We start from the raw sequence: 1153433 nt of genomic DNA on the forward strand, positions 1-1153433 counted from the left end.
TGCTTGGACAGAGGGACCTGACACGGGTTATGCTGTATGTTCAGTATTTTGTCTGCGGATGCCTATGGGCTGCGTTGTTTTCTCAGTATTCTTTGTTGAACCATTGTGACTCCTGAGACAGGTGTTTTCATTATGCCGAAACACGGACCCTGTTGGGTCCCTCTGTCCAAGCAGCAAATAAAGCGTCTTTCAAGCATTATCGCCTGTGTTGGGTCGTCCTTTGGCCAGCCTCTACTTTTTTGTGGTTGTATTGGCGACATAGAGGTTTTTTTCAGCATTGCATATCCAGTCTGCCCAGAAAGGCAGCCAGGGTTGTATCTGCGACTCTTGTGTGTAGTACCCTCCCCCTTTGGGTTTGTAACTGATGCCTGGTGCAATCTAGCCCCCTCTTTGCCTCTTTTTTTTTTTTCTTTAAAGTATGAAAGTTATCTAAAATTTATTGCGTGGAAATGCTCAATACGGTTTATTCCATTTTCATGCCATGTAGGGAATCTCTGTGTTTATCCCATGCCTTTTCAAATTCCATCAGTTTTTGGCCCCACCACTTCCCGTGGAAGACCATTCCAGGCACCTGTCACCCTCTCTATGAAAATGTTTTGTAAGGAGGGAAAATTAAAAGCAACATCAGGTAATTTCATTTCATGTCCTCTAGCTCTGTTGCTTCTCTGTTTTTGGAAAAGGTTGTTCTGTTCTTTACTATCTTTCCAGAATTTAAATGTCTGTTTCATATTTGCCCTGTCCTTCCACTCCTCCAGGGTATTCATTTTCATGTCTTCTTCATACGTCTTCTGATGCACACCCATACTATTTCAGTTGCTTTCCTCTGAATGGCTTTGAGTCTTATGTTCTTGGTAACATACGACCTACAAAACTTAACACAGTAATCCAAGGGCATTATCACCTCCTTTTTTTTCCTGCTGATTATGCCTCTCTCAGTGCAGCCAAGCATCCTTCTGGCCTTGACCACTGCCATATCACACTGTTTTGCAACCTTAAGATCCTCAGACTCTAACACCCTGGGTTCCTTTTCCTGGCCTGTGCACTTCAGCCTCTCACATCTTATCATATACAGCTCCTTTGGATTTCTGGACCCTAGATTCATCACCCTACTTTTTTTTCACATTAAAGCTTAACTTCCAAGTATTGGTCCAAGCGTCTAATTTTTGGATATCAGTTCTCATATATTCCTCTCTGGGGTGTCCACTCTGTTGCCAATCTTCATGTCACCTGCAAAAAAAGTACATTTTTCCTTCAAAAACTTCAGCAATATTGCTGACAAATATATTGAACTGAATCAGTTGCAGAATGGACTCCTGAGGCACTCCACTACTCACTCTTCTTTCTTTTAAGCAAATTCCATTTATCACCACCCTCTGCCACTTCTTAGCCAATTTCTGATCCAGTTTGCCTCCTCAAGTCCCATCCTCAAGCTGCTTAGTTTTTGTTTATTTATAACTAGTAAAACAGGCAAGTTTCTGACACAAATGAAACGGGCACTAGCAAGGTTTTCCTCGGAGTGTGTATGTTTGAGAGAGTATGTGTAAGATTGACTGTGACAGAGAGAGAGTGAGACTGCTGGGTGCAAGTGTGTCTCCTCTGTTCCCCCTCCAGCCACCCAGTGATTCTCCTCTCTCCCCTGTTTCCCCTCCAGCCACCCAGCGATTCTACTTTTTCCTTTGCCCCCCTCCAGCCACCCATCGATGGTCTTCTCTCCCCTGCCCCCCCCCTCCAGCCACCCAGTGAGTCTCCTCTGTCCCCTGCTCCCCCTCCAGCCACCCAGCGATTCTCCTGTGTCCCCTGCTCCCCCTCCAGCCACCCAGCGATTCTCCTGTGTCCCCTGCCCCCGCTCGAGCCACCCAGCAATTCTCCTTTTTCCCTTGCCCCCCCCAGCCACCCAGTGAATCTCTTCTCTCCCCTGCCCCCCTCCAGCCACCCAGCGAGTCTCCTCTGTCCCCTGCTCCCCCTCCAGCCACCCAGCGATTCTCCTGTGTCCCCTGCTCCCCCTCCAGCCACCCAGCGATTCTCCTGTGTCCCCTGCCCCCGCTCGAGCCACCCAGCAATTCTCCTTTTTCCCTTGCCCCCCCTCCAACGACCCAGCGATTCTCCTTTTTCCCTTGCCCCCCCCCAGCCACCCAGTGAATCTCTTCTCTCCCCTGCCCCCCTCCAGCCACCCAGCAATTCTCCTATGGCCCCTGCCCCCCCTCCAGGCACCCAGCAATTCTGCTTTCTCCCCTAACCCCCCTCCAGCCACCCAGCGATTCTCCTTCCCCTTACAGCACCACACCGCACAAATCTCTGCCCCTCCGCCAACCACCCAACCTCCGCTGCCGTGCACAGATCAGCGTGCACACCCACTGAACGGTAGAGCCAATCACTGCCGTGCGCCCGCCCTCCCACCTGTGGTTGGTCAGTGCTGCGTGTGACGTATCCAGAAGTAAGCTGACGTCACTTCAGAAGATGGATACAGCTTTAAAGAGAGCACGAATGCTTCAAGGCTTCACTTTCTCAGCTTCAGAAAGTTGGAGGTGCGTTTTATTATATAGGATATTTAATATATTATACATTCAATAATCCAAATTGAATGACAACAAGTAGAATTAAAACAGGAAATATATGTGTGTGTGTGTGTATGTAAAAACTTAATATCATAGAGGCAATGGAGTAAATATAGCAAACTAGTTAAGAATTAACTATGGGAACTGCCAAAACATTAAAGGGATCTTTTACTAAGCAGCGGTAATCCCAATGCGGGCTTACCACTCACTAATCTGGAACTATCGCTGGGCTACCGCAGGAGCCCAGTGGTAGTTCCCACCCCCAGCGTGCACCATTTCTGGTGGTAATTGGGCAGTGCCACATACTTCCTGGTTACCACTGGGTTAGTGTAGGAGCCCTTACCACCATCACAATGAATGGCAGTAAATGCTCCCCACTTACTGCACAGCCATTTCTTTTGGGGAAAAAAAGACAGCCGTTTACCTGCTGCGGTAAAAAAGGACCTCAGTTCTTTTCAAAAGCAAGGCCCCCTTTTACTGCAGCTTAATAAAAGGGGCCCTTAGCGAGCCTTCTCCATAATTAAAAAATGAATCCTGAAGCTGTTTAGGGCCGAGGGAAAGAGAACATTATCCACCATATAATACAAAACTGAAACAAGGAAATTAAAAAAGTAATAATAACAATAATAATAATTATCCCACCAGGACACAAGGTTTTAAGGCCAATATGTCATTTCTTCTGAGTTGGGTCCAAAAAAGGAATCGGGAAAAAGCACTGAACAACTTTCCCATAAACAAATCCCTGACATATCCAAGGCATAATTCAAACATCATAATTCACTCAGGTTCCAGCAGAAAGGTTAGCAATAAGGTCACTGATGCCATGGAATTCTCCAGAAGAACCATCAAATCCAAAAAGTCATATTATGCTGACCATCATCCAGGCGTACAAACTCTGAGAGCTCCCCCAGATCAAGGTTTGCAGTAATACCATAAATAAGAAGTAAATAAATGATGTCACCTGTAGAGAGAGTTCACTTTTTGAAAGGCAACTCATTGTCAGTCCAACATGACCTCAGATCTTCCCGCATCTAGATTCCGCTAACCGTCAGAGGGAAAAGGTGACCCCAGGTCAATGACACTGTTTATTCCACTCAAGCACTCCTCCCATTCCCCTTATCCGGGGAAGAGGCCGCCAGGATGTACCCCTCAATGGGAGCAGGAAACCATACTCTTTCTCGGACAGTGAGCCCTCCCGAATTCCCCGCCAGAGTGATTCTGGTTTCGTAGGTGCACTTCACACAGTCAGTCTAGCCAACGTATTATTCCAAGCTCTGCCCCACCTTTTGGGTCTGCCTACAGCCACACTTCTCTCCATTACTGTATGGACACCGTGATTCTCAAAGGCTGGCAGGACAATGTGGGGAGGGTCCTCCAGCATGGAAGGGTAAGTCGGGGGTTTTCCTTTCTCTTCCCCAACTCAGAACCAGAAGAACTCTGATGATCATGGAACTCTGTCCAACACAACCTCTTCTAGCACTAATCCTGGTCCTTCATCAGGTTTGGTTCGCATTTCATGTGGTTTCTCCTCAGAGGCCTGTCTAATATGGGTGACCCTACAGCATAGCTCTCTGAGTCATGGAAATACACAACCCCCTCCACCACAACAAGGTGGTGTCCCTTCGGAAGATCAAGCTGTTTAGTTTATTTATGAGTCTCCTATGACGAACAGTTCATAGACCTTGCTGAAATCTAAGTAGACAACATCTAGCAGATGACCTCAATCCAGTTCTTTTGTCACCTAGTCAAAGAAATAAACTGGATTCATTTGGCATGATTTGCCTTTGGTAAGACCGTGTAACTCATTGGCCTGTAGGAAGTTGACTATCCTTTCCTTCAGCAGCATCTCCATTACCCTTTGCAAGTTATTCATAAATACTTTCTTCCATATATAATGTGGTATTTACACCACCTCTATATATACACCATTGTCAATCCTCCATAGACCTTCACTGGATTTTTCTTCCATGAATACCAAACAGAAGTAACTGATGGAAGAAAAACCCGGCAAAGGCCATGAAAGATTGACATTGGGGATGTCATAGATTACACAACCATTCATAGAAGAGTTTATCAACAACTTACAAAACTGAATGTGTACAAAGCCATTGGCCAAATGTGATATATCCTAGGATACTGAGATAGCTTAGAGAGCTTTTGGCATGCCCTCTAAAGAATGCATTTAATAGATTCTTGAAGACTAGAAAAGTACAAAAAGTTTAGAGAATGGCTGAGATGGTCCTTCTAGTTGCATAGTAGAGTGTGGTTTGTTCTGTCATGTCTCTCATCACTCCTAGATTTGGTTTCCATTTTTTTTTCATGTCCCTAATTCAAGATTGAATGTAAACAGCAACCTACAGTGCCAACCAGAAGACCTAAATTTGGTTTGTCTCTTCCATTCTGAGGCTTCGAGACTTTTCAATGATTACACCCAGATCTGGAGTCACTAGCTATGCAAGCTTTATAATTGCACAGGGCAATAATTTCTGGAATGCTGGAAGAGAACAGCAGTAAAACAGATTCCGATAATAACAAATGTAGGGGTATATTTACTAAGGTGTGTTAGCGTTTCTAACACGCCTTTAAATTTAAGGCACATTAAATGCTAATGTGCCTATACATTTGTATGGGTATGTTAGCGTTTAATGCGCTATGGGGTGATAGTATCTGAGGATCTGAAGGCAACGAAACTGTGTAACAAGGCGGTGACCGTAGCTAGAAGGTTGCTAGGCTGTATAGAGAGAGGTGTGACCAGCAGAAGAAAGGAGGTGTTGATGCCCCTATATAAGTCGTTGGTGGGGCCCCACCTGGAGTATTGTGTTCAGTTTTGGAGGCCGTATCTTGCTAAGGATGTAAAAAGAATTGAAGTGGTGCAAAGAAAAGCTACAAGAATGGTATGGGATTTGCGTTACAAGATGTATAAGGAGAGACTTGCTGACCTGAACATGTATAACCTGGAGGAAAGGAGAAACAGGGGTGATATGATACAGACGTTCAAATATTTGAAAGGTATTAATCCGCAAATGAACCTTTTCCGTAGATGGGAAGGCGGTAGAACTAGAGGACATGAAATGAGATTGAAGGGGGGCAGACTCAAGAAAAATGTCAGGAAGTATTTTTTCATGGAGTGGTGGATACTTGGAATGCCCTCCCGCGGGAGGTGGTGGAGATGAAAACGGTAACGGAATTCAAAAATGCGTGGGATAATCATAAAGGAATCCTATTCAGAAGGAAGGGATCCTCAGAAGCTTAGCGGAGATTGGGTGGCAGCACCAGTGGTGGGAGGCAGGGCTAGTGCTGGGTAGACTTCTACGGTCTGTGCCCTGAAAATGGCAGATACAAATCAAGGTCAGGTATACACATAAAGTAGCACATATGAGTTTATCTGGTTGGGCAGACTGGATGGACCGTGCGGGTCTTTCTCTGCCGTCCATTTACACGCGTTAAAAATGCTAACGCGCCTATAGCGCACCTTAGTAAACATAGTGCTTAGAACTGTTCAAACTTCAAATTAATTCATTACATCTGTCGTGTGTACAAATTAATAATCATGCCATTTATTGCTCCTCGCCTTGGCTATTTATTCTTATGGTATAGGCTTTATTTTTTAACTGTTAGATTAACTTTGTGTCTGTGCCTCTGACAAGACCCCAAGTTGTTGACTTTCAGTTCTGTGCTTTTATCATGGACATATAGAGTAAGGTTACATTTCTTCAAAAAGGGAAAACATGGAAGAGTTATCGCTGCTAATCAATGGACTCTTCTCTCTACCAGCAACAGTCATTTGAAAGGAAGTGTTTAATAAACAATAGTACTACTCTTATTAAATCTCTCCTTTATTCTTTAGTACCCCCATAACCTTTTGTATTGATTTTTTCCCCACCTGCAGTGATCTCAGACACTTCCCAGGAGAATGATACACTTAAGAGTCCTTCCCCCATCCCTTTCTGTTCTGTAATAAAGTTACAATAGCCTTGTAAAAGAACTGCACTGCTTGTTTTCAGATTCATTGGGGCTTGTTGATAATGACATATCTGGCAACCCAGGAGGAAAGGAGAGAGAAAGAGATACAAGGGTGGGAACAAAGACATATAATGAAGGAAAGAAAGGGAAATATAGACAAAAGGAGTGGTCACAAAGAGTGGTCACAAAGGAGGGAAAAGGGCAAGGGATGCAAAAGAATATTATGTCTCTGTATTGCTTCATGGGGTGACCTCACCTTGAGTATTGTGTTCAATTCTGGTCACCGTATCTCAGTGGACCTTTTACAATGGTGCACTAGCATTTTGGGGGCATGCTATAAACAAGTGTGTACTAAACGCTTGAGATACCCATATATTCCTTTCTAAAAGACCCCCTCAAAAAAGATATAGCGGAAATCAAAAAGGTTCAAAGAAGAGCGACCAAAATGATAAAGGGGATAGAACTCCTCCCATATGCAGAAAGGCTAAAGAGGTTAGGGCTGTTCAGCTTGGAAAAGAGACAGATGAGGGGGGGGGTGGGTATGATTGAGGTCTATAAAATCCTGAGTGGTGTAGAACGGGTAGAAGTGAATCGATTTTTCACTTTCAAAAAATACGAAGACCAGGGGCCACTCAAATTACATGGAAATATTTTTAAAACAAATAGGAGGAAATATTTTTTTCACTCGAAGAATAGTTAAGCTCTGGAACTCGCTGTGTGAGAATGTGTTAACAGCGGTTAGCGTATCTGGGTTTAAAAAGGTTTGGACAAGTTCCTGTTGTTGAGATGGACATGGGGGAAGCACTGCTTGCCCCGGGATTTGTAGCATGGAATGTTGCTACTAATTGGGGTTTATGCCAAGTACTTGACCTGGATTGGCCCCTGTTGCAAGTAGGATAGTGGGCTAGATGGACCATTGGTCTGACCCAGTATGGCTATTCTTATGTTCTTATGAGCAATATGAAGAAGGAAGCTGAAATGGTCAGAGGGATAAAACACAGGAGAATGACAGGAAAGTGTATAGAAGCTGCCAAAAAGTAGGGAGAGGAGAGAGGTGAGTAAGATAAGAAAGGAGCGAAAATCCATATGTGAGCTGTAAAATAGGGAATGGAGAGGCAGATGGAAAGTATAGAAGAGAAGAAAGGGGGAAATGACTTAAGAAATATAAGAATGAGGAGGAGTACAAGGAAGGGAAGAGATAAAAACTCACATGGGACATATAAAGAAGGAAAGAGGAAGTTTGAAGGGAAATGGAAACAGGGCACATGAGAAACAGAAAGATGGAAGGTTACAAGAAAATAAGGGAAACGGGGACAGAAACTGATTTTGCAAGTAGAAAAGGATAGGTGGGTGGGAATGAGAAACCAAAGAAAGAGGTCCGGGATGGCATGATGGAAGAATAAGATATGGATGGAGGGGTGAGAAGTAAAAACATGTTTTAGATGCAAAGGTATCGGAGTTGTGAATTTGTGATGAATGGAAGAAACAGAGAAGGGAGTTAGGGAAAAGTAACATGAAAGGGTGGAAGGAGAGTTAGATTATCTACGAGAGTCAGACAGAAACAGTAGTAAGGACAGCAAAACAGGGAGAGGAGTCAGGATAAGCCAGGTGGTCTAAACAGTTGGGAAAAAAAACAGTATGTGAGGAAAAAAGCAAGAAGTGAATTTTTTTTATTTAAATATCTCATAATGTGACTCAGCAAAGACAATACAATACAATACAGTGCATACTTCTAACCTGCAAGATCCCATACGAGCCCCATGTGGCTCACAATATTACAAGAAGCTGGAAAATACAATGAAAAAAACAAATAAAACCATTAAAATATAAACAACAATTTAAGAAAAAAAATCATTCCATCAACTTATAAGAAGATGTGTATAAATGAGTTTTAAGCGCCCTTCTAAATGAAAAAGAATAAGACGTTTGATTAATACTTGTAGGAAGTGAATTCCACCAGCGATGAGATTGATAAGTAAATATACCATTATAATCACATTTTTGGGGTTTGGAAGTCAAGAGTATTGGTAATCTGTCATTTAAAGCACAGTTTCCATGTGTTAGCTGAATTAATTGTGACATATACCATGGTGACAGAACATAAAGAGTAAGAAAAGTCATGGTACATATTTTGATAATACTGTGCGCCCTAACAGGTACATACTTAGAAGAACTGAAAATCAAATGTGCAGCCGTATTTTGCAACATTTGAAGTTTTTTAATCAGATTCTCATTTAAGCCTGTATAGATGGCGTTACAGTAGTCAATTTGAGACAAAATAAGTGATTCAATGAGCAAGTGTTCTCTCCCCCTCCCCTCCCAACCACCAAAAATATATCTCAGCTGGTAGGAAAATGCTTCTTTCCACCTTGGCAGTCTGAAGTAGGCATGCGCTGAAAACTGAGCATGCAACAGGTGCCGGTATCATGGAGAGTAGCGTTTTCGTTACTATTAGGGGGAAGTCTTCAGCTGGCAGAGCTTGAGATCCCCACCAGCTATCGTTAAACGTGTGCTACTGTTGGGTGGACCAGGCCCACCTGTACCTACGCCACTGATCTAAAAGCTGTTAGATCAAAACGGGACCTGATCCTTCTCAAGATCATAATTATATATGTATTTTTGTATACTAGCTGTAATATCCAACATCTGACATTGGCTTACCAATGTAGACATAGAATATAATATTCCTGAAGTCTTTGGTATTTGTAGTATGTTTACCAGAGGCAGCTGTATGTGTACAACGCGTTGTACACATGTAGATGGTCTGGAATTAAATGTTTGAATGCAAGAAAGTAGAAACACAACTGTGAATGGAACTTAAACATGAATGACATACATACTATGGGGTCCGTTTACTAAGGTGTGTTGAAAAGTGGCCTGTGCTAGTGTAGGCGTGTGTTTTGGATGCACGCAGATTTATTTTTCAGCGCACCTATAAAAAATGCCTTTTTTGGGGGGGCAGAAAATGGACATGTGGCAAAATGAAAATTGGCGCGTCCATTTTTGGTCTGAGACCTTACCACCACCCATTCACTTAGCGGTAAGGTCTCACGTGTTAACTGGGCAGTAATGGTAAGCGTGCGTTCAAATGCTGATTACCGACCAACTCGCCAGAAAATAAAAATATTTTCAAGCAAGCATAGTGGACACGTGTAAAATATGAAATTACCGCCCAGGCCACTTGGTAGCTGGGTGGTAATTCCAAATTGACGTGTGTTGGGTGTGTGTAGGTGCGTACGCGGCTTAGTGAAAGGGCCCATCTATATGTTTTAAGGGCTAATATGGGTATCTGTATGTGAAAGTGATTTTTAAAGGTGGGTGCTATGATCCCTGGTAAGGGAAACTTCAGCCAGTGCTTGAAATTAGTTGTTAAAATCAGAGGTACTATCTGCTAGAGCATAAACAGAGGATTTGTTGATATCCTGTTTTTACTTAAGTGTAAAAAGTGCCAAACACATTAAATTCACTCTTACAGATAAAAATGAACACCCTGCAACTATAGACCTGCTCCGGTCCAATTTCAGCTTTCCTTGAGCTGCAGGAAATATATTTTTATGACTGTAAATCGCTTAGATGTTTTTAACTATTTGCGGTATAGCAAATAAATTGAATTTTGAACTATGGATCTGATGGCAGCTGGAAACAAACAAAAGAGCTCATTGGCATAAATTCTGACCAAGCAGCCCCCAAAGGGAGGAGCCCAAGAACAATGAGGACTCAACAATCCTCCATCCTGGAGCTGCAGATCAGGTCCATCTCCCCACAATGACCTTTCAGCAACATTGGGAAAAAATAAGCAAGCACAGGCTCTGAGCTGACATGCTGACTCAAGGCCCAGTCCCTACATGGGTTTCCCTGGTAACAGGAAGCCAGAACAAGAAAAGGGGATGGGGCAGCTGGGCTTGTGAGCATGTGCAGGGTCGCCGAGAGACTGAACCGGGCCTGGGGCAGGGACACCGCTGCCCCCCCCCCCCAAGTCACTGATCGCTGCCGCCCCCCCATCGCTGCCTCTGCTGCCCCTGATCGCTGCCATTGCTGAAAAACCTTGACTGGCGGGGATCCCAGGCCCCGCCAGCAGAAGACGTCTTCTTCCTCCAGCGCTGACTGCCTGCCCCTGTGGCTGCTTTTCCTCTCAGGGCATGCTCGGTTTCAAAACCGAGGATGCGCACCTGAGAGGAAAAGCAGCCACTCAGCAATGGGCAGAAGAGCAGCGCTGAAGAAATCTCCGGGTCCTCCCCAGCCTCCAAGGGGGTCCCAGCGCTGGAGTTTTCTTTCTCTTGCTCCTGTCGGGATGTGATCACTCGGGTTCCGCCAGGAGCAGGAGAGAGAGAGAGAGATCCCGGTGCCGGGCCCCCCTTGGGGGCCTGGGCTCGGGAAGTTTCCTCCCCCTGCCCCCCCTCTTGGCGGCCCTCAGCATGTGTGCCAGCTCACAAGCCCCAAATGGCCTTTTTCTTTTCACTGCTGCTGAAATATTCTTGTGGGTGGGTGCCCTGGTTCGCAGCTCTAGGTCAGAGGATTGTCAAGCTCTTTTTGTGCTTGGTCAAGGAGCATCCAGGTGAGGGAAGTACCAGAGAAGAATAGAATAGGGTATGGGAAGACTTGGTGGGGGCTACAGGGAAAGGGAAGGACGACCCCCAGAACATAGTAACATAGTAGATGACGGCAGAAAAAGACCTGCATGGTCCAACCAGTCTGCCCAACAAGATAAACTCATATGTGCTACATTTTGTGTGTATCTTACCTTGATTTGTAATTGTCATTTTCAGGGCACAGACCATATAAGTCTGCCCAGCACTATCCCTGATTCCCAACCACCGGCTCTGGCACAGACCGTATAAGTCTGCCCAGCACTATCCCCGCCTCCCAACCACCAGCCCCACCTCCCACCACTGGCTCTGGCACAGACAGTATAAGTCTGCCCAGCACTATCCCTGCCTCCCAACCACCGGCTCTGGCACAGACCTTATAAGTCTGCCCAGCACTATCCCCGTCTCCCAACCACCAGCCTCACCTCCCACCACTGGCTCTGGCACAGACCGAATAAGTCTGCCCAGCACTATCCCCGCCTCCCATCCACTGAAAGCGAATACTGAGGTACTGCTCATTGATATTGATCCAGCAGGATTCACCAAGAAATCCTGAAAAGAAGGCTTTGTTGGGAGGCTTCTAAGATATAATGAAAACTCATGAAGCCTGATGCCAAAAATTATATTGCAGTCCAGCCATGCTCTATTTTCTTTGTTTTTCTAATTAGCAAAACAAGGGAGGGTATTGGTTCACTGCTTTTTCAAACTATGGATATTCATGCCAGATAAGATATTTGTGCTGTATTCATTTTGATAAATGAGGCCGGTGGAAAAGGCAGATGAGAAAAGCATTCACTAATCAGACCAATACTGTAGCCATCTTTGATGAATACTCAGTATCAACAGGTCTACAGAACAAGCACAGGTCATGTAATGGTCTCAATTTTACTAATGTGGATGGGCTGATTCAGTCCTGGTTTTGCCCTGTTATATTTAAAGACTTGTGGTCCAGCTTTTGTTACAGAAATCGAAACTTAGAGCACAGAGAAGTTAATGGGGCAAAACTTGGACCGGCTCAGTTTATCAAGGATAATCCAGGTCAGGTATCAACTCCAAATCATAGAAATGATGAAAGGGACATGGAAAAACTCTTCAGGCAGAGAGGAAGAGCACATGCTTCCCAATTCAGGTCAATGAAAGCAATTGCAGCATGATTGAAATGTTTATGATGGAAAAGAAATGAAGAAAAGAAAAGAAGTTGCATGGAGATGGTTAAAGGTATCTGTGAAAGAGAAACTCTTCCCCCTTCCCTCACTCTGAATGTGAACAGGGACCCATCTATTCCCCACTCTGGGAGCCCCCCCCCCCCCCCCCCCCCCCCCTTGGTACGCCACTGGGTATAGAACAAGTGCAAGTATAGCAATGTGAACTGAATGGTTAATTTCCTGCATGCTTTAATGCTCCCCATTAAAACACCTTACTTTCAATTTAAACTATACTTATCCAGTTTTCCCAAAGGGAAATATTTGACTGCAGACCAAGGCCTTCGGAATCTGCTTTTTGCAGCATCAGCTCCTCAGCTGAACCATTGTAAGATCATGGAAGAAAGGGAAATCCTTTCAATTCTCATGAAAAAGCGGACAGCGCTTATATATTGCCATTTCTCTTTCTTTGCTGAGTTTTGAGTCCTTAAGATTTCCACAAACATGTCCTCATTTAAGTCTCTGCACTAGAACAGGGGTGGGCAATCTTTGGGGTCCTTTTACAAAGGCGCCCTGAAAAATGGCTTGCGGTAGCGTAGGCATAGGTTTTGGGCGCGCGCTGATCCATTTTTTAGCACGCCTGTAAAAAAGGCCTTTAAAAAATTTTTGTTGACAATGGACGTGCGGCAAAATTAAAATTGCCGTTCGTCCATTTTGGGTCTGAGACCTTACCGCCAGCCATTGACCTAGTGGTAAAGACTCATGCGGTAACCGGGCAGTAATGACCTACACGTGCATAACGCCACTTGGCGCGTCCTTTACACTTGCCCAAAAATAATAAAAATATTTTTCAGATGCGCATATCAAACATGCAGAAAAAATGAAATTACCGCAAGAGCCACACAGTAGTTGGGCAGTAACTCCATTTTGGCATGCGTTTGTCGCGCTTAGACACTTACGTGGCTTAGTAAAAGGGCCATAGAGGGTCACATGATCATCAATATTATCCCTTACAGGCCACAACATTATATAATGTCAGAACTGTAAATCTGAAGGGCTCCACAGACCTGTGATAAGTAAGTAAAAATTTAACTAAAAACAATGGAAACAAACTGCTACAGTGGCTATTCTGGTATATCTTTGGCCGGTTTAAAAATACTGACTTAGCTGGTTAGCTTTAAACCAGCCAAAAATAAACCAGATATTCAATGCAGATCACCAGAAACAGCTCAGCATTGAATATCCAGGCTTAGCACTGACCACACGAGTTAGCTGGTGTTAACTCCCATGGTCTGAATATCGGCCCCTAGGTATCTGATCATCTGTTTATTTATTGGGATTTATTAACCACCTTTATGAAGAGATTCACCCAAGGTGGTGTACAGCAGATACAGTTTAACATAAAACTTACAATTTTGTTAACAGCATAACATAACCAAGAATAAACATAAGTACAATAAATGAGGTAAACTTGAAAACAGTAAATTAAAACCTAATAGAACTACCATGTATCAAAAATATACACATTTAACAGCACTGGAATTCAAAAACCACAGATATAATACAATGTTATCATAATACCAATGATACACGTAATAAGCATATATTAGAACATTCAACTAATATAGATATCTAAAGATTGTCTACAATACTGCTTACCATATAGCTGAGGGACCAAGAGCTGATATATGATGGGAACAAGATGCATGGTGCAGAGTCAGTTGGGATAGTTTGGTGGTTAGCTAAAATCAAGGCACATTCTTTGTATAGTTAAACAAAATATAAGGAACTGATCTAAGTTACAGTGTGTGTGGCAAGCTAGTCCAGGTGTAGAATGGATGTATAGTCAGTCACCCTATGTACTAAAGGCTTGAAAGAAGAGCCAGGCTTTCACCTGCTTCCTGAAGTCGAGGTAGTCTCGAGTTATATGTAGCCCCTCTGGGAGTAAATTCCAGAGTGTGGGGGCTACTCCTGAGAAGGCTCATTGGCGGGTATCACATTGTACAATTTCTTTTGACAAGGGTACAGATAGTGATGATCCTTGAGAGGAACTTAGAGGTCTTAAAGGTGTGTAAAGGGTTAACTTATTCTTTTAGTACTCTGGCCCATTTTGTCCAAGGACTTTGAAAATCAAACAGAGTTTTAAATTTAGCTCTGTAAAAATGGCTATTTGCACATAGGGAGCTTTCTAAAATAAGGGCCTATGGGGCAGGGGCGTAGCCAGACTTCGGTGGGAGGGGGTCCAGAGCCCGAGGTGAGGGGGCAAATTTTAGCCCCCCCCCCTCCCCGCCACAAGCACCACCACCAACAACTTTGCCCCCCCCCCCCTGCCGCCGACCCTCTCAACCCCCCCCCCCCCCCCCGCCTGCTGTCGCCTACCTTTGCTGGTGGGGGGCCCCAACCTCCGCCAGCCGAAGTCTTCTTCCTTTGTTTGGTTTCTGAGTCTGACGTCCTGCACATACAACTTGCAGGACGTCAGACTCACAGAAACAGAACGAAGTGTTGCGATCTGCAGGGCTTCCTTCTGTTTCTGTGAGTCTGACGTCCTGCCCGTACAGAAACCAAATGAAGGAAGAAGACTTCGGCTGGCGGGGGTTGGGGTCGTCTCAGTGGTGTGCTGGAGCAGGCTCTCACAGGCTCACAAGAGCCAGTTGTTTTTAAGAATTTTGGGAGCCGGTTGTTAAAGTAGGGCCCTCCATGGCTACTTTAACAACTGGCTCCCAAAATGTGGGCTTGGGCCCCCTGCTGAATTCTCTTTTACTTTGCTGGTGGGGATGCTGAGCCCTGCCAGCCAAGTAAATAGACTACTGCTGCTCCCCGCTCCTTGTTTCCAGCTCTGGGCAGCAGGCTGGGACTTCTCGAGCATATGAGAGAAGTTCCAGCATGCTGCTCAGAGCAAGACGTTGGGAGTGGTGGCAGTCCATTTATTGGCTGCCAGCAAAGGTATGCCTAGTGTGCCACACGAAGGGAGGGAGGAGAGAGAGAGGCAAGTGTTGCTCCCCCCCCCCCCCCTCCCGGCAGCCCCTGGCCCTTCCAACTGCAGAGCTGGCTACGTCCGGAGAAAGAGCCTGTTGTTAAAAATTTACCAGCACACCCCTGGGTCCTCTGCCAGCAAAGGTAGAAGACGGCGACGGCAGGTTGATGGCAGGTTGGCGGCGGAAGGGGGGTTGAGAGGGTCGTCCGCAGGGGAGTCCAGGGCCAAATCTACGGGGGTCCAGGCCCCTGTGGCCCCATAGTAGCTACACCCCTGCTATGGGGTCTTTTACTAAGCCGCGGTAGCCTTTTTAACATGCACTAAATGCTAGAGACGCCCATAGGAATATATGCGGCTTTCTAAGATGACCTATTATGGCTACATTATGCTGATATGCGGGCTTTGGCCTTTGTTCCGTCAGTGATTTCAGCTCCTTCACCGTAGTAGTTTTGCACAGTTTAAAAAATTATTCAAGACTCGGCGTTGACTGACTGTGGTATTCTTAGAAGAAAATTGTTATACTTTTATAAGTATTGTATGTATTTTGTGATGTTTGGTTTATTGTGAATGTTTCTTAGAAACCACCTAGTTCTAGGTGGTATATGTGGACATCTCTAGTGTTTAGCGCACACTTATTTTTGGTATGCACCAAAAACGCTACTGCAGCTTAATAAAAGGCCCTATATGTGTTTTACATGTAAGAATTGGAAAGCTATACTGTTCAGTTGCTTCTCTCAGATCTTCCTCTCGTTCAATCCTGTGTTACTCGGGATTTCGTAGGCACATTGTACAGATATGTACAGATTAACCAGGTCTACACTAACAGAGGAAAGGAAAAGGTGTGTCACCTCATCATATTCAATAGCAGGCTTAAATACCATTTATATTTCTTCTCAACAATATCTCTTATAAGAACAAATAAAGTGGATTATTACTAAGGCGCACTGACAGATTTAGCGCATACTACCTGTCGCATAGTCAATTGTATACCTATAGACTGCTTGGCACTTAACACACATTAATTTATTAGCGTGCGCTAAATCCAGTAGGACCCATTAGTAAAAGGACCTCTTAAGTGTGTTAATGTTGTCACTCAAGATCTATAATAATCTTAAAAATGCCAAACAATTTAACAAAGACTAAGACTAGGTTCTCGGCTAGTAAACCAAGCTACTTCTCCAACCCAAGGGTAGGTTATGGCGGTATGCCACAGTGGGAGCCTGATAAGAGCCAATTCTGTAAAGTAGGGAGTCTTATCTCAGGATACACCCAACCAGTTAGATTTTCAGGATATTCATAATGAATTTGCATGAGACAGATCCGCATGCATTACCTTCATTACATACACATCTCTGTCATGAATATTCATTGTGGATATCCATTAGCGCTCGGCACTTGCCAAACAAATTCAGGAGCAGTTACGGCCTCCTATTTTAAAGGCCCCAAATGCTCCCACATTAACCCTGTGTTATCCAGTTAGCATGTGGTAATCCTAATGTGCTAACTGGATAACACAAGAATGCCCGCTCTCCACCCATGCCATGCCCCCTCCCAAAACGTTTTTAAAAATAAGTAGCTTGTGGATTACCGCATGCGAACAGGCAAAATACCACAAAACGCATTTCTCATAAAAGGGCCCCAACCTTATCAAATTATATGAAGATATCCACAAGTTTAGGATATTCTATTTAGAATACAATGCCAATTAATCTAGAAATTAACTAATATCCTTTGAGTTATTAATAAAAGGAAGGAATAAAAAAAAGAAATAAGTGCCAGAATTTTCAAATGAGTAAGAAAAAAAAAAGCACAAAAGGACATATGCAAAGTCATTTTTAAACTTACCTTCATTGTGGATGCAGTCAGAGATAAACCACTCCCCTGGGAATGAACCTTCTCCACTAGGAATCAATCCAGCATGATTAATTAATCGTATACTGCAGCAGAGCAGGATTTTAGTCACCTGTGTGTAGAATTATATCTGGATGGTTATTTAGCATGCAAAATTGATCATTCTGACTCAATATACAAGAATAGAAACTCTAGATTAAACAAAAAGGGAATATTGACTTAAACGTCATAACAGAAACCACAAAAAGGAATTTTTAGCCGACAACTACAATAGTAAATAGTAGCTTATGTTAAAACTACACAATCAGATGATTAATTATTGTAAGATCATTGTGGCAGCAAGGCATGCTCTACAAATCAGTCACACATACTTGGAATTGTAGATGGAAAGTGATGACCACAAATGCTCACTGTCTAAGCAATAACGTTCATGACCTTCATGCCCTAATGGTGGAGGCAGACTTGGACATAGTTGCAATCACAGAGACATGGCTCAATGGTTCCCATGAATGGGATGCAAACATACCAGGCTATAATCTTTTTAGGAAGGATAGAGAGGGGCGTAAAGGTGGAGGAGTAGCTCTGTATGTGAGAAATGATATCACAGCGACTGAAATGACAGGGAACTGGGGAAAGGAAGAAGCGATATGGATCACCTTAAAAAGAGAGGATAAAACCTCTGTCCATGTGGGTGTTGTCTACAGACCTCCGACACAATTGGAGGACCTAGATAAAGATCTGATCGCTGATATTCAAAAGTTGGGGAAGAAAAGAGAGGTGCTGTTGGGAGATTTCAATCTGCCGGACGTAGATTGGACGGTTCCGTCTGCGAAATTGGAAAGAAGTAGAGAGATCGTGGATGCTTTTCAAAGTGCTTTGCTCAGACAAATGGTGTCAGAACCCACGAGGGAGGGAGCGACGCTAGATCTGGTACTCACAAATGGGGATAATGTGTCAAATGTCCGAGTGGGTGCCCACCTGGGCAGCAGTGACCATCAAACAGTTTGGTTTGATATGACGGCTGAAGAGGAGGGTGGCCACTCAAAACTCAAAGTCCTGGATTTCAAACATGCTGACTTTAGTAAAATGGGGGAATACCTGAGGAAGGAGCTGATGGGATGGGAGGAAATACAAGAAGTGGAAGGACAGTGGTCCAGACTGAAAGAAGCTATAAATAGGGCCACAAACCTTTATGTAAGGAAAGTAAATAAAAGCAAGAGAAAAAGGAAACCGATATGGTTCTCCAAGCAAGTGGCTGAGAAAATAAAGGCTAAAGAGTTGGCATTCCAGAAATACAAAAAAACTCATGAAAAGGGACACGAGGAGGAATACCGGATGAAACTGAAAGAAGTCAAGAGAGAGATACGTCTGGCGAAAGCGCAAACGGAAGAACAAATGGCTAGAAATGTAAGAAGGGGTGGCAAAATTTTCTTCAGGTATATTAGTGAAAGGAGAATGACTAAAAAGGGAATTGTGAGACTAAAAGATACTGCGAACCGCTATGTGGATAATGATGAAGAAAAAGCAAATTTGCTAAATAGATACTTCTGTTCTGTTTTCACAGAAGAAAATCCTGGAGAAGGACCGCGATGGACTGCAAAAAGTACAAATGAGATTGAAGTGGATAGAGCACCGTTCACGGAAGAGAGTGTGTATGAACAACTTGAAAAGCTAAAGGTGGACAAAGCCATGGGACCGGATGGGATCCACCCTAGGATATTGAGGGAGCTCAGAGAGGTTCTGGCGGGTCCTCTTAAAGATTTGTATAATAAATCCTTGGAGACGGGAGAGGTTCCGAGGGATTGGAGAACAGCGGATGTGGTCCCTCTTCACAAAAGTGGTGATAGGGAAGAAGCTATAAACTACAGGCCGGTAAGCCTCACTTCGGTTATTGGAAAAGTAATGGAAGCGATGCTGAAGGAAAGGATAGTGAATTTCCTGGAAGCCAATAAGTTGCAAGATCCGAGACAACATGGATTTACCAAAGGGAAATCGTGCCAAACGAACCTCATTGAGTTCTTTGATTGGGTGACAGGAGAATTGAATCAGGGACGAGCTATGGACGTAATCTACTTAGATTTCAGCAAAGCTTTTGACACGGTTCCCCACAGGAGGCTCTTAAATAAACTGGATGGGCTGAAGATAGGACCCGAAGTGGTGAACTGGATTAGGAACTGGTTGACAGACAGACGCCAGAGGGTGGTGGTGAATGGAATTCGCTCGGAGGAGCGAAAGGTAAGTAGTGGAGTGCCTCAAGGATCGGTGCTGGGGCCGATTCTGTTCAATATATTTGTGAGTGACATTGCCGAAGGGTTAGAAGGTAAAGTTTGCCTATTTGCGGATGATACTAAGATCTGTAACAGAGTGGACACCCAGGAGGGAGTGGAAAACATGAAAAAGGACCTACAGAAGCTAGAAGAATGGTCCAAGGTTTGGCAATTAAAATTCAATGTGAAGAAATGCAAAGTGATGCACTTAGGAAGTAGAAATCCACGGGAGACGTATGTGTTAGGCGGGGAGAGTCTGATAGCTACGGACGGAGAGAGGGATCTTGGGGTGATAGTATCTGAGGATTTGAAGGTGACGAAACAGTGTGACAAGGCGGTGGCCGTAGCTAGAAGGTTGTTAGGCTGTATAAAGAGAGGTGTGACCAGCAGAAGAAAGGGGGTGTTGATGCCCCTGTATAAGTCGTTGGTGAGGCCCCACCTGGAGTATTGTGTTCAGTTTTGGAGGCCGTATCTTGTTAAGGATGTAAAAAAAATTGAAGCGGTGCAAAGAAAAGCTACGAGAATGGTATGGGATTTGCGTTACAAGACGTATGAGGAGAGACTTGCTGAACTAAACATGTATACTCTGGAGGAAAGGAGAAACAGGGGTGATATGCTACAGACGTTCAAATATTTGAAAGGTATTAATCCGCAAACGAACCTTTTCCGGAGATGGGAAGGTGGTAGAACGAGAGGACATGAAATGAGATTGAAGGGGGGCAGACTCAAGAAAAATGTCAGGAAGTATTTTTTCACGGAGAGAGTAGTGGATGCTTGGAATGCCCTCCCGCGGGAGGTGGTGGAAATGAAAACGGTAACTGAATTCAAACATGCGTGGGATAAGCATAAAGGAATCCTGTGCCGAAGGAATGGATCCTCAGGAGCTTAGTCAAGATCGGGAGGCGGGGCTGGTGGTTGGGAGGCGGGGATAGGGCTGGGCAGACTTATACGGTCTGTACCAGAGCCGGTGGTGGGAGGCGGGACTGGTGGTTGGGAGGCGGGGATGGTGCTGGACAGACTTGTACGGTCTGTGCCAGAGCCAGTGGTTGGGAGGCAGGGCTGGTGGTGGGGAGGTGAGGATAGTGCTGGGCAGACTTATACGGTCTGTGCCTGTGCCAGAGCCGGTGATTGGGAGGTGGGGCTGGTGGTTGGGAGGCGGGGATAGTGTGGGGCAGACTTATACAGTCTGTGCCCTGAAGAGCACAGGTACAAATCAAAGTAGGGTATACACAAAAAGCAGCAAATATGAGTTATCTTGTTGGGCAGACTGGATGGACCGTGCAGATCTTTTTCTGCCGTCATCTACTATGTTACTATGTTACTATGTAAGTCACATATCAGTATAATAACTCTTCCCCAGTTCACCCCACCCCCAAAGATGTGAAAGAAACAGTACATACCAGCCTCAATGACAGCTTCAGATGTTATGGCCAGCCCCATTAGAGCAGCAAGCAGGTCCCTGGAGTAGCGTAGTGGTCGGTGCAGTGGACCGTAGAGAAGGAAACCAAGGCCCATATCCCACTCTAACAGGTACACTTGTGGTGGAAAGTATGAGTCCTCCAAAACCCACCAAAAACCTACTGTACCTACTTATAGGTGACACCCACAGGCATAAGGGCTATTGTGATAATATACAGTTGGGTACAGTAGGTTTTTGGAAGGCTCATCGTACAATATAAGGGGGTAATGGTGAAATGTATACCTAGTACCTTTTATGTAAAGTCCACTGCAGTGACCCCTAGGGTGACCCACTGCTCTGCTAAGATGTCTGTGTGGGCACTCTGCTAAGAATTCTACCCCCCACCCCCACCCCCCATACATCTCAGTGGCTTGTTTTTGTGTGTTTTTCCCTTGGACTTTTCTTTTTCAACAAGGGTCCAAAAAGAGCACCAAGCACAAAAACATCTAGCAAATGGCCATTTTTGAAACAAAAAGTGAACATTTTTCTGGTTTGAAAATGGCCATGTTCACTACTGCATGTTTGGATGTTTTTTGCAAAATATCCAAAATCAGATTAGTTGTCATACTGGAAATGCCTTTCCACATCTCTGTACCATTCTACTGGTGGTCTTCCTTCCCCCAACCCCAGTTTCTCCCAAGTAGCTGCCCTTACTCTCCCCTCTTCATCTTTATCTACTCTACTGAACACAAAACACATCTGAGTATACAGTTATGATATTTTGGTATAATCTGATTCCAGGAACATCACTGAAAAGGAAATTCAATGGAGAACAAAGATACACGTAAGTTGCACAATGGCCATTAATGCTTATGTCATAAGTTGGAAACAGGATAGAATGGAATTGAATAATTCTCATAAAATGTATCACGGAGAAAACATGAATTAAATAAGCAACAGATCAATTCTCTCCACAAACTAATTCCTTCCAAATATGAAGACAGAATTCATGAAATCTACAGCACACAACTTAATTTTAGGAGAGAAGCCAAGACTACATTTGATAATGTTGTCAGAGGCATTCGGGAATATGTTCAATGGCGAGACATTGATGAACTGGCACAAAACTCTGAAATGCAGCAGAAATAAACTGGAGCTTAAGTCTAAATCCTCATGACCACTTACAAGAAATATTAGCAAACTGCCTGGTGAAACAACTTCCCGGTGGACAACAAAGAAGACTAATTTGGCAGGGAACGCAACCCTATAGGATGAGACACTGGCTGTCCTGGGCTTCTGGCCAGAGTTTTCTTCATTACAACAACATTCTGTAGTAGAATTTTAATGTAGCCATTACAAAAAAAAATGCAACATTGTTGACATTTCCAAGGTCAACTAAAAGACAACATTAGAGCAACTTGGGCAGCAATCATATTTTGAGAAAGCATGGTATATAAAAGCAGTGCCAATGGGTTATTCCATGTGATGTCCAAGTGTCCACTGTCCAATCTTTTGTAAGAATAATTGAAGGTTCAATTAGACATGCAGCAATTCAAGGTTACTGATGTCTATTTTTTTTAGCTTGGTGTTGCTGAAGATTGTATTACACATAGGGTAAATTTTCAAAAGCCTTATGCAAGCGTCAGGATGAAGCTGTGTAGCTGAGTTATCACCATGCATCGGCTAATGTGTACACGCACATTTTTATTTCCTATATTCCTGGGAACAAGTTCAGGTCAGGGGACAAAACTAGGGGACCCTTTTACTAAAGGGCGGTAGAGCTACTGTCCGGGTAGTGCGTACCAAAGCAGCACCAACGTGAGGCAAACTGAGGCATCCCACAGTACTGCTGTGATCAGTGCGCGCCGATCCCCGTGGTAGAAAATTATTTTCTAGCATGGGGGGCAGGGAGTAGGCGTGCCCTGCTCTATTTGAGTAGAGCAGACATATTACCGTGTGCAAACCAATTAGCACAGGAGTCACACAGAAGCTCTTATTGCTTCCTAAATAGGTGGCAGTAAGGGGTCCCGGCAGTGCCATGTCCTAATGGGGAAATTAGCACGTGTCCGTTTTTCAGCTGTGCTAGAAAGTGGCCAAAACACGCAGCAAACTCACACGCTAATCACAGAGCTGGCCAATTTCTAGCATGGCTTAGTAAAAGGGCCCCTAAGTGGATTGTATTTTCAAACATATATACATTTTCTCCCACCTATCCCAGAAATAGCTGGTTTAAGTTTACATGGACACTTTTATACACAAACACAATTTTGATAGATTTTCAATAAGAGGAATCTGAGCTAATGTTACACCAATACAAAAGTGTCACGTATTTCCCTACTCAGCAGCTTACTGGAGAAAGTGCAATGAAAAGTGAATATTCTTGCAATAATTATAAGGTCTGCATATTTGAAAAAAAATGTTTTCCATGTCCCTTTTAAGAGACTTTTTCTCCAACTCTAAAATAGCTGCTTTATCCAAACACCTACCAGGCTTTGTTCAACTTAAGTTAAATAATACTGAAAATTTATTCTTTTGACACTTTTATATCAAACTTTCCTCTTCCTCTTCTATGGGTACATTTTTTTTAAATATGCCAAACAAAGAAGAAAAACCAATGTGTGTGTGTAGGGGGGGGGGGGGTAGTTACTAATATGCATTAAAGAAATAATGTGTGATTTTTGCCAAATAATATGTTAAATGGAAAAATCACGATCTTTTATCTTTGTACATTATTTTACTGCAGCACAAGCTAAATAATAATGAGATGCAAAACGTTCAACTCGCCTCGTTATTATGCAAATCAAATAGTGCAGCTTACATTTAACTTTGCATGCTTCATTATTTTTCCTCCATGGAGCACTAAGCCATTTAAGGGAGCAGAGATAATGTAAATACCATGCCCAGCCACCAATACCACGAACAAAGAGCCCCCCGATCAGACCCCCATTAAATGACAACCCTGACTCCTCCCCTCCCTGACACACCCTCAGACTTATCAGGATTATTCCTAGTGTTATGCAGTGGAGGGCATGAATGATCCCCAGACAATCTTATCCCCCTAGGCTGCCACTATCAAAATGGCACTGGTCAACCCCTAGTGCTCCTTATTTGACAGCTCTGCTAAACCCCTAGCCGCAGTAGTGCAAAACTATCAATAATGGTCAATGTGTGGCATTTTGATGCTGGCTACCTAGGAGGAAGGAGTGACTAAAGATTGCTCCTTTCACCAGTGGTGTAGCCACAGGTTTTTGACTCAGGCCCACCCAAAATTGTCAAACACACAAAAGAAAGGTCCAGGAGTAGCTGAACCAAGATTCCAAGTTCCTGCCAAAGTTGATGGAAGCCCTTGATCCTGCCAGTGATAACTGAAGAACTGTTGAGAAATTTGAAGCATTACAGCTTGCAAGTATTTTGTTTTTGTTTCAGGAATATCTTGGAGGCGTACCTGTAAACGTCAGATTCAGGACCCCTGAGGAAGGCCTGTTGGCCGAAACACGGACCGTGTAGGGTCCCATTAAACTTTTCTGGCGCTCTTACTCCCTTGGTTTTTGGTCTGTTTTGGTTTATCTTCCGCCATTTTTTGTGGTTTGTTCCACCCAAAATTGTGACACTCTTGCTGGGGCTGGAGGGGATCCCCAAACCTTGCCAGCTGAAGATTTTCTTTCTTTCCAAATGTCAGCCAGCAGCACTTGTCTTGAGCTGATGCTGAGACCGGCCCTTCCACACATGCGAAAGCACTGAGCACGCACGGCCTGTCAGCAGCAGCATCAGTTTGAGGCAAGTGCTGTCGGCTGCCGTTTCGAAGAGTGCTGGCTGCTCGAGGAGGAGGAGGAAATCTTCAGCTGGCAGGGTTTGGGGATCCCCGCCAGTTCAAGTATTTAATATTTGGGGTTTGAGGGCAGGGAAGGGTGGAGAGAGGAGCAAACCGGAGGGGGCTGGGAGGACGAATTCCATGTCCGCCCACCTTGGGCTCAGGCCCACCCAAAATTTGCCATCTGGCTACCCCCTGCCTTTCACCCTCCCCCTCTCACTGGAAACCAGGGATAGCCCTGGTAGGTTTGGAGGTGGGCATGGGATTTATACAGGGGAGTGCTGGTAAATTTTTAATAACAGGCTCTTTCTCCGGACGTAGACAGCTCTGCAGTTGGAAGGGCCAGGGGTGGCCTGGGGGGTGGTGGGGTGGGGAGAAACACTTGCCTCTCTCTCCTCCCTCCCTTCGTGTGGGCCCGCTAGGCATACCTTTGCTGGCAGCCAATAAATGGACTGCCACCACTCCCAACGTCGTGCTCTGAGCAGCATGCTGGAACTTCTCTCACATGCTTGAGAAGTCCCAGCCTGCTGCCCAGAGCTGGAAACATGGAGCGAGGAGCAGCAGTAGTCTATTTACTTGGCTGGCAGGGCTCAGCATCCCCACCAGCAAAGTAAAAGATAATTCAGCAGGGGGCCCAAGCCCACATTTTGGGAGCCAGTTGTTAAGTAGCTATGGAGGGCCCTACTTTAACAACCGGCTCCCAAAATTCTTAAAAACTTAACAACCGGCTCTTGCGAGCCTGTGAGAGCCTGCTCCAGCACACCACTGGATTTATATTACCTCTGGAAACCTTAACATGGCCCCCAAGAGCATCAGGCTATATGTTAGTGGCCTCATGCTCCTGAGGAAGAAAAATAAACGCAGCATGCAAGTTGTACTGTTCACTTACTGCAGAAGTTACAAACTTCTGCTACTACACATGGATATTTTTTCAGGTAGAAGTACTTCTGCCTCCATGGTGAGGGGTAATTTTGAAAATGCATTTTTTTAATGTATTTATTTGGATTTTGCTCACACTTTTTCAATGGTTTCTCATGGTGAGTTATATTCAGGTACACTGGGTATTTTCCCTGTCCCTGGAGGGCTCACAATCTAGGCAGCCCTTTTACTAAGTCACGGCAAAAAGTGGCCTGTGGCAGTGCGAGTGCATCTTTTGGGCCAGTTTTTGCTGCGTCCTGGAAAAGGGGCCTTTTTTTTTTTTAAGGGACCGGAAAATGGATTATGTGGCAAAATAAAAACCAGCTTGCGTCCATTTTTTGCCCGAGACCCTACCACCACCCACTGACTTAGTGGTAAGGTCTCGCGCACTACCTGGACGGTAGGCACGCAGCGCACATCCACTGCCGTTTACCGCCGGGTAAGCAGCATGCGGTAGAAAATATTTTCTACTGCATGTTTTCAGTGTGCACCAGATTCAGAATTACCACCCAGGGCATGTGGTAAGCGGGTGGTAATGAAACAAACAAAAAAAGCAACACTGGGCCTTCAAGACTGAGACAACAGGAGTATTTTATTGATAAGTGACCCGACACGGGCCGTGTTTCGGCATTAAACAATGCCTGCCTCAGGGGTCAGGGTTTAGATGTAAATTATGTTTCAACATTTTTATTGGTGACATGTTGAAATTTACAAGGTCCACAGTCTGATGATACACAAGAAGAAATTCCTATATTAAAATACACTGCTCAATTATGTGTCATTGCTTATCGTCACCAATCTTTTAACTTTTTATCCCCAACCCACCCCGTTTTATTATATTCCAAACTTCTTGCAAGGACCAAATTCAAACTGCCTCCCCATCGGTATTTGCAAGGCATAACATATAGCCAACCCTTATGGAATTCCCCTCCCCCCCTTTAGGTTTAGATGTAAATTATTTACAATATAAATGGTGTCCAATGCCTCAGCCAGATCACAATTGCTGGAAATGTTCAGTAAATGCATATGCATTTCCAGCAATTGTGATTAAAGGCCCAGTGTTGCTTTTTTTTTGTTTGTGTACTTTCTATGTATGCTGTTTACCCTCTCTGTTTGGTCTGTACCAAGCGGGTGGTAATGCCAATTTGGTGTACACTGGATGCACATAGGCCCTTATGCGCCTTTGTAAAAGGGCCCCTAGGTTTGTACCTGAGGCACTGCAGGGTTAAATGATTTGCCCAAGATCACAAGGAGCAGCAGTGGGAATTGAACCAGGCACCCCTGGCTGTTAAAGACCAGTGCTTTAACCACCAGGCCACTCATCTACTGTGGAGTGGAGGAGTGGCCTAGTGGTTAGGGTGGTGGACTGGGGAACTGAGTTCGATTCCCAGCACAGGCAGCTCCTTGTGACTCTGGGCAAGTCACTTAACCCTCCATTGCCCCATGTAAGCCGCATTGAGGCTGCCATGAGTGGGAAAGCGCAGGGTACAAATGTAACAAAAATAAAATAGATACTATTGGAGATTCTTCATGGAATGTTTCTACTATTGGAGATTCTACATGAAATTTTGCTACTATTGGAGATTCTACATGGAATGTTGCTAGCAACATTCCATGTAGAAGGCTGCGCAGGCTTCTGTTTCTGTGAGTCTGACGTCCTGCACGTATGTGCAGGACGTCAGACTCACAGAAGCAGAAGCCTGCATGGCCACATAGTAGCAACAGTGGAGGAGTGGTGGTTAGGGTGGTGGACTTTGGTCCTGAGGAACTGAGTTCGATTCCCACTTCAGGCACAGGCAGCTCCTTGTGACTCTGGGCAAGTCACTTAATCCTCCATTGCCCCATGTAAGCCACATTGAGCCTGCCATGAGTGGGAAAGCGCGGGGTACAAATGTAACAAAAATAAATAAAATACTGATGTACTTAAGCATGTTACACCCAGAACAATTTTTGAATATTGCTTCCATAAAGGAAAGTTTTATAACAGTATGCACAAATTATGGGCTCCTTTTACTAAGCAGCGGTAAGCCCAATGCGGGCTTACCGCAAGCAGAACAGGAATTACCACAAGGTTACCCCCCAGTGCACCAACATTTCCAGCACTACAAAAATGTATTTATTTTTGTAGCGCCGGAGTGTACCCGGCGATAATCAGGCAGTGCCGCATGCTGCTCGGTTACGGCCAGGTTAACGTGGGAGCCCTTACCACCACCTCAATAGATGGCAATAATGGCTCCCCCCCCCCCCCCCCCCCCCAAAATGGCCATGCGGCAAGTGTTTTACTTGCTGCCTGGCCATTTCCTGTCGGAAAGCGAGCCTTCCCTTTTACCAGCTGTGGTTAAAGGGGGCCTCGGCACGCATGTAAACACGTGCCGACCCCAGCGCCAGCCCCCTTTTGCCGCAGCTTTGTGAAATGCGCCCCCTATATGCAAGTCTTTCCATGTGTCTCCTTCAGCACATCCTAAGGAGTTTATGAACTCATATTCACAGCTGTTCTTTGCCGTGCACAGATATTCGGGTTAATTTATGTGCATATATATGTACATTTTCAAAAGTATGCAAGTACTTTTCAACACTGACCCTAAGAATACCCTACTTGTCCAGGTAAAAGTAGCTGTGCACAGCGGGTAACACAAGTAACTTTACACACATATATCAGGTGTGTGTGCAGTCTTTCCAGTAGCCCATCTAGGAGTGTTACAAACTGCTTTACCCACAGAAAGGCTTCTGAAGTTACCCTGTGTGCATACGATAATATGAATACAAATTAAAATTTGTTATAAAATGTTGCCCCAGGTCCAAGAATTTCCACTTCCATTTATAGATTTTTTTTTCTACCAATAGTCATATCCTTCCATTAGTTTAATTTGCAGTATTCATCATTGCCCGGCTGGAGCACATGTACAGTCTTCTGCAGCAATTCCCCTCCATTTTATAAATCAAGCAACACCATTTGGAATCATTTATATTTTTACATGCTTTATTTTCATCCAAGAGTTACTTTCTGTTGATATTTATTTCTCATATTGCCCAAGTTAATGGCATCATACATCATCCTCGATGAATGCTATTACCGTGGCAAATCAACAAGGCAACACAGAAGAAACAACCAATTTTCTCCCTAAAATCATTTCTTCCATTTCCTGCTGCACTGTATTTTGCTCTTTGCCCACGTTCAACTGTGCACTTTGTGATCTGAAACTTCCCTCTCTTCTCCAACTACATAGAAACACATGTAGATGGCAATTAAAGACTTCCTGGCCCATCTGGTCTATTCTCTTTCTCTACGTATCGTGACATTTTAAGGATACTAATTGATCTGTGCTTGTAAAATTATTAGTTCTTACCTTTTACCATATAATAAAATCAGCAGGAACAAACAATATAGAGACGTGTTCATTGTTCATAGTTATACCATGTAAGACAGTTGCCAATCATTATTCCGCCCACAGTATTTTCTATGCACAGAGAAATTTAGTTACATACATTGAGGAGCTTTTTCAAAAGAATATCCATAAGTACATAAGTAATGCCACACTGGGAAAAGACCAAGGGTCCATCGAGCCCAGCATCCTGTCCACGACAGCGGCCAATCCAGGCCAAGGGCACCTGGCAAGCTTCCCAAACGTACAAACATTCTATACATGTTATTCCTGGAATTGTGGATTTTCCCCAAGTCCATTTAGTAGTGGTTTATGGACTTGTCCTTTAGGAAACCGTCTAACCCCTTTTTAAACTCTGCCAAGCTAACCGCCTTCACCACGTTCTCCGGCAACGAATTCCAGAGTTTAATTATGTGTTGGGTGAAGAAACATTTTCTCCGATTTGTTTTAAATTTACTACACTGTAGTTTCATCGCATGCCCCCTAGTCCTAGTATTTTTGGAAAGCGTGAACAGACGCTTCACATCCATCTGTTCCACTCCACTCATTATATTATATACCTCTATCATGTCTCCCCTCAACTGCCTCTTCTCCAAGCTGAAAAGCGCTAGCCTCCTTAGTCTTTCTTCATAGGGAAGTCGTCTCATCCCCGCTATCATTTTAGTCGCCCTTCGCTGCACCTTTTCCAGTTCCACTATATCTTTCTTGAGATGCGGCGACCAGAATTGAACACAATACTCAAGGTGCGGTCGCACCATGGAGCAATACAACGGCATTATAACATCCTCACACCTGTTTTCCATACGTTTCCTAATAACGCAAGTCAGATTTGGGACATCCCACTCATAACGTCCAAAAAATGTCCATCTCACAGTCATATTCAAACAGGAAAATGTTGTGGTTTCCTGTTTGATTATACGTGAGAACATCCAACATGAACAGCCATTTTCCAAAATAAAGCATCCAAATTATGGATGCCAAAAAAACCAGGGACAAGGATGTCTGTCTGGCAGCATGTGTATAAAAATGGCCACACAAATGTTCCTGCAGGGGAACAGCCTAGTGGTCAGTGCAGTGGATTTAATTAAAGGCACTTAGGTTCATATTCCACTGTAACTCTGTTATTTTAAATGGTGAGCCCTCCAGAGACAGAGAAATACCTACTGTACGTAAATGTGCACCATTTCAATAGCCCTCAGGCTTCCAAGTGTTTTTAATATTTATGTACAGTAGTTATATCTCTGTTTCTGGAGGGCTCACAATTTAAAGGTTAAAAAAAAAAAAAAGAGCAAGCATTGATGTGGGACTTGAATCTGGGTCCCCTGGTTTACAGTCCACTACACTGATCACTAAGCTGCTACCCTTCTGACTTGTTTGCTGCTTTGTTCACAGTGCCCACAATACCTGATGTTGTCAGGGAGCCTAGGGGTCCTTTTACTAAGGTGGGCTGAAAAATGGCCTCCACTGGTGTAGACACGTGTATTGGATGCACACAGGTCCATTTTTCAGCACGCCTGCAAAAAAAGCCTCTTTTTTTTTTTTTTTGGCCGAAAATGGACATGCGGCAAAATGAAAATTGGAGAGCGTCCATTTTTGGCCTGAAATCTTACTGCCGCCCATTGAGCTAGCGGTAAGGTCTCAGGAGTTAACCAGGCGGTAATGGTCTATGCGCATATAATGCCGATTACCGCTCGGTTAGCGCCACACACTGGAAATTTTAAAATTACTGCCCAGGCCACGTGGTAGCCGGGCGGTAGCTCAAAATCGATGCACGTAGGACACGCGTACGAGCCTATGTGGCTTAGTACAAGGACCCCCTAGTTTCCTTTTCCAGTGTCACTTCCAGGAGTGAGTGAGGGGGACAGTAACCACTAGGGGATGCATGAGGAGTCACGCCTTAATCTCTCCAGTGGTCAGCTACTCAATCAGAGCACATTTTTGTACCCTGGACATAACTGAAACAGGACTAAATACGTCATTCTTTTTTGACTTGGACATTTCTTCCCGTTCTATTATCTTTGTTGGATGTCCTAAATTTAGGCCTTCCCTTGTCCCATCCTAAACATCCCCACAACACATCCCCTTGCCATCCCCATAGGAGGGGACTATCATCCGTTGGTTTAAAAAACGGCGGCCATCTTGTAGATTGGTTCCGGACAGGACTCGGGCTGAACTCTGTTAGGTAAGCTACGTCAATTAATGCAATACCTACCCTGTATCCACTTCCACACTGTCTCTCATTATTCACAGCTTTATATGCCTTTCAGAGCGCCTAGCACGGCAGAGGATTCCGCTCCTAAAGAAGCTCATTGCGAAACAGAAGCTTGCTGGAGAGCGTTCCCAGCTAGATTTCTACTATCAGCTCAGATAAGTGCAGCTAACATTTCTGTATACATCAGAATACAAAGACGTCCCTTTATTTAGATTGTAAACTCTTTTGAGCAGGGACTGTCTCTTTGTATCAGGTGTTCAGCGCTGCGTGCGTCTGGTAGCACTATACAAATGCTAATAATAATAATAATATAGAAAGAAGGGTATAGTAGGTTTAAAACAGAGGTTTTTGACTAGTGACGAGCTAGCCCGATAGCCACTATAAGAGGAAATCTCTTTCATGTTGGACATTGAAGGCATTAACCAAATATAGTTAATCCAACCGTTAACAAAAAAGGTTAAGCATCTGAAGTCTTTTCCTCCAAAATAACCTATTACCATATCACTGAGAGAGTTATTTGCATTGTTCAACATTTAACTGAGGTTAATTGGCAATACACCATCCGTTATCGAAATTAAGCATTTAGACACACTGCAATATAGGATGTTCAAATTCTGCCTTTTGAAAACTGAAGTTTGGAGACTTTGGGATTTTGGGGGGCATTTTGAGACATCCAGCTGCTTTGAAAATGAGCACCATACTCACAAATTCATTCTGATTTTGCATTCCAATCAGGCGCACAGCATGTCAGCAAGAGTCTAAGCTTGAAAGCAATACATGGAGAGCAATTTATTTTCAAACTGATGCTGCCCAATTTGGGAATAATTTAATTCCATACTTTCTATTACAGCTGTACCAAAACATTTCCAAGCAAAATACAATAAAGCAAATATAATATAAAATATAATACAAGTACATTAGAAACATTAATTCATAATAGAAAGCTTATTATTCTCAAAAAAAAAAATCTAAATCACAATGAACCGTAAGATTATTAAAATAAATATGAGCTCTACATTCAGACTGTGGGAATTAGCCAGGCTAACTCCTGCGGTCGGCAATGAGCACAGATATTTAATGCTGGGCCATTCCTAGTGACCAGCATTGAATATCCAGTTTATTTTTGACTGGTTCAAACTTAACCGGTCAAGCCGATATTCAGCGCTGGCCAGTTAGGTTTGAACTGACCAAAGATAGGTCTGCTATTCAAGTGACCAAATATGGCCACCAAACTTGTGCTGAAAATTGATGGATAGCTGGCTATAACTCAGCTATCAGATAGCTGCGAATTTTCAGCAGGTCACGGCCAACCATGTCCTGCTGAAAATTCTCAACTGGTTATGGGACATTTAACCGGCCAGGTGCCAATCCTGACCAGTTAAATACTTTTGAATATCGGAAGGGACATTTTCAAGTTTAGGCAAATTCTCATATACTTCCTCTCTGATCGTTAAGTCAGCAGTAGATCATTCTACTCAACCACTGCTTTTATAGCATATAGCTTTATGAACAGCTGATTTGTGAAGAAATTGATTAACAGCAGGAAGACAAACTACATGACACTGACATGATCTAATCAATCTAGTGGAAGGTGATTAATGTATATGCCATCCAGATAAGCAAGCGCCATCCCATAAAGAATTTTAGAAGAAAAGTCAAAATCTTAGGATTCAGACCTCAACTGGCAATCAATGGCACCCTCTCCCGTCCTTGACCATCAGAATCGGTTTCACTGCAACATCCTTCTTATACAGCAAATGATGTATCAACTTATCAGGCAGTCTTATTTATTTATCAATTTTATAGTCCACATTATCCAAAAAATCTAAGCAGGTCAACGAAAAACTTACATAAAATGCAATAGAAACATAAAATAGAAAAATAAAACAAAATAAAATCAATTAAAAAGGTAAAAAAATTAATTTTCTAATTGTTATAACAAAACCATAAGATCAGATAATCATCTACAACCTGTAAATTCAAGCAGCATAACCATATTGATTCATCAGTAATATGCCTTTAGAAATAAATGTGTTTTAAGCTGCTTCTTGAATGACATTATTTTATTTATTTACTGCCTTTTTAAAAGAATTCACTCAAGTAAAAATAAATCAAACATAAGCAATAGACAATTACAGCTCATTGAGCCTGCAAATAGGTGGGAAATGTGGGGTACAAATGCAACAAAAAAAATAAATAATATGACATTACTGATTTGTAATATGATTTGTATACTTGATCATGGTTTTTCTTTGTTGTTTCTAGGACATAGACCGTAGAAGGCCGCCTGGCTCTGTCCTTATGTTCCAACTACTGGAGTTGCCATCAAAGCCTATCTAAATCCGTCTTGTCATATGCAGACACAGACCGTAAAAGTCTGCCCGGCACTGTCCTCAGGTCCCAAATTACTGGAATTTCCCTCAAAGCTTTCTACAGCCCATCCTAAACTGGATTGCTATATGCGGGACTCAGACCATACAAGCCAGCCCAGCACTGGCCTTAGTTAATACAGCCAGTGGAGGAGTGGCCTAGTGGTTAGAGTGGTGGACTTTGGTCCTGGGGAATTGGGTTCAATTCCCACTGCAGGCACAGGCAGCTCCTTGTGACTCTGGGCAAGTCACTTAACCCTCCATTGCCCCATGTAAGCCACATTGAGCCTGCCATGAGTGGGAAAGCACAGGGTACAAATGTAAGAAAAATATATAAGCACAACTTGGCATGCAAATACATATGCAACCCAAGTTTTGCTTTTGATACCATTAATTTCCAATTAGAGATCATCTGCATTCATCCCACACCTTTTAAAATTCTTCCAGGTTTTTCTCTCCACCACCTCCCTCGGGCGGGCATTCCAGACATCAACCACCCTCTCCGTGAAAAATAATTTTCTGACATTACTCCTAAGTCTACCACCCCACAACCTCAATTCATGTCCTCTAGTTTTACCATTTTCCCTTCTCTAGAAAATATTTGTTTCTATATTAATGCATTTCAAGTATTTAAACATCTATGTCATATCTCCCCTGTCCCTCCTCTCCTCTTTGCATATTCAAGTCATCCAGTCTCTTCTCATTTGTCTTTTGGCACAATCCCCATATCATTTCTGTCACCTTCCTCTGGATTCATTTTTTGCTCTGTTGTGAGCTGAGGATAGAAGAAGTATTACCACCAGAAAGTTAGTCAAAAATGTGTTGTTAGTCCACTTAAAATGAATATTTCCTTATCTAAATTTTGGGGTTTATTGGAGCACTGACTGAAAGAGAATTAATTTGGATTCTTTACAACGTTTTTGTCACACAGCACCAAGAAATGCAGTTTACAGCAAAGAGTGGGGTGTGGGGAAAAAACGCTCTTTACACAGCTACAATAAAAATAGCAGCAAATTCCATAGGGAGGTCCTCTCTGACCATGCAGTTAAGCAAGTCGGTGCAATATTTACAATCCAGAAATTGACAAATCCTTCCTGCCACAGTTCCTGATCCACCAGAATGCACTTATATCCCAGAGGTGCCTTCTTCAGCTGGTGTTCAAACTCAATTTTAACTAACAATTCAATCCCCAACAGCAAGCAAATAGGACTCGATGCTATCATGTCGAAGGGCTTTATTTGCGTTTCTTATTTGCAATGTACTTTCTCACACTGGAATTAGAATTCTAACTCACCAGCCTGGACTCTTTGCTGTGTTTATATTGATCTGTTGGGCTTCCCTTAATGAAATGAGCCAGCAGATTGAATATCCCCAGCGTGGGCCAATGGCTCAGATTTCTTTTTCTCTATTACAGCCCCCATGAAGTAGTAGAGGCAAGTTAAGTGGCTCAGTCATATAGACATGGGATGTGCAAGTGATCTGTGAAGAGCAAAAGATATTACTCTAACCATCTGGGAAAGAATTAGAAACAGGCTCATAGGATCTCGGTGAATCTTCGGTTTCATCATTATCTGATTTCAGTAATTAGCCTGGGTAATAATGGGATTTGATATACCATCTTTCTGTGGTACAATCAAAGCAGTCAGCAGTCTATAATATTATTATGCAGGAACTTTCTCTGTCCCTAGCGGGCTCACAATTCCTTTTTTTTTTTTGTACCTAGGGCAGTGGAGGGCTAAGAGACTTGCCCAGGATCACAAGGAGCTGCAGAAGGAATTGTACTCCATTCCTCATTAGGCTACTCCTCCACTCAATTAACCATAATGAATTACAGACTTCTTACATCTAAGATTGGAGTGGGGTTGTTTCTTTTTTTATATGTTTAAAGAATATACAATGATCTTACAGAAAAATCCTAGATGAATGACATCAGATTGATCAGTGCTTATGACTTTAACGCCCCTGTTTACTAAGCCGTGCTGACAGCTTCAGTGCGCTAATGCTGACACAGCGCATTCACTTTGAATGGGCTGTGTCGGCATTGCCACGAGGCTTAGTAAACAGAAGGGGGGAGGGGTAAGTGTTGAAATATTTTTTCACAAGTTAATATTTCACTGCATGACAATTTTAAAAGCTACTTCTGCATGTAATGCAGTTCTTTATGCACAGAAATATTTATTTATTAGTATTTATTTACCGCCTTTTTGAAGGAATTCACTCAAGGCGGTGTACAATAAGAATAAACAAGCATGAGCAATAGACAATTACAGCAGTAAAAACATTCAAATAACAATACTAAATGTGGCGTTGAGGCTTATTTTCAAAGCACTTAGCCTCCCAAAGTTCCATAGAAACCTATGGAACTTAGCCTCCCAAAGTGCTTTGAAAATATGCCTCATAGTATACTACTTACAATGTCAACACACTACGTAATATAACATTTTAATTGACAGTGTAGGGTATAAGCAAAGATGCTTGTCTAATAAATGTACAGGGGTCACATTAAGGAGTCCTTTCACCAAGCAGCACTAAAATGTGGCTGGCGCTGGTAGTGCATGGGTTTTCCATGCACTGCAGCCACTTTTAGTATGGTAGTTAAATGGCCGCCATGCCGTATTTGTTTTGTAATGGCCACATGCTAATTTCCACACTAGTACGTGGCCATTACAGCTGAAGCCCTTTCCGCCACTTATTTAGGAAGTGGTAAGGGCTCCCACACTACTTCCATGGTAATTGCGTAGCATGCACTAAGGTGCCCAAGCTATCTGATTAGTACAGGCACGCCTACTCTCCACCTATGGGCATATCTCCTGTGCTGGAAAATAAAAATATTTTCCAGTGTGGGATTAGCGCGCGCTGAGTAGGAAGTGTCTATGGGATGTCTCAACGCATCTCACAGTAGGCCCACGTTTAGGCCTACCATGTCTTAGTAAAAGGGCCCCTTAAACACATACACATACAACTTTATCTGAAATGAGCAGTGACACTCCCGGGATGGGGTTAGGGAAGAATTTGCATTAATGTGCATATGTATGAAAATACTAGTAAAAGAGGCCCGATTCCAACAGAAAGGAAACGGGCGCTAGCAAGGTTCCAGGGCCCCCTCCCTCGCTACCTCCCTCCCGCCATCCTCCGAGTTCCAGACCCCCTCCCCTCCGACTGCCACGCCCCCTACCTGCCTCCCTCCCTCTCCACCGAGTTCCAGGCACTCCTCCCCTTCGAGTTCCAGGACCCGCCCCTCCCCCCACCCCCTCTCACCCTAGAAGGCTCACAATCTAAGTTTTTGTTCCTGGGGCAATGGAGAGTTAAGTGACCCTTTTACAAAGCAACACACTGCCAAAGACACTAAGGTCCTCCCAAGGACTTTCACTAACTACACCCTCTCCAAAAGACATTACACGATGTGATATCTGCAAGCGAGCCTTCTCCGGAGTAGCCCCCACACTCTGGAATGCATTGCCTGAAAGGCTCCGCTTAACACAAGACTACCTCTACTTCAGGAACCAGGTGAAAGCTTGGCTCTTCAACCAAGCTTTTAATGGAAGAAGTAACTAACTTGTTAGTTTCACTCACACACACAAGGATTGACTTGGGCTGCACATACTGCAGCGGGACATGTTTATCCACTCCTACCCTAGCTGAGATGATATTTAACCATCTCTCTGACCTCATGTGCAACTTTCTTCAAATCAGTCACCTTACTTTCTAATTCTTTCTAGTTTCTTACTCATCTATATGTTACAACTTTGCCTTAACTTTCACTACCAATTATAATGTTCTATTACGTATTATGTAGTCATTGCAAGTAGAATACCATGCCATACTTTGTATTGTTAATTGAATATTTTTACTGCTGTAATTGCCTATTGCTCATGTTTGATCTATTCTTACTGTACACCGCCTTGAGTGAATTCCTTCAAAAAAGGCGGTAAATAAATCCTAATAAATAATAAATAAATAAAGCCACATAGGCACGTCCGTGCATTCTACGTGTGTCAATTTGGAGTTACTGCCCGACTACCACGTGGTCCGGGTGGTAATTTTGTTTTTTATGTGCACCAGAAAATCATTTTTATTTGCCTGAACGTGGGAGTAATAGTCATTCTACACACGTAGACGATTACCGCACAGTTACCGCATGGGACCTTACAACTAAGTCAATAGGTGGCGGTAAGGTCTCAGACTCAAAATGCACACGCACCCATCTTTATTTTGCCGCATGTCCATTTTTGGCAAAAATAAAAATTAGGCCTTTTTTACAGGCATGCTGAAAACGGGATCTGTGTGCGCCCAAAACACGTGCCTACACTAGCCAGTCCATTTTTCGGTGCACCTTAGTAAAAAGACCCCTAAGTGACTTGCCCAATGTCACAAGGAGCTGCAGTAGGAATTGAACCCAGGTTACCAACATCAAAGCCTGCTGTACTAACCATTAGGTCACTCCATGTGTAAAGCAAGTTTTACACATGGCTAAAGCTTTATTAAAATGACCCACCACACGTTAATTCAAAGACAAAAGCACAGGTAATTTCTCTTTGAAAGTTAAAGTTCCAGGAGCTATTTGAAAGTTGCCCTGTTAGAGCTCAATCCAAGCTTATGATAAAAAAGTTGGGTGAACACACTCACAAAGTTTGCATCTAAATTTACAGCATTTTTATGAGTCACCAATTCAGCTGCATAAGTATTTTCAGGATTTATAACATTTAAAGGAATATTAAAAGTCTGCAAAATATAATTTGTACTTTATGAAATGTAACTAGATCAGGGATAGAGATGCCTGATTTATTACTCTATGTACTAAAGACTCAAATGTACCGGAGAAAGCACAAATTCTTTAAAGTGAGTTAAGAAGGAAAAAGCCATTATACCAATATCATTGCATATTGTTTTTTTTCCTCCCTAGTATTCTGGGAGCTAAAAAGCTATTTAAATGAATTGAATTAACACAAGTTTCAAACTTGAATAGTGGTACCAATTATGAAGGTTTCAGCCTGAGCTCAGTATTCATAAACATTCATAATTCAATCTTCTTTAAAGAAATACTGTACTCAGTAAGAGAAATCAGATGTTAGCTCTGGAGTTTTAAAGAATGCACTAGGAAATTTAATACAGGAGGGAGTTTGCAGGGCAGGAGGAATTAGGAATTGTAGAAGAATCTGGGGTGGAGGGGGAGGAATATTTCTTTGCATCAGCTGAGAACTGAAAAAGCTAACTCAGGGGTCAGATCAATATTCTCCCTCTAGCCAGCTGGAGAAGTTATACACCACCAGGGCTGGCTTTTTTTTAACCACTAGGCAAAAAAAAGCAGTTGCCTAGAGTGGCAGCTTCTAGGAGCTAGAAAAAAAGCCACAGTCAGAGCAAAACAATAAATTTTGACAGAAGCAAATATTCAAAGAACCAGCAGAATGGGAATTTCCTAATAACCGATCAATCACCTACGTAAATTGCTTTTGTAAATTGCCCCTAGATATATAAATAAACACACACATAAGAACATAAGAATAGCCATACTGGAGCAGACCTATGGTCCATCTAGCCCATTATCCTGCTTCCAGCAGTGGCCAATCCAGATCACAAGTTCCTGGAAGGATCCCAAATAGTACCAAGATTTCATGGTACCAGTCCCATGGATAAGTAGCGGCTTCCTCCTTGTCTATCTTAATAGCAGGTTCTGGACTAAAAAAAATTTTCAAGCAAAATTCACATCTTATTCTCTATAAAATGGACAAGTAACCAGGGGCGTAGCCAGACAGCAAATTTTGGGTGGGCCTAGTCAAGTAGTGGGTGGGCACCAAGTGTTCGCCACCCCACCCAAAAAAATGCTTCTCTCCACCATGGCAGTCTGCAGCAGGCAGGCGCTGAAAACAGAATGTGCAGGTGTCGGTATCATGGAGAGTAGCATTTTCATTACTATCAGGGGGAAGTCTTCAGCTAGCAGAGACTGGGATCCCCACCAGCTACTGCTAAATGTGTGTTACTGTTGGGTGGGCCTGAGCCCTATGTGGGTGGGCCCTGGCCCACCCCAGTCCACCTGTGGCTACGCCACTGCAAGTAACACCTTAGAAAACAATGGTGAAAAACTAGAAAGCTCAGGAAAACTTAGAAAAAATGTTGTTGAAGAGTATTATTTTTTTATTACTACATTTTATATTATTATTTTTACTTTTTTTTTTTTTTAAGGAAGAAAAGACCTCATCAAACTGGCACTGGTAATTCTACAATAATGTAGTTCTTAAGTGTAATAACTTTTTATCTGTAACCAGTAAAAAAGTAATCATAGGTCAGAAAAACCTCCAAAATCAGTTTATTACCTTAATCATATCAAGAAAATTTCAACATTGGTGCAGTAACCAATCAAAGGCTCACTTAGCTTTGTAGTAGTTCTTTCCACCACAAAATGGCAGATAGCAGAAGCGCTTTACGCTATTGTAAATTTCACAATGTTGTAGCAGTGCTGCGGCTCACGCCACATCATTATAGACCAAGGGCCCTGTTTACTAAACCGCGCTGCAATCACGCTAGCTTTTTAGCACACACTAATGCTAGACACACCCATATATTCCTATGGGTGAGGGTTGAATGGGAAGGAAAGGAGGTAAATGATTAAAAAGGACCATTTTACTATTTTTTTTCTTAACATGGATAGCAGAAGTTCCAGCAATAATCAGGGCCCAATCCCTGTTACCATGGCAATCTTAACTCGCTGCTCATTTGCAGTTCTGTTTATGTAGAAAGGTAGCTATGGCTTTAGGGAATCATCCCCTACATATTCTGAAAATACATGACTTATCTGAGGTAAAGTGAGACTATCCTTAACAGAAAGGTCCTCACAGAGGGAGTAACTTGAATTAAATCAGATTTTCAATAAGCTACCCGCATAGCCTTAGAAGCAGATAGTTTTAATGGACTGAAATCAATTTTCTGGTAATTAAAGATCATGTAGTATAGGAAAAATAATTAGCAGCATGTGAAGAACACATCAAATATTGGCATGAACTACTTACCAGCAGGTAATTCGTTTCCAGTAGACTGCCAGAATTGTGCTTTTCATTTGCTGCAAAAATTCAACACTAGGAGATTGAATAACTAAGATTTTGTGCTGCTAGTTTAAATCATCCTGTGATAAGTAGGGTGGACATTAAACCTATCAAGTAGTATACTTTCTAAAAGGAAATCTGAGTCTGATCTAGGCTTCCTGACACTCCTTCTGCTCCATTTTGGTATCCACAGTAGAGATGTGCATGGGGGATAATCTCATCCCCCTCATATTGGTACTGTCCCCTCATCATCCCGACAGTTTTCTTTCCCATCTCCATCCTGCATATTAAAGATCTTGTTAATTCAAACAAAATGTAAAATACATCCTATAACTTGTTAAGATGTAACACATTTATGCAAAATTCCCCCCCCCCTCCTTTTTCTTTTTTAGCAGAGATGTTGATGTTTCACGTTTCTGAGACAAGTTGTGCACGGGGACATAACCTGGTCCCCATCCTCATGGTATTAATGCCTATTTTGTCAAAAACACCATGGCTATCCACAGGTTTCCCATTGTCCCCATCCCTGAGTGCAACTCTATCCCACATCTTGCTAACTTCAAATGAAAGATTCCAGGACACAGCTATCACAATGCACAATAAGACTTATACACAAGAATTTGATTTGATCAAAACTTTCCCTTCACAAGTACCTAGCAAAATCCCAGAACAGTAAAACAAATGTTTATGCTGCTTATCCTAGAAATAAGCAATAGATTTTCCACAAGTCTATCTTAATAATGGCTTATGTACTTTTTGGCAATTATCAAAACCTTTTTTAAGCCCTGTTAAGCTAACTGCTTTTACAGATTATTTGGTAATGAATTTCAGAGTTTAATTACATATTGAGTGAAGAAATATTTTCTTCTACTAGGGGACAGGCAATAAAGCTACTAAGTAATAAATTTAAAACAAACCAGAGAAATAAGCATCTTTGACAAATGCATTTTGAAGATTCGAAATGATGTTGATTTAAAATACGGCACAGCCAAGAACCAAAATGCCATCTGCTATCTTCACAGAGATGGGTGCTTTTTGTTTTTATTACAGTATAAGTAGTAGTATACATAGAACATAACACCAACAAAGATTAGTCTGTTGTCTCTGGAGAATTTGAGATTCATCCAAAAACTTAGGAATTATCCAGGCATTTTCATAAAATGTAGCTTGAACCAAACAAAACTGTTTTCTGTAATTCCACTATCAGACATGTGAAAGTTTTCTAGAAATTTGTCCAGCCTTGGGGTAATGTTGCCTAAGGCTCCTACAACAATAGGGATAACGCAACATGACTGGTTCCAGAATCTTGGCATTTCAATTGTTAGGTTTCGATACTTTGTCAATTTTTCCAGTTCTTTGTCTTTAATTCTTTTGACTCTTGTACTGCAACGTCACTGAAAATCACAGTATTGTTTTAGACTACCATGATATCAGGTATGATATGTTCCAACTGTCATTCCATTTGAATTTAAAAAGTTCCATAAAATCTTGACTTTTTCATTTTCTATTACTTTTTCTACACTATGGTTATACCAGTTTGCTGATTCTAAAGTTGTACTTCTTGAACAACTATTAATATTATTGTTCCTGTTGTTGTTTTAGGAAAGACGAGCAGACACAACCCCAAGACTGTAATCACTTCATTTATCGACAACCAATAAATCTCCTGAAAGCCCAACACAGAATCCATTAATCTAATATACTGCTTCATATTTAACAATGAATTTTACACAACGGGACCCTCTCATTCCTCTCCCTAACTTTGATGTTAAGGTGGGATCCTAAGACCACCAACCTTCTTTGTCCATAAGAGCAGATTCTCAGATCTCAACATTTACGTAATTGAGGTGGTCATCATGATGTTATCCACTTTAGATTCAGAGTCATTTCTGATTTTAGAGATCTTAGTCCCCTGGCATTGTAAGGTGACACGTGAATTAACCAAAATAGAACAAGTTATTGTGTAGCTAAAAACATCTGACATTTTCTGAGCATGGATTGGATTTCATATATTTAATGGTGATTTCATTGTGTTTGTCACAAGTTCTCTTTTGAAGACTGAACTTAGGTGCTGCAGTTCATGAATTGTGCCTCATTATAACAAATACCATAAAACTGAATTATCTAATAAAGTGATACTTTGGTATCAGTCTCTCTAAGAGTGTAGTATTTTAAGGCCTTTCCCTTCTTCTCCTCTACATTACCTGTGCCATGTATTATTTCTTCAGTGGAAGCACCAGCTAAGCTTTTGCTAATTACTGTACCAGCACCACAGTTGAAAGTCAATCAGTGTGTGCTCTTTTCTGTTCCTGCTTTTCAACACTGCTAGATAAGATCATTCTAAGATCAAAATGACGTTCACGGTACGCTGATGTACAATAAGAAAACCACAGTGTCTCACTTTCCCTCAGCAAAGCTGCTTCCATAGAACCTGGCATCAAACCCTGTTAAACTTGGGAAGCTACACACATATTACCAGAGGTAGAGTGTGGTCTGTTTTTCGCAGCCATGCAGAGTTCAGCCCACGATGGTAAGCGGCGGACAAGCCACTTCCAGCTGTGGGCTGAAACCAAACAAGCTTAATGGTGATTAGATGGTAACACCAGTAATTGAGAAACAAAGCCAGTGCTGGGCAGGCTTCTATGGTCTGTGCCCTGATCCTGGCTGGACAGATTTGGAAGGAGTGGAGTGGAGCTGTTTCAAGAGAGTCCCCTGCAGAGAGAGGGAAGGCATAAAAAAACTATCTGTACTGGCCTTACTCATACAAGAATTACCTAAGTGCAATTTCAGCGCCAGCTTCACCAGTCAATACTTTTTATACTTGGATGGTAAGATCGAAGCTGGGCAGACTTCTATGGTCTGTGTCCCAAAAATAGCAAAGACTGCTCTGTGGAGAGTGTTTTGTTGAGGATTCAAGTGCCTGCAGTTGATATGATCCTGCCATTACCCAACGCAGTTTTTCCAAACACTGGCCACTGTCTGAGGCAGAGAGAAAATGCTGCTATAGGCATATAGACCTAAGTAACTTTGAACTGAAAATTCCTTTAAAAATATAAGAATAATACATTGACACAAGAGAGGTTTTTTTTATGCCGATGATTGTGACTATATTGAAAATTTGAAGATTAAGTCCTGGCTTGCTGAGGTTTTTTCCTCCTTGTGGTTGTATAAAATCTAGTAGATATCTTCCAGCCATGAAGTGTGTGAGAAGATGGTTTCATCATAGGAAAGACAGATGATGATCAGGTATGCATATGTTACATTCATATCATATGTTATGAGCGTGGGTACTGTGTATCTGAATGAGGGAGGGAAAGTTATCGTACCGTTGACGTTAGCGAGTAAAATGATAGCAATTTTGTTGACTTGTTGGTGTAATCATGTATTGATAATGAATGTTACTATGCTGTGAATATAATAACCAGTGCAATTCTTCTAGCAAAAAAAGGTGCCAGTACTCAAATGCCAGGCCACTCTTCAGGGGTGGGGTGATCACTGAGGGACTCACCCCACAATAGCCAGGACCCCTGCAACCAGTCACAGAATCTATGACAAGGCAGAATTGGTGTGTTGAGCCTGAGCTCTTTCATTAAAGCTTGTGGTCCATGGGTCAATTTTAGCAGACACTGGAAAAGGTGCCAGTACTCAGTACCCCCGAGTACCCCCTCAAAAAAAAGCCCTGATAATAACACCACTTTTCAGACCATTGGCATGCTGTTGTAGAAACTTAGGGGACCTTTTACTAAGCCATGTAGGCGCCTACACTCCTCCCAATGCGCGTCAATTTTGAGTTACCACCAAGCTACCGCGTGGCCCTTGCGGTAACTTCATTTTTGATACACGTCCGCTACGCATGCCGTAAAAATATTTTTATTTTCCGGTGTGCAGGCGGTAATCGACATTCTACGTACGTAGACCATTACCACCCGGTTACGCGCGAGACCTTACCACTAGGTCAATGGCTGGCGGTAAGGTCTCAGACTCAAAATGGACACGCAGCAATTTTCATTTTGCCACATGTCCATTTTTGGCAACAATTTTAAAAAGACATTTTTTTTTTTTTACAGGTGCGCTGAAAAATGATTCCACACGTGCCCAAAACACACGTCTACACTACCGTAGGTCATTTCTCAGCACGCTTTTGTAAAAGGGTCCCTTAGCTTGTACGTGGTGTTGTGTTCCAAAATTCCATCATCTATAAATGCCTCCATGTGCTGACTGCTCTGTTTTGATACCAGTGTTTAATCAATAAGGAGTGTAATCTGAAGTGGTGGATGTGGCTCGCATTGCCTCCTTGGGCAGAACATGCAGGTCTTTGTGTGCTGTCATTTATTATGTTACTATCCTGCCTCTGACAGCAGCCAGGCCAGGTCACACATACCTCACAAGACCCAAAGGAGTAGATCAAATCTTTGGGTATGAATAATAAAGAAGGAGGTAACTGATACATGAGCACTTTACACTGAAACAGCAGCTAGCACAACACGTTTTAAAAAGAGCGTGCTATTGCCGCCCTGAAGCTCATACTTCACATCTGGGAACAAAAATTCTCTCTCTGGGGTCAGTGGAGTCAGGGTAGCAGGTCGACACCAAAGCCTCCCGTAAAGAATTACAGTAATTACTGGAGTTTTCCAGCTCAGTGCATTTTTCTGCTTGTAATTATTCTGCCTCATAACTGAAGGAAAAGCTGTTCATGGGAGAGTCCGTTCTTCAATTTACAGGAAAGCAAAAATACAACAGAGTCAGTAAGCTTGCTTATTTGTCTGAATACATCCACTCACCTTTAAAGCATCAGAGCACTTTGCAACATACCTCTGAGTAGCTGAAATGTTTTATTCTTGGATAAAAATAAAATGAAGTATAGTAAAGAGGGTGAGGGGCACCTTGAACTAGTGCATAACTAGAACTAATGGAAGGTCAGTCGTAGGTTTAAAAAAAATGGGACAATTTTGTAATAGCTGAAGCTCTCTGGTGTCGTCCTGGTTTCTAGGGTGTAGACCTAATGCGGGCCTTTTGTACCCCATTCTCTGAGGAAGCAGTGAAAGTCAATTATGGTTGTCACCTTACACAGCTCAACATGAAAGAGGCTGCTCCAGTCTTGATTGTGCCTTACTGTCTGCATAGACATTTATTTCTATTTTCCTCAGGGAACAAGACAAAAGCAAGACACCAGCTTGTTTGTGTCAAGCTGAATGCAGTAACAACCCTTAAGTGATTACGATGGCATAAGTAGACTGACCATAGAACTCCATGTGCAGGGAGGACAAGCTGAACAAGTCCTGTTTGCCTTGATGCATATATGGAAATGTAGGTCTGAATTTTTTTTGGAAAGGGAGGAGGGGGGACCAGGATTGACTCAGCTCATCACTATGGACCAGAGACTCTCAATCCAGTTTTCAGGATGCTTCCAGCCAAACCTGCTTTCAAGATACCCACAATGAATATGCATGAGATAAATTTGCTTGCATCTGACTGGCTGCGTGTGTCCCATGAACAGGATTGAGAAGCACTCAGGGTTTAAGTTCCAGGAGACCTGGGACATTGTTCTGCTACTTCTTCTCAGACTCAAGAATAGAAGGAGAAATTCAAAATTGACGCACGTAGCCACCTATGTGGCTTAGTAAAAGAGTCCCTTAATTTCTGGAGAAAGACTTAAAACCAAGATACTCAGAAGTATCATTAAAGACAAATGGTGAAGAAAAAAGTTCAAATTTTCTGTATACATATACACTCATTGACTTTTTTCAGCAAAGATCTGCCTAAGCGGAGAAAGGACCCATGAGAACAAGCAAAAAGGAAAATAGTGGCAAATAGACCATGGGCTCCAGAGACAGTGAGGACAATCTCAATGCTTAAGAAGATTTATTGATCATAGACTCAGAAAGCAAGTGCGCTGCGGAATCTATTACATGGAAAAAGCTCTTTCGACACCCGAAATTTCTTCCTAAGACCAACACACTGATTCAATCTGAAAAGCTTTACACATCTGGAGATTTTATGATTCTTTTGTTTAAAAGACTCCTGATGCAGGCTGTTGGGCCAAAACACAACATTGTGTCGAATCTGTGATCAATGAATCTTCTTAAGCATCAAGATTGTCCTCCCCGTCTCTGAAGCCCACGGTTTATCTCATTGACTTTTTTGCCATTATTTTGCATAAATGGTTCTCTTCTTGTGGTTCAGTGCTAGAGCACAGAACACATCTGTTCCATAAATAACACCATTTCAATCTGGTCTTCTAGTACCTGCCCAATTTTTCTTTATGGCTTACTGAAATGGAGGCATTTCCTTGTCAAATCCAGGAGCATAGCCAGACTTTGAGGTGGGAGCAGGCAAGAGCCCAAGGTAGGGGGGGCACATTTTGGTTACCACCCCGCCGCTGCACCCCTCCACCACCACCCCTATCCGCCACCCACTGACATCGCTGTACATCTTGCCTGGTGAGGGTCCCCAACCCCCACCAGCTGAAGACTTCAGCACTGGTCTCTGGTGCTGCCGCACTGCCTGCCATGTTCTCTCTTCCCTTCACGTCCAGCACGCTCCTTTTAGTGAAACTGAGCATGCTCCATTTCACTAGAAGGAGCCTGCCCCGACATGAGGGGAAGAGAGAGCAGGGCAGGCAATGCAGCGGCACTGCCACTGATCAACGCTGGAAGAAGACTTCAGATGGCAGGGGTTGGGACCACCGCCAGCCAACCAGGGGTCCAGAGCAAATTGGGGGGGGGCCCAGGCCCCATCAACTACACCACTGGTCCAATCTATTATGCAAATTACCTTTCTGGAAGAAGTTGTAAAGTCTTACCAAAACAAATTTAGAACATTAGACCAAGGTTACTAAGAGTCATTGCAGTGAACAGGCCCAGACAAGGCAGAAGTTACCTGGAAATACTAGAGCTGGATATTTGTGATCACAGGTGCATTTGGCTTATCTCCTACTTGAAAGAAAAAAAGTTTCTATCATGGTACTAACCTTCTTGTCATTTATTGTTCTTAAAAATAGGGCACCTCATTGCTTTACAGACAGCTGAAAAAAAATGACAAAAAGTGGTGGAAATGCATAATTAGAAATGATAAATCTGCCTCGGTAAATGGCCTCATTCTGTCTAGGAAAACTTTGCATCTAGTATTGTACCTTGTAAGCTAACTCTGATTAAGCCTGAATTTTACAGATGCCAAACCTAGCTTGGAGCAATTAATGTTGATTTAGGCTTCATTTCTTCTTTTAAGCTGTCTGTATATTAAACATCGTGCCTTGACAGAGAACCATGAGGCTCTTCACATAAAATTTATTTCCTAAATATTTACCTTTTTGTTCAATAGTTAAGCTGGAAAAAAATGACAAAAGACCTATCAGACACTATTGCAGCAACACCATGATAGGAAGAATCAATGGGTGGACAATTCAAGGAAAACAAGCAATGATTATTTATACTTGTTGGGAACTCCTGGATGTTCATCTTGTGTGTTACAGGCTCGATCTTGTTTTAGCTAAAGAGGCCATAATAACAAATGTAGCAGTAGCACAACTTCTCAGCTTCGGAAGCTTGGCACCAAGCATGAATGAGTTTAGACAGAAGAGATGAGATTGACTTAATGAACAGCTACGATCCACTGATTGGGCAGCTGCTTGACAAAATGGTACCCCTCCCCCCTTTTGGGCTCACATGATCGCTGATTGTCAGGCTGACAGGAGCAGGTTAGTAATTAGAGCACCCATGGGTGCCCAGTTCAAACTCCGTTGCTGCTCCTTGTGAGCTTGGTCAAGTTACTTAACCCACCATTGCCTTAGGTACAAAATCAAATTGTGAGTCCTCTATGGACAGGGAAATACCTAGTATACCTGAATCTAACTCACCTTGAGCTACTACCGAAAAGAAATGTGAGCAAAGCCGAAAACATAACTCAGAGTGACCTAGCACCTAGGGTGATCACCATTCTTGCCCATCTCTTGTAATAGCCGTAACCCATATCATCTTCTGTTTACACCGATAAGAGGACCAACAGCTGAAGTGCTGATTTATTAACTGCTTTTCACTATGCAGACTCTACCACATTTTCAGAGTAAAAGTACATTTTTTATTTGATGTATTTAAAATATATAACCCCCCCCTCCCCCTCCCCCATCAAGAGGAGAAGCAAAGTGGTTTACAAAAGAGCAAGTACACATTTTCTTTCACTTTGAAAATTACTCTGGAAAAACTACATGCCCACATCTACACCTATTTAGCTTGCACAGGTTTCTTTATCAAAATCTTACACTGGGAAATTCCAGCCCAAGACTGCCTTTACGAAGACCTCTGTTCACTGTAGGCATTGGAACCAACTTTTTACAATGACTGGGGTTGCTAAACCCAATGGAGAGTGCCCCTTCCCTGCAGAAGGAATTTGTTCAATATTGAGGATGCTCAAGCACCCACAGAGCTGGCTCCTATGACAGTAGGTGAAAGCAGGATGTACATAAGTATCTTCATATCAGGCAGGTAATTTAATAAAAGCCCGACTCTATGTGTAAAACACTGCTTTTATCTGTGCAAATTACCTTCCCTGAGACTGGAGCTAACATTCACATGGTTGCCCAAATACACAACCTTCTCAAATGCATTTATAACCCCAGCTCTGCTCCAATTCACACTCAGGCTAAGAAACTCCCAGCATTCCTTCTGTGATTAATCAAATCCCTTCCCTTCCCCTCCTCAAAGCCAACAGCTACTTATGGCACAAATTAATTTCCCTCTTGGATACCTCTTTGCTTATGATGAGTGGAAGAGTAGCCTAGTGGTTAGAACACCAGTCTTGACATCCAGACGTGCCTGGTTCAAATCCCACTGCTCCTTGTGAGCTTGGGCAAGTCACTTACCTGAATGTAACTCACCTTGAGCTACTACTGAAAAAAGGTGTGAGCAAAATAAAAATAAATAAATAAAATTGGGAAAAGCAACATTATCTACAACCAGTGAAATCATAGTACCTTAGTAAATGATGGTAGACCAGCATGGTCCACAGTGGTCCACAGCATAGCCACAGATGGGCTGGAGCCCACTCAGGGCTCAGGCCCACCCAACAATAACACACATTTAGCAGTAGCTGGTGGGGATCCCAAGCTCCGCCAGCTGAAGACTTCCTCCTGATGGTAACAAAAACACTACTCTCTACAATACCGGCGCATGCTCAGTTTTCAGCGCATGCCTGCTGCAGACTGCCAAGGTGGAAAGAAGCGTTTTCCTGTCAGATGGGATTTTCTTGGTGGGGGGGAGGAGAACACTTGGTGCCCACCCACTTCTTGCCTAGGCCCACCCAAATCTGTTCTCTGGCTATGCCCCTGGTCCATCCAGAAAGGCAGCCAGGGTTGTACCTACAATAACCCCCCCCCCCCCCCTTTGTCTTTAGGGTTGGAACTGATGCTCAGTTTAGTGTACCCTGCTCTTTGTCCTTTTGTTTAAATTCAACTTTCATGCTATATAGTCTGTGTTTAAGCAAGGCGCAGTACCCCCTCGGGTGCACGGTGCCGCCTATAACATGGCGCCTTGCCCCGACGGGCATGCGCACCAGTGTGAGGTGCGAGGCATGGCAGGCATGTTCCCGCTGTCCAAGGGCACCCGCTGGTAGGGGAAGAGCAAAAGGGGTTTTAAAAGCCCCTGGGCGGAGCCCAGACGACCTCTTCAGGCGTCCGGGCACCAGCATGCAGGATCATGGGATCGTCCAGCCGGTGAGAGGCCGGGGCCGCCCTGGACGCGAGGCCAGCCTAGCGCCTGAGTCGTGCGACGTGGAGAGCAGGCGCTTCCTCTGATCTGGCCTCGTGCCGATCGGCAACAAAGAGTTTGAATAAAAGGAAGCGTCGTCGCGCGTCTTTGGAAATCCCTTCACGGTGAGTGAGTGGGCCGGAGGGCCTCGGCTTGGCCCGTTCGCTTTTTCGGCTCCTCGGATCTGGCCTTGCTGTGAGCGAGTGAGTTTCGAGCCTGCTAAGGGGCATGGAGCGTCGGCCCCCCCCCCTCGTAGTTCGGAGGTACCATTTGTTTGGGGAGGAGATCGGGTGCGCAGCGGGGCGGCAACGTGCATCGGTGGAGCTCACTTCTTGGGCCGTATGAATAGGCCCTTCCCCCTGCAACCCGCACGCCCCAACGGCGTATAAGCGGAGGGCGGTTAATGCTGAGAGCGCCGGTCTTATAATCCAGTGGTGGCCGGTTCAGATTCCGCTGCTCAACGTGGGGAAGCTGCCTCTCACTTCCGCGAAGCGTCCAATAGGGACAGCAGCCAACATCCATCGGCCCTTATGGAGTCCCTGTCCCGGAAGTAGCGGCGGCCCAGAGAAAGATATTCCCTCCCATTTGCTGCTGCACAAGGTAAAATAAATAAATAAATAAATAAAAATAAAATAAACATATGTTTAACCCACACCCTTTTGAATGCATTCACTGTTTTTGACTCCAGCACTTCCCCTTGAAGAGCATTCCAGCCATTGATCAACTGTCTACACTAATCTGCCAATCTGTTACAACTAATTAAAAAAAACCCAGCATATTTTGAATGGCAAAAACCTAATGAGTAACTAGAGAAAAGAGATATAAAACCTCTTGATAGGAAACAATCTTTCTGTAAGACTTCAATTGGGAAAGGAATCTCAGACTAGTAAAAAAAAAAAAAGCTTTATCAAATCACTCTTCAATAAGCACAAGCATACACTGGAAAAGATGAAAATACATAGTTTCATGTGCACAAAATTGCCTCTGGAATGTCATGAGCTCTTTAAAGTGGTTTCCTGCTGAGCTCCATAAACTTCCTTCTCCTGCTGAAAGTGATCTGTCTGCATCCAGGTGAAGCACACTGGAGAATCCCACCCCTCCCCACCAATACAATAAAGACTTTAAAAATCACACAAAGCACCTGGAGTATGGCATTATTTCATGTGCAAAATACCCTTAGCAAGCTGAAGTTTCAAACAATTGTCTGATTAGGTCATGTGCTCCATAAAACAAAAACCAAATACAGGGTGGTCTAAAAAGAAAACAGTTCAACCGAGGCTTGCAGATTAAGTGCATAGAGCAGTGGTTCCCAAACCTGTCCTGGGGAAACCCCCAGCCAGTCAGGTTTTCAGGATATCCACAATTAATATTTATCAGAGATGTACATGCACCTCCTTCACTCCATGCAAATCTCTCTCATGAATATTCATTGTGGATAGCCTTAAAATCTGACTGGCTGGGGTTTGGGAACAACTAGCCTAGAGAATTAAGTCTAAGGAGGAATGGGTAAATTTATTTATTTATTTTATTTTTGTTACATTTGTACCCTGCGCTTTCCCATTCGTGGCAGGCTCAATGCGGCTTACATGGGGTAATGGAGGGTTAAGTGACTTTGAGTCATACACCACATCCCAGCATTGCTTTGCCTTTGTTGAGACTCTAAACTAATATATCAGTGTGTATAACAACTAGATTTGCAGATTTAGCCATACTGCATGGGGGTGAGGAGGATAAATCATTGCGTCCATGTAAAGCAATGGTTATCAACCCATTCCTTGGGACACACCTAGCCAGTCAGGTTTTCCCACAATGAATATGGTCATGTCCTGGCATGTGAGGGGGACCAGTGCACTGGGGCTGGTGGTTGGGAGGTGGGGATAGTGCTGGGCAGACTTGTACGGTCTGTGCCCTGAAAATGACAGTTACAAATCAAGGTAAGATATACACAAAAAGTAGCACATATGAGTTTGTCTTGTTGGGCAGACTGGATGGACCGTGCAGGTCTTTTTCTGCCGTCATCTACTATGTTACTATGTTATATTCAGGAGGATGCCCAGGTCCCAGCCCATGAATCCAACCCCCAAATTCCTTTCCCACAAAGAGCAGCAGTTCCTGAAACAGAGTACACCGGTAGACAAGGGTCATTTTAATACTGCTTTTTTTTTTTAAAGTCAGTAATCACCTTAAATGTCCCATGCTAACACACTTCGCAATTATCTTCCAGTAAAGTCTACAACCATGGGGACTATTATATGAAGCATGCAGTTTTTTTTTTTTTTTTAAATCACCAGAGGGACATTGTACAGGGATTCCTTCATCATAAGTTATATGAAACTTCCTAAGAGTTGCCAATTCAATAAGTATGATTGTATATAATCAGGAAGAGATACTGATTTTGTTTTAATAGAAAAATAAATACAGGTAAACTAAGGATAAATTACTTTTTAAAAATAACTTTCCTTTGAGAAAATATTTAATCCTTCCTTTTCACCTCTCCTTACATTCTCTGTAGGTTGAGTGTGGTTATGTCTGTCCTAACTACCGCCTATGTTTACTAAGGTGCGTTATAAGCGCGTTAGCAGTTTTAATAAGCATAAATGATCAAACTCTGTTAAATGACAGCTGTGATCATTTTACTCCATATCATCTGTCTAGAACATACAGGAGCAAATCAGTAACTATAGTATTTAAGGGATTGTAATTTAGTCATGAGAACTTAGATGAACATGTAAACTCCTGCAAGTGGGGTGGAGGGATAGCTGTCCTGATCTAAGAGACATCTCTACTTCAGGAAGCAGGTAAAAGCTTGGCTCTTTCAACCAGGCCTTTAACAGAAGTAAATGACACTAGCTGCACATTTTATAGCAGGACATGTTTATCCACTCCTACCCTAGCCAAGATAATGTTCAAGCAATTCTAACTAGTCCCTTACTTTCTTACTCCTGTTACTCTATCTTATCTATCTATCTATATGTTCCATCTTTGCTTATACTCTGTGCTGTCTATTAAAATGTTTTATTGTGTTGGCATTATAATGTAGCATACTACACCATACTTCGTATTGTTTGAATATTTTTACTGCTGTAATTGTCTATTGCTTACGTTTGACTTATACTTGCTGTACACTGTCTTCAGTGAATTCCTTCAAAAAGGCAGTAAATAAATCCTAATAAATAAATAAAACTGCACAGAGTCTCCATCCCCTACCTACCTTTCTGTGTCAGAATGCCTCCTAATCCAGCTGGGAGATAAGGATCCAGTGTGGCTGCTAGAGGTCTACAGCGCACCTCGTATGAAAACATCATCTGTACAAGAACTGCAAAATCTAGTGACTAAAGTAACCCTGAGCTACCCTAGGTTACTGCTCATGGGATAGTTTACCCTACACATTGAAACTCCAGACACCATTACTGCTGCCTTCCTTGATACAATGGCAGCTCTAAGATTCATTCAGGTGATCAAATCTCCAACCCATGACAAGGGCCATATGCTAGACTTGGTGTTCTGCGAGAGGTCGATGGGTCTACCTCTTTGAACACAAGGCTGATGGCATCGAGATAACACCCCTATCACGGACTGATCATTTTCTAATCAAATTTAAGGACTGCATAAAACAGATGGGCCTAATCAAAGTTTGGAAGTAAATCTAAGACACAAGAAATCTGACTACTGATAACTTCCTGGAGGCCTTGTCCTACCCCCATGTGGATGAAAATATGACAGTATCAGAACAGGTTGATATCTGGAATGCATGCTTAGCAATGGCATTAGAAAAAAATAACCCCTCTAAAGAAGGTCCTATACGCTACAAATAAATGCTCCCCATGGTTCTCCCTGGAACTACATGTCCTTAAACATCAAGGACATCAACTTTGTACCGTCAAGCTTTAACAACAGCCAAAAAACAATATTTCTCTTAATATATAGAACAAGCTGCAAATTCAACCAAGCAACTATTTAAAACAGTAAACCCCAAAACAGAACCAGCCTTCCAGGCAGCAAGCCTAGTGGCATGCACTAACAGCCCAGGACTTTACTTTATTTTTTATTTTATTTATTGCATTTGTATCCCACATTTTCCCACCTCTTTGCAGGCTCAATGTGGCTTACAATACATCATGAATGGTGGAAATATATAAGAAAATAGACATTTAGTATTACTGAAGAATCTTGGGTAACATTATAATAAGAAAACATGATAGTAGTATAACAAGCAGATATTATAAGACAATTCTGGATGTGTGTGGAGGAGTTCACATTTGTTGATCATTATGGTATACCTTGTTAAAGAGATGTGTCTTCAGTAGTTTGCGGAAGTTTGCTAGTTCATAAATCATTTTTAAGTTGCACGGCAGCGCATTCCAGAATTGTGTGCTCAGGTATGAAAAGGTTGACGCATGCATTAGTTTGTATTTTAGACCTTTACGGTTGGGGAAGTGAAAATTAAGGAATGTGCGGGATGATTTTTTAGCATTCCTGGGTGGTAAGTCTATCAGATCTGACATGTAGGCTGGGGCATCTCCGTGAATGATTTTGTGAACTAGGGAGCATATTTTGAACGTGATGCGTTCTTTAAGTGGGAGCCAGTGTAGCTTTTCTCCCAGGGGTTTAGCACTTTCATATTTTGTTTTACCGAATATGTCTAGCTGCAGTGTTCTGGGCTGTTTGAAGTTTGTTGATTATTTGCTCTTTGCAGCCAGCGTAGAGTGCATTGCAGTAGTCTAGATGACTGAGAACCATTGATTGTACCAGGTTGCAGAAGACGGTCCTTGGGAAGAAAGGTCTTACTCTTTTTAATTTCCATATTGAGTGGAACATCTTCTTGGTTGTGTTTTTCGAATGGTTCTCAAGTGTTAGGTGTCGATCAATGGTAACTCCTAATACTAAGATATTATGGGTAAAAGTGTACCAAGGATATCTGTTGTGTAATGCAGTTGTTGGACCTGGGCAAATAGTGAAAGCCTAGCTGAATAGTCTAAAGTGTGAGATAGGCAACCAACAGGAAAGAATGACCTGTTGCTGCTGCTGCATTCAGTAGAGGATAGAAGCTCCAGACTAGTTCAGGCTCCCATGAAACCAACATGGGTGGCTCTTTTTGCATGGAGCTATTTGAAAAATGGCTCACACTCTCTCCTCCGTAGACGGAACTGTGGAAAACATTGATCCTCCTTGCTATTAAAGAGCCTTCACACCTTCCAATTTTTTTTTTGCAGGAACCCTTCACAGTATATTGGAGGTTGTTGGGGTTTGAGGGTGGATCTGGAGCTAAAAGACTAGACGTATCTGGCACATGCTTCTAAACTACTTGCTCTTGTCTCTGATGGGGCATACAAATAGATCTCTTGCATATTCATTGAGGAAATTCTGAAAACTTGACTGCAACTCTCAAGGCTGCCCACCCCTGTGCTAGACACTACTTGAGTACTCTGCTGCCTTCATTGCTACACTCCACCAAGTGTGCCTTCCTGGCCCTGTACCATATCAGTGAAAATGGAGGCAGGTGGACACTTTTTTTCAGCTTTTCAGCCTATGGTGTATGCCCAACTTGAGGTTTTTCCCACTTACATAAATCTTGATCTTATCTGAAGGGCTACCACTGCTAATCCTTTAGCCTGCCTTACCTTAGGAGCTACTGCTAGTACTAACTACCTCAACTCTTGCAGCCTTCCTTTATTTAATCAAATTGGATTTAACTCACACCTTTTCATTAATCCGAGACAAGTTATGTTCATGCACAGTGATTCCCTGGCCCCAGGCAGTTTATAATTGTAGTTTGTACCTGAGACAACAGGTGAATGATTTGCCCAAAAGCACAAGGACTGCACGTGGGATTTAAATGTTAGCTTCCCTGGTTCTTGGCCTGTGGCTGTAACTGCTAGGCCAGTGATTTTCAACCTTTTTCATCTCGCAGCACACTTACGAAGTGCAAAAATTGTCACGGCACACCACTGGCCTCTAACCCATCCTCGCCTATCCCCACTAAGGTCCATACCATCTCCTCCATGAATCCAACAAACTACTAGTGGGGTCAACATTAAATTGAACGGGGGAAAGAGGGAAGCTCAGAGGAACGCTACAGAGGGTCAAAACGGCGACAAAAGCCCAGTCTGATTTACTTGATGTGGAGCATGACTCATCTGATACAAAATGGGGAACTGCAAAACATGTAGACAAAAATTGAAGGCAGCGATACCAGACTCTTCCTGTTGTGCAACACCAGAGAAAGAATGCAAGTGCTCCTGTACAGTGCAAAATAAAGCCAGCAGGTGTAAATTCTCCACACCGATATAATTCAATCACTAAATTGAAAATAAAATCATTTTTTCCTACCTTTGTAGTCTGATGATTTTATTATTCCAGTTATCTTGTTCCCAATCTTTGGCTCTGCTTTCCTCTGTCTGTGCTCTCAACTCAGTTTCCAGGGCCTCCTTTCACCTCCTGCCCTGTCTGTTTGGTACTGATCTTTCACATTCAGCTTTTCTTCAATTTCTCTGCCTCCTTCTCAAATCTATCTTGTGTCCCCTAATTTGAGAGTTCCGCAGATGAAAAAAATATTTTAGGGGTTCCACCACAGTAAAATGCTTGGCTGCAACCTTACAGCTACACAGTTTGCAGTGTACCAATACAGTGGTAGATAGCCGTTTCATGCAATCCTTAAAAAAATAAACTGTTCTCTCTCCCTCGGAGCTAGATGTAGCTAGATGGAACACGCAAGAAATGGACTATGGTAAAGGTTTAAAAGATAAGTTTGGCGTACGTCATAGAAAGACAGCAAATTACACTAATAGCTTAGGAAGGTAGCAGATAGCCAGCTGAATGATTTGCAGCTGTGGAATTCTTATGACTTCTATCAAGTTGATCCACATTAGGCTGTAAAACAAGTCTAGTTAAATAACACAATTCACTCTTGATTTCAAATTAAGTCCTACTGATTTCAGTGATCATATGGGCTCAAGATTTAAGCCTACAGGAGGTCTATGTCATCTTTCTCCGTAAATGATGCAGCTTGGTATTTTGTGTATAGTGCAGTGCTTTGTGTTACTGCAGTCAATAGTACAAATCTATAGCCATTTGTTAGCTTTCTTCTCTATGACAGTTTTTATCATAAAAACTTCAGAGTCATTTCGAATTCATTCACTCTTGGAAGTTTTCATTGTTTTAATTGGTTGTGTTTTAATTATGTTTTACAAACAGCCACCATGAAGCTCTTCACCATCTCTCGCCACCATGATATTTACATCTTCACCAATATTAAGTGCAGTACACAGTGTACTATAAGAAAATTTACTGATATGGTACAGAAGAACTCAGTAATTCTTCCCAGACTAACTTCTGAGGCTAGCTGAGCATCTACACTCCACAGCAAACTTAAATGAAAGCTTGATTTTGCATGCAATTCACTAATTTAGGAAGATTGATTTATTTGGATTTTGCTCACATCTTTTTCAGTGGTAGCTCAAGGTGAGTTACATTTGGCCACATGGGTGATTTTTCCCTGTCCCTTAAGTTTGTACCTTAAGTGACTTGCCCAAGATCATAAGGGGCAGCAATGGGATTTGAACCAGCCACCCCTGGAGGTCAAGACCGGTGCTCTAACCACTAGGCCACTCCTGTCTTAAGTCACCCTTACCAGTGTACCTGAATGTAACTCACCTTGAACTACTACTGAAAAAGGTGAAAGCAAAATCTAAATAAATAATTTTTTTTTAATCCTTGAAAGAACTCTCCAAAGAACTCAAAGCCACATACAACATAAGAAAATCCACTATTGCTGGGTAATTCTACTTCCTTTACCATTCTGTGGACCTACTTAGTGTCCTGAGAAAAGGAATACTCAAAATCCCACTGTCATTTATCATGTTGGGTGTTGGGCATTTCTGTGGCTCAGTGATGAAGTGTCGATTATGAATTGACACTTGATGAAATGTCCACACACCCATTTCTAACCTTTAAGAACCATGTCCCCGTTAGCTCTTTTTGGGGTTCACCTTTACTCCTTTAACCCAACTGACGTCTCTTTAGCAGGTAAAAGCAAACCATGTCTTACCAGTAACTTTAGAGACTTCATAGTTTTGTGACTTTTAAAAAATAAATCTCAGTTCAATATACACATTCCAGTCGGGTCAATGCATCTTAAACTTCCAACCTGACACGATTCTAGTCCCAATTGAAATGCTTGCTTTAGAAGTGTGCAGTGTCACAATATATTATAATTCTAAACTATTGTAGAACTTCACCTATTTAAGGGGTCCTTTTACAAAGGCGTGCTAGCAGTTTTAGTGTGCGCTGATTAGCATGTGCTAAATGCTAGAGATGCCCATAGAAATATATGTCTTTTGTTATTACCCAGCTCGCATCAACCTCTTATCTTTATCTTTACATAGTACTTATAGGGTATTGAGTATTGGATCCATCAGACCTTCATGACACCACCATTCAGGCTATATAAAGAAGGCAACGGATATGTTTTCCATCCTGTGTAGAGGAGACGTACCTTGATGCAGCACTTCGTGCGAAACATGACTTCATGTTGGATTAGTGGATGTCTCCGAGATGATTAATACAAAAGAGAAAGAAAAAAAAGAAAAAAAGCGAAATGGCACTACTTCAACTGCAATTAAGCTAAGTGTAATTTTGATTACAAAAACCTTACTGTTGGGTGAAAGTAAAAAGAAAGAATATAAAATATAAAAACTGGGAATCGATGACGAATACATGCCCACCATTGAAAAGTGCCTGGCTCACATACATATAGCCTGAATGGTGGTGTCATGAAGCTCTGATGGATCAAGTACTCAATACCCTACAAGTAGTATGTAAAGATAAAAAGAGGTTGATGCGAGCTGGGTAATAACAAGAGACATTCTTTTAAAAAAACCTTCCATTAAAGCAGTGGCGTAGCCACAGGTGGGCCTGGGTGGGCCAGGGTCCACCCACTTAGAGTAGCACATGGTAATGAAAATGCTGCTGTCCACAATACTGGCACCTTCGCATGCTCGGTTTTCAGCGCATGCCTGTTGCAGACTACCAAGGTAGAGACTGGAGAGAAGCATTTTCCCACCAGCTGAGATATTTTTTTGATGTGGGGGTGGGGGAGAGAACATTTGGTGCCCACCCACTTCGTGCCTAGGCCCACCCAAAATCTGCTATCTGGCTACGCCCCTGCATTAAAGTGATATTGATACTGGCTGAAATTGACAATTCATAGAAATATATGGGCATCTCTAACATTTAGTGCATGCTTATTTTTAGTGAGCGCTACAATGCTAGCTTGCCTTTGTAAAAGGACCCTTAAATGCTTTTGTTAAACATAAAATACGTTGTTGGTCACTTGAGTGTGCGACGTGAGTGGATCCAACACATAAGCATGTGACTTTTTAATGTGTCAGTTTGTCAAGTATAACATTTCCGTGTTCTTCACTTGAGCATCCATCATTTACGTTTGTGGCATTTAAACGTGTATCACGTGACTGAGCGTCTCTTAAGGGATCATAGATCAAGCATGGCAGTTACGCTCCACGAGGCCGTGCTGGTTGAGGCATGGAGATTTATAAGTCCTTTAAAGGAAGACATAAAATATACCTAAACAGCTTTTCTTACTGTTTCTCTCAGAAAAACAAGTCCACCTTGAACTGGAAATGCAACCAACAGTGTTACAATGGTAGTTTAACTACCTTGTTGGATTATAATACTGCCCATGCGTCTTTGCTGTCACTTACTATGTTATGTTTTCAAGAATTGAGACCTCATAACCATCCGCTTGATTCTGCCTCTGAAGAGTTTAAGGTGAAATTACAGAGAATGGCATTTGATGAATGCGTTAATAGGCTTCCTCCTCGACGTATGATAAGTTCTGCTTTGGCATCTTTTACTGAAGTTCTCGCTTCTGCTCCCTTGAAAATGTGTATGGCCCATAAAATTCAGCATGCTCAGAAGTGCCTTGATGGATTTGAGGAAGAACCGAGCCTTGCAGTGGGTTTGCATATTTCAGAGAAATATCAAACTACCATTCATCTGGGTAAGACTGTGTGGTTTCTGCTACATTGAGAAGATAAGTTGTACAAATAGTGATGAGGCAAGTTTTAAACTAATGGTTATTTATTATTCTGATGCAATGCTTGATGTCTTATGTGCTGCTAAAGTTTGGACGTGTGATGGGACTTTTAAAGCCGTTCCTTTAATATTCTGTCAGTTTTTTGCTATTCATGCAGTTTGTGGTGGCAGGTCATCCCTGCATATATGCAATCCTGCTTGATAAAACACAAGCTACCTATTCTTGCTTGTTTGCTGTATTGAAGACATTGCACTATAATTTTGCTCCAGAAACTTGTATTACAGAGTTCGAGCTTGCTTTGAGGAAGAATTCCCAGATGTCAATATTCAGGATTTTTTTTTTTTCATTTGACTCAGTCTGTATGGAGAAATGTGCAATATAATGGACTGACTGTAGCAGATACTAAGAATGAAGATTTCACAAGCTTTTAATGATACTTATTAAACCTTTAGTGTCCAATGTTCCCATCAATCTGTTCACATATGGCTTATTAAAGGAACATTGGACACTAAAAGGGTTAAATATTAAGATTTCAGATTTGTTGGACTATTTTGAAGATACATAAGTCAGAGAAATAGCAGAGGTGTCCTTAGATGTCCTCGTTTTCCTCCTAAGATGTGGATGGAGCATACCATGAACTAACAACAAGCTTGAAGCTGGCATCATGCCTTCCAAACGAAGATAGGTTATCAGCATCTATCTCTGTCTGCTCTTCAACGTGAAGGACTCCTAGTTTGCCTTGTGTTCCTGAGTTTCCAGCCAAAAGTCAAAGAAATATAAAAATGTGAATTCTCAGATTATTTAATTCAAGAGTACTCTAATAATAATATTGATTGAAAAACTTTGTCTAGCATTGCTTATAAAATCAATTTGAATTTAAAGGGAACAGCATCTATTTGTAAAACCATGGTGTTATATTTGTTTAATTTTTACAATTTTTTAAATGTTTTTATTTTTGGGCCCTTTAAACGTTATGGATTTGTATGCTTTCAGTGAACGAATGTCTTTGCATTTTGAGATGAATTTTATTAATAAACTTTTCATTAATGTTATACATTCTATTTCTGTTGGTATGGTTCACTTTACTAAGTGTTGCTCGCTTACAAATTAAAATTCAGTAACTGACATGTGATAGACTATCACGTGTTAATGTATTGCACTTTACAATGTGTCACTGGTCCACGTGTCGATCAAGTGGCGCTTGCTCCTCAATCATACAATCATAAAATACACCATCTGGTATGGCCATACAGCATAATTGTCATTGAACATGATCATATTTTCCTGAATGCATAAATTTAAACAAAAGTGATCACATTTCTGAAATGTAGGCAATTCTATATAGTACAATTAAAAAAATTATTTAATTCTTGGCTGACAAACCCAGCTGTATTTACCACAGGAAAAAAAAATACGTAAGTGAAGCCATTGGTTGCATAGAAAGCTATCATTACCGTCTATAATGAATGTCTGTCTGCCATAGTTTATGTTCTTGCAATTTACAAATCTGAAACTTACCAGGCACGTTAATGGAACTCTGATGCACAGCCCTAATCAGGCAGTTTGGCTGCATTTGTGCTTTGTTCCCTGGAATGCCCAGATTACTGCTGTACTCTATGCATGCATGGTCCAGGAGCTGTGTTTGCCCATGTGCATAGATGCAAGGTCTTGCCAGCCTGCTAGATGTCAGTAAATGAAAGCAGTAGCCTGAATAAGGCAGAAAATGGATTATACTGCTCTGAAGACATCCACAGCCTGCCTGCACCATCCTGAAGGAAGATTCAAGCAGGTACACCCTCACTTATCACCCCTACCACTGCAATTTCCCCACCCTTAGCTGTCTGTTCGTCTGTCCAATTTAGATTGTAAGCTCTGTTGAGCAGGGACTGTCTTTTCATGTTAATTTGTACAGCGCTGCGTAAGTCTAGTAGCGCTGTAGAAATGTTTAATAGTAGTAGTAGTAGTATCAGTGGGGGAACATACCCTTGCATAAATCTGCATCATGAACACAGAATATAGATCAGGGAAAGGAAAGAGTCAGGGACTGAAGCCAGATGTAGACAGAATACCTGATGAGTTTGCCAGGAAATCTGAAGGGCTTGACAAACAATTAGCACTACAACAACCTGTGCAGGGTCAAAGACAGATGTACAAGTAGGTGGTGGTAAGAGTACAGGACAGAAATGAGTAGGATGTTTAGGCTATCCATTGTAATGGGCACTTTCTGCTAGCTTTCAATACAGTAACATTTCTAACCATATTTTCAAAGGATTTTCCTTAAGGAAGAATGGAGAAAACCCATAAAGGTCATTCATGTCTAATAAAACTATGCCCAATAATAAATGCTACAAAACAGAAAAGTCTGCAGATCTGCTCACCTGGCCCCCGTAATCTTTCCTGCAGGTCCATCCTGATGACCAGCAACTGGTACCTGCATTAGCACAATCCTCTACATATCCTGCTGACTGGTCTGAGTCTTCTACCTGTGCAGGTGCTAGCAACATCCTTCCTACCCATATGTGAAGGTCTCAAGTCACCTTTCAGACTACCTTAGCATATTATATGCAGATTTCAAAAGCTGGAGGAAAACCACGTGGGAAAAATTTGCAACAATCCTTTTATTACCCTCTATAATGAAAAGGGGCCATAAGGACTAGGGAGTATGCAATGAAGCTACAAAGTAGTAAATTTAAAATGAAACTGAGAAAAATGTTCTCTCAATGAGTAATTAAACTCTGGAATTCATTGCCAGAGAATGTAGTAAAAGCAGTTAGCTTAACAGGGTTTAAAAAAAGGTTTGGATGGCTTCCTAAAGGAAAAGTCCATAGACCATTATTAAAATGGACTATGAAAATCCACTGCTTATTTCTAGTTTAAGCAGTATAAAACGTATTGTACTTTTTTGGGATCTTGCCAGATACTTGTGACTGGATTGGCCACTGTTGGAAACAGGATACTAGGCTAGATGGACCACTGGACTGACCCAGTATGACTATTTTTATGTTCTTATACTTGTGCTCCATTTAGTAATCATAATGCCCCATTGATTACATGCTCTCTGAATTTAATATTTTAACTTCATCTACTAAGTAATATTTTGGAAAATATAAAAAAAATTGTATGGTTTATAATTTACTGCTGATACTCAGATTAAACACACACAGTGTCAGGAGAAATTAGTTAGCTGTGACCTTTATTGTTCCTGCATATCATATATTGGTGAACTGACTTTCCCTGGCTGTCAAATGCATAGGTTGTCATCCTGAGAACAAATCTGCAGTTACCTGGTGTTTCCATTCAGCTTCTATAGTACAGGCTGGCCTTAGAAGATCAAGGCTCACCCATTACCAAAATTTAGTCAAGGGACTGAACAACTTCTTAAGTACTTCCCACACTTGCTCAGGTCAGCGATTCCCAGCATCCCGACAGTGGCCAGTCTGAGTCACTTAAAATACTTAGGGCCTGATATTCAAAGCAATTTAAGCAAGAGTCTCCTGACCACTTAAATTGCGATCAGTGGGCTGGCTCTAGATAGTCAGTGGTGCCTAACTGATGATTACCTAACTTTTAGAAGTCTTCTAAAAACACATTTCTTGTCTGGCCTTTCTGAATACAAAGAACTCTATTTGAATTTTACCCACACCGTTTTCTTAATCTCGTTTCCCATCTAGTCCTGCCTAATTGTGCTCTCACCTAGCCACCCTTAATTATTTGCTTGTCCTCGAGATAGTCTAAATCCCTGGTTACTTACTGCATTTGCTTCTTGAACTTATTGTAATTTGTGTTATATTCTGTACATTATTATGTTTTATTCACTTTATTGTTTGTTTATAAGCCACATTGAACTTGAGTCTATTTTGGGCTAATGTGGGGTATAAATGTAATGAATAAAAAAACATCAGCACTTACCAACCAAGTCAAAATCGGTAGGAGTGATGTTCCAGGGGTGGAGTCATGGAGGAGCCAAAAGTAGTAGCCAATAAAGTTATTTATCTTCTCTTTCTCCCGACCCCCAACCACAAATGGTCGCCCCACGTGGTATCTATCCTCCCCCTATTCCTCGAGAACAGACCCTCTCGTGCAGCACCCCCCACCTCATCCTCAGGGCCTACCATATGCTCCCTGGTAGTCCAGCAAGGTAGGCTGGGCAGACGTGAACCCCACTCATTCCTGCCCCTAGCAGCTCATCTAGACAATAGCCACTATGAGCTCTGGCAGTAATCTCACAGTACTACCACTAGATGTCAGCCTTCACATGGAAAAAAAATATGTTTCCTGAGTCTACCTTTCTGGAGCTTCACATTATTAAGCACTAAAGAATCAACAATGTATAAGCAATAAAATACTTTCTTAACAAGAAGATCTAAAAATCATTTAAAAAAAGTCAAGCAGTGGAACAAGCAAATTGGTACATTTTAAAAAGATTGCAGCTGGCACAACATACTTTAGTACTATTTCAGGCTTATTTTCAAAAGAGGAGGACGCCCATCTTCTGACACAAATCAGGAGATGGGCATCCTTCTCTCAGGGTCGCTCAAATCGGCATAACCGAAAGTTGAATTTGGGCGTCCTCAACTGCTTTCCATCGCGGGGATGACCAAAATTCACAGGGGTGTGTCAGCACCGTACCGAAGGCGGGACTGGGGCGGGATTTAGAGATGGGCGTCCTCGTCCGATAATGGAAAAAAAGAAGGGCGACCCTGACGAGCAATTGGACTTTACTTGGTCCATTTATTTTTCATGACCAAGCCTCGAAAAGGTGCCCGAACTGACCAGATGACCACCGGAGGGAATTGGGGATCACCTCCCCTTACTCCCACCCCCCCCCAAAAAAATTTTTTTTAAACATTTTTTGCCAGCTTCAAATGTCATACCCAGCTCCATGACAGCAGTAGGCAGGTCCCTGGAGCAGTTTTTAGTGGGTGCAGTGCACTTCAGGCAGGCGGACCCAGGCCTATCCCCCCCCCCTACCTGTTACACTTGTGGTGGTAAATGTTGAGCCCTCCAAACCCCCCCAAAACCGACTGTACCCACATGTAGGTGCCCCCCTTCGCCCCTTAGGGCTATGGTAGTGGTGTACAGTTGTGGGGAGTGGGTTTTTGGGGGATCAGCACCGAAGGTAAGGGAGCTATGCACCTTGGAGCAATTTCTGAAGTCCACTGCAGTGCCCCCTAGGGTGCCCGGTTGGTGTCCTCGCATGTGAGGGGGGACCAGTGCACTATGAATGCTGGCTCCTCCCATAACCAAATAGCTTGGATTTGGTCGGTTTTGAGATGGGCGTTCTCGGTTTCCATTATTGCCGAAAACCGGGGACGACCATCTCAAAAACGACCTAAGGACGCCCATCTTGTTTCGATAATACGGGTTGCCCCGCCCCTTTATGGGGCAGTCCTGCGAGGACACCCTCATGACAACTTGGGCGCCCATTCGATTATGCCCCTCCACATTTTATTACTATCTTTAGTCTACCAGTTTTCTCTTGCTGCTTTGGGCTTCTGGCTCCATCGAACCAGACCCTCCTGGGGATATACAATGCAACAAAATCGCCATTTGTAAATATCTACTACTACTGATTTCTAAAGCGCTACTAGACGTACCAATGGATTTTCCTTCTATCCTCTCCAAAGCCAGCCAGTGTAGTGACAATTCTTGACCAGAAGCCACAGTTCCTCATGCTGTGCGCAATATTGGTTACAAGTCCAGCTAATAGGTACTAACGTTGAACAGCCGAGGTGCATCACTCTTATGCCAATCCCCTCAGATTGTGAAGGCTACACTCACAGTATCCCTAGGCTCAGCTAGTCCAAGAAACAGAAACGGCCTGACCTAGACAGTGTTCGGCCACCAGACTAGCAGAATGGTTTCCAAACTTTCTCGGTTCACAGTGCCTTTAGGGTTTAAATAATTTTTTCATGGTACCCCTAGGATACACATTTCCTCTCAGGTATCTCCCCCCCCCCCCCCCCACTTCAGTGGCACCGGTAATGACAGAGGTGGCATGGAGTCCTACCTTTGCTGGCAAGGATGCTCAAGCCCCGAGCTCCACTCTAACTAAGGAAGTTAGTGGCATGCTTCAGCCACTGACATTGGCACTCCTGCACATGATCAGTTCAACATAGGTTACACAATTTTCAAGGGGGTCTTTAATGCCATAGCAGTTTGCTGTGGAGTCCTGGAGCATCACAGCGCACAGTTTTGGGAACCTCTGGACTAGCACTTTTAATGTAATATCAAACTCTAGTGCTGAAGACTGCACAGGTCTGAAAGGGTACAGCACAGAAAAGTATACAGAACACTACATTTCTTAAACATTTATTACTTATTTATTTAGATTTTGCTCACACCTTTTTCAGTAGTAGCTCAAGGTGAGTTACATTCAGGTACACTGGGCATTTCTCTGTCCCAGGAGGGCTCACAATCTAAGTTTGTACCTGAGGCAATGGAGGGTTAAGTGACTTGCCCAAGATCAAAAGGAGCAGCAGTGGGATTTGAACCAGCCACCTCTGGATTGCAAGACTGGTGCTCTAACCACTAAGCCCCTCCACTCCAACATGCATCTTCATAAAGCACACACCCCTGTCCAGTTTGTAAATGAACAGAACAGTAGCAGACATTTTAGTTAAGCAACGGCCGTATTATAGAGGCTGAAAGCCCATCTTACTGTATTCATATATACAGGAAAATAAAATATTGACTGAATAAGACAAATAGAGAAATTTCAATAAAACAAATTATAGCATATTTTTTTAACATTACTAGAATACTGGTGATAAAATTCACAGTACCTATAAAACAATATTATTTTTACTTGGTTTGTAGAATGTGTCATTTAGTTGAAAGAGGTAATAACTTCATTTGCTATATCCTAGAAGGTTAAGTATTATTAGGAAAGGAATAGAAAACAAAATTGAGGACATAATAATGCATCTGCATCACTTCATGGTGCAACCGCACCTCAAATACTGTGAGCAATTCTGGTCACCGCATCTCAAAAAAGATATAGTAAAATCAGAAAACGTATAGAGAAGGGCAACAAAAATGATAAAGGGGATGGGACGACTTCCCTATGAGGAAAGGCTAAAGCAGCTACAGCTCCTCAGCTTGGAGAAAAGACAGCTGAGGGGAGATGTGATAGAGGTCTATAAAACAACAAGTGGCGTGGAACAGGTAGATATGAATCGCTTGTTTATTCTTCCCAAAAATATTAAGGCTAGGGGGCATGCAATGAAGCTATTAAGAAGTACATTTTAAACAAATCGGAGAAAATATTTCTTCACTCAATGTGTAATTAAACTCTGGAATTGATTGCCAGAGAATGTGTTAAAAGCAGTTAGCTTAGCAGGGTTTAAAAAAAAAAAAGGTTTGGACAGCTTCCTGAAAGAAAAGTCCATAAGCTACTACTAAGGTGAACTTGGGGAAAATCCACTTAAGCAGCACAAAATGTATCGTACTATTTTGAGATCTTGTCAGGTACTTGTGATCTGAATTGGCCACTTTTGGAAACAAGATGCTGGGCTTGATGGACTTTCGGTCTGTCCCTGTATGGCAACGTTTATGTTAATGCTACAAGAGATGCATAATCTACTGAAAAGAGACAGCTGAACTGTCTTCAGACTGCAAACTCACTAAAGAAAAAGCAGACATTTCTAGATCTAATGATTTTTCCTAAAATTCAAATCATTAGCCTGAGGAATTATTAAAATAAAAAAGTAGCCAAACCAGGGAGGGGGTGCGGGGGGGGGGGGGGGGGGATAGAAATAAGTATAGCAGCCACAAAGCATTAGCAACTGTATTGATTCTGTTTTATTTCCAAACCTTGGAGGGGGGGGGGGGAAGAGAAGAGAGTCAGTTTTACATACACCATACTATCTTTGTTTCCACCCTTTCTGATTTGATACTGTACTCCAGGGAAATCACATCCATCACTTAAGAGGTCTCCACTGAATGCATCAATAGCACAACAGAAATGATAAAGTAGTAGCAGTCATTAATGGAGGATGTTTGACGCTTTTATGCAGAAAATAAAACCTTGTGCACACTTTTACACAAAGATTCTTTAAAATAAAAGGGTCCACACTATTGCACAGTCATATGCACACACCATGAGCTGGCCGTAATTTTGATTTAAAAAATACATTTTTAAAAGAAAGTCATAACTAGTCAACAATTTAAGAAAGCAAACATGATAGATTAACCTAGTGTCATCCAACCTTCCCACTGGTGGTCTTGATTATTTTCCAGAAGAACAGTAGTGCAAATTGATATTTGACCCATGAAAAAACAGTAAGGCACTTGCCTACATTAAAAAGAAAAGGAACGAATGAAAAAACAGTTGCAGTGCATGCAAACTGAAGGTTGTGCTCTGAAGATCGATACCTTCCAGAACAGTTTGAAATTCTTCCACAGTCTTTATCAGTACGTTGCCAGCTAATTTACAGAGGCTTCCTTCTGCTAATAAACTGCTTTTTGCTTGCCCAGAAATGTCAGGTCCTTCCGGTGGCAGCTACTCCATTAGCCTTGGCTTTTTGACGTTCATATCTCACAGAAACGATGAGGAAAAGTACAAGAGTCACGCCCTGAATAGCTGCCAGCAGGAAAAAATAATTGTCCAAAGAACACTTGTTGATATTACCTAGAAAAGAAAGGACAAAAAAACATTTTACGATGCACATGCACTCATCGATTGCATTTCAATTTTGGAAACATTTGAGTGAAGCGTGCTAAACATCAGGACTCATTTAAAAGGCAGACCAATGACTTCAGTTTCTGGAAATCTACAGTTTGAAGAATAAAGACATTCATCCATCCGTTTCTGCTTTTTTCCAAGCATTCTATGCCAAATCAAATTTTATCCGCCCACTCCCATGCACCCATGAAACAAGGCTACCTAGTTTCATATTTGATTGTATCTACCCAGTAATTTTCATGCTGAATTAAGTCCTAGCGAGGCCTCTGTGAAGTTATTTTAAAAACATTATAAAGAAGAACCACAAAGGGAGAGAACTTTGCTGGTTTCAGCTTCACTGCCACCCATATTATAGTGTTTTAGTAAAGCATATTTGAATGTGCCTTACACAGTACTACTACTACTTATCATTTCTAAAGCGCTACTAGACGTACGCAGTGCTATACACTTGAACATGAAGAGACAGTCCCTGCTCGACAGAGCTTACAAATCTAATTAGGCCAGACAAACAGGACAAGTAAGAGATAAGGGAATTACTAAAGTGGGGATGATAAAATAAGGGTACTGAACAAGAGAGTAATGGTTAGGAGTTAAAAGCAACATCAAAAAGGTGGGCTTTTAGCCCAGATTTGAAGATGGCCAGAGATGGAGCTTGGCGTACCGGATCAGGAAGTCTATTCCAGGCATATGGTGCAGCAGGATAAAAGGAACGGAGTCTGGAGTTAGCGGTGGAGAAGGGTGCAGATAAGAGAGATTTACCCAGTGAACAGAGTTCCCGGGGAGGAATGTAGGAAGAGATGAGAGTGGAGAGGTACTGAGGAGCTGCAGAGTGAATGCACTTATAAGTCAATAAGAGGAGTTTGTATGCAGAAACGGATAGGAAGCCGGTGAAGTGACTTGAGGAGAGGGCTAATATGAGCATAGCAACACTGGCGGAATATAAGTCGCGCAGCAGAATTTTGAACAGATTGAAGAAGAGAGGGATGGCTAAGTGGGAGACCTGTGAGAAGCAAGTTGCAATAGTCTAAGCGAGAGGTGATAAAAGTGTGGATGAGGGTTCTGATAGTGATTTCTGAAAGAAACTACCTTATATAACCTCAGTCCTGTTTTCTTGTCTTATAACATTTTATATCACTATATGCTTCCAAAGTTAAATATCTGCAGTAAAAGCAAAAGAAAACCGCAAACTAGAGTTTCTCTCTTTGATGCTTTTAAATATTTTTCTAATGTGATCAGAAGGCATAATACCCACCACTATAAATGGATACAACTTAAGCACTGCATAACTGCTACTACTGACATTACTAAACTTTCTACTGACCCTCCTAGTTGCTGGCAAATTTGTAGAACTTTAATGTTATCTAAAGGAACTGCCTCCAAATGGTACAAAATATTTCAACAAGCAAAATTCAAAGCACCTATTAATATTATGGAATCCTGGGAACATGATTTAAATCTTCAACTTGACGAACAACTATGGAATAAATTTTGGTTAACAGCTACACATACTACTAGATCTGCATCTACATCGCAATCCATGTTTTACCTGGGAAATAGAACTCTCTGGACTCCAAGTAAGGTTGCCAAACTAAAAGCATCAGTTCCCAAAAACAACACGGAAAAATGCTGGTCATGTAATAAAGATAAAGGAACTCAAACATATTATCTACTCCTGCACTTTCATACAAGAATACTGGAGATCAATATGGAACACCATATCATCTATATTGAAGATCCCAGAGTCCTTCTCATATGAAATAGCCATATTAGGATCATTAGCTATACATTGCCTACTGGATAAATATCAATCACAACTTTAAGAATACTTTTCTTCTGCTGGAAAGACGTATCCAAGGCTACCTACTTAACATGGTGGAACTCAGTAAGCATACTTGTCAAATATGAATATGCAGCGGCTGAGAAGTATAACTAAATACAGGAAAATATGGACTCCCCTTCATGATCAAATATGTAGTACTCGTGTAGATATGTACTCAACTATCTGTTTTCACGATATGACTACCTACCCATCGTTACTAATCCGTAATCATAATAATTGATATTCTTATCTTGTATCAGATGTGTATATTGTTTGATGCTCAGTTTATTGTTCATATTTGTATACTGGCTAACATTTTAGCCATTTGTGTTTTGCTTCATTGATAAAATCAAATAAAAAATAGTGGAACTACATCAGGTAGCAACTAACAGCAAAAAAAAAAAAAAAAAATTCTACAGAGAATCCTGTGGAAAGGTGAAACTGCACTACGACTGAACATGGGCCAACCACATGGGCCTCATGTGCCACAATATTCTGTTACTACAAAATTTGCAAGAAATATGTATTAAAAAAAACATTTTTGCCACAGGACTGGGGGGCCCTTTTACAAAGGCAAGCCAAAAAGTGGCCTGCGGTAGTGTTGGCACATGTACTGGATACCGGCTGGACCATTTCTCCACTGGGTGTTTTTTTGGGGCCTGGAAATGGACGTGTGGCAAAATAAAAACCAGCGCGCATCTATTTATGGACCGAGCCCTTAACACCACCCATTGACTTAGCGGTAAGGGCTCATGCGTTACCCACACAGTAACTGTCCAGCATGCGCCAACTGCCGATTACCACCGGGAATGCCCCTTGCATGTTTTCGGCACACGCTAAATTCGGAATTACTGCCCAGGGTATGCGTTAGCTGGGCGGTAATTCTGATTTGGCGCACGCTGGAGGCGTGTAGGCCCATACACGCCTTTGTAAAAGGGCCCCTTAGTGTGGGAGGTGGACAGGAGGAAAGTTTGATAATTAGAAGAAACTCACATTACTAACATGCACTACCATGTTAATTTCAGTAGTGTACATTTTACTGGAGGTCCTATTTTATGCAATATGAACTAGTTACTAATAATGTACAATAGAGGCTGTAGTGCATATGAACTAGATAACACGTTAGCAAAATCGACAGCAAGAATTACTATCATTCCTTATCAATGTAAAAACAAGTTTTCCCTCAAATAAAAATCATTCAAAAAGAACAGATATGCAAAACAGAGACCCTCAGATTCTATAAAGGGCACCCAAATTTGGGCACTCAAAATTGGGAGTGGATACCAGATCATTGCCCAAAATAAATTAGCGAGCTCCAATGATTTCATTATTGGAATTAACAAGCACTTAATCAGCACTAATTATGATTTAGGCGCCAATCTGGCTGTATGCTATTCTGTAACAATGGGCACCTAAATTGGATCGCATGCCACTCAAAAAGGGGGGCGCAGCCACTGGAGAGGCATGGGCGGGTCAGGAGCATTCACAAAAGATGAACGCAGTGTTACAGAATAGCGGGGATAAGCCCTCATACCCAAAGTTGGGCGCAAATGGCAGTTTCACTGTTAATGCTCAAGTGCACTCGTATACAAAATTAGGTTTGATATCAACGTAAATTGTAATAACTCAACAAACTCCCCAAATTATCAATCTTTATATGTTAATTTCTCACCGTATTCAATCATACAAGGGCTTTTACAAAATAATTCAAAGTTTCACTTTGAACACACAGAAAACACAACTTGATGGCAGTGGCATAGCTATGTGGGGCCTGGGGGGGCTGGGCCCCCCTAGATTTGGCCCTGGACCCCCTGCCGACGACCCTCTCGACCCCCCCCCCTCCCGCCGCCAACCCACTATCGCCTACCTTTGCTGGCGGGAGACCCCAACCCCCACCAGCCGAAGTCCTCTGCTTCCCGCAAAAGGCTTCCTTCCTTCTGTTTCTGACGTCCTGCACGTACAACGTAGAATCAACATACAACGTTAGAATCAGAAGGAAGGAAGCCTTTTGCGGGAAGCAGAGGACCTCGGCTGGCGGGGGTTGGGGTCCCCAGTCAGCAAAGGTAGGCGATGGGGGGGGGGGGGGTCATCGGCACCGGGGGGGGGGCTAAAACGTGCCCCCCTCACCTTGGGCTCTGGACCCCCCTCCTGCTGAAGTCTTGCTACGCCCCTGCTTGATGATAATACACAAGCAGAAGACAGATTCTATTTATACACTTTACTCTGGCCTTGGGTTCCTGCTGGATTAAGAGCACAGCTCTGACGTAAAGAAACAGCATGCTATGGATATTTTGTAGGACCCATCTCTCCCCAGAGCTAAGTTTTTGCTGATGTTCTAGATTAAGTTGCAAGTAGACTCCCATATTGAAGGGACACATCTCTCTCCAACACTAATCCGCTATCTTGCCTGTAGAATTTTTACAGCAAATAAAGAAGCCCCCAATTCAATTTATACTGCACTAAACAGCAAAAGGCTACATGCAATTACAAAACAGAACTTTCTTTATTCAGCTGGGGGAAGTCTTGTCTCAATGAAAAACTGCTAGGTGATGGGAGCCAGAGGATAAAGGTTTCTGCTACTAAATGTGGTTTTTTTTGAGTATAGCTTCATTTCGAAGAACACATATAGCTAACTTCCAAGCACATCACAGAACAGCCGTAGTCAATTATGCCATTAGGGTTATTATAAGGAGCCAGAGGACAGAGAAAAAGGAAGGTCAGTGAAATGCACATCAATCTCAGAAGCTGAATGCAGGTAAGGTTCCAGTTCCAACTGCTTTCATTACTGAAATTTAAGATGCAATTAAATGAAATTACTACAATAAGAGTAAAATCCTTCTTCCCTGACATTATTTAAACTGCATTTGCCAAGAGGAAGAAAAATGTTTTAACGAGAAGCAAGTCTTCCTTTCATAGGATGACATGTTAACTACCTGAAAACTGCCATCTCTACTGGAAATGTCATTTTAAAACATCTACAGCTAATGTTAAACAAGATGTATCAATGTTATGATTAGTGTCTGCTTCCCATCAAGACCACAGTGGACTGTTAAGCCTGCAAGTGTAATAAATAAAATTCTTTACCACACATAGTTTGTAAGGATAGATAAGGAAATCAAATTCATATACAAGATTGAAGGAAAAAAAATGTTTCCACTTTAAACAACTGCGTACATCTAGTAGCGCTTTAGAAATGATAAGTAGTAGTAGATCAGGCCACTAAGAAACTAACATTTAACATCTCAAGTACAACACAGCCAACCACAGTATTCTGTGTATCTTATACTATTGCATGCCACTCCTCAATTCATTTAAAACGTTTTAACAGTTTCTTATTATGCATTTCATTCCATAAAACTAAGTAGACCACCATCATTTTTACTGCATATTAATTTGTTTTAATTGCCTACAAAATACACACCGGTAGTTTCAACTTGGTTATCAGCTTTTATTTTTTTTTTTTTACCTAATCTTTTAAATATGTGCCTCAACCTTGTCCATCAACAAAGGAGCTGCTGCCACATTTCCCAAAGTACTATTTTATAATCCTCTTTCCTTACCAGAAAGGTTCAACAAGACACTCCATTTTCCAACCTCTGGTAGGATTACTTATTCATGGCTAGATGTACTTATTTTTAATTCAACAGGGATAATATGGATTTGACTAGACTTTCATCCATCAATGTGCTAGTAAGCTTAATGTTTCTGCAGTTCTGTGCAAAGTACTTCTTGTAAAAACTAGTGAAACACTGGAATGTGACCAAGACGACTTGTAGCCTTTGAGCTGCAACAGCTTCTGTATAACAGCAAAATTTTCAGCTGAATGTTAAAGTTACATTATTACCCAGCTTTACACTCCCTTAGGGGGGGGGGGGGGGGGGGGGGGGGGGGGGGGGGGGGACTGCTAGCAAATTTTTTGTAACTGCAGTAGCAACATAAAGTATCTCTAATAGTACTTAGAAAAAAGTTCAATCAAGTAATCTGCCTTAATTGTTGAAAATAAAGGCAAAAAAAGTATCCTAACAGAAAAATATATGTTCAAGATAAAAATGATGTCACTCTTACTAGGACTCGGTATTGTTTGGTTTCTTACTGTTTGTTCCTCAAAAACGAAAAGTCTCACAGCAGGATTTGCCTTTGTGAGATACAATCATTTTTCTTGGCACGAAGCCTGTAAGTCAATAAATTCTTAAATATACTTCAGTGGAGACTGCATCTGGGAAAAGACTGTCTGCTTTTGCAGTAAATGTTCTGAGCTTCATCCCGTATGTAAATACAGCTTAAGATGATCTTAGACACTCCTGAAGATACTTATATTTTAAAGTAGCACATTTAACTGTCAGGATGTAAATAGCATATGGCAATCAAGTTCTACATAGCTTTTTTTTTGTATTACTATCGATACAGAAATAACTCCAAACAACAACAACAAAAAAGCTGGAGGTGACAAAGGTCTCACCTACAATTTGTTTGATGACACATTTTTACATCAAGTGGACTAATATGGTAACCACAGCAATTCTGATCTATTGTGCAAAGGGTGGGCAAATCTCTTTGCAGCTTTCATGCAAATTTGGAAACACAGAACATGATGGTAGATAAAGACCACACGGCCTCTCCAGTCCGTCCACCTGCACAAACTGTAGAGGAGTAGCCAGATGGTTAGATCTGTGGACTGAGGACCAGGGAACCCAGGTTAAATCCCCACTGCTCTTTACTTGTGATCTTGGGCAAGTCACTTAGCCCTTCATTGTGCTTAAGACATCCGTTGACCTTAATCTGACTTTAGGGTAAATTTGTAAAACATATAATTTTATTTTAAACCAATCATTTTCCTGGACAAAATTATTTTTGTCGTCTTTCTAGAAATCCATCTACTTGATGATAAAAAAAATTGCAAAGAAAAATAAATATCTTGAAAATATATACAAAATGCACATCCCATGTTCAATTCATAGTGTACATATTAGTGTAGCATCAATTACAATTAAGTTATTCAAACTTAATTTGGAAAAAATGATTTTAACATATGGACCGTTCAGGTCTTTATCTGCCGTCATTTACTATGTTACTATATCTTCAATCATTCATTTCATATACTATTACTAGCAAATGCAGTGCTTTAAAGGTCCTATAGAAGTTATTGCCAGATAGTTGAATATTGTTCAGTAATAACTTACAGTATAAACTACAAACTTAATTTTAAAAAGGTTGGCAAGTGGTAGCTGAAAGCTTTGCAAGCCCTGGCTGGCTATGAATCATGGTGTCAGACTAAAAGAGGAAGCAGAAACAGGATGCATCAAGCTGGGGCCAGAAGTATCTAACACAGACATGTCATGCCAGCCCTCTCAAAAATCAATCTGCAGTGATATTAACATTTATTACTGGGCAGAACCTCTGTTGCAGTATTAACATGTTGTCTAAACATTACTTATCACGTTAAGGTGGTACCATTTAAGCCCTTAGACTGTTTCTAGAAATACTCTGACAGACAAAATAAAAACACTTCAGAACTAGTTCCATGTTAGGAATATATACAAACCTAGGAAGCCATGCCAGGCTATGCGATTAGATTTGACCCCTTGACAGAAACAAAGGATCATGCTGCAACGTAAATTCACCAACAGACATTCTAGCCCTGTATAGACATTCCACTTTACTGCCATTATGAAACAGTAGATTATATGACAAAAAGTTGTCAGAATTAATACTCCAAATATCACGGAACAAATGTTCAAAAGCCAACAGATCTTTAAATACTGCCTGCTGGGACAAAGCATCCTTTGGAACAGCACAAAGCAATTCTGATACCACGCTGCATACCTGGCCAGATTTCAAGACAACCGAATGAGCGCAATTAGCATTCAGTGGCGGCAGACCACTCAAATTCATCGTGGACATCCTGGAAAATCGGATCAGCTTGTGGCCCTAAAAAACGAACTGGCCACTATCTGGACCATTCAACCAAGCACACAGCATGGTTCAACCAGCATTAGAAGCCCAACCAAGCAGTTAACCCTGTGCTATTTCTGTTGATGGCTCTCTCATTCTCCCTGTCTCCTTAGCTCGAAACCTTGGGGTCATCTTTGACTCTTCTCTCTCCTTCTCTGCTCATATCCAGCAGATCGGCAAGACCTGTCGTTTCTTTCTTTACAACATCCGTAAAATCCGCCCCTTTCTTTCCGAGCACTCTACCAGAACCCTCATCCACACCCTTGTCACCTCTCGTTTAGACTACTGCAATCTGCTTCTTGCTGGCCTCCCACTTAGTCACCTCTCCCCTCTCCAGTCGGTTCAAAACTCTGCTGCCCGTCTTGTCTTCTGCCAGGGTCGCTTTACTCATAACTACCCCTCTCCTCAGGTCGCTTCACTGGCTCCCTATCCGTTTTCGCATTCTGTTCAAACTTCTTCTACTAACCTATAAATGTACTCACTCTGCTGCTCCCCAGTATCTCTCCACACTCGTCCTTCCCTACACCCCTTCCCTTGCACTCCATTCCATGGATAAATCCTTCTTATCTGTTCCCTTCTCCACTACTGCCAACTCCAGACTTTGCTCCTTCTGTCTCACTGCACCCTACGCCTGGAATAGACTTCCTAAGCCCCTATGTCTTGCCCTATCCTTGACCATCTTTAAATCTAGATTGAAAGCCCACCTCTTTAACATTGCTTTTGACTTGTAACCATTCGCCTCCACCTACCCTCCTCTCCTCTTTCCTCAACACATTAATTGATTTGCTTGCTTTATTTTTTGTCTCAGATTGTAAGCTCTTTGAACAGGGACTGTCTTTCTTCTTCTATGTTTGTGCAGTGCTGCGTACATTTTGTAGCGCTATAAAAATGCTAAATAGTAGTAGTAGTGCAAAATCTAACACAGTTTTTTTGCATGGATAAAGCATTCTATGCAGCTCATTCTTTGCTAGAGTACTTCTACCTAAATCTATTTTAAAAAAACATCCAGGGGTCCTTTTAGTAAGCTGTGGTAAAAAGTGGCCTGCAGTAGTACAAGCTCATCTTTTGGGCGTGCGTCGGGCCATTTCTTACTGCATCTAGGAAAAAGGGCCTTTTTTAAGGGGCTGGAAAATGGACATGCACTAAAATTGACACCAGCGTGCGTCCATTTTCGGCCTGAGACCTTACCACCACCTAGCTATAGGTCTCATGCGCTACCCACACAGTAAGCATGCAGCGCGCACCGACTGCTGTTTACCACTGGGTAAGCAGCCCTAAGCATTAAACAGAAAATTATTTTCTACCACAGGATTCGGCGTGCGCCAAATTTGGAATTACCGCCCGGCTCAAGCGCTAGTTCCAATTTGGTGCACGCTGTATGCAAGTAGGCCCTTCTGCGCCTTTGTAAAAGGGCCCCCCCAGTGACTTCATTAATAAATTCTGACCCTAGAATTTAGAATACTTCACTATCAGGCTCATTTTCGAAAGAGGATGTCCACCTTTCGACATAAATCAGAAGATGGACGTCATTCTCCCAGAGATGTCCAAATCGGTATAATCGAAACCCGATTTTGGACGTCTCCAACTGCAGTCCTTCGCAACAACATCCAAATTTCAAAGGGTGTGTGTCGGAGGCTTAGTGAAGGCAGGACTTGGGCATGCCTAACACTTGGACGTCTTTGACTCAATCGATAAAAGCAAAGACGTCCCTGACGAACACTTGGACGTTTTCACCCGGATGGGTTTTTATTACGAATAAAGAACAAAAAGGTGCCCAAAATGACCAGATGACCACCGGAGAGAATCGGGGATGACCTCCCGTCACTCTCCCAGTGGTCACTAACCCCCTCCCACCCTCAAAAAACATCTTTAAAAATATGTCGTGCCAGCCTCAGATGTCATACTCAGGTCCATGACAGCGCATGAAGGTCCCAGGAGCAGTTTTAGTGGGTACTACAGTGCACTTCAGACAGGCGGACACAGGGCCATACCCCCCCCCCCCCCCCTCCCCACCTGTTACATTTGTGGAGGAAACAGCGAGCTCTCCAAAACCCATTGTACCCATATATAGGTGCTCCCCTTCACCCATAAGGGCTATGATAGTGGTGTACAGTTGTAGGTAGTGGATTTGGGGGGGGCTCAGCACACAAGGTATGGATGTTCCTGGGAGCATTTTATGAAGTCCACTGCAGTGCCCCCTAGGGTGCCCGGTTGGTGTCCTGGCATGTCAGAGGGGCCAGTGCACTACAAATGCTGGATCCTTCCACCTCCAAATGGCTTGCATTTGGACACTTTTGACTTGGACGTCTTTGGTTTCGAAAATCTCCGAAATTCAGAAACGTCCATGTCTCTGCTTAAAACTCACCTCTTCAATGCTGCTTTCGGCACCTAACCTTTCGAGAAATATAGTATGCCCTATCAGATCGACTCTACACTTGTCTTTAGATTGTACACCTGTCTTTTAGATTGTAAGCTCCTTGAGCAGGGACTGTCCTTCCATGTTAAAATTGTACAGTGCTGCGTAACCCTAGTAGCGCTTTAGAAATGTTAAGTAGTAGTAGTAGTAGTCCAAATTTAAGGATTTGGACGTCTCTGATGGTATTTTCAAAACGAAAGATGGACGTCTATCTTTTTTCGAAAATACGGTTTTCCCCGCCCCTGGATTTGGATGTTTTGCATGTTAACCTGCACTGAATGCTTATAACAGTGAATGCACTCTGGGCAAGTCACTTAACCCTCCATTGCCCCAGGTACAAATAAGTACCTGTAAATATTAAGTAAACCCCACAGAAAGGCAGCATATCAAGTCCCAGGTTCCCTTTCCCTATTTCAGAGTCTACATGGAATGTTGCTACTATTTGAGATTCTACATGGAATGTTAATGTTGCTATTCCACTAGCAACATTCCATGTAGAAGCCTGTCCTTGCGGCCGCGCAGGCTTCTGTTTCTGTGAGTCTGACGTCCTGCACATACGTGCAGGACGTCAGACTCACAGAAACAGAAGCCTGCGCGGCTGCAAGGGCAGTTGCTAGTGGAGGAGTGGTCTAGTGGTTAGTGTGGTGGACTTTGGTCCTGGGGAACTGGGTTCGATTCCCACTGCAGGCACAGGCAGCTCCTTGAGACTCTGGGCAAGTCACTTAACCCTCCATTGTCCCTGGTACAAATAAGTACCTGTATATACTATGTAAACCGCTTTGAATGTAGCTGCAAAAACCACAGAAAGGCGGTATATCAAGTCCCATTTCCCTTAACAAAATTAAAATGCATGCTAAGCAACTCATGAATAGTTAATGCATATTAGCACAAATCATGCTAAGCAATGTAATTTGCATTAACCTGCCAACAAATTATAATTTATATAGGTATATAGGCCTTTTTAATTGAAATACTTCTTAAAATGTAGATAAGAGATATTTCTAAACAGATATATTTACTACATTACAAAATGATTTTCCTGCTCTGGCACCTTAAGAATTCAAACTAAAATAAAGATTCAGCACATTAGGAAATTAGCAAATATAATTACTCACCTAAATCTGCATGACTACTCATCCATCCAATTGCTGGAAGCGATACCAATGCCAAGAGTCCAGAGCCAACAAAAGAACCGACACCCGAAAAGAAAAAGAATAATCCCATAATGGCACTTTGCATGGATTTAGGAGCAGCTGAATATGCAAATTCTAAACCTATATTAAAAGAATAAAGGCAACATGATTAAAAAAAGTACTGCATGAGGATTTCAAGTGCTCAGAGTCATAACCAGCATACAAGTATTTGACTTTAAACCCCCAAATACGTATTATTGATGGTATCACTTCTGATGGCTGCATCATAGTATGCACCAAGGGCCCCTTTTACCAAGCTGCAGCAAAAAGGGGGCCGGCGTTGGCACGTGTTTTACACAGGCGCCAAGGCCTCCCTTTTACCACAGCTGGTAAAAGGGAAGTCTCACTTTCCTACAGAAAATGGCCAGGTGGCAAGTAAAGCACTTGCTGAACCATTTCGGGGGGGGGGGGGGGGGGGGGGAGCCCTTATCACCATCCACTGAGGTGGTGGTAAGGGCTCCTGCGTTAACCCGGTGGTAATCAGGCAGTGCCCGATTACCACTGGGTACTCGCCGGCGCTACAAAAATAAATAAATTTTTGTATCGCCAGAAATGATGGCACACAAGGTGTGGGAAGTACCGCCAGGCTGCTGCGGTAGTCCAGCAGTACTTCCTATATAGTACATAAGTAATGCCACACTGGGAAAAGACCAAGGGTCTATCGAGCCCAGCATCCTGTCCATGACAGCAGCCAATCCAGGCCAAGGGCACCTGGCAAGCTTCCCAAACGTATAAACATTCTATACATGTTATTCCTGGAATTGTGGATTTTTCCCAAGTCCATTTAGTAGTGGTTTATGGACTTGTCCTTTAGGAAACTGTCTAACCCCTTTTTAAACTCTGCCAAGCTAACCGCCTTCACCACATTCTACGGCAACAAATTCCAGAGTTTAATTATGCGTTGGGTGAAGAAAACTTTTCTCCGATTTGTTTTAAATTTACTACACTGTAGTTTCTTTAAAACAAATAAGCAAGCTTAGTAAAAGGCGCCCCAAATAAAGACCAGACAGAGGAAGGAAAAAGAGACCACCACAATGAACTGGCGCAGAACACCTTGGAGCAACACAGTGTAGAAAAACAAAGACTGAAAGACACCAGTATGACGTGCAAGATTTTATTCTATGGAACAGAATTCCACATGGCCATGTTACGGCAGATGCCCATCATCAAGGGTATAAACTCAGCATTCAATGATAAGGGACTTGCCAAAAAAAAAAAAAACACATCACCATGGATCTTCAACACAAACTTAACTGCAACTTTGCCGGTGACAGCAAATATATAAAACACTGATAATACTATATCAGACAATTCACTATGGACTACCCTTATTTCTTTACAGATCTCTTATCCCATACTCAGCTTCTTGCACTCTGTGATCAGCACAGTAAAGTCTTATAGAAGTTCCAAGTTATGTTAAAATTTGTTCCCATCAAGGCAGAACATCATGCTCTGAAGTCATTCCACCAACCCTCTGGAATTCAATCCCATTAGAGCTTTACTTTGAATTATTATTCAAAAAATTCAAAAGATGTTTTGAAATCACACCTCTTTGTAAAGTTCATTCCTTTAATTAAACCTGATATAATGTGATCTGCAATGTGTTTGCAATTCCCCGTTTAATTGTCCTCGCTTATGTTTGTCAATTTCTTATCATCCTTTTCTTAGAATAATTTTTAAACTGCTCTTATCTTTGTACCCTAGGCCTGTTCTTGTATCTCTTCTGTTACCCTACAATTTTTAATAACTAAACCACTTAGATAATGTAATTCACAGGCACTATAATAAACTTGAAATATGAAAAATGTGAAAACTGAATAAGGGTAAGGGGTTACGGGATTCAATATACCACCTTTCTTGGGTACAATCAAAGCGGATTATATTTATTATATTAAGGTGCTTTCTCTGTTCCTAGTGGGCTCACAATCTAAAGTATTGTACCTGGGGCAATGGAGGGTTAAGTTCCCTAGGTTCTCGGCCCACATCTTCCCCTCTACACCTCTTGCATGCCATACTGGTGCCCTGCAGTCTTCATTTTTCTATATTATGTTGCTCCTGGGCTTTCTACACTACACTATCATATTGTACTGAATGAAGCTACATCTTTGTTCATTTTTTTTTAAGGGAAAGTAAAATAAATCAGTTCCCTGAACAAATAGTCTATGTAGTCAAAATACTATCATACAGATCTTATTCTAGCCTGTATCAAAAGATACAAATATGCCAACTCATTGTTTCATTTTATTTATAGATTACCTATCTGACAAATGTTTTAGTGCTGGATTAAAACATTTGATCATTAGAAAATCAACAGAACAATTGTCTTCGAAACATTTAATCCAGCACAGATTCTATGGTTTTTCATTTGTAGCTAGAGAGGTTCTACTCTGTTGGAAGCTACTGATTAATTCCATGCTACTTCAAACAGGTGGAATAGAAATTAAACCCTCTAGCTACCACAGTCATGTGAGATTACAGTAATTAAACAGATTATGAAGAATATGATGGAAGATTAAAAAGGTAAGACGTTTTATTAAAAGGTGCCCAATGTGGAACCAATTATTAAGTATGTTCAGTTTTCCAGTAAATAGAAACTAACTTCTGTTTTTCTCATGAACAGACATTAAGCAACAAATGGTTTGAATGGAGAATTGTACCATATCATGACATCAATCTAGCACGCAAATATAGCAATTGTAAATTATGCAACTTAAGCTCTCTCAAATTTCCTATGATTTAGTTTAAAATATTGTCCTGTTTTGTCATTTTAAATTATAAAACTAAACAGGGTGACTGCTAGAAAACAAACATCTCGTACCTTTTGTTTTGCATTACAAAGCAGCACTAGAACAGGAAGTGGGCAAATTAAAGCCCCCTCCCCCAAAGAGAGAGTGGGAAAGGAAGAGGAGTAGAGAGAATGTTACTTGTGTCTGAAAGGGAAACAGACATCCAAGACCACTCTCTTTCTGTGCCTCTGACTTGAGAGGGAGAGGGGGGAAGCATATCTCTGAGCTCATGGACCCTTTTGCTGGTTCCTACCTCCTGGGCCACAATTCCAGTATAACCCATGATCGAAAAGATTTGCTCACTGCTGCATTAGAATATTGCTGAATGAATACAGTCTGCCTTAAACTAAAGTATCAGTTTGTTATAGGGACAGAACTTAGCCATTATCATTTTTCTAAAGCATAGCTTTTTCAAATTAAGTCAGAGCTTTTACAAACACAAGTGATAACAAAACACTATTTAATTTTTGCAGATTAAATATACATTCCTTTATTTCTGCTCCCAACAATTCAGAATCCCACTGGCTCAATCATATGACAGGGTCCTAGAAGCCCAGAGCCCGAATGGTGTTTTTTTTGTTTTTTTAATTAAGAACGGAGAAAGTGAGGTCCAATCAAAATGAGGCATGATTTAATAATTATCAATTTTAAAACCCGAGTTTGCAAGATTGTGGTTTCAAAGTTTAGTTTTTCTAATATTATGGGTGGCAACGACATCTCAGAAGCCTGTCAATTAGACATTTATGCAGCAATGTAGCCATGTTGCCGATTACTACCAGGAATGCCCCCCCCCCCCCCCCCCCACCCCACCCGGCAGCCCCAAGGTAGAAAATAGAAAATTATTTTCTAGTGTGGGGAAACTGCTTCTGCCAACTTCAGAACTACCACCAGCTGTCTGTGCTACCCTGGCAGTAGGGTCAATTTGGCGTGCGCTACCCATGCAGCAGCCCTACCGCAGCTTAGTAAAAGGGCCCCTAAGTGAGATATTAAAGCAAGTTGAAACTAATGTGTTTTTAGTAATGCCTTGAATTTGGGCAGGGAAAAGCTCTGTCCTAATGTTAGGAGGAAGACTATTCCAGAGACAAGGTGACAAGTACATAAAATGCAGAAGATCTAGTAGACTGATAATGAGCACTCTTTGGAGCAGGCACAACCAAATGATTAACATCAAGAGATATGAGTACATGTTAGTGTATATAGAATAACTAAGAAATCCAGATAAAGGGGGCTTCTTCTAAGATGTAAACTTTCTAAGTAATAACCAACATTTTGAACTGAATTCGGTGTTTTATTGGAAATCAATGGAGTTGAATTAGCAAAGGAGTAACATGGTCATACTTCTTTACGCCAAATAGTAAACGTGCTACTGAATTTTGGAGAGTTTGTAAGTGACAAAGATGATATTGAGAAATAGCAGCATATGCAGCATCTCAATAGTCTAACCTAGAAATAATAAATGCATGATCACGATATGAAAATATGTGAAGACCGGAAATCTAACAGAATGGAGATGACAGGGCCAAAAGAAATCTTTTGACAACCTGTGACACTTGGAGATCAAAGGAATATTGAGAATCTGTATAAAAAAAAAAATCTATTTAGGCAATGGCAGGTTAAACAGAATAGGAGTCAAAACTGGCTTTTGATGAAATCCAGTAATCCAACAGTTGGATTACCAGATTTCATCAAAAGCCAGTTTTTACTCATATTCTGTTTAACCTGCCATTGCCTAAATAGATTTTTTTTTTTAATACAGATTCTCAATATTCCTTTGATCTCCAAGCCTGCTTTTGATTTATTTAAAACTAATTTATGAGACAAAATCTAGTTGGAAAGGGCTTCGAAGGCAGCTTGTAAGAAACCTAAGTCACGAATAAGGAGAGATTGGAAATATTAAGAGAATGTCATTGGAATAAAAAAATAAACAGATGTGGTAAGCTTGAAGAAGTGCTGCTAATGGGCTCAGAAAAATATTGAATAAAAGAGGGGAAAGAATCTAGCACTGCAGGACTCCACAGTTAACAGGGAATTCAGCAGAGGAAGAGATAGCAGAGGATATACAGAAGAAATGTAAGAAACAAACCAAGCCAAAGTTCAACCAAACCTACAGCTTGTAGATGAGAAATGAACACAGAGTGATCTACTAGACTGAAGGCTGCAGAAAGATTTAATGAGACAAAGAGCGACATTTCCTTTATCTAAGACAAAAAGTAGCTCGCTTCTTTATTTATTTGTGACATTTATATCCCACATTATCCCAAACAAGTTTGAGTTCAATGTGGCTTACAATAAACAGTATAGGATAACACATAAGAAAGTAATTTGTTGTAAGAAACCAATTTTACAATACAATATCATAAACATAAGTACATAAGTACATAAGTAGTGCCATACTGGGAAAGACCAAAGGTCCATCTAGCCCAGCATCCTGTCACCGACAGTGGCCAATCCAGGTCAAGGGCACCTGGCACGCTCCCCAAACGTAAAAACATTCCAGACAAGTTATACCTAAAAATGCGGAATTTTTCCAAGTCCATTTAATAGCGGTCTATGGACTTGTCCTTTAGGAATCTATCTAACCCCTTTTTAAACTCCGTCAAGCTAACCGCCCGTACCACGTTCTCCGGCAACGAATTCCAGAGTCTAATTACACGTTGGGTGAAGAAAAATTTTCTCTGATTCGTTTTAAATTTACCACACTGTAGCTTCAACTCATACTGAGATAGCTATGGATGATTAACATTTAGAAAATCTATTATGAATGAGAAATTGTACATGAAGCAAAGAGAACGTTAATGGTAAACAGAGTAATAACCAATTCAGGTAATAGTTAATTGTTTGAGATATGGTTCTTCTTTGTGAGGGTTTGTTTGAATAGGAATGATTTGAGGATTTTGCGGAATCTAGGATATTCCTGTATATATTTCTTATTTTGGGTGGTAAGGAGTTCCACCATTTGGTTCCTAAATGAAGCCTGCAGAGTGGACAGTTTTGTAGATCACTTTTTTTGCAATTTGGGAGGTGTAGTCTGATAGTTTCTTGCCTCATATTTAGTATTTAATTGAGGTAAGATTATCAATGGTACCATATAGTCTTCTGGAGCTATGCCATTTAGTATCTGAAAGATAAAGGTACATAATTTGAAGGTAATTCTCACTTTGATGGGAAGCCAGAGTAATTTGATTAATAAAGGGGAGGCACTTTCAAAATGAGAGATTTTATATATGAACCTAGCTGCAGTGTTTTCAGCTGTTTGGAGTTTTTTCAACAGGTACTCCTTACAGCCAGCATATATGGCATTACAATAATCGAATTGGGATCATGTTAATGATCGTACCAATAGTCTGAATGTTTCTGATGAGAAATAGGGTCTGATCCTTTTTATGATTACTGAGGAAACTTGAGTATCAAATGTTAAATGTTTGTCTATAATTATACCCAGAATTTTCAGATTATTGTGAATGGGGAATGAAGTGTTGTCAATTGTGAAACTGTTGTAGTTGTTTTGGTCTTTGGTCTTTGGTTTGGATTCTGAGGCCCAGGTTTCCATCAGATTTAAGCCAAGTTTTGCCTTTTGTAAGATGTCTTTAATGTTCTTTTTGAAGATTATGTATATTGTAATATTGTCAGCATATATGAATGTTTTGAATCCTGCTGTTTCTAGTCCATTGCTTATAAGAGCTGCAATGGTGGTTTCAGTGCTATGACTGAATCTAAATCCTATTTGTTGCAGATAAAGTACCAAAGGTTTTGCACAGACTATTTTCTCTGTGATTTTTGATTTTAATGCAGAGATTAGAATTAGGTCTATGAGCTGGGACCTCAGGGTGAAGTGAAGGGTTTTAAAGTATTGATTTGACAATTGCTTTTTCCCCCCAACATGATGGTACTATGCCTGTTGAGAGATAAGATGAGATTAAATGAAATAGTAATGGCAGAAGGCCATGATGTGAAATTTTTAACCAACTAGAGGGGTAATTAAACTTGGAATTTGTTGCCAAAAAATGTGGTAAAGGCAGCTAGCTTAGCGGGGTTTAAAAAAGGTCTAGACAGCGTTCTAAAGGAAAAGTCCATACACCATTATTAAATTGACTTGGGCAAAATCTACTGCTTACTTCCGGGATAAGCAGCATAAGATATATTGAACTTTTTTTGGATCTTGCCAGGTATTTGTGACCTGGATTGGCCACTGTTCGAAACAGGATGCTGGGCTTGATGGACCTTTGGTCTGTCCCAGTGTGGCAATATTTATGTACTTATGGATTCAATGTTTTTGCCCATATTTGCATGATGTTTATCTTATCACTGTACATGCTTCTGTATTAAAACTTTTTACAGCCGTCTTTTTATCCAGTTTATTTTGCCTATGTACCACTTTTTATGCACACAGATTTCTTATTGTGTTGTGTTTTTATGCTTTTGGAATTATATGCACATTAATATATTTTATTATCATAGTTCTGTAGAGGTTGATAGACTCCTAATGCAGATGTCATCACAAACATGGCTGTGTCAAGTCTTCTCAATGAACTGCTCTGTTTTACATCTTGGATTCTTCATTTTGATTGGACCTCACTTCCTCCTTTCTTTCTTTCTTTCTCCTTGTTCACCTGTGAGGCTTTATTGCTCCTTTGCTCCTGTAGCACTTTAAGCACATACTGCAGGAAAAATATAGACATAACTTGTCTTCCAAGTTATTTTTGGCTTGGAATGGAATGGAAGAACAGTACAAGCTGTGACTGAATATTCCTAATACCAATGACTCTGTATAACTAAAACAAAACTCTCTCGGAATTTACACTAATTCTCAATAGTTTACAGAAAATCATGGTTATCTTTCCATGTTACTCATTCAGCTAACACCTTTTGATTGGTAGCTCAAGGTTAGCTATATTTCAGGTACATTTTCCTAGGTGGTTTATTGTTTTTCTTACATTTGTACCCCGCGCTTTCCCACTCATAGCAGGTTCAATGCGGCTTACATATTATATACAGGTACTTATTTGTACCTGGGGCAATGGAGGGTTAAGTGACTTGCCCAGAGTCACAAGGAGCTGCCTGTGCCTGCAGTGGGAATCGAACCCAGTTCCCCAGGACCAAAGTCCACCACTCTAACCACTAGGCCACCTGACAGAGTAAAACGTGGCTTGCCCAAGGTCACAAAGACCATCAGTGGATTTGAACCCCAGTTTCTCTGGTTCTCAGCCCACTCCTCCTCGTGGTTATCGGTAAGCAAAGCAATTCCCAAGCCTCACTACCTGCTTGTTTCTTTGCTTCTCCCCTTGAAATGGGTACAATTAAAGGGAAATCTCCATGCCACACAGAATTACCCCCAAAGCATCTGTCCAATACAACAGTTCTACTAAAAATGACAGTATTCCGAAATTCTAACACTTTTCTTACTAGATCACTTATCCAACACTCTTCCAAAAAAAAAAAAAAAAAAAAAAAAAGAGTTGACTGAAGTCAATCTTAGGTTCACAAAAAGACACTTATGCGTTCTCGCCTTAAAGCAGAAGAGCCATCACTCAGACTTCAAAACAGGACATTTAAAATAGGATGGATCATAGATCATCATGAATCATGGTCCAGGTTTCTTGTCTTTGAAGTGAATCAATGGTTGGAGAGATCACAGAACCATCAACAGTTCTTGGTACTTCAATTTCTCATCCATTCTGACATGGACCTTTGTGGCTCCATTAAAGGGCACACTTTGTATTTTAGATATAGATTACACACACAGTTCCTTCTCCCTCTATTAATAAAGTCCTAAAATACGGCAATTACCCATTTTATAGGTGACATCTAATTAAGAAGTGCTCCAGCCGTACTGAACTAAGTTTGCCTAGAAGTACAGTGTTATATAAATCCAAATGATTCCTAAGCAGAGTGTATGACAACCTGGTGTGACATGTCAGGTCAATCCTGGCTTTTAAGCTTTCAAGTGATCATACCATAATTCCAACGTCACTTAAAAGTATGACAATAGAACTGGAACAATTATCAAGATATACTAGAATGATTCATGACTGAGTTAGAAAATCAAACTAAAAAACTTATATGAAAAGGTAACAAGAATTACACATATCCAATGAAAAGTACTATTAAGGCTATTATGTTAGAAACCCATCCTGTGTATATAGAAGCATTTATAAGCCTTTTATCGTATCAATTGCAAATTTCAGACAGCCCCTATCCTCACATCTACACTATATACAGATTTCAAGCGAGTGTGGCTTGAGTGTGGCTAAAATCTACACAAATATTCCCCATTTCACAAAGGGAATACAGGTGTCTGGGGAAAACATAAGAACACCAGCTGAAAGGCATGCATAAGTGTTGACGTGCTCGTTTCAGTGAGGACTTTTTAAAAGGGATTAAGGGAGTCTGCCAGGTACTTGTGACTTGGATTGGCCATTGGTGGAAGCAGGAAACTGGCTAGATGAGCCATCAAGTCTGACCCAGTAAGGTTATTCTTATGAGTCATTCTCCTTAATACCATATAGTTAATATCTGTCTACAAAAATGAAACCAAGTTAAAACTGCAGCCTCACTACACTGGCATCACTTATGCATGTAGGTATGTAAAATGGAGCAACTACATGTAGAAGTGGAGCTACTTCCACGAGTAATTGCAAACAGCTTCACATGAAAGTTGCAATGTTCATGCTATTCACTTTTTCAACATGTTTGTTTGTAAAAGGGCTGCTCCTACTGCACATATCTACAAATACACATTCGCTCCTCCAGGTATTTTAGAAAAGGCTCTGTGTTTGCAGATCCTTTTCTAAAATTACACCAGAATCGCACGTGTCTTGATCTGGACAACTCAATTCTGATCTCTACGTTCTATATAAAACGAGGCTCCAAGTGTTCTTTTATAAAGATGGAATCTCTCGGGATCTTCTAGAAGCCCCTTCTAACTGCAGAAGATAAAATTTTTAAATATGAACAAAGCACATGATTTTTGGTGGAATCCTATAAACGTTATTTGCATCAACTTCTAAAGAATTATTAAATGATTAGCCAGCAACATTACTTATTTCTTATCTATTTAAAATGTAAAGCCTAGAGAAATGTATTCCTAGTGACTTAAAATTAGAATCAGAAATAATGTACATATAACTTCAAAACTGAATTTTAAATCTAGCAATCCAAATCAAATCTTAACAATTCTCCCCCCCCCCCCCCCCCCCTCTTTTTCAGATGCTCCCGAGATCACTGCTATAAATTCTTCCTGATGTAAATTAAATAAATAAATTTCAAAACAAAATAAAATACAATTCAGTTTTGGGGAGGAATCAAGATGGCAGCAGTTAAGTTGTTCTCTTCTCATATAGCTGGCAATTATGGTAAAGAAGAATGTAAAACTGGATGTATATACCTCAGAACCCCCAGTCTTTCTTTTGACTACCCCTTCAGGACCAATGGATGCTTTTGTCCAGGGTCAGAAAGTGACCTCACCAGTTGAGGGACTTAGCCCTCTGACACCCCTGCCAGGTGGAGAGGCATCAGGTCTTGGCTTAGATCTCTCTTTTACTCCCAACATGCCCTCTCCCCTACCTCAGCCGTTTTTCAGCTGGTTTGCTGGTATCTAGACACAATGGCTCAGCATTTGTCAAAGCCTCAGTGCCTGGAGGGAAGATCTCAGCAGTTGCTGCAGCAGTGGTTCAATTGCCTCCAGGTTATCAGGTTACAACATTCAATGTAGAAGGGGCTTATAGCTGCTCCAGGTCTGGTCTTGCTCTGCTGTAAACTGGTACTCTACACCACTGATGGCACAGGAGACGAAGATCTTGCAGAGGCCTCCTGTTTTTACTTGAGACTATTTGGACTGCTGTTCCAGACCGAGATAAAGCTTTATCCATTCAGTTTTACTAATATTAAGCAAACACTGTTAAAAACAGAATTGGTGGAATCAGATTCAAGGGAGCTGTTTAAGGTCACTGATAACTTGTCTAGATTTGGTAAACCCATGTTCTCCTGGAAGATTAAACAGTCAGGAAGAGGTGCTGTGAGAACAGTTCCAGAGAAGGAGTGGTCTTCATGGGTAAGAATTTGCTGGGAAATTGTTTTTAAACTTGGGGAAAGGTAGACTTAGAATTAAATAGGTAACCTCAGGGACCTTATTTTTGAGTTACTCTGCTCACTTAGTAAAGGAGTTAAAGGATTATTGTTTCTTAGCATATAAAGTCTCCATTACAGTTCCATAGGCTAGCATTTAAGGGTTGGGGTGGGGGGGGTTGTATTTTTTTTTAACAGTTACTATAATATCAGTATAAAACACAGTTAATAAGCACAGCAAGCCTCAGTTTAGGATCTAGGTGTCATTGTTGATGATACTTTGAAGCCCTCTGCTCAGTGTACAGCGGCAGCTAAGAAAGCAAATAGAATGTTAGGCATTATGAAAACGGTAGCGGAATTCAAGCATGCGTGGGATAAACATAAAGGAATCCTGTGCAGAAGGAATGGATCCTCAGAAGCTTAGCCGAGATTGGGAGGCGGGTCTGGTGTTTGGGTGGTGGGGCTAGTTCTGGGCAAGACTTCTACGGTCTGTGTCCTGAAAATGGGGCTAGTTCTGGGCAAGACTTCTACGGTCTGTGTCCTGAAAATGGCAGATACAAATCAAGGTAAGGTATACACAAGAAGTAGCACATATGAGTTTATCTTGTTGGGCAGACTAGATGGACCGTGCAGGTCTTTTTCTGCCGTCATCTACTATGTTACTATGTATTAGGAAAGAAATGGAAAATAAAAATGAGAATGTTATAATGCGTGTCACTCCATGGTGCGACTGCACCTCAAATTCTGTGTGCAATTCTGGTCACTGCATCTCAAAAATAGATATAGTTGAATTAGAAAAGGTGCAGATAAGGGTGACGAAAATGATAAAGGGGGTGGGACGACTTCCTTATGAAGAAAGGCTGAAGCGGCTATGGCTCTTGAGCTTGGAGAAGAGAAAGCCAAGGGGAAGTATGATAAAGGTCTATAAAATAGTGAGTGGAACGGAATGGGTGGACATGAATCACTTGTATACTCTTTCTAAAAATAATAGGACTAAGGGCACGCAATGAAGCTATTAAATAGTAAACAAAACAAAAATCAGAGAAAACTCAGGAATTTGTTGCCAGAGAATGTGGTAAAAGAAGTTAGCTTAGCAGGGTTTAAAAAATGATTTGGATAACTTCCTAAAATAAAAGTCCATCAGCCATTATTAAGATGGACTTGGGGAAAATCCACTGCTTATTTGTAGGATACTAACTGTTAAATAATTGTAGACCGTCACTCTGTCCCGTGATACAAAATAACAAAAAATATACACAGAGTGTATGGATTTATTTATTTGGATGCAAATATAATACCCCCTAAGGGCTATTTAACTAAGGTGAGGGAGAGTCTCATATGTAATACACGATAATATTTCTTTCACTCAACAGGTGAATCGATTATTCGTGTTCATGTCTTAATCATTGACTCAGCCTCCACCATCCTAATTGTACTGACAAAGAAGTGACTTGCACAAAATTCTCAATATATTAATTAATGCACACTGCACTTATCTTAGGCAGGTTGGTGCGCTCTTAAACCCCAACAGGTCCCCGTTTCGTATTCACTTTATCAAGGGGGAGTGCCACCAATTCCGATTACTGCCCCAGGCATCTATGTGTGCTGGCTTGTTCTTATCCTATTTGTAGGATAAGCAGCATAAAATGTATTGTACTATTTTGGGATCTTGCCAGGTACTTGTAACCTGGATTGGCCACTGTTGGAAACAGGATATTGGCCTTGATGTACCTTTGGTCTGTCCCAATATGGAAACACTTATATTCCTATGATTTTGTTGATAGATTTCAGAAGAAAGTTTGGGACAGAGTTTCCTCCTAGAACACAGTGCTCTACCGAAAGCTGAGTGTGTGATGACGGTAAATTATAGTGGGTGGAATTTGAAGCATCGACACCAGAGTGGGTATATAGAAACATGACAGCAGATAAAGGCCATATGACCCATACAGTCCGCCCATCCTCTGTAACCCCTAATTCTTCCTGTTCCTAAGCAATTCCATGCCTTTTTAAATTCTGGAACAGTCCTAGACTCCACCACCTCCACCGGGAGGCCATTCCACGCCTCCACCACCCTTTCTGTGAAATGGTACTTCCTTAGGTTACTCCTAAGCCTATTCCTTCTTAACTTTGTCATATGCCCTCTCATTCCAGAGCTCTCTTTCATTTGAAAAAGGTTCTCTTCCTGTACATAAATGCCCTTGAGATATTTAAACGTTTCTATCATGTCTCCTCTCTTCCTGCGTATACATGTTGAGGTTCATAAGCCTGCCCCTATAATTTTTGCATTCAAGACCACTTACTAATTTCGTAGCCACCCTCTGGACCGACTCCATCCTGTTTATATCTTTCTGAAGGTGCGGTTTCCAGAACTACACGCAGTACTCCAAATGGGGCCTAACAACAGACTTATACAACGGCACTATCACCTCCTTTTTCCTGCTGGTCAAGCCTCTCTTCATGCACCCAAGCATCCTTCTGGCTTTGACAGTCGCTTTTTCTACCTGTTTGGAAGCGTTAAGGTCATCAGACACAATCACCCCCAAGCCTCGCTCTTCCTTCGTACACTGAAGCACTTCACCCCCTATACCGTACCCTCGGATTTTTGCGACCCAAGTGCATGACCCTGCATTTTTTGGGATTAAACCTTAGTTGCCAAATATCAGTCCATTCCTACAGCTTCGATAGGTCCTTCCTCATGTCATTCACACCCTCCAGGGTGTCCACCCTGTTGCACAGTTTAGTATCATCCGCAAAGAAACAAACCTTACCAGACAGCCCTTCCACAATATTGCTCACAAAGACGTTAAAAAGAGCTGGCCCTAGGACCGATCTCTGGTCCTAAACTTTGGAATTCCTTTGCAACAGCACTTGTGGGAGATACATTCAATTATCACATTTCAAAAACAACCGGAGGCCTCTCTCTTCCAGCAAGCTCTCTTAAGAACTGGTAGAAGGTTTTTGAAAATTTTATATAATGACTATTGATGTTATATTTTGTTTACTTGAGTTTGTTATTAGCTAATTATGTGTATTTGCATGTAAGCCACCCAGAAGATTTGTGGGGTAAAAGATTTTTTTTTTTTTTTTACTAAACTAACTTTCAGACTGTTGGAAATAAGCATGAGCACACTACTCAAATACAAAATATGCAATTGGTAGATTCTTCATTGATAAAGGAAAATGCTCTGCTCCTGCAGAAGATAGAAAATCTACAAAAATAATGTGAGATACTCAAACCTTCATTTCATAAATTTTCCAAAACCTCTATTTGTAACACCCAGACACATTTAAATTTTATCTAAAGGAAATATTGCAGATCCCTGAAGATTCTGTTCCTCCTATATCTCGTACATATCATTTATCATCTGCTAAGAAAGAAACTTTGGAAGCTCAAGGGGATCTACCTATTGAAGTTGATCTTTTGAATGTTTCTGAAATACTGGATATTTCTGAGACGGACTCCATTACTTTTGCCACAATGGTTGGCTATTGCGATTATTATTATTATTATTATTATTATTATTATTAATATTAAAAGATATACCCTTTGTGGATTCTCAAGTCAGGATTCTTCCTGACCCACAAAGAGAAACTAGAAAAAAGAAAAAAATAATAATTTCCTTTTCTGAAACCAGGAATTCTACAATTGAGAGCTTTTTTTTGTGAAGAATTCCTGTAAATGTATTGGTATATTAAAGTCAGTTAAATATGCGTGTGTGTGTGTGCTGTGTTTTTTTTTTTTTCTTAAATAACTTGTTTGGCTCTCAGCCTTAATTAAACAGCAGAAGGGTGATCTTCAACTCGCTGGCAAGAGCGACTATTTACTTATTACAAAACTTATGTTTAATCCATAGTTTTTAGCGGATCACAAAGTCACACTCATAATACAAAACAAAGGGTGATCTTCAACTCGCTGGCAAGAGCGACTATTTACTTATTACAAAACTTATGTTTAATCCATAGTTTTTAGCGGATCACAAAGTCACACTCATAATACAAAACAAACAAACTTACAACATAACACCATTACAAATAAAATCAAACAACTTTTTAAAACAGGCACAGGATCCTTACTCATTCCCCCAGCTGTATGCTTGCATTAAGTTTTCCCTTTTAAATTCTTTAAAATCTGTAATATTCCTAAATCTTAAAAGTAGCTTATTCCAGTCAACTAGACCAGCTATGCAAGAACTCTTTATGTCTATATTCATTAGACTAATATGAGATGGAATATCTAGTAAATGTTTGGCTCCCGATCTCAACAATTTTCTCCTCCAACTGTTCACCCTCTAGTTTCCTTGCCTCTGATCTTCCCCTCTCTGATCACCATCTTATAACTTTCACACTTAAATCTCCTCCCTCCCAGTCCCGTCCTATCTTATCTAATTTATCTAGGAATCTTCACGATATTGACCCTTCATCTCTATCCTCCCATGTTTCAAACCTCCTCTCTACTGTGGCACCATCCACGTCTGTTTCTTCTTACAACAATACTCTATCCTCTGCCTTAGACACTCTTGCACCTTTGATGACCTGCCCTATAAGGCGTACAAAACCCCAGACTTGGCTGACTTCTAATATCCGCTACCTACGTTCCTGTACCCGCTCCGCCGAACGCCTCTGGCGGAAATCTCGGGCCCTTGCTGATTTCTTACACTTTAAGTTCATGCTGACCTCCTTCCAATCTGCTCTTTTACGCGCCAAACAAGATTATTATATCCAACTGACCAACTCTCTTGGCTCTAACCCTCGACTTCTCTTCACCACATTGAACTCTCTCCTCAAGGTGCCCCCTCCCCCAACTCCCCATTCATTATCTCCTCAGACCCTTGCTGAATTCTTTCACGACAAGGTTCAAAAGATAAACCTTGCATTCTCTATCTCCCCACCTCTCCCTCCACTAGTCCGTTCCCCTCTCTCTCTCCTTCCCCTCATTCCCTTTCCTCCTTTCCTGAAGTTACTATTGAGGAAACTACACTTCTCCTTTCTTCCTCAAAATGTACCACCTGTTCCTCTGATCCCATTCCCACCCACCTTCTTAATGCCATCTCTCCTGCTCTTATTCCTTTTATCTGTCACATTCTCAACCTCTCACTTTCCACTGCAACTGTCCCTGCTGCCTTTAAACATGCTGTGGTCACACCTCTCCTTAAGAAGCCTTCACTCGACCCTACTTGTCCCTCTAATTACCGACCCATCTCCCTCCTTCCCTTTCTCTCCAAATTACTTGAGCGTGCTGCTCACCGCCGCTGCCTTGATTTTCTGTCCTCACATGCTATTCTTGACCCACTACAATCTGGTTTCCGCCCTCTCCACTCAACCGAAACTGCGCTTACTAAAGTCTCCAATGACCTATTACTGGCTAAATCCAGAGGTCTCTATTCCATCCTCATTCTTCTTGATCTTTCCGCTGCTTTTGACACTGTCGATCACAGCATACTCCTCAATACCCTGTCCTCACTTGGATTCCAGGGCTCTGTCCTTTCCTGGTTCTCTTCCTACCTCTCCCTCCGCACCTTCAGTGTTCACTCTGGTGGATCTTCTTCTACTTCTATCCCTCTGCCTGTCGGCGTACCTCAGGGTTCTGTTCTTGGTCCCCTCCTCTTTTCTATCTACACTTCTTCCCTTGGTTCATTAATCTCATCCCATGGCTTTTCCTACCATCTCTATGCTGGTGACTCCCAAATCTACCTTTCTACCCCTGATATCTCACCTTGCATCCAAACCAAAGTTTCAGCGTGCTTGTCTGACATTGCTGCCTGGATGTCTCAATGCCACCTGAAATTAAACATGACCAAAACCGAGCTTCTCATTTTTCCCCCCAAACCCACCTCCCCACTTCCCCCGTTTTCTATTTCTGTTGATGGCTCTCTCATTCTCCCTGTCTCCTCAGCTCGAAACCTTGGGGTCATCTTTGACTCTTCTCTCTCCTTCTTTGATCATATCCAGCAGATCGCCAAGACCTGTCGTTTCTTTCTTTACAATATCCGTAAAATCCGCCCCTTTCTTTCCGAGCACTCTACCAAAACCCTCATCCAAACCCTTGCCACCTCTCGTTTAGACTATTGCAATCTGCTTCTTTCTGGCCTCCCACTTAGTCACCTCTCCCCTCTCCAATCGGTTCAAAACTCTGCTGCCCGTCTCGTCTTCCACCAGGGTCGCTTTACTCATACTACCCCTCTTCTCAAGTCGCTTCACTGGCTCCCTATCCATTTTCACATCCTGTTCAAACTTCTTCTACTAACCTATAAATGTACTCACTCTGCTGCTCCCCAGTATCTCTCCACACTCGTCCTTCCCTACACCCCTTCCCGTGCACTCTGCTCCATGGATAAATCCTTCTTATCTGTTCCCTTCTCCACTACTGCCAACTCCAGACTTCGCGCCTTCTTTCTCGCTGCACCCTACGCCTGGAATAAACTTCCTGAGCCCCTACGTCTTGCCCCATCCTTGGCCACCTTTAAATCTAGACTGAAAGCCCACCTCTTTAACATTGCTTTTGACTCGTAACCACTCTCCTCCACCTACCCTCCTCTCCTCCTTCCTGTACACATTAATTGATTTGATTACTTTATTTTTTGTCTATTAGATTGTAAGCTCTTTGAGCAGGGACTGTCTTTCTTCTATGTTTGTGCAGCGCTGCGTATGCCTGTAGCGCTACAGAAATGCTAAATAGTAGTAGTAGTGGTTGGTAAATATACAACCTAGCTGCCAATAATCTGAGACTTGTTGTTTTAAAATCTTAAACACCAGACAAAGAATTTTAAACTGGATCCTTTGCTCAATAGGCAACCAGTGCAAACTCTTTAAAACAGGAGTAATATGTTCTGAACGAATGGTTCCTGTCAATACCCTAGCCACCTAGTTTTGTGCTATTTGCAGTGCTTTCATCTGGCTTCTCTGGAGTCCTAACAACACTGCATTAGTGTAATCAAAACAGAGTAATTAGACTCTGTACAATAGTTCTGAAATTATGTGGCTTTAATGAAGTCCTCAATCGCCTCACTAAAATAAACATCTCTGATGATTTTGTTTACCTGCACTTCCACTGTTAATCCTTCATCAAGCATTGCACCCAAATCTCTCAGATTTCACACAATAGGTATTAAATCATTCTCAAATTGAAACTGTCAGAATATCATCAGAATCATGTGGCCAACAATACAATCTAGGTCTTTAACATTCAATTACAGGCCATTTGCATCGAACAATTAATATACCACAAAATTAACTTCAATCTATTAAATGTGTCAAATACTCTTCTCAAAAGGAACAAGAAACTGTGTATCATCTGCATATAGCCTAAACTGAATTCCAACAGTTTAACAGTCGACAAAGGGGTACTAAAAAAACCCCAACATCATTAAAAAGAGCAGTCAAGCATGAACCTTGTGGAATGCCTGTTAATAATTAACTGAGATTCTGATACATCATTCCCTTGTAAAACACTAAAACTTCTTTCTAAACAAACAAACAAGATTGAAACCACTCTAAAACTGCACCGCTTACTCCAACTGATTGTAATCTGTTTATTAAGATAGTGTGGTTTCTATGTCTTTTTTTGAACCGGATCAGCTTCAAGTGTTAATAGATTCTATAAAGATTCCGGATAGCCAGGAAGTTAGAGAATAAGAACTTTGATTAATGATAAGTAAGTTGTGAACTAACCAGGTCATTTTCCTTAAAGATTATGTTACTATTTTTCTCCTCAATTATTAAACCTCCTCCTCTTGTTCTTCCTTATTTTGTGGTCTAAAAAAGAGAATGATTGTATATAATATATTTTTCTAGTGGAGACTTTTTTTTTATATTGCATTAATGTACAGTCATCTCTGTATTACTGTTTGCAAGTGACCCTTGTAAAATGAAAAATTATAAATGATAAAAAAAAAGACAGTGTGGTTTATAGTATCGAATGCAGCTGAAACATCAAGAATCACCATTAAAAAACGGTTGTCCATTACAATAACGTCTCAGTGTCATGGTGTGAGCGAAAACCAAAGTGATTCGCATCCAATACTTTATTAAAATAAAACAATGCGCAGATAAAATTTAAAAATGCACTAATTGATCATAGACCAGTCTGAGATAGGCCTATAACTCTCTACAGAGTTCAGATTAGCTTTCACATTGTTCAATAATAGTCTAACAGTCTCCTTCAAAACATCAGGCACTTTATCCTCTTTAAAACATCCATCAATGATTTGACTAATCACTGGAATTGCTATCTGCTTCAAAGCCTTAATTACAGATGGTTAACAAAAGTCTTTTTTACAAAAACTATTATTTACCTTAGAAAATGTATGTTTAATCATTTCTTGAGAGATACTCCTGCAAAAACCCATTGCTCACTATCATGCAAATGGCAATCACTGTCAATTAGTAATTTTATCTGATTAAATTGGTCAGTAATCCATTTTACTTTTCCAACAAAACCATTACCAAAATCATTACTTGAAATCTGACATTATATTCACACTCCCCTCATCCTGAGTTAATCTATTAACTACCAAAAAAAGCTGTTTAGTACTTGGACACTTGTTCAATCTCTATCATAAAACTCACATTTTGCTTTATAAGTCATATTCCTATATTCAGTCATCTTATCAAGGATTAGTAATTCAAGTCACCCTTGAAGGATATTTTCTCCACTCATGATCTATTTTCCTCAATTCTTGCTTCATCACCCTGATATCATTAGTAAACCATGGAACTTTATTTGATCTCTTCATAACTTTACTATTCAAAGGTGCAACAATATCCATAGAATTAGATAACAATACATTCCACTTTTCCACTAGTAAATCTACTAAGTCCTCCTCCTCAAGTGTCAACGTAGGTAAAGCATTACTCAACTCCTTTTTTCGATCTTCCAATTCAAAATGCTTTCTACTACATTTCTCGTTTTTTTTTTTTTTTCAAAAATCATACTATCTCCAGTACAATTTACTTTCATTTTTATCAAAGCTTGATCTGACCAAGGTATAGATTGCATCGACTCTACATTCAGGCAACCTAAGCCTTTCAATTTTTCTTCAAAAACGAAATCTAAATTATATCCCGCAGAATGTGAGGGCACTTTTATATAATCTGTCTCCATCCTAATGCATCTAAGGATTCCAACAAACCTTCAACTAAATCATCGTCCTTAACTAAATCAACCCTCAAATTAAAATCACCCATTAAAATTGTATTTAAATTCAAATTAGAAGCAATAAAACTTAAAGATGAGTAATCCTTATATAAAACCCTGGAACTGCATACACTAAAACAAAATGAACCATGCTGAATGACAATACCAATATCTCCATATCATCCTCTTCAAACCCATTACAATTCACTCTTAAAAATACATACAACTCCTCCTCCCCTTTTCTCTTTCCTCCTTTATTTCAAAGATGAGTAATCCTTATATAAAACCCTGGAACTGCATACACTAAAACAAAATGAACCATGCTGAATGACAATACCAATATCTCCTTATCATCCTCTTCAAACCCATTACAATTCACTCTTAAAAATACATACAACTCCTCCTCCCCTTTTCTCTTTCCTCCTTTGAAATAAAGCAGAATAACCAAGCCAAGACTCGGTAACACACAAAATATCATCATCCTGTTCTCTAATTAAATCAAAAAGCAAAGAAACCTTATTCCTTACTGATCTTGCATTTATTGAAAACACTAAGATTCCTAATCGATAAACATATAAAAATATGAAACATCAACTGGAATCAATTCTCTTGTTCTCACATTTTTATAATAAGAATTCCTCTGTAGATCATCATATCTACCCCTCCCAATTAATACCGGTATATGACTAAAACACATCGTCTCACTATATTTCCCCAAAACACAGTCGGAGAAACCTTCCAAAGTCCTTCTGAAGTCCACACGAAGGAGCTCCTTTGTTGCACTCATTTGTTGGCGCAACAAGAGTCGGAGCTCTAACCTCCAGAAAAAGGTTTCTCCCTAAATCAGCTCAAACGCTGAACCGAATGACATCACAGGTAGGTGGGAAAAAGCCTCTATGACGTTTAAGCTTGGGAAGACAAGCAGATGTTGTTGCAGCGTTTTTTTTACCACTCGATGCTCTCTCCGCAGTGTCATGGACTTAGATATAAGTATTTTTTTCTTTTTATTTCTATTGATATAGAATTTCATTCTGTACCTTTTCCCGTAGATTTCATTACAAGTGATTTATCATTGGGTTGTATCTAAGTTTCAATAAATATAACATTTTTAAAAAGACAGTTTTCTCCTTCAAACAAAACCAGTGGCTGAATTTTTTTTGCCCGTCCCATCAGCATTTGTTTTCATTTAGGACCCTGTTTACTAAGCCACACTAGAGGCGCATTAGCGTTTTTAGCACATGCACTAACTGTGTAGATGCCCATAATACTCCTATGGGCGTCTACACGGTTAGTGCGCGCTAAAAACACTAGCACACCTTAGTAAACAGAGCCCTAAGTGACATCTGATGCACATTTCTGTGGTGAAGTCTTAGAAGGCTCTTACTATAAAAAAAATCTATCTTTAAATTCAGCATAGAAACCAAGACAACTCAAATCCTCCTGCCCTCCAACCCTAAACACACCTAAACTGAGAAACAGACAGCCTAAATCCATATAATCTCCTTTAACAACACTTTTTCCAAAAATAAAAAAAGCAATTCCCATAAATCTTTTCCATTAATTACTTGAAGGATGAGAGGAAGTCAGCTTTCCAGCATTATCTATCCTGAGCAGAGCCCTTCAGTCAGTAATGCTGCCACATGAAGCATTACATTTGTCTTCAGAACACATGTCGATAGCCTTCAAGAATTTAGTGTGGTCACAAATGTTGCAAAGGCAGACCAAGGCAACTTCCTATTTTCGTTCTGTTTAGGGATTGTCTTCAATGTTCCAAATTACATGCACTGGAAAATATCTTTATGCCAACAATAGAAACTACTGACTCAGCAGACAGAGCTGCATGTCGAACAGTAGCCCAAGTGATCTCCATTTGTTCCAAAGCATGACTCACTTAAGAGCCTGATCTTAAAGTGATGCTAAGAAGGAGATTTAAGTGTCAGAATAAACCATTATCATGACACCGCATGACTATTTCTATAGGTATCAAAGGGGACAAGAAACAAACATTGGTTAGCTGTAGCAGTACCAAGACTGCACTAAGCACCACACCCTATAGGCCAAAATATAAACTACCATCAATGGAAAGAGAACACAATGTGGGGACTTTTAAGAAGAAAAAAATGTAGATGATTTTACACAACATTTGAATCTTAAATTAGGCCAAACTTGTTTCCCTTGTGTTAAGGGTGTTTCAAAGCTATAATCAGAAGAATGAGTTTTTGGAACTTTTAATCTTGAAGATTCTGTTCTTGCAGATATTGACCACCCTTCTGTACTGTAACAGCAGCTTCTTACTATATACTGTAACCAAGTGAAAGGTACACTAATTAGCAGACATGAATCCTTGCTTAGCTAAGGATTTCTGATAGCTGTTTTTTCCTGATGTAAAATGAAAGTTTCTACAACACTGTTTATCTAATTAACTGCACACCTAAAAGCTGGGTTCAAGGATCATGTCAACTGCTAATCTGAAAATAAGATTAAGGGGGCCTTTTACTGAGCCATAGTAGTATTTTTAGCTCGCGGTAGAAATCAGCTTGTAGTAAATGCAAAGACGCCCATTATATTCCTATGGGCATCTCGGCGTTTACCGCCAGCTGATTTTTAAAACACTACTGCGGCTTAGTAAAAGACCACCTAAGTCTGCTATGTTAGTCTCAAAGAGATACATAGAACATAAAAACAGATGACGACTGTAGGGTCCATCTAGTCAGTCTGCTTTAATTCTGTTTGTATTTGGCTTCAGCCCAGTTGATATGCCCTCTCCTGGAAGTGAAGAATCCCTTTTCCTTAACTTGAATTGATTTTTAAAATTCTACTAAATCCAAAGGAAGACCATTCCAAGCATTCACCACCCTGTCTGTGAAAAGGTATTTATGTTACTCGAGTCAAACTCTTATCCTAATATGACTTCTGTAGATAAAAGGTCAAACAAGCCGTAGACACCTGTTTATTGACTAGGTGTGTGCAGTAAGACTAGTACAGCTCTCAGAAGCTGGTCAATTTTAGTCCATTGAAAAGCTAAAAAAAAACTTACAAGCTGTTTATTCTGTCTGATAAATTTATATCCTACTGAAGCTCATTAACTAAATTCTGACAAGTACATAGCCATCATTAAAATATCAAAAAATAATTAACAATGAAAATTAGAAAACTTCAAGGCACTGTCCCCTGCCTGCTGAAAGTACAGTTTCATGGGGAAGATTTACACTGAAGACGATCGCCTTTTATGGCATTATCTATGTAACCTCAGAGGTGTTTAAATTGCACTGCAACAGTTCAAGTTTATTTAACATATTGCAAGTAAAATAAAATTATCTAAGCAGTGTACAAATCTAAGATAATTCAGTAGGAAGGGAGGAGGAAGAAAGGAATATCTAGGTTACAATGCAAATAATTATATCAAACTAAGCTAAAGAGGGGTGCTACAAATAATGGGGAAGGGTAGTGAAAAAGAATAGCCAGGGTAGTGAAAGGGGGCAGTCTTGCTGGAATGGAACAATGAAGGGAAGATTACTCATCATTTAGGTTCTGGTGGAAACTCTTTTGAGAAGTAAGCTTTAAGTATAGACAAACCTTAAAAATGACAGTTCTATCCGTAAGTCCAGTGAGATAGTATTCCAAAGGGTAGGAGAAAACAGACAGAGGATGTTCTAGCATTAGGAAGGCTGGGGATGAAGAAGGTACCCTGAAGTGGGTCCATATTAATCAATTCAGACCATACCACCCTAGGAAGCTTACTGCCATCCTAAATGAGAGAGAGAGAGAGTGATCAAAACTCAATTTCTGATGAATAAATTGCTTGTATTTATATTTTCCAGGTACAGACTCAAGGAAAACAAGCCGGCATGACAAGTTGTCAAGGATCCTCCTGGGCTAAATTGAACTGGCTTTCAAATTTAGGAGCAAAATTCGCCCTTTCCTTTTTGAGCACACTACCAGAACCCTCATCCACACTCTTATCACCTCTCGCTTAGACTATTGCAACTTGCTTCTCACAGGTCTCCCACTTAGCAATCTCTCTCCTCTTCAATCTGTTCAAAATTCTGCTGCATGACTAATATTCCGCCAGTGTCGTTATGCTCATATTAGCCCTCTCCTCAAGTCACTTCACTGGCTTCCTATCCGTTTCCGCATACAGTTCAAACTCCTCTTATTGACCTATAAGTGCATTCACTCTGCAGCTCCTCAGTACCTCTCCACTCTCACCTCTCCCTACATTCCTCCCCGGGAACTCCGTTCAATGGGGAAATCTCTCTTATCTGCACCCTTCTCCTCCACCACTAACTCAAGACTCCATTCCTTTTATCCTGCTGCACCATATGCCTGGAATAGATTTCCTGAGCCGGTACGTCAAGCTCCATCTCTGGCCATCTTCAAATCTAAGCTAAAAGCCCACCTTTTTGATGCTGCTTTTAACTCCTAACCCTTATTCAGAACTCTTATTTCATCATCCTCAATTTAATATTCCCTTATCTCTTGTTTGTTCTGTTTGTCTGTCCTAATTAGATTGTAAGCTCTGTGGAGCAGGGACTGTCTCTTCATGTTCAAGTGTATAGCTCTGCATATGTCTAGTAGCGCTTTAGAAATGATAAGTATTAGTAGTAGTATGTCCCTTTGACCGTGTCTGCTAAAATTCTGATTCTACCTCTACAGGTCAAGAAGGATGGAAGAACCGCAGGGGGAGGGAGGTGTTTAACCCACTAACCCCACCAGGAAGCATGTAGCTAATTGACTGACTCCTGGGTGACATGTACCTTTTATGTTTAAAAACTATAGTGAACCTTTTGAAATTCAAGTTCCAATTCAATTTCAAAATCATATGCATGCATTTCAAATTTATCATATATGGAACTTTGTAGGAACAATTCTATTATAATCATGTGTGTACATACATACCCTCCTAAGTACAGGAGGGTATGTATGTACCAGCAAAGGACAATCAGAATTTCCCTTGCAGCTGGAGAGACACTATGGATGAACACTGCACATTGTTTATGAATCCCCAGCTCATTGTCAAGGTGATTGGCCCCTTAATTCACAACATTTGGGATAAACAAAGTTATTTATGCACTGACAATAAGGCCAGAATACACATCACTAATCCAGCTGCAGGTCGCGATTTCTGTATAAAAGAGGTTGTTGACAGAGGAAAGGCTTCATGTATTCTACCTGATCTGAAGGGTTGCCCCTTCTCTGTAATCTGACTGACCTGAGGAACACCTTGCCTACCTAACACCTACTGGTGACCCAGACTGTCTTCATTCAGGTTGTATCAGTGCTGTCATTGCTGTTGGGTTAGGCACTGGCTGAACTAGAAGCCTCTCTTAGGGTTCTGTATGTGTGCACATTTGCTTCAGTCTGAATAAAGGTAAAACCACGTCATTATTCTTGCATATTTCACTGTTTATGCTGCTATGTAAATAAACCATATGCTATTTTTCTTATAATACGTGTGGGGTGCTGTATCAGTTCTTTTTAGTATTAGGACATTAGGAGGCAATGTCCTTCTGTGGATTAGGAATTGTTTACTGGTCAGAAAACAGAGGACAGGGTTAAATGGCCATTTTTCTCAATGGAGGGTGAAGAATGAAGTGCTGGGATGTGTACTGGGACCGGTGCTATTTAACATATTTATAAATGATCTGGAAAACAGAACGAGTGAGGTGATTAAATTTGCAGATGACAAAAAAACTATTCAAAGTTGTCAAAACACATGCACATTGTGAAAAATTGCAGAAAGACCTTAGGAAATTGGAAGACTGGGCATCCAAATGACAGATGAAATTTAATGTGGACAAATGCAAAGTGATGCACATTGGGTAGAATAATCTGAATCATAGTTACCTGATACTAAGGTCCACCTTAGGAGTTAGCGCTCAAAAAAAAAGATCTAGGTATCATTGTAGACAATACGCTGAATCTTCTGCCCAGAGTATGGCGGTGGCCAAAAAAAGCAAACAGGATGCTAGGAATTGTTAGGAAATGGATGAAAACTAAGATCAAAAATATTATAATGCCTCTGTTATCACTCCATGGTACCATCTCACCTTGAGTACTGCATTCAATCCTGCTCACCTTATCTAAAATAAATGACATTGCGGAATTAGAAAACGTTCAAAGAACCAAAGTGATAAAAAGGCTAAAAAAGGCTAAAGAGGTGAGGGCTCTTCAGCTTGGAAAAGAGAGGGCTGAGGGGGGATATGATTGAGGTCTATAAACTCCTGAGTGATGTACAAAGGGTAGAAGTGAATCAATTTTTCACTTTCAAAAATTACAAAGACTAGGGGACACTCGATGAAATTACATGGAAATACTTTTAACACAAATAGAAGGAAATAGAAGAAGAATAGAAGAATAGTTAAGCTTTGGAACTCACTGACAGAGGATGTGGTAACAGCAATTAACGTATCTGGGTTTAAAAAAGGTTTGGACAATTTCCTAGAGGAAGAGTCCATGCTCTGTTATTGAGATAGACATGGGGGAAAGCCACTGCTTGCCCTGGGATTGGTAGCATGAAATGTTGCTACTAATTAAGTTTCTGTCAGATACTTGTGACCTGGATTGGCCACTGTTGGAAGTAGGATACTGGGTAGATGGACAATTGGTCTGACCCAGTATGGCTATTCTTATGTTCTTATCTATAGATAAAAGGGAATGTAATTATCCTCTGAACTGTATACCAGCTAGCACCAAAGAGTTAATAGTGTCATATTTCTATAGTTTTATACTAAGGACAACACTCCCAATCACACCCAAAAAGGATGGAGGTTGAACTGTGGAGGTCTCGCACTATCTGTAAGTCCAGAGTGTTCCAAAAGGTAGGAGAAAAAAAAAATAAACAGAGGATGTTCTAGCGGGATGAGAACGGATTTGGAGGTTTAGTAGGTATAACCAGAAGATGATGTTTGAGAGAAAGTAGAGAGCTTTTAGGAGATTATGGGCTAAGATATTTGAATAAGAACAAATGCAGACCAGCGTGAATATTAAGAATGTTAAGGTAATTTTATGACATTATCATATTTTTTTGTATTTGACATCAGTATTTTAGATAAGTTGCAAATGGTGTAGTTGGTACTGTAGTAGGCTATGAAGGATAGAATTGCAATAGTCCACAAGTGTAGCCCTGAACAAACTGTATCAATAAAAATACACTACATCAAAAACATATATCAGCAAACATCAAACATAGATTTCTATTGCCAATAAAGACTATTAACAAAAAAAAAAAAAAAAAAAAAAAGAATTACAATAGTCCAGGTGGGAAAGTACAAGGGAGTGTATAATGAGACAAATGTGAGAAATTATCAAAGAAAGGTCTTGCTAGGTGTATTTGTCTAAGAATAAAGAATGATTTACTACTGATAGAGGTATATGATTTTTAAATGTTATTTGATCATCAATAAGGATATCAAGAATCTTTACCTCATCCTTCATAGGGATGAGTGTACCAGAAACAGAGGGACCAAGGGTGAGATCAGAGGAGCTGAACAAGGGGAAGAGTATGGCTACAGTTTTAGATGATGTAACAAAAAAAAAACAAACCAATCAGTGATCTGAGTTAATTTATGGGAAATATCTGCAATTACAACAGGGTTCCTGGTTGCCAAGGGAAACAGAAATTGCAAATCATCAGTGTATATTAAGAAAGTGATGCTGAGTGTTTGAAGGAAAAGCGTGAGTTGAAAGGAAAATTTTAAAGAGAATGGGTCCTAAAAACTGAACCTTGAGGGACACTACATGGAGACCATGAAGAGATGAGTAGACTATAACACCTTGCACGCTCTGCTGCAGAGATAAGATCTAAATCAAACCAGGGGTGTTCCAGCTATTCCTGTTTCAAGGCGGTGAAGGAGGATGTTATCATCTACTAGGTCAAATGCTGCGCTAAGGTCAAGTGAGATGAGAGTATAATGAGCACAATCAATAACAGCTAGAAGTTTAAAAAAAAAAAAAAAAGATCCTGAAAGCCTGTCTGACAGGAGTAAAGAGAATTAATTTTGTCTAGAAAAGAGGTGAATTGCATAGCCATGAGTTTTTTCTGACAGTTTGGACACAAATGGAAGTTAGGGCAATAATTCATCGAGCCAGAAACATCTGAACTGGTACCCTAAAAAGTTTCCAAGCCAGTGAGATTACACTAGTAGAAAGGCTTGTGGCAATCGCAGAATGAAAATATGTTATGTGATCCAGAGAACTGTTTTAAGAGGTAGTTAGAGAGGAGAACAGAGGGTGTGGAGGTGGTGGTTATGGATGACCATCATTTTAGAAACCTAAGGTTGAGATGGTATTTGAAAAACTGAGAAAGTATGACATGAACGGGCGGTGATGGACACATTCAAGGGTGATGTGCAGGTTGTAACGGAAGCTTGAAGATCCATTACTAAATGTGAACACAAGATCATCTGCTGTGAGGGAGAAGGAAGAGGCAGCGTTTTGAGAGGAACTGGTAATTTGAAAAGGCAGGAAGGGTTTGGAATCTTTACAAAGGAGAGTGGAGAAGTCCTTTTCAGCAAACGTTATTGACCTTTTAAAGTGGGAGGCAGACTTCTTAAATAATGAAAAATGTAGTGGGAGGTGGGTCTTGCGCCACTGATGTTCGCAGTGATGCAGCTGATGTTGAGGTCGAAGGCCACAGTGATACTAGGGATGTGTTTGGTGGCGATGCAGTTTAAAATTATGAGGAAGAGCAACTTTGTTAAGGATTTCAGAATTACAGGTTGATACTTGGCTTTTCTAAAGGGAGAGTAAGGAGATCCATGGGGAAAGAGGGACAGTTGGATACAAAGCATTCTGGGGTAACGACCTAATTTCTAATCTAGCAGCCTGAACTGCCAGGGTTTTCTCTCAAAAGCTAACAGTCTCTCTCCTGTTTTCTTAACAAAAGAAAAAGTAAAATAATTAGCAGCATCACAATGCCTAGATCTAAGAGATGTTGCAAAATGAAAATGACTTGTAATGAACCAAACAAATATTTGGGAGGCCCACTTGAAGTGAAGATTGTAAGGTGTTAGAGTGTTGGCAGAAGTTATAGGAATAAGAGTATGTGAACTCACCCTAACCTCGATCAGAAGACTGTGTGGTAGTGTGTAGTTGTCATCTCCATAACACAGGAATAGGAAATTGGTTATCAAATGAAAAATCCACTGGTCTGATAAAAAGCAAAAACACAGCCAGAAAACTAATGATCTGGCTGCCCCGAAAGAGTGCACAAAGAAGCATGACATGATCCTCTGTCATGCTCGTTCGGCGTGTGCCGTGGAAGATGTAAGTGCAAATTTAAAGAGTAGAAAGACGGGGAGAAAGTGTCCCACTTCATGTAATGTCAGAAAAGGTGGCATGGCCCAATCACCCTGAGTCAGCAAGAGAGGCAATAACTATAGGGAGAAAGCAAGCAATACAGTCAGTAGTACATCATGGAAGACAAGACTGCAAATTTTTAATTCAAGCCTCTTTGAAACTTACTGAGTTCTCTCATGGTGTTTAAGTTGGATTAGTTACGAGTACTACTTTCCTCCATTATGGGCAAATGGAAAATTAAAAGTAAACATTTGAGTCTTAAAACGGCAGGTCCTACAAACAAAGATGTTGTGGCAGTTCCAGTAAATGGCATTACAGGTGAAGGCTGTGTTAGTAGCTGCGGGTGCCTCCTTCAGTCTTGGTGGAAGGGCTCACCTCCCCCCACCTGAGACTGAATTCTCAGGAAATTTAGACAAAGATTGTACCTCTTCCACCACTGCAGCACTGGTAGTAATTCCTATTCCTAAAGTAGTAGTGATCCCACCATCCTTAGAGCCATATCCAGGTAAAAGCAATCCTTCTCAGGAAGTTACCTTGGTGAATATATGGAAAGTTGTTACCAGAACTGAAATCTTGTACACAACTAAAAAAATATATTTTGCAATATTTACTGCACATTTGGTAGTAAAACTCCAGTAGTTTGGACCAAAGATTAACACTTTGATTACTAAAATGAATGTTTTGAAATCTCAGGTTCAATCTGTTCATTCTGTGGAGGCCTCTGGTGTCAAATTTCCAAATTAGTGCACGGCCATTACCACCTGAGCCCTTACTGCCTCTTATTTAGAAGGCAATAAGGGCTCATGTGCTACTTATGTGGTAATAAGAAAGCGTGCGGCAACGTGCCGGTGCTGCCTGATTATCGCCAGGAATGCCTACTCTCTGTCCCCATGCTACAAAATAGAAATGATTTTCTGGTGCAGGAAACTGCGCAGCCAATACAGAACTACCTCAGGGCGTGCCCATCGGTAGTGCTGTTTTGCCGCGCACTACCACTACCATATCTTTGTAAAAGGGCCCCTAAGTTTACACTTAAAGTGGAAAATGTGGAGAATATATTGAACAGGGAAACCTGCAGTTTCTCATCTGCTCGGTTTCTTTCTCTTGAGACCCTGAAAGAAAATATTTTTCTGAAGTACTGTTGATTGTTAATTCTGAGAAAAATATTTGTTTCAAATGTATATTAGAATATAGTTAGTAGAATCTGAGGCAGATGAAGGGATGGATAAGGTGGGAGAGGTACAATCTCTCGGGTTTATCTAATTTTCCTGAGGATTTACAATATTCTATTCCCACCCCCTTCACCCTCTTAGTCTCATCTTTTTGGAAATAATTATTGGAAAAAAAAAATAAAAATCCAGAAGTGCTTTCTTAGCAAATGGCACAAAGCTCAGCTTCTACTCATGGGAACAGTGGGGAATTTGGAAGGAATTTGGAAAGGGAGGTGGTCAAATTGGGAAACAAAGCTAGTGCTGGGCTGACTTCTACGGTCTGTGCCCTGATCATGGCTGAATAGATTTGGATGAGCTGGAGTGGAGCTTTTCAGGTACTTCAACAATAACTCCAAACATTTTAGAACAAGGAGAGTGCCAGGCAGACTTCTATGGTCTAAGTCCTGAAAATGGCAAGGACAAATCAAGATCAGATATATAGATATATAAAGAATCGCATACTATATGTAAGGAGTTTATCTTTTGCCAAATCCATCCAAATACATGCATGCATACAGATAAAAATATATAGGATTGCCGTATTTTTACACATATTACATGTTTTAACAAACCATGTGCACCCTCCTGCATACCATATGAGCAAGAGTGCTATATCAGTGTATTTTTTACTAAGACATGCTAATAGCAAAATTAGCATATTTGTTTTTAAGGCCTTTACTTTTTTTGCAGGTTTCATGCACTAATGCCTGCAAAAACCTAAAAGGAAAAGGCCTTGAAACAGATTTGTTAATTTTGCAATTACTGTGTTGTTCATTTTGCAATTATGTTTTACAAAAATAAATTGGTATAGTATGCATTATATATGTGAGTACATTATGCAAGTTTAGTTTTACATACACGCAATTCGGACACACTAGGTCACATTCTATATAAGGCGTTTAAAAAATCTGTGTGGCAAACATTTCCGCCTAAGTAAATTCCATAAGCGGCTCCTAGATTTAGACTCGGTACATAGAATACATTTAGTTGATATTCCAGTGCCTAAAACTATGTGCATTCATTTACACCAATGAAAACATGGCGTAAATCCTGGCACATAGATTTAAGCACACTGGGTCATATTCCATAACTACGTGGATAAATCTGGGGATGCCCCTTTTGAACTACAAGCATTAGAATTTAGGCACAGTTCATTACAGAATACGCTTAGCGAGTTGAGTGCGTAAATTCTAATTATTGCCAATTAGTTCTCATTATGGCTTAAGTGCAGTTATCAATGCTATTAGCTTGTTAAGCCAATTAAGTTACATGCATTATTATAGAATATGACTGGATTTCGGCACACATCTCTAGGCACACTATATAGAATCCAGGCTGCTATGGATTCCCTCCAGCATATCTGAAAATTCATCCAATCATCGAGCCTCAAGTAACGGACACAAATCTAGAAAATTATCCACAGAACTCACCTATTGAAGAGGTTTAAAGAGACAAAAATGCTGTCCTGAGGAACAAACTTACCTGCTATACTTGCAAATATTTCACTGATGCCTATCAACACATATTGCGGAACCTGACACCATATGGGCAAATCAGCAGCGTAGTACGTAGTATTTCCAATCGTCTGAGAAATAATATCTGTTTTCACTATGAACAGCCTCCTGTTTTCCAAGATTCCTAATATATATATATAAACAAAAACAAAAAACAATGATAATTTTAAGCACTGTGAGATCCAAGTTTTGAAATTAGCTATTATATTGGGATAGCCTTCTCAAGTGGTCTCAAAGTCTTAGTGATGCTTATTTTACTATAATGTAACCTACTATAAGCCCAGTGGTATCAACATTAAACTACAGATGGGTGGATGTATATAAATGTAGATAGATAGATAGACAGAAAGAGAGAGAGAGATTTTTTGCTCAAAACTTTGAACCAGAGTTTCAAAAGGCAGCACTGCCATATTCAGAAGTAATCATTGGTAAGTAGACTGACTCATTTCTCATTCCAACTGAACTCTCTCAGGAATTACATTTCTACTACTTCTTCCTGCTGTTTTGCAGCCCTGAACAGTTTTCACCATGCTTGGTCCAAGTTACCTCGCCCCTACCCTCCACCATCATCATTTTTGAGTAGCTTTGGATTTGGAGGGAGATGGGGGATCTAGTTTATAGAGCTAGTCACAGACAGCAAAACAAAAAACAATGAGAACAGAAAGTATGGATGATGTTTTTAAAACCTCATCCTGGGCTGGGGAGAAAAGAGGTAGTTATGATCATTATTACAGATGACACATGGTAGCTGATTTAGAAATCAAGAACACAGAAGAAAAAAGCTTTGCAACACGTAAGCAAAACAGCAAAAGTGACAAAGAGAAGTCAATCGTAGTGACATATAATACTTTATTGGGTTGAAATAAAAGATTCTACACAAAATTGTGTTTCAGTCAAAAGGTCTTCATCAGGAGTCTGATCTCGTCTCAAACAAAGGAATGCTACTGAAACACACACATACACCTTCTTGATGGTTTGATACCAGCATAAGCAGGATTGAGTTTATTGTGAAGTCTGAGCGTTTCGCTACAGGATTTTGATTTTGCTATTTGCTGCATCTTCAAGAATGTGTATGCGTACGTTTCAGTAGCATCGCTTTGTTATTTGAGATCAGACTCCTGATGAAGGTCTTTTGGCCGAAATACGATTTCGTGTGGAATCTTTATTTCAACCCAATAAAGTATTATATGTCACCAATACTTGACTTTGGGACTTCTCCGTCACCGTTGGTGTTTTGGCTGATTTACAAACCAACGATATAGGGATCCAGATGGAGTCCTGGTACATGACCCCTGACTTCATAACTGCTTTGCCAGTGATTAGATTAAGAACACCTAGGAGAAAATGTCTACAAAAATAAGGCTCATGGTACCAGAATTTGGCTGCAGGAGAAAAGAATTACTAAACAAACATAAATAAATAAAAAATGATGAAACAAAATCAATATTTAAGGAAAAACCAAAAGGACCAGAGGGAAACGTAATGGGTTGCTGCATGCAGTGAAATCTCTTTGATGGTGTCCAATATAAGTTACATTCAAGGCAGGGAACAATAATTCAGCAGTAGGAGTACCAATATTATAAGCAGCATAATTTGTTAAAACCCTCTCTACAATTGTTTTATGCTGCTTATAAGCGAACATGCTTATTCAGATTCTTCAAATACTTAAAATGCTCGTATTCAAGGTGGTCACTAAAAGCCTTGGAAAAACAGCTGGGTCTTTAATGAACATATAAAAAAAATTGAATGAACCAACAGAAGATGAATCTCTAAGTAGAGAATTAGAAATAAGAGTGACAGCACATAAAAATGTCCTCTAATTCTACCTCTCTCACTGCAGCAAATGATAAAAGAATATGGGGCAGACATTCAGAGAAAAGCAACACTATGAGGGGCATTTTTGATATGTCTAAATCCGATTTTGGGCGTGTCGCTGAAAACATCCAAAAATCAAGTGGCAAACATAGTGTTTTTCGAACCAGAAAAATTCATAAGAACATAAGCATAAGAAATTAAGCACTGCCATAATGGGACAGTCCGAAGGTCTATATTTTTGTTTCAAAAATGACTTTGCTTGATGTTTTTATGCTGAGTACATCTATCTCATTTTGGACTGTTTTCAAGGGGGGGGGGGGGGGGGGAAGAGTCCAAGGGAAAAATACACAAAAACAAGCCATTGGGATGAATAAGGGGCCAGCATTTTCAGTAGACTTGTCACCTAGATATTCCAGCAGAGCAGCGGGGCACTCTAGGTGATACTGAAGTGGACTTCACAAAAAAGGTCCCAGGTACACATCTCACCATGTTGTATGGAGAGCCCTCCAAAATGCACCAAAAACCTACTGTACACCACTACAACAGCTCTTATGGCTGAAGGAGTCACCTATACGTGGGTAAAGTAGGTTTTTTTTGTGGATTATGGAGGGCTCACACTTTCTACCACAAGTGTAACAGAGTGGGATATGGACCTGGGTTCCCTTGTCTACAGTGCACTGCACCAACCACTAGGCTACTCCAGAGACCTGCTTACTGCTCTAATAGGACTTAGCCATAACATCTGAAGCAGGTAAGTACTGTTTCTTTCACATCTTTGGTGGGGGGGATGGAGGGGGGGGTGAGGTCAGGCCTTAATCCCTCCAGTGGTCATTTAGGACACAGTCTTTTTGTGGCTTAGTCATTGATGAAACAGGTCTAGACCAAAACATCTAAAAAAAAAAATACCTTGTAGCTCAATGTTTTTGTTTTGTTCCATTATGGCAGAATTTGGGAACACCCAAATCCTGCCACCAACACGCCCCTGAGGCACTGTATACGAGTTGCATAGAAAACTGTCTTAAAAACTGGTTTTGAAAATAGTAATTTAGATGTTTTGGCAAAAAAAAAAAAAATCCATCTGCTGCTGTGTGTCACTTTTTGGACTTTTTCTATTTTGAAAATGAGCCCCTGTATCTTACTAAAATATTTGCAGGAATAAGCTGAGATCAAAAAGCTCTAATAACCGATTTAGAAGCCACGACTAATTATTTAGAATAGGGCTTACCAAACCTGTCCTGAGGACCCTACAAGCCAGCTGGGTTTTCACAATATCCACAATGAATATGCATGAAATCAATTTGCATATATCTCATGCATATTCATTGCGGTTATCTTGAAAACATAATTGGTTGTGATGTCCTCAGGAAGGAAAATCCCAATTTAGAAATCATTCGTAAAAATGACTTAGTCAGTGTGATTGCTCTAGGGCAGATGTGATATGGTCCCATTATATGGAGCTAATAACAGCATGTGCCAAAGCATTTTGAATAAGTTCTAATTTGAGAGATGTTTTCACTAGAAGACCAAAATAGATGATGCAATAAGTCCAGCCAAAAAAAAAAAAAAAAAAAAAAAAGCTTGTCTTAGTTTCAGTCCAAAATGAATGACCAGTTTTTTTCTTCAACTTCTATCCTAGTGCCTGCAGGAAGTACACCTCTGAGGAGCCTAATCAAGGAAGACATTGTCACAAATCACAAAAGAGAATTTTCTTTTCTATCTTCTAATATGTAGTATTTTAGACTAGCAACAAAACACAGAAATAGATACTACAGGCCTGGTGTTTGTGATAGCCACAATGAATATTTATAAGATACTTGCAAACATTTATTCCATTAGTTGAGTTGATTTCCATAGTTTCACTATTATTTTTTTTTATGACGAAAGCTACACCTAAGGTGGGGGGGGGGGGCAGGGGGGCCCTGAAGAGGATATGGACCACTCTGATCTAGTACTGGCAGCAGACTTACACTGCATTATGCCTTAAAACACTTCTTCCACTGGTTGGACATGTCACAGGAGTAGGGTTATCACATGACACCAGAAAAAGGAGGACACATTGATCCAGTCCAGGTTTTGCTTCCATTGAAAGTAATGGAAGTAAAACCCAGACTGGCTCAATCTGTCCTCTTTTCTCTGGAGATATATAGTACCCTACACAGGAGTAGCAGGTGCGGCTGTAGGCCAGGCCTCGCCTCTGCTCTGCCTGGAAAAACAAAAGGTCATGTGTGTAGGTTGCATGCTACAAAGGGGCAGCCGTCTTCTTGGTTGGAGCACATGGAGCCTAAGTGGTAGAAAGCAAGCCCAGGCTGGAGCTGTGTGGCGTGACTCCCTGAATACTGCTGCCCAACGTTACATGTGGTCACCGAAGAAATGCCTTCCTTCTGAAGCTCCATGCTATCCTCCTTCTTGAAATGCAGGCACCTCTGACACAAAATTTTTGTACAACGGGGCAGATCAGGAAAGAGGACCCAAGCAGCACTGATGCCCCATCAAATCTATTTTTTTAGCACTGGGCTTTGGGGCTACTTGATTTGGGAATCAAACAAGCCACAGGCATTAGACCCCCCCTCCTTCACTTCATGTCAAAAGACCAGTCTTTTGAGGCAATCACTCCCCGTGCCTGCTCCCTTGCCTCTGATCGGCACTAATCTTTCTTCCTTTCTTTGCATCCACGGTTTTGTTCTTTATTGTTGGTCTATCTGTAAAAAGGCTGAATGTTGAGCACCTGATTCTCGTAACAAATGCTACCAACAATAAAGTGCAACAACATGCATGCAGCAGCTCATAGGTCTGCTTGCTTTGTTTTGAGTGTATGACGATGACAGCTGCGCAGGGCAGGGGAAACAGACTTACCTAATTGGTTTCAACTTTTTGACGTCACCTGGTCTCCTGTCTATTAAACCTCTTTGGACGTGACAGTGCATGCTGTGTGGAAAAACTGGCATGGTGCGTTGAAGTCCTGGTGTTGTGGAGCAGCTGCTGTGAAGTCCCAGTGTTGTGGGGTGTGGCGCTGCGAGGTTAGTAATCACTCTCTTCACCTATTTTATTATAATCTACGTGCAGGCTGCATTTCATGTAACTTCCTGTTGTCAGTGTGTTTAATGAATATGTGATTTCAGCAATAGAAAGAACTACAGCCCTGACATCAGGCAAAGCTGAGGGCAATAGGGACAGGATATTACCTCCAGATGGCAAGCAAGAAAAAAGTAATAGGATGCTTAGTGTCAGAGTGAAGCTCTTTCTATATCTACAACTCCAGTTTAGAATTGGGAAATGGGACTTGATATACCGCCTTTCTGAGGTTTTTGCAACTACATTCAAAGCGGTTTACTTATATTCAGGTACTTATTTTGTACCAGGGGCAATGGAGGGTTAAGTGATTTGCCCAGAGTCACAAGGAGCTGCAGTGGGAATCGAACTCAGTTCCCCAGGATCAAAGTCCACTGCACTAACCACTAGGCCAGTCCAGTTTTCATAGCTGAAGACCTGTTATATAATGATCTAAATGCAGGCTGCGAACAACTTGAAAAGCCTCTTGGCCAGGAACTGGATGCCACACAGCCCAAGGTTAGACTGTCAAATGCAAAGAATATGACAAAGATGGAGAGAAAAGCAAAACTTATGGCATACCAGGTATAGAAAAATGTTTTGAAAACTGAGACCATAAGAGTAGGTACTCCAGTTGATAAAAACTAGACGTTCTCAAGCTGCCTCACCATGCATGTGCATTTCTTTCTTTTTGCCTTCCACTTTTGCAACGAACTACCTCAGACCACTTATATAACTTAGTGAAGAATACAAGTCCATGGGGATGAGAGGAGGTATGGAAAACGGGCATTCATTCAGAACAATACTGGTAAGTAGTTATGTGTGTTTTTTGTTTTTTTTAAGGATTTCGTGCTGTCATGTATGTTACTGCTGGTGGTCTGAGAACATGACGGAATGGGTATTGAGTGAAAAAGGGAAGCAGAAGTTGTCATTTGAAGGTTATTTGTATGCCAAACAAAAGGTTCTGGCTACCGGTGTCATTTTTATTTTTAGTGTGAGATAAGACGGAACTATCTATGCCCTGCCAGAATAAAAGTGTTTAACGGGTAAGTTATTGACGTATTTAATGAGCACAGTCATGTTCCAGATGGGCATCGTAAGGAAGTAGCAAAGGTTTCTACAGTGGTAAAGGATAAAGGGATTGGAACCCAGGCAAGAAGTTTTTCCATTTTGTTACATATTTTTTTGTGGGTGTTGTTCTGGCATATTGTGTTAGTTTTGCTATTTTAGTTTGGTATCTTTCGATCTTTTATGTTCACTTACTCTGATCTCTTCCACAGTGGTGATTTATTTTTTTTTATGGGGTGTCTGGTTATTTGATGGCGACAGTGTTTGTTATATTGTGGGTTGTTGATTTTAAGGTCATGCATCACTGCTTTTATATCTAGGAGACACCACAACAAATTATTGCTGCTGCTGTTGCTTGTGTGTCAGAAGGAGCTGCAACACAACTTCTAGTATTAAGAAGCATTTGTTGAAATATTAGATGTAGACAGGCTATAGGTTTTTGGAATGTATATGACTGTGTGCAGAATAACCTGCCTCGTACTACCAATGTGATTGAGGGGTACCATAATCGCTTGCAGTCCAGCGTACAGCTCACCGTCCTAATATCTGGCGCTTCATCAGGGTGCTACAGAAGGAGCAAGCTATGGCGGAGGTTGAATAGGAACATCTTATAGCTGGCCATCTACTTCCTCCCCAGCGTCGTCAATATAAAGCAGCTCAAGAACAGCTAGTTGCATTGCTTGAAGATTTTGGTAAGAAATCTGTGAAGGATTTTCTTTGTGGCATTGCTCATAACCTTACTTTCTACTTGATATCTTATATTTTTCATACTTCAGTTCTAAGTTTGTTTCTAATTTATTTTATTTCCATGTTTGTTTTACAGTTGTTTGGGACAGTTAACTACTAGATTTTTTTTTTTTATTGTGGACTGGTGTGTTTGTGATTATTTATATTTATACTAGTAAAAAAGGCCTGTTTCTGACACAAATGAAACGGGCGCTAGCAAGGTTTTCCTCGGAGTGTGTATGTTTGAGTGTGTGAGAGTGACTGTGTGAGAGAAAGAGAGTGAATGTGCGAGTGTGTGTGTGACAGAGAGAGAGTGAGACTGGGTGTGAGTGTGTCTGTGAGAGTGTGTGATTCTCCTCTCTCCCTTGTCCCCCCCCCCCCCTCCATCACCCAGCGATTCTCCTCTGTCCCCTGCCCCCCCTCCAGCCACCCAGCGATTCTCCTCTCTCCCCTGCCGCCCCTCCAGCCTTTTTTGTAATAGTTCATATCATCATTTTCCCATACACATCTATCATTTCCTTCCCTATATTTTATGTTCTCACATTTTATTAGTCCTAGTTTATGTTCTGCAAACGGTAATCATTCATCGTTTTCTGCACTATCCCAAGTCTCACATCGACGTCACTGATGTCATGTATTCACCCCGCCCCCTCTTTTGCCGCCCTTTTTTTCATTTAAATATCCTGACTCAGATCTAGTTTCCATATTGCTGACACAGCGTTATTTTTGTGGACACGATTCTCCTTTCAGGTATTCTTATATATATTTCTTGCCTTCTTTCACAGTGCCGTGGTGTTCACATCGCGCCCGTCTTTTTCCGTTTCTTCATTCACACGCCGTATTTCTCAGCTGTTTCTCTCGCACATCACTTTGTTCTCCGCATTCACATCCACACCCGACTTCAGCTTTTATTTGTCCACGTTTCTCTCCTACACCGTTCTTCCACTTCACCGCTTTGCCTGTGCTGCTCGTTTACATTTTAATGTCTCCATTTGCACTGCTCACTTGCCACTTTTGTTTCTCTGCCTTTAAATTCGCACTTCCTCTATGGCATATAATTTCATGGTTCCTGACAGTTTCACTTCACTCTCCTTGCTGCTCTCCACTGCCGTGCACGCCCACTGAATGGTAGAGCCAATCGCCGCCCTGCGCCCACCCTCCCATCTGTGGTTGGTCAGTGCTGCGTTGACGTCAATTCAGGAGATGGATATAGCCTTAGAGAGAGCACGTATGCTTCAAGGCTTCACTTTCTCAGCTTCAGAACATTGGAGGTGCGTTTTACTATATAGGATTTGCACGTTTGACAGCTGTTTGGACAATTTTTTGGTTTTGGGTGGGAATTGTCCTCCATGGTGTGGTGCGGATTTTGTGTGTAGCAGTGAGGGGGGGGGTTCCTTCATTTTTTTGGTTTTAGGTGGGAATTGTCCTCCCTGGTGAGTGGGAATTGGTCCGGCGAGAATTGTCCGTGGTGGGAATTGGTGGGGGAAAACTGTCCGATGGGAACTGACATAGAACCTTGCTCAGGGTGCAGCGGCGGATAAGAAAGCAAATAGAATGTTAGGTATTATTAGGAAAGGAATGGAAAACAAAAATGAGGATGTTATAATGCCTTTGTATCGCTCCATGGTGCGACTGCATCATGAATATTGTGTGCAATTCTGGTCACCACATCTCAAAAAAAGATATAATGGAATTAGAAAAGGCACAGAGAAGGGTGATGAAAATGATAAAGAGGATGGGACGACTTCCCTATGAGGAAAGGCTAAAGGGGGTAAGGCTCTTCAGTTTGGAGAAAAGAAGGTTGAGGGGAGATATGATAGAGGTCTATAAAATAATGAGTGGAGTGGAATGGATAGACGTGAATCGCTTGTTTACTCTTTCCAAAAATACTAGGACTAGGGGGCACACAATGAAGCTACAAAGTAGTAAATTTAAAATGAATCGGAGAAAATATTTCATCGCTCAACGTATAATTAAACTCTGTAATTCGTTGCCAGAGAATGAAGTAAAAGCAGTTAGCTTAGTGGGGCTTAAAAAAAAAAAAAGGTTTGAATGGCTTCCTAAAGGAAAAGTTCATAGACCATTATTAAAATGGACTTGGGAAAAATCCACTGCTTATTTCTAGGATAAACAGCATAAAATGTATTGTACTGTTTTGGGATCTTGCCAGGTACTTGTGACCTGGATTGGCCACCATTGGAAACAGGATGCTGGGCTTGATGGACTGTCCCAGTATGGCAATACTTATGTACCTTAGACGCTCTTGTGGTCTAGTAGCCTTTTTGGGGCAGCAGTTTCTCCTATGCCAGCTCCGTAGTCAAACTGACTGAAATGGGAGGTCATAGCAGCCATTTTGAGAACGGAACCTGCAAGAACAGGAGCAATCCCCAGTCGCTCTTGCCCTTGCTGATTCCAATCTCAAAATGGCTGCCACAAAGCTGCCATGGCAACCATTTTGACTACAGAGCTGGCATGGGCAGGAGTGATGAGTCATTCGTGCCCTGATGAGGCCACTAGACCACCAAGGTTTCTAAGGTAGGCCCAGGGAGGGCAGCAGCAGAAAGCTGGAGGAGTGGCCTAGTGGTTAGGGTGGTGGACTTTGGTCCTGGGGAACTGAAGAACTGAGTTCAATTCCTGGCACAGGCAGTTCCTTGTGACTCTGGGCAAGTCACTTAACCCTCCATTGCCTGCCGCATAGAGCCTGCCATGAGTGGGAAAGTGCGGGGTACAAATGTAACAAAAAAAAAAAAAAAGCGGCTGTTCAGTTTCAGAAGAAAATGCACTGGCATTTTACACCAAAACAGAAGCATGGCCATAGCTGGATTTCAGGCCAGTTTCTGCATCGAAGCTGAAAATTTGGTCAGACTCTTATCTATACCTGGTCGGGGGAGGGCGGGGGGGGGGGGGGGGACCACACAAAACAGATCACCTCCCTCATGAAATCCGTCTAAAAATGCCTGTACCTAGAGCTCCGAGATGAAGGTGTCGAAAGGAACTAGGACAGATGACCACTTACAGTAATAGCTGGATATGGGCAAAAAACATAAGGGGAAAGGATGAACAAAGTATGACAAATAGGGTCCATCTTTTAAAACTTAATATTTGGATGGCAGCAACATTAAGCAAAAAATAGAAGTGGGTAACTCATCATTAATAGCAATTATGGCAGGATTAATCCTTGGTGGGCACTAGGAAAATAAGCCTGTTGCCTCTCCCCACCCTCAATCATAATAAAAATCCATTTTAATTTTCACAAACCAGACTGTGAATGATTGACTGTAAAAAAATACTTGCAGAGGAAGCAAGCAAATGTTGCCCCAATGTCTCTTGCCTACTGGAAGACAATGCATGCAGAGTAGGGAAAACAGACTAGCTGTGGTTCCCCAACCTCTATCGCACTCTCTTTGCCAGCATCTAATTTACAAGAGAGAAAATCTGCCCTAGGAGTCACTGAATTAATACATCTCTGAAGCACCTTCCTAACATGTAGGTCATAGGAACGTTTCTAGCTTTCCTTTGCCTTAATTCTGCCTGGTAGCAATACCCTAGGATCCCTTCCACCATACACTAAATTAAAGGTTCTAATTACTAGAGGTTTTCAAACATAATTCCTAGACACCAGATGCTTGGATTGTGAATCACACAAATTAAGATTGGCATCTCTCTACAGTTCTCCAGCAATTAGCCCACATTCTTGCGACTAGCAGCCTTTAGTTACCTGTCATTATAACTAATAGATATTATCTTTGAAAACATCTAACTTGAACATTTAGCTGAAATCAATAAATTCATTAAGAGTCTAATTTCAATGTAATCCAGTTTAAAAGGAGAGAGAGAAAAAAAAATAAGTACACAAATAAAAGTTTAGCCAACTAAACAAATTAGCAGCCAAGAATTTTCCAGTTGGGTAAGCTTTGGCTTTTGCCAAGAATACATAATGAACAGTCCATAGTAAATAAAGCAGATGATTACTACATCCAGTTATAGCTGGGCTCTTGTTCAACAATTTCACTACTTCCAATACATATCGAAAGCACTTCGGTTTAGCAAAACCTAATGAGTAGCACTGTACAGTAGAAATGATGAAAACACAAATAGATATCAATGTATAAAATTCAACTCACAAAAGAAAACACACACCATTCAGACAATATTCTGAAGACCATAAGTCAATGATGGAACCACAACCAAAAAATTACTTACCACCACTTAAAGAAAACCATCATACTGGGTACATCTCTACACCTAATGCAAACCTTAGTCTCTGATCTTTAATAAAAGTATCATGTCTTAACAGCATCTGTCTTAGAACCAGGAAAGCCATGGTTCAAATGCCTTTGCTGCTCTTCATCACCTTGGGCAGGTCGCTTAACCCTACATTGCTTCAGATACAGACTGTAAAGCCTCACAAATTTGCTTCACTTCTTTGAAGGCGTGAACAAACATGTAGATAAAGGAAGGTTGATGAAAAAGATTTGCATATAATGGAGTCACTGTATGCAAATCAAGTTCACACATATTCATTGTGGACATCCTGAAAACCTGACTGGCAAGGGAGTACTCCAGGACCAAACTTGGGAAACACTGTGTTAAACCACTTCGGTTTGAAGGAAATTCTAAACCACTGGTGCAGCTAAGTTAGTCTGACTTGCTTTTCATATGCAATATAAAACAGAGGGTGATTCCAACAGGGTGCCCTGATAAGAGCCTATTCTAAAGAACATAGGCATCTTTATAGCATTTTATAATGGATTTTGCTCACACCTTTTTCAGTTGTAGCTCGAAATGAGTTACATTCAGGTACACTAGGTATTTCCCTATCCCAGGAGGGCTCACATTCTATTTTTTTGTACCTGAGGCAATAGAGAGTTAAGTGACTTGCATAAGATCACAAGGCTACTCCTCCACACCAGCCTGGGTACATAAACACTTAACATTTAGGTGCAAGCACTTAACACCAGCTCTGTGGCTGGTGTATTACGATATTAAATTAAAAGAAATTAGCAGGAGATTATATCATTCAAATCAACTGGAAACAGAAAATATCCCATAAAAGTTACGCATGTTCCATGTATGTGTGCACCTCCCCCCTTGCAAATACACTCTATCCAGCTTATTTTCGAAAGTTAAAGACGCCCATATTTCGACCCAAATCAGGAGATGGGCGTCCGTTTCCCCGAGGGTGCCCAAATTGGTATAAACGAAACCCAATTTTTGGCGTCCTCAACTGAAGTCCGTCTCGGACACAAACAAAGATCACGGGGGCGTGTCGGAGGCATGACAAAGGCAGGACTGGGGCGTGGTTATCGGCCGAGGAGAGATGGGCGTCTTTAGCTGATAATCGAAACAAGAAGGGCGTTTATGACAAGAATTAGGTCCACTTTATTTGGACCCTTTTTTTTCAGGTCCAAGTCCCCAAAAAGTGCCCCAACTGACCAGATGACCACCGGAGGGAATCGGGGATCACCTCTCCTGACTCCCCCGGTGGTCACTAACCCCCTCCTACCAAATAAAACCCACTTTACAAACTTTTTTTGCCAGCCTGTGTGCCAGCTTCAAATGCCGTACCCACCTCCATGACAGCAGAATGTGTTCTATCCTCTGACAGCCTCTCTCTGGTTCTGATGTGGGTCTTGGGTGAGTGTGACACCTTTTCTGTTAAGGGCACTGCAGAGTCACATCAGCAATGCATTGTAGTGGGTGTAGGGTATTGGGCTCCGTGATTCCACTAGCTTGTGTTAAATGCTCACGATGTTGGTAGTTGGTAGGCTCTACTCCCATGGTGCTTTTCCCTCTGCTTACTGGGTCAGTGTGTGCCCTGTTTTGTTTCCAGTAGTCCATGAGGTAGTGGCCATTTGTGTAAGACACTTTTAGATCCATTTCATGTGTTAGCCACGTTACAGCACTTAGTTCTTACCTTGAGGGCATTGTACACCATTCTGCCAGCTCGGACCTACTGCTAATCTCAGTACCAGCGAGACTCGTTGCCAGTGGGACACAACTTCTGATCTGCAGTTAACTGTGAGTAAACGTGCTTATTCAAATAAAGGACTTTTTCAGCGAGATTCGTCTTCAGGTGTGAACTGCTGTGCCAAGGTTATACAGCAGCAACAAGTCCTGTCCCTGGAGCACTTTTAGTGGGTACTGCAGTGCACTTCAGGCAGGCAGACCCAGGCCCATCCCCCCCCCCCCCCCCACCCGTAACACTTGTGGTGGTAAATGGGAGGCCTCTAAAACCGACTGTACCCACATGTAGTTGCCCCCTTCACCCCTAAGAGCTATGGAAGTGTTGTACATTTGTCCCTCCCACGACCAAATGGCTTGGATTGGGACGCTTTAGAAATGATAAGTAGTAGTAGTAGTTTCTGAGCTGGGCGTTTTTAGATTCCATTATCGCAAAAAACGCCCATCTCAGAAGGGACCAAATCCATGGCATTTGGTCCTTCCAAACCGTATTTTTGAAACGAAAGATGGACGCCCATCTTTTTCGAAAATACGGTCTGTTCCGCCTCTTCACATACCCGTTTTCGGACATAGACGCCCATGAAGATGGACGTTCGCGTTCGATTATGCCCCTCCACGTAAGTTAAATGGGCATTTATAGAATAGCACTTAGATGAATTTTGGCAACTATATGCACACAGTCACACATGATGGTAAATGCAATTGTTCTAAGCATTTATGCATGTAATCAGCACATAAATGTGTTCGCACCCATGCTACAGAATTATCCCCATACTCCCCCATTTCTATATATGGTGCTTTGAATTGCCTGTGCAACTTAACTGAACAAGCCAATTACTGCCGATAATTGGGACCTAACAATTATTGGTGCTAACTGGAATTAGGATTTATGCTCACAAAGTTAGGTGCTGGGAATCCGAGCATAAATGTCATGCAGGGGTCCAAAAAGGCAAGCGGCTATAGGATGATCATGGGTGGATCAGGGGCATTCGTTCAATTTGCGTGCATTTTTATAGAATAAGGGGTGGGAACCGTGCCTAATTTAGGCACAAGGATTTACATTAGGGTTCAGTTAGTTTAAATGCTTGTGCCTATTTAGGTCCTAGAATAAGTGCTAATCTATAAACGGCACCTAACTTTAAGCACTTGGCGCTATTCACAGAATTTAGTCTATAATGTGTCATTTAATACCCATCACTTGGACTTATATTAACACCTACAGCCTGCTGTGGTTTCTTAAAATTTGACAAAAAAAAAGTATTTTAAATGACATTACAAATGAAGTGACCGATATTGGTAATTATTCCTAAACGGGAGAAAGAAAAGAAGAAAAAAAAACCTGATACCTGCTCAAGATCGCATAACTAAACAAGAGTAAAACTGGATCCCTGGATTATTAATATGAGTGCTTTAACTGCAAGACTGCACTGTCAGCCTCAACAGCAATTACTTAACCTCTGTTTATGCAGTGTTAAAAAAAAATTACATCAGATTTGATGGTTATAATGCATGCCTCACTAATTCAACTAATTAGAAATTACACTTTCTATAACTGTCTAGAGCTGTGTTACATACAGACCACATCCTAATCTTAGAAAAAAGTTGGAGCATTTACATTCTCTGCAATACTTTGGAAGCGTGTTTGGCAAGTCTTAATTAGGTATTTGTACTACAAAACCCTACTTAACTGCCCCAGCAGCTCAATACAATCGTCTCCCCTGTTTAATCCTAAAATGTTTGAAAGCTGCAAGGCACGTAACACATTGCAGCAAAGTGCTGTTTCATGCAACATGTACGCTATCGTTTATTCGCTCACAGCCAATGTGGATCAATTAGATCACAATGTATTCACTACAAAAAAGATGCAGCCCTACTTGCTTGCTGAAGTATCTGGCTCCAAGCACAACAAGTAAAAATAATCAATACAGACAGTACTATTGTATGTAATCTGAAACACTGCCCAGTATGGAGAAGATTACAACTCCCTTACTCCCTTCTACACTGACTAGACATATGCTGAAGACTAGTTCCTCATACCTTGACGAGCAAAAAATATTTATATAGGTTCTCTCTCTTTCCCAAAGATCCGGCCACAGTGTGGCAATGCTGATCCACAAAAGTATTCCAGCAGCATTCAGACATGCCAATCAGATCATATATCGAAGAGCAATTATGAGGAACATACTAGAAGGCTCATTTTCTTTTCTTTTTATTTATATTTTAAATTACACTTCAGCTATAGTGCTCACTAGAATAAATTCTAACAATTAATACCACTATGGCACTTTGTACTTATCAACACAGTTTTTTTGATAAATATAATAATCTTGACTTCAGATTTCCGGTGTGCTTATTAATTCTTTGCTTCATAAGCTATACCTCTCCGCCGTATCGTTATTCTAACAGCGGGAATCCTCATTAGTCTAGATTAATAATTTTTTGCTTTTTCACTTTTTGTTCTTATTACTTTTGCACTTATCTTATCTTCCAGGCTCTCTCACTGGTTTGCTCAACAGTGCGCTTCTGTTTCGTAACATCTTCATCTGGAGCTAAACTTTTATATGCCAGTTCTTGTGCCAGTTATATCTTTTCTCTGCTTAGCTTCTCTGTCGCTTTGCTTGAGTGTATTTATATTTTACAAAATAAACACAGATAATAAAAAGAATTAAACAAAATCAGCTCCAACCAACGTAACGACCAATGCACACAGCATACCGTGTTGGAGGCTCCTTTTCAAAACACACAGGCATACAAAGTTACACAGGTTAATATGCACCTTTTTAAGTCTACGTGCTTTAAAATTCAGCACCTAAATATAATAGAAGACAAATCAACCTACCTGAATAACTCTGAATTATGCAAAACAAAATGTAATTCATGTGTTAACCTCCTAGCCTGCTATGAGGCGTGGGCTGTGCCCTCGTGCTATCTGTAAATACACTTTGCACACAAAGTACTACTATATGGGAACATGCTGGGCACACCCTCTGATAGTCAGCACACAGTAAAGGCAAAACTATCACACTTTAGTAAAAGAAACCACTGGGGACATTTAGAAGCCAAAAATATAGTTTCTGCAAGGAAAATAAAAGTGTGGGTGCACCACAGGCCTGTGTTGATACTGTTCAGAAAACACTAGTCACAACAACAAAAAATACAGAAAGCACCAGAATGAAAATCTTGTAATTAAAAAAAAAAAAAAAAAAAGACTGGAAAACCCCCTCTCCCCGAGACAGATAAAATTGGAGGTGTGGAAAAATGTACTGACAGGTATGGATATGACGACAGATCATTTGCATTTTAGGAAACAACTTAAGACTGTACTTTTTAGAAAATTAATTTTGAGACTCATGATTCTTATTTATTTTGTACACCATGTAATGCCCAAGAACTATACCTTTGTTTCTTGATTTTGTAAACCAAATAGAACTTGTGGTTTTAGAGGTATAGACGTGTGATGTAATAATAATAATAATAATAAATGATGTACACAACACACATGATTTCTATGCACCCATAGTGAGGTTTCTAAACTTTTACGCACACTCCTTTCAAGAACATATAGCTGGATGCTCAGAAGCAAATGCGGGCAATACAGGCCATTAGCGCTGGACTGGAGCCCACATTTGCTCCTGCCAAATGATCAAAGCAGACGAGCATGTCAAATAACGAGCTTGCCAGCTCTGGGCACAATAAGCATGCATTCTTCTCAAATGCACCAAACAAGGGTGCTCCTCCCACGGCAAACCCTACACCAGCTCGGAGCTGGTGTTAGGGTTGCGCTGAGCTGATTTTTATTACATTTGTACCCCGCGCTTTCCCACTCATGGCAGGCTCAATGCGGTTTACATATTGTATACAGGTACTTATTTGTACCTGAGGCAATGGAGGGTTAAGTGACTTGCCCAGAGTTACAAGGAGCTACCTGTGCCTAAAGTGGGAATTGAACTCAGTTCCTCAGTTCCCCAGGACCAAAGTCCACCACCCTAACCACTAGGCCACTCCTCCACTGTTGGTGGCAGCAGTGGTTTAGTTGTGTGCAAAAAAATGTTGACACTGTCAGCCAGGCTGTGGTTGACTTGCTGGGCACAGGATCATGTGGCTACCCTGCTCTGCTCACCACCCTCCCCCTCCCCCCCCCCCATGCATGCAAAAAATCCTGACACTGTTGGGCAAACTATGGTTGCCCTGCTCTTCAAAATAATGATAATAATAATCCACATGTGAATCCTGGAAACAGCAAGTTGATAGGGTAGCTCTTCCTCCTCCTTCCCTCCTCCCTCCTGGGTATGTGCTTAAGAGCTATGCTTAATGCACAGCTCTTAAGCGTATGCCCAGGAACAAACCTCCCAAAGTTTTCCTTAATGCTCAATGCAAACAATGTGGCTAAATTTAAATTTGTAAGTCATAGCGTTGAGCATTAGGGAGTTCCTTCCCCACTGTTGTGGTGGTATTTTTTCTGCGCCGTTTAGTACAGTGCCAGATTTTTGAACATTTCTGCCATAGGATTTAGCTCATGCCTTTTCAGTAGCAGTTCAACGGCAAGTTACATTCAAATAAGTTTAGGTGATTTGTCCAAGGCTACAAGAAGTGTCAGTGGGATTTGAACTCAGACTTAATCGGTTCTTAGTCCGCTACTCTAATGACTAGGCTACTCCTCCATACCACTGGGTCATAAGTACATAAATAATGCCACACTGAGAAAAGACCAAGGGTCCATCGAGCCCAGCATCCTGTCCACGACAGCGGCCAATCCAGGCCAAGGGCACCTGGCAAGCTTCCCAAACGTACAAACATTCTATACATGTTATTCCTGAAATTGTGGATTTTTCCCAAGTCCATTTAGTAGCGGTTTATGGACTTGTCCTGTAGGAAACGGTCTAACCCCTTTTTAAACTCTGCCAAGCTAACCGCCTTCACCACATTCTCCGGCAACGAATTCCAGAGTTTAATTATGCGTTGGGTCAAGAAACATTTTCTCCGATTTGTTTTAAATTTACTACACTGTAGTTTCATCACAAGCCCCCTAGTCCTAGTATTTTTGGAAAGCGTGAACACACACTTCACATCCACCTGTTCCACTCCACTCATTATTTTATATACCTCTATCATGTCTCCCCTCAGCCGTCTCTTTTCCAAGCTGAAAAGCCCTAGCTTCCTTAGTCTTTCTTCATAGGGAAGTCGTCCCATCCCTGCTATCATTTTAGTTGCCCTTCGCTGCACCTTTTCTCTATAATATCACCAAAATTCGCCCATTCCTTTCTGAGCATACTACCAGAACCCTCATCCACATTCTTATCACCTCTTGCTTAGACTATTGCAACTTGCTTCTCACTGCTCTTCCACTTAGCCATCTCTTTCCTCTTTAATCTGTTCAAAATTCTGCTGCACGACTAATATTCTGCCAGTGTCGTTATGCTCATATTAGCCCTCTTCTCAAGTCACTTCACTGGCTTCCTAGCCGTTTCCGCATACAGTTCAAACTCCTCTTATTTGACCTATAAGTGCATTCACTCTGCAGCTCCTCAGTACCTTTCCACTCTCATCTCTCCCTACAGTCTCCACTCTCATCTCTCCTCCTCGGGAACTCCGTTCACTGGGTAAATCTCTCTTATCTGAACCCTTCTCCTCCACCACTAACTCCAGACTCCGTTCCTTTTATCTTGCTGCACCATATGCCTGGAATAGACTTCCTAAGCTGGTACGTCAAGCTCCATCTCTGGCCGTCTTCAAATCTAAGCTAAAAGCCCACCTTTTTGATGTTGCTTTTAACTTCTAACCCTTATTCACTTGTTCAGAACCTTTATTTTATCATCCTCACTTTAATATTCCCTTATCTCTTATTTGTCCTGTTTGTCTGTCCTAATTAGATTGTAAGCTCTGTCGAGCAGGGACTGCCTCTTCATGTTCAGGTGTACAGCGCTGCGTACGTCTAGTAGCGCTATAGAAATGATGAGTAGTAGTAGTAGTAAAGCCATGGGACCACACGAGATCCATCCCAGGATATTGAGGGAGCTCAGAGGTTCTGGCGGGTCCCCTTTTTGTTTGTTTAATAAATCCTTGGAGACGGGACAGGTTCCAAGGGACTGAAGAAGAGTGGATGTGGGCCACAAAAGTGGTGACAGAGAAGAAGCTGGAAACTACAGGTCGGTAAGCCTCACTTCAGTTATTAGAAAAGTAATGGAAGCGATGCTGAAGGTAACGATCGTGAATTTCCTGGAGTCCAATAGGTTACAAGATCCAAGACAGAACGGTTCTACCAAAAGTAAATCATGCCAGAACGAATCTGATTGAATTTTTTGACTGGGTGACCAGAACAGTGGATCGAGGACGTGTGTTAGATGTAATCTACTTAGATTTCAGAAAACCCTTTGACACAGTTCTTCATAGGAAGCTATTGAATAAACTGAACAGGCTGGTTAGGATCCAAAGTGGTGAACTGGATTAGAAACTGTTGATACAGATGCCAGAAGATGGTGGTTAATGGAATTCACTCGGAGGAAGGTAAGGTGTGTAGTGGAATGCCTCAAGGATTGGTGCTGGGGCCAATTCTGTTCAATATATTTTTGAGTGACATTGCCGAAGGGTTAGGTGGTTTGCCTTTTTACGGGCGATACCAAAATCTGTAAAAGAGTGGATGCTCCAGAGTGGAAAACATGAAAAAGGAACCTTAAAAAAGTTTAGAAGAATAGTCTGTTTGGCAATTAAAATTCAATGCAAAGAAGTGCAGAGTGATGCACTTAGGGAGTAGAAATCAAAGGGAGACGTATGTGCTAGGAAGCGAGGGGCTAATATTCAGCTGTTTGCAAATTAGATAGACATTTTACTGGCCTAAACCAGGGGTTCCAAACCCAGTCCACTGGACACACCTAGCCACTCTGGTTTTCAGGATACCCATGAGTATGCATGAAATAGATTTGCATATAATGAAGGTAGTGTATGTAAATTCACTGGAGATATCCTGAAAGCTAGACTGGCAAGGTGTGTCCCGAGTAGTAAATTAAACAGGCTATACAGTTATATGCACAGCAGCTGAATATCACCCACTGTCCACATATATTCAAGCTCTGCTCATTATTCATTTAACTGTGTTGAAATTTAAATGCTGCGACCAGCGTTAACATACAAACTCACACTCTTTCTCCTTACCGGCTGCAAAAGCAGAACACATTACAAAGAACATTCCAACAGCGATCCTCTTCAAAGAGGACGGAAGTAAACCTTTTCTCTTCAGAACAGGATCCACCAGTTTATCCTTCAAAGGTATCAGGATGATAATAAGTAGAGCATCGAACATGGTCAGCCAAGCAGCTGGAAACTGGAAAAGAACACAAAGCCATACATTATCAACACTTGACCACAATCACACAAGACATAAAAAGAAGAAATGTCTTCTGCCCCAAGAAATTTCTAGGGTAGATACACCTAACATTTTGTAGTCTCACCTAACTAATCTAGGTCTGTCCAAGGGAACTCATTAACTATGTGAGTAAGTAACATACACATTGCTACCCACAGAGGTGGTAATTGTCCAGTATATTTATGTTAAGAGGTCAGTATTCAAAGATCCACCAAGTGGACCAAATCGGGAAACTTAGCTGGTCATCTTTAGGGAAATAGTCTGCTGTATATAAACAAATTAAGTTCACAGCTCAATGTTCAGCCAAATTTAGCTGGACAAATTGTAGCTTTGTTCTCTAGCTATCAACTGATTTGTGCCAAAAGTATGGCACTAGCAATGCCCTCTAACCGTATCATGATAACTAGGCTACATATCCCATGTCCCTTCTTCCACACTAGTTTCCTATGTACCAACAAGGACAAAAAAAAATGTTAATGTGTTCTGCCACCCCTCCCACCTTTCAGCACACAGTAAAAATATTGTTTTATTATTTCACTAGCCACCTCTCCCTCCCTTCTGGTGATTTTGACAAAGGGAAGAAGGGAATTGCCTCAACCAACCCATTTTTTTTTTTTTTTGGACAGCAGTGAGGGGTCAAGGTATCCCTCATGGGTTTTCCCTATATTTGGCCAGCCAGGAGACTTAAAGGGCCAGGTGATAGCCAGGGATATGTGGCATCTGGTTTGTTTTTTTCTGTTTAAACAGCAAATAAAAAAAAAGTTGAGGTGACCATTAGGTTTTTGTCCTTTTTGTATGGATATTGGGAGGGATAGAGGAAAAGCTTACTAAGGGAAGTTATGCTTTCAAGTAAGGACAGCTATTTGTGCAATTCTACCTAAAATTACCTTTATCTAAGTAGCATCAAGCACTATCCAAATAAACCTTTTGACATGCTCTGGCATGTTGAAAACCAAGGCATTTATATGGATAACTCCTAAATTTAATCATACCCATTAGTAAACTCCTAACCCATCTTTCCAAAAGTGCTCAAGATATGCCTATTGACAGTTTTTCCTATAAAGAAGTGACACCAAAACATAAATTATATCCTTTTAAAGCTCCTATACAATTAAGCATGCCCATTAGACCCTCGACAATGTCTTGTAGCTTGCCTACTTTGATCATCTTATATTAAGTATTCAGAGAACAATTCAATAGCATGCTTAAGTCAATAAATCTCTTAAGCGCAGAGCACTGTTTAATAACTACCATCACAAAGTTTACAGCCTGCACACATGAAAGTAATGGCTATTTAACCCAGCAAGATAAAGCTGATCCAAACCTGCAATGGGTAATTGTAAAAAAAAAAAAAGTAACTGTAACAAGTTGAGTATACAAAACACATACCACACATCTGTGCATTTCCTTAAGTTGCGAAATGCAGCAATCATTTACAAATGTATAAACCAACGCCCACATTGCATTTAGGATACTGTGTGGCTACAAATCTGGCTAAAGCTAGAATAGCTTCCTGTTACGTTGTTTGCCTGCAAATCTCAACTTCCTTTGCTTTTTGCTGCAATCTGACGAGAAAAGTATTGCAGACATGTTCTTCACTGCACTCAGGCCCTCATGATCCAAAGCCCCGCGCTGTTCCGAACAGCGCTCTAAAAATAGCGCTGGGACAGCGCAGGGCTTTTCTGCATCGATGATCAAAGATAATGCACGCAAATCTAAGCAGCGCTATTATCTTTGATTATCATGTAGAAGTGCGGGAGAATTGCGCCTGAGCATGCGCTCAGCACAATCCTCCCGCACTTGTTTGACAGGTCTGGGCTGTCAAAAGCCCAAACCTGTCAAACAGCCTGCCGAGGCCCGAACAACGAGGGCTGGAGCTCTGGTGTGTCTCCAGCCCCCCCCCCCCCCCCAAACCCCCAGAAACCTTCGTGGCCAAACCCTCTCCCACCCAGCGATGAGGGGGGGGGGGGGGAGCTGGAGGTCTGGTGGACGATCCCACCCCCTCCATGTTCAGGGAGGGCTGGAGATCCGTTGGGTATCCAGCCCCCCAAAACCCCAGAAATCGTGAAGTGGCCGCCTCCGGCCAAAGGCTCTCCCACCCTCCTATCCATCGACGGGGGTGGGGGTCCAATGGACCTCCAGCCCACCCCAACTCCTCCCCCCCAGCATTCTCCTTTGAATACCTGGTGGTCCGTGGTGACAACCCCCCCTCCCGGCCCCCCTACCTTTCATTGGAGGAGGGACGCTGCCTGCCTCCCTCCTCTTCCAGTCGACGCCGCTGCAAAATGGTGGGCCCCAGCCCCGCCCATTGCATCTTGGGATGCGCTGGGCGGGGCTACAGACCATGTAAAGAGGCTACAGACCTGAACATGGGGGGGGGGGGGTGGGATCATCGGGGGGACCGGAGGTCCACTGGACCTCCAGCCCCCTGTTCGCGTTTGCTTTGTGGGGGAACAGGGGCCTGCCAGCTGGACAGGGCTCACCATTCCTCCCCAATGATCCGCAAAGTCTAACGCCAGCTCGGAGCTGGCGTTGATTTTGCCACGGCCAGCAACCCAATCTTTGGCGCCCTGGACGCTGATCATTCGGGATGAATGCGTTAAGCGCTGATTAGCATGCATTTGCATTACGTTCCCGCCCGTAACCTCCGTTCACAGGATAAATCCCTCCTCTCAGTACCCTTCTCCACCACCGCCAACTCCAGGCTCCGCTCATTCTGCCTCGCCTCACCCTATGATTGGAACAACCTTTCTGAACCCTTATGCCAAGCCCCCTCCCTGCCCGTCTTCAAGTCTTTGCTTAAAGCCCACCTCTTCAATGCTGCGTTTGGCACCTAACCCTTACCGTTCAGTGAATCCAGACTGCCCCAATTTGACTGCCCCTATCGGACCGTTCACTTGTCTATTAGATTGTAAGCTCTTTGAGCAGGGACTGTCTCTCTTTGTTAAATTGTACAGCGCTGCGTAACCCTAGTAGCACTATAGAAATGTTAAGTAGTAGTAGTAATTGCGCTAGAAGCCCTGTTTAGCATGCATTTGCATGCTACTTGCGCTAAGAGCCCTCGAGTGCGTTGTTTCAGGTGCTCGAGGGCTCTGATCATGGATCGGCAGCAAATCCGGCGCTAGTATGGCGTTAACAGCCTCTAGCGCCGAAGTTTGCTTTTGATCATGAGGGCCTCAGTACATAGATATTACTCAGATATAGCAAGTGATCTCACGATCCTGCTGACCAAGAGAAAAATGGCACACTATTGAAATGACTTGGGGGAGGGGGGGGGAAGAAACATGAGATTTTTATCTGGCATACCAAGACAACAACAAAAAAAAAAAAAAAGAGAGGAAAACAAAGATTTTGCCACTGACTAGGGCTGCAAAAACTGATTGCGCACACTTTGAAAACCAAACATATAAACCAGTTAAGCAAAAGCAATTTGAATCCAGCTTTAACAACCCGATGTATTAGATATGTATTTAGAGTGCATAACTATTGCTAACTGAAACCTGCAGCACGTCATCAAATGTTTATCAGCTTTCCCTTTCACATCCTTCTTTGCATTGGCCCTGTATCAAATTTCCCAATTTCCCCACCTCCAAAAAATCATTTACTTCTCATTCCCTGACATCTTCTACATTTCTACTGCACCTCCCCCTTACTTCTTATCTCAGAATCAGAGGACTCTTCCATATTCCCTATGCCACCTTTTTTCTCTTATCTCCATTGTTTGCCACAGATTGTAATCTCCCTTCCCACCCCACCCCCAGCTGCCCATCTTCCAGCATGCCTTTCCTTCTACATCCAGCCCCTCACCTTTTCACTCCATAACAAGCTATCCCATTCTTTTTTCTTTCACGCCTTTCTGTATACCTTATTTTCTCATCTTTCATCATTCCCTAGTGCATCATTTAAGAATAAAATAACATAAGACTAGCCAATGGTTCATCTAGCCCAGTATCCTGCTTATAGCAGTGGCTAATCCAGGTCACAAGTACCTGGTATAAACCCAAATAGTAGCAACACTCCATGCTACCAATCCCATTTCAGCAGTGGCTTCTCCATGTCTATCTCAATAACAGACTATGGACTTTTCCTCCAGAAACTTGTCCAAACCTCTTTTAAACCCTGATACACTAACCGCTGTTACCACATCCTCAGACAATTTGTTCCAGAACTTAACTATTCATTGAGTGAAAAAATATTTCCTCCTATTTGTTTTATTATCTCACCATCTGTACTCACCTCACCAGCCATCATCTACTTTTCTCTACCTCTCATCCCACCAGGTGCTGTCTCCTTCCTTTTCAAGCATACCCACTTCTACTTCTAGTCTCTTTCTTCTGTCTTACCTTTGACTTACCCAGTCTCTCATCTGCCCCCATACATCCCTATCTAGCCCCCACCCCCTTAAACATCCAAAGCCCTAAATACTATCTCACTCTCTCCCAATTTCTAAGCACTCCCCACCATCTTAGTCCTCCATCTCATATTCAGGATCAATCCCAGAAAACTAACAGGAATAGGTGTAAGAGACTGTTCATTAAGTGCCAGCTAAACTAGAAGCAGACAAAGCAAGATGGTCACATGAAATACATCCGAGGCTATTAAGGGAACTTAAGGAAGTCCTAGCAGCTGTACTCACTGACTTTTCCAATGTTTTTCTAAAAACAGGAGACAGGTGTTATTTTACTTTATTAAGAGGAATTATGCTGGAAACTATAGGCTGATTATTTTGACTTTTTGTGAGTAAATTAACAGAATTACTGCTAGAACAGTGCAGTTTCTGAAATCCCATGTATGAATAGGATCCAACAGCATAGTTTTGCCACAATCAGGCCTTGTCAGACAAATCCAATCAACTTCTTTGACTGGGGCAACAGAGTTGGATTAGAAGGGAAGACTAGACATACTTGGATTTCCGCAAAGCTTTTGACAACAGTTCTATATAGGTGACCGAGTCAAAGGCAACACAGAATAGTGGTAAATGGCGCTCACTCTGGGGAAAGGTGGCATTGCAAGTGATGAGATGAACAGATTTGTTCAGGCCTTGAACCAAGCCAGCAACTGCGTAGATACCCCAATCGGTGTAGAAAACATGAAGTTCAAGGACTAGTCTGGTGTTTAGTAACTAACATTTTAAGCTAAAAAATGCAGGGTCATATTTGGGCTACAATACCCTCAAGGAAACAATACAGTAAGAAATAAAGCTCTGTATACAGAACAAAAAGCAGATCTAATGTCACAGGCTCTAAACAAACAGTCAAGGACTCTGGAATGTAAGCCCATGGGCTACTGTTGACGAGCAGCAGCAGCAGGCAAAACCCTCCAACCAGGACTGGACTAACAAGCAAGACTGGAGCTGAAGCTGTAGGCAGGCAGAGCTGGAACAACAGGACTGGAGTTGAAGCTGTAGGCAGGCAGAGCTGGAACAACAGGACTGGAGTTGAAGCTGTAGGCAGGCAGAGCTGGAACAGACAGGACTGGAACAACAAGATTGGAGTTGAAGCTGTAGGCAGGCAGAGCTGGAACAACAAGACTGGAGTTGAAGCTGTAGGCAGGCAGAGCTGCAACAGACAAGACTGGAGCAGCAGCTCATTCAAGGCTGTGCCGTACGGCACTCAAGGATAAAGGGAAGCCACTCAAAGACAGACAAAAGAACTAAGCAGAAGGGCTAACCAAAGCCAACAAACAAACAGAAAAACAAAAGTGCCCCCACAGGCACACTACCTAGGAAACAGGACCGAAGTGCTAAACAAGCATACCAACTGGGAAACAAGGCAGAAGTGCAAACAAGCACACAGACCGACCTGGAGACCTCTGGCTTTGCAAAAGCCCTGAATTAATATCCAACACTTCCTTATAAAGGCCCTCACTAATGGTGTCACAACTACAGGACAAAGGAAGGAAACACACTGAACACAAAAGTGAGGCCTGGAGCATACAGGAAGTGGAAACACTACAGGAAAGAAACAACAATGCAAGGGGAAAGAACAGATAGGAGCCAGCTCAGAAGCTGACCATCGGGAAATAAAGTGAGTCAAAGAGGGTTCACAACCACAGTCGTAACATCTGAGAGTGACCATATCTGATAATCTTTAAGGTAGACAAATGGGTGGATAAAGGTGAAAACAAAGAAGTCAAAAGGAAGTCTGGGTGCACAGGGGGAGGAATGGTCAAGCAGGAACAACAGTGTTCAAAGTTTGCATTATAAAACATATTTACATGGAAAAAAAATCTTTAGGTACACATCATTGCAAATACTTTTTCTATAGCCATCCATGTTTATGTTCAGTTTGAAAACTGGAGCAAAGACCACTGGTAAAAAGCACCCAATGAGGCATATTTTCAAAGCACTTAACCTCCCAAAGTTCCATAGAAACCTATGGAACTTAGCCTCCCAAAGTGCTTTGAAAATATGCCTCAAAGACTTTGCAGCAATGTGGATCCTTTGTAAACTGCTCCCTAAAAACATTTTCTTTATTTTAGTGATATGGAAGGGGTCGGTCAGAAAGCTACAATAGATAACTTGCCCAGCAGAATACTACTAAAACTCAATTTAAGGAAAAAAAACAAAAACACAAAAACATTGAAATGCATGAAGATTCAGTATGAAAGTTTCATTTTCTGAATCACTTTGTTTTTGCTTTACCTCCCTTCCTGTAAACACACAGCATGGTGCACTACAGTAAATTACCATTAAACAAATCAGAGAAAATATTTCTTCACTCAATGTATAATTAAAACTTTGGAATTTGTTGCCCAGCTCTACCACCGGCTGCCTTTCAGGTGCTATGGAGGACTTGCAGCTCATCTGCATATCCTTACAGCCTTCTCCGGGGTGACACCCAGGTCCACTCCGATCCACTCAGTGCCTCCGCTCTAGGTGGGCGCACAGGGCATTTTTCTCTTTACATCTAATCTTCTTCCCAGTTGCTAAAGTACCTCAGTCGTTTATGGCCCCTATTTACATTCTCTTCCTAGCCCTGTCCCTTCCTAATCTTTTCCCTCACCCCCTACCTCTCTCCGCTACAGGAACTCACTGCCCATCCATCGACTTCATCACCTCACCTTCTCTCCTACCCTCTTCCTCCCTCTTGGCTTTTAATCTCCATCTCTTTCTTCCCTCCATTTTGCCTTCCCCATTCCACCTAAATACCTCTTGCCTTCGACACCTTCGTGGCCACACCTCTCCTACTCTCCTCCGCTCTCTTTTACTCCTTCTCTTACTCTCAGCCGGTGACATCAATCCCAATCCTGGCCCTCCTCACCAACTATTATCCCAACTCTACAGATCTCACCGCGACCTCTCTAACCTCATCTCTATTCCTCTACACCCCTCCTCTTCTCTTGCGCCCTATGGAATGCCCACTCTATCTGTAACAAACTTGCCTATATCCAGGACCTCTTTATCTCACGTCACCTCCATCTGCTCGCCATAACAGAAACCTGGCTCTGCCCTGATGACTCTGCTTCAGTTGCAGCCCTCTGCCATGGCGGTTATCTTTTTTCACATACTCCTCGCCCTGCTGGTTGCGGGGGCGGTGCTGGACTACTTCTCTCTCCCTCCTCCAGATTTCAACCCCTTCTTCCACCTCTATCTCACTGTTTTTCCTCCTTTTCTCTCCTCTGCCTCTTCGAATAGCGGTCATTTATCAGCCCCCTGATAAGTCCCTTTCATCCTCTCTCAGTGACTTTGATGCCTGGCTTGCCTTCTTCCATGATCCTTCCTCCCCCTCTCTCATCCTTGGTGACTTTAATATTCCTGCTAATGATCCTTCCAACTCTTATATTTCCAAGTTACTCGCTTTAATATTCTCCTTTAATCTCCAACTATGCTCCACCTCCCCCACTCATCAAAATGGTCACTGTCTTGATCTCATCTTCTCCTCCAACTGTTCATCCTCTAGTTTCCTTGCCTCTGATCTTCCCCTCTCTGATCACCATCTTATAACTTTCACACTTAAATCTCCTCCCTCCCAGTCCTGTCCTATCTTATCTAATTTATCTAGGAATCTTCACGATATTGACCCTGCATCTCTATCCTCCCATGTTTCAAACCTCCTCTTTACTGTGGCACCATCCACATCTGTCAACGAGGCTGTTTCTTCTTACAACAATACTCTATCCTCTGCCTTAGACACACTTGCACCTTTGATGACCCGCCCTATAAGGCGTACAAACCCCAACCTTGGCTGACTTCTAATATCCGCTACCTATGTTTCTGTACCCGCTCCGCCGAACGCCTCTGGCAGAAATCTCGGGCCCTTGCTAATTTCTTACACTTTAAGTTCATGCTGACCTCCTTCCAATCTGCTCTTTTACACGCCAAACAGGATTATTATATCCAACTGACCAACTCTCTTGGCTCTAACCCTCGACTTCTCTTCACCACATTGAACTCTCTTCTCAAGGTGCCCCCTCCCCCAACTCCTCCTTCATCATCTCCTCAGACCCTTGCTGAATTCTTTCACGACAAGGTTCAAAAGATAAACCTTGAATTCTCTACCTCGCCACCTCTCCCTCCACTAGTCCATTCCCCTCTCCTTCCCCTCATTCCTTTTCCTCCTTTCCTGAAGTTACTATAGAGAAAACTACACTTCTCCTTTCTTCCTCAAAATGTACCCCTGTTCCTCTGATCCCATTCCCAACCACCTTCTTAATGCCATCTCACCTAGGGTTACCATATGGCTCCAGAAAAAGGAGGACGGATTGAGCCAGCCGGGTTTTACTTCCATTGCTGAAAGCAATGGAAGTAAAACCCGGCTGGCTCAATCCGTCCTTTTTCTGAAGCCATATGGTAACCCTAATCTCACCTGTTCTTATTCCTTTTATCTGTCACATTCTCAACCTCTCACTTTCCACTACAACTGTCCCTACTGCCTTTAAACATGCTGTGGTCACACCTCCCCTTAAGAAGCCTTCACTCGACCCTACTTGTCCCTCTAATTACCGACCCATCTCCCTCCTCCCTTTTCTCTCCAAATTACTTGAGTGTGCTGTTCACCACCACTGCCTTGATTTTCTCTCCTCACGTGCTAATCTTGACCCACTACAATCTGGTTTTCGCCCTCTCCACTCAACCGAAACTGCGCTTACTAAAGTCTCCAATGACCTATTACTGGCTAAATCCAGAGGTCAATATTCCATCCTCATTCTTCTTGATCTTTCCACTGCTTTTGACACTGTCGATCACAGCATACTTCTCGATACCCTGTCCTCACTTGGATTCCAGGGCTCTGTCCTTTCCTGGTTCTCTTCCTACCTCTCCCTCCGCACCTTTAGTGTTCACTCTGGTGGATCCTCTTCTACTTCTATCCCTCTGCCTGTCGGCGTACCTCAGGGTTCTGTTCTTGGTCCCCTCCTCTTTTCTATCTACACTTCTTCCCTTGGTTCATTAATCTCATCCCATGGCTTTTCCTACCATCTCTATGCTGACGACTCCCAAATCTACCTTTCTACCCCTGATATCTCACCTTGCAGCCAAACCAAAATTTCACGTGCTTGTCTGACATTGCTGCCTGGATGTCTCAACACCACCTGAAATTAAACATGACCGAAACCGAGCTTCTCATTTTTCCCCCCAAACCCACCTCCCCACTCCCCCCGTTTTCTATTTCTGTTGATGGCTCTCTCATTCTCCCTGTCTCCTCAGCTCGAAACCTTGGGGTCATCTTTGACTCTTCTCTCTCCTTCTCTGCTCATATCCAGCAGGTCGCCAAGACCTGTCGTTTCTTTCTTTACAACATCCGTAAAATCCGCCCCTTTTTTCCGAGCACTCTACCAAAACCCTCATCCACACCCTTGCCACCTCTCGTTTAGACTACTGCAATCTGCTTCTTGCTGGCCTTCCACTTAGTCACCTCTCCCCTCTCCAATCGGTTCAAAACTCTGCTGCCCATCTCGTCTTCCGCCAGGGTCACTTTACTCATACTACCCCTCTCCTCAGGTCGCTTCACTGGCTCCCTATCCGTTTTCGCATCCTGTTCAAACTTCTTCTACTAACCTATAAATGTACTCAATCTGCTGCTTCCCAGTATCTCTCCACACTCGTCCTTCCCTACACCCCTTCCCGTGCACTCCGCTCCATAGATAAATCCTTCTTATCTGTTCCCTTCTCCACTACTGCCAACTCCAGACTTCATGCCTTCTGTCTCGCTGCACCCTACACCTGGAATAAACTTCCTGAGCCCCTATGTCTTGCCCCATCCTTGGCCACCTTTAAATCTAGACTGAAAGCCCACCTCTTTAACATTGCTTTTGACTCGTAACTACTTGTAACCACTCGCCTCCACCTACCCTCCTCTCCTCCTTCCTGTACACGTTAATTGATTTGCTTACTTTATTTTTTGTCTATTAGATTGTAAGCTCTTTGAGCAGGGACTGCCTTTCTTCTATGTTTGTGCAGCGCTGCGTACGCCTTTTAGCGCTACAGAAATGCTAAATAGTAGTAGTAGTAGTAGTAGTAGTAGTAGTAGAATGAAATAATCACACAAGATATAATTTAAATATAATTTTCAGTTACACTGAAATCTGCATCAGACATCCGCTAATATATTAATAATTGTGGATGGAAAAAGCCTCAAAGAGCTCCAGGGTAACCTCTTCAGAGCTAAAAAGCCACTCCACATAAGTGCAACAGCCTACATATGCAATGAAAATTTACAACTTTATAAATGATATAGACACGATCAAAGTGCACTTACTTGCCTTCTCCAGCTTAAACAGAAAAAGTCCCCAACCGACGTTGGCCAGCGTTTTGCGTTTCTGTCTTAAGGTTGGGACTTTTCATTCAAAGTGCTAGAAACCTTAGCTGCATACGCAGACTGTTCCACTTATATATGTGGAGTGGGGTTTTTTGCCAGTGATGAATAATTTTTAGCTCTGAAGCTCTCCGAGGCTTTTTCCACCCTCTATTATTAATATATTAGCAGATGTCTGATGCAGACATCAATCTAATTGAGGATTGTATTTAAATTATATCATATGTAAAAGCAGTTAGCTTAACAGGGTTTAAAAAAGGTTGGGATAATTTCTTAAAAGAAAAACTCCATAAGCCATTATTAAGATAGACTTGGGAAAAACCACTCCAATGCTTATTTCTAAGATATATCTGCACCTGGAAATTTAAGCTAAGTTATGTCTTTCTATTGAAAATGAGTACAGCCTACTAAAAAAAACATATTATTCAACACAAGGGTGTATAGTGCGTACACATGAAACTTGTTGAATGAGTCCTCCATATGTAAAAATACCAAAAAAAGTAAAAAAAATTACAAAAGGGAGACTATCGAAAATATTATATGAAAAAAGAGGTTGGAGGAAGGGACTGTCTGTGATTATATTTGTCGCAAAACAGGGGTACGCCATGATTGGCGATATATGAAAGAAACCCCTGCGACTGTATGAGACTTTCCCTATTCAGAAATACCGCTGAGAAATATACCCAGCAGTAAGAAGCAACATACACACACATCAGATTTTCTACTAACCTTTATATTTCTAAGATAAGCAGCATAAAATCTGTTTTACTGTTTTGGGATCTTGCCAGGTACCCTAGACCTGGATTGGCCACTGTAGGAAAAACAGGACACAGAACTGGGCTTGATGGATATCTGGTTCTAGTATGGCAATGCTTATGTTCTTATGCCTCCAATGTGAGCATCAAGAAAGCAAGTGAGGAAGTTTATACTAGAAATGATTCAAGCCACCTTAAAATTTTAGGTTGAGAGATTGAGGTCTTACGACGAGTGTAACCTGTGGTGGTGGAGGTGGTAAGCATGAATCTAAAAGTTACCCATAGTTACTAAAAAAAATATCTTTTTGGTGGGGGGGGGGGGGAGACATTGTTTAAGCATGACCATAATTTCCATCTTTTTAATCAAATAAAGGATTATTCTATATTTAGCCTGTGATTTAGAAAAGTTGAGTACACCATTGAGTACAATCTGCTAAGCAAGTAAAACAGAGTTAATAGCATGAAATTCAGATCACACCTGCAGTTGACGCTATATAATCTCATTATTCTTTGTTAGAATAATTAAGTAGTAGTTTCACTCACATAATAAACAGGAGATATATTTCATAACCATGTTGATGAATAACTTGGCAACACTGTACACAAGTTTGTCTCATTTCCATTGTGCAACAGGACAGATTTTTTATTAAATGGTGAAAGCTTCCCATTGTACTTGAGATTCTACCAGAGCTTCCCTTAAAAGCATCAGTTCCTTAATTCTGAGTTTCAAAATAGTAAATGAAAAACAGCTATTGTTGAGTATCAAACCGATCTGTTATCTGCGACAACCTCTTTATATAAGTGGTTCTTTTAAAATACTAGATCGATGCTTAATAAACAGAAAATAAAAATACTTTGGCTTACCCTATGTTTGCCATTAAAGATTTGTGGGATTCTTAAATGAAGACTCTGAAGAACATACGTTGTTTGCATCTGTTAAAAAAAAAATATTACATTAGCAGGTATCCAAAAGCAATGTATTGTTTTAGACAATAGCAAATTTCTTAATGAGACTGAAAAACGATAAATTAAATACATACTTTGAATATATTTCTCTATACCAAACTAAAAGGTCCTTTTACCAAGCCACGCTAGAAAGTGGATGGCACAGAGATTAACACGAGAGTTTGAGGCGCACTCAGGCCACTTTCTAGTGCAGCTGAAAAATGGCCGTTTTTTTTAAATGGCCAAGTGCTAATTTCCCCATTAGTGTGTGGCATTGCCACTGGGAGTCCTTCTCGCCACCTATTTAAGAGGCTGTAAGGACTCCTGCATGCTAATCAGGCAGTGCGTGGTAATGTGCCCACGCTACCCGATTAGCACAGGCACTCCTACTCTCTGCCCCTACACACGCCTCGCACAGCAAAAAATAAAAAACACTATTTCTTTTAACATAGTAACATAGTAGATGACGGCAGAAAAAGACCTGCACGGTCCATCCAGTCTGCCCAACAAGATAACTCATATTTGCTGCTTTTTGTGTATACCCTACTTTGATTTGTACCTGTGCTCTTCAGGGCACAGACCGTATAAGTCTGCCCCGCACTATCCCCGCCTCCCAACCACCAGCCCCACCTCCCAACCACCGGCTCTGGCACAGGCCCAGACCATATAAGTCTGCCCAGCACTATCCTCACCTCCCCAGCCCTGCCTCCCAACCCTGGCTCTGGCACAGACCGTACAAGTCTGTCCAGCACTATCCCCGCCTCCCAACCACCAGTCCCGCTTCCCACCACCGGCTCTGGCACAGACCGTATAAGTCTGCCCAGCCCTATTCCCGCCTCCCAACCACCAGCCCCGCCTCCCGATCTTGACTAAGCTCCTGAGGATCCATTCCTTCGGCACAGGATTCCTTTATGCTTATCCCACGCATGTTTGAATTCCGTTACCGTTTTCATTTTACCGCAGGAGTATTGCACGCTGATGGCCAAACTACTGTGGGATGCTTCAGTGTGTCCTGTGGTAGTGCCTTTCTACCAAGAGGTAGGCTTGCAGTAGGCCTACCACCCCTTAGTAAAAGGGCCCCTAAATCACAGGGGAAAGGGAAAAAACTTGCCCCTCAATATTCAGATGGTGGCCATCACCGTTTCTTTGTTTTGTTTTTTTTTAAGTGCCAACTGCGGTCAGCTAAATTTTCCTGGGATTGAATATCCAGGTCTATGTCCACACAATCGCTTGATTATCCCATCATGGAGTGGAGGAGTGGCCTAGTGGTTAGGGTGGTGGACTTTGGTCCTGGGGAACTGAGGAACTGAGTTTGATTCCCGGCACAGGCAGCTCCTTGTGACTCTGGGCAAGTCACTTAACCCTCCACTGCCTGCCGCATAGAGCCTGCCATGAGTGGGAATGCGCGGGGTACAAATGTAACAAAAAATATTCTAGCCAATGGCACTTATGCGGGTCCTAGCTGAATACTGGCTAGGACTTGTAAAAGTATAGGACAGGTCCCCTAGTCTGCCCTAATGCCCTCAACCCCCCCCCCCCCAGGCCAGTTTCATATCCCACCCCCCAGATTACCCCATCCAACAGCCCCTTCCCTTTCTAAATCCCTTCCTGTTCCAACCCCTCCCCAAAATCCATTGTCAGAACTCCAATCCCTCCCCCACCAAGATCCCAGCAACCCATACCTGGAGGTACATCCTGGCAGCTTAATGGGCCAGAGCAGGTGCTGTCCCCCTTCTGCTCCCACCTTGCCTGCGTTCAAAATAGCAGCACTTACCCTTAGTGGTAGTCTTCTAGTACTACCAACTAGGGATCATGTAATACAAGTGAATTTTAAAAAGATTGTTTTTCAACTCTGCCTTGACCGGCAGTGCACTCGCTCATTAAAATGATCGTTTAACTTTGTGTGAAAATAAGTTGGAATCAGGGCCGTGCCTAGGATCTCTGACGCCCCCTGCAGACACTTTGGATTATTTACAGACTCATCTAGTGTGTGGTGAGATTGAGAGTGGAGAACAGTCGGGGGCGATAGCCACCAGAGGCTCCTGGCGAGGCTGAGGTACTTGGGAGAGCAGGATCAACAGGGAGCAATACTCGTCCACAGGCACACACTAACCCCAAAGCCTTACACGTCCCAGCCGTCCCGCCCTCTTCTCCGTGCTTATTGGCTGCAGCCGAGGCGTGTCTGACCACTGCCTACTCTCATTGACGAATACCACAACCGGTCGGCTCCTCCTGCGGAGGTGGTTGGGTTAGGTTGGGAAGTTTTTGCTGTGTGGACGGACCATGCAGAGGGAGAGGAGGCGAGGTGACTCACAATGTGCTCCGCATCCACTCCAAGGTGCGTGGAAGAGCTGCAGCGCATGTGCGCCGACGCGGTAAGGTTTATTTATTTATTTTTAAATACAGATGGACGGCAGTGGCCAGCACGGCGCCCTTGAAGGCAGGCGCCCCCCTGCAGTGCTTACCCCGCTTACCGGGTTGGCACGGCCCTGGTTGGAATGTAGAAGATAAGACAGCTCTAATTAATTTGGTATGTGAAGGGAGAGGTGGAGCCTGTTTTGAGCTCAGACTGGCCACCTGGTCTGAGAAACACATGACCACCTTCCCACAGTATGGCTTGTTTACCAAAACAGATACATTCTCAAGCATTCTGTAATTTTCCTTATCTCTGAACATGAGTTCTAAGCCTAATAAAAAAGGGGGGGCCTCTTACAGTGAAACCAGAAGCTCATCTATGGATGGACGCCTTGCACAGAACCAGATTCCTGGTCATGAGACTCTGGCTTCGCTGAAAAAGGGGCTTCTCTCAGCTGATGTAAAAAGCCTGGATGATGTAAGGACCAGTGATGTAATGATACGTATTGTTTATAGTATATTATTACTTTTCCTGGTCTAGAAACTTCTAGCATTGCCGCAGGGATCAGTGATATAATGATTGTTTATAGGTATTGTTTCTTTTTAGTTATATGGCTCAATCATTGTGTATTTTAGAACCTCTAATAAAAGTCTCATTTACCTAACACGAATCCAAAAGAATCCACAGTAATTGCTGAGTTGTCTGTGTTAGTGCTGTGTCAGTGAGGCAGGCTGTAAAACCAGGTCAAAACAGATCAGCTTTCAGATCACCACTGAGTAAGTCCCAGAGGTGGCTGGGTGTGATTAGACAGGGGAGGCAATTAGGACTGGTGACCCAGAAGTTATGCGGGTGCCAGCACCCATGTACATAAATACATAAGTACATAAGTAATGCCATACTGGGAAAAGACCAAGGGTCCATCGAGCCCAGCATCTTGTCCACGACAGCGGCCAATCCAGGCCAAGGGCACCTGGCAAGCTTCCCAAACGTACAAACATTCTATACGTTATTCCTGGGATTTTGGATTTTTCCAAGTCCGTTTAGTAGCGGTTTATGGACTTGTCCTTTAGGAAACCAACCCCTTTTTAAACTCTGCTAAGCTAACCGCCTTCACCACATTTTCCGGCAATGAATTCCAGAGTTTAATTACACGTTGAGTGAAGAAAAATTTTCTCCAATTTGTTTTAAATTTACTACACTGTAGTTTAATCGCATGCCCCCTAGTCCTAGTATTTTTGGAAAGCGTGAACAGACGCTTCACATCCACCTGTTCCACTCCACTCCGCTCTTACCTCAAAGGACCGAGTCTACGAGCTCCGGTCACGCTGCACAGTCAGGAAAAGCCTCAGAAATAGAAGCACTGAAAAGCGCGTTTTTTTGTTTACGCTTTGAGGAAAGTTGGAGGCAAAACAGCTACAGAGGCATTCCGGAGGCAGAAGAGGGTGGGAAAGGCAGGGAAAGGGCGAACCTATATGCCTTTAAAGTGGGCTCCACTTAGCCACAACACCCTTCTACAACTGGCAAAAGCACAGGAGCCACCCCTGGCAGAATCTTGAAGGAGCTGAACAAGCTGCGTCCAACCCTGCTGGGAGATAGAGAAATACTGAGAGGCAAATGGAGCTAGCCGTCCTAGAGGCACTATGGTTTTCAGTGTTCTCTATCTCCCCCTGCTGGTAGGTGGACACAACCCATTCGTAATGGATTCATCTGCTGCTGATGACAAGGAAACAACTGCTATTCTGTTGCTATACAATAGATCACCACCAATGTATCTCTTGCTTCACATCACAACTTTTCCATATGACTTCTTATATGTTTACATTCACAACAAATATAAAGTGCATATCTGGAGAACACAGCTTGGAGTTAACAGTTTCTAACCTGAAAATATACTGTCCAATAGGGTATGAGAGCCAAAAAGACTGGGATAATCTTCCCAAGGGCTTTCACATCTTCCACTTTGTCATCCCTGAACGGGCCTCCATTGGATGACTTCGCCATGTCCAGTAAACTCCGTTTGTGAGGCTGCCGATATAATCCATTACTTTCCCTTTGAAAAATGAAATACTCGAGTTAGCTGACCACAAGAAATGTTTCAACAGATCTATTTGATCAATTACATATATAGTGATAACATGCCAGTTTATTGGTGAAGTAGACAGCACCATCGTACATTTATAATTTGAGTGCAACAGTATGAACGAACAGCAATGGGACACAAGCTTTAGACACAGTTTGGCAGGTGTCAGGAATTTACTATTACTGCAAAATTAGGTTCAATTTGGCCTAAGATGTTTTATTTCTGAAGCTAATACAGAATGTGCTCACAGAACTAGAACATGAAGGAAGAGTCAATTTGCAGGCAATACTGCTGTACCAAGCTAACCCAATCAATGACCATATTTGAAGCATTATATTCACTTTATCAAGTTAGTACAATATACTGGCTGAACAGACAAGTAAATTATAGAGCAGACTACAGAATGAAATATTTTTATCTTGAAACATGTAAAGCACCTCATTTCTATATACAAGAGCAATACAACAGCATAGCAAGTTCATTGAAACATTTGTGCAGTACAACCCATTTCTTGATCTATCAAGGCACAGCTATAGTGAGTGTTTTCTAAGTAATTTACTTGCGTGGACAGCTTACCTATCTGAAAATGACCTCCTCTTTGCATGTTACAGCAGCAGGTACTAACCATGGAAACCTGGCTTCAAATCCCACTTTTTCCACCAGTGCTCCTTGTAAATTACATAATCCTCCCACTGCCTAAGGTACTAGCTTCAGTGATGTGAAAAAGTACCCCTGTGCCCCATCTTTAAGCAAAACATAATATTAGACAAAGGAAACCTGAGAAAACAACAGTTTTTAAAACTTCTTAAATGAACAAAGTTATAAAACACTCATAGCACCTATATGAAAAAGTAACTGCCCTCTTAGTTAATCAACCAGCTGACCAAATTACATTGATATTTAGATTCAGCTGACTCAACACAACCAAGCTCCATTTCAGCCAACCCTGTTGAACCTAATCCTCACTATATACTGAACCTTACCACGAAAATGAAGTAGTCACTAGAAAGTTTCTACATGAATACTACACCAGGATCAAAATAAAGTCCAGAAGATGTGAGAAAAAAAATGTAGAGTTTTCATCAGTCTGGAAAAGGTTACAAAACCATTTTAAAAGCTCTGGGACTCCACCAAACCACAGTAAGCCATTATCTCCAACTGGTGAATCTCCCAGGAGTGGCTGGCCTGCCAAAATTACTCCAAGGGCACAGTAACACATCCAAAAGTCACAAAACATTTCAGATCATCATCCAAATAACTACAAGCCTTCTAGCCTCATCTAAAGTCAATGTTCATACCACCACAATAAGAGAAACTGGGCAAAAATGAGATTTATGGGAGAGTAGTATGGCAGAAACCACTGCTATCCAAGAGTATCATCAATGCTCATCTCACAGTTGCAAAAACACACCTGGATAATCCCCAAGTCCTTTTGGCATAATGTTCTATGGACAAATAAGTCAAAAGTGGAGATCTGGACAACTCTGGTCCCATTATGTCTGACGTAAAGCAAATACAGCATTCCACAGTAAGATCACCATACCAACAGTCAATCAAATATGGTGGAGTTAGTGTGATGGTATGGAGATGTTTTGCTGCCTCAGGACCTGGGAAACTTGCCATTATGGAAGGAACCATGAATTTTGCACTGCACTAGAAAATTGTTAAGGAGAATGTTTTGTCATCTTCCCATAAGTTGAAGTGTAATTGAGTTATACAGCAAGATGACGATCCAAAACACAAAAGTCCACATCAGAATGGCTGAGAAGAAACAAAATTTAAAGTTTCAGATTGGCCTAGTCAAAAGATTTGACCTGTAACCAATAGAAATGCTGTGGCAGGACCTGAAATGAGAAGCTAATGCTCGAAACCCTAAAATTATGCCTTTATTAAAACAATTCTGCGAAGAATATGGGCTAAGACTCCTTAACAGTGATGTGAAAAGACTGGCAAATTATAGGAAGTGTTTGGTTGTAATTATTGCTGCTTAAGGTAGTGCAACCAGTTATTCAGTTTAGGGGGCAGTAGAGGCCAACCGAATTTAGATTTTGATTTCAACACCAGCTGGTGCATTTTCAGCTGAAATCGAAACTGTACTGGGTAGCCCATACTCTCTCCCTTCCTGACACAAAATTACCCCCTCCTGACAAAAGCCTCCTCCTCCTGGAAACGCAAGTAGGTCTCCCCCAACTCTGAAAAGAAAGACTCCTCCCCCTCCAAAACCTAGAACCACAAGTAGGCCCACTCCTCCTCCCTCTAGACCACCAATGATGTAGTAGGTGAGGGAAGGCACTACTCTTGTTCAAGGTCTGGGGCCAGTTTTGGCTTCAGTCGCCCTCTAGGGAGCAGTTACTCTTTCACATGGGTGATATGAATGTTGGATAACTGTTACTTAAATGAAGCAATTTAAAAACTTGTGCATTTATTCAAGTTACCTGTGTCTAGCACTACATTTTGTTTAAAGATCAGAAACCATTCAGTGTTGCGCAGATGCGATAACAGGGGAGGGAGGGGGAATTTTTTCACATTATTGTATAGGGCCTATTAATGCTCTCACCCATTTGTGTTTATGGGAAAAAAACGCTTAAATAGCCCACAATCTAAGGGAACTTTCTTGATATGAAAATACCAACAGTACCTGATTTTAAGTTCACCTTGCCCTCAGATTTGGAAAGGCTGTCCAAAATCATGGGCAAATTTCTATAGCACTGGTATTTTTAGTTTGGGGTGGGGTGGGGGGAGAGATTCTGAGTCCAACCCAGGAATCAAGAGCCAGGTTGGATTCCTAGCTCTTGTTTTCCACTCCCTACACTGCTCAGGGCAGGAATCTCTCTCTGCAATAACTGGATTTCAGCAAGTTGGGAAAAAATAAAATTATGATTGGGTTGGTATGAATGAAAGCTTACTACAATAAAAGTCAGACTCGATCAAGATGCAAGCTTAAAAGGAATGGGAGAGAAACAGCTCGCATTATCTGGCATGCTCAAAAGGGCATGTGCTATTTTACCCCTCCTTGGCTATCCATACAAATAAGATATACTAGTATAATCTCACTCTTTGAATATTATCTTCCAAGTATACATGGTAAAAAGTACCAGTGTATTTTGTAACTGCACAGACTACATGAAAATAAGCCCCATAAAGTCAAGCTCTGAAGTTCAATTTCATTTAATCTCACGAATATAAACCTTGCAGGTAAATGACACCCCCAAATACCATGGAGTTCTCACTATACTATAATGCAATGCTAACAGGATTTTAAACAACAACAAATTTGTTACATCAATTTTCAGATTCTCCATCCTAGTAAATATTCGATGCAAATTAATTCTGAGCTGTAATGACATGTCAATCTGAAATCAGTTTGTTTACAGATAAGTACTGATCATGATAACTGTTCCATTCCAGCTTTGAAACACAATTTGTCTTTTAAAATTACATAAAATATTTCTCCTGGGGTCAAAATATAGAATTAAAATTAGGAGGGAATCGGGCAGTCTAGCAATTTAGAGGTAACAAAGGATAAGGGCTCCACTGTCAAGTGAACTGCAATGAAGGATGCTGCAAGAAAGACAGAGTATCCCCCCCCCCCCCCCCCATCACTCAAGGATGAGATTACCCAACGGCTAGACATGGCAGCCACATTTGCATCAGGGGGGTGGGGGGGTCACAGTTCCTCCCAGATAAGAATTGGCACTGCGATGGTTGGGCTAAAATGGGTGGAAAGAAAACCTTGGGACTCCTTATGGCACCACAGCCCAACAATCACAACTGAGCTAGAGTACAAGGGACCAAGAAAAGAAATCGGGGGCCAAAAATCAAAAACCCTCAACCAAGCATGAGAATGTGTTTCATTAGGCCTTTACATACTATGTCTGTGGTACACCAAGAGGTACAAAGGCATAAAGTCACTTACATTTGAGAATCATTTCTATGTCCAGGAGAAAGAGGAAAAATGTCATGCCAGATGGTTTAACACTCAAAAGTTTAGTCCTATAATTTTATATGACTTTAGGATTTGTTCTGACAACTGTACTTTCCCCTTGGCCATTACAAGGGAAATTTGTTGAACTACATTGCAAATTTTAGCCTGCATCATCTCATCTCACATCATATCAGAATGCACTAAAAAATATTCTGCAAAAAAAGAATATAGTGTTACATACAATTACAAATATACAAGTAGAAACCCTAGCTAAATAACTCATTCATGAATGCTGTCAGAATAAAGATATTTAAGAAAACTGGCCACCCACAAAGACGATATCCTCTGGAATTCAAAACTGAGCCAAGAATATAATCTAACATTCTATATATGACATTTATGCAAACTGCGTTCAGCAGCAGACGGCGCAGGAACAGTGGACAAACCATAAAATATTTTAAAACTGGCTTAAAAAACAGTGCAAAACAATAGATATTTAATAGATTTTTCAGGGGTAGATTTTAAATAAAAACCACTATGATCAATTTGCTTTACATTTAATGGGGCCAACTTTCACATTACAGAGCCTACAGGAGAAGAATGTACGATTGGTAAAAGGAATCTAGCAGCAAAACCTGCTCCTAGGTAGATAAGTTTGAATCCCAGTCGATCTTCCTCTGAACTGAAGGATATAAGGAGACGTAGAATAACCAATTTATTATAAATGTTCCCTCTACCCCAGGGGTGGGCAACTACTGTCCTTGTGGGCCACAACCCAGTCAGGCTATCAAGATTTCCACAATGAATATGCATGAGACTGATACCACTTGAAGTGCACACAATGGAAGCAGTACATACAAATCAAACATTTTAACTACTGAAAAGTCAAAACTCTAGTCTAATCTAAACTCTAACCTAATCTCAGATTAAACTTTTCAGTCCAAATCCTTAACATAGGAGCCAGTGCTCAAAGGCTACTGCTACAGACTTCAAATTAGCACCAAATATGGCTGGGGCATGCTCAAACTAATAGGCACACAACTTAAGTAATTTGCAGCTCAGGGCTAGATTCTATAAATGGTGCCTATCAAAATCGGCACTGAAAAAACCCGCTTTAGCGGCATTCTATAAGTCGTGCCTGAAGTTCAGCACATTTATAAAATAATGTGCAAGCGAAGAGGTCAGATGTAAATTTAGGCACCATGATTTCCTCTAACGAAAACATAGTGCAAATGCCTGTGCCTAAATTTACACGTGGGGCAGCTATATTCTATAATTATACATATAATTTCAAAACCACACCCCGATACGCCCCAACCCTCCCATTTCCATGCCCCCTTTTTGGGACGCAAGTAAATTTACACGCATTAGTCCCACTTAAATCTAATTAGTGCAAATAATTGCTTGGTTATAAAGTCAATTATGGGCACTAATTGGCTTGTTATTCTATTTTAAATTGCACGCACAAATGGAAGGGAGGTGGCACGCCTAAATGTGCGCACACAATTTTTGGTAACTTTTATAGAATCAGGGGGAAAATGTCAATTTTCCAGTCAATGCCTGAGAACCAGTTCAAGCACTTAACAGGAAACAGACAAAAAAAAAAATCCACAAGCATGCTCCCAGTGCTCTTACAAACATTCCTCTAACACACATTCCGCAACCAAAGACATCTTCCCTTGTCCCCCCCCCAATACATATCCCTGGTACCCCCAACCCTCTGCCCAATCCAACCCCCCCCCCCCTATATAAAAAAGTGACATGGTCAGGTCTCCCCTGGCCTCCATCTCCCCTCCCCCATCCACAACTTACCTGGCAGTCTAGTAGTCCCTTCCCTCTTCTTCCCCCAGTGCCCCCCCACAAAAAAAACCCTGGCAGCCTAGTGAGACCAACCACTTACCCACTCCACTACCCTAAGCCTAGCCCTGCAACCCATACCTTGGCTCCTGCTTCCAAACGCTGCCATCTGCAAAACATCAATACACAAGGCAGGGCCTGTATATCATCTATGGGAGAATTTTTTCGAGCATGGCTGTGAGATACACAGAAGCGTATTTTCAAAGTACTTAAACTTACAAAGTTCCACAGTAATCTATGGAATGATGCAAGTCTAAGTGCTTTGAAAATTAGCCCCTTAATGACTGCATTAAGATGCATTTAAATGCGTTCTGTGGTAATCATTTCTACGCGAGTTAATACCCAAAACCATGAGTATTGCTCAGCCAGTAAAACCCACGGTAAATTCAGGTTGAAAACAAGCTTTGTTCATTGACCCTATAAAGAGAAAAACTAAAGTGTGTTTTTATATCTTAATGCTCTCCCCCATCCTTACAAATGGAGAGATACAAGATGTAAACAGAGGGTGGGCATCACCTTAGGTATGACACTCACTAAGCACTTCTTAACCCACCGAGGCCAGCCCTAGATTGAGAAATTCCAGGTTTCTAGCACAACTTAAAAATAAAAATCTAAAAAGAATCTATATGAATGAATCTGTAGATGAACGGCATTTCTGTATCACCATTACCATTTCTCTTAACCCAAACCACAAGTATTCTAGAGTGAAGTTTTCTGGAACAGCAAAATAAAAAACAGAAGTAAGCTATGATTTTTATACCTTCTGTGTAAGGGCTCCGTGTCAGTGATTTGCTTCTGTGAACAACACGAATGTACAAGAATCTTGAACATGTCCGTGAAGGCACTGCCATCGGGAGGCTTTGTGATGAAGAAAGCCTGTCCACATAAAAATACCAGGAACGACACACCAATGCAAACCGTGGGAATAATATATCCAATGAAGAAGTTCAAATTCTGTTGAATATAGCCAATTCCACCCAGTGAAATAATGGCTCCCAAATTAATACTCCAGTAAAACCAGTTAAAAAACCTGCGCGTGGCTTCTGGGCCTCGGTCTTTCACCTAGAGAGAAAAAATAGAATTGTTATGGAGATTTTGAGGTAGATTAAGTTAACTGAAGCGGCAACTGAAATCCAAATTCAGTTTGTTTACACACTTACTTGCCTTAAGTGGTTTTTAAAGTGTGTACAACCTTGAAATAAAAAGATATATTCAATATATTGTACAAAGTCATAAATACATTCTACAGTTCTAAAAAGATCTTTAACTATAAGTTACAAGTATCTATATTAACCTGGGTTTTCTATGAAGAGGAATAAAATAAATAAAAGCAATGCAAAAGCATCAACTCCATATAACATAGTAACATAGTAGATGACGGCAGAAAAAGACCTGCACGGTCCATCCAGTCTGCCCAACAAGATAACTCATATGTGCTACTTTTTGTGTATACCCTAAAACTAGACAGAATATTCAACTGATTTAAACTCTGAACATTTTCATAGAAGGGCTTCAAAAAGATCCTCCGAATTAATAAATTATTGACAAAAATACAGTTAGGTATGTTTAATTTCTCTCAAAGTAACACTCAAGATTGAGGCATTGGACTGGGGGGAGGAGGGTTGTGAGAAGGAAGAAAGGGAACAAGGACTTTTTAGTGTGTGTGCGGTGGGGCGAGTGGTATTACAATCCAGATGTTAACCTCTGGCCTTTCTTGCTGATGCAGTAAAGTGGTTATGGCCTAGTCCAGGGTGAACATGGCTTTTAGCACACAATGTTGTGGGTGCACTATGGGTGTGTGCAGAAGCACAACAGGCAAAAGTAGGCCTGTTGTGATTCGTCGTCACAGAGGGTTTCCCTACTTTGTGTGCAGAAGCAACCATGACGCAAAGTATTTCGTTAAACACCGGCACTCAGCATATTAAATCTATGGTGAGGGTATTAGCCAGTGGTTCCCAAACCTGGTCCTAGAGTCACCCCAGCCAGTCAGCTTACTGGAATATCCACAATGAATATTTATGAGATAGAACCGCATACAGTGGAGGCAATGCATGCAAATCTCTCTCCTGAATATTCATTATGGGTATCCTGAAAACCTGACTGGCTGGGTTGTCTCCAGGACCAGGTTTGGGAGCCACTGGTATTAGCTATTTCGCCAAGATGCAGAGAAGTACTACTAGTCATTTCTATAGCGCCACTAGACATAAGCAGCGCTGTACACATTATATGCAGGTGTGCAAAAGACAAAGGCCAAGCACAATGCTGGGGCTTAAACACAGTCTGAAGAAGCATAGACGGGTTAGTAGTTTTTTCTGCTGTAGCTCTTCTACAGTAGCACCTGTGATTTAATGCCCTTTTCTTCCTATTGCAACAACCGTAACAGCATCTGCACATTTTTGTGGCCTCCATGAAACAGCATGGGTAAAAAGACAGAATAGGGAAGACGTGCTGACGAGCTGATTCTGCACTCAGGTCTGCGCACAGGTCTGATCAGGGGGAAAAAAAAAAGACCACCACACATCTGCCCATGTGCTGGGACGTACTGTGCATTAATTGGCATTGCAGAGCTTTCATGCACAGATGTGTGCCGATACATCTTATCTGAACACCTAAACTTCCGGAAATCACTAAAAATTAACCTGTACAAAAAGACATACCCTACCGATCCAACTTAAATGCCTGAACCCTGCAACACAATGAAACCAAAGCTTATAATGGACATAAAATAACTCTTCCTCGCTACGATTCCCTAACGTGTGTCACACGTGAACCTTATTCTACCACAACATCACTTTGTATTTGTTCATACCGGATTTGGCGAATGCCTTTACGGTACTATGTAAGCCACATTGAGCCTGCAAATAGGTGTGAAAATGTGGGATACAAATGTATCAAATAAATAAAAATACATAAATAAAACAGACATGGTCACGGAACTAGCTGTCCTTAGCACAGAATTGTGTGCGCCTGCATCTTGTGTGCTCTCCTTCATTAGCGCACAAGTTCTGGACAGATCTTACTTACAAATATATTTACTGCATCAGCATGTAGAAATTTGGTATCATGCTTGTGTTAGGAAGCCGTACACTAGGCCATCAAAACACAGCTGTAATTCCGATTAGCAGGAGTAAAGGGGAACAAATGGAAAACAAAACACACCTAGTTTTATACAAGTATCTTAAATTCTAGAACCACCACATTAACCCATTCTTTATATCTTGTCAGCTTATGTTAAGATTCCACTTTGCTCCAATCTCTATTTCATCCGAGAAAAAAACTTCCAAGCTCACCTAGGGCAATTAATCTTCATTCACAACTACCCCAGATTCTTTGCACACTTTCATACTTCTCCAAACCACTTAGGCCAGTTACTGAAGTGACAGCCCACAGCCACACACCAATGCTTCTTCCAGAACCCAGTAAAGACCCTCATCCCATTTCCACTCCTCAGGTGTTGGTACCTTTTTTATGGGAATTCTCATAAGCTTTAGTTATGGTTGATCAGGCTCAATCCCTTAGACAATATTTTCTTTGCCTTTCTGTCACATTTTTCTAGTCTCTGGTACATCTCTCAATGCCTACCCATGTCCTCTCTCACGACATGTAGTACAAAATATTTCCTTGGTACACTTTCTGGCCTAAGAGGCTTTTCTGTTGGCACGGGAAGGTCATGTTATTGCAACTTGTTTTATGTGCAGTAAAGGCCATTTTAAACTTTGGAAAAGTTTGTAACCCCTCCTTTCACAAAGCCGTGCTAGCAGCTGCCGATACAGCCCATTCACTTTGAATTGGCTGTGTTGGCATTACAAGGGTGGGGGGTAAGTTTATTTAAAATTTTATATACTGCTCATAGCAATGACCTTCTGAGTGGTTTACAATTCAATATAAACTAATAAAAAGAACACCATAATTAATACAAGAATATATCACAAGTTACAAAAGAAAACAAATTCCTAAAGCATAAACAAACACAACATGTAAACAGCTATATCTGGTGCTGATCAGTCGGGCCTCAACCGACAGGTCTACAAGCAGTTAGATAACAAAAAATACATTTCTTTAACTAAACTCCACAGGCATCCTGAATCAAAATAAAATAAGTTGTCTTTTATACATAAACGATGACTCCCCCAGTCGCAAATACAAAGGCATTGAATTCCAGAGAAGAAGTCCAGCCACACTAAACATCCTAGTGTGTACTATTTCAAAACTGAAATCCAAAATGATGAAACTTCAAATTGGTTTTGTGAACTTGACCTAAGTGATCACACAGGTATAAGGAATCAAAAATCCAGTTAAAAAGTGGAATGCCTGTATGATGTATCTTGTGAATTAAACAAAGAATTCTGAAATGAATCCTATAAGAACATAAGAGAAGTCATACTGGGTCAGACCAATGGCCCATCTAGTCCAGTATCCTGTTTTCTAAACAGTGGCCAAGACAGGTCACAAGTACCTGGCAGAAACTCAAATCATAGCAACACTCCATACTACAAATCCCAGGGCAAACAGCTGCTTCCCATGTCTGTCTTAATAGCAGACTATGGACTTTTCCTCTAAGAATTTGTCCAAACTTTTTTTAAACCCAGATACACTAACCGCTGTCACCACATCCTCTGGCAAAGAGTTCCAGAGCTTAACTATTCATTGAGTGAAAAAATATTTCCATGAACTTCCTCAAGTGACCCCAGTCTTTGTACTTTTGGAACAAGTAAAAAACTGATTTACTTCTACTCATTCTATACCACTCAGGATTTTGTGGACCTCAATCACATCTTCCCTCATCATCCCTTTTCCAAGCTGAAAAGCCCTAACCTCTTTAGGATTTCCTCATACGAGTTCCATCCCCTTTATCATTTTGGTCACTCTTCTTTGAACATTTTCTAATTCCGCTATATCTTTTTTGAGATACAGCGACCAGAAGTGAATGCAATACTCAAGGTGTGGACGCACCATGGAGCGATACAAGGGCATTATAGTTTGTTTATTTTTTGTCTTATTCACCATCCCTTTCCTAATAATTCCTAGCATCTTAATTCCTTTTCTGGGAGCCAATGTTAAATTTTCAAAAAGAGAAGTAACAGTCATACTTCCCATTCAAAAATTCACTTCCATATTTTACACTGTCTGTAACCATTTGATCTTTATTGTACACATATTATAAAGAGCATTACAATAATTAAGTTGAGTGATTACAAAGGAGGGTATTAAAACATGAAATGCAGAAATGGTTCTGGCTAAAATACATCAAGCGTAATTTGTAGAAATCCACTGGACTACATTAGAGATCTGAATATGAAAGGTTATGTTTTGGTCAAACATCTGGGTACTCCCCCCCGGAACTGCTAGTGCCTCTTGCTTGTTCACTCTACAAATTAAATTTGCAGTACATCAAAGACTGAAGTCAACATGTATCCACCATTAACCTAAGAGAATTTGACAAAGTGTAAGAGCCCAGATCTATTTGATCCTCCATCAGAATCATTATCAATAGTGGAGAATTATTTTAGTGCTCTGTCTCCTCCCTCTCACATTCCTTAGGAGAACAAATTAATGTTAATGGTTGATCTGCTGAGAGGTAAACTACAGCCAATGCTGGCAAACATCTATTGTGACACCAGCCCTCCTTTGACTCAGGGGCCAATGCATAAGATTTTTTATTGCCCTGCACCTACACTTCGCAAGCAGAAACTTGCAGATCTGTTTGAACATGTTAATGGGCACAGAATGCAGAAAGGATTTCAGACAGGATGATTAGAGGTAAATGTGGACACCAGAGGCCATTAGCGCCGAACTACAGCCTGCATTTACCTACGCTTAATGTTCAGCCGCCCGGAGTGCTGGTATGAAAGAGTGTACAGTAGATCAAAACAAGTAGCATGCTAATCCATGCCAATGTACGCTGGGGCGCTCTTTCCCAAATCCGCTCCATGATCAGTGAAACAGCGTGCTGAATGATGGCGCTCTACCACTTAAAACCTTACACCAGCTGGCATTAGGGCAGGAGGACAGCAGGATGCAGCTGAGGTGGATTATTTCAGCCTCTCCCAAGCACAGCAGGTCATTGGGAACATGTTTTCCTGACTTTGCTGGTTGAATCTTGGGCTACAGACTGAGCAGCCTTTCCCTGCCTCCAGCATGACAGACATACACTCTTTGGCAGCAGCTCCACATGTGCTTGAGTCCAGCAGTCTGGTTACCACCACTTTCACTTACCACACAGGTCTCCCAGGTCAGCTCACTTGTCCCCAGAAACCATGTTTGGCAGCTTCTCAGTGTCGAACTTTGCTGTTTGGTCTTATTTTGAGCTAATATTTATTTTATTTTAGTTACATTTGTACCCCGCGCTTTCCCACTCATGGCAGGCTCAATGCGGCAGGCAATGGAGGGTTAAGTGACTTGCCCAGAGTCACAAGGAGCTAGCTTCCTGTGCCGGGAATCGAACTCAGTTCCTCAGTTCCCCAGGACCAAAGTCCACCACCCTAACCACTAGGCCACTCCTCCACAAAGCATTTGTACTAAAGACAGGTCTTGTACGGAAGACCAGCACATGCGCACACGTGCTGGGCACATCCCAACACTCCTAACAAACATGCTAACAGCGCACATAAAATTTGCATACCATTAGCTCCGAGCACTGGGATGTTTGTTTTCGGCAGTATTACGGTTGTATTTTCCTGCACGGTTTTTTTCTGTAACCTGCAATTTTAAACGGCAGAACCGAAGTGAGTGTAGAGAAAGCATTCTGGACTCATGTGTAAAGATTCTGAGTTAAGGGCAGCTTCAAGTGTACATCTGAAGAATACAGAAGTACCAACAAACATCTTCACATGTTGTTCTGAGAATAAAACTTCTTGTGAAAAATGGAGGTGCAAGAAATTTTTACAAGGCTAATATTTATGTGCAGATTTGCTGGCATCTTTTACTTTCTCCAGACACGTGCACATTAAAGCTGCCCTTGCCACAAAACCTCTGTGTGCATGCATTCAGCATGATTTTCTTGATTGGCATACAAGTTCTGCATGCTTTCAATTTGCCTCTCAACTTTCTGCATCACTGAGAAATATTTTCTTGCTAATCTCATGCTCAGCCATCAGTGCGTAGCTCTCTGCATCAACTTCAGTGCATGACTTTTTAATGCAAGCCTAATGCAATATTTTAGCTCCCCAATTCAAAAAGTAAAGAGCATGCAAATTACTTCAGTATTAAAAAGTGTGCAGTCAGGTAAAAAAAAAAACCCACAGCACATACTGTTAAAGTAATATACAGCTGTCTCCCTTCGTGCCAGTGCATGAGCAAGGGTTGGTTCTCACACTAACAGCAAAGGAGACAAAAATAAAAAAGCCTTCTTCCTACCCCTTGCCCCAGGACCTGATCCCCCCCACTACCCCTACACAGAATCCCTGACAGTCTAACTGGCCCTACCCCCCTCCTAAGTCCATACCCCCCCTGGAAAGTTGAAAGGCAGAAGCAATGCCCACATACTCCTGTACTGGCATAGTCCAAAATGGTAGCTCTGACCTCTAGCAATGTTCCAATGCACTGCTAGAGGTCAGTCTACCAAACAAGGTAAATGTAAGTCAGACCCTATGTGTGTCCAACTTAGGCACATGTATTTTCTGCGCAGAAATGCAATGGCGAAAGGAAAGCCGAGCTGTGGGGATGAAGGAAGAAAAACTAACAATCACACCAATCCTAACAGCATCGCTTTCTGGTCTAGTTATTCAACCAAGATTTCTACTTTTATCACAAAAACTTCCATAATTTACAACACTCAATTCCCCTACATGCATGGTATGGGGAATTTTCTTATAAATGTATTGAAAGCTGGTAAAGTGTGCTACAGACCTTTAAATACAATAAAGGAGCTGTACAATTATCTTTACTACATGCAAATATCCTCCAAATACTTTTAAGTGTGCAGATAGGTGTGAAGGCAGTGGAGGAGTGGCCTAGGAGCACCGGTCTTGAAATCCAGAGGAGGCCGGTTCAAATCCCACTGCTGCTCCTTGTGATCTTGGGCAAGTCACTTAACCCTCCATTGCCTAAGGTACAAACCAGATTATGAGCCCTCCTGGGACAGAGAAATACCCAGTGTACCTGAATGTAACTCACCATGAGCTACTAGTGAATAGGGGCGTAGCCACGGGCGGGCCCAGGCCCAGCCACTTTCCCTCCAGGCCCGCCCATCCAACATCCTGCTGCTGTCGCTGCCTTTTCTCCCATGGCTCCGCCAGGTCCGGGAAGCAGCGTTCAGCAGCATTGCCTGCCTTTTAAAATAATTCGTCTCCCCAGGCTACGCTGCATTTACTTCTTCGCCCATCGCAAAGCGCTGCTGTTCGCACAGGCAGCTCCGCTTCCCTTTGCTGCGTCCATCTGGCCCTACGTATCCACTACAGGAAGTGGATCAGAGAGGGCCGGATGGACGCGGCAAAGGGGAGCGGAGCTGCCTGTGTGAACGGCAGCGCTTTGCGATGGGGGAAGAAGTAAATGCAGTGGAGCCTGGGGAGACAAATTATTTTAAAAGGCAGGCACGTAGGCAACGCTGCTTCCCGCCACGCTGGTGACTGGCACACGGATGAGACTTCTCAAGCTTTGGGGTCCTCCAGAAGATTCTTCAGCTGGCAGGGCCCGGAGATCCCCACCAGCCCAGGTATTTGTCTTTACAGGAGGGGGATGGACAGAGAGGAAATATGTGGGTCATGCCCACCCAGTCCACCCCCCTGGGCCCACCCAAAAAATGAGGTCTGGCTACGCTACTGCTACTGAAAAATGGTGTGAGCAAAATCTAAATCTAAAAAAATAATTTAAAAAAAAAGGCAACAGCTCTTACAACTCCCTCAGTTACTGGTGGTATAGCCCCCACCACCTTTTTCCTTCATGCACACCTAAGGCTCCACAGAAGCAGCCAGAAATTTTCAAGCTATGCAGTCAAAGACCAAAAACATGTGACAAAGACAAGTATTTTCCATCATATTAGGTGTGCTACAATCTTGTACAAAAGCAATTTTGAAGCATGCTTCAATTATTTGCTTCTACATATAATATCTTAACTCCAGAAGAAAACTCTCTGGAATGATGCAAGTATTACTGCGAATGTTGGCAACAAATCTGAGAGGCCGAGATTGTACTTCACATAGCCTGAACATAAGAAAAGCCATGCTAAATTAATCCGAGATCCATCAAATCCAGCATTCTTGCCTCCAACAGTGGCCACTCCACGTCACAAGTAACTAGCAGATCTGCTTCTCATAGCTCATTTCCAGGATGAGCAATGACTCTTACAAAGTCTACCTGGCTAATACATTTTTATGGACTCTTCTTCTAGGGACTTGTTAAAGCCTCTTTTGAACTCCACTGTGGTAGCTGCCTTGACCACATCCTCTGACAACAGAGTCCACAATTTAATTATGGGCTGCATTAATAAAAATTATGATTTTAAATCTACTGGTCATTAGTTTCATAGAGTGTCTTACTGTTTATGTATGAAAGTCTACACATATATTCTCTATTTATCATTTTCAACACACTCATGGTTTTGCAAACATCTAACATATCCCATTCTCTGTTGTCTTTTCCCTAGCCTTTCTTCATAAGAGTGGTGTTTCATCTTCTTTCTTTCTTTATTTATATCCCACCTTTTCCCACTTATTAGTAGGCTCAAAGTGGCTTACATAGTTCCGGAGAGGTGGTTACTGACTCCGGTGTGAACCTTTATCATTTGTCACCCTTCCCTGAACCTCTTGATATGGGGGTAATGAAAACTGCATAAAATACTACTGTGTGGTTCTGCACTTTTACCACATCGAGCTTGCCGTACTTTATTTTTGTAAAATGTAACTTGTTTCTACTAGCTTAAGCAATCTTCTCAGCATCTAAAATGGTGCTAGACCCATTTACAAAAATGTCAGATTATAAATGAAGAAAAGATCTTAGTACCTGTAACAGAGAGAACACCAAAAAGAATCAAAATGCCATTTCAGTATGCCAATTAGAATTATGAGATTTTTTTTTTTTTTTAAATACTCAAAAAGTTTGTCATAAAGGATTTCAGTTCTTATTAGACTAGGATAATCCTTTCTGACAAGTTTGTGTGGGCTTAGTACCGGGGCAACCACAGGGTTTTTAAAGGAGGAAGCGATAACAAAATGTAAAGCAGAGCAGAGAAACAGAGTTAGTCCAAGTGTGTTGGGTTGAAGGGAAGAAGGATAAATGCCCCCCCCCCCCCCCCCCCCATCTCCTGATATTTACCTGATCGGCCCCGAAAGGCGTGATGTTGGCTTTGACGGTGCCCACCCCCAAACTGATTACGACCAAGCCGAAGTAAACGGCGCTGTAGCAATACCGGTGGTTGCTGGGGGCACAGTCCTGGGCTTCGCTGCTGTTGGAGAAGGAGCAGTTCTCTATGCCCGTGAGCGGGATGTTTCCGCAGAATGCCACCCGGGTGGGCGGGTTGGCGAGCAGGGGGAGGGTCAGCATGCCGGCCAGGTAGAGCACCAGGCTGAGCAGGATGGTGAGGAAGCGGCCCAGGCAGGCGTCTGCCAGCCAGCCCCCGAAGGGCGACACCAGGTAAGTGACCCCCATGAAGATGAGCAGCGCCTGGCTGGCCTGGGCGCCCTCCCAGCTGTACGGGGGCCCATTCAGGAAGAGCACCAGGCCGGCCGTGATGCCGTAGAAGGCTGCCCTCTCCAGCAGCTCGCTGAGGAGCACGGCGGCGCAGGCCAGGCGCCGGCCCTCAAACACTGAGGCTGGGGCTCCGGCGTAGGGGGAGCTCAGCAGCGGGGTCCGCTCGCTGCTCGCCATGGGAGGAGGAGAAGAGCCGGTCCTCCCGAAGGAGGGAAGCCGGAAGAAGGACTTGCCTCGGGATCCTTAGTCACCACGTTCCTGATAACCTACTCTCTCGCGCTCTGGAACTCTATAATCTCCCGGCCGGCCCCCTTGGTCGCGCGCTCCGGAAGTCTAGTGGTCTCCCGGCTTCTAGGTCACGCGCTGTGGGACTCTTGACGAAGCCTCCCCAGCCCTTCTCAGCTTAATCCTGCCTGCCTAGCCTCCTCCCAGTCCTTCCAGACCCCAAGCTGATGCATTGCCAACCCATTCTTTCGACTAGTCCCGCCTCTCCCAGCCAGGTCCAAGCTGATTGGCCGGTGGAGGCGGGGCGCCAGGCTCGACGTCGACTTCGATTGGCTACTCCCTCTTATTACCTGCATATATTGCTGGGGCACTGTACATACAAATTGCACGTGTTAATTTTACTATTAACAAAAAAAAAATGTCAGATGGGTCTGGAAAGTAGAACCGGTGAATGGGGTTAAGCAGAACTATTAGGGAATAAGTATTCCCCGGATCCCTAGTTAGGACAAAAGATGGAAAATTGCTGTAATTGCTGCATTGCCTCAGGTACAAACCTAGATCGTGAGCCCTCCAGGGACAGAGAAATATCCAGTCTACCTTGAGCTACTACTGAAATAGGTGTGTGTAAATTCCTTCAATTTGACATGTCCAGTGCATTTAACATGGTTAATCACAACATACTACTAAGACTCCTAAATTACTCAAATGGATCAAGGGTTTCCTAACCACAAGAACACATATCAAGTGAAAGCTAGCAAAAACATATCTTCACCTTGGAAACCAGACTGCAGAGTACTGCAAGGATCACCACTATCACCGATTCTCTTCAACATCATAATGACCCCCACTAGCCAAATCCTTATCCATTCAAGGCCTTAACCCATTCATATATGCTGATGACATCACAATATATATCCCATACAGACACAACCTGGCAGAAATCACCAATGAAATCAAACTCAGTCTGGGCGTCATGGACTCTTGGGCAAACGTATTCCAATTAAAACTCAACAAAGAAAAAACACACTGTCTCATCATCTCTTCCCAATACAACACATACCGCAACCTCTCACTTGTGAACCAAGCAAAATCTACCATAAAGAAAATGTTTCACTCTATGTGGAAACTCAAACGTGTGAAACCATTCTTCCCAAGGGAAATATTCCATAACTTGATACAATCAATGGTACTAAGCCATGCAGACTACTTCAATGGAATCTATGTGGGTTGTAAAGAACAAATCATAAAGAAACTTCAAACCGCTCAAAACACAGCAGCCAGGCTTATATTTGGAAAAACGTGTTTTGAAAGCGCCAAACCCCTCCGAGAAAAACTGCACTGGCTCCCAATCAAAGAGCTTATTGCCTTCAAAATCTGCACCATGGTTCATAAAATTCTTTACGGCGAAGCCCCGGGATACATGACAGACCTTATAGACCTGCCAATTAGAAACACAACAAGATCAGCACGAACATACCTAAATCTTCATTACCCAAGCACCAAAGGACTCAAATGCAAATCAACGTATGCATCTAGCTTTTCCTACTTAAGCGCACAACTATGGAACGCTCTGCCAAAAACAGTAAAAACAACGTACAACCACCTGAACGGAAAGAACTAAAAACAATCCTGTTCAGGAAGGCATATCCCACTGACCCTACATAAAAGCCTGAACACATACAACACAACAAAACCATAGATCACAATGGACACACTCCTACCTCCCACTTCCTCCCTAAATTTCCCCAATGTATCTACCATACTTGAACCTTATTCTATCATAATAACACCTTGTATTTGTTCATACCAAAACTGGCGAAAGCCGTACTATGTAAGCCACATTGAGCCTGCAAATAGGGGGGGGGAAATGTGGGATACAAATGTAACAAATAAATAAAATAAAATAATAAAAAAAACTATTCTACTTTTAAATTAACTTTGGGGCCCTTTTACTATTTGTGCTGAGGTCCCTTTTTACTATAGCGGGTAAAGAGGCTGTCTTTTTTTTTTTTCAGGAAAAGAAATGGCCGTGTGGTAAGCAAAACACTGCACGGCCATTTTGGGAGGGAGCCCTTACCACCACTGATTGAGAAGGCGGTAAGGGCTCCTGCGCTAACCCTAGCCTGGCAGTAGATCGTATTTTTGTAGCACCGTAAATGGCGCGTGCTAGGGATGGGAACTATCACTGGGCACCTGCGGTAATCTAGCGGTAGTTCTGGATTGGCGTGTGATAAGCCCGAGTTGGGTGTACCACTGCTTAGTAAAAGGGCCCCTTTGTTTTTGATTAACATGGCTCCCTTTACAAAACAGCACTACCAATTAGCATGCACTGAATGTGAAGAACCTAATGGGCATTAAGGGTCTCTTTTATCAAATGGCAATGCCGATGTGGTGTTGCTGCACTGGTGACCTCCAGTGCAATTTGATAAAAGATGCCCTGATTGGGCTTCTTCATATTCTGCGCACGCTAATCTGTAGCGCTGCTTTAGTGGTGGTAAGTACTAATGCGTGCTTATCACATGCTGAAAGGCATAACCACAGGTCGTATTCAGGTGTTCTGCGGTAGTTCTGGGATTGATACATGCCAATAGTGCACTAAAAAAAATATAACACATTTTTAGCACAGGGGATGTGTTTGGGGCGGAGAGAAGGTATGCGTTGTGCTAATCGGTTAGTATGGACAAATTGCCACATACTGTAATTAGCATGGGGTTAGTGCATGAGCCCTTACTGCATACAAAGTATGTGTCAATAAGGAGGGCTCATTGGTAGTGACCATGCACTAATTGAGAAAGCACGTGGCTATTAATGGAAAAAAATAAATTGCAACCATTTTACTGCCACACTAAAAGGGGCCTCAGCACTTGGGAAACCCACATGCCAAGAATAGTGCAGGCCACTTTTTAGTGTGCCATTGTAAAAGGGCCCCTTCGTTTCCAAAATTAGTACAAACACATTTCCAGAGGTATCTTTCACTCACATTTCCAAATTTGAAGAAGACATAAAATTCACACAGGTATTCCATTCTTCTAGTCTTCTCATACTTAGATTTTATTTAAAGTTCCCCCAATGACTGGAGTCAAATTAAAACTGCATTACATTGTTTTCAGATTACAAAATGACATGTAAAGTATAGGATAGTAACATAGTAACAAAGTAGATGACAGCAGAAAAAGACCTGCACGGTCCATCCAGCCTGCCCAACAAGATAACTCATATGTGCCACTTTTTGTGTATACCTTACCTTGATTTGTACCTGTCTTTTTCAGGGCACAGACCGTATAAGTCTGTACAGCACTATCCCTGGCCCCCGGCCCCCAACCACCAGCCCCGCCTCCCACCACTGGCTCTGGCACAGACCGTATAAGTCTGCCCAGCACTATCCCCACCTCCCACTATCAGCTCTTGCCACCCAATCTCGGCTAAGCTCCTGAGGATCCATTCCTTCTGAACAGGATTCCTTTAAGTTTATCCCACGCATGTTTGAATTCCGTTACCATTTTCATCTCCACCACCTCCCGCGGGAGGGCATTCCAAGCATCCACCACTCTCTCCGTGAAAAAATACTTCCTGACATTTTTCTTGAGTCTGCCCCCCTTCAATCTCATTTCATGTCCTCTCGTTCTACGGCCTTCACATCTGCGGAAAAGGTTTATTTGCGGATTAATACCTTTCAAATATTTGAACGTCTGTATCATATCACCCCTGTTTCTCCTTTCCTCCAGAGTATACATGTTCAGGTCAGCAAGTCTCTCCTCATATGTCTTGTAACGCAAATCCCATACCATTCTCGTAGCTTTTCTTTGCACTGCTTCAATTCTTTTTACATCCTTAGCAAGATACGGCCTCCAAAACTGAACACAATACTCTAGGTGGGGCCTCACCAACGACTTATACAGGGGCATCAACACCCCCTTTCTTCTGCTGGTCACGCCTCTCTCTATACAGCCTAACAACCTTCTAGCTACAGCCACCGCCTTGTCACACTGTTTTGTTGCCTTCAAATCCTCAGATACTATCACCCCAAGATCCCTCTCCCCGTCCGTACCTATCAGACTCTCCCCGCCTAACACATACATCTCCCGTGGATTTCTATTCCCTAAGTGCATCACTTTGCATTTCTTCGCATTGAATTTTAATTGCCAAACCTTAGACCATTCTTGTAGCTTCCTCAGATCCTTTTTCATGTTTTCCACTCCCTCTGGGGTGTCCACTCTGTTACAGATCTTAGTATCATCTGCAAATAGGCAAACTTTACCTTCTAACCCTTTACCTTCTAACCCAATGTCACTCACAAATATATTGAACAGAATCGGCCGGATCTTTGCTGTTGCTGTAGAAATTTGATGCCAGATACTGGGAATGCTTTTTATTTATTATTTTTTTTCATTCTCCAAGATTTATAGAAGGTTGCAAGCGACATGACCACATCACACCATTTTTGCAAAAACTTCATTGGCTACAAGTACAATACAGGACTAAATTTAAAGGAAATGGCCCTGAGTACCTGAGTATTTTCACTAACCGTACCCTCTCCAAAAAAACATTACATGATGTGAAACCCTCAAGGGAGTCTTCTCCGGAGTAGCCCCCACACTTTGGAGTGCACTGCCTGAAAGGCTCCGCTTAACACAGGACTATCTCTACTTCAGGAAGCAGGTGAAAGCTTGGCTCTTCAAGCAGGTCTTATTGGAAAAAGTAACTAACTTGTTGGTCTCACTCACACACACAAGGAGTGACATGGGCTGCACATACTGCAGCAGGACATGTTTATCCACTCCTATCCTCTATCCTCATGTGCAACTTTTTTTAAATCAGTCATCTTACTTTTTAACTCTTCCAACTGTCTTACCTATCTATGTTACATCTTTGCTTTACTCTTCACTATCAGTTATAATGCTCTATTATGTATTGTGTTGACATTGTAAGTAGTATACCATACCATACTTTGTATTGTTATTTTAATATTTTTACCGCTGTAATTGTCTATTGCTTATGTTCGATTTATTCTTACTGTACACCGCCTTGAGTGAATTCCTCCAAAAAGGCGGTAAATAAATCCTAATAAATAAATAAATGTGAGCCTGTTCAAAAGCAATACAGTGAAATACGTATTGGAAAGAGAAGAAAACATGGTTAATTTATATAAACTTCCCCTGGCATATTTGTAGAAAGAAGCTGACAATTCCAAGGGCCTTTTATTAAGCATCGCTAAAAAGTGGCCTGCGCTATTTTCCCCTTAATGGCCATGTGCTAATTTCCCAGTTAGTGCATGGCCATTAGCGCATGACCCTTACCGCTGCTTATTTACTGGGCGGTAAAGGCTCTCACACTAACCCTGCTCTAATGAGGCAACACGTGGCAATTTACACATGCTACCCGATTAAAGTGGTGTAGCTACAGGGGGCCACGGGGGCCTGGGCCCCCCAAATTGGCTCTGGGGCCCCTGGTTTGGCTGGCAGGGGTCCTTAACCCCCACCAGCTGAAGCGTTTGTCCCACTCTGGTCTCACTGCATTGCCTACCCTGCTCTTACTTTAGTGAAACTGAGCATGAGCGACAGTTTAATTAAAATGATTGTGCACAGCATGACTGAGAACAGAGCAGGGCAGGCAATGCGAGACCAATGCGGGACAAACGCTTCAGCTGGAGGGGGTTGGGGACTCCCGCCAGCCAAGGTACCATCGTGCAGCAGCGGTAATGGTGGGGGGGGGCAGTGGCAGCAGGAGGGAGGTGGGCCAAAATGTGCCCCCCCCCACTTTGAGCTCTGGCCCCCTCCCATCGAGGTCTGACTACGCCTCTGCTCGATTAGCGCAGGGTATGCATATTTTCTGCCTCCAAATGTGCCTCCCCCCATGCTAGAAATATATTTTATATTTTTTTAGCATGGGATTGCTGCAGCAGCCAATCCCAGAACTACTGCGGGGCGCCTGAGTGCTCACTGCAGTAGTGTCTTTTTATTGTGTGGTATGCACACGTTACTGCTTACTGTGGCTTTATAAAAGGGCCCCCCAAATAAGAACAAAGAAAGACTGTAGCAGGGGTGTAGCCAGACAACAGATTTTGGGTGGGCCTGGGGAGAACTGGGTGGGCACCATTTGTTCTCCCCCTCCCCCAACCACCACCCAAAAATATCTCAGCTGGTGGGAAATTGCTTCTTTCCACCTTGGCAGTCTGCAGCAGGCTTGTGCTGAAAACTGAACATACGTAGGTGCCGGTATCATGGAGAGTAGCATTTTCGTTACCATCAGGAGGAAGTCTTCAGCTGGCCGAGCTTGGGATCCCACCAGCTACCACTAAACGTGTGCTACTGTTGGGTGGGCCTGAGCCCTAAGTGGGTGGGCCCCGGCCCACTGGACTGTAGGAGCCAGTTCTGTGGTACCCCCAGTATTGAGTAAACTCCTTGACAGTGTCCAGGGAGGAGTAATTTCCTGTTGGGTTTAGCACTCCCAAACTTTTTGAAAAGGTAGGTTATTTGCTATTTTTTTTGTATCCTTTATACTAATCAAAGTGACAGGTTTTAGTGAACAGATTCTAGTCTGCCTAATATTTAGTGCATGCAACTTTTGGTTGCTCGAAGAGGATATGAAAGTTAACATGCTTTCAAATGGGAACTTCCCTTTGCACAGACAAGATAAATCTGAAGTGAACCCCGTTTGCTTTTATATAGGGGGGGGGGGGAGGCACTGAACTGCTTCCTTCGTCTAGTGTTGCTCTTAGACAAACGGGCTGTAACACAGTTTCCCTCATTTATTTGCAGTGAAACCAAGAGAAGCCTCAGTTGCTGTTTTAGTATTTTGCACGAGTAGCTGGAACCAGCGAGCAGTTCTGCTAGTTTCTGCAGGAGCTGTTTAGCAGGGACGGACTGAATACACAGAAGAGGAAAAGGGTGGGGACTGAGTAAAACCACAAATTATTTTATGGCTCCATTGATATTGAATGAGAAACCGGATTCGATCGCGGGATATCTCGCGACGTAACAGGCGACAGACCAAGGCTCCTGCATGCATCGCTATGAAAATCCTCTTCCTGGCCTGTCTCAGAGCCCACACTGGCAACTGTACCACAGCTGACAGGATTAAGTAAGCATTGACAAGATCGATTTACTGCATCTGGCATTTATAGACAGATAAGCGATACCTGTCCCCAGGGGAAGGGGAGGGGGATGAGCAGTACAAGCAGGTGGCTGTAGCCCTGCTGTGTGTGTGTTTTTTTTTCTTGTGTTTTCCACCGTAGCACATTTCCTCTTTTTTTGTTCCTGTTGTATGCTTTCCGTGGGTTTCGCTCAGTGTTTCTTGCTAAATAAATGAATGTAACCCACGTATCTGAGGGAGATCATACAGGTGACTCAGCAGAATAAATAAAGAGGTTGGTGAGGCACCGCTTGGAGTATAGTGTTCAGTTTTGGAGGCCAAGAATTGAAGCAGTTCAGAGGAAGGTGGCTAAAAATGGTATGGGGCTTGTGCCCAAAGAGATAAGACTGGAAGACCTGAATATGTAGAGGAAATGAGGGGTAGGGGTTTTATTTTATTTAGTGCTTGATTGATATACTGCAGTACATCAGTGATAGATGTTTATGCTGTTTACAGGGGTTAAAACAAAGTTAAAAGAGGAGGTTAGGAAGGGACTGGCAGAGGAAATAATCAGAGCAGGGAGAGGCCATAGGCACCTGTGAAAAGTCTGAAGGCAGAGAGAGAGATGGTTGGGTTTTAATATGGATTTATGATACTGACATTTAAATACTTGAAAGGTATTAATATAGGAACAAATCTTTCCCAGGGAAATGGTAAAACTAGAGGACATGAATCGAGGTGGTAGACTTAGGAGTAATGTCGGGAAATTATTTTTCACAGAGAGAGTGGTTGATGTCTGGAATGACCTCCTGAATGAAGGTGGTGGTGGAGACAAAAACGGTGATGGGATGAACACAGAGGGCCCCTAATTAGAAAATGAATGGCATCAAAACAAAACATAAATGACTGCAAGTGTGTAGGGTTGCCAACTACATCCAGATTCGCCAGACAGGGATGATCCAGTCCTGACCTTATCCCAAAGGCATGCAGGGATAAGGTTTCCCTTGCTTTTCTTAGAGAATCCAATCCACAAGTTCCTGCATGCACTGGGGTAAGCCTAGAACTGGATCAACCCTGTCGGGCGAATCTGGATCTACTGAAAACCCTAATGTTTGCCCAAGACTGGATTAACCCAGTTGGGTGAATCTGGATCTAGTTGGCATCTAGTTGTGATCTGGATCTAGTTGTGATGTGTCGAGTGGTGCTTAGACGGTGACTCTGTCTGTGAAGAACTGAGGCCAATGCCGGGCAGACTTCTATGGTCTGTGTCCTATATATGACAAGACAGATTAGGAGAGGCTGGAGTAGGCTTTGACAGCAACTCCAGTTGGAACATAAGAACAGTGCTGGATGGACTTCTACGGTCTATGACCCAGAAATGGCAGAGAAAGACCAGAAGCAAGTATTTTATACCAGTGTTTCCCAAGTCCAGTCCTGGAGTACCTCTTGCCAGTCAGGTTTTCAGGATATCCACAGTGAATATGCATTAAAAGAGATTTGCAAAAAATGGTAATGTATGCAAATCAAGTTCATGCATATTCGTTATGGATATCCTGAAAACCTGACTTTCAAGAGGTACTCCAGGACTGGACTTGGGAAAAACCGTTTTATACCACATTCATTGTGATAATGTGTGTGAACGTTGGGCAGACACTGGATAGACTGTTCAGGTCTTTATCTGCCATCATCTGCTAGGCTACTATATTAATTTTATAGGGTTCAGACAGCTGTACAGCAGTATCTGCTGTATGGGATAGAGGGCATTAGAAGGATGGCTGTTTTCTTATTGAGATACAATCCTTCTACAGTAGATAAAATCAATTAAGACGGGTAACAATCCTACTTTCACTTCAACAATTATTACAGGGCAGAAGCACTCATGTACATTTGCATCTGCCTACCTCAATTTCAATATGCTCGTTTTCTTCTTGTGACTTAAAAACGCCCACTTGTGTGAAACCCCACGTGTACTTTATAGCTGGGTTACAAGTGCATAGTTTTCAATCAGCCCCAGGTAAATTGCTTTTGAAATTGGCCTCATAGCTTTTAGTTTCAGAGTTTGAGGGAAAATATTATTCAGCAGATCCCTAGGTGCATGCAAACAGAAACTTACCCTTTGCTTTCCTATTTTGGTTTATTTTGTTATTGTTTTGTTGTATAATAGTGCATGCTGTCATTAAGTAAAACATGCTGTTCAGGACTGCATGCGTTGTTTATTGCCTGCTAAATAAAATAGAGTGGTGCTGTTACTAAATGAAATTAAAATGTACAAAAATGTGTTGGATTATTTGTAGTAAATAATTAGCAGATTTTAGTACACACAGCTTCAGCTTTAGAAATGTTAATTTCTTTCTTCATCTCTCTCTCATTCACCCCTGAATAATTCACTGCTGAGTCACTTTAAAGTTGAAGTAACAAAACATCTGTTTACTCACAGTTTGCAGTTAGATTATAATCAGACAGGCTTATATATACATATTACTATACATTTGTATTATCAGCTCCTTCCATGTGCTTAGATGGTAATGGATGCTCACACCACCATAGATCCTCTCAGGTTAGGAGAGATCATGAGCTCCATGTGCTCCATGTGCTGCATCTGCTGCATCTAACCCCCACAGGAAGTTGCATAGCTGTGTGACCTCTCTAAGTAATTCACATCAGAGGTCACAGAGTAATCACAGAGAAATAATAGGTGACAGGCAATGCATGTAAAATACAATAAATTCCAACAAACCCCTTCTCATGCATAACTGTCATGCAATTATTTATTCATACAAAGTCCAAGCTTTATACGCAGATTCACAAAATGTTCTCTGGGTAACGGTTTGGTCATGATGTCAGCTGTCATCTCACTGGTGTGACAATAGTGTAGACTGATGACCCCTTCTTTTGCCAACTCTCGCACGTTGTGGTATTTCGTTGCGATGTGCTTGGTGCGTGACTGAACCTTGTCATTCTGTGACAGTCGGATGCAGCTCTGATTATCTTCCATTATCTGGATTGGTCTCTGTTCAGCTATTCCGAAATCCAGCAAAAGTTTTTCAATCCACATCAGTTCTCTGCACGCTTCCGATACGGCCACATATTCAGCTTCTATGGCTGATCTATATTGGATGTTATCTGGTAAAGGTTCGCTTACTGTTTCATCCTTCAGAAAATCAGTGATCATGGGAGTGCTTACAACTTGGGCATCTTGCATACCTAAACTTTCAATAAGCTCATTTATTTTCTGCTTCTGGCTTAGAAGATAAGAACCATCATTTTGTTTCTCAATTTCTATACCAAGATAGTATGACACATTACCAAGTTCTTTTATCTCAACATTCAGGTTTAAATATTTTACAATGTCCTTGTACTCTTGCTCACTTTTGCTTGCAATGAGCAGATCATCAACAAAAGCTAAAATGTATGCATATTGTCCATTTGTGCACCTAGTGTACAAGCATTTATCTGCTTCACCTTGCTTAAATCCTAAATTTGTCAATATTTCATGCAATTTGTCATTCCAACATTTTGCACTTTGCTTTAATCCATAAAGACCTTTGTTTAATTTACACACTAGCTGTCTTTGTTTTGTATTTATGAAACCTGTTGGCTGTTCCATGTACAAGTCTTCAGTTATATCTCCATGAAGAAATGCTGTTTTTACATCAATGTGGTTGACTTGCATGCCTTTTGAGACTGCAATGCTCAGAAGTGTTCTAATTGTCGTGTGTTTCACTACAGGTGCAAACACTTCATCAAAATCTTCTCCATATTTTTGAAGATATCCCTTTGCGACTAATCTTGCTTTATACCTTTCCACTTTTCCTTGTGCATTCCTTTTTAACTTGAATACCCATTTGCATCCTATAGCTTTCTTGCCAGGAGGTAATTTTGTAAGAATCCAAGTATTATTTTTATCCAATGCATCAATTTCTTCTTGTGCAGCTTTACGCCATTCAGCAGCTTCTTCTGCTGGCATTTTCTCAATCTCATCCCATGTTAAGGGCTCTTGAGCTTCTGCTGACTTTGTTAGGTAAGACAGTCTTGGGGGTGGAACACCTTTGTTTTCCCTGGATGAGCGTCTGACAACAGGTTGGTCTGACCTTTCCGCATCCTCTAAATCTGAGAGTCCTTCTCCAATTGATTCCCCTTCTCCAACTGTACTGTCTTCTTCAATGATCCTTTCTGTGTCTGCTTCCTCTGCCTGTTCCTCGTTAGATACAGATGAGTTGCTTTCAGACATCTGCCTTGGTATGGCATTTATATGCACTGGCATGTCTATTATGGTTCTAATTTCATATTCTGGATGATAAGGCTCATCTGGGATAATCCAGCCTTTATCAACCCTTTTGTTTTCATCAAAATATGTAACATGTCTTATGCCAACAATGCCAGTTTTCAGATTCAAAATTCTATATCCTTTGTGTCCTGGAGCATAGCCAACTAAAATGCCCCTTTCTGTTGTGGAATCCAGCTTATGCCTTCTTTGCTTTGGTACATGAGCATATGCTGTACTTCCAAATGTTCTTATGTGTGACAGGTTTGGCTTCCTACCATGCCATGTCTCATGTGGTGTGCGCTCAGCGCCTTTAGTTGGCATTCTGTTTTGTAGGTACACTGCTGTGAGAATGGCTTCCCCCCATAGTCTTTTAGGGAGATTGCTATCTGACAGCATACATCTGGTCATTTCCACAAGTGACCTAAATTTTCTCTCTGCAACAGAATTTTGCTCTGGTGTATAAGCTACTGTTGTGATATGCTGAATGCCTTCTTGTTCTAGAAATGTGCGCATGCTTTGTGAAGTGAACTCACCACCATTGTCGGTCTGAAGAACCTTTGGTTTTCTTTCAAATTTATTGCTCACCATGGCTACGTATTTCTTCAGCATGTCTGTGACTTGACTTTTTTCTTTCAGCAAATAGGCCACACAGTATCTAGAGAAATCATCCAAGAATATTAGCACAAATCTGTTATTTCCCAATGATGGGATATTAAACGGTCCACATAAGTCACTGTGTATTAAGTCCAGCACTTTATTACTCCTATTTCCTGTGTATGCAGGAAATGAGGGTCTCACACCTTTTTGAGTAACACAGTCTATGCATTTCTCCATTTTACCAGCATCTGCACTTATCTGAATGCCGGTGGCTAGTTGCCCACTGTGAAGATCCTGGATCACCTTAAAATCACGATGTCCCAGGCGGCGGTGCCAGATTTCCAGACTACATTTACCATCATTCTTCCTTACTTGCGCCAGATGTGAGGCTTCACCTGAAATGCTCAGTTTATAAACATCATTATGCATAAAAGCTTCAGCATACACTTCATCATTTTTAGAGATTGTGCACTTACTGTTTTCAAAATGAATCACAAATCCCTTCTTATCTAATGTAGATACACTAAGCATATTGCAAACTGCTTGGGGAATATACAAGACATCACTTACAGGAATTTCTTTAACTTCATTAGACACTTTGCATTTTAAGAATCCAATACCTCTTGCTTGGATCTTAGCAGTCCCTGCGTTTGCAGTTTTAAGAATACCTTCTTCTGGACACATTTCCTGAAAGAAATCTTTAGAATTGGTTAAATGGCATGTGCTCCCCGAGTCCAAAATCCAAGTACTTTCATTTGAATTATTATTTACCATAGTTAAAGATTTTTCTGCCATTAGAAAGCCCTTTTGTTTATCATTGTCTTTCATACATTTCCTGGTTGGAAAATTCTTTTCTTCCATTGGCTTAGGTGAGCTAGAGGGAGTGGTTTGTGTTTCCTTACACCATTTAGATACATGTCCCTCCTTTCCACATGAGTAGCAAATCAGCTTGCCCTTGGGTGGAGTTTTCCCATAGCTCCGCCTTCCTCTGTTCTTTGCCAAGAAATTTGTTTCATTTCTCTCTGACTTGCTTTGAGAACACATCTCCTCAGAATCATTTATTATGCATTCCTGCCTTAGTTTTGATGTTGCCTGTTCAAAAGATTGCCCTTCAATGGCTTCATTTACAGACCTAAAAACATCAAACTTCTTTGATAGTGAGGTAAAAAGAAATGCTCTTTTCAATGCATCACACATGGGAATTCCAGAAAGTTCTAGCTTTTGAAATGAAGACATAAGATGCATAATGTGATCATTACATTTACTTTTATCCCTTAATTTGGTTTCATTCAACTCTGCCAGCCAAATTGGTTGCTGCTTTGCATATGTAGTTGCATACATAGTTCTCAGTTTATATAAAATGTCCTTTGGTGTATCTTTTCCCTCCACTAATATGGCTTGTTTCTCTGAGAGAGCTTCTAAAAACATGCACTTCACATAATAGTTTGCATTGTCCCATTCAGCCATATTTTCAGCTGTTCTGTCTTGGTCTAAGCATATATTCAATCCTTTTGCTCGAAGGAGACATATGAATCTTAGTTCCCATTGCTGATAATTAAATTCAGTTAACTTAGGCACCTTGAGAGAGTAGAAAAATGGTGAATTTCTTCCCTCAGCCATTTTCTTAGCCTTCTGTCTGCTGTTTGGTGTGTGGGGGGAGAGAGAGACAGACTGAATCTTTCTGTTAAAACTTAAGAGAAAAATGTGGCTTTTTTACTGCCTGGTAATATTTCTCTTCTTTTTCAATTCCTGAGCCCTGGGCCCATAACCCTTTTGTTGGATTATTTGTAGTAAATAATTAGCAGATTTTAGTACACACAGCTTCAGCTTTAGAAATGTTAATTTCTTTCTTCATCTCTCTCTCATTCACCCCTGAATAATTCACTGCTGAGTCACTTTAAAGTTGAAGTAACAAAACATCTGTTTACTCACAGTTTGCAGTTAGATTATAATCAGACAGGCTTATATATACATATTACTATACATTTGTATTATCAGCTCCTTCCATGTGCTTAGATGGTAATGGATGCTCACACCACCATAGATCCTCTCAGGTTAGGAGAGATCATGAGCTCCATGTGCTGCATCTGCTGCATCTAACCCCCACAGGAAGTTGCATAGCTGTGTGACCTCTCTAAGTAATTCACATCAGAGGTCACAGAGTAATCACAGAGAAATAATAGGTGACAGGCAATGCATGTAAAATACAATAAATTCCAACAAAATGCACATTGGTAGTGGTTCCCAGAGAAAAGGCCTCCTCAAAGTGTAGCTGAAAGTCAATTATTTATTGATTTGATTTAGTATTTTATTAGCCACTTTTTGCTAATCACCATACACTAAAATTGTAAATATATACAAAATACATTGTTTTAGAATAACTCTCAAACTTTTGTTTCCAATTGAGAATGGGTCATTTTCATCTAGTTGTCTAATGTGGGTAAAAATGCTATTAACTCACAGAAATTCCTTTGAACACTGACTTCTTATAGTCAAATCTTGTTATTAAAAAGCATAATACATCAAAAGACTAAACAGAAGAAACAAAAGTCACAGAGAGCTTGGTTTCTTATAGCCCTCTATCAGGCATACAAAGTACGACGACAGCCCTAGCAAAAAATTCCTCCCCCATCCCTCCACCCCCAGCACAAAGACTTCAACATTCTGATTAGGTGGAAACAAGAGTAACACGGAAACCTCTTAACAGCTACTAGGAGAGTAAAAGTGATTCAGAATCAAACTCCATGCTACCTGTGAGATAGATTGTAAATATGAGTCCCAACAGAAAGATAATTTGTTTCCCTTTTTGCGGATGTTTTTGCATCTGTCACCACCCACAAGGCCAGACTGTGTATACTGGAACACCACATCCAAAAGGTGGAACCTCTGCATTTGTTCCTCACTACTATGGCACCCAACCCCAGTGACAAATCATGAATTCCCAAATATCTGAAAGATTGTGTGGCCCACCTCAATGGGAAGGCCTCCCTCCAGGTCCTGTGCACCATGTCTTCAATGACCAAGGCCTCTGATTTTAGAACGATAAGACAGCATAATCCCCATATTCCCGAAAAACACAGAGGATCAGCCAGGTGGACTAACAGATCATCTGCAAAGGCTGCTATTTTGAAGATATTATCTTCTGTCCCAACCTCCTTCACCACTGGAGCAGAAATAATCTCTCTAATCGGAGGGTCCAGCGTCAGAACAAACAATAATCAAGATAAGGGACTTCCCTGACAGGTCCCCTGATGTCTAGCAAATTCCCCTGAGTGTCTTCCATTGGCCAACGCACGAGGGGCTGTATAGGGTGTAATGGATCGAGTCCAAAAACTGACACTCAAATCCATAGTGTAGTAATGTGTCTTACATAAAGTCCCATTTAACTCTGTCTAATGCCTTTTTATTTATTTTGATTTTGCTCACACCTTTTTTCAGTAGTAACTCAAGGTGAGTTACATTCAGGTACACTAGATATTTCTCTGCCCCAGGAGGGCTCACAATCTAAGTTTGTACCTGAGGCAGCGGAGGGTTAAGTACCTGCCCAAGATCACAAGGAGCAGCAGTGGGATCCGAACCAGCTACCTCTGGATTTCAAGACCAGTGCTCTAACCACTAGGCCACTCCTCCACTTTTGGCGTCAAAATTAATCAAGTGTGATGGAACTTTAGTACGTTCTCTTAGGTCGAGAGGGGTCAATAATATGGAGATCAACAAATATACACATAAAATAATCTAAGTCCATATGAGTCCATATATATGTATATATTTTGTGTGCTCACATTTTTGTTTTAATTTGAAAAACGTTTTAGCATTTTCCTTTAAAATATTTTAGAGGTTTCTGTGTATGATTTAGAATATCTCTCTGTATGTTTTAGATCATTTTACATGTATATATATATATTTTTAAACTAATTATTGTTATTATTTTTTTGACAAATTGTTTAGACTCCTGAGGCAGGCCTGTGGCCGAAACACAGTACTGTGTCGAGTCTGTGAATAAAGTGGTACCTTATACATCAGTATCCCGTTTCCCTGGAGTCATTGGTCCACTTCCCACTTCACTTTAACAACTAACTAAAGCAGACTAGAACGGCATCTGGCCCCTCTTGTTAACATAAGTTCCCGGTTTTGTTTTGCCCCATATCATTGAATGGATCTGCTGGCATGTTTAAAAAAAGGCTTGGATGTTTAAAAATGCTTCAAAAATATTTTGAATAAATTGGTTGGAGGAGGTTTTTTGACCAAGGATTGAGACGTTGTAAGGTGCGTTAAGCCACTGAATTGCAAGATCTGTACTTCTACTGAGATCTTTCCTCCTTTTCTATGATAGTGAGTTTGGATGTACATGTATTTTGGTATATTACTTGTTACACTGGCACCGTTGGAGCTGGCAGTTGAAAGCCAACAAAATATCCAACTTTTTGTATATGCAAAATTTGTAAAAGTAATTGTTCTGGAATTACTTTTATATCCAGAGAAATGAATAGGAGCAACAAGCATCTTTGCTGGCTATGGTTCCTTCAAGACAGTTCAAAGCATACTCGCTAGTTTTGTCTTGCATTCAGTTTCCTCCTTCTCACTTTATAAAGAAGCTTGTGTTAAAAATCTGTGAATGCCTCTGAGTTGATGTAAGACTCAATGAGGACACATTTCCCCATAAACATGTATTCCCATTTGGGGAATGCACATGTTTTGGTTTTTTTTTTTTTTTTGCTACATTTGTACCCCGCACTTTTTCCCACTCATGGCAGGCTCAATGTGGCAGGCAATGGAGGGTTAAGTGAGTTGCCCAGAGTCACAAGGAGCTGCCTGTGCCGGGAATCGAACTCAGTTCCTCAGTTCCCCAGGACCAAAGTCCACCACCCTAACCACTAGGCCACTCCTCCACTGTTGCTACTATTTGAGATTCTACATGGATCACCAATGTGGCAGCGCAGGCTTCTGTGAGTCTGACATCCTGCACGTACGTGCAGGACGTCAGACTCACAGAAACAGAAGCCTTCGCAGTCTTCTACATGGAATGTTGCTAGTGGAATAGCAACATTCCATGTAGAATCTCCAATAGTAGCAACATTCCATGTAGAATCTCCAATAGTATCTATTTTATTTTTGTTACATTTGTACCCTGCGCTTTCCCACTCATGGCAGGCTCAATGCGGCTTACATGGGGCAATGGAGGGTTAAGTGACTTGCCCAGAGTCACAAGGAGCTGCCTGTGCCGGGAATCGAACTCAGTTCCTCAGTTCCCCAGGACCAAAGTCCACTACCCTAACCACTAGGCCAGTCCTCCACTCATGTTGATTTTTTGACCTGCCCAAACTGTGCCCCAACAACAGCCCATTGAAATCTCTGTGTGGTATGGGTCTCCATGAGTAAATAGCACCTTTCTAAAAACACTATTTACATATATATGTGAATACACTGTTTCCACATGCAGGTGTTTCTAAAATAACCCCCTAGTATTTAAAACTCTGAAAAGTAGGTTTTTTGTTTGTTTGTTTGTTCCTCATCCAGGATAAGGGTAGGTTTCATAAACTGAGTGTCCAATATACTTAAGTCTGTGACTAATATATTGAATAGGACAGTCCTGAAAACCTGATTGGGATAAGCGTGCCTCTAGGAAAGGGTTGGAGGAGCGGAGTGAGGAGATGAGGTGGCAGGGGGAGGTCTAGACAAGGAAAGAGAGATGATTGTATCTGGTTGCAGTGGAAAGAAGGAGAGTGAGGGAGCTGCACCAGGATGGGGTAGGGAAAGTTCACATCATAGGGTCCTATCCTTGTCCCCTAAACACATTTTTTTAGGGCAGGAGGGTGCAGTTGTAGGAGTACATAGGAAGTGCATTTCATCCTTGGGTTATAAACATTATAGAAACTTTCAAATCCCTGCCTTTTGTATATATCTCTCAAGGCTGAAACCCATTCCGTGATACAACATTTGAGCCCCAGGTTAAGATGTTTGAACTTCCCTTTTGGCTTCAGTGTAACTGTTTGTCCTTACTGGTACACTGTAGTTGATACTGATGAGAAGTACTATATTTGCAACTATTTGTATCAATTGCTTTGTGATAGCTCATACATTTTAAATAAGATCAGACAGAGACACAAGTTAGCAATACAAGATCCCAAGGACGCCTGTGAAATGAAAGGCATTAAGGGTAAACCAAGTTCATCCATCCTCGTGTGAGACGACCCTTTCTATTACAAAATTCAGTTTTGTCCTTTCTTGTTCATAAGAGTAAATAATGGTTTGAGTGTTTGGATTCAGGTCTGTGGAAACACCAGAGGAAAACAGAGACCTAATTGTTTCTCTCCTGGCAGGGAGGAACCAGAGAGAGGAAGCACTGGAGGAGAGCTATGTAAAAATGCAGCACTGCTACTGACCTAGTTGCTTGTGGTCATGCTAAAAAAAAAAATAATAATTGTATGTCTAGATCCCAAATTTAAAAACTGTTAGCGTTGGGCTATTAGTGAATATTCATGAGAGATTTGCATGCAGTGGAGGCAGTGCATGCAGATCTTGCTCATGGATATTCATTGTGGATATCCTGAAAACCTTACTGGCTGGGGTGCCTCCAGGACCCGGTTTGGGAATCACTTCCTTAATCTTTAACAAATTAGATAGAGTTGCTGACTGGTTAACTGTCAACTATCTGAAAATTAACTAAATATGTGTCTATAATATTCAATTCTCTGTCATCTGTTGTAAGTCATCCATCTTTTACTATTAAAGGTTCTCCCCTTCCTTATTGCACATCAACTGAAATTTGGGGAGCTACACTGGACAACACTCTCTCTTTTTCCATCTCCCTCCCCTTACGTTCCTACCCGTAACCTCCGCTCTCAAGACAAATCCCTCCTTTCGGTACCCTTCTCCACCACCGCCAACTCCAGGCTCCGCCCTTTCTGCCTCGCCTCACCCCACCCCATGCTTGGAACAAACTCCCTGAGCCCATACGCCAGGCCCCCTCCCTGCCCATCTTCAAATCCTTGCTCAAAGCCCAGCTCTTCAATGTTGCCTTCGGCACCTAACCACTATACCTCTATTCAGGAAATCTAGACTGCCCCAACTTGACATTTTGTTCTTTAGATTGTAAGCTCCTTTGAGCAGGGACTATCCTTCTTTGTTAAACTGTACAGCGCTGCATAACCCTAGTAGCACTCTAGAAATGCTTAGTAGTAGTAGAATTTCTAGGATGATTTCCTCTTCATTTTTTATGCTAAGATGTTCCCTTTATTCCATCTTAGAACCTAGCTGTCTTCACATTTTTCTTCACTCTCTGATATTATCAAAGCTTTTTTGTTTAAATATAATTTTAAGATAACATCTCATAAGTAACAATTACTTGTTAAAGCAATACAGAGCAGGAAACATATAAGAAAAACAGAAACAAGAAATACACTGCTCTTCCTTACCCCTAAAAATATGGGGGAGCAATCAATCAAGTATAAGGAGAACAAAAGGTAATGCAACAGGAAAGGCCAATAATGTGATTATCACATCATTTTACAAAACTACAACCTACTAAGAAAGTTGAATACCACCACCTGCTACTTTTCTTCAGTTCCAAAAATGTCTTTACCTGCCGAGGAGCAAAGAAAGCATAATTAATCCCCAGATACTTAATAACACAATGTCAAAACATCCTGCCTCAAAGCTAAAAAGGCTCTTCTACAATCCTGGGTCTGCTTGGTAATATCAAGATATATCCAGATCTTCTTCCCATGAAACAAAGCATTTGAATTCCTGAAATAGTCTCATTAAGGAGTTCAAATCCTGTTCAAACATGAATATCAACAACGTAGCTCTTTCTAATTTCTCTGACAATGTTTAAAAAATTTGCAGAAATATTTAAATCCTCCACTTTTTGATCAGCACTCAATGCGCCCAATCGATCTCCCCTCTCTTTAGCCATAGTAGGAATGTAATATATTTTGTTCAACTGGGGAATACCTTCTGAAGAATATTGTATTAAGTATCCTTTGAAAACATCAAGAGGGGGACATTCCTGGGGACTTAGGAAAATTTAAAATTCTAAGGTTCAACCTCCTGTTATTTTCAGTTTACTCAGTCTTAATGTGCAAAAGAACCTTATCTTTCACAATAGCAGAGGTAAGATCTTGAAGGGATTTCACATCCTTCTGAATATCTTTTGTCCTGAGAACTTGATATTATCAAAGCTTGATTATTGTAATTCTGTTCTCTTAGGCTTACCTGCATACCAGATACATAAACTGCAATTAGTACAAAACACCGTGGTCAAACTTCTCCACTCCCCAAAGAAATACGATCATGTCATTCCCCTTCTCGTTGTTGAATACATGCTTCCTGTTGCATATAAGATTCCTTTCAAGGTCAATGTTCTACTCAATCAAGTTCAATCCTCAGTTATACCTTCTTTCTTATCTAATTTATTGGTTCCTTATTGCCCCACAAGATACCTTTGGTTGTCTAGTAGCAAGGTCTTCTAGTAGTTCCCTCTTTTTGTCAGGTTCTTGTAGATGTTTCCAGATGCACCTGCTTTAGAGTAGCTGCTCCTACACTGTGGACTGCCTTTCCCCTGTACTTGGATCTTGAAGGATCACTCACCAACTTTAAATCCTAGCTAAAAGCCTACTATTTTTCCCAGGTTTTCCCACCTACTGTCACCTGACCTCCTGCTTCCCTTCTTGATAACATCAATCCCTGGCATAGGGATAAAACAGTACCAAGCTCCCTGTTGTAATTTTCCATCCCTTCATGAACCCCCATACTACTTTGTAAACCTTCCTCCCCCATTTTCTTCTTCTAACCAAGGTTGTGTTGTTTTGTCTTGTGTGACCTCCCTTCTCCCAATTATATATTGCACTATAAACTGCTTAGATTTCTTTTTTTGAAAACATGCAGTATATGAAATAAATTGAAGCTTGAGCCTTAGTTGACCCCAGGAGCAGACATTGAAATCCAGAATCTTTCACTTGTTAGCATAAACTATTAGCCAATGGCCATGTAGCTAACTTGGCTTTTTCGACATCTTAGGAAATCCAGATATCATGGCATACAAGACCTGAAATGCCTTTCCTAGGAATATAAACAGAATACAGATAAAAGGCAATATATACTGAAAATGAAGGGGCAGAGTTATTCTATCTAGGGTTTGTTTGGCATAGCAATAGAATGGTGAAGTCTTGTTGTGAATGGTATGCATTAATTACCTTATTTACATGCAGTGGCTAATGCCTCTGTGCGGTAATGATTTACAACCAAAAAGTTTTCTTTCAGCTTTTTCGTATGCCAGGGGGAAAATAGAATAGTTTCTGCAAGTCAGTTTGATGCCAAATGAAATTTGTAATGTATGCAAAACCTTAAATGTACTGCTAATGAAGGAAATGGAGGATGCGTGCTGTATAATTAAAAGACTCTTGCCTATTCTGCTGGAAGAGCAGTCAACAAATAAGTAGTATTAAAAGGATTAATTTGAGATTAAAATTAAAAGAAAGAATTTTGTGGTAACAGGGCTGTGTTTTTTATTCAGTTATTTTTAACCCATAATTTCTCATTTCAGTAGAGTCAACCAAGGAAAAACTGTATTTAATTTAAAACATTTATATTCTATTACAGTATTTCAAAGTAGATAACAGTCTAATATAAGAAATAAATAATAAGCATAAAACAAACATAGCACATATCACACACAGCCTAGATTAAAATCCCCTGTTTCTATCCTCGCACATCTTAGCCCAAATGCCCAGTTTAACTAAAACAGCCATCCTCTACTTCTTGGCCCATCATAAGTAAAGTATTGCCACACTGGGACAGACCAAAGGTCCATCAAGCCCAGCATCCTGTTTCCAACAGTGGCCAAACCAGGTCACTAATACCTGGCAAGATCCCGAAAAAGTTCAGTATATTTTATTCTGCTTATCCCAGAAATAGCAGTGGATTTTCCGCAAGTCAATTTAATAATGGTCTATGGACTTTTCCTTTAGGAAGCTATCTAGACCCTTTTTAAACCCCACTAAGCTAACTGCCTTTACCACATTCTCTGGCAATGAATTCCAGAGTTTAATTACACATTGAGGCATATTTTCAAAGCACTTTGGGAGGCTAAGTTCCATAGGTTTCTATGGAACTTTGGGAGGCTAAGTGCTTTGAAAATGAGCCTCATTGAGTGAAGAAACATTTTATCTGGTTCGTATTAAATTTACTACTTTGTAGCTTCATCACATGCCCCCTAGTCCTATTATTTTTGGAAAGAGTAAACAAATGCATGTCTACCAGTTCCACTCCACTCATTATTTTATAGACCTCTATCATATCTCCCCTGAGCCTCTCTTCTCCAAGCTGAAATTCCTAGACGCTTCAGCCTTTCCTCATAGAGAAGTCGTCCCATTGCCTTTATCATTTTTGTCACCCTTCTCTGTACATTTTCTAATTCCACTATATATTTTTTGAGATGCGGTGACCAGAATTGAACTGAAAGCACTTGCTAAATAAAGTTCTTCAACCCATTATTGCCCAGTGTTCCCATATGGCTTATTATGGGAACATTGGGCACTAATGGGTTAACTTCTTCCAAAACAACTGTAATTAAGTACGTATGGGATTATCATTATCATTATTCTGTAATTCCATCAGCAACAAGCTCACCAGACTAGGGCCAGCCACCCAAAAAACCATCTATTTCCATGTTTAACTGTGTTTTACTAGAAGAGTGCAACAATTGAGCGGGTGCATAAGACGCAGGCTGGAACAAGCTCAGCTGCATCAAACCCTGTGTAATAAAAAAAAAAAAACAAAGGCAATTTCTTTAGATTAAGTGTCATTTTATTGGTCACCAGTGCAATGTGAACAATGATGAGATAATATGGTCAAATCTCACACACCCATTAAAAGCTGAGCCACAACATTTTGAATCATTTGAAAGCTTTTAACACTGAATTTGCAAGCCTACATAGATTGGTTGGTTTTATCATAGATTGAGTAAGCCTTTTTCTTCTACTTTAGAAATTTTAGCTTGTGGAATTTCAAATAGTTGTATACTGTCGTATTGTCCACCTGGAAAATGGTTGGAAGCTAGAGAAGAGATGTGAGTTTTTAATTAGAAATATTTTAGAAATACTTTAGATTTTAATCATGTACTATTGATTGGCGATCTTAATCTTCATTTAGAAGATTTATCAGATCCAAAAATCAGAGATTTGCTTGCTTTTTTTTTTTTTAAACAATCTATAAGTCTCTATGTTCTTGAGTTGTCGATCCCATGAAAAGGGTCATCATTTTAGGTTTATTAGCTTTCTGTAGACATACATCCTTGAATTTCATGATTGAAAACATCAACTGGAAACCCATTATTTGGATAGATCATTATGTGTTGGACTTTGAGATTCAATGGAAAGAGAAGGGGTCTAAAAGATTTCCACCTCCAACTATTAAAACTAGGAGTGGCCTAGTGGTTAGTATGGTGGACTTTGGTCCTGGGGAACTGGGTTCAATTCCCACTGCAGGCACAGGCAGCTCCTTGTGACTCTGGGCAAGTCACTTAACCCTCCATTGCCCCAGGTACAAATAAGTACCTGTATATAATTGTAAGCCGCATTGAACCTGCTATGAGTGGGAAAGTGCTGGGTACAAATGTAACAAAAAAAAACCAAAACTATTCTTGAAAGAGAAAAAGAGAAATTATTTTTCTCTGGAGATTGGGACTGATGTGATTAATTCAAGGAAGTTGTTTAATATAGTGAAAATTTTGTAATGATCCGAAAGATCTATTGCAGATTTTAACTTTGGATTTACCAACTGCAAATGCATTAGCTATATATTTTAAGGGAACATTTTTTTTTTAAATCCATCGAGAATTGTTAAAAGGAATCTTCTTTGAAAGAGCAGGATATTTATTATATGTTGTGAAGATAAGAAAGTTCCAACAGAGCATGGAATGATTTTCACTTACTGTCTACTGAAGAAGTTATTAAGCTGTTCAATAAATATAATTCTGTGTTTTGTTCTTTGCATAGCTGCTCGACTTACCTTTTGAAAGCTGTCTCTCTCTCTCTCCCCCCCCCCCCCCTAAATTGGATTACTTCTCTACTTGCCTGAGGAAAATTTCCTCTGAAGGGTGGGAATATAATGTTAACTCTGATTCCCAAAAATATAAAGGCAGGTTTACATGATGTAACAAATTGCAGGCTGGTGGCATCAATACCATTATTCACTAACATCATAGAAGGAGTTGTTACTGAGCAATTGCAATCATATCTGGATAAATTTAAGATATTACATCCCTCTCATTCTGGATTTCTTAAACAATCCAGTACTGAAAGAGTTGTGGGCAATTTATGGGCAGAGGGAAGATCTTTAAGTAAAGGACACAGGGCAATTTTATTGCAATTTGATTTATCGTGTGCCTTTGACTCGGTGGATCATGATGTTCTGTTATCAATTTTTAGCACACTAAGAAGCTGTTTTACTAAGCTGAGGTAGGGCTACTGTGTGGGTAGATGCATGCCAAATAGATCCTACCACCGGGGTAGCGCAGGCGCCTGGCAGTAGTTCCAAAGTTGGCGCATGCAGTTTCCCACAGTAGAAAATAATGTTCTATTTTCTGCCGCCACGGGGGCGTTCCTGGCAGTAATTGGCAGCGAGGCCACATTGCCGCATACTGCCTGATTACCACACAACTAGCGCATCAGCCCTTACCGCCTTCTAAATAGGTGGTGATAAGGGCCCAGGCAGTAAATAGCAGTACACTAATTTTAATATTGGCGCACTGCCATTTACTGACCCATTAAAAAAAAATACCTTTTTCCCACCGCCGTAAAAAAATGGCCCAGCACGCACCAATTTCACGCGCCCAAACTAGCACAGGCCACTTTTTATCGCGGCTTAGTAAAAGGGCCCCTAAGTATTTCAGGAAATGTCTTAAATTGGTTCAGAGGCTTCTTAGTAAGTCGTTCATATAGTATGAGATTTGGTGGAGCCCCTGTCACCATCACTGTTTAATGTTTTATTAAGCTCTTTGGGATTTAGGTTCAGTAGGCTAGCTACAAGTCATTTATCTATGCATATGACATCACAGTATTTCTGCCGATAATATCCTCAGTTGATGTGATTTCAAATCAGTTTGCTGGTTGTATTAAACTTTTAAAACAAATACGAGAAAATATATTTTTTTTCACTCTGTGAATAGTTAAACCCTGGAACTCATTGCCAGAGGATGTGGTAACACATCTGGGTTTAAAAAAGGTTTGGACAAATTCCTGGAGTCCATAGTCTGCTATTGAAGTAGACATGGGGAAGTCATTGCTTTTCCTAGGATTGGTAGAATGGAATGTTGCTACTCCTTGGGATTCCGGAATCTTGCTACTCTTTGGGGTCCTGGAATGTTGCTGCTAATTGGGTATCTGCCAGGTACTTGTGACCTGGATTGGCCACTGTTGGAAATGGGATACTGGGCTCAATGGACCATTGATCTGAGCCAGTATGACTATCCTTATGTTTTTATTAAGCATGGATCTGTACACATCATTTAAAATTAAACAAAGATAAAATACAATTTTTGATGATAGGACAAGCATCAGATATTTGGAATGACAATATTTTGAAATTGAGTAATCCAAATTTTAAATTTGAATCTATTCTAAAGATCCTAGGAGGAGTTATATCTAAATTTGGTGGTTATGGAAAAGCAGAGGGTTCTTAGATTCTTTTGTTGTAGTGCAGAGTCTGATATGGGGACAACTAGATTACTGTAATGTATATTTAGATTGCACAAAGATTTTAATAAGTAAACTACAGATGATCCAAAATACTGCGGCTCAGCTGATCTTTTCTGTTCACAGAGGCAAGAGAGATTCTCCTTTGTTGATAAAGTTGCATTGGCAGCCAGTAGAGGCTCGTATCCAGTTCAGATTGTGTACAGTGATTTTTAATATCCTATATAGAAAAGGCCCTTTCTATATTTGGATTTAATAGGTTTTCCCAATATGGGTAGAGCAGAGGTGTCAAGAAATTCTTCTTTATTACAGTATCCAAGCCCAAGAGTTATTTGTTTCAAAACAGTATTTTCTACCAGTTTTACGTTTTTAGTAGCTCGTATATGGAATGCTATATCCAGGGCTTTTTTTGAGGGAGTACTCGGTGGGTACTGAGTACCGGCACCTTTTCCAGTGTCTGCTAAAATTGACCCATGGACCACAAGTTTTAATGAAAGAGCTCAGGCTCAAGACACCAATTCTGCTTTGTCATAGATTCTGTGACTGGTTGCAGGTGGCATGGCTATTGTGGGGTGGGTCCCCTCAGTGATCACCCCACCCCTGAAGGGTGGCCTGGCATTTGAGTACTGGCACCTTTTTTGCTAGAAAAATTGCACTGGCTATATCAGTTCAGGTTCTATAAGCCTAGGAAACAGGAAGAGATTGAATTGGCATGCTGCGGCTATAAATATAATTAATCTGCCAGTGTTTGGATTTAATCTAAAACCTCAGTAGGTATTTGACCCCCCTGAAGAACAGCTTTCGCTGTTACTGTATTACACAAGTGCTGGAGACAAGGTTGTGAATAGCATTCTGGAGAAGGGAAGAGCAGCTGTGATCTAAAAAAATCAAGATTCCGGCACTAATAATATTAATATCAATATGATGAATGATAATGAGTAGTCATACATGCAGGACCTGTGCAAAGGTATTAGGCACCCTGGGTAGGGTTACCATGTGTCCGGATTTACTGGACATGTCCTATAGGACGGCCTGCCCACCAGCCTGCCCGTTTGGCCAGAAATTCGGACAAACGGGCAGATTGCTAGCCTCCCATCCCCTTATTTACTAGTGCCCTGGTGGTCTAGTGACCTCTTCTGCCTTTGGGGCAGGAAAGAGCCCCCTCATTCCTGCCCGGAGCGCTGCCCTGCATGCATCCTTCCTGTTGGTGATCCTCGGTGCCGATTCAAAATGGCCTTTGAGAGTTGAAGTGACCTCGCAAGACTTCAACTCTCGGCAGCCATTTTGAATTGGCGCTGAGATCACCAACAGGAAGGATACATGCAGAACAGCACTCCGGTCAGGAAAGAGGGGGCTCTTTCCTGCCCGAAGAGGTCACTAGACCACCACGGCAGTAGTAAGGGGAGGGGGGTGATGGGGAGGGGGGGTGACGGGGTATGTGACAGGGGGCAGAGCAAAGGTGTGACAGGGGGCGGGGTGAGGGTGTGAAAGGGGGCGGGTGTGAAAGGGGGTGGGGTGGGTGTGTGGTGGTGGCGGGGCATGTGTCCTCCTTTTTGGGGGACAAAAAATGTTAACCCTAACCCTAGGTGAACCTTCATCCTACTCCTCTCCCCCCCCCCCCCCCCCAACACACACAACCCCCCTTGAGATTTTGGTAGGTAAACTGAACAATCATACGTAGGTTTGTTAGATTCTTGATACACCACTTTTCTATGGTACAGCTAAAGTAGTTTACACATCACATGCAAGGTGGAATTCAGTAAATGGCGCCCAGTGTTAGGTGCCAGGAAGATTTTGTATTAAGCTAGCATTCTATAAAAGGTGCTTTGTACAGAGCATCTAGGTTAGCGCAAATTTCACGCCTAACTTTGGGCTCTGGATTTACACCTGCCAAAACCTGCTGCAATATTGACACCCATCTTAGTCACGGTAAGGACAACATTGTTTTACATTGAGCCTAAATCCTGGGAACACCCCTGATCCACCCATGGCCACGTCCCTTTGCATTTGTGCATGAGGGAAGCTAGGCACTCAGTTTACAGAATAGAGGTGTATGTCCATTAGGCACATGCCAATTAGTGCTCGTTATGGCCAATTATTGGTACTTTTCTCCAAATAAGTACCAATTTAGCACCAATTAGCTAATTGTTATGCACATAACTGACCCTACTCTGTGGGGGTTGGGCACCTAACTTTACGCTCCGTTCATAACTGACCCTATTCTATGATGGTTGGGCACCTAACTTTTTACGCTCCATTTATAGAATTTGAGGGTGAGTCCCTGGTGAGCTCACAATCTAATAAGTTTTGTACCTGGGGCAATGGAGGGTTAAGTGACTTGCTCAGGGTCACTCCAGTATCACTTTCAGAATGTTGCTGTAAAAATGCATAATTGCACATCAAAACTTCAGATATACAACACACACACACACATCTTCTCATGTCTAAAGCCTGTTTGCACAGGGAAAAGGCCTTATTTAAAATTGCTTGGGGGTTTTGACACGCATTAAGGGCCCTGTTTACAAAGGCATGCTAGTGTGTTTAGCACATGCTAACCGTGTAGATGCACACAATATTTCTGTGGGCATCTACGTGGTTAGCATGTGCTAAAAACGCTAGCGTGCCTTTATAAACAGAGCCCTAAAAATCTATTTTAAAATAATGTGTGAAATTGAAAAAATGTATGAAAATTAGGGAGACAATGCCAACTAAGGAAGTAGAACCCAGGCCTTCTGTGTGAAAGTATGTGGAACATTCACTGACCCATTGCCTAGCCCAAGTAAACTTGTGCGATTTGCTTATTTAAGCTAACTGGCATGCAGAACCTTGAAGAAAAGCGGGGAGATCCTTTCTGTCAAATTAAAAAGTAGAAGAAAACTGGGGCTACTTCCGCCTGTGCATTTATCTTGTCTGCTTGATGTAATGGGTTTGTTTGACTCTGTAAGATCAGGGGGTTTCCTCTTGTTATTATTTATTACTTTGGGTTTCACACAGTGAATATAAAATGAAAATTAGTTCCTCTCCTGTGACATTAATTAATCTCCCCCCAAGGAGCAAGCAGAGTACCATATGCTGTGGCGGATAAGGCTGAATCGGGCATGAAGATAACGGGACATATTGTGAAGCGTTTTTCTGTGTTAATTTTCTCTGCCTGAGGCAGTGCTATATTTGAAAGGGAGGACATTGTGATATTAATAAAATTTGGGGTCCCATTTAGGGTCATTTGATAAACTGCAGAATTTTCTTTTTGCTGTTTTTGTTAACGTTAGTGATTCCACGTCTGGAAAGTAGGTAAATTCAATTCAAAAGTCTGTTGCACAGACAGGTGATGTCTCGACCCTTTCATACACACAAAATATAAAAATACGGTTATTTCTTTCCCAAAATTCTATAAACATGCTTTTCTTAGAGTGAAACATTGCATGTTCAAATGATAGAATAGTGTCAGTTGCGCATACAACAATGTTAATTAAAAGCTAATTGGCGTTAATTGGTGCTAGTTAAGTTATGCTCCTAGGCCCTGATTATCAAATTACCCGTTCTGTTCCAAACAATGATGAAAAATTAGCTCCAGAACAGCAAGGGGAATTAAACCACCCCCGTACCTTGAAGAGATGGAGGAGGGTGTAGGACTCTCCGCCTTCCAGCGCTGCCTCTAAAATGGTGGCGCCCTGCTTAGTGCATCCTGGGATGCACTGGGCAGTGCTTCCCTACCATATAAGGGAGTTATTATATGGTAGGGAAGCCGTGCCCAGCACATCCCAGGATGTACAGAGCAGGGTGCTGCCATTTTGGAGGAAGAACTGGAAGGAGGAGGGAGTGCTACTCTCTCCTATATCTCTTCAAGGTTTGGGTGGAGGGCACTAGACCACTGGGGGGGGGGGTCTGGAAGTCCACAGGACCTCTAGCCCTCTCTGTCCATGAGGGGGGTTGGGGGGGGCTGAAGGTCCACCAGACCTCCTGCCCCCCCATGCTGGGTAGCTTTTAGGGGGGCTTCTTGGCCCAGGGTGAGATAGGGAGGCCTTTCTAGCATGCAGATGCATCATGGATGAAATCAAGCTGTTTGAACATCATGGACTCATGGGCAAATGCATTTCAACTAAAACTCAGCAAAGAAAAAACACAATGTCTTGCCCTCTCATCCCAACACAACATGGACAACCCCACAAGCATCGACACCCCAGGTCTCATATCCAGGTAGTAGTCGGCACCAATTATCCAGGACTATTTTAAAACACCTACATGAAAGGTCAACTGCGGAGTTTAAATATTGACCTGAGTATTTCTATTAAACCACCTTCTTCCTCTGTCTTCACCTGCCCAGGGACTGTGTGGCAGTATCGCCAGGTTAAGAAATAGGGATTTATTCATGATTCTATATACAGGAACAGAATGGGATGAAGTCCAGTTTGAATAAGGTGCTGAGTATTCTCCTGAGTCTCCTATTTGACAGTACAAGATATAAATCCCTGAGCCAGGAGACAAATGTTAATTGTTTCTGAGTGTAACCATTTGCCATAAATGGTCCTTCATTGCATTACTCTTGTTTTCCTTTGTGTGTGTGTGTGTGTGTCTCTCTCTCCCTTGTTTTTGTGAAGGAGTCACTTAGAAGCTGCTGGCCACAGATGTGTCCTGAAGGATGCTACTAGCTTTGGAAGCCCAGCAGAAGTAGCAGACCTTATCGCTGAAGAAAACTTTGACGTGGCATTAGCCATACACCTTTATAAAGGAGGAAGACTTCTGCTAGGTAATCTGTTACTTGACTTGCAAACAATCCCTTCCCTACCCCCCACACACTGTCATGGGCTGATGCTCAGAACGCCCACTGTCAAGCCAACCGCGCAGAACCCATACTGCCAGAACAGCGCAGAAAAGTAGTTTGCTAATGCTCAAAGGAAACTTTATTCAAATTATATGTAAAAGCGAAAGCAAGGGGGTGGAATGGGCTTTATGCATGCGCAGAAGAGTTTCACGGTAAGCTCGGCTCTTGTGCACATACACCAGGCAAACCCGAAAATGAAGCACACTTTGGTATAAACTTTTCAATTTTATTTTATTTGATTATTTTTTTTACTTGGAAGGCTTATATTTAAGCGCAGGAAACAGGTGGGTTTGCTCTGACTTGCACATATTCATCTCTCATTACCAGTGGTGTAGCAATGGGGGGGCACGGGGGCCTGGGCCCCGCCAAAACTGGATCTTTGCCCCTGGTTTGGCTGGCGGGGGTCCCCATCCCCTGCCAGCTGAAGCGTATTTTCCAGCACCGGTCTCCAGCGCCGCCTCATTCGCTGTTATAAGTACATAAGTAATGCCATACTGGGAAAAGACCAAGGGTCCATCGAGCCCAGCATCCTGTCCAAGACAGCGGCCAATCCAGGCCAAGGGCACCTGGCAAGCTTCCCAAATGTACAAACATTCTATACATGTTATTCCTGGAATTTTGGATTTTTCCAAGTCCGTTTAGTAGCGGTTTATGGACTTGTCCTTTAGGAAACCGTCCAACCCCTTTTTAAACTCTGCTAAGCTAACCGCCTTCACCACTTTCTCCGGCAACGAATTCCAGAGTTTAATTACACGTTGGGTGAAGAAAAATTTTCTCCGATTTGTTTTAAATTTACTACACTGTAGTTTCATCGCATGCCCCCTAGTCCTAGTATTTTTGGAAAGCATGAACAGACGCTTCACATCCACCTGTTCCACTCCACTCATTATTTTATATACCTCTATCATGTCTCCCCTCAGCCGTCTCTTCTCCAAGCTGTATAGCCCTAGCCTCCTTAGTCTTTCTTCATAGGGAAGTCGTCCCATCCCCGCTATCATTTTAGTCGCCCTTCGCTGCACCTTTTCCAATTCTACTATATCTTTCTTGAGATGCGGCGACCAGAATTGAACACAATACTCAAGGTGCAGTCGCCAGGGGCGTATCTGACCTGCGGCGGTAGGGGGGGCCAGGGCCAGAGTGAGGGGGCACATTATAGCCCCCCCCCCCCGCCGCCGCCGCCGCCGCCATTGCCGATCCCCCTCCCCCCAGCCGCTGCCATTGCCAACCCTCCCCCTCCGTTGCTCGCCTACCTTCGCTGGCGGGGGACCCCAACCCCCGCCAGCCGAGGTCCGCGTCCTCCTGCCGCTGCCGCTGCCTTTGGTCCTTTCATTTTTCCATTGAAGCTGGCGCCGCCGACGACGAAAAAGTTTCTTTTGAATCTGACGTCGCTGCACGTTGCACGTTGTACGTGCAGGACGTCAGACTCAGAAACAATTTCTGAGTCTGACGTCCTGCACGTACAACGTGCAGCGACGTCAGATTCAAAAGAAACTTTCGTCGGCGCCAGCTTCAATGGAAAAATGAAAGGACCAAAGGCAGCCGGCAGCGGCAGGAGGACGCGGACCTCGGCTGGCGGGGGTTGGGGTCCCCCGCCAGCGAAGGTAGGCGAGCAACGGAGGGGGAGGGTTGGCAGCGGTAGGGGGGGCCAGGGCGAAATCTGCGGGGGCCCAGGCCCCTGAGGCCCCACGCAGATACGCCCCTGGCGGTCGCACCATGGAGCGATACAACGGCATTATAACATCCTCACACCTGTTTTCCATACCTTTCCTAATAATACCCAACATTCTATTCGCTTTCTTAGCCGCAGCAGCACACTGAGCAGAAGGTTTCAGTGTGTTATCGACGACGACACCCAGATCCCTTTCTTGGTCCGTAACTCCTAACGTGGAACCTTGCATGACGTAGCTATAATTCGGGTTCTTTTTTCCCACATGCATCACCTTGCACTTGCTCACATTAAACATCATCTGCCATTTAGCCGCCCAGTCTCCCAGTCTCGTAAGGTCCTCTTGTAATTTTTCACAATCCTGTCGTGATTTAACGACTTTGAATAACTTTGTGTCATCAGCAAATTTAATTACCTCGCTAGTTACTCCCATCTCTAGATCATTTATAAATATATTAAAAAGCAGCGGTCCTAGCACGGACCCCTGAGGAACCCCACTAACTACCCTTCTCCATTGTGAATACTGCCCATTTAACCCCACTCTCTGTTTCCTATCCTTCAACCAGTTTTTAATCCACAATAGGACATTTCCTCCTATCCCATGACCCTCCAATTTCCTCTGTAGCCTTTCATGAGGTACCTTGTCAACGCCTTTTGAAAATCCAGATACACAATATCAACCGACTCCCCTTTGTCCACATGTTTGTTCACTCCTTCAAAGAATTGAAGTAAATTGGTCAGGCAAGATTTCCCCACACAAAAGCCATGCTGACTTGGTCTCAGTAATCCATGTTCTCGGATGTGCTCTGTAATTTTGTTTTTAATAATAGCCTCTACCATTTTCCCAGGCACCGATGTCAGACTCACCGGTCTATAATTTCCCGGATCTCCCCTGGAGCCTTTTTTAAAAATGGGCGTTACATTGGCCACCCTCCAATCTTCCGGTACCACGCTCGATTTTAAGGATAAGTTGCATATCACTAGCAGTAGCTCCGCAAGCTCGTTTTTCAGTTCTATCAGTACTCTAGGATGAATACCATCCGGTCCAGGAGATTTGCTACTCTTCAGTTTGCCGAACTGCCCCATTACGTCCTCCAGGTTTACCGTGAAGTCAGTAAGTTTCTCCGACTCGTCCGCTTGAAATACCATTTCCGACACCGTTATCCCACCCAAATCTTCCTCGGTGAAGACCGAAGCAAAGAATTCGTTCAGTCTCTCCGCTACGTCTTTGTCTTCCTTGATCGCCCCTTTTACCCCTCGGTCATCCAGCGGCCCAACCGATTCTTTTGCCGGCTTCCTGCTTTTAATATACCGAAAAAAATTTTTACTATGTTTTTTTGCCTCTAATGCTATCTTTTTTTCATACTCCCTCTTGGCCTTCTTAATCTGCGCCTTGCATTTGCTTTGACACTCCTTATGCTGTTTCTTGTTATTTTCAGACGGTTCCTTCTTCCATTTTCTGAAGGCGTTTCTTTTAGCCCTAATAGCTTCCTTCACCTCACTTTTCAACCAGGCCGGGTGTCTTTTGGACTTCCGTCTTTCTTTTCTAATTCGCGGAATATGTATGGCCTGGGCCTCCAGGATGGTATTTTTGAACAGCGTCCACGCCTGTTGTACAGTTTTTACTCTCTCAGTTGCCCCCCTAAGTTTTTTTTTTACCGTTCTTCTCATTTTATCATAGTCTCCTTTTTTAAAGTTAAACGCTAACGTATTTGACTTTCTGTGTACAGTTACTTCAAGGTCGATGTCAAAACTGATCATATTATGGTCACTGTTATCAAGCGGCCCCAGTACCATAACGTCTCTCACCAGATCATGCGCTCCACTAAGGACCAAGTCTAGAATTTTTCCTTCTCTCGTCGGCTCCTGCACCAGTTGCTCCATAAAGCTGTCCTTGATTTCATCAAGGAATTGTATCTCTGTAGCGTGTCCCGATGTTACATTTACCCAGTCTATATTTGGATAATTGAAGTCACCCATTATTATCACATTGCCCATTTTGTTCGCGTCTCTGATTTTCTTTTATCATTTCTGTGTCTACCTGCTCATCCTGGCGAGGCAGACGGTAGTACACTCCTATCACCATTTTTTTCCCTTTTATACATGGAATTTCAACCCACAGTGATTCAAAGGTGTGATTTGTGTCCTGCTGAATTTGTAATCTATCTGAGTCAAGGCTCTCGTTAATATACAATGCTACCCCTCCACCAGTCCGGTCCACCCTATCATTACGATATACTTTGTACCCTGGTATGACAGTGTCCCACTGGTTATCCTCCTTCCACCAGGTCTCAGTAATGCCTATTATATCCAATTTTTCATTTAGTGCAATATATTCCAACTCTCCCATCTTATTTCTTAGACTCCTAGCATTTGCATATAGACATTTCAGAGTATGTTTGTTGTTCTTATTTGCATGATGCTTAGTACCCGACACTACTGATTTGACATCTTTTGTCTGATCTTTAGTTGTATTTAAGGGCACCTGGCCTACCACGGTCTGTTGTGTAACCTCACTATCCAGAAACCCTATCTTCCCTGTTTGTGAGGTATCTTTGCAAGATACCTTTTCCCGAACCATGCGCTTTAGAGCGACTGTCGGCCTTCCCCCCATTTCTAGTTTAAAAGCTGCTCTATCTCCTTTTTAAATGCCGACGTCAGCAGCCTGGTCCCACCCTGGTTAAGGTGGAGCCCATCCTTTCGGAATAGGCTCCCCTTTCCCCAGAATGTTGCCCAGTTCCTAACAAATCTAAAACCCTCCTCCCTGCACCATCGTCTCATCCACGCATTGAGACTCTGGAGCTCTGCCTGTCTCTTGGGCCCTGCACGTGGAACAGGTAGCATTTCAGAAAATGCTACCCTAGAGGATCTGGATTTGAGCTTTCTACCTAAGAGCCTAAATTTGGCTTCCAGAACCTCTCTCCCACATTTTCCTATGTCATTGGTACCCACATGTACCAAGACAGCAGACTCCTCCCCAGCACTATCTAAAATCCTATCTAGGTGACGCGTGAGGTCCGCCACCTTCGCACCAGGCAGGCAAGTCACCAGGCGATCCTCTTCCCCTCATATCCGGCACGTGCGTTTTAGTGAAACTGAACAAGCACGCATGCTCAATTTCATTAAAATGAGTATGCCTGGCATGACATAAGGGGAAGAGAAAGCAGAGCAGGAAATGTGGCGGCGCTGGAAAACGCGCTTCAGCTGGCAGAGGTTGGGGACCCCCACCAGCCAAGGTATGTGTAGCAGCAGCGGCGGTGGGTAGGTGGAGGGCGGCAAGGTGGCGATGGGGGGGGGGGTGGCAGGGAGTGGGACCAAAATGCGCCCCCTCACTTTGGGCTCTGGCCTCCTCCCACCTCGAAGTCTTGCTACGCCCCTGCTCACTACCAGTGCTTAGGGGCTTGCACAGGCTTCCTTCTGCTTCCAAATAAAATTTAAAAAAATAACAGAGTTTTAAGAAAGAATCATGCTCCGAGCTGGCACTAGGTTTTCAGCGATAAGGGTGGCTTTGTTTTGAGCGCTGTTCTCTGAGCATTGGGAGGGAATAGGAAATAACCTCATTTAACATCCATTTGACTATATTTGCATTCTGTTTTCACTAATCTTTGGCATTATTATTATTTGTTACATTTGTATCCCACATTTTCCCACCTTTTGCAGGCTCAATGTGGCTTACATATAACCATTAACGAAGTTAGCTGATTACGGTCTGAACAAATACATGGTATGAATGAATACAAAGTGATATTGTGGTAGAATGAGGTACAAGTATGGTAGGTACAGTTGGGGGGAACTTAGAGAGGGAAAGGGGGAAGAAGAGTCAGGTAATGTTCGTTACGGTCTTTGGTTGCATTGTGTCGCAAGTGAACAGGCATTTTTATGTTGGGTCGGTGGGGTATGAAGAGCATACCCCACCGATTCGACCCCTAAAAGAGCCATAACTTCATAAGCACTGCATGGAAGAAAGACAAGTGGATTAGCTTTTATATCAGAAAATGAATATTGAGTTTGGAACGTGAAATAATTTAGTGTCGGCCCAGCCAGTTACACTGTAGCAGATATACAATCCATATGTAATAACCATCAAATTAGAACACAGGGGGCCTGATATTCAGCCAGCGGTAGCAGTGCTTTTGTTGTCCGCTGCCGGCATTAACCTAGATAGTCAATGCAGGGCCGTTTCCGCTGACCAGCATTGAATATCCGGGGGTTTCTTAACCGCTAAATAGTTAACTGGTTATGCTATTATTCAGCGTTAACCGGTTAACGTTTTAGTGGTTAAAGATAAGACGGCTATTAATGCAGTCAAGTTAAAGTTATCTGCTTAGGCACCGAATATTGGTGCCTAACCAGATAAGCCATGCGATATAATCAGTTATGCGCTAGGTGCTAACCTTCAATATTCAGCAGAAATAACTGCTTATCTCCTGCTGAATATTAGTGGTTACATGCTGGTATGCTATTTAAACAGTCAGCGGCCACGTCTGGCCGGTTAAATGGCTTTGGATACCCGGGGGCAGTGGTTTTCTAATACAATGCTTCTTTGCTCTCTGCTGGAGGCATGCTTAACCAGTTGGATTTTCAAGATTATTACAATGAATGTGCGTGAAAGAGATATGGGTCTCCAATATATGGAAAAAAAATCTAAATATATCTCTGGATTAATTATAAAAACTTTATTTTAAACTACAAAACATTCTCACACACAATTATGCTAAAACTAAATAGAAAACACACATCAACCAGTACCCCATAAATATCTATATGGCTTCCATATCTCTACTAACTCCTTCTAAATGATGAAAATCATACAAATAACACATTTATCTGCAATGTTCTAAAATGTTCCAAATACAAGCATCCTCAATTGAAAAAAAATATGTAGCAAAGTGTAACAATCCTTCAAGAGTAGCAATCCTCCAGTACGAATCTCAAGTGCTGAATCAAATAGTGATGCTTGATAAATCTCCTTTATCTAATCCCTTGAAATCCTGACTGACTAGGTGAGCCTCCTGGAGAGGATTGAGAAGCACTTTTCTCATGGCTTTGTTTCTTGACTTTAAGCACCGATATTTCATATTTGTATTTAAAAATATATATATAAGTAAACGTTTGATGCAAGGACTGTACCCTGTCACAATTAATTTCACTGTTCAAGTCTGTGTTTACTTACAACTTTTAAACCAGAGGTTCTCAACGCTGTCCTCGGGACACACCTAGCCAGTAAGGTTTTCAGAATAACCACAGTGAACGTGCATGAGATAATTTGCATATGCTACCTGCATTGTATGCAAATTTGTCTCATGGATATTCATTGTGGGTGTCCTGAGGACTGGGTTGAGAACCTCTGTTTTAAACTAATGTAGAAAAAACCTCCAAAACATTTATGGGTGGATTTGATCCATTTATTCCAAAGCACAATAAATGCAGTTTTATAACTGAGTGCATGCAGTTTTCTGCTTCCTGGAAACAGACAAAGCAGATCAGTAGTAGATACAAACAAATTTTTATTGTAGAAATTCAAACCAAAACAATGCCCGACACAGGCCATGTTTCACCCATAAAGGGGCTGCATCACTGGCTGTATAGTGTATATAAAGGTCTTCACCAGCAAAGAATTTAATACCCTTTGGAATAAAACACCATAGCAGATAAAAAACACTGCTACACAGTTGTCTAAATGTTCTCCAGGAGATGGCGGTGTTCTCACAGATGCATAGTATTATTGATGCTATGGTATCTTATCCAAAAGGATATTAATTTCTTTGGTGGTGAAGATCTTTGCATACATTGTATAGCCCCTGATGCAGCCCCTTCATGGGCGAAACATGGCCTGTGTCGAGCATTGTATTGGTTTGATTTTCTACAATAAAGATTTGTTTATATCTAATACTGATCTGCTTTGTCTGTTTCCATGTTGCAGATCGGCTGCCCTGTGGCTTCGTGGGACCATTTTGTGCAATTTATGCATGCATATGCACCAGTTAGTGCCACTTACATGCCCAAATGCACTATATGAATATCAGGCCCCCTGTGTTCTATGGAGCGGAGGAGTAGCCTAGTGGTTAGTGCAGTGGACTTTGATCCTGGGGAACTGAGTTCAATTCCCACTGCGGTTCCTTGTGACTCTGGGCAAGTCACTTAACCCTCCATTGCCCCTGATACAAAATAAATACCTGAATATATGTAAACCGCTTTGAATGTAGTTGCAAAAACCTCAGAAAGGCAGTATATCAAAGTCCCATTTCCCTTTCCCTATTTGAGATTCTACATGGAATGTTGCTGTTGCTACTATTTGAGATTCTGGAATGTTGCTACTATTTGAGATTCTACATGGAATATTGCTTTTCCACTAGCAACATTCCATGTAGAAGCCTGCCCTTGCAGATCAGCAATGCGGCCGCGCAGGCTTCTTTCTGTCAGTCTGACGTCCTGCATGTACGTGCAGGACGTCAGACTCACAGAAACAGAAGCCTGCGCGGCCGCGTTGCTGATCTGCAAGGGCAGGCTTCTACATGGAATGTTGCTAGTGGAGGAGTAGCCTAGTGGTTAGTGCAGTGGACTTTGATCCTGGGGAACTGAGTTCCATTCCCACTGCAGCTCCTTGTGTCTCTGGGCAAGTCACTTAACCCTCCATTGCCCCTGGTACAAAATAAGTACCTGAATATATGTAAATCGCTTTGAATGTAGTTGCAAAAACCTCAGAAACGCGGTATATCAAGTCCCATTTTCCTTTATCTTTCTCTTTCCCCCTTTCCCTATATGCTGTTCTTTAAGGTGGCGCATAAGTGCAAGGGAGGTTTACACCTGGGCAGAGCATGGGTGGGCCATGTGCACAGCACCAACTTATACATGAAAAGTATAGAATAGTATAAGTTGCACATGCTGCATGGCACAGTTAGGTGCACCAATATGTGCCAGCCATGGAACTGGCTTAAGTGGTCATGCCTAAATATAGGTGCGTTGATGCCAACTTGCACTAGTATTCTAAAACAGAATCTTGCCACCAAGATGCCATTATAAATTGGCACTCAGTACGCGGCATTGAGGCACCAGGTTTTAGAATTGCTGCAAATAACCATTTTGCAAATATTCACCAATCTGATGCCAACTTTGTCACGTGGCACATAGATTTGGCACCTGCCCTGTTAAAACTGGCATAGATCCAATAAATGTGAAGTCAGGGCCACTGCAAAAGGTGGCAAGCAGAGCATTAAGCCAAAGGGAACAGGGGTGGGTATGGAGGTAGGAAAGTGTTCCTCCTCAAGGCCGTGCCTAGGGTCTCCGGCGCCCCCCTGCAGTTGGCTCCGCTCCGCCCCCCCCCCCCCCGAAAACGATCGCTACACTACCCGCCTTCTCCCCAGATCCTTTTTCTTTTTTTTAATTTACCTCTGTCCGGCGGCAGCGTAGCGTTAGTGAGAAGGAGGTGGCGCTCCCCCGCTCCGACGTGTCAGTCTTCCCTTCGATCAGTGTCCCGCCTTCTTCTGACGTTATTTCTGATGTCAGAAGAAGGCGAAACTGAGCGAAGGGAAGACTGACACGTCGGGGCGGGGGAGCGCCGCCTTCTCACTAACGCTACGCTGTCGCCGGACAGAGGTAAATTTAAACAAACAAAAAAGGAAAAGGATCTGGGGAGAAGAGGGCGAGGTAAGCATGGTGCGGCGGGGCGCCCCCCAGAGGATGGCGCCCTCCTGCCATGTTTACCTCGCTTACCGTGTTGGCACGGCCCTGTTCCTCCTGTTTCATTAGGTTTGTGAGTCTGCAGGCACAGGTGCTGTAAAGGGAAGTGGCCCTTATCCTGCAGATGCTGTGGGTTGGGTCATTTACAATCGGGTTGAGTTTGAAAACCCGTTTTCACTTCCTCTGTATTAATTAAATCTTTACTTACTGGGTTAGATTTTCAAGATAACGGGATTTTGATTTCCTTTAGCAGACACTGACACCTGGTTGCAGCACATGTTCTTCTGACACCTGTCATGTTGTTCAGATTTATATTTCACTTTGAAAGAGAAGTAACTGAGATTTGGGATTAATTTTTTTAGCACACATTCTAAGCTTTGTAACCAGACTGAAAGTAACCAAGGGAACTGCTTTACCATTCATTATCTAAAATCTGCCCTGTGTCACCCTGACAGAGGGTGTAGAGAGTTTAAAAATGACACTGGGGAAGGCAACAGCAAACCACTCCATCTGCCAAAAAAACATCTCACACGTGGTGGCCCTCTAAGTTGTTTGCAAGGTTGTACTCACACACAGGGGAATACCTTTACCTTTCTTTTAACATTACACGTAAGTGTATGAGAATATTAAGTGGAGGAGTGGCCTAGTGGTTAGAGTGGTGGACTTTGGTCCTGGGGAATTGGGTTCGATTCCCACTGCAGGCACAGGCAGCTCCTTGTGACTCTGGGCAATCCACTTAACCCTCCATTGCCCCAGATACAAATAAGTACCTAAGCCGCATTGAGCCTGCCATGAGTGGGAAAGCACAGGGTACAAAAAAAAAAACCTATGTAGCACTAGACTGCTGTAGAAGTTTTCCTTGTAGCACATGTCCTGGTGTCTTCTAGGACTAGTCCAGCTCTGCTCTTTGTCAAAACAAGGTCCAGGAGGTTTATTCCAAAGTGAAACTTGTCTCTGATTTGTTTGGGTTTTAAAGGCCTGTAATTAACTGCTATCAATTTGCCATTAGTTTAACAAGCTGTAAAGCTGATAATTTAATTGTGTTTTGCAGGGCTTACAATGCCCTTGCCTTGCTTTTAGAAACTAGTTTAAAGATGTTCGTTAACTGTTGCCATAATTAGATAAAAATAGAGTTTATCATGAGAGCTGCAATGTACTGAAAAAAGGGCGACAAACTATCAAAATAAACTCTTTTACTAAACCTTTTTCCAAAAGACACAGAGGCTGATGCAGAAAGCTACCGTGAGCTCAGTTGCATGGTTACCATGGGGTATAAGTGCATGTTACTGGCTGAACATCACAGTAACAGGGTTGACTGCTGGTTTAATTGATGCTCCATACATATCCACATATTGCATTTAAATGAATGCCTATGAGGCTATTAACTGAGGTAGGAGCGATGTCCACTCGTTCATGCCTCCAGCACCATCATCTTCAAAATGGATGCACCCAACCCTGCACAGTGCATCCTGGGATGCACCAGGAGAGTTCTGTCTGCCATATAAGGGAAAATTCCCTTATATAGCAGACTGGACCCACCCACTGCATCCCAGCATGCACCATGCAGAGCTGGGCACTGCCATTTTGAAGATGGTGGCACTAGAAGCATGAACAAGTGGGCGTTGCTCCTGCCTCGTTTAAAGGGCAGATCTGGGGGAGTTGGGTGAGGGTTTGGGTGGTGGGAGGGTCTCCACGACACTGGGGACTCTTTTTTTTTTTTTTTTTAGTTTTATTTTTTAAAGTCAAGTCAGGTCAAGTGGGAAGAGGGGCGAGAGAGAGGGGTGCCACTAGACCCCATGACAATTTTATTGAGTCAGGGGAGGGGTGCCACTGGACATCAGGACATTTTAAAGTTTTGGAGGGGGGAGGTGCTGCTCTCAGCTCTGGTCCCGCCCTCATTTCCTGTTTCCGCAAGGGCGGGACCAGAGCTGAGAGAGAGAGAAGGAAAAACTGAACTAAGGGCCCGAGCCTGCACGCTTTTTATCGCTGCTGCCGGCCGCCTTAACTCCGACAAGGTAAGTCAAGATGACTTTTAAAATTCGGAGGGAGGGGCCTGGAACTCGAAGGGAGGGACGATGACCCTGGAACTCGGAGGGGGGGACGACCCTGGAACTTGAGGGAGGGAACGAACTTCCGGTGGATGAAATATTGGGGGTGTTCGAGCACCCACAGCAGCCACGGAGTTGGCGCCTATGACTGGATATTCAGTGCCGGTAACTGGAAATGCCTGGCATTGAATACCCAGGCTCAGCGCTGACTACAAGAGGCAGCCCAGCTACCTTCCATGGTCTGAATATTGGGCCCTATGAGAGCGGTTTGATACTGCTTATTTTGTTATTGAAATAATCTTGTGTTTGACACTGGGATTTGCTGTATCTTTCTACCCCTGATGCAGCCTAAGGGCAAAATGTGGCCACGTTGGTTTTTAATAAAGAATTAGATCTTTCAAGGACCTCCCCCAACTCCCCCTTCATTATCTCCTCAGACCCTTGCTGAATTCTTTCACAACAAGGGTCAAAAGATATACCTTGAATTCTCTACCTCACCACCTCTCCCTCCACTAGTCCGTTCTCCTCTCTCTCCTTCCCCTCATTCCCTTTCCTCCTTTCCTGAAGTTACTATTGAGGAAACTACACTTCTCCTTTCTTCCTCAAAATGTACCACCTGTTCCTCTGATCCCATTCCCACCCACCTTCTTAATGCCATCTCTCCGGCTCTTATTCCTTTTATCTGTCACATTCTCAACCTCTCACTTTCCACTGCGACTTTCCCTGCTGCCTTTAAACATGCTGTGGTCACACTTCTCCTTATGAAGCCTTCACTCGACCCTACTTGTCCATCTAATTACCAACCCATGTCCCTCCTTCCTTTTCTCTCCAAATTACTTGAGCGTGCTGTTCACCGCCGCTGCCTTGATTTTCTCTCCTCACATGCTATTCTTGACCCACTACAATCTGGTTTTCGCCCTCTCCACTCAACCGAAACTGCGCTTACTAAAGTCTCCAATGACCTATTACTGGCTAAATCCAGAGGTCAATATTCCATCCTCATTCTTCTTGATCTTTCCGCTGCTTTTGACACTGTCGATCACAGCATACTTCTCGATACCCTGTCCTCACTTGGATTCCAGGGCTCTGTCCTTTCCTGGTTCTCTTCCTACCTCTCCCTCCGCACCTTTAGTGTTCACTCTGGTGGATCCTCTTCTACTTCTATCCCTCTGCCTGTCAGCTTACCTCAGGGTTCTGTTCTTGGTCCCCTCCTCTTTTCTATCTACACTTCTTCCCTTGGTTCATTAATCTCATCCCATGGCTTTTCCTACCATCTCTATGCTGATGACTCCCAAATCTACCTTTCTACCCCTGATATCTCACCTTGCATCCAAACCAAAGTTTCAGCGTGCTTGTCTGACATTGCTGTCTGGATGTCTCAACGCCACCTGAAATTAAATATGACCAAAACCGAGCTTCTCATTTCCCCCCCCCAAACCCACCCCACCGCTCCCCCCGTTTTCTATTTCTGTTGATGGCTCTCTCATTCTCCCGGTCTCCTCAGCTCAAAACCTTGGGGTCATCTTTGACTCTTCTCTCTCCTTCTCTGCTCATATCCAGCAGATTGCCAAGACCTGTCATTTCTTTCTTTACAGCATCCGTAAAATCCGCCCCTTTCTATCCGAGCACTCTACCAAAACCCTCATCCACACCCTTGTCACCTCTCGCTTAGACTACTGCAATCTGCTTCTTGCTGGCCTCCCACTTAGTCACCTCTCCCCTCTCCAGTCGGTTCAAAACTCTGCTGCCCGTCTCGTCTTCCGCCAGGGTCGCTTTACTCATAATACCCCTCTCCTCAAGTCCCTTCACTGGCTCCAAATCCGTTTTCGCATCCTGTTCAAACTTCTTCTACTAACCTATAAATGTACTCACTCTGCTGCTCCCCAGTATCTCTCCACACTCGTCCTTCCCTACACCCCTTCCCGTGCACTCCGCTCCATGGATAAATCCTTCTTATCTGTTCCCTTCTCCACTACTGCCAACTCCAGACTTCGCGCCTTCTGTCTCGCTGCACCCTACGCCTGGAATAAACTTCCTGAGCCCCTACGTCTTGCCCCATCCTTGGCCACCTTTAAATCTAGACTGAAAGCCCACCTCTTTAACATTGCTTTTGACTCGTAACCACTTGTAACCACTCGCCTCCACCTACCCTCCTCTCCTCCTTCCCGTTCACATTACTTGATTTGATTTGCTTACTTTATTTTTTGTCTATTAGATTGTAAGCTCTTTGAGCAGGGACTGTCTTTCTTCTATGTTTGTGCAGCGCTGCGTATGCCTTGTAGCGCTATAGAAATGCTAAATAGTAGTAGTAGTGGTAATATTGTTCTTTGGATTTGGAATTCCGTATTACCAGGCCTCTGTGGATTTCTTCGCACCTGTCTTCAGACAGCCATGAAACCATCTACATAGGCACTGCAACCTGTGGCAGGTATATTATCAAAGCTTTCTCTCGGTTTCAAATTAAACACAGCTATATGTTGCCCATCTCTCAGAATAACGTGCTGCTTTCTCCGTGAAGATTTCAGACAGCTTTGGGCTGATATTGTCATACTCACGGTGATTTGCTGTGTTTCCAGCTGGGCTCTGGAAATAATATGCAAGTTTTTTCCAGGCTTCATATAAATGAAATAAGCTGCTTATTATTTACACAGGACATGAGTGAAACAAATTGTTTATTGTACAGATTGATGCGGTGCTGCTTTCATCATTTGATGACCAGCCAAACCAACTCAGGAGCGAGGGCACGGATGTTTAGCTAGAAAAGCTGTCAGGAAAGAGAAGAGGAAAAGATAGCCAATACAGTAAAATTGGGGGACAAGACATATTTTAGATATGTAAGCGACAGGAAGAAGTGCCATAATAGCATTGTGAAGCTCAAGGCTCATTCTGTAAACTTGTGCATACAATTTTGCGACTAGGACACTAAATTGCACATGCAGGTTTTATTTATTGGGATTTATTAACCGCTTTTATGAAGAGATTCACCCAAGGCGGTGTACAGCAGGTACAGTTTAACATAAAACAGTTTTGTTATCAGCATAACAATAGTAAAATAACCAAGAATAAACATAAATACAGTAAATGAGGTAAACTTGAAAACAGTAAATTGACCTAATAGTAGAACTACAGTATCAAAAATATATACATTTAACAGCAGTGAAATGCAATGTTAGCTTAATACTAATGATACACCTAATAAGCATGCATTAGAACATTCAACTAACATAGACATGAAGCTAAAGATTTTCTACAATACAGCTTACCATATAGTAAGGGACCAAGAGCAGATATATGATGGGAACAAAATGCGCGGCACAGAGTCAGCTGGGATAATTTGATGGTTAGCTAAAATCAAGGCAAGTCTTAACAAATTGGATACGTCCTAGATAGTGAAACATCCAGCAGATATTTGCTCCAGATTTTGGACTGGTTAAGACCTGTAATAGATATTGCTAGTATAATTACCATGAAATAAGTAGATAAAGGTAAAGGAGTAAAATAAGGGGGAGGTTGGGGGGGGGGGAGGGGGAGGAAAGGATGTAAAATAATGATGATGATGTTAGACTAGATGCGTATGTACAATTATGACATGACTGAATGTTTACAAAATGTTTGACTTTATTGGTTTTGTTTGACGTGATACATCATCAATAAAAACCGTTGAAATATAAAATCAAGGCAAGTTCTTTATATAGTTAAGGAAAAGATAAGGAACTGATCTAAGTTACAGTATGTGTAGCAAGCTAGTCCAGGTTCAGAATGAATGTATAGTCAGTCGCCCTAAGTATGAAAGGCTTGGGAGAAGAGCCAGGCTTTCATCTGCTTCCTGAAGTAGAGGTAGTCTCGAGTTACACGTAGCTCCTCTGGGAGTAAATTCCAGAGCGTAGGGGCTACTCCTGAGAAGGCTCGCTGGTGGGTATCACGTCGTACGATTTCTTTTGATGAGGGTACAGATAGTGATGATCCTTGAGAGGATCTTAGAGGTCTTAAAGGTGTGTAAAGGGTTAACTTATTCTTTAAGTACTCTGGCCCATTTTGTCTGAGGACCTTGAAAATCAAACAAAAGAGTTTTAAATTTAGCCCTGTAAGATACTAGTAGCCAGTGTAGCTTTTGCAGAAAGGGTGTGTCATGCTGCAGCATTCTGAATTAGTTGGAGCTGATACAAACTCTTTTTTGGTTTGGCCAGTGTACAGAGCATTACAGTAGTCTAGTCGTGATGTTATCATGGCATGGACCACCGTGGTCAGATTTGTCTTTTCAAGATATGGAGAGAGATTTCGTAGGTTATAGAATAGTGCCAGTTACACACCTTACTTGCGAAATTAGGGGCTAATTGACTTTAAGTACCAGTAATGGCCCTTGTTCATAGTTGCGCATGTAACTGCACTTAGGCGCTGTTCTATAAACATACCCCCGATATTCAAAGCTATTTAACTGGCCGGACACGGCCACTGACAGATTAAATAGCATATCGATGCCTAACCGCTAACATTCAACAGGAGATAACTAGTGATCTCCACTGAATATTGCCGGTTAGCGCCTCAAGCATAACCAGCTATATTGCATAACTTATCTGGTTATTTGCCAATATTCAGCTCCTAACCGGTAAGTTTAGCATTCAAATAGATCCAGATAAATAGTTGTTGTATCTTTAACTGCTAAAAAGTTAACTGGTTAGCACTGAATATTGGCATAGCCGATTAACATATTAGGCGGTTAACCCCCCTCCCCCCATTCCAGCATTGAATATCTAACAGCAAAAGCACTGCCCGTCGCCAGCTGAATATCAGGTCCATAGCACCTAAATGCTATAACATGCAACTACAAAGGGGGTGTGTACATGCGTGGGTCTGGGGTGTGTCTTCAGTTGTGTGCATAAATTGGAACATACTATTACTTATGTGCACAACTGCCAACATTTAGGCACGAGCACTTACACCAGCCTTAGAGATGTACCGCCTTGAGGGGGCCTTTTTACTAAGATGCGTAGGTGCCTATGCGCACACAATGTGCGTCAAATTGGAACTATCTAATTTCTACGCGCGTCAGAAAATTTTTTTCATTTTCTATCACGTGGCACTAACTGGGCAGTAATCGGCAGTGTACATGTGCTGATGATTACTGCTCAGTTAACGCACGAGAGCTTACCGCTAAATAAATGGGTGGTGGTAAGCTCTCGGGCCCAAAATGGCCAATTTTTACTTTGCTGTATGTCCATTTTCAGCCAAAAAAAAGGCCTTTTTTGCAGGCACACTGAATGGACCTGCGTGCACGTGCCTACACCAGCACAGGCCATTTTTTGGTGCACCTTAGTAAAAGGACCCCTGAGTGAATTCCTTCAAAAAGGTGGGTAGATAAATCCAAATAAATAAAGTTGCACTAATATTCTATAATGGCAATTATGCACATAATTGCAGTTATAGAAGTGTCACCTAAGTGTAGGTGACCTTTCTTGAATTTCCCCATAGGTATATACCCATGTATCTGATAAAATAAGCACATACATTGCAACTACACCCTTTGAAACACCTGTGTACTTTTTCCATATGGTCAGACAATTATACAAAAGCCCTTTTCCATTTGTAAAAGGTGCTTTACACATGGGAAAGCTTTTATAAAATTATCCTCTTAAAAAGTCAAATAGAATGGTAGGAATAAATGTAGTGAATAGTGACCTGGGTTTTGTAATGCAGGTCATGGAATTCCTTTTGGTGCAATCTTTGGTGGAACTGATATAAATGAAGACATCAAGCATGAAGAAAAGTTGAAGGTGATGGGGGCAGTGATGGAAGCAGCCAGGTAACTTTCCTAGAGTGATCGCAAATGTATGGCTACTGTTCACGTCTGCATGAGTCATGGAAAAAATGGTTGTGATGAGGGGATGAAAATACACATTAGAGAAGTTAGGAAATTCTTGAAGAATTCCCTGCAAAGTTAAGGACGACTGTATAATTGAAAATATAGGGATATGTTTTTAAAATAGTTTAGCCAGGCAGGAAAGACTCCTGCTGCAATGATTGGGGCAAACCTGGGTAGTCAGTGATACTTATCTGGATGGTGCCACTTAATCGCCGGGTAGACTGCCAAGGAGGTGTTGGAGTGGAGTCAGGATGGACTGGTTAGTTATCTGGGCACTGCAGGTATCCACTGCTGGTTGTGGATTGTTAGCTGGATATGTTGGACACCACTTTCAGGCCGATGTTGAAAACCTAATGCCGGCCTAGAGGTGATTAGTGCTAGACTTCCCCACCTCCCTCCCGCTGTCACCCAAGTCACTGTTGTTGCTTCACTCAGCAGCAGCGGCAACAAAAGAAGATGAACTCACCACAGGGCCAGTCTGTATGTTGGCGCGGGCTGCCTGCTCTGCCCCAGAACAGGAAGTGACATCAGGGGCTCGGGACCATCAGGTTACTCAGCTAATTCAGAATTGTTTAGATGTAATTTCCTCCTGGGTGAAGACTTATAAACAAGTTAAATCCAGAGAACACTAAGAGGGGCATTTTCGAAAGGAACGTCCAAGTTTCGATGAGGACATCCTCGCAAAACGTCCCCCATCCAGGGGCGGGGAAACCTGTATTTTCGAAACAAGATGGACGGCCATCTTTCATTTCGATAATATGGTCAGGGACGCCCAAATCCTTAAATTTGGTCATCCTTAGAGATGGTCATCCTTAGACTTGGTCGTTTCTGGTTTTCGGTGATAATGGAAACCAAGGACGTCCATCTCAGAAACAACCAAATGCAAGTTATTTGGTCATGGAAGGAGCCAGCATTTCTAGTGCACTGGTCCCCCTGACATGCCAGGACAGCAACCGGGCACACTAGGGGGCACTGCAGTGGACTTCGTAAATAGTTCCCAGGTACATAGCTCCCTTACGTTGTGTGCTGAGCCCCCCAACCCCCCCCCCCCAAGGGGGGCACCTAGATGTGGGTACAGTGGATTTGTGGTGGGTTTTGGAGGGCTCGCTGTTTCCTCCACAAACGTAACAGGTAGGGGGTTGTGGATGGGCCTGGGTCTGCCTGCCTGAAGTGCACTGCACCCACTAAAACTGCTCCAGGTACCTGCACACTGCTGTGATGGACCTGAGTATGGCATAGAGGCTGGCAATCAATGTTTTGAAAGTTGTTTTTTGAGGGTGGGAGGGGGGTTAGTGACCACTGGGGGAGTAAGGGGAGGTCATCTGGTTATTTTGGCCACCTTTTTGTGCCTTGGTCGTAAGAAAAACACGATCAGGTAAAGTAGTCCAGGTGTTCATCAGGGACGTCCTTGTTTCTTTTGATTATGGGTCGAGAACATCCTAGTGTTAAGCACGCCCAAGTCCTGCCTTTGCAACACCTCCGATATTCCCCCTTGAACTTTGGCCGTCCCTGCGACGGAGTGCAGTTGGGGACGTCCAAAATCGGCTTTCGATTATACTGATTTGGACGACCCTCTGAAAAGGACCCCCATCTTCCAATTTATGTTGAAAAATGGGCGTCCATCTCTTTAGATTGTAAGCTCCTTGAGCAGGGACTGTCCTTCCATGTTAAATTGTACAGCGCTGCGTAACCCTAGTAGCGCTTTAGAAATGTTAAGTAGTAGTAGTCTTTCGAAAATGAGCCCATAAGTTTTTGTTGCTATCCAATAATCCTGATCCTGTATTGGATTGTATTCAGTTTAATCAAACCAAATATATTTTGTTTTATGTAATTAAAATCCTAGGGGTTTATGTGGATAGTTCTTTGTCCCTGGATTCGCACATTAATACTTTAATCTAGATCGTTCTTTTTATGAAGAAAATTGAGACGGGTGAAATGGGTTTTTTTTAACTGATAAATTTAGGCTCATAGTTCAAGCCTTGATCCTATCAAAGCTAGATTATTGTAACCTGATTCTTTAGGAAGTGCCAAGTATAAGTTAAAAAAAGCTTCAGACATTGCAGAATATAGCAGCGCATCTAATTTTTTCCTTTAAAAAATCTGCTAGGATTTTGGAATATTTTGTTAAATTGCATTGGCTACTAATTGAAGCAAGGATTTGGTTTAAGTTTTTGCTTGTTTTTTATTTTAAAATTTAGATGGTGCAGTTCCCAAATTATATGCTGGATAATGTCCAGTTCTCATTTTTTTCTAGGTCTCGGCGAATTAGCAATAACTTTCCTTTTAGTTTTTCCTTCTGTTAAAGAATGCAAGACATTAAAAAGTCACGAGTTATTGTTGGCAAGCAGGCTCCTAAGCTCTGGCAAGAACTTTCTTCTTGTTTTTCTCAAGTTGATTCTTCTGCATCATTTAGGAGGAAACTTAAGACTTATCTCTTTTGGAAATTTGCTTTGTTTAAATAATTTTGGTTCTATGCATATTGGGGGAGATTCTATAAATTGTGCCTGGAAAATCCATGTGGAAATCATTTTCACCTAAGCATATTCTGTAACATTTAAGTGCGGTATATAGAGTACGCTTAGTTGATAACCCAGCACCTAAAACTACACGCATCCATTTACACCAATGAAAACATGGTGTGAATCCCTGTGCGTAGATTTACACAGACTGGGCCATATTCTATAATAGCACATGTAAATTTCGGAGCTTCCATGAAACACCCATTCCACACCCGTGACCGTGCCCCTTTCAAATGCACGCTTTAGAATTTAGGTGCAGTTCATTACAGAATATGCTTTGCGAATTATGCACGTAAATTCTAATTATTGCCAATTATTGCTCATTATTGCTTGTTAAGTTCTGTTAACGTTGATCGGCTTGTTAAGCCAATTAAGTTATGTACGTTATGGAATATGCTTAGATTTCGGCATGGATCGTTAGGTGCACTATATAGAATCTGGGAAATTATGTTTTATTGTAATTCCTGGGTGATTGGCCAGGCTTCTAAATTAAGTGTTGTGATCTGCTTAGAACTCTGCGGTTATAGCACTGTACAAATACTGCTGTTAAGTTGTTTATTTTATGATAAAGAAGATTATTTGCTTCAGATTTTCTAAAAAGTCAAATCACATTTGGTCAGATCACAAAATCACTTTTAATTTTTTCAGATCTTTAAAATTTGTTTTGTATCTAAACGTTTTGGTGGAAAATCCAAAGAAATTCTAGCACTAGATCTAGGGACCACACAACTTCCATTCCAGTGAAATCCTGTCTTCAACTTAGATTTTTGAATTGTTCCTACATCTCTGTTTTTGTTTTATCAGTTGTAGTTTTCTCTCATAACTAAGAAGTTTATCACAAAAAAAGACCAAATGGAAGAATAGAACTGTGACTCCTCCCCTTTCATGTATGTAATAGTCCAATCAGTGAGGTTTCATTTTTGAGCTGTTCTCTGATTGGATCCAGTTAGCAGGGTCAAGGAGCATCATCTGGAATGGAAAAACATAGAAATAAAATGGTCAGTTGTCCAATCATTTATTGCTATTACAGTGTGTTTTTTTTTCACTGAAGAAACTTTAGCTACCATTTCAGTTTTCAACCATTCATATATCATAGCAGAATCCAACTGGTATCAGGTACAAATTCTACTTGTAAATTGTCATAATAGGAATTACAGTTATTTGTGCTCACCTTGCTAGGTTTTTGGTGGCTTTCACGGACAAAATGAAGGAGATGGCAGAAGAGCATTGGGTAAGTTTATTTTCCTCAGCTGCAGTGCTTGCTTTTGAATGAAAAACATCTCAAGTGTTCTGTATGTCCCTGGAGGGTTATGGGCTTTGTTTTGTTCAGCAGTCTCAAGTGGCAGCAATATTGTGGTAGGATGAAAAAGGACATGGTTGGGTAGTTATTGACAGCAAACAGATGTTAGTCTTTTATCTTACAAAGTGTATGTGTGCACAATACTTTTTTTTTCCAATATGGTTTTTGCCTTGATTCTGTGCTTCCCAAAGGGTTTGCAGCATTAAACTTGTGTGCAAAAGTTTGTTTCTCTGTAGTTTAGCATCCCATTTAAGTTACTTTCTTTTTTTTTTTTTTCTTTTTTGTCCAGCTTAGAGGCTGGCTGAACCCGAACCAGCAACCGAAATTTGCAGTTCGGATTTGGCCGAAACCCCATGATCAGTCTTGGCGCCCCCCCCCCCCCCCCTCCTTCCCTCCCACCACCTCTTGAAGGCCCAGAGAGGGCTTACATTAAGCCTCCTGTTGGTTTAGTGTGTCCTTAGGGCAAGAGCAAGGGCAAGACTATTCCCAGTTGCTCTTTCCCCTACCAGTTCCTCAGCCAAAATGGCTGCTAGGACTTCCCATTGACAATCTCATGAGACTGCCGTGGGAGGCCCAGAGACTATTTTGAGATTGGAAACAGCATAAGCAGGAGCTTATGCTGCTTCCAGTTGGCCAATGGAACCTCCTGCAGCAGTCTTGCGAGGCTGCTGCGGGACATCCTGGCAGCCATTTTAGCTGTGGGACCCACAGGGGCAAGAGCAACTGGGAATAGTTAAGCTCTAGAACTCTTTGCTAGAGAATGTAGTAACAGCGGTTAACGTATCTGGGTTTAAAAAAGGTTTGGACAAGTTCTTGGAGAAAAAGTCCATAGTCTGCTATTGAGATAGACATGGGGAAACCACTGCTTGCCCTGGGATTGGTAACATGGAATGTTGCTACTCCTTGGGATTCCGGAATCTTGCTGCTCTTTGGGGTTCTGGAATGTTGCTACTATTTGGGTTTCTGCCAGGTACTTGTGACCTGGATTGGCCACTGTTGGAAACGGGATACTGGGCTAGATGGACCATTGGTCTGACCCAGTATGGCTATTCTTATGTTTGCTCGAACTCACACACATTTCTTAATTACTCTTAGTGGCTTTCAGGGGCTTTCTTCCACTTTCAAATTCAATCAAAACTGGCAGATTTAAGGAGAAAATCATGGGATATCCTCGCTTCAAACACCCACTGTGATCTGGTGTTAGGTTTTCAGTGGTAAGGGCAGCTTTGTTTTGTGCGCTGCTCTCTTGAGTATTGAGGAGGGAATAGGAAATTACCTCATTAACATCTGTTTGACGTCATTTAAATACTATTTGCTCTAATTTTTGGCGCACATGTTGTTTCCTGTGCTAGAGCTCTCTGAACATTCTGTGCAGATTAATGCCTGCGCTTAGCGTCCAGCGCCTTGAATTGCTCAGCACTTAACCATTTAAGAATAGGAGAGCTGGCACCCAGGGGGAATCAGTATAACTTGGGTAGCATGAAGACCTCAGGGTGATGTAATTATATTAGAAATAACCCAGTCTTGTAAAGTTTTGAATTGAGTGTATTGAATTCCCACTAGAGCAGGAAATAAACTGCCCACGTTGGTGCAGTCACCACAGGTACTTTTTTTTTTGTTTGTTTTATAGTTTCAACATCAACTATGCAACTCGTGATTCCCCAAAAATACACACTTCACAAGAACATCCCACTTCTCCCTCTCCCACACCTTCATAATGTTCCCTTCCCACTCCTGACAAAGCTTATATTTATCCTCATGTGCCCACATTTTTGTTAGAACATGTTTCTTCAGATGTTCTGTTATTTCTTCAGAACCCCCTCTCCTACCTGTAGGGTTTGCATCAGTAATCAAAGCAAAATTACATGCGGAACTTTGTTTTGATTATTGCCAGTGATACAAAGTATCCACGTTCCTTGTGCCCGCTGTATTGTGTAGGCAGAATTATAAAGGGAAATGCTATGCACAGATTTGGAAATGCAGTTTCCCCTGGATTCTATATATGTTGCCTGAAAATCCGCAGGGAAACATATTCTATAACAATGCACATAGCTTAATTAGTTAACTAGCTAATCAGCGCTGTTAATTGGATGTTAAGCAATTATCAGCAGTAATTGGCATTAGTTGGGATTTACGCACGCAACTTGCTAAGTGTACTGTATAATGTGGCACCTAAATTCTTAAGTTGCATAGTTGAAAATCTATGCACATTATTATAGAATACACCCGATCTGTGCCTAAGTTAGGCATCGGAATTTACACCAAGTAAAGCTTGGCCTAAATGGATGCCACCAAATTTAGTCGCATGGCAAGCCGCTCGGCGTATTCTATATACCATGCGGAAATTTAAGTTTCTTCTATAAAATTTAAGTGTACTTTTAGAGAATATGCCTTGGCATCATTTTTTCCACACAGATTTTTCAGGCACCATATATATAATCGAGACCTTTATGCCTGTCATTTTTCTCTCTTACCTAAACATGTCCCTGGAAATGCCTGTGAACGAGGTAGGTAAAGCCATATGGATGAGAGATTTCACAAAGATGAATTATGCAGATAAAAAGTATTTTACTCATGGAGATTGGCTTTCAAAACTGACCTCCTCTGGCTTAGCTGTATGCAAGGGCTATGGGTGCTAGATTCTATATATGGCATCTAAAAAATTGGCACTGCAAAATACCTAAACCAACAAAAAGTGGAGAAACTGGATCCGCTAACGTGGATAAAAATAGAAAAACAGCAGAAAGTAGCGAGATCAACACGACACTCCCAAGACACCGTGAGTACGAGTAATAAAATGTTTTATTGAATGAAAATTAAAAAAGACTCAACACGGAGCCGTGTTTTGGCGAAAAAACACCTGCTTCAGGAGTCTGTTGTGTAAACCAATGAATGGAACACCATAAATGAGGTAGTCAAATCAAGCCTTTAAAAAGGCTAATGACAGATGAATGCGATTTACTACATATAAGTACATAAGTAATGCCACACTGGGAAAAGACCAAGGGTCCATCGAGCCCAGCATCCTGTCCACGATAGCGGCCAATCCAGGCCAAGGGCACCTGGCAAGCTTCCCAAACGTACAAACATTCTATATTATTACTGGAATTGTGGATTTTTCCCAAGTCCATTTAGTAGTGGTTTATGGACTTGTCCTTTTGGAAACCATCTAACCCCTTTTTAAACTCTGCTAAGCTAACCACCTTCACCACGTTCTCCGGCAACAAATTCCAGAGTTTAATTATGCGTTGGGTGAAAAAATGTTTTCTCTGATTTGTTTTAAATTAAAAAAAAAAAACCAATCATTCAAAACTGGAGCTAAAAGCAGCGTGGAGGCTCCTTGCCACTGAAAAATACCTGGCATTCTATAAGCCATTTCTTCATTCATAAAGACTCCAGTATATTAATTGTATCAAAACATTGCTTTTTATTGCATCAATGTGTCTATACTTTATATGTGTCATATGTTTAGTATAGACACATTGATGCAATATAAAGCAATGTTTTGATACAATTAATATACTGGAGTCTTTATGAATGAAGCTCTGAAACACTGACTCTGGTAGTATAACATTATCCCCTTGTTGTGTGGATTGTTGACCATCATTCTATAAGCCATGCCTTAAATTTGGTGCAGTTTATAGAATGAATGCTTAAGGGGGGAGGTTTCTTGTAAATTTAGGTGCTGCCATTTGCACTAACGAAAACGGGGTGCAAATGTCCGTGCCTAAATTTTATGTGCAGAGCATCCATATTATGCATGTAACTCAAAATCCACGCCCCCAAAATGCCCATGACCCTCCCATTTTTGCACCCCCTTTGTTGGACCATGCATAAATTTTAGTGATGGATTCCACACCTAACTTTACGTGCATTAGTCTTAATTAAATCTAATTAGTGCCAATAATTGTTAAAAAGTCAATTATTGGCACTAATTGGCTCATCACTTAACAGAATAATGTGCCCAAATTTTGAATGCGCCTAAATTTGCATGCACAATTTTTGGTAACCTTTATAGAATCAGGGGGATATACTGTATTGTGAACACCTTAGTACAGAAGGTGATAGTCACAGCAAAGACAAGGTAGGTGATCAAACTTGTAGAGCTCAGAACTGGGAGATATTTTAAAGAGGCAACTAGGTGGACCAAATGCTATCTTACAGTGAGACTGATGCAGCAATGGTGCGCATACATTACTGCATGATTAGCATGACATCTGTGCACAATTTTGTGGATGCAAAATGCAGAAAAGGGTTTTGCACAGAAGCTAATGCCGAGCAAAGCCTTTCATTAGATTCCAGCACACAGCATATTAAAATCAATGGTAACGAGGCTATTGGCTATTCTGCCTCAATGCAGGGATGTGTGCAGAGGACTTTTAAGGCTGAGCATAATGCTGGGGCTTTAACACCAAGTCTGACGATGTGTAGGAGGGTTAACTTATTCTTCTGCAGTTAGGGTCTGTGAGGATTTCATGGCTGCTCTTCTGTTTCCTTCGACCATATGGGACCTGCCAACTCTTTTTTTTTCATGGCTTGTATGAAGAGCATGGGTAAAAAAAAAAGCCATGGTTCTGTGCTAGGGAGCTGCACGGGAATGGGGATTGCAGGAATCTCACGGGTATGTAAGAAGTTCCATGGGATTCCCGCAGGGATGAAAGAAGTTACCATGGGATTTCCACGGGGATGGAAGAAGTTTTCATGGGATTCCCGTGGGAGTGTAGTAAAAATCTCTGGTGACTCCAGGATGAGGCTTGGAAAGAGAGAGTCAGTTGGAGCGCCAGAATGAGGCTTGCAATGCCCAGAGAGGCGGCTTGAACACCAGAGGCTTGGAATACTCATTGGTTTAATAGTGAATATCATCCCAAAAACTACAGGAGGCTGTTGGGGTTGGGAGGAAACAGAGGGCTGTGAGCAAGTGAACAATAGTGTCAACTTCTGCGGGTATGGATGGGGATGGAGGAGATTAATTGTGGAGATTAGAATGGATCTTTATCGGTACGGGTGAGTATGGGTTAGATTCCATTGGGTATGGGCGGAACTTCTGTCCACGTGCAACTCTCTATTCTGCGTTAACTGGTATTGGCACACATCTGCACATGTGCTGAAATCCTACTCTGCACATAAATATCAACATTGCAAAGATTTTGAGCACAGGATAGCATTCCAGCACATGCGCAGATGTGTGCCGGTATGTTTTTCTGCTCAGATATGTGCGCAGCAGTAGCTGCCTTTAGTGCAGAATTTTGTGCTGGTTATTTTTACATATAATTTGTTTAGTGCATCAGCAAGCAAAAATTGGGTGCGAGGTATGCATTGGAAGCTGTACGTTAAGCCATCAGTGCACAGCTGTGACACAAGCTTTCTGGTTAGCTGAAGTGGTGAAACCTGCACGCTTGTATCGCTTTACATGTTTTAAGAATCCAGCCTATGTTGTTGGTAATGGAGAGCTTACCGTCTTTTCATTCCACTCTGGTAGTTTCTGTAAGAAGTGCCAATCGATCAGCAGCGTACCAAGGGCGGGGCGGTCCACCCCAGGTGCACGCCGCAGCCGTGCGCCTGTTGGCTCCGCTGGTTCCCTGCTCCCTCTGCCCCGGAACAGGTTACTTCCTGTTCCGGGGCAGAGGGAGCAGGGAGCCAGCGGAGCCGAGAGCTGCATGGCTGCTCCCAGCAGCCAAGAATGCACTCTGGGGGGGGGGGGGGGTGTTGATGCGCCAGGGGGGGTGTCATTGCGCCAGGAGGGGGGTTGTGCTGCACCTGGGGGGGGGGGGGGGGGTGCGCATCGGCGATCCGCCCCGGGTGGCAGCCGACCTAGGATCGTCTCTGCAAACGATTGCCAGAATTGCCAAAATTCAAGACAGAGGGAAAGAGCGATTGAATGTAGAAATACATTGAGGTTAATGTACTCAATGCAAACATTTTTCCAAAAAAAGGAGGAGGGGGAAGCTACTTGAAAAAAAATAAGCACAAAATATTCTGAAATAGAAGCAAACATCAAAGTTTCTGTGTCTTTTGCATTTTATCCCACACTTTCCCACTTAGTGAAAATGTTGGCCCTTGTCTATAATAAATGTTCATGCTTAGTACAGTATATGGGAAGGTTTATTTCAGTTAATAATTAATGATCTGCTTCAATTCCAAAAGATGTAAATTAACTCATTCATTTTGCATTTTGGAAAAAATGGTCTTTCAAAGAAAGACTTTCCAAGCCCTTTTTTGCAAAAATAAAAGGAAATATCGGGTGCATTTATCCTTTCTTGGCTCTTCTGAGAGCAAAATGTTTCATGCAACTTTCTACTCGGGCCATTTGCTTTGATGGCAAAGTTGTGCATGTATGAAGCCATTAACCCTTGAGAAATCCTGCAGATTAATACATTAGCCTTATTAGTGAGCTGATGTTCAAAACATAACGCTGGCGCTAGAGGCAATTAGCGCCGGACTAATGCCAGTGTTAGTGAGCGCAGAATATTCATAGGGCTATAGTGCAGGAGACAATGTGCGTGCCAAAGATTAGCACAAACGGATGCAAATGTAGTCAAATGGATGTTAATGAGGTCATTTCTTATTTCCTCCCAATGCTCTGAGAACAGCTCACAAAACGAGTCACCCTTACCGCTGAAAACCAAATGCTAGTTTGGAACAGGTGTTAGAATATATTTAAAGGCGCAGAAAATAGGTGCTAATGTGTGGGGTTTCCCTGGTGTATGAGTGCAAGAGCTGAGTTTACCGTGGAACTCTTTTGTGCATGCGCTAAGTACATTTCCCCCCCACACACACATTTTTGCTTTTACAGCAGACATAATTTGAACAGCATTTCCTTTGAGCATTGGCAAGCTAGTTTTCTGCGCTGTTTCGGTGGTAAGGGCCCATAGGTGCTAAATTTAGATTCTCCCTGACTCATGGGGATCTCATGACCCACTGATGTGATTAAAACCACTCAAGGTGGAGGGAGGAGGCAGAAGAGGAAGTGGAGGAAAGATCACTTAAACTGAAAGTCGCAGTTGTTCTGCACTTATTAACAAGTGAAGGTTTACACAAGGTTCCGCATCCCAAGATTCTTTGTAAAGATTAACACATGGCGACGTGGCACAAACCCTTGAGATCTCAATTATGTCCTCTTTTAGGTGTGTTTATGTAACACCCTGGAACTGTAGCTTTTCACTTCTAAAGACAAAACTGTAAGCAAAGAAGTGGTGGAAAGGAAGGTGTGGACTTGTTAATGTTCCTAAGCAATTTGCACAGTTTCATTCTTGGTTTAATGCCCACTTGGTCAAAGACCCTTCTTTCAATTCTTCCCATATGCCCACTAGTTTTCTGTCATTGCTGATACTGGCTAGGGACTGAAATAAAGGGAACTAGTAAATGCACCGCATCCTGCTCCTGTACACCACTAACATGAAAAAGTTAATGTTGCCGACCTTCTGTTTCCCTTGTGGTGGGCAAAGAAAAGCTGTACAGATATGAAGCAGGCAAGAAGTAAAAGTCTTAAAGAAGTGGAATGGTTCATGGGATAACAGTTACAGAGATGTCAGTTACTGAGTTCCAGGGCAAGCTGGGACTGTGGGCAGTCATGGATTTCTGACCACCCCCATCCTGGTGCATTATGGGACCTGCAGCACTGATTTCAGTGGGCAAGATCAGGCACTACAAATCCCACACTGCTTTGGGCTTTAAGTTCGAAGCCAGGACTTTCCCAAAATCTTTAGCCTGGAACTGGCTAATGCATCTCTGTAGTTAATATCCCCAGAAAGAGCTTATTTTTATTTATTTTTTTGTTACATTTGTACCCCGCGCTTTCCCACTCATGGCAGGCTCAATGCGGCTTACATGGGGCAATGGAGGGTTAAGTGACTTGCCCAGAGTTACAAGGAGCTGCCTGTGCCTGAAGTGGGAATCGAACTCAGTTCCTCAGTTCCCCAGGACCAAAGTCCACCACCCTAACCACTAGGCCACTCCTCCAACATCATAGGCCTGCTCCTAAAATATCAGAAACACATCTTCAAAAGTTCACAAAACTCCTGTGCCACTTTTGACTAGATCCCATTTCACAGCCTCGCTGGCTTGTTCAGGTTCCCTTTGTGGTTTCAGTTTAATAAGAGGGTTCTCCCTGGCCACCCCCTCCCTTCTTTGAATGAAACACGATAGAAACTGTGACTTCAGGGTGATCCATTCTCTTTGGCATCACAGGCAATATTGTCTACCCTTCTTTTGCTGGTGTCTGCACACTTCTTCTTATGAGCTGGACTGTGCTGCCTCTCGAGGGACCAGATGCCCTCGGGAGCTTGCTGAGTCCATCAGCACTTCTGTATTTATTTTCCAAATGCTTTGAAATCCTGTTCAGGTAGAACATAGCATACCAGCTTCAAATTATGTAATATATTATTCTGGGGAATGCAGATGACTTTGAAGTTGAAATTATGTGTAACAGCAGCAGTTGGAATGTGTTGCTTCATTGATTAGGTGCAGTCAGAGTGGATAAATAAAATTTCTTTCTTTCTATTTATACTTCCCCCCCCCCCCCCCACCCCAAGCCGCATGCCAGGAATAAAATTCATGTTCAACCTCAAGGTAAGTGTCTTGAAACATTCCGAAAGATGAGCAGTTACATCTTTTGCATTTTGAAACAATTCTGATTTATGTATGTGGGTTGAGGGATAAATATTTTTCCAGATAAAGGTACAACATATCTTATGCAATAATGTTGGAGGTTTATCGGCCTCACATGGAAATAAGGAGATCCTTTAAATAATAGCAAACTGTATTTAGACAGTGCCCTTCATCCAAATGAAACCCAATCCCCCCGATATACAGCCGGCAATGGTCACCGTTTTTTAAACACTTACCGTCGCTGGCTAAATTAGCCCCCAATATTCGGTGCCTGGCCATGCCCATGCAGCGGCACTGAATACTGGGGGAATACATGTGGGTGGGCTGGGTGGCAGAGCTTATGCGGGCCCAGCCAATGTTCATCCGTGGCCCGCATAAGAGTTATGTGAGCCCTGGCTGAATATCAGGCTGGGACCCGCATAAGCTATTAAAAAAAATAAATTTAAACCCCTCCCCCCAGCCTATGCCCACAAGTCACTCCCCCTCTCATTCCAAATGCCCCCCAACACCTCTGAGGTTCAGGTAAGCCCCTACCTTGAACCCTGGTGATCCAGTGGTGATTGTTGGGGCAGGCTTAGAGCCACCTTGTTCCTGCCCCTTGTGGCACCTTTGCAAAATGGCTGTCACAGCCTCTTGCAGCAACTTCATATAGTACTGCGAGAGGTTGCAGCAACCATTTTGGTAAGGCGCCGCAAGGGGCAGGAGTAAGGGGCAGTGGCGTAGCCAAGGGTGGGCCCAGGTGGGCCCAGGCCCACCCACTTTGGGCTCAGGCCCACCCAGTAGCAGCACACCTATGATGTGGCTGGTAGGGATTCTTCCCAAGTCCCACCAGCCGAAAACTCCCAACAACTATCCCTCCTGCATACCTTGTAAATAGCAGATCTTCGCCTGCAGCAAGCAGTGACTAATACATGTTGTGGGGCCAACATGAGCAGTATGTATTAGTTGCTGCTCGCTAACGGTGAAAATCTGCTATTTAAAAGGTATGCGGGGGGTGGAGGGGGATCTTTGAGAGACTATATGGTATGCAGACGAGAGAGGGAAAAACCAAATCACTTGTGGGACAAGGCAGAGTTCTTCTGCCATCCATCTTGGGCCCAGGCCCACCCAAAATTGGGTGTCTGGCTACGCCCCTGGTAAGGGGGATGAGCTCCTGCCCCTAACAACCACCATTAGACCACCAGGAATCAAGATAGGCCCAGGGTGCATTTGAGGGGAGAGGGAGATGCTTGGGGGGAGGGGACGTCAATTAAAAAAAATGTATGGGGTTCCTGGCCCAGTATTCAGCAGGGGCTCACATAAGCTTAAGCGGGTGAATTTAGGACAGCTTTTGAGTAGGACAGTAGGGCAGCCTAATGGTAGGGCTGCCACTAAATGCCACATAGTTGATGTTTAAATCAAAAGTTTCAGACCTATCTGGGTAATTGCAGAGTCCATGGGTACTTCCCTTCTGTAAGGGAAAACGCATACAGGCTTTCCTTTTATAAGAGTATTCACAGAGATTTGCAGTTGCTTTCCCCATGGATAACTTTCGCTAAAGAAAGGAATGGAAAACTATTCTTCTTGTCTTCCCCGACCTAAACCCACTTCAGAGGTAACAGTACATGCGTTGTTGATTTCCACATGTACTTTAACCTGGAAAAGGGTATACAGTTTTTAGACAAGTTGATTTACCCAAGTAAAATAGCTTTTGAAAATGGCCTTTTCAATCTGGATAACGTTTGGGATACATGAGTTTCACTGTATTCAACAGAAAAGTACAGAAGAGACTTTTAAGAGGGCTGTGCTAAAGTGCATCATACAGGAGATACGAGTTCAGTCCCTGAGCCCAGCTTCTGGTCTATGAATCAGTATAAGCTGGGGATGCTGTGGAGGCCATGTGAGCAGTTCCTATGCTATGTATTGCATCGGAGTGAGGGGCTATGGTGCCAGGCATTGCATAATTGTTAAAATGTAGGAGGTAAATCTACAAGATAGTGTGCCTATTTATAAGTGCATATTATATAAGGGAAAGTAGGCACCTACTTTGCTATATAGAAAATGACTTAACTAGCCAGAAATGGCTCCTTGCTGGTTAAATCACCTGCTCAGGGCTAATCAGTCAGATTCAGTAGCACTTACCCTGTTACTGCTGCTGAAAATTAACCAGTTCTGAACTGAAAACCAGCTATTTTGGGAGTTTTCTGGGGATAGTGTAATGTGAGCAAGTGCAAAGTGATGCATGTGGGAAAGAGGAACGTGAATTATAGCTACGTCATGCAAGGTTCCACGTTAGGAGTCACGGACCATGAAAGGGATCTAGGTGTCGTCGTTGATGATACGTTGAAACCTTCTGCTCAGTGTGCTGCTGCGGCTAAGAAAGCAAATAGAATGTTAGGTATTATTAGGAAAGGAATGGAAAACAAAAATGAGACTGTTATAATGCCTTTGTATCGCTCCATGGTGCGACCGCACCTCGAATATTGTGTTCAATTCTGGTCGCCGTATCTCAAAAAAGATATAGTGGCATTAGAAAAGGTGCAGAGAAGGGCGATGAAAATTATAAAGGGGATGGGACGACTTCCCTATGAGGAAAGGCTAAAGTGGCTAGGGCTCTTCAGCTTGGAGAAAAGGCGGCTGAGGGGAGATATGATAGAGGTCTATAAAATAATGAGTGGAGTTGAACGGGTAGATGTGAAGCGTCTGTTTACGCGTTCCAAAAATACTAGGACTAGGGGGCATGCGATGAAGCTACAATGTAGTAAATTTAAAACGAATCAGAGAAAATGTTTCTTCACTCAACGTGTAATTAAACTCTGGAATTCGTTGCCAGAGAATGTGGTAAAGGCGGTTAGCTTAGCAGAGTTTTAAAAAGGTTTGGACGGCTTCCTAAAGGAAAAGTCCATAGACCGTTATTAGATGACTTGGGGAAAATCCACTATTTCTGAGATAAGCAGAATAACATTTTTTGTACTTTTTGGGATCTTGCCAGGTATTTGTGATCTGGATTGGCCACTGTTGGAAACAGGATGCTAGGCTTGATGGACCTTTGGTCTTTCTCAGTATGGCAATACTTATGTACTTGTGTGTATGCACTTGGCTAGTTAAGTACTGATATTCAGCTCATAACCGGCCAGGTTAACTGCATAAAAGTTAGTCCTATCTTTATAAATAAAAAACCTATAGCCAGTTAAATGCTGCACTTAACCTGCTATGTGTTAGCTGGCTCTGGAAACCCGGAAATGTAATGCCATTGCCTGGACATGGCTGAGCATTGAATTTCCGAGTTTAACACTGGCAGCTGGCAGCAAAACATTGATCGCTGTCAGCTGAATATTGGACCCTACACAGGGGTCCTCAAATATGTTATATATATATTTAGCAAATATATAGAAAATTTGTAGTACATGCTTGATGCCTTATTATTATTAGTTGTTGTTTTAGCTAGATGTAACCTGCTTTGATTCCAGGTTGATTTAAACGGAATATAAAAACAGAAATAGAATAGGATAGAAATCCAGTTCTCAAGATTTACAACCCAGCCTGGTTTTGAAGATTTCCACAATGAATTTGCTTTCTAGGCTTCAGAAACTTCGAAATACAGCAATTCACTTATTCTGTCATTTACGAAAATGTGATAATGTCTCATCTGCTCTACAGCATCACCATTGATTTCCTGTTCAATATAGGATTCAGTTTAAAGCATTATTGTTAGGTTTCAAGGCTTTTCAACAGGGTACACCATCATACTTGGCCTCATTGACAATTCCACATTCTTCACCATGAGTATTACGCTCTATAAACGATCATCTTATGATTCTACCAGGACCCCATTTTTGCCCAGCTGGAATCGACTCGTTGCTGTGCGTTCTTTTTTCGCAAACTCTCATCTCTTGAACTCCATGCCTCCATTTTTACGCAGTGAAACAAATTTAAAGCCATGCTAAAGATCTGGCTATTTGAGTAGAAGTATACCGGCTGGTTGAGTTGGCGTGTTAGGTATCAGCATTCATGTGAGAGAAGTTATTTTGTTCATCTTTAGTGGAATGTTTGTCTTTGTCTCTGTGTTTGGTTACGTTTCCTGTCAAAATATTGTAGTTCCTTTCCTTGCTTTTATTTTTTATTATATCGTAAACCACCCTGCTCTGCCTATCAGTTGAACGCAGTATATCAAATTCCAAATAAATAAATAAATTGTGAATATACAAATCATTGGTGAGGCCCTGATTGGAGTACTGTGTTCTGTTTTGGAGGCCATATCTTACTAAGAATGTAAAAAGACTTGAAGCTTTTCAAAGAAAAGCAACGAAAATGGTATGGGATTTACATTTCAAGATGTACGAGGAGAGACTTACTGACATGCACATGTGTACCCTGGAAGAAAAGAGAAACCGGGGTGGTACGATACAGATGTTCAAATATTTGAAAGGTATTAATCCACAATCGAACCTTTTCCAGTGACGGGAAGGCACTAGAACTAGAGGACATGAATTGAGGTTGAAAGGGGGCAGAATTGGGAATAATGTGAGGAAGTATTTTTTTCACAGAGAGGGTTGTAGATATCTGGAACACCCTCCCACAGGAGGTGGTGGAGATGAAAACTGTAACGGAATCAAAAAATGTGTGGGATAAACACAAAGGAATCCTGTTTAGAAGGAATGGATCTTAAGGAAGCTTACAGAGATTAGGAAGCAACACCGGTAATTGGGAAGCAAAGCCAGTACTGGACAGACTTCTACAGATTGTGCTCTGACCATGGCTAAACAGATTCAGCTTCAGAAGTTGGAGAACAAGGACAGTCCTGGGCAAACTTGTATGGTCCATGCCCTGAAAATGGCAAGGACAAATCAAAACCAGGTATTTTTTTTTTTGTTACATTTGTACCCCGCGCTTTCCCACTGATGGCAGGCTCAATGTGGCTTACATGGGGCAATGGAGGGTTAAGTGACTTGCCCAGAGTCACAAGGAGCTGCCTGTGCCTGCAGTGGGAATTGAACTCAGTTCCTCAGTTCCCCAGGACCAAAGTCCACCACTCTAACCACTAGGCCACTCCTCCTCCTTTTAAATAGTTTAAAATATACGTATAAAGTATCACATACCATATGTAATGAGTTTATCTTGTTGGGCAGACTGGATAGACCCTACAGGTCTTTATCTGCAGTCATCTACTATGTATCTCTTTGCATTCTGTACTTCCATTGCATGCAGATAGATCTCATACATATTCATTGTGGAAATCCTGAAAACCAGGCTGGGTTGTAGACCTTGAGGACTGGATTTGACACGCATTTGCACTTATGCCAGCCTAAAGCTAGAGCACCTGTGTGCATCTGGTCTGGTGATACATAAATAATCTATAGTAGTCTATAATATATATGTGTACAGGTACCCTCTGCCCATGTGTATAACCACATGCAAACTCCACACTATCAGTGATATGCAGTTTGGCGACTTTTCCATTTACACACGTATGTGGGCACATGTGTGTCTGTGCCATTATTCTAGACATTTGCTTGTGTCACCAGCATGGAAATGTTAGTGTTTGCTTTATATAAATACTCCTATAGTGCTTAGATTTTGGGTGGGGGGGGGGCATATTGACACTGTGGGAGGGAGCCTGGCTAACTTCTGTGGTCGGTGGTGAATCTGGGAGTTCAGTGCTGGGGCCGTATCCGGTGACCGGCATTGAATTTCTGGGGATTTTTTGGCCGCTAAAACAACCAGTGCAGCCCATATTCATCAGCTGACAGCTAAGTTATAGTGGCCAAAGATAGACGTACTATTTACATGTGTCTGTCTGGTCACTGAACTTAGTTGGTCAGCCATTGAATATTGGCGCTAACTGGCTATGTCACGTGACATGTCTGGTGACCGGACTACTACTACTGCTTATCATTTCTATAGCGCTACAACCCGCTAAGCAGTAATATTCAACTGAAATAGCTGCCTATCTCACGCTGAATATTAGTGCTTAGCCGGCTTTGGGATATTTAACCTGCCAGGAGCCATTCCTGGCTGGGTAAACAGTTTAAAATATTGACCAGAGGTTGCATAGGTATCAGTTTCAGGAGAAACTGATGATCTTGAGCCCATGGCTGAAGAATTTCCTTACTATGACTGGGCTGGGGGAGAAGAGGGGAGGGAGGGCAGGGTAAAGAGACTAACATTGGATTTAAACTCTGGGTAGCTACAGTGGATTGTGGCACCGTAGGCCCAGTAATGGCTGAATGTCTTTGAAATGGGAGTCCAGAGTTACAAGAAGGAACTGGTAGGCTACAGTAAACTCTGTAAGATATATTTTATGACATGCTTCTGGTATGATTTCTGAGTTCTGTCCTTATGGTGACATCTTGGATCTGAAAGGCCTATTTCCTTTTTTTTTTTTTTTTTTTGATTCTAGGAATTCAAACTACACCAAGTGCAACTTTTAATTTTAAGAAGTTTCTTCAAAGTTCAGGTAACATTTAAAACTTGTTCTTGTGATTAAGTGACTAGAAAGAGTTATGTGTGGAAATATGTTTTCACCTTTTCCTGGAGTTTTCCCTTTGAAAAACTCATGGTGATTGATTCTGCAGGAAATGTACTTTGTAGTTTTAAGCTGAAATTTATTTTTGATATGGTGAGTGTTGAGGGTGGGCTTTCAGATTATTCAGCCAGAGAAGGTTATGACAGTAAAGCGAAACTCTTTTTTAACTCAAAGATTGAGACCTGTTACTTCACAAGTACAGAAAATGAAGGGTAAAGTCTCTTGAGATTCAGAGGAAATTTGAACATAGGCCTGTGGCTGACAAGACCCAAAACATAGTTTACACAGAGGCATATTTTCAAAGCACTTACTTACAAAGTTCCACAGTAATGTAACCAGAATAAAAAAATATATAGAACATGACAGCAGATAAAGGCCATATGACTCATCCAGTCTGCCCATCCTCTGTAACCCCCAGTTCTACCTGTTCCTAAGCGATTCCACATGTTTATCCCATACAGAATACCAACTAGTGGAAAAGTGTGTGCCATCACCTGATGGTGTATAATTTGCTGGCTGGAGTGTGCAAGTATGTGCATAAATGGTAGAACATTATAATTTATACACTCTGTAGCACACAACAGGGTATGGTCATTTACACTAGCTATAGGGCAAAATAAGGCTAGAAAGTGTTACTTACCTGGTAATGTGGTAACTACAACACCACTAGAACCCACATCTTTTAGTACATAGATTTCAAAGTGTACTGTTGGAGCATTTCCCTAAAATTATTTGCCATTGTGACTAATTCAGATAGGGCTAATGATGGAATGACTGATGTATCTGTTCAGGAGACGGCTGAGAAGGTGCAGAGGATTAATAAGGACTTTCAGTCACTTGCTTTTCCATTAGAATCCTCTGCACTGTAAGATTCTAATTCATTATGGATGCAATTTAATTATTTTAGCTTAGAGCAAGTTAAGATTAATATTAAGAGAATAAAAAAATTCGTTCTGTAATTTAGATACTTGTCATCCTTCTATAGTGAAGAGTTTGAAAGTTTCACCTCTGGCAATTTATACTGTAGTGAACAAGTCCTTGTCAGAAGGTATCAGGCTGACAACTTTAAAAAAAGGTATCCATTAGATGTATCGTAAAAAATCCCCCGCTTGATGCATCTATAGACAAATTTCTAATTTACCTTTTATGGCTAAGGTGATAGAGAAGAGTGTTCACGACCAATTAGTTGAATTTTTGAATCCGCATCAAATCTTAAATAAATATCACTTCAATTTTCAGAATGAGCTTGTCACTGAAACCTTATTGTTTTCTCTGTTGGACTCGGTGCAGGCTGGGTTTGATAAAGACAGTAGTTATTTACTTGTGTCTTTGGACACACCGATACAATAAATGCTGAGATTTTGTTACGACGATTGAAATCTATAGGTATGGGTGGTACAGTTTATAAATGGTTTGAATCTTTTTTTTTTTTTTTTTTTTTTTTGTCTGAGAGAAAATTTATGGTCTTTAATAGGAGAGGAATTCTTCAACATTTATGGATATTGTTTCAGGTGTGCCACAGGGTTCTGCACTTTCTGCAGATATATTTCTAAAACCTTTATATAGGTTGTTGGGAAGTCTTGCTCCCCTGTATACTAAGTCGTGCGGCGGTGTCGGCAAGGCCCACTCAAAGTGAATGGGCTGTGTCGGTATTAGCACGCAGCCGCTAGCGTGGCTTAGTAAACAAAGGGGGGGGGGGTCGGTGTTGCTTATAGAATTTTTTAAAAATTAGAACCCTTGGGAACACAATTTACTCTGAAAAAAAAACTAAACACACGTCTTCATATAAAAATATGAAAAAATCCAAGTCTTTCAAAAACATGTATGTAGTAAGCTCACTCCCCCACTCAGGGGTAGCTAAAAAATCTTCCATCATTTAAAAAAGCATACCAGATATCTTCTTTAAATATAAAAAAACTTTGGGCCCTGTTTACTAAGCCACACTTTAGGCGTGGGTTTACCGTGCGCTAAAAATTAGCATGTGCTAATGCTAGATACACCTATAGGAATATATGGGCATCTCTAGCATTTAGCAAGCACTAAAAATGCAAGTGCACCTTAGTAAACAGGGTCCCTTAATACTTGAATGAAAATCAGCATAATATTTTTTTTCTTTAATCTTCAAGGGCCCCAACATGGACCATGTTTTGCTACTTGCTTTGTGAAGGAACCCAAAACACAAGATTACAGATTTCATCAGCATTCATAGTGCCAATCCCTCACAAAACTATTTCACAATCATTGTAAGGGATGTTGTTAGGTTTTTTTTTTTTTTTTTTCTATTCCGGGTTTTTTTGATAGTTTTTTCTCTTAAATGTTTTTGATAGCGCTTAGAATTTATGCAGATGACATTCAGTATATCTTTAAAGCTGAACAACCCTACGAGAAAAACTACACTGGCTCCCAATTAAAGAATGCATCACGTTCAAAATTTGCTCCCTAGTTCACAAAATCATTCACGGAGATGCACCAGCCTACATGTCAGACCTGACAGACCTATCACCCAGGAATGCCAAAAGATCATCCCGCATATTCCTAGATCTACACTTCCCTAACTGCAAAGGTCTAAAATACAAATTAATACACGTGTCAAACTTTACCTACTTGAGTGCACAGTTATGGAACGCACTACCGCGCAACTTAAAAAGATCTACGAACTAACGAACTTCCGCAAACTACTGAAGACCTATCTCTTTAACAAGGCATACCACAAAGATAATCCAGTGTGAATGTACACAACTCCTCCACATATATTCAGAATTGTCTTATAGTATCTACTTGTTATACTACTATCATGTTTTTTTTTGTCATTATCATGTTACCCAAGATCCTTCTGTAACACTAAATGTCAAGAAAAATGTCAGGAAGTATTTCTTCATGGAGAGAGTGGTGGATGCTTGGAATGCCCTCCCACGGGAGATGGTGGAGATGAAAACGGTAACGGAATTCAAACATGCGTGGGATAAACATAAAGGAATCCTGTTCAGAAGGAATGGATCCTCAGGAGCTTAACTGAGATTGGATAGCAGAGCCGGTAGTGGGAGGCGGGGCTGGAGGTTGGGAGGCGGAGCTAGTGCTGGGCAGACTTATACGGTCTGTGCCAGAGCCGGTGGTTGGGAGGCGGGGCTAGTGCTGGGCAGACTTATACGGTCTGTGCCCTGAAGAGCATAGGTACAAATCAAAGTAGGGTATACACAAAAAGTAGCACACATGAGTTGTCTTGTTGGGCAGACTGGATAGACCGTGCAGGTATTTTTTCTGCCGTCATCTACTATGTTACTATGTCTATTTTCTAATATATTTCCACTGCTCATGATGTATTGTAAGCCACATTGAGCCTGCAAAGAGGTGGGGAAATGTAGGATACAAATGCAATAAATAAATAAATAAAATACATTTCTTAATTTTTGTCTCTTAAAATGATTAAACAGTGGTTGCATGTCAACCTTTTAAAACTAAATATGGATAAGGCCCAGGTGATGCTTTTGAGTAGTTTCCCACTTCTTTCATCCCAAGTCCTGTACAATTGATGACGTAAAGATCAGTTTCTCCAGAAAGTTACATCGTTAGAAGTTATTCTGGATTAGTGTCTCTCAATGCAGGAACAAATTTGAAAGGTTATTTGAACTATGTTTGGAAAGCTGAGAATTATTAGATACTTAAAGGAATACATATCTCAGGAGAATTTTAGGATGGTTGTTCAAAGTACCATTATGCCTCATTTTGATTACTGGAATTTATTGATGGGGGTTCCTAAGCATTATTTAAAATCTCTTCAGTCTACACACAACGCTGTGGCATGTGTGATCAAAGGGGTAATGAAATTTTGAACATATTACACCATCTGTAATAGCTCTTCACTGGTTACCGATAGAATAGTGAATTCATTATAAAATTGTTTTATTGGTTTTTAAAGTGTTATGTGGAACGATCTCTCCTGTGATAGCATCTTCCTTACACGTTCATTAACCTTCAAGGTCACTGCGATCTGCAGGATCTAATATATTTGATGTACCTTCATTCTGTTTTTTTCTGGAAGAGTATAGAATTTCTATCTTTTACATAAGAGGTCCTAAGCTGTGGAATGCACTCCCTGATGGAATACGTTTACTGTGTGATTTGAAGGAATTTAAAGCTAAATTGAAAACTTTCTTATTTCAAGAAGCCTTTGATCTAAATGTGTTGTAATTTGGGAAGGCTTTCCAGTGGTAACCAGGAGTGAAATTATTGACTGACCTGCAAGATTGTTGAGTGGCTAATAATGATACTGTATTGCTGAGTTTGTTTTATCTTTTCTGAATGATTTTAATGATTGTGTATGTAAGATTGCTGCCTAGAAATTGTAAAATAGTGCGGTTTATAAAGGTAGAAATAAATAAAATAAATACATGGATATTACTTTATACCAATACATACTTATGTATAAGTGTTTTTTCCATAAGTAATTTCCAATAAACATCTTTAAACTAACACATAAGAAAACCCGTAAGATGACACCTGAAAAAAAGCGAGATATCCCATGTCTTTGTGATAGATGTATAGGATTATAAATAATTTCCATTCTTTTACTGAAAAAGCTTGCATAGGGTTAGGTTGCTTTTTTCCCTCAAGAACAATTTCAAGCCGCTTCAAACCCAAAACCAGCAACCCAGTCACCAGAAGGAATAGCACAGCATTCATCTGTCTAAACCCCCAGCGCCATGATGGCTCACTGGGTTATAAATGAACTGGTGCTGTTCAATTGCTTTATCACGTCTGTAAACATGAGTCATTATTCAGAACCCATGTTCCCATTTAAAACTGAGCATTGTGAGGTTATTTCAGTCTCAATAAATCATGGTGCACCAGATCAGCAGAAGTCAGATTAATCATTTTCAAATGCACAGAGATTTGTCGCATGCTTCCTCAGCCTCACCGCTGATCACCTCCTGTGTCTGTTATATGAGTAAAGATTTGGTCAACATATGAAAACAAATAACCTCCTTTTAAAAAAAATATTAAGAAGTGCCTTTTTTCTAGTGATACTAGCCGTTGAGCCCGTAAAAATGGGCTAGTATAGGATGTGGGGGGGTTGAAAGGCCCCTTCTCCTTGGCGCTGCAAGGCCCCCCCGCCGCCGAGGTCACCGCTATGCCCCCCCCCCCGAAGTCGCCGCCACCCCTCCACCCGGGCCGGGCCCTCGCTTCGCTATAGAAACAGTGCGGGAACGCAGCACACAGCTCAGATGAGCTGCCGTCCTTCTTCTCTGCCTGTGTCCCGCCCTCGTGGGCGAGGGCAGGACACAGGCAGGGAAGGAAGGCCGACGGCAGCTCAGCTGAGCTGTGTGCTGCGTTCCTGCGCTGTTTCTATAGCAGAGTGAGGGCCCGGCCCGGGTGGAGGGTGTGTGGCGGCGGCAACTCCGGGTGGGGGGAGTGGTGGCGGCGACCTGGGGGGGGGGGAAGTGGTAGCGACGGCGGTTGCGTCCCTCCCCTTGCGCAGTACAGACCCTCTCTGTCCCGCCCCCGTCATCACGTATTGACGTGGGGGCGGGACAGAGAGGGTCTTTACTGGGCATTTGCGAGTGAGTTCGGTCACTCGCCGTTTATATGTTTGATGATCCAGTATAATAGGGAGGAGTTTTAGGCCCAGTGTTTCTTATTGGACAGAACAAAATTATTTATTGAGGGAATAATTTCATGACTGCTTGTACTGATGAAAAGGACATGCATACTTTTAATTATACAGATGCTGCTGATTTCTCAGAGCTAAATACTTACACTAAGAATTAGACTAACACAACAGTGGAGGTGACACAAGACACAAATCACTTCTATATGTGCCAATAGATTGTTTATTATGGATAAAACTAGACTCGAAGTGTCACACGCAATATTTACGAAGTGATAAAATCGCTTTTCCGATTATGGATTGTTACAGTAGAGATTTCAAGTTTGCTTTAAGTGTGAATTAGACTAGTTTTATATTGGGATGTTCTTTGAGATGATGTTCCAAGTGCAAACTTAGTTGGAGTACATCTTTTATCGGTGTGCGATTTCATCACTTCTTAAATATTGCATGTGACAATTGGATCAGAGTCCTGACACAGGCCTCCGGTCTGGTAGTCCCTGTGCTACCTTGGAGGAGGGAGGTCTCCTAGAAGAAGAGCATCACCCTGGTGAAGTAGGACGTACTCCTGTAGTCAGGACCTGACCACCAGGGGATGTACTATCCTCTCGCACCGAGGATATGTCTCCAAGTGCTGCCCGGGAGGAAAAGGTTAGGACAGCTGTTGTAGTTGGTGATTCGATCATTAGGCTTATAGATAGCTGGGTGGTGGGTGGACTTGAGGATCGCCTGGTGACTTGCCTGCCTGGTGCGAAGGTGGCGGACCTCACGCATCACCTAGATAGGATTTTAGATAGTGCTGGGGAGGAGCCAGCTGTCTTGGTACATGTGGGAACCAATCACATAGGAAAATGTGGGAGAGGTTCTGGAAGCCAAATTTAGGCTCTTGGGTAGAAAGCTCAAATCCAGATTCTCTAGGGTAGCATTGTGTGGATGATATGATGGTGCAGGGAGGAGGGTTTTAGATTTGTTAGGAACTGGGCAACATTCTGGGGAAGAGGGATCCTATTCCAAAAGGATGGGCACCTAAATGTTGGTTCTTAAATGCCAATTTAGGCTCCAATCTATAACAGAATCTAGTGCTGATATGTTGTTCTGGAATGCTATCAGCAAACTCTTAAATTTTAACACCCTCTGTAGAATTGTCCCCTATGGGGTCAATATTCAGCCAGCAGCACTCAACGTTTTGCTGACTGCCGCCGGTGTTATGACCAGAAATTCAGTGCCAGGCCATGTCCAGGCTTTGTCATTGAATATTCGGTTTTGTGGAGCCACCATAGCCAGTGAAGTCTTTTATATTCAGCACTTAATTGGCTATGGTGAACCACAAAAAGATAGGACTGACTTTTATGCGATTGCCTTGGCTGGTTAAGTGCTGAATATTGGCACTTAACTGGCCAAGTGCTGATGCCACCTCGGAACCAGTGGCATATCTATACACAGTGCATCGGTTGCATACGCACCCCCCTGTCCCCTTGGTGTGCATGCCAGGGTAAGGCTTGGAATGCACTGAAAGCACCAGAATGAGGTTTGGAATACACAAAGAGAGGCTATTGGAGCACCAGAATGAGGCTTGTAATATACACAGAAGCAGCCGGAGGGCTCAGGGTTGGAAGCTCTCACTGTTGAACTCCCTGTCAAAAATTCCTGGCTATGCCACTGCCCAGAATATCCCCAAAATAGCCAATTTTGAGATAGGCACTAACTGGACTTTTTCAGCATCACTAACTGGTTAAGTGCCACTGAATATTACCGGTTAGCCCTGAACGGGCGTTTTAACTGGCCAGGACCATTTCTGGTTGGTTAAATTGCTTTGAATATCGACCTGAAGGTACACTAAAGTCCCCCCCCCCCCCCCCCCCCCCCCGGGATCTCAAAAAATTACATATGCAATGTGAACCTCTGGAATTTGTGTGGCTTGTGGAATTCCTGTATTTTGTACATTTTGACTCGATCTTGTATTTTGAAAAAAAGAAAACCTTTTTGAGTAACTAAAGTAGAGCTTTTTTTAATCTGACCAAAGATTGGGAAGCTCTAGCCATTTACATATTGAATATTAAAGGGAATAGGAGCATTGTAAAGCTGAGGTCTTTTTTTCTCCACTTTTGTAAATTTTTTTTGGATTTGGTTATAATATTTGTACATGTAGAGGGACATTTTCGATCTGACGTCCAAGGTCAATTGTAGACGTTTTGGTGAACACATTTAAAATTTTTCATTTTGAACATAGAACTTTTTGAACCGGAAGAATGTCTATTTCTTTGCTTTGAAAATTGCTAATTTCCAGACGTTTTTGTGTTCAATACGTATTTTTTTAGGTACCATTTTCAACAACAACACACAAACAAAAGTCCTAGAGAAAAACACAAAAAAGAAGCCATAGGGATTGCTGTATGGCAGTGGCGTTCCTGGGGCGGGGCGGGGGGGGGCAGTGGGTGCGGTCCGCCCCGGGTGCATGCCGCTGGGGGGTGCCGCGCACGCCTGTCCTCCGTTGTTGCATGCTTCTTCTCTGCCTCGGAACAGGTTACTTCCTGTTCCGGGGCAGAGAAGAAGCATGGAACAACGGAGGACAGGCGCGCGCGGCACCCCCCCAGCGGCATGCACCCGGCAGGGGGGGGTCCTTTGCGGGGGTGTCCTTTCGCCAGGGGGGGGGGTCTGCGCTGCATCGGGGTGGGGGGGTGCTGCACCCGGGGGGGCGGGGCGCATCGGCGATCCGCCCCGGGTGCCAGCCCCCCCCAGGAACGCCACTGCTGTATGGAACCATTCCTAGTAAACTGGCCACACAGACATCCCAGCAGAGCAGAGGGGCAACCTAGTAGTCAGTGCAGTGAACTTCACATAAAGGGACCCTGGTACAAATCCCACTTTAACACCGTTATTGAATAATATGAGCCCTCTAGCAACACTTAATATCCATTATACCTAACTTTACACCACTACAAAAGCCCTCAGGTCTGCAGGTGTCCCCATCAGTAAGTACAGTTAGTAATTTGGGGGGTTTGGAAGGCTCACAATTTCCACCACAAGTGTACTAGTTAGAGTGGGATATGGACCCTGGGTCTCTTTCTCTACAGCTTGTGGCTCTAATAAGAATGACCATAGTATCTGAAGATATCACAGAGCCTGGTATGTACTGTCACTCTCACATCTTTGGAGGTGGGTGGGTGGGAGGGGGTCAGTGACTACTAGGGAATTAAAGGGGGGTGGGTCATGCCTTAATCCTTCCACTGGTCAGTTAGGGCACTTTTTTGACTTAGTCATGATTGAAACAGGTACAGATGAAAACGTCCCAATTTTTGCCCTAGGTGTTTTTATCTTGTTCCATTAACCTGGGAAAATGGCCAAATTCTGAGCCTGCCTAAATCCCGCCCAAAACATGCCCCCTTGAAGATTTAGAAAACTGCTGAGAAAACCATCTCAAATCTGAGTTTTGAAAATCGCTTTTGTGAAGAGGACCACATCAGCTTGTCTCCAATCCTGCAGAACCTCTTCCATCTCTAAAGATCTATTAAATCCTTAAGAGTTCCTGCTAGGACTTCTCTGAGCTCCCATCCAGATCCATAGCTTTTAGATTTTCAAGCTGTTTGTAAATGCTTTCTTCCGTGAACGGCGCAATATCCACTCCATTCCCAGATACACCCTTGGCAGCAACCACTGAAGAGAAGTATTTGTTTAGCACATTCGCTTTATCCTCATCACTCTCCACATAGCCATTCTCAGCATCTTTCAGTCTTACAATTCCATTCCTATCTTTTCTCCTTTCTCCAATATATCTGAAAAAAGTCTTGAAGTCACCTCTCTTTACATCTTTAGCTATTTTTTTCTGCACTTTTGCTAGCCGTATTTTCTTCTTCGCTTCTTTGAGTTTAATCCGGTAATCTTTTCCTTGATCCTCTTGTTGCATTCTTCTGTATTTCTGGAACGATGCTTCTTTTGCCCTTATTTTTTCAGCCACTTGTTTGGAGAACCATATAGGCTTCCTGTTTCTCTTGTTTTTGTTTACTTTTCTTGTGTAAAGATCAGTTGCCATATTTAAAGCAGCTTACAGCTTGGACCAATGTGCTTCTCCTTCACCCATGCCTATCCATGCCATTAGCATCTTCTTCAGGTATTCCTCCATTTTACCAAAATCAGTATATCTGAAATCCAGTGCTTTGAGTTTTGTGTGTCTGCACTCCACTTTTTTCTCTTGTATCAAACCATATTGTGTGATGATCACTATTATGTAGATGGGCACCCACCTGGAGATTGGAAACACTTCCTTAATTTTTGAGCACTAGATCCAGTGTTGATCCTTCCCTCTTGGGTTCCGTCACTATTTGTCTGAGCAAGGCGCCTTGACAGGCATCCACATTCTCTCTGCTTCTCTCCAATTCTGTTGATGGGATGTTCCAATCCACATCAGGCAAGTTGAAATATCCTGGCAATAGCACCTCCCCTTGCATACCAAGCTTATGGATATTTTCTATTATTATTTTTTTTTTTACATTTGTACCCCGCACTTTCCCACTCATGGCAGGCTCAATGCGGCTTACATGGGGCAATGGAGGGTTAAGTGACTTGCCCAGAGTCACAAGGAGCTGCCTGTGCCTGAAGTGGGAATTGAACTCACTTCCTCAGTTCCCCATGACCAAAGTCCACCACCCTAACCACTAGGCCACTCCTCCACTGTCAACTGTCCAACTTCTCCATTTGTGCTGGAGGTCTGTAGATACAGGTTCCATCTTCTCTTTCCAGGACGATCCATACAGCTTCTTCCTTTCTTCCTGTTCCCTGCATTTCAGCCACTCTGATATTGTTTTTCACATACAGCACCACTCCTCCACCTCTTCATCCCTTCCTGTCCTTTCTAAAAAGATTATAGCCCGGTATGGTCACATCCCATTCATGGGAATCATTAAACCATGCCTCTGTAATAGCAACAGTATCCAAGTTTTCCTCAAACATCAGGGCTTGCAAATCTTAAACCTTACTTAGAGTACAAGCATTTGTGCTCATTGTGGTAAGTGAGTTTGGATGGTTTTCTATAATTACATGACCTTTCCCTCTGCCATCATGTTTTTCTGGGGTGACATTCTGAGTTCTCTTGTTTCCTTTTGTTACCCCCGCCCTCTAGTTTAAATGTGTAGAAACATACAGTTGAAAATTCCTGAGAAAGCACACTCCCCCCCCCCCCCCCATGTGCCCCTTTTTTCACCATAGTGCTGTTTTCCATCCCTTGGATGCTTGTTGACCCCTCCTTATCCAGATAGGCCCACAATGTATAATAGTTTGTCATTTGTTTCTCTGATAATCAAAAAATGTATTAAGTTAGTCCAGGGGTAGGCAACTCCGGTCCTCGAGAGCCGCAGGCAGGTCAGGTTTTCAGGATATCCACAATCAATATGCATGAGATAGATTTGCATACCATGGAGGCAGTGCTTGCAAATCTATCTCCTGCATATTCATTGTGGATATCCTGAAAACCTGACCTGCCTGCAGCTCTCGAGGACTGAAGTTGCCTACCCCTGAGTTAGTCCAATAAAAAAAGGTATCATCTTTTTGCTTTTCTTTGGTTTTTTTCTATTGCCACAAAAAAAAATCTAACCACATTTCTTTTGCCTGTGCACATCCCTATTTCTATTGACTAGGTAGTATCATGATATATTGCAATGGATGTCTAATCCTGCAGTCCTTACATAGGCTACTACCTTATCTTTCCTTCTACAAGCTGTAAATTTGAATCTAAATACTTCTTTGTCTTCTCACAACAGAGAATCACTAATGCATTTCCAGCATCCTGAGACATCACAGTCAAAAGAAGAATGCTAGAAACAGCAAAGGCCACTTCAGAGGCATGATCAGACTTGACAGTTCAGATCCTAGACATCCCCTGATGAAGTAAATGAAAGCAACATTAATTCGATTTCAGTCACCCTCTTTGAGAACTTCATGGCGGCCAAGTTCCAGCTTCAGTGTGTCAGAGAATCGTGCAGAATGATATGATATAGCACTTCTGTTAGGTTCAAAGTGGATTCAAAAAATACACAAAGACAATTATATCAAATTACAAATAAGATTTCTGAAAAAAGATAAGTCTTTTAAGTTTTTGCGAAGAGAAATAAGTAGGCATAGTCCTTAGTGCAACCGGTAAAGAACACCAAAACTGAACAGCCTGATAAGAGAAAGATAATGCTACTGACCTTTTTATGCGTTACCCCAGAAAACGATGGGAAAAAAAAGCAAACTATGACCATCAGCTCTGGAATGATTAGGAGATATAGAGAAAGCAAATAATTTTTTTTTAATTGCATGAAGTCTTTATTGTCAAAAAAATACAGCCAATCAGTGACATAGAGCAATATACATTACACGTTTCAGTCTGTCGAAGCATACCCTCAAGGACTGCTCCAGTACTGAACAGATGCTACATAGCATAATAGTCCTCTCAGTATAGTCCGAAGGAGCACACCGTAACTCACAGTCCAAAACTTCAATCTTTTTGAAGTTCTCCAAACTACCCCAACCCCCTATCTACCTGTAACACAAACCCTCCCAAGAAAGCAAATAATTTTACCAATTACTCTGGACACACAGGCCACCACGAAGAGGGTGGTGAATACTTGGGAATGCCCTCCCGCGGGAGGTGATGGAGATGAAAATGGTAATGGAATTAGAAAATGCATGGGATAAACACAAAGGAATCCTGTTCAGAAGGAATGGATCCGCAAAAGGTTAGCGGAGATTGGGTGGCAACACCGGTAATTGGGAAGCAAAGCTAGTACTGAGAAGACTTCTACAGTCTGTGCCCTGAAAATGGCAAGGACAAATCAAGGTCAGGTATACAATGAGTTTGTCTTGTTCGGCAGACTGGATGGACCATACAGATCTTTATCTGCTGTCATCTACTATATTACTATCAAACATTTTATATACTCAACAGGCTAATTTAAAGAAAATTCAGGCATGAATTGGGAGCCAGTGTAAACTAACCAGACTTGAAGCAGCATAATCAAATCTTTTCTTCTTAAACACTATCTTAGCTGCAGTGTTTTGTAGAACCTGTAGTGTCTGAATCCACTAGGGAAGACAGAAATCTATACATCAAAGTGACAACTCTTTAGGTGTTCTACTTCCTAGGGGCCCTTTCAAAACTCCTCTAAGCCTTTTACCCCCCCCACTACTGTGAGAAGTCAGCAATAACTATGGGCAGGATAAAGCTGTTTTTTTTCCCCTCAACATTTTATTCTACTTGGGTCTTGCAGGAGTCTGTGGAGCCATGCTGTGAAGGACAAATTATTGCAGTATGTGTGAAAGTTGCTGCTGCTGCTGCATGTGAAATATGTCTTGTGTCTCAATGTGTATAAATAGAATTGAAGAGCAGAGTGTTTTGCACGGGTTTAAATTAAAGACAAGCCAAAATTTCTTTGGTTTAGGTGAAGAGAGAATATTTCTACAGAATTCAGTGGCGTTCCTAGGGGGGCTGACACCCGGGGCGGATCGCTGGTGCAGCGCGACCCCCCCCCCCCCCCCCCCCCCCCCCGTGAAATAACTCCCCCCCCCAGGTGCACGCCGCTGGGGGGGGGGAGGGGTGCCGTGCGCCTGTCTGCTTCGTTTGTTTCCATGCTCCCTCTGCCCCAGAACAGGAAGTAACCTGAACGAATGTAGCGGACAGGCACGCGGCACCCCCACAGCAGCGTGCACCCGGGGCGGACCGCACCCACCTCCCCCCCCTTGGTACGCCACTGACAGAATTACAATATAGGGGGTAAAGTACTTCTGTGTACGAAAGAAGAGCAGGACTTGGGGGTGATTGTGTCTAATGACCTTAAGGTGACTAAACAGGTAGAAAAGGCAATGGTCAAACCAGAAGAATGCTTGGGTGCATAAGGAGAGGGATGAGCAGCAGGAAAAAAGAGGTGCTAGTGCCCTTGTAAAAGTCTCTGCTGAGGCCCCATTTAGAGTACTGTGTGCAATTCTGGAGATCACACCTACAGAAATATATAAACAGGATGGAGTCGATCCAGAGGGCGGCTACATAATTGGTAAGTGGTCTCTGTCATAAAACAATTTAAGGACAGGCTTCTGAACCTCAACATGTATGCTCTAGGAGAGAGGGTATATGATAGAGACATTTAAATACCTGAGATATGATAGAGACATTTAAATACCTCAGTGGCATTAATAAAGGGCATTAATAAAGGTTGAAGAGGAAATAGGCTTAGGAGGAATCTAAGAAAATTCTCTTTTACGGAAAGGGTGGTGGATGCATGGAATGGCCTCCTGGTGGAGGTCGTGGAGTTGAGGATTGTGTCAGAATTTAAAAACAAAATGTGGGATAGATATGTGGGATCCCTTAGGAAAAGTCGGAGTTAGTGGTTATTGAGGATGGGCAGACTGGCCATTATCTGCTGTCATGTTTCTAGAATTAGTTACGTTGGACAGTTTGATTTTGAAGGTAAAGTTTTCTCAAAACTCCGGTGTTGTACTGAACAGCGCCAGAGAAAAACCACCGGATCAGCGCATAAGAACAAATCCCTAATGCTCAATGCTAATGAGATTCAAAAGCCTTCTAAATTTCATATATCATGTATTCTCAGTTTCAAAATTGCCACTTAAACATGGGCTTCAATGCCGTCTTTGAAACTCTTTTGACATGCAGTGCAAACAGAAGCTTTAAATTTTCATTTAGCTTCAAGAAGATCCCAACGGAAAACTGTTTCACCATCAAGAAGATCCCAACGGAAAACTGTTTCACCATATAACAAGCTTCATCAGGAGAACGACTCACAGTTCCATTTATATAATGCTGTAGAGCTCACACTGCACAGGATCTTCCTGAAGCTAAGTGAAAATGTAAAGCTTGTGTTTGCACTGCATGTGAAAAGAATTTCAAAGACGGTATTGAAGTCCATGTTTAAGTGGCAATTTTGAAACTGAGAATACATGATATATGACATTTAGGAGGTTTTTGGCCAATTGGTCTGAAGTTCAAGACGCCACAGTATTCAAAATGATTATGGCTGCACATGTCTAAAGTGCTTGTTACTCTGTAGCTTTCAGTCTTGACTGTTAAGGCCTTTTTATCTTCCATTTTTTCTTTTAAAAATATATAAACAATTCTAAAAAATGTATAGATATCATTGTGAAGAACTTTAAGTATGATTCCATTTGAGTGTATATTCTCCACTGTTCTTCATGTTTCAAAATGGCCATTTTACAATCTGAACTCCCAAAGTTAGGCTCCTAAACCCTTTCAAAACTGAATGTAATAGGTTTTACGATTTTTATCCCTATTCTTTGGTTCAAGATAAGATTTTATTATCCTACAGAACACAATTGGTTGAACTATCACCATAAACCCGGAGTTTTCAACCAGTCCTCGGGACACACCCAACCAAGAGGTTTTGAGGATACCCACTCAAGCATATTCATTGTGGATATCTTGAAAACTAGACTGGCTTGGTGTGGATCCCCTGCCATAAATAGATGATTATCTCCTGACAAAAATCAAATTACATAGTTCTGTTTTCCTTTCCACATTGCCTTTATTTTTATGTATGTAATGGCTTCTGTGGGGTAATTTTATAACTGTGTGACTGCATATAGATACATACCCACCCCCATCCATATTCAGCCAGCGGCAGGCTGTGCGGTTAGCTTCCGTCAGCAGCGCTGACCCTGAATACTCAGTTCCGAGCCATATCTGGTGACCAGCATTGAACATCTGGTTTCAGTTATGGCCGTGACAACTTAACCGGCTAAACGAATATTCAGTGCTAGCCAGTTAAGTTAATAGAGGTTAAAGATAGGCCTGTGATTTAAGTGGCCTATCTTAACCACTCAACTTAGCCAGTTAAGTGCTGAATATTTGCGCTTAGCTGGTTAGTGGCTAGCCACTAAGCGCTAATATTCAGCAGAGATAACCAGCTATCCCATGGTGAATATTAGCTGTTAGCTGGCCAGGAGCCATTCCTGTCCGGTTAAATAATGCTGAATATCAGGCCCATATTGGGCAATTATGGAATGCATTGCCACGTAACTTAAAATCTATTAACGAACGAATTAACTTTCGTAAATCTCTGAAGACCTATCTCTTCGACAAGGCGTACCACAATGATCAGTAACTGAAAGCGTGACACATTACCACTCTACCTTATTTCCGAATGTTTTCTTACTATATCTGTTTGCTTAATTCAATTATATCATCCATGTTCTTTACGTAACACCAATTGTACTCTGGAACGGCGAAAACCATGACGGAACATTGTAAGCCACATTGAGCGTGCAAATAGGTGGGAAAATGTGGGATACAAATCCTATATAATAATTCTCACCTCCAACATTCTGAGGCTACCTGGAACCGTGGATCATGTTGGAGTAGATAATAGTGATGTCACACAACCCACACCAGATTGGCCAGTAGAAGGGAGAGGGGCGGAGCCACGATACAGGGAGCAGCGAATCAGCACAACACGGGGAATGCACAGCAGCAGGAACACAAGCCTCTCTCACACAGTCACTCTCTCAAACATACACACTCAGAGGAAAACCTTGCTAGCACCCATTTCCTTTCAAACAGAAACAGGCTTTTTTTACTAGTGCAACAAATAAATAAAATATTATATAATGGAAAGTAGGGGGCCAATATTCAGACCACAGGAGTTAGCCCAGCTAACTGCTGCGGTCACCCCTAAACCCAGACATTCAATGCCGGGTCATTTCCGGTGATCGACATTGAGTATTCGGTTTATTTTTGGCCACTTAGACAATTACCGGCTATGTTGTTATCCTGACCTAGCCGCTTACCTTCTAACCGGCCAAAGATATCCCACATATTCATGCAGCCAAATGTGGCCGCTAAAGTGGGGCTGAAAATTGGCAGATAGGCGGTTATGTCAGCCAATATATCCGGCTATGTGCTAGCCACTAACTGGTGATATTCAACAGAAGATAGCTGGCTATCTCCTGCTGAATATCGCTGGATAGTCGGTTATGGGGCTTTTAAGCGGTTAAATGCTTTTGAATATCGGGGTGGGGGGGGGGGTAGGTGCTTATTTTCTTCTATAGAAACTGGCACAATTGGGTGTATACATATGTATTGTACTTGGGCGTGAGTAATTATCCCCAGCCATAGAGCTTGTGTGTATGTCTATGGTGGTAACTTTGGAGTCTGTATTCTGCCGGGCCATGTCCAGGCTTCAGCATTGAATTTCCGGGTTTCTGGAGCCAGCTAAATGGGCAGACTGGATGGACTGTTCAGGTCTTTATCTGCCATCATTTACTATGTTACTGTCTAATTAAATCGCTTTGAATACCAGTCCCTTTATGTCCTGCCCACACTTCGCCCATATGTCTACCTGCAGACTACATGCTATCAGAGAAATATGCATAGTTACAGAATAGTAAGTCAAGAAAACAAAACCACTAATGGGGAATACAAAACCACTGAAATGAGAATATCCCATGCACTAAATAAGTAGAGGATGTAAGACTTTCGACATTAGAAAATTTTTTTTACAAAGAAAAATATTTTGTGAAGATAGTGGCTACTCTCAGTTATTAAGCCATGGCACTCCCGCACCTAAGGTTTCTAATGCAGCAAGAACTATGAGCCTACCATACAGGGCTCTCATTTGGTTGCCAGATATATCCCCCAATAAACCAAAATCCTTGTGAAGTGATCAGTGCAAAACTAAATTTACAAAAAGTGTATACATCCACTACTATCAATCACATCTGGTGTCCCCAATACAGCAGAGAGAAATTTCCATACACTACCGCCATTCTGATCAAATCTATCGCATGCATATTCATTGTGGGGATCCTGAAACCTGACTGGCTGGGTGTATCCCAAGGACTGGATTGAGAACCACTGTTCTAGTATTTTAAATATTTATATGCATGGCTGCAACAGAAATGTTAGCACTACTTTTCTAGGGTCTGTGCTTTGAAAATGAAAATGGCAGATAAAAATCAAGGTCAGGTATACATAATAAAGTAGCACATATGAGTTTATCTTGTTGGGCAGACTGGATGGACCGTACTGGTCTTTTTCTGCCGTCACTTACTATGTTACTATCGTGTATATTTTTGAAAGAGATCGCCAGCCATCTTCCGACATAAATCAGGAGATGGCTGGTGATCTCGGAAAAGCGGCGAAATCGGTATAATCAGAAGCTGCTTTTTTGACAGCATCGCCGCTTTCCCGTCGCCTCGCCGGCGAAAGTTCAAAGGGGTGTGTCACCGGCGAAGGAGAGACATGGGCGGGCATGGGCGTGGCTACCAGATGGCTGGCTTTCGTGGATAATGGAAAAAAAAGCGACGTTAAGCAGTATTTCGCCAGGTTTACTTGGTCCTTTTATTTTCACGACCAAGCCTCAAAAAGGTGACCCAACTGACCAGATGACCACTGGAGGGAATGGGGGGTGACCTCCCTGTACTCCCCCAGTGATCACCAACCCCCTCCCACACGAAAAAAATAAAAATAAAGCACTTTTTTGCCAGCCTCTATGCCAGCCTCAAATGCCATACCCAGCAGGATGCAAGTCCCTGGAGCAGTTTTTAATGGGTGCAGTGCACTTCAGGCAGGCAGACCCAGGTCCACCCCCCCCCTACCTGTTACACTTGTGGTGCTAAGTGTTGAGCCCTCTAACCCCCCCCCCAAACCCACTGTACCCACATGTAAGTGCCCCCCTTCACCCATAAGGGCTATGGTAATGGAGTAGAGGAGTGGGTTTGGGGAGGATTTGGGGGGCTCAGCACCCAAGGTAAGGGAGCTATGCACCTGGGAGCTATTTACATTTTTAGAAGTGCCCCCTAGGGTGCCCTGGCATGTGAGGGGGGCCAGTGCACTAAAAATGCTGGCTCCTCCCATGACCAAATGCCTTGGATTTCACCGGGTTTGAGATGGCCGGCATTTTTTTCCATTATCGCTGAAAAACAGGGTGGGTGGGGGTAGAAACAGCCCTGGATTAACCATTAAGCAAAATAAGCACCTGCTTAGGACAGCAAGGGAAGGGGGGCACCACAGAGTTCCCCCCCCCCCCAGCTATCATGCCCTTAACTCTTTCACTGCCATCTACCACACCCATTATCCAACACAAATTTCAGTGGTTTTCTAATCATTATTAATATATATGATGTTATTTATAATAATAATAATATTATTATAATGATATTTCTCAGCACTTATTGAGTCTTAATGTCTTGTCAGTTAAGCAATGGAAGGGCCGAGGGTCACCACTGTTGAGCTGTTCTTAGGGCATCAGTTGACTTTATCCGGCCCTGGGTAGGAATGGTGTTTATCTTTGAAAAAAAAAAAACCCAAGTAATTGTGCAGTTCCCACCTTCCAACCTAAACACATTATTTTTCTCTCCCCCTCTACAGATATGTGCAAAATGTGGGAGCCCTTTTAGCACATATACTATATGCTAGCTATTTTTCAAAAAGTAGCTACCTGGTTAGTTAAATTCATTCCAACATGTTTGAAAATGCCTCCATGTCAGCATATATCAAATCTGAGTACACGTGTCTTATCATGAACAGCATTTCAAATCCTCTCTGGAAACTCTTGTTACAGACATTCCACTGAATTCAGGAAGCGTGCATCTTTTTCTGTTGATCTGTGGGCTTAGACGAGTCAAGGATCCCCTCTTCCTCGTGAAAGCCTTTTCAGGTGAGTGGCTTTGTTCAGACCATTTCTCCTGTCTTTTGACAGTATACTCAGAAAGGAGGTCTTGCTCTGTACTGCTTAAGCATTTATCATTTTTTTTAGACTGAGCAGACTGCCTTGTGCCTTGGTCGGTTAGAAAGAATCTTATGTGGAAAAACTGAGCTGGTAAAAATATAATTTCTCAATCTGCGTTCTGCATGAACAAATGTTGATTGCATTAAACCGTGAAAAGGATGTATTTTTGATCTACACCTGGTTGAGAGAACACTCATTATGGTTCAGGGATGTACACAAGCAAAAAAAAATTTTTGGTTTTCAGTTTTTTCTTGAAGGTTTTGCCAGGAGTGCAAAACTTTACAGCACAAGCTTTGCATTAACTGCACATGCAGGGGGCATGCCTAGCATCTGACCTACAATAAAACACAAATTTTAAAGTTATCCACTCACGTCTCTCCAGAAATGCCCACAGTTTTCAATCTCAGAGGTGATGCTATTCCTTTTCTTCATAAATTGCGTAATTTAGGAGTGATCTTGGATTCTGGGTTGACAATGAGAGCTCAGAAAATTGTTAGGGATATGTTCTGTAAACTGAGACTAATAGCTACTACTACTACTACTTAACATTTCTAAAGTGCTACCAGGGTTATGCAGCGCTGTACAATTTAACAAAGAAGGACAGTCCCTGCTCAAAGGAGCTTACAATCTAAAGGACAAAAAATGCAGACATCAAATTGGGACAGTCTAGATTTCCTGAATGGTGGTGTAATGGTTAGGTGCCAAAAGTGACATTGAAGAGGTGGGCTTTGAGCAAGGATTTGAAGATGGGTAGGGAGGGGACTTGGCGAGTGGGCTCCGGGAGATTATTCCAAGCATAGGGTGAGGCGAGGCAGAAAGGGCGGAGCCTGGAGTTGATGGGATTTGTTAAAACCTTGTACCTTTTGGACAGTAGTTCAAACTCTAATAGCACCCTGCTTTGATTACTGCAATGGTTTCTTCTTAAGAATTCAAAGAACTCAAGGCATTACAGGTGGCCCAACATTTGATCGTTAGGGTCCTGATTGTTTGCAAATTGATATTGGAACACATTTCACCAGTTTTGAAAAGATTACATTGACTATCAAATACTGCATACAATATAAGATCATTTGTTTGGTGTTTAATAATGGGACAGGTTTTGAAGGTGCTCGCCGCAAAGCTACATGTGTATCAACCTACACGATCATTGAGATCTGTTGATCAGTCAATATTGATTGTTTCGTCACATCGTTAGAAGATTAAATGAGTTCAGGAACTCAATTTTCTATGTAGTGGATCTTCTGTTATGGAATAGATTACCACTGAGATTGAGAAAGATTCAGGACATGAAAGAGCTTAAAAAGGAACTTAAAACCCTCCTTTTTGTACAGGCATATGAAGGGATGACAGATTGATTAAAATATATATAAGTCTCTTTATGCTGTATTTTATCTGTAGTGCTGAAGACATTTTATTTTGAATGTGTTATGTGATTTATATATTGTGAATATACAATTTGTAATCTGCCTAGAACTTTTGGATTGTGTGGAATATAAGTTTTAAAATAAATAAATAAACTACACAGGGCAGACACTGCAGAGTACCAAAGGCACTGAAATTAGAAATGCAGCATTTAATCCCATCTTTGAAGCACACTCCCTCCATCCAATGCCCTTTTCCAATCCTTACCCCCTTCCTGATCAAACTTCCCACCCAATCAAGGCCCTCCCATCACCCTCAACTTTCCATGACTCACCCAGGGAGCCACTCTGATAGTCGAGTGTAGCGGTCCCCTTTCACTTTTTTCCGTATTTGACACAGCATGGGAGACGATCTGACTCATGGAGCACAAGTTGAAAAGGATCACATTGCATCAGGATCAAATAATTCTCATAATCATGGATTGGCTGCAGATGCCATAGTACATGGACTTGATTTGACTGCTGGATGGGGATCCTTTCTGTCTTTTGCAGGTACACAGCCTCCGGTGCACATGGAGGATCCGTGCCCCTTTGATTTTATGGCATTGGAAGAGCTCGGTTGAGACAAAAAGGTTATTCTGATTCTGTTATTGCTACCTTGCTTCAGGCTTGGAAATGCTGTACATCCATGGAGTATGTGGTGGTTTGGAGGACATTCATGGGCTGGTGTTCTGATCGCGGACTATCTCCCTTCTCTGCTCACATTGCGCACATCCTAGCATTTTTACAAGCAGATCTCCAGAAAGAATTGGCATTGGGTTCTCTAAAAGATTTTATGTTGCAACTTTGGCCTATTTCAGGGGCTGGCTACAGAAGATTGCAGCTCACCCAGATATCGTTTGATTCCTGTGGGGAGCGGGCCACTTGCAGCTTGCCTTTCATACACCATGTGTAGAGTGGAACCTTAATTTAAGTGTTTGGATTCTTCAGAAGCCTCTTTTTGAGCCACTCCAGAAGGCCTCTTGAAAGATCTTACACTAAAGACAGCATTCTTGGTGGCTGTTGCGTTAGCATGAAGGGTTTCAGAGCTTTAGGCTCTCTCTTGTTGGGATCCCTTTCTTTGCTTTTCAGAGGCGGGGATCTCCTTGTGCACTGTTCTTCCTTTCTTCCAAAAGTGGTATCAGCATTTCATCTCAACCAATCTATGGAACTTCCATCCTTTTGCAGAGAGGACGAAGAGGCTCAGTATTTTCCCTTGAAGCTTCTCGATGTGGGTAGAGTCCTTAGTATATATCTGGATGTCACGAATGAGTTCAGCAAATTGGACAGACTGTGCTTTTTGGTAAACAGAGGCTTGGTCTTTTGGCTTCCAAGCCCACAATTGCTAGATGGCTGAAGGAGACTATCGCATTATCTTATTTGCATGCTGGAGGAATCAGGCTCCTCAGTGTTACGATTTTGCCCATGTTTCAGACTCTCATTCATCTCGCCCCCTGCTGGCGAGACCTGGTGGCTGCTTTGGACTAACTACTTGCCGTTTCCCATATTCCAGAAGTCATGCCTGTCTGGTCCGGGTTTTCCAGCCTTCCAGACTGGCTTGGGATTTTTGGAACCAAGCAGGATCCTTACCTGGTGAACTCCCTTGTTGTTTGCCTTTATTAACCACCTGGAAGCTTTCTAGTTTGCCTTGCAACAGAGGTCCTCAGTGTAGTCTTAGACTGTGAGAGTTTTGTTGCAATGCTACTTTGTTACTTTTTGTGTCAGCTAGACCTTGTCTGTTTACTGGCTTATTCTTCTGCTGCTGCCTGCCCAAGACCTTGTTTGATTTGTGGACTTTCCTCCTGCTCGCTGCCGGTGCTTCTGTTCCAGTCCAGCCCCTGCCCTGTCCTGGTAAGCCCTGCTGGCCGCCTGCACCCAGGGGCTCAACTCCTGGGGAAACGTGGCTAAGCGCAGGTGAAGACTGCGGTTCCTGCTCTGCCTGTTCCAGCTTGGTTGCCTCTGTTGCTACTCCTGTCCAGCTGCTCCAGTCCGGTCTGTGCCTTGCTGCCTGTTTGAGGGGTTCTCCTGCCACTGCCGGCCATCGGTAGTGGTCCAAGGGCTCACTGTTCGTGAAAGGCGAGAAGCGTGACACCTCAGGCCTTGCAGGCTCATTCTACGAGATGTACAGCAACATCCTGAGTGGAAACTACTGTTTCCGGCGGATATTTGCAAGGTGGTGATGTGGTCAACACTGCGTGCCTTTTGCCAAGCACTACAGGGTGGACGTTGTGGCATGCTTGGAAACTAGTTTTGGGACTTCAGTTCTCAGGGTGGTGGCAGCAGGATTCCACCCACTCTGGGATTGCTTTTGAACATCCCACAGGTTCTGGAATAGTGGGAAGCTATGTAATGGAAGGAGAAATTAGGTATTACCTGATAAGTTTCTTTCCATTAGTCCTTCCCACTATTCCAGAGGCCCTCCTGAGACATTTAGTCATTTGTTCTCTACAATTTGGCCAGAAATGAGAGAGGTCCACATGTTTGCTCATCTGGTTAGTGTTAGGTTAGCAAGTTGTTTAAATTTGTTGAGTTTTATTAAGAGTTTCTCCTTATTACTTGTCTACATAAATAACCTTTGTCTTTCCAGTGTATCTGCTTGGCTTTGTGATTATCATCTATTTCTTAACTCTCCAGAAATGTGAGGCATTTCACTTCCCTAACCCACAGTCCCCCACTCCTCCTTTTCCCATTCTTGACTGACGCCTTCTTGTCTTCCAAGAATCTGTCAAGGTCCTTGGGGTAGTCTTTGAAAATCAACTCGCCTTCAGAAACCAGATCAATTCTGTGGTTAAAACCTCATTTTTTCCACTGTGTCGCATATGCGCTGTTTGTTCTCTCTTTCCCCTTGCCGCGATTCAGTCTTTCCTGCTGTCTTTAATAATCACTCATCTCAACTACTGTAACTCATTATACACCAGGCTTCCACTTTATTCATTAAAAAGAGTACAATTAGTCCAATCCACTGCAGTTTGCCTTCTCCACTTTGTTAAGCCTTTCATTCATATCACTCGTGCTCTATCAGGAACACTGGTTACCCTTGTCAGCACGGATTCATATCTCAGCCCCTCCCCCCTATGGCCCCAGATTATGTCTCCCATTGCCCTGTATGCCCACATCTTAATGCTGGCCCTACTCCCATTTTCTCATACCATACACCTCCCCCCTCACTGTGTTCTACAAGTGCTGGACTGCTACAACTTCCTCGCTCCGTTCTTCAAATGCTGAACTGCTACAACTTTCTCCTACTCCTCCTCTCTCTGTCATATGGCTAGAATCAACATGGGCCTCAGCCATCAGCTATGTTGGCCCTAAACTCTGGAACACACTGCCCTCTCACCTTTGCTCAGAACTCTCTACCGCACCGTGAAAACTCACCTTTTTATCCTTGCCTACTCTGCCCACCATTAAACTTCTGTCTTCTTCCTTGTAGCTTGCTACATTATTGTAAACCACTCAAGCCATTTCTTGGCACTTAGCAATATATCAAGCCCTGTAAAATAACATAAATAAATACTGAGGAGCTGGACTGAATACCAAGAGAGATATGTCTCAGCTCAGTTTTCAGTTCTCTATCTCCACCTGCTGGTTGATGGACACAACTATCCCCCAAGTTCTGGAATAGTGGGAAGGGCAAATAGAAAATGATCAGATAAGATCTAATTTCTCTTTATAATATGACCCCTCATATACAAGTATACTTGTACACAACTCATTATGACTCCACCCATGCTCCATCGAAAACCAACCCGGTGGAGCATGGGTAGAGTCATAATTTATGCATGGTCTGTGTAAAACCTCAAATGGAATTACTATTTTCAGTGACCTCAGCGATGTTTCTTGCCTGTTAAGTTATAGAGAGCAACGATTGATTTATTATCTTGAGACTGTAGAGCCGGGAAGCTTAAATTTAGAGTTAGAATGGATGTTATTGTTATAATATAGGTGTCCACTTAGAGTTTAGGGAATATGACGTTGGCTTCAGAAAGTACTATTTAAGTTTGACACTAAGACGCCGTCGCCATCTTAGCAGGGGGTTTTCCCATAAGTATATGCTGAGCTGATGCTTGGCTTTGGGTAAGAACGGTAGAATGCTTTATTTGTGTGAGAGTAGAGATTGTATTATTCTCAGATTTTGCTGTATTCGTTTTAGGGGACAGTCCTTGAGATAGCCCAAGGAGCTGAAACATGCACGTCGGACGCAGTGCCCCCAGTCCGACATAATTTAAGATGAGTATTGAATAGCATTATCATTCTAAATCACAGTAAGAATTATATACTAGATTGCTTAATCGGGTGAGCCAATGAGAAAGTGGGTGTCAATTATCTTGCTAAAGAGTATTTACAGGCAAGAGACACCGCTGAGGTCACCAAAAATAGTAAATCCATTTGAGGTTTGATACTGAAGTATGGTCAACTCAATACAGTATATATATAAGACTGGTTATACAATTAATGTAGTAGGAATAAAGAAGATTTGTGTCTGATTTTGAATCTCCTGCATAATTGAACATTGTGTGCCATTTGTGAGAGATATAGTCTTTATAAAATGCATGCATTTGCTCATACTGTATTTGTCTACTCTTATACCAGCTCAATTTCTTTGTTTTTTTATTGGGCAGTTTTGTAAAGGTACCTAGGTACTTATGTGTTGTCATAAAACTGGCACTTGCTTAATCTTCCCACCTAAAATTGTTCTCCACACCTATAAGTACTAGTTCTGCCTTTACCCACCCCAGTGACAGCTTATTCTATGGATAAAATTTGGCCATTTAGCAAGTTCATCAGCCTGATTTATCCATGTAAGGGCAGAAACTACATTTTTAATGAGTTATGTGTTCACCACCTGCTGGCAGACCAGACCCATAACTTGTTTTGAGTATGAGGCCTAAGCTTTTACTTCTGTTCAGAATAATAGTTTTATGTACCTCTTTTTATGGTTACATCTCACTGTCTTAACCCCTCTTAAATGTAAATTCACGTGAGTTCTTGGCTAGATTTATACATTTGGCTGGTGGTTTTCAAAGCTAACCACCCAATTAATTTGTCTGAAAATTGCTCTACCTCTATATGGTTCCATAAAACACATGCTGTTAGCCAGACTGAGTAGGACCAGAAAATCATGTGCAGATGGGATTTTCAGATCTACATGTTTTTCCAGAAAATCTTCTCTGGGAAAGCAGGTACAAAGTTTGTGGATCCTTTGTACAGAGGTAACTACACAAATAGTTTTCTTTGAAAATAGGTACAAGTTTCACAGGACTGGATGGTATTCATCCCGGAGTACTGATAGAACTGAAAAATGAGCTTGCGGAGCTATTATTAGTAACATGTAATTTATCCTTAAAATCGAGCATGGTACCAGAAGATTGGAGGGTGGCCAATGTAACGTCGATTTTTTAAAAAAGGTTCCAGAGGAGATCCGGGAAATTATAGACCGGTGAGTCTGACATTGGTGCCGGGCAATAATGGTAGAGACTATTATTAAGAACAAAATTACAGAGCATATCCAAAAGCATGGATTAATGAGACAAAGTCAACATGGATTTAGTGAAGGGAAATCTTGCCTCACCAATCTACTACATTTCTTTGAAGGGGTGAACAAACATGTGGATAAAGGTGAGCCGGTTGATATTGTGTATCTGGATTTTCAGAAGGCGTTTGACAAAGTACCTCATGAAAGACTCCAGAGGAAATAGGAGAGTCATGGGATAGGAGGTAGTGTTCTATTGTGGATTAAAAACTGGTTAAAAGATAGAAAACAGAGAGTAGGGTTAAATGGTCAGTAATCTCAATGGAGAAGGGTAGTTAGTGGGGTTCCCCAGGGGTCTGTGCTAGGACCGCTGCTTTTTAACATATTTATAAATGACCTAGAGATGGGAGTAACTAGTGAGGTAATTAAATTTGCTGATGACATAAAGTTATTCAAAGTCATTAAATCGCGGGAGGATTGTGAAAAATTACAAGAGGACCTTACGAGACTGGGAGACTGGGTATCTAAATGGCAGATGACGTTTAATGTGAGCAAGTGCAAAGTGATGCATGTGGGAAAGAGGAACCCGAATTATAGGTACGTCATGCAAGGTTCCACGTTAGGATTCACAGACCAAGAAAGGGATCTAGGTGTCGTCGTTGATGATACGTTGAAACCTTCTGCTCAGTGTGCTGCTGCGGCTAAGAAAGCAAATAGAATGTTATGTATTATTAGGAAAGGAATGGAAAACAAAAATGAGGATGTTATAATGCCTTTGTATCACTCCATGGTGCAACTGCACCTCGAATATTGTGTTCATTTCTGGTCGCCGCATCTCAAAAAAGATATAGTGGAATTAGAAAAGATGCAGAGAAGGGTGACGAAAAAGATAAAGGGGATGGGACGACTTCCCTATGAGGAAAGGCTAAAGCAGCTAGGGCTCTTCAGCTTGGAGAAAAGGCAGCTGAGGGGAGATATGATAGAGATCTATAAAATAATGAGTGGAGTTGAACGGGTAGATGTGAAGCTTTCCAAAAAATATGCTTTCCAAAAATACTAGGACTATGCAATGAAGCTACAATGTAGTAAATTTAAAACGAATCAGAGAAAATGTTTCTTCACTCAACGTGTAATTAAACTCTGGAATTCGTTGCCAGAGAATGTGGTAAAGGCGGTTAGCTTAGCGGAGTTTAAAAAAAGGTTTGGACGGCTTCCTAAAGGAAAAGTCCATAAACCATTATTAAATGGACTTGGGGAAAATCCACTATTTCTGGGATAAGCAGTATAATAATGGTTTGTACTTTTTTGGGATCTTGCCAGGTATTTGTGACCTGGATTGGCCACTGTTGGAAACAGGATGCTGGGCTTGATGGACCTTTGGTCTTTCCCAGTATGGCAATACTTATGTACTGAGGTACAAAGGACCCACAAACCTTGCACTAGCTGGGCTGCTGAAAATTGCCTCCCTCAATGTGTTGTGCATCCTTATACACTATTTAGGGTCAGTGGTGATAATCAGTGCAGCAACAAATTTTTTTTTTAACAATGGCTCAGTGGAAATTACTCCATAACAGCAAATTTGCAAGGCCTTCAGTTCTTTCTTTCAGTTCAGGAATGAAACATTGAAAGGGGCTATAGAGAGTTTTCCTTCTTTGGAGCCAAGCAGTTTCTTACTTGTCCTTTGGGCTTCAAGCCCCATGAAAACCAATCCCTGCCCATGAGCCATCATTTACAAGTACCTGGGGATTCCACTTCTCCCACCCCTGCAAGGTCCATCCATCCCAGTAACTGTTCAGCGGGCTCTGAAACTCAGTATGCTTACACCTTTTTCCTAAGCCGCGTAAGACTCTACGTGCGCCCAACGCACACCAAAATGAACTTACTACCCAACTACTGCGTGCCTCTTGCGGTAATTTCATTGTTGATGTGCGTCCGCTATGTGCATCTGGAAAATATTTTTTATTTTCGGACTCGTGTAGCGGATATGTGCAGGTCATTACCGCGCAGATTCCTTACCACTATGTCTGTGGCTGGCGGTACAGTCAGACACCCAAAATGGACGTGCGGCAATTTTGATTTTGCTGCACGTCCATTTTTTGGCAAAAATGTTAAAAAGGCATTTTTTTTGTACGTGCGCTGAAAAATATTTCTGCACGCACCCAAAACCCGCGCCTACACTACTGCAAGCCACTTTTTACCGTGGCTTAGTAAGGACCTCTGACTGCAGTCATTAGGTGTTGCACTTACACAACTGTTGGAACTCTTCTCAAAGGGACTATGAATACTGACTCCAGAGCTTCCCCGGTCTTGGCAAATCTGTGCAGCAGAAACCAGGCTTAGGAACCAGATCCAGATTTCCTGCATGACTGTGCAGTACTCCTGCTGAATTGTCCAAATGTTGGCTTACCTGAAGGATATGTTTTTTTCTAAATTCTTGCTGAATTATTTAGTGAATGCTTGATTAGCACTGTCATGTTAATGCCTTTATGGGGTTTACTGGTTTATCAGTAACAAGAATGATATTTGCTCAGCATTCCATAAAGTAAGTATGAACTCTCGTCCACGCTCTCATTACCTCTCGTCTCGACTACTGCAACTTGCTTCTCACTGGCCTCCCACTCAGGCATCTATCCCCCCTTCAATCCATTCAGAACTCTGCCACACGTCTCATATTCCGCCAGAACCGATATACTCATATCACCCCTCTCCTCAAGTCGCTTCACTGGCTTCCGATCAGATACCGCATCCAATTCAAGCTTCTCCTCCTTACTTACAAATGCACTCACTCTGCTGCTCCACCCTACCTCTCTACCCTCACCTCCCCCTACTTTCCTGCCCGTAACCTCCGCTCACATGACAAATCCCTCCTCTCAGTACCCTTCTCCACCATTGCCAACTCCAGGCTCCGCTCATTTTGACTTGCCTCACCCTATGCCTGGAACAGTCTTCCTGAATCCCTACGCCAAGCCCCCTCCCTACCCATCTTCAAATCCTTGCTTAAAGCTCACCTCTTCAATGCTGCATTCGGAACCTAACCTTTCAAACATATAGGTTGCCCTAATCTGTCTGACCTATCTGATTAACTGTACATTTGTCTTTTTAGATTGTAAACTCTTCGAGCAGGGACTGTCCTTCCATGTTAAATTGTACAGCGCTGCGTAACCCTAGTAGCGCTTTAGAAATGTTAAGTAGTAGTAGTAGTAAGTATTGACATTTAGGTTGATCTCGTGGCTCGAGTGTCCACAGGTGCAGCTAAAACTTGGAAGATATCTGATTGAAAGGCATGCCCACTTCCTACTGAACTGTTGCCATTAAAAAAAAATCATCATATCTAGCGTCCAAGGAAAGCTCAAATAAAGAAGTTCCAGTTCCATCGTAAACGATAAAGAATTATATAATTACTTCCTTTTTCTCCTCAAGTTTTTAATTCTTGGGTCTCCTTAAATTGAGGACTTGAGTAACATTGATGGTTTTGTTTAATAATATTCCTTTATGTTATTCTTTATGGAATGTTACTTTCTATTCAAGTGTTAATCCTTGAAAATTATTTTGTAAATTATAAATAAAAAAAAATGCATTCAGAAATTATGCAATAAATTAATCATCTAATATTGTAATTCACATCACAGCTAACCTACAAAAATACTGTACTGATTCAAATATTCCAGAATCATTAAAGTCTAACAACAAAAAGCTAAAAACAAGACTCAAATGCTTTTCTTATTTCAAATTGCACTAAAAATAAACTGTCTTCACCTGTATCTGAGTAAAAAGAAATATAAATAACTAATTTTTTAAAAATTCTTTTTTAGAATGGCATAAGAAAGATCCCCAAGTATACATGATTATTGTGGGACCTACAGTAAGTTTGTTTGTTTTGTTAATTTAAAAATGTTGCTGTTGTATGAAATAACCATTTATATGCTGAGGATCTGTGTGTTTTGTGTGCTTAGTAAAAAAAAAAAAAGGACCCCTTTGTAGAGGTACAAGTATTTAGCTCATGTCTTTCCACTGATAATTCAAGGCAAGTTACGTTCAGGTAACAAGATATTTTCTTGTCCACTGAGAGCTCACAGTCTAATTCTGTAACTGAGTCAATGGAGGGTGAACTGTTTTGCTGAAGACCACAAGGAACATCAGTGGGATTTGAACCCTGGTCTCTCTAATTCAGTCTGTTGCTCTAACAACTAAGCTACTCCTTCAAACAGGCTAGGTTTCCTCAGTTGGTCATGCTGCATCTGGAAATGTTACTGTTTCGGAGACAGCAAATTGTCTCCAGTCTGATATTGTGTATCCGTACAGCTTTTGAAGCTGTTCGTAGAAGGTTTCCTTTGAAATATGAAGATGATACTTCAGCAAGCTTCAGGAATGAAATAATAACTAGCTTCAGACTTGAATTTTAATAGACAGAGCTCCTCATTGGATGAATGCATTTATCAGGGTGCCACACTTTGGTTTCAGACAACCCTATAAAATGCCAGTAATCCTGGCAGTTCAATACTAGACTTTATATTAGGTTACTATCTTACTAGAATCCTATTCCTAATCCGGAACTCTACATATTCATGTCTTCGTGATTTTCTATGAGACGGAGGAAAAAGCCTCAACAGACTCCTTAACGTAGCTCTATGGCTCTAAATAATCCAGTGTTCTTGCTGTTATCATTGGCAAAAAACCTTCTCTCTATACAGTCTCTTTCTTTACGGATTACTGTCTTATTGTTAAATATCAAACCAGCACTTATCTTGCTGTTGTGTTCAATCTGCTGTCACTCAGTCTCTCCTTGCCACGGCGACAATGGCCAAGGTTTCGGTGCTTCTTTCAATTCCTGCCTCAGGGTCCGTGGTACTGGCGACTTTCACTGCCATAGAGCTACGTTAAGGAGTCTGTTGAGGCTTTTCCCTCCGTCTCATAGAAAATCACGTAGACATGGATTCTAGTAAGGTAGTACTGAAGTAGGTTGATCCATGTAGATGCTCAAGTGTAGTGAGTTTATGTCGGGTTAATCAATATGAAAAGATTTCTCCGTGTAGGAACTAGAACTACTAGGGGTCCTTTTGCTAAGGTTCGCTAACATAATTAGCGTGCACCTGATGTCATGCAGTCCACTGTATACCTATGAGCTGCATGGCATGTAACGCACACTAATTTGTTAGCGCATGTTAAATCCGTTAGTGCACCTTAGTAAAGGGACCCCATAGTGATGTGATACAGTATTTACCCCTCTCCTGATTTTTCTTCTTTCATTGCATATATGTCACACTGTATGGTTTCTGATCTTTTAACAAAATGTAATATTAGACAGAGGGAACCTGACTAAACACATAACATAGGTTTTAAATTATTACTTCATGTAGTTAAGGAACAAAGTGGTCCTTTTACTAAAACCAATTAAAATCTGGCTTAACACATTTTAACGTGGGAGTTTCCCACGTCCTAAGCCCAGATTTAACATGGCAGTATTTAGGATGTTTTTTTAAATCTTGGTTCTCAAGTTATGGTGCCCATCAGGGGTCATCATTGTCGCTAATTTTGTTTAATATTTTCATGAGTACATTAGGTTTTCTGTTAGATTTTTCTTTGTTCTATGCTTTATCTTATGCGGATATTTTTATTTTAGTACCCTTGGGGATCAGGTTATGAGGAAGGTTGTAAGTTGATTTTAGACTGTATTGAAAGAACTCATTGTTGAGCTACTCAAAATTTATTGAAGTTAAATACTTCTAAAACTAAATTGTTATAATTTAGTCATAAGTACATAAGTAATGCCATACTGGGAAAAGACCAAGGGTCCATCGAGCCCAGCATCCTGTCCACGACAGCGGCCAATCCAGGCCAAGGGCACCTGGCAAGCTTCCCAAACGTACAAACATTCTATACATGTTATTCCTGGAATTTTGGATTTTTCCAAGTCTGTTTAGTAGCGGTTTATGGACTTGTCCTTTAGGAAACTGTCCAACCCCTTTTAAAACTCTGCTAAGCTAACCGCCTTCACCACTTTCTCCGGCAACGAATTCCAGAGTTTAATTACACGTTGGGTGAAGAAAAATTTTCTCCGATTTGTTTTAAATTTACTACACTGTAGTTTCATCGCATGCCCCCTAGTCCTAGTATTTTTGGAAAGCGTGAACAGACGCTTCACATCCACCTGTTCCACTCCACTCATTATTTTATATACCTCTATCATGTCTCCCCTCAGCCGTCTCTTCTCCAAGCTGTATAGCCCTAGCCTCCTTAGTCTTTCTTCATAGGGAAGTCGTCCCATCCCCGCTATCATTTTAGTCGCCCTTCGCTGCACCTTTTCCAATTCTACTATATCTTTCTTGAGATGCGGCGACCAGAATTGAACACAATACTCAAGGTGCGGTCGCACCATGGAGCGATACAATGGCATTATAACATCCTCACACCTGTTTTCCATACCTTTCCTAATAATACCCAACATTCTATTCGCTTTCTTAGCCGCAGCAGCACACTGAGCAGAAGGTTTCAGTGTGTTATCGACGACGACACCCAGATCCCTTTCTTGGTCCGTAACACCTAACGTGGAACCTTGCATGACATATCTATAATTCGGGTTCTTTTTTCCCACATGCATCACCTTGCACTTGCTCACATTAAACATCATCTGCCATTTAGCCGCCCAGTCTCCCAGTCTCGTAAGGTCCTCTTGTAATTTTTCACAATCCTGTCGCGATTTAACGACTTTGAATAACTTTGTGTCATCAGCAAATTTAATTACCTCGCTAGTTACTCCCATCTCTAAATCATTTATAAATATATTAAAAAGCAGCGGTCCTAGCACGGACCCCTGAGGAACCCCACTAACTACCCATCTCCATTGTGAATATTGCCCATTTAACCCCACTCTCTGTTTCCTATCCTTCAACCAGTTTTTAATCCACAACTATGTCCGATGTTCCCAAGGTTATCTCTTTAAGGACAGGGGAACAATTGAATTTTGATACCTGTGGCAGGGTCCTGCAGATAGTATTGGATTCTCAGCTGACCATGGAATGTCAATTAAGAAGCTTAAGTAAAAAAAAAAAGATCTATTTTAAGTTACTTCAACTAAGAGCTATCAGGTCCCTTTTTTTTCCTGAACATTTCCTTGTCTTAGTTCAAATGATAATTTTATTTTAATTAGATTATTGCAGTGTTCTCTATGCAGGAATTAATACAAAATTGTTAAACAATTGATGCAGAGCAAGGCCACAAAAGATATACACTGGCTACCAGTTGGTTCTCGAATAAGTTTAAGGTGGCCTGCGCAGTTTTTAAGACCATCCATGGTTTATGCCTAAACTCCCATACTCAGTTATTATCTGTTCCCTTTTTTAGGTCTTCATCTCGTTTTTGTTTCACACTAAGCTTAGGTTTTCTACTGTTAAGGATGTTTTGCTTCAGCTCTTTCATGATAGTTCATTTACCTCCCTGTTTACAAAGCTGCACTAGCGGCTGCCAGTGCGCTAATGCCGACACAGCCCATTCATAGCACCCCCACGTTAAATCTGCATTATCCAGTTAGTGTACACTAATCAGAACACACTAACTAGATAACGCTTCCATGCCAAACGCTCTTCCAAAAATGTTTTTAAAAACTATGTAACACGTGCAAACTGTCAGATTAACGCAAAACACTTTACTGCATTTTATGGTAAGTCTTTTTTCACATGCTAAATATGCATTAGGGTTTAATGGGGCCCATGTGTCATCCAAAACCAATATCTGGAGGCAGTTGACAGTATGTTTGGGCAGGCCATTGAATGAAGAGCTTACATAGTCTAGTCCAGTGGTTCCCAAACTTTTTCAGTTCACGGCAGCCTTTGTGTCTGAGCAGTTTTTTACAGCACCCTCCCCCTGTCCACACCAGTCTTCTTCCTCCCCTCCCCAGCCACACAGATATTTGCCCCCCCCCCCCCCCCAGCCATACAGGTCTCCATCTTTTTCTCTGCACAAATATAACAGTGCTAGGGTGTCCCTATAACCAGCCCTTCAAATGACACACTGATTACAATTTATAACAAATTACTACTCTACCTATGAAAAGTTATACTTCCTCTTTGCACATCTATATGCTGCACAAGCCAGCAGGTTTAAAAATATAAGTGAGATTAAATAAAAAAAATGCTACCAACAATAAAGATTGACAACGTGGATGCAGCAGCTCATAGGTTTGCTTGCTTTAAATGAGAAGGGAAACCTATTGGCTTCAACTTTTTGACTTCATCCCGTCTCCTGTTTTCATTCAGCATCCTTGGCAGTCACCTCTGAGAGCCCCAAAGGCTACCTTCTCCCTGTCCCCAGTGGCTGCGACAACAGCAAAAAAGAAATGCTGTCGGGCCTGCTGGTTCTCTGCCCCCGCTGAAGTCAACTTCCAGTTCCGCGGTCAGAGGACCAGCTGAAGTGACAGCACGTGCTTGAAGGCTGCTGCAGCCCTGCGCTTGCTTTTTTTGTTTTTCTGCCATTGCTGTCTGCAGTAGCGGTTTGGGCGGGAGGGAGGTTGGGATTTGCCGTGGCACCCCAGAGAGTTTGCTGCGGTGCACCAAGATGCCGCGGCACACAGTTTGGGAAACGCTGGTCTAGTCTAATAAAAAACAAAATGAATGTATGAACTAGTTTGTGCATCGAAGACTTGTCTATAAAACATCAAACTGATCTGATAAGCAGAGACACAAATGATTCCTAAGACAGAAAGTGCATATATACATTGCATTTTTTTTGGAGAGGCTCTGGCATTTTGTTTCATATTTGGTTTCCACAAACTCTTTCAGAGGGGAGGTTATGCGCTACTGTTAAGATGTTTAATTTTACAACTAATGTGATGTTTTAGCACAGGCCTCATTTTATTCAATCCAGTTACTAATAATTGAGGTTAATAGTAAAATAACACATCTTAACAGTAGCCCATTGTGGTAACATGGACTAGCAGCCAGTCATGAAGAGTTGATAAATAGAGCCACACAGTGTATTGAAAATGAAAACCAAATATTTTGTTAATGTTTAAGGAAATGTGCAACCTGTTTGTTTCACAGGGCAGAAAATAGCAAAAATATTCAGCCCTTGAGATAAGGGTTTTCTCCTGTTGTCTGCTCTTGCAGGCCCACCACCTGAACTTGGGCTGTCTTTCAGAAGGCAGCACAGTCACTCGGTTCTGAGCTAAACCTCAGAATTAGTCTTACAACTCAGTGTAATATTCACCGGCCAGCTCTGACTGGGTTCTAGCATAAAGTTCTACAGGATTCCAAGATGAATTTGGCCTACCTGACTAGGGGTTGCAGTTTACACGTACATTGTGAAAGCATATGCAGTAGGGCTTCACTTCTCCTCACGGTCTATCCTCAGTCTTCCCTAGTAGTAGTAGTAGAAGTTCTTACTTAGGGCCTCCTTATCCTAGCTATACTTATATACCCAGCTTATATATTCCCTGGACCACACCCTCCCAGCTCCATCCTTCCTGTGTCACTTTCTCCCTGGGCAGGAATGTGAGGTTTAAGGTGATTCTGTCTCTGTGAGGGAGTATCATTAAGGGGGAGTGGTAGTCTCCCATAGACTTCCTGACACCCATGTTGATAACTTCCTCCCTAAGTAGTATGTATCTTTTGCAACAAATCACATTAAAGTATAAATGTCATCAAATGCATGGAGTCGGTGTTGGTAATGAACTGGTAGCTTTTGTCTTTAGTGACTGATTATTCAACCTGCTCTATTCTGCAAAGTCCCTAAGAATCTAGGGGGCCCTTTTACTAAGCCGTGTAAGCATCTATGCGTGCCCAACGTGTGCCAAGATGGAGTTACCGTCCCGCTATCACGTGGCTCTTGTGGTAATTTCATTTTTGGTGTACGTTCAATACGCGCATCCAAAATATAATTTTTTATTTTTGGACGCACGCCAAGTGGCATTTGATGTGCGTAGGTCATTACTGCCCGGTTACCACATGAGACTTTACAGTATGGCTATTATGTTCCCCAGTTCTCAGCCCGTTGCTCTAACCACTAGGCTGTTCTTTCTCCTTATTTATGGAAAGCAATAGTTTGGACAGAAGAGTTACTGTCTTGCCATGAAAGTTTTGCTTTGTGAAAGAGAGTAAACTGAGAAGTCTGAAAAGGTGTATTCTACAAGTGCAAGCTAGAAATATTGTCCTCCTGTTTGTGTGATTAGAATGAACATTTGACATTTGAGGGTCTACAGAAATGTTTTTGTCCTTTCTTTACAGATTGATCCAGTGTTTACAGAGGAAGTCCATTCCACTGTCAACAGGTAGGCCACTTATTGGGTTCAATAATGTGAGATTAAGAAGCACATGGTTGGAATGCTGTGGAGGCAGTGTCTCTCCACCCCCCACCCCCCCCTGAGTCACAGCTACATCTAGTGACAAAAATCTGTGGGGATGTATACAGGGCTGACCAAAGAGACTAAGCCCAGGGACACCAGTGACCTCGTCAAGAGGCCAAACACCAGCCCTCCATGCTGCTGCTGCTGCTATAATTATGGCAGGATGTTTTCTGAACTTGACACACATGCAAGCTTGCTCACTCATCATCAGAGTGGGCATTCCTCCATGCAGCCAGCTAGCCAAAACGTCCAAAAGAGACCTCCTCCCTGGACTGCCTAGAGCATGTAGTGACCTGGTAATAAGTGTGTATTCACTCTGGGCTCTGGAAAGAGCTGCAGTCTGTGATCCTTGGTTGAGGACAGTGACTGCCATGACTGGGCTAGATGGAAGGAAGAGAGAGTTCAATAATGGTTGTTGTTTGAGGCCCTCCTGATATTGCAGTCTCAATGGAGAAATTCCAGTTGAACTGGAAGTCCAAAGTTAGTATGAGAAAAACTGTATGAACTTAAAAGAAAAGTATAAAACAAAAGAAGGAAGAAAGAAATGTCTGGCTGCTCCTCCTCCTCTTGATTTCAAGTTACTATCCAAGTTCCTATGGAAAATACTGTGATATATCAGAATGTACCACGTTTCTACCATCATTTGGAGCAGGTTTTCCCTGTAGACTTTTCCTCTGGTTCTGAAAGGGAAAGTGATTAGGAACTTTCCCTTTGAAAATCTAGGGAAAAAGCGTTCACACAAATCTGCACCTATTTTTGTGACAGCTTTTCTCCTTCCAGTTAACACATGCAGTTTTGAAAAGGCAGAACATATCCTCCACTGCAACCCCCAAATAAGGTCCTAAGGTCCCTTTATAATATAGGGATAAAATAGACACCATCTTGGACTTTAAACATAGGGGTTCTATTAGTGGCGTTCCTAGCCTCGACGACACCCGGGGCGGATCGCTGATGCCCCCCCCCCCGGCGAAATGACACCCCCCTGGTGCACGCCGCTGGGGGGGGGGTGCCGCGGTGCGCGCCTGTCGGCTGTGAGTTCAAATCGCTACGCTAAATTCTCTTGTTCGTTGCAGCTCCCTCCCTCTGCCCAGAACAGGAAGTAACGCCACTGGTTCTGTTATAAAATTATCTTCATAATGAGGATGACAAGTGAAGCCCAGCTTTCTATTGGAGACAGTTTGAAGTAAGAAAGTATTACAACACGTCCCTCAAAGGATAATTTGAATTTTAAAAGAGTGCGTTTGGGAATCAGATATTCTGTATTGCAAGGGACCTGCACGCTGGGTTAAATAGCATGTGGTTTATGTGGGTACTAAGACATTCTTCTGCTCCCAAAATAATTTATAGTTTAGTTTATAGTTTATTAACTTTTATAGACCGCCTTACATAACAAGATATCAAAGTGGTTTATAATAAAATCCTTATTAGATAAATAAAAGAAAAGAATTACAATAATATAGGAAAGCCCGCAACACTCAGAACAATCGTTCCAAAGGCACCCTATAATAAAAAAATATAACATTTAATTCCCCAAGCTAATAGTAGGAAAAACCAATAAAAACAAATAAGCTTTTACCATACATTTGAAATGCAGCAGACAACACTCTGCCCTCAACATTAGAGGTATTTTATTCCAGAGATCTGGGGTAACTATGAAGAAAGCCCGTGTACACATAACACTCAACTGATCCTCTTTAATCCCTGGTATTACCAAACTATGAGACTCTGAAGAGTGCAAGTCCCTACGGGGGGGATATACAGTTTTATCAAAGACACAAATGGCAATGGCACCTGCTCGTAATATGTCTTCCCCCAAATTCTATATATTATGCCTTAATTTCCATGTGGAAACCGGAGCATATTCTATGACAATGTACGTAACTTAGGGCCCTGTTTACTAAGCAGCGCTAAGGGCCCGTTAGCGTTTTTAGCGCATGCTAATGATTAGCATGCGCTAAACGGTAAGTCGCTCATAGGAACCCATGGTCAATTTTAGTGCATGCTAAAAACGCTAGTGCAGCTTAGTAAACATGGGCCTTAATTGGTTAATTAGCGCATCCACGCTGTTAATTGCAATTAGCACTAATTGGCATTAAGATTTATGTGCATAACTCGTGTATTCTGTAATGTGGTGCGAGTAAATTCGTAGTCGCATAGTTGACAAGGGTGTGTGGTTATGGGCTTGGAATGAGCGGGATGTGGGTGTTTTTAAAATCTATGTGCATTATTATAGAATACACCCACTCTGTGCCTAATTTAGTCGGGATTTATGGCTAAATGGACATGACCAAATTTACTCACACGGAGAGGCGCTCAGCGTATTCTATATACCACGTAGAAATTTAAGCCTATTCTATAAAATTTAGGTGTACTTTAGAGAATACGCCTAGGCTTTTTTACCGCATGGATTGTTTAGTTGCCATATATAGAATCTAGCCCTATGCACTGAAACCAGTATTTTAAATGTATTTATTTATTTAGATTTTGCTCACACCTTTTTTCAGTAGTAGCTCAAGGTGAGTTACAATCGGGTACACTAGGTATTTCTCTGTCCTTAGAGGGCTCCCTATCTAAGTTTGTACCTGAGGCAATGGAGGGTTAAGTGGCTTGCCCAAGATCACAAGGAGCAGCAGTGGGATTTGAATCCACCACCTCTGGATGTCAAGACCGGTGCCCACGCCTGACAAACAATGGCTCTTGAGACTGTTCTTGATAAAACCTCCTATGGTTTGAAGGTCAGAGTTTTTCCTGTTGTCTCTAAAACACCCAGAAATGGAGCAAAAAAGGTTTATTCTTATGAGACCAGGAGTGCTTCAGATAAGTGCTACATTTTTCCTTAAATATCCTGCAAATATGTTGTAAGATGTCAGCCTTCAAAATAGGTTTTCTTCAATCTTGGATCACTGCTTTCTAACATAGTAACATAGTAGATGATGGCAGAAAAAGACCTGCACGGTCCATCCAGTCTGCCCAACAAGGTAAACTCATATGTGCTACTTTTTGTGTATACCTTACCTTGATTTGTATATGCCATTTTCAGGGCACAGCCCATAGAAGTCTGCTCAGCACTAGCCCTGCCTCCCACCACCGGCTCTGCCACCCAATCTTGGTTAAGCTTCTGAGGATCCATTCCTTCTGAACAGGATTCCTTTATGTTTATCCCACGCATGTTTGAATTCCGTTACCGTTTTCATCTCCACCACCTCCCGCGGGAGGGCATTCCAAGTATCCACCACTCTCTCTCTGTGAAAAAATATTTCCTGACATTTTTCTTGAGTCGGTCCCCCTTCAATCTCATTTCATGTCCTCTAGGTCTACCACCTTCCCATCTCCGGAAAAGGTTCATTTGTGGATTAATACCTTTCAAATATTTGAACGTCTGTATCATATCACCCCTGTTTCTCCTTTCCTCCAGGGTATACATGTTCAGGTCCGCAAGTCTCTCCTCATATGTCTTGTAACGCAAATCCCATACCGTTCTCGTAGCTTTTCTTTGCACCACTTCAATTCTTTTTACATCCTTAGCAAGATACGGCCTCTAAAACTGAACACAATACTCCAGGTGGGGCCTCAACAACAACTTATACAGGGGCATTAAAATCTCTTTTCTTCTGCTGGTCACACCTCTCTCTATACAGCCTAGCAACCTTCTAGCTACAGCCACCGCCTTGTTACACTGTTTTGTCGCCTTCAGATCTTCAGATACTATCACCCCAAGATCCCTCTTCCCGCCTAACACATACTTCTCCTGTGGATTTCTACTCCCTAAGTGCATCACTTTGCATTTCTTCGCCTTGAATTTTAATTGCCAAACCTTAGACCATTCTTCTAGCTTCCTCAGATCCTTTTTCATGTTTTCCACTCCCTCCCGGGTGTCCACTCTGTTACAAATCTTAGTATCATCCGCAAAAAGGCAAACTTTACCTTCTAACCCTTCAGCAATGTCACTCACAAATATATTGAACAGAATTGGCTCCAGCAGCGATCCCTGAGGCACTCCACTACTCACCTTTCCCTCCGAGTGAATTCCATTAACCACTACCCTCTGGTGTATGTCCGTCAACCAGTTCCTAATCCAGTTCACCACGTCTGGTCCTATCTTCAGCCTGTCAAGTTTATTCAAGAGCCTCCTGTGGGGAACCGTGTCAAAAGCTTTGCTGAAATCTAAGTAGATTACGTCTATAGCATGTCCCTGATTCAATTCTCCGGTCACCCAGTAAAAGAATTCAATGAGATTCGTTTGGCACGATTTACCTTTGGTAAAACCATGTTGTCTCGGATCTTGCAACTTATTGTCTTCCAGGAAATTCACTATCCTTTCCTTCAGCATCGCTTCCATTACTTTTCCAATAACCAAAGTGAGGCTTACTGGCCTGTAGTTTCCAGCTTCTTCCCTATCACCACTTTTGTGAAGAGGGACTACGTCTGCCGTTCTCCAGTCCCACGGAACCTCTCCCGTCTCCAAGGATTTATTAAACAAATCTTTAAGAGGACCCGCCAGAACCTCTCTGAGCTCCCTCAATATCCTGGGGTGGATCCCATCCGGTCCCATGGCTTTGTCTATCTTTAGATTTTCAAGTTATTCATACACACTCTCTTCCGTGAATGGTGCTCTATCCACTCCATTCTCATTTATGCTTTTGCCAGTCAATCGCGGTCCTTCTCCAGGATTTTCTTCTGTGAAAACAGAACAAAAGTATTTATTTAGCAAATTTGCTTTTTCTTCATCATTATCTACATAGCGGTTCGCAGCATCTTTCAGTCTCATCTTTCATCTTTCTAGCTACTAAATAACTTGGTGTAAGATCTCCATCTAATGTAAATGGAATTTAATAGGGTTCTGCTGATTTTACCTTAATCCTCCACTTTATAATTTCAGATCTTAATATTGTGGACTTGAGTATATCAATAATTTGGGGTATTTCATTCTTTTACTGTATTATTTTTTCATTTTATTTTCCAATCATTGAATATTTTTCTGTAAAAGTGTTTTCTTGGTTGTATTTCAAAATTGCATTAAAAAATGGGCCCATGTTGTTCATTCCTGCATGTACTTGTACCCAGGGAAAGGGCAGTAAATATTCAGATGTGGAAAGTGGATGGGACTTGATATTCCGCCTTTCTGTGGTTAAAATCAAAGCAGTTTACATACTAACATAGTAAATGACTGCAGATAAAGACCTGTACGGTCCATCCAGCCTATATACTGGTACTTATTTTGTACCTGGGGCGTAGAGGGTCGAGGGGTCCTTTTACTAAGGTACACCGAAAAATGGCCTGTGCTGTTGTAGGCGCATGTATTGGACATGTGTGGGTCCATTTTTCAGTGCACCTGCAAAAAAGGCCTTTTTTGGGGGCTGAAAATGGATGTGCGGCGCACGTCTATTTTGGGCCTGAGACCTTACCGCCACCCATTGACTTAGCAGTAACGTCTCACATGGTGAACTGGGCGGTAATCATCAGTGCGCACACACTGCCGATTACCGCCTGGTTAGCGCCACGCGGTAGAATAAAAAATATTTTCAGACGCGTGTAAAAAATGGAATTACCACCCAGGGCTCGCAGTAGCCGAGCAGTAGTTCCAGATTGACGCGCCTTAGTAAAAGGGCCCCTGAAGTGACTTACCCAGAGTCACAAGGCGCTGCAATGGGAACCAAACCCAGTTCACCAGGATCCAAGCCTGCTGCAATAACCGTTAGGCTATTCCTCCACCTAGGGAAGTGGCTTTTGAAAAATGGCCTCCTCTTTATGAGACTGCACAGGAAGTGAACGGGTCTGTGCAGAGAAACTAAGATAGGTCTTTCTCCCCGATCCTTTTCCAAGCACCGGCACTGCAGTGGCCATTAGACCGCCCAAAATAGGATAGCTGGTGGGCATCTTTGTAGAAGACCCTGGGCATTTTGCAAGCTTGTTCTATTTTAACAGTGCTCTTGTATGCGGGAGATTCTTTCACAGGCTTGAAGTTGACAGGAAAGGCAAAGTGTAATCATTTTCTTTGTGAGGCACCTTAATCACATGCTGTCACTTGTCGTTTTTAGGATCAAAGGAGTCCGGCTGATACAGGAGATACCTCGGGAAGATCTTTATGCTGTTGTGCAGTACTGCTGTGCTGTGATCAACAGCTCCATTTCAGAGGGAATGTCAGCAGCACTTTTAGAGGTAATTGGGGAAACTGGAATGCTGCAGGTTACCCAGTTAGAATATGAAAATAGTTATAACACCAGTGTGGAATCTGTACCTAAGCGCTTACCTAGAACTAAAAAGCAACCTTGGATCGCCAGCTTTGCTTTCTAGCTGGTTCTCATGTGTTGCGTTCAGTTCTAGAGGCCCTACCTCCCAAAGGATACAGACCTGGTGTAAAAAGCGGCAGAGACTGTGTGTAACTTTCAAGATTCTGAGGTTGATGCAGAACACCACGTGTTAGAACCACTGATTCTACCATGAACTTTGCACAAAACATTGCCCGTGGGATGCAGTATTCGATGAGTATGCAAATGACTGTCATGTTAAAAAAAAAAAGCAGCACTGACAGCTAAGGTGATATTGGGGTGGGGTTGGGGGAAGCAAGCTTCCGGCTTACTTCTGCATTGTCCCTCTCCTCCAATAATAAAAATAATAGTGGCACCCCCCCAAAACCCCCTGACTTAAAAAAAAATTCCCTGGTGTCTAGAGTCACCGCTCCCCCCCCCCCCCTCAACCTGCCCCCCTACATCCGCCACCGGGCTGGGCCCCTTGCATTGAAATCACAGCGCCTCTCACCTCCGTGTTAAAGCGCAGCAGGGCAGCAGATCGCCTCCTTTTGGGCCTCCTTCCCTCCTTGTGTCCTGCCCTCGCGGAAGTTACGTCAGATGAGGGCGGGACACAGGGAGGGAAGGAGGCCCAAAGGGAGGCAATCTGCTGCCCTGCTGCCTGCAGCGCTTTCACACGGAGGTGAGAGGTGCTGTGATTTCAATTCAGGGGGCCCGGCCCGGTGGCAGACGGTCGCCAACGGAGGGCGGGTGAGACTGCTGCACCGGGCCCCCCCTTGGAGGCCCAGGGAATTTTGTCCCCCCTGCCCCCTCTCTCAGCAGCCCTGCTTCTCCCTTCTCTTCCCATGACCCCTTGCCATTTAGACATAGTGAGCTTCCATACGCCTGAATGACCAACGTCTTTGCCATTCCAGACATTTAAAGGCTGCCATTTAGACAAATGGATGCTTCTAAATAACCATCATAGCATAAGTGGTTATGCCTGAAGTTTGTCGCAGAACTTCAGTCTTAACGCTGGTATTCTAGAACAGGTTTGGCATGCAACACTGCTGTTATAAAATATTAGTGTCCAGTTTTTTGGCAACTAACTTTTAACAACTTATAATGAACTTACCCCTTAATGTTTATCTCTACTTTGTCTGAAATTTAAATTTTGGTTTTTAGGGGAAAGGGGCTCCAGACAGAGGAAAAGAATTCTCAAAAATGTGTATCGTGTAAATTGTTATGTCATGTGAAAGAGCAAATAGAAACGATTGTGTGTTGTAGTAGAGCTGGCAGCAGCTACAGGAAGAAGTAGGGAACATAATACATCTTGTACTGTCTTTCACCATTGCAGCATAAGAATAGTCAAAAGATCTGGGGCATGCCTAAAAACAAGTGGTCTCAAAAGCTCATGTATTACATTTTTCCATTTTTTCTTTTTGTTGTTGCAATAAAAAAAAAAAAATTCACAGCCAACAAAGGATTCTGCATACCCCCTGACCAATATGGCTAGAAGAACAGGGCCATTGCTTGTTTCGCAGGACGTGTTCAAAAGATTTTACTTGAATCTTTTTATAAAGGCGGTTAATAAATCCAAATAACTAAAATAAATAAACACTCGTTTATCTGTCTGAAAACACAATTTGAAAATTACTACCAAAAACTTCTTCCTGTGTGCACACAAAAGTGATTTGACTCCATTCTTTGCAGAGTTAATCCATTCAGCAATTGCATTTACAAATAACTACATGTACATTTGCTTATCAAACCTGTCCCCGCAGCCACTTGGATTTTCAGGGTATCCACAGTAAATATGCATGGAATAACTCTACTTGCTCTACCTTCCTTGTAAGCAGATTTATCCCATGCATATTCATTACTCTTCAATCAGGTGACTGCGTTTCAATTTTATTGCATTTTATTTTTCTAACAAATATATTAATTTTAAATGTTAATATTTTCTCATGGTATTCTTGTAACCTCATTCACTCACTTTCACACATCACTTATTACCTCACTTTTTACGATTCGTATAAGTATACTTTAACACCAAGGTAATCACATGATACTGGGATTTCACTAATCCCGTAAATGTACAACCTGTTTGTATAATAATCCTTTTAAGACTATTAAAGCCTCATTTGTCATTAGAATAGCCTCACTTTTCAGCGTTATTTATACATAACAGTAAAGCCGTAAAAATAAGTAGTAGAAAAAAGTGTTCTCCAGGCTTCACAAATGGCGAATTGTTCTTGCCACTCGTATTTCTACCAAAGTTCTTTATCCTCTAGTATCACACTGCTTCCTTGGGTAGTTTCTTCCTTTCCAATAGCCTCAGCACAACTTATTGGCTTCCATCTATTTCATCTGTGGTGGACTAAAAATAGTAGCCCGCACCAATCATTTTGATGTTCATCAAACCCTATGCTTGCAATTCGTTTCACCAGATGGCATCCTCAGGGGTTTAACTGTGATAAAATAGATACAATACCTAACTATAATATCAATACATCCTCATGCTACATTTCAATATATTCTCAATGATCTTAACTCTCATACCTTTTTATCTTTTAACCAGCTGCTTGCACAGGATCGACCTCTCACAGGGGTCTTGGAGAAATGGCGCGCTGCTTAATAAAATGCCAGCGCATGCGCTCCTTTAATATATCTAGGGGGAACCATATGTAGCCAATCAGTGGCTAGGACTCACAACCCAGCCCACTCTACTTCCTTATTGAGCCCCGATGGTATCACTGTTCCCCATTCATAAATCATTCTTTGCTCTTTATTCATCACTAGGAATAAATGCCCGTTTCTGAGGGCAATTAAACGGGCGCTAGCAAGGGGCCCCCTCCCTCCGAGCTACTTGCCTTGTTCGGTGTTGGCGTCGCTGTGTGTGGGTAGGGTTTTGGTTTTTTTTTGTTTGCTGCGCCTCCGTGGCCGTGCCTGTGGCGTTTCGGGCCTCGAGTGTTATAGCAGACACTCCAGGGCACACCAGATATCTCGGGCGCCTCAACTTCCGTGGAGGCTTCAGAACGTTGGGGTTGCCTTTTATATATATAGATAGATTCTTTGCAGTATATTGCCAACATCAGCTTTTTCAAATTGTATCAGAGCTACAAAATGTAGCTCAGAAATAGTATGATTCTTAGACAACCAGTGTTCCACTAACGGCGTATCTTGTTTTGGATAACCTGATATTGGTAAGATGTTGTGCCAAACCATGTTTGATTTTTTTCACAGTCTGACCTATATACCACATGTCACAAGGGCAAGTTGATCCCATATATAACCATGTCTGATATCCTGAAATTCTGCATGACTGCAGACAGCTTTGGGAAACCCTAATTTAGATGATAGCAGTGGAATATCTATTCTAGTCTGTACAGAGGGTATCTGAATGGTGGAAAATCTGGAAAGCTTTCTTTCCTAGGAAACTATGGCAGAGTTGGAAAAACAGAATATTTGAGATAGACTTAACTGATACTAGCACTTGTGGCAAACAACTGCCCTCTGCTAGAGAGAGAAATAGCACAGGGCTCTTATGATGTCATGATAATAAAATAGGCAGTGGGGACCTCAGTGGAGAGAAGCCTTTTCTTTAATTGTCTTTGCTTCTTTTTTTTTAGTGTAAGATGATCACTGCCTCTGAGTTATAGGCCATCAGTACTGAATGACCTCTTTTCTGTAATAAAGCGCTTTTGCCCTAGGCATCAAGTTCATTGGCTGAAGGTCAGCATAGAAACCATTTTTTTCCAAAAAGCACTGTAAATGATGGCTACTTCTCCCCATTTGTCACCCTATGGAAACAGTACCCTGTTGTTAAATTAATGGAGCATTTCCTACACTGACTTTCAGGGCCATTTTTTCAGCATTTTGTTATCCTGTGCTGACCTGGGTAATAACATGTGTTTGTAAGGTTAAAAAAATATGTAATGAAATTCCCTTCAAAAAAGCTTCTTAGATTTAGGGCCCTGTTCAATAGTTTTTCCTCAGAGGAATGAGAAACAATTCTTTCTGAAGACAACCTTATAGAAGGTTAATATTCAAAAGATTTATGTGACTAAAATTGGCTTTTAACTGGTTAAAAAGCCCACCATCAGCCCCTACCCTGTTTAGCTACAATCTATCCATACAAACACCTGTTTACTAAGCCATGTTATAGGCGCGTTAACCATATATGCGTGTTAACTGTGTATGCACCTACAATATCCCTATAGGCACCTACATGGTTAATGTGCACTAATTGTAGGCGCGTTAAAAATGCTAACGCGCGTTAGTAAACAGGACCCTCAATTTAGCTGGTAAAAATGGGGCCTGGGCCAGATCATGCCGGGGATGGGGTTAACGGACTTAATTGCTGAAATGGCTGCCTTAGATCAAACCACGCAAACACAGCGAAGTTGACACTAAAAGGATGAAGCTAGATGATGTGTAGACCAAACATCCAAAGACTTGACACGAATCGTATCTGTGAGACAGCATTTGCATTTTTCAAGGTGCGTTGGTTTCTCATGCTGTATTTGAGGAATAGAGTGTTAAGGGACATCCATTTGGAAGACTCCTGAAGCAGGCCGTTGTAGTCGAAACACAATTCGTGTCGAGTCTTCGGATGTTTCAATAAAATATCTTGCATGATTTACACATCATCTAGCTTCATCTTTTTTTGGTGTCATCTTCTCTGCGTTTGCTAGATTTGTGTTTTGCGAGGGACTTTGTTCTTCTGTTTCTTGTCGATTAGATCAAACCACACAATCAGCCATAGTTTAGCTGATTAACTTTACCTATTGCAGTTTATCTGGATATTCAATCACAGCTAAAGTTAACCAGTTAGCCTCCCTGTTCAGCAGCTTTTTGCATACTAAAGAACAGAGTGGAGGAGTGGCCTAGTGGTTAGAGCACCTGTCTTGCAATCCAGAGGTGGCCGGTTCAAATCCCGTTGCTGCTCCTTGTGATCTTGGGCAAGTCGCTTAACCCTCCATTGCCTCAAATACAAACTTAGATTGTGGGCCCTCCTGGGACAGAGAAATATCCAGTGTACCTAAATGTAACTCACCTTGAGCTACTACTGAAAAAGGTGTGAGCAAAATCTAAATAAATAAAATAAAAATAACTCGGTTTTCTTTAACAGCAGGCAGTGTATGAGTCCACAAGAAAACTTAGTGAAGAGCTGGTTAAAATGCTTTCATCCAGCATGATTGTTTCATTTGTAGAGCAACTGAAGGTGCTTTTATACTGGCAGGCATGTGCAAATATTTAGGGGCTGATATTGAGTCTGCGGCAGTAAGTGGCTAGTAAACTGTTTCTAGCCGCGGGCTGACTAACCCTGGATATTCAGTGCCAGGGCATGTGTGGCTCCTGGCATTGAATATCCGAGTATGGCCCTGAACCGAAAGTTAAATAGGCACCGGCTGATATTCAAACTGGTGATCGGTTATTTATTGATTAGGATTTATTTACCACCTTTTTGAAGGAATTCACTCAAGACGGTATACAGCAAGAATAAGTGAAACATAAGCAATAGAAAATTACAGCAGTAAAAATACAGTATGGCGTAGTATGCTACGTTACAATATCAACACATTACGTAATAAAACATTTTAGTAGACAGTGTAGGGTATAAGCAAAGATGTAACACATAGGTAGGAGAGTAAAAAGAGTTAGAAAATAAGGGGACTAATTTAAAGAAAGTTGCACATGAGGTTAGAGAGGTGATTAAATATTAACTCAGCTAGGGTAAGAGTAGATGAACATGTCTTACGGGTGCCATTCCATGCGTGTGTGTCAGACTAACAAGTTAGGGGCCTTTTTACTAAGGCACGCCTAAAAGTGGCCTGCGCTGGTGTAGGAGCATGTTTCCAAAGTATACATATTGAGGTCTTTAAGTCTGCTCCATACACTTTGACGAAGACTACTGACCGTTTTAGTGGCCACTCTCTGGACTGACTCCATCCTCTCTCCAAAATGTGTTACACCACCAGATTGCTATACATTTTGAAACACTATCTCTGACATTTAGTGTGTACCTCAGTATAAACCAGTTTCTGAACCAGCACTAAGGCTGGTTCAGAAATGCAATAGGAACCAGCCCAAGAAAGTTGAGCAAAATTCAATTGTTTTTTAAATTGAAACATAAAAAATGTAGGAAGATAAAGATCATATGGCCTATCCATTCTGCCCATCCATACCATCTACTTATCCCTTCCTTTCCCATAGAAACCTTGTGTACATGTCCCTAGCTTGCTTGAATTCAGGTACAGTTTTTGGTTCCACCTCCTCCACTGTGGAGGAGGTGGAATTCACCACCCTTTCCGTGAAGAACTATTTCGTCTGGTTACTCCTGTGTCTGTCCCTTTTCACCTTCATTCTATGCCGCCTCATTCCAAAGCTTCCTTTCAATTGAAAGAGTCTCACCTACATTTATGCTGTAGAGGTAATGAAGCGGTCAGACCTTCAGACAGTGCCAGGGAAATGACAAGCATGTACTAAGTAAGTCAAGCTGACAATTTCACATGGTGTTTTTTTTATATTCTATAGGCAATGGATTTGGGGGTGCCTGTGCTGGCAAGGAACATTCCTGGGAATGCAGCAGTGGTAAAACATGAAGATACAGGGATGTTGTTTTCAGACCCAGAGGTAAAAATATAAGTAAACCAAACCTGAAATTGTATTTACTGTATCAGCTTCTCTACCTACCTATGAAAAACTTGAGAAAGGAAATGTAAAAACAGAGGATGGTAGCAGATGACCGCTGGAAGGGAAAGGACTGAGAGGACCGATAAAATATGGGAAGAGGGGGTTGGTGTTGGGTGGCATGTGAGAATTCATATGTATATCTGACCAAAGTACATGAATATCAACTGAGTAGACTAGTCCATCTGACAATTTTGGTTTTTATTTGCCATCATTCGTAATGCTACTATATTACATGGCTCACTTAATCTGCCACAATACTTCCTGGGTAAATTATTTCGTTTCCTTAGTCTGCATTTCTGGCTCTTCTTCTACTGAAGTTTAATTCAGATACAAAGTTGAGAAAGATGCAAGAATCTCACTGTAATTGTGATGGCTTCTATGAGGGTTTGGTAAAATGGCAGACTCCCATCTACCAATGAAAGAGTGGGCTTTCTTGAATAGCTGGAAGTATTCCTGCTTCATGATTGGTTATAAAAGGTTCTGCCCTGGCACAGTTATATTTATGTGATTATCACATTATAGCAAAATTATTTAATTGCAACATGAGATTCCAGAATGTGGGGTATTGGCATTTGTTGAATGGTGGCCAGTGCCGCAGAGGCATGCCAGTATCTAGCAGTTTGTACCTAGCATATCTAATTATTCATTGTAAAATGGTACTAGGTAAGACCACACTAGGAACACACTGTTGTATCAATTCCAAATGTAAAATATCAACAATACTAGTTATATCATTTTGTGTTCTTCCCCATCCCATCATTTTTTTTATTATGTCATTTTAACATGCACTATTAAAGTAACACAGCACAAAGCAGACCAATCGGTGTAGGAGTATGCAATTTATTTAATACAGACACCCGACGTGGCCATGTTTCACCCTAAGTCTGCATCAAGGGTTAGAACTGCGATACAAATAACAACATAAATTTCAGAAAATATAAATCATATAAATATGTAAAAGCAAATATAACACATTCAAATACTGCTGATCACATGCATTAAAAACAATTGAAAGTATAATAGACAACTATAAGTACTAAATTCAAATTGGAAAAAATAAAAACGTAATATATACTTAAGAACAAGCATAAAAAAGGAGCTTCCAAAAGTGTGCAAGAAATTTGTGACACTTTGGGGGCTCATTTTTCAAAGCACTTAGACTTACAAAGTTTCATAGGTTAATATGTAACTTTGAAATTCTAAGGGTCTCTTTTACAGAGCGGCGGTAAGCCCAACGCAGGCTTACCACGCGCTCTTCTGGGACTACCGCCAGCCCAACATGCCACTGGCAGTAGTCCTGCCCCGAGCGCAAGTCATTTCTGTGGGGAAAAAGAAAACCCCCAGAAATGGCTTGCGCGGTAATCAGGCATTGCCACGCACCACCTGGTTACCGCCGGGTTAGCGCGGGAGCCCTTATTGCCACCTCAGTGGGTGGCGGTAAGGGCTCCCTGCCGCATGGCAACATGGTAAGGGTTATCTCACCATGTGGCCATATATGGGGGGCTTTTTCCGGCTGCGGAAAAAACGGCCCCCGTCGCTAGCGCAGGGCCCTTTTTCCCACAGCTTGGTAAAAGAACCCCTAACTGCTTTGCAAAATACACCCGATTCGTTAGTTGTTCTTGTCATTATAGCAAGCAGTGCTAAAGCAGGGCAGCAGTGTTGTGTTCATAATAGTGAGCCAGTCCAAAAGACCCAAAAAGAACACATACCTAAAAGGGGATAAAACAAAACTTTCCCCTAAAAGCTGAATTCAATCCAGAACAGTCTAAAAGTTGAAACACAACCCAAAGAACTTAAAAAAAAAAAAAACTTGCCAAAGCAGGCTAAAACACTAGAATTTAAAGCACATTAAAAAAAAAAGTAAATCACAAAAGAGCAGATACTCCAAGGAGCAGTGACACTTCTTTCCCACAGGTGTATCTGCTGTTTTGTGAGTACTTTTTTTAAAGTACTTACTTGGGGACTGTGGTCAATTTTAGAAGGCTATGGAAAAGGTTCTGGTACTCAGTACTCCTGAACACCCCCTTAAAAAAAAGCCCTGAATAGAACTACCCTTGTTTACCTGTTTTATGGTATACTTTTGCTTAGTGTATGCTGTTAAGTTCACCTCTTAAAAACCTAATATCTTGATTTTCATTAGACTCTGCTGATTGTTAATTAAACAGTTATCGATGGTGCAAAGATTTTTTCCAGAGAAATACTCTTTTGCTGTATAAACATTTTATTCAAATGCAGCCATAATGTGAATTCCCTTTTTTCTGCTAATTGCTGGATAGTCTCGTTCTGTTTGTGTAACCCCATTGTCTTTTTATAATTTATTCTTTTTTATAATGACCTATTAGAATATCATGTGATATGCCTTCCTGTTATCTTGAGACCAGCTATGCTACTAAGAGATCCACAAATAATATTTTATATGCTGGAACCTGGGGGGAAGGGGTTGCAATGATCCAGGGCTGTGACCCCACTACCTTTGAAGTCAGTCCCCCCTTGTCAGTGGCAGCAGCACAGACCAATGAGAAGAGAAGTTAAGGGCACGTCAACATCAGTTCTGTGTTTTGCCTACTCATACTAACCTTGGGCTACCCCCCCCCCCCCCCCCCCCAAAGAATTCACTTTTGGCTACACCACTGCAATAATCCAATACATTTATATAGCTTAAGCCATATAAAAATGTGATTTGATTATAACCCTTCCTTCAACCCCCCACCCCACATAAGGATAAAAGTTTTGTAATTACATGCATGAAATGGTGGGTGGAGTGAGGTCAGGAATGAAAGTATTTGCCGAGGTTTCATTTGCAAGTCTCCAAGTGTTCTTTACTCCTGCTCCCATAAAGGTGCAGAATTCATAACCTGCATTGTGTGTGTGCCAGTGCTATTTTCAAAGGAAAGCACAGGAAGGAGTTTCCCTTTGATAATGATCTTCCTACCCTCTGGGTAGAAAGTATCTGTAGGAACTGTGAGCCCCACGAGGAGTATCCAGATCACCTCCTCTGTTCTGTCTATCATCTTTCCTATACTATTCATATCCTAGGGAACAGCCAGTCTTTCTTCACATGGTCTTTGTGTTCTTAGCCAGAACCTAATGGTATTGCAAACTTAGCAGCTATTGCAGGAGCTCAGCAATGTTTCTGAGGTCCATGGAAGTTTGATTATTATCCAGAAGGTTTGGAAGAGAATAGAAGAATGTAAATCATTAATTATTGCATCACTTAAGCCAACTGTACTGATTCAAGAAAGGAGTAACTGAGTCTTTGCTGACATCAACTACTGCAGCTCAGCAAAGTACAAATATGGCACTTCACAAGTTTTATTGGACCCTCTGACACCTTGTAGACAGGAAAAAACAAACAAACTAGGAAATCATAAGATTCATAAGATCATCCACGGAGAATCTCCGAACTACATGACCAACTTGATCGACCTACCCACCAGAAACACGTCGGAATCCTCTCGAAATTACTTCAACTGCAAAGGACTCAAATATAAATCCTCATATGATTCCAGCTTCTTCTTCAAAGGCAGTCAACTCTGGAACGCCCTACCCAGATCCATTTGTTCTATTAAAAACTACCTACCCTTCAGAAAATCGCTGAAAACCCATCTATTCAAGGAAGCTTATCCAAACGCCACGACCTAACCCTAAGAACCCACCTATTCATCACCTGTTCCTGTGACAACGGCTATGACTCAGACCATGCCTCCTCCAATTTTTCCCTATGCTTATCCTCACCCTATCCCTGACTATCTCAACTTAGCCTAAAACTAGCACCTCCTCCTACTCCTCTTCCCACTCTCCCTTGTATTATTACCTATCCACACATACCCATTACTCTGCTAAGCGTAGCTTGTTTTTCTCTGCATTATACTTTGTAATTCTACTACTATGTAAGCCGCATTGAACCTGCTATGAGTGGGAAATTGTGGGGTACAAAAGTAACAAATAAATAAATAAAATCATCGCAGCTGCTTCTGTTTGAATGAAGGAGTAGATCGATAAAGTGACTTGCTGCAGATCAGTATATCATGATTGTAGGCTTCAACCAGCCTACACATCATACAAACTGGGCATTAAGTTAAAAAATGTTTAAAAAAAAACCCAAAACAGCCGGGCCATGTCCGGGCTTCAGCATTGAATTGTTCTTCATAAGTGGTCATAGAGGTGTGACTTATCAGATCGTTAAAGCAAATGCATCCCTGTAAAGTCTGATTACGCTTCAGCGTTTATGTTCCTGGAAACATGTGAAGCTATTTTCTGTGTTGACCTCACTTACAACAGGTTAGTTTGCTTCTAAATTAATTTTCTCTTTTCGAACCTCTTCTTCAAAGACCTCTTGTAGAATTCATTTAATGCATGGATTTACACACACTCAGATCTGTGCCACTTCCAAGGGAGAAATTGATTTTGAAGCAAGAAGGACAAGAAATGGAGAATGTTATTTACTTTCTGTTAGCTAAGCACTTGTGTCGGAAGCATCAAGATATTATCTTCTAATGGTGCAAAGCGATAAGCCAGCCCTAAATCATCAGCATGGAGAGAACACCAATTACAGCATTCAGTAGGAAGTGACATCTTGAATCTTCAGCTTGCTTTCAGGAAATCATTCAACTGTTATAAGTATATAAAAATAGATTTTTACGGAAGTTACCCTACCCTGAGGGTTTTACAGTAGAGTTGAAGGGTGATAATACGGGTACAACAGATGAAGGAGGCACTGTGAAGGGGAGGGAGAACCAATTCATTGTGACACCAGCAATGTGATAGAAAAGACTCTAATTTGCCGTAGAGAGAAGGGATTAGTAAATAAGTACCTGTATATAATAAGTAAACCACTTTGATTGTAACCACAGAAAAGGCAGTATGTCAAATCCCATCCCCTTTCTGGCCCAAGTACTTCCAAATTTCTACATAGTTCATAATTAATATTGATTAAGTCAAGGTGTGTTAGGTCTATTGCTTGTTAAAAATATGTATTAATAGCCTACGCTGTCTATTAAAACAATCTATTATGCATTGTGTTGACACTAATATACTATATTATACTATACTTTGTATTGTTATTTGAATATTTTTTATGGCTGTAATTGTCTATTGTTTATGTTTGACTTATTCTTGCTGTACACCGCCTTGAGTGAATTCCTTCAAAAGGCGGTAAATAAATCCTAATAAATAAGTGTTTTGGTGATGACTGGAATACCTAAAGTAAGCCTCCATTTGCCTTTGACAACGAACAGGGCTCTCTCGCTTCCTATGGAGCTCTGTACGCTTGTGTGTTCTTTGTAAAAGCTGATGTTTTGGTGGAGATTATGGGTGTAAATATATACCCATAGAATTTGCAGTTCAAATACCCCACTAGGGAGCGCACTGTGGGAATTAAATTCAATTCTCTGGGCCAGGGGTAGGCTGACAGTGGTCTGGGCCCCCCAGGCAGTAAATGTCATAGGCCCCTAACCACCTTTCAAAAGTGATTAAATGGAGGCTAGGGGAGAGTGGGCCCCCTACTGCTGCGGGTCCTCAGTCAGTGCCCTAATGTCCCAGTGATCAGTCTGCCACTGTTCTGGGCATACTTTCTGGAGCAGAACTGTGGGAGCAGGGAGGAAAGACATTTTCAAAGGGGTCTTCTCTGCCAGTAAACTCCCTTTGATCCCCTGGAGAATCCTTTTAGAAAATTGATCCTTCAAAATATGACGCACCATCTGCAGAGATATTGTAGGTAGTGGATTTCACTGGAAGACAATTTCTTCTGTCTCCTGAGATTCATGTATTTTCCTGGTTTTTGGTCTCTTAGCTTGATTCTCAGTTTACTTAAGATTTATGAAAGTTTTGCTTTGAGGGATGTTTCCTACTTGCTTCTTGACCAATGAATGCTGCTCTTAGAAAATACATTTTAGTCTTGGCCAGAGCTCTCCCGTAAGAGAAGGAAATTATACCATCTCTCATTAAAAGAGCAGTTAAAGCCAGTTGGCTAATTGAGAAAACAATTATGCAGAAAAGAACCAGCATAAAGCTCTCTTTTGCTATTGAATGGTATTCATGCATCTGGATACAATACATATGTACAATGAACAGCTGCTATCCTGAGATATATAGACTCTTGTGAAACAAAGGATCAACCAAAAATAGGTTCTTCTCCACAAAGAAGAGAAACTTCCATTCATAAGAATATGTGTCATGTCACATTGCCAACAAAAGGATGTTTTCATTGCACTTTTTGAAGAGATTTATACAACAATTCAGTACTTCTGAAAGAAATGTTGAAATATTGGTAAATTTCTGTTAACCATTCACAGTTTGTTTCAATCTTCTCTTATCTAACTCCAAATATAGTTAAACATATAATTAAAGAGAGGAAAAAGACTTCAGACGCTCGATAACGCAACTACATATTTTGTGGCGGGTATCATGCTGCTCAGTGTTTACTTTTGAAAATGAGTTTTCTTTATGTAAACTACCTGGCGAGCATCCTCACGAGTCTCAAAAAACCTCTCCAATCTAAATGTTATTTTCACTTTTTTTCCTCTTTCAAAGTTTTTTTTAGCACTTATCTTTTGCGATAAGGGAATGTTCTTATTCTCCAGCCTTCAACTTTAAGATGGGCTGTTTTGTTCTTTACTGCAATCTGTGGACTAAACGTTGGAGACTTTTTGGCTTACTAGGTGGCCTTGGCCATCTTTGATCTACATTGCCCAGCAGGAGATGTGTCTAAAGAGTCATTTATCCAAAACAGGATTAGCCTACTTCACCCTTGCAAAAGTGGCTGCTGGTCTTTTCATGCTCACAGAGCAAGCTAGACTTGCCATGCATTGTAAGAGCAGTACATGAGTTGCGACAATGAATAAATAAATAAACTTCTCACATCCTTTCCGAGGGACACAGCAAAGAAATTCTATCATGCTGATTTTCCACATTCTGTGAAAGATTGTCTCCTGACTTACTTCCATATCTGTATGATATTTATTCAGGTGTCTCATTAGCAATTGGATGTAAACCATTTGAGTCCAGATCAAATATTGCCTAATACTAGCTGGCCTTAATCCTGAGAATCAGTTCAATTTGGTACTTAATAACCAGTCAAGGCATCCATCATTTCTAGAAGTGTATGTTCCTCACACACCTTTTCTGCCTCATTAGGCGATTCACTGGTGGTGTCTTTCAGCAGAGTTCTTCAGGGGTTCACCCAGGGGAGTAGTTTTGATTAATGGTGAGCAATATGAAATATTCAGAATTGTATTAATTATGTTTTGAATCCTGCCTATATGACTTATATGGCTACATTCCAGACTTCCATATAAATAAGCATCCGCACAAACTATGTTTAGGAAAGGATATGAAATCTAGAACCACTAAAAATAAAAATCTACCAGAAAACATACTTCAGGATAATGTTTTGAACCACAAAGAAGGGCATAATCGAAGGGGACGCCCAAGTTTTGCTGAGGATGTCCTCGCAAAACATCCCGATGGACGCCCATCATTTGTTTCGATAATACGGTCAGGGACGGCCAAATCCTGAAATTCAGGTCATCCTTAGAGATGGTCGCCCCTAGACTTGCAGGCTTATTTTCGAAAGGGATCACCAGCGATCTTCCGACACAAATCGGGAGATCACCGGCGATCTCTTGATCCCGGCCAAATCCGGTATTATCGAAAGCGGATTTTGGCCGGCTTCAACTGCTGTTTCGTCATGGCGCCAGCCAACCTTCAAGGGGGCGTGTTGGTAGGGTAGCGAAGGCGGGACAAGGGGCGGGGGCATGGGTATGAGATGGCCGGTTTTGGCTAATAATGGAAAAAAAGAGGCCAGTTCGAACGAGTATTTCGCAAGCCGGACTTGGTCCATTTATTTTTAGGACCTAGTCTGGAAAAAGTGCCCCAACTGACCAGATGACCACAGGAGAGAAGTGGGGATCACCTCCCTTTACTCCCCCAGTGGTCACCAACCCTCTCCCAACCAAAAAACAAAACTAAAAACTTTTTTTGCCAGCCTGTATGCCAGCCTGAAATGTCATACCCAGCTCCTTGACAGCAGTATGCAGGTCCCTGGAGCAGTTTTTAGTGGGTACAGTGCACTTCAGGCAGGTGGACCCAGGCCCATCCCCCCCTACCTGTTACACTTGTGGTGGTTAATGTAGAGCCCTCCAAAAAAACCCAAAACCCACTGTACCCACACATAGGTGCCCCCCTTCACCACTTAGGGCTATGGTAATGGTGTAGAGTTGTGGCAAATGGGTTTTGGAGGGATTTGGGGGGCTAAGCAAATCTTGCATACTACTGTGATGGACTTGAGTATGACATTTGAGGCTGGCACAAAAGATTTTTAAAGATGTTTTTTTGAGGGTGGGAGGGGGTTAGTGACCACTGGGGGAGTAAGGGGAGGTGAGCCCTGATTCTCTCCGGTGGTCATCTGGTCAGTTTGGGCACCTTTTTGTGCCTTGGTCATAAGAAAAACAGGACCAGGTAAAGTCATCCAAGTGCTCATCAGGGATGCCTTTTTTTTTCCATTATGGGTCGAGGACGCCCATGTGTTAGGCATGCCCAAGTCCCGCTTTCACTACACCTCTGACACGCCCCCGTGAACTTTGGTCGTCCCCTGTAGTAAGTTCTATAGTGGATTGGAGTTTTTCATGATTTCGTATTCCAAACCTATCTATATGTTCCATCCTAAAGCTGTGTTGACTGTGACAGGATGTTGGCTCATCAGATCATCAGTCTTGACCCAGCATAACATTTCTTAAGGTCTTCTTGAAAGCCAAATCACAGTGGAGCCTTTTTACTAAGGTGTGCTAAGCCCTAACACAGGCTTAGCATGCCGAAAAAGGCTTTCCACAGGATGTGTTAATGCAGCGGTTCGGCATGGACACGTTAACCAGCTAGCGAGCTGACATTAGTGTTTGTTAACTGATTAACATGTTCATAATGCAGGAGCCTTATCATCTCCTAAATAAGGAGGCAGTAACTGCTCACCATTAATGATTTTCAGTTGCCATAGGATAATACTTACATTAGTGCATGGCCTGAAAAGTTTTTTAGAAAAAGGGCTATTTTAGTGATGCTGTAGAAATGGTGATAGTGCACAGGAAGGTCCCACGTTAGGACGCTCTAAGCCTCTGTCTTAGCATACCTTAATTAAAATAGCACTGTACCCTTTTGTGTTATGTTTGTATACAAGTTAGAAGGGATACCAGTGACTGATTATTTTCTTTAACCTTTTCCTTCAGGAATTTGTCTTGCTGTCCAAAAGGTTGATGAGCGATTTTGAATTGAGAAAGACACTTGTGTCAAAAGCCAAAGAGTATGTGAAGAACTGGCACAGCTGGGAAAGAGAAAGAGAAACTTATCGGACTCTGATCCTGAAGCTCCAGTGAATCCCCAGACATTGTCTTTCTTTGATAACAGGCATTTAAAAAATTGGGATACTAGTTTTCGTTCGCTGGGATAACAGGCTGACATTCATTGGGTGACATCACATTGCTGGAGTAGGTTCCACATTTTGGTTTCCTTTGAATTTCTATTTTCTTTTACGATTTGGTTTTTAGATTTCATTACTCGCCTTTGTAAATCCGAGCTCAAGGTGAGTTATGATCAAATACAGTAGGAATTTTGTCTGCATCAGTTGACTTACAATCAATATTTTGAACCTGAAGCAACGGAAGGTGAAGTAACTTGGGCAAGAGCACTAGGAGCGTCTGTAGCAGAAGCCGGAGTTGAACCCGGGCTTCCCCGATACTCTAGCCACATGTGAATGAGTTTATTCAGTGCTTAGGTTCCTATACCAGGTATAATATTTTAGGAATTACTTGGCTGATACTCAGCCAGTAATGGTCAGTGTATTTTTTTAAATGGTGATCATCACTGGCAAAATTAGCCCTAGATCTTCAATGCCGAGCCATGTCTGGGCACCAGCATTGAAAATCTGGTAGAAATTGCACCGGCATTGGCCACCAGAGCTTATTTAGGTCCTGGCTAATGTTAGCTGAATATTGGCTGGTACCTGCATAAACCTCAGTATGGTCCTTTGTCCTTTCCGAATCCACTCTCAGCCCCCGAAATAGCCCCCTCCTTCTGATCCCCTTCCCCCAGCCTGCAATATCAAGACCTCCTTTCCACCCCCTAAGCATACCTCTGATCTCTAGTGGTGCAGAGGGGGTGATGGGGGCAGGTGTGAACCCCACTCATTCCTGCCTCCCCTCCCACCCTTCTGGTTGCGATAGGCCCCCTAAGCCTACCTCTGCTCTAGTAGTTCGGGGGTGGGGGTGATGGGGGTGGGGTGGGGTGATGGGGCAGGAGCGAACCCCTACTCGTTCCTGCCCCTAGCAACTACATCATTAAAATGGCTGCCATGACCTCTTGCATGGAGTTTGCGCAAAAGCTGTGCTAAATTTGGTTAGCTATGCAGGTGCCAGTACTGAATATCATCGGCACCTGGAAAACTACTGGCTCCTCCCCAACTCCACTCTAGATACCCACTTAACCTACATTGGAAGGAATTCAATAAACAGTGTTGAAACTTAGGCGCCAAAAAAATTCAGCGCTAAGCCCTATTCTGTAAAGAGCGTACACCTGATATAGAATAACGCTTAGCGCGGATCCCACACCTAACTTTTGGATACTGGACTTATACTGAAATCTCGTGTAAATGCCAGTGCCCAAGTTAGGCGTGATTAAGCAGTATTCTATAATTCCGTTCACAACGTTTTGGAACATCTCCAAAATGCCCATGGCCACACCCCTTTTTGAGATGGGAGATACAGGGCAAAATGTCTTATTTCTCAAAACTTAGGAGGAAACTACCTCATTAAGACCGTAATCGTCAATACTGGAGCTTATAGCCTCCTACATGTGTGATTGGTCAGACAAGTCATCATTGGTTGAGAAAATCCTCCTAATAACAGTTGCTGGATAGACAAAAATTCAAAAACTTTAATTCCCAATTTAATTTTCTACCAACAACCAGGTAGAATAAAAATTGTTACTTAAGTTACATGGTGCAAAGCAACTTCACTTCTCGTTATTCATCAGAAACTTTGTGATTGTCCGATTTCTTTATTATCCAAAAAAATTTAAAAATCTGAAGTATTTGAATTAAAATTTTGGAGGTTTTTTTTTTTTAAAGACAGTGATTGAATCACACCTCTATCTACTTCTGCAGCTCATTTTTCCTTCTTTTCAAGAACATTATAAGGTGATGATAGAAGAATCTTGTACACTGAATTGGTGGAGTTATATTTTGTTGGTTTAGTAGTATCTACTACACCCCTTGTGTTTAAGATGAGTCCAAGTTAGACACATCAATAGTTGGTTACACTATTATTCTGCCATAAAATCTAGGCGCCTTAATAGAATAGATTCCTACTTCATGCCTTTGGGCACCTAATTGGAGGTGCCCAGTTATAGAATTGCCCACATACTGTCTCTTTCAAACTTGCCATGCATTCAAGCTCATAGATCTTTGTACTTGCTTTTTTTGTGGGTAAGTTCTTTAAGGAGAATTAGTCTCAGTAGGGCAGTCACCATAGGCTGGTAAAATGGCTCCCTGCTTATCTGATGAGTTGAAAGTAAATCATACAATTAATTAGGCCATGCTGAGAGCTAACTGTGCTTATGTCTTGCAGGACCCACTAACTGGATTAATGCCCCTGATCCTCCCATGGCTGCATCACCTTTTTTGGACCCACATGTAAATTTTACGTGCAGATCCTGTGCCTAAATTTAGGCACGTAAATTTTAATTAAATCCATGTAGCACCAATAATTGCTTGCTAAGATCTCAATTATTGGCGCTCATTGGCTTGTTATTGAATTAAATTGGTCATGCGCTCAAATTTGCATATGTAGTTTTTAGCGACTTTTATAGAATTCAGGGGATAGCTTATAGAATTTTATAAGCGCCATATGTATTCCTGGAATTTAGGCATGAACACTTACACCAGCTCTAAGGCTGATATAAGTGTTTGCACATAAGTCCCTATGCATTTTCCTATCCTGTTATGCAAATATTCTATAAAGGAATTTATGTGCCTATGTTCCTTTTTAGAATAGGCTCCTACCAGGCAATTTCTGTGCATCTAATTATGGGCACTCAGTTACAGATTTACCCTCTTGCTCTCAGTTGGCATGGGCTATGATTAACTTAATTTGTTGGATTTAATATACTTGTTAATTGGATCTAATGCGGTTTATTGGACTGCTGGGGTAATCCAGCTCTGTATATTGTCTCATAAATTCATAACACGTTGTTTCTGGAGCTGCTCACTCTTTCCCCATTTCAGCTTCACAGTGTATTGGAGCTTCTGTCAGGATTGTGTATGATTGATTGACTGAAGCTATACCTACCTGTGTGTCAGCACTTCCTCCCTTCTCCAAAAAAGTTGAGGATTCATATTCTGCAATGCAGTCCAGCCTATCACAAGAAACATTGTAGTCTGACTTTGAATTTTCCTTTCATAAAACTATATTGTCTCACTAGGTTGATTCAGTTGCCATGGGAGCAAACACATGAAATATGTAAATTTTCGACTTTACCTGCTGCTAAAGGTTAGAGGGATTGTGATGCTCTAGCCCGATCTGTGTGACCAGATAGCAAGATTACTGAGCCACTTTCTTTCATAGGGTCAGTATGTCAGGAAGAGCTGCTGAAACTCATTTTGATTGCTTTTATTTAAGGGATTTTTGACTGTCAATGTTTTTAAAAGAATCACATTAAATAAAATTTAATGTACATGATATGACTTTTTACAGTTGCTACTATTCATCTAGGAACACTGCACATTTCTGAATCTTTATGATCCCCTTTTCCATACTAATTTTAAGTGTGTACATCACAGGTCCCCATACATTTTTTAAGTCATTGTTAACTCCTCTGAGCGCCCTAGCTCATCTGGTTTCTGTCCATAATGAATATGTATGAGATCTATTTGCAAGCAACACATCTTCAAGAAGGAGGAGGAGTAGCCTAGTGGTTAGTGCAGTGGACTTTGATCCTCAGGAACTGAGTTCGATTCCCACTGCGGCTCCTTGTGAGTCTGGGCAAGTCACTTAACCCGCCATTGCCCCTGGTACAAAATAAGTACCTGAATATATGTAAACTGCTTTGAATGTAGTTGTAAAAACCTCAGAAAGGTGGTATATCAAGTCCCATTTCCCTTTCCCTATTTGAGATTCTACATGGAATGTTGCTACTATTGCAGATTCTAGATGGAATGTTGCTACTATTGAGATTCTGTTGCTACTATTTGAGATTGTACATGGAATGTTGCTAGTGGAGGAGTAGGCTAGTGGTTAGTGCAGTGGACTTTGATCCTGGGGAACTGAGTTCAATTCCCTCTGCAGCTGCTTGTGACTCTGGGCAAGTCACTTAACCCTCCCTTGCCCCTGGTACAAAATAAGTACCTGAACATGCTGTGGTCACACCTCTCCTTAAGAAGCCTTCACTCGACCCTACTTGTCCCTCTAATTACCGACCCATCTCCCTTCTTCCTTTTCTCTCCAAATTACTTGAGCGTGCTGTTCACCGCCGCTGCCTTGATTTTCTCTCCTCACATGCTATTCTTGACCCACTACAATCTGGTTTTCGCCCTCTCCACTCAACCGAAACTGCGCTTACTAAAGTCTCCAATGACCTATTACTGGCTAAATCCAGAGGTCAATATTCCATCCTCATTTTTTTGATCTTTCCGCTGCTTTTGACACTGTCGATCACAGCATACTTCTCGATACCCTGTCCTCACTTGGATTCCAGGGCTCTGTCTTTTCCTGGTTCTCTTCCTACCTCTCCCTCCACACCTTTAGTGTTCAGTCTGGTGGATCCTCTTCTACTTCTATCCCTCTGCCTGTCGGCGTACCTCAGGGTTCTGTTCTTGGTCCCCTCCTCTTTTCTATCTACACTTCTTCCCTTGGTTCATTAATCTCATCCCATGGCTTTTCCTACCATCTCTATGCTGATGACTCCCAAATCTACCTTTCTACCCCTGATATCTCACCTTGCATCCAAACCAAAGTTTCAGCGTGCTTGTCTGACATGCTGTCTGGATGTCTCAACGCCACCTGAAACTAAATATGACCAAAACCGAGCTTCTCATTTTCCCCCCCCCAAACCCACCTCCCCGCTCCCCCCGTTTTCTATTTCTGTTGATGGCTCTCTCATTCTCCCTGTCTCCTCAGCTCGAAACCTTGGGGTCATCTTTGACTCTTCTCTCTCCTTCTCTGCTCATATCCAGCAGATCGCCAAGACCTGTCGTTTCTTTCTTTACAACATCCGTAAAATCCGCCCCTTTCTTTCCGAGCACTCTACCAAAACCCTCATCCACACCCTTGTCACCTCTCGTTTAGACTACTGCAATCTGCTTCTTGCTGGCCTCCCACTTAGTCACCTCTCCCCTCTCCAGTCAGTTCAAAACTCCCGCTGCCCGTTTCATCTTCCGCCAGGGTCGCTTTACTCATACTACCCCTCTCCTCAAGACCCTTCACTGGCTCCCTATCCGTTTTCGCATCCTGTTCAAACTTCTTCTACTAACCTATAAATGTACTCACTCTGCTGCTCCCCAGTATCTCTCCACACTCATCCTTCCCTACACCCCTTCCCGTGCACTCCGCTCCATGGATAAATCCTTCTTATCTGTTCCCTTCTCCACTACTGCCAACTCCAGACTTTGCGCCTTCTGTCTCGCTGCACCCTACGCCTGGAATAAACTTCCTGAGCCCCTACGTCTTGCCCCATCCTTGGCCACCTTTAAATCTAGACTGAAAGCCCACCTCTTTAACATTGCTTTTGACTCGTAACCACTTGTATCCACTTGCCTCCACCTACCCTCCTCTCTTCCTTCCCGTTCACATTAGTTGAAAAGCACTGCACTACAGGGATTAGGGGAGTTCACTCCCTTAATCTTCCAGTGATTGATATGCCCCCTGAATACAAGGGAAATGTAACTGTTTATGTTTCTAAAATGGCCGACATAAACATTTATGTTGCTATTTCATAACATAAACATGTATGTGCCCATGTTGCCCCATTCCTATTTTAGACATTTATGAATATAAAATGGATGCTACTTCTGCATGGAACCAGCACATAAGCGTCCATTTCTCCATGTAGTTTAGAACAGACTTGATATTTATTTTTTGTCTATTAGATTGTAAGCTCTTTGAGCAGGGACTGTCTTTCTTCTATGTTTGTGCAGCGCTGCGTATGCCTTGTAGCGCTATAGAAATGCTAAATAGTAGTAGTAGTAGTAGTAGTAATATGTAAACCGCTTTGAATGTAGTTGCAAAAAACCTCAGAAATGCGGTATATCAAGTCCCATTTCCCCTTTCTCCTTTCTCCTTAACACATGCAAATAGATCTCATGTGTACTCATTATGGACAGAGTGAATATTAGACTGGTTGAGAGGTGGGGTGAGGACTGGATGAAAATGGCAATGATGATTGAACTTTAGTGTTCACCTCTGTTGCTGCAGGTAGCGCTGAAGCTGAGCAGGCGTTCTGTTGGTTGTTATCAGATTGTGGAAAATAGTAGGTTAGCTTATGTCATTGAGCACCATTTTTAACTGAGTTTAAAAATGATGAATAGGAAGCCAGGAATGTGAATTGACAAAATTTTTTTTTAAAAAAACAACAACATAGGGATGATTAAAGAATGTACATTGCACTTCTCATGAAGGTCTCACTGTTGGGATCTGCAGCCTGAGTGAGGGATTTTACTCTTGCTTTTCATTCCACATAAGAGGACTGACTGGCAGTCGGTGATTTCGTATCTGACAGTGATCCTGTCTTTTATGAACCAAGCATGCACTTGACTGCAAGGACATTTGATGAAATACACCAGGAACTTTGAGAGCTGTAATTCTGCCTTGCATTATATTTCTTACTAGTGTGTGGGTGGAAAAATGGTCACCTTTTGACATTACATTGTGCACAATTATAACTAGAGAAAGAGCCTGGAGCGTGTTCCAGAAGAAGCTGCCTGTTGTGATGGAAATGTCCAGTAGATCTCTTCCCCATTTATGCAGGTTAGCCATTCAAGTCAGACATCATCGTTTCTCAAAATAGGAAGGCTTTGTAAATACTGTTGTGTTAAACATATTTATCTTTAATGAGAACAACATGTGGGGAGGCATTTGAGAAAGGATGTTCAAATCAGAATTGAGACACCCAGTTCGGGACACCTCAAATTCTGCTACTATTTTAGAGTCTGTTCTAAACTACATGGAGAAATGGACGCTTATGTGCTGGTTCCATGCAGAAGTAGCATCCATTTTATATTCATAAATGTCTAAAATAGGAATGGGGCAACATGGGCACATACATGTTTATGTTATGAAATAGCAACATAAATGTTTATGTCGGCCATTTTAGAAACATAAACAGTTACATTTCCCTTGTATTCAGGGGGCATATCAATCACTGGAAGATTAAGGGAGTGAACTCCCCTAATCCCTGTAGTGCAGTGCTTTTCAACTAAGTCCTTGGGGCACGCCCAGTCAGGTTTTCAGGATATCCATAATGAATATGTATGAGATAGATTTGCATGCATTACCACCTTGGTATGAAAATCTATCTTATGCATATTCATTGTAAATATCCTGAAAACCCGAGTGGCTGGGTGTGCCCTGAGGACGGAACACTTTTCTATAACCTACATTTTCCAGGAAGCTGATGTAAATGCCAGTGTTGATCTGTTAGGACGGTGGTTCTCAACCCATTCCTCTGGACACACCTAGCCAGTCGGGTTTTCAGAATACCCACAATGAATATGCATGAGATAGATTTGCATGCATATCTCATGCATATTCATTGTGGATATCCTGAAAACTTGGCTGGGTGTGTCCAAGGTATGGGTTGAAAAAGCCTCTTTTTGGACGTAGACAATCATTCCTTTTCTGTTTCCTTAAAGAATCTTCCATAGGAAAAAAAGTTTAAGGACAAATGTCCTTGATATTAAGTTGAAAGGAGAGAACCTACATTGTTCTCTCTAAGCTGAGCAGGAGTCCTCCACCTACAGTCTTACCAGTGTGTGTGTATGTGTGTGTGTGTGTGTGTGTGTGTGGGGGGGGGGGGGGTGCTGTTTCACTAGTACATTTTCAATAGTGGCGGACAGGCAAGCTTTGCTAGGACTCCAGGGAACCTGCCTGTTCATAGCAATTGAAAACAATATTGAAGCACTGCCCCCCACTGGCAGCAGTGCTGTTGGAGGACTCCCATTTAGCTTAGAGGGAACAGTGAACACTTGCAAGGGAATATAGGGGGTGGTAGACATCTTACAATGCAAAGCTGCTACTAATCCACAGAGTGATAGAATTCAAATATATGTTGGAACAGCAAAAGAGGACAGTAGTAATGTCAAGGGAGCAAGATGGCCAGATATTGAGTAGAACAAGAACAAAGGGAACAGTGGCGTTCCTAGGGTGGCTGACAGCTGGGGCGGATCGCCAATGCGCCCCCCCCCCCCCCCGGTGCAGCGCAACCCCCCCCCTGGCGAAACGACAGACACCTCACCCCATCAAAGCGACACCCCCCCCCCCGGGTGCATTTTTACCTGCTTGGGGGGGGGGGGTTCCGCGCGCCTGTCGGCTTCACTCGTTCCCTGCTCTCTGCCCCGGAACAGGAAGTAACCCGTTCCGGGGCAGAGGGAGCAGGAAACGAGCGTTGCCAACAGACGTGCGGCACCCCCCCCAGCGGCGTGCACCCGGGGCAGACCGCACCCCCCCTTGGTATGCCACTGAAAAGGAATGAGCAACGGAGCACTGAAGAATCCAGCAAGAACAATGCTGGTAGCCAAGAGATTCAATTACAAAGGAAGCACAGTGATTTTTACTTGATTTTGATTCTATGCTCAAAAATGGCCCCTGATGCAGGGAAGTTTACCGAAACATAGCTCGTATTGTGTCATATAAGTAGCTCTAAGAAAGTGCTTCTTTCATCCCACTTTTGGCAGACAGCATTGTTCTTGTTGGATTCAGATGCTGAGTAGGGCAAATGAGGGTGAACTATGGCCCACAATCAATTCATGTGAGGTTTCTGGCAGTCACAACGATAGGAGTTGCCAAACAATACAAACCACCCCCTCCCTGAACACAAATGAAGGAGATTGCTCAGTATTAGAGGTGTTCAGCACTCACATAGCTGGATCTTATGTTTTTTGTCATACAATGACAAGATGGGTTCTGGCCAGCCAAGAATATACTGCTTCTGCTCAGAACTGACATTTCTGAGCTATATTTCTGTTGAAGCGAGTGTTTATTTTTATGTATTTCATGTTTAAGTCCGCTTTAACATCAAAAGTATTCAGATCCCTCTGGAAATTACGAAGCAATAAGAGCATATTTTTCAAAAACTTCCTTCTGAATTCTAGTCCAAAGCCTTGTCTTGTCTCAGATAGACTACTGCAATGCAATCTATGTGGGATGCAGAGAATACGTACTCAAAAAAAGAATACAAACAGCGCAAAATATCTCAGCACACCTGATCTGCGGCACATTCAAATAAGACCATGCTACGCCACCGCTGCAATACCTACACTGGCTACCAATAGGAACAAGAGTGATCTTCAAAATTTGTGCCTTCATGTATCACATCATATATGGCACCACACCACATGATGTCAGTAGTTGAACTACCGCAACCTACCCTCAAGGAAAATCTGAGAGACTACCTCATCATACACCATCCCAGCTGTAAAGGAGTGTCCTAAAAATCAGCCCACACTGCAGACTTCCCATACAATGCTGCCAGATGGTGGAACACATTGCCAAAGGCCACACAACATGACATAACCTATGCAAGTTTTTGCAAAATCTTAAAAACACATTTGTACAAAAATTCCCCGATGATCGATGCAACCTAATATTAAAATGACAGACAGAACAACAAATATATCCAGACCATGATACTACACTACCTCCCATTTGTCTCTCTTCTCCCACTCATGCATCCCAGACATGTTATTGGTACATCTGAATTATATTTCTGACTTCTATTTATAATTCCAACTGAACTTGATGTAAGCCACATAGAACTGAGTCCCCGACTTGGCTGCATGTGGGGTATAAATCCAATAAAGTAAGTTACTTTCAACAGCTTTGCTTAGTCTGTGAAGAACAAAAAATTATAATATGAATGTTTTTGAATTAAATTGTATTTATTCATGTAAAAACTTTCAAACACACTATCTGCAATTCTAGGCAGGGTACAATTGTACAGCACTTGTGTAAATCAGACACAAAAACAAAAATAAGGGAAAGGTAAGGGAAGTGGGACTTGATATACCGCCTTTCTGAGGTTTTTGCAACTACATTCAAAGCGGTTTACATTTATTCAGGTACTTATTTTTGTACCAGGGGCAATGGAAGGTTAAGTGACTTGCCCAGAGTCACAAGGAGCTGCAGTGGGAATCGAACTCAGTTCCCCAGGATCAAAGAATAATTAAAACTAATTTCAACAATTAAAAATACTGATTCATTTATTTACATACATACATGATTAATTTGACCTCTCACTGAAAGCTTGCTAGAATAAGTAGGTCTTTAAAAGTTTCTTTTAAAATCTCAAGGCTCTTAGTTGAGTGCGCCATTGCCAGTAAACAGTTCCACAATTTAGATCTAGCAATATAAAAAATGTTGAACTGTGTCACATGTTCCCCCTGCTGCACCCACCTGTGGGTGGTAAAGAGTCTGCCTGTGACTTTTATTGCCTTTTTGTATAAGGCTTCAATAGACAGGAGACTTCAGTATTAAAGGGCGGGAATTGACAACCCTATTTTTCTAACCTGTGAAAAAAGTGAATCTCTCTCTGCAAACTATGACCCCGGTGATGTTCTTACAATGGTCACAGAAGATGGAAACGTAATGGTTTTGTTCTGTGATAGCACTTATACTTTAAATCAGTGTTCAAGTGTGCTCAAAAATCTTTGAATAAGGACTTTCCTCTATGGATAGTGAAAACTGATCAGTCCTCCCTTCCTGTTGTAAGCTCATGCAGTTTAAGGCTCTGTTTAAGCAGGAGGGCTCATGCCTGATCTTATTTTATCTACTGGACAAGAACAGTTCCATAGAAACAGTTTGTCAAGGCTTTGTCACGAGAGACGAGTGCTTCCATGTGGAAATCGATCATTTACTGGCTCACTGGTATTGGGGCATTTTTTCATTAAGTTGTCTGGAATAATTTCATCACCAAGAAATTTATTCTTTTTTCTGTTTTTAAGATCCATCTGGCGGCTCGGTGGCCAGTTGCTTTAATTCCAAAGGTTATCGCAGAAACGTAAGGAGGAACAGCTTTCTGATGTGACCCAGTACCATGTTCATTTTGCTGATGTTTTCTGAATTCTAAAGTCTTGGATGTAGGTTTGATTCCTTCCAATATTTTACAACCGCAGTTCCAGCTAAATTCTGCAATATGGACACTTGCTTGTTTATAAGTTCTGTTCCTTCTTGTTGATGGTGTTACTCTTAGGTTTCCTTTCTCTTTTGTCTCATGCATTTTTACATCGTAGTTTTGTGCAGTTCTTGCAGTAAAGGGGTTGCATTTGTTTATTATAATCCGTCCCTTGTGTTGAATTCTCTGATGAATCCATGTTTTCAGATAGTCATGCTAATTTCTATACCTTAGCACAATGTTTGATAAGAATGAGCACTGCCCCTATTTGCGGAGCTGAATAACATTGGAAGAAGAAACAAGTAGCACTATAATAGAAATCAAACATCTAGGAGCCATGCAGTCTTCCAGTGTAACACAAAATAGGTGAGTTTCATAGCCATCTTATGTTTCAGTACTTTCACTGATCCTCCATTAAATTGAAGTACAGCCTATGATGTGAGTTGGGTCCCGGATCTTTGGGAGAGGCTAGCATTTGAGTGGAAGAGTAGTTTAGTGGCTAATGCAGAGGGCTAAGAACCTGGGGATCCAAGTTTGATTCCCACTGCTTCTCCTTGGTGCCAATAATCAAAAGTAAACACGTTGAAACCCCCTCTGTTCAGTGTGCTGCGGTGGTTAAGAAAGCAAATAGAATGTTAGGTATTATTAGGAAAGGAATGGAAAACAATGTTATAATGCCTTTGTATTGGTCCATGGTGTGATACACCTCAAATATTGTGTTCAATTCCGGTCGCTGCATCTCAAAAAAGATATAGTGGAATTAGAAATGGTGCAGAGAAGGGTGACAAAAATGAGAAAGGGAATGGAACGACTTCCCTTTGAGGAAAGGCTTGGGCTCTTCAGCTTGGAGAAAAGACGGCTGAGGGGATCTATGATAGAGGTCTATAAAATAATGAGTGGCGTGGAACAGGTAGACGTGAATCATTTGTTTACTCTTACCAAAAATGCTAGCACTAGAGGGCATGCGAAGAAGCTACAAAGTAGTAAATTTAAAATGAATCAGAGAAAAAGTTTCTTCACTCAATGTGTAATTAAACTCTGGAATTCGTTGCCAGAGAACTCCCTAATGCTCAAAGCTATGAGCACGCCTATATTTTCATCTCATTAGCTTTGAGCATTAGGGCATTGTTCTTCTGCGCTATACCAGCGCTATTTTTATGGAGCTATTCAGAATAATGCTGGAGTTTTTATCATCTGCCCCCTTGTGACTCTGGGCACATCACTTAATCCAACATTGCCCCACGTACAATACTTAAGATTGTGAGCTCACCAGTGATAGAGAAAGTTCCTGCGTATAATAATTGTAAACTGCCTTGATTTTACCACAGAAAGCTGGTGATATATCAAATCCCATTCCCCCTCCCTCCCCATTGTGACATCAGCAGAATGTAATCTCAAACAATGCAGTTTATGTGTGGAGAAAGTCCCAGGTTTAAATCAAAGTGATTAGCAGGGTTTACACTCAAAACCTGCTGCATATGGCATGGATGGTATCCTGTCTGTCCGGGTGGGGCTAGCATCATGACATCAGCAGTATACAAAGGGCTTTGAGGAACACTGAGAACTTCTAGAAATATGCAAAATATAAGCAGGTCAATGAACTGTTTTTGGTGCATTTTCTTATCATGAAGGATCTCATTTTTTGTTCTCGCTTTCCTGCTGGTTTATCTAATAAAAATAGGTGCAAATGTGTTATAGCATGGAGTTGCTATGGACAATTTACTGAAACCTGTATGTGCTTTTTCATTACATTATGACTAAATTATGGAAAAATTGCAAATACCACTGTACAAAAATGTAAGTGGTGATAATCATCAGGGATTCACTTGATGCTCTGAACATTTCTTGCAGTGCCAGATTTCACACACATGAAGCAAAAATTGTACTGCATAGAACAGCTACTGGGCAACTTGACTCATGTCAACAGGGTCAGAATTAAAGTAGAATATCTGTTCATATACTAGCTACAAATTGTCTGCTCTGTTGACATGAATTTCTTGATGAGGGCAGTTGAATTCTAAGAGGTTTTGCATTGTGAACGATAATTATTGTTTATTACATTTCAGCTTTTCTTCCACTGATCATTTCGCTTTAACATAGTGCACACCAGCAAATTAACTAGACTCCATCCAAAGTTGAAACCAAATGCAGATATAAAAAGCATTAATGCTAAGTTACCCGGTTCTAGGCTGTAGACATTTTGTCCGGCCCTGGTTTTGAACTTGCATCCCAAAATGATGTGGAATTTGTAGTGTTTGATCCTGCCCATTGAAATCAGTGCTGCAAGTCCTATCACACAACAGGATAAAGATGGCCAGAAATCCAGTACTGTCCCAAAATCTTCCGCCCGGAACTGGGTAACTTGGAGAGGCATTTTCGAAAGAAACGTCTAGTCGGAATTTGGACATTTTACAAAGACGTCCAAATTCCGAGACGGGGAGAAGGTAATTTTCGAAAAAGATGGATGTCCATCTTTTGTGTTTGAAAATACCATGGACGTCCTTGGATTTGGACATTTTGTGATTTGAACGTCTTTGGTTTTCATCCATTTTCGAAACAAAGACGTCCAAGTTTAAAACGTCCAAAGTCAAGCCATTTGGACGTGGGAGGAGCCAGCATCTTTAGTAGACTGGTCCCCCTGACATGCCAGGACAGCAGTTGGGCACCCTAGGGGGCACTGTAGTGGACTTCATAAAATGCTCCCAGGTACACAGCTCCTTTACCTTGTGTGATGAGCCCCCCAGCCCACTACCCCCAACTGTACACCACTACCATAACCCTTACGGGTGAAGGGGGCAGCTGTATGTGGGTACAGTGGGTTTCTGGTGGGTTATGGAGGGCTCACAGTTTCCTGCACAAGTGTAACAGGTAGTGGGGGGATGGGCCTGGGTCCATCTGTCTGAAGTGCACTAAAATACTCCAGGGACCTGCATACTGCTGTCATGGACCTGAATATGACATCTGAGGCTGGCATAGAGGCTGACAAGTAATGTTCTTCATCACACTTTTTGGGGGTTAGTGACCACTGGGGGAGTAAGGGGAGGTCATCCCTGATTCCCTCCAGTGGCCATCTGGTCATTTGGGGCACCTTTTTGTGCCTTATTCGTAAGAAAAACAGGTCCAGCTCAAAACGTCCTTTGTTCCATTATGGCTCAAAGATGTCCAAGTCTTAGGAACGCTCAAGTCCCGCCTTGAACACGCCTCCAATACGCCCCCTTGAGATTTGGATGGGCTTCTAAGACGTCCAAAATGTGGTTTCGATTATACCGATTTGGACGTTTCTGTGAGATGGACGTCCAAGTGCCGATTTATGTCACTTTTTGGATGTCCATCTCTTTCGAAAATGAGCCTGTTGGTATCTCTGAAAATGTCAGAGGTTAGGGTTCTGCACAATCCCTGAGTCACAGACATATTCAAATATTCAGAGATATGGGAGCTGTGATTTTTTTTTTTCTTATGTTGCTGGTCTGGCTTTGGGTGCAGTATGGCTCAGCCCCAAAACATTTGTACTTAAAGGTTTATTCTTAGGCATCATTCAAACAAATTTTCATAATGTAATGGAATTTCAGAGAATCAAGCCCACAGCTTTTCCAGAAAGTGCAAAATGGATCTGTGTAATGCAAGAAAATACCTGGATGTCAATTTTGGCCTTCTGGGAAGAACCATGTGAAACATATCCAAAAAATGTCTTGTCAAAATAACAGTAAACAATTATAAACTTGTCATTCTTCATTGACTCAACTTAATGTGTTCTATTATATATATATATAAAGGGAGAAGGACCTCCGAAACCACCGCTATTGACTCTGCAATTGTTTGTCTACTAGCGTTAGTGTGGTTAAGATTTCATTCACTGGTCCAGAAACCCTCTATTTTTTGCAATTTTATTCAATTCTATCCATAAAAAAATCTACTTGCACTTATCTTAAGAAAATGCAAGGGGTCCCATTTCACCCAGATATCAGGTTCTCCAGGGATATATCTTTAAATTGTGCAGCTTTTAATTAAAGTAACGATCTCTGCACCATATTAATGTTCATCTGAAAAAACATAGTGATCAGTTTGTAGAAAATATCTAAACAAAAACCATTTAGTTAAAAACATTAAACATGTATGCTTACTGCCAGAGATCTTGCTGCCTGACTTCATTCATTGCTTTTACTAAGAAAAAAATGGCGCCGTCTTTTATCAAAAACACCAGCACACGTGTATTAAATTTTAAGCACTTTAACGTCAAAATGATAATAATAATCATCTAATGGTCTATAATACAAAGTCCGTGTATTATTTTCATTCAAACTATTCATGTCGATGCCTTGAAAAGCAATGGCGAAAGAACAAAGATACTACTGATAAATCCAAATGGAAGTCAACCTTCCGATGCTACAAAAAGAAGGTGGCTGATTTAGTGTCAGTACTATAGTAGCTTAATAGGTCAAGATGATCTTGACAACAAAAAACTTTTCTCCTTAGTTAAAAAAAACTAGCTTCCACTAATTATGATGAACATTCACAGAAAACATGTCCACCGCCCAAGACCTAGCTAATCATTTTGCCAATAAGATCCTCCAAATTAGGTCTGAACTATCTCATGCTACTCCAACAGAAGAAAATAGTCCAACTCATCCATTTCCGGCCTCAATCGCTGGAGATCCTACAATCCAAGGACTCAAAATGGATCAAAGCTGGGAATCTTTTCAACCACTAACAGGATGTCAGATCACTGCTGTTAAATGCTCCCAAGCCAACTGCTCCCTGGATTAATGCTCAAAATACCTACTGAAACCCAACCCTATGGAAGGAGTAAACTGGTTACTCGATGATCTCAATGAGCTATTAAAAACTGACTCTCTTCCTCCTGATAGGGCAAAATTGTTCTCACTCTGCTGTTGAAAGGATCTGGGCTAGATGTAACATTGCCTGCACACTACCTTCCAGTGGCAAGCATACCCATTTTTACTAAAGTATTAGAACCCTACAGCAGAAACAACTCTCTTTATATCTGGAAAAATTTTCCATATCACACTGGGCACAATTTGACTTCAGATCGTCACATAGTACTGAATCATTGCTGCTAGTTCTAACTATATATGTCAAACAACACCTATGCAAAGGCGACCAAGCAATTCTTCTCCAATTCGATGTATCAGTGGCGTTAGATGCGGTTGATCTCGAATGCCTGGATCAGATAGGAATAACAGGAACTGTGATCAAATGGATCAGTGAATTCCTTTCAAATCAAAACTATTCTGTCAAGCAAAACAACCAACTTTCCAACTACTGGTCTCCTGGGATCTCCCCTCTCACCTACCCTGTTCAATCTCTTTATGTTGTCCCTTACCTCAATATACCTGGGTCTTAATGAACTACTATTATCCAACGCGGATGATATCCTGCTTCTCTTACCAGTGACAGTATCAAACAAAGATACAACTCAGTCTGTAGCGAATGGTATGACTGCTGTTAGCACCTGGACTCTGAACAATAAACTGAAATTGAATGTGCAAAAAACCATGGTCCTGTGGTCCGAAATCAGGGAGTTGAGGTCCCATCATCAATATCTTTGACCAATGGTCAAGGCTTTACAGTCCAGTCTGAAACCAGAGTACTAGTGGATTGCTTGATTCTTCACTCAATTTCTCTTCCCATATTAACCAGCTACGGAAGAAAACACTATTCAAAATGAGAAAGCTATGTCTACTCGGATCATTCTTCGACCAAAAAGCCTTTGCACTACTAGTCCAAATCATTACTGTAATGTTCTATTTCTTGGTGTTAAGTGTCAATATCAGAAAAAACTGCAAAACATACAGAATACAGCTGCTAGACTAATATACATATTGAATAGATATACTAGTGTTTCAGCTCATCTTAACAAACTGCACTGGCTTCCCATAGCAGAAAGACTCAGGTTCATAGCTGCTTGTTTAGTTTTTCAAATCTTACAGGGTTTCATCTCTGTACCGCTAAGACCGCTTCGCTACATTTGGTCCAGTCTAACAGACTGAAAGAACAACTAATGCTAGTGTTACTGTTTCAAAAGACAATTGAAAATGAGAAGATTTTCAGCTCTCTATTCCATGTACTTGGAGTTAAAATATGGAACTCTCTACCTATTGCCATCAGAACAGAGAACTGCTACCTTAGCTTCAGGACAAGGCTAAAAACCTTTCTCTTCCCAAAGGCGGCTGCTTCATAACAATTCCTTGACTTCTACATCCTAGTATCATTCATTATCCTTTCCTATAATGTTTTTGGTCTTGTGCATTGCACCAATGGTCTCTAATTGTTCTCATACTTCACACTAACATTATTGGCTGACCTAGAATTTAAACCTCACTGAATCCTGGAAAGGGGATATTAATGGTATACAAGAATTGATTTGGTTTCTTGAACGTTTGGGTCTTGATATCTCTATTGGATTAAAGAACAGTGTGAATCCCATATCATTTTTGAGGATTTTAGCTAGTGTGGTAGAGTGCTTCACGTTACATTAGGCATATTAATAGTCACCATTGTGTAGAGAGGAAACCCATTATACATTCAAGCCTAGAATGACACTCCATTTTCCATAATGGCTAAAAGTCCAGTCAGCAGTTTTAATTAAATGGCAGGTTCCAGTTGCCCCATTTCTCTGACTCTTGGCCCTATTACTGAGCTCTGTAGTATTTGGTTTGCATTATAATTTATACCTCAAGTACTTCAGCACAAATCATCTTAGACGCGAGTCCACTTATGACTGTAACCTTTCCAGACTGGAATCACTAATTTCATCTTTCTGAGTCAATCAGGTTCCACCGGAATCTTTCACTGGACACCCTCATATAATTTAAGAAAATTAATCCTGCCTCTGAGAGTGCTCCCACTTTTTAGCTGACTTTGCAAACCCAGGAAAATTACTTACCTCATTAATTTATGGAGAAATATATCAACAACTTGTATTCTTAGTTTTCTATCTATGAAATGTTCATTTATATCCATTTCTTTTGGGTTTCAAGATATTCTAATGGAAACTACTGTATTGATTAGGGGAAAGCATTATTGTCTAGTTATTGCTCTAGTGGGGGTAGGACTGCATTAGCTATTTTCATTATTGTATTTATGATTATGCTATATTGATGTATTTTTGTGCTAAGCTGCTTTGGGACCCCATTACAGGTGAAAAACGTAGTATATGAGTGTAAGAAGAGAACAAAGGAAGGCAAAATGAACCATGTCCTAACAGGCTGAGAAAGCTCTGAAAATGCAAAGGTCGATTTGAGTTATGAACAGTGCTTGATTGAAAACATAAATGGAAGCAACAACATGCAATTCACAAGTATTTTGAAAACTTTTCAAGAGTGATATATAATTGAAATATATACTGAAAGTCATACCAGCTAATTGGAATTACGCTATCGTGTTCATACCATTAAATATTAGAAAATGACATACCACACTAAGCCTTAGTGTATAATAAAATGGCTTGCCTTAATGTTTAAAACATGTTCCATTTGATGCCGGCCGGCAGTGAGTCCATTTTGTTGAGCAGATTGCAGCATTGCTGCCTGGTGGAGAGAGGTAAGAAATCAGTACATAGGGGTCCTTTTATAAAGGCACTCTGAAAAGTGGCTTGCGGTAGTGTAGGCATGGGTTTTGGGCATGCGCAGAATAATTTTTCAGCGTGCCTGTAAAAAAGGCCTCCCCCCCCCCCCCCCCGAAAATGGACATGTGCCAAAATCAAAATTGCCACACGTCCATTTTGGGTCTCTGACCTTACTACCAACCCTAGACCTAGCGGAAAAGTGTTTCGGTGGTAAGGACCTACGCGCGTCAGATGCCACTTAGCGCACGTCCGAAAAGAAAAATGATTTTTCAGACGCACGTCAAAAATGAAATTACTGCAAGAGCCACTCAGTAGTCAAGCGGTAAATTCCATTTTGGCACGCATCGAGCACAAAGAGGCACCTACACGGCTTAGTAAAAGGGGCCCTTAGTGCAGAAGGAAGAAGAAAAATGCTAGAGACTGAGGTGAGAAAAGGGAGGAAAAGTTTAGGAGTGCCACGGCACCTGTGGCTCCCCCCGTTCTGATGCCTATGCCAGGCTCTGACAGCTTCAGATGTTAAGGGCATTCTTAGGAAAGCAGGAAGCAAGTCTGTGGAGTCGCCTAGTGGTTAGTAGAGCAGACCTTAAACCAAGAGATCCATGTTCAAGTCCCACTTTAACTCTTTAAGGGACCCTTTTACTAAGACGTGTAGGCGCCTACATGCATCCAACGCACATCAATGGGCAGTAATTCCATTTTTTTACACACGTCCTATACGCACTGCAGAAAATATTTTTTATTTTCTACCGCATGGCACCAACCGGGCGGTAATTGGCAGTGAACGCGTGCTGACGATTATCACCCAGTTAATGCATGAGACCTTACCGCTAAGTCAATGAGTAGCGGTAAGGTCTCGGGCCCAAAATGGACACACACCAATTTTTATTTTGCCGCATGTCCATTTTTGCAGGCGTGCTGAAAAATGGACCTGCATGCATCCACTACAAGTTCCTACAACAGCACAGGCCATTTTTAAGTGCACCTTAGTAAAAGGACCCCTTATTTTTTTTTTCTTTATTGTGAGCCCTCCAGAAACAGAAAAATACTTGCTGTACCTAAATACATAAGCTACCTGCAAGCCTGAAAGCTACTGAAGTGGTGAACATTCAGGTACAGTAGGTATTTTTCTGTTCTTGGAGGGCTCATAATGACAAAATACAAGAGTTAAAGTGGGATTTGAACATGGGTGCCTTGGTTTAAAGTCCACTGTGCTAACACCACTTGTCTACCCCTCTGTTTTGTAGGGATGTCTGTGTGGTCATTCTTCTAAAAGCTAGACAGACTTCCTTGTTCCTGCTTTTTTGCTATTCATATGTTGGACGTTCCATTATGTAAAATGCCTGTTCATGCTGGATGTCCTCACCACACAGACGTCCATCTCATGTATTTTCGAATAGAAAATCCTGACATAGTTCTTATAGGAAAATACATGTGAGATGGATGTTATGAGCTGGATGTCTCTATTCTGACTTATTGCTTTCAAAAATGCCCCTCTTAAGCTGCTGGTTGGTGTTTATTTTATCGTTTACTATACCCCTTTACAGAGCAATCTCCAAAGCAGTTTACATCATTAAAAATTATGAAAGGGAAAGAACTACAAAATATCTGGAATTTATTGCCAGAGAATGTGATAAAAAAAGTTAGCTTAGCAGGGTTTAAAAAAGATTTGGATCATCTCCTAAAAGAAAAGTCCATAAGCCATTATTAAGATGGACTTTGGAAAATCCACTGCTTTTTTCTACGATATGTAGCATAAAATCTCTTTAACTGTTCTGGGATTTTGCCAGCTACTTGACACCTGGATTGGCCACTGTCGGAAACAGGATACTGGGCTTGATGGACCTTAGGTCTGTCCCAATATGGCAACGCTTATGTTCTTATGTTTTTACGTAGTTAGAAAAGAAAACAATCAAAGGAAATTAAGAGGAAGAGAAAGCCAGGCTGAGAGATAACTATAATAATATCAAACTAAGCACTGAGGGATTGACTTTTTGAATGAGGGGTAGGAAGGAAAGGTTTGCCTTTTTGCGGATGACACGAAGATAGCCAATAGAGTTGATACCCTGGAGGGAGTAGAAACTATGAGAAGGAATCTCCAAAAGTTATAAGAATGGTCGAGGGTCTGGCAGTTAAAATTTAAGGTTCTCCTCAAGGTGTGGGAAAAATCAGCAAAACGTAGCTTGTGTTGAGAACTACCAGAAAGAATTGAATGAATGGAAGAAGAGTGAAGTTCAATTAAACCCTAGAAGGGTCACGGACACAATTTTGCACAAAGCAGTTACACCAGCAGCGCTGGCATAGCATCAACAACATGGAAGACAGCAGCAATATCCCTAAGATAAGTGACCAACATTTTCTGAATAAATTTAAAGCAATAGAGAAGAATATTGCAAGGAGGCAGAGAGGGCTGCAGAGCAATGATGTGACATACATGAGTTTACCAAGCGCAGTTTAAGCCGGGGTAACGTGATTATTGAGCACTGCACATTATTAAGAAATTAATTTCTGTGTTGTTTCACAAAAACAGCAATTATATAAAAAAGAAAAGTGGAATGAAGATTTAAAGGTTTCTTTAAAAGGTTATAAGTTAAAATTTAATGCCAAGAAGTGCAGAGTGATGCATTTGGGATGTAAAAACCCCAAAGAGAGATACCGAATAGGAGGGGAGAGATTAGTAAGCTCGACTCAGGAGAGAGGCCTTGGGATATTAGTGTTGGAGGATCTGAAGGTGAAGAAACAATGTGACAAGGCAATGGCCGTGGCCAGAAGGATGCTAGGCTGCGTAGAGAGGGGCATAACCAGCAGAAGAAAGGAGGTGTTGATGCCCCTCTACAAGTCATTGGTGAGGCCCCACTTGGAGTATTGTGTTCAGTTTTGGAGGCTGTATCTTGCTAAAGATGGAAAAAGACTGGAAGCGGTGCAAAGAAAAGCTACAAAATTGGTATGGGATTTGCGTTGCCAACCGTACGGGGAGAGACTTGCCGACCTGAACATGTATACCTTGGAGGAAAGGAGAAACAGACGTTCAAATATTTGAAAGGTATTAATCTGCAAACAAACCTTTTCTGGAGACGGGAAGGTGGTAGAACTAGAGGACATGAATTGAGGTTGAAGGGGGCAGACTCGGGAGTAATGTCAGGAAGTATTTTTTCACAGACAGGGTGGTAGATATGTGGAATGCCCTCCCGCGGGAGGTGGTGGAGATTAAAACAGTAATGGAATTCAAACGTGCATGGGATAAACACAAAGGAATCCTGTTTAGAAGGAATGGATCTATGGGTGGCGACGCCAGTATTTGGAGAGTAAAACCAGTGCAGGGCGGACTTCTACAGTCTACACCCTGATCGTGACTGAATAGAAATGGGGGGGGGGGGGGGGGGCTGGAGAGTAAATTTTAAGGGGCTTCAACTTTAGCTTCAGAACTTTTAGTACAGGAACAGTGCTGGGCAGACTTTTACGGTCTGTGCCCTGAGAATGGCAAGGACAAATCAAACTCGGGTATAAATATAAAGTATCACATACCATGTAAAATGAGTTTATCTTGTTGGGCAGACTGGATGAACCATTCAGGTCTTTATCTGCTGTGATTTACTATGTTACTATGTATGTAGATGGCAACTATAATAGCACTAAAAAAAAATTAATGGCTATGGTTGAGAGTACTGAAATCCCCATAAGCACTGAGAGGGGAAGTTATCAACATAGGCTACTGTTCAGCTGAGTTATTTTGCCACAAGTTGGGTTATTTTAGCACAGGAGATTGGCGGGGATGAAGGAGATTACTTGTGTGGACAGGTAGGATGGAGGAGATTTCAGTGGGGATGGGTGCAGATGGGTTAAATTCCAGTTGGGACGGGTGAAATTTCTGTTCCTGTGCAACACTCTGTAAAGTCTGCTGCACTAACCACAAGGCTACTCTTAGTGCCAGTATTGCTTTGCAGATCATTGTTTTCCTGGTTTTTTTTTTCAGATTTATATTGCTGCACTCATCTTAGAGGATGCACATAACAAGTGTCGTTACAAAGCCATTAGGAATCATTTTTATTTCATGACTCCAAAGAGCCAAATGTATAAAAACTGCTGCACAGTCAAACAATTTGAATGCCCCCTGTTAAGCCTGTACCCAGTGGCGTTGTTTTGGATATTGTGCTGTTGAATGTTTGCCTAGCACACGGGGAATGCTTTTGGACTTAACTGCTGAAAAGCAGCGGGTCACACATTGGTGTCTTGTGGCAGTCTGTCCTTCTGAAAGCAGAAATAGCCTTTTATATTTTTTTGCCTTCCTGACATGCACAAATTTAAACAGGGCAGTACAAGTTTTCTGCAATAAGGGGCCCTTTTACTAAGCCACGTAAGCATCTATGTGCGCCCAACCTGCGCCAAAATGGAGTTACTGCCTGGCTACCATGTTGCTCTTGCGGTAATTTCATTTTTGGTGCGCGTCCGATACGCACATCTGAAAAATTATTTTCGGACGTACATATCGGACACACGCCAAGTGTGCATAGGTCATTACCACTCGGTTACTTCATGAGTCTTTACTGCTAGGTCCATGGATGGCAGTAAGGTCACAGACCCAAAATGGACGTGCGGCAATTTTGATTTTACCGCACGTCCATTTTTAGCAAAAATTTTAAAAAAGCCTTTTTTTCCAGGCGTGCTGAGAAATGGATTGGTGTGTGCCCAAAACCCATGCCTACACTAGCGCAAGCCATTTTTCAGTGCACCTTAATAAAAGGATCCCTAAATTAGGCATGCACAAAAAAAGCCACCCAGATAAACATGGCCATGTGGTAAGAGCAGTGACACACACAAACACACCCTGGGTGAGGGAAAAAGATGGAAAACGTGGAAAATGAAGCATGGGTAAATCTGAGTGGTCAGAGAGGTAGAAAAATGGAAGAAACCAGAAAAGAAAATATTAGTGTCGGAGATGGATGTAGTAGAAAATGTGAAGAAGACGTGCGAAGAGAGAAAAATGATAAATGGACAGGAGATATGGAAAGAGTTAAAAGAAGACAGAAAGGCAGTAACCAGAGACTGCGACCTGCACAATTAGAAAAATTAGATGCTAGATAGCAAAGGTAAAATTATTTTAAATGTAGAATGAAGTAGCCATGTTAGTCCACTTTACAGGTTAATAAATAAAAATAAAACAAAAAATGTAAAATAAGATGACAACTTTTTATTGGACTAAATACATTTTTTGACTTGCTTACAGAGGTCTAAATCTCCTTCCTCAGGTTAGTAAATTCCAAAAAGCTAGTCAAAAATGTATTAAATTAGTTCAATAAAAAGGTATCACCTAATACATTTTTGTTTCAAATATTTATTCATTTTTTAATTTAGTGAATGGAATGTGTCAGTTTCTGAAATTTAAATCTGTTGGTCTTGACTCAGTATGACTATTCTTATGTTTCAGTCAATTTGCTTTATAGGTTCTGAGTGACTTTTTAAAGGTTTTGTATTACTTTTGGGGCGTAGCCAGACACCCAATTTTGGGTGGGCCTGGACCCAAGATGGGTGGGCAGAAGAACCCCGCCTCATTCCACAGATGATGTGGTCTCTCAAATATCCTCCCTCTCCCGCATACCTTTTAAATAGCAGATTTTCACCGGCAACAGGCAGCAACTAATACACATTGCTGATGTTGGCTCCATACCCTTCCCTCTGATGCAACTTCCTGTTTCTGCCTAGGCAAGAATACATCAGAGCAAAGGCTATGGGGCCAGTGCGAGCAGTATGCATCAGTCACAGCTCACTTCAGGCGAAGATCTGCTATTTACAAGGTATGCAGGAGGGACAGTTGTTGGGAGTTTTCGGCTGGTGGGACTTAGGGATCCCTGCCAGCCACATTATAGCTATGCTGGTACTGGGTGGGCCTGGGCCCACCCAAGCCCACCCTTGGCTACGCCACTGCTTTTCAATATGCCTAATATTAGAATTTGGACTTGATTTAGCTCATAGCATTCTCAGTAGTAGCTCAACTTTCACTTGCTAACCTTGAATCTTACTATCACATTTGGGATGGGACACCCTTGGTATCTCTGCACTCTGGAAATTGAACCTTAGCACTGGTGCTTTTGTGTCAACCAAAAGTTCTGGCTGCCTATTCTGTAGAAATGCACTTTCCTTCCAACTATACTGTTCAGCCATCAAGCTCTCAGACAGTTTGAGCAACCACTTTATTCTTTGACATATGATACATACAGGGCTTTTTTTGAGGGGGTACTGCTAAAATTGACCTATGGTCCTTATATTTTAATGAAAGAGCTCAGGCTCTACGTACAAATTCTGCCTTGTCATAGATTCTGTGACTGGTTGCAGGGGGCCTGGCTATTGTGGGGTGGGTCCCTCAGTGATCACTCCACCCCCTGAAGGGTGGCCTGACATTTGAGTACCGACACTTTTTTCGCTAGAAAAACGCACTGGATACATATCTAATATCTAAATTTAATAAAAGGTATTACTTGTTACTATTTTACTTTTACTTATTTTTTTTCTGTGTTGTCAGATAATTATGGATGTAGGCCCCGCCCCTGACCCTGCCCCCTTTAGCCTCCCCCAAACAGTTGGGCCACAGACCACCTATGCAATTAGCACATGGCCATTGCCGCGGGAGCCCTTACTGCTACCTATTTAATAGGCGGTACAGGCTCCTGCGCTAATTGGACAGTGTGCGACAATGTACCTGCACTACCCAATTAGCACAGGGCACACCTACTCTCTGCCCATAGACACACTTCTTCTGTCAAAAAATATAAACTGTTTTTTAGTGAGGGATTAGTTGCGTTGATCGGCATACTAGCATAGGATGTTTCAGCTCATCCCGAGGCAGTGCTTTTTGGCATATGGTGGCCACACACTAGTGCCTACTGTGGCTTAGTAAAATGGCCCCATAGAATCTGGGGAATTATGTATAGAGGCACCTATGAAATTATCCCCATGGATTCCATTGTTGATATGGGGGTCCACTGTGAATTCTTAGAGCATAAGTTATTTTAAATCTGTTTTATTGATGACAAATAATACAACCATTGTCAAACAGCAAAAGACAGTAAATTACTCTCCCTACGCCCCCCCCCTTGAGTACTCCGTTCTGTAGATAAATCTCTCTTATCCGTCCCCTTCTCCTCTACTGCTAATTCTAGACTCTGTTCCTTTTGTCTTGCTGCACCCCACGCCTGGAATAGACTTCCCGAGCCTGTGCGTCTAGCCCCGTCTTTGGCCGTTTTCAAGTCCAAACTTAAAGCCCACCTCTTTTCCACTGCTTTTGACTCCTAACCACTGTTCACTTGGCCTAGTGGTTAGGGTGGTGGACTTTGGTCCTGAGGAACTGAGTTTGATTCCTACTTCAGGCACAGGCAGCTCCTTGTGACTCTGGGCCAGTCACTTAACCCTCCATTACCCCATGTAAGCTGCATTGAGCCTGCCATGAGTGGGAAAGCACGGGGTACAAATGTAACCAAAAAAAAAATAAAACCTCACCTATTTATTCCCTTCCCCTTAATTGTTCTCTCTGCTTACCTGTCTTATCTAGATTGTAAGCTCTTTGAGCAGGGACTGTCTTTTTTGTGCATGGTGTACAGCGCTGCGTATGCCTTGTAGCGCTATAGAAATGATAAATAGTAGTAGTAGTAGTAGTACTCAGACAGAGAATACTAGTCAGGAACCCACAGTCGTAGATTTGTATAGTTTCACTCCATCACCCCCTTGTTGCCTACCCCCCAAACCCTATATCCAACCCCCCCTCTATATCCTAATGTCCCATACTACATGGGACCTAACACGTGACATCCCTTAAACCAACCCCACCTTACCAACCTGAAATAACCTACAAAGTCAAGATTATAGCTGCATGTCCCTTAAGAGTAAAACAAGAGTTAACATGAAACTAGGGACAAAATAAAACCAACCGTCTGTGATTTGTAAGTAAAATAGAGAGAACACAGAAATAAAATAAAAAGAAGCTACTTAAAAAAAACCCCCAAACAAACAGCAATATCGAGAAGTCCAGATTAACTAGTCTGCCCATGAGTCCAAAACACAAAGAGATAGCTTCTTAAGTTCCCACATTGGCTGGGAGATTTTAAAGAAAAGTTTTTGCTGCCTCCACTAATGAAAAGAAATGTGTTTGTCCATCATAGGCGACCCAAAGTTACGCTGGATAAAGCAATGCATTCGGAATCTTCTGTAGATGTAATTCAGTGCATAGGGGAGCAAAAGCTTTTCATTGGAAATACACTTTGACAGTATAGTGCTGGAAACAAAATATTTTCCAGTTGTTATATTCCAGGTTTTTCCCTTGATGCAGAGCCCTCAAAATGGCCTGCTTATGTACTAGATGTAAGATGCGGAACACAACACCTCAAGAACATGCATTATCACCACTCCCAAAGCCCATCCTGCAGGTCCACTCAATTTTAAAAGGATCCTCCAGTGACCCCAAGGTCAGGGATTGTGTGAGCCAGGTCTCCAGAAAGCCTGCAAGGTCTTCATCCTTCAGAGATTCAGGAGGCCCCACTGGTCACAAATTCTTGCTCTTAGGGCAGCCCTCCATATCATCGATTTTATGCTCCAACTATTGCACGTGAAGCCTGAGCTGATCCACATCCCATTTTGCACACTGGGCCTTTTCTTCCAATTCCAGAACCCGATGTTCTTGCACATCTATCTCTAAGTCCATATTATCCAAGCGTTCATGGGCGGCCTCCATTCTATCATGTAATTGCTGCAATTTCGCATCTAGTTCAGTCTTCACCACCACCCTCACTTCAGTTACAATCTCCAAATTCCAAGCAGAGTTAACCATTGAGCCACCATCTTAAGCATTGGTTCCCCTCTGCTTGTCATTTTCTTTGCATTCAGATCTTGATGCCATTTCAAAGTCAGGAGCCTTGAAACTCTCCCACCTGTGAACCAACAGCAGCACTCAGTAGCAGGTAAAAATTCAGCCCGTTTCTTGATGTAAAAAGCAGGATATTGGCTATTTCAGTGGGGGGACAGAGGAGCCTCTGCTCCTGCTCTAGGTGCCACCCTTAGAGCATAAGTTAAAGAAATGCATTTTAGTGGCATCTTTTGAGCCATCAATCCTTTGTAACACTGGCTATATAGGACTGTATACAAGATATTCAAGATTACTTAGCAGCTCCTATAGAAATTCTGGGGGGCGTAAGCATCTACGTGCATCCAACGCATGCCAAAATGGAGTTACCACCCGGCTCTTGCGGTAATTTCATTTTCAGTGCGCGTCCGATACGCACATCTGAAAAATAATTTTTATTTTCAGACTTGGGTATCGGACGCGCGCAAAGTGGCAATTGACACACTTAGGTCATTACTGCCCAGTTACCGCGTGAGTCTTTACTGCTAGGTCAATGGCTGGCGGTAAGGTGGCAGACCCAAAATTGGATGCGTGGCAATTTTGATTTTGCAGCACGTCCATTTTTGACAAAAATTTTTTAAAAAGTTTTTTTTTACTGGAGCGCTGCTGAAGAATGGATCGGCGCACACCAAAAACCCACACATACACTACCGCAAGCCATTTTTCAGTGCTCCTTAGTGAAAGGACCCCTGGATGAGCTACATATGCTGAGACCACCTAAGTTACAATTGTTTGCCCTGATAGTGGTCTTAATGGAAAACTGTCTTACGGAGATTTTCTTTGAAAAATATTACACATTTGGCTTCCAAAGTACCCAGTATAGGAGTATATTTCAGTTCCAAGTTATGATTAATGCTCTAAATTATATTATCTGAAACAAAATGAAATGGAATTATATCTACCACTAAATTTACAAAATCAAATGTTACTTGTATTACAGTTTGCTTTTAAGATGCCATTAGCTACAGTATTTCTGCTTCTAAATGTGCAAAATGTTTAACTGCAGTACATAAATAAATTTTCCTGTATTGCATTTTGATTTGTAAAATCAACAATTCAGTTACAGTATTTAATGAAATGTCAAGAACAAAGGGAAAAAAAAACAAACTAAGGGGCCCAGCTTATCATTTGCTAATGGAATTAGTGCATGCTAAATGCTACACATCCTATCTTATACCTATGGCACGTAATGCATGCTATGTCCATTGGTGCATGCTTAGTAAAAAGGTCCCTAAGCGTTCAACATTCAGTGACATCATCTAGGTAGGAGTGGCTTCCAGCCAGTTACCAGTCACTGGGGTCAGCCACTGATTTTCAGTGGCATTGTGCAGATAATGCTGCTGAAAATCCTAAGAGGCAACCCAGAACTACTGCCGGCCCAACATGGGTGCCTGTGGTAGTTTTGCCCCCAGCGCATGCCATTTGTGACGCTAGTGAAAATATTGAAAAAATATTTCTGCAGGGGGTTACCGGGCGATAATTCATTAGTATTGCACACTGCCCTGTTAACACTGAGTTAGAGCGGGAGCCATTACCATCACCTCAATGGGTGGTGGTAAGGGCTCCCCCCCCCCCCCCGGGAAATGGCCATGCGGCAAGTGATTTACTTGCTGTCTGGCCATTTCCTGCACGAAAGCGAGACCTTCCTTTTTACCATCTGCGGTTGTCCTGCACGGGGCTACATACAGGACGTCAGGACTGACAGAAACAGATCAGCAAAGGCGCTGGAGACCGGCGCAGAAGAAGACTTCAGCTGACGGGGGGTTGGGGACCCCCGCCAGCAAAGGTACCTGGCGGTGGCGGTGGGGGAGGGGGAATCGAAAGTGGCGGGGAGGGGCGGCGGCAGGGGGGAGGTCGAAAGTAGAGGAGGCCAGGGCTAAATCTGGGGGGGCCCATGCCCCCATGGCCCCACTTAGCTATGCCCCTGGACACCCCCTTTGTAGTTCTCTTGGCATTATACAGGAGAAGTTTACCATTGTCTTCTCCTGAGGCATGGAGGGTTAAGGGGCCCTTTTAGTAAGGTGCACTGAAAAATTGGCTGCGCTAGTGTAGGTGCGTGTTTTGGGCACGCGCAGATCCATTTTTCAGTGTGCCAGTATATAAGGCCTTTTTTATATTTTTGCCAAAAATGGATGCACTGCAAAATAAAAATTGACACTTATCCATTTTGGGTCTGAGACCTTACTGCCAGCCATTGACTTAGCGGTAAGGCCTCATGCGTTAACTGTGCGGTAATCATCTACGTGTGTAGAATGACGATTACCGCCTGGTTTCTGCCGTGTGCCAGAAAATAAAAATTATTTTCCGGCTCGCATAGTGGACGCACGTCAAAAATGAAATTACCTCAAGGGCCACACGATAGCCACACGGTAACTCCAAATTGATGCGTTGATCCCTTTTACTAAGCTGCGTAGGTGCCTATGCCTGCCCAACATGCGTCAGTTTGGAGTTACAGTCTGACTACTGCGTGGTAATTACCACATGGTAATTCCATTTTTGACATGCGTCCGCTATGCACGCCAGAAAATAATTTTTATTTTCTGGCACATGGCAGAAACCAGGTGGTAATTGTCATTCTACACACGTAGATGATTACTGCACGGTTAACGCGTGAGACCTTACCACTAAGGTGGTAAGGTCTCAGACCCAAAATGGACATGCACCAATTTTTATTTTGCCGCATGTCCGTTTTCAGCGAAAATATAAAAAAGGCCTTTTTTACAGGTGCGCTGAAAAATGGATCTGCTCGCGCCTAAAACACGCACCTACACTAGCACAGTCCATTTTTCTGCACACCTTAGTAAAAGGGCCACTTAGTGTGTTGCCCAAGGCCACAAGGAGCCACTATGCCTCTAAGCCCACTGTACTATCCATTAGGCTACTCCTCAGCTCTGCAGTGAAAATATTCCTGCATGCAAATGATTGTCATCACTACTGATGTTAAACTGCTTGCAAAGCTCAATCAGGCAGATCACAGCCTGGTTCAATCTTGACTTAAGCTTGTGGACCTCCTGAAGCTCCATGGGACAAATATATTGGATAGACCCTCCATCCGCACCAAATGATTTTGTTGAAATCCGAGGGAATCCAAAGATTTCATGTGGATCCATGTTGAATTTCTGCAGCTTTTGCCAGTAACTGGCCTATCACTTTAAAACTGGATCTAGAACAATTTTGCAGAAGGTTCAGGCTTTGTGTGGCTTTGTTCAACTGGTTCACATACCTTTTATGTTACTTTTTTTTTGTTTAAAAAAAGCTATGTTGTAGTACAAACATAATACAATGAGGAGATCATTTTAGAATCTTCCAGGCATGGAAACAGTAATTTTTAAAAGTCGATATTTGCATGTGTGCATCCCTGGAATGCAGAAAATTCAAGGGGACATGGTAGGAAATGTGGTTTGGGCATGACAAAAAATAGAAATGTACTTCCAAAAGTTTACAACGTGATTATATATCTATTTAAAAAAATCCCTAGTGACTTTTGCACATTCCCCAAAGCATATGCAAGTGCCAGCTGCATCTCTGTAGTACACATTCAACCCCCCCCCCCCCTCATGCGCACACACACACACACACACACACACACACACACACTTCTCCTGGCTCTTAACATGGATCCTACTGCTCTGTTGGTGTGTAGCTTCAAAATGGCACCTCAGATCAATTAGCAGTACTGGTAGCAGTCAAATGGACAAATGAGTATAGGAATGTGCAAGTACGACTAAAGATTTGATTTCATTTGGCTTTTTCCACATTTTTGGATCTTTTTCTGATTTGTTTTACTCATCTATTTCAATAAAAAAAACTGCATTAAACTCTTTTGACACATGCTAATCAATTTTAATGCATATTAATTCATTGATTAACACATATTAACTTAATTTAATATGCATTAAATGGTTTAGGGCACTCTAATGAACCAAATGTGGGCTAATAAATGCATATCCGTACTGACCAGTTTGGTTTTTTGTACAGCCACCTTGAGTATTATTTATTGATTAGGATTTATTTATCACCTTATTGAAGGAATTCACTCAAGGCAGTATACAGCAAGAATAAATCAAACATAAGCAATAGACAATTACAGAAGTAAAAATAGTCAAACAACAATACAAAGTATGGCACGTTTACAATATCAACATCATTAGGTTTCAATTTACTGTTTTCAAATTTATCTCATTTATTGTATTTAGTTTATTCTTGGTTATTTTACTATTGTTTATTTTATTTTTAGTTACATTTGTACCCATGCTTTCCCACTCATCTCAGGCTCAATGCAGCTTACTTATTGTATACAGGTACTTAGTTGTACCTGGAGCAATGGAGGGTTAAGTGACTTGCCCAGAGTCACAAGGAGCTGCCTGTGCCTGAAGTGGGAATTGAACTCAGTTCCCCAGGACCAAAGTCCACCACCCTAACCACTAGGCCACTCCTCCACTGTTGCTACTATTTGAGATTCTACATGGATCACCAATGTGGCCACGCAGGCTTCTGCTTCTGTGAGTCTGACATCGTGCAGGGCGTCAGACTCACAGAAACAGAAGCCTGCGCAGCCTTCTACATGGAATGTTGCTAGTGGTATAGCAACATTCCGTGTAGAATCTCCAATAATAGCAACATTCCATGTAGAATCTCCAATAGTATCTATTTTATTTTTGTTACATTTGTACCCTGCGCTTTCCCACTCATGGCAGGCTCAATGCAGCTTACATGGGGCAATGGAGGGTTAAGTGACTTGTCCAGAGTCACAAGGAGCTGCCTGTGCCTGAAGTGGGAATCGAACTCAGTTCCTCAGGACCAAAGTCCACCACCCTAACCACTAGGCCACTCCTCCACATGCTGTTAACAAAAATGTAAGTTTTATGTTAAACTGTACCAGCGGTATATCGCCTTGGGTGAATCTCTTCATAAAGGCGGTTAATTAATTTCTACTACTACTACTATAAATCACTTCTATAGCGCTACCAGTTGTACACAGCGCTTTACAATTGAACATGAAGAAAACAGTCCCTGCTCAAAAGAGCTTACAATCTAAATCAGGACAAACAGGATAAGGGAAGGACAGACAAATGTAGAGAGATATGGTAGCCGTGTTAGTCCACTTTTAAAGGTAATCAATAGAAATAAAACAAAATAAAATAATACATCTTAATAAATAAGGGGTCCTTTTACTAAGGTGCGCTGAAAAATGACCTGCAGTAATGTAGACGCGTGTTTTGTGTGCGTGCAGAATTATTTTTTAGCGCACCTACAAAAAATGCCTTTTTTTTTGCCAAAAACGGACATGCGGCAAAAAGAAAATTGCTGTGCATCCATTTTGGGTCTGAAACCTTACTGCAAGCCATTGACCTAGTGGTAAGGTCTTACGTGGTAACCGGGCGGTAATGGTCTATGCGCCTCAAATGCCACTTCACGCGCATAGCCGCCATGCGTCAGAAAATAAAACAATTTTCAGACACGTGTAGCGGACGCACACCAAAATTGAAATTACCACAAGTGCCAAACAGTAACCGGGCGGTAACTCCAATTTGGCGCATGTTGGTCGTGCATAGGTGCCTACGTGGCTTAGTAAAAGGGACCCTAAAGAAATAAACACAATATATAATAAAAAAAATTTCATAGACAGCCCAGACTATAAGCAAAGATGGTGCTTATCGATAGATAAGATAGAATAACAGGGGTAAGAAAATAAGGGGATTAATTTAAAGAAAGTTGCAAATGAGGTCAGGAAGGTGCTTGAACAAGGTATGCACAAGATACATCAGTATACCTTTGTGTCTAGTACATAGCATGAATATCCTGAAAACCAGACCAGTTATGTATGTGCCCAGTGTAGGGTTGGAAACACTCCCACTGGGCACTTAAGACAGGTGTAACACATTGGCACAGTGTTTTGTCCACGAGTAGGCATATTTTTAAAGCCCTTAGACTTACAAAAATACGTGGAGGGGCATTTTCGATATGACGTCTAAGTCCGACTTTAGATGTTTTGCAAAAAAACATCCAAAATCTGAAGAGGAAAGAAGTTCATTTTCAAAAAAGAAAAATGTCTATCTTTTTTTTTTTTTAACAAAATTACTGTTTCTAACAAGGTTTTGTGCTTTGGATAGTTTTTTTTGTCTATTTAAAAAAAAAAAAGTTTGAGTGAAAAACGTAGAAAATCAAGCCATTGGGATGTAGGAGGGGGGCCAGCATTTTTAGTAGTTTGGTCTCCCAGATATCCCAGGAGATAAATGGGGCACCCTAGGGGGCACTGCAGTGGACTTAAAAAACATGCTTCCAGGTACACATCTCACCATTGCTCCCTTATTTTGCCTGCTGAGCCCGCCAAAACCTACTGCCTACCACTACAGTAGCCCTTATGGGTGAAGGGGGCACCTATACTGTATGTGGGTACAGTGGGTTTCTGGTGAGTTTTGGAGGGCTCACAGTTTCTGCCACAAATGTGACAGGTAGAGGGAGATAGGGACCAGAGTCCCTCACTCCATACTACATTGCACTGATCACTACACTACTCCAGGGACCTCCATGCTGCTCTAATAGACCTGGCTCTAACATCTGAGGCTGTCATAGATGCTGCTAAATCAAATTTGTATTCACATTTGTGGAGGGTGGGAGGGGGGGTCAGTGACCACTGGGGAGAATTGGGAGGTCACCCCTGATTCCCTCCAGTGGTCATCTGGTCATTTAGGGCACCCTTTTGTGCCTTATTTGTTATAAAAACAGGTCTAGCTCAAAACATCTTAGTTTTAGTCCTGGACACTTTTGTTTTGTTCCTTTATGGCTGAAAAACGTCCAAGTGTTAGGAACACCTGGATCCTGCCCTTAACATGCCCCCTTGTGATTTGAACGCACTTCTGATGGACAGAAAAACGTCTAAAAATTGGTTTTGAAAATACCAATTTGGACATTTTTGTGAGAAAAACATCCAAATGCAGATTTATGCCACTTTTTGGATTTTTTTTTCTCTTTTGAAAATGAGCTCCATAGTAACCTATGGAACTTTGTAAGTCTAAGTGCTTTGAAAATGAGCCCCATTGTGACCCAGCAGTAACAGGGAAAAGAAATGCAGATTGCTGGAGAGTATGCCAGTCTGTGCAAAAGTAACATTTTCATCAAGCAACCCAGCTGTAACTGCAGAAAATGCTTCAGAGACCAAAGAGTAATACATTCGCCTAGCGAATGCACATAGGAATTACTCAAGAAAATATAATTTCATTTTCCCACTGAATGACTTAGATGAGAAGATGCAAATTACAGTCATAATTTGTTTTTCTTCCCAGATGATACTTTCAATAAAATAGAGGCTAATGGAATAACCCAAGTCAGATGATAAACAGTCAGCAAAGTAAGGATACATTGCTGTGAATTTCCTAGGAGATGAGAACATAGGGGTTGATATTGAGCATGGTGGAAGAGGGCAGGAGAGGCATCTGCCCACATAAATCAGGCAGAATGGGCCATGCACTGATATTCAGTGGCACTTAACCAGGCAGTGCTGTTGAATAACGGCTCTGGCTGCCTAGGCACTGCCTAGTTAGTCCCAGGGCAGTCTGGGAGCAATGTCAAGGAGGAACGGGCAGTTTTATCTGGCACAGCTAAGTGGTCAGATAAGTCAGTATAAAGGGAGCCATGTCTTCACTTTAATCAGTCTGCAGGCAGCTCCTCCTGTAACTTTGGCCCCTGAACTATGCAGGTGCCTGCAGTAAATATCAGCCAGCACCCACGTAACTTTGGGGTTGCTGCCTGGGTACTCTGATTCCCCAATTCATTCCCTGGATAAAATCTCCCCCATCCTATCTCCCTTCCAAGTCTCCCTCCAAGTTTCAATATCCCCTCCAAATACCTTCCCTTGCCAGGTTCCAATCTCCCCAATCACTCCTCCAACCCCTTCCACCCTATTTACCTGGTTACGCATATGAGCATATCTTTGTGCCATTGCGAATGGGCCAATAATGCATACGTTTTCACCTGTCATGCTGGTGAGGGTGATCCGGAGTAGTGAGAGACCGGCAACAGCAGGCGAACCACCCAAACTGGAAGCGAGGCCAAATACCAACAGGCTGGTACCAGGTCCAGGAGTCTCGGACAGGTTTGGCTGGACAGGAAACAAATGCAGGCATGGACTTGGCTTGGCTGGAACCAAATGCTGGAATGGACTTGGCCTGGCTGGACTGGAGCCAAATGCTGGAACAGACTTGGCTTGGCTGGACTGGAACCAAATGCTGGAACAGACTGGGTTTGGCTGGAACTAGATTCATGGTACTCAAGCAGGATCCAGGATTTCCAAACAAGCTTGGCAGAAACAAGATTCAGGATACTCGAGCAAGCTTGACTGGAGCAGGCTTCACAGGATTCTCAATCAAGACAGACACAAGCAGGGTAGGGCAGAAGCTAAGGACAAACAGGGTTGGAACAAGCAGGAAGGGAACTAAAGCTAAAGATGAACAGGTAGCTAGAAACAGGAACTAAAGCTGAAAACAGACAGGGCAGGTACAAACAGAAGGGAGCTAGAGTTGAAGACAAACAAGACCACAACTAGCAAGGCTAGAACTGCAACAAGCACTCACAGATGAAGCTCATCTGAAGACCTCTGCTGCAAAGGCAAATCTGACAATTCTCAGGAGCTTAATAAAGGCAATTACAGATGAGGTCACAGTTGAGGCTTGGCAGCAGAAACACCGGGGCAAGTCTGGAGTGCTGGAACATCAAGACCAGAATGGAACCTGGAAGATGTCTGGGAAACAGGAAAAGACAGTCCACAGCAACCACAGGGCCCGGTCACCCGGGGGCAAGGTGACTGTAGGCATGGAATACAGTCACAATCGTGACATCACCATTGCAAATAAAATGTGCAAAGCGTTGCAAGAGTCTTGAGAAGTCAGTAGTATGAGCTGCCATTTGAAAGCATTACTGCGAGCAGATGTCTTATTTTTGTATTATTAGCTGGTTAGCTTGGTTAAGTATTGAAACATAACTGCGAGCTGATGACCCATACTTGCCACAGAAAATGATTTGAACTGATAAAGAAGTCAGATTTTATATTTTTTATGTATTATTTTTTAAAATCATTTTATCAGTGTGATAGCTTCATGAATAGATCTGCCTAAAACACTATTTACCTGCTTATGCATATGAGCATATGGTTGCACCGTCACAAGTGAACCAAGAGTGTATATATTTGCACTATCACCAATAAAATAGATCAAGCAGGTACACTATTTTATTAAGGGCCCTTTTTACTAAGCTGCGTTATAGGTGCATTAGCGTTTTTAATGCACGTTAACCATGTACGTGCCTACACTATCCCTATAGGTACCTATACGGTTAATGTGCACGCTAATTGTAGGCGCATTAAAAATACTGACATGCTTTAGTAAGCAGGGCCCAAAATTTGTTTTTTTGAAAAATGTGAATTGGTTTTGTATTGTAAATGAAATAAAAATTTCAATTCCATCATTTGTATCATTAAATGATATTATTTATGTTATTAAATAAAAACTTTTGTTGAAATTTTGAATAATTTGTTTTGAGTAATAGCCTCAGTTGGGGGGGGGGGGGGGTACAGCAAGAAATTTATGGAACCAAGGGGGCAGCAGGTTGAAAAAGTTTGGGAATCACTGATAAAAGGAGTTTTCCTCCTTACATGGAAAGGATGCTAACTAGATAACACGGGGACACCCACTTTCTGCCTATGGCACTCCCCTTCCTAAAATATTTTTTTAAAAATAGGTAATCCATGTGTTAGTGTGTGCAAAGAGATAATTTACTACAAAATGCTTAGGGGCCCTTTTTCTAAAGTGTGCTGAAAAATGGCCTGTGCTGGTGTAGACGTGTGTATTGGACACGCGCAGGTCCATTTTTCAGCGCACCTGCAAAAAAGGCCTTTTTTTGGGCTGAAAATGGACGTGCGGCAAAATAAAAAATTGTCACGTGTCCAATTTGGGCCTGAGACTTTACTGCCACCCATAAACTTAGCGGTAAGGTCTCACGCATTAGCTGGGCAGTAATTGGCAGCGTGCGTACACTGCCAATTACCACCATGCACATAGTGGACACGAATAAAAAATGGTAGCCGGGTAGTAATTCCAAATTGGCGTGCATTGGGCGTGAATATTTGCCTACACAGCTTAGTAAAAGGCCCCTTAATGCATTCTGTGGTAGTAAGTAAGATGCACTAACCATGCGTTAAAGGCTTAACACCCTTTAATAAAAAAGTCCCTATATTTGTACCTGAGACAATGAAACATTAACCCCCTGATTCTATAAAAGTCACAAAAATTTGCGTGCACAATTAAATAGAATAATGAGACAATTAGTGCCAATAACTGGCTTTTTTACAAGCAATTATTAGCACTAATTAGATTTAATTGGGACTAATGCACATAAATTTAGGCACAGGATTGGCACCTAAAATTTACAGGCTGTCCAAAAAAGGGGGTGTGGAAATTGGAGGGTCCTGGCATTTTGGAATGGAATGGGGTGTGGTTTTTAGTTACGCATATAATTACAGAATATGAGTGCTCTGCACCTAAATTTAGGCATGGCCATTTGCACCACCTTTTTCTTAGTGTAAATGATGGTGCCTATGTTTACACACAACCTCTCTGCCTAAGCGTTTATTCTATAAACTGTGCCAAACTTTAGGCACAGCATATAGAATACCGCTTAATCAGGTATTTTTTGGTACCGATTTTTTAAGCACTATCTAGCCCTGAGGGGCCCTTTTACTAAGGTGCGCTGAAAAATGGCCTGCGGCATTGTGGACACATGATTTGAGGGCGCACAGAATCATTTTTCAGCACACCTGTAAAAAATGCCTTTTTAAATTTTTTGCCGAAAATGGATGTGCAGCAAAATGAAAATTGCCATGTGTCCATTTTGAGTCTAAGACCTTACTGCCAGCCATTAACCTAGCAGTAAGATCTCATGTGGTAACCGGGTGGTAATGACCTATGTGCATAAAATGCCAATTAGTGCCCGATTACTGCCCGCATGCCAGAAAAAAATTTTTTTTTCAGCACGTGTAGTGGGCGTGCGTAAAAATGAAATTAATGCATGGGCAACGTGGTAGCCGGGCGGTAACTCAGAATTGCTGTGCATTGGGCACGCTTTGGTGCTTACGCGGCTTAGTAAAAGTCACTTGCCCAAGATCTCAAAGAGCAGCAGCATGAGTTGCACTGGGCTTCCCTGGTTGTTAGCCAAATTATCTAACCACTGGACCAGTGGTTCCCAAACCTGGTCCTGGAGGTACCCCAGCCAGTCAGGTTTTCAGGATACCCACAATGAATATTCATGAGAGAGATTTGCATGCATTGGAGGCAGTGCATAATTCATTGTGGATATCCTGTAAACCTGACTGGCTCAGGTGCCTCCAGGACCAGGTTTGGGAATCACTGTAGTAGGCTAGTCCTTCACTCCACATGACATGTAACATGTCATGAAATACTAAAGAAACGTGCATGCCCTGAACGAAAGGAGATGAATTATTTTTGAAAAGCATGTAGTACAAACATGTTTAATAAGCATCAGCAATGACATAGAATATTCCAATACGCTTTAACTTATTAGCTTGTAGGTAGGGTAAAGGGATAAAGGGTCATGGATTTGATATACCACCTTTCTGTAGTACAATCCACTCCGATGAACAGGAAAGCACATTTCTAGTGCAGTAAGTCTCAGATCATCTGGAATCTTTCTTGAAACAAGCTCTCTGGCAAACTTCTTTCTCCTGTGCAGAAAAGCAGTCGCTTAAGCACCCAGCTTATAACACCACACTGCCATCTAGCTCTTTCTAATTAAAGACAGAGAAAAATATTCTTACTAAAGGAATGGTCCATGACACTTCCTAATAATTAATGATGCTTCTGTGAGTGTGGCAACTGAGGTTGATGGCCACCCTTGATCCAGTCTCTTGTCCGAATGTAATCAGCACTTCAACTCAGAGGTCTTCAAAAGCAACCGTGCTCTGCACATAGGGGCAAAGCCCATAATCATGCTGGCCTTTCAATAAGGCTGAGATTTACAGTCACTGCAATATTTCAATAAAAAAACGTCTCTAGGAGGAGCCGTCTGCAGAGCGATTAAAGCAAAGACGTGTCTTGGCTGCTTTGCCTCGGGCACCTCTGCAACCTGTCAGATTCCCCAAATTTATCCTGCTGCAGAAAGCCCTGCTAAAGGCTGGAACAGGGATGCTTGCCCTGTAGCTTTCTGGATGTTAAAAGTGAATTGAAGTTTTTTTCTGTAATGGTGGTACTGTCAGAGGAAGAATGGAAGGGGGAACAGACTGCAACAGCGTTATGTCGTGGAGGAAGGTTGGGGCAGCTGCACCATTGGCTCAAGAGGTGTTGTCAAATGCCGCCATGCAATCAACAGTCACGACAACTAGCACAGAGTATTGATTTGCACACTGGCTATCACAGCTGGCCACTCCTTCATTCCACACTTGTCATGCCTGTGAACTGCTCCACCTGAATTAAGTAGCTAGCATCAGATTTGTATCTTCTGGCTAGCTTGGTTTTAATGCATAGCAATCAATCAAATACTCAAAACAACCCACGTATTCAAGAATGACTTATTTGAAGGAAAAAGGCCTCAAAGAGCTCCAAGATCAATCTTAATCTAATGGAGCTGCAGCAGACCTATACGGTCTTCTCTTCATCATAGGCCAACCTTTGAGTGCCACCGATTTAAACTTCTTACAAAGTCTATGGTCGAAGGTTATAAAGTAACTTGCATGTTTTTCTTAATAATAATGTAGGTTGCTTCTAAGCGATATCCAATATACACAATTACAATTATATTTTTAGAAGTGGTGCATAATGGATTTTTGTTGCCCGTTCTGGTATTACGCTGTGTAGACCTTCGCTTCCTGTTCCGAGCCGACGGTTAACCTGGAGAGCTGTGTTTGTGTCCCATTTATTGCCCTGGCACTGAGACCCTGAAGAAGCAGCAAAACACTGGCCACCGTCACCGGCATAGAGGCTGGCAAAAAAATGTTTTTTTGTTTTTTTTTTTGGGTGGGAGGGGGTTGGTGACCACTGGGGGAGTAAGGGGAAGTCATCCCCCATTCCCTCCGGTGGTCATCTGGTCAGTTGGGGCACCTTTTTGAGGCTTGGTCGTGAATAAAAAGGGACCAAGTAAAGTCGGCCAAATGCTCGTCAGGGCCAGCTTTCTTTTTTCCATTATCGGCCGAAGCTGGCCATCTCTTAACCACGCCCCGTCCCACCTTCGGTACACTGTCGACACGCCCCCTTGAACTTTTGCTGGTTCCGCAACGGAAAGCAGTTGAAGCTGGCCAAAATCGACTTTCAATTATACCAATTTGGCCAGGTTTAGGAGATGGCCGGCCATCTCCCGATTTGTGTCTGAAGATAGCCGGCCTTCTCATTCGAAAATAAGCAGGATAGGTATCATATGTATAAAAAATATTATGAACCTGCATTGTTTTTATTGTAAAGCACAGGAAGGTCTTGAATTACACTCTGGTTTCCTCTCCCCAGTTTCTTCAATACAATCGAATAGTGCACAATGTTACAATCAATGCTTTTTTGAGTACAACTTATGATTATGTTGTCTCCTTCATTTTTTCCCTAGCCACTGAATAATGGATTTTTCTAACCCTATATGGGTTTTGAACTGGTTGTTTTCTTCTTTTGCCCTTCTATAGGAATTATACATTTAACCTGATATCTGCTCCCATGGAGCTCCCTACCTTGATTCTATACTTGGATAAGACTTTCCTCTGCTTTATTTTAGCATTTTTATCATCAATTTTTATTCCTTTTTATTTATATTTTTTATCATCATTTATTTTGTTTGATTGATAATCCTTGAAAATATGTTAAAAAAAATTTATCACGGTATGTTAAGATAATGATAGCAACAATAAAAACAATGCAGGTTCATAATACTTTTTATATATATGATACCTAAGTGGAAACCTTTTCTATGTAATTGCATTATTCCAGAGCTCTCTGTTTTTTTCCTTATATTGTATGTTCTTAATGATATGGATTATGATTCTATTGGAGTTGCTGCGTGCCCTCATATGAAGATTAGTTCACAAGATGCTGCTTACATATATATATATATATATATATATATATATATATATATATATATATATATATATATATATATATATATATATATCATCACATTACTTTACGTATACATATATGTTATATTTATTTTCTTTATATTATTTGTCCTCATTCATTTGCTCATTTATGTGTTCTTTCTTGATCATGATTATGCTGCTTAATTTTATATATATGATATTCTTTTTATATTTTTATTATATATTTTTCATATTATTTTACTATTTACTGCTTTGTTTGATATCTGTGTTTCTCCGAGGACAAGCAGGCTGCTTGTTCTCACAACTGGGTGACGTCCGCGGCAGCCCCCACCAACCGGAAGAAGTTTCGCGGGCGGTCCGCACGCAGGGCACGCCCACCGCGCATGCGCAGCCGTCTTCCCACCCGTGCGTGACCGTTCCCGCCAGTCTTTTCTTTTCTGCGCCTGGAGAGAGACGTGTTCACCTCTCTCTCCTCCTCAGCCCCGGAAAACCGTCGCGTTGTTTGCGAACCTTCTTTTTTTCGTTTATTTTCGTTGCGCGTTCCTCTAAACTTTTTTTCTGTAAAAAAAAAAAAGAGAACACGCTGTACTTTCCCCTCGTTTTCTAGTGGGGGCGTCGCGTTGCGGCCTTGTAGCTGCGCGGTCGAGTTGTTTTTCGAGGTGTGATTTACCGCCACCATCGACGACTTTGATTTCACCGACGCGATTTTTCCGTCGATGTCTTCGAAGGTCCCGAGTGGATTTAAGAAGTGTGGTCGGTGCGGCCGGCCTATCTCGCAGACCGACACTCACGCTTGGTGCCTCCAGTGCCTCGGGCCGGAGCACGATACCAAGTCGTGTACTTTGTGTCTTGGTCTCCGGAAACGGACTGAAAGTAGCGAGGCAAGTTCTTCGGGACCGTCTTTTTGGAACTTGCGCCGGCCCCTCGACGTTGACCTCGACGGCATCGGTATCGATGTCCGCGAAATCGGCACCGATGGCATCGACCCCAGGAGCACAGGTCCCGTCGGCCCGCCGGTCCTCCGGTGACGGTAGGGGTGAGAGGCCGCGTGGGCAATCGGCCCCGGTCACTCCCTCTGCCCATGGCCCTCGGGACCGAACCCTGTCTGACCCGGTCCCTCGAGACCGAGGGGGATCGACCTCCTCCTCCTCCATTCCACCTAGCGCCGATGACGGGCATCGCAAGAAAACAAAGAAGCACCATCGATGCATCCGGCCCCCGGCGCCGGAGAGGAGTCGACGCCGAGTAAGCATCAGCGTCGAGAGGAGAGGTCCCCCTCTGTAGTAGAGGTACCGAAGCGTCAGGGTCCCAGCACTTCGGTGCAGTCTCCTGGACCCGAGCAGCTTCCGGCACCGACGCCTCTACCGGCCCCCCCGTCTTTCCCGGCAGCGGGCCTGGACGAGTGCCTCTGAGCCATCCTTCTGGGGATCCTGGAAGGGCTGATGCGCCAGACTGTGCCGGCGCCGGGGGTGCTTGTGCCCTCGGCGCCATTGATGGTGGCGCCGGCGAGCTCTAGCCCAGTGCCGAGGCCTTCGACGCCGACGCTGCTTGCGGCGCCGGTCTCGACCGCCACGCAGGTGGAGTCCCCGTCGACGTCGATAGAGGGAGCTTCGTCCCCGCCAGCGCGGGAGTCCACCGCTCGACAACACCGAGGTCTCGGTGCCTCGACGTCGAGCCGGGCCCGGTTGAGGACTCAGCTGCATGAGCTTATGTCCGACACTGAGGAAGAGGCCTCGTGGGGGGAGGAGGAGGAGGACCCCAGATATTTCTCCTCAGAGGAGTCTGTGGGCCTTCCCTCCGACCCCACGCCTTCACCAGAGAGAAAGCTCTCGCCTCCTGAGAGTCTCTCCTTTGCCTCCTTTGTCAGGGATATGTCTATATGCATTCCCTTCCCCGTGGTCTCTGTGGATGAGCTGAGGGCTGAGATGCTCGAGGTCCTCGATTATCCATCACCACCTAGAGAGTCCTCCACAGTACCGTTGCACAATGTCCTCAAAGAGACACTGCTTCGGAACTGGAAGAGACCATTATCTAATCCCACCATCCCCAAGAAAGCAGAGTCCCAATACAGAATCCACTCGGACCCAGAGTTAATGCGGCCCCAATTGCCTCATGACTCGGAGGTCGTGGACTCTTCTCTCAACAGGGCACGGAGTTCGAGGGATACCGCCTCGGCGCCCCCGTGGCGGGAGTCTCGCACTCTGGACTCGTTTGGGAGGAAGGCCTACCAATCTTCCATGCTAGTGACCCGCATCCAGTCTTACCAGCTCTACACGAGCATCCACATGCGGAATAATGTGAAGCAACTGGCGGACCTGGTTGACAAGCTCCCGCCGGAGCAGTCCAGGCCTTTTCAGGAGGTGGTCAGGCAGCTGAAGGCGTGCAGAAAGTTCCTGTCCAGGGGTATATATGACACCTGTGATGTGGCATCTCGTGCTGCGGCCCAAGGTATAGTGATGCGCAGGCTGTCATGGCTGCGAGCCTCTGACCTGGACAACCGCATCCAGCAGAGACTGGCCGACGTCCCTTGCCGGGGGGATAATATTTTTGGTGAGAAGGTCGAGCAGCTGGTGGACCAACTGCATCAGCGGGAAACCGCCCTCGACAAGCTCTCCCACCGGGCGCCTTCAGCATCCAACTCAGCAGGTGGACGTTTTTCCCGGGCCCGGCAGGCTGCACCCTATGCTTTTACCAAGCGTAGGTACATCCAGCCGGCCCGAAGGCCTCGTCAGGCACAGGGACAGCCCCAGCGTGCTCGTTCTCATCAACAGCGTACGCCTAAGCAGCCCCCTGCGCCTCCACAGCAAAAGCCGGGGACGGGCTTTTGACTGGATCCATGGGAACATAGCCGCCCTCAAAGTGTCCGTACCGGACGATCTGCCGGTCGGAGGGAGGTTAAAATTTTTTCACCAAAGGTGGCCTCTCATAACCTCCGACCAGTGGGTTCTCCAAATAGTGCGGTGCGGATACGCCCTGAATTTGGCCTCCCTGCCACCAAATTGTCCTCCGGGAGCTCAATCCTTCAGCTCCCATCACAAGCAGGTACTTGCAGAGGAACTCTCCGCCCTTCTCAGCGCCAATGCGGTCGAGCCCGTACCACCCGGGCAGGAAAGGCAGGGATTCTATTCCAGGTACTTCCTTGTGGAAAAGAAAACAGGGGGGATGCGTCCCATCCTAGACCTGAGAGGCCTGAACAAATTCCTGGTCAAAGAAAAGTTCAGGATGCTTTCCTTGGGCACCCTTCTGCCAATGATTCAGAAAAACGATTGGCTATGTTCCCTGGATTTAAAGGACGCATACACTCACATCCCGATACTGCCAGCTCACAGACAGTATCTCAGATTCCGCCTGGGCGCACGGCACTTTCAGTATTGTGTGCTGCCCTTTGGGCTTGCCTCTGCCCCACGGGTGTTTACAAAGTGCCTCGTGGTGGTAGCGGCGTATCTGCGCAAGCTGGGAGTGCACGTGTTCCCATATCTTGACGATTGGCTGGTCAAGAACACCTCGGAGGCAGGAGTCCTCCGGTCCATGCAGTGCACTATTCAACTCCTGGAGCTGCTGGGGTTTGTGATGAATTACTCAAAGTCCCATCTCCAGCCAGCCCAGTCTCTGGAATTCATAGGAGCTCTGCTGAATACCCAGACAGCTCAGGCCTTCCTTCCCGAAGCGAGGGCCAACAACCTCCTGTCCCTGGCTTCGCAGACCAGAGCGTCTCAGCAGGTCACAGCTCGGCAGATGTTGAGACTTCTGGGTCATATGGTCTCCACAGTTCATGTGACTCCCATGGCTCGTCTTCACATGAGATCTGCTCAATGGACCCTAGCTTCCCAGTGGTTTCAAGCCACCGGGAATCTAGAAGATGTCATCCGCCTCTCCACCAGTTGCCGCACTTCACTGCTCTGGTGGACCATTCGGACCAATTTGACCCTGGGACGTCGATTCCAAATTCCACAGCCCACGAAAGTGCTGACGACAGATGCATCTCGCCTGGGGTGGGGAGCTCATGTCGATGGGCTTCACACCCAGGGTCTGTGGTCCCTCCAGGAAAAGGATCTGCAGATCAACCTCCTGGAGCTCCGAGCGATCTGGAACGCACTGAAGGCTTTCAGAGATCGGCTGTCCTGCCAAATTATCCAAATTCGGACAGACAATCAGGTTGCAATGTATTACACCAACAAGCAGGGGGGCACCGGATCTCGCCCCCTGTGTCAGGAAGCCGTCGGGATGTGACGTTGGGCTTGCCAGTTCGGCATGCTTCTCCAAGCCACATACCTGGCAGGTGTAAACAACAGTCTGGCCGACAGACTGAGCAGAGTCATGCAACCGCACGAGTGGTCGCTTCATTCCAGAGTGGTACGCAAGATCTTCCGAGAGTGGGGCACCCCCTCGGTGGACCTTTTCGCCTCTCAGACCAACCACAAGCTGCCTCTGTTCTGTTCCAGACTTCAGGCACACGGCAGACTAGCGTCGGATGCCTTTCTCCTTCATTGGGGGACCGGCCTCCTGTATGCTTATCCTCCCATACCTTTGGTGGGGAAGACCTTACTGAAGCTCAAGCAAGACCGAGGCACCATGATTCTGATAGCGCCCTTTTGGCCCCGTCAGATCTGGTTCCCTCTTCTTCTGGAGTTGTCCTCCGAAGAACCGTGGAGATTGGAGTGTTTTCCGACTCTCATTTCGAGAACGACGGAGCGCTTCTGCACCCCAACCTTCAGTCTCTGGCTCTCACGGCCTGGATGTTGAGGGCGTAGACATCGCTTCGTTGGGTCTGTCGAAGGGTGTCTCCCGTGTCTTGCTTGCCTCTAGGAAGGATTCCACTAAAAAGAGTTACTTTTTCAAGTGGAGGAGGTTTGTCGTTTGGTGTGAGAGCAAGGCCCTAGAACCTCGTTCTTGCCCTGCACAGAACCTGCTTGAATACCTTCTGCATTTATCAGAGTCTGGCCTCAAGACCAACTCAGTAAGGAATCACCTTAGTGCGATTAGTGCTTACCATTATCGTGTGGAAGGTAAAGCCATCTCTGGAGAGTCTTTAGTCGTTCGATTCATGAGAGGCTTGCTTTTGTCAAAGCCCCCTATCAAGCCTCCTGCAGTGTCATGGGATCTCAACGTCGTCCTCACCCAGCTGATGAAACCTCCTTTTGAGCCACTGAATACCTGTCATCTGAAGTACTTGACCTGGAAGGTCATTTTCTTGGTGGCAGTTACTTCAGCTCGTAGGGTCAGTGAGCTTCAAAGCCCTGGTAGCTCATGCTCCCTATACCAAATTTCATCACAACAGAGTAGTGCTCCGTGCCCACCCAAAGTTCCTGCCGAAGGTGGTGTCGGAGTTCCATCTTAACCAGTCAATTGTCTTGCCAACATTCTTTCCCAGACTGCATACCCGCCCTGCTGAACGTCAGTTGCACACATTGGACTGCAAGAGAGCATTGGCCTTCTATTTGGAGCGGACACAGCCCCACAGACAGTCCGCCCAATTGTTTGTTTCTTTCGACCCTAACAGGCTAGGGGTCGCTGTCGGGAAACGCACCATCTCCAATTGGCTAGCAGATTGCATTTCCTTCACTTACGCCCAGGCTGGGCTGGCTCTTGAGGGTCATGTCACGGCTCATAGTGTTAGAGCCATGGCAGCGTCAGTGGCCCACTTGAAGTCAGCCACTATTGAAGAGATTTGCAAGGCTGCGACGTGGTCATCTGTCCACACATTCACATCACATTACTGCCTCCAGCAGGATACCCAACGTGACAGTTGGTTCGGGCAGTCGGTACTGCAGAATCTGTTTGGGGTGTAAATCCAACTCCACCTTCCAGGACACGAATTTATTCTGGTCAGGCTGCACTCTCAGTTAGTTGTTCTTCGTAGGTCAATTTTCTGTTGTATCCTCGTCGTTGCGAGGTTCAATTGAGCTGGGTTCTTGTTTTGAGTGAGCCTGAGAGCTAGGGATACCCCAGTCATGAGAACAAGCAGCCTGCTTGTGCTCGGAGAAAGTGAATGATACATACCTGTAGCAGGTGTTCTCCGAGGACAGCAGGCTGATTGTTCTCACCTACCCTCCCTCCTCCCCTTTGGAGTTGCGTTTCATCATTTTTGCTTGTCATTCAACTGGCGGGAATGGTCACGCACGGGCGGGAAGACGGCCGTGCATGCGCGGTGGGCGTGACCTGCGTGCGGACTGCCCGCGAAACTTCTTCCGGTTGGTGGGGGCTGCCGCGGACGTCACCCAGTCGTGAGAACAATCAGCCTGCTGTCCTCGGAGAACACCTGCTACAGGTATGTATAATTCACTTCATTGATATGTATGTGTTTTATCAATAGACCCCCCCGAGGCAGGCGTTGTGTATGCTGAAACACGACCTGTGTCGGGTCATTTACTAATAAAGGACTCCTGTTATCCCAATCTTGAAGGCCCAGTTGTGCTTTTTTTAAAATAAGTTTGTGTTCGTGCATCTGATGTCAGACGCACGCACACAAACAGATTCCAACTTGATCACGTCATTCGTCCACGCTGCGCGGCTGAGAAGAGGACTTCAGCTGGTGGGGGGTTGGGGTCCCCTGCCAGCACAGGTACGCGACAGCGGCGGGGAAGGTTGGCGGCGGGAAGGGGGGCTCAGGAGGGTCGCAGCAGTGGGGGGGTCCAGGGGTCAGGAACTCTGAGGGGGGTCTGGAAATCAGAGGGAGGGGGGTCTGCAAATCGGAGGGAGGGAGTTGGGGTCTTGAACTCTTGGGGAGAGAATGGATCAGCTGTGATAGTTTTTTTGTTCCTCCAGTTTGACTTTGGCTGGCGGGGGTTGGGGTCCCCCGCCAGCACAGGTACCTGACGGCGGCGGGGGAGGGTTTGCGACCGGAATGGGGGCATGAGAGGGTCGTGACAGGGGGGTCCAGGGGTCACGGACTGCGGGGGGGCGTCTGGGAATCGGAGGAAGGGGGTCTGCAAATCAGAGGAAGGGAGGGAGTTAGAGTCTTTAACTCGTGGGGAAGGGGGAGAGTGGATCTGCTGTGAGGGTTTTTTTTCCCTCCAGGTCGCGTCATAATGGGTCTAGTGACGTCAGCTAGGGCTTCGGAGCCCACCTGTGAAGAAAGTTACGGACACAGGCAGGCAGACACACAGAACGTTGGAGGTGAGAATTATTATATAGGATATATCTTCTGTTCACAAAAATGCAACTCCTATCAGGAATTCAACTCATAAAATTCCCCTTCTGGTTTAACAGACTTGATGCTTCTTGGCAAATAATAAGGATGACTAATTGCAAAAGAATCAGTAGAAAGCTTTAGAATATCCTTGATGTACATCTTGAATAATTCCATTGCCGATAAATAATGAGTTACTGGAATGTTCAATAGTCTCAAATTCCACATCCTGGAGTTATTTTCAATGATCTCCATTTGTAAATGTAAGGATAAACTATCTTTGGTAAATGTAGTTAAAAGCGATTGGCAAGAATTCAACTGTGACTCCACCTTCTGAATTTTTAGCTCTGAAGTTACCAATCTAGAATCAATTTCACCAAACTTTGCTGCAGATTCTTCAGAGAATTTACGAAACACAGATATATTTTCTTGGAGATTCTTGTCCATTCTAGAAACCAAGTCAAAAACATCTTTAAAAGTAATATCCTGCTTAACTCCAGATGAAGTCGTTGCCTCATTTAGGGCCTTTTTACAAAGCCGTGCTACCGATTCTCGGTGCGGCAAATGACAGGAAGTACATTCAATTCCTATGGGTTTCCTCTCATTTGCCGCATAGGAATCGCTAGCATGGCTTTGTAAAAGAAGTCTTATAAACAGTCATTACCAGGACAGCATTAGGAAGAGTTTGAGGTTGAGATGACCCAGTACAAACAGCAACTGAAGAAATGACTTCTTGCGAGTCTAAGCCACAAGGAGATACAATAATCTCCTGAACAGGAGTGTTGAGCATTACTTACTGAATTATGGGTTGTGGGGGTGGGGTAGGACCCCCTCCCCCCAATGAAAGAGAAGCATCTGAAAAGGGTTGAGTACTCACAGTTAAGATGGCAAACCAGCCAATGCAGACTGAAGATGTAAATCCATAGGTCCCTTGACTACAACGGGAACCAGAGCACTTTTCTTCACACCTTTCCATTTCCCCATAGCTGAAGTGGAGCAGAATGACATGCTTCCATGCTCCAATATGCTCTGAAGGGGCTTCAAAGGGGCCCCTTTGGTCATGCTCCTTTGGGCATGCACCCGTGGCTGCATCACGTGGGACAGGACGCTCTAAGATAGCAAAAGGGGGCCTTGCTCTGATGTTAACAACGGACCAGGCATCCACTCCATTGCCAGTGACAAGTACGGATCCTCCAAGTAGCCCTCAGGGAAACTGCGGGACAGGACGCTCTTTAAGATGGCAAAAGGGCCAGGTGGCCATTCCACTGCCAGCGGCAAGCATGGATCCTCCAAGCAGCCCTCCATTAGTGTCGATAATTGCTGGTTAAAAAGCAAATTACTAGTGCTAATTAGCTCATTATTCAATTAAATTGCATACACAAATTTTGGCAACTTTATAGAATTAGGGGGATAACTTTTAGGATACTATAATTATGTGCGTATCTCCAGCATTTTGGCACACACATGGCAGCTCTGTAGCTGGCATAAGTGCTGGTGCTTAAATTCTAGGTGCATATATCACCTGTTATGCCATCTATTTATATATGTTTCAACAATTTTTATTGATGACATTTTGTAAATAACACATACAATAATCTTTGTATCTGAACCATAGTATACAGGTTAATCGAATAGTCATCCAGCAATTAACATTGTCATCATTTTCATTAAACTTTACCCCCCTTCACCAAACCCCCCATTCCCTTCCCACCCACCAAATTTAACTAGCATTCTGATAGAAGTAACCCCTCTCCCCCGCCTCCTGCATCCCCCCTTCCCACCTTTTCCCCCACCCCTCCATCTCTTCTCCCCCCTTTCCCCCCAGTCCCTAACCTCTTCCCCCCTTTCTCCTCCCTTCCCCCCCCCATTAAACTCCTCCCTGCTCCCTCACCACCCTTCTCCCTTCCCTCCCCCTGTTGGCTTTACCTCTTCTTTATTCCCAAATATTATTAAAGTGTTCCAGGTTTCACTGATGCCATCTATATATATATATAAAGCAGACATGTGTGTTTGTTTGTCCATGTCCGAATTCCTCTGGCCCCCGAAGAGCTACGATCACCAAACCTGGCATGCAGACTCTACCCGCCGTTGCCGAGGTTATTGTGTAGTTTGAAGTGATTTGGTTCATGGGGACACTCAGGGGACGGGGCGCAATACCGCCATCCATTAAATGAATATGCTGCAGATCAGAAAGTTCTTTCTCACTGTTGCTAAGTATCAAATTGCTTGGGACAGGGTGAGGGCTCAGAGACTAGTGGGGAGAAACACGGACAGCAACTGGGCAGTTGTCCTTCTTTCATTCTTTAACACCCTGTTCCCTAACAATTTCAGTACAAGGGGGGCTCAGAAACTGCTGGGAACAGGGTAGGGAAAAAGTATTGGGGTCAGACTGGGAAGTGTGTGTGTGTGTGTGTGCATGAATTCACTACCCCGCCGGGGGGGAATGCTCCTTGAAAAGGTGGGAAACTGAATTTCAATATGCCCTAAAAAGAAGGCTGTGTTTTGACAGGAAAATGGTGAAAGCCAAATGGCAGGCACTTGCTAGACTGAAAGAAACAACTAATCAAGAAAATCAACCTAAACAAATTGATTGGAAAAGAAAAGTTATTGCTAGGTAAAGATCTAGTCTCTACATTTTCTGAGTTAAGGGAGTATTAAACTCAATGTCAATGTCACCCTTTCTCACACACCCCTCAGCAAAATACCCAAGTCACACTCAGCCATTCTCACACACCCCCTACTCACACTCACCCATTCTAATATACAGCACTCAGCAAAACACCCCACGCACACTCAACCGTTCTCACACACCCCTCAGCAAAACAACAAAACAGCAGAGGAGTGGCCTAGTGGTTAGGGTGGTGGACTTTGGTCCTGGGGAACTGAGGAACTGAGTTCAATTCCCACTTCAGGCACAGGCAGCTCCTCACTTAACCCTCCATTGCCCCATGTAAGCCGCATTGAGCCTGCCATGAGTGGGAAAGCGCGGGGTTCAAATGTAACAAAAAAAACCCAAAACACACTCCAGAATAGCACGCCCCAGTGACACTCACCTCTCAGTACCACACCCCCACTGACAACCATTCTCACACACTCCAGAATAGCACACTTCCATGCACACTCACCTCTCAGCATACTTATACAGTGTTATTACACACAAATAAACATTGCTGTTCTCAGATACAAACTACTAACCTATCGCTGAGCAACACCAGTGGGGGCAGCTAGTTATCTATAAAGGAAAGCAGGTGCCAACATTCCTTTATAGCATAGGCTCCAACAAGCAGCAGGTATAGAATTGCCCTCTATGTGGACAATGTACATCCCTCATAGAGGCACGAGGTGGAGGTGACTTTCTTAAATACATTAGAAAGCAGAACACAAGAAGATGCCTGCAAATAGACAAACTTAATTTCAATCATGTGTTTACTTTGAGAACCCTGGAAAGGGGTGGGGCAAAGGGGAACTCTCTCCTCTTATAAGTGGTTTGCTTTTTAAATTTGGCTGTTCATTGCTACAATTAGTATGGATGCAAGAGGTGATGCATTTCAGCTTTTTAATTATCATTTATTTGATGCCTCATTGAAAACAAATCGATGATGACACCATTGCATAGAGTGCTTAAATTTAATATGCTCATTTTATGAAGCCATTAGTCTCAGTTAAGGCTGGATCCAGATTCACAGGACAGGGTTGATCCAGTCCTGAGTTTACCCGAGTGCATGCTGGGACCTGTAATCCTTCTCTTCTTAGTGAATGCAATGGGGAAATCAGAACTACAAGTCCCTGCGTGCAATGAGGTAAACCCAGGCCTGGATCAACCCTGTCCTGTGAATCTGGATCCAGTTGGCAGCCTTAGTCTCAGTTATCATGTGGATAAAAATTCCATGTGTGAGGGGAAGGAGTATACTGGTAGGGCTGCACAACCATCCACTAGGACAGAACGAACAGACAGATGAAGAAATGTTTACAGAAATTAGGAAAGCTGGCAAATTGGGCAACGGTATAATAATGAGTGATTTCAATTACCCTAATATTGACTGGGTAAGTGTTACATCAGGGAGTACTAGGAAGGTAAAATTCCTAGATATAATGGGTGGCGGTACGGTCTCAGGCCCAAAATGGGCGTGCACCAATTTTTATTTTGCCGCACTTCCATTTTCAGTCAAAAAAGACCTTTTTTTGCAGGCACGCTGAAAAATGGACCTTTGCGCGTCCAAAACATGCGCCTACACTAGCGCAGGCAATTTTTCAGTGCACCTTAGTAAAAGGACCCCCCACATCCTTGTCTACTTTCCCTATTCTAGTTCATTACGTTCTTTTCACATGTCCTTTGTAATGCCTTTCATAATATAAGTAGTTATGATCATCACAATTTGTAATACTGTTCCTATATTTCCTTGTTTTTACTGTATTATTTACCATGTAAGATGCTTTCTTTTACTATGTAAGCTGCACTGGACCTGCTGTATGTGGGGAAAGAGCGGGGTACAAATGTAATAAATAAATAAATAAATAAATAAAATAAATAATAAAATTACCCTCGTAATGCACACAGTTTGACCTATCTAGAATGTTTGATTTGGTAGACCCCAATTTGATTGACTGCACTTTTTGTCCTTTAGATTGTAAGCTCCTTTGAGCAGGGACTGTCCTCTGTGTTAAATTGTACAGCACTGCGTAACCCTGGTAGCGCTTTAGAAATGTTAAGTAGTAGTAGTAGTATATTCTTTTACATATTCTGTACAGCATAGGAATAACTGGCAATGTTCATAAATGGATCTCAGGTTTCTTAAAAGATCGCTTTTATAGAGTATGATTTGGTGGTGACTATTCTGAGAGTTGGTATAATCAATGTGGGGGTCCCACAGGGATCACCGTTATCTCCTGTTCTTTTTAATGTTTACTTACATTCACTGGGATTTGTTTTAGAAAAGCTGGAAGTTTATCTTTTCAGCTATGCTGATGATATTACGATCATGATTCTCATTACTTTTCAGTTATTTCGCACTTAGAGTTATTGCAAAACATTTTAAAAGAAACAGAACACTGGATGCTGAAGAATAAGCTTAAATTCTGATAAAACAACATTTATGTTAATTAGTCATTACCCTGATATGGATGAAAAGAGTATTATGATAAATCAGACTCGATATCAATTTTCATCTTCCATTAATATTCTGGGGGTATGGTTAGATAATAAATTATCTTCTGTTAACAAAACAAGAGTCACTAAGATTTCAGAACTTTTCATCTTTCCTTCTTTAAAAAGATATGAGAAGAACATGACTAATTGATATTCTTTTTTTTCATACCAAACAGTTCATTTGGATAAGGTTATTAAGGATATCCTAATGTCTGAAATCTCTTAAAACCAATTCCGCAAACGGATTAAAACTTACCTATTTAGAAAATTTGTGCTAAATAATGTTAAATAGAGTATGTAACTCAGGGATGTTCTGATTTGTTTGGTTATGTTTTGAACTGAAAGGTATATGGCAGATTATAAATTTATTGTTAATGTTAACCTAAATTTATAACAGCCTGAAAAACCTCCAAGTTCAATACTTTTTTATAAGTTTTTTTATATTTTGTATTCAAAAAAGGTATTTACTTTACAGGCTGATGAGGACGCTCGCTGGCAAATTATCACATTAAATAATAGCCGTGCTTCTGAAGCCTTTTCCTCCATAATATAAAAAGCTTTCAAAAAGCGAAGCGCATACAGTTATAAAGTTAGCTTGTTATCTTTGAGATTGGAAGTATTCTATAAACAAGCAGAGGCCAACATATAATACAAGCTTAATGTTAACTGATATGATACTCACAAGCGAACCTTCTCCGGTGTAGCCTACTACTACTACTACTACTACTATTTAGCATTTCTATAGCGCTACAAGGCGCACGCAGCACTGCACAAACATAGAAGAAAGACAGTCCCTGCTCAAAGAGCTTACAATCTAATAGGCAAGAAATAAAGTAAGCAAATCAAATCAATTAATGTGTACAGGAAGGAGGAGAGGAGGGTAGGTGGAGGCGAGTGGTTACAAGTAGCCTCCACAATCTGGAATGCACTCTCTGAAAGGCTTCACTTAACACAAGACTACCTCTACTTCAGGACGCAAGTGAAAGTTTGGCTCTTCAGCCAGGCCTTTAATACACACACATGGAAGGACACTGGCTTCACATACTATAGCAGGACATGTTTATCCACTCCTACCCTAGCTAAGATAACATTCAAGCACCTTTCTGACCTCATTCACAACTTTCTTTAAAGTAATACCTTATTTTCTTACTCCTGTCATCTATCTTATCTATATGTTCATCTTTGCTTACACCCTATGCTGTTTATTAACCCTAGAACGCATGACGTTAAAAATATACATATTAACGTCATGGGGGCCTTTTAGGCCCCCATGCACATAATGTAGAAAAACACACTTAAATAACTTTCACAAGTTTATTTCAAAATTGCTCAATAAAATATGAATAGTGGACAACATTTTAATTATAATTTTTCACAGAAAACACCAAAAAATCTTTTTTTTCCCAAATTTCACGCAAAGACATGAAAACACACAAAAATGCATAGAAATCTATAGCAAACTAGCTGCAGCTACATTTTTATTCTAACTTTCTTTTCTATTATATTAGTCTTCCAAACAATTCTGACATGTTATTTTTTCAGAAGAGTGTTCTTTGCAAACAGTTTCCTTACAAGTGGAACAATATCGCTCAGTTTTCCTCTCTATGTTTCTTGGACACATGAAACAACGCTTTCGTTTTCTTTCTCCTGGCTCTGGAGTAATCTGAAACTGTACGCCACACCGTTTCATTGCTTCTTTAGTTTTCTTTGGCAAGCATTTCAAGTCGCTTCGCTCTATCATGTGAGGTATTACAAGTTCATGACAAAGGTCCTTCAAGAATAAGCGTCTCCTGTCCTTCCTCTGTGCATGAAATTCAGGATGAGTTTCTGTATAAATAATGAATGAATTTAGGGCTGCTACATCAAGCATATTTGAAAATAGTACTACAGGCCATCGTTTTGTTTGCCTCTTACACGAATATTCTCCCACCATCTCATCCATTTTATCTACACCTCCTTTTGTTGCATTGTAATGCAGGATGATTTCTGGTTTCAATTTTTGGTTATTGCTGTCAACACTGCAATCGTGATGCATGGTACTGAGTAAAATTACAGATTTCTCCTTCTTTGCCTTGTAAGATACCAAAGTCGCTTTGTTATTGAATCCAAAGACACTCTCATAAAGTGCTCGCTGACGATTGTGTTTGAGTGCTGCTGGAATTTCTCGTCTGTTTTGCTTTATAGTACCAACAAGTGTAATAGCTTTTGCAAGCAGAAAATTGCCTAGTTCAACATTGGTGAAATAATTGTCCATGGTGATGTTTCTACCTGAATTGAATATTGGAACAGCAAGAGTTTTGACTATTTCAGACCCCAGATCCTTCTGTACTGGTGCACCAACCTCTTTGCCACAGTAGATTACGCCATTTATGCCATAATAATTTGCAGAATCACACATCCAGAAGATTTTTATACCGTACTTGGCTGGCTTGCTGGGCATGTATTGTATGAATTTGCAGCGTCCTCTGAACGGTACAAGTTGCTCATCTACAGTAACATTAGTACTAGGATTGTAAAGTTTTGTGCAATTTTTGATAAATATGTTCCAGATATAACTGATAGGGGCTAATTTGTCTGTTTCAAACCTCGCTGCACGAGTTCGCTTATCATCAAAGCGAATGATCCTTCTAATTTCCTCATATCTGCCCACTGACATTGTCGCCTTATAGTGTGGATCAGAAAGTGGGTCCAGAAATAATTCTCGTATTGGGACATCATACGATTTTTGACTCCCTGCCAGCAGGAAAAGTCCAATATATGCATAAAGTTCCTCTTTGAGATATTTTTCCAGGACTTATTTTTTGCTGAAGCGATACGTCTTCCTTCTAGGTTTGAACATAATAGGACCTCTTCTGCAATATTGTCAGAAAAATAAGTACAGAATACATCTTTAGGGGTAAAGTAACTGGGACTTCCCACAGCTCCTTGAGCCTGTCTCACAATATTGTGTATTGGAGTACGTCCGACTAATGTAGGATTACTGTCCCAAAAAACATTCGTTTTGGATGTTCTACTTATCACTTCTTGAGGATCCACTAGATTCACTTCTTCATCATCAGAAGAATCACTGGATGAGGATGTTTGATTAGCTGGTGGCAGATATTCTTCATCAGACAAAGATAGTTCACTTTCATCATCGCTTTGAAACATAATCGCTTCAATCTCTTGGTCAGTCAGACACTTGGAGGAAGACTGTGCCATTGCTGACTAGATGTTAGAAAATGAAACAGATTTCCTCTCAACAGCTTATCTTATCACAGGTCCTTCAGCAATTAGCTCACAGTGTATACTGTCCTCAGTGTTCAGAGGACCTGAGGTGATGTCATGGCCTTATCACTCCCTCCAAAAATCATATGACATCCTCACATGTTATTATCCACACCCTGGCCCCTCCACCAGCATTACTGAGTACAAATAAAGTAACTTGAGACACAAACACTTCTGAGAACATGATAAAAACAGCGGGGGACTAAAAGGCCCCCAATTCGTACAGATGTAGTTTTCACCAAACAAGTATTGTTACACCATAATGCCTATGAAAAAAACTTATATGAACAACTGGATATTATCAACAATGACATACTTGAGTAATACCTTGAGTTTCAAAATTCTAACTAAAGTAATTTTGCAGATAATAGCAAAAATGTAAGCATGGGGGCCTAAAAGGCCCCCAATATGCGTTCTAGGGTTAAAATGTTTTATTGTGTATTGTGTTGGCACAGTATGTATTTGAATATTTTTTACTGCTGTAATTGTCCATTGCTTATGTTTGACTTATTCTTGCTGTACACCGCCTTGAGTGAATTCCTTCAAAAAGGTGCTAAATAAATCCTAATTAATAAATAATAATTAATAATAATCTAAAGAAATGAAATGATAAAATAACTATTAAAATACAACAAAATCTGGAAACATTCATTTTAGATGAACACAAATGGAATCTTTTTTTGGCTGTGCACATCCCTATTCAACATCAGATCACCAGCCACAAGTAGACAGTAAGGGGTCCTTTGACTAAGGTGTGCTGAAAAATGGACTGTGCTAGTGGAGGCATGTGTTTTGGGCATTATTTGGCCATTATTGTTGTAAAACAAGCAAACAAACCCCAAATAAAACTCTAGACTTGTCCACAGCTCCCCCACCCCACAATGCCCTTTCAAGCCTCTTATCCTATCCTCATGTCAGCCAATGCCATTTGGAAAGAAAGTACTTGCCAGGCAGAAGACACTAAAGATGGGTACAGGCGATCTTTTTCTTATTATGGCAGAAAGGCAGGATGGCGGAAAAAGACAGGGCCCGACTGAGATTGTGTTTTGAAAATGAACAAAATTTTGTTTGTTTTTCTTTCATTTTGTTTTCATAACAAAAGGAAAAGAAAGAGGAAAAACTTTCAGATATGCCATATGGTCTTTTTTTGTGCTGTCATGTTCTATCTTTCTGGGTTTCTAATTTGCTGTTTCATTTCCAGTGAAAGTACATTTTTATAGATAAAATGTGTGATAATATTGTCAGCAGTGGACAACCAGCATACATGAGTTACAGAAAACATTTTTCTGACAGACACGAAAAGGATAAAAGATCCCTTTAGTACATCTGGTTCTGTAGGTTTTCATAACAGCATAATATTCTTGGCCATGTTACAAAGTTATTACTTTGCATTATGTAAAATTAAAGACAAGTTATGCATTTGCAATGGGGTAAAACATAGAAACAGAAAAAAATGAAGGCAGATAAAGACCATATGGCCTATCTGGCTTGAAAAACATTCAACTAGTCTGCCTATCCATGCCACCCACTATCCCTACCTCTCCCATAGAGATCCTCTGTGGTTGTCCCAAGCTTTTTTTGAATTCAGATACAGTCATTGTCTCTGCCACCTCAACCATGAGGCCATTCCAGGTATTTGCTATCTTCTGTGAAGAAGTTTTTCCATTTCTTTAGTCTTATATTCCATATTATCCAAACCAAGGGCCCTTTTACTAAGCCGAGTAAGCGTCTACGCACGCCCAACGTGCGCAAAAATGAATTTACTGCTCGACTACCATGTGACTCTTGCTGTAATTTCATTTTTGGCACGCGTCCGCTACACATGTCTAAGAAATATTGTTTATTTTCTGGCACGTGTAGCAGACGTGCGCCAAGTGGCATCTGACGAACGTAGGTCATGACCACACAAATTCTTTACTGCTAGGTCTATGGCTGGCGGTAAGGTCAGAGACCCAAAATGGACACACGGCAATTTTGATTTTGCCACATATCATTTGTGGGGGAAAAAAAGAGGGCTTATTTTCAGGCGTGCTGAAAAATAATTCTGCATGTGCCCAAAACCTGCGCCTACACTACCACAGGCCATTTTTTACCACGGCTTAGTAAAAGGACCCCCGAGTTTGGTTCTAGGTCATTTACAGTGTAACGTGGATTACATAATAACAAGGAACTGCAGTCTACAGGTTTACTGCGTAACGATGGGCTTACTAAGATAATGAATCAAATAGAGAACTGTAATCAATCATCAAGGTTACAGAGTAACAGGGGATCTACTATGACAACGAATCTCTTGTGTAACAGTCGCATTGTAACAGAGAGGCTACAATCAATAGGTTAGCTGCGAAATTAAGAGTTATTGTAACCAAGAGTCTATGGTGTAATCGAGATCAGGCCGAATAATAGTGTAGCTATGTGTTATTATAGTGAGCAAGATTCAGGATCTGGCAAACAGAGAGATGGCATTGTTGAGTCAGTTGAAGCGTGACTAGGAACCATGGTCGGGATGTGTGTTCAGTCTTCGGAGGCTTATCCTGTGTCAGTGAAAAATGTTGTGAAGAGGTATAATTTTAGCATTTTATGACTTTTCTATTTATCTAGGGGCCCTTTTACTAAGCCGCGTAAGCGACTAGGTGTGCCCAACGTGTACCAAAATGGAGTTACCACCCAGCTACCACGTGGCTCTTGTAGTAATTTCATTTTTGATGTGCAACCGATACACGCATCCGAAAAATAATTTTTAGATTTGGACGTTGTATTGGACGCGCGCCAAGTGGCATTTGATGCGTGCGGGCCATTACCGCCCAGTTACAGCATGAGACTTTACCGCTAGGTCAGCGGCTTGCAGTAAGGTCTCAGGCTCAAAATGGACACGCAGCAATTTTCATTTTGCCGCATGTCCAGTTTCAGCAAAAATTTTAAAATTGACTTACCAGAGAGAAATAACAAAACCATCACGCACTTGCTTAAACCTTCACTATCCCAGCTGCAGAGGACTTAAGTACAAATCTATACATACATCTAGTTTCTCATACATTTGCACACAACTGTGGAATGATTTACCGATCAACATAAAAACAACATGCGACTTGACAACCTTCCGAAAATTACTGACGACGTACTTATTCATAAAGACATACAAAAAAGATTCCCCATAACGATTTGATTCCAGACTACTACAAAACAACTATTATGGAACTCTTCTAACTTGTTTACTTATTACATCCTCATTACTGATTATTATTCTAGAATATTATATCTTGCCCTGATATCATTATGTTATGCTTTATCTGTTTATCCACTTCTAATCCTGCATGATATACCTATGCACCTTTATTTGTAATAATTTTGAAATTATTTTCCGTTAAGATGATTGCTATGATATTTTTATGCACCTTAGTTGCTTTACATTCTGAAATTCTTATTCTATTAATGTGAATATCGTTGTAACATTTTGTAAGCCACATTGAGCCTGCAAATAGCTGGGAAAATGTGGGATACAAGTGCAGTTAAATAAATAAATAAATAAAAATGGTTCTGCGTGTGTCCAAAACATGCATCTACACTACCACAGGCCATTATTCAGTGCACCTTTGTAAAAGGGCCCCCTAGTTTTATATCTAATATTTGCTTAGGATACTCCTGAGTCTGTCCCCTTTCACCTTCATCCTATGCCCCCTCATTCCAGAGCTTCCTTTCAATTGAAAGAGACATACCTCCTGTGCGTTTATGCCATGGAGGTATTTATATGTCTCTATCATATCTTCCCTCTCCTGCCTGTCTTCCAGATTATACATATTGGAGAAAATTCAATAAACAGTATTGAAACTTAGGTACCACAAAAATTCAGTGCTAAGTGCTATTCTATAAAGGGTGCACGCCTTATATAGAATAGCGTTAAATCCTGGATTCTGTACAGCGTGACCAAAGTTGCGTGCCCATATCCAGTCATATTCTGGATTTGTGCACGCAATTTAATTACTTAAGCCAATCAGCACCAATAATTGCCACTTAACAAGCAATTATTGATACTAATTGGCATTAATTAGAATGTATGCGTACAACTTGCTAGGCGTATTCTATAAAGTGGTGCATGTAAATTCTAATGTAAGCTGCCAAAAAGGGGGCATGGGGATAGCACAGTGCTGGAGGCAAGATGGTGTCTACGGGAGGAGACGTGTGCTGAGAACTCCCGAAGTCTCTAGCGAAACTACCAGGAGAATTGTCCTTTTCACCCTCTTTGATGGGGAAAAGGAAAGGGAAAATCGGGGCTAGAGCCTCTCCCAATCCCGGAGGAAATCCCACTCTCAGGCAGGCAACGCTTGAGGTATTCGGAATCTCGACGCTGGGTATGCAAACGCCCACTTTGACCGGTTCCTCCCATGTCGGGGAGGACCTCAGCATTGAAGCGGCTTCGTTAAGCCCGCTTCTCCAGCTACCACCCCCGAGACCGGGAAGCAGAACGATAACAGCAGCGGAGCTTCGGATTGACTTACCCGAAGTTGGCACGTCTACCCCGGTGGCCGCGAGAGGACCTGCTGATTTCTCTACCCCAGTGGATTTACCATCGTTTGGTGCAGCAGGGGCTGATGTGCACTTGCCTTTGCCAACACTGGGAGCTGCCCCTGTGGGTCTCAAGGTGAAACAAAGACCAGCGGTAGTAACACTTGAAGTGCTGTGGGATGCTATTCAGACCCTGAACATTTCACTTCTTCAGGTAAATAATTGTCTTAAACAAGAGTTATCTGTGTTGAAACAATTAAACAATACTCTGAATGAGAGAGTTCAATCATGTGAAAAAACATCTGTTTTGCATGATGAAGAACTAAAGAAATTACAAAGTTCCACGGGAACACTTATCCATGATAGAAATGTCATGGAAAAGAAGATTGAATATCTAGATAACCAGACTAGGAAGAATAATTTGAGATTTCTTAAATTCCCCAAATCACCACTAATTCCTCCTGTTGAAATGCTTAAGAAATGCTTTATGGAAATACTGGCTATACAGATGGAAGCACTACCACCGATAGTAAAAGCTTACTACATAACTCGATCTTTAACTGTTTCACACTTTCAGCAGAAGCAACAATTAAATTTAACGGAATTTCTAGAAACTTCCCTTGATGTAATCACTGAGCGAACAACTCTCATTGTGACTTTTGCTTTTGAAACTGATAGAAACAACATTCTTCATTTATACTTTAGACATATCTCTGCAGAGTTTCTTGGTTCTAAAATACAAATATTTCCCGATTTGAATAACGAAACTCAAAAGAGGAGACGTCAGTTTATGGATTTGAAATCAAAAATTCTTGCTCTTGGTGGGACTTTCCTGTAGATGTCTAGTTTCCTTAAATGCAGTTAATTATGTTTTCATTGAACCAAGGAAAATGCAGGAATTTATTCTAGCCCATGAACAAGGAGATGTTCCTAGACTGGATACCCCCACAGTGTGAATGCTGGAAATCGCTAGCGGACGAATAACATACTCCCTCTCAGTTTGTTTTCATTATTACCGATTTTATTATAATTCTTTGTATCTTGCCCAAATTTTGTGGACAAATTTATTAGGTTAATTTCCAATAATTGGCTTAAATTCTATGTATTCTTTTTTCATTCAATTTCCATCATTTATGTTATGTAAATGTAAATGTGAAATTATAAATAAAGAATTAAAAAAAAGGGGGCATGAGCATTCTGAAAATCTACTTGCATGGTTATAGAATACACCTGCTCCACACCTTACTTAGGCGTCGGTATTTACACCAATTTTACTTGGCGTAAATAGCTGCGTCTAGAGTTAAGCGCAGGCATGGCCACTAGGTGTAGCCTATAAATCAACTAGGGGTATTCTATAAACTGTGCCTAAATCTAGGCATGGTTTACAGAATATGCCTAGGTGGAAATATTTTTGGCGTTAATTTTTCAGGCACCATATATAGAATCTAATCCTTAACGTGGATCCTGTGCCTAAATTTTGGGCACCAAACTTACACCTGCTAAAGTCTGGTGTAAATGCTGGTGCCCAAGTAAGTTAAGCAGTATTCTAATAATTCCACGTGCAACTGATCAGAACGTCCATGACATGTCCATGGTCACACCCCCTTTTGAGATACACTTCATGGGAGTTAAGCGCCATGCTTTATAGAATAATGTTCATCCACATGCACGCACAAAGTTTAATGAGTGTGAATTAACATAAATAATTGGTTGTTAGCACCAATTATTTATGGTTCAGAGCTCATTATCCAATTTAATTGTGTGTGCATCTTGGAAGCGTGCCCAAAGATGGGCATGCAACTTCAAGTGCCATATATAGAATCCAGGGGATTGAGATCTGTATATCCAGCTTATTTTCGAAAGAGAAGGGCGCCCATCTTTCGACACAAATCGGGAGATGGGCGTCCTTCTCGCAAGGCCGCCCAAATCGGCATAATCGAAAGCTGATTTTTTGACACTCTCGACTGCTTTCCGTCGCGGGGACGACCAAAGTTCACAGGGGCGTGTCGGCAGTGTACCGAAGGCGGAACTGGGGCGTGATTAGGAGATGGGCGTCCTTGGCCGATAATGGAAAAAAGAAGGGCGTCCCTGATGAGCACTTGGCCAACTTTACTTGGTCATTTTATTTTCACGTCCAAGCTTCAAAAAGGTGTCCGAACTGACCAGATGACCACCGGAGGGAATCGGGGATGACCTCCCCCTATTACCCCAGTGGTCACTAACCCCCTTACACCCTAAAAAAAACTTTAAAATTACTTTTTTGCCAGCCTCTATGCCAGCCTCAAATGCCATACTCAGGTCCATCTCAGCAGTATACAGGTCCCTGCAGCAGTTGTAGTGGGTGCAGTGTACTTCAGGCAGGCGGATCCAGGCCCATCCCCCCCTAACTTACACTTGTGGTGGTAAATGTGAGCCCTTCAAAACCCACCACAAACCCACTGTACCCACATCTAGATACCCCCCTTCATCCCTAAGGGCTATGGGAGTGGTGTACAGTTGTGGGGAGTGGGTTTTGCAGGGGTTTTGGGGGGCTCAGCACCCAAGGTAAGAGAGCTATGCACCTGGGAGCAATTTTTGAAGCCCACTGCAGTGCCCCTTAGGATGCCCGGTTGGTGTCCTGGCATGTGAGGGGGAACAAGTGCACTACGACTGCTGGCTCCTCCCACGACCAAATGGCTTGGATTTCATCATTTTTGAGATGGGCGTCCTCAGTTTCCATTATTGGCGAAAACTGAGGTCGCCCATCTCTAAGGTCGGCGTTTTCAACATTTAGGTTGACCATCTCTAAGGTCGACGTAAATGTGGAGATTTGGATGTCCCCAACCGTATTATCGAAACGAAAGATGGACGTCCATCTTGTTTCGATAATACAGGTTGCCACGCCCCTTTATGGGGCTGTCCTTAGAGATGGGCGCCCTTAGAGATGGGCGCCCCCGTTCCATTATGCCCCTCCACGTCTCCCCATATGCTTTATGAAGGCCATTGACCATTTTAGGGGTCCTTTTACGATGGTGCGCTGAAAAACGGCCTGCATTAGTGTAGGCATGGGTTTTGGGCGCGTGCAGATTCATTTTTTAGCGCGCCTGTAAAAAAATGCCTTTTTAAAATTTTTGCCGAAAATGGACAAGCGGGAAATCAAAATTGGCCTGAATCCATTTTGGGTCTGAGACCTTACTGCCAGCCATTGACTTAGTAGTAAGGTCTCAAGCATTAACCAGGCGGTAATGACCTACATGTGTAGGAAGCCACTTGACGCACATCCGCTACGTGAATCAGAAAATAAAAAATATTTTTTGGATGCACGTAGTGGACGCACACCGAAAATGAAATTACCGCAAGGGCCACAGAATACCTGGGTGGTAACTCCATTGTGGTGCATGTTGGATATACTTAGAGGCATATTTTCAAAGCACTTTGGGAGGCTAAGTTCCATAGGTTTCTATGGAACTTTGGGAGGCTAAGTGCTTTGAAAATGAGCCTCTTAGGCACCTACACGGCTTAGTAAAAGGACCCCTTAATATCCACTCAACCTGTTTATACCTTTTTGAAGGTGTGGTCTCGAGAATTGTACACAGTACTCTAAATGGGATACTTATTCAGAGGCGTGGAGGGGCATTTTCAATATGGCATCTAAATCCAACTTTGGACGTTTTACAGAAAATGTCCAAAGATCCGGTAACAAACATAGCCATTTTAGAACCTGAAAAAGCCTGTTTTTTTTTTTTAATGGCTATTTGCTAGATGCTGTTGTGCTCAGTGTATCTATCTTTTTGGGCCATTAAAAAAAAAGTCCAAGTGAAAAATGCACAAAATCAAGCTGTTGGGATGTAGAAGGAACCAGCATTCTTAATAGACTGATCAGACAGACATCCCAGCAGAGCACCCTAGGGGCAGTGGCGTAGAAATGGCGGGGCGGTGGTCCGCCCCGGGTGCGCACTGCTGGAGGGTGCAGAGAGCAGCCGCACGCCTGTCAGCTCCGCTGGTTCCCTGCTCCCTCTGCCCCAGAACAGGTTACTTCCTGTTCCGGGGCAGAGGGAGCAGGGAGCCAGTGGAGCCAACAGGCGCGCGGCTGCTCTCTGCACCCTCCAGCAGCCAAGAATTCACCCGGGGGGGGGGGCTTGATGCGCCGGGAGGGGGCTTGATGCACTGGGGAGGGGGGTGTCATTGCGCCGGGGGGGTGTCATGCTGCACCCTGGGGGGACGTACACCGCTGCAACCGTGGGGGGGGGGGTGCGCAGCGGCGATCCGCCCGGGGTGGCAGCCGACCTAGGATTGCCACTGCCTAGGGGACACTGCAATGGACTTCACATAAAAGATCCCAGGTACACATCTCAGCATTACCCCCTTATATTGTATGGTGAGCACTCCAAAACACACCAAAAACCTACTGTATCCAACTGTACACCACTATAACAGCCCTTATGCCTTTAAGTGTCACCTATATGTAGGCACAGTAGGTTTTTGGTGGGTTTTGGAGGACTCACACTTTCCACCAGAAGTGTAACAGAGTGGGTTATGGGCCTGGGTCTCCTTCTCTTTAGTGTACTGCAGCGACCAATATGCTACTCCAGGGACCTCCTTGCTTCTCTAATAGGACTGGCCATAACATCAGTAGAATCATTCATCTGGTGATGCTTTTGAAGTTTGCACCTCCTCTGTGGGACCTCCATGTATTAGGACTGCTCATTTGTCAGCAAAACGTTTTTATTTTTCAATCAACTGCCTTTTGCCTCCTTTCTCTTTCTGCACCAATTCCTTTATGTCTTAAGTGCCAATAATGATTTCAGCGGCCAACGTGGTGGGTGGAAGTTGCCTTCTAGAGGCCACAGAACTACAGCTGTACAATGCTGAAATGATATATGAGTAATGCATCTTTCTATGGAGGCTGACGATACCTCCCACATAACTTATTAAATCTTCACCAACCCAGCTCTTGATCGAACTGAATCCTGAATCAGATGATAACTCATATACTGATATCATGCCAGTCCCGTTTGGGATTCAAATAAGCAATGTTTTTCAAGGAAATGTCAGATTTAAGCTTTGCAGGTAGTTGTACCTCTAAAGATTTTTCTCTGCCATTCTGTCTCCTCTCCTTTGTATTGGCGTGCCTCCCTTTGTCCTTACCTGTATTTTTTCTTCTTTTTCTTATAACTAATTGTAAATAGTTTTGATATTTTTGAAAGGTGGTTTATCAAAACTGTTAATAAACAGAAACATTTATGGGCAGAGGTCAAGCAATGCTTCATCCAGAGTAGACCGAAATGCAGCCGCTGTTGCTCGGGTGGGCTACACAGCTTGTGTGAGTTTGTCATCATGTGATGATATGACCCAGTCAATCTTCTCGCTCACCCCCATAACCCCTTGCCAGTTATTATTTTCGCACTGAATTCCATATCACCATGCCATCTTACAAAATTCCATTTCCACTGTAAGCCCCATAATATCCTTTCAAAATTCAGAAAGAGGGGGTTTAAGCAAGCAAAAAATTAAACATATGTGAAGCCATTTCAATTTAACAAGCAATTTCTAGGGGGTTTTGCAGTAAGCCAAGATACAAAATGAGTTATAAATGACACATTGAATTAAAATTGCAGCAACATTAAAAACCCTTCCTTTTTTATAGTAAAGATTCTACATTATTTCACAGTCTCTCTTGCACCCTTACACTGCAAAATTCCCTCAGAGAGCTCCAATTTACCACTGTATTATGAACGCATGATCACTAGCTTTCCCCTAGCAACCGATTATAAAGCTACGATTAAAACAGTAACTTTTCACAAAGGACATTTAATCCATAGACATAAATCACCAGGAGAGCCTATTGTTCTGTGCAGCTGTAAGCTCAATTGAACCATCCTACAGTCTCACAGCTAAATGAACCGCAGATATATATTTTTTTCAAGCTGGAGCAAAAAAACAGGAATTTAATTTAAAAGACGATGGTTTTGGGGTCAGGGCTGACGTTGCAAGAAGCCTGTCACTTGATCCTCTTTCTTCCAAGGTTAGAATTATTTGTGAATCAGCTCAGTGGCTCTGTGTCAAGTATTGTGCAGTGCCATGAGGACCTGGATTCAATTCTTGGTTCAAGACATACATTTCAGGACTGTGGGTGCTTAGAAGGACGGAGTGTTAGCTAATTACTGTTCACTGGCAACACTCCTCTAAGAACAAAGCCTGAAGTCCAGGTTTTGGTGAGCTTCAGAGGAAGGGTTAGTGACTCTTGGCTTTGGGATTCGCTCAATAACAGGAGATATAAAAAAGAAGGGAAATCCCGGATAATTGGGAATGAAGCTCATGGTGCTGTAGCTCAGTTCTGACTAAGGTGAGAGTCCAATGGAGCAGAAAGAAACTGTTGGGCAAAACATAATTCTCATTTGCATCCTGGTTCTAGGATTGGAAACCAACTTTTCGTCCACCGTGTAGGGAACAACTCTTTTCATATCCTTCTTGTCTTTGGGATTTTACTGAGGAAAATAATACAATATCACAACAGGAAGGGGAAAAGGTTGACCAGCTGGATCTTACAGAAGAGACAAAGAGTAGAACTACAAGCATGAAACACTAGTGATTTCACCGACTTCTGGTCTCCCTGTGCCATAATAACACTTTTTAAAGTAATAGAATAATATAATAAAGCAGAGGTGTAGCCAGACAGCAGATTTTGGGTGGGCCTAGGCAAGAAGTGGCACCAAGTGTTCTTCCCCTGCCCCCCCACCCCACACACAGACACCCAAAAAATATCTCAGTTGGTGGGAAAATGCTTCTTTCCCCCTTGGCAGTCTGCAGCAGGCATGCGCTGAAAACTGAGCATGCGCAGGTGCCAGTATCGTGGTTAGCAGCGTTTTTGTTACCATCAGGGGGAAGTCTTCAGCTAGCAGAGCTTGGGATCCCCAACAGCTACCGCTAAACGTGTGCTACTGTTGGGTGGACCTGAGTCCTAAGTGGGTGGGCACCGGCCCACCTAGGCCCACCTGTGGCTACGCCACTGTAATAAAGTGTATTTAAGTCATGTTTGAACACGAAGCGCATTACATGTTATATGATATAGCTCAGTACTTCTCAGCACAGTCCTTGAGGCACACCCGGCTAGTCAGGTTTTCAGGATATCCACAGTGAATATGCATGAGATAGATGTGTATACCAAGGAGACAGTGAATGTAAATCTATCTCATGCATATTCATTGTAGAAATCCAGGAAACCTGACTGGCTGTCTGTGCCCTGAGGAATGGGTTGAGAAGCCCTGTTAAAGATTGTCAATCATTGACGGTAATTGCATTCATTTGCAATGTGATATGAATGGATCCGGGGTTTTTGGAGTACATTAGTTCATTTTCTATTTATTTAGAAGAATTTACCCCTTTTTTGAAGAAATTCACCCAGTGGGACTTTTACAAAGGCACACTAGTGTTTTTAGCGACTACACACCAGGGGTGTAGCCAGACCTCATGGTGGGAGGGGGCCAGAGCCAGAGGTTGGGGGCACATTTTGAGTGCTGCCCCGCCACCCCTCCACCACACCTCGCCTCGACACCCCCCACCAGCTCGCCTTCCCCCACCTCCTCGCCTCACCGCCTCACCCTCCCCTCGCTGCCTCCCAAACAAATAACTTGACTGGCGGGGGTCCCCAACCCCTGCCAGCTGAAACCTTCTTCATCGCCGGTCTCCGGCGCAGCCACGTTCGCTGCCCTGCTCATCTTTCTTCTTGCTCCTCCTGTGTACGCTGACGCTCCTTCTCAGTTTCACGTAAAGGAGCATCAGCGTGCACAGGAGGAGCAAGAAGAAAGATGAGCAGGGCAGCGAACGCAGCTGCGCTGGACACCAGTGCTGAAGAAGGCTTCTGCTGGCAGGGGTTGGGGACCCCCGCCAGCCTAACCAGGTGTCCGGATAAAATTTGCGGGGGCCCAGGCCCCCGTGGCCCCCCATAACTACACCCCTGCTAAACACTAGAGATGCCCATATATTCCTATGGGTGTCTCTAGCATTCAACGCGGGCTAATCATTAGTGTACGCTAAAAACACTACCGTGCCTTTATAAAAGACCCCCCCCCCCCCCGATGCGGTGTACTTTCTTTTCCTCTATTTCCTCATGTGTCCCATTATTTACGTATTTCCCAGTCACTATGTTTAGGTTTTTTGCAGACATGCTGAAAAATGGACCTGTGCGTGTCCAATACACACATCTACACCAGCGCAGGCCATTTTTCGGCGCACCTTAGTAAAAAGACCCCCTAAATAAAGAAATAAAAATAACCAGGACATAAGCAAAAAACAATTACAGCAATAAAAAAATAACACATTAGGAGGTAAGCGGAAGTTTTGTCTTTGGGATCTTACTGAGGAAAATAAAGTTAGGACAGTCTCTTTGCTGTCTTAACGTTATGTGCTTACTTAGGGGTCCTTTCACTAAGGTGCACTAATGGATTTGGTGCCACTGTTCCCTCTAAGTTGAGCAGGAGTCCTCCAACTGTATTGCTACCAGTAGGGGGTGGTGCTTCAATATTCTGTTTTCAATCTCTAGGAAGAAAGATCCAGTAAGTTTATTTATATTCTTTAGACTCCTGCGGCAGGCCATAGGCTTAGGGTTACCATATGGCTCCAGAAAAAGGAGGACGGATTGAGCCAGCCAGGTTTTACTTCCATTGCTTTCCATTGAAAGCAATGGAAGTAAAACCCGGCTGGCTCAATTACTTCCATTGAAAGCAATGGAAGTAAAACCCGGCTGGCTCAATCCGTCCTCCTTTTTCTGGAGCCATATGGTAACCCTACATAGGCTGAAACACGGTGCCGTGTCGAGTCTTTTTATCAATAAATCTCCTTAGAAGTATCAAGGTTGTCCCTCTCGTTTCTGGAGTCCATGGTCAATTTCCCAGTTTTTTTCTGGTCTTCAGTCTCTAGGGACAGGCAGGTTCCCTGGAGTCCTGCAGAAGTTGCTTGTCCTTCACTCTTGAAAATGTGATAGTGAAACAGCACCCTCCCCCCCCCCCCCCCACACACACACACACAGGCAGGACTGTAGGTGGAGGACTCCCACTCAGCTTAGAGGGAACAGTGTTTAGCAAGTGCTGATCAGCATGTGCTATATGATAAAAAGCCCATTATACTCCTATGGGTGTCTTAAATCTGTCAGTGCACCTTAGTAAAGGAAACCCTTAGCTGGCTAGTGGACTCAATATTGCCACTAACCGGTTAACTTGTCCAAACTCTGCCCCCTAACCTAGCTGGTTAGGGAATGAATGGTCAGTGGAGATAGTTCAATGGCAGTACTCAGTTAAGTGTTGCGGAATCCTGATGGCCAGCCAGTTCAGCAGGGTTTAAATGGGCAGGAGTCTTTCCTGCCTGCTTTAACTCCTTTGAATTTTGGGTTCTAGGTGTTTATTATCCAGCTAATTAGTGGTTCTTTGAGGGTGCAAAAAATCTGTGTCTTTGCACCACAGTTACTACTGCTGGATTCCTTTTTTTGTGGAATCAAACATGTACGTAGACCTTAGGTGGTGTCAGTGCAGAAAAGACACAAAAACCAAGTGGATGATGTAAGACAAGACAGGGGCGGAGTGAAAGGGGGAGTGATGTTTTTCTGATGTTAATGAAATGTTTTGCACTGGGGGTGTTTTATCAGTGTTTATCAGTTAAAACCTAAAATCAGAAGCCCTGTACATGAAATATATTGGGTGCATCTCATGCATATTTATTGTGAATATCCTGAAATCCTGACACGCAATAGAACCAGCAGGGCAAGCTTTAGAATTGCTGATTGAGGGGTCCCTTTACAAAGGCGCACTGAAAAATGGCCTGCGGTAGTGTAGGTGTGGGTTTTGGGCGCGCGTAGAATTGTTTTTCAGCGCACCTGTAAAAAAGGCCTTTTTTATTTTTGTCAAAAATGGATGTGTAGCAAAATCAGAATTGCCATGGTTCCATTTTGGGTCTGAGACCTTACCATCAGCCATAGACCTAGCGGTAAAGAATTTAGGTGGTAATGACCTTCGCGCATCCACTACGTGTGCCAGAAAATAAAAAATATTTTTCAGACGCGTGTAGTGGACGTGCACCAAAATTGAAACTATCACATGGGCCACACAGTAACTGGGCGGTAACTCAAATTTGGCGCAAGTTGGGCGCCCTCAGAGAGCTGATGAAAAAAGTATTTTGCTTTACAACTGCATTTTTAACCAAGGAGCCCTTTTACTAAGCTGAGATAAAAGCAGCCCTGTGATAGCGGCGGTGGCCATTTTTGCCACGTACCAGGGCGCCTTTTACCACAGAAAGGCAGAGAAAAGAAATGGCTGTGCGGTAATGGGCTCTTTTACTAAAGCTTAGCTCGAGTTACAACTGCGATTAAAAATACCTGTCAGCCCCATCGAGTACACTGCACTCCTAGACTGTCTGGACCCAGACCCTGGAGTATACCCAGCAGATAGGATCTGGACTGAATTCGAGCCACTATCGGAAGATCTCATCTCCCAAACGCTTAAAAGATTTGCCAAATCTCACTGCAAATTAGACATTTGCCCAAATAACCTTATGAAATCGGCCCCCCAACACTTCATAACAGATCTAACGAAACATGTGAATTTCATGCTACAAAATGGACTCTTCCCAAAGGAGAAAGGAAACATCTTACTCACCCCCATACCAAAAGATGCAAAGAAAAATGCGAGTGAATTAACCAAATATAGACCAGTAGCATCCATTCCCCTAATAACCAAAATAACAGAAGGGATGGTTACCAAACAACTCACAGACTATCTAAACAAGTTCTCAATACTACAAGAGTCCCAGTCAGGATTCCGTTCTAATCACAGTACTGAAACAGTACTAGTTACACTCATGAATAAATTCAAACGATTGCAACCGGCAAGGATATACTACTTCTACAATTCGACATGTCAAGTGCCTTCGACATGGTTGATCATGGAATCCTACTACACATCCTTGAATACTTCGGTATCGGAGGCAACATTCTAAACTGGTTTAAAGGATTCCTAACTACACGCTCATATCAAGTGACATCAAACTCGACTACATCAGCCACATGGACACCTGAATGTGGAGTTCCATAGGGATCTCCCCTCTCATCTACTATATTCAACCTAATGATGACACCCTTGGCCAAACTACTATCAAAGCAAAACCTCAACCCATACATTTACGCTGATGATGTAACGATCTGCATCCCATTCAAACAAGACCTAAAAGAAATTTCCAATGAAATCAACCAAAGTCTACATATCATGCACTACTGGGCAGATGCCTTTCAGTTAAAACTCAATGCAGAAAAAACCCAATGCCTAATACTTACCTCCCAACACAACATGAGCAAATTTACCACCATCAACACCCCAAAACTAAATCTACCAATTTCGGAAACCCTGAAAATTCTTGGAGTCACCATTGCCCGGCACCTAACACTTGAGAATCACGTGAAAATCACAACCAAAAAGATGTTTCACTCAATGTGGAAATTAAAAAGAGTAAAACCATTCTTCCCAAGAACCGTTTTCCGGAATCTGGTACAATCATTAGTACCAAGTCACCTAGACTATTGCAACTCACTGTACGCTGGCTACAAAGAGCAAATACTCAAAAAATTCCAGACAGCCCAGAACACAGCAGCCAGACTCATATTTGGAAAACCAAAATACAAAAGTGCAAAGCCCCCTACGAGAGAAGCTACACTGGTTACCACTCAAAGAACGCATCACGTTCAAAGTATGTACCCTAGTACATAAAATCATCCACAGCGAGGCCCCAGCCTACATGTCAGACCTGATAGACCTACCACTCAGGAATGCTAAAAGATCATCTCGCACATTCCTTAATCTTCATTTCCCCAATTGCAAAGGCCTAAAATATAAACTAATGCACGCATCAACCTTTTCCTATATGAGCACGCAATTCTGGAACGCACTGCCACTTAACCTAAAAGCGACCTATGAACAGACCAACTTCCGCAAAATACTGAAGACCATCTCTTCGACAAGATATACCACAAAGACCAAAACATGTGAAATCCCCACATATATCTAGTAATGTTAAGAATGCCTTATGTCTTTGTCATTTCACTACCATGTATTCCATTACCATGCAACCAAAATACTTCTGTAACACTAATTGTCAATTCTCCTCTCATTTCCAATATCCATGATATATTGTAAGCCACATTGAGCCTGCAAAGAGGTGGGATAATGTGGGATACAAATGCAATAAAAAAATAAAATAACTAAATCTGCAGCAGGGCCCATAGGAATAACATGGGCCCTGCTGCAGATAACTCGAGTTAAGTTTAAGTAAAAGACCCCCCTGTGCAGCCATTTCTGGGGAGGAGCACTTACCACCACCCATTGAGGTGGCGGTAAGGGCTCCCGCGCTAACCTGGCAGTAACCATGCTGCCCGATTACCAAAAGGTAACCCCCTGCAGAAATATTTTTATAATATTTCCGCTGTTGCTGGAAATGGCGTGAGCTGGGGGTGGACCTACCGCTGGCACATGTGTTGGGACAGTTGTTTTACAGGTTGCAACACGGCAACCTTTTAGTAAAAGGGCCCCCAAATTTCCTGGGAACTTTTGAAAGAATTACTATTTTAAGCTGGGAAACAGGGATGTGCATTTCTTAGTGTGCATTCAGTTCATTAGCATACTTTAAAAAATTTAGGGGCCCTTTTTCTAAGCTGAGCTAAAAACTGGCCAGCGCTATCCCCAGCACAGGTCTTTCCTGCACGCTGAGGTCACTTTTAGCGTGGCAGAAAAACGACAGATTTCCATCATTTCCATTAATGGCCTTGCGCTAATTTTCCCATTAACGCATTCCCAGTAGAGCATGAGCACATACAGACACCTATTTTTTAGGTGGTAAAGGCTTGCACGCTAACCAAGCGCTAATCTGTTAGCGCATGCTGATGTGGCTGAGCTAACCCATTAGTACAGTACACGCCTACTCTCCACCCCCCCAAACACTCCCCCATCGCTAAAATATAAAATCTATTATTTTAGCACATGGGAAGTGTGCGCTGATCCCAAAACTACCATAGGGTTGCAGTAAGTTAAGCATGCATTAGTGCTTACCGCAGCTTAGTAAAAGGGCCCCTTAGTGCAGGCTAAATCGAATTACTACTACTACTACTTATCATTTCTATAGCGCTACTAGACGTACGCAGCACTGTACACTTGAACATGAAGAGACAGTCCCTGTCATGACTCTTGGAGCTTGGAACTTGGTAATTAGAAGCCCCAATATCATGGAGCATAACCCTGGCGCAGCAATCACCTGAAGTCTCTATTATTTTATAAAGTCTCTTTATTGAATAAATCACAGATAATTTACTCACAGATAGATGTTCAGGATACAGAGACTTCTTAATCTGGAGGCTGTGGGAGGTGGAGATCTGAAGAGAGGTAGTTGTATTGCAGGGGGAGGGGAAAGTAGTTGAACAGGTAGAAATAGTCCAAAGCTGGGTGACTGCAATGTGCAATATCTCATTTGGAAGAAGATATTTACAGGGTAAAAAATCCAGGTTCGTTACAGGGAGTGCGAGGGCTTAGACGTTACAGGGATTTTCAGCAGGACAGAGCTGTCTGGAGCGAGATGGTGTTGGCTCCATGCCCTGGCTATAATGGAGGAAGAAGCCCCACGTGGCTGAAAGGACAAGGAAGTGGTGGGGCTTCACACAGGGAGGAGCAGATAGAGACCAATGGGGGACAGAGCCTGCTATCGGATAGCAAGGGGTAGTCCTAGAGATAGGAGGGAAAGGTCATACCTGGCTGACCTCTGATAGTAAGACTGAACAGGAAGACAAAAGAGCCAAGCTTGGCAGAGGGAGAGGGAGAGAGAGAAGGTCTGAGCAGCCTCACAACCAGTTCTTACACAGCCAAACAAGTGTGGTTGCACTGCCTGTGAACTACATTACCCACAGTGCATTGCTCATGTATTTTTCCAGTGGGGAAACTGCAGCAATGATAGTCCTTGGGACTGAGAATAACAGTAAAGGCATTACACACATTTTAGGATCACGTTATAAACTAGTGCGAGGCTGTCGGAGGACAGAACAGTCCCTGCTCCACAGAACTTACAATCTAATCAGGACAGACAAACTGGACAAATAAGGGATGACAAAGAGTAGCAAGATTCCGGAATCCCAAAGAGTAGCAAGATTCTGTGCAGAATCCCAGAGAGAAGCAAGATTCCGGAATCCCAAAGTGTAGCAAGATTCTGTGCAGAAAGAGTAGCAAGATTCCGGAATCCCAAAGACTACTACTTATCATTTCTATAGCGCAGCGCTGTACACTTGAACATGAAGAGACAGTCCCTGCTCGACAGAGCTTACAATCTAATTAGGACAGACAAATAGGACAAACAAAAGATAAGGAAATATTAAAGTGAGGATAATAAAATAAGGGTTCTGAACAAGTGAATAAAGGTTAGGAGTTAAAAGCAGCATCAAAAAGGTGGGCTTTTAGCTTATTATTATTGCATGCCACCCTGAAAATTACTCACTTTTGTTGATTAGCTTGGGTTAAAAAGATCAAATATGCATCACAATTTTTTTTTCTCAAAATAATGTGTGAAACAAACCAAAACAGTCCAAAAATTGTGGAAAAAAAAGCACAATGTTATTTGTTTGATATTGTCTATTGCCTATGTTCAGTTTGATCTTGCTGTACACCGCGCCTTGGGTGAATTTCTTCAAAAAGGCGGTAAATAAATCCTAATAAATAAATTAATGAACCTAAAAAAAAAAAACCCATCCAGCCTGGTTGCACATCTCTACTGGGAGATAACCAGATGAAAACGCAAATGATATCATCCAAGTGTAGACGTTTCAGACAAATTGCAAAGCTATAAAGAAAACAAACAGATATTATGTCCAACTGACATTTCTTCAGCCCACCTCTGCTCTTAGCAACAGGATCACGAGAAAAATGGAGAAAGATAAAGATGAAGAGGCAGAATAAGAAGAGAGAGAGAAGGAACAGTGAGAAAGATGAGAGGGAGGTAGATCCATTGTCCAGCAAGAGAGTTCAGTTTAATTTACACTGCTGAGAAGACTTCAGCTGGCCCTGCTGGTATTATTTAGGTCAATTCGAAAAGGAGTCTTGCCAGTTAATTACCAAGTTGGTTGGCTAAGATCCCCAGGAGAGAAACTTGCATCCTATGTAGTGATTAAAAATATTCATGAATTTTCACAATTTATATACACTTAGCTGCATTTAAAAAGAAAAAGGTGTTCCCAGATACCTCAGCTAGGGGATTAAACTGTGTTTGCAAAATTGTATTTTCAAATGTGCATGTGTAGTTTTGCTCAGGTTCTTCTGCCTACACAAACAGTAGGTACAAAGTATTGTGAGCACTTTTGTATGTGTTAAAAAGATTTTTCTCCTTGGGTAATTTCTTTGTGAAAATTGACTGCAAATTATGGGGTCCTTTTACAAAGCTGCGGCAAAAGGGGGCCTGCACTGGCATCGGCGCGTGTTTTTGATGTGTGCCGAGGCCCCCTTTTACTGTAGCAGGTAAAAGGCAGGTCTTTGTTTTTTTTCAAGAAATGGCCATGCAGCAAGTGAAGCACTTGCCACGCGACCATTTCGGGGGGGGGGGGGTTAGCACTTACCGCCACACATTGAGCTGGCGGTAAGGGCTCCCATGCTAACCCGGCACTACAAAAATTGAAATATTTTTGTAGTGCTGGAAATGGCGCACACTAGGGGAGGGTACTACCACCGGGCTGCTGCGATAGCCCAGTGGTACTTCTCTTTCAATGAGCAACAAGCCCGCGTTGGGCTTAACACCACTTCATAAAAGGGCCCCTATGTGAATACAAAAGTGTCTGGGTCCTTTGTACTTAGCTAAGGGGCTCTTTTACTAAACAGCATTAAACACTTACCTCTGATTCTATACATCAAATTTAGGTGCATTCCCAATTTGTGTGCGCAATTTAATTGAATAACAATCTAATTACTGCCAATAATTGGCTTTTTAACAAGCAATTATTGGCACTAATTAGATTTAATTGGGACCAACGTGCGTAAAGTTAGGTATGGGATCTATGCCTAAAATTTAAATGTGGTCCAAAAAAGGAGACATGGAAATGGAAGGGTAATGGGTGTTTCAGGATGGAACAGGGGCGTGGCTTCAAGTGACACATGTAATTACAGAAAAATGGTGCTTTGTGCATAAATTTAGGCACAGGCATTTGCACTACATTTTCATTGGTGCAAATGGCCACGCCTACATTTACATGACTCTCCGCTTAAGTGTGTATTCTATAAACCGCTTCGAACTTTAGGCATGGCTTCTAGAATACTGTTTACGCGGATATTTTTTGGTGCCACATTTTTAGACGCCATATCTAGAATCTAGCCCTTAACCCTCAGTTTATGCAACATCAACTACTAGTGCAGAGCCATGTTAACGGGCTTTATTGTATTTTCATAGTTAGAGCATAGTAAACCGGATGTTAAGAGGGACATTCTGTATATGGCACCAAACATTAGGCAACTACTTCTGTGCTGTAGTTTCGGTACAATAAAGCATACTAACGGATACAAGGCATCAAAACAGGGTAGAAACAACAGATTCACGCAGAACACACTTATGTCGTGACCATTTATAGAATTGCGCCTAAGTGTTTCCATGCAGATCTAAAAAGGAGGTGTGGCCATGGGTGTTCCTCTAAAATATACACTGTGTTATAATGCGTGCCGGCATTTACACGTAATTTCAGCTGTTATTTATTTATTTAACACATTTATACCCCACATTTTCCCACTTAGTTGCAGGCTCAATGTGGCTTACACGATACTGTAGAGGCAAGCTCTGGTTCGGTAAAATAAAAATACACAATATAGTAGTAGGCATATAAGAAACATAAATAAAAGCAACAAAGAGGGGGTGGTGATAAAGTCCAATACAGTCCATAGTTTTGCTGTGTCGCAGGAAGTAGAAGTTAATTTGGGTCAGGAGGGTAGGCCTTCTTAAACACGTTGGTTTTCAGTGACTTCCTGAAGTTAAGATGGTTGTGGATAGATTTCACGGTTTTGGGCAGAGCGTTCCACAGTTGTGTACTTATGTATAAAATTGGTATAATTCTTCATGCCCAAAGCTGAGTATGAATTCCAGCGCTACGTGCTATTCTATAAAGAATGCCGATCCCAGAATACCATTCAGTACCAATTTTTTTTGGGCACTGAATTTTGAGTGTCAAGTATAGAATTTTCCCCTAAGTGCTTTTTGTGTCAGAGGGTGAAGCATAGGTGAAAGTGGGTGTGGAAGGCATTTGGCAGTTAACACGCTGCTCTTACCGCATGCTAACTGCCTAAATAGGGGGCACTAACTGCCAGATTCTATATAGTGTATTCTATAACCATGTGTGCATTTTTTCGGAATGCCCATGGTCCACCCATTCCATGCCCATAGCCACACCCCCTTTTGGCAGCAAGCATTAGAATTTACATGTACCACCTTACACAATACGCCTAGCAAGTTGTGCTCGTAAATACTAATTAATGCCAATTATTATCAATAATTGCTGGTTAAGTGACAATTATTGGTGCTGACTGGCTTCTTAAGTAAATAAAAGTTATTTTTACTAAGATGCACTGAAAAATGGGCTTCGCTACTGTAGGCACGTGTTTTGGGTGTGCGTAGATCCATTTTACAGCGCGCTTGTAAAAAAAAAAGGCATTTTTAAAAGTTTTGCCGAAAATTGACGTGCGATAAAATAAAAATTGGTGTGCGTCCATTTTAGGTCTGAGACCTTACCACCAGCCATTGACTTAGCGGTAAGGTCTCACATGTTAACTGTACGGTAATTATCTGCGTGCGTAGAATGATGATTACCACCCGGTTTCTGCCATGCACCAGAAAATAAAAATTATTTTCAGGCGCGCATAGCGAACGCCCGTTGAAAACGAAATTATCGCAGGGGCCATGCGGTAGCCAGCCAGTAACTCCAAATTGACATGTGTTGGCTGCACATAGGTGCCTACGCAGCTTAGTAAAAGGGCCCCTAAATTGCGTGCGCAAATCCAGAATACAACCGGATTTGTGCATGCAATTTCAGTCATGCTACATAGCACCTGGGGGATAGTCCTTCAAATTGTCCATTGCCTTCTGCTTCTACAGTCTAGGTAGATATTCCAAACTTTGCCTTTTGATCTGAGTAATCCTTTACTTCGTTTCTACCCTTCGGTATCTTATTTGAATCTACCCTCTCCAGTGTATTTAATTCAGGGGTCCTTTTACTAAGGTGCGCTGAAAAATGGCTTGCAGTAGTGTAGACACTTGTTTTGGGTGTGCGCAGAATCATATTTTAAGCGCACCTGCAAAAAAATGGGACGTGCGGCAAAATGAAAATTGCTGCGCATCTATTATGGGTCTGAGACCTTGCCGCCAGCCGTTGACAAAGTCTCACACGGTAACCGGGCGGTAACAACCTACATGTGTCAAATGCCACTTGGCACGTGCCCAATACGGTAGCTGGACGGTAATTCCATTTTGGCGTGCGTTGGCGCACGTAGATGTTTACGCAGCTTAGTAAAAGGGCCCCTCAGTGCTGTATTCTACTTCTATAAAAATATTTTCAAAGGGTACATTCTGCTTTCTGCATAGCAAGCCCTACAAATACTTTGAACTAAGATTATAAACTCATTAATCAGAGAGCTGGCATTACTATGCAATGGAAAGAGCAGCTGTACAGAGTGTATTTGAGCACGGGTGGGCAACATGCATAAATATCACTTCCGCTATTTGAATCGGTCTTAGGGATGACATATTATTGAATGCTGCTTTAAGACTGTGCTCTGCATTGTGCAGAAAGCACAGACTGGTATTAAATCAATGTCTGGGATCTTTCAATAATACAAAAATATTTTTAGTGAAGTCCTGGCTGCTTAATGCTATTGTTTAAGGAAAGGACACACAAAAATACTCTGACCTTGAGGGCCAGACCAGCAGAATAGTAGCTTGCCAGGCACTAAGAGGAAAGCTATTGATTGGTCCTGTCTGTATGAATGATGACAGAGCTGTGAGCATTTATTAGTGCTGGAGAAGAGTTCAATGATTTGGATTTCTGGCAAGAAAGTAAAAGAAAATAACGAGGACACCTCTTGTCAGCCAAAGAAAGGGAAATATATATATATATATATATATATATATATATAGCAGCAATTGTTTGAAAAACCAAAGAACCTACCATTTAACATGAAAGCAATCTTTTCTGGAAATCAGAGCAAGTCAATCCCCCTCTGGCAGCAAAGCGGTAACAACAGTATTTAATACCAGCTGGTTACCCGATGCTGTAAATTGTTCAGCAAATTCAGCTCTACAAGAGACACCTTATAGTAAGTTTAAGCACAAGGTCATACATGGTCTGAACTGAGGGGCCCTTTTACTAAGCTGCGTAAGCGTCTACTCGTGCCCAACGCATGCCAAAATGGAGTTACCGCCTGGCTACCACATGGCTCTTGTGGTAATTTCATTTTTGGCACGCGTCCAGTACGCGCAGCCAAAAAATAACTTTTATTTTTGGACACGCATATCGGACGCGCGCCAAGTGGCATTTGATGTGCATAGATCATTATACGGTAAGGTCTCAGACCCAAAATGGACACGCAGCAATTTTGATTTTGCCCGCACGTCCATTTTTGGCAAAAGGTTTAAAAAGGCCTTTTTTACAAACACATTGAAAAAAATGGATTGGTGCGCACCCAAAGCCTGCGCCTACACTACCGCAAGTCATTTTTCAGCGCACCTTAGTAAAAGGACCTCTGAATTAATAAAATATGCACACAAAGGTCTGGATTCTATAAGTTTCAAGTTTAATTCAGGATTTACTATCCTGCCCATCAAAATGCATGTCTAAATGGCTAAGAGGCCCTTTTATTAAGGTGCGCCAAAAATGGCCTGCGCTGTTGTAGGCACATGTATTGGATGCGCACAGGTCCTTTTTTCAGCGTGCCTGCAAAAAAGGACTTTTGGGGGGGGCTGAAAATGGTCGTGCGGCAAAATATAAATTAGCATACGTCCATTTTGGGCCTAAGACCTTACTGCCTCCTATTGACTTAGCGGTAAGGTCTCATGCGTTAACCGGGCAGTAATCATCAGAGCACATACACCGCTGATTACCACCCGGTTAGCGTCAAGCGGTAGAAAATAAAAAATATTTTCTGCTGCACATATCAGATGCATGTAAAAAAATGGAATTACTGCCCAGGGCACGTGGTAGCCAGGCGGTAGTTCCAAATTGACGCACGTTGGACGCGCATAGGTGCCTACATGCCTTAGTAAAAGGGCCCCTAAGGGCTCTGTTTACTAAGCTGTGCTAGAGGCGCACTAGCGTTTTAGGCATTCGCTAATCATTAGAACACGCTAATCATGTAGATGCCTATAATATTCCTTATAGGCTGTATTTGTTTGAGTTGGTCAGATGAGTGAGGCCTGTTATTAGGGGACATCCTTGTAAAAGCTTTTTAGCGAAACATGTGCCATGTCAGATGATAAGTTCCCCTATGCCGATATTCTATTGGACAGCCAACTTTTGAGATGAGTAAAAATCTATTAAACATTAGCGTTAAATAAATTATAAGCTATTTAAGAAGAGAGTAATAATAAGTAGGATGGAGGGAGGTATGGACCAATGATGATACTGGAATGTAATTCACTGTGGAAAAACCTTTGAAGCCATAACGTGATATTGCTGAAGTCTGTATATTAGTTAAGTCTAATAAAATTTCATATAAACAGGTTGAGATCTCTGGATCCATTGGTCTTTGTAAAACAAAGACATATACCAATCAGCCTAAGTGAGCTGATTGGTGTATGGTTTGTAAGCGTCTTATTTATGTAGAGGCACCATCTTTGAATTTGAAATTGAGTGCTGCTGATATAGTTTTGAAGAAGAAGACAAAACACCTTTAAGATCTCCCTTGATAAAGCCAAAGGGTGAAACAGGTCCTCTTCGGAGTAATGTGACCGGGAGTTAAGCAGCCGGATCAAACAAGAAGCTAAGTTGCTATATCATTTTTATGGTGTTCACTATATTGACCTAAGTATGATGACTTTTGTGCATTAAAAGAGACTAAAAAAACATATTTTGAGGAGGTTTTTGGCCGATGACGATATAATAGCCCAGTGAGTGCTATGAAGATGTCAGTGAGAACTTCACTGTAGCAGTCAGGTTGTTTGAGGTCTTTTCCTCCGTTTGTTGTTTTTACGTAGATCCTTTAGCAACAGAAAATATACTCTACAGTGTTTTGTTGAAAGTGATTTTGAGATTCTGTAGAAGAGTTTGTACATTTGGAAGTGATCTTTGTAAAACAAGAACAACATATGCATCTATATGTCATTTCTGCTTAAGTGCCACTGTGCTTTTCCTGTCTAGTCCCTCTGTTAATAAACTATAAGAAACTATCTACTTCGAGGCTTGCTCTGAGTGTGTATGACCTGGCCACTGTTGGAGACAGGATGCTGGGTTTGATGGATCTTCTTTTCACTCAGCATTTGACTTTCCAAGGCTGACTTCTTCTCTCCACCTCAATATTCAGCCCACGGTGGTCAGTGAATTTAAAGGTGCCGACTATTGTGGGCTCAATCTGACGCAAAAAGATAGGGAAAAAACACTGCGCAATAACAACTCAGGCAGCAGCAGACAGCAGAGGTGGTCCAGAAAAGGAGAAGACAACCAGGGATTTGCCATATGCAATTTATTATTTCCGACCCGACTCGGCCAAGTTTTGACACAACGCCTAACTACATGGGCTTCTCCAATGTCAAAATACCGTTGTGTCGAAACTTGGCCGAGTCGGGTCATAAATAATAAATTGCATGTGGCAAATCCATGGTTATCTTCTCCTTGTCTGGACCACCTCTGCTGTCTGTTGCTGTCTACGTGGACTGAATCTGACCCTAATCTGGGAACCGACATTGAAATATCCAGGTCATAAGTGGCTGGTTATCTGGGTACCGATGCTGTTCAGACCAGTGCTCAGATAACTGCCCAGATAAAGGGGTCCTTTTACCAAACTGCGGCAAGAACTGGCCTTAATGCTTCCTTACATGGTTCATTCCTGCACGCTAAGGCGATTTTTACCACATGGGTAAAATGGCCAGTTTTTCTATATTTTGAATTAATGGCCATGTGCTAATTTTCCCATTAGTGCATAAGCCCCTACCACCACCTATTTTGTAGGTTGTAAGAGCTCATGCGCAGATTCATAGCTAGGTGGGTCGCCACTCCTCCAAATGGACTTCCAACGGCACGGTGCCTATTTTTGATGTGATCTGTCGCATTTAAATTAAGTGCCGTTGGCAGTCTGCTCTTGCTCCCCCATGCCCTCAACCTGGCTATGTGTCCGCTCACATGCTAATCACGCGCTAATTGGTTAATGTGCAGCAGTGCAGCTGCAGTAAGCACGCATTGAATACTGCACTAGGAGAAATGTTAGTGCTTTATAAGATCACTAGCCGTTTAGCCCGTAACAACGGGCTAGTTTTTTGTTTTCCTATGGCCTCCCCCCGTCCACCAACCCTGCTCTGTCCCCTGCCCTCCCCCCAGCGTCTGCTTCCCTCAGTTCCGCCCCCTCCTTCCCTCCCTGCTCCCTCCTCCTCCGATTTCCACCCCCATGTCCAAGCCCTCCTCCCTATTGGGCTGTACTGCTGATGGAGTCGGGGCTTGGACTTCTCTCTCAGCGTTCCGACTCTACTGTGCATTTGCAGGTGAGTCGGTCACTTGCCGTTTATATGTTTGATTCCCCTGATGCAGCTATGCGAAAAATGAGTCATGTTGGAGGTCCTTGATATTCAAATAACTTTTCCTAAGTAAATTTTGAAATGAAATGATTCAAGTATTTTGTGAAAATAGGATAAATGTACTGCGGATGATTAAATGAAGCCGATGATGATTTTAGCCAGGAACTAGGCTGTGACCTAGTGTGAAACGAGTGGCCTCCAAGGCTTCTGTTCACAGTGTAATGCTGTTCACATACCTACTGAGATAGTCAATCTAAAAGTGTTTAGCACTGGGTTTTGTTTAATTGTGCTTATAGATACCTCTACTACTTGAAATGTGTGGGACTGTTTATTTGTGATGTCTATTTAGAAGAGGTAGAGAGAAATGTTTTCACATTGTAGCACCAGACAGCTGTAACTCATCAGGTATTATCCTGTGCTGCAGACCTTAGAAGTAAATGCATTCCTTGGTGAGGATGGGAGTATTTCTTGTCCTGTATTTTCTAATGTAGGGTAGCTTCTGGCAAATATTGGGTCAGTGTTTTCCAAGAATGGAGCCTCTGTTCTAATTGTATTAATCCTAAATGCTTTACACTTGTTTGATTAAACTAAGGCAGTGCTTCTCAACACCAAGTCCCATCGGGATTTCAGGATATCCACAATAAGTATGCATGAGATAGACTGGCATGCATATTTTCCTTGTTATGCAAATCTATCTCATACATATTTATTGTGAATATCCTGAAAACCCGATGGGACTTGGTATGCCCCGAGAACTGGGTTGAGAAGCACTGCCCTAAGGGGGCATGTTTACTCACTTGCATTACAGTTTTGCACCTAGTATGCACTAACAGACAAAGTTAAAGAGGCCAATCTTCAAAGCGATTTAAGTGGGCAGCCAGGAAACTCTAGAGAGGATTCTTCAGCTGCTGTGTGCTGCCACTGGGTAGGCCTGAAACGAAAGTGGGTGGGCCCCTGCCCACCCAGGCCCACCCATGGCTACGCCACCGATACGAAGTAAAATTATACAAATAAACACACCTGACTAAAACCAAATCATTCTAATACCAACAAAACAAAAAAATAAATTAGACCAGTGATCCACCTGTATAACTCCAACAGTGCTATTAACAACCCCCTCCCCGAGATTCAAAAGCATTTAACCGGCCGGGAATGGCACCTAGCTGGTTAAATGTCCCATAACCAGCTATCCGGTGATATTCAGCCCCACTTTAGTGGCTATATTTGATCACGTCAATATATGAAATATCTTTTGCCAGCTAGATGAGAACCGCCTATGTCTGACCACCAACCTAGCCAGTTATCTTCTAACCGGCCAAAAATAAACTGGATATGAAATGAAACAGCCCGGCACTGAATATCCGGGTTCCCCAATATGCCTTTTGAAATAAATACGTTTAACTGTTTCCAAAACTGGAGAAGAGAAGTTATCTGCCCTAACTCTAGAGGAAGCTCATTCCACATGAAGTACTAGGCCTTGGGGTGAAATTGGTAGTTCACTTGCCTACTGTGCCTATGACCTAAATTCAAGTCTCACACTGGGATTTCTGCCAGGTAGCTGGCCTCCAGCCAACCATCCACTCCTGGTCAAAAAATGAACTTAACTAGAGGTGGTGGGGGGGGGGGGGGGGATTGAGAGGGGGAGGTTAGATGACTGTGGAAGGCAATGACAAACCACCCTGCTAACAGTCTGCCAAGAAACAGTTATGGAAGTGGCGGCCCCCATAAGTCATTTGTGGCTATCTTTACCTTTCTTAACAGCAAGGGGCAGCCCCCCTCCATACCATGCCCCCCCCCAAAAAGAATTTCCATGTCAGGTATTTAAAGTGGCAGGCAGCATGCAATGAATTAGCTTAATGCAGCACTATACTATTAATGTACATTGCAAACGGCATTAAACACTTAACACAGCTTAATAAATAGGTCCCTTAAAATAGAAGGTGCACACAATTACTTGTTTATCCTATAGCTCCCTAGTAATCACTCAGATGGGAATTAATTCACTACAAAAATAGCTTTTGAGCTGTCTGGTTATATCATGGTAGATCGAGCTGCTTCTTTGTTGACCAGCAAACCCTCTTCCAAGTCTTTCTAATATATTCCTTTCTTATTTTTCATCTCTGCAGAAAGAGCCATAGAAGAGCTATGTAACCCAGCGGCCATCTTAATTTGTCCATGTGACTGACACCTCCAAAAAGAGAAACTTTTCAGTTACAAGATAGCAATGAAGGAATGAATTGTGACCAAGGAACTGTGACTCTCCTGATGCTTCCAATTATCTGGATACCTCCACACATTCACTGCAAAACAACCACCAAAGCACAACACAATCAGTGGAGTGGGGGCCTTGGGCAAGCTGAACAGTGTACAATCAAATGTCAACCTGAAGGGTCTCTGGAGTGCTCATTCACTACTGAATTTAATTTGCATTTCATTCGCCATCTAAACAAGGTGTGAAAATGGTTTCTATGGTTACTTACCACAGGCTGCATGCAGAGTTTATCCAGGGAGTAAGGTGGGTTCATTGAACGTCTCTCAATAAAGTCTCTTTGACTGGGTCTTGCCAGGTCGTATTTTTTAAGTTCACTTGAGCTGTTTTGCAATTTAAGCCTGCACAACAATACTTGAAGAGCTTGACCTGAGAAACTCGGAGGTGTTAAAAGAGAGAAGAGAGGCAGAATGTATTAGCACTCAAGAGTACTGTATTTAAACATAATTTTCATCAAACTCTACTTCACAGTCAACCTTTAAGCCACAGGGGGAAAAACACCTTTTAGCTTTTACAGATTGCACTAACGTTTAAGGAAGGAGATGTGTCAACTGTACCACAGAAAGGCTGAAAGCATATCTCCCTCCAAGGTGGAAGAAAAGATGACATTTATTGATGAGCTACAACGAAATGGAATTTCAGACAATAATTCCTCAGGCCTATACAGAAAAGTTGAGAGAAGATGATTATTAACCACTGTGAAGAACTGGAACTGACAAGGACCATAGGCTGTCTTGACTGGGATCACTAGCTTTGCCCTTACTAGGGACTTCTGGAGAGTTTCGAGGAGATCACTACTATTACCATACTTCACTTCAGTGATAAATGACTTGCTAAGAGCAGGGGAAGAGCCTGACTCTCTCCATGTCCCTGTCGAACATGTGACAGCTCTGATGATGGTTTGGACACATAAAGTTCAACTTCCTTCCCAGCTCAGCCCAAAGATTTTCTTCCCTGGCATCAACTCAAGAAGAATCAAGACCTTCTTCTTTCTGGCTTATTATCCAGCAGTAAAAGCAGGTGCAAGAATGCAGTAAAGGGGGAAAATGATACATTCAAGAAAAATGTTTTAATTCTTTTATAATATATTTATAACCCACACCATTCACAGTCAACGTTCCACTGGCATTAACACAAAGGAAAACACAAACCAGAAAATGGAACGTAATAGTGATCTTAACAAACACTTTGACCTGATTCTTCACAATCTACATTTATTTTATTTTGTAGGTAGTACTTATTCTGATATGATTATGTATTTAATGATTCTATGCATTTTTGATTTGGGTAATTTTTTCATTGTGGATATGAAATATTGTTTCACTTTGTATTTATTGATGTTTTATATTTCTTCTAATGCAAGTCATGGATTTGATATACTGCCTTTCTGTGGTACAAATTAGTTTATATATTATAAAAATGCCTAACTGGACATCATACTTTTAATAATTAAACTTGGCTTCCTCTGTGTGTGTGTGTGTGTATTTGTTTTTTTTTAGGCACCTAAAAATCAGTGCTAAAAGAAAAATGCTTAAACGCTATTCTATAAGCCATGCCTAAAGTTAGGCACGGTTTATAGTACAGCACTGAAGTCCCAGGGATCATGCATAAATTTAGGCATGTCCATTTGCACCAATGAAAACATGGTGCAAATGGACATGCATAAAATTCTATAACTGCACATGTAACTCAATATCATGCCCATGATCTGCCCCAAACCACCCATGACCCTCCCATTTTCACTCCCTCTTGTTTGGGACTCACATAAAATTTAGGTGCAGATCACACACCTAAATTTATGCACGTACATCTTAATGGATTCCAATTAGCATCAATAATTGCTTGCTAAAAAGCCAATTATTGGCAACAATTGGTTCATTTTTCTTTTTTGGTGACTTTAATAGAATTAGGGGGATACTGCAGTTTGCTAGAGCCATTTTCCCAGGAAAATGGACTATTTGAATACTGCCCACCCTGATGCACTGATGGTTCTTTCTGGCTGTCCGGACCTATTGCTTTGCTTTGTCTGCAGCTGCTCTTCCCTCCCTCCCCCCCACCCCCACACACACCAGAAGGGACTGCCCTTTGCTACTTGTTAGTGAACCTAAGACAGTGGTTCCCAATCCTGGTCCTGGAGGCACCCCAGCCAGTCAGGTTTTCAGGATATCCACAATGAATAGTCATGAAAGAGATCTGCATGCAGTGGAGGCAGTGCATGCAAATCTCTTTCATGAATATTCATTGTAGATATCCTGAAAACCAGACTGGCTTGGGTGCCTCCAGGACCAGGGGGTCTTTTTACAAAGGCTCGCTGAAAAATGGGCTGCGGTAGTGTAGGCGCGCAGACCCATTTTTCAGCGTGCCTGTAAAAAAGGCTGTTTTAAAATTTTTGCTGAAAATGGACGTATGGCAAAATCAAAATTGGCACAAGTCCATTTTGGATCTGAGACCTTACCACTAGCCATTGACTTAGTGGTACGGTCTCTCGCGTTAACCGTGCAGTAATCGCCTATGTGTTAGTCAAGTCAGAGTTACCGCCCGATTTTTGGCGTGCGTAGTGGATGTGCGTAAAAAATGAAATTACTGCATATGCCACACGGTAGCCGGGTGGTAACTCCAAATTGGTGTGCATAGGCACCTATGCGGCTGTAATGGAATTTATACAGGATGCAAAGAGCAAACCTTAAAGAAACTTCAGAACGCTCAAAACACGGCAGCTAGGCTAATATTTGGAAAAATGCGATTTGAAATTGCAAAACCGCTCCGCAAAAAACTACACTGGCTCCTAATCAAAAAACGCACTGCTTTCAAAATCTGCACCCTGGCCCACAAAATCATCTACAGTGAAGCACCGGGATATATGACAGATTTGATTGACCTACCAACCAGAAACACATCCGATTCAACACGAACATATCTAAACCTGCACTACCTAAGCTGCAAAGGCCTTAAATACAAATCAACTTACACATCCAATTTTTCCTACATATGCACACAACTGCGGAACGCATTACCTAAAGCCTTGAAAATAACGTACAAGCACCTATACTTCTGGAAATCACTAAAGACTAACCTGTTTAAAAAGGCATACCCTACCGATCCAACTTAAATGACAGATCCAGGCAACACAACAAAACCAAATTATGTGACGGACATAACACAACTCTACTGTTGAACAACTCCCAAATGTGGCTGTGCCACATGAACTTTATCTTACCATAACACAACTTTGTATTTGTTCACACCGGAGTCTGCAAACGCCTCTCCAGTATGATGTAAGCCACATTGAGCCTATAAATAGGTGGGAAAATGTGGGATACAAATGTAACAAATAAATCCTATATAATAAAACGCACCTCCAACATTCTGAAGCTGACTGCATGGCTGAGGCATTCCTGCTCTCTGTATCCATCTCCTGAATTGACATCACGTACTTCCGGGTTCGTCACAAGCAGAAGTGACCAACCACACAGGTTTCTCGGCTTCAGAATGTTGGAGGTGCATTCTATTAAATAGGATTGGTCAGTTCCTTGAAGCACAGCCAGAGCTCAGCGTCCTGCACAGTAAGCTCAGACACCAGAGAGAGAGGGAGGGCTGACATCAGAGAGGTGGGGAGGTATCTCTGTCACACACACACTCTCTCTCTCACACACTATGTCTCACACTGTATCACATTCACTCTCTATGTGTCACACAGTCACTCACACACTCTCTTGGTCTCATACACTCAGTCTCACAGAGAGTCTGTGTCTCAAACACACTCTCTCTCTTGCACACACTGTATCTGTGTGAAACACACACTCTCTCTCTCACACTGTGTCTCACATACGCACTTGCACACACTCTCATTCTCACACACACACACTCTCTCTCTCACAGACACACTCGCACCCAGACTCACTCTCTCTCTCTCTCTCACACACACACACACACTCGCACATTCACACTCTCTCTCTCACACACAGTCACTCTCACATACACTCTCTCAAACATACACACTCCGAGGAAAACCTTGCTAGCGCCCGTTTCATTTGTGTCAGAAACAGGCCTTTTTTACTAGTAAAATAAATAAATGTAAGCCACATTGAGCCTGCAATTAGGTGGGAAAATTTGGGATACAAATGTAACAAATAAATAAATAAATAAAACGATGCAGTGCTTTGGAGATGCAAATATCTTACAGTAGGGGAAAGAACATTTTTTTTAATAAACAAGAAAAGGAAATTTGAAACTCTTGCACAGTAACAATGAAACGGAATGCCGCTTTCCTGTCATAAATGCTAATTACCCAGCTCGGACATTTATCATTGTCTCCTGAGTGAACAGTACTGTCACTTCGTATTCAACTTACGATGACTTTCCCTTGGCAGGGATCAGCGCAGTAAATCTGTCTCCATGAAGCTTATTTACTTCATCTTTACTTCCAGTGATTACAAATTATAGGAATTTATTTCTTTACTGCCATAATTATTGTTTAACAAAAGGTTTCCAGATATTTGCTGATGTATGAGGGAGAATTATAATGCAGTTCATTACAAATAAACATAAGGTCTTATTTTTTAAAATTTGCATGAGCATAATTTGCATATTAGCTTTCTCTTAATGGTGTTTCTATAGTCCTTACTAAGCTCATTTCTCAAACAATTTTGGAAAAGGCGGTGTGTAATGGATTTACATGCACATACATGACCAATGGAGACATCTGTAAGGAAACTATGACAAAATCACCATCTTATTGTGAATCACAGGAATTTGCTATACCTAATCTGGGGATCTGACAGCCAGTCAGATTTTCAGGATATCCACAATGAGTATGCATGAGTTATATTTCAATATATTTGCAAAGGTACTTTGTGCATATTCATTGTAGGTATCTTGATAACTCGACTGGCTGTGGGGTTTCCAGGAGAGGTTTTGGAAAGCCATGGAGCAAACTATAGGAGATATAGATCCATTTTCCCATCCAGGCTCTCCAATTATTATGATCAATGATACAGTCATATTTTCTTTTTCTGTGGGAGTTGGGGATGTCTTGTGATATATCCTACAAAGAACGGGGGGGATGGGGGGTCAATATTCAAAGTGATTTTAACCAGGGCCGCCGAGAGACTAGGCCGGGCCCGGGGCAAGGCCGCCCCGCCTCCCCCTGTCGCTCCCCCCACCTCTGCCGCCACCCATTGCTCCCCCGCTGCTGCAGTCCCTGGTCTCACCTGCCTGGCTCCATGGCTCTTGGTCCCCTGCATTCAAAGCGGCAGTCGCAGATCGCCTCTCTTCTGGCCTTCCCTCCCTGTGTCCCACCCTCGTCTGATGTAACTTACGGTTTTCGCGAGGGCCGGACACAGGGAGGGAAGGTCTGGATGCCATCTGTGACTGCCGCTTCGAATGCAGAGGGCCCGGAGCTGAGGAGGCAGGCAGGTGAGACCGGGAACAACAGCGCCGGTGGCCTGACCCCAGCGTTGGGCCCAACCTTGGAGGCCAGGGCCCGGGGAATTTTGTTCCCCCTGCCCCCCCCCCTCGGAGGCCATGATTTTAACCAGCCAGAAACAACTCAAGGCTGGTTAAATCATTTGTTCAGGGCTAACCATTCATTTTCAATGGAACTTAACCCATTAGTGTAGTTGAAAATGTTCAGTTCGCACCTAACACAAACCCAGCTCTTTTGGGGGCATTCTAGGGACAGAGTCAGCACTTGGCTGGTTAAATGCCAATATTCAGGGGGGCATTTTTGATATGACGTCTTAGTTCAAGTTTGGACATTTTGCTAAAAATGTCCAGTATTCAAGTGGGGAATATAGCCCATTTTCAAAACAGAAAAACATTTTTTTTTCCGAAAACAGCTATTTGCTAGACATTTTTGAGCTCTGTGCATTTATCTTTTTGGTCCTTTTCCACACAAAAAAAAAATCTAAGTGAAAAATGCACAAAATCAAGCCATTGGGATGTTGGAGGGGCCAGCAGTTTTAGTAGACTGGCTACAAAGATATCCCAGAAGAGCAATGGGGCACTGCAGTGGACTTCAAATAAATGCTTCCAAGTACATATCTCACCATTGCTCCCTTATCTTGTCTGATAATGCCCCCCAAAACCCACCCCCAACTGTACACCACTACAATAGCCCTTATGGGTGAAGGGGCCATATATATGTGGGTACAGTGGGTTTCTGTTGAGTTTTGGAAGGCTTACACAAGTGTAACAAGTAGAGGGAGGTATGGGCCTGGGTCCACCTGTCTGCAGTGCACTGCACCCACCAGTAGACTACTCCAGGGACCTGTATGTTGCTCTAATTGACCTGAGTATTACATCTGATGCTGGAATAAAGTCTGGTAAGTAATATTTTTAATCACATTTTGGGGGGTGGGAGGGGGGTCAGTGACCAATGGGGGAGTAAGGGCACCCTTTTGTTCCTTATTTGTTTCAAAAACTGATCTAGCTTGAAACATCTTAGTTTTAGTCTTGAATGGTTTTGTTTTGTTCCAATATGGCTGAAAAACATCCAAATGTTAGGAACGCCCAGATCCCATCCTTAACACAATCCTGACACGCCCCCTTGTGATTTGAACACAGTTCTAACGGACTTCATAGAAAAACATCTAAAAATTGGTTTTCAAAATACCAATTTGGACGTTTTTCTGAAAAAAAGTCCAAATGTGGATTTATGCCATATTTTGGATGTTTTTCTCTTTTGAAAACGAGCCCCTCACCACTTAACTGGCCATAACTGCATAAATAAGACTGCATAAAAGTCAGATCTATCTTTATGTGGTTCACCATAGATGGTTAAGTGCTGAATATTGCACTTAGGGGCCCTTTTACTATGCTGTATAGGTGCCTATTGGGCTCATTTTCGAAAGAGAAGGATGCCTATCTTTCAACATAAATTGGAAGATGGATGTCCTTCTCACAGGGTCGTCCAAATTGGTATAATCGAAAGCTGATTTTGGACGTCCCCAACTGCTTTCTGTTGCAGGGACAGCCAAAGTTCAAGGGGACGTATCGGAGGCTTAGCGAAGGCGGGACTTGGGCATGCCTAACACTTGGACGTCCTCGACCCATAATTGAAAGAAACAAGAACGTCCCTGACGAACACTTGGACGACTTTACCTGGTTGTGTTTTTCTTACGAACAAGGCACAAAAAAGTGCCCGAAATGACCAGATGATGACCGGAGAGAATAGGGGATGACCTCCCCTTACTCTCCCAGTGGTCACTAACCCCCTCCCACCCTCAAAAAATATCTTTCAAAATATTGATTGCCAGCCTCAGATGTCATACTCAGCTCCATCACAACAGTATGCAGGTCCCTGAAGCAGTTTTAGTGGGTGCAGTGCACTTCAGGCAGGTGGACCCAGGCCCATTCCCCCCTAACTGTTACGTTTGTGGAGGAAACAGCGAGCTCTCCAAAACCCACCATAAACCCACTGTACCCAGATCTAGGTGCTCTCCTTCACCCGTAAGGGCTATGGTAGTGGTGTACAGTTGTAGGTAGTGGGTTTTGGGGGGCTTAGTACACAAGGTAAGGGAGCTATGTACCTGGGAGCAATTTATGAAGTCCACAGCAGTGCCCCCTAGGGTGCCTGGTTGGTGTCCTGGCATGTCAGGGGAACCAGTGCACTACAAATGCTGGCTCCTCCCACGACCAAATGGCTTGCATTTGGTCATTTCTGACATGGAATCCTTGGTTTCGATTATCGCTGAAAATCAGAAACGACCAAGTCTAGGGACGACCAAATCTCAGGATTTGGACGTCCCTGACCGTATTATCGAAATGAAAGATGGATGTCCATCTTTTTTCAAAAATACATTTTTCCCCGCCCCTGGATCGGGACGTTTTGCGAGGACGTCCTCATCAAAACTTGGATGTCCCTTTCAAAAATGTCCCTCTATGTGCACCCAATGTGTGCCAATTCAGAACTACTGTCTGGCTACCGCGTGGCATGAGCAGTAACTTCATTTTTTACATGCACTCACTATTTGCCCCGGGAAATTTCCAGTGTGTGGCGCTAACCAGGCGGCAATCAGCAGTTTATGCATGCTGATGATTACTTACCACTAAGTCAATGGGTGGCGGTAAGGTCTCAGGCCCAAAATGGGCGCGCACCAATTTTCATTTTGCTGCACATCCATTTTCAGCAAAAAAAAAGGCCTTTTTTGCAGGCGCACTAAAAAAATGCCCTGCACTGTTGTAGATGCGTGTATTCATGCACACAGGTCCATCTTTCAGTGCACCTGCAAAAAAGGCCTTAGTAAAAGGACCCCTTAACCAGCTGTGCTTTAGCTGGCTTCATAAACCTGGAAATTCAATGCAGGAGCAGGGACATGGCCCAGTACTGAGTTTCCGGGCATACCGCTGAGTGCCGCCTGCTGAATATCAACCCCAGGGAAACTAACAAAAATCACAGCTATGCATGGAGAATGCTTATTGTTTCCTGCATGCAAAATCAAGCACAAATCAAACACAGGTGCTTATGCACTGCACAAACTTCTCCCTACTACCAAGTCCATTATGACAGCAACCCCCTATCTTAATTAGGCACAATGGACCTATCCAAGTGCACACTGCCAGCTTCAAAGCTATTCTCCTTCATGTGAAAACTGCTATGAAAATGTTTATATCAATCAAACAATATGCATAAACATATGATGAGGTAAATAATCAAAGTGACTGCATTTCTGCCAACCTCATGGGGTATTTTTATTCATGGAATTTGCTATAATAATCAAAGTGCAGTGGGCTGAGTGGAATTGGGTTCAATTCCTTGTAACTCTGAGCAAGTCACTTAACCCTCTACTGCCCTAGGTGCAATGGCGCAATAATGTAGATTATGAACCCACTCGGGGCAGAGAAAGAACCTGAATGAAATATGTAAACTGCTTTGGCTATACCACAGAAGGGCAATATATCACATGTATGACCCTTACCCTTGTCAAAGCAATACTGTAAGGAAAAACATATTGGTAATCAGATCTCAGACTGGATTCACGGGCTGAATCCAGTCTGAGATCTGGCTATCAATATAAAGTCAAGCAAATGTGGGACAAGCACATGGGATTTCTTAGGGAGAGGAGGAGACAGTGGATGGCGTGGCTGGGCAGAATGGATGGGCTATTGGCCTTTATCTGCCATCTTGTTTTTATGTAACATGACCCACTCTAACCTTAGTTGGACCTTCAGTAATACCGACAGCACCTGTAAGTCAGGAAATGCTTATGTTTTAGCCTTACACATTGATAAACCAGTACTAAGACACCACCCTCAGTGGCCTGTTACTACAGAAGCTTCTAACCTGACACTTTGCTGCAGAAAGAGATTCAGGGGGAAAGTTATCAAGCTGCGTTAGGGTTTTAAGGCACTTTATTTGCTCCTTAATGTGACTTAGCTTGATTTAATTTACCATGGCGATGAAGTTTACATAGTAACGAGATGCAAAACATGCAAGTGCATGATTTTCAGCTCATTATTAAAAAAAATCCTAACTCGACTTGCAGTGTGCACTGGGTCAGGGCCGCCGAGAGGGGGGGGGGGGGGAAGATTCCTCCGGGTTCAGCCTCCAAAGGGGGGAGGGGAGCATGGCATTGGGGTCTGTCTCTCTCCTGCTTCTGACAGGACCCGGGTGATCATGTCCTGACAGGAGCAGGAGACAGAAAACTCCAGTGCCGAGCCTCTCTTAGAGGCTGGGGAGAAGAAGACACAGGGCTTCAGCACTGTTCTCTATTGCATTGCTTGTCCTGCAGCTGCTTTTTCCCTCAGGTTACGCATGCATGCGCGATGTGAGGGGAAAAGCAGCTGCAGGGCAGGAAATGCGGCGGAGAACAGCACTGGAGAAGGCTTCTGCTGGCGATGCTTGGGAACCCCTGCAAGCCAAGATATTTGGAGTTGTGGCTCCAGCCCTCCCAAGTTTTGTGGTCTGGTTATGCAGCGATCCGTGTGGCAGCAGCGGTGGTCCTGGGAGGGCCCAGCAGTGGTGGTCCTGGAAGGGCCCAGCAGTGGTGGCCCTGCCCCGGGTCCAGCTCAGTCTCTTGGTCCCCATGCACCAGGTGCACAAAGGATGCTGCATTATGGCCCAGAAATCACAGGAAAATAACCAAAAGTTGGGGTTATTTTATCACCCAGGAGAATCAGGACACAAAGCTGTGGCTCAATGCATCCAACCCAGAGACTGAGGACTGTCAGAGCCTCCCCCCCCCCGATCCAAGCCTCCCTGCCCGGAGCACATCCCACCCCCTTGATCCAATCCCCACTCCCCGATCCAAGCTCCCATCCTCCAAAGGTCCCTCTGATAGGACCTACCAAATGGATTCCCTAGTGGTCCAGTGATGATTCGGCAGGAGCAATCCCAAAATGGCACCTAAAACTGTGGAATACTTTGCCCATCGAACTTCGTAGATTACAAACTATAACATAATTCAAGAAGGACCTGAAAACCTACTTTTCTCTCCAAGCGTATGGCCAATGAAGGGAACAGTTGATGTGAGTTTTTGATGGTGTGATCTGATGGATCTTTTTTTTGTGATGCTATTCTATTATTCTGTATGTAATTTGTTCCTCACTTAGAATTTTATGATAATGTGGGTTATAAATACATTTTATTGTTATTAATATCATGCAGTGGGGGCAACAAAGTGTATGTCATCCTCCTGCCATACTAAATCTGATAGACAAAATGGAACCAGATGACCTTAAATAATCTCCCCTGAGATAAAAGATGACATGAGGTCACCATTAGTCTGTGTGCCAGAGTCATTGGGAGGAGGAGGAGGGGATTCATTCTTCAATTTGAAATTAGGTAAATGGGAAAATTAGAGTCCTCCTTGGTGATGCATTGACTGAAAACTGAGAATGCTAAAATTTAATATTCAATTTTTGTTACCCTTTTTATTATTAAAGAGCTTCTTTCCATCAATTTGCATATAGTGCAGCTCAATATAGGATGTTTTTGTGTCAAGACTGCATTAACACTAACTAATGTACTAAAGTTTGTTAAATTATTCAGCGATAATATGCATTAAATATGTATTAATGCACATTAAAGTGTGTTTAGTGTGTGTTAATAGCATTAATACACTTTAGAAAATAGGCTCTGGTAATAGCTGTAGTTGATGGTATGGAGAACACAGTTAGAGATTTTCTACCAGTCTTGTAGACCTGATAATCAATATTTTTAAGTTACATTTGGGCTTGGCGCTGTGCCAACCTCTGCCCTCCCTCCACCCCAGCATCTTCTAAATGTGCCTTCTGTACAAAAAAAAAAAAGACGTAAACATTGTAACTGACGATACAAAAACAAAGAACTGAACTAAGAAATGAGTCAGCTGATATTTTTAAGGCTTTTCCCCTGGATTCTACATATGATGCCTAGATTTGTGCATGTGCCCGAGATGTGTGTGCAAATTAGTTGCTTAATGAGCTCAATGGCATCGATAATTGGGTGCTAATAACCAATTATTGTTAACTGTCACTCATTAATATTTCCATGCATCTGGCTGTGCGTTATTCTGTAAGGCAACATGCTTAACTCCCGTACTGCGAATCTTGAAAGGGAGCGTGGCCATGGAAGAAGCATGGGCATCCTCTGTAACTTTGTAAATAGGGATTCCCCGAGGATAACTATATTTTATTTATTTATTATTACATTTGTACCCCGCACTTTCCCGCTCATAGCAGGTTCAATGCGGCTGACATAGTAATAGGGATTGCAGAGTATTGATAGAGAAAATATAAGTATAGCAGAATAATAGAAGAGGAGTTAGGTAGGTGGAGATGGGCAAGGGAGAAGGGAGTAGGAGAAGGTGTGAGCAAGGGGCAGGTGAGCATAGGAGAAGAGTAGTGGAGGGGGGATGGTACATGGGATACGTATAAGGGAATTTAGTGGGAGATGTAGTTTGGGTTATTGTCATTGTCTCTTAGCTAAGAATTTAGTTACATAACTTAATAAAGCCAATGAAAAGTTTGAAAATTCAAAAAGAATACTAAACTGCAAATCATATGCAACTAAGCAATAATCCTCTCCAACTGAGTATATAACAATTAAATTCATCTGATTTCCCTTCATCCCGGGACACTGCCTGTTTCTTCTTTTAAAAGCAGAAATACAGTATTACCCTGTTGGGGGCTCAGATTCTGTCCAGGTTACGTTACCTCCCTGTGCCTGTGTGCTCAAAAGTCTTAAAACTGCTGATATGAGTTTACGTAGATGCATTCTGTCTGAAGTCCTTTTGAAATTTATCCTGCTGTCTTGCTTATCCAACCCAAGTGGCTGCATGCTTGAGAAACATTTCCTCACTAGCCTTATCGCCCCCTTCAGCCATACCAACCTCTCATGCTTCTCTTTCCATCTCTCCTTAATTTTATCCCTCCTTACCCTTTCTCCCAAATTACACTATCCTATCCTGTCTACCCTCTTTTATCCTAGTCATATATATTATGTAGCTCAACTTATCATACACTACTAAGCCCAACTTTACTGTTTTATTAAAATTCTATTAACTTTGTATTTCAAATTACTATGTAAGCCGCATTGAGCCTGCATTATGTGGGAAAGCGCGGGGTACAAATGTAATAATAATAATCCTGGACACTGCTGCAGGCAGTAATCACACAGGCTTGACCCGTACAGTGATCTGAAGTTTGAAAGAATTAATCAATATGGTGTATATGCTCTTTCGGGTACCACTTTTTACTCTCTTCCATTTATTTAATTCATTTATTTAAAAGCATTTACCACTCACTGATCCAGTTTCTTCAATGAGTTCCAACAAACATACGCATTAGGTAACATCTAATAACGGTACTATGTAAGCCACATTGAGCCTGCAAATAGGTGGGAAAATGTGGGGTACAAATGTAATAAATAAATAAATACTTTTTATATTTCTATAACTTTTCATAAAATGGGAGGAAAAGCCTCATCGTTGGCTGAAAAACCTCCCCCCAAAGTTTTATTCATCTATAAATGTACTCAGTTCAAAAGAGCTTTTTACTTAACTTTCAACTCTTAAAGATGTGCTGACTCCTCAATCGAGTAACTCTATTCCACGGCCATGGAAGGGGCGTTCCAAAAATGTGCACTTGTAGTTGTAGAATACTGAGGAAGTGCGCCTTACTTGGGCGTCAGCATTTACAACAGGTTTCAGCAGGCGTAAATCTAGCACCTAAAGTTAGGTGCGAGATCCACACTTAATCTATTCTATTGGAGTCTTATATACTGCCTGTTTTCAAAAAAATATAAAAAGGATTCATGGCGGTTTACATATTAAGAAAACTCTACAATAGAGAGAGATAATATCACAAAGATTGCACAATAAAGAAACAGCAACTAACATATACCAATTATTGATCAAAAAGATAAGTCTTTAAACCTTTCCTAAAAGAAAAATAAGAGTATATATGTCTTAAATGTGATGGTAAAGCAAACCAAAAAAGTGGGAGGAAGCAGGCTGAGCAGACAATGGGATAAACACTCAAGTTTATTACTGTAGTACGTGAGACTCGACATGACACCGTGTTTCGGCATAGAAGTGCCTGCCTCAGGAGTCTTGTGTTAAGGTTCCGTATGGAACAAACAAATTTTGCAGTTGACACATTTCCAAACCAATGTCTATCCCTTTTGAGGACTGCAACTTTTTAAAACCAAGACCTTTTTAAAGACCACTTTACATTTGTCCGGACTAGGACTAGATTCAGCAAATGGGGCCCTAATTTGGGTGCTGAAAAAATGTGCACTAAGCGTAATTCTATAAATGGTACTCTAAATTGGGCACCATTTAGAGAATAGTGTGTAGTGCCGGGATCTGTGCCCAAATTTGGGCATAAGGATTTACACCAACTTAAACCTGGTGTAAATCCTCATGGGCAAATTTGGCATGGATTCCATGAATTCTATAACAGTGTGTGCATCTTTAGTGAATGCCCTTGACCCAGACCCACCCATGCCTCTCCCATGGCCACACACCCTTTTCCGTTGCACGCTACAAAATTTGCATACACATTTTCATAGAATAGCACTTAACAAGATGCACACACAAATCCAAATTGTTACCAATTAATGATAATTGGCTCATTAATTAAATTGCATGTGCAAATTAGTTGCACACCCAAATTTGCGCATGCAGGTTATATGTCACTGTATATCTTGTGAGGACCTGGTCAATGCTAGTTAACTGTTAACTAGCACTGAATATTGCCTCCTTAATAAATCAGGTCTTATTTTATAAACACTAATTTAGGATAGGACTCCTTTCAGTCTGAAAACTTAATAGAAAAACAGTAGGCACAATACAACAGCAGTCTATAATTTTCCTAAGTCAACATCTGATCTGACCAGAAATACAGATGTGGCTTATTTGAAAACATGTTCACCTCTACAATGAAGGCTAAGGGGGGAAGATATCAAGGTATGGTAAAGTTAATCTTTTATCACACCTTGATTTACCACCGGATTCAGCAACCTGCGATAAATCAGTAAGTAGGTTGCTGAATCCCATGTTAAAAGAATAATGCTGCTTGCGAGCCACCTTGCAAGCAGCTTTATTCCAGTGGTCCACGAGCATTGGGCCACAAAGCCACAGGCCACTGCTCCTGGGTCAGTAGAGTAGGTTCCCCCTGGCTTACAGCTCCCCAAAGGCCATATACGGCCTCCTAGCTCAACACATCCCACTGGCTGATGTCCCACCCACTCCCCCCCTCTGAAAATGTCCACGCCCCCTCATCCCCGCCCACTTCCCAGATAGCCCTTGACCCCCTTAAAGGGCTACCTTTGTAACCACTGGTGATCCTGGGGGGTCTTTGGGCAAGAGCTATGCCCAGTCACTCCTGTCCAGTCTGGCACTGGCCAGAAAATAGCACATATAACAGTCTATAACAGTCTAGTCTGAATGTGCCTATGAGTCAAGTGGACATTTTTCATTAAACAGAATAGTCAGTACACAATTGAATCCTGCAATAATTATGGAGTCGTCAACTGTCACAGTCTATTTCCGGACAATAAGATGATTTGAAAGGCTCTGGAGAGTGAAAGATGAATTGATAGAATGCAAAGTTTATTTACAGTTGCCATCTTTAGAAATTCTTACAGTGTAAATACCTTCTGGATATGCAGTTTTATTGTCAAGATGATTTTGTAGCACATTTTGTTATACCAAGTAAAGAAAAGGAATAATGCCCAAAATATGAAGGCTAATACTCATTGACAGCGTAAACTGATGTGAAAAGAATAGGTGTGCCACAGTAATACCACTCTGTCACCAGCTAGACAGACTCAGGCTGGGCTGCAGTTCCTGATTCCATGAACTCAATTTTTAGTGGCAGGGCCATCATGTAAGTTTAAAACGGTTATGAAAGTTAAACATTTTTTAAAATGTAGTGGAGGCATAGTCTTATGGTTAGAAAATGAGACTAGAAGAACAATAAACAGCAGAGGTGACCAATAAGAGTGATGGGCAAGGTGCAAATATAGATAACCACAATTCTTTATTAATAAAACAGTTCATAGAGGTGTCCTTTAATGAAGCTGCGGCCAAAGGGAGCCTGTGCTGGCATCGGTGCTTGTTTTGGATGCATGTTGAGGCCCCCTTTTACCACAGCAGGTAAAAGCAGGGTTTCTCTTTTGAAAGAAATGGACGCGTGGCAAGTGAAGCACTTGCCGCATGCCCATTTCTGATGGGAGCACTTACCGTCACCCATTGAGATGGCAGTAAGGGCTCCCACGCTACCCTGGCGGTAACCTGGCAGCACGCAGCACTGCCCAATTGCCACTGGGTACACACTGGTGCTACAAAAATACTTTTGTAGCACTGGAAATGGCGTGTGCTGGGGGTGGGAACTACTGCCAGGCTGCTGTGGTACTTCCCTTTTAGCGAGCGGTAAGCCCGCATTGGGCTTACCGCCGCTTTGTAAAAGGGTCCCATAAATTCTGAAACTTGACTGGACACGGGCCGTGTTTTGGTGCAATCACCTGCATCAGGAGTCCACATCAGTCTGATGCTCATACGATAAATGTGAAGAAGTATGATACAACTCAAAGTTGAATAATACAAAAAACAGAGGAAACCAGTCTTCGCAAAACCGTATACAGAAAACAAAAAACAGCGAAGATGACCCAAAATTGTATAAAATAGGCGACACTTCAATTAAAAATCCAAAGAATTTAATAAACAAAAAATGAAGTTAAGAGAAAATACAATAAAATGGTTGGTGAGCAAGACTTAACACAGCTGTGTTTTGGCCTATTTGACCTGCACCAGGAGTCTTTTGTCTTCTTAAGGTTCAGCTTGTAGTTGTGCTGTAGCATCGCTAAGAGCAACTTCTTGGATTTCTCTTATGTGGTGTCTAACCATGAGTGTTAGCCTGGATTTGTACCCCGCACTTTTTCCCACTCATGGCAGGCTCAATGCGGCAGGCAATGGAGGATTAAGTGACTTGCTCAGAGTCACAAGGAACTGCCTGTGCTAGGAATCGAACTCAATTCCTCAGTTCCCCAGGACCAGAGTCCACCACCCTAACCACTAGGCCACTCCTCCACTCTTTCTCTTTCTGCTATGAGTTAATGAAAGCAAATTCATATATAGTATTAAGTTCGTAAGTAAGTTGAGCAGAGAGATGTGCTAGCAGTGTTAGTCCACTTTTAAAGGTAATCAATAGAAATGGAATAAAATAAAACATAGAAAAGAAAAGAAGATGATACCTTTTTTATTGGACTAACAATACATTTTTTTATTAACTTTCTATGGTAGCCCTTCTTCAGATCAGAAATAAGCAAATGTTGGTAAATAACAGTATATAAATGAAACATAAAAACATTTCAATGACAGTCTAGCAGGATAAGGGTCCCTCAGCACCCCGACATAATATTTTTATTTATTTTAGTTACATTTGTACCCTGCGCTTTCCCACTCATGGCAGGCTCAATGCGGCTTACATATACAGGTACTTATTTGTACCTGGGGCAATAGAGGGTTAAGTGACTTGCCCAGAGTCACAAGGAGCTGTACCTGAAGTGGGAATTGAACTCAGTTCCTTAGCTCCCCAGGCCCAGAGTCCACCACCCTAACCACTAGACCACTCCTCCACTCCATACAAAAAAAAAAAAACTAACAAAAACCCCCCAACAAAACAGACCATGAAAAAAGCCCCTCCCAAAATAAACCCACAACAAAACAACCCAAGACAAAATAGACTCTTAATCAGGGGCGTAGCCAGACACCCAATTTTGGGTGGGCCTGGGCCCAAGATGGGTGGGCAGAAGATCCAAACCCCGTCCCACAGGTAATTTGGTCTCTCCCTCTCTCGTTTGCATGCCATATGGTCTGTCAAACATCCCCCTCTTCCGCATACCTTTTAAATAGCAGATTTTCACCGGCAGCAAGCAGCAACTAATATACACTGCTCATGTTGGCCCCACAGCCTTCCCACTGATGCAACTTCCTGTTTCTGCATAGGTGGGAATAAGGCTGTGGGGCTGGAGTGAACGGTATGTATCAGTCGCTGCTTGCTGCAGGCGAAGATCTACTATTTACAAGGTATGCAGAAGGGACAGTTTTTAGCTGGTGAGACTTGGGAATCCCTGCCAGCCACATCATAGGTGTGCTGCTTCTGGGTGGGCCTGAGCCCAAAGTGGGTGGGCCTGGGCCCACCCGGGCCCACCCCTGGCTACGCCACTGCTCTTAATCAAGCTGGATTATGTTTTCAAGCAGATTTATGATTCTCACTAGATACCAAGTGTGGATAGTGAAGTCAAGCTGTAGGCAGGTGCCAGGACTTTCAAGTGACAAGCCGTGGACTTTTTCAGTAATTTATGGCTCCTCCACTTCTTTGTACCCTTCAAATTCGTACCATTCAAAAATAAATCTATTTCATCAGGCCCTTTTGTCGGGAGTCTATTTTGTCAGGGACTTTTATGTCGGGAACTTTTTTTGTTTGGAACTTTTTTGTCTGGTTTCTTTTGACCAGGTGCCGGGTCCCTCACCTAACCCACCCTCATCCTGTTAGACTGTCATTGAAATGCTTTGATGTTTCATTTATATACTGTTATTTACCAACATTTGCTTATTTCTGATCTGACGAAGAAGGGCTACCTTCGAAAGCTAATCAAAAAATGTATTGTTAGTCCAATAAAAAAGGTATCATCTTCTTTTCTTTTCTAATTTTATTCTATTTCTATTGATTACCATAAGTAAGTTGTAAATTCAATCTTGCGTGTACTTAGCACTGAAATATTTTATTTAGCACCATCTATCTTATTATTTGAGCCATGTATAGTATGATGCTAAGTGTATCACGTATATCACAAGTTCAAGTGTTAGAGTAGCACTATTAAATTTATTTTTACTTTGTTATTAATTCTGTGGCCCTGAAAAGGACCATTTGAAAACAATTTATCAACTTTAATACTTGGCTAAAAACTAAAGCATATTCATTTGTAAGAAAATTCTCAACACCATTGGTTCACTTCGATCCGAAGATGCATCAAATTTAGAAGCTCCTAATGGAACACCAATGGGCGGGATAAAAACCATTACAGGCACAGAAAAATATTAGAAGAACACATACAACTGATGCAAACTTGAATTCTGAAAATGGCATAAGATATGCAATATTTTCCATCTTACATTTGGGCAGAAAGCTGGTCAGAGATGAAAATTATCATTATCGCACAGGTGATGCAGGACTTTTTCACAGCACTGTAGTTTCGAGCTGTGAATCTATTGCAAAACTGTAAAAGACCAAATAGTGCAATGCCACGTTAGAAATGCCTGAACAAATAGCAGTGCTAGCGACAGTAGCTTCATAGATCTAAGCTACAACTTTGAGATGCATCATACGTCTTCACAGTTTTTGTATGAACATTAGACCAATGGCATAGCCAGACCTCTATGTTTGGGGGATCCGAAGCCCAAAGTGTGTGTGTGTGTGGTGGGGGTGGGGATTTGGCCCGCCTCCCTTCCGCAACCCCGCCCTGCCACAACCCCACATACCTTGGCATGGCGAGGGTCCCCAACCTCCGCCAGCTGAAGCCTTTCTCCAGCACTGGTCTCTGCACATTGCCTGCCCTACTTCCTCTTACGTCATGTGCATGCTCAGTTTTAGTGAATGGGCTGTGTCGGCATTAGTGTGGCTTAGCAAACAGGAGGGTTGGTGAGAAAAACTATCAAAGATATATGTAGAAGTGACCGAAAAAAACCACTTATGCATAAATGCTCTTAAACATCAGCCTCCATGTTTTTTTAGGCTATTCCCCTTTAAAACTGGTGGCGTGTCTTGAGTTTCACTGAAATCATTTTCCATATGCGCATCTTTCATATAAGCCAATATGACTGTCTGAGACTTTTCAGTCCCCCCCTACAATGCCAATACATAGACAAACAGTTTGAATTTGGCCATTTGACTAGACTGTTTATTGTAGAAATAATGAGAAAATACAAGAATAGATGGAAATTCAGTATGCAATAAAATGTTACAATGAGGTTTATGTAACCAAAACCCTCTGTATAAAGGTTACCTTTGTTTGACTCATAATATAATTGCTTAATGTCTTACTGATGATCTTTATATCTTTTGCATTATGGATACAAGAGTTTATCCTGTCACCATAATGTTTTACTCTAGAAGGATCACATTTCAGCTATTTGAATCCAATCCAATCGAGACCCGGTTCTAATCTTCTCATGTGCTTACCTATTCATGCCAACCCCCCCATCCCCCCCACAAGCTGGCCAACCATATCTCTTGGCCACAATTAACAAAACCTGAACAAGCTCCCACTGCTGACAGGTTTTAAAGTAACATGACCACAGGCCATCAGGTATAGCAGGAGTGCAGAAGTTCAGTCCTTGAGGGCCACAAACGGGTCAAGTTTTCAGTATATCCCAAATGAATAAGCAGGCAATAGTTCTGCGTGCATACCGCCTCCACTGTATGCCAATCTCTCTCATGCATATTCATTGACCCTGCTTTCCTCTTTTCCTTCATTCTTCATGCTGTCTTCTCTTGTTCAATGGTCCTTCTATCATCTTTTGAATTTTAAGTAATAGATATGCATCCTTATTTCAGCATGCCTGGTTTAATTTTAGAACTCAGTTATAACCTAGGCCTCCTAATTGTGAATCCTTTGTGTATAATTTCATACTGTTTTTATCGTACACCACTTAGATAATCAACTTTATAGGTGGAACATCAACTAAAGATGAACTATGAACTATATCTGAACACCTGACCTGCTTGCAGCCCTAAAGGACTGAACTTGGGCACCCTAGAGCGCTTGAATGAAAAACAGATACATTCTTCCTTAAGCCTTTGATTAGGACAGTTCTGTTTCGGCTCATTTGAATACAATTACATTAGCGAGAACAAATGTCAGGGCCGTATCCATAGCTTTCCAGCCTTGTGAGATTTGGCCAGTGCTGATCTAAATTATGGAAGCCTAACCTACCCACCCCCGCCTCCAAACACTGCACCATAGTAAATCTTTTTATGGTAGAGTAGAAGCAATCAATGACCACCCCTCCCCCCCATGCCCAAGACAGTAATAAATGTAACTGCTGAAACTCAAACAAGCAATAAATAGCTTGGTCTTTGAATCTATTCCAAAACAGCAATTTCTTGTATGCCCAGATATTGCTTATCAAAGATAACTTCCTTCTCCATATGTAGAAATAAAATAATAATAATAATCTTAAACAAACAAACAAACATAAGAACTTCTCTGCAAGGCATGTATTCCAACAGTAATTTAAAACTCACACGCCAGCCCAAATTGTACATCAGTCTTATTAAAAGGCAAAACATTGGGCTACAACTCAATCAGTTTGTGCTAATTCTTTAAGAGATTGTAACACGGAGTAGTGATGATTTTGTGTGTAATTGGTTTCCATCCACTTTTTAGATCATTTTCCTGCTCAGTGTTCTACTTTCATATTTAGGATTTTTCACATTCCTTGACTGATAGGTTTATCTGACACTTTTTATTCAGCAGTTGGCAAGACTGAATATCAGATGAACAGCATTGATTTTTATTGTATTCAGACTGTTTCCAGTTTGTTATTATTGTTGGGTTTTATTTTGCTTTTGTTACTGGAGAATTCCAGAAAAAGAGATCCATTGTTATATGCTCATGCATCGAATATTTCTGTGAGCCAAGATTCTCTTGGAAATTTGACTTGCATGGAGCTAGCTGTGGTCTTGGCTTCCTCCTATATGCTTCGGTTCTGAGCAATTTGCTGGGGGCCCTGTTAAGTTGAATTCACTGCATATCACCTTCCCAGCAGCTTTTCTTTGCTTGTGTGGTGTACTTTGCCAAACTACCCAAAGGCAGAAAGGTGAGAGACCAAAATTGTTATGAGTGTTAGACATTCTCATGTAACCTCTCCATATAGTTTCTTAGTTCTTTGCACTCCCCAAGATCCATGTCTTGGCAAACCCACTTAATATCATCCTCATTGTTCATTAAAATGGAGTTAACATTGGGACATCCATCGTCTGATGATATCGTAGTGAAAGTGGTAAATTTGACTCGTTTTCGTTTCGAGGTAGGGGAAGTTGCTGACTCCAGTTTTTGTTCTTTTCCCTCAATGAATGGGGACTCTGAAGACCGGTATACTTGTCCATTCATATTATTTTGGGAGGCAGAACTCAGGAGATACTTACTTTCCTCAATGTCCCTCCCCTTGTCTATTGCAGTACTGCACTCATCTTGTTGAGGAGAATAGTTTAGATTGCTTTCTAAAAGCTCCGTCCTGTTGCTTAGTCCAACCCAATCATGAGAATGAGTCATACTTTCCTGCTCCTCCATCGGCACTTCCTTGTGCCTGTACTTTAAAGCAAAAGTCACACAATTGATAAGAAAGACTAGTATTGCAAGGCAAAAAACACCCAGCAATGCATACATTCCAATCTCCAAATCACTCAATCCTTTGTTGTTTTGTACAAGGTCATTCTCCTCTACATCCCCATTATTCCTTGGAAGGTCAGCTTGAGCAGGAAAACTGGTAAAATCTATTGGAATGTTTGCAAGTTGACTGTCATCATCCAAAAGACTCTCTCGGTCATCTTTCTTCTTTAATGGGGTTAAATCAGTTGTGTCTCTTTTTAGGATGTCATCCTCTTGGTCTAAGGAAGAGCTTCCAAAATAGCGCCCACCTGGTCTGATTCGTTCTTGTAAGGTTTTCTGCTTCCTGTCACTAGCATGGTTCTCCAGATGAACTCCATTGCTTCCCTGTTTGCTGATACTATCGTTCGAGGTAGCATGTTCCCCAAATTTGACTTTGATGCTTCCACTGCCAACAGCTAAAATGCTTTTCCTCTTGGACTTCTGACACAACTCGCTGATCATCATTTCAACTCTCACCAGTTCCCCTTGCCCTTCAGTTTCAGCTGCGATGGCCGGCCATTTGAATTTGGGGTTGTGCTGAATGGAGACAATCTTCTCATCCAGAGACGTTGCACTCAGGGAGAAATCTTTTGCATTATATATATCCAGGGGTGTAACCGAACCATCACTGAACTGGATCCAACAGCTGATGGCAGCTTCCTGTTAGGAGAAAAAAAATAATTTAAAAAAAAAGAAACTTGGAGACAAAAATTATTGGACAGCACATATCTGAAATGTAAAATAAAAATACGTTTTAAGAAAGTAGGAAACTATTATCTCTGAGAAGGACATTAATTCCTCTTTGAGACATAAAAAACCACTGGTTTTAAGCACTCAGCAGCAATAAAATTTGTTTTTCTCAGAGGTGCTAAAAAGGAGATGTGTCCCTTGGGTTATATGGAGACTGCTTCTGAAGCGCAATAATAAATTGCATGTCAAAAGATATTACTTTATACTGGGATCATTTACAGCCGTTATATATTTAAATGAAAAACTATTCATCACATTACTGCTAAAATGCATTACTACAAAGTCTCCTCTTATTACTCAGAGCAAACGCTAAAAGTTAAGGGACATGGAGTCTAGCAAATAAAGATGCAATAGAATCAAGCATTAAGGATTCATTATTTTAAAAAAATCTTCACTGGCTTATGTTTCTAAAAGCATATTCTTCTCAGAAGGCATTTCCAGGAACACTGTAAAAGGTAATTTTAAAATTTAGCAGCGCGGTAGTACCTTACGGAGGACACCTGGGATTTGGTTGGCTAGGGTTGGAGATGCTGCAGAATCAGTGCTCATCACTTCTAGGTAGGTAGAAGGTATTGCCTAATGTCCACGCTCATGGTGTATGTGTACTGGATTCAGAAGGAGTTGAAATGTGTGACACCTGGCCAAGGCCTACTGTTGTGATGGCTCGGCAGAGTGGAAGACGGATTATAAAATGGAAAATAACATAACATAAGCATTGTAATACTGGAATAGACCGAAGGTCCATCAAGCCCAGCATCCTGTTTCCAACAGTGGCCAATCCAGGTTACACTGGTCAATCCTGGCAAGATCTCAAAACAGTACAATACATTTTATGCTGCTTAAATAAGAAGTGGATTTTCCACAAGTCCATCTTTTCTTTTCGGAAATTATCCAAACCTTTTTTAAACCCTGGCAAGCTAACTGCTTTTACTACATTCTCTGGCAAATGAATTACACATTGAAGGAAGATATATTTTTCTCAGATTTGTTTTAAATGTACTAATTTGTAACTTTATTGTGTGCCCCCTAGTCCTAGTGTTTTTGGAAAGAGTAAACAAGCGATTCACGTCTACCCAATCCACTCTGGTATTTGCAAATGAAGACTTGTGAAAAGTCAGCCCAGCAGAAGTTGGTTCTAATTAAAGTAAAAGCCATAAGAACATAAGAAGATAAGCGTTGTCATACTGGGACAGATCGAAGGTCCATCAAGTCCAGTACCTGGCAAGGTCCCAAAAAAGTAAAACAGATTTTATGCCGCTTATCCTAGAAATAAGCAGTGGATCTTCCCAAATCCATCTTAATGATCGTGAATGGACTTTTCTTTAAGGAAATTATCCAAACCTTTTTTAAACCTTGCCGTTAACACATTATCTGTTGAATGAAGAAATATTTTCTCTGGTTTGTTTTAAATTTACTACTCAGTAGCTTCATTGCATGCCCCCTAGTCATAGTATTTTTGGAAAGAGTAACAAGCGATTCATGTTTAACCATTCCACTCCTCAGAATTTTATAGACCTCTATCATATCTCCCCACAGCCATCTCTTCTCTAAGCTGAAGAGCCCTAGCTACTTTAGCCTTTTATCATAGGAAAGTCATCTCATCCCCTTTATCATTTTCGGTGCCCTTCTCTGCACCTTTTCTAATTCTGCTATACCTTTTTTGAGATGCGGTGACCAGAATGAGGTGTGGTTGCACCATGGAGCATTACAATGACATTATAACATTCTCATTTTAATAATTCCTAACATTCTATTGGCTTTCTTAGCTGCTGCTGCACACTGAGCAGAGGTTTTCAGCATATCATCACTGTTAACACCTAGATCTTTTTCCTGGGTGGCGATTTCTAATGTGGACCTTTGCATCATGTAGCTATAGTTTCGGTTCCTCTTTCCCACATGCATCACTGCACTTGTTCATATTAAACATCATCTGCCATTTGGATGCCAAGTCTCCCAGTCTCGTAAGGTCCTTTTGCAATTTTTCACAATCCTCTTGTGATTTAGCAACTTTGAATATCTTTGTGCCAATAACAAATTTAATTATCTCACTAGTTACTCCCATCTCTAGATCATTTATAAATACGCTAAAAAGCGGTCCCAGCACAGATCCCTGGGGAACCCCATTATCTACTGTTCTCCATTGAGAATACTGACCATTTAACCCTACTCTCTGTTTTCTATCTTTTAATCAGTTCTTAATCTACAATAGGACATTAAGTCCTATCCCATGACTTTCTAATTTTCTCAGGAGTCTTTCATGAGGTACTTTGTCAAATGACTTTTGAAAATCCAGTTACACAATACTGACCAACTCACCTTTACCCACATGTTTATTCACTCCTCCAAAGAAATATAGTAGTTTGGTAAGGCAGGATTTCCCTTGACTAAATCTATGTTGGCTTTGTATCATTAATCCATGCTTATATACATACTCTGTAATTTTGTTCTTTATAATAGTCTCTACCATTTTGCTCGGCACCGACGTCAGGCTCATTGGTCTATAATTTCTGGGATCACCTCTGGAACCCTTTTTAAAAATCGGAGTTACATTGACCACCCTCCAATCTTCTATAAAGACAAATTACATATTACTAACAATAGCTCTGCAAGTTCATTTTTCAATTCTATCAGCCCAAACAGTTTAAAGCTACTCCTCTAATAATTGCCTTGAAGGCATCCCACCAAATAGATGTGAACATTACACCGATATCACTGTGCTGAAATGATTCTTCAATAGTCTGTTCTATGATATTCACAAATTAGGTTCCTCTAACATAAATAAATCACCCATTTGAAGAGACTGGGGATTAACCTAGCCCTGTAATAAGCAGTGAAATACCAGTATGATCTGACAGAATTATGTTATGAATTTTGATGTTCATCATGAGTGACATTACATTTTTTGTAATAAAAACAAATCAATTGTACAGTATGTTTGATGTGGAGGGAAATAAAATATAAAGGAGTCCTTTTACTAAGGTGCACTCATGGATTTATTTTAGTGCATGCTGATGATTAGTGTATGCTCAATGATAAGATGGCCATTATATTCCTATGGGCATCTTATCATTTAGCACGTGCTAATCATTAGCCCACCTTAGTAAAAGGACCCCTTCATATTTCAAATCTCTACCTGTGTGGTGTTAAAAATGTCATAGGGCTTTCATACCTTCCTCTATTTACATGGAATGTAGGATTGAGCATGACTTGGTAGATCTCAATTCACATCTGGATTGCCTGTCCAAAACTGAGCCTAAAATTTGATGAAAATCTTCTGCTGAAATTATTGGAAGATTACTGGCATTTACAATTAAACCTAGCTATTAATAAAAGTTATGTGAACTAGTGGTGGGAAAATATACATTTTTCCCTTAGGTGTTTCAACCCATCTGTCTTCAGCGTCAGACTCTTGCAGAATCATCTTCACGGAGGAGGAATTTTAGGGGTCCTTTTACTAAGGCGCGTAGGTGCGTACGCACGTCCAACGTACGCCAAATTGGAACTACAGCCTGGCTACCACTTGCCCCAGGCAGTAATTCCATTTTTCATGCACATCCAACACACACGGTAGAAAATATTTTCTATTTTCTACCGTGTGGCGCTTACCCGGCAGTAATCAGCAGTTTACAGGTGCTTACCACCCAGTTAGCATGTGAGACCTTACCACTAAGTCAATGGGTGGCGCTAATGTCTCAGGCTGAAAATGGACGTGCGCTGTTTTAATTTTGCTGCACGTTCCATTTTCAGCCACAAAAAAAAGCCTTTTTCCAGGCGTACTAAAAAAATGACCTGCGCACGTCCAAAACATGCACCTACATCAGCGCAGGCCACTTTTAGGCATGCCTTAGTAAAAGGGCCCCAAAATCTTAAAACATTTAGATATCCTTTTACTAAGGCGTGCTAAAAAATGGCCCAGGTTACCTTTAGCACATGAGTTTCCTTCGTGCTGTGGCCACTTTTAGCATTTCAGTAAAATGGCTTTATTTGGGGTTTTTTTCTTGTAATGGTCATGCACTAATTTCTCCATTAGCACGTGACAGATGAGGAGGAATCCAGTTAAACTAATATGGAAATATAATGTTTAATTTTTACAAAATATTTCTAAAAAGCAAGGAAAAGACCTCAAAACGCCCAACCGCTTACTTTCAATTTTCAGCGGCTTTAACTGGGGGCGTGGTGTTCATCACTGGTCATAAACACCTTGCTTGAAACAATTACTACAATTTTTTAATTTATTTACCCCCCCCCCCCAAAAAAAAATTTTTTTTAACAAATTTATTCTTTTTTATTCTCCAATCTTTGAGACTGGAGAATAAAAAAAAAAAGAATAATAATAAAAAAGAATAAATTTGTAAAAAAAAATTTGGGGGGAAATAAATTAAAACATTGTAGTAATTGTTTCAAGCAAGGTTTTTACGACCAGTGATGAACACCACGCCCCCAGTTAAAGCCGCTGAAAATTGAAAGTAAGCGGTTGGGCATTTTGAGGTCTTTTCCTTGCTTTTTAGAAATATTTTGTAAAAATTAAACATTGTATTTCCATATTAGTTTAACTGGATTCCTCCTCATCTGTTTGGTGACCTTATGCTTTGGAGTCCTTTATGGTGATCCTCTTACCACTGTCCATTAGCACGTGGCCATTACTGTGGGAGCCCTTACTGCCACCAGTTGAAGAGACGGTAAGGGCTCCTAATCAGGCAGCACAGTAATATGTCGCGCTACCCTATTAGGGCAGGCATGCCTACTCTCCGCCCATGGACATGCCTCATGTGCGGAAGGAAAAATATTTTCCAGTGATTGATTAGCGTGCACTAAGTGGAAAACTACCACAGTACGCCTCAGCATGTCTCACGGTAGTGCTCTTTTAGTGCATGGTAGACTCACATTAGGCCACAGTAAAAGAGTCCCTAATTATTTTAAATGATTCAATATATGACAGATGTGTTTCCTAAAGAAATACTATATTATGATGACCTTTTATTTATTTTCCACTTATTTATTCCTTTTGATGAGAATGGAGTGGATATGGCACCATTCACCGAAGAAAGTAACATACATACGTAGTAACATAGTAAATGACGGCAGATAAAGTGTTTACGAACTTGAAAATTTGAAGGTGGACAAAACTATGGGACTGGATCCATCCTAGGATATTGAGGGAGCTCAGAGAGGTTCTGGCAGGTCCTCTTAAAGATTTGTTTAATAAATTCTTGGAGACAGGGGAAATTCCTTGGGATTGGAGAAGAGCAGATGTGGTCCCTCTTCACAAAAGGGAAAAGTAATGAAAGTGATACTAAAGGAAAGGATAGTGAATTTCTCAGAATCTAATAGGTTGCAAGATCCGAGAAAACATGGTTTAGCAAAGGTAAATTGTGCCAAATGACTCTGATTGAATTCTTTGACCGGGTGACCAGAGAACTGGATCAAGGACGTGACCTAGATATAATCTATTTAGATTTCAGCAAATCCTTTGACATGGTTCCTCATAGGAGGTTCTTGACAGGCTGAAGTTAGGACCAAAAGTGGGGAACTGGATTAGGAACTGGTAGACAGACAGACAACAGAAGGTGGTGCTTAATGGAATTCACTCAGAAAAAGAAAAGGTGAGTATTGGTAGGCCAATTCTGTTCAATATATTTGTAAGCGACATTGCCAAAGGTTTAGAAGGTAAGGTCTGCCTTTTTGTGGATGATACCAAGATTTATAACGGTGTGGACACTCCGGAGAGAGTGGAAAACATGAAAAAGGATCTGCAGAAGTTAGAAGAATGGTCTAATGTTTGGCAATTAAAATTCAGTGCAAAGAAGTGCAAAGTGATGTATTTAAGGAGTAGAAATCCAAGGGAGACACATGTGCTAGGCGGTAAGAGGCTGATATGCACAGACAGGGAAAGGGATCTTGGGGTGACAGTATCTGAGAATCTGAAGGCGACAAAACAATGTGACAAGGTGGTGACCATAGCCAGAAGGATGCTAGGCTGTATAGAGAGAGGTGTAACCAGCAGAAGAAAGGTGGTGTTGATGCCTCTGTACAAGTTGATGGTGAGCCCTTGTATTCAGTTTTGGAGGCCGTATCTTGCTAAACAAGTAAGAAGACTTGAAGGGGTCCAGAGGAAGGTGACAAGGATGATATAAGGCATGCGCCAAAGGACATATGAGAAGAGACTGGAAAATATGAATATGTATACCCCAGAAGAGAGGAGGGACAGGGAAGATATGACACAAACATTTAAATACTTGAAAGGTATTCATATAGAAACAAATATTTTCCAGAGAATGGAAAGTGGTAAAACTAGAAAACATGAATTGAGGTTGCGGGGTGGTAGACTTAGGAGTAATGTCTGAAAGTTCTTTTTCACAGAGAGGGTGGTGGGTGCCTGGAATGACCTCCCTAGGGAGGTGGTAGAAAAAAAACTGTGGTGGAATTCAAAAAGGCGTGGAATTCATTGCTGGAGAACGTGGTGAAGGCGGTTAGCTTAGCAGAGTTTAAAAAGGGGTTAGACGGTTTCCTAAAGGACAAGTCCATAAAGCGCTACTAAATGGACTTGGGAAAAATCCACAATTCCAGGAAAAACATGTATAGAATGTTTGTACGTTTGGGAAGCTTGCCAGGTGCCCTTGGCCTGGATTGGCCGCTGTCGTGGACAGGATGCTGGGCTCGATGGACCTTTGGTCTTTTCCCAGTGTGGCATTACTTATGTACTTAAAGGGTTGCATATGTGTTCGCATGTCAAGTGGTGCTTAGATGGCAATTCAGACTGCATCAACTAAGGCCGGTGCTGGGCTGGCTTGTGCAGCCTGAGTCCCACATATGGCGATCCGGTTTAGGAGTGGCTAGAGAAAGCTTTGATGGAAAGTCCAGTGGTTTGGATCGTGAGGACAGTGCTGGGCAGACTTTTGCAGAGAAGCTGGAGTGGGCTTTCACAGTAACTCCAGTAGTTGGAACATAAGGACAAAGTCAGGTGGACTTCTACAGTCTATGTCCCAGCAACACCAAAGAAAGGCCATGATCAGATATATAATATCATGTTTATTGTTGATTTAAATCTTGAATTGATAATGTTTATGACTGTTGGGCAGACTGAATGGTCCATTCTGCCGTTACTTCCTATGTTACTATGACTCACCTCCTCAGACTTGTTCAAAATGAGATACAATTTTAAAAAATACAGTTGCTCCAATAAAATGCCAAATAATCTACTCTTTTTTTAAAACTTGTAAGTTTTTGCTATTTCAAAACATAAAATACAAAGAAATAAAATCTTTGAATAAAAAGTACATCAATCTCCAAAAAAAGAAAAACAACAAAAGTTTTCTCTAGGAAATTAATACATTATCGACATACTATGCTAGCCCACATATAGCAGACCAAGAATAGGTAAGTCTATAAGAAGATAGATTATATATATAAAAAGAAACGTTTACCCATTGCAATTATTACTTAAAAGATTCCTACAATTTTTCTTCAAATACAAAAAAATTCCCAATAGGTATACTGGAAACATATCCATTTATATTATTGCTAAAATGACACTCTTTGCTTAAAAAAGGCAGGAGACAAAATTACATCACTTATCTAATAGCAAAATCGCAACAGGGATCTCCGTTTCACCAACGGCTTCTTCAGGGGTTAAAATAATGCTGTTCCATGGCTTCACATATCTTGCTTGTCCATAATGCGAACCTTCCAATGTTGCCTTACTTATGCCAAATCAATGGCAGGCATTAATGGGGCACGCCTAAGTGCTACATGTCAGATGAATAACATATCACACCCATGCACTGCCCACATGCACACTCCCCGTGTAGTTAAGTGCTGATGCATTTACAAGCTACTTTACAGAATAATTTGCACAACTTAATTCATAATAGACTGCAGTGATATATCAGATTCTTTCTCAGTTAACATTTTGTGAGGGTACAAAGGATCATTTTAGCCATCTTCATTCCTTGAACAGCTAAGAATGATGAATCAGTTTTCCTAGACTTATCAGCTGCCATGTTCAACTGTTGATGTTTCTCTGTTACCTGACATTAAGCAGAATCAGGATGGTCAGAATGCTTAAATATGGTCTGATGTCTGAGGAGCGATTCCTTCAGGCATCTTGTAGGTTCCCCCCGCCTCCCCAAATAAGTAAGTATCAACTGTATTAAAACTAGTCCAAAAGAATATAATAAGAGCTGCCTATACAGTTCTGGCCCAGAGTTATGTCAGCCTTAAGCAGAAGTATATATTTCATTCCTTAGGGGTTGCTTGAGGCAACGTTTGTATGAACAGGTGTCAGTGAGCACATCTACAGCAGAATGGAGGTATTAAAAAGTGTCTATGGCGGCAAACTCCTCCTGCACTTTCCAAATATTATTTTTTCTGGTCATTCCTTATTACTTGATTAATGGTGTTCCTGGGGAAATGAGTAGTGAAAGATAAAGAGAGGTTAGATGCCGAGGAGCTGCAGAATGAATGCACTTGTAAGTCAGTAAGAGGAGTTTGAATTGTATATGGAAATGGATAGAGAGCTGACTGAAGGGGAGAGAGACAGGTTAATGGGAAACATGTGAGGAGCAAATTGCTGTAATCTAAGCAGGTGGTGATAAGAGGTTTTGTTAGTATGCTCAGAAAGGAAGGGATGGATTTTGATCACGTTATAGAGAAAGAAATGACAGATTTTAGCAGTCTACTGAACAAAGAGCGAGAGAGAGAGAGAGAGAGAGAGAGAGAGAGAGAGAGAGAGAGAGAGAGAGAGAGAGAGAGAGAGAGGAGTCAAAGATGGCCCCATGGTTATGAGCTAAGGAGACTGGGAGGATGATAGTGCTATCCAGAGAAATAGAGAATGGGGGAAGAAGAGAGGTGGGCTAGGAGGAAAGATAAAAAGCTCAGTCCTGGTCATGTTCAGTTTGAGATGGCGGTGGGGCAACTAGGTAGCAATGTCAGACAAGCAGGTTGAGACTTGGACCTGAATTCTAGTGAAATTTCTGGCATGGAGGGGTAGATCCGGGAGTCATCAGTATAAAGATGGTGCTCTGATCTCCTCTCATGGTTTGCAGTACCAAGGGAATAAGTAGAGAGAGAACAGAAGTCATCCCAAGACAGACCTCTGAGGTACACCCAACTGCTAACAGTGGACAAAAATCCACCAGAGCATACACAAAAAGTGTGATGGAAGAGATAAGAAGAAAACCAAAGACAGAAAAGTGCCTTGAAATCCAAGTGAGGTCAGTATATCAAGGAGTAGGAGATGATCAAGAGTAGCAAATAGGTCAAGAAGGGTAAGGATTGATTAGGGGCCTTTGGATCTGGCCAGGAAGAGGTCACTGGATATGTTGGCAAGAGCTGTTTCTATAGAATGTAGAGAGCAAAAGCCATATTGAATGGCTCAAGAATAGCTTAAGATTAAAGAAAGTCAAGAAAGGGGCGGTGAACAGCATGTTGAAGTAACTTCGATAAGAAAAGGAAGAGAGAAATGGGATGATAGTTAGAAATGCTGGTAGGGTCTAGTGAAGGATTTCTGAGGAGTGGTGTAACCACAACATGTTGAAGACATCAAGAAGCTGCAGTGGAAATGATAAGTTAAGGATATGACAATGGATATGACAGATGGAAGGGATGACACTAGGGGAGATAAAGCTGACTAGATAGGTGGAATGGGATCAGAGGAACACGTGGAGGGGCATAATCGAACGGCGCGGGCCAAATCGATGGCCAGCCATCTTTGGGGCCGGCTCCGTGACGGGGCAGAGCCAAGCTTATTTTTGAAATACACTTGGCGCCGGCCAAATCGCTCGCCAGGTTTAGAACAGGATCGACGGGTTTATATGAGATGGCCGGCTTCGATTTTCAGCCATAATGGAAACCGGGCCCGGCCATCTCAAACCCGGCGAAATGCAAGGCATTTGGGCGTGGGAGGAGTCAGCATTTGTAGTGCATTGGCCCCCCTCACATGCCAGGACACCAACCGGGTACCCTAGGGGGCACTTAAAAAAATAAAAAAAAACAAAACAAAAATAGCTTACAGGTGCATAGCACCCTTACCTTGGGTGCTGAGCTCCCCAAATCCCCCCCCCAAAACTCACTCCGCACAACTCTACACCATTACCATAGCCTTAAGGGGTGAAGGGGGCACCTACATGTGGGTACAGTGGGTTCTGGGGGGTTTTGGAGGGCTCAACATTAACCACCACAAGTGGAACAGGTAGGGGGGGGGATGGGCCTGGGTCCACCTGCCTGAAGTGCACTGCACCCACTAAAAACTGCTCCGGGAAACTGCATTCTGCTGTCAAGGAGCTGGGTATGATATTTCAAGCTGGCATACAGGCTGGCCAAAAAAGTTCTAGTTTTTTTTTTTTGATGGGAGGGGGTTGGTGACCACTGGGGAAGTAAGGGGAGGTGATCCCCGCTTCCCTCCGGTGGTCATCTGGTCAGTTGGGGCACTTTTTTCAGACTTGGTCCTAAAAATAAATGGACCAAGTCCGGCCGGTGAAATGCCCGTTCGAGCCGGCCATTTTTTTTTCATTATAAGGTGAAGCCGGCCATCTCTTACCCATGCCCCCGTCCCGCCTTCACTACCCTACCAACACACCCCCTTGAAAGTTGGCCAGCGCCGCAACGAAAAAGCAGTTGGGGCCGGCCAAAATCGGCTTTCGATAATACTGATTTGACCGGGATCAGGAGATTGCCGGTGATCCCTTTTGAAAATGAGCCTGATAGTGAGTTTGGAGGAGGGGAGAAATTTCCTCTTCTGTGAGTTTAGAAAAGGAAGAATGGGTGGCAGGAGTTGAAGGAAGACTGTGAGAATTAAGTAGGGGAAGGGGAGAAGGAGGTGACCTGGTAGAGATCTGAAGAATTAACCTTGTGAACCTTACCATGGAGGTACACAGCCATAGTCTGGGCAGAAAGTGTAGGGGATGGGGGGAGGGGGTTGGAGCTTGTGACACTTTGAGGAGAGAGTTTAGTGTGACAAACAGAAGGTTGGAGGCACATGTACCAAGTGCTTACATGACCATTTCTCCATGTATTTTATAACAGGCTTTTTGCTGAAAGAGTCTCTGTCCCAAAATACTAATGGAACTTGAGGTGTCCTGACTTGGACATCTCAATTCCAATTTGAACAGCCTTCCTAAAATGCTAATCCACATTTCTAGTATGAGTTGTGGATCTGAATTTTATGGAAAACAAACTGTCTTAAATGCTTAAAGCTAAACATGCCTGAAACCTAAGCTTTTCATTCTATCTAAGGCTTTTTTTTCTCTGCACTAGTGACTCACCTGAGCAGGTCATGCAATGAGAACTAACAGCAAGTAATTTGTTGCCAATTTTGTGCTATTTGAACTTAATAGTTTGCTGACTGCTATAAATCCTGCCTTTTATATATTTTTAGTTTTGTCTTTACTTTCTGGAAGTTAGTTGAAAGTTGCTAAGAACATATTGTAGCTAATGCTAATCTTTTCTCTTTGGCTTAAAATGGCGTAATCATTCTCTCTCTTTTTTTTTTTATTGTCTAGAACATGCTTTGAAAAATGATGTGTATTATGTTCCCAGATTTGAGAGCTTGGCAACACAGTGAAGCCATCTACTACCAAAATCTGATTTTCAGCAGAACACAAGATAGATAACCATACTTACAACAAAAACAGATCTTCCTATGCATCATACCTTCCCATTTCCAATTCATATATTCTTAAAACCTTACTATTATTATGTTTATTACAGTTTGTATTATTTTCCTTACAAGACTTTGCAATTCTATTTACTATGTAAGCTGCATTGAACCTGCTGTGTGTGGGAAAGCGCGGGGGTACAAATGTAATAAATAAATAAATAAATCATATGACTTGCTGTGTATGGAAGATTCTATGTACCTAACTTTTGTCATCTGATAAAGGCAACCTCTGCACTACAGTATAGTCTCGATTATCCGACCTTCAGTAATCCAACTATCTGTCATATCTGTCAGACCTTCCCGGTGATGTCATTGTATTTGTTTCTATTACACATCTTTGTTTTAAAACAATTTTTGAAAATCAGGAACTCTATGCCTTTGTTTATGCATCGTTTGAGGATTTACCGTTGTTTGCCATATTATCCGACTTTTCACTTATCTGACAATGGGCTGCTTCTAGTTACGAAGGATAATCGAGGCTATAATTTAGTTATGAAGCTTTCAACTCCTGACCTGTAAGATAAGGTACTTAGGTTAGCAGAAAATCACTTCTTCAGGAATTATTCTGGACTCATTTGCTAAGGAATATGATCAGTACCTTATGTGGCCCTTAGGCTCTGCTGACAGGCTGAACCAATGAAAGGAATAATGTCAAAATGGAAATATATTATTTATTATAGATATAAAAATAACAATATGGCAAAATGCAAAGCAAGTTACAAAACTCTGAACGCTACCAAAACATACTGATTATTCCACCAATATATATATAAGTAATTATAGAACTACAATATCCTGAGACAAGATTACCAACAGCAGTACTGCCTGATTACTGTGGGTAAACACCGGTGCAACAAAAATAAAAACATTTTTGTAGTGTTGGAAATGGAGTGCGTTGGGGGTGGGAACTACTGCCGGGCTGCTGTGGTATAGATATATATATATATGAGTAATTATAGAACTACTAGGAAAAAATACCCAATTCTGAGTGCAATGAAACGGGCGCTAGCAAGGGGCCCCCTCCCTCCGTCCCTCGGAGCTACTTGCGTTACTTGTTCGGGGTTCGCGTTGGCCTCGCGTTTCGGCCCTCGAGTGTTATAGCTCCACCCTCGACGTCATGACGTTTTGACGCGAGGGCGGTGCAGACACTCCAGGGCACACCGGATATCTCGGGCGCCTCAACTTCCATGGAGGCTTCAGAACGTTGGGGTTGCCTTTTATATAGAGAGATAATACCTTGAGACAAGATTACCAACAGCAGCAGTATTACGCTAATAACCACAGGTCCTGTTATAACCAATATGCTGCAGGCAAAAACCAGAGCTAACTTCCCTGAGCTATAAGAATTCCTGCAAGCTCACCGCTGAGGTTCTGTAGGTTCCAGCAGTCCAGGTAATGTGCAGAATCAGATTTCTTCCATTTAGGAAACAGCAGATTTATTGTGTGACTCTGTAGATCAGGTGTTACTCCAATGTTTCTATTCTGTGCAGCTGGTTACTCAGTCTCTGGAAAAGTCACCAGGCTGTGGCTGAACTTGACCTTGTCAGCTCTCAGCACAAGGAATCACAGCTCACAGGTGTTTAGGAAAAATAGTCCCTATCGCCTCTGAGAGAGAATCATACACCATGCAATCTTCTTCTCTTCCCTCTTCCGAGTTGAGCCCCCCTTCTCTCTCCTGTCCAGCATTGGCATTTTTCTGGGTCTCTGTCCAGCAGATAATCCACACTCATGACAAAGAGGGCTTGTGAGCAGCCAGCTAGAATAATTTATCAGTCTCAAGCCTGATGGTAGCAAACTCCCCTCCATTGTTCACAGATGTTACCAGAGACACTGTTCCTGAGAAGTTCACTCCTCTGCATGTTCTCAGGGGATAAACTGCTGTGGTAGCCCTATGGTAGCTCCGGATTAGTGAGCAGTAAGCCTGCATTGGGTTTACCACCTTTTAGTAAAATACCCCTAAAGATGGGACTGACTTTCATGCAGTCCTATTTATGTGGTTAACCTGGCCGGTTATGTGCTAAATATCGGAACTTAACCAACCACATGCCACTCCACTCCTGGAATGTCCTCAACACAGTTGGTTTTCAGTTTGGCACTAATCAATTAAGTGTCACTGAAAATTGGCTGTTTGCCATGATTAGGCGATTTAACCAGTCAGGAGACATTTAAATCTCTTTGAATATCAACCCTAAGTGTTTGCACTTAATTGGGGGGGAGGATTAATAGCCAAAAGTAATTTGCCTTCTGCATAGGCTCCATGGTAACTGTTGGGGGCATATCCAGCACGCTCCCTGCAGTTTCTGCACAGACAAATTCTCTAACGTGCCTTACCTTCAAGTGCTTTGAGCCAGTATGTCAAGCTCCATCTCTGGCTGTCTTCAAATCTAGGCTAAAAGCCCACCTTTTGATGCTGCTTTTAACTCCTAACCCCTTTTCACTTGTACAGTACTCATGTCTGTTTTATCATTCCCATCTTAAGTAATTCCCTTATCCCTTATATGTCCTGTTTATCTGTCCTGATTAGACTGTAAGCTCTGTTGAGCAGGGATTGTCTCTTACATATTCAGTGTACAGCACTGTGTATGTCTAGTAGCACAATAGAAAAGATACGTAGTAGTAGTAGTAGTAGTAGTAGTAGTCTTTGGGATTCCAGAATCTTGCTACTCTTTGTGATTCTGAATGGAATCTTGCTACTTTTTGGGATTCCAGAATCTTGCTACTCTTTGGGATTCCAGAATCTTGTTACTCTTTGTCCTTATCCCTTATTTGTCCTGTTTGTCTGTCCTGATTAGATTGTAAGCTCTGTTGAGCAGGGACTGTCTCTTGCATGTTCAAATGTACAGTGCTGCATGCGTCTAGTAGCACTATAGAAATGATAAGTAGTAGTAGTAGTAGTAGTAGTAGACGCACCTAACACCACCTACTGAGGTGGCGATAGGTAAACCTGCATTAACTGCATATATGCTAGTTAGTGCACTTGACTGCAATGTGCAGATCCATGCTCAATCTTCACCCATATCCTACCCCACCCTGCACTAAGCAGTTAATGCAAGACTTACACCTCATTGGCTGTTTTAATGCAAGCTAGATGTTAGCATGGACCAGCACTAATAGCATGTACTAAAACCCATGCTAAATGCTCAGTGCACCTTAGTAAAAATGTCCTATAGTTTGCCTGAGTGAGGGAGCAAATTTATAGCTACGGAGATGAGAAATGAGCTAAGATCTATCACTAGAAAAGCTTGGAGAGCTTCAATATCAGTCTCATTGGCATCTGAGGGCTCCTGTTCCCTCAGATTTGAAGGCTCTCTGTGGAGCTTGGGGTAGGTATTTATTACATTCTGGAAGATAAACATGTAAGGCAAGTAAGAGACCATCAATTGGGGGAAAAAGGAATTAAAAAAAAAACTACACTTCCCAAGGAGACAATACAATGAGATTACCACTAGGGGTCTTAAGGACTATTTTTGCACCCATGGTTGCAAGAGCAGGTGCCAATGGGGATTGCTGGGGTGGGGGATTGGTGAAGAGGGTAGGTCATTCTAGCCAGAGGGGAGTCAGGTGGGGAGGTCTTTGTGCAATGGCGGTTGTAGTTCAGGAGGGGGGATTGGATGCTTTGGGAAGGATCAGGAGGGTCACGAAGTAGATCTGATGTCTTCTGTTGGGATCAGGGGAAAATCAAGCTTGGCAGGGGTGACCAAGGGGACTGAGGTGGGGGTTAAATGGTGGGCGGGTGGACATTAGTTCTGCTGGCTTTGGGTGTATATTAACAGTGGGGGCAGTGGTTTTAAAAACCTGTTCCTGCATATCTGTGTGTGGGGGGGTGGGGGGGGGGGGGTGGGGGGAGTTGTGTTGATTTCCCTCACATGCAGAGCCTCTTGTAAAATACTTTTGGGAATTCTCCATGTCTCATCCTGAACATTTGAATTCCCCTCTTCACATTTGGTAGATTGTAAGCTCTTCGAGCAGGGACCGTCCTTCCATGTTAAACTGTACAGCGCTGCGTAACCCTAGTAGCGCTTTAGAAATGTTAAGTAGTAGTAGTAGTAGTAGAAGTACCTGTTTGGGGTTTTGGAGATGCTCCTGGGCCATTGTGGTGGCGAAGATGGCCTTATTACTGCCTGTACTGAGCTGAAGGGACAATGACAGCCCAGTGACCAGCTGGACTCCGAGGTCTGTAATTGTCACTTTCTCATCCAGCACTGTCACCGTCTTCTCAGCCAAGATGGCATCCGAGAGGGGAGACAAAATCTGAAACATGAAAATCAGAATTCTAAGTATTTCTATACGAAACATGTTTTAACAAGTTCAAAGTCTGCATGCTGTCCAAAGGACTCCGGCCTATCCAACATTTGCTTCAGCTAGATTTTGAGAAATAACAGGATAATTCTCTAACAAGTGTTGTGAAAGCCTACAGAGTGAGTGCATACAGCATGTTTCACACCATCTCTGTCTGCTAAGGTTCACCTTTGCAGGAGGAAGAAGTTGTGGAAGTTGAGGTATGGGATCTAGAGATCACAGAAGAGAAGATTTAGGAACTTCAAGAATAGCAGATACATCTCATAGAGTAAATGCTCCAGCTGAGTTGTAGAAAGCAGACGTAATTTGGAGTGGAGGAGAGGAGTAGCCTAATAATCAGGGAATTCTGGTTCAAATCCCAAGACTGTTCTTCAGGATTTTGGGCAAGTCGCTAAGGGGCCCTTTTACTTAGGTGCGCTGAAAATGGCCTGCGTTGGTGTAGACACAAGTATTGGACGTGCGCAGGTCCATTTTTCTGCATGCCTGCAAAAAAGGACTTTTTTTTTGTTGCTGAAAACGGACATGCGGCAAAATAAAAATCGGCACACGTCCATTTTGGGCCTGAGACCTTACCGCCACCCACTGACTTAGCAGTAAGGTCTCAAGTGTTAACTGGACGGTAATCACCAGCACGCGTACACTGCCGATTACTGCCCGGTTAGCGCCACGCGGTACAAAATAGAAATTATTTTCCGCTGCGTGTTTTGGACACTCGTTAAAATTTGAATTACCACCCAGGGCACGGGGGAGCTTGGCGGTAGTTCTAATTTGACACGTGTTGTATGCGTGTAAGTGCCTACACGCCTTAGTAAAAGGGCCCCTTAAGCCTCCATTGCCTCAGGTACAAACCTATGGGCCGTTTTACTAATATGCACTATGAAATGGGCTTAGCACATTTTAACACAGGAATTTCCCACACACAAAGTTCATTTCTAGCGAATCTCTACAATAGGGCATAGTTATTTAATTATTTTAGCAGAGCTCATGCTAATTTTTCCATTAGCACACAACACCTATAAAAATATTCATGCAGGAGCACTTACCACCTCCTATTTAGGAGGCGCTAAGTACTGCTGTGTTAATTCACAACTCAGCAAATCCCGACACTGTAACACAGCTTTGATGCATTCATATAGTCACTCACAGATACTAATGAACTTGCTCAGCTAATATTTTTATGAACCAGTAAGAAATAACACATTATCTGGCTTCACATCAGTTTCCCTTACAAAAGGAAACATAGCCAGCTCAACATCGTCATCGCTCATTTTTTTCTTATTTTCTTAGGGGTCCCTTTACTAAGCCGCGGTAAAAAGTGGCCTGTGGTAGTGTGGGTGGGTGTTTTTGGCACGCGCTGGGTCAGTTTTTACTGCATCTGGGAAAAAGGGCTTTTTTAGAATGGGCCGGGAAAAGGGCCTGTGATAAAACTGAAACCAGCGCGTGCCTATTTACAGCCTGAACCCTTAACGCCACCCATTGATCTAGCGGTAGGGGCTCACATGCTACATGTTGACACGGAACCCGGGATGGTGAGCCCTTGGGCTGCAGCCAGGCTGCAGCAGACAAGTCCCCTGGGGAGGCGCAGAGCAGAGGCGAACCAGGCACTGAATACAGACAAGATACCAGACATGGCAATTAGACAGAGCACACTCAAGACAAGGTGAAACCAGAGCCTGGCTAAAGCGAAAACCAGGAACGGAACTTAACAAAAGCAGGAACCAGGAACAAAGGAAGGACACTCATAAGGGCTGCAAGGCTGAACTGGAACCCACCCGTAACAAAGTCCAAGGATACGGGCCGCAAGACCAAACTGGAACCCACTCATATCAGAGGGAAGGGAAAAGAAACAGAACGGAATCTCTTGAGCAAGTACTACTCAAGCAGTGCACACACATTGCACTAAACAGAGCCACAAACAAGGGGTCAAAAGACCCTACACACATTCACAAAGAAACTGAAGGGGAAAGGACAACCCCACCTAGACTCGCATGGTAGAAAATACAAGTAAAAGATAAGAAAACCACTACAAAAGCTCCCTATGGGATTACCACTACTGTTCTGGTGTCAACCGAAAGCCTCAAGGAGGCGTAAAACAAACTTCTGATAACGAGTGAAGCAAAACTTTTGGTTACTTCATTAACTCTAATCCACTGCAAACTGAAGGAACAAACATGAGCCAACTTATCTGGATACTGTTACCAGAGCCCGCTCATTCAGTGTGAGTTCCCCAACGTCCAAAAGAATTTTCTGTTTCAAAGAATCTTCATCAGTGCTCCGTGATCTGCTCTATTATGAACCATTGCATCTGTTCAAAGATAAGACAACGCCTGTGTGAACATCGCAGCAGGTTAAACAACAGAGTGCTCAGGGTCGTCTGCTCGTCGATCATGGAGCTGATTCCAAGATGGCGCTGTGAATAGACGCACCTGTGTTTGCTCCTGGAGGCTGCTGTGTTTGTGAGTTTCTCTCGGTGCCTCTGTAGCCTCGTTAACCATGGGGAAGCGGAGGGGGAAGGTAAAGGAATTTCCCTCGGTTCCTGTGACCTCCTCGACGATGAAACAAACAACCCTGCAATTTCCCAGGCAGCAACCGGGTCCTCAGGGAACTTCGACCCCCACTGCAGCTCTCGGCCCTTCAGAGTCGATTGAGAGTGGAAACGGGGCTTCCTTGAGCCCTGTGGAGCGAATTGCACCTCCCCAGCCTGGAAGAGAGTTGCTGGCTGTTCAAACAGAGACAGACGCCGAAGTGGCTCAGCTGGTCCTGTCTGAGGGTGTGACTGCAGCAACGGAGATAGATTCTCAACTTCAGGAAACATTACTACAACAGGCTTCAAAGGTATTGCCTCAAGCTATTGTTTCCAAGTTAGCTCGGGCTGATAGTCTACCTCAATCTCCTCCTGTGGCTAGTGGAGAGATTAGACCAGCAATTGTGACGCTGGAGTCACTATGGGATATGGTTTACAATATCCAAACCTCTATGCAAACTACTTTAAAGCAGAATTCTTCTGATATTGAAGTTCTTTCTGAGGCTGCCCTGCTTCAAGCACAAGTGACTGCACAGCAAACCCAGAAATTGGAATGTGTGGATATCAAAATTCAAGAAATGGGATCTATAGAAACAGCTTTGGTTAAAGACAATAATTTCCTACATAAACGACTTGAATACCTTGAAAATCAGACTAAAAGGCTTAACCTTAGGTTTCTTAATTTTCCCAAATCGCCATTAATTTCTCCTTTGGAGATGGTTAAAAAATATTTGGTGGACATCCTGGGAATGGATAAGGACTCACTCCCTCCCATTACACGGGCTTATTACATCGAGAGTACTGGAGTGGTGGTGGGAAATCCCCCTGTAATAGAGGAGGGAATGAATCTTACCTCATTCCTAGAAAGCTCATTAGAAATAGTTACTCAGAAGTTAACTCTGCTTGCCACTTTCGCGTTGGAGCCTGATAGGAATGCCGTACTTCGGCTTTCGTTGAGACACTTAGAAAATCTGTTTTTGGGCTCAAAGGTCCGTATCTTTCCAGATCTCTCACGGCCTACACAGATGAGACGAAGGGCCTTTTTGGAACTTCGCCCCAGGGTGGTGGCATTGGGAGCAAATTTTGTTTTGCGATTTCCTTGTTTTTGTAATGTGGTGCTTGAGGGTAAACATTTTCAGTTTGTAGATCCAAAACAGTTGAAAGAGTTTATTGATACAAGAGTTGATGTGAATATAGTAAACCTTCCCTAATTTAGCAGGGTCTGAACCAGAGGAAGCATCTATTGATTATTAATTTTTGTATCTTTTTTCTTTTTTAATTTCCTTAATCTTGGAATCAAATTTCTTTAACTTGTGGACAAATGGGCTGTAAAGATATATACTTATCATTTTTGTTTCCTAATGTTAAATAATGCCGATTGCATATTCACTTTATGTGGTGATATATTGGAAAATTTAAATAATAATAATAATAAAAAAAAAAACAACAACAGCGTGCTCACGGCTCCCATGGTAGCCCATTGCATATAATGGGGCCACACCTTTGAACAGATGAACTTTCAGGGAGACCGGGATGCGTTTCTTGCTATGCGTGAACAATTTTGGATTTTCCAATTAAAGTCGGACGCTCCCCGAGGTTTGAATGACAGCATCGAATGGAATGCCACAATTTGATAGGCGTTCGCTGATGACAAGCAATACGTTTCACGTTTATACATAATTCTGCATGATTTTAAAAGGAACTCGCGTCACGGCTGGATTCAGTTTGAAATGGAGGATTCTTGAATATGTCACCCTGATGAAGATTCTTTGAAACGAAAAAATTCTGTTGGATGTTGGGGAACTCACACTGAATGAGCGGGATCTGGTAACGGTATTCAGATAAGCTGGCTCATGTTTGTTCCTTCAGTTTGCAGTGGATTAGAGTTAATGAAGTAACCAAAAGTTTTGCTTCATTCGTTATCAGAAGTTCGTTTTATGCCTCCTTGAGGCTTTCGGTTGACACCAGAACAGCAGGGCCGCAGAGAGACTAGGCAGGGCCCGGGGCAAGGCCGCCCCGCCTCCCCGCTGCCGTGCCTCCGTCCCCCCCCCCCCCCCCCCGTTGCTCCCCCGCCGCTGCAGTCCGCGGTCTCACCTGCCTGCCTCCACGGCTCTGGGCCCCCTTCATTCAAAGCGGCAGTCGCAGATCACGTTTCTTCTGGCCTTCCCTCCCTGTATCCTGCCCTTGTCTGATGTAACTTCTGGTTTCCGCGAGGGTGAGACACAGGGAGGGAAGGCCAGAAGAGAGGCGATCTGCTACTGCCGCTTTGAATGCAGAGGGCCCGGAGCCAAGGAGGCAGGCCGCTGCAGCGCTGGTAGCCTGACCCTGGTGCCGGGCCCCCCTTGGAGGCCCAGGGAATTTTGCCCCCCCCCCCCCGCCCCCCTTCTCGGCGGCCCTGCAGAACAGTAGTGGTAATCCCATAGGGAGCTTTTGTAGTGTTTAGTTAGATATTGGCACTTATTCACTTTTTTGAAAAACTGGGGTGAAAAGTTAGGGTGAGTGTGCTGTGATGTATAGAGCTTCTCCTGTGAGCCGCTTTTGTAGTGGTGTGACTCACTGAAGTAGTGCTCGGTTGAAGATTCAGCCTATACTGAACTCCCCATTTCACCCCTTACAAATTACAAATTATAAATGAAAATTATAAAATAAAATTAATAAACTACAAAACAAAACGGAGCTTTTACTACTGTTCTGTTTGGCGTCTATCATCGAGGCCTTACACATTTTTTGGGATTGACATTTTTGCTAGTCTTACTTAGTTTTTTGTCGCTCCCCTGGGGGTTCTTGTAGTGTTATTGATTGTGCTTAAAATGAGGCATGGTTTACAGAATAAGTACTTTTGCCTGGGGACAGCGCCTAACTTTAGGTGTGGCAACTTGCATCAACCGAAACGTGGTGCAAATGTACATGCCTAAATTAAGCACGTATCTCCCTTATTCTATAATAAGGCGTGCAAACGCTAGGAATGCCCCCATTCTGCCCTTGAGCCTCCCATTTCCGTGTCCCCTTTTTTACTCACATGTAAACTTTAGATGCAGATTCTGCACCTAAATTTAACGTGCGTAAATTCCAATTAAACCTAATTAGTGCCAACAATTGCTTGATAAATATCCAATTACTAGCACTAATTAGCTCGTTTCTCAATTAAGTTGTGTGTGCAATTTTTGGCAACTTTTCTAGAATTTGGGGGATAATGTCAATACAATATATCAAAATAACATCTTAATAAACAGCATAGGGTGTAAGTAGAGGTGGAACATATACACAGATAAGATAGGGTAACAGCAGTTAGACAATTAGGGAACTAAGGGGTCCTTTTACTAAGGTGCGCTGAAAAATGGCCTGCGGTAGTGTATACACGTGTTTTGGGTGCGCGCAGAATCATTTTTCAGCACACCTGCAAAAAATGCCTTTTAAAAATTTTTGCCGAAAATTACTGCGCGTCCATTTTGGGTCTGGGACCTTACCACCAGCCATTGACCTAGCGGTAAAGTCTCACGTGGTAACTGTGCAGTAATGACCTACACGCGTCAAATGCCATCTGGTGCGCGCTCAATACGCATGTCTGAAAATAAAAATTATTTTTTCGGACGTGCGTATCAGACGCGTGCGAAAAATGAAATTACTGCAAGAGCTATGTGGTAGCCAGGCGGTAACTCCATTTTGACGCACATTAGACGCACATAGTTGCTTATGCAGCTTAGTAAAAGGGCCCCTACAAGAAAGCTGCACGTGAAGTTGGAAAGGTGCATTAATATGATTTCAGCTAGGGTAAGAGTGGATAAGCAAAGGGTTTTTCCACTGACATGGGATGGGAAAAAAACAATTGAAAATACTGCCTCGCATATTTATGCTGTCACAAAGATTTATTTAGGACTAGGATAAGTGCAAATATAAACTTCTGGTTCCTTACCTGAATGGTTGTCATTCCAACTTCCTCTCCAGTCAGAATGTGCCCACCATGCAGCTTTGCAATTCTTGGCTCATCCACTTGCATGAAGTCACTAATCAAGTCTGTGATGTCGACCTGCCAGTCGGAGCCCAAAAGGTAGGTTATCTGACCACCAGGGTCGGAGGGCTCTGCCACAAATTGCGTAAGAACTCTCACCACTGCATGCTGATACTGAAGCGCGCATCCTCTTCCTTTCCTGTCATCATCCTCTTCATCATCGCTGTCTCGGGCTGGTCTGGTGAATTGAAAGTAGAATCATAAATACTATCAGCACAATTCTACAACTTGGTGACAACACCTTATGCGCCACTTACACATATCAGAGATGCCAAAATTGGCAGGTATATAGCATAAGTGACCTAGGTACCATTTTATAATGTTACATCTTAGTGCTATAGTGTGTACGAAAGAACATAAGAACAGAAGTGTTGCCATACTGGGACAAAGCAAAGGTCCATCAAGACCAGTATCCTGTTCCAACAGTGGCCAATCCAGGTCACAAGTACCTGGCAAGATCCCAGAACAGTAAAACGGATTTTATGCTGCTTATCTTAGAAAAAAATGTCAAAAAAATAAGTGCCTTTAGTTTTCTCCTCTACTCCTTATTCAAACTAACAAAAATATACATAGGAGAATATCTCTAGAAACACTTGTATACCATAAACGAGGTAGAGTCTCATATCATTACTCACGGCTACTATTCACATCACTCCCGTGGTGAATCTGTGCTCGTGCAATGAGATCTAATCATTGACTCATACCTCCCCCATCCTATGTTCTTATTCTCTACAATAGAGTTATCATACTACATTGTATTCCCAAGACACTTAGCTTAACGAGCTGATATGCTCATCTTTCTGCAACTGGTGTGCCTGTATGCCCCGACAGGTGCCTGTTTCGCAACGCTTCGTCAAAGGGGACTCTCAAACTGTTTAGTTATTGTGTATCTCATAGTGAATAGCCATACAGCACTTCTTGTTAAGTTATCTTTTTCATATGTTGGGTTGAGTGTTTATCTTCCTTGTCATAATGATGTATTTCCTTTATTTTGTGTTATTTTTTAGTCTGTAAACCACTTAGTCCTGCTTGTCAGTTATAGCGGTCTAACCAGTTCTAATAAATAAATAAATAAATAAATAAATAAATAAATAAATAAATAAATAAATAACTCTACCTTTTATTAGAAAGGATGGGGACCCTCCAGCCTTTGATCTGATTCAGTTCAGTATCAGACACTTCTATCTGCAGAGGAAGACGAGGGACCCAGACTGTCATTTCAAGTGGGGTGATCCAGTGCTGGTATGTAAAATTAACAAGGACATTCACACGGCCTTTCATTTCCTTCCCGTTCACAAAGACGTAGTCGCATCTGTCAGAAACCTGGAACGATAGAAGAAGAAAACCTGGATCATGAAGCGCACTGCAAACATAAAATGGGGCCAGAAACAGGATTTCAACTGCTTAGAACTTTTTGAGTAAAAATAGCCACGATCCTCAACCTCTTCTTAAATAACTGAGTGACGGCATTAGGACAATGTGACATTATTCTTGGTGTACATGGCATTTCCCATAGTAAAATCCATTACTGTGGCAGTGATAATGTGCTATCTAATCACCACTTCTGGTGTATCCAGAGCGTACAGTGGGAACCACCAGCCGATAACAAGGTTCAGTTTGATATCAAACAAGCATTCCACTGTGAGTCTGAAGAATTCAGCAGTAAGGAGCATTGCATGAAATGTTTCTACTATAATCCGCCAATAGTATAAAACCCTCTGGCTGACCTCATACGTGGAACGGTGTCCTTTAGGTGAACTTTCCAGAAAGGGATAGAATATGCAAGATTCTTGTAGAACAATAGAAGTGTCCAGTATAATCAGTAGGAAGCTTTGGTATCAGCAGAATCTTCTCTTGAATATAAAACTGAGACTCCTCTCTTGAAACCATGACTTAGGCTTGAATCTCCCACCTCTGACCATACCACAGCTAGGGACAACCTTCCAGCCTGCCTTACAAGCATAGTACCTGAGCTTAAAAACCTGTTAGCTGTGTCACTCAGACCAATGAGATATAAGGAGATAGACTGAAGTGTGCAAGTGTCACATCTACTGCCCTATCTGGATTCCTACATTTACATCCCTTCTGTTTTACTCCCAGAGTAAGGGGACGACGAGAATAGATTATTGCTGTGATTTCCAACCAGGCACTAAACCACACACCTTGTGGTTCAGAAATAAAGCACCTTAAGGCTGAAGGACTACCACCTCTTCAGGAGAGTTTGTAGGTCCAAGCATAGCTAAAGAAGTCCTAATCAGTGAGTCACCATTTGGAGCTCAGTCTCCCTGGGTTTCCAACAATCAAATGTAGATGATAACAAACTGACAAGAGCACTGATAACTGAATTAAGGCAATTGCTAATCCTATCTGCACTCTACAGTGGGAGAAAGAACTGGGATAAGGATAACTGTGTTTCTCCCCTGCCACCCTCAGTGGAAGGACATAGTAGTTTCTAGGAGTAAAACTCTGCTGAAATACAAAAATGAAAGGCAGGATTTTGTATACATTTTTGCTACAGTTATTGTTTGTTTGCCTTGCCACTGTTATAGTAATAATTGACTCCACAGACAATCTTGATTAGTTGACTGAGTTATTGAGTGTGGAGAGTTATAAATGTCTGGACTGCTTATTTGGCTTTCTGGCGTAAGCCAGCCCCAGGCTTGGTTCTATACTCTATAAGGGGCTCTTTAACAAAGGCGCGCTGAATAATGGCCTGCAGTAGTGTAGACGCGTGGTTTGGGTGTACGTATAATCATTTTTCAGCGCACCTGTAAAAAATGCCTTTTTTTATTTTTTTTGAAAACGGACATGTGGCAAAATGAAAATTACTGCGCATCCATTTTGGGTCTGAGACCTTACCGCCAGCCATTGACCTAGTGGTAAAGTCTCACACGGTAACTGAGCGGTAATGACCTACGCGCATCAAATGCCACTTGGCATGCACCCAGTATGCACATCTGAAATTTTTTGGACGCATGTATCGGACACGCGCCAAAAATAAAATTACCGCAATAACTAACCACGTGGTAACCAGGCAGTAACTCCATTATGGCACACGTAGACGCTTACGTGGCTTAGTAAAAGGGCCCCTAAATTTGGTTGTATACCCAGTTCCTACTCCATGGGACAAGCATTAGGCAGCCGTCTATGCAGGACACTTGAACCCAGGATCATAACTGACATACTGGAATTTTATTTTATTTATTTTTTGTTTACATCTTGAAAAAAATAACCCTTTTTTTCTTACAGCAGCAATAACCTGGGCATGGTATTTGCCTTCCTCAATGGCTATACCCTGATCACAGACTTCACCTGAGGCCTTTAGCCCCTCCACATAATTTCCTCTAGAGGGGATCATTTCTTAAACCTTGATTGCAGTGGGAAATACTAGACACTAGAGTAACAATACATGCTTCTGCTGTAATACATTGCATATCCCATTCATAGTACAAAGGCAAAGACCTCTCCACTTACCCATCAACATCCATATGTTCTAGTACTGTTAAACATATTGCTTGAAGCAGATATAAAAGATAAATACAAGGGACGCAGGGTGCTTTTTAGATTGGGTGCAATGCGAATGTGCTTTTATTTTAAGAAATGCAATAATAGTCCAGATGGGGACCCATTTATCAATTTGAAATGTTGGTGGGCTTACGTATCTTTAATACATACAAGAAAAGCAAGTCATAAAATTTGATGTCAACATTTGTAATGAAAAAAAAAAGTCAAAGAGTGTTAATTACAGGAAAACGCCTTTGAAGCATACCTTTTAGACAAAAGCATAAAATGTTGGAATTCAATTTCCCATTTACATTTTATATAAAAATTTATACCTTGACAGCAAAGGTTGCTTTACTCTGACTCAAACATATATTTTTCAGTTGAGTTAAATGAATGACTTTATGGCTTTTACATCTGGGACTAGTGTAATGAATGCGTTTTTCTGCAGCTTCCTAAGATCTACCGTCTCTCAGAATTCAAGTCTACAAGATAAATCACCTGAAGGACCTATCTTCAAAGAGTGTATAATCTATGTTTCAGCCTACGAAGATTGTGGCACTTGCTGAAGGTCAGATGGGAACTCAGCTTAAGAGTCAAGGTATCTTTTGTGTTCTCAGCTACGCTGTCACCCCCAGCCTTTTCTTTTATGTTATGTGTTAAGAGGGCTAGTAAAGAGTTTCTGTTGGCATGAAGGATGTTTGGTATAATTTAAGAACTACTAAATGACCCTGCACCCAAGTATGCCCCAAAACCAATCCTCATCAATCTAGCACAGAATTGTCTACTTTTGATGAACAATAAATTCAAAAAGACAAAACGTTACCTTTAGTCCTTAAAGGAATTTCCGTGTTGCTATCACGCAGGAGTTTTTTTTTTTTTTGTATCATGGATATTTACAAGTAAAAGATAGATACGCAAAATGGTACTGCAAATTGATCTTATTACTCCAGTGCCTTTGTCTAGATCCATAGTCTGTTTCCCAGTCTTGTCCTGGAGGCCCCACCAAGTCTGCCACAATGAAGAGGCATAGGAAACATTTGCATACATTTGAAGACCCAGTATATGCAAATCTATGCCAGGCGTGACAATCCTGAAAACCCATCTGGTTAAGGCTGGAAAACACTGATCTAATACCAAGTGCACAGTTTATTTTCTTGCACCAATAATTAGTTACCTTTAACTTTGATGCGATATATGAAGGAAATAAAGCAGCCACTTCAGTCCAGAGATGGGCAGACTTGTATTTAAAGTGGGCCTTATTAGTGGCTCTTGCCTTATCAAGGGGGTGGATAGGTCTCTCCTTCCAAGCTCCAGTTGAGGATCAGTGGCACCCCCCTTGGAAAACACTACCCTACTGCAGCCAACAGCCAATCTTGCAATACACTATTCTTCCTGATGTTCAGGTCTGATCACAAAGGAGTCAGGGGGTCTTTTACAAAGCCGCGGTAAGCCCAATGTTGGCTAACTGCATGCTATCCCAGAACTATTGCTGGCCCAACGTGGTCACCGACGGTAGTTCCGGCTCTAGCATTTGCCATTTCCGGTGTGCCGGGAGAAACTTTTTTTATAGCACAGCACTAGTCCGGCAGTAATTGGGCATTGTTGCACACTGCCCAGTTACCACCAGGTTACCACGGAAGCCGTTACCGCCACCTTACCGCATGGTCACATGGAAGGGCATAATCGAACGAGGAGGAACAGCTCTAAGGGCGCCCATCTCTAAGGACGTCCTGGCGAAGGGGCAGGGAAACCCGTATTATCGAAACAAGATGGGTGTCCATCTTTCGTTTCGATAATACGGTCGGGGACGCCCAAATCCCAACATTTAGGTCAACCTTAGAGATGGTTGTCCTTAGGTCGTCCTTAGAGATGGTCATCCCTGGTTTTCGGCGATAATGGAAACCGAGGACGCCCATCTCAGAAATGACCAAATCCAAGCCATTTGGTCATGGGAGGAGACAGCATTCGTAGTGCACTGGTCCCCCTCACATGCCAGGACACCAACTGGGCACCCTAGGGGACACTGCAGTGGACTTCACAAATTGCTCCCAGGTGCATAGCTCCCTTACCTTGGGTGCTGAGCCTCCCAAAACCCACTCCCCACAACTGTACAACACTACCATAGCCCTAAGGGGTGAAGGTGGCACCTACATGTGGGTACAGTGGGTTTCGGGTGGGGTTTGAAGGGATCCCATTTACCACCACAAGTGTAACAGGTAGGGGGGGATGGGCCTGGGTCCACCTCGCTGAAGTGCACTGCACCCACTAAAACTGCTCCATGGACCTGCATACTGCTGTCAGGAAGCTGGGTATGACATTTGAGGCTGGCATAGAAGCTGGCAACAAATATTTGTTTTTTGAGGGTGGGAGGGGATTAGTGACCACTGGGGGAGTAAGGGGAGGTCATCCTCGAATCCCTCCGGTGGTCATCTGGCCAGTTCAGGCACCTTTTTGAGGCTTGGTCGTGAAAACAAATGGATCAAGTAAAGTCGGCCAAGTGCTCGTCAGGGATGCCATTCTTTTTTCCATTATCAGCTGAGGACGCCCATCTGTTAAGCACGCCCCAGTCCGCCTTTGCTACGCTTCCGACATGTCCCCGGGAACTTTGGTCATCCCTGCGACGGAAAGCAGTTGAGGGCGCCCAAAATCGGCTTTCGATTATGCCGATTTGGGTGACCCTGAGAGAAGGACGCCCATGTCCCGATTTGTGTTGGAAGATAGGTGCCCTTCTCTTTCGAAAATAAGCCTGATAGTAAAAGTTATCTTACCATGTGACCATTTTTTTTTTTTGGGGGGGGGGGGGGGGTATTTTACTCTCTGCAGTATAAAGGGCCCTGACGCAAGAGAAAAATGGCCACTGCCGCTACCGCAGCGCACTTTTTCCTGCAGCTTTGTAAAAGGACCTCTCAGTTTCTTATTTTTATTTGCACTGTTGTTCTAATGCACTATTCAGTCTTACAGATAGCACTTTGGTAGAAGCTCTGTGCCTCAGGGGAAAGTGCTTCTTTATTTCATCGCCCCTATAGCTGGCTCAGTCCTTTCACTGTTCATGACCAATCTCAGAATTTTCTATAAGCAGCAGATTCTCATTATGGCAGACCTGCTAAAGAAGGTGCTGCAGGATTATTGAAAAAAACTGCTAATACATGAGGTGACTGACAGCCAGCTGGTCTGCATACCAGGGGAGGGGTCTGGCTTTCAGTTAGACATGGAATACAGGTGGCAGTTATGGCAGGGCCACTTCCTCTCCATTACACCTCTGGCCCAGTCTTATCTGGCAGTTAGGCTTTTTCTGGGACACTCTGAGCCCACTTTGGCATTTTCCAGCATTTTTCCATAGATGTCAGCAGCCTGAACCCTGCCTCAAAATGTAATGTAAAACATGCTGGTATAAAATGGATCATCCAGAAATCAAAATACATGGTGTTGCCAGCACCACGGCCAGAAGAAAGGTGACTCAGGGTCCATAACGTCACCTTTGCTTTAGTCTATATACACTGTATTTTATCTAAAAGAAAACATAAAGCTAAATAACATGTATAATTTCTTGCAATAACTCAATAGAAGCAGTTTTTTAATGGCCCCTGATACTATTCCCCCTCCCCAGTGGTGTGCTGGAGCCGGCTCGCACCGGCTCGCAAGAGCCGCTTGTTAAATTTTGACAGCTGCTGCGAGCCGGTTGTTGTTCGGGGCGAGCCGGCTCCATTGCACGAGGTAAGCATGGCAGGAGAGCGCCATGCTTACCTCCCCTCCCATCCATGTCAAGTGATGTCCTTCGCCCCCTCCCTCCCCTGCCGCTCCAATCTGTCACTTTCAATTACCTTCCTCGAAGCGCCGCCTTATTTAAAGCCCTGTTGCCCGTCTCCAGCTGCCTTCCCTGCCTGCTTCTGAGGCGTTCGCGCCCTTAGTCCCGCCTTCTGACGTCATTCTGATGTCATTTCCTTTTTCCATGGCGGGACTAAGGGCACAAATGCCTCAGAAGCAGGCAGGGAAGGCAGCTGGAGACGGGCAGCAGGGCCTTAAATAATGCAGGGCTTCGAGGGAGGTAACTGAAACTGACGATGGGCGCGGCAGGGGAGGGTGGGGGCGAAGGACATCGCTAGACATGGATGGGAGCGGGAGGGGAGGGGAGGGAGAAGAATTGCTGGGCATGGATGGGCAGAGGGAGGCAGGGGAGAGAATTGCTGGACATGGATGGGCAGAGGGGGGCAGGGGAGAGAATCGCTGGACATGGATGGGCAGAGGGAGGCAGGGGAGAGAACTGCTGGGCATGGATGGGCAGAAGGGGGCAGGGGAGAGAATCTGGACATGGATGGGCAGAGGGAGGCAGGGGAGAGAACTGCTGGGCATGGATGGGCAGAGGGGGGCAGGGGAGAGAATTGCTGGACATGGATGGGCAGAGGGAGGCAGGGGAGAGAACTGCTGGGCATGGATGGGCAGAGGGGGGCAGGGGAGAGAATTGCTGGACATGGATGGGCAGAGGGAGGCAGGGGAGAGAACTGCTGGGCATGGATGGGCAGAGGGGGCAGGGGAGAGAATTGCTGGGCATGAATGGGCAAAGGGAGGCAGGGGAGAGAATTGCTGGACATGGATGGGCAGAGGGGGGCAGGGGAGAGAATTGCTGGGCATGGATGGGTAGAGGAGGGCAGGGGAGAGAAGAGAGTTTCAGGACATGGATGGAGAGGAGGGCAAGAGAAATTCTGGACATGGATGGAGGGAAGGGAAGGGAGAGAGAAGAAATGCTAGACATGGAGGGAAGATAGAGGAAGGAGATTAGATGAGGGAAAAGGAAGTGAGGAGAGAAACTGCACATGGATGGAGAAAATAGACAGAAGCTGGATCCACTGTACAGTCAAGTCTACGGAGGACCAGAAATGAAGAAGAAAGGAGGAAAGAAAAGAAATAAATGGAAAGGAAGCCCTGGAAACAAAGTCAAGGGAACAGACAGAGAGCAGCAGAATCAGATACTGGGCCAGCATGATCAGAGAAACAAAGTCACCAGACAACAAAGGTAGAAAAAAATAATTTTATTTTCATTATAGTGTTTGGAATATGTCCACTTTGAGAATCAGGTGCTGAATGTTAAAAGTTTATATTTATTTACTTATTTATGGCATTTTATCCCATATTAAACATGAATTAGATTGGAACCTGGGATCATTTAATTTTTTTTCCTGGAGAGAGTAATGCATTGCCCCCCCCCCCCCCGGCTATAGCCAGCTCTGCAATTTTTTTTTGGGGGGGGGGGCGCAGAGGTGGATGGGGGGGTGCAGAGGTGGATGGGGGGGGGGGGGTGCAGTGGTGGATGGGGGGCGCCGAGGTGGACCGGGGAGAGAGCCTGTTGTTTAAAATTTACCAGCACACCACTGCCCCTCCCCCACCCCTCACCATTTTCTTCTGCTCTTTTGTGTTTCCAGGGACAACCTCAGTTGGGTACATTTCCATAAGCCTCTATTAACAATTACCCTATTTTACATCCCCTTTCCTATTCACTTAGTTTTACTAAAGCTTAGTTTGAGTTATCTGCAGCAGGGCCCATTTTATTCCTATGGGCCCTGCTGCAGATAATTTGAGCTAAGCTTTAGTAAAAGACCCCCTTAGCCAGGATTTGCAGCAACAGTCCTTGACCAGAAGTGATGTACCAGGGCCCCCTTTGAAACCCTGAAATCACATAGACCCTACCTCCAGCTAACAGGCATCACTGTTGTTTGACGAGTGGTTTGCCTTCCTTCCAAAGGCTGAACGGAAGACAGGACCAAAACCTGGTACCCTACAGTGCAGTACACAGCACTGCCCCTGAGGCACTGGGCTGGTTCTACTTTTAAAAACCCTGCGATAACAAAACCTGAAATCTAAAATACATTTTGATGTTTTATTGATAATCACATCACTACCAATAAATATTGTTGAGTATTTCTAAACCATGCATCACTGTTTTAGCATTAAGGAAATAACATAAGTGTCTTGGTAAGCTGTTAAAACTTGCTCATTTCAGTTGCTGTGGTTAAAATATAGGAGGAAATGTGCCGGTCCAATAATTTATTAACTATCACTTTTCTCTCTAGGTGAGTTAGAAGAGTGATGTATTAAAGGCCTGAACTCTGTTCATATAACCTATTGCCAGCAAACCTTTCATCCCATTAGGTGGCTGTGTTTAACATGTCTACATGTTTGCATAATCTTGCACTTATGCGAATGGAATGCCATTTTCAACTTTTCAGGTTAAATGTTGAGTGAATGAATTTAAATCCTGTTTAAATGTCACTGGCAGAATTCCCTTGGAAATGACAGTGTGCACCTTTCCATTATCCCTTTTCTGGAGGATCTAATTGTGCATCTGCTCCAAACATGCCTTTATGGAGGTAGTTTCAATAACTGACTAGAGGAAAGATACTTGGATGCTCCTGTGGACATATGTTATTTACACAATTTAAAATACCACCATATCTGCGTACAGGTCATAGCGGTTTACAACAGTAAAATCCTATATAATAAAGCTCACCTCCAATGTTCTGAGGCTGCCTGGTGGCTTCCGGTGGTGCCGTGGTTGTGTCCTTCATGGAGTAGATTGTGACGTCAGGGAGAGTGTCCAATGTGGAGGTGGAGTAGGGAAACATCAGGGAGAGGGGAGGAGCTGCGAGTGTCCAATGTGGAGGTGGAGGAGTAGGGAAACGTCAGGGAGAGGGGAGGAGCCGCGAGTGTCCAATGTGGAGGGGGAGGAGTAGGGAAACACGCGGAGCGTGTTTCCCTACTCCTCCCCCTGCCCAGGAATCCGAATGGAGCGCCAGCGAGGGCCAATGGTCTGCGTCCTCCTCTCCTGCAGCCGATACCATGGGACATTGTCAGGTAGGTGAGAAGCTTGTGCGCGCGCTGCAGCACATGGGAGCAGGGAGCAGGACTCGGATACCGGCGATCGCGCTAATCGCGGAAAACCTTGCTAGCGCCCATTTCATTGCTTTCTGAAACGGGCCTTTTTTACTACTATAATCATAAAAGGAAAGTAAATCCATTTAAAACAGGGGCATAGCCAGACACCCAACTTTAGGTGGGCAGAAGAACCTCACTCCACAGGTGATCCAGTCTCTCCCTCTCCCGCCCGCAGGCAATTCGGTCTCTCGACCCCTACCTCCCCCACGCGTACCTTTTAAACAGCAGATCTTCACCAGCAGCGAGACTGATACACACTGCTCAAACCAGCCCCACAACTTCCTGTTTCCACATAGGCGGAGTATGTCAGAAGGAAGGTTGAGAGGCCAACGCAAGCAGTGTGTATCAGTCATGCTGCTCGCTGCTAGCAAAGATATGCTTTTTAAAAGGTACGTGGGCAGGAGAGGTGTTGGGAGTTTTCAGTTGGCGGAGCTGGGGGATCCCTGCCAGCCATATCACAGTGTGCTGCTACTGGGTGGGCCTGAGCACAAAGTGGGTGGGCCTGGGCCCACCTGTGGCTATGCCATTGATTTAAAATAGGAAAGAACACTTCCAATCATCAAATCAAATCCAATCAAGTCAAATAAATTCTTGTATACCGCTAATATTCCCTTTCCAGGGTTCCGTGCGGTTTACATTCTAGGTGAGACAAAAGCTGATAATGTTAGTGTGAGGTATGAGAACAATTAGAGACCATTGGCGTAATGCATGATACCAAAAACATTATAGGAAAGGATAATGGATGATACTAGGTGGTAGAAGTCAATGGACTGTTATGAAGCAGTGCTTGGGAAGAGAAAGGTTTTTAAGCTCTTCCTGAAGCCATCACAGAAGGATAGTTAATTTGCCAAAAACAAACTGGAGATTGTATCATCAAACAGGCCAACCATACATCACAATAAAGAGCATTCAAAGGCAAGCTGGAAAAAATGCATTTTAGGAGTATTTTAATTTAATCTAAGAAAGTTCTGAACTAATATGTGGTGGCACATTATTCCTTAAATACGGTGCTGAAAAAAGAAAGCTGTTTTCACTGTCGACTCATAGTGAGCCCGTTTCCATCTGAGCACAAGTAAACAATCAACCATCAGCTGGAGCGAGCACTCATCTACATCAGAACCACTATCCTGACCTTTAAATCATTCTAATGGGTTCTTTGATAAGATTATATTCATCAGATGATGCCACTACAACTTCAGCTTGGCAAATGGAACTCAGGTTGCTTGCAGATACTCGCCGGTAACGTTCTTGTAATAGCAGGCCTTCAATCAAAGCATTTTTTTTTCAAATCTAAATGGCTGTGCTTTATATTAAACGCATATGGAGAAGCATTTATAGAATTTATTTCAAAAGCAATCTTGTAAGAACTTAAAAGGGGGAAAACGGTTTGTTCATTCAGTTCAATGTCAGACTGGCGTTTGATAGATACTATTGTTCTGGTACAGCTTGTACTTACTGTTAAAAGTACAGCATTAGAGATGGTGTAAGATGTAACATAGTCATAAATCAGGCCATTTCATGAATAAAAAGCATCTTATCCTTGGCCAGTTTTGCCTCAGACATGGCCATATGATTAGCTCAGTTGAAAAGCAGAATGACTGGCAGTAAAATGTACACTTCATTTGCAGGTATGATCAAGAAACACTTCTTTTTTTAATCTACCTTTCTAAAATGTCTGTGTTTAGCAAAAAAAATCTACTATATATCTTAAAGCACTTTGCAGTGCATTATCTCAAAGAGGAATCAATACTGCAACAGCACTGAAGCTGAATTTGGATTAATCGAATATTAAATACATATCATTCTTATTAAATTTAAAATACTCAGGGGTCCCTTTACTAAGGTGCGCTGAAAATGGCTTGCGGTAGTGTAGGTGCGGGGTTTGGGTGAGCGCCGATCCATTTTTTAGCGCACCTGTAAAAAGGGCCTTTTTTGGGGGGCCGAAAATGGACGTACGGCAAATTCAAAATGGCCACCCGTCCATTTTGGGTCCGAGACCTTATTGCCAGCTATTGACCTAGCAGTAAAGAATCCGGGCGGTAATGACCTACGTGTGTCAAATGCCACTTGGCGCGTATCCGTTATGCGCGACCAAAATAAAAAATATTTTTCAGACACGCAGTAGTCGGGCGGTAACTGCATTTTGGCGTGCGTTGGGCGAGCGTACACGCCCATGCAGCTTAGTAAAAAAGCCCCTCGGAGAGGGCAAACCCCTTTACTGAAGAGAATAAATGTTTAATCATATTGCTGTTGTAAGTATAACAAAACAAATGCAAATTTATTTATTTTTTATTTGTTACATTTATATCCCACATTTCCCCACCTATTTGCAGGCTCAATGTGGCTTACAAAGTACCGTAAAGGCGTTTGCCATTTCGGTTGACAACAAATACAAGATTGTGTTGTGGTCAAATGAGGTAGAAGTGAATCAGGCATCATGGGTTGAGGGGGAAAGAGGATAGTAAATTGTCCAGTACGATCATTGATTATGTTGTGTTGCTGGGTGTGGGGATTTATGTTGGATCGGTGGATCAATCACATTACAAATGTACTCCAGAATAAGAAACATATGATATAGACACACAGTTCTTAACGTTTCTTAAATATCCTTTTGCTTAATATCTTTATTTTTTAAATTTTTCTTTGTATTTCTAAAAAGGAGAAAAAAAGACCTCAGTTGTCTGTGACTGTCTTACCTGACCTAAAGCAGCAGGTAAACCTGCAGTCAGGTGGACATTTATGATTTGTAAACAGCTCACAGTTCTCTATCATTGGTCTTAAAAAACCTCCCCAAAATTTTTTATTCAAAATATAAATGTAAAATCTTCTCAACAAGAATGCATATGTACTGTGTGTGTGAAAATTCACCAAATAGGCTTCCTCAGGGGAATGAGCTCACTGCCAATGATTTATGCTGTCATCATCTTTCAGCAGACTGCAGCGCATTCGTTTGTTGTAAGTATAAACCATATAGTAGGTTTGGAGTTCATGGTTCTGTCATGCAGGGAGGGGGACTGGATGTACTGCACTGAATCTATCAAGGAAAGAATAAACATTTAGGAGGAAATTCTATATATGGTGCCTTAGGCGCTACTTCTGCGTCATATTTTTGGCGTGAAAAAGTGATCTGGTTGCAAGATGCCGAATTAGGACAAAAACGGCAGATATGTGCGAAAACACACTTACATGCCCATTTATGTTTCCATGACGATCTGCAAAGGGGTCATAGCCATGGGAGGGGCAGGGGCTTAGTACATAAGTAGTGCCATACTGGGAAAGACCAAAGGTCCATCTAGCCCAAAGGCTTCCACTAGAAAGGGGTGATTCCATACGGACCATCCTTTTTATGAAGTATTCTCTGTTTTCCCTGATTCTACCCCCTAGTCAATTAACTAACTTTGCTGGTTCCTCCCTAGAGATCCTTAAACAGAAATGGCCCATAGAAAGGTTGGTCTGAAGAGAAGATACAGAAAAGAGCGTGAACTTGTATTTTTCCATTTATCAACTCCACGAGAAATGCAGTCAATGAAATGTCAGGCAACATGGAGGTGGTGACTAAACATCTTTACAGGAACAGAATATTTATCATGCCGTAATTGAGCTGGCACCATTTCAAACAATACTACTCAAATAAATGCTTTGATTTAAAATGTGCATATATCACTTGAGGGCACTCGGGATTACAACATCCTAACGATTATGAAAAAGTCTTCATCATTGGCTCATAAAAATCCTTTCCTTCCAAGAATCCTGCATCTTAAGGGATTCTGATCTTACTATGTGCTACAAATAGCAGTGCTTTCACTTCTCTTCGTGTATTTGTAAGGGTTGATTTCAAATCTGTTCCATAGTGTTCACAGGCTACAAAGTATTTGACAATTGAATGTTGTTCTTCACACACTGTGTTTGCCACAAGCATAATCACATTGCTTAGTAAGGTAACAGTTCCATTAACAAGTCTTTCCTAAATCAATACCACCATTGTAAGAACAAGAAGTTTTTCAGCATTATTAGCTCTTGAAAACAAGTGTATAGTGATGGTGAATGAAAGCCCGTCTTGAGGTTGGTAAATCGCAAAGATACAATCGAACCACAAGTCTGGTTGTAAAATGATGGAACCAAAGTCATTCCTGTTCCACGTATTGTCATAAGTATCTTAGCGAACTCTGTGTCACATTAATCACTGAGGCTTAGTATTTGTATGGCTTGCTTTAGATTACATTTGTGCTAAGCAGGCTGTGCTAATTAACTCTGACACACAGACATGTGAAAATGGCTTCCCTGACCTCGCACTGGCTGAATGTGAGCTCATGCAAGTAAGACAGATCTGGGAATGGTCAATACCGACATGGTCTTGTATCTGCCATTCTGCAGTTTGACAAGCAACGTGCAAACATTGCCAAAGTAAGATGGTAAATAAGGATCAACTAGCCCACCTTGTCTAACTAGTTGCCTTCCTTACTGGCTTTCTGCTATTTTGGGTACATTAGCATACACTGTAATTTCCTGTACTTAAATCAATACTCCGCTTGATATTCAAAGTGATTTAAGTGAGCAGGAGAGGCTTCTGCTGCTTAAATCACTTGGAGATGCCCAGCCTCCAATACTCAGCAGCACTTAATTGGGCAGTGCCATTAAATATTATCTCTGGCCCACCCAGGTAGAAAGTGGGCTGGTCAGGGGAAGTACAGGCAGCCATTTTGAAGTGGTGCCAGGAGCAAGACAGTCTGCAGATGTACTGGGAAGGAAAGAGGGGGCTCTTTCCTGCCCCAAAGAGGTCACTGGACCATCAGGGCACCACACTAAGGTAAAGGAGGGGCAAATCCGGACAAATGGGCAGGATGGCAAAACCTTCCCAGATGCCTGGCAGTGTCCTGAAAAAGAGGACATGTCCAGCTAAAACCGGACACATGGTAACCCTACCTAACCTGGCCAATTGAAGACAGCTCAAAAACTGTCCTAAATAGGCTGGTTAGCTATCAGGTGAATTTTCGAAAGAGAAGGGCGCCCATCTTCCGACACAAATCGGGAGATGGGCATCCTTCTCGCAAGGTCGCCCAAATTGGCATAATCGAAAGCCGATTTTGGGCGCCCTCAACTGCTTTCCGTTGCGGGGATGACCAAAGTTCATGGGGGCGTGTCAGCAGCGTAGTGAAGGCGGGACTGGGGCATGCTTAGGAGATGGGCGTCCTTGGCCGATAATGGAAAAAAGAAGGGCGTCCCTGACGAACACTTGGCCGACTTTACTTGGTCCATTTTTTTTCATGACCAAGCCTCAAAAAGGTGCCCAAACTGACCAGATGACCACCAGAGGGAATCAGGGATGACCTCCCCTTACTCCCCCAGTGGTCACTAACCCCCTCCCACCCTCAAAAAAAATCTTTAAAAATATTTTTTTGCCAGCCTCTATGCCAGCTTCAAATGCCATACTCAGGTCCATCGCAGCAGTATGCAGGTACCTGGAGCAGTTGTAGTTGGTGCAGTGTACTTCAGGCAGGCAGACCCAGGCCCATCCCCCCTACCTGTTACACTTGTGGTGGTAAATGTGAGCCCTCCAAAACCCACCAGAAACCCACTGTACCCACATTTAGGTGCCCCCATTCATCCCTAAGGGCTATGGTAGTGGTGTACAGTTGTGGGTTTTGGGGGGGGGGGTTGGGGGGCTCAGCACCCAAGGTAAGGGAGCTATGCACCTGGGAGCTTTTTCTGAAGTCCACTGCAGTGCCCCCTAGGGTGCCCGGTTGGTGTCCTGGCATGTGATGGGGACCAGTGCACTAGGAATGCTGGCTCCTCCCACGACCAAATGGCTTGGATTTGGTCGTTTTTGAGATGGGTGTCCTCAGTTTGCATTATCGCCGAAAACTGGGGCTGACCATATCAAAAACGACCTAAGGATGACCATCTCTATGGTAGACCTAAATTTCATGATCTGGGCATCCCCGACCGTATTATCAAAACAAAAGATGGACGCCCCGCCCCTTTGTGGGGCCGTCCTGCGAGGACGCCCTCATGAAAACTTGGGCGCCCCATTCAATTATGCCCCTCCACGTGAATCCCAGCACTGAATATCGGCCAGGACCTGCATAATTTTCTGATCCCTTTTTTCAACCCCTCCAAGCCCTCTCTCACCCCCTGAAACAGCCTTCTCCTCCTGTTCACCCTTCCCCCAGCCTGCGACATTAAGAACCCCCCTTCCCAGAACATTCCCTCAACCCCCTGGTCTCGAGGGGCCCCTTCCCAAGCCTACCTCAGCATCTTGAGGCTACCACATGAGAGGTCACAGCAGCCATTTTGAGAATTCTGCCACTAGGGGCTGGAGCGAATTGGGTTTGCTCCGGCCCCTATCACCCCCACTGGACCACCAGGGATCCGAGGTAGGCTCAAAGGGGCCTTTTGAGATCGAGGGAAAGGCACGGGCTAGAGGAGGGAGAACAGGAGGACACGGGCTGTTTCAGGGTGGGAGGGGTAAAAAAAGGAATTAGAAATTTATACAGGTCCCAGCTGAATATTGGCTGGGACCCACATAAGCTCCGGTGGCTAGCAGTGGGAAAAATTTGCCATGGATATTCAGTGCCTGTGCCCATACATGACCCAATACTGCATATTCAGGGCCAATGTAGCTGATGAAGGTCAACGATTAAAAAAAAACTCTGACTGCCACTGGCTGAATATCGTCCACAGTATTTATTTTTCCATACGCCTTTTACTGAATCTCTCAACCAGGGTTTAATTTGTGCACAAAAAAGAAAGTGAAACTGTGGAGCTGGGGGAGTTGGTGGGCAGGCTAATGGAAGGAGCAACAGAACAGAGGCTCAATTAGAGAGGAAAGTGACTGATCCTGGTTCTGCTCCTGACTTACTAGGGTTACCATATTTTGTCCTCTTAAAAAGAGGACACATGTCCCGCCCCTTTTGCATCATCACCCTACCCCCTGTCACATATTCCCCTCCCCCTGGGCCACATATTTCCCTCCCCTCCCCATCACCTCCCCTCCCCTGGGTCACATATTCCCCTCCCCCGCCCCCTCCCCTCCCTCTTGTCACATATTCCGCTCCCCTCCCCTTACTTACTATCTACTGCCCTGGTGGTCTAGTGACCTCTTCGGGGCAGGATAGAGCCCCCCTCTTTCCTGCCCAGAGTGCTGCCTTGCCCTGCATCCTTCTCGGTCTCGGCTTGGGATTCAAAATGGCCGCCGAGAGTTGACGTCTCAAGAGGCCGCTTCAACTCTCGGTGGCCACTTTGAATCCTGAGCCGAGACTGAGAAGGATGCAGGGCAAAGGCAGGCAGTACTCCTCGCAGGAAAGAGGGGGCTCTTTTCTGCCCCAAAGAGGTCACTAGACCACCAGGGCAGATAGTAAGTAAGGGGAGGGGATGGGAGACCTATGGCGCCGCTCGCCTGCCCGCCAGTTTGTCCAGAAATCTGGACAAACAGGCAGGCAGGCAAAACCCGCCCAGACGCCCCGGGTATGTCCTCAAAAAGAGGACATTTCCGGGAAAATCCGGACATATGGTAACCCTATGACTTACAGTTCTCCTTCTCTTCTCTACAGGCTGCCTGGAGTGAAGTGACTGGAGCAGAAAACTCCTGCTACTCTAGAGCATGAAAAGAAGTGGTGGAACTCTTGTTACTTTCTGCCAGAAAGTAGTCGTGCAAGACCACTGGTGGCACCATTTTGAAAGTGGTGCAGGACTAGACAGGAGCGACCTGGCATCACTCCTGCCCAATGATTCCCCACACCATCAATTATTGTAAAGGTAGCCCCTGTAGGGGTGGAGGCAGGGGGTCTTGAAGTCAGAGAGGGGGGCTTAGAGGCCAGGGGGAGGGGGCCTTGAGGCTGGAGAAGGGACCCAGCTCTGTTGGCCTGAGAACATTAGCCGTGGCTTTGTGTCCCGATGTTCTCGGGCTGCGGGGGTAACGCTGCTTGCGAGATGGCTAGCAAGCAATGTTATTCTCTTGCCCCAGGATTCAGCAATCTGAAGTACCGAGATCCCACAGGTTGCTGAATTCCGCAAGAAATCGCGGTCCAGTAAAAGGCAAACTTTGAATGCACCTTGATACATTCTGCTCTAATTATCTATTGCCTATGTTTGACTCACTCTTGCTGTACACTGCGTTCAGTGAATTTCTTCAAAAAGGTGGTATATAAATCCTAATAAATAAATAAAACAGTATAATATTGCATCTAGAGGTCTATTTATATTCAGGAAGGAAAGTGTGTAAAAGTGTTTGGAGGGTTTATTATTTGTACCTCATTACTCAAGTTTGTATGAACCAGTCTAAGCTAAAAAGATTTTCGTACAGATAGTTGAGTGGGACCTGACGGCAATGGATGTTGTGATTGTTAGAGTTTTTGGAGGGTTTATTATTTATCTCCTAATTATTCAGGTTTACATAAACCAGTCTAAGCCAAGGAGATTTTTGAACAGACAGTTGAGTGAGAGCTGCTGTAAAAGACATGGCTGAGTGGTTTTACTTTAATCTGTACTGGGATTTTTTTTTTTTTTTTTTTACTGTAACCTGTATTGGGCAGCTGAGCTGTAATGGTCTCATATGGGTCTATATTTGAATGCACTGTTAGTGATGTAATCCGCTTCATACTGGTACCACTTGAAAAAGCGGAATATAGCTTTTTCTTAAATATGGGCAGGAAGGACAAACTTCAAAGGTATTAATGAAGGTAGGTTACCTGGTTGACAATTGTCTTCCTTAGAGATGAGTACAAGCTTTCAGGGGAGTATCTTAATGCACAGAGGGAGGGAAGGAAAGAAAGAAATAGGGGACATTGGTACACAAGGGGGCTCGGGGGTTTTTATTTAAAAAAAAACAAACAAAAAAAACGTTATGCCCGATATTGAGCTGGGGCCGCATGACTTTTATGCAAGGACCGCATAACCTCTGGCAGCCTGCCTGCCCCGAATTATCCCCTGATATTCAGTGCCGGTGCCCAGACATGGCTGAATATTGGGGGATAATTTAGCTGGCGACGATCAGCATTTAAAAAAAACACTGCCTGCTGCCGGCTGAATATTGGGGGGGTAGGTCTCACTGCATAAAATGACAGCTGTGTCAAAATAGCACAAGTCAGTGGTAAAATAACATGCCATAACCGTAGTAACATTGATAACTAAGCTCTTTCTTCTTCCTCTTTCCTACCTGTTATCTTCTTACACCTTCCCTTGCTCCTTCCATTGCACACTGCAAATTGTGCTAATGCATTCTGTCACACATTAATATGTGTTAGGTCATGTTAAGGGACCGATTTCCTAACAACATATATTAACATGCGTTACCACAATTCAATAAACTGGTCCCTGGGTTACGTGCAAAATCTCTTTGAAAACTGACTCCTTAGCTAATTAGGTTGACCAACATCTGCTTCATTTCTGTATCCTTCTGTATTCCTGTACATGCGTGCTGTTATAGATTACACCCACTCTACGCCTAACTTACTCGCCGGCATTTACGTCAAGTTTTTGCTTATGTTATAGGCTCCATTTCTTCTGCTTTTCTTCTACTTTTCCATTCTTCTCTCCCTCCCCTTCCCTCCTGCTATCACAAACCCCTTACTGCTCATGTCTCCATAATTCTTTCTTCTTTTATCTCTTTCCTTCATCTCTTCCTAGAGTGGAGGAGTAGCCTAGTGGTTAGTGCAGCAGACTTTGATCCTGGGGAGCTGGGTTCAATTCCCACTGCAGCTCCTTGTGACTGTGGGCAAGTCACCTAACCCTCCATTGCCCCTGGTACAAAATAAGTACCTGAATGTATGTAAACCACTTTGAATGTAGTTGCAAAAACCTCAAGTCCCATTTCCCTTTCCCTATTTGAGATTCTACATGGAAGGTTGCTGTTGCTACTATTTGAGATTCTGGAATGTTGCTATTATTGAGATTCTGTTGCTACTATTTGAGATTCTACATGGAATGTTGCTATTCCACTAGCAACATTCCATGTAGAAGCCTGTCCTTGCAGATCAGCAATGCGGCCGCGCAGGCTTCTGTTTCTGTGAGTCTGATGTCCTGCACGTATGTGCAGGACGTCAGACTCACAGAAACAGAAGCCTGCGCGGCAAGGGCAGGCTTCTACATGGAATGTTGCTAGTGGAGAAGTAGCCTAGTGGTTAGTGCAGCGGACTTTGATACTTTGATCCTGGGGAACTGGGTTCAATTCCCACTGTAGCTCCTTGTGACTAACCTTCCATTGTCCCAGGTACAAAATAAGTACCTGTATATATGTAAACCACTTTGAATGTAGTTGCAAAAACCTCAGAAATGCGGTATATCAAGTCCCATTTCCCTTTCCTCTAGTCCTCCTTTCCCTCGTTCCTTCTCTTTCCACTTGTCACTTTCCATTCATCTCTGTTCCCCAGGCTTCCCTTAGCTCTTCCTCTCCTCTTATCTCTAATTCTTCTTTGCCTCCCCACCCCCTTTAGGTCCTTTCTTCCTTTTCCCTATCAGGTCCAGCATCTTCCCCTCTCAAATCTTTTCTGCTGCTGCTCTTCTCATTGATGGGCAAAAGGAAAAAAAAACTTGGCGTAAATTCCCATGACTAGATTTAGTCACGTGGACGGACCCTAGGCGTATTCTATAAACTATGCCTAACTTTAGGCGTAGTTCATAGACTACACCTAGGCGTATTTTTTTCAGTGCCAATTTTTATGGCGCCATTTATAGAATCTAGCCCATTATGTGCGTACATACACTCATATATGTTAGCATTCTGGTTATTTATATATGTACTTGTCATGGACCGTTTTGGAGTTTTTTACACCTCCCCTTATTGTCTATTTTTCTCTATTTCTTTGTTTCTGTCTTATTAATTTCTGATTTCATTGATCTGCCAAAGTCTTTCATTTTCCCTTCCACTGTCATTGTAATTGGCTCATCAGTTCATTGTAGGCCGCTTTGAGGCTGCTTTAAGTGGTATTAAGCGGGGTATAAATGTTCTGAATAAATAAATAAATATTGGCACCTACCTTATATAATGACCCCCAAGTGTGCAAGCCCACTAAGCAACCGGGAAAGACTGAAATTCTGACTCTTAATAGATCGGAATTACAGTAATCTGTCAATTTTCTGCTAGTCTTGCAGTTCGCTGTCTGATCGTGTTCGAGTAATGGAGCATTTCGGTTTATGGAGGCATTATAGAGCATTCTGGACCAACTGGACTTGGACGCAAGTTTTATTCCTAATACCCTGGTTCACCTGCAGCACATTTAGGAGAGTATTGGTGGAAAAGTGCAGTTTCCCTTTGGTTGTGGAGGGAATTATATTCCATTATTGCAGTTTTGCAGCAAACATGAATGCATTAATGGGAGAAATAAACCTAAAGGCATATGCACGAGCACTATTTTAAATGGACTTTGTGTTCTGGGCAAGCATCCAGTTCGAGTCACAGGCTAAAGCTTCCCTTGGTGTGAAAGTGATGGATTAGAAAGAGTGTTCCCAGACCTTAAGTGTGACTAACTGAACGCTTCTTCGTTGACAGAACCTTTGGGCATCACACTGCTTGTTTTTCCGCCTAATAGCCAAAGAGCACTTCGTTTTCACGGAGGTTTAGCTTTATGCTTGTTATTGCCGCTGTTGATTTTTTTTTGCACCTGCTTTCCTTTCATGCCTTGCACTGAGGGAAAAACTATCAAGAATAAAACAGATGTGTGCAGGTGATTCTGCTACAGAGGGCTGGATGCACAGGACGTCAGAATTTTCTTCCCAGTTCTGGAGTGCACTGTATTCATAAAGGGAAAGGCTTAGGGCCGGACGTATAAACATTTGAGCCCTGTAGACATGTGGAAGGTAATTTTTAAAACAGGACAGATGCATCCCGGCCAATATTCAGTGCTCTTTAACTGGCCAGGAATGGCTTCGGGCTGGTTAAATTGCACTTAGGGGCCCTTTTACTACGGTGTACTGAAAAATGGTCTGCGCTGGTGTAGGCGTGTGTATTGGACACGCGCAGGTCCATTTTTCAGCATGCCTGCAAGAAAGGCCTCTTTTTTGGGGGCCAAAAATTGACATGTGGCAAAATGAAAATTGGTGTGCGTCCATTTTGGGCCGGAGACCTTACTGCCACCCATTGACTTAGTGGTAAGGTCTCACGCGTTAACTGGGCTGTAATCATCAGCACGCATACACTGCCGATTACCGTCCGGTTAGTGGCACGCTGTAGAAAAGAAATATTTTCTGCCGCGTTTAACGGACGTGCATAAAAAATGCAAATACTGCGCGGGGAACACGGTAGCAAGGCGGTAGTTTGAAACTGACGTGCGTTGGATGCAGGTAGGCACCTACATGCCTTAGTAAAAGGGCCCCTTAGCCGTCTAAGCACTAATATTCAGTGTGAGCCGGTTATCTCATGCTGAACATTGGTGCTTAGTGGCTAGCCACTAACTGACTATGTCGTGCGATTTAGTTGGCCACGCGCCAATATTCAGCACTAAACTGACTAAGTTGAGTAGTTAAGATAGGCCTGCTTTTTAAGTGGCCTATCCTTAACTGCTAGTAATTTAACCAGCTAGTGCTGAATATTCACTTAGCAGGTTAAGTTGCTGCAGCCAAACCTGACACCGGATATTCAATGCCGGTCTCTAGATACGGCCTGGCAGCGGGTCAGCACTGGCAGCTAACTGTACTGCCTGTTGCCAGCTGAATATCGGAGGGATAGGTAACACATGTTGAGCCTATTTTATACAAGGAAACATATGCATTCTATAAACCAGCCTACCCAAAAGTTCCTGTACAAAGTTACACTGTTCTGAGGATGCTGTGACTTTGTGCGTGTATGTGCCAGTAAGATTTGAGCATGGCAGATGTAAACGTTTTTCTGTCGATCATCTGAGAATCTATCTCTTGTTTTAAAAAAAAAACTTTTGCAGTGGCCGGGGTTAGAATTAATCTTCACATGAGTCCCAGTCTTACTATTTATGAAATTTGCTTTACCACATAGTACGTAATCAGCAAATTTAAAGGCGTTGACTGCCAAAGATGAAATCTGACTCAGATATTCAATGCTGGGCCATGTCTAAGAACCGTCACTGGATACCCGAGTCTTCAGCAGGCCTGGAAGTCATGTGACTAGATTCTATATATGGCGCCTGAAAAATAGGCACCAAAAAAATTTCCACCTAGATGTATTCTATAAACTGCTCCTAGATTTAGGCATGGTTTATAGAATATGCCTAGCTTATAGAATACGTCTAGCAGCCATGCCTGCACCTAACTCTAGGCGCATCCATTTCCGCCAAGTAAAACTCGGTGTACATACCAATGACTAAGTTAAGACGCGGAGCAGGTGTGTACATTTTCAGAACACCCACGACCCACCCATTCCATGCCCATGGCCACACCTCCTTCTTGGCAGTGCGCATTAGAATTTAAGCGCACCACTTTACAGAATATGCTTAGCAGGTTGTGCGTGTAAATTCGAATTAATGTCAATTAGTGTTGATAACTGCATGTTAAATAGCAATTATCGGCGCTGATTGGCTTGTTAAGCAATTACATTGTGTGTGCAAATCCAGAATATGACTGGATTTGTGCATGCAATTTCGGTCACGCTATATAGAACCCGGGGGTTACTGCCAGTACTCACATACCTAATTGGGCAAAGGCAGGGATGCTTTTTATGCATCCCTGTCTGCCTGTTTACCTTTGTAGGCACTGGTACTGAATATCACCCAGTGCCCGCATAACTTCTGGGCTCGCTCTGACTCCACCTCTGGACCACCCCAGCACTGCGTGAGAGTGGTTAGAGCTGATATTCAGCAGCATCACCCTGTTTAGTGCCACTGAATATTGCTGGTCGGCCTACTCAGCATGGTTTAAATGGGCAGGAGACTCTTATACCCACTTAAATTAAGTTGAATATTGACCCTGTGCGTTATAATATACACTCAAAAATGCTGATCTGCCTGAGCAACCACACAAAGTGAAGGAATGATCAGTCCCTATGTGCATCAGCGAGATAAAAACCAAGGAGTAAGGTAGAGTGACTCTTCCAAAAAATCACGGGAGACGATAGTTCAAAGAGGTGATCTTTATTACAACAGTTCAAAAGACTCAACGCAGCTGCTGTGTTTCGACGTCTAAAACGCCTGCCTCAGGATGTTCGTGGTTCAGATATGAGCAAACTTTTCTGGGATCACATACAAACTTTAAATGAATAAAGTGGATCCAAAGTCCGTAAGAGTGCATAAAAACTTCCATCAGCTATGCATTTAGCCAATCTACCCCGCTCCTTGGTTTTGATCTTGCCTGAGCCCCACTTATTTTTCATCCCCATGAATGCAGACATGTGTATCGCACAAAAGAATGCACTACATGACATTGGCATGTCCTTTGTGTGTGTAACCCCACAGACACTTTGATAAGAGCCTATTACATGTGTAGTAAGCTGTTCTACACCCACAAGTTCCTTATAATGGGGAAAGACCTTTAGTATATCTAGCCTTCAGTCACCTGTTATGAGAATAAATATAGCATTAACCTGTCAGCTGTTTGTGTGTAAGTGGATTTTCAACTGCCTTAAAATATGTGTTTAATGACATCCACAAACCTGTCCACTAGTGTACTTAAACTTACACCCCTGTTTTGCATTATCCAATGAGTGCATATCTCTTTAGCTCCCCAACAGCCCCATTTTCCAGCTCAGTTAAGACAATTATCTTGTGTTTCAAAACTGACTTGTTTTGTGCAGTCAGGTCTCTTATTAAAAATGTAGCTCTAAATCCCTTTTATAAAGCCTAAATCTGATTGGACTTTCTATTTCTTTCCCGCAGTGTGCTTGTCTTTTTAAAATGCTCTGGCAATTCTACAGGCCCTGAAGAAGATTGGGGACCGTGCATAGATTTCCAGCTTTTGATTTTACCAACATAAAATCCAGAGATCTGTTACCCTCTACTTTTGTAATGGTAAATTTGTGTGCAGTTTTCGATTCAGAGTATAAGTGGGGGGTTTTTTAACGCAGGTAGGAATAGTTCTAGATTTTCAGTGGCAAAACATAAAATATATGTAACTGGCTTGCACAGTTTCAAAATAGAACATCATTTCCACCTTACTTTGGCCCCCAAATTCTAAAACGGACTCATACCCTCTCATTTTATAACTTGATGTCAAAATTTAAGAGTCATTCGTACGCTTATGTTATAGAAGTGTACAATTGCACGCGCAAGCATGTAGGAGCTGGATTCAGTAACTGGCGCTCAAAATTTAGTGCTGAAAAAAATTGACACAAACAGTATTCTATAATGGGCATTCCAGAATTGGGGCCTTTTACAGAATAGCATGTAGTACTGGGATCCGAGTTCAACTTTGGCTGAGAGGAGTTACACCAACAAACCAGGTATAAATCCTGTTACAAAACTTACGCATGGATCCGCACTATTCTATAACACTGCACGCACTTTAAAGGAACACTCCAGACCCGCCTATGCCCCTCTCATGGCCACGCCTCCTTTGTAGACCCACGTGGAAACACTTAGGCGCTATTCTATAAATGGATGTGTGTGTTTTTGCACGGGTCTGCAGTTTCTGCCCCATTTTGGTGCCTTGCATCCCTTAGAATGCTTTTCCATGATGAAAATTTGGCATGGCACAATATGGAGAAATTAAGTGTTACCTGATAATTTTCTTTCCATTAGTCCTTCCCACTATTCCAGAACCTGTGGGATAGTTGTGTCCATCAACCAGCAGGTGGAGACAGAGAACTGAAAACTGAGCTGAGACATATCTCTCTTCGCATCCAGTCCAGCTGCTATTTACATAGGCAAGCAGTAAGGATAAACTCAGAATAAACGTAACAACCTTAAACAACTCGCTACCCTAATACTAACCAGACGAGCAAACATGTGTGGACCTCTCCTCACTGGACAAGTTGTAGAGAACAAGTGATATGCAGGAAGCACTGTGCAAGGTGACAGTCATTATTTGACCCATCTCAGAAACCTCGGGTGGGCCTCTGGAATAATGGGGAGGACAAATGGAAAGAAAATTTATTTCTCCTTCCATTACGTAGCTTCCTGTTATTCCAGAACCTGTGGAATGTTTAAAAACAATGCCTAAACTGGGTGGGATCTTGGTGCCACTGCCCTGAGAACCGAAACCCCCAAACTGGCTTCTGAGCATGCTGCAACTTCCACCATATAGTGATTGGCAAAGGTATGCAGCATTGACCATATTGCTACCGCTGACCATTTCCTCCACGTCCCGAAGGATTGCGTGTACTGCTACACTCCAACACTGGCCATTTACCCCGACTGTCACAAACGCAGCACCAAGCAGTCCTAAGCGGTAAGTCAGGATCTCTCCCCTGCACCAAGTAGAGCTTGCAGCCCTTCAAGCAGTTCTGAGTCAAAATTTAGGCAGATTTACCACTTCCAGCTGCTCCCCCCAAGCTCACAGTCAAAGTTGCCAGGTCTGCGGGTTTCCCGCAAAATTGGGCTCCTTACTGTGAGCCGCTGCAGGGAAAAACTGGCTGCGGGAACTTGGGCTGGTTTTTCGCGGCCGCGTTGCGGGTTTGGGTGCTTTCCGGGGCTTCTATTGGTCCAATTTGGTCCAATAGAAGCCCCGTGGCGGGGTCAACGTCAGGGGGCGGGGTTAATGACGTCAGAGGTGACATCAGAGGGTTAATGACGTCAGATGTGACATTAGGGGCGAGGTTAATGACGTTGGAGGCAGGGTTAATGATGTTGGAGGCGGGGTTGATGACGTTGGAGGTGGGGTTTGACATTGGGTGGGTTTTGGGCAGGTTTAGGGCTGATTTTGGGTCGGAAAAATATTTCCCATCTGGCAACACTGCTCACAGTCTCCACAAGTCTTACCCAGATGAGAAAGAATCAGGACTGATAATCTGTCCCACACTCTTCAACAAACCTCTTTCCTTCTCCTTTTTTTTTTTTTAAGGTTGTTGTGCTGGAAAAGGAGAACTCCACAGGGAACAGGGGAGAGATGAAGGGAGGGAAGAATTAAATTCGCAAGGCAACAGAGACAGAGATCTGAACACCTCCAGATAGGACTCTGCAGAATCAAACTATCAGCAAAGCTCAACTGGGGACCAGTTGACCAACAGGACCAGTTAATCACTCAGAAAAAAGTGTGTCCATCCGCCTTCTGAGACATAAAATACAGAGGAGCTAGACTGGATGCCAAGAGAGGTATGTTTCAACTCAGTAGTAGGTTCTCTATCTCCACCTGCTGGTTGATGGACACAACTATCCCACAGGTTCTGGAATAGTGGGAAGCTACATAATGGAAACAGAATTCCTCCATAGGTGTGTGCTCATCACTATTCTATAAATGACATGTGCAACTCACTTTACATGTAAATGCAAGAGGAAATTCACAGGGGAAAAGCATAGGTGAGGCATTGGCAGAATCAACATTTACACGTGTAACTTACAAAATACTGTTACATGCTAAAGCGCTGCTTTTAGATGCGCACATTTCAGGTGCGTAATCAGCAGCCCATTTTTGGAGGGGCCTGGGGTGGACTGAGGGGGACACCCCATTCCTCTCTGCTCTCTTTCCTCCCTTCCCCATTCAGCATTTTGCCCTTGCTGATGAGGATGCCCAAGCACCACCAGCTGAAAAGCTCCACAGCCCGAACCTCCTCTTCGGTATAAAGAAGTCAGTGATGTGCTTTCCTGCTGCTAATACCAGCACTCTTGCGCATGCTCAGTTCTTGTGCACAAGGTGTGCTGGAGTGAGTGGCTGGAAAGCACGTTGCCAACTTTCTCACACTGAGGGAGGTTCAGGCAACGGAGCTCTTCAGCTGGCAGGGCTTGGGCATCCGTGACAGCCATTCAGGATACTACAGTTTAGAAGGACTTGAGCCCAAAGTGGAAGGCCCAGGCCCCCAAGACCCCCTGTTGACTACACCACTGGTACATTTACACCCGCTATTGACATGTAGGTGCATAGATGCCACCTTATGCTAGCATTCTATAACAGAATCTTGGTGCACACATGCCATTATGGAATTAGTGCTCAGTGTGCCACTTCTAGGCTCCTACTTGAGGTGCCCAGTTATACAACTGCTCTCATACTGTTTAGCTTCAGTGTCTCTGGGTTCAATACCATCTTCTGGACCACTTCACTTAATTGTTCAAACATTTTGAAAAAAAAATGGAACTCAAGGGACTAATGCCCTGTTTCATTGAAACTAAACAGAATGCATTTATACCAGAATGCATTAATCCATGTATCTAGACCTGAACTTTCTCTAAGCAACATTCCACATTGTCAGTGGAATGGAATCTAACTAAAGAATAAATGTCTCCTGCTAGCACTTGCTGGGAAGGGAGGGAGATATAATAGAATACGGAGAGTTGCAGGCCAAGATTGGGACTTCCTGGGGGAATCGCTATGCATATGCCCAAGTTAAACATTATATTGCTGAATTAGACCAATCCCTATTGGAAGTTCACCTCGGGCATAGGCTGAGACAATTTTTTCAGGAAACGGAGAACATGGGGCTGTCAGTCTCGGGACTTCACAGGTCGTTAGTAGAAAGGGATCCCCACAAAAATGATTCAGTAGTTAAAGACAAGTGGGAAAGGGACTCGAGGTCTGTTTTGGTGGGATGGAATGTTGGGGTTACGCAACGGGGTATTCCAAGCCTCACGCTAGATGAGAGATTGCGAGAATGTGGTTACCGGGTAGTCATGCAAGCATACACGACTAGACAGCAGCTAGCCCATGTGGGACCTTCGGGGGATAGTGCTTGCGTCAAGTGTGGCCACCAACCTCACTCATTTTTTCATGCATTCTGGGCTTGCCCAGGGGTACAGGCTTTTTGGGAGCGAATTAGGAGATTTATGATCAAAATGCTGGGCAGAGATGTAACTGGGACCTGGACACAATTCATGTTGGATACGCCATTGGCCTTCTGCTTTTTGTCTAGGAGGGCTCGCCTCCTTTGTCGAAAATTGAACCTGGCGGCCCGGAAAAGTACCCTACAGTATTGGACAGTGCCGGAGCCGCTGGCTTTCTGGCACTGGAGGAATCAGGTGAATATGCTGGCATTGTGGGAGGCAAGAGAGGTGAAGGGATCCCTGAAACGTATGGTACAATTCACGCAGAGCTGGAGTCCTTATCTGCAAGAGTTGAGTCCCCGGTGGTGAAGTTTGCTCCTCAATACTATATAATATTGTGCTTTATAGGGATCTATTGAAGATTAAGCTGTTAAACCATTAAGCTTCCTGGGGGAACGGTTCCCCTGGGCTATCAGAGTACAAGCCTAGGGGGACGTAGGGTGGGGGTGGGTAATAGAGAGGGATGGGTAGGAGAGGATAGGGGGCTAGAGGTTGGGGGGAGGTTTTTCTTCTATTATAAACATTAAAGTTCTTTTACTGAACTGTTTATATTGTTGGCCAAGTTGTACTGAGGTTAAAGATTTTGCTTGTTATCTGTGGTGTACAACTATTCATCAATAAAAATTGTTTAAAACTAAATGTCTCCTCCTTCAAAAGATAGAAGGTTAGCATTTTGTATCGTACAGGAACATTTTTATTTCCATCCAAGACCTATAGTAACATTAGACCTACTATGAGAATTACAGCAGATAATACAAATGTACTGTATATGAGATCTGAATGTCGGTGGTAGCAAACAATCAGTGAATAATTCAACCTTAATTTAATGGTTGATAGCATGCAGCTTATACTGATCTTGGGAGAAATTGGATTCTTTTTATAGCTGTGTTAGCCAACGAAAAAATGTCATTGGATCTACTTTTCTTATGCCAAATCACGTATTTTTTGAAAAACAATGAAAGTACAGTGCAATCCGCTTAAGTGCAAGGGTCTGGGACCAAAGAAATACATGCAGTTAACTGGAGCGTGCACTTAACCGTAGTGACCCAAAAAGAAGCTTGACATCTGAGAAACATACGTACAGTACTGTTTATTATACGTACAGTATACAGTCTCCGTTAACTGACGTTATACAGTCTCCATTAACTGTTGTTAGGCTTACTTGAAGTAATCAGTCATAGTCCTCTGTACACTCTTGAGTCTGTGAGTTCCATAGACTACGTCTGCCAGACAGTAAAAACTGTCATAGCACTGACATCCAGTGGCCTCCAGATAGGCCTGCACGGTGTTGAGACTCTCAAGTGCACTTGCAAGAGTGACAGGAGGTTGTTGAATTTCGATAGCATGTGCCTCGCTGCTCATTTCATCATCTGTTTCATCATCAGCCGTTGCCTGCGTGTAGGCGCATATCTCGACATCAGTGCTGTCGTCAGCTGCTTGTAGATCGTAATCAACAGCTATGCAGTGATGAAACCCCTCTTCAGTAACACCGGCTGGGATGTCAATAGCCTGTTCATCTGACGCGTTTGCAACAGGTGCATCTGTTTCATCCCTCTCCACATCCCTAACAAAGCTTGCCTGCTTGTAGCAGTTCACAATGGTTGCCTGTGTAACATGATTCCAGGCTTCTTTCTGCACATGTAAGGAATCAAACAGTGATAGATTACGAGCCAGTTCAACAGCATGTTTATCCTTGCCAGTCTGGTCATCTATAACGCTCATCAGACGACGTAGCACAAGAGCCCAATAATGTTGTTTGAAATTGGCTATTAAACCCTGATCCATAGGTTGGATCAGAGAGGTAGTGTTTGGTGGCAGGAAGACCACCTTGACATTAGACAACCTGACATCATCACTGTGTGCAGCACAATTATCACAAAGCAACAAAATCTGACGCTTTTGTGCCCGCATTCTAGTGTCTAACTTCTTTAGCCACTGCTTCCAAATTTCCCCATTCATCCATGAATTTGCGTTAGTCTCGTATGACACAGGAAGTCGCTTAACATTCTTGAAGCAACGGGGCTGTTTGCTCTTTCCAATGACGAGGGGTTCCAACTTCTCACTCCCATCCATATTGCAGCAAAGGAGGATCGTCAGTCGGTCCTTCGACATTTTACTTCCTGTAGTTTTGGCTTGTTTGAATGCAAGTGTTCCATCAGGAATCGCTTGCCAGTAGAGACCGTTTTCGTCAGCATTGAAAATGTCACGAGGTGCAAACTCGTTCAAGATGGTAGGAAGAACTGAAACAACCCAATTTTCAGCACCAAAGTCATCAGCGACTTGTTTTTCACTATGCTGTTTCTTGAAATTTATGTTGTTCCTCTCCTTCCATCTTTCCAACCATCCAACAGTGGCTTTGAATTCAGTAAGTCCAAGACTTTCAGCTAGCTGATTAGCTTTCTCCGTAAGCAGTGGACCACTGACAGGAAACTGTCTGCTCCTGACTTGAGAAAACCACCGAAGAAGAGCATCTTCTACATCCTCAGCTTTTCCCGCCCGTTTACGTTTCTGGTGTGGATTTGTATTGTTTTGCCAGTGTTCCAGAAACTGGACTTTCTGCTTCAAGATACGTGAAATTTGACTGATGCTTGACTTTGTTTGTTTTCTAATTTTTTAAGAACTTCTATTCGTTCAGCCAGTGTTAAAGTCTTACAGTTGCGCGCCGCCGCCAGTGTACACTCTAACAACATTCTTTTGCTTATTCTGCCTGTGGCAGTTAACCAACAAGATTTCAAATTTACCACCCCTTTGTCATGCGCCAATTGGCTTCCATATTCCATGTGTGCGCTTATGCGGAGTCTTTCCTGCAGAGGAGCGGTCTTAAACCATGCATATAAGTGAATCTTGCACTTATCAGTGGTGCGCTAAACCGAAGTTTGTCCCCATAGAAATTGATGGCGCCAAAAACGGGACTGAAGTACGGCATGCAGTCAAACAGAGCATGCGCTTATCCGACGTGCACTTAAATGGAGTGCACTGTATATGTAATGCCCCATTATAATGGGTATTACTAACAGAACCCCCTTCCCCAGAGTCACTGGGGGGAGGGTAGTGAACTATGGAGGGAAGAAGCCCAGCCCTAAGGGGAGTGTTTGTGGGAAAGTGCTGAGGAAAATGTTTCTGGTTGTTGAATGACAGTAACGATGGAGTTTAGAGTTAGTAAAATTTAATGTTGGGGAAAGCATGAGGTCTTTGGTTGTCTCTTCCCCCGCCAGGACCCTTGTGGAGAGGGTGGTGTCCTGGACTGTCAAGGCATAATATTCTTAAAACTTTAATATCCAAGAAGTATAACCTCCGCACACCAACACACGCCTGAAGTCTCCTTATTTTCTGAAATGTACTTTATTGAATAAATGTAGCTAATTTACTCACAGTTAGTAGATTCTCAGAAGTTACTGCCCCAAGGCAAAGGACTTCATAGTTCTGAAAGCTGTATCAGTGGGTGGAGATGAAAATTTAAAGAGAAGGAAGTTTTATGGCAGAGGTGGGAACAACAGTAAAGGCATTAAACACATTTTAGGGCTACACTATAAAAACTAGCATAAGACTGCTGGGGGCAGTCAAGAAACTAAGGCTGCATTAAGTGGAGGTTTCTGCCAGTACAAGTGCTGCAGGTGGGATGCAGGGGAACAAGAACAGGAAAGAGCCTGTTTGGAGCCAGAGAGAGGTACACCTTTGGGAGAGAGTAGACAGACAGGAAGGTCTGATCCACAGTTAATGTTGTTTGCTGCACCAGTGTTGCAGGCACAACCTTAGATTGTTTTACCCCAAAAGGATGGGTAATGGATAGGAGGATCTGTAAATATGTACAGTGGGGGAAATAAGTATTTGATCCCTTGCTGATTTTGTAAGTTTGCCCACTGACAAAGACATGAGCAGCCCATAATTGAAGGGTAGGTTATTGGTAACAGTGAGAGATAGCACATCACAAATTAAATCCGGAAAATCACATTTTGGAAAGTATATGAATTTATTTGCATTCTGCAGAGGGAAATAAGTATTTGATCCCTCTGGCAAACAAGACCTAATACTTGGTGGCAAAACCCTTGTTGGCAAGCACAGCGGTCAGACGTCTTCTGTAGTTGATGATGAGGTTTGCACACATGTCAGGAGGAATTTTGGTCCACTCCTCTTTGCAGATCATCTCTAAATCATTAAGAGTTCTGGGCTGTCGCTTGGCAACTCGCAGCTTCAGCTCCCTCCATAAGTTTTCAATGGGATTAAGGTCTGGTGACTGGCTAGGCCACTCCATGACCCTAATGTGCTTCTTCCTGAGCCACTCCTTTGTTGCCTTGGCTGTATGTTTTGGGTCATTGTCGTGCTGGAAGACCCAGCCACGACCCATTTTTAAGGCCCTGGCGGAGGGAAGGAGGTTGTCACTCAGAATTGTACGGTACATGGCCCCATCCATTCTCCCATTGATGCGGTGAAGTAGTCCTGTGCCCTTAGCAGAGAAACACCCCCAAAACATAACATTTCCACCTCCATGCTTGACAGTGGGGACGGTGTTCTTTGGGTCATAGGCAGCATTTCTCTTCCTCCAAACACGGCGAGTTGAGTTCATGCCAAAGAGCTCAATTTTTGTCTCATCTGACCACAGCACCTTCTCCCAATCACTCTCGGCATCATCCAGGTGTTCACTGGCAAACTTCAGACGGGCCGTCACATGTGCCTTCCGGAGCAGGGGGACCTTGCGGGCACTGCAGGATTGCAATCCGTTATGTCGTAATGTGTTACCAATGGTTTTCGTGGTGACAGTGGTCCCAGCTGCCTTGAGATCATTGACAAGTTCCCCCCTTGTAGTTGTAGGCTGATTTCTAACCTTCCTCATGATCAAGGATACCCCACGAGGTGAGATTTTGCGTGGAGCCCCAGATCTTTGTCGATTGACAGTCATTTTGTACTTCTTCCATTTTCTTACTATGGCACCAACAGTTGTCTCCTTCTCGCCCAGCGTCTTACTGATGGTTTTGTAGCCCATTCCAGCCTTGTGCAGGTGTATGATCTTGTCCCTGACATCCTTAGACAGCTCCTTGCTCTTGGCCATTTTGTAGAGGTTAGAGTCTGACTGATTCACTGAGTCTGTGGACAGGTGTCTTTCATACAGGTGACCATTGCCGACAGCTGTCTGTCATGCAGGTAACGAGTTGATTTGGAGCATCTACCTGGTCTGTAGGGGCCAGATCTCTTACTGGTTGGTGGGGGATCAAATACTTATTTCCCTCTGCAGAATGCAAATAAATTCATATACTTTCCACAATGTGATTTTCCGGATTTAATTTGTGATGTGCTATCTCTCACTGTTACCAATAACCTACCCTTCAATTATGGGCTGCTCATGTCTTTGTCAGTGGGCAAACTTACAAAATCAGCAAGGGATCAAATACTTATTTCCCCCACTGTATATACTGTAGGATCTACAAAACTGGACTAAAGAATTCACACCATATCCCTGAGTTTGGCTTCTGACTTATTTGTACAAGATACCTAGTTGGATCTAAATCAATTTGTTCAGCTCTGAAAGGTTTGTCTGCCTCCAGAAGAAAAAGTCTGAATGAAATGCTAATTGCCATTTGTTTTTATAAAAACCTGGACTGGAGTCTTTCTTTGCACGAGAGTGAAGTTTATTTACTCCCGGATTATTAAAAAAAAAGTGAATAAAGAATAAAAACCCGGCTTAACACCCCGCGGCCTACTGGAGAAAGTATGGCCCCTGCCTATGCCCAGCTCAGTGGTTCAGAGAAACTTTTAAACTTTGTTTTGTGGCCCTGGTATCAGGTGCTGAACCGTGAAGAGCTAGCTGGTGCCTGTACTGTGTGTGTTGAGACCAGGGTTACATATATGTTTTAAAAGAAGGGAAAAGACCTCAGCAGGCATACATTTTGGCATGTCAAGTATCCATGGAAGAGCATATTTTATAATGTTGCCATTATACAAGTGGGTGCTTCCTCTTAAGCGTGCCAATCCAGCACAAGGAGCACTGAGTCTATAATGGCATCAGGGTCTCCAGATTCTGTTATAAAATACAAGCATCAACATACTTAAAATGTACACACTCGCGGTTAAACCAGCCATGGAGATGGTGTAACTGAGGGCACGTATCAACAATCTTAAAGGCCCCCCCACCACCGCCTACGCTGCCCTCCATCTCCGTGGTCTACCATCTCTATCCCTCTCCCTCTTGCCTACTTTGAGGCATCTCTCTTACTCCTTTCCCTTTCCCACAGGTTGGCATCTTGTTTATCTTTTTCTCCCCCCCCCCCCCCCCCGCAGTCCAGTATCGCTCTCATCCTTCCCTCTACCACCTTGGTGGTCCTCCAGCATTTCTGCTTCCAGCTGGGCATGAAAGCACTTAGGACAAGAGTGATATCGGAGCTCAAGGGGCATGAGGAAGAGGGTGAAAAAATACCGATCACGCCTACTGAATCCGGGGTGACACCTATGTTTCTATGGCCAGTGCCGGGCCCTCCTTGGAGGCGAGGTCCAGGGAATCTTGCTCCCTCTCTTTGGTCCTATACATGGGTCATCCCCACATGCTACGGCCATTTTTACCGCTGGGGAAAAGTGGACGATTGTTCTACATTTCTAATTAATGGTCATGTGCTAATTTTCCCACTAGTGCATGGCCATTAGTGCATGAGCCCTTACCACCACCTAACGTGTAGGCTCATGTGCTAAGCATGCACTAACCTCTGGATTCTATATAGCACCAGGGCTCCGAGAGACTGCACCGGGCCTGGGGCAGGGCTGCGGCCCTCCAGGATCACCGCCGCCCCTCCAGAATCGTCGATGCCCCCCTAGATCACTGCCGCAAAATACGTTTTTCTTTTTCGAAAATGACCTTCTTTTCTATTCAAATTTTGGACGTCTTTTGCAAAATGTCCAAAGTCGGACTTAGACATCATATCGAAAATGCCTTTCTATGTATGTTACTATTGGGCTCATTTTCAAAACAGAAAAATGTCTAAAAAGTGGCATAAAGCAGCATTTGGGTGTTTTTCTCACTAAAACGTCCAAATCAGTATTTTTGAAACCTATTTTTTTATGTTTTTCTCTGAAGTCCATCAGAAGTGCATCCAAATTTCAAGGGGGCGTATTAGGGGTGTGTTCAGGGCGGGACTTGGGTGTTCCTGAGACTTAGACGTTTTTCAGCCATAATGGAAGAAAACAAAACCGTCCAGGACTAAAACTAAGATGTTTTGAGCCAGACCTGTTTTTATAATCAATAAGGCACAAAAAGGTGCCCTAAATAACCAGATGACCACTGGAGAGAATCATGGATGACCTCCTCTTATTCCTCCAGTGGTCACTAACCTCCTCCCACCCCCAAAAAATGTGATGAAAAACATTACTTGCCAGCCTCAGATGTTATAATCAGGTCCATTAGAACAACATGCAAGTCCCTGTAGCTTCTACCACCCCTACCTGTTACACTTGTGAAGGAAATTGTGAGCCCTTCAAAACTCACCAGAAACCCACTGCACCCACATATAAGTGCCTCCTTCACCCGTAAGGGCTGTGGTAGTGGTGTACAGTTGGGGGTAGTGGGTTTTGGGGGGCTCTGCAGATAAGGTAAGGGTGTGTACCTAGGAGCATTTTATGAAGTCCACTGCAGTGCCCCCTAGGGTGCCCTATTGCTTTCCTGGGATGTCAGAGGGACCAGTGTACTAAAAATGCTGGCTCCTCCTACATCCCAATGGCTTGATTTTGTGCGTTTTGCACTTGGAAGTTTTTTTTTTTTCAAAAACGGACCAAGAAATAAAACGTCCAAATCATAAAACCTTCTATTTTTGGGGAAAAAAAAAAAAAAATAGACGTTTTTCTTTTTTGAAAATGACCTTTTTTCTATTCAGATTTTGGACAGACTTAGATGTCATATCGAAAATGCCCCTCCACGTGTCTCTGAATATCAGCAGATAACCCCACACAAGCAATTTAACTGGTCAGGAGTTGTTTCTGGCTGGTTAAATTGCTTTGAATATTGACCCCTATGAAATTTCCTTGTTTTCACAGTATATTTCACAAATAAATATGTGCAAGGAAAGAATAAAAACCATGTTTATTTTCATTTCTGTCAACACAACTGCTACATTTTATGTTATCGTGTCACAAAGGCTTTCAGCTGGTTTTCATCACTTGATAAGCCAGAGTCCTCCAGGCAAAATATATTTCATGTCTGCTGGAAACTAATTTTACTAATAACAAGTCAAAAAGACCATTTTAAAATCCTCTTGAAAACTCCCTTGCCAGTTTATACTGCCAAATGTTAATTTTGTCAAAAGAACTGGTCACTGCTGGAGATGGGATGCTGGGTTTGATAAACAATTGGGTTGACCCAGCATGTCATACTTTACTTTGTTATGAAATCATTAAAGAACAGACGGGTTTCATTGTAACATACTGTATTTCTACTGAATCAAACTCATAAGTGAGTTTCTATAGAGGAAAACGAAACATTCTGCCACCTAGATTAATTCATTCACAATCATTTAAAAACAAAGATGGAGAAATGTTAATTAACGGCAGCTACTACACGTTTTTGGACTTCTCAGCTTGTAATATTTATGAACAGGCAACAGAAAAACCAGCTGACAGATAAGCAACCATCCAAGAAAACCTCCAACTGGTGCCCCTGACAAGATGGAAGACCTCCTGCTTCTCTCCTGACACCAAGTGTGAGCTGCTAATTACTGCATGTTAGATTCAGTTACTAGTAGCTACTGCAGATTCACCCATGGCATCCAGAAAAAAAATGGATCTAATAGCTTGACTATAACAGAACCACAAACACAATACCATGCGTTGCTGTTCAGAAAGGAGGCAAATAGAAAAACTGAAGAGGTTTCATCACAGCGCATAAGAGTTGGTAAAGAGGACAGCGAATCCACATATGTTACATAATCCACAGCCAGCTCGGTGAAAATGCTGCGTGAATAGGTGCCAGTTCTGTGGGTGCTACAGATGCCCAAATATTGAGTAAACTCCTCCTCTTTGTCCAGGGAGGGGTAATGTGTTGCAGCCCTGTAACTATCTTGTAAAGTTGTTTCCTATGGCTGCATGTTTAGAGGCTTCCCTAATTTACTACATGCTGGTTTCTCCTTTTAGCAGGTTCTTAAAATCTTTCAAACCTAATAACGACCCCCAAAAGCCACTGTGGTCATCCAGGCTTAATTGGCAGCACTTACACATATAGGCTTGTAAAATAAGAACATAGCATAAGAACATAAGCATTGCCATATTGGGCCAGACCAAAGGTCCATCAAGCCCAGTATCCTGTTTCCAGCAGTGGCCAATCCAAGTCACAAGTACCTGGTAAGATCCCAGAACAGTAAAGCAGATTTTATGCTGCTTATCCTAGAAACAAGCAGTGGATTTTCCCATGTCCATCTTAATAATGGCTTATGGACTTTTCATTTAGGAAATTATCCAAACCTTTTTAAAATCCTGCTAAGCTAACTGCTTTTACCACATTCTCTGGAAACGAATTCCAAAGTTTAATTATACATTGAGTGAAGAAATATTTTCTCCCATTTGTTTTACATTTACTACTTAGTAGCTTCATTGTGTGCCCCCTAGTCCTAGTATTTTTGGAAAGACTAAACAAGCAATTTACCTCTACCTGTTCCACTCCACTCAATATTTTATAAACCACTATCGTATCTCCCTTTAGCCGTCTCTTCTCCAAGCTGAAAAGCCTTAGCAAAGAAAAGCTACGAGAATGGTATGGGATTTGCGTTACAAGACGTATGAGGAGAGACTTGCTGAACTAAACATGTATACTCTGGAGGAAAGGAGAAACAGGGGTGATATGATACAGATGTTCAAATATTTGAAAGGTATTAATCCGCAAACGAACCTTTTCCGGAGATGGGAAGATGGTAGAACGAGAGGACATGAAATGAGATTGAAGGGGGGCAGACTCAAGAAAAATGTGAGGAAGTATTTTTTCATGGAGAGAGTGGTAGATACTTGAAATGCCCTCCCGCGGGAGGTGGTGGAAATGAAAACGGTAACGGAATTCAAACAAGCGTGGGATAAGCATAAAGGAATCCTGTGCCGAAGGAATGGATCCTCAGGAGCTTAGTCAAGATCGGGAGGCGGGGCTGGTGGTTGGGAGGCGGGGATAGTGCTGGGCAGACTTATACGGTCTGTGCCAGAGCCGGTGGTGGGAAGCGGGACTGGTGGTTGGGAGGCAGGGATAGTGCTGGACAGACTTGTACGGTCTGTGCCAGAGCCGGTGGTGGGGAGGTGAGGATAGTGCTGGGCAGACTTATACGGTCTGTGCCAGAGCCGGTGGTTGGGAGGAGGGGCTGGTGGTTGGGAGGCGGGGATAGTGCTGGGCAGACTTATACAGTCTGTGGCCTGAAGAGCACAGGTACAAATCAAAGTAGGGTATACACAAAAAGCAGCAAATATGAGTTATCTTGTTGGGCAGACTGGATGGACCATGCAGGTCTTTTTCTGCCGTCATCTACTATGTTAGCCACTTTAGCCCCTTTCCTCATAGGGAAGTCACCCCCTAGGGCAGCTTTACATAAAGTTACGCCATTTACACATGGAAGTTGCAAAATCACCGCTTCCATATAAGGGTAAAGGCAATGCATTTGGTATTTCGCCTTTCTGCAATGTGTAAGCACCAACACCATCATGTGGAAGCTACTAGGTTCATGACATTCAGTTTATATATGCGTAAATCTCTAATTGCTGCTCCTGTTGCATGTGCAGTCCTGCGAGTATTTTAGAAAAAGTCCTTTGCTGGTGAGCCTTTTCTAAAATGCTACTAGAAATTAGCACGTTCCAAGCTAGATAGCTTGTCTGATCTCTACGTTCTATGTAAACTGAGTCTGTTTGTATAATATCAAGGGAATTCATCACGATTGACAAGAGCAGCTGGTCCTTGTGGCATATACAAACAACGAAGTGTGTTCCAACACAAAACAGCCCATCAAACAAATCAAGCCAACCAAGACACAGAAAAAATGGTAGAGGCCACTGTGTCATTCTGATGTGATAGAAGCTGCTTGTCAAGGGTGTAACTCAAAATCCTCACCCACTCCACTGGTTATTATCTTAAATCATCTCCTAAGCCACCTCACTCCTTATGCTTTCCTCAGTGAAAAGTTGCCCCTTGCTCAATTAATCACAGCTATAGCCTCTACTTTCGATCTGCCCTATCACGACCTTACCATAGTAACTCAGAGCCTCTTATCCGTTTGTTCTGTGTCTTGTCTTTCTGCCTTGACTAGAGTGTAAACAGTTTCTTATGTATTTCTGTAAAGCACAATACAAATGATAATAATTATTTAGATTGATTTAATAAAAGCTGAACGTTATAATTATCTGTGTCTCAGTTTGTACTCTCTCTCTCTCTCTTGGTTTTTCAATACTAAATCTTGATCTTCCAGTGAGAGGCTGGGCTATGAACCAGACAGAATGACAAGTTGATAAAAGACCATTTTTCTTGCTCTTCCATGTTTCCCCCCCCCCCCCCCCCCCCACTCATAAGACATTATTTTAATAATATCAGGACAATATGCTGAAAAAATCTTAGAATTGGGTATCTCTAAACGTTGGAGGTAGGCCAATATCTGACTGCTACTGGCCACAACTCAAAGAATATATTTATAAATGATCTAGAGATGGGAATAACAGTGAGGTAATTAGATTTGCTAATGACACAAAGTTATTCAAAGTTGTTAAAACACAAGAGGAATGTGAAAAATTACAACAGGACCTTAAGAGACTGGGCAGCCAAATGGCAGTTGACTGTTTACTAAGGTGCACTAGCATTTTTAGCATACACTAAATGATAGAGTCGTCCATACATTCCTATGGGCGACTTTGCATTTAGCGCGTGCTAAAAACGCTAGCACACCCTTAGCATGGCTTAGTAAACAGGGCCCTTAAAGCCAGCAAGTGCAATGTGATGCATGTGGGAAAGAGGAACCCAAACCATAGTTATGTGATGCAAGGTTACACATTAGGAGTTACCGCCCAAGAAAAGGATCTAGGTGTCATCGTTGATGATATGTTGAAACTCTCTGCTCAATGTGCAGTGGTGGCTAAGAAAGCAAATAGAATGTTAGGAATTATTAGGAAAGAAATTGGAAAACAAAAATAAGAATGTTATAATGCCTTTGTATTGCTCCATGGTGCGACTGCACCTCAAATACTCTGTGCAGTTCTGATCACTGCATCTCAAAAAAGATATAGTAGAATTAGAAAAGGTACAGAGAAGGGCAACGAAAATGATAAAGGGGATGGGATGACTTCCCTATGAGAAAAGGCTAAAGCAGCTAGGGCTCTTCAGCTTAGAGAAGAAACAGCTGAGGGGAGATACACTATGATAGAGGTTTATAAAATACTGAGTGGAGTGGAACAGGTAGATGTGAATCACTTGTTTACTCTTTCCAAAAATACTAGGACTAGGGAGCACACAAAGAAGCTGCAAAGTAGTATATTTAAAATGGATCAGAGAAAGTATTTCTTCTCTCAATGGGTAATTAAACTCTTGAATTTGTTGCCAGAGAATGTGGTAAAAGTAGATAGCTTAGCATGGTTTTAAAAAGGTTTGGCTAATCGCCTAAAAGAAAAGTCCATAAGACATTATTAAAACGGACTTGAGAAAATCCACTGCCTGTTTCTAGGATAAGCAGCATAAAATCTGTTTTGCTGTTCTGGGATCTTGCCAGGTACTTGTCGCCTGGATTGGTTACTGTTGGAAACAGGATACTGGGTTTGATGGACCTTTGGTCTGTCCCAGTATGGCAATTTTCACCTCACCACAGCATTCAAACTGCAGTCTTGACAAGCTCATGTTCAAAGTTAGGCAAAAATAGCTTCCATTGCATTGGCTAGGAGGGTTTCCTTGCAGCCAGTACTGCGGAGTATCAGAGGGGACAGCTTGAAAGGAACACTCTGGAGCATGCAAGGATCAGTTAATCACTTCACAAGCTTCACTTTCTGACCAGTAAGGCAAAGAATGTTTTGGAAGGGTTCTGGGAAGCAGCATAATACATTATGTCAGCAATAATATGTGTGGTGCTTTCTGATGCTTAAACAGAGCTATTTATTAAGTGATGTCCCTGCTTGGAAGAAGGAATACAAGTTAACTCTTGCAAGCCTGGAAGAAGAGGATAGGTGGAAATAGTCTTATTCTTGCACATTTACCTAATGATGAAGAATACTGGACAAGGCATCTTCATCAACGGTCACAATTTCTCAGTAATGCAGTTTCCCAGGTAAGCATGTACTAGTGGAAATGCTTCATGAGGAGCAATTATTTAATCTAAAGTTCCCAAACTATCTCCATTTATACCTGTCACTTTTTAGGAGAAGTACAGATTACAGGGAAGAGGGAAGGTGCAGTGCATAAAGTTAATTCAACTATCTGGGATTCGTATCACATTTCATATGCAAGTAAGATATAGGCTTACACATTTATTGCTTTTATTAAGAGTATCCAGCTGTGGTTAAATGAAGGGGGAAGTTATCAATGTGGGCTGCTGTGGAGATGGGCTATTTTACCAAACTCATGCTATTTATTTTAGTATAGGTCCTATTTTATTCAACGGGTTAAATAACCCATCTTAACGATAGCCGATGTTGACAGTCCCATACTATGAGAATGTGACTTACCTTATAGCCTAAGAAAACAAAGGGGCAGACGATCCGCAAACTCCAAAGTGGAAACTGTACAAAGCAGATCATTGATAAACCAAGATATGTTTTATTAATATAGCAAAATTAAAATTTGCATATGGGATTTTGATGTTATAGATTTTAATGGTATGAATTTATATGTGATCATATATTTTTTATTGTCATTTGGTTTCTGATGTTACAAATTTATATTTGATTTTAATGTCACCCTTTTAAATTTTTAAATGTTTAATTTATGTAATTTCTATGTTATTACTTTACGTTTTTATTTAGATGTTAAGACTTATTATTTATTATCTATTATTTTATCTTCTAGCCCCTGAAGCAGCCCAGTTGGGCGAAACACGGCCTGTGTCGGGCTATTATATGTATATGCATATGAGTTACTGTATGCATATTTTAATTTTGCTATATTAATAAAACATATCTTGGTTTATCAACGATCTGCTTTGTACAGTTTCCTTTTTACCTTATAGCCTGCCTTTACCTAGATGGTTTGCAAACCAGTTTCAAACTATAAAAGGAACTGCTTTCAACCAGCTTCTACAACCATACAATCCCAATTAAGTGTTTTTGGGTGGGGGGGGGGAGGGACATTATCAATGTAGGCTGCTGGTAAGGTGGGTTAGTTTACCGTAAGTCAGGTTATTTTAGCACAGGGTCCCATTTCATGCGATGAGACCTAGTTAATATAACTGTGGTTAATAGTAAAATAGCATGTATTAACAGTAGCCCACATTGTTAACTTCTTCCCTTAATTAAAGAAAAAAGAAATGTCCCTAGAAATCAAAATCACTGCTATATGTAATAAAAGTGAGCTAGTATAGGGCAATCAAGCCATTGTGACATCAATGATGAGGCTGGCTCTTAGGCTTTGGTGGAATGAGGCATTATTACATCACAATATCAGCTCTGGTTATCAGACAAACTCTTCACACTGAGGGGGGTAGTTATCAACATGGGCTACTTTTAAGATATGTTATTTTACCACTAACACATGCTGCTGTAGCAGAGGCCTTATTTTACGCAAAGAGACCCTGAGATAAAATAACTCAACTTGTGGTAACTTAACAACTTAACAGTAGATGCACACGAAAGGAGAAGAACCAAATTCCCACAGAAAGCAAAAGCAAATGAACACACGGGGGTTGACCAAGAAATTAGGAAGTTGTTGAAGACCCAGATTTCCTCTTCCTAATTTCTTTGGTCAACCATACTGTGTTTCTTCGCCAACTTAACAGCAGCATACATTGATAATTTCCTCCCTTAGGGGCTCTTTTACTATAGGGTTGCTGGAACTACCGCCAGCCCTATGCGGCCGCTGACAGTAGTTCTGCCTCGAGCACATGCCATTTCCGGTACTATGGAAATTTATTCCATAATTTCTAGCGTGGCGCTAACCCGGCGGTTACTGCGGGAGCCCTTACCAAGTGCTTCCCCCCCCCCCCCACACACACACATGGCCACGCAGTAAGAATAATGTTACTGCATGACCAAGTGTTCTTTAGGGGCTTTTTCCTGCTGCGGTAAAAAGGGCCCTAGTGCACAGCAAAAACAGCCCCCGCCGCTACCGGAGGGGTCTTTTTAGTGCAACTTGGTAAAAGGACCCCCTAAGTGCACAACTACTGAACTACTACTCAGGAAAAGGACCTTGGAATCACTGTGGACAATGCACTGAAATTTTCAGCTCTGTGTATGGGGGTGATCAAAAAAGCAAATAGAATGTCAGAAATCACACCTAATAAAATAGACAATAAAAATGAGAACATCATAATGCCTTCATATCAATCCTTGCTGTGACCAAAGTTTGAGTACTATGTGCAGTTCTTGTCACATAATCTTAGAAAAGATATAGCAGCGCTGGGAAAGGTTGAGGGAACAATTACAAAAATGTCAAAGCATGCAGTAAAGCTATGCAAGTTAGGCATTTTTCCATCTAAGATACACAGGGGTCCTCCACCTGCATTCTTGCCAGAGGAGGGCAGTGCTTTAATATCGTGCTTTCAATCACAAGAGTCAGGCAGGTCCTCTGAGAGTCCTGCAGAACCTGTCTGTCCCTCCAACTGAAACATGATGTTGAAGCACCCTATCGGCAGGAACGCAGGGAAAGGATTCTCGGGCAGCTTAGAGGGAACGCTGAGGTTAGGGTTTGCCACTTAGAAGAGATGACCGAGAGGAAATATGATAGAGGTTTATAAAATCATGAGTGGGCTGGACAAATAAGTACAGAACAGTTATTTACATGGTCATTTAGTACTAGGAATAAGGGACACTTCATGAAGCTAGTCAAAGATTTAACACAAATCTAAGAGTATTTTTTTCAGTCATTTCATATTGAAGTAGCAGAATTTGTTGTCAAGGCTAGAGTACAACTGGGCTGAAAAATGGTTTGGACAAATTCCTGGGGTACTCAGAGCTGCCAAGGGTACTAAATCTCTCACTCAGTAGGAGAATTAGGGCCTGCCCCACCCCACCCATCTCCACCCACAATGCCCATTTCTCCGCTCCCAGCATAGCTGATTCACAGAAGTGGTCTCCCCATTCAGCGGCAGCAGGAAACGCCTTCATAAAATGTCATCTCCTTCTGCCGTGGGACATGGGCTCAGTGGTAGCAGGAGATGGTGCTTTATGAAGGCGCTTCCTGATGTCATTGGCGGCAGGTCTACTACTACTACTTAGCATTTCTATAGCGCTGCCAGGGTTATGCAGCGCTGTACAAGTTTAAATATGGGGAAGGATGGTCCCTGCTCAAGAGAGCTTACAATCTAAAGGTAACAAACTATGTAGTCAGGTCTGGGTACTATTAGCCAGGTAGACTGGGATCGGCTGAGAGTGAACAACAGGGAAATGATCTTGCCAGGCTGTGATTGTAGGCACTATTTTGGAGCACAGAAATGGAAGGAGAGGAACATCTGGGTAATACTGCTGCCCCATCTGGACCCCATGGATTGAGTAAGATTATGGAGAGACTGAGAGGGGGAAGGAAAAGACCAGATGGGTTTGTAGTGTAAAAGTTTGCAGTGGAGGTTTAATCAGCGGGGGAGGAAGGGGGGCTGGCTGCCCCCTTTTAGTGCATGCCATTGGAAAACAGAATGCACAACTCTTCCACTCCCCCCAAAGCATTTACAGTGTCACTGTGAATGCCAAACAGCAATGAAGTTCTCATACGGCCCAATTACCCTCTACTCGGTATAACAATCATGCAGTCTGTGTTTTTCACATTAAGCTCAAAGTACATCTAGCAAACATCCATTGTTTTCTCAGGCTCTGAAACAGTTTATCTCGATTTCAGAGAAAGGTTAGCCCTACAAATTAGGGAAAAGCTGACACACAACCATTATTTATCCCAACTACTCTTTATGCCAGAGATGCCCTATTGGACAAATTTGCATTTAGGGATTATTTAATTTACAGTTAAGCCTTATTCTACGGCTTTTCAGTGAACCCAACATACTACAAATGAATTTACTATACAGCTGTCATTGATTCATGGAGAAGAGGGTGAGAGGGGAGCTAGTGGGAGTGTAGCTCAATATTCTCGCTTTCACCCCAAGTCAATTCACTCTCTCATATCATCTCTTTCCCCTTCCTCTGTTGAATAAAGATCCACAGTAGTGCCTCTTTCTCTCAGGCCAAACCCCAGAGCTTTCCTTCTCTTCAAAGCCCTATAAATCAACTCGTAGCTCCCCGACTTTCTCTTCCTCCCTTGCTATGCCCTCAGATGAGTTTGTCATTGGGCTAGGTGGATAAGAAAACAATGATCGGGAGAGCCCAACCTCCCTTTCTCCCACCCTCTGCTGTCCAATCTAATGCTTCTTGGTGCAGATGTTCAGAAGCCCTGAGCTGTTCCAAACAGCATTCTAAAATTAGCGCCGGAACAGCGCAGGGCATCAAAGCCCCGATGATCAGAGCTAATGACATGCAAATTTAGGCGTGCTAATAGCTCTGATCACAGGGGTACTTCTGCGGGACACACAATCCTCCCGCAGAAGTTGTTTGACAGGTCTGAGCTGTAAGAAAAAAGACCAGACCTGTCCAGTCGGAACCCTAGCCCTCCACACCTGTTCTGGCACCCCTCCCCCTCATGGCCTACCTCGAAGTTAGAGAAGGAAGGGACTAGCACTCCTTCTCTTCTCTGAGGGCACCTCTTCCAAGTTAGGGTCACCATATGTCCGGGCAACCGGGCGGGTTTTGCCAATCTGCCCATTTGTCAGGATTTCTGGACAAACGGGCAGATTGCTAGCCTCCTCTCCCCTTCCTTACTACTGCCCTGGTGGTCTAGTGACCTCTTCCGCCTTCGGGGCAGGAAAGAGCCCCCTCTTTCCTGCCCTGCATGCATCCTTCCTGTTCCTGATCTCGGCGCCGATTCAAAATGGCCACCGAGAGTTGAAGTGACCTCGCGAGACTTCAACTCTCGGCGGCCATTTTGAATTGGCGCCAAGATCAGGAACAGGAACAGGAAGAATGCATGCAGGGCAGCGCTCCGGGCAGGAAAGAGGGGGCTCTTTCCTGCCCCGAAGAGGTCACTAGACCACCAGAGCAGTAGTAAGGTAAGGGGAGGGGGGGTGACGGGGTGTGTGACAGGGGGTGGGGCAAGGACGTGAAAGGGGCGGGACGGGGTATGAAAGTGAGTGTGGCAGGGTGTGTGGTTGGGGCAGGGCATGTGTCCTCCTTTTTGGGGGACAAAATATGGTAACCCTACTCCAAGTGGCAGTGCCCTGCCATGCCGGGTGCATCTATACACTGTGCAGGGTGCCGCCATTTTGAGGTCCACTGGATCTCCAGGCCTTGTCTTTTGGGGTGGCAGGCTTGGGTTTAACAGGTCAAGGAGAAAATCCCAAACCTGTCAAACCTCTTCTGTTGGTCTCCCCCATTCTTCCCGTGCTGGCAAACCCTAATGCCAGCTCCGAGCTGGCGTAGGGTTTGAAGCAAGAACAGTCCCCTTTTTGGCACGCTGTCCACTGATCATAAGGGAGGAATGCATGCAATTAGCTGTCAGAGCCAGCGAGCGCATTGTTTCACATGCTCGCCAGCTCTGATCCTGGTACACAGGCAAACGCAGGTGCTAGTTTGGTGCTAATGGCCTCTATCACCCATATTTGCTTCTGATCATTGGGGGCCATAGTTTTTCTATCCTTCTGTTTTGTCTTCTCAATAATGGAGTTCCTCTGTTTAGTTCTCCCCCCCCCCCTTTTTTTTTTAATTATGTAAACCACTGAAAAGTAGTATGTCAAATATTTAATAAACAGAAACATCAGCTTTGGTGTCTAATTACAAAAGGCAGTGCAGCAAGGAGAATAATAAATGCTTAACAATAGTATATTGTTCAACCTCTTGTTATCCTATGAGGAAAGGTGGTATATTAAATAAAATAACCCATAACCCATAACTTCAGCCTTTCCCCTCCTGTCTCTTTTCACATGCTACCTGTTGTTACAGGACAGGAGAGGGAGAGGCTGCAGTGGCCTCATCAGAACAGAAAGTTACTCTGCGCTATTCTGCAACCCATTCACTCCTGCTTTCCCCCACATGCGGCCTGCAGTACCTTCTGCAGCCTTTGCCCCTCTCTGCCTTTGTGGCACAGAGCATAAAGCAACTGCACTGTTTCTTTCTTCAACCCCTCCCCTCTTCCTTGTAGGCTGTCTGAGGTGGAGGGGCTGAAGTAGTCAGTGCGTTTTTTCTAGCAAAAAAGGTGCGGGTTCTCAAATGCTAGGCCACCCTTCAGGGGTGGGTTGATAACTGAGCGACCAACCCCACAATAGCCAGCCCCCCTGCAACCAGTCTCAGACTCTGGAGTGGAGGAGTGGCCTAGTGGTTAGCAGTTAGTGTTGTGGACTTTGGTCCTGGGGAACTGGGTTCAATTCCCACTGTAGGCACGGGCAGCTCCTTGTGACTCTGGGCAAGTCACTTAACCCTCCATTGCCCCAGGTACCAATAAAGCGAATGCTACATACCTGTAGAAGGTATTCTCCGAGGACAGCAGGCTGATTGTTCTCACTGATGGGTGACGTCCACGGCAGCCCCTCCAATCGGAAACTTCACTAGCAAAGTCCTTTGCTAGCCCTCGCGCGCCCGCGTGCACCGCGCATGCGCGGCCGTCTTCCCGCCCGAAACCGGCTCGAGCCGGCCAGTCCAGTATGTAGCAAGACAATACACTTCAAGGGAAGACTCAACTCCAAAGGGGAGGCGGGCGGGTTTGTGAGAACAATCAGCCTGCTGTCCTCGGAGAATACCTTCTACAGGTATGTAGCATTCGCTTTCTCCGAGGACAAGCAGGCTGCTTGTTCTCACTGATGGGGTATCCCTAGCCCCCAGGCTCACTCAAAACAACAACATTGGTCAATTGGGCCTCGCAACGGCGAGGACATAACTGAGATTGACCTAAAAAATTTACCAACTAACTGAGAGTGTAGCCTGGAACAGAACAAACAGGGCCCTCGGGGGGTGGAGTTGGATCCTAAAGCCCAAACAGGTTCTGAAGAACTGACTGCCCGAACCGACTGTCGCGTCGGGTATCCTGCTGCAGGCAGTAATGAGATGTGAATGTGTGGACAGATGACCACGTCGCAGCTTTGCAAATTTCTTCAATGGAGGCTGACTTCAAGTGGGCTACCGACGCAGCCATGGCTCTAACATTATGAGCCGTGACATGACCCTCAAGAGCCAGCCCCGCCTGGGCGTAAGTGAAGGAAATGCAATCTGCTAGCCAATTGGATATGGTGCGTTTCCCTACAGCCACTCCCCTCCTATTGGGGTCAAAAGAAACAAACAATTGGGCGGACTGTCTGGTGGGCTGTGTCCGCTCCAGGTAGAAGGCCAATGCTCTCTTGCAGTCCAATGTGTGCAGCTGACGTTCAGCAGGGCAGGAATGAGGACGGGGAAAGAATGTTGGCAAGACAATTGACTGGTTCAGATGGAACTCCGACACGACCTTTGGCAGAAACTTAGGGTGAGTGCGGAGGACTACTCTGTTGTGATGAAATTTGGTGTAAGGGGCCTGGGCTACCAGGGCCTGAAGCTCACTGACTCTACGAGCCGAAGTAACTGCCACCAAGAAAATGACCTTCCAGGTCAAGTACTTCGGATGGCAGGAATTCAGTGGCTCAAAAGGAGGTTTCATCAGCTGGGTGAGAACGACATTGAGATCCCATGACACTGTAGGAGGCTTGACAGGGGGCTTTGACAAAAGCAAACCTCTCATGAAGCGAACAACTAAAGGCTGTCCTGAGATCGGCTTACCTTCCACTTGGTAATGGTATGCACTGATTGCACTAAGGTGAACCCTTACGGAGTTGGTCTTCAGACCAGACTCAGACAAGTGCAGAAGGTATTCAAGCAGGGTCTGTGTAGGACAAGAGCGAGGATCTAGGGCCTTGCTGTCACACCAGACGGCAAACCTCCTCCAATGAAAGAAGTAACTTCTCTTAGTGGAGTCTTTCCTGGAAGCAAGCAAGATGCGGGAGACACCCTCTGGCAGACCCAAAGAGGCAAAGTCTACGCCCTCAACATCCAGGCCGTGAGAGCCAGGGACTGGAGGTTGGGATGCAGAAGAGCCCCGTCGTCCTGCGAGATGAGGGTCGGAAAACACTCCAATCTCCACGGTTCTTCGGAGGATAACTCCAGAAGAAGAGGGAACCAGATCTGACGCGGCCAAAAGGGAGCAATCAGAATCATGGTGCCTCGGTCTTGCTTGAGTTTCAACAAAGTCTTCCCCACCAGAGGTATGGGAGGATAAGCATACAGCAGACCTTCCCCCCAATCCAGGAGGAAGGCATCCGACGCCAGTCTGCCGTGGGCCTGAAGCCTGGAACAGAACTGAGGGACCTTGTGGTTCACTTGAGATGCGAAGAGATCCACCAGGGGGGTGCCCCACGCCTGGAAGATCTGACGCACCACACGGGAATTGAGCGACCACTCGTGAGGTTGCATGATCCTGCTCAACCTGTCGGCCAGACTGTTGTTTACGCCTGCCAGATATGTGGCTTGGAGCACCATGCCCTGACGGCGAGCCCAGAGCCACATGCTGACGGCTTCCTGACACAGGGGGCGAGATCCGGTGCCCCCCTGCTTGTTGACATAGTACATGGCAACCTGATTGTCTGTCTGAATTTGGATAATTTGGTGGGAAAGCCGATCTCTGAAAGCCTTCAGAGCGTTCCAGATCGCTCGCAACTCCAGAAGATCGCGTTCTTGGAGGGACCAACTTCCTTGGGTGTGAAGCCCATCGACATGAGCTCCCCATCCCAGGAGAGACGCATCCGTGGTCAGCACTTTTTGTGGCTGAGGAATTTGGAAGGGACGTCCCAGAGTCAAATTGGAGCAAATCGTCCACCAGAGCAGGGATTCGAGAAAACTCGTGGACAGGTGGATCACGTCCTCTAGACCCCCAGCGGCCTGATACCACTGGGAGGCTAGGGTCCATTGAGCAGATCTCATGTGAAGGCGGGCCATGGGAGTCACATGAACTGTGGAGGCCATGTGGCCCAGCAATCTCAACATCTGCCGAGCTGTGATCTGCTGGGACGCTCGCACCCGCGAGACGAGGGACAACAAGTTGTTGGCTCTCGTCTCTGGGAGATAGGCACGAGCCGTCCGAGAATCCAGCAGGGCTCCGATGAATTCGAGTTTCTGCACTGGGAGAAGATGGGACTTTGGGTAATTTATCACAAACCCCAGAAGCTCCAGGAGGCGAATAGTCATCTGCATGGACTGCAGGGCTCCTGCCTCGGATGTGTTCTTCACCAGCCAATCGTCGAGATATGGGAACACGTGCACCCCCAGCCTGCGAAGCGCCGCTGCTACCACAGCTAGGCACTTTGTGAACACCCTGGGCGCGGAGGCGAGCCCAAAGGGTAGCACACAGTACTGGAAGTGGCGTGTGCCCAGCTGAAATCGCAGATACTGTCTGTGAGCTGGCAGTATCGGGATGTGTGTGTAGGCATCCTTCAAGTCCAGAGAGCATAGCCAATCGTTTTGCTGAATCATGGGGAGAAGGGTGCCCAGGGAAAGCATCCTGAACTTTTCTTTTACGAGATATTTGTTCAGGGCCCTTAGGTCTAGGATGGGACGCATCCCCCCTGTTTTCTTTTCCACAAGGAAGTACCTGGAATAGAATCCCAGCCCTTCTTGCCCGGATGGCACGGGCTCGACCGCATTGGCGCTGAGAAGGGCGGAGAGTTCCTCTGCAAGTACCTGCTTGTGCTGGAAGCTGTAGGATTGAGCTCCCGGAGGACAATTTGGAGGTTTTGAGGCCAAATTGAGGGTGTATCCTTGCCGGACTATTTGGAGAACCCACTGATCGGAGGTTACGAGAGGCCACCTTTGGTGAAAAGCGTTCAACCTCCCTCCGACAGGCAGGTCGCCCGGCACTGACACTTGGATGTCGGCTATGCTCTGCTGGAGCCAGTCAAAAGCTCGCCCCTTGCTTTTGCTGGGGAGCCGCGGGGCCTTGCTGAGTCGCACGCTGCTGACGAGAGCGAGCGCGCTGGGGCTTAGCCTGGGCCGCAGGCTGTCGGGAAGGAGGATTGTACCTACGCTTGCCAGAAGTATAGGGAACAGTCTTCCTTCCCCCGAAAAATCGTCTACCTGTAGAGGTAGAAGCTGAAGGCTGCCGGCGGGCGAACTTGTCGAATGCGTTGTCCCGCTGGTGGAGAGACTCTACCACCTGTTCGACTTTTTCGCCAAAAATGTTATCCGCACGGCAAGGCGAGTCCGCAATCCGCTGCTGGAGTCTATTCTCCAGGTCGGCGGCACGCAGCCATGAGAGCCTGCGCATCACCACACCTTGAGCAGCGGCCCTGGACGCAACATCAAAAGTGTCATAAACTCCTCTGGCCAGGAATTTTCTGCACGCCTTCAGCTGCCTGACCACCTCCTGAAAAGGCTTGGCTTGCTCAGGGGGAAGAGCATCAACCAAGCCCGCCAACTGCCGCACATTGTTCCGCATGTGTATGCTCGTGTAGAGCTGGTAGGACTGGATCTTGGACACGAGCATAGAGGAATGGTAGGCCTTCCTCCCAAAGGAGTCTAAGGTTCTAGCGTCCTTGCCCGGGGGCGCCGAAGCATGTTCCCTAGAACTCTTAGCCTTCTTTAGGGCCAAATCCACAACTCCAGAGTCATGAGGCAACTGAGTGCGCATCAGCTCTGGGTCCCCATGGATCCGGTACTGGGACTCGATCTTCTTGAGAATGTGGGGATTAGTTAATGGCTTGGTCCAGTTCGCAAGCAATGTCTTCTTCAGGACATGGTGCAAGGGAACAGTGGACGCTTCCTTAGGTGGAGAAGGATAGTCCAGGAGCTCAAACATTTCAGCCCTGGGCTCGTCCTCCACAACCACCGGGAAGGGGATGGCCGTAGACATCTCCCGGACAAAGGAAGCGAAAGACAGACTCTCGGGAGGAGAAAGCTGTCTCTCAGGAGAGGGAGTGGGATCAGACGGAAGACCCTCAGACTCCTCGTCAGAGAAATATCTGGGATCTTCCTCTTCCTCCCACGAGGCCTCACCCTCGGTGTCAGACACAAGTTCCCGGACCTGTGTCTGCAACCTCGCCCTGCTCGACTCCGTGGAACCCCGTCCACGATGGGGGCGTCGAGAGGTAGACTCCCTTGCCCGCATCGGCGAAGCTCCCTCCGCCGACGTGGTCGGGGAGCCTTCCTGGGAGGTGGCCGCGGTCGGCACCGCACGCGGTACCGACGTCGGGGACCTCAACCTGGGCGATGGGCCAGCCGGCGCCACGCTCGACGGTACCGGAGGCGCAAGCACCGCCGGTACCGGAGGGGTAGGGCGCAACAGCTCTCCCAGAATCTCTGGGAGAACGGCCCGGAGGCTCTCGTTTAGAGTGGCTGCAGAGAAAGGCTGAGAGGTCGATGCAGGCGTCGACGTCAGTACCTGTTCCGGGCGTGGAGGCTGTTCCGGGCTGTCCAGAGCGGAGCGCATCGACACCTCTTGAACAGAGGGTGAGCGGTCCTCTCGGTGCCGATGCCTGCTGGGTGCCGAATCCCTCGGCGACCCAGAGCTCTCGGTGCCGACACGGGGAGGAGACCGGTGTCGATGCTTCTTCGATTTCTTCCGAAGCATGTCACCGGAGCTCCCCGGCACCGACGAGGAGGACGTCGAATCCATCCGTCGCTTCCTCGGGGCCGAGACTGAAGAAGGTCGATCTCGGGGGGGCTGTACCGCAGGAGCCCTCAGGGTAGGCGGAGACCCACCCGAGGGCTCACCGCCACCAGCAGGGGAATGGACAGCCCTCACCTGCACTCCACCCGATGCACCACCGTCCGACGACATCAGCAGACGAGGTCCTGGTACCACCGACGTCGATGCAGCTATCCGATGTCTTGGCGCCGATGCAGAGGCCCGATGCCTCGATGCACTCGATGCAGGGGCGGCCGAGGAAGATGGTCTGGACGCTGACGACGTCGATGCACTCGAAGATCCCGGTGCCGATGCCGACGAAGAGCCCGAGAACAACACGTTCCACTGGGCTAGTCTCGCTACCTGAGTCCGCCTTTGAAGCAGGGAACACAGACTGCAGTTCTGAGGGCGGTGCTCGGCCCCCAGACACTGAAGACACGACGAGTGTCGATCAGTGAGCGAGATAACCCGGGCGCACTGGGTGCACTTCTTGAAGCCGCTGGAAGGCTTCGATGTCATGGGCGGAAAAATCACGCCGGCGAAATCAAAAGCCGAAATGGCGAAAATTGAAGCACCAAAATTTAGAGGGAGAAAAATCTCGACCGAGGCCAAAAAGAGGCCTACCCCGACGACGAAAGAAAACTTACCGGGGCAAAAAGCTGGAAGTACGGGGAGGATTTACACGAAACCCGGCGGGGGGTTTCCGGAGCACTTCCCGACTAAGAGAAAACTTTCCCGAAGGAAAAAAACACGCTCAAATAAATTGGACGCGCGAGGTCGACTTTCCGGGGCTCGACACGGCGAAAACACGACCGTACCGAGTGCGGACAAAAGAAGACTGGCCGGCTCGAGCCGGTTTCGGGCGGGAAGACGGCCGCGCATGCGCGGTGCGCGCGGGCGCGCGAGGGCTAGCAAAGGACTTTGCTAGTGAAGTTTCCGATTGGAGGGGCTGCCGTGGACGTCACCCATCAGTGAGAACAAGCAGCCTGCTTGTCCTCGGAGAAATACCTGTATATAATACGTAAGCTGCATTGAACCTGCTATGAGTGGGAAAACGCAGGGTACAAATGTAATATAAATAAATATGGCAAGGCAGAATTAGTGTGTAGAGCCTGAGCTTTTTCATTAAAACTTGGGGTCCGTAGGTCAGTTTTAGCAGACAATGGAAAAGGTGCAGGTATTCAGTACCCCCCAAGTTACCTCCTCAAAAAAAGCCCTGGAAGTAGTAAACAAGAAAGGCTCCTGCCTGGAGCTGTCACATATTTCTCCAGAGACCAGACAAAATATACAAATTCCCACAATCTATAGGTAAAATCCAGAGAGAACCAACATATGAAAACACTGAGGGGCCCTTTTACTAAGCCATGTAAGCTTCTACGTGTGCCCAACATGCGCCAAAATGGAGTTACCGCCCGACTACCGCATGGCTCTTGCGGTAATTTCATTTTTGGCACACGTCCGATACGTGTGTCTGAAAAATATTTTTTTATTTTCGGGCGCGTGTAATGTACGCGCGCCAAATGACATTTGACGCGCGTAGGTCATTACTGCCTGGTTACGACGTGAGTCTTTACCGCTAGGTCAATGACTGGCGCTAAGGTCTCATACCCAAAATGGATGCGCGGCAATTTTCATTTTGCTGCACGTCCATTTTCGGCAAAAAAAGGCCTCTTTTTTACAGGTGCACTAAAAAATGGATTGGCGCACGCCCAAAACCCATGCCTACACTACCGCAAGCCATTTTTCAGAGCGCCTCAGTAAAAGGACCACTAAGGAGCTTATTTTCAAAGCAAATGGACATCTCAAAATACCCAAATAGACGTCCTTGTGCTTAAAAAGTCGAAATTCCAATTTTGCAAAGGCAGAAAAGGGATGTTGAACACTGCAGTATATCCAAAAAGCATGGGGGCATGTTATAGGTGGGACAAGGGAGGGCCCAAAATTACGACATCCAACAGTGAAAACCAAATGGGAAGAAACATTGAGTCTAAAAAGGACATCCTAAATTAGACCTGTTTCAGTCACATCCAGGGTACAAAAAGGGTTTTTTTTGTTACATTTGTAGCCTGCACTTTACTACTCATGGCAGGCTCAATGCAGCTTACATGGGGCAATGGAGGGTTAAGTGACTTGCCCAGAGTCACAAGGAGCTGCCTGTGCCTGAAGTGGGAATCGAACTCAGTTCCTCAGGACCAAAGTCCACCACCCTAACCACTAGGCCACTTTGATTGAGCAACCGACCACTGGAGGGATTAACACATGACCCCTCCTTAATCCCCCAGTGGTTGCTGTCCCCCTCCCTCCCCCCTGAAAGTGAAACAGAAAGGGGATACCAGGCTCTATGACAGCTTCAGGTATTATGTGCATTCTTAACTGTTCCAGTGCACTACAACTGAATTTATTCACATTTTTTCTTAAACACATTTCATATGCTTTCTCATTCTCATTTTTTAACACATTTGTTTTAACTTGCATAGACAGTAGCTCAGTATTTTATTGTTTTTCTAGTCCATTATAATTGTATTTTAAACAGCCATTTTATGTTTTTATTCAGATCATACAGAGATTCAACAGCCAGGATTTTGACATTATCCTTTTAGCTCAATTGTTTCATCACAACACAAGAGGTATATTATGCTTCATTTATACTGTAACTGCATGTTATTTATTCATTGTTTTGTTATTTATTTATTCATTGTTTTATTATTTTTTATCTTTATAATTTTATTCTGCATATTCTATTTATTTATACATACATTTTTTCATCCATACATTAAACCAATGGTATTATACTACTACTACTACTATTTAGCATTTCTATAGTGCTACAAGGCGTACGCAGCGCTGCACAAACATAATACATATACATCCAATCAGTTTGTACTTTTTAATATTTTATGCACAATTGTTTGGTCTTATTTTCATATTACTGTTTTTATTTTGTTTTATATAGACTGACATTTTTTCAAGAGTCATTACTTTTATTGCATATCATATCCATTCGTGTTTGTATTATGTTTATTTTTGTGTAGATTCATCTGACCCCTGAGGCAGGCCTTTGTGCCAAAACATGGCCGTGTCGGGTCGTCTTTTATGCTGTTGTTAATTAAAGATCTTTGGATATTCTCGCTGAGTTTACCTCACTTCTTTGTTGCATTCTTAGCAAAGCACAGAGCAATTCTAAGGAGTAACCTAACGATTGGTATAGTGGATTTTAAACCAAGGGACCTAGGTTCAAATCCCACTTTAACACTTATATTTTATTTTAATTTGAGCTCAACAGAAACAGAAAAATGCCTAGTGTACGTGGAGGAGTGGCCTAGTGGTTAGGGTGGTGGACTCTGGTCTTGGGGAACTGAGTTCAATTCCCACTTCAGGCACAGGCAGCTCCTTATGACTCTGGGCAAGTCACTTAACTCTCCATTGCCCCAGGTACAAATAAGTACCTGTATATAATATGTAAGCCACATTGAGCCTGCCATGAGTGGGAACGCATAGGGTACAAAAATAACAAAATGTTCACCATTTCAATAGGCTTGCAGGTGGCTTATGTATTTAGGTACAGCAGGTATTTTTCTGTTTCTGTAGGACTCACATTTACAAAATAAGAGTTAAAGTGGAATTTCACCCTGGGTCCCTTGGTTTAAAGTCCTTAAGGCTGCCCCTCTGCTCTGCAGGGACTTGTGTGTGACCATTCTTCTAAGAATGCTGCCAGACAGACGTCCTTCTCCCTGCTTTTTTAAGTTCATTAGATGGATGTTCCAGTTTGCAAAATGGCTGCTCATGATGGCAGTTCTCCGCACACGAATGTCTATCTCACGTATTTTTGAGCAGGAAACAGGTACAATTCCTATTCAGAGATGCCAAGTAAGTTACCCAGTTCAAGCCTGGAGATTTTAGCAGAGTCCTGGATTTTTGACCACCCCTTTGCATTATGTGACCTGCAGCACTGATTTCAATAGGCAGAATCAGGCACTATCAATCCTACACTGCTTTGGGATGAAAGTTGAAAACCAGAACTGGCCAAAAAGTCTCCACCTGGAACTGGGTAACTTGTGGGCTCATTTTCGAAAGAGAAGGGCGCCCATCCTTCGACACAAATTGGGAGATGGGCGTCCTTCTCCCAGGGTCGCCCAAATCGGCATAATTGAAAGCCGATTTTGGGCACCCTCAATTGCTTTCCGTCGCAGGGACGACCAAAGTTCCCGGGGGCATGTCGGAAGCATAGCGAAGGCGGGACTGGGGCGTACTTAACACATGGGCGTCCTCGGCCGATATTGGAAAAAAGAAGGGTGTCCCTGACGAACACTTGGCCGGCTTTACTTGGTCCTTTTTTTTTTACGACCAAGCCATAAAAATGTGCCCTAAGTGACCAGATGACCACCGGAGGGAATCAGGGATGACCTCCCCCTACTCCCCCAGTGGTCACTAACCCTCTCCCACCCTAAAAAAAAATGTTTTTTCCAGCCTCTATGCCAGCCTCAAATATCATACCCAGCTCCCTGACAGCAGTATGCAGGTCCCTGGAGCAGTTTTAGTGGGTACTGTAGTGCACTTCAGGCAGGCGGAACCAGGCCCATCCCCCTCCTATCTGTTAAACTTGTGTTGGTAAATGTGAGCCCTCCAAAACCCACCAGAAACCCACTGTACCCACATCTAGGTGCCACCCTTCATCCCTAAGGGCTATGGTAGTGGTGTACAGTTGTGGGGAGTGGGTTTGGGGGCTCAGCACACAAGGTAAGGGGGCTATGCACCTCGGAGCTTTTTCTGAAGTCCACTGCAGTGCCCCCTAGGGTGCCCGGTTGGTGTCCTGGCATGTCAGGGGGACCAGTGCACTACGAATGCTGGCTCCTCCCACGACCAAAAGGCTTGGATTTGGTCGTTTCTGAGATGGGCACCCTCAGTTTCCATTATCACTAAAAATCGGGGACGAACATCTCTAGGGACGACCATCTCTAAGGTCGACCTAAATGTTGAGATTTGGGCATCCCCGACCGTATTATCGAAACGAAAGGTGGACGCCCATCTTGTTTCGATAATATGGGTTTCCCAACCCCTTCGCGGGGACGTCCTGCGAGTACGCCCTCAGGAAAACTTGGGTGCCCCATTCGATTATGCCCCTCTTGGCATCTGTGTATGTTATACAGCTATTGGACAGCGAAACTCATGGGGGGAGGGGAGTTCCTTATTTACTAAGGAAATGCCTTATAATAAATTAGGTTTAGCTATGCAACCCCTATGATAAGACAACAGCAACTTGACAGGTCCAGCAAAATATTTTATTTCATATGTGCACTGTACAAACCTACTTAGTATTGTGGACAAGACAAGAGCAAGTAGATATGTTATAGAAACAATGGACGGCAATAACAAGACATGTTTACCTACTCTAATCAAGTGTAATCAGATACCAGGGATGAAATTACAACACCAGAGGTTGCGCAGCACTAGACTCAGCTGAAACCTATAGTCAAGCCAGCCAAATGGAAGTAGAGGATGGACAATGGACACTCCAGCATAGGAACTAGTGCTTAAAAGATGCTTTAATTCAATGCTTGTACAGCGGGACCCAACACGGTCCATGTTTCAGTGTACTCAAACGCCTATATCAAGGGTCACAATGGTATTCGAACGGATGCGTATAAATAAGGTCGTCCAAAAAACATCATTCATAAGAAAAAGTCCAAACATCCAGCATAACCCGAAGGCGTCGAATATCATTGTGACCCCTGATGTAGGCATTTGAGTACACCAAAAACAGGACCATGTGGGGTCCTGCTGTACAAGAATTGAATAAATCATCTTTTAAGCACTAGTTCCTGTGCTGGAGTGTCCATTGCCCATTCTCTACTTCCATTTGGCTTGATTTTTCCACGTGGAGGTCTTACCTATAGTCAAGCACCTTCAGCCTTTCAACCCGAATGCTTAAATCCTACTTTTGTTGGGAAGAGATGTGCCAGCACTGATTAGAGTTCGACAGTCACATGCTGGTCCACCTGACGCTCTGTACACCTACCGACTCACCTTGGGATGGGTGATAGGAGGTAATGTCTATCTCAACAAAATGAGAAGATCAAGTATAGATGTATATACCATGAGTGTCCTAGAACATAGGTGCATCACCTTATTCGAACCATGTCCCAACCATCTAAATGCAAAAGAAGTTTTTTGTTGTGAAGAACCAAGTCCTGGTTCAACCATCTACCAGACCAATTCTCCATCATATTTGGGAGAACATAAGAAAATAAGTGTTGTCATACTGGGACTGACCGAAGGTCCATCAAGCCTAGTATCCTGTTTCTAAGAGCGGCCAATCCAGGTCATAAGTACCTGGCAAGATCTCAGAACAGTAAAACCGATTTGATGCTGCTTATCCAAGAAATAAGCAGTGAATTTTCTCTAGTCCATCCTAATAATGGCTTATGAACTTTTTTTTTTAGAAAATTATCCAAACTTTTTTTAAACCTTGCTAAGCTAACTAATTTTACCACATTCTCTGGCAATAAATTCCACAGTTTAATTACTTGTTGAATGAAGAAATAATTTTCCCATTTGTTTTAAATTTACTATTAAGTAGCTTCATTTGTGCCCCCTAGCCCTAGTATTTTTGGAAAAACTAAACAAGCAATTTACCTCTACCCATTCCGCTCCACTCAGAATTTTATAGACCGCTATCATATCTCCCCTCAGCTGTCTCTTCTCCAAGCTGAGGAGTCTTTGCTTCTTTAGCCTTTCCTCATAGGGAAGTTGTCCCATCCCCTTTAACATTTTTATCACCTTTGTCTGTATCTTTCCTAATTCCACTATATCTTTTTTTAGATGCAGTGACCAGAATTGCAAACAGTCATAGCCGCTGAGAGAGGAGGGGGCAGGGGGGGGGACAAAATTCCCAGGGCCCGCACCTCCAAGGAGGGCCCGGCGCCGCAGTCCCACCCGCCCTCCATCGTCGACCGTCTGCCACCGGGCCCAGCCCAGTCTCTCGGCGGCCCTGCAAACAGTATTTGAGGTGTGATCGCACCATGGAGCGAGCGATACAAAGGCATTGTAACACCTAGGGAATACAGTGTGATAAAGGTAATAAAATAATCCTAATTTAAAAAAGTAAATAAAGATTCAGTTCACAAACTCGTAATCTAGACACAATGGAAGAAGGAATGTCCTTCCTAACAGAGTGGCTGAGTGGTGTATGTTCTTAATAAAACCTGCGGCTTTTCAGCACAGCTTCTATTACCTGTGCCTTCACACAACTAAATTGCAATTATACGAGCTTCTAGAAAGCCAGTTATTGTTTACATTTACTTATTCCTAATTGCTACCTTACCTAATGGAGATGAGAAATTTCTAAACATATTTGATTTGTCTGCATGAATGGTTGGGTGGATAACAGTTATTAGTGATATGAACTGCGCTTCCACTTTTAAGAGCATGGGCTAGATACATGACTCATGATGATTACAGCAGCACATATCAATAACACAAAAGCCACTTTTGTGCATCCCTAACTTACTTAAGCTACAGAAATGCATCCTCCCTTTCACAACTAATTCAATCCATTTTTATTACTGCAACTGTGTCTGATACTGAGGTCAGATCTGTGTCCAGGAGAGACACACGCTCATTAAATTTACCTGATCTTACTGATAAGTTAATCCAATTTAGTGAATGATCATCACTATTAAGACATCAATCAAGCTTAGCAAAACCACTGGTTAGGACTGAGCCCAGTACACTCTGCCTGTAGAGCTATACTTAATTTATTTTTTTTTTGTCCTGGCTGTTTCTTCCTGATTCTTGGGTCTTCAAGCTCAATTGTAATAAATCTTCTTTGACCACCACAGTGTGAGTCTTCATTTGCAAGTACTTAGGGATTTATCTCACATTTTATATTCCTTCCTACCTCACCTTGCCCAGAGACTAAGGGGCCCTTTTACTAAGCCACATAGGCACATACGCGAGCCCAACGTGCTCCAAATTCGAGTTACCGCCCAGTTACCACGTGGCCCTTGCGGTAATTTCAATTTTGGAGTGTGGCTGCTATGCGCGTCTGAAAAATATTTTTCATTTTCTGACGCACGGAAGCTACGCGTGTCAAGTGGTATTTGACGCGAGCATAGGCCATTACCGCCCGGTTACTGCATGAGACCTTACTGCTAGGTCAATGGCTTGCGGTAAGGTCTCAGACCCAAAATGGATGCGCGGCAATTTTCATTTTGCCACACATCCGTTTTCGGCAAAAAAGGCACTTTTTGTAGGTGTGCTAAAAAATAATTCTGCACACGCCCAAAACACGGGTCTACACTACCACAGGCCATTTTTCAGTGCACCTTAGTAAAAGGACCCTTCAATGTCTCATAGGGCTCTCTGAAGTATGGTAATGTGATCTTTAATTGTGCCCACTAGATGTCACTGTACAACAATGGGCCAAGGCTTCCCACTCACAGGTTGCGAATGCTGCCTCCTTGGCATAACTGACTTTGGCTTGGCCAGGAAGTGGAGACCTGGTCTGAAAATCGAACTCAAGTCAATCTCTATATGATAGCACTGCCACTGAACAATTGGGTCATCCCTACAACCATAGAATTTAATTCAAATAGAATCATTCGGTCACATACTGACTGTATACTATCTTCCAACCTTGGACGTTTACAGAGACGATAACAACGAGGAAGATCTTCATTCCCACACATTGTTCCTTTGGATTACAACTTCAAATTTATTTTTGACTGTTTGGATTTACATGTCAGTAGGGAGTCCTTTTACTAACGTGCGCTGAAAAATGGCCTGTGCTGGTGTAGATGCGTGTATTGGACACATGCAGGTCCATTTTTCAGCGCACCTGCAAAAAAAGGCCTTTTCTTGGGGGCCGAAAATGGACGTGCAGCAAAATAAAAATTGGCGAGTGTCCATTTTGGGCCTGAGACCTTACCGCCACCAACTGACTTAGCGGTAAGGTCTCAAGCGTTTAACCGGGATGTGATTGTCAGCACGCATACGCTGCTGATTACTGCCCGGTTAGCGCCAGATGCTGGAAAATTTCCGGCATGCGTAGTGGACACGTGTAAAAGATGAAATTACTGCCCGGGCCACACAGTACCTGGGCGTTAGTGTCCGAATTGGCATGCATTGGGCGCTCGTTAGGCGCCTACGCGGCTTAGTAAAAGGACCTCTAGGTTACTCATCCACTCCACATGAAGATGCACTTGCCATTTTTAAAATACGGATATTCATATGCTGCCACAATGACTTCCACGTTTCTTGTTTTGCCCCAATCATTCTTAGAGGATATAAAACAAGGAGGTTCATCATATAAAAAGGCAGTCTTTAAATAAAGTTTAACCTGGGAGCATTTCACTTTATTAAAGGCTACCTTTTTATATGATCTGCCTCCTTGCTTTATATCCTCCGTGTTGGATTTGGCGGACTCCCTGCCTTGTTGGTTTCTGTCTCCATTCACATTTGGGCCATTTCAGTTTGTAAAGTGGATGTTCATGCTGTGCATTACCAGCAACTGGACATCCATTTCTCATGTATTTTAGAACACGCTGTGCATTAGCAGATCCTGTTCTAAATTACTAGCACCGCCAGCGATATACCAACCTGGACGTCCTTTCTAAAATTCCATTCCGTGTGTAATAAATGAAATGAAATTTAATTAAGTTTGAATTAGTCTACTGGTTTCTAATCCAGTCCTTGAGTTAGCTTATCTTGTTTAGCTTTCTGAACACCCAAAATGAATATGCAAGATATCTACTTACAGACACTGGGTCTTCAATGTATGCAAAATATTTCATGCATATTCTTTAGAAACATTCTGGAACCTCCACCCATTTGCAGCCCTCAAGCACTTGCAGGTAAATACCACTGATTTAAAGTGTTATCTAAACTTAGATTATAGCTTTGCTTTTGGATTTATAACATTTTTATTGATGTTTCATTTCTGTTTTAAACTTTGTACATTGCTTTGGGCACATTTTGATGCAGCAGAATGCTTAATAAATGTGTAAGTAAATAAGTACATTCCTTGTGGTGAATTGTTTTATTTTTGTTTTTCTATATTATTCTTACTCAGAGTGACTTGAAGCAATATTTAGTGATAATGTTAACAATTCATAATAGAATGGGATGTTGGAAGAAAAGTATCGGGGAATGCATGTTGGAAGGGGAAAGGGGGGAGGGGAAATGGGACTTGCTATACTGCCTTTCTGTGGGTTTTGCAACTACATTCAAAGTAGTTTACATAGTATATACACGTACTTATTTGTACCTGGGACAATGGAGGGTTAAGTCAATGACTTGCCCAGAGTCACAAGGAGCTGCAGTGGGGATCACACTGAGTTCCCCAGGATCAAAGTCCGCTGTACTAACAGCTAGGCTACGCCTCCACTCCAAACTGTCATGGGCCAAGCCTGTTATTCTAATGGAAAATTAAAACAAAGCCCAATACTTAGGATAAGGTTATCGATGCAGGGAATATGAGCACCTTTTCAAAGCCTCATTGTTTGGGATGCTCAGGGCTCTTTGAGCAGGGACTGTCTTTCTTCTATGTTTGTGCAGCGCTGCGTATGCCTTGTAGCGCTATAGAAATGCTAAATAGTAGTAGTAGTAGTAGGCCGGTCAAACCCAGTAAGCGGGGTAAGCACCGCAGGGGGGCACCTGCCTTCAAGGGCCACTGCAGTGCTGTGCCACCATACCACGCCGCCCTTGGGGGTTTAAATCTTTTATCTACCTCCGTCCCAGCGTCCGCGTCATTTCAAAGCCCTGCCCGTCTCTAGCCTTCCCTCCCTTCGTGAGTTCGTTCCTGCAGAGTCCCGCCTTCTGATGTCATTTCCTCGAGGGCAGGACTCTGCGGGAACGAACTCACGAAAGGAGGGAAGGCTAGAGACAGGCAGGGCTTTGAAATGGCGCGGCCGCTGGGACGGAGGTAAATTTTAAAAAACACTTAAACCACGAAGGGTGGCAAGAAGAGGGATATTGGGGGGAGAAGAGGGCGAGCAGGTGGGCATAAATGGGAGGGGGATGGAGGCGAAGGAGAATCACTGGACAGGGGTAGGGTGGGAGAAGAGAGAAAGGATATGGGGGGGGGGGGGGCGCCAACTGACAGTGTGCAGGGGGGCGCCAGAGACCCTAGGACCGGCCCTGCCAAAGCTTATTTAATTTTTCACTGTACAAATACATTCTTTACTTAGTAAATTGTCAACACCATAGCCCTTCCCAGTGCTTATGTAATACAACAATTTTTCCTTGGTAGCCTGTCATTGCATCTACTGCTTTACCCGGCAATATGCCTCTGTTCTTAAAAAGGATACCGGTGAATATGTCATGCCTTGTTCACGGCATGGAATTTTATTTTTAATGCCTACAGTTTTATGTCAGCTCTCACCTCCATCTCAAATGGCACACCAAGAGAGAAGTTATTAGCCCCAAGGACTCAAAGGAAACCTATTGTGCCATTCTACAGCCAGTAGTGGATGCTACAACTGCAAAAGAGGCAGCTTCCTTCCCACCCGGAGCTTGAACACATCTCCTCCATGGCATGTCCGTGCTTTACTGGTGCCCCTCATACAGGGAGAACTTCTACATACAAAATCTGGTTTTACATGTAGAAAGTGATCCTAGGTATAATTTTATGTGGGAATAACATAGGCTTTCCCAGGGGTGGAATGGGGTAGTTTATACTCTGCAAAATACAAAGTACATGTGTAAATCTCAGCAGACATGAACCATAGTCAGCCCTCCAATTTTGGGGCACCTAGGGGTGGAACTGGGGGTCAATATATTCCTCTGTTCTCCATTCTCCCCCCCCCCCCCACATTAAACATAACTTTGCTGGTGGGGATGGCGAGGCCCTGCCAGCCACAGAAATATAGTTTCTGAGCTGCTCCCCTCCTCCTTGTAGAAACATAACAGCAGATAAAGGCCAAATGGCCCACCTAGTTTGCTCATCCTCCGTAACAACTAAGTCTTCCTTTTCCTAAGGGATCCCACATGCCTGTCCCACGCTTTCTTAAACTCTGACACAGTCCTCATCTCCACGACCTCCACCAGGAGACCGTTCCATGTTTATATCCTTCCGTAGGTGCGGTCTCCAGAATTGCACACAGCACTCTAAATGGGGCCTCACCAGAGACTTATACAAGGGCACTATTACCTCTTTGTTCCTGCTGCTCATCCCTCTCCTTATGCACCCAAGCATCCTTCTGGCTATGACCGTCACGTTTTCTAACTTTAAGGTCATCAGACTGCACTGATAACATTCCTATCTTCAAAGCAAGCTCCATTTACCATTACCCTCTGTCTCCTTCCATTCAACCAATTTTTAACCCAGTCAATTACTCTAGGTCCCATACCAAGGGTATTCAGTCTATTTATGAGTCATCTGTGTGGAACCATGTCGAAAGCTTTGCCGAAATTTAAGTACACCACATCTAGCACCCCTCTGACGTCCAACTGTTTGGTCACCTAGTCAAAGAAATCAATCAGCTTTGTCTGACACGATCTGCCTCTAGTGAAAACATGTTGCCTTGGGTCCTGCATTCCATTCAATTCGAGAAACCTCACAATCCTCCTCTTTAAAAATGTTTCCATTAGTTTACTCACCACTGAGGTCAGACTGACTGGTCTGTAATTCCCAACCTCTTCCTTTCTTCTACTCTTGTCCAAAGGGACCATATCCACCCTTCTCCAGTCCTCCAGGATCAGTCCGGACTCTAAGGAAGCATTGAAGAGGTCTGTCAGCGGAGCCGCCAGAACTTCTCTGAATTTCTTGAGCACCCTCGGATGTATCCCATCAAGCCCCATCGATTTTACTTTTATATTAGCTAGCTCCTTACGAACATAGTCCTCTGAGAAAGGGTCTTGGTCTACCATACATCCATCCCCATTTGTTTTCTGTGGTCCTACCCCAACCTTTCGTCCGTGAACACAGAACAGAAATAGCTGTTAAGCAGTTCTGCTTTATCCTTATCAGCTTCCACATATTCCTCCTTTCCTCCTCCTTAGTTTTGAGCCTCATAATGCTATTATGGCCCTTCCTCCTGTCACTTAAATATCTGAAAAAATCTTTATCATCCAATTTTACTGTATTAGCTATCTGCTTTCATTCGCCTCTTCGCTTTCCTGACAGCTTTTCCAGCTTCTCTTAGCTTATCCAGGTATTCTCGCCTGTCCTCTTCTTTCTGAGTCATCTTATAGCGTTTGAAGGCTACACTCCTTTCCCTTACCTTTTCGGCTACTATGGTTGAGAACCAAAGTGGCCTTCTTTTCCTCTTTCCTTTATGCAATTTAATAACATAAAGGTTAGTTGCCTTTAAAATAGCTTCTTTCAGTCTTGTCCACTGCTGTTCTACTTCCTTCAGTCATTCCCATCTTATCAACTCTTTCTTGAGAAATTCCCCATCTAAGCAAAGTTAGTTCTTTTGACATCGTCTTCTCTGTCTTAGGGGTCCTTTTACTAAAGTGCGCCAAAACGTGGCTTGCACTGGTGTAGATGCGTGTATTGGACACGTGCAGGTCCATTTTTTAGCGCACCTGCAAAAAAGGCCTTTTTTTAAAAGCCGAAAGTGGATGTGCGGCAAAATAAAAATTGGCGTGTGTCCATTTTGGGTCTGAGACCTTACCACCACCCACTGACCTAGTGGTAAAGTCTCACGCGTTAACCGGGTAGTAATCGTCAGCATGTGTACAATGCTGATTACTGCCCAGTTAGCGTCGCATGCCAGAAATTTTCTGGGGCACACATATAAAATGAAATTACCGCCCGGGCCACACGGTAGCCAGGCGGTAGTTCAAAATTGATGCACATAGGACACGCATATGCGCCTACGCAGATTAGTAAAAGGGCCCCTTAATATTGAACCATACCTTTCGGTGATCACTAGATGCCAAATGGTCTCCCACCGTGACATCAGAAACATTCTCTCCATTTGTAAGCACCAGGTCCAGAATAACTCCATCCCATGTCGGTTCCATTACCCACTTCTGGAACAATGTGATACCTACAAGTGAGCCTTCTCCGGAGTAGCCCCCACACTCTGGAATGCACTGCCTGAAAGGCTTCGCTTAACACAAGACTATCTCTACTTCAGGAAGCAGGTGAAAGCTTGGCTCTTCAACTAGGCCTTTAATGGAAGAAGTAACTAACTTGTTAGTTTCACTCACATACACAAGGAGTGACTGATCTGCATATACTGCAGCAGGACATGTTTATCTACTCCTATCCTAGCTGAGATAATATTTAACCATCTCTATGACCTCATGTGCACCTTTCTTTAAATCAGTCACCTTACTGTCTAACTCTTCTTACTCTCTTACCTATCTATATGTTCCATCTTTGCTTATACCCTACACAGTCAATTAAAATGTTCTGTTACGTACTGTGTTGTTTTGTAAGTGGTATACTATGCCATACTTTGTATTGTTATTTGAATATTTTTACTGCTGTAATTGCCTATTGGTCATGTTTGATCTATTCTTACTGTACACCGCCTTGAGTGAATTCCTTCAAAAGGCAGTAAATAAATCCTAATAAATAATAAATAAATAAATAATAATATAAAATCAGTACTGGTGACACAGACTTCTATAAGCCATGCTTAAAGTTAGGCGCGGTTTATAGAATAGCTCTTATGCCCGGGAATAGTGCCTAACTTCAAGTGTGGCCATTTGCACCAACTGGAACGTGGTGTGAATGTATGCGTCCCTGATATTCTAAAGCAAGGCGCATTAATTATGGAACGCCCCCCCCCCCCATTCTGCCTATGACCCACCTATTTCCACGCCTCCTTTTTCAAATTGTGCATAAAATTTAGCCCCAGATCCCACATCTACAAGTTCAAATAAATTTAATTAGTGACAATAATTGCTTGTTAAAAAGCAAATAATTGGTGTTAATTAGCTTGTTATTTAATTCAATTGGGTGTTCAATTTTTGGTGACTTTTGCAGAATTAGGGGGATAAGTACTATGAATTTAAGAAAAGCATTTATGTCACAGACCTCATAAACGCTTTGGAATATTGACCTCATTTTGTTTAATGTAGAGTTCTATAATAAGCTGTGAGAAAGTCTCCATATATCTTCAGATCTGAACGGAAACAGGGTGGCTCCAGTGGGAATAGAAAGCATCCAGCCTGGTTTTAGCCTGCAGGGCTTTACTTCATAGTATGAGCAGACACATTTATTTCTAACACATCTGGCTTCCAACTTTCATCCCTTGCATTAACGCAATCTCCTTTTCATGATTTATATCTATGTGAATGCTCAATTCTATTACAATTCTCCCTTTTCCTCTCTCAAGTTCTTCTATTATTCTTTCTGACTCAATAATACGATTTCTTGAATAAAGTTGGAGGCTGTCACTTCACATTTCTGCATGGAAACATAAATGTCTGCTATTGCTTTTATATTTTCGTATGAAAGTCCATAATGACTAATGCGCTGATTGAATCTCCCAGAGAAAAGTAAAAAAGGTTAGCTTTTTTTTATTATTATTTTAAATTTTTTTTTTTGCTTTTCAAATCTTACACATTGAAAGGAATCACAATAGATATATATATAAAAAAAACCAGTGACTGGTGACTGATTTCAACTATATTATATGATGCTTTCCCATCTGAAACAGTCATTATTCGTAACTACTTTAAGCCAGGCTGTAGTATAATTAAATCAACAAGAGATGCGTACATCAGTACTATTTGTAGGTTTTCCTAAATTTAATTAGGGTCTTTCTACAGGGGTAATTTTTGGATATAAGTCACACCATCTGCATAGGCTAAGGACTCTGAACCCAGTTCTTGGCACAAACCCAATCAATCAGGTTTCAAGAATGCCCACAATGAATGCGAATGAGATAAATTTGCTTGTGCTGCCTATGCTAATCTATCTCATGCATATTCATTGTGGATATTCTAAAAACATGAATGCCTAGGTGTGTCCTGAGGAATGGGTTGAGAATCACTGGTGTAGGCGTTTTAACTATGACCCAAAAGCCCTTCAAAAAGTAATAACATTTGGAATGCAACCATGTACTGGGTCTGTGCCATGGTTAAGGGGCCCTTTTACTAAGCTGGGGTAAAAAGTGGCCTGCACTAGTTTGGACACATGAAATTGGCACACGTTGGCCATTTTTTATAACAGCAGGTAAAAAAGGCCTTTTTAAAATTGGGCAGTAAATGGCCGTGTGCTAATATTAAAAGTAGTACACAGCTATTTAGTGCCTGAGCCCATACGGCCACCTATTTACTTGGCGGTAAGGGCTCACACGCTATTCATGCAGTAATCAGGCAGAGCGTGGCAATGTGGCCATGATGCCTATTACCGCAGGGAATTCCTCCCCCCCCCCCCCCCCCCCGCGAAAGAAAATTATTTTCTACTGCAGGAAACAGTGTTCACCAGCTTACCTGTGAAGGTGCATGCTGATTAATTTCATGGATAGCCATTGTGGATGTCATGAACACCTGGCTTGTTGTTTGACATTCAAGGATCAGTTTTGCAAGGATTAGCATGCAGTTTTCAAGTGCAATATTGGATACAACAGCCCAATTTGACCACAGCTCATCAAGCTTAAGGTCCTCTCAGGGACTATCACTAACCACACCCTCTCCAAAAGACATTACACAATGTGATACCTGCAAGTGAGCCTTCGCCTGAGTAGCCCCCACACTCTGGAATGCACTGCCTGAAAGGCTTCGCTTAACACAAGACTATCTCTACTTCAGGAAGCAGGTGAATGCTTGGCTCTTCAACCAGGCCTTTAATGGAAGAAGTACCGTATTTTTCGGACTATAAGACGCACCGGACCATAAGACGCACCTAGGTTTTAGAGGAGGGAAATAGGAAAAAAAATTTTTTTTTCCTTTTTCCCTCCTCTAAAACCTAGGTGCTCCGGTGCGTCTTGTCCGAGTTCGGGATCGCCCTCCCCCCAGCCCTGTCACCATTTCTCCCTACTCACGTCACGCGATCTTCCCTGGTGGTCTAGTGACGTCGGGGCAGGAAAGAGCCCCCTCTTTCCTGCCCAGCGCGCTGCTCTCCATCCTCCTGTATGCTGCCTGACGGTCTCGGCGAGATTCAAAATGGCCGCCGAGAATTGAAGTCTCGGCGGCCATTTTGAATCTCGCCGAGACCGTCAGGCTGCATACAGGAGGACGGAGAGCAGCGCGCTGGGCAGGAAAGAGGGGGCTCTTTCCTGCCCCGACGACACTAGACCACCAGGGAAGATCGCGTGACGTGAGTAGGGAGAAGTGGTGACAGGGCCGGGGGGAGGGCGATCCTGAACTTGGGGGGAGGGCGGGAGGGAGGGAAATCGCTACCTTCGGACTATAAGACGCACCCCCCCATTTTCCTCCCAAATTTTGGGGGAAAAAGTGCGTCTTATAGTCCGAAAAATACGGTAACTAACTTACTAGTTTCACTCACACACACAAGGAGTGACTCGGTCTGCATATACTGCAGCAGGACATGTTTATCTACTCCTATCCTAGCTGAGATATTTAACCATCTCTGTGACCTCATGTGCACCTTTCTTTAAATCAGTCACCTTACTTTCTAACTCTTCTTACTCTCTTACCTATGTTTCATCTTTGCTTATACCCTACACAGTCAATTAAAATGTTCCATTACGTACTGTGTTGATTTTGTAAGTGGTATACTATGCCATACTTTGTATTGTTATTTGAATATTTTTACTGCTGTAATTGCCTATTGCTCATGTTTGATCTATTCTTACTGTACACCGCCTTAGGTGAATTCCTTCAAAAAGGCAGTAAATAAATCCTAATAAATAATAAAATAATAATATAAAATCAGTACAGGTGACACAGACTTACATACTGTTTAAAAATTATATCTTTACACCACATTTTAGATACAGAGAAATATCTTTCCATTTAACTATTTCAAGATATGGACAACGAAAACAACACAGCATGGAGAGTTTGGCTAAGAAAAAAATAATCCTTGTACATACACTATGACCAAGACATTACAAATGCAGAGCCCCTTAGCTTTAAATGAAGTACCAGTGAAGTGTGGCAACATATAGTAGCTTTTTTTCCCTTTTGGATGCAGATTTGAAAACAGAAATCCCCTTCAGGTTAATACCCATCGAGCACCATCCTCATCCACTCTTTCTAATAAAGCTTGAATTGTTTCTGAGCAGTGAATTTTTTTTGACATATTTTATGACATGCAGTTTCATATTCTGCGCCCTGAGGCCTTTCATTGCATTCTGCTCCCTAGGATGGCAAGATTAGTAATTAGCTTTACTGGATGCCAACAGCTGCTCGCAGGCCTTGCTATAAAGTTAAAGGTGTGTATAAGCTGATACTGGTTAGAACCTATGGCATTTTTCTGAGATTTCACCTGGGCAATCTCCCTTGAACTCTACTTCTTCTAATGAAATTCATTTCAAAAACTAAAAAAAAAGGGTTAGAAAAAGGAATTCTGATTCAGGCTCAAACCAAAGCTGCACATTGTCTTGACAACTTTTATTTCCCCCAAAAGCTATCGTTACTGACAATGACAAGGCTGGGCAAAAGTGAGCTTTTCCCCAGAGCTACGGTAATACACAATTGATAGCTAATCAAATATGATGCATTCCATAACAGGAATGGTCAACACCATTTCTCAAAGTCTCCTAACAGATTGGGCTATTAAGATCACCAAAGGACACAACTGATGTTCATTGTTTGCTTTCAACCACTGTATGTCCGTGTTTCATGCACATTTAGGACCAAATTCTATAAACAGTGCTGAAAAATTGGCGCCAAAATAATAACACTCTAAGTTAGGCACCGTTGATAGAATATGCTTAGTGCTGGGATTGGAGCCTAACTTTAGACAAGTTGTTAAATCGCAAGAGGATTGTGAAAAATTATATGAGGACCTTACGAGACTGGGCGTCTAAATGGCAGATGACATTTAATGTGAGTAAGTGCAAAGTGATGCATGTGGGAACCCGAACTATAGCTACGTAATGCAAGGTTCCACGTTAGGAGTCAGCGACCAAGAAAGGGATCTCGGCGTTGATGTTGATGATACATTGAAACCCTCTGCTCAGTGTGCTGCGGCAGGAATATCTCAGGTGAGGGAAGATATATACAAGGAAAATTCAAAAAGCACAAAATTCTTGCCCTAATAGCATTCTCTATCACTCCAATTTAGCATACAAAGTATAGGAATCTTTAATAGTTGTGACTGAGATAGCTGATAAAGAAGAAACCTGTTTCTCTAGAGAAGATACTTTCTTATCCAAAGTTTTCATATTTGTGTCCACATCCTCCAATTTACTAACTACTTCTTGAGAGAAAACTGCAGTCTGGGAAACAGTAGACTTGAGCATACTCTCCATTTCCTGAATTGAGTCCCACAAGTCTCTTTACATTATTTCCTGCTTATAATAACAGAAGGCATTTTCCCAAAAGTTAATGATACCGCCGCTTCTTCCAGCTGAATAAGGATACCCCTAATTGACAGGAAAGAGGAGGGAGAGGTGGGGTACGTTCCAGTGAGCTCAAAGAGGCTCCAAGATGAGACAGTACCTGATTAGTTGATGGACCCGTAGAAATCAGGTGTTTATCCATAGGACCCGGGATACTTAGGGTGGAGGTTTTTAGTTTAACTTTGCACTTCCCTGTTAAAACAGCAAAAAGGCAATCTAGCAATAATAAAGGAAAAAGACTACCTCAATAAAAGGCTCCACCATGCTCTTCGATATTCCAAAGGGCTCCCAAGGGGCAAGGTGTGCCCCTTAGGCATGCCCCTTTGGCCATACCCTGTGGCTGCGTGCCTCAGGAACATGGGACTTTTAAAGTAAACAAGAATATGATATCTGCGGGTGTTCAAATGGTGCCTGCTGGAATCAGCATCAGCTCTCCACAAGGAAGGCTCCTCCCTCCACCAGCTGACAACGGCAGAGGGGAACTTCACCGTACTCTATTGCCACAAGTATGTCACCTCCAGTTGCTTCACAGGAGCACAGGAATTTTAAATGAAACAAGGACCCAATATCCGCAGGTGTTCAAATGGTGCCTGCTGGAATCAGCATCGTCTCTCCACAAGGAAGGCTCCTCCCTCCACCAGTTGACAACAGCAGAGGGGAACTCCACTGCACGCTATCACGACCAGTAAGTCACCTCCTATTAGGGCTGCATTTCTGAAGTAGGCTGTGAAAACTGTAAGGCTGTTTATAGCTATTCTGCATGCTGTTTTAGATTCTTTAATTTGTAATTTGTCAGTTTGCATTTTCTATTTCTTATCTTTTCATTACTTTGCATTCTTTAATTTATTGAGGGCTGCATTTTGATTAATTGTGTGATTAAAGGTCTGTTATTTATTTATTTTTTTTTCCCCACTGCAGCTCCTTGTGACTCTGGGCAGTGAAGGGTTAAGTGACTTATTCAGTATCACAGGGAGCTGCATTGGAGGGGAAAAACTGCATTTTGATTAAAATTTTAATCATGATTAATGGTAAATCATGATTAAAATTTTAATCGAAATGCAGTTCTAGTTATTATCTAGACCTGTTTCAGTCATGACTAAGTCAGAAAAAGGTGCCCTAACTGACCAGCAGACTACTAGAGGGATGAAGGCATGATTCTCCTCTTTAATTCTCCAGTGGTCATTGACCTTCTCCCCCCACCAAAGAAGAGAAAGTGACAGTAGATAGCAGGCTCTATGACAGCTCCAGATATTATGGCCATTCCTAAGAAAGCAGCAAGCAAGTGAATAGAGTAGCCTAGTGGTCAGTGCAGTGGACAATGAACAAGAGGAACCAGGTTCAATTCCCATGTTAAGTCTGTCATTTTAGTACAAATATGTGAGCTCTCCTGGAACATAGAAATACCTCCTATATCTAAATACATAAGTGACCTGCAAGCCTGAGGGCTATTGTAGTGGTGGACCTTTAGGTACAGTAGGATTTCTCTGTTCCTGGAGGGCTCACAATACAATATGAAGGGGTTCAAATGGGAATTCTACCTGGTTCTCTTTATTTATAGTCCACTGCAGTGACCACTAGGCTGCCCCTCTGCACTGTTGGGATGTCCATGTAGCCAGTTGACATGCGTCCCTATGGCCTGTTTGTCTACATTTTTCCCTGGGATGGTTTTTTTTTCCCCAAAAATAGAACTTACAGATGGACTTGTTCAGCCTGAAAATGTCTAGCTCAAAGTCATAATCAAGAAGTTTTTCTGGTTTGATTATGGCTGTGTGCTAGACATTGGACGTCATATCAAAAATGCCCCCCATGTGTTTTTATAACATTGTGCCTAACTAGGTCCTATGTGTCTATAAAATTGTGCCTAAGAGGTGCCCTCTGAAACCAGACACCCCCTGCAAGAAGATGCCTATTTGTAGCCCATTCTAAAAAAAAAACACAGAGGAATCCTGGATGGAAAGAATGGAATCAAACAGCGGTGCTTAGATGGCAACTCAAGCAATTGGGAAGCAAAGCCAGTACTAGGCAAACTTTTATGGTCTGTGCCCTGATCATAAGAACATAAGACTAGCCATACTGGGTCAGACCAATGGTCCTTCTAGCCTAGTATCCTGCTTCCAGCAGCGGCCAATCAAAGTCACAAGTACCTGACAGAAACCCAATTAGTTGCAACGTTCCAGAAACTCAAAGAGGTTCTGGAAAAGAGTAGCAAGATTCTGGAATCCCATGGAGCAGCAACATTCCATGCTTTCAATCCCAGGGCAAGAAGTAGCTTCCCCCAAGTCTGTCTCAATAGCAAACTATGGACTTTTCCTCCAGGAACTTGTCCAAACCTCTTTTAAACCTAGATATGCTAACTTCTGTTACCACTTTCTCTGGAAATGAGTTCCTGAGCTTAACTATACTTTGAATGAAAAGTATTTCCTCGTATTTGTTTTAAAAGTATTTCCATGTGGCTGGCCAGATTTAGGTGTGCTGGAGTGGGGCTTCAATGACAGTTTCAGTAGTTGGAGAACAAGGCCAGTGCCAGGCAGACTTCTACAGTCTGTGCCCTAAAAATGTCAAGGACAAAGCAAGATCAAGTATACATATGCAGTAAGTATCACATCATACCTTATGCTATGAGTTTACCTTGTTGGGCAGATTGGATGGACAATACAGGTCTATACCTGCCATCATCTACTGTGTTACTATGACATGTGGAGGGGCATTTTCGATATGACGTCTAAGTCCAACTTTGGACGTTTTGCAAAGAATGTCCAAAATCTGAATAGGAAAGAAGATCATTTTCAAAAAAGAAAAATGTCTATTTTTTTTTCTAAAATACTGTTTTGAAAAATGTTTTGTGATTTGGATGTTTTGTTTTTTGGTCCATTTTCCAAAAAAAAAAAAAAAAAAGGTCCAAGTGGAAAACGCACAAAATCAAGCCATTGGGATGTAGGAGGAGCCAGTATTTTTAGTAAACTAGTCTCCAAGACATCTCAGGAAAGCAATAGGGCACTGCAGTGGACTTCATAAAATGCTCCCACGTACACATCTCACCATTGCTCCCTTATTTTGTCTGCTGAGCCTCCCCAAACCCACCCAAAACCCACTACTCCCAAATGTACACCACTACCACAGCCCTTACGGGTGAAGGAGGCACTTATATGTGGGTACAGTGGGTTTCTGGTAAGTTTTGGAGGGCTCACAGTTTCCTCCACAAGTGTAACAGGTAGAAGGAGCTAGAAGCCTGGGTCCACCTGTCTGGAGTGCACTGCATCCACCACTAGACCACTCCAGGGACCTGCATGTTGTTCTAATGGACCTGAGTATAACATCTGAGGCTGGCAAGTAATGTTTTTCATCACATTTTGTGGGGGTGGGAGGAGGTTAGTGACCTCTGGGGGAATAAGGGGAGGTCATTCCTGATTCCCTCCAGTGGTCATCTGGTTATTTAGGGCACCTTTTTGTGCCTTATTCGTTCCAAAAACAGGTCTAGCTCAAAACATCTTAGTTTTAGTCCTGGACAGTTTTGTTCTATTATGGCTGAAAAACATCCAAGTGTTAGGAACGCCCAAATTCCACCCTTGACACGCCCCTGACATGCCCCCTTGTGATTTGAACACACTGCTGACGGACTTCATAGAAAAACAACTAAATACCAGTTTGGATGTTTTTGTGAGAAAAACATTCAAGTGCAGATGCATGCCACTTTTTGGACATTTTTCTCTTTTGAAAATGAGCTCCATAGGTGCCTATACATCCGTATAAAATATCAACTCAAATCCTGCAGAAACTGCTCCTAAAGTAAAGCCATGGAAATTTATGTCTGCTCGGGAGCAGGAATAAATATGTGCAAACATGCGCATTTTATAAATCATGTCAGTAAATTGAGATTCTACTCACGTTCCACCAAAACAAACAAACCTCCAAAACACCTATCCCTGAGTCGTGTACAAGTACGCATATTCTGGTCATCTGGGATAATTTTATAAATGGCACTTTATGGGCACATACTGGCATATACATGCAACAAAGCCTTTGTAAAATTACCCCATACAGTGTTTTTTTTCTCTCTTTTGGCTTAATGGAAAAGCTTTCACAAAGAAAACAGTACAACTAAAATCTAATTATTGAAACCTGCAACTGAGAAAATGTAATATCTCTCATAGGTCTCTAATTCAAAGAATGATTCTCTATAATATTTGTCTCTCTAAACAACAGATTAACATGCTTTTACATATCAACTACTACATAATGACTCTAAATGCATCAGCTAACAGCAGAGGTAGATTTTATTATTATGAACTATGGAGGCAAATTTATAACAGGGCACTTAGGATTGGAAGTGGAGGAGGTCCTTAATTGCAGCCTATTCTATTATAAAATCAAAGAGAAAGCATGAAGGAGTCAAGTCCAAAAGATGGCCCAAAAGGGAGGCCTTGGTGGACTGGAGTCTATTTTGAAGCCAACTAAGACGCATATGCTCCTACGCGCTTACAACGTGCGTCAAATTAGAACTACCATCCGGCTAGCGCGTGGCCCGGGCAGTAATTCTAATGTTGACGTGCGTCCAAAATGTGCGGCAGAAAATAGTTTCTATTTTCTACCGCGTGGCGCTAACCTGGCGGTAATTGGCAGTGTACACGCGCTGATGATTACTGCCTGGTTAACGCGTGAGACCTTATCACTAAGTCAATGGATGGTGGTAAGGTATCAGGCCCAAAATGGACGTGCGCTGATTTTTATTTTGCCACATGTCCATTTTTGGCAAAAAAAGAGGCCTTTTAGTAAGGTGTGCTGAAAAATGGACATGTGCGCGTCCAATACACGTGCCTACACCAGCACAGGCCATTTTTCAGCGCACCTTAGTAAAAGGACCCCTTAAAGTGCCAAGGTGTGTCTGACAGTAGAGGCTTCATCTAGTTTAGAGCTGACATACTACTACTACTACTTATCATTTCTATAGCGCTACAAGGCATACGCAGCGCTGCACACCATACACAAAAAGAAAGTCCCTGCTCAAAGAGCTTATAATCTAGATAAGACAGGAGACAGACAGAACAATTAAGGGTAGGGGAATAAAGAGGTGAGGATAAAGGATAGGGCAAGTGAGCAAGTGGTTCGGAGTCAAAAGCAGTGGTAAAGAGGTGGGTTTTAAGTTTGGACTTGAAAACGGCCAAAGAGGGGGCCAGACGTACAGGTGGATAGACAAATCAGTGGAAAGTGCCTGCTGATATCTCCATCTACCTACAATATCTAGCTGAACACGTTATCAGATGCCTCTGTTATGGACAGCACCGGCTAAAATTTGGTTGAATAATCCCTTACTAATTTGCTAACAGTCCTCACAAATTTCAGTCAAATTAAATCCATTTAGTTTCCCAATCGATAATGCTGGGAGAGTGGAGTTATTGGCAGGGATCAGGCACAGAGTGGGAGTGTTAAATGCACAGCACCTGCTATGTAGCAGCTATGGTCACCAGATTAAATAAAACGCCAGCACCAAACGCATAAATCTTTTGGAATAGGAGGCCTAAGACAACTAAAGAATGTTCTCTCTTCCTGCCATATATTTCTTCAAGCAGTACAACTCTGGGTTCGGTATAATTAATTTTAGCTATAACTTACTATGAACGGTTTCCCCTTTTGTCCCTCCCTCCCCCCCCTCACCCCACCATTCTGGCTATTTTGACTTACTTCGAATTAGCATATTCTCCCTTTTCTCCTGATAATTAATGAGCTTTATTAGCTGCAGCAAAGTTAAAATAGTTTTGTACAGGTGCTGTCACTTCTTGAATGTTAAGCTATTTCTCCAGATGTTTGTTTAATATCTTTCTCTGTTCTTTCTTGTCTCAGAGCTAATTATTCATCCTCTCAAGTACTGAGGTATGGAAAGCTTTCATAAGTTTGTGTGAACAACTGAGCAGTCTATTCCCAGTCTGCTTTTCCCACAGTCCCAAATTCTTTTTGGTGCATATCCTAAATGAAAACATGAATTTCTAACCTGCCAAAGTTAAATAAAACCACACGTCTTCATATTTGATTTAATCGTATCTGTTGACAGACATGCAGAAATTAAATTTGGTTTTCCATTTTAAACAGTCTTTCTTATTTAGGGCATACTAATCTTTTTGGAATAGTATCGTTGATTTGCATTTTAATTCTCTAAATTGTTCACTGCTTCCTACTCTTTTCTAAAAATCTGTACTGGTAAAGCAGAGTGAATAAACAACCTTTTTCTTTAAAGCAGGGGCGTAGCTACATGGGGCCACGGGGGCATGGGCCCCCCGTAGATTTGGCCCTGCCCCCCTCAGCAACCCCTTCGACCCCCCCCCCCCCCCGCCGCAGGACGTCAGACTCACAGAAATAGAAGCCTTGCAGATCAGCAATGCGGCCGCGCTGGAGAAGAGGACTTTGGCTGGCGGGGGTTGGGGACCCCCGCCAGCAAAGGTACCCAACGGTGATGGCGGTGGGGGAGGGTTGGCGGCGGCGGGGGAAGGGGAGTTGAAAGGGTTGGCACTGTGGGGTCTCAAAGTTGGTGGTGGCGGCGGCGGTGGGGGGGGTCAAAAATAGCAGGGGGGGGGTCAAAATGGCGGGGGGGGGGGGGGTCAGTGGCACCAGAGGGGGGGGGGCTAAAATGTGCCAGGTGAATTCGCAAAATTAGGCACCAGGATGATGCACACTAAGCGTAAATTCTACAACGGCAATAATGTTTATATTTATTAAACCTTCTTATACCACTAATTCTGAAACAAGACAGATCTTAGTAGTGTACAGTACTAAAATATACAACACATAATAAAATGGAAAAGGAACGCCAATGATAAAAGGAAAGAAGACTCCTTACACATAAGGCTCACTCATTCCACTAGTTACATACATTTCTAACAGATTAACCAGGTACCTCTAATGCAAAAAGAAGAGCATGTATCATACAGTTGTGCTAGGAAAGGAGAGCTCCACAGGGAACAGGGGAGAGGTGAAGGGAGAGAAGAACTAAATTCGTAGAGCACCAGAGACAGGGATCTGAAGACCTCCAGATATAACTCTGCAGACTCAAGCCACCCGCGAAGGTCAACTGTGGACCCGATGACCAACTGGACCAGGAGGAAATCATTCAGAACCAGAGGCCAAAAAGTATGTCCTTCCACCTGCTGGAGATAGAAAATACTAAGGAGCCGGACTTGATGTCAAGAGAGATATGTCTCAGCTCAGTTTTCAGTTCTCTATCTCCACCTACTGGTTGATGCATCTCCAATCAACAAACAACTTTTTATGGGGCTCAAAACATCATAGAACCACTCATACACCTCCTCCTAAAATGGGAGAGGTCCCTAATCAGTCTACTCCTGTTGAGATGTGCTGTCTTCTCTAGTTATCTGGCCTTCCCAAAATAATGCACTGCTCATTTTCTTTTCCCTGAAACACATTTTTCTGTTCTGTAACATAAATCTGTTTGTTCTCACTCATATGTTTTAAAGAGTTTTTCATAGGCTCCCATTCTACAAAAGCGAAGAGATCCTGTCACAGTATCGAATTACACTGCTACAGAAAACTACCCATGAAGTACCACAAAGTTCCTGTATTTTCAGGAAGTTCATTCTTAATGTAGTAGATAATGGAAGATAAAAATGATTGGCCCATCCAATCCACCTGCCTTCTAATGACTCTTGTCTAGCGAAACTCTAAATTGGGCTGAGATAACAGCAATTCAGTGGATGCACTGTACAATTTTTACTGAAGTTCGAATGAGGATTCTTGGGCCTGTATTGGCAGGCAGACACTCAATCTGTCTGGGCAGCATGGCAAAATCTCTTTTGAAGGAGACAAAAGACAATACTGTTATAATGCCTTGTGATTTAAGAGCATGAACATTTTGAAACGTAACCCCCCCTTGGTTTTTTTTTTTTTGCTAAGAACAGAAAATCACCACTTTTGTTCCATACAGCGGTATGAAATGCTATTTCAGACTGTTTTATTATAACTCTCTTGTCACTTCCCTTAATCTTTACCACTGACTGTAGTGTCTCTGCTACCGTCAGACACCGAGGCCTTGCTTCTAACAGAGTTTACTGGCACTAATTTGCTTATTATGTAATTAAATTGTGCGCACAAATTCAGCATGTACCCATATTTGTGCACGCAAATTTTATAGAACTTGGAGGTTAAGGGGAAATTCTATAAACAGCACTGAAATTTAGGCGCTGAAAAGATCAGCATTCAGCTAGTATTCTATAAAGGATGTCCATCCTTCAGATTATACCGGCATAACACACAGATCACACCTAACTTTGGGTGCCAGACTTATGCCTGAAACGGTTGTAAATCCGGCACTCAGTTAGGTGTGGATCAGCAAGTTCTATAACTCGGGGGGTCCTTTTACTAAGCCGCGGCAAAAGTAGTCTGCGGTAGTATGGGCGCATGTTTTTGGCGCACGCCGGGCCAGTATTTACCGCGTCTTGGGAAAAGGACTTTTTTTTCAATGGGCCAGGAAAAGGGCCTGTGGTAAAACTGAAACCAGCGCATGCCTATTTACGGCCTGAGCCCTTAACACCACCCACTGATCTAGCAGTAAGGGCTCACGAGCTACACACACGGTGACCGGTCGGTGCGCACCAACTGCCGATTAACACCGGAAACACCACGCATAGTAAGAAATAAAAAAATAATTGGCATGTGCCAAATCCAAAATTACCACCAGTGGGGGCATGCTAGCCTGGCGGTAGTCTCGTTTTGGCAAACGCTGCACACGCATAGAGTCTACTGTGCTTTTGTAAAAGGGACCCTCAGTGCTTAAATCTTGGGAACACTCATGGCCTGCCCATGCCCCTCCCATGCACTCTTTTTTGATTGTGTGGAAGAAAAGTTAGGTGCCAAGTTATGAAATAGAGCGCAGGGGAGATCTGCTCCCAACTTCAATTAGGCACCAATTTGCATCAATTAAGTGGTCAATTGGTGCATATTACCTCATTAAATTGCGCATGGATCTCAAAATCTGGCGCTTAATGCTTAGCGCTGTATATCTGCATACAATTGTAAGTGTAGTTTATAGAATTAGAAGGTTTATGTGGCTCAGGATCGTTGCTGAATTGAAGCCTGAAATAAAGGGGATTTGCAATCACTAATGTTTTCCTCTTTATTGTTTGTTTTGTTTTTATATGTACATATTTTTTCAGTCAATGAATGGTTAAGGGCTAGATGAACACCCTTTATAGAATAGCTCCTAGCGGGGAGTCCTGTGCCCAACTTTGGGCGTGAGGATTTATGACAGCTGAAATCTGGTGTAAATCCTGGTGTGCGAGCTGGGTACAGATCCTAGGAATTTTATAACATTGCACACATCTTTTGAGAATGCCCCTGACCTGCCCATGCCCCACTTTGAGTTGCATGCTATGGGATTTGGGTACCCGGGCTTATAGAATAGTGCACAGCCTGATGTGTGCATGCAAAACCCCTAACTGGATTCAATTAACATCAATAATTGATTGCTAGTGTCGAATTATTGATGTTAACGGGCTCATTAATCAATTAGGCTGTATGTGCTTCTCTGAATCGCGCCCAAATTTGAGCAAGGATATTTGCATGCTTTTTATAGAATCCAGGCGCTAGTGTATCTGGGTTTACAAAATGTTCGGACTTTGTGGATGATATTTTTGTGCTCCTCACAGATCCCCACTCATTTTGGATTCCCGGTTGCATCTATTTCGGAATTCAAACATGCGTGGGATAAACATAAAGGAATCCTGTGCAGAAGGAAGGGATCCTCAGGAGCTTAGCCTAGAGTGGAGGAGTGGCCTAGTGGTTAGGGTGGTGGACTTTGGTCCTGGGGACCTGAGGAACTGAGTTCGATTCCCGGCACAGGCAGCTCCTTGTGACTCTGGGCAAGTCACTTAACCCTCCATTGCCTGCTGCATTGAGCCTGCCATGAGTGGGAAAGTGTGGGGTACAAAATGTAACAAAAAAAAAAAAAGGGTGGCAGAGCTTGTGATTGGGAGGCGGGGTTAGTGCTGGGCAGACTTATATGGTCTGTGCCGGGACTGGTGGTTGGGCAGCGGGGATAGTGCTGGGCAGACTTATACGGTCTGTGCCAGAGCCGATGGTGGGAGGCCTGGATAGTGCTGGGCAGACTTATACGGTCTGTGCCAGAGCTGGTGGTGGGAGGCGGGACTGGTAGTTGGGAGGTGAGGATAGTGCTGGGCAGACTTATACAGTCTGTGCCAGAGCTGGTGGTGAAAGGCGGGGTTGGTGGTTGGGAGGCGGGGATAGGGCTGGCCAGACTTATACGGTCTGTGCCCTGAAGAGGACAGTACAAATAAAAAAGTAGCACATATGAATTTATCTTCTTGGGCAGACTGGATGGACCGTGCAGGTCTTTTTCTGCCGTCATGTACTATGTTACTATTTCAAGAGTTTGAAGGTATTTCAGGTTTTACATTGAATCTTTCTAAGACTAAAGCACTTCCTATGTTACCAGAGGTCAGGGCTGCCTGGGAGGGAGCATTTCCTTTTTCATGGGAAGACAGGGGGTTGTGAAATTTAGGCGTCCACTTACCATTAGATTTGTTTACATTGTACTCTCACAATGTTTCACCTCTCTTGGAAGATATCTCTCTTAAGTTGCAGCTATGGGAGGCTTATCCTCTGTCGTTATGGGGTCATAGTCATTTGTTTAATATGATGCTGGCGCCTAAGTGGCTTTATGTATTTCAGATGCTACCTTTATATCTAAAACACAGAGATGAGCAGGCATTACATAAAATATTGCAAAGATACCTATGGCATGGGAAGAAGCCGTGGTTGTCCACTGAGGCACTTCAGAAACCCAGGGCATGTGGGTTATGGGTTAACTTAACATCCGATATTTGACAGTGGCATGTGGAATGAGGCACCTTAATGATTGGTAAAGAAGAACAGATTATTTTTGGGTAATGGATCTGGAAACATGGATATTCCTGAACATAAATATTTGCCATATTCTTCATGCCACTAAATCATTGCCCCTGGGGGTTTTCAAATGATATCCACTTTTGTACACTGGTCGACAAGTATGGCGTTGGTTATGCTGGTGATATGACTTCTTGGCCAATGCGTCCCTGTATTTGTCCATTTGTGCTAACCCATCATTCCCTCCTGCACAGAGTCCTGGACTTTTTGCTGTTTGGGCATCCAAAGGATTAAAATACATATTATAAGTGGTAACTGAGGAAGGCAAGGTTGAAGCCCTTTTTGGATCTACAAAGATAATTTTCTCTTTCTTCTTCATATTACTTTACCTATATACAACTGCATCATTAAGAATCTACATTACCATGGATCTATCAGGAATAACATGTATAGAATGTTTGTACGTTTGGGAAGCTTGCCAGGTGCCCTTGGCCTGGATTGGCCGCTGTTGTGGACAGGATGCTGGGCTCGATGGACCCTTGGTCTTTTCCCAGTGTGGCATTACTTATATACTTATGTACTTATCTTCAAGAGGCAGCCTCGCGAGACTTCTACTGAAGTCCCGGCGGCCATTTTGAAGCACGAACCGGCAGGGGAGAGTCAGCGCTGGTAGCGGGAAGGCAAGACTGCCTGCCCCGCCGAAGAATTAGAAGAGTCAGGTCGGTGAGGGAGGGAGGAGAAGTCGTCGGTGAACAACGCGGGAGGGGTGGCAGGGGAGAGAAGGGAGTCCCTGGGCATTGGTGGATGGAGGGCAGGGGAGAGGAGGGTCACTGCTGGGCATGGGTGGATGGAGGACAGGGGAAAGGAGGGTCACTGTTGGGCATGGGTGGATGGAGGACAGGGGAAAGGAGGGTCACTGCTGGGCATGGGTGGATGGAGGGCAGGGGAGAGGAGGGTCACTGCTGGGCATGGGTGGATAGAGGACAGGGGAGAGGAGGGGAGAGAGAAGAAATGCTGGACATGGATGGAGGGGAGAGAAGAGTGAGGAAGGAGATGAGATGAGGGAAAATGAAGAGAGGAGAAAAACTGCACATGGATGAAGAAAATAGGCAGAAGCTGAGGACCTGAAATGAAGAAGAAAGGAGAAATGGAAAGAAATAAATGGTAAGGAAGCCCTGGAAACGGAGTTAAGAGGACAGATAGCAGCAGAATCGGATACTGGGCCAGCCTGATCAGAAAAACAGTCACCAGACAACAAAGGTAGAAAAAAAATCATTTTATTTTCATTATACTGTTTGGAGTATGTTCACTTTTAGAATCAAATGCTCAACATTAAAAGTTTATATTTATTTACTTATTTATGGCATTTTATCCCACATTAAACATGAATTAGATTGGAACCTGGGATCATTTAATTTTTTTTCCTGGATAATGCATTGCCACCCCCCCAGGCTCTCTCCCTGGCTATAGTCAGCTCTACAATTTGGGGGGGGCACAGAGGGGGACGGGGGGGGGGGGGGGCGCAGAGGGGGACCGGGGCGAGAGCCTGTTAAACATTTACCAGCACACCACTGCCGCCAGGTACTTGTGACCTGGATTGGCCACTGTTGGAAGCAGGATACTGAGCTAGATGGACCATGATCTGATTTACTATGGCTATTCTTATGTTGTTATGCCTATGTTTTATGTATAAAATACAGTTTTACTCACAGAAATGGCTTACTGCACAGTGAGAATGGAAAAAGGATCAGTAGGTATAACCATGTGATTAGACACCAGGGCACAGTACTGAAACAGAATTTTAAGATGTCATATTTGTGGTCAGAAAAAGATGTTTTGCTTTTTTTTTTTTCCAAATATTCATGGCAGATTTGTGTACAGGTCTGCAGGAATGGGTTGTTTTTTTTTTTTTTTTTTTGTGTACTTCCTTCCTCCATGAAAAGAGTTAATCTTTTGGATACCATAGTCTCAATCAACAATGACCATTTAGAAAGATATGTAGGTAGAAAAGCAACTGACAGACGCAGTTAACTTCACAGGTCCAGCTTTCACTCCATGCATACAAAAATGAACCATTATATACAGGCAAGCCACATATCATCTCTGTCAGGGACAAGCATCTCGGAATACTGACTGAACGTTTCAAACAAAAGGGCTACAAAACTGAATTCTTCTCCAGGAAAATTACATCTTTATGTAAAGCACACAGGCTAAATCTACTCTAATTCAAAGAAAGGAAAACCACAGAGCATATGCTCTTTGCAGTAACATAAAACCCAGAGCAAGAAAAAATAAGGAAAATCATAAATGACCTATGGCCACTGCTGCTAGTGGGAGAATCACTGAAAGAAATGTTCCCTGCTCGCCCAGTACTACCTTACCAGCAATCGCTTATCCTGAAGCAAAAAGTAGAAAGAAGCAAGTTTTGAAACAGAAAGAAGAGAATGGCATAAAACTCTTGAAAGATACCATGTTGTGAACGAGTCCGGCACATTTCACAAGATCCCATAATTAAAGACACAAGAAAGACAACCAAGGGCTCATTTTCAAAACTAAAAAAAATGTGTCCATGTTGTGATTTTTGACACCCACAATTTTAGATGTTTTGCTCCACAGTTCTTCCAAATTTCAAGGAGGCGTTTTGGGCGGGACAAGGGCAGCACCAAAAGATAGACTTTTTTACCCTGTTAGCAGTGCAATTTTTCTAGCAAAAAAGGTTCCGGTACTCAAATGCCAGGCCACCCTTCAGGGGTGGGGTGATCACTGAGGGACTCACTCCACAATAGCCAGGCCCCCTGCAACCAGTCACAGAATCTATGACAAAGGCAGAATTGGTGTCTTGAGCCTGAGCTCTTTCATTAAAACTTGTGGTCCATGGGTCAATTTTAGCAGACACTGGAAAAGGTGCCGGTACTCAGTACCTCCGAGTACCCCCTCAAAAAAAGCCCTGCCTGTTAGTGGACTGAATATTACAGCTTACTGGGTAACTCTGGCTCTGCCCAAATAATGTTACTGGCTATCTCGCCGCATTTTCAGCGGCACTCTCCAGGTAAGTGCCACTAAAAATCTGGGTTTGACTCAGTGAGTGAGGCTTCTCCAGGAGTAAGGCACTCCTACCTGGATAAGTCCTGCTCGATATCAATCCCGTATTTTTTGTACAGGCTGGGCCAATTTTGTTAACTCCCAACGTGAACTTGTGAAATGGTGTTCTGCAGACTCAAGTGTAACTCCTTAAATCTAATCACATACCCCTGGATTCTATATATGGTGCCCAGATTAAGGCATGCTCCCAAAATATGCAAGCAAACTGAATACCAAGCACATAACCATCAATAACTGGGCGCTAACAACCAATAATTGATGTATATTGGCAGCGGCGTAGGAAGGGCGGGGCGGGCTGCCCCGGGTGCACGCTGCTGGAGGGTGCAGAGAGCAGCCGTGCGCCTGTCGGCTCCGCTGGTTCCCTACTCCCTCTGCCCCAGAACAGGTTACTTCCTGTTCCAGGGCAGAGGGAGCAGGGAGCCAGCGGAGCCGACAGGCGCGCGGCTGCAGCCAAGAATGCACCCGGGGGGGGGGGGGCCTTGATGCGCCGGGGATGGGGGTGTCATTGTGCTGGGGGGGGGGCTTGATGTGAAGGGGAGGGGGTGTCATTGCGCCGGGGGGGGGGGGGGAGGTACACAGCGGCGATCCACCCTGGGTGGCAGCCGACCTAGGATGTATATTGGCACCCATTAGAATTTGCGCACTCATCTGGCTGCACGCTATTCTATAAGGCAGTGCACCTAACTCCTATAGCGCATAACTCAAAAGAGATAAGCAGCACATGTGGCCATGGGAGGGGCATGGGGGTTCCATAAAGTTACGTCTGTTACAGAAGACTGCCTCAGCATGCCTAACTTTGGTGCCAGCATTTATACTAGGTTTCAGCAGGCATAAGTACGGTACTTAAAGTCTGGGCACAGGAATTAGCGCTGATCTTTTCCAGTGCTCATTTTTGAGCACAATTTATAGAATCCTGTCCATAGGGGGTCATTCTCAAACGGTCGGCTGAAGTTAGGCACCTCCCCCCAGATTCTATATAGGTTCCCCAAAATTGGATGCAGATCCCAGATCTGCATGTTAACTGATTAGTTAACAAGCCATTGACAATCAATTGGTTTATGCGCAAATCTGCACTATGGGCCCAATTCTATATATGGCGCATAAAATTAATGCGTGCTAGGCAATTACACCTAAGCATATTCTAAATACCAAGTGTAGATTTACACGCGGTATTTAGAATACTCTTAGGCATAGTTAATGCAACTGAATCTACACACGTCCACTTAATGCCAACGAAAAGCTGGTGTAAACCCCTGCATGTAGATTTACACGTACTGGACCATATTTTATAACAATGCGTGTAGATTTTGGAATGCCCATTTCCACACCCCCTAACCACACCCCTTTTTGCCTGTGCACGTTAGAATTTAAGTGCAATACATTACAGAATACGCTTCGGAATGTACACATGTAAATTAAACGTTTTGCCAATTAGTGCTCATTATTGCTTGTTAAGAGTTGCTAACATGTAACTCTAGGTGCACTGTATAGAATCCGGGGGTATGCGCTGTTCTATAACATGCATGCCTAAATTTCATAGCGTGCAACTCAAAACTGGGTATGGCCATGGGAGGGGCTTGGGCAGGTCAAGGGTATTCCCAGAAATTAAGCATGATGTAAGTGTGCCGCACCCAAAGTCAGTTTAGCATGGATTTTCCAAGTGCCTATTTTTGGGTGCCATTTACAGAACCCCCTCCTCCCCCAGGGTACCTATTTATTAACACCTACTCACTTAGATATAACGTAGCCTATGGCAAAGGCCGTGGCAAAGAAAGACTGAGCGTTAAGGCGAGCAACGTCGAGTCAAAGCTAAGATAAGTGCGGGTTTTGACTCTCAATAAATATCTAATATAATAAAACGCACCGTGAACATTCTGAGGACAAAGATTCTGAAGTCACAGCACACGATAAAGGGTTCATGGTTTCATGGTGGTGAAGCCATCCGACATAACACGGACCTATCAGAAGGGACCTATCAGAAGGGGCTTGCCCACTAACAAAGCAGAACTGTTACCAGGCAACGGAATGCGACATAGAACTCACCTATCAGAAGAAAAAAACAGAAGAAGGGAGGAGCATTCAGCTGTAGAATGCCTCATTGTCTGAGCAGCACAGAGAGCAGACGAACGCCGCTGGAAACAGAGAATATCCCAGCACTGGGTATGTACACAAATATTGTGGTTGGACCCGGGGAAACAGGAGTACAGCGTGCCCCTCGCCATCTGCAACGTGCGCCGCCACCTGCAAAAATTAAACCCGACCTAGCCTGCATCACAGGCTTCCCTACTCCTCCCCAGCCTAGGATTCGGTAGAGACTGGCTGGCAAACTGCTTGAATATACAAAACCGCTAACTCCTTCAATATACAAAACCGGAGGCAACAAAGAAAAAAAAAACATTATCACGCACGTGCACATAACTGGAACACCTCCCCCCCTTCACCTTCTCACGAACCAAGCAACCCAGGATGTGCAAAACCATCCCCTGCCTCAAAAAACCCGTCACCCACCTCGAGGATGCACACACCGCGCTGCTTCCCTCTGCGCATTCGTCCTGCATTCGTCCTGCATCGTTCCTACGCTGCTGCCCTATAACGAACCGAAAGAGTGGCGTACTCTCCCTTCCGCAAACCACACCACCCAAAACAAGACGCCGCTGCTTGCCACAAGGACCAAAAATACCGTTAAAACCGACGGCCCCAGACAGTGCTGCTCTCCCGCCAACCAACAAAAAACATCCCCGGCATAAGGCAACCCCTAACCCACCTCAAGGATTCCCCGACCTCAATCACCCCGGGAAAAGACAGTGCCGCTTCATACAGTGCTTTTCTCTTCAAAGGAAAAACTACAGGAGAAAAAAAAAAAACTACATGCTAGCGCCCGTTTCATTTGTTTCGGAAACGGGCCTTTTTTACTAGTAAACAATAAAGAAGAGGAGGTTTTTTTAAGCCTGTGATGACAGATAGAACTCCTATGAATTGATAGCCATAGAGCTAAGTTTCAGGAGTCTGTTGAGGCTTTTTTCCTCCGGTACAACAACACATAGAAGTTCATAGCATAGGAAACATATAGAGATATACCTATTTATTAAGACATGTCAGTTATTAAATACAGGCACTGTGCTAACAGTTAATGTGGAACCTTAGTAGTTAGCATGCACTACGTTTCAGGTTATCCACCTAATGCAAAAGGGGGTACGGAATGAGCAAGGACAGAACCTTTCCATTATTACAGCACATTAACCCCCCAGATTCTATATATGATGCCTAAAGCTGCACGTGCAAATCAGCGTGCATAGCCAATTTGTGCGTGCAAACTAATTGTTTACCAAGCTAATCAGCCCCAATAATTGGACACTAACAAGCAATTATCGGCACTAATTGGCCATAATTAGGATTAACGCGTGCAACTTTCTAAGCATATTCTGTAAAGCCGTGCATGTAAATCCTAATGCGCAGCTCAAAAAATGGGCATCATCATGGGAGGTGCTTGAGAGGGTCATGGGCATTTCTAAAAATTATGCGCAGTGTTAAAGAATATACCCATTCTGTGCTTTATATGATACTTATATGTAAGCCGCATTAAGCCTGCTCTGTGTGGGAAAGTGCTGGTACAAATGTAATAAATAAATAAGACATGGGCATTTATACTAGGTTTTAGTTGGTGTAAATGGTTCTGCCTAAATTTTAGTCACGGGGACAGCCGCTAAGTGTATCCTATAAACCGCACCCAACGTTAGGCGTGGTTTATACAATAGTGCTCTGCGTGGGTTTTTTTAATGCTGATTTTTTTTCCGTGCCATTTATAGAACCTGGTCCTAACTGTATACATGGAAAGTAATGTGGAACAGTTAACAGTACCTCAAGTATAGCTCAGTGTTTTCCCGTCCTGGAGTACCCCCTTGCCAGTCAGGTTTTCAGGATATCCACAATGAATATGCATGAAAGAGATTTCCATATAACGGAGGCAGTGTATGCAAATCAAGTTCATGCATATTGGTTGTGGATAACCTGAAAACCTGATGGGAAAGGGGGTACTCCAGGTCTGGACTTGGGACACACTGGTGTAGCTAACTTTATCATGTTTCCTGCCGTGCAGTTACAGTAATATGTGTTACATTTTTTCTCTCTGCTTTGTGTTATCTGCTCTGCAGTTAACGTGTTACATTTTTTTTCCTTTGCTTTGTGTTATCTGCTGTGCAGTTATTTTTATATTTATATATTTATTTAGATTTTGCTCATACCTTTTTCAGTAGTAGCTCAAGGTGAGTTACATTCAGGTACTGTGGATATTTCTCTGTCTCAGGAGGGCTCACGATCTAAGTTTGTTCCTGAGGCAATGAAGGGTTAAGTGACTTGCCCAAGATCACAAGGAGCAGCAGCGGGATTTGAACCTGCCATTTCTGGATTGCAAGACTGGTGCTCTAAGCACTAGGCCTCTCCTCCACTAAAACATGTGTTAACTGAATGGCTGCTTGGACTACCCCTGGCAATTAATGCAAAGGTTTTGCACTTACTGCACATTAAACTTTGGCAATTATCACATGGCAGCTGCAAAACCTTAGTGCAAGTTAGTAAACAGGTCCTAAAATGTATTAAGGGGCCCTTTTACTAAGATGTGGTACGAAATGGGCTTAGCGCAGCCTAATGCAGGTCTCTCCCAAACACTAAGCTCATTTTTAGTGTGTCCATAAAATAGGGCATTTTTTTACATTTTTTTTATTTGCAGGTCATGTGCTACTGTCATTAATATTCAGCAACTGCAAATAATTAACGTGGAAGCACTTACTGCCTCCTATGTAGGAGATGCTAAGGGGATCCCACGTTAACCCATGTTAACCAGTTAGTGTGTGCTAATGCGAATGCGCTAGCTGGTTAGTGCTTCTGCGTCCACTCCTGCCGCACCCCCTCCCAAAAATAAGTTTTTAAAAAAACAGCACACCTTAGTAAAAAGGCCCCTAAGTTAATTCAGTATAAAGCTATCTTGCATTTCCTTTGTTGGTTCACATTTACTTCTATACAGTAAGAGTACGTGAGAACACCAAAGCGATTTAAAACTAGTAATCTAAACAGATGTGTCCTGGAAGCCATATAACAACCCAATGGCCTCTTTTTCAAAGTGACTTTCCTCGACAGGGGAACATTTGATCGTAAAGAGGTAGAGTTAATCTTGCCAGAGTCAGGCTATTTAAAACTCTGGTGGTTTTTAGTTATGGTAAAGCCATAATGGAATATCTGCTCCTTACATTTACAGAGGTCACTTCTGTAGTGTTGCAGGCCAGAGGAGAAAGCTGCCCCGTCAATCAGAACACTTCAATTTTTAATGCAGCTTTATTGCTTTTACTGGATGTCGGATGCATTAGTTTCTTTAACCCAAATGCAGCGTTTTGCTAGACATAGATGTTGGAAAAATGCATAGAATGCCTTAGATCCCAAAGCAATATCTTTCTGATATGAATTTAAACTTTGATCATTCTATGCCTATAGACTACAGGCAGACACTGTGTACCGTTCTTTTTTAAACAGAATTTGCAGCACAGGTCCTATGTGTACAACATTTAATTGCCAAGGTGGTTAGGGTGGTGGACTTTGGTCCTGGGGAACTGAGGAACTGAGTTCAATTCCCACTTCAGGCACAGGCAGCTCCTTGTGACTCTGGGCAAGTCACTTAACCCTCCATTGCCCCATGTAAGCCGCATTGAGCCTGCCATGAGTGGGAAAGCACGGGGTACAAATGTAACAAAAATAAAATAGATACTATTGGAGAATCTACATGGAATGTTGCTACTATTGGAGATTCTACATGGAATGTTGCTAGCAACATTCCATGTAGAAGGCTACGCAGGCTAGCAACATTCCATGTAGAAGGCTACGCAGGCTTCTGTTTCTGTGAGTCTGACGTCCTGCACGTACGTGCAGGACGTCAGACTCATAGAAGCAGAAGCCTGCGCGGCCACATAGTAGCAACAGTGGAGGAGTGGTGGTTAGGGTGGTGGACTTTGGTCCTGAGGAACTGAGTTCGATTCCCACTTCAGGCACAGGCAGCTCCTTGTGACTCTGGGCAAGTCACTTAACCCTCCATTGCCCCATGTAAGCCGCATTGAGCCTGCCATGAGTGGGAAAGCGCGGGGTACAAATGTAACAAAAATAAAATAGATACTATTGGAGAATCTACATGGAATGTTGCTACTATTGGAGATTCTACATGGAATGTTGCTAGCAACATTCCATGTAGAAGGCTGCGCAGGCTTCTGTTTCTGTGAGTCTGACGTCTGGGCAAGTCACTTAACCCTCCATTGCCCCATGTAAGCCGCATTGAGCCTGCCATGAGTGGGAAAGCGCAGGATACAAATGTAACTAAAAAAAAAAAAAAGGTTTCGTTTGCTCCTCTAAAATTAGAAAAAGCCCATTAAGCCTTGATAATGAAACCTTATGTTAATAAACTAGTATTTATACATTATCAGCAAAACAGAGAGTATTAATAATTTATATGAGATTAATGTTCTTTTGGCAGTGGTCCCTGATTGTTTTTACGGCCATTCTTTAACCAAGAGGGCATCGCCCTACTCTGCGTCTGGTGCCAGATTTTTATGGACTTTCTACTGAGCCAGTAAAATTCCTTTTATCCACACAAAAAGCAGAAACAATTCATAAATTAGAGGTCTGCAAATGATAATATAATTGCCATTATTTTTCAGGCTTGATGATTAGAAAATCATTCTTTGTACAGATGGGCTGATGGTTGCAGACAGGTTTTGTCTTCTGTAGAGCCCTCTTCTGCAGAAACAAGGCTTATCCTGTAGGATGCTCCATCAGCCTTTGCTAAGGTCTGTGGTTATGATCTGTTTTCCAAACCTAAACTAGCTGACCAGAGAGTAGAGCTGACCTTGGTAAACGAATGACTCCATTATGATTAAAAATGTAAGGAACTGGCTTAAATTAAAGTTCTAAAGGATGTAGCAACAGACAAGATTGAATTTAAGTCTTGGGTTAATGCAAAGGACCGAATGAGTGAGTTTGCCTACTAACTAAGATGGCTGACGTGGCGAGTGATACCAGAGAGTCTCATCTGAAGCTGAAAGAGAGATTAGATCCTGTGAGGGCACTGTAGAAGTTATCATCTGGAGCTTCAATCCCATTAGAACACTAGAAGACAATAAAGCAATAGGCCCACTTGCAAAACAGTCCTTACTCTTGAAATTATCTGGGCTGACCTGGTGAGGTAAAAAAAAAAAAAGTCTCTCCCACTGACATCCAGACTTCTTTATAAAATATCTGGAGCAATGATATGAATTTGGCCAACAATGTTTTAGCATTGTGGAACTGGTGCAGCCTCATTGCCAAGGTGGGGACTTGGACCCATTGCTAGTCCGCAATGAGACAGTGGATTATTAACTTGGACTTGATTGTGCCAAACAGTGGTGTTGAGATTTTCAGGCTGTTGATAAAGTTTGTTGATACTAACATCATTGGGTTTGGGATGCAAAGTTTAGCATGTATGAACGAATACATAAGAACATAAGAGTAGCCATACTGGGTCAGACCAATGGTCTATCTAGCCCAGATGACATTTCTACATCATTTTCATCAAGGGTCCATCCGTTCTCAAATGTAGTAGGCACTAAATGTCCTCAAGTTACTCCAAGTGAATGATATCCTTTTTCATTTATGTTATGGTTTGGTATTTATTTAAAAATTGCATTTTTACTTTATAAATACCTACGGACTACTTCTTTTGCTGAACGGCAATTTTTGTGAAAGATGACAGCACCAGAAGCAGGCATTTAGTCCACTGAAACACTGTTGGAAAACTATTTGGTTACAATTAAAAGTTTTTAAAGGATTTTTCATCTACTGTTTGCGATTTTCCTTGGATGCTGGTGTCACGTAAAGTACATGGGGCTAGATTCTATACATGGCGCCTAGAATCTAGGTGCGTCTGATAGAGATGCCTAGGTGTATTCTATTAGACATGACTAAATTCAAGTGCATTATATAGAATGCGCCTGGGCTGGGTGGACATGTCTAAATCTAGGTGCATCTATTTATGCAGTGAAAGGTTGATGTAAATGCCTATGCCTACATCTATACTCACTGGTATAAACTCTATAACAGCTCGTAGATATGATTGATAGGCCTGGCACGCCCACAGTCCACCCATTATACATCCCCATTTTGGCTGTGCGAATGGGGATTTTGACTGTGCATGTCAGAATTTACGTGTGCTGCTTTGCAGAATACGTCTACCAAAGCATGTGCATACATTTCTATTAAGGCCTATTAGTGCTGCTAATTGGTCGTTATCAGCCAATTAACAACACTAAGCTGCACGTAAAGCAATTAAAGTGCACGCATAGATTAGGCGCATGCACTAATCGCTCCATATCCAGAATCTGGGGGATAGTGACAGCACTGTTACAGATAAGTAACTAATGGCATTTTGATTAATTTTGAGACATGAACTAGTTTTGAAAAACATTATTCACTTTTTGGAGGTGTGGAGTGATTGTAATGAGTTGTATGGATACATTTTAGTTATTATGGGTGAGATTCTACATATAGCACCTCAAAAATCTGTGAGGAAATCAATGCTGACTAAGCGTATTCTATAAGCGGCGCCTAGAATTAGGCGTGGTATATAGAATACGCTTAATTGATATCTCAGCACCTAAAACTACATACCTCCATTTACACCAATGAACACATGGTGTAAATCCCGGCACGTAGATTTAGGTGCACTGATTCATATTCTATAACTATGAGCATAAATTTTGGAATGCCCAAGAAATGCCAATTTTCCCACCTATAACCATGCCCCTTTTTGCCTGCATACATTAGAAGTTAGACACACTGCAATACAGAATGCGCTTAGCGAGTTGTGAGTGTAAATTCTGATTATTTCAAATTAGTGCTCATTATTGCTTGTTAAGACCTGGTATCAATGCTGATTAGTTTGATAAGCCAATAAAGTTATGCGTGGTGTTACAGAATACACTTGGATTTTGGCATGGATCTCTAGGTGTGCTATATAGAATCTGGAGGTATATGTATTACTTTGGGCAGATGACTGTGCATTTTAGAAAGAAATCTGGACATCAAGGGAAGAAATCTTTTGTTTATGTTTTATGATCTTTTTACAATATGAAAATCTGATGCCCTACAAAAAGATAGTAGATACTATTCTGTTATCTTGCATGGTTTTTCTCTTTTTTTTTAGTTTTGTGCATACCATAACAGTAATGAACCTCTCTCCAAAGCCAGCATAGGCGAAGAATGGTTTTAGTTTCTCAAATTTACTGCTAACACTCGCTGTAGTATTTGCATGTTGCCAAAAAGAGCTTCCCTCTGGAGTTTATAAGATGAAAAATTGTATAGACAACCTATCCAGATGTGCTTGAAAATTCCTTTTGATCAAGCCTGTGGCACACAAAACAATGGGAAATATTTCTGTATCTTTCTGCCACATTTTCTTGGTCTTGGACTGCATTTCTTGGTACTTGAGGATCCTCTCTCTCTCTCCACATGATTCACAGAATAATCACTCAGAACTGATAACCTATATGATAAATGCCATTCAGTTGTTCTTCTCTTTTAACACTATTGGGCTCATTTTTGAAAGAGAAGGACGCCCATCTTTCGACATAAATTGGAAGATGGACGTCCTTCTCCCAGGGTCGTCCAAATCGGTATAATCGAAGCCAATTTTGGATGTCCCCAGCTGCACTCCATCACAGGGACGGCCAAAGTTCAAGGGGGTGTCTCGGAGGCGTAGCAAAGGCGGGACTTTGGCGTTCCTAATACTTGGACGTCCTTCACCCATAATCAAAAAAACAGAAAGATGTCCCTGATGAACACTTGAACGTTTTCACCCAGACCTGTTTTTCTTATGACTGGCACAAAAAGGTGCCTGAACTGACCAGATGACCACCGGAGAGAATCAAGGATGACCTCCCGTTACTCCCCCAGTGGTCACTAACCCCCTCCCACCCTCAAAAACATCTTTCAAAATATGTCGTGCCAGCCTCTATGCCAGCCTCAGATGTCATACTCAGGTCCATGACAGCAGTATGCAGGTCCCTGGAGCAGTTTTAGTGGGTAAGTGCACTTCAGACAGGCAGACCCAGGCCCATCCCCCACCCTTACCTGTTACGTTTGTGGAGGAAACAGCGAGCCCTCCAAAACCCAAGTAAGAAAGATATATAGACATATGTGTGGCTTCTGTTTTATAAAGGTAACATATGTGCCTAGATGCCTTTCATAAAATAATGTACCCAAAAGTTCCTGCACAAAATTATACTTGTCTCCAGGCAGGTCTAGGGTGGTGTATGTATGTGCTGGCAGGAATTGGCATATACACACATATTTTATAAAATGTATGTGAACCCGTGGACATTTGTATCTAAACTGAGTCAAAAAGATCCACAAGATCCTCCATGGCGAATCTCCAAGATACATGACCAACTTGATCGATCTTCCAGCTAGGAACGGGTCCAAATCTTCTCGAACATATCTCAATCTTCATCTTCCCAATTGCAAAGGCCTCAAATACAAAACCTACTACGCATCCAACTTTTCCGTTATAGGCAACCAACTCTGGAATGCAATACCTCGACGCATCCGAACAACCAATGAACACCTACCCTTCCGAAAGCTGCTGAAAACTTACCTCTTCAAACAAGCCTACCCAAACAACCCAACTTAATTCTCGAACCTATTCCACACCACTAGCACTACCCATACTCCAATCCTCTCCCCCACGTCTCTTCCTATTGTCCTACTCTATATAACTGGGTTATCTCTGTGACACTTTGCACCACACTTTGTGTTATCTCTGTGATACTTTGTACCATACCTTGTAAGCCGCACTGAACCTGCTATCGAGCGGGAAAGATCGGGGTATAAATGCTACAAATAAATAAATAAAATAAAATAAATAAATAAACCAGGTAAAAGTGGAGATTTAAGTATTCTGTCAATGGTCTGAAATTGTCTTAATTGTGTTTTGATTATTCAAACTGCCCTCTTACCCCTTGGTCATATAAGGCTCTAATTCAATCCAAACTGGTCCATCTATCTCAAGTTAAAATATCACAAGATAATATTTTGTAAGCCACATTGAGCCTGCTAATGGGTGGGAAAATGTGGGCTACCAATGTTACAAATAAATAAATATTATTTGTACTGCAACTAAGTGGTGCAGTAGAAATATGTCTCTGGCATTCCTACTTGAAGGATTATATATGCTCCTTAAATGCCTCTGAGAATTTGTTTTTTTTCCATGGTGTCACAATAAACTGAGGATATGGTTAGCAAAATGAGTACAAAGATAGTATAATTTTATTATGTACAGACAAATAAAAGCAGAACATAAATCAAACTGCACCATTCAGATGAGTTAGCATAGCCCTGCCTCTCTCTGGTTTATGGTTTATCTTTATTTAATATATGGTCCTTCCTGGTGATATAACAAGGCAGTTTATAGTAATACAAACATAGGAACCAGAAAAGAATGCTGGGTGGATCCATTAACAACTGGCAGGATGATATCTGTTTTGACAGTTCCTGGCACCTGCCTGATTCGAGGTGAATCCCAGTGTGAATCCAGCTTCTTCTCTGTTTTATAATTGTGATCCTTGGAAGGCAGACCCTCCCTGTCATATCAGAAGCTTCACCCCTTCACTTCATATCAGAAGCAGCTGAGAGCTATTTGTCATCTTGTGCCAGGTGGTGTCGAGATCATCCCTTATGTAAGCAGAGTCTTTTTTTTTTCTTCTGTATGTCTTCATGTTCGTACTAGGTTTTCACATGGCTAGTCAGTGACTCTCCATTGTGAAAAAGACCATATATTTTTTCCCACTCATCTAGTTTATCAGCAGCAATAATTTTCTTTATAGAATGTCCAATGCAAACTTCAAAATACTAGGGGACCCTTTTACTAAGCCACGTAGGCGCCTACATGCGTCCAACATGCGCCAATTTTGAACTACCACCTGGCTATCAAGTGTCTCGGGAGGTAATTTCATTTTTTTATGCGCGTCTGCTACATGCGCTAGAAAATGATTTTTATTTTCAGGCACGCGGCACTAACCGGGCGGTAATCGACATTGTATGTGCAATGATGATTACCGCCTGGTTAACGCGTAGGACAATGAAGTAGACGAATATCTGCCTTATCCTTTTTTGTCCTGCGAACTGAAACAATAGCCCAAAGCACCGCCTTGGTTCCATTTCAACAAGGAGACTTCAAGAAGAGAGGAGTGACCGAATGGGAGAATTTCATCTAGGAGTGGCCTAGTGGTTAGGGTGGTGGACTTTGGTCCTGGGGAACTGAGTTCGATTTCCACTTCAGGCACAGGCAGCTCCTTGTGACTCTGGGCAAGTCACTTAACCCTCCATTGCCCCATGTAAGCCGCATTGAGCCTGCCATGAGTGGGAAAGCACGGGGTACAAATGTAACAAAAATAAAATAAAAATCTTGCATCCTTTTGTAAGAATATCCAGAACCCACTGGCCTGATGTGATTTTGGCCCACTCCTCCTGAAACTCCTGAAGACATCCTCCCACCAGAGGAAGAGAAATGTAGACCAGCTTTGCATCACTGCGAAGCTCAGGAGGCACTAGGCACGTTAGCTGACAGAGAGGAAGACGTCCTGTCCACATGAAAAGAAGACTGGTGTGCCTGAAAGCAGGGCTTCTGACCATATTGCTGACGACCAGGCCAGTACTGTTTGCTGTCTCAAAATCAAGATCAAGAGCCCTCTGATGTTGGATTACCAGAGGCATTTGGCTTATCCTCCAGCTACTGCTGTGGCTTAGTTTCCCCCAGTTCTTTCACCAAGTTACTGAGATCTTCTCCAAACAGCCACTTTCCTCAAAAGGGCAGTTTAACTAGCCATGACTGACACTGCATCCGCTGCCCAATGCCACAACTAGAGTTGCCAACATGCCACGACAGCCAAAGACATATTGCAGGCCATAACCCATAACAAGTCATAAATAGCATCCGCCAAGTTGACTAACCCAGCTTCCAGCTGGATGTTATGGCACCCGTCTGTGTTGCCAACTGCTGATGTCTCTTCAGCTATGCTCTAGCCATGAATGAGCTGCACACCATCACCAAAGAGGTCACTTCAAAGGCTTGTTTCAGTGAGCCTTCTACCTTCCTATCCTGTAGGTCACTTAGGGCAATGTCCCCTTCCAACGGCAAGGTGGTCTTCTTAGTCATCACCGTAACAATGGAGACAACCCTGGGAAGCTGCAATTTCTCTTTCTCCACTGGAACCAACAGGTAGAGGTGTGGCATGGCTCTTCCCACACTAGCCCCATGTCCAGTGAGACCCATTCTGCTGTAATCAGGTCTTGAATGTCTGGATGCATTGGGAAGGAATTAGATGGACCTCTAAGTCCACTCATAATCGATGACTCCTGATGCTGAAGTAGAAGGCTCCTCCTCAATGGAAAGCACCACCAATGCTTCAGAAATAAGAGTACTGAGCTCCGCTTTATGAAACAACCTCAGTACTTTTGGGTTATTTCCCTCTTCTACGACTCCTTCAATGACGGCTCCTCTAAATAGACCAAGGTCACATCAGATAAAGAAGGAGAAGGAGAGATAGATCTCCATGAGTGGGCAGATGAAGCTACACAAGATCTCTTAGGAGGTGGAGGGGCAGAGGGGTTAGAAAGTGAAGAACCTTGCAGCAACTCCGACTGACACTACTTCAGTAAATAGGCCTAGTGTAAGAGCAATACAAACTCCAGAGAAAACAAAGATCATGAAGTAGTTGAATACTCTGTCAGGCCCTGAGATTGTAAAATGATGGTTGTGCTCTGCGAGTGATCAGACAGAGACTGTTTCTCACTGTCAGTCAGCCTCAACAAAATAGCTTCTGTTCCCGTGCTCTCCTGCATCAAACTGCGCACTGGTCCTGCAGGAGAGCCCAAAGTGCTTGGCATATTCAGATGCTGCACTATATCTGTAGACGTGCTGCTACCATTTCCTCCTTGTTCTGCGGGATCCCCAGCTTGCATGCACTGCAATGCCCCAATGCTGGCCGGCAGGCCCCAGAGCGGGAACACCGCTTAACTGCCTCCGTGAATTGCCATTTACCCCGACTGGCACAAGCACAGCATAAAGCAGTTTGCAGCAGTGACTCGGGATCCCTCCTCTGCACCAACTAGAAATTGCAGCCCTCCAAGTGGTTCTGAGTCAAACTTTAGTTTGACTTACCGCTGTTGGCTTCCCCACCCCCCAAGCTCACAAGCCTTACCTCAGATGAGAAAGAATCAGGACTGATACTTTGTCCCACGCTCTATTTCCTATTCTTTTTTTTTTTCCAAGGTTGTTGTGCTGGAAAAGGAGAGATCCACAGGAAACAGGTGAAGGGAGGGAGGGAAATGGGACTTGATATACCACCTTTCTGTGGTTTTTGCAACTATATTCAAAGCAGTTTACATAGTATGTACAGGTACTTATTTATACCTGGGGCAATGGAGGGTTAAGTGACTTGCCCAGAGTCACAAGGAGCTGCAGTGGGAACTGAACAGTCTACTACTCTAATCTCTAGGCTACTCCTAGTGGATCACCAGAGCAAGGAATCTGAAGACCTCCAGATATGACTCTGCAGACTCAAGCCACCCACAAAGCTCATCTGGAGACCAGTTGACCAACTGGACCAGGAGCAAATCACTCAGAAACAGAGGCTGAAAAATGTGTCCATCCACCGTCTGGAGACAGAAAATACTGAGGAGCTGAACTGGATTCAAGAGAGATATGCCTCAGCTCAGTTTTCAGTTCTCTGTCTCTATCTGCTGGTTGATGGCAATAGCTATCCCACAGGATCTGGACTGGCATAGTGGGAGCTACGTAATGTAATATTTATTTATTGGTAAGTCACAGACTGGAAAATGCTGATGCTTACTGATGCAGCCAGTGGAGGTAGAAAAGGCAAGTTCTGTAAATTACAAACAAGACTTGAAAAGGGTTTCTTCACTAGTTTGACTACTAAAATGAGTGAAAAAGATTACCATTTTAACACAATACAAGAGGAATATAATCAATTATAGCCATGAACTGTAAATGTCACATGTGTATTTACCTTATTTATGCTTATTATCAATTCATTTTTATTCTATGCATATAAATTCAAGCCAGTATTAATATTTTTCAATACTTGTTTTATCTTGAGATTATAGGATGCCTGAGGAAATATATGTGATAGCTTATTAGTGAGCCTGTGTATTAATATTTTTATCCCTATCTAATGATTTTGCCAAGTCCTAAATATAGTTTAAGATTAGAGCTGATTAATCATCTAACTGCAGTTCTTCAGTTCTCTGAACATTCAGGAGCTGTGGTTATTATTTGCATTTATCAAAAAATTACTTGTTACTTCAACATTAATATGGAACTTACAATTCTAAAAAAAATAGTGTTGAGTTTTTTTTGCCTTTCTGGATTCTTCCAGCACTTAACTTTGAATTGAAATGCTTTGACTACACGTCAGTTTTCCTGACACCAAAAGTAATTTTACATGTGGAGAGGCATAATCGAACAGGGTGCCCAAGTTTTCTGAGGACATCCTCGCAGGACGTCCCGGCAAAGGAGCGGGGAAACCCATATTATCGAAACAAGATGGGCGGCCATCTTTCATTTCGATAATACGGTTGGGGACGCCCAAATCTCCACATTTAGGTTGACCTTAGAGATGGTCGTCCATGGTTTTCGGCGATAATGGAAACCAAGGACACCCATCTCAGAAACGACCAAATCCAAGCCCTTGCACGTGGGAGGAGCCAGCATTCGTAGTGCACTGGTCCCCCTGACATGCCAGGACACCAACCGGGCACCCTAGGGGGCACTGCAGTGGATTTCAGAAATTGTTCCCAGGTGCATAACTCCCTTACCTTGGGTGCTGAGCCCCCCAAAACCCACTCCCCACAACTGAACAACACTACCATAGCCCTAAGGGGTGAAGGGGGGCACCTAGATGTGGATACAGTGGGTTTCTGGTGGGTTTTGAGGGGCTCACATTTACCACCACAAGTGTAACAGGTAGGGGGGAGATGGGGCTGGGTCCGCCTGCCTGAAGTGCACTGCACCCACTAAAACTGCTCCAGGGAGCATACTGCTGTCAGGGAGCTGGGTATGACATTTGAGGCTGGCATAGAAGCTGGCAAAAAATATTTGTAAAGGTTTTTTTTTAGGGTGGGAGGAGGTTAGTGACCACTGGGGGAGTAAGGGGAGGTCATCCTCGATTCCCTCCAGTGGTCGTCTGGTCAGTTTGGGCACCTTTTTCAGGCTTGATCGCAAGAAAAAATGGACCAAGTAAAACCGGCCAAGTGCTCGCCAGGGACGCCCTTCTTTTTTCCACTATTGGCCGAGGACGCCCATGTGTTAAGCACGCCCCAGTCGCGCCTTCGCTTTGCTTTCGACTTTGGTCGTCCCCGCAACTGAAAGCAGTTGAGGGTGCCAAAAATCGGCTTTCAATTATGCTGATTTGGGTGACCCTGGGAGAAGGACGCCCATCTCCTGATTTGTGTTGAAAGATGGGCGCCCTTCTCTTTTGAAAATGAGCCCAATAGTCTTCAGCAAAATAACGGCCCATAAGAACACCTATTAATTAATTAATTTATTTTAAACACTTCTAATCTGCTTATACCCTAAGTGGCTTCCATAAAAACATACATATTAAAAATAACATAGACTACAGAAGCATCCACATTTTGGACGTCCTCAACTGTCGTCACAGTGACGGAGACATAGCGAAGGACATCCTTCACCCATACTCTTAAAAAAAAAAAGACAAAAGTTTTTAAAGTTATTTTTTTCGGGGTGGGAGGTGGTTAGTGACCACTGGGGGAGTCAGGGGAGGTCATCCCCGATTCCCTCCGGTGGTCATCTGGTCATTTAGGGCACATTTTTGTGGCTTGGTCGTTAAAAAAAAAAAAAGGACCAAGTAAAGTCGGCCAAGTGTTCGTCAGGGACACCCTTCTTTTTTCCATTATCGCTTGAGGACGCCCATCTGTTAGGCACACCCCAGTCCCGCCTTTGCTACACCTCCAACACGCCCCCCAGGGAACTTTGGTCATCCCCTTGACGGGAAGCAGTTGGGGACACCCAAAATCAGCTTTCAATTATGCCGATTTGAGCAACCCTGAGAGAAGGACACCCATCTCCCGATTTGTGTAGAAAGATGGGCACCCTTCTCTTTCGAAAATAAGCCTGATAGTGTATACAGGTACTTATTTGTACCTGGGGCAACAGAGGGTTAAGTGACTTGCCCATAAGTCACAAGGAGCTGCAATGGGAATCAAACCCACTTCCCCAGGCTCACAAGCCATTGCACTAACCACTAGGCTACTCCTCCAAAGTGATAACAGTACCAAAATACCATGACATTTTAGCATCTGATGAATAAGAGTTAAAACGTTGTACTGCACTCTTTATTTGATGAGCAACCAATGGAGTTCTCTCAACACTGCCTTAATATGATCAACTTTAGAAACTCCAGCAACCAGACTGGCAGCTGCATTCTACACAATTTGCAAAGCTTTAAGCCTGGAATACCCAAATAAAGAGAACCGCAATAATCTATCTTTGATAAAACATAAGTACATAAGTATTGCCATACTGGGAAAGACCAAAGGTCCATCAAGCCCAGCATTCTGTTTTCAACAGTGGTCAATCCAGGTCACAAATACCTGGCAAGATCCCAAAAAACTACAAAACATTTTATACTGTTTATCCCAGAAATAGTGGATTTTCCCTAAGTCCATTTAATAATGGTCTATGGACTTTTCCTTTAGGAAGCCGTCTAAACCTTTTTAAAACTCCGCTAAGCTAATCGCCTTTACCACATTCTCTGGCAACGAATTCCAGAATTTAATTACACGTTGAGTGAAGAAAAATTTTCTCCAATTCGTTTTAAATTTACTACATTGCATCTTCATCGCATGCCCCCTAATCCTAGTATTTTTGGAAAGCATAAACAGACGCTTCACATCTACCCGTTCAACTCCACTCATTATTTTATAGACCTCTATCATATCTCCCCTCAGCCGCCTTTTCTCCAAGCTGAAGAGCCCTAGCTGCTTTAGCCTTTCCTCATAGGGAAGTCGTCCCATCCCCTTTATCACTTTCGTCGCCCTTCTCTGCACCTTTTCTAATTCCACTATATCTTTTTTGAGATGCGGCGACCAGAATTGAACACAATATTCGAGGTGTGGTCAAACCATGGATCGATACAAAGGCATTATAACATCCTCATTTTTGTTTTCCATTCCTTTCCTAATAATACCTAACATTCTATTTGCTTTCATAGCTGCAGCAGCACACTGAGCAGAAGGTTTCAATGTATCATCTACGACGACACCTAGATCCCCTTCCTGGTCCGTGACTCCTGACGTGGAACCTTGCATGACGCAGCTATAATTCGGGTTCCTCTTTCCAACGTGCACCACTTTGCACATGCTCACATTAAACGTCATCTGCCATTTAGACACCCAGTCTCCCAGTCTCATGAGGTCCTCTTGTAATTTTTCACAATCCTCCCGCGATTTAACAACTTTGAATAACTTTGTGTCATCAGCAAATTTAATTACCTCACTAGTTACTCCCATCTCTAGGTCATTTATAAATATGTTAAAAAGCAGCGGTCCCAGCACAGACCCCTGGGGAACCTCACTAACTACCCTTCTCCATTGAGAATACTGACCATTTAACCCTACTCTCTGTTTTCTATCTTTTAACCAGTTTTTAATCCACAATAGAACACTATCTCCATGACTCTCCAATTTCCTCTGGAGTCTTTCATGAGGTACTTTGTCAAACGCCTTCTGAAAATACAGATCACAATATCAACCTGCTCCCCTTTATCCACGTTTGTTCACCCCTTCAAAGAAATGTAGTAGATTGGTGAGGCAAGATTTCCCTTCACTAAATCCATGTTGACTTTGTCTCATTAATCCATGCTTTTGAATATGCTCTGTAATTTTGTTCTTAATAATAGTCTCTACCATTTTGCCCGGCACCGACGTCTGACTCACCGGTCTATAATTTCCCAGGTCTCCTCTGGAACCTTTTTTAAAAATTAAAAAAACTATAGCTCCCGAACATAACATAGGTTTCAATCAAAATAACAACCACAACTGATGGAAGGCTGACTGAATCACATGCACAATCTTTTCTATCATTGTAAGCTGAGCATCCAAAATCACACCCAATAACCTTATCTCCTCTTGCACAAGCACATCAATTTTACCCACACAGTTTGAGGCCAACAATCATTCATTACCCTCCCCACTGTAAGAATTTAAACTCATTAGAGATTACCCATTTACCAAATTTCACTCATATAAGACGTCAATTGTACAGACAGATCTTTTCCCCACAATGTTATCGAGAAAAAGAACCATGCCGATACGCCACACCTAATGAATGCTTTTTCATGTTATCCTTGCTTGGATGTTGCTGCAGTATAGTTTTCTTTTGACTGCTGGAATGTACCTTCTCCTGTTGATAATATATTACAAATATTAACTATATCTATATATAGATATGTATTAATTTACATATAGATAGATAGAGAGAGAGAGAGAGAGAGAGAGAATGAGAGAGAGACAGACAGATAGATATAGGACCTTTTCCATACTAGTAATGTTTGTCAACAAGGAGCCTGGGAGTCGTAAGACAATAATTGGATATTAATAATCAAAATGCCTTCTTTCTGTTATTGAAGGGTGAAAAAAGTTTTGCTGATAACTTACATAGGGGACATCTAACTCCCCTGGCTTTGAATTGATGGGAGCCAATAGGTCTTGTGAGTCTACAGATTCATGTGCAGCCTGCAGGTCGGACTGTAAGTTGGCTGAAGTGGTGCCAGAGGAATGGAAAAAGAGGAGGAGGCATAGCTATAATCTACAAATCTCAATTCACAATCACAACAACAGCAGAATCCATTCTCCCCCAACTCGAAATAGCCTCAGTCAGAATCAACCACCCAACCTTACGTGATCACCTAAACTTAATCCTTTTCTACAGACCCCCAGGCAATTGGGAAGAGGCACAAACGCACTTTATGGATTTCATATCAAACACCTGCGTTTCCACCCAGAACCTTCTCATAGCAGGAGACATCAATCTTCACCTTGAAGATACTAACCTAAGTAAGGTACGCGAATGCAAGGACTTCCTCCAACTATGGGAGCTCCACTGGCCAAACATGCAACCCACCCACAACAAAGGACATACACTAGATATCATTACCTATAATGTCCCATCAGAAACAAATATCACACTATTAGATACCAAATAGACAGCCACGCCATGGTCCGATCACTACAAAGCAAACCTCTCTCTTCATTGGAAAACAAAAAAGATACAACAAAAACAAGAGCAACAAACCTATACCACGAGAGGCAAAATGACCCAATAACATTCTGGCAACAATTCTACACAGACGAATGGACAATACCTACAGATTCACCCCAATTTCTCCAAGAATGGGACAACAGATGCAGGATAATACTAGACAATATGGCACCACTTCAAACCAGAACCTCACACAGAAAAAACTCAATACCATGGTTTAATGAAGAACTGAAAGAACTAAAAACACAGGTCAGAAGATTAGAAAGAGCGTGGAGCAAGAAAAAGGACGAACACACACTCAAAGCATGGAAACAACTACAAAGAAAATATAAATATACTATTAGACAAACTAAAATAACTTATTATAAAACCAAAATAGGACCAAACTACAAGCATACTCACAATCTCTTCTCACTTGTAAACAAATTACTAAACACTACACCGGTAACCACTAATAACATAGACACCCCATCTGCAACCAATCTTGCGAACTACTTCAATGAAAAAATTATAAAGCTCCGACACATGATACCTACCAACATGACTGACTACACAAACATCCTGGAATGTCTAGACCCAATACCCGGGGAACACCAAGCAGAACGATCATGGACCAACTTTGACCCGTTCTCGGTAGATGAAATCTCACAAGGGCTTGGAAGACACGCCAAATCGCAATGCAAACTAGACATCTGCCCCACCAATCTAATAAGATCTGCCCCTAAACAATTCAAAACAGACCTCACTAAACACATAAACCACAATCTTCAAAATGGACTCTTCCCCACAGACAAGGGAAACATCTTACTTACCCCTCTGCCTAAAGACACTAAGAAAAGCACAATGGACCTATCCAACTATCAACCAGTAGCATCTATCCTGCTCATAACCAAACTCATGGAGGGCATAGTGATGAAACAACTTACTGAATATCTAAATAAACACTCAGTTCTACACAAGTCTCAGTCAGGATTTCGATCGAATCACAGCACTGAAACTGTTTTAGTGTCCGCAATGAACTCATTCAAACAAACAATTGCAGCTGGTAGCAATATACTTCTCCTACAATTCGACATGTCCAGTGCCTTCGACATGGTTAATCATGGAATATTATTACATATACTAGAATATTTCGGAGTAGGAGGCACAGTTCTCAAATGGTTCAGAGGATTTCTGACCACAAGATCGTACCAAGTAACAACGAACACGGACATATCAGCCCCTTGGATACCTGAATGTGGAGTTCCACAAGGATTCCCCCTCTCACCAACCCTCTTCAACCTAATGATGATACCTTTAGCTAAACTTCTAGCTAATCAGAACCTCAACCCTTACATATATGCAGACAATGTCACGATCTATATCCCGTTTAAACACGATCTGAGTGAAATCACCAATGAGATCAACCAAAGCCTCCAAATCATGCACTCCTGGGCAGATGCCTTCCAGTTAAAACTTAATGCAGAAAAAACACAATGTCTTGTACTCACCTCACAAAATAACACAAACAACTTCACCACCATAACCACACCATATTGTTCTCTTCCTGTCTCACAAAATCTGAAAATCCTTGGAGTTACCATTGACAGAAACCTCACACTCGATATCCACGTGAAGAATACGATGAAAAACTGTTCTTCTCCATGTGGAAACTCAAAAGAGTAAAAGCTTTCTTCCCGAGATACATCTTCCGTACCCTAGTACAATCAATGGTAATAAGTCACTTGGACTACTGCAACGCACTATACGCTGGATGCAAAGAACAGACTATCAAAACACTGCCCAGAACACCGCTGCCAGACTCATATTGGGAAAAACCAAATATGAAAGTGCAAGACCCCTAAGAGAGAAACTACACTGGCTCCCACTTAAAGAACGCATCACATTCAAGATATGCACGATTGTACACAAAATCATCCATGCAGAAGCCCCAACCTACATGCTAAATCTCGTAGACTTACCTCCCAGAAATGCTAAAAGATCAGCCCACAAATTCCTCAATCTGCACTTCCCCAGCTGTAAAGGACTAAAATACAAGCTGTTACATGCCACTACCTTCTCCTACATGAGCACGCAACTGTGGAATGCACTACCTAAGGATTTGAAAACAATTGATGAAATAACCAACTTTCGCAAATCTCTGAAGACATATCTCTTCAACAAGGCCTACAAAGAAAACCCATAATCCACTGAACACTTTGCCAACCCAACCAGTTAAGACAATTTACCTTCTATACTCACCCACCTTACTCTCCTCTACACCCTCACATTTCTTTACCCTCACTTAATCTTAATACATCACTAATGATATCTAATATCCTGTAATGTTAATGTCATAACAAGACTATGTAAGCCACATTGAGCCTGCAAATAGGTGGGAAAAGGTGGGATACAAATGCAATAAATAAATAAATAAATAAATAAATAAATAAATAAATAAGAGGTAGATATTTCCCACAGAAGATAGCGGGAACATTGTCTGTAGTGTGGTTGACTTGATAATGCACAGTGAACAGACTGAGGATATCTTATCTTTCGATTTATACCCTGCCATTATAGTCTATTGAAGAACTGCCGAAAGTCAGATAAAGCAAGGTAAAAAATAAATAAATACAAAAAATACAGCTCTCAAATCAGTACATAACTATAATATACAAAAAATAAAGACATTGGAGGCAAATCCAAATATGTGAATCACAATCCTCCTAACCCTTCAAGGATGTAAAATTAACCTGATAACATCAACATGATATTGGGACTCCTTTAATGACTCTTTCATCTCTTAGCTCAGCCTCTTTTCTTCCAAATCATTGTCCATATATTTAAATAATGTATATAATGCTTATGTTAAAGATATTTTATGCAACACTATACAAGTAAGATGTTAATATTGTGTTTAGATTTAAAAAAAACCATTATTCCCTTCTTCTTCTTTCCGACACCAAAGATTTGTTTAAAACAGCCTCCCACTAAAGGCTATCTGGCTATTAACACTAGTAGTTTGAACGCCATATTTTAGATAATTCCCTAGTAAATTATCTCAGCACCTGAATTATATAAGAGGAAACAGTCTATTGGTCAGAGTAATGAATTAGAAGCCAGGGGACAGCTATTCAACGGGCAGTGGACAGCCCTTTTTTTGGCTACTGTTGGCTTTTCTCTTGGATATTCAATGCCGGGCAATGAAAAGGCAACTGGACATTGGCAGCCAGTTAAAATGTATGCAGTTAAGAGCAATATTCAATACTTAAATGTATAAAGTGAACCACATAAATATAGGACTGTGTTTTATGCAATCATATTTATGCAGTTACCTTATATAGTTAATCGCTGAATATCGGCACCTAACAGCATAAGTGCTGACTCCACCCCTGGACTGCCCACAAAATTGTTTAGGAACTAACTGTGCGTATTCAGAAGCACTATCTGATTAAGTGCTGCTGAATATGCCTGGTTTAGCTCCAGACAAGCCATTTAAATGGCCAGGAGCCAATTCTGGCCATTTAGATCACTTTCAGATATTATTTATTATTTATTGCATTTGCATCCCACATTATCCCACCAGATGATTGCAGTTCAAAACTAATGTCTCTTTGCTGTAAACTGTCTTGGGATCATATTTACAAGGGAAAATGGTATCTAAGTATAAATGAGTTGCTCTTGATACCAAGATAACTGTGGTTTCAAGTTATCGCTTGGTGTGGCTTTGGAGACCAACTGTAAACAAGGTATTGTATAATATTGCCCAGGTGCAAGGGATATTATCAGAAATGGTGAAGCTACACAAAAGGACCAGGGAAGGCTCCCTCCTTTCTCCACTACATTTTAATTTAGTAGTGGAGCTCTGACTATAACTGTTAAAATTTCCCCAGTACTATGGGGTATCCAGTACAAAGAAGGGCATTTTAGAAAGGACATCCTCGGATTATGGATGTCGAAGTCTGTACATCACATATGGATGTCCATTTCTCATGCATTTGAGAACAGGATCTGCACACATATAATCCGTTCCAAAATACATGAGAACTGGATGTCCAAGTGCTGGCTACGTCCAACAAGACTATGAAAGGGACAAAACAAGGGACACAGACATTTTTGAGGTGGTAGAGGGCCGTCCATATTATAAAATGCAACAATATGTGTCAGGTTCTCAGGTTCAGAGCCCGCAGGGCTGGGCTCTGGAGCAAACGTGAGCCCTTGGGCTGCTGACAAGGAGCGACAGCAGCAGGCAAAACCCACAAACCAACACTGGGTAAGCACACCGGCAGGGACTGCAGGCACTGCCCAGCGAACCGGAACACATGGACTGGAATCCCCCGGACTGGAGCACACCCGACTGGAACACACACCGGACCGGAACACACTGGACTGGAGCACACTGGACTGGTCCCCCGGACTGGAGGACACAGGACTGGAACACGGGACTGGCGCACACTGGACTGGTCCACACAGCTTCACCTGCACTTAGCTACTAAGCCCCCCAAGAGTTGAGCTCATGGGTTCGAGTAGCCGGCAGGACTTACTGGACGACACAGGGACCAGGACTAGAACAAGCTGTAACTGAAGTGCACCTAACTCCTAAAGTGACCAAAAGTGTTCCTAAGCCCAGCACCAACAGAAAAGCTCCTAAGCCCTCCACTAACAGCAGTGCTCCCAACAGAAACTAACAGGGGTGCCCCTACGCCCTACACTAACAGAAGTGCAGGGAAACCACAAGGGAAAAGGAAGGGAAGACAAATGCCAGACCTTAACACTGGTACTTCCTAAGCACCAAGCTGCAGCAGCTAAACATGGGTTCTCACCCTGGTGCTTCCTAAGCACCCGGCTACAGCAGCTAAACACAGGTCACAAGGAAAAGCTGGGAAAGCACAAGGAAACAAGCAGGAAAGCCAAATACCCAAACAACAAAAGGTGCTTCCTAAACACTTACTAACAAGGGTGCTCCCAGCACCAAACTCCAGCACTGCACTAACAGCAGTGCTACACTCCGTAACAAAAGGGAAAAACAGGGAAAACAAACACACAAGTCACAAGTGCACACTGCACTAAACTAACCTGGACCTAAAGCAAGTAGCCAGAAGCAAACGTTGCGAAGGCCCTGAAGGAAAGAACCCCACTTCCTTATCAAGGCCCTCCCTTATGATGTCACACTCCCTAGACCTAGGCAAAAACATACTGACCCAGAGAGGCCCAACCCACACCAATGCAAAACCGTGAAACACTTGAAGCCAGTACACCCAAAGAGAGTTAGAGCAACTCAGACTACCCACACAGGTGCAGTATAATGAAACAATTAGAGCCCTGCTGCTGGAAGCTGCCAGCACAGAGAGACAGAGCCAGCTCAGAAAGGACAGACAAAAGAAACAGAAGCCAGCTAAGAAGCTGACCCCCAGGAAAGAGGTAAGTTTGAGAGGGGTTCAGACCCCAATCATAACAGCACCTCCCCCTCAAGGCTCCCGTGTCCCCACGGGAGCCCCAGGTCTCAAAAGACAATTTAGGTCTCCATGGGTAGCTGTGATGAAATCTCCCAATGGGTTTCACAACATAAATCTGGGCGGCTGGGCAGGACGTGACAAGTACATCTGGAACTAGGAAACCAGAATGGCTTTGGCCGCCACGAGGCTCTTTAGAACGGCTGCTAGGCAGGATCAGAGTCTTGGATGCAACAAGTGGAGTCCTATTCAACAGGAACCATCTCTTGAAGGAGTCCACAACTTCCTTGACTTCCTGGCACTCCACTGTAGCAGCCAGAACTGGGCTAGAGCCCACACCCATCCTGGAATCTAAAGCCGGACAGGAACTCGAACAGGACTTCAGACTGGACCTTGCCTCTTGGCTGGAGCTGGAACTCAGGAGGGGTTCAACATCTTGGTTGAAGTGGGAACTCAGAGTAGACTCAGCATCTTGCCTGAGACTGCAATCTGATCCGGCCTCAGCCTCTTGGCCGGAACTGCCACTCAATTCGGACTCAGCCTCTTGGCTGGACTCGGTACTCAACGTAGACTCAGCATCTCGGCTGGCACTGGGACTTGCTCCGGACTCAGCATCTTGACCGGGACTGCAACTTGACCCGGACTCAGCATCTTGCCTGGAACTGGAACTCCAACTTGACCCGGACTCAGCATCTTGGCCGGAACTGCAACTTGACCCGGACTCAGCATCTTGCCTGGGACTGGAACTCCAACTTGACCCGGCCTCAGCATCTTGGCCGGGACTACAACTTGACTCAGACTCAGCATCTTGGCCGGGACTGCAACTTGAGCCGGACTCAGCCTCTTGCCTGGGACTGGAACTCCAACTTGACCTGGACTCAGCATCTTGACCGGGACGGCAACTCTCACCGGACTCAGCATCTTGGCCGGGACTGCAACTTGACTCGGACTCAGCATCTTGCCTGGAACTGGAACTCCAACTTGACCCGGACTCAGCATCTCGGCTGTCACTGCTGCAACTCGCTCCGGACTCAGCATCTCGGCTGCCACTGCTGCCACTCGATCCAGACTCAGCATCTTGGCAGGCAAAGCCCTTCAGGCTGGACTCAGAAGTTTGGCGGGAAAAATCAGGAAGCCACCTTCTTTCAGCTTGGGCTTCAGGAGTATCCCGCAGGGCTGGATCCGAGAGAAGCTGGAAGCGGTAAAAGAACAGCTTGGTAGAGGGATCAATAGCAGAAACTGGGTTTTCTTCAAACCCAAGCCAGGAGACACGCCTTCTTTCCGCTGCAGCTTCAGGAGTATTCTTCAGGGCTGGATCAGACAAAAGTGCAACCCGGTAATCCTGGAGTGTCAGAAACGGATCCAGATCAAAAATGGGGTTGGAACTGGGATCCAAACTTGTACTAGGAGGCTTGGTTTGAAGCGCCACTTGAACTGGACTCCGAGGCTTGCGTGGAGGCGCCATCTGGACTGGCACCGGAGGCTCGGTGAGAAGCCCCTCTCGGACTGGAATCCGAGGCTCAGCCAGCAGCGTCCCACGGACTGCACTCTGAAGCTTGAGTGGAAGCGCCACTTGAACTGGCATCGGAGGCTCGGTCAGAAGCGTCCCTCGGACTGGACTCTGAAGCTTGGCTGGACATGCTGCTCGGACTGGATTCAGAGGCTTGTCTGGGCGCGCTGCTTGAACGGGACTGGACCCCTGCTGGGCCCAGAGCGTGGAATTCCCAAGACGTCTTCTCTCAGCGACAGCTTCAGGAGTATCCCACAAAGCTGGATTCAAGACAAGGCTGCGGCGATACTCTGAGAGCGTGATGAAAGGGTCCATATCTGAAACTGGGTTTTCAGCGATTCCAAGCCACCGGACACGTTTTCTCTCAGCTGCTGCTTCAGGGGTCTTCTTCAACACAGGATGAGACAAAAGCTTCCCACGATACTGACGAAGAGTCATAGAAGGATCAAGAACAACGATGGAGCTGGACCCCAGCTGGGTCAGCTGGGCGGGGGTTCTTGCCGGGCTCATGGCCTTCGCAATCTGTCAGGTTCTCAGGTTCAGAGCCCGCAGGGCTGGGCTCTGGAGCAAACGTGAGCCCTTGGGCTGCTGACAAGGAGCGACAGCAGCAGGCAAAACCCACAAACCAACACTGGGTAAGCACACCGGCAGGGACTGCAGGCACTGCCCAGCGAACCGGAACACATGGACTGGAATCCCCCGGACTGGAGCACACCCGACTGGAACACACACCGGACCGGAACACACTGGACTGGAGCACACTGGACTGGTCCCCCGGACTGGAGGACACAGGACTGGAACACGGGACTGGCGCACACTGGACTGGTCCACACAGCTTCACCTGCACTTAGCTACTAAGCCCCCCAAGAGTTGAGCTCATGGGTTCGAGTAGCCGGCAGGACTTACTGGACGACACAGGGACCAGGACTAGAACAAGCTGTAACTGAAGTGCACCTAACTCCTAAAGTGACCAAAAGTGTTCCTAAGCCCAGCACCAACAGAAAAGCTCCTAAGCCCTCCACTAACAGCAGTGCTCCCAACAGAAACTAACAGGGGTGCCCCTACGCCCTACACTAACAGAAGTGCAGGGAAACCACAAGGGAAAAGGAAGGGAAGACAAATGCCAGACCTTAACACTGGTACTTCCTAAGCACCAAGCTGCAGCAGCTAAACATGGGTTCTCACCCTGGTGCTTCCTAAGCACCCGGCTACAGCAGCTAAACACAGGTCACAAGGAAAAGCTGGGAAAGCACAAGGAAACAAGCAGGAAAGCCAAATACCCAAACAACAAAAGGTGCTTCCTAAACACTTACTAACAAGGGTGCTCCCAGCACCAAACTCCAGCACTGCACTAACAGCAGTGCTACACTCCGTAACAAAAGGGAAAAACAGGGAAAACAAACACACAAGTCACAAGTGCACACTGCACTAAACTAACCTGGACCTAAAGCAAGTAGCCAGAAGCAAACGTTGCGAAGGCCCTGAAGGAAAGAACCCCACTTCCTTATCTTTTTTTATTTTAATTTTAATATTTATTAATTTTAAATGATAATACAAACAAATCCAGTTTGTAAGGCAATACAGAGAATTATTTAAGGAAAATCAAAATATATATAATACTTTCCATTCTAACATATATGTCAAAAATATTTAACTTAATTCTCTTCCTTAGACCACCAAAAAAAAAAAGGGGAGGAGTCAAACAGACTTAAGGAGATTTGTCACTCTAAAAAGAGAAAGGAAAAGAAAACTTGACAAAAATTGGCATAGTCCTGATCTTATTTTCCATTAACTTATATTTGCTGATATCAAATGTTCTTCTTACTCAGCTAGTTGGATTTTTGGCATCCAGAAATATTTTCAATTGAGAGGGCTCAAAAAAAACATATTTAATGCCAGACATTCGAATTATGCATTTACATGGGTATGCTAAGGTAAATATTGCACCCAACGCTTTAACTTCTTCTCTAAGTATAAGAAATTGTTTTCGTCTCTGCTGCGTTATCTTGGTAACATCGGGGTAGACCCATATTTTCTGTCCACAAAACAGGGCTGACGAATATTTAAAGTATTTTTTCATAATCATATTCAGGTCCTGTTCGAATACCATTGATATTATAAGAGTTCCTCTTGAAGTTATTTCTATCATAGAATCTTCTAGTAGTGCTGTTAAATTCTGAATATCTATTACTGGAGGTTGACAGTCTTCTCCTTGTTTTTTCACATTAGGTAAATAATAAACTTTATTGCAGGGTGGAATGTCAGCAGGGGAAAATTTCAAAGTCTCCTGTAGATATTTTTTCAGAAAATCTCGAGGAGTTAAAGCAGGTGAAATAGGAAAATTCAACATCCTAAGCGTGAGGCGTCGATTATAATTTTCTATCTGCTCTAGTTTGCGAGCAGTGAAAAGTTTATCATTAACCAGAGAATCTACTGTTGTCTTAACAATTTTAATTTCTTCTTTTACTGTAGCAAATTGAATAGCAGATTCTCTTTTAATTTCTTCATAAGATTCTGACATCAAAGTCAACTTACTAGCAACTGTAGAAATTTCTCTCGTAGATTTGGCAACTTCAGTAGTCAGTCTCTGGAGCACAGTCCAAATAGCTTCCATTGTAACCTCCTGGGGCTTTTCCAGCTCCAGCACACTCTCAACCGCTGTTCCAGGGGAGAAACCGCCAAATAAGGATAAGTCGTTACTCTCCTCGGAGTCCGCTCGATCCTCTAACTCAACTCTGGCACCTGCGGGACAAGGAGGCGGGTTCAGCGTCGGCGGCGACAAGGTGGTATCGAGGCCCCTAGCCGACGTCGCTCCTTCGTTGTCGGCCAACGCGGGGCTCGCCAAACCGGAACCAAAAGGTAAGCTTCTCACGAAGCGGTCTAATGTCTGCTGGTTAGGGGACGACGTTAGTGCAGTTGGCGGTTGCACTTTTGTCGTCCCCTTTCTTTTAGTATGGGGCATAATAGAAATCGAGGAAAAGATAAAAATTACCAACAAACAATTCGGCAGCTTCCGTGAGCACAGCTAGGACGCCATCTTGCTCCTCCCCAGGAATCCACCACCCCACTTCCTTATCAAGGCCCTCCCTGATGATGTCACACTCCCTAGACCTAGGCAAAAACATACTGACCCAGAGAGGCCCAACCCACACCAATGCAAAACCGTGAAACACTTGAAGCCAGTACACCCAAAGAGAGTTAGAGCAACTCAGACTACCCACACAGGTGCAGTATAATGAAACAATTAGAGCCCTGCTGCTGGAAGCTGCCAGCACAGAGAGACAGAGCCAGCTCAGAAAGGACAGACAAAAGAAACAGAAGCCAGCTAAGAAGCTGACCCCCAGGAAAGAGGTAAGTTTGAGAGGGGTTCAGACCCCAATCATAACAATATGATTTCCCACTGTGTGTTAAAGCTTACTGTGTAGCTCAACGGTGCCACTCGCTATTGATCAACCTTGACAGATATTATAAAATGGCCACACAGCTCTCCATATGGAGGAATAGCCTAATGGTTAGAGCAGCTGCATGAAAACCATGGCAAAAGACCAGAGGCTGCTGGTTTAAATCCCACTGTAACTATTTGTAATCTTCTTTCCCTTTTCTTATAAATTGTAAGCCCCCCCAGTGACAGAAAAAAATACCTATTTTATCTTTCCCTACTCGATCCAGTGGAAAATTGCTCAATCAGAGCATCTTTCTGTAACCTGGATGTGCCAAGTTTCAGGTCTAGACATGGGCGTCCCTTTCTCTTCTGCAATCAAAGTTGGTGTTTGTATTTTGGCTCCTCCCTAGTCTAGCCCAAAACATGCCCAGACCATGCCCCCTTGCCATATGGACATAGTGCAGTTTTAGACGTCCAATCCTGGTTACACAAAATTGGGATCTGGACGTCTATGCAATATGGATGTCTAAATGCTGGTTTTCAGACGTCCAGAATAAAAATAGAGCTTCTAAATTGACCAACATAAGATTGTAAGGTGGAAATCTATGGGCCTCTTTTACAAAGCCGCTCTACTGATTCTTGGTGCGGCAAATGAGAGGAAGCCCATTCAATTCCTATGGGCTTCATTTCATTTGCCAAGTGGGAATCGCTAGCGTGAGTTTGTAAAAGAAGCGCTATGGGATTTAGTGCTCCTCCTCTAAAATGGGAGGATTATCCTCTGAATTTTCAGTTATTGCTTTCAAACACAATGTTAATAATTGGAAATCCATCACTTTGTTAAATGACAATCACTGGTGGAACTAAGTTGCAGTTGATGGAAAGTGCGGTATAGGGAATAAGCATCAATTAATATGGGACAAACTAGAAGTATATTTGAGATTTGGTAACTACCATTGCCTACTGCTCTTGATTGTTTGCCGTTCTTTATCTGGATATTGAAGAAGAAACTCAATGCACAATATTTGAACTTAAAAAAAGAAAACCATGGTACATAACTTTTCCGCTAGTTGGCATTCCATAGGACATATTATGCCTGTAGATCACTAGAATACCATCATTTTCATGTCTTTCTGCAGCCTGAAACTAGTCAGCTCGTTAAGAGTTGACCCCCATGGGCCAGATTCTATATATGGTGCCTCAAAAATCCACACGGTAAACATTTCTGCCTAAGTGTATTCTATAAGTAGTTCCTAGATTTACACGCAGTACATAGAATACGCTTCGTTGATATCCCAGCACCTAAGACTACATGCATCCATTTACATCACTGAACACAGGTTTACACCCATTGGGCCATATTCTATAACAATGCGTGTACATTTAAGAACGCCCACGGAACACCCATTTCCCCGCCCATAGACATGTCCTTTTTGAATTGCACACATGAGATGTAAGGCAGCTCATTACAGAATACACTTAGCGAGTTGTGTGCATAAATTCTAATTATTGCCAATTATTGCTGTTAAAAATGCTGATTAGGTTGTTAAGCCAAGTAAGTTACACACGTTGTTACAGAATACACCTGGATTTCCGCACAGATCTCTATGCATGCCATAAAGAATCTGGGGGCATATATCCAATATAGGGCAGGGAAGGGCTGCCGCTGTCAGGCCCAGGGCAGTTCCCCCCCCCCCACAGGATCGCCACCGCTGCCACTCTCCTAGCATCGCCGCCACTGCTGCCTGCCCACCCACCGGAACTTCAAATACCTTGGTTTGTGGGGCTCCCGAGGCCCCGCCAGAAGAAGAGATCTTTCATTCTCTAGTGCTGCTCTTTCCTCTGCCGCACTGCCTGCCCCTGTGGCTGCTTTTTCTCTCACATCGCACATGCTCGGTTTCAAGACCGGGCATGTGCGGCATGAGGGGGAAAGCAGCCACCTGGCAGGCAATGCAGCAAACAGCAGCACTGGAGGAAGATCTCTTCTGCTGGTGAACCCTGGACCCCCTCCATCCAAACCAGAGGTCCTGCTGTGTCTGCTCCTCCGGGTCCTCCCCAGCCTCCAAGAGGGGACCCAGCGCCAGAGTTTTCTCTCTCCTGCTCCCGTCGGAATGCGATCACCTGGGTCCCATTAGAAGCAGGAGAGAGAGCGAGACCCCGGTGCTGATTCCCCCTTAGAGGCTCTGGCCAGGGGAATTTTGCCCCCCCTGGGCCCCCGGCAGCTCTGTATGAAGGTACGTTATCCAGATAATGGTGCTGAATATCAGTGGTACCCAGAAACCTTCCTGTGGGCACTTTATATTTAGATATTCAGTACTGATATGCGGGTATCGGCTGGTGCTGAACATCTGGGTACAGATTTAAATGTCACAGTCAGTGTTTTAAACCGCCAATAGCAGTGTTTACACATCACTGGGGGGGGGGGGGGGGTATTTACAGAAGATTCAAGATAAGGATCTTATTATTATAACCAAGGAGAAATTCAGGAATCCAAAGCGAAGTGATGTAAATCACTGTCCTCATTTTTCTGAAAAACTAAAGGCCTAGCACCACAAAACTGGTGAACAACAAGCAGCCATGTTGAACTGAATCATTAAGCTTCCTATCACAATCACCAGTTAGCTGAACTGCAATGGAGCTTGTCATTAGGGAGACGAAATTAACATATCAATGGAGGCCAGAGATGAGATAGCACTTAGGGAAAGTGAATGAACTTGCCTTAATTACATCTTCATCTGAGGATATGCACTCCACGGTCTCCGAGATGTCTGTCACAGTGCCATCTTCCTCCACAGAGACCACCTTTACAGGGACTGCCACCGTCTTGCCATTGAGAATTGCTGTATTTAGGATTTCCGCCTCCTAAAACACCGAATACATTTTGCTCACTTCACCTGAAACGCACAATTTATTACACAGCACCAAAACTGACTACTCAAATCAAGTACCTTAACTGTAGAACACCAGTCTGATTCCTGGCCCAAATTTAGAAGGACAGTGAGGTTCATAATACATTTTTGCTAATGAAAACCTTAGACACAGAAATACAGAATATGTTAACAGAAAAAGATTTTGGGGGCCACGAGGATGTGTGGAGGAAGTATAGTCCATAACAGCATCTGAGTGCCCTCACTCTTTTATAGAATACTAGCATAACCCAGAATCAGCACATCCAATGTTTATATTCCCGCAATTTCAGCAGCCATAGATCTGGCATAACTGCAGCCATGTAAATGTGACAAGGACACATATAACATACAGTATTCTGTAACTTATCCCCCTGATTCTGTAAAGGTCACCAAAAATTGCACACATATATTTAGGTGCGTTACTAATTTGCGCACAAAATGTAATTGAATAACAAGCCAACTGATGCCAATAATTTGTTTTTTAACAAGCAATTATTGGCACTAATTAGATTTAATTGGGACCAACGTGTGTAAAGTTAGGCACAGGATCCGCTCCTACAATTTACCCATGTTCCAAATAAAAAGGGGGCGAAGAAACAGGAGGATCAAGGGGGGGGGGGGGGTTCGGAGTGGAACAGGCGCATCGCGCCTTTGAATTGCACATGTATTACAGAATAATGATGCTCCACCATAAATTTAGGCATGGGCATTTGCACCACATTTCCATTGGAGCAAACGGCCATGCTTAAATTTATGAGCGACTTTCCGCTTAAATGTGTATTGTATAGACCGCGCTGAACTTTAGGAGTGGCTTACAGAATACCACTTAAGCGGTATTTCTGGCGCTGATTTTTTAGGCGCCAATTCTAGAATTTACCCCAGGGTGTAAAACTGGGAGCCCTGCCCATATGTGACCCATGCTCCAACTAGGTGTATGCCCCCATGCATATATGTGCTATGGAAGTTGCACGTGTCCTTACAGAATAGTGCTTGGCTACCCTTCTATGCATGAACGCTAATATTTTATACATTTACACAAGGGCCATGTAAATACGAACACCTAGGGGTCGATATTCAAAACAATTTAACCAGCCAAAATTGGCTCCTGGGGGGTTACATCGCCAGTTCGGAGCTAACTGATAATTTTCAATGGCACTTAATCAGTTAGTGCCGCAGAAAATAATCGGTAGCCGCCAAACTTGAAACTGGCTATTTGGGGCTGCTCCAGGGGCAGAGTCAGCACTTGGTCAGTTAAGTGCCAATACTCAGCACTTAATCACATAAATAGAACACATAATATTTTTCAAGTATAGAATAGTGCAACATCTCAGTAATATCCGGTTGGGCAAAACTGATACCCCTATGGTACAACATTGGAATGATTTGGGACACACTGTATATGATTTAAACTTTGTCATATTACAATCAGTGAGTTTGCAGCGGGATGGTGATGTTTCTTAAATTTTGATTCAAAAGGAGCAGCGGTTTATCTATGACTGGAAGATGGTTCAGCCAAATGGTCTCAATAAAGAAGCGGATGATTGGACATTAGTCATATGATAAATTTAAATAAAGACTGTTGGATGAGTTGGTCTCTCCAGATGCCATCTTGGGTCTGATGACTCTATTCCTTTGATAGCCTGTTCAAACTGTTAACTTGTGAGTTTTTTTGAGTTAGTTGATTTTTTATTTTTTTTTATATACAGTTACTAACATTTTTTTGTTTTTATGGAGGTACCCCCTGATGAAGCTTTCCATGTAAAGCGAAACCTGGATCCAAGTTGGGGTAAAAATTGGAAGATTTGAATTGAGTTTTTAGCCACCAGATTTAACAACGCAGATCTGTTCCTCTGGGCAATACAGTGGATTGACACATAAGAAAACAAGTTGTTTTGTATTACAATATCTGCATCATTTTTGAACCCTGCTTTCTTCTTTAAGACTGTAGCCGTAAATGAATGAGGAAGTGCAATGATAAGAAACGGTGACTATACATGTGCGAATTTCACTTGAGTCACACTGGGTTTTGAGCATATTCACTCCACAATTTTAATAATATATATCTGATTTCCAGGGATTTGAATTACAATATTTTAGTAATTGTTACCCTGGGTTTATATTTGTGTAGGATAATTTGTTGAATCCCATATTAAAGGTTTTGTGAATACATTCCTATGGGTGCACTAGCGTTTAACGTGCATCAACCATTAACATGTGTTAAAAACGCTAACACGCCTATAGCGTGCCTTAGTAAACATACCTCTAAGTTTGTATCTGAGGCAATGAAGGGTTAAGGGCCTCTTTTGCTTTGTAAAAGAAGCCCTAACTGATTTGCCTAAGATCACAAGGAGCAGCAGTGGGATTTGAACCAACACCCTCTGGATGTCAGTGTGGGTGTTCTAACCACTAGGCCACTCCTCCACTCCTATACAGTAAAGTTTTTTTATCACCGTCCTACAGATTCCTCCTGCTCCTCTGAGCTTTTAGCTCAGTGGGAACTGGGGCTATATTGCCATGTGCCTTCATTCACAACTACCTAGGGCTGTTTCCCATTTGTACCCCCTCCACTCATCTAGCCCAATGGCTGCTGCGATTTAATACATTTTATTAGATTTTAAGGGTAACAAACATCCAAATTCAATACAAAATAACAATGTTTTATAACTTCCATTCCATAAGAGAAACTATATGATAACAGACATTTTACTAGATAAAAATTGAATAATGTTGTAGTAGTTCAAAAGCTTGAATTGAGTGGCTGCTGCAACAATCCTTGGACAGGGCTGCCGAGAGACTAGGCCAGGCCCGGGGCAGCAGTACCCCGCCTCCACCCCCTCGCTGCTGCCGCCCCCGTCACTCCCCCCGCCGCTGCCACCCCCTGTCACTCCCCTCACCGCTGCCGCCCTCTGTCGCTCCCCCCACCGCTGCCGCCCCCGTCACTCCTCCCACCGCTGCCGCCCCCGTCACTCCCCCCACCGCTGCCGCCCTCTGTCGCTCCCCCCGTTGCTGCAGTCCCCGGTCTCACCTGCCTGCCTCCACAGCTCCGGGCCCCCTGCATTCAAAGCGGCAGTCGCAGATCTCCTTTCTTCTGGCCTTCCCTCCCTGTGTCCCGCCCTTGTCTGATGTAACTTCCAGCTTCCGCGAGGGTGGGACACAGAGAGGGAAGGCCAGAAGAGAGGAGATCTGCAACTGCCGCTTAGAATGCAGGGGGCCCGGAGCCAAAGAGGCAGGCAGGTGAGACCCGGGGAATTTTGTTCCCCCCCCGCCCCCCCCCCCCCCCCCCTTGGCGGCCCTGTCCTTGGACAAAGTTCACAGAAGGACCTTGTATGCTTGCACCTTGAGCTAGACCAGTTTTGTCCATCTGCGTGGTGGCTGCTACTTTCTCCTAAGGGCTGGGAATGCCATCCCCAGCTGGTGTAAGCTTAGGAACAGCTCAGTGCTGCAATGAGGTGGCCTGTTCATAGGAGATCCTTGCTAACAACCTCATGTGATTAACAAAGGTGTTGAAAGAGAAGAAATAAGACCATGTTATTATAAAGTATTTCTATGTAGGTTATACTCTAATTATCATGCCTAATACGAGACCAAGCCTGCTTAAAGAATGAATTTACTGTGCATTAATTAAAGCTATACATTAACCGTAAGAAATTCTTTTGAAGGGAAAGTGGATTAATGAAACCATGCACCTACATAAATAATTCCCTTAAGCAAAGATGGCACAAGTTAATTGAAAAGATCAATCACTCATGAAAAAAAAATAAACAGTGCTTATGATTGTAGCATTCTGTCTCTTCCGAGCTGTCAGAGGCATAAAAAGATTGCTGTGCTCTTCTCCATGTTCGGTGAATGGTTTCGAGAAAACCCCATATTTAAGGTGAGATTGTTGTGGAAAGGGGACTGTTTTAGTAGAGCAGTGGGTTTGGGTGAGATTAATACAAACATCAAAGCCTTTTTTACACACCTTGAATCATGTACTGGGCTTCTTCTACAATACATTTCACACAAAAGTTGCCGGTGAACAACACAGGCTTCTAGTCTGTACTAATCTTCAGAACAGAACACTCGCACTATTGTGATCAAGATGGAATGTGCAACAAAGCCACTACATTTATCTTTTGAATGAGACCTGCTGAGTGTCGATATAAAGAAAAAAGTCTATCAATTCATCCTGAACTATGATGGATGGTCCAGTCCTTGTGGACTTAGATGTTAGCAGATTTGATTTTGAGAAAGCTCAGCCGGGACAACCAGGGAGAAGCACTTGTGATCAATCCGACCTACTGTGACAATTTTTTTCAAAAGGAAATACATGCGCCTTCCTCATCAGAAAAAAAAAGAGAGGCTTGGCCCTATTGTAATCAGTTCCAAACTGTACGCTACTGTGAAAAAAAAAACACGCTCACTTCTTAGAGCAGTGGTTCCCCTAGGAATACCCAGGGCTTTTTTTGTGGGGGTGCTTGGGGGTACTGAGTACCGGCACCTTTTCCATTGTCTGCTAACATTGACCCAAGGACCCCAAGTTTTAATGCAAGAGCTCAGGCTCTACACACCAATTCTGCCTTGTCATAGGTTCTGTGACTGGTTGCAGGGGGCCTGGCTATTGTGGGGTGGATCCCTCAGTGATCACCCCACCCTTGAAGAGTGGCCTAGCATTTGAGTACCGGCACCTTTTTTGCTAGAAAAGATGCACTGGGAATACCTATCAAACTCACAGAAGAATCCGCTGCCACGAAATGACAATGGTTTAAACTGTTTACGATACAGTATTACACTTAACAGGAAAAAGCAAAGAGCTCCCAGATCTTGATAAATCTGTTAGAGCTAGAACGGATCAAAGGATCCTGCCTTCATCATCGGCCAAAACCTTCTGATTTAAAGTTTTTCCTGCAGACGTAGCAAGTCTCAAGTCAACTATTAAATTGTATATATTACTCTTTCAAATATACAATGGCTCTATTGGCACCATCACTTATCTTTCTCGCTGGTGCTCTTGGACCGCGTTGCCCAAAATAGTGCTGTGCTGTACTCTCTTCAACTCATGTGCCGAGCCAGCGATGGCCAGCGTTTCGCAAGGCTGCTTCAGGGTCTCGGTATCACATGGGAGAATGAACAGCACGGCTTCCCAACGCTCTTCTTGTCCGCACCCGAGTGCTAATTTACTTTCGTTTTTTCTCCTAGGAATACACCCAGCCAGTTGGGTTTTCGGGTTATCCATAATGAATACGCCTGAGAAACAGCTACATACAGGGGTCCTTTTACTAAGCCGCAAAGGCGCCTACATGCGCCAAATTGGAGTTACCGCCCGGTTACCGTGTGGCCCTTGCGGTAATTTCAATTTTGGTGTGTGTCCGATATGTGTGTCTGAAAAATATTTTTTATTTTCTGATGCACATAGACCATTACCGCCCTGTTACCTCGTGAGACCTAACCGCTAGGTCAATGGCTTGCAGTAAGGTCTCAGACCCAAAATGGATGCGTTGCAATTTTCATTTTGCTGTACGTCCATTTTCGGCAAAAAAAAAAAAAGGCTTTTTTTTGTAGGTGTGTCTACACTGCCGCAGGCCATTTTTCAGCACACCTTAGTAAAAGGACCCCTCACTGCATCCACTGTGTACAAGTCTTTCCCTGAAGCCCATTCATTCTGGACATCCTGAAATCAAACTAGACAGTCTGTTCATGGTAAGAAAAAACTTTTGCGCACTGTATTGTTGTTATTGGGGGCTCCAACAGTGGATAATGCACAGCATAGTTGAGTGGTTTGCTTCAAGTGCCACAGCAACAGTGCCTGAATGGATTTGGATCTGAAAGCAATAAATGCCAACACATACCACTAATCTAAAGTCTGAATCAAAAATTAATCACATAAAACAACAAGGGGATGATATTCAAAGGAACTTATCCAGTCTGCAGATGCTGCTAACCGGATAAATGCCGGTGAGAAGGATATTCAGTGGCACTGACCAGATAGTGCTGCTAAATATTTCATTTGCTTACTTGGAACTATCTGGACAGTTCCAGGGCAGTTTGTGGATGGAGCTTGGTGGAGCTAGAGGTTAATCCAGTTAGTGACGATATTCACACATTAACCGGACATCTAACTGGATAAAGTTAAGGCAGCTTCGGTTTTGGCTGAAACCGCGTGGTGAATTTTCGACCACAGGTTCGGTTTCGGCTGAAACCGAAAAGCCTGGCTTCAGTTGGCCTCTATACCATACAGGGCTGCTGAGAGACAGAACCAGGCCCGGGACAGAACCACTGTTGCTGCCCCCGCCACTCAGGCTGCCACTGCTTCCGCTTCCCTCTCCCACTTGGGCAGTCGCCATGCCCCTCCCCGCCTCAGCCCAAACATGGTGGGACTGAAAACTCATCTCTTCCTCCTTGGCCCCCCTCTGGTGCTCTTCTCCCCACCCTAAATCAAACCAAGAAATACCTGAGCTGGTGCGGATCCGCAAGCCCCACCAGACGAAGACCTCCTCCCGGCAGCAAGAACTCTCACAATCTGAGCAGCTGGTAGAAGTGTACCAGATCCACTGACATGGCCAGCCTCTGCACATGTGCGCAAACTGAGCATGAGCGAGGGGTAGGGCAGCAGTGGCTCTGGTTCAGCGACACTGCTGTCTGGACAGGGTCTAAGTGATCTTTCTGCTGGGACAAGATCTTCAGCTGGCGGGGCTTGCGGATTCCTGCCAGCCACGTCTATGGAGCACTGATTTTGGGTGGGCCTGACCCTAAAGTGGATGGGTCCAGGTCATGGCCCACCCAAGGCCACCCATGTCTACCTGGTCCGAGAGAGACAGACCCTGGCGCTGAGCCCCCTTGGAGGCCAGGCCCAGGGAAGCTTGCCACCCCCCGAAGGCCCTTACCAGATAGCACAGATGCATTTACCGTGCCATCTAGGAATGCATTTACCGTGTGGCAACATGTCTGCCCTGTGTGATAAATTCAGGGCAGATGCTGGGCACACTCCTATTATTTATTTATTTGTTGCATTTGTATCCCACATTTTCCCACCTATTTGCAGGCTCAATGTGGCTTACAGTGTTCCGTCGTGGCAGTCGCTATTCCAGGGTTAAAGATACAATTGGTGTTACATAGAGAGCATGGGTGACATAATTGAGTTAAGCAAGTAGATATAGTAAGAGAACACAGAAATTATGAGATGGAGTTCCATTTCCAGTCATTGATCATTGTAGTATGCCTTGTTGAAGAGAGAGGTCTTCGGGGATTTACGAAAGTTAATTCGTTAGCAAATTGTTTTTAAGTTAAGTGGCAGTGCATTCCACAGCTGCGTGCTCATGTAGGAAAAGCTGGACGCATGTATTAGGTTGTATTTTAGTCCTCTACAGTTGTAACATTTATTGCACACATTTTGCAGTTACATTGCATTCATTTTTGCACCATAACGCTCAGTAAGCGCAAAAAATGACAGCACATTTGAAAACAGGCCCCTCGTTTTGTTAAAAATGTACTTGATTGTGTTCCTGATTCTTAACACAGGTGTAAGAAAGGAACAGCATTATTATTAAAGAAATCAGTAGTGTGCTTACATGGCACTGTTAAAGCAGGCAAAAATAATTTAGTTTCATTCTTTAAACTCATTGTTTCAAACAAACACAAATTCCAGTTTTCCTGCCTTCAGAGACATCAGGCTTCTGTTCTCCATGTGTGTGAAAGAGCCCATAAGGCATCTACTTCATTTTGAAACCACAGAAAGGCAGAAAAAGTCATCACTAATTATGTGTTTAAGAGCTAGAAAAGATTTCAAGCTTCTGTGAAGGAAACATTTAAAGTTATTTTATTACAATGGAACAAACACATACAGTATTTAATCAACTGATCGGTTTATAACTCAAATTCCCTAATGTGAAGAAAAATAATTTAGAAATCCAGCTTTCTTTGAATTTTTATGCTATAATTGTATTTTTTCATAAGAAATATTTTCTTCTGTTTAAGTACGACAAACATTTAAATATGAGACAAAAAACTCAAGCAAATGAAATTAAAAGATTATTTTCTTCTGTACTAAATTATGCCTTTTGAGGTATATTCTATACGTAGTGCCTAAAAATAGGTGCTGAAAATTTAACGTACATGGGGGTCTTTTAGGCAGGTGCGCTGGTTTTTAGTGTGTATAAAAATAGGTACATGCGAAATGCTACAGACACCCATAGGAATACATAGGCGTCTTTAGCATTTAGCACGTGCCTATTTTTAACATGCGCTAAAAACACCAGCGTGTCTATGCAAAAGACCCTCTTAGCATGATTCTATAAAGAGTATGCATCTTTTATAGAATCACACTTAGGCATAAAGAATCCCTTTTACAAAGGTGTGCCAAAAACTGGCCTGCGGTAGAGTGGGCGCCTGTTTTTGGCATGCGCCGGACCCTTATTGTACCGTGTCTGGAAAAAAGGGATTATTTTAATGGGCCGGAAAATGGACGTGCGGCAAAATGAAAACCAGTGCGCATCCATTTTCGGCCTGAGACCTTACCGCCACCCACTGACTTAGTAATAAGGTCTCACACGCTACCCAGGCAGTAAGCAGGCAGCGCGTGCCAACTGGCTTTTTAACAACCAATTATTGACACTAATTAAATTTAATTGAAATTTAAGGGCGTAAACTTAGGTGCAGATCTGTACGAGCAATCTGAGAAGAGGGGTCCAGAAATAGGAGGGTTATGGGCAGAATGGGGGCAATCCTAAAATTAATGCGCATTGTTACAGAATAACAGGGATAGATATGCACCTAATGTAGGAGCGTACATTTGCATCATGTTTCAGTTGGTACAAATGGCCAGATCTAAAGTTGGGCACGATTCACAGGCATAAGTGCTAATCTATGAACTGTGACAAACTTTAAGTGCTGCTTACAGAATATTGCTTTTTTTCAGCGACTAAATCTTAAAAAAAAAATTGTGCCAGTTCTAGAAGTAATTTTATGCATAAAGGGGGAAATTCTATATATGGCGCCTGAAAAATCCACATGGAATAAAATTATACCTAGGAATATTCTCTAAAGTATGCCTAAATTTTATAGAATAGGTTTAAATTTCTGCATGGTATATAGCATACACCGAGCGCCTCTCCATGTGATCAAATTTAGTTGTGGCCATTTACACCAAGTAAAACCTGGTGTAAATGCTGGCATCTAAATTACGTGCGGAGCAGGTATATTCTATAACCATGCGTGTAGTTTTTTGGAACGCCCATGACATGCCCATTTCCCCGCCCATAGCCATGCTCCCTTTTGATATATGCATTCGAATTTAGGCACGGTAAGTTACAGAATACCCTTAGTCAGTTATGCGTGTAAATTCTAATTATTGCCAATTCGTGCTCATAATTGCTTGTTAAGCATTGTTATCAAAGCTGATTGGCATGTTTGTTAAGCCAATTAAGTTATTCACATTCCTATAGAATACACTTGGATTTCAGCACAGAATGCTGGGCACACTATATAGAATCTGTGGGGAAAACATATTATGCGCAGACTTCAAGGGCAGAGTGGGGTCCAGCAGAGTAGTTATAGGTAGAGCATGAAGTTAAGCTGCTCTGAATAATACTTAGGTCAACTATAACAGTTCTACCTTATATGCATGACTCGTGGAATCACTGAATATGAGCACAGAGATAAGAGCTAGTGGTGCAGAAAGAAATAATTTATAAAAATAATAATAACAACATTAAATGAATTTATAAAGACAAAGACATTGCCATGTTCTGTTGGTGGTACTTATTGTTCCTGCTAAGGTTATATTTCTGGCCTATCCTATATAATAATTTGCACCTCTGTCTGGATGCCTGGGTTTGTGACACAGTTCCCATTGGTCCGCCCTGGGGATGATGTCACAGGGCGGACCAATGGGAAGTGAGAGGGAAGGGAAACCAGCACCAGCAACCGGAGGTGAGTACAGAATTGCCCCTCCAAGTTCCATTACCCCCTACCTCCCTCCCACTCGTGTCTGAGTTCTACGGCCCCCCTCTCCTCCGAGTTCCACCACCCTGAGTTCCATGCCCCCCTACCTCCCTCCCTCCTTCCACTCCCGTACGAGTTCCATGCCCCCCCTCTCCTCCAAGTTCCACCGGCCCGCGCAAGTTCCTCAGCCCCGAGCCTCCCTCCCTCTCTCTCTGTTGCCCCCGAGTGCAAGCAGGACATGTGCGGCTGCCCCTCCGCTTCGTAAGTGCCAGCTTTCCGCCAGCAACAGTGAAGTCCAGCAGGCACTGCATGGCACTTCACACTGCCTTCGCTTTCGCTTCTGTTTCAGCTGTGCCTCTGGTCCCGCCCTGATTTCCTGTTTGCGGAAAGGCGGGATCAGAGGCACAGCTGAAATAGAAGCAAAGCGAAAGCAGTCTGAAGCGCTGTTCCATGCCTGCTCGACTTCACTGTTGCCGGCGGACCACGAGGTAAAAAGTTTTAAAGAATGGCCGGCACTTACGAATGGGAGGGGCAGCTGCACATGTCTTGCTTGCAGGTGCGGGTTTGTGCAACTTGGACGACAGTGGGTGCATGGAACTCGGAGGGCACGGGACGAGAGAGGGGGGAGGGGTCCTGGAACTCCACCGGAAGGGGAGGGCCGGTCCTGGAACTGGAAGGGGCGGGCACTGGAACTCGAAGGGGAGGGGGAAGGGGGAGGAGGGGCGGGTCCTGGAACTTGAAGGGGAGGTGTTCCTGGACCTCGGAGGAGAGGGAGGCAGGTAGGGAGGGCATGGAACTCTGAGGGAGGGAGGCAGGTAGGGGGGCATGGAACTCGGAGAGGAGGGGGGCTGGAACTCGGAGGAGGAGGGAGGGAGGGAGGGGGCCCTGGAACCTTGCTAGCGCCCATTTCCTTTCTGTTGGAAACGGGCCTCTTTTACTAGTCTTCACATAAGTATGCAAGTCGCCTGTCTCTAAGTATTCTATATAAATTAGGTTATATATATATTATCAAAACTTTACTTTTGACTGATGGGGTGGGGGGGGGGAGGGAGAGCTTCAAGATTGTTTGCTCTGGGCCCAGATATGTCTCTTGGCAGCCCTGGCTGCTGAAATACAGGGAAAGGTAAGAAAATAAGAAGGGGTGCCCTGAGAAAGAGGAAAAGAGAGAGAGACGGGAGGAGATGGTACCCATGGAAAGGGGGGGAAGGGAAGGGGAAAGAAGAGAACAGTGATGGGATGAGATGGTGCCTATGGTGAGGAGGGGAAGGGAAGGGAAGATAGAAGGGAGGAGATTGTTGCACATGGAATGGAGGAGAAGGGAAGGAGAAAAAAAGAAAGAGATCGTGCACATGGACAGAGGGGAAGGGAAGGGAACAGATGAAAATTAGATATATTTGAGAAGGAGGAAGAAAAATGAAAAAGTTGAACATGAATGATGGATATAAGGCAGGAAGTGAAGAAGAAAAGAGGAGAGAAAAGAAATAGTGAATGGACAGGAAGTCCTGGAAACTATAAAATCACCAGACATAGGCAGAAAAAATTATTTTATTTTTAGTTTAGTAATTGGAAAGTCAGTTTTGAGAATTTACATCTGTTGTCTATATTTTGCACTGTACAGGAGGAAATATGGGGGAGGGAGGTGCTTTATGCAATTAATTGTGCAATTAAAAAATTTAATTGATGTACAGCCCTAGTTTACATGCATTTTGTAGAAAGACACTATCCCAAAATACAGCCCTGAACATTAATCTCATTGACTCAGGTCCGAGAGAAAACGTGCAGGTAGAACAGTTCTTGAGAAACATATGCTTGTGTTTTCTGATGATACAGCATAAAGTTCTGAGACAGCTCATAATTATTGTGGTTTATTTATCACACACAATGGGGAATCTGGAATCCCTTATGTAATTCTCTTTTTAAGAAGCAGCTTAAGGGACATGTTTTCAAAACTACCTCTTGACGATACTTTCACCAAGCTAAGCAGTCTTACTCGCCAGCATAAATCACGACCTTGTTTCTCTTAAACTCATCACATCCTTAGAGCTAATCACACTTAATATATGTGAATTCTGAAACACACACTGTGGATTTTCTACAAGTAATTGAACAAATGATGGAGGATAAAGACCAAATTGTCTCTCCAGCCTGCCCAGTAGAGGCTATTAAATTGCTGCTTTAAACAATATACTCTTCAGAACAAAATGCGCCACGTAGAAACAAAAATAAAATCTTTAAAATGGTTTAAGAGAACCTTTAATCTCTATTAAACGCTTCAAAAATTCTTGGATAATTATGACGACATAGCTGAAAAGATGAATACTATCACAGTAAAAGTCAAGGTTTTCATGAACTGGAGGTTAACCCTAGAACGCATGACGTTAAAAATATACATATTAACGTCATGGGGGCCTTTTAGGCCCCCATGCACATAATGTAGAAAAACACACTTAAATAACTTTCACAAGTTTATTTCAAAATTGCTCAATAAAATATGAATAGTGGACAACATTTTAATTATAATTTTTCACAGAAAACACCAAAATATCTTTTTTTTCCCAAATTTCACGCAAAGACATGAAAACACACAAAAATGCATAGAAATCTATAGCAAATTAGCTGCAGCTACATTTTTATTCTAACTTTCTTTTCTATTATATTAGTCTTCCAAACAATTCTGACATGTTATTTTTTCAGAAGAGTGTTCTTTGCAAACAGTTTCCTTACAAGTGGAACAATATCGCTCAGTTTTCCTCTCTATGTTTCTTGGACACATGAAACAACGCTTTCGTTTTCTTTCTCCTGGCTCTGGAGTAATCTGAAACTGTACGCCACACCGTTTCATTGCTTCTTTAGTTTTCTTTGGCAAGCATTTCAAGTCGCTTCGCTCTGTCATGTGAGGTATTACAAGTTCATGACAAAGGTCCTTCAAGAATAAGCGTCTCCTGTCCTTCCTCTGTGCATGAAATTCAGGATGAGTTTCTGTATAAATAATGAATGAATTTAGGGCTGCTACATCAAGCATATTTGAAAATAGTATTACAGGCCATCGTTTTGTTTGCCTCTTACACGAATATTCTCCCACCATCTCATCCATTTTATCTACACCTCCTTTTGTTGCATTGTAATGCAGGATGATTTCTGGTTTCAATTTTTGGTTATTGCTGTCAACACTGCAATCGTGATGCATGGTACTGAGTAAAATTACAGATTTCTCCTTCTTTGCCTTGTAAGATACCAAAGTCGCTTTGTTATTGAATCCAAAGACACTCTCATAAAGTGCTCGCTGACGATTGTGTTTGAGTGCTGCTGGAATTTCTCGTCTGTTTTGCTTTATAGTACCAACAAGTGTAATAGCTTTTGCAAGCAGAAAATTGCCTAGTTCAACATTGGTGAAATAATTGTCCATGGTGATGTTTCTACCTGAATTGAATATTGGAACAGCAAGAGTTTTGACTATTTCAGACCCCAGATCCTTCTGTACTGGTGCACCAACCTCTTTGCCACAGTAGATTACGCCATTTATGCCATAATAATTTGCAGAATCACACATCCAGAAGATTTTTATACCGTACTTGGCTGGCTTGCTGGGCATGTATTGTATGAATTTGCAGCATCCTCTGAACGGTACAAGTTGCTCATTTACAGTAACATTAGTACTAGGATTGTAAAGTTTTGTGCAATTTTTGATAAATATGTTCCAGATATAACTGATAGGGGCTAATTTGTCTGTTTCAAACCTCGCTGCACGAGTTCGCTTATCATCAAAGCGAATGATCCTTCTAATTTCCTCATATCTGCCCACTGACATTGTCGCCTTATAGTGTGGATCAGAAAGTGGGTCCAGAAATAATTCTCGTATTGGGACATCATACGATTTTTGACTCCCTGCCAGCAGGAAAAGTCCAATATATGCATAAAGTTCCTCTTTTGAGATATTTTTCCAGGACTTATTTTTTGCTGAAGCGATACATCTTCCTTCTAGGTTTGAACATAATAGGACCTCTTCTGCAATATTGTCAGAAAAATAAGTACAGAATACATCTTTAGGGGTAAAGTAACTGGGACTTCCCACAGCTCCTTGAGCCTGTCTCACAATATTGTGTATTGGAGTACGTCCGACTAATGTAGGATTACTGTCCCAAAAAACATTCGTTTTGGATGTTCTACTTATCACTTCTTGAGGATCCACTAGATTCACTTCTTCATCATCAGAAGAATCACTGGATGAGGATGTTTGATTAGCTGGTGGCAGATATTCTTCATCAGACAAAGATAGTTCACTTTCATCATCGCTTTGAAACATAATCGCTTCAATCTCTTGGTCAGTCAGTCAAGGAAGACTGTGCCATTGCTGACTAGATGTTAGAAAATGAAACAGATTTCCTCTCAACAGCTTATCTTATCACAGGTCCTTCAGCAATTAGCTCACAGTGTATACTGTCCTCAGTGTTCAGAGGACCTGAGGTGATGTCATGGCCTTATCACTCCCTCCAAAAATCACATGACATCCTCACATGTTATTATCCACACCCTGGCCCCTCCACCAGCATTACTGAGTACAAATAAAGTAACTTGAGACACAAACACTTCTGAGAACATGATAAAAACAGCGGGGGCCTAAAAGGCCCCCAATTCGTACAGATGTAGTTTTCACCAAACAAGCATTGTTACACCATAATGCCTATGAAAAAAAATTATATGAACAACTGGATAATATCAACAATGACATACTTGAGGAATACCTTGAGTTTCAAAATTCTAACTAAAGTAATTTTGCAGATAATAGCAAAAATGTAAGCATGGGGGCCTAAAAGGCCCCCAATATGCGTTCTAGGGTTAAGGTGAGGTCATCAAATTACAGTAATTTAATTCCCTTACAGGCCTTCATTTCATTGACTTCCGATGCCCTGTGGAGAAAGGCCACAAACCTTTACAGAATTTCCCTTAGAGTTAATTTTGTTATTTTTGACTCTGTCCACATCCCCTGCCAAATACTCAAAACAGGATTTTTGCTCTTACCTGAGTAGTATGCCAAGTCAAAATGGCAGTGGTTTGTGCAACTAAAGTTGCCCATCTATAGTTTATCAAGCATACATTCTTCATGGAAAGTATGGTGGATAAGTAGAATGACATCCCAAAAGAGGTCCCTGGGGCCAAATGGTACTGGAATTTCAGAAAACAGGGAGAATGGTGTGGCGGTGGAATACAAAACTGGAAACCAAACAAAGCCTGTGGTATTGCAGTAGGTGGGGTACAGAGCAGACAAGAAAAACATTACGCCCTTTCTTTGAGGTCCTTTGCTTTTATTCATTTTAATATATGTCTAGTAATGCTATAGAAATCACAGGCACTAGTAGCACTAGTGGAAAAAAAATGTACAGGTTAAATAACACCAAACACACTGCTAATGGAAGAAATTTTGATGCCTGCAAAAAATAACTGTACCTACAGGAAAAAATTACTATTGATCAATGCCCCAAGTCTCTTTAAAATTATTCTTCATTAATTCTCATCACGGGCTTCATTCTACAGCTGATTTAATAGTTCCTGGATAATTACTTTTCTTAGTATTCCTGCTGTAATTTTTATTAAATTAACTGCTCAACTTTCTGATTTTTATTAAATTTTATCCTGCAGACAACACTGTAGTGAAACAGAAAAATTAGCCCATCTCTTGGGACACGGAGTTCTCTCTTGTTTGGTTTTGGAACTAACAATACTGTTGAGAAATTTTACCCTACCAAGTGTGAAAATGAAATAAACTAACTCATGCTGAGTGAAAGAGTGAAAGAATATCCTAGTAGTTAGAGTAGCAGGCTGAGACCTGAAGAAGCTGCGTAAGCGTCTATGCACACCCAACATGCGCCAAAATGGAGTTACCGCATAGCTACTGCATGACTCTTGCGGTAATTTCATTTTTGGCGTGTGTCCAATACGCGAGGCCGAAAAATAATTTTTATTTTCTGCTGCGCGTATCGGACACGCGCAAAGTGGCATTTGGCATACATAGGTCATTACCGCCTGGTTAGTGTGTGAGACTTTACCACTTGGCCAATGGCTGGCGGTAAGGTCTCAGACCCAAAATGGACATGCAGCAATTTTCATTTTGCTGCACGTTCATTTCGGCAAAAATTTTAAAAAGGCCTTTTTTTACAGGTGCGTTGAAAAATGATTCTGCACACACCCAAAACCCGCATCTACACTACCGCAGACCATTTTTCAGCGCACCTTAGTAAAAGGACCCCTCAGTTCCTGCTTATCACACTGATGGTCCTTGTAACTTTGGGACCCTCCATTGTCTCAGGTACAACTTAGTAAGCCCTCTGGGAAAGGGAAGTCAAGCGATTAAATGTAAATTCATTTTCAGTCTTGTATTCTTATTGGACTCTTGCATTGTTGGGATTTTTCTGATGGGAATTCAAGAAAGCCTGGGACAAGTATACAAGATCTCTACGGGAGAGGAAAGGATAGCAGATGACATGGATGGGCAGACTGGATAGTCCATTTGGTCTTATCTTCCTTCATTTTTCTATGTTTCTATGGTTCTACGAACCTTGAAGATTCATAAGTAGGATCTCACTCTGTGGGCCAGATTCAGTATATTGCACCCAGAGTTACTGTATGTGCTAAGATCCGCACCAATCACCAATTCTATAATGGTCACCTACCTCCTAATTTTAACAAGCAGTTGTTGGAACTTATTAAATTTAAATTTAATTGAACTTTACTCAAGTAAATTTAGGTGCGAGATTCACACCTAAATTTTACACGTGATTTGAAAAAGTGGGTGTGGAAATGGGAGGGTCATGGACGGAACGGGGTCTTTCCTAAAATTAATGAACGTTGTTATAGAATAACGGGGATTCGCACCTAATGTAGGCGTGGTACATTTGCACCACATTTCAGTTGGTGCAAACAGCCGGCCCTAAAGTTAGGTGCGATTTCCAGGCATAAGTGCAATTAAGTGCATTTTTCAGCGCCACTTTTTTGGCACCATATATAGAACCTAGCCCTTAATGCTAAGCAACTTTTATAGACTAGTGCTTAGCATGGATTCCTGTGCCCAACTTTGGGCATTAGGACATTACACCTGCTGAAACCTGGTGCAAATGCAGACGTGCAACCAATGGCAGTTGGGTATGTAAATGACCCTATTCTATAACACTGTGCCTAAATTTTGGGAATGCCCTTAATCCACTCATACCCTTCCCCTGGTCACGCCACCTTTTGAGTTGTGCATGAGATAATTTAGGTGCACAGTGTTATAGAATAGCATAAAGACAGATCCATGTACAAGTCCTAATTAGTGCCAATTAACGTCAATAACGTTAACGGCTTCGTGCCCAAATCTGGGTGACCTTTATAGAATCCAGGGGTGTGTGTGTGCGATTATAGTCTCCAATAGGAATTCATGCATTTTTAGAAAATATATTGGGGCAGTTCTGTAAATTGGTGCCTCAGTCTAGGCACTTCAGAGCCATGTGCTTAGTGTCAATTCTACAATGGCATCTTGGTGCCAAAATTCCATTATAAAATACTGATGTAAATTGGCATAGGCTCACCCATGTTTAGGTATACCCTTTTACCCATGCCAACAGCAGGCATAATTTGGTGTGTCTAGGTGCGCCAAGAGAGATACTTAATTTATAGTATTCTATTAAATATGGGTGTAACTGGGAGCCACACCCATGGCCCATCAATGTACGCTCTTGCGCTATGCCACTTAGGCTCAGATGATCAGAAGCCCCATGCTGCTCCAGACAGCACTCTAAAATTAGTACCAGAACAGTGGAGGGCACTAACGTCCCTATGATCAGAGCTAATAGCATGCAAATTTAGGCATGCATTTGCATTTCCATACAATTAGCGGTGAGAGCCGGTGAGTGCGTTGTTTCACGCGCTCTCTGGCTTTGATAAGTATTGCCATACTGGGACAGACCAAAGGTCCATCAAGCCCAGCATCCTGTTTCCAACAGTGGCCAATCCAGGTCACAAATACCTGGCAACATCCCAAAAAAGTACAAAACATTTTATACTGCTTATCCCAGAAATAGTGGATTTCCCCCAAGTCCAATTTAATAATAGTCTATGGACTTTTTCTTTAGAAAGCAGTCCAAACCTTTTTTAAACTCTGCTAAGCTAACTGTCTTTACCACATTCTCTAGCAATGAATTCCAGAGTTTAATTATGCGTTGAGTGAAGAAACATTTTCTGCGATTCGTTTTAAATTTATTACTTTCTAGCTTCATCGCATGCCCCCTAGTCCTAGTATTTTTGGAAAGTGTAAACATATGCTTCACATCTATCTGTTCAACTCCTCTCATTATTTATAGACCTTTATCATATCTCCCCTCAGCCGCCTTTTCTCCAAGCTGAAGAGCCCTAGCCGCTTTAGTCTTTCCTCATAGGGAAGTGGTCTCATCTCCTTTATCATTTTCGTCGCCCTTCTATGCACCTTTTCTAATTCCATTATATCTTTTTTGAGATGCGGCGACCAGAATTGAACACAATATTCAAGGTGCGGTCGCACCATGGAACGATACAAGGGCATTATAACATCCTCATTTTTGTTTTCCATTCCTTTCCTAATAATACCTAACATTCTATTTGCTTTCTTAGCCGGAGCAGCACACTGAGCGGAAGGTTTCAACGTATCATCAATGACAACAGATCCCTTTCTTGGGTCACTGACTTCTAACGTGGAACCTTGCATGACGTAGCTATAATTCGGGTTCCTCTTTCCCACATGCATCACTTTGCACTTGCTCACATTAAACATCATCTGCCATTTAGATGCCCGGTCTCCCAGTCTCGTAAGGTCCTCTTATAATTTTTCACAATCCTCCCGTGATTTAACGACTTTGAATAACTTTGTGTCGTCACCAAATTTAATTACCTCCTGGGGTGCAGGCAAACCGGGCGCTAGTCCATCTCTAATGGTCTCTAGCACCCGCGTTTGCTCTGATCATCATCATTCTCTACCTTATAGAATAGCACCTAGTTCACACAGGCGCCTGTGAATACCTTTGACGAGTGTCAGTGGCGCCTACCTCTAAGTGCCAGCTTAGAGAATTGCCGTGATACTGAAAAAGGAAAAGCTGTGGCACAGGGATCTCCAACTCTAGCCCACAGCTCACTAAACATCACAGTTCTGGGGAGTGACAGAAAGCTGTGGCTAATATGACAGAACCTCCCACTGGCAGAATAATAGCTTTGACGGTTTTGGTCTCAGTGGTGACTTTGCTTTCAGCCTGTGGCCCATTGAGAGAACTTGAGTTGCTTGGACATGCTTTTTGGAGAATAGCAGCACTCACACTGTACCAGAAGTTGGGATATGTAATGCTCAGAGTAAATGGTGCTCATGAGAATTTCTTCACAAGATAAAAGTATGTAAAAAAAATTACTAGCACAATTTTCATGGAGAAAACCATACATTATACAAAATAATGGTATCTCACATCACAAAGGTGACTTTTATGGCTTCCAGTGATAGACCTTTGAACTAACCTTTTTAAAAAACCCAGATGCGATCTATCATGATATATCTGTCAGAGCTTTATTCTTAGTCATAATGCATTGTCAGACTTCTTCTATCAACTGCTTATAGGGAGAGACTGCATTTAAGGGAAATGGGACTTGATATAATGCATTTCTGAGGTTTTTGCAACTACATTAAAAGCGGTTTACATATATTCAGGTACTTATTTTGTACCAGGGGCAATGGAGGGTTAAGTGACTTGCCCAGAATCACAAGGAGCTGCAGTGGGAATCGAACTCAGTTCCCCAGGCTCAAAGTCCACTACACTAACCACTAGGCTACTCCTCCAGGAGTTAGGGGGCCTTTCTGTTAAGCACAGAAAGATAGCCTGTTTCCACATAATATGTGGAAACAGGCTATCGAAACTGTGTTAAGGGGGTTTTTCAGCAGTTTGCCTTTTTCTGCATGTTAAACTGTGCAATACTGAAATTTGCAGAATGTTTCTGGCAGGGGCGTGGGCATGGGAGGAAGGTGAGCATGGAAGCATTAGCCAGTAAGCATATTATACTTATTGCACACTAATACCCTAATTCTATATATGGCGTTCAAAACTGAAAGTGCAAATTTGGGCACGCACCCAATTTGTGATGCAATTTAATTAATAAACAAGACACTTAGCACTAATGGGGCGCTAATAATCAATTATGGGCGCTAATTGGCATCAATTAATTTTCCATGTGGATCCGAAAAGGGGCTTGGGTGAATCGGGGAGGGGCATGGGCGGATCAGGGGCATTCCTGGAATTTATGCGTAGTGCTATAGAATTCTGGGAGATCCACATCTAATTTAGGTATGAGAATTTGGACCAGGTTTCAGTTGATGTAAAGTCTCCCGCCCAAAATTGGGCATGGATCCTGGCGCCAAACGCTATTCTATAACGGCGCACAACTCTGAATGCCATTTAAAGATTAGTGCATAGCGCTAATTTTGTTATTGGCACCCAAGTTTGAGTGTCATTTACAGAACTGAGTCCACACTGGCTAATGTAGACTTAATGCAGGACCACTTACTGCCTCCTAAATAGAAGGCACTAACCCCTGGATCCTATATAAGGTGCGGCGAGCAGCACGTGTTAAACTGGGCACGCACACAATTTACGTGCGCTACTTAATTGAGTAACCGAGAACAGCCAATTATCATCACTAATAGGCAATAATCAAAATTTATGTGCACTTCATTTTAGGCATGTTCTGAAAAGAGGCACACGTGTAGCTGAAAAGGGGGCACAGCCATGGGAGGAGTGTGAGCATGTTGAGGGTATTAATCAAATTTATGAGCATTGTTATAGAATTCAGGTAATTATGCCTACATTTAGGTACAGGTATTTACACCAGGTTTTCAGTGGCGTAAATGGCTGAGCCTAAATATAGACGCATTTCCCAGTTCTATGCACTATGCCTAACTTTAGGCATGCTATATAGAATAGCACTAAGCACTTTTTAGGGATGCATCTAGATTTTAGAAGCCATTTTCGGAATCTGGCTCTAAGTACTTCTGCATTAACTGGGAGCAAGTACCGAGTGTTAATCTAAATGTTAGCGAACGACCTGTAATAAAAACAATACTGAGAATAACGCCTTCTTGATGCAGCATTAGTTATAGGCTTGCCACACATTAAAATTGTGTTATAGTGGGTTAAGCCCCAAATTTCATGCACTTTGGCAGCCCTACCGTTAGGCAAACTGAAGCGGGGGCCTCAGGCGGCACTCTTCACAGAGCGACATATCGCTCCTTTCCATTCCCCACACCGGCCATGGTTTGGCACCTCTCCCTGCCCTTTCTTCCTCAACCCCCTTGCCCGAATCTACCCGCTTTTTTCTTGTTTTTCAAGTCATCGTCAGCAGCGATTCTCATAGGCTGCCCTGCCGCCCGCACTGGCCTCTTCCCTTTACTGTGGCCTGCCCACATTTTCACACAGCCAAATAAGGCTGCTAAACTGGCTTTAAAAATAGGCGGGTAGCCAGTTATATTGGCCAGTTATCTGCTAGCCGCTAACCGGGGATATTCAGTTGGGGATATCCGGTTTTCCCTCTCTGAATATCAGCAGATAGCCGGTTATACGTTATTTAACTGGTCAGCAGCCATTCTGGATGGCTAATAGCACTGAATATCGGTGGATATAGGTCTACATAAAACAAATCCCCCCCCCCCCCCCAACATGGTGGAAATTCAGAAGATAGACTCAGGAGTCAATAATGATTGTAAAACACAGCTTACTGTGATTGAGGGTTAGGTCATTTTCCAAGGGAAAGAATCCGTATAAATACTTTCTCTGCTTTAAGCTCCAAGAAAATACAGTGTTCAGCACTGAGCCACATGGATTGAAATTTCTCATTACTTTATGTCTGTGAGGGGAAAAGTGCTTAGTGCATCCGATTCATAACCTGGAACAACTGCTACTCGGACATGGTCACAAATCCACAGCAGAGCTGATTTTCTTCAAGGTTTGATTTAACCATCATGATATGATGCCGTGTGGTCTTTTTTTTCTTCGCATCGTAAAATTAGAAAGCTAAATTTAGACATAAGCAAAAACGTAATTGCATTTGAAAGAAGCGCAAAACTGTGTTCAATGGTTCTGAAAAAAAGAGGAAAAAGAAAACAGCCTGCTGCAGTACACCTTAGGCAACCACACTCAAAAAATCCAACGTGTACAGCAGGATTAATATACATTTGCTTCATTTTTTACTTTTGATTAAAGGATTAGGCTAGATATTCAAAACAAATTATGTGGATAATGACAGCCATTATACAGATAATTCCCCTAGCCAATGCTTTCTGTGGATTTTCAGTGGCATCATCCCTATACTGCTGTTAAAACTCTTTCCAGACCATCTCAGCATTATTTAGGGTGGCATGTGGGCAGAGCAGCAAGTTATCCAGATCGAGGTCTAAATACAGTTGCTCAGGCTGTGCGACCAGTGAGGCTGCATAGAAGGGAGACAAAAATTGCTCCCAGGCCACCGTCTCTTCTCATTGCCAGTGGCAATGCAGGGGGGGGGGGGGGCATCAGTTGACAAATTGCACAGGGTGCAACCATAGCTCGGTACGGTCCTGCCCCTGCTGTCTGAATAGTGACAACACATCCTGCTCTACTTGGATATTCAGGGGCCCTTTTACTAAGCCGTGTAGGTGCTTATGCGTGCCCAACGTACGCCAATTTGAAACTACTGCCTGGCTACCGCGTGGCCCGGGCAGTAATTTTATTTTTTATGTGCATCCACTACGTGCGCCGGAAAGTTTCCGGTGCACGGCACTAACTGGGTGGTAATCGGCAGGGTATGTGCTCTGACGATTACCACCCAGTTAACACGTGAGATTTTACCGCTAAGTCAATGGGTGACGGTAATGTCTCAGGCACAAAATGACCGCGAGCCAATTTTAATTTTGCTGCACATCCATTTTTTTGGCAAAAAGGGCCTATTTTGCAGATGTGCTGAAAAATGGACTTGTGAACGTCCAATATATGCGTCTACACCAGCGCAGGCTATTTTTCAGTGCACCTTAGTAAAAGGACCCAACTCTGCTTGCTATCCAGATATTGTAACTGAATATCCATCCACGAGTTATTGAAAAGTCCACGGCTCCCATTTTAAACAAACTTACATTACTTTATTTTACAGGACTTGATTTCACACCTTTTATTTATTTATTTATTGCATTTGTATCCCACATTTTCCCACCTCTTTGCAGGCTCAATGCATGTTCCAATACTAAAAATTGTACACGTGGAGGGGCATAATCGAATGCGACTAAGAGGGGCAACTAAGAGGGGCATAATCGAACGTCGCCGGCGACCTATCTATTTTGGCGGCGGCGCAACAGCTGGCCGGAACCATATTTTCGAAAAAGATGGCCGGCCATCTTTTTTTTCGATAATACGGTTTAGCCCGGCCAAATGCCAGAGGTCGCCGGGTTTGAGATCGCCAGTTTTGTTTTTCAGCGATAATGGAAAAAAATGACGGCCATCTCAAACCCAGCGAAATCCAAGGCACTTGGTCATGGGAGGAGCCAGCATTTGTAGTGCACTGGTCCCCCTGACAAGCCAGGACACCAACCGGGCACCCTAGGGGGCAATTCTAAAAATCTTTAAAAAGTACACAAATAGCTCCCAGGTGCATAGCTCCCTTACCTTGTGTGCTGAGCCCCCCAAATCCCCCTCAAACCCACTCCCCACAACTCTACACCATTACCATAGCCCTTATGGGTGAAGGGGGGCACCTACATGTGGGTACAGTGGGTTTTGGGGGGGTTTGGAGGGCTCAACACTTAGCACCACAAGTGTAACAGGTAGGGGGGGGATGGACCTGGGTCTGCCTGCCTGAAGTGTACTGCACCCATTAAAAACTGCTCCAGGGACTTGCATACTGCTGTCAGGGAGCTGGGTATGACATTTGAGGCTGGCATAGAGGCTGGCAAAAAAGTGTTTTATTTTTATTTTTTTAGTGTGGGAGGGGGTTGGTGATCACTGGGGGAGTATGGGGAGGTGATCCCCCATTCCCTCCGGTGGTCATCTGGTCAATTGGGGCACCTTTTTGAGGCTTGGTTGTGAAAATTAAAGGACCAAGTAAACCTGGCGAAATACTGATTAACGCCGCTTTTTTTTTCCATTATCCGCAAAAGCTGGCCATCTGGTAGCCCCGCCCATGCCCCGCCTTCGCTTCGCCACCAACACGCCCCCTAGAACTTTCGCCGGTGTGGCGACGGGAAAGTGGCGATGGTGTCAAAAAAGCAGCTTTCGATTATATCGATTTCGCCGCTTTTGCGAGATCACCGTCCATCTCCCGATTTATGTCAGAAGATCGCCGGCGATCACTTTCGAAAATAAGCCTGTAAGTGACACTGTATAGAAATAGGACTGACTTTTATGCGTTCTGATTTGGCCACTTAGCTTAGGCGGCAAAGTGCCGAATAACCGCGTAAGTGCCAAATCCACCCTCGGACCCCCCACGAAATAGCCAGTTCTCAGTTTAGCGGTCTGTGGTGATATTTGGCGACACTAACTGGATAGCTCTGCAAAAGCACTTTAACTGGCTAGGTGTAGTTTCTGGCTGGTTAAATCACTTTTAATATCGACCCCCAGTATTCAACTTTTTTTTTTAATCAGAAAAACACACCACAGCTCCAATGGTAATAGGTTCCATAATCTAGGATCTGTCATCATAAAAGCATATGCAAAAGTAAGGAGAAATTAGGTCTTACCAGATAATTTTCTTTCCATTAGCCCTTCCCACTATTCCAGAAGCTGTGGGATAGTTGTGTTCATCAACTAGCAGGTAGAGATAAAGAACTGAAAACTAACCTGAAACATCTATCTTGGCATCCAGACCACTAATGTAAAGAAAGTTATCAGGTAAGACCTAGTTTCTCCTTCCATTACATAGCTTCCACTATCTCAGAACCTGTGGGAATTGTAAAAGCAATGCTTAGAATGGGTGGGATACTGGCATCGTTGTTTGAGGACCGAAGCCCCAAGACTGGTTTCCGAGCATGCTGCAACATCCAGCTTGTAGTGCTTGGCAAAGGTATGCAGCGTCGACCATGCTGCCGCCTTATCTGCTGGAAACAGTAAGGTAGTCTCCACCCAGGATGTCACTGTATGCCTCATAGAATAAGCCTGCAAGGCCTGAGGAGCCTGCTTCCCCACAAGCAAATAAGCTGTCGTGTTAGTCTCCTTCAGCCATCTAGCAGCTATAGGCTTGGAAGCCATGAGGACAATAACCTGCTTACCAAAAAGCAGAAACATCTGTCTGATTCGTGAAACTCATTTGTGACTTCCAGATATCTAATCAGGACTCTACACACATTGAGAAGCTTCAAGGAAGGATACTGAGCCTTTTTGTCCTCTCTGTGAAAAGATGGAAGCTTCACAGATTGGTTGAGATGAAATGCTGATATCACTTTCAGAAGAAAGGAAGAAACCGTGTGCAGGGGGACCCCCGCATCCAAAAACTAAAGAAAAGGATCCTGACAAGAGAAAGCCTGAAGTTCCTAAATTCAATGCGTAGATGTAAAAGCCACCAAGAATGCTATTTTTAGGGTAAGTTCTTTCAAGAAAGCCTTCCAGAGTGGCTCAAAAGGAGGCTTCTGCAGAGCCCAAAGAGCTAAATTAAGGTTCCACACTGGATTGGGCGAATGAAAGGGATGCCGCAAGTGGCCTGCTCCCCGCAAAAATTGAATGATATCCGGGTGAGCCTCAAGGAACGTCTTCTGTAGTCAGTCCCTGAAACAGGCCAAAGCCACATCCTGAACTTTTAGACAGCCCAATGCCAATCCTTTCTGAAGACCTGCTTGGAGAAAAGGTAGGATGTGCACGATCTGATCAGAGCAGGGAGAAAGGCCATGCTCAGAACACCAGCCCTAGAACCTTCTGCCACAACTTCGCATACACCATGGATATAAGGCATTTTTGAGATTGAAGCACGGTAGCAATGACCAAATCAGAATTACCTTTTCATTTCAATCAAGCTTATTCAAAGGCCAAGCCATAAGACCAAAGAGGCATGGATCCTCCATGAACACTAGACATTGCTTCAGTACGTAATGTACCTGCAGAAGACGGAGAGGATCCCTATCCAGCAGTCGAATCAAGTCCGATACCATAGCCTCTGCAGCAAATCCAGGGCTACGAGAATTATTCAACCCCAGTGCAATGTGATCCTTATCAAAATACACCATACCATGGGCAAGGAGGGAAAATATACAATAGATATGTCTCCAGTCAAGGCTGCAATCCCCATTGAGCCCGGTTCTTTCTGATGACTGAAGAACTTGGGTACTATGTTTCACCGCCATCAAGTCTAGAAGTGGCGAACCCCATTGGTCCACTATCAACTGAAAACCCTGGCTGAATAGTTCCCATTCTCCTGGGTCTAAGGACTGCATGCTGAGGAAGTCCACCTCCACATGCAAGGACCCAAAGATGTGGTCTTCTGACTAAGAAGAGGACTTCTTGTCCGCATGAAAGGAAGAATGGCATGCCTGAAAGTGGGACTTTTGACAATACTGCTGATGACCAGGCCGGTAACGTCTGCTGTTTCAAAACCAAGGTTGAGAGCCCTTGGAAGATGGATGACCAGAGGCTTTCGGCTTATCCTTCAAGAACTGCTGTGGCTTAGTTTCCTCCCAGATCTTTCACCAAGTTACTGAGATCTTCTCCAAATAGTCACTTGAACTAGATGTGACTTTGATGCTACATCCACTGCCCAATGCCACAACCAGAGCTGCCGATGTGCCATGATAACCAAAGACATACTGCAGGCCGTAACCCGTAACATCATAAATAGTGCCTGTCTTGTGTTGTAGACTGCAGATGTCACTTCAGACATGCTCTTGCAATAAAAGAGCTGTTCACTGTCACTTGAAGCCAAATGAGACCACTTTAAAGGCTTGTTTTAGCGAGCCTTCTAGCTTAGTATCCTGTAGGCCTTTTAGGGCAATGCCCTCTTCCACCAGCAAGGTGATCTTCTTAGTCACTGCTGTATTAAAAGAGTCCACCCTGAAAAGTTGCAATTTCTCTTTCTCCTCTGGAACCAATGGGTAGAGACGTACCATGGCTCTTCTCACTCTCAGCCCCATGTCCAGTAAGACCCATTCTGCTGTATTCAGGTCCTAAATGTCTGGATACATTGGGAAGGCCTTAGAAGGTAACGTCCTGATTGGTACTGGCATTTTTCATATGATGTCTATGTAAATTAAATCTCTTCTTCAGCATCTGGCTTGTTTCTCCAAAATGCCAGTGCCAACCAGGATGTTACCTCTGTGGGACAGCACTTCACAAAACCAGAACACTGTACTAATGATTTTATGGTGAGAATACTTAAGGGAAACTTTAAAACAATACAGGAAAGCAAGACCTTTGAAGTCAAAATGATTAAATATTTTGACACCCACCAGACAGGACTTAACAAAGATCTGGGTTTTCTAGCCCATTATAAACCATGAAATTTCACTGCTTTGTCACCCTCTGATCACCATGCATATCTCCCTGTCCCCCATCCTCTCAGCCCTCTCTGTTTCTCACCTAGCCCACCCCTCCCTCATCCTTTCAGACCGTCACTGAAATACTTTGATGTTTCACTTATATATGCTTGTTACTTATCAACATTTGCTTATTTCTGATCTGACGAAGAAGGGTTATCTTCAAAAGCTAATCAAAAAATGTATTAAGTTAGTCCAATAAAAAAGGTATCATCTTATTTTCTTTTCTATGTTTTATTTTATTCTATTTCTATTGACTGCTTTTAGAAGTGGACTAACACGGCTACCACATCTCTCTACCCCAGATGAGACATAATCAGGACTGAAACTCTGTCCCATGCTCTCCAGTAAACCTCTCTTCTCCTCTCTCTTTTTTTGGGGGGAGATTGTTGTGCTGGAAAGGAGAGCTCCACTGGAAACGGGAGAGGTGAATGGAGGGAAGAAGTAAATTTGCATGGCACCAGACAGGGACCCGAAGACCTCCAGATATGACTCTGCAGACTCAAGTAACCCGCAAAGCTCAACTGAGGACCAGTTGACAACTGGACCAGTAGCAAATCACACAGAACCAGAGGCTGAAAAGTGTGTCCATTCATCTGCTGGAGACAGAAAATACTGAGGAGCTGGACTGGATGCTAAATGAGATGTCTCAGCTCAATTTTCACTTCTCTATCTCCTCCTGATTGTTGATGAACACAACTATGCCATGCTTTCTGGAATAGTGGGAAGCTACGTGATGGAAATTGTAATTTCTTCAAAATTGGTATAGCAAATAAAACCTGTTGTGAGAACCATAAGTTTACCAGTATAACAAATTCTGTAAACAGCACAAATCCTGTGATTTAGACATAAAAAAGATAAAAAGTAATTTCTATTGAATATGATAAGTAGACATGCCAATTGAATGATACTCAACTGGTAGTTATGCCAATCGTGGAGTTTAAATATCAAGCCAGTTATTATTTTTCTCTTTTTCCCATATACAGTGCCAGAGATGGTTGCATAGTTCTTTCCACACTGACTCGGGATTTCATTTATTTATTTTTACAAGTTTGCAACACCCTTGTCATGTAGAATGGTTCATAAAACAAAACAATAAAGATAACAAGAGCAAAAAAAAAGTGTAGTATAATAAAATAAATAACTATCTAAACAATAATTCAGCTAGCCTACTGAAAACAACAGGGTCTTCAACCAGTGAAGAGGACTGACTCAGTTCTAATGGTAGTTTATTCCAATGAGCTGGACCACTTGCCCCAAATACCCTCTTTATAAGACAGCATCTGCTAAACATCTCCCTGTAAGGACCACAAAGGCCTCCCAGGATCCTACATAGTAATCTGATCTTTTAAATAAATATGTTTTTGATAATTCAAAACCTTAAACACCAACTCAAGTAGTTAAAATAAACATCTTCTCCACATCTAATGCCATAAGAAGCACTGGCCCTGTATCCTTCTCCTTTACATTGTTTATAATATTCAGAACTTTACATTGTCTGAGGCATTATTTGTATTGTTAATAATTTCAAGGAAATCAATAAAGATAACATAAATAAACAAACAAACAAACAAACAAACAAACACCTTTCCTTGACTGGCAGCCAATGTAATTGTTGCAACAAAGGGCACCTGATTATGTGCTATCCCATTTCCAGTAGAGAGACAAGGCTTGCAAGACAGCATGATACTGTGTCAATGTCACTGAGTGCAAAGATCTAAGTAATTGAAACCTAGGATGAATCAAAATGGAAAAATTCACAATGAGCTGTTCCATCTGCCATGGCCTCTACACCATGAGAAACCACTGGATCAGATCAAGGGCGGTGCCTCCATCAGATTGTCCACATGCAAGAAGCAGAAGTAATGCACACAGTCAACCAAAACCTCAAGAGATCTGCAGATAATACACAGAGGTGGCAATGTAACACCATAGAAATCATTAAACCAACAGTATTTTCCAAGAGTACTAGAACTAGAGGGCATGCCATGAAGCTACTAAGTAGTACATTTAAAAGAAACTGGAGAAAATATTTGCTCACTCAACGTGTAATTAAGCTCTGGAATTCATTGCCAGAGAACGTGGTAAAAGCAATTAGCTCAGCAGGGGTTAAAAAAAGGTTTGAATAGTTGATAAGCCATTTTTAAGATGGACTTGGGAAAATCCACTGTTTATTTCTAGGATAAGTAGCATAATGTCTGTTTTACTGTTCTGGGATCTTGCCAGGTACTTGTGACCTGGATTGGCCACTGTTGGAAGCAGGATATCGGGCTTGATGGACCTTTGGACTGTGCCAGTATGGCAACGCTTATGTTCTTATGTACTGCCTCCTACTCTCTGCAAACATTAACCCTGCAGTGAAGAGAAGGCAGAAGGGAAATACAGGGAAATAAAAACACATCCTCCGGTTCACTTTGTTTTGTTAAGTACAACTCCAGATAAATGATTAACTTGGCATCAAGAAAATGTCAGGTAGTGGGAAGTAACATTTACTGTTTCTCTTGAACTCTTGTACCTCGCTAGAAGGCGACTCATCAATCAGGTGCTTTTTAAACAGCTCCCACTTGGTGGTTTGGCCTCTGATGAGACATAGAACATGGAGCTGGAGATGCTGCCTTCAGTAATAAGCAATGAGCAATACACAAAGTTGGGCTTTATTGCTTTATCTAGATATGCAAATGAAAGAGCAGGCAGTTAAGGTTAACTTTCCTCCCGTCATTCTGCTCCCTTGAACATAGGAATATATTTAGATTTTCCATTTTATGCTAGAGTTTCCGTCTCCATGTTTGTGATCTAAGAAAGGGGCTTGGAAGAAGGCTTTATTGTATAACAGGGAAAGATGCCCTTACAACACCAATTCTCAGTCCATGTTCAGCAAACTCAATGAAAAAATTCTGTAAAAATTAAAACATATATATTTATCTATATAAAATGATATACAATCTATATAAAATAGATGGACGTCATATTTCAAGTTACCAGAGTGCAACCCAAGCCTTTCACATGAGATTTTCAGAATTTAATGAATCCCCCCCAAAACTATCATGGATTCAATCAGCCAAAAAAAAAAAAAAAAAAGAGTAGAATATTTTAGTTTCAAAGTCAATTAGGAAGGATGCCGACTGTATTTATTTCTTATCTATCAGGTCTCACTATGGGTTATTTTTTTGTGTCAACCTTAAACTGAAAATCTAGTTGAACTTGCAAGAGAATGCACTGACTCTTTGTGGTTTCTTTCCACCTCTCCCTTTCTAGTGATTCATCAGGAAAGATTTTGTTTGATAGCTGGATATGGTTTAAGGTAACTGAGAGAAAGTGACTCCTTTGGAGCCCACTGGAAAACTATTTCTGACCTTGTTACCCTGGTAACTCGCAATTAAAATGGAGACACCAGAATAAGAACCATGAAATCGGTTTCACAGGAGGAGTACACAATTTACGAAAAGTCTCGGGTCTTTATTCAATTAAGGATTTTTTCCATAGGCATCGCATAAGAAAATACCCATTTAAAATAGGACCTGAAGAGTCAGATTTAAGCTTTCACCCTAAGATTTGCTTCATAAAGAAATTCATGCCTAAGAATGCAAAGCTGCTATTTTAAAATGAATGCACTGTTTTTATTCCAGAATATGTATTATTTTCTTAACAGGTATCAATTGTAGTGATGATCTATGTTAAGTGGTACAGAAGCAGAAGAGAAGGAGAGTTACACTGCATGTTTGCTGAAACAACTATTTGAAAAAGATTTAAGGCTTGCAAAGTGAGCTGAAGAACCTTGATTTTACACCTCCTTTGGCACTTTTTGAATGGTGCAATTTTACAACTCCATATATTGAACTAGGGACTGTTCATTTACAAGATACTTTGTCCAGAAAATACCTGCAAGCATGGGAAACTAACGCAGTCTGATTTCATTTTAACCCCTTTCTATCAATTTGGTAATTCCAGCTTCTTCTCTCTACTGCACCTGCACAGGAAGCTGCGTCAGAGAGGCAGGCTGCTGTACAGAGAAGAAGCCGGTGCCGGCGGCAGGGAACTGTCGCCGCTGACTTTTGGAAAACAAAAAAAGAACGTAGATTTGGGGAGGGCGGGGGGCTGAGAAAGGAAGGGGGGGAGAAGCCGGACCACGGCCGGTGGGGGGGGGGGGGGGGTGGAAAGATGCTGCTCCATGAAGAGAGAGTTCACTTTTGAGATCACTCTTCATGGAGCAGCAAATCACTCCTTTCCACTCCCCTCCCTAATGGTAGGGCCGCCACTGTACACAGCCACAGCTACACCAGCCACAGACCTGAGTAAACTTGGCAGGGATACACGTAGCTGACAATATTGTGTAAGTTATGCATGTTAACTGGAAGCCCTGTCCAAATCCCACCCATGTGAATGTCCCTTTGGATAGGGCCGTTCTTAGCAATTGCGGGGCCCTGTGCAGACCAGTTTAGTGGGCGTCCACCGCCTGCGCCCACCCCCCAGCCCCCACCAGTGCCCGCCACCATAAGCCATAATTTATCAGTTTAAAATGGAGGTTTAGAGCTCTTGGAACCCTACCTCATCCTATACCTTGATATGCATCCATCACGTTTCAGTAGACAACGGCAGCAATTTTCATATCCTGTCAGCTGCAGAGCCCAGAGCCTCTCTTCACTGCTGCATCCTGCCCTTGCAGAAGCAGGAAGTGACATCAAAAAGGGGGCAGGACACGACAGCAGCAAGGAGGCTCTGGGCTCTGCAGCTGACGGGATACGAAAATCACTGCCGCTATCTGATGCCCTCTACAGAAATGTGGATGCACATGAAGGTATGGCGCAGGGAAGTGTTCCAAGACAGGAGGACAGACGTGCCAGAGATGCGAGGCCACCAGGAGCACAAGGCCCTGTGCGACCTACTACTACTACTTAACATTTCTAAAGCGCTACAGGGTTACGCAGCGCTGTCCCTGCTCAAAGGAGCTTACAATCTAAAGGACAAAAAGTGCAGTCAATCAAATTGGAGCAGTCTAGATTTCCTGGATGGAGGTATAATGGTTAGGTGCCGAAAGCGACATTGAAGAGGTGGGCTTTGAGCAAGGATTTGAAGATGGGCAGGGAGGGGGCTTGGCGTATGGGCTCAGGGAGTTTATTCCAAGTAGGTGAGGCGAGGCAGAAAGGGCGGAGCCTGGAGTTGGCGGTAGTGGAAAAGGGTACTGAGAGGAGGGATTTGTCCTGTGAGCGGAGGTTACGGGTAGGAACGTAAGGGGAGATGAGGGTTGAGAGGTAATGAGGGGCTGTAGATTGAGTGCATTTGTAAGTTAGTAGGAGAAGCTTGAACTGTATGCAGTACCTGATCGGGAGCCAGAGAACTGACTTGAGGAGAGGGGTGATATGAGCATATCGGTCTAGGCAGAAGATAAGACGCGCAGCAGAGTTCAGAACGGATTGAAGTGGGGATAGATGGTTAAGTGGGAGGCCAGTGAGGAGTAGGTTGCAGTAGTCAAGGCGAGAGGTGATAAGAGTTCGGATGGTGTGCTCGGAGAGGAAAGGGCGAATTTTGCTCATGTTATAGAGAAAGAAGCGACAGGCCCCTGTCGCCCCTGCATAAGACCAGCCCTGCCCTTGGGTTATGTACTATGCCACCCAGGGGCGTAGCCAGACTTTGGTGGGAGGGGGGTCCAAGGCCCGAGGTGAGGGGGCACATTTTAGCCCCCCCCCCGGCGCTGCCGCCCCCCCTGGGCCAGTGCCAACTTTGCCCCCCCTGCCGCCGACACCCCTCCTGCCGCCAACCTGCCGTCACCTACCTTTGCAGGATGTCAGAAACAGAAGAAAGCCTTTTGCGAGAAGAAGAGGACCTCGGCTGGCGGGGGTTGGGGTCTCCCGCCAGCAAAGGCAGGCGACAGCGAGTTGGCGGCGGGAGGGGGGTCGGGCGAGTCATCGGCAGTGGGTCCAGGGCCAAATCTACGGGGGCCCAGGTCCCCCCAGGCCCCACGTAGCTACGCCACTGATGCCACCTATCTGCACCTTTACAGAATAGCAATTAGGCACCCTGCTGGCACTTTCATCGTTAAGTGTATGTTTATGTGTATAAGTGCTAGCATTTTATGTCTTTATACAACCCCCCCTGGATTCTATATATGGTGCCCAAATTTGGGACTGCTCCTGAAATGCACATGCATAGCCATCAATAATTGGATGCTAACAACCAATTATTGATGTTAATTAGCACCAATCAGGAATTGTGTATGCATCTGGCCATGTGGTATTCTATTTATTAAAAAAAAAACAACTAAAACTAAAAAGTATTTATATACCGCAATGACCTCGTAGGTTCTAATTGGTTTACAGATAATAAAAAAACAGCATAACCAGAGAATTTAGAGTTAATATCAACACAACTAACAAATTAAAATATCATACAGTTTAAGCAATTAGTACAGAAACTTCTCAAACAGCCTAGCTTTAAGAAACTTTCTGAAATGCATAAGATCATCAGAAAGTCTAACAAATACAGGACGATCGTTCCAAAGCTTAACACCTATAAAAGAGAATGAGGATTGAAATATTCATTTGTATGTTACTGTTTTTTTAAAAAAAAGCAGATGCAAGACTAATCTATTTCTAAATTTTGTAGCAGGTGCATAAAATGGAAAAAATAGCTGTGATAGCATATACCCTGGTGCAAGGCCATGGCATATCTTAAATATCATAGAACTAGTTTTAAAATAAATTCTGGCTTGAATCAGGAGCGAATGTACTCTGATCAACAGTGGGGTGACCCTGTCACATTCTTTTGCTGCACAGAGCAGACAAACTGACACATTCTGTACAGTTTGCAGTTTCTTCAGGATTAACTGCGGACAGCCCACAAAAAAACACATTACAGTAATCTAGTTGATTTAAGACTAAAGCCTGAACAGCTAGTCTAAATTGAACGGAATCAAAATAGAGCCTGATCTTAATCTTTTTAAAGTTTAAAAAAAAAATCTTTTTAGTAAGTTGACCAGCAACTTTAATTCTGTTTCAGTTGGAAAATGTCTGATCTATGTTTGTAGTCTTGCAGAGAACATTCTGTTGAGGATTAGCTGAGATCTCAAAAGGGGGCATGGCCATGAGAGTGTCAAGAGCATTCCAATAAAATTGTGTGCCTTGTTACTGAATAATGGGTCAGCACACCCAATTTGGGTACCAACATTAATACCAGGTTTTAGCAAGCATAAGTCTGGCACCCAAAGTTAGGATGCAGGAATTGACGCTAAACATGATTCTATAAATGGTGCGAAAGACTCACGCTTAGTGTCCGTCTTTCTCTGTGCCCATTTTTGAGTGCCACTTATAGAATCTGGCCCATAAGGGGCATTTGAAGAGTAGGCATCACATTTAGAATGTCCTTTCTGTTTATTTGTTAGTCTTTATTTTTTACCCATCTTGACTACTGTAACTCCCTTTACGCAGATCTTCCTCTTTCCTCTCTTAAATGGCTCCAACTCATCCAGTCGACTGCTGTTCAGTTACTTCATCAATCCACGCCATTTGACCACATTACGCCACTGCTCCGTTTAGAACACTGGTTGCCTCTCTTTGCTCGTGTCAAATATAAACTGTGTATTTTGATTTTTAAAGGCCATCTTCCCTCAGCACCTATCTAGCATGTCTTTTCATACCCTACGCACCTTACAGACGGCTTCACTCCTCAGCATCCAGCTTACTCTGGCTACCCCCTCCCTCTGTTATTTGCCTTGATGTCACTCGCTCTTCAACTATTAGTCATGCCGAACCCCGGCTCTGGAATACACTTCCTGCTCTGTTCCAAATCCTCTTACACGAACTTAAAAGCAGCGTTAAAAACCCACACCTCTATATAACAGCTTTTTGTTCAACTTAGCAGTAATGTGTGTATTTACTTGACTGAACCTTTTCTCTTCTATGGCAGTTACTTGTTTTTATTGCAAACCGCATAGGTGCCATTTTGGCCCTTTACAGTATAGAAAGTCTATGTAAATAAATAAATTACTAAAATTCCTTGGGACCCTTTTACTAAGCCACGTAGGCACCTATGTGCGCCAAATTGGAGTTACTGCCTGGTTACCATGTGGCCCTTGCGGTAATTTCAATTTTGGCGTGTGTCCACTATGCGCATCTGAAAAATATTTTTTATTTTCTGTCGCGCGGCAGTTACGCGGGTCAAGTGGAATTTGGCGCGCGTAGACCATTACCACCCAGTTACTGTGTAAGACTTTACCACTAGGTCAATGGCTTGTGGTAAGGTCTCAGACCAAAAATAGACGCGCGACAATTTTCATTTTGCTGCACGTCCATTTTCGGCAAAAAAGAGGCATTTTTTGGAGGTGCGATAAAAAATAATTCTGCACGCGCCCAAAACACGCGTCTACACTACCGCAGGCCATTTTTCAGCGCACTTTAGTAAAAGGACCCCCTTGTTCTCTTGCTCTTCTGGTAGGTCTAATTTGAATTCTGCCTTACAACAGCTTATTTCTAAAATAGGAAATCTCCATTGGAATAAAATGCAGCAACACCCTAACTTTATAAACATCCTTCCTGGAGTTCACACTACAAGTTTTCAGGCCCTACGCCTGTTGTGCGATCATAACCCAGGGCTACAGTAAGTTCCAGTACAGCACTGCTAGTAGTGATGGGCATGGCTAATGAGGAGATTATACAAACTCAAAGGGGACAATTCTATAACAGGGCATGAACATTTAGGTACTATATTTGTGCAGGCAGTAAGCCTATCCTATAAGAATACTTATGCATGTACGGGTATTTATAGAGTACTAGCTTAAACTGACACTGGAATGCATAAATGCAAGTGCACACACTTATACTAGATCTATGGCTGACGTAAATTCGTACCTACATTCATCATTTACACGTGTTACATACAGAGGGGCATAATCGAACGTGATAGTATCTGAGGATCTGAAGGCGACAAAACAGTGTGACAAGGCGGTGGCCGTAGCTAGAAGGTTGTTAGGCTGTATAGAGAGAGGTGTGACAAGCAGAAGAAAGGGGGTGTTGATGCCCCTGTATAAGTCGTTGGTGAGGCCTCACCTGGAGTATTGTGTTCAGTTTTGGAGGCCGTACCTTGCAAAGGATGTAAAAAGAATTGAAGCGGTGCAAAGAAAAGCTACGAGAATGGTAAGGGATTTGCGTTACAAGACGTATGAGGAGAGACTTGATGACCTGAACATGTATACTCTGGAAGAAAGGAGAAACGGGTGATATGATACAGACGTTCAAATATTTGAAAAGTATTAATCCGCAAACGAACCTTTTCCGGAGATGCAATGGAGGTAGAACGAGAGGACATGAAATGAGATTGAAGGGGGGCAGACTCAAGAAAAATGTCAGTAAGTATTTTTTCACGGAGAGAGTAGTGGATGCTTGGAATGCCCTCCCACGGGAGGTGGTGGAAATGAAAACGGTAACAGAATTCAAGCACGCGTGGGATAAACATAAAGGAATCCTGTTCGGAAGGAATAGATCCTAAGGAGCTTAGCCGAGATTGGGTGGCACAGCCGGTGACGGGAGGCAGGGACAGTGCTGGGCAGACTTACACGGTCTGTGCCCTGAAAAGGACAGGTACAAATCAAGGTAAGGTATGCACAAAAAGTAGCACATATGAGTTTGTCTTGTTGGGCAGACTAGATGGACCATGCAGGTCTTTTTCTGCTGTCATCTACTATGTTACTATGTTAATACGGTTTGTGCCGGGCAAATGCATCGGATATGTGTGGATTTGAGCTAGGCGGTTTTGTTTTTCAGCGATAATGGAAACCGAAGGCGCCCAGATCAAAAACAAATCCAAGGCATTGGGTCATGGGAGGGGCCAGGATTCGTAGTGCACTGGTCCCCCTCATATGCCAGGACACCAACCGGGCACCCTAGGGGGCACTTGTAACATTTTAAAATAAAAAGTAAAATACCTCCCAAGTCCATAGCTCCTTTCCTTTGGGTGCTGAGCCCCTCAAATCCCCCCCAAAACCCATTGCCCACAAATATACACCATTACCATAGCCCTTATGACTGAAGGGGGGCACCTAGATGTGGGTACAGTGGGTTTTGGGGGCGGTTTGGAGGGCTCCCATTTACCACCACAAGTGGAACAGGTAGGGGGAGATGGGCCTGGGTCCACCTGGATGAAGTCCACTGCACCCACTAACCACTGCTCCAGGGACTGCATACTGCTGTGATGGAGCTGGGTATGACATTTGAGGCTGGCATACAGGCTGGAAAAAAAAGTTGTTGAAGTTCTTTTGTTTTGGTGGGAGGGGGTTAGTGACCACTGGGGGAGTCAGGGGAGGTCATCCCTGATTCCCTCCGGTGGTCATCTGGGCAGTTGGGGCACTTTTGGGGGGCTTGTTCGTGAGAAAAAAGGGTCCAGAAAAAGTGACCCAACTTTTCGCTAAAAACGCTTTTCTTTTTTCCATTATTGGCCGAGGGCGCCCATCTCTGCTCGGTCGATAAACACGCCCCAGTCCCGCCTTCACCACACCCCCTTCAACTTTGTTCGTTCCCGCAACAGATTGCAGTTGAAGGCGCCCAAAATCAGCTTTCGATTATACCGATTTGGGCGCCCACTGGAGAAAGGTGCCCATCTCCCGTTTTGGGTCAAAATATGGGCGCCCATCACTTTCGAAAATAAGGATGACAGTATTCTATCAGTGTCCCACAGAAATGCTGGCCCCTGCCTATGAAACGCTTATGCCCCCCATATACACGTTAGGTGTACTACTGCCATTTGTGCGTGTAAGTGTTCACTGATCTGCGACAACGGCAGTATTCTCTAAACTTAAGTGTGCAAATGGTTCTTAAATTTATGCACTCTGTTATAGAATTGAGGATGTAACTGTTAATGTTGCTTTTAGAGGAAAAATTTAAATAACTGATGGAAAACTGCTGGTTAACTACCGTTATATCTTAAGTAAAGCAATCAACCCTCCCAATTAATGTGATACTGGATTATGAGGGAGGAAAAGACTTCAGAAGCTCAACCTTCTTTGTGGAGGAGTGGCCTAGTGGTTAGAGTGGTGGACTTTGGTCCTGGGGAACTAAGGAACTGAGTTCAATTCCCACTTCAGGCACAGGCAGCTCCTTGTGACTCTGGGCAAGTCACTTAACCCTCCATTGCCCCATGTAAGCCGCATTGAGCCTGCCATGAGTGGGAAAGCGCAGGGTACAAATGTAACAAAAATAAAATAGATACTATTGGAGATTCTACATGGAATGTTGCTACTATTGGAGATTCTACATGGAATGTTGCTATTCCACTAGCAACATTCCATGCAGAAGGCTGCGCAGGCTTCTGTTTCTGTGAGTCTGACGTCCTGCACGTACGTGCAGGACGTCAGACTCACAGAAGCAGAAGCCTGCGCGGCCACATAGTAGCAACAGTGGAGGAGTGGTGGTTAGGGTGGTGGACTTTGGTCCTGAGGAACTGAGTTCAATTCCCACTTCAGGCACAGGCAGCTCCTTGTGACTCTGGGCAAGTCACTTAACCCTCCATTGCCCCATGCAAGCCACATTGAGCCTGCCATGAGTAGGAAAGCATGGGGTACAAATGTAACAAAAATAAATTATAAAAGTAACTACGTGTGGTTGATGCCTACTATATCCATTATTCAAGGAGGTTCCCTAGTTTTTTAAAATGGATATTTGGCCGGCTCCTCATCAGTCAAAAACCTCCTGGAAATTCTTACAGTCTGGTCAGTACATAATTATTGGCTGCACTTATCTGAGCTTTGTAGCATAGATCTGGCTGGGGGGTGCCAGATATCCAGTTTATTTTTGGCCAGTACATACTTAACCAGCCAAGACGATATTCAGCGCTGGCTGGTTAAGTTTGAACCAGCCAAAGGTAGGCCTGGTATTCATGCGGCCAAATATGGCCACCAAACTTGTGCTGAAAATTGGCAGATAGCCGATTATATTGTGCAATATATCTGGATAGCTGCTAATCGCGAATATTGAGTGGGTCATGGCTGGCCCATTCGCGGATAGCTAGTTATGGCCCAATTATGGGCCAGGTGCTGATCCTCCAATTAAATGTTTTTTTTTCATTGACAGCTGAAATAACACTTTACCCTAAAATATTGCTGAAGAAGCTGTTGCAAATTCCAAATAAAAAAAAAAAAACCACACTAGTTTCATGCATACAGTTACCTCAACAAAGTACAATTAATGCACTTAATTCCTATTATCTTTGTTTTTCCTCCCATTTGTAGTAAGGGATTAAGCCATGTGCGCATCTAATTTGCATTACAATGTAAGCAGTCTATTCTATGAATTTATAAAACTATCAACATTTTTACATATAACCCAAAACCCCAAGAGCCTGTCAAAACATTAAGAGAACTGGAAATACATTCACTAAATGGTTTGCAATGAAACAGCCCAGAACCTACAAATAGATTTAGCTAATAGATATCCCTCTTGTGTTATTTTCATTGGCATCCAAAGTCTTAAACTTGGAACCACTCAATAAATTTACCCTCAAGCAACAGCTTTTAAACACTGACAAATAAAGGCATCCTCCCTCCTCCTCTTTCTCAAAATCTTTGTACTAGTTTGTTTTACTGGTGTTGTCAAAAGACAGCCTTACTGACCTACATTGATTGACAAAAAGTAGCAAGTCCTTAAGTAGAAGAAAATCAACCTCAGCTCCTGCTCCTTTAGCCTTTCAATTCAATTCAATTAAAACACACCTCTGGTTAACCCATGGCACTCAGAAGCCTTTTTCTAAATTACCAAGGGTTTACCCTAATCTTGCAACTCGATCCCTTCATACTCTGGTCTAGCCCAGGTTTCACAGCAATAGTGCCCGATCAGAGTCCGCAAATGAGGGCTTTATTCATTATGTGCATCCCAAGTCTGGCCACGTGGAGGGCAATAAAGGGGTGCTTATTTTTAGGTACCATGAAAGCACCTATTTTGGATCCTATTCAATATAGAAATGTAGGAACTTACTTTTCTTTATAGAATAGTAGAGTAAGAGGTCATACATGTACCTATATTTTAGGTACGCCACCTGTACCAGCCATAGAGCTGGAGCGCATGCTGGTATATAGAATGTGAAAGAACATATATAAATGATAGCATCTCATCATCTGTGGAGGCGATTCTATAAAACCTCGGTGCCATATAGGCATTTAAAAAATAGCACATATGGAAGAAAACACGCTAAGTGGTGTTTTCTAAAGGCACATCATAGGCGCGCACAGGTGCCATGGCATGCATGTGTATGCACCAGAAAAGGGGGTGTGCCTGGGCTAGAGAATGGGCGTGAACAGGGCTCGGCCAGAAATAGCACACACGGCCTATTCAGTAAACAGTGTGCACTAGATTTGATGCACGATGGATGCACCAAAAAGTATGCCACCTAGTGACTAAAGGAAACAGGAAGCATCTCTTGTGACCTCTGAGTGTTGTTTAGTATGTTTGGCTGCTATCTCTGTGCGTGCTCTACCTATCTATTAACCTGACCTTTCCAAATCTTTTATGCCCACATCAAACCCACTCTCTCTGACTGCCTCTTCCTCACCTTCCACAGACCCCCATATCCTTGCCCCCTCTCCCTTCTAGTACCCCATCCCACCCACTCTCTGTAACTGCTTGTTTGTGTGTGGTCTGTGTTCCCTCCTACTGCAGGGGCGTAGCCAGACTTCGGCGGGAGGGGGGTCCAGAGCTCGAGGTGAGGGGGCACATTTTAGCCCCCCCCCCTGGCGCCGACGACCTCCCCCCGCCATTGCCAACCTGCCGTCGCCTACCTTTGCTGGCGGGGGACCTCAACCCCCACCAGCCGAGGTCCTCTTCTTCCCGCAAAAAGCTTCCTTCTGCAGGACGTCAGAAACAGAAGGAAGCCTTTTGCGGGAAGAAGAGGACCTCGGCTGGCGGGGGTTGGGGTCCCCCGCCAGCAAAGGCAGGCGACGGCAGGGGGGGGGGGTCGAGAGGGTCATCGGCAGGGGGGTACAGGGCCAAATCTACAGGGGCCCCACATAGCTACACCACTGCTACTGTGACTGTATACCCTGTGTGCCACTGTTCCCGCCCTCCCTGTTTCCCTATGCATTTAGAAGTATCTCCATAACACTAGGTACATTGGTCTGCCACCAATCTTGCCTGTCACTGTGATACCCTGACTGTCCTTGTCTGCAGTTGACCCTGTAGTCCTCAGTCTGTGGTACTGGTGGTCACTGTTGCTAGGGACTGTAGGTGCTTACTGGTGGTAATAGTCTCAGTGAATGGCAATGAGGTCCTGCACTGTTGAGCACTGGCTCACAAGAGAGATACAGAGGTATAGAATATACAGAACCAGAACTCAATTCCTAGACATGAGTGACGAGGAATGCCTGAGGTGATACAGATTTAATAAGGACATCATAGCATAGCTGTGCAGACAGCTGGAAGAGGATCAAGAGCCTACTGCCTGGTGAGGATATGCATTGCTGGTCCATGTTAAGGTCACCACAGCCCTTGCCCTCCTAGCCACTGGATTATTTTAGACACCCCTTGCTCCTGCAGCAGGAATCAGCCATCCATATCAAGATGCCTTGCACAGTTCCTATCTTTGTGAGAAGAAATACTCAGTATATTGCATTCCTGGCTTTTATAGGCTGGCATAATTCCCATTTGTCCTAAGGGGCACCGACTGCACACATCTGCCCATCAGACCACCTTCTGGAAAAGACCATAGGAGCAGGTGGGGGGAAGAGGGGTTGGTGGTTGGGAGGCTAGGATAGGGGAGGGCAGACTTATACGGTCTGTACCAGAGCCGATGATGGGAGGCGGGACTGGTGGTTGGGAGGCGGGAAATACTGCTGGGCAGACTTATACGGTCTATGCCCTGAAAAGGACAGGTACAAATTCAAGGTAAGGTATACACATATGAGTTTGTCTTGGGCAGACTGGATGGACCATGCAGGTCTTTTTCTGCCGTCATCTACTATGTTACTATGTTACTATGTATCAGAAAAGCATTCTGTTCCTTAAATATGCAAGTCATCTGCAATTCAGCAAACATTACAGATTCTGTGCTTGTTTGTTATTGTAATTTGTGTTACATTCTGTACATTATTATGTTTTATTCACTTTATTGTTTGTAAGCCACATTGAACTTGAATCTATTTCAGGCTAATGGGTATAAATGTCATGAATAAACAAATAAATAAATAAATACCCTGGATCATGCCACGATTTAGATATATTGCATCAATCTAGAACACATGACTGCTTTGAACATGGCAAGGTAACTGATAGGTGGCTGCTAAGTGAGCTTACAACACCCACCCTCACCGATACACACTACATTGTTACTCCCCCCCCCCCCCAAATGATATCAATAGTCCCCCTCCCATTATATCTCCATATCTCCAATTCTTTTGTTTGGCCCTTATTTGCCTTCATTAAACAGCAAATCCAAAAAGGATTGTCTTTATGGTGCTGTACTGCAGATGGCTGGTAGCGGGATTGGCACTGGCTTCCTGACAGACACCATTCTGGGGCCCTAGGAGACTTACTGGTCCTGCATATTGTACTGGTGGGGATGCATATTCCAGCAATGGAAACCCATTTTCCAGGAAGGGAGTGGGGGGAGCTGCTATGGAAGGGTCATCAACTACTAATGACCCTTCCATAGCAACTCCCCCCACTCCCTTCCTGGAAAATGGATTTCCATTGCTGGAATGCATGCTTGTCATGTTTGTGGGCTCCCTGAACCCACCAGATTGTAATCCTTCTCAACAACAAGTGGAATGCTGGGGGACCTCTACTGTGTTTCCATTGTCAGGTGTGCTAGGTGGGTTGGCAGCGTATAGAGGTGAATGGTGGAACACTGAGATGGCAGACACCTGTTCACACCTCCCTGGGTCCCTGATGCCAGTTTATGTCCATATATATGGAAGAAATGCATGCATGTAAATGTGCCAGGGTTTCTGGTGTGATGTCATAGCCTGATGGTTGGAGCAGTGGATAATGACCTGGAAGACCTGGATTCAATTCCTACAGTGGCTCTTTGTGACCTTGGGCCTGTCACACCACCTTCACATTCACTGGTAATGTCCTGAGATAGTGGTCTCACTGGAGCCAGAGACATTTTCTACTGTACCTGTGAGAAGCCCAGGGAAATGGTGCCCTTTATATACTGGGCTTAAATGCAGCAGTGGTGTGCAGCTCTTTCTTCTTTCCTCAGCAAAGGTTGTAGTATTTTTGGAGTTTTGGTGTACTACTGAGGTATTACTGAGCTTGTGAATGACCCACCTCCATTATGCTGCTGACATCTCTTGATACCCCATAACATTCATTCTGCACACCTTCTTCTTTCTCTTCCCTGTGATAGCACTTACTTCTCTAGGGATGGCCGCTCTCTCATTGAACCTGGTCCGCAGTCTCTGGCAGGCCCTGCACATTCTTACATACTCCCTCCTGTGGCCAGGTTGGGGGAACTGTTTTCTTATTTATTTATTTCTGCATTTGTATCCCACATTTTCCAATCAGGTAGTCGGTTCAGTGTTACAAAGCCTGAACTGGTGCTTGTCTTGTTCAGTTTCAGTTAGTGATCAGGTATTGTAGTGTAGGTCAGTTTGATCATGTGGGTTCATTAGAGAAGAATTTTCTAAAGAAGTGGGCCTTAATGTGTTTTTTGGAATGTTAAGTCGTTGTTCATGCATTTGAGGGCTTTTAGTATAGTATTTCCATATCTTGGGCAAATGTGTGTGACGTTGACTGGGTATGAAGAGTTGTATACCAGGCCTTGACTTTTGAGTAGGAAGAGTCTGGCCAAAAGGAGGATATCTGAATCATCAAATTGTAGCAAACAAATGGTGGACACTATGTTGAAAATATCCTTGTGTTTGTGACATCAACATGGAGTTGTACTTTGTGGTGCACAATGCCAGGGGGCACCTCACTGCCATTGGGCACATAAATTTGGCATAACGCTGGGTGCTACTTGTGTAGATTGCTGGATGCATTTTGGCACAATGTTTCTCTTCTTCATTGATATTCTTTCTATTGATGTATTGTTTTATTGTTTTTATTTATAGACTCCTGATGTAGGCCGTTAGGCCAAAACACAACGTTGTGTCGAGTCATTTTTAAAGAATATATTCATGAGTTCTGCTTTAAAGAAAATTAATAAATATTGTTTGTTGGATTTTTAACATTTGGTTTGGTTCCAGTTTTTTTGGATAAGCCTGGTTTTTATTCCCACTTCTTTTATTTTCATTTTCAGCATGCCTTTTTAGGCATGCCTTCAGGACTCTTGGTGCCCTTTAAAGAATCGCCTTTCATGAGCTTATCAGTGCGCCCTGATGATCTGCCCAAACTCTATGCATGTAGAAGTCCACTGCAAAGTACATATCATTAAATATTGATGTTAGCTGGAAAATGGTCATTTACTCTTTATGTATCCGCATATGTGCATACATGACTAGAATACTCGCAGTTTCATGCATTCTTGTTGCCTAAATCTAGGGGGCTCCTTACATAATACCCCCTTATTGTCTATGTCATGAAATGACAGAGCCTCCCTCCACCTCTGGGGGTTATATATTTACTTATAAAATGTACTGGGCTCCTTTTACAAAGCTGCATTAGTGATTCCGACGTTGCAAATGTGACAAAGCCTACAGGAATTGAATGGGCTTTGTGGCATTTGTTGCACTGGAATCACTGGCGCAGCTTTGCAGAAGGATTCCATAGCCCTGTCGATATAATTGCATTTGAATTAATCATACACAAGGACAAATAGTGATGCACATAAAATACTTGTGAACATTTACCTCCACTGCAACCACCACCCTCTACCTTTGTTCTTCTATCCCCAGAATATTCAAAGGAGCAGGTACAGGGTTCAGACATCAAACCCATTCTCCTGCAATGTTTCTTTAAGAGTCCTGTTTATTTATTTATCTGTAGCATTTGTATCCCACATTTTCCCACCTATTTGCAGGCTCAATGTGACTTACAATTGTTCCATAATGGTGATTACCAATTCCGGAAAAGAGAAATACATAGTTAAAATATGGAGGTGACAGAGTGGAATTAGGTAGTCAAACAAATAAAGTTCATTTTCGTAATAAGAAATAAAAGGTAATTGGATAAAACTTCAATCGTAGTAGATTAGCTTGAACAATCAGGAATAAAGAGTTACGTTTTGTGTGGTTCTGGTGTAAATTTTGTTATTGGTATTTAGGATGGATCTTTGTGGTATGCCTTATTGAGTAGGTTAGTTTTCAGTAATTTTTGGAAATTATTTATGTCGCATGTTTACTATGCCGTGCCGTAGGTGCACATTTTTAGCGTGCGCTAAAAATTAGTGCGCACTAATGCTAGTGACTCCAGCATTAGCGTGCGCTAAAAAGTTAGTGCGCCTTCAGCACAGCTTAGTAAACAGGGCCCTAAATGTCTTCACTACAGGAAATGTGCTAAGGTGAAATTTTCTTGGAGTAGCAGGAGGGAAAAAAAATTAAATGTCATATAAATATAACAAATTATAATTATGATGATGTTGATCATGAAATACATAAGCATCAGAACATAACAGGGAATACTTTGGTCATTATATTTCAGTTGTGTTGGTTGAAGGTCGAGGGTTAATGTCAGCAGCTTCTAGATTTACCAATTAAATGAAAGTGAAAGAACAAAAAAATCCTTGAAGGGTCCCATTAGATGTCAAGACTATTATCTAAGAGAGGTGCAGAATATATTAACGCATTGAGCGCTGAAGTACACGTCTATGTCAATGATGAAATGCTGTGTTGCAGAAATACACTATGGTGAGAGGGAGCACCAGAAAACTTGCTGGCCAGAAAGATGCCACAGGCAACACAGCGGGATAACACAATTCTCAGTAAAGTGTGAGCAAGGGTGAGGAAAGGTAACAGAACGCTGACACAGAAATAAGGGTCAATGTCACAACAAGAACACACAAAGAGTTGACTATGAATGGACAGGGAGGACCACAAGAAATCTGTCAATAAATCACAGAAGAAGTCATGAATGACCCAACACAGACTGTGTTTTGGCCTTTCCTGTTTCAGGGGTCTAAACACATACATAAAAACAAATAAAAACACAAATATGCAACAAAAAGCAATAAAAACAGATTTTATATAAATGCTGACAAATAAATAAATTACTAATAAAAACATGCCACCTGATATTCAAGGCCTGGTATGCAAATCTTCATACTCAACCAACTTCACATACATTTGCCCCAAGATATGGAATATTATACCAATGTCCACCGTCGGAGTTAAACCTCAATATTCAGTGCTGGACCATATCCCGTTTTCTTTTTGCCGCCAAATATTAACCAGTTAAGGCAATATTCAGTCTCTGACCACTTAAGTTAAACCGGTCAAAGCCAGAACTGCTATTTATGCAGCCTGATTTAACTTGTTAGCTTATGCAGTCAGGTGCTGAATATTGGCACCTAAACACAAAAAATACCCTGAGTTAGCCTGTTTCTCGGTAGGCGCTAACCACGAATATTCAGAAGAGAAAATCGGTTGTCCCACTGAATATTTACGGTTAGCCACAAACAAGCTACTTAACCAGTCAGTGGCGGTAAGGGCTTGTGCGGTAAACCAACAGTAACTGGGCAGCTGGTAGCAATGCCAAATTATTGCCGGGTTAGCGCTGCACTAGAGAAATAATTTCACAGAGCGCAGAAAATGGCGCACGCTGCTAGATCTACTGCCGGCGGCCACATTGGACCAGCAGTAGTTCCGGATTAGCTAGTGGTAACCGCTAAGTAAAAGACCCCCCCTATCTGTGACATCACATTCCCTGTGGTCCTTCATGTCCATTTGTGGCTAACTCCTCATATATTCTTGTTGTGGCATTTGTTCTTGCTCCTCTCCCTCTTCAGTGTGACAGAAAAAAGGATCCACAAGCAAGCTGTTGATATATTGTACTGGAATAATCCTTAATACTTTTTGATCTTTATTTTATCTATTCAAATTGATTAAAATAGCAGTGAGGCGAGGAATTTTAGTAAGAGGAAATAACTAGTAGAAGGACCCAATGAAGTAAAAGTGCGTGAGAACACAAGGTTAGAAACATAGAAACATAACGGCAGATAAATGTCAAATGGCCCATCCTCCATAACCACTCACTCTTCCTTTTCCTAAGGGATCCCACGTGCCTGTCCCATGCTTTCTTAAATTCTGACATAGTCCTCGTCTCCACGACCACCACCGGGAGGCCATTCCACGCTTTCACCACCCTTTCTGTGAACGAATACTTTCTTAGATTCCGACTAAGCCTATTTCCTCTCAACTTCATCGTTATGTCCCCTCATTCCAGAGTTTTCCTTCATTTGAAAAAGGCTCACTTCTTGTACATTAATGCACCTGAGATATTTAAACGTCTCTATCATATCTCCTCTGTCCCTCCTCTCTTCCAGCGTATACATGTTGAGGTTCATATGCCTGTCCCTATATGTTTTATGTTCAAGACCACTTACCAATGTTGTAGCTGACCTCAGCGGGAGTAGCCTAATGGTTAGTGCAGTAGACTTTGATCCTGGGGAACTGGGTTCAATTCCCATTGCAGCTCCTTGTGACTGTGGGCAAGTCACTTAACCCTCCATTGCCCCAGGTACAAAATAAGTACCTGAATATATGTAAACCACTTTGAATGTAGTTGCAAAATACCACAGAAAGCCGGTATATCAAGTCCCATTTCCCTCTGGACCTACTCTATCCTGTTTATATCCTTCCATAGGTGCAGTTTCCAGAATTGCACACAACACTCTAAATGGGGCCGCACCAGAGACTTATACAAGGGCACTATCACCTCTTTGTTCCTGCTGGTCACCCCTCTCTTTATGCATCCAAATATCCTGAAGCTGATAATAGAGAGGGGATCATTCTTCCTACTTTCTTACTCATTTATATATTACAACTTTGCCTTACCCCTCACTACCAATTATAATGTTCTAGTACATATTATGTTGTCATTGCAAGCAGTATACCATGCCATACTTTGTATTGTTGTTCGAATATTTTTACTGCTCTAATTGCCTACTGCTCATGTTTGATCTGTTCTTACTGTACACTGCCTTGAGTGAATTCCTTCAAAAAGGCGGTAAATAAATAAATAAATTGGGTGCACTCAGGGGGTGTTTTGAGCCCTTTTGGCATGTCAACTTAGAGAAAAAAATAACAATTTGTCACTCCCAACAGACACATTACTTTAACCCAGGGTTTCTCAACCCAGTCCTCAGGACACACCTAAAAAGTCAGCTTTTCAGGATATCCACAATGAATATGCCTGATATACATTTGCATGCATTACTTTCCTTGTATACAGATCTGTCTCAAGTATATTCATTTTGGCTATCCTGAAACCTGACTGGCTAGATGTGTCCCAAGGACTGGGTTTAGAACCCCCTGCTTTAACCTCAAGAGCTTCCAAAATATACCTTCACACAGTAGCTCCCAAATCTGTTCTGGGAGAACCCCAGCAAGTCAGGTTTTTAGGATATCCACAATGAATATTCATGAGTTAGATTTGCATGCACTGCCTCCTTTGCATGCAAATTTCTCTGATGAATATTCATTGCGGATATCCTGAAGACATGACTGGCTTGGGTTCCCGCAGGACAGGTTTGGGAACCACTGCCTTAGCTGCTCCTCCTTTGAGCCTTATATCTACTGAAGCCAGTTGTACAAGAGTTTCTTTTCTAAAACAAAATTTGGCCGCTTCATTCACACCAGATCGAGAGAACTCATCCTGTTACTTTCAGAAGACACTCTTGTCTACAGGCAAATTAACACTCCCATACATCTCTACCTGTCACAGAACAAGCCATTAAACCACCACTATAAACAACCAACTTCCTTGGCAGCTTCCATTTGAGTTCTATTCTGAACAACTCAGCTTACCTAAAGAGCATAAATCTAACATTTACTACAATACTTAACAGGTTTGTTTTCAAACCAAAGGAAAATATGGTGTCATGTTATTAAATAAAACTTTACTCCACCTGCTGTTCTGACACATATAATCTGTCCAACAATTATTTTTCTGCTGTTTTAAAATCAGCAATCACAGAAGACACATCATAGTTTTCCTGTCTACGAAACGTTTTTCTTTACTTGATCCTATAAGGGTGTTGAGTCATTTTTACATAACAAATAAAATGGGCCCTTTTACAACATTAGGTTACCGCACGCTAACCCGGAATTACTGCCGGCCCAACGTGGCTACCAGTGGTAGTTCCGCCTCGAGTGTGTGCCATTTCTGGTACGCCAGAAGTTTTTTTAAAAATTTTTGGCGCGGCACTAACCCTGATTCTGTTCTCCACTTCCTACAGCGGGAACAGCACTTCACCATTTCTGCCACCATAAAGACCAAAATAGAGCCGCTGCAAGGCAGAAAGAAGGAGGCACACTCACCGCAGCTGATCACAGGAACTCGCAGTCCAATGAGGTGGGAATCTTTGGCTCAGTCAACTTTCCCAAGTCGTGACAAGCACCTTGAGAGTGCAAGGCCAGCACAGAAAGCCACTTTTTTTTTTTCAGAAGGCAAATCTATGAGGAATGGAGGGCTGGAGGATAAACCCCCAGGAGAGGAGTAGGGGTGGGAGAGGGACTTGGGGTAATCAGGTGTACCCCCTAAAGCTGGCACTGCTCAGCCACAACACCCCCAGCTCTACTGAACCAGCAAAGCCAGAACAGATGCAAATGAAGCTGTGGAACACGTCCGTCCAACCTGCTGGAGACAGAGAATACTGACTGGCCAGGAAGCATGATGTCCTACTAGGCATAGTGCAAATTAGTGCTCTCTATCTCCATCTACTGCTACTTGGACACAACCCACAGGGATTCATACAATGATTTCATGCATGAATATTTTAGCCAGAAGAAGGGTAAATTTTTAACCTGTTAGATATATGTGATCATCAGCCAATTTTTAATCACATAAATCTTTTGACTATAGACTCCATAGTAGCCTAGCAGCCAAGTGCCTTAGGTGAATCTCTTAAAAAAGATGCTTATTATTTACTTGTTAGGATTTATTTAACAAATAAACAGCTAAAAAAGCCCATTCAGTCTCCATAGTTTCTCGGGTTTACAGATAAACCTCAACTGCCAACACAGTATCTTGACCACTTGTAAGATATTCTTTTCATCTAAGTCACTTTTTCTTTTCTTCCTCTTTGGCTATTACCCTGCGTAGGTGAGCATGCAAGCTTACAAATTCCCATACTTAATCTGCAGCTTATATAACTATGCATATTAACAAAATCAAATAAATCAACACCCACACAATATATCATAGAGTATGCTGTTCGTACACCAACGCCATCCTGTTTATGGGAAAATCATTGACAGTAAATTATGAAGTCCACCTCATTAATTTGAACAATGGAGTGTTAATTTTTATAAACTAGTTTTCAAGGACTTCACAATAAATCTGTAAAGATCATGGGATTTACTGGATGTTCGACTTGTTTCTGCCCTCTTTTTTTTGTCAATAGCATTAAGATTTGCAGTTTGTATGGAGCTATCCACTGACCTAAAGCCTACTAAGCTATCAAAATCTGTATGCTAGATAAAGTCATGGATGATTTTGATACATTTATCAGTGCCAAACATACTGGCATTTCTCCTCAGCATGGATACTCTTCAACAATGTAAAATAATTACAACTTGTTTACTGCAGAAAATAACAGGACAATTCTTGCCCTACTGGCTATACAAAAATCTCCTGAGCTAATATTTGAAATTGCTTTACCAGTTTAAGTAACACTGACCACAGCCATCGACAGATTTTCAATAGCTTTAGCCAGATAACACCACTGATATTCACTACAGACTGTACCAGCACTTTCCACATATATACATAGCGCTGGGAGGTCTAGGGGTAGAGCCAGAGTTTATGCAGATATAATATTCAGAACGGTATCTGGATAACTGTCCGCAGAACTTGGGACAGCAAAAAAGTTGCACACTTCTCAGAAAAATGGCCTGATGTTCCTGCTAACGTACTCGATCATACAATGTTTCGTTTGGTTCTTATAGGGAGAGAAATGGCCAGTAGGAAAAAGGAGGTGATGATGCCCCTGTAGAAGACTCTGGTGAGACCTAATCCTATATAATAATTTGCACTTCCAACGTTCCATCGCTGTCTGGCTGCCTGGGTTCGTAACATCAAATGACGTCAGCCAGCCTCCAGCGTTCCGTTCCCCCTCACTGCAATGCCATACATGCGTGCATATGTTCTTTTTTTTTAAATTGAAATTCTAATTGTATTACATCAAGAATTCAAAAAAGAATAATTACACTTCAAAGGAAATTGTGCAGTTAATAACAAGAAATAAACATCTCACAAATCAGTGCATATAGCCCACATCAATGAGCGAACCTGACAACATTATAGAAGAATCTAACAAAGGAAAATATGATTTATCTTCGATTGGTGACCCTATTCTCTTGATAGACCCATGTGTCTTCTCCTATGCTAAGATAATAAACTTATGAAGAAACTTTAACGCTTAAAAAAACGTCTCCAACTGGAGTAGGTCAAAAAAGATATATTATTTTCCTTGCCAGGAGTTCAAACATTTGCAAGGGAACCTTAAAAAAAGGTCCCTCCCATTTGAGAAACTTTTGGTTTCGGGCTTCAGCTGAAGAAATGACTTACTCCTAAGTCAGTGGTTCCCAAACCTGGTCCTGGAGGCACCCCAACCAGTCAGGTGTTCAGGATATCCACAATGAATATTCATGAGAGAGATCTGCATGCACTGCCTCCACTGCACACAAATCTCTCTCATGAATATTCATTGTGGATATCCCAAAAACCTGACTGGCTGGGGTGCCTCCAGGACCAAGTTTGGGAAACATTGTCCTACGTTGGGTGGTCCTAGCCACATCGGGAAACAGGAACACTTTCTGACCACAAAAAGGAATATCTTTCTTCTTATTATGGTTTTGAAAATGTATTTTCTTACCCCTTTCAGCAAACAAAGTAACCAAGAAAGCATCTCTAGTAGTAATATCAAAATATAAAAAGAAGATGTAGAAGAACCCACAAGCACACCAACCAAGGGTATTGGATAGCAGGTGCTTTGGCATTTTTTTAAAACTTGGATCTATTGACTGATGTTCCAAGTATTATCAACCAGACTGGATTGGGTTAGACTCCTGAGGCAGGTGCCTCTTGCACCGAAATACAGGACTGCGTCAAGTCTATTTCTGTCATACCTATAAGAAAGTACTTTTTTTGCTTTGTCATTAGTCATACCTACAAAAGAGTACTTTTTGTTATGTATTTATCAACCCTCGTGCTGGAATCCCCCAATTTGTTTTTTTTTCTTTTTTTTCTAGTAGTAATATCATCAGTAGATGTTTCTAGAAAATTAGTCAAATTAAAGTCACTATTCTCTAGACAGTCAAAAAGCTCCCTCTTCAGAGTTAAGCACACATTTCTTAGTAGGAAGATAGTAATACTGAGAAATATTTATGTCATCCTTTATAAGCAGGGCTTCCTTGAGATATTTTGAAAATAAAATGCATGCAGACAACAACATAATTATAGGTGTTCTTTTTAGTTTAATATGGAGAAATTAGGTCTTACCTGATAATTTTCTTTCCATTGTTCCTTACCATTATTCCAAAAACTGTAGAATAGTAGTGTTCATGAACCAGCAGGTGGAGATAGAGAACTGAAAACTGAGCAGATACATCTCTCTCTCTCTCTCTCTCTTGGCATCCAGTCCAGCACCTCTGTGACTATTAGAGCAAATTTGACATTCTTCATATTTCACAACACGGTTTCAGACTTTGTTGCCGGAAATGGTAACTGAAATTAGACTGGCTCTTAGTGAGGGAAAGCAAATGATTTGCTACAATTCAATATATCAGTCAATGTTGATGCAGTGAACCACGATCAACTGTTGAATAGGCTTAGTCAGATTGGTACGAGTGGTACTGTTTTTAAAATGGTTTACTGAGTTTTTACAGAGGAGCATATATAGTGTAAGAAAGGATTCTAAGGTATCCTTGCAATGGAATGAAGATTGCGGAGTTCCTCAAGGATCACTGTTGTCACCTTCCTTGTTCAACATTTATTTAAGTACGATGGGAACAGTGCTGTCCACTTTGGGAGTACTGGTCTACTCATATGCTGATGATATTTTTCTTCTGTGTGAAGCTCGAGAAAAGTGTGAAGATACTATGACTTTCTTGAGGGAGATTGTCATCAAAACTGATAACTGGGTTAAAGCTAATTTTCTGAAATTGAATAGACTAAAGAGAAAGGGCCCTGTTTACTAAGCCGCACTGTAGGTGTGTAAACATTTTTTGCACACTAAAAATTAGCGTGTACTAATGCTAGAGACAGTACAACAATACAGATAGGGTCCGAAGTACAGAACAAAGTCCAAAATACAGCAAAAAGCACCAAGAGACTTCAGAGACGGGATACAGTTCTTTATTGCTAAAAATCAATATTCCAATATTGACCCGACAAGGGCCATTTTTTGGAGCACAGTGCCTGCGTCAGGGGTCAAATATCTACTATAATAAAACTCACCCTCAACGTTCTGAGGACACTGACGTCAGTGAAGCCAAGCTCTGACTTCCTTCAAAAAGGTTCGAAGGTTCGTGGTGGTGAAGCCGTCAAAATCGCTCTGGGCCCCGCCCTCAAGGGCGGAGCAATGGCAGAACGAAGGGGTTGGCAGGGAGGGAGGCAGGGAGGCGGGGGGGGGGGGGAAATCGTTCTGGGCCCCGCCCTGGAGGGCGGAGCAATGGCAGAACAACGAAGGGGTTGGCAGGGAGGGAGGCGGGGGGGTGGGAAATCACTCCGGGCCCCGCCCTGGAGGGCGGAGCAATGGCAAAACAACGAAGGGTTGGCAGGGAGGGAGGCAGGGGTGTGGGAAATCGCTCCGGGCCCCGCCCTCGCGTCAAACGTCATGACGTTGGGGGCGGAGCAATGCCAGAACAAAGAAGGGTTGCCCAGGGTAGGGGGGTGTTGGCGACGAAAACCTTGCTAGCGCCCGTTTCATTTGCTCTGAAACGGGCTTCTTTTACTAGTGTTCAAATATAAAATGAGTGCTATATGCAGCAATTAAACTTCCTCCCTATGAAATCGGAAGTCGAGATCATAAAGTCCCTCCTTTCCTTCACCAAGGAAAAGAGGGACTTTATGATCTCGACTACTCTATAAAATAGACGGACTGTCTTCCGATTTCATAGGGAGAGAGTTTAATTGCTGCATATAGCACTCGTTCTATATTTGAACATACTTGACCCTTGACGCAGGTGCTGTGCGCTGAAACCCAACCCGTGTCAGCAGGGCCGCCGAGAGGGGGGGCAGGGGGGACAAAATTCCCGGGTCCGGGCCTCCAAGGGGGATCCAGCACCAGGGTGAGGCCTCTGGCGCTGCAGTCCCCGGTCTCACCTGCCTGCCCTCAGCTTCGTTGACAGCCCCCCTCCGTCCGCCACCGGGCCCCTGCATTCAAATTGGCAGCGCCTCACCTCCGTGTGAAAGTGACAGATCGCCTCCCTTCAGGCCCTCCCTGTGTCCCGCCCTCACAGAAACCGGAAGTTCCATCAGACGAGGGCGGGACACAGTGAGGGAAGGCCGCGTGTCCATTTTCGGTCTCTAAACTTACCACCAGCCATAGACCTAGCAGTAAAGAATTTGGGCGGTAAGGACCTGCGTGTGTCCTCTACATGCGCCAGAAAATAAAAAATAGCGGACGCGCACCAAAAATGAAATTACCACAAGAGCCATGCGGTAGTTGGGCGGTAAGTCCATTTTGGCACGTGTTGGAGGAGTGGCCTAGTGGTTAGGGTGGTGGACTTTGGTCCTGGGGAACTGAGGAACTGAGTTTAATTCCCACTTCAGGCACAGGTAGCTCCTTGTGACTCTGGGCAAGTCACTTAACCCTCCATTGCCCCATGTAAGCCACATTGAGCCTGCCATGAGTGGGAAAGCGCGGGGTACAAAGGCTGAGGGACTTTCCCTTACTTTCCCTCTTCTTTTACCCATCTTATGAGGGGTTCAGAATCCTCCTTAGCAATAGTACGGAGCACTTCTGAGGGCGTCTGATGCTGCTACTTGCTAAGACGCCATCTTGGATGGCCTATAATTTATAATATAAATATATTTATAATATAAATATATAATTTATGTTATCCTTCCACAACATCACCTTGCATTTGTTTACTCTGGAGTCTGCAAACAGCTCTCCGGCACTATGTAAGCCACATTGAGCCTACAAATAGGTGGGAAAAAGGGGGAATGTAACAAATAAAAAATAAATAAATAAAATAAAACATGTCACCTTTCCTCATGAGAGAGCATGATACTTTACAAATTAAAATCTAGAAAGGGAAAAGAACTCCATTCGGTAACAGGATAGAGAAAACTGAAATATAGGATTGATTGTAAGAGTGATAAGTAGGAGGGGTGAAATTTAGAATGTGACTTGCCTTGGGCTATTACTCAAAAAGATGTGAGTTAAACCCGAACTCTCTGCCCCTTCCCTCTAAAATAACCTAAAAGCTGTTGTCCCGTTCCGGGCCCTTACCTGGGCTCCCGCGGCGGGGAGCAATGGTCAACGGAGCCCGCGGGACCCGGTGCGGCGAAGACGAGCCGCCGACGGGGCCGGCGCTGCCGCGGGTCGGTCCGAGGCCGGCGATCCGCTGGAGCGAACGCCGGCCTCGGAGAAGGGAATACGCCGGCCAAGATGGCGGCGCGGTCGTCGTCTCCCCGGCCAGAGCGGACCAGCGGGCAAGCCCCGCCCACTCGCGCCGGATTGGCGCATGAAAAGAGAGACTCCGCCTGCTAGGCAGGCCTGCCAATCCGGGCGCTCCTTGCCTGTCAGGGCCGGAGGGATTGGCTCCTCTTCCAGGGAGGGGATGGACTGGCGGGGAATTTAAACCTCAGAACGGGAAGCATTCAGGGCTTCCGTTTCTATTGTCAGGAGCCGACGCAGTGGATCGGGGAGTGTTGTTCTTCGGAGACTGTGTTCTTTCATTGCTAGCCGTCCTTGCTAGCCACCTTCAGAGACTGGGTCCATCTTCCTTGCTAGCCGCCCTTGCTAGCCACCCTCAGAGACTGGGTCCATCTTCATTGCTAGCCGTCCTTGCTAGCCACCCTCAGAGACTGGGTCCATCTTCATTGCTAGCCGTCCTTGCTAGCCACCCTCAGAGACTGGGTCCATCTTCATTGCTAGCCGTCCTTGCTAGCCACCTTCAGAGACTGGGTCCATCTTCCTTGCTAGCCGTCCTTGCTAGCCACCTTCAGAGACTGGGTCCATCTTCCTTGCTAGCCGTCCTTGCTAGCCACCTTCAGAGACTGGGTCCATCTTCTTTGTTAGCCGTCCTTGCTAGCCACCCTCAGAGACTGGGTCCATCTTCATTGCTAGCCGTCCTTGCTAGCCACCCTCAGAGACTGGGTCCATCTTCCTTGCTAGCCGCCCTTGCTAGCCACCTTCAGAGACTGGGTCCATCTTCCTTGCTAGCCGTCCTTGCTAGCCACCTTCAGAGACTGGGTCCATCTTCCTTGCTAGCCGTCCTTGCTAGCCACCTTCAGAGACTGGGTCCATCTTCCTTGCTAGCCGTCCTTGCTAGCCACCCTCAGAGACTGAGTCCATCTTCATTGCTAGCCGTCCTTGCTAGCCACCCTCGGAGACTGTGTCCTTTCAGTGCTAGCCGCCCTTGCTAGCTGTCCTTCAGAGACTGAGTTGCTGACTACCAGCCAGGCCGGCCGTCACCCCGTGGTTCCAGCAGTCCTGCTGGCCGCCTGCAGCTGGAGGCTCAACCCTTGGTGAACGGCGGTCGCCGCGGGTGAAGATTCGGGGTGCGCGGCTGTCCTCTGAGGTCTTGCGGGGCCTCAGGGAACTTAAGGGCTCACCCATAACCGACACAGGACAGCTGTACTGTCTAGTTAATGAGCTATATTTGATCGTTAATGAGAGGAAATCCAATAACAATGATTGTGCAGGTATCTGAAATCTTTGCACCCACACAGATTATACTAATGCAGCCAAGGAAACCATTCTGCATAAGAAATCACCATTGAATGCCTGGAAATCAAATAATGCCATATGCAAATCTGAATTCAGCTGAAAACAATATAATTAGCATTTAAACTTAAATTAGCAGTAATATTGTGACTTCCTGCTAATCTCAAATGAGATGACAGCTGTGCACTCGTCTGATTTAAAAAAGAGCAGATGAGATTTTCGGGGTATGTTTCCTCTTTTGTGTGCATGTTCTTCAAAGAAAACTAGAAAGGTTCTATTAACTTGGTAATAAGATCCACTGCACAAAAAGCGCAATTATACTACTAGGTGCCAGTATTTATATACCTCTTGCACGCGTTAATGTACCGAATACTAGCACTTACACACAAAGTTTCAACAGGGTGTCTAACTGCTATTGTGTAAAGGCACATGCAAGTGGCAATAGCATGTAAATGCAAGGGGGGGTACAAATCAGTGGAGCATGGGCAGGGCAAGGGTGGAACATGGGTGAAGAATAGGCAGGATATTGGTGGAGCATGGGCATGGCATGGTTGAAGAATGGGTGGGATATGGGTGGAGCATGAGTGGGACATGGGTGGAACATGAGTGGAGCATGAGCAGGATATGGGTGGGACATAGGCAGGGCTCCCAGTTTCATGCATCCCTGCTGCATTTATGTGGCCGCAGTTAATTCCGGTCTATGGCTGGTGAAACTGTAGGTGTGTAGACCGCTGGGTTATGCTAGCATTTTAACATTGAATCTGGGTGCCCAGATATCCTACATAATAATTTGCACCTCCAACGTTCCATCGCTGTCTGGCTGCCTGGGTTCGTAACATCTCATGACGTCAGCCAGCCTCCAGCATTCCATTTCCCCTCACTGCCCCAACCCTCGCGTCAAAAACGTAATGACGTCAGAGGGCAGAACAGTGAGAGGGAAGGGAACCCTGGAGTCAAGCTGACGTCAGGATGTTACCAACGGAAGGGAAGCCAGCCAGGCCAGCCAGAAAATGATGAGGTACAAAGGAAGAGAGAATTGCAGCACATCGAGGGGAGGGCAGGGCAGAGCAGAATCGATGGACATGGATGGGATGGGAGGAGAGGACAGGAGAGAAGAGAATCGCAGGACACGGATGGGAGGGCAGGGAAGAGGAGAATCGCTGGACATGGAGGGCAGGGGAGGGAAGGGAAGAATTGCTGGACATGGAGGGTAAGGAGGGAAAAGGAGAATCGCTGGACATGGAGGGCAAGGGAGGGAAGGGAAGAATTGCTGGACATGGAGGGGAGGGAAGGGCAGGGAAGAAATCGCTGGACATGGAGGGGAAGGGAGGGCAGGGGAGAGACAATCGCTTACAAGAGGGCCTTCCTAGGGCCTGTTTCATTGTTGAGGAAACGGGCTGGGTTCCACTAGTTGTTACAGAATAGGCTTTCATTGCACAACATTGGCACACCTAAATGCAGGTGCCTACTTATGGAACTGCCCCAAAGAGGGAGATTCTATATATGGCGCCTAAAAAATTGGTGCAGAAATCAATGCTGACTAAACGTATTCTCTAAGTGGCACCTAGATTTAGGCGCAGTATATAGAATACACTTAGTTGATATATCAGTGACTAAACCTACGCACCATGGCATAAATCCCGGCATACAGATTTAGGCGCACTGGGCCATACTCTACAACGACGCATGTAAAGTTCAGAACATCAATGAAATGCCTATTTCCCCACCTATAAACACACCCCTTTTTGCCTGTGAGCATTAGAACTTAGGTGCACTGCATTACAGAATGCGCTTAGTGAGCTGTGCACATAAATTCTAATTACTGGCAATTAGTGCTCATTATTGCTTTTTAAATGCTGTTATCAATGCTGATTAGCTTGTTACGCCAATTAAGCTATGTGCATTTTTATAGAATACACTTCAATTTCAGCACGGATCTCTAGGTGTGCTCTATAGAATCCGGGGGAAAGTGCCTAAAGTGAAGGACCAGCCTAATGGATGGAGCAGTAAATGAAGAACCAGGAAAGCTGGAACTCAAATCCCAATGACCCTCTCCCATGATGTTGGGAAAGTCATTGAACCCATCACTGCTTCAGGTATAAACTTTTGTTATAATCCCTCAGGGCAAGGAAATACCTGCTGTATCTGTATGCAACTTACTTTGAGCTTGAATTTGGACTTAGGGATGTGAACACCTGGGTTTGTTTCCTTTGGGGGGGAGGGGAAGGAGGGCTCATTTTTATTGTTAGGATTTGTTTCTTTTTCTGTTATATATCATGTTCTATCTGGAAATAACATTAGTGTGACGTTTTTAGGATGTAATTTTATACATTTTTTTCAAGATCATTATTATTATTATTACATTTGTACCCCGCGCTTTCCCACATAATGCAGGCTCAATGTGGCTTACATAGTAATTTGAAATACAAAGTTAATAGAATTTTAATAAAACAGTAGAAAACAAAGTACAGTTGGGCTTAGTAGTGTATGATAAGTTGAGCTAGATAATATATGACTAGGATAAAAGAGGGTAGACAGGATAGGATAGTGTAATTTGGGAGAAAGGGTAAGGAGAGATAAAATTAAGGAGAGATGGAAAGAGAAGGATGGGAGGTTGGTATTTTAGTCAGAACAGAATTGGGGGTGGAAGTTGGCGAGATTAGGTTGGGGCATTTGGGTAGGCTTGCTTAAAGAGATGAGCTTTCAGCATTTTTCTAAAGGGCAAGAAGTCGTTTATTAATCCGATTGGTCTGGGTATAGCGTTCCAAAGCTGGCTGCCCAAAAAGGAGAAACTGGATGAGTAGTAGGTCTTGTATTTAATTCCTCTACAATTGGGAAGGTGTAGGTTAAGATAAGTTCATGAAGAAATAGATCTGTTTCTAGCAGGGAGGTCGATCAATTCATTCATGTAGCCAGGGGATTCGCCGTGGATGATCTTGTGGGTCATTGTGTTGATCTTACAATTTATTCTTTCTTTGATGGGAAGCCAGTGAAGTTTTGCTCAAAGAGGTGATGCACTTTCGAATTTTGATTTGCCAAAAATAAGTCTGGCAGCCGTGTTTTGGGCAGTTTGGAGTCTCTTCAGTATTTGGGTTTTGCATCCTAAAAAGACACTGGCGTGGTAATAACAGTAGACTGTATCAAATAAAATTTTATGTGGATATGTAAGATTGTACCTACTTCTATGCACATGAAGGTAACACTATAAGGAAGCCCTAGGCTTAGGCACTAGGAAAGAGCCTCTTTCAAGCCTATTCAATAAAAGAAAGTAGGAGAATCTTTGCTTTTTAGAATACTAGCATAAAATGCCTTCTATGCACCTATTTTGCAGGCATGGACATTCATACCAACCACTCATGCCTAGATTGCTATAGGATGTTTATAAATTATAAGATTTTATATAATGTGGAGGGCCATAATCGAACGAGGTCGGCCATCTATAAGGGTGGCCATAGCTAACACCGGCCCCGTCAAGCGGTGTACCCGACCGTATTATTGAAACAAGATGGCCGGCCATCTTTCATTTCAATAATACGGTTGGGGCCGGCCAAATCTCTTAGAGATCGCCAGCGTTAGAGATGGCCACCATTGGTTTTCGCAAAATGATCCCAGGTACATAAGTCCCTTACCTTGTGCGCTGAGCCCCCCCAAATCCCTCCCAAAACCCACTCCCCACAACTGTACACCACTAGCATAGCCCTTAGGGATGAAGGGGGGCACATACATGTGGGTACTGTGGGTTTTGGGGGGGGTTTGGAGGGCTCCCATTTACCACCACAAGTGTAACAGATGGGGGGGATGCGCCTGGGTCTGCCTGCCTGAAGTGCACTGCACCCACTAAAACTGCTCCAGGGATCTGCATACTGCTGTCATGGAGCTGGGTATGACATTTGAGGCTGGCATAGAGGATGGCAAATTTTTTTTTTTTTTGGGGTGGGAGGGGGTTGGTGACCACTGGGGGAGTAAGGGGAGGTCATCCCCCATTCCCTCCGGTGGTCGTCTGGTCAGTTGGGGCATCTTTTTAAAGCTTGGTCGTGAACAAAAAGGGACCAAGTCGGCCAAATGTTCGTCAGGGCCGGCTTTCTTTTTTCCATTATAACCACGCCCCCGTCCCGCCCTCGGTACCCTGCCAACACGCCCCCTTGAACTTTGGCCGGCCCTGCGACGGAAAGCAGTTGAAGCCGGCCAAAATCAGCTTTCGATTATACCGATTTGGCCGCCTTTGGGAGAAGGCCGGCCATCTCCCGGTTTGTGTCGGAAGATGGCCGGCCTTCTCGTTTGAAAATAAGCAGGATAGTAACATAGTGATGGCTGATAAAGACCTGAACAGTCCATCCAGTCTGCCCAACTGTCGCATTCATGATTAAATTAACAATGAATGTGATGTAAAATACTTGATCATGGTCTTCCTTTGGCATTTCTGGGACATAAGACCATAGAAGTTCGCCTGGCCCGGCCAAGAAATCACATAAGACAGGGCCTTGGTAGGTATTATGTGGAGAATGCATCGTTACTGGAGGCTTTTTAAGTAAACATAATAAGCTAAAACAAAGGCATTGGTTTCCAGACTTGCTATTCCCATTCCTAATTTTATATCCTCCTTTCTTGAGCTGTATTGATGCCATTCAATGTGAGAAATGTCCCACCAGATGACATGCAAAGACTAACCAGGCCCTCAAAAACAGCATAAACACCACTTTTTGAATGTCAGTCTTCTTGCATTCACATTTTCCACCACTTGTCCACCTAACTAGCAGCAAGGCCTTGTACCCATCTCAATTTCTAACCTAAATACATACATGTGTGCCTCACCCACATTCTCCCAGATTCTATATATGGTACTTAGATGTGCACGCCAAAATTTGGGTGTGGGTGTGCTCCCATGACGCGTATGCAAATTGGTTGGCAAACAAGCCAATTAACATCAACAATTGGGTGCTAACAACTAATTATTGGTGTTAATTGGCACTCATTAAAATCTGAGTACGCATCTGGCTGTGCGCTATTCTATAAGTCACTGTTGTGGGAAGTGACAGTACAGCATTATGAGACGGACCTCTACCCTGATGAAGTGAATGAAACTTGGCCATGTCGGCAGAGGGTCCGAGTTGTATCAGTGACTGAAAATATCTAAAAGTTAAGTACTTTAACTGTTTTTTAACAAAAGTTGCACACACGTTATATCAGAAGCAAGACATATGAGAAGCCAATTATTTTGAAAAAAGAAAGAACTGGACCAATGAGGGATGGACAGCAATGCATTTTGGAAATGATTGGTATGTATTTGGCTAGCCATAGTATTTAGATGCTGGGATTTTGTTAGATTTAAACTTCTATAAGCCATGGTGCCTAACTCTACTAGAAATGGGGGGAAGGCCGACAGTCGCTCAAAAGAGCATGGTTCGGGATAAGGTATCTTTCAAAGATATCACCATAACAGGGAAGATAGGTATCCTGATAGTGAGGTTGCAAAAGAGATTGTAGTAGATCGGGTATCTTTAAATAACAATAAAAATCAGACAAAAGATTGCCAATTAATACTGTCAAGTACTAAGCATGATGTACTTAGGAACAACAAACATAGTTTGAAATGTCTATATGCGAATGCCAGGAGCCTAAGAAATAAGATGGGGGAGTTGGAATATATTGCACTAAATGAAAAATTAGATATAATAGGCATCTCTGAGACCTGGTGGAAGGAGGATAACCAGTGGGACACTGTCATACCGGGGTACAAATTATATCGTAGTGATAGGGTGAATCGGATTGGTGGAGAGGTAGCATTGTATATTAACGAGAGCCTTGAATCAAATAGATTGAAAATTCTGCAGGAAACAAAACACTCCTTGGAATCACTGTGGATTGAAATTCCATGTGCAAAGGGGAAAAGGATAGTGATAGGAGTGTACTACCGTCCGCCTGGCCAGGACGAACAGACGGATGCGGAAATGTTAAAGGAAATCAGGGACGCAAACAAACTGGGCAACACAATAATAATGGGGGATTTCAATTACCCGCATATAGACTGGGTTAATGTAACATCTGTACACGCAAGGGACATAAGATTTCTTGATGAAATCAAGGACAGCTTCATGGAACAGCTAGTTCAGGAGCCGACAAGAGAAGGAAAAATACTAGACTTAGTCCTTAGTGGTGCTCATGATCTAGTGCAGGGGGTAACGATACGAGGGCCGCTTGATAACAGTGATCATAATATGATCGGTTTTGATATTGGCATTGAAGGAAGTGAAACTAGGAAATCAAGTACGCTAGCGTTTAACTATAGAAAAGGTGATTACGACAAAATGAGAAAAATGGTGAAAAAAAGACTGAAAGGAGCAGCTCGCAGAGTAAAAAACTTGCATCAGGCGTGGATGCTGTTTAAAAACACCATCCTGGAGGTTCAGGACAAATATATTCCACGTATTAGAAAAAAGGGAAAAAAGACTAAACGTCAGCCGGCGTGGCTAAACAGTAAGATAAAGGAAATCATTAGAGCCAAAATACAATCCTTCAGAAAGTGGAGAAGAGAACCAACTGAAAGTAACAGGATAGATCATAAGGAATGCCAAGCCAAATGCAAAGCGGAGATAAGGAGGGCAAAAAAGGACTTTGAGAAGAAATTAGCGTTGGAAGCAAAAATACATAGTAAAAATTTTTTTAGATACATTAAATGCAGGAAACCGGCCAAAGAGTCGGTTGGGCCGCTGGACGAAAATGGTGTTAAAGGGGCGATCAAGGAGGACAAAGCCGTAGCGGAGAAATTAAATGAATTCTTTGCTTCGGTCTTCACCGAGGAGGATTTGGGGGGGACACCGGTGCCGGAAAGAATATTTGAAGCAGGGGAGTCGGAGAAACTAAACAAATTCTCTGTAACCTTGGAGGATGTAATGGGTCAGTTCAGCAAGCTGAAGAGTAGTAAATCACCGGGACCTGATGGTATTCATCCCAGAGTATTAATAGAACTAAAAAATGAACTTGCGGAGCTACTGTTAGAAATATGCAATCTGTCCCTAAAATCGAGTGTAGTACCGGAAGACTGGAGGGTAGCCAATGTTACTCCGATTTTTAAGAAGGGTTCCAGAGGAGATCCGGGAAATTATAGACCGGTGAGTCTGACGTCGGTGCCGGGCAAGATGGTGGAGGCTATTATTAAGAATAAAATTGCAGAGCATATACAAAAACATGGACTGATGAGACAAAGTCAGCACGGATTTAGTGAAGGGAAGTCTTGCCTCACCAATCTAATGCATTTTTTTGAGGGGGTAAGCAAACATGTGGACAATGGGGAGCCGGTTGATATTGTATATCTGGATTTTCAGAAGGCGTTTGACAAAGTGCCGCACGAAAGACTCCTGAAGAAATTGCAGAGTCATGGAATCGGAGGTAGGGTATTATTATGGATTAAGAACTGGTTGAAAGATAGGAAGCAGAGAGTAGGATTGCGTGGCCAGTATTCTCAGTGGAGGAGGGTAGTTAGTGGGGTCCCGCAGGGGTCTGTGCTGGGTCCGTTGCTTTTTAATGTATTTATAAATGACCTAGAGATGGGAATAACTAGTGAGGTAATTAAATTCGCCGATGACACAAAATTATTCAGGGTCGTCAAGTCGCAGGAGGAATGTGAACGATTATAGGAGGACCTTGCGAGACTGGGAGAATGGGCGTGCAAGTGGCAGATGAAGTTCAATGTTGACAAGTGCAAAGTGATGCATGTGGGTAAGAGGAACCCGAATTATAGCTACGTCTTGCAAGGTTCCGCGTTAGGAGTTACGGATCAAGAAAGGGATCTGGGTGTCGTCGTCGATGATACGCTGAAACCTTCTGCTCAGTGTGCTGCTGCGGCTAGGAAAGCGAATAGAATGTTGGGTGTTATTAGGAAGGGTATGGAGTCCAGGTGTGCGGATGTTATAATGCCGTTGTATCGCTCCATGGTGCGACCGCACCTGGAGTATTGTGTTCAGTACTGGTCTCCGTATCTCAAAAAAGATATAGTAGAATTGGAAAAGGTACAGCGAAGGGCGACGAAAATGATAGTGGGGATGGGACGACTTTCCTATGAAGAGAGGCTGAGAAGGCTAGGGCTTTTCAGCTTGGAGAAGAGACGGCTGAGGGGAGATATGATAGAAGTGTATAAAATAATGAGTGGAATGGATCGGGTGGATGTGAAGCGACTGTTCACGCTATCCAAAAATACTAGGACTAGAGGGCATGAGTTGAAGCTACAGTGTGGTAAATTTAAAACGAATCGGAGAAAATTTTTCTTCACCCAACGTGTAATTAGACTCTGGAATTCGTTGCCGGAGAACGTGGTATGGGCGGTTAGCTTGACGGAGTTTAAAAAGGGGTTAGATAGATTCCTAAAGGACAAGTCCATAGACCGCTATTAAATGGACTTGGAAAAATTCCGCATTTTTAGGTATAACTTGTCTGGAATGTTTTTACGTTTGGGGAGCGTGCCAGGTGCCCTTGACCTGGATTGGCCACTGTCGGTGACAGGATGCTGGGCTAGATGGACCTTTGGTCTTTCCCAGTATGGCACTATTTATGTACTTATGTACTTATATAACTCAAAAGGGGTGTGGCCATATGTATGTCATAATAGCCATACTTGGTCAGACCACAGCCCATCTAGCCCAGTATCCTGTTTCCAATAGTGGCCAATTGAGGTCACAAGTACCTGGCAGAAACCCAAATAGCAGCAACATTCCATTAAACCAATCCCAGGGCAAGCAGTGGCTTCCCCATGTCCATGGACTTTTCCTCCAGGAACCTTTTTTAAACCCAGATATGCTAACAGCTGTTACCACATCCTCCAGCAGTGAGTTCCAGAGCTAACTGTCGAAGCATTTCAAAAATATACATGTGTTCTTACAGAATACTGCCACAGCGTGCCTACTCTGGGTGCCAGAATTTACCCCAGGTTTCAGCAGGCTTACGTCTCACCCCAAAAGTTAGAAGTGAGAATTGGCATTCGGTGAGATTCTTTAAAGGGTGTGTGCCCTTTATAGAATCATGCTTAGCGCTGATTGTTTCTGAGGCTGAATTATGAGCGCCACAGAATTCCTCTCATTCTGTCCAAATCGTACCAATGTAAATGCCCACCTGCATAGACCATGCTATCATATTTTGGTGAATACTTATAGAATACCACATAGCCAGAATATGGTTGTTTTCATGCATATCTCCATATATGCACATACATAACTAGAATACTAGCATTTACGTGAATTCTTGCTGCCTCACCTTAGGTGGTCCCTTGCAGAATTACCCATATTCCCTGGAATTCTATATATCACGCTGAGATTTCCATTTGGAAATCAAAGTATATTCCATAATAATGCGCATAAGCTAAATGGTTAATAAGCTAATCAGCTTTAATAATTGGATGTTAACAACCAATAAGCACTAATTGGCATTAATTAGAATTTACATGCACTAACTTGCTAAGCATATTCTCTAACGGGGTGCACATAAATTCTAAGCTGCATGGTTGAAAAGGGGGCATGGCCATGGGTGTGGAATAGGTAGATCATGGGCTTATCTAAAATCTATGCACACCTGCTCCACGTCTAATTTAGGCGTCGGGATTTACACCAGGTTTTACTTGGTGTAATTGGCTGTGACTAAATTTAGTCATGTGGACAGGCGCTCAGCATATTCTATAAATCGCACAGAAATTTAGGCTTACTCAGTGGTGTGCTGGTAAAATTTTAACAACAGGCTCTCTCCCCGGTCCACCTCGGCGCCCCCCGTCCACCACTGCACCCCCCCCCCAATCCACCTCTGCGCCCCCCCCCCATCCACCTCTGCGCCCCCCCCCAAAAAAATTGCAGAGCTGGCTATAGCCAGGGGGGGGGGGGGGGGCAATGCATTACTCTCTCCAGGAAAAAAAAAATTAAATGATCCCAGGTTCCAATCTAATTCATGTTTAATATGGGATAAAATGCCATAAATAAGTAAATAAATATAAACTTTTAATGTTCAGCACCTGATTCTCAAAGTGGACATATTCCAAACACTATAATGAAAATAAAATTATTTTTTTCTACCTTTGTTGTCTGGTGACTTTGTTTCTCTGATCATGCTGGCCCATTATCTGATTCTGCTGCTCTCTATCTGTTCCCTTGACTCCGTTTCTAGGGCTTCCTTTCCATTTATTCCTTTTCTTTCCTCCTTTCTTCTTCATTTCTGGTCCTCTGCACACTTGACTGTACAGTGGATCCAGCTTCTGCCTATTTTCTCCATCCATGTGCAGTTTCTCTCCTCACTTCCTTTTCCCTCATCTAATCTCCTTCCTCTATCTTCCCTCCATGTCCAGCATTTCTTCTCTCTCCCTTCCCTCCCCTCCATCCATGTCCTGAAACTCTCCTCTCTCCCCTGTCCTCCTCTATCCATCCATACCCAGCAATTCTCTTCTCTCCCCTGCCCCCCTCTATCCATCCATGCCCAGCAATTGTTTTCTCTCCCCTGCCCCCCCTATCCATCCATGCCCAGCGATTCTCCTCCCTCCCCTGCCCTTCCCTCCCGCTCCCATCCATGTCCAGCGATTCTCCTCCCTCCCCTGCCCTTCCCTCCTGCTCCCAGCCATGTCCAGCGATTCTCCTCCCTCCCCTGCCCTTCCCTCCTGCTCCCATCTCATGTCCAGCGATTCTCCTCCCTCCCCTGCCCTTCCCTCCTGCTCCCAGCCATGTCCAGCGATTCTCCTCCCTCCCCTGCCCTTCCCTCCTGCTCCCATCCATGTCCAGCGATTCTCCTCCCTCCCCTTCCCTCCCGCTCCCATCTCATGTCCAGCAATTCTCCTCCCTCCCCTGCCCTTCCCTCCTGCTCCCATCTCATGTCCAGCGATTCTCCTCCCTCCCCTGCCCTTCCCTCCCGCTCCCATCCATGTCCAGCGATTTTCCTCCCTCCCCTGCCCTCCCCTATCCATGTCCAATGATTTTCCTCCCTCCCCTCCCGCTCCCATCTCATGTCCAGCGATTCTCCTCCCTCCCCTCCCGCTCCCAAATATGCCCAGCAATTGCCCTTCACCCCCACCGTCCCCTCCCGCTCCCATCCATCTTTTTTAAATACCTCCTCACCGTTGAAGCGCCGCGTTAAAGTTCTGCTGCCCGTCTCTAGCTTTCCCTCCCTGTTTGCTGCAGTTCGCGAGAACTTCGTGCCCTTAGTCCCGCCTTCTGACGCATACGTCAGAAGGCGGGACTAAGGGCACGAAGTTCACGCGAAGAACTACAGCAAACGGAGGAAAAGCTTGGGCAGCAGCAGCAGGGCTTTAATGCGGCGCTTCAACGGCGAGGAGGTATTTAAAAAAGATGGATGGGAGCGGGAGGGCACGGTGGGGGCGAAGGGCAATCGCTGGGCATGTTTGGGAGCGGGAGGGGAGGTAAGCATGGCGCCCTCCTGCCATGCTTACCTCCTGCAATGGAGCCGGCTCGCCCCGAACAACAACCGGCTCGCAAGAGCTGTCAAAATTTAACAAGCGGCTCTTGCGAGCCGCAGTGAGCCGGCTCCAGCACACCACTGGGCTTACTCTATAAAGTATGTCTAAATTAAGGCATATTTTATAGAATACACTTAAGTAAATTTCATTTTGGCGCCAAATTTTTAGGCGTGATATATAGTCCATTGTGTGCAGGCATTCATGGGGACGTAGTCTTTTGTGGTGAGATTTAGGGGATTTAGCTTATGCCTTTTCAGTAGTAGCTCAAGGTGAATTATACTCAGGTACACTAGGGGGCTGCTATTCAGTCAGCGGGAGGCAGCCTGCATAAGTGCCGCAGTCGGCGCTAACCCCGGATATTCAATGCCAGGCTGTTTAAGGTGGCCGGCATTGAATATCCAGTTTCATTTTTGGTCACTGGAACTTAATCGGTTAAGCCGATATTCAGAGCTAATCAGTTCAGATCTCAGTGGAAGATAGGACTGCTATTTACATGGCCCAAGTTAACCATTTAACCCAGCGCTTAATATCAGCGCTAACCTGCTATATCACGTGATATAGCTGGTTAACCGCTATGAGCTATATTATATACACGGTACCAAAAAAATTGGCACAAAAAAGCACTATTCTATAAGCCGCACTTACAGTTAGGCACAGTTTATAGAATAGCACTTATGCCTGGGAATCGAGCCTAACTTTAGGCATGGCCATTTGCACCAACTGAAACTTGGTGCAAATGTATGTGTCTACATTAGGCGTGTATCCCTGTCATTCTATAACAATGTGTGTTAATTTTATGAACGCTTCTGTTATGCCTATGATCCTCCCATTTCCCCACTCTCTTTTTCAGATCCCGCACAAATTTTAGGCCTAAATTTGCACACATGAAGGCCTAAAATGTACCTAAATTTACACACATGAAGGTCAATTAAATCTAACTAGTGCCAATAATTGCTTGCTAAAAAGCCATTGGTGCTAATTAACTCATTATTCAATTAAATCACACACACAAATTGGGCACATTCCAAATTTGCACACACAATTTTTGGTGCCTTTTATAGAATTAGGGAGTATGCACTAACCATGAATATTCAGCAGAGATGTGGCTATCTCCCACTGAATATTAGTGGTTAGCCAGATAAACGCTATTTAACCGGCCACTGAGGTGGCGGTAAGTGCTCCCACAGTAACCCAGTGGAAACCAGGCAGTGCACGGCAATACCTGATTACTGCTACGCTACAGAAAAAAACCCATTTCCAGAGCACCAGAAATGGTGCACGCTCCAGCCGGAACTACCGCTGGCGGCCACGTTGGGCTTACCGCTGCTTTGTAAAAGACCCCCTGAATATCCAGTTCTACCTTAGCCAGCGACGGTCAGCACTTAAAAAAACATTGACAACTGCTGGCTGAATGTTGACTAGGCCATGTTTTGAGCAGTGCTGAGTAGGAGTGAAGAGATCACGGAGCACCCTATCTTGAAAGTCAGACACCATGGACCCTGATGAAGGATTCGAAACTTAGGCCAAAGTCGGGCCGTGGAGGGTGTCTAATAGACTGTTGAGCAAAAAACGATAAGTGCATGATCCGTTGATTAAATATATAGACGGTTCATTTGTTGAAGTATTTTGAGCAGTAGCCATACCTTTAGAATAAAGAAAGGAGGTTTTTGCCCATGATGATTTAAGAGACCTCCCTAATATTGGTTTACCAATGACGGAGTGTTCTCTTATAATGTGAGGCTTTTTCTCCTCCGTTTAACAATTATTTAGCTACATCAGGAATGTTTATGGATATTTTATAAAGCTATATGTGAATGTTGACTAGCTTATTATTGTTTTATTTTATTGTAAACCACTTTGATCTTTATAATGTTTTGTTGTATATCAAATAAATTAACTCACTAACTAAAATCAAATCACAATATGGAAGCTGCAAACAACTTTCCTAATAGACCATTTCAGTTTGCAGATGAAGCGTCTAGGGTCCTATTTTTAGAAACAAATCTGAAATTTATTTGTCTGTAGAAATGCTCTTTTGAAACTAAAGCCCACAGAATGATAACAAGGAAAAAAAATCCCCTTAAACATCCTATTTTCCATCTGTTGGAAAAGCACGTATTATGAAAGTGGAACAACTTAGATGTGTCCGCCTTATTGTTTTTCAGAAAAGCTCTTCATTTAGGTATGGCTGGAGCTGTCATTTGCATTTAAATGAAGACCTCTGAAAAGAATAGAATGTGAAAGTTACTTTCCTCTCCCTTTTTGTCTTTCCTTTTGAAGGATACAATTTCATTTCATTTCTATTTTGCTTTTTTTTTCTACATGCTATCAATCGGGCTTCGATTTCTGCTTCATTAAACAGGCAAATCATACACAGCAGTCTGCTTTCCAAAGAGATTCAAATGAAACAGCATACTCTTTCCCCCACCCCCTCCCCAATTGAACCTTGGCTATGCTTTTTGAAGAGGGGCTGCTAATTTATGAAATTAGATGTCCCATAACATTTCTCTCTATTGCATATCATTAAAAGTTTTATAGCTATGTGACTTCAAAGGCACTTACAATCCACAATGATAAACTCCACGTTCCTTCTTAGAGGCAATATCATAGTAGCACAGTAGATGATGGCAGATAAAGACCTGTACGGTCTGTCCAGTAAGATAAACTCATAGTATAAGGTGTGATATTATAATTGATCCTGATTTGTCCTTGCCATTTTCAGGGCACAGACCATAGAATTCTGCCCAGCACTGGCCTTGTTCTCTAGTTACGGAAGCTCCATCTTTCTAGCCATGATCAGGACACAGACCGTAGAACTCTGCCTGGCACTGGCCTTGTTTCCCAATTACTGGTGTTGCCACCTAATCACTGCTAAGTTTGTTTGGTTCCATACCTTCTATAAAGGATTCCTTTGTGTTTATCCCATGCATTTTTGATTTATGTTACCATTTTCTACTCTACCACCTCTCGTGGGAGGGCATTCCAGGTATCTACCACCTTCCATGTGAAAAAGTATCTCCCCCCGCAACCTCAATTCATGTCCTCTACGTCTACCACCTTCCCATTGTAGAAAAACACTCATCAGAGGGCACACGAGGGACAGTCAAAAGACAGGGCTGAGAAAGCTAACACAGGAAAAGGAGTCAGGCGTAGAGCATTGTATGCAGAACCCAGATGAATAACAGGATAAAGAACAAGGAATAAGATTAGTGGTCTAAGGGGAAACAGATGGTGGGGAACATGATTTCTTGATAATCTCAGGATTGAGTAACATAATATATGACCTCCAAAAAAGGGGTATAAAGGTAGAAAGGGAAAACTAAGAAATTGAGACAGTTTCACATAATACTTATGTATAGCAGAGCTGTTCTCCAATGAGAAAAGATATATTCTGAATTGTACTCACTTGTGGTAAGTAAATAAAAAAGATTTGCATTTTCTCATACGTAGCCTGTCTTTTATCACTCTAAATTAAGGGTGGCTGGTGGTACATATTAATTTGGGGTGGTGGTAAAAAGACAAAAACACCATCTCTAGAAAAGGTTTTTTATAAATTAATACCTTTCAAATATTTGAATGCCTGTATCATATCACCCCTTTCTCTCTTTTCCTCCAGGGTATGTTCATGCCCTCAAGTCTCTCCTAATATGTTTTGTGATGCATACACCATAACATTTTGGTTGCTTTTCTCTGAACCATTTTGTTTTACATCCTTAGCAAGATACGGCCTCCAAAAATAACAAAATACTCCAAGTGGGGCCTCACAAATGACGTGAACAGGGATATCAACACCTCCTTTCTTCTGCTGGTTATACCCCTCTCTATGTAGCCTAGCATCCTTCTGGCCATGGCCACTGCCTTGTCACATTGTTTCGTCACCTTGATATCCTCGGACACCATCAACCCAAGGTCCCTCTCCTGAGTTCTGCTCATCAATCTCTCTCCTTCTATCTGGTACATCTCCTTTGGATTTCTGCACCCCAAGTGCATCACTCTGTCTCCAAATGGGTTATTTTTCTACATCAACTATATAAATATATGGAAAAACCAAACAAATAAATTACCAGTTTGTATACCAAACAGTTAATCCCACAGTTTCCTCAAATATTATATATATATATATATATATATATATATATATATATATATATACACACTACTACTACTACTTAACATTTCTAGAGCGCTACTAGGGTTACGCAGCACTGTACAATTTAACAAAGAGAGACAGTCCCTGCTCAAAGAGCTTACAATCTAATAGACAAGTGAACGGTCGGTCCGATAGGGGCAGTCATATTGGGGCAGTCTGGATTCACTGAATGGTATATATATATATATATATATATATATATATATATATATATATATATATATATATATAGACTAATCAAGACCTCAAAGCTTCCTAGTGAGGTAATTCAATAATGAATATTTGCATCTTCAATGGATACACCTCAACTACATACTGAGAAGAGTCATATCATTGATCTCTACATCAAATGATGAGGGAAAAAAACCCCCAATATAAAAAAACACTTTCTTATTGAAGAAAACCATTGGTTCTAAAAAAAGAAAATCCCCCCCTTGTTTCTCAATTCTTACTTTTCAAAGTGAAACTATAAGAAAAATTATTTGAATATTAACAAAAAGCAATCTCAGTTACAAAATTACAAAAAAACTTTCAGCAGTCAACCCCCTCCCCCTCCTCGAATGGTGCACCAATCAGTAACATACATAGTAGGTGACGGCAGAAAAAGTCTTGTATGGTCCATCCAGTCTGCCCAAAAAGATAAAACGCATATGTGCTACTTTATATGTATACTTGACCTTGATTTGTATCTACCATTTTCAGGGCACAGACCGTAGAAGTCTGCCCAGTACTAGCCCCGCCTCCCAACCACCGGTGCTGCCACAGTACTTATCCAACAATGGAATGCAGACATCAAAGTCCTCTGTTGACCTCCAACAACTCCGTGCACTACCGCCGAGTTCAAAGTCCAACCAACACATAAGCTACAAAATCTTCTGGTCTCACCAGCAAATAAACTGCAAAATCTTCAATCTTCTGGTCCCATCAGCAAATAAACTGCAAAATCTTCTGATGCTGAAGCAGAAGGCTCTTCAATGGAAAGCACCACCAGTGCCTCTTTATAAAACAAACTCAGTACTTTCGGATCATCTCCCTCCTATAACGGCTCCTTTGACGCTGGCTCCTCTGAACCAGGGGTGTATCTGTGTGGGGCCACAGGGGCCTGGGCCCCTGCAGATTTCGCCCTGGACCCCCCCCTACCGCCGCCATTCTGTTTCTGAGTCTGACGTCCTGCACGTACAACGTGCAGCGGCGTCAGACTCAGAAGAAACTTTCGGCGCCAGCTTTGCAGACTGCAGTGGAAGAAATGAAAGGACCTCAGCTTAGCTGGCGGGGGTTGGGGGTCCCCCGCCAGCTGAAAGAATTCTTTTAAAGGCAGCCGGCAGCAGCAGGAGGAAGCGGACTGCGGCTGGCGGGGGTTGGGGTCCCCCGCCAGCGAAGGTAGGCGACAGCAATGGCGGGGGGGGGGGGGGGTTGGCAATGGCAGCGGCTGGGGGGAGGGGGATCGGCAATGGCGGTGGCGGGGGGGGGGGGGCTATAATGTGCTCCCTCACTCTGGCCCTGGCCCCCCCTACCGCCGCAGTTCAGATACGCCCCTGCTCTGAACAGACTGAGGCCTCATCAGATAAGGAGGAAGAAGCAGAGATAGACTCATCTGCCCACTCTTGGAGGCCTAAATGAGATCTCTTAGGAGCTGGAGGGGCAGCAACTCTGATTGTCCCTGCTTCAGTAAACAGGCCTGGTATAAGAGCAATATAAACTCCGGAGAAAACAAGTCAACAGAAACAGAATAAAATAAAACATGGAAAAGAAAATAAGATGATATCTTTTTTATTGGACTAACTTAATACATTTTTTGATTAGCTTTCGAAGGCAGCCCTTCTACGTCAGATCAGAAATAAGCAAATTTTGATAAGTAACAGCATATATAAGTGAAACATCAAAGATCCTGATGTAGCTGAATGTGCTGTCGGGCCCCGAGGTTGTAAAATGGTGGCTGTGCTCTGAATGTGATCAGGCAGAGGCTGTTCCTCACATGCCAGGTGGTCCCAATAAAATAGCACCCGTTTCTGTGCTCTCCTGCTTCAAACTGTGCACCGGTCTTGCCGGAGAGCCCAAAGTCCCCAGCATATTTGGATGTTGTGCCAAATCCAAAGAAGTGCTGCCACCGATCATTTGCTTCACGTCCCGTGGGGTTTCTGGCACTGGAACGCCCTGACAATGGTCGGCGGGTCCCACAGTGGGGACACTGCTTAACTGCTTCTGCGCTACTCAGCCCGTCACCAGTGAAGCACAGTGCGATCCCAAGCAGTGAGTCAGCATCCCTCCCCTGCATCAAGTAGAAGTTGCAGCCCTCCATGTTGTTCTGAATCAAACTTCAGACTTACCACTGCCAGCTGCTGCCCCCAAGCTCACAGTCTCCACCACTCTTACCCCATGTCACGTTTTCCAAAAGCTTTAACTAGGTTTGTGAGCCGAGGAGCGGTAGCGGCAGGCAAAACCACCCCACACAGGGATAAGGCAGAACTCTGACAGGGCCAGCTAGACTTCACCTGCTCTTGAACACCGTTCCTCAGGAGTTGAGGCAAACATAGAAGTTTCTAGGTGATTAATAAAGGTCATCAGCACCTGAGGCTCAGCTGCAGCAATCTCAAGAAAACTACGGGTGCTGTTCAGGCACAAACAAGAAAGACAAGTCTGGCAGCCTGGAAGATCCGGACCGGACTAGGCTGAAGCCTGGAAAGGGTAGGGACAGCAAGACAGTCTATGGCAGCCACCGGTTCTGGTCACCAGAGGGCTAGGGGAGCACAAACCAAGAAGCAGGCAGAAAGCATACTGAAGCATAGAGAGGCTCAACATACACAGGTGCAGTATACTATAAACTACTACTATAAATCACTTCTATAGCGCTACCAGTCGTATGCAGCGCTTTACAATTGAACATACAGAAAGTAAAGTGGAGTAATTAGAGCCACACTGGAAACAGCCAGCACACAGAGACAGAGGCAGAGCTAACTCAGGCAACACACACAGGTGCAGTATAGTGGCGTAATTAGAGCCACGCTGGAAGCAGCCAGCACACAGAGACAGAACTAACTCAGAAAGGACAGACAGATGCCAGCTCAGAAGCTGACCCCCAGAAATAAGGTAAGTCTGAGAGGGGTCATGACCACAGACGTGACACCCCAGAAGAGAGAGGGTCAGGACTTATACTCTGTCCCATGCTCTCCAGTAAAACTCTTTTCTGCTCTTTTTTTGTTTGTTTGCTTGTTTGTTTAAGGTTGTTGTGCTGGAAAAGGTGAGCTCCACAAGAAACAGGGGAGAGGTGAAGTGAGGGAAAAAGTATATTCAGAGGGCACCAGAGATGTAAGGCCGCCGAGAGACAGAGCCAGGCATGGAGCAGAGCTGCCGCAGCCATAGCCCCTCTGCACTTGGGCCGCTGCAGCCTGCCACCACCATCACCATCACCATCCCCCCCCCCCACTCGGGCCATCGCCCCCTACTCCCCTTAACTTTCTGCGTCTGCTTCTCCCTCGGTCTGTCACTGTCATGCTCCTACATGCCGACTGCTGGTACCCTGGTTATTACGTTAATGCAATTACCCGGGTCCTGACACACAGGAGCAGGAGAGAGACAGACCGAGGGAGCTTAACCTTTTGCCTGCCTCCGGAGGCCTTGAGGGCACCCTGCCCCCCGTTGGAGGCTGGACCCAGGGGATCTTGCCCCTCCTCCCGGCAGCTCTGCAGAGATGGACATCTAAAGAACACCAGATATGACTCTGCTGACTCAAGCCACCTGCAAAGCTCAGCTGGGGATCAGTTCACTAACTGGACCACAAGCAAATCACTCAGAACCAGAGGTCCAAGCCCCCCGACCCCTGCCCCCGCCCATACACCCAATCCGCATAAGAGTAGGTGCAAAAGCTGGGGATATGAAGCAGGGAGGCCACACGTTTACACACCAGAATCGAAAATGGACATTCCCTAAGGAAATGATCCATCGTCTCAGTACAACCAACACATTCCCCCCTTGGGCAATCACGATCTTGTACGTTCCTATAATTCAAGTTTGCTCTCACATACAGTTTCCCGTGTAGGGACAGCCAGGCAATGTCACGATATTTGTGTGGAATCCGCTTTGATGCCACAAACTGCAAGCCTTGTTGCAGAACTGGCTCTGGAGCGTCCCGAAGTGCCAAAGGAGAGGAGAATCGCTGCATCCGCACTCTCTCTACCCATACCTCCCTCCTTCCCTCTTTAACCTCCTCCACCGTAATCCCCCACAACCGCACCAGTTTAGTCAATGTCCTGTAATACCCAACGCTTCCTGGGAAACCCCTCCGTCGGCCCACCACTTTCCCCCCTTCCAACCACGGACCCCAAAACTCCTCCCACCACTGCACAACACTACACGCCCATCCCGGAGCATCTCGCCCCACCGCCTTCCCCAAATTAAACTGGATAAAGAAAGAACTGAACGTAAGAACCGGATTAACCATCCCAACCCCCCCCCTTTCCCCGTGGCAGATATGTGATATTCCTCTTTACAGGGTTCATTCGGTTCCCCCAGAGTAACTGAAAAAAAACACTATAAAGCCCTGTATAACAACATTCCGGCAACAAACAAATATAGCTAAGAAACAAAAACATGGGTACCACCTGCATTTTCAGTAATCTCACCCGGTCAGTCATCGACATCCTCCACCCTTTCCACCTCTCTACCTTAGCCTTGGCCTCCAAAATCTTCCGTTCCCAGTTCCACTGTCCATAATCCCCCCCCCCCAAAGTAAACCCCTAGAACCCGCATCATTTCCACCCCTGGTGGAAACCCTCCCCCTAACTCAAAACGAGCCCCTTCCGGACCTACCCACAAGGAAGTACACTTTTGTAGGTTAATCCTGGATCCTGTCGCCCGAGAGTACTCTGCAATCTTCCTGTGCAAAACTTCCCCTTCCCCTTGATCCGCCACCCAAACTGTTATGTCATCTGCATATGCCACCACACGCAGAGACACCCCCGTACACACTTCTATCCCTCTAAGCCCATCCACCCCCCCACACTCTAACCGGCGCACCAGGGGATCAATCGCGAAAGTGTACAGCAGGGGGCTCAACGGGCACCCCTGTCGCACCCCAGCCGTGATGTCAAATTCCCTTCCTTTCCACCCATTAACTAATGGAAAGCAGCGAACACAGATGTACAACAACTGGAGCTGCTCAACCCAAGCCCTCGGAAAACCATAGTACCGCAAACTCTCCCAAAGAACCCTCCACTGCACCCGGTCGAAGGCCTTATCCTGGTCCAAGGCCACTACTAGACGACCCTCCTGCCCCCCCCCGGCTCCGCTCCACCCCCTCCCGAACCCAGGCCACTGCTGCCAACACCCCCCTCCCTGGGACCCCACACCCCTGAGACACCGCCAACTCCCTCCCTGCCACCTGCCGCATACGTGCCAACAACATGTGAGCAAAGATCTTACGGTCACTGTTCAATAAGGCAATGGGCCTCCAATTTACTATGTCTCGAGCATCTTTCCCCTTACTGAGAAGAACCAAGGCCGATTTCCCAAAGGACTCTGGCAGAGAACCTCCCTTCCGGGCCTCCTCCCATACCTCCAACAAGATAGGTGCCAACTGAACTTTAAATCGTTGATAGAACTCAGCCGGGAGACCGTCGGGCCCCGGTGCCGTCTTGCGCCGCAGAGCCTCAATGGCCGCCTCCACCTCCCTGACTGTCCAAGGCTGCAGCAAGGCCTGAAGATGGGGCCCCCCTGTCCCACCCCCGGAGTCCCTTCCACATACCTCCGTATGTCTTCCTCATCCAAATGTAGATCGGAGAAGAAATGTCCAAAATGCTCCCCTACCACCCGCAAAATCCCTTCCCTCGAATCCTGAACAACCCCGTCCCTGTCCATTAACCCTTCCATAACCCTACGTTCCCTTCTTTCCTTACAGCACTCAAACGGGTCCGGACTCAATAATTTGCCAAAATCCCTCTCATAAACTAATGAGGAGTACCGATCATACTGAACTCGCTCAATTTCCACCTGTATAGCCTCTATATCCTCCCTCTTCCCCCCCCTGGAAATTAAATTATCCCTCCTCTTTTTTAATGCTATTCCCAACCGTGTCGCCTCCCTCCCCTCCTGCCTTGCCTGTCTAAGAAAAAACCCCTTCGTGCGTTGTTTCACCGCTTCCCACCACCTCCCTACCGAGGGGAAGATGCCTAAGATAGTCTGCTGATCCTCCAAAAACTCCACATACTCTCTATGCACCTCCCCCTCCTTTAACCATTTCAAATTTAATCTCCACAACCCCTTTCCTGGCCTATGGACCCCCGACCCCCCTACTTCTATCCGCACCGCCCTGTGGTCCGAAAATTCTACCACCACTAACTCGGGTGCCTGTACGCAGGTCCCTCTCCTAACCAAAAACCGGTCGATCCGACTTCTACAATTCCCTCTAAAAAAAGTAAAACCCCCTTGCCCACCCCCGTGCTCCAAGTAGACATCCACTAACCCTGCCCCCCTCATTATCCCCACTAAACGAACTCCGTCATACCTCACCTGTGCACACCTGCCCCCACTGTCCTCCTTCCTCAGAATCGTGTTAAAATCGCCCCCCCACACTAACTGACGTGAAGAATACAAATAGGGTTTGATTTTCCCAAATAACTGTGACCTCCCCTTCTTAGTTTGTGGCCCATACACATTTATCACCCTTAACGCCACCCCGTGCAACACAACATCCACCACCAAACACCTCCCTACCCCTAACTCCACCACCCGTTGAATCACCGCTTTGTGAGATTTAAACAAAATTCCCACCCCCCCATACTTCTCCCCTGCCAACCCCCACACAGAGGGTCCCCATCTCCAAGCCTGCTTTGCTCTTCTCACATCGGCCAAAGACTGCAGCCTGGTCTCCTGCAGGAGAAAACAATCAGCCGACATGGAGGAAAGGCCCTCAAAGGCCAGACACCTCGCCCTTGTGGAGGCAATACTTGCCACGTTCAGCGTGATGAACGCCAACAAGGAACCTGCCATCATTATCAATTAGAAAACCGCCTCCCCTGGCCCTGCCTCCCCATCCTTCCTTCTCTCTGCTCCAGACCTCCCTTTGAAGGCCCGGCTTCTTCCTCCACCTCTTCCTCCGCCCAGTCCCGAACCCCAAACTCAAAGGTCCCCCCCTTCCATCCTTCCCTGGTCCTTGCTTTCTTCCTCCCCTTCTTCTTCCTCTCCTCCCCCCCTCCCCCTTCACCGGAAAAACCCCGGTCTCTCCCCCTTCCCCCACCCCCTCCCCCCCCACCCCACCCTCCATCCCCCCTCCCTCCCCTCCACCTTCCTCCCCCCTCTCTACCCCCTGCTCCCCCTGAACCTTACCTAATTTCCTCTTCTCCCCTTCTCCCCCACCTACCTCTGCTCTCCCTCCCTCCTCCTGCACGTCCATACCATCTCCTATCTCCAACCTCCCCATCCTCCCCCTTCCCCTCCTTGTACCCTTCCCGCCCCCCTCTGTCCCTATCTCCCCCTCTTCACCTACCCCCTGCCATGCCTCACTGTCCTCTCTTCCGTTCTCCTCTCCATACTCTTCCCCCCGTCCCTCATCTTCGAGGACCCGAAATCTATTCTCCACCGCTATTCCCTGCCCTAACTTCCTTCCAGCCTCCACCAGAAGTCCCCCCCCTTCCTCTTCCTAGAGACTCGCGTCCACCCTTCCCCCTCCCCTCCTTGCCTCTTCTCACCCTTCCAAGCGTTTGCCCCCTGCTCCCCCAACTCTTCCTCTACCCTCCGCCCCCGTCCAATCACTTCTACTGCCCGCCCCAAACCTCCACCCCTCCCCCCAGCACGATCTCCCCTTTCATCACCCTCCCCTCCCCCTTCCTCCCCCTCCCCCCCCCATTATGAAAGGCTTGCGGGCAAGCCCGAAAGGCGTGCCCCAGATCCCCGCACAAATTACACCGGATGGAGGTACAATGTTCTGCCACGTGCTCCCTCGCCCCACACTTTGCACACTGAACCACTGGGCACGACATACTATAATGCCGGAAGGAACCACACTTAAAACATTGCCTAGGCTGTCCCTTATAAAAACACAAGATCCGATCTCTTCCGATGAAAGCCGCTGAAGGAATGTGTTGGGTGACGTGCCCCACCTGGTATAACCTCACCGTCACCCCCCACCCCCCTGCCCATACCCTACTAGGGTCTGGAAGCTTGACCAGAGGAGTCCTTAACTCTGCATACCTCTGCAGCCAGTAGGTCAAATCCGCCCCCGAGATTGACTCATTCCGCACTAACAGAGTCACCTGCACCAGGTCAGGTTTACTAATAGGCACAACTCGAAAATTTCTCCAGTCCCCCCCCCCCCTTTAACCTCCCCGTATTTCTCCCAAAAAATCTCCATTCCCCGTTGGGTCAAAAAACTGACATCATACTCTGGAATGTTCGCCGGGTGAATGCAAGCATACAGATCTTCCGGGAGAAATCCTAACCCTAGAACCATTTTTAACACCACATCCCTACTTGGCATCCCCCCCTCCCCCACCCACCTCAATTGAACCACATTCCGGCGTTTGGTAACAGACCCCCCAGACCACCCCTCACCCACCCCCTGTCCCCCCCTTCGCTGCCCAAATCCCCCCTACCACTCCCCATACCAACCACCGCGGCAAAAGAAGGAGCCCCCCGCCCCCCCCCCACCCTTGGCGCTCGAGGCTTCCTGCCCTGCACACACCAAACCCCCCTTTACAAAACCCTTCTGGCCCCCTCCATCCCCTTCCTTGCTCCTATTATCCCCCCCTCCCTTCCCCCCTTCTCCAACCTGAACCTTATCCCCCGGAGCCCCCACACCTGCTAACCTATTCCCCTCAACAGGAGGAGACATGTCAATCACATCCCCTCCATTCCGCAATCCCTGCCCCCCTCCCCCTTCCTGCACACCAAGCCTCCCCCCTTCGTCCTTGCCCAAACATGGAACAGAGTCAACAGTCGGACACAAACCCTCACAGTTCAACACTCCCCCCACTTGAGTCACAGCAATGTCAGGAAAAGTGTTCAGCAACTTATCTGCCGTCTGTTGTAAAGCTGGCTCAGCATGCCGCTCCTCAGCCGACAGGTCCTGCGCGAGACGAACAGGGAGTTCCGTTTCAGTCAGTTCCTTCTTCTGATCCAAATTCCCTGTTGCCTGCCTGCCAACGACCAGCAAGTTTCGTCCTTCTCCTGCTGCCTGCTTGACCAGAGTCTCCTGGTGCTCCGTGTCAGGTGGGTGGGGCCTCTCCAATCCAGCAATCGCCGCCACTCGCCCCTCTGTACCGTCTGAAATGCCACCATCCAGTAATGAACTGCCAGCCTTTCCCGGTGCCTCTGGAAACCATTCTCTGCCGGGGACAGCGCATCCACCACCCGACTCACTGTTTGCCAGCTCTCCCTCCAGAAGACTGCCGTTGTGCACCCCGGACGCTGCGCGGGGGCAGGGCTTCTCCAAACATAGAGGCAGAGATGTAGCTGCAGATAAAGACACCTGCTTCTGCTGCAATCCTTCCGGCTCTGCTTCCGCTGCTGCAATCTTTCTTTCTGGAGGTTCTAATATTGGTAAGTCACCATCTCCTTCACTGGACACCTCTGCCACTACTTCTGTAGAAAAAAGCCGACAGCCTGAAGCTCCCTCCTCTGTCTCCACAATCTGGAAGGTCTTAACCAGCTTTTTAATTACTTTCTCTTCTCCAACAGGTGCAGGCACCAACCCTGCCCCCGAACCACATCCTGCTGCTGCCTCCCTGCAGTCTGCCTGCTTAGTAAGTCCCCTGGACTGAGTTGCCAGGTTTTTCATAAATGCTAAAGTGGATGTACTAGCAGAGTCTGGCAAGTCTTCTGGTTTAGACAAATCCTGAGACAAGGCCCTGGGAACTGCAGACTCTTGCTGGGACACAGTTCTCCCTTGACCTGAAGACTGTGACCTTAAAGCCATACGTTCTTGATTACAATATAGTTCTCTTAAAGGGTTCTCAGGTCCCTTTTTTAAACCCCGCAGCAACAGTTCTTTCTTTTGTATCAGTTTTCTCAAACGGGCTTCCTCCTTCACATAACCTTTCTTGTGCTCTGCTGGAGCAAGTTTACTCATAACTTTTGTCATTTTCACACGCTTTCCCAAATCAACCAGTTCTTTCTCCACACGTTTAATTCTTCGCACTGTACAGATCAAACTACGTGCTGGGTCCTCAGGGTCATAAGGAATATCTAGGAATTCCTCCTCTTCCTCCTCTGAAGACCCACTCTCTTCACTTTCTGCCTCATCAAGTGCAGGAAAACATTCTGAGCTAACTTCCATAGCTTCATTTTCCTTTCTCTGCTTAGGGTGCCCTTCCAGGGCCTCCACCAGCTTTCTCCCCTCCCCATAATCTTCACTCTCACCTCCCAGATGTTGCTGGAGCGTGGGGGGGTTACTGGACTGGCTTCCACCCTTGGGCCTCTGCTCTCTGCGATCAACAGGACTCCTCTCCCTCCTGTCAGAAGCTCGACCGGAAAGAGAGCTGCTTCTCCCGGCCTTCTGGTCCCTGGCTCCAGGAGGCCCCATGGCCTGGGCCTTTCCTGAGGACCGCTCCCCAGGGACCCTCCGCATCCTCAGGGAAGGAGCTAGGCCTCACTCCCTTCCCTGGAACCTGCAGAGCTTCCGGCTGCACCTCCTCCTCCTTCCAAGTCTGAACTGCAACTGACTTGGAATGCCCTCCCGCGGGAGGTGGTGGAAATAAAAATGGTAACGGAATTCAAACATGTGTGGGATAAACATAAAGGAATCCTGTTCAGAAGGAATGGATCCTAAGGAGCTTAGCCGAGATTGGGTGGCAGAGCCGGTGGCGGGAGGCGGGGATGGTGCTGGGCAGACTTATACGGTCTGTGCCCTGAAAAGGACAGGTACAAATCAAGGTAAGGTATACACAAAAAGTAGCACATATATCTTGTTGGGCAGACTGGATGGACCGTGCAGGTCTTTTTCTGCCGTCATCTACTATGTTACCTAAATTCTAATCTGTCAATTAGTTCTCATTATTGCTTGTTAAGTGTTCTTATTAGTGCTCAATAGCTTATTAAGACTATGGCGCGGGTCTCTAGGCGCACTATATAGAATGTGGGGCTAGTACATACTAAATTATTCTAGTGCATGCTATTTATTAAAACTAAACAAATTGAAAATGTTGGGTCTGCATATCCGTACCTTGTATCTGAATGGAGAACCACTAGGTATAGAAGATACCACAATATTCTGCCAAGGAAAGGGGTGTCACCATGATCACCCAACTCACAGAATCCAGAAATGTGCAGAAAGAAGAGAAGAAAAATAACAGTAACAACCAACAGAGAAAGGCATTGGAAATTAGAGGGGGTTTGTCAAGCATTTAGCTTCAGGATTCAATAAATGTGATCCGTCAATAAAGCTTTGTAGAACACACAACCATAATCATGGCATAAAAATGCTTAAAACCATATATTTGGTTATTTAAAAAAACATTTTTATAGTCTCAGTGGTAGCTAGCTTTACTACTGTAATTGCTTTCCCTTTTTTTTTTTTTTACCTTGACTTTGGCTCAGGATATCCAAATACCACTTGTTAGCAGAGCCCACAAGAGTATAGGCTGTCACTTAATTAAAATTTATTCAGAGGAGTTGATACCTTATATCTCTAACCTGAGAAAGTATTCTTAAATAAGAAAATTTTGACACAAAGGTTATTGTATGTTAATAGTATAAACTCATAAAACTGATTTTTAAAAAAGCAACAATTCTGAGGGGTTTATTTTTAAGAGTCTTTGACTATTCCGTATATGATAAAGCCATTATTATCTCTTCTACAGATAAACAGCAGGCTTAATGCAAGCACAAAAATCAGATGTATTTAGAAAAACAATTTTGCAAGTAAGAATGATAACTGAAGTCCTACAGTGCGTCAATCAGATGTGTAGACTTAAGAGTGAAGACCTTATGGAGAGAGCACACTCAAGCTGAGAGAGGGAAGAAAGATGGCCTGCCCAACAGAAGCACCAATGTACCCAACAATGGAGCTGAGGGGGCACTTTCGAAAAGGCCCCAAGGGGTTTCTCACCATTTAGCCATGACGGTTTAGGTTGGTAAGAGGAAGGGATAGCAGAAACTCCTGAGAGTACAAAAGGATTTATATTTTTAAAAGAAACAATTTTAGAAAGCTGAATCTACTAGAACAAGGAGGGAATTACTGACTAATGAAAAGTAATATCAATGTAACTCAATTGCCATCTTCTTTTCAGCAGTGCTGTGGAGTCAGTATACCGAGGGGCCATTTTACTAAGCCATGTAATCGTCTATGCGTGCCCAAAGTACGCCAATTGAGTTACCACCCGGCTACCGCATGGCCTGTGTGATAATTTCATTTTAGCGCACGCCCGAAAAAATGTTTATTTTCTGGCACGCGGGCAGTGATCGGCAGTTGGGTGCATGTAGACCATTATCGCCCGGTTACCGCGTGAGTCTTCACCACTAAGTCAATGGCTGGTGGTAAGGTCTCTGACCCAAAATGGACACGCACCCATTTTCATTTTGCCGCACATCCATTTTCGCCCCCCTCCCCCAAAAGGAATTTTTTACAGGTATGCTGAAAAATGATTCTGCACGCGCCCAAAACACATGCCTACATTACCGCAACCCATTTTTCAGCGCACCTTAGTAAAAGGACCCCAAAATTTTGACTCCAAACTCCCACTCTGACTCCTCTATTTTTCTATTGTCCAGCACCGACTCCTACTGGTAGCAAAGGTAGTTCAAATTTTGTTTCTATCAGTTATATGTTCTAAGCAAAATTAAAACCAATGATTCCAAGATCTGATTTTTGGATAGTGGTTCAGAGTCTAATTTTGTCTAGATTAGACTATTATGTTTATTCTATACTTGATATACTGCCTGTTTGTAGATACAGTCAAAATGGTTTATGTATTGAATTTTTTTGCAGGTACTTTTCTGTCCCTAATGGGCTCACAGTCTATTGTAATAGTCTTTACCTGAGTTTATCTCAATCTTATTGTAAACCATTACAGGTTGTGCAACATGCTGCTGTACATTTGATTGTGGGACTACAACTTAATAATCATGTTACATCTTCTTTGAAATCTTTACATTGGCTACAAGTGAGCTTAAGGATAACGTTTAAAGTATTGATTATTTTTAAGACTTTGACCAGTGGTGTTCCTGAATATTTGAAGAATGCTCTGAAGCTCTATGAACCAACTTGCTCCCTGAGATTGACAGGAACTTGGCTATTTGTGCTGCCTTCTTTAGTGAAGGTTCAATATGTTGATACTTGTGATGGTGTTTTCTCCTTGGCTGGTCCAGGCCTATGGAATAAACTCCCAGGAAGTATTCAGATGTTAATATCTGTTACTGAACTTAAGAGAAGGTTGAAAAAACCTTTTGTTTGTTCAGGCTTTTATGAAGTAAGACAGCTTGGGACTGGTTCCATGATGTTGTTATTTTGATTTTGTTTTTAGTTTTAGATTTGATATATGATTTGTAGTATGTTTGTTGTTTATGTTATATGTATTTTATTATGTGTGACTTTTTGTTCCTCGCCTAGCTAATAGGTGGGTTATAAATGACATAAAGAAATAAAAATAAATAAATAAAATGAGGCTTTCCATTTTTTGTTCTGGATCAGTACTTTAGATCAGTGGCTTAGCAAGGGTGGGGCGGTGGGGGCGGTCCGCCCCGGGTGCACGCGGCTGGGGGGGGTGTCGGCTCCGCTGGTTCCCTGCTCCCTCTGCCCCGGAACAGATTACTTCCTGTTCCAGGGCAGAGTGAGCAGGGAACCAGCGGAACTGACGCCCCCCCCCCAGCGGCGTGCACACGGCAGGCAAGAATGCACTCGGGGGGGGGGGGGGGGTGTGGCTTGGGTGATGCGCCGAGGGGGGGATGTCATGCTGCACCCGGGGGGTGCGCAGCGGCGAACCGCCCCAGGTGGCAGCCACCCTCGCTATGCCACTGCTTTAGATTCAGGACAAATATATGTAAGTATAAAATGATACATTTACTATATATTATAATACTATAAGGGCCCTGTTTACTAAGCCGCGCTGTAGACGTGCAAACTTTTTAGTGCACACTAACATTAGAGGCATCCATAGGAATATAATAGGTGTCACTATCGTTAGCGTGCCTACAGTGCAGCTTAGTAAACAGGGCTCCAAGTTTTTCTTTTGAAGCTAGATTTGGAGTCGGTACATTTTTGCCAACTCCGACTCTACTCAAAATTGTTTCTGATTCCGACTCCAGCACCCTGCTTTTCGGCTGACAGAATATAAATGGTTTCACTTTTCTGAAGCACAATTATGCAGTTATAAACAGCAATGTCAAGAAGGAGAGCAAGATATAACTTTTATGACATAAAATCAGGGGACCTTTTACAAAGGCCCATAAGGGCCTATGCGTCTAGTGCATGCCAAATCGGCATTACCGCCCAGCTACTGCATGCCCCGAGCGCTAATTCTGAATTTGGCATGCGCCAAAAGCACGCAGTGGAAAATATTTTCTATTTTCTACCGTGGGGTGCCTACCCAGCGGTAAACAGCAGTTGGCGTGTGCTTCACACTTACCACATGTTACCATTAGGTCAATGGGTGGCGGTAAGGTCTCAAGCTGAAAATGGACGCATGGTGGTTTCAACTTTAGTGCACCTCCATTTTCCGGCCCTTTACCAAAAAGGCCCTTTTTCCTAGAAACAGTACAAAATGGCCCAGTGTGCGCCCAAAAGACGCGTTCGCACTATCACAGGCCACTTTTTACTGCGGCTTAGTAAAAGGACCCCTTAACTAGGAGATTCATCTGTTATGCGTTATTCTATGTAGAAAGCAAATATTTTATGTTAGTGTTGAACTAATAAAGGTACTGGAAAAGCAGTTATGACCTTTTATCCACTGCTCCTCTCCCCACACAAAAATCAATCATGACATCTATGGCATTACAAAGTCTGAGGCTTTACTATAACAATAATCAAACAAAATTTACCTCAAGTCAAGCACTGCTCTGTACCTGACTGCTCGCTGAACCTGTCATGTGATAAGCTAGCAAACCCAACAAAAAAGCCATCAGACGAGCACATCACCAAACCAAATGGAATGGTGAAATTGTTTCATCCATTTCTTCACCAGCCCAATTTTTAGTTCATTTTTATTAAGGAAAGGTACTTCTCAATCTCAATACTTCAACTCAATAATCAATCAAAGATACACTTATCTCATCCAAACAACTAGGAGACAGTCAATGTACATGTCTTTATATCTAACTAGTAAAAAAGGCCCGTTTCTGCCTGAAATGAAACGGGCGCTAGCAAGGGTTCCCCACTCCTTCTGTTGCTGTCTCCCTCTCTGTCCTCCGAGTCCCACGCCCTCCTGTCATTGGAGGCGGGCACGGGACTCCCTTCCCCTCCCCTTACGCGACTATCCCTGGTGGTCTAGAGGTACCTCTTTGGTTGGGGCAGGAAAGAAAGAGCCCCCTGTTTCCTGGTCGGAGCGCTGCTGCTAGCTGCCCTGCTGCATCCTGTGCGAGTCCGGCTCTCGGCATTTCAAAATGGCCGCCGAGAGCCTCGCGAGGCTGCTTCAACTGTCGGCGGCCATTTTGAAACACCGAGAGCCGGACTTACACAGGATGCAGCAGGGCAGCTAGCAGCAGCGTTCCGGCCAGGAAAGCGTGGGCTCTTTCTTTCCTGGCCCAAGCGAAGAGGTACCTCTAGACCACCAGGGATAGTCGCATAAGGGGAGGGGATGTGACAGGGGGGGAGGGAAGGTGATGGGGGAAAGAGGGGGCGACCGGGGGCAGGGTGATAGCATGAATGGGGCGTGGCGATGGTGCGAAAGGGGTGGGGTGAGGGCGTGAAAGGGGCCGGGGCAAGTGTCCTCGTTTTATGAGGCTGTCTGCAGCGATTCGTTGGAAGGGGAGGAGTAGGGAAACATGCTCCGTGTGTTTCCCTACTCCTCCCCGTTCGTTCATTTGCGTTGTTCTGCATTTGTTCCACCCTCGACGTCATCACGTGTGACGCGAGGGCAGGGCATGGAGACATGGTGAGTGTTGTGGCTTCACCACCATGAACTTATGAACCGGTGTCTGAGTGGCTGAAGTGACGTCAGTGTCTTCAGAACGTTGAGGGTGAGTTTTATTATAGTAGATAGACAAGCTAGGCTACATCCTCCCTTCAAGATTCCACACTCGGAGCTTTCACCGAGCATGATTTGATTCTTCCTGTCAATTAAACGCATGTACTTCAAACATACATGTTTTGGTAAGGATGGGGTATCTTTGCTCCTGCCAACACGTGGAAGTGGTGCCATTTACACATGGAAACTGTGAAATTTCTGCTTCCATGTAGAAACTGCTGGGTTCACTCCTGCATGCCTTTTTAGGTATTCCAATCTCAGGGGTCCTTCTACTAAGCTGCGGAAAAAGGGCCATGCGGTAGTGAAGGGGGCCATTTCCCCCACACACCAGGGCCCTTTTTACCACATTGAGGTGGCAGTAAGGGCTCCCGCGGTAACCTAGCAGTAGCCAGCCAGCACGTGGTGATTCCTGATTACTGCTGGGCTAGCAATGCCATAAAAAATTTTCCCACTGCGCCAAAAATAGCGCACACTGGAGCCGTAACTACCGCTAATGGTTGTTAGGCCAGCAGTAGTTCCGGGATAGCGTGTGATAAGCTTGCGTTAGGCTTTCTGCCGCTTTGTAAAAGGGTCCCTCAATGTTCTGTGTAAAATAGGCCATCCATTGAGGTGGCAGTAAGGGCTCCCACGGTAATCGTGCAGCACATGGCGATGCCCATCACTGGGTTAGCGCCACGCTAGGGGAAAAAAATCTGAGAGTGCCAGAAATGGCATCGGCAGCTGCATTGGGCTGGAGGTAGTTCTGTTTTAGTGTGCCTAAAAGTGGGCATGATCCCGACGCTACGCGCTAAACGACAGCCAACTCAGAGTACCGTTTATAGAACAGCGCTCAGCGTGCACTTTTTCTGTGCCAAAATTTGTAGTCTATGGTGTGCAACCTAGTCAGGATCATCCATCCCTGAAAAACCTCCAGAAATGCTCAAAATTTGGCCCCAGAAAAAAATCGATGCTAAATGCATTTCTATAAAGGGCACACACTTGTTACAGGATCACATGTACCGCCAATTCCCACGCCTAACTTTGGGCACCAGACATAAGCCTGCTGAAACCTGGTGTAAATGTTGGCACCCAAGCTAGGCACCCTGAGGCAGTATTCTGTAAGTATGCGTGCAACTTTTCGCAATGCCCCTGACATGCCAATGGCCATGCCCCCTTTTGAGTTACGTGCTTGTAGAGTTAGGTGCTGTGCCTTATAGAGAATATAGTGTAGCCAGATGCCCGCATACATTTTAATGGGTGCCAATTAACTTTAATAATTGATTGTTAGTGCCTGATTATTGACGTTAATTGGCTCGTTAGCAGATTAATTTGTGCATGCATCTTAGGAGTATAACCAAATTTTGATGCACATATATAGAATACAAAGTATGTGCCTTGCAGAAGACGTAGCATAATTATAAAAGAAACTCCCTATACAAACAGTTGGATATTTATTTCATTTTCATTTTATTTGTGATTTATATTTCACCCTTATCCAGAGCAGAGTACAAACAAACATATATAATAATAAAAACATATAAAAACAGGAACAAAGGCATACAATGTGACATCATTCTGCCTAATTCACTGGCACAAAGAATCCCAGCCAGCTAGACCACCCAGTAAGTTCTTATGGAATTATGGGATGTGGCGGACACAGAGAAAAATAAGATAATAGATTCCAGAACTCAGGGGCCCTTTTACTAAGCAGTGATAAGCCCACCTCAGGCTTACCTCACACCAATCTAGTTCCACCCCCAGCCCATGGGATTTCCAGTGCTAGCGCAAATATTCAAAAAATATTTCTGCAGGGAGATACCCAGTGGTAATTGGGCTACGCCGTGCACTACCCAGTTACTGCCAAGTTAGTGCAGGAGCCCTTACTGCCACTTTGGTGGGTGGCGGTAAGTGCTCCCCCCCCCCTCCGGCCATGCAGTAAGAGCAATCTTACAGGGACCTTTTTCTGCAGCTTAGTAAAAGGGCCCCTCGGTTCTATTCCCCTCCCAATAGCTGCCTCACTTAAGCCCGAATTGCTTGCTAAAAGGGAAGTACCGTCGGGCTACTTCAGCAGCCTGGTAGTAGTTCCCTCCCTCAGTGTGCGCCATTTCCTGTGCTGCAAAAATATTTCAATTTTTGTAGCGCCGATGTGTACCCAGTGGTAATCGGGCAGTGCCGTGCGCTGCCCAGTTACTGCTGGGTTAGCGCAGGAGCACTTACCGCCACTTCAATGGGTGATGGCAAGTGCTCCTCCCCCCCCCCCCCCCCCCCCCCCCCCGCAATGGGAAATGGCCACATGGCAAGTGCTTCACTTGCTGCACGGTCATTTCTTGAAGAAAAAAAACAAGACCTGCCTCGGCACACATCAAAAACACACGATGACACCAGCTCAGGCCCCTTTTTGCCACAGCTTCATAAAAGGACCCTTCATTTCCCCCCATGTTGTCTCTCCGCTATTCATATGTATTTTCTTGCAATTTTATAGAGTTTAATAAGCTTACACTCTCTGTCTCAAGTCGTCAAGGAAAAGGCCAGCTACACATAGCACCTGGTGACTTGAATTATTTTTCAAACTGCTTGAGGCTTGACTTTTACAATTATAACAAGTTCACAGTTACTAAAAAAGTCACTTTGAATTATAACTAACTCCAGGGCATTGCTTTTAAAGAAATCAACATCCGCACTGTTAGTGGGAAAAAGGTATGAGAGAAAAAAACCTTGAAAAAAAATGAATTTATATCTTTACAAGTCTACTTTTAAAACCCAATTCTATGTGCACATTTTTTCTGTATTTCTAAGTGTAGGAATGTGCACTTGGGGGGGGGGGGGGCTTTTACAATGCCGCACTAGCATTTTTAGCTTGCGGTAAAAATCAGCTGACAGTAAATGCACATTTACTGCCTTCTGATTTCTACCGCAAGCTAAAAATGCTACCGTGGCTTAGTAAAAGACTCCCTTGGTGCACACTCTGATAACACGCCTTCAAAAATTTGTGTAGTAAGACAATGTTAAATGCTATGTCCGCTAACTTGCAAAATAACATGTATAAAGTTGATTAACGTGAGTTTAAAAATGTTTATTACAGCAAATATGTAAGATGAACCAAGAAAATGTCTGAAAATCAAGGAAAAAGGCCTGAAAAAACCTGGACATGAAACAAATCTTTTTCCACATTCATCCCTAGCAAAGTGCTGCACCCTTATTAAACAGACACCGATGCAGATTAAGAGGCTGAACCTTAATAATTTGGGATTTTGACCTGCTAATTTCTTTTTTCAGGACCTAGACAACCTGCTTCTCTTAGCCCACCTAGCCCACTCCTCACTCATCCCTTCAGACTGTCACTGAAATACTTCGATGTTTCACTTATATATGCTGTTACTTATCAAAATTTGCTTATTTCTGATCTGACGAAAAAAGGGCTACCTTCAAAAGCTAATCAAAAATGTATTAAGTTAGTCCAATAAAAAAAGGTATCATCTTATTTTCTTCTCTATGTTTTATTTTATTCTCAAGTGTACAGCGCTGCCTACGTCTAGTAGCGCTTTAAAAATGATAAGTAGTAGTAGTAGTACTATTTCTATTGATTACCTTTAAAAGTGGACTAACATGGCTGCCACATCTCTCTACTATATAACATCGGAAACACAGAGGCCAAGATAATAACTTGCAAAATTATTTTACAGTTTTAGGGGTTTTTGTGTTTTCCCTGCAAAGCTGCACTTGCAAAACAATTTATTGAAAGTTTGCAACTCTCTAGCTAGTAAAATTGTATGCATGGCCCTTTGTTTGTGAAATTGTATTAACATTCAGAATTAATGAGTAGCTGAGAAGCCACATCATGCAAAGCAGATCATTAATTTAAAATCAAGTGAAAACCAGCGGGCAAAGATGTTTTCATGTGCCAGTTTTATTTTTTTGGAAAAACAAAAAAACACATAAAAAGAAGTGGATGAGTAGTCTAAGGGATAGAGCAGCAGACTGAGAAGCAGGGAGTCTTGATTCACATCCCACTACAGCTCCTTGTGATCTTGGACATGTCTTTTAACCCTCAACTGCCTTATATGCAAACATAGGGGTCCTTTGACTAAGGTGTGCTAACGGATCTAGCACAAGTATCAGCCTGCCTGTCTGACACTGCCGCTTGGATATCTCACTGCCATCTGAAACTAAACATGACCAAGATTGAGCTTCTTATCTTCCCCCCTAAACCAACCTCTCCTCTTCCCCCATTCTCTATTTCTGTGGATAACACTCTCATCTCTCCCTGTCTCATCAGCTCGTAACCTTGGGTTCATCTTTGACTCCTTTCCTTCCTTCTCTGAACATAGTCAGCAGACTGTTAAAACCTGTCGTTTCTTTCTCTACAACATCTGCAAAATTCGCCCTTTCCTTTCTGAGCACACAACCACAACCCTTATCCACACATTTATCACCTCTCGCTTAGACTACTGCAACTTGCTTCTCACAGGTCTGCCACTTAGCCATCTCTCTCCTCTTCAATCTGTTCAAAATTCTGCCGCACGACTTATATTCCGCCAGTGTCCCTATGCTCATATTAGCCCTCTCCTCAAGTCACTTCACTGGCTCCCTATCCATGTCCATATACAGTTCAAACTCCTTATTGACTTACAAGTGCATTCACTCTGCAGCTTCTCAGTACCTCTCCACTTTCATCTCTCCCAACACTCCTCCCCAGGAACTCCGTTCACTGGGTAAATCTCTCTTATCTGCAGCCTTCTCCTCCACTGCTAACTCCAGACTCCATTACTTTTATCTTGTTGCACCATATGCCTGGAATAAACTGCCGAGCCAGTCTGTCAAGCTCCATCTCTGGCCGTCTTCAAATCTAGGCTAAAAGCAAACCTTTTTGATGTGCTTTTAAAACATTACTCACTTGTTCAGTACCCTTATTTTATCATCCCCACCTTAGTAATTCCCTTATCTCTTATTTGTCCTGTTTGTCCTAATTAGATTGTAAGCTCTGTCGAGCAGGGACTGTCTCTTCATGTTCAAGTGTACAGCACTGCGTACATCTAGTAGCGCTAGAGAAATGATAAGTAGTAGTAGTAGTACATGCTTGAGATTTGCACGCACTAAGGGGTCCTTTTACTAAGGTGTGCCGAAAAGTGGCCTGCGCTGGTGTAGACGCGTGTTGTGGATGCGCGCAGGTCAATTTTTCAGCACGCCTGGGAAAAAAAGGCCTTTTTTGTTGCTGAAAATGGACATGCGGCAAAATTAAAACCAGCGAGCGTCCATTTTTTGCCTGAGACCTTAACACCAACCACTGACTTAGCGGTAAGGTCTCACATGCTAACTGGGCGGTGAGCGGCCAGCAAGCGTAAACTGCTGATTACTACCGGGTAAGCGCCACGCGATATTTTCTACCGCATGTTTTGGATGCATGTCAAAAATGGAATTGACCATACACCGTATTGGCCTTGAAGAAACCAACCAGATGATCAATGTGGAACAATGAATTAGACGAGTAATATCTGGGGATAATCAGGTTAATACCACGTTTTTTTTTCTGTTTACTGTTTAATTGAGCTCCTTGTCTTGTTTCACTCTCCCTATTTAGTGGTCTAAGGAAGAGAATAGAATTACCTGACTGAAATAATTCCTATATATTACGTTCTCTGTATTTCCGTCAAGTTGTTTTATCGCTGGTAAAAATTTAAAGGGTTATAAATTTTTAAAAAAATGGAATTACTGCCTGGGTCACACAGTAGCCAGACGGTAATTCCAATTTGGCACACATTGGAGGCACATAGACGCCTACGCACCTTAGTAGAAGGGCACCCAAGGGCTAAATTCTATAAATGGAACAGAAAATAACTGCCGAGCTCTATTCTATACGCCACACCTAAACTTAAGCATGGTTTATAGAATAGCACTTAAATCCCCCCCGGGGGGGGGGGGGGGTGGTCATTCTTAACTTTAGGTGCATCCATTTGCATGAACGAAAATGTGGTGCAAATGTCATGGAACCCCCTTATTCTATACACGCCCACGATCCACCCTGAAATGCCCATGACCCACCTAAATGTATGCGTGTACATCTTAATGGATTCCAAATTAATGCCAATAATAGCTTGTAAAAAAAAATCAATTAATGGTGCTAATTGGTTAATTATTCAATTATGACTAACAAGCAATTTGGGTGCAGCATGCCTAAATTTGAACACGCATCTGAAAGTGCCCTTTATAGAATTAGAGGGTAAATGCTAAGAAGGCCATTTCAAACCTATGGGCTTCTTAACATTAGCACATGCTAAATTGGTTAGCACACCTTAGTAAAAGGACCCCATAGATTCTAAACCCTTTGGGGACAGGAAAACACATACCCCCTGATCTTATAAAGTTGCATGCCCAAATGCGTGACATGTGCAAATTCATGCGTGCAATTTATAGAATAGGGTCAGTTGCACATATACCCCCGGACTCTATGCAGCGCAACTTCAGTTGTATTCTGGATCTGTGAACGCAACTTAGTTAAAAAGCCAATCAGTACTGATAATTACCACTTAACAAAGAAATTGACACTAATTGGAATTAATTAGAATTTATATGCAGAACTGTTTAAGAGTGTTCAGCCAATTATTGGTGCTAATTAGCTCGCTATTTATTTAAATTGTATGTGCAATTTTTGGTGACTTTTATAGAATTATGGGGGGGGGATAACGATAGTATTCTGTAAAAATAGGCACCTGCTTTTCTTTACAGAATAGGCTCCATATAGGTCTTTTTTGGTGTATAAAAACAGGCACCTCTTTATAGATTTACTATCATAAGAATAGCCATACTGGGTCAGACCAGTGGTCCATATAGCCTACTATCCTGCTTCCAACAGTGGTCATGCCAGGTCACAAGTACCTGGCAGAAACCCAAGTAGTAGCAACATTACATGCTACCAATCCAAGGGCAAGCAGTGGCTTCCCCCAAGTCCATCTCAATAACAGACTATGGACTTTTCCTCCAGGAACTTGTCCTAAACCCAGATACACTAACTGCTGTTACCACATCCTCCGGCAAAGAGTTCCAGAGTTTAACTATTTGTTGAGTGAAAAAATATGTCTTCCTATTTGTTTTAAATGTATTTCCATGTAATTTCATTGAGTGTGCCCTGGTCTTTCTACTTTTTGAAACGGTGAAAAATCAATTTACTTTTACCTGTTCTACACCACACAGGATTTTATAGACCTCAATTATATCCCCCCTGAGCCGTCTCTTTTCCAAGCTGAATAGCCTAACCTCTTTAGCCTTTCCTCACATGGGAGGAGCTCCCAGGGCCACTGAAGGGGGGGCAAGATTCCCAGGGCCTTGTCTCTAATGGGGGGGGGGGGGGGGGGCGGTGCAAGGGAGAAGAAGCTTCTTCTTGCCTGCCTGCTTCTGGGTCTGTCTCTCTTCTGCTCTTGTGTGCCAGGACCCCAATGACTGCACTAACACAAAACCCGGGTCCCGGCACACAGGAGCAGGAGATGACAGACTGAAGGAGGAGCAGAGTAACACAGGAAGATAAGGTAAGGGGGCAGCGGCCTAAGTGTGTGGGGTGGTGGCCCGAAGGTGCGGAAGGGGGCAGGTGCGGGCGCAGCAACAGTGGTGGCGGCCCAGATGGGAGGGCAGTTCTGCCTCGGGCCCAGCTATGTTTCTCAGTGGCCCTGGGAGTTCCATCCCCTTTATCATTTTGGTCACTCTTCTTCGAACCTTTTCTGAAGGTATGTATAAATAATTTGTAAAACTCTGCAAAGATAGTATGGGGAAAAGACAATCATTTAAAGAAGAAAGGAACTGAAAAGGAGTCTGGCTGACACGCATTTTAAAATGTGCTGTTTCTCACTATGAAGCAATTTGGTATTTAATGCAACAGCAGCAATTGTAATAAATTCATTCATTTGCTGTTCTTTTTCTTAATGCGATGCCTGTTATTTGCACACGTCCTTGACATTTAACAATTAGTGGTTACTAGATAATCTACCATGCGCATTATTGAAAGGACTCCAAAACATAAAAGATGATGCGGGAATGCTCATATTTAATATCTGAGCTTTTAGTTAAAGCAAAAGACCAGAGCATTAACAGGTACTGCAAAGTGCTACTTGTTCAACACAGTAAAGCCTGTCTAATTGTTTTTTCTCTTGAAATCAATTTATAACAACAATCCTCATAACGTAAATCTTTTGTCTCTATCTCACTCCTGAACTTATGTCTATCTACATTTTAAAATGTATTTTTGTAAAATAAAGGATCCATAATGTTCTGTCCACTGCTTAGAACACATAAATTACCCTACTGGGTCAGAACAGAGGTTTATCAAGCTCACTAACCTGTTTCCAACAGTGGCCATTCCCGCGGGAGGGCATTCCAAGCATCCACCACCCTCTCTGTGAAAAAATACTTCCAAAAAAGATGTCAGGAAGTATTTTTTCACGGAGAGGGTGGTGGATGCTTGGAATGCCCTCCCGCGGGAGGTGGTGGAGATGAAAACGGTAACGGAATTCAAACATGCGTGGGATATGCATAAAGGAATCCTGTGCAGCAGGAATGGATCCTCAGAAGCTTAGCTGAAATTGGGTGGCGGAGCAGGTGGGGGGAAGAGGGGTTGGTGGTTGGGAGGCTAGGATAGGGGAGGGCAGACTTATACGGTCTGTACCAGAGCCGGTGATGGGAGACGGGACTGGTGGTTGGGAGGCGGGAAATACTGCTGGGCAGACTTATACGGTCTGTGCCCTGAAAAAGACAGATACAAATTCAAGATATGAGTTTATCTTGGGCAGACTAGATGGACCATGCAGGTCTTTTTCTGCCGTCATCTACTATGTTACTATGTTTCCAACAGTGGCCATTCCAGGTCACAAAAAGCTGGCAGGATCCCAAAAAGTAGTAAGATTCTATGCTACGATACGCGGCGGATTTCCCCAAATCCACCTTAATAATCATTTATGGACTTTTCCTTTAGGAATTTGTGCAGACCTTTTTTTAAACTCAGCTATATTAAGAGGTTCTTCTACTAAGCGAAGGTAAGTGCTAGCGTGTGCTTACCGCCATTTAAAAGGGCTTACCGTGGGGTGCGCTCAGACATCCTGCAGTAAGTTCTAAATGTGCGTATGCCACCCACATGCTAAAATATATGTTTTATTTATTTTTTGGCCAAGGGGGAGGGGCCATGTCTGGAGGGAGGAGAATTAAGCACTAACGCGCATATAATGTGGGAAAAAAGGCATATCACAAAACACATTACAACGTTTTGCGGTAATCTGCCTATCAGTGTGCACCAATCACAAGCTATTTTCTTAAAAACTTTTTCGGGAGGGGGCGTGTCATGGACATGGAAGCATTATCCAGCTAGTGCATTCGCATTACTGCATACTAATTGGATAAAGCAGACTCAACATAGGAACATAAGACCATAAGAATAGCCATACCGGGTCAGACCAGTGGTCCATCTAGCCCAGTATCCTGCTTCCAACAGTGGTCAATCCAGATCACAAGTAGCTGGCAAAAACTCAACTAGTATCAACATTCCAGAGCCCCAAAGATTAGCAAGATTCCAGAATCCCAAGGAGTAGCAACATTCCATACTACGAATCCTGGGGCAAGCAGTGGCTTAGGAGGTGCTAAGTGCTCCCAAGTTAATATTTTTCCTAGGTCTCATGCACCAATGGAAAAATTAGCACAGTACCTGCAAAAGAAAAAAGCCCTATTTTGGGACCATTTTAGAAGTGGGATTAGTGCGTGGGAAAGTCCCATGTTAAAATGCACAAGCCCATTTCTTACTTTTTAGTAAAAGAGCCCCCAAATCAGGAAATTTGTTACAGGTATAAGCCGCAGCAAAGTGGACAACAGTGGAGCTGGGAGTTGGCATGGAGGAGAAGAGCACAGATAACAGCTGAGATTTCAATCAAATCACTAGAACCATAAGACAATCTCTTTTGAATTCAGTTTCTAATAACTACATGAGTGAGTCTAAGCAACACAGATCTGTAATATAATTGAAGATAAAAGTGTGACCTGAATCAGAAAAATCAGATTTCTCCCACCCATATTAGCTGAAAAGGCTGCAGTCAGATCTAGTCTGTTCACTAGGCACACTAGGTGACTGCCTTGGGTGGCACATTTTGGGGGAAAGGGGCAGCACTGATGCGGCAGTCACATCATCTATAGAAGATTCATAGTGGCCAGGGTGGGGCCTTGAGCATTCACGCTCCAGGACTGCCAAGTCCTGCCTCCTCCAAAACAGGGAGGAGGCAAGATCCAGCAGGCCTTGAGCATGTGCAGAGGCTCTAGGCTCCGTACCTACCATAATGGATCTTCTACAAATGTCTTGACTGCTGCCACCCCAGAGTTGGTAGGAAAGGCAGGGAAGCCATTGAACACCTCACAATGTGTGTGTGTGTGGGGGGGGGGGGGGGGGGGGGGGGGGATGCTGAACACCTTGAGGAGGTGAGGTAGGGAAAGAGGGAGATGTTGGAAGAGAGAGGTACTGGAACCATAAGGGTAGAGAAAAGAGATGGTGGGCGCAAGGGGAGGAGGTAGGGAAAGAAAGAGCTGTTGGACACCATGGGGGAACTAGGGAAGGAAAGAGGTGCTAGACACCACAGAGAGAGGAAGTGATAAGGAAGAGCAGAGATGCTGAACATGGGGGGGGGGAGCTAGGACAGCAGAGAGATGTTGGATACAATGGTGGGGGAGGGGCTAGGGAAGGAGAGAAATGCTAGAGAGGGTGGAAGACTTAGGGAAAGAGAGAGCTGCTGGACACCACATGGAGGGGGAGGTAGAGGGAGTGATGCTGGATACCATGGGGGAGGGGAAGAGAAACTGGACTACAGAAGGGAAGCGAAGGGGATATTCTGGACATAGTGCCTCTTGATTGAAGAGGGGGGGGTGCACAGCTAAAGATTTGCCTAGGGTGTAGATAAATGATTATTTTCTTCTTGATTCCTACATTATTGTTTAACTGTCTTAATACTACATTTTGTTTTCAGGAAAGGTAGTAGGATAGAAACTTATGGTGGCCTGTATTAACTAGGTTCTCTCCTAACCTACCTCTTCCGCCATTCCTTGGTCTGTTCTTTATGTAGATTGATTCTAGGGAATAGTTGTTTATACTGATTTACCTAATTAGGCAAATTGGTCTTGTCCTTGATTAGACTTCATCCACTACCCTAGCCCTACAATCCAGATCTTTCCTGATGCTCCCCAAAGTCCCATCTGTCTATTCTGTCTGTCATGAGTACCACACAGCAAAGATCATTTCCTATGTGGATCTGTATAGCAGACCCCCCCCCCCACCACTAAGAGCAGGGTAGAGTATTAGCACTTTCTCTGAGAACACCCCCTCTCCTATAGTGCTCCTTTTCCAGAACTAGCAGTACTGTAATCCTCTGTACTCTGCTTCTCCTCCAGCTAGCATTACTCTTTATCCCATCATACTTCTGAATTCCTTCCCAATATCTGTCCAGTTGTTTGGTTTGTGTTTCTTGTCTGTCTGGCTTATCCAGTTGTAGGCTTTATTTTGATCACATTGTCTATGTGTCTGTAAAGTGCTGTGTGCATCTGGTTGTGCTAATAATAAGGGACAGTTTCCTTCCTCCCAAACACTTACTGAAAATCTCTGATGCTGGGTTGACCTAGAGGTTCAGTAGTGTGGAAGATTCAGTTTCCTCCTAGGCAGGGCCGCCGAGAGGGGGGGCAGGGGGGACAAAATTCTCAGTCCCACCCGCCCTCCATTGTCGACTGTCTGCCACCGGGCCAGGCCCCCTGCACTGAAATCACAGTGCCTCTAAATCTCCGTGTGAAAGCGCTGCAGGCAGCAGCAGATCGCCTCCCTTCAGGCCTCCTTCCCTCCCTGTGTCCCCCCCTCGTCTGACGTAACTTCTGCGAGGGCGGGACACAGGGAGGGAAGGAGGCCCGAAGGGAGGTGATCTGCTGCTGCCTGCAGCGCTTTCACACGGAGGTGAGAGGCGCTGTGATTCCAATGCAGGGGGCCTGGCCCGGTGGCAGACGGAGGGGTGGGGCGGGGCTCCGGGGGCGGCCCTGCTCCTAGGCCTGGCTTCTGCTCTTTGGGTCATCTAGGTCTGGGGGGAAGGAGTTTCAGCTGTTGCAGAACAGTGACATCTACTGGCTGGTTTAGGGTGCACATATCCCAGGTAAGGATTCTCATCACAAAGCCTGGGAACTGTAAGGTTACAAACAGACAGTAAACATCTCTGGATATTTGTGAATGAAAACTCGTGGCATGTTTGCCCACATGAGGGCCAGTGAAAGCACAAAGGACCAGGAGGAAGCTGCCAAGTCAAAAATACTATAAAACTGTGACTGTAGAGTTTGTGGTTGCTTTCTCTGTTTCTCATATTGAATTGATATTGTCAGCATTCGATTCAGGAAGTAATTTGACAATGGGACTTGCTTATGACCCCTGATGCAGACAGTTCCCAAAACATGGGCTGTACCAGGTCCTTCAAAAAAGATTGTTCTCCCACTTTCTTTTTTGTGGCTGCCTATGCATATTCTGGTATGCAAAAATACAATTAAATAAAAAATCTCTCAGACTCCCATGACTCTTCCCAGGCATTTATTTGTATATGAATTTGTATCAGAGATGTAGTAAATCATTTTTCAAATCTGGGCTGTTTCAGTTGCTTTAATTTGGTGGCTGCCCTGTATATGTGCAGGTCACACATGATCAGTTTATTGGTTAAGAAAGAATTTTAGGTGACATTTAGATGCCATATAATGGAAATGCAGGATGGCCCAAAGAGCTAATAATGATTAGGTCAATAGCTGAAATAAGTTTATAGTCGGTTAAATCCTGGTGCAATGACTTTGCACTTAATCCAGGAAGACAAATTTCAAATGCTTCTCTTCAAGAAGGAAATAAAACCCAGTCGGGACACACATTTGTTAGCGCATATTCCACTCATTACCATGTCTTTAAAAATGATTGCACATAAAATCAGTTTAATGGACAGTATGCTATGAATTAGTGTGCCTTAATTCAGTCTCTACATGTTAAATAATTCTAATCCACATCAAAAAGATATTAGCAAAAAAGTTTGAAACACAAAGAAAAATATTCAAACATTGGGAAAAGCCCAAAACTGACCTGAAAATGAACATCCATAAAAATCAGCAATATGACTGGGTATCTGAATTACTCACTTGTCTTTGTTTCCTAACAGTGTTACTGTAAGTCCAACATGGTAGAACTGATGGAAGCAGGAAGTTGGTCCGTTCCAGCTCAATTTAAATGACCACTCCTCATGCTTGCCTTTAAAGCTCATAAGGTCAGATTCCCTCACTATTTGGCTGCTCTTACTACTCCATATTATTCTACTCATGTCCTCCATTCCATAAATGATTATCGCCTGGTCCTCCCTAGTCCCAAACTTGCTCAACTCGAATTTACTCAACACCTTGCATTCTTCTTCACCGCCCCATTCTTTTGAGATTCCCTCCCTCTTAACATCCGTTCTGAATTATCGTTTAAAAATTCAAATCTGCCGTGAAAGCCTGGCTGTTTGCAGAGGCATTTGTCCCTTCTTAGGTAGGTCACAGAGGTACTGGGAATGGGCCCACTGCTTTTTTCTTTTCCACTATCGCCCTCACTTCTCCTCCTTCTTTTTCCTGGTAGATGAATATGAGTGTTCCTGAATGTTTGTGCAGAGACCTTTCCTATCCAATATTGTAGTTCCTTTTCCTACTTTGATATATATATATACATTTTTTAGGGGTCCTTTTACTAAGGTGCGGAGTGGAGGAGTGGCCTAGTGGTTCGGGTGGTGGACTCTGGTCCTGGGGAACTGAGTTCGATTCCCACTTCAGGCACAGGCAGCTCCTTGTGACTCTGGGCAAGTCACTTAACCCTCCATTGCCCCAGGTACAAATAAGTACCCGTATATAATATGTAAGCCACATTGAGCCTGCCATGAGTGGGAAAGTGCGGGCTACAAATGTAACAAAAAAAATGGCCTGAGCTAGAGCAGGTGCATGTTTTAGACACGCACAGAATCATTTTTCAGCACACCTGTAAAAAAAATGCCTTCTTTGGTGCTGAAAATGGACATACGGCAAAATGAAAATTGGCACGCGTCCATTTTGGGTCTGAGACCTTACCGCCAGCCATTGATTTAGCGGTAATGGTCAACACGTATCCAAATAACTATTACCCCCCCCCCCCCCCCCGCCAGAAAAGAAAAATATTTTCTGACGTGCGAATCAGACGAAGGTCAAAAATGAAATTACTGCCTGGGCCATGTGGTAGCCGGGTGGTAACTCGGAATTGGCGCAGGTTGAGTGTGTGTAGGCACTTACACGGCTTAGTAAAAGAGCCCCTTAGTATGCTAAACCGCTTAGGTCTACCAGTTAGGTTAGGTGGTGTACCAAGTATTAATACATTTTAACATAGTAACATAGTAGATGACGGCAGAAAAAGACTTGCACGGTCCATCCAGTCTGCCCAACAAGACAAACTCATATGTGCTACTTTTTGTGTTTATCTTACCTTGATTTGTAATTGTCATTTTCAGGGCACAGACATACAAGTCTGCCCAGCACTATCCCCGGCTCCCAACCACCAGCCCTGCCTCCCACCACTGGCTCTGGCACAGATCGTATAAGTGTGGCCAGCACTATCCCCGCCTCCCAACCACCAGCCCCGCCTCCCACCACCGGCTCTGGCACAGACCGTATAAGTGTGGCCAGCACTATCACCGCCTCCCAACCACCAGCCCCGCCTCCCACCACCGGCTCTGGCACAGACCGTATAAGTGTGGCCAGCACTATCACCGCCTCCCAACCACCAGCCCCGCCTCCCACCACCGGCTCTGGCACAGATCGTATAAGTGTGGCCAGCACTATCCCCGCCTCCCAACCACCAGCCCCGCCTCCCACCACCGGCTCTGGCACAGATCGTATAAGTGTGGCCAGCACTATCCCCGCCTCCCAACCACCAGCCCCGCCTCCCACCACCAGCTCTGCCACCCAATCTCGGCTAAGCTCCTGAGGATCCATTGCTTCTGAACAACCCACTCATATTTCTCATAACATGCAAACTGTTCGATTACATATAAACAGCAACTGCTCTACACCTTGGCTTAGAAGCAAGGTGCATTATGTCATGGAAAGTGCAGAAGTAACCCATTTGGAGTCAATGCCCTTGAAAGAAACCATATTTTCGCCCTTGTGACAAATTTATCTAAACACAAGCTTGCTGTTCCCTAAGAGTTCCAGAGGAAAAAAGACATTATTCCCGAGGTGCAACCCCTCCCCCGCTCCAAATCAAACTGATTTACTGTCAAGAGTTACATCAGAAGCTGGTGGGTCACAGATCCCCCTTCCTCAGCCTTCAAATGAATACTGGTTGCCCACTGCTTCCTGTCACCACTAACAGTAGCAACATTAGTCACTGGGGAAGCGAAGCTCATGAGTAGAAAAAAGCAACATCCCCCAAAGCCATACGTTAAATAAATGCTGCCAACAAAAATCTCCTGTGCAACACTGCGGTAAACAGAAAGAAATAGATTTGGTTCACATCTACTGAGCTTTAAATGGATTTACTGGCTTGGGAACTGTCATTGCTCAGATGGTGCAGCTTTGATGGGGCATGAGGCAGGGATCACGACACCTGCCGTTCCAACGTCTGTTCAAAAGGTCAAATGGGCACCTAAGCTGAAAGTATATCAGTTAACTTCACTAAGTCTGAGCTCAAAGCTTTAGGGCTTCTGCTAAACTTACCTTCTAGAAACGTTTTGTTTCAGTCTTGGGCCTTGGGATTTAAGCAACGTAAATCACACAACCTTTAGAACCCACATTTTTAGACACTGCATTTTCCAAGCCAGCAAAGTGCTGCATAAAACCAGTGCATTTTGTCTAGCAAAAAAAGGTGCCGGTACTCAAATGCCAGGCCACCCTTCAGGGGTGGAGTGATCATTGAGGGACCCACCCTACAATAGCCAGGACCCCTGCAACCAGTCACAGAATCTATGACCAGGCAGAATGTGTATGTAAAACCTGAGCTCTTTCATTAAAATACGAAAACCATGGGTCAAGTTTAGCAAACAGTGGAAAAAGTGCCGGTACTCAGTACCCCCAAGTACCCCCTCAAAAAAAGCCCTGCATAAGACACTTATTAGTCTTAAGTATCAGGAATGTGAAGTTCTTGATTTTAGACTGGTGGAGGGTCCAGACTGTCCCAATTTGACTGCCCCTATCAGACTGACTGTTCACGTGTCCTTTAGATTGTAAGCTCTTTGAGCAGGGACTGTCCTTCTATGTTAAATTGTACAGCGCTGCGTAACCCTAGTAGCGCTTTAGAAATGTTAAGTAGTAGTAGTAGTAGTGGAGGGTACTTTTATAATAGGACGATAAGATTAATTGGACAAAGGAGGCGCCTATTTTAGCCTACGTCTGTCTTTAGAAAATACTACCACAAATTCAGCAGGTATGAATGTTAGCACAGAGAGTCAGGGCCAGATCAGACTATGGACCAGGTGGGCACTGGTTCAGGGTACCAGTGATCAAGAGTGCCAAAAATCCCAGTCCAGCATCTCTCCCTCTCTCTTCCCTCCCTAGCCCACCCGCAGTCTGACATCCCCCCCTCTCTCACAACCTGAACCCCATCTACCTTGAAACTCCTAGAGGGCGCTGGCAGCTGTAGTGATCCATACATACTGCCTGCACCTGGCTGGAACCTCCCCTCTGCCACATCCCACCACCCTCTGCCACAGCTTACTTTTTCCAGCAGGGTGGCACATGTCAGAGAGAAGGCTCCAGGTAGTCTCATGTCTGTATCACTGCCGCTGCTGGTGCCCTGTAAGAATTTGAAGTTAAACAAGGTGGGTGGTTGAAAGACAGAGAAGATGGCAAGCCACAGGCAGATGCCCGACCAGGATTTGGCACCTATTATCACTGATGGGGGGGGGGGGGGGGGGGGCTGAAACAGAGGAGCAGATACTATTGGAGGGAGAGAGATCAGACCACAGGTGGGTGGGGTGCTGATGTGTGTGTGTGGGGGGGGGGGGGGGGGTACTGATGTATGGGGAAGCACCAATTCAAAAATTGGCTCAGGACACCACAGTCTATTGATCCAGAGCCCTGTGTGGAATGCACAAGAACACATGTGGATTAATGTAGTTTAAAATCAATGTGTGTACTTTCCCACTCCACCTGTGCTCTGCCCAGATCGTGCCCTTGGCAACACTTATAATAGAATGAATGCGAAAAATTTTGCCTGGTTTTTGTTATATGCCTTTCATACTTTTAATAAAAATATATTAAAAAAAATAATAATAAAATAAAGAATGAATGCACATTAATGCCAATGTATTTTTATGCCTGACCTAATTTTTATAAAAACTACTTCATAAATGTATGTTGCCACATATGTGTTATAAGAAACTAAGGGGTCCTTTACTAAAGCTGTAGTAAGCACTAGCATGTACCTACAGCAGCTTAAAAGGGCTTACTGCAGGACAGTGGCGTAGCGAGGGTGGCTGATACCCGGGAAGTAACCTGTTCCGGGGCAGAGAAAGCAGTGAACCAGCGAAGTCGACACCCCCCCAGTGGCGTGCACCCGGGGCGGACCGCCCCACCGCCCCCCTTCCTACGCCACTGCCGCAGGATGAACTCAGGTGTACTTTGGTAAGTTCCAAATTGGTGCACGCTATCCGCGTGGAGGGGGCATGTTACTGCATCCACATTACCGTGAGCTGATTAGCACAGGATTATGTGAAAAGCCCTTACCACCTACAAAACGGAAGGTGGTAAGTGCTCACATGGTAATTGTTATTAATGGCTGCACACTAATGGTGGCATTAGTGCATGGCCATTAATTGAAAAAAAAGTAAGAAAATCGACCATTTTACTGCTGCTGCGGAAATGACCATAACGTGTGGGAAAAACCCATGTAAGGGCATGCTAAAGCCACTTTCTACCACAGCTTAGTAAAAAGGACCCCTAAAATAAGTAAAATAAATAAATAACATTAGGACTTTAGAAATTTACCACAAAGGAAGGCCTTGCTAATGTTTCTTAGAATTTAGCCACCAGCCCAAACATTCAGGGGCCAGACTTTATTTATGCATGTTTAAATTGCCCATTCATAAATGTCTTCTTGCCTCCCACTTGCACCCCTTCCCTCCACTGAAGCAGTAGTCTTTCGCTCACGCTCTCTCTTTTTCCTTTCTTTGCCCTGCTGAGGTGCAGAAAACAGACTGAAAATTATGCCATTAATCCCCCCCCCCCCCCCCCCCATAACAGAATCAAAGTTGTGTCATCATTAATCCTAGCCGCAGTGCTAAAGAATCATGCAACAGATCTTTGGGTTCCTGCAATGATTCTGTCCTCTGCATAGCAGTGACTCCATCAAGTTATTTAGGATTCGCTCACATCTTTTCTTTGCAAATTTCCAATTTCTGCTCACTATTCTGTCTTTCCTAAAGCTCTGCTTGTGCAATTGAGATGAGATATGCTGCTAATATGTAATTTCTGTGTGGGGTTCTGCAGCAGTCTGCTTTCTCAGTAGAAAGTAAAGGGATTTCGAATTTAATTCGTACCTTTCTCTGTAGCTCGAGATGAGATGCATTCAGGTACAGTAGCATTTTCCTGTCCCCAAAGAGCTTACAATCTAACGTTTGTACCTGCAGCAATGAAGAGTCACAGGTTTTTGTTGCTGTATGAGTTCCTGAAGTTAGTGCTCTAACACCTGTATTGCAGCAGGCTTCATTGAACAAAGGATTAAGTACAAAGCGCCCCTTTTACAAAGCAGTGGCAAGCCTGGTGGTAGTTCCCATCCCCAGGGCGCAATCATATCTGGCGCTACAAAAATATAGCGCTGGTGTGTACCCGATGGTAATCAGGCAGTGCCGAATGCTGTTCAGTTACCGCCTTTCTTGAATCTACCCTATATGTGGAGTGGTTGCATACATATTAAAATATTTTACAAGCTCATACAATGAATTTTTTAACCTAAGTTTTATTGCAAGGACTTCTTTACCTCTGTGGCTTCAGCTGCTCTCTTTTGATTCCCTGCTTGCCTCTGGAAATCTGTGGTGGTTCTGGCCACCTGCACCCTGTTCACACTTTATATCGATGCCCAGTGCTTTTTTTGTAGAAAAAAAGGTGCCGGTACTCATTATGGGCGGGGTCACCACACATGGCTCCACCCCTATCATAGCCACACCCACATTAACCACACCCCCTATACCAGCCATGGCGCATATAAACAGACATCATTGAAAATATTATAGTACTATAGGAGAAAAAAATAAAGTGATTTTTTTCATTATAAATAATCTCTGTAAGCTCTTACAGCTCCAGTATACCCAGTGCAAAATAAGACAGCCAATGTAAATTCTCAAATTGGACATAATTACAAACACTAAAATGAAAATAAAATGATTTTTTTCTACCTTTGTTGTCTGGTGACTGTTTTTCTTTCCATATTGGTCCCAGTCTGTGATTCTGCTTTCTTTTCTTTTCGCTTAACTCTTCTGTGCCATTTGTCATTTTTGTCTCCTTTTTCTTTGCTTTCTTCAATATTTTTCAGGCTCTCTCTCTGTCCAGATTTAATTCATTCTTACTATCCATTCTTTAATTTCCTTCATCTACCTGTGGCTTTTCATCTTTTCCTCACCCTTGTTCTCCCCATGCCCCTTCCTCTTATTCTCCAGTCTTTCTCTATTCCCCTTTTCCATCCAGCAGCTCTGCTTTCTCTCCCCATCCTTCCAGTGTCTCCCCTATTTCTTTCTGCATTCTTCCATCCAGCATCTTCCCTCTCTCTCTCCCCATCCTTCCATCTGTTTTTCCCTCTCTCCCCATCCTTCCATCTGTATTTCCCTCTCTCCCCATCCTTCCATCTGTTGTTTTCCCTCTCTCCCCAATCCTTCCCTCTGTTGTTTTCCCTTTCTCTCTCTCCCCAATCCTTCCCTGTTTTCCCTCTCTCTCTATCCCCATCCTTCCATCTGTTTTCCCCTCTCTCCATCCCCATCCTTCCATCTGTTTTCCCCTCTCTCCCCAATCCTTCCATCTGTTTTTCCCTCTCTCTCCCCATCCTTCCATCTGTTTTTCCCTCTCTCCCCAATCCTTCCCTCTGTTGTTTTCCCTCTTTCTCTCTCCCCAATCCTTCCCTCTGTTGTTTTCCCTCTTTCTCTCTCTCCCCAATCCTTCCCTCTGTTGGATTCCCTCTCCCTGCCAAGTTTGGCGCGAACGGCGCGAAGACGCAACGCATGCGGCACCAGCCCCTATTTCCGGCCGCTGCTGCTTCTCCTGTTGTTGAGCAGCAGCGGCCGCTACACAAAGAAAAAGAAGATTAAAAAAAAATTGAAACCTGGCTGAAACGCGGCACCCCGGCACTGTAGACAGCCATTAGGCATTGGCTGTTGCCCCGCAACCGCTCCTCCTCTTGCCTTACGTCACTGCCCCTGGAGGAAGACCCCGGAGGAGCGCAGTGACGTAGAGGCAAGAGGAGGAGCGGCTGCGGGGCAACAGCCAATGCCTAATGGCTGTCTACAGTGCCAGGGTGCCGCGTTTCAGCCAGGTTTGAATTTTTTTTTAAATCTTTTTCTTTGTGTAGCGGCCGCTGCTGCTCAACAGGAGAAGCAGCAGCGGCCGGAAATGGGGGCTGGCACTGCGTGCGGGACATGGACTCACGGGGCGGGGGGAGCAAAAAAAAAAGGTGCCGGTACGCCGTACCGTTGCGTACCGGCACAAAAAAAGCACTGTCGATGCCTCAGGAAACACCATAAAATCACATTGATGTGGGCAGGGAACAAGATGGCTGCCCAGTTGGTTACACCATTAAACTCTCTCCTGATGACTCTGGATATTTCCCCTTACCTTTTGTCTTGATTCTGTTTTCTTCGATGCCTAAGAGGAGGGCTAAGCAACTGCAGATTCCTGCCGGCTCACAATCTGCAGGTCCACTTCACCAGGTGGACATTACCGTTGTCTTTCAGCTGCTATGGGTGAACCGGTTGGTCAGGATGTGAGGAAGAGTCCTGACCTTGGGAGCGACATATCACTTAGCCCAGCTGGTCCAGTTCCGTCTCCCACGTGGAGCAGCAGAAGGTCTGTGGTGCAGTGGACAGATGCAACCAAGATACTACTGTCCACCCCTGCAGGCGGGACCCAGCCTCTGGAGCTTACGGTGGAAAGAAGAGCAGTGGTGTTTGACTCTCTGCCTTCGCAAAATGTCTTGTCTCAGGTGGCGAAGGAGCTACAAAGTCGGGGGAGTGAGGTACTGTCCCTACCCCCACTGGTAAGACCTGCTTAGATAACTTTGGAAGCGCTATGGACTGTACTAAATTCTATATATAGGTTTAAGTCCTAAGGTGCAACATAACATGGAGTATATATTGAAGTTGGCGTGCTCACTAGGTCAAACTAATGTTAAGGTTGAAGATATGTCCTCACAAGTGAAAAAAGGAAAGCAGTTTCAGTCGACATCCCAGCAGAATAGAAAGATGTTTCAGAGGAAACTTGAAAATCTTGACAATTATACTCGTCAATTAAATGTGAGGATTTTGAATTTTCCTAAAGTTGTAACACGCCCTCCTAAGAATTTGTTTTATCAATTTCTTAAAGATTACCTGAAGAATGCTGAATCTGCTTACCCACCTCGCCATAAGATCTACTTTGTTCTGTTAAAGCGCCAAGTAGTGGCACATGAATTGGAAGATGTTTCATCAGATGTCATATGTGTGTGCCCGATGCAAAGAGCTCCTAGCTCTCAGAGAAAGTGTCCGTTCTCTTGAGGCTAGAGTAGCAGACTTGGTGGAGCTGAGGGAGACAGAGAGGTACATAGAGGAGACCTACAGGGATGTTGTAGAGAAGTCCCACCTCCAGTCTGGTAGCCCCTGTGCTACCTTGAAGGACTGAGGTCTCCTAGAAGGACAGCATCACCCTGGTGAAGTAGGAAGTACTCCTGTAGCCAGGACCTGCCCACAAGGGAATGCACTATCCTCTTGCACCGAGGATATGTCTCCAAGTGCTAACCGGGAGAGAAAGGTTAAGACAGCTGTTGCAGTTAGTGATTTGATCATTAGGCATATAGATAGCTGGGTAGCTGGTGGACGTGAGGATCGCCTGGTGACTTGCCTGCCTCGTGCGAAGGTGGCAGACCTCACGCGTCACCTAGATAGGATTTTAGATAGTGCTGGGGAGGAGCCGGTTGTCTTGGTACATGTGGGTACCAATGACATAGGAAAATGTAGGAGAGAGGTTCTGGAAGCCAAATTTAGGCTCTTATGTAGAAAGCTCAAATCCAGATCCTCAAGGGTAGCAGGGCCCAAGAGACAGGCAGAGCTCCGGAGTCTCAATGCGTGGATGAGACGATGGTGCAGGGAGGAGGGTTTTAGATTTGTTAGGAACTGGGCAACATTCTGGGGAAGGGGGAGCCTATTCCAAAAGGATGGGCTCCACCTTAAGCAGGGTGGGACCAGGCTGCTGGCATCGGCATTTAAAAGGAGATAGAGCAGCTTTTAAACTAGAAACGGGGGGAAGGCCGACAGTCGCTCAAAAGCGCATGGTTCGGGATAAGATATCTTTCAAAGATATCACTGAAACAGAGAAGATAGGGGATCCTGATAGCGAGGTTGCAAAACAGACCGTAGTAGATCAGGTGTCCTTAAATAAAAATCAGACAAAAGATTGCAAATGAATACTGTCAAGTACTAAGCATCATGTAAATAGGAGCAACAAACATACTTTGAAATGTGTATATGGGAATGCCAGGAGCCTAAGAAATAAGATGGGAGAGTTAGAATATATTTCACTAAATGAAAAATTAGATATAATAGGCATCTCTGAGACCTCGTGGAAGGACGATAACCAGTGGGACACTGTCATACCAGGGTACAAATTATATCGTACTGATACGGTGGATCGAATTGGTGGAGGGGAGCATTGTATATTAACGAGAGCCTTGAATCAAATAGATTGAAAATTCTGCAGGAAACAAAACACTTCTTGGAATCACTATGGATTGAAATTCCATGTGTAAAGGGGAAAAGGATAGTGAAAGGAGTGTACTACCGTCCGCCTGGCCAGGATGAACAGATGGATGCAGAAATGTTAAAGGAAATTAGGGACGCGAACAAACTGGGCAACGCAATAATAATGGGTGATTTCAATTACCTCGATATTGATTGGGTAAATGTAACGTTGGGGCACTCTAGGGAGGTAAAGTTCCTTGATGAAATCAAGGACAGATTTATGGAGCAACTGGTACAGGAGCCGATAAGAGAAGGAAAAATTCTAGACCTAGTCCTTAGTGGAGCGCATGATCTGGTGCGGGAGGTAATGGTGCTGGGGCCGCTTGATAACAGTGAGCATAATATGATCAGATTTGATATTAGCTTTGAAGTACGTATACATAGGAAATCAAATACGTTAGCGTTTAACTTTAAAAAAGGAGACTATGATAAAATGAGAAGAACGGTGAAAAAAAAACTTAGAGGAGTAACTGCGAGGGTCAAAAATTTACATCAGGCGTGGATGCTGTTCAAAAACACCATCCTGGAAGCCCAGGCTAAATATATGTACTTATAATACTTGCTTGTTATACTATTTTTATGCTTTATCATTATCATGTACCTAAGATCCTTCTGTAATACTAAATGTCTATTTTCTTATATATTTCCACCATCTATGATGTATTGTAAGCCACATTGAGCCTGCAAAGAGGTGGGAAAATGTGGGATACAAATGCAATAAATAAATAAATAAATAAATATTCCACGTATTAAAAAAAGGAGGTTGGAAGACCAAACGACAGCCGGCGTGGTTAAAAAGTGAGGTGAAGGAAGCTATTAGAGCTAAAAGAAAATCCTTCAGAAAATGGAAGAAGGAACCGACTGAAAATAATAAGAAACAGCATAAGGAATGACAACTCAAATGCAAAGCACTGATAAGGAAGGCTAAGAGGGACTTTGAAAAAAAGATTCTGTTGGAGGCATAAACACATAGTAAATTTTTTTTAGGTATATTAAAAGCAGGAAGCCAGCAAAAGAATCGGTTGGACCGCTAGATGACCGAGGAGTAAAAGGGGCGAACAGGGAAGACAAAGCTGTAGCGGAGAGATTAAATGAATTCTTTGCTTCGGTCTTCACCGAGGAAGATTTGGGTGCGATACCGGTGCCGGAAATGGTATTCGAAGCTGACGAGTCGGAGAAACTTAATGAATTCTGGAGGATGTAATGGGGCAATTCTACAAACTGAAGAATAGCAAATCTCCTGGACCGGATGGTATTCATCCCAGAGTACTGATAGATCTGAAAAATGAGCTTGTGGAGCTATTGTTAGTAATATGTAATTTATCCTTAAAATCGAGCGTGGTACCGGAAGATTGGAGGGTGGCCAATGTAACGCCGATTTTTTTTTAAGATTCCAGAGGAGATCCATGAAATTATAGACCGGTGAGTCTGACGTTGGTGCCAGGCAAAATGGTAGAGATTATTATTAAGAACAAAATTACAGAGCATATTCAAAATAATGGATTAATGAGACAAAGTCAACATGGATTTAGTGAAGGGAAATCTTGCCTCACCAATCTACTACATTTCTTTGAAGGGGTGAACAAACATGTGGATAAAGGTGAGCCGGCTGATATTGTGTATCTGGATTTTCAGAAGGCATTTGACAAAGCACCTCATGAAAGACTCCAGAGGAAATTGGAGAGCCATGGGATAGGAGGTAGTGTTCTATTGTGGATTAAAAACTGGTTAAAAGATAGAAAACAGAGAATAGGGTTAAATGGTCAATATTCTCAATGGAGAAGGGTAGTTAGTGGAGTTCCACAGGGGTCTGTGCTGGGACCGCTGCTTTTTAATATATTTATAAATGACCTAGAGATGGGAGTAACTAGTGAAGTAATTGCATTTGCTGAAGACACAAAATTATTCAAAGTCATTAAATCACGGGAGGATTGTGAAAAATTACAAGAGGACCTTACGAGACTGGGCGTCAAAATGACAGATGACATTTGATGTGAGCAAGTGCAAAGTGATGCATGTGGGAAAGAGGAACCCAAATTATAGCTTCGTCATGCAAGGTTCCACGTTAGGAGTCATGGACCAAGAAAGGGATCTAGGTGTTGTTGTTGATGATACGTTGAAACCTTCTACTCAGTGTGCTGCTGCGGCTAAGAAAGCAAATAGAATGTTAGGTATTATTAGGAAAGGAATGGAAAACAAAAATGAGGATGTTATAATGCCTTTGTATCGCTCCATGGTGCGACCGCACCTCGAATATTGTGTTCAATTCTGGTCACCGCATCTCAAAAAAGATATAGTGGAATTAGAAAAGGTGCAGAGAAGGGCAACGAAAATGATAGCGGGGATGGGACGACTTCCCTATGAGGAAAGGCTAAAGTGGCTAGGGCTCTTCAGCTTGGAGAAAAGGCGGCTGAGGGGAGATATGATAGAGGTCTATAAAATAATGAGTGGAGTTGAACGGGTAGATATGAAGCATCTGTTTACGCTTTCCAAAAATACTAGGACTATGGGGCATGCAATGAAGCTACAATGCAGTAAATTTAAAACGAATTGGAGAAAAGTTTTCTTCACTCAACGTGTAATTAAACTCTGGAATTCGTTGCCAGAGAATGTGATAAAGGTGGTTAGCTTAGTGGAGTTTAAAAAAGGTTTGGACGGCTTCCTAAAGGAAAAGTTCATAGACTATTATTAAATGGACTTGGGGAAAAGGGTGTTGATGCCCCTGTATAAGTCATTGGTGAGGCCCCACCTGGAGTATTGTGTTCAGATTTGGAGGCTGTTATCTTGCTAAGGATGTAAAAAGAATTGAAGCGGTGCAAAGAAAAGCTATGAGAATGATATGGGATTTGCGTTACAAGACGTATGAGGAGAGACTTGCGGACCTGAACATGTATACCCTGGAGGAAAGGAGAAACAGGGGTGATATGATACAGATGTTCAAATATTTGAAAGGTTTTAATCCGCAAACGAACATTTTCCGGAGATGGGAAGGCGGTAGAACTAGAGGACATGAAATGAGATTGAAGGGGGGAAGACTCAAGAAAAATGTCAGAAAGTATTTTTTCACGGAGAGAGTGGTGGATGCTTGGAATGTCCTCCCGCGGGAGGTGGTGGAGATGAAAACGGTAACGGAATTCAAACATGCGTGGGATAAACATAAAGGAATCCTGTTCAGAAGGAATGGATCCTCAGGAGCTTAGCCGAGATTGGATGACAGAGCCGGTGGTGGTTTGGAGGCGGGGCTAGTGCAGGGCAGACTTCTACGGTCTGTGCCCTGCAAAAAACAGATACAAATCAAGGTAAGGTATACACAAAAAGTAGCACATATGAGTTATATTGTTGGGCAGACTGGATGGACTGTGCAGGTCTTTTTCTGCCGTCATCTACTATGTTACTATGTACTTATGTAGATAGTCTGCTGTACTGAAGAGTTCAGTTGAAGAACCTGTTGAGAGATCTACTTTGATTGTCTCCTTCGTTTTTATGCAAGACAACAAAGCCCTACTTTGGTTATTTTTCTGTGCTGGTGGTTGTGACTTTATGGATGAGAAGATTTCAATTTTCCCAGATGCTAGATTTTTTCTTATTGCTCCCAAGTCTTCTCTCTGGGAGCAAAGTTTCAATTACGATATCCCTATATATGTAATGTTCTGCTGGATAATGCTAAATATGTTTTTTATGATCCTTCACAGCTTCTTTTCTTCTTAGAGGGCAAGGGGGCCAGTGCCGTCGGAATATCGAAGCCTTAGTTACACTGGACATAATAATTTTCAGCCGAGACTGCTCATATATATACATTTTTAAAGTTTTTCTTTTCCTTGTTTAGACCAACTTCCTTTAGTACACTGATTCTTGTTCCCTCTAATGTGGTCTAATTTTTTGACAAGTAGGAATACTAATTTTTGTTGGTTGAGTTGTATTATCTTCCTAGAATTTTGTTCTATCTTCTTGTTTTTCTTCATACAAGTTGTTAGTTATGTAATATATTTTGAAAGCATTAAAAAAAAATCACTGTGAGGCATTAAAGAAAAGTTTCCTCATAATATCACTATAAAAAAAATTGCCAAGCTGCATGTGGTACTTGCTCCTTAAAGCAAACTCATTAGAGGACAGCAAAGAAAATGCGCAATTAAAGCAATACTTTCGGATTTCCAATCGAGCTTGCTGTTCTTTTTTGATCTGTAATTGAAACCGCTTTGTGGCTCCTACCAGGAACAAAAATAGCCTGAAGAGAACTACACTGGCTCTAATTCTAGGCACCATTCTCTTTGTACTTACACAGTTTAGAAAGCCATAACACTCAAGAATCACAAATGCCAAAAGACACTACACAACAGATGGCTCAAAGGAGATCTCAGCAGAAAGGAAAAAGCTATTTAATTAGTATCATGACATATTTCACAAGACGGAAGCAAGACAATGAAAAAGGACATTTGGCAGTAGTATTACGTATCAGTTTCCCTAAAAAGAATACACGAGAAACCATGGAGAAATGCTTAGTGCTAAGTAGAGTCACAGATAACTTATACAAATATATATTTTGGCATTTAAAAATACCCTGCATATGAATCCATGGTGTTGTGGGGACTATTCACAGACAGCAGCAGTGCTCATGAATAATGCCTTATCAGTAAACAGATTATTCATATGAAAAAGAACAGCCATATGGACAAAAACTTGAAACAAGGACTCAGGAGTAACAAGACTATGTTGCTGAAAAGAAACTAGTTTTTGTACTTGGTGTCTTCCCCTTTTCTCTCTCCCCCCCCCCCCCCCCCACCACACTTGTGTTATTGCATGAATAAAGCTACCTTAGATCTGAACCTTTACACTGCGGTATCTGCTGTAACAAGATTTGTCAATTAACCAGTAAGAAGATGACAAAGTTAGGGACCCTTTAACTAAAAGGTGTTAAGCTCTTAACATGTGGTTAGCATGCGCCAACAGGCTACTGCAAAATATGTTAAAGCATTTTGTGGTGTTCTTCCTGTTAGTGTACAGTATCTGTGCATTCGGAGGGGGTGTTTCATGGATGGAGAGTGGGAGTTTTCGTGTTATTCAGCTAACTCATTATGATAAGCGCACACCACCTGGATAATGCAAGAGAAATTTGCTTCCGTGTTAATTTTTTGCAGGTATCACATGCTATTGACAATATTAGCATATGACATGCAAAAACTAAAAATAAATAAATAAAAGAAATACCCTACATAGTGTCATGTTATATCTGGGATTAGTACGCCAGACAATCAGGAGTTAGAACGCAGTAAGCCCAAATTTTGCTGCACTTTAGTAAACGGGCACCACAGCAAATGATGGCAGGTAGAGACCTGTAAAGTCCATCCAGGCTGCCCAACAAGGTTAGTTGATCCTGATCTTACTGCCATTTTCAGGACACAGACCATAATAGTCTGCCCAGCACTAGCCTTACTTCCCACCTATTGGGGTTGCCGCTGACACCCAGTCCAGCCCATCAAGATCTGTCTTTGCCATTTTCAGGACACAGACCATAGAAGTCGGCCAAGCACTGGCCTTACTTCTCAACTACTAGGGCTGCCTTCTAAGTACCACTCCAGCCCATCATGACACATCGCCTGTCTTGTTTTGAATCCACCCTGTTTATATGAATAACAGCAGAATATTCTGCAAATATAATGATGCTGAACAAGTTTACCATTCTACATTTCTCAGTGTGTCTTTCAGCTCTGCTGAATGATTTTCCATAGATATTACCCAGAGCAGTTGCCTAAATACCTGATTTTATTCATCTAGTTGACATATACCAAGCTGATTTTGATCTAACATTCTTTGAGGCTAAAACTGAATATTTCTGTGAATATACAAACTTGGAGTAGTCAAGTAACGTATGAACTATTTGACCATTTATCATAGGTCGCATTGCTTCGCACTGATTCACAGTAAACTCTAATGAATAATAAAATTGAATTTTTCCAGGTAACCAATGGTGAAACTTACAGTGTAAAATACTATCCTTTACAGGAGAAAGTAGTGGTCAATACTAAAACTACAATCATGTCCAAATACAGATTGTTGACAATTGTTGATCCAGCATATGAAAGAGGTCAACAGGAAAGCAACACCTTTACTTGACCTGCCACTCAATCAGCAATCACTGTATCTTTACAAGAACTGGTCTAACATGGTTCATAGGCTTAGTTCTCACTAATACTTTAGCAGTTGTACTTTGGAAAATGTGATTGCAGCATGCACGTTGGAAGTCCTACAAATAATCCATTCCAATAATCGACTCTAGTAATAACAAGTGCTTGTAGAACCATCTGCACAGTAGCAAGTTCTAAATAAGGTCAAAATTGCCTAATCTTATGAATACACAGAAAAGCTATACAAATTACAGAAGAGATGTTTTTCTTTAAACATGTTCAGTTTGATCTTGCAGTTTCTCTTGGGGCATATCATATAGTGGTGGAATTCCCCTGTGAGACCCTTAAAATTCCTGCTCCATTTGTTGTTTTTAAGTGCCATGTTCCTGGGATTAAAACCATGTACCCCCTTTTTATGTTATGTTTGGCTTATCCTCATAGGAGTCCTTTTACAACGCCATGGTAAAAAGTGGCCTGCGGTAGTGTGGAAGCGTTTTTTAGGCTCATGCTGGGCCATTTTTTACCATGGCTGGGAAAAAGGCTATTTTTTAATGGGCCTGCATTAATATTAAAACTGGCGCATGCCTATTTACAGCCTGAGCCCTTACCGTCACCCACCGACCTAGTGCTAAGGGCTCACACGCTACCCACGCAGTAACCGTACAGTGTGCACCAATGTGGGTATGCTGCCAGTTACCGCCGGGAATGCCCCCGCGGTAGAAAATAAAAAATTCAGCGGGCACCAAACTTGAAATTACCACCGGGCGCACATGCTACCCCGGCGGTAGTACCAATTGGGCGTGTGCTACCCACGCTTTAGCCCTCCCACGCCTTTGTAAAAAGGCCCCCTTAATATTACAGCGTCAAGAACTGTATTTGAGGTGCACCTACCTTGACTGCACATGGTCAAAACCATTTTCTTTAGTTCATTTGTTGAAAGTGAGTTCAGTGAAATGCTGATTACCGAGGCTCAAGAAATAATTTAAAAAAAAAAAACCTTCAAATCTTTGGTTGCTGCTTTGCTAATGAATACACATCAGTATGATACACAACCAGTCAATGGGTGTCTTGTATACTCCTACGATGCAGCTGTACTATGCGGAGTTTGGAGTTTGCAAATGTTATGTTCACTAATCATAGACCAGTACAGATGGTACTACATTACAGGAAACTAATTATGTCCAGCTATACGCAGTCATCCCTTTTTGTAAGTTAGAAGAATCCTGGTTTCAGTAACGGGGGGGGGGGGGGGGGGGGGGGGGGGGGGGGAAGCGATGACATTTTGTCACAATCTAGGAACCTCGATTAAAAACATGCTCAACACATGCTGTACTTAGAGCCTGATTAAGATCCTTCCCCATAGACACAGAACTGGAGAAAAGCTTTTTTGAATCAAGCCTAAAAGAGCTACACGTCCAAAAGCTTGCATGGCCGTTGGACTCTCAAAGCAACACGCAGGGTACTTAAGAAGAGTTGAACAGCTTAATATACATGTCTAAATATATGGACAGCTTTTACAAAAGAGTGCATTGAAATAATTTTAAATATACATAGACATTGGACTGATCCACAGTCTGCAGTGTGGTTTTAAGCATCCGCTAAGAGGTATAGATGGATTTCTTAGACTTCTAATATGAACTGAAAATTTGTTCCATTTTTGTGCACGTAACTTTATGCATCTAGGGGTCTATACAGTAGATTTTAGTCCATATATAAGTAACAGAGTAACAAAGTAAATGATAGCAGATAAAACCAAAATGTTCCATCCAGTCTGACCAGTAGAAATTAATTCAATTTGGATTGATGCATATGAAATTTATTTATTTGTTACATTTGTATCCCACATTTTCCCACCTATTTGCAGGCTCAATGTGGCTTACATAGTACCGTAAAGGCGTTCGCCAAATTCGGTAGAGAAACAAATACAAGTTGATGTTGTGGTTGAATAAGGTTTATGTGTGTCAGACTCAATAGGGATCGAAAAGAGGAAGGGTTATGTAGTGTCCATTACGAGCTTTGGTTTTGCTGTGTTGCAGGGTTCAGGCACCTATGTTGGGTCGGTAGGGTATGCCTTTTTGAACAGGGTGGTTTTTAGTGATTTCCTGAAGTTTAGATGGTAGTAGGTTGTTTTCACAGCTCTTGGCAGTGCATTCCATGGTTGTGTGCTTATATAGGAGAAGCTGGAAGCATAAGTTGATTTGTATTTGAGTCCTTTGCAATTTGGGTAGTGGAGGTTTAGATATGTTCGTGATGATCCGAGTATGTTTCTGGTTAGTAGGTCTATGAGGTCTGTCATATATCCTGGGGCTTCGCCGTACATAATTTTATGGACCAATGTGCAAATTTTGAAGGTAATACGTTCTTTTATTGGGAGCCAGTGCTGTTTTTCTCAGAAGGGTTTGGCACTTTCAAATCGAGTTTTTCCAAATATGGCCTAATGTCCCAACGTCCTGTCCAAATGTGCACCATTTCTGTGGAAAAAAAGAAAACCCTGGAAAATTGCTTGAGTGGCGCTAACCCGGCAGTAATCGGGCATTGCCTTGCGCTGCCCGGTTACTGCTGGATTAGCACGGGAGCCCTTATCGCCACCTCAATGTTCTTACCACATGGCCATGTGTGTATAGCGGCTTTTTTACCCGCTGCAGAATAAAGAGCCCAGGCATGTGGGAAAAACGGCCTCCATGGCTAGCGCAGGGCCCTTTTTCCTGCAGCTTGGTAAAAGGACCTCTTTGAGAGCTGGTATCTTAAATTGGCCTCTTTGAAAATTTAACAGGGCTGATGGCCTAAATTTATAATCCTAGTTTGATTAGGCTCTTAAAATTAGGAGCTTAAAAGGTGGGTGGTAATAGGGACGGATTTAGGGAGACAAAAAGAGGAGGTTAGGGGGTAATTCTGAAAGGGGGCACCTAGATTTAGACAACAAGAATGGGCTTATTATTGGAGCTTACTCTGTAAAGAAGAGTAGGTGCCTATTTCATTTTAAAATAGAATACTAGTGGAAGGCACTGAGAACACGACCATATTTTAGTATGATCACTTACATCAGTATTAAACTGTTTGTGAGCCCTTGTGCCCAGGCCGAGGCTTAGGAAGGACCTTGGCCAAGGCCTAGGGTGAACCAAATGGGTGCTAAGCAATACCCCGGCCACAAAGCCCCGCAGACTCAGGACAAACAACTAGCACCACCAGAAAATGGAGATAGACCACTCAGGTGAGCCGAACGGCCAAACGGGAACCCACTCGTACAGAGTCCAAGCTTGTGGGCCTCACGGCCGAACTGGAGCCAAGTCACACACTGGAGAAGGGAAAAAGAACAACGAGGGGTCCCAAATGGGACTGGCACACATGCAACGCACACAGTGCTAGCTAGTGACACAAGGGAAGAGTGACAGATAAAAAGCTGGCAGGTACAGGCTAAGACCAGGGGAAGAGAAAGCCAAGGACAGAATGGGACACACACTCTATAAGAACGAAGCTCCATAGGAACACTCTAGGCTGTACCATACAGCACACAAATACACTAGGCTGTGCCACACAGCACCCAAGGGAAAAGGGAAGCCACCTAAAGGAATACACAAGGCTGTGCTACATAGCTCTCAACGAGTAAGGGAAACCACTATAGGAATACACAGGACTGTGCCACTCAGCACTCAAGGGTCAAGGGAATTCACACACAAGAGTATGCAAGGCTGTGCCAGAGTCAGATAACAGACACTAGAGACAAAGGGAAAAGCAAGCAAACAGAAAAGGCTGCCTTTACATACACCAAACAGATAAGGGCAATGTTCACAAGAATCAGGAGACAAGCACAGCAGACAAAGCGAAAAAGCATGCTAAAGGGAAGGGCTGCTAAGCACAAGTCAGGGAGAAGCAGGGCTTACACTGCAGTTAAAGGATAAAAGCTAACAAACGTGAAAAACAAACAATGTTCTTACCAGGACTCAGTCAACACACAGAGACAGAGCACCCACAGGTGCAGGGAAGCAAGGTAATCAGGGAAAGTAGCTTAGCTAGGGAAGCAAACAAGCATAAGCTGGGAACAACAAGCACACAGAGAAGCTACGAGCAATGAGAGGAGTAAAACTCCCACGAAAGCACAGTGTGCTACTAGCACAGACAGAGAAAGGGTAACAGGCTTCAGCTGACAGAGATCAACGCTAAAGCATGGACTGTAGGGAAAGGTAGCTTTAAATAGATTAGACTTCTGATGTCTGCTGCCTCAGACGTCAGCTCAATCCCTAACAGGCCAATCAGAAGCGAGTCCCAGTCATTCCCCTGCCTGTCTAGCAGAATCATAACATAGAGCTGGTATAAATGTGCACACTTGGGGCTCTGTTTGCAAAATGAAGTATGTAGGTTATAAAGTTTTATAATTTATGCACATAATTGTGCATTCAAACATAAGAACAAAGCGTTGCCATACTGGGACAGACCAAAGGTCCATCAAACCCAGTATCCTGTTTCCAACTGTGGCCAATCTAGCTCACAAGTAACTGGCAAGATCCCAAGTATTTAGTAGGGATGTGGATAACTCGGTCAGACAGGAAGTTTCTGTATTAGGAAATAGAACATTATGTTTTATTTGTAATATGTATTTGGGGAAGGTAAGGGGAGGATATGGCTAGTTAGAAATTTTTTGTATTAGAAAGATGAATTGTATGATTTAATTTGTAATATGTTTTATTATGGTAAGTTCCCTGTACCCTAAGTGGAAGAAATTCGACACAAAGGCCATAAATAAATAACTAAATAGAATATGAATCAATGTACGATGTTGTGGGGCACGGCCTTCCTGTCAATCAAAGGTCAGGAGGGGTCACCTTGAACATTTTGGAGAGTAGCTTATAAGGGCAAGCCAACACCCGGTGTCTTCTTCCCTTCAAGAAAAAAGAGTGTGAAGAGGCTGAGTGAATCCAGAAATTGGGGCCTGGTGATGCCGCTCCCGCTCGCTACTAGCACCACTTCAAAATAGCTGCTGAGACTTCAAGCAGGCTGAGTTTCTGGATGTGTACACAGAGACATATTTTCAAAGCACTTACACTTACAAAGTTCCACAGTAACCTATGGAACTCTGTAAGTCTAAGTGCTTTGAAAATGAGCCCCATAGTCTACAAACTGCTGAGTAAGCACCCCAAGCAGGCTTGGCTTGAAGGAGACAGACAGGGAGGGATACAAGAGGCTGTTGGATACTTTAGAGATTCTGTAACAATTTGTACGGATCCATTATTGAGGTGCATCCCTCACCTCACAGTGGAAGAATGAGTTTTGTTATTTTTTTCTATTAGTGCTTGCATCCTCAGGGAAGGCAGCATGAAGAGGGAGATGAGCGGCTGGAAAAGAGCAAAGAGATGTGTGCATGTACATAGGTTTCTGAGGTGCTGTGACTGGATTTTCAGAAGGCGTTTGACATGAAAGACTCCAGAGGAAATTGGAGAGTCATGGGATAGGAGGTACTGTCCTATTGTGGATTATAAACTGGTTAAAAGATAGATAACACAGAGTAGGGTTAAATGGTCAGTATTCTCAATGGAGAAGGGTAGTTAGTGGGGTTCCCCAGGGGTCTGTGCTGGGACTGCTGCTTTTTACCATATTTATAAATGACCTAGAGATGGGAGTAACTAGTGAGGTAATTAAATTTGCTGATGACACAAAGTTATTCAAAGTCGTTGAATCACGGGACAATTGTGAAAAATTACAAGAGGACCTTACGAGATTGGGAGACTGGGCGTCTCAATGGCAGATGGCATTTAATGTGAGCAAGTGCAAAGTGATGCATGTAGGAAAGAGGAACCCAAATTATAGCTACGTCATGCAAGGTTCCACGTTAGGAGTTACTGACCAAGAAAGGGATCTAGGTGTCATTGTTGATGATACGTTGAAATCTTCCGCTCAGTGTGCTGCTGAGGCTAAGAAAGCAAATAGAATGTTAGGCATTATTAGGAAAGGAATGGAAAACAAAAATGAGGATGTTATAATGCCTTTGTATTGCACCTCGAATATTGTGTTCAATTCTGGTCGCCGTATCTCAAAAAACATATAGTGGAATTAGAAAACGTGCAGAGAAGGGCGATGAAAATGATAAAGGGGATGGGACGACTTCCCTGTGAGGAAAGGCTAAAGTGGCTAGGGCTCTTCAGCTTGGAGAAAAGGCAACTGAGGGGAGATATGATAGAGATCTATAAAATAATGAGTGGAGTTGAATGGGTAGATGTGAAGCATCTGTTTACGCTTGCCAAAAATACTAGGACTAGGGGGCATGCGATGAAGGTACAAAGTAGTAAATTTAAAATGAATCAGTGAAAAATTTTCTTCACTCAATGTGTAATTAAACTGTGTAATTCATTGCCAGAGAATGTGGTTAGCTTAGCAGAGTTTTAAAAAGGTTTGAACTGCTTCCTAAAGGAAAATTCCATAGACCATTATTAAATTGGACTTGGGGAAAATCCACTATTTCTGGGATAAGCAGTATAAAATGTTTTGTACTTTTTTGGCATCTTGCCAGGTATCTGTGACCTGGATTGGCCACTGTTTGAAACAGGACGCTGGGCTTGATGCACCTTTGATCTGTCCCAGTATGGCAATACTTATGTACTTATGACTGTAAAGCAACCAACCATCCTGTCTGCTATAGGAATAATAATGCTTATTTCTGGCATTGCCACTGGTCAGGAACAGCAATAGCTACATCAATGTTTCCTTACAGATTTTGAGATCTTCAGCTTGATACTGAGGGGTAAGACATTAGAAAAAATGGACAAAATGACAGACCTGACCCAGCAAAATAGGGGTGTAACTGCTGTTAATTAGTCGATGCCTCAGTAGACAAAATGAAGGCTGCCATAAAAGCAGTGAGACAAACGAAATGAAGTGCTCTTGCATTTGGTGAGATAAAACATCAAGACATTTAAGACTTTAGTTGGCAGCTGGAAATAATGCTCTTGACAGTGCAGTGTTGATCTGAAGTATGCAGTAATAACCCTCTCACCCTTTCCCACTGGGCATAATAATGAACTTTTTGTCACCAGCCAGATGTCTAGGTCATAATTTTGCAATGGAAGATTGATTTTCCTACTGAAGTACTAAACAATTGTGTATACCAGCATTTTTCCTCTCCAGTGAATGACCCATAAATCGACATTAGTCAAGCATAATTGTGCACCACTGTCATACTGCTTAATTTCAGGGAAAAGATGATGTTTGCAGGAAGACTCCGATGCAACCAACTGTCTTCTTTAAAGAGTCTAAATTTCAGGCATTATTTGAAGAATCTTTTCCCTACAGCTTAAAGATCCATCCTTGAGAGACAGCATTCTGATCTAAGATTCTACATACTGATAAAGATACATCCTAATTGCTAAGAAACCATGTTTATTTATTTGTTACATTTATATCCCACATTTTCCCACCTAATTGCAGGCTCAATGTGACTTACATAGTACCGTATCGGCGTTCGCCAATTCTGGTATGAACAAATACGAGGTGATGTTGTGGTAGAATAAGGTTCATGTGTGACACATACATTAGGGGATCTTAGAGAGGAAGAGTTAAGTTATGTCCATTATGAGCTTTGGTTTCGTTGTGTTGCAGATATCCAGGCTTTTATGTTGGGTTGGTGGGGTATGCCTTTTTGAACAGGTTTGTTTTTAGTGATTTCCGGAAATTTAGGTGGCCATACGTTTGTTTTACGACTTTTTGCAGTGTGTTCCATAGTTGTGCGCTTAAATAGGAAAAGCTGGATGCATAAGTTGATTTGTATTTGATTCCTTTGCAGCTTCGGTAGTGGAGATTTAGGCATGTTCGAGCTGATCCTATTGTGTTTCTGGTTGCCAGGTCTATGAGGTCTGTCATATATCCCGGAGCTTCGCCGTAAATAATTTTATGAACCAGGGTGCAAATTTTGAAAGCAATACGTTCTTTGATTGGGAGCCAGTGCAATTTGTCTTGGAGGGGTTTGGCGCTTTCAAACCGCGTTTTTCCAAATATAAGCCTGGCTGCTGTGTTTTGAGCGGTCTGAAGTTTCTTTATGATTTGTTCTTTGCATCCCGCATAAATTCCATTGCAGTAGTCTGCGTGGCTTAGTACCAAATTGTCAAATTTAACTAGCTTGGAGGTGGGGAGATGGAATACCAGAAAGTAGCTGCCTTTATTCGGAGATTTTCAAATGTTCAGAACTGTTGGTTTAAACCAAAGCCTATACTTTTGCTGTATTATATGCCTGTGCACCTGATCAAAATAAGCAGCCAGAGAAAGCCACAGAAGTGGAGAAACTGGATCAGCTACGAGAAGAAATGCAGAGGCAAGGGAGTAGCGTGATCAATAGAACACTTCCAAACAAATCCAAGGAGACGAGAGGTAGCAAAATATTCTTTAACAGTAGATAAGACTCGACACGGCACTGTGTTTTGGCAAACACAGCCTGCCTCAGGAGTCTACAAGTTAAAATAAGATACATAAATATAGGTCCATGGAAATGTATAAAATCATAAATAGTATATGACTATGTAAACATAAAGCTTGAAATGTGTATATTTTTAAAATATATATGTATCTAAAAAGAACACACTGAATGAATCAAATAAAGACACATAAAAACACAAAGCCATCCAAGGAATATATCCAAAAGCATATTGAATATAACATGTTATGATGGGTGAGTAAATAAATGGTGCTGACCTGCAATTGGTAAATGCCAGTTGATGGAGTTGAAGAAAGTGAACCAAATAAAGCCTGAAATGAGTGAGACAACGGTATGTGTATTTAAAGGAAAAACTAATCAATAGGAGAGACACAAACGCAAAAATAGCTTATGATGAGTGAAAGAGGGGTGTGTGTGTGTGTTTGGAAAGAACTAATGGATATGAAGGACACTGTCGCGAAGATGTGAAAATGTGTGGAAACAGAGAAAACAGGATTAATGATAAACAGCCAAAATGTCAAAACAGCTGCCAGAATAATAAAGCATCGCTTACCATGGCCAAAGGGATGATTCCCATGAGGTTCTTCTGGCTGCTGTAGATCTTAGAGATCCCTAGGTCAGATGATTTCTCTTCAGGGTACTCAACCTGCCATGTGATTATCTGGGTGCTGGAGAGGTCCTTTAAGTCCTCAAGTTCAAAGTCAATCTGTAAAATCTCGTAGTAGGGCCCAGACACACTAGAAGGAAAAGCAAAGACATCTTTACCCGAGTTGTGAGCAGGCAATCTTTGGATCCTTATTGGGCCATAATATTATACCACATGTAAGGTGTTTATTACATTGGAAGAGCTAACGACCAGAGATACAATGAAGGGCCTTACATGCAGAATAAGTTAACATTGAACTATTCTTACTTGGTTACTTTAATCACATTGCTATTATTGAACGTTATACATTACCATTGATCTCAAATACCTGAAACGAATTGTTTATCTATTTTCTTCTAATTTACTTTATATTTTCTGTACTTTAATTATAATAATATTCTGTACTTCTCATTCCAGAAATGGCGATTGCCACTACGGCATAATGTAAGCCACATTGAGCCTGCAAAGAGGTGGGAAAATGTGGGATACAAATGCAGAAAATAAATAAATAAATAAATAAATAAATGCAATCAAATGCCCTATCCAGAGGGAAATATTGCTATTAATAGAAACAAACACTTAGGGATCCTTTTACAATGTTATGCAACAAAGTGGCCTGCACTATTTTTAGTGCATGGGTTTCCCGTGCACTGAGGACACTTTTAGTGCGGCTGTAAAATGGTTGCAACTTCTTTTTCTCCATTATTGGCTATGCGCTAATTTCCAAATTAGCGCGTGACCATTACTGCCATCTATTTTGTAGGTGGTAAGGGTTCACATTCTAACTCTGCTAATCAGCAGTAAGTGACGATTTGTCTGGGCACACCTACTCTCTACCCCCAAACACGCTCCCCCACACTAAAAAAATTAAAAAATAAATTTTATTTTTTAGTGCGGGATTGGCATGTACCGAACCCAGAAGTACTGTGGAATGCCTGAGCGGTAGTGTCTTTTAGCGTGCGGTAAGCACGCGTTACTGCTTACCATCGCTTAGTAAAAGGGCCCCAAAGTTTTAATATATTTTTTGTGTGCAATTTTTCAAAGAATTCTTAAGAGCTATAATTGTGAAAGAGCATACCTCTAGGGAATAAATGCTTTGCGTTGTTTTACTAACAGAGGGCCCTGTTTAACTAAGGTGCGCTAGCGTTTTCAGAACGTGCTAAAGATTAGTGCATGCTAACTCTGTAGACACCCAAAAGAATATTATGGGCATCAGTACGGGTAACGCACACTAATGCTTAGCGCGTGCTAAAAACGCTAATGTGCCTCTAACGTGGCTTAGAAAACAGGGCCCAGAGATAGCTAACAATTCAAAGTCGAACCTGAATTGTGCAGATTTCAGCCTGAAGCAAATCTGATAGAAACTCTGCATTTGCCTTTCATATCTCTTGGGGGACATTCATTAAGAGTTCCAATTGAATCTGGGAGAAATCATATGCATTTTTCAAGAAATCTTTGCATCTGTGAAAAAATCCAAATGACTTCTCTGATCCAACGGAATCCACTTCAGATTAAAACAAAAGAAGTGTGGGCTTGTTTTGGGGACAGGGGCTGGAATCACTTCCAATTTTTCTTTGAAAAAAAAAAAACGTGCTACCTCAGTCTGACAAAACTTCTGAATTGTTATGGCTTCAGAGATTTGTTTGACCTACCTGTTTTAAAGAAAAGTGCACACTTCCAGTAACCAATCTTTTTGCAAGTTCTTTTATACAATTATGTATGAATTAACAAGCAGCACAGATCTTTTCAGCTCTGCATAGCATTTTGTATTTACAATCTAAAAAATATTATTTCCAGCATATCTTTTTGGTATGAAAAAGGTCCTTCTCGCAGTATTCACCTGTCAACACGACCTACGATCCCCAATTTCCCTGATGTCAAGTTACATGGAGGGGGCATTTTCAAAAGAAACGTCCAAGTTGCGATTTGGACGTCTTAGTAAAATGTCAAAATCCAGGGGCGGGGAAAACAGTATTTTCGAAACAAGATGTACGTTCATCTTGTGTTTTGAAAATACCATCAGAGACGTCCAAATCCAAGGACGTCCTTAAATTTCGACGTCCCTAGATTTGGACGTCCCTAGACATGGATGTCTTTGATTTTTGGCGATTTTCTAAACCAAAGACGTCCATGTCAAAAATGTCCAAATGCAAGCTATTTGGACATGGGAGAAGCCAGCATTTGTAATGCACTGGTCCCCCTGACATGGCAGGACACCAACCGGGCACCCTAGGGGACACTGCAGTGGAATTCATAAAATGCTCCCAGGAACATAGCTCCCTTATATTGTGTGTTGAGCCCCCCAAAACCACCCCAAAAACTGTATACCACTACCATGGCCCTTACGGGCACCTAGATGTGGGTACAGTGGGTTTCTGGTGGGTTTTGGAGGGCTCGCTGTTTCCTCCACAAATGTAACAGGTAGGGGGGTATGGGCCTGGGTCTGCCTGTCTGAAGTGCACTGCAGTATTCACTAAAACTGCTCCTGGGACCTTCATGAGCTGTCATGGACCTGAGTATGACATCTGAGGCTGGCATAGAGGCTGGCACAAAATATTTTTAAAGATTTTCTTGAGGGTGGGAGGGGTTAGTGACCATTGGGGGAGTAATGGGAGGTCATCCACGATTCTGTCCGGTGGTCATCTGGTCATTTCGGGCACCTTTTGTGGCTTATTCTTAAAAAAAAACACGTCCGGGTGAAAAAGTCCAAGTGTTCATCAGGGACGTCCTTGCTTTTTTCGATTATGGGTCAAAGACGTCCAAGTGTTAGGCACGCCCAAGTCCCTTCGCTATGCCTCTGACATGCCCCCTTGAAATTTGGACGTCCTTACGACGGACTGCAGTTGGAGACGTCCAAAATTGGGTTTCGATTATATCGATTGGTACGTCTCTGGGAGATGGACGTCCATCTTCCGATTTATGTCAAAAGATGGACGTCCTTCTCTTTTGAAAATGAGCCTGATAATCCTCTATTGCCTTTGGTACAAACTTAGGAGTCCCTTTACAAAGCTGCAGTAAAAATCACTCTTAGCGTACTCATATGTGGGTTTTTCCCACTCGCTACAGCCATTTTTACCGTGGAAGTAAAAATCCTGATTTTCTATATTTTCCATTAAAACCCGTGTGTTCTAGTTGTCGTTAACACATGGCCACAGGAGCACTTACCACCACCTGTTTTATAGTAAGGGCTCCCACGTTATTTGTGCGCTAACCAGTTAGCATGCGGTAATGTAGATGTACTAACTGGTTAGCACAGGAATGCCCACTCTCCGCCTCTGACACGCCCCTAAACAAATCCCCCCAAAATATTTACCGCTCGGTTATCACACAGACATTCCAAAATTAATATGTGACACTAGTGCATCCTGCATTAGGGTGTTCTTTTTGCTGTGTTAGGCACATCATAGCACAGTAAAAGGACCCTTTTGATTGTAAGGTCTTCAGGGACAGAGAAATCTACTAACAAAAAAAGGCTTGAGATAAATCTCCCTACTAGGTTGTCTGCTATCTTGCAGACTTCAAACATTTACTAGCATACAAATCTGTAATATGAATGCATTACAATAAAGATATGTACTGAAATTTCACTTTTGATATCCCTTGGTATGCACCTTCTGGGGAAGAAAACAAAATCACAATACCATATAATTTCAGATGCTCTCTCAATCTAAAACAGGTTGCCTAAATTTAAGGGTCTTTTGTGTGCTGAGAGTTTTAAAATACGGGCATCCATCAGTGTACGCTTATATATGCAAATGGCAGTAGCATACCCAGGGGCCCTTTTACTAAAGGGTAGGCGCACGGCAACAGGCTTCCCATGAGCCAATCCAAAAGTACTGCAACAGACTGGCAGTGGTTTCCATCCCCAGTGTGCGCCATTTCCGGTGCTACAAAAATATGTTCTATTTTTGTAGCACCAGTGCTTACGCGGTGGTAATCGGGCAATGCCGTGGGCTGCCTTAATGGGTGGCGGTAAGTGCTCTCCCCTCCCCTGAAATGGCCGCGCAGCAAGTGGCTCACTTACCGCACGACCATTTCTTTTCCAGAAACAAAACAGTCTTTTATCTGCTGCGGTAAAAGGGGGCCTCAGTGCGCATCAAAAACATGAGTTGACACTAGTGCAGGCCCCCTTTTACCGCAGCTTAGTTAAAGCCCTCAATAGATAGCACTGAAAATTCTGCATCACTATTCTAGAAAGGGAGCATGCCCTTCATGGAATAGTGTTCAGTGCAGATCCCATGACGAACATTTGGGTGCAGTACTTATGTCTCCTAAAAGTAGGTATAAATACTAGCACTCAACTTAGGCGTGCTGTGGATGGGAGAACTCCAACTTGTAACCTTCTGTAAGAATATCCAGAAGCCCACTGGTCTGATGTGATTTTGGCCCACTCCTCCCAAAACTCTTGAAGACGTCCTTCCACCGGAGGAAGGGAAGAGTGAACCAGCCCCGCATCAAGGCCTACCCCAACGACCCTACGTAAACCTCTTCAACCAGAAACTAAGCATGACTAATGATCGCCCTGGACAATACACAATCTTCATCCCTCTGACTCTCCACATTTTACCTCATTCGATTACTATACAACCTTGTATTTGATATCAGCAGACTGGGCAAACGCTTCTGACGGAACTATGTAAGCCACATTGAGCCTGCAAATAGGTGGGAAAATGTGGGGTACAAATGCAACAAATAAATAAATCATTGCAAAGCTCGGGAGGCGTTGGACACTCTAGCTATGTGAGGAGGACTTTCTGTCCGTACTAAAGGAAGACTGGCGTGCTTGAAAGTAGGATTTCTGACCATATTGCTGATGACCAGGAGGGTACCATCTGCTGTCTCAAAATCGAACTCTAGAGCCCCCTGAAGATCGACGGCCAGAGGCTTTCGGCTTATCCTCCGACAAATGTTGTAGCTTAGTTTCCCCCAGTTCTTTCCCCAAGTTACTGAGATCTTCTCCAAATAGCCACTTTCCCCAAAAGGGCAGTTTAACTAGACGTGACTCTGATGCTGCATTTGTTGCCCAATACCGCAACCAGAGCTGCCAATGTGCCATGGCAGCCAAAGACATACTGCAGGCCCTAACCCGTAACATGCCATAAATAGCATCTCACAAGTAGGCCAACCTAAGTTCCAGCTGGGCATTTTGGCTCCCGTTTTGTGTGGCAGACTGCTGATGCCGCTTCAGGTGTGCTCTTACCACAAACAAGCTGCACACTGTTTCTTGAAGGCCCAAGCCTTCTAGCTTCCTATCCTGTGGCTCTTTTAGGGCAATGCCCCCCGTCCACTGGCAAGGTGGTCTTCTTAGTCACCACCTTAACAAGGGGAGTCCAACCTGAGAAGCTGCAATTTATCTTTCTCCTCCAGAATCAATGGGTAGAAGCAAGCCATGGCTCTTCCCATTCTCAGCCCCACGTCCAGTGAGACCCATTCTGCTGTAATGAGGTCACGCACCGGGAAGGCCTTAAAATGACCTCTATGCCCCCTCATGATTGATAAAGATAAAACTCCTTACGCCGAAGCAGAGGGCTCCTCAATGGAAAGCACAGCTGGTGCCTCGGAAATAAGAGTACTGAGCTCCTCTTTATGAAACAAACTCAGTACTTCAAGCTCATCCCCCTCCTCAAAAGGGAGCTCTCCATCCTCCAATGGATCCTTCAACAATGGCACCTCTGAGTAGACAGAGGCCACATCAGATAAGGAGGGAGAAGTAGAGAGCCTCCTCTGCCCACTCCTGGAGGTCTAAATTAGATCTCTTAGTAGCTGGAGGGGCAGCAGGGTGAGAAACTGAGGCACCCTGCAACAACTCTGACTGTCCCTGCTTCAATTACTAGGCTTGGTATAAGATTGAACAGTACAGACTCCGGAGAAAGCAAAGATTTTGATGCAGGTTGTAACCAGGGACCTCTAGGTGCAGCCAAGGATAGAACAATCTCCTCCAGCCACAGGCTCCCGGTACAGTCAAGAAATAAATGTCCACCAGCAACTTCAATCTAAAGGACTTTATTCCATGCAGGTTTCTAGTAGATCTGATACACAGTTCCAACAGCAGCATTCACCTTCAATCTTAAGCACATGTAAGCCACCTGAAAGTATGTGGCCAATAGACCCCTTTAAGCAGTAGGCTATCAGCACCTACCAGGATTCAATACAGGCTCACAGTCAGCTCCAGTCTGGGCTCTTTATCCAGTGCACAGTAAACAGTAGTTCAATTCCAAATAGGCAGTTCATTCAGTTCATCATCACAGTTAAACCACAAAGCAGAAGTTTCTACCTCCTACTCTCTTTACCTTCATGATGGGTTCAATACTTTAGGGACTTCTCATACCCAAGGGATTCCACCTTACATCGGCTTCTCTGGTAGATTCAATACTTTAGGGACCTCTCTTACCCAAGGGTTTTCAGCCTGCAAATACTTTTGGGACTCTCTCACAACCAAGGGATTTCACCCTGCATCTGATTCACTCTACCCTTTTCTCCCCTCTTCCTGGGACTCCTTCCCACCTGCCTACCTCCTGTCCCTGGCTTCTGCTACCATAACCAATCATTCTCCTTCCATTAGCTTCCCCCACACCCATACCAGCTGAGTTGAGCATTAGACTAATGATGAACTCCTGCACACAGGGTTTCCTATCTCTATTTCCCCCTAGTGGCAGCCAATCTACACGCCCTGCCAGCTTACACCCATGTCTTCCCCTATTGCAGCTAGGAGTCCAGTCCGGGTTCTTCATCTCACCCCCTGGCCCCTTGCCTGCAATGCCTTCTGGGACTTGTATTTCAAACTGACATTGCCGTAACCCAACTATCCTGGATGTGACTTTACCACAAGTTGAATGCTCTGTCAGGCCCTGAGGTTGTAAAATGGTGGTTGTGCACCATGCATGATCAGACACATGTTATTCCTCACTGCTAATCAGCCCCGTCAAAATGGTGCCTGTTCCCGCACTCTCCTGTTTTAATCTGCGCACCAGCCTTGCCGGAGGACCTGAAGTCTCCAGCATATTCGGATGCTGTGCCAAATCTGAAGACATGCTGCCAGTGACCGTTTCCTCCATGTCCTGCGGGATTCCCGGCTTGCATGCACTGCAATGCCCCAACACCAGCCAACAGGTGCTACAGTGGGAACACCGTTTAAGTACCTTGGCAAGAATTACCATTCATCCAGACTGTCACAAGCATTGCACCGTGCGGCTCCAAGCAATGAGTTAGGATCCCTCTCCTGCAGCAAGTAGAACTTCCAACCCTCTTAGTGGTTCTGAGTCAACCTTAGTCAGACTTACTACCAATGCCAGCTGCTGCCCCCAAGTTCACAGTCTCCACAAGTCTTAACCCAAATGAGACAGAATTAGGACCTATACTCTGTCCCATACTCTCAAGTAAACCTCTTTCCTTCTCCTCTTTATTTATTTATTTTTTTAAGATTGTTGCACTGTAAAAGGGAGCTCTCAGGAAACTGGAGAGTTGAAGGAAGGGAAGAAGTAAATTTGTGGGGCACCAGAGACAGGGATCTGAAGACCTCTACAAATGATTCTGCAGACTCAAATCACCTGCAAAGCTCAACTGGGGACCAGCTGACCAACTGAACCAGGAACAAATGACTCAGAACCAGTAGCTGAGAAGTTCATTCATCCATCTGCTGGAGATAGAAAATACTGAGGAACTGGACTGGATGCCAAGAGAGATGTCTCAGCTCAGCTTTCAGTTCTCTATCTCCACCTGCTGGTTGATAGACACAACTATCCAACAGGTTCTGGAATAGTGGGAAGCTACATAATGGAATAATGCCTAGCAACATGTGTGCGTAAATCCAAATTGTTGCCAATTAAGCCAATTGATTGTTAGCACCCAATTATTGGTCCTATTAGGCTTGTTAATTAAATTGCACATGCAAATGAGGTGTACGCCCAAATTTACACTTGCAGTTTTAAGTGCCATTTATAGAATCCCCTTGTTAACCCCTAAAGTCTCATTTCCATCCCGAGGTAAAAAGGCTAACCTTAAAGTTGTAATAGATCTGGAGGTGACAACTTTGATATTAAAGAGCCTGAAACAGGTCTGCCTTTCAGGGCATTCAAAATAAATATGCATAACGGATATTTGTGTGCTTTGCCTGCAGTCTATGCATATATATCTTATGCATGTTCATTGTGGGTATTTTGAAAACCACTGGACATGTGGATCTCTCTTATCATAAATATTCTACCATAGATCTCATCTTTAGCATATCCTCATGAATAGTCATCGGGGGTGCAACTTTGAGAAAGTCAAATCAACACTCTAGCACCAGTAAGGTGTGCTCTTGGATGGTATGGCAGTCCTACAGGTGCTGTGGTGGCCATGGCAAGGGCACCTGTAGTGAGTCTCCTCCAAAGCAGTCGGTCTTCAGCAGCTGCAGCAAAATTATCCATGCAGAGGTGAAGCCATTTTGTATCAGCCTCGATTTGAAGCCCTTTTTACAACCTTCCAGCCAGGTGGTCAGTGCCACTGGAGTAACCGTCTTGATAGTTGCGATGACTTCATTCTACAGATGTGGCCAAACCAATGGAGGTGTGATTGTCTTATCTTTTCTTCCACTATAGATTATTTGTTGAAAATTTCTCAAATGGTTTCATTGTATCATTGGTTGAGTAGCGAGATGCCGAGAATCATGTGCAAGCATTTCGTCTGGAACGCTTACACGTCGTGAAGGTCCTCTGCTAGCAATGGCCATGTTTCTGATGTATAGAGAAGAGCTGGCATTACAAACTCTCATCTTTGTCTTCAATGTAACACTGCAATGCATCCAGAGGCACCATTTTAGACCACTGCAGGCTGCTTGGGTACTCCCAATTCTGTGCATTTGTGTAATGAGAGGATTTAATCCTCACACAATGTATAAATATTTAAAGGGAAATAGGCCCTTTCCTGTGTAAACTTAAGTGCATATGTTTGGGAATGCAACAATATGCATGCAAGTGAGGTCTCTTAGGACTGGGAATGTCTTCCCCATGAACTAATAAAGTTTATGCAGGTAGTACAGATGAAGCTCATAAGCAGGTGAGCAAGGTCAGGAGACTGCATTTATGCACATAAACCCTTATTTTATAGGCACAAGTGTCTTTGAAATATCTCCAGATGTTATTGCATGCACCTTGTCAAAGAGCAAGGCTAATGTACATGGCTTGGTTACCTTAAAAACCAGATCTATTTATTACCCTCAAAAAGCAGATTCTTTACATAAGTACTACGTGTGGCCATACTGGGACAGACAGAAGGTCCATCAAGCCCAGCATCCTGTTTCCAACAGTGGCCAATCTAGATCACTAGTACCTGGCAAGATCCCAAAACAGTACAATACATTTTATGCTGCTTATCACAGAAATAAGCAGTGGATTTTCCCAAGTCCATTTTAATAATGGCTTATGGACTTTTCTTTTAGGAAGCTAACCAAACCTTTTTAAAACCCCGCTAAGCTAACTGCTTTTACCACATTCTTTGGCAATGAATTCCAGAGTTTAATTACAAGCTTTTGTTCTATTATTAATGAATTAATTGATTTTTATCTTGTTACTTCTTAGGTGAGGTGCAGGATGGCCTGAAACTATGCTTCAACAGATTCATTTCAGCTGTCTGGGCATAAGCATCCAGTGGCTGTATTTTCCATGTCATCTATATTGTTTGCTCACTTTTCTCTTGGTGCTTTTTGCTGAAGGATCAGCCACAGTTTCAGACTGTCAAACATTTTAAACATTCAAATGCTGAACACAACCAAAGCAAATGGGAATACAGTTGAAGGCTTTTTCCCCCTTAAATGTCAAGATAAAAAGCTCAATCTGCTAATCACGATGAAATTTTATTACCAGAGCAAAGTGTGCACTGGTGAAAGCATGAGTTAGTGCAAGAGTGTATAATTATGTGCATTAAACTGAAAATTATAGCGCAAAGATAATTTTTCTAATGATTATAGCATTACAGCTCTGGCACTGGCTGATTATTTGCTGATCTCAAGGACTTGTCCATAGGGATTTATTCTGTACAAATGTGTTGTAATTACTTGCTCAGTCATGTTGGAAAGAGTGAACCAAGAGGTTCCATTCTCGTGGTCTCAAAAGATGTGTCCTGTCACTTGGGGGTCCATTTACAAAGGCGTGCTGCAAAACAGCCTGCGCTAGTGTAGGCACATGTGTTGGACGCGTGCAGATCCATTTTTCAGTGCACCTGTAAAAAAGACCTTTTTTTGCCAAAACTGGACGTGCGGCAAAATAAAATTTGTTGCACATCCATTTTGGGTCTGAGACTTTACTGCCACCCATTCACTTAGCAGTAAGGTCTCACGTGTTAGCCGGGTGGTAATCGTCACTATTACTGCCTGGTTAGCGCCACGCGTTTGAAATTTAAAAATATTTTCAGACGTGTGTAGCGGACACACATACAAAATGGAATTACCGCCTAGGGCCATGCGGTAGCCAAATTGTAGTTCCAAACTGATGCGCGTTGTACACGCACAGGCGCCAGATAATCCTCCACAAGCGGAGAACTCGAATGCCCCACGAGAGAATACAGGTATGGGAGAAAGTGGGATGTTTGACCACGGAAAACCAAAGACTGGAGGGATGGATTCTTAAAACAGTTGTTTATTGATGAAAAAAGACTCGACACAAACGTTGTGTTTCGGCCGTTAGGCCTGCATCAGGAGTCTCAGTCGACGGAGAAAAGCTCATACAAACGTTTAGAAGCGCGTGGTATGGTGATCAATAAGGTTGGTCTCAGTCGACGGAGAACAACTGAAGCACGCGGTATGGTGATCAATGAGGCTGGTCTTTAAAAAAACCTTTCCGAAAAAACTTGCTCATAGACAATTGAAATGTCAGCATAAAACGCCTACATGCCTTAGTAAAAGGGCCCTTTGGGAATTGTAAAAAGGGCATTCATATTTGGCCCGTACTTTTGGTTTGTTCCCCTTCTACAGGATTCTTCCCTTTCATTCAGTAGAACCCCATTAACTACAGAAGATAAGAAAAATAAATTAGGAAACTATTTAAAAGCATTACGTCTGCTTGTCTGACCAGCGTGGAAATAGAAATCTATAATTCAAAAATGTAGAAGGTGATGCTGCCTTTGCTCTCTACCACTTTTGAGAGGCACACTCCCTGTGATGGAAATGTAATTCCAGAAAGCTAGTAAAAAAAAAAAATGCATTATTAAAGTGCCTGAGAAAATGGACTTAATGCATTTTAACGCAGGACTTTCCTCTGCACCCAGCCCATTTTTAACGCTGCTCTAAAGAAGGGCTATTTTCTTTTTCAAGGTCCTAAGTGCCCCCACGTTAGCTCCGAGTTAACCAGCTTGCACCCGCTAATCAGAACGCGCTAGCTGGTTAACACAGACGTTTCCATTCCACCTCCATGGCACACTCCCTTCCAAAAAATATTTTAAGAAATTCATTAACATGCCTGGCATGTAAAAAAAAGACAAAATTACTGTAAAATGCTTTAATGCATTTTATGGTAAGTGTTTTCTCACGCACTAAGCATGCTTTATTTATTTCTTTTTATTTATTTATTAGGATTTATTTACCGTCTTTTTGAAAGAATTCACTTAAGGCGGTGTACAGTAAGAATAAATCAAACATGAGCAACAGACAATTACAGTAATAAAAAATATTCAAATAACATTACAGTGTATGGCATAGTATACTACTTACAATGTCAACACAATACGTAATAGAACATTTTAATTGACAGTGTAGGGTATAAGCAAAAATGGAACAAATAGATAGGTAAGAGGGTAATGCCCTAAGTTAGCCTGATACAAAGGTAGCACCTTATTTTCTTTGGTCCCGATTATCAGCTAGTGAAAGAACTACATTGGTGCCAGCAGTTAAATTAATGCATACAGGCCCCATTGATCAAATCCCCCTTGCTGTTCCAAACAGCGCTGGCAAATTAGCGTCGGAACAGTGCGGGGGATTAAAGCCCTCATGATCAAAACTAGTAGCATGCAGATTTATGCTTGCTATTAGTTTTGATCATCGGGGGACTTGCGGAAGGATTTTGCCTGGACTTGAATCCAAGGCACAATCCTACCACAGAAGCTGTTTGACAGGTTCGGGCTGTCAAAAATAAAAAGCTCAGACCTGTCAAATGGGAGATCCACCCGGTGGACCTTCAGCCCCCTAACCCCCCCTCCCAGACAAGTAGCCCAGTGACCTTCTTCCTCCTCCCAACCCCCGGATACGGGGGGGAGGAGGAGGACTGGTGGACCTCCAGCCCCTCCCCCCCCCCCGACACAAGGGCACAGGGGCGCTGGAGGTCTGGTGGCCCTCTAGCCCCCTAACACCAAAAATGCTCCTGGTGGCCTAGTGCCCCCAAAACCCACCTGTACCTTTTGATGGAAGGAGGAAGTAGAACTCCCGCCTCCTTCCAGCGCAGCATCCAAAATAGCCCTGTCCTGCTCAATTCATCCTTGGATAGAATACTCTATGGCTGGCATAAAATATATGTATATATCCAGTCACGCTAATACTGTATAAAACAAAGTAGCTGCCTACTTTCCTTCACTGAATCGGCTCCGAATAGGCGCTCAGTTCTAGAATTTCTCGAATCTGTCTAGTTTAGGCCTGCAATTCAGGAAGCTTAAACCAAGCATATAAGTTATCTGAATAGGGCTGACTATTATGCTAACTTGAGGGTTCCTTTTAATAAGGTGCGCCAACAGATTTAGCACGCGCTAATGATTAGAGCTCGCTAAATGAGAAGACACCCATAGGAATATAGTGGGTGTCTTATCATTTAGCACATGCTAAATCCTTAGTTAAAACACCCCTTAAAAAATTTCTTTACTAACTTTCTGGAATTGCCATCCAGATAATTGTTTTTGGCCAATCGCATTCTGCCCCAAAACCAATCCCTTCCTATACAGATAGCAGTGTGTTGTTCAGTTAGATTTAAGGCTTGATACTATCTGTATAAGAATTGAAAATCTACAGATAGAGAACTTCTATGCTCACCGGTCACTGTTGAATGTATAACTTCTTTTAAGTACTGGCCCATTTGTTTAATCATTTTTATTTGCTTACCCTGAAGTGGGAAACACTGCAACCACACTGCCTTAGCTTACCAAAAGTAAACTCCTCATAGCCTGTTAGCAGGTTTTTGAAACTCCAACCTGACAGGGCAAAAACAACATGGGGTGGCTTCTACCCATTGTAGATTTATGGACCTAGTGGATGGGGTTAAAGCAGGGGTGTCCAACCTCAGCCCTCGCCAGGTTGGGCTTTCAGGATTTCCCCAATGAATATGCATGAGGTCTATTTGCATACAATGGAGATCTCATGCATATTCACTGGGGAAATCCTGAAAACCTGACTGGGTTGTGGCCCTGAAAGACTGAGGTTGGACAGCCCTGGGTTAAAGTATGGCTGGGAAATAGTCAAGGGGAACTTGGAGGGGGGGGGGGGGTCAGGTGGGGGAGAAAGTGATAAAATTAGTTCACTGTGCTGGCTAACACAAGTAATATAGTAACTGTCAGAAGATAAAGACCTGTACAGTCATAAGTACATAAGTAATGCCACACTGGGAAAAGACCAAGGGTCCATCGAGCCCAGCATCCCGTCCACGACAGCGGCCAATCCAGGCCAAGGGCACCTGGCAAGCTTCCCAAACGTACAAACATTCTATACATGTTATTCCTGGAATTTTGGATTTTTCCCAGTCCGTTTAGTAGCGGTTTATGGACTTGTCCTTTAGGAAACCGTCCAACCCCTTTTTAAACTCTGCTAAGCTAACCGCCTTCACCACTTTCTCCGGCAACGAATTCCAGAGTTTAATTACACGTTGGGTGAAGAAAAATTTTCTCCGATTTGTTTTAAATTTACTACACTGTAGTTTCATCGCATGCCCCCTAGTCCTAGTATTTTTGGAAAGCGTGAACAGACTCTTCATATCCACCTGTTCCACTCCACTCATTATTTTATATACCTCTATCATGTCTCCCCTCAGCCGTCTCTTCTCCAAGCTGTATAGCCCTAGCCTCCTTAGTCTTTCTTCATAGGGAAGTCGTCCCATCCCCGCTATCATTTTAGTCGCCCTTCGCTGCACCTTTTCCAATTCTACTATATCTTTCTTGAGATGCGGCGACCAGAATTGAACACAATACTCAAGGTGCGGTCGCACAATGGAGCGATACAACGGCATTATAACATCCTCACACCTGTTTTCCATACCTTTCCTAATAATACCCAACATTCTATTTGCTTTCTTAGCCGCAGCAGCACACTGAGCAGAAGGTTTCAGTGTGTTATCGACGACGACACCCAGATCCCTTTCTTGGTCCGTAACTCCTAACGTGGAACCTTGCATGACGTAGCTATAATTCGGGTTCTTTTTTCCCACATGCATCACCTTGCACTTGCTCACATTAAACGTCATCTGCCATTTAGCCGCCCAGTCTCCCAGTCTCGTAAGGTCCTCTTGTAATTTTTCACAATCCTGTCGCGATTTAACGACTTTGAATAACTTTGTGTCATCAGCAAATTTAATTACCTCGCTAGTTACTCCCATCTCTAAATCATTTATAAATATATTAAAAAGCAGCGGTCCTAGCACAGACCCCTGAGGAACCCCACTAACTACCCTTCTCCATTGTGAATACTGCCCATTTAACCCCACTCTCTGTTTCCTATCCTTCAACTAGTTTTTAATCCACAATAGGACATTTCCTCCTATCCCATGACCCTCCAATTTCCTCTGTAGCCTTTCATGAGGTACCTTGTCAAACGCCTTTTGAAAATCCAGATACACAATATCAACCGACTCCCCTTTGTCCACATGTTTGTTCACTCCCTCAAAGAATTGAAGTAAATTGGTCAGGCAAGATTTCCCCACACAAAAGCCATGCTGACTTGGTCTCAGTAATCCATGTCCTCGGATGTGCTCTGTAATTTTGTTTTTAATAATAGCCTCTACCATTTTCCCAGGCACCGACGTCAGACTCACCGGTCTATAATTTCCCGGATCTCCCCTGGAGCCTTTTTTAAAAATGGGCGTTACATTGGCCACCCTCCAATCTTCCGGTACCACGCTCGATTTTAAGGATAAGTTGCATATCACTAGCAGTAGCTCCGCAAGCTCGTTTTTCAGTTCTATCAGTACTCTAGGATGAATACCATCTGGTCCAGGAGATTTGCTACTCTTCAGTTTGCCGAACTGCCCCATTACGTCCTCCAGGTTTACCGTGAAGTCAGTAAGTTTCTCCGACTCGTCCGCTTGAAATACCATTTCCGACACCGGTATCCCACCCAAATCTTCCTCGGTGAAGACCGAAGCAAAGAATTCTTTCAGTCTCTCCGCTACGTCTTTGTCTTCCTTGATCGCCCCTTTTACCCCTCGGTCATCCAGCGGCCCAACCGATTCTTTTGCCGGCTTCCTGCTTTTAATATACCGAAAAAAATTTTTACTATGTTTTTTTGCCTCTAATGCTATCTTTTTTTCATACTCCCTCTTGGCCTTCTTAATCTGCGCCTTGCATTTGCTTTGACACTCCTTATTCTGTTTCTTGTTATTTTCAGACGGTTCCTTCTTCCATTTTCTGAAGGCGTTTCTTTTAGCCCTAATAGCTTCCTTCACCTCACTTTTCAACCAGGCCGGGTGTCTTTTGGACTTCTGTCTTTCTTTTCTAATTTGCGGAATATGTATGGCCTGGGCCTACAGGATGGTATTTTTGAACAGCGTCCACGCCTGTTGTACAGTTTTTACTCTCTCAGTTGCCCCCCTAAGTTTTTTTTTTACCGTTCTTCTCATTTTATCATAGTCTCCTTTTTTAAAGTTAAACGCTACATTATATCTAGCACTCTGCACAGGTTCAACTTCATGATTAAACACTGGCATATGCAATCTCTATCTTTCCCTGTCAAATCTGGGGCACGAACCATAGAAGTCTGCCCAACATCGGTTCTATTTTCTCAACTACTGGCATTGCCATGGAAGCCTGCTCCAGCCTTGATCCTGATCTAGCTTTGCTATTTACAGGATATTGACTATATAAATTTGCCCAGCACCAGTCCTTCTTTCCAAATATTGAAGCTGCTGTTGAAGCTCACTCTAGCCTTAATCCTGATCTGTCTTTGCTATTTACGGGATACAGACTGTAGAAGTCTGCCGGGCACTGGTCCTACTTCCCAACTCAGGACCGCCAAGGGGGGGCAGGGGGTGGGGCAAACTTCCCCAGGGCCTGGCATCCAAGGGGGGCCCACCCGGTGCTAGCATTACTCTCCTGTTCCTGTGCTTCCTTCCTGCCGCATACAAACAGCCTCTTTGGATGCAGCAGGAAGGAAGGAAGGAAGGACTCTGCTCTGTGGCGCTGCCGCACACAGGAACAGCAGAGCAATGCTAGAGCCGGGCCCTGGGAAAGTTTGCTGCGCACAGTGACAGCCTGGAGCAGAAGTGTAGGACAAGTAAGCGGAGTGGTGGCAGGTGGGCCCAGGGGGCGGGTCCATCAAGGGGGCGGGCCCAGGGATGTATTTGCCCCAGGCCCGGCTTTGTCTCTCGAAGGCCCTGTCCCAACTACTGGAGCTGCCTTCAAAGCTCACTCCAGCAGTTTTCAAATGGTGTGGAAAATAATGCAGTACATTTTGTAATGGTGTTGGTTATATAAGGCATCAAGGTCTGTTGTGACTCTGAAAGACCTAGAAACCTACCATGTTCCTTCAGGAATGCATTAGCATTAATATCAGGCTCTAAGTTTGAGGTGTTAGGCCACAGTCAGCAGATGCTAATATAGTCCTAAAACAGGCAAAACAACAACTATTTAGGACATCAATCTAAACTATCTTCGAACATACCTTCAACACACAACACACACACATAAAATTCACACATGTGAAATGGAAAATAAAACTTGGTCAGACACTTCAAAATCAGATCTGGTTCAATCACACTTTCAATTTTGATTTGCATGCTGTTAATAACATTCTTTTAAAAAGGTATTATTGAAACTTTTTAGGTCAAGCAATGCAAATCTGGAAAATCTATAATAGTTTTTACCCTAAGCCTCCATTCGGCAGAAACAAAACATTTTAGTGTCTACGCCCACACTTCTCATTTGAACACTGCTGACAGAATAAATTTAAAAATTTGCCACTTTGTTCAAAGGCAGTGCTAAATAAAGACAGGTATTATTATATCCAAACCTAGCAGTACCTCAGTAAATTGTCAGACACAGCAAGCAAGACTAAGGAACAGGACCATATATCAACCACTGACTAACAGATGAGAAAAGCAAATTCTGTAACCATAAAGTTATATGAGTTAGTTGTTTCAAAGCCATAAGGGGTAGAAGTGTTGAACCTCCACCTCCTTCCCCTGGCGTAAACTTCAATGGACTAAAAATACATTTCCGCACCCAAACTGGAAAAATTGTTCCAATTCTCCTGATACCTGGTCCTGAATTTAAATTCCTACTTCACTGCATAACCATTAGCGGGGAAAATTCTATACATGGTGCACAAATTTCCACGTGCAAAACTGCATGCTATTCTGAGATGCGCAATGCAAAGAAATTGGGTAACAAGACAATTAGCGCTAAAAATTAGGTGCCAACAATCAATTATTGGCATTAAATGGCAATAATTTTGAATTGCTTGTGCATCTTGTTAAGCGCTATTCTATAAAGATCCACACACAAATCAAGTAACTAACTTGTTAGTCTCACACACACATATACATACACACGGAGTGACATCAGCTGCATATACTGCAGCAGGACACATTTATCCACTCCTACCCTAGCTAAGATAATATTTAATCACCTCTCTGACCTCATGTGCAACTTTCTTTATCACCTTAATTTCTAACTCTTCTTACTCTCTTACCGATCCATATGTTCCATCTTTGCTTTACTCTTCACTATCAATTAAAATGTTCTGTTACGTATTGTGTTGACATTGTAAGTAGTATACTACCTAGCTTATTTTTGAAAGAGGAGGGCAGTATGTGCTAGTCCGAATTTTGAGCCACATTGAGCCTGCAAATAGGTAGGAAAAAGTGGGAATACAAATGCAACAAATAAATAAATTACTGAATCCAGCGCTAAGCTCATAACCATGGTCTTCTGAGGAAAACAAGAAACTGAATGATCCTATGAAAAAGAATGGGACAAAGGGACCTGAACAGTGACATCGAGGGGGGAGTCTCTGAGTGTGACAGAATAGCAAAGCTTTCAAGCACATTCAGATCACCAAACTCTCTGTTGAGACTGGTAACCAAGGTTGCAATTATAATGATGTGTTTTTTAAAATAAAAAAATGATACATACACCTGTATTCAAACAACGGGACTGAGAATAAATGATCTGGAAATCGGAACGATGAGTGAGGTGATGAAATTTGCAGATGACACAAAACTATTCAAATTTGTCAAAACACATGCAGACTGAAAAATTGCAGGAAGATCTTAGGAAACTGGAAGACTGGGCAACCAAATGGCAAATGAAATTTAATGTGGACAAATGCAAATTGATACACATTGGGAAGAAAAATCTGAACCATAGTTACCTGATGCTGGGGTCCACCTTAGGAGTCAGCACCTATGAAAAAGATCTAGGTGTCTGTAATAAAAAGGATTTTAGAGATTGCTTTTCAACTCTATCTGCCTTGATCAACAAGTGCACTCGGGGTCTGTATTTGTGATTAGAAGTAATTCTGTTTAAAAATGATTGTTTAAATTGTGTGAAAACAAGTTGGAATATAGAAGATAAGACACAGCTCTAATTAAGTTGGTATGTGAAGAGGGGGATGGCGCTTGTTTTTCAGTTCAGACTGCCCACCTGGACTTGGAAACATGTGACCACATTCCCACAGTATGGCTTGTTTACCTATTCTAAAGCATTCTATAATTTCCTTGGCTCTGAAAATAAACTTTAGCTTAATAAAAAGGGGGGGGGGGGGGCTTGTTGCAGCAGAGCTCAGAGGCTCATCTGTAGGTGGACGCATCAAGCAGAAAAGACTGTTCCTGGTCATAAAGAGACTTTGGGCTTTCGCTGCAACGGGCCTCCCGGCTGATGAGATAAGGGCCTGAAATTCCTGACCAGTGATGTTGTATGTATAATATGTATATATCTGTCTTATAGCTTTCTTTTAGTTAGATGATTTCATCATTGTATATATCTTAATCATTGTAGATTTTAGAACCTCTAATAAAGGTCTCATTTACCTAATACGAATCCAAAAGAATCCACAGTAATTATTGAGTAGTCTGTGTTAGTGAAGCAGGCTGTAAATCCATAGCAGTATAGTGTCATTGTAGCCAACACGCTGAAATCTTCTTCCCAGTGTGCAGCGGCAGCCAAAAAAAAGCAAACAGGATGCTAGGAATTTTTAGGAAAGGGATGGACCGAAAATACCATAATGCCTTCGTATCGCTCCATGGTGTGGCTGTACCTTGAGTACTGCATTCAGTTCTGCTCGCCAAATCTCAAAAAGATATTGCGGAATTAGAAAAGGTTCAAAGAAAAGCGACCAAAATGATAAAAAGGATGGAACTCCTCTCATATGAGCAAAGGCTAAAGAGGTTAGGGCTCTTCAGCTTGGATATGATTGAGGTCTAAAAAAAATCCTGAGTGGTGTAGAATGGGTAAAAGTGAATCGATTTTTCACTGTTTCAAAAAGTACAATGACCAGGGGACACTCAATGAAATTGCATGGAAATACTATTAAGACAAACAGAAGGAAATATTTTTTCACTTAAAGAATAGTTAAGCTCTGAATTCATTGCTGGAGGATGTGGTAACAGTGGTTAGTGAATCTGGGTTTAAAAAAGGTTTGGACATGTTTCCTGGAGGAAAAGTCCATAGTCTGTTATTGAGATGGACACGTGGAAAACCACTGCTTGTGGGACACTGTTGGAAGCAGGATACTAGGCTAGATCGACCATTGGTCTGACCCAGTATGGCTGTTCTTATGGGAATGCCTCAACAGTTAATGCAGAGGTAAAACCCGAACATGAAGCACACATTGGCATCTGTTTTCTGCAGCCTAAAAAGCGTTTTTAATTTTTTTTCTGGATACTTATATTTAGATGCAAGTAACAAATGCCAATGAGTGCTTTGGGTTTTATTTTTAAGCATTGCCGCATTAGGTGCAGGACAAGAACGCCAATGTGTGCTTCACGCTCAGGTCTGCTGTTCCTCACAAAAAGTGCTCAAGGGTTTTCACAGGCTTCCTTCTGCTTCCAAAAGTAATCCAAACCAGCAGATTTTGCAGAAAGAGTCATTAAGAAGCATGAGAATCATGGGAAATCCTCTCTTCCAACACCCTAATGCCTGCTCGGACCTGGCGTTATTTTTAATAGCGGTAAGGCACCTTTGTTTCAGGCGCTTTTTTCTGATCATTGGGGAGGAATACAAAATGACCTCATTTAAATGAGCTTGACTACATTTGTATGCTAACTAGGCGAAGGCCTGGCACGCTCGTTGTTTGCTGCGCTAGACCCCTCTGATCATTCTATGCTGGTAAATGCGGGCGCTAGTATGGCGCTAATGGCCTCTAGCGCCCGTCTTTGCTTTTGATCATCGGCACCAAAATAGGCAGTAGCATATCGAAGTGTAACGGGAATTTTTTTTTTTGGCTGATGGAGCCCAAGACGATTTGGACAATTTTATTTCAAGGGTCCTGGGGAACCATTTTATATTTTCAACCACATTTCCTGAAAATGTATGGGAGTTTGCCATTCAACTATTCTCTAAAATGAGAGATAATTAATTCTTCTGCACTTACTTAAAATAAGCAGTTAATACCCACTTATTTTTTTTTCATCCCCATGTGTATCTTTAAAATGTATTCCCTTTTGGACTCTGCAGAATGAACTGCATTTGGGCCAAGATATTACTGAGTTGGAAATATTGAGTCACTATTTGATTTTAATTAGCTTAATAAAGTACCAGTTATATGCTAAATATGGCCATCATTTGGAGGGTCATTTTCCATCTAGCTGTGGAAGAAAGAATAAAAGATGGGCTCTGAATGTACTGCAAATGAGGTCTTCAAGATGGCAAGAGTTGTAATTACACTGGCAGCCTGCATAAAAATGGCAGAGCTAAACCAGCAAATTGAAACAATTTATCACAGGCTCCGAGCAACTTTGGAGGATCTCTGGATTTCAGCAGACATTTCTCCATGAAATGCTTTGTGATCTTTTGATACTCCGAGTTGAAAGATGAATTGTTATGAAACAGACGGGGTTAAAAGGCTGACAATATTGTTCTGTTGCGCTGCCACGTCACTTCTGAGATTTTTATGCCTCACAACAGCCCGGCAAATTGCTTTGCTTGCAAGGCTATTAAAAGTCATGGCTGCAATATTGTTTAAGTATAACATTAAATTCAGCGAATTCTGTCTTTATCCTTAGGTCAGTCATAGCTCGGTGTTGTCGAGTAGGTGTTCATTTCTTACAACTACTACTACTTATCATTTCTAAAGCGCTACTAGACGTATGCAGCGCCGTACACTTGAACATGAAGAGACAGTCCCTGCTCCACAGAGCTTACAATCTAATTAGGACAAACAAACAGGAATATTAAAGTGAGGATGATAAAATAAGGGTTCTGAACAAGTGAATAAGGGTTAGGAGTTAAAAGCAGCATCAAAAAGGTGGGCTTTTAGCTTAGATTTGAAGATAGCCAGAGATGGAGCTTGACGGCTAGAGATGGAACTAAGGATCAAATCAGGGCTCATCCATTTTTCCAAAAACTAGAATGTCTTAACATTGGGGTACTTTTACTAAGCTGCTGCAAAAAAGTGGCCTTAGTGTGCCCTTAAAACAGTCTTTCACCTGCACTACAGCCATTTTTACAGCAGCTGTAAAACGGCAGATTTTTTATGGTCTGTCCGACCGATATTCAGCACTATTTAACCAGCCAGGAATGGTTTGTGACCCGTTAAATCCAGTTGAATAGCATTTAGCTGGCTAAGCGCTAATATTTAATGTGGAATAGCTGGTTATCTCCACTGAATATTAGCGCTTAGAAGGAGATTCTGCATATGGCGCGTAAAAAATCAGGCCTGAAATTAGTGCCAACTAAGCATATTCTATCATCAGTACCTAGATTTAGGCACCGATTATAGAATGTGCTTAGTTATTTCAGCGCCAATATTTTCGCACATCCATTTACGCCAACGAAAACCTGGTGTAAATCTCAGTGCTTAGATCAGTGGCACAGCTACGGGGGCATGGGGGCCTGGGACCCCCCAAAGCTGGATCTGTGCCCCTGGTTTGGCTGGCGGGGGTCCCCAATCCCCACTAGCTGAAGTGTTTTTTTCCAGCGCTGGTCTCCAGCGCCGCTGCATTTCTTGCCCTGCTCTCTCTTCTCCTCACATCCAGCATGTGCGTTTTCGTGAAAGTGAGCATGCGTGCATGCTCAATTTCATTAAAACAAGCATGCCGGACTTGACATGAGGAGAAGAGAGATCAGGGCAGGAAATGCAGTGGCGCCTGAGACCAGCGCTGGAAAACTCGCTTCAGCTGGCAGAGGTTGGGGACCCCTGCCAGCCAAGGCATGTTCGGTGGCAGTGCTTCAAGCTGCTGGGGATGGGGATCCCTGCCAGCCAAGGTACATGCAGTAGCAGCAGCAACAGTAGAGGCGGTGAGTGGGTGGAGGGCAGCAAGGCAGTGGTAGTGGGGGGGGGGGGGGGTGGCAGGGAGGGCACCAAAATGTGCCCCCTCACTTTGGGCTCTGGCCCTATCACTCCTCGAGGCCTGGCTAAGCCCCTGGCATAGATTTAGGCGCACTGGACCATATTCTATAACAAGGCGCCTAAATTCTGGAATGCCTATGAAACGCCCATTTCCCCCCCCCCCCCCCCATAACCATGCCACTTTTTGCCTCTGTGCGTTAGAAGTTTGGCGCACATCGTTACAGAATACGCTTAGTGAGTTGTGCACCTAAATTGTAATCAGTGCCAATTAGTGCTCATTATTGTTTAAGTGCTGTTATCAGCACTCATTTTGGTGCCTAAATCTAAAAGCACTGTATAGAATCCGGGAGTGCACATAAGACTAGATTCTATATAGCACACCTATAAAATTGGTGCCAAAATGAAATATATAGGCATATTCTATAAAATATGCCTAAATTTAGGTGTACTTTATAGAATAAGCCTACATTTCTGCGCAGTTTATGGAATACAGCAAGCACCCGTCCCCGCGACTAACTTTAATCGCGGGCAGCTATGCCAAGTAAAACTTTGTGTAAACGCTGACGCCTAATCAGGGTTTCCCAGGTCCGGTCCTGGAGCACCACTTGCCAGTTAGGTTTTCAGGATATCTGCAATGAATATGCATGAAAGAGATTTGCATATAATGGAGGCAGTGTAAGTTCATGCATATCCCATACAGATATCCTGAAAACCAGACTAGCAAGGGGTACTCCAGGACTGGACTTGGTAAACACTGGCCTAAATTACATGCAAACTGGGTGTATTCTGTAACCGTGCACATAGATTTTAGAAACGCCCATGACCTGCCCGTTCCACACCCATGGTCACACCCGCTTTTCAACTACGTGATTTAGAATTTACACGCATCACGTTACAGAATACACTTAGGGCCCTGTTTACTAAGGTGTGCTAGCATTTTTAGCGTGTGCTAAAAATTAGCATGCACTAAAGCTAGAGACACCTATAGGAATATATGGTTGTCTCTAGTGTTAGCGTGCGCTAATTTTTAGTGTGAGCATATAATGCGGCTTAGTAAATAGGGCCCTTAAAAACCTTCCTCCACCAGTCATTTAATAGATATCTCCTACCAGCAATATCACAGCTTAATGAAAAAAAATCTTTTACAGTGTACTTAGCTTTGTGCTGCTTTGGAAGTGGAGGAAGGTTTTTTATGCCAATGGTGAATTGTTTCAGCCAATAAAGGAGGCTGTAGCTTCATAAGGGTATAATCCCTAGAAGCTCTTTGAGGCTTTTTCCTTCCCCTACAGTTGACATTATGCACTAGTATGGTTTTGCTTCTATTGTACTTTGAGAACATTATATCTTGAATATTTGTAAGCTTTCTTCAAGAGTTCTCATTATAGTGTGTAGTCGATTCTAAATACATTTTATTGGGCCAGTGTAAGAATTACTGGAAGGTGGCAATATACAGAAACTTTGCTTGGGTTCATTCTCCAGTGTTCTTTTTATTCTGGGGCCCTTTTACTAAGCTGCGTAAGCGCCTCTGCGTGCCCAACGTGCATCAATTTGGAGTTACTGCCCGGCTACCACGCGGCTCGAGCGGTAATTTCATTTTTTGCACGTGTCTGCTATGTGTGTCAGAAAATAATTTTTATTTTCTGGCGTACCACAGAAACCGGGCAATAATCGTTGCTCTACGCACGAAGATGTTTACCGCACGGTTACCACGTGAGACCTTACTGCTAGGTCAATGGGTGGTGGTAAGGTCTCAGACCCAAAATGGACTCACGCCAATTTTTATTTTGCCGCACATCCATTTTCAGAAAAACTTTTTTAAAAGGCCTTTTTTACAGGCACGCTGAAAAATGGATCTACACACGCCCAAAACACGCGCCTACCCTAGCGCAGCCCATTTTTCAGCGCACCTTAGTAAAAAGGACCCCTCTGTCACTAAAAATGATGTGCATTCCAAAAAGTTTCAGTTCTTTATCAGAAGGAATTTTTGCAATTTTTTGATTCAAAAATTAATCTGCCTAAAACTTGCTATATGAATGTACAATTAAAATAAGCATGTTAATCAACTTTACATGGACTAATTCAGAGATTTTACTTTAAGTAAACTCAATTTAATGTGCATTCTTTAGGCACATACAATTTTTGAACTGAATGCACCTTTCTAGCGGCTAAGATGTCTAGTATCTGTATTATCCTTGTGTTTGAAATCATTTTTTTTCTGTTTGTACTTTCTTAATCCATCTGTTTGTTCTCATTGTTGCTAAGGTACAAAGGCAGTCAACATACACCAGAGAAAAGAAGTAGGGATGGCAGCTCAAGCCAGAGAATGGGCTGATACAAAGTAATGTCCTTAATCAAGATCTCTATTGTGACACCTTGGGTAGAGACCTCAGTGTTCTGTAGAATGCTGAAAAGCATTGCCTTATAATCTGCATAAACTCTCACTAAAAATTATGTGCAAGCTTCAGGGCTCCTGAAATATCCTTCAAAGAAATTCACATATTTCTTAAATGTTTGATTTAAGCCCTAACTGCATTTATTTAGTTACATTTATAAACAGGCAGTCCCAGGCTGATGGAAATAAACTTTGCTTCCCTCCAACGTATCCCCCTTCATTAACAAAGGAATTCAAAGGTTCTGGTTTCAAAGTCTCCAACAGACAGCCACCAAAACTACAGTTGATCTTTTATCACTATCTTATATTTGCTATAACATCATCTCTTCCTCAAAATAGCCAAAGCAATCATTCGTCAAGAAGTACAGTGAATTATCAATACTCCCCTATGCCACCAAGGGGCCATTTCACAAAGGCGTGCTGAAAAATGGCCTGCGGTAGTGTAGACGTGTGTTTTGGGCGCGCACAGAATCATTTTTCAGTGCGCCTGTAAAAAATTTCTTTTAAAAATTTTTGCAGAAAATGGACGTGCGGCAAAATGAAAATTGCCACACGCTTCATTTTGGATCTGAGACCGTACCGCCAGCCATTGACCTAGCGGTAAAGTCTCACACGGTAACCGTGTGGTAATGACCTACGCACATCAAATGCCACTTGGCGCGTGTCCAATGTGCGCGTCCAAAAATAAAAATTATTTTTTGGACGCGCGTATCGGACGCATGCCAAAAATGAAATTATTGCAAGAGCCACATGGTAGCCGGGCAGTAACTCCATTTTGGTGTGCATTGGGCACACATAGATGCTTATACGGCTTAGTACAAGGGCCCCCAATCCAGTACTAGTGATGATGTTCCTAATTTTGGATTATGCACATGACTTCTTTACAACTAGTGCAAGGGTCTGTTAAAAAGGTCTCTATGTGCATAGCCTCAGTGAATCAACATTTCCCCACCCTTAATCTGCTATATGTTAATTGATTTCAATTAGCGCCAATAATTGCTTGCTAAGAAGCCAATTATTGGCATTGTCTCATTCAATTAAATTGTGTGTGCAAATTGGGCATGTGCAAATTTTGGTGTCTTTTACATAATTAGGGGGATGGTGATCAATGCTGCACATGCTAATCAGTGTGCACTGCTGATTTGTGCACGCAACCTAATTGTTTAATGAGCCAATAAGCGCTAATTGTCTAATAACCAATTATTTGCACTAATTGGCCATATTTGGGATTTATATATGGATTGCATTCTATAATGCAACACGCATAAATCCTATAGCACGTAAATTTCAGGGTCAAGGTCGGGTTTTTTCAGGCAAGTAAATCACATGGCCATTTTGGGTACACATCGGCGCTATAAAAATAAATATATATTTGTAGTGCCGGATACGACGGCACGTTGGGGGTGGGAACTACCACCAGGCTGATGCAGTAGCCCAGTGGTAGTTCCTTTATAGAGAGTGGTAAGCCCAAATTGGGCTTACTGCCGCTTTGTTAAAGGGACCCTATATACGACACCTGAAAATTCCACATGGAAAATAAATGCCTAGGTGTATTCCCTAAAGTAAACATTAATTTGATAGAATGGGCTTAAATTTACACACGGTATACAGAATACGCCGAGAGCTCCTCCATGCGACCAAATTTAGCCATGGCAGTTTACGCCGCATTGCTGGCTGATCTGCAAGGCTGTACGTGCAGGACGTCAGACTCACAGAAACAGAACAAAGCTTTGCAGATCAGCAACGTGGCCGCGCTGGAGAAGAGGACCTTGGCTGGTCAGGGTTGGGGTCGTGGCAGGGGGGGCCAGGGCTAAATCTACAGGGGCCCATGCCCCTGTGGCCCCATGTAGCTACGCCACTGGTCCAAATTGAGCAAATGATGGCCCTTATTCATGATTTACACTGGTAAACAGCAGCATTTAAACATATATCTTGAATGAATGTTGAAAACCCAATTTTAGAAAGCTTGGATTTACACGTGTAAATCTACAGTATGGGGGAAAATTTATAAATGCCACTCAAAATTCGACACTGAAGAAAAAGTTGGTGCTGAATAGTATTCTATACTGCACGTTGGGCTTACCGCCGCTTAGTAAAAGGAACCCTCAATGACTATCCAGTGGTAAAAGAACTTAAATATAAAGTAGCTGTCTTGTACTGTAAAACAATTTTCAACACATTATTAGTCTTCATCTATCACTCATCTGTCTGGGGTTACTCAATCCGGCGTATATTTATGAATATTGATACCTATAAAAAGCAATCTTGCTGCCACAATTCAAATATTGAAAAGTGGCACACACCTCTAAATCTTGGCACTTAAATGTCTAGGGGGGGTCCTTTAACAAAGGTGTGCTGAAAAATGGCTTGTGGTAGTGTAGGCATGGGTTTTGGGCGCACACCAATCCATTTTTCAGCCTACCTGTAAAAAAGGCCTTTTTAAAAGTTTTGCCAAAAATGGACGTGTGGCAAAATTAAAATTGCTGCGACTCCATTTTGGGTCTGAGACCTCACCGTCGGCCATGGACCTAGCGGTAAAGTCTCACGTGGCAACCGGGCAGTAATGACCTACGCGCGTCAAATGCCACTTGGTACACATCCAATACGATTGGCCGAAAATAAAAATTATTTTTCAGACACGTGTTATCGAACGCGTGCCAAAAATGAAATTACAGTGAGAGCCACGCGGTAACTCCATTTTGGTGCATATTGGGCGCGCGTAGACGATTACGTGGCTTAGTAAAAGGGCCCCTAGGTTCCTAAATACATTTGTAAATGCTGACACTGACACCTAAGTTCTGATTTCTATGTTCTTTCTAAAATGGGGCTGCAGATATATCCAGATACTGGTCCCAGAGAGTTTCCCACTACTGGAAGACGCAAGATCATATCATTTTAAACCCAATACACATTTTCTGAACTTCAACAAAAAAACAAAACCCTAAAGCATGGCAAATGTTCTTTTTCTTTTTATTAAAGTCTGCTGTGAGAAGCAGGTTGAAAATTGAAGAACAAATTGAAACGGCTATTTTCTGACACTGGTGACCAAGAAGACAAGATTAACTATTGGATAGTTTGCAACTTTGATAATTTAGAGCTCTTCTTGCTTGCTCAAAGGGCAGACAATATCTTCTGCTGCATATTTTAAGGATGTCTAATACAGAGAAAAAAGAAAAAAAAGAAACGAGGATTCAAATTGCTCGTGCACATATAGCAAAGTTTCATGAGCGTACCAATCCCTATTTTGGAACGGTTTACATATTCTTATTTTTAGTTTTATATTACCTTATAGGTAATTGGTGGAGAATAAAATATATATTATTCTTACAGGGTGAGGAGGGTGTCATGGAGTAAGTATGTAACACTGACAAAGAGAACACAAGGAATACTTTCTAAGAACTCTAAGGGGCATAGCTATCCAAAGGAGTTTCCCTAACCACACCCTCTCCAAAGGACATCACAAGATGTGATACCCGCAAGCGAGCCTTCTCCGGAGTAGCCCTCACACTCTGGAATGCACTCCCTGAAAGGCGTCGCTTAACACAAGACTATCTCTACTTCAGGAAGCAGGTGAAAGCTTAGCTTTTCAACCAGGCTTTTAACGGAAGAAGTAAATGACACTGGCTGCACATATTATAGAAGGACATGTTTATCCACTCCTACCCTAGCCAAGATCATGTTCAAGCACCTTTCTGACCTCATTTGCAACTCTTTTTAACTAGTCCCTTATTTCCTTACTCCTGTTACTCTATCTTATCTATCTATATGTTCCATCTCTGCTTGTACCCTACGCTGTCTATTAAAATGTTTTACAGTGTATAGTGTTGACATTGTAGTGTCGTATACTATGCCATACTTTGTATTGTTTGAATATTTTTACTGCTGTAATTGCTATTGCTTATGTTTGACTTATTCTTGCTGTGCACAGGGCCAGTCTTAGGCAGGTGCGACAGGGGTGGTCGCACAGGGCCTCTCGTTCCTAGGGGCTCCGCATCTCTGGCACATCTGTCCTCCTGTCTCGGAAAATCTCCCTGCTCCATACCTTAATGTGCATCCACATTTCAGTAGAGAGCATCAGGCAGCGGCAATGATTTTCATATCCTGTGAGCTGCTGAGCCCAGAGCGTCCTCACTGCTGTATCCTGCCCCCTTTTGATGTCACTTCCTGCTTCTGCAAGGGTGGAATGCAACAGCGAGGAAGTTCTGGGCTTGGCAGCTGATGGGATATGAAAATTGCTGCCGCTGTCTACTGAAACATTGTGGATGCATACTAAGGTATGGAGTGAGGTAGGGTTCTGAGAGCTCTAAATGTCCTTTTAAGCTGATAAATTATGGCTTATGGTGGTGGGCACGGGTGGGCATGGACCGGAGGGGGGGCCACTGAACTGGTCTGCACAAGGCCCTGCAATTGCTAAGACCGGCACTGGCTGTACACCGCCTTGAGTGAATTCCTTCAAAAAGGAAGTAAATAAATCCTAATAAATTGATGTTCCAAATACTGTGTTGCTCAAAATACATCGGGCAAGCGCTGAACTCGCAAGACATCTCGCCGCTGACGTCCCAATACAGCTGGCAGGGTTTACAAGACTATTGAACAGATGTCGACAGGCTGCAGTCATGTTCTGATATAGTTTCTCAGACTCTATCAACTGAAAAATAGGGGGCTCTCTCACACATACACACTCTGTGTCACACATACACTCTTTCTCTCACACACTCACTCTCTCTCACACATTCTCTCTCTCACACACACACTATCTCTCACACAAACTTTCTCTATCAAACACACACATTCTCACATACACACTGTCTCTCTCACACTCTCTGTGTCTCACTCTAGACACACACTCTCTCTCTCTGTATCTATAACACACACTGTCTCTCTCACACACACACTCGCTCTCGCTCTCTGTCTCTCAAACACACTCTTCTCTGTCACTGACACACTCTATCACACACACTCACTCTGTCTCTCACATACACTCTCTCTGACACACTCTCTCTCTATTATACTTTGTCTCTCTGTCACACACACAGTCTCTCTAGCTCTCTCTCTCTGTCTCACACACACATACACTCTGTCTCTCACACTCTCTCACACACACAAACACACATACACTGTCTCTCTCTCGTTCTCTCTCTCTCTCTCATTCTCTCTCTCACACACACACACACTCTGAGGAAAACCTTGCTAGCGACCATTTCATTTGTGTGAGAAATGGGCCTTTTTTACTAGTAAGTAAATAAATAAATAAATAAATAAATAAACATAGACTACCATTAAGTTGTATTTTTTTTTTTACCACAGGTGCCATTTTATGCAATGAGACCTGAGGTTAACAGTAAAACAACACATCTAAACGATAGCCCACATTGATAACTTCCTCCCTAAATCTTTTTCGTTTTTTTTTTTTGCCTATATATTTACAGAAGAGCTATTTAATATCCTTTGTACTGACTGCCACAAAAGCTCCCTTGTTTCCATTTTGAAAGCAATTCCTAAATTTCCCTTTCATAATATAAATTAGACAACTCGGAGCTACCATTAAATAGGTCATTTGTATGCTGTTAATGGATTAAAACTCTCATTTTAAGTTTGTCTTCTTGTAAACACGAACACACATATGCTGCAAATTTTACAACAACCACCTAATTAAATATTGATGGAAGTTCTGCTGAAATACAGCTCTGCATACTCATTACTTTCCTGGTTACTGCAAGCCTACTGCTTTAACACAATGAATTTTATTTTATATTATCCGGTATAGTGATCATAAGATCCCATTTTCTGTCACATAAAGTGGCACCTCATATTTGATTAGACTATCGCCTACTGGGATTGTGTAAATCTAATTTCACAAACTGCAACGGGAACCTATGACAAATCAAAGCTGCTTCAAGAATTCTTTTCTTTGACTAACACCTCTTACAAAGTGAGGTGATCTGAGGGATAAAACTTACCAACGATCCTAGCAGTTTCCTAGGTGTTGGCGTGCTGGATAATATATTCTGCTCTATAGTTATTTACAGTATTCAACACAATTACCATAATTAAGAGCTATTTAATGTTTAGATGAAGAATAATTTATTCTCATTTGTTAAAGCTGAACTACTGCATTTTCATAACGAAAGAAACTATTGAATAGTTGTTGAAATCAGAAGAATTTTTTGTACAGACTTTTTTTTTGTACCTGAACACTAAAAAAAAAAAATCAGATATAAAAATGTGACTTCTTGAGAGAAAAGATACCAAAAGTGGGGTCTGTGACTTATTTATACCACAAGATAGAGGGATATTAATTGCATAATCCTGCCAAATTTCAGCCTCAGTTATGGACTAACTGCGTCTGTAAAATGTTTGAAATGTTTATCAATAAAACAGTAAGGGGCCCTTTTACTAAGCCGCGGTAGGCTCTCTGCACGTGCTGCACCCGCCAAAATGAAACTACTGCCAGGTCAGCACGCCCTCCTGGCAGTAATTTCAAATTTGGCGTGCGCCCATAACGCCTGGATGAATTACTTATTTACTTCCTCCAACACGTGGTAATCGGCACTTGGAACGCACCAACCAGTCACCGTACGCGTAGCGCATCAGCCTTTACCGCTAGATCAATGGGTGGCTCAGGCTGGTTTTGGGCACACGCTGATTTTGTTTTTACCGCAGGCCCTTTTCCCATCCCATTAAAAAAAACAAAACATTTTTTGTAGAAGCAGTAAAAACTGGCCCAGCGAATGCCCAAAACACACGCCTACACTGCCGCAGGCCACTTTTTACTGCAGCTTAGTAAAAGGACCCCTACGTAACCCCAGAAATCACATTCCCCGTGTTAGGCTGTAGAACATGAAAAACATCACTGTTGTGAAAAATTGCATAGATTCATTCTATCGACTCGAGAGTAAACTTAGGGGCCCTTTTACTAAGCCGCATAAGAATCTATGTGCGCCCAACATGCACCAAAATGGAGTTAAAGAGGATCCACGTATGTGGAGAACTCAATAGATCCCACGGGGCAGCAAACAGAGATAAAAGAAGTGGGAAAAGTAAGCCAGGCTTGTCCAAAGAACTGGGACCAAACAAATAATTAATAATAATGATTATTAATAATAGTTTATTAATGTTTCCTTAGAAATGACGCGACACAACGTTCTGTTTCGGCCTGGCGGCCTGCATCAGGAGTCTTATGTCTTAAGGAAAGACTGATGGTCTAATTTTACATTTAGGTTGAAAAACAGAAGGCTTGAAATAGCAACATAAAGTTGGTCTTAAAAAAGACCGTTCTGTCAAACCGTAAGGCACTGGAGTAAGCACTGATGCAAACGTTGTGTCGAGTCATTTCTAAGGAAACATTAATAAACCGTGTTGATTTTATTATTAATTATTTGTTTGGTCCCAATTCTTTGGACAAGCCTGGTTTACTTTTCCCACCCCAAAATGGAGTTACCATACAGCTACCGTGTGGCTCTTGCAGTAATTTCATTTTTGGCATGTGTCCGATAGGTGTGTCTGAATAATATTTCCTGCTGCATGTGTCAGATATGCGCCAAGTGGCATTTGGCGCACGTAGGTCATTATCACCCGGCTACCGCGTGAGACTTTAACGCTAGGTCAATGGCTGACGGTAAGGTCTCAGATCCAAAATAGACGTGCGGCAATTTTCATTTTGCTGCACGTCCATTTTTGTCAAATTGTTTTAAAAAAGGCCTTTTATACAGATGCGCTGAAAAATGATTCTGCGCACACCGAAAACCTCCACTACCGCATGACATTTTTCGGCGCATCTTAGTAAAAGGACCCCTTATTTACCCCTCCAAACCTTTACAGATTTTATCTCTGTTATTTGTAACCCCACTTTTGGTACCACTTTGCTCAGTGGGTCACAAATTTATTTAAAGCAGATTTGATGGCTATTACCCTCAAAATTGCAATCACTTTTTAATAATATACTGCTTACAGCAATGTTATCGTTCAGGAAGTTTCTGAACCACCCCTCCCCCCCCCAGATATTCACCTGCCATCTTAAAGCAAATGGATGAAGGTGGTGGAAAATTTGTGTTCTTCTAAATGGTGAATTGGGGCCTTAAAATGATTTTAATAATTTTAGATTCCATTTGATTTCATTACACAAATTTTCCCTTTGTATCTCTGTAAATAAATATCTGTAGGTAAAATATTGTTACGCTACATACTTCCCCTTCCTCCTATTTCCATTGGGTGTTTTATCTATTTTTTTAAATGTTTGTTAGTTGTGAATGATGTCTGTGTGTTCTGACCCATTTTATTCTGTAAACCGCATTGATATGTTTAATAGAATATGGCATATCAAGTACCTTGAAATAAATTACCCTCCCCCTCCCTCCCCCCGTTTTACAAAGCTGAGCTAGTGGCTGCCCTGCGGTAATGCCGACACAGCCCATTTGAATGGGCTGTGTCGGCATTACCACACCGGTAACCTGTCACTATGAAGGGCATCAGAGCCTTCAAAGAAACCTGTTTTTTTTTTCCAATAACCAGTATGGATAACAGAATGATCAATGTGGTTCACCACACTATGAGTGCTAGTACTAAACTGCTCATTAATTCTGCAGTAGGTTATTATACTTACAAAATGTTTGTTTCAGAGAAAATGAAAAAGGTTTTAAATGTGAGCGTAACTAAAGAATCAGATGACAGGGTCGCTTTATTAACTAAGTCTTATGACATGTTAATTTGATCATGTTTATTCATTTACAAAGTTCCATTTCTTCTCCCCGTCTTAGATCAGTATATTATCTATCATTAAGCAGCTACAATGGAAAATCATTATTAGATGCATTATTTTATTATGTTACATGCCGTGCCAGAAAGGGACCGCTGCCGCAGCCAGGTAGATTTCTGAATTAGCAGATCCCCAAGTAGGTCGTGGGGAGATCAAGTTGAATGAATTATTTTGCTGTTACAAAATCAGCTTTCCATGCTAGGGATAGGGTGTCATTTGAAACAAATGTTGTTTTGACAGTAAAATTATGCACTATCCCCCGGATTCTATATATACCCGGTGGTGGAGGCGGGGATAGTGCTGGGCAGACTTATACGGTCTGTGCCAGAGCCGGTGGTGGGAGGCGGGGATAGTGCTGGGCAGACTTATACTGTCTGTACCAGAGCCGGTGGTTGGGAGGCGGGGCTGATGGTTGGGAGGTGGGGATAGTGCTGGGCAGACTTATACGGTCTGTACCAGAGCCGGTGGTTGAGAGGCGGGGCTGGTGGTTGGGAGGTGGGGATAGTGCTGGCAGACTTATATGGTCTGTGCCCTGAAGAGCATAGGTACAATCAAAGTAGGGTATACACAAAAAGTAGCACAAATGAATTGTCCTGTTGGGCAGACTGGAAAACTCTTTTTATTGGAAAAAACTAAAAACAAATAACATACAAATCAAAAACAAGCCCCTAGCTATACACGGTCCTCCTATCTATGTACACCCCCTCCCCCTCCTCAATAGTACAGTGGAAACTGTTTATTAGAAAGACCAAAGAAAAAAACCGGACATGCAAATCAAACCCCAGGCTCCTAGCTAGACATGGTCTGCCTATCTATGTACACCCCCTCCTCAATAATACAATGGATCAACCCCCCCCCCGACCCCCCCACAACCCCTTCAGACAACTGGCACACAATCCCCTGGGAAGCATGTCCCCTCATGGCGGCTTAAGCCTCACGTGTCTCCACCACCTCGAAGCCACCCCCACCCCTTTTTCCACCCTTTCCCACTTCGCCGCTTCCTGCACCGCCCTTACCACATCCCAGCTGACTACCTCCGCCGGCCGGACCTCCTGGTACAGGGACACCCTGCAGCGCGCCATCCAGAGGCAGTACCGCAATATCACCGAAATCAGAAAGCGTGTTACCGGATCCCCGCGTCCCTCTCCACCCTCTGGGCCATACACCCAGTCCGCATAGCTGTAGTTGCGGAAACTGGGGATCTGCAGCAACGAGGAAACCCGGTCAGAGACCTGGACTGTAAATGGGCACCTCACCAGGAAATGCTCCATCGTCTCTTCAGTTCCAGCACATTCCTCCCGTGGGCACCCTCTATCCCGCACATTGCGATATTTCAAATTTCCTCGGACGTACAGTCTACCGTGAAAGGACAGCCACGCCAGGTCTTTATACTTCACCGGGATGCGGTTCGAAGCAATCAACCGTAACCCCTGCTGCATCCGTGGGGCCGGCGCGTCCCTCAGCGCCAGAGGAGCTGAGAACACCTGCGCCCGTACTCTGTCCATCCAGACCCCCCGTTGTCCTGCCTTCACCTCCCCCACCGTCAGCCCCCACACCCTCACCAATTTCACTAGGGTCTTGCAATAACTCACCCCCCCCCGGAGCCCCCCTTCGCAGTGCCACTACCCTCCCCCCCTCCCGCCATAGGTCCCAATATCTCGGCCACCACTGCAGGACACTCCTAGCCCACCCCGGTGGCTCCCGCCCTACCGCCCTCCCCAGATTGAACTGCAGGAACAAAGCGCTGAAAAACAGGACTGGGTTTATCATGCCCACCCCCCCCTCCCTCCTAGGCAGATAGGTAACATTCCGTTTTACCGGATTCGTCCTGTTGCCCCAGAGCAGCCGGAAGAACACCCCATACAAGGCCGTGTACCGGCTCTCCGGCAGCAGGCAGATGTAACTGACGAACAGAAACAAAGGAACTAAGTGTGCCTTGATGAGCTGTACCCGCTCCCCCATGGTCATTTTCCACCCCTTCCATCTATCCACCCTCCCCTTCACTTCTTGGAGACACCTATCCCAGTTGTAGAGCCTATAATCCCCCTTCTCGAAGTATATTCCCAAGACCCGTATACGTTCCACAGCTGTAGGAAACCTACCTCCCAACTCAAATTGCAGCCCCTGATCCCCAACCCACAGGCTATTGGACTTTTGAAAATTGACCTGCGACGCTGTTGCCTGCGAGTATTCCTGGATCAGGTTCTGCAATCTACCTCCCTCCCTCTGGTCCGCTACCCACACTGTAACGTCATCTGCATACGCCACGACCCTTAACTGGTTATTGTCCCCCACCTCCACCCCTTCCAGCCCCTCCGCCCCCCCCTTCTCCAGCCGTCTTATAAAAGGGTCGATGGCGTATGCATACAACAGCGGGCTGAGTGGGCACCCCTGTCGGACCCCTGCCCCTACCTCAAACCCCTGCCCTCTCCACCCGTTAACCAGGGGAAAACACCCCGCATGCCGATAGAGTAGCTGTAATTGCTCTATCCAACCCTTCGGAAACCCATAGCGCTCCAGAATGCTCCATAGGACACCCCACTGCACTCTATCAAACGCTTTTTCCTGGTCGAGTGTTACCAACAGCCTACCATGCCCTCCCACTCTACTGCGTTCTACCCCCTCCCGCACCCACGCTGCAGCTTCCAAGACCCCTCTCCCTTTAACCCCACATGCTTGCGAGGCTGCTAGCAAATCCCCAGACACCTGCCTCATTCTCTGGAATAGCATTCGCGCAAAGATTTTTCGATCCGTATTAAGCAGTGCTATAGGCCGCCAGTTGGCCAGCATCGCCGGGTCCTTCCCCTTACTTAGTAGGATAAGAGCCGCCTCTGTCAAGGAACTAGGCAAGGAACCCTCCAACTGGGCTGCCCCCCATACCCTCACCAGGATCGGCACCAGCTGCTCCTTAAAGGCCTGGTAGAACTCAGTTGTTAGCCCATCCGGCCCCGGCGAGGTCTTCCTGTGGAGCGCCCCGATGGCTTCCTCCACCTCCTGTTCTGTCCACGGGTTCAAAAGGGCCTGAAGCTGGGGTCCCCCGTGACCTATCCCCGGGGTTCCTTCCACATAACACTCCATCTGCTCCATATCAATCTGCTGGGCTGAAAGGAACGCCGCAAAGTGGTCCCTCACTGCCCCCAGAATCCCCTCCTTGGTGTCCTGCAGGACCCCCTGTGCATCCCGCACCCCCTCCATCACCCTGCGCGCCCTCCGCTCCCTGCAGCATGCGAAGGGGTCCGGGCTACACATTTTCCCGAAGTCCCGCTCATACACCAAGGAGGTGTAGCGGTTGTACTGTACCTGCTCCAGGAGTGCTTGGAGATCATGTATTTCTTCCTCCCTCCCCCCTTGTGCAATCAATGTGTCCCTCTTTTTCTTTATTGCCATGCCCAACTTTGTCCTTTCCCTCCCCTCCCTTCTCGCCTGTCTGAGAAAGAATCCCCGCGTTCGTCTTTTCACTGTATCCCACCACTCCCCCAATGACTGAAATGCCCCCTGCACTGACACCTGATCTTCCAAAAACCGGCGGTACTCCTCCCGCACCTGCTCGCTACCTAACCACTTTAAATTTAGTCGCCATAACCCCCTCCCTGGCCTCTGCGCTGCCGCCCCCCCCACCTGAAGGAGGACCATGTGGTGGTCTGAAAAGTCCACGTCCACGGTTCGTGGACCCCCCAGACAAACCCCCTTCTTTACCAGGAATCTATCGATTCTACTTTTACACTGCCCTCGAAAGAACGTGAACCCCTCCTGTTCCTCACAGAAGGCCACATGCGCGTCTACCAGCTCCGCCTCCCGCATGATCCCTGCCAGCCTCACCCCGTCATAGCCCACCTGTACCGATCGTCCCCCACTATCCTTTTTCCGCAATATGGTGTTAAAATCTCCCCCCCAGACTACTTGGCGCGAAGTGTATAGGTAGGGCTTGATCTTCCCAAAGAGGAGCACCCTTTCCTTCTTGCTTTGGGGCCCGTACACATTCACCACCCTCAGTGCTCTATCCTCCCAAATCGCATCCACAACAAGACATCTCCCCACCCCCAGCTCCACCACTCGCTGAATATTCACCCGGTGGGACTTAAATAAGATCCCCACCCCACCATACCTCTCCCCCGCCAACCCCCACACCGAGGGACCCCACTTCCAGGCCCGCCTTGCCCGCCTGATCACCTCAATGGACCGCAGCCGAGTCTCCTGGAGCAGGAAGCAATCTGCTTGGACCCTCGCGAACCAGTCATACGCTAAACCCTGCTTCTTCGGAGAGGCGATGCTGGCCACATTCAGCGTGGCAAATGTCAACACTAAGCCTGCCATCCTCATTGCGAGTCACGGGTCTGCTCACTCCCAACTTCTTTCCTTATCTCCTGGGATACCCCCTTCTTACCCTGAAGCAGGTCCTCTGCTATGCGGTCTACATCATCCCCTGCCAGATCCCCCTCCCCCCCCCGCAGCCGTCCTGTCTGCACCTTACCCCCCCCTCCCCCTTTCTTCCTTCCTTTCTTCTTTGCTCTATCCGGACCCACCCCCTGATCCCTCCCTCTCCCCTCTTCACCCCCGCCCCCTACCTCCTCCTCCGAGTCCTCCACCTCCCCCAAGTCCTCCAAGTCCTCCAGATCCTCCTCTAGCTCCACTCTGTCCCCCCAAGCCTGCACTTGGGCCTTCACCACCTGCCCGGCCCCCTCAGCTTTCCTCTTACTCCCCTTTCCCCTCCCTCCCTCCCTTCCCTCTTCCTCCTCCCTCACCCCTCCCCCTCCCCCCAGAGCCTTCCCGCCCTTCTTCCTACCACCAGTACCCTCCTCCAGTGCTTCCTCATATTTCCGTTTGCCCTCCCCAATCCCCCCTGCCGCCCCCTCTTCCTCCATTAACTCCACCTCTTCTCCTTCCCCCTGTTCTTCCTCCTCCCTCCCAACCTCCCTATCCTCCTCCTCCTCCTCCAACACCTGAAATATGTTCCCCCCCTCTTCCCCTGCAGCGACCCCTCCCTGCCCACCCCTACTTTCCCCCCCCCCTCCGAAACTTCCCTTTCCTCTGTGGCACTTGTACCCACTCCCCCTCTCCCCCCTGCTCCACTCCTGACCCAGCCCCCTGCCGCCCCCCCTCCTGCATCCCCTCCTTCTCCCCCCCTTGCCCCTCCCTGCCTATCACCCCCTGCCCTATCCCCTCCTCCATTACCCCCCCCTCCCCGTCCCTTCCCCCACATATCCCACTCGTTATGGGCCGCCCTAGGGCAGTTCCGATATGCATGGCCTAACCCGCCGCAGAGGTTGCACCTGATCGCGGTGCAGTCCTCTGTGGCATGCTGATCCCCGCATCTTCCACACTTTACCACTGGGCATGACATGCTGAAGTGCCTAAACGAACCACATCTGAAGCACTGCCGCGGCTGCCCCTTGTAAAAGCACAGTATCCTGTCACGACCGATAAAGGCAGCCGAAGGAATGTGCTGGACCACATGGCTCTCCTGTCTCAATTTGACCAGGGCTCCCCAACCTCCTGCCCAAACCCTGCTTGGATCCGGTAACTTTGTAAGTGGGGATCTTAGCTCCGCGTACCTCTGTAGCCAGTAGGCTAAATCTGCCCCAGAGATAGACTCATTTCTCATGAGCAGGGTGATCTGCACCAGGTCCGGCTTGCTGACTGGAATGGCCCTGAGGTCCCGCCACTCCCCCTTTCCCCTCACCCCCTCGTACCTTTCCCAGAATATTTCCATCCCCCTCTGGGTCATGAAGCTCAAGTCATATTCTGGGATGTTGATGGGGTGTATACACGCGTAAAAGTCCTCGGGTATAAACCCCATCCCCATCACCAGCCTCAAGACCCGATCCCTGGAGGGCATTGCCCCCTCCCCTATCCATTTCAGCTGTACCACATTTCGCCGCTTAGGCAGCTGTCCACCCCCTGTCCCCGCTCCCCCCCAACCCCTCCCTGGGCCCTCAAAACCACCCGATCTCCCCCCCCTCCCTCCTTCCCCCTCCCTGGACTACTGCCGCAAAGGACTTGGACCCCAGCCCCCACCGCCCCCCCTCCACACTTGTTCCAGCCCTTCCCTCTGCCTCCCCCCCCTTCTGTCCCTCTGCCCCTCCCCTCATCCCTCTCCCTTCCTCAATATCCACCGCCCCCTCCCCCTCCCGTTGTCCCCCGTCCCCTTCCCTCTCAGACAAACATCCAGCAACGTCCATAGTCAGTTCTGCGGCTTGGGCTGCCTCCAACTGATTGTCCTGCCCATCACCACTTCCTGGAACGTCCCTGCTCGTCCCTGCCACTGCAGGCTCCAGCCTCTGGGCTAATCGCCTCCTCTCCTCTGTCTCCTGGCGATACTCTGGCACCTGCCCAGTCAGGTCTGCAGCTGGCGATACCAGACTCCCTGCTCGCTCTGCCCCCGAACTCCCTCCAACCTCCGGCACCAGGGGCGAAGCCTCCGGAACTCCGCCACTCCCCTTGGCTCCTCGCTCCCAGCCGTCCTGCTGGCAGGTCTGCTCCACCACCCGCTGCACATCTGTTAGACTTGCCATGTCCACTTCTGTAGTCAACGAAAGTCTCTCAACAATCGGGTTACTTCCCCCTTGCTTCTGGTGCAGTCCCTCCTGCGTTCTCCCAATGGCTGGCGCTTCCCGGGGGCATGGCTTGTCTGTTCCTGATTCCGCCACAGGCTGGCTGTTAGCACCCCCCGATTTCACCTCTTGTAATGGACAGCTGGTCAAATGAGCTCCCAGCTGCTGCCCGCTCCTATTCCTCTCTCTCCGACCCCTCTCCTGTAAACCGCCAGCTACTCCATGCTCAGGGAAGACCTCCCCTGCTCCCGGACTTCGTGGGCGGGGCTTCTCCAGATGCCATGCTGCTTCGGTTTCCACTTCAGTCATTGCAGACCCGGCCAAAAATACCGGAGTCTGCCTCTGCTGACCCTTTTCCAACAGGGCCTCCTTCACGGCAACTGTCTCTGCTGTTTGCACAACTGCAGGTAAGCCCTCTGAGACTTCGACCACCACCTCTGTAGAAACAGGCTGCTACCTGCGTCTCCCTCTGCTGCCTCCATTATCTGGAGTTTTGAAAAGTTACTGAGTTCTGTCCTCCCCTCCACAGGTAGGATCTCTACTCCAGCCCCCACCTCAGAGCCTTGTCCTGCCGCTGCCTCCTTATCCTCTGGCTGCTGGGTAAGTGCTCTAGACTGTGTTGCCAACTGTCTCATGTATTTTAAAGTGGGGTCACCTCTGAACCCAGACAACTCTTTTGAGTCTAATGCTGCTGAAGACACTGAAGCTTGCTGCAACTGTAGTGTTCCTGAACCCCCAGACTGTGGTATTGAAGCCATCCTTTCTCGGTTAACATAGAGCTCCCTCAAAGGATTCACAGAGCCCTTTTTTAAACAGTTCAACAAGTGTTCTTTTTTCCCCAACAACTTTGATATCCGGGCTTCCTCTTTAACATACATTTGTCTGTGCTCCGCTGGGGCAAATTTACACATAGTTCTTGCCATTTTCAGACGTTTTCCTAGCTCCACTACTTCTTTTTCCACCAGCTTAATTCGTCTTACAATATTTACCACACTACTTGCTGGATCATCAGGGTCATAGCTCACTTCAAGGAACTCCTCATCTGACGATCCACTCTCCTCACTCTCACTCTCAGCTGCCTCCAGCAAAGGCTTCTGGCAAACTTCCATCGCCTCTTCCTTCTCCCTTCCTTGGAAGCGCCCTTCTGGGGCCTGTACTATCTTCCTCCCCCCTCCACTGTCTTCTCGCTTACCTTCCGCAAGCTGGGCCATGGAGGGGGAAATGCTCTGGTGGCCTCCACTGGGCTGCTTCTCCCTTCGGTCCACTGGACTCCTTTCCCTTCTCCCGGTAGTCAAACCAGGGAGAGAGCCACTCCTTTCGGCCTTCTGGTCCCGGGCCCCAGGAGGCCCCATAGCCTGGGACTTTCCTGAGGCCTTCTCCCCAGGGACCCTCCTCATCTTTGGGGAGGGAGCTAGGTCTCACTCCCTTTCCACTGGAAGTCAGCAGAGCTCTCTAAAACACCTCCTTCCTCCTCAGCAGACTGGATGGACCGTGCAGGTCTTTTTTCTGCCATCATCTACTATGTTACTATGTTACTCTGATTCTATATATCACTCCTAGTGTTTCACGCTGAAATCTCAGACTATTCTATAAGAACGTGTTTACCTTAATTGGTTAATAAGCTTATCAGCGTTGATAACGGCACTAAACAAGCAATAATGAGCACTAATTGGCAATAATTAGAATTCCTAGTATTTTTGGAAAGCGTGAACAGACGCTTCACATCCACCTGTTCCACTCCACTCAGGTATATAAAATAATGAGTGGAGTGGAACAGGTGGATGTGAAGTGTCTGTTCACGCTTTCCAAAAATACTAAGACTAGGGAGCATGCGATGAAACTACAGTGTAGTAAATTTAAAACAAATCGGAGAAAATTATCTCCCCTCAGCTGCCTTTTCTCCAAGCTGAAGAGCCCTAGCCGCTTTAGCCTTTCCTCATAGGGAAGTCGTCCCATCCCCCATTTTCGTCGCCCTTCTCTGCAACTTTTCTAATTCCACTATTTTTTTTTGAGATGCGGCGACCGGAATTGAACACAGTATTCGAGGTGCGGTCGCACCATGGAGCGATACAAAGGCCTAATTTAGGCCCAATGATTTATACCAGATTTCAGTTGGTGTAAATCTTTGTGCCTAAAAGTTTGTGCAGATCCCGCAACCAAACACTATTCTATAAACAGTGTCCAACTCAGAGCACCAACAGTGCTTAGTGCTCATTTTTTTCCAGTGCTGATTTTTCGGCATCATATATAGAAATTGGTTCTATATGCAAATAGTATACACTATTAACGGTATTTGTTTCAAAATTTAATTAAAAAATGAAATAAAAACTTTCTGGCTGCCCATCCCTATTCCTTGCATGCTTGTGCTACTGGCCAGAGTTAAGGGGCCTTTTACAGAGCTAATCTGGAACTACCGTCAACCCAACATGGACACTGGCAGTAGTTCCAGTCCCGGTGCGCGCCATTTGACGCGCTAGGGAAAATAGGTGGCTATTTTCTAGTGCGGCGCTATCCCGGTGGTAATTGGGTAGCACTGCACGCTACCCAATTACTGCCATGTTAGTGTAGAAGCCCTTAACGCCACCTCAATGGATGGTGTTAAGTGCTCCCGCCGCATAGTCATGTGGTAAGTGAAATTTTACCGCATGGCCATGCCATTTTGTGGCCTTTTAACGCACTGCAGTAAAAAGGGCCGCAGCGAGCGGTAAAAATGGCCTCCGCTGCTAGAACAGGGCCCTTTTTACCACAGCTTGGTAAAAGGACTCCAAAGCGAGCCAAAGTAAGAAGTGCAAAGAAGAAGACCAGAGATCCTTGTTTACTTCTCTCCTAGCATGCTTAACATGGGAAGGGGGGATATGGGTGTGACATGGGTGAGAGAAGTGGCTGGCCATGAAACTTAGCACCAGGGGCATAGCTAGGTGGGGCCATGGGGGCATGGGCCTCCACAGATTTAGCCCTGGACCCCTCTACTTTCGACCCCCCCCCCCCACTGCCGACCCTCCCCCGCCACTTTCGATCCCGCCGACCCTCCCCCACTGCCGCCAGGTACCTTTGCTGGTGGGGGTCCCCAACCCCTGCCAGCAGGTCTTCTTCAGCGCCGGTCTCTGGCACCTTCGCTGATCTGTTTCTATCAGTCCTGACATCCTGTGTGCAAGTCCTGTATGTAGCCCCTTGCAGGACGGTGGCGGCGGGGGGGGGGGGGGGGGGGGGTCAAAAGTGGCTGGGGGAGGTGGGCTAAACTGTGCCCCCCCACCTTGGGCTCTGGACCCCCCCTCCCGCTGAGGTCTGGCTACGCCCCTGCTTAGCACACAGGTCATTACCATATGCTAGCTGTCAGGAATGATGATAGTGCAACTGAACTTAAAGCCATCTCAGCCAGTGGTAGCATTCCCTTTCTCCTGCTTCCCAGGTTGGGTGCCATTCAGTAGCATTTGGCCCTGTGCAGTAAATCCAGGGCAGATGCTAGCATGCCCCCTGCATTTCCCACACAGCCTTTGTATTTACTGCCCAGCAACGTTTGCGTCAGCCATGTGGTAAGTGCAAATTTAATCACACTTTAGTAAAAGGGCTTCTTAATTATAATTAGCCATCTAAGGTCATTCCACAATTGAAGTAGGGCTGTGCCTGTCAACTCTGCACACTCAAGTGACTGCACGAGCCTTACAAGGCTAATACATGGTTATGAGCCCAGTGTATTTCATGACAGTGATAATATGCTAGCCTTCTCTCATTTCCTGAAGATCTCTTTCCACAGATGGCTGTATAATTGATTATAAACACTATAGGCATCTGTGGAAAGAGATCTTCAGGAAGTGAGAGAAGGCTAGCATATTATCACTGTCATGAAATACATTGGGCTCATTAGCATGTACCAGCCTTGTAAAGACACAAAGAAAAACAGTGGAGTGGACAAGAAAGGCAGGAAATCTTCAATAAACAATTCTTCAATTTGACTTGACTTGGACTGTGTTTTGGCGACAAGGCCTGCGACAGGAGACTATGGGGGTCTTTTACTAAAGGTTAGCTCGAGTTATCTGCAGCAGGTCCCATTTTATTCCTATGGGCCCTACAGCAGATAACTCGAGCTAATCTTTAGTAAAAGACACCTTATGAGAAAGGCAAGAAATCTTTAATAAACAGTTCTTCGGTCTGACTCAACGTGGACCATGTTTTGGGGACAAGGCCTGCATCAGGAGACTACAAGAAAGGCAAGAAAGCTTTAATAAACAGTTCTTCAGGCTGACTCAACATGGACTATGTTTTGGCAATCAGGCCTGCATCAGGAGTCTACAATAATATAAAAATGCAGTAAAAATATAAATAAACATAAAACACTGCATAATAAATCCATATAAATGATGACTAATGTCAAATACACAGGTACATCAAATTACTACTACTACTATTTAGCATTTATATAGCGCTACAAAGCGTACACAGCGCTGCACAAACATATAAGAAAGACAGTCCCTGCTCAAAGAGCTTACAATCTAATAGACAAAAATAAAGCAAACAAAGCAATTAATTTGTAGAGGAAAGAGGAGAGGAGGGTAGGTGGAGGCAAGGGGTTACAAGTCAAAAGCAATATCAAAGAGGTGGGCTTTTAAACTAGATTTAAAGATGGTCAAGGATGAGGTAAGATGTAGGGGCTCAGGAAGTCTATTCCAGGCATAAGGTGCAGCAAGACAGAAGGAGCGAAGCCTGGAGTTGGCAGTAGTGGAGAAGGGAACAGATAAGAAGGATTTATCCATGGAACAGAGAGCACGGGAGTCATCAGCATAGAGATGGTAGCAAAAGCCATGGGATGAGATTAATGAACAAAGGGAAGAAGTGTAGATAGAAAAGAAGAGGGGACCAAGAACAGAACCCTGAGGTACGCCGAAAGGCAGAGGGATGGAAGTAGAAGAGGATGCACCAGAGTGAACACTGAAGGTGCAGAGGGAGAGGTAGGAAGAGAACCAGGAAAGGACAGAGCCCCAGAAACCAAGTGAGGACAGGGTATCGAGGAGTATGCTGTGATCGACAGTGTCAAAAGCGGCGGAAAGATCAAGTAGAATGAGGATGGAATAGAGACCTCTGGATTTAGCCAGGAATAGGTCATTGGAGACTTTAGCAAGCGCAGTTTTGGTTGAGTGGAGAGGGCGAAAACCAGGTTGCAGTGGGTCAAGAATAGCATATGAGGAAAGAAAATCAAGGCAGCGGCGGTGAACAACACGCTCAAGTAATTTGGAGAGAAAATGATATGACTGGTACCAAAAGATGTTGACCCACAAATTGTCAATCACATAAAATAAAATTAGCATCTTTTGGTACCAGTCATTTCATGTGACTTTGATGTACATGTAGATTTGAACACAATGAAAAAAAATGTTTCAATCGATGTGGAAACTCAAAAGAATTAAACCTTTTTTCCCAAGAAACATCTTTCGCACCCTAGTACAGTCACTAGTTATAAGCCACCTGGAGTACTGCAACGCCCTGTACGCAGGCTGTAAAGAACAGACCATTAAAAAACTCCAAACAACCCAAAACACAGCAGCCAGACTCATCTTTGGAAAACCTAAATATGAAAGTGTGAAACCCCTAAGAGAGAAACTACATTGGCTTCCGCTCAAGGAACGAATTGAGTTCAAGATCTGCACAACCGTGCACAAAATCATTCACGCAGATGCCCCACTCTATATGCTAAACCTAGTGGACCTACCGCCCAGAAACGCCAAAAGATCAGCCCGCAAATTCCTTAATCTGAATTTCCCCAGCTGCAAAGGAGTGAAATACAAACAGGCTTATGCTACGACCTTTGCATACAAAAGCACACAGTTCTGGAATGCGCTACCCAAAACCCTGAAAACCATGAACAATCTAACCAGCTTCCGCAAAGCTCTGAAAACACACCTCTTTAACAAAGCTTACAAAAGTCACCCTCAATGATACAATTCATTCCCCAAATCACCCGAACACACCTAAAACACTTCGCACACAACCTACCCAACATCCGCCCATCTACTACCTCTTTTACCTCAGCTTATGATCAACTGTATTTAAATCATGTATTGACTTTATCATAACTTTACTCTGTAAGCCACATTGAGCCTGCAAAAAGGTGGGATAATGTGGGGTACAAATGCAATAAATAAATAAATAGTTATCAATTATATTACAGATTTCCTGCCTTTTTCATCCACTGCACTGTTTTTCTTTGTGTGCTTGCTTTGCGCGGAGTGTGGACTCTTATTTGTGTTTTATGTTAGCCTTGTAAGGCTCGTGCAATCACTTGTGTGTGCAGAGTTGACAGGCAGAGCCCTACGTCAATTGTGGAATGACCTTAGATGGCAATTTTCAGAGTAATTTCCACAATAAAATATGTTTTACCTATTAAAACTGGCTGTCTGAAAATTGTCCACCCTGCATGCAAGTAAAAATACGGGTGCATGAGAGCAACGGGGCACCCTAGGGGGCACTGCTGTGGACTTGACATAAAAGCTCCCAGGTACATATCTCACTACTACCCCCTTATCTTGTCTGCCGAGCCCTCCAAAACCACTACCCCCAACTGTACACCACTACAATAGCCCTTATGGGTGAAGAGGTCACCTATATATGGGTACAGTAGGTTATTGGTGAGTTTTGGAAGGCTCACACTTTCCACCACAAGTGTGACAGATTGAGTGAGATATGGGCCCAGGTCCCCTTCTCTATAGCCCACTGCATCGACCACTACACTACTCAAGGGATCTGCTTGCTGCTCTAATAGAATTGGCTATAACATTGCAGCTGTCATAGAGACTGGTACTATTTTTATTCGCATCTTTGGGTGGTGGGAGGGGGTCATGACCACCGGGGGAGTAAGGAGTCATCCCTGATTCCCTCCAGTGATTATCTAGTCATTTAGGGCACTTTTTAGTGCCTTAGTCATTCTAAAAACAGGTCTAGATCAAAACATTAAAGTTTTAGACCCAGATGTTTTCATTCCATTATGGATATAAAACGTCCAAGTGTTAGGAACGCCCTAAGCCTGCCCTAGTACTGCCCCCTAAATGCCCCTCCCCTGACATACCCCCTTGTGATTTGGCACAAGGCAGACGAATGCACAGATAAATGACTGCAAAATAGGTTTTGAAAGTACTGATTTGAATATTTCGAGAAGAAATCCATCCAAATGCAGTTTTATGACACTTTTTGGACTTTTTTCTCTTTTCAAAATTAGCCCCATAGAGGGGCATAATAGAATGGGGGTGCCCATCTCCGGGGATGGCCCTGGGAAGGGGTGGAGCCAACCGTATTAACGAACAAGATGGGCGTCCATCTTTCGTTTCGATAATATGGTCGGGGCCGGCCAAATCTCAACATTTAGGTCAACCTTAGAGATGGTCGACCTAAATGTTGAGATCGCTAGACTTAGAGATGGCTGGCCTCGTTTTTCGCTGATAATGGAATCCAAGGCCGGCCATCTCAAAAACAACTAAATCCAAGCCATTTGGTCATGGGAGGAGCCAGCATTCCTAGTGCACTGATCCCCCCTCACATGCCAGGACACCAACCGGGCACCCTAGGGGGCACTACAGTGGACGTCACAAATTGCTCCCAGGTGCATAGCTCCCTTACCTTGGGTGCTGAGACCCCCAAACCCCCCCAAACCCCACTACCCAAAACTGTACAACAGTACCATAGCCCTTAAAGGGTAAAGGGGGCACCTACATGTGGGTACAGTGAGTTTCTGGTGGGCTTTGAAGGCTCCCATTTACCACCACAAGTGTAACAGGTGGGGGTGGGTGGGCCTGGGTCAGTCCGCCTGCCTGAAGTGCACTGCAGTACCCACTAAAAACTGCTCCAGGGACCTGCATAGTGCTGTGATGGAGCTGGGTATGCCATTTGAGGCTGGCAAAAAATGTGTTTAATTTTTTTTGGGGGGGGTGGGAGGGGGTTGGTGACCACTGGGGGAGTAAGGGGAGGTGATCCCCGATTCCCTCCGGTGGTCATCTGATCAGTTAGGGCACCTTTCCAAGGCTTGGTCGTGAACAAAAAGGGACCAAGTAAAGTCAGCCAAATGTTCGTCAGGGCCACCCTTCTTTTTTCCATTATCGGCCGAGGACGGCCATCTCTTAACCACGTCCACATCCCGCCTTCGGTACACTGCCGACACGCCCCCTTGAACTTTGGCCGTCCCTGCGATGGAAAGCAGTTGAGGCTGGCCTAAATTGGCTTTCGATTATACCGATTTGTCCGCCCTTCAGAGAAGGGCGCCCATCTCCCGATTTGTGTCGGAAGATGGGCGCCCTTCTCCTTTGAAAATAAGCTAGATAGTAACCTATACAACTTTGTAAGTCTAAGGGCTTTGAAAAATTAGCTTCTCAGTCAACTATTCTGTTCTGCAATCCTGTCCTTGGAAGACCTCAGCCTGAGGTTCTGGGTGTGCTCTGTGATTCCTTTTCAGTTTTAATAATAATAATAATAATAATAAAAAGACTAATTCTTATTCTGATTGGCAGCAATACAGGGTTTTTCCATGATATTGCTATATCCTGGTATAGCAAGTACAGAAAAATACAACATACAGCAAAAGCTAATTGCTAAAGTTTATATAATCTATATTAACCAGGTGTACACTGCTCTGATCTCAGTACTGGGTATGAAGCAGTTTATAAAAATTAGTATGAAATTACATTAAATTAGGGTGAATGTTTCCATACTTGAATTTGCAGAATGAAATAAAGGCGATCAGCATAAAATAAAACCAGTTGGCTGAAATAACCCAGCAGGCCTATGCCCTTTTCAGAACTGGCATTTATTTCTTATTCCAACTCAGAACATTTTCGGAACGTTTGTTATATCTGCATTTAACTTTTCCTATGAGGACAGTGCTCACATGAGTAAAACACACTAAACATTTTCACTTCTAAGAAGAAGAAATCCTCCTACACATTCTGTCAATGAAATAATTTTGTTCAATTACTGACAAAGAGGATCATTTTAAAACATTTGTTTGTGCGTAAAATGATAGAGGTCTATAAAACAATGAGTGGAGTGGAACGGGTAGACGAGAATCACTTGTTTACTCTTTCCAAAAACACTAGGCACGCTAGTATTTTTAGCGTGCACTAACACTAGAGACACCTATATATTCCTAGAGACACCTATGGGTGCCTCTAGTGTTAGTGCGCACTAATTTTTAGCGTGCACTAAAAACACTAGCGCACCTACAGCTCGGCTTAGTAAACAGGCCCTAAGACGAGGGGGTACGCAATGAAGCTACTAAGTAGTAAATTTAAAACAAATCAGAGAAAATATTTCTTCACTCAATGTGTAATTAAACTCTGGAATATGTTGCCACAGAATGTGGTAAAAGTAGTTAGCTTAGCAGGGTTTAAAAAAGGTCTGGCAATTTCCTAAAAGAAAAGTCCATAAGCCATTATTAAGATAGACTTGGGGAAAATCCACTGCTTAAAATGTATTGTACTGTTTTGGGATCTTCTTGTCAGGCACTTGTAACCTGGACTGGCCACTGTTGGCGACAGGATGCTGGGCTTGATGGACCTTCAGTCTGTCCCAGTATGGCAATGCTTATATTCTTATGGCACTGGCCTTTAATATCCAAGGAAGCCACGATATCTAGAAGTTATGTAGGTATGGCTGATATTCGGTGTTATACTAATATAGCTAACTGGGCAAAGTTAGGACTGTTGTTCATGTGGTCCTACTGGTCTAGTTAATTATTTGGACATCAGCACTAAGGCCCAGATGATCAAAAGCCCTGCGCTGTTCCAAACAGCGCCCTAAAAATAGCCCCCCCCCCCCCCCCGTCGATGGAAGAATGATTTCTGGGGGTTTCGGGGCCTGGAGACCCACCGGACCTCCAGCCCCCCGTTCGAGTTTGCCTTGGGGGGAAGGGGGGCCTGCCAGCATGCAACTGCATGCTGGACTGGGCTCACCATTCCTCCGCAATGATCAGCACAATCTAACGTCATCTCGGAGCTGGCGTTGATTTTGCTGCGGCCAGTGACCCAATCTTTGGCGCGCTGGTCGCTGATCATTGGGGATGAATGCGTTAAGCGCCAATTAGCATGCATTTGCAAGCTAATTGCGCTAGAAGCCCTGTTTAGCATGCATTTGCATGCTACTTGCGCTGAGAGCCCTCGAGTGCACTGTTTCAGGCGCTCGAGGGCTCTGATCATGGGTCGGTTGCAAACTCTGGCACTAGTATGGCGTTAACAGCCTCTAGCGCCAGAGTTTGCTTTTGATCATGAGGGCCTAAATATCAGTGGTGTGTGCATATTTTAACTTCAAGGACCCCTGACCCTCCCCTCAGATTGCCCCTTCAACTGGCCAGTTTCATTATGGCTAGATAGTGCTGATATACAGTGGTACTACCCAGAAAAGTGCCACCAAATATTGGCAGACTTCCAGCTGAGAGGGGTTTAACGGGCAGGATCATCAATATATGGATTTATAAACATGAATAAGAGATATAGGGGCTCTTTTACAAAGCTGCGTAAGCGTCTACGTGTGCCCAATGTGCGTCAGTTTGGAGTTACCACCAGCCTACTGCGTGCTCTTGCGGTAATTTCATTTTTGGTGTGTGTCTGATACGCGCACCTGAAAAATAATTTTTATTTTCTGGCGCACGTCTGCTACATGTGCCAAATGGCATTTGGCGCGCGTAGGTCATTACCACCCAGGTAATGTATGAGACCTTACCGCTAAAGTCAATGGCTGGCGGTAAGGTCTCAGACCCAAAATGGATGCGCGCCAATTTTTAATTTTGCTGCACGTCCGGTTTCGGCTAAAAGTTTTAAAACGGCATTTTTTTTGCAGGCGCGCTGAAAAATGGATCTGCGCGCACCTAAAACGTGCGCATACACTACTGCAGCCTATTTTTCAGCGCACCTTAGTAAAAGGACTCCATAATAACCAATATTCTATCACTATGAAACAAAAACTGAAATGATTTAGAATAGATTACTATTATAAAAATATCCGAATGACCCAACTTAAATGACTCAACCCTGCAACACTTCACTATTAAAGATCGTATTGGACATTAATGAACTCTTTTACGCCAACCCAACCTGATTGAATCTTATCTTCCCTATCCCAATACAACATTTTGTACCTATCCCGTACCAGATTTGGCGAATGCCTTCATGGTATTATGTAAGCCACATTGAGCCTGCAAATAGGTGGGAAAATGTGGGATACAAATGTAACAAATAATAATAATAATAATAATAAAGTGCATGGTCGGCAACACCTACGCTTGCAATTCATATTGAACCACTAGTTTAAAATATATAATAGAATATTAATAATGACTGATAAAACACTAAACTGAAGTGATTAAAGAATACAATAACAGATTAAAAAGGGTCAGTGACAGAAGCATTGTTAAAAGTTTGATAATATATGACTGAACATTTGAGAATCAAAATATTAATATCAATATTTGATCAAAACCAAGCCTCTTGTAAACTGGTACCTCAAGGTTTCATTATATAACAATCTTGTTTGAAGAAGTTACATCAGCTGCCCCTAGAATATCGGGTAATCTTTAATGCCTTGAGGTCGGCTGTTCCATTTTATTTATTTTGGATTTTGCTCACACCTTTTTCAGTAGTAGCTCAAGGTGAGTTAAATTCAGGTACAATGGATATTTCTCTGTCCCAGGAGGAGCTCACAATCTAAGTTTGTACCTGAGGCAATAGAGGGTTAATTGACTTGCCCAAGATCACAAGGAGCAGCAGTGGGACTTGAACCGGCCACCTCTAGATTGCAAGACCCTCTAACCACTAGGCCACTCCTCATAATCTGTCATCTGTTCTGCATTTCTATCAGACAGCCAAACAGCAGCAACGATCCAAGGAAGGCCAAACACAGCAAGAGTTTATCCAAACGTCAAGTTTAATGGAAACAGGACCCATCCTGGCCAAGTTTCGGAAAAACCTTTATCAGGGGTCACATAAGTTTCCACAATACATTCACAGATCTAGTGCTCTGGTCAAATTCCAAAAGTTAGTAACCACCAAGTCTCCAGCCCAAATTAAAAAAGCACTTTGTAATATATTATTTGTGCCTGCATAACTTTTGATGTATTTATCTGTGTTTTCTGAGTACAGTAGTATGATACATTTTTTTCAATGAATGTACAAACTTATAGATATATCATATTTGTATTTCTGGATACACATCTTTAGAGAGTTATGATGACACTTTCTTATTATATATACACATATTGTTTTGCACATTTTCGGATGCACTGCATATGTATTTGGATATGCTTCCTGAGTGTATTACTAAGACATTATATTTATTTTTCTGCATGTATATTTGCATGTATATCCATGAGCATGTAATTAGGCACATTAATATAGCACATATATTTATATTTTATATGCAAGAATACCAGTACATTTATCTGCATTTTATTTCTTTTTAATTTCTTTTAATAGTTTTTTATATGTTTAGTCAAGTTTTTTACATTATGATTTGATGGTGTTTTTTTATTAGACTCCTGAAGCAGGTGTTTTTGCCGAAACACAGCCCGTGTCAGGTCTTTACGAATAAAGGACTTTCGATTGTTACGCTCTTGAAGGCCTTGCTGTGCTTTTTTCTTTTACCAATCATGTGCAGATCACAGCTGCCATTTTGTTTCATCTTGTTGCTCTTACACCAGGCCTATTTACTGAAGCAAGGACAGTCAGAGTTGCAGCAAGGTGCTTCAGTTCCTCACCCCGCTGCCCTTCCAACTTCGAAGAGATCTCATTTAGATCTCTAGAGCGGACAGATAAGGCTATCTCTTTTTCTCCCTCCTTCTGATATGGCCTCAGTCTACTCAGAGGAGCCATTGTTAAGGAGACATTAGAGGACGGAAAGCTCCCTCCTGAGGAGGGGGATGATCTTCAAAGTACTGAGGTTGTTTCATAAAGATAAGCTCAGTAATCTTATTTCTGAGGCACTGGCGGTGCTTTCTATTGAGGAGCCTTCTGCTTGGGCATCAGCAGTTCCATCTTTGTTGATCATGAGGGGGTGTAGAGGTCCTTCTAAGGCCTTCCTAATGCATCCAGGCCTTCAGGACCTAATTACAGCAGAATGGGTCTCACCAGACATGGGCCTGAGAGTGGGAAGAGCCATGGCTTGCCTCTACCTGTTAGTTACAGAGGAGAAAAAGAAATTACAGCTTCCAAGGGTGTGCTCCCTGGTTACGGCAGTGACTAAGAAGACCACCTTGCCCGTGGAAGGGGGCACTGCCCTAAAAGACCTACAGGATAAGGAGCTAGAAGGCTGGCGAGGCTTGGGGATCCCCCACCATCCATAACAAAAGTGCCAGAATTTTGGGTGGGCAAAGGCTCACCCGGGTCCACCCATGGCTACATCACTGGTTATGACAGATTTTTGACTGGTACAACTTGACCGGTTAGTAATCCAGCCTCAAACACTGAATACTGGTAGAGCCCAGATAACTCCCAGCTCCATCCAAGGTCCACCCATGGACTGTCCTGGCACTAACCACATAGACAGATTAGATAATCTGCAGCACTTCCCAGTTAACTACTGCTGAACATCTCTGTGGAACCTGGCCACCAGGAGCTAATTGAGTAGAAGCTGCTCCTGCTCAGTTAACACCCACTGAATATTGATCTGTTTGTAAATAAATACATAGTAACATAGTAGATGACAGCAGAAAAAGACCTGCACGGTCCATCCAGTCTGCCCAACAAGATAAACTCATATGTGCTACTTTTTGTATATACCCTACCTTGATTTGTACCTGTCCTCTTCAAGGCACAGACCATATAAGTCTGCCCAGCACTATCCCCGCCTCCCACCACCAGCTCTGGCACAGACCGTATAAGTCTGCCCAGCATTATCCCCGCCTCCCAACCACGAGCCCTGCCTCCCACCACTAGCTCTGCCACCCAATCTCGGCTAAGCTCCTGAGGATCCATTCCTTCTGAACAGGATTCCTTTATGTTTATCCCACACGTTTGAATTCCGTTACCGTTTTCATTTCCACATTTTAGCATCACTATTTTGTGTTCATGCATTCATTTTCGTGCATGCTAAAATGTTTAGGGTGCACAATCAAATTAGTGTGCATTAAAATGAAACATGACAAAAATGAGCACTCTGATATTACTGCAGAAGCCAGAATATCAGTACAGCTGCAAATTGTGCTGCAGAGAGAGCTCCTACTTTATCACATAGGTGTTGCAGATCGTCTGCCCTATTGTTTTGGGGGGGTCAACTCAGCTTTATGCACATACTAACTAGCTAGTGGTCCACTGTGAAGGGACTGGAAGTCAAAGCTCTGCCCTTTCTTAGTAAGATGCCAGTGCTGCTCCTCTTTAAAGTGCTGCAGTGTTTAGCAGACAGAGACTGGAAAGAGGGAAGTCTTTCTGTTGGATTATGCGTATGAACCGGGATTTTGTACATTTGACCGGGCTACCTTCGTTTATCAAGTCTCCCATTAAAGCTGAAAGGCCAAACAGCCATTAGTAAAAGACAAAACTGTAATAGCCGGCAATCAGAGTGATGTTTATAGATGGCGAAAGGATGTGGAGTGCAGCTTAATGAAAATCTGCAGCTGAAAGGGCGGACAAGGCAAAATTATGAAATTATTTTGCATCTTGATACATCAATTCATGCATGCAACACTAATTATTTTCTTGACAGTTTAATCGGAATTTTCCTTTTCTTGAGAATTTCTCAGTGCCATCCTCTTTGCCTTTGCCCAGAATTAACATAATACAAAAACACCACTGATTATGCCGATTCCCTTATCTCTTCAATATATCACATTAAGTGAACTGGAGAAAGAAAGAGCTGCAGTGAGAATAATAGAAAAGGAGAAATTGGAAGACAGCACAAATGGCAGAGAAAGTTTATTTAGAAAAATTCCTGGACTTTTAATTAAAATGGCCAAATCTATTTAACAGTGGCTAAAAATTAAATTTGAACTCTGAAGTGGATTCTAAGGACGACAAGAGAGAATGAAGAGTTCATCTCAGCTTAAGTGGACTGACACCTCTGATTATTATTATTTTACTACTAAAGCTATCATTACATTTTGAACCAGAATGATTTTATTTGAAGCAATTTATAAGATTCTTAGGCAGAGGCGTAGCCAGACCTCGACGGGAGAGGGGGCCAGAGCCCAAGGTGGGGGGCACATTTTGGCCTGCCTCTCTGCTGCCCCCCACCACTTCTGCCTCCCCGCTGCTGCTCCCCCCACCACTTCTGCCTCCCCGCTGCTGCTCCCCCCACCACCCCGCTGGAAGGTACCACCGCCGCTCCCCCCTGCCGCTGCCATCGCTGAAGGGTACCTTGGATGGCGGGGGTCCCCAACCCCCGCCAGCTAAAACGTTTGTTCCGTGCTGATCTTACATTGCTGATGCCCTGTCTTGCTTTCAGCTGAAAAACAGGACAGGGACCCAGCAATGTAAGAACAGTGCAGGTAGACGTCCTAGCTGATGGGGGTTGGGAACCCCTGTCAGCCAAACCGGGAGCCCCGGAGCCAGTTTGAGGGGGCCCAGGCCCCCGCAGCCCCCTGTAGCTACTTCACTGTTCTTATTCCTATGGGCCCTGCTGCACATCTCAAGCTAAGCATTAGTAAAAAAAAAACCTCAGTGTCAGGGCCGTGCCTAGGGTCTCTGGCGCCCCCCGCAGACTATCAGTTGACGGCGGCGGGGGCCCCCCCCCCCCCCCCGTGAAAATGATCACTCATCACTTGCCACACTGACAGGAATTGTCAGCAATATTCTTAGAAACAAACTGCTATACATTGCAAAATAAGATAGCAGATGTAAATTCTCAAAGTGGACATATTCCAAACACTAAAATGAAAATAAAATGATTTTTTTCTACCTTTGTTGTCTGGTGACTTTCTTTTTCTGATCATGCTGGCCCAGTATCTGATTCTGCTGCTATCTGTCATCTTAACTCCGTTTCCAGGGCTTCCTTTCCATTTATTTCTTTCCTTTCCTCCTTTCTTCTTCATTTCTGGTCCTCAGCTTCTGCCTATTTTCTTCATCCATGTGCAGTTTTTCTCCTCTCTTCCTTTTCCCTCATTTCATCTCCTTCATCTCTCTTCCCTCCCCTCTATGTCCAGCAATTTCTCCTCTCTCCCTGAGCCCTGCCCTCCCATCCATGCCCATCCATGCTCCTCTGTCCCCTGCCCCCTCCATTCATCCCTATCCAGCAATTCCCCTCTCTCCCTGAGCCCTGCCCTGCAATCCATATCCATCCATGCCCATCTGTCCCCTCCATTCATCCCTATCCAGCAATTCCCCTCTCTCCCTGAGCCCTGCCCTGCCAATCCATGCCCATCCATGCTCCTCTGTCCCCTGCCCCCTCCATTCATCCCTTTCCAGCAATTCCCCTCTCTCCCTGAGCCCTGCCCTCCCATCCATGCTCCTCTGTGCCCTCCATTCATCCCTAATTCCCTATCCAGCAATTCCCCTCTCTCCCTGAGCCTGCCCCTCCCATCCATGCTCCTCTGTCACCCTCCATTAATCCCTATCCAGCAATTCCCCTCTCTCCCTTCCATGACCCCCCACCTCGCATCCATGCTCCTCTCTCCTCCCGCTCCCATCATGTCCCAGTTGGCCTGGCCCGCCCTTTTCTCCCCTCCCCTTTCGCATCCATGCTCATCTCTCCCCTGCCCTCCCGCTCCCATTGTTCAACTACTGCCCGCCCTCTTCTCTCCCACCAACATCCCTTTTCTTGTTTTTTCTTTTTAAATTTACCTCCGTGGCGGTCCAGCAGTGCAGCGTCAGTGAAGGAGGCGGCGCTCGCTTCCCGACGTCTCTAGCCTTCCCTTCGCTGTGTTCCGCCTTCTTCTGACGTCATTTCCTTGACGTCAGAAGAAGGCGGAACACAGCGAAGGGAAGGCTAGAGACGTCGGGAGCGCCGCCTCCTTCACTGATGCTGCGCTGCTGGACCGCCACGGAGGTAAATTTAAAAAGAAAAAAAAAGAAAAGGGATGTTGGGGGGGGGAGAAGAGGGCGGGCAGTAGTTGAACAATGGGAGCGGGAGGGCGAGCGAGGTGAGCATGGTGCGGCGGTGCCCCCCAGAGGGAGGCGCCCCCCTGCCATGCTTACCTCGCTTACCGTGTTGGCACGGCCCTGCTCAGTGTAGTAAGGTAGGGTGAGGGCCATGGATATAGAGAGAAAATGGATGAGTAGAGGACCATGAAAGAAACAGAAGTAAAAAATACAAACGGGTCAATATTTGGCCGGTGACAGTTAATACTGGCCCATGTGCAGTTAGGATATCCAGCTATCCAAGATTTGAATATTCACTGCCCTCGCCCTCCCTTACTATGCTAAGAACCTTATAAATTCCTTCAAATCAAGTCATGCTGGTTCAAAATGTAATGACAGCATTAGCCTTCCTTAGATTCCACTTCAGGGTTCAAATCTAATGTTTAGTCATTATTGAATATCTTTTAAATGAAATTTATGTGACAGATTAGCCAGTGCTTTTTTTGTACTCATTATGGGCGGGGCCACCACACATGGCTCCGCCCCTATGATAGCCACACCCAAGTTCGCAACACCCCTTATACCAACCATGGCGCATGTAAACAGGCATCACTGAAAATATTATACCAGTGTAGGAGAAAAAAATAACTTGAATTTTTTTCATTATAAATAATTTCTGTAAGATGTTACAGCTCCAGTATACCCAGTGCAAAATTTGCAGGCTCAATGTGGCTTACATAGTACCGTGATGGCGAATGCCAGTTCCGGTGTCAGAAATACATAGCGTTAAAGTTCAAGAGTAACAGAATGTCTTAGGTAGTTGAGGAGGAAGATTAAGTAGTTGATATCCCCCTATCTTGTGGTATAAGTAAGTCACCTACTCCTCTGTTGGTACTTATTCACTCAGAAAGTCATATATTTAGGGACTTAGGTTTCAGACACTTCACCATTGTGGTAGCCCTTCTCTCAGGGCTGCCCCTGCTTTGTCCATATAAAAAAAATTGTTACCAACACTTTAAGGATTTCTGTCCTCTGTCCAGCTTGTGACAAGGCTACATCCCCGATGTGTAGAGTGAAGCAGCAGAACCATGAACTACATATCCCAGAATGCATTTCCAGTCCTATCAGTGAGATCCCAGGGGATAGGCAAGCTGGCCATATACCGTCTCTGACCACAAGAGGGAGGGTGAATGAAGGAGCCAGTTCCCGGGACCAGCAATCTGTATATCATGCTGCCCACCTGTAATAGGGTGGGGTGGGCTGAGAAGCAGGAGGAGGATTGGGTGGAGGAGGGGGTTAAGGAGGCTGAGCAAGAAGCAGAAGGGGGAATGGAATGGGAGCTTGAGAGCGGAGGAAGGCAGCCCCTGAAGGTTTGGAACCTACATGGTTTTGGGAATTTATTTTGGTTTAAACCCTGCTTAAGGAGAGAAGCCTGGTTTTCTTTTGGGGAAACCCTGAGTGTTGGGGGAATTACTACCCTGTTTTGAAACCTGATTATTGTGAGAACCTTTGAAGTTGGAAGGCTTGTTTATGAAGGAGGGCTGCCTGGTGGGAAGAGGGGTTCAGTTCAGGAGGAGAGGAGCAGTGCAGGCTGAAAATCCTTGGGCAAGACAGGTCCCTAAAGAACTGAAGCAGGCTGAAATACCTTGGGTGGAAGGAAGTCCCAAAAGTATTGAACCTCCTGAAAGTAAAGGCTGCTTGGTGATTAACACTGTCTTGCGGGGAAATCCTGCTTGTGGGACAAGTACTATTTGTTTGCTACTGACTGGGACCAAAAAAAAGCAGGGATTTCCAAAGGACTATTGCATTCCCCTCAGGGAAGGGGGCAAAGTCTTTGTGTAATTGGCTGATGTACTAAGCAAGGCAGAACAGCCCTGCCTGAGAAGCAAGTCTCTACTCTGGAGTGAAGTTTTGTTTATGAATCTGGAAAATAAAGGAATGTTTTTGAAGTATTTCCTGGTGGCAGTTTTGTGAAGTTCTGGCTATTCAGGGGAGGCAGCTTCCTCCCCCATACTGGAGCAGCGGGCCCGTTTACAAGCTACAGACACAGGACAGTGATTTCTGTCTTGGGCATGCCAGTGGATCTTCCAGTATGTAATGGATTTGCCTCCATCAACCAGCCAAACTGGCAAGCATTTCCTTTGCAAAATAAGTATTCCTGTTATTGTATGTGTAATTAAATACAGATAACGTTTTCAGCATGCTTAAACATGGTAGCATTATTTAGGAATTAGCTAGCTTCTGAAATATGCTAATCTATCATTGTAGAAAAATTAATGCTTTCAGGCATTCAGTCTGCAAATGACCTTCATAAACATAAATTCTTTTTCATTATTAAAATGAGAGAGAAGATAGCTTTTTCGGTTTCCTATTTCATTTTTTTCTCTTTATGGATTTCTTGTTCAGTAATCCTTGCCCAGCTGAGGGGGGCAACCTCCAGTCTTCAGCAGGCAGTGAAACTGCCAGTTTAGAAATGCAAAACTCCGTCAGAATGATCCTGTTCTTTAGCAGGATCTCGCCAATATTTTTCCACATTTGTAGGAAAGTACCCAGAGTGACTGAGCTTAAGACCTTCCAGGTTTACTTCAGATTGGAAACTTACAGTAATGACAGTAGCAAGTAGAAAACAAGTCGGATGTTCTCCCAAGCTACTCTGCAAATTCATTTCTACGGAACAGCTGAACAAACCAAACCAAACCAAGAAAAGCCATATAGTAACAGTACAGAAAACAGACCAGACGTGAGAGAAACATGAAGTGATGACTGTCTGTATAAATACATTAAGGGGTAGATTCAATAAATGGTACCTAAAATTAGACGCCAAAATAAGTGTGAATTCTGGAACAGCAGTTCTGCGTGGAACTGATGCTATAGAATAATAGCGTAAGTCCGCATTGTCACACCTAACTTTGGAACACCTTTACTAAACCGCGGTAGCAATTTTAGCTCGCTGTAGAAATCAGCTGGCGGTAAATGCTGAGACACCCATTATATTCCTATGGGCATCTCGATGTTTACCGCCAGCCGATTTCTACTGCGAGCTAAAAACGCTACCACGGCTTAGTAAAAGACCCCTCCTTTAGGTGCAAGCATTTACACCAAACAAAGGCAGATGCAAATGTAAATGTTTGTGCCTATGTCCTTGATATTTAAGCTCGTAAATGACAGTATTCTAGAACACCTGTCCATGCCCCTCCCAGGTCCTCTTTAGATTTGCGCACCACAGAAGTTAGGTACAGTGTTTATAGAACAGAGGCATAAGACAGTCACACGTATACACTAATGAGCTCCAATTAGCACTTGTTAAAGCCAATTAGTTAGTGCCAATTTAGCACCAATTAGCCAATTAATTTACACGTGGTCTAGGCAGGACTAAAATCTACACAGTTATTTCTCATTTTATAAAGGTAATTCATGTACATGGGGAAATATTTCCACGTTAAGTTTTACACCTGCTTAAAGGCACGCATACGTTTTTAAGAAGAGATCATTTCAGCCGGACTTTAGACAAGAGATCAAGAGAGTCTTGTTCCTTAATCCCATTAGTTTAATTCAACCTTCAAAATGAAACCAAGCTAATACTGCAGCCTAAGTACTTGTAACTTATTTGGAGACACGTATACACGTAGGTTTGTAAGATGGGAAGGTACAAAGGAAAATTGTACCATTGACACGTGAGAGCTGTGAAAACACCTTGCCCACATGTAAGTGCTGCCACCCAGTGGCATAGCTAGGGGGCGGTAACAGATCTTTAGAGAAAACAGCGCCTTCTCATACTACTAACTTGTCTTTTCTTCCCGGCCACTGCCTTTTGAGTCTGCGGCAGACTGGAGGAACCGCAAGCTTCTCTTCCCTGCCCCTCACTGACTGGGTCACTCAAGTCGCTGTCTCCCTGACTGACTTGGCTGCAGCAAAATGAAGCCATGCACTGGGTCATCATAGCCCTATGAGTGCCACTGCCGCCTCTGCCAATTTCCCTCCTCCACCCCCTATGATATAACTTCCTGTTTGGGAGGGAGCGGAGGAAGGAAAACCGGCAGAGGTGCCAGTGGCAGGCATAGGGCTATGGCCCTGTACACGGCTTCATTTTTGTTGCAGCCAAGTTGGGAGGTAGCGGCGCGAACAAGGAGGTTGAAGTTAAAATGTTGAAAGCCATTAGGTATATATTGTCTCCCTCCTTGTACTTGCTCCCATGATATAACTGAATTCTATGGTGATGGCACAAGGAAAGCAAGTTTGGTCCAGTGAAGACTAACTTAAAATAACCTGTCCCTTAGTTGGGCTCTAGTATTATCATAGTGAAAATGTGACCATACCATGCCTCTGTGGTTATGTTCCACTAATAAGTTAAATGATTAACTTGCTTTCTTGAAAGGATTATATAAACTTTGGATGCATGACTAGGGACACAAACATACACTTATTTATTCAATATCATAATGCCTCATGTATAGCCACAAAACAACCTTTTAGGGTGGATAGTGTTCACAATGAGCTCCTTTTATTATTGACCAGATTGAAGAGATAAGGGTTTTCAGTTTTGGCACAGTATAAGTCATTATGATCAATACTCCACTCAAGCTTCCAGTAGATCAATTTGAAATTCAAAAACACAGTTCCACACTACCTGTGTAAATTCTATACAAAAATACAGGACCCAATGATCTGCAACTTACTTTGGCAAAAGCCACCAATTAAAGTGGAGAAAAAATGGGGGAATTCAGTAGCACCACACAGCCAGCCCAAAGACAACGGGCTATAAGGCATGAGCCCGGCGCGGCATCATATGGCCCCCGAAAAAAAACTTCACACAATTAAATGTCCAGAAGTATCAGAAAATAAGATCTAACTGATAAATAGATCTAACTGATCCAAATAAACAAGCAGCAGATCATTGCCTGTTTCCACAAAAGGAAGGAGATCACAGAGAATGTCTGTATACAAAAGAGACTACACTGCTTTACAATATGTTGCTGTGCTGTGCTGAGCCACCGGTTACTTAACTTAACTCCCAACGTAATGGTGTCGCTTGCTCGATCAGTAGCTCAATCATAACCCAACAAGGAAGTCACAGAGACATTCTCTGTGATCTCCTTCCTTTTGTGGAAACAGGCAATGATCTGCTGCTTGTTTATTTGGATCAGTTAGATCTTATTTTCTGATACTTCTGGACATTTAATTGTGTGAAGTTTTTCTCGGGGGCCATATGATGCTGCGCCGGGCTCATGCCTTATAGCCCGTTGTCTTTGGGCTGGCTGGGTGGTGTTACTGAATTCCCCCATTTTTTCTCCACTTTAATTGGTGGCTTTTGCCAAAGTAAATTACAGTATAAGTCATCACAAGAACAAAATATAAGAAAACCAATGGACTGCATTAGGGGCTTATAGCCCATTTAGTTATGTTTAATCAGAAGAAATCTGCATGAAACAAAATATTTATTTTTATTCTGACTTATAAAACCACTCGTCCCTGAAACATGCCTCAAAACAGAATAATCCATTTGTGTATCTAAAATGTAAACTTCTACAAAACAGATGAAGTGAAGATGTGATTCCATGTGACCCAATGAAAGGAGAATTTAATTTAATTCTGCTTCCATTTAAATTCAATATATTCCATCTTTATAACACCAACTCTAGAACTCTTTGCCGGAGGGTGTGGTAACAGCGGTTAGTATATCTGGGTTTAAAAAATGTTTGGACAAGGTCCTGCAGGAAAGTCATAGCAGACATTGGGAAGCAACTGCTTGCCCTGGGATTTGTAGCATGGAATGTTGCCACGATTTGGGTTTCTGCAAGGCACTTGTGATCTGGCTTGGCCACTGCTGGAAACAGGAAACTGGCCTAGATGGATCATTGGTCTGACCCAGTATGTCTACTCTTATGTTCTAAGTCAGTTGTTTAGGGAAAAAAATACAGAGGTACACTGCTATTTGATAGTACGGACATAAAATGAAAAATCAATGCCAGATAGATAAAGAGAAGGAAAGGAAGAAGACAAGAAGCGAGAGAAGAAATGGAAAGGCCAACCTGGAAAAGAATTTGGAAGACTGACACAAGGAACGTGAAAAAAAAGACTGGGACAAGCCCAATTAGAAAATTAAATTCCCAGACAACAAAGGTAGAAAAGAAAAAAAACCCTTATTTTTATGCAAAACTTTATAATGACTGAGATGTACCTACTTTGTAAAATGTACATTTTTTTCTTTTTCTCAATTTTTATTTTGCAAAGAACAGGAGAAAATGCATTTCTGCTTCTCTTTTACCAGTATTGCACTGAGTCTGGCTTTCTTGGGCAGAGAGGAGGGGGGTCTCTATTTCAACTTTTGTCTTTATGTTTTTTTTTTTATTGTGGCTCCCTATTCTGTATTAGATGAGGGTCTGTCCATGTTCTGCATGTGCGACTGAGATGAAGGATTCTGTTAGCATGCAGTGTGTGTAGGAATGTGTAACAGTGCAGCTTGTTCCAGTTTCCTAATAGTAGGTATATTGGTGCTCTAGAGCCCAGTGTAATATATATAGCACTGCCTTTTCATAGGTGGGTTAGGGCTGTTATGGTGTGGTAAGTTTGGCGTTCTAGGCAGTGTTTCCCCAAGTTGATTTGGAGTACCCCCTTGTCACCAGACAATAACACAGGCACTGCTGTGTAGCTGACACCAACTGGCGCCTATTTTATAAAGGTCTGATCCACCTGATGTCAAAACCTGGCTACGCCTCTGCTGCCACCTCCATGTGAAAGCTGACATATTTGTCCTGTTCATCATCAACTAACCCCCACAAGTGATTAAAAGAGAATCCAAAAAGCAAATTGCTATCCATTATAACAGAGAAAGTAACAATACTGGAAAGGTGGCGACCAGCTCCATTATCAACATTACAAGATATTTAACAGTCTACTCATGTAATCTAGCTGTCAAAGAATCTAAGAACGGAGTCTACACTTTAATAAAATGAGCAATCTTTTTTCGAGTAGTTCCCATAACTGAGAGGTGCTCCATCTGGAGCAGATGGTACATTCGGTTCCTCCAGAATGACAGGGAATGAGGCTCAGGATGAATCTACTGCAACAAAATGCTACGTTTCGCTATCAAGCAACGTTTTCTCAGGAACAACACCTGCTCCTCACTGGGCAAGTCCAAGTCGTCATCAAGATCTAACAAACAGAACTTTGCAGACCTCGGCATAGTATGTTGAACAAGTCGTTCAATATGGTTCCAAAGCACATCCCAAAAATGAGCTGTTCATTTTTTAAATGAGTATATTTGTAAAGTGACTGTTGCAGCTGCAGGTGCCAACAAATGTAAGTGCACTACTACTACTACTCAGTGGCGTACCAAGGGGGGGGGGCGGTTTGCCCCGGATGCACGCCGCTGGGGGGTGCTGCGGCGCGTGCCTGCTCCGAGTTCGCTAAACTTCGTCGCTCGTTTGCTGCAGCTCCCTCTGCTCCGGAACAGGTTACTTCCTGTTCCGGGGCTGAGGGAGCTGCAGCGAATTGAAGTTTAGCGAACTCGGAGCAGGCGCACGCCACGGCACCCCCCCCCCCCCAGCGGTGTGCATCCGGGGGAGGGTGTCATTTCGCCGGAGGGGGAAAGGTGTCACTTAGCGGGGGGGGGGGGCTGCACCTGGGGGGGGGCGCATTGGCGCTCCGCCCCGGGTGCCATCCAGGCCAGGAATGCCACTGCTACTACTTATAATTTCTAAAGCGCTACTAGATGTACGCAGCGCTGTATACTTGAACATGAAGAGACAGTCCCTGCCCGACACAGCTTACAATCTAATTAGAACAGACAAACAGGACAAACAAGAGATAAGGGAATATTAAAGTAGATGATAAAAAAAGGGTTCTGAACAAGTGAATAAGGGTTAGGAGTTAAAAGCAGCATCAAAAAGGTGGGCTTTTAGCTTAGATTTGAAGATGGCCAGAAATGGAGCTTGATGTACCGGCTCAGGAAGTCTATTCCAGGCATATGGTGCAGCAAGATAAAAGGAACGGAGTCTGGAGTTAGCAGTGAAGGGTGCAGATAAGAGAAATTTACCCAGTGAATGGAGTTCCCGGGGAGGAATGTAGGGAGAGATGAGAGTGGAGAGGTATTGAGGAGCTGCAGAGTGAATGCACTTATAAGTCAATAAGATGAGTTTGAACTGTATGCAGAAACGGATAGGAAGCCAGGGAAGTGACTTGAGGAGAGGGCTAATATGAGCATAACGACACTGGCGGAATATTAGTCGTGCAGCAGAATTTTGAACAGATTGAAGAGGAGAGAGATGGCTAAGTGGGAGACCTGTGAGAAGCAAGTTGCAATAGTCTAAGCGAGAGGTGATAAGAGTGTGGATGAGGGTTCTGGTAGTGTGCTCTGAAAGGAAAGGGCGAATTTTGGTGCAGGAATTTTAGAAAAGGCTAGGGAAGCTCACAGTTCCTCCAGGCTGCTGCGGACTCAAAAGGCAGCGGCCAGGAGGAAAAGACAAGTTAGTAGTATGAGGCGCCTTTGGGGTATAGACGCCATTTTCTCTGATGATCTGTTTGGGGAAACAGCCTCTCCCCTCGCGCCTCCCATAGCTATGCCACTGCTGCCAGGTACTTTTGACCTGGATTGGCCACTGCTTGAAGCAGGATACTGGACTAGATGGACTATCAGTCGGACCCAGAATGGCTATTCTTATGTTCTTAATTTAATTCAGGATGAAATACAGAAACAAACCAAATCCATTATTGGAAATGAAATGAAAAGTTTTCCTCTGCATAATTCCATAAAGGCAGTAGAATACCTCATGCTTGCAGATTTTCACAAAGCACTGCAGTTAAGCGTTGATTAGGAAACATTTGTTTAAAGGATGAGATTTTTGGTTTTACCTTTCGTAGGACCAACAAAATATTGAGACCCTGTGGGATCTCAAAAGTTCATATACTTTATTGATCTTAGATCCTTTCTTAGGTTGATCCAGTGAAAGTAGGATTCCCATACGTCTGGATTTCTCTGCACATCCTCCTATTCAGGGGACTGTCGGGGGTCCGGGCGTTTTTTTCCAGCCTGCCCATTTTTCTGCGTTTCTGGACAGGTAGGCCCCAGGGTGCCCACTCCGAATGTACCTTAGCGCACCCTGGTGGTCTAGTTGTGGCCTCTTCAGGGCAGGAAAGAACACCATTCTTTCTTGCCCACATCCACTGACCTGCTCGCTGCCACTACTTCAAAATGGATGCTGAGACTTCAAGAGGCGGCCTTGCAAGACTTCCGGCAAGTCTTGCGAGGCCATCACGTGATGTTTCGGCAGCCATTTTGAAGTGGCAGCAGCAACTAGCAGGTCAGTGGCAGTAGGCAGGAAAGAGTGGGTTTCTTTCCTGCCCAGGGCGCGTTATGGTACGCTCAGGGAGGGCAATCTGACTTAGGGCAGATGGGGAGGTGGATAGATATAGTCATTTGAGTGGGTAGGTGTAGGGAGGGGGCTGTAAAAAAGGTGGATGGACTGTGGGTGCAGGGAGGGATGAAGGCTGGAAAAAAGATTAGTGGGGAGGTGGGAAAAGGGGGAAATACAGCACGTGGATGGAAGGGGATAGAGAGGAGAGGGGTATATGCTGCTCATGGATGGAAGAGAAAGGAAAGGAGGACATGCTGTTCATGGACGTTTACTTTTTTAGAAATGTACATCTTTACTAATATTGTATTTAGTAATGTACGGAAGAAAATGTATTTCTGTTACTTTTACCAGTATTTTCACTGCTTTTAGAATCTGGCTTTCTTGGTGGGGGGGGGGGGGGGGGGGTCAAGGTCACTGTGCGGCACGGTGCAGTGGGGGCAGGGCTGGGGCGCAGCAAGGTCAGGGCAGCATATTTTTTGTCTCTACAAATATGATAACCCTAAGTGAAAGGTACCAACACGTCCAAGGAATCCAGCTTCCTCTTGAGCTGATATTCAGCCTTCCTAGGTACAACATTACAACAAATGTCCTGTAAACATTCACATCCTTGAGTCCACAGAGAGTCACACAGAAAATTAAAACTTCAATGAAATTCCATGCAATCAATAAAACACTGTAGACGTTTCCTTTAAAAACAGAAGTCTGTACAGTACCAGCTTGCACTTCCTACCAATATAATAAACATATTTTCATTGCCATCTTTCTTTCAGATACAGGGTAATCCATGGTCTACATGATGAATATTAGCAATTTTTCCCAAAGAAATACACATGGCAAGAAAAAACAATTGCAATCTGACTGTTTAAATATTAAAGGAAAGCAAATCCCATTACACAGAAATGATGTAATACAGCCCATCGCCTAATTATTTCACCCACAAGATATATACTGTTAATAGAAGATGCCCCAAAATGGAAAAACTGGAATAAATACAACTTCTGAAATAGAGGCTCTGAGGTCAATTTAAAAAGTTAAAATACCATTTCCCAGTCATAGTCTATTCCTCTGAACTGTTCATTTCTTCCAAGACACTTAGGAATCGTGATGGATGACTCCCCCATACCATACGTTTGGCCCAAATTTACAACACCACTCGGAGGATTTTTTGCGTTCTGATCATAAAGGATGTGGCAGTTTTTGCCTAGAAAGAATAAATGCCACACACATTCATTAAGTGCACAGAAACACTGAAATCGCTTCTAATCTAAAGATCCAAGACCAAGAAAAAAAATTAATGCTGGGCTATACTATCTTTAACTAAATTAGGACCCTTTTGAAACAGTTTAGGAGGTGAAATTTGGGAATCAAGGGCTCTTTTTACTAAACTGCAGTAGTGATTCCCACACGGCAAATGCGATGAAGCCCATAGAAATTAAATGGGCTTCGTCACATTTGCTTCACCAGGAATCACTACCGCGGCTTTGTGAAAGGAGCCTTAAGAGCTTAATCCGGCCCTTTGAAAAGTGAAAGGGCTCAGTCTCTACATTTAGGAAACCACAAGGAGAGTAGCTACTGCTAAATTTGGATTCTACAAGCCAAATTTTCTAGGTTGGAAAAGGGATGTCCGAACCAGGACATTCCCAATTGGCAGCTTATTTTACAAAAAAGTAGGTAGGATAGCACTGACCTGGCTAAACCTGGACATTCAGCAACACATACTTGGACAGTGTCGCTGAGTATTCATACAGACTGCTAGCGTGGTCCGAGGGCAGAGTCGGAGCAGAACCAGATGTTACCTGAGCGCCACTGATATTCAGCAGCAAAAGGCCTATCCTAAGTTAGGGGTCCATTTATATTTGGTCAGTTAATAGATTTAGCATGCGCTAAATCCATTAGCGCACCTTAGTAAAAGAAGCTTTTAATCAGGTAGCTATCAAGGTATGGCCTCTGAATCAGCGGTGTACCAAGGGTGGGGCGGTGGGGGCAGCCCGCCCTGGGTGCACGCTGCAGGAGAGGTGCAGGGAGCAGCCGCGTGACTGTTGACTCCACCAATTCCCTGCTCCCTCTGCTGTTACTTCCTGTTCTGGGGCAGAGGGAGCAGGGAACCGGCAGAGCCGACAGCCGTGCAGCTGCTCCCAGCACCCCAGCAGGTAAGAAGAATGAACCCGGGGGGTGGGGCTTGGAGGTGATGCATGGGGGGGAGGGTGTCATGCACCCAAGGGGACTTGGAGGTGATGCACCAGGGGCTAATGATGCTGCACTGGGGGGGGGGGGGGAGCTTCTGCAACCAGGGAGCAGCCGATGACGCTGCACCCAGGGGGGGGGGGGGTGCGCAGCGGCAATCTGCCCCGAGTGGCAGCCAATCAAAGAACACCACTGCTCTGAATATCAGTGGTGCCCAGGTAATTCTCAACAGCCACTCAGATTTTCAAAGTCAGTTTTTGAATAGAGGATGGCACTGAATATTCAGGAATAAGTCAGCTGGCAGCTGCTAGTGTTTAAAGAAACGCCGACTGCCACCAGATGAATATCAACTGGTTTATCCCTTACCTTTACTGATTGGACAATGTACTCCTCTATTCAAAAGCCTTTTTATGTTAATTGTTTTGTTTTTCTGTTGTTTCAGCAGAATTGTTTTTTTTTTTAAATGTTGATTATTGTTTTTATATATGTTTATTTTTTAACCCACCTAGAATGGCAAGATAGTGTGGGCTAAACAATTTTTTAAAATAAATAAACCTGTGTATTTGCTCTTCCTGCTTCCCTCTGCTTCTCCTGTTTTGCTTGTCCAGCTGTTTGAAGAAATACTGAGCTCTTCCCATGGACCAAGAAAATTGGCTTTAGGCAGGGGATCCTCTGCAGTGTATCAGGGAATATAGACCAGGCAGATGTCTTTGTTCCAGGCTCCCTTGGAGAGGGTGAGAGGTGTGTTATTAACTGAGACAAGAAAATGCGCCTTCCCAATTGTGGGTGTGGCTTTATGGAACAAATTATCAGGGGAAGCACAGGACTAGATTCAGTAAATGGTGCTCATAAAATGGCGCCAAAAAAATCCGTGCATAGTGCTGTTGTATATACAGCACTCTAAGTTGCATGCTGTTTACAGAATAGCGCTTAAAGCTGATTTCCGCTTTGGGCACGAGGATTTACACCAACTGAATCCTGGTATAAATCCTGGCATTTAAGTTAGGCCCGGATCTCCAGTATTCAGTAATACTGTGCGCATTTTTAGTGAACGCCCTGACCTATCCATGCCCCTCCCCATCAACCTTATGATGATACCCTTGGCCAAACTATTATCAAAACAAAGCCTCAACCCATATATTTACACTGATGATGTGACGATCTACATCCCATTCAAACAGGACATAAAAGAAATTTCCAATGAAATCAACCAAAGTCTACATATCATGCACTCATGGGCAGACGCCTTTCAATTAAAACTCAATGCAGAGAAAACCCAATGCCTAGTACTCACCTCTCAGCACAATACGAGCAAATTTACCACCATCAACACCCCAAAACTAAATCTACCAATTTCGGAAACCCTGAAAATCTTAGGAGTCACCATCGACCGACATCTGACACTAGAGAATCATGTGAAAATCATAACCAAAAAGATGTTCCACTCAATGTGGAAATTAAAAAGAATAAAACCATACTTCCCTAGAACCGTTTTCCGGAATTTGGTACAATCACTGGTCTTTCTTCTATGTTTGTGCAGCGCTGCGTATGCCTTGTAGCGCTATAGAAATGCTAAATAGTAGTAGTAGTAGTAGTAGTAGTACTCAGTCACTTAGACTACTGCAACTCACTCTACGCTGGCTGCAAAGAGCAAATTCTCAAAAAACTCCAGACAGCCCAGAACACAGCAGCCAGACTCATATTTGGAAAACCAAAATACGAAAGCGCAAAACCCCTACGAGAGAAGCTACATTGGTTACCACTCAAAGAACGCATCACGTTCAAGATATGCACCCTAGTACACAAAATCATCCATGGCGAGGCCCCAGCCTAAATGGCGGACCTGATCGACCTACCACCCAGGAATGCTAAAAGATCGTCTCGCACATTCCTTAACCTTCACTTCCCTAACTGCAAAGGCCTCAAATATAAACTAATGCACGCATCAACCTTTTCCTATGTGAGCACGCAACTCTGGAACGCATTGCCATGGAACCTAAAAGCGACCTATGAACTGACCAACTTCCGCAAACAACTGAAGACACATCTCTTCGACAAGATATACCATAAAAACCTAAACTTGTGAAATCCCCACACATATCTAGCAATGTAAGAATACCTTATGTCATGTTATTATCTTGTTTTCCATTACCATGCTACCCAAACTACTTCTGTAACACCATATGTCAATTCTTCTCTCATTTCCACTATCCATGGTTTATTGTAAGCCACATTGAGCCTGCAAAGAGGTGGGATAATGTGGGATACAAATGCAATAAATAATAATAATATATGCAGACCAAGTCACTCCTTGTATGTGTGAGTGAGACTAGCAAGTTAGTTACTTCTTCCACTAGAGGCCTGGTTGAAGTGCCAAGCTTTCACCTGCTTCCTGAAGTAGAGATAGTCTTGTGTTAAGCAAAGCCTTTCAGGCAGTGCATTCCAGAGTGTGGGGGCTACGCCAGAGAAGGCTCACTTGCTGGTATCACATCGTGTAATGTCTTTTGGAGAGGGTGTGGTTAGTGAAAATCCATGAGAGGACCTTAGTGTCCTAGGTGGTATGTGGAGGATCATCCTATTTTTCAGGTACTCAGGGCCATTTCCTTTCAGGGCCTTGAAGATCAGACATAGAGTTTTAAATTTCACCTTGTATTGTACTGGTAGCCAATGAAATTTTTGCAAAAATGGTGTGATGCAGTCAGTTCGCTTGCAACCTTCTATGAGTCTTGCTGCTGCATTCTGAATCAACTGGAGCTGGTGCAGGCCCTTTGTAGTCAGACCATTGTATAGTGCATTGCAGTAATCCAGAAATGACAAGCAGATCAGGGAGAGACCGAACCCTGCTCCCCACTCCCCCCACAGTCATAAGGGAGGTTAAAAATCTGGTCTGGCCAAGGAAGGGGAGGGGATCTAGATTTTTAGACAATCCTTGGCAACTGCAGAGCAGGTTTGCAGGGGCAGACCAGGATCTAGACTTAGCACAAGCTCCCTGGGTTATCAATAGTGACAATCCTAGGTCGGCTGCCACCTGGGGCAGATCGCCGATGTGCACCTCCCCCCCCCCCCCCCCCCCCCGGGTGCATTCTTGGCTGCTGGGAGCAGCCGTGCGGCTCTCGGCTCCGCTGGCTCCCTGCTCCCTCTGCCCCGGAACAGGAAGTAACCTGTACTGGGGCAGAGGGAGCAGGGAAGCAGCGGAGCCGAGAGGCGCACGGCTGCTCTCTGCACCCCTCCAGCGGCGTGCACCCAGGGCGGACCGCCCCCACCGTCCCACCCTTGGTACGTCACTGGTTACCAAGCAATATAATATGGACAGTTTCCAGAGCTGGAAGGGGGAGGGGCCCCCACGGGTTAATAAGAACTCAGAGAGAAGAAGAGGGAGGAGAGATGGACTAGGAGGATCGGGGAACATCTCCTACTGCTTCTGAGATACCTGTGCTAGAAGAACAGGAAGAAATGGAGGTTGCTCTGGAGTGAATGGAGCTTGCAGGTCGGTGATTTATGACCTGAGGAATCCTTTTCTTTTCACATTGTCCCAGTGGGAGGTACCGGGTGTTGTTAATTGCCCAGAGGGTGGAGGGACAAGTCAAAGTGTGAAAAAAATGTGAACTGTTTGAACTTTCCAGTGAACTTTAAACTGGTAGTTTTCGTCTATGCTTTGTTTGTGCTTTCTTTTTGACACCACAAAATTGAGTTCTCATCGGAGGAGAAGGTTGCCAGACCTCGATTGAGGGGGGGGGGGTACATTTTGGCTTGCCTTCCCGGTGCCGCCCCCCACAACGCTGCCGACACATGATGGTACCTTGGCTGGCGGGGATCCCAAAACCCCCCGAAAGCTGAAGTGTTGGTCCTGCACTGGTCTTGCATTGCCTGCCCTGCATGTTGCGCCGTGCATGCTTGCTTTAAAGAAACTAAGCATGCGCAACATTCTCAGTTTCACTAAAACGAGCGTGCACTGCACGACAGTGAAGAGCAGGGTAGGCAATGCGGAGAGGCCAGTGCTGGACAAACGCTTCAGATGGCGGGGGTTGGGGAACACAAGCAGCCAAACCAGGGGGCCCAGGCCCCGTGGCCTTCCCATAGCTACGCCACTGGTTAAATAAAGAGGAGCTGATTAACAAGAGACCGTTACCTGATGGGGGAGGAGTAAAGTGCACTCATCCCTGTTTCTTTCAGTGCTTATAAAAGGTGCAGTATACAAGCACTGTGGATTGCAGAAGACTATTACTTCTAAAGGGTTTATGCGGTAGAAGAGTTGTCTGCTCCCAGAACATTACAAACGGGTAAAAGGAACTGGATTTACCACGATCTGGTTTAAAGCTTTAGAACATAAGAGTAGCCATACTGGCTGGGTCAGACCAATGGTTCATCTAGCCCAGTATCCTGTTTTCCAAGCACTGGCCAAGTCAGGTCACAAGTACCTGGCAGAAACCCAATTAGCAGCAACATTCCAATCCCAAGGCAAGCAGTTGCTTCCCATGTCTGTCTCAATAGCAGACTATGGACTTTTCCTCCAGGAATTTGTCCAAACCTTTTCTAAACCCAGATAAGCTAACCACAGTTACTACATTCTCTGGCAATGAGTTCCAGAGCTTAACTGAGTGAAAAAATATTTCCTCCTGTTTTAAAAGTATTTCCATGTAACTTCCTCGACTGTCCCCTCGTCTTTGTACTTTTGGAATGAGTAAAAAAATCGATTTACTTCTACATTTTCTACACCACTCAGGATTTTGTAGAACTTAATCATATCTCCCCTCAACCATTTCTTTTTCAAGCTGAAGACCCCTAATCTCTTTAGCCTTTCCCCATACAAGAGGAGTTCCGTCCCCTTTATCATTTTAGTCACTCTTCTTTGAACCTTTTCTAGTTCCACTATTATCTTTTATGAGATACGGAGACCAGAACTGAACACAATACTCATGGTGTGGTCACACCACGGAGTGATACAAAGGCATTATAGTATTTTCAGTCTTATTCACCATCACTTTCCTAATAATTCTTAGCATCTTGTTTGCTTTTATGGCCGCTGCCACACACTGAGCATCGCATTGGCCACCCTCCAATCTTCATGTACCATGGACGATTTTAACGACAGATTACATATTACTAACAGCAGATCAGAAATTTCATGCTTGAGTTCTTTGAGTACCCTTGGATGTATACCCTACTTTGATTTGTGCCTGTGCTCTGCCCAGCACTATCCCCGCCTCCCAACCACCAGCCCCGCCTCCCAATCACTGGCTCTGGTACAGACCGTATAAGTCTGCCCAGCTCTATCCTCGCCTCCCAACCACCAGCCCCGCCTCCCAACCACCGGCTCTGGCACAGACCGTACAAGTCTGCCCAGCTCTATCCTCGCCTCCCAACCACCAGCCCCGCCTCCCAACCACCAGCTCTGGCACAGACCGTACAAGTCTTCCCAGCACTATCCCCGCCTCCCTACCACCAGCCCCGCCTTTACTACTCTTTAATTTGTCAATTTGGCTCAGTACATCTTCCAGGTTCACTAAGATTTCTTTCAGTTCCTGCGCATCATCATCCTTGAAAACCATTTCCGGTATAGGTAGATCTCTTATATCTTCTTCTGTAAAGACAGAAGCAAAGAATTAATTCAGTTTCTCCGCTATGGCTTTTTTTTTTTCTTTTTCTTTTCCTACTGAGAGAATTCCTCTGAGGAGAGAGGCAAAATTCCCGGACTGGAGGGGGATTTGGATTGTAGCATTTGCTTTCTTCCTTTTTGTATGTGTTTGCTGAGGCCTGCAGTTCAACTGCTCGCCCTAGGTGCCAAGAGAGGACCCCTGCAAAGCTCCAATGTGAGGATACGACCAAGGGACCCATTATTTATTTATGTGTTCTTGTATCCCACTGTTATCCAAAAACAGGTTTTGGTTCAAAGTGGCTTACAATTTATATTTTGGTTGAAAATTGTAATGATGGTTTACAACTAAGAATCGGAAAGGACATGGATAGCGAATTTTTTAATTGTAGAATTTTTAAAACAGGAAGGTTTTCAGTTCTTTCAGCTGATTGTCTCATTAGCCAATGTACTTGTATGCGCATCTCAGGATAGCGTGCAGAAATTTGTGCGCTACTTCAAGTATTTAGCCATGTGTGCTTTTGAAAATGGTGTAAAGCTTACCTATTTGAGGAAAGTCATCAGATTTTAGAGATGGAGGGGCGGATTCAGTTGTTCCATTTTCTTCCTTGTACTGTTTTTTTTTGTGAACCCCAATAAATAAATAAATAAATAGTACTTCATCTCAGCTGTATTTCTTACCTCTAACCACTGAAGGGAGCTCACTACAAGTTAAAGAAATGCTACACCCTAAAATTTAAAGAATGTTTAAACAGGAGCCCTCTTATAACCACAATCTGATTTAGAACTGCAAAAACTAAACCCCGGAACACCTACAGGAACAGAATGAAAAACCACTTGCAACACAGCAAATAGAGTTAATTGTCTTTGCACTGTTTACTTACTAAAAAAAAAAAAACCTGCTTGGCAATTAAGCTATAACAACTGTTTACTTTTCCTACCGTCATCACTAATTACATACATGGTATATTCATTATGGTATTACAGTGACCATTGTGTTCAGCATGATTTCTTGGCATGCCTGTGAATGCTGCTGGGTTTATTTTTCCTTCGGTCTTCCCTGGGTGATGAAATCCCCATGGAATATGACATTTTTTTGGCACTCAGCAAGTATTTCAGTGGATGTAGTGAGGTCTGCTACTGAATACTGGTATAATGTAGGATTGCCCATGGATTCTTTTTACTCCCTGCCTGTTTTCCGCCTTGCTCATGGTGAATCCTAATCAAGCTGTTCTGGACCTCAAAACTTTGGGGACAAAGTATGCTGTAGATTTTTTGGTAGCAACTGTCAGCAATCGTCCTGACAGCAACCACAACGCAGTTTTCGTTCAAAGCATAACAAAATTTTTTTTCTTTGTCCAATCCTCTGCAAAGCCTTTCCTGTGTCCATTCCCATTATATTATTTTATCCAGTCCCTAAATCCTCATAGAATTATCCCAAGAGTCCTGCGGCTCAAGATGCTTCACACCTGTTCATTTCATTTTTAAAAATTTAGAAATCAGTGAAAAGCAATGCTCAGCTTCCAACAAACATGAGAAAATGATCAAAATATGAATATTTTGATATTCAGCTAGCGGTGGGCAGCGTTTTTTTAAAACGTTAACCACTACTGGCTAAATTAGGCTCCAATATTTGATGCTGGACCGAGTCCAGGCACTAGCAGTGTATATCAGTGGCAGACTGGACTCATGCAGGCCGCCGGCTGAGTATCTGTCGGGAACCGCATAATAAGCAAGGGGGTCCTCAACCTCTCCAATCCCTCCCCAGCCCCCTGGAAGTCACCCCCTTCCAGTTCTTCCTTCCCTTCACTCAGAACAGACCCCCACTTTCCAATCCCTTCCCCCCCCCCGGCAAGGATGAACCCCACCTCTCCCAACCCCCCTCCCTGGTCACAGCAGGCACCCTCCACCCCACCCCGGCCTACCTACGATCCCTAGTGGTCCAGCAGATAAAATAATGAGCTGCACTGCATGCAGATTTATACAAGGCAGCCCATTATTATGCAAATCAGTTAATACATCTTGCAGTAGATTTCACATAGGAACATAAGCGTTGTCATACTGGGACAGACCAAAGGTCCATCAAGCCCAGTATCCTATCTCCAACAGTGGCCAATCCAAGTCATAAGTACCTGGCAAGATCCTAGAACAGTAAAACAGACTTTATGCTGCTTATCCTAGAAACATACAGTGGATTTTCCCACATCCACCTTAATAACGGCTTATGGATTTTACTTTTATGAAATTATCCAAACCTTTTTTAAACCCTACTAAGCTAACTACTTTTACCACATTTTCTGGCAACAAATTCCAGATGCTGTATTCCCAGAAAGTTAACGCGTTAATCCGGTCCCAGCACACAAGAGCAGGAGACAGACAGACCCCAGCGCTGCCCCCCCCCCCTTATAGGCCGTGGAGAAGCAGACGCACTGACGCAGGAAGGTAGGAGGTTGGTAGCGGTGGCGGCCTGACGAGCGAGCGAGTGAGAGGTGGCGGCCGCAGCTGCATCCCCAGTAGAGGAGGGTGGCAACTGTGGCAGCCCTGCTCTGTTCCTGGCTCAGTGGCCCTGCTAAGCTGCAGTAGAAAGTGGCCTTAGAACGCCCTTATGTGGGGTTTTCCCCCATTTGTACCACTACAGTAAACTGCCCAATTTTTGAATGTTAAAGGTCATGTGCTGTTACCCTTAAAAACAATTACCACATGAGTCGTTACTGCCACCCATTTTTGTTTTGGTAATCCTGCGCTAATGAGTTAGCATGCAGTAATGTAGATGCGCTGATCAGTACAGACACACCCGCTCTCCGCCCCAAATACTCCCCCCCTCCCAGAAAAATATTTTTAACACACAGGCAGTGCACGCAGATTGCAAACTTACCACAGGAGCGCATCCCGCAGTAAACCATTTTACGCGGTAAGAATGCTAGTGCTTACCACACTTTAGCGAAATGACCCCAAAGTGACCAGAGTTAGGGGCTCAATTTATTTTAGTCACACTGAGGGTAATGCCATAAGAAATCACTGTCGGAGACAGGACGCTGGGACCCAATGGACCTCGGCAAGAATGTACGTAAAGGCCAGTATTCTAGTCATTGCCCAGATGGACAGATACATGTATAAGGCGGGAAGTTATCAACGTGGGCTACAATTAAGATGAGTTATTTTACAACAAGTATTGCTGTTTTAGCACATGGTTCTATTTTATGCAATGAGACCCTTTGTTAAAACAGCAAAACTTGTGGTAAAACAATCCGTCTTAACTGTAGCCCACGTTCAAAACTCCTCTCCTAAATGTTTATATTCTGAGTACACATTATTCTGTAAGCATGCAACAATATTCGATGGATTGTGCTTTGCAAGTGGGCACTCACATAGGCAGAGCTTGAGGGAGGCATGCATGTACCTGTGTAGATTATACTAGTTGTGAGTATTTACACTAGCTCCGTGGCTGGTGTACTTGACTGAGCCTTCAATAAACGATGAATACACTTCAAGAGGACACACTTAAACATTTAACTTAGCACAAAGATGGGGGCAAATTAAACAATGAACAATCATAGAGTGAAGGAGTGGCCTAGTGGTTAGGGTGGTGGACTTTGGTCCTGGGGAACTGAGGAACTGAGTTTGATTCCCAGCACAGACAGCTCCTTGTGACTCTGGGCAAGTCACTTAACCCTCCATTGCCCGCCGCATTGAGCCTGCCATGAGTGGGAAAGCGCGGGGTACAAATGTAACAAAAAAAAAAAAATAGAAGAGCCCAGCATCTAATAATTTCGTTATAGTCTATAATGGACCTCAGTGGCGACTCATTTCATAAGAGCCAGAATACATCTTAGCCAGTGGCGTTCCTAGAGGCGCTGACACCCGGGGCGGATCGCCGATGCGCCCCGCCCCCCCGGGTGCAGTGCCCGCCCCGTGCAGCACGACCCCCCCCCCCCGGCGAAAGGACACCCCCCCACCCCGGTGAAAGAACCCCCTCACCCCCGGGTGCACACCGCTGGGGGGGTGCCGCGCGCCGGTCAGTGTCATTCGTTTCCATGCTCCCTCTGCCCAGGACAGGAAGTAATCTGTTCTGGGGCAGAGGGAGCATGGAAACGAACGACGTTGACCGGCGCGCGGGGTGGACCACCCCCACCGCCCCCCCCCCCCCCCACTGCTCTTAGCTCGCCTTACCTCTTCTCCGATCAAAGTTTTTAATCCAATTCCTTATTTTGATTTTATTTGAATATCTGTTGTATATATATATTTCTTGAAACTTTAACAAAAGCCTTAGCTTTAGTTGCAGTCATAAGCAGCGGCATGCAGTATGTTTCACTTTTGCCTTGTCAGGGGCCGGTCCGCACGTTGTACGCCATAGTATAATAACTGCGCGGGATTACCACATGAGCCCTTGATTTAAGGAGTTATTTAAGGATTTAAGGAGTCTTGCAATCTAGAGGTGGTCAGTTCAAATCCTGCTGCTGCTCCTTGTGATCTTGGGCAAGTCACTTAACCCTCCATTGCCTCAGGTACAAACTTAGATTGTGAGCCCTCCTGGGACAGAGAAATATCCAGTGTACCTGAATGTAACTCACCTTGAGCTACTACTGAAAAAGGTGTGAGCAAAATCTAAATAAATATAATAGAGTGAAAATAGGTGCCTGCTTACCCTCCCTTTCCTAAGCACCCTTTGACAGAATTACCCTCAGAGGTTAGGACAAGAAAGCTGGCCATTTTTAAAGAGGTTGAAAGCACAAATAATGTGAAATTTTTAGGGCTGCATTTTCGATCCAAAATTTTAATCACAATTAATCGCACAATTAAAGGTGAGTTATTTATTTAGTTTTATTACCACTGCAGCTCCTTGTGACTCTGGCCGTGTCACTTAACCTTCATTGCCCAGCGTCACAAGGAGCTGCAGTGGGAGCAAAGCCAAAAGGGGCCCTTTCATTAAGCGATGCTAAAAAGTGGCTGGCGCTCTCGTTAGCGTGTGGGTTTACTGTGCACTGTGGCCACTTTTAGCGTGGTTGTAAAACGGCTGCATTTTCATTTTGTTTTGCAATGGCCACGCGCTAATTTCTCAATTAGCATGTGGCCATTACCGCGTGAGCCCTTACCGCCATCTATTTTGCAGGTGCTAAGGGATCCCGCACTAACCCCACGCTAATCAGGCAATGAACGGTAATGTGCCCACGCTACCCAATTAGCACAGGACACGCCTACTCTCCACCCACTGACAAACCTCCTGCGCTAAAAATAAAAACTATTTTTTAGCATGGGATTAGTGCGCACAGATTGCCACGGAACTATGGGATGCCTCAGCGCATCCTGCAGCAATGCTTTTTGCCATGTGGTAGGAATACACTACTGCCTACCGTGGCTTAGTAAAAGGGCCCCTAAATAAATAACATATCTTTATTTAGGCAATTAATCACACAATTAATTGTGATTACAAATTTTAATCAAAATGCAGCCCTAAAAAAAATTAAATCGAATTGTTTAATCAGTCTGTTCTCTGATTTATTGAACTGATTATATCCACTGTGTTACACTTGTTCTTTATGTAACCAATTGTTTTATCTACTCTTGAGTGACGATGTTAGGATGTATTATTGTAAGCCACATTGAGTCTGCAAATAGGTGGGAAAATGTGAGATACAAATGCAACAAACAAACAAACAAATAAATAAATAAAATTAAAGAATAAAAAGTAGTGAAAAGATAAGAAATACAAAATACAAACTGAAAAATGTAAAAATTAAAGAATCAAAACAGCATGCAGAATAGCTATAAACAGCCTTAAACTTTTCACAGCCTACTTCAGAAATGCAATCCTAGTAAATGTGTGAAAATGTGTGATTATGTCATAACCACCCTCTGTAAGCTACTTTGAGTCTGCAAACAGGTGGGAAAAGGTGGGATACAAATGCAATAAATATAAAATACGTTGTTCGTATTGTTTTGTTTTTAACATTGTTTTTTCTTTATTTTATGCATTTTTTATGGAATCTATATAGAACTATAGTGTATAAAACAGAATTTAAATGTTTAATAAATGAAATAAAATGAAAATAGTATATATGAACCCACAGCACCGTCACTATTCATAGTGGATTTTCCCTCATTCTGGGGTCCTTTTACTAAGCTGTGGAAAAAGGGGGCCTGCTCTAATGTCAGCGTGTGTTTTTGATGCACACTGAGACCCCTTTTTACTGCAGCAGGTAAAAGGATATCTTTTTATCTCAACCAGAAATGGCCATGTGGGAAATGAACCACTTACTATATGGTCATTTTGGGGGAGGGAGGAGCACTTACCACCACCCACTGAAGTGGCAGTAAGGGCTCCCGCACTAACCCAGCGGTAATGGGAAATGGCGCACGTGGAGGGGCATAATCGAATGGGGCGCCCAAGTTTTCCTGAGGACGTCCTTGCAGGAAACCTGTATTATCGAAACAAGATGGGCGGCCATCTTTCATTTTGATAATACAGTCGGGGACGCCCAAATCTCAACATTTAGGTCATCCCCGGTTTTCAGCGATAATGGACGCCCATCTCAGAAACGTTTAAATCCAAGCCATTTGGTTGTGGGAGGAGCCAGCATTCGTAGTGCACTGGTCAATTATGCTGATTTGGGTGACCCTGTGAGAGGGACGCCCATCTTCCGATTTGTGTCGAAAGATGGGCGCCCTTCCTCTTTTGAAAATAAGCCTGACTGGGGGTGGGAACTACCTCTGGGCTCCTGCGGTATTTCCGGATAGGCACGGGGCAAGCCCACGGCTGTACACCAACCCTTTAGTAAAAGGGTCCTTCCTGCCTGAAGAAAGAAACATTTTTATTGAATAAAGCCTTAGGTTTTTGACAAGGAAGACCTTGGAGTGCCCCACTATTTTATTCTTATGCAATCGAGGAATGTTACATTTTCAGGTCCCTCCTCAGACAGCTGACGAAATAGTTACATTGATTAAAATGGGCAAATTTCTAGCTTTGACAGTAAAAGCACTTTGCTTTTTGTACAGACTGACTGCATGGAGGAAGGTAATTGCATTATTGACAGATCTGCTGGGCAGCAATTAGTAATTAAGTAGAAATGTGGAGGTAAGGTGACATTGTATGAGGGAACAACAGGCTATGGCCTGCTGGATAGAAAAAAAAGAGAAAAGCCAAATTGTAGCTGAGAAGGAGATGTGGATGGGCAGACTAGATGGGCTGTCCAAGTCCTTATCTGCTGTCATGTTCTATGTTTCACTTCTAATTATACTAGTGAGGCCTAGTACAATTCTATTTGAATGCCTGTGTTCTACAGTCATGAGTACAGACTGGCTCGCATCTCTTTATCCCACCGGGGAATGTCTAGTCTAAAGTAAAAAAAAAAAAAATCCTGAACCAGTGTAGAATTGCTTTTCCAAATATGACTGGTGGTGCACCTTTGTGAAATGTTCCAGTCCCATCAATTCCCCTTCAAGTCTAGAGCGGTTTCACAATCATCCTTTCACTAGGAGTTGTTTTTTCTATTTTGGATTTTTTTTTAATTATTGAAACTTTTAGGTTATAGTGATAATCATTTTTGGCTGGTCCAGCAATTTGTTTTATTTGGGTAACGCTGGTAGTAGATTGGTGGTGTATAACCTTTTATTATTGTTCATTGTAACATATTAACATAGCAAATACAGCAGATAAAGACCTGAACGGTCCATCCAGGCTGCCCAACAAGATAAACTCATTTTACTTGGTATGCGATACTTTATATGTATATCCGAGTTTGATTTGTCCTTGCCATTCTCAGGGCACAGACCGTAGAAGTCTCTTGTACTAGAAGTTCTGAAGATTCTGGAATCCTAAAGAGTTACAAGGTTCTGGAATCTCAATTAGTAGCAACATTCCATGTAGAACCCCAAAGAGTAACATGGAGGGGCATAATTGAACGAAAACGCCTATCTCCATGGGCGTTTATCTCCGAGAACGGGTCCGTGAAGGGGCGGACCGAACCGTATTTTGGGAAAAAATAGACGCCCATGTTTTATTCAACAATGTGTGAGCTGGGCGTTTTTGTTTTTCAGCGATAATGGAAAATGAAAGCGCCCAGCTCAAAAACGAATAAATCCAAGGCATTTGTTCGTGGGAGGGGCCAGGATTCGTAGTGCACTGGTCCCCCTCACATGCCAGGACATCAACCGGGCACCCTAGGGGGCACTTTTACAAAACCAAACAAAAAGGTAAAAGAGCTCCCAGGTGCATAGCACCCTTCCCGTGTGTGTTGAGCCCCCCAAATCCCCCTCAAAACCCACTGCCCACAAGTCTACACCATTACTATAGCCCTAAGGGGTGAAGGGGGGCACCTACATGTGGGTACAGTGGGTTTGGGGGGGTTGGACGACTAATAAGCATTAAGCAGCACAATTGTAACAGGTAGGGGGGATGGGCCTGGGTCCACCTGCCTGAAGTCCACTGCACCCCCTAACAACTCCTCCAGTGACCTGCATACTGCTGCCAGGGAGGTGGGTATGACATTTGAGGGTGAAAATAAAAAGTTGAGAAACTTCATTTTTTGTGGTGGGAGGGGGTTAGTGACCACTGGGGGAGTCAGGGGAGGTCATCCCCGATTCCCTCCAGTGGTCATCTGGTCATTTAGGGCACTTTTTTGGGCCTTATTCGTGAAAAAACAGGGTCCAGGAAAAGTGTCCTAAATTCTAGCTAAAAACGCATACTTTTTTCCCATTATCGGTGAAATGCGCCCATCTCTGTTCGGCAGATAACCACGCCCCAGTTCCGCCTTCGCCACACCTCTGACACGCCCCCATCAACTTTGTCCGCATCCGCGACGGATTACAGTTGAAAACGTCCAAAAATCGGCTTTCGATTATACCGCTTTATTCGTTTTTGTGAGATAAACGTCCATCTCCCGATTTAGGTCGGAACTTGGGCGTTTTTCTCATTCGATTATAAGCAGGATAGTAACATAGTAAATGACGACAGATAAAGACCTGTATGGTCCATCCAGTCTGCCCAACAAGATAAACTCATTTTACATGGTATGTGATACTTTATATGTATACCCGAGTTTGATTGGTCCTTGCCATTCTCAGGGCACAGAGCGTAGAAGTCTGCCCAGCACTGTTCTTGTACTAAAAAAGTTCTGAAGCTAATGTCGAAGCCCCTTAAAATTTACGCTCCAGCCCATCCATATCTATTCAGTCACAATCAGGGCGTCGACCGTAGAAGTCTGCCCAGCACTGGTTTTGCTTCCCAAACATTGTGTTTCCATTATGTTATGATTTTTTTCCTATCTGATTATGTATGTTTTTATTTGTAAGCTGCCTTGGAACTGTAGATGGGCAGGATATAACATTTTTAATATGAATAGATAAATTGGATGTCTCCAAGACCACACCTCGAGTATTGTGTTCAACTCTGGTCACCACATCTCAAAAAAGATATAGTGGAATTAGAAAAGGTACATAGAAGGGCGACGAAAATGATAAAGGGGATGGGACGACTTCCCTATGAGGAAAGGCTAAAGCGGCTAGGGCTCTTCAGCTTGCAGAAAAGTCGGCTGAAGGGAGATATGATAGAGGTCTATAAAATAATGAGTGGAGTGGAACGGGTAGACGTGAAGCATCTGTTTACGCTTTCCAAAAATACTAGGACTAGGGGACATGCAATGAAGCTATAGCGTGGTAAATTTAAAACGAATCAGAGAAGATTTTTCTTCATTCAACGTGTAATTAAACTCTGGAATTCATTGCCAGAGAATGTGGTAAAGGCAGTTAGCTTAGCGGGGTTTAAAAAAAGGTTTGGCCGGCTTCCTAAAGGAAAAGTCCATAGACCATTGTTAAATTGGACTTGGGGAAACTCCACTATTTCTGGGATAAGCAGCACAAAATGTTTTGTACTTTTGGGGGATCTTGCCAGGTATTTGTGACCTGGATTGGCCACTGTTGGAAACAGGATGCTGGGCTTGATGGACCTTTGGTCTGTCCCAGTATGGCAATACTTATGTACAGTATAATAAACACATATAACAGAGATCTTTGCAATTTTTGAAGCGGGACCAGTGTGTCAAAGAAACCTAAATGTGAGAGCCATCACCAGACAAAGTAGCTGACACCTGTCAACTTCTACCAGCCAATGCTTTCTCTGGAGGCATTGTGGTGGTACCACCTTTTCAATAGCTCTTTGGCTTTTTTCCAGCACCACATAGCTTGCAGTAAGTTTGAGCTACATGTGCTTTCTGGCTTGTGAGATTAGAATAAGATTTTGAGCAGTACACAGTTCAAACTCACTGACAGCTATGCGGTACAGATATTAAACAGAACAATTGTTTTGGAGGTATGCCAGCGGTAAGTCTGAGGTAAAGTGCGGGGAGATTGTATACTGTGGAAAGGGAAATGGGACTTGATATACTACCTTTCTGAGGTTTTTGCAACTATATTCAAAGTGGTTTACATATATTCAGGTACTTATTTTTGTACCAGGGGCAATGGAGGGTTAAGTGACTTGCCCAGAGTCACAAGGAGCTGCAGTGGGAACTGAGCTCACATCCCCAGGAACAGAACTGGTCTCTGAGTCTGACGTCCTGCACGTACAATGTACAACGTCCTTTTGGGCAAGGACGAAGAGGACGTCAGCTGGCGGAGATTGGGGTCCCCCGCCAGCAAAAGTGAAGGTAGGTGGCGGCGGGAGAGGGTTCGCGGCGGGAGGGGAGTCAAGAGGGCGGGAGGTCGTGAAAGGTGGCGGCAGGTCGGCAATGGGGGGGGGGGGGGTCGGCAATGATGGGGGAGGTCAGTGGTGCCGGGGGGGGCTAAAATGTGCCCCCTCACCTCGGGCTCTGGACCCCCCCTCCCACCGAAGTCTGGCTATGCCCCTGGTCTAAGCGAGAGGTGATAAGAGTGTGGATGAGGGTTCTGGTAGTGTGCTCAGAAAGGAAAGCGCGAATTTTGCTGATATTATAGAGAAAGAAACGACAGGTTTTAGCAGTCTGCTGAATATGTGCAGAGAAGGAGAGGAAGGAGTCGAAGATGACCCCAAGGTTACGAGCTGATGAGACAGGAAGGATGAGAGTGTTATCCACAGAAATAGAGAATGGGGGAAGAGGAGAGGTTGGTTTAGGTGGAAAGATAAGAAGTATGTGGGTGGCAACACTGCCCACAAGTTAAGTGCTTTGGGGTCCTTTTACTAAGCTGTAGTAAAATGTGCCTGCGCTAGTGTGAGCGCATGCTGGGCTATATTTTACTGTGGCGGGTAAAAAGGCCTTTTAAAAATGGGGCAGTTAATAGTCGTCCACTAAAATTAAAAGTAGCACACTGCAATTTTCTGCCTGAGCCCTTACCGCCACCTATTAACTTGGCGGTAAGGGCTCATGAGCTATTCATGCGGTAATCGGGCAGCGCACCGCAATGTAGCCATGCTGCCGATTACCACCAGAAATGCCATCCATGGTAGAAAATTTTTTTCTACTGCGGGAAAAAGCACGCACCACACTTGGAATTAACACCAGGCGCCACGCTAACCCGGCAGTAGTGGCAATCTGGCGCACGCTACCTGCACGTTAGCCCTAGTGCTGCTTAGTTAAAGGGCCCCTTTGGGCGGCAAACTTCCACCTGCTGAAACCTGGTGTAAATATTGGTGCCCAAGTTAGGCTTGTTTATCCAGAATTTTATAACTACAGGCGTAACTTTTTGGAATGCCCCTGGCTTGCCCATGCCCCATTTTGGGATACACATTATGGGGTAAATTCTATAAGTAGTGCCTAAAAATCGACACCGATAATGTGACGCATTTAGCGTGATTCTATAACAAGTATGCTTACTTTATAGATTCATGCTTAGCACTGAGGTGCGCCTAGGCAGCTTCAATTTAAATACTGGTGCCTAAGTTAAGTGCACTTAGACGTGGTTCTGTATCAACGTGTATAAAATCCGGGAACGCCCCTAACCACGCCCCCAAATTGTTATGCACGATAGAATTTAGGCGCAATCAGTTATAGAATCGGATATTTACTACAGCAGGTACAATTTCACATCAAACTCACAATTTTGTTAACGGCATAACAATAGTAAAACGAACAAGTATAAACATAAATACAACGAAAGAGGAAAACATGAAAACAGCAAACTGAAACCTAATAAGAGTACCCTGAAACAGGATCAAAAATATACACATTTAAGAGCACTGAAATTCAAATAACAGAGATATAATACAATGTAAGCATAATAGTGATGGACTATCTAATAATAGTGATGGACTATGTAATAAGAACACAATTAGAACATTCAAATAACATTGCTCTCTCTCTGCAGGCCACTGATTACCGGAATAGGAGCTGGAACTCTACATGCAGGCTTTAATTCAGCGCATTAGTATTACAAGTGTAACAACTATGCATGTGTTTCTTTTCTGCATGTTTTCTTTTCTTTCTTGTATTGACTCGCAAGCAAGTTTTGTTTGGAAAACAGTAAAAATATAGTTTTAAAAAAATACTGATTGCCGCGGGCTGAATATTATCCCTTTACATTTTTTTCCGAAGAAAGATTGTCCCACACTATTTTTACCCATGTAAAAGGCACCTGATGTGGGCATAGGATTGTGTTTGTCAGGGACAGTCCCGGCAGAAGTCTGAAGGATGCAATCCCTCCAAGAGAATGAACATTGCCAAAATCGTTTCTGAATAAACTCATTTGAGCACCATAATGCAGTACTGAAAATAATGTCTTAGATAACACTGTTGCTCAGCTTGAATTTGAGGATCCCAAACGTGTACAGATGGGGTGCACTATGCACCTCACCTAGCAATGAAAAAATGTTTAACTGCAGTAAATGAAATTCGGAGGTGTGCAGGAAAAACCTTTAAGTGTCTCACAGAACAATAAGATGCCCCACAGAGGAAGATGATGTTAAATTAGGCTGCTCTTCTGCCAGCTTGCAATTTTGAGCACTGGGTTGCCCCTAAGCTGCTGATTGAGATTTTTCATTGCATTGTACTAACATTATGAGCATCATATTATGTTATTCGAATGCTCTAATGTGTGCCTATTAAGGGTTGCATTTATATTGTATTGCCATGGTAAATATAATATCTGTGTTATATGAATGTGCCTCCATGCTGCCTATTACAGTATTTTTAATTATTTATGTTTAGAATTTAGCTCAGGCCTTTTCTGTGATAGTTCAAGGCAAGTTACATTCAGGCAGAATAGGTATTTCCCCCTCCCCAGAGGACTCACAATCTAAGGGGCCCTTTTACTAAGCCACGCTATAAAGTGGCTGGTGCTTTTAACTCTTAACCCTTATTCACTTGTTCAGAACCCTTATTTTATCATCCTCACTTTAATATTCCCTTATCTCATGTTTGTCCTGTTTGTCTGTCCTAATTAGATTGTAAGCTCTGCCGAGCAGGGACTGTCTCTTCATGTTCAAGTGTACAGCGCTGCGTACGTCTAGTAGCGCTTTAGAAATGATAAGTAGTAGTAGTACTAGTAGTAATATAGCAAATGCAGCCATTTTACTGCCACTCTAAAACTGGCCGCAGTGCTCGGCAGAGCTTACAATCTAATTAGGACAGACAAACAGGACAAACATGAGATAAGGGAATATTAAAGTGAGGATGATAAAATAAGGGTTCTGAACAAGTGAATAAGGGTTAAGAGTTAAAAGCAGCATTGGACAAGTTCTCAATTCTACACGACTCACAATCAGTATTCCGCTCCCACTATAGCACTGAAACTGTCCTATTCACTCTCCTGGCCAAATTCAAGCAGGAAATAGCCTTACGTAAAAGCATACTTCTTCGACATGGTAAACCACAATATACTACTGAGACTCCTTGGCCACTTCGGGATTGATGGAAACGTACTTAACTGGATCAAGGGCTTTCTAACCACTAGAACGTACCAAGTAAAATCAAATTCAAACATATTACCACCGTGGAAAACAGCCTGCGGAGTACTATATCCCCCATTAAAGGCCATGCATTAATTTCCCAATTAGTATATGGCAATTTTTGCAGGAGCCCTTACCGTCACCTATTTACTTGGCAGTAAGGGCTCCCGCACTACTCCCACGGTAATGGGGCAGCGAGCGGCAATGTGCCTGCGCTACCTGATTAGCACAGGGTATGCCTACTCTCTGTCCATGGGCTCGCCTCCTGAGCTTACAAAAATACTTTTCAGCACGGAATTAGCCCCTAAGTTTGTGCCTGTCAGTGGAGTATCATTTGTACCATCTTTCTATTAATGTGATTGTTTTACAGTGCTGTTAAGAGGGAAAGTTATCAAGCTGCATAAGGACACTAACTCGTATTATTTAACCTTGAATGCATGTTATAGGGTTCTAACCCTGGGTGCAGTGCCCTAACACAGCGTTAAATAAGTCACCCCACGTTACATAGTAATAAGAGGCAAAACATGCAAATGCATGCAAAGCAGTTCATTAATATGTAAATATCATACCTTGGCTTGAAGGGTAAACTGGATGCACACCACAAGCTGTGGCATAGTTGGTAAAATAACCCTAGCAAAAAGCTGGGAGCATTAAGCCACCAAGCTAGTCTATCCCTTAAAGGGGCTAGCAGTGAATTGGCTTCAGAGCATCGCCCCCAACAGAAAGGCCCTTGTGGCCCTCCTAAACAAGACCCCCTCTAAAGGCACCTCAACTAAACCAACCACCCAACCTGAATGCCCTCCCAAGGAGTGAACTTCCTCAGAAGCCCTGCCTCCTGAGATCCCCCTCCCCCCACACCTTTCCCTGGTGTCTGACAGGCTGGCAGAAGTGATCACCAATCACTCCTGTCCTCACGGGTGCTAGGATCCCAAATAGTGCCGGTGGCCCCTAGCTGTAAGGCTGTCCTTATATGGAAACATGACCTCTAGTGGTAGCACTGCAGAACTAGCCTTAGAGGTTGCTGGTATCACTTTGAATCCTAGCACCAGCTCTCTAGAGCCAACTCTTTGCCAGCCCCTTTAAGAGACGACCCAAAAAGCATTGAGTCATGGCTTGGTGATCTGATGTTCCTGCATGAATGGAATAATGCTGCTTGCAAGGTGACTTGAAAACAGCGTTGTTCTTTTTCTATGGGAATATTCTGAATAAACTGGTTTTTGATATTATCTCCCTATTGGTTTGCGCATTTGTCAGCCTCTACTTTTGCTGTTTTGCTTTGACTTTCCGTGGAGGCTCCTCCTGTCTTCTTGGATTTCCTTTTTCTATGGGAGTCAGCAACCAGATAACCTGATAACCTTTCCCCCTAAATGTTTATATTTCTAATACTGTATCATGTTAGTCTTATTATTAGGATTCAATTTGCCATCTCCAAGTTTGCCTCATTGATATATTTATTCACATACCAACAACCGTTGAAAATGCAAAAATTCTTTAATTTTTATTTGTAAGAAAATTGGCTCATAGTCATTCAAATTTCCTTATCACACACACATTCAAACATGTGTGGGATAAACATAAAGGAATCCTGTTCAGAAGGAAGGGATCCTCAGAAGCTCTGCTGAGATTGGATGGCAGAGCCGGTGGTGGAAGGCGGGGCTAGTGCTGGGCAGACTTCTACGGTCTGTGCCCTGTAAATGACAGATACAAATCAAGGTAAGGTATACACAAAAAGTAGCACATATGAGTTTACCTTGTTGGGCAGACTGGATGGAATGTGCAGGTCTTTTTCTGCCGTCATCTACTATGTTACTATACACTACCATTCTCTCACATCTACACATACCATATTACAAAAGGTTTACATCAAACACTTACTAACTAATACAAATGAAATCAGACTGTTACTAAACAAGGACTACTGCACCACAATGGAATTACACAGCTATTGATTAATTGTCCTAATACATAAGTCCTTTCCACATTGAAAATCTGGTCCAAATTTATAAGATGAATTCCGTTCCTTTAGGACTTCGCTGCAGCTGTTCTCTCTTGAAGTTAAATGTCCTTTAAATCACTAACTCTAAGTGGACGACTATCTTCAACCCACATGCTGAACCCGGATGTATGTGGGTTGAAGATAGTCGTCCACTTAGAGTTAGTGATACAGTAATACAGTCACCTATTGGTAAATGCTCTTCCTCATAGGTTTATATCACAATAAGAAGTTGATACACCACGGAACCTGGACCCATTGATATATTGATGTTATATTTGATCATTTCACTATTGGGTGAATCTCTTCATAAAGGTGGTTAACACATCCTAATTACATAAATTCATAAATAAATGAAGGGTCTGGCATAGCAGCTGGACAGAATAAGGACAGGATTGTCCAAACTGAGGTGAAACCAAATGGTGGCCATTGGTGCTTTAGTGTTTGATGGAATTTGGTGCTATGTATACTGAGAGCTCCAGTGGATAAGTAAAAACAAGTGTCAGATGGTTAAAAAGACCATAACAATGAAAATAGCTATTTGGACTTGATAATGTCCCTGTGCACGGTTAGATGCTACACTGCCTAGTGTCCCTCTTTCCTGATTATAAATATGGTTGAGCTTTTGTGTACTGCTTCATTCTATCAAGAGGATCATATTTGGGAAAGACCAGGGGGAATGGGGTATACAGCGAGTAACTGTGGCAGGGTTTATTGGCAGTTGAAAGTTACTGTTGGTATGGATTTGCCAAATATATGAGTGGCTTGGAGGTCTAGTCCTATAATCTCTGGTGACACGGACATTGGGTTATGTTATATTTTCTGATCACTTCACATTCTACCGAGTGGAGAAGTAGCCTAGTGGTTAGTGCAGCAGACTTTGATCCTGGGAACCTGGGTTCAATTCCCACCGCAGTTCCTTGTGACTTTGGGCAAATCACTTTAACCCTCCATTGCCCCAGGTACAAATAAGGACCTGTGTATATACTATGTAAACCACTTTGAAAGGAGTTGCAAAAACCACAGAAAGGCAGTATATCAAGTCCCTTTCCCTTACTGATTATTGTATTTGTCTGGATCCTACAGAATAATTTATTATGATGATGCCTTGCATTTCTTTATTGCTCCTCACAACTGTGGGCTTTTGTTCAACAATGAAAGGGTAAATTGTTACATTAATAATTAGGGTACACATTCGGTTCATTGATACACCTTTAAAAAAAAATTACCACATGCAAAATCTATTTAATTTGCATTAACCTACAAATTAACATGCATGAAGCCACTTTGTTTGCATTAAAATGTTCTTGGTCACACAAATGTGTCAAATGAACTGAAAAAAAAAAGTTAGAAAAGTCAGGAAAAAAGATCAAATATTTGAAAATGAGCTGAATATTTTTTCCCCTGTGCGCATCCTTATTAATAATAAGTCTCACTGCTACCCTGTGATGCAAACAATAGGAAGTCTTCTTGCTTGTCATCCAGAATAACTGAATTGCCACACAGCTTCTCTTTCCATCCCCCGGGGACACTCAAGCGTGATCTTGTTTAAGGAACGCACCTTCCATTAAGAAGGTGAGGGCTCTAACTGGTGACTCTTTCACCCAACATCTTTGACAAAATGATGAATTTGGTCCCGACCCCCAGATCACATTGTAAAAAGCAATGTGCCCTGGCTATTTCCAATCTGTCGAGGTAATTTAACTTTACTTCCTGTGGGATATCCTCAAGGGACAGATTAAACGACATGGAATGATTGCATTTAACCATGGTGAAACCATATTACAGTAAACCCTAAGCTTTAATTAAAAATAAAAAAAAAAAATCATTAAAAAAGTCATTAAAACTGGGACAGTCATTTCCCCATTAATGTGTGCTTGAAGTAGAAGGCAAACAGAGAAGGCAAATACTGCACTGAATAAAATATATATAGAGAAAGAAAGGCAAATAAAATAAATATGCCTGTAGAGTTCATTGTAATAAGGGTTACGTGGAGGGGCATAATCGAACGGAAACGCCTATCTCCATGGGCGTTTACCTCTGAGAACGGGTCCGTGAAGGGGCGGACCCAACCGTATTTTCCAAAAACATGGACGTTTATCTTTTTGTGAGCTGGGCGTTTTTGTTTTTCAGCGATCATGGAAACCGAAAGCGCCCAGCTCAAAAACGAATAAATCCAAGGCATTTGTTCGTGGGAGGGGCCAGGAGTCATAGTGAACTGGTCCCCCTCACATGCCAGGACACCAACTGGGCACCCTAGGGGGCACTTTTACAAAAACAAAAAAAAAGGTAAAACAGCTCCCAGGTGCATAGCACCCTTCCCTTGGGTGTTGAGCCCCCTAAATCCCCCTCAAAACCCACTGCCCACATGTCTACACCATTACTATAGCCCTAAGGGGTGAAGGGGGGCACCTACATGTGGGTACAGTGGGTTTGGGGGCCGGTTTGGAGGGCTCCCATTTACCAGCACAAGTGTAACAGGTGGGGGGGGGATGGGCCTGGGTCCACCTGCCTGAAGTCCACTGCACCCCCTAATAACTGCTCCAGTGACCTGCATACTGCTGCCAGGGAGGTGGGTATGACATTTGAGGGTGAAAATAAAAAGTTGTGAAATGGCATATTTTGTGGTGGGAGGGGGTTTGTGACCACTGGGGGAGTCAGGGGAGGTCATCCCCGACTCCCTCCAGTGGTCATCTGGTCATTTAGGGCACTTTTGGGGGCCCTATTCGTGGAAAAACAGGGTCCAGGAAAAGTGCCCTAAATTCTCGCTAAAAACGCATATTTGTTTTCCATTATCGGCGAAAAGCGTCCATCTCTTATCAGCCGATAACCACACCCCAGTTCCGCCTTCACCACGCCTTCGACACGCCCCCATCAACTTTGTCCGCATCCGCGATGGAGTGCAGTTGAAAACGTCCAAATTCGGCTTTCGATTATACCGCTTTATTTGTTTTTGTGAGATAAACATCTATCTCCCGATTTGGGTCGCAATATAGGCGTTTTTGCCTGGACACAAATACCCAGTTACTTTTTAGGGTGCCACTGAGCCACTAGGCCAGCCCAGTCTATGCATCTTACACTCTCTGTAGTGACCCTATTCTATGCACAAGCAGTTGAGGAGGGACCATTGGTGACAAGAGAGTTTAAATCCTGACTGTCAAACAGTAGGGTCATCCACAAGGAAAGAACTGACCACAGGTGCCACTCAGCCACTATACGGAAGAAAAAAAGAAGGCAGGAACTACTGAATTAACAAAGGGGCCCTTTTTCTAAGCTGTTCTAATAAACGGGCTTACCCTCAGATTCTATATATGGCGTCCAAAGTTGCAACATTGCTAATTCTGGATCATCATTATCGTTCTCAACTCAAGTATTTCGGTTTGTCCTACTTTTTCTCTGGATTGTTTCATTTTGTGTATGTTCATTTTTTAGAAAATGGAAGTATTTACTCATATCAATGTCATTCAATTTGACATATATATGTTTTAGGTTTAATTTACTATTATTATGCTTCATGTTATATGAATGCTCTTGCTGTTTTGTTCTTTATATTAGCTTTTCACTTTAAAATCACATCACATTTGCATAGCATTTAAATTTTAAATTTTATATTAGTTATATATGTTTTAAGCTTTATTTACTTTCAAGATGTTCATGTTTCATGACATATGAATGCTCTAGCTGTTTTGTTCTTTATTTTCTCATTTGACATTTGCACAGTTTTCAGATTATATATGTATTATCATTTGTTTTTAGTGTTATATTCTTTTATATTTTAGTGTTATATTCTTTTATATTTTGTTTATATATTGTTTTTATTTGTAGACTCCTGATGTAGGCCCTTTGGCCGAAACACAACGTTGTGTCGAGTCAATATACTGATTAATAAAGTTTGGTTCATCTTCACTCTGGAACGCCTGGTTTTTTACCCACTGCTTTGTTGTATTGTGCCACGTGCAACTTAATTGATCAATAAGCCCTTAACTAGCAATAATTGGGCATTAACAACTACTGGCATCAATTAGAATTTGTGTACGCAACTGACTGTGCTCTCATAGTGTGTATCTGAAAGGGGATGTGGCCAGGGGAATGTCGGGCAGTTTCAAAAAGTTGCACGTGGAATTACAGAATTCGCCCAAAGTGTGCCTAAGTTGGGCACTGGCATTTATACCTACTTTTAGCAGCCGTAAGTACGGCGCCAAAACATTTAAGTGCCAGATCTGCCCCAAACGCTGCACTTCCTTTATTGAATAGTGCGTAGCACTCAATTATTTTGGTATGCAGTTTTGGGCACCATTTTGTTAAACTGCCTCCTCAATGTGTCCAGATGCAGCTCTTTCCTACACACTAAGCCCAGCAAGAGACATTCTTCAATCTGGTGAATTTCTGGCCATATACTAATGTTAGCACTTAGACACGGCCATTTTAAAAAATGCAGAAGAAAAAACACCTCCTATTTAGGAGGTGCTAAGGGCTCCTGATTTATGAACATGCTAACCAGTTAACACACTAATGATGTCAGCGCGCGTTAGCTGAGTAGCATTTCCATGCCATTCTCCACCCTTGCACATCCCCTCCAAAACAAATAATAAAAAAAAACCATGTGCTTAGCATCAGGGGCATAGCCAGACCTCGCGGTGGGAGGAGTCAGAGCCTGAGGTTATGGGGGCACATTTTAGTCTGCCACCCCGCCCCCACCGCTCCCCCACCGCCTCGTACCCTCACTCTCTGCTGTAGCAAAGTACCTTGACTTGCGGGGGTCCCCAACTCCCACCAGCTGAAGCCTTCTCCAGCGCCGGTCTCTGGCGCCTCCGCATTGCCTACCCGGCTCTCTCTTCCCCCTCACATCCTGCACGCTCCTTTAAGTGAAAGGAGCGTGCAGGACGTGAGGGGGAAGAGAGAGCAGGGCAGGCAATGTGGCGGTGCCGGAGACTGGCACTGGACAAGACTTCAGCTGGCGGGGATTTGGGACCCCCACCAGCAAAACCAGGGGCCCGGACGAAATTTATGGGGGCCCAGGCCCCCATGGCCCAATGTAGCTAAGCCACTGCTTAGCACATTCTGTGTTAGGCCCAGTGGTGTACCTAGCTTGTTCGACACCCGGGGCAGGTCACCGCTGCGCCACAACCTCCTCCCCTGGTGTGTCACCACCCCCAAGGTGCACCCCCCCTCCACAAAGTGTATTACCCCACCACCTTTCCTCCTAGCAAAGGGGTGCACGGAGCAGGCATGTGGCTGTTGGCTCTGCCGGTCCCCTGCCCTGGAACAGGAAGTAACATCAGAGGAGGCAGGGGACCATCAGCTGCGTGCACCTGCTCTGCGCACCCCCCTTGCAGCCTGTACCCAGGGCAGACCGCCTTTGACTTTGATATGCTACTGGTTTGGCCCTTTTTTTCTGCATTAAGTGCACACTTGTGTTTAACACAGCTTAGTAAAAGTGCCCCACAGTCACTAATCCTTCTCCCCACCTTCTCCAGATCTGTTCTTCTGCAACCTGATAGAGCGGGAACATTGAATAAGATTGTTATTTTCTTATAAATGCCTTGTTCATTCTGTATGAAGGCTGAAAACTAACACAAATGATTTTGGCTAGAACAGAAGCCTGGAAAAGGCCACCATGTAATGAGATCAACAAAGGGCAGCCTCGTTGCCAGTGTATGAAAATCTGCATAGTAGAAACTTAATCAGACTTTCTCGACCTATCTTTCGCACTGTACTTTTATGGTGTGAGAGTCTTTCCCAGAATAGTCTGGCCTAATGACAAAAGGAAAGTTTTTGGTTTGAAATGATTAGGGAAGACAGGCACAAAAGCTCATCATTCTACATACAACTGCGTTATCAGTGGAATTCAGGACTTTTTAAAATACGGATTAAAAGGAGACTAAAAAAAAATAAAGACTAAAAAATTAAAAAAGAAAGAAAGAAAGATTATTCCTTAATTTATGCAACACAAAACTCTATAGCAAAAGAACTTCTAGAGAGTTACCGCATAAGGAGAAAGTAAGTAACAGACTGTGGCTGATTAACAAAGCTCAGGGACTGCTTTAATGTGAAAGCCACACAGTGTTTACCACAGGCCCAATTTTTGTCAGTGCATTAAATGGTAACACAACTCCTTGAATCAGCCAACTGAGCCTCGACCACCTCGGTTCCCTTTCAACAAGGAGACTGCAAGAAGCCAGGAGAGACTGGGCGGGTCCCTACCAGTACTGCAGCAACTTGATTCTTTGGCAGTGCAGTGCGAAGCCCCGCCCACTGATAAAATCATCAACATTCCGACACCTTCCGCTGGTGAGATTTTAACAGGGAGTCCAGTCTGAGACATCTGAGTTGTCTTTCCCACTACATTGGGTGTCTGCTGGCTGCAGAAGGAGTTTGTGCCTACCAGTACTGCAGCAATGATTCTTTGGCAGCGCGACGCCCCACCCACCGGCGTCATCATCAACATTCTGACACTTCTGTTGGTGGGGTTTTAATAGTGAGCTCAGCCTGAGGCATGCAACTGAAGGGGCATGCCTAAGGGGCATGTCATGCACCTTAGTGTGCACCTTTGTGGGCAACTTTGGGGATAACTTAAGTGACTTGATACAGTAAGGTTTGGAAATACCTCTGAGGAGTTACCAGCATCAGAGCACAGGGATAGAATGAACTCCATCTACCTGCTGCTTCCTTTCTTCCATTGATGGCTCTGAGACACGTCTGTTTGGTCATTAGCAGTCACTGCTCCTTACTACACCGTGTGAGTGTTTTAGTGACATGATGGGCAGTTTGAATAGCATCTCTTCATGCGGCTCTTGGGTGGTTCATGGACACTATTCCAAACTGGTATGATATTTTGTTGTTGTCCTTAATTTTAATACCCAGTTCTACACTTTTTAAAATATTTCTTGCTGCCTACTTCTTATGGTTCATGTAAAAATCGTAGTGCCTTTAAAGGTCTTACAGTTTCAAATTTCTCTTCTCCCCAATCTTACTAGTTCATAATGGAATTTCACTGCCAGTTATAGGGCTGTTCATTTAATGTGTTTTAACATGATTAATGCGTTAAAATTATTAACTTGCCTTAATAATTTTAATGCATTAATTGTGTCATGCTACACTCTCCTACCACTGGCCCCCTTCCTCCTGCAGCTTGTTGTCTCCTACCTGCCGCTGCTGGCATGGTACACCAGCAGCCTTTTCTCTCCTGCCATCCTGCTCTCTGGCATCTCATTCCACCCCCTGCCGCTGCTGCCGTACACTGGCAGCCTTTTTTCTTCTGCCACCCCGGTCTCTGGCATCTCATCCTCCCCTCTGCCGCCCTCCAAACTTGCCTTGTACACATGGCGGCATTAGGCACACGCCCTCCCTCTCTAGCGTTCGACTCCTCTGATGAAACTTCCTGTTTCCTGCTGCAGGAGTCAGATGCTACAGAGGGAGGGCTCCGGTTATAGAGGAGTGGAGCAGCGTTTGCTTAATGTCGCCATGTTATTCTAATTAAGATAACAAGCGAGGAGTGCTCTTACAGAGTTTTAATTACATTTCATTACTTTCTGAAAAGAAAATACTAAATATGTCACACAATATACCACATAAGCTACAGACATTTTTATATTAGATTAATATCCTTAATACCTTAGCAAGTTTTAAATTATTGAAAAGCTCAAAAACTCAAAAATACAAAGATTGAGACAGCAGTCCAGCAGCGAGAAGGGTGCTATCCAGTCTTTTCCATTGAGTGTCACATGTATGATTATCTCTCAGTTGGTGAACGGTTATATGTGTGTGCCTGATGCAAAGAGCTCCTAGCTGTCAGAGAATGGGTTTGTTCTCTTGAGGCTAGAGTAGCAGGCTTGGTGGAGTTGAGGGAGACAGAGTGGTACATAAAGGAGACCTACAGGGATGTTGTAGTGAAGTCCCACCTCCAGTTTGGCAGCCCCTGTGCTGCCTTGGAGAAGGGAGGTCTCCTAGAAGGACAGCATCACCCTAGTAAAGTAGGAACTACTCCTGCAGCCAGGACCTATCCACCAGTGGAAGCAATATCCTCTCGCACCGAGGATATGTTTCCAAGAAATTCTGCCCAAGTGGGAAGGGTTAGGACAGCTGTTGTAGTTAGTGATTCGATCATTAGGCATGTAGATAGCTGGGTGGATGGTGGACATGAGGATTGCCTGGTCACTTGCCTGCCTGGTGCAAAGTTGGCGGACCTCACACATCACCTAGACAGGATCTTAGATAGTGCTGGAAAGAAGCCGGCTGTCTTGGTACATGTGAGTACCAATGACATAGGAAAATGTGAGAGGGAGGTTCTTGAAGCCAAATTTTGACTCTTAGGTAGAAAGATGAAGTCCAGATCCTCCAAGGTAGCATTTTCAGAGATGCTGTTCATTCCACGTGCAGGACCCAAAAGGCAGGCAGAGCTCCAAAGTCTCAATGTGTGGTTGAGATGATGGTGCAGGGATCATCTTATAATTAATAAAATTATTTGCGAGTGCCACATTAAGCACTGGATTCAGAGGTTTGCCATGGCTACTGTACCTAAATTACTGGTTTGTTCCAATTGGCAGTGCAGAAAAGCTGCTTTGGATAACCTAAAAGGCACAAATTCAGGCTAGTTCTACCTTTGTTTTTCTGGAGGCCAATGTTCCCTTTAAGAGATGCCTCAAACTCTTTCTTGTCACCAAGTGCATTCTAGTCATTCTGTAGCTGGAAGGTCTTGCGCACTATGGATCCCACGAGGATCTGCTTTGAAATGGCTAGTACATACATGGTGGGGAGAAAGATGTCAGTGGTCTTCAGTGTACTTTAAAGAGAACATTGCTTGGAGACTGCAGTGCATAGAGTTTAGTAAAGCAACAATAAAATCAGGGGCGGACTGACCATTCAGGCAACCGGGCCATGCCTAAGGGCCCAGAGGCTCTAGGGAGCCCAGAGGTGCTTTCCTCCCCATCCCTGCACACTACAGCCCCTCAAGCCTCAGTGGGCCCTCCTCAGTCCCACCTTGAAGGTCTTTGGTGGTCTAGTAGCCTCTGCAGGGGCAGGAAAGAACAACACGCTGTGTTTTAAAAATGGCTGCTGAGACTCCCTACAGTCTTGCGAGACTGTCGAGACTGGCAAGAAGTCTTGGCACCCATTTTGAAAACACAGAGGTGCCGGGCAGAATAGTGGCAGTGGGCAGGAAAGAGTAGGGTTCTATCCTGCCCCCAAAAAAGCCACTAGACCACCAGGACCCTTCAAGGTAGGCCCGGGAAGGGCTCACTGAGGCTCGGGGGACTGTAGTGTGCAGGAGGGGGGTGGCAATTGTGGTGGTAAGGCGGGCTATAATGTGTGGGAGGGAATGGTGGAAGCAGCACAGTGGTGGGGAAGGGGCAACGGGCAGTGGTCGGAGGTCCCGATGACTACTGCCCAGAGGCCAAGATCATTGTCAGTCCACCCCTGAATAAAATGATAGAAGACCCCTTAATTTAAGAACTGCCAGTTAATTTAGAACATCCATATGCCTCATGATATTCAATTAATTACCCAAGCTGAATACTGAAATATTGCACCCACTTTCCTAACTGAATATTACAGGCATATTGCCATATAATTAAAAAGGCATTTTAATCACAAATGAAGAAACATGCTGATTTTCCCCCCATGGTGCTCCTTAAAGTTCAACCAAGATTAAAAGGAATCTTGTTAATGATAGTTGTGAAGCCCTATAGAGCTTTCTTTAAATGTCAAGAGAATGGAAAATTTAGCCACCTTTAAGATGCTGAAGAGTCTACACACCTTTTTGATTTTTTTCCAGTACAGTCTTTCCAGCAGATGAGTTATTTCCACCTAGTTATGTGGCTGCATCTCACATTCCCTTTGCCTAAGGGATATTTATTAAGATTATATATGCTACTTTCTCATTTGCCCATAAAATAGAGAAAATCCATTTCCTTCACCGACTCTTAGAAGAAACCTGGTTCCTCACTTAGCAATGGATTTTGGACATGGACCAGATAAAATGTTCATGAGGGTAATGGGTCTTAGGGTTGAAGCCCAACAGTATTTCTTGGTAATCGTGTCTGAAGTGTCATAGCAAAACGTCAAAAGTATTTGCCAAACTCGATTAAGAGAAAATTCCAGTAACTGTCTCCTTCTGGGTGTCAGAACAATTGATCATATTGCCATTGCTGATCCATGCCTTTGAATTCTGGGTCTGCTGGTGAACTTCCATTTGTTTAGAATAGGAAAGATCATCAACCAAAACATGGAGGACCACAGGAACTGTTTTGAGAAGTGATCCAACTGAAACCGAAAAACCTCAGAAGAGTCACTGCTAGAAAGGTGAGAGCAAAACACAAGAGTACATAAGCATCGCCATGCTGGGACAGACCAAGCGTCCATTGAGCCCAGCACCCCATCACCGACAGCAGTCAAAAGAACAAGCAATTTGTCCTGCCCATCCTAGAAATACTGTATTATTTCCTCATCCATTCAACAACATTCTATGGCTTTTTCCTCCAGGAAGCTGTCCAACCCTTTTTTGAAGTCCGCTAAGTTAACATAACCTCCTTTTCCGGCAGCGAATTCCAGAGTTTAACTACGCATTGAGTGAAGAAACATTTCCTCCAATTCGTTTTAAATTTACCACACTGCAGCTTCATCGCATGCCCCCTTGTCCTAGTATTTTTGGAATGCGTAGACGCTCCACATTGACCCGTTCCATTCCACTCATTACCTTATAGACCTCTATCATATCTCCCCTCAGCCGCCTTTTCTCCAAGCTGAAGAGCCCCAGCCTCTTCAGCCTATCCTGATAGGGAGGTCGTCCCATCCCCTGAATCATCTTTGTCGCCCTTCTCTGCACCTTTTCCAATTCCACTATGTCTTTTTTGAGGTGCGGCGACCAGAATTGAACACAATACTCGAGGTGCGGTTGCACCATGGAGCGATACAATGGCAGAATAATATCCTTATTTTTGTATTCAATCCCTTTCCTAATGATACCCAACATTCTATTTGCTTTCCTAGCCGCAGCAGCACATTGAGCAGAGGTTTTCAACGTACCATCAACGATGACACCTAGATCCCTTTCTCGGTCCGTGACTCCCAAAGCTGAACCCTGCATGACGTAGTTATAGTTTGGGTTCCTCTTTCCCACATGCATCACTTTGCACTTGTTCACATTAAATGTCATCTGCCTTTTAGACGCCCAGTCTCACAGTCTCATAAGGTCCTCTTGTAGTTTTTCACAATCTTCCTGCAATTTGACTACTTTGAATAACTTTGTGTCATTGGCAAATTTGATTACCTCACTAGTTACCCCCATCTCTAGGTCTTTTATGAATATGTTAAAAAGCAGAGGTCCCAGCACCGATCCCCGAGGGACCCCACTAACTACCCTTCTCCATTGCGAATATTGACCTTTTAATCCTACTCTCTGTTTCCTATCTTTCAACCAGTTTTTAATCCACAGTAAGACACTACCTCCGATCCCATGTCACTCTGTAGTCTTTCATGAGGGACCTAAAGATCCGCAGATGGTGCAGATGAAAGAAAAGAGCAGATCCCAGATTGCAATTCTCACATACAAAAAAATCTTTATTAGTAAAAATACCCAACATGGTCCACATTTCACCCACTATTGGGCTGCTTCAAGGGTATGGCTACAAATACAGCATATAAATTAATCAAAATCTCCAAATACAAATATGAATTAAACAATCATCGTACAAATAAATTACAATAAAAAGAAAAATACATGCGTACTGTATTGGAACTCTCTGATGTGGTATGTACAAGCATCAAAAACATGTTTGTGCAAAAGTTCATGCATAATAAAGCAATTAGATTCATCAAAATGGTTTTTTTTTACATTTCTAACAGAGAAAGTACTGTCCAGATCATGCTGTATAGCCCGTGAATTGCTAGTGGCCAGCATAACAAATTAACCCCTGTTTACTAATCCGTGCTAGCGGCTGCCGCACAGCAATGCCCATTCAAACAGAAGCTTAGTGTGTGGAGATTTTTTTCAGGGGTACATCCTTAATAAAGCACAGTTGCAAAACATGTTTCATGTTAGATGAATTACCCCTGCCCGACAAAGATAAATGCAAACTTAGGGGTCCTTTTACTAAGGTGCGCTGAAAAACGGACTGCAGTAGTGTAAGCGCAGGTTTGGGGCGCGCGCAGGTCCATTTTTCAGCTCGCCTGTAAAAAAGGCCTTTTAAAAATTTTTGCGGAAAATGGACGTGAGACAAAATGAAAATTGGTGTGCATCCATTTTGAATCTGAGACCATACTGCCAGCCATTGACCTAGTGGTAAAATCTCACGCGGTAACCGTGCAGTCGTGCGTCCAATATGTGCGTCCAAAAATAAAAATTATTTATCAGATGCGCGTATCGAACGTGCGCCAAAATTGAAATTACCGCAAGAGCCACGTGGTAGCCAGGTGGTAACTCCATTTTGGCGTGCGTTGGGCACGTGTAGACACTTACGTGGCTCAGTAAAAAGCCTGTTTACAAAGGCGCGCTAGACTCCCATATGAATATTATAGGCATTTACACGGTTAGCGTGCGCTAAAAACGCTAGCGCACCTTTGTAAACAAAGCCCTTAGTGTTAAAGTAATATCAATCATTTTTTTCATATAAAAGAAATAAAAGCATTTTTCAAAAGACCAGTGAAGATAGTGCTGAATTCTTGATGGATTAAAAGTTAACCATTAAGTAGCACTGCTGAAGTCTTGGGTGAGATACTAAAACTAACTTTAGATCTCAGTTATATTGGAATTTTTTTTATTTAGAATATTAGCATATAAACCCATGGATGTGCACGTATGCATGTATATGCCAGTATGCCACGGAACCACTGTTCTGTAAATCTGAAACTATCTGGCACAGCATGTATTCGCAAGAGGGGTGGGACATAGGCGGGGCTCCCACTCTTATAGAATACTGTAAGTTATACACATCCCTCCCACATTTACACCAGCTCTACAGCACTTAAATGTTAGACACGCCAATACTAGGTTATGCTGGTATTCTATAAAAGAACCTAAGCACTTACAGGTCGATATTCAGCCCGTGATGATAAGTGACTGACAAGATGCTTCTGGCCAGGCCCGCCGAGAGACTGGGCCGGGCCCGGGACAAGGCCGCCCCCGGGCCACCGGCCCCACCCCCACTGCCACCCCCCAGGTTGTCGCCGCCCCCCCTGAGGGGGGCCCGGCGCCACAGTCCCACCCACCTCCGCCACCTGGCCGGGCCCCTTCCATTTGAACCCCCGCCAGCAGAAGTGCTGTCTTCTGACTCCGGTGTACGAGGCCCACAGACGTGCTCCTCTCAGCTGATCTTCGCTGTACTCTGCAGGGCTTCTGTGCGTCTGACGTCCTGCATGTGCAGGACGTCATATGCACAGAAGCCCTGCAGAGTCAGCGAAGATCAGCTGAGAGGAGCGTATCTGTGTGGGCCGCACACGCCGGAGTCAGAAGACAGCACTTCTGCTGGCGGGGGTTCGGGTGGAAGGGGCCCAGTGGCGGGTGGGACTGCGGCGCCAGGCCCCCCTTGGAGGCTCGGACCCCGGAAATTTTGTCCCCCCTGTCCCCCCCTCTCGGCGGCCCTGCTTCTGGCCAAGGCTGAACTAACCTTGGATATTCAATGCTGGAGCACGTGCAGCTCCCCAACATTGAATATCCGGGTATGACCACCAACCTGGAAGTCAACCAGGCTCTGGCTGATATTCATACCAGTCCCCAGTTAGTTAGGACTGCTGGTGAGTGGACTGAACATCACCGTTAACCAGCTAAGCTTCCACTCTCCTCTAACTCTGCCCCCAGACAGCCCACAAACTAACCAGTTTTGAGATAGGCAGTCAGTGAGGATATTCAGTGACAGTATCCCGTTAACTGCCGCTGAATATACCCAGATACCCTTGCACAAGCGATTTAAATGGCCAAGAGCCTCTTCTGGCTGTTTCAATCGTTTTGAATATCGATCGCTTAGATTCCATTTGTACGGCAGTATATAGAACGCTGACCTTCCCCTTAAGGATTCTCCCTCATACGTCAGAAATATGCTAAGATCCATAATCCTGCCCAAGGGGGAAGAGCAGGACCTAGATGTATACAAGCCAAGGGAACAGCCAGCCAGGTTAAGGAGACTCAGAAGGAAGCAGCGATGGCCGAGGGCATATGCCTCCACCATCTATGTATTGTAATGGGTCCCTTGGTGGTGCCGTCATGGTGAAACTTTGTTGGGATCCTCCCTTAGCAGCACCGGTGAGCTGCTAAACTGCAGGCCTCAGAAAAAACACACAAAAAGGGAAAAAGTAAATGCTACATCCAAATCCCTCTCCAGTTCGGGATTTGGATACAGCATTCCTCAGAGGAATTCTCTCCATAGGAAAACAAAAGGAAAAGCCAAACTGTTTGTTTCAGTATTGTTTTAACCTTGAAGATTGTATTTTTATTATAAAAAATACCAGTTTAAAGTTCAATGGAAAGTTCAAACAGTTCACAGTTTTTTCACACTTTGGCTGAAGGGCTTGGTATGTCTTCTCAGCTGAGCCTTGTCCCTCCACCCTCTCACTGGCAATTAACAACAACCGGTACCTGGCACTGGGACAGTGTGGGGAAAAAAAGGATTCTTCAGGACATTAAAGCACTGACCTGCTATTTCCATTCATTCCAGAGCAACCTCCATTTCTTCCCGTTCTTCTGGCACAGGTATCTCGGAGGCAGTGGGAGACGTTCCCTGATCCTCCTAGTCCAGCTCTCCTTCTTCCTCTTCCCTCTAGTTCTTATTAGCCCATGAGGACCCCCTCCCAGTTCCGGCAGTTAAGTACATAAGTATTGCCATACTGGGAAAGACCAAAGGTCCATGGAGCCCAGCATCCTGTTTCCAACAGTGGCCAATCCAAGTCACAAATACCTGGCAAGATCCCAAAAATGTACAAAACATTTTATACTTCTTATCCCAGAAATAGTGGATTTTCCCCAAGTCCATTTAATAACAATCTATGGACTTTTCCTTTAGGAAGCTGTCCAAACCTTTTTAAAACTCCGCTAAGCTAACCACCTTTACCACATTCTCTGGCAATGAATTCCAGAGTTTAATTACACGTTGAGTGAAGAAACATTTTCTCTGATCCGTTTTAAATTGTCCATATTACATTGCTTAGTAATCCAGGGAGCTTATCCTAAGTATAGATCTTGGTCTGCCCCTGTGGACCGGCTCTGCAGTTACCAAGGAGTGTCTAACAATCTGGATTCCCTCCATTTCTCGGGCCAGACCCGGTTTTTAACCTCCTTTATGATTCTCTACTGGGGTCAGTGGGGAGCAGGGCTTAGATCTCTCTCTGATCTGCTTATTGTTTCCTGGCTGAGCCACTGAATCATTACAGTATGAATTGCCACTGTTACAGTCAGGTAGGTCAAGCCTCACTAAGAGCTTTTGTATTTTGACCTGATATTGAAGGAACCAGGCCAGAAGCAAGCAAAGTGTGCTACCACGTAGAGACAGGAAGGTACACAGTGGCCCTGAAGGAGCAGGCCACACGAGGACTTGGTTGCGTTACGGACTAGTTTAAATGCTGTTTTTGTTTCTCTTACCTGTGAATGGAACAGGGCCCTGATGTACAGTCTTAATAAATGATATTTTTCATTGTCTGCAACCGATGTGGGGTTCTGTCTTACTTGCGTTCCAGGGCCGCCCTCGTTCACATTTAGGGTTACCATTTTGTGTCCTCTGAAAAAGAGGACACATGTCACGCCCCCTGCCCCGCCCCATCACACCCATACCCCGCCCCCGCCATGCCCCTTTCGGGTCCTCGTTCCGCCCCCTATTCCCCTCCCCCGTCACATAGTCCCCTCCCCCGCCCCTTCACATACCCCCCCCGCGCCCCCCCATCACATACCCCCCCCTCACTTACTATCTAACCCTGGTGGTCTAGTGACGTCTTTGGGGCAGGAAAGAGCCCCCTCTTTCCTGCCCGAAGCGCTGCCTGCCCTTGCCTGCATCCTCCTCGGTCTCGGCTGGGGATTCAAAATGGCCACCGAGAGTTGAAGCGGCCTCGCGAGGGGGCTCTTTCCTGCCCCGAAGATGTCACTAGACCACCAGGGAACATGGTAGGGAAGGGGAGGGGAGACCAGACCAGACCCACGGCGCTGATCGCCCGCCCGCATGCATGCATGCACGCACACACGCACCCACGTTTGTCCAGAAATCCGGACAAACATGCGTGCAGGCAAAATCCGCCGGACGCCCCAGACATGCCCTCAAAAAGAGGACATGTCCGGGGAAATCCGGATGAATGGTAACCCTATTCACATTACCATACCATTACAGAATAGGCTCTTAAATGGAGGTGTCCAATTGAAGAATCATTCCCTTAATGCCTCTCAGTTCAGTTTTAAATATGTGAGCCTGCCTATGAAATCTTTTCTTGCCACCGTAACAAAACTAACCCAAACACATCAGAAGGATGCTACACACCTCATTACTGCATAAATCTCAGTACTGGAATCCCTGCAGCTTAATACCATATTGACATACTCACGCCTTGTGTGCTGAGAATGAGAAGGCACAAGGCCCTGTATAGCAATCGTACCATTGTGATTCACTTCCAGTCCTTCACTTCAAGATGAACAGCAATGTGCCTTGCTGGCGATGGGGAAGACACACATTACATTATGCATGTCTCTGCCGCTGTCTGAAATTTTGTTGCTGCCTCTCTGAGCAAACCGTTTCTCTTCCCTGACTCTAATCTCCAGTACAGTTGTTGAAGCCTGGGGAAAACCACAGGACTGACATTACAGATGATCTACAACCCAGGGCTCCATTTACAAAGCATTCTGATGAACAGCAGCCAGTGAACATAATATAATTATTGTTGCTATTACAGTGTTATTTATGTTGCTTTAGCTGCTTCTGTAGCTGTAGCGGAGAAAACTGTGCAGTATATTAAGGATAACAGCACTCCGGAGATCCCCATCTAAAAATAATGGAGGCCACGGCAAGTAAGGGGGAGGTAATAACTTATGGTAACTATAGAAAAATCAAACACTAAATAATTGAATGCTGAACTTCATCCACGTTCTGAAAATACAGAATATTAACTACTAGTTAAACAAGTTATTTGTCAGGCCAGCCTTCAATAAACTGAACCTCTGAATCAGTCAAAATAGCAGTTCCAGTTTCCAGTGCTCATAAGTACATAAGTATTGCCACACTGGGACAGACCAAAGGTCGATTAAGCCCAGCATTCTGTTTCCAACAGTGGCCAATCCAGGTCACAAATACCTGGCAAGATCCCCAATAAAGTTCAATACATTTTATCCTGTTTATCCCAGAAATAAGCAGTGGAGTTTCCCCAAGTCATGGTCTATGGATTTTTTCTTTAGGAAGCCGTCCAAACCTTTTTAAAACCCCGCTAAGCTAACTGCCTTTACCACATTCTCTGGCAACAAATTCCAGAGTTTAATTTCATGTTGAGTGAAGAAATATTTTCTCTGATTCATTTTAAATTTACTACTTTGTACCTTCATCGCAAGCCCCCTAGTCCTAGTATTTTTGGAAAGAGTAAACAAACGATTCACGTCTACCTGTTGTACTCCACTCATTGTTTTATAGATCTCTATCATATGCTCAGATCCTCTGCTCTGTGCAGCCCTATCATCACTGAAGACACTCAAAAACCTGAGGTGAAATTCCAGATGTGAAAACAGGGATGAGGTGTTTCTTGAAGAGCATGCACCAGATTCCACCACAGGGACTCGAACCGAAAAGGGAAAGGAAAGGAAGCAGAACTGTTCATCCAGAAGGTTAAAAGGCTAGAACAGGAACTAGAAGCCTGGAACAGAGAAACTTGGCCACAAGGACCCAGCATAGAGGAAACTAGATGGCAGGGGCGTAGCCAAAGATTGGGTTTAGCCCCAGCTAGAAGCAACACACCCTTAGCATGGCTGGCAGGATCCCTTAGCTCTGCCAGCTGAAGACCTCCTCCAGTCCTCTGAAGACATTCAGCAACCCAGAATTCAATGCTGCCAAGCTCTGCGGTCAGTTCGGGGGTAGAATTCCTGAGCCTCAGCCCTAGTGGCGTAGCAAGGTGGGGACATGGGGGCCTAGAGCCCCCAAATTTGCTCTGCGCCCCTGGTTTGCTGGCCGGGGTCACCAACCCCCGCCAGCTGAAGACTTCATCCAGCGCTGGTCTGTGGTGGTCATGCTCAGTTTCACTAAAAGGAGCGTTGAAAAGGAAAAAAGACGACCTTACAGAAATCAATTTTTAAAAGTTTATTGATTTATAAAAATTAAAAAGGGAAGGTGATTGAGACCTTTTTAATTTTTATAAATCAATAAACTTTTTAAAATTGATTTCTGTAAGGTCGTTTTTTTTCATTTTTAATTTTAGTCACCTTTGTGTTTTTATTTGTTTTCTGCAAAGACTGGTTTCTTCTGGTTTTTTTTTTTTTTTTTACTAAAAGGAGCGTGCCTGACGTGAGGGGAAGAGAGAAAAGGGCAGGCAATGGGGCGGCGCCAGAGACCAGCGCTGGACGAAGTCTTCAGCTGCTGGAGGTTGGGGACCCCCACCAACCAAGGTATTTGCGGCGGCGGTGCTTCAGCTGACGGGGGTTAGAGACTCCCGCCAGCCAAGATGTACTACAGTGGCAGTGAGAGGCAGAGGGGGGCCGCAGCAGGATGGTGACCAACCCCCCCCCCCCCCCCCCACCTTGGGCTCTGGCCCCTCCCATCTCGAGGTCTGGCTATGCCCCTGCTCAGCCCACTTGCTTCTTGCACGTGCAAAAACTGAGCATGTGCGAGGTACTGGCATTAGATGCTGGAACCTCATGCATGCTTAGTTTTTGCACATTGTGACAGGCACAGGTCTTTGAATTGCCACAAGAGGTAACTCTGTCTGGCTCCCTGGTTTCCTTGATTAAGCTAAGGTGGACAGAGAGGGGGCATTTCCCTTTTAAGTCTGGATAGGCCCGGACCTGTCAGGGGAATAGAAGATCTCTGTCCCTTTGAGAGGAAAGTGGATGAAGACTACAACTCCCAAGAAGCCTTGCTAGGACAATAGCTTCCAGAGCCCAGAAAGGCCGGGCCATTTAGAAAGCTCTGGTCCATGCTGGAGGAGAGCTGGAAGCAAGGACTGGATTCCTAGAAACTGGTCCAGAAAGGAGTCAGTTCAGGATTTTGAGAGTGAAGTGAGAAAATCTGGCTAAAGACCCCCCCCCCCCCCCCCCCCCCCCCCCGAGAAAGTGCCAGACTTTGCCTATGGGGCAGAATTGGCAGGCACTAATTTGCATACAACCAAGAACTTATGGATAGCCTATTTGATATACTTTTGCCTGGTGCAGCAAGAGAGAAGCAGAAGTTACTGGGAGAAAAAAGAGTCCAGACGAGTGGACTGTGTGTATGAAAGAAGGAAACACTGATGCTGATTTGCGCTAAAAATGCAAACTGTCTCCGGGTTTTTCTCTTAGAGGCCAAGTCCCGTCTACAGCTCTGAAAGGCTAGTTACCAGCCGAATTTCCCACCAACCCACAAGAGACACAAGATCCAAACTGCCCTGAAGCCATGTAAATGCCCCCTGCAGTTACGCACTTAGGGACACTTTTACTAAGCTGTAGGAAAAGATGCCTCATGCTAGCCACAGTGGCTGTTTTTGCCACACACCAGGGCCCCTTTTACCAAAGCGGGAGAAAATTGAAAATAAATAATAAAATGGCCGTGCGGTAAGTTTGCACTTGCCGCAAGGCCATTTCGGAGGAAGCACTTACTGCCACCCATTGAGGTAGATGTAGGGGCTCCTGCGCTAAATCGGCAGTAACCGCGCAGCGCGTGGCACACTACCCAATTACCGCTAGCTAACCACCTGCAGTAATATTTTCCCCTAATTACCGCTAGTGCCGGAAAATGGCACGCGCTGGGAACGGAACTACCACTGGCACCCGTGTTGGGCCGGCCGTAGTTCCAGATTGGCGCAAGTAAAAGGGTCCCTATAGTACTTAGGCGCTATCTTATAGAATAGTGTCTTGTGCACATGTGCACATAACTACTAATTATTGATGCCTATGATGTATGTAAACAGCACGAATGTCTAGCTACTACTATCATAGAAAAAGTTTTGCTATAGTAAAACCTGACAGAAGAAGCTATAAACCGCAAAAGGACTTACCAGCCGATATTCCAAATTACTTAAGCAGGCAGGAGAGTCTCCTGTCCATTTAAAATAGCCTAGGGCCACCTAATCAGTGGCATAGCTACGGGGGTTGGGGCCTGGGCCCCCCCTCCCCCCCCACATTGGCTCCGGGGCCCCTGGTTTGGCTGGCAGGGGTTGAAGTCTTTTTCCAGCGCTGATCTCTGCACATTGCCTGCCCTGCTTCCCCTCACATCGCGTGCATTCTCGCTCTTAGTGAAACTGAGCATGCTCAGTTTCACTAAAACCGAGCATGCAAGTGACGTGAGGGGCAGCAGGGCAGCAATGCACTGAGAACAGCGCTGGAAAAAGGCTTCAACTGGCGGGGGTTGGGGACCCCCCATGAGCCAAGGTATGTGGGGTTGTGGTAGAGCTGAGAGGCGGACCAAACTGTGCCCCCCTCCCACTTTGGGCTCCAGACCCCCCAAACGTTAAGTTCTGGCTACGCCCCTGCACCTAACCACCACTGTTTAGTAGCACTTAACCGGGCAGTGCCGCTAGATATTGGCTCTGACTGGCCCAAGAAAAGTAAGCAGGTCAGGAGCAGTACAAGGGCCAGCATTGGTGAGGAGCCTGCGGTTATGCAGGTGCCAGGACCTGCATAACTAAACAGGTGAATTTAGACAGCTCAAAAGCTGTCCTAAATTCACCCACTTATCTATGTGGGCTCCGGCAATGAGTATCACTTGGGACCTGCATAACTATTTAAAGGCTCTATAGAGCTCTGGCAGCCCCCTCTTGCAGGCCCGCCGAGGGGGGGGGGGGGCAAAATTCACCGGGCCCGGGCCTCCAAGGGGAGCCCGGCGCAGCAGTCCCCGGTCTCACCCGCCCGCCCTCTCCTCCATCGACCGTCCGCCACTGAGCCGGGCCCCCTGCATTCAAATCACAGCGCTTCACCTCCATGTGAAAGTGAAGCAGCGGCAGATCACCTCCCTTTGGGCCTTCTCTCCCTGTGTCCCGCCCTCGCGGAAGTTACATCAGACGAGGGCAAGACACAGGGAGGGAAGGCCCAAAGGGAGGCGATCTGCCGCTGCTGCGCTTTCACACGGAGGTGAGGCGCTGTGATTTGAATGCAGGGGGCCTGGCGACGGGGCCGGGGGTGGGCGGGTGGAGACCGGGGGACTGCGGCACGGCGGCCTCAGGGGAGGCGGCAGCGGCGGTGACCTCAGGGGGGACGGCGGCGGGCGGCCTTGCCCCGGGCATGGCCCAGTCTCTCGGTGGCCCTACCCTCCTGGCCCCCACAGAATCCCCTTCCTTCTCCTCTCCCTCCCCTAGTTTGTTGCTATGCAGAACTCCTCTCCCCCCAGAATGCCCGCCCTAGTGTAGGTAGGCCCTCCTGGGCCTACAGTAGTTCCCTGGTGATCCAGCATGGTCGATGGGGGCAAGAGCAAAGCCCTCTCTCTCTCCTGTCCCTTGCGGCTCCTTGAGCAAGATGGTTGTTGTGACCTCTCATGGCAGCCTTAAGGTATTAAACTCCAAAATAAGGAAAAAAAAAACAAACACTTCCACAAATCACAGCAAGACAACACAAAGAGTGGAGGAGGCATGTCAGGGGTAGAGAATGGACATGGATGCACTAATCAGCTAGCGTGCTGACATCGCCACTTTAATTGGTTAGCGCATCCACAACACGAGAGCCCTCAGGCCCGCCTAAATAACAGGCGGTAAATGGTAATTTTTTTAATGGCCGTGTGCTAATGCTAACATTAGCACAGGCCACAAATGAAACAAATAGAAAAAAAAGATGTTTTTCATGGTTGTGCTTGAATTGGGCATAGCACGTGGGAAACGGTGCATAAGGACGCTCTAAGCCCATTCCTTACCACAGGTTAGTAAAAGAGGGTTTGTAAGATACAAATTTGGTGTCCTCAATTGGCGTTTCTTTCCATCACCCCCCCCCCCCCCCCCCCCCGTTCTTTTCCCGTGTCTGTTTTTCTCCCAGTTGCTTTTTTTTTTTTTTGTAATGTTCCAAAGTTCCTTTCTGTTTCCATCTATATTGCTTTCTCAAGGTTACCCCTCATTATATCCAACCCTGACTTTGACCCCGGCCTGATCCCCAGGCTCTCCCAGACCACAAAGCCCCAGTCCTATGGAACAGAAAGAACCTCCTCTGAGAGCATCACCGTCGCAATGAAGTTCACTGGGTGATAGATAATATGCTCAGTGAGCTGAGACCGTATTTAATAAATTAACTGTTGAAATGATCACAATCAATATAGGCTTGGATCATTTTTTTCTCTTATTAATTTCACCCTCAGCCTGCATTGTTGATTTCCGTAAGGAATGAGATTAAGTACTGGAAGAAAATGTGATGACATTTTATTGGAAGAAAAATATCCCTTTGTTTTTTTCTATATGAAGTACTTGAAAGAATAAATATGCAGAAGAGATAACAGCAAAACATGAATTTTCCTTCCCAAGTTTACTTCTGGAATTAGTTTCCAAGAGGTCTCTTTTTTTTTAACAGTCTATTTGAATATTGTTTAATTATTCTTCGAACTGAGAATTGGAACACATGAATGCACAGGCAGTGGTGTTAATTAATCTGAGGTTCACTGCTTTTGTGTCTCTGATAGTTTCACATGGATCAGGAAATAGGGTTAATAAACCTAAGTTACTGTGACAGGTGTAATTTCACGGATTATGGAGAGACTTGTGCAAGTGACGGACTTGAGCGGAATGCCAAGCGACTTCTTTCTCAGAGTTTGAAATGTATCACTCACTGTGCCTCCAGAAGGTTTCTTTTTTTTTTTTTTTTTGCTCATGAAGCTTCTCATAACAGGATTAACATATAAATATTATCAGAGCGAGCAGCGTGTCTTCCAGCGAATGTTACCAGCAAATATTATTCATCTGTATCAGCATAACTAATTAGGCCTGCCTTTCATTTATCCTGAGTTTCAGAATCCTGTAAAATAGGTGATATCAAACTTTTTCTACCCGTTGGCTAATTTCATGCACAAAGCAGAGCTCAGTGCCCTCTAGTCTAAGACCACCAAATAGCTCCATAAATACTAAAGCTTTGGCCACCTGTTCTATTGTTTTGCCTCAAGCTGAAAAGCATTGTGGGATTTGTAGTCCCGTCCTCTCAAATGGTAGAAGGGGAGTTCAAAGAACAAAGGGGATCTTTTACAAAGGCACCTTAGCATTTTTAGTGCATGCTAATCGCTAGAGATGCTCATAGAAATATATGGGCGTCTCTATCGTTTAGCGCATGCTAAAAACACTAGCGCACCTTTGGAGGAGTGGCCTAGTGGTTAAGGTGGTGGACTTTGGTCCTGGGGAACTGAGTTCAATTCCCACTTCAGGCACAGGCAGCTCCTTGTGACTCTGGGCAAGTCACTTAACCTTCCATTGCCCCATGTAAGCTGCACTGAGCCTGCCATGAGTGGGAAAGCGCAGGGTACAAATGTAACAAAAATCCGCACTGAGCCTGCCATGAGTGGGAAAGTGCAGGGTACAAATGTAACAAAAATAAAAGGACCCCAAAATGTTTTGAAATGAAAATTCTATTTTTTTTTTTTGTTTTAATGCTGCGCTTCTTTATGTTGCACTTCAGAATTGTACATATTTTTATGTATTTAAAAATTTCTAGTGCACCTACACCTAGGTGGATCACAAATTAGTATGCACAGTAAAAGAAACATTAAAACAAAAACAGGCACTGAATTATACAATGTTCAAAATAAAACAATCAGCAGCCCCATGTTCAAACAGATATGTCTTCAAATAACTTACTGAATTGAACCCTGCTACTACACAGAATGTCCTGGAAACATTTTTTTTCTGCCCTCTCTTTAATGTAAACCTTGATTGATCTGGCAGCATAGCATTGTTCTAGGAATCTGGAGTTGGCCTTATGGACAACGGGGCTAGCCCAGTGAAAGTGATGTTCAATGGTCATCACCTCAGAGGTTGCAGATGTGGACATGGATGCATCTGTCAACTGAATGAATTTGAAGGATCTTCAATATCTTGAAGCATCTCCTGCATGTTGGCTATGTCTCCGTTCTTTATTTATTAGGATTTATTTATCGTCTTTTTTAAAGAATTCACTCAAGGCAGTGTACACTAAGAATAAATCAAACATAACATAGTAACATAGTAGATGACGGCAGAAAAAGACCTGCACGTCCATCCAGTCTGCCCAACAAGATAAACTCATATGTGCCACTTTTTGTGTATACCTTACTTTGATTTGTTACTGTCTTTTTCAGGGCACAGACCATGTAAGTCTGCCCAGCACTATCCCCGCCTCCCAACCACCAGCCCCGCCTCCCACCACCGGCTCTGGCACAGACCGTATAAGTCTGCCCAGCACTATCCCCGCCTCCCACCTACCAGCTCCACCTCCCACCACCTGCTCTGGCACAAACCGTATAAGTCTGCCCAGCACCATCCCCGCCTCCCAACCAACAGCCCCGCCTCCCACTACTGGCTCTGTTATCCAATCTCGGCTAAGCTCCTGAGGATCCATTCCTTCTGAACAGGATTCCTTTATGTTTATCCCACGCATGTTTGAATTCCGTTACCGTTTTCATCTCCACCACCTCCCGCGGGAGGGCATTCCAAGCATCCACTACTCTCTCCGTGAAAAAATACTTCCTGACATTTTTCTTGAGTCTGCCCCCCTTCAATCTCATTTCATGTCCTCTCGTTCTACCACCTACGTACGCATCTCCGGAAAAGGTTCGTTTGCGGATTAATACCTTTCAAATATTTGAACGTCTGTATCATATCACCCCTGTTTCTCCTTTCCTCCAGGGTATACATGTTCAGTTCAGCAAGTCTCTCCTCATATATACTCTTATATATAATTATATATAATAGACAATTACAGCAGTAAAAATGTTCAAATAGCAATACAAAGTATGGTATAGTAACACTACTTACAATGTCAACAAAGTACATAAAAGAACATTTTTTTCTAGAAATTCTAGTCTGAATGCAAGATCAGGCAAAAAGCAGGTGCTTTTATATCTATTTGCCTTTAAACAAATGTAGTATATCGTTGGACAAGAGAACTAAAGTCTAGGGGGTCTTTTTACTAGGCTGCGGTAAAGGGGGGCCTGCACTAGTGTCAGTGCATGTTTTTGATGCACGCCGAGGCCCCCTTTTACCACAGCGGGTAAAAGACTGTCTTTTTTCTCAAAAAAAGAAATGCCCGTGCAGTAAGTAACACAAAACTTATATTGAAAAACTTTTTAATGATCAAATTTGATTGGAGGAAGACCCGACACAGGCCGTGTTTCGGTGCTACCGCACCTGCGTCAGGGGTCACACCAATGACAGAGAGGCTTATACAGACAAATTCAGAACATCTGTTGAATTTCAAAGTTGTCTATAAATGTATTCCTCCATATATCATGAAATATTGAGCGCACACAAACGTTGAAATATTGAGCGCACACAAACGTTTGTCATTTTGACATTTACTCTACAGGTGTGTGACCTCAATATTTCATGATATATGGAGGAATACATTTATAGCACCGAAACACGGCCCGTGTCGGGTCTTCCTCCAATCAAATTTGATCATTAAAAGGTTTTTCAATATAAGGCCCTTTGTGCTGTTTTTTTGCTTGGACTTTGTTTTGTGCTTAGTTCCCTCTCTTTGTTACACGTGCAGTAAGTGAACCACTTGCCGTGCAGCCATTTTGGGGGGTGGGGGGGCACTTACCGCTACCCATCGAGGTGGCGGTAAGGGCTCCCACGTTAACCTGGCAGTAACCGGGCAGCACTGGTGCTACAAAAATAGAAAACATTTTTGTAGCGTCAGAAGTGGTGCGCGCTGGGTGTGGGAACTACCGCCGGGCTCCTGTGGTAGCCTGGCAGTAGTTCCGCATTGGCACACGCAAGCCTGTTACCACGCACCAGCTCTTCAGTAAAAGGGCCCGTAGGTTTGCTAAAAAGGTATCCAATTAGCCCATGCTAACACGTATTAATGCAGGTTGGTTACTATGGGCTCCTTTTACTAAGCGGCGGTAAGCCCAACGCGGGCTTACCGCTCGCTATACAGGAAGTACCGCCGGGCTACTGCAGCAGCCCGGTGGTACTTCCCAACCCATAGCGCACCGTCATTTCTGGAGCTACTTATTTAGTTTTGTAGTGCCGGAGTGTACCCAGCGGTGATCGGGCAGTGCCGCATGCTGCCGGGTTAACGTGGGAGCCCTTACCATCACTTTAATGGGTGGCAGTAAGGACTCCCCCCCCCCCCCCGAAACGGCCGCACACCAAGTGATTTACTTTCCCATGTGGTCATTTCCTGCAGGAAGTGGAGACTTCCCATTTACCAGCTGTGGTAAAAGGGGGCCCAGCATCAGCCCCCTTTTGCCACAGCCTGGTAAAAGAGGCCCTATAGCTCCCATTGTCCCCCCAAATTCTATATATGGCAAGTAAAGTTGCACAAGCAAATCAGTATGCACAGCCGATTTGCGTGCAACTTTAACTGATTAATGAGCCAATCAGCATCAATAATTGGCTGCTAGCAACCAATTATTGGCATTAACTGGCCTTAATTGGGAGATACGCGCGTAACTCCTATAGCATGTAAAATCAAGGGGGTGTTTAACGGCGTTTCCGGGGCGTTCCTATGAATTACACGCAGTTTTACAGAGGAGTGGCCTAGTGGTTAGGGTGGTGGACTCTGGTCCTGAGGAACTGAGTTCGATTCCCACTTCAGGCACAGCTCCTTGTGACTCTGGGCAAGTCACTTAACCCTCCATTGCCCCAGGTACAAATAAGTACCTGTATATGTAAGCCGCATTGAGCCTGCCATGAGTGGGAAAGCGCGGGGTACAAATGTAACTAAAATAAACTAAAATAAAATACACCCAATCCGCACCTAGTGGCTTCCCCTATTTCTATCTCAATAGACTTTTACTCCAGGAAATTATCCAAGCCTGTTTTAAACACAGACATGCTAACCGATGTTACCACATTATAATATCCTTGGTCTTATTTTGCATCCTTCCTAGCATCCTGTTTGCATTTTTGGCCACTGCCCCCACACTGGGCAGAAGATTTCAGCATACTGTCTACAACAACACCTAGATCTTTTTCTTGGGTACTGATTCCCCAAGTGGAGCCTAGCATCAGCTAACTATGATTTAGATTTTTCTTCTCAACGTACATCACTTTGCATTTGTCCATATTAAATTTCATCTGCCCTTTGTATTCTAATTATTGTCAATTAGTGCTTATTATTTCTTGTTAACTGCTGTTAAGAATGCTGATTGGCTTGTTAAGCCAATTAAATTACGCCAGTGGCGTAGCTATGGGGGGCCAGGGCCCCCGTAGATTTGGCCCTGGACCCCCCCTGCCAACGACCCACCCGATCCCCCCTCCCGCCGCCAACCCACTGTCGCCGTCACCTGCCGTTGCTGGCGGGGGACCCCAACCCCTGCCAGCCGAGGTCCTCTTCTGCTCGCAAAAGGCTTCCTTCTGTTTCTGACGTCCTGCTCGTACAACGTGCAGGACATCAGACTCACAGCTGATCTGCAAGGCTTCATTCTCCCCAAGCAGTAGTATTCGGATGAGGTAGCTGGCTATCTCATGCTAAATATTAGCACTTGGCCAGCTTGAGGCTATTTAAGCGGCCAGGAGCCGTTACTGGCCGGTGAGATAGTTTTAAATATCATCCGGAAAAAGAATAAATACAGTGCGATTAGCACATGGTAACAGCATTAAAGCGTTTTACAGTAAGCCTTTTTCCGGTGTTAAGCGTGTGATTAATAGTAGTAGTAGTAGTAGTTAGCACCTAACACGGTTTAAGAAAGGGCCCCTAAGTAAGGAGACTGCGCTCTGAAAGGGCGTACGTTCTCAGAACTTTCCAATGTGGTGGTGCCACGTGATAGCTGATATGTTGTGAGATCACCACCATTGGTTCTTCACAATAGAGGGCTACTGAGGTCTTTTTACTCCTTAATGCAAATAGCTTTTTACTGTGATAGTGAAGTGTCTTCAAATCTAGGCTAAAAGCCCACCTTTCTGATGCTGCTTTTAACTCCTAACCCTTACTCACTTGTTCAGTACCCTCATTTTATCACCCCCACCTTAGTAATTCCCATATCTCTTATTTGTCCTCTTTATCTGTCCTAATTAGATTGTAAGCTCTGTCAAGCAGGGGCTGTCTCTTCATGTTCAAGTGTACAGTGCTGCGTACGTCTAGTAGCGCTATAGAAATGATAAGTAGTAGTAGTAGTCTTTGGGATTCCGGAATCTTGCTACTCTTTCTGCACAGAATCTTGCTACACTTTGGGATTCCGGAATCTTGCTACTCTGGGATTCTGCACAGAATCTTGCAACTCTTTGGGATTCCGGAATCTTGCTACTCTTTGTCATCCCTTATTTGTCCTGTTTGTCTGTCCTGATTAGATTGTAAGCTGTGTCGAGCAGGGACTGTCTCTTCATGTTCAAGTGTACAGCGCTGCGTACGTCTAGTAGTGCTATAGAAATGATAAGTAATAGTAAGTGTCATTATTATTGGACTTACAGTTCTGATGGGTGCGGAAGGTATGGGTGTGGACGATATAACTCTCCTCATTCCAGTTATTAAGGATTTCAAAGATACCTATCATACCATAAGTATTGCCATACTGGGAAAGACCAAAGGTCCATCAAGCCCAGCATCCTGTTTCCAACAGTGGACAATCCAGGTCACAAATACCCGGCAAGATCCCAAAAATGTACAAAACATATCTTACTGTTTCGCCATTATTACTGATTGGATGTCATCTCATTTTCTCAAACTGAACAAGGGAAAAACAAAATTCCTTCTGTTTGGGGCCCCACAGGATCAAATAGAAGAGACAAAGTTAATTGTTGATAAAATAACCTATAACTTAGAGCACTCTATTGGGATCTTGGTAGTTATATTGGATGACAAATTGTCAATGGAACCTCAAGTTGATTTACTGGTGAAAAAACATCTTTCTATACAATGAGGAAGTTGAGAAGTATATGGAAACTAGTAAAAGAGGCCCGTTTCAGAGCAAATGAAACGGGCGCTAGCAAGGTTTTCGTCGCCAACACCCCCCCCCCTCCCTCCATGGCCAACCCCTTTGTTATTCTGCCATTGCTCCGCCCTCAACGTCATGACGTTTGACGTGAGGGCGGGGCCCGGAGCGATTTCCCACCCCCCCTCCTCCCTCCCTGCCTGCCTGCCAGCCAACCCCTTCGTTGTTCTGCCATTGCTCCGCCCTCGAGGGCGGGGCCCGCAGCGATTTTGGTGGCTTCACCACCACGAACCTTCGAACCTTTTTGAAGGAAGTCAGGGCTTGGCTTCACTGACGTCAGTGTCCTCAGAACGTTGAGGGTGAGTTTTATTATAGTAGATACTTACCTGAAGAACTATTTATATTAATGGTACAATCCCTGATCCTCAGTAAATTAGATTACTGTAACATCATATATTTAGGTCTGCCAAAATGGCTGTTGAGGAAAATGGAGATGTTACAAATAGAGTGGCACGGCTGATTTTTTTTCTCTAAAGAAATCAGATAGGATCACTCTATGTTTCATCAAGTTGCATTGGCTTCCAATAGAAGCGAGGATATTATTTAAGATGGGAAGTTTATTGTTTAAAATAGTTTAAGGTTTGATTCCTCGATATATGCTTTCTTTAATTAAATATTCCTGTATGGGTCAATTTTACTGTACACGAAGCTCATCTTTTTTCTCTTTTCCTAGTCCCAGAGAAATAACATCTAAAAAGTTATTTACTAGCTTATTTGCTTATCAAGCTGCTAGTTTATGAAATTCTCTTTTTATTGGCTTCAGGCATTTAACTACTTATAGTCACTTTAGGAAAGGGCTGGACACTTTTTAATAAATACATGATGAGGAACTAGATCATAAGGATTATCAGAATGAGGTTCCTATTTTGTAAAATTTGATTATGTTATTGTTGTAATGGATTTATTTGTATTTCCTAGACTTTGGTTCTAGTTTTTTGATTGTATCCGCTATGAACTGTCTTATCGGTATTGGCGCATAAATGAATTAACTGTAATTAACTGTAATAGCTTTTGGTTCTAGTTTTTTGACTGTAATCCACTATGAACTGTCTTATCAGTATTGGCGGGCTATAAATGAATTAACTGTAATTAACTGTAATAACATCATCCCACCTGTGTGCCTAATTATATCCTGCACGTCCATGAATTTGCAATCTTTTTTTTTAAGAAGTTCAAACATTCGTACCACAGAAAAGAGAACTAAAGGCAGGAGGAATAACCTAAATCATTGATTTACCCTCCAAAGGGAGAATCTCCGTCATAAATGTCTTTCAGCTTCCATGGATTTCAGTGTCATCGCCTTCTTATCCAAAAATTAAACAGCTGTTTGAACAGTATTGAGTTTTGACAAGGAGCTGATGCGAATGATGGTTTTTTAAACAGTTTCATATTTATTAGGGTTTATGCACTGTATAACTTTGCAATGTTCCTAGGTTAAGGGGCCCGTTTACTAAGCTGCATATGCGCCTATGCGTATCCAATGTGCATCAATTTGGAATTACAGCCCGGCTACCGTGTGGCCTGGGCAGTAATTTCATTTTTTACGCGCACTGGAAAATATTTTTATTTTCTGGCGTCCAGGTGGTAATCGGCATTTGAGCGCGCGTTGACCATTACTGCCTGGTTAACGTGTGAGACCTTACCACTAAGTCAATGGCTGGTGGGTAAGGTCTCAGACCCAAAATAGACATGCGCCAATTTTCATTTTGCAGCACGTCCATTTTCAGCCCCCCAAAAAGGCATTTCTTGCACTGAAAAATGATTCTGTGCACGGCCAAAACACGCGCTTACTCTACCACAGGCCATTTTCCAACACACCTTAGTAAAGTACCCCTAAAAGTTTTATTATAATGATTTGTTTGTCCATGTATTTTATACACACGTGATCCACCCTGTTCAAGCAAAATATAAATTCTTCATTGAATTCAAAGATACAGATCTCAGAGCTGTTCCATTACAACTGCTGAAAGTTGCATATACTTGCTCAGGTTGAGATTAATCTTTTTTCTTCACATCCATGCGTCTACTTTTCATAGAGACTAAGATTTTTTTTTTCCTTGCACTAATGGTTGTTTTGGAAGACAAATTGATGAGGTAGTCCAAGGGTCAATAATATAACTAGCATCTGACATCAGAAATACCAGAGAAGGAGGAATGTTATTGCTCTTTCTTTGCAGTGAATAAAACAAAACCTTCTGTGCATGAAAAGTAAGGTGAGGGATTCATTCTAAAAAATAAATAAATAAAGGAAATAAAAATTAGTCTTAATGTCAACTGTAGATCTCATCAAAGACTGGAATTGTGTCCATGCATTGAAAATAGATTGGGAGAGCTGGCGCTTTTAAAAGAATAGCTTGAATGTCTGTTTACCTCTACATTTTGCTCAAGGGGGAAGTACTGAAAGAGGATGGAAAAGCAATCAAGCAGGGAAGAAGGTAACTGAGCCCACAATAACTTGAATTGATATTTCAGTCTCTCTTGTATGAAAACAACTTTAAAACAGATGAGGAGCAGACTTGCAAGCGGAAACTCCACTCACCCCCTCAATTCCACCCCCTAAATCTTTAGTGCTCTCCAAGTATATTATATATTGTGCTGAGGAAAATGGATCACTGAAAATGTGAGGTTAGGATTATCAATAAGAAAGTGTATATATTGATTGCTAAAAGTATGAACGTATGCTAAACTGATGAGACAAGGGGCTGGATAAGCATGCTTCTTTCATAAGCCCTTCGGGGAGAGGGAAAATGGAAAGGCCCACCCCTTAAAGGGAGGCCGATTACAACCGGGCTGAAGGCCCATGAAGAATCTGGGGGGGAGGGGGGAGGGAGGAGTAGGAGCAGAAGGAAAGGATAGGAGAACGAAGGGTTAATGGGAAAGGGGGCGGGTAGGGAGGAGTAATGAAGAAGGGTTGGAAAGGGAAAGACAGCGCCATTTGGTACTCAGCAGACGAAGGGATCAGTGCTGACCCGCCCTCCCGCCCATGGGGTTACAGGGAAGGGGTAGTTGTCCATCGCAGCAAGGCGTAAGCTATGGAAGTTAGGTAACATTAGCGACGAGTACACAGCACCTCAGCGGATAATATGGCAAAGTGAGTTACTATATATATATTAATGAGCTGTTGAAAGTTACAATACTGAGCGAAATGGTATGCCTGCATGCGGGCAGGCTTACAGAACAAGGTGAACACGGCTAGTCTCCTGGCTTGGACGGCCAGGGGGCCAATAGCTTTGGTTAAAGTGGTAAATGCATCCTTGTACGGGATGCATTTGAATTGACAGCGTGTACTATAGCAGACAGCACTGAGGAGGAACAGGGTGCTTGGACGGCACAGCCTGTGGTAATATAAGAAAGAAGGGCTGTGTACTCGGAGGGAGGAGATGTTTATCAATGGTTGTTTATGTGAAGGTTATGGTAAATAAATTGTTGCGGACCTGGCTGCAGCCTAAATAAATCCACATTCGTTAAAGAAAATGGCTTCTGGTGTGTGTTGGATATGGAAGGGGCGTGACTGAGTGAGTGCCGAATGCCCGTGTTGTCCAAATCAAAAAAATAAAAATAAAAAAGGAGCAAACAGAGTAGGGATGTTCTTCAACAGACTGATTTAATTTTACAGATGCATCTTCTGTCTATTTGTCTTTGGGGGGAATCTGATTGGAACAACCATAATATCACATTGGACATATCTGCTGTGAACAAGTACAAACTACAACAGTAGGTTAATAATAGTAGTTGAGAAAAATATATTAGATCTACTGTACAAACACTTATAGAAAAACACATTTTAGCCAAGGATGACTTAAGGGCCCTTTTATTAAGCTGTGCTAACAAGGGACCTGCGCTAGTGGCGAGGGCCGTTTTTGCCGCACGCTGAGGCCCTTTTTACCACAGCGGATAAAAAGGCTGAAAAAAGAAATGGCCGTGTGTTAAGATTTCACTTACCGTGTGGCCATGTGGGAGGGGGGGGAGGGCACTTACAGCCACCCACTGAGGTGGTGGTAAGGGCTCATCTGCTAACCCGGTGGTAATTGGGTAGCGCACGGTCAGGGCTTTTTTTTTTGAGGGGGTACTTGGGGGTACTGAGTGCCGGCACCTTTTCCATTGTCTTCTAAAATTGACCCATGGAACCCAAATTTTAATGATGGAGCTCAGGCTCTACACACCAATTCCGCCTTGTCATAGATTCTGTGACTGGTTGCAGGGGGCCTGGCTATTATGGGGTGGGTCCCTCAGTGATCACCCCACTCCTGAAGGGTGGCCTAGCATTTGAGTACCGGCATCTTTTTTGCTAGAAAAAACACACTGCGCACGGTGCTGCCCAATTACCGCCTACGGGAATATTTTTTTTCAATATTTCTGCCAGTGCCGGAAACACCGCACACTGGGGGTGGAACTACCGCCTGCATCCGCGTTGCGCTGGCGGTAGGTCCAGTTTGGTGCGTGATAAGCCCCTTAGTAAATAGTATAGGACAACTGCAAAGTAACTAGATAAATTAAAATGCATAATCTATTCCATTTTCCGAACTAAAATACATAGAATAAGTTTTGTTGACTGATGTTATCAAATAGGCATGCTCTGTGACCAAGGGGCCCTTCTACTAAGCCACGTAGGCATCTTCGTGCATCCAACACGCACCAAAATGGAGTTACCGCCGGGCTACCGTGCAGCTCTTGCGGTAATTTCATTTTTGGCGCACGTCCGATACGCACGTCAGAAAAATAAATTTTATTTTTGGATGCACACCAAGTGGCATTTGACTCGCGTAGGTCATTACCGCCCGGTTACCGAGTGAGTCTTTATCGCTAGGTCAATGGCTGGCGGTAAGGTCTCAGACCCAAAATGGACACGCGGCAATTTTGATTTTGCTGCGTGTCCATTTTCGGCAAAAATAAAACAAAAGGCATTTTTTGCAGGCGTGCTGAAAAATGGGTCTGTGCGTGCCCAAAACACGCGCTTACACTACCGCAGGCCATTTTTCAGCAGACCTTAGTAAAAGGACCCCTTGCTGCAGCTTAAAATGGCTCACTGTGGGATGCGCTCAGGTGTCCTGCAGTACTTTTTGAATCTACACGCGTAAACCCTGCGCCAAAAAATATTTTTATTTTTTGTGCAAAGAGGACATGTCGGGGTTGGAGAGTGGGTGTTTCTGAACTAATCAGCTAACACATCTACATCAGGGGCGTAGCCAGACTTCGGTGGGAGAGGGGTCCAGAGCCCGAGGTGAGGGGGCACATTTTAGTCCCCCCCCCCCCCCCCGGCGGCATTGCCGACACCCCCCCCCCCGCCATTTCTGACACCCCCCCGCCGCCGCCAGCACCACCACCAACAACTTTGACCCCCCCCGCCGATGACCCTCTCACCCCCCCCCGTCTGCCCGCTGTTGTCATCGCCTACCTTGCAATCTGCAGGGATTCGTTCTGTTTCTGTGAGTCTGACGTCCTGCATGTTGTACGTGCAGGACGTCAGACTCAGAAACAAAACGAAGGAAGAAGACTTCGGCTGGCAGGAGTTCAGGTCCTCCGCCAGCAAAGGTAGCAGATGGCGACAGTGGGTTGACGGCGGGTTGGCGGCGGGAGGGGGGGTTGAGAGGGTCGTTGGCAGGGGGGTCCAGGGCAAAATCTACGGGGGCCCAAGCCCCCGTGGCGCCATAGTACCTACGCCCCTGATCTACATTACCATGCACTAACAGATTAGCGCAAGATCAGCGCATGAGCCCATACTGCCTACAAAATAGGCTGCTAAGATCTTCCCAAAGCCACTGAAGGCCTGTGTTAAAGCTGGGGGTGGACACTTTGAGCATTTATAGGGGTCCTTTTGCTAAGCTGCGGTATAAATGGGTCTGTGCTAGATGAGGCCCCCTTTTACCGCAGCGGGTAAAAGGCTGTCTCTTTTTCACAAAACGAACGGCTTGCCACACGGCCATTTCAGGGGGGGGAGCACTAGCCGCCACCCATTACCGCCGGGTAAGCACCGGCGCTACATAAATAGAAATATTTTTATAGTACCATAAACAGTGCGCACCTGGAGTGGGAACTGCCACCAGGCTCCTGTGGTAGTTCCGGATTGGCGTGCGACAAGCCTGTTGCTGCGCCTCAAACCTTTAGTAAAAGGGTCCCATAGTGACTGTGAAATTCTGCCACACTGTTAATTGTATCATTTGAATGAGGTTATTTTACTGTGTTTAAGCTTGAACATTTTTAATATGCAAAAATCACTAGGTAGTAATGCTAAAATGTCAGTAAAATCAACACAGCTTAAGAAAATTAAGTACATAAGTATTGCCACACTGAGAGAGACCAAAGGTCCATCAAGCCCAGCATCCTGTTTCCAACTGTGGCCAATCCAGGTCACAAATCCCTGGCAAGATCCCCAAAAGGTTCAATTTTATGCTGCTTATCCCAGAAATAAGCAGTGGATTTTGCCCAAGTCATTTTAATTATGGGCTTTTCCTTTAGGAAGCCGTCCAAACTTTTCTAAAACCCCGTTAAGCTAACCGCATCTACCGCATTCTCTGGCAACGAATTCCAGAGTTTAATTAAATGTTGTTTAATAGTAATACATAAGTATGATGACTTAAAGGCAAAAAAATACTCTAGGGGGTTACTTTTTTTCTTGTCTCACTCTGTACAAAATGTTGGATTTTAAATCCATAGACTTGGGGAAAGCCTGCTTTCTAACGTGCTAGTGGTAGACTTTACATCTAGGCTATGCAAAAACAAAAACACGATTTCAACCAAATCTAAACAATACAGAATGATAAATGTCTTCAGAGAAGTTTGATTAAAGAGGCTTTACATTCTGCATGAAGTGAAAGTGTAACAATAATTTTTTTTTAAAGCCTACGTAGGCAATATCTGCATTCTTCTGATAGGGTACATTCTAGTATGGGAAGTGAAAGTGAATGGCTTCATTCTGAACACAGGTGAAGACTGACAGTAGATCACAGATGGCTAAATAAATAAATAAGCTGGGGGGGAAAGTGGCCTGCAATAGTATGTACAAGTGAAATTGCTGCGTCCTGGGACATTTTTTACCGCAGCTGGGAAAAAAAGGCAATTTTTAATGGCAATGCACTAAAATTAAATGTAGCGCATGGCTATTTACAGCCTGAGCCCTTACTGCCACCCACTGGCCCAGTGGTAATGGCCCATGCGCTACTTGTGCGGTAATCATGCAGCTCGCACCAATGTGACCCCTGTAGTACAACACAGAAAATTATTTACCGCGGGAATGAGGGCGCATCAACTTCGGAAATACCACCAGGTGCCTGTGCTACCCTGGCGGTAGGGTTGATTATGCGTGCACTACCCACTTATTAACCCTAACGCAGCTTAGTAAAAGAGAGCCTCTATGTCACTGCAATGGGAGTAACTAGTGAGGTAATTAAATTTGCTGATGACAGAAAGTTATTCAAAGTCGTTAAATTGCGGGAGGATTGTGAAAAATTACAAGAGGACCTTACGAGATTGGGAGACTGGGCGTCTAAATGGCAGATGACGTTTAATGTGAGCAAGTGCAAAATGATGTATGTGGGAAAGAGGAACCTGAATTACAGCTACGTCATGCAAGGTTCCACGTTAGGAGTCACAGACCAAGAAAGGGTTCTAGGTGTCGTCGTCGTTGATACGCTGAAACCTTCTGCTCAGTGTGCTGCAGCAGCTAAGAAAGTAAATAGAATGTTAGGTATTATTAGGAAAGGAATGGAAAACAAAAATGAGGACGTTATAACGCCTTTGTATCGCTCCATGGTGCAACCGCATCTCGAATATTGTGTTCAATTCTGGTCGCCTCATCTAAAAAAAGATTTAAGTGGAATTAGAAAAGGTGCAGAAAAGGGCAACAAAAATGATAAAGGGGAAGGGTGACTTCCCTATGAGGAAAGGCTAAAGCGGCTATGGATCTTCAGCTTGGAGAAAAGGCAACTGAGGGGAGATATGATAGAGGTCTATAAAATAATGAGTGGAGTTGAACGGGTAGAAGTGAAGCGTCTGTTTACGCTTTCCAAAAATACTAGGACTAGGGAGCATGCGTTAAAGCTACAATGTAGTAAATTTAAAATAAATCAGAGAAAATGTTTCTTCACTCAAGGTGTAATTAAACTCTGGAATTCATTATCAGAGAATGTGGGAAAGGTGGCTAGCTTAGCGGAGTTTAAAAAAGGTTTGGACAGCTTCCTAAAGGAAAAGTCCATAGACCATTATTAAATGGACTTCAGGAAAATCCACTATTTCTGGGATAAGCAGTATAAAATGTTTTGTACTTTTTGGGGATTTTACCAGGTATTTGTGACCTGAATTGGCCACTGTTGGAAACAGGATGCTGGGCTGGATGGACCTTTGGTCTGTCCCAATATGTACTTATGTAACTAGATATGAGTACCTTTTTGAAGAGATGAAACTCCAAGGAGTCAAAGTATTAAAACTCACTAAAATAACACTTAAATGGTCCCTTGTAATAAATATTCCACACAGGCTGTTATAGCTAATATGCCTAGATATACAAATACTAACAGAGCCTTGGTTCCAATAAACCTCCTGTCTAAATATTGCTTTTTATTTTCACCTCTTTTAGGGGCCTTTTTACTAAAGACTTGCCGTGTGGCAACCCGGAAATAATGCCGGCTATTTCCAGCGCTGGCAGAAATAATTTCTACAGGGGAGTTACCTGGCGGTAATCAGGTAGCATTGCGTGCTGCCCGGTTACTGCCAGGTTAGCGCAGGAGCCCTAACCGTCACCTCAATGGGTGGTAGTAAGTGCTCCCTCCCCCCGAAATGGATGCACGGCAAGTACAAACTTACCGCACAGTCCTTTCTTTTTTTGGCCTTTTAACCTGCTGCAGAAAAAGGGGCCCTGGCGTGTGGCAAATATGGCCCCCACCACGAGTGCAGGGCCCCCTTTTTTCCGCAGCTTAGTAAAGGGGTCTCGTAGTGTTATAGGAATGAACGTAATCAGTGGAATGGTGCAATTTCCCTACCTGATCTCCATGGCTCCCGATTTCTTCTGACATACAATATCCACTGGTGAGTGTTTGCTGGCATAATCCATATTCTCTTTAATATCCCAGAGAGAGGGGCTACTGGCTCGCACACCCAGGAGAGTCACACCTTTCTTCACTTTTGTCCTGTGGTGAATAAAAGAATATTCAAATGGTTAAATCCAGTATCTCCTCCGCATCAGGGGAAAAAAGTTTCAGAGGCATGAGGAGAGCAATGCTAAAACTCCCAGGTGGCCTGCAATTGTACCCATGGAACTGCAAGCAGATTTTGAAAGGGAAATTCAGGGCAGCTTTGGGTTTGAGAAGCATTGTCTACTACACAAACAATCTCTGAGAATTACCAAAAATTAATATGTAAGAGATACTAAGAGCTATGCACAAAAGAACTTATGAAGTTGGTGGACCCCATACATGCATGTTTCTATTTTTTTTAATCTGGGCAGGGGAGTTGAACATATAATTTTGCTAAAGGGCAGCATTTTAATTAAAATTTTAATTGCAATTAACTGCATGATTAAAAATATGTTATTTACTTATTTATTTCCCACTGCTGCTCCTTGAAACTCTGGGCAATAGAGGGTTGAGGGGGTCTTTTACTAAAGCTTAGCTCAAGTTATCTGCAGAAGGCCCATAGGAATAAAATGGACCCTGCCGCAGATAACTCTAAGCTTTAGTAAAAGACCCCCTCAACCCTCTATTGCCCAGAGTCACAAGGAGCTGCAGTGGGAAAAATAAATAAATAAATAAATATCATACCTTTAATTGCTCAATTAGCTGCAATTACAAATTTGAATCGAAATGCTGTCCTAAAAAATTAAACAATACAAAGTAATGAAAAGATAAGAAATACAAAACACAAAATTAAAAAATCTAAGGAGTTCTTTTACCAAGTTGCAGTGAAAAGGACCCTGCTGTAGCGCTGGGGGCCATTTTTCCCAAAGTGGGTAAAAAGCCCCTAAAAAATGGCTATGCGGTAAGATTACTCTTACTGCAGGGAGCAATTACAAAAATATTTTTGGTTGCGCCAGAAATGGCATACGCTCAGGGCAGAACTACCACCAGAGGCTGCATTGGGCCGATGGTAGTTCTGGGTTGCCATGCAGCAACCCTTCAGTACAAGACCCCCCCTAAGACAACATGCAGAATAGCTATAAACAGCCCTCACACAAAGCCCACTTCAAAAAAGCACGTCTATTTTGAATGTATACATTAGTATAGTCCCAAAGTTATCTGTCCAAAAAGGAAGCAGGATTTGGGACATTCCAGGGTTGGCACCACCTAGCAACGTAACTATAGGATATATCTAAGCAGCATGGTTCAGCTACCATGGGGGAGATTTTAGCAGGTTTTATATGTTCACTGAGGGGGTCCTTATACAAAGCTGCAGTAAAAAGTGGCCTGTGGTAAAGTGGGTGCGTCTTTTGGCCTGCGCTGGACCACTTTTTACTGCGGCTTGGAAAAAGGCCTTTTTTTAATGGGCTGGGAATGGGCACCTATTTACAGCCTGAGCCCTTACCGCCACCTATTGACCTAGCGGTAAGGGCTCACACACTACCCATGTGATAACCACGCAGCGAGCACCAACGTAGCCGCACTGCCAATTACCATTGGTAACGCCCCTCCACAGTAGAAAATGGAAAAATATTTTCTACCGTGGGATTCGGTGCGTACCAAACTCGGAATTACCACTGGGCACACGTGCTACCCTGGTGGTAATGCTGATTTAGCACACGCTACCCCCGCGTTAGCCCTCCTGCGGTTTTGTAAAATAGCCCCATAGTCATGAGTAAAATGCACTGCTAAATGTAACTGTCTTAACTTGAATGTCTCATTTCTAACCAGGACAAACTGTACACAATTGGGCGTCACATGTATAAGCTGTACATCTAGATCAGTGTTTCCCAAATCCGGTCCTGGAGTACCCCTTGCCAGTTAGGTTTTCAGGATATCCACAATGAATATGCATGAAAGAGGTTTGCATATATTGGAGGCAGAGTATGCAAATCAAATTCATAAGTATTCATTGTAGATATCCTGAAAACCTGACTGGCAAGGGGAATTCCAAGACCGGACTCGGGAAACACTGATCTAGATGGTCCGTACAAATAGCAGGTATATCATTAAACATCCAATTCAGGTGTTTCAAATTATATGTGGATACTCAGTGGAACCACCTGAACAGATAGAATAGCTGATTGTTGGAAGGCGGGGATAGTGCTGAGCAGACTTATACGGTCTGTGCCAGAGCCGGTGGTGGGAGGCGGGACTGGTGGTTAAGAGGCGAGGATAGTGCTGGGCAGACTTATACGGTCTCTGCCAGAGCCAGTGGTGGGAGGTGGGGATAGTGCTGGGCAGACTTACACGGTCTGTGCCAGAGCCGGTGGTGGGAGGCGGGACTGGTGGTTGGGAGGCGGGGATAGTGCTGGGCAGACTTATACGGTCTGTGCCCTGAAGAGGACAGGTACAAATCAAAGTAGGGTATACACAAAAGTAGCACATATGAGTTTATCTTGTTGGGCAGACTGGATAGACCGTGCAGGTCTTTTTCTGCCGTCATCTACTATGTTACTATCTATGTTACACATCAGGGGCGTAGCTAGGTGGGGCCATGGGGCATGGGCCCCCACAAATTTAGCCCTGGCCCCCTCTACGTTTGACCCCCCCCCCCCCCCCCCCCCCCCCCCCCGCCGCCAACCCTCCCCCGCCACTTTCGATCTTCCTCCCACCGCTGTCGCCAGGCAACTTTGCCGGCAGGGGTCCCCAATCCCCGCCAGCCAAAGTCTTCTTCAGTGCCGGTCTCCGGTGCGTGCAGGACGCCAGGAGTCAGGATTCACAGAAACAGATCAGCAAACACGCTGTAGACTGGTGCTGAAGAAGACTTTGGATGGCGGGGGTTTTCCTCTGTGGGGGGCATTACCAATGGTTTTACATTCATTAATTTGTGGCAGTTTCTTCTGATTCTGTATGAACATATGGGCAAGGCAGGTGGCTATGAAAGGAGAAAGAAGAGATGATATTTGAAAGAGATGAAAACAAAAGTAGTGAAGAGAAATGGGGCAATGCTCGAAACAGGCAAGTTGCTTGCAGGTTCATTGTAATGAGGTGATTATATTTTTTGTGAAAAAAATGGCCTGTAGCAGCTTTTACGGATTTCTGAATTAATCTGTTGTTTTGCATGAGATTGCACTGCAGCATTTAATTCAACCTGCATTGTTAATGTGTATTTTTGTAAGTGCAACAGTTATTTTTAATGTTGTACCATTTTTCATGTATTGTCAATATTTAATTTTAGTGATCATTTTAAATTATATTATTTTTAATATTTTGTGATTGTATTTAAGTTTTTAAGTGTTATGTTGTTTTTACAGACATTTTTTGACTCTTGAAGCAGGTGCATGCAGCGCCGAAATATGTGTGTGTGCGTGCGCGCATGTTTGAAGCGTATTTATCAACATGGGCTACTGCTGGGACAAGTTATTTTGCCACTAAATTGTGCTATTTTAGCACAGGTCCCATTTTATCCAGTGAGACCTGGTTACTAATAGCCTGGGTTAACAGTAAAATAGCATGACTTAATGGTAGCCCATGTTAATAACTTTCCCCTTTAGTCTGGCTGATTACTCCCTGCTTACACTACTCCAGATAAGGATTTCTCTCAGCTATAACACATACAATCTTGACCTTGTTTAAAGAGGAATAGCTGGATACTGCTGCAAAATATGGACTGCAGAGTTAACTGACTTCCTGGTCCTGTATGGAAAAATATTTTCACCAAGAACTAGTATAGAAAGATTGCAGTCAGAATAAGAACATAAACATTTCAATACTGGGTCAGACCGAAGGTCCATCAAGCCTGGTATCTTGTTTCTAATAGTGGCCAATCCAGCTCACAAGTATCTGGCAAGATCTCAAAAGAGTAACACAGATTTTGTGCTGCTTATCCCAGAAATAAGCAGTGGCTTTTCCCAAGTCCACCTTAATAATGGCTTATGGATTTTTCTTTTAGGAACTAGTCCAAGCCTTTTTTTAAAACCATGCTAAGCTAACTGCTTTTACCACATTCTCTCGCCCAATGCAGGCAGTAGTACCACCCCCAGCGTGCTAGTGGAAATACTGAACAAATATTTCCGCAGGGTTTACCTGGCGGTCATTGGGCAGCATCCCATGCAGCCCAGTTACCGCCAGGTTAGTGTGGGAGCCCTTACCGCCACAACTGCGAACTTACTGCACAGCCATTTTGTAGTTGGTTATTTTCATCCGCTGCGTAAAAGGAGCCCTGGCGCACGGCAAAAATGGCCGCTGCCACTAGCACACGGCTCTTTTTACTGCAGCTTAGTAAAAGGGTCCCTTAGCTTTGCCATTTAAAGAATCCTCCTGTACTGCTATGGATTTACAGCCTGTCTCACTGACATAGACTACTCAGTAATTACTGTGGATTCTTTTGGATTCGTATTAGATAAATGAAACCTTTATTAGAGGAACTAAAATTTACAATGGGTAAGATATATACGATTAGCTATATAAACACAATGATTAACTAGATAAACAATCATTACATCACTGGTCTCTACATCTAAGCAATGCTAAGAGTTCTTAGACCAGGAAAAGAAGCAATAATACATACAACATCACTGGTCCTTACATCATCCAGGCTCTTAACATCAGCTGGGGGGGGCAGTTCACAGCGAGAGCCAGGAGCTTCTTGGACCAGGAACAGATCCTCCGCACAGTGCGTCCACTCACAGATGAGCCCCCACTCTGCTGTAACAAGCCCCCCTTTTTATTAGACTTAGAGCTCATGTTCAGAGCTGAGGAAAATTACAGAATGCTTCTCTGTTTAGGTAAACAAGCCATACTGTGGGAACGTGGTCACATGTTTTCCAAGCCCAGGTTGCCAGACTGAACTTCTGAAAACAAATACCATCCTCCCCTTCACATACCAAATTAATTACAGCTGTGTCTTATCTTCTGCATTCCAACTTATTCTCACACAATCAAAGTTAAACAATCATTTTTTTAAACACAATTACTTCTAATCAACAATACAGACCCCGAGTGCACTGGTCGGTCAAGACAGAGATGAAAAACAATCTTTACAATTCACTTCCATTACACGTCCCTTACCCCCTTGTTTACTAGGCTGCACTAGACTATTTACTTTGATTGGGCTGTGTCGGCATTGCCACACAGCAGCCACTAGTGCATCTTTGTAAACAGGGGGGGTCAATGTCTTGAGCTGTTATACCTAGGAGACTTATGCGCTCCAAAAATAATGCACCACACGAACCATCTTCTCTGTTTTCAAATAGATGGTCGCTAAAAGCTGTACTCTGCAATGCTCAGCTCTAGCAGGCAGCTTTCACTTGACCTGTTAGTATAAGTAAGAGAAAGTTAGGATTATGACAGAATAACGTTTCTGAAATAGTATCAACATGGAGAGCAACAAGGCAGATGACAGTGCGAAGTAGAAAAATGGGATGAAGCTGGAAGAATGATTGCTAATCAATCAGAGGTTTGATGAAGCGTAGCTAAGATGAATAATCAAGACATATGAAACCTAAAATGTGAGGAACTGAATATAGCTGGGCTTAAAAAATGAACAAACTGACCGATACCGATCCTTGTACAAAAACTAATTTTGCGACTGGAGAATTCACATTCCTTCCCTCTTTTTGAAGAAACAATTTCTGATGTTCTGGTCCTTCATGCCTAACAGGCTTCCTCGAATATGTAATATTACACAAGAAAGTGCTAGTGCAGGGTCACCAAGGAAAACATTGAGGGGGCCCTTTTACTAAGCCACGTGCCAAAATGGAGTTACTGCCCGACTACTGCGTGGCTCTTGCGGTAAATTCATTTTTGGCGTACAAACCAATATGTGCGTCCGATAAATCATTTTTATTTTTGGACACGTGCCAAGTGGCATTTGACACGCGTAGGTCATTACCGCCCAGTTACCGCGTGAGACTTTACCGCTAGGTCAATGGCTAGCGGTAATGGCTCAGATCCAAAATGGACCACGCGGCAATTTTCATTTTGCCGCACATCCATTTTCAGCAAAAATGTTTAAAAAGGCATTTTTTACAGGTGCGCTGAAAAATGATTCTGTGCATGCCCAAAACACGCATCTACACTACCGCAGGCCATTTTTCAGTGCCCCTTTGTAAAAGGCCCAATGAGCTGTTTAATATAAATTCAAACCACCTACACAATTCAACCTGAGTCTGCTCCAGAAACAAATCTTAATGATCACACTATCAGTGTAATGAACAACTGGCTTTTGGCACAAATTCTTAATGATGTCAAAATGTAAGTGCAAAAAACAGCCTTTCTCCCTGGTTCACCCAAAACAATGTACAACAATCTTCTCTACACCTGCATTACAGTCATTTTAATTTTAGACATGTTGAAAGAAGAGCTTGGGGTTTTAAGACTTGGATTCCGGTAGCTATGGAAAACAAATTTCTTGCCGAGTTCCCTGGGATGCTTCTTGCACAAATCATGATCGTCACTTGTTTTAAAAGAAGATGCCTCGAAGTTCTCTCATGTTAGACTAATACTTTCCCTGATTGAAAACTCACAGTCAAAGGGAGCTGGGCGTCCCTGAGATGCCGCTGGAGTTAAAATAATTTATGGAAAGTGGTCTAGCACAACAGAAGCTATTTAAAGCCGCATAATGTATCCAGAAACTTATTATGGTCTGTGGTTTTCCAGCCCTGTGAGACAGAAAGCAGTTAGCGTTATGCGTCACCATGAAAACATTAAAATGAATTCAATCTGTTTATCTATTGGTTTTGTCAAGCAGCATTCTCTAAATCTAACATGTTTGCTGTCTAATTAACGTTTCTTCGGGAAACCCACTCCACCTAGGCATTAGAACCCCTTAGCTCAAATTGAAACATTGAAAAAGAAATGTCTCAAGAGGCTAAATAAGTAAATTTAATTAGTGAAAGGGCAAAAGCCCAATGTAAGCTTCAGAAAGCAAAATATACACCATGCATTCCATATAGACCAGTTTTCAATTGTTTCAGTCTTTCGTATTAAAGGAAAGATAAATTCATTTACTGATTTCCTTAGTGGAGCGTGACCATGATTTATTAGAATTTGGTTATGGGGTGCACACACCTCAATTACAGATCCAAATAACCATGCAAAAGCATGCTTTTTATTTAATTACTTGAATTCATACCCTGTCTTACCAACATGTGCTCAAGGTGGTTTATATATGAACCAAAAGAGTTTTTAAAATATGACCAAACCCACAGCAAAAACATCATAAATCAAAACATGAAACTGGGGACCTATGAAACATTGAAAAAAAAAAAAAAGAAGTCCACTCAGGACCACATTAAATAAAGGGCCTCTTTTACCAAACCTCGTTAGCGATTCCCAGCGTGGTAATGCCCACAAAGCCCACTCACTTTGGGCTTTGTCAGCATTGCCGCATGGAAATTGCTAGCGCAGTTTGGTAAAAGAGGCCCAAAATTTTCTAAGTGGAATTTACTAGAGATGAACTATCGTGTACAATGACATAGGAAAAGCCAACATATCCCATGAGGTTACAGAAGAAAAAGACATTTTATTGTTTTTGTTCGCTAATAACACTGTGGATTATTTACAAAGGAGGTGCCCTACCTGCCAATAATGTGTCCTTTTTATAAAAGAGTGTGCAGTCTTTCAGAATGATTCAGCCATCTTTGCAAATGGAGCATGCACTCTTTCCAAAGGAAAATGAAGTCTAACCAAAACAAATCAAAACAATGCTGCACACGACAAGGGAAATAAAACAAAAATGTGGAGGCTGCCCATCCCTAGAATTTACAAGTGAGCTGCAGAATATATCTGGATAAAGTTTGCAAATAAAGTTATCTGGATAAGTTTAGGATAGTTATTTGCTTGACCTGAGTTGTTCTAACGTTTAATCATGGGCTAGGATAGCCCCTAGTGAGGCCTCTATTAGTCTGTGTAAATTTTGTACAGAAAGAAAATTGCTCACAACAAAATTTGGCCAGTGAGCTGGAGCAAAAGGGAATTAAAACACCAGGGTTTGTCCAAAAATATGTACATAAGTACATAAGCATCTCCATACTGGGACACACCAAAGGTCCACTATGCCCAGCATCCTGTTTTTAACAGTAGCCAATCCAGGTGAGAAATACCTGCAAGATCACAAAAGACAAAAGAGATTTTATGCTTCTTATCCTAGGAATCAGCAGTGGATTTTCCTAAGTCCAGCTTAATATTGGTTTGATGTTTCCTTTAGGAAGTTGTCCAAGCTTTTTTAAAACCCTGCTATGCAAGTACATTTATCACATTCTCTGGCAATGAATTCCAGAGCTTAATAATACATTGAGAGGCCAATGCAAACAGCGACAGATGCACAAGGAGATCATATGCAAATGAGATGCACGGATCCCCCCTTTGTGCAGTAGTCGCTGTTTGCGACTAGGAGCTGTCCAATGCATTTGACAATGCTGTCAAATGCATTTGACAGTTGATCACCACAGACCCGACCCTCTCCCCTGCCGACCTGACCCCCCCCCCCCCCCAAGATCTAAAAACTTTCCTGGTGGTCTGGTGGTAAGGTAGACTCTGACCCCGCACCCCCTCACGGCCCTAGCCCCACTGCACCCCCAGGCAACAAATCAATGGTGGTCTGGTGGATCTCAAACTCCCTTACACCCCCTCCCAGTCCCCCCACAAAATATCCCTATTGGTCCAGTGGAACCTGACCCCCACCCCCGCACCTCCTCCCAGTCCCCAAAGCAAAAATCTCCCTGGTGGCGTGTCCGGTGCATTCTGGGATGTACTGGAAGGGGCTAAGCACCATATAAGCAAAAAAAGAAAAAACTCCTTAGATGGTGCTTTGCCACTTCCAGTGTATACCAGGATACTGAATATCGCCCCTGACCTGCCCACTTTTGGGGGGGAGGGGTCAGTCTCAGGCGATATTCAGTGGCACTGTCCAGTTAAGTTCCGCTGAACAGGGCCACTGAGAGACTGGGCCAGGCCCGGGACATGGCAGCCCCCGGGCCCCCCACCCACCCGCCGGGCCCCCCTCCACCCGCCACCGGGCCCTGTCTCCACCCACGGGCCCTCTGCACTGACCTTAAGCGCCTCATCTTCGAAAGTGCAGCAAGCAGCGGCAGACCACTCCTTCCTTCTGTGTCCCGCCCTCGCGGAAGTTACATCAGGCGAGGGCGGGACACGGAAGGAAGGAGTGGTCTGCCGCTGCTTGCTGCACTTTCGAAGGTGAGGCGCTTAAATTCAATGCCAGGGAGCGACGCTGGGCGGGACGGACTGTAGCGGTGGCGATGGGCCCCCCCCCCCCGGAGGCCCGGGCCCAGGGAATTTTGTCCCCCCTGTCCCCCCCCTCTCGGTGGCCCTGCCGCTGAATATCCCTAGCTAGGTAACAGGAAGCTATTTAAGCCTGCAGGAGAGATTCCTGCCAGCTTAAATCACTTTGAATATCGGCCTCCTAATCTGCGTGTGTTACTCATGCGCTAAAAAAAATATGTGAATTCTTTTTGTGCAGGGGGTGTGTCTGGGAGGGTGCAAAGAGTGGTCATTTCTGCACTAATCAGTTAGTGCATGCACATTACCGTGCATTTACTGATTAATGCAGAATTCGCGCGTGAGCCGTCTACAAAATGAGTGGCAGTAAGTACTCACACGCTACTTTCTATTAATAGCTGCGCACTAATGGGAACACAAGTGCATGACTATTAATTCTGAAAATAGAAAATCAGCCATTTTACTGCTGTGGTAAAAAAAAAATGGCCTAAGCACATGTGGAAAAACTCACATAAGGATGCGCTAAAACCACTTTCTACCACAGCTTTGTAAAAGAATGGATTAAAACATTTAGGGGCCCTTTTATCAAGCTGTGGGGAAAAGGGCCCTGTGCTGGCAGCGGGGGCCGTTTTTTCCCATGTGCCAGGGCCTTTTTTTACCGCAGTGGGTAAAAAAAGCCCCCAGCACACATGGCCATGCGGTAACAGAACTCTTACCGCATGGCCATGCAATGGGACGGGGATGGAGACGAGGCCTGCAGGGACAGGGTGGGGACGGAGACAGAACCCACGGGGACAGGGCGGGGATAGGGAGAAATCTTATCCCCGTGTCATTCTCTACTTTGGAATTCCCTCCCATGTACTCTTCGAGCAGAAACTTTGTACAGCAAATTTTGTACAGAGCTCAAGACTCGTTTCTTTAACCTTGCTTTCTCTGTGATTTGATTACAGCACAGGCTCACTGCAGAATCTGGAAACATAACATAAATTCCCCTCCCCTTAGTCTCCCATTTACCCCGCCCTAAATTTCTCTGCTACTTTATATTTAGGTTATGATGTATGTATGGCTCCTCTTTCCTATTTTATGTTGGAGTTCTTTTCTGTACTTTCAGATAATTTATTATATAAACTGCTTTGATTTGTGCTCAATAAGGGCCCTGTTCACTACGCCACACATAGGCGCGCTAACATTTTAGAACATGTTAAAAATTAGCGTGCGCTAATGATAGAGTCACCCATTATATTCCTATGGGTGTCTCTAGCATTAGTGTGCACTAATTTTTAGCGCACGCTAAAAAGACTGCACGCCTATAGCACGGCTTGGTAAACAGGGCCCTAAGAACAGAATAGCGAGTACTAATAAATGATAAATGCAAAGTCTAATTTCAGAGTATTCTATAACTTAGGTGCCTACTTTCCTTTATAGAATACTAGCATAATCGGGTATATGTCTGCATGTGGTTAGGTGTGAGTACTTAACGCCAGCCATAGAGCTGGTGTAAATGGTCATGCCTACATGCTAGAGTTGTATGCCTAACTTATAGTATTCTATATGTTATGCATGTAAATGTGAGTCTTGCCCATGCTCTACCCAGACACAACCTATGTGTATGCCCATTGCCCACCTGTCAAATATGAGCTATGTAAGATGTAGTCAAGTTAATATTTTTTATATTCATGTCACCGAAATGACATTTTGGTATAACGCATGATTTCTATGATTTTGCATGTTTTTATGATTTTAATTATTTTCACTTATTTATGTTTTATAATTGTGATTTTAATTTAAGACTTGTGCTTAATTTATGGATTATATCTAATTGATAGTTGCTGCCCCTGAAGCAGCCTGCAATAGGTGAAACGCGGCCAGATTGGGCAGTTTTTAATACAAGCGCTCTACTTCATCTTTTCTGATCCATTCTCTTCTTTTGCTACTACTGGCTGTGGATCATAGTTGCCTCTTTTGTGTGGACAGATATGCGTGCATTTACAGATTAGCCCTTCAGTAGATATATTACACATATATGCACAGATATACGCATGTAAGCTGGCATTCCAATCATGTAAGCACTTATTTGGCGAATAAATGTTGGTGCCCACTTTATACAATTACCCTCCAGGTGCTGCTGAACAAAGTATTTAACCTTTTACACTGGCATAAGAAAAAGTTTGAAAGCAATGGAATACTGCTGACACATATCACCAATTAAATAAAATTACCAGTAGGGTAATAAGCCATTGGAAAGGTTAATTTGATGGATTCCATGCTAGCAAACCTGATGTTCCTTACAGAACTGCCACTCTACATATTCATAATTGGACTACAACAGAAAGAATATAGTGCACTCATTAGCTTTTCCACCCTGAACTTGCTCCCATTAGTAAACTGGAGCATGATAGAACCACAGGTAGAAAGTGTTAACAATCATACACTTAGCACAAATTTTTGCTCTTGGGTAATAACGTGGTATGGAACTTTGAAATGAACCCCCCTACTGCCAAATGCTCACTAAGTATGCCTTGAGCATCATTCCAGCCTGCAGTTTTGAATTTTAGTAGTCAACAAATTTTTATTAATGACATCACCAATGATACAGATGAACCAAATATCAGCATTAATACTCATACAAAGATAAAAGTCCTCATCAGAACCTTCTGAAAAAGCTTTTCGTCATTAAGCTTATAACATTTTTCTCCCTCCCTCCCCACAGAGTATACATTGCCAAGATTTTTATTTTCATTAAACAAATTTGTCATCGTCACCAGTAAATATAAAAGAATCCAACATGAACGTTAGCCATCAAGGCCCAACAGTATAAACCATCACCCAACTATATTATAAATATCCACCGCCCCTTTCTGGGGTGTTAATGGTACCTTACCCGTGCGCAGTTTTGAATTTTACTGTGCCCCCTCCTGCACCCAAAAAAAGGAGCATTGATTAATTCCTTCTTCCTTTGACTCAAGACAGAACCACAATATGGCGGCTTGTTCATATTCTAACGTAATCCGTCTCTGGTTAATCCAGAGAATGAGTTGAAGACTTGTATTCTTATCAACAAGCCCGTCACAAAGAGAGCAGGAAGGGGGGCTGCTCCAGACGCCAAGCCGGGAGGGCATCATGCCAATCTTTTGACTCAGGCCCAGAAGAGAAGCTGGTGCTAAAAGCAACGCTTGCTAGAGGTAGTCTCATTTTATCCTGCCACTGCCCTGCTTATCAAATACCTACAAAAAGCATAGCCAATGTTTTTTCTGATATCCAGACTGTGAAGCCAGGGGGAAATGCACTGCAGTGCCATGGATGGTTAAAAGGTTAGTCTCTGCTCATTACAGCAAACTGAAAAATAATTTGCAGAAAAGCACTACAGTGAAGGAGCATTAATTTAGGTTTCAGTAGATTGCAAAGAGTTCCTAGGATACAATAATCAAAAAGTCAATTATTTTTCAGGCTTCCTCTACTTTATCAAGACTGTCTAAACTTAATTGTTACACTTTGGTGTGTCAGATAAAATTTAAAGAACCCAATATAATGAAGACAGAGAAGATATGCTTTTGTAATATCCCACTTCGCTGCAGGTTTGATGCATCTTCTCTACTGGAAATGAGCATTTATTTTGATGTGTTCAACTTATGTTTCACCCACTGCTCGATAAATTAAGTTGTGATGTTTGCTTAACCATAAAAAACGATGTTAGAATAAAATATTTATTTTCTCACAATGCTCATGCATGGAAGCATGCCTTCAAATATTTACTATTGAGGCATCAGCCTTTGATCTTTAACTATCTTACACTGTTTATTTATTTACTGCAGGAACATAAAGGGCAGGGCACATATATCTACCAACATTATGAAAATGGTCTGTTTATTAAGGGAGTCTTTTACTAAGCCGTGGTAGCATTTTTAGCTTACAGTAGAAATTAGCTGGTGGTAAATACCGAGATGCCCATTTTAGTCCTATGAGCATCTCGGCATTTACTACTACTACTTATCATTTCTATAGCGCTACAAGGCATACGTAGCGCTGTACACCATACACAAAAAGACAGTCCCTGCTCAAAGAGCTTACAATCTAGATACCAGCTGATTACTGCTGTGGCATAGTAAAAGACTCCCTAAAATTTAAAGATCTATTTTTATATCAAAAATATCTCCAAAACAATTTACTGACAGAGGAAAGGACAGCAGAACAAAAAGCCAAAAATACAAACATTAAACACTGAAATTTAAAAAAAAATGGATAACCGAAAAAAGCCAAGAGAGAGGTACGTCTGGCGAAGGCGCAAGCGGAAGAACAAATGGCTAGAAATGTAAGGAGGGGAGACAAAAACGTTTTCAGGTATATTAGTGACAGGAGAAAGACTATAAAGGGAATTGTGAGACAAAAGATACAACAAAACGCTATGTAGAAAATGATGAAGAAAATGCCAATTTGCTAAATAGATACTTTTGTTCTGTTTTCACTGAAGAAAACCCTGGGGAAGGACCGAGAGAGACTGGCAAAAGTACACCTGAGAATGAGGTGGATAGAGCGCCGTTCACAGAAGAGAGTGTGTATCAACAACTTGGAAAGCTAAAGGTGGACAAAGCCATGGGGCCGGATGGGATCCACCCCAGAATATTGAGGGAGCTCAGAGAGGTTCTGGCGGGTCCTCTTAAAGACTTGTTTAATAAATCCTTGGAGACGGGAGAGGTTCCGAGGGATTGGAGAACGGCGGAGGTGGTCCCTCTTCACAAAAGTGGGGATAGGGAAGAAGCTGGAAACTACAGGCCGGTAAGCCTCACTTTGGTTATTGGAAAAGTAATGGAAGCCATGCTGAAGGAAAGGATAGTGAATTTCCTGGAAGCCAATAAGTTGCAAGATCCGAGACAACATGGTTTCACCAAAGGGAAATCGTGCCAAACAAATCTCATTGAATTCTTTGACTGGGTGACGGGAGAATTAAATCAAGGACGTGCTATGGACGTCATCTGCTTAGATTTCAGCAAGGCTTTTGACACGGTTCCCCACAGGAGGCTCTTAAATAAACTAGACGGCCTGAAGATAGGACCCGAAGTGGTGAACTGGATTAGGAACTGGTTGACGGACAGACGCCAGAGGGTGGTGGTGAATGGAGTTCGCTCGGAGGAGGGAAAGGTGAGTAGTGGAGTGCCTCAGGGATCGGTGCTGGGGCCGATTCTGTTCAATATATTTGTGAGTGACATTGCCGAAGGGTTACAAAGTAAAGTTTGCCTTTTTGCGGATGACACCAAGATTTCCAACAGAGTGGACACCCTGGAGAGAGTGGAAAACATGAAAAAAGATATGAAGAAGCTAGAAGAATGGTCTAACGTTTGGCAATTAAAATTCAATGCGAAGAAATGCAAAGTGATGCACTTAGGGAGTAGAAATCCAAGGGAGACGTATGTGTTAGGCGGAGAGAGTCTGATAGGCACGGACGGGGAGAGGGATCTTGGGGTGATAGTATCTGAGGACCTGAAGGCGACGAAACAGTGTGACAAGGCGGTGGCCGTAGCTAGAAGATTGCTAGGCTGTATAGAGAGAGGAGTGACCAGCAGAAGAAAGGAGGTTTTAATGCCCCTGAATAAGACGTTGGTGAGGCCCCACCTGGAGTATTGTGTTCAGTTTTGGAGGCCGTATCTTGCGAAGGATGTTAAAAAAATGGAAGCGGTGCAAAGAAAAGCTATGAGGATGGTATGGGATTTACGTTCCAAGACGTATGAAGAGAGGCTTGCTGACCTGAACATGTACACCCTGGAGGAAAGGAGGAACAGGGGTGATATGATACAGACGTTCAAATATTTGAAAGGTATTAATCCGCAAACAAATCTTTTCTGGAGATGGGAAGGCGGTAGAACGAGAGGACATGAAATGAGATTGAAGGGGGGCAGACTCAGGAAAGATGTCAGGAAGTATTTTTTCACGGAGAGGGTGGTAGACGCTTGGAATGCCCTCCCGCGGGAGGTGGTGGAGATGAAAACGGTAATGGAGTTCAAACATGCGTGGGATATGCATAGAGGAATCCTGTGCAGAAGGAATGGATCCTCAGAAGCTTAGCTGAAATTGGGTGGTGGAGCAGGTGGGGGGAAGAGGGGGTGGTGGTTGGGAGGCGAGGATAGGGGAGGGCAGACTTATACGGTCTGTACCAGAGCCGGTGATGGGAGGCGGGACTGGTGGTTGGGAGACGGGAAATACTGCTGGGCAGACTTATATGGTCTGTGCCCTGAAAAGGACAGGTACAAATTCAAGGTAAGGTATACACATATGAGTTTGTCTTGGGCAGACTGGATGGACCATGCAGGTCTTTTTCTGCCGTCATCTACTATGTTACTATGTTACTATGACCATTAAAAGTGACCTTTTTCTAATATGAAACTCAATCTTTCCCTTTCACTTGAGTGTCAATTCGTTCTCCTAGTGAACAATATGTTCCAATGAAAAAGATCTTTAAAGTGGGCAGACATTATTCTCATCAGCAGTCTTTCATTCTCTCATCACGCCCCCTTTAGCCCAACAAGAATGTGCTTCGCTCACTAGGACTGCCTCGGGAGAAATCATTTACCATCAATGCTGTGGCAGTTCAATTAGGTTTAAATTTCAAGGTAGTAAATAAACTGCTTAAACCAGGGGTTCTTAACCTTTTGTGGTTCCTGCTTCCTTTTAACTGATCAATGAAACCCTTGCACCTCTTCCTAAACCACATGTCCACTGGCAGCTATTGACAGTTACATATATCGCTGTTAGCCAGTAACAGTGCTAACTGCTAAACATGCCACTAAAAATACAGTGCAGTACACAGCTGAACTATCAAAGACTTCACACTATAAAGCTATAGCACTACATAAATTATACATAATGTTGTTGAATAAAATGATTGTCTACAAATAAGTACGTAAGTATTGCCGATGGTCCATCAAGCCCAGCATCCTGTTTTCAACAGTGGTCAATCCAGGTCACAAGTACCTGGCAAGATCCCAGAAAAAAAACAGTACAATGCATTTTATGCTGCTTATCCTAGAAATAAGACGTGGATTTCCCCCCAGTCCATTTTAATAGTGGCTTATGGACTTTTCTTTTAGGAAGCTAGCCAAGCCTTTTTTTAAATCCTGCTAAGCTAACAGCTTTTACTACATTCAGAGCTTAATTACACATTGGCTGAAATATCGGTTCCATTTACTCAGATGCGGCAAGCCCCAAACAATTGCAACAATCGAGATGCCAGCCACAGAAACCTAAGAGAACATCTGTCACCTCTAGTCCACCAAAATGTCACATGACGGTCAAACACAGGCAGGTTTTCTTGGAACACCTCATACAACCCAAATGACTGTAGTCTGAGTTGCAGCCTGAAGCGCTCCCATGTGCCTACATTGCTAAATTATTTTGCTTCTTCCTGAGTAATAAAGAAATATGAAATTGATGGTTCTAATTAATACATTAGGGGGGGGGGTCTTTTAACAAAGATTAGTGCATGCTATCTACAGCAGGACCCATATGAATAAAATGGCTCCTGTGGCAAATAGCATGTGCCAACTTCTAGCAAAAGACCCCTCCCCCCCCCCCAGGTGAAGAAGAACAGCACTAAACAAGGAAAGTCAGGACTTCAGTGATTTCAGTCATTGTATCATACACTTTGTCATGCATTAGATTTGGTCCTGTATACTAAGGTGTGCTAGCGTGTTTAGCGAACGCTAAAAATTAGCATGCGCTAATGCTAGAGACACCCATAGCCTTTCCTCACCTGAGTTCCATCCCCTTTATCATTTTGGTCACCCTTCTTTGAACCTTTTCTAATTCCTCTATATCTTATTTTTAAATACAGCGACCAGAACTGAATGCAATCCTGTAGGTGAGATCACACCATGGAGTGATACAGAGGCATTATATTATTCTCAGTTGTATATTTACCATTCCTTCCTAATAATTCCTAGCACCCTGTTTGCTTTTTTGGCCGCTGCTGCACACTGGGCAGAAGATTTCAGCGTATTATCTACAACGACAACTAGATCTTTTGACCTCCAAAGTGGACCCCAGCATCAGGTAACTAGGATTTGGACTGTTCTTCCTAATGTGCATCATTTTGCATTTGTCCACATTTTATTTATTTTTATTTATTAGCATTTATTTACCACCTTTTAGAATTCACTCAAGGCAGTGTACAGCAAGAATAAGCCAAACATAAGCAACAGACAATTACAGCAGTAAAAACACACAAACAACAATACAAAGCACGGCACAGTATGCTACATTATAATGCCAACACAATACACAATAAAACATTTTAATAGACAGGGTGTAAGCAAAGATGGAACATTTATGAATAACATAGCGTAACAAGAGTAACAAAATAAGGGACTAGTTAAAGAGAGTTAAATGAGGTCAGAAAGGTACTTGAACATTAAATTTGAAATGCTCAGTCTTCTAATTTCCTAAGGAAATAATCTGCAAATCATCTGCAAATTTAATCAAAAGAACATAAGCATAAGCGTTGCCATAGTGGGACAAACCAAAGGTCCATCAAGCCTAGCATGCCACCTCTAACAGTGGCCAATCCAGGCTACAAGTACCTGGCAAGATCCCAAAACAGTGCAATACATTTTATGCTGCTTATCCTAGAAATACTTGTCAAAAATAATTTTGGCTAATATAACCTCCTTCAAATAACTAAATCAATATCAAAATATGAAAAGGAAGGTATCTCACGGGAATGATGTGAATAGCAGTAGTGTCTAATGATATGAGACTCCACCTCCTTTAAGCTATAAAAGTATTGTGAGATACCTTCCTTTTCATACTTTGATATCCTAGAAATAAGCAGTAAATTTTCCCCAAGTCCATCTTAATAATAGCAAAAAGTGGCCTGCGGTAGTGTTGGCATGTGTTTTTGGTGCATGCCGAGCTAGTTTTTCACGTGTCTGGGGAAAAGAGCTTTTTTCAATGGGCCGGGAAAAGGGCCTGTGGTAAAACTGGAAGCAGCGTGCACCTATTTAAGGCTTGAGCCCTTAATGCCACCCATTGATCTAGCGGTAAGGGCTCACACACTACACGTGCGGTGACTGGTCGGCTTGCACCAACTGCCGATTAACACTGGAAACGCTGTGCGTGGTAGGACATTAAAAAATGATGTCATGGCGCTATGGGTGCGCGCCAAATCTGAAATTACTGCCAGGGGTTGTGCTACCCTGGTGGTAGTCTCATTTTGGTGCATGCTGCACTTGCGTAGAGCCTACCACACAGTCCCTCAGGAAACTATCCAAACCTTTTTTAAACGACTCTAAGCTAACTGCTTTTACCATAATTACAAGTTGAGTGAAGAAATATTTTCTCTGATTTGTTTTAAATTTACTACTTTGTAGCTTCATTGTGTGCACCCTAGTCCTAGTGTTTTTTTTTGAAAGAGTAAACAAACGATTCATATCTACCCGTTCCACTCCACTCATTATTTTATAGACCTCTATCGTATCTCCCCTCAGCTGTCTTTTCTCCAAGCTGAAGAGCCCTAGCTGCTTTAGCCTTTCCTCATAGGGAATTCGTCCCATCCCCTTTATCCTTTTTGATGCCCTTCTCTGTACCTTTTCTAATTTCACTAAATCTTTTATGAGATGGGGTGACCAGACCTGCACACAGAATTTGAGGTGCGGTCCCACCATGGAGTGATACAAAGGCACTATAACGTCCTCACTTTTGTTTTCCATTCCTTTCCTAATAATACCTAACATTCTATTTGCTTTCTTAGCTGCCGCCACACACTGAGCAAAGGGTTTCAACGTATCATCAATGATGACACCTACATCTCTTTCCTGGGCAGTGACTCCTAATGTGGAACCTTGAATCACTTAGCTACAGTTCGGGTTCCTCTTTCCCACATGTATCACTTTGCACTTGCTCACATTAAACGTCATCTGCCATTTGGATGCCCAGTCTCCCAGTCTCGTAAGGTCATCGTAATTTTCCACAATCCTCTTGCGATTTAACAACTTTGAATAACTTTGTGTTGTCAGCAAATTTAATTACTTCACTAGTTACTCCCATGTCTAGATCATTTATAAATATGTTAAAAAGCAGCAGTCTCAGCACAGATCCCTGTGGAACCACACTAACTACCTTTCTCCATTGAGAATACTGAACATTTAACCCTACTCTCTGTTTTCTCTCTTTTATCCAGTTTTAAATCCATAATAGAACACTACCTCCTATCCCATGACTCCAATTTCCTCTTGGTGAGACAAGATTTCCCTTCACTAAATCTACGCTGGCTTTGTCTGATTAATCCATGCTTATGAATATGCGTTGTAATTTTGTTCTTTAGAATAGTCTCTACCCTTTTGCTCAGCACCGATGTCAGCCTCACCGGACTATAATTTCCAGAATCACCTCTGGAACCTTTTTTTTAAATCAGCGTTACATTGGCTGATTGGCCTTCAATCTTCCGGTACCATGCTTGATTTTAAAGAAAAATTACATATTACTAACAATAGTTCTGCAAGTTCATTTTTCAATTCTATCAGTAAATTACAGTACTACACACTGATAAGGAACATAAGAGGTGAAATGAAGAAAATCACACAGATGAATAGAATTCAATCAAAGGAAGACAAAATAAAACAAAAGGAATGCATAGCGAAATCTGAGGTTTCATCTTTCTTAGTGTTTGAAGGACGTAGAATGAAATGAACCTTGTTAGTCTTTCAAACCTAGATGTAATTGCTCAAAGAGATTTAATGGATACAGCGATGGTGAGTTGCTTTCCCCAACTCAGTGATAGTTCTGTGCCTTCTATGAGAGGAATCAACCACACTCCTATGCTAAGGGGCACTGAGGAGTCCTCCACCTACAGTCCTACCAGTTGAGGGTGCTGTTTCACTATCACATAGTGAGGGACAGGCAGATTCTGCAGGACTCCAGGGAATCTGCTTGTCTCTAGTGATTGAAAACACAATATAGAAGCACCACCTCCCACTGGCAGCATATCAGAGGCAGAGCATCTGACACCTCCCTCTTCCGCTCACCTGATGGGTCCTGTCTGCATCCATTTTTCTACCACCCCTGAATATCAGCCTATCACAGTTGAAGCAACAGTAATCTATAGTGAACTGTGTGGAATTAAGATGAAAGCTCCAAAAATACATCTAGTGTGTCTAGGACCTCATCAATGGCCATTGGTATATTTGCTTAAACATCAATAATAACTCAGTCCCATGTCTGCCAAGAAATCCCAAATTGTGATGGCTGCAACGCTTCTATATATTCAAAATGATCTCATAATCTTTTTTTTCACAATTGTTTTTCAATAAACTGACCCACAAAGGGCAGATTTCAGACTGGAAATGAGACCAACCTATTCCAGTAAAGGCTTTGATTAACCACCTTTACAATAATATTCAAGATGGTGTACACTAAAAATATATCAGTATCCACAGCTCACTGGCTGAAGCTGTCTTTGTCTATTTATCGATATATACCATGTGCTCCAATTTAAACAACATTTTTATGTAGTGTAAGAGGACTGCTGTAGATATTTTGACACTGCTATTAATACCAACTGCATCCAAGCATTCAGACCATATCACAAGAGTAGATGCAAGCATTCAAGGCAAAATAAAAATCAAGTAATGCATGGGCTACAATGTTTATGTTTATTTATTTATATCCCACCTTATACCCAAGGCGGGTAACAATATAACATGCATAATAGTAGAAAGACAACAATACAGATCACTAATCAATACAATAACTTCAAATCTATATAAATACAAGAAGCAAAAAACACCCGATAGCATCATTGATCAACATGACGGGCCACAGAAAAAATACCAATGCCTGTAAGTTGTAATTGCAGACACCTTAAATCTGGTATAACAAGCAGCCCAGCATTAGCAGAATGTAACGCCATCGATGGTACATAAATGCTGAAGAGCTGAATGCAAATAGCAGGGACAGTCATGATATAAACCCCAATGGGCCAGCAACAACAGTTTAATTTGAATTTGCTGTACCACGGGCAACCAGCGCAGTTGTTGCAAACATGGGTGATATATGATCAAATCATGCAAGGCCAGTCACCAACCAAGCCACCGAGTTCTGGACCATCTGCAACGCCTGTAAACCATAATTTGACATGCCTAGGTTCACAATATTGCAGTGGTCCAAAACACTCAAGATCATGGCCTGCACAACCTTTCAAAAATCAGTCCTAGGTAGCAAAGGTTTAAGCTTACTCAACAGTCGCAGTCGACAGTAGGAATTTCTAACTACCACTCAAACCTGAGGTTTAAATGTCAGCGAGGTATCCAGCAGGACACCTAAATTTTTCACCGTATCAGATATCGAAATGGAAACACCAGACAAGAAAATGGTTTAAGGGCCCTTTTACTAAGCTGTGTTTGTCTGGTGTGGACCCCCAGACGGGGTGGTCCCTGGTCAACTCTGTGGGCAGGGGGGAAGGGGGGGTCATCATCCTCTTAGTCTGCTTGCTACTGATGTGTGTTTGCTGTGTGCCTTCTGGTAGGGGCTGTCTTCATTGTACTGCAAAGTTGTGCAGCAGGCCATGAATATCTTGGTATCTTTTCTGGCTGTAGCAGAGCTCCCCTCTGGGATGGTCGCGACATCTGAATCTGTTTTTCACCTGGCCAAAGATGTGCTCAGTGATGGTGCAGGTGTTCTTGTGGCTCTTGTTATATTCCTCCTCCGCCTCATTTTGGGAGTGGACAATGGGAGTCATTAGCCAGGTTCACAGGGGTACCCCTGTCACCTGTGGGGGGAGTAGGATTCACAGACATGGGTTCCGGGGGCACGTTGAGAGAGGTAGGGTGGTGATGTAAGAGGGGGAGTGGGTATGGGAGTTAGGAATCCCAGTACTGCTTACCTAAGAGCCAGCCGCCAGTGATCTCCCCTCAGTCAAACCAGAATGCTGCAGAATATATGCATTGTGGGTGGACCCGGGTAGTAAGCACATATGTCCACAATCTCCCCCTGTGCATCACACATGACCTGCATGCTCATGGAGTGATATGATTTTCTGCTCCTATAGGTCTCCTCGTGTACCTGAAAGGTGGTGGGGTCTGAGTGAGAGATGTGTGTGCAGTCAATGACACCAGTGACTGAGGGGAAGCGGTCTATGGTGAAGAACTGAGTCATGTTGTTCTGTAGGGCCTCTGGATGGTAGTGGGGAAGCTAATATAGTTTGAAGTGTAGGTGAGGAAGGCATCGAGTGACTGGGAAAGTAGTTGGAAATGGCAGGCTGGGCCTGCATTGACTGCTAGCACTGACTGAAAAATGACAGTGGCAAGAAAGGAGAGGGAGGCAGTGACCGTAAGATGGACTGCCACTGGATTATTCCTGCATGTCCTGGCCTGGAAAGGGGGTTGTAGCTGATCACAGAGGTGCTGTATGGTAGCCTTATCCAAGCAGTATCTAGTAAGGCATTGCTGGTCAGTGAGGTCTATGAAGCAGGTCCTGGGCCTAAATACTCTGGGATTGGGGTGTCTCCTCCTGGGCCTCCCCTCCAAATTCTCATCCATATCCAGCAAAGCGCCAGCCACAAAAGCATTCAGCACATCTATGATTGGCGTGCAGGTGTCCCACCACCACAGGTGCAACCCACTAAGTCCAGTAACACCACTGTACACTCCCCCACCTACTGCACCCAGTGAGACCCAGCACCCAGCACTCACTCTCCCAGCACCAGCAAACAGTCCTCACACAAAAGGCAGCAACACACAGTACAGTCTCTCCCAGTACACTGTCCTCACAAAAACAGCAGCAACACAAAGCACACTGACAAACAAAGGAACAATGAGAGTTAGAAGACAAGCAGGTAGAGGGTTTGAATGGGAGCTATGGGGGTTTGGGGACAGAGAGGGTTTGGTGGGGGAAGGAGGCGAGGTACAGCGCAAGGAACAGGTGTGGCTGGGGGGCTGGTAGGTGTGGGCAAGGACTTGAGGTAGTAAGACACAGAGGAGGCAAGGCAGGAGATGTCAGACGGGGACAAAGAAACAAAAGTTTACAGACCAGTCAGCAACTGTCCACTGTTTTTCACAAGCAACAACAATTCCATCTTTCCATTTGCCAACTCAGCAAAATCACAAACATCTCCAAAGCAAGTTTGGTTTTGAGCTACTTGCTTTTAAAGCAGGTCTAGTTCACAACATTTTTCCTTCTGGCCCAAGGAAATTGTTTTGCTATCCATTATCGCAAAAAAAAGTACATCACGTAAGACCGCCCATCTCACGTCCATGACATGCTCCTGGAATACCCACTCTCAAAACATTTTTCTTTCAGTGAATATCAGACTTAAAACTTTTTTTTTTTGTTTGATTATATGGTTTAAACATTTTCGTTCTCAAAACACGTCCATCTGCCCCTTGTGCCACTTTTTACACATTCTTTATTTTTGACGATGAGCCCCAAAAGCATTCCAACGAGTCTCACGGGGAAAGGTAGGGATGGGGGAAAGAGAAACAGGGAGGGATGCATGGGTGATCAGAGGGTGGCAAAGCAGTATAATTTTATGGTTTATAATGCGATAGGAAACCCAGATCTTTGCTAAATCCTGTCTGGTGGGTGTCAAAATATTTCATTATTTTAACTTCATTTTGGATATGGGTTTTAGATTGAATTAGTCACCTTTCTACATCCAAGCTGAAAGTGAGTTACATTCAGGTATAATAGGTATTTCCCTGCCCAGGAGGGTTTACAATCCAAAGGCTAGATTTACTAATGTGTTAATGTAAGTTATGAAAACCCATTTTAGATTGAGCATAGAAATTAGAATTGATACATCCAGGTCGGGATGTGTCCAATTCTGGGAGTATTTCAGAAAAGGATCTGCCCTTGTAGAGTCCTTTCTAAAATATAGGCAGGAATATACGTGCATGTTACAGCTACCTATGACCAGAGCATCCATTTTACAATTGTTAACATGGGAAAACATCAACAGAGAGAACATTTATTTATTATTTATTTATTATATTTGTATCCCGCACTTTCCCACTAAAAGCAGGCTCAATGCGGCTTACATAGTAATAGGTAACACAGAATTTTGTTGTGTAAAGTAGGAAATTAAGTATAACATAATAATAGGATCTATAGGTAAGTAGAGACAGGTGATAGAGAGAGGAAGGTAAGGTGGGAGATAGGGTCTGGGTCAATGTGGTCAACATGGCAATTTACATGTGTAATCCCTTAATTCCTTCTATAAAGGGCTGCCCAAAATGGGCACTTCTAGAAAACCTATACATGCCCAGGAGCAGCTGTACATCCCGATGATGATTAAGGTATCCAAGTGCATTCCCTTTTTGAAATGGGGAATACACATGCAGATTTTGGTCCTGACCAAGCCCTGCCCCCTTTCCCATCTACATACAGTACATACTGGCTTTCTAAAATTAGATCTTCAGTGTGTATCCAAGATGCACAAGTAACTCGCAAATAGAGGTTCTGAAATAACATGCTTTGTTAATAAATAAGCTCTATTGACAATAATGGACTGTGCATTAAATAACGTATTAAATTGCATTCATATGCTCATTAGTGAATCTAGTCCTGAGGCAATGAAAGGTTAAGTGACTCTCCTAAGGTGATAAGGAGTATCTGTGGGAGATTGCAGTGCCAGTCCTTAGCTGAAGGCCATGCACTTGTGTCCCTTCTGAAACTTTGCAATCATGCGCTCTAAATCTGGCTATTGGATGTCGCATTACATGATCAGAACTCCCTTCCCAGGGGTTGTGGATGCCATAACTGCAGTATTCCTGGACAGCCAGGAGAAGACCTGACCTGCAAATCAAACCCAGGTATCTCTGCATGGTAGTGTGCCACATTGCCAATGAACCACTGGAGTGGATCACAGGACCCTGTTTAAGACTTCGGTGTCTATCTTTTACTGCTTATTTCCAGCGTCTCTATCCTTGCCAGCGGCTCCTCTAGAACTGCAAAGACTTGGAGGGAACTCTCCTAAGGTGATAAGGAGTATCTGTGGGAGATTGCAGTGCCGGTCCTTAGCTGAAGGCCATGCACTTGTGTCCCTTCTGAAACTTTGCAATCATGCGCTCTAAATCTGGCTATTGGATGTCGCATTACATGATCAGAACTCCCTTCCCAGGGGTTGTGGATGCCATAACTGCAGTATTCCTGGACAGCCAGGAGAAGACCTGACCTGCAAATCAAACCCAGGTATCTCTGCATGGTAGTGTGCCACATTGCCAATGAACCACTGGAGTGGATCACAGGACCCTGTTTAAGACTTCGGTGTCTATCTTTTACTGCTTATTTCCAGCGTCTCTATCCTTGCCAGCGGCTCCTCTAGAACTGCAAAGACTTGGAGGGAACTCGCTGTGTTTGGTTTGGCATCTGGCCAAGTTCTAATTTCACCAATCAAATTCCTAACATACTCCTCAAAGATTAAATCATTGCATCCCAAGGGTTTCATGCTAGATAAGTGTGTCCAGCCCTCAGATCAGCTGCTAACTGTGCAGCCTAACAGCTGAACAGCTTGTTTCTGCTTTACTCTGTGAAATATTGATCGCCTCAAAAAACAGATAGCACTTGGAAAGAGAAGCAGAACAATCACTCACAAATCCCTGGCTTCAAAGCTATAATCACTGTCATGGAATACTAAAGTGTCTTTTAACAGAGTTTGCATTCTTCCCCCTCCCGCCTGTTTCATTTTAAATTGGGCAGATAGGAATCTTGAAGGCCCCCTGGATTTCCACTCAGGTTTGCAGGGAGAACAAAACAGGCTTTGAGAAGGATTCAGTCTGAAGCACAGGGCCTGAATGAAATATACACAGAGTTGGTTACAAATGTATTTCAGAAGTGGATTGCAAGAGCGCCTCAAAAGGATGGTTAAATTCCTCGTGCTAGCCATAAGTAACAGAAGGGCCTTTATACAAAGGCGGATAAGGGCCTACGCGCGTGCAGCATGCATCAAACCGGCATTATCGCCTGGCAGTTTGGCGTGCACCGAAAACACGCAGTAGAAAATTATTTTCTACTGTGGGGGCATTCCCGGCAGCAATCAGCAGTTGGCCCATGCTGGACAGTTACCGCGTGGGTAACGCGTGAGCCCTTACTGCTAAGTCAATGAATGGCGTTAAGGGCTCAGGCCATAAATAGACACGCGCTGGTTTTAATTTTGCCGCACATCCATTTCCTGGCACCCAAAAAATACCCTTTTTTCCAGACGCAGTGGGGAAAAGGTCCAGCTTGCATCCAATCCACGCGCTCACACTACCACAGGCCACTTTTTGGCGCACCTTTGTAAAAGGGCTCCAGAATACAAGGGTTCGGATCACACTGATTCAATGGCACCTGCTTACTTAATCCACCCTACTAAGAAGTTTGAAAATGAAAATATTAGTTTGTGGGTGTCTCCCAATAATATAATGTAGATTCCAACTCGGAAATCTGAAAACATCAATTGTTCAAAATGGAACCTCAAAGCTCCGCGTAGGGAAAATACAAATGTATTGAAACCATCCCTATCAACTCAGGAGTCCATTATTATCACTGGTTCCAGTAAGAAGGAAAGGAGAAAAAAAAACATCAAACGTAAAAACACATAATATATGAGAAAAACGAGTGAATTAAAAAACTCTTTTCCTTCTTAACAATAATCTAGTGAGAGACACCAACCACCAAACTAACATAGACTAAGCCCAGCCCAACTAAATATAACTGACTGAACGGAATAACCCCTGCTGCAAAAAATGCAGCCCTAACCGAAAACCCCCAGAGCCACCTAAAACATTAGTCAGCTGCTAGAGATGGGAAGTTCCGAGGGAATCCTGCAGAAAACCGCTGCTGTGGAAGAGGGGACCGACAGTCCTTCTACGGCTTGTATACAGATGATGCTTACTTAACAAATATGTCGATACCTTACCATACAAACTTATATTCCGCTAATACCTTACAGTTCAAAGCGGGAAACAAAGCAAGACAAAACCAGAGCAAACCTCTGGGATAATGTTAGAAAGAAAACAGAATCTAATTGAAATTAAACCTTATTTTGAAAAATAAATTTCTGAAACAGTAGAGTCTTAACCTTTCTCGTAAACATTATAAATGACTGGGAAGAGGAGAATATCACAAGTACTTTCCAATATCGAGCAGCTTGAAATGCCAGAGTAAATTCCGACATCCTTAATCTTTTTCCATTGGGCGAAGGCAGTGGCGTTCCTAGGGGGGCAGTGGGTGCGGTCCGCCCTGGGTGCACGCCGCTCGGGCCTGTCCTTCCTTCGTTCCATGCTCCCTCTGCCCCGGAACAGGTTACTTCCTGTTCCGGGGCAGAGGGAGCATGGAACGAAGGAAGGACAGGCGCTTGCGGCACCCCCCCCCCCCCAGCGGCGTGCACCCGGGGGGTTCTTTCGCGGGGGGTGTCCTTTTGCCAGGGGGGGGTCACGCTGCATCCGGGAGGGGCCACGCTGCATTCGGGGGGGGGGGGCGCTGCACCCGGGGGGCAGGGCACATCGGCGATCCGCCCCGGGTGTAGGCCCCCCTAGGAACGTCACTGGGCGAAGGAAAAGAAAACAAAACCACAGGTAGTCCTTCTGGATCTAGCAGAAGCAACAAACTGAAAATGCGAGTAAAGGTAGTTGGGAGGTAAACCATGCAATAACTTATAAAGACAGCAGGCCAATTTGAACAGGACTCTGGCCTCAAAAAGCAGCCAGTGAAGTTTAATATAGAAGGAAGAAACACAATCATCTTTGGTTAAACCAAATATCAAACGTAGGGGCCCTTTTACTAAGCCGCTTATGCGCCTACGTGCGCCCAATGCGTGCCAAATTGAAGTTACTGCCTGGTTACCATGTTGTCCTTGCAGTAATTTCAATTTTGGCGCGCATCTGCTATGCGTTTCTGAAAAATATTTTTTATTTTCTGGCGCACGGCAGCTACGCATGTCAAGTGGCATTTGATGTGCGTAGACCATTACTGCCCGGTTACTGTGTGAGACCTTACCGTGTGTAGACCATTACCGCCCAGTTACTGCCTGAGACCTTACGCTAGGTCAATGGCTTGTGGTAAGGTCTCAGATCCAAAATAGATGAGCGACAATTTTAATTTTGCTGCATGTCCGTTTCTGGCAAAAAAAGGCACTTTTTTGTAGGTGCGCTAAAAAATAATTCTGCGCGTACCCAAACCACGCATCTACACTACCGCAGGCCATTTTTCAGTGCACCTTAGTAAAAGGACCCCGTAATATAGTATTCTGGATAGTCTGAATTCTTTTTAGTTGGCATTTGGTACAACCCAAATATGCCAGATTACAATAGTCTAGTTGTGAAAGAAAACGAGCCTGTATCAATAAGTGAAAAGAAACTGTCTCAAAATAGCTACAAACACAGGGTAGTTTTCTCATAAGAAAGTACATTTTTTCACTAAGGAGGCAAATTGTGCTTCCATTGAGACTCAGCCTATTTACTAGTACACCCAAGTTCTTTTGCCGAAAATGGACATGCGGCAAAATGAAAATTGCCACGTGTCCATTTTGGGTCTGAGACCTTACCGTCAGCCATAGACCTAACGGTAAAGAATCTGGGCAGTAATGCCCTATGCACGTCTGTTACGCGTGCCAGAAAATAAAAAATATTTTTTCAGACGCGCACCAAAATTGAAATTACCGCAAGGGCCACATGGTATCTGGGCGGTAACTCCAATTTGGCGTACGTAGGCGCCTACGCGGCTTAGTAAAAAGGGCCCTTAAAGCCTAATATCAGAAGAAGTCAGTTGGAATCAGTCAGACAATAGAAAACTAGAGGGGTTGGAGTCAGAGTAGAAGGGTTGGTGTACCAACTCCAGAGCCCTGAACGCAACATCAGTTCATATTACAGTCTAATATCTATGGCAGCTGGAGCTTGGGCGTTCATTTTCTTCCGATAAGAGGTGCTTGCACCCAGTACAATATTCCCATACATTATAAAATTTTGGCAGTGGTGGAACAGGAAGTGAAATAGCCTGAAGCCCTCCTCCTCCCCCCCCCCCCCCCCCCCCAAATGACCTTAGAACCTATACAGATCTTTAACTAGACTTCTTTACTTCCTCCACCAAAAACAAAACAAAAAAAGGTCAGAAAATAAAGACCTCAAAGGAACTGAACACATCTTCATACGTGCAGTTCTTCTCAAGGTGTCCCAGAAACTACAATTTGATTATTGAATGCCTGCAGTGCCTGAGCCCAAAGTGCTAATGGGTCCTCTAACAAGGCTTCTATTAAGAAACAGCTCTAGTGAACAATTGTTTTTGAAGATATAATTTAGATGATTTTAAATGAACCCAATCAATTGACATGGTTTTCTTTAACAATTCTAGGGTGAGGGGAGTTGCGCTCTCTCTAGAGGCCTAATTTGGTACATTTCTATGAACTTAAAAAAAAATTATAACTTAATACATATGTTTTTTTCTATTAAGCTGAGCAATCCGTAAAATATTACAGAACAAAGTCAGAAAGGGTTTTAAAAAAAATATCTAATTATATTAAAGTGTTCAGCGATAAAAAGAGAAGCGATTCCCCTCAGAGCCTTCAAGCATAAAAGAATCACAGGAATCTCTTCCAATACTAGCAATGCAATTCTCTATGTTTCTGGATGGTATTGATGGTTCAGGAGGACACACGGCAGCCAAATATAAATCCATTTTTTTCAAGTCTTTTATTCTCATTTTGCTGATTCACCTAATCTATGTCATCACCTGAAATGTTAAAGCACCAGCACTAGCTAGAGTCTCTAACACATCAGCTGCCTGTTTCTTTCCTTTTTGTTCTAGCATATACTATTTCTTTCAGTTCAACTTTTTCTTTGTCAAAAACATAGATCAGTGCTCTCTATTATCTACATACAAATTCAATAATCAACCTTTTTCTCCTGTCCAGAATTCGATTTGTGTGCTCGCTCTGTGTAAGTACCGCACATTCTATGATGAACAGATGAAGAATCATTTGGACAGTGTATTCCATAAGGAGCATTTCAAATTTGTTGGAAGCAAACTGCCAGAAAAAGCTGCAGACTTCTTACAGGTGAGTCTTGTGAAGTTGTCTCCAATTAAGTGTATTTGTGTTTCTAAAAAGGTGGCCATTGAAATTGGGGTGAACTGTGTACACTGAGCACCTTTTGGCCATTCTAGGAGTAACACCGGTCGGTGGGACCTTGGAAGTGTTGTACGGGTTGGTGTTGGTGGCACTAACTCCTTAAGGGAATTGGGGAGAATGAAGTCCAAAACTGCTGTACCTTTTTCATAGAAAAAGGAGTGGAGGAGAGGCTAGAGCACCGGTTTTGTAATCCAGAGGTGGCCAGTTCAAATCCCACTGCTGCTCCTTGTGATCTTCAGCAAGTCACTTAACCCTCCATTGCCTCATGAACAAACTTAGATTGTGAGCCCCTCCTGGGACAGAGAAATATCCAGAATACCTGAAAATAACTCACCTTGAGCTACTACTGAAAAAGGTGTGAGCAAAATATAAATGAATAATCCTCTTCTCAAATTATAACAGTTGACTTCAGATCATATCTTTCATATCTAGGATCAATACGTTTCCTGTTCCCTTGGATGCCCAGTTTTATATTCTGGTCAATATTCAGCCTGTAGCGGTCAGCCACCCCTCTTTCCTGCCCAGAATGGCTGCAGACTGTCTTGTTCCCTCCCGTATTGGCGCCAATTCAAAATGGCCACCAAGAGTGAGCTTGCAGGACTTCTGCAGAAGTCTCGTGAGGCCGCCGCTTCAATTCTCGGTGGCCATTTTGAATTGGTGCCGGGACCGGAGGCAGCAAGAGACAGTCTGCAGCCGCTCCATGCAGGAAAGAGGAGGTTCTTTCCTGCCCAAGAGGTCACTAGACCACCAGGGCAGTACAGTAAGGTAAGGGGAGGGCAGGATAGAACACCATGCCGGCCGTGTCGTCAAAAGAGGACATGTCCAGGTAAAACCGGACGTATGGTAACCCTGCCTGCAGGGGATCCCAGGAAGATGTCAGCATTGCAAAACCCTCTAGCTTAGTCTGTACTAATCTGGGTGTAGAGGTAAGTGGCACCAACGCTACTGGAATAACCCTCCCACAGTGTTTCTTAGGTATACTGAGAAGAATATCGCACTTAGGGGCCCTTTTACTAAGGTGCAGGAGGGTTAACGTGAAAGTAGCATGTGCCAAATCAGTAGTACTGCCGTGCTAGCGCATGAGTTTGGCGTGCGCCAAATCCCACAGTAGAAAATAATTTTCTATTTTCTACTGCAGGGGGCGTTCCCAGCGGTAATCTGCAGTTGTCGTGCACCACATGGTTATCGCGCAGGTAGCACATGAGCCCTTACCCTTAGGTCGATGGGTGGTGGTAAGGGCTCAGGCCGTAAATAGGCACACGCTAGTTTTAATTTCAGCACACGCCCATTTCCCAGCCCATTAAAAAAAGGCCCTTTCCGAAAATCGCTTGCAGACGTCTTGCACTCCATCTCTTAGTTTGAAATTATTTAGATTTTCCTTCAAAATTTCTATTTCCTAGTATCTTGTCAAAAAAATGTTGTGGACAAAGTTATTAGTTTCTTTTCCTTGTAAAATTTAAAAGATAAAGTTTCTCTAATCTTGTTTTCTATTTATGTAATGTGAATGTAAAAATGAAACTTATAAATAAATAATTTTTTTAAAGAAAGCCCCTTTCCCCAGCTGCGTTAAAAAGAAATGGCTCAGCGCGCGCCCAAAACACGCCACTTTTTACCACGTCTTAGTAAACGAACCCCTAAACCAGCTATATGTTAGCTGGCTCCATAAACCTGGAAATTCAATCCCCGGACATGGCCCGTCATTGAATTTTTGGGTTCAGTGCTGGTGGCAGTCAGCAAAATGCTGATCACTGCCAGCTGCATATCGGGCCCTTTGTGTACAGATAGATTTAGTGGGTCTTTTACTAAGGTGAGCTAGTGTTTTTAGCTGGTGCTAAAAATCAGCTGGCGCTAAACACTGAGACACCCGCAGGAAAATAATGGGCATCTCAGCACCCTAACAAAAGATCCCCTTGGCTTGCACTGGTCCAAATGCTGTTGGGATGCGTGATAAGGTTATATCACAGCTCATGAAAGGAAATGAACAAGGTGTGATCGCGTCAACGAGTTTCATCTAAATATAGCCAAAATTCGCTTACTGTAACCCTGCATGAGAAATCTTTCTGCTGTAGCCCCTGATGAGTGGAAAAGTGCAAAGCAGACCTAAAAACTACACAGGAAGTGTCAGCAACTTACAGAACCATATTTTAGAATCAATAATTAAGTTTATACATTACCAGAAAGAAAACATACGACGTGGCATAATATCATTCAGGGAACTGAAGGAAAAAAATAGTTTTATTTGTTTTTTTTTTGCAGACTTTTGCAGACCACTAAGGCACTTAGCTGCATATGCTAAGTGCCTGGTAGTTAGAATTATCTCCACACAAAGCAATAGTAAGCTTTTCCCACTAAAAGCCTAAGCTTCACCATCATAATTATACAGTCATAATGGGTAATAAACGAAAACAACCCAAAACTACCAGATTCCTCTTTGTCAAACAGCAGTAATGGCTTTGAAAGTGGACAGTAAAACTAGCTAACATCTACCAAAGATTAATATGATGCTTACCCCACCGAACAAATACAGAAGCATATTTATTATCATATACTGCATTTAAAAAGTATCTTCACCTCAAAGGTAGCTTTTTAAGGGTTCGCCTTTATTTTTTTTTTTAACTTGATTAAAAAGATGATATACAAGCTGCATTTTGGGTCACTGCACCAATGGGTCTGCCAATATGAGATTTAAAAACTGCCAAGACAGGAGTGCATAGGGAACTCTATAACAGGGTGCCTACAATTAGGATTATTTATTTATTTGCATATTTATACCCCAAGTCCATAGGGTTTAGACAGTTCTTTCCAGGGGGATTTCCCCCTGGAAAGAACTGTCTAAACCCTATGGACTTGTGGTGGACTGTGTGCTCAAGGAAGAAAAACAGGTTGGGATTATTTGCTGGAGCTGTTTACTGTAGGAATAACAACTCATTCTCTTAGATCTAAGCATCATTGGATTCCCGTTTTAGCTGGTTTTTTCTTGACTTTTATGCACCATATTTGCCCCTTTACGAAGGTTTCAGATTAGGGAATATAAGCTGTTTGTTAATCATCTTTATCTACTAGCTAACTAGCTGACCTAGAAGAGTTTTTTGACCCCTGATGCAGGCGTTTGTACGCCGAAACACGGCCCGTGTCGGGTATTCATCATTAATAAAGGATTGCATTTTTCTCATTCCTGAAGGCCCAGTGTTTACTTTTTCTGTTTGTTTGGTTGCTTTTGTATGCTGCTTTCCCTCTGTTTTGTGACCATATTTATACCCCGCCAGACCTAGGCAGTTGTCCCTCCCAAGTAAATAACATACATTAATATATATCTGCCCCCACAGGAGCGTTTTTGGACTTCTCACATAGACGCCCTGTTATAAAACTGTCACCCATGTGTACATTTTTAGAAGGGAAAGTAAATTGCCAGCTGAATATTGACCCGGTAGAGTGCAGTGACAGTGCCCCAGCTAGGTGTCATACAGGGGCATTTTCGATATGATGTCTAAGTCCTAATTTAGACGTTTGCAAAAAACGTCCAAAATCTGAATAAGAAAGAAGTTCATTTTCCAAAAAGAAAAACGTCAGGAAGTATTTTTTCATAGAGAGAGTAGTGGATGCTTGGAATGCCCTCCCACGGGAGGTGGTGGAAATGAAAACGGTAACGGAATTCAAACATGCGTGGGATAAACATAAAGGAATCCTGTTCAGAAGGAAAGGATCCTAAGGAGCTTAGCCGAGATTGGGTGGCAGAGCCGGTGGTGGGAGGTGGGGATGGTGCTGGGCAGACTTATACGGTCTGTGCCAGAGCCAGTGGTGGGAGGCGGGGCTGGTGGTTGGGAGGCGGGGCTGGTGGTTGGGAGGCGGGGATAGTGCTGGGCAGACTTATACGGTCTGTGCCAGAACCGGTGGTGGGAGGCGGGGCTGGTGGTTGGGAGGTGGGGATGGTGCTGGGCAGACTTATACGGTCTGTGCCAGAGCCAGTGGTGGGAGGCGGGGCTGGTGGTTGGGAGGCGGGGCTGGTGGTTGGGAGGCGGGGATAGTGCTGGGCAGACTTATACGGTCTGTGCCAGAACCGGTGGTGGGAGGCGGGGCTGGTGGTTGGGAGGCGGGGATAGTGCTGGGCAGACTTATACGGTCTGTGCCCTGAAAAAGACAGGTACAAATCAAGGTAAAGTATACACAAAAAGTAGCACATATGAGTTTATCTTGATGGGCAGACTGGATGGACCATGCAGGTCTTTTTCTGCCGTCATCTACTATGTTACTTTGTTTTCAAAAATACTGTTCCTAACAAGGTTTTGTGCTTTGGACATTTTGTTTTTTGGTCCATTAAAAAAAAAAAAAAAAAAAAGTCCAAGTGAAAAACGTAGAAAATCAAGCCACTGGGATGTAGGAGGGGCCAGCATTTTTAGTAGACTGGTCTCCCAGACATCTCAGGAGATAAATGGGGCACCCTAGTGGACTTCAAAAACATAAAGGTACACATCTCACTGTTGCTCCCTTATTTTGTCTGCTGAGCCCCCCAAAACTCACCCAAAACCCATTGCCCAGAGCTGTACACGATAGCCCTTATGGGTGAAGGGGGCACCAACATGTGGGTACAGTGAGTTTCTGGTGAATTTTGGATGGCTCACAGTTTCCACCACAAATTACAGGTAGAGGGAGATAGGGACCAGAGTCTCCCCACCCCATGGTGCACTGCACTGACCACTACACTACTTCAGGGGTCCTGCACGCTGCTGTAATAGACCTGGCTCTAACATCAGAGTCTGTCATACAGGCTGCTAAATCATATTTGTATTCACATTCGTGGGGGGTGGGAGGGGGTCAGTGACCACTGGGGGGAATTGGGAGGTCACCCCTGATTCCTTCTAGTGGTCATCTGGTCATTTAGGGAACCCTTTTGTGCCTTATTCGTTATAAAACCAGGTCTAGCTCAAAACGTCTTAGTTTTAGTCCTGGTTTTGTTTTGTTCCATTGTGGCTGAAAAATGTCCAAGTGTTAGGAACGCCCAGATCCCACCTTTAACACGCCCCTGACACGCCCCCTTGTGATTTGAACGGACTTCTGACGGACTTCTAGAAAAACATCTAACAATTGGACGTTTTTGTGAGAAAAACATCCAAATGCAGATTTATGCCACTTTTTGGACATTTTTCTCTTTTGAAAATGAGCTCCATAGTGAAAGAAAACATTTTACAAAAGGTCCTGTAGGTAAATCTTCCACTTCCTTTGAGTGTAAAATATTTTGCATAGAAATTAGAGAATGGCTAAGTTGCTCCAAGTGGCAACATACATAGAGAGGGGCATAATCGAATGGGTCGTCCAAGTTTTCATGAGGGCGTCCTCACAGGACGGCCCCGCGAAGGGGCGGAGAAACCCGTATTAGCGAAACAACATGGGCGTCCATCTTTCGTTTCAATAATACGGTCGGGGATGCCCAAATCTCAACATTTAGGTCGACCTTAGAGATGGTCGACCTAAATGTTGAGATGGTCGTCCCCGGTTTTCAGCCATAATGGAAACCGAGGACGCCCATCCCAAAAATGACCAAATCCAAGCACTTTGGTCACGGGACGAGCCAGAACTCGTAGTGCACTGGTCCCCCTGACATGCTAGGACATCAACCGGGCACCCTAGGGGGCACTGCAGTGGACTTCACAAATTGCTCCCAGGTGCATAGCTCCCTTACCTTGGGTGCTGAGCCCCCCCAAAACCCCCTCAAAACCCACTACCCAGAACTGTACACCACTACCATAGCCCTAAGGGGTGAAGGGGGGCACCTACATGTGGGTACAGTAGGTTTCAGGTGGGTTTTGGAGGGCTCACATTTACCACCACAAGTGTAACAGGTAGGGGGGGTGGGCCTGGGTCCGCCTGCCTGAAGTGCACTGCACCCACTAAAACTGCTCCAGGGACCTGGTTTCCGGTGCATGTAGCGGACGCATGTAAAAAATGAAATTATCACCCGGGCCACGGGTAGCTGGGCAGTAACTCCAAATTGACGAGCGTTGGGTGCACGTAGGCACCTATGCGGCATAGTAATCTGTTAGAGAGCCTTAGTAAAAGGACCCTAATGTTTGATCTTCATCGCCCTTAAAGGAAATGAGCCAGAGCACTTGAAGAACAGGATCTCCCCTCTACACACTGCCAAGGTCACTAAGGTCCTCCCAAGTAGTATCCCTAACCATGCCCTCTCCAAAGGACATCACAGGATGTGATACCTGCCAATGAGTCTTCTCCAGAATAGCTCCCACAATCTGGAATGCACTCCCTAAAAGGCTTCCCTTAACATAAGACTATCTCTACTACAGGAAGCAGGTGAAAGCTAACTTTTCACCCAGGCTTTTTTTAATGCAAGAAATAACTAACTTATTAGTCATGCTCACACACACACACAAGGAGCGACACCGGCTGCAAATACATGTTTATCCACTTCTGCCCTTGGCTAAGATAATGCCCAAGCACCTTTCTGACATCATTTGCAACTTTCTTTAAATTAGTCCCCTTACTTTCTAACTCCTGTAATTATATCTAGATGCTCTATCTTTGCTTACAACCTATGCAGTCCATTAAAATGTTTTATTGCATACTGTGTTGACGCTGTGATGTAGCAAGCTCTGGTGCTCATTTTCAAAGCACACAGACGTCTCAAAATGGCCAAAAAAAGTCCATATGGCAAAAACGTCTAAATCACAATTTTTGAAATGCAAAATTAGGGTGTGTTTCACTCTACAGTGTGTCCAAATAGTAAGGGAGCGTGTTGGAGGTGTGTTTTGGGTGGGACCAGGCAGCCCAAAATTAGGACATCTTTCAGCGATAATGGAACAGACCCAGGCAAAAAAAAAAAAGGATGTGTTTATCTAGACCCGTTTCAATCACGGCTAAGTTACAAAAAGGTGCTCTGACTGACCAGCTGACCACTGGAGGGATTAAGGCTTGGATGTTGTTCCCCTTACACCCCTATACGAAGTGAAACTGAAAGAGGATACCAGGCTATATGACAGCTGCAGGTAATATGGACATAGCCAACACAGCACCAAGAAGCTCTCAGGAGTAGCCTAAAACCACCAAATTACCCTACTGTAACTAAATATAGGCGACATCTGTAGGGTGGAAGGCGATTGTAATGGTGTACAGCAGCGGCACAGCCAGACCTCAGTGGGAGGGGGAGCCAGAGCCCAAAGTGGGGGGGGGGGCACATTTTAGCCCGCCTCCCCTAGCCTCTGCCCCCTCTCCCGCTGCTTCCGACCCCCCTGCTGCCGCCGCCGCCGCAGCTTCCAACCCCCCCCCCCCGCCGCTGCCGCCAGGTACCTTTGCTGGTGGGGTCCCCAACCCCTGCCAGCTGAAGCGTTTATCTGTGTCGTGCTGGTCTCGCACTTGCTTCCTCTCCTATTTTCAGTGCGCCGTGCACTGCACACTCATTGCACATGCTCAGTTTCACTAAGACAAGAGCATGCACGGCGCGACTGGAAACAGGAGGGAGGAGGCAAGTGCGAGACCAGCGTGGGACAGATAAACGCGTCAGCTGGCGGGGGTTGGGGTCGGGTACCCCCGCCAGCCAAACCGGGGGGCCCCAGAGCCAATTTGGGGGGGCCCAGGCCCCCATAGCTACGCCACTGGTGTACAGTTAGGTAAAGTAGGTTTTATTCTGTTCCTGGAGAGCTCACAATACAAAATAAAGGACTTATCGTGGGAATTGTACCTGGGTGCCATTGTTTAACAGTTCACACTGCACTGACCACTAGGCTGCCCCTCTAATCTGCGGGGATGTCTGTGTGGCCATTTCTTTTGGTATTTATAAGTTGGACATGTCAGTTTGGAAAATGGCTCTTTTTTTAAAGACGTCTTCTGTGCAAAAACGTCCATCTTTGAGCCATTTTCGAAAGGGAAACCCAGATGTATTTTCTGTCTGAAAATGGCTATACGATGGACAGGGTTTTTTTTTTTTGATGTACTAGGCTAAACATCCCAATTCTAAGTTGGATGTGTTTTTGAAAATCCCCCCCCCCCCCCCAACGCTATACCTTACATTATTATTTGAATATTTTTACTGCTGTAATTATCTATTGCCTATATTTGACTTATTTTTACTGTACACCGCCCTGAGTGAATTTCTTCAAAAAGGTGGTACATAAATTCTAATAATTAAATAAATAAATGTCTGCATGACAACAAAGCAGCAATCTCTTCTAGCCATGTGTGACTTCTTCAGCTATGCGCAGACACTGAACTTGCCAACTGGCACATCTTTGGATAAAGGCATATATTTCTCAGTAGTTCAGGGTGAGTTGGGTACGGTAGGGATTTTCCTGTCCCTGGAGGGTTTTACAATCTGAGATTTTGAGTCTATTTGAGCAGGGAAACACCTCATGTACTAAAATTGTAACTCACCTTTAGCTCAGATTTGAAAAAAAGTAAGTAATAAATCTAACAACCAAAAATCTAAGGTATCCTTTCACTAAGCTGCAGTAAGCGCTTATGTGTGCTTACCACAGGTTAAAAAGCACTATTGCGGGGCACGGTCAGCAGGGCTGCCGAGAGACTGGGCCAGACCCGGGACAAGGCCGCCCCCGGGCCCCCCCCCCCCCCCCACCTGAGGTCGCCGGGCCCTCTCTCCAACCCCGGGCCCTCTGCACTGACCTTAAGTGCCTCACCTTCAAAAGCGCAGCAAGCAGTGGCAGACCACTCCTTCTTTCCGTGTCCCGCCCTCGCAGAAGTTACGTCAGGCGAGGGCGGGACACAGAAGGAAGGAGTGGTCTGCCGCTGCTTGCTGCGCTTTCGAAGGTGAGGCGCTTAAATTCAATGCCAGGGAGCAATGGCGGGTGGGCCGGACTGCGGCAGTGGCGAAGGCCCCCTCCCCGGAGGCCCAGGCCCGGGGAATTTTGTCCCCCCTGTCCCCCCCTCTCGGCGGCCCTGACGCTCAGGCATTCCATGGTTGATTTGGGATTGGCGTGTGCTTTCCATAAGCTAAAGTCTAGAATGTATTCTTTAGCACTGGGGACATCATTGTGCACTTAGGGACCCTTTTACTAAGGTGCATAGGCGCCTACGCACGTACAACGTACATCAAATTAGAACTACTGCCCAGCTACCGCGTGCCCAGGGTGGTAATTCTAATTTTACGAGTGTCCAATACGCGCAGCAGAAAATGTTTTTTAAAATTTTCTACTGCGTGGCGCTAACCAGGCGGTAATCAGCTGTGTACGCGCGCTGACGATTACTGCCAGGTTAACGCGTGAGACCTTACCACTAAGTGAATGGTGGCAGTAAGGTCTCAGGCCCAAAATGGATGCACACCAATTTTTATTTTGCCGTATGGCCATTCTTGGCCAAAAAAAGGCCTTTTTTTGCAGGAAAAATGGACCTGCACGTATCCAATACATGCGCCTACACCAGCACAGGCCATTTTTCAGCGCGCCTTAGTAAAAGTGCCCCTAACTGATTGGTTCATGCTTAGCATGCGAGCCCTTACCACCTACAAAATAGGTGGCGGTAAGGACTAGCACACTAATAGAGAAATTAACGCATGGCCATTAATAGAAAAAAAAATGGAAAATGAGGCCATTTTACTGCCGCGCTAAAAGTGGCCTTAGCACTCGGGAAAGCCCTGCGCTGGGGATAGCACTGGCCACATTTTTAGCATGGCTTAGTAAAAGGGCCCCTAAAATATTTTACTTCCAAACAAGAGAATTACTGTTATTTGTCTCTCAGAAACTCCTTGCTATCCCCAGAACTGGCATACTAAAGAAGAGAATTTGTCACAAGATAGTTTTGCCTAGAAGTCTGCCCGAATTGGTCGTTACTCCCAACCTCTGAAGCTGCCATCAAAGCAGGTCATTCAAGTGTTGCTTCAATTGGATTCCATCCTTCTTCTATATAGTGACACTCTGTGATTATCCCACACATTCTTGAATTCCATCAGCATTTCTGTCTTCATAACGTCTTGCGAGAGGCATTCTAGGCATCCATTAGGCTCCTCCTTCACTGCGTAAAGTATGCAAAACATGCTCCGCTTAACACACGCCTATCTCTACTTTCAGGAAACAGGTGAAAGCTTGGCTCTTCAACCAGGCCTTTAATGGAAGAATTAACTAGCTTGTTAGTCTCACTCACACACACAAGGAGTGACACGGGCTGCAGATACTGCAGCAGGACATGTTCATGCACTCCTACCCTAGCTGAGATAATATTAAACCATCTCTGACCTCATGTGCAACTTTCTTTAAATTAGTCACCTTACTTCTAACTCTCTTACTCTCTTACCTATCTATATGTTCCATCTTTGCTTTACCTTTCACTATCAATTAAAATGTTCTATTACGTATTGTGTTGACATTGTAAGTAGTCAGGGCCGTCGAAAGTCTGGGCCGGGCCCCGGACAAGGCCACCCCCACCCGAGGTCGCTGGGCCCCCTCCACCCGCCACCGGGCCCTCTGCACAGACCTCAAGCGCCTCACCTTCGAAAGTGCAGCAAGCAGCGGCAAACCACTCCTTCCTTCCGTGTCCCGCCCTCACGGGTTACATCAAGCGAGGGCGGAACACGGAATGGAGTGGTCTGCCGCTGCTTGCTGCGCTTTCGAAGGTGAGGCGCGTAAGTTCAATGCCAGGGAGCGACGGAGGGCGGGCAGGCCGGACTGCGGCGGCGGTGTGTCTGACCCCCCCCCCCCCCCCCCGGAGGCCCGGGGAATTTTGTCCCCCCTGTCCCCCCCTCTTGGCGGCCCTGTAAGTAGTATACTATGCCATACTTTTTATTGTTATTTGAATATTTTACTGCTGTAATTGCCTATTGCTCATGCTTGATCTATTCTTACTGTACACCGCCTTGATTGAATTCCTTCAAAAAGGCAGTAAATAAATCCTAATAAAAATAAATAAGTAAATATCTTATAAAATATATGTGTAAATCGTGACTATGGTTGTGCTGTGCCCAAGCTCTACCCCAGAACTCGCCTACTTACAGGTCACATAAAAGTGCATGTCTTCTCGGCGGCTATGCATATTTTTACACGTGAAATCAGTGGGTTAATTTTACAAAAACCACTTTTATATGTGAAAAAAAAGTTTACAAACTGAACCCCTTCGTGTTATTTTCATACGAGTTCACACAGAGCAGCATGCCGATTTCTATCTACGGTTCTGACAGATTGTTCTAGAAATACCACCTTCCGCAAATAATAGTGTTTCCTAGTATTTTCTTCAACATCCACTCATAGTCTCTGACATTTTCACTGCACATCTGGTTCCAGCTGGTCGAGTGACCAGGCGCATGCACCAGCCATTTGTCCAGAAACAAAACGGAATGTCATCACTTTGACAGCATAAATGCAGTTTGACAGTTGATCGCCTGTTGACACAATGCCCTCAGGACTCTGTAACCCAATGCAATTTTTTGCACTATTAAAAAACAAGAACCACCTTTTAAACAAGTCAATGTTTTCAAAAGAAAAAAATATATACAAGGATATTTTGGGGGAGCTTGGGGAAGACAGAAACTCCCATGCAGTAAGGTAAGAGTTTTCCAACTTGCTATTTTAATTCATGAGAAACAATGCTTTGGTAAGATGATTTAAACACTGTGTTTAACATTCCAAACCTGTCTAAAAATCAGCTCGGGAAAAATGCTGTGGATCTTTGAAAATAGCCTTTTAATCTTATGCTGGAAAATGCTCACACACTGTGCTCTGAATGCAGGAGAGTGACACTGTGCTTAAAAGGTTTGCCAAATTGATTTGGCCCACAGACTTGCAAGGCAATTACAGTGCTTGAAACTGATGTGAAAGGGTACAGCAAAATCCGAAGCACTTACAGCTTTCCTCTAGCAAAAAAGTGTTTACAGATTACAACCTGCACCGTATTTTACTTTCATGTAGTCTTTATGCTGTTCCTAAAAAGTGAGTGGGGTCCAGTTGGGGGAAGCACATTAAGGAGGTAATTGTATAACGATGCCCACATTTTGGCACCACCTCCACACATGAATGTATAGAACATCTGCACGCTCACAGATAACTGTACAATTACACTCTTAGGGGCCCTTTAACTAAGCCGCGAAGGGGCCTACACACTCCCACATGCGCCAATTCGGAACTACTGCCCGACTACCACGTGGCCCGGGTGGTAATTTCATTTTTACGTGCCAAAAAATTTCCGGCATGTGACGTTAACCAGGGCGGTAATCGGCATTTCTACACGTCCTGACAATTACTAACCGATTAACGCAGAGACCTTACCGCTAAGGCAATGGGTGGCGGTAAGGTCTCAGGCCCAAAATTGACGTGTGACAATTTTCATTTTGCCGCACTCCATTTTCGGTCCCAACAAAAAGGCCTTTTTTGCAGGTGCGCTGAAAAATGACCTGCGTGTGTCCAATACATGCGTCTACACCAGCGCAGGCCACTTTTCGGCGCAGCTTAGTAAAAGGACCCCTTAAGTGGCAGCAGAACAGTTAAGCGCTATTCTATAAGGGTGCATATAAGTGACAAAGAGGGGCATTTTCGAAAGAAATGTCCAAGTTGGGATTTGGACATCTTTGTAAAATTTCCAAATCCGGGGGCGTGGAAAACCATATTTTTTTAAAAAAAGATGGATGTTGTAATGCCGTTGTATCGCTCCATGGTGCGACCGCACCTTGAGTATTGTGTTCAATTCTGGTCGCCGCATCTCAAGAAAGATATAGTAGAATTGGAAAAGGTGCAGCGAAGGGCGACTAAAATGATAGCGGGGATGGGACGACTTCCCTATGAAGAAAGACTAAGGAGGCTAGGGCTATTCAGCTTAGAGAAGAGACGGCTGAGGGGAGACATGATAGAGGTATATAAAATAATGAGTGGAGTGGAACAGATGGATGTGAAGCGTCTGTTCACCCTTTCCAAAAATACTAGGACTAGGGGGCATGTGATTAAACTACAGTGTAGTAAATTTAAAACAAAATCGGAGAAAAATTTTCTTCACCCAACGTGTAATTAAACTCTGGAATTCATTGCCGGAAAATGTGGTGAAGGCGGTTAGCTTAGCAGAGTTTAAAAAGGAGTTGGACGGTTTCCTAAAGGACAAGTCCATAAATCGCTACTAAACGGACTTGGAAAAATCCAAAATCCCAGGAATAACATGTATAGAATGTTTGTACATTTGGGAAGCTTGCCAGGTGCCCTTGGCCTGGATTGGCCGCTGTCGTGGACAAGATGCTGGGCTCGATGGACCCTTGGTCTTTTCCCAGTATGGCATTACTTATGTACTTATGTCCATCTTTCGTTTTGAAAAAACCAAGGACATCCTTAGATTTGGACGTCCATAGAGATAGATGTCCTTCGACTTTCGGCGATTTTTGAAACCAAAGACGTCCATGTCAAAAACGTCCAAATGCAAGCCATTTGGACGTGGGAGGAGCCAGCATTTGTAGTGCACTGGTCCCCCTCACATGTCAGGACACCAACCGGGCACCCTAGGGGGCACTGCAATGGACTTAATAAATTACTCCCAGGTACATAGCTCCCTTACCGTGTGTGCTGAGCCCCCCAAACCCCCCCAAACCCCACTACCCCCAGCTGTACACCACTACCCCCAGCTGTACACCACTACCATAGCCCTTAGGGGTGAAGGGGGCACCTAGATGTGGGTACAGTGGGTTTTGGAGGACTCGCTCTTTCCTCCACAAACGTAACAAGTAGGGGGGTGGGCCTGGGTCCGCCTGCCTGAAGTGCACTGCACTTACTAAAACTGCTCCAGGGACCTGCATGCGCTGTCATGGACCAGAGTATGACATCTGAGGCTGGCATAGAGGCTGGCACGACATATTCTTAAAGATGTTTTTTGAGAGTGAGAGGGGGTTAGTGACCACTGGGGGAGTAACAGGAGGTCATCCCCGATTCCCTCCGGTGGTCATCTGGTCATTTTAGGCACCTTTTTGTGCCTTATTCGTAAAAAAACCACATCCGGGTGAAAACGTTCAAGTTTTACTTTAGGACATCCCTGCTTTTTTCGACTATGGCTCAAAGAAATCCAAGTCCTGCCTTCACCATGCCTCCGGCACGCCCCCTTGAAATTTGGACGTCCTTGCGACGGACTGCAATTGGAGACGTCCAAAATCGGGTTTCAATTATACCAATTTGGACGTCTCTGGGAGATGGACATCCATGTTCCGATTTATGTTGAGAGATGGACGTCCATCTCTTTCGAAAATGAACTTAATAGTGTAAGTGCAAAGGGGGCGGAGCATGGAAGGGGCATGTGCGGTGCTGCCACTTAAAGAATACTGGAAGTTATAATCACCCTTGACACATTTACGTACCTGCAATTACTCTAGGCCTACAGCTAGTGTAACTGCAGACACCTAATGGCCGATATTCAGTGCTATTTAACCGGCCAGGAACGGCTCCTGGCAAGTTAAATAGCACTTAACTGGCTATCTGCGAATATTTAGTGAGGGATAGCCAGCTATCTCCTGCTGAATATTTGCAGTCAGCTCATAGCGGCTAACCAGCTATATTGCGAAATCTATCTCATGTATATACACTGTGGATATCCTGAAAACCTGACATAGGATAGGTTTGGGAATCCCTGCTCTATATATACTTACATAAGTATTGCCATACTGGGACAGACCGAACGTCTATCAAGCCCAGCATCCTGTTTCCAACAGTGGCCAATTCAGGTCACAAGTACCGGCAAGATCTCCAAGAACAGTACCATACATTTTATGCTGCTTATTCTAGAAATAAGCAGTGGATTTTCCCCCAAGTCCATTTTAATAATGGTCTATGGACTTTTCCTTTAGGAAGCCATCCAAACCTTTTTTAAACCCTGCTAAGTTAACCGCTTTTACTACATTCTCTGGCAACAAATTCCAGAGTTTAATTACACGTTGAGTGAAGAAATATTTTCTCCAATTCGTTTTAAATTTACCACTTTCTAGCTTCATTGTGTGCCCTCTAGTCCTAGTATTTTTGGAAAGCATAAACAAGCGATTCACGTCTACCTGTTCCACTCCACTCATTATTTTATAGACCTCTATCATATCTCCCCTCAGCTGTCTTTTCTCCAAGCTGAAAAGCCCTAGCCGCTTTAGCCTTTCCTCATAGGGAAGTCGTCCTATCCCCTTTATCATTTTCATCACCCTTCTCTTTACCCTTCATCTAGTCTGTTTTCTATAAGGAGTCACTTACCCACATATGTTGAAACATCTGCTTGTAAATGATTGAAATACCCCAGCGCCCATCCCCTTAGAGAATTATCTCTACAGGCGGGTGCCTTGAGAGCATTGACAAGCACGTTAACCTGTGTTGCTTAGCTACCTCTCTTCAGATGTAGTCAACTCACCCACACAGTCCCTTCTTCAGCCACATTACAGAATAATGTGCTAATTTGCAAACATTTATATAAAATGCAAATTATACATTTTTTTACTTGCATTGTGCCTGTTTTAAGCTGCGCTAAGGGAAATAACGTGCAAAATCACTGGATAACCCATGTTATTTGCTGATTTCAAACACTATTTCCCTTTGGACAAGTTACTAAATAGATACCCTATGTTATATGCTATTTAAGTGCTCCTCTTTATTTGAAAATCATGGATAGGGTGGAATCTTGCCACTTTTTGGGACTCTGCCAGGTACTGGTAACCTAAGAAAAGAGGTGTAATTTGGATTTTCTCAGACAAAGCTGGACATCATCACTCTCAACTCAGTGGCAAAAGACTAAGACTGGTTCAACTTGTCTCTCTAGACACGAAGCAACATGGTCCTCCTGTAAGCAATTTACAAACCATCTGCAATGGGACAACTAGCACACATACCTTTTACCCATGGGCTCTGTACCTATTTTCTAAGTGAAGTACATCTGTGCTTTTGCTTTGAAGCTTGCCAGAGTTATACAGTTTGTACAGTCACTTGCATCTGCTTATTCTGCAGTAGACCTTTGCTGGAAAAATATGCACACAGATTGAATCTACGTGCATTTTTTTTCTCCCCTGACATAGACATCCTTGTGAATGTGGAATTATAGTGGAATTGGAAAAGGTACAAAGAAGGGTGCCGAAAATGATAAAGGGGATAAGACGACTTCCCTATGAGAAAAGACTGAAGATATGATAGAGGTCTATAAAATAATGAGTGGAGTGGAGTGGAGTGGAATGGGTAGACATGAATCATTTGTTTACTCTTTCCAAAAATACTAGGACTAGGGAGCATGCGATGAAGCTAGAAAGTAGTAAATTTAATATGAATCGAAGAACATTTTTTCTTCACTCTACATGAAATTAACTGGAATTTTGTTGCCAGAGAATGTGGTAAAGGCGGTTAGCTTAGCAGGGTTTTAAAAAGGTTTTGACGACTTCCTAAAGGAAAAGTCCACAGACCATTATTAAATTGACTTGGGGAAAATCCACTGCTTATTTCTGAACTTTTTTTGGATCTTGCCAGGTATTTGTGACCTGGATTGGCCACTGTTGGAAACAGGATGTTGGGCTTGATGGACCTTGATGTCCCAGTGTGGCAATACTTATGTACTTATGTCTCCTTTCTTTCTGGAACCTGTACAGACATTTACCCCTGGATTCTGTATATGGCGCCCAAATTTGGACACCAGTCGAAGATGTGTGTGCAAATTAATTAGCTAACAAGTCATTAACTAGCAACAGATTGATGTTAACAATCAATTATTGCAGTTAACTGGCAGTAATTATTTTTGGCATACGCATCTTCCTGCATGCTATCCTATAACCCTGTGCGCCTAAATCCCCAAGCGTGCAACTCAAAAGGGGGTGTGGCAAGGGTGCCAGGGCATGGGTGTTCCAAAAAAACTGCAGGGTTACAGAATAGCGCCATTCCGGGGTCCGAATACCAAGAGTTGGGTGCCAGCATTTACACCAGGTTTCAGCTGGCTTAAATAAATAACGGCGCTCAAATCTGGGTACAGGAATGGGCTCAAACCACCATTCTATAAAGAGCACTCAACTTGTAGCACCTTTTATAAAATAGCACTCCGTGCTGATTTTTTTTTTTGCAGCGCTCAAATTTGGGCGCCATTTACTAAATTAGATCCTTAACCACATGGAGGAAGGGAAGGCTTCAGAGAGCTGATTTACATATGTAAAAGGCACGATTCTATCTCTGGCGCCTGAAAATTCCAAGTGGAAAAAATTATACCTAGGTGCATTATCTAAAGTACGCCTAAATTTAACAGAATAGACTTCAATTTCTGCACAATATACAGAATATGCCGAGCGGCTCATTACATGACCAAGGGGTCCTTTTACTAAGGTGCGCTGAAAAATGGCCTATGGTGGTGTAAACGCGTGTTTTAGGCACATGCAGAATCACTTTTCAGTACACCTGTAAAAAATGCCTTTTTAAAATTTTTGACGAAAATGGATGTGCGGCAAAATGAAAATTGCCGCACATCCATTTTGGGTCTGAGACCTTACCGCCAGACATGGACCTAGCGGTAAAGTTTCACGCAGAAACTAGGTGATAATGACCTATGCACGTCAAATGCCACTTGACGCACGTAGCTGACGCGCACCAGAAAATAAATATTTTTCAGAGGCGTGTAGCAGACGCGCACCAAAAATGAAATTACCACAAGGGCCATGTGGTAGCTGGGTGGTAATTCGGAATTGGCATGCATTGGGTGTGCGTAGGCGCTTACGCAGCTTAGTAAAAGGGCCTCCAAATTTGGTTGCATCCATTTAGGCCACGTTTTACTAGGTGTAAATCCCAACTCCTAAATTAGGCACAGATCAGGTGTATTCTACAATAATGTGCTTAGATTTTAGAAATGCCTGTGCCCCACCAATGGTCATGTCCCCTTTTCAACTATGCGACTTAGAATTTAGCAAAGTTATTCTTGGGTCACAGAGTAAAATTATTCCCTGACGTCTCAAGAGATACCCAAAAGAAGAGGAAGCAATTCCTATTATTAAAACCAGCTGTTTTGCAACTAGAAGGTACATTTTACCTTAAGTTTCCGTGTAAATGTATAGTGAATTATAATTCACTGAAATACGTGTTCGTGGATCCGGCTCATTTGACAACTTTTGCGGCTTCCAAAAGAGTACTGGAGTATAAAGAGATAGCTTTGTATTATTTGCTATATGCATAATTATTCTCCAACTATTTAGATCTTGGAACCCTAAAATGTGGACTTATATGTTATTACTTAATTTAATTTTATTACCTACTTGTTATTTATGTTCTTTTGTGTTGTGAAGTTATAACACAATCCTAATCAAGAGTAAACTCTTGAAATATGTAATTTGAAAAATTTAAAAAAAAAAGGAATTTAGGCGCACCATCTTGTAGAATACACTTAAAAAGTTGTATGTGTAAATCCCAATGCCAATTAGTGCTGTTAATTGCTGGTAAACATCCAATTAACAGTGCTGGTTAGCTAGTTAACCAATTAAGTTATGCACATTGTTATAGAATACGCGTCGGTTTCCGTGCGGGTTTTCAGGCGCCATATATAGAACCCAGGGGAAAGTGCTTAGAACTTAGAAATAGTGAGCGGAACTAGGGCCACTGAATCCTGCTGTAGGAGTTTTGCAAGGAGAAAAGGAGGAAGAGAAGAAAGAATGGAAAAGGAGAGAGGAGAGTACTGAGGAAGGCACCTGAAACTAGTCCCTTTCTTTCCCCGTTACTGGCATGACATCAATTCAGCCAAGCAGCATAAAATCACTGTAAAAGATATATTTAAGCCCAGACAAAAGGACAGTAAGCCGGAACTTTATCACTGAAAACAAGTCCATGAAATTTCAGACAACATCAGAAAACAACCATAAAGACACTCAAGTGTTCACTGAGCAACCCTATATAAAAGTCACTGCAAAAATAACAGTCGGGTTACAGCAGAAGAGATGAGCTGTTGTACTGTTATTTCAGTGATGTGTATTTTTACTGTTCAGCGGACTGTCAGCATTCTGACATAGGGATTGAACCATAGTATGATTATATTTATCAAGTTTCTCTACAAAGAATTTTTTAACGTTTGAGAAATTAAAAGCTGCACAGAATTCTGATAAATAATATGTACATTCTGAACACTATGAATTATTCTGACTATTACATTTTAATTCAACACAATTTGCAGGAGGGTAAGACCGACGATGGATTATAGAGACACTACTGAGAGGTCATGTTTCAGTGACTAGTTCATTAAAGTGTGAGCTCAATCTGGGTCAAGATTTGAATCTCTGAACTCCGAAAGTCTACCCACCTTTATTTAATAATTTGGTACACAGATATATATATACATACATAGAGGAGAGGATTCTATAAACGATGCCAAAAAAATTCAGCACAAAGTGCTATTCTATAAAGGGCACATGCCATATATAGAATAGCGTTTACCTCCCGGATACCATATAGAGCGGCGTAAGTTGTGTGAACAAATCAAATCATATTCTGGATTTGTGTGTGCAACTTACCAGCTTATTTTCGAACGAGAAGGCCGGTGATCTTCCGACACAAATCGGGAGATGGCCGGTATAATCGAAAGCCGATTTTCACCGGCTTCAACTGCTTTCCATCGCTAGAAATGGCTAGAAATGTAAGGAGGGGAGACAAAAACTTCTTCAGGTATATTAGTGAAAGGAGAAAGACTATAAAGGGAATTGTGAGACTAAAAGATACAACAAAACGCTATGTAGAAAATGATGAAGAAAAAGCCAATTTGCTAAATAGATACTTTTGTTCTGTTTTCACTGAAGAAAACCCTGGGGAAGGACCGAGAAAGACTGGCAAAAGTACACTTGAAAATGAGGTGGATAGAGCGCCGTTCACGGAAGAGAGTGTGTATCAACAGCTTGGAAAGCTAAAGGTGGACAAAGCCATGGGGCCGGACGGGATCCACCCCAGAATACTGAGGGAGCTCAGAGAGGTTCTGGCGGGTCCTCTTAAAGACTTGTTTAATAAATCCTTGGAGACGGGAGAGGTTCCGAGGGATTGGAGAACGGCGGAGGTGGTCCCTCTCCACAAAAGTGGGGATAGGGAAGAAGCTGGAAACTACAGGCCGGTAAGCCTCACTTCGGTTATTGGAAAAGTAATGGAAGCCATGCTGAAGGAAAGGATAGTGAATTTCCTGGAAGCCAATAAGTTGCAAGATCCGAGACAACATGGTTTCACCAAAGGGAAATCGTGCCAAACAAATCTCATTGAATTCTTTGACTGGGTGACGGGAGAATTAAATCAAGGACGTGCTATGGACGTCATCTACTTAGATTTCAGCAAGGCTTTCGACACGGTTCCCCACAGGAGGCTCTTAAATAAACTAGACGGCCTGAAAATAGGACCCGAAGTGGTGAACTGGATTAGGAACTGGTTGACGGACAGACGCCAGAGGGTGGTGGTGAATGGAGTTCGCTCGGAGGAAGGAAAGGTGAGTAGTGGAGTGCCTCAGGGATCGGTGCTGGGACCCATTCTGTTCAATATATTTGTGAGTGACATTGCCGAAGGGTTACAAGGTAAAGTTTGCCTTTTTGCGGATGGCACCAAGATTTCCAACAGAGTGGACACCCCGGAGGGTGTGGAAAACATGTAAAAAGATCTGAAGAAGCTAGAAGAATGGTCTAACGTTTGGCAATTAAAATTCAATGCGAAGAAATGCAAAGTGATGCACTTAGGGAGTAGAAATCCAAGGGAGATGTATGTGTTAGGCGGGGAGAGTCTGATAGGCACGGAGGGGGAGAGGGATCCTGGGGTGATAGTATCTGAGGACCTGAAGGCGACGAAACAGTGCGACAAGGTGGTGGCAGTAGCTAGAAGATTGCTAGGCTGTATAGAGAGAGGAGTGACCAGCAGAAGAAAGGAGGTTTTAATGCCCCTGTATAAGACGTTGGTGAGGCCCCACCTGGAGTATTGTGTTCAGTTTTGGAGGCCGTATCTTGCGAAGGATGTTAAAAAAATGGAAGCGGTGCAAAGAAAAGCTACGAGGATGGTATGGGATTTACGTTCCAAGAGCGTATGAAGAGAGGCTTGCTGACCTGAACATGTACACCTGGAGGAAAGGAGGAACAGGGGTGATATGATACAGACGTTCAATATTTGAAAGGTATTAATCCGCAAACGAATCTTTTCCGGAGATGGGAAGGCGGTAGAACAAGAGGACATGAAATGAGATTGAAGGGGGGCAGACTCAGGAAAGATGTCAGGAAGTATTTCTTCACGGAGAGGGTGGTGGACGCTTGGATGCCCTCCCGCGGGAGGTGGTGGAGATGAAAACGGTAACGGAGTTCAAACATGCGTGGGATATGCATAGAGGAATCCTGTGCAGAAGGAATAGATCCTCAGAAGCTTAGCTGAAATTGGGTGGCGGAGCAGTTGGGGGGAAGAGGGGGGTGGTGGTTGGGAGGAGAGGATAGGGGAGGGCAGACTTATACGGTCTGTACCAGAGCTGGTGATGGGAGGCGGGACTGGTGGTTGGGAGGCGGGAAATACTGCTGGGCAGACTTATATGGTCTGTGCCCTGAAAAGGACAGGTACAAATTCAAGGTAAGGTATACACATATGAGTTTGTCATGGGCAGACCGGATGGACCATGCAGGTCTTTTTCTGCCGTCATCTACTATGTTACTATGTTACTATGTCGCAGGGCCGGCCAAACTTCAAGGGAGCGTTTCGGCAGGATATGGAAGGCAGGATGGGGGCGTGGTTACGAGATGGCCGGCTTCGGCCGATAATGGAAAAAAGGAGGCCGGCTCTGACAAGCACTTCGCCGGCTTCACTTGGTCCATTTATTTTTAGGACCAAGCCTCAAAAAAGTGCCCCAACTGAGCAGATGACCACCGGAGGGAATCGGGGATCACCTCCCCTTACTCCCCCAGTGGTCACCAACCCCCTCCCACCCAAAAAAAAAAATTAAAAATCATTTTTTGCCAGCCTCTATGCCATCTTCAAATGTCATACCCAGCTCCATGACAGCAGTATGCAGGTCCCTGGAGCAGTTTTTAGTGGGTGCAGTGCACTTCAGGCAGGGGGACCCAGGCCTATCCCCCCTACCTGTTACACTTGTGATGGTAAATAGGAGCCCTCCAACCCCCCCCCCCCCAAATCCAGTGTACCCAAATGTAGGTGCCCCCCTTCACCCCTTAGGGCTATGGTAGTGTTCTACAGTTGTGGGTAGTGGGGTTTGGGGGGGGGGGGGTTGAGGGGCTCAGCACACAAGGTAAGGGAGGTATGCAGCTGGAAGCAATTTCTGAAGTCCACTGCAGTGCCCCCTAGGGTGCCCGGTTGGTGTCCTGGCATGTCAGGGGGACCAGTGCACTACAAATGCTGGCTTCTCCCACGACCAAATACCTTGGATTTGGCCGGGTTTGAGATAGCCGGCATCGGTTTCCATTATCAGCACTAGCATCAGAGGAACGTTTTGAACAAATATCCTGCTGAGGTTACTGGGCATTTTGAACAGTTAGGATATAACATGTATTAGTGGGTTTGCTCCATTAAGGTTTTATTGTGAAATGTGTATGAGAGTACATTTGTGTTATGATTCTGCCGGTTTGGCTGAGGGGGAGGGGGGACGTCTCTTCTGATTGGCTGCCAGGGATTGTGCTGACGTCAGGGGATAGTACTTTAGCCTGCAGCTGAAGAGCAGTGTTGCCAGGTGGGCGGTTTTACCGCCCAATTGGGCGGTTTTCCGCGACCCGCCGCGGGAAATTTTTGCCCGCGGCGGGTTGCGGTTTTTTGGGCTGGTTTTTGTGCTTCGGGCGGTTTTTTTAGGTGGCTTTTTCGGCCGCGGTGGGCGGGGTTAGTGACGTTTTTGGGCGGGGTAAGTGACGTGGGAGGCGGGGTTAGTGACGTGGGAGGCGGGGTTAGTGACGTGGGAGGCGGGGTTAGTGACGGGGAAGGCGGGGCCGATGACGGCGGGGGCGGGGTTGATGACGGCGGGGGCGGGGGTGATGACGGCGGGGGCGGGGGTGATGACGCGGGGGCGGGGGTGTCAGGGGCGGGGTTTGAGTTTGGGCGGGTTTTGGGCTGGATTTTGGGCTCCTTTAGGCTGGAAAAATATTTTCCACCTGGCAACCCTGCTGAAGAGTTTCTCTGCTTTTGCGTTACTTATCTGGTGGTAACAGGAAAGCCTGATAGGTTTCTCTCAGAACATGCTCTAGGTTCTGACAGGGATCTGTGTTGATTTAGAGTATTCTTTTCCTTCCCTCTGGGTTAGCTGCTGCTGTGTGTGTGTGTGTGTGCGTAGCTCTGTAATCAGGGTCAGCTGCTCGTTTGTTTAGTGGGGGCTGGGCTTTGCTCAGCCTCCGGGGCTCTGGGCTGAGTGAGAGCGTTCTCCTTTGTTTGTTTTAAGGATTTCTCTTCCCAGTGTCCTGGCCTGCTGGCTCAGTGAGTTTAACCCTTTGTGTACTGTGTGTATTGTATTCCTGCCTCTGCCAGTGTGTTTGTTTGGATGGGCCCCACTCCCTCTGGAGGGGAAGCATTCTCTCTGATTGTTGTTGATTTATGGCACTCTCTCTCTGCTGGCTCTACAAGCTTAACCCTTTATGTTCTGTGTGCCTCTGTCTACAGTGGGTTTGAGGCAAAGGCTTTCTGCCTTCCTTTGTGTTTGGTTCCTCTGGCTTCTGCCTGGGGCTCCTACCCTGGTGGGGAGGGGGTTGCTGTGTTAGTTCCCCTGTCCTGCGCTAGTCCCCTGCGTGGGCGTGGCCCGCTCTGGTCCTTTGTTTCCCCCTCTGCCCTATTGCTGGTGTTCAGCGCGTGTCTGGCATCTTGGGGCCCTCTGGGTTCTTTCACCCCTCCCTGTGTGTGATTGGGTTCCAGTTCAGCCGTGAGGCTCGCACGAGTGGCTCTGTCTGCGTGGGTTCCGGTTCGGCCGCGAGGCCCGCCTGTATGCCTATTTCCCTTCTTCCTGAGGGACTGGGGGGAGGGGTAGCTTAGGGGGTATTGTGTAGCTGGGGTGTGCGGTGGTGGGTCGGTCTCCCCTTGGCCTGGGTCGGCGCCCTGCTGGCCTCGGCCAGGGCCCAAGGGCTCACGACCAACCCAACGGATTACAGAATGCAAAAGCCATGAGCTCGACCGATCCATCCCCCATGCAGCTGCTCCAGCAATTGCATGCTCAGCTACAACAGGTATCGGGAGTCGTGAACGCACTGTCTCAACGGGTAGACTCGCTGACTGTCACGGGGGCTGCGGAGGTCCCGCCAGCAGCTACTCCGCCTAGTTCCCACGCATGTGGCCGAGGGATTCGGGTGGCTACGCCCCCGAGGTACGAGGGCGACAGTAAGACCTGCCGGGGGTTCCTCAATCAATGCCAAATTGTCTTCGAGTTGCAGGCCTGGGATTTTCCTTCGGATCGGGCGAAGGTGGCTTATATTATCTCTCTACTGGCAGGCCCCGCTCTGGCCTGGGCCTCGCCCTTATGGGAGAAGAAGGATCCCCTCCTGGATAATTTGGCAGAGTTTTTGAAACAATTTCGGCTCATCTTTGAGGAACCCGGGAAGCCCTCCTCGGCGGCGACTCAGCTGTTGAACCTACATCAGGGGCGACTCTCTCTGGGTGAGTACGCCATCCAGTTTCGGACTTTGGCCGCAGAGCTAGGTTGGGATAACCCAAGCCTGACTGCGGTATTTTGGCATGGTGTCTCGGCCAACATTAAGGACGAACTCACAGGCCGGGAGCTGCCCTCAGATCTGAATGACCTCATCCGTCTCTGTACCCAGGTGGACATCCGGTTCAGGGAGCGGGCCTGTGAACGTCGCGCTGGTCAGCAGGTTGCAGGGGCTAACTCGAGGAGCTCGCACAAGAGCCCTGCTTCCCCGTCGCTGGGTGTGCCCGATGGGTCTGAACCTATGCAGGTTGACCGGGCGGCCCAGGAGAGACAGCGGAGACGCTCTAAGGGGCTGTGCCTGCATTGTGGAGTGAAAGGGCACTTTGTCCGTGAGTGCCCGAAGAGAAAGAAGTCGGGAAACCAGCAGCCCTGATACCGGCTAGGGAGACCGGGTCAGGGCCAAAGTCCTTCTCCCCTTGGATGCAGGTTTTGGTGCCAGTTCTACTGGCGATTAAGGATACCCCTTGTTTTGAGGCGCTAGTTGACTCGGGGGCGGGAGGCAACTTTATCAGCGCGGACCTGGTGCGGGTTCATCAAATTCCTACGATGGAGTTACCTCAGCCCATCACCGTCTCAGCGGCTTGGGGACTGGTTCGGGGAGTTCTCCGCTCCAGAACCGTGCCTATGACCATACGGGTAGGAGTCTTACACAAAGAAGTTATCTCCTTCTACGTCCTTCCGTCGGCCACTGAGGCCATAATCCTGGGATTACCCTGGCTTCGCCTGCATAACCCTTGCATTGATTGGGCCCGGGGGGAATTGACGGCGTGGGGCCCGGGCTGCCAGAAGGTCAGTTTGGATAAGGTCTCGCCAGCCCCAGTGACGCTTCCTTTGGATCGAGCCAATGTTATGTTACCGGGGCCCTACAGATCCTTTGGAGATGTTTTTTCCAAACAGCAAGCAGAGATTCTGCCTCCTCATCGCTCCTATGACTGTGCCATAGAGCTACTACCTGGCACTGAACCTCCCCGTGGCCACGTATACCCCCTATCCCGGCCAGAGACGGAAGCCATGTCCCAGTATATTCGAGAGAACCTAGCTCGAGGCTTCATCCGGCCCTCTAAATCACCCGCGGGGGCTGGATTCTTCTTCGTGGAGAAGAAGGATGGGGGGTTGCGCCCCTGTATTGACTACAGGGGACTCAATGCCATCACGCGGAAGGACAAATACCCCCTTCCCTTGATTTCTGAGATGTTTGACCGCCTCCAGGGGGCCCAGATCTTCTCCAAGCTCGATCTCAGGGGGGCCTACAACCTTGTGCGGATCAAGGAGGGGGATGAGTGGAAGACGGCGTTTAACACCCGCGACGGGCATTACGAATATCTGGTAATGCCCTTTGGACTTGCTAATGCTCCAGCCGTCTTCCAAGCCTTCATGAATGACATCTTCAGGGATCTCCTGTATAAGTTTGTGATGGTCTACTTGGACGATATTTTGATTTTTTCAAGGGCTGAGGAAGAGCACCAGGATCACCTGAAGACCGTATTGCAGCGGTTGAGGGAGAACCACCTCTATGTGAAATTGGAAAAATGTGAATTCCATCGCTCCGAACTGCTCTTCCTGGGGTACATCATTTCTAACCACGGGCTGCGTATGGACCCCAGTAAGCTGACAGCCATCCTGCACTGGCAGCAACCTACGGGGCGTAAGGCTCTACAGCGCTTCTTAGGTTTTGCCAACTACTATAGGCAGTTTATTTGGAATTACTCGTCCCTGACTGCCCCTCTTACTGCCTTGACTAAGAAGAACGCTGACGCTCGCAACTGGTCGCCTGAGGCGTGTCAGGCCTTTGAGAAGCTGAAACAGGCATTTGTTGGAGCTCCAGTGTTGCGCCATCCCAACCCGACAAATAAATTTTTCGTGGAAGTGGATGCATCATCGGTTGGCGTAGGAGCAGTGCTGTCCCAGGCCAACCCCAGTGGGAAACTTCTCCCATGTGCATTCTTCTCTAAAAAGTATACCCCTGCCGAGAAGAATTATGCCATCGGGGATCAGGAGCTATTAGCCATTAAATTGGCCCTGGAAGAATGGCGTCATCTGCTGGAAGGGGCGCAGGAGCCCTTCACGGTGTTCACGGACCATAAAAACCTGACTTATTTACGAGAAGCGAGAAGGCTGAATCCTCGCCAGGCCTGGTGGGCACTATTCTTCTCCCGCTTTGATTTCATTCTGACCTATCGTCCAGCGGAGAAGAACATCAAGGCAGATGCCCTCTCCAGGTCCATGGAGGCTGACCTGGAGGAAGAACCCCTGCAGTATGTAATTAAACCTGATGTCATTGTGCCCGCGATGACGCTAGCAGTACCTGCAGGTATGACCTTTGTGCCACCCCGGCTGAGAGAAAAGACACTCCAATGGGGGCATGCCTCTCGAATGGCAGGACATCCCGGGATCCTGGGAACCAAGCGGTTCATCTCCCAGCAGTATTGGTGGCCTTCACTTGATCGGGATGTGCAGGAGTTTGTGGCTGCGTGTCCTGAGTGCGCCCAGCATAAGGCTGACCGTCGGAGACCCCAGGGGTTGCTGATGCCTTTACCGGTACCTGAGAGACCGTGGACCCACATTGCCATGGACTTTGTTACGGATCTGCCTAACTCTGAAGGGCACACAGTTGTCTTGGTAGTGGTGGACCGGTTTTCTAAAATGGCCCACTTCATACCCATGCCTACCCTTCCTTCGGCGGTGAAGCTGGCACAGTATTTCATCAGCTCTATTTTTCATCTCCATGGTCTGCCAGAATCTATTACCTCTGATCGAGGAGTACAGTTTGTCTCAAAGTTCTGGAGAGCCCTGAATCAGGCCCTTGAAGTAAAGCTGAACTTTTCGTCGGGATATCACCCACAATCCAATGGCCAAACAGAACGAGTGAACCAATGCTTGAAGCAGTTCCTACGGATGTATGTCAATGAGCACCACAACAACTGGAGTCAGCTGCTGCCTTGGGCAGAATTCGCTCATAACAACCGAGTGAGCTCGGCCACGGGCGCGTCGCCCATTTACATCGTATATGGACGACACCCGCGGATACCAGCCCCCTTGAAAACCAACTTGGATGTCCCGGCAGCGGTTGATGCGGTGACCTCGCTCCAAGCAATTTGGTCATCAGTTCAGAAAGCGCTGCGAGTGACCTCCACTCGTATGAAACGCCAAGCGGATCGGTCTCGCAGAGTGGAACCGCACTTCCAGCCTGGCGACTTGGTGTGGTTGTCCACGCGTAATCTTCGTCTGAAGATTCCCTCCTCCCGCTTTGCACCTCGATTTGTGGGCCCGTATCCCATTGTGAGGCAAGTGAATCGGGTCTGTTATCAGCTAAAGTTACCACCTACATTACGGGTACATAACACCTTTCATGTGTCCTTGCTGAAGCCTGTGATTCTGAGAAAAGGGGCTTTGCCCGCGTTGCCTGCTAGTCCAGCCATCTCAGCCTCCCAGGGGGAATACGAAGTCCGGGATGTCTTGGATGCAAGGCGCTTCCGGGGACATCTCCAGTATCTCATTGCGTGGATGGGATATGGACCGGCAGACAATTCCTGGGAGGATGCTACTCATGTCCACGCGCCAATCCTAGTCAGACGGTTCCATCGCCTTTTCCCTCACAAACCTAAACCTCGTGGACGGGGCGGGGGGGCCCTTGAAGGGGGGGTGATGTTATGATTCTGCCGGTTTGGCTGAGGGGGAGGGGGGACGTCTCTTCTGATTGGCTGCCAGGGATTGTGCTGACGTCAGGGGATAGTACTTTAGCCTGCAGCTGAAGAGTTTCTCTGCTTTTGCGTTACTTATCTGGTGGTAACAGGAAAGCCTGATAGGTTTCTCTCAGAACGTGCTCTAGGTTCTGACAGGGATCTGTGTTGATTTAGAGTATTCTTTTCCTTCCCTCTGGGTTAGCTGCTGCTGTGTGTGTGTGTGTGTGTGTGTGTGTGCGTAGCTCTGTAATCAGGGTCAGCTGCTCGTTTGTTTAGTGGGGGCTGGGCTTTGCTCAGCCTCCGGGGCTCTGGGCTGAGTGAGAGCGTTCTCCTTTGTTTGTTTTAAGGATTTCTCTTCCCAGTGTCCTGGCCTGCTGGCTCAGTGAGTTTAACCCTTTGTGTACTGTGTGTATTGTATTCCTGCCTCTGCCAGTGTGTTTGTTTGGATGGGCCCCACTCCCTCTGGAGGGGAAGCATTCTCTCTGATTGTTTGTTGATTTATGGCACTCTCTCTCTGCTGGCTCTACAAGCTTAACCCTTTATGTTCTGTGTGCCTCTGTCTACAGTGGGTTTGAGGCAAAGGCTTTCTGCCTTCCTTTGTGTTTGGTTCCTCTGGCTTCTGCCTGGGGCTCCTACCCTGGTGGGGAGGGGGTTGCTGTGTTAGTTCCCCTGTCCTGCGCTAGTCCCCTGCGTGGGCGTGGCCCGCTCTGGTCCTTTGTTTCCCCCTCTGCCCTATTGCTGGTGTTCAGCGCGTGTCTGGCATCTTGGGGCCCTCTGGGTTCTTTCACCCCTCCCTGTGTGTGATTGGGTTCCAGTTCAGCCGTGAGGCTCGCACGAGTGGCTCTGTCTGCGTGGGTTCCGGTTCGGCCGCGAGGCCCGCCTGTATGCCTATTTCCCTTCTTCCTGAGGGACTGGGGGGAGGGGTAGCTTAGGGGGTATTGTGTAGCTGGGGTGTGCGGTGGTGGGTCGGTCTCCCCTTGGCCTGGGTCGGCGCCCTGCTGGCCTCGGCCAGGGCCCAAGGGCTCACGACCAACCCAACGGATTACAATTTGTAAGTGAGTGTGCATGAGTGTGTATGAAGGAATGATATGTTAAGGTATTAGGTTTTGTAAGCAAATAAATAATAAAGGTATTTTCTAAAAATGAATTAACTGGCAAAGAGATTTATAAATGAATATGCATGAGATCTATTTGCATGCACTGCCTCCACTGAATGCAAACAGATCTCATGCATATTCATTATGGAAATCCTGAAAACCTGACAAACATGCAAACATTCAATGACACATACTTTGGAGGTGGGTGGAGCATTGGTGGAATGTGGGCAGGGTGACACAGAATTATACTTTCCAAATATCTTAAAAAATTGAACCTGATGTTGAACACTGTGGCAAGATTAATTGTTAAACTCAATAGATATAGAGTATCTCACCCTCACCATATACTGAGAAATCACATTGGTTCCCTGTTAATGAGGAAATTAAATTTAAAGCAGTTTGTTTAATTTTTCAAATTTTATGTGGGTCCAATTCAGAATTATTGATTAAACTCACATCACTTTTTATTGGACATTCTCTGTGTCATTGATATCAATTGATCTTATGCCCACTTCTTTATAAAAATGCCAGGTTTTTGAAAATAGTAAATGCTATATTCTCAGTTTCGGGAGTATCAGTGTGGAATTCTCTTCCTTCTTATATTAAGATTGAACATAACTATGCTGTTTTCAGGAAGAAATTGAAAACTTTTTTATTTTCGAAAAATGCTAATGATTAGTAGGATTTTTTGTTGTTGTTGTTATGATTGCATTTTGAATTAATTTTGTATTTCATTTATTTTGTACACTGCATTGAACCAGTGGCATAGCTACGTGGGGCCAAGGAGGTCTGGGCCCCCCAAATCTGATGTTCATCCAGCGCTGGTCTGCAGTGGCGCCACCACATTGCCTGCCCTGCTCTCTCTTTCCCTCATGTCCAGCACACTCCTTTTAGTGAAACTGAGGAGTGTGCCGGACGTGAGGGGAAGAGAGAGCAGGGCAGGCAATGTGGCAGCATTGGAGACCAGCGCTGGACAAAGTCTTCAGCTGGCAGGGGTTGGGGATCCCCACCAGCCAAGAAGTACAGCGGCAGCAGTTGATGCGAAGCGGAGGGGGGGCGGCGGCTGAGGGTCGATGACCAAAATCCCCCCCCCCTTCCACCTTGGGCTCTGGCCCCCTCCCACCTCGAGATCTGGCTACGCCCCTGCATTGAACCCAAAGTAGGGATACAAGATAGTATCTGATTTGATTTGATAATTTATATGCATACTTTCACATTTACACCAGTTCTGTGGTGCTTATACTTAAGCAAAACAGAGAAGAAGTGGGGAAGATAGGCTCTTTCCAATCAGTGAGAGAGACGTATATAATAAACAGTTTATTAGTAACATCAAAAAATGACTCTACACAGCTGTGTTTCGGCGCCGAGCCACCTTCTTCAGGAGTCTTGTGGTGTGACGTGGCGTAGAGTACCAACTAAACACATGTATACCAAGTAGTATATGGTACAGTGGGACTACAGCCCACAATCTGGATCTAACGACTTCTGTAGACAGTAAAGAAGGTCTCAGAAAGGCATCAATAAACTGTTTTATTATATACGTCTTTCTCACTGATTGGAAAGAGCCTACATTCCCCGCTTCTTCTCCGTTTTGCATTGGACTGTTTCTCCATGGGGATTAAGTGCACCTCTACCCTGGTGTGGTCTCTCTTCAGTGCTTATACTTAAGACCATACATGTGTATTTGACCTCTTAAGCTCATATTCTATAGAGAAAGTAGGTGCCTACAGAATAGGATCCAAATAGACCCATTCTTGATGCATAGAAATAGGCACTTTTTTCACAAAATTACCTTCCACATGTCATACAGAGGCAGTAATTGGCTGTTAGTCTGCTGCACTGCCTCTGTATGACACGTATGTTTTTAGGATATCTATGAATATGCAAGAGAAAAAAATGTGCACGTGAGTCTTGTAGAGTCAGGTGTGGGAAGCCACGTACCAAACGCATCCAGCCTGGAGGTTTGGGACTGGTTGGGTAGACAAACATGGAGTTTAGAACACTGCCAGACTCTAGAGAATACAAGATGGATGGAGAACAGAGGAGAGGTAATATGCCGAGATTATTAGAGATCTATTATCAGTCAAAAAAGGGAGTTCATGGCTGCTCGTGCACAAGGGGTTTCTAAAAGTAAACTTTGAAGTGCTGAATAAAAAAAACCCCCACAATCAACAAAATACAAACTAGTTTAAAACAGTTAAATACATCACCAAGGTACCAATTTCCAATGGTTCCTCATCCATCTTAACATCGTGTTCAGTCAGGGTAATAGTGGCAGCTATGACTCTTAAGCCTGCTAGATTCACTTTAGCACCCGACTGAAGATATAAGTACATCACATTGACATCTTCCCACTCTTAGGTGAAAATGTGATGGATGACAGGAATGGCACCTGCAAACAAGAATCTCTGCACATTGTCAATGCCAATCATCCCGGTCATATGTCTTCTATTTACCTAGTATGGGCCTGACAATCCTTCGTCATGCTGTTTCATTTTCTTATCACCGCGGTACCTCCAAGGCTTTCTCTGCGGAGAACTACAGAGTTTCAGGAAAGCAGAGTTCTTGATTTAAGAAGATTTAACTTGCATTGCCTCAAAATAGCAAACACTCTTCAAAGTCAAAATGAAAAAAAAAACCCCAAAACCTAACACCAAACAAAACTGTGACGGCTCCCTAAATCTTTTGCAAGATTACAAAAATGTCAAGTCACGCTGGTTTTCTTCTTTGCAGAACAGGTACCACCATTCTTTGAAAATGTGAAGGAGAATATTAGATAATATTCCTCTTAATAATATCTCTACTATACAGAACGGATCATTGAAAAGAAATCATCATGTGAACACTTGAACAGAAGCAGCAAGGCTGCTCTGGTTGATGCTGTTTTAAACTGTCTCTGTATTTCTATTGTTTGGATTTTATGAAAGATTTCCGCTTGAGGCTGGGGGCAGAGAAAAATATGCATGGACGTAAGGGAGCCTCTCCCCTCTTGTCATGAGTAAAAAAATATTTTTTTAATGGTGCATAAGCTGGGGGAGTCTCTTTACCTCTCTCACCCCCATCCATGTGCCCCACCTCCCCTCCCAATAGTGACAGCACAGTTGGCAGGCTTATATATGCACAGGAGATAAGCACAATGGCCCTGGTCTAGTGGTCTACCAACAAGCTCTCTGTCTCTATCTGGAACCTGATGAGCACCAGGAATTAAATGCACACAATGGAAAAAGAGTGCTCAGACTTAATTCGTTAACAGAATGCAGCACAGTCATTATGCAAAGCCGGGGATGGTTCGAAATTATTACACTTAGTAGGAAATAGCAATTAAATATGTAGAGAATGTAATTTGTCAAAACAAGATGGTTTTTGTTTGCATTGTTACATAAACTACCAACATCTTTTACCGGTGGCCAGTGCATCCCATTTAAACAGATTTTTCTCTCTCTCTCTCTCTCTCTGAATGGAAGCACAGCAATTTATCAGCAGGGGGTCTCTTAAACATCAGTTTGTTTGCATTCTTATTGGAATTGTTTTTTTTTTAATGTTTTATTACAGAATCCCTGTTATTTTAAGCTCGCCATGCATTGTGATTTCAGATTGTGGTTCACATCGGCATTTCATCAAGAGAACAGGGAAAAATGGCAAATTACTGCTCAGCAAGAACCAGCAATAAGGTGAATTTAAAAAGCAGCTCTTTTCTGGAACTGTTGTTCAGATTTATTTAGTTATGAGTTTACAAGGTTTGCAAATGTATTTCCAAGCATTTGTTCTGATTAGAGGCTGGACAATATTAAAATGTCAGCGACGCCGGTGGATATTAGTCAACACACTTGCAGATTTAGGGGGTCCCTTTACTAATGGTGCAAAAATTCCAATATTTGAGAATTAGTTGAATTAATTCACATGAAAGCTCAAAGCTCATCAAATTGGTAATGCAAACATTTTTCCGTCAAAACCCCCAACACAGATTCCTGGAACTGATGACTCTGCAGCGAGGGTTGAGTAAATTTGCTCAGTCTGCAGGGTGCGCAGTAGTCAGATTCAATGCATATTTCCCTGACTTGACATATTCATGATAAGTCCACATAAAAGTCTATTAGATATCCCCCGATGCATCAGGAAACATTTCAATGAATTTCTCCAGCAAATCTAAGGGAAATCTTGAAAGTCTATCGGCTGAAGTTTGCTTGGTTTACAGGCAGAGACAGTTTAAACCAGAAGAAAAGTTTTTATTACACTTCATGAAGTTGGATTCACTATGATAACATAAGCCTAGTGGAGGAGTACCCTAGTGGTTAGTGCAGTGGACTTTGATCCTGGGGAAGTGAGTTCAATTCCCACTGCAGCTCCTTGTGACTCTGGGCAAATCACTTAACCCTCCATTGCCCCTGGTACAAAATAAGTACCTGAATATATGTAAACTGCTTTGAATGTAGTTGAAAAAACCTCAGAAAGGCGGTATATCAAGTCCCATTTCCCTTTCTCTATTTGAGATTCTACATGGAATGTTGCTATTCCACTAGCAACATTCCATGTAGAAGCCTGCCCTTGCAGATCAGCAATGCGGCCACGCAGGCTTCTGTTTCTGTGAGTCTGACGTCCTGCACGTACGTGCAGAACGTCAGACTCACAGAAACAGAAGCCTGCGCGGCCGCATTGCTGATCTGCAAGGGCAGGCTTCTACATGGAATGTTGCTAGTGGAGGAGTAGCCTAGTGGTTAGTGCAGTGGACTTTGATCCTGGGGAACTGAGTTCAATTCCCACTGCAGCTCCTTGTGACTCTGGGCAAGTCACTTAACCCTCCATTGCTCCCGGTACAAAATAAGTACCTGAATATATGTAAACCACTTTGAATGTAGTTGGAAAAACCTCAGAAAGGTGGTACATCAAGTCCCATTTCCCTTTCCCTTCTCTCTCAAGTAGGCATCTCAAACCTAGTAGTTAAAGCACTGGGCGTAACATCCAGGGAAAACACATTCAAATCCCATTGCTGCTTCCTGACTTAGGGCCCCTTTTACCAAGCTCTGGCAAAAGGGGGCTGGCATTGGCATGTGTTTTACATGTGCCCAGAGGACTCCTTTTACTGCAGCTGGTAAAAGGGAAGTCTCGCCTTCCTGCAGGAAATGGCTGTGTAGCAAGTAAACCACTTGCCACAAAGCCGTTTTGGGGGGGAGCCCTTACCGCTACCCATTGAGGTGGCAATAAGGGCTCCCGCGTTAACCCAGCAGTAACCGGGCTGCGCATTGCCCGATTACCGCCGGGTACACTCCGGCACTACAAAAATTCATTTTTGTTGCACTGGAAATGATGGCACGCTAGGGGTGGGAAGTACCGTCGGGCTGCTGCAGTAGCCCAGCGGTACTTCCTGTATAGCGAGCGGTAAGCCAATGTTGGCCTTACCGCTGCTTAGTAAAAGGAGCCCCTAGTCACTTAACCCTCCATTACACAGGTAAAAAATTAAATTGTGAGCCTTCTAGGGACAGGGAAATATCTACTGTACCTGAAGGTAACTCACCTTGAGGTATTACTGAACAAGATGTGCGCAAATCCAAATAAACAATAATTTGACAAGCAATCCTTCAATGCAACCACCACAAAGGCCTGGTGTCTAACAGGGTTCTAGAAGTCTCTTCCCCAAGTATATAAATATACTGCATCCTAATCAAACAAGTTTTCATAGGTATCACAACAACGAGACCAGCCTCCTTGGTCTTACTTCACTTATTCTTCAGAGCCTAGATCAAGGTAATATCACGATTTTCATTTCTTTAGACTGCTCAGTAGCATTTGACCTGATTGATCACGACCTCCTTTTATTAAGATTGCAGTCCATAGGCATCATTGAGATAGTTCTCTTCCTACCTCTCAGACAGAGAGGGTTGTAACAAGACAAACTTTCAAACTCCTTGTGGGGGGTCTCTCACATACGGATGATCAGAAGCAAACGCCGGCACTAGAGGCTGTTAGCGCCATACTAGCACCTGCATTTGCTACCGCCCCATGATCAGAGTCCCCGAGCACGTGAAACACCATATAAGGGAGAACTTATATGGTGTGAAGCCCTGCCCAGCACATCCCAGGATACACTGGGCAGGGCTGGATACCGCCATTTTGCAGGCGGCGTTGAAGGAAGAGGAGGGAGGCAGGCTACCTCCATCCTCCAACTCAAGGTAGGGGGGTGAGGTGGTAGGGGGATTGACACTGGACCACCAGGGTCCCCTTGCTAATGTTAGGGGTTTAGGGGGGCTGGAGACCCACCGGATCTCCAGCCCTCCCTGAACTGTGTCGGGGGGTGTCAGGGGGACTGTTACTGGGGGAGGGGGATCAGTCGCCACCAGGGACCTTTTAGAGATGCTGAGGGGAGTTAGGGGGGCTGGTGACCTACTGGATCGCCAGCCCTCCTTGAACCTGGAGGGGTCATTGGGGGGACCGGAGGTCCAACGGACCTCCAACCCCCATTCTGCCTTGCTCGGGGCAGGGGTAGTTGGGTTTTGGTGGTCCCATGGACCTCCAGCCCCTGTGTTTGACAGGTCTGGGCTTATGACAGCCCAGACCTGTCAAACAAGTGCGGGAGGATTGTGCTGAGCGCATGCTCAGGCACAATTTTCCCGCACTTCTACCCCATGATCAGAGATAAGTGCATGCTTAAATTTGCATGTCATTATCTCTGAAAATAGGTCTAATAACGCCCTGCGCTGTTCCAGCGCTATTTTTAGTTTTAGAGCACTGTTTGGAACAGCGCAGGGCTTTTGATCATCTGCCCATCAGGGCACAGTTCTTGTCCCTACTCTTTTTAACATCTTCCTGTCTATACTTCTGTTATACAATCACTTGAACTGAGTCCCTTTGTTTATAGAGATAACATCCGGATTCTTGCCATCATCCACAGCAACAGCAAGCATGAGATAGACGATCTCAATACCAAATTAAGGGGGTCTTTTACAAAGTGGTAATAAGACGCCTCCGCATGCTAAAATGGAACTACCGCCGGCTGGAGCGCACCGCATTTCTAGTGCTCTAGGAATTTTTTTCCCTAGCGAGGCGCTAATCTGGCGGTAATCGGGCATTGCTGTACGCTGCCCGGTTACCGCAGGAGCTCTTACCACCACCTCAATGGGTGGCGGTAAGTACTCCCCACCACATGGCCATTAAGTATGAATTATCTTGCCGCATGGTCATTGTGGGGGGGGGGGGGGGCATTTTATTGGCTGCAGTAAAAAGGGCTCTGGTACATGGGAAAAACATCCCCTGTTGCTACTGTAGGGCCCTTTTACCCGTAGCTTAGTAAAAGGACCCCTAAATAAGGTACCAGACTGGTTAAACAATCATGTTAAAAATCTAAATATGTCAAAACTCATGGTTTTTGGTTACACATATTCTCCATCCCTTGTAGCTTCAGTTTTTATGTTTGGGACTCAAATCTCAGTTTTGACTCACTTAAAGTCTTGGGTGTCACACTGAACATTGCTATGTCATTTAAAGAACATATTACAAATGTAGTCAAGACTAGCTGTTATAAACTTCATATGATTTATCCCGTTTTCTCAACAGTGGCACTCCGTATCATTATTCATTCCTTGGTCTTATCTAGTTTAGATTATTGTAATGCTCTGTTTCAAGGCATTAGAATTCAAACTATTCATCATCTCCAATTAATTCAGAATTCTGCATACGTTTACTCACAAATTCCCGAAAATATAACCATGTCACCCCTCTTCTCCAGCAGGAACACTGGCTTCCTATTGCACACCATATCATCTATAAAGTTGAACTTTTAATATTTAAAGTAATGCAGTCAGGCCAACCTCCTTCTCTCTCTCGAGTGCTAATCCCTTATACGCCTTCAAGAGGTCTTCTCTCCGCAGGTCTAAACCTCCTATCGGTTCCCTTCTTGTGTTTTGATTCCATTCGGGACCAGAATTTTCACTGTGAATGGCTCCACACTCTGGAATTCATTGCTCTTACATGTCCTTGATAGTTTCAAAAAAGGATTGAAGACTTTCCTATTTAATTACACGTTTGCATCCAAATCTGCTTAGCGTCTCGAAGTTCTGGCCAGCCTATGCAGGTCTGTTGCTGGGTCTGTGACTCAACTGCTTCTCTCCTCTTCCTGTTTATTCCCCTAATCCTGCCCACAGTTCTTGTCTTATTTTCCTCTATCCTATCAACTATTGTAGTTCCTTGCCGGGTTATTGTATTACTGCTCTGAAAGCATACTTAAGAAACGGTATATCAAATAAAATGAACCTTGAACTTTAGAATACTAGCACTTATGTATGTGATTAACACCAATAATAGGCAGTTACATGTGTAAGCACAAGGTGCTACTCTAAATAGGGCACCTAAATCACTTGGGGCTAGATTCTATATATATATGGTGCCGAAAAAAAGCCCCTGTATGCGGTATTCTATAAGCTATGCCTAAAATTTGGTGTGGTTTATACAATTAACACTTAAGCAGAGAGGTCACATGTAAATTTAGGTGCAACCATTTACACCAACGAAAACATGAAGCAAATGCCCGTGACTAAATTTATATGCGGAGCGCCGTTATTCCACAATTACATGTGTAACTCAAAACCGCGCCTCTGTCTACCCCGGAGCGCCCATGACCCTCTCATTTCCATGTCCCTTTTTTTGGACCGCGCATAAATATTAGGCATGGATCCCGCACCTCACTTCACGTGATTAAGTCCCAATTAAATCTAATTAGCGCTAATAAAACAGCCAACTAATGGCACTAATTGATTCATTATTCTATTAATGTTACGTCTGTGACCGTGACCACCCTCAGACTTACCCTGTTTCTGGGAGTCAGTGGCTATGCTGGCTTCTGCTTGTCTCTGTGTCTGTCTCTGTCTTAGTTTCTCTCTGGCTCTGTGTGCTGATTGCCCTACTGAACCTCACCTGTGTGGGCTATGCCTTTTCCAAGATGGCTGCCGCTGACTCCTCTATGCCAGTATCCAAGATGGCTCCCGCTGGGCTGACTTCTCTGTGTGTCAAGCCTCTGTTTGGATGCAAGGTGATTGCTGCAGCTGTGACTCTGGTGTGGAAGGGCTTTATTAATCACTTAGAGACTACAGCCCGGGCCTTTGCATTTCATTTAGGGCCCTGGTGTATAGAGTGCTCTGTACACTGTTTCAGTGTTTGCTCTGTGTGAGTTTCTATGTTTGACTAGATAGCTTAGGCACCGTGTGGCTTGTTAGCCTGTGTATAGGGTTACCATACGTCCGGATTTCCCCGGACATGTCCTCTTTTTGAGGGCATGTCCGGGGCGTCCGGCGGATTTTGCCCCCGCCCACGTTTGTCCGGATTTCTGGACAAACGTGGGCGCGGGTGCGGGCAGGCGCGTGCGTGCGGTGGGCGTGTGGGCGGGCGATCGGCGTGTGGTCTCCCGTCCCCTCCCCTCCCCTTCCTTACCATGTTCCCTGGTGGTCTAGTGACGTCTTCGGGGCAGGAAAGAGCCCCCTCTTTCCTGCCCGGAGCGCTGCCTCCCCTGTCTATCATCCTTCTCGGTCTGGCTGGGGATTCAAAATGGCCGCCGAGAGTTGAACTCTCGCGAGGCCGCTTCAACTCTCGGTGGCCGTTTTGAATCCCAGCCATACCGAGGAGGATGCAGCAGGCAAGGGCAGGCAGCGCTCCGGGCAGGAAAGAGGGGGCTCTTTCCTGCCCCGAAGAGAAGACGCTACTAGACCACCAGGGCTAGACAGTAAGTGAGGGGGGGGTATGTGATGGGGGGGAGGGGACTATGTGACGGGGGGGGGGGGAATAGGGGCGGAACCCGGACCTGAAGGGGGCGTGGCATGAGGCGGGGCGGGGGCGGGGTAGGGGGCGTGACATGTGTCCTCTTTTTCAGAGGACACAAAATGGTAACCCTACCTGTGTATAGCTTTGCTAGTGCTCTGTGTTTGTTTAGACTAGCCAGCTTAGGCACCGTGTGGCTTGTTAGCCTGTGTATAGCTTTGCTAGTGCTCTGTGTTTGTTTAGACTAGCCAGCTTAGGCACCGTGTGGCTTGTTAGCCTGTGTATAGCTTTGCTCGTGCTCTGTGTTTGTTTAGACTAGCCAGCTTAGGCACCGTGTGGCTTGTTAGCCTGTGTATAGCTTTGCTAGTGCTCTGTGTTTGTTTCCAGTGCATGACTTGTTAGCTTGGGCACAGCTTTGTTGTTAGCTGGTGTATAGCTTTCAAGTCTCCTGAGTGTGCTCTGTGTATGTTTCTTGTGTATGACTGGTTTGCCTGGGTATAGCGTTTCTATTAGCCTAGGTACAGTTTACTAGTCATTGTGTTTAAACCTGCCGACTGCCAGAACCCGGACAGTCCCTGCCTGTCGGCCTTGCCTGCGCCTAGGTGCCAGGGGGCACTCCTGGATCTTCATTCCTGCTGTTCCTGCTTGCAAGTTCCAGTTCCGGGTTTTCCTGTAAGTCCTACCGGCTGCCAGAACCTGAGGGCTCAACCCTCGGGGAAAGGTGGTCAAGCGTAGGTGAAGCCTAGGTCCAGTGTGTTCCAGTCCAGCGGGTTTCACTCCTGTATGTTCCAGTCCTGTGGGGCCCTCCAGTGTGTTCCAGTCCAGCGGGCCCCACTCCAGTGCGCACCCGTCCGGTGCGTTCCAGTTCCGAGTGTTCCGGTGTAGAACTCCAGTCCGGGGTTCCGGTCCAGTTTTGTCTCATCTCTACCTTGGAGGTGATCTTGCCTGCCACTGCCGCTCCACGGTAGTGGCCCATGGGCTCACGAACCCAGTGCTCCCGGGGAAGAAGCCTGACAGTATGCCAAGGTCTTCGAGCACGCGACAATTAAATTACGTACGCAAATCTGGAGACACCTAAATTTGTGTGCACAATTTTTGGCGCCCTTTATAGAATCAGGGAGTTAGCATGCAACATGTCAGAAGGATGTGCGCATGGACGGAGCATGGGTATGTCATGGGCCTGTCACCGAGCAATGCACATAATTTATAGAATAATAACAGTTGCACGCATTACATGGTACACTGGCACACCCTCTTACACCAACCATTGACCTGTTGTAAGTACATGTGCCTAACTTTTAGCACTTTGTACTAATATTCTATAGTGACTTAGGTACGACCTTAAGCTGTTATAGAATTGGAGCTAAGCATACCCGGTGCTTAAAATGAGGTGCCAATGTATAGAATTGCCACTTTAGCCTTTCCAGGCAGTGATGTACCCATCTCCTGTCCTATCAGACCTGGCCCCCCGCCCCACTTTAAAATCTTCTCTGCTGTAGTCTTCACCCGGGCAGTGGCAGCAACAGTTATAGGCTGCCTGCGGCCTGTACCGTGACTTCCTTCCTGAACCATCCCGCCCCTTCTGATGCAAGTTCCTATTTTGTGAAGGGTGGGAGAGTTCAGGGAGGAAGTCCCGGTTCAGGCCACAGACAGCCTATGACTGCCACTGCTGCTGCCTGGGTGAAGACTGCAGCAGAGAGGATTTTAAGGTACAGGGCGGTAGGGCGGAGAGGGGAGAGACAGGGGTGGTGGCGTGGGGGAAGACAGGGGGCAGTAGCAGTGGCAGCACAGGGGGGAAGATGCACCCCCTATAAAATATTCCTGGCTACACTACTGTTCCAGGCACCCTCTGTCACATATTGCCACTGGCTTACTTGCACTCTTTTCTCTGCCCATCATATGCCATCCAGTGGATCGCCATACAGACTCAACCCAGTTCACAGTTTTCCTGCATCCTAAGTTCAAAATTTCTAGAGCTTGGGGCACCATAAATAATTCTGTCTGAGATCTTGGAATGAAGCCAGCAGTATGAGACTGCACTGAAGACAGATGTGCTTCTTACCTCATGAGGACTGTCTTCATGAGGGCTGTGTTTATTTACCTTATAGCTTTGGGTTAGCTAGAAAGAAATTCCTTTAGTACTTAAGGAGGTCATTTACTAAGGCGCGCTCACGTTTTTGGCGCGTGCTAAAATTGGGCACGCGCTTATCTCTAACATTTAGCATGTGTCCAATTTTAGTACGCACCAAAAACGTGAGCGCGCCTTAGTAAAAGGCGCCCTAAGAGTGCAAGTCAGATCTTGTGATGTAACGCTTTTGATTTTGACAAAGACAAGAGTTTTACTTGAAAATAAATCCTAATTATATCATTCTTGTATTTGTTCTCTATTTCCTAATAAATCACTGAAGAAACATTGATTTACCAGCTGTCTCACTGCCAGACAATTACAGATTACCCGGAAGAGATACAGATGCAAATTCCTGCATCTTCCCAAAGCTGTCTTATTTATAGACGATATTTAACATTTTTTGTAAACTGCCTTGAACCATGGAAAGAGGGTGATTAAAAAGACCATTAAATAAATACAATTATTTGCAAATAATGGTGCTCATTTTTAAAGCACGTAGACTTACAAAGTTACATGGAGGCGTATTTTCAAAGGACTTAGGCTTACAAAGCTTTATAGTAACCTATGGAACTTTGTAAGTCAATGTGCTTTGAAAATGAGCCTCCACGTGTGCAAACAAATGAAACCGAGCAACATGAAATATGGCGAAAAAGCAAACAAAATGAAACACGATTGGTGTACACACCTCTACTGATTAGTGAACTAACATTCTGCGCTTAGTATGACTTACCAATTGCTAACCCAATTCAATACAAGACAGGATTACAACTGAGTGAGGGCCTGTGAAGTTTGCTCTCGTTAGTGTTCACTGTGTGTGTGAACGGAACAGACTCTCAAAAAAGATGGTGGATGCAAAACCAACCCAGCCAATATTCAGCCCATGGCAGTCTGGCTTTCGTAGGCTGATTTAGTCCCGGATAGACAGATCCGGGCCATATCCAGCTACCAGAGCTGAATATCTAGGTCATCGACAGCTGACGGAAGGTATCCAAGTGCCTCTGGTTCCTGGATAGTTATCTAGGTAGGATAGGACTGCCATTTCTTTGGGCCAACTTGTTTGGATAGTTATCCCAGCATCGGCACAGAATACTGGCAATGTCCGGATAACTCCCTTCACCGCCTATGCTTCACCCCCAGACCACCCTGGCACTAACTGAATAGGTCTGCTGCAGGGGCGTAGCCAGACCTCGAGGTGGAAGGGGGCCAGAACCCAAGGTGGGGGAGGGCACATTTTGGTCACCGTTCCGCCTCCGCCCTCCCTCCGTAGCCTCGCCGCTCCCCACCAACTGCCGCCACTGTACATCTTGTCTGGCGGGGATTCCCAAACCCCCACAGCTGAAGCACCGCTGCCGCAAATACCTTAGCTAGCGGGGGTCCTCAACTGAGGACTTTGTCCAGCGCTTGTGGCAGCTTGCGATACTACCAAAGGGCCAATACAATTTATCTAATCTAAATTGACATTTATAGCCTGCCTCATCCCTATAAAGGTTCAAAGCAGGTAACAATTACAAATCAATACAATTTACAGAGCAAAAATAAAACCATATATAAATAAACTACATAAAACTTAATTCCTAATCCCATCAAATAAAAAAGTTTTCAAATCCCTTTGGAATAAATCATAAGAAAATTGACATTTAAGATCTAACGGTAAATCATTCCATTCTCGAGGAGCCTGATTTAAGAATGAAGACTGTAAAAATGTATTAGATTTTATGCCTTTAAATTATGGACTAACGTGGACCATCCAATGTAATAATCAGATATAGTTTATCCTGAATGATCGCAGGACTAATTAAGAAACCTGCAGAGGTATTAGATCATGCCAGATCTTGTAAATTAAACAGCACGCTTTAAAAAGAATTTGTGCTTGTAATGGCAGCCAGTGTAATTCCCTAAGCAAAGGAGATGCGTGTTCAAAGTTGCTCTTCATAAATAACATATGAGCTGCCATATTTATATTATATTATATTTATATTATTGCTTATGTAGAATTGGATTGTGCTTTTTGATATGTGGAGGATTTTTCTTATTATTTACGCAGTTTTCATACAGCATATAAGGAATCTTCCTTATATATATAGGGAAAAAAAACAAAATGAGAATGCATTTTAACCTTAAAGGAAAAATATACAGAGCTTTCAAATCAAAAGAAATAAATAATAATCCCACTAAGTTCAGTCAGTCTACTATAGTGCATAAGTGGAGACTGTTTATTTTATAATCTCCCTAGATCTTGGTGGCTGAGTGTAGAATACAAATGCTGAAATTAAATTAAAATTGTACCAAGCAAGAAATTTCAGGCCTTTTTCTGACCACCACGGGCTCTGGCATTGAATTTGTGGGTTTACGGAGCCAGCGAAACCGTTGCCAGTTAAGTGTGATATTCAGCTCTGAGGGGCCCTTATACTAAGCCGTGTACCCAACACATGCCAAATTGGAGTTACCTGCCGGTTACCGCGTGGCCCTTGCGGTAATCTCAATTTTGGCACGCGTCCGCTACGTGCATCTGAAAAATATTTTTTATTTTCTGATGCGCGTAGACCATTACCATCCGGTTACTACGTGAGACCTTACCGCTAGGTCAATGGCTTGCGGTAAGGTCTCAGACCCAAAATGGACATGCGGTAATTTTCATTTTGCTGCACGTTCATTTCGGCATTTTTTTGTAGGTGCGCTAAAAAATAATTCTGCGCGCGCCCAAAACGTGCATCTACACTACCGCAGGCCATTTTTCAGTGCACCATAGTAAAAGGACCCCTTAACTAGATATGGTGAACCACTTAAAGGTAGGACTGACTCTTATGCACTCCTATTTATGCAGTGACCTTGGCCGGTTAAATGCTGAATACAGGTACTTAACCAGCCAAGTGCTGACTCCGCCCCCATAATGCACCCATAATAGCCAGTTATTGAGTTGGGCACTAACCGAACATTTTCAGTGTCACTAACCAATTAAGGGGCCCGTTTACTAAGGTGCACCTAAAAGTGGCCTGTGTTAGTGTAGGCGTGTGTTTTGGACACTCGCTGCTCCATTTCCTCAGCGCACCTGGAAAAAAGGCGCTTTTTTTGTGCCGGAAAATGGACGTGTGGCAAAATTAAAATCAACACGCATCCATTTTCGGCCTGAGACCTTATCGCCATCCACCGACTTAGTGGTAAGGTGTCACGCGCTAACCAAGAAGTAAGTGTTCAATGCACGTAACTGCCGATTACCACCGGGTAAGCTCCATGCGGTAAAAAATAGAAAATATTTTCTACTGCGTGTTTTGGGCACACGCCAAAAACAGAATTACTACCCGGGGCATGCGGTAGCACCGATTTGACGCGCGTTGGATGCACGTAGATGCATATGCACCTTAGTAAATGAGCTCCTAGGTGCCTCTGAATATGACCACTCAGCCCCGAACAAGCAATTTTACTAAGGTGCACTGAAAAACGAGCTGCACTGGTATAGGCACGTGTTTTGGGCACACACAGATCCATTTTTCAGTGCGCCTGTAAAATAGACATTTTTTTAAAATTGTTGCCGAAAATACACATGCAGCAAAATAGAAATTGGTGCACATCCATTTTGGGTCTGAGACCTTACCGCCAGCCATTGCCTTAGCAGCAAGGTCTCACAAGGTAACTGTGCAGTAATCATCTACGTGCGTAGAATGGCGATTACCGCCCAGTTTCTGCCGTTCACCAGAAAATAAAAATTATTTTCCGGCGTGCGTAGCAGATCGCATAAAAAATGAAATTACCACAAGAGCCACGCGGTAGCTGGGAGGTAACTCCAACTTGACATGTGTTGGGCATGCATAGCAGTGGCGTAGCTACAGGGGGCCAGGGGGCCTGGGCCCCGTAGATTTAGTCCTGGGCCCCCCTGCTGACGGCCTGCCCGACCCCCCTCCCGCCGTCAACCTGCCGTCGCCTGCCTTTGCTGACGGAGGATCCCAACCCCCACCAGCCGAGGTCCTCTTCTTCTCGCAAAAGACTTCCTTCTGTTTCTGACGTCCTGCAAGAGGACCTTGGCTGGCGGGGGTTGGGGTCCCCCGCCAGCAAAGGTAGGCAACGTCGGGTTGGCGGCGGGAGGGAGGTTGAGAGGGTCAGCGGCGGGGGGGGGGGGGGTCGGCAGCGCTGGGGGGGGGGCTAAAATGTGCTCCCTCACCTCGAGCTCTGGACCCCCCTCCCGCCGAAGTCTGGCTACGCCCCTGACGCATCGGCTCTTAAGCGGCTTAGTAAAGGGCCCCCCTTAACCAGCCAGGAGCCATTTCTGGCCAGTTAAATTGCTTTGAATATCAACTCCTTCATGGTTACCTTGCTTTGGACTCCTCAGGGTGAAAAACAAAATAGAGTAGTTACTTACCTGTAACAGGTGTTCTCCGAAGACAGCAGGCTGCATATTCTCACAAGTGGGTGACGCCACGTCGGCCCCGGAGGATTTTAAAGCAAAATCTCAAAATCTCTTTACGGCATTCCGTCGCGCGAGCGATCGTACTGCGCATGTGCGCACACCTATTCCCGCTCGCCGAGCGGACACGCCCCTCAGTTATATCCAAAAGATGGAGGAGACAACTCCAAAAGGGGAAGGTGGGAGGGTTTGTGAGAATATGCAGCCTGCTGTCTTCGGAGAACACCTGTTACAGGTAAGTAACTACTCTTTCTCCAAAGACAAGCAGGCTGATATTCTCACAAGTGGGGTATCCCAAGCTTTCAGGCTTACACAACAAACAGTGGTCAATAGAGTCTCGCAACGGCGAGGCCAGAATAAAAATTGACCTGAAAAGGAGAAACATCTAAATGAGTGTAGCCTGGAACAGAACAAACATGGGCTTAGGAGGGTTGGAGTTGGATTCTAAACCCCAAAGAAGTTCTGCAGCCCCGACTGCCCAAAACCGACTGACGCGTCGGCTATTCTGCTGAAGGCAGTAGTGAGATGTGAATGTGTGGACTGATGACCACGCCGCAGCTTTGCAGATCCCTTCAATAGTGACTGATTTTAGATTAGTCACCGATTCAGCCATGGCTCTAATTTTGTGAGCCGTGACATGGCCCTCTAGAGTCAGTCCAGCTTGGACAAAAATGAAGGAGATGCAATCTGCCAGTTAAGAAGAAATGATGCGGTTTCCGACAGCAACTGGCATTAAAAGAAATAAACAACTGGGCAGACCTTCCGAGGGAGCTCGTCTGCTCCACGCAAAAAGTGCGCAGCTTGCTTTCGCCAGGGCTTGTAAGATGAGGGAGAAAGCATGTTGGGAAGACAATTGACTGGATCAGATGGTACTCTGATACCAGCGCCAGTAAGAACCTTGGCTGCATGCGAAGAACTACTCTGTTAAGATGAGAAGTAAGGTAAGGAGCTTGAGCTACTAGAGTCTGAAGCTCACCGACCTTTCGAGTTGAAGGAACAGCCACCAAGGAAATGACCTTCCAGGTCCAATACTTCAGATGACAGGAATCCAGTGGCCCGAATTGAGCTTGCAGCAGCTGGATGAAAACGACATTGAGACCCCAAGATACTGAATAAGGAGTGATAGGGGCTCTGACCAAAGCATAAGAGCCAACTGTAAAAATTATTGGGGTTGCTAAGCCCAACAGAAATAATCCCCCTTAGACACATACAAGGAATTCTCTCAATACTGTGGGAGAAGTAAACGTCATGAAGTGGACAGCTAAAGGCTGACCTTTTACACGTTGATGATAAGCTCTTATTGCACGAAGATGAATACTGACCGAGTTGGTCTTGAGACCAGATTCAGACAGGTGTAGAAAGAACTCAAGCAAGGTCTGTATAAGACTAGAGGCAGGATCTAGGGCCTCGCTGTCACACCAGACGGCAAACCTCTTCCATGAAAAGAATAACACCTCTTTGTGAAATCTTTTTCTGGAAGCAGGCAAGAGTCGGGAGACACTCTTCTGGAAAAGTCAACGAAACCTACACTCTCAACATCCAGACCGTGTGAGCCATAGATTGGAGGTTGGGATGTAGAAGTGCCCCCTCGTTCTGCGTGATGAGAGCTGGAAAACATTCCAACTCCAGAAGAAGAGGGAATCGTATCTGACGTAGCTAGAAAGGAGCAATCAGAATCATGGCTCCACAATCTTGCTTGAGAATCAGCAAAGTCTTTCCACCAGATGTATGGTAGGATACGCATACAGAAAACTTGTCCCCCAAAGAAGGAGAAAGGCATCCGATGGTAGTCTGCAGTGAACCTGCAGCCTGGAACAGAACTGAGGGACTTTGTGATTGAACTAAGTTGCTCAGCCTGTCGGCCAGACTGCTGTTTACGCCAATTAGATAAATGGCTTGGAGAAAACAAGCCATGTTGGCGAGCCCACCGCTACATCTGCATGGCATCTTGACTCAGAGGACAAGATCCAGTACTCCTTTGTTATCGAGTACATCACAACCCGATTGTGTGGTTGATTAAAATAATTAGGTTGGATAGCCAGGAGGGATGCAACCTTCGTCAGCAGCTTTTGACTGAGTAAAGTGGACTGGACACCTCAGAAACAAAATGGAGAGAATTAACCACCTCTGAGGGGAATTCCGAAGACTGGCGAACAGTTGGGTTACATCCTCTAGATGTGCAAAAGTGTCAAGGGAGTGACGTGAACTGTGGAAGCCATGTGTCTAGAAGTCTCAATATTACTGTGCTGTAATCTGTTGAGACGGGCAATCAACGTGTTAAGGGAACACTTGCACTCCCAGTCCATGAAGATACGCTGCAACAACAGCTAGGCACTAGGAAAAACATACTCTGGACGCAAAGTGAGTAGAAGTATCTTGTAAGTCCAGAGAGCATAACCATTCGTTTTCCTGAAGTATGGGAAGAAGGATGCCCAGGGAAATCATCCTGAACGAAATCTGTTGAGGCCCCTTATGTCTATGATGGGACGGAACCCACAAGGAAGGACCTGGGATAGAAACTCAATCCTTCTTACCCTTGTGGAACAGGCTCGACTGCATTGGTACTGAGAAAGGCAGAGAGTTCCTCTGCAAGTACTCACTGTTGATGGAAGCTAAAGGATTAAACTTCCAATGAACAATGTGGAGGGTTTGATTCCAGATTGAGAATGTATCCTAACCGGACTATTTGAAAAAAAACCCCGGTTGGAGGATATAGAAGTCACCTGTGGTGGAGAATATTTGAACTTCCCCCCGACAGGCAGATTGGCCGGTACGGACATTGTTGTTTTTTTTTTTGTTTGTTTTTTTTTTATATATAGTGGCTATGCTGAATTGGAGCCACTCCAAAACCCCTCTCTGGTTCCTGCGGAATAGCTGCAGGAGCCTGATTAGGTGCACGCCGCTGACTAGAACGAGCGTGCTGATCTCTTTAAAGAAGTTCCGAGATGAGGAAGTGTATGCACAGCATATCAACAATTTTCTGCTGAGTCTCCTCCTCCAGGTGAGAGGCACACAGTCATGAGAGTCTGCGCATCACCATACCTAGAGCAGAAATCTAGGTGTTACAATACAAGTGATGAAAACGCCATTGGACAGGAACTTGCGACACTTGGAAAAAAGATGTAGCCTACTCCGGTGGGAATGTTCATAAAGATCTGGCAGGACTTGGTCTTGGACGCGATCATGCCAGCCTGGTACGCCATTCTCCAAAGGAGGCTAAGGATGTATGCTCTGGCCTCGGGGGCGCCGAAGCAAGTTCTTAGAACTGCTATCAGTTCTGAGTTGAAGATGGTAGTCCAGGACCTCGAGCATCTGGCATTGGGCTGATTGACAATCTCCATTGTAATGTGTCAAGACAAATAGAGGATCTAGAGGATTCTCAGCAGAGAAAACCCCATGACCTTCATGTTCATCAGATGAACCATCATTGAACTGAGCCAACTACTCAAACAGAGCAGCTCAGATGCAAACATTGACCAGTATAGAGCAACTGTCATACATACAATTCTACAGAACAGCTATGGAAAAATATGTTCTCCTGTAGCAAAATGGCTGTTCTTAACATGCATTTCTGGGCCTGGAAGCCAAGGTATGGAGGCGCGGTAAGTTCTACGAGCGAACACCCATACCAGAGGCAGCATCGGTGAAGGAGACCAGTTGAAAAGCTAGATGCCGCGGGAGGCGGTAGCATCCATGGCATCCAATGGTACCCATGGTCTCGAAGCCAAGGACAACATCTGGCAATGCAAGGGAATCGAAACCAGACTGCCAGATGACTTCCATAACAGAGATGTGACCGATGGTACTGATAGTACTCATGACACCAACAGTGCCGATGATACACATGGTACCGATGACCCCCGGTACCAATGGAACCCATGGTACTTGGTACCGATGATAGTCATGATATCTGGTATCGATGGTACCCATGATACCCTAGTACCGAAGGGACCCTTGACATGTGGTACCGATGGTACCCATGATATTCGGCACCAACAGCACCGACGGTACCTATGGTACACATGGTATCGACGGTGCTCAAGACACCTGGTACCAATGGCACCCATGGTACCGATGGTACCTGGTCATGATATTTGGTATCGACGGTACTCATGTACCGACGGTATCCATGATACCTATCCATGGTACCGACGATACCCGATACCGATGGTACTCGTGATACTCGGTACCGATGGGCGATGATACCTGTGATCGATGGTGCCCATGATATCTGATGCCGATGGTGATACCTGGTGCCAACGGTGCCCATGCACCGAAGACACTCGGCACCGATGGTACCCATGGTACCGATGATACCCGGTGCCGACGGAATCCATGGTACCGATGGTACCGGTACCGACGGGACCCATGGCACCGACCATGGTACCAATGTTCCCGGTACCGATACTCCTCGGTACCGACGCACCGGTGACATTCGGCACCGACGGCACCCATGGTATCGATGATACTCGGTACCGACGGCACCCATGGTACCGATGATACTCGGTACCGACGGTACCCATGACACCCGGTACCGATGATACTCGGCACCGACGGTACCCATGACACCCGGTACCGATGATACTCGGTACCGACGGTACCCATGACACCCGGTACCAATGATACTCGGTACCGACGGTACCCATGACACCCGGTACCGATGATACCCGGTACCGATGCGGTGTATCGACGTCCAATGCCAGGATACCTCCATAATAGAGGGAGCAACGCTCTCGGCACCGACTGATGTCTGAAGCCCGAATACCTCCATAACAGAGGGAGCAAAGCTCTGGGCACCGATGGTACCGACACCCGCTGATGCGCCCGAATGACCTGCCAAGCAGGAGGCGCCGAGGCAGGTGGAGACCTACTCGATGCATAACTATACCCAGCGTGCATCGGTCTCTGTCGGACTCCAGAAACTCCTTTGGGCATCCCTGACAAGTAGCATAAGTCTCGTCTTTGAGACACTACTTGCGCTTCACAGGGAGATGATCCGGTCCTTTGGGCATCCCTGGCAGAGTAGAATACGTCTCGGTACTTTGAGACACTACTTGCGCTTCACAGGGAGATGATCCGGCCCAAGACACTTCCGCCGATGCGTCCGAATGACCTGCAGAGCAGGAGACGCCGAGACGGGTGGAGACTCACTTCAAAGGTTACACCACTGATATTGTGTCACCAGGCTGCCCATTCAGTGGCTGACCAGGGATGCACCTGCTTAGGTTCCTGGTTTTTCCTGTGACATACACCTTCACCACTTGTGAGGCTCAAAGACAGTAGTGTGCTGAAGCAGGCTCTCACAGCTCTCGAGAGCAATTTGTTTAAGTTTTAATAAATGGATCAAAAAATGTGGGCTTGTTTTATTTGCTGGCTAGAGAGAGCCCACAGATAACAATATACCAGCACTTTCAAGAAAAAAGAAAAAGAGAAGCTTATATGCTTCGTTGAGGCACAGCCCCTTGTGACTCTGGCAATTACTTAAATTTTTTCTTGCCTCAGGTACAAAAAATACCTGTATATATAAGCCACAATGAGCCTGCCATAAAAAGTACAAATGAAAAAATAAAAAAGAGATTTACTCCGAAGACCTGAAGAAAACACGAAGCCCTAACGAACTCCGTGTCTCCTCAGACGCGGAAAAAGAAAAACTGAGGGGCGTGTCCGCTCGGCGAGCGGGAATAGGTGTGCGCACATGCGCAGTACGATCGCTCGCGCGACGGAACGCCGTAAAGAGATTTTGAGATTTTGCTTTAAAATCCTCCGGGGCCGACGTGGCGTCACCCACTTGTGAGAATATCAGCCTGCTTGTCTTTGGAGAACCCTTTATATTGACATTTCACTTCCTAGTGCATATTTAGCAACTGTAACAAGAGTAGCAGGCCAAAGTCAGCTTTAGTCTTTACATCTACGTAACTACAAAACCAGAAATTAGTCAGGCTTTTCTCAGCGTCTTTTCCCTTTGAACAGTTTGATTCACTTTGGGCTGTATATTACCTGACCTGCATTATAGATTCCTTCTGTTTAAACCATGGTTTCCAGTCCACTGGAGCATAAAGAAGATGAAATCATTGTTTAATGGCAGCTTTTGACCCTGCCTTACAGCATTGATGCCAAGACAAGACCTGCTGCCATTAGAGGCAAGAAGTACAAATTCAGGCTGTAGTGCATTTAAAAGATGGCTGACAAGATTTTTTTTCAACCTAGAATCTTGTTAATTTTACAATGTGTTGACATTGTAAGTAGTGTACTATGCCATCCTTTGTATTGTTGTTTGAATATTTTTACCGCTGTAATTGTCTATTGCTCATGTTTAATTTATTCTTACTGTACACCGCCTTGAGTGAATTCTTTCAAAAAGGCGAAAAATAAATCCTAATAAATAAATAATATAATATCACTGGCCTACTTTAAGCATTGTTGAAATGTAATTTTCCATTGCAAAGGAGCAGTTTGAGTTTTTGTTACACAAAGTGCACCCAGAGTACAGAACAAAAGGTTTTGTCAAAAATATCCGTCACTCTCCTTTTCCAGTATATAGTACTAAACTGGTTTTTCTGCTAGCACAGTTACCAGTTTAAGTAAAGCACGGGTACCAGCGCATAACTTAACCTGTATACTCAGTGTCTCAGGCCTCCTTTTACTAAGCGGTGGTGAGCCCAATGTGGCCTTACCGCTAGCTATACCGATGCGTAGTAAAAGGGCCCCTAAATGCTAGGCTCCCATTATATTCCTATGGGCATCTTATCATTTAGAACATGCTAAATCCGTTAGTGCACCTTAGTAAAAGAACCCCTTAACTTGGTTAACATGAAGAAACAGGCTACCCCACAATTGTGTTAAGGGGGTTTCTGTAGGGCCAGTTAAACCTATGGACCAGGTGAGGCACTGGCTCAGGGCGTCAGACAAAATCCCAATCCTGCATCTTTCCTTCACTTCCCCCCCCTTTGCCTGCAGTTCAAAATCCAAAGGATGGAACGGGGAAGGGAAGAGAGAGGGAGAGATACCAGGCTGGGATTTTGGTACCCTTTATCACCAGTGGAGGGTGGGTGGGAACTGAGAGTGGGAGATACCAGATCATGGGTGGGGAGACACTGATGCATAAGTTGGCTCAGGGCACCACAGTCCCTTGAGGAAGCCATGGTATTGTGGTAGTTGATGTTTTCACACATTAAAACCAAGCATTATTGAATTTTTCAGAGACTTTCTGTCAGGAGCGTGGCACAGGCAGCAAAAGGGTGTGGAAGTGGTAGCAAAGTAGTGCATTATGCTTACCATGTGCTAACTGGCTACCCCAAAGATAACATGGGACCACTTTCTAGCTCCTAAACAGGAGGTGCTCAGTGCTTCTACGTAAACCTGGAGCAGGTACTGCGTGTTAATTGGAATGTTAATAAATGACCTGAAATTTAAAATGCTGGAAACACCCCTTCTTCATGCAACATGTTGTTTGGCTTACGGCATGTTAAAATTCTGTTATTTATTTATCGCATTTATACCCCACCTTTTCCCACACGATGCAGGCTCGAAGTGGCTTACAAGAGACCGAAAAGGCAAACGCCAATCCAGTGGTAATACAAATACAATATTTAAACAGATAAGTTATAGCATGTTAAACCCAAAATTTTACACATTTTAGTAGTAGAATCCATGAATGCGCTCCTGAGTGTGATGCTTTTCAAAATGCATACCCGCTGATATTGAAAACCATTTAACCGGCCAGGAATGGCACCTGGCTGGTTAAATGGCACTTAACTGGCTATCCGGCGATATTTACCCAATGTCCCTCCCACTTCCTCACCCCCTTTTTTGGGCCGCATGTAAATACCAATCAAATCTGATTAGTGCCAAAAACTGCTGGTTAAAAAGTCAATTATTGGCACTAATTGGCTCGTTATTCAATTCACTTGCTCACGCAAATTGGGCACAAGGCCAAATTGGCACGTGCAATCTTTGGCGACTTTTATTGAATTGGGGGAATGAGTCATAATAGCTCCTACATAGGCACCTAGTTGCCTCTTAAACCTGGCACCCTGTTATAATATTACCCTCTTAGGGAGCGTTTCTTTAAGTGAGTACCTCCAATTAGGCACCCAGAGGGCCCACTGTAGGAACCTATTATATTATCAAACCTAGGTGCCTAGGTTCCATTATGGAATACTAGCATAACCGGCTATCTACGGGGTCCTTTTACCAAGCTGTGGGAAAAAGGGCTCTGCAGTTATTTCCCAATCGCCAGGGCCCTTTTTACTGTAACGGTAAAAATACCCCAGGTACACATGGCCATGCGGTAAGAGAACTCTTACCGCATGGCCATGCGACGGGGAGCTCTTACCGCCACCCACTGAGGTGGCGATAAGGGCTCTTGCACTAATCCAACGGTAACTGGCCAGCACACGGCGATGTCCAATTACCGCCGGGTTACTGCCGCACAAGACGTTTCCAGGGGTTTTCTTTTTCCTCCAGAAATGGTGTGCGCTCAGGGCGGGACTACTACCAGCGGCTGCGTTGGGCTTACCGCTGCTCTGTAAACAGGCCCCTACATGTCTAAAATGTAGACGTGGGAACATAACGTCAGCCATAGAACTGATATAAGTGCGTGTGCCTATGAATAAGTGTGTAACTTATGAATGTGAGAGGGAGCCCCACCTATGTCTGGCCATAGCAGCCAACTTTTCAAATGATTCGGGGTGCTAAACCCAATGGAAAGTACCTCTCCTTGCACACAGTCAAGGAGTTTGCTCAATATTGGGGGTGCTGAAGCACCCACAGCATCCCTAGAGCTGGCTCCCATGTATGTCGCCCACACTCCACTTCAAGCTAAACATTTATGCATGTGACGTGTTTGTAAATGTGAGAAACTAGTTTACAGAATTACCCTTCACACTTAAGATCCTATACAGCATCACTTTTAATAACCCTGCACAATTAGGATCTGTATATCTTCCTATTTGATTGCTCTGTTAAAGCAGTTTTTAAGTGTTCCCATGGGACCAGTAAAAGTCCTGAACCATGGCACTGAAAGAAAAGTCTAGATGGATGTGTGAGGGTGTCATGAAAGGCGCAGAGGTACCATTTCCGGAAGTCAAGATATGAAATAACATCTCCCTAAACTGATGTACAGTATTCCAGAGGAGACGGGGAAACGCTACCATGGCAACAAACAACTTATTTTCAACAAGTGAGTGGAGGAAACGACAGCAAAAATATGTATATTTAAAACAGAAAATGCATTTTATATTCGAAGGAAAATGAGAAGGAGAAAATCTTTTATCCTTCTCCTTCCCCCGGCATCAATCTTTATGTCTCTGTTAAGATTTATAGACTTTGTGAACTGGTTGGTATTCAGGCAGCCTGCTTGGCTTTTATCTGGTCAACCTGGAGTTATCACAAGTTGCAAAGTGGCAGTATAGAAACTGGTAAATTGTGCTGTATTTGTTTGGCTCTATGAGCGTTCCCGCTGCCACTTGTCCCTCACCTCACCATGCTTCAAGAGTTGGTAGGTTCACTGAGCCCTTCCTCCATTATAGGATAGGCTTGCTTCTCCTAAAAATATTGCTTGCCTTCTCGTTGTGCCCCCTACCCATATTGGTATCCTTCTCTTCCTCTTCTCCCCATAAAGCCCCTAAACGTTGGCAAGAGACATCTATCTGTTTTGATCATGCATCTTCTTATCAGTCTTTATTATGTTCTCTTAATTTTATTTTGTGATTCCAGGATGTTTGTTCTGGTTTCTCTCTTATTGTGAACTGATTTTTTTGGTTATAGCAGTATATAAATTTTATGTAATGTTATATTTATGTTTATTGTTCTACTTGATGTACCGCCATTACTATTAAAAGGCCACAGCAGTTTACAAAATTCTAAAATTATCAAAGAAAAGAACCTCAAAGTTGAAAGAACAGAAAACAGTCAACCGAAGTGTCATTCATACAAAGACATGTACATGAATTAAAATAAGATAAAACAACACCGCAATCATAATCGGAGTTTCACAATCCCTGTCTGCTGAAGTCAGAATCTCAGGCAATACTAGCACCCTAAAGAGTGTTGAAGGCTACGAAAAAATAGTGCGACTTCAGTAACACTTTGAATCAAGGGAAAGAGTGCTCAGACCTTCTGAAAGGCGGAAGGTCATTCCACAGCTTCGGTATGAGAAAAAAGAAGGCTGAATGACAGGTAGACTCACAGTGAGCCAGCTTAGGGGAGGAAAGGGCAAGGTGATGGGAATCCAGGTGATGGGAAGAGGTATAGTGAATGATTAGGAAAGCCAGGTATGAAGGTGAACCTAAGTGAAGGGTCTTGTGAGTGATGCAGAGTATTATAAACTGCATATGATATATGATATGATATGTCATGTCATGTTGTCACGTCATTGCAGCCCTGCCCAACCCAGATGAAAGGAGAGAAAAATCAATGCTTTATTGATCCATTCCTTCTTGGGTAGTTTGTTTCCCCAGGTACTCACTACAATGTGCTCCTACTCCTTCCTAGATTGTAAAAAGATTCAAAGTGGCAGTACGCCCAATGCGGGCTTACCGCTCGCTAAAAAATGAAGTGGAGGAGTGGCCTAGTGGTTAGGGTGGTGGACTTTGGTCCTGGGGAACTGAGGAACTGAGTTTGATTCCCACTTCAGGCACAGGCAGCTCCTTGTGACTCTGGGCAAGTCACTTAACCCTCCCTTGCCCCATGTAAGCCGCATTGAGCCTGCCATGAGTGGGAAAGCGTGGGGTACAAATGTAACAAAAAAAAAAAGTATTGCTGGGCTGCTGTAGTTCCCACCCCCAGCACAGTGTGTACCTTACCAATAACAACTGGGTTAGCACGGGAGCCCTTACCACCACCTCAGTGGGCGGCCCAAAATGGCTGTGCAGCAAGTGCATCAAAAAGACCTACCTTTTACCCGCTGTGGTAAAAGGGGGCCTCGGCGTGCATCAAAAACACGCGCCAATGCCAGTGCAGGCCCCCTTTTGCTGCAGCTTGGTAAAAGGGGCCCTAAGTAAGTAGCAATTATTTCAATCATCATACCTTACCTTCTCTTTAACAACTGCCAGTTAATAACCTCAAAGAGTTAATTCCCAAATATTTCTTTTTTATACATATTTCTGAGGTGTAAAAGTGCAAAATCTTTCCTCTGTGCCAGGGGTTCTCAACCCAGCCAGTCAGGTTTTCAGGATACCCATAATGAATATATATGAGATAGATTTGCATACAGTGGAGGCAGTGCCAACTTATCTCATGCATATTCATTGTGGGTATCCTGAATACCTGATTGGCTAGATGTGTCCCGAGAACTAGGTTGAGAACCCCTGCTCTGTGCCCATGGTACAGTGAAATAGAAGCTGGTGCTAGACAGGGCTGGCCCAACCATCAGGCAAGACTAGGCAGTCCCCTGGGACAGCAAAAAGCAGCTGCAGTTCAAACAAACCAATAGATCCTGACAGCCACAAACTCAAAGAACCATCAGCATATACTTTGCCTTGCAATTTTATAGTATTTTTGTGTGATGATCATGATTGTTGAGTTTAATTGGTTTGACATATGTGCTACTTTTTGTGTATACCCTATGAATTTATCTTGTTGGGCAGACTGGATGGTCCGTGCAGGTCTTTTTCTGCCGTCATCTACTATGTTACTATGTTTGACATAAGGCTGAAGGTTCACCTAGGGTGCCCATCACCCTTGCACTGGCCCTGGTGCTGGAAGCGAAAAAGGTTCCTGATACCTGGCTTAAGTTTACATTAGAAGAATCCAATTTTTATGATGACTTGTGTACAACAGAGGCCCTTCCCCTGGAGAACCTTATTCATTTCCAACTGGAAAGAAAGACATTTTTCACCTGATCCCTCCCAATCTCAGTCGCCTTCCCTCCTTCTGTCTGAGCTAAGCTCATAACAGAATAACTATGTGAAAAGTACTAAAAAGCACTTAATTTATGCCTTTTTAAAAATAAAGGCAACAGAGGAACCCATGTGTGTTTATATAATAGACACCGACAATGATTCCCAGAAGCACACAAATGCTCTCACACAAATTTAAATCTGCTGCAAAGAAGATGTAAATGTTTGCCTGTACTCTATGCACGTATTAGCTATTTTATAAAATATGCGTAAACATTGCAACTGCACCCCTATGCTACCCAAACTATGGTGCCAACAACACCTACTCACAGTTTGGGGGATATTCTGTACAGGTCACCCAAATAGGCACCTAGGACTAGATTCTATAAACTAAGCCTAGAAAATCAGTGCTGAAAAAACACACATTTAGCGCTACTCTATAGGCGCAATTTATAGAATAAGCATAGTGGCCATACCCGCAACTAAAATTTAGGCGCAGCCATTTACACCAACTAAAATCTGGTGTAAATGTCCACGCTTTATTTTGGTGCAGATCTGGTACATTTTGTAACAGTGCTTGCAATTTTCAGGAATGCCCTGCCCATGCCCTCCCATGGCCATGCCCCTCTTGTGATCCACACAAATTTGTTTTAATTGTGGCAGTGCACCTTCATTATCTGCTCTGTCTTAAATACATTAATACTACTCTTACATGCTTGATTTCATTGTGTCACCCCCCTGCAGCAGGTTCTAGGAGAGCTAGATCTCTGCCTGGGTTTATATACCTAGACGGACATTTTTGTTTCTATGCTTACCTAATGTAATTGCAATCTTATTTGCCCTCAGACATGCAGAAATCAGTATTACCCTTTAGATTCTTTTGTCTGAGTTTCACATTTGCTAACTGTTGTCTCTCCCTGCCCCTGTCCTTTTGCCTTGATTTACAAATCACTCATATCCCATCTCAATTTTGCATATTGTCTCCCTAAATATAAATGGGTAAAAACAATCCCATAAAGCACAAAAAAAATGTTTTTATATCTAAAGAGCCCTAATCTTGATATTACTATGCTACAGGAAACACATTTGATTAAAGCCGACCATACTCGTTTTAAGGATACTCTTTTTACACTGGCTGCCTACTCTCCAGCACAATGCAAACGTAATAGTACAGACATACTTTTCAGAAAATATTTTCCTGCCACAATCACTCGTCAGTCATCTGATAATCTAGGCAGATGGCTGCTTCTGGAATTTCAAGTTTCGGAAGTCTCATATACATTGCTTAGCATATATGACCCTAATTCAAATTCTCCTGAATTCTTTTATGAATTATCTTCAAACCTCCTACACTTTGGGTCAACACATGTAATCATTGGTGAGGACTTTAACCAAGTTCAGGACGTTGTCCTGGATAGACAGTCCAAATGCCCAATTAGGCAATCCAAATCCCTCCTAGGTATTGACCACATTTTTTAAAAATGCATGGTTTCGTAGATCCCTGGAGAATCTGGCATCCTTCCATAAGAGAATACACTTTTTACTCTCCCCCTCAAGCCAGCTTCTCTGGGATAGACTACTTGTTGATCTCTTATTCATCAATCCCAGCTATTTTACACACCGAAACCCATGGGTCAGTCTTTTCTGATCATTCTCCTGTCTCACTCTGCTTCTCCTCCTCTCTAGCCTCCACTAATAGACCTCCCTAGAGATTTCAACCTTCTGACCTACAAGATAGCACCTTTGTAGCACACATGAGAAAGGTTATCTCTGAATATTTTGACAACAGCTCTTGTATTGAAGTTCAAGTGCATAGCTGGTGGGATGCCTTTAAGGCTACCGCTAGAGGAGCCATTATTAACGTCACTGCTGGGAAGAATAAAGAAAGAAAAAAAAAGATTTGGGGTTTTCAAAATCATATTAAAACATTAGAAAACCAAAACATGGTAGATAAGCTTCCTTGAACCTATTCTAATTTACAAAATACTAACCACCCTGTTTATTAAGCCACGCTAGCAGCTGCTGTGCGCTAATTCTTTGAATGGGCTGTGTTGGCATTGCTGCGCGGCTTAGTAAACAGAGGGGTAAATCTGAATATGTCAATTTGCATATGCAGGAAGCCTTATCTTGTATCCACTCCCAAAACTCCAAACTTTTCATTTATTACCATTTCTATACCGCCCTTATCCAGAGCGATGAACAACTCACACATACATAATAAAACATATTTTATTTGTGTATTTATGGCATTTATATCCTGAATTAGCCCAAGTAGAACTCAGGTTCAATATGTCTTACATAACAGTTAGAAAAGCATGAACACGTTCAAATATATTAACAGAAAATAAAATACATGATATAATGTTAGGCCAGTAAAACCTGAGTTAGGAGCAGATGTAATTAAATATATAGAGGTCTGTTTAAGAAGCAGCGATAGCGGCTATCTATGTGCTAGTGCCGACATGGCCCATTCAAAGTGAATTGGCCGTGTTGGCACTAGTGCATGGACAGCCACTAGCGCTGCTTAGTAAACCGGAATGTTAGTGATATAAGCTAGATAATTGAAATATGAAGGAAAACGGTAAGAGCTAGGATTAGCTGGGATAAATGGGAGTAGTGGGAGGTGGGATACGGTAAAAATTAATCCCATGAGTTTATTTGAGAAGGGTGCTTATTTCCTTAAAGCTAGACTGAGGAAGTGAGTTTTCAATAGACTTCAGAATAATCCGGTTCATTTGATGTATTAGGTAAGGAGTTCCAAATTTTAGTGCCTTGATATGAAAAGTTAGCAGTATGGACTGTTTTATAGGTTACATTCATACAATTTGGGAAATGTAGGATAAGATATTCTCTAGATGAGTTAGAGGCATTGCGTGAGGAAAATTCAATGAGGCTGTTCACATATATTGGGGCTGAACCATACAAAATTTTGTGAATGAAAGTACATAGCTTGAATGATATTCTATCATTTATTGGCAACCAATGCAAATCATACAGAAGGGGGTTGCTTTAGCAAAGCATGGTAGTCTGGATGTGAGATGTGCAGCAGTGTTTTGAGCGGTTTGTAGTTTTCTGAGGAAATCCCCTTTACGTCTTACGTAAATAGAGTTGTAATTGGGACTAGGGATTGAACTAGGGTACAGAAGACTTATTCTGCGAAGAATGGTCTTAGTTTCCTCAATTTCCATAATGAAGACTTTTGAGACCACTTTGGAAATCTGGTTATCTAGAGTGAGGAATTGATCAACTGTGTCAAGATTTTCATAGTTGAGTCAAGGAAATATGTGATGTTCTCAATGGTAAATGATTTAAGATATATAGCATGATGAGGATTACTAACTAAGAAGAATTTTATTTTTATCGGTGTTGAGTTTTAATTTGAAATTGAATGCCCAAGATTCCATTAGAGAGATACCTAATCTGATAATAATTTCACTTATTTAGTGAATGGAATACAGATGGTAACATCATTGCATAAATGAATGCTGGGAGACCATTTTTCTCCAGTAAATTGCCTAATGGAATCAACATGATATTAAACAGGATGAGGGACAATGGAGAGCCATGGGGCACTCCACAATCAGGGGACCATGGTGATGGCATTGTACCTGATTATTTCACTTGGTATAATCTAGACCTTAAGAAGCCTATATAAAACAATGCACATCAAAAATAATAAATACACTGAGAATAATAAGTCTAGCCAGCACAATATTTTAAAGCTAGACAAAATAGATCTAGAGTTTCCCAAATATTAGACAACTCAGACACCCTTCATATCACAGACACAGCCCGCTCAACTATGCCAAGCCTTTTATAAGCAATTATACAACTCTGAAATTGATTTCTCTCTCTTCCTTCCAAAAGTTCACAAATTCAATTTCTTCACCGAAAATTCCCTCCCATTACTGTCCCTTTTAGAATACAATCACACTGAAAAAGAAATTCTAACTGTTATAAAGGCTCTCCCACAAAATAAATCTCCTGACAATGAAGGTTTCACAATAGAATTTTATTTAGCATTCTCAAATATCCTCATACTTAAATTTTTTCAGCTTTACAATCTCTTTAACACTGACGCTACGTCAAAAGGCACCTTTCTAGAGAATCCATAATAGTGGTTATCCCTAATCCTGACAGAGACCACAACAAAGTGGAAAATTATAGGCCCATATCCCTTATTAACATAAATAATAAAATTTTTGCTAAAGTCTTAGCCACCAGACTCCAGACCATCCTTCCTGTCCTTAGCCATAGGGATCGGAATGGATTTACTCCTCAACGTCTCTCTAATGATAACTCTAGATTCTTATGCAACATCCTGTTGAGCACCCAATCCCTTACAGTCTCTTTAGATGCTAGAAAGGCATTCCACAGGATTTAATGATAGTATCTTTTTCACTCCTTACAATGGTTTGATCTGGGTGCACAATTTATACAATTGGTCAAACTTCTTTATTACAACCCCGTAGCCTCCATTGTACTCAATGGTACAACCTTATCCTCCCTTCACTTCTGTTCAACCTTGCACTGGAACCTCTGGCAATGGCTATTAGAAACAATCTTAACATTATTGATGCCCGCATCGGTCCTGAAGAAGTTATCCATCTATGCAGATGATATTCTCCTTCATACTACAGTTGATTCTCTGTCCTTGCTTCTCACCATTATTGACTCCTATATTTATATACTAGTAAAACATGCCCGTTTCTGACACAAATGAAACGGGCACTAGCAAGGTTATCTGAGTTCCAGCTTGGCCCTCCTCCCCTCCGAGTTCGATGCCCCATCCCTCCCTCGCCTCCCCTCCGAGTTCCATGCCCCCCTCTCCTCCGAGTTCCAGACCCCTGCGCCTCCCTCCCTCTCTCTCCTCCCCTCCGAATTCCAGGCCCCCCTTCCCTCTGAGTTCCATGCCCCTCCCTCCCTCTCCTCCCCTCCGAGTTCCATGCCCCCCTCTCTTCAAGTTTCAGACCCCCACACCTCCCTCCCTCCCCTCTGAGTTCTAGGCCCCCCTTCCCTCTGAGTTCCAGGCCCCCCTCCCTCTCCTCCCCTCCGAGTTCCATGCCCCCTCTCTTCTCCGAGTTCCGGACCCACGCGCCTCCCTCCCTCTCTCTCTCTCCCCTCCGAGCGGCAGCACGACCTGTGTTGCCCGCCCTCTTCTCCCAGTCCTCTGCCTGTCCCTCGCCTTCCTGCATGCCGGCCTGAATTTAAAAGTTCTTACCTCGGGGTCTGCCAGCAGCAGTAAAAGGCAAGCAGGCACGGCGCTTCAGCCTGCCTTCCCTTCTGTCTCAGCTCTGCCTCTGGTCCCACCCTCATTTCCTGTTTCCGGAAGGGTGGGACCAGAGGCAGAGCTGAGACAGAAGGCAGGCTGAAGCTCCATGCCTGATCGCCTTTTACTGCTGCCGGCGGACCCCAAGGTAAGAACTTTTAAATTTAGGCCGGCACGCAGGAAGGCGAGGGGCAGGCGGAGGACTGGTAGAAGACGGCGGGCAACGCAGGTCGGGCTGCCACTCGGAGGGGAGAGAGAGAGGGAGGGAGGCGCGGGGGTCTGGAACTCGGAGGGGGGCATGGAACTCGGAGGAGTGGGAGGCCTTGAACTCGGAGAACAGGGGGGAAGGGAGGGGGCAATTCTCCCGCGATGGAATCCTCACCTCCAACGTTCTGTGGCTGGCTGGTGCTGGTTTCCCTTCCCTCTCATTGATCCTCCCTCTGATGTCATCACATTCCGAAGCGAGGGCGGGCCAATGGGAATTATGTTATGAACCCAGGCATCCAGACGTAGAACGTTGGAGGTGCAAATTATTGTATAGGATATCTAGTTGTTATGGTATCAGTTTAATTGTCAGGATTATTGAAATATATGTAGCACAATTATTGATTATGCTGAATCAGATATACCAATATAAAAATACAACTTTAAAAACGTATTGAAACTGCAGCAATGAAACCGGCTTTCATGTCAAGCCCCTCTTTCCCCTCCCTTTTCCTGGGAACTTCTGATAGCAGGGCTAGTCAATTACAAACACTTAACAGAGACAAAAGGCACTGCTCCAAAGAGATATAAAACTTCCTTCTCCTCCCACCTGAAGGACTGGTAACAAAAACTGACTAGGTGGATACTTGAAGGCTCATCAAGACTTCTGCAGAAATTAAACACAACTGCAGACAGAGGGTCTGGAAAAATGTAAATCCAGGTACTGAAGACAAAGGACTCAGAGGAAAACCATAAACAAAACATTTGCCTGTCATCAGATGTATACCTGCCCCCCTCCAATCAGCTATCAGTCAAGAAGACGCCAGGACATCTGCAGAAAGGAAAGACTTATAATGTGATCATGTGAATAGACTACATTAACCATAATGCCTTGCAAATTATCCAGTGCAAACCAGGAAGCAAGTGCTGAGGTTCATGTGATCACATCCTCCTGCAACTTGCAATGTATAAAAGACAGAAGCTGTTACAGACACAGGGCTCTTCTTCTTGGGATCTGCTGCTCTGGGGACCTACAGCTCTACCCTTCTCTCCTGTGACCATGTGCTCATCACTCAGCTTTGTTACAAAGACTTTTCTGTAAGTTAATAATTCATATGTAAACCGGCTACCTTACTTTAAGCACAGATTCTCTGTAAGACTCTTACCTCTCGCTGCAATTGTATTAAATAAACTCCTTTTGAAGCTAAATATATGGTCTGTTCTTTACATATGTTCTTAAACCTGGTAAGGCAGGTTAATGCAATCCAATAAATATACTTAATTCCTTTTATTCTTGCAATTGCGAATATTATTATCTTAATAGACAATTGGTGGAGAAATTATAAATATTGGCAAATGCTCTGGAGCAATATTTCCCCAAATTATAAATTAATTCTTATAACACAGTTACAAAATTAACCAGAGTAAGTCAGCTGTGATGCTGTTATCTCCTCTAGTCCAAAAACATCATCTGTTCAATTTCCCTTTTAAATGGGAACCCAACAGCATCAAATATCTGGGTATTCGATATGGTAGGGACGTGGATTAATCCCTCCATCTTAATTCTGCCTCTCTCTTATCGATAGTTAACTCCACATTGGATAAATGGTCCCCTCTTTACCTTTTTTGGTGGGGCAGAGCTGTGGCAATAAAAATGATCCTTGCTCCCAAACTGAATTTTATTTTTTGTATGATCCCCTTTTCATTTCCCTCCTTATGTTATAAAAAGATAGAAAGTAATTTCTTTGGCTAAACAACCCCCACCCCCATCCCAAATCATGCTATACAAACTTAAATGAGTAAACAAAATGGTGGAATAAATTTCCCTGATTTCAAAGAATATCACCTTGTCTTCAGAATGCCCCAAGCTATTTGGGGGTTCCAAATGTTTACCTCTCCCAACCTTCCTAGATGGCTCACATATGAATCTAGCCTAGCTTCTCCCTTCCTCCTTCATCAACTCCCTTCCATGGATAAATTTCCATATCCCTCCTAATTTTGTCTCCTTAAAACCATGGCGCCACCGTTCATTCATATATAAAACTGACCAAAAATACTTGCTCGTCTCCTTCTGAACCAAGTCTTTGGTTTAACTCCTTCCTTATTACTACTAACTCTCACTTCAACTAGCCACTTTGGCAAAAAAAAAAAAGGTGTATAGCAACTTTCTTCAAAACATCTCCTCCCTATACTCTGCATATGATGTGCCTACGCCTGATACCAATTCCTGGCTACAATTCTCCACAGGTATTAATTTTTTGTATACAGCTAATAACCATCCATCTATTTCAGACCTTTCATCCATATGTAATATCCTACTCCTGGGCAATAAGAAAGCAGCAAAATTATACAAAACAATTCATGACTTCTTCCTAAGCCCCTGCTTTGCATTACAAAAAACCTGGGGAAATGATTTACATTACCAACCTGATGGTATTGACTTTTTGGCTAAAGACTAACAGACCCACTCCATCAGCTGGCATTACCCAATCCTCATTCTTTGTTCTTCATAAGGCATATTAGACGCCAGAAAATTGGCAAAAGTTACAAGATCTACTCTCCCTCCTTTTTACTGGTTGTGTTCTGCCCCTGAGGGAAACCTTTTGCGCCTACCGTTTGTGTAAAAGTTTGTGACTATTGGACTCAAATATAGCAAAGGATATCAGCAGTCTTATCTCTCTCATCACCAATTGCTCCATCGTATGATTTGAAAAAAAACTCGGTTCTTTCACCCCTAATCTCTCCATTGGTGATAATCATCTCAAACTTTTCAATACCATGATGGCTCTTGATCTTCATCTAATCGTACTATACTAGAAGGACAGCTCCCATCTAAAAATGCAAGAATGGTGGAGCCAAATTTGTGCCATTCAAAAATATGAAGAACACGCAGCTTTAAAAATCTCATCATTGTGCCAACTTCAAGAAGACTTGGGCTCCGTTAGACAAATATATTGCAAGCTCCACTTACAGTTTATAATTTTTCTTTTACAGTGCATCTCCTGTAATGCTCGTAACTCCTGTATAACATTATGTCTCTGTTTATTAAGGTGCGCTAGTGTTTTTAGTGCATTGTAAAAATTAGCATGCGCTGTGTAGACGCCCATAGGAATATTATGGGCATCAACACGGGTAGGGCGCGCTAATGCTTACTGTGGGCTAAAAACACTGACGCACCCCTAGCGCGGTTTAGTAAACAGGGCCCTAGGTGTCATTATTGCAACTTTTGTTGCTGCTTACATTGGATATGTCATTTTATATTACTGTCAAAATTCATTTAAAAAGATTTGAAAAATAAAATAACCATCTATTTGCTGGCAGCTCTTAAAACGTTCTTTTAAAGTTTCTGTGGCTATGAGATGTTTTTTTTCTAGAAAAAATTTACATTATTAGTAAAACTGAAACAGAAATACTTTTTATGACTGCTCATTCTAGCCAGAAATAACTAGTGATGGGCAGGAAATGAACTGCTATCTGAGAAACATAGTTCATATGTTCATTACCATATTTTACCAGTTCCTGATGTGTGAATAGTCAGTCTGTTCTGTCTATGGAATGTTTTATAATTGACTTGCATAGCTTTAGTGACACAGGCCAAGGCTCTGATACATATTGACTCCCCCTATATGCAAAATTCCAGTTTATCACAAAACATAGGAATGCCAGAACTTAATGTCATAACAGATAAGATATATATAAAAAAAAAGGTTTTTCCCAGGAAATTTTAATTTCTACAGTCAGTGGTTATCATTGGGGTCCTGATGTGCGTGGTTCATTGGCCAGAACCCAGTAAAACGCAGCATGGAAGAGAAAGTGGATAATTACATTGTTAATCAGTTGGTTAGGTTACATGGTAACCAGGGGTCCATTAAGTCACTTCTGAAGGCTGAGCAGTGTGAAATAATTAGCTTTTTCAGCTCTCCATCAGCTATTAATTATATCCTGAAAGAAGATATTTGGAGCGTGCAGTAGAAGTTATAGACATCTATTAATGCCTTCTTGCCACATAGATGTGATTACAAACACATACTCCCAAATTCTATAAATAGCACCCAAATGTAGGTGCACAACTGGGCATGCAGTTATAGAACAGGGCTAGTTGTGCATGTGAAACTGTCAATTTGCAAATATTTGGTGATAAATACTAAGGAGGTTTGATTGACAGGAGACGGCGTCACATGACAAGGCTGAAGCTGTCTATACCCAAGGAGGTTTTATTGCTCCCTAAGCAGCCTCAGCCATCTTGATACACTCAAAATACATTACTTTGTATGAAAGCAAGCTCCGCCTACTGGCTTCAGGCCAGATAATGGGCCAAGCATGCTCCTGCTGTCTTCTGACAATTAAACCCCCTTGATAAATACCAATTAATGGTGTTATGAAGCACTAATTGGTGATAAATTTGCAGCAGCGCTTATAAGAGATTTACGCCTCCATTCTATAAACAGCATATCTAACTTCTCCGCTGCTCAAATGCAAAAAGAGTGTTAATGTGGGAGGAGCATAGGCATGTCAGAGGCATTCAGACTATTCTTGTGTGCACTGTATAGAATAGTTTCACTCATGCACCCAACTGCCACATTTAGGTGCCACCGTTTACACTAGCCATAGACATGATATAAGTGGTCATACCTAAGTTTGGTGTGTAACTATAGACCTATGCAGATTTGGCGTGCAACTGTGCCATTATAGAATGCTAGTATAATGTTCAGTTTTTTTGGTGCCTAGCTTTTAGCAACTTATGTAGAACTGTGCTCAGTCACACAAATAACTTCACGCGTTTTAGACATGAGACAGTGCAGTTCTAGTGCTTGTATTGCTCCTGGACAGACTAGCGTCTTACTTTTTGGATCTGCTAGGTACTGGTGACCCAGGCTGGCACAATTGGAGAAAAGGTGCTGGAGATGATGAACCTATGGCTTTACTTATGTAGTAGTTTGCCATGCCTTTTTGACCATGTTCATCCTGTCTTCAGATGTTGTGGTTACAAATATATTTACTCCTACACAACTCTTATTACTGTCGATGAAAGTAATTAAAACAATTTGTTTTCACCTTCAGGGTACAATACAAAAGCTGACTGTGGCAAACTCTCTTCTACTCTATCGCATAAATAGTAGTAGTAGTAGTAATAAGGAGGCAGATTTTACAAATGATATACAAATCGCAATTTAGACGTCCAGGTTGGGACATGTCACATTCCACTAATATTTTAAAACAGGATCTTCCAACATAGACCCCGTTCTAAGATACATGCAGGAATGGATGTGTGTGTGCCGGTTACATGCAGTGGGAATGTCCATTTATAGGCATCTGTCTAGCTTATGCGACTTCAATCTACGTATCAATACTAATGTATATATCACAAAGGTAGATGAAACAATCTGGAGTCAAAATGTTATATGCTCTGATTAAATGCTGGTTGGAACCTTTTCCTTTTGCAATTCTGGTTCCTGTTTTTTATATAGAGGAAGTCTCATATAAAGTCACAGGATAACTTGTTCCTTACTCACTTGTGAGTCCTTTTCTGTGACATATCTTAATCATCGACATAACCCCCTACCACCCTGCACCTCCGCATCTACTAATTACTAATTGTGCCTAAGTAAGTTTTCTAGTTTTTCTAATTTTTCTTTTTCCTTAGTCTCTTTGTTTCAATAGCACAGGGCTATACTTCACAATTAATCCACTGTGCTGACAGCAATTTAAAACAATATTGAATAATGGCAGGCTTGCAATGGTCACTTATCTTGACTCGTCAATGTGGAGCCTCGACACCCCGAATCTTGGCCCCTGACAGGTGCCTGTTTCGCTGTCTTAGCTTTCTCAAGGGGAATATTTTGACATCAGGTCTCTGCTCTGACGCCTTCTTCTTTCAACTGCCACGCCAGAGCAGAGACGTCAGACTCAGAAACAGAACGAAGGAAGAAGAGGACCTCGGCTGGCAGGGGTTGGGGTCCCCCGCCAGCAAAGGTAAGCGACGGCGACGGTGGGGGAGGGTTGGCAGTGGGAGGGGGGGGTCGAGAGGGTCGTCGGCAGGGGGGGTCAACGTTGGTGGTGGTGGCGGTGGCGGGGGGTCGGCAATGGCGCAGGGGGGTTAGCGGCACCGGGGGGGGCTAAAATGTGCCCCCTCACCTTGGGCTCTGGACCCTCTCCCGCCGAAGTCTGGCTACGCCCCTGGTTCAGGCATATATACACATGTATGTCATCCATTTTAATAACACATATGTCTATGGTTTCTCAAGCTGTCACAGCATTCTATCTCCCAGCTTTAGGCAACTCTTTACAGAATTACCTTCTTACTGCATTTTTGGCCCTCTTGCTAAACCGCATTAGGCCCCTAACATGCATTTAGGGCTAGATTCTATATATGGTGCCAAAAAAATCAGCGCTGAAAAAAAGGGCTATTCTATAAACGGCGCTTAAAGTTAGGCACAGTTTAAAGAATAGCACTTACGCCCGGGAGTCGCACCTAACTTTAGGCATAGCCATTTGCACCAACTGCAGCGCGGCATAAATGTACATTCCTAAATTAGGCGCATATCCCCCGTATTCTATAACAATGCGCGTAAATACCCCCATTCCGCACCCTTTTTTTTTTACTCACGCATAAAATTTAGGTGTGAATCCTGCTCCTGAATTTACGTACGTAAGCTCCAATAATTAGTGCCAATAATTACTTGTTAAAATGACAATTAATGGCACTAATTAGCTCGTTATTTAATTAAATTGGGCATGCAAATTGGGCACGCACTCAAATTTGCACGCACAGTTTTTTGTGATGTCTATAGAATTAGGGGATCAATGCAGGAAAACAGGCTACCACAAAACACATTAAAATGTTCTACAGTACTTTTCCCTTTTCCATACACTAACCATGTGTTAATTATGTTTAAAAATATATTTTTTGAGGGAGCAGAGAATGGGCATGGAAGCACTAACAAGGTAGGGCATTCATAGCATACGCTAACTGGCCAATGCTGAGTTAATGCAGAAGCGCTTGCCACATAATAAGCACCCCAATGTTACATTTTTACAGGTATTGGGTGCTAATGATACAATTAGCAAACGACCTGATTAAAAAAAAATTAACATAGTAACATAGTAAATGACCGCAGATAAAGACCTTACAATCCATCCGGTCTGCCCAACAAGATAAACTCATTTTACTTGGTATGCGATACTTTATATGTATACCCGAGTTTGATTTGTCCTTGCCATTCTCAGGGCACAGATTGTAGAAGTCTCTTGTACTAAAAGTTCAGAAGATTCTGGAATCCTAAAGAGCTACAAGATTCTGGAATCTCAATTAGTAGCAACATTCCATGTAGAACCCCAAAGAGTAACATAGAGGGGCATAATCGAACAGCGCCGGCGAAATACATGGCCGGCGATGTATTTTAGCGGTGCCGCAAACAGCTGGCCAGACCCGTATTTTCAAAAAAGATGGCCGGCCATCTTTTGTTTCGACAATACGGTTCCGGCCAGCCAAATGCCTTGGATTTGGCCGGGGTTTGAGATGGCCAGCTTCGTTTTTTAGCGATAATGGAAAGTTATGTCGGCCATCTGAAACCCCAGCCAAATTCAAGGCATTTGGCCGTGGGAGGAGCCAGCATTTTTAGTGCACTGCCCCCCCCCCCCCCGACATGCCAGGACACCAACCAGCCACCCTAGGGGTCATTGCGGTGGACTTCAGAAAAGCTCCCTCGTGCATAGCTCCCTTACTTTGGGAGCTGAGCCCCCCAACCCCCCCCCCCAAACCCACTACCCACAAATGTACTGCACCCACTAAAATTGCTCCAGGGACCTGCATACAGCCTATAGGTCTTATTGCTGCTGTATAACTTTGGCACACCAGTTCACACCTGAAGACTAACCTCTCTGAAAAAGTCCTTTCTTGAAATAAGCACGTTTACTCACAGTTAACTGCAGATCAGAGGTTGTGCCCTACTGGCAAAGAGTCCCCTGGTACTAAGATTAGCAGTAGGTCAGAGCTGGCACAATGGTGTACAATGCCCTCTTTCAGCACCATGCAAGGTAAGAACTACGTTCTCTAACGTGGGTAACACAGGAAAGGGAACTAAAACTGGCTTACAAAAATGGCCACTATCGCATGGACTACAACAGGAAACAAAACAGGGCACACTCTGACCTGGTTGGCAGGGGGGAAAGCACCATGGGAGTAGAGCCCAGTACCCTACACCCAACACAATGCATTGGTAATGTGACTCTGCAGTGCACCTAACAGAAAAGGTGTCACACTCACCCGAGAGCCACATCGCAACCAGGGAAAGGCTGTCGGAGGATACAACACATTCTGCTGTCATGGAGGTGGGTATGGCGTTTGAGGCTGGCATACAGACTGGCAAAAAAGGTTTTTAGTTTTATTTTTTTAGTTTGGAAGGGGGTTGTTGACCACTGGGGGAGTATGAGGAGGTCATCCCCGATTCCCTCCAGTGGTCATTTGGTCAGTTGGGGCACCTTTTTGAGGCTTGGTCGTGAAAATAAAAGGACCAAGTAAAGCCGGCGAAATACTGCTTAACACCGCTTTTTTTTCCCATTATCGGCGCAAGCCGGCCATCTGGTAGCCACGCCCATGCCCGCCCATGTCCCGCCTTCACTAATCTACCGACACGCCCCCTTGAACTTTCGCCGGCGAAGCAACAGGAAAGCGGCGATGCTGTCAAAAATGCCGCTTTCCATTATACCGATTTCGCCGCTTTTCCAAAAAATCGCCGGCCATCTCCCGATTTATGTCAGGAAATGGCCGGTGATCACTTTCTAAAATAAGCTGGATAGTAACATAGTAAATGATGACAGATAAAAGACCTGTACAGTCCATCCAGTCTGCCCAACAAGATAAACTCATTTTACATGGTATGCGATACTTAAGTCTTAAAATATGCTGCATTAAATGTAGGCTTAACCATGGGAAAATCTCACATTAGAACATATTAACCCCAGCACACTTCAGTAAAAGGCCCCTTTATAATATTAGCAAATAACAGCAAAAGCTTGTTTTAATATAGTGTGCTGTGATATCCAAATAATGATTCTGATTTACTAACCTTTTTCCCCATAAGCAGGCCAACGTGTGCTGTATTTTAAATGCAATTTTGTTATTAATAACAATATTTTATAATGAGATGAAAATGAACGAGGTGGTGGGTAGAGACGACAGCTTGATAAAGCTATTAGATGTTTGAAGACGTAAGCTTTTCAGATAAATTCTGTCTTGCCTCTAGCAACGTCAGACATACTTGTTGGAGCTCATCAAATGCCACAGTAGCCAAAAGCCATATAGTAAGAACAGTATATTAATGTGTCATAGTTAGTACCTCATGAGAAAGAGTTGATGAAGCAATGGAGCTTTTCAATAGATACAATGCTTGACTTTTTTCCAACCAGTCTATGAGAGGTTATTAAATCAACAAATATAGCAGTTTTCCTAAAATCTCATAAAATCGCAGTTCCGCACAAAAGCCATATATCCTCATACTGAGATCATCTGCTGCAAAATTAAGTCACTGGGTGACCCACAAGCTCAGACAAAAGGGGACATAACGAGCAGCAAAACAACTCAAGTAGATCCAGCCAGCATTCATTTATCCCTGCTACTGTACATCGTGTTGTAAATAATGAAACTCAGTAGGATTACTGCAGCTAATTTAAACCCATTCTGATATTCTGAAAGAGGATAAGCATACCATTTTATTTTTTTGCTTCCTCCAAGAAAGAGGTTTTAAAACAAGGAACTGGCATTAACTTACCTCAATGTGAACTGATCCTGTGACGAATTTCTAGAAACAGAGACAAAATAGGTCAAAGTGTCCCCTGGTTTTACAGTCTTTGGTAGGTATTGAACAATGACATTATTATCCAACTTTATTTCATATAAAGATGGGCTGCCATGAGTTTGATAAAGAAAAACACTTCTAATCCTTTGTAAGGAAGGTCTGGAATCATCCATGTCATTGCGTCCTGCTCGGATAACATTTTTTCTCATGTCCTCCTTGACACACTCTCCTTTCTCATCCACTGATTGAATGATATAGTAAAGTTCCACAGGTGTGCCTTCCCACTGGTCGGTGAACTTTTTACGCCCAGCTACCACCGTTGGTGGGTCAAACCAACTGGGAAGGAGCTCTAGTTCTGCCACACACAATCCCAGATCCCCCATCAGTCTGCAGCTGCCCTTCACTTCTCTCGTCTCACGAAATGCGAACACCCTCAGGCACGGCAACCGTTCTGTGGTCCTATAATCGTCCCAGTCTCTGCCCACAATGTAAAACAAGATCTGAACTTTTGGCCAGCTGGGATAAATCTTCTCATTGATGACATATGCTTTAAGTTTCCAATTAAAAGTAAACTGTTCGGTAGACCCAAACTGGTTTGGCATCAGTAGCAGTTCTTGGGGCACCATTTGCTCTACGGTGAAGGGTCCATAACTGGCATTAATCAATGGCACTTTCTTGGCTTTGTAAATGAGAAATGACTCCACCCTGGACTGCAAACTGGAATTCCTCATGATATCCTGATTTGCCTCTTTCAGAAAGAAGGAAACGTCACTGGAGTGAATGCTGTAATTCACAGGCAGATAGGTTGGCAGCAGAGAAAATTTCTGTACACTGTCCAAGTTCCCGCGACTCTCTGTCACTGTCAACAAAAGACAAGTTTAGTTTAACAGCTGAAAATTCTCAAGGAATAGTTAAAATACAGTGTTTGACGTTATAGTAAGATCTGACATGGCCCCATTCTTTCCATACCTTGATGGTTATAGTTTGCTAGGGAATTAGATTTTCCTATCTCTGTATAGCTATTTGATTAATTATTTATTTCAAGTCCACTAAATTAAAGGGAATAACTGAACTTTAGTCTGATAATCTTATTTTGAGATTCAAAACAGAGGCAGCCTTTAATTTTATTTGGCATGTTTGAGTACATTTATATAAGGTTTCAGTGCTATGCTCTTTGGGTTGTGGGACTTGGGATTTGTGACCTTCCACTAAACTAGAACAAGTAAAAAATGTATTTTGTAAATCTGCCATGCCTTCTTATGTTTCTCTTGCTCATATACTGCTACATATAGAAACCATAATAAATATTATATGACAGAATAAAGTTTCAGAAGCCCTTTTACAAAGTGGCGGTAAGCCCAATGCAGGCTTACTGCTCGCTAAAAGGGAAGTACCACCAGGCTGCTGTGACAACCCGGCAGTAGTTCCCACCCCCAGTGTGCACCATTTCCGGCGCTACAAAAAATTTAAATTTTTTTGTAGCGCTGGTATGTACCTGGCTGTAATCAGGCAGTGCTGCATGCTGCCCAGTTATCGCTTGGGTAGTGTGGGACCCCTTACTGCCACCTCAATGTGTGTCAGTAAGTGCTCCCACCCGAGATGGGCATGCAGCAAGTGCTTCGCTTGCCGCACGTCCATTTCTTTCAAAAAAAAACCCACCTGCCTTTTACCTGCTGAAGTAAAAGGGGGGGGGGGGGTCTCGGTGTGCATCAAAAACACGTGCTGACACCAGCGCAGACCCCCTTTTGCCGCTGCTTTGTAAACGGACCCCTCAGTGACTACTGGGCTCCTGCTCAAGTCTCAATACATAGGAATATGTCTACCAAAGGGAATTAAGCCCCAAACGCGTGCTTAGGACATGTGAAAATGCTTACGGCAAAGCACGCTAATTGGTAATTAGCAGCAGTTCGCTGTCATTTTTGAAGCTCATGTGAATTGTTTATGTGTATGCATGCTTTTATATTATGTATGTTTTATTGTGAACTACTTAGGTGTAAGTGGGGTATACGTTTTAGAAATAAATTAAATAAACTTTTTTTGTATATATTTTCTGGAGGGGGCATGTCAGGGGGGTGGAGAATGAGAGTGGACATGCTATTCAGCTAGTGTGCTCTGATTGCAACATGCTAACTGGTTAGTACATATTCTAACAAAGCCCAATTCATATTTGCCTATTGTATTTCATGAACTGTTAATATATGTTCCATTGTAATACCTAATTGGTTAGTGCAGCAGACTTTGGTCCTGGAGAACTGGGTTCAATTCCCACTGCAGTTCCTTGTGACTGTGAGCAAATCACTTATCCCTCCATTGCCCCTAGTACAAATAAGTACCTATATACTATGTAAACCACTTTGAATGTAGTTGCAAAAACCACTGAAAGGTGATATATCAAGTCCTTTCCCTTTTCCCTCTTTTAGTCTGTAAACTGCTTTGTTATATTTTGTAGGAAAAGAGAGATATGAAGTGGAAATAAACCACCATAATGCAGAAGCTCTTAGGGCCCCTTTTACCAAGCTGCAGCAAAAGGGGGACTGCGCTGGTGTCAGAGCATGTTTTTCACGCACGCCAAGGCCCCCTTTTATCGAAGCTGGGGAAAGGGAAGTCTCACTTTCCTACAGGAAATGGCCATGTGGAAAGTAAAGCACTTGCCACGCGGCCATTTCGGAGGACGGCCCTTACCGCCACCCACTGAGGTGACAGTAAGGGCTCCCATGCTAACCCAACGGCAACCGGGCAGCACACGGTACTGCCTGATTACCGCCGGGTACACTCCGTCGCTTCATAAATAAATTAATTTTTGTAGCGCCAGAAATGATGGTGCACGCTAGGGGTGGGAAGTACCACCGGGCTGCTATGGTAACCCAGAGGTACTTCCTGTATAGCGAGCAGTGAGCCCATGTTGGGCTTACTGCCAATTATCCCTTAGTGCCTCCTAAATAGGAGGCAGTAAGTGATCCCCCGTTTATTTTTTTCAGGTTACAACATTAGCGTACGACCTGAAAGAGAAATACAGCAAATTGCCCTATTTTCTGGGTACACTAGAAATGATCTTAGAATGTGGGGAAAATTCAAGTTATCATGCATTAGGCCTCACACTTCAGAAGACATCAAAACTTTTCCTTCTAGCCCTTCAGCAATGTCTCGCCCAAATATATTAAACAGAATCAGCCCCCGCACAGATCCCTGAGGCACTCAGACCCCGAGGTCGTGGAGACGAGGACTGTCGGAATTTAAGAAAGCATGGGACAGGCATGTGGGATCCCTTAGGAAAGGAAGAGTTAGTGGTTACTGAGGATGGGCAGACTGAATGAACCATTTGGTCCTTCTGCCGTTATCTTCTCTGTTTCTATGTTCTACCCCCATGGTAATGTAGGGGGCAAATACCATGGATCTGGAAGTGGCAACAAACACACAGCGATGCTTAACTGCTTCTAAGTTACCACAAATAGACCTGGCAGGAATGGGAAAAAAAAAATCACAGTCCCTATAAATGTCAAAAGGAATTTGTAAGGAAAGTTTTGTGGTATAAAGAGTTTGATGAAGAGTTCTTGTCACTGCCACTGAAAGTTAAAGTAACTGTAACAGGCCATCAAAGTTGGCCAGTGACCACTGAGACAGTAATAGTCCATGAACTGAAAACAGTAATGTATTCATAATGAGATATTCATATTTTAAAGGGTGCTTGATTTCCATGTTTTGAGTATTCTGGGCATTCAGGAAAGATGCACTACCTAACATCTACATTAGTGAAAGCTCTAAATTGGCTGAATAAGTCTGGCTTTGAAAAGTTAAAAGTAAAGTTGGACAGGTATCAATAAAGCCTAAAGACGATCTGGCATTAAGCAATCAGTAGGTATACAATGTCCAGCGCCACTTCTTCTGTTTAATTTAACATTCAAACTTAAAATTTTGCTAACATAGTAGATGACAGCAGAAAAAGACCTGCACGGTCCACCCAGTCTGCCCAACAAGATAAACTCACGTGTCATTTTTTGTGTATACCTTACCTTGATTTGTACCTGTCCTTTTCAGGGCACAGACCGTATAAGTCTGCCCAGCACTATCCCCACCTCCCAACCACCCGCCCCGCCACCCACCACCGGCTCTGGCACAGACCGTATAAGTCTGCCCAGCACTATCCCCACCTCCCAACCACCAGCCCTGCCTCCCACCACTGGCTAGTTTCAACTATCACCACTGTAGAGAGCAGATTACAAATGAAGTCCAAAAACAATAATATTTCACATCTCCAAGTCATCCCCTCCCCCCCCCCCCCAAATTGCCTACCCTAGTTATTCCATATTAAACAATTCTAAATCCACCCTCTCAATTTCAGTCGCCCCCAAACCTACCACAACCTCTCTAATACACCCATAGATTAAACCATGATTATTAAACTACTCCTTAAACAGCTATGTTTCTAGCTGTTTCCTGAAATTAAAAACAATCTTTTGTATTTTCCGGCTCTTCTGGCAACTTGTTCCATAATTCCAGGATCACCCATGAAAAAAAGCAACTAGTTTGCATCTTAATCAAATGAAAACTTTCACTGGCGGCAATGATAAATTGATTATTGCACTGGACTGAAAACGTCTACCCAGCACATAAGAAAGATGTAAGGATAACAGAACCCCCAACGTTTTTACCTGAGTACCAGCTGGGATGTTTTGATTCACTTGGGGGGGGGGGGGGGTGTCTGTACTTACCCACATTATCTCTGTTTTTCCAAATTTAGGGGTCCTTTTAATAAAGTGTGCCAAAAAATGGGCTGAACTAGTGTAGGCGCATGTTTTGGGCGCACGCAGATCCATTTTTCAGCGTGCCTGTAAAAAAAAGGCCTTTTTAAAATTTTTGACGAAAATGGACATGTGGCAAAATAAAAATTGGCACACGTCCATTTTGGGTCTAAGACCTTACCGCCAGCCATTGACTTAGCAGTAAGGTCTCACGCGGTAATCGTCTACGCACATCAAGTCAGAGTTACCGCCCAATTTTCACCGCGCGCCAGAAAATAAAATATATTTTCTGCCGCATGTAGCGGATGCTCGTCAAAAATGAAGTTACCGCAAGGGCCACACAGTAGCCGGGCAGTAACTCCAAACTGATGAAAGTTGGGCGTAGGCGCCTAGGCAGCTTAGTATAAGAGCCCCTTAGGGTCTCTTTTACTAATGTGTGTTAAATTTGGGCGTAACAAGTTCTAACATGGGATTCTAATTACAGATTCAATGCAGTACTTTTTAAGGTTTTTTCATTTTATTTGCAGGTCATCATGCACTAAGCTCATTAGCAACAAGATCTGCAAAAAAAATTAATGCAGGAGTGTTTACTGTCTCCTACTTAGGAGGGGCTCAGTGCTCCCATGTTAACTCTGCGTTATCCGGTTAGCGCACACTAATCAGAATATGTTAGCCAGATAGGGCAGAAGCACCTACTCTCCACCCATGACACACCTCCTCTACAAAAATATATTTTTAAATGGTTAATTTTTAATGTACACTTAGCACATAGAAACAGGCAAAATACCGCAAAGTGCTTTAATGCAGTTTTTGGTACCCTGTTTTCCCATACTAACATCGCATTAAGGGGTCCTTTTACAAGCTGCGCTAGAAAGTGGCCAGTGCTGAAATTAGCACGTGGGTTTGCTGCATGCTCCGGCCACTTTCTAGCTTGGTGAAAAAATGCCAGAATTGTACTTTGTTTCAGTAATGGCCGAGCACTAATTTCACAATTGGCATGCGGCCGCTTCCACCTGAGCCCTTACCACCACCTATTTGGATGGTGGCAAGGGCTCATGCACTAATCCTGCGGTAACTGGGCAGTGCATGGTGACGGCAGTGCGCTGCCCGATTACCACAGGGCACGGCTACTCCCTGCCCCACTCCCCACACTGAGGAATTGGCACGCGCTGATCACAGCGATACTGTGGGATGCCTCAGCATAGCCTATGGTGGTGCTGTTTTTGCCATGAGCTACCCATGCAGTAGTTCTACCACCCTTTAGATAAAGGGCCCCTAAGGGGCTAATGCTCTTTAGCAAAAGGGCCCTTTAACAACATTCGGGGCCCTGTTTACTAAGCGTGTGTTTAGGCATGCTAACTTTTTTGCGGGTGCTAAAAATTAGCGTGCACTAATGATAGAGAGATCCATTGTAGTGCACTCTAATTTTTGTACTGAGTGCTAAAACGTTTGCTCACCTACAGCGCGGCTTAGTAAATAGGCCTTTGGTTTTCTCATAATCAAATATATATATATATATAAACAGCACTAGGAAAAATATGAAAAATAATTTAGTCAATAAATTCAAAGATTTAGGTCCTGACATGGCCATGTTTTGATAAAAATTTGAATCGGGGTCAATAACAATTTAATACAAGAACTACAATAAAATAACTCATAGTTTATAACAATTTCTATTTAGATGATTAATATTAAGTACCACGGGGTAGATATTCAAAGTGATTTAACTGGCCAGAAACGGCTCCTGGCTGGTTAAATCACCTGTTCGGGGCTAACTGCTAGTTTTCAGCTGTACGTATTAGTTGCCACTGAAAATAACCAGTTAATGCCAAAATGAAAATCAGCTATTTTGGGGGCGGAGATGGCACTTGGCCAGTTAAGTCCCGATATTCAGCACTTAACTGGCCAGGATAAACAGCATAGATATAGCCGCAAAATGTCAGTCCTATCTTAGGGCCTCTTTTACCAAACTGCGCTAGCGATTTCCGTATGGCAATGCCAACAAAGCCCATTCAAGGTGCCAGGAATTGCTAGCACGTTTTAGTATAAGATGCCCTTTATGCGGTAATCCATCGCCAGTTAAGTGCTGAATATCACACTTATGGGGCAAGCTGCGTATTTCACGTGTTGCAGCCATTTTAGCGCAGTGGTAAAATGGCCACCTCGCCATACTTTTTTGTAATGGCCATGCGCTGATTTCCCCATTAGCATGTGGCTAGTTCCGCAGGAGCCCTTGCCTCAACCTATTTAGGAAGTGGTAATGGCTCCTGCGCTACTTGGATATCGCACGGTATTGTGCCGGAACTATTTGATTAGCATAGACGTGTCTACTCTCCACTCATGTGCATGCCTCCCACACTGGAAAATAAAAAAATATTTTCTAGTGCGGGATTAGCACACGCTGAACGGGAAGCTATCATGGGACTCCTTATCGCGCCTCACAGTAGAGCCCTTTTGGCATGCAGTAGGCCCAAGTTAGGCCTACCGGACCTTAGTAAAAGGGCTCCTTAACCAGCTATGTGTTATTCAACTCCAGAAACTGAAAATTCAGTGTCATTGCCCGGACATGGCCCAGTATTGAATTTCCAGGTTTAACGCCAGCGGTGGTCAACAAAATGTTGATCGCCGCTGGTTGAATATCAGGCCCCACGTATATATGCTTCATCAATAATGAATTGCTGTTTACCCCCAAAAATTATTTTTCACACCATAGTAGTTTATAGTTTTTTTACATAAATTTAAATTATTATAATATTTAAAACCAATTGATCCCATCAATACTATCAGTTAAAGAATATTTTGCCTATGATTAATTTATACAACGGCATCAGTTAAAAATTCTATATATATTTCCAATTTCATAACATTCAAAGTAAACATGACCATTTCGGTATGAACTTATCAAAAACTCTTTCTGTTTTAGTCCAGTAGATATTGACATTTCCAGATGCTTGTAAAGTGATCTAATGCCAATTTCTGGCTTGGGGGCCTCTTCCAATGTTGCAGAAGTGCTGGCATAGCTGCTCACATAGTGTGGGGCTTTGGCGTCTCTTCAGGGATTCTGACAATGATGTTATCTAGGAAATGAAGCCATCCATTCCAGCTCACTTAAAACTGCACATTCACACCTTCTTTGAATGCCGAAAGCTACTCAATTTCATGTGCAAGTTACAGGCCACAAACCTCAATTTTGTTGGCATGAATTTTGTAAATCACCTTCAAATCATCAGATCTAGGTGCAGGAAAGATATACCTTTCATTACTGTGCATTTCATTAACTGCTTTCAGGTTTTGTTTTTGTTTTTTGACCTAGCAGTTTCTTCCAACTATTTTGGACTTCCATCTCAACTGGAACTAGAACTGGGATCTGGTACCACAAGCTTTCATTTTCAGGTAGGCTGAGATTTTTATATTCCTTCCCAGTTATTGCAGTGATATTCTTTGGTCAAGGGCCATACACCATGTTTATTCTGAAACCTACAATCATGGACCCTAAATACGGCCAGTAGGTGTCACCATTGCATAGTAGCACAAGTAACATACATATAACATAGTAGATGATGGCAGATAAAGATCTGTATGGTCCTTTCAGTCTGCCCAACAAGATAAACTCATAGCAAAAGGTATGATGCAATACTACATATGCATACTTGATCTTGATTTGTCCTTGCCGTTTTCATGGTATAGACAGTAGAAGTCTACCCAGCACTAGCCTTATTTTTCAACTACTGAAGCTGCCATCAAAGCCCATTCCATCCCATCCAAATCTCTCCAGCCAAGATTGGGGCACAGACCATAGAAGTCTGCCCGGCACTGGCCTTATTCTCCAACTACTGAAGATGTCGTTGAAGCCCACTCCAGCCTATCCAAATTTCTCTAGCCAAGATCGGGGCACAGACCATAGAAGTCTGCCCGGCACTGGCCTTCCTTCTCAATTACTGGTGTTGCCATGCTGCCCATATTTTTCATCTGTGAATTTTGCACCAATCTTCAAAAACTGAAGCATTCGCATACTTCGAAAACTACCTAAGGAAAAGATAACCCCTTACATTAGCACTGTCTTTTTCTACAGGTACTTTTTCCAGCCAAATCAACTCATGTAGTTCTGAAAATCCACAACTAGATCCCGTATAAACTCATGTATTAGTCAAGAAATTTTGACTTCAAAATGCCTTTACTAACCAGGGTCATCATATCTATGAGTCATTCTCCATAGTAGCTAATAAAATTAATAGCCCCCCATTCCTGGCAGCAGTATGATCTGGCTTCTCTCCTTCTGCTTCCCTCCCTCTGCCAGCCCACGGTTCTGAATCTCCTCTATCTCAATCCCAACCCCCCATGTACCTTCAAACATGCCTTCTAAAGAGTAGAGGCAGGACAATGACATACCTAGGCCACCTGTGGCTTGCTCTTTGAACTTCTTCCGACCTGTCCTGTCCATATGGAAACATGAATATCAGAGATAGCGGGACAGGCCAAAGGGACCACTCCAGAGCAGACCACAGGCTGCCTAGATGTATCATTGCACTGCTGTTTCAATCTAGAAGATAAGTTTGAAGTTTCAGAGGGTATTGATATAGAGAGGGAAATGCCGAACCGTGGGTGGGGCGAGACGGAGACAGCGGTACTGGACCAGGTGAGGGAGTGATGGACAGCAGCCTCAACTTATACATGGGTTACAGCATTTTTGAGAGAAAGAGCAGGAACAGAGTCAGGCTCTTCACCACAGACCAAAGACACTGAGTATGAATAACAAATTTTAATAAAAGATGACTCAAAGCAGAATCTAGAAGTGACCGCACTCACAATACTTACCACATTTCATTTTTCAAAGACTCATTAATGAAGATAAAGATTGTCAGATATGTTTACCAAGGCTTCTGAAGAAGGCACTTTCAGTGCCGAAACATGGTATCGTGTGAGTCATCTTTTATTAAAATTTGTTATTCATACACAGCGTCTTTGGTCTGTTGTGAAGAGTCTGACTCTATCCCCACTCTCTATTCCGTGTGATACTGGTGTTCGTTCCACTTCTGTGGGGGGGGGGGGGGGGGGGGTGTACAGCATTTTTGTCCATTTTTAATCCCAAAACCACCCTCTACTTATAACTAAGATCGATTTATACACAAATATATATGGTACATTGATTTCAATCCCTCACAATTCCACTGTGGGGATGTCTCTGCTGCAGTGTGGTATTTTTCTTGCTGACAGGGTGTGGAATATTATAAAAGCCCTTTTCTGTGTGTAAAACACAGTTTTAGCTGTAGAAATGTCTTTGAAACTTGTCCCCAATGATCTTGTGAATGAAGCAGAGGTAGCAAGTGACTTCCATATTTTCAGGACTGATGTTCCTGTGGAGACGGCACAAATGAGATAAGGATGTCACAGGAGCCACACTACTGGAACCACTTCATTGATATGACCCGACACAGCCGTGTTTTGGCATGTGCCTGCATCAGGAGTCTTTAATTCACTATGACCAGAACTCAATGATCTGTATAATCTATTGGTATGTTGATAGATTAATAACTTTCCCATACAACAAAGAATCGCAATAATCTGTCAAGCTTTCTGAAGTAACAAAAAATACAAAAACGCCATTCTTATGGCTTTGATAAAAATGGCTTTAGCATGAGGGGAAAACCCACGTAAGGGTGCACTAAGGCCACGTTTTGCCACAGCTTAGTAAAAGGACCCCAAAGTAAAATGCTTGCAAATTAAATGGGCACTATAATTAGAAAATGTTTTTCTTGTTGATAAGTCATTTTTACTAGAAAGGACATGGGGGTCTTTCCTACTCTTGGGATCCACCTAAACTCTCTGCTCTCTCCAACAGATGCCTTACGCAGGCTGTCATATTTGGCTTGCATTCTTCCTAGAAACTGTCAGGAGTGAATGGGGATGACCTAAGCAGTGAAGCCAGTAAGCTCTGATCCTTATGGCTGTTCTAACCAGTAGCAGAAGGTCACATCAAATGGATGTCTTTCATTGTGAACTAATTTCTCAAAGCCCTTCAAATCTTCCTTCTGTGACAGCTGATCAAAAATGTTTATTGTCTAGACAAGTGCTTAGTTGGCATGAACTCAGCTCAGTCATTTCACAGGCACCAACTTGCCAATTTTAAATGTCTGATTTTGTAAGAAAAACTCAAACCAACTTAACCATCCTACAAGCACTAAGGACCAGTTCCATTTCCAATGGCATTCTGCCATGAACACATAATGGGAGCAAGCATTCTAAACTTTCTGAATACACAAGTCATTCAATTACTAAATCACAGTAATGCAAAAGCCCAAACACAGACAGAGATCAACCACGAAAGAAAAAGCAAATATAGAATACAGCAAATTCTGCAATCAATACACTACCATAGACAGAGAAAACAGAGGCTTAAACATGTCTCTGCAGGATGCACCCGAGTCTCTTATGCATTAACCTGGACATGGCTGAAGTGTGTCCCAATCAGAGCTGGTGCATGGGTGATGAGAGCCTTAGGTGAACCTTCAGCCTTATAATTCCCCAAATTAACTTTCAGACCCCTCTCCTACAGTCCCCTAAAGATTTTGATAATTAAACTCAACAATCATAATCATCACAAATCCTAAATGGGACTGACCAATTGTCGGATAAATAAAAAGTTGGATAATACAGAAAACAACGGTAACCCCTCAAACAATGCAGAAACAAAGGCAGTAAAAGTAGCATCCCAGCTCACAATGGTGCTATTTTGCAGTAAAAGCAGGGTCCAGGATTCAGAAAACGGAAAGAGAATCTGCATGACGTCACTGGGGATCTGTCAGATATCCTGATGGTTGGATCACTGAAGGTCAGATAATCGAGACTGTACTGTATTTAGTAAGCTCCCAATGAAATTTGTTTCTATATATTTCCTCTATCAGCTGGGTTAATTTGCATATTTAATTATAATTATTATTATTTATTAGGATTTATTTACCGCATTTTTTAAGAAATTAACTCAAGGCGGTGTACAGTAAGAATAGATCAAACATGAGCAATAGGCAATTACAGCAGTAAAAATATTCAAATAATACAAAGTATGGCATAGAGGGGCATAATCGAACGGGGTGCCCAAGTTTTCCTGAGGACGTCCTCGCAGGACATCCCGGCAAAGGGGCGGGGAAACCCGTAGTTTTCAAACAAGATGGGCGTCCATCTTTCGTTTCGATAATACGGTCGGGGACGCCCAAATCTTGACATTTAGGTCATCTCTAGAGATGGTTGTCCTTAGACTTGGTCGTTTCTGATTTTCAGCGATAATGGAAACTAAGGACGCCCATCTCAGAAACAACCAAATGGTCGTGGGAGGAGCCAGCATTCGTAGTGCACTGGTCCCCCTCACATGCCAGGACACCAACCGGGCACCCTATGGGGCACTGCAGTGGACTTCACAAATTGCTCCCAGGTGCATAGCTCCCTTACCTTTGGTGCTGAGCCCCCCAGCCCCCCCTAAAAACCACTCCCCACAACTGTACACCACTACCATAGCCCTAAGGGGTGAAGGGGGGCACCTACATTTGGGTACAGTGGGATTCTGGTGGGTTTGGGAGGGCTCACATTTACCAGCACAAGTGTAACAGGTGGGGGGGGGGGGCCTGGGTCCGCCTGCCTGAAGTGTACTGCATCCACTAAAACTGCTCCATGGACCTGCATACTGCTGTCAGGGAGCTGGGTATGACATTTGAGGTTGGCATAGAGGCTAGCAAAAAATATTTTTAAAGATTTTTTAGGGTGGGAGGGGGTTAGTGACCACTGGGGGAGTAAGGGGAGGTCATCCCCGATTCCCTCCGGTGGTCATCTGGTCAGTTTGGGCACCTTTTTGAGGCTTGGTCATAAGAAAAAATGGACCAAGTAAAGTCGCCCAAGTGCTCGTCAGGGACGCCCTTCTTTTTTCCATTATCGGTCGAGGGCACCCATGTGTTTGGCACGCCTCAGTCCCACCTTCGCTATGCTTCCAACACGCCCCCGTGAACTTTGGTCATCCCCACGACGGAAAGTAGTTGAGGGTGCCCAAAATCGGCTTTCGATTATGCCAATTTGGGCGACCCTGGGAGAAGGACGCCCATCTCCCGATTTGTGTAGAAAGATGGGCGCCCTTCTCTTTCAAAAATAAGCCTGATAAGAGTTTTAAATTTAGCCTTGCATTGTACTGGTAACCAATGGAGTTTTTGCAAAAATGGTGTGATATGGCCACGTCGCTTGCAACTTTCTATGAATCTTGCTGCAGCATTCTGAATCAACTGGAGCTGGTGCAGGCCCTTTGTAGTCAGACCGTTCTGTAGTGCATTGAAGTAATCCAGTCGATGTTATCATGGCATGTACAACTGGGATAAGATTTACCTCTCGATGTACGGTGAGAGGCAGCATAGCTGTCTCAAATAGTAGAAGCAGCTCTTGAAGGTTGCTTGGATTTGGGGAATCAGAGTAAGTGTTGAATCTAACTGTATTCCAAGGTTCCTGACTTGTGATTTGAGGGGGAGTTCGTACTTCCCAAAAGAGATTTTGATGTCAGGTATGAATCCACTTGTGTTAGGGACCCAGGGAAGCTCAGTTTTACTTGGATTCAGGCAACGTTTGTTGTGTCTAGCTCATTCTTGAACTGATGTTAGACAGTTAATCAGTTTATTCAAGGCTGTAAGTCAGTCAAGTTCAATGGGTATGAGTAGCTGCACATCATCCGCATAGATGTAGAACTGAGTGTCCATTGACCGAATCAGCTCAGCTAATGACTTGAGGTAGATATTGAATAGAATAGGTGACAGTTTTGATCCTTGTGGTACCTCGCAGGTCAGTGCCCATGGTGGTGATGAGTTGCTACCAAACATTATGGATTGTTGCCTGTCTGATAGATAAGATCTGAACCAGGCAAGTACTGTTCCATTGATACCTGTTTTCTGTCAGTCATGCTAGCATGATATCATGATCCACAGCGTCAAAAGCTTGCCGAGGCAAGAAATATCTTTTTCTAAGACTCAAAAACAAATCCCAGACTCTTTAAAGGCTTCTGAAGGATCAGTTTTGGGAGCTGCCATCCTCACTGTCTGGTCCCCCTTTCAATAACACACTGAAGGTTCCCTTTTTGAGAAACGATTGATTTTATTTCTCTCTTATCTAAACACAGTGTCCCAAAATCTGTATTCAGACTGTGGGACTTCATTAAATTATTTTATATTAAAACTAGCAAAGTGGTCCACCTCATAATTCTAATTAAAATTGTTTACATAAATGTTTAATGAGTTTGGGGATTAGACCTGTTTTATTTCAGAGGACAAAGCTTTTTCTCCACAACTGTAAATTAAATTGGTCTCTGTTTTAAAAAAAAAAACAGATAGAGCATTAAACTGCCACATGAATCGTGCATTCTTGTAGAGAAAGCTTTTTATGTAAATAATGTTAATAAATAATAGTTATTTTTAACTTCATTGGACCATGAACAAAATCCCTTGAAACTATGCTGTTGTGTACTTCCGACATTCCTGTTGGTTATGGCAAGATCACATGACCAAACAAAGTATTAACCAGTCAGTAGTAGAGAACTAGCAGGTAAATAATATTTCACATAGCAAACAGTAATGGACATGATGATGTCATGAAATTTCTGTGTCCTCCCTTTCTAAGCTAGTAAACTACAGGGAATCTAGTCCAATAGAACAGCGCTTGTCAACCCAGTCCTCGGGGCACACCCAGCCGGTCAGATTCTCAGGATATCCACAATGGAGGCAGTGCATGCAGATCTATCTCATGCATATTCATTGTGGATAGCCTAAAAACCTGACTGGCTGGGTGTGCCCCGAGGACTGGGTTGAGAAGCCATGTAATAGCTACATCCACCACCACCACCACCACCACCACCATCACTACTACCACTTTCATTCCAATGTGTGCCATAGACAGATGACTACCCAGTGATCCCCATTTCACATTTTTATTTTGTTTTTGATTTTCAAAAGTAGTCAATCCCAAAAAGAGTGAGAGTATATCGGATGCCTAAAGAAAAAATGCGCTATAAAACCTCCTCATTAAAAAGGCACAAAAGAGAGTTCAGCATAGGCTGTACCTAAAGTCGAGCATAAATTTCAGTGAGTCAGACCGCAAAAGCGGCTCACCTGAAAGCTCTATACATCATGAGATACTCTCTGTATTTGAAACCTTAATTATTTACCCGGTGCAATGTAACTTAAATTTCCAATATTATAATCAAACCAATATGGAGAACATTTTGTTTTTCAATAAGCTTACTCTCAATAATCTAGATACAAACAGTCATCAAACTCCATACAAAATGGCAAACAATACAAAACGCACCGGAGGTTAAGGAGCAAACAGGAGCAGACTTATCTCAAATTCCAATTTCGTTGCTCTTTCACTTTAAGTTCCAAACCCAGACCCTATGGACACTAGAGGGTCTGGGTTGTATATGGATGCTTGAATATAATATTAGACACTGGAAATTTAAGTTACATTGCACTTGGTATATAATTAAGGATTTGAAATACAGAGAGTATCTCATGATGTATAGAGCTTTCAAATGAGCCGCTTTTGCGGTTTGACTCACTGAAATTTATGCTCAGCTGTAGGTACAGCCTATACTCTCTTTTGTGCCTTTTTAATGAGGAGGTTTTATGGTGAATTTGTTCTTTAGGCATCCGATATACTCTTACTCTTTTTGGGACTGACTACGTTTTGCATTGTTATTACAAGTGTCTCTCCTGTGAGGTTCTATTCAGTAGTTCTTGATTTATTTCAATATCTCCTATACATAGAAACTCTTTCTTTTCATTTCCTATAAGGAAGTAAAACCAATTTAGTTTGGTTGAATCTCAGAGAGGCCAGAGAACATTGAGATGTCACTGAGCACTTTAAAAGCTACCCTGTCACTGGTTTACATCAGGCATTGTTAAAACTGCCTTTAAATTGGTTAGCGCCTGTCAGTCACCAAGCGACTGTATTTTTTTTATTGAGTTTCACATAGGGGTCAATCCCTTTCTAATGTTTAACGATATGCTTATCACACAAAAATACACACGACTAAACCTGGTCATAACCATCTGCAAATTTCTGTACCAAAGATGGCAACATGAAATATTCCTACCTCTCCTCATTTCAAGCAGTTTAGTTAAAACCAGAGCTAGACTTCTGCAACTACTTGGCAATAAATCATGCCATCTCCATTACATCCTACAAAATGTCTCACTTATATATACTGTCATCTACCAAGATTTGCTTATTTCTGATCTGACGAAGGGCAACCTTCAAAAGCTAATCAAGAAATGTACTAAGTTATGTCCAATAAAAAAGGTATCATCTTATTTTCTTTTTCATGTTTTATTTTATTTCTATTGATCATCTTACAAAACAATTTCATGAAAAACAGAAGAGTAACTAGCCCAGTGCTTCCCAAACTTACATCCACTATGACCCCATTTTAACATGTTAAAGATTCAAATGGCCCCAGATGATGATGAAAACAAAATGGCAGACATCCATTTCCTCCCCAACCTATCCAAAGAATGAAGATGGCAGTAGCAGAAAACGTCAACAGTAGCAGAAGATAGCGTAGGGTCCTGTGTGTCAGTGTAAGCTCTCAGACCCCAGGATTACATGGTTTTTGGTTTAACAGAAGGAGGGTGCAGGGCCTGTGAACATTTACTGATTCATAGACTCGTGCTTACTGCCACTACTGGGCATAGATTGCAGTGGAAGTCCAGAGGGAAGGGAGCTGTCCTGTTTCTGTGACCTCGTCCACCCATTTGGAGTCCAAACTCACAATTTGGGAACCACTGACCTAGCTATTTAAAGGAAGATGGCGGTAATCTAGCCATACATAAATGGCCTCATAGAACACCGACTATCAGAAAAATATGTACCATGCTTTGATAGCATGTACTATGTCAGTGCGCACATTCATAGGTGGAGTTTGGGTGCAGCATAAGCACACATCTTCAAGTAAATTACAGAATACTATAATTTACGCCTGCTCATGCATACATCTAGGCATAGGTATTTACACCAGCTATAGGGCTGGTGTTAAGTGGTCCACCAGATGTGCATATGCTTTCGGACACTTGCACTAGTATTCCACTGGCTTCAAATAGGGGCCATAACCAGAATCTATGTTAGGTACCCTGTCATAGAACTGTCTTCCTAATTCTATGAGTTATTCATGGGGCCCATGTACTAAAGTGTGGCAAAATCTGGATTTGGGGGGAATTCTATACAGGGCAACTAAAGTTGGGCATGCAAATTTGCAGGGTGGCCAAATTGAGCATGCAACAAAACTGATTAACAAGCCAATCGGCGCCAATAATTGGGTGATAACAAGCAAATTATCAGCACTAATTGGCACTAATTAGAATTTATATGCGCAATATTCTAAGCGTATTCTGTAAAATGGTGCTTGTAAATTCTAAAGCATGGATCTCAAGAGGGGACGTGGCCATAGGAGGAGCATAGGCAGGTCATGAGCATTTCTAAAAATTACGTGCAGCATTATAGAATATGCCCATTCCACACTTAAGTTAGGCACGGGCATTTACACCAGGCTTTAGTTAGTGTTAATGGCCATGCCTAAATTTTAGTCGTGGGGATGGGCGTACGCATATTCTATAAACAGCATCTAACTCTAGGTGAGGTTTATAGCATAGCACTAAGCACATTGTACTGGGCACTGATTTTTCAGGGAAATCCGATCTAATAAAACGCACTTTCAACATTCTGAAGCTGACTCCATGGCTGAAGCATTCCTGTGCTCTGTAAGGCTCCACCTACTGAGCCGATGTCATGTACTTCCGGGTATGTCAGCCGCAGCACTGATCAACAGCACAACACCAGCATGAGGCCCTGCCCCTGCCGCCCTCGCCGCAATGCCACGCCCCTCCAGGTCGGCCCCCCAGGCATGCACGATCGGCCCTTCTGTGTTAGCTCTGGTCCCGCCCTCATTTCCTGTTTCTGCAATGAGGGCGGGACCAGAGCTAACACAGAGAGAAGGGCTGAGGCTGCACGCCTTTTAACGCTGCTTTCGTGTGAAGATGATTTTTACCATTTGGAGCGAGTGCGCCTGGAACTGGAAGGGAGGGAGGGAGGGAGGAAGGGAGGAACGATGACTCTAGAACTGGGAGGGGAACCCTGAAACTCGGAGGGAGAGGGACCCTGGAACTCAGAGGGAGGGAGGGGTGACCCTGGAACTCGGGGGGGAGGGAGGGAGGGGTGACCCTGGAACTCGGGGGGGAGGGAGGGAGGGGTGACCCTGGAACTCGGAGGGAGGGGACCCTGGAACTCAGAGGGAGGGAGGGCGGCGACCCTGGAACTCAGAGGGAGGGAGGGGGTGACCCTGGAACTCAGAGGGTGGGAGGGAGGGGGACGACCATGGAACTCAGAGGGAGGGAGGGGGTGACCCTGGAACTCGGAGGGAGGGAGGGAGGGAGGGGGGACAACCCTGGAACTCGGAGGGAGGGAGGGAGGGAGGGGGGACAACCCTGGAACTCAGAGGGAGGGAGGGAGGGAGGGGGGATGATCCTGGAACTCGGAGGGAGGGGGGCCCATGGCACACACTCTCTCTCTCACATACACACTCGCACCCAGTCTCACTCTCTCTCTGTCATACACACACACACACACACTCGCACATTCACTCTCTCTCACACAGTCTCACACACACTCTCTCAAACATACACACTCCGAGGACAACCTTGTTAGCGCCTGTTTCATTTGAGTCAGAAACGGGCCTGATTTACTAGTATATATATAATTCCCCCCCTTAATGTGTAATAACACAGGATTTTACCTTGTGCTAAGCCCAAATTTACCACATCTTTTTAGGGCTTCTTCTGCTTTGTTATTTGCAGGTCATGCACTAACATAAGAACAAAAAGAATAGCCATACCGGGTCAGACCAATGGTCCATCTATCCCAGTATCCTGTTTCCAATAGTAGCCAAACCAGGTCACAAGTATATGGCAGAAACCCAAATAGTGGCAACACTCCATGCTACCAATCCCAGGGCAAGCAGTTGTTTCCACATGTCTGTCTCAATGGCAGACTATGGATTTTTCCTCCAGGAATTTTCCAAAACTTTTTAAAACCCAGATACGCTAACTACTGTCACCACATCCTCTGGCAAAGAGTTCCAGAGCTTTACTATTCGCTGAGTGAAAAAATATTTTCTCCTATATATTTTTAAAGTATTTCTATATAACTTCCTTGAGTGTCCCCTAGTCTTTGTACTTTTGGAACGAGTAAAAAAATTCACTTCTACTTGTTCTACACCACTCAGGATTTTGTAGACCATAATCATATCTTCTCTCAGCCATTTCTTTTCCAAGCTGAGAAGCTCTAACCTCTTCAGCCTTTCCTGATATGAGAGGAGTTCCATCCCCTTTATCATTTTGGTCGTTCTTCTTTGAACCTTTTCTAATTCTGCTATATCTTTTTAGAGATAATGCGACCAGAACTGAACGCAATACTCAAGGTGAGGTCCCACCATGGAGTGACACAGAGGCATTATAGTATTCTTGGTCTTATTTACCATCCCTGTCCTAATAATTCCTACTACTACTACTATAAATCATTTCTATAGCGCTACCAGTAGTACGCAGCGCTTCCTAGCATCCTGTTTGCTTTTTTGGCTGCCGCCGCACACTAGGCATAAGATTTCAGTATATTGTTTACAACAGCACCTAGATCTTTTTCTCTTGGGTGCTGACCCACAAGATTGATCTAGCATCAGGTAACTATGATTCGGATTATTGTTCCCAATGTGCATCACTTTGCATTTGTCCACATTAACTTTCATCTGCCACTTGGATGCCCAGTCTCCCTGCAATTTTTCACAGTCCGCATGCGTTTTAACAACCTTGAATAGTTTTCTGTCATCTGCAAATTTAATCACCTCGCTTGTCATTCTGATTTCCAGATCATTTATAAATATGTTAAATAGTATCGGTCCTAGTACTGATCCCTGCGGCACTCCACTATTCACCCTCCTCCATTGAGAAAAATGGCCATTTAACCCTACCCCCTGTTTTCTGTCCAGTGTTCCCATTAGCGCGCGATACCTACAGAAAGTTAACATGGTGTGCTTGCATTTACATGCCTAACTGCGAACAGTTGGGCACCAGCATTTACATCAGCCTTTGGCAGGCGTAAATGCTTGTGCTCCAAGTTAGGCGCAAAATGAAGGCTAAACTTGTATTTTTCTGAAGGACACTCTGCACAGAGCGCCCTTTTCAGGACACATGCTTAGCACAAATCACAGTGCCTAAGATTGGATGCCATTCACTGAATCTAGCCCATGGTGTACATGGCTTGGTTAAAAGTTGAATCATCCATCTTTACATCAGAAATGTGTTAAACACATTCAGGTTGATATTCAAAGTGATTTAACCAGCCAGATTTCAGAGGCACTTAACCAATTAGCGCCAGTGGCGCAGCTATGTGGGGCCACAGGGGCCTGAACCCCCATAGATTTGACCCTGGGCCCCCCTGCCGACGACCCTCTCGACCCCCCTCCCACCGCCAACCCTCCCCCGCCGTCGCCTAATTTTGCTGGCAGGGGACCCAAACCCACGCCAGCCGAGGTCTTCTTCTTCTGGCGCAAGGCTTCGTTCTGTTTCTGTGAGTCTGACATCCTGCATGTACAACGTGCAGGACGTCAGACTCACAGAAACAGAACGAAGCCTTGCGCCGGAAGAAGAGGACCTCGGCTGGCGGGGGTTGGGGTCCCCCGCCAACAAAGGTAGGCGACAGCGGCAGCGGGGGAGGGTTGGCGGCGGGAGGGGGGGTCAACAGGGTCGTCAGCAGGGGGGGCAAAGTTGGTGGTGGTGGTGACGGTGGCGGGGGGGTTGGCAATGGTGGGGGGGGCTAAAATGTGCCCCCTCACCTCGGGCTCTGGACCCCCCTCCTGCCGGTCTGGCTACACCCCTGATTAGCACTGAATTGAAAACTGGCTATTTTGGGGGTGTTCCAGAGGCGGAGTCAGCACTTAACCGGCCAAGGTCACCGCATAAAAATTAGTCCTCTTAAGTGGCCAGTTAAGTGCTGAATATCACAGTTAATGTCGCGTTCTCGAGGGCCTTTGCATTCCGTCAGGTCCTCGAGGCAGAACCGGGAATCATGAGCCCTTGGACCCCTGCCAAGGAGCGGCAGGGGCAGGCAAGACCCCCCTGGAACTGGACATACGGAAGGACAGGCTTCAGGATAGACACTCAGGATATACGCTAGCTAGGCAGAGCGGGAAACCGGATAACACTAGCTAAGCAGAAACAGGCTTAAGGGGTGACACACAAGCTGGGCAAAGCAGGGCTCAGGGTAAACATAGAAGCTGGGCAAAGCAGGACTCAGGGTTAACATAAAAGCAGGGCAAAGGGTCTTGGGCTGAAGCTACAGCAGCTCCACACACAGCCAGAGAAATAAACCCAGGCTGTAGCTGAGTATCTCCAAACCCAGGCTGAGAACAAACAAAGACTGAGGCTACAAACACTGAGGAAAGCACTAGAAAGACTAGCAGTCCCCAGACACACAAACAGAGGGGCAAAGCCCACAGGGAAGGACTAGAAGTCCACAGATACAGAAAGCAGATGGGCAGGAACCCAGAGACAGGCTTAGTAACAGCGCAACAGTACACTCACTAACCTGCTGACCTTTAGGCATGACACCACCATGCAAAGGCCCTGACTGAAAGCACAGCACTTCCTTATGAAGGCTCTCACTGATGAGTCACCACCAGCAGCAGGAACAGGAAGTACTCTGACCCCAAAGAGAGGCTTGACATACATAGGAAGTGAACACACAGGAAGGGCAAACAGGAGCCATCTTGGAAGCTGGAATAAAACAAGCGGGAGCCATCTTAGATGCTGGCTCCTTAGAGAGGCAGAGCCCACACAGGTGAGGTCTAGTGGAGTAATCAGCACACAAAGCCAGAGCAAAAACTAACACAAAGACAGACAGAAGCCAGCAGAGCTGCTGACCCCCAGAAAAAAGGTAAGGCTGAGGGTCGTCACAGCCACAGACGTGACAGTTAACCAGCTATACGTTAGTTGAGGAAATTCAGTGCTGGTGCCTGGACATGGCCCAGTATTGAATTTCCAGTTTAAGGCTGGCTGAATATCAGGCCCTTAAAAATAAACACACAAGTAAAGCAGCTGCAAGAAAAAGAACCCTTTGCATTTTGAAAAGGTGAGAAATGGCCCACAGCACTTTGCATAGTCCAAGGAAACATTCTGCCAATCTCACATACTACTCTGAACTGCTGCATTCGAGCCCAGGCTCTCTTGAAATTTTGGATCATGGTTTCTACTTTCTCACGCCTGCTGCTTGTTGTAGTTGGAGGGTTTCTCTGAGAGGCCACCTGGGGAGCCCATATCATCTCAGTTTTTCCTGTCTTTGCAAAACCTTCCCATGACTGACGAAGAAAACAAAAAATATAGCGGTCACAGCTGGAAGCTAGGGCACCTGATTTACACAAGGCTTTTCCCATAAGCACAAGATGAGAGAAAACTCTTTATAAATCAGATCTATAAAATCTTTTTACTTCACTAGTTCTGAAGCCTGGCAGTTTGATGTACCCCTAAAGCAGAGTCAACAGATTCAGGTTTGTTTACTTATTCCCCTCCCCCCCCCCCCCCCAAGGTGTTCTAAGGTTGCTGAAAAATATTTTCTGATATTCAGACAGTTGACACACATACAAAAAGCGGTGCTCTTTCAGAGAGGCATTGGAAAACTGGTAGTATGTTTTCCTTTTTTTTTTTTTTTACTTGAAACTGTAAACCATATTGACGCCGTGGTGAATTTGAAGAACACATCAAGAAGGGGCTAGAAAATTCTCTTACCTCACAGTCATATAAAAAAAAGTATCTTAACATGCTTAGAATTTCACTTATTTGACAGCAAACGAAAACCAATAAAGCCAGACAGCAGGCCTACTCGATATTTAAAATGGTTTAACTGGGCAGAAAAGGTCCTGCCCAGTTAATCCCACTGAACTAGCCAGTCCCAGCTATTCAACAACAGTTAACCAATTAGTGCCACTGAATATTCCCATTAACTGCGCATCCCCTAGATGGCTAGGTTAGGGGAGGGCCGGGGATGTCAACTTAGCCAATTAGTAGCAATATTCAGGGGTTCTTTTACTAAGGTGTGCTGAAAAATAGTTTGCGGTAATGTAGGCACGGAGTTTGGGTGTGTGCAGATCCATTTTTCAGCGTGCCTGTAAAAAAGGCCTTTTTCTATTTTTGCCAAAAATGAATGTGCGGCAAAATAAAAATTGGTGTGCGTCCATTTCGGGTCTGAGACCTTACCGCCAGCCATTGACTTAGTAGTAAGGTCTCACGCGGTAACCGGGTGGTAATGACCTATGTGTGTGTCAAATGCCACTTGACGCACGTAGCTGACGCGCGTCAGAAAATAAAAAGTATTTTTCGGACGCACTTGGCGGACGCACGCCAAAAATTAAATTACCAAAAGGACCATGTGGTAACCAGGCTCCAAACTGGCGCACTTTGGGGGCGCATAGGCACCTATGCGGCGTAGTAAAAGGGCCCCTCAGTTTGCTAACTAGCTAAGTAACCGCATAAAGAGGCCCTTTTACAAAGCTGCGGTAGGGCTATCAAGCGAGTAGCATGCGGTAAAACAGCACAACTGCGGGGCATGCACAGGTGCCTTGCAGTAGTTTTCTGCTTGCTGCATGACATTTCCCACGTCAGAAATTATTATTCTATTTTCTAGTGCGGCTGTGATGTAGGCGTGCCTGGCGGTAATCAGCCATCGCCGCACGCTGACCGATTACCACTGGGTTAACGTGTGAGCCCTTATGACCTACTAAACAGGAGGTGGAGAGGGTTCAGACAGTACATGGACGCGCACCAATACTTTTATTAGCGCACAGCCATTTACTGCCTCCATTGAAAATGAGGTTTTTTACGGCCGCGGTAAAAAAATGGCAGGAGTGTGTGGGAAACCCACGTGCTAAAACTATCGCCGGCCACTTTTTAGCAAGGCTTAGTAAAAGGACCCGAAAGTTAGGATAGCAAAACAAATGTCCTAACTCTGTGCACCGAGTTAACTGGGCGCCAGTCTGAATATCAGCCGGTGCCTGGTTAACTTCCAGATCAGTGCACATACCCAGATATTCCGTGCCAGGAGCCGCACATGTCCCACCACTGAATATCTGGAAGTAGCTCATCTGTGGCAGGAACCAGCTCGCGAGCCACTTAATAACAAAGGCTGACTATTCTCACCATAGTTTATAACAGGCTTGTTCAACCTTCTTCTATCAGGAGCCACATTTTATACTTTGTAACATTCGGAGGGCCACAACACACAGTGTTGTATTTTGCTGCATGTTTCATCAAATAGTGGCAAAATATGAGGGTGCATCATCCCCACCCCAACTTTCACCCAGTCTCTCTCATGCTCATGTAACCCCCACCGCCAGCCTTCACCCGGTCTACCTTTTACTCATGTAACTCCCCCAGCCTTCACCCAGTTTGTTTCACTAATGAAACCCCATCCCCCCAGCCTTCACCCAGTCTCTCTCACGCTCATTTAACCCCACCACCACCAGCCTTCACCCGGTCTATCTTTTACTCATGTAACTCCCCCGGCCTTCACCTAGTCTCTCTCATGCTCATGTAACCCACCACCACCACCAGTCTTCACCCAGTCTCTTTTACTCATGTAACTCCCCCAGCCTTCACCCAGTTTGTTTCACTAATGAAACCCCATCCCCCCAGCCTTCACCCAGTCTCTCTCTCACGCTCATTTAACCCCACCACCACCAGCCTTCACCCAGTCTATCTTTTACTCATGTAACTCCCCCAGCCTTCACCCAGTTTCTCTCACTCATGAAACCCCTTCCCCCCAGCCTTCACCTAGTCTCTCTCATGCTCATTTAACCCCACCACCACCAGCCTTCACCCAGTCTATCTTTTACTCATGTAACTCCCCTAGCCTTCACCCAGTCTCTCGCATGCTCATGTAACTCCACCACCACCACCACCAGCCTTCACTCTGTCTCTCTTTTACTCATGTAACTCCCCCAGCCTTCACCCAGTTTGTTTCACTAATGAAACCCCATCCCCCCAGCCTTCACCCAGTCTCTCTCACACTCATTTAACCCCACCACCACCAGCCTTCACCCGGTCTATCTTTTACTCATGTAACTCCCCCGGCCTTCACCTAGTCTCTCTCATGCTCATGTAACCCACCACCACCACCAGTCTTCACCCAGTCTCTTTTACTCATGTAACTCCCCCAGCCTTCACCCAGTTTGTTTCACTAATGAAACCCCATCCCCCCAGCCTTCACCCAGTCTCTCTCACGCTCATTTAACCCCACCACCACCAGCCTTCACCCGGTCTATCTTTTACTCATGTAACTCCCCCAGCCTTCACCCAGTCTCTCGCATGCTCATGTAACTCCACCACCACCACCACCAGCCTTCACTCAGTCTCTCTTTTACTCATGTAACTCCCCCAGCCTTCACCCAGTTTCTCTCACTCATGAAACCCCTTCCCCCCAGCCTTCACCCAGTCTCTCTCACACTCATTTAACCCCACCACCACCACCAGCCTTCACCCGGTCTATCTTTACTCATGTAACTCCCCCAGCCTTCACCCAGTCTCTCGCATGCTCATGTAACTCCACCACCACCACCACCAGCCTTCACTCTGTCTCTCTTTTACTCATGTAACTCCCCCAGCCTTCACCCAGTCTCTCACGCTCATGTAACCCCACCACCAGCCTTCACTCAGTCTCTCTTTTACTCATGTAACTCCCCCAGCCTTCACCCAGTCTCTCTCACGCTCATTTAACCCCACCACCACCAGCCTTCACCCGGTCTATCTTTTACTCATGTAACTTCCCCAGCCTTCACCCAATTTCTCTCACTCATATAACCCCCTTCCCCCAGCCTTAACCCAATTTATTTTCCCTCACCTGGCTTCAGCTGCAGAGGAAAACAGCAGGATTCCTGCTTCCCCACCATGACTTGGCTCTCTACAACCTTGAGCCACAGAGAGCCGAGCTGCGGTATGGAAGCAGAAATCCTGCTATAAGCACCACAAGAATTACCAAGCTTCCAAGGGCCAGAAAAAAGCACTTGGTGGGCCAGGATCTGGCCTGCAGGCCCGTAGGTGGACTTCATTTTGAAATGAATGAGACGTAAATTTTTACTCCATGACATAAGACATAAAGTACATAAGTACATAAGCACTGCCATGCTGGGAAAAGACCAAAGGTCCATCAAGCCCAGCACTCCGTCTCCGACAGCGGCCAATCCAGGCCCCAAGAACCTGGCAAAATCCCAAAATGTAATAACAATCAATGGACTTTTCTCTCAGGAATCTGTACAGACCCCCTTTAAACTCAGCAAGGCCAGCTGCCGTCACTACCTTCTCCGGCAATGAGTTCCAGAGTCTAACCACGCGCTGAGTAAAGAAAACCTTTCTCCAATTTGTTTTAAACCTACCACATTCTAATTTCATCTTGTGTTCCCTAGTTCTATTATTGTTAGAAAGCGTAAACAAACGCTTCACATCTGTCCGCTCTACCCCACTCAAATTTTTATAGACCTCTATCATATCACCCCTCAGCCGCCTTTTCTCCAGGTTGCAAGCTGGATCCAGAAGCAGCTTTTCTGGTCCTTGTTTTACTCTGCTGAATGGGAAATGAAAGCTACACATTCAGGCATTCAAAGGGAGCATAGCCAGGACTGGTTGCACTTGCCTAAAAAAATGAAGCCATTGGGTAGAAACCATGGAACAGTCTCCTGGAGACACAGCTAACCAAGTCAGATTTTCAAGACTGCCAAAATGAATATGCATGAGATGGATTTGAATAAACTGGATCCCATGCAACTCTCTCATGTATATTTATTATAGCTATCCTACAAACCCAGTTTTGCAAGTTGTGCTTCCAAAAGAGGCTTGGGAAACAGCAACTTAAATGATATATTATGGCAAAAACCTATGCACAGATGGGATCTAATCTAACAATTAAGAGTACCAGTCTATAACTGCACTCAGCAGGCCTCTTGGCCATGGCAAGCCACTTAAAAGGGATTCAGCAACTCCCACTGCAAAGCAAAATTCAGACATCTCAGTTTTCTCATTTGTATTCCTAACAACACAGATTCCCAGGTCACAAGGTTAAGCAAAATACAGGACACTCAACCAGTGCCACAAAAAGTGAAAAAGCAGAAGACACAGAGAGGGCAATGTGTTGTATTTCAACTGGCACACTTACGACATTTGCACAATTATTTTATTCCAAATGATACAATTTTATAAGCATGAACACCAATTTGAATTTCAAACCTGTGAAAATTAACTCTGGAACAAGAGAGAATTTGAAATTACAGCACTGACTATTCTGTGGTTTGCAATTTGGCGGTCACTCTATGAAACTTAATGACTGTGTACATGAACTGACCATTTATAATAGCTTGGCACACGGAGCACAAATGTGCTCAATATTAACGTCCTCAAGCATCAAGCAGTTTGTAAAGTTGTCTGCTGCTTTTTTTTTTTTTATAGACTTGTTAAAGTTTCCACTACAATTTTGCCTCTGGGAAACCTTGGTCTGACTTAAGACTCACAGCATCGTTCAAGCTTTGAAGAAACATTACACATCAGGAGTGGTGACCTATTGAGAAGACCCCGTTTTTTTAAACAGAAACAATGAAACAGAGTTCTATCCAATATTAAGAGGGTGAACCTAAATTACAACTAAGCTGCACTGTTGAAAAACTCCACGGCATTCAGCAAACCACCACATACCACCCAGAACTAATACAATTTTGGATACCCTAAAAATTCTGGGAGTTACCATTGATCGACACCTAACGCTTGAGAGTCACGCAATAAACACAACCAAAAAGATGTTCCACAAAGTGGAAATTAAAAAGAGTAAGACAATACTTCCCAAAGACCGTCTTCCATAACCTGGTACAATCATTGGTACTCAGTCACCTAGACTATTGTAATGCACTCTACGCTGGATGCAAAGAGCAAATACTCAAAAAACTCCAGACAGCCCAGAAAACAGCAGCCAGACTCATATTAGGAAAATCAAAATATGAAAGTACTAAACCCCTACGAGAAAAGTTACACTGGCTCCCACTCAAAGAGCGCATCACATTCAAAATATGTACCCTAGTTCACAAACCAGCTTATTTTCGAAAGAGAAAAATGCCTATAGTGCGACCTAAATTGGGAGATAGACGTTTGTCTCGCAAAGGCGCCCAAATCGGTATAATCGAAAGCCAATTTTGGGCGTTTCCAACTGCACTCTGTCGCGGAAATGAATAAAGTTGACGCGGGCATGTCGGAGGCGTGGTGGAGGCGGAACTGGGGCATGGTTATCAGCCGAGGAGAGATGGGCGTCTTTAGCTGATAATCGAAAAAAAAAAAAGGCGTTTTTACCGCGATTTTAGGTCACTTTTTTTTTACCCTTTTTTTTCACGAACAAGTCCCAAAAAAGTGCTCCAACTGCCCAGATGACCACTGGAGGGAATCAGGGATGACCTCCCTGGACTCCCCCAGTGGTCACTAACCCCCTCCCACCAAAAAAAACCCACTTTAAATACTTTTTTTCCAGCCTGTATGCCAGCCTCAAATGCCATACCCACCTCCATGACAGCAGAATGTGTTCGATCCTGTCACAGCCTTTCCCTGGGTCAGATGTGGCTCTCGGTGCAGTACAGGGTCACATCAGCATTGCATTGTGGTTGGTGTAGGGTATTGGGCTCCGTGATTTCATTAGCTTGTGTTACAGTCTCACGATGTTGGTAGTTGGTAGGCTCTTCTCCCATGGTGCTTTTCCCCCTGCCTACTGGGTCAGAGTGTGCCCTGTTGTGTTGCCTGTTGTAGTCCATGCGGTAGTGGCCATTTTTGTAAGCCAGTTTTAGTTCTCTTTCCTGTGTTAGCCACGTTAAACAACTTAGTTCTTCCCTTGAATGTGGCTGAAAGAGGGCATTGTACAGCATTCTGCCAGCTCTGACCTACTGCTCATCTCAGTACCAGGGAGACTCGTTGCCAGTGGGGCACAACCTCTGATCTGCAGTTAACTGTGAGTAAACGCGGTTATTCCAATAAAGGACGTTTTCGGAGAGATTAGTCTTCAGGTGTCAACTGGTGTGCCAATGTTATATAGCAGCAACCAGTCCTAGAGGCCTGCGTGTATGCAGGTCACTGGAGCACTTTTAGTGGGTACCGCAGTGCACTTCAGCCAGGTGGCCCCAGGCCCATCCCCCCCCCCCCCCCCACCTGTAACACTTGTGCTGGTAAATAGGAGGCCTCCAAAACCCACTGTACCCACATGTAGGTGCCCCCTTCACCCCTAAGAGCTATGGTAGTGTTGTACATTTGTGGGTAGTGGGTTTTGGGGGAGGGGGGTTGGGAGCTCAGCACCCGTGGTAAGGGAGCTATGCATGTGGGAGCTTTTTCTGAAGTCCACCGCACTGACCTAGGGTGCCCAGTTGGTGTCCTGGCATATCAGGGGGGCCAGTGTACTACCAATCCTGGCCCCTCCCACGACCAAATGGCTCGGATTAGGACGTTTTTGAGCTGGGCGTTTTTAGTTTCCATTATCGCTAAAAAAAACAAACGCCCAGCTCAAAAACGTCCATTTTTTCGACAATACGGTTTGGCCCGCCCCTTCACGGACCCGTTCTCGGAGATAAACGCCCATGGAGATAGGCTTTTCCGTTCAATTATGCCCCTCCACATCATCCATGGTGAAGCCCCAGCCTACATGTCAGACTTGATAGACTTACCACCCAGGAATGCTAAAAAATCATCTCACACATTCCTTAATCTACATTTCCCCAACTGTAAAGGTCTAAAATACAAACTAATGCACACATCAACCTTTTCATATATGAGCACACAAATCTGGAATGCGCTGCCGCGCAACCTAAAAACGATCTATGATTTAACCAGCTTTCGCAAACTACTGAAGATCCATCTCTTTAACAGGACATAAAACAAAGACTAACACATATGATCTCCCCCACATGTATCCAATACTGTCTTAAAATGTTCTCTTGTTATTTTACTATCATGTTTTTCATTATCATGTAACCCAAAATCCTTCTGTAATACCAAACGTCTATTCCCTTCTTATTTCCACTATTCATGATGTATTGTAAGCCACATTGAACCTGCAAAGAGGTGGGAAAATGTGGGATACAAATGCAATAAATAAATAAATAAATAAATAAAATACAACAGGACAGCAATAGAGACTTAAGGTAAATGTTTCCACAACCACTGAGACTGAAAAATTCATGGAGAGTCCATGTACTGTATGCTGTGATCAAAGAACTCAGTTCAGTGGTGACATGTAGAACATTGAATATTCACATTAATAGAACAGTTAATTATTGGAATGAGCTCATACATAGAAAAGCATTTTAATAGCTTCACATAGCTTCCATTATCAAGACAGCTGCACTGTAGAAATTAATGTTTACTTCCACTACATCGCACAGTTGATTGCAAAATATTTTTCAAACTCGGGGGTCAATATTCAAATGCACTTTTGCAGTCAACAGCAGGTGCTAACTGCATAATTAATTATATTTTTATAAAAATGTTTAGCTTTTATACAAAATAACAGTTGTCCTTATAAGCCACTATGGGACCCGAGAAATAGGCTTAGCGAGTCGTTACACGGGCCTTGCCCGTGTGCTAAGACCATTTCTAGTGCAGCCTGTTCTGCCCCCATATTCATGGAGGCAGGGAAATTGTTGTGTATCTTTAATATCAGTATTATTTATATTTAATTGCATTGTTTGTGTAATAGATGTACTGTGTATTAGGACTGCTTTTCCTATAGTTTGCAGGTCCTGTGATTGACTCCTTTTGAGGTTTCCCTATTGGGTGTCAGCTCTGAGATAGGACCAGCTCTCCCTCTGTCTCTCTTTGGGCTGTGAGAGCTCAGTCGATGCCTCTGCGGGCTGTGAGACAGCCCAGTCTCTGACCCTGTGGGCTGTGAGAGCCCAGTCACTGCCTCTGCGGGCTGTGAGACAGCCCAGTCTCTGACCCTGTGGGCTGTGAGAGCCCAGTCACTGCCTCTGCAGGCTGTGAAACAGCCCAGTCTCTGACCCTGTGGGCTGTGAGAGAGCCCAGTCTATTCCTAGCATGCCTTTATGATAAGCTGCTGTTCTAGGGGCTGATCCCTCCTTAATCTACTGTAATTCCATCAAGATTCTTCACCCTTTCCCCAAGCTCTCTTCAAGGGATTTCCCAAGACTTACCCAAGTCATTCACCAATTATTTTCTCTGAGTTCTTCCCCTTATTTTCCTTGAGTGTTACAGCTTTTCCTCTCAGCTGGGTTGAGGTTCTAGTCCTCTCCTTGCCTCTCAGATGGCTAGATACTGACTCTGAGGTTAGAAGGCTACAATTATTTTACAAGCAGCTGAACTGTCAATGGGATTTTCTTTGTTTATTCTGAGTACTACAATAAAGAAGATTTGCTTAAGAATTGAGGGGCCCTTTTACTAAGCCACGTAAACGTCTACACTCACCAAAAATGGAGTTAACGCCAGACTACTGCATGGCTCTTGTGGTAATTTCATTTTTGGCGCATGTCTGATACGCGAGTCTGAAAAATATTTTTTATTTTTGGGCACGCATAACGGACGTGCACCAAATGATGTTTGGCATGCGTAGGTCATTACCGCCCGGTTACTATCCAGCTTATAATCGAACGAGAAAAACGCCCAAGTTCCGACCTAAATCGGGAGATGGGCGTTTATCTCACAAAAACGAATAACGCGGTATAATCAAAAGCCGAATTTGGGTCGCTTTCAACTGCACTCCGTCGCGGATGCGGACAAAGTGGACGGGGGCGTGTCGAAGGCGTGTCGAAGGCGGAACTGGGGCGTGGTTATCACCCGAACAGAGATGGGCGCCCTTCGCCGATAATGGATGCGTTTGTAGCTAGAATTTAGGGCACTTTTCCTGGACCCTGTTTTTTCACGAATAAGGCCCCAAAAAGTGCCCTAAATGACCAGATTACCCCCAGAGGGAATTGGGGATGACCTCCCCTGACTCCCCCAGTGGTCACTAACCCCCTCCCACCACAAAAAAATGATGTTTCACAACTTTTTATTTTCACCCTCAAATGTCATACCCTCCTCCCAGGCAGCAGTATGCAGGTCCCTGGAGCAGTTGTTAGGGGGTGCAGTGGACGTCAGGCAGGTGGACCCAGGCCCATCCCCCCTACCTGTTACAATTGTGCTGCTTAATGCTTATTAGTCGTCCAACCCCCCCCAAACCCACTGTACCCACATGTAGGTGCCCCCCTTCACCCCTTAGGGCTATAGTAATGGTGTAGACTTGTGGGCAGTGGGTTTTGAGGGGGATTTGGGGGGGCTCAACACACAATGGAAGGGTGCTATGCACCTGGGAGCTCTTTTACCTGTTTTTTTGTTTTTGTAAAAGTGCCCCCTAGGGTGCCCGGTTGGTGTCCTGGCATGTGAGGGGGACCAGTGCACTACGAATCCTGGCCCCTCCCACGAACAAATGCCTTGGAGTTATTCGTTTTTGAGCTGGGCGCTTTCATTCTCCGTTATCGCTGAAAAGCAAAAACGCCCAGCTCACACATTGGCGAATAAAACATGGGCGTCTATTTTTTTCGTAAATACAGTTTGGTCCGCCCCTTCACGGACCCGTTCTCGGAGATTAACGCCCATGGAGATAGGCGTTTCTGTTCCATTATGCCCCTCTATGTGAGTCTCAGATCCAAAATGGACGCACAGCAATTTTCATTTTGCCGCACATCCATTTTCGGCAAAAAAAGGCTTTTTTTTTACAGGCATGCTAAAAAATAGATTGGCACGCACCCAAATCCCGCGCCTACACTACCGCAAGCCATTTTTCAGCACGCCTTTGTAAAAAGACCTCTGAGAGTCTAGTGATTAAGCTTATGCTTGGGGATGGTTTATGCTGGCTGTTTAAGCTACACTATACTTTGCCTAGAACAGTACACAGCCATCAAAAAGGGTTTGTTTGTTTTTTCCTATTTGTTTTATATCTGGCCATGTGCTAATGTTACGTTAGCACGCAGCCATTTAGAAAAATGACCGTGGGACCTCTTACCGCCTTCTGTTGAGGAGGCGCTAAGGGCAACTGATCCAAAGCACCGCTCTTAGGGACCCTTTTATTAAGCTGCATAAGCGTCTACGTGTGCCCAATGCACGCCAAAATGGAGTTACCGCCCGACTACCACGTGGCTCTTGCAGTAATTTCATTTTTGGCACATGTCCGATGCGCAAATTTGAAAAATATTTTTTTATTTTCAGGCACACGTAATGGACACACGCCAAGTGGCATTTGGCACACGTAGGTCATTACCGCCCGGTTACCGCGTGAGTCTTTACCACTAGGTCAATGGCTGGCGGTAAAGTCTGACCCAAAATGGACGTGTGGCAATTTTCATTTTGCCGCACGTGCATTTTCAGCAAAAATTTTAAAAAGGCCTTTTTTACAGGCGCACTAAAAAATGGATCGGTGCGCGCCCAAAACTCATGCATACACTACCGCAAGCCATTTTTCAGCGCATCTTTGTAAAAGGACCCCTTAGACTTATAGAGAATATGGTAAATATGATCATATTACACCCCACTTAAAAGAAGTGCACTGGTTACCCATCCAGCCCAGAATTATGTACAAATTGCATCTTCTAGTCTTTAAAACCTTACTTGCAGAAGAACCCTCGTAGCTTTCCCATCACTTGATTCATTATGTTCCCCGTCAAAAACTCAGGTCCCTTAACCAAAACCACCTCTTCATACTAAACCATAAAGAAATTATCCATGACCACAAGAGGGTCTCTGTTTTTTCCATCCAGGGTCCTCTTCTGTGGAATTCCCTGTCCTCTCACCAATGTCTTCAGACATCAATAACACAATTTAAAACTGAGCTGAAAACGTTCTTATTTCAGGATGCCTTCTCTTAAATTGCCCTGTCCTAATCCTGTAAAGTGATCCTTGGAAGACAAAGATGATGCCGCCTCCACTTTCCTATCTGCAATTGCAGTTCTGTCCCTTTGTCTCACTGTCATTATTGTTTTTTCCCCTTCACACTCCCTTCCCAACTTTTAGATTGTTAACCACCTGTACAGCTGTATAGACAGTACGAAATAAACTGGGAAACTCCAGTGTTATGGATGTGCTAATCAGTTAGCATGCTAGCTGGTTAGCATATCCATGCTCATCAGGGGCATAGCTGACAGCTGCGTGGCTGTTCCCTGCACCCCCTTGCAGCGTGCACCCAGGGCGGACCGCCCCCCACCAGCTCGCCCTTGGTACACTACTGGTTAGGTGCATGCTCATGTCTAACACAGTTTAGTAAAAAGGACCCTATGAAGGTACTTAAATAAAACATTTGCATGGTAAAATGTCCAGCCCCCAAGGGCTCTACTAAGGGCCACCCTTTGGACTCGTCTCTGCCGGGGTGAGACTCATCTGTTGACAGTTGGGACCTGCCTAGCCTTCAGGCCAGGTGGGTAGCGTAAACCCAACTGCAGCCAAAGGGCTCACCTACCTCGGGTGTGACAGCTCAAAACATCCCAAATTCAAGTGGCAAATATAGCAATTTTCAAGCGAAAAATGCACAAAATCTGGCCACACAGACATCCCAGCAGAGCAGTGGGGTACCCTAGGGAGCACTGCAGTGCACTTCACATAAAAGGTCCCAGGTACACATCTCACCATTACCCCCTTATATTGTATAGTGAGTCCTCCAAAACCCACCAAAAACCCAGTGTACCCAACTATACACCTCTACAATAGCCTTTATGTCTACAGGTGTCATCTATATGTGGATACAGTGGGTTTTTGGTGAGTTTTGGAGGGCTCACACTTTCCAGCACAAATGTAACAGGTAGAGTGGGATATGGGCCTGGGTCCCCCTCTCTACAGTCCACTGCACTGACTGCTAGGCTACTCCAGGGACCTGCTTGCTCTTCTAATAGGACTGGCTATAACATCTAAAGCTGTCATAGAGGCTGGTACATACTGTTTCTTTCACATCTTTGGGGGTGGGGGGTGAGTTAGTAACTACTGGGGGAGTCATGCCTTAATCCCTTTAGTGGTCATCTGATCATTTAGTGCACCTGTTTTTTGACTTAGTTGCGATAAAAACAGGTCTTGATCCAAATGTTTAAACTGTAGCCCCAGACGCTTTTGGTTTGTTCCACTATAGCAGAAAAATGTCCAAGTTTTAGGAACACCCAAATCATGCACCAAACATGCCCCCTTGTGATTTTAAGGCACTGCAAATGAGCGTTTAGAAAATTGGTTTCCAAAATAGCAATTTGAAGGTTTTGGCAAGCAAAATGTCCAAATGCCAATTTATGCCACTATTTAAACTTTTATTCTCTTTCAAACACGAGCCCCAAGGAAACTTATGGGGGTCTTTTTACTAAAGGGCATTAAGTCCTAATACTCGCATAATATGCAAGAAAAAGCTTACCACAAAATGCGTTAAAGCATTTCACGATAATTTCCTTTTTCCCCGTTTGCTATCCTTGCATTATTTTAAGTACCTTTTGGAGGGGACATGTCATGGGTGGGGTATAGGTGTGGAAGTGGTATTCAGACTAGTGTGTGCTAACTGGATAATGGAGACAACGCGGGCGCACTTTGCACCACTCTAAAGGGTACTTTTACAAAGGCGCGCTGAAAAATAGCTTGCGATAGTGTAGCCATGGGTTTTGGGAGTGCGCCGATCTATTTTTTAGCGCGCCTGTAAAAAAAGGTCTTTTTAAAAATTTTTCCGAAAATGGACATGCAGCAAAATGAAAATTGCCGTGCGTCCATTTTGGGTCTGAGACCTTACTGACCTAGCAGTAAAGACTCACGCGTATCAGACACACGCCAAAAATGAAATAACCACAAGAGCTACGCGGTAACTTCATTTTTTTCAGCATTACCAGAATCAAGAGAGTGTCCGACATATCTTATGTCAGCACATTTTTCTGGTTTATTCGGTTGAGCCGTTCTTTTCAATATATATACTAGAAGATTCACAACTGCCGTCTTCAGTACATTTGGTTTCATCAAATCTACCATATTTTAACAGTAGAGGATCATTGTGTAGCCCCTGAAGCAGCCCTTCTGGGCGAAACCCAGCCTGTGTCGGGCTGTACTGGATATCATTTTTAATATATCTACTATAATAAAACGCACCCTCAACGTTCTGAAGACACTGACGTCACTGCAGCCACTCAGACACCGGTTCGTAAGTTCATGGTGGTGAAGCCAGAACACTCACCATGTCTCCATGCCCCGCCCTCGCGTCACACGTGATGACGTCGAGGGTGGAACAAGTACACAACAACGCAAATGAACAAATGGGGAGGAGTAGGGAAACAATCGCTGCGCACAACCTAACAAAAGCAAGCCGCCGAGGACGTGCCCATCACCCCGCCCCTTTCACGCCATCACCCCGCCCCGTTCATGCTATCACCCCGCCCCCAGTCTCCCCCTCTTCCCACCATCACCTTCCCTCCCCCCTGTCACCTCCCCTCCCCTTACGCTACTATCCCTGGTGGTGTAGAGGTACCTGTTCGCTCGGGGCAGGAAAGAAAGAGCCTCCTGTTTCCTGCCCATAGCGCTGCTGATAGCTGCCCTGCTGCATCCTGTGTGAGTCCGGCTCTCGGCGTTTCAAAATGGCCGCTGAGAGTTGAAGCAGCCTCGCGAGACTTCAACTCTCGACGGCCATTTTGAAACGCCGAGAGCCGGACTCACACAGGATGCAGCAGGGCAGCTATCAGCAGCGCTATGGGCAGGAAACAGGAGGCTCTTTCTTTCCTGCCCCGAGCGAACAGGTACCTCTACACCACCAGGGATAGTAGCATAAGGGGAGGGGAAGGGAGTCCCATGCCCGCTACCTCCCATTTCATTTCAGGCAGAAACAGGCCTTTTTTACTAGTCTATTAATAAATTACATTTTTTCATAACGATCTGCTTTGTTGATTTTCCGTCTTGGAATTTGCAGACCGTCTGCCCCTTTGCTTTCTTGGACCTTGTCAACAGGACACATCCAGAAAAAGCCACGTGGACGATGAAAATATATAAAAACAATTTTATTGCATAAAAGTACTCAAAGGTCTCGACACAGCACTATGTTTCAGCTAATGTGCCTGCATCAGAAGTCTAGAAAAAACATTTATAATAACTTAAAATCTTAACAGAATATAAGGTATAACAAAACATTTAGGGTCCTGTTTACTAAGTTGTGTAGCATTTTTAGCGCATGCACAAAATGAGGGCGCGCTGTGTAGGCGCCCATAGGAATACTGCACCTCTAGCGCAGCTTAGTAAACAGGGCCCTAAGTTTGTATCTGAGGCAATAGAGGGTTAAGAGCAGTGCTTTTTTTGTGCCGGTACGCGACGGTACGGCGTACCGGCACCTTTTTTCTGGGGCTCACCTGCTCGCTCCCTGCTGTTTGCACCCGGCCGATCCCTGCCTCATAAAACTTTTATTTTTTCGCAAACCGGCAGACTGAAGAAAGAAAACAAACAGCAGACAGGCTTGCCTCCTTCCATCGCGTCGGCCGCTTCCTTTCCCTGCATTCTCAGCACGTCCCGCCCTCCTCTGATGTCATTTCCTTTCCTCGAGGGCGGGACGTGCTGAGAATGCAGGGAAACGAAGTGGCTAATGTGATGGAAGGAGGCAAGTCTGTCTGCTGTTTGTTTTCTTTCTTCAGTCTGCCGGTTCGCGAAAAAATAAAAGTTTTACGAGGCATGGATCGGCCGGGTGCAAACAGCAGGGAGTGGGGGCAAGTGGGGCTGGGGGTGTGTGTGTGTGGGCAAGTGGGGCTGGGGGGGTGTGTGGGCAAGTAGGGCTGGGGGTATGTGTGTATGAGCAAGTGGGGCTGGGGGGCCGGGCAAATGGGGCTGCGGTTTGAATGATCTCGGAGGCAGGTGGAGGCTGGGGCGAGTCACTGGACATTGAAGGGAGGGGGAGGATGGGGGCAAAAGAGAATCGCTGGACATGGAGGGGATGGGATAGTAGGGCAGGGGAGAGAGGAGAATGGAGAATTGCTGGACATGGATGGAAGGGGAAGGCAGGGAAGAGAGAATTGCTGGACTTGGATAGGAGAGGAGGGCAAGGGAGAGAGGAGAATCACTGGACATGGGAGGGGAGGGCAGGGGAGAGAGGAGACATGCTGGACATGAATGGAGGGGAGGGAAGATAGGAAGGAGATCCACATGGAGGGGATGGCAGGGGAGGAAGGAGAAATGCTGGAAATGGATGGAGAGGAGAGCAGAGCAGGAGATAGAGGAGAATTGCTGGACATGGATGGATGCAGGGGTTGGCGGAGAGAGAGGAGAAATGCTGGACATGGAAGAAGAAAGGAGGAAAGTAAAGAAATAAATGGAAAGGAAGCCCTGGAAACGGAGTTAAGAGAACAGATAGAGAGCAGCAGAATCAGACACTTGGACCACTATGGATAGAAAACAGTCACCAGACAACAAAGGTAGAAAATAATTATTTTATTTTCATTTTAGTGTTTGGAATTTGTCCAATTTGAGAATTTACATCTGTTGTCTTATTTTGCACTGGGTATACTGGAGCTGTAACATCTTACAGAAATGATTTATAATGAAAAAAAATCACAAGTTATTGTTTTTCTCCTATACTAGTATATTTTCAATTATGTCTGTTTATATACGCCATGGCTGATATAAGGGGTGTGGCTAATGTGGGTGTGGCTATCATTGGGGTGGAGCCATATGTGGTAACCCCGCCCGTAATGAGTACCGGCACCTTTTTTTCTACAAAAAATGCACTGGTTAAGAGACTTGCCCAAAATCATAAGGAGCAGCAGTGGGATTTGAACGGGGCACCTCTGGATGTCAAGACCAGTGCTCTAACCACTAGGCCACTCTAAGTTTAAGTGCTTTGAAAATATGCCTCGTAGTAACATAATGTAACTTTGCAAGTCTATGTGCTTTGAAAATGAGCCTCTAAATTATCTGTGCACATACTTATGAACTCTATCCATGTCCATGCAAAATCCAAACCCCATACACACCATCATATCATGCTTTTATGCCAGTTGGGATATTATAAAAGGTCATTTCCACACATATATGTCCAAAGATGCACAAAAATTACCTTATAAAATTACTCCCTATATGACCAGAATTATCTGTTTTCAACTAGGAAAGTTGGTGGCAGAGCGAAAAATTAAACAGAGAGCATCACAATTGAACCGCTCTGGCTAACTCGTGCATCGAAGTCCAAATACAGGAAGAGTAGGAATAACTTTAATTTAAAAACTTATGCCGTGCCTTTTTCACTTCTTAAAAGAAAAAAAAAAAAGACTTTTTCAGGTCACAGATTACCCTGGCTCATACACATCTGGACAATCAAGCCACAGGCTCATGAATGTTGAGTTGCTTCTATAATTTGATGCTGGTGATTTTCTTCTCCAGAATGGCATGGAGAACCACATTATCAGCACGAATTACTGTCTACACTGTATGTATCATGAAAGAGGAAAACAGCAGTACATCCGCCATTATCATATTTAATGTCAATACACTGATTTATTGCCACTCTTTACCTAATGAGACCGGCTGCAGAGAAGCTGTGAATTATGACTGCTAATGTATATCTGTCAGACTGGTGCTAATGCCTAACAGAGACCTTTTAACTGTAGAGGCAATTTCTGGTGCCCCCAGTTAGAGGTAACTGTATATGAGAATATTTTTTAAATGCTTTCAGTACATATATTATAAAAGTAAGTACAATCATGGTCAATATAAAGGTCAGTATTTCAGCAACAGAAAGCGTTTGAAAGAAAAAACTGGTTTCTCTTGAAAAAGTATAATAGAAGACTGAAGACAAAATAGTTTTAATCTTGCTTTGAATGAAATGGCAAATAAACTCTCTTTAGAATGTACATTTTAAATTTTTTTAATTCTTTCATTTAAAATGTTAAATATTATGAGGTGGTCCACCCCGGGTGCATGCTGCAAGAGGGTGTAGGGAGCAGCCGCATGGCTGTCGGCTCCACCAGTTCCCTGCTCCCTCTGACGTTACTTCCTGTTCTGGGGCAGGGAATCGGCACAGCCGACAGCCGCGCAACTGCTCCTGCACCCCCCAGGAGGTGATGCACCCTGGTGGTGATGCACCGGGGGGGGGGGGGGGGTGCACAGCGGCGATCTGCTTCGGGTGGCAACCGACATAGGAACGCCACTGCTGACTTTCGACTTGTTCATTTGGAATCCACCAGGAGGAGAGTTTATTCTGTCACTGGACCTGTTGAGTGGAACAGATTGCCTGTTGCTTTTAGGAAACAGAACAATCTGATTGTGTTTAAAAGATTATTGAAACAGCACTTGCTGAAACAGTTTTCAGACTAAATTTGATTTCATGCTTCAGTGGACATGTTTTGTATATTGCTTTTTGACTGCTGTATGTATTTATATAGCATGCTTTGTGCTTGGATGTATTTTTATTATATATGTTGTTCTATGCTCTGCTCTGGATAAGTGCGTAATATAAATTTTAATAAATGAAAAAAAATGAAATTGGTGCTAATTAGCAATAATTTGAATTTAGGTGCGCATCATGCTGGGCGCTACTCTATAAAGATACATGCGTTAACTTTTTAGCATGGAACTGAAAAGGAGGTGTGGCCATGGGAGGGATATGGGTGGGTCAGGGGTATTCAATTAGGATGCGTGCAGAATTGTAGAATATGGGCGATCCGTGCCTAATTTAGGTATGAGAATTTACATTAGGTTTCAGTTGGTGTAAATCCTCATGCTCAAAATTGGACACAGATCCCGGCACTAAGTGCTATTCTATAATTGGTGCCCAACTCGGAGCACCATTTTTATAATAGTGCTCAGTACTCATTCTTTTTGGCGCCCAAAGCTGGGCGTCATATACTGAATCCATCCCTAAATCATGATTTGTTCTGAGTAGTAATGTTAATTTACATCCGAGACAGCAATCAAAATTACATTTTCCGATCTGGAAGGGTGTAAGGTATAAGCAACACTATATGCTATCCTTTTCTTATCAGACAGCTAAAGTGAAGCTAGATTGATGTCTAATTATATGCTGTTTCAGAGGCATTTGAAAACATTATTATTTGAACGATATAGCTCAGGTAATATGTAAACCTGTATTATTTGGATTTTGTTTACTTTGTACACCCTAGGTGAGCTGGTTTCTTGGTATTTGTGGGATAGAAGAATTGAACTGATATTGATACTGTGGCCTAACGAAATTGACCTTTGCTTGTATAAGGTTTCCAGCTCAGAGGCCTGCCCCAGGATGTGAGGACCAAAAATAGTTCCAGATTTCTCTCAAATAAGATTCAACCCAGGCGGTGGTGTTTAGAAAAAAAAAAAGAATGGGTAATGAGTCAGGGCTGGTTCAACCAGAATCTTCACACACTACCCTCATGTCAATATCACAGCTGACTAGGGTGAGAACCCTTTTCAATGATGCAGAGTCTCCTCATCCAATGATGTGGTTATGCAGGAGATTCCATCAATGTACTGAAGGTAGCGGCCTTATATAGTGGCATTCATATCCGTCTCACTCAACCGCTCTCCACCAGTCTATCCCCACCAATCCCTTTCTCTATTTATTTATATATCCTCATCCAATTCTCATCAATCTCTCTCTCTCTCTCTCTCCTTCCTATCCCATTTCCAGCAGTCTATATCTCTCCCATTCCTACAGCCAGTCCCCATCAGTCTCTCTCTCTTCTGCAGCCCATTCACACCAATCTATACCCAATCTCTCTCTCTCCCCACCTTCTCCCCAACCTAACCCATCACCACCAGTCAATTTACTTCTCTTCCCCTCCCCAGGTTCCAGCGCCTCCCTATCTTTCTCTCATAAAGTCCACCCCCTCTACCCTCTGTACCTTGGTGTCATCACTGCTGTTGCCCCTAGTTCTGACTTCCTTTGGGCCAGTGGCAGTGTAGACTCCAGAGGGCAGGGTCATAAGCAGCCCTTTTCTTGGCTCTACTTACAGGCCAATGGCAGTGCAGTGGCCAGGAGAATGGCAATATATGGCTTTCCACTCCTCCTCCTTCTTCTAGACCAAAGGAATGTAGGTTTCCGCAGGAGACCTAATTGGCCTGGGCTGCAGATGCAGTAGTGCAGGCAAGTCCCAGGGCCTCAAATGGTCCAGTTTTCATCTTGGGTCCTGGGCATAAGATGGAGCGACAAGTGGTGTCTGACCCCCCCAAAAAAATTCTAGGTAGGTGATCCAGCAAAACAATCACTGCTGAGCCCAGAGCTAATCTGGTAGCAATATAAGTTTAGTACCAAAGGGTGTAGTCCAGATCAAAACATAGTAAAATGAATGCATCGTTCTGGTTTCAGAATAAGCCATCTCTATGACAAAACACAATCAGTGTTTTCCACAGGGTGAATAATCTCCGAATTACCTGAAACAGTTTCCTGGACCCCAACAACCCTTTTTCAAGGCTGAAGGCCCAAGCAGGTTCCTCAGGAATATGATCACTGGCATTAGGCTCAGTCCCTTCAGCATCTTGCCTTTTCCTGTGCTGAACTGAAGCTCTCACCTAGTAGCCAGAGTTCTGGTCTGCTTCTCCACACTGTCCCTTATTCCACCCCCACCAGCTGCCAAGCCTTATAATTTCTACACTTGAGTTCACAGATAACCAAGAAGAGAGCTGAACTGACTGTATGTATTGAAACTGTGCTGTAAGTAACCTTGCACTGATACTGTGAACTGATTCAAGAGACTTAGGTGTTGAACCTGGTGTGCAAAACCAAAATATTTCTGCTTTACTTAGGAAGCTGCTGATGCAAAAATAATGATGTTGTGAGTTTATCATAAGTTTGCAATGAGAATCTTCTTTTCTATATTTTTCATATGATTTTTCAGTTTTATTAATAAAGTAAGAACAGTAATTCTTTTGAGGTTTTGGTCATGGTTGGCAAGTGATTGATGTTATGCAGTAGGCCCAAGGGTTTGAGATAGCTGAGTGCTATGGGAGACCTAATAGCCTGGCCACTGATATAAATCTGATTCCTCCAGCTCCTTTTTCCCTCCTTTTTAAATTATTTTTCTTTTCTTTTTCTCAACATCACAAGTTCTGCTGTTCCCTTTTTATTTATGACTAGTAAATAAGGCCTGTTTCTGACACAAATGAAACGGGCGCTAGCAAAGTTTTCCTCGGAATGTGTATGTTTGAGAGAGTATGTGTGAGAGTGACTGTGTGAGAGAGAGAGTGAATGTGCGAGTGTGTGTGTGACAGAGAGAGAGTGAGTCTGGGTGTGAGTGTGTCTGTGAGAGAGAGTGTGTGTGTGTGTGTGAGAATGAGTGTGTGTGTGTGAGAATGAGAGTGTGTGCGAGTGCTCCTTTTTCCCTCCTTTTTTTATTATTTTTATTTTCTTTTTCTCAGCATCACAAGTTCTGCTGTTCCCTTTTTATTTATGATTGTTTGTGAGGCACATTAGCATTCCTAATTGAGGATTGTTTTCCCTTATTTTTGATTAAGATGCAAAAATAAAGCCAAGCTTGGAAACTTGATGTAAAACTTTGGTGTACATAAGTAGAGAGTCCATAGGAGCCAGTTCTGTAGGTGCCAGCAGCAGGGCCGGTGTCAGTCTGAAGGAGGAATAGCCTCAAGTTAGACTTTGGGACATCCAACCCCAGTATCTGCCCTGGGCCCCTGCATGTCTAACAATGGCCCTGCTCAGTAGGTAATGAGCACTCCCAATATTGAGAAAGTGCTTTCATTGTTTCCAGGGAAGGTCATTTGTACTGTACTTGGCACCTCAGTCATTCTGAAATGTTGGTGCCTATAGCAGAGACTGAGAACTTGACAACACTTGAAGGGCCCAATTTTCAGTGGGCCAGATTTTCAGTTTGTCCACATTAAAACAGAGAAACATATCAACTAAACCCATATCATCTACGCAGGCTCAACAGAAAAGCTTCATGTCAAAGACAGGCACCCGAGCTAACCTAGAGGAAAAGATAAAAATGGGAGCAATTCTGAAAATCCATGAAGAAATAAAAAGAAAGCTTGAGGGCAGTGGCTTCAGCTCTAGCAGAGACACAAAGTTTCGCTACAGGGTCATACCCTGAACAGAAGAAAGATATAGTCTACAGGATGAGTTTTTCATCCTCTCAGATCCATAATGCGCCTCCGTCTTACAACAAGACCAATACATTACATCACATCTCTACAGCCGACAATGCGCTCTATTGATCTGCTTCTGCAAAACCTGCTAAGAAGACGGAGCAACTTCCTCTGTAATGTTTTAAAATCCCCTTGTTTAAATAGCATTGGCAGTCACAGGCTTCTAAAGAAATTGATGATGGGCAGCAACGTTACAGAATATAAATGAAAGAGGTGGCATAATCAGCTCCAATTACAGTGCGATCAATAGGTACATTAATTCCCTTCAGAAAGAGCAGAATGGGTCTTAATGATGAACTGCTGCCCTTTATGCTTTACTTTTCCTTTAATAAACTTATTGTCCCATAAATGCAGTGAATTCTTTCCTTGGATGTCAAACAAATAGCACAAGAATGCTTTATTCCCACTGTACCTGCTATTTTCCAACTTTTGATTCACCTCATTCAGCACCAGTGTTTTCTAATGTCTTTATATCACAAGATACATCATTTACTAAGTTTGCATTTATCAATTTAGGCGACTGCTGTAGTACAGCTGTGGTAGAAAAAAAAGACAGATATCTCCAACTGAAAGAAAAACGCAAATAAAATCGCTTTGCTCTAAAATCGGTGTTTAATGAGATAACATATAAAGGTATTAGTGTCGATATTCAAAGCAATTTAATCAGCCAGAAATGGCTCTTGGCCGGTTAAATCACCTGTTCATGGTTAATCACTAATTTTCAGCGGCACTTAATTGGTTAGTGCCGCTGAAAATAACAGGTTAGCGCCGAACTGAAAACCGGCTATTTTGGTGTGTTCCGGGGTCAGAGTCAGCACTTGGCCGGTTAAGTGTTGATACTCAAAACTTAACTGGCCAGGTTCACCGCATAAATAGAAGTGCATAAAAGTCAGTCCTATCTTTATGCAGTAACCCATAACCAGTTAAATGCTGAAAATCATAGTTAGCCCGCATATGTTAGCCGGCTCCAGAAACCCAGACATTCAATACTGGTGCTCAGAAGGGAATTTCTGTGTTTAACACCAGCGGCAGTCAACAAAATACTGATTGATGCCAGCTGAATATCGACCCCCTTCCTGTTTAAGTACCATTTTTCGGTTGTTTGGCCTGCAATTTAAGGGGTCAGTCAGTATTCAGCAGGACTTATCCAGGTAGGAGTGGGCTCACCGGGTCCATACCCAGATCTTCAGCAGCATTATCGAGATACTGCCAGCAGAGTCCATAGGTAGAGCCTAGGAAGAGCTGGCTTTTACCTGGTTTGTGGCGATATTGAGTCTGCCAACCAAATAACTGTCCAAATTAGCTAAGACTCATCAAGCCTACTGACTATTATCCTATGCTACTTATCCATGTTGGCACAAATGATACTGCTAGGTGACCCACTGAACATATCAAACGTGACTTTGTGGTTCTGGGACAGAGGGTGAAGCAGTTAGTGCATAGATGATGTGTTCTCATCGATCTTTCCTGTTGAGGGTAAAGGCCAAATGAGAGAAGCTCACATCCTGGAGTTGAATATGTGGCTGCATGGATGGTGTCAACGTGAGCGCTTCAGTTTCCTAGTCCATGGGATGATTATCTAAGAGCTACTAAGCAGAGATGGTGTCCATCTATCAAAGAAGGGACAAAGTGGCTTTGACTGGCTAGTGTACTAAAGAGGGCTTCTAGATTTGCTTGGGATGGGTGAGAAAAGCCCCCAAAGTCATTAATAACCCTCAGGAATGTAAGATATCAAATACCTTTATAGAAATGGGGAACAAAAAGGCAATATCTGGAGAGCTTTGTATGTCAATGCCCAAATTTCAAGATCTAGAGGGTGTAATGGTAGAAGCTGACTTGGATTTAGTGGTGGTCACAGGGGCATGGTTCATGGAGAACCATTACTGGGATATAGTTATACCTGACTATAATCTATCCAGAAAGGACAGCATAGGAAAAAAGGGTGGAGAATTGGCCTTATATGTTAAGAATAATATTAAAGTGACACAATTGCATAACTGGCTATCTGGCAATAATCAGTGGGAGACTGTTGGTTATCTCAATTAATCTGGAAAGAGGGAATGGAAAATTTATTTACATTGGTATGATTATACAGGCCTCATTCACAGTCAGAAGAAATGGCCAGAGGTTTAATTGAAGACATTCACAAGATAGCTCTGAAAGGGGAAGTACCACTAATAGGTGATTTTAATATGCCAAATGTGGATTTGGGCGTCCCTGTTGCAGGGTCATCTAGAAGCAAAGGAATCTTGGATTCTCTACAGGAAGAGCTGTTCCAGCAGTTGCTAATGGAACCCATGCTGGATGGAGCTATTCTGGACCTGCTGCTTACAAATGGGAAGAGTGTTTCTGATATTACATTAGGTGAACATTTGGGGTCTAGTCATTACAAAATTGTGTGGTTCAATATTAAGACACAGGTGGAGAGGGCTTATTCAATATTGCAGGTTCAAGACTTCAAAAGAACTAACTTTTTCAAGATGAGGGAATATCTCAAGGAAGAGTTAGTTGGATGGGAACAACTGAAGAAAGTAGAACATTGGGCAAAACTCCTCTTTCTTTTTTTCCCCCTTCCCCCCCCCCCTTTTTTTCTTTTGTTCTCGTTTCTTTTTTTCCTTTTTACAATTTTTCCATTTTGTTCTTATTTTATATATTTGCACATACTCTTCTTGATTGATTGGCTTCCCAATTCCAATACCATGTTATTTTTTATTTATTTTTTTTATTTTTAACTTTTTATTATTTATATATATATTTTTAATTTTTATTATTTTTTTATTATTTTTAATTTGTACTTTTTTATTGTGTGTCTTCAAACACTCCCTTCTTCGACTATTCTTTAATTTAAAATGTTTTTTGGGGGCGGAGGTTGATACATATTTTTTCTCCTTACGTGAGTAGTTTCCTAGGTAGGTTTTTATTGAGCATTACTCCTGGCATCATATTGTGCAATAAGAAAACGCCAGGTGATAGACTTAATTCATAAGGCTAGTAGTCCCTACATTTTGGATCTTCTTATTCATTTATCATTTTCACTATTTTGTATGCGCATATTGTAAAGTGGATCCTCTTCCCTCAGCGATTTCAGCTCTCCACCACCTGAAGAACACCTTCCAGTACTGCTCCTTTTTCCCTCAGAACAATGAAGCTTTTTATTGCCTAGGAGGGGCTTCCCTCCTTCCCTCGGTTGTGGCACCAAAACACAAAACAAAGCACAGTTATCGTTCACCTTTTTCAAGCCGGTTAGTTCCCAGTCCAGGCTTCCACAGCTGCTTCCTCTCCCTCCCTCCTGGGGAAGAGTAGCAGCAAATAATAATAAAAAAACAAGAAAAAAAAATACCCTGTTCAGTGTAGCGGGGTTTTCCCAAAACACAGTTCACTTTTAGCCAAGCTTTACCCCACTGCTCAGTTTAGCCAGGCTTTCAAGACACAGTTCAGTTCTAGCCAAGCTTGCAAAACACAGCTCAGTTTAGCCAGGCTTTCAAAACACAGTTCAGTTCTAGCCAAGCTTCAAAAACATAGCTCAGTCCAGCTAGGCTTTCAAAACACAGTTCAGGTCTAGCCAAGCTTTCAAAAATACAGTTCAGTTCTAGCCAAGCTTTCCAAAACACAACTCAATTTAGCCAGGCTTTCAAAAACACAGTTCAGTTCTAGCCAAGCTTTCAAAATACAGCTCAGTTTAGCCAGGCTTTCAAAAACACAGTTCAGTTCTAGCCAAGCTTTCCAAAACAGAGCTCAATTAAGCCAGGCTTTCAAAACACACAGTAATGGCTTTGCGCGGGCTCAAAGCCTAGGGTCCCACCCTCTTGGTCAGTCATACTCCTACCTGACCTCCTCCCGCTTGACCCGGCTTGGCCCCGCTACTTTCATGGCTTTCGCTGAGCCAGAGCCGAAAAGTCCATCGGCTCTTCCAGGGTGTTCTCCGGTTCAGTCAACTCCATAGGGCAAGGCTCACTCTCTGCCTCTCTCTCCTCAGGAGCCCAATCCATATTCTCCTCGCCCCGCCCTTCTCCCAGCTGCTCACCCTTTCTTTCATTAAAGCTCTTTGGTGGCTCTTCTTTCTCCACCCACCTGTTCCACCACCTCTTCCACCAGGTTGGAGAATCAGCCTTATTCCTTCCCCTGCGGCCCTCCTCTGGAGACTCCTGGGAATGCACATAGTTTCTCTTATCCCCGGTCTCCCTTGGGGCATGCTGGGAGTTGTAGTTCTTTATTTCTAGTTTTTTCCTGGGGAATGCCTGCCTATAACGGGGGTATTCTGGCCTATCCCAGGGTTCCTTTGGGGCCTGTCCTACATACTCTTTACAATATATATTTCATCATTTTATTATTTTTTTTATTATTTTTTACTATTTCAGCATTTTCTCTATTAGGGCATTCATAAAAATTAGGTGGTTTTAGTTAAAAGGTCAGTCCTCTATTGGATTTTTGTGTCAGACATTTTTATTTTTGTGTTGTATCATTTGCATATTTATGGTATGTTTATATTTTGTATTACATTATCATCAGCATTTTAAAAAAACATTTTTTAATATATATGATTTATATTTTTGTAATAATACAGTTTGTAATCTGCAACCAACATTCTATTCCCGTAGCCATTATTTTAATTGCAATTGATTCCAGTTTTAATCTACACCATATTATCTTATCTATGTATTTTATTATGGCATTTTAAATGTAACATATGTATTTTCATTTATTGCTTTATATATATATATAATGTTTTCCATTTTTATGACATTATTGTTTAATGTGCCATCTTTCCTTTTTTATGATTTTTTAATGTATTTTTTTAAGTATTTTAGATGATAATTACCAAATATGCTTTATTTGACAACATATACACTTTTATTTCATTGTTTCTTTTATTTTGCATGTATATATTATATATGTAGATTTAAAACAAACAGGAGAAAGCTTTTCTTTACTCAGCGTGTAGTTGGACTCTGGAACTCGTTGCCAGAAAATGTAGTGACAGCAGCTGGCCTTACGGAGTTTAAAGGAGTTTTGGCCAGATTCCGGAGGGAAAAGTCCAATGAACATTATTAAAAATTAATTAATTAATTTTGTAATGGATTTTGCCGGGTTCTTGAAGCCTGGATTGGCCGCTGTCGGAGACAGGATGCTGGGCTTGATGGACCCTTGGTCTTTTCACAGTATGGCGGTGCTTATGTCTTAATATTTTGTAGATTCCTGACGCAGGCGCGTTTTGCACCAAAACACAGCAGCTGTGTCATTTGAATGTTCTTCAATAAAGGTTTTGAAATCGACTGTCTCCCTTGGTTTTGGATAGAGTCACCTGTCCTACCCCTTTCTCCTTTATCTGACTACTTTTGTAGGAATCACTACACCTCCACTGTCCGTGGTTTTTTGCTGTCAGAACTGAAGGGAGTAACTTTAAAGGTGACAACCCTTTATGTTAGAGAAGTACATAAAAGTAAGAGGAAAAGAAGGTCACTTTGGTTCTCAAATGTAGTAGCTGAAAAGGTAAGAGAACAAAGGATAGCCTGCTACAATTATTGAGAATAGTTAGATTTACAGGATAAAAGTTCGTTTCTAGCTGAATTTGACTGTTGTATCAAACTGAATTTGATTACTTTATCAAACTGTAACATTGCTTGCCCCAGAATTCTTTTGATAGAGGACTTGGCTGACTCACTGGGACTTATAGGGGAATCTATTATCAAAGGCATTAACTTTGAAACACAGTTCAAGGAGCCCAGCAAAGTGAAATGCCTTCCAGGCTCCTCAGCTACCAGGAGTACAAGACAACTACTGACTATAATCAGAAAAGAAACTAAGGAACCTAACACTGATGATGTTATCCACCTGGGAACAAATGACCTAGCCAATAATACCCCATCTGCAGAACACAGAGCTTTCCAGGATCTGGGGGTGGGGTACAAATGGTAGCTTTTTCTGAAATACTATCTACTTTTGGAAAGGGTGAGAAAAGTTTACAAAATACAGAGAATTTCTATAGGTATTTATTTATTTATTTTGTAGCATTTGTATCCCACATTTTCCCACCTATGTGCAGGCTTAATGTTGCTTACATTGTTCCGTAATAGCGATCGCCAATTCCGGAATGATAAATACATAGTTATAATGCACGTGACAGAGTGGATTAGGCAATCAAGTAAAGAGAATTCATTTTTGTAATGAGAACTAAAAAGGTATTGCATTAAAGTTCAATCGTGATAGATTAACTTAAGCAGTCAAGAATAGACAGTTCCGTTTTGTACAGTTCTGGTATGAGTTTTGTTGTCTGGTGTTTAGGATGGATCATTGTGGTATGCCTTATTGAATAGGTTGGTTTTTAGTAGTTTTTGGAAATTAGTTATGTCGTGTATTGTTTTTGTGGCTTTTGGTAGTGCATTCCATAGTTGCGTGCTTATGTAGGAGAAGCTGGATGCATATGTTAGTTATATTTTAGTCCTTTGCAGCTGGGGTAGTGGAGATTCAGGAATGTACGTGATGATCTTTTAGAATTTCTGGTTGGTAAGTCTATGAGGTCTGACATGTATACCTGAGCTTCACCGTGTATGATTTTATGAACCAGAGTGCAGATTTTGAACGTAATATGTTCTTTAAGTGGGAGCCAATGTAGTTTTTCTCTTAGGGGTTTGGCGCTTTCATACTTTGTTTTTCAAAATATGAGTCTGGCTGCTGTGTTTTGTCAGTTTGGAGTTTCTTAATGATTTGTTCTTTGCATCCAGCATAGATTGCATTGCAGTAATCTAGTTGACTTATAGTACCATTGATTGTACCAGGCTGCGGAATGTTTCCCTTGGGAAGAAAGGTTTTATTCTTTTGAGTTTCCACACTGAGTGAAACATTTTCTTTGTTGTGTTTTTCGCATGGCTTTCTAGTTTAAGATTTCGGTCAATTGTAACTCCTAGAATTTTCAGGCTATCTGAAACAGGAAGGGCAAAGTTTGGGGTGTTTATAGTGGTGGGTTTGTTCATATTGTGTTGTGATGAGAGGATGAGACACTGTGTTTTTTCTGCATTGAGTTTTAGTTGGAATGCATCCGCCCATGAGTTCATGATTTGGAAGCTGTGTTTGATTTCATTTGTGATTTCTGTTAGATCATGTTTAAACAGGATGTAGATCGTGGCATCATCTGCGTAGATGAAAGGATTGAGGCGTTGCTTGGATAACGTTTTGGCTAGAGGTGTCATCATTAGGTTGAAAAGGGTTGGTGAAAGCGGTGATCCTTGGGGTACTCCATATTCTGGTTTCCATGGTGATGATGTATTCGAATTTGATATTACTTGGTATGTTCTTGCAGTTAGGAAGCCTTTGATCCAACTAAGTACGTTTCCTCCAATCCGAAGTATTCTAGGATATTTAATAGTATTTTGTGGCTTACCATGTTGAACGCGCTGGACATGTCGAATTGTAGGAGAAGTACACTATTGCCAGTTGCAATTGCTTGCTTAAATTTGGTTAGGAGAGTGATTAGTACTGTTTCGGTGCTGTGGTTGGATCGAAATCCTGATTGTGATCATGTAATATTGAGAAATTGTTTAAGTAATCGGTAAGTTGCTTGGTTACCATACTTTCCATTAGTTTGACTGCCAGAGGGATAGATGCTACTGGGCAGTAGTTGGTTATGTCATTTGCTTTTTTCTTTGTGTCTTTAGGTATTGGTGTAAGTAGTATGTTTCCTTTATTCTTAGGGAAGAGTCCGTGTTGTAACATGTAGTTTAGGTGCTTCATGAGGTCTGTTATGAAGCGTTGAGGGGCGGATTTTATTAGGTTGTTGGGGCATATGTCAAGTTTGCAGTGGGATTTGGCAAACCTATTGATCGCTTGGGTGACGGTTTCATCAGTAAGTGTAGCGCAGTTTGTCCAAATTCTGTCTGCAGGATATTCATCGGAGATTGTATTGGTATTAGGTGGTAACATGAGTCGTATCATTACAATTTTCTCGTTGAAGTATTTAGTAAGGTTGTCTGCTGATGGGGTGTCTGTATTGATTGTAGTGACTGGTGTGGTGTCTAGTAGTTTGCTCACGAGTAGGAAAAGTTTGTGCGTGTCTTTGTAGTCTGGCCCTATTTTGGTTTTGTAGTAAGACCTTTTGGTTTGTTGTATTGCATATTTGTATTTTCTTTGCACTTGTTTCCATGCGTTAAGTGTATGTTCATCTTTTATTTTATTCTATGCTCGTTCATACCTCCTAACTCGTGTTTTTAGTTTTTTCAGCTCTTCATTAAACCATGGTATCGAGTTGTGTCTTCGTGAGGTTCTTGTTTGTAGTGGTTCTATGTTATCTAGTGTGCTTCTGCATCTGTTGTACCAATCTAGGTGTTTCGAGTCTGTTTATTTATTTATTTATTTTTTATTTTATTTATTGCACTTGTATCCCACATTTCCCACCTATTTGCAGGCTCAATGTGGCTTACAAAGATCTGTGTTGTCCATTCATTCTTGTAGAACTGTTGTGCGCTCTTGATTGTGGTATGAGCCTTTTTTTCACCATTGTAAGGATAGGTTTAGTTTGTGGTGGTCTGACCAAGGTACGTCTATCCATTTTGTATCTGTTAGTATTAGGTTTCGATCTCAGGACAGTTTGTATGTGATGAGATTGAGTGTGTGTCCTTTGTCATGGGTTGCCTGAATATTTGGCCAGTTGAGGTCCCACAGTTGGAGGAATTCCTTGCATTCACGTGCATTGGTTGCGTTAGGATCTTCTAGGTGTAGGTTTATGTCCCCTATTATAAGTAGATTGGAGTTAGATACACATGTATTCAATATAAAGTCTATGAGGTGTGGTTGGCATTCGTGCCAGTTACCTGGTGGTCTATAAAACAGGACAATGTTTAGGTGGTCGAGCAAGGATATATGGTGGATTCTGATTGAGGCGATTTCGAGTTGAGGTGTTATGGACTCGGCTGTTGTTGGTATGATGAAGTGGGAAATATGGATAAGTGCTATGCCTCCTCCTCTTTTTTCTTTCCTTGTCCAGTGAGTGATTTTGTAGCCTGGGGGGCATAAGTCTAAAATTATGGGGTCACTTTGATCGTAGATCCAGGTTTCACTGACGAATAAAAGGTCGAGGTTGTCTGTCGTGATCCAGTCTGTTATTATTATTGTTTTGTTGACTACTGATCTGGCGTTTATGTATCCCACTTGAATTGCTTGGTAGAGGTCGGTTAGGTTCGAAGTTGTGTTGATTTTTTATTAGTTGTCTGTTCTCTTGCAGTCTGGGTTTGTTAAGTCCTTTCTTTCCTTTGTATTGGTTTTGTTCGCGTGTGGTAGTTTTTCCATTGTTTTGGTTGTTGTTATTTTGGTGGGATATATTGTTTCTGGGTAACCTGTTGAGATTGTGTATTGTGGGTATGTTATTGGTGTCTGTGAGAGGGGTGGTTAGTGTGTGGTGAATTAGGGATAGGGAGTAAATTATTAGGAGCAATTTGGCGGTTTTCATTTTGGTGTTGATTAGGTATGATGGTGGTGTTGTTGGTCTTTGGCAGCTGTCATGAAGTTTATATGTTGTATGTCACTTTCAGAAACCTCGGGCCAATCACCTGAGCTTGCGGGTGGAGCATGGGCTGGTCTCAGACCGATCAGTTCCAATGGGCACTAATTATTGATTTATTACTTAGTACAAGGTTTTAAAGCAGTTTACAATCATAAAAAATGATTCAGAGAGAAGAACATGTCATTACAGATAGTAAACAAACATGGACATTGCAGCAAAACATCATAAATACAGAGGGGATTGAGAACTACCCGAAGTATTTTTCAAGAAACCAAGTTTTTAGGTTTTTCGAAGACTGATTTAGATGATGGTACAACTGATTTTGAACTGGCGGGGAGTTCCACATGGAGGTTCCATATAACAGAAAGCACTGTTCCCTGTTGAAGTCATTTTGATCGAACTGAGGAACCTAAGGCAGACAGTACTGGAAGAGTGCAATGAGCACTTGTTTATGTAGCCTACTGGAAAGATAATTAGGAGCTCTTATAAACAAGGCATAATGGCTTAGGAGTAGTCCTTGCAGAAATTGGTCAGGATCAGTTCCACATGTTGGGCATTGGGAGTCTTTTTTGGTCTGCCTTTCTCACCTGTTGTCGCTAACCCTTTTGGACGCGTCCACTAGTTGAGGTCAGGAACCTCGGGCCACTCACCGGAGCTGGCGTGTGGAGCGTGGGTTGGTCTCGAATCGATCAGTTCCACGTGTTGGGCATCGGGAGTCGCTGTCGGTTGAACTACTCGTCCATTGCCACTGCCTCCATGGACGTGCGTATAGCGCTCGGCTTACTTTTTCTCTCCCTGCCGTCTTAGCGGGCATTTGGCCATCCAGTGCTTCCTCGGTGTATAGCCTGGTGCCATCAACAAGGTTTTTGGTAGATAGGAGGATGGGGCAATACATGGAAAAGCAATATTGTAACAATGGACTGCATCTCACTGTGGCCGGAAAATAATCCTTGGAGAGAAATTCAGACAATATGTATCTAGGCATTTAAATTAGAAGGTGGGGTGGCATACGAAGGCAGGTCACTTCCAATGGCCACCCCCAGCTAAAGACAAGGTTTTACAGTAGTAATGAAAACAACTATCTTAACAAATCACTTCTTACCAACATAGCAGGAAGCAAGACTAAAGAAAAAACTAAACAGAAAACTAAACAGCTACACTGAAATGTAGCTGGAAAGCGATGACCACAAATGCTCACAGTTTAAGCAACAAAGTTCATGATCTGCAAGCCCTGATGCAAGAGGCAGACTTAAGCATTGTTGCTATCGTGGAGTCATGGTTCAATGATTCCCATGAATGAAATGCAAATATACTAGGCTTTCAATCTATTTAGTTAGGATAAAGATGGTCGCAAAGGTGGAGAAGTAGCTCTGTACATGAGAAATGATATCACAGTGACTGAAATGCCATGGGCCTAGGGAATGGAAGAAGCAATATGGATCACCTTGAAAAGAAATGATGGAATCTCTCTCCATATGGATGTTGTCTACAGTCCTCCGACACAATTGGAAGAAATAGATAAATATCTGGTTATAGATATCCAAACGTTGGGAAAGAAAAGAGAGGTGCAGTTTCTGGGAGATTTCAACCTGCTGGATGCGGATTGGAAAGTTCCATCTGAGGAATAGGAAAGAAGTAGAGAGATTGTGGATGCTTTACAAAGTGCTCTGCTTAGACAAATTGTGAAAGAACCCATGAAGGAAGGAGCGACATTGGATCTGGTGCTCACAAATGGGGAAAGTGTGTCTAATGTGGAGTGGAGGAGTGGCCTAGTGGTTACAGCACCGATCTTGCAATCCAGAGGTGGCCAGTTCAAACCCCACTGCTGCTCCTTGTGATCTTGGGCAAGTCACTTAACCCTCCATTGCCTCAGGTACAAACTTAGATTGTGAGCCCTCCTGAGCCAGAGAAATATCCAGAGTACCTGAATGTAACTCACCTTGAGCTACTACTGAAAAAGGTGTAAGGAAAATGTAAATAAATAAATAATGTCCAAGTGGGTGTTGGTTTGATATAACAGCTAAAGTGGAGGGCAACCACTCAAAACTCAAAGCCCTGGATTTCAAACATGCGCAAGTGGAAGAACAAATAGCTAGAAATGTAAGGAAGGGCAACAAGAATTTTTTCAGGTATATTAGTAAAAGGAGGAAGAATACAATTTGGAATTGTGAGACTGAAAGATGCTGTGAACCGCTATGTGGAGAATGATGAGGAAAAAGCAAATGTGCTAAAGAAATACTTCTGTGTTCACGAAAGAAAATCCTGAAGAAGGACCACAACTGACTGGCAAAATGAAAATGAAGTGAATATAGCACCGTTTACGGAACAAAGTGTTTATGAACAACTTAAAAAACTGAAGGTGGACAAATACATAGGATTGAACGGGATCCATCCGAGGATATTGAGGGAGCTCAGAGAGATTCTGGTGGGTCCTCTTAAAGATTTATTTAATAAATCCTTGGAGACAGGGATGTTCCTTGGGATTGGAGAAGGGTGGATGTGGTCCCTCTTCACAAAAACAGTGATAGAGAAGAAGCTGAAAACTACAGGCTGGTAAGTCTCACTATGGTTATTCAATTTATCTGGGTTGTGGAAAAGATTTCTGAAAAGGTTGCAAACAGTGCAGAATACAGTGGTTCATCTGATTTTTTAACTTTTAAAGTATGAGAATATATCCCCATTTTATCTTAAATTATACTGGTTACCAATGGAAGCCAGGATCATGATTGTTTTTTTGCTTAAGGTATTACAAGGTTTGGTTCCAGCTTATTTTTTTATCTCATTTTTGTTTTGGAATTGGTTCAAGACTCAGAAGAGTAGGTAGAAGTATGTTGTTTACCTTTCCTTCAGCCAAAGGAAAGAAGCAATTATCAATTTTTGAACTCATGGGCTTTCCACGCAGCAAGATTTTGGAAGGAATTTGGTAAATTTTATGTATTTGCCCAACAGTTTATTACATTTAGAAAGAAGGTTAAAACATGTTTATTCAGAAAATATGTGTCAGGAGAAGTTTAGAAGTGCAAGTTATTGTTATTCTTCATAGGTTCCATGTAATTCCCAGGGATTGTCCCGGCCTCATGATTTTTTTGAACCACTTAGAACTGTGAGGTTTAGCGGGATACAAGTCAGTAATGTAATATAATGTAGTGAAGTGCCTCAAGGATTGGTGCTGGGGCTGATTCTGTTCAATATATTTGTGAGTAACGTTGCTGAAGGTTTAGAAGGCAAGGTCTGCCTTTTTGCGGTTGATACAAAAATTTGTAACAGAGTGGACACTCAGGAGGGAGTGGAAAACATGAAAAAGGATCTGAAGAAGCTAGAAGAATCTAATGTTTGGCAATTAAAATTCAGTGCACTTAGGGAGTAGAAATCCAAGGGAGACATATGTGCTAGGCGGTGCAAAGATAGGGAGAGAGATTGTGGGGTGATAGCATCTGAGGATCTGAAGGCAACGAAACAGTGTGATAAGGCAGTGGCCGTAGCCAGAAGGATGCTACGCTGTATACAGAGAGAGGTGTAACCAGTGCATCTTTTCTACCAAAAAAGGTGCCGGTACTGAAATGCTAGGCCACCCTTCAAGGGTGAGGTGAAAACTGAGGGACCCACCCCACAACAGCCAGGCCCCCTGCAACCAGTCACAGAGCCTACGACAAGGCAAAATTGGTGTGTAGAACCTGAGCTCTTTCAGTAAAACTTGGGGTCCATGGGTCAATTTTAGCAGAGAATGGAAAAGGTGCCAGTACTCAGTACCCCCAAGTACCCCCTCAAAAAAATCCCTGGGTGTAACTATGTACAAGTTGTTGGTGAGGTCCCACCCGGAGTATTATGTTCAGTTTTGGAGGCTGTATCTTGCTAAAGATGTATTAAGACTTGAAGTGGTCCAGAGGAAGGCGATAAGAATGATATGAGGCTTGTGCCAAAGGACATATGAGAAGAGACTAGAAGACCTGAATATGTATACCCTAGAGGAGAGGAGGGACAGGGGAGATATGATTTGAGGTTGCGGGGTGATTTGGAACGTGAGGTCAGTGCCGGGCAGACTTTTATGGTCTTTGTCTCTCAAACAAGATGGAATTGGATAGGCTGGAGTGGGCTTCGACGGCAACTCCAGTAGTTGGAACATGAGACGGGCGGACTTTGTTGGTCTATGTCCCAGAAACACAAAAGAAAGACCATAAGCAAGTATATAATATCGTGTTCATTGTTGATTTAAATCTTGAAATGATAATGAATGTGACTGTTGGGCAGACTGGATGGACCATTCAGGTCTTTATCTGCCGTCACTTAGGGCCTGCTAATTAGTCACAATGCAAAGAATAACATATACAGAAATCTTTAATATCTGATATCAGTGAGTGAACAATGAGATATTATTCATACAAAATATGTGATATTTTCTTCCCTATGGGGCTCTTTTACAAAGCAGCACTAAAAAGTAGCCTTAGCATGTGCATACACAGGTCAACTCCTGCATGCTAAGGCCATTTTCAGCACAGCAGTAAAATAGCCCATTTTCAAATTTTTGTATTAATGACCACGTCCTAATGTTTCCGTAAGTATTAATGAGCCTTGCTCAAAATCAAGTTAGAGATTGCAGAAAACTCAATATAATTACATAATATATATACAATGGCAATTCAAATTCTTCAAAACTATTTTATGTCTGGTAACGGACCTTCAGATGTGAGCTTCCACTGAGATTTTTATTTTGTTGTTTTGGAAGTAGGTAAAACATCTTTTATCGTCATCAGTCCATATATTAAATTGTTTTTAAATATATTTTTCTTTTTTTGTATATTTGTTCCTTTCTTATATCACTTACTCACAATATCTTATTTCTTTGCAGTTCCATTGTATTAACATAAACTCAATTACTTATCTTCACAATTTCTTCCAAGGGGAATGTGCCGACATATATTTCACCTATGCTGTTTCAAGGCAGTCCCCCTTTAACAACACTACAAAGAAATGTTCAGTATGAGTTCTTTCAGTACCCTGTGGTGTATGCCATCTGGTCCAAGTGATTTATCACTCTTTAACTTGTCAGTTTAGCTCAGTATGTCTTCCAGGTTCACTGAGATTTCTTTCAGTTCCTCCGCATCATCACCCTTGAAAAACATTTTCAGTACAGGTAGATCTCTTACATCTTCTTCCGCAAAGACCGATGCAAAGAATCCATTCAATTTCTCCGCTATGGCCTTGTCTTCCCCGAGTGTCCCTTTTGCTCCTTCATGATCTAACAGTCCCACGGATTCCATCACAGGCTTTCTGCACCTGATGTACCTGAAAAAGGTGTTACTATGAGTTTTTGTCTCCACTGCAAGTTTTTCTTGATATTCTTTTAGACTTCTTTGTCAGTGCTTTGCATCTAGCTTGACACTGCTTATGTTGCTTCTTATATTCTTCATTTGGATCCTTTTTCCATTCTTTGAAGGATGCTTTTTTGGCTCTAATGGCTTACTTCACTTCATCTTTTAACCACGCTGGTTGTTGTCTGCTCTTCTTTCCACCTTTGTTAATATGTGGAATACATGCAGCAGGCACTGTCTCTTTATGTGCTTGTACAGCACTGTGTACATCTTGTAGTGCTGTAGAATGTTAAGCAGTAATAGCAGGAGAAGTGGTAGCAATTATTCGTTAAAATCTAATATATCACAAGTAGCAGGTGATCGAAGAAAAAATTACTTATGTTTTTTCCTCAAATATATGATTGAAATGTTTGCTTTACTGTAGATGTTTCTGGCTGCACTAGGGAATTCTTGGTAACTTCTAAGTGCTATATAGATATTATGCAGCACACAATTTCCATACTTACATTCTCTAGACTCTAATTTGTGTTCTTAAAGAGCAGGCACTAAGTAATTCAATTGCATAATATAATAACCACAGTTTTGAAACTGCCTAGATTTAGCCCTCCCCTGCTTTCTCATTCTTTGCATACTCTTACCTCCATTCAAAGGCATTTCTTACAGAAGAATAAACACTGAAAGAAGTCAATATTCAATGGCGAAGTCACCATTTAACTTTTGAGAAGGTAAGAGGGGCATAATCGAACGGGGACGACCATCTCTAAGGGCGCCCATCTCTAAGCACATCCCCGCGAAGGGGCGGGGAAACCCATATTATCGAAACAAGATGGGCGTCCATCTTTCGTTTCAATAATAAGGTCGGGGACGCCCAAATCTCAACATTTAGGTCGACCTTAGAGATGGTCGACCTAAATGTTGAGATGGTCAACCTTAGAGATGGTCGTCCCCGGTTTTCGGCGATAATGGAAACCGAGGACACCCATCTCAAAAACGGCCAAATAGGCACTTGGTCGTAGGAGGAGCCAGCATTCGTAGTGCACTGGTCCGCCTCACATGCCAGGACACCAACCGGGCACCCTAGGGGGCACTGCAGTGGACTTCACAAATTGCTCAAATTGCTCCCAGGTGCAGAGCTCCCTTACCTTCGGTGCTGAGCCCCCCCAAAACCCACTCCCCACAACTGTACACCACTACCATATCTCTAAGGGGTGAAGGGAGGCACCTATATGTGGGTAAGTTGGTTTCGGGTGGGTTTTGAAGGGCTCACATTTACCAGCACAAGTGTAACAGGTAGGGGGGATGGGCCTGGGTCCGCCTGCCTGAAGTGCACTGCACCCACTAAAACTGCTCCAGGGACCTGCATACTGCTCTCATGGAGCTGGGTATGACATTTCATGCTGGCATAGAGGCTGGAAAAAAACATTAAAAAAAATGTTTTTAGGGTGGGAGGAGGTTGGTGACCACTGGGGGAGTAAGGAGAGGTCATCCCCGATTCCCTCCGGTGGTCATCTGGTCAGTTTGGGCACCTTTTTGAGACTTGGTCGTGAAAAAAATTGGACCAAGTCGACCAAATGCTCGTCAGTGATGCCCTTCTTTTTTCCATTATCGACCGAGGACGCCCATCACTAAAGCATGCCCCAGTCCTGCCTTCGCTATGCCTCCGACACGCCCCCATGAACTTTGGTCGTCCCCGTGATGGAAAGCAGTTGAGGACGCCCAAAACCGGCTTTCGATTATGCTGATTTGGACGACCCTGAGAGAAGGATGCCCATCTCCCGATTTGTGTCGGAAGATGGGCGCCCTTCTCTTTCGAAAATGCCCCTGCTAGTGTAAGCATGGTTCAGGCACCTATTTTAAGTCAATTTTATAAAGACAAGCAGGCATCTACCTGTCTTTATAAACCGCTACTGTAGGCAGCAGGAATTGCGCCTACATTGCAGGTGCAGACATTACATCTCTTTTATGAAGCTGCAGCAAAAGAGGGCCTGTACTGGTGTCAGCATGTGTTTTTGATGCATGCCAAGGCCCCCTTTTACCACAGTGGGTAAAAGGCAGGTTTCCCTTTTCTTAAAGAAATGACCATGCGACAAGTGAACCACTTGCTGCGTGGCCATTTTGGAGGGAGCACTTACTGCCCAATTCCCACCGGGTACACACCGGCACTACAAAAATTGAAATATTTTTTGTAGCAACGGAAATGGCACGTGCTTGGGGAGGGAACTGCCACCAGGCTGCTGCAGTAGCCCAGTGATACTTCCCTTTTAGCGAGCAGTAAGCCCGCGTTGGGGTTACCGCTGCTTCGTAAAAGGGCCCCCTTACGTCTGTGCCGTTAACTTTTAAGTAATACATCGGCAAAAACATAAACTCAGAATGGGGTCAAAACAATGTCCACTATTAATATCTATATCCACATTCCACTTCAAATTAATAAAGCAGCATTTGAGAGCATTCTATATATACATATATATATTTTTAGGATCATCAGAGTCTTGTAGCCTTTCAAAGCTTTCTCCTTCTCAAAGCAGTAGGCTATAATATTCTTCATTGATATTTAAAATGAAAAAAAAGGATCAATGAAAAATATTATAGCCTATTGCTTTTGAGAAGGAGAAAGCTTTATTCATTTATTAGGATTTATTTACCACCTTTTTGAAGGTATTCTGTCAAGGCGATGTATAGTAAGAATAAATTGAGCATGAGCAATAGACAATTACAGCAGTAAAAATATTCAAATAACAATACAAAAACTGGCTTTGAAAGGCTTCAAGACTCTGATAATCCTTAGATAAATAGACAGAAAACTTTAGAAGTATCCAATCTGCGCTGGAGGTTGAGGAGACATTATCACACTTTTAGGCTGATGACATTTCAGTAAATAAGCCTGATGTAACAGAAAAGGGCTGCGAACAAGCACTTTGCCTGAGTTTGAATCCCTAACTTCAGAGGAAAAGGAAACCGAAGCCGAAGTATTCAGTGATAACCACGGGAGGAATCCAAGATGGCTTCCACCTCATGTCTATGGCTGAACCCGCCAAACCTGTGGGACTGAAATCCTCCTCACTCCTAGAGCTGGGACCCACCAAGGCTCCAACTTCTGCTGTGCGGTGCATTCCACCTGATGAGCACACATAGGACTAGATTCCATATATCAAACCTAAAAAATTGGTGCCGAAACAAAATATGCCTAAGTATATTCTAAATTTAAGAGTACTTTACAGAATAAGCCTGCATTTCCACGTAGTTTGTAGAATATGCCAAGCGCCCGTCCACATGACTAAATTTAGTCGCAGGCAGTTACATCAAGTAAATTTTGGTATACATGCCAATGCCTAAATTAGGCATGGACCGAGTAAATTTTAGAAATGCCCGTGACCCACCCATTGCACAACCCTGGCCATGCCCCCGTTTAAACTAAGTGACTTACAATTTACACGCATCACATTATAGAATACGCTTAGACAGTTCTACGCAACAATTCTAATTAATGCCAATCAATGTCAATAATTCCTTGTTAAATGGAAGTTATCGGCGCTCAATAGCTTGTTAACTAATTAAGTTGTGTGCGCAAATGCAGAATATGACCAGATTTGCACGCACAACTTAAGTTACGCTACATAGAATCTGGGGATAGTACACTAATCCAAGCTTTCTCCGGCTCCCACACCCAGAACAACATTTCCCTAACAGCTGCCGTTAAAGACAGTAATGTAACTTACTCACCACAGCAGAGAAATAAAAATTGCTGGTTTAGTTAGTCAAGAGCACCTGAAAGCAGAAGCACCTCTTCAAGAAAAATAACAAAGGTTCCTTTTTTTTTTTTTTTGCAGGGGAAGCAGGAGAAAGTCAGTCATAAGGAGCATAGTTCTCCACTCTGAGAGATAAAAGATGTGGTGGCAGCAGGGGAAGAGAGGAGGGACCCTGAACCGCTACGTTTACTTCCTGAAGAGCTTATTCAGCATTTCATCCCTCAACTCAATTGTAACTTCCCGAAGGAAAGCTAGTAAACAAAGAAGTTTTCAGGGCTTTATGAAATAAAAATTAATTATTTAATGAGCAAAACTCAAAAGGAAGTTTATTCCAGTAATGTACTGCAGCAAAAAAGAAAGATTTAGAAAAAGCAGTTCTAAACCGTACACCCTAAGAGCTAACAACAAATAATTGCAATCAGTTCAGAATATCCAACAAAGAGGTTATGAATCATCTGAATTCTAGAGAATTACTTAGAAGACAGACCCAAATAAAGAGAATTCCCATAGTCCAATAATAATAGAATTGTCAATCGCACAATAATCCTAAAATGATCAGGTAAAAAGTAGGATCTCAACAAACGTAACTTGAAATATGCTTTTCTGATTAAACTGTTAATCTGTGATTCCATGTTCAATGAAGAGTCCAAAATCACTAGACTCTGGAGGTTCTGTCTATCTTAAAATGAGACCCATCATCATCCAAAATCTCCTGTAAAATCATGGCTGAATTCATAGAAATAACAAAAGAGAGGGAACAAAGTACAAACTAAAGTCCAAACAAAAAAACAGCACCACGGGCCTTTAAAATGGAACAGAGTTCTTTAATGAATGAGCCTTGACCCGACACGGGCCGTGTTTCGGTGACTAGCACCTGCGTCAGGGGTCACAATGATGACGTGGAAAACTTGGGGAATAACTCGAATATTTTCATCTACAATATTCCTTACCCCACGTCTCACGTAGCAAAAGTTATAAAGCACCAAGGCACCTTCACTTTCTGTCGGGTCAAGGCTCATTCATTAAAGAACTCTGTTCCATTTTAAAGGCCCGTGGTGCTGTTTTTTTGTTTGAATTCATAGAAAACCATAAAAATTTGGTCTTATCAGTGTTCAATTTGACCTAAGTAAACCAATTTTTAATCCTGTGAATAAGCAATCCATACCATGAGTAAGAGGAATCAGAAAGAAAATACCATCTGCATATTACAACATAAGCTCACCGGGGTACAAAGATATCTAACCAAGGGAGCTCATATACAAGTTATACAGTAATGGGGAAATGGAAGAGCCTTGAGGAATTGCGAATCCCCTTGTAAAAATTGGTTCACAAGGGGATTCCCAAGCAGAAGAATATCGGCCATCCTTCAAAACTAAATAATGCCTATTCTTCAAAAATGACTCAAACCACTTAAACACCAAGCCACTAAATCCAAAGTCCGACCACATACTTAATAAAATATCATGACTGACTGTGGTAAATTCATCTCTCCACTACCCCACAAAACTCATCTAACCTCTGATGTTAAGAACAACAATAAAGACACCATACTATGAAAATGATGGAAACCATGTTTGAAAAGTATGCAAATTATGCAGAAGATTATGCTCCTCAATATCATCTGCTAATTGGGATCCTACCACAAACTCTATCAACTTAGCAAGAAATGGAATGCTAGCAATAGATCTGAAATTAGGTTGATCTACATCAAGCTGTTTCAAAATAGGCATCAAAACAATATTCCCTACTTTTTGAGGAAACCAACCTAAGTTCAATACAGAGTTAACAAACAGATACAGCCATTTTAACAGTTTTTTAGTAGGGTCTCTCAATAAGTAAAATGGAATTACATCTAATGAACAGCGAGGCCTAGAAAGTCTATTAACTAAAGCACTTAAAGAAGACTACGAAATAGGTTCAAATGTAGTCCACAATCTAATAGCTAGAGTTTTTGCAAATATTAAATTAACTCAATCTGGTTTAAAATAAGCATCAAAATCCTGAGAAATCTTAAATGATTGATGAATAGTGGATACTTTGGAAGCAAAATAATCTACCAAAGCTTTGGCAGAAGGCTGAATTAAAGTAGAGGAATAAGGTTGCTGTAAATTTTACATAGTAACATAGTAAATGACGGCAGATAAAGACCTGTACGGTCCATCCAGTCTGCCCAACAAGATAAACTCATTTTACATGGTATGTGATACTTTCAGGCTTATTTTTGAAAGAGAAGGGCACTCATCTTCCGACACAAATCGGAAGACGGGCATCCTTCTCACAGGGTCGCCCAAATCGGCATAATCGAAAACCGATTTTGGGCATCCTCAACTGCTTTCCGTCGCGGGGACAACCAAAGTTCACGGGGCGTGTCTGAAGCATAGCAAAGGCGGGACTGGGGCGTGCTTAACACATGGGCGTCCTCGGCCCATAATGGAAAAAAGAAGGGCGTCCGTGACGAACACTTGGCTGACTTTACTTGGTCCTTTTTTTTTTACGACCAAGCCACAAAAATGTGCCCTAAATGACCAGATGATCACCAGAGGGAATCGGGGATGACCTCCCCCTACTCCTTCAGTGGTCACTAACCCCCTCCCACCCTAAAACAAAAAATTTAAAACTATTTTTTCCAGCCTCTATGCCAGCCTCAAATATTATACCAAGCTCCATGACAGCAGTATGAAGGTCCCTGGTGCAGTTTTAGTGGGTACTGCAGTGCACTTCAGGCAGGCGGACCCAGGCCCATCCCCCCCTAAATGTTACACTTGTGGAGGAAACAGCGAGCCCTCCAAAACCCCCCAGAAACCCATTGTACCCACATCTAGGTGCCCCCCTTCATCCCTAAGGGCTATGGTAGTGGTGTACAGTTGTGGGGAGTGGGTTTTGGGGGGCTCAGCACACAAGGAAAGGGAGCTATGCACCTGGGAGCTTTTTCTGAAGCCCACTGCAGTGCCCCCTAGGGTGCCCAGTTGATGTCCTGGCATGTGAGGGGGGCCAGTGCTTTATGAATGCTGGCTCCTCCCACAACCAAATGGCTTGCATTTGGTCATTTCTGAGATGGGCGTCCTCGGTTTCCATTATCGCCGAAAACCGGGGGACGACCATCTCTAAGGACGACCATCTCTAAGGTCGACTAAATGTTGAGATTTGGGCGTCCCCGACCGTATTATCAAAATGAAAGATGGACGCCCCCATCTTGTTTGGATAATACGAGTTTCCCCGCCCCTTCGCGGGGATGTCCTGTGAGGACGTCCTCAGGAAAATTTGGGCGCCCCGTTTGATTATGCCTCCCTTTATATGTATACCCGAGTTTGATTTGTCCTTGCCATTCTCAGGGCACAGACTGTAGAAGTCTGCCCAGCACTCTTCTTGTACTAAAAGTTCTGAAGCTAATATTGATGCTCCTTAAAATTTACACTCAAGCCCATCCATATCTATTCAGTCACGATCAGGGTGTAGACCGTAGAAGTGTGCCCAGCACCAGTTTTGCTTCCCAATTACCGGCATCGCCACCCAATCTCCACTAAGATTCCATGGATCCATTCCTTGTAAACAGGATTCCTTTGTGTTTATCCCACTCATGTTTGAATTTCATTACCGTTTTCATCTCTACCACCTCCCATGGGAGGGCATTCCATGTATCCACCACAAACCAAATAACTTCTTCAGATTAGGTCTTTCAATTCCTACCAATGTGAATAGTATGTTCTTCTGGCCAAATTTAAACCCTTTTTATAATCATTCTGGGCAATCCTCCAACAAGCCTTATCTGCATCACTCTTGGATTTCTGCCAGCATCGTTCTAACCTACGACATTTTCCCTTAAGTACTAATAATTCTCTAGAGTACCAAAGAGATTTCATCTTTTTAGCAGAATTAACTTCACGTTCAGGTGCCATATTGTCTATAATATTTTGAATGGAACAATTCCAAGTAGATAATAATACATCAGGATGTTCTGCTGAAGATTCTAATAAAGGGATTACCCTTGTCCAGAAGTCAATTGCATCATCCATTCTTCTTCCCAATCTATCATTCCTGAAACAATTTTGTTGAATATCAAATGAATTAACATCTAATGTAAATTTATTGCAAAAATGATCAGACCAAATCATTGGTTCCCATTCACAAAAAGTTATCAAGAATGAATCATTAGCAAAAATAAAATCTAATGTATGCCCCTTTTAATAAGTTGCTGGTGGATGGGCATAGCCCAGAAGTCTGGACTAATGCTTTGCTGATGTCAAGGAAGAGGTCCTTTTACTAAGATGCACTTAATGTGACCTTAGTGTGTCCTTACCTGAGTTTTTCCCGAACATTAAGGCCATTTTTACCATAACCATTAGTGCATGGTCATTAAAAAAAATTACCACATTAGCACTTACCAACACCTATTTTGTAGTGGTAAGGGCTCACATAGTACATAAGTGTTGCCATACTGGGACAGACTGAAGGTCCATCAAGACCAGCATCCTGTTTCCAACAGTGGCCAATCCAGGTTACAAGTACCTGGCAAGATCCCAAAACAGTAAAATATATTTTATGCTGCTTATCCTAGAAATAAGCAATGGGGTTTTCCCAAGTCCATCTTAATAATGGTTTATGAACTTTACTTTTATGAAACTAACCAAACCTTTTTTAAACCCCTCTAAGCAAATTGCTTTTACCACATTCTCTGGCAACAAATTTCCGCATAATTACACATGGTAATGCAAGCTACGCTAATTAGCATAGAAATGCCCACTCTCTGCCCCCAAAAATGTGCTCCTCCATGCAAAACTAAAAAATATTTTTAGTGCACAGGTGGCGCGTGCAGATTATGAATTTACTGCAGGACACCTAATCCCAAAAAATGCTGATCACCACTGGCTGAAAATCAGGCTTACAGTAACATAGCAAATGATGGCAAATAAAGACCTGTATGGTCCATCCAGTCTGCCCATACACATGGTCAGTGTTGCACCTGTTGAATTGTGCAGGTTAAATCTTTCTATGCCCTGTTTTAAGTGCTAAGGTTATTGGTGTTCTGTTCTGATTCCATCTTTTTTCTGTATAGGAAGTCAATTTCCAACTACACAAATAAACATGTATTCCAAGCAAGCTGGTCAGCTTTCACAAAGAGAAAACATAAAAAGGTGTTAGAAAAAAACATTGTACAAAACTAATGGTGGTATCTAGAAATACACCACAAAGAGAAAACAAGTGACCTGTCCAAGATGGACTACAGGATCAATTTTCTATTCTCATCAAAACAAAATTATACCTAAGGCCTTCTAAAGCTGTGTCAGTTTCAATCACCTGGTGAAAAAATCTCTTTAAACTTTTTCAAACCAGCACTGTGCTTCTGCTTCCCATCCCACAATGAGAGCCACTTGTTTCCAAAGCATCGTTTGCCAGAACATCTGGAAGAAGGTGGACTCTGGTCGATCACTGCCAACCCACTGGTGTCAGCATTCATTGAAGGAAGATAAGGAGAAATTATGTCTTACCTGATAATTTTCTTTCCTTTAGTCCTACCAGACTAGTCAAGACCAATGGGATTGTTTTGCACACCCACCAGCAGATGAAGACATAAAAAGAAAGTAGTTCTGTGCAGCCCTAGAATTCTCAATATTTCAACTAGGCAAGCAATGGTGCTCACATTCATATCATTGGTTAACCTAGCAAACTAAAGAGTGACCATGGTCTCAGCCAAAATATGTAGATATATCCTCCACTGATATGCAGATATGTTACTGAGTCAGGAAGTGCAGACTCAGCCAAAGCAGATCCTCTACTGATATGCAGATACGTCACTGAGGGCCCAAAGCACAAAGCCTACCGGGCCACCAATGTGCTTTTTAGACTGCTTCCAGCTGGTTTAGTAAGCACGTTATTCATCAGGAGCTGCACAAAGGGGCTCTGCGGGCTTTATCATATGGGGCAACAGACAATGGGAATCCTATGCTAATCTATCTAAATGAGCTATTAAGCATTCAAATGTGCATTCCGAGTGATACACAGCCATTTTCCAAGTGATGCACAAAAGCAGTCCCTACCTTATAGAAAGAATTTTTTACAGGGTCAGGAGCAGTCATTGCATGACAGTGGCCTCTCACAGGAACAGTCTGCTATGATATTATCCCTGCATGGTTTCACTTTCCAGCCTGCCAGGCTTGTCTTTTATGGCATGGGCTAAAATAATCTCCTATGGGGAATGTTGAGAGAGCTCTAAGGAGAGAGGATGGCAGGAGTTTGCTTTTCTTTCCTGGGAAGAGCATTGCTTATGAGTTTGATGAAGAAAGCACTTTTTTTGCAACACAAAGCAACTGAACTTAGTTTAAAAGCATTATGGACAATCTTGGCCAGAGGGCTAGATCCACAGGAAAAAGAGAATTTGCACCGGAGGGGCAGTAGCGTCAGCGAAGTTTGAAAAAAAAAAAAAAAGTTACACATGGTTTTCATATACACAACTTATATGTATGTATGAAAGCCGTAGCACACGCTGCTCTGAGCATGCGCAGAGCAGCCACACATAGCTGCTGGCTGTTCTGCGCATGCTCAGCTTACTGATTGACTTCCCCCCTACCGAGCTGCTAATGGCTTTTGTGAGCAGCTCATTTGCATATTTTTTTCTGTGCATTGCTCACTATTTCCACCTCAGCAATTTTTACCAAGATGGAAATAGCGATCAGCGCTTTACCGGGGCTTTGGTGCATTGGCCCCTGAGTCAGGAGGTACACAAAACAGAGCATGAGATCGAAGGACCCAAAGAAAGCATCTGATAAACCAAGAAGGATCAACAGGGTGAGCTTCTGGACTGATCTGGTAGGACTAAACGAAAGAAAATGAACAGGTAAGATATAATTTCTCCTTCCTTTGCATCCCTCTCAGACCAGTCCAGACCAATGGGATGTAATAAAGCAGTTTCCCAAAGAGGGTAGGACTACAATTTGAAGACAAAAACAGAAAAGAAAATATACCCCAAACCGGCTAACAATAGCAGCCTTAAACAACAGAGATATGCTGAAGGCAATGCGATTCCCCAGGAATAAAATACGAAGAATCTGCATCCGGGAATAAAAGAATAGGTGGGAGACTAAGAGGCAATGTGCCAGCTTAGAAATATACATATGGCTAAGGGTACTGAGATACATCCTAAGCTTGTCCTTCAGGACCTCCTTAGGGCTCAGCCTACAGTCAGGGTAAAACAAAAATATGCAGCTGAAAGGGTGAAGAAGTACAGGGTCCATTGACTGAAATCAGGGTTTGCCTGTGCAGTCCCAAAACAGAGTAGGCTTCTGCCACTGCAAATTACAGTAGTCCCTTTTTGCAGCCCTTAAATAGCAGGGACCATAGTCAGTATGACTTAGAGCATGCTCTTGCAGGTCTGAAGTAGAGGCAGGTGGTGCAGGTCCGATATAAACCTGCTGCAGTTCCAACGTACATGTCACGATCTCTGGCTTCTCTGACACTGGGATAAACGTGAGCCCTTGGGCTACTGCCATAAAGCGGCAGCAGCAGGCAAACCCCCCCCCCCAACCAGAACTGGATTACCAAACAAACAAAGACAGGAGCTGCAGATGCAGACAAACAAGGCAAGAACACACAGGGCTAGAGATTGGAGTGGAACTAAGCTACAGGCAAGCAAAGCTGGAAAGACAGGACTGGACCAACTGGACTTCACCTGTGGTGGCCGCCGTTCCCCAGAGGTTGAGCCCCTAGGTACGGGCGGCCTGCAGGACTTCAGGATTCCACACAAGACACACGGTACAGGAACAAGCTAGACTGAAGCAGAGTTAGGGTTCAGAGGGGAAAGGAATAAACATGAGAGGCAAGGCAGAATACTAGCCTAGGACTCACAGACAAATAACACAACACTAGGCAGAAAACAGACAGACTAAGGAACAGGGACTGAAAGCTGTCAAGCAGCCACTAGCAGAGATACAATCAAAATGCTAAAAGCTAAACTACACACAGACTGAACAGGAACCAGGCAAGACAAACAGACAAGAAACAAGACTAGGAAGTAATAAAACTTAAGCTAACCAACACAGACTGAATAAGAACCAGACAAGGAATTCAGACAAGAAGCTAAACTAGGCAGAAGTGCAACAGAGCACACCAACTCACCCAGAGACCTTTGGCAATGCAAAGGCAAAGTAGCAAAGCCCACAGGTGCTTAATAAAGACCATCACCTGCTGAGGCTCAGCTGCAGGAATCCCAAGACAAGTACGGGTGCTGCTTATGGACAAACAAGGCAAGCAATTCTGGCAGACAGGAAGATCCGGCCCGGACTGGCCTCTGACACAGGCTTGGGAAACAGCAACAGCTAGTCTATAGCAGTCACTGGTACTGGCAGCCAGAGGGCGAGGGGAGCACAAACCAGGAAAACAGTCATAATCATGACAGTAGAGCCCGGTGTGGCAGGGTTGAAACAGAGAAAGCTTCAGCAGGTCTCAATCAGAGAAGTATTCCGCCACTGAGTTTTACTTCCATTGCTTTCAATGGAAGCAAAACCCGGACTGGATCAATGTGTCCTCCTTTTTCTGGAGCCATATGGTAACCCTAAGCATAGCAGTCTTCCAAAAATTGAATCAGAGCTGCCTTCCACAGCTCTGAACCAGCCGTATACATGTTCACATAAGAAGAGGGCCAAGCTGCCTCAAAATATATCAGAACACTATCTGCAGCATTCAAATAAAGGAGAAATACATAGCTGTGAATACAGTACAAGGCTACAGCACTGGACAGTGAGAAGACTTGGATAGTTGTGAGCATTGTTGCCAGATGGGCGGTTTTCCTGCCCAATTGGGCGGCTTTCCGCGACCCACTGCGGGAAATTTTCAACCGCTGCGGGTCGCGGTTTTTTGGCGGCTTCGCTTTCGGTTGGGCGGGGTTTTTTAACTTCTCCGGCTGCGGTTTTCGCCCCGCGGGGGGGGGCGGTGGTTAATGACGTAAGGGGAGGAGCTGTTGACATAGGGGTGGAGCTGATGACAGCGGGGGCGGGGTTGGTGACAGCAGGGGTGGGGTTGATGACGGCGGGGGTGTGGCTGTGCGGTTTTGGGCAGCTTTACAACTGGTTTGGGGTGGGAAAAATTATTTAAATCTGGCAACCCTGGTTGTGAACATAGCAGAAGTCTGCAGCACGGGAAAGAGAGGGGAATTGTGAGACTAAAAGATACAGAGAACCGCTATACCAGTATTAATTTGGTATGTAGATAATGATGAAGAAAAAGCCAATTTGCTAAATAGATACTTTTGTTCTGTTTTCACTGAAGAAAATCCTGGAGAAGGACCGCGAGGGACTGACAAAAGTACACCTGAGAATGGAGTGGATATAGCACCGTTCACGGAAGAGAGTGTGTATCAACAACTTGGAAAGCTAAAGGTGGACAAAGCCATGGGACCGGACAGGATCCACCCCAGAATATTGAGGGAGCTCAGAGAGGTCCTGGCGGGTCCTCTTAAAGATCTGTTTAATAAATCCTTGGAGACGGGAGAGGTTCCGAGGGACTGGAGAACGGCGGAGGTGGTCCCGCTTCACAAAAGTGGTGATAGGGAAGAAGCTGGAAACTACAGGCCGGTAAGCCTCACTTCGGTTATTGGAAAAGTAATGGAAGTGATGCTGAAGGAAAGGATAGTGAATTTCCTGGAAGCCAATAAGTTGCAAGATCCGAGACAACATGGTTTTACCAGAGGGAAATCGTGCCAAACGAATCTCATTGAATTCTTTGATTGGGTAACTGGAGAATTGAATCATCGACGTGCTATAGACGTAATCTACTTAGATTTTAGCAAAGCTTTTGACACGGTTCCCCACAGGAGGCTCTTAGATAGGTCCCGAAGTGGTGAACTGGATTAGGAACTGGTTGACGGACAGATGACAGAGGGTGGTGGTAAATGGAGTTCGCTCGGAGGGAAAGGTGAGTAGTGGAGTGCCTCAGGGATCGGTGGAGGCCGATTCTGTTCAATATATTTGTGAGTGACATTGCCGAAGGGTTAGAAGGTAAAGTTTGCCTATTTGCGGATGATACTAAGATTTGCAACAGAGTGGACACCCGGGAGGGAGTGGAAAGCATGAAAAGGGATCTGAGGAAGCTAGAAGAATGGTCTAAGGTTTGGCCATTAAAATTCAATGCGAAGAAATGCAAAGTGAAGCATTTAGGGAGTAGAAACCCACGAAAGACTTATGTGTTAGGCGGGGAGAGTCTGATAGGTACTGAGGGGGAGAGGGATCTTGGGGTGATAGTATCCGAGGATCTGAAGGCGACGAAACAGTGTGACAAGGCGGTGGCCATAGCGAGAAGGTTGCTAGGCTGTATAGAGAGAGGTGTGATCAGCAGAAGAAAGGAAGTGTTGATGCCTCTGTACAAGTCGTTGGTGAGGCCCCACCTGGAGTATTGTGTTCAGTTTTGGAGGCCGTACCTTGCGAAGGATGTTTAAAAAAATGGAAGCGGTGCAAAGAAAAGCTACGAGAATGGTATGGGATTTGTGTTCCAAGACGTATGAGCAGAGACTTGCTGACCTGAACATGTATACCCTGGAGGAAAGGAGGAACAGGGGTGATATGATACAGATGTTCAAATACTTGAAAGGTATTAATCCGCAAAAAAATCTTTTCCGGAGATGGGAAGGCGGTAGAACGAGAGGACATGAAATGAGATTGAAGGGGGGCAGACTCAAAAAAGATGTCAGGAAGTATTTTTTCACGGAGAGGGTGGTGAATGCTTGGAATGCCCTCCCGCGGGAGGTGGTGGAGATGAAAACGGTAAAGGAATTCAAACATGCGTGGGATATGCATAAAGGAATCCTATGCAGTAGGAATGGATCCTCAGAAGCTTAGCCGAAATTGGGTGGCGGAACAGGTGGGGGAAGAGAGGTTGGTGGTTGGGAGGCGAGGATAGTGGAGGGCAGACTTATACGGTCTGTGCCAGAGCCGGTGATGGGGGGCGGGACTGGTGGTTGGGAGGCGGGAAATACTGCTGGGCAGACTTGTACAGTCTGTGCCCTGAAAAAGGCAGGTACAAATCAAGGTAAGGTATACACACATGAGTTTATCTTGTTGGGCAGACTGGATGGACCATGCAGGTCTTTTTCTGCCGTCATCTACTATGTTACTATGTTACTATGACTCCTACAGAGAGATGTCTGCAGCTCCAATATACACTACTACGCCTGCAGCTCTGAGAGAGAAGAGGCTTCTGTACCTCTGAAACACAGGATTGTAGCTCACAAAAAAAAAAAAAAAACTTCTGGAACTCTGAAAAATAAGAGGTGTCCACCTCTGTAGTGGAGAAGAGACCACTGAAACTTTGAAAGAAAGCCAAAGTCCGAAACTCTGCATAGAGCAAAGTCTGAGGCTCCCAATGGAAGCAAAGGAGTGTAGTACTGACAGTGATGCAATGTGGAGCTGTGAAAAATAACAGAGGGCCCCAGCTGTGAAAGAAAAGAATCTTCTGAAGCTCAAAGGCCGGCATTCCACAGGGGCCAGACCGGAATCAACATATCTGAGGTCTGAACCCCAGCAACTGTCTTAGGGTAAAAGCTAACAACTGCAATCATTATAACAAAGACAGGAATTGACTGCAAACTCTGTTTTGAAATCGCTATAGTACTACCCTGTGAAGCTTAGCTACACTGGGCTGTCTCCAAGTTTACCTCGTCTTTTTTTTGGGGGGGGGGGGAGAATGTCGAACTGTTAAAGAGAATATTACCACAGAGCTGAATTGTGCTAGAGACCAACAGGAGAATTGTAACTGTTCCCCAAAGTCATAAGGCACTCGTGTCCCTCTGCTGCTAACAGGGCAGCGAATAAACAAAAACAGCTTTTACTAAGCTATGGTAAAAGCAGCCCTGCATTACTGGCAGTGTGAGATTTTGCCGCGTGCAGAATCCCCTTCTTACCACAGCACGTAAAAAGGTAGAAAAAAGAAATGGTCGTGCGGTACGTTCACACTTGCTGGGTGGCCATTTCGGGGGAAGCACTTACTGCCACTCATTGACGTGATGGTATGGACTCCCACACTAACCCGGCGGTAACCCCCCACAGTATTAATTTTTCAAAAATTACAGCAATGCTGCTTGCTGGGGGCAGAACTACTGCCGGCAGCCCTGTTGGGTTGGCGGTAGTTCTGGGTTGCCATACAGCAACCCTTTAGTAAAAGGGCCCCAAAGATACTCTGTTTGTTAAGGAACTGTGAAATTCACAAGAGCTGAAGGACTCCATAACCTATCAGGAGTTAGCTAAAGATAAGCAGAATGCGAAGATAATCGCACTAAGGAAACTTTGAGTCTCCAGACTCCTGATGAGGAAAAGATGGCACCAAAACTGAAGTGCCAATAATAAAAACCACAAGAATGCTGAAGAAAAAGCAGAGAACTAAAAATTACTAGCTATGTACAGACAGATTTCTCTCCATGCAGCCAAGCTTGGGTAACTGAAAGACTAGGCATCCAGGGAAAGAGAGAGACGGCTGACGAACAAGTCACAGAAACTTAACTCGACTACCCTTTTTTTTTTCCAAAGAGAAAAAGTGAAGGGGAGAAGGAACTTGGCACTACCAAGCCTCACCCTGGTTCTGGGGAATCTACAGCACCAATTGCTTTTCCATACTCTGAACAGAGAAAAAAGGAAGTGGAGTAGGGATCTGGCACCACCAGGTGTCACCCCAGCTCCAGGAAAGCTCAACATAATGGAAAGGGAGCCTCTTTCCACCAGCTGGACCCTGTGCTTAACTGACACCCTGGCAGTCCACCAGGTCAAGAGCTGGTTGATAAGCACCACATGGGAGCTACACATAACTACCATCCACTGGAGACATAATACTGAGCATTCTGGGGCAATGCAGTGCCCTTAAAGAGGAAATCACACAGAACAACTTTCCTTTTATGTCTCCATCTGCTGGTGGGCATTCATAACAATCCCATTGGTCTGGACTGGTCTGAGAGGGACGCAAAGGAAATATACTTCCTAAAGAATGTATGCTAGAGAAAATTCAGGGTCGGTATTCAAAGCGATTTAAGCAGGCAAGAGCCTGATACTTAACTGGGCAGGCCTTCAGAATATCGGCACTACCATCTAACAACCGGACAGGAGAACAGTGTTACATGGGCCCGGAGTGCCAGCAAGGAATCTACGGTGGCCTGAATCTCGCCTGCCTTGGTTTCCTATTGACAAGGAGACTGCAAGAAGAAAGGAGCAACTGGGCAGGAGAACTCCAGCGTCTAACCTTTTGGCTCACTCCTCCTGAAACTCCTGAAGACATCCTCCCACTGAAGGAAGAGAAGAGTGGACTAGCCTTGCATCACTGCGAAGCTATGGAGGCATTGGGCACTCTATTCAACTGAGATGAGGACTTCCTGTCCGCACGAAAGGCAGACTGGTGTGCCTGAAAGCGGGACTTTTGACCATATTGCTGATGAATTGTACATAAATAATGATACAATAATAAAATTTGCCATGTGTGATAGTTCCAATCATCATACATAAATATACAATTATAACATTTTATCATGTGTACTAACTAATGGAATAGATGTTTCTTCAGAAATAAAAGTAAAAAATATATATAAAATGTAAAAGAGCTTGAAGATAGTAAAGTTAACATGTTAACTGATCTTTCCTTTTTCACAGAGAAAATGAACATGCATAATTAAAAATAAAGTTTAAAAAAAATATATGTTAATCAAAAATGTAATAGAGTCTAGGCTAATGTAATAAAACTCATCAAACAAAGTAAAATATATCCAGTGAAATATCTTCCCCACATGTCATTTCTGGTGCACCAAATCATCATGAAATATAATCTGACAAGACCTAATGGCCTCCTGAAACTAAAGTATATCAAAGTCTGAAAGCCAACCTATAATTACAACTATGAACAACATAAATTATGAGCAGTTCAAAACAGCCAGGCCTTGATCTTATTCCTGAGCTAGAAGTAATCTTCCAAACAACGAATTCTACAAATTTGGGCCAATGCCAAAGAAGGCCCTCTCGCTATTATTCTTAGTTTTGGGAGTGAGAGTGGAGGGCTAAAACAAGACAATAGACATAAATCAAAACAGAGAAAATAAGATGATACCTTTTTTATTGGACTGACTTAATACATTTTTTGATTAGCTTTCGAAGGTAACCCTTCTTCTTCAGATCAGAAAATCACTATAACAAGCAAATTCACTCAACGTTGATTTATTTGCCCGTCCCCTGTTTTTATGGGCCATTAATTTCATTTCCACTTCTAGGTTTGAAACAGCAACTAATTAGAAGCACCACCTATCTTATACAAGCAATAAAAAAAAAAACTTGGGTCTCTCTAACACTTAATTAAAAAAGAAACACATACTGAGTGACTTTTAGCTGGAATCTGAGATTCCGTCATAACAGAGGCTTTCACAGCAAGTTTCACTAAAAACCAAAAATCTATGCCCTTCACCAGTAACTTCTTCTACTATTTCAGAAGGATTAGTGAAGCATAATAACTACGGAATGGGGCTGCACACAGGGCCACACATTTTGGCTCATCTATGGTTCTATGAGGGGGGGGGGGGGGGAGGTTCCCAATTTTCAGACTTATTTGTAGTTCATTTTAGACATCCTAGAGCCTGGGAATAGAATAGGTCGCAGCATCTTGTGTTATAGAAATCAGATATTTTTCATTTATTTTTTTAAAAATAAATATTCATTCTAGTTTATGGGGCAATTTTCAAAGATGCTTGGGTAAATAGGTGTTGGCCATTGAAAAAAAGCTCCTTTAGAAAACAGCCCAGGCCCTCAGCTGGGAAAAGCGGTGACACTACCAGCAGGACTGGGATGGGCTACTGAAAATCCACACCTGGATTTCGATTTGATATTTGTGTGCCTGCTTTATTCTACTTTTCCTAAACACTTAGAACTTGCAAAGTGAATGGGGCTGTGTCGTCATTACCGCACCGGCAGCTGCTAACACGACTTTGTAAACGGGGGAGGGGGGGTTAGTGAATGGGCTGTGTCATCATTACCGCACCGGCAGCTGCTAACACGACTTTGTAAACGGGGGAGGGGGAGTTAGTGAATGGGCTGTGTCGTCATTACCGCACCGGCAGCTGCTAACACGACTTTGTAAATGGGGGAGGGGGGGTTAGTGAATGGGCTGTGTCATCATTACCGCACCGGCAGCTGCTAACACGACTTTGTAAACGGGGGGGGGGGGGGGGGGTTAGTGAACGGGCTGTGTCGTCATTACCGCACCGGCAGCTGCTAACGCGGTTTTGTAAAAACGGGGGGGAGGGGTAAGCCATCTCATTGGTAATGCAGCTTTCCAAAGAGAAGGTGCTCCTCTTTATCTTCTGATAAGGCCTCAGATGATATTTTTTTCACACCCTGCGATTACCCCATAAATTAAGATGCATATAGTATAGGGGTGTGCAGCCCAAAATTTTTTGTTTCATATCATTTCCCATGTTATTTACAAGAATTTATTTTTTGGGAGGTTTTATTATTATTATTATGGAAGCAATATCATTGAAAGTGCACACACATTGGAACAGATCACGAACTGTTTCAGAAAAAGTGTGCACTTTTTGAAAACAGAACACAGTATTCGTGCACTTGTTAAGTACGCACTCTTTCAGAAGAATGTACACTATGAATGACATAAAAAAATGAAAATTCATGGGTTTTATGCCATTTCAGGCAAGAAAAAAAAAAACAAACAATATGGGACATGCCATTGACATTTACCATATTGTTTCAAATGAATATACATCCCTACTACAGAATGGAAGAACTGAAGCTTACTTTAGTCCACAAGAGAATTTAAAATCACAATCCAGCCCTTTCTTTTCCTGCCATTAAAAAATACTTTTCCTTTCACTCTTTCTCACACAGACACATCCCTCAGGCTTTGCAACCTTTGATTTGTTTCTCTAAAGGTCATTCTCTGATGTTCTACCATGTTTAAATTGTTCTCAGTCTCGTTTCTTTCTTCCTTTTTTTTCCATCTTCCTGTATCTTTCTCAGTCTCTTTTCTTTAACTCCCTCTCTCCACAAGCGTTTTACTTGCAAAGCCTGGGGCAACATATGAACTTCTTCGCTACAAGACTAGTTCCAGTAACTGCTACAGTCACATGAAGCGAAAACGTGTCAAGTCCCTCTACCTAAAATTATGTCAAAGTGAAATAGATGACATGGAGGGGCATAATCGAACGGGGGCGGCCATTTATAAGAGCGGCCAACTCTAATGACGGCCCCGTAAAGTGGCGTACCCGACCGTATTATCGAAACAAGATGGCCGGCCATCTTTCGTTTCGATAATACGGTCGGGGCCGGCCAAATCTCAACATTTGGGCTGCCGTTAGAGATGGCCGCCATTGGTTTTCGCCGATAATGGAAACTAATGGCGGTCATCTCAAAACCGGCCAAATCCAAGCCATTTGGTCGTGGGAGGAGCCAGCATTTGTAGTGCACTGGTCCCCCTCACATGCCAGGACATCAACCGGGCACCTTAGGGGGCACTGCAGTGGACTTCATAAATTGATCCCAGGTGCATAGCTCCCTTACCCTGTGTGCTGAGCCCCCCAAACCCCCCCAAAACCCACTACCCACAACTGTACAACACTACCATAGCCCTTAAAGGGTAATGGGGGGCACCTAGATGTGGGTACAGTGGGTTTCGGGTGGGTTTTGTAGGGCTCCCATTTACCACAACAAGTGTAACAGGTAGGGGGGGATGGGCCTGGGTCCGCCTGCCTGAAGTGCACTGCAGTACCCACTAAAACTGCTCCAGGGACCTGCATAGTGTTGTGATGGAGCTGGGTATGACATTTGAGGCTGGCATAGAGGCTGGCAAAAAAAATGTTTGTAATTTTTTTTTAGGGTGGGAGGGGGTTAGTGACCACTGGGGGAGTAAGGGGAGGTCATCTCAGATTCCCTCCGGTGGTCATCTGGTCAGTTCGGGCACCTTTTCAAGGCATGGTCATGAACAAAAAAGGACCAAGTAAAGCCAGCCAAATGCTTGTCAGAGCCGGCCTTCTTTTTTCCATTATCAGCCGAGGCCGGCCATCTCTTAACCATGCCCCCGTCCCGCCATCTGTACACTGCCAACACGCCCCCTTAAACTTTGGCTGGCCCTGCAACGGAAAGCAGTTGAAGCCGGCCAAAATCGGCTTTCGATTATACCGATTTGGCCGGCCTTAGGAGAAGGCTGTCCATCTCCAGATTTGTGTCGGAAGATGGCCGCCCTTCTCCTTCGAAAATAAGCAGGATGGTGGCCATACCTAAAATCATCCAAAAAAAAAAGTCTTGCTTAATAAAGGGGCCTTGGTAATAAAGGACATTAAGCCCTAAAGTGCAGCTATTGCACTAGTGTCTATGTGTGTTTTTGATGCACGCCGAGGACACCTTTTACCGCAGTGGGTAAAAGGCTGTCTCTTTTTTTTTTTAAGAAATGGCCATGCAGGAAGTGAACCTCTTACCATGTGGCCATTCCAGGGGGGAGCACTTACTACCAGCTACTGAGGTGGGGTTAAGAGCTCCTGCGCTAACCCAGCGGTAACCGGGAAGCAAGCGGCACTGCTCAAATACCGCCGAGTAAACACCGGTGCTACAAAAATAGAAAACATTTTTGTAGTGCCAGAAATAGCATGCATTGGGGTTGGGAACTACAGTAGCCCGGTGGTAACTGGGTATGGCACACGGTAAGCCCGCGGTGGGCTTACCACCACTTAGTAGAAGGGCCCCTCAATGCACAGAATACGTCCACATTGCAAGAAATCTGTCAGTTACAGTGAAGGATTGGTGGGGCAGGATTTGGTGGTTATGAATTAGAATAAGATTTTTTATTAGGGGGAACATATCAATTTTTGTTGAAATCAAAGTTTACTATTGAAGAGTTTCTCAAAAAAGGCAACTGTACTGCATCCTATGAAAAGAAAGTTTACTGAAGGAGAAATAAAGCAATTGGGAACACTTTTATAAATATGAGTATAGAGGACCAGATTCAGTAAACAGCGCTGAAAAGTAGGCATCGGGAAAATTTGCGCTCAGCGCTCTTCGATAAAGGATGCTCCGGGGACCGGTGCTATTTAACATATTTATAAATGCTATGGAAATCGGAACGACAAGTGAGGTCATTAAATTTGCAGATGATACAAAACTATTCAAGGTTGTTAAAACACATGCGGACTGTAATATTGCAGGTAGACCTTAAGAAATTGGAAGACTGGGCATCCAAATAGCAGATGAAATTTAATGTGGACAAATGCAAGGTGATGCACATTGGAAAGAATAATCCGAATCATACATACCTGATGATAGGTTCCACCTTGGAGGTCAACGCTCAAGACAAAGATCTAGATATCACTGTAGATAATACGTAGAAATCTTCTGCTCACTGTGCGGCGGCGGCCAAAAAAGCAAACAGAATGCTAGGAATTATTAGGAAAGGGATGGTGAATAAGACTGAAAATACTATAATGCCTCTGTATCCCGCAATGGTGCAATCGCACCTTGAGTACTGTGTTCAGTTCTGGTCGCCGTATCTCAAAAAAGATATAGCGGAATTAGAAAAGATTCAAAGAAGAGCAACCAAAATGATAAAGGGGATGGAACTCCTCTCATATGAGGAAAGGCTAAAGGGGTTAGGGTTGTTCAGCTTGGAAAAGAGATGAATGAGGGGAGATATGATTTAGATCTACAAAGTCCTGAGTGGTATAGAACAAGTAGAAGAAAATCGATTTTTTACTCATTCCAAAAGTACAAAGATTAGGGGACACTCAAGGAAGTTACATGGAAATACTTTTAAAACTAATAGGAGGAAATATTTTCTCAATCAACAAATAGTTAAGCTCTGTAACTCTTTGCCAGAGGATGTGGTAACAGCAGTTAGCTTATCTGGGTTTAATAAAGGTTTGGACAAGTTCCTGGAGGAAAAGTCCATAGTCTGCTATTGAGACAGACATGGGGATGTCACTGCTTGCCCTCAGATTTGTAGTACAGAATGTTGCCACAATTTGGGTTTCTGCCAGTTACTTGTGACCTGGCTTGACCACTGTTTGGAAAACAGGATACTGGGCTAGCTGAACCATGGGTCTGAACCAGTATGGCTACTCTTATATTCTTAGAATAGCACATACCACGTATTCCGGCACCCAACTTCGGGTGCAAGGATTTACACAAGCTGAAACCTGGTACAAATCCCGGTGCAGAACCTGGGAGCCTCCAAATTCTAATTATTTGGAATGATTGTGACCCGCCCACACCCCTGTCATAGCCATGCCCCCTTTTGGGTTGTGCACACAAGGATTTAGGTGTGGATCTTTATAGAATCACATGCAGCCAGATCTGCTTGAAAATCCAAATTAGAACAATTGTCGATAATTGTTCACAGCCAATTGATTGTTAATGGATCATTAACTAATCTCAGGATTGAGTGCAAATTTGGTGCCATTTATAGAATCCAGAGGATCATGGGACCCCTTTACTAAAGTGCAGCAAACATTAACACACAGTCCTCCGGATCCTATAAGAATGTGCACCTAAATCCCCTAGCGTACAACCCAAAAGGGAGTGTGGCCATTGGAGGTGCATGGATGGGTCAGGGAGCGTTCCTAAAATTTGCACAAAGTCTTATAGATTACTGGGGATGTGCACCCAAATCGGGCAACAGGAATTACACCTGGTTTCAGCAGGTGTAAGTCCTGACACTCAAATTTGGGCACTGAAATCAGCACTCAATGCTGTTCTATAATGGCTGCTCATCTTTGTGTGCACAATATAGAATAGCATTGAATGCCAACGCGCCAATTACCGAATCTAGCCCAGTAAGTGCAAAGGCTATGCAGTAACTGTTGGGTTCATGCCCAGCATGTTCTCTCTTGCACCTTTTGACAGGGGTGAACTGACAGTGGTTGGGGTCCCCGGGCAGTAAGGATCATTGGGACCCCCCTGGTCACTGCCTGCCGCCCCACCAATGTGCTGCCACACCAGAGGATGTAGTAACAGTGGTTAGCATATCTGTGTTTATAAAAGGTTTGGACAAGTTCCTGGAGGAAAAGTCCATAGTCTGCTATTGAGACAGACATGAGGAAGCAACTGCTTGCCCTGGGATTGGTAGCCTGGAATGTTGCTACTCCTTGGGATTCCGGAACCTTGCTACTCTTTGGGGTTCTGGAATGTTGCTACTATTTGGGTTTCTGCCAGGTACTTGTGACCTGGCTTGGACACTGCTGGAAACAGGATACTGGGCTAGATGGATCATTGGTCTGACCCGGTACAGTTACTCTTATGTTCTTTATGATTTATTGAGTCTTGATATACCACGAAATCTACAAAAAGGTCAAAGCGGTGTACATCATATAAAACAGAAAGGAAATACACAAATAACAGGAAAGCACATGCACTCCAGATATGACAGAACCATTCACAGGTACCCTTAGGTCAAACTGAAACTCAGAGCTGCTGCCCCAAAAGCCCGCTCAAAAAAAAAATGTTTTCAACAAAGTCTTAAATTTCTTATAAGAGATCTCAGCCTTAAGAGAAGCAGGAAGCCAATTCCAAAAAGTAGGTTCAAGACAAAAAAAGATACGGTCTATCGTATGCCATAGTAGGAGAAGGAACAGGCAGTGGTGGACCAAAGAGATCTCCCAGGCACATAAATATAAATTAAAGTCATCAAATAAGATGGACTTTGTTCATACACAGCTCAATGTAGATTGGAAGTCAATGATAATGAACAAATTAAGGTGTTACATGATCATACCAATGCAATCCTCCTAACAGATGTATTAAGGCATTTTGAAGCATTTGCAGACACTTCAAGGGGTAGCGACAAATCCCAGTTTAGGCAACATTGCAAAAAAAAAGGGGGGGGGGGAATCCTCTTTAAATTCCAATACCACATTTTCATTTTTTTTTATTGCCTCAGCACTATCTCATTCAGCTGCCTAGTTCTCTTGTTTTCTTCCAGCTGCTTGGACCTGAACCATAGACATTCTGATTTGTTGTCTTCAAAAACCCCACAGGCTCAGGGTGTTCGGAGGGGAAGGGAGAACTGAACAATTTTACAAGACATACAAAAGCTGTATCTGTTTTTTTGATTTACAGAAGTAAGTGCTTCTCAGTCCTTCCTTTTGCATGTGCAGTTTCACTTATTGGTAACAGGACAGACATCTTGTGTGGTGTTTTATCTCTCCAGCCTCTTGAGTTATTTAATCATGCCATAAAGCAGCCACTTGGTTCCCAGACTGCCTGCACATGAAAAGGGCAGATTGTAGAAACTAAGAAGGGGATGGAGGTGGGTGGGAAGAAGACGGACACTGTTATCAAAATTGGTTTTCTATTGTGATATAGCTCATATGGTTCGAAAAAAAATCATTTCTAGACATACCTCTTCACCAGTATCCAGTGCCAACTAGAGAAACTCAAGGGTCAAGACAGGTCTCTAAAGAGCCACTGTCGTAAAATGTGTTAACAGTAACACAAATGGTAAACAGCATGTAGAGGGTAATTTAATGAACCAGTTTTGCACCTAAACCTCCTGATTCTATAAAGGTTGCAAAAAATTGTGCATGCAATTTAGGCATGTTCCTGATTTGTGCACGCGATTTAATTGAACAGCAAGCTAATTATTGCCAATAATTGGCTTTTTAGCAAGCAATTATTTACGATAATTAGATTTAATTGGGACCAACACATATAAAGTTTTGTTCATTCCTGTATAAATATGTGAGCCTCCATGGAACATAGAAATACCTCCTGTACCTAAATATATATGTGACCTGCACGCCTGAGGACTAAAGTAATGGTAGGGTTTTTTTTGTTGTTGTTACATTTGTACCCCGCGCTTTCCCACTCATGGCAGGCTCAATGTGGCTTACATTTTCTCTGTCCCTGGAGGGCTCACCATACAATACAATGCGGTTTAGGTGAAATTTGTACCTGGATCCAGGGGCATAGCCAGACCTCAGTGGGAGGCGGGTCCAGAGCCCGAGGTGGGGGGGCACAGTTTAGCCCACCTCCCCCAGCTACCAACCCCCCCCCCGCCACTTTCGACCTCCCTGCCGCCGCCCCCGCCACTTTTGACCTCCCCTCCCGCCACTGACCCTCCCCCACCACTTTTGAACCCTCCTCCGATCTCCCCTCCCGCCGCCGCCAACGACCCCCCCATCTCCGCCACTGCCTGGTACCTTTGCTGGTGGGGTCCCCAACCCCCGCCAGCCAAAGTCTTCTTCAGCGCCAGTCTCCGGCGCCTTTGCTGATCTGTTTCTGTGAGCCCCGACTCCTGACGTCCTGTGCGTATGCACCCTTTACATGCAGAAATATTTTCTGATGCTCTTCAGAGTCTACCTCCTTGAAGCTTCCTACACTAATCTCTTGACTCATTAAAGTAGCTTGCCTTCATGTTAAACCAAAATGTATGCTAAAGAAGAAATGAGATTCAAAAATATGCAAAGTAGTTCATTACCTATTAGTGTAGCAATAAAGTACACACATGAAACCACAGACGAATTAATGCCGAAAAATTAACTACGCCTCAGGGAGGCAGGGGTTCAATTTTTTGCATGATTGACAAGCATGCATGTGCTTGATGGTGTATAGTAACATGAGACTCATTTGCATCTCATTAACACTGTCCATTAACATGAATATAAAACACCGTGTTTATACGCATTAACATCTGATGTTAATGTTCGCACCTATATCATTCTTTCGCTAAAAAAAACTCTATCGTTTTTTCCAATACAGAATCACATTAAGCTGTAAAGCAGTTTCCATGAGAACTCACTGTGAACAGAAAAAGGTAAAGAAAGGGAATAAAATACATCTAATGTACTTTAAGAGCTGACCTTGGTCATCCCACTAGGAATTTAAAAAGATTGTCCTTGTGGTTTCTTTGTAAAGATCTCTTGACACAATTTTACATTCTACTGACAGTTTTTGAATCCCTGTAAACTCAGCACACATACCAGAAAATGCAGACTGCCTCAAGAGTAAAAAGTAGAGCTAGCAAAGCAGGGATAGAAGCTGTAAGATAGATGTCATGATGGCAAAGACCTTTGTGCAAAGTTGGGAAAAATATGTAGGGCTATATTCATCTAGAGGCAGTTAAGACCAAGGGGCCCTTTTACTAAGCCGCGTAGACACCTACACATGCCCAACGCACGCCAAATTGGACTTACCGCCCGGTTACCACATGTCCCTAGCGGTAATTTCAATTTTGGCGCACGTCCGCTATGCACATCCAAAAAATATTTTTTAATTTGTGCCGTACGTCAAGTGGCATTTGACACGCGTAGGTCAATACCACTCGGCTACCTCGTGAAACCTTACCGCTAAGTCAATGGCTGGTGGTAAGGTCTCAGACCCAACATGGACACGTGGCAATTTTCATTTTGCTGCACGTCCATTTTCGGCAAAAATTTTAAAAAGGCATTTTTTGTAGGTGAGCACCTTAGTTGCAATAATTACATCATTGGAGCCCATTAACTGATTATTTTGGACGCCAACCTGGGATCTGTGTCCAAATTTGGATGATCTTTATAGAATCCAGGGTACACTGTACAAGCACATCTGTATAAATGCTAATATCCTGTCTACACGTTATTCTGTAAGATGGAACTTAAATACGATGGCATATAGTTTGAAGGTAGGCGTACAAGTCTAGTTTTATAATTAAGACATGAAGTGTCAAGATGCTTGAAAAATAGTCAAAGAGGACCCCAGTCCCTACCTAGATCTAAAATAAAATTAACAAAGAAGACAGCAGATGCAAGCTTTCCCTCCTTTCCCCTCCTTCTTGTTGCAAATTCTGAGATTAGTTCCTGTCAGGAAATGACCTATTGAAAGAAGTTATTTCTTAAAGTTCTAGACAGCCGTTATGTGACGCCATTTATCTTTCTAAACGTCTCTGTGTAATGGAGAAGACAAATGCTGACAGATTCATTGCAATATCGAGTGAGAAATGGAAGATGGGCAGCAAAGTCATTTCACCTGATTTTTTGGCACAGGCATGGAAAAGAAGAAAAGTGCTCAGTATCAAGTTCCACATAGGTATCAACTGGCCTGAGCAACAAACCTTAAAATTAAAGATCAATAAATAGGCTGCAGGTGAAATCTCTTGATAAGTCTTAACATAACGCACCAATCCCAGCTTTCATAAGGCCAAGCAAAAATCAAACGGCCTCTCTCTCTATGCCAACAGTTCTTCTCACATATTCATGGAGTCTCAAGATTACTTGGGATGGCAACATTTCTAGCAAAGATTTTACCTGGATTCTCTGAAATATGTTCATCAATTAGAGAACTGCTCAAGTAGGGAAAGGAGTTCATTTGGCAACCTGAGAGACATGGCACAGTGCTAGATAAGATGAACTGTTTATTGAGGGAGGCCCCATTGCTTGGTTTCTATGACATCAGTGCTGATTTTGTGGTATAATACAATGCTAGTCAGCATTGTCTATGGGCCCGCCTTTTGCAAAATGGAAAACCTCTTGCATATGCATCCTGAGCATTGACAACGGTTGGAGCAAAACTATGCACAAACTGAGAAAGAGTTTCTAGCTGTAATTTATGCACTGGAATGTTTTCTTACTTACGACTATGTTAGACGAGTAACTATTCAAACCGATCACAAGCCACTGGTCTCCATCTTCCTGAAATCCCTGGCCATTGCACCTAAATGACCACAGAGAATGATACTTCACCTTCAGACATATATCTTTGAACTACAATACATAATGGGAAACAAAGTGGTCATTACTGACAAACTAAGGGTCTCTTTTACTAATCCGCGTAAGCGTCTACATGCACCCAAAGCGTGCCAAAACGGAGTTACCGCCCAACTACCGCGTGGCTCTTGCAATAATTTCATTTTTGGTGCGCATCCGATTCACTCGTCTGAACAATATTTTTTATTTCCGATTGTGCGTAACGGGCACGTGCCAAGTGGCATTTGACACACGTAGGTCATTACTGCCCAGATTCTTTACCACTAGGTCAATGGCTGGTGGTAAGGTCTCAGACCCAAAATGGATGCGCGGAAATTTTGATTTTGCCACATGTCCATTTTCGGTTAAAAAAAAAAGGTATTTTTTTACAGGCGCGCTAACAAATGGATTGGCGCATGCCCAAAACCCATGCCTACTCTACCACAAGCCATTTCTCAGTGCATCTTAGTAAAAGGACCCCTATGCTTTTCCACTGACAGCCCAATTCACAACACAATTGAAGATTTTTATTTAAGAATTGGTCTTACTGATAGAAGAGACATCTCACCTGAAGACAATGCTGATCACAGTGCCTCACATGATAGATATTACTCGGCAAGCTAGAGAAAGTGATTACATCTACCAGGCTGTGAAACAGCTGATCCAGAGAGGATGGCCACTAATGATGTGATTTTATTTATCTATTTATTTATTCATCCTTATATCCCACAATTATCCAAAAACAAGTTTTAGCTCAATGTGGCTTACAGTTAACAATTAGTTAAGATTATAAGTGATGCATTACAATTACAAAGTAGTATAGAAAATCAGAAGCACATATAAATTAACTATAAAATTTCTTGTAAAGGAAGGTTTTTAGTTCTTTTCTGAACTGAAGATAGTTTGAAATGCTTCTTGTGACCTCGGGAATTGAATTCCATCATTTAGAGACCAGATAACTAAATCCAGCCATATAGATAGATTTGTAAATTATGTTTCTGAAAGGTAGGTGAAGTAGTAAATAACCTCTGGTTCCGGGGCTTGCATTTCTAGGTGATAGTTCAATCAGGTCTAGCATGTAATCCGGAGACATACCAAATAATAGTTTGAAAATGAGAATGCTAGTTTTGAAAAATAGTCTGGCTTTGATTGGGAGCCAGTGTAGCATTACCAATAGTGGGGTTGCTCTCTCATATTTTGGCTTTTTGAATATCAGTCTTTCCGCCGTGTTTTCAACGGTCTGCAGAGATTTTAGTTTGTGTTCTTTGAACCCTACATATGCTGCGTTACAATAGTCTGGTTGGGACAATATCAACAATTGTACTATAATACGAAACGATTGTCTGGGAAGGTAGTATCTAATCCTTCTCAATTTCCACAGAATTTTGAAACACTTTGATGTTACTTCTGAAACCTGATTTTCAAGAGTCAGATGTTTATCAAGTATAATTTTTTTAGTTGTGTTTCAATAAAGTATGTTGGTCGATTGTGAAGTTTTGGTAGGAAGTGGGATTATGCGAGCTAGATACAACCAGGAATTTGGTTTTACCTCTATTTACTTTTTGTTTGAAAATTGTGGCCCACTTTTCCAAAATTTCCAGCCTTTTTTTTTTAAACTTATCCAATATCTCTGTGATGTTGTTATTAAAAGGTACGTATATAGTAACATCATCAGCATACATAAATGGGTTGAATCCTATTTTATGTTGTCTCCACAGATTAACGGGAATTTCCAAACAAAAATAACCTCAACAATAAGGGGGAATGTGTAACAGCAAACCAGTTTTTAAAAACTCGCCCTAAAATACAACTTCTGTGGCACTCAATAAGGGGTCCTTTTACTAAGATGTGCTGAAAAATGGCCGCGCTAGTGTAGGCGCATGCTTTGGATGCGCACAAATCCATTTTTCAGCACACCTGTAAAAAATGCCTTTTTTTGGCCAAAAATGGACGTGCGGCAAAATAAAAATTGTTGCACGTGCATTTTGGGTCGGAGACCTTACCGCCACCCAGTCACTTAGCGGTAAGGTCTCAAGCGTTAATTGAGTGGTAATTGTCAATGCACGAACACTGCCAATTACTCCCCAGTTAGCAGCGTGCATCCGAAAAGAAAAAATATTTTCGGAAGCGCGTAGTGGATGCATGTAAAAAATGGAATTACCACCCAGGCCGCGCGGTAGCTGGGTGGTAGTTCCAAATTGACGCACGTTGTGCGCACATAGGCGCCAACACGACTTAGTAAAAGGGCCCCTAAATGAATAAAACTTGTTATAAAACCATCACTCCGTTTTAAGCCGAATAGTGATAATAATGTGACATAAGGTGGATATTCAGAAGAAGAATCGTGCCACCAATAATTTTAGTAGTTACAAAAGAGTATAAAGGAAGGATGCCTTAATTGACAGCACCACTCTACACCGTTCTGTTATTCCATCATTGATACCACCTTAATTATGCAATTATATGCAAACATGTAGATCAAATAAGTACATAAAGTATATACAAGTATCACAGAGTCTTCCAATATCAGGAACCGCAATGATCAGTTCCAGTACAAACACAATAATAATAAAGAGCACCATCAGTTATCTGAAATAGCGTGTGAAAGCGGCTTATGATATATGCCCAAAAGAAATGATGTACAATATCAAATGAAATTATAATTAGCAACATGTCCCCAGAATTTTTTTTTAAAAAGTAAAGAATTAACAGAGAGATAATGGATGAAAGAGGGGGGTGGTTGATCACCATAAGGGTTGGACTGCGGGGGAAGGGGGTGAACCATGGCCAAATGCACACTTCTAGTAAAAAATCACGTATATACTTTTGTTTTTTTTAATTACTTTTTAACTTGAGGACTTCTTTACAAATTAAGGGCCCCATTTATCAAGCTGTGGCAAAGGGAGCTGGCGTCAGCGCATGTTTTTCAGGCGTGCCAAGGCCCCATTTTACCGCAGCGAGTAAAAGGGAAGTCTCTCTTTCTTGCAGGAAATGGCCACGTGGCAAGTAAAGCACTTGTCACGCGGCCATTTCGGGGGGAGCCCTTACCGTGACCCATTGAGGTGGCGGTAAGGGCTCCTGCGCTAACCCGGATATGACGGCGCGTTAGGGGTGGGAAGTACCTCCAGGTAGCTCAGTGGTACTTCCTCTTTAGCGAGAAGTAAGCCCATGTTGGGCTTAACGCCACTTAAAAGGGGCCCTAAGAAAATACATAAGTAAATTAATTAGTTACAAGTACTGTGTCCCTTTTGTAACTCATTACAGGCAAACGTACTAAAAAATGTAATGAAGTAATATAACAAAGTATTTTAACTCCATTAAAACCCAGCCCTGAAGTGCATTTAATACCGTCCTATCTATGCCCGGTTTGCTACCCGGGTATGACACTAAATATCAACTGTACCCGAATAAGTTCCAGGTGCCACGAAGGCCCTTATATTCAATGCTAGTACCCAGCTAAGGGCCAGCCCTTAATTTCCAGGTCTAATTCAGTCTGTGACAGGTGCTGTCCACTGAAGGCTGAATACGGGCCAGGATTACCAGAGCAGACCTGTTCACCCTGGCACACAATTTCCAAAAGCAGTTGTAATAATTGCACAGAGAGTGCATTTTGATTTTTTCTTTTTAAACGAGTCCTCCAATTAGAGGTCTGTTTTAAAAACTGTATTTACTGAGTAATCAATGAGTTTACACTTTCTATCACACATATGTTATGACACCTCAGACAAAAGGCATAGAGTCTTATGCCACCTTTTCCAGGTATACTCAGGTGTGCATTATTGCAATTATAAAATAATGTGGTATGAAAGAATGACACTATAATAATCCTTTGGTATAACTGCTCACAAGGAACAGTATTTGTTAGTGACATTTTTGAAGAAGACAGTATATTATGGACTTCTGAAATAACAGAACTGCAGTTTGCTTCAGCTTACTTGGGCAGAAAGGAATGTGGATACGCATCTGACTGGACAGTACCTCAGGCTGAAGTGCTGTAAATTACTCTTTAGGGCTGTTTGCTGTATGAATGATGTTTGAACATACTGTCATATTCCTGCTATCTTTAGCACTCCATGGTGGGAACCCGAGACCAATTAATAGAGGAATGGTTCTTCTGGAGTAAGGGCTCTGAAGATTGTTTTAAGAGGTAAGGCTTCTGTCAGCTGACAAGTGGTGACAATTTGTGAAAGGTTGCTTGACTTCATTATCATCTCCAAGAGTAACCTGCAAGCACGCAGCACAAGCAACTTGAGAAGGCTTGTTCCGCCAGGTGCAATTGGCAAGGGTCCATATTGATCTACACTAAGCAGCTCTTTCATTACAGCTCACTCCACAGCACCATCCTACTTTCAACAGTATTATGGATAATACATGAAATTGTTATACATCTCAGTAAGATAACCAAAATGGCAGCCTCTAGCTAATGAGCCTTGTAATTGAGTTGTAATGAATTTTATCTCATGCTGTGTGATTTGAATAGTATAATAATTGTCAGAAAGACTGAGGATAGGGAGGGGTACAGAAGAATATTTTCTGCACTTAACACTCTCAGGGCCCCTTTTACTATGCGGCTTACTGATCGCTAAACAGGAAGTACCGCCGGGCTACCGCAGCAGCCCAGTGGTACTTCTCAACCCTAACGCGCTGTCATATCTGGCGCTACAACAATGTATTTAGTTACTGCCGGGTTAGCGCGGGAGCCTTTACCATCACCTCAATGGCAGTAGGGGCTCCTGCCCCCCCCCCCCCCGAAATGGCCACACGGCAAGTGCTTTACTTGCCTCGCGGTCATTTCCTGCAGGAAAGGGAGACTTCCCTTTTACTCGCTGCGGAACACATGAAAAACATGCAACGATGCCAGCGCAGACCCACTTTTGCCGCAGCTTGGTAAAAGGGGCCCTTAGCTTCATACTGGTCCCCAGCACATCTTGTAATGGTAACATTTTTCCTTCTCTTTCTAAAGAGTCCAGGACAGGAAACACTAGGAATCATACATAGGACAAATCTCAAACATGATTCATGCAAGTAAAAGCACTTACCGGCCGATATTCAACACTATTTAACTAGCCAGGAATGGCTCCTGGGCGCTAAGATGGCACTTAACTGGTTCAGCGCAAGATAGCTGGAGCCCTCAGGACCCAGAAGAATTCAGGATTGTTTAAAAGATTGCTAAAACAGCACTTGTTGTTGCAGGCTAAAAATTGATTTCGGCAGATGATGGTCACAGTACAGTGACAAGTCTGCTTGTATTATATTTGATGTGTTTTGATTTGTATTGTTTCTATTAATATATGTGTTTAAATGAAATCAACATTAGTGCTTAGCACATACTGTCGGATTCTATATATCGCGCCTAGCATTCCACACCCAAATCTAAGTGTATTCCATAAGAATGCACGTAAGTTAATTGGCTTAACAAGCCAATCAGTTTTTAACAGACCTTAACAAGCAATAATGAGCACTAATTGGCAATAATTAGAATGTAAGCGCAAAACTTGCGAAGCATATGCTGTAATGAACTGCGCCTAAATTCTACCGTGAGCAGTTCAAAAGGGGCATGGCTATGGGTGGGGAAATGGGCATTTTGTGAGTGTTCACAAATTTAGGCGTAAATCTACGTGCAGGGATTTACACCACATTTTTGTTGGTGTAAATTGACATTCGTACGTTTTGGCACTGGGCTATCAACTAAGCGTATTCAAAATACCACATGTAAATATTACAGAATATGCTTAGGCAAAAATTATTTTCACACAGATTTTCCAGGCACCATACATAGAATCTCCCTCCTAGCAACTAGCCAGTTATATCGCCTGATATAACCAGCTAGCTACAATTATTCAGCACATCGCCGGCTAAATTTTTATTTTTTTTTTAACTGTCATCTTTATTTAGTAATCAATATACAACAATAACAAACCAAAAGAACCAAACAAGCATAATCATACAAATACAACTCACCCACCAACCCCAAACCCCCTATCCTCCCCCAAATAAACAAACTACCCCGCCCCCCCCCCCCCCCCCCCGGCATACAAAACTGAAGTGGTCAAAGAAAGGAAGAAAGAAGAAATGGAAGAAGATAAAAACAGACAAAGACTAAAAGGCAGCAGAGTAGAAACTCCATTATAAATAATCGCAGGCCATCAAGCCAGTCAGCTCAGACAGTGTCAGAGTTACAGTATCCCATTGCTGCTCATATTGAGACTTCTGTCCCCTCCAGGAGGACATAATCTTGTCATACCTTCCCAGCTCTCCATATACTGCAAACCAACTCCCACAGGAGCCCTCCAAGAACGAACCAATGTCATCTTAGCTACTAAAAGCAACAGCTGTACTAATTGAACCGACACAGGGGGCAGAAAGTCTCCATCATAAGTACATAAGTATTGCCATACTGGGAAAGACCAAAGGTCCATCGAGCCCAGCATCCTGTTTCCAACAGTAGCCAATCCAGGTCACAAATACCCGGCAAGATCCCCAAAATGTACAAAACATTCTATACTGCTTATCCCAGAAATAGTGGATTTCCCCCAAGTCCATTTAATAACGGTCTATGGACTTTTCCTTTAGGAAGCTGTCCAAACCTTTTTTATACTCCGCTAAGCTAACCGCCTTTACCACATTCTCTGGCAACGAATTCCAGAGTTTAATTACACGTTGAGTGAAGAAAAATTTTCTCAGATTCATTTTAAATTTACTACATTGTAGCTTCATCGCATGCCCCCATAACCCCCGGCAAAACTCCAGGTTCTCCCTCCAGTTCAGGCCAAACTACATAGATACAAAACCCCAAATTTTATCCCAAAATACAGTAACACAAGGACACTTCCATCACATATGTTCATAACCACCATGCATGCCTTTTCAGAACATCGCGCATTCTCTGAAAGAGTGTGTACTACCAACAAATTTGCTCCCAAATCAAAAGAAAAAGTTTTTTTAACACCCCAAAGAAAATGAAAATTCCCAGGAATAGCACAGAAAATGACACAACACAAAAGTATTCGGGCTGCACTTAATTCAAGTTCTGCTGAGTCTGTCTTTTACCACAGAGAAGAAGTTAAGCATCCTAAAGTCCTATGCTAGGTATGCTGATTGAAACTATTTCTAGAGAATGACACGGGGACAGGGACCCGCAGTAACCGCAGGGATGGGGACAGAGCCGCGGGGATGGGGAACAAGATCCCACGGGGACAGGACGGGGACAGAGCCCGTGAGGACGGGGACAAACTTTGTCCCCATGTCACTTTCTACTTTGAAGCCTGACAATCAACTGGACTGTTATTTATGTTTGATAGATGCAGATGACAATATTTTTATTTTTTGGAAAAACAAGCAACATGCTGGCCACGGCTAGCAAAATTTGCATGGGGGATCCTGTACATTCTGCTACCAGCACATCTTCGAAGAACACATCTTCTATTCCAGGAAGGACTGAGGAAGACAGTAGACTGAATCCTGAGATTGTTGATGACTTCTTATTCATCCACAGATTTAAAAATCATAACAGTGCTTCATAGGGCATATTTCTCCTCTCTAGGGCATACAGAACGGGTTGCATTTTAAACCCCTGGGCATTTTAACAGGGTGGATTAGGATTCCTTGGGGTAGTAGAAGTCAGCTATTGTTGGGGTTGGAAGGGTAGAGGGTGGTGGTGGTGAGAGGGTTTATTATAGTTGCTCATTGTTATTATTGTTTTCTTTTTGTAATTTATACCAGGGGCGTATCTGGACTCTGGCGGTAGGGGGGGCCAGAGCCAGAGGGAGGGGGCACATTTTAGCCCCCCCCCCCGGCGCCACCGATCCCCCCGCCATTTCCGGACCCCCCCACCCGCCACTGCCAGACCCCCCCCCCTCGCCACCAATGACACTCTCCACCCCCTCCCGCCGCCGCCAACCCTCCCCCGCTTACCTTTCCTGGCGGGGGACCCCAACCCCCCCGCCAGCCGAGGTCCTCTCTTCCATGCAGGCTGCAAGTTGCAATGCTTCCTGTTCTTCTGAGTCTGACGTCCTGCAAGTACAACGCGCAGGACGTCAGACTGAGTTCCAAATTCTGAGTCTGACATCCTGCAAGTTGTACGTGCAGGACGTCAGACTCAGAAGAACAGGAAGCGTTGCAACTTGCATCCTGCACGGAAGAGAGGACTTCGGCTGGCGGGGGCTTGGGGTCCCCCGTCAGCAAAGTTCGGCGACGGGTTGGTGGCGGGCGTGCGGGAGGGAGAGGGAGGTGGAGAGGGTCGATGGTAGGGGGGTCCAGGGCGAAATCTGCGGGGGCCCAGGCCCCTTTGGCCCCACACAGATACGCCCCTGATTTATACACAGAAGTACATAAGTAATGCCATACTGGGAAAAGACCAAAGGTCCATCGATCCCAGCATCCTATCCCCGATAGCGGCCAATCCACAGCATACTGTTCCTTTTTATACTTTAATAAAAAGATTTAAATATAAAATCATATGTTCAAGGCTTCTGCAGATGACAACAGAGCCCACGGGGACAGGGTGGGGACGGGGACAGAAACTGCAGGGATGGGGTGGGGACAGAGACAGGGCTTGCGGGAACGGGGTGGGGAAGGAGACGGAGACTGAACCCACGGGGACAAATTTTATCACCGTGTCATTCTCTATTTCATTAGCTTCTGATAAAGTACTGCATTGAGGAAACTTTCCAACGCTTTGCCGAAAAATATCTCTCCCAGTAACACTGGAGGCTTTCCTTCCTCTGAGCAAGCACCACAACCACAGACTCAAATATAATGTGCAGATACCCCCAGATTTTATAAAGGTTGCCAAAATTTGAGTGCAGATACCAGATCCGCGAGCAAACCAATCAGCTAATGAACCATTTGGGTTTATCTGCATTCCTTAATTATATAGCACACAACCCCAAAGGGGAATGGCCATGGGAGGGGCTTGGATTGGGATGTTTCCAGAAATTAGGCACAATGTTACAGAATACGGTCATTTGCGTGTCCAACTGTTATTAGCTGCACGCCAGGCATTTACACCAGGTTTCAGCAAGCGTAAGTGCAGCGCCCAAGGTTAGGCGCAAGATCCACGTAACGCTAGTATTCTGCGCTCCACGCAGAGCACCCTTTCCAGAATATTAGTTTAGCCGGATCTCTCCGGAGCCTAACTTCTATGTTTGTGCAGCACTGCGTACGCTTTGTAGCGCTATATAAATGCTAAACAGTAGTAGCAGTAGTAGGGTACTATTTATAGAATTCTCCCCATAGGGAGCAATTCTACAACTGAACCCCCCTGAGAATTTGAGTATAACCTGGTATCAGCAAGCCTTACATTTACACACCACAATTACACCAGCCAAAGATCTAGAATAACTATGGGCAGGGGCGGACTGACCATTCGGGCAACTGGGCAGTGCCCGAGGGCCCAGAGGCTCGGCCTGGATGCTGGGATGCCCAGCGCACTGCTGGTGATCTAGTGGCCACAGCGGGAGGAAACATGTTCTTTCCTGCCTAGCCCGCTGGGTTGCCACTATTCCCCCTGCCCGGCACCACCGTATTTTAAAAATAGCGGCTGAGACTCCTTGCAGAAGTCTCACGAGACTGTTGAGACCAGCGAGACTACCACGGGAAGTCTTGGCCACCATTTTAAAAACTCAGCTGTGCCGGCAGGCAAGGGAATAGCAGCAGCACAGTGGGCAGGAAAGAACATGCCCCCCCACCCCCACCGCAGAGGCCACCAGACTACCAGGACCCCTCAGGTAGGACCAGGGCAGCGGGGGCATCAGCTGCGGTGGCAGGGGTGGCAGGGAGCAGCAAGGCAGGGGGCCTTGACCATCCTCAGTGCCCAGGGGCCCAGACCATCCTCAATCCACACCTGTACGCATAAATATGTGGCAGAGGAGCCCTACCTATACTTTGCCTATATATATGCTCCCTTGCATTTATACACTATGGGCTAGATTCAGTAAATGGTGCTCAAAAATGGGTCTGGGCAGGGTTGTCCCTAGGCAATTTGCCGCCCGAGGCAGCGATGAGATGCTGCCCCTGCCCCGTCTGGAATCTCAACCCTCTTCCATGTGTTTATTTTATTCTTTTCCAAAAGGCGGCAGTGATTCCCATAGGCTGCCCTGCCGTGGTGCCACTGGCACCAGCCTCTTCACTCTACTACATCCTGCTTCTGAGGAAACAGGAAATTATGTCAAGAGGCAGGCCACAGTAGGAAGAAGATGCCGTTGCCGACAGCAGGGCAGCCTATAGGAATCGCTGCCACTACCACCTTTTGGAAAAGAAAAAAAAAATAAGGTAAATGTGGGGAAGAGGATTGAGGAGGGAAGGGGAGAGTGCTGCCTGAGGTCCCCGCCTCAGTTGGCCTAATGATAGGGCCGCCACTGGGTGTGGGAAAAGATCAGCACTAAGCGCAATTCTACAAAGGGTATAGTTCAGTATGCCACACTTATTCAGACTTATTACTTCTATGAGGAAGTGTCTTGGATAAGGACCTCAAACCTCCAGCTTCTGTAAACTCTATTGGATGACCCATGCTTAGGTGCAGCTATATGTGCCTTAATGGAAAGTAAATTTACTGTACTGGGCTACATGAAGGCCAATTTCTAAAGCCACAAAAAGAAGGGACATCCATAAAAGCAGAAATGGAATCTTGTCTCACTGCGCAGCTCACGAAATAAAACAATCAGAGCTTCAGTGCTGGGAAGGGAGCAGCTTACCCTGTCAGCAGATTACACATCACCTCTGATCAAGTACCAATTAAAAAAAAAAGTCTAGAATGCCTTCAACTAAATATTTTCTTTCTTTCTTTCTTTCTTTGTTTTTTCTTTTTTTAAGTCTAACAGGATCCAAGAAACAATAAGGAGGAAAACCGCCTTTCCCTCAGGACACCAATACAGTTATCATGTCTGTTTGGTGCCCCCCACTTAAAGGGTGATGATATTGCAATCTCTTTTTAATTCCCCCTTTAACAATTTACAAAAGCAGAGCTATTGATGTCATTCAGTTTCTCACCTAATGTTGGCACAACCAGGCAGCTTTTTAGTTCAATCACATAAATGCCTTAATATCCTGCATTGATCTGGAATCAGCAGAGTTGCCAACACATGAATAAAAAGCGTCTGGAGAGTCTGGTGGTTGTTATTTCAAGCTGTTTATTACTCCTTCAGGGCTCATACAAGAACTTGGAACTACTGCGCTCGCGTTAATATCCCTGTCCTACACTACTGGGTACAGTAATGCCGCACGTTAAAGATGCTTTTGAAAATTGTGTGTGAGCCTGCTACTGCAGTGGGATTAGAGGGTACAATCTGCAGATTTTCTCATAAATAAATACTGCAAATCACCCGCTGTGAGGGGAAACAGGGGCTCTGAAGATTGTAAATTGGCCTGTGGAGCCTGCACATGAACGTAAAAAGGAAAGGAACTGTTGATCAGGATATTAAAAACAGGAAAAATGCATTTTAATTGGAAGAGATCCATTATCAAGGTCTTATGGCACCGAAGCAGTGCATCGAACTGTCAACCCAGCAGCAAGAATGACAACACAGCTCTGCGCCTGGCGATAATTTTTCTGAGCTCACGCGGTCAGCAAGGACCATTTCTGTTCCTCAAACACCACTAAGCTTTCAGCATAAACAATGAATTCAGTTTTAGGCTAATGTTTACTTAAATTAGACCCTTTGGGGGTAATTTTATGAGGAGTCTACTTTTAGGTACTAAGAAGCTTGTAAATAACTTCATAAAATGTTAACTAGCATGAAAGTATCTGACCAAGATCATACTTTTCCCGTGGACAGAGTTCGGGTGCAGCATGAGCAGAATCTGTAATTACACATCTAGATTATAAAATTCCTGAATTTACACACATATATGAGGGAAGCGCTTGTTAACATTTACACCAGCCCTGTGCCTATATTTATAAATGCTCCTGCTGACCTACTCTAGGGCCCCTTTTACCAAGCAGCGGCAAAAGGAGGCCGGCGCTGGCGTCAGCGAATGTTTTACACGTGTGCCGAGGCACCCTTTAATCATAGCTGATAAAAGGAAACTCTCACTTTCCACTGCGACTGTCCCTGCTGCCTTTAAACATGCTTTGGTCACACCTCTCCTTAAGAAGCCTTCACTTGACCCTACTTGTCCCTCTAATTACTGACCCATCTCCCTCCTTCCTTTTCTCTCCAAATTACTTGAGCGTGCTGTTCACCGCCGCTGCCTTGATTTTCTCTCCTCACATGCTATTCTTGACCCATTACAATCTGGTTTTCGCCCTCTCCACTCAACCGAAACTGCGCTTACTAAAGTCTCCAATGACCTATTACTGGCTAAATCCAGAGGTCAATATTCCATCCTCATTCTTCTTGATCTTTCCGCTGCTTTTGACACTGTCGATCACAGCATACTTCTCGATACCCTGTCCTCACTTGGATTCCAGGGCTCTGTCCTTTCCTGGTTCTCTTCCTACCTCTCCCTCCGCACCTTTAGTGTTCACTCTGGTGGATCCTCTTCTACTTCTATCCCTCTGCCTGTCAACGTACCTCAGGGTTCTGTTCTTGGTCCCCTCCTCTTTTCTATCTACACTTCTTCCCTTGGTCCATTAATCTCATCCCATGGCTTTTCCTACCATCTCTATGCTGATGACTCCCAAATCTACCTTTCTACCCCTGATATCTCACCTTGCATCCAAACCAAAGTTTCAGCGTGCTTGTCTGACATTGCTGCCTGGATGTCTCAGCGCCACCTGAAATTAAATATGACCAAAACCAAGCTTCTCATTTTCCCCCCCAAACCCACCTCCCCGCTCCCCCCATTTTCTATTTCTGTTGATGGCTCTCTCATTCTCCCTGTCTCCTCAGCTCGAAACCTTGGGGTCATCTTTGACTCTTCTCTCTCCTTCTCTGCTCATATCCAGCAGACCGCCAAGACCTGTCGTTTCTTTCTTTACAACATCTGTAAAATCTGCCCCTTTCTTTCCGAGCACTCTACCAAAACCCTCATCCACACCCTTGTCACCTCTCGTTTAGACTACTGCAATCTGCTTCTTGCTGGCCTCCCACTTAGTCACCTCTCCCCTCTCCAGTCGGTTCAAAACTCTGCTGCCCGTCTCATCTTCCGCCAGGGTCGCTTTACTCATACTACCCCTCTCCTCAAGACCCTTCACTGGCTCCCTATCCGTTTTCGCATCCTGTTCAAACTTCTTCTACTAACCTATAAATGTATTCACTCTGCTGCTCCCCAGTATCTCTCCACACTCGTCCTTCCCTACACCCCTTCCCGTGCACTCCGCTCCATGGATAAATCCTTATCTGTTCCCTTCTCCACTACTGCCAACTCCAGACTTCGCGCCTTCTGTCTCGCTGCACCCTACGCCTGGAATAAACTTCCTGAGCCCCTAGGTCTTGCCCCATCCTTGGCCACCTTTAAATCTAGACTGAAAGCCCACCTCTTTAACATTGCTTTTGACTCGTAACCACTTGTAACCACTCGCCTCCACCTACCCTCCTCTCTTCCTTCCCGTTCACATTAATTGATTTGATTTGCTTACTTTATTTATTTTTTGTCTATTAGATTGTAAGCTCTTTGAGCAGGGACTGTCTTTCTTCTATGTTTGTGCAGCGCTGCGTATGCCTTGTAGCGCTATAGAAATGCTAAATAGTAGTAGTAGTAGTAGTCCTACAGGAAATGGCCGGGTGGCAAGTAAAGCCGCCCAGCCTTTTCGGGGGGGGGGGGGAGTCCTTACCGCCACCCACTGAGGTAAGGACTCCTGCGTTAACTCAGTGGTAACCAGGCAGCACTGCCCGATTACCGCCTGGTGACATTTTTATAGCACCGGAACCTGTTGAAGGGATCTTCAATGTAGGGATTTTTGACTTTTTTGATAAAAGCAAACTAGATAGCTTGCCAATCACTGCTAAATCACTAACCTAACTCCAACTTCTGTACTGTATTTTACGCATATAGGGGCCCTTTTGCAAATGTAAAGTGGGCCTACCACTGGCTTGCCGCGTGGCAATTCTGCTCTACCACTGTGCTCCTAGCTCCGGCTCCCATCACTTGCCATTTCCGGTGCTAGAAAATAAGAGGAGGTAAGGGATCCCCCAGGAAATGGCCATGTGCCAATGCCTTTGCATAGCACATGGCCATTTCCTTCTTTTTCACAGAAAAAAGCCTTTTACCAGCTGTGGTAACAGACAGCCTAGGCATTGCGACAAACCCGCACGCTGATGCCTCCACAGGACCCTTTTTACTGCTTGGTAAAAGAAGCCTATAACGTGCCCACATATATAATGCATACAAATTGTGAGTCTATGTGAAAATAAACTGGTATGATATGTTCACATATAGAATATGTGCTATACCAGTTTATTTTTCATAAGCACATAAGCACCGTCATACTAGGAAAAGACCAAGGGCCCATCAAGCCCAGCATCCTGTCTCCGACAGCGGCCAATCCAGGCTTCAAGAACCCAGCAACCCCCCCCCCCCCCCCCCCCCAAAAAAAAAATAATTTAATAATGTTCAATGGACTTTTCCTTCAGGAATCTGTCCAAACCCCCCTTAAACTCTGTACGGCCAGCTGCTGTCACTACATTCTCCGGCAACGAGTTCCAGAGTCTAACTACACACTGGGTAAAGAAAATTTTTCTCCTATTTGTTTAGAGAGGTGTGGTAGCCGTGTTAGTCCACTCTTAAAGGTTATCAATAGAAATCAAACAAAATAAAACATGGAAAAGAAAATAAGATGATACCTTTTTTATTGGACATAACTTAATACATTTCTTGATTAGCTTTCGAAGGTTGCCCTTCTTTTTATTTATTTATTTGTTTGTTTCATTTGTACCCCACATTTTCCCACCTATTTGCAGGCTCAATGTGGCTTACATAGTACTGTAGAGGTGTTAGCCTAGCCAATTCGGTTGATAGCAGATACAAAGTTATATTGTGGTCAGATGAGGTAGGTGTGGATCAGGCGTCATGGGGTCGAAGGAAGTGAAGATTATAAATTGTCCAGTATGATCATTAGTTATGTTGTGTTGCTGGGTTCGGGGATTTATGTTGGATCGGTGGGATAGGCCTTTTTGAAGAGGTGAGTTTTGAGTGATTTCCTAAAGTTTAATTGGTCACGGATTGTTCTCACAGGTTTAGGTTCTTGCAAGCATTATTACTGCACAAAACCTAAACAGAAAAAGAAAAGCCTTAAAAACAAATGCACTAATTTTAAAATTAGAATGTCTTGGTAAAAGTATACTTGCACAGTGTGATGAGTCCCTCGAGGCCAACAGCCCACACCACCCACTCTCCTCCAGTGCTAACCAACATTTTGCCTCTAAGAAAGTACTTAGAGACAGCTTTCAACTAGAAAGAATAGCTAGTACCTTCAATTTTAGGGATACGGGTCCTCTTTGCACTTAGGGTGACGTTTCCACACCCTAGTCATCCAACACCTCTTGGAAGGTTCTTCAAGAATCAACATAACAGTTCTGGTAAGTCATATGTGCCCCCTGGTGCTTCTTATAAGAATAAACAAACTTGGTTAGCAGGCTTTAGATGCAATGCAAATTAAGCAACTGATATGCAGATCAGCTCTTCCTAGCCTTCACCAACCACTTTTTTGGTGGGAATTCTTCTTCAAAAGACATCTCATACAATACTCTTCCAACTGAGCCCTCTTTTACTGGAGAACTGGGGTCTCAGTTAAAACAGCCACCACTCCTTGGACAGGAATTTAACTTTCTCCATAACATACAGTCCTGTCCTCCACCCCCCCCCCCCCCCCCAGCTGTTAGTCCAATTCTTTGTTCAAAAGGGTCCCATGTTGTCTCTCACTAGGATCCCCAACATAGTTGCAATACTTATACATCTTAACTTCAAGGTAAATACCTTTTCCTGCTCCAGGATGCAGTTTCCTGCCTCAAGCATTCGCTAGGCCTTCAGTAGAAATCCTTCTCTCTGGTCACCAGTCCAGCCTCCTTAGGGGTCCATGCCCTGGGGTTCACAGCCCGTTCCAGCTGGCCTCTTAGGTTACCTCCAACACTCCATCCTTCTTGCTTCTTCAGGGACCTCTTCCCTTCTAAATACCTCCTCCCAGGAAGGGCCTTTTATAGGTCTGCTAATAGCTCACCCCACTCCTTCTGGGCATCTCCTCCTACTTCTAGAAGGGCCCAGAACTTTCTACAGGGTGGTTCCTTCTTAAAGGGGAACCATACTCTTCCCTCTGGAGCTTCCTCTAGTAGCCCTTTTCATATCATTTTATAGGCTATTCACCACGAGAGCTCCCTCTAGTGGCCTCTTCGTGGTTGGGCATTACACAAACTTACCACAATAGTGTGCCCAATTTTGGGCACTGATAAAAATTAGCATTAAGCACTATTTTATAAACAGTGCTCAGATTTGGGCACTGTTTATAGAATAGCGTTTGGTACTGAGATCAGTGCCCAATTTTGGGGGCAAGGATTTACACTAACTGAAACCTGGTGTAAATTCTCGCACCTGAATTAGGCAAGGATCTCCCTTATTCTGTAACACTGCAAGCAAATTACAGGAATGTCCCTGATCCTCCCATGCCCCTCCCATGGCTGCACCCCCTTTTCTGATCCGCATGTGGGATCCTGGCGCCTAAACATGCATGCATAAATTTAAATACCAATTAGCACCAAAAATTGATTATTAGCATCTAATTATCAACAAAAATTGACTCTTATTAAATTGCACGAGCAAATTGAGTGTGCATCCAAATTTACATGTGCAAGTTTGAGTGCCATATATAGAATTAGGGTGATATTGTGGAGGAGAGGTGGCATGGTTTGTAAAAAGCAAGTGTAATGCATGTATTATCCACAAAATTCTATAAAAGTGCCCAATTTGTGCATGCAATTTAATTGAATAACAAGCCAATTAGCACCAATAATTGGCTTCTTAATTGGTGCTAATTCGATTTAATTAAAATTTACACATGTAAATTTTATGTGCGGGTTCAAAAACGGGGCACGGCCAGGGGAGGGTCATGACCAGATTGAGGATGTTCCCACAATTTATGCGCATTGTTATAGAATAAAAGGGATCTGCGTCTAATTTAGGTGTGAGCATTTACACCAGGGTTTCATTGGTGTAAATGGTCATGTCTAAATGTAGTCGTGGTTCCTGGCACTAAGCGCTATTTAAGCGCCATTTATAGAATAGCGCTATGCACTATTTCTTTTTTTTTACACTGATTTTTAGGCACCATTTATACGATTTAGTCCTATATGTTTAAAAATACAGTGATTAGTAATCTTCATACAATGTAAAAGCATTATTCTGACACACTCAGGGTAATTTTCAAGTCAAGGTACAATATACACACATAAAAATACATAAAACATACAAAACAAAACATATCAAAAAAATAAAAAAAAAACTGAATCTAACCCTCAAAGAAAAAAAAAACAAAACATTAGAAATTGGATGTTTGAAAATAGCTCAACACATGTATACTTATTGAGGAGGCATTCCCAGGAATGGGGCTGGGACAGAGTGCGCTTACACGCATATTTAGATGTTTAGATTTCCAAAAACATGGCGATGTTTCATGGTAAAGGTATCTGCACAAATAGCAGGTACAAAACTGCATGCACTGTTCATAAGTCAGTCTTCCCTTTGAAATTTATCATAGTTTGTGGGTAAAAAGTACCCTCAGACTTTACATATACTGACATTGAAAGCTGCTGCCACTGTGTTTTTGCCATCTGTCTAAAAAAACTAATCAGCATCTATGAAGGGTAAAGATAATACACAATGAGGGTCTGTTTACTAACCTGCAGTAAAATAGTGCTGTCAACATTTAGCTGGCAGCGGTCAATGTTTTTTTAAACCGGCATTGAATACCTGGGTCTGACCGAACTCTGTCAGGCTGCCGGCTCTTATGAAGTTCCAGTAATTATTGAGCACCTGCCGAAGACACTCTCCTGGTCCGATCCTCCACCTGGTCCCTTTCCACATAAAAGCCCCCCCCCCCCCATTCTGATTCCTCACCTGGACCCCTTCCACAATACAAGCCCCCTCATTCTGATCCCCCTCCATATAACAAGGCTGCCTCTGCTGATCTCCCACCTGGATCCCCAAAACATAACAAGCCGTCCTCCACTTCCTAGTAGACCCCTGAGATATCCCTGGTTGTCCAGTAGGTCATCAGAATGGGGTGAAGCCCATTCACTCCTGCCCTTTGCTGCTCTGGATGTAAAACAGTGCCTCTCCCCCCCCCCCCCCCCCCCGGGCAGGGAAGGGGGCTTGTTATCTGGAAGAGATCTAGGTGGTGTACTGGACCCAGGAGGGGTTAAGTGGAAGGTATCCAGGTGGGGATCAGGATAGGGAGGGAGGGGAGCAAAGGTGAGAGATGCAGGCTGTTATGCAGAAGCTATGTGGGTGCATGCCAATATTGAGTGCCAGCACTCACATAGCTAAGGGGCTCTTTTACAAAGCGGCAGTAAGCACAACGCGGGCTTACCACATGCTAAATCTTTGCCCTGAAAATAGCATGGACAAATCAAGTTCTGTTCATGATTTCTAAAAATACCAGGACTAGGGGGCATGCGATGAAGCTACAATGTAGTAAATTTAAAACAAATCAGAGAAAATGTTTCTTCACTCAATGTGTAATTAAACTCTGGAATTCGTTGCCAGAGAATGTGGTAAAGACAGTTAGCTTAGCGGAATTTAAGAAAGGTTTGGACGGCTTCCTAAAGGAAAAGTCCATAGACCATTATTAAATGGACTTGGGGAATATCCACTATTTCTGGGATAAGCAGTATAAAATGTTTTGTACATTTTGGGGATCTTGCCGGGTATTTGTGACCTGGATTGGCCACTGTTGGAAACAGGATGCTGGGCTTGATGGACCTTTGGTCTTTCCCAGTATGGCAATACTTATGTACTTATGTAAGTTCAAGTATACATATGTTGTATCACCTTGTAGCACCTCTTACCTTCTGTAATGAGTTTATCTCTTTGGGCAGACTGGATAGACCATACAGGTCTTTACTTGCCGTCATCTACTATGTCACTATGTTAATACCGCCAGCCCAACGCATCTGCTGACAGTATTTCCAGGTCAAGTGTGCACCGTTTCCGGCGCTCTGGAAATTTTTAATTTTTTTCTACTGTGGCAGTAATCGGGCATCACCCTGCGCTGGCTGGTTACCATCAGGTTACCGCAGGAGCCCTTACCTCCACCTCAATGGGTGGCGGTAAGTGCTCCCTGATGCATGGCCACACGGTAAGAGTTAACTTACTGCTTGGTCATTTTCTGGGGGGGGGGGGGATTTTACCAGCTGCGGTAAAAAGGACCCTGGCGCGCGGGCAAAACGGCCTCTGCCGCTACTGCAGGGCCGTTTTCCACACAGCTTAGTAAAAAGAGCCCCTAAATGACCAAAGTTAGGAGGCTGCTTAGCTATGTGGGCGCCAGCACTGAATATTGCCGGCACCTGCATAACTCCCAGTTTCTTCCCTGCCCCGCCCCCAGAATGCCCCTCTCCTGCCAGATTTGACATGACCAGTTACTGCCATTATACAGAACGGCCCAGTTAATTGGCGCTGAATATCAGCAGATGGCCGCTGAGTGTGATGCAGGAACCTCTCCTGCCCACTTACAGGAGCATTTTCGAAAGAGAAGGGCGACCATCTTCCAACACAAATCGGGAGATGGGTGTCCTTCTCTCAGGGTCGCCCAAATTGGCATAATCGAAAGCTGATTTTGGGCGTCCTCCACTGCTTTCCGTCACGGGGACAACCAAAGTTCCTGGGGGCGTGTTGGCAGTGTACCGAAGGCGGGACGGGGGCGTGCTTAACAGGTGGGCGTCCTTGGTTGATAATGGAAAAAAGAAAGGCTTCCCTGACGAGCATTTGGCCAACTTTACTTGGTCCCTTTTTTTCACGACCAAGCCTCGAAAAGGTGCCCGAACTGACCAGATGACTACCGGAGGGAATCGGGAATGACCTCCCCTTACTTCCCCAGTGGTCACCAACCCCATCCCACCCAAAAAAAAAATTAAAAAAAATTTTTGCCAGCCTCTATGCCAGCCTCAAATGTCATACCCAGTTCCTTGACAGCAGTATGCAGCAGTGGCGTAGCCAGTATGGGGCCACGGGGGCCTGGGTAGATTTACCCCTGGACCCCCCTGCCGATGACCTTCTCGACCCCCCTCCCGCCGCCAACCCACCGTTGCCTACCCTTGCTGGCAGGGTACCCCAACCCCCGCCAGCCGAGCCGAGGTCCTCTTCTTCCCAATCCTGCGCAAGGCTTCATTCTAGTCTGACGTCCTGCACGTTGTACATACGGATTTATTGAAATTACACCAAAAGACTCAAATCCTTAGGTACAAGAACTTCAGCGTCTCCCTTGTGTTCTTTGAAAGAGCCAACCTACCCTATGTAGGGGTAGAGCGTTCCTCCACTTTTCTGTGGCTGATCTTTCCCTATAATTTTGGTTGACATTAATAGTATACGAATCAAAAGACAAGCTCAAATGTTGATCTCAGAGGCTGAAGATTCCCCACCTTAAGATGAAATGGAAGCCTTTGCCATCTATCTTTATATACTGTTCATAATGAAAATACCTACTTAAGTAAAATTACCTCTTAAATTTAATGTGCTTAATTTCAGTACATATTACAGCAGCTATAAAGCTAATATACATTAGCCAGCTGCCTGCAGAAGCACAAGGTTATCAGCACCTCTTGGCAAGACTTTCAAGGGAACCTGGGACGCCAGACCATTTTTAGCCTGCTTTCCAAAAGGAAAAAAGGGTATGAAATGTGTATGTCAGTATTTATGTTTATGTCTGTTCTCTCTCCTCCATCTCACATACAGTAACTTGATATTCAAAAGGGTTTAACCAGACAGGAGAGGCTCAGGCCCACTCAGCATCTCTGCACCCTTGAAGCGCTGGAATAGGAGGAGCAAACAGGGTTCTGGAGGCACCTGTGGTCCTGAATCTCCCTCCCTCCCTTCGTAAACCTTTTGTGTCCAAAGGGTTGCCGGCAGCAGCAGCGATTCTCATACACTGCCTGCGGCTAACCTGGAAGTCTCCCCTCTGCCACTTATTGCCTCCACTTGACGTGACTTCCAGTTTTGTTTTGGGTTTTTTTTTGCCTGGGCAGAATATGGTAGAGGAGAGAATTCCAGGTTAGCAGCGGGCAAAGTGTGAAAATCGCTACCGCTGCCAGCAACCCATTGACACAAACATTTGTGATGGTAGAAGGGAGTTGGGGAGAGATTCACACTGGCAAGAAATGCATGGGGGTGGAGGCAAAGGAAGGAAAGAGATGCTACAAAGAAATGCATGGGAGGAAAGGGGAGGGAAGGAAACAGGTGCTGCATATGGGGGAGGGAACAGAGAGGGTTAATTGTTGGATATGGAGGGAGGGAGGGAGGGATCCTGCAAGGGGTGTGGGGAAAGAAATAAGGAGAATTGCTGGACATGGGGTGGAGTTGGAGGAAGAGATGCTGCATAGGTTGGGGAGAGGGAGGATTGTTGGAGGTGACGTGAGGTGGGAGGGAGAGATGCACAGGAGGGGAAGGGCAAGAGAGGGAGAAATGTTGGACATGGAAGTGGGAGGGGAAGGAAGAAAGAGATGTTGGCCCTGGGGCACAAGGAACAGAGACAGAGAGAGAGATGTGGATGATGGGAGAGAGGGAAGAGAAGTTGGGCATAAGGGTGGGGAAGAGGGAGGGAGAGATATGCATAGGAGGGGGGAGGGAGAAAAAGGGAGATGTTGGGTCCAGGGACAGAAAGGAGTGAGGGAGAGATGCTGGACAACTAGAGGGAGGGAAGAGAGAGGGAAAATGCTAGACCATGGGGGAAGGGGGAAGGAGGGAAGAGAGAGGGGACAGGAAGATGCTGGGGGAGTGGAAGGGACAGGGAAATGTCAGGCTACTAGGGTGGGTAGGGGAGAAAGAGGGAACTGAAGCTGGACTAAAAGGGTGGAGGGAGGAAAGTGGAAATGGTGGAAGTATGTGGGAGAGGCCAAACGGAGGGTGACAAGGAAATGAATGAAAGGAGGATAGTGATTGCAGGGGGTAGAAATATGGTAATGGGAAGTTGATTAAAGATGAAAGGGAATGGAAGGCTGGAGGAAGGAATGAGATGGAGAGCTAGTGGGTGAAAGAAAGAGATGGAAAGTAAAAAGGTGAAGGATGAGAAAGAGTGAAAGTTGAGTGAACAGAAAGAGAGGTAGTAAAGAAAAAAAAGAGAAGCTAAAATGGAAAGATCAGTATGTCAAAAAAGTGGAGTGAGGGAACGGAACAAGCAACCGCTTGAAGGAGAATTAGCAGAAGCCAGACACGAAAGCAGAAAAGAGAAACCGAAAGCAACATGAAATTAAAATGTCCAGACCACAAAGGTAGATAAAAGCATTTTATTTTCAATGTATTAAATGGAATATGTTAGCTTTGGGAAATGTGCATAGCAAATGTCTTTGTATTGTGTTCAGTAGCAAAGGAAATGCATTTCTGTTTTTATCTCTCTAGTGTTACAGTACATGCCAAGCTTAACTTCTTGGGGTTCCCAGTTTAATATCTGTGATCCCTTGTTCTGTATTTGGGGGTCCTTTTATAGAGGCATGCTAGCATTTTTAGCGAAATAACTCTTTAGAAGAGTTTTCAGATTGCTGTATCTGGTGATCATAATACTCACTCTTAGCCAAAGACACTACAGACTTGTACTTCCTAATATTATAATGCCACTTCTTAGTCTTAGACTCACACACATACACACACAAGGGGCCCTTTTTACTAAGCAGTGTTATAGGTGCGTTAAAGTTTTTAACGCTCGTTGTTTGTACGTTTGGGAAGCTTGCCAGGTGCCCTTGGCCTGGATTGGCCGCTATCGTGGACTAGATGCTGGGCTCGATGGACCTTTGGTCTTTTCCCAGTGTGGCATTACTTATGTACTTTGTGAAGGAGAGGACCTGGGGGTAGATAAGGTAGAAGTGGAAGAGGAAGAAGGGAGGTGGCTCACGAGCAGACATAGGCAGAACAGAGCCTGGCCTCCATAAGTTTGCTTTGAAGTGGATTTCATTGAGCCCTGCCCTGTGGACTGCAGTGAACCAGGAGGTTGGGCAGCAAGGGTAAAGGGGAGATCCCGAGGACCCTCAGGCGGAGGGGAGGATCATTTTCACAAGTGGTGGCAGCGGTGGGATCCACAGCGGACGTCCACGCAGAAGGCAGACGGACCCAAGGGGAGCCGAAGCCCGTCGAGGGGGCCAATGCTGAGAGCAGCGCAGACTCATCTCTGCTTCCGGTAAGCACATACGGGAGCAGGGGTGGAGTGGAGGTGAGCGGGAAGTGGCCGCGGGGCACAGGTGTTAAGCTATTGCACTTGGAGAGTTTTTTTTTGTGCCCTCTTTGTAGGTGACGGCAGCAGCACCCACGATGGATCCTAAGGAGGTTTTCGCCTGGATGACCCTGCAATTCCAAAAGCAGCAGGAATTGGCGGAAAAGATGATGGGGGACTCCTTGGCAGCTAATCGAGCCCAGCAACAGCCGGTGCTGGACATGTTCCAGGAGTTCCTGCAGAGGGGAGCACACGCCCAGGGAGCCGTGAGTGGGGCAAGAGACCGGGACTTGACTGTTGACGGGACAAGCATGGTAGGCCCTTATCACATGAACTGGCTCACCTGGGGTAAACTGTCGGAGCAGGACAATGTAGATGACTTTTTGTGTGCTTTCGAGAGGGTGGCGGTGGCCGCTAAATGGCCTCAAGAACAATTGGCCATTCGTCTAGCCCCCTCTCTATCAGGGGAGGCATTAGCGGCTTTCCGTGGACTATCGCCTATAGATGCGGGGAATTACCACAGGGTGAAAGAGGCCATCCGGGATAGGTATGGGCTTAGTGCCCAAGCCTATCGTAGGCAATTTAGGGCCCTAGCTTGGGGGAAAGGGGAGTCTCCCAAGGGCCTAGCCACAAAATTGATGGACCTAGCGAAGAAGTGGCTAGAGCCGGAGGGACGTACGGTGGGAGATATCCTACAGGAAATAGTGTTAGAACAATTTCTGCAAGCCTTACCAGAGGAAGTAAGGGTATTGGTGGTACGGAGGGGGTGTCGTACCCTGGATGAAGCTGTGGGGAGCCTAGAATGCTGTTTAGAAGCCCAACACTGGGGTAAGGTAGGGAAAGACCCGGGGGGAGGGAAAGCCAGTGTTAGCTCTCCCGAGGGCCGGGTTCTTCCTTGCCTGACCAAAAAGGGAGGTCCAGGGGAAGGCCCTGTGCTGTCCCGGGCTAAAGGCTCTCTTCCTCAGGGAAGGGACATTAAGGGGGCAGGGCTGTCCAAAGAGCGCCGCTGCTATCAGTGTGGAGGGACGGGGCATTTTCAAAGCCAGTGTCCGGGTCGAGCGAGCTGGATCTCACGGGTCTCCCCCAGTGCCCAGTCTAGTTATACCCAGGAGGTAGGGGTAGAGGGCATCACGGTCAAGGCCCTGTTGGACTCCGGGGCAGATCTGTCTATGATGTCAAGAGCCCTGTGGGAGAAGATAAGGGGGACCAGAGGGCCTGATAGGGGGGCTTATGACGGGCAGGTTGTGATCCAATGTATCCATGGAGCCAGCACCCCGTATAGGTTGCACCAGGTGAGCATTATGGGTCCCACGGGGAAGATTAAGCTAGCCATAGCGATTTTGCCCAGGTTGCCCCAAGAGTTGATTTTGGGCAGGGATTGGCCCCCGTTCGCAGATTGTATAGAGAATAAGAGGGTTATGGTGACCACTCGTGCGCAGGCCCGAGAGCGCCAGGCATCAGAGCCCAATCTAGACCAAATTTTCCCTTTTCAGGGGGAGGTGGTGGGTGAACCCGGGAAGACTCGCAAGGCGAGGGCAGACAGAAGGGCGGAGAAAAGGGAACGGAGAGAGGCCTTTGACCAGGGCGAGACGGAAGCTTATATACCCCAAGAAGTAGGCCGCCTCAAAGAGCAGTTTCCCCATTTCCCTAGGGAGCAGGAGTCGGACCCTACTCTAGAGTATGCTTGGGAAAGTGCCCGTAGGGAGGAGGGTAGCCAGGTCCCAAGATTTATAGTAGAAGAAGGGGTGCTGTATAGGGTGAGGCCCACCTGGGAGAATCCCGAAGGAGGGAAGCAGCTGGTGGTGCCCCGAGCATTCAGGCCCCTGGTAATTCGCCTGGCCCACGATCATCCCCTGGGAGGGCATAAAGGGACACAGGCCACATTGGAGCAGGTACTGGAGAGATTCTATTGGCCCGGGGTGTACAAGGAGGTGGAAGGGTACGGTAAATCCTGTCCGAATTGCCAGAAGGTGGCCGATCGCCTACCCCCCCGGGCTCCCTTATGTCCTTTGCCCCGGATGAGTCAGCCCATAACCCGTATAGCTATGGACATAATCGGCCCGGTTACTAAGTCGAAAAGGGGCCATAAGTATGTACTGGTAGTGATGGATGTCGCTACGCGATTCCCTTGGGCCATTCCTCTAAGGAATATCTCAGCTAAGGTTATAGCAGCAGAGATAATTAAACTCTTTTGCGAAGTAGGGTTTCCCAGGGAAGTACTGACCGACCGGGGATCTAACTTCATGTCCCGAACCTTACAGCGGGTGTGGGAGGCCTTTCAGATACACCATGTGAGGACTTCAGCATATCACCCCCAAACAAATGGGCTGGTGGAGAGGTTTAACCGAACCCTTAAGGGGATGCTGAAGAGAGGGCTGGGGACCGAGTTAGAGAACTGGGATCAGCTGCTCCCCTTTGTACTGTATGCATGCCGGGAATCTATTCAGTCCTCCTTGGGGGTAGCGCCCTTTGAACTCCTGTTCGGGAGACCACCAAGGGGGATCCTGGATATCCTGAGAGAACAGTGGGTGGCCCCGGAGACAGGGGAAGAATCAGTGGACACCTTCCTACAGGACTTGAGAGGAAGGCTCGGGCGGCTAAAGGAATACTCGCAAGAACAGCTTAGACAGAGTCAAGGGAAACAAAAGGAGTATTATGATAAGGGCACTAAGGAGAGGGAGTTTCAGGAGGGGGATAAGGTCCTCATATTAGTGTCTGAAGCTCCACATATATTTGAAACCAGGTGGAGAGGTCCCTGGGTGGTGCGCAGGAGACTGGGCCCCCTGACATATGAAGTAGCCCGAGGGTCTGGGAAGAGGCAGACCTTTCATGTTAATTTGATGAAGCCCTGGATCGAGAGGCAAGGGTTTCAGGCTCTGGCTAAAGAGGAGGCAGAGGAGGACCTGGGGCCCCAGATAGTTGAGATTTTCAGGCCCGGGCCACTAGACATTAACGCCCAGTTGAGTTGGGCCCAGAAGAAGGACATGCAAAAGCTCCTGAAGTAGTTTAAAGATGTCCTTACACCCTGTCCTGGGCAACGCACCTGTTGCAACATGAGATTGTAACAGAGGAGGGGAAGGTGGTTAGACAGAGGCCTTACAGGCTGTCCCCCCAAAAAAGGCAGGAGGCCATGCGGCAGGTTCAGGAGATGCTAGGCTTTGGGGTGATCGAAGAGTCCAATAGCCCCTGGTCAAGTCCGGTGGTGCTGGTGCCTAAACCAGATGGGTCATGGCGGTTCTGCATTGATTTTCGTCAGCTGAACACCATTGCGCAGACCGATGCCTACCCCATGCCCCATATTGATGAATTGCTAGATAGGCTGGGAACGGCCCAGTTTCTCACCACGCTGGACTTGACCAAAGGGTATTGGCAAATCCCCTTGTCAGAAGAAGCCCGTCCTAAGACGGCCTTCCGGACGCCCCAGGGTCTGTACCAGTTTAAGCGGTTGCCTTTTGGGTTGAATTCGGCATTGGCTAGCTGCCAACGCCTGCTGGATAGGGTGCTGCGACCACATCAAAACTATGCTGCCGCCTACATGGACGATGTGGTCATTCACAGCAGGGACTGGCCTACCCATATGGCCCAAGTCCGAGCGGTGCTTAGTTCCTTCCGAGAGGCTGGGCTAACCCTGAATCCCGAGAAATGCCACTTTGCCCAAAGGACAGTGAAATACCTGGGGTATATGGTAGGGCAAGGCGAAGTCAGGCCCCTGATTGATAAGATCCAGAGTGTCCAGGAGTTTCCCCGGCCTAGCACTAAGAAACAGTTAAGGGGGTTCCTAGGGCTCATAGGGTATTATAGACGGTTTATCCCCCATTTTTCTACCCTGTCAGCACCCCTTACTGACATGCTGAAGGGGAATAAGCCCAATCAGTTAGTGTGGGAGAAGGATGGGGTACAAGCGATAGAAACCCTCTGGAGGGCCCTGTGTCAGGAACCTGTGTTAACAGCTGTAGATTTTAAGAAAAACTTTATCCTGCAGACTGATGCTTCCGGGGTAGGGCTGGGAGCGGTATTGTCCCAGGATCATGAGGGGGAAGAGCATCCAGTGTTGTACCTGAGTAGAAAGCTCGTCCCACATGAAATTCACTACTCCACAATTGAAAAAGAGTGTTTGGCCATTAGGTGGGCAGTCCAGACCTGTCAGGTATACTTGGAGGGAAGAGAGTTTACGTTGGTCACCGATCATGCGCCTTTAAAATGGCTTAATCAAATGAAGAACAATAACTCTCGCCTCATGCGGTGGTACCTGGCTCTGCAGCTGTTCCGCTATTCGGTAGAGCATCGACCGGGCAGTGCCCTGAGCAATGTCGATGCTTTATCCCGAATGGGAGAGGAGGATACAGCACCTAGGTTTCAGGAGAGGGGCAGTCTCTTAAGGGGTGGGGTATGTGAAGGAGAGGACCTGGGGGTAGATAAGATGGAAGTGGAAGAGGAAGAAGGGAGGCGGCTCACGAGCATAGGCAGAACAGAGCCTGGCCTCCATTCCATCCCCAGAGAGCGAGAGAAGTAGTAATGCCCCCTAGAAAAGGGTGGAGGGAAAAAAGATTACATTACCCAGCATCCCCCGAGAGAGAGCAGAGAAAGGTTCGTGACCCCTGTAAAATGGAGGAGAGGAAGAGACTACATTTCCCAGCAACCTCGGGGCAAAGCCTGGTACAGAGATTACCTTCCCCAGCAGGAACAGGGGGAGAACTCTAACAAGGAAAGGGTGGTGCCCCTGCAGGGTAATCAAGGGAAAGAGGAACAGCTGCAAAGTGGGTGGGACGGGGAGCCCATGGAGTATCAAGAAGCTGGGCAGAGAGAAAGAGAGGAGAGCGAGGAAGAGCCTATGGACCTCTCAGCCTGGGCTCACTCCTTAGGTAACAAACTAAGGGACCAGGTAACTTCATGGTATGGTAACTGGGCTAAGAGAGGAAAGAGGAAAGGCCATGTGGGAGGATGGGTCAGTGCTTAGAGAGAGTGACCCAGATGGGTGGGGCCTTTTCATTTTCCAGAGCTCAGGCTGTGAATGAACTTTGAGTTTAAAGAGTTCTGGTTGAAGAGGGACGAGAGATTTTTCCCGGAGTGGGCTGAGCCCAGCAGGGAGAAGGTGGAGTGTGAATTGTGGCTAAAAAGCCTAAAAGAAGTTGAAGGGGTTTGAGCTGTGTGCTGAAGCCTCAAGAACTGTGTTTGTTTGTTTGTTTTTTTGGAACTGCTTGCAGTGTTTTGGACCCTCCCAAGGGAGAGGGGGGGAGAAAGAAGACCCAGGGCTATAAAACTGTCTAAAAGGAGCCCAGCTGGGTGCTGGAAGCCTGGGAGTTAAAAGTTTTTTTTTCTTGCTGTGTTTGTACCCCTGAGAGGAGCAACAGGGGGAATTGTGAGGCTTTTTTTGTTGATTCAAGTATTGTGTCTTTTTGCACTGCTGGACTGTTGGATCCCAAGCAAAATAAAGAACTTGTTAAGTTTGCTTTGAAGTGGATTTCTTTGAGCCCTGCCCCGTGGACTGCAGTGAACCAGGAGGTTGGGCAGCAAGGGTAAAGGGGAGATCCCGAGGACCCTCAGGCGGAGGGGAGGATCATTTTCACAACTTATGTAACCATTGTAAGAAGGAGGCAGGTGATGGGAGAGCATTTTCTCCAGGGAAACAGGTAAAAAAACTACCATTCCCAGCAGCCCTTAAGGCAAACATACACTAAAAGTCGGGACTACGATCCTCAGCAGGCTTTGCGGAAGCTCTATCCCAGAGTCCTGGATTCACGTAACCAACAGCCCCCAGAGGAGACTAAGGAGAAGTTCAGGGAGGGGGAGGGGAGTGGAAGTATCTCTAATCAGGGAGATGCAGTACAGGTAGAAAGAGGGTGGGGTGATGAGCCCATGGAATGGCAAGGGGCAGAAGAACAAGAGGTTCAAGAGGGAGAAGGAGAGCCCATGGATATCAGAGGGTTTACCAAAGCCAGAAGGAAAGAACTTGGCCAGAAGGTAATAGCCTGGTGCGGAGGCTGGGCTAGGAAGGGAAGGAAGTGGTTGCTCCAGAGCAAGGGTTGAAGGAGAAAGCATGGCTGTTTCCCACGGGGTCAGAGTGGCTGGTTGTCAGAAGTAGTGGCTGACAGGTAAAAGGGTGGGACCTTGCTACTTCCCTGGCCCAGAGAGTTGGGCAGAGAAGGGGAAGTAGGGAAAGGAACTGCAGTGCTTGAACTGTGGGTTTTGAGCTTCACTGCTTGAACTGTTGGTTTTGAATTCAATGCTTGAACTGTGGGTTTTGCCCTGCAATGCTTGAACTGAGGATTTTGAACTGCAATGTTTTGAAACTGAAAGGTCTGGAACTGAAGTATTTAGAGCTGCAATGTTTTTGGAACTGCAGTGTTTTTCAGCTGCAATGCTTTGAACTGTTTTTGGAACTGTTTGCTGAAACTGCTGAGATTTTTGGCTATTTGTTTTGGAGCTGTTTTACTGGCACCGCTGAGAATTTTGAGTTGTTTGTTTTTGAACTACTTTATTGACACTGCGGAGATTCTTGAGCTGTTTGCTTTGGAATCGCTTTGCTGAGCTACCAGAATCTAAAATTGTACTCCGGTGGATTAAAAGACTTGCCTTACCCTGTGGATTACCGTGTGCTCTTTATCAGAGGATTACCATTGGCAGGCCAACCAGAGGCCTTACACCATGTATGTGCGTTAACCATGTATGTGCCTACAATATCCCTATAGGCGCCTACATGGTTAGCGTGCGTGCTAATTGTAGGCGTGTTAAAAACGCTAATGTGCCTTAGTAAACAGGGCCTTATATGTTCCATCTTTGCTTATACCCTGCGCTATCTATTAAAGTGTTCTATTACATATTGTGTTGACATTGTAAGTAGTATACTATCAGGCTCATTTTCGAAAGACAAGGACATCCATCTTTCGACATAAAGCGGAAGATGGACATCCTTCTCACAGAGACATCTAAATCGGTATAATCGAAACCCAACTGCAGTCCGTCTCAAGGACGTCCAAATTTCAAGGGGGCATGTCGGAGGTGTAGCAAAGGCGGGACTTGGGCGTGCCTAACAATTGGACATCTTTGACCCATAATCGAAAAAAGCAAGGACGTCCCTGACGAACACTTGGACATGTTTTTTTTACAAATAAGGCACAAAAAGGAATCGGGGATGACTTCCCGTTACTCCCCCAGTGGTCACTAATCCCCTCCCACCCTCAAAAACATCTTTAAAAATATTTCGTGCCAGCCTCTATGCCAGCATCAGATGTCATACTCAGGTCCATGATAGCGCATGAAGGTCCCTGGAGCAGTTTTAGTGGGTACTGCAGTACACTTCAGACAGGAGGACCCAGGCCCATACCCCCCTACCTGTTACATTTGTGGAGGAAACAGCAAGCTCTCCAAAACCCACCACAAACCCACTGTACCCATATATAAGTGCCCCCCTTCACCCGTAAGGGCTATGGTAGTGGTGTACAGTTGTGGGTAGTGGGTTTTGGGGGGCTCTGCACACAAGGTAAGGGAGCTATGTACCTGGGAGCAATTTATGAAGTCCACTGCAGTGCCCCCTAGGGTTCCCGGTTGGTCTCCTGGCATGTCAGGGGAACTAGTGCACTACAAATGCTGGCTCCTCCCACTTCCAAATGGCTTGCATTTGGACGTTTTTGACATGGACATCTTTGGTTTCGAAAATCGCCGAAAGTCAGAAACGTTCAGATCCAAGGACGTACAAATCTATGGGTGTCCAAATTTAAGGATTTAGACATCTCTGATGGTATTTTCGAAACAAAATATGAATGTCCATCTTTTTTCAAAAATACGGGTTCTCCTGCCCCTGGATTTCAACGTTTTGCAAAGACGTCCAAATCGCAACTTAGATGTTTCTTTCGAAAATGTCCCTCTATGCCATGTATTGTTATTTGAATATTTTTACTGCTGTGACTATTGTTTGTGTTTGATTTATTCTTACTGTACACTGCCTTGAGTAAATTCTTTCAAAAAGGCATTAAATAAATCCTAATAAAAAATAAATTTTACTGCAAGCTCTTTATAAATGAACTAAGGATTCAATAAACCAAAGATTATTGTGTTTCCTAACCTTTGTTAATTTCAACCTAGACAAATCTGACAATACTTTAGCCACCCCAGAATTCTAAGACTTCACTTTTAATTTATAAGACCCTGAGTCATTATTTAAGAATAATTCCAGCTGTTTCCAAAACATAGCGGGGTGTGCATTCAGTGATGGAAATCTCCTTTGATTTTGATAAAACAAAATCTAGAAGATAATGATCTGACAAGGGTACTAAATTCCAATCCAGATGGTTCACAAACAGTGAGGAACATAAATCTGACGACCAGCCTATAAAATCTACGGCATGACCTTTAATGTGAGTTGGTGCAATTTGACCTATCTTAAAATTCAATGAACTTATAAATTGTAAAAATTGTCTAGAATCCTGATCACCTTCACATTCCAAATGCAAATTAACATCATCTAAAACAATAAGCTTGTCAAAAGAAGCTACATTATAAGAAATAATTTCAAACAATTTCCCTAAGCCATAGCCCAAATACCAGATGATCTACAAATTAATACTAACCCAACTATTATATTAATCAGAGAATGTATCTAATTGGCTGTATGAGGATGGAACTATTATTTGCATGTTTCAAGTTATTGGGAAAGTTTTTTTTTTTACAATTACATTGAATGGTAAGGATTAGATCTATAAATTGGCATATGGTCTTTCTGTACCTAATAGTTAGCATCACACGTCCTTTGAAAATGTAACCTTCGGTATCTGTTCTATTCTAATTGCACCTGACTTAAATTCCTCCCAGCCTCTCCCATATCCAACAGAAATAATAGAAAAGGCAGGGGCAGAGGTGAATGTGCTTTTACCTCCAGTTGTCAGCTTCATGGAAACAGGGCCGCCGAGAGACTGGGCCAGGCCCGGGACAAGGCCACCCCCAGGGGCCCCCTGCCACCGGGCCGGGCCCTCTCTCCACCCCCGGGCCCTCTGCACTGACCTTAAGTGCCTCACCTTCGAAAGCGCAGCAAGCAGCGGCCGACCACTCCTTCCTTCCGTGTCCCGCCCTCGCGGAAGTTCCGTCAGGCGAGGGCGGGACATGGAAAGAAGGAGTGGTCTGCCGCTGCTTGCTGTGCTTTTGAAGCTGAGGCGCTTAAGTTCAATGCCAGGGAGTGACGGAGGGCGGACAGGCCAGACTGCGGCGGCGGCACCAGGCCCCCCCCCCCCGGAGGCCCGTGCCCGGGGAATTTTGTCCCCCCTGTCCCCCCCTCTCGGCAGCCCTGTATGGAGATACACAGAGCAAAGCTGAACAGTGATAAAATGTGTAAATTTCAATGGCTGGCAAACAGTCCATCTCCCCCCCAAGCATATTATTCCACAAAAGGCAAATCGGTCTTTATAAAGACAATCTTCCCACAAATACCAACTTCCTTCTCACTTGGGTATCCTTTTACTAAGGTGTGCCAAAAAATGGCCTGCGCTGGTGTAGACGCGTGTATTGGACGCGCGCAGGTCCAATTTTCAGCGCGCCGTTTTGGGCCTGAGACCTTACCGCCACCCACTGACCTAGCGGTAAAGTCTCACGCCTTAACCAGGTGGTAATGGTCTACACGTATACAATGCCAATTACTGACTGGTTAGTGCTGCGCGCCGGAAAATTTCCAGCACGCTTAATGGAGAATGTAAAAAATGAAATTACCACCTGGGCCATGCGGTAGCCGGGTGGTAGTTCAAAACTGACACACATGGGACGAGCGTACGCGCCTACGCAGCTTAGTAAAAGGGCCCCTTGAAGCCTTCCCAACCCTTCACTTTCCAACGCACAATAACACTCCAGAAAGCCATTTATTGGGCTGTTCCAAAACATACATTTTGAGTAACCTTTTATTTGGTCACTGAATCAGATGTGCCAAGCCTTCAGAGGGGGGTACCAAGCAAATTTGAGCAGAATTAAGGTATAGTATGGGTGCTATACATGTGAAAGGCAATTCTATAAATTCACACCTACAGGTAGGTGCCAAATACCCACATATGTCACAGAACACTAGCATAAGAGGCATCACTAATTGGCATTACCTGCGTATGTGGTAGCTATGAGTCTATAAAATACACGCATAATCCCTTTAGCATATATGTGAAAGGGGATAGTCATGTGGGGGGAGCATGGGTGGCTTTACTGGGCATGCATAACTTATAGAGAATACTGTAAGTTGTGCATTAATTGGTGCCACATAGTTGTGAATGCTTATGCAAGCTATTGACATGGCATAAGTGATTTATTTATTTAGATTTTGCTCACACCTTTTTCAGTAGTAGCTCAAGGTGAGTTACGTTCAGGTATTCTGGATATTTCTCTGTCCCAGGAGGGCTCACAATCTATGTTTGTACCTGAGGCAACGGAGGGTTAAGTGACTTGCCCAAGATCACAAGGAGCAGTAGTGGGATTTGAACTGGCCACCTCTGGATTGCAAGACCGGTGCTCTAACCACAAGGCCACTCCTAAACCCACTGCTGAAAAGGGGGGCAAGATTCCCCAGGCCCGGCCTCCAATGGGGGGCCGGCGCTAGCAAGGTTTCGAGGGAGGAGCAGAAGCTTCTTTCTGCCTGACTGATTCCGGGTTCCGTCTCTTTCCTGCTCCTGTGTGCCAGGACCTGGATGATTGCGTTAACACAATAACCAGGTTCTCGACACACAGGAGTAGGAGAAGACAGACCAAGGGAGAAGCAGGCACAGGAAGGTAAGTGTGGAGGCCCAACTGTGAGGGACACCCCGAGTGTGTGTGTGTGGGAGGGGGGTGATCCTGCCCCAGGCCCGGTTGTGTCTCAGCAGCTCAGCCAAAAAGAGGTATGATCCACAGAGTGTAATAACGAAGGAAGATAATGGTCTTATCTTGAAGTACAGCACACTTTTATTTAAGATAGCCCAACGTGGCCACGTTTTGCCTATTCCAGGCTGCTTCAGAGGCAGCGATGAAAGGGGATTCTGATATCACATTTCCCTTTAGTTAGAGCAATGATTGCTGGCAACAGCCACGATACTCCTTCACAATGAACAGCTGCAGTAGGGAAAGCAGTGGCGTAGCTACGTGGGGTCACGGGGGCCTGGGCCCCTGTAGATTTGGCCCTGGACCCCCCTGCCGACGACCCTCTCGACCCCTCCCTCCCGCCACCAACCCTACCCCCCGCCGCCGTCGCCGTGGGCTACCTTGGCTGGCGGGGGACCCCAACCCCCGCCAGCCAAGGTCCTCTTCTTCCGGCGCAAGGCTTCGTTCTGTTTCTGAGTCTGACGTCCTGCACGTTGTACGTGCAGGACGTCAGACTCACAAAAGCCTTGCAGATCAGCCAGCAGCTGTGTTGCTGGCTGATCTGCAAGGTTTCGTTCTGTTTCTGTGAGTCTGATGTCCTGCAGGACGTCAGACTCAGAAACAGAACGAAGCCTTGCGCCGGAAGAAGAGGACCTCGGCCGGGGGAGGGATTGGGGTCCCCCCCCCAGCAAAGGTAGGTGACGGCGGCAGCAGCAGGGGAGGGTTGGCAGTGGGTCGAGAGGGTCGTTGGCAGGGGGGGGGTCAAAGTTGGTGGCAGGGGGGGTCGGCAATGGCGTGGGGGGGGGGTCGGCGGTGCCGGGGGAGGGCTAAAGTGTGCCCCCTCACCTCGGGCTCTGGACCCCCCTCCCGCCGAAGTCTGGCTACGCCCCTGGTGTGCTGTACTTCATCTTCTGTGATCTATTATCTTCCCTCCTTGTGTCCTGCCCTCGTCTGATGTTGTTTCTGCGAAAGTGGGATACAGGGAGGGAAGGCACAAAGGGAGGCGATCTGCCGCTGCTGTGCTTTCACACGGAGGTGAGGCGTTGTGATTTGAATGCAGGGGGCCCGGCCCAGAGGCAGACAGAGGGGGGGCTGTTGATGGGGCCAGGGGTGGGTGGGTGACTGGGGACTGCAGCGCAGCGGCCTCAGGGGGGGTGGCACTGGGGGCGGCCTCAGGGGGGGCGGCACTGGTGGTGACCTCGGGGGGGGGGTGCGGAAGCGATGACAGCAACCTTGGAGGGGTGCGGTGGCGGTGACCTGGGGGGGGTGCAGTAGCGGCGATGACCTTGGGGGAGGGGCAGCGGCAGGGTCAGGGCCCCAGGGGCAGTCTTGCCCCGGGCCCAGCACAGTCTCTCAGTGGCCCTGCATGTAAATACCCACTTACGTGTGTAAATGACTAGAACACTGCCAATTATATACCCTCATGCACCTTATAGACTTAGGGGCTCATTTTTGAAAGAGAAAAATTCTATAAAAGTGGAATATATCAGCATTTGGACGTTTTTCTCACCAAAATGTCCAAATTGGTATTTTTGAAACCCATTTTGCAGACGTTTATCTATGCAGTTGGTCTATAATTCATCCAAATCTCAAGGGGGTGTGTCAGGACTGTGTTAAGGGTGGAATTTGGGTGTTCCGAAGACTTGGATGTTTTTCAGCCATAATAGAACAAAACAAAAATGTCCATGACTAAAACTAAAACATTTTGGTCTAAACTTGTTTTAATAATGATTAAGCCACAAAAAAAGTGCCCTAAATGACCAGACGACTACTAGAGGAATAAAGGAATGCCCCCCCCTTACTCCCTCAATGGTCACTGACTCTCTCCCAAACCGCAAAGATGTGAAAGAAACAGTACAAACCAGCCTCTATGACAGCTTCAGATGTTATGACCAGTCCTATTAGAGCAGCAAGCAGGTACCTGGATTTGCCTAGTGGTCGGTGCAGTGCACTATGGAGAAGGGAGCCCAGGCCCATAATTCACTCCATTTCACTTATGGTGGAATGTGTCAGCCCCCCCCTCCCAAAACCCACCAAAAACCTACTATACCCACAAACAGGTGACACTTGCAGACATAAAGGTTGGGTACAGTAAGTTTTTAGTGCGTGTTGGAGGGCTCACCGTACAATATAAGGGGGTAAGGGTGAGATGTGTACCTGGGACCTTTTATATGAAGTCCGCTGCAGTGACCCCTAGGGTGCCCACTGCTCTTCTCAGATGTCTGTATGGCCAGACTACTAAGATAGCTGGCTCCTTCTACATCCCAATGGCTTGATTTTGTGCGCTTTTCACTTGGACTTTTTTTTTTTTTTTTCAAAAATGTACCAAAAGATAAACCCACAGAGCACAAAAACATCTAGTAAGTGGACCTTTTTGAAAAAAAAAAAAAAAAAGACAGACGTTTTACTATTTCAAAAATGGCTATATTCCACCACCCCCCTTGAATTTTGGATGTTTTGAGCACATCATAAGAACATAAGAGTAGCCATACTGGGTCAGACCAATGGTCCATCTAGCCCAGTATCCTGTTTTCCAAACAGTGGCCAAGCCAGGTCACAAGTACCTGGCAGAAACCCAAATCGTAGCAACACTCCATACTACAAATCCCAGGGCAAGCAGTTGCTTCCCATGTCTGCCTCAATAGCAGACTATGGACTTTTCCTCCAGGAATTTGTCCAAACCTTTTTTAAACCCAGATACCCTAACCACATCCTCCGGCAAAGAGTTCCATAGCTTAACTGTTCGTCGAGTGAAAAAATATTCCAAAGTCGGATTCAGACATCATATCAAAAATGCCCATCCACTTCCTTATAGCAGGAAAAATGTATTACTTAATACAGTGAAAAAGCAGACAAATATTTTTAAAAGCCATACCTCTGACATGAGCCCTCTGTGGATTCAATTAGAGCTGCTATACCATTTTCCCCTTTTTTCCCAGCAATGAATAATTTTAGCATTACACTGATCTCTGCGATCTTTATTCCAAGAACATATCTCCATTTCACTCTCTATGGGAAGCTTTGTACCTTTTGTATAAATTACATACATTCCTGTCACTTCGGTATGGCAGCTTAATATTGCCCTGCATGGTACAATCAAATTAGCTTTGTCTAAATAGCTGGCTTTATGAAGTGGGTAAATTTCAATCAGTCCAAATTCATTAAAATCATTAAAGCTAATATTTTTCATGTTTCTTAGCTCAGTAGGACACACTCAAAAAATGACTGGAGAAAATAAAAAAATGTTACTAACACTGGATTTGGGGAACCTACAATTATATGTGCAAATGCTATTTATGTGTGTTATTTTACAACAGGACCCTTTTTAAATGATACAACCTAGTTACTAATCCCGCAAGTTGACATCATTAGTGCAAGGTACAGTGGTAGTGCACTGTGAGGGATTCTACAGGATGCTGCCACTTCCCCTTAAGAACACCCCCTCACAGTCTCAGGGCCACCTTAAACCCCTAGTCCTGGTCAAGGGAAAAGTGACAAAGAAGGGGTGGAGCCAAGAGGGCATGACCCAGGAAGTATAAAAGGCCAGGCCAGAGCTAGGTTGATGCCCCAGTGCAGAGGCTTAGCCAGACTTTGATTTGGGAGGGGGTATGAGCCCAAAGTGGGGAGCACATTTTGCTCTGCCTCCTCGCCATAACCCCACATACCTGGGCTGGCGGGGGTCCCCAAGCCCCACCAGCAGAAGCTTTCCCGTGGCGGTATTCAAACATAGAATCGTGACAGCAGATAACGTCTATATGACCCATCCAGTCTGCCCTTCCTCAGTAACCACCAGCTCCTCCTTTTCCTAAGGGATCCACATGCCTGTCCCATGCTTTCTTAAACTCTGACACAGTCCTCGTCTCCACAACCTCCACCGGGAGGCTATTCCATGTATAAACCACCCTTTCCATGAAATAGTATTTTCTTAGATTCTTCCTAAGCCTATTTCCTCTTAACTTCATTCTATGCCCTCTCATTCCAGACTTTTCCTTTATTTGGAAAAAGCTCATCTCCTGTGCATTAACGCCACTAAGGTATTTAAACATCTCTATCATATTCCCTCTCTCCGCCTCTCTTCCAGCATATACATGTTGAGGTCCATGATCCTGTTTTCATATATTTTATGACAGAGACCGTTTACCAATTTGGTAGCCGCCTTCTGGACCGACTCCATCCTGTTTATATCTTCCCGTAGGTGTGGTCTCCAGAATTGCACAAAGTACTCCAAATGGGGCCTCACCAGAGACTTATGCAAGGGCACTAGCACCTCATTTTTTCCTGCTGGTCACCCCTCTTCTTATGCACCCAAGCATCCTTCTGGCTTTGACCGTCGCCTTTTCTACCTGCTTGGTCACTTTAAGGTCTTCGGACACAATCACCCCCAAGTCCCGCTCTTCTTCCATACACAGATGCACTTCCAGGCAATACTGTACCATTCCCTTGGATTACTGTAACCCAAGTGCATGACCCTACATTTCTTAGCATTAAATATTAGTTGTCAATTTTCAGACCAATCTTCAAGCTTCACTAGATCCTTCCTATTGTCATCCACACCCTCCGGGGTGTCCACCCTATTAGTTTGGTATCATCCACAAAGAGACAAACCTTACCAGACAGTCATTCCGGAATATCACTCACAAGGATGTTAAAAAGGGCAGGACAAGGACCGATCCCTGCAGCACACCACTGATAACATCCCTTTCCTCAGAGCAAGCTCCATTTACCATTACCCTACGTCTCCTCCCATATTTGCTGCCATGCTGCCTGCCCTGTTTTCCCACCCTGGCATGCATGCTCCTTTTTAGTGAAATTGAGCAACAGTTTATCCAAATGTCAACTTTAATGGAAACAGGACCCAACCAGGCCAAGTTTCAGAAAAACTTGTCAGGGGTCATATAAATTTCCACAATATATTCACAGATTCAAAGCAAGTACTGCAATACCTGCATTTAAAAGAAAAATGAGGTCCAATGCCAAGACTTGGTGGTTACTGACTTTTGGAATTGGACCAGAGCTTTTTCTATGTTGGCAGCATTCTTTTACTTTTAACATTGGATCTCATTTTTCTTTTAAACGCAGGTATCGAAGTATATGCTTTGAATCTGTGAATGTATTATGGAAACCGACGTGACCCCTGACAAAGATTTTTCCCGAAACTTGGCCAGGTCGGGTCCTGTTTTCATTAAAGTTGACATGTGGATACACTTTTGCAGTGTTTGTCCTTCCTTGGATCGCTGCTGCTGTTTGGTTGTCTGTTCTACTTCTGCAGTAGAGTTCCTGTTTGTTTCTGCTCAAACATGGGTGTCAGAAAAGATTGGAACTTAACACGATCCTATAAAGGGTTCATGCACCAAGTTCCACACCCTAACTTTCGGCACCAGACCTACACCTGCTGAAACTGGTGTAAATGCTGGCACCCAAGTTGGTGCACTCACCCATTATTCTCCCTGTCTCCTCAGCTCGAAACCTTGGGGTCATCTTTGACTCTTCTCTCTCCTTCTCTGCTCATATCCAGCAGATTGCCAAGACCTGTTGTTTCTTTCTTTACAACATCCGTAAAATCCGCCCCTTTCTTTCCGAGCACTCTACCAAAACCCTCATCCACATCCTTGTCACCTCTCGTTTAGACTACTGCAATCTGCTTCTTGCTGGCCTCCCACTTAGTCACCTCTCCCCTCTCCAGTCGGTTCAAAACTCTGCTGCCCATCTCGTCTTCTGCCAGGGTCGCTTTACTCATACTACCCCTCTCCTCAAGACCCTTCACTGGCTCCCTATCCGTTTTCGCATCCTGTTCAAACTTCTTCTACTAACCTATAAATGTACTCACTCTGCTGCTCCCCAGTATCTCTCCACACTCGTCCTTCCCTACACCCCTTCCCGTGCACTCCGCTCCATGGATAAATCCTTCTTATCTGTTCCCTTCTCCACTACTACCAACTCCAGACTTCGCGCCTTCTGTCTCGCTGCACCCTACGCCTGGAATAAACTTCCTGAGCCCCTACGTCTTGCCCCATCCTTGGCCACCTTTAAATCTAGACTGAAAGCCCACCTCTTTAACATTGCTTTTGACTCGTAACCACTTGTAACCACTCGCCTCCACCTACCCTCCTCTCTTCCTTCCCGTTCACATTAATTGATTTGATTTGCTTACTTTATTTATTTTTTGTCTATTAGATTGTAAGCTCTTTGAGCAGGGACTGTCTTTCTTCTATGTTTGTGCAGCGCTGCGTATGCCTTGTAGCACTATAGAAATGCTAAATAGTAGTAGTAGTAGTAACAACATATGTGACTTTTTGCAACACCCTCTGTCACACCCATGTCCCTCCTGTGGCCACGTTCCCTTTTGAGTTCCACGCTATGGGATTAGGGCGCCAAGCGTATAGAATATTATTTATTTGGGTTGTTCAGTAACTATTTGTAGGTGGATTCAATTACTGCAGAATACAGCTGCCCTTTTAGTTTTTTAAGACTTCTAGATTTGAAAGTGCTAAACCTCTACTTACAAAACTTCATTGGCTGCCTATTGAAGTTTGTGCGATTTTTAAACTGTGTTGTACAGTGTTTCCTATCTTGGATGGTTCAACCCCATTAGACATGATATCTTTGATTATGTTATGAGGTAAGAATTATGTATCTAGCTCATAGCTTTATTTAAATTTACAATTTCCGTGCTCCTTATGCTTGCTCACCACCGACCCCGTCTCCTCTGGGCTCTGTACATCACCTGACTGCCCGCTGGAAGACCCTCCAAGTCCTGCCGGCCGCTTGAATCCGAAGGCTCAAATCTGAGGGAACAGTGGTTGATCCAGATGAAGACTCTGGGGCTTTGTCGGCTGTCTACCCACACTTCCTGGTGTTGGCACAAGGGCTCACTCTTACTCTGCATTGCCTGGACATGACAATGCCAAACTGCTGACATTAGCAGGTAATGAGTTCCATAACTAAGGTCCCACATAACCAAAAACTCTCCTTCTAGTAGAAGTCAATTTGATCACTTGGAGTGAAGGAAGATGCAATATAAAAAAACGCTGGTGATCTTAACTAGAGTCTCTGAAAGATATTCAGGAAAATGGAAAAAAAACCCAAAACAAACAAAATAAAAGCCTTAAAAACCAAACACAATATCTTGAAAACAGGTCTGGCAGAAACAGGCAACCAATGCAATTTTTGCAAGATTGGTGTTATATGATCAGTTCTCTTTCCATTAACTACTAACCCTTGGATTCTACATAGCATGTCTAGAGTTACATGCAGTTCTGCATGTAAATCTAGATGTATTCTATAACTACGCACATAGATTAATTGTTTTAACAAGCTATTAAGTGTTAACAGCTCTTTACAAGCAATAATGAGCACTAATTGGCAAAAATTAGAATGTATGCGCATACGTTTCTAAGCATATTCTGTAATGTACTGCACGTAAATTCTAACGCACACAGGCAAAGAAGGGCATGCCATGGGCATTCCAAAATCTACACGTTATAAGATATGGGCCAGTGTGCATAAATCTACACGCAGGGATTTACACCAGCTTTTTGTTGGTGTAAATGGACACGTGTAGATTCAGTCGCATGAACTACGCCTTTATGTGTGGTATTTAGAATATGCTTAGGCGTAATTGCTTAACACATGTTAATTTTAGGTGCCATACATAGAATTGGGCCCTAAATGTGCAGCAGTGTTTTGTACAAGCTGAAGCCTCTTCTGACTGGTTAAAGTGAGTCCCTCATACAAAGAATTGCTTATTAGTCAATTAAGTTCCGCACGCATCTCAGGATCACTCCCAAATTTAGGCGCCCATACCATCTTCAAATCCTTGCTCAAAGCCCACCTCTTCAATGTTGCTTTCGGCACCTAACCTTTATACTTTTCAGGAAATCTAGACTGCCCCAATTTGACTGCCCCCACTTGACTGACTGTACATTTGTCCATTAGATTGTAAGCTCTTTGAGCAGGGACTGTCCTTCTATATTAAATTGTACAGCGCTGCGTAACCCTAGTAGTGCTTTAGAAATGTTAAATAGTAGTAGTAGTTATATAGAATCAGGGGTTAGCGTTCATCATCCATGTGCCTAAATTTCAGCGACAAACACTGAAAGTTAAGCTATATATTCTTTTCCACTTAATCACTATTGTGTGGTGAAAACGTTAACAATTTATCAAGACCCTTGGCACTGAAGTCTCAGAAGAACATCACATCTTTCAAACTGATGTTGAAACATCAACTCTTGGATCACCCTACTGACCTGTTATGTGTTTTGGTGTCTGTGCTGCTGTGTTTGTGCTGCGCTACTTCTAGTGTGACTATAATTTGTATTTTGTATTTTAGGTTATGTATGTTAGGTTGTTACCCACCTTGGACAACAACGGATTATAAATAAATAAACATAAACATGACGGCTCCAATATTGAGACAGCTGGAGCTAGATCGGGTAACTCCCGCTGTTGCCAGCGAACCCAGAAATTCAATTCTGAGGCAGTATCCGGCCACCAGCACTGAATTGATTTGGGGGGGAATGGGGGGGGGCACCACAAACCTAGCCAGTTAAGCCGATATTCATCAGCACTGAATTTTTTTTTTTTGGGGGGGGGGAAGAGGGGGTTGGCGCCACAAACATAGCCAGTTAAGCCGATATTCATCAGCTGACCGGCTAAGTCCTAGCAGTGACAGATAGATCTGCTACTTACACGAGTCTATCTAGCCACTAAACTTAACTGATCAGCTGCTGAAAATTAACAGTAACCGGTTATGTCAAGCAACATAGCTAGTGACTGGGCTAACTGCTGACTGGAATATTCAGCGGGAGGTAGCCGGTCATCTCCTGCTGAATATCGGCAGATGCCGTTCCTGTACAGTTAAATCCCTTTGAATATCGGGGGGTTTATTAGGAGCCAAGATTTTATGGCTATTGGCGCCTGACAGTTGCTCCTTTCTACATATGAGGGTCTTTCAAAATTCTGTGATAATTTATACATTGTTACTACTACTACTACTACTATTTAGCATTTCTATAGCGCTACAAGGCATACGCAGCGCTGCACAAACATAGAAGAAAGACAGTCCCTGCTCAAAGAGCTTACAATCTAATAGACAAAAAATAAATAAAGTAAGCAAATCAAATCAATTAATGTGAACGGGAAGGAAGAGAGGAGGGTAGGTGGAGGCGAGTGGTGACAAGTGGTTACGAGTCAAAAGCAATATTAAAGAGGTGGGCTTTCAGTCTAGATTTAAAGGTGGCCAAGGATGGGGCAAGACGTAGGGGCTCAGGAAGTATATTCCAGGCGTAGGGTGCAGCGAGACAGAAGGCGCAAAGTCTGGAGTTGGCAGTAGTGGAGAAGGGAACAGATAAGAAGGATTTATCCATGGAGCGGAGTGCACGGGAAGGGGTGTAGGGAAGGACGAGTGTGGAGAGATACTGGGGAGCAGCAGAGTGAATACATTTATAGGTTAGTAGAAGAAGTTTGAACAGGATGCGAAAACGGATAGGGAGCCAGTGAAGGGTCTTGAGGAGAGGGGTAGTATGAGTAAAGCGACCCTGGCGGAAGATGAGACGGGCAGCAGAGGTTTGAACCGACTGGAGAGGGGAGAGGTGACTAAGTGGGAGGCCAGCAAGAAGCAGATTGCAGTAGTCTAAACGAGAGGTGACAAGGGTGTGGATGAGGGTTTTGGTAGAGTGCTCGGAAAGAAAGGGGCGGATTTTACGGATGTTGTAAAGAAAGAAACGACAGGTCTTGGCGGTCTGCTGGATATGAGCAAAGAAGAAGAGTCAAAGATGACCCCAAGGTTTCGAGCTGAGGAGACAGGGAGAATGAGAGAGCCATCAACAGAAATAGAAAACGGGGGGAGCGGGGAGGTGGGTTTGCAGTTGTTATTTCAGTAATGGTTGTCAGGATTTGATGTTAATATTTGGAATGCTGCAACACTTTTGCAATAGCGATATTTATTTGCAGAATAGCATTCCAGCACATGTGCAAATGAGTGCATGCACATCTCCAGGTGCCAATACAATTGGGTTCAGAGTAGACCTAAGCATGTATACAGCTCATAGCAGTTCAGCTCCTCCAGAACGCTGATTCTCTTTTTTTTCATTATGCTGTTTGTGGAACCAGGAATAAAAAGTTGTGGGTCTTACACGCTGGCAGTAAAGAGAAGAAACAGACACGAAATCCATATTAATGTGACTACAGAAGAACAAGCTCACCTTTTAAGCTTCCTCGGTCTTGGCATTAAAGCCTCGGTGTTGTGCTCAGCCTTTCAGTCTTCTGCAAACTTCTCTGCATCTGCGCTGAATAGCTAATCACCTCATTAACAGATTTAAATATGTTGTGTGCCGCTGTCTCCACAAGACTTTGCAAAGCGTTACCTCATGCACAAAATCTTTTTCAGATCTGTGCACTCACAAAATTGGGTGCTAAAGCCGTGTTACCCCTGCGGTAACCCCGTGCAAAGCCTTGCGCACTTTGTTGCATCATCCTCACAGTTATAAATTAGAATCACTCATAGTATGAAATGCACAAGTAACTAGATAAACACTGAAATGAAGCTGCTCTTTACGACACACTAAGAGCCCAATGCACCAAAGTTACCAGGCCAGCACCGTGCGCGCCTGATTGGCTCCAGCTGGTTTAGCAAGCACGGTATTCAGCGAGTGATGCAAAAAGGGATTCTGCAGGCTCTTTTCCATCTGCAGTGGCAGCCAATGGGAATTGCATTTAAATGCATGCAAAACGAGATGATTAGTAATGTGCATTCCATGAGATGTGCAGTCGTTTATGCGCAATGCAAAGCAAGGACTGCCTACCTTTATGTCATCAATCAACTGTAAATTATTTTCCTTTTTTTAATATCGACTTTTAAACATGCTTTTTTTCATGCCTTTATATATCCATTATGTTTGTCATCATAACTTTTATTATCATCATAACTTTTAACGTCACATCATGTGTTAGTATGTATATATTTTGAACTCCTTTATCTCCCCTCTTTTTTTTTTTCTTTCTTCCTTTATCTCCCCTCTATTTATCTGTTTAAATATTGTATTTGTATTTTCACTGGTTTGGCGTTAGCCTTTCCAGTCTCTTGTAAGCCACTTTGAGCCTGCATCCTGTGGGAAAAGGTGGGGTATAAATGCAATAAATAAATAAAATACATAAATATTTAAATGTAAATTCATATGACCTAAATGTTTTATCAAATACACAATTTTATTATTTCACATATTTAATATTTTTTATACATTCCTAATGTCTTCATTTAGAATTATAATCCTGTATGTCACATGCGTTTTTATATGTTCATGACTGAAATGTTTTTTATATATTTAATTTCATATATTTTATTCATCTATTTATGTAATTATTTCAGATAACACAATATATGTTCATGTTTGCTTTCTATGTAGATTTACCTAGACCCCTGAGGCAGGCCTTCGGGCCGAAACACGGCTGTGTCGGCTCAGTTTTTAAGTACCATCAATAAAGACTTCTTTGTTATCTTCCTTGGATTTACCTTACTGTCTTCTTTTTACTTCTCACATCTTCGTGGGATTTTTCCCCTTCTTTTTGGCTGTATTGTTACCTTTAGCAAGCAACATTTACCTAGAGGTCTGGAGCAACTGTAAGCAGAGGAATTTTGTCACTTTTCTGCAGCTGGCCTCTCTCTCGCAGCTTCACACAGCACAGCCAACTGTGTTGATACCAGGCAGTTGCCTCTCGTAAGCATCCCGATACCCGATTAATCTCACCTCACCAGGCAGCATGATCAGAGCCCACTGTCTCTTATAAGGGCATGGACCCAGAGAAAGCATGTGATTGCTGCTTTTGCTCTGGCGGTCAGCAGGGGGCAGCTCTGGCAGTCGACGGGGGGGGGGGGGGGGGGGGAAGAAAGCTCCCTCCTGCTACTGCTGCTTCTTGGCCTTCTACAGTGCCCTTCCCAGCTCGCCACAATTGGTTTGACATGAGCACTTTTAAATTATATACAAGTATTGGCGATTTCATACGCGCAGCTTGTATGTGTGTATGAAAGCCGTGAAATGCTGCAGAGGGCTGTTCTGGGCATGCACAGTTTTCCAAGTGGATACTCTGCACGTACCCTGGTAGCCTTCCCATAAGCTGCACGGTAAAAGTGCAAGCAGATCATTTGCATGTGATTTCTTCTGAGAATCGCTCACTATTTCCATCTCAGTAATTTTTACCAAGGTAGAAACAGCGAGCGGTTCTTTCCAGGGACTTTTGTGTATCAGCCCCTAAAACGTCCTATACTCCATGGCGACAAAGTGGACATACAATCTATTTCCATCTTAACATCTCACCCATTAGGACAATCACTGGTGTACACATGATAAAAAGCTTGAAAGCAAAAGTATTCCAAGTGATGAGATCGAATAATGGGGCGGGAGGGAGAGAAGACTGAGTGATTAATCCATTGAAAATCTTTGCAAGCTCTGTTATCTCTCCTTTTGTGGAAGTTCTTATCTCTTATCCCTAGGGAGAACACATTACAGCTTGTAAAGTGAAACTGCTCTATGTCAAGCAACTGCCATCCATGGCCTATGTTCGGAGAGAGTAAAAGCTTGATTCACGAACAGAAGTGCGCAGTTACTGCGCTGTGTACATGCACATTACTAGGTGTACAATGCACAAGGGGGTTCAGCGCAGATGTTAACTCATGCGACACACATGGGCAAACAGTATCCTCCTCATTCTATAAATGGTGCTCAAACCTGCATGCACAAATTTGGGCGCACGCACAATTTAGTAGAGTAATGAGGCAATTAGCACCAATAATTGGGTGATAGCAATCAATTACTGGTGCTAATTGGCAACAATTTGAATTTATGTGTGCATCTTGCTAGGCAACTATTCTGTAGAGATTTGAACTTACATTTTTTAGCACACAACCAGGGCTGGTCTTAGAAATTGCACGGCCCTGTATAGACCAGTTCAGTGGGCCCCTGCACCCACGCCCACCTGCCCCCCCCCCCCGCCCTCCCGCCCACACCTGCCACCATAAGCTATAATTTATCAGTTTAAAAGGAGGTTTAGAGCTCTCAGAACCCCACCTCACCCCATACCTTGCTATGTATCCACCACATTTCAGCAGAGAGCAATTTTCATATCCCATCGGCTGCTGAGCCCAGATCCTCCTCGCTGCTGTATCCCGCCCTTGCGGAAGTAGGAAGTGACATCAAAAGGGGGCGGGATGCAGCAGCGAGGAGGCTCTAGGCTCAGCAACTGACAGGATATGAAAATCGCTGCTGCTGCCTGATGCTCTCTACTGAAAAGTGGATGCACATTAAGGTATGGAGCAGGGAGGTGTTCCGAGAAAGGAGGACAGATGTGCAAGAGATGCGGGGCCCCTAGGAGCGCGAGGCCCTGCGCGACCACCCCTGTCGCCCCTGCCTAAGACCGGCCCTGCACACAACTGAAAAGTGAGCATGGCAATGGGAGGGGCATGGGCAGGTCATGGGCATTCATATAAGATGCTTGCAGTATTACAGAATACAGGAGATCCACGCTTACTTTAGGCATCAGAATTTATACCAGGTTTCAGTTGGTATGAATCCCTGCGCCAAGCAGTATTCTCTAAACAGCATTCAACTCAGAGCACCATTTTTAAAATAGCAGTCGGTGCTCATTTTTTTCAGTGCCCAAAATTGGGTGCCTTTTACTGAATCCAGCTCCATATTAAAAATGGATGGTAATAAGCCCATTAGGTATTTCGTCGCAGTGCACAGAAATAAAAAGGGTATTTTAAACCACTCACTGAGCAAGATTTGTACTGCAAGGTCTGAGGCAGTGCTCCTCTAAGGTTTTTTTATGTGACCATTCCTCTCATGATATCATTGTCTCCTTTCTGAAAGTTAAACGCTAACATATTGGATTTCCTGCGTGTACTTACTCCAGAGCTGATATCAAATCTGATCATATTATGATCACTGTTATCAAGCAGCCCCCAGCACCATTACCTCCTGCGCTCCGCTAAGGATGAGGTCTAGAATTTTTCCCCCCTTGTTGGTTCCTGAACCAGCTGCTTCATAAAGCATTCGTTGTTGTGGCATTTTCATTTTCTTTGGACATGCGCACCGTGAAGCTGCCCTTACCGCAGAACCTTTGGCAGTTTCCATGACAAGCCCTAAGTGGGGTGAGGTTGCCAGCACTACCCCTGGCCATCCCAAGGCAATGCAGGGTTAAGTGAGTTGCCAAAGGCCACAAGGAGTTGCCATGCTATTTGAGTCTGGGTCCTCTGCTCTAACCATTATTCTAATCCTCCACCCTAGCAAAGTTCTAGCATATAGCAACTTCAAACATTTGGATGAGACAATGTTGCATTCCAGTGGTTATGGAACAAGAAGGGATTGCATTAACCTTACTAGCCCTAATTAAGTTATGTTTAAATTCAACAGATGGCAGAGTCTTCTCTGTTGCATAGTTACATTTTGTTTGAAAAAAAAAAACAGACCCAGTAATAAAATAAATAAATAAATGCACATGTAGACTGCTGCATTCACAAAAGTGATTAAAAATATCATCTTTTCGCAGGACTGTGCCGGATATCTGTTTGTATTAATTTTAACAATTTGCTAACTCATGATAAGTTTATGATAATTTATTCTAAGTGGAATGAAGTCTGCCCTAAAGACAGGCTCTGAAAAGGAAAGCTTTGCCCTCTCACTGCTTTTGAGCAGGAACATTAATAACCATTTCTTTACTGCAGTGAGAATGATTGCATACAAATCATAAACAGAGGGAAATTGATAAGATGGCGAAGGGTGCCTGAAACACTGGATTAGCCAACTTTTTGTACAAAATCTTTTTCCCTACAGAAAAGAATTGTAATTAGTAATGCTCTCTTTCTTCTAGAACATATAAAAACAATTCCTGCAGTATAACAAAACAGAATGAAACCATCTTGGGGGCTCCTTTCATCAAAATGGCTGACCCCTATACAAAGGCACGGCTTAATGGGAATGATTCCGAATGAGTCAGCACGGGTTCAGCAAAGGAGAGTCTTGCCCTTCCAGTTTATTCGAGTTCTTTCTTGAAGGTGTAAACAAATAATGGGATAATAGTCACCCAGCTGATGTAGGGGCTCATTTTTAAAACAGAAAAATGTCCAAAAAGCACCACAATGTGGCAGACGAACATTTTTTTTATCCAAATCGCTATTTTCAAAACCCATTTTAAGACATTTTCTATGCAGTTCATCTGCAGTGTATCCAAATCACAAGGGGGCATGTCGGGGGGGGGGGGGGGTTGGGGTGGAATTTGGGTATTTCCAAAACTTGGATGTTCTTCTGGCATAATGGAACAAAACAAAAACCTCCAGGGATAAAAATTAAACGTTTTGGTCTTGACCTGTTTCAATCACGACTAAGTCACAAAAAGGTGCCCTAAATCAGTGTTTCCCCCAAGTCCAGTCCTGGAGAATCCCTTGCCAGTCAGGTTTTTCAGGATATCTACAATGAATATACATGAACTTGATTTGCATACACTGCCTCCATTATATGCAAACCTCTTTCATGCATATTCATTGTGGATATCCTGAAAACTTGACTGGTAAGGGATACTCCAGGACCAGACTTGGGAAACACTGCCCTAAATGACCAGATAACAACTGAAGGGATTAAGGCACGACCTCCCCTCTTACTCTCCCAGTGGTCACTGACCCTTTCCCCCCCCCCCCCCCCCCACCCCCCCATGGATGTGAAAGAAACAGTACATATTAGCCTCTATGACAGCTTCAGGTGTTATGGCCAGTCCTATTACAGCAGCAAGCAGGTCCCTAGAGTAGTCTAATGGTCGGTGCAGTGCACTGTAGAGAAGGGGATCCAGGCCCATATTCCACTCTAATTGTTACACTTGTGATGGAAAGTGTGAGCAAAACCCACCAAAAACCTACTATACCTCACATATAGGTGATACCTGCAGACATAAGGGCTATTTTAGTGGTGTATAGTTGGGTACAGTAGGTTTTTGGTGGGTTTTATTATTTATTATTTATTTATTTATTGCATTTGTATCCCACATTATCCCACCTATTTGCAGGCTCAATGTGGCTTACATAGTTTTGTTATGACATTGTCATTCCAGAATATCAGATACAGTTAGTAGTGTATAGAGATTAAGTAGGGAAGAAAGAGGAATTAATTGGGCGGGTGATAGTAGAAGTGGATTTTCCTAACTGGTTGGGTTGGGAGAGTGAATTAGTGGAGCTGTTGGTTCTCGTTGTAGGCCTTGTTGAAGAAGTATGTCTTCAGAGATTTGCGAAAGTTATATTAATTCTCACCATATAACAGAGTAACGATGAGATGTGTTCCTGGACCTTTTATGTGAAGTCCACTGCAGCACCCCCTAGGGTGCCCCACTGCTCTGCTGAGATGTCTCTGTGATCAGTCTATTAAGAATGCTGCCCCCCCCCCCCCCCCACACACACACACACACACACATCTCAATGGCTTCTTTTTGTGCATTTTTCCTCTTGGCCATTTGTTTTTCAGAAAAATGCACTGAGCTCAAAACGTCTAGGAAATTTTGGAAAGATAAGACGTTTTTCTGCTTTGAAAATCACTTTGTTTGCCACTTCATTTTTGGACATTTTCAGCAAAACATCCAAAATCGGATTTAGACTGTATCGAAAATGCCCCTCATAGTCTTATTTGGATTTTCAGAAGGTGTTTAACATAGTCCCCCATGAATGGCTCCTCAGGAAATTAAGGAGCCCCTTCTACTAAGGCTTAGCATATGCTAATGGAATTAGCACACACTAAGAGAGAAACTACATTGGCTTTCACTACGAGAACGCGTTGTGTTCAAGGTCTGCACCCTGGTTCATAAGATCATACATGGTGAAGCTCCGGGATATATGTTAGACCTCATGGATCTACCAACCAGGAACTCTACTAGTTTATCACGTACGTTCCTGAATCTCCATTATCCCAACTGCAGGGGATTAAAATATAAATTAGCATATGCATCCAGTTTCTCCTATATAGGAACGCAAATATAGAATGAATTACCAAAATATATCAAAACAACCCACGACATAATTAATTTCCGTAAACTATTGAAAACCAAACTATTTAAGAAAGCATACCACACTAATCCATCCTAAATGTCAACTAAGAAAATTTACACTTAGACCCACACAACACGCAACGTTTATTCCTTAATTGTCTATATTAATTTTGTTTATGATTTGAAGCTAAATATTACTGATTGTCCAAACAAATGTTTCACAATAGACAATCAAATATCTCTTATTTGCTGTTATATAATGAACTTTAGTACATGAATACCTAATCCTCTCTGTCTCCATACCTTTAACTATGTATTTCTCTTTTCCGGAATTGGCAATCGCCATCACGGTACTATGTAAGCCACATTGAGCCTGCAAATAGGTGGGAAAATGTGGGATACAAATGCTACAAATAAATAAATAAAATAAAAGTTAAGAAGTCCACAGGCATAAAAATAGGCTTCTTAGCATTTAGGGGAGATTCTATATATGGTACCTAAAAAAAAATCGGTGGAGAAATCAGTGCCAACTAAGCATATTCTATAAGCGGTGCCTAGAGTTAGGAAGGAAAAAATAAATCACGGCGGAGCCTTGCTCATTTGTGCCTCTGGGAAGGTGTTTTTTTTTTTTCAAACAGGAACTGAGAGGCGGGAGGAACTGAGGAAGGAAGACAACTCAACTATCAGTCTAGCAGGATGTTCGTGCCTCCGGGAGAGGAAATTTCTTTTTTTTTACAATAGAAAAAGACAGTGGCTGCCTCTCCCAAAGGCTAAACACCTTTCCTCCAAAAGGGATAGCCCTTCCCTGCACCAAAGGGAGATGGGGAGGAAGTGGGGGAGGGACCCGGAGGCTCCCGAGTTTAGCACCCCAGAGACTGGAGAGGAAACAAGTTGCTATCTACCTAGCCTCTTTAACTAGATTCCTCAGGCACAGAAGGTCTTTTTTTTTTTTAACTAGAGAAAGAGAGAGACTAATGGGCTCACCTCCTACCTGCTGGAGACTGAGAAAATACTAAGACAAGGGTCACATGGCCAGGGCTCTTATTGGCTTTCTAGAGTCAGAAGTTTCTCAGTCTCCACCTGCTGGAAGGCGTGCACAACCCATCAGTCCAATCCTGGGCTGGTCCGGAGGAACACTAAGGAACGGTATATAGAATATGCTTAGTTGGTATCGTAGCACCTAAACTATGTGCATCCATTTACACCAATGAAAATGTGGTGTAAATTCCGGCGCATAGATTTAGGTGCACTGGGCCATATTCTATAACTACGTGTGTAAATTTTAGAATGCCCGTGATATGCCCATTTTCCCACCTATAACCACACTCCTTTTTGCCTGTGCGCATTAGAAGCTAGGCGACTGCATTACAGAATGCGCTTAGTTGTGCGCATAAATTCTAATTAGTGCTCATTATTGCTTTTTAAGAGCTGTTATCAACACTGATTAGTTTATTAAGCCAATTAAGTTATGCGCATTGTTACAGAATACATTTGGATTTTGGCGCGGATCTCTAGGCACACTATATAGAATTTGGCAGTTAGTGTGGACTAATTCCATTAGCATGTGCTAAGCTGTAATAAAAGGGCCTCTAAAAAAACTTATGGGATAGGAGGCCTTCATCTTTTGTGTAGTGTAAGCTAAGATGCTGATGCTGAGAAGTAAATGCGGGCGCTAGAGGCCATCAGCGCCAGACTAGCATCTATGTTTCCCAGCGCACAATGGGAAATAATGAGCTTCACTGAACAACCAGGGCTGCCGAGAGACGGCCGGGCCTGGGGCAAGGCCGCCCTCGGGGCCCCACCCCTGCCGCCCCGCCCCCCCCCCCAAGGTCGTGCCGCCACCCTCCCCGAGATCACCGCAGCCACTGCTCCCCCTCCACCCCCCCCCCCCGAGGTCGCCACCGCCGCTCTCCCCTGCATTGAAATCACAGTCTCACCTCTGTGAAAGCAGCGCTGCAGGCAGAAGAACGCCTCCCTTCGGCCCTCCTTCCCTCCTTGTGTCCCGCCCTCGCAGAAGTTACGTCAGACGAGGGCGGGACACAGGGATGGAAGGAGGGCCGAAGGGAGGCGTTCTGCTGCCTGCAGCGCTGCTTTCACAGAGGTGAGACTGCGATTTCAATGCAGGGGGCAGGCGGTCGACGACGGAAGGCAGGAGGGACTGCGGCGCCGGGCCCCCCTTGGAGGCCCGGGCCCAGGGAATTTTGCCCCCCCTCTTGGCGGCTCTGAGAACAACAATGCAAATAGCATGTTAAAGCAGGCAAATGAAGGCAGTTCTTATTCTCTCCGGATGCTCAAAGAACAACGCACAGAACAAGGGTGCCCTTAATACTGCAAACCCTACGCCAGCTCGGAGATAGTATTAGGGCTGTGCTGAGCCGTGGTCTGTCGAAAAAAGTGCCTGAAGACATGATCAGACATTTCAAAATTGATAGGATAAATTATTTGCTTGATTTTTCTTATTTTTCTCCTATCTTTCTTGACACGGTGACACTCCAAAATAGCAAAAGGGAGCATACAGCAAAAACAGCCCAGGCTACAAAGCGGAAGGACACAAAACAGATTCACAGGTCTGGAATGGATGATGAATGTAAACAAACCAGCATAAACGAGTTATATCCTCAGCGCAGGCTCCTCTCCAGTTTGACTGGGCAAGCGATCAAGAGATGTGCTTAACGCACAACACTTGAGCGTATGCGCCAAGCACAATCATTCCCAGTGGAGTTACTTGGTCGGCTGCCAACAGGGGTGGATCACTGCTGCGCACACACACCCCGGGTGCAGCAGCATCCCCCCCCCCCCCGGGTGCAGCATCATACCCCCTGGTGCATCACCTCCAAGCCCTCCCCCCGCGGGTGCATTCTTCTTACCCAAGTCCACTTTAATAATGGCTTATGGACTTTTCTTTTAGGAAGTTATCCAAACCTTTTTTAAACCCCGCTAAGCTTTTACTATATTCTCTGACAACAAATTCCAGAGTTTAATTACACATTGAGTGAAGAAATATTTTCTCCAATTCATTTTAAATGTACTACTTTGTAGCTTGATTGCACGCCCCTAGTCCAAGCGATTCACATCTACCCGTTCCACGCCACTCATTATTTTATAGACCTCTATCATATCTCCTCTTAGCCAATTTTCTCCAAGCTGAAGAGCCCTAGCCGCTTTAGCCTTTCCTCATGGGGAAGTCATCCCATCCCCTTTATCATTTTCATCACTACTGGGTTTTGTTACCCTTGTGACTTTACTTGTGTGCTTTGTGCTGGAACAGACTGAGCAGGTTGCAAATCTGAATAAGAGGAACCCCTTGATTAGTTCTGCTCCTGTTTAGGAACAGTCTGAGGGGAAGCCTAGCTATAGACCACCCAGACTGATCTCTACAGTCTCAGCCCCAATCGGCAAGTCTACAGTACCATTGTAAAATGTTGAGAAATTTTCCAGAATCTAGCAGTTTAATGCATGCCTGGACCAGGTGAACATCTCCAAGCAGATAAATTAACTTCAGTCGATATTACACAAATAATGATTTGTACTCCTTTGCTCCAGGAAACCCACTGTTGACCTTTTATACATCCTCTAGAATGAACAGAAAGAATTTTTAATACATCCGTCTGTCACCTGTGGGTCGATTGCTGTACTAGCACAATACAATGGATCTTTGAAACTGGGATCACCCTTGAACCTGGATATATGACCTTAACTCTGCAACTGGGCTACTGGCCATAAGGAGTTACTGAACTGATTTCACTGAATTTAGACTGCCAGTTGTTAATTACACAAACATCAATAAAATACCTGGCAAAGTCAAATGTTTTCTTTCCTTGAATATTGAACAAAGTTGTCGAGAACAGCTGGTGTAAGTGTTGTGAGCCCTAAAGCATACAAATGCAAGATTGTTCTGCTTTGGCAGAGTCTTTTGCGCTCCATCAAACAACTAAAACTCTGAATTCCCTAATACTGCTATTTTTAATTTAGAACTTTTCAAGAATATTCTGATCAAATTGTGCATAAGGCAGAACTCATAAGACAATTCAGCTTCTTAATTCTCTCTGCCTAAGGCAGCAGCTAATCATCTGATTAAACCTGGACTTATTTAATCCTTTCACCCAAGAATGAATCAGACTCTCCAGAAATCGAGCCCATCTAGCCCAGTAACCTGCTTCATTATTTGCATAATATCAACTGAAGTTCATTTATTTGCTTGGAGAGGTTCACCTGGCTCAGGCATACATTCAACTGTTACATTCTGGAAAAAATTTCTCAACATTTTACAATGTTTCTGTAGACTTGCTGGTTGGAGCTGAGACTTATTGTCACACAAGAAATGGAGGTTTCTTGAAAACGTTACCACTGGCATCCCTGACGAAGAATCTTTGAAATGGGAATTTCATCTCCACCACCTCCTGCGGGAGGGCATTCCAAGTATCCACCACTCTTTCCATTAAAAAATCTGAAATATGCACTGGCACTCATATGTACATTGTCCCCCCAAATAAATTCTAGAAAGCACACCCAAATTTCCAACTAGTACGGAAATTTGGGCACACAAATTATAGAATAGTGCCAGTTCCATGTCTAACTTAGGGGTCCTTTTACTTAAGGTGCACTGAAAAATGGCCTGTGCTAGTGTAAGCGTGTTTTTTGGATGCACGCAGATCCATTTTTCAGTGCACCTATAAAAATGCCTTTTTTTTTTTTTGACCCAAAGTGGGACACGCGGCAAACAGAAAATTGGTGAGCATCCGTTTTGGGTCTGAGACCTTACTGCCACCCACTGACTTAGCGGTAATATCTCACGCGTTAACCGGGTGGTAATGGTCTACATGTGTAAAATGCCTTTTACCTCCCGGTAGCGCAGTAGTGGACGTGTGTAAAAAAATGAGATTACTGCCCAGGCCACACGGTAGCTGGGCAGTAATTCCAAATTGATGTGCGTACACAGCTTAGTAAAAAGGTTCCTTAATTGTTAAACTAGGCACCAATTGCACCAATAATAGCCCTTGACTGTTGTCAATTGGTACTAATTCGCACTAATCTGTAGATACCCAAGTAATGGTGTTAAGGTGCTAACTTACCCCCAGATTCTATAAGGTGCTCAGATTTGTGCACCCAAGAGGTACGCGTAAATTAACTGACTAACAAGCTCTGAACCAACATTAATTGGGTGCTAACAACCAATTATTGATGTTAATCGGCATCCATTAAAATTTGCACGCTCTTTTGACTGTGTGCTGTTTTATGTTTAAACTAGTAAAACAGGCCCATTTCTGACACAAATGAAACGAGCGATAGCAAGGTTTTCCTCGGAGTGTGTATGTTTGAGAGAGTATGTGAGATTGACTGTGTGTGAGAGAGAGAGAGTGAATGTGCGAGTGTGTGTATGTGAAAGAGAGTGAGACTGCTGGGTGCGAGTGTGTCTCCTCTGTCCCCCTTCCAGCCACCCAGCGATTCTCCTCTCTCCCCTGCTCCCCCTCAAACCACCCAATGATTCTACTTTTTCCCTTGCCCCCCTCCAGTCACCCCCCAATGCTCTTCTCTCCCCTGCTCCCCCTCCAGCCACCCAGCGAGTCTCCTCTGTCCCCTGCTCCCCCTCCAGCCACCCAGTGAGTCTCCTCTGTCCCCTGCTCCCCCTCCAGCCACCCAGCGAGTCTCCTCTGTTCCCTGCCCCCCTCCAGCCACCCATCGATTGTCCTATCTCCCCTGCCCCCCCTCCAGCCACCCAGTGATTCTCCTGTATCCCCTGCCCCCCCCCCAGCCACCCAGCGATTGTCCTATCTCCCCTGCCTCGCCTCCAGCCACCCAGTGATTCTCCTGTATCCCCTGCCCCCCTCCAGCCACCCAGCGATTCTCCTTTTCCCTTGCCCCCCTCCAGCCACCCAGCGAATCTCCTCTCTCCCCTGACCCCCCTCCTGCCACCCGATTCTCCAATCTCCCCTGTCCCCCCTCCAGCCACCCATCGATTCTCCTCTTTCTCCTGCCCCCCCCCTCCAGCCACTCAGCAATTCTCCTCTCTCCCCTGCCCCCTCCAGCCACCCAGCAATTGTCTTATCTCCCCTGCCCCTCCCTCCAGCCACTCCTCCACTTTAATCAGCATATATTAAATTCCCCCCATGTGCTACAGAAAAGCACCGAGCACATCCTATATAATAAAACACACCTCCAACATTCTGAAGCCGAGAAAGTGAAGCCTTCAAGCCTTGAAGCATTCCTGCAACGTTCCGGAACTACGTGTCAATTGAGGAGATGGAGCCTTACAGAGCACATCAGCTACGAGCGCCAAGTGGCATTTGGCGTGTGTAGGTCATTACCACCCGGTTACCATGTGAGACTTTACCACTAGGTCAATGGGTGGCGGTAAAGTCTCAGAACCAAAATGGATGCTTGGCAATTTTCATTTTGCCGCACATCCATTTTCCTCTAAAATTTAAAAAAGGGCTTTTTACAGGCGCGCTGAAAAATGGATTGGTGCGCACCCAAAACCCGCGCCTACACTACCGCATGCCATTTTTCAGCGCACCTTAGTAAAAGGACCCCCTAAGATTTCTCGATGGAAATAGTTCTGCAGCAGAGTAGGAGTGTTTATTATCTGAAGTATTTCTTCTTACTCTTCCTGTGAAGAAGTGATACTTGTCCAAAGCTGGGTATGAGTCCTTACTCCCCACAGACAACTCTCTGCTGACAATAAAAGGACAAAAGACGCGGACTCCTTCGGAGACCTGGAGAAAAGAAAGAATAGCTTATCTTTACCACAGGACTGGTGTGCGAGAAGGACAAGAAAGAAGCTGACAGGAGGAAGAAGAGATGTCAGTCTCCAGGCACCAAAGGCCTGAAGGACAACGACAGGCAGGACCTGCCCTCAAAAAGCACAAGATAATCAGCTCTAAGCAGATGGTCCAGTTGCGCACCTCTCTCTAACAGAGTTTATATCAGTAGACACAAAGCTGGGAAGCAGGCCAGACAAAACTTTGTCTCACGTTTTTTTTGTATGCACTGGCACCGTTAACTCTCTGGACTCTCCAGCTTTCCAAGTTCATTCTTTTAGCTCTAATGCATTTGCCAGTCAGGATATGATCTGGGTAGGAAGGGTCAGACGCTTCCCTTCTTCTCTAAATCCTTACTGGTATCGTGCCATTTCCACTAAACTCTAGCATCTGTCCTTTAAGTCCAAAGCCCATCTCTTTGTCACTTTGATCACAGCGGGCAGGCTGAGCAGTGTGGCCTCTCCTTTCTGCCTCATGCCTCCATGGTCAGAACCAAAATGCGGGCGCTAGAGGCCATTAGCACCGGATTAGCACCCACATTAGCGCACGCAGAATGCTCAGGGGCTCTAGTGCGGGAGACAAGCGCCAAGGATTAGCGCAAGTATCATGCTAATGTAGTCAAACGGATGATAATGAGGCCGTTTCCTAGTCCCTCTCAACGCTCAGACAACAGCGCACAAAACAAAGCCACGTTAGTGCTGAAAAAAAAAATAACAGCAGCTCGGAGCAAGCATTAGAGTGTTTGAACAGAAGATTTCTCAAGATTCCTTCTTTAAAATCTGCTGGGGTTTTATATAATTTGTAAACAGAAGGAAGCCCATGCAAGCCCCTGAGCGCTGGTAGTGAGAGACAAATATGTGCGAGTCAGAGCAAACCCAAAAGTGAAAGCACACATTGAGGGGAATAATCGAACGTCGCTGGCGAAACAGGTCGCCGGCGATCTATTTTGGCAGCAGCGCAACAGCCGGCCGGAACCGTATTTTCAAAAAAGATGGCCGGCCATCTTTTTTTTCGATAATACGGTGTGGGCCGGCGAAATGCCTTGGATTTCGCCGGGTTTGAGATCGCCACTTTTGTTTTTCCGCGATAATGGAAAAAACTGCCGGCGATCTCAAACCCAGCGAAATCCAAGGCATTTGGCCGTGGGAGGAGCCAGCATTTATAGTGCAATGGTCCCCCTCACATGCCAGGACACCAACCGGGCACCCTAGGGGGCACTTCAAACATCTTTTATAAACAACCAAATTAGCTTCCCGGTGCATAGCACCCTTCCCTTGTATGCTGAGTCCCCCAAATCCCCCCCAAAACCCACTGCCCACAAGTGTGCACCATTACCCTAGCCCTAAGGGCTGAAGGGGGGCACCTATATGTGGGTACAGTGGGTTTTGGGGGGTTTGGGAGGGCTCAACATTACCCACCACAAGTGGAACAGGTGGGGGGGGGGGGGATGGGCCTGGCTCTGCCTTTCTGCAGTCCACTGCAACCATCAACAACTGTTCCAGGGACCTGCATACTGCTGTCAGGGTGCTGGGTATGACATTTGAGGCTGGCATACAGGCTGGCAAAAAAGGTTTGTATTTTAATAATTTTAGTGTGGGAGGGGGTTGGTGACCACTGGGGGAGTAAGGGGAGGTCATCCCCCATTCCCTCCAGTGGTCATCTGGTCAGTTGGGGCACCTTTTTGAGGCGTGGTCGTGAAAATAAAAGGACCAAGTAAACCCGGCAAAATACTGCTTATCGCCGGGTTTTATTTTTCCATTATCTGCGAAAGCCGGCCATCTGGTAGCCACGCCCAAGCCTGCCCATGTCCCGCCTTCACTTCGCCGCCAACACGCCCCTTTGAACTTTTGCCGGCGAGGCGAAGGGAAAGCGGCGAAGCTATCACAAATGTAGCTTTCGATTATACGCTTTTCGCCGCTTTTGCGAAATCGCCAGCCATATCCCGATTTGTGTCGGGAAATAGCCAGCGATTACTTTCGATTATAAGCTGGATTGGCTCCTGCTAACTTAAATATAGTAAGTGTTTCAAATTTTTTAAAAAATTGAAACGTTTATATTTAAAGGCACAGAAAACAGACGCCAACGTGTGCTTTATGTTTGGGTTTGCCAGGTGCATGCGCACAGGAGCTGAGCTTTTACATACAATTTGAATATCATTTCCTTTTGAGCATTGGCAAGCTAGGTTCCTGTGTGGAGGAGTGGCCTAGTGGTTAGGGTGGTGGACTTTGGTCCTGGGGAACTGAGGAACTGAGTTCAATTCCCACTTCAGGCACAGGCAGCTCCTTGTGACTCTGGGCAAGTCACTTAACCCTCCATTGCCCCATGTAAGCTGCATTGAGCCTGCCATGAGTGGGAAAGCACGGGGTACAAATGTAACAAAAAAAAAAACAAAACACTGTTTTGGCAGTATGGTTTCTGCGCTGCTGGCTTACCGTGGTAGTTCTGAGCATCACTGTTAGGGCCCCTTTTACCAAGCTGCGGCAAAAAGGGGCCTGGGCTGGTGTCAGCGTATGTTTTTCACACACGCCTCTTTTTACTGCAGTGGTTAAAAGAGAAGTCTCTCTTTCCTGCAGGAAATGGCCGTTCGGCAAGTAAAGCTCCCGCACTAACCCAGCAGTAACCGGTGACTGGTTGTTATGCCTTGCAGTGGTATCCTCACTTGAAGAACTCAATTGTTCTACGCGTTTTATGATTCTGTGAAGCTGACTGACTTACACTGTTACGACCTCTGGTGAAGGCTTTTTAGCCAAAACACGGCCCGTGTTGGGTCTTTGTGTCAGCATATTTAGGCAAATAAAACTCTTTGACGCCCTTACTTCCTGTTTGCCTTGGTCATTTGGAACTCTCCTCACTCTCACCCTCGCTGGTGCTGTAAGGAGACTCAATATACAGTTTAAACTGATTAATTCTTAGGGACAAGTGAATAAAAAATAAGATATTTGGAGCCCACTGTGCCAATACTGTTGTTGTTCTAATGTGCAGCAAAACATGTTTCAAGAAAATTTGTTAAAGATGCTAAAATGAAATCTCCCAGAAGCCCTATAAGAACTGTTTGCTCAACGCTTCTGTTAATGTCTTGGGCATCCCTGGGGATGGTGGAGCAGTCTATTTAAAAAAAACAAAAAAATTACATATTAAATAAAGTGCTTAGGAAAGGATATTAAGTTACTGTGGTCTGAGCATTACACGTGTGCTTGATAAAGTGGTCCCCTTGCCAGCTATTTCTGACCTGGATTTGGCGACTGTTGGAAAGAGGATACTGGGTATGATGAACCTTTGTTCTCACCCAGTATGGCAATTCTTATGTTCTTATTTTGAAATACAAAGGTCTGGACTTTCTATGGTGCTTTGCCCTTGTTGTGTTGGCATATCACGATATCAGTATCTCTTGCCTTAACCTATTGAAGGTGTGTCTGAGTTTTACAATAGTAAATGGTGGTATAAAAGACCAACTGACCCATTTCGTCTGCTCAGTTATCAGGGCCAGTCAAACCCAGTAAGCGGGGTAAGCACCGCAGGGGGGCGCCTGCCTTCAAGGGCGCCGCTGCGGCACTGCGCCGCCATACCACGCCACCCTTGGGGGTTTAAATCTTTAATTTACCTCCATCCCAGCATCCGCATCATTTCAAAGCCCTGCCCGTCTCTAGCCTTCCCTCCCTTCGTGAGTTCGTTCCCGCAGAGTCCCGCCTTCTGACGTCATTTCCTCGAGGGCGGGACTCTGCGGGAACGAACTCACGAAGGGAGGGAAGGCTAGAAACAGGCAGGGCTTTGAAATGACGCAGCCGCTGGGACGGAGGTAAATTTTAAAAAAGACTTAAACCACGCAGGGTGGCAAGAAGAAAAAGGGGGATGTTGGGGGGAGAAGAGGACGGGCAGGTGGCCATAAATGGGAGGGGGATGGGGGCGAAGGAGAATCGCTGGACAGGGGCAGGGTGGGAGAAGAGAGAAAGGAGATGGGGGGCCCCAACTGATAGTCTGCAGGGGGGCGCCAGAGACCCTAGGACCGGCCCTGTCAGTTATCCTACCTACACTTCTAAGGATACATCCTGGCTGGCAGCCACCGGATGTGTCTATCTGCAACACCTTTCCTTATCCAGGACAGTCTTTTTTTCTCTTCCTCTTTAGTCCTCCATATCCAGGACAGAAAATACAAGATCCATATCTATGTCCCTACCCAGTACTTCTCAACCCAGGCCTCAGAATACACCTAGCCAATCAGGCTTTCAGGATACTCACAATGAATATGCATGAGATAGAAGGAAGGTACAGTATGCAAATGTATCTCATGCATATTTATTGCGGCTATCTGAAAACTTGACTATCTGAATATGTCCCCAGGACTGGTAGCCTAACCACAAGGCTCCGTAATAATCGAAATAGCCAGCAAGTTTGTTGCACAAGCATCTGGCCCCCTGCATATCTGATCACCTATATTTCTGCTAGGACTTCTAGTGAACTACAGAGCTTGAAACCTTCCAGAGAGGCATAGTTGCTAGTTTGATTCTATCATTACAGTCTGATTTAAATAGCCACCATTACCAGTGAGACTCCCAGGTCTCCTCCATAGCCTGCCAGACGGAAACAATACAGCACATGTCTAGTAGCACTATAGAAATCAACGTGTAATTAAACTGTGGAATTCACTGCCAGAGAATGTGGTAAAAGCAGTTAGCTCTGCAGGGTTTAAAAAAAGGTTTGCATAATATCCTAAAAGTCCATAAGCCATTATTAAGTTGCACTTAGGAAAATCCACTGCTTATTTCTAGGATAAGCAGCATAAAATCTGTTTTACTGTTCTGGGATCTTGCCAGGTACTTATGACCTGGATTGGCCACTGGACACAGTATACTGGGCTTGATGGACCTTTGGTCTATCTCAGTATGGCAACTCTTATGTTCTTAGTGATATGTAGAAGTAGAAGCTACTAGGAGTTCTAGTTATTACAAGAGATTAACACATTATTAATTCTGGACATCCAGGCAGAAAAGTATCTGGCCACCATGTTAGAAGACTAAAATGTGTAGTGAAATGGTCCATAAACAGGCAGTAGACAATATCTTTTTAATGAACTACATCAATACATCTGTGACTAGCTTTCAAGAGCTATGCTGTGTTCATCAGGTCTATGAGAAAACAGTGCAGTTACATTGAAAACAGGAGTACTGTCAAAACAACCTTGAGTCTGGCAATCGTGAAGCTTCAGATGAATAAGAAACAATATTAACACCTGTCCTGTATGACAGATCCCTAAGGGAAGCACCAGTTTAGTACTTCTCAGCTAAAAGTGTGTGATCTTCCTATGTTCTCACACAAGTTTAAACAGAGGCAGGGTTAAAAGCACAGAGTCCCTGTATATTCCCAGTTGCCTTTGGAAAACATTTAATTCCCAGGGGTCAAAAAGAAAAACTTGTGAGCAATGCACTAAGTCATTCTTATTCCCATTTTCCTAATGTATGACTTCATCTTGTTGAAAGAAAAGACGCATTTGTATTTTTGAAAGAAATGATGCTTTATGGCGTTGCTGGCATGGTCCTGCTATATAATAATACAGGGGATGCAGGTGCCAGGGAAGATTAAAGCTAGAAGCAAGAGGCTCACTAAGAGTGTTATTGAAATTTTAAACACATGGGTATTTGAACAGTTCTGGCCCCTGATACCTGCATACATTATTGATAACGTCATTCTTGATCCAGGGGGGTCTGCAATAACAAAACACCAACGACAATTTCAGAGCAGATGTTTTTTCATGAACATCAATAGACTTCCTTTCCAGTTAAAGCTTTTCCAGACATTTCTGAATTTCTTTATTTACAAATTAATGTGCAGAATATGACTTTTTTTTACTGAATTTTTTAGAAGACAGAGAATTAGAGGGTTGAAGTGGGGTATTATGGGGTATATATATTTTTAGGAGGAGATGTGCTTTCAAACTGAGTCAAGTATGGATGGATACCCTGGGGGAGGGGAGGGGGGAACAACAGCTAGAATCAGTGACTTACAAATGAAATTGTCAAATCTAATCCATAAGCATCTTCTCCCCACACCCCTCACAAAAATAACCAAGACATCTGCATAGACTAGCAAAAGAACAAGATTTAATTGCAAGTCCTACCATAAACATTTGTTGTAGGCAAGCTTTACAGAAAACGTGTTCAGAGAACTCGGTGACCAGAATAAACTTTCACAGAAGCCCATGCATCAGGTGTTTCAATCATGTGATATAAGTCATGCAACCATGGAATCTTGAAGGATAATGAATGTCCAAACATAGGGCTCTTTTTACTAAGTGGTGATAAGTCCAACGCAGGCATACCACTTGCTATACCCCCTAGTGCGCCGTCATTTCCAATGCCAGAGTGTACCCGGCAGTAATCAGGTAGTGCCATGTGCTGCCCGATTACTGCCCGGCTTAACACAGGAGCCCTTACCGCCACCTCAATCGGTAGCGGTAAAGGCTCCCAGTGAAATAGCCGCACTGGGAATGTGCTTTACTTGCCGCATGGCCATTTCCTGCAGGAAGGCGGGACTTCCCTTTTACCAGCAGCAATAAAAGGGGGCCTCGGCGTGCATGTAAAACACGTGACGGTACCAGCGCAGCCCCCCCCCTTTTGCCGCATCTTGGTAAAAGGGGCACATAGGTCCCTTACTAGTAAGCAAAAATAGCTCCGTAAATCTATTTCTTACTTCTTTCTCCAAACTACTGATTTCTAAGTACTACAAACAAACCAAGGGCCCTGTTTACTAATCTGCGCTAGAAGCACGTTAGCATTTTCAGTGTGCACTAAGCATTAGCATACTATAACCATGTAGATGCACATAATATTCCTATGGGCATCTCTACACAGTTAGTGTGCGGTAATTTGTAAAATGCGCTAAAAAAGCTAGCACACCTTAGTAAGCAGGGCCCCAAGTCTTGTCAGTCCTGAAATCTCAAGTTGTTAGAAGCTACAATGGCGTACCAAGGGCGGGGTGGTGGGGGTGGCCCGCCCCAGTTGCTCCACTGGTTCCCTGCTCCCTCTGCCGACAGCTGCGCGATTGCTCCCAGCAGGTAAGAATGCACTCGGGGGGGGGGGGGGTATTGATGCGCTGAGGAGGGTGTCATGCTGCACCCAGGAGGGGGGGACACGCCACTGCACCCGGGGGGGGGGGGGTGCGCAGCGGTGAACCGCCCCAGGTGGCAGCCGACCAAGGATTGCCACTGAGAAGCTACCAAAACTAAGGGGCCCTCTTACTAAGCTGCAGCAAAAGGGGTCCTGCGCTAGCAGTTTTGGCCATTTTTGCCACACGCCAGGGTCCTTTTTACTGCAGTGGATAAAAAAGCCAAACAAAACAAATGACCATGCGGTAAGTTCGCATTTGCCAGGAGAGCACTTACCACCATCCATTGAGGTGGCGATAAGTGCTCCTGCGCTTAACCAGCGGTAACCAGGCAACGCACTGAACTGCCTGATTACCACTTCGTAAATATTTCCACTAGTGCCAGAAATAGTGCATGCTGGGAGTGGAACTACCAGTGGCACCCATGTTGGGCCGGCAGTAGTCCCAGGTTGCCACACGGCAACTCTTTAGTAAAAGGGCCCCTAAGAGGTCAATATTCAACTGGCAGCTGTGGGCGTTTAGCTGTCACTGGCATTATTCACAGATATTCAATGCCGGGCCACACTGAGGCACCACCGCACTGAAAACCTGAGTTTATGATGCCAGCTATCTCATATGTGATTAAGAGTAATATTCACAATGGAGTGGAGGAGTGGCCTAGTGGTTAGGGTGGTGGACTTTGGTCCTGGGGAACTGAGTTCAATTCCCAGTTCAGGCACAGGCAGCTCCTTGTGACTCTGGGCAAGTCACTTAACCCTCCATTGCCTGCCGCATTGAGCCTGCCATGAGTGGGGAAAAAGCGCGGGGTACAAATGTAACACAAAAAAAAAATCCAAAATAATATGGCAAAACAAAGACTTAAGAACACATTTTCCCTTGGCTGTTTCTGGATACAGTAAAAAGGTTTGAAGCTGTTAACCTTAAATTTGGTGTTAAAAAGATATATAACAAAATAATGCAGTCATTGCAGGACCGATGAGGAGGTGGGGGTGTAAATCGCAAGAGCAATGAAAAATTTTGAACTGTAAGTGGCACCACCAAGGTCCAAATTACTGAATTGATAGTTATCTAGAAGTATGACGTAAACATTTTCTTGTTCGTTTGAACTGAAAAATTGTGGAGAACTGTTTATAGAAGTGCAATATTCAGCACTTAACTGAGTAAGTGACAGCACTTAAAGACAGGGCTGACTTTTATGCAGTCCAATTTAACTGCTAAACTTAGACAGTTAAGTGCTGAATATCAGCACTTAACTGCATAAGTGCCGACTCCACCTATGGACCACCCACATGAATACCATGACCTCATGGGCAAATGCTTTCCAACTAAAACTCAACACAGAAAAAAACACACTGTCTCATCCTCTCATCCCAACACAACACACACAAACCCACCAACTTAAATACACCAGATCACACCCTCCCTATCTCAGATAGCCTGAAAATCCTCGAGGTCACAATCGACCGTAACCTTACACTCGAGAGCCAAGTGAACTCTACAACCAAGAAAAAGTTCCACTCAATGTGGAAACTCAAACGCGTGAAACCATTCTTCCCAAGGGAAACATTCCACAACCTGATATAATCAATGGTACTAAGCCATGCTGACTACTGCAATGGAATCTATGCGGGATGCAAAGAGCAGCTCATAAAAAAACTTCAGAATGCTCAAAACACAGCAGCCAGACTCATATTTGGAAAAACGCAATTTGAAAGCGTCAAACCCCTCCGAGAAAAATTGCACTGGCTCCCAATCAAAGAACGTATTGCTTTCAAGATCTACACCCTGGTCCATAAAATTATTTATGGCGAAGGCCCGGGATACATGACCGACCTCATAGACCTACCAACCAGAAACACAGTCGTATCAACACGTACATACTTAAATCTCCACTACCCAAGCTGTAAAGGACTGAAATACAAATCAACTTATGCATCCAGCTTCTCCTACATATGTACACAACTGTGGAATGCATTACCAAAAGCTGTGAAAACAACGTATGACTTCAACTTCCGGAAATCACTAAAGACCAACCTGTTCAATTAGGCATACCCTCCCGACCCAACTTAAGCGTCTGAACCCTGCAACACGATGTAACTAAAGCTCGTAATGAACACTATATAACTCTCCTTCTCTACGATTCCCAATGTGTCTGTAACATATGAACCTTATTCGACTATAACTTTACTTTGTATTTGTTTCTCTACTGGAGCTGGCAAACGCCTTCACGGTACAATGTAAGCCACATTGAGCCTGCAAATAGGTGGGAAAATGTGGGATACAAATGTAAGAAATAAATAAATATAAGTACATAAGTGTTGCCATACTTGGACAGACCGAAGGTCCATCAAGCCCAGCGTCCTGTTTCCAATAGTGGCCAATCCAGGTCACAAGTACCTGGCAAGATTCAAAACAGTACAATACATTTTATGCTGCTTAACCCAGAAATAAGCAGTGGATTTTCCCCAAGTCCATTTTAATAATGGCTTATGGACTTTTCTTTTAGGAAGTAATCCAAACCTTTTTTAAACCCTGCTAAGCTAACTGCTTTTACCACATTCTCTGGCAACGAATTCCAGAGTATAATTACACATTAAATGAAGAAATATTTTCTCTGATTCATTTTAAATTTACTATTTTGTAGCTTCATTGCGTGCCCCCTAGTCCTAGTATTTTTGGAAAGAGTAAACAAGCGATTCACGTCTACCCATTCCACTCCACTCAATATTTTATAGACCTCTATCATATCTCCCCTCAGCTGTCTTTTCTCCAAGCTGAAGAGCCCAAGCCATTTCAGCCTTTGAACAAAAGGGACTTTTTTGAGTTGCAGTGAGCAGAATTGCACACAGTATTCAAGATGAAGCAACATGGAGTGATACAAAGGCATTATAACATCCTTGTTTTTGTTTTCCATTCCTTTCCTAATAATACCTATAATTCTATTTGCTTTCTTTGCCACCGCAGCACAGTGTTCAGACGGTTTCAAAGTATCATCAACCATGAGTCCTAGATCCTTTTCCTTGTTGGTGACTCCTAACGCAGAACCCTGCATCACGTAGCTATAGTTCGGGTTCCTCTTTCCCACATGCATCACTTTACACTTGCTCACATTAACTATCATCTGCCATTTGGATGCTCTCAGTTTAGCGGTCTGTGGTGATATTCAGCGGCACTAAACATTACGTGCTGCTGCACATCAGCGGATAGCCTGTAACAAGTAATTTAACCAGGCAGGAGCCACTTCTGGTCAGTTAAATCACTTTGAATATCAACCCCTTTGCTCTTTACTGTGTATGCTTTCCCACTGGTCCACTCCTCTGGACAGGCTGATCCAGTCCTGGCTTTACCCCAATAACTCTTTGCCTTTAACTCAATTTTATTTCTCCACAGTAAGGCTTAAAAATTCTCAGAAGGTTTCTGATTCTATAAGTTGAAGCCTTGACAATTGATGTGGTTATTTATTTAGGGTCTCTTTTATTAATCTGCACTTAAAAATGGGCTTAGTGTGCCCTCTTTCCTGTGCACTAAGGGCCAAATACTATAAATGGTGCCTTAAAAACCAGCACCTAAAAATCACGCGGTTAATGTGATTCTATAAACGACGCCTAAAATTAGGTGTAGTTAATAGAATATGCGGATTCCTGCGACTAAAATTTAGGCCACCTAAAACCAGGCCTAAATACCTGCGCCTAAGTTAGGCGCAGATAGGGTATATTCTATAAAAGTGTGAATAGTTTTTTGAAACAGCCACAACCCACCCATTCTATGCCCATGGCCGTGCCCCCTTTTCAATTGCGCACATTTGAATTTACCTGCACCGTGCTACAGAATATGCCTAGAAAGTTGTGCATATAAATTCTAATTAAAGCCAATTATTGCCGCTAATTGGTTAAGTAGCAATTATCTGTGCTGAATGGCTTGTTATTCAATTAAGTTGTGCATGTAATTTGGCTATGCGGCCAAATTAGTATGCACAACTTAAGGCACCATACATAGAATTTGGGAATAAGTCAATTTCTAGTGTGGTTGTAAAATTGGCCTTTTTTCTATTATAATCTTTTTGGCTGTGTGCGCGGCTATTTAAAAAATGGGAGCATAGTTGAAATGGGCGCATGGCCATGGGCAGAGCGTGAACATTTCTAGAATCTATGCACGTTGTTATAGAATACACCCGCTCAGGAGGAGATTCTATATATGGTGCATAAAAAATCAGCAGAGACCAAGCGTATTCCATAATCAGCACCTAGATTTAGGCGCTGATTATAGAATATGCTTAGTTATTTCAATGCCGATATCTGCGTGCATCCATTTACAACAATGACAACCTGGTGTAAATCTCAGCGCACAGATTTAGGCGCACTGGACCATATTCTATAACTAGGCACCTAAATTTTGGAACGCCCATAACCATGCCCCTTTTTGCCTCCACACGTTAGATGTTCGGTACATATCATTACAGAATACGCCAGTGGCGAAGCCAAGGATGGGCCCGAGCCCACCCATTTTGGGCTCAGGCCCACCCTGTAGCAGCAAACCTATGGTGTGGCTGGCAGGGATCCCCAAGCCCCACCAGCTGAAAACTCCCAACAACTGTCCCTCCTGCATACCTTGTAAATAGCAGATCTTCACCTGCAGCGAGCAGCGACTAATACATACTGCTCACAGGGCCTCACAACCTTCCTTCTGACGTATTCCCACCTATTGCAAAAACAGGAAGTTGCATCAGTGGGAAGGCTGTGGGAACAACATGAGCAGTGTGTATTAGTTGCTGCTCGCTGCCAGTGAAAATCTGCTGATTAAAAGGTATGCGGGGGGGGGGGGGGGGGGATGTTTGAGAGACCATATGGCATGCAGGCGAGAGAAGGAGAGACCAAATCACTTGTGGGACAAGGCGGAGTTCTTCTGCCCACCCATCTTGGGCCCAGGCCCACCCAAAATTGGATGTCTGGCTACGCCCCTGGAATATGCTTAGCGAGTTGTGAGCCTAAATTCTAATCAGTGCCAATTAGTGCTCATTATTGCTTGTTAAGTGCTGTTATCACGCTCTTTAGCTTGTAAGCCAATTAAGTTGTGCATGGTATTATAGAATCCATGCCAATTCTGGCGCCTAATTCTAAGTGCACTATATAGAATCTGGGGGGGTCTGCGTCTAATTTAGGTGTCGGGATTTACACCAAGTAAAACATGGCGAAAATGGCCACAACTAAAGTTGATCACGTGGAGAGGTGCTCAGCGTATTCTGTATACAGTGTGGAAATTTAAGCCTATTCTATAAAATGTATGCGTACTTTAGAGAATACGCCTAGGCATATTTTTTTCCCATGCAGAATTTTCAGACACCTTATATAGAATCTAGCCCTATATGTGTAAGTATGCCCTTACCTGCCTAAGTGCTAGTATCCTTCAATTTTAGCATGCAAATGGTGCTTACATTTAGGCACTAAAATTATAGACTGAGGGAGATGGTGTCCAAATTCAGGGGCTGACGCACTAAAGTAACCGCTCACTATTTCCACCACAGTAAACGTTACCGAGGTGGAAATAGCGAGCGATTCCCAAAGAAAAGTCACATGCAAATGCGCTGCTTGCAAAAACAGCAAGCAGCTCAGTAGGGGAAAGCACCAGTGCATGTGTACAGCAAGCGTGGCTGCTATGCGCATGCCCAGAACAGTTGAACAGCCTCCACTGCTACATGACTTTTATACACACCAGCTTTACGCACCAGAAACAGATGAGTGATCTGTTTTGTAACCATATGTGTGTGTCACATATGGTAGCAAAACAGATTGCTCATCTGTTTCAGACGTGTAAAGCCAGTGTGTATGAAAACCATGTAACTTATCTGCCCCATGGGACTCTCTACCTCCTCCAGCGATGACATCGGCAGTGGGGGAATGGCAGCCAAATTGCTTCGCTGGCTGTGGAGGGACTGCAAATGTTCAAGCTTTGGAGCACTGTGCTCCCATTCAGCCCTAACATGCAATGCCAGCCTAGAAACCTCCTGCCATAGCACAAGAGGGAATCCAGCAGCGTGAGCTGCCCAAGGCAAGCAGCGAGCAGCTGGGAATATCCATTTCTGTTACAAACCCTCCTGCACCAACAGCTCCAGACTTCTCCAAAAATGTTGATTGCTCCAGTAGGCGATCCTTTCTGTGCATCGCTAGGAAAACGTCTGTGCATCGCTCAGACAGCTCATGTAAATATTAATGAGCTGATTTTAATACATTTGCATTGGCTAGTCGATAGCTGCTAATGCAAATGGTAAAAGCCACGCTTACCCCTTTATGCATTACAACCGATCTAAAGCAAACTTTGGAAGCACGGTAAGCTTAGTACATCTGGGTCTCAGTGCCTATGATTGCAGACTTACAGAGCAAGTACTGTTCATGAATCATCACTACAATGCCACAGGATGACGTTTATTGATGTTTTTCCAGTTGAGTTCCACTGGATCTGGAACTTGTTTCGCCACTTCTCTACGATCCACAAAACATTTTGGCAGAGCATTTGTGACCCCCGAAGCAGGTTCTCTACTGAAACATGGCCCCATGTTGGGTCCTTTTATTTTATGGTACTTTGTCAATAAAAGTGTATTTCTTTACATCGTTCGATAGACGCTTTATTTAGTCCACCCTACTCTACTTTTGGACTTTCTTCACGTAGGGTTTTTTCCTTTCCTTTTGGTTGGTATTTTGTTGTTCACAGGATCATATTAGGTACATGAGACAAGAGAAATACAGAACAAGAGAAAATTCCTTGGCTAGTTACAAATGAGGACTTACGAAGGTCCCAGACCTGGTTCTGATTGAGCTGGAACTACAAAGAGCAGTAGGAAACTACTGGGTCAAAAAAAAAACCTGCAGGAACAATTTTGTTTTTTAAGGATCAACATCTGCCAATATTTTCATTGCTTTGGGTGTCCATCTGCCCGTCTCAAATATCACAATTAGCCTGTCAGTTCTGCCCTCTCCGCTCAGTGGATGCCACTGCTTCAATTTGTTCCATTTGTGCTCTCTCAACCTCTCATTTCCAAGAGGTTTTTTTTTTAGTGATTCGCCGCAGGAACCCGGAGGCTGAGGAATGAAACCTCCTCCCCCGCTTTCAGGGCTACACACTGACATCCTAACAAGAATTTGGAAATAAATCTAATCATACTCCTTTCACACAGCCAAATTTATTTATTTGAAATTCCATCAAAAGAGGGCCCAGCTATAATCAAGGAATGGGCCTAGGACTGAAAAGCACTTACAAAGCTGTTTGCTGTGGTCCAAGGTCTAATAATATCTAGTATAATAAAACCCAAGCTATTGTCAGTGGTCACAGGTCAAGCAAAAACCTTCAGTTTCAAAAGAAGAGTAGCAGTATAAAATTAATTCATTGTATATAGAGAGGCAAGCACACAACGCTTAGCTGTGACTGTTTACAACATAATTACATATGTAGGGTGACTGACAAGGCAGTTTAATTGCAGTGATACAACAATATTCCTTTGTTGCAATAAATTGCATTTTTGAAGTGATACATAAAGATTTTATCACTAGCTGATACAGAAAAATAATAAACGTTTCACCCTTTTTTTCAGCATTGGAGACCAACTCATGCAGCAGCAACGCAATCGGGAATGGTAGCTCAATGAGTACTCGATCTGCAGCCCCTCCTTACCTCTCAACCCTCATCTCCCCTTACATTCCTACCCGTAACCTCCGCTCTCAAGACAAATCCCTCCTTTCAGTACCCTTCTCCACCACCGCCAACTCCAGGCTCCGCCCTTTATGCCTCGCCTCACCCCACGCGTGGAACAAACTCCCCGCGCCCATACGTCAGGCCCCCTCCCTCCCCATCTTCAAATCTCTGCTTAAAGCCCACCTCTTCAATGTCGCCTTCGGCACCTAGCCTCTACACCTCTGCCCAGGAAATCAAGACTGCACAACTTGACATTTCGTTCTTTAGATTGTAAGCTCATTTGAGCAGGGACCGTCCTTCTTTGTTTATTTTGTACAGCGCTGCGTAACCCTAGTAGCGCTCTAGAAATGTTAAGTAGTAGTAGTAATGAGTTCAGGGATCGAAGGGGGTCTCAGCAATTGCAGGGATCAGAGACAGCGGTTTGGGGAGTTGACCGCAAGGATTACAGAGCGCAGATCAGTGAGTACAGGATCAGAGGGAGCGCAGGGATCAGAGACAAGCAGGTCATTGAATGAAGAGATCAGAGACATGTCTGCGAGCGCAGGGATCCCACAGCAGCTTGGCCATTGGTGGCCATGGCTTAGTGAGAGAGCAGCGCAGTGAATGCAGGTATCAGAGACAGATAGCAGCTCTGGAATCACAGATTAAAAGGCTTCAGGCATCACAGATTAAGAGCAGGAGAATTTGAGTTGGGCTGGGGGAGTAGAATAACCAAGGAGTTGAAATTCAAAGCAATTTAACCAGCCAGAAATGGCTCCTGGCCAGTTAAGAGGTCAGAAACCAACAGGTAACCCAAGGACAAAGTCCCACGGGGAAAACAACAGTACACAAAAGAAGTGGGAATTTAGGAAGGCTGGACAAACCTCAGGATTAATCTAGTAAAAAAATATTTATTGCTCTGGTATATATATAAACAAAATAAACATAAAATCACTACATAAAATCCAATATGAGATAATACACGATAAAATAATATCAACACTTGAAAATCGGCATTTCACATGAAATATAAAGGCAGTACTCAAGACTCAACACAGCACCGTGTTTCGGCATATAACGTGCCTGCCTTAGGAGTCTGGCAATGAGTAATAGGTGTCAAATGGTAATGTCGGGTGAAAAAAGCAATAGAGTCTTTAAAAAGACCATGCATACAGGAACTGATGCACTATGTAATCACCTAAGGTGAAAAAAATGCAAAAAAAAAAGTACTCCAAATGCATGAACTATGGCGTGAGTGCTCATTCGCATTTAATGTGAAATGCCGATTTTCAAGTATTGATATTATTTTATTGTGCATTATCTCATAGTGGATTTTATCTAGTGATTTTATGTTTATTTTCTTTATATATATACCAGAGCAATAAATACTTTTTACTACATTAGTCCTGAGGTTTGTCCAGCCTTCCCCAGTTCCCACTTCTTTTCTGTCCTGGCCAGTTAAACCACTTGTTCGGGGCTAGCCACTGATATTCTGTGGCATTTAAGTGGTTAGTGCCACTGAACATCACCACAGACCTCTAAACTCAGAGCTGGCTATTTTGTGGGCAGTGTGAGGCAGGGTGACCAAGAGGGGAGGGCGGGGAGGGGTAAAATTCCCTGGGCCTGGCCTCCAAGGGAGGGGCCCGGGCCTGGCGCCAGCAAGCTTTTTCCTGCCTGCCTGCTTCCAGGTCTGTCCTCTCCTGCTCCTGTCCGTGCCAGGAGTTCGAACATGGGTGATTGCACTAGTGCGATATCGCGTTAATGCAAATCATCCAGGTCTCAACTCCCAGTACAGACAGGAGCACGAGAGGGCAGACTCAGCACTTATACAGTTAATTGCCGACATTCAGCACTTAACCATCTAGGTTTAATGATCCAATTGGACGACATAAAAGTCAGTCCTATCGGAATACGGTACATAAGTAACATAGTAACATAGTAGATGACAGCAGAAAAAGACCTGCATGGTCCATCCAGTCTGCCCAACAAGATAAACTCATATGTGTATACCTTACCTTGATTTGTACCTGCCTTTTTCAGGGCACAGACCGTACAAGTCTGCCCAGCAGTATTTCCCGCCCCCCAACCACCAGTCCCGCCTCCCATCACCGGCTCTGGCACAGACCGTATAAGTCTGCCCTCCACTATCCTCGCCTCCCAGCCACCAACCCCTCTACCCCCACCTGCTCCGCCACCCAATTTCGGCTAAGCTTCTGAGGATCCATAAGTAATGCCACACTGGGAAAAGACCAAGGGTCCATCAAGCCCAGAATCCTGTCCACGACAGCGGCCAATCCAGGCCAAGAGCACCTGGCAAGATTCCCAAACGTACAAACATTCTATACATGTTATTCCTGGAATTGTGGATTTTTCCCCAAGTCCATTTAGTACTGGTTTATGGACTTGTCCTTTAGGAAACCGTCTAACCCCTTTTTAAACTCTGCTAAGCTAACCGCCTTCACCACGTTCTCCAGCAACGAATTCCAAAGTTTAATTATGCGTTGGGTGAAGAAAAAAGTTTCTCCTAGTTATACATGTAACTTAAGAATTCTGTAAATTCCAAGTGTCCCTGCTACAATTATACCAGGTCTAACGTAACTGCAGACTTATAAACGTTAGGCACTACTATCGTTTGGATGCCTTTTCAAACGTGTAGCAAAAGTCCAAAACACAGTCACCCTAATTGTGTAAATGTTTGCCAAAAATTGTGCATACAATTTAAATAAGCTAATTAGCGCCAATAATTGGCTTTTTAACAAGCAATTACTGGCACTGATTACATTTAATTGAACTTTACATGTCTAAAATTTTTGCACAATTTGAAAAGTGGCGCAGACATAGAGCGTTCCTAAAATTAATGCGCTTTGTTATGGAATAACGGGGATATGCAACTAATGTAGGCATGTACAGTTGGTGCAAACGGCTGCGCCTAAAGTTAGGCATGATTCCTGGGCAAAAGTTCTATTCTATAAACTGCGCCTTACTTTAAGCACGGCTTACAGAATAGCACTTTTTCAGCGCTGATTTTTTTTTTGGTGCCATATATAGTAGTCTAGCCCAGTATTTCTTGAAAAAAATGGAAGATTTGTTAAGCTACAACACAGTACTGTATTAGCTTTGGTCAAGAATCACATCATAGGGATTTATTCAAATAATTCAGTTTTTGGACTTTTCTCATATTTACATTCTCAACAGTTACTGTGTTTTGGCTTTTCAGGGCAGTATTATATAATGGAATCTGAGTGCCCAGGTATCATTATGTTTAAGTTTATTTATTTATATCCCATCTTATAGCCAAGGTGGGTAACAACACAACATATATAATAGCAAAAAGACAACAATAAAAATCACAAATCAGTACAATAACAAGAAATCAGCTTAAGTACAAGAGTACGAAAACATCTGAAAGCATCATTGATCAGCATTATACAATAGGCTGTCACTGTGCTTTCTTCCTTGGGTCGCCAGATGAAAGCGCCGAGTTGTAGAATCGTTCCTAAACTCATTTGTGAGATGATAAAGGGAAGTGTTAAAATGGAAGTAACCCCCAAGACAGGGAACCCTTTGCCAGTCCCCCAGATACAAGCCAGGCCACTGGGATAAGGAGGCTCTTGATCAGAAAGTCCCTATGATGGACTAATAATACTTAATTGACAGGCAGTTTTACTGATGTTAATTACATCAGATTAACATCAGCCAAACTGCCACCATTTTCAAAGATGGTGGTGGTGAGAAGAGAACGTCCAATGCTGGGTCAGGTAAGTATTACTGGTTCATAGGAAACTGATCAAGAGCCTCCCTATGTCAGAGGCCTAGGTCAATGGTCTCCTAGACATTGGTAACTGGCCACTGTGGGGGAAGGGGGTTGGATACCCAACTTGGGGATTCCATTTCCAAGAATCTCCAACTTAGGGATCTCATGCTGATTCTTTAAGTTCACACTGACTCTACTGAAGTCAGCAGGAACTTCTAAAAACTTTACTTCATCTCTAGAAGTTTCACTCCAGAAGTGAAGTACATTTTCAGTAGTAATAGAAAATGTAAAAACTGTACTAATCAAAACAAAACTTACAAGACATCATGGCTGTTGATGTGTTATGACGGGCTGGAGTGGAATGGCTTCAACGACAACTCCAGTAGCTGGGAAATAAGGCCTATATGCCAGTGAAAATGGCAAAAACTGATCATGATGGGTTGCAGTGGGTTTCCATGACAACTGCAGTAGTTGGAAAGTAAGGCCACTGAGGGGCAGACTTCTACAATTTGCGTCCCAAAAATGGCAAGGGCAGATGGGCTGCTGTGGGCTTTGACAACAACTCCAGTAGTTGGGAAGCGAGACCAGTGCCAAGGGAGAGGAAGGCATCTTAAAGTTGAAATTTAAAAAGAAAAATACTGGTAGTAATATTGTTGGATTGTTTAATCAGCTGATTGCATCATATATAACTGCCTCTATGGAGTTGGTATGGTGATGAATTGCCAACTGCCCTGGCTGTGATGCCAGTGTTCAATCATGAAGTAGGGTAACCTGCACAGAGCTCTGGATGTCGCTCTGGCCACCTTGTTAGGAGGCAAAACACACAGTGGATCCAAAAAAGTCCTCTCACAATGAGTGTCTTCCTGAACAAGGTCTTTATTGACAGTAGCAGAAATGACCCGACACGTGACGTGTTTCGGCCGTGAGGCCTGCGTCAGGGGTCTATAAAATAATATAATATACAAAGACATATCTTTGTATATTATATTATTTTATAGACCCCTGACGCAGGCCTCACTGCCGAAACACGTCACGTGTCGGGTCATTTCTGCTACTGTCAATAAAGACCTTGTTCAGGAAGACACTCATTGTGAGAGGACTTTTTTGGATCCACTGTGTGTTTTGCCTTTCATTGGTTTTCCTGTGGAGAGTTCACCTTCTGTGGGTGTTTGTACCTTGTTAGGAGAACACAGATCTTTATTTCCCATCATTTACTAGAATTACTATCTATATTTTTCAAATCACAGCACTAAGGGGGTCTATTACAAAGGTGCGGTAGTGTTTTTAGTGCATGCTAATGATTCTATATATGGCACCTAAAAAAATCCACCCGGAAATAAGGGTAATCTAAAACATTTAGGCGTGGTATTTAGAATACACTTAGTCGATACCACAGCACCTAAATTTACGCACATTTACACCAATAAAAACCTGGTGTAAATCCACGCGAATAGTTTTAGGAGCACTAGGTTAAAAATTGGTAGGGGGGGGGTTGGTATGTTGCATTTTGTATGTTTTATATTATGTGTGTACATCGTGCCTCGCCCTGGGTAAGGGCAGGTTATAAATAATAAATCTAAATCTTAGGAATCAGGTCCATGGCTTCTAGTACTGCCCTACCAAAAATTTCTTTGGGGACGAGTAATGAGAAGATGGAGAAAAAAAAAATGTTCATTGCAGAAAAATCTTTATTTAAATGCATTTTTCAACACTTAAAAAGTATACTCTTGTGACCCTTTCTTTAATCACCTTTCTTTCTAACTCCTCTTACTCTCTTACCTATCTATATGTTCCATCTTTGCTTATACCCTACACTGTCAATTAAAATGTTCTATCACGTATTTGTTGATATTGTAAGTAGTATACAATGCCATCCTTTGTATTGTTATTTGAATATTTTTACTGCTGTAATTGTCTATTGCTCATGTTTAATTTATTCTTACTGTACACCGCCTTGAGTAAATTCCTTCAAAACGTAAGTAAATAAATCTTAATAAATAAATAAACAGAATACTAAGAGGAGGCAAAACATCTAAAGGCAGTATTTAGTAATTCCAAAGCTGATCTAGAAATGAGTTAGCAATCTCCCAACACTTTCATCATTCAGTCTGAGACAACTGTGTTAGTCAAGGATTATTAAACCAGCTGAGTCACTTCCCTCTGACTCCTTAATCCTCACACAAGAAGGAAAATAAACATCAGGTCTTTTTAAATGAAACAGGTTTAGAAATGAAGCAATCTGATTAAGGGACATTGGTCTTTCTGTTTCTTACTCTCTTCTCCATCACATACATGCTCTCTCTGTGTCTCACTGCTTTTCTGTCACATTGTTATCTACATTGATAACTGGGTTCCATTCTAGGAGTAATTCTCTAAGGGAAGCATCAAGAATAAATGATCTGAATACTAGCTCACCTTCAGGAAACAGTTTAAAACATTTTTGTTTTTAAAGGCATTTGGTGAAATAGGGGGTGCCAAGAGTTAAAAGGGTGGGTGGCACAGGCATGGCTGCTATCATTGTTTTTAATGTTGTTTGGTATATATTTGATGTTGTATGTGATGTTGTTCTTTTAATAATGTGTATGTGATTTGTAATCTGCTGAGAACGTATGATTGAACGGAAAAGACATTTTGATAAATAAATAAATAAATGTTTAGCCCCAAAGGTACAAGGAAGAGTAATTAAGCAGGATAATTCAATGCTCACCCAGGACATTGCTGTGTTCTAGGTTGCTTAATTAACAGTGACATCACATCACATTCCACAGGCAGAGCACTTCCACTAATAACCAAATGGCATCTCCTGAGGGTTTTGCGTCCTGTAATGATTAGGAAGTTGGATCATTACTTGCATTCCCCCCCCCCCCTCCGTTTTCTGAAATCCATGGACATCTTGCAGATTTTTCCTCCCTTTCATCTTTGAATACCTTTGTGCTTTTTTCACGTCTCATCTAGAAGATAGATCTGCACATACCCCAAATCTCTAAATCCCTGGTTGGCTATTTTCCTTTAGAACTACTGCAAAACAAGGTGAGCAGATCCAGCAAAACTTCTCAACTTGAAACTTGCACTTGTGATTCCATTAAAAATATGATTCAAGCTGTATTTTCTAGAACTCAGCGATGAAGCTGAATATAAAGCTTGCTAATCCAGAAATACTTTTAAAAAAAATCTCTGGATTGTTCCGAATGTTTACAAAGCACAGACTATTTCTGTTTCCAATAATGCTTTTTTAAATCCAGAATCTGTATAGCAGCAGTCTATATTTTTTCCAGCAAACTCGGTGGAACCGCCTCTGCAAAACTCTTAAGCCAAATATCTCAATATATTCAACACACAGCTTTTTTTTTCCTTGGAGAGAGTGGGAAGAGAGGGAGAAATATGTGGCTCCGTCTCCTGGAAATTAACTTCATACATGATTTCTGCACCCCACCCCCCCTCCACCACCACCATACACACAATTTTTCAGAGTTGAGAGAACTGAGTTTGGGATGCCTCTTTAAAAATACAGCTCCAGCATACTGAAAATGAAAAGCCTTCCTAAATGCATTCTTAATTCTTAGATGCATAACTGCAAGTATTCTATAACCTACATGCATAAGTGTTAGGCATGCCCTTGACCTGCTCATGCCCCTCCCAGGTCCATACCCCCTTGCAGTTCTGCGCTATGGATTTTGTGCTCACAATTTGCAGAATCCCAACTAAGAGCAGTTACATGTTTAACTGCTAATTAGTGACAATCAGCACAAATTATTGAAAGCTAATGCCAATTAGCAGCTAATTATTAAGTTACGCATGCAACTGACATTATTCTATAATGAGCACACAATATTCCTCAGATTCTATATTTGCTGACTTGTGCATGCAACTTAACTAATGAGCCAATCAGCATCAATAATTGGCTGATAACAACCAATCATTGGCCTTAATTGGGAGTTACACTCACATCATATTCTATAATGCTGTGGGCAGAATTCCTACAGCCCATAATTTCAAGGGGGTGTGGTCAGGGACATTTGGGGGGGGGGGGTTCCCAGAATTTATGCACATTGTTACACAATAGACTCAATCAACGCCTAAAGTTAGGTATCATTTATGCACTTAGGGTGAGATTCTATATATGGCACCTGGAAAATCAGCGTGGAAATCATTTTCACCTACGCATATTCTATAAGATTGAAGTTTGGAAAATACGCTTAGTTGATACCTCACTGCCCAAAACAATGCGCATCCATTTATACCAACGAAAACATGGTGTAAATCCCTACATGTAGGTTTATGTGGAGTGGGCCATATTCTCTATCAGCGCATGTAAATTTGGGAACACCCACAAAATACTCATTTTCCTGCCCATTCCGTGCCCAGGACCACACCCCCTTTTGAACTGCATACTTTAGAATTTAGGTACAGGTCATTACAGAATATGCTTAGCGAGCTATGCGCGTAAATTCTAATTATTGCCATTTAGTGCTCATTATTGCTGAAGTGCTGCTAACGTCGCTGATTGGCTTGCTAAGACAATTAAGTTAGAAGCATTGTTATGGAATACGCATAGAAATTCAGCGCGGTTCTCTAGCCTGCTTATAATCGAATGAGAAAAACGCCCAAGTTCCGACCTAAATCGGGAGATGGACGTTTATCTCACAAAAACGAATAAAGCGGTATAATCGAAAGCCGATTTTTGGATGTTTTCAACTGCACTCCGTCGCGGATGCGGACAAAGTTGATGGGGGCGTGTCAGAGGTGTGGCGAAGGCGGAACTGGGGCGTGGTTATCTGCCGAACAAAGATGGGCGCATTTCACCGATAATGGGAAAAAAGTATGCGTTTTTAGCTAGAATTTAGGACACTTTTCCTGGACCCTGTTTTTTCACGAATAAAGCCCCAAAAAGTGCCCTAAATGACCAGATGACCACTGGAGGGAATCGGGGATGACCTCCCCTGACTCCCCCAGTGGTCACTAACCCCCTCCCACCACAAAAAAATGATGTTTCACAACTTTTTATTTTCACCCTCAAATGTCATACCCAGCTCCCTGGCAGCAGTATGCAGGTCACTGGAGGAGTTGTTAGGGGGTGCAGTGGACTTCAGGCAGGTGGACCCAGGCCCATCCCCCCTACCTGTTACAATTGTGCTGCTTAATGCTTATTAGTCGTCCAACCCCCCCAAACCCACTGTACCCACATGTAGGTGCCCCCCTTCACCCCTTAGGGCTATAGTAATGGTGTAGACTTGTGGGCAGTGGGTTTTGAGGGGGATTTGGGGGGGCTCAACACACAAGGGAAGGGTGCTATGCACCTGGGAGCTCTTTTACCTGTTTTTTTGGTTTTGTAAAAGTGCCCCCTAGGGTGCCCGGTTGATGTCCTGGCATGTGAGGGGGACCAGTGCACTACGAATCCTGGCCCCTCCCACGAATAAATGTCTTGGATTTATTCGTTTTTGAGCTGGGCGCTTTCATTTTCCATTATCGCTGAAAAACAAAAACGCCCAGCTCACACATTGTTGAATAAAACATGGGCGTCTATTTTTTCCCAAAATACGGTTCGGTCCGCCCCTTCACGGACCCGTTCTCGGAGATAAACGCCCATGGAGATAGGCGTTTTCGTTCAATTATGCCCCTCTAGGTGTGCTATATAGAATCCAGGGGTTGGCACTATTCTATAAAGGATGAAGATGGACTTCTCATTAAAAAAGTGTTCTGACAGCGTCAAACCCCTCCGAGAAAAACTGCACTGGCTCCCAATCAAAGAACATATTGCCTTCAAAATCTGCACCATGGTTCATAAAATCATTTATGGAGAAGCCCCGGGATACCTGACAGAACTCACAGACCTACCAACCACAAAGACAACAGGCTCAGCACGAACATACCTAAACCTCTACTACCCAAGCTGCAAAGGTCTCAAATACAAATCAACGTATGCATCCAGTTTTTCCTATCTAAGCGCACTCCTGTATTAGCCACAAAGGATAAGGCTAACAGGAGTTTTTTTTACATCGCAGCTGTTCTATATTACAGCATCGCTTGGTTTTAAAAGTTTTTTCTATCCCCATTTTTTGGAGACATTGAAGACATACAAACTTCACACAATTTACACCCAAACCTTGACCCCTGAGGCAGGTGTTGTTTAACGCCAAAACACAGCCCGTGTCGGGTCATTTATCAATAAAATACTCCTGTTGTCTCAGTCTTGAAGGCCCAGTGTTGCTCTTTTTTGTTTGTGTACTTTCTATGTATACTGGTTACCCTCTCTGTTTGGCGGATACAAATGTAACAAATAAATAAATTGTAAAAGTCTGGCACATTTAGGTGCCCAAGAGGCCATCTTCTGGGCCAGCTCTGCAAAGGGGCGGTGCCAACAATACGGTTGGGGCTGGCTAAATCTCAACATTTAGGTCAAATGTACCAGTGGGATTTGAACCGGCCACCTCTAGATTACAAGACCAGTGCTCTAACCACTTGGCCACAACTCCACTTACTTGGATGTCCCTCCCTTTTGATTATGCCCCTTCTGGTCTCTCTCAGCCAATCACAGACAGGGGTCTCTCTCAGCCACTCACAGACAGCTAAATGTGCTGTGATTGGCTGAGACAGACCCCTGAAAAAAAGCCGAGCAAAAATAGTTTTGATTTAGGACGACCCCGAGCACTTGGATTTTTAAAAAAAAAATTTTGGGTGGGAGGGGATTGGTGACCAGTGGGGGAGTAAGTGGAGGTCATCCCCGATTCCCTCGGATGGTCATTTGGTCAGTTGGGGCTCCTTTTTGAAGTTTGGTCGTGAAAAAAAAGGGGCCAAGTAAAGCCGGCAAAATGCTCGTCAAGCCTGGCTTTTTTTTCCCCCATTATCAGGCGAAGCTGGCCATCTCGTGAGCACGCCCCGTCCCGCCCTGTTCACTACCCTATCGACACGCCCCCTTGAAATTTCGCTGGCTCTGCGACGGAAAGCAGTTGAAGTCGGCCAAAATCGGCTTTCAATTATACAGATTTGGCTGGTTTCAGAAGATCGCCGCCCATCTTCCGATTTGTGTCGGAAGATGGCTGGCGATCACTTTCGAAAATGAGCTGGCAAGTCACTAAGGATATAGTTAAATATCCTCTGAGGCAGGAATTTTGTGAGAATGTATACAAAAAATAAACAAATTCACGATTACCAGCTTTTTATGCTTACCCAAACTGTGTACAAGTAACATGAAAAAGTAGCACTGAGATGTTTCCCATTTTATATTTAGTTATAAAACTGATTAAGGCCAAGCATGATATAGATTCTTACTGAGGGGTCCTTTTACTAAGGTGCGCTGAAAAATGGCTTGCGGCAGTGTAGGCACGGGTTTTGGGCGTGTGCCAATCCATTTTTCTGCGCCTGTAAAAAAAAGCCTTTTTAAAATTTTTGCCAAAAATGAAAGTGCGGCAAAATCAAAACTGCCGCGCATCCATTTTGGGTCTAAGACCTTACCGCCAGCCATTGACCTAATGGTAAAGTCTCATGCGGTAACCAGGCAGTAATGACCTACGCGTGCCAAATGCCACTTGATGCGCGTAGCTAATGTGCGCCAGAAAATAAAAGATACTTTTCAGGCGCGTACAGCGGACACACGGGGGCGGCCTTGTCCCGGGCCCGACTCTGGCTCTTGGCGGCCCTGATCTTCATCATACCCAACAGAGCCTGAAAATTCTTGAGAATCACCCAAATAGTATCCAAGCCAGAATACATATAACAATTTAAATAATGAAAGACCATATTTTACCTCCAAGCAATATGATTTTCAGCCCCACTCCGCATACATGGACCTCAGCTAATGAAAACTGAAACTAAAAGCCACGGTGCTTTTACAATAGCTGACTTTTTGCCACATTTTGAGAGACAGCCGATATCATATCTCCAGAGAAAGGCTAATTCATAAGGAGTTTATCATTCCAAATTTACAGATTTAAGGCACACTAGCATTTTTAGCGCACGCTGTGTAGACACCCATAGGAATATTATGGGCATCTACATAATTAGCATGCACTAAAAACATTAGCACGCCTTTGTAAACAGGGCCCTTAAATTTCCACTGAACTTCTGTATCAAAAGCATTTATTTGGAGTACTCTATTTACCATATAAACTACTATACAAGATCACAACTTGCATTACTTGCAATCACATTACACACACACATACTAAAAAAGAATGCGTAGAATTGTTCACCCCTCCTGCAGACTTCTTTAAAATCCCTTGTGGCCGATATTCAGACTACAGGAGTTAGCCCGGCTAACTCCCGCGGTGACTGCTAAACCCAGATATTCAATGCCGGGTCGATTCCAGTGACTGGCATTGAATAACCAGTTTATTTTGGGTCAGTTAGAAGATAAAAATGGTTATGTGGATATTTAGCCAGTTATCTTCTAACTGGCCAAAGATATCCCACATATTCACGCAGCCAAATATAGCTGCTAAAGTGGGGCTGAAAATCAGCAGATAGCCGGTTATGTTGGCCGATATAACCAGGTAAATGATTTTGAATATCGGGGACCTGTGTTCCAGTGGTGTAGTCAGGGCAGAAGTGATCCCCAGTCACTCTTGCCATGTCAGCTCTACTTTCAAAATGGCTGCCATGACCTCTTGTGGCAGTCTCGTGAGATTACCACAAGAGGTCACAGCAGCCACTTTGACAGTAGAACTGACATGGGCAGGAACGACTGAGAAATGTGCCTGCCCTGACTATACCCCTAGACTGCTAGGGATTGTAAGACAGGCCCAAGAAGGGGGCACCAATAAGTGGACAGGGGGGGAAGGCAACTCCTGTTCGGAGGGGAGGGGGAGGGAGGGAGAAATACAGGAAAACTCACACATTTTCGGCTTCCACAGAAAACACATGATGAGTTTCAGCCACAACCATGGTGGTTGCCTTTGGGCTGAAACTGAAACTGAGCAGAAAAGGGATTTTGGGCCAGTTTGGGCACCATAACTGAAACCAAAATGCGGTTAGCTTCCACAATGCAGAAGCTTACAGTGTGGCTCAGCAACTCTATCATGACTGCAAAAAGAAAATTCAGATTAACAATAGAATTCTCTCCATTCTCAAATAACAATGAACTTGATTAAATACTGTGCCCACCGGCATTGTGAAGTTATTAAGTGTTCCGCAGCTCCTCCTGTTCAGGACAGGGACCATTATTCCACTGTCTCCCTCTTAAAATGTTTCTTATTTCAGTAGAATTAAAGAGGAAAGTAAAAAAAATCTTCTTTTTTTTTTAGTAGCTTTTCAAAGGTTTGGCAAGAATAAAAAACAAAAACAAAACTATTGTAAGCCCATTTCATTAAACAACACATACACACACAGAAGTGTACTGTAACACTTTGTATGCAGGCTGTAAAGAACAGACAATTAAAAAAACTCCAAACAGCCCAAAACACCGCAGCCAGACTCATCTTTGGCAAAACTAAATTCGAAAGAGCAAAACCGCTAAGAGAGAAACTACACTGGCTACCACTCAAGGAACGAATTGAGTTCAAGATCTGCACAACCATCCACAAAATCATCCACGCAGACGCCCCTCTTTATATGCTAAACCTAGTGGATCTACCACCTAGACACGCCAAAAGATTGGCCCGCAAATTCCTCAATTTGAACTTCCCCAGCTGCAAAGGAATTAAATACAAACAGTCATACGCTACTACTTTTGAGTACAAAAGCACACAGATCTGGAACGCACTACCCATGGCCCTGAAAAAAATGGACAACCTAACCAGCTTTCGCAAATCTTTGAAGACACATCTCTTCAAAAAAGCCTACCAAGGACATCCTCACTAACTATTCCCCAAATTACTCAGATGCTTCTAAAACACCTCTTACAACACCTACCTAGCACCTACATCTAAATTACCTACCTTTGCTTATTATCGACTGTATCTAAGATCATGTAATGACTGCATCATAACAACACTCTGTAAGCCACATTGAGCCTGCCAGTAGGTGGGAGAATGTGGGGTATAAATGTTATAAATAATAATAATAATTTATGTTATGGTTGTAACTTGCTTTTCTTTTGACCTTTATCTTTTGAGTAATACCAACTTCCTCTGGTGGTTATGCTCTCTTGATCCCCCTCCCCCACCCCCGTGTGGACTATATATGAGGTATTAAGTATTATGAGATTAATCTAAGTTTCCTTCTTATGTATCTTTGGAAAGCTCTACATCCTTTCAAATTTGTCTTTGATGTATTATTTTCAAATGCATAATTTAAAAATGCACCTATAACTTGTTAAAATTTAACACACAATAGTAGGCATTAGTTTGTTAAATATACAAGAAAACCATATTCTTATTATTAACATGAACTCTTTTGATATTTTTTTTTAATCTAAGGTGTTGGTATTTCATGTTTTCGAATCAAATTGTGCTCAGGGACATAATCTGGTCCCCACCCCTTTCCCCATACACTTCTGATCCACCCCCTTTCATTTTGGATCTGTCCCCTTGGTATTAATCACTGGGGGGGGGGTCACTAATACCACAGATACCTGTGGATTTCTGCAGGATTTCCACTGTCCCCATCCCCATGCACACCTCTACAACATACCTGATGAAATCCATTGATGAGGTGAATTTGTGGTTCTGTTTCCTTGAACTGGACTAGTTGGGTAGCATCCAGTGGCGTAGCTACAGGGGGGCCTGGAGGCCTGGGGCCCCCCACAAATTGGATCCAGGGTCCTTGGTTTGGCTGGTGGGGGGGGTCCCCAATCCCCGCTAGCTGAAGCCTTTCTCCAGAGCTCTTCTCTGTGCATTGCCTGCCCTGCTTCCCTCGTTTCATGTGCATGCTCGGTTTTAGTGAAACTGAGCATGCGCAAAGTGTCACGCATGCTCAGTTTCACTAAAACCGAGCATGCACGTAATGCTAGGGGAAGCAGGGCAGACAATGCGCAGAGAACAGCGCTGGAGAAAGGCTTCAGCTGGCGGGGGTTGGGGATCCCCTCCAGCCAAGTGGGGTTGCAGCGGAGAAGTGGATGCGGCAGAGAAACGGGACAAACTGTGCCTGCACTTTGGGTTCTGGACTCCCCCCCCCCCCCCCCCAAACATTGAGGTCTGGCTGAGCCTCTGGTAAAAGGATTAAGCCTTAATGCACACTTAAGAGGCACATTTTACTAAGCCATGGTAACACAAGCGCATCGCTACCGCATGCTAGAAAGGACTACCACGGGATGCACTGAGGTGTCCCGTGGTAGTGTCGCTCTGCGAGCGTTACTCCCACACTGAAAAATATTTTTTATTTCTCAGCGCGGGAGGCATGCCCATGGGTGGAGAGTAGGAGTGTCCTGTTCTAATCAGGTAGTGTGGGCACATTGCTGCGCACTGCCAGATTACTGTGGGAGTAGAGCAGCCTTTAGAAGAAGAAGGGGGTGTTGATGCCCCTGTACAAGTCGTTGGTGAGGCCACACTTGGAGTATTGTGTTCAGTTTTGGAGGCCATATCTTGCTAAAGATGTAAAAAGACTGGAAGCGGTGCAAAGAAAAGCTACAAGAATGGTATGGGATTTGCGTTGCAAACCGTACGAGGAGAGACTTGCCAACCTGAACATGTATACCTTGGAGGAAAGGAGAAACAGGGGTGACATGATACAGACGTTCAATCCGCAAACGAATCTTTCCTGGAGACGGGAAGGCAGTAGAACTAGAGGACATGAATTGATGTTGAAGGGGGGCAGACTCAGGACTGATGTCAGGAAGTATTTTTTCACAGTGAGGGTGGTGGATATGTGGAATGCCCTCCTGCGGGAGGTGGTGGAGATGAAAACTGTAATGGTATTCAAACATGCATGGGATAAAACAAAGGAATCCTGTTTAGAAGGAATGGTTCAGTGGAATCTTAGCGGAGATTGGGTGGCGACGCCGGTAATTGGGAGAGCCAGTGCACTACGAATGCTGGCTCCTCCCACGACCAAATAGCTTGGGTTTGGTCGTTTCTGAGATGGGCATCCTCAGTTTCCATTATCGCCGAAAATCGTGGAAGACCATCTCTAAGGGCGACCATCTCTAAGGTCAACCTAAATTTCGCGATTTGGGCGTCCCCGATCATATTATCGAAACGAAAGATGGATGCCCATCTTGTTTCGATAATACAGGTTTCCCCGCCCCATCGCCGGGACGACGTCCTCAGGAAAACTTGGGCGCCGCCCCGTTCGATTATGCCCCTCGTCACTATGTTTATCGACTACCCCCCCCCCCCCCAAAAAAGCAAAATACATTTCATACTAGTATTTTAATGCCGTGCTTGCAAAAACTTCATGATATTCTATATACAGTGCAGAATCAATTGTTTCCAGGGCACTTAGCCCCAAAGGTACACGGAAGAGTAATTAAGCAAGAGAATCCATTGCTCACCCAGGACATTACTCGATGTTCTATGTTGCTTATTAAACAGTGACATCACATCACATTCTACTGGCAGAGCACTTCCACTAATAACCAAAAGGGTCTCCTGAGGGTTCTGCGTCCTGTAGTGATTAGGAAGTTAGATGATTACTTGCATTCCTCCCCCTCCCCCCTCTGTTTTGTGAAATCCATGGAGGTCTTGCAGATTTTTCCTCCCCTTAATCTTTGAATACCTTTGTACTTTTTTTTTCTAACATGTCTCATCTAGAAGAAGGATTTGCACATACACCAAATCTCTAAATCCCTGGTTTGCTATTGGTTTGCTATTTTCCTGTAACGGTGTACTGCAAAACAAAGGTGAGCAGATCCAGCAAAACTTCTGAACTTGAAACTTGCACTTGTGATTCCATTAAAAAAAATATTGATTCATGCTGCGTTTTCGAGAACTCAGCAGTCAGGCTGAATATAAGCTTGCTATTCCAGAAATACTTAAATAAAAAAAGAGAGAGAGAGAAAGAAATCTCTGGATTGCTCAGAATGTTTACAATGCACAGGCTATTTCTGTTTTCCAATAATGCCTTTTAAATCCAGAATCTATATAGCACCAGTCTATTTTTCCCAGTAAACTTGGCAGGATCACCTCTGCAAAACTCTTAAGCCAAATATCTCAATATATTCAACACACAGCTTTATTTTTTCCTTGAGGGAGGGGAGGGGGGAAGAGAGAGGAATATCTGGCTCTGTGTCCTGGAAATTAATGTCATGCATTACTCCTGCACCCCTCCCCAACCCCAATTTTTCAGAATTAAGCCCATTGAGTTTGGGATGCCTCTTTAAAAATCGGGCTCCAGCATACTGCATAATAGAAAGCCTTCTTGAATAACCGATTACCAAGACACAATCTTATTTTCTATGTTAATCAAGTGGCACTATTGTCACTTTCACTAGTGTTTGAGGGTTCGATACAGCATCAATACATTCAGTTTCTTTGACTTCACTTGTTTATTAACACATGCGCAACGCATTCCTTTCTCCTGAATGGAAATCTTAAAAAGGTATTTTTATTATCTCATTTCTCTCTGTCACACTTCACTGCTGCATTAGGGTCATTTACACAAGCACAGCTGAGATCTTACTGGAAAGCACTGCCTAATTTAAGCATACTCATTAAAACGATGATTGAAGATCATTTTAAAGAAGCCAAAATTGAAACTAAGGCATGCAAGAGGCAAACTATTTATCGATTTCCCCTAAGATTCGAATTCTTATTGCGATAGAATCTAGCCACTATCATGGATAGAGTTTTAGACGAGGATGCGGGGCTGACCTGAACTATTATAGGAAATTAAAAAAAAGAGAGAAAGAAATTGGGCTTCTGCAGCTCAAAAAGAAACGGAGAAGCCAGCTAACTTAATTAAGGGCCAGATGCACTCAGCATTATTCTCTAGAGTCTAGACACTACGGGAAATCGCATTAGTACATCTGGCTTTTAAGTAAGTGTCAGGAATCATAACTAGAGCGTTTTCGTGCAACAGCATGACCACCGGTCCCCATCACGATTCAAATGAAAAATAAAACTTAATAACCTGCCATAAAAACGTGGACATGACTGTAGCTGAGTTGTTTTGGTACCGTTACATCTAAAAGCAGTCTCTGTCTGGGCACCGCCAAACAAGGCTCCGGTGCACAGGTGGTGGAAGGCACAAGCGATCACATAAAGGGGAGCTTGTCTGGACACAATCCCAAAGTCACCTTCTACTTCACAAGAGAATTCTTACCTTTGGGCAAAACTGTTGCAAGGCTGAAGATCAGGGGCGAGAAAAGCTGCAGCATAGTCCGGCTGCCAAACGTGCACATCCTTGAAGTGTGATGTTTTTCTGTAAGGCTTTTTATGTTACAAAAAATATACAGATGTATATAATACGCTGCCAACCCCTAGGAGCACTAGCTGGAAAATGTATGAAAAGTCAAACAGATAACTGTAAAAGAAAAATAATGATCACGTTTTCAGAAAGCAGCAGTTCATTTCTATAACCCCTCCATTTACATGAAATCGTGGTTTTCAATCTTCCGTACGGAGGTCTAAAACAATCATCTCCCAGTCCAATAATAAAGAAATGAAACAGTAGGCGGAAGAAATTTCAGCGAGCACAAGATACTGACATACTAGACTTTTATACTGACACAAATTACAGCTGAAGCAAGAGAGTCCTGCGATCTCTCCTTAAAGTAAAGCGCAAGCTGGTTTATTAGCACAAACATTGAATAAGAAACTGGCACCGGACGTTGTTGTTGTTGTCGTCAAGTTTCCTTGTTGCCAGGTACAATTTTCAAAACCCCCAAAAGTCAGGAAGGAAGGATGCTGACTCCGGCCGTGCTGCACAAGTTTGACTTCACTTGGCGACAAATAGCGCGAAGCTCCATCCATGGGAGACATTGCCCTAGTAGTGCGTCAGCGCTGCTCGGGGGAGGGGGGGTAGGGGCAGACGTGCTGCTCACACCCTTTTTTTTATTATTACTTCTTGTGGGTTGCCTAGAGATTTTGCATACAGAGATTACCCCCAGTCTGCTCTCCAAAGTTTGCAGCGCGCGCCCAGCCCGGCTCGAGACAGGTACCCGTGCAGCAGGGCAGACCGGCTGGACTCTGGAGGAGGGCGGGGGCGTGGGAGGAGCTGTCAGAAACGGACGAGCCAATCACCGCTCCGCTCCACTTTAGATCTTTGGTCGCCGCAGCATTCACATTGGTCGGAGGCTTGGAATCCCTGAATGTCTATTGGCTGCCTCTGTGAAACTTATACCGTCATCATGTCTCGGAGTGACTGAAAAGAGTGCGGTCGTAAAATCTAGAGTTTCATTTCACGTGGGGTTGGTTTCTTTTTTATGTTTTTGACTCTTTTCACCGTGGAGGAGTAGACTAATGGTTATGCTTTGATGTCCCCATGCATACCTCCTACCCACCCCCATCCTCCCACCCTGTCAGACTGTCATAGTAATGCTTGAATGTTTTCACTTATATACACTGTCAGCTAGCACATTTGCTTATTTCCGATCTGAGGAAGAAGGGCAACCTTCGAAAGCTAATCAAGAAATGTATTAAGTTATGTCCAATAAAAAAGGTATCATCTTATTTTCTTTTCCATGTTTTATTTTGTTTTGATTTCTATTGATAACCTTAAGAGTGGACTAACACGGCTACCACACTCCTCTGCATATGTAAACTGCTTTGGTTGTATCACAGAAAAACCGTATATCAAACACATGACCTTTTACTTCTCTTCTGCTTCCCAATCCTTGGTCTGTTTGTCTATTGGGTGCTGAGGTGTTTAGAACTTTCTAGAATTCTGTCACAAAGGGTTAGCTTAGCACAAGGTTGCAGTTGCTTGCTTTTTAGCTATGGAAAATATCTTGCATAGCACAAGTAGAATCCAATCCCTGGCCGCAGAAATTTTGTCCTAGAGAAGTAACCTCCTTAAACCTTTCAAGCAGTGCTGCACATCATTAGTTATGACTGCAGTATTGAGACAGGGCTTTTGGATTCTGGCCAACTACCAGTCTAGTTTTGAGCCCCTAATCTAACATAGATGACAGCAGATAAATACCTGTAAGGATCATGCAGTCTGCCCAACAAGATAAACTCATAGCATATGATATGTTGTGATTTATGCATTCTTAATCTTGATCTGTCCTTGCCATTTCGGGGTGCAGACCATAGAACTCTGCCTGGGGCTGGCCTTAATCCTCAACTAAAGAAGTTTCTGTCAAAGTCCCACTCCAACCCATTCTTTCAAATATTTCAAGGTTTGTATTATTTCACACCCATCCTCCTTTCCTGTAGGGTATATATTTTCAGGTCATCAAGTCTAATGATACAAACCCCACACCATTTTTGTTGCTTTTATCTGAACTGCTTTCGAGTGTTTTTATGTCCTTAGCAAAATACAGCCTCCAAAACCGAACACAATATTCTAGTGGGGCCTCACCAACTGTTTCTACGGAGCATTAACACATCCTGTCTTTTTCTGGTTATGCTTCTCATATTTACTACATCTTCCAGGGCATCCACTCTGTTGGTAATCTTCATGTCATCTGCAAGAAGGTAAACTTTTCCTTGTATCCCTTTGGCAATGTCGCTCATACATAGTAACATATAGTAGATGACAGCAGATAAAGACCTGTACAGTCCATCCGGTCTGCCTAACAAGACAAACTCCCAAGGTATGTTATGTACGCTTGATCTTGATAGTACATTCACAAATATATTAAATAGAATTGGCCCGTATACCAATCCTATGGCATTCCACTGCTCACATCCCTTTTCTCCCAAGTGGATTCCATTTGCCATCAACCTCTGTCATCAGTCAGCCAGTTTCCAATTCAGTTCAGCACTTTGGTCCCAACTTCAGCCCACTCAGCTTATTCAGGAGCCACCTGTGAAGAACCCTATCAAAGGCTCTGCTGAAATCTAAGCGGATTGCATCTGGCACATGTCCTTTATCCAGTTCTCTGGTCACCCAGGCAAAGAAATCAGATTCATTTGGTAGGATTTTCCTTCGCTAAAGCCATGTTGCCTCAGATCTGGCAACCTGCTGGATTCAAGAAAGTTCACTATTCTTTCCTTCTGTAGCACCTCCATTATTTTTCCAATTTCCATCCTGAGGTTTACCAGCCTGTAGTTTCTCACTTTGTCCCTGTCCCTGCATTTGTGAAGAGGGGCCACATCCACTTGTCTCCAATCCCATCTCTAAAGATCTATTAAATAAATCCTTAAGGGGTCCTGCCTGGATTTCTCTGTTCCCTCAATATTCTGGGGTATATTTTATACAGCCCCATAGCTTTGTCCACTTCAGATTTTCAAGTTGTTCACAAACACTTTCTTCCATGATTGGTGCGATATCCGTTCCATTCCCATATATACCCTTGGCAACCTACATTCGTTCTCCAGGACTTTCCTCCGTAAACACAGAACAGAAGTATTTGTTTAGTGCGTTTGCTTTAGCCTCATCACTCTTCACATAGCTGTTCTCAGCATCTTTCATTCAATTCCATTTCTAGCCTTTCTTCTTTCCCCAATATACCTGAAAAGGTCTTGTCACTTCTCCTTATATTTTTAATCAATTTTTCTTCCAACAGAGTATATATTTCTGAAAATCTCATCTATATATGCTTAAGAACAAAAGAGTTGCCTTACTGGTTCAGACCGAAGATTCATCTGGCCCAGTATCCTATTTCCAATAGTGACCAGTCCAGGTCACAAGTACTTGACAGAATTTCAAAAAGTAGCAAGATTCCATGATACTTTTTTTCCACAGGTCTAGCTTTAAAAAATTAATGGATTTTTCCTTCAGAACTTGCTATTCCAGAAATACTTAAATAAAAAAAAGGATCTTTGTTCAACATATCTTACAGCTCTACACAGGGCTGTGTTTCGCCATTGGGTTTTTGATGGTTCAAAAGTGAGGAAGGGCAGTTCAGTCTGAACAGTCTTCCATCTGAGGTGTAGCGCTTAAAATGATGAAGAAATCAAAAAATGTATGCTACTAGGAAAGAGTGACAATTGAAAATCTCTTTGAATACTCTGAAGTCCCTGGACTGCAGTGATAGTTGAACGGCTCCTGAAGACGCCAATGGTGAAAAACAGCCCTGTGTAGAGCTGTAAGATATGTTGAACAAAGGTCTTCATTGGGATAATATATTGGAAAAATACAAACATCGTTTGAACTGCATTGATTAATCCCCCCCATGGTTATAGGTATTGGTTTGATCAAAAGTGAACTGAGGAAAAAGATCTAACACAGGACGACATGGATACAATGGTTCATTTCTCCACAAGGATTATAAAGATTGTGTCCCTACTTGGATAATGATTTTGGACATTATGAGAAGGTGTGAACAATATTAGGAGGATATAGTACTTGTTAAAGGTTACATTCTAACAATGATGTGGAGAATGATATATGTCAAAATATTAATAGTGTATAACTTTTATGGTAATAAACAGAATTTGATACTCTACTGATAACAATCTATTCTTAGTAATTAAGACTTCATATATTTTGAAGAATAGTGATAGTTTGTTAATCCCTAATATAGGTTGAATTTCTGGCATAAATTCAAATAACCTTTTGACTGAAATCGAAATTGGACATAAAAAGAATTTTGAGCCAGTTTTGACACTATAACCGAAATCGAAATTCGGTTGGCTTCTACAGAAGACTTTAAGATTTCTACTAACAAACTCTCTTCTCATTGCCAAGCTAAAAGGTATAAAATTTCCTTCCCTTACAGTTGTGGTATACGATGGATAACTGAAGAAGTACCAGGCCACCCACCACAGAAGCAGCTACTGTTTATAAATCGTTAAAAGAAAGCTTCCTCCTTCCAGCTACTGTGCAGTGTTTTAGAAGAATACTCAGTGGGAAAGGGAGGGTAGTAAACACCATACATCAGTCACACATCTGGCGGGTAATTCTTATAGGCAGCAAGACCGCACCTCTATGGAGCCTGTTCTGTAAAGGAAAGTAGACACTTACTGGCATAGCAGGGCAAATACATGCATGTAATTTAAGCATGACCACTTTGACTAGCCATAGAGTTTGTATAAATGCTTGCACCTAGATTGATTTAATAAAAACATGCATAACTGTGTGCCATATCCACACTGTACCTAGACTCCATCCATTGTGTGCCCACCTTCAAACTACATGTTGTTACATTTTGGCGCCATTTCATAGAATAGCACTTATCCGGAATATTGGCATTTACATGGAAACAGAGAAAATGAAGGCAAATAAAGCCCATATGTCCATAGGCGGTCGGTGGCCCAACTGTTTGGGGAGGCTAAAGGGGGCGGGGCCTTGCTTCTCTGCCCCCCCAAATATCCAACATCTAGCCTTGCTTCTCTCTCCCCCCCCCCCCAATATCCAACATTGTGCCTCTGCCTTTTCCCTCCCCATCCTCTCTGTTTCCTCCCATTTCCTGCCTCCAGCATTATCTTCTCTCTCTTTTTTTCTTCCCCCTGGCCTAGCCGCAAAAAGAAAAAGAAGCTGGAAGTTCTCTTCCATGCTGCCCTGCCGGGCCCTGCCCCTGGCAGCATCTGACCAGCTTCTACCCGGAGCCCTGCCCCAGCATCCTCCTCTGTCCAAATCCCTGCACCGTGTCCCGGCTCCTTCTCACCCTCCCCCGCCCACCCACCTGGAGCTCCGCAGTCGGCACACCTCGTGTTCCCGGGCATCTTCAGCAGTTCCAGCAGCTCTTTCCTATTTCCGTCTCGATCAGCCATCGACGATCCTCTTCCCTGCCGCCAAACCCGCTGCCTCTCCGATTCAGTGGCGATCGGCAAACAAACACTGTGCGCGGAGCTCTATGGCTCCGTGCACAGTGTTTGTTTGCCGATCGCCACTGAATCGGAGATGCAGCGGGTTTGGCGGCAGGGCAGTATAAAAGGTAAGTTCCAGCTTCTTTCCGGCAGGAACCGGCAATCTGCCAGGCAGCGACGTGCAGAGCCCCATGGATCCAGTTAATACGCCGCCAAAAGAGGTTGCATTTGGGCTGGGGAGGCTTAGCCTCCCCAAGTCTCTTATACGGGGCGCTTATGCATATGTCCTATTCAGTCTGTCCAATCCATACCGTCTACTATCCCTTCCTCTCCCTTAGAGATCCTATGTACTTGTCCCAAACTTTCTTGAATTCAGATAGTCTTTGTCTCCACCACCTCTACTGGGAGATCATTCTAAGTACTCACCACCTTTTCAGTGACGAAGTATTTCCTTAGGTTGGTCCTGAGTCTGTCCCCTTTCACCTTCATCCTAGGATCTCCCTCCCTCCTTGTTCCAGAACTTCCTTTCAATTGAAAGAGACTCGCCTCCTGTGCATTTATGCCATGGAAGTACAGCACAACACCGATTATCCGAATGCCGATTATCCGGATGTCCAATTATCCTGACCGGCATCACCCCCCAGTCTCCATTTCCCACAGATAGTTGAAAAATTAAAAATGCTGTCACCAGAAGGACATGGAACCGTCCGGAGATGGATAGAAAGAAGCTCCCATGAAGCTCCGCTGTATTGCGAATGCCTGTGTGCCATGCGTGGGTCACATTTACATTCACGCGCGCCAATAGGCATGTGCTATTCAGCGGAGCTTCGAGGGGCCTTCTATCCAGTTCCAGATGGTGCAGAATCCTTCTGGTGAGAAATGTTAATATTTCATAGGTTTGTCCAATAATCCGAATTTATGATTATCCAGACAACCCTCTGCCAAGGATTATTATTATTATTTGTTACATTTGTATCCCACATTTCCCCACCTTTTCCAGGCTCAATGTGGCTTACATATAACCGTAACGATGTTAGCCGATTACGGTCTGAACAAATACATGGTATGAATGAATACAAAGTGATATTGTAGTAGCCTGAGGTACATGTATGGTAGGTACAGTTGGGGGAACTTAGAGAGGAAAAGGGGGAAGAAGAGTCAGGTAATGTTCGTTACGGTCTTTAGTTGCAGTGTGTCGCAAGTGAACAGGCATTTTTATGTTGGGTCGTTCGGGTATGCTCTTCTGAACAGGTCTGTCTTTAGTGCTTTCTGAAAATTTAGGTGGTTGAGTGCATAGGAGCCGACTCTGTGGGTGCTGTGGGTGCTTGAGCACCCACAGTATTGAGAACATTCCTTGTATGTGTCCAGGGAGGGGTTATTTCCACTGGGCTTAGCACCCCCAATAATTTTGAAAAGTTGGCTCCTATGGTTGAGCGTAGTTTTTACTGTTTTTGGCAATGCGTTCCATAGTTGTGCGCTTAGGTAGGAAAAGCTGGTTGAGTCCTTTGCTGCTTGGGTAGTGGAGGTTTAGGTATGATCGTGCAGATTTTGTGGTGTTTCTGGTTGGCAGGTCAATGAGGTCTGTCATGTATCCCTGTGCCTCGCCGTAAATAATTTTATGAACAGTAGTGCAGATTTTGAAAGTGATACGTTCTTTGATTGGTAGCCAGTTCAGGTTTTTCTCTGAGTGGTTTGGCGCTGTCAAAACGTGTTTTTCCAAATATAAGCCTGGCTGCTGTGTTTTGGGCGGTCTGAAGTTTCCTTATGATTTGATCCTTGCATCCCACATAGATTCCATTACAGTAATCTGCGTGGCTTAGTACCATGGACTGTACCAGGTTACGAAATATTTCCCTCGAGAAGAATGGTTTTATGCGTTTGAGTTTCCGCATTGATGTTTCTTTATGGTGGATTTCGCTTGGGTCTCTAGTGATAGGTTACAGTCGATTGTCGGGATAGGATAATCAGTGTCATACAGTATTTAAATGTCTGTTAGAAAATTGGTGGTGGAGGCTAACGTGCTTGTTTGCGTAGGGCCTAGCCTACAAAAGTTTTTAATCCTGCCATTGGCTCAAGGTTGAGAGCTGTTGCTGAAGTGTTTTATACCCAACTGACTCTGAACAAGTGAAATAGGTTCCTACATAATTATCAGAACACATGATACTACAGACATCCTTCCTTCATGTTTTCATTTGTGTGTCCTTTCCAAGGAAGGACAAACCTTCATTGTTTGTAATAGTGAATTTTAAAAATCCCACTAACAGCCAGATCTCAACTGGCCTGGCTGTAGAGGAAATAGTGCTGCTCACTGACTTTTGCAAACAGGACCATATAGAAGGGATGGGAAGAATAGATGGACCTCTGTAGGGAACAATTGCCCCTCCCCCATTCCTCTTTCTTCCAGCAGTTGATTTACCTGGGAGCCACTGAATTAACACATCTAGGAGGTCCTTTCCTAAATGTTTGGGCCCTAGGCAGGTGCCTTATTTGCCTGTGCCTTAATTCTGCCTTGGGTATACTTAACCAGTCTGGTTTGGGGGATGTCTATGAAAAATGTAACTGAGAAAGCTGGTGGCGGGAGGCGGGGATGGTGCTGGGCAGACATACGGTCTGTGCCAGAGCCGGTGGTGGGAGGCGGGGCTGGTGGTTGGGAGGCGGGAATAGTGCTGGGCAGACTTATACGGTCTGTGCCAGAGCCGGTGGTTGGGAGGCGGGGCTGGTGGTTGGGAGGCGGGGATAGTGCTGGGCAGACTTATACGGTCTGTGCCCTGAAAAGGACAGGTACAAATCAAGGTAAGGTATACACAAAAAGTAGCACATATGAGTTTATCTTGTTGGGCAGACTGGATGGACCATGCAGGTCTTTTTCTGCCGTCATCTACTATGTTACTATCCAGCTTATAATTGAAAAAGAAAAACGCCTATATTGCGACCCAAATCGGGAGATAGACGTTTATCTCACAAAAATGAATAAAGCGGTATAATCGAAAGCCGAATTTGGACGTTTTCAACTGCACTCCATCGCGGATGCGGACAAAGTTGATGGGGGCGTGTCAAAGGCGTGGTGAAGGCGGAACTGGGGCGTGGTTAGTGGCCAATCAGAGATAGGCGCCTTTCGCCGATAATGGAAAAAAATATGCATTTTTAGCGAGAATTTAGGGCACTTTTCCTGGACCCTGTTTTTCCACAAATAGGGCCCCAAAAAGTGCCCTAAATGACCAGATGACCACTGGAGGGAGTCGGGGATGACCTCCCCTGACTCCCCCAGTGGTCACAAACCCCCTCCCACCACAAAAATATGCCGTTTCACAACTTTTTATGTTCACCCTCAAATGTCATACCCACCTCCCTGGCAGTAGTATGCAGGTCACTGGAGCAGTTATTAGGGGGTGCAGTGGACGTCAGGCAGGTAGACCCAGGCCCATCCCCCCCCACATGTTACACTTGTGCTGGTAAATGGGAGCCCTCCACACCGCCCCCCAAACCCACTGTACCCACATGTAGGTGCCCCCCTTCACCCCTTAGGGCTATAGTAATGGTGTAGACTTGTGGGTGGTGGGTTTTGAGGGGGATTTGGGGGGCTCAACACCCAAGGGAAGGGTGCTATGCACCTGGGAGCTCTTTTACCTTTTTTTTTTTTTAAAAGTGCCCCCTAGGGTGCCCGGTTGGTGTCCTGGCATGTGAGGGGGACCAGTGCACTACGACTCCTGGCCCCTCCCACGAACAAATGCCTTGGATTTATTCGTTTTTGAGCTGGGCGCTTTCATTTTCCATTATCGCTGAAAAACAAAAACGCCCAGCTCACAAATTGTTGAATAAAACATGGACATCTATTTTTTCCCAAAATACGGTTCGGTCCACCCCTTCACGGACCCGTTCTTGGAGATAAACGCCCATGGAGATAGACGTTTTCGTTCGATTATGCCCCTCCACGTATGTTACTTCTAGGTGCGAGAACTCGGGTGTATGCAAATCTTTATTTATTTATTTATTGGGATTTCTTAGCCGCTTTTATGAAGAGATTCACCCAAGGTGGAGTACAGCAGGTACAGTTTAACATAAAACTTACAATTTTGTTAAAAGCATAACAATTGTAAAATAACCAAGAATAAACATAAATACAATAAATGAGGTAAACTTGAAAGCAGTAAATTGAAACCTAATAATAGAGCTACCGTGAAACAATATAAAAAATATACACATTTTAACAGCACTGGAATTCAAATACTAGAGATATAGTACAATGTTAGCATAATACTAATGATACACCTAATAAGAATGCATTACAACATTCAACTAGCATAGATATGATGCTAAATATTTTCTACAATACACTCACCATATAGCTGAGGGACCAAGAGCAGATATATGATGGGAACAAGATGTGTGGTACAGAGTCAGTTGGGATAATTTGATGGTTAGCTAAATCTATCTTATGCATGTTGATTTGTGGATAACCTGAAAAGTAGAACAGTTAGATGTGCTTCCAAGGCAGGATTGAGAATCCCATTCCCTAGTTATCATTATTACAGTGGAAATAGAACAGTGCTGACAGGATTTGGTTGAGGTTGCTAGATAAAGCCATTTTGAAGAGTATTAATGGACTGTATACGAAGCTGGAAGGCAGCTTAAACATATTCCGAATGCTATAATTTTGAACTGAGTCGCATGTACTGTAAAAGCACCCGGTACCAGCATCAGCCCACATCTTTGCTTTCAGCTAGCATGTCCCCTGTAATTTCCTACCAAAATGTGCTGTCTCTCGCATAGCGTTAAATGTGTTAAACACCATCATTGTTCCAAATATAACCGAAGGCTGCAGGAACACCTTTCAGGAATGTAGGGCAGAAGTCTTTGGAGGTTTCGTTCTTGGCTGCCACCCTTCTGACTTTTTCCTGCCTGGCCCCTTTTTCCGCTCAAATCCAGTGAAGTCAAAAGATCTGAAATACAGAGAATTAATCATCCATTTATACATGGCATTCTGAAACACCTAAGAAACTGTAGAATATACCCTGCAAATGTAATAGTTTGGAAAAGAAGCCAGAGATTAAATTACTAGCACATTTTTGTAGCACATACAAAATATGAATGCAGTCATAGTATTATCTTACATATAGAATTTTGTGGCCTTTATTAACCTAAAAACACAAAACAAAACAAACCCCCAGACTAAAGGTGTCCTACAGTTGTGAGTTGCCATAAATTGCTGTCATGGCTGAATCAAGCAGTGCTCATGGAGTTTTAGTGACCCCTAGTGGTGGTGATATTCAATAAAGCCTTTCTCTAAGAGTAACATCTCTCTTAAGGTGGAGGTATTGTCTTTGTTATAGAAGCAGCTTGGCTTGCCAGCATCATATAAAGGGGGAGGAGATTTCTCATACAGGCGGACTCTTCTATCACTAATTTCAGTGCTTCATATTTGCATGTGGTGGATATAAAAATGCAAAATCTTTGAAAACCATTTTGCCATTTCAATATTTTTCTTAGCAGTTTTCAGGCTACAAATGTAAAATTTATTTATTTTTTGTTAGCGTATGCTTACCATTTATTTTGCTGCACTGAGCTGCTCTGTGATATAGGCTAGAGACCAATATATCTGGCATCTTGAGGAAATTGTTTTGAAAAGACTTGGAAAAGAATCATGGACACATTAAAATTACTAATGTTTCTTGTATGCACATTATTCCCATCTGTTGCCCTAAGGCCATAAGGCGTGTTTCATGTGTGATATAAAGGAAAAATAGGTCTATTAAAGGTATTTCAAATGTATACTTGGATAACTTCCTAAAAGAAAAGTCCATAAGCCATTATTAAGATGGATTTGGGGAAAATCCACTGCTTATTTCTAGGATAAGCCGCATAAAATGTGTTGTACACTTTTGGGATCTTGCCAGGTACTTGCAACCTAGATTGCCCACTGTTGGAAACAGGATGCTAGGCTTGATAGACCTTCGATCTGTCCCAGTATGGCAACACTGATGTTCTTATGCTCTTATGAGAGTAAATGACATGGATGGACAGACAGGATAGGCCATATGGTCTTCATCTGCCTACAGTTTTTCTATATGTCTAGATATAGAGGTAATACTCAAACCTGATCTAGAATGCTGGGAAGAAAGCAGAAGAGGGCTGGAAAGCATTTACATTTCAGGACAGTTAGATTTATTTAATTATGCGGCCCTTTTACCAAGCTGCAGGAAAAAGGGTCCTGCGCTGATGACGGGAGCCATTTTTCCTGCATGCAGCAGGTAAAAAGATCCCAGGCACACATGGCCATGCGGTAAGAGAACTCTTACCGCATGGCCATGCGACGGGGAGCCCTTACCACCACCTGTTGAGGTGACGATAAGGGCTCCCGCGCTAATCCGGTGGTAACCGGACAGCACACGGCGATGTCCAACTACCGCTGGGTTACAGCCACGCCAACCATTTCCAGGGGTTTTCTTTCTACCCTGGAAATGGCACAAGCTTGGGGCAGGACTACCGCCGGTGTCTGCGTTAGCCGTCGGTAGTCCTGAAAGAGCGACCAGTAAGCCCGCTTTGGGCTTACCACCGCTCTGTAAAAGAGCCACTATGTATTTAAAAACATTTATAGATTGCGCAATCTACAATTCTCAGTAGGGTACAACTTAACAAACATAGGGATCTTTTACTAAGTTGTGTTTAAGCGCTATCCAGTAGCGTACCAAGGGCAGGGCGGTGGGGGCGGTCTGCCCCGGTTGCAGACAGCAAGGGGGTGTGAGGAGTAGGCATGTGGCTGTTGGCTCTCCCGGTTCCCTGCCCCCCTCTGACGTTACTTCCTGTTCCGGGGCAGGGGATTGGCAGAGCCAACAGTCACTCGATTGCTCTGTGCACCCCTTTGCTAGGAGGAAAAGGTGGTGGGGTGTGGCAAACCTTTGGGGGGGGGGACGACACGCCAGGGGGTTTACCTGCCTGGGTGGCGAACAAGCTTGGAACGCCACCGGCAACACCACATGTTTAATACGGCAAACGTAGCATAACGCAGGACACACTGAAGCATTCTGCATTGGTTTTAGTATGTGCATGTGCTAACCGCCCAGTAATTATTTTGAGGGGACATGTCAGGAGTGAGTGTTCTGCACTGACAAGTTAGTGCATCTGCATTACTGCACATTAACTGATTACATAGTTAACACGGGAGGCTGTGATGGTAAATGATCCCATGGTAATTTTTGTTTTTAAATGGTCATGCACTAATGGTAACTTTAGCTCATGGCCACTAATGAAAATATTAGAAAAAAAAAGGCCTGTAGTAAAAATGGCCTTAGCATGCAGGAAAGACTCACATAAGGGCACAGTAAGGCCAATTCTAACCACAGCTTAGTAAAATTCAAAGTCTATGCTCTTACCCACAAGATTGTATACGGGGACGCTCCAGCCTACATGTTCAGCCTGATCGACCTCCCGCCCAGAAATTCCATGCAGTCGTCCCGCACCTATCTCAATCTCCACTTTCCTAACTGCAGGAACTTAAGATACAAGCTGCTCTTTGCCTCTTCGTTTTGCTTCCAGTGTCCCCGTTATTGGAACGCTCTGCCTTCAAAGATAAAAGAGACTACCGATCACAGTCTATTCATGAAATCCCTGAAGACCTACCTATGTGATCGATCATTCTCCTCAGCTGCTTGATCTTCTGCATCTCCGCCTTCCTTTCCCCTACTGTTTCCCTCCCTTCCCCTCATCTACTTTATTCTCTGCTTTGCACTAGTGCTATTATGTTGTACTTTTCACCTAACATTGTAAGCCACATACAGCCTGCCTTGGTGGGATTTTGCGGGATATAAATGTTCACGATAAATAAAATAAATAAATAAAATCATCCAAACAATGAAACTAAAACAAATTAACAGCTTTACAATTAAAACAAAAGCCAGTACATAAAATATCTAAACCCCCTCGTCATGCCTTTATCTTATCAAAATCATACAAAATGAACACCATCAAATGCTAGATTCAGTTGTCTGCCCTCAAATGCCTGTTTAAATAAATATGTGCAGGGGGTGCTGGACAAGGGCTTAGTGCAATGCTTTCCAAATCTTTATTGAATATGACCCCATGTTAACAGCTAAAAAATTAATCTGACTTCAGACAATGGAGAATACAAAAAATGCCCCTCTCTTCCCTCATTTAGTTCATCATTTAGTTCATGCTGTCCTCCCCCCCCCCCCCCCTTATCCAAAGGGCAAAGATAGCAGCGGTGTGAACAGTAGCAGCAGTCAGCACAAGGCCCAGTGTTTCAGAATATGTTTACAGACCCCAACACCCCCGACTGGGTTAACAGACCACACAGGAAGAGAGGACAAAGCCAGTGAAATCTTACTGATTCATAGGCCTCATATTTACTGCCGCTACAGGGCATAGGTCACAGTAGAAATCCAGATGGTGGAGGAGCAGATCTGTAACTGTGACCCTCATCCACTGATTTTCATTTCATGTATTGACATTTATACTTCACATTATCTGAAGCAATATCAGTTCAATGTGGCTTACATCAATCAATAATAAGGAAAATAAAATTTTTTTTTACAAATAGTTCTTCAAAAAATTAAAAAAACCTTTCCTTTTTAGGAAATTTTTAACTATGGATGGCTCATGACATTTTACGAAAGACAATCATTCACACATATCCTTTGGTACCAAATTTCACCATTTAGTGCCTTGATATACAAATCCTTACAACTAGGAAAGTGAAGATTAAGAGAATCTCTAGCACTTGCAACCGCATTGGGGATGGAAAGATCCAACCACGGCCTACATGTGATCAGGTGCCAGGCCATACAAAATCTGATGGATCAATGTACACAATTTAAAAATAGATCTGGCCTTTAGTTATAGTTTATGTAAAAGTAGTGACAAAACCCTAAAAATCAATCATGCCGCAGTATTCTGTACTGTCTACACTTCTTAATTACCGATTCTTTACATCCTACATACACTGCATTGCAGTAGTCAACCTGGGATAGCTCCAGAATTTGAACCATGATATGGTTATCAATAGAAATCAAACAAAATAAAACATGGAAAAGAAAATAATATGATACCTTTTTTATTGGACATAACTTAATACATTTCTTGATTAGCTTTCGAAGGTTGCCCTTCTTCGTCAGATCGGAAATAAGCAAATGTGCTAGCTGACAGTGTATATAAGTGAAAACATTCAAGCATTACTATGACAGTCTGACAGGGTGGGAGGATGGGGGTGGGTCGGAGGTATGCATGGGGACATCAAAGCATATCATTGATATTCTAACAGGATGGGTGTGGGTAGGTGAGGGGTGGGGTGATCAACAGAGACATACAGCTTTATGGTTTATAATGGGCTAGGAACCCCAGGTCCTTGTTAAGTCCTTTCTGTTGGGTGTTAAAATATTCAATCATTCTGACTTCAAAGGTCTTAAGTTCTTGTATGGTTTTAAAATTACCTTTCAGTATTCTCACTGTGAAATCACTGGTACAGTGTCCTGGTTCTGTGAAGTGCTGTCCCACCGGGGTGGGGGCCCTAATGGCTGTATTGTTCATGTGATGTCTATGTAAATTGAATCTTGTCTTAAGCATCTGGCCTGTTTCTCCAATATAGCATCCTTCGTTACATTTTTTACACTGAATGATATATACCACATTGGAAGATGAGCAAGTGAAAGATCCCTTTATGTTGAATATCTTTCCTTTGTGGGTAACTGTGGGGTCCTGTGAAATATTTTGGCATAGTTTGCAACTGGATAAATTACAGGGACGTGTGCCCTTCTGTTCCTTTTCAGTCTGTGATGGAAGTTTACTTCTGATTAGCTTGTGTTTTAAGTTGGGTGGTTGTCGGAAGGCCAGTACTGGTGGGGATGGGAATATCTCTTTCAGTAATTCATCTTCCTGGAGTATAGGTTGTAGATCTCTTATGATTTTCCTCAGTTTTTCCAGCTCTGGATTGTATGTCACTACAAGGGGAATTCTGTCTGTGGATTTTTTCTCCATGATATGATATGAAAAGTCTCAGTAGAGAAATAGGCCCTAATTGTTTCAATGTCAACAGTATCTTAAAGATCCTGGATGTAACTGAGGAGACCTGGTGTTCATAGGTTAAATACTGATCTAATACAACACCCAATATTTTCATTTGCAAAATATTTAATTGATTCCTTTTGGGTTCTTGACCCACAGTTTGGAAACCACTGTTCTAGTCAGTTCTTTAAATGTAGGCCTGGGCCTTTCTAGGATTTTATTTATTTATTTATTAGGATTTATTTACCACCTTTTTGAAGCAACTCATTCAAGGCTGTATACAGTAAGAATAGATCAAACATGAGCAATAGGCAATTACAGCAGTAAAAATAGTCAAATAACAATAAAAAGTATAGCATAGTATTCTATTTATAATGTCAACACAATACGTAATAGAACATTTTAATTGATAGTGAAGGGTAAAGCAGAGATGGAACATATAGATAGGTAAGAGAGCAAGAACAGTTAGAAAGGAAGGTGACTGATTTAAAGAAAGTTGAACATGGGGTCAGAAAAAATGGTTAAATGTTATCTCAGCTAGGGTAGGAATAGATGTTTGATCATACAGAAAATGTTGCACACACAGACAGGTGCATCTCTCCACGCTTCTTGGAAACTTTATAGGATTACTTCAAACTTATCAAACATGTTTGTTTGATTGGACCAAATTATGTGAAGCATAGATTCTATTAATTATAGGTTTCTATTCAGTGTAAGTAGTGGAACAATGTCTTGTCAGAGTGTAGGTTACATTTTCTGATCTTTTTTGTATTTAATTTTGTTTGGGGGGCTGGAGATGTTTATTGGTATGCTATGCCTCCACTGACACACACATACCTCCCCCCCCCCGCCCCCCCCCCCCCAGGGACCTGCATACTGCTGCGATAGACCTGAGTATGATATTTGAGGCTGGCAAAAAAAGTATTTAAAGTTGTTTTTCTCAGGATGGGAGGGGGTTAGTGACCATTGGGGGAATCAGGGGAGGTCATCCCCGATTCCCTCCGGTGGTCATCTGGTCAGTTCGGGCACCTTTTTGAGGCTTGGTCTTAACAAAAAATGGACCAAGTAAAGTCGGCCAAGTGCTCGTCAGGGACGCCCTTCTTTTTTCCATTATCGCTCGAGGACGCCCATGTGTTAGGTACGCCTGAACTTTGGTCGTCCCCGCAACGGGAAGCAGTTGGGGACACCCAAAATCGGCTTTCGATTATGCCGATTTGGGCAACCCTGAAAGAAGGATGCCCATCTCCCGATTTGTGTCAAAAGATGGGCGCCCTTCTCTTTCGAAAATAAGCCTGCATGTCTTTTTTTTTCAACCTTTTTACATATCGCAATAAAAAGGGCCTCGGTGGGCAGCAAAAATGGCCCCCACCGCTAGCGCAGGGCCCTTTTTACCGCAGCTTAGTAAAAGGGCCACAAAGTGAATGGGTTGTGTTGGCATTAGCACCAGCTGCTAGCACAGCTTAGTAAATAAGAGGGGTAAGTATTTTTCCTATAGACATTTACCCCCCTGTTTACTAAGCCACTCTACCGGCTGCCACACGGCAGTACTGACACAGCCCATTCAAAGTGAATAGACTGTGTCGGTGTTAGCGCACTGTATACAATAATGGAGAAGATAGATAAAGAGTCAACTGGCAATAAATCTGACCATACAATAAATTTATAGAATCGAGAGGTGATGCCTCAAGAAGCCCCCGGCTGGATAACTCAAAAGCTCACAGGGGCTGGGCTGCTTCATCATCGGCAACCACCTCTACAAATAATTTTTCTCTTATTGCTTTTCCTTTACTTAGAAATTTCAATATACACATTACTTAGCTTTCATTCCATCTAAGCTCTCAGGACGCTGAATATGACCATGACCAACGGTGGCCAGCGTTTCGTTACCTGCCTCAGGGTCAAATGGTCTGCGTCAATCTGTAAAGAAAAAATAATAATGAGAACAACAAACTATATAACACAGCACTAGTATTAGCGCACTGGCAGCTGCTATTGCGGCTTAGTATACGGGGGGGGGGAATAGCCAGTAATTTTTGCTAACCCATGAAGGTGCATGATAGGTGAATACTTTGTACCTGGATAATTAATACATGGTACAAAGGTAAAAAGCACAGTCATGTACCTTGCACCTGCTATTTCTGTGGGTGCACAACATGCTGGAAAGCCCCGGAAAGGGTACCCTTATATCTGAAAATGTAAATACAGGTGCATACTTTTCCCACCCCCCAACCCCATTCTGCCTCCTATTTTTCCTTCTAGCAGGGGATTGTATTTTGCTGCTCTGAGGCTGGCTATTTTGAAACCCGTGGAACTTACTTACCAGAATAAATCCTTTTGAAAAATTATCCTCCGAACGAAGGAAAACCCAAGAGTGTCTCTAGCCCAGAGATGGTGGATTCTTCAGGATGAGACCCAGGAGTGAGAACTGTTAGTGCTAGCACACTAAGTATAATTCTCGAGTTAACTGTGCAATGCACAGTAGTAAAAGGCCCCTTAAAAGTTCACTTAATATTTTTTGTGCTCTGTAAATGAATAGAACATGACTATGCCAGTAATGGGGAGAAACAAAACGGGAGGTGGGCAGACTTCTAAGGTCTACGCCCTGATTTTGACTGAATAGATAGGGATGGGTTGGAGTGTAAATTTTTAAGGGGCTTCGACGTTAGTTTCAGAACTTAGTACAAGAACAGTACTGGGCAGACTTCTACAGTCTGTGCCCTGAGAAAGGCAAGGACAAATCAAACTTGGGTATACATATAAAGTAACACATACCATGTAAAATGAGCTTATCATGATGGGCAGACTGGATGGACCATTCAGGTCTTTATCTGCCGTCATTTACTATGTTACCATGCCATACCAATTGCAAGGGATTCCACAAAGTGGCTTTTAGCAAATTCAATAAAACTTACACAGAAAAAACAAACAAACAATAATATACCACCAACACCCCCTTGGCAGGTGGACCTCAATCCCTAGAAAAAGAAACTCCTCAAGAACTCCAGCTGGTTTGTAACTTTTAAATTCTTCGGAACTGCTACATTCAGTCAAAGTATAAAGCTGCAAACTATTATGCAAGCACCTTTACATACATTTGTTGCATTCACCTCAAAGAAGTGCAGTTAAGCTTTATTTTGTTACAAAGTCTGTGATTTTCTGTGGAATTTATCACATGAAAAATACTGCAAAACAAATCTCCATGTTATTTAAATGAGCTAGCACCACAAGAAAATCTCCCTGTGGTGCCAGCCCATTTCAGCAAAACTCTTAGCAGTTTGGTGCATCAGACCATGAAATCAAATTTTCACAGGGACATATGATTTTGGTAAACTAATCAATTTCACCTGTACTTTTGTGTTAGACATTTTTCTTATGGTTACGTAAGCAAAGTACTTTGTTTCATGGGCATGCTTAAATCCATTGACCAGGCTATGTAACATGCAACTCCTCGCTCTCTCGCAGCATCAGTATAAAGATTAATCATGCTGAGGACTTGATGACCCTAAGTTCAGTTCCAGGGCTCTGCTGACTAAGCAAAGCAGTAATAAATGACACTCGCAATGGATCATGTAATGATATGCATATTTATGTGGATGAGTGCATTTTTGGATATAGCAGCCCCCACCCCCTCACACACACACACACTCACACCATGTCATATATATACCGTAGCAGTGACTCCAGTGGCATTCCTAGGGTCGCTGACACCCGAGGCGGATCACCGATGCGCCCCGCCCCCCGGGTGCAGTGCCCCCCCCCGGAACAGTGTGCCCCCCCCCGGCGAAATAACCCCCCCGGGTGCAGTGCGACCCCCTGGCAAAAGAACCCCCCGGGTGCACGCCACTGGGGGGGGGGTGCTGCGCGCCTGTCGGCTCTTCGTTTACATGCTCCCTCTGCCCCGGAACAGGAAGTAACCTGTTCTGGGGCAGAGGGAGCATGAAAACGAAGAGCCAACAGGCGCGCGGCACCCCCCCCCCCCAGCGGCGTGCACCCGGGGTGGACCGCCCCCACCGCCCCCCCCCCCCCTTGGTACGTCACTGAGTGACTCTCAGCTCTGATCTTCAACCACTTCCTTTCCTCTCCCCTTATAGGTCTGGAGTCAGGATATGTATTAGGTAGGATTCCCTTTATTCAGTCAACAAACTGCATGGTTTTGGTAAGGCTGAAATCACAACTGGACTAGCTTGCTAAACATAATATAACTTAGACCAGTTCTTTATATCTTGTTTAACTGCACAAAGAGCTTGTTTTAAGTTTAGCCACCCATCTGTACCTCCCATCTTGTCCCTTATCTATATACTAGTAAAAGAGGCACGTTTCTGTGTGAAATGAAACGGGCGCTAGCAAGGGCTCCCTCCCCACTCCCCAACCCCCAGCTACAAAGCACCAAGGCACTTTCACTTTCTGTATCCGAAAGTGAAAGTGCCTTGGTGCTTTGTAGCTTTTACTATATGAGACGTGGGGTAAGGAATAATATATTGTAGAGGAATATATTCGAGTTATTCCCCAAGTTTTCCACGTCATCACTGTGACCCCTGACGCAGGTGCTAGTTACCGAAACACGGCCTGTGTCGGGTCTTTTTGTCAAGGCTCATTCATTAAAGAACTGTGTTCCATTTTTAAAGGCCCGTGGTGCTGTTTTTTTGGTTTGGCATTGTACTAACATCATATTTATGTTACATGGTTGTTCTGCAGTGCTGTTAAATATGTGTATTTTTGATAGTCTCATGGTAGTCCTATTAGGTTTCAATTTGCTGTTTCCAAGTTTCTTATTTATTGTGTGTGTTTATATTTGGTCATTTTACTATTGTTTGCTGTTATCAAAATTGTAAGTTTTATGTTAAACTGTACCTGCTGTACACCGCCTTGGGTGAATCTCTTCAGAAAGGCGCTTAACAAATCCCAATAAATAGAAAAATAAACCTATGGTGGTTTAAACCACCATACTACAAGAATGAGCTATATTTAGTGTGAAGTGATTGCCCTAAAAAATAAGTACCTGTATATATGTAAACTGCTTTGAATGTAGTTCCAAAATACCACAGAAAGGCGGTACATCAAGTCCCATTTCCCTTATATGGAAGCATCACCCCCTAGTGGTAGTAAAGTGAAACTACTGTTTTTTTATTTTATTTTTTTTTTTAATTGACTTGGGGACCCTTTTACAGAGCGGCCACTCACTATTCCTGGACTACCACTGGCTCAAAGCAACCACCGGCGGTACTTCCGGGTTGAGTGTGCCATTTCCGGGGGGTGGAGGGAGCCCCGGAAATGGTTAGCGTGGCGGTAACCCAGCAGTAATCGGGCATCGCTGTTGCCCAGTTACCAATGGGTTACAATGAGGGGCATAATCAAACGGGGTGCCCAAGTTTTCCTGAGGGCGTCCTTGCAGGACGTCCCCGCAAAGGGGTGAGGAAACCCTTATTATCGAAACAAGATGGACGGCCATCTTTTGATAATACGTTCGGGGACACCCAAATCTCAACATTTAGGTCGACCTTAGAGATGGTCGATATAAATGTTGAGATGGTTGACTTTAGAGATGGTCGTCCCCGGTTTTTGGCGATAATGGAAACCGAGGACGCCCATCTCAAAAACAACCAAATCCAACTCATTTGGTCATGGGAGGAGCCAGCATTCGTAGTGCACTGGTCCCCCTGACATGCCAGAACACCAGCCGGGCACCCTAGGGGGCACTGCAGTGGACTAACTGATGCACTAACTGAACGGAAAAAGCCCTTCCCTTACCGATCCCTTAGCGATTTGGATAGGAATGGGCATGCATGAAGGAAATCGCATGCAAATATGCTGCTCACTGTTAGCTCATTTGCACATGATTTCCTTCCTAAAGAGGGGAAGCCAGTGCAGAGCAGCCAAGCATTATGCATGGCTGCTCTGCGCATGCCAAAGACGGCTTCATACATGCAGACAAGCTGCGTGTATAATAGCCGTCTACAACTTTAAATAAATTACCATCTTCAACCTTAGAAACATACACGTCCAGGTGAAAATGTCCAAGTTCTTGTCAGGGATGTCTTTTTTTTTTTTTTTTTAGAGTATGGGTGAAGTACATCCTGCGACAGCAGCTCAGGATGTCCAAAATGTGGATGTTTCTGTGAGAAGGATGTCCATGCCTTTGCTGCCACCTTTATTTATTTGGATTTTGGATCACAAGCAGCAGCAGCAGTGGGATTTGAATTGGCCACCTCTGGATTGCAAGACCAGTGCTCTAACCACTAGGCCACTCCTCCACTCCCTTGACATTTGGCTGTCCCTGTGGGGGGGGGGGGGGCAGTTCAGGATGTCCAAAATGTTTGAAAGAAGGACGTCCACGCCTTCGCTATGCCTCCACTGACACACACATACCCCCCCCCCCCCCCCCGGGACCTGCATACTGCTGCGATGGACCTGAGTATGACATTTCAGGCTGGCAAAAAACGTTTTTAAAGTTGTTTTTTTCGGGGTGGGAGGGGTTAGTGACCACTGGGGAAGTCAGGGGAGGTCATCCCCGATTCCCTCCAGTGGTCATCTGGTCAGTTCAGGCACCTTTTGAGGCTTGGTCATAAGAAAAAAATGGACCAAGTGCTCGTCAGGGACCCTTCTTTTTTCCATTATTGCTTGAGGACGCCCATGTGTTAGGCATGCCCCAGTCCCACCTTCGCTATGCCTTCAACACGCCCCCGTGAACTTTGGTCGTCCCCGCGACGGAAAGTAGTTGAGGGTGCCCAAAATCAGCTTTCGATTATGCCGATTTGGGAGACCCTGAGAGAAGGACGCCCATCTCCCGATTTGTGTCGAAAGATGGGTGCCCTTCTCTTTCGAAAATAAGCCTGCATGGGAGCCCTTATCGCCACCTTAATGGGTGACGATAAGGACTCCCCACCGCATGGCCACTCGGTAAGAGTTTTCTTATCGCATCACCATTTTGTTTTTGGGGCTTTCACTACCACAGGGCCCTTTTTCCCACAGCTTAGTAAAAGGACCCCTTGGTTTCCTATGTTTTGGATTCCCTCTTCTGTTGCTAAGTTGAGGAGATCAAAAGACTCCATTGGTATAATCATCATTCCAGTCCATAACAAGTCCAAAATGGTGCAATCAGATCAATTCGGTGCAAAAAATGGACCAAATCAATCCCAGCCCATTCAATATAGAAAATCAATTAATATAGTCCAAACAAGAAAGGTACTTATCTTCACTCAATGAATCCCTGTTCAATCTCTGCAGTTATCACACATGTACTTGAGTTGAGTTTCTGAGGCAGAGTATATATTTGACACATGATGCACTTTTGGTTCATTTTTACGCTATTTGAGTTAATTTGGTTTTAGCACTTTGGACTTTTGAGGGTAATTCTTTAAGGGGTGTGTACTTTAAGCAGTAACGTATCTGTTCACTTTGGGGTATTTATTCATTTACCTGTAGATGTGGCAACATATGAATATAGATGACCCTTTACAGAATGCCAACTAGTTGCAAAGTAGGTGCCAAGAAGTGATGACACGTACTTTGCTGGTGGGCTCTAAAGTACCAATGGCGGGGTGGTGGGGGCAGTCCGCTCTGGGTACAGGCATCAAGGGGGTTCACGGGAGCAGTTACATGGCTGTTGGCTCCGCCGATTCCCTGCCCCATCTGACGTTACTTCCTGTTCCGGGACAAGAGGACCAGCGGAACTGACAGTCACGCTCCATGCACCCCTAGGTGGTGTGCCAAGGGGGAAGTGATGCACCGGGGGCACGACGCGGTGACCTGCCCCGGATGGCAGCCAACCTAGGTACATCACTACCGGTGGGTATGCTAAGGAGTGGAGTTTGGGTGAAGCACCCAAGTACATAAATCATAAAATACTATAATTTATGCGCAGACATTTCACCTGTCCTAGAGCTGCCACTTACACCTGTATTTTATACAGAAAACTAGGCATCATGTTATCCTCTTATCCTATGCACCCTATTATAAAATTAGCCTCCACATGGACTGGACTGATGGTTATGCCAATGGAGTCTTTTGATCTTTACATATAATGATCTCCTTTACCTGGGCGGTCCATAGTCAAACAGAAAAAGTGTTATTTGAACTGATTACGTTATTTCATCTTCAAGTGACTGTTGGTTTTTATTTTTTGTTTGGCTCTTTTAATTCTGTAGTATTGAAAATACAGCATCTCAGACTACAGATGAGAAGTGTGTGATTCAGTCTTGAGTCCTGTTGCCATGTATAAAAGCTGCCCTGTTCCTGAAATCTGTAGGCTCTTTTGGTTGACTCATACAACCTCATGTATAGTGCGAGACTGTATTTTTTTTGTGTGTGTGTGTGTCAGACTTCAGCATATAGATTAACTAACGGGGAGGCTATGAAATTCAAAGTAGTAATTACTCGGAGGGTAGCATTATGCTAAGCCATGAAAGTGAGTAAGTAGCATGATGTCATCTGAGTCCAGGGGTATAATTGCCACCTTGCTGTTCTATTCTTTTGTACTGGACCTAAATTCCGTTGATTGATTGGAGGCTTGTTGGTCACAGAAGTGCACTTTCTCGTTTTAAGCTGCAAGCCTTCGCTTTTAAGCTCAGCATGGCCACCTCCTATTGAGTACCCTGCGCCTATTCTGCAGTTCACAACCAAGATGTTCCAGCTTTCTCTAAAAAGCCACTGTTCATCATTGTGCAGGACAGGAATAGACAGACAGATGCATGTTTTGCTAGGTCACACCATGTTCTTTTTAAAATAGAGCTAGCATACAGCATCGTCATCTGACCCACACTTTAAAGATTACCGTGACATTGGATTTTTCTTTTTTTTTTTAATCTTTCAGTCTTTCAGCACATTACCAGCTTTCTAATCTACTTAGAAAACATTACCAATATTCCAGCGCACTCAAAATGAGCAGCCAACATGATCAAATGTACTCTGCTGAATTCAAGCATAGCTGTATGAAAAATATACACAAGGTATGTGTAATGAGGAAAGTGTTATGGTCTTATTAAACATCTAAATTGTTTTTGAATATCTACCCCTGTAATATTAGGTTTGATTCTTTATCAGTCAGTAGAGACTCCTGGCTGATTAAATCACTTGCAGGCTTATTTTCAAAAGAGAAGGGCGCCCATCTTTCGTTACAAATCGCAAGATGGGCGTCCTTCTCCCAGGGTTGCCCAAATTGGCATAATCGAAAGCCGATTTTGGACATCCTCAACTGCTGTCTGTCGCAGGGATGACCAAATGTTCACGGGGGCGTGTCGGAAGCATAGCGAAGGAGGGACTGGGGCGTGCTTAACACATGGGCGTCCTCGGCCGATAATGGAAAAAAGAAGGGCATCCCTGACTAGCACTTGGCCGACTTTACTTGGTCCAATTTTTCTTGCAACCAAGCCTCAAAAAGGTGCCTGAACTGACCAGGTGACCACTGGAGGGAATCGGGGATGACTTCCCCTTACTCCCCCAGTGGTCACTAACCCCCTCCCACCCTAAAAAAAAAAACTTTAAAAATATTTTTTGCCAGCCTCAAATGTCATACCCAGCTCCCTGACAGCAGTATGCAGGTTCCTGGAGCAGTTTTAGTGGGTGCAGTTCACTTCAGGCAGGCGGACCCAGGCCCATCCCCCCCCCCACCTGTTACACTTGTGGTGGTAAATGTGAGCCCTTCAAAACCCACCAGAAACCCACTGTACTCACATGTAGGTGCCCCCCCTTCACCCCTTAGGGCTATGGTAGTGTTGTACAGTTGTGGGGAGTGGGTTTTGGGGGGCTCAGCACCCAAGGTAAGGGAGCTATGCACCTGGGAGCAATTTGTGAAGTCCACTGCAGTGCCCCCTAGGGTGCCCGGTTGGTGTCCTGGCATGTCAGGGGGACCAGTGCACTACAAATGCTGGCTCCTCCCATGACCAAATGGCTTGGATTTGGTCGTTTCTGAGATGGGCGTCCTCGATTTCCATTATTGTCCACTTAACTTGACATTTTTTTTAATTTGGTCCCTGCTAAATATCAGCCAGGACCTGCATGAGCTACAGCGACTAACACCATTCAATTGGACATGGCCTGGCACTGAATATCTGGAACTAATTCTGGAACAGTTTCTACCGCAGGCTGAATGCCGACCAGATAATTACCAATAAGGGCTGATTCATTAAAAAAAAAAACTTTATTCCATAGACACATAGAGGATAATTTTTAGAAAGATCACCTAGGATGAAAATGGGCATCTAATTAGGTGATATTTGTAAAGACAACATAGGCATCTATGTTGTCTATAGGCTAGCCCATCTGGTGCTAGCATTGCTCTCCTGTTTCCGTTCGCGGCAGCACCACAGAGTACGGTACTTCCTGCCTGCCACATCCAAACAGCTTCTTTGGATGCAGCAGGAAGGAAGGAGGGACTCTGCTCTGTGTGGCTGCCGCTCACAGGAACAGGAGAGCAATGCTAGCGTCATGGCCTGGGGAATTTTGCCACGCAGGGCAATTAAGTGGGGCAGGCCCAGGGGATGTTTGTCCCAGGCCCAGCTTTGTATCTCTGCGGCCCTGCCACTGAAATGTATCCTTGTACATTTACCTGCTCAGAAGTAGGTGTAAATATGTGTTTATTTTTTAACTACATGTGTACTTTGTGGCAGTCCCCAAACTATGCCCCCAAACATGCTTACACACAGGTCACATAAAAGTTCATGGCATGTCTATTATTAGGTTTCAATTTACTGTTTTCAAATTTACCTCATTTATTGTATTCAGTTTATTCTTGGCTATTTTACTATTGTTATGCTGTTAACAAAATTGTAAGTTATGTTAAACTGTACCTGCTGTACACTGCCTTGGGTGAATCTCTTCATAAAAGTGTTATAAATCCAATAAATAATAAAATAAATAAATATTTCTATGTACGTACAGAGTACCGGTATGGTAATTCAATAAACACTGCTATAAGGAAAAAGAGTCTTTTAGGGGTGTAATTATCAACATGAGCTATCATTAAGACATGTTATTTTACCACAGGTCCCATTTAATGCAATGAGACCTAGTTACTAATAACTGGGGTTAACAATTAAATAACACATCTTAATGAACAATAGCCCGCTTTGATAACTTCTCCCCCCTCTTAATTAAAGAAAAAATAAATATCTGTAGAGATTGAAATCACTTCTATATGTAATAAAAGTGAGCTACATATAGGACAATCAAGCCATTGTGACATCACTGATGAGGTTAGGTCTTAGGCATTGGTGGAATGAAGCATTATGACATCACCATACCAGCTCTGCTTACAAGAAACTGAGGGAGATATGCATCAAACTTACCAGGCCAACAACGTGCTTTCTTGACTGGTTCCATCTGGTTTAGCGAGCACGTTATTCAGTAAGAGATGCACAAAGGACTATTTTCCATTTGTGGCAGCAGACAATGGGAATGGTATGCAAAGTTATTAAAATGAGATGATTACCATTCAGCTGTGCATTCTGAGCAATGCACAGACTGCAGCCCCTGCGTTTTACAACAAAATGTTTAGGGGAGGTCAGGAGCTGTCGTAGTTGGAAGGATGTTACTGGATAGTGCTGCTGGAGAGGAGCCCAATAGCTTGTGCTGGATTCTTTTCCCAGTTCTCATCTTCGCCTTCTCATGTGGGCAGCTGAGCTCCGAGCTGCGAGGGATCTTACTCTGCATTTCTTCTTTGCTGGATGACAGCATTAGCTGCTTCTCCTCATCAATCCTTTTTTGCCTTTTCTCTTCCTCCTCCCCTCCCCCCAGCTGTAGCGAATTTCAAGTTTGGGGGAAAGAAGAAAGCTACACACAGCTTTCATACATGCAGCTTGTATGTGTATATGAAAGCTGTGAAATGCCACAGAGGGCTGTTCGGGGCATGCATAGTTTTGCGAATGGATGCTCTGCGCATGCCCTGGCAGCCTTCCCTATGAAGCTGCACGGTAAAAGTCTGTGCAGCTCATTTGCATGCCATTTCTTCTGAGCATCGCTCACTATTACCGAGGTGGAAATAGCGAGCGGATGTTACTGGGGACTTTTGTGCATTGTCTCCTGAAACTCTCCACACGGAGAGAAGTTATCAACATGGGATACCGTTAAGGCATGTTATTTTACCACTAATATATCACAGGTCCTATTTTATTCAGTGAGACCTAGTTAGTAACAACCTGGATTAACAGTAAAATAACACACCTTAACAGTAGACCACGTTGCTAACTGCCGCCTCCTCCTTCTTCCCCCCCCCCCCCCTTAGTGAATCCAGTCCTAAATGGATTTGGAGTTATAATAACATGACATGGAGTACTGAATCTTTTAGGTCAGTAATGTAATGTGATTTCCTGCATGACACCATTTAGCATAAGAAAACACTGAACAGAGCTTCATTTCCAACTCCTGACCTGAGGAATAAGGCCCTGGCCTTTGAAAGCTAGTCAAAAATGTATTAAGTTAGTTCAACTAAAAAAAAAAAAAATCCTATTTCTATTTATTAACCTTTGACTAGAAAGAGTACTTGGATGTATTTGGGGCACTCAATCTGTCAGTGGGGAAGTAGAAATCTCTCTCTCTCTCTGTTCAATACATAAATACTCATAAATGCCTTGGAAAGATCCTATTTTTGTAACGTCCACCTGCAGGGTTGCCATTTTTTCTTTCCTTCATGTCACCAACATTCCCTAATTTCGTATGGACAAGATACTAGAGTGGGTAGTCATTGAAGATATTTTCCTGGCTTTAGAACCAGGCACATCTTGAAAACCATTAGTAATTCTTTGGCTGCTTCCTGAATGAGTTTGTCAGTATGTTGGCGATGTACATCTGCCTACTGCATTCAAATGTTACTCAGCTAACTATAAAGGTAAAAACCTGTCATATGCCCTTTATAAAAAGAGGACAGATCATAAAATGCATAACTTGATCTGAAAAGAAATGATTAATATGACTGATGGAATTTACTTCATCTTCCCTAAACGTTATAGGTGAACATTGATCAAAACTAGATGAGCAATGTTTGTGGATAAGTGAGGTCTAATCTGAGAAATTGCTGAAAAATAATAGTAGATTTTAAGTGGAACAACTTCAAATGTTGACAGAATTATGTACTTGTGAGTGAGCCCTTTTACTAAGCTATCTGCAATTCATATTGGGCAGCTTTATATGAAATGTGAAAGAAAAATTGGTAAATTTGAAAGAGGAAAGCAAACAGGGAGTAATAATTTGCAAAACTGAGAAACCTGGAGAGAGAGACCCCTTAAAACGGAGTTCCTTGAGTTTCTGGATTTATCTCAATAAGACCGACAGTTACACCATTCGTGATTTACCATGATTCACATAGGTCATGCATTCTCCAGATTGCTTTTGACATTGTTTTCCACTGCAGTCTTAAAACCACTAATCAGTTTACGAAAGGTGAGTTTTAGTTTACATGTAAATGAGACTTCCATACAGCATATTTTTTATGATTATTGTTTTTATTTAAGGGGTCCTTTTACTAAGGTGCGCCAAAAAATGGCCTGCACTGGTATAGACTCGTGTATTGGGTGCACGCAGGCCCATTTTTCAGTGCACCTGCAAAAAAGGCCTTTTTTGGGCCGAAAATGGACGTGCGGCTAAATGAAAATTAGTGGTAAGGTCTCGCGCGTTAACCGGGCGGTAATCATCAGTGTACATACAGTGCTGATTACCGCCCGGTTAGCGCCGTGTGCAGGAAAATAAAAAATATTTTTCAGCGCGTGTAGTGGGCACGCGCCAAAAATGAAATTACCACCCGGGCCACACAGTAGCCAAGGGGTAGTTCAAAATTGATGCACATAGGATGTGCGTAGCCGCCTACACGGCTTAATAAAAGGGCCCCTAAGGTATTTACAATTATTTCCCAAGAGTAATCTTGATACGGAAAAGATAGTAGCATCTACAGACAAATTCAGGGGGAAAAAAACATTAGAAAAGGATAAATACCATCATACTCTATCTAAAGTCCATATCCAGCTGATTTTCGAAAGTGATCGCCGCCCATCTTCCGACACAAATCAAGAGATGGGCGGCAATCTCCTGAATCCGCCCAAATCAGCATAATTGAAAGCCAATTTTGGGCGGCTTCAACTGCGTTCCGTCGCGGGGCCGGCGAAAGTTGAAAGGGGGCATGTCGGCATGGTAGCGAAGGCGGGACATGGGCGGCATGGGGGTGTGTGTTGAGATGGCCGGCTTCACCCAATAATGGAAAAAAGAAAGCCGGCTGTCAGGAGAATTTGGTCCGTTTTATTTGGACCCTTTTTTTTAGGTCCAAGTCCCAAAAAAGTGCCCCAACTGACCAGATGACCACCGGAGGGAAGCGGGGATCACCTCCCCTTACTTCTCCCACACACACAAAAAAAAACATCAGACATTTTTTGCCAGCCTGTATGGCAGCCACAAATGTCATACCCAGCTCCCTGACAGCAATATGCAGGACCCTGGAACAGTTTGTAGTGGGTGCAGTGCACTTGAGGCAGGTGGACCCAGGCCCATCCCCCCTACCTGTTACACTTGTGCTAGTAAATGGGACCCCCACCCCCAAAAATAACCCCAAACCCACTGTACCCACATGTAGGTGCCTCCCTTCACCCCTTATGGCTATGGTAATAGTGTAGAGTTGTGGGCAGTGGGTTTTTGGGGGGGATTTGCGGGGCTTAGCACACAAGGGAAGGGTGCTATGCACCTGGAAGCTAATTTTGTTTTTTTTATATAATTTTTTTAAGTGCCCCCTAGGGTGCCCGGTTGGTGTCCTGGCACGTCAGGGGGGCCAGTGCACTAGAAATGCTGGCTCCTCCCACACCCAAATGCCTTGGATTTGGCTGGGTTTGAGATGGCCGGCTCCGGTTTCCATTATGGCTGAAAATCGTAGTCGGCCATCTCATCTAACCCCGGCGAAAAAACGTTTGGCTCTGCCCCTTCATGGAGCCGGCCCCGAAGATGGCTGCCCATTGATTTGGCCGGCGCCGTTCGATTATGCCCCTCTATAGGTGAGAAGACAAGGCACAAATCCAGGAATACTTCAAAAATAATACTCATAAGAAAAGAGAGAAGCTCCAAAACAGGTAATATCTCCTTTTATGGAGTAGACATAAACAGAATCACAGAATAAGGAGGTGGGGTTACCACTGATCTAGATTCCAAAAAAACAGTTATATATGCTGGATAAAAATATATATGCATATTTAATAGCACTCAACTTAATTGTGCACTTGGCAAGAAAATATTGCCAAATCAACCAGTTCCCCCACTGCAAAACATGAGGGCATGATTTTTTAAGAATTACTGATGCCTCTTCTAGGTCATTCTGGATACATCAGGAAAACCCCTTATCTTATAATTCAGGAAAAGAATATTACAGTGATAAAAAAACATTTTCAAAATGTAATCTCTATCTGGTTCTAATAGACATTTCACTATCAGTGTTGTAGATTTAAGTTCCAAAGATTCATTCTCTCTTGTTTTTTGTTACATTTAATTTATCAAAAGATGCTTCTGCCCCTTAGAAATAAGTTGATCAGACTCCTCCTTTGCAGGATTCTTCAGGTTTTCAGATAGCAACAAGGGAGTTTTGGAAAATGTATAAAACGAAGAGTTTTATTTCTCTGAAAATTATTCAATTTTTTAATCTTATTATGGATACTGATATATTTTCTTTAACCAGAACTTGACTCTCCATCAGTATCTTAATATCTTTAGTGTTTGAATCAGTATTCTTCTGCAAAGCTGAATATTTATTTTTGAATTTGACCAACTGAGCTGAAGAGCTCTGAAACTAAGATTAATAGTTTTTGTGAAAAAGATGATTCGAGGCCAAGAAATGTGTCCAAAATTGCATCTAAGGTAACATTTTTAGGCTTATCTGGAAGCAAGGATGTACTCAACACTAATTAACTATAAGTGATAAATGAAGATGTGAATAGTGAATAAAACATGAACCTCATAATATTGGATAATAAAAATTGTGGGGTCCTTTTACAACCCATGGTAAAAAGTTGCCTGCGGTAGTGTAGGCACATGTAATGAGTGCGTGCCAGGCTTTTTTTTAATCGGACAGAAAAAGGGCCTGCAGTAAACCTGAAACCAGCACGGGCCCAAAACCGGCCTGAGCCCGTAATGCCACCCATTGATCTAGCAGTAAGGGCTCACGTGCTACATTCGCATTGACTGGTCAGTGCGCACCAAGTGCCAATTACTGCCGGAAACAACGCACATGGGAGGAAATAAATCATCCAGGAGGTTGGGCACCTGCCAAATCTGAAATTATTGTTGGGGGGGGGGGGTGCGGTAGCCTTGTTTTGGTGCGGGCTGCACGCGGGTAGTGCCTAACGTGCCTTTGTAAAAGGACCCCTGTGTAAGCTTCACGTTTTATTCACTATTCACATTACCGCAGGCCACTTTTTACCGAGGCTTTGTAAAATGACCCCTACATTTTGTATTTCCACCATACTAATGCAGAGTTTTGGGATTCTGAAATACACATATTTCCCAATTTATTTATTTATTTTTCCTAGAGAAACTCTAAAAAAGAGGAAGAAATTCTTGGTGCTTAGACCTAGAGTTATTTTCTTAAAAATTTCCTGTAGATGTTTTGTGTCTTTAAATTGGGTTATTCACCAAATTAAATCCCACAGTCTTTGGTAACCAATAATGATATAAAAGACTAGAACCAGGACTGAAAATGCTGCTCCACTAACAAGGCTAAAAGCACTCCAAACGCATATATATAACTGATGTCTTTTTTAATGTTTTTTCAATAGCACATATATAAAAGAAGAGAAGACCAATGAAAGAAATGCTATACCACTTGACAAAGAAATGTATTGCCTAAAAAAAGTGTTTTTTTGGTGAGGGCACTCTTCTATAAGAAGTAAAAGAAAAACAAAAAAGCAAATTACAGTTCCGTAGCGAGGGTGCCTGACACCCGGGGCAGGTCGCCGCTGCGCACCCCCTCCCGGGTGCAGGGCACGGCGCACCCCCCCCCCCCGAAACACACCCTACCTTTCAGCGGGGGGCAGGCGGGAGGGCCGATCCGCCCCCAGTGCACGTCACTGGGAGCTGCGTCGGCTCTGCTGCTTCCCTGCTTTCTCTGTCCCGGAACAGGAAGTAACCTGTTCCGGGGCAGAAAGAGCAGGGAACCAGCGAGCCGACACCCCCCAGCACGTGCACCCGGGGTGGACCGCCCCACCGCCCCCCCTTCCTACACCACTGCAAATTAAAAACCATTGAAAAGCATTTATATATATGCGTTTGGAGTGCTGTTAGCCTTGTTAGTGGAGCAGCATTTTCAATCTTGGTTCTAGTCTTTTATATTGGGTTAGTCATATATTTTCTTTGACCCTCCCCCCAAAAACTGCTTGAATTTATAATTGCAAAGGAGGGAGGAATTAGTGTAACTGTGAACGTACCTCCACCAAGAAGAAAATGTTGTTACACCAGCTCTGTCTGTTAGGTTTCTCTACCTGGCTTATACTTAATTCTTTTTTTTTTCTTTCTGCAATTTTCTTCTCGACCCTTGTGGACTAATTAGGGCTCAAATTTTTTCTTCTTCTTCAGTGTGCGAACCAATTCCTGCAGCTGCATCTCGCCACTGTCATGTGTGCTGTTTTTTTTTTCTATCCGTGTATACTTTTTAATGCAGCGATAATTTGCCTGCCATTAGTTTACTGCATCGGGAGCAAATATTTTTTAGTGCATGCATTGTGCCTGAAACTTAGCATAGCATGTAATGCAGGGTTTTCTGCATTGAAGCCCCAGGTATCACTTCTCTGTCATACTTAAAGTCTGATGTCTGTGACGTTTATATAGTTGGAAATGACACCTCAAATTTCCCAGGAGTTGGAAGTAGCATTGTCGGAGAGTCTGTGTCAAACAGTAGAAATCCGGTGTTTACAAACATAGGGGGCCGTTTATGAAGCTGCGGCAAAAGAGGGCCTGCATTGGCATGTGTTTTTGACGTGCGCCGAGGCCCCCTTTACCGCAGCAGGTAAAAGGAAGATATTTATTTTTTTTTTCTAAAGAAATGGCCATGCGGCAAGTGAAACACTTGCCACTTGGCCATTTTGGGGAGGGAACACTTAACCGCCACCCATTGAGGTTGCGGTAAGGGCTCCCGCACTATCCCAGCGGTAACCGGACAGCACGCTGGGGGTGGAAACTACCACCAGGCTGTTGCAGTAGTCTAGCGGTATTTCCGTTTTAGCAAGCAGTAAGTCCGCATTGGGCTTATCACTGCTTTGTAAAAGGACTCCATGGGGGGGGGGGGGGAGGTGTTTCTTCCTTGTTCTGTGAGCTACAGCCTTCCATTCTCTTTCGTCCTTGCCTGTTCATTCTTAACACTGAAATGCTGAAAACAAACCTGCTGTTTAGCCTTGCGTGGCACATCCTCAAAGATGCCTATGAAAGTAAGACTCGAGTATCATAAATCTGAAACAAGTTTGTTACCATGATTCACCAGAAGACAAGTTGTCTGATGTGTTGCTTCATAGACATTAAGGAAAGGAAGGCAGGCTCCACTTATGGTCTGTTTGCTGTGTATGACTTAGAGACCAGACAGTTTTGAAAACAGTTTATTGAGGTATAAAGAGTGTGATGGACAGGGCTGTGTTTGTAAAGGAAGTGCAGCGTATGTACATACCTATAGCAGCACTCATTTTTGCATTTGGTCCATATCTTTTTTTTTTTTTTTTTTTTAAATAATGGTATATTTTCTACTTCTTCAAAGGAATATATTTAAATTGCAAGTGGGAAAACATACCCCCCCTCCCAGCAGTCTGAGTAGATGCCTCTGGTTTCTCATTGTTTGACTCTTTGAGCATTATCCCCATCGTTCTATAACAGGGTGGGGCAACCACAATCCTCAAGGGCCACAACTCAGTTGGGTATTCAAGATTTCTGCAATGAATATGCTTAAGATCTGTAGCAGTATATGCAAATCAATCTTATGCATATTCATTGTGGAAACCTTAAAAGCCTGACTGGAATGTGGACTTCGAGGACTGTGACTGCACAGGTTATAGAATACCTACAGTAGCAGTTAATTAACAAATTAGCTGCTAATTAGTATTAATCAGTAAGTGCTGAACATCAGAGTTAATTGGTGCTTATTGGCACTAATTTGCAGTTAAGCGTGTAACTACACTTACTCGGTATTCTGTAACCGCAAATTCTACAGTGGGCAACTGAAAGAAGGATGTGGACATGGGAGGGGCATTGTGGGTCAGGGGTGTGCCCAACACTTACGTGCTACATTTATAGAACACTGTCGGTTACCTGTGAACATTTACAGCCTTTGACATGGCATAAGTAGTTACATCTAAAGTTAAGCACATAAATGCAGACTTATACTAGTATTCTATAATGACAATTACGTGTGTAATTGCTATTACAGAATTCACATCCTTTAGGTACCCTGTACAGATTTACCCACTATGGGCTAGATTCTATATTTGGCACCGTAAACAAAATCAGCACTGCAAAAAATACACCTAGGCTATTCTATAAACTACACCTAAAATTAGACGCAGTTTATAGAATATGCTTAACGCCTGTCCGCACAACTAAATTTAGTCATGGGTAAACTTGGTATAAATGCCGGCAACTAAGAGAGAATACACCCAGTCCGCGCCTAAATCAGTGCGCATAGATTTTTGAACCGCCTACAAACCGCTCATTCTACACCCATGACCACACCCATTGTTTGCTTCTGCATCTTAGAATTTATGTGCGTCACTTTTACAGAATACGCTTAGCAACTTGTGCACATAAATTCTAATTAGTTTTGAAGTGGCAATTATTGGCGCTGATTAGCTTGTTAAGATAATTAAGTTGTGCGCACATCAGAATATGTCTTGCTGCACCCTGTGCCTGGAGTGGACTTCCTGGGCCCCTACGTCTTGCTCCATCCTTGACCATCTTTAAGTCTAGATTGAGAGCCCACCTCTTTGACTTTGCTTTTGACTCGTAACCACTTGTATCCTCTCGCCTCCACCTACCCTCCTCTACACATTAATTGATTTGTTTGCTTTATTTTTTGTCTACTAGATTGTAAGCTCTTTGAGCAGGGACTGTATTTCTTCTATGTTTGTGCAGCGCTGCGTATGCCTTGTAGCGCTATAGAAATGCTAAATAGTAGTAGTAGTAGTAGTAATATGACCCTATCTGTGCGCCCAACTCAGGTCGCACTATATAGAACCTGGGGATATAGGGGCAATTCTACAGCTGAGTGCCTCCATTTAGGAGTTCTGAGCACCTTGTTCCATACCAGCACCTGGTTCCATTATAGAACACTAGCATAACCTGCACACTTAACTTTTATATACCCACAGTTACACCAGACATAGACCTGGTGTAACTGCAGCAGGGATGCGTGCAGATTCCTGTGTTCTATGCCCATTGAGGTGGCGGTAGGGGCCTCTGTGCTGACCCAGCGGTCACCAGGCAGTGCAGTACAAATATATTTTGTAGCGCCGGATATGACGGCATGCTAGGGGTTGGAAGTACCGCCGGGCTGCTGCAGTAGCCCAACAGTACTTCCTGTTTAGTGAGCGGTAAAAACTGCCCAAAGATAGGTGCGGACTGGGTGTATTCTATAAGAGCGCGCATAGATTTTTTAATGCCCAAAACCCGCCCATTCCATGCCCTTGGCCATGCCCCTTTTTTACAGAATACACTTAACAAGTTGTGCATATGAATCCTAATTAATACCAATTTGTGTCAATAATTCTCGTTAAGTGACAAATCGGCGCTGATTGGCTTGTTATGATAATTAAGTTGTAGGTGGAAACAGAATATGACCTGATTTGCACACACAACTCCAGTCACGCTAGAATCTGGGGGTATATCCTTAAATTTCACATTTTATATGAACGTTCATGCTGTCATTTGTTTTATGTCCCCTCCCCTTGGGCATTGCTTTACTGTGAACACAGTGAAATGCTTTACTGGAAAACAGTTAAGAAAGTACCTACATGAAATGAAACCTCAGTGCTTCATGTGGTCTAATTAAGATGCTCTTAAAAAAATGAAAAGTATTTTGAAATGTCCATGATGTACAGCTTCACAGTAGAAGGTGGCAAAGGGGGCTCATTTTCAAAGCACTTAGACTTACAAAATTCCATAATAACCTATGGAACTTTGTAAGTCTAAGTGCTTTGAAAATATGCCTCAGAGTGTAACTTAGAGGACAATGTTTGGGTAGGCAAAGCTAGTAGGGGGAGGGGGGGATGTGTCACATGTACATGAATTCCCATTGTAAATCTCTGTGTACTAAGCTTTCTACTCACGTAAATTGTAGCATTCTGAATTTACCATTTACAATCCTGATACTGTACATGCAGTCTGAAAGTGGCAGTGACAATATCAGCAGACAGGGATCACTTCTTCAGTGTCCGGCCAACTCCCTTCCTCCCCGTTTCCCCTCACTTCTGTATCAATCCCAAGCTTGCTGGGTTTCTAGAGGTACACAGGCCAAAATGTTTCATTACAGGATTTTTTGTATTGTTTATATAATATTTTTTTGGGGGGAGGGGTAGCTTTGTCAGTAGTGCACCCTGTTGGTCAAATAGTTCACCTTATTCTTCAATAATGCATCCTAAATAGTCTCACTGTTGAACAGTGGGGTCAGGGGTGCATTATTTGAGTAATAGTGCACCCTGTTTGATTGCATGGAGAAAAAAAACACCACCAAAGAAAATGAGCCAAAAAGAATCCCATAAATCAGAAAATCAAAAACCATAACACAGCGAGAATGACCAAGCAGCAGAAGGTGATTCAGCACAAAAAAAAAATGTTCTTTGTGATGCGTCACATCGATCTCTGAGTACATGCTGACTCGACACGGGCCATGTTTCGGCACTATTGCCTGCATCAGGGAGTCCTTGAATACTGAAAAATGTATGATATTTCTATAAGGCAATGCCAGGAAAACAACACAAAGAGTGTTGTTTTGAAATGAATAGCCTTATGAAATTAGTGCAATACAACTGATATATATTTCTGCCAAAATATTTCCTGAAGTGGTTGTCTTGATAATCACATCTCTCTTGAGCCATCCGACGGTATAGAGGAAGCAACGACAAAACTGTTTAGGTTTTTCTTCTCATTTCAGGTTAGAAACAATATGAAATGGCATGGGAAACATTGTTGACATTTCCAATGAATGCATTACCTTATTGAATTTTGCCACCCGTTTGATATCTTAAACCATCTCCACTGGCTGGCGAATCAAACCATACACAGTTGCTTCAGAAAGGAAGAAAGTTACTCCCCAAAAAAGGAAGCTGCTAATAACTTATGCCCACCCCTGAACTGGTAAGGTATTATATAAGCAATGGTTTTACTCTAGTTGTAGGTTAAGGGGTCCTTTTACTAAGGTGCGCCGAAAAATAGGCTGTGCTAGTGTAGGCGCGTGTTTTGGGCGCGTGCTGATCCATTTTTCAGCGCGCCAGCAAAAAAGGCCTTTTTAAAATTTTTGCTGAAAATGGACATGCGGCAAAATAAAAATTGGTGCGTGTCCATTTTGGGTCTGAGACCTTACCACCACCCATTGACTTAGCGGTAAGGTCTCACATGGTAAACAGGCGGTAGTGGTCTACGCGTGCCAAATGCCGATTACCGCCCATTTTTGCCACGCGTCAGAAAATAAAAATTATTTTTCGGACGCACGTAGGGGACGCATGTAAAAAAAATGAAATTACCACCTAGGCCACACGGCTGCCAGGCGGTAACTCCAAATTGGCACACGTAGGCACGCGTAGGCGCCTACACGGCTTAGTAGAAGGGCCCCCTTAATGTTTTGTCTATGATCTGCACTCTATAGGCACATTACATAAAATATAAGAATGAAATCTTATCAAGTTGAAATCAAAGCATTCAATAAAAGGGTGGATGAATTAAAAGCATTTCAGGATAGAGTTCTGAGAATTCCTTCTGTTTGTCATTGTGTTTATTCATTGCTCTTTGCTGATTACGTCAATTATAAATTTGAATCATTTTAACTCTATTTTCCAGGAAAAAAATACAACAGGAAAAATATGGTGATATGTCTGTTCATATCTCTTTCCTATTGGTTGTTTTTTTTTCTTCATTGCCAGTGGAAAATGGATATTGGAAGCCATGTTCTAAACTACAGATTTGCAAGATCTTCCATTCTAGCAACACCAGCAAGGACTGGAGATGTTATAAATCCTTTCCATTTTGTTCCAATTACTTTAGAGGTCGTCGTGGTTTACCGTAGACAGTTGCGTGGTTTTATCACTTCAGAGATCTTGATTATTTTAAGCCACCTGGGAATCTAAAAAGGGTCATTTCTAAACTTAGGAGTGTAACGCAGTGTATTAGCTACAATGTGTGTAATTATTCTCATTTTAAGAAATGCCTGATTTTAACATTGAACAAGAGAGATGGCCATAGGTCAAGGCACCGTTATATAAAAATTTCACTTCTGAGTAGCAGTGCTTTACAGCAGAACCTGGTAATTAATTCTGCTATCAGAGCAGCTGTTACACCACCAAGTATTTATTGAACTCTTACATGTGAGGCTTAGGAGACTGTTAACAAGCCACCTCAATCTCATCCCAGATGTTCAGTTTATAGGGTTCCATCATTAGGCCAACTGAGTAATGAGTGGAGTGGAATGGGTAGACGTGAATCATTTGTTTACTCTTTCCAAAAATACTAGGACTAGGGAGCATGAAGCTACAAAGTAGTAAATTTAATACGAATAGGAGAAAATGTTTCTTCACTCAATGTGTAATTAAACTCTGGAATTCGTTGTCAGAGAATGTGGTAAAGGCAGTTAGCATAGCGGGGTTTAAAAAAGGTCTGGGCGGCTTCCTAAAGGAAAAGTCCATAGACCATTATTAAATTGACTTGGGGGAAATCCACTGCTATTTCTGGGATAAGCAGAATAAAATGTATTGAACTTTTTGGGGATCTTGCCAGGTATTTGTGACCTGGATTGGCCACTGTTGGAAACAGGATGCTGGGCTTGATGGACCTTTGGTCTGTCCCAGTGTGGCAATACTTTTGTTCTTGTGTACTAGTGCAAAAACGAGCAATCGGCTGAAAACCTTAACAAAATGTGGAGTGGAGACTGTTTCTCTTCTAAACCAGATGGGAACAGTTCACATTGCTAACCTCTAATTTTCAGAATTTCACACATTGGCACATAATCTCAGGGTAGTGTGAACAATATGGGATAATTCAGCATGTGTAAGAGAGCTTTCTTGTATCTTTTAATAGTGGCAGGTTATAGAGAATAAATGGTCACCTGCTAAGGTGTTAGGATTAAAAACAAAAAATCAAAATATTGGCTGTATTCCTGATACAGTTCATTAGTGTGGTTAATGACTTTGAAGACCTCAAGCAGGTCAAAGATAAAGAAATTTCTCTGAGACGAAGAGGACTATAGAAACAAGGTATATCCATGGACGTATTCATCACAGGTGAGGTCGATGAAGAAACAGGTGCAGTTTTCACAGGTGAGGTCGATGAAGAAACAGGTGCAGTTTTTTTTTAATTATATCAGATTAATCCTTGAGACAAGTCTCAAAAGTAACAATGTTGATTTTTTTTTCTTTAATAACACAAAGCAAGGTTTTCCCATCAGTGGAGATGGAGCAAGGGTCTCTGGCAGGAAAGGAATAGAGCTCAATCAAGAACATGGGCATGAACCCAACAAATATGTAGTAATTAATATTTCAAATTTTATTTTCTTTTTTATCTGATTTTAAGTGACCTATTGTGAACTGCCTTGATATTATAATTTTGAAAGGTTGTATAACAAATGATGTTAAATAAAATAAAATTGTGAGCAACCCAAGTACAAACTGAATTGTTAAATCTACCATTACCTAGGGTGATTTTTCTATCAAAGAGTCCTTAATTCAGGTTCTTAGGACCTCTAATATCTAAAAGTTTATTTTGCTGATACATCTTTTACTATGGATGGAATGTGATATACTGCCTTTCTGTGGTTGCAATCAAAGCGGTTTACATTTTATATACAGGTACTTATTTTGTACCTGGGGCAATGGAGGGTTAAGTGACATTTCCAGAGTCACAAGGAGCCCCAGTGGGATTCTAACCCGGTTCCCCAGAATCAAAGTTCGCTGCACTAAACATTAGGCTACTCCCATCTGTGAAACCTAAGTAGGTTCTTCTTCAGCTGGTTGAACCTTGTATAGCTGTATTTTGAGATCTGGTGTTCAGAGAACTGAATATAATGACACCTGCTAGGAAGAAATTCAGTTTGTCATGAGATGCTTGGCATCTTTTAGCAGGTCAGGGTTGATTGATTGATTGATTGATTGATTGATGTTGGCTATATTAACCACCTTTATAAGAGATTCACCCAAGATGGTGTTCTACAAAGGGATAGACATTTTTTAACACAAGAGTAATGGCATTGAGATAACATATTATTTTCTAATATTTTCTACAAAGCACAATCTAAATCCGTTACTGTTTTTATCTCCAACACTCCCATGGGAAGTGGTGGAGATGACAATGGTAACGGAATTAAAAAAATGCATGGGATAGACACAAAGGAATCCTGATTGGAAGGAATGGATCTAAAGAAGCTTACGGAGATTAAGTAGCAACACCGTTAATTGGGAAGCAAAGCCGGTGCTGGGCAAGACTTCTAAGGTCTCTGCCCTGATTGTGGCTGAATAGATTTGGGTGGGCTGGAGTGGAACTTTTCAGGGGCTTCGACAACTTCAGATATTTAGAACAAGGGCAGTGCAAGGCAGACTTTCTACAGTCTATGCCCTGAAAATGGTAAGGACAAATCAAGATCAGGTATACATATGAAGTATCACATCATAAACTCATTACATATGGTACTTTATTGGGCAGACTGGATGGACTGTACAGGTCTTTATCTGCCATCATCTACTTTGTTACTATTGGGCTCATTTTCAAAACAGAAAAAACGTCTAAAAAGTGGCATAAAGCAGCATTTGGACGTTTTTCTCACAAAAACATCCAAATCAGTATTTTTGAAACCTATTTTTAGACGTTTTTCTTTGAAGTCCGTCAGAAGTGCATCCAGATCTCAAGTGGGCCTATCAGGGGCATATTCAGGGTAGGACTTGGGCGTTTCTGAGACTTAAGATGTTTTTCAGCCATAATAGAAGAAGACAAAAATGTCCAGAACTAAAACTTAGCCTCAGATGTTATACTCAGGTCAATTAGAACAGCATGCAGGTACTTGGAGTAGTCTAGTGGTGGATGCAGTGCACTGCAGATAGGTGGACCCAGGCTTCTACCTTCCCCTACCTGTTACATTTGTGGTGGAAACTGTGAGCCCTGCAAAACTCACCAGAAACTCACTGTACCCACATATTGATTGATTGTTACATTTGTACCCCGCGCTTTCCCACTCATGGCAGACTCAATGTGGCTTACATGGGGCAATGGAGGGTTAAGTAACTTGCCCAGAGTCACAAGGAGCTGCCTGTGCTGGGAATCAAACTCAGTTCCTCAGTTCCCCAGGACCAAAGTCCACCACCCTAACCACTAGGCCACTCCTCCATGCCCCCTTCACCAGTAAGGGTTATGGTAGTGGTGTACAGTTGGTGGTAGTGGGTTTTGGGGGGCTCAGCAGACAAGGTAAGGGAGCAATGGTCAGATGTGTACCTAGGAGCATTTTATGAAGTCCACTGCAGTGCCCCCTAGGGTGCCCTATTGCTTTCCTGTGATGTCAAGGGGACCAGTGTACTAAACATTCTGGCTCCTTCTACATCCCAGTGGCTTGGTTTTGTGCGTTTTGCACTTGGACTTTTTTTTTTCCGAAAATGAACCAAAAAATAAAACATTCAAATCATAAAACCTTCTATTTTCAAAAACAAAAGTTAGACGTTTTTCTTTTTTTGAAAATGACCTTCTTTGCTATTCAGATTTGGACGTTTTTTGCAAAATATCCAAAGTCGGACTTAGGCGTCATTTTGAAAATGCCCCTCCACGTAAATCAGATGGACCTGACTAGCATTTGGAAGGGAATTCAAGACATTAGAAATCTGACTGCTGGAGAGGTTCCTAGAATTCTTGTCCTACCCCATTGTAGAAGAAAAAATGACTACAGCATCAGAGCAGGTTGACAACTGAAATGCACACTTAGCTATGGCTTTATTTAAAAAAACAACCTGATAAAAGAAGGGTTTTTACAGCCTCCTGAGGCAGGGAGTCACAGGAATCAGGCAAGTGGACATTTCAGAAGAAACCCTGGTGTGTGTTCCTCCTCCAAGGGGGGAGATTGGCATAAGGACAGGGCGAAAGGAGGAGATATAAAATAGATGGGGGGAAAAAAATCACTGGGTAGTTACGAATGAAGACTCACAGTGCCAAATAGGGATGTGAAGCAGGAAAATTCTCACGTTGTATCATTTCTCATGTCATTTACTGGAACGTTAATTTTGTGTATTTCTGGGGTTTTTTTTGTTTATTTATGTTTATTTAAAACCTGATATACTGCCTTTCACAACCAATCAAAGCGGTATACATCAAAAATTTTAACAATGGAAAGGAACACCAATATCAGTAGGACAGAAAAAGTAAAAACACAAAAACAGTGGGAAGAGGAATAGGTAAAGAATGGGTAGGGGAATACAGAGATAACACTGCCAGCCAAGACCTGTCCCTTAAAGAGCCTATAAAAAAAATTGGGCACTTAAGGAAATGCATGGACAAATAGATGGGCTTTGAGGAGATAGTGAAAATGGGGTTGCGAAAGTTCAGCCTTCAGATCACCTGGTAAAGAATGTCAAAGAAAAGGGGTGTGACAAAAAATGCAGAAACACATGGAATTCATCCAAGCGCAGTGAACAGACAGCACCAAAAGACGTGATTCGAAAGCCGGACGAAGTACATGTGAAGGACAGCAGGAAATGATGAGACTTGCCAAATACGGAGGGGTACCAAAACAAAGGACCTTGAAAGTGAGTGTCTGTTCTAGGACAGATGTCAAGAGTGTGTACTCTTCCTAAAAAGTGTGCATTATTAGCAAAGCATGCACGTGGAGGGGCATAATTGAACAAAAACGTCTATCTCCATGGGCGTTTATCTCCGAGAACGGGTCCGTGAAGGGGCGGACCGAACCGTATTTTCAAAAAAAATAGACGTCCATGTTTTATTCGACAATTTGTGAGCTGGGAGGGCCAGGAGTCGTAGTGCACTGGTCCCCCTCACATGCCAGGACACCAACCGGGCACCCTAGGGGGCACTTTTACAAAAACAAAAAAAAAGGTAAAAGAGCTCCCAGGTGCATAGCACCCTTCCCTTGGGTGTTGAGCCCCCCAAATGCCCCTCAAAACCCACCGCCCACAAGTCTACACCATTACTATAGCCCTAAGGGGTGAAGGGGGGCACCTACATGTGGGTACAGTGGGTTTGGGGGGCGGTTTGGAGGGCTCCCATTTACCAGCACAAGTGTAACATGTGGGGGGGGGGATGGGCCTGGGTCCACCTGCCTGAAGTCCACTGCACCCCCTAATAACTGCTCCAGTGACCTGCATACTGCTGCCAGGGAGGTGGGTATGACATTTGAGGGTGAAAATAAAAAGTTGTGAAACGGCATATTTTGTGGTGGGAGGGGGTTTGTGACCACTGGGGGAGTCAGGGGAGGTCATCCCCGATTCCCTCCAGTGGTCATCTGGTCATTTAGGGCACTTTTTGGGGCCTTATTCGTGGAAAAACAGGGTCCAGGAAAAATGCCCTAAATTCTCGCTAAAAACGCATATTTTTCTTCCATTATCGGCGAAAGGCGCCCATCTCTGATCGCCCGATAACCACGCCCCAGTTCCGCCTTCACCATGCCTTCGACACGCCCCCATCAACTTTGTCCGCATCCGCGACGGAGTGCAATTGAAAACGTCCAAATTCGGCTTTCGATTATACCGCTTTATTCGTTTTTGTGAGATAAACGTCTATCTCCCGATTTGGGTCGCAATATAGATGTTTTTCTTTTTCAATTATAAGCTGGCTAGTGTGCACATGCATAAGCCATTGCTAGTGTGTGTGCATATGTGCAGTATTGGGAAAAGCGTGCATACTCATTGCTAATAGTGCCGACACTTTGCTAATAGTATATTCTCTTTAGGAAGACTATAAGTCCTCTTTCTGAAATAGTGCAAACTCTGTGCAAAGAGTACACATTATTTTCATGTTATTTTTCTGCTCATTTTCATTTGTTAACGTGCAACACTTGAGATATGTTTGATTATTTTCCATGTTGTTCCAAAATGACAGCCCATACCTAGTGCTAAATCTCAGCTTTGGTTCCAGACTGGAAACCTAAGGAGCAAGAGGGAACTTAAAGTTCCCTTTCCTCAAAAAAGTGAGTGATGTTACAGCTATCCTGAATTAGCTGGTCCTCGGATACTTACACAAGTCCCTGAACCCATTTTAGGAACATTTCAGAAGAAAGGCAACATACCTATCGCAGTCACCGTATCTGTCCATTCACAACGTGTACATACACCAACAGAAGCTCTAAAGTCCAGAGTTCAGCAGTGTCTATTGGCCAAAAGCTCAGAAGGTTCCCTCCTAGGGAATAACAGGTACAAGGGAGTGGTGGGAGAAAATAAGGGAAGCATGCACCTAGTGTGTGTTTTGACTGTGCACTTTCTCAGCTTATTGTAAAATATTGGTCAATAATGTTTTAATGATCGCCTTTTAAGAAAGCTTCACATTTCGTCCTGCATGGTTAATCCTCGCTCTGTTCTGTAATGATGCATTCAGGGAGAAGTGGAAGCAAACATTTTCTTTCTATCTCTCTGCATATGAAAGTGGTAGGTGATAAAACGCACTCTCTCTTCTTGTGGTACAAATGCCACAGCGTTCTGCTGCTTCTTTTGTGTCTGGCGTGGCATCTGTTACTAATTTGCATTCTCCTGAGTGACTCACTTCTTTTTTGGTGGAATGACAGTTGTATTGCCTCTCCCGATTGTTAGGGAACTGTCTTCACCTGCTCGGGATGTTACTAATCTCAGTGTCAATGCCAGTCTCATTCAACCATTCTTGCTTTCACAGTCATATTCGAAACATTGCTTATTCACAGTATTCCGGTGCTGCAGCGTACTGATAATGTTGTCTGAAACACATTAAATTGATTATGAATTCATACAGAATAGAAGTTGGCCCACATTCTTAATGAAGCTAATGTACTGGATACAAAGCAGTGTTTCATTGCTGATTGAAATACTTGGTATCCTAGATATAGAAACTCTGTTAAAGTGGGTCATTTTGGACCTATTTCCATATATGTCACCTAAAAAATCAGCGCTGAAGGAAAACACGCTTGAATGTATTCTGTAAACTGTGCCTAAAGGTAGGCACAGTTTACAGAATACGCCTAAATCCATCCACATGACTAGAATTTAGGCGTATTCTGGTGTAAATGCCCATACCTAACTTTAAGTGCAGAATCGGTTATTCTATAACATCACATGAAAATTTTGGGAATGCCCATGCTCCTCCCATAGCCACACCCCCTTTTAGGATCCACTTGGTAGAATTTGCATAGCAACTTAGTAAGTGATGGCAGATAAAGACCTGAATGGTCCATCCAATCTGACCAACAGTTGCATTCATTATTATTTCAAGATTTAAATCAACAATGGTGCTCAGTCTGGGACTTAGATCATAGACGTCTGCCCAGCTCTGTCCTTATGTTCCAACTACTGAAGTTGCCATCAAAACCAACTCCAGCCTATCCAAATCCATCTTGCCATTGCGGGACAAAGGCTGTAAAAGTCTGCCTGTCACTGTCCTCATGTTCCAAACCACTGGAGTTTTCGTCGAAGCTTTCTCCAGCCCACCCTAAACTGGATTGCCAAACGCGAGACTCAGAGCATACAAGCCAGCCCAGCACCAGCCATAGTTGATGATCCAGAGTCGCCATCTAAGCACCACTTGACATGCATGTGCAACCCTTTAAGTTTTGCTTTTTATATCATTTATTTTCTAATTAGAGATCCTCTGTGTTCATCCCATGCCTCTTTGAATTCTGCCACAGTTTTTTGTTTCCACCGCCTCCCTTGAGAGGTCATTCCAGGCATCCACCATCCTCTCCATGAAAAACAATTTCTTGACATTACTCCTAAGTCTACCACCCAGCAACCTTCCTCTGGACCGCTTCAAGTCTTACATCTTTAGAAAGATACGGCCTCCAAAACTGAAAACAATACTCCAGGCAGGGCCTCATCAATGATTTGTACAGGGGCATCAATACGTCCTTTCTTCTGCTGCTGGTTATACCTCTCTCTATACAGCCTAGCATCCTTCTGGCTATGGCCACCACCTTGTCACACTGTTTCGTTACCTTCGGATCCTCAGATACTATCACCCCCAAGATCACTCTCACTGTCTGTGCATATCAGCCTCTCACCGTCTAGCACATATGTCTCCTTTGGATTTCTATTCCCTAAGTGCATCACTTTGCACTTCTTTGCATTGAGTTTTAATTCCCAAACATTAGACCATTCTTCTAACTTCTGCAGATCCTTTTTCATGTTTTCCACTCCCCCCCAGAGAGTTCACTCTGTAACAAACTTTGGTATCATCTGCAAAAGACAGAGCTTACCTTCTAAACCTTTGGCAATGCCGCTTACAAATATAATGAACAGAATCGGCCCCAGTACCGATCCTTGAGGCACTCCACTACTCACCTTTCCTTCCTCCAAGTGAATTCCATTAACCATCACCGTCTGGCATCTGTCACCGAGTTCCTAATCCAGTTCACCACTTTTGGTCCTAACTTCAGCCTGAAGTTTATTCAAGAGCTTCCTATGACTATGAAGAACTGTATCAAAGGGTTTGCTGAAATCTAAGTAGATTACATCTAGTGTACATCCTCGATCCAATTCTTTGGTCACCCTGTCAAAGAATTCAATCAGATTTCGTTTGGCATGATATACCTTTGGTAAAACCATGTTGTCTCTGATCTTGTAAACTATTGGCTTCCAGGAAATTCATTATCCTTTCCTTCAGCATCGCTTCTTTTACTTTTCCAGTAACCGAAGTGAGGCTTACCGGCCTGTGGTTTCCAGCTTCTTTTTCTTCTCTGTCACCACTTTTGTGAAGAGAGACAACATCCACTCTTCTCCAGTCCCAAGGAACCTCTCCCGTCTCCAAGGATTTATTAAAAAAATCTGTAAGAGGACCCGCCAGAACCTCTCTGAGCTCCTTCAATTTCCTGGGATGGATCCCATCCAGTTCCATGGCTTTGTCCTTCATTTTTTCAAGTTGTTCATAAACATTTTCTTCTCTGAATGGTGCTATATCCTCTCCATTTTCATATGTACCTTTGCCAGTCAATCATGGTCCTTCTCCAGGATTTTCTTCTGTGAACACAGAACAAAAGTATTTGTTTGGCACATTTGCTTTTTCCTCATCATTCTCCACATAGCAGTTCATGGCATCTTTCAGTCTCACAATTCCATTTTTAGACTTCCTCCTTTCGCTAATATACCTAAAAAAAATTCTTGTCATCCCTCCTTACATTTCTAGCCATTTGTTCTTCCGTTTGCGCTTTTGCCAGATGTATCTCTCTTGGCTTCTTTCAGTATTCCTCTGTGTTCCTCTTCTTGAGTTTTTCTGTATTTCATGAACGCCTACTCTTTAGCCTTTATTTTCTCAGCCACTTGCTTGGAGAACCATATCGGTTTCCTTTTCCTCTTACTTTTATTTACTCTCCATACGTAAAGGTTAGTAGTCATATTTATAGCTCCTTTCATCCTGGTCCACTTCCTTTCAGCTTCTTGTAGTGCTCCTAGCCTGTCAGCTCTTCAGGTATTCCCTCATTTCACTAAAGTCAGCTTGTTTGACATATGCAGACTACGTTATAGAATACACTTAGTGCGTAGTGCGCGTAAATTCTAATTATTGCCAATTAGTGCAGATAATTGTTTCTTACCATCCAATTATCAATGCTTATTGGCTCGTTATTAAATTAAGTTACTTGCACAAACTGGGTACTCGTGCCAATGCATCATTCAAGGTGCCATATATAGAATTAGGTGGCTTATGACTGTGAAATCTACCCATTTCCCAGATATTAGAACAATACGGGAAACAACCATTTCTCTCTCTCTCGCCGAAGCCATAGCCATTTTGGTAAAATTTTACTTCAGTAAATGCTGAGTCTGATAGAACCATTGTGAAAAACTGAGGTCACTAGGATTATCTCTCAGTCCAAAACCATTTGTGACTGAGATCCATGGCCCTCAGGGCTGGGTAAGATTTCTAGAATCTTTTTGTCAAATGTTATGGCAAGTATAAACATGTCCTTAGCAGAATCGCTGTTTACCACCATATTAAAGAACCATTGCATGCCCTATATTTAGGAACAAGCAGATATCAAAACAATAGAGGAAGCAGGTATACATATAATAACTCAATACATCATCTGGTAACTATCTACTATAATAAAACGCACCCTCAACGTTCTGAGGACACTGACGTCACTGCAGGCACTCACACACAGGTTCGTAACTTCATGGTGGTGAAGCCACAACACTCACCATGTCGGCAGGCCCTGCCCTCGCATCACACGTGATGACGTCGAGGGCGGGACACGAAAAAAAGGCAAATCAACGAACGGAGAGCGTGTTTCCCTACTCCTCCCCTTCCAACAAATTCCAGCCGCAGATGCCGACGTGACCAGCACCCCGGACCCTTTCAACACATCGCCACGCCCCTTTGAAGGTACCGGCCCGCCCCCGGTACACACACTTCCCATCAACACCTTCCCACCCCCCTGTCACCTTCCATCCCCTTACGCCAATATCCCTGGTGGTCTAGCGGTACCTGTTCACTTGGGCAGGAACAAAGGAAACCCCGCTATCCTGGCCGCAGCGCTGCTGCTAGCTGCCCGGCTGCATCGTGTCTCAGTCGGGCTCTTGGCGAATCAAAATTGCCGCCGAGAGTTGAAGCTGCCTCGCGAGACTTCAACTCACGGCGGCCATTTTTAAACACCGACAGCCGCACTCCAACACGATGCAGCAAGGAACCAAGCAGCACCGCTACGGGCAGGAAAGAGGGGGCTCTTTCTTTCCTGCCCCGACTGAACAGGTACCTCTAGACCACCAGGGAGACAAGCGTAAGGGGAGGGGAAGGGAGTCCGGTGCCGGCTAGGGCCCGTTTCATCACGGGCCTTTCCCACTAGTAATTAAATAACAAGTAGCCAGAACACTCACAAATAACTAAAAAATGTGGAAGGTAATGTCTCAGTGCTAAGTGTCCCAAACAGGATTAAAGTCCAAATACAGGGCTACAGCAGTTACAGTTGCTGGCAACCTAACCACCAAAACAAAACAAAAAAGACAAAAATCCAGTGGAGAAGAAAAGCACCAAGCAGGAAAAAAACCACTGCTCAATGTATGGTGTGTGGTGACTCTAGTGAAAAACAGGTCCTACTGACAAAAAGAAAAACACTATAATGCTTATAAGCTTAAACTGCACTTGGTGGTGTCACAAAAATATGCTGGGATGCTCTGTGAATGGAAGTTAAGATATAAACACTAAATAACATAATATAATAACTAGTAATATGAGAGCACTTATCTAGTGAGCCTGGGGTTCCCACTGAAATGTGGATCATTAAACCCAAGGTGACACTGACATGAAAACCAACCGCTAGTGTTTGTTACTGTATTGATTTTAACATGGCTTGGCACATAGACACCAGAGGTCCAGAATGGATGTAGCCGTTCCCAGGATCCAAAGCAGAGCTCAAATCTAAATGCAATGGGAGTGGAGGAGTGGCCTAGTGGTTAGGGTGGTGGACTCTGGTCCTGAGGAACTGAGTTTGATTCCCACTTCAGGCACAGGCAGCTCCTTGTGACTCTGGACAAGTCACTTAACCCTCCATTGCCCCATGTAAGCCACATTGAACCTGCCATGAGTGGGAAAGTGCAGGGTACAAATGTAACAAAAATAAAATAGATACTATTGGAGATTCTACATGGAACGTTGCTACTATTGGAGATTCTACATGGAATGTTGCTAGCAACATTCCATGTAGAAGGCTGCGCAGGCTTCTATTTCTGTGAGTCTGACGTACGTGCAGGACGTCAGACTCACAGAAGCAGAAGCCTGCGCGGCCACATTAGTGATCTGCAAGGGCCGACTTCTACATGGAATGTTGCTAGTGGAATAGCGCAACATTCCATGTAGAATGTTAAACAGTAGCAACAGTGGAGGAGTGGCCTAGTGGTTAGGGTGGTGGACTTTGGTCCTGGGGAACTGAGTTTGATTCCCACTTCAGGCACAGGCAGCTCCTGGTGACTCTGGGCAAGTCACTTAACCCTCCATTGCCCCATGTAAGCCACATTGAGCCTGCCATGAGTGGGAAAGTGCAGGGTACAAATGTAACTAACAAAAAAAAAACAATATGCAAAACTGCAATTGCTAATTCCCAAGGTACCTGGGGCCAATTTTTTAACAGTCTGTCCATTTCTAGAGCAATATAATTTACCTTTGACATTTGACTCTGCCTCCTTGTAAATCTTTGTCCCTGAAGAGCTCTGTCCTTGTGCTCTAGTAGCTTGTTAGATTAAATAACCTAGGCCAGTAATTAAATCAGCCTAATTGACTAATGGTAATTAGTAAATATATAGATCTGAGATTATCAGGCTTATTTTCGAAAGAGAAGGGCACCCATCTTTCGATACAAATCGCAAGATGGGCGTCTTTCTCCCAGGGTCGCCCAAATCGGCATAATCGAAAGCCGATTTTGGGCGTCCTCAACTGCTTTCCATCGCGGGGATGACCAAACTTCACGGGGGCGTGTTGGAAGCATAGCGAAGGCAGGACTGGAGCGTGCTTAACACATGGGTGTCCTCGGCCGATAATGGAAAAAAGAAGGGCATCCCTGACGAGCACTTGGCCGACTTTACTTGGTCCATTTTTTCTTGCGACCAAGCCTCAAAAAGGTGCCCGAACTGACCAGATGACCACTGGAAGGAATCGGGGATGACCTCCCCTTACTCCCCCAGTGGTCACTAACCCCCTCCCACCCTAAAAAAAAATCTTAAAAAATATTTTTTTGCCAGCCTCAAATGTCATACCCAGCTCCCTGACAGCAGTATGCAGGTCCCTGGAGCAATTTTAGTGGGTGCAGTGCACTTCAGGCAGGCGGACCCAGGCCCATCCTCCCCTACCTGTTACACTTGTGGTGGTAAATGTGAGCCCTTCAAAACCCACCAGAAACCCACTGTACCCACATGTAGGTGCCCCCTTCACCTTTAGGGCTATGGTAGTGGTGTACAGTTGTGGGGAGTGGGTTTTGGGGGGCTCAGCACCCAAGGTAAGGGAGCTATGCACCTGGGAGCAATTTGTGACGTCCACTGCAGTGCCCCCTAGGGTGCCTGGTTGGTGTCCTGGCATGTGAGGGGAACCAGTGCACTATGAATGCTGGCTCCTCCCATGACCAAAGGGCTTGGATTTGGTCATTTCTGAGATGGGCGTCCTCGGTATCCATTATTGCCGAAAAGCAGGGACGACCATCTCTAAGGTCGACCTAAATGTGGAGATTTGGGCGTCCTTGACCGTATTATCAAAACGAAAGATGGCCGCCCATCTTGTTTCAATAATACGGGTTTCACCGCCCCTTCGCAGGGACGTCCTGCGAGGACGTCCTCAGGAAAACTTGGGCGCCCCGTTCGATTATGCCCCTCTTTGTATAACTGCAGGCAATAGCACTGCACATGTCTCAAATGTTTGAATGATTACCAAAACTCCAGTTAAAGCTCCACTTACAGCCTAGGACACAACACTCTGTTCAGGATGGAAGGCCTGTGCTGTGTAAGTCTGTTTTATGCAGAAATTAAAATATCCATTGGCATAACCCAACCCAATCCCCTGAAGAGAGGCCCTTCTGGGAGCACAGAGACTTAACCATATAAGGCATAAAAAAGATTTATTTTCTAATAAGATCATCTCTTCTGTAGGCAGGTTCAAACATCTGTTTCTTCTTGACCATTTTATTCCTGCCCTAGGTTTCTGTCATGGAAATACATTTTCTTTTGTACAGGGATCATTTAATTGTAGCAGCAGGAACCTCCAGAGACATACATATGTGAGGATCATTGCATGCTTTGAATGAAGAGAGAAGGTTGTCTGTCAAGTGCCTTCAACCACAGGACAGGAGCAATAAAATTAAGTGTACTGTCAGCCTGTCTGGGTATTCCCCCAATCTATAAAAACGTTTTAGCAAATTACAGGGAAAAAAATGTTTTCTACAAAATTGAAATAGACACAGAGAAAAGTTGATCTTTAGATAATTTTTTTTTAAGAAATAGCCCTTAGATTTTTTTAATGTCTTTTTTTATATTCCATCTAGGTGTTAAAAGTTTAAGACATGTGACCACAGGCAGCCCTGACAGAGCAGTTTGAACAAAATATCTGTAATGGTCATGACATTCTTTTAACAGCTCACTGAGAGGTCTTTTACTAAGTAGCAGTAAGCCCAATGTAGCCTTACCGCTCTTTAAACAAACTATCTGGAGCCTTAGAGCTTGTCCTATCTGTCTCCAAATATCAGCTATGAAAGATGAGATCAACAAACTAGAAACATAGAAACATGATGGCAGATAAAGGCCATATGACCCATCCAGTCTGCCCATCCTCTGTAACCCCTAATTCTTCCTGTTCCTAAGCGATCCCACATGCTTATCCCATGTTTTATAAAATTCTGGAACAGTCCTCGACTCCACCACCTCCACCGGGAGACCATTCCACGCCTCCACCACCCTTTCTGTGAAATAACACTTCCTTAGGTTACTCCTAAGCCTATTCCCTCTTAATTTTGTTGTATGCCCCCTCATTCCAGAGCTCTCCTTCATTTGAAAAAGGCTCTCTTCCTGTACATAAATGCCCTTGAGATATTTAAACGTTTCTATCATGTTTCCTCTCTCCTTCCTCTCTTCCAGCGTATACATGTTGAGGTTTATAGGCCTGTCCATATAATTTTTGCATTCAAGACCGCTAACTAATTTCGTAGCTGCCCTCTGGGCCGGCTCCATCCTGTTTATATCTTTCCGTAGGTGCGGTCTCCAGAACTGCACACAGTACTCCAAATGAGGCCTCACCAGAGACTTATACAGCGGCACTATCACCTCCTTTTTCCTGCTGGTCATGCCTCTCTTTATGCACCCAAGCATCCTTCTGGCTTTGGCCGTCAATTTTTCTACCTGTTTGAAAGCTTTAAGGTCATCAGACATACTCACCCCCCCAAGTCCAGTTGTTCCTTCGCACACTAAAGCACTACACTTCCTATACTGTACCGTTCCCTCGGATTTTTGTGACCCAAGTGCATGACCCTGCATTTTTTTGGGATTAAACCTTAGTTGCCAAATATTGGTCCATTCCTCTAGCTTCGCTAGGTCCTTCCTCATGTCATTCACACCTTCCAGGGTGTCCACCCTGTTGCAGAGTTTAGTATCATCCGCAAAGAGTCAAACCTTACCAGACAGCCCTTCCGCAATATCGCTCACAAAGACGTTAAAAAGAGCCAGCCCTAGGACCGATCCCTGCAGTACTCCACTGACAACCTCCTTTTCTTCAGAGCAAGCTCCATTTACCACCACCCTCTGTCTCCTACCATTCCACCAATTTTTTACCCAATCAGTTACTCTAGGTCCCGCACCGAGGGAACTCAATTTATTTATCAGTCGCCTGTGCGGAACCGTGTCAAAGGCTTTGCTGAAATTCAAGTATACCACATCAAGCGCCCCTCACTGTTTGGTCACCCAGTCGAAGAAGACAGTCAGATTCATCTGGCACGACCTGCCACTAGTGAGCCATGCTGCCTTGGGTCTCATTTCCATGTAGTTCAAGAAATCTCACAATCTTCCTTTTCAGAAGCATTTCCATTAGCTTAATTACCATCGAGGTCAGACTGACAGGTCTGTAATTCCCAACCTCTTCCTTATTTCCACTCTTGTGCAAAGGAACCACATCCACCCTTCTCCAGTCTGAGTTCCTTAAGCACCCTCGGGTGTATCCCATCAGGCCCCATCGCTCTGTCTACTTTTAGTTTGGCAAGCTCCTCACGAACACAGTCCTCTGTAAACGGGTCTTGGTCTACCATACATCCATCCCCTTTAGCCTTTGTTTTCTGCAGCCCTACCCCCGGTCTTTCATTCATGAACACAGAGCTAAAATAATCGTTAATCAGTTCAGCTTTTCCTTATCTTCCACATATTTCTCTCCCTCAGCTTTGAGCCTCACAATGCTATTATGGCACTTATCACTTCCTCTGATGTCACTTACATATCTGAAAAGGGTCTTGTTCCCCAATTTTACCATATTAGCTATCTTTTCCTCCATTTGCCACTTCACTTTCCTCATAGCTTTTCCAGCTTCTCTTCGCTTATTTAGGTATTCTCTCCTGTCTTCATCTTTCTGAGTCGTCTTATAATGTGCAAAGGCTAGCCTCCTTTCCCTTATATTTTCAGCTACTACATTCGAGTACCAGAGAGGCCTTCTTTTCCTCTTACTTTTATGTAATTTTCTAACATAAAAGTTAGTCGCCTTTAATATAGCTCATTTCAGTCTTGTCCATTGCTGTTCTACATCCTTCAGCTGTTCCCATCCTGCTAACGGTTCCTTGAGAAATTCCCCCATCTCAGCAAAGTTAGTTCCTTTGAAAACCAGGACCTTCAATCTCGAGTGAGCCCTCTCTTCTGTTTTAATATTGAACCATACCATACAATGATCACTAGATGCCAAATGGTCCGCCACCTTGACGTCAGAAACGTACTCTCCATTTGTAAGCACCAGGTCCAGAACAGCTCCATCCCGCATCAGTTCCGATACCCACTGCCGGAACAATTCTTCCTGTAGGGACTCTAAGATATCTTTGCTTCTAGACGACCCCGCAGCCGGGACACCCCAATCAACATCTGGCATATTGAAGTCACCTATCAGTAGTACTTCCCCTTTCCTAGCTATCTTGCGGATGTCTTCAATTAAGTCTCTGTCCATTTCCTCCAACTGTGGGGGAGGTCTGTATATCACTCCGATATAGATACATATTTATTGTTTCAGCTTGCTGTGAGAGGATGTGAGGTCCAGTTCCTTATGAAGCACTGAGCGAAACAGGAGCTCACTGTCGGGCATGGGCATTCTCAATAGTCCCAGCACAGACCACAGCTAAGTACTAATTTTGTACCATTTCACAATGTAGAATTAACCGTATTTAAGATACCAATACAGTGTCAATAGAGGTTTTTTTGACTGATGATGATACTCGCCAGCGTGAGCATTAAACTTAGCTCGCACAGAGCAAAGCGGTCGGCTGTATTAATCAAATAGATATCAGCTGTTACAGAGTCTCTGAAGTCTTTTCCTCTATATCCAAGAAAGTATTGCACTGAGAGTTATACTTGCCTTAGGTGAATTTTTGATGATACATAATAGCAGCAAGTACCAGGAGTATTTTTAAGGAACTTGTGCAAACCTTTTTTAAACCCTGCTAAGCTAACTGCTTTTACCACATTCTTTGGCAATGAATTCCAGAGTTTAATTACACATTAAGTGAAGAAATATTTTCTCCAATTTGTTTTAAATGTACTACTTAGTAGCTTCATTGCATGTCCTCTATTTCTAGTATTTTTGGAAAGAGTAAACAAGTGATTCATATTTACCCGTTCCACTCCACTCAGTATTTTATAGACCTCTATCATAGCTCCCCTCTGCCTTCTCTTCTCCAAGCTGAAGAGCCCTAGCCACTTCCGCCTTTCCTCATAGAGAAATCGTCCCATCCCCTTTATCATTTTTGTCACCCTTCTCTGTACCTTTTGTAATTCCACTATAAGTGGTACATAAATGTGGGCACCCAGTTATAGAATTGTCCTTCATGCAGCTCCAGTGCACTAAATGCATGCTGTGTTATGGAGTGGGAATTGGGCGGTTATAAGAAGAGAATGGGCATGCACTGCACACTGAGTTAGTACACAGTACTTTACTGTGTGCAAACTGTCATGGCTGCCAATTTTCATGCCTCAGGAGAAAACAGGAAGTGCACCTACACTATCAGCTTGCATTCATCACACCCACAGTTGTAAAAATAAAAAACCTATTCAGCTTCCATAACCCTCCCAGATGAACTGGCTGTGAGAATGGGAGAGGGGAGGGGAAATGGGTTGGGGAGAGGACACTAGACAGCGATGCTGAGACAATGCACACAAGAATCGCCCCATTTGGGGGCTAATTTTTAGTTGATAATTGTTTAATATTTTATGTTAATCTTTTTTTGTGTTTGAAGGAATGCGAGTTCTCCCTTTCCTGTTATTGAATTGTGTTCTTTTCCTTATCTGTTTTTATTGACTTGTACACCGCTCAAACCTGTGTGCCAGATGGAGCAGTACATTAAACATAAAGAGGACAAAGTAAAGTGTGAAAGGAGAAGCAGTACATGGTAAAGTAAAGATTGCTTGAGAGCTCTAGCACACCAAGGGCAGGGCAGTGGGGACGGTCTGCCCCAGATGCAGGCCCTGCCCCCTCTGATGTCAACTTCCTGTTCCGGGGCAAGGGACCAGCAGAGCTGACAGCTGCGCATCTCCTTGACACACCCCCTTGCTTGGAAGAGGGGGTGCTCTGCCCAGGGGAGGTGCTCCACCCCGGGTGGCAGCTAAAGTAGGTACCCTACTGCTTGAGTGGATCTTAGGTATGTTCGGGGTAAATATTCAGCCATCGGTGGTGGGAGGTTTTTTTTAGCCACCAGCAGTGTTGTTCCCGGATATTCAGTTCCGGGCCATGTCCAGACAGCAGCATTGAGTATCTGGGTTCATGCAGCTGGCTATCCAGGGCCACCGAGAGGGGGGGCAAGGGGGACAAAATTCCCCGGGCCTCCAAGGGGGGCCCGGCGCTGCAGTCCCACCCACCCTCTGTCGTCGACTGTCTGCCACCTGGCCGGGCCCCCTGCGTTGAAATCACAGCGCCTCTCACCTCCTTGTAAAAGCACTGCAGGCAGCTGCAGATCGCCTCACTTTGGGCCTCCTTCCCTCCCTGTGTCCCGCCCTCGCGTGACGTAACTTCCGCGAGGGAGGGACACAAGGAGGGAAGGAGGCCCAAAGGGAGGCAATCTGCTGCTGCCTGCAACGCTTTCACACGGAGGTGAGAGGTGCTGTGATTTCAATGCAGGTGGCCCGGCCTGGGGGCGGACGGAGGGGGCAGGTGGAGGGAGGAGCGGTGGTGACGACCTCGGAGGGGTGGCGGTGACCATGGGGGGGTGGCAGGGGTGGGGCCCGATGCTCCGGGCCCGGCCCAGTCTCTCGGCGGCCCTGTGGCTATCTCTTTTGCGTTTAAGTGCAATATTCAACACTTAATCGCATAAGTGCTGACTTCCCCCCAGACCGCCCACAAAATAGCCAACTCTCAGTTTAGCAGTCATGGGTGATGTTTAGCAGCAGTAATCAGTTAAGTATCACTGAATAGCCCCACAGAAAGGTTTTAACCAGCCAGGAGCTATTTCTGCCTTTTAAATCACTTTGAATATCAACCTCTATGTGTGTTTTTTTTTTAATTTTTAAATAATTGAATCAGGTTAAAATCTACATGTTAGTTCAAATTAACATCAAGCATGCAAACCTTTCAAGTGGGAATTAAAGCTGTTATGGAAGCCTGGTAAACCAAGGGATTGCCCTGAATCCTACAGGCCAATATCGCTACTAAATGTAGAAACAAAAATGCTGGCTAAAATATTGGCAAATAGGTTATCGCGGTTCCTCCCTGCTTTGGTGATGGAACCGCAGGTGGGGTTCACATGTGGTAGGGTGATAGCAAAAAACATGCAAAGAATTTGGGCGGCATTGGAAAGAGTAAAGATGGAGAACACCCCAGCAATGCTAATAAGTTTCGATGCCGAAAAGGCATTCGACAGAGTAGGGCGGGAATTCCTTTTCGGGGTGCTAAAGGCATATGGTATTGCGGGATTCTTTACTAGCGCAGTGGAGGCGTTATATAACGAACCCAAAGCGCAAGTTTATGCTAATGGGCAATTATCAGAGTGGTTCCCAATCCAGAGGGGCACAAGGCAGGGCTGTCCGCTATCGCCACTTCTCTTTATCCTAGCGATGGATCCTCTATTAAGGGAAATACAGAGTAATAGAGACATTAAAGGGGTCCAGATCAGAGGCATCACATTTAAGACAGCGGCCTTTGCAGATGACCTCCTGTTGTTACTAACAGAACCCCGAAGCTCATTACCATACTTGCTGGAAAGCTTGCGGGAGTACGGGGATTTCTCTGGCTTTAAACTAAATTACTTAAAATCGGAAGCCCTGGCAAACACGGAAGAACTAAAAAGTGGATGGGGTGCAGCGTTCCCTCTTCGATGGGCTCCAGGAGAGTTTAGGTATTTAGGCACCCAGTTACCTATGGATACTCGGCAACTCTATGCCCTTAATGTAGCACGGTTACTAAAAGATACGAAGGATCAGTTGTCTAGGTGGTCTGCCCTGCCTCTGTCGCTCATGGGCAGAATACATGCATATCGCATGATAATATTCCCTTGGTGGCTATACATAATGCAGGCTATGCCGATCAGACTTCTGAGAAAAGATCTGGTACTACTCAGAAGACTGGTGGTATCATTTTGTTGGGCCGGCAAAAAACCTAAGGTGAAGTGGCAACATTTGGTGGGGGCTCAGAAGCATGGAGGTTTAGGATTGCCAGATATGCAGAAATATAATAAGGCCTGCTTATTGCGTCACCTTAGAGATTGGATTTTGGGAACCAACACTTATACAGATATAGATCTAGAGAAAGCACACTTTCACCCATGGCATGTGAATTACCTGTTACATGTGACACAGAAAAAGATGCCGATAAGGGTTAGGCACAGCATACTATTAGAGCCTTTGAGATGGGTATGGAAAGATTTGTTGGTAGGATGGGGACAAAACCCGACCAGCAGCGTCTTATTGCCGCTGCATGGTAATGATGACTTCTCACCAGGTAGAGATAACAGTATTTTCCGGCGATTTAAGGAACAAGGAGTCACTCTCCTGGAGAGTTTTATCAGGGAGGAGGGAGTGCTGCTCACAACGCAAGAATTCATGGGTACCAGTTCGGGGGGCTTAATGGCGCTTTTTGCATACCACCAGCTTCTTCATTATGTACAAAGCCTTCCACGGGACAGTCTGCACCCTAGTTTTGGGAGGAAGTTGAGGGAGTTTTTAGAGGGTGATGCAGTGGGGCAAGTTTCAGTCTCCTGGTTCTGTAGACTTCTGGAGAATGCTCAGTCACCAAGAGAAGTAGCAGAAGTAGCAGCACGTTGGAGTACAGACATACAGAAACCAGTACCTGAGACACTCATACAACGGTCATTGATGGGGGTTCCTAAAATAGTACATAGTGCAGAACTTCAAGAATGTCAATTCAGAACGGTACATAGAGCATATTTTTCCCAGAGGAGAGCCTTTCATGCAGGAGTAGTAGAGGACGATAACTGCCTAAAATGCCAGCAGCCACGAGCCTCATTTACACACTGCATCTGGCTCTGCAGATATGCTAAATCATTCTGGCAGAAAGTGGAGAACTTTCTTAGAGGGGTCCTGGGGCATAGGACACGGGTCACATTTGAACGCATGATGTTTAATGTAGAGGGGCAAGAGGGAGGGGGAACCAAGGAAGCTCAGATGCTGACAAATAAAGCCTGTATATTGGGGAAAAAATGTATACTAAACGGATGGGTATCAGACATACCTCCCTCTTATTGGTGTTGGAGGAATATACTACACCAGCTTATGCTTTGGGAGTCTAGAGGAGCGAGATTGTCACCAAAAAGACAGAGGAAATTCTTGGGAATATGGCAACCATACCTCAACAGCATATCCAGTAGAGCACGCAGCCAAGTCCTGAATAGATTATCGGGGAATACAATGAGAGGAGGGGACTGTTAGACACTGTTTGTCTTTCTTTTTTGATCTGTGCTCATCAATATCCAAGTTGTTCAAATGGGTTATATATAGCTGTTATCAATAAAAAAGGTGAAACTTAGGGGAGGGGATTGGGGATTGGGTTGGGGGAAGAAGAAATATAAAATATTGATGAAGAGAATGTTACTTTGCTCTTACGTGATTGTTCTGGTTCCATTGCTTGGTACATGGAGCTTGTTGGCTGTTTAGCTTGTCGTATCATCAATAAAAATTGTTGAAACTAAAGCTGTTATCGATGCTCTGGTCCCATGACTATCGATAACAGTTTTAACTCCCACTTGAAAGGTTTGCATGCTTGATGTTAATTCTAGTGAATTTTGCCAGTCCAAAAATCATTGGAACTACTCTAGGAAAGTCCTAGGAAAAAAACATTTTGCAGTGATTTGCTGACCAGATGAATTTTTAATTACTGACAGCCTATTAGTACAGCCCTTTCTTGTCTCTGTCTTTGAAGTTCCTGGATTGCTCGCCCTAGTTCATTAAGTCTTCAAATAACACTAATGTGAATAAACTGGAAAAGTGCAAAGCAATCATTGAACCAAGCCTAGCCGCAATGGAATAGGAAGGCACTGATGGTCTCTTAAAGGAGAGTGTAATAGGACTGCTATAGATTCCATGCATGAATGATGCTCTGTTATCATTACTAGTTTTGTACCAATTGATGTCAAAATCAATAAATCCACCTGTCAAGAACTCAAGGGGAGCTTGTTGTCATGTAGCTTGTAAGTGCTTGCATGTATCACAAGGGGCCAGGAAAAAAGAGAATTCCTTATAAAGATGAGTCGGAGAGGGCACTGCAGTACTTCAACATGCTAAGTAGTTACTGCAATCAGAAGCTGCAGAGTAGAGGACTGGCCTAGTGGTTAGAGCACCGGTTTGAGGTGCCCAGTTCAAAACCCACTGCTGCTCCTTGAGATCTTGGGCAAGTCACTTAACCCTCCGTTGCCTCAAGTACAAACTTAGATTGTGAGCCCTCCAGGGACAGGGAAATACCCAATGTACCTGAATGTACAAAATCCAAATAAACAAATGAGGTAATGGCTTCTTTCTAACCCTGGATGCAGGAAAGTGTTGTGTGTTCTTCTGCTGTCAGGGGCTGATGATGGGGGGGGGGGGGGGGGGGGATCAAAACTAATAGCATGCTTAGTTTTGATCATGGGGGTCTTCTGCAGGAGGATTGTGCCTTGGGCCTGTTTTGACAGGTCCGGGCTGTCAAATAAAAAACGAGACCTGTCAAACTAACCACTAGACCCCCACCTACTCACCCCTGGACACAGGGCTGGAGGTCCATGGACCTCCAGGAACTCCAGAACCCCCACTCCTGCAATAAATATCAAATCCCTTGTGGTCCAGTGTAACCCTAGTAGCCGCTCCACCCGCCCTGGTGGCCTAGTGCCCCCCCAAGTGCCTGTAAACTGAAGGAGGGAGTAGCACTTCCTTCTCCTGCAAGTGCCCTTATATGGTAGGGAAGCCCTGCCCAGTGCATCCTAGGATGCACCAGGCGGGGCACTGCCATTTTGAATGCGGCACTTCCAGGAAGAGGGAGTGCTACTTCCTCCTCCAGTTTACAGGCACCGGGGGGGGGGGGGGGTGGCTTATGGGCACTAGGGTCACACTGGACCACCAGGGATTTGATCTTTATTGCGAGGAGGGAGGGGAGTTCCAGAGGTCCTCCAGACCTCCAGTCCTGTTTCATGGGATAGGGGGATCTGGAGGTCCATCGCACATCCAACCCCCTGTGTCAGGGGGAGGGGGGCTACTAGGGTCACATTGGACTCCCAGGGACTTTATCATTTTTGTGTGTGGGGGTGGTGTCTGGAGGTCCACCGGATCTCCAGCCCTGTGTCCGGGGGGTAGGGGGGTCCACCAGACCTCCAGCCACTTTTCTGTGCGGGGGGGAGGGGGCTGTGAGCATGCAAATGCATGTTGGACAGGGTCTTCCCATTCCTCCCCAATGGCCAGGCAAACCCTAATGCCAGCTCCGAGCTGTCAATGCACTGAACAATAGGTTTAAGAACAATGCCCTGAAGAGATGAGGGGAAATCACAGGGAAGGTATTTTAGTAACCATGTCTGGTTTAACAGGCATATGTGTTGACAGCTGAAGCAGTGCACCGTTACACTATCAAAGGATTTGACTTGGCACTCTATGCTGTTATGAGTTCACTCCACAGCTCCTCATTGCTTTTCCTCTCTTATCTCCTGCTATACCCCTTCTGCTTGTCTCTATTCATGAGGCAAGTTGCTCTGATGTGTGCCCTTCTGTTCAATCACCAGCCGCTAGCTTTGTACTTTCCATCTTGCTGCACCCTGGTCCTGGAACAGCCTTCCTGAGTTGATGCAGCACATTCAAGTCATATTATGTTATACCAGTTCTTGTATTCTGCCTAAACCTATTCAGATCAAGGATGGATTACAGTAATCAAGAGCTGGACTAGTCTATCCAGGAGCTACAAATAGTTAAAACAAAGAAGCCACATTTCTGAGGCTGATTTTAAATCTTAAACTCCAGTTTTTCCTCATCACTGCCTTGTCGGTTTTATAATGTATTTGTACACCAGCTGGAATCATTTTTGACTAAGGTGACTGATCAATTGAAAATAAGAAATGCTGTAATATTTAAGGAGTTTTCCATGAGAAAGGGGAATGGAAGGTCCTGTCCTCAACAGATTACCTGCCACCTGGAGTTGGACCTTCACAAAAGGTAGAGTAAACAAGTAAACAAAAAGAACAGTTTTTCAATTGTAAAACCATCAGGTACTTACTTACCAGTGGCCCCAGGTTCTATTTTAACTTGCCCACCCCAGAACAAAATTTTGCCATCTGCATTTGGATAAAGGGAGATGTGATGTATCAGAAAAATAAAGCAAATCTTCTAGGCTGGAAGAGGGTTAGAACACTCTGCAGTGGGACAGAGCAGTGATGAAATTATTTGGGGGGGAGGAAGCATGGACTGGGGTTCAATCTGTATTCCTGGAACCAGAATTACAGAATCAGTGACATAGCCAGACAGCCAATTTTGGGTGGACCTGAGCCCAAAGTGGGTGGGCATGACATTTTCACTCCACCCCCACTCACAGTCTGACCTCTATCCCTATCTCTTCCACTCCTCACCCCTGCCCCTGAATCCGGCATTTCTCTCCCCTTCCCCCCTATCCCAATGTACCTTTTAAACCTTGAAACAGTCTGTTAGAAAGTTGGAGCGTAGTTGGAGGAAGAATAAAACAGAGAATAAGAAAATCTAGAGACAAACTATTTTAAAATATAAATTTATTATTTCTAATAAAAGGAAGGAGTACTATTCAAAACTCATAGGAAGAGTTAGGATAAATCCAAAACAAATCGATAAGATTGTACATGATATGCTAAATGTAGATTTGTCAATTAAATTGGAGAATCAACATTTACCTTTCTCAAACAACTAGCTGAGGGGCACTTTTACTAAGCCACGTAGGCGTGTACGCATGTCCTACGTACATCAGTTTGGAGTTACTGCCCGGCTACCTTGTGGCCCAGGTGGTAATTTTGTGTTTTTATATGCATCTGCTACGCGTGTTGGAAAATAATTTTTATTTTCCTGTGTGCAGCAGAATCTGGGCAGTAATCATCATTCTACACGTGTAGACAATTACGGTTACCACATGAGACCTTACAGCTAAGTCAATGGGTGGTGGTAAGGTCTCAGACCCAAAATGGAAGTGCGCCAACTTTTATTTTGCTGCACATCCATTTTCGGCAAAAAATTAAAAAATCCTTTTTTACAGGCATGCTGAAAAATGGATCTGTGCACTCCCTAAACCCGCGCCTACAGTAGCACAGTCCATTTTTCAGCGCACCTTAGTAAAAAGACCTTTCAGTTTTTTAGGGACAAAGTATTATTATTGAGATCGCAATTTACTTTTTCAGATATCCCTGATTTACATCAAGTGGTAGAGACTGTAGGGAATAGAATTTGTAATAATTTTAATTGTTTAGATATTAATACAGTGAAATATCTTTTAAAACATTATCCCAAATCTACTTGTTTGGATACTTGTCCAGCTAGATTGATGAAAATTGCTTCCCTTAATTTTTATTTGTTGTTATCAGAATGGCTAAATAATTGTTTAATTAATGGGCAGTTTTCAGAATCGGGAGGAGGGGTGATATAGTGCTGACTCCCAAAGAATCTGAAAGGTAGTTTACAGGAAGTGACAAATTTTAGACCTGTGGCTTCAGTTCCGTTGTTTGTGAAAATTATGAAAGGATGGGTTATGGAACAGTTGGAGGAATACTTGAACAAATTTCAAATATTACATTATTCTCAATCAGGGTTCCGCAAAATCTATAGCACGGATACGATTCTGGGAGCATTGGTGACACAAGGTAGATGACCGTTGAGTCAGGGCCAAGGTTCCATTATTATTCAATATGATTTGTCAAGCGCTTTTGACTTAGTAGACGATGCCATTTTGTTGTACTTGTTGGACCTCTTTGGATTCACAGGTGCAGTATTTAATTAGTTTAGGGGTTTAAAAAAAAAAGTTGCAGGGTATTTTCTCAGAATGTGGGGTACCGCAGGGGTCTCCCCTTTCATTGTTACTATTTAATATCTTGCTGCAGCCTTTAGGAAGAGCACTTGAAAAATTGAATGCATCCTTTTTCATCTATGCAGACAATATAGCAGTATTATTACTAGCTTCTGTAGAATATAAGGAAATTTTAAATAGAATTCAAGAATATTTTGTTGTTATTGATTGTTGGGCAACAGATTTTAGATTGAAGCTTAATCAGGAGAAAACAAAGTTTTTATGGTTGGGTCCATCTCGAGTTATAAAGGGAAAAGAGAATTTATAATGAGAAACTTGCAATTTAAATTTGATTTCTCAACTCGAGTCTTGGGAGTAGAGGTGAATAGTCAATTAACTATGATTAATCAGGTAAATAAGGTGTTAAAACATTCCTCTGTGTTATTGAGAAAATTAAGATCTGTATGAAACTTCTTTGAATTGCCTGCTTTTTGATTAATAGTACAGTCATTGATACTTTCAAAGATAGATTACTGTAACATCACATATATAGGCTGTATAAAATTATCTTCTCTTTAAGAAGAGAAGAATCTGTGATACTTTATTATTATAAGATACATTGGCTACCAGTAATCGCTTGATCACAGTTTAAATTATGTACATTAATTTTCCAGTCTTTGCAGGGAAACATACATATCTGATAGGCTTTTTTCCCCTTCTTATGTAGACAGTTGTCAAGAGGGCAGGTTTCTTTACAATTTCCGTCATTGAAGTCGGTTAGGTACTTTAGACAGTTTTTGACTTCTGTTCCATATCAGGTTGTTTTCTTGTAGAATTCACTTCCAGTAGCAGTTCGCTCATTAACTAATTATCTGTTATTTTGTAAGCAACTTAAAGCAGTGTTATTTAAGCAGTCTTTCGTAGATTATTATGTGATTTGTTGTATTTTCCCAAAGAATAACTTCCTTTCTGAAGATTGCCGATAGTGAGCAGCAATTCATACATGCTGCTCACCCCCCGCCCCCCCCCCCCCCCCCCCGACACAGTCCCACTTATGCAGAAACAAGAAGTTGCATCAAAGGGAAGGCTCTAGGGTTGGCGAGAGCAACATGTGTGAATTTCTGTTGTTGTTGGCCAGAAGGGAAAAGAAGTTTTAAAAGGCACATGAGGGGGAGGCAGTTGAGAGATAGGGAGAGATGCCAGATTACCAGCGGAAGGGGAGGGAGGGAGGGAGAGAGAGAGATGCCAGGAGTCTTCAGCAGCTGGTGGGGTTTGAGAATCCTTGCCAGGCAGAGCAAGGATGCATTGTTGCTGTCCAGGTCAGTGCCCAGTGCTACTGTCCAATTCAAACAGTGCCCTGGCTTACAGCTGCAGCTGTCCCATTTAGAGAGCCAGGTCAGCATTTACCCCTCCTTGTGTTCCTGGCAACTACAGAGGGCCTTCAGCAGATTAGAATCCAAAGATAGACATTCACCAACATGCAGGGGAGATGCCACGCTGCATGGGTCATTGATAACCTTTTAATGCTATATGGGATTCCAGCAGGGCTAGTGTTATGGCAAACGTGGCAAGACCCTGGGCCTCCATGCCACAGAAGGCCACACACCTGCCTCAAGCTGAAGGAGGCATAGCCAGTAACTCTAACGCAGCAGTTCCCAAACTGTGCACTGTGGCACCCTGGTGCGCCGCAGCGAACTCTCAGGGGTGACACAGCGCATCACTCTCTACTTTCCCCTAACGCAGGACCAGCATCTGCCACTTCCTGCTTCTTCCCCCGCCGCAGTTGCAGTGCTTGCAACTTACATTTTCGGGCTGTCCGCGATTCATACAGGCACTCCAGAGATTTCCCTCTGCTGCGTCCGGCCCTCGCAACAGGAAGTTGCATCGGAGCAGGCCGGTGGCGGCAGACTGGGAAGGCCCCGGAGTGCCTGTGTGAATCACGGATGGTCCAAAAATGTAAGCTACAAGCACTGCAGCGGCAGTAAGGGAAGGAGAAGGATGCACCACCGATCCTTGACCTGCAGGAAAGAAGGTAGCGAGCGATGCAGGATTTAGGGAAGGCAGAGAGGTGTGCTGGTGTGAGTGGGCTGCAGGGAGGCAGAGGTATGCTGGTGTGAGAGGAGGGGGCTGCAGGGAAAAGGAGACCCATGTGGCCGGAGGGAGTGCCATGGAGACCCATGTGGCCGGGGGGGGGGGGGTGCCACAAATCTAAAAAGTTTGGGAACCCCTTGTCTAACACCAGCTTTGGATTCCAGAATGCCTCAGTCCTTCCTCATCCATTTGCAGCTCTGTTGCAGTGGAACCTATCCCCAAGAATTGTACTCCCCCCCAGCTAGATGATATATACATTCGTCAATATTCAGCCTGTGGCCCTCAGCATTTTTTAAAAGACAGACCATCGCGGGCAGAATTTGCCCTGGATATTCAACGTCGAGCCATGTCCAGCCACCAGAATTGAATATCTGGGACTAGTTTAGTATGTGCTGGCTGCTGGAGCTTGTGCGGGTCTGACCAATATTCCCTCCTGCCTCCATTCCCAGCTTCCCTCTCAGATCTTCTCACATAATAGACTCTGAAGACTGTCAGGAGCAAGGAAGTTTCCAGTCCTAATACTTCTTGAACATTATTAATTATTATTAAAGTAACACATCATAATAATGAGACCTTTTGTGATGGAAGGCCCTAAGCTGTAGCTTGTCTAGCTTATACGTGAATCTGCACCTACTTTTGTGTAATGCTTTGTAGATTTAGAGATGCTTACAATCTAATTAGGACAGACAAACAGGACAAATAAGAGATATGGGAATATTAAAGTGAGGATGATAAAATAAGGGTTCTGAACAAGTGAATAAGGGTTAGGAGTTAAAAGCAGCATCAAAAAGCCCAAAAAGGTGGGCTTTTAGCTTAGATTTGAAGATGGCCAGAGATGGAGCTTGACGTATCGGCCCAGGAAGTCTATTCCAGGCATATATGAGAGCCAATACATCTGCACATTATTACAAAGTAAGAAAGAACAGGTTTTTTTTTTAAACATTCATCACTTACAACAGTAAGCATTTCTAATCAAAATGATATTTTCTTCAGTTCAGTGATGTGGGAAAACACTGAGGAGCCTTTTTACAAAGCGGCGGTAAGCCCAACAAGGTCTTATCACATGCTATTCTGGAACTACCGCCAGCCCAACACAGCCACGGCAGTAGTTCAGGCTCCAGTGTGGTGCACCGGAAAAATATTTTTTATAGATCGGCGCTAACCCAGCTGTAATCAGGCATCGCCGTGTGCTGCCCGGTTACTACCGGGTTACCATGGGAGCCCTTACCTCCACCTCAGTGGGTGGTGGTAGTATGGACACTCAGTAAGAGTTATCGCATAGCCATTTTTTTGAGGGGGGCATTTTACCCGCTGTGGTAAAAAGGGCCCTGGTGCATGGGAAAAATGGCCCCCGCTGCTACTGAAGGACCCTTTTTCTTGCAACTTAGTAAAAGGACCCGAGTGAAATAAATAGGATAGAGAGTATTATGGACCCGCAGCCTTATGGTGATAAATAAAATCCTAATAAATAAATATTACTACAATATTTGAACCTCTAGTGAGAGTTAGTAGCATTCTTAGCCACAGTGAGGTACATAAGTGCATAAGTATTGCCATTCTGGTGTGACATTATGAGTTTAATTGTCAGAATTATTGAAATATGTAGCAGAATTATTGATTGTGCTGGATCAGATACAAATATATACCAATATAAAAAAAAATACAGCTTTAAAGGACTTATTGAGACTGCAGCAGAGAAACTGTTCTAAGATCCCAAGTCCCTCTTTCCCCCTCCCTCTGGGAACCCTTAACAAGACTATTCAATTTCAAACAAAAGGCTATTCAAAAACAAATACAGGGACTGCTTCAAAGAGTTTCAAACTTCCTCTGATCAAAAGCCCGCCTGAGTGTAAATGTCAACATATCTCCAAAAGATCAAAGAGCCAAGGGACAGAGAGGCCGTGGAGGTGTGAAGAACTCTAGCTATTGAAGACAAAAGGGAAGCATAAACAAGACCATTTGCTGGCTACCTCAGATAACAGACACCAGCAAATCTGCAGAATAGAGACTTATAGCATGTGATTATGTTACAACTACATTTCCCAAGACTCAGTGTAAGACCACAATCTTTTGCAAATTACCCACAAATCAATGCAATCAGGAAGCAAATGCCCACAGGAAGGGCACTCATATTTCCCTGCAAATGAACTGTATAAAAAAGCCAGACACAGACTCAAAGACAGACTCTCTCCTCTGCTGCAACTCTACCCTTCTCTCCTGACTGCTGTGAGGACCTCTCCTCCTGCCACCATGTGCTCATTGCTCAGCTAAACAGGCATAGGGTTACCATTTTGTGTCCTCTGAAAAAGAGGACACATGTCACGCCCCCCCTCCCCCGCCCCCGCCCCGCCTCATGCCCCGCCCCTGCCACGCCCCCTTCAGGTCCGGGTTCCGCCCCTATTCCCCCCCGTCACATAGTCCCCTCCCCCCCATCACATACCCCCCCCTCACTTACTGTCTAGCCCTGGTGGTCTAGTAGCGTCTTCTCTTCGGGGCAGGAAAGAGCCCCCTCTTTCCTGCCCGGAGCGCTGCCTGCCCTTGCCTGCTGCATCCTCCTCGGTATGGCTGGGGATTCAAAATGGCCACCGAGAGTTGAAGCGGCCTCGCGAGAGTTCAACTCTCGGCGGCCATTTTGAATCCCCAGCCAGACAGAGAAGGATGATAGACAGGGGAGGCAGCGCTCCGGGCAGGAAAGAGGGGGCTCTTTCCTGCCCCGAAGACGTCACTAGACCACCAGGGAACATGGTAAGGAAGGGGAGGGGACGGGAGACCACGCGCCGATCGCCCGCCCACACGCCCACCGCACGCACGCGCCTGCCCGCACCCGCGCCCACGTTTGTCCAGAAATCCGGACAAACGTGGGCGGGGGCAAAATCCGCCGGACGCCCCGGACATGCCCTCAAAAAGAGGACATGTCCGGGGAAATCCGGACGTATGGTAACCCTAAACAGGCAGGCATCTCCAGACAGACTCTTCTCTCCCATCACTGACTGCAGAATGCCTGGGCTCCTCTTACCTCATGCTGCTCATCAATCAGCTGGACCACAACATGTTATGTAACAAAAGGACTTGTGAGTTAACTATAATTCATATTTAAACCTGTTACCTTGTTTTTAAAGCACAAATTCTCTGTTCTAAGATTCTTAAGACTACCTCTCATTTGTAACTATTACATTACCTGTACTGCAAATAAACCCCTTTTCTGCAGCTAAATATATGGTCTTTGTGTCCTGAGTACATGCTTTTAAATCTTGCAGTACAGGCTAGTGCATTTCAACAGAGATAACATTTAATTCCTTTGTATTCTTGCAATTGTAAGTCTTATTACCTTAATAGGTAATTGGTGGAGAAATAACCAAAATATATCTTAAAACTTATAAATACAGCGAATGCTCTGAGCAATTTCCCCAAGTTAAATATTTCTTGTAACACTGGGACAGATTGAAGGCCCATCACCTGTTTCCAACTGTGGCCAATCCAGGTCACAAGTACCTAGCAAGGCCCCAAAAAGTACAATACATTTTATGCTGCTTATCCTAGAAATAAGCAGTTGATTTTCCCCAAGTCCATTTTAATAATGGTCTTTGGACTTTTCCTTAAATAGCTAAGCTAACTGTTTTTACTACGTTGTTTGATTACACTTTGAGTAAGGAAAAATTTTCTCCGATTCATTTTAAATTTACTACTTTGTAGCTTCATTGTGTGCCCCATAGTCCTAAGTCTTTTTAGAAAGTGTTAACAATCGAGTCACATCTACCTGTTCCACTCCACTCATTATTTTATAGACGTCTAGCATATCTCCCCTCAATCGTCTTCTCTTCAAGCTGAAGAGCCCTAGCCACTTCAAACTTTCCTCATAGGAAGTTGTCCCATCCCCTTTATCATTTTCGTTGCCCTTCTCTGTAGCTTTTCTAATTCCACTATATCTTTTTTGAGATGCGGTGACCAGAATTGAACACAGTATTTGAGGTATGCAAAAATATGTATTCTTTTCTTTGTGGTGTATCCTTTTCTCACATGAAGTAGCTTCCTTCATGTACTAAAACTGATCCAAAATGGATTCTGAGATTTGCTTAGCAGATACCAGTGTTTTTCAAGGAGGAATCTCTTGTCTAGTGTGCGTCACACAAGAGTAAATATGTTGTGATGGGCTCTCTACAGTTTGCCCTCCACATGCTGAGGTTTTGTTACAAAGCTGCAGATTGAAATACATGTTAATCACAAAAGCAGCAGAGCATCTATCACTCTAAGAATAAATACAACAGCCAGCTGTATGGTGGGAAGATAAAATTAACCAAATAAATGCTCAGTTGAGGCTTTTTATCAGTCTGGGCTCCTTTAGTCCCAGGATGATAGAACAGTTTTCATATTTGTAATGGCAGACAGCAGGCCATGTTTTAATATGCTGCTATTTCTGTTCAGCTTGGTGTGAGAGGTTAGGGCATTTGGTATTGTGGCTCAGTGTCAGCTTGTTTTCTCTAACAAAAAAATGAAGATTGTTAAAATTGACTGGCAAAAGCAATTAAATACATTTAGCCCAGAAATGGTAAATTATGGACATTTTCTGAAATGATAAATGTTGGCATGCATTTATCTAGGAAAGAAGCAAAAAAGGTGAAAGGGAAATGGGACTTCATATACCGCCTTTCTGAGGTTTTTGCAACTACATTCAAAGCGGTTTACATATATTCAGGTACTTATTTTGTACCAGGGGCAATGGAGGGTTAAATGACTTGCCCAGAGTCACAAGGAGAATCATACCACTTGATGTTCAGCTCATTTATCCAGGTGGCAGATGCCACTTTCCAGGGTCAGTCATTGATTTTCAGCAGCATTATTCGAATAATACTGCTGAGAATCATTGCAGACCATCCTGGCACTGTTTAGATAGCACAGATATATAGCAGATCACACAAACCAGATGATAAAGTAGTAGGCTATTTATTAAGGGGTCCTTTTACAAAGGTGTACGCTGGTAGTGTAGATGTGTATTTAAGGCACGCACAGAATCATTTTTCAGCGCAACTGTAAAAAAATGCCTTTTTAAAATTTTTGCCAAAAATGGACGTGCGACAAAATGAAAACTGCTGCGCGTCCATTTTGGGTCTGAGGCCTTACCGCCAGCCATTGACCTAGCGGTAAAGACTCACATGGTAACTGGGAGGTAATGACCTACACAATTCAAATGCCACTTGGCGAGTGTCCGAAAATAAAAAATATTTTTCTGACGCATGTACCGGACACGTGCCAAAAATGAAATTACCGTAAGAGCCATGTGGTAGCCGGGCGGTAACTCCATTTTGGCACGCATTGGGCACAAATAGACGCTTAAGTGGCTTAGTAAGAGGGCCCCTAAAGTAGGAAAGACTTTTTTAAAAATAGTGCCTGACGTGGCCACGTTTCGCCTGTGTAAGGCTGCGTCAGGGGCAGATAACTAGAGGGAATTACTAAAACGCACTTCCCTCTAGAACTAATAATGACAATAATAAATACCCACAGCAGTGCTCCATACAAATTCCATTATCACTGTAAGTTCTAGAGGGAAGTGCGTTTTATTATTTCCCTCTAGTTATCTGCCCCTGATGGGGATTTTGGATGGACCAGCGGGGAACCTTGGGGGGGAGTCGAAAGTGGGGCTAAATGATAGTGGTTGGGAGGCGGGGATAGTGCTGGGCAGACTTATACAGTCTGTGCCAGAGCCAGTGGTTAGGAGGCGGGGATAGTGCTGGGCAGACTTATACGGTCTGTGCCCTGAAGAGGACAGGTACAAATCAAAGTAGGGTATACACAAAACGTAGCACATATGAGTTGTCTTGTTGGGCAGACTGGATGGACCGTGCAGGTCTTTTTCTGCCGTCATCTACTATGTTACTATGTCATGCTACCA

The 1153433-nt window shown here is 43.7% G+C and overlaps 3 protein-coding genes across 4 annotated transcripts; 1 reads left to right on the plus strand and 2 right to left on the minus strand.

The window, feature by feature from the left end:
- Positions 1–67741: 67741 nt before the first annotated feature.
- SLC15A4 (solute carrier family 15 member 4) lies at positions 67742–166051 on the minus strand. Of its 2 annotated transcripts, none has more exons than XM_030218995.1 (8): positions 165240–166051; positions 155749–156050; positions 149008–149176; positions 144690–144758; positions 132106–132274; positions 112304–112459; positions 80250–80408; positions 67742–68893 (listed from the first exon to the last, which is right to left on the minus strand). In XM_030218995.1, the coding sequence occupies exons 1-8, from the start codon at positions 165789–165791 to the stop codon at positions 68745–68747; spliced, it is 1725 nt and encodes a 574-aa protein (XP_030074855.1). In that variant the 5' UTR covers positions 165792–166051; the 3' UTR covers positions 67742–68744. The 2 variants fall into 2 exon arrangements, with proteins under 2 accessions (XP_030074855.1, XP_030074856.1); XM_030218996.1 differs by lacking the exon at positions 67742–68893 and adding an exon at positions 99469–99508 and having other exon boundaries at positions 80348–80408.
- A 6564-nt stretch (positions 166052–172615) lies between these two features.
- On the plus strand, positions 172616–294661 carry GLT1D1 (glycosyltransferase 1 domain containing 1). Its single transcript, XM_030219059.1, has 12 exons — positions 172616–172919; positions 196067–196215; positions 213379–213484; positions 217243–217294; positions 225895–225931; positions 232350–232406; positions 251640–251735; positions 262490–262539; positions 268895–268938; positions 275052–275172; positions 281781–281879; positions 291158–294661. Exons 1-12 carry the CDS (start codon positions 172777–172779, stop codon positions 291302–291304), a joined length of 1101 nt encoding a protein of 366 aa, XP_030074919.1. The 5' UTR covers positions 172616–172776; the 3' UTR covers positions 291305–294661.
- A 102626-nt stretch (positions 294662–397287) lies between these two features.
- On the minus strand, positions 397288–903796 carry TMEM132D (transmembrane protein 132D). Its single transcript, XM_030218396.1, has 9 exons — positions 903787–903796; positions 902812–903697; positions 799756–799902; positions 671202–671385; positions 543848–543991; positions 424124–424329; positions 422911–423184; positions 416234–416425; positions 397288–400428 (listed from the first exon to the last, which is right to left on the minus strand). Exons 1-9 carry the CDS (start codon positions 903794–903796, stop codon positions 399244–399246), a joined length of 3228 nt encoding a protein of 1075 aa, XP_030074256.1. The 3' UTR covers positions 397288–399243.
- Positions 903797–1153433: the final 249637 nt, after the last annotated feature.

Source organism: Microcaecilia unicolor, chromosome 11 (assembly GCF_901765095.1).
Source record: "Microcaecilia unicolor chromosome 11, aMicUni1.1, whole genome shotgun sequence".
In the NCBI taxonomy this organism is placed as follows: domain Eukaryota; kingdom Metazoa; phylum Chordata; class Amphibia; order Gymnophiona; family Siphonopidae; genus Microcaecilia; species Microcaecilia unicolor.

What these genes read in the sequence shown, in the direction of transcription:
- TMEM132D (XM_030218396.1), bottom strand. An exon ending in TCGGGAGCCATGGAGATCAG is followed by an intron (nt 671,386 to 799,755) that starts GTAGGGAAATTG and finishes TTTTCCTTCTAG; the next exon opens with TGTGTCTGGGCCCTACTACG. An exon ending in CCCATCCTTTCTAATAAAAG is followed by an intron (nt 423,185 to 424,123) that starts GTAGAGTTATTT and finishes TCAATTCACCAG; the next exon opens with ACCAGCCCGAGACAGCGATG.
- SLC15A4 (XM_030218995.1), bottom strand. Translation starts at nt 165,791, where the DNA reads ATGGCGAGCAGCGAGCGGACCCCGCTGCTGAGCTCCCCCTACGCCGGA. An exon ending in GTGTTCTGCTTTTGCAGCCG is followed by an intron (nt 112,460 to 132,105) that starts GTAAGGAGAAAG and finishes TATATATATTAG; the next exon opens with GAATCTTGGAAAACAGGAGG. An exon ending in AATATTTGCAAGTATAGCAG is followed by an intron (nt 80,409 to 112,303) that starts GTAAGTTTGTTC and finishes CTTTTAATATAG; the next exon opens with GTTTAGAATTTGCATATTCA.
- GLT1D1 (XM_030219059.1), top strand. Translation starts at nt 172,777, where the DNA reads ATGAGAAACCGGATTCGATCGCGGGATATCTCGCGACGTAACAGGCGA. An exon ending in GAAGTTTCTTCAAAGTTCAG is followed by an intron (nt 232,407 to 251,639) that starts GTAACATTTAAA and finishes CTCTTGTTACAG; the next exon opens with ACATTCCACTGAATTCAGGA. An exon ending in TGTCAGCAGCACTTTTAGAG is followed by an intron (nt 275,173 to 281,780) that starts GTAATTGGGGAA and finishes TATATTCTATAG; the next exon opens with GCAATGGATTTGGGGGTGCC.